Source organism: Mirounga angustirostris, unplaced genomic scaffold (assembly GCF_029215605.1).
Source record: "Mirounga angustirostris isolate CCGP_5_RB_7025 unplaced genomic scaffold, mMirAng1.0.hap1 SCAF_9, whole genome shotgun sequence".
NCBI classification, from domain to species: Eukaryota; Metazoa; Chordata; class Mammalia; order Carnivora; family Phocidae; genus Mirounga; species Mirounga angustirostris.
In genome coordinates, this window is record NW_026991717.1 from 93,442,657 (window position 1) to 94,596,089 (window position 1,153,433).

The 1,153,433-nt window shown below is 35.7% G+C and overlaps 1 protein-coding gene and 2 pseudogenes across 1 annotated transcript; 2 read left to right on the forward strand and 1 right to left on the reverse strand.

The window, feature by feature from the left end:
* Window positions 1-29,284: 29,284 nt before the first annotated feature.
* Window positions 29,285-829,812, reverse strand: MDGA2 (MAM domain containing glycosylphosphatidylinositol anchor 2). The gene is made up of 17 exons (XM_045900785.3): window positions 828,434-829,812; window positions 483,428-483,567; window positions 396,804-396,978; window positions 332,612-332,808; window positions 310,129-310,261; window positions 288,226-288,495; window positions 246,871-247,200; window positions 220,088-220,381; window positions 151,875-152,144; window positions 121,834-121,982; window positions 78,094-78,271; window positions 73,974-73,994; window positions 65,431-65,586; window positions 64,801-64,959; window positions 47,627-47,757; window positions 35,850-35,955; window positions 29,285-33,200 (listed from the first exon to the last, which is right to left on the reverse strand). Exons 1-17 carry the CDS (start codon window positions 828,711-828,713, stop codon window positions 33,112-33,114), a joined length of 3,078 nt encoding a protein of 1,025 aa, XP_045756741.2. The 5' UTR covers window positions 828,714-829,812; the 3' UTR covers window positions 29,285-33,111.
* Window positions 452,464-452,930, forward strand: LOC123862002 (large ribosomal subunit protein uL24-like; annotated as a pseudogene).
* Window positions 475,469-477,144, forward strand: LOC123861555 (elongation factor 1-alpha 1-like; annotated as a pseudogene).
* Window positions 829,813-1,153,433: the final 323,621 nt, after the last annotated feature.

Below are 1,153,433 nucleotides of genomic sequence, written 5' to 3' on the forward strand. Positions count from 1 at the left end.
TTACATGTTTGTATTTTGAACCACTTTGTTTACTCGAATGATCATAGGAGTACATTCTTTTTTTCTGTTAATGTGATGCATAGGATTAGTTGATTTTTGAACTAATTGATTTTTTAATCCATTGCTGCATAACAAACCATCCTAGACGTAGGGTTGCTGTAATAAAAAATCCTTCATTTTTATTTCTATGGTTTTAGAGGATGATGGCACAGGCGGGGGTTTTTTGCTCATAACCTTTCATAAGGTTGCAGTCAGATGGTAGCCAGGGCTGGAGTCTCCTCAAAGTCTTTCTCACTCACGTACCAGACAGTTGATGTTGACTATCAGGTGCAACGTTAGCAGAGGCTTCCTGCTAGAACATCTACTGGAAATTTCTCTGTGGGATCTGGGCTTCCCCACACCAGTGACTGAATTCCCAGAATGATAGTTCTGAGACAGAGCTGGGCAGAAACTGCACTGATCTTTTAAAATCTGGCCCAAGAAGCCATGCAACATCAATTGTACTGCCTGCTATTCATCAAAAACAATTAGCTAACTAATTTTTTATTCAAAGGAAGAATAATTGACTGTCCTGTTGTAGGAGAGTCAAAAAAATTTGTAGACATTTTGAAAACTATCATAGTCATTATTATCCTTTGTAGAAGCATCATGGCTTTTGAGGAAGCTATAGGTGAGGACTTAAAGGAAAGTGAGGAAAATCTTTTTAAAAATCGAAGGGAAGTGGATACTTGTAACGGGTGAAAGCATCACAAAATATACTTAATGAACTGAATGATCTAGCTAAGAAAGTTGCTGGCCTACATGATGAACCTGCAGCCTGGGTGGTATCTTGCTGCTTACAGTGAAATGTGAAAGAAACAAACAATGAAGGGACTGTTACACATGAATGATCAGGAGTTTTATAGCATTGAGATTTGTAAGGCTTTCCAGAAGACAAAAAATGGTAAAATTAAGTAGACTTTCAAGAAAAATCAAATGCAAGGACATTGTCTAAATATGAAGCCAAGGATATAAAGGCAAAATGTTTTTTTTTTAGGGCATCAAAAATATCAGTGGTGGTGCCTCACACAAAAGGCGCATGGAAGAATTTAATAGGTCATCTCATGGACTTCTGAAACAAATTGTAGGGTTTTAAAGAAGCTTATGGGCATCAAGGAACTTCTGACATTTGGTCAGATGGATTTCAGAATTAACATGGATCGGTGATGTTTTTAGTAGTAATCCTGTACCTGTCCTACAATTGTCTGTTGAGTGTGGGTGGACAGCTAGCATGTCTCTTTATATCTTAGGTTACACGTTAGTAGCTGTATCTAAGTAATTAAATTGAGAGAGAGGACTACCCATCTGGATTTGATATAGAGAACAAGATTATGGATTTTTTGCTGACTATATTATGAGATGAGACTTTTGGCAAACTTAGAAGGGGAAGAGTGTTTTGCATGCCATAGGATTATAAATAATTTATGATCAGGCACCAGCACCATATGTTGAAAAGATTTGTCTTTTCTTCATTAAATTACCTTGTCATTTTGTCAAAAATTAATTACCTTATATGTGTGGATGTATATCTGAATACTCTTCTGTTACATTGATCTATGTACCCATGCTTTCACCATACTACACTCCTTTAATTAACATTGTCTTAAAATCAAATACCATATACAGATGGTCCTCAACTTGTGATGGTTCAACTTAGGATTTTTGACTTTACAGAGGTTTGAAAATAATATGCATTCAGTAGAAACCTCATTTTGAACTTTGATTTTTCCCAGGCTAGCAATATGTGATACTCTACTCAGGAAGTTCTGGACAGTGGCAGCCGCAGCTCCCAGCCAGCCATGTGATCACAAGGGTAAACAACCAATACACTTACAACCATTCTTTCCCTTTCAGTACAATACTCAGTTAATTATATGAAATACTTAACATCTTATTATAAAATAGAATTTGTGTTAAATGATTTTCCCCAACTATAGGCTAATACAAGTGTCTGAGCACATTTAACTTTGGCTAGGCTAAGTTATGATGTTCGGTAAGTTAGATGTATTACATGCATTTTAGAGTTACAATATATATATATTTTTAAAGATTTTATTTATTTATTTGAGAGAGAGAGAGAGAGCACATGAGAGGGGGGAGGGTCAGAGGGAGAAGCAGGCTCCCTGCTGAGCAGGGAGCCCGATGCGGGACTCGATCCCGGGACTCCAGGATCATGACCTGAGCCGAAGGCAGTCGCTTAACCAACTGAGCCACCCAGGCACCCAGAGTTACAATATTTTTAATTTATGATGGGCTTATTGGGTTGTAACCTTCTCAAAAGTCAAGGAGATATGTATTATCCAATTTTGCTCTCCACTTCTAAAATTGTGCTGAAATTGTAGTTCTTTTGTATTTTTCATGTAAATTATAGAATAAGCTTGTCAATTTGTACCAAAAAACCTCACTGGGATTGTGACTGGGATGCATTAAATCTATCGATCAATTTAGGGACTTTTTAAATCCCCAAAATATTGTCTTCCAATCCCTGAACTTATAAATCTTTCTATTTATTTCAGCCTTTTGGAATTCCTTTACCAGTGTTTTGTACTTTTCAGCATATAGATATCTTCTCTGAGATTTATAGCTAAGTATTTCATATTTTTGGTGCTATTATAAAACATATTATTTCTTAAATTTCAATTTTCAGTTTTTCATTGCTATTATGTAGTAACATAATTGATTTTTTGTATATTGACCTTGTATATATTGATCTCATTAAGCTCACTTAACATTTCTAACCACTATTTTTGTAGATTTTTTTGGTTTCTCTATGTAGATAATCATATTGTCTGTGAATAAAAAGTTTTTCATATCTTCCTTTCCAAACTTATGCCTTTTATTGCTTTTTTCTTGTCTTATTGCACAGGCAAGGATCACCAACACAATGTTGAATAGTAGTGAGATTGGACATCCCTTCTTTGTTCACTGCTTTAGAGGAAAAAGACTTTCACCGTTATGTATAACATTAGCTCTGGAGTTTTTTTTATAGATGTCCTTTATCAGGTTGAGGAATTCCCAGATTACTGATAATCCCTCAACTAAGATTTATCTCATTAGCATACCAAAGGCATTCTTATTACTCAGGAAATTCCAGGAGTTTTAGGAGTTGTGTGCCAGGGACAAAGACCAAACACATATTTTCTATTCTAGGCATAGTTTAAAAAAAAGTAGTTAGAATGGTTTATCATATGTGATAATTGCTAGGAAAGAATTTTTTATTATATCATAGTGTCAAAAATGAGGAAAAGTTTGAATAATGTGCCTGTCTTTAAAAATTGAACTCATCACTTTGGGGAAGCAATAAAAAAAGAAAAAAATCCAATGTTTCTTAAAACAGAGCTGACTCAATTCCTCAAATATCTGTTAACTATTATACTCATATATATTGGGAATAGGATAATTTCTAAAATTATTCTAAAGTGATTTTTTTATTTTTAAATTTTTTCAAAATTACTTACTTATTTTTTAAAGTAATCTCTCTGCCTAACATGGGGCTTGAACTCATGACCCCAAGATCAGGAGTCGCATGCTCTATGAACTGAGCCAGACAGGTATCCCCTAAAGTGGTATTTTAAAATATATGACTTTAGCTTGTTTAATTTAACTTATACTTACTAGTTTGAGTCTTTTGGAAGAATAGACACTTGAGCTTTATTTTTGTAACTTACAGATAATGAATAATTAATAAAATATTTACTATTAATAACAAAAATTACTATTAGTAATAATTTACATTTGCATATTGCTAGAAAATATTTCCATCAATAGTGTGGTAAGTGGCATTGACTCGTATATCTGGTTGTGATATTTTAAAGCTGTGAATGCTTGGATTAATAAAGTATTCTTATGCATCCTGTTTTCTCCTTGGAAATCTAGAATGTTGAAATGCATGGGATAATTTAAGATTGATGGTTCTAGCTTGGCAGGTGTTGAAGGGACAGCATCAGTTCTCTTGGGAGTTGTCTTATTCCTCAGCCACTGGGAAAAGGAAAACAAACAACAAAATAAAACACAACTTAAGTTCTAATTAAGCATCTGAGAAATCGCTCTTGTTTTGCCTGCTATTTCAGGGGTTTGAGAAAAATGTGGGAAAGAAAATGATTTTACAAATGTCTGGTGATGTTAGTATTTCTTTGGAAGCAAGGCATTGAAATGTTAACAGCTATTAAGAGTAGGGCGTATATTTGGACACAGTTTCTATTGCAAGTTTTCCATTCTTTGGCACGTTCTTTTGTCCTCTCTAAAGAAATTGGTTTGATAACTTTACCAAGTATAATCTGAGATGGTTCAAAGAGCAGAAGATAGATTCTTATAGGACATATTTCAGTTAAACATAATCAAAGCAATGTCCTGATCATGTTTACTAGCCTAGCAGAAACATCACAGATATTCATAAGGATCTAGAATGCCTGATTTGCCTGAAATGAAAAGGAAAGTGAGCCATAAATGCGAGATTTGAATATGTACCTGGATGATCATGGGTGTTGTGTTCACTCCTCAGAGGAGAGATGGAACCCCATCCAATATTGGTAGGATGTCAAGATTGATGACCACATACCAAAAGGATATGAAGAGTTTGATTACTAACATAATGAGCCTCCCAAACGCTTGAGGTAGCAAGAAGGGGTGACTAGTCTTGGCTTTTATTAGGGTTAAAGGGGGAGCCAAGGTGAAGGTTCCTTATGTATGCCAGGGATTATGTGGCTTGAACTACCTGTCCATGCCAAGGGAAGGAGCACAAAGCTTTCTTATTGGTTTGCCCAGAGGTATAGTATTTATACTTCTTTTTCCATAATGTGTATAATCTTCTAATATCCTAGATAATTTATTTTTCAAAATTATATTTATTGTTTATTCTCAGTAGTTGCACAGTTACATAAATATTCAAGGATGTCTGGATATTTATCTGTTGGGGTCACCAATGTTCTTACACTTTTATACTGATATTTCTGTGTGCCAAGAACAGATGCTGGTATATAGCAGACACTCAGTAAATATTTGTTGCCTGAATAAAGCAGCCAATTGGTAACAGAAAGAGACACAGATAGATTCATAGAGAAACAGACACACAGAATAGTTGGGCCACTGTAAATGGGGAGCACTATCATGCACATCCTTGAAGTCCTGCTGCCCTGGGGCTTGCCAAAGACTTGGATACAAAAAGAATTCTAGTTTCCAGTCACGCAAAAGTTCCTCTTAGTTATATGTGAAATTCAAGATCTTTTATCCCCATGTATGTCCTTAATCTTACCCTTCACTACCTGAAATATCCTGTGTGAGTCCTTATTTCCTGTGATCAACATTGTCTAGCAAAAACACAAGAATATTTCCTACACTATAAAGTGAAGCATTTATAAAATCTATTTTGAAATAATTTTGGACCTCACTTAATGTCTGATGAACTTATATAACCATAACTAAGGAATATTCATGTAAGAGACTTGATTATTAAATGTATTCATTGACATTCATCAGTTATAATCACATTTCAAAATAGGTTTGCGTAAGCATAGCTAGTTGTAGGATTCTATATCAATAATTCTTATTTTTTTTAAGATTTATTTATTTATTTTAGAGAGAGGGAGAGAGAGAGTGCACACGAGTGGGGAGAGGGAGAGAGAATCTCCAGCAGACAGCCCCTGATGCTTGGCTTGATCTCACGACCCTACCCTGAGATCATGACCTGAGCCGAAATCAAGAGCTGGTCGCTCAACTGACTGAGCCACCCAGGTGCCCTTCTGTATAAATAATTCTTAGAGTAAACTTATTTTCACATAGAAAAGCAACTCAGGGGAGATGGTATACACTGTTCTCTTTGAAGCCTGAACTGAAATACAAATTAAAACAAACCAAATTAATAAAAACCTTTTTAAATATTCAATAAATAGACTATATTTGCACTCTTGTGTTCTGCATGTTTTTACAAAAATTAACTGTTAGGTTTATAAGGTCAAATGTATTTTTTGCTTGTTAATTGAATGACCTTGAATGTTTAGCCATCTACTTATGAGACATTGTTTTCTTATTCCTTTGAGTAACTTCACATTCCAGTGTTTATCATTTGCAGATAAGATTTCAAGATAGTTCTTTGAATCTTTATTATCCAAAAAGACCTGACTTTGTTGACTATAATTTGTCACATCAAGCTTAATAAATTTAATATTCTAAAATGAAGGCTTTTAAAAATCTCTGACTTCTCAAGAAAATGCAACTCCTGAATTGCTCATGTTATGGTATATTTTTCTCTTTTTCATTTCTCAATGATAATTTTTAACTCCCACAATACTGCTCTTCTTGAATATAGAGATGATCCTAATGGAAATAAAATGATTGAGTGCTTACCCTTGTGGGGTGCATTAGATCTTTCAGGCCACTTGAGTCCATTTAGTAAATTGCTACTCCAGTGCATTAAGTGGGACTCCAGTTGCCTAAAATCGTTAATGCACTTAATAATTTGGCACTTGTAATTGCCAGTGATGGTAGTACATTTGCTTTCAGATTCTCATAGTAATGATTATAAAGAAAGAATTTGTGTCCAAAGAATTACATGGTTAGCCATTAGAATTATGTAGGCTCTCTTAAATTTATAATAAACCCCTTTGTCATCCAATATTAAATAATGGATATTTCACAAGGTTTCGCCTAAGACTGGTTCTTCTCAAAATGAAAAGTCTATTCCTCCCTGCAATATAAAAAAACTACATACGTATACTCTACTGTTTCAATGCCATATTTTCATTTCCTTCTCATATTTAACTAAATTACTGCTTTAAAAACCTCATGTAGTCTTCCAGAACATTGGCACAATAAAGTGTTTAAGAATTTTGGTTGGCAAGGGGTTAATGAGTTATGATTCAATCCACAATGTCAAAGTAGGCATCGATTTTTCTAATAGAAAAACAACGGTTAGTTTCTTACCTGAATTGAAGGCATAATCACATAATTCCAATTTTCTATGTTGTACTAAATGAATACTCTGTTATCATAGGCGACCATTGGTACCAAGTAATTAGTTTTAGTCAATAGACTGGTTTTATGGCTCATTTGAAGCTACCGATTATCTCTCACTACAGTGGTGATTCACCTTTGTCAATGTAACAATCTGAGAAGAAGCATCTTTAAGCTACGTGCTTTCCCAAGCATAAGCAAATGTTACACAAGATCCAATTCACCCTGCACATCCCAATTCTAAAAGCTCAGCAGAATTCAGCATGTGTTTTCAGGCATCCTAATTTTCTGGTATTCACTTCTTAATTAGTCAGTGAGAAGTAAACCAGCCTTTAAAATCCTGAGGGGAATTGAGGTAAGGACTGTGTTTAATTTGTAGTTTAGAACCGCTTGGAAACTACTGTTGTCCTTAGAGATATGGTGTCAGTCCCTCATGCTGGTGTCATGAAGGGTAGCCTATATGGATCATGAGTTAGCTTTTAAGGCTGATAATGAAATCACTTCATTTATACTATGCCTCTGTCAATTTTTTTTCTATGCTCTGTAAAGAGTTTCATCTAAGGTATAAACAGAAAATGGTTTTATTTGTAATTGTTAATCACTTTGTTCTGTTACCCCCATTTTTGCTGGATATCAAGATTACTTTTTGATATCATGGCCTAATTCCAGATATTGCTTTTCACCTTGGGTTATTAAGACAGTTTGATTCAATTACTGAGAGTCTATCCTACACATTAAAAAAAAAAAGGGTCTATAGTAGACGTAAAGCTCTTGCCCTTTCCGCTTTGCAGGTTCAGTGAGGCCCCAGTAGTTCATATTGTGGGGTGACTGAATTTGGTTTTTCCTATGTCTTTACCCCCAGGGGATGATGGAAAAAGAAGGAAGAGGGAAAGGAGACTGATTCTGAAGAACTGAACTGATTCCTTGAATCGTAATACGGGCAGCCACACATTGGAGGTGGTGAGGCTGTGGTGTTTTTATGATGGTGATCATCTCTCATCTATCTTGTGGTTTACAGAATCAATAAGAAAGGCAAAAACCTTCCTGAGAAGACACTCACTTATAAATAATCTCCCACTGGTGATTATTTTTGGCTTTGGCCACTACTTTCAACTGACTTCCATCTGGGGGCTTTACATTGCATTCTTCTTTGTGGGCACTCTTTGCCCCGTTACAGTAGAGTGAGGCAAATCTGCTCTAGAAATTTCATCTAATCTTTATGTCCCAAATCTGGTGCCTTTGAAATCACAGAGATCTATCTTCCCTACCTTCCAAGAATCAAAACCAGAGAGGCAGTCTCAGGCAGCCAGTCTCTCAGTGCTTGTTATTAAGTCATTTGGGCTGAAATGGTACCTCAAACCCCGGCGGCTGAGTGCTTCTCTGATGGTCTCTTTTTAAAGTATCTTGGGCAATATCTTTGGGTAAGAGTTTGCAAACTGTGATATGCATAAGTTTCACTTGGGGAGTCTGTTAAGTGTAGATTCCTAGGTTCCATTTTCCTAAATTTCTGATTCATTCAGCATGGAGTCTCAAATACATGTCTTATCAAGCATTCCATGTGATTCTGATGAAGTTATCTTTGAAGATTTTATTTATTTATTTATTTGTCAGAGAGAGAGAGAGAGGAAGAGAGAGAGCATGGCAGAGGGAGAAGCAGAGCCCCCCCACCCCCCGAGCAGAGAGCCCGATGTGGGGCTCAATTCCAGGACCCTGGGATCATGACCTGAGCCAAAGACAGACACTTAATTGACTGAGCCACCCAGGTGTCCCTGATAAAGTTATCTTTGAATCAGACTCCAAGAAATGCTTAAATGAGGAAATCAGCAATAAATAAAACATGGTTTCTGCCCTCAGGTTTTTAGTAATACAGTAGGTGAGATGAATCTGTACTAAATAATTTTATTTTATTTTATTTTTTTAAAGATTTATTTATTTATTTGAGAGAGCGAGAATGAGAGAGAGTACATGAGAGGGGGGAGGGTCAGAGGGAGAAGCAGGCTCCTCGCTGAGCAGGGAGCCCGATGCGGGACTCGATCCCGGGACTCCAGGATCATGACCTGAGCCGAAGGCAGTTGCCCAACCAACTGAGCCACCCAGGCGCCCTAATTTTATTTTTTTAACTTAAGAAATATTTCAATAAATTCTTCAATCAATTATATTTTATTTAGTTACTTCAAATCATATTTGGACAAGGAGGGTTATAAAAATAGTAAATCAATGGCTCTCTCCTTCCTTGCTTGAAAAGAACTTATTAATCATCAGCCTATATAACATTGGATCCTATATTTTTGAACAGGGAAAATAAAATCATAATTATGGCTTAACAGGCAGGTATTAGAAACACATCATGCACATTACAGCAACCTTCACGCAATCTCACACAATATATAGCACTATTTGTCAAATGATTAAATGAGCACTTTTTTCAGCCCAGTCTTTGGCTGGGAGAAGTTGAAATTCTCTAAGGATGCCTCAATTAAAGGATGGTTTATTGTAAGGATATGAGCTATAATAAGGACAATAAAAAACTGATGGGGACACAGAGACTGCCCCAGAGGCAGGCTCCCTGAGCACGAGTTATGACTCCAGGATATCTCAGCAGGATCTGCAAGGCTCAATCATCTATATGACTCAGCATCTCTCCATATATGTTCCTCCTCTGGGACACATAAACTACTTTATCTTTTCCTTCGTTGTCAATCTTTTCCCAATTTTATAGCTTTTTTTCTCATTTTTTTCCTCATATTTTTTAAGCGACCTGCTCTATCGTGTTTTTTTCCCTTCAAAAGGAAGCAACTAAGAGTGAACTCAGCCCCATTTCAAACTGGTATTAGGCAGAAGGACTCTGCCTCAGGCAGGGAACTCTGACTCAGGATTTTGGGGCTTGTCACCAAGTTAACATTCTTGCCAATTGGATCTTTATTTGTGTTTTAATTCAATGAAATTTAGTCCAAAAACCAATTAATTGTTAAACAATATATGCCTGACACTGTTTAAGTTTTGGAGGCCAAATTTTAAAAAGGAGTCCATAATCAAGAGGGAATAAGATGTCTAAAGAGATACTTATAAAACAATTGAGGTGAATACACTTTATAGTTTGGGATCACTAAGGAAGTTGGAACTAACTCAGCTGAGGAGATGTATTATGGAAGAGGGAAACATGAACTGGGTTTTACAGAGTGGTTAATTTTGAGTTGCTACATTGGATTTCAACCCCTGCAAGAATATCAATCTTCCTCACTGCCCACTCATGTCAGAGGATGTGTAGAATTCTAAGGCTTCATTTTTCCACTGTAGTAAGCCCCAGCAGGCCCACCATTTGCCAAGATTCAAATCAATTAAAAGCAATATCAAGTTAGAACAAGACAAAATAATATAAACTGTGCTTGTGAATGATCAGAGAACATAGCCAAGTGAACATGATTTTAGTTGGCAACACACCTAGTGAAGGATAGCTCCTTGAAAAACTAATTGTTAAGACAAATGTTTAAGTAAAAGTATGCATGAGGCCATTTTGTGCAGAAAGAAAAGACGATAGAAAGGAAAATGTCATGAACAAAATTATAAAGTCAGAAGAACAAAGGGTATAAAAGTCAGTAATGCGAAAGGGTGAAAAGAACAATGAATTGGTAGATTTGCTGACTGATTATAGAGAGGTAATGAGGCAAAGAAAAATTGGAGTTGAAATCTAACCCAATTTTCGTATGCTTTATCCGGAAATATAGATTGGAGAAAAGTTTAAAGATAAAGACAAGATATATGTATGTACACACATATTTTGAAGTCATAGAAAGTTAAAATTTTGACTCACATTTTTTTCTCACATTCATGTGCGTTGGCAGGGAACAACATCAAAAAACACTAGTCAGACTAAATAAATAATAAAATCTAATTTATATTTGAAGATTTTACTAAAATCTTCAAGGGATGGCTTTTATTTTTTTAAAGGTTTATTTATTTATTTTAGAGAGAGAGCGTGAGCAAGTGAGAGAGAGAGAGAGCACAAGTGGAAGGGAGAGAGGGAGAGAGAGTCTGAAGCAGGACTTAATCTCACAACCGTGCGATCACAACTTGAGCCGAGGTGAAAAGCAAGAGTCTGACGCTTAACCAACTGTGCCACCCAGGTGCCCCCAAGTGATGACTTTTAAATCATAGTTCATTCTTCACACTTTAATAGACTACTATTGCTGCTGTATAATAAAAATTGGCCTCATGAGATAAAGGAATCTAGAGTCGAAACTTTACACATTTAAGAGGACCCAGGTAGAAGACCTTTGTTACCTACCAAATAAATCTGTGAGACTGTGGAGAGTAGATTTATCTGCCTGTTCCACGTAAACATTTTTCAGATATTACTAGTAAAAAGAGACATGTTAAGAAGTGCAAAAGTCAAAAAACTAATGATGTACTACATGCTGGCTAATTGAACATAATAATTAAAAAAATTTAAAAAAGAAAAAGAAATGCAAAAGTCTTCAGAAGTTCACCCACCTTCCTAGGATGGACACTGTACATTTAGATCACTGTTTTTCTAAAACTGTTGTATATTATCTACCTTTGTAAGCCAGAACTCAGTAAAGTCAAGGTCAATAAAAATGACCAGGAAGATGCACAAAGAAGGAATCGGAGCTGGTTTGTCAGGTCGTCAGTTTGTGGAAGAGAAAGATGGAGAAGTGTAAAGAGAATTGTGTGTTGTCCCATGTCCCTTTCCTCCAGTCATACCCTTTGAAGGTCAGAATGCTTGTCAGTAATGATGAGTTCTTGCTAATGTTTGCCTTTGGACACATCCCATCACAAAATAGTGCCAAAAATGATATCAAATAGAAGTACACAATGGAAAGTATATTTACACTAATATCAAGCCAGTTCTAGGGTTCAGGGCTCATTTCTAATTTATACCAATGAAGAAAATATATAAAGTTAATTTAATGTATAGTGCTACTTTTTTGTTTATTTTTTCTATTAAAATATTACATCCTTGAATCCATTTTATCAAACAATAATGTCATAAAGGCACCGGCAACTTAAACTGATAAAGCCTCAAATAATCATTTCTCAAAAGATGAGAAAAATTTCAAGTAAAATTACATTTTTAAAATAGAGTTTTGATTTTACAGAGCTTCTGATGACACGCCTCCATCTATGAATATTTTTTCTACGTCCACAGAAACTCAACTTTTCAGTCATCCAAACTGTAATGTGTCACATAGAACTTTGGAAACATACAAGATTTGAAGGTAAGAGACTTGATTTTGTGTCTTTGTTCAACTGCTTTCTAGTTATGCCATAAGTTTCTTTAAGCTTCAGGTCTTCACCTATGACACTAACTACCACCACCGTAGTAGTTAACATATCCTGAGTGCTTAATATGTGAATATATTGTTTGGAGAATTTTACATGTTTTAATCTATTTAATTCTCATATTAGTCATGAGATAGATACTCTTATTATCCCCATCTTACAGATGGGGAAATTAAGGTATATGGAAGTAAATAAATGGATCAGACAGCTACTAATAGTAGAGGTGAGATTCATACCCAGGCTGATTGACCTTACTTAATGTAATAAATCTATTTTAAAGTGGACATAGTAATCGTATTTAATTCACAGTGTTATTATTTAATAATAATAATTAAATTGCATCTTAAATAAGGTAAAGTGTGTAAAATATTCATTACCTGCAAGATGTTTCTTAAATATTTATTATCATTTATTAAAAATATCTGTTCAATCACCCTCTGTGCAAATCAATGTCCTGAATTAAATCTAATTTTATTTTTTTAAAGATTTTATTTATTTATTTGAGAGAGAGAGAATGAGAGAGAGCACATGAGAGTGGGGAGGGTCAGAGGGAGAAGCAAACTCCCCGCTGAGCAGGGAGCCCGATGTGGGACTCGATCCAGGAACTCCAGGATCATGACCTGAGCCGAAGGCAGTCGCTTAACCAACTGAGCCACCCAGGCGCCCTGAAATCTAATTTTAAACATGAGTACTATATTCAAAATAAGAAAAAATTACACATTTGCATAATGATTGTAAAAGTGATTGCATACTTAAATGTATATTCCATTTCAACCCATATGTAAAATTGTGATATGTGCCCTGCTCATTATAGGATGGTTTAAAGTCATTAAGAAACACAGCTTTGAGTTGGTATGCAGCATGTAGTTAAGGCAACTAGTTGAGCTATATTTGCAAGTAACTAATGCAGATTTATCACGACACAAGCATTCTAAATGTAAGCTGTGATTTAAACATTAAATGTAATGTTTAAACTACTTATCATAAGTAGGCAGGAATTTGATTTTTGTTTTGCTTATTTTCTTCTCTCTAAATGTGTTTAACGCATCAGAAGTTTCCTATGGCTTAAATGTATCTCTGAATTTTCTGTGGCCAAAATGTGAGAGCTTATCTGAAAATAGCCCCTTTTATACATCTTCTAAAAAAAAGTGACACACAGCAGAAGGAAGACATGTAAAATAGTCATAGGCGCATGTGAGATTATATATCGGAAGTACAAATTTCAGTATCAAGATTTTATATTTTAAATTTCTATTTATTAAAAATAAATTCTAGCTTTTTAAAATCATTTGAGAGCTATTTAATTCTAATCAATTTTAGATATGTGAAGTTCTTGGTTTTCATTTTTTCTGCTCCCCCTACTGTGTTCCCCACCAAAACGAATTTTCAGGTAATTTTCAGTTTGGTGATTTGTTAGAGAATGGATTTTTTTTTTCTCTTTGTTGCTTTTTATGGATCATTATCAATTTATTTCTTAAATTATTCTCAAACATATTAAGAGCAAATGATATCATAACATCCTAAAATTCCAACTCTTTCTTCTCTTCTGCTGTATTTACTTTTTTCTGTAACACTTGCACTGTTTAACGTATAATATAATATAGTTATTTTGTGGTTAATTTGTTGTTATTTGTGATGGCAGGGTTATGGTTGTATTTCTGCTCCACTGCAATATAAGCTCCATAAGAATAGGTATTTTTTTAAAGATTTTATTTATTTATTTGAGGGAGAGAGAGAACACGTGAGTGGGGGAGGGGCAGAGGGAGAGAGAGAGGGAGAGAGAAAAATCCCAAGCAGACTCCCCGTTGAGCCTAACACGGGGCTCACTCCCATTAGCCTGAGATCATAAAGAGTCGGAGGCTTAACTGCCTGAGCCTCCCAGTGCTCCAAGGGTAAGGTATTTTTTGTCTGTCATGTTCTTAGTGAATGCTTGGCTCATAGAAATCATTCATTTTGTTGTTATTATGAAACAAATGGTTGGATAGATGCGTACGTGCATCCATCATCCTAAAGAAGCTTCGCATATTATTTGTGACTAGAAACATTTTATTACATTTTAATAATTGATTAAATGGAAATTAAACAATTTTGGCTATAATTTCACTATGAAATCTGTCACTTCACAAAGTCATTGAAACTGATAGCAATTTCTACAGTTTGCAGAAATACTTGAAACAAAATATAGGATGTCCTCCAAATCCAAAGATTTAATTTCTAGATTATCCTTTCTTTATACTTGCAACTCAGTTCTGGAAGGTTGGCTTGCAATAGCTAATCAGATAAGTATTACTTTACTTAAGGATAAGGAAAGTCAGGCTAGTAATAGCTTCTTTAGAAATGGACATATTTAACCAAAGACTCTTTCAATATAGCTTCTTTCTCAATTGACTGCACAGCACTGCAGATTTCATTAAGCTCCTGGTAAGTATATTCCCCTTTTTTTAAAATTAAATGTAAGTTTCAATTCAGAGCTAACTTTACAAAAAGATAGTTTGCTTATGTTACTACATCTTTAGAATTGTTAATACATTTACTTTATAACTTTTCCTAATAAGTTTGCAAAAGATCAGGACTGAGAGAAGAGAGGGCTCTTTGAGCAATTGACCTTCACAGAGTCTCCAGCATCCTTTCTTCAGAGCTGTGGTCTTCCTTTCTTTTGTGATCACCCCATTTTGGCCACTACAGTAGCTTCACAGCATAAAGGGATGCTGGGTTAATGAGCTAAGTCCTTTGAGTTTTTCTAACTATTGTCTATGGAAGTTGAGTGTTATTCTGTTTTCCAGTGTGATCCCTACAAGTTTTGCAATGCAAAACAAGAGTGGAATCAACATGAAGAAATCCTCAGTGCGTGGGGTGTATTTAAAAGATATTTGCTGAGAATTCAATACAGCTACTGAGAGCATTCACATCAATCTTTAGTTCAAGGTTTACTACTGTCTTTTTCCCACCCAGACAACTGAGACTAGATTACCTTAAAAAAACAAACAAACGAAGTCCATTTAAATTAATGATATTAACCTGAGAAGGGGCAGTGTTATCCGTGGTGCTCACACAGCATTCCCAGATCTTAATACTAGGCTATGCCGCTCATAGCGGCATGTTACATAGATCTGTTGAATTCATGCATGCTTGAAAGAATGAATCGCAAATGAAAAGGATAAGAATAGTTATAGTTATATACTATAAGCATAAGAATAGTTATAAACTCAACATAAATAAGCTGTAAGCTTACACTCTAGTTAATAAGGGTAATCCATCTGCCTTCCCCTCAACAATAAAGACCCAAGCAACTCACAGTTTGAAAGAAAAAAAAATCCAAATGTAAAAAAAGTCTGAGAAATTTAACAAATCAAATTATATTATAAAAACTACTTTTAAAAGACTGAAATGTTGCCCTTGTCAGCAAACAGTCCTTAGAACCAAATTTTCCTTTCTAAAAGAAGAGATTAGGGGCGCCTGGGTGGCTCAGTCATTCAGCGTCTGCCTTCGGCTCGGGTCATGGTCCCAGGGTCCTGGGATCGAGCCCCGCATCCGGCTCCCTGCTCGGCGGGAGGCCTGCTTCTCCCTCTCCCTCTCCCCCCGCTTGTGTTCCCTCTCTCGCTGTATCTCTCTCTGTCAAATAAATAAATAAAATCTTTAAAAACAAAATAAATAAAAGAAGAGATTACGTTTCATATAGGGTACTGCTCTTGTCCTCCCGAGTTGCAAATATCAGTATTTTTCTAATCTTATTCTTAAAGATAGAAAAAAAAATTCATTTAAAGGAATAGCAGTAGCAATATTAGAAAACCCTTCAAAAAGACACAGGACATTCTTCTGAGATTAATTGTAAACATTTATCTTCCCTAAACCTATGACTTATTTAAATTCTACCTTTATGAAATTGATCTCTTCTCAATTTCAACATAGAATTAACATTCTAGAAATCCCTTTTTGACATAGCTAAGTGGAAATAGCTATGGTACTTCTCAAGCTTTTTTGGGGGGCAGAAATTAGAAAAATAGACTTTCTTTCTACTAAGTAGTGTCATTTCTTCAGCAACATCAGTGCCCTTGCATGCACTTGAACCTCTTAGTCACACCAGGTTCTCTGTGAATGTGTCAGAAAAAAATATTTCACGTATGTTTTGGTATCACAACATTTCATGTTACCACCATGACATTTTCGATTCTCCCGTTGAGACTGCACTTAGTGCTAAGGATGAAGATGACTGTTGAAGTTTAAAGACCATGTCTTCCTTGTACAATTTCCAATGGAGTCTAGATCCAAAATTGCAGAGTGTCATAAAGGATCTGAATCTGGTTTGTTCATGTTCAGGCAACTGTACACAAATAACTAGAAAATAATGGAACTGGTTGCAGTTATATGAACCTTATTTTATTCTGATCTGTGACAGATAATTTCATCCTAAAATGAACATGATTAAATTTTGATGAGAATAAAAATCTTTCTCAATTTTGTCTCTTTTGAACTACTGCAAGATATAAGATTAATGATTTCTTTTTTCTTTTAAAGATTTTATTTATTTATTTGACAGACAGAGACACAGTGAGAGAGGGAACACAAGCAGGGGGAGTGGGAGAGGGAGAAACAGGCTTCCCATAGAGCAGGGAGCCCAATGCGGGCTCGATCCCAGGACCCTGGGATCATGACCCTAGCCTAAGGCAGACGCTTAATGACTGAGCCACCCAGACGCCCCTAAGATTAATGATTTCTTATCAAGAGATGAGTATGGCCTCTGAGAGACAGTCGCTAGAATCTTTATTCTAAAATCATGAGGTTGGGAGAGATAATTATGTGCCTAGAATTTTTAATCAGATATATGTATATATGCTGATATACACACATATACACTCAGTTGTGTGCGTTATACGTAATTGCAAATAACTAATACATTCAAATTATTGACATTCCTTCTTTTTGTATTAAAGAGTTTTTTTAATCTTCCCATCAGTTTTCAGAATATCCAGAAGAATGTATTCTATACATATTTTAACTTTAGGTGAAACAGAACTTGAAACATTAAATTACATTAATATATTAATTCACTTTATATCTGCGGATAAGTAATACTGGGATTAGGAGGCAATACATTAGGGTGACAAAGGTCAAAAAGACCTTGATTTTAATTCTGGCTGCATTATCAGTCACATAATCTTAAGCAGGTTAGTTATAAAATCTCTGTGTAATGGTTTCCTGATGTATAGAATGAGCGTGTGACTGTTCTATCTCACAAAGCGTTTGGGAACATCACATTAATTTTTTATTAGGAAATTTGAAGATAATTAAATCTTATAAACATAAATAATATTGTTAAATCATAATAAAACAAATGATACAGCAGAAACAATAAATTCTTTATTCTATACATTCTCATGTACAAATTTCAGTGATTTCTTGAATATTTTTCTATATATACACATTTTTATTAGTTTGGTTTCCTACATATTTAGTTTAATTCAACAAATATTAATTGAGCACCTATTATATGCCAATCTCTGAAATTGGCATTGCAGGGAACATAAAATTAATAAGAAATAATGCCTGCTCTTAAGGAGCTTACAGTCTCTATTAAGAAAACAAGACAAGGACCCAATGGTTATAAAGCAAAATATCTGTTCCATAAGAGGTGTGAAAAGTTGTTATGAATTTCAAGAAGGGTAAAAAGGTAACATTTGACATGAATGTTCAAGAAGGGTAGGACTCCCCATCTCTCACCCCCATCCTAAGACCATAAGTCACTTGTAAGATAAAACTCAAAGACTTTAGAGAGGGTGAGTATGTTCTAGGAAAGCTTTGCTTTCCAGTAAAATTGCAATATACAGTAATCTGGCAAGGTATATTAGATATATTTAAGGAAAGTTGTGGGTATATAGTTAGGCATTTGTACTTCAGTCAGAATGCAAAAGGTAGACACTAAGAATCCCTGAGCAGGGGACCAAAATGTTTGAGGCTCCACATTCTTGTAAGAGAGTGGAACTCTATGTAGGAAGACCAATTTGACAGAATTGTGATTAATTTGGGAATAGGGAGCATAAGGGAAATGACATGAGCCAGGATACTATTCCATTGTGTAGACAGGATAAAATTCATATTAATGTCTGTGAAGCAGAGTGGAATTTAAAAAAAGGTTAAAAATGACAGAAATGAGGAGGCAAAACTGATTACATTTAAGACACAAGAGAAATGGAGGCAAAGATGGTTCAGCAGGTTTTGAACATAGTTGAAAATAGTTCACTAGAAAAATCATAGCATAATGGTAGCCAAATTAATAAGATAAAGAATTCAGGAGTAGAATTTGGTTTTTAGGGATGAAGAGGAAGTTGATTTCTGATTTGGACTATAAAGAGTAGTATTCAGCATAAATTTTGAATCTATATAAAAGATGCAGACCTGGAGAATGAGGTTGATTCAGACATCATCCATGAAAGGGTAGTTCTTGTAGTGGATGGGACAGAACTAATAAAAATTAACTTAGACCACTGGAAATGGTTAAAGATAGAAGAAGGGTAGGTGGCATGTGAGGCAATAGATAGTATCCAAAACAATGAGAAAAAGCCAGCAAATATGATAACATTTGCCAATGTTGGCAGTTTCAGGAAGTTGGTAATTTCAAAAAAGTGTGATAAACAGTATAAAAAGTAATAAGTTGGTTGAAGAGAATAAATTGGGAAAGTCTTCAGACTTGTCTTCTATAGGATCAGAGTGGGGGGAATATAATCATTCATTGTTGCTTAACAAAAGAGTTGACACACTACTCTGGATCTTTTTTAAAAAGGGTAAACAAAATAAGTATGCTTCCTCTGGTTTCCTAGAGCTTATGATGCAGTAAGGGAAACTAATAATAATCAAATACACAATATTTAATTAAACATCTAAGAAATGTTCTAAAGGAAATTAGAGGAAACATGTAATAGAAGACACTGATTTGATCTAAATGATGAAGACAATTTTCCCAGAGGAACACCTGTATGAGCTGAGATGAGGAAGGAACCAGGCAACAGGGAAGGAGGGCTTAGAGTATTTGAGACAAGGAACAGTAGACACAAAGGCCCCAAGTATGGAGGCAGCATTGAAGAAACTGAAGAAAAGCTCTGTTATTAGCAAGAGTGAGAGTGGTAAGAGAGTTGTTCATTCTTCATCTTAATTTGGTAAGTGCCCACGACAGGTTATGTAATATGACAGGTACTGGGGAGTTGTCAGTACCCAGTGAACAAGACAAGGTTGCATTGGTGAGCAGAAGCCAGATTATGAAGATTTTCTTATGCTACATTAAGGAATTCAGTCTTTATTTGGCAAGCAGTGGGAAGCCATTAAAAGGCTTTAAGAAGGAGAGTAAATTTATATTTGTATAAGTTTTTTTTTTCCAAATTTTTTTTTAAGATTTTATTTATTTGACAGAGAGAGACAGCGAGAGAGGGAACACAAGCAGGGGGAGTGGGAGAGGGAGAAGCAGGCTTCCCATAGAGCAGGGAGCCTGATGTGGGACCCGATCCCAGGACCCTGGGATTGTGACCTGAGCCGAAGGCAGACGCTTAATTACTGAGCCACCCAGGTGCCCCAATATTTGTATAAGTTTTGTAAGATAATTATATAAGCTACAGGTGGAGAATGAGGATGACAATATCGAATGTGGAAGTCTACAGTGAGAAGATAATGCAGTATCCTAGCAAGAGCTCATGGTATCTTTTTCTAGTGACATCAGGGATGGTGGCAAGGACATAGCTTCCAGATATATACTCAATAGGCAAAAATCAACAAGACATGGTGATGGATTGGCCATAAGGGACGAAGACTCGGGAGGCATCAAGGTTGATTCTAGGTTTCTGGCTTATATTACGATTGTTGCTGCCATCATAGATATAAGGAATACTAGAGAAGAAACAGGTATTAATGCACCAATGTAAAAGAACGTTTTGAAATTTTTATTCACTTGTGATCATGAAAACCATCAATTTAGCCACACAATTGTAGTCCTATTTCTGACCACTAACAAACATCGGTCAGATGTTTGGCTGAGACTATCAGTGTGGGTCCATGGAGTACATCTGTCTATGAACAGCTAATTAGGGTGGAGTTTGAATCTTCAGGACTGGCCTCATTAGCACATACCCAAATCAACAGAGCTAACCAGGCCAGAAAAGATGAAAAGAAATGCACTCATTGTGTTGGAGATTACGCTCATGTGCTGTGTACTATTTTTCCAGAACAAATAAATACAGTTGAGAGACTACAGTTGAGATCAACAAATAATTAGTGTTACAGGAAGGAAGAGATAAAAATGGAAAAATAGTCTTGAGGAATTGTAAAACAGAAATTCTGCATATTTCTCTGGGCACGTGAACTCTTCGTTTTTCTTCATAATTCAGGAATCATCAATAAGTCATTTTCATTAACTTACAAGCAAGATTTTCACTTTTTTCCGATTAATATTTCCCATCTGAAGTTTGAATCAAGTATACCTCACTAAGTAGAGCTTATTTTAACTTCACAACCTTACCTGATTTCCTCTGTCAGTGGGCAACATTAAGTGATATCTTGCCCTTGACAATTATCCTGTTTTCATTATCCCAGCACATCTTTGAAACTCACCAAGCAGACATGGTTCTCCTTGCTCTCTTATATGTCTGTATAAGATGACTACAGCCCCATTTTCTAGGCCATCCAAACGTAGACAAGATCTACTTCTGAACAATAAAATCCCAAAGAAAATCTTTCTCTACACTGGGTGATTTCTTTTCTCTCCCAGGATTTTTTTTTTTCCTTCAGACTACAAAATTTATATAGATTTAATGCCAAAAAAATTTAAGAATAAAAAGATAAAAGAAAATGGAACTTTGCTAAACCATACCTACCAGACAGGAGAATGTAGCAGTTTGGGGGCATACATATTTTTATAAATATATCAGACTACATGTAATATGGTGTGTTTTTTAACATAACAATATGTAGTAGACATATTTATATGTTAAAGTTCAAGCCCATTTAAAAAAAATGGATTCCTGATTCTTTCTTCCATAAATAAACTATTGCCTTAGTTTGGTTCTCCCAGAAGAGAGAACTTTATCTTTGAAACAAGGTTTTAGTACAGTATCTTATCCAGAAGGTGATTACTGGAAAATTCTAGTAGAGATGAGGATGTGATAAAGGGAAGGAAAGGCAACCAATAAAGAATTGCTCTTAATTCAAGGACCATGGCAGATAATGAACTTGGTCCTATTTGGGGAACTCTGGGAGTCTGTAAAAAAAAGTATCTCAGAGTTAGTCTCTTTCGGGGCTAGAAACCTGGGACATTATACATTGGTTGAAGGCTGGTTGTAGTGGTGTTAATTTCTGGCACTTTTGAAGAAATCTCTCACACAATTGGCAGTCTTCAGGCTGCACTGTGTTAAAGCTAGAGTGGATATGGGAAGAGCACAACCATACTTTAATTAACCATCTCTTTACTGATGGGCATTTATATTGTTTCCAGTTTTTTCACCATTATAAACTGCCATAATATCCTTATACATGATTATTTGCTTGCTTGTCTGATATTCCATGGCAATTCCTGTAAGTGGAATTAAAGAAGAATTTGAAAATTAAGGGCGGCAATCTTTGGATATGTTTGGGATGAAGAAAGGCAAGTTCCTTGTCCTTATGTGAAGGTTTTTATGGAATGTTCATACATCATATAAGTAACTTTGATATAATATTCTAAATTTAGATTTAACATCTGAAACAGCTAAGTTGTTAGCTCCATTTATTACTTTATTTTATACCTTCTATCATTGCTATGAGAAAATGCTGGTATTTTGAACTAAAATAAGTGTACCTAACATTGTAATAGGACTTAAAATTTGTCCAATTTTCCATCTTAAGATAAAAACAACATTGATTATAAAAGAATAATAGTGAGAAAAATCTTTAGTATCTTGAGCTACACAGAGTTCTTTAGACTTGACACCACAAACATAATCCATAAATGGGAAAAGTAATGTTAGACCTACCTCATCAAAACTAAAAACTTTTGTTCTGCAACTTACCGTGTGAAGAGGATGACAAGACAAAGTACAGACTGAAAGAAGCTACTTAAAAGCCATATATCCAGCAAATGACCTAACGTGTAAAATATAAAAAGAGCTCTCAAAACTCAATGGTAAAACAAAACAAAACAAAACAAAAGATCCAATTAGAAAATAGGCAAAAGTCATGGCTAGACATTTCACAGATGAGGATATTCAGATGGCAAATGAAAAGGTATTCAACGTCATTAGTCATTAGGAAAATGAAAATTAAAATCATGAGACATTGCACACCTATCAGAATAGTTAAAATAAAAACAAATAGCGATAATACCAAATGTTGGTGAGAATGCATAGAAATTGGGATCATTCATGCATTGCTGGTAGGAGTGAAAAATGGTACACCCACTCTGGAAAACAATTTGGCAGTTTTTTATAATATTGAACATTTATCTCAGAAATGGAAATTTACCTTCACACAAGAATATATACATGAATGTTCATAGCAGCTTTATTTGTAATGGCCCCACACTGGAAACAACCCAGATGTCCTTCAATGGGTAAATGGTTACACAAACTGTTACACAATACTATACTCTGCAATAAAAAGTTACAAACTATTGGTTACATGTCACAATTTGGATAAATCTCCAGGGAATTATGTTGCCTGTAAAAAGCCAGTCCCCAAAATTTATATACCATATGATACCACATTCTTGAAATGACAATATTGTAGAAAAGAGAACAGATTAGTTGTTGCCAGGAATATGGGATGGGTTGGAAAAGGGGAGACAGGAGGGAAATGTGTAAAGTAAAAGACAACACTAAAGGGGTTCTTACAGTGATTGAACTGTGTGTCTTGACTGTGGTGGTGGGTACATGAACCTACAGGTGTGATTAAAAAATACACAGAACTAAATAGGCACACATATGTAAGTGGGAAACCTGGTTAAAGGTGTATATAGGATCTCTCTCTGTTATCTCTTGCAAATGCAGGTAAATTTAGAATTATCTCAAAATAAAAGTTTATTTTTAAAAAATGAGCAGCATGTCTGTTTAGAATATAAACACATACGTGAATCTTAATAGTAACTTTTGAAGAATGCCAAGATTGTGCTTGCTTAAGTAGCATTTTTCTAACTTAATTTTCTATACCCTAAAATAAGCATGATTATTCAAAAAGTAATTTACCTTATAAAGTAATGTCAGAGAGCTTATTTCATTTGGGGGCTATTACATTTCATGTCAGATAAATAAGAACATTAAAATATTTGAATCATTTAAATATCATAGAAAATTCTTCCTTGTCTATTTTCAAGATAAAACAAGGACAAGGAAATAAGGGTTAGCTATTGGAAGAGTTTTTAAAGAAATTATTTTAAAAGATATATTACTTCATTAAACCAGTATGTTGGGGTGCCTGGGTGGCTCAGTCGTTAAGTGTCTGCCTTCGGCTCAGGTCGTGATCCCAGGGTCCTGGGATCGAGCCCCGCATCGGGCTCCCTGCTCCGTGGGAAGCCTGCTTCTCCCTCTCCCACTCCCCCTGCTTGTGTTCCCTCTCTCGCTGTGTCCCTCTCTGTCAAATAAATAAAATCTTTAAACCAAACAAACAACAGAAAAAAACCAGTATGTTAAAAAACCCATTTCTGTCTTTGCTAAATGCTTAGTTGTATTGCCTCATTTAATCATTATGGCATTATGAGGTGGGGACTGTTCTCACCATCCCATTTTTACAGGTGAGCAAAGACTTATGTGGTGCTTATTGTGTGCCAGTAATGTTCTAAATTTTTTACACATATAAGCTCCTTATTTAGATAACACAGCACCCCTTTTATAGCTAAGGGGACTGAGGGAGATGATGCAATGAAGAAGCTCACAATCTGACGCCACATTTTTCCATGGTGTCTCCAGGGGTCCTAAGGCACAGAGATTTTAAACCATCTGTGCAAGATCACACAGCTCCTAGTGGTAGAAATCAGGATCTGAACTTGAGTTCTTCCCAATACCCCAATCTTTAATAAATTATGGTTATTTTGATCACACAGATCATGATTATTTAAGAGGCTTTTTAGAATCCTATACCCTCTCCCTTCCCTCAAGATCAATTGAACAAAACCACTGGGGCCAAGATTCTGGAATCTGTGTTTTCAACAACCACTTTAGGAGATTTCGATACATTCGAATCAGAGTTCAACTGCATTACACCACGGGAAGCAGATTTCCTGTAAGGTTGTCAAATGAAATATCTGATATAATTATAAATGATGCTGTATTTCATCAGCCTTACGATTATTATTATTTTGCAACTCGACATCTCTGAAATAGGACTTTCTGTCACCGTCAACTGATGGTGTCTTACAGTCACAATAAAAAAAATTTTTTTTTCCTTAGAGGTATGTACAATAATGTTTTAGATTTGATAAAGTATGGAGGTTCACTGATTATAAAATACAAAAGACATTGCTTATTGAACACTGTTCTTTTCGGTCCTGGGTCACACCATGAAAGGGTGACCATCCACATGCAGTGAGAGACAGGGTGAAGGAAAGAAGGCTGGAAGGCATCCGTCATACAGAGGTTCAAGTAATACCATGGTGAGTCACTAAGGCTAGAACAGATGAGATGAAAACACTTGGAAAATGGTAAATCACTATATAAATAGGGTGTATTTATGAATGTGTGTGTATGTGTGGGCTTGAAGTAAGATTATTACAGAGAGCAGAAATAATGTGAAGGTGCTCATTGCCAAATTGGCTCACTCAACTGTACACTAACCTCCATACTGGGGATCCACATAACCAGGAACGAGAAAGTGGACAGAGAAGCCAAACTGTGACTACAGTTACTGCGAAGTAAAGAAGAGAAAGCCAGAAGATTGTGTGGTAAAATATTTGCATATATATTTATTGCGGTTCCTTTTCAAATTTACTTCATCTAAATATTTTATTTTCAGTTTTTAGATTATGTATCTCTACAAAATATATTTGGTTATGTAATTTTCCTTTCCTCTCCTTTCTGTTAATGTGAAGGCTCTAGTTTGATTAGTTTCGTTTTTTAGTGCATTCTCCTTATCTATTTGTGTCGTCCCCCTCTCGGTGACCTCATTGTTTATATTTCTGTCCTAGAAGCTTTCTCATTCTGTTCTTTGAGCCTTCACCTGTGACTGACTAACATTCCTTTCATTCTGTCTATACTTTATGTACTGGATATGTAATCTGGACCTGTCCTCGGGAAAATTGTGGAATGAGTATAGTCTTCAAAACCCCATACCTCACCTGTTTGCATGCCTCTCCTTGTTCCTTAACCCCCTCCAGTAGGTCAGTGTTTTCTCAGCCTATTTTGCTAGATATTTGAAAACTGCGAGCTAATGAAATGTTACCTCCAAGTTTTAGAGAACTCTAATACACTTCCTTAATGGGAGTATTTCTAGTTTTTAAAAAGACTATGTGGAGAAGGCAATCCTAAGCATGAAGGAATGGACTGCTGGGTGAGGAATGGGCAGTCCTAGTGGAGGATGTTGATTCATAATGGATACCCTTCTGGTGCCCTCCAATACCCCGGTATTGGAAAGGCTTTTTGAATACATGCAAAATCCCAGTCTTGTACATGACATTGTCAAAAACTAAACCAATGAAAAAGGAAAGATGCGTGTTTATTTCATTAAAAAATTATAACAGACACTGTACTACTTGTAATTTCACTCACGTAACAATTAGTTACTGTGTAGTGGCCATGTCCTAACGCTGTACCATCTTTTATTTCGGGCTCCTTGGCCTGTTGAATGGTGTTAATTTTGGGAATTAAAACATATAATTCAAAACAGAAACAAAATAACAAAAATTAGTTCTGTCTGTTCAACACGATTCCCAATTTTGAAAATTAATTTACCATTATTTGTTCCATATATAAGAATCTAGTTTAAGCTACATAAAATATTCCCATAACTAAATCAATTTTTCCTTATTTTTAAAATTTTGTTTTATAATTCAGTTATTATATAATTCGTAAAAATATTTGCTTGTTTAAATATACTTCAAGTTTAGTGGATGATTGGATCTCAAGAAATATATACTGCAACAAACTCTAGAAAGGAGCTAAGCTTGAATTTAGCTAGAGCTCTAATATAAAATTAGGCATAATATTCTATAATTAATACATTTTGGTTGAAAGAAGAGATCCTATGCAGTATTAGTCTCATGTATAACGATGGCATCTGACATGAAACATGCAGAATTAATTTCATTTTCCTTAGTTTAACCACATAGTAATTTTGTTTGCAAAAACATTGACAACATTTGCCCTTCTATTAAGAAATATAATCACTTTCCATTTAACTAAGAAGTGACAGGAAATTGTGTTGCAAAAGCTTATGCTGGTATTTCAGTTGCCTTGACTTCTCATTTTTTCTCACAAGCAGGAGACATCTTCTGTCCGTGAAATTGCATTGATTTTATCACTGAAAGGTGACATTGCTGCTTATTTCCTAGGTTCACTGAATAAGTTCTATTCTAAATATAGCTCCAAATCATGGATTAATTCAATCATCATTAATTCAATAATCTCTATAGAACCTAGATAAGTTGGAAGTACTTGTTAAAAGACACAGTCCTTGCCCTGGGATAGGTTACAATTTCAGCTGGGGAGCAGATCTTCAGACAACTAAAGAATACTTTAAAGGAACATAAGTACTATAGGAAATCAAAAGATGGTTAAGGTCCTTAATTTGGCTATTAAACTAAATAGCTTATAAAGAATAAACAGTATTTTAATACATAGTTAGGGGTTGATTTTTAAACACAATTAATGGGTCTGTTAATGATAATTGTATTCACTTTTCTAAAATTTCACGGATATACTTAGAAATATAATACCAGAGAGAGAGAGAGGAAATTAAGCTATGCAAGTTAATTGTTAGGATTCCATTTATACTTTGGTTCACTGGAATCATTGTCAAGCACTATTATTTGTTTCCCTCAGAAGACCCATATGTAGCCGACAGTGCCCGCATGAAATATGTGACTGAAACTATCTTCCTGGAGAACATTAGTGCTGTAATCTTCAGTTGATATTTCACATATCGTGCAGAAGCCCAGAGTTACTAAATTGAGCCATAATTCTTAAATCACAGTTCATTCAGGAAGATTTTTTAGTGCCTACTTGTTTAACACAATCTTATAAATGATCCCTCACAAAGGATGTAAAAATCAACACGTATCTTTAATGGGCTAATTGTGCTTCACTGCAGTGTTGAGTCTATAAAAGCTTTTTAATAGTGAAAGAAATTATGGCATTTTCATCTTAATTTGCAAATATAATTGCCATTCTAAATAGCTTTTTGTTTCTAACTTAAGTGCTTATTGACAGCAGAAATTTCCCCAAAACACTAATAGAGTATTTAACATAATTGCATTTATTGAAAGAAAATCCAAGGGAAAATAACATACAGCTATCTGAAACTATTTAGCAGAAGTAAAATATCAAAATGAAAAGTAAGTTAAATCTAAACTTTGAGATCTAAAATGTAACTAATATTTAATATAAATTCAACACAATGTATATTTGATTAAACTTATACATTTAAATATACTGATGAGATTCAAGAAATAAAAATGATATCCTGGAAATCCAGGACAACAATTAAGAGCCATATGAAAACAACTGAAACTAACAAGCTAATCCCTATTTCATAGAATTTCCCGTCATTTTAATTGAAAAATAAGAATTTTTAAGCTCAACTCGTGGAAAATTAGAACAATTGAAATTAAATTCAATCAGTTGTAAATATTCCCTTGAGAAAACTATTTCATTTCTATCTAGAGTTTAACCCCTATCCTGCTCAGAATTTTGAATACCAATCCCTTAATTTCAATATACTCAATATGGGTTCAGGGTAGTGAAATCACTACCCATATTTTATTAAGTTTTATTCTAATAATGTCAATAAAGAAGTCCATATGGAAATATACGGAGTAGTTATCTCTCCCTAACTTTCAGTTGTTTCTAAGCAGACATGAACATATGATGGATTGATTCTGAATTGACATACTGCCCATTAAAATTTCAAATCTTTGAGTCCTACTTTTTCTATGTAATAACATATATTTATAAATACTATGGATACTCAGCAAAGAGCTTTTTAATATCAGATTTGAAAAAAGTTGTTCGTTCGTGGTAGCTTTTCTCCTAAGTTGAAGTAAAAAAATGTCAGACTGCTTTTTAAAAATAAGCACTAAGAAAACTAATTAAACTGGTTAGACACAAAAGGAATGTTGTAGGAAAGGAAATAGCATGGGATTGAACCCTATGATTTTATTGTTTTCACAGAAAATGCAATAACTCCTCATTGATATCAACTACCCAGTTGCAAGAAGAGTATATACCTTCTGCTTTGTTGAGCCACAGGCAAAGCAATTTGTAAGAAGTAGCCATCAACCAAAAAGGAAATGAATTTGAAGTGAAATTTTTTCCAGTTTAAATACTGTTCTGAGGCCCTGATCTTTGAAAGGCACATAAAAAAAAAAAAAAAGTTTGTTTGTTTTGTTGTTGTTAAAGAAACGGCATTCAAAAGAATCCTTTGAAAATCACAATAGTCTGTCACCATCTTTCAAATCACTAATCAAAACAAAAAAAATAGGTCATGAAAAATACCACAGCCAGTTTCATACAGTCTTAAGTATAGACCTGAATTAATTAATTGTTCTTCAAATTATGCACTTTGACAGATAAGTTTATTATGAAGTCTTAAAGTAAAAATGCATGTTTGGTGAAAAGTTAGTACAGTTGTCATTCATATTTTGTCATATTTTAAAATATAAAAGGGTGGGATTATTTTTATTATTGGTAACATGATGTAACTGACTAGCTGCTTTGTAATTCTGATTATTGTAATTATCATAATTCATTGCCATGCTGAAGTCAATTCTGTGATATATGTGAAATGAAGTACTGTTAGTTTAGCCTATAATATGACATTGTAGTGTATGTCCCATGCATCTTTCAGATCTCTTAAAGAAAATTTAATGGTAGGTCAAACTTCTAACTTACTAAGTACTATGAATCACACAAAACAAGAAAACATTTCAAACCAGGGATACATAGCATATTGTACTTCATGATGGAATGAAAATATAGGTAGCAAGAAGAAAAAAAAAAAGCAGGGCTAGGTATGTATATAATGTCTGTAAGAGAAGATTCAGATTTTTTAAAAGCACAAAATAAAAATGTTATTTTTAAATAATGCATAGGCAATGAGTATTTAATATAAATCCTACAAATATGATAGAGCATCCTTTTCTCACTTTTGAGATTGTTGAAAAGGAATGATATTGGGCATGATTTGGCTCTTCTGGAGACTTTAGTGAATTTGGTGAATTTCAACATATCTAAGATGCCATCAGTTTTAATACGCACTTTTATTTTATATATCACTACACAGAAATGCTACCAAATATAATTAAAATAGGCCCAGTTGCAGAGATGTTAAAATGTGGAGGAACAAGCATCTTTGAACTAATGAAACAGAGTAAGCTCCTAATTAATCGGATCAGTTACTGACACTAGGAGATTACATGGTATAATCTTTCTCCCAGAGAATTAAAAGCCTGATGCCTTCCTATAAAGAACAACAACAAAAATGGCATCAATTACACTTAAAATGTTATCAAAAAGGAAAAAGGGAAATATGTTGGTGAGTTCAACTCATAATAAATACAAAAATATTAGGAAAAGAAAAGCAGTTGATAAACAGGTAAGTGCTTTGAAGTCATCATGATTATAACTAATGTTAAACAGATTACTTAGCACAGTTTACATTTCACTTATCCCAACCTTTTAAAATTTCCTGCATTTTGATTCATTTTCTTTCAATTAAAGCAACTGAACATTTGATCTGGAGTGAAAAACATTCTACAATTCTAAGATTGTTGGTTTATATAAATGATCCAGAACCCACTTGAGATATATACTCTAATTTATTACCATATCAATAAATCTGATTGTTTTTGCAGTTCTGATTGCCCTTTGTTCTTGGCACTCATTTGCAATTTCTCAAAAATTTAATCAAAATTAATTTTTGAAGTACCAGCCAGTTCTCATGACTTCTGAAGTGTGTGTATTCTTAATGTGTGAAAGGTTATAGAAAGACTTTAGTATTTTATGAGTGGTTTGTAGAAGAATTGAAGCTTTCACTTATAACAATTTCTTTATGCAGCATTAATAAGGAGAAAAGGAGACTTGATTGTTTTCCTGGAAAGGACAAAGGTATATCCAAATATTCTGAGTATAGATTTTTTTTTTAGTTCTTTGCAAAAGTCTCACTCAAATTCAAGATAAGGGAAGAAGGTGGCAATGAGCTAAGCCTCTCTTTAGATGAAAACAATTTTATTAATATTATCAGCAGTGAGTGTGCAGAAAATCAATTAGGAAGGATGATCCATTGATACAGGATAGTGGAGGGAAGTGGTTAGTTGCCACATAAAATGGAAGTCAAGGTGAAGGAGAGTTAGTAAATACTAAGCTAAGTGCCCCCAAGTATTGTTTAGTCTCTTTGGTTTGATAAAACAGATGGTTGACTGTAATTCTGAAAATTTTCAATATGCCTAATGTGTTCAAATAAGTTATAAAACTTATTTAGTTAATTCTGTTTAATTTGAAGAAATCGGTTTAGCTCGATTTTATCACTACCTAGATATTCCAGCTGGTCCCCTCTTTAACTATGAAAATATACATTAAATTCCAAATTCACATTTGTTTCATATTTTACTTGCACAGGTTTGACTTTTTTTTTTTTTTTTACATGTATGAAAAATATGGAAGAGTGCTTCAGGAGTTCCTATTAAATTCTTTCCTGCAGACATTAAGGTGTATGAAGCCCTGAAGATTTATCCCATGGTAACATAACCGATAAATTGTATAACTAGTCTCATTTTGGTGACAAGTAAACATTGCTCAACAAACACACATACCGCTTTGCATACCTTACCTGGAAAGAGGCTTTATTGAACATAGCTGTAAAATTATCTTTTAAGTTGAATTACTGAATTTGCACAAACATTTCTACAGAATTTTTTTTCTTTTAAAAATCAAGCTTTGTCATTTTCCACTACATTTTGTTGTGCTTTTTATATTAATATTTGCAAATGTTATAATTTAATACTTATATCCCAATTACTTGCATAATCAGTTTTTTTTTAATCCCGGGGTATTGAAAGAACATATAATAATAATAATATTCTTCTTTAGACAAAAGTCTTTTTAAATGAAGTTAAAAGCTGAGATAATTTAAGGAAAAAGATCTTCAAATTTTCATAACCAACAGGTTTAAGTGAAATTTACAATGCATTGGAAAACTGGCTGGTTAAAGGTATGATTTGTCCTCAGGTAGCTCAAAATCATTTTTACAGGTTTTTGTTTTTTTGTAAAAGTGTTTTTAATCTTGGTAAAATAATAAAATAATATTTCACAATTTGCACAGAGTCTGACTAAAGGGCAGAGGCATATTACCCTCAGTGTTTAGAATAAAGCCAGATTTTTCAGGCCCAGTTCCGCTGTAGAGTTTGTATGCACTGCAATCACAAACATTTTCTTGCTCCCTCTAAAGCTAGGGCCAATTTCATTTCAAATGGAGGTTAGAGTAAAAAAAATCACTCTTGTGTTTTACCACCTTCTGTGCTAAGTATTATCTTAACAACCTTTTGCTCTGGTTGACCCATTTAATAACCTGGAAGAAAAAAGTGTTGCTCCCATATCTGGTCTCAATGGAAGTTATTTTCTAATGGACAATAAGCCGAAAGGCCATGGCTGTCTAGGAGGTCAAACAACAAATAGCTCGTCTGCATGGGCTTACTCAGCAGCTCCAGTCCTTTCTTCTTCAGAAGCGGCTTTTGTTGTCTTGCCTGTAATTTGCACACTTAGGCTCTGTAGTTTGTTTATAAAATAGTTTTACACAAACCACTCTTAGCAGTGCAAGCTTCTGAGTTGAAAATTATTCAGGCTTGTTTCATTGAAGGCACTTGGTTTCCATGGCAATTTATAAAAGATGGTGGTTTGGTTTCTTCATTGGAACAGATGACTTAGTTTGGGTGTTCAAGTGGCCGCAAGCAAACTCCGATAAGCCTGTGTAATATGTAAGCCCAGGTTTACCATCCTGGATAGTAATGCATGCAAAAAGAGACAGCATACAGTTATCTAGTTTAGCCATGGGAGGAAAAAAAATAATAACAATAAAGGTGGGATGGGGACAGGTGGGGAGGAGCATGAATGCTTTAAATAATTCTGAGTTCGGGTTATTTTCAAGGAAGGGTAACAACCAAAGGTAAATGGGCCTACATTTATTTAATTCTCTACGTAAAACCTTCTTGAAAGGAAAATAAATGCCAGCTCTTCACGTACCCTGTTTACAGTGAGGTTTTTGTTGGCAGGCCATTAGGTTTCCATGGTAACAAGCAAACTATTCATTTGAAACAAAACCAGCCATGACTTTGTGCTTTGACAAGGATTTCTATAGCTTTTTTTTTTTTTTTTTTTCCAGAGTTCAACCAGATGACCAGATGACGCTGAAATCTTTTTAGCCACAAAAGCACCTGAAGGTCTCTTCTCTACTCAGGTCAAGATTATCTTTTACATGTAGTTTGGAATAAGTTATACTTCCATGATGTCTTTTTATCCCCAGTGCTTTAAAAAATTCGTTTTTATTATTTTATTTTTGAGTCAGTAGTCAGTGGAGGAATCTTTGGTAGTTTGTTTTTCAATGTCCATTTACAAAGACTCTTTCTTCATGCCGGTGCCTGGTGAATCTTTTATAGCCTCTGCCAGGATAAGGTCACCTTCGAGGACTTAAGATAGAGATGAGTACGATGACCGGAAAAAGCCATAGATGTACTAAAATTCCAACAGCACCATCAACAGAATCTAAAGACGAGGAAAATAAATGCCAAGAAACAAACAAAAAAAGAGAATAAATATTCCGTGTAGCTACCAATACAACTTTGGTGAACTAATAAAACAATAGAGTATATGGAAAACATTTTTGGAAAATACTTTTTTTTTTTTGGTTTGTTTTAATTATCAGTCTATTTCCAAGACATGTGAAAAGGAAAATAACTTAAATGTGTGGTTAGAAAAATAGAAATATTTTAAGTTGGTATGATATGCTATGAGAACTTGTCTGGAAGGTATTTGTGTGAGTTTGTGGCTGAGTTCAACCTCAGAGTTCTACTAGCCACATGGAAGTATGTACCCACAGAAAATTCTTGTTAATCCTAAGAGGTCAGTTTTTTCCCAAAGCTTCCAGAAATGATTAAGATTAAAGGGTGAGAGAAAAACTACTTTTTATGAAAACTAAGAAGGGATTGTAATGGGTAGAAAATCAGCTACCGCAAACAGTGCTTAGATCAGTCCAGTATCTATACACTGAATAAATAATTATCTATTCAGTGTGAGTTCTAGAAGCATTATGAAGTCCATTTTAACTAAAAAATCTGTCCCACTATTCTGCCTTAAGATTCCTACCATAATTGGTGTTTCAAGTAGAGCTTCATGTCCAAGTGATACCTAGAATGTATGCCTTGTCCAGAAGGGCTAACATGGGCAAGCTGGGTAATTCATTCACCTGGCGTAAGTTACAAAATGGCTCTCACCTAGGAGAGAGCTGGGTTTTGGAGAAAACAGACAACCTCAGCTTTTGATAGTATGGGCCATAGTACCATTTACTGCCTGAGAAGGGTTGGGAACCTGAGCAGTTAGGAGGAAGCTTTTGGCTGCCAAGCTAGTTTGTACTTAGAAATTAACATTAATTTAATATTCACCAAACACGGTCAAAATGAGCTTAGTAAATGCTAGTTAAATAGATACAGATGTAACAGAATACTTTCTCATACCAAAGAAAATGTTTTTGTTCAATAGGGCTGTTTCCTCTGATTTGCAGAGGCTGAATAAAAATACCTCCAATATGTACAGATGTATCTTATTTAAAACAGCCACACATTTCTCTGACTTTAGAAGAGAAGAAACCCGATTTTGAAAGTGTTCTATTATGTAACAATAAAGTCCTTTGGGGTTTTCATCATCATTTCCCTGTTGCTACTCTTTCACCACTTCTGTTTTCTCCATGAGGGAGAACGTTCTCTCTTGCTTTCCTCATTTGGAAAGTTTAATTCAATTTTTTGAATTTAATTTGTAATAGTTTTCAGTGATCAAATTATCTAAATGTAAGATTTCTATGTAAGATGGTAACTACCTTCAGTTACTAGAAGGTTACTGTGACTGATTCATGTTAGGAAATTCGAAAGAAATCCCATTCTCCTCCTCTAAGGAGAATGCATGCTTTTCTGTGCATTTGACAAATCTACTTCATTTCGATACTGCTACTGGTTTTTTTAAAGCAAAATTAGCCAGACACAGGGAGAAATTTTTACTAAATTTGTTACTTGAAATGCTAAGTATAATGACAAGAAGGTGAAAACTATGAGCAAAGTGGCTCATTGTTATACACAATCTTAGTTTTTGTCTTTTTACAATGCTTAAAAATGGAGTCAGCTCAGTTCCTATGAGCAATCACTAGGTAGTTGCAGAAATTTAACTTTCAACATCTAGACTAATATAATTTCTCACTAAATATACTCAGTCAACAAAGACTCTCATTTGCTCTAGACTTAACAAAATGGATTTTCATGTTCCTTTTATATGTACTAAATAATTGATGAGTTTTTTGTGTAAATTTAGCTTGATTGATACCCCTTTATATAACCACAAAATTAAAGACTCCAGAGGGCCCATGAAAATACCTGAAGTGGAGGAATTTTTAAAAGACGTGATTTTAGTTTTCTCAACTTCACATAGATAATATGGAGATGAAGATTTTAAGAAGCAGCTCAACACATAATTCTGATGTTTTTTGCATTATTTATAATTTTTAATTTATATCTCTTATTCAAAACATTTTTGTGGTGACAAAATAAAATTTGAAGATATCATTAAACTATAATATTCAAACCAGAGTAAAAAATGAAACCAAATTACTAAACAAGATTGTGATGCACATAGTTGAATTATACTAGAATACAAATGGGCTGATTTATTACTTATTGAACATAGTTAGGCTCCTCACAATAGTGAATCTATTAAAATGGCTTGCAAAAGTTAGACCTAGAAAATATATTCATAAATGGGGGAGGAGGGGATAAAAACAGCTATGGTTATCTAAAGATGTGCTGAGTATATAAGTCAGCCAAATATTTTAATAAAAGTAAAAAAAAATTCCCCTGAAATTAATAATATAAATTAAATACTTTTTAAAATCTTAATTAAAAATCAAAGTGGGCTTGCCTTACATAGAACTAAACCAAAATTACTTTTGTCTTATCTTAGGTCAAATATGCGTACCATCAAATTTAATACTTTGTTTTAAAAATATCTTCAAAATTTTAGGGTCTCACATATAAGGAATTTCTAAATTTACAAACTAAAAATAACTGAGTTTAAAAAATTAGACCATTTTGGTTTAATAGTTATTATGTTACTTTAACATCACATCAAATCAATCCAAGAATAGACACTTACTCTTAGTTGTTAGGTCTTGTTTTGCACATTCTCCTTCTGCAATCGATACATCATCAATGGCAATGTCACCTTCTATGCCAGGACCTCGAATACCTTCAAAAATGAGCTACAAATATGAATGAAACAAACCTAAATGTAGACCTTTGATTTGTAGATGGATTCTTTTTTTAAAGATTTTATTTATTTGACAGAGAGAGACACAGTGAGAGAGGGAACACAAAGCAGGGGCAGAGGGAGAGGGAGAACAGGCTTCCCGTGGAGCAGGGAGCCCGATGTGGGGCTCGATCCCAGGACCCTGGGATCATGACCTGAGCCGAAGGCAGACGCTTAACGACTGAGCCACCCAGGCGCCCCTGTAGATGGATTCTTATTGAGAAATAGAGACGCCAAACCCAAAATTGACAGCAGTTCTGACATCTATTATCAACAGTCTTCAAAATTGTTACTTACAAAAAAACATAAATGTTCTTAAAACCAGTAACAGAATCTTCCTTGCTTACTATTAGTTTTTCACATCAAAAGCTCTGTGTTGATTTTAATATAAAACTAAACTTAACTGATTAATACAATAAAAACTACTACTACTACAAACCCTTGCACTTTCTATTTTCAGGGGTAAGGAAAAATTTTTATTTAAACAGTACTTCTCTTAAATAGATGCCCTCCAATTTTATCCAAATATGTAACACTGGTTTTCTAGAAATATTTTCTGGAATGAATCAGTTCTGTGTTCTTTATAACTACATTATGTTTATTGAAGTCCAGAATGAGGGATTACCATCTCTATGAAATTTATTTTCTCTCTTGCAAAAATGTGAATAAGTTTCTCATATTCCCATACGTTATGATATACCTCCATGATTTCACTTTTGACATTCTATTTTTAAAAACCGGAAGATATTTATGGGTTTACTTATGTTGAGTGTTTAATGGCAGACCTTTGAATTTCAACAGTGATTAACACTGAGGTTTAATACATGGAAGTTGAAAGAACAGATGAATGAAATCAGTCTCCTTTTATTACTAAATTCTGAGTACAATGACTATAAGGACAATTAGCAAATTTTTATTATTTCATTTTTACAGAAATAAGGCTGTTTTAAAATTTTCTCTATAACCCCACAATTGTTTCTAGCAAAACCTTTTAATCCTTTTAATATGAAAAGGCACCCTATGCCTTTAGTGATTATATTCACAAACATTTCTACATGCCAAAATGAAATTATCTAGTTTGGTCTTTCCAAGGAAAAATATGCTTAATGAAGAAGTGTTTCAACATCAAGCTAATGTGTGCATTTTTATACAATTTCTAGCCTTATTTCATGGCAACAAATTAGAGGGGAAGTATTTTTATCAATGCCAAAATTTTTGGTTTTGTTTTTTGTCTTTGAAAGTATCTTGATATGGCTCATTTTTAAAGGCAATTTTGTGATGATTTTCAGAAAACTTAGGCTACCTTTGAGAAGTTGATCTGTTGTTATCTGTTTTACTATCATAATTTTATCAGTTGGAATCTCTAAGTGATAAGCAGAAGCATTAGTTATAAGCTTTTGTATTGAGTCCCTTTTCTCCACATGAATATAGTTCATACAAGTAAGAATAATTTTCATGATTTGATAGGAGAAAAAGGTTTGGAGAAATTTTTATTATTATATTTAACTTGTGTTGAAAGGGTTTCCTGCTTATCTATGTTGAGATAAATAAGTTAATAAAGATTGTCCAAAGCTATTTCCTTGAAAAACATCCAAAATGTCATGTATCACTGAAGCCAAAACAAAATGGCAGACCAGAATTAAAATATGGTATAGAATCAAGTTGGTGGTATATGGATTCTCAGTCCTCAGACAGAATCAGCAGTGAAACACTACTTTGGCTGCCTGGAAATAATGACTTGCATTTAACTTAAGGTGGTGTTTTGAAAGTTATCTGGAAAGTGGCTAAAAAATCCTCAGAGGACTTTTTAAATCACAAGGTCCTCAAAGTGAGAATTAAAAAACCCCAAATCAATGGTATAAAAATCCAAGAGCTCTGAAATCAGAAAAGCGGAAGTCATTTTAATGACTGTGGAATATTCCACATTAAGGATCTCACATAATTTATTTAACCAGTGCCCTATTGATATTGTTAGACATTAAAATTGTTTTTGGCTATTCTGAACAAGGCTGAGGTGAATGCATTTTATTTTTTTATTTTATTATTTTTAAGTAGGCTCCTTGCCCAACGGGGAGTCCAACACGGGGGCTCAAACTCATGACCCTGAGATTGAGACCTGAGCTGAGATCAAGTCAGACACTTAACCAACTGAGCCACCCAGGTGTCCCAAGATGAATCCATTTTAAAACATTAATATACACACTTTTTAAGAACACATGGCTCTTTAAGGTCATCATAAGTTGCCCCTATCAGCACTATTGCCTTTTTCCTAACCATGGGTTTTTTAAGTCATTGGGTATTTTTTCTTGTTTTGATATGTGCTGCTTACCTGATGGAGAATCAATGTTAGAGTAAATCAATGGTTATTCCCACCCCCTTCTTAGTTTCAGTCATGTGATGCTGAGTCTTCTCTCCTGAAGATAACAACATGAATGGAGTGTTATCTTGGAGAAAGTCAGAACTCACGGATTCATGATGACATGAGTCTTATTCCATAAAATCCAACATGCTCCACTTTGGCCCCATGGCTAATACTTAGTTGAATAAAAGTGGAGTGCTGTCATCTCAGTTCTTTCTTTTTTGTGGGTATTATAAAGGATCAAATGGAATAAAGTATAGATTTCTGCCTCCCAGTCAGGTTTTAATTCTGGACTGAAGCAGGAATAGGAATGTATTAAGAAAATTTGGTTTCGTAAAGAGAAAACCTCCTCAGTCACCAAGAGTTTTAATTTTAAAAGATGGTGTGGGAAGGGAAAGGTTGTAAGCCTTGCTTGTAGACTGCAGTAAGGGGTGTGCAATGCAGCCACGGCAAAGAAGGGGACTTTGTGTGGAAAGTGAGGTGTTGGTGAGAAGACAGATAAGGGTAGATTAGAATGTTCTGCACCTGCTTACACTTGAAATTCAAACAGATGAAGCTGAAGTCATAATCTTTTCATAGGGAAGGATGCTGGAGAAATAGGTTTAGGAGTACATGGATTTTCCATCTGAGGTATGTAGAGGTGAATAGGTGATAAAATTATCCATCCAAGTATTTTTTTTTTTATTTAAAGCACACAATTATTCTCACTTAGCAAGTTCTAGTCACCTGGAGGTAGGTATCAATATAAAAAAGTTGGGACTATTTTAAAAAAGAAAACTAAAATGTATAAATCCTCAATGAATCATGGAACACTACATCAAAAACTAATGATGTAATGTATGGTGATTAACATAACATAATAAAAAAATAAAATGTATAAATCCTCAGAATCATTTCTTTTTTTAAATTTTATTTTATTATGTTATGTTAAGCACCATATGTTACATCATTAGTTTTTGATGTAGTGTTCCATGATTCATTGTTTGCGGGGTATCATTTCTGAACTTTTCGAAGCTGCTTGTCCTGGAATGATGCTGTCATTGCTCAAAGCACTTCAGAATTTCTTTCACTGACTTTAAAGTATTAATTACTTCTACTTTTCCCATTAACTTCCTTTATCCTCCCTTCCTTCTGCCTCCCGGTGCAGGTACATAGGCTTGTGTTTAAACCCAAGGTCGGACCTGGGTCGGTGCTAAAGACAGAGTCCTGAAGCAGAGAGGTTGTGAAGGATGCTGCCACACTTCTTTTGTGGTGGGACTGAGAGCCTTCTGTGGTAAGTGTCAGAGTAGACTGATTGATGCAATTTAATGTGAGTGCTGCCTCCCTGCAATATGTTGACTCTAAGTGTGTAGCTGGCGGAACAACAAAAATACAAATCAACGGAAGTCAAATTTTCAGGTGTCCAGAGGACTGCCTAAATCTAGAACGTTCTCTTATATAAATACTTATATAAATATACTTATATAAATACTTCATCCCTTGTGGATCCTGAATGAGTTAAAGCAACTGAATTACTTTCTGTATAAGCATAGCAGGTGTTTTATATATCGTGTGTGGAAATAAATCAGGATTATAGTAGTTACTAGTAGGATAATAAAAATAATTGCTGACAATTAGTCTCTTGGGGCAGTTGTGTAATTAGTGTTTTTAATATTTATTTGTAATTTTGTGATGATAGGGAATCCAATCCAATAGGCCAGAGAAATATCATAGTCCTCCTCAGGGTCCTGTTTGGACAAGAAGAAAAAAGATCCTGTGTAGGATGTTTGTTTGTTTCCTTTTAATTTCCATAGCAGTTTTGCTCTTACGAAGATACAGATTTTTTTTAACTCCTACTGACTCTCACAAAGAGATATATTTATTGCATTGTTCTTTTTATGTTCTGAACTCCAACTCCAACTATATCTTTGAATTATTATATCAGTATTTTACAAATTCTAATACTCTCATAAGTGGCTTCTAGACTAGGACCTAGAGGGATACTTTTTCCTTTATATTCTTTTGATTGTGAAGTAGATAATAGAAATAAAATGCATACATATTCAATTTAAACAGTGTACCTTGGCCAAACTTTCAAGTGTTTATAAAAATAAATTCTTGGTGACAAACATCTTTTTCTCAGTCATCAAAAGGAGAAACTATAACAGTTCATTATGATGTATCTCAACTTGGAAGCTGTAGTCTGTATGCAATGAAAAAAAAATCTGAATTTTATTCACTTAGAAAAGAAATGCTCTCTAGTTTAATAGGTTAAATTTTGTCATATTTTTATGAAATACCATCATGATTCTGATTACTGTTACATTAAGTGATAAAACTATGTTCCCTTCCTCTTTAGTACTTCTGAAATGCATCTGGTTTAATTGCCATGAAGAAGAAATTAATGGCATCTAGATACTTGAGGAGAAAATGTTAAAGTTTAGATTTCCTAAAAGGGGGGGGGGCTCAATTTATGCAAAACCTGTTCTTTACACACAATCACACTGGTATTATTTAAAATGGTTTCCCTTAACTGAAATGACAAATCTAAAATTGTATATGTTTTCACAGCATGGTCATGCAATTCAGCAAACTTAATATGCAGGAAATACAGCATGATCAGAAAATTAACTCTTGGTGGGTATATTTAAATGGGAAGTTAATAAAATGTATGTGCACTTGTGTTATTACAATGACACTACAGAAAATTAGTTTAATCCATTGATTGACAATTTCTTATACATATGATAGAGCTTTAAAGCTTATAGATATAGATGTCAATTTAGAGATAGAGCTATAGATGATGCTATTAAAGCCTGTGTTCCAATATAATTTCTCAGGAAGGAAGAGCTCCATGCAACACTAACGAGTAAAAGTAGACGGGGGTGTCAAAGAATACAATGCCCTTCGATGACATGACTTCGATGTTAATGAGGCCTTCTGCAAATGTTCACAGCATGTTTTCTTCAAGACAAGAGATATATCGCTTCTGATTATTACTGCTAAGGCAAGCACAAAGTCTAATGATGCGGTTTGAAAACTGACAGAGTACCTCACTTGGAAAAAACTCAGGATACAAATAAGGTTGAAAATAGCTATTAACATTGGAAAATGTTTCCAATGGTTACTTCAGGAGCCACTGCCATGTCTATATAATGGCCTTGGGATTTGGCTTAGAATGCCAGATATATATCTACATGATCATGTGATATCTAGTAAGGAGGACAATATATTCCAGATTATTATTAGAGAGATAAGCATGAGGGCAGCATGATGTAATAAGAGAACTAAAATCTTTCCAATCCCTATTTAATGTTCAGGATTTATGTGATTTAAGATAAACCATTTCAAAATCATTTTGAAATCTTTAAATGGGGACCTAAGTGTAGAAGATTTCCAGAATTCCTTTCACCTATAACAAAGAAAACACAAAGACTGTATTTTATGTCTCAGAATGTTTCCCCCTGGAAAGCATTTGGAGTATACTACAAAAAGAAATAAAGCGGGGTGCCTGGGTGGTTCAGTCGTTTAAGTGTCTACCTTTGGCTCAGGTCATGATCCCAGGGTCCTGGGATCAAGCCCCGCATCAGGCTCCCTGCTCAAAGGGGAGTCTGCTTCTCCCTCACCCTCTCCCTCTGCCTCTGCCTCTGCCCACAACTCATGCTCTCTCTCAAATAAATAAATAAAATCTTTAAAAAAAAAGAAAAGAAAAGTTAAAAAGGATGGTTAAATATTTTTCTTGGTTTAAGATATAAATCATAAGTGACATTCTAAGATAACACTATATCAATTTTACTTTTTTGGAAATTTTGCTGTAATCCTTCCAAATCCCGCAAAATATATTTTCATCACAGGCACTGATCATGCTAAATTAATTTTTGACAAAGAGACCCAAAGGGAATTTCAGTAGGATAAAACTTCTATTTACCCTGAGAAGTACTACCCAATTTTATTTTCAGCTAAGCAAACTAATTGGACACACTCAAACAAAGGACTTTGCAAGTGGTTGTGTTTTAAAGGGTTTATAAGTCAAAATAATTTAAACGCATGCAACTCCAAACAAATAAAACAAACTAAATGTCAGTGCAGCAGAGGCTCAAAATCACTTATATCTCATTTAAAATTCCAAGAGGTAGGAGATATACTTTCCACTTGAATTAAAGACATTCTACGATGCCACAAAGCTACATTTGAGTAATAATAAAACTTCTCAGAACCTAATTTATATGCTAATATATTCTGTACAGTTTTTACTATGCTTTCCTTGTAGGCATCACATACCAAAGCAAGTATTTTTGAAAAACTCGACAGTTTACAAATGATTTTTGAGTAAAAAAATGCTTTGTCAGAAAAAAGTTCAAAACAACAAAAATCTCAAAACCAAAACAAAATAAAAGCAAAATATGGGATAGGCTGATGTAGTTGTGCTTCATGTTTCCTTCAAAAATCAAGACTTACGGAATAATAGAGTCTTTAGCCAACAGACCTAGAAATATGTCAAAGAATAAAAGAACGTAGAAATCCAAAGTAAAAATATGATTTTATTTATCTTATTTTTGACTGGTAATTTAAATAGCTTAGCAATGCTTCATTAAAAACTGCTACTCTTTAAAAAATAAACACAAAACTGCTACTCTTCGATTTGCTTCCAGCCAAGATAGATTGAACAGGAAGCAGATCTATTCTCCCATCTGAAACAACAAATAACTGGACAAAATATATGAAACAATAAACATCAGGTAATGAAGAACAATGATTAATGAGTGATAAGAATCAGACAAAGTGAATCCTATGACTGCCCTATACAGAACTGATAGACTATGGTGCAAGCAGAAGAAAGAGCCTGGTAGAAAATCTCGGTTGAGGAGATGGAGTGGAGTAGAGTTTAAGGACTCCAAAGCAGCTAGAGTGTGAAGTGTAGAATACAAGCGAGGACAGAGTTGCAGAGATCTGCAGAGAGTCTCCCTAGTGTATTTAGCAATGCACTAATCAGGACATGAATGTACAGTAGTTACTGCACAAGAATTGGGAAAGAACCAGAGAGATGAACTGAAGGTTACAGTACCCAGATCACACAAGACTTGGAAAACCTCATAATTCATGGAGCATTGGACAGAGTACTCAGAAAACTCTTGCCTTGGAAGTGAGAAATAATTATCCCTACATGAAACACTGCTTTGGTCTCTCCGTTAAGCTTAAAAGCAAGACCAAAAAATGGTTAAACTCTCTCCAAAGAACTACATCCCAAACAAGCTCAAGAATATTTATAGAAATATAAAAATATCCAACAAATTTTGTATTTGTCTAAGAATTTTAGCTATCAAAGTAAAATTCCAAATGTCTGACACCCAATCAGATTACCAGACATAGAGAGAAGCAGAAAAATGACGTGTAATGAGGAGAAAAAAATCAGTCAAAACCAACCAAGGACTGACATAGATGTTAGCATTAGCAGACAATGACATTAAAACACCTATTATAACTGGGTTTCATATATTCAAAACATTAACTAGAGATGTGGAAAATATTTTTTCAAAGACTCAAGTTGAATTTACAGAGATGAAAAGTACAATGATTGAGATACAAATTACACTGAATATGACTGAAGGCAGATTAGACATTGCGGAAGAAATGATTAGTGAATGTGAAGACAGAATAGAAACTATTACAAAATGAAACACAAATAAAAATAAAAAACTCTAAAAAAGCTGTGTCACAAACACCTTATATATATGCACATAAATAAGGAGTCTTATATACATACATAAGGTGTTGGACTGGAGTCTTTAAAGGAGAGGAGGAGAAATGAAAATATTTGAAGAAACATTAGCCAGACAATGCTTAAATTTTATAGAAACTATAAACTCACAGATCCAAGATCAATGAACCACAAGCACATGAAAAATGAAGAAAACGACATAAAAGTATGTCACAATTAAATTGCTCAAAACCAGTGACAAAGAGAAAATCTTAAAAGCAACAGTTCACATTACATATAGAAGGATAAATAGGAGTTTCAGCAGATTTATCCTTAGAAACAATGCAAACAAAAGGACAGCAAACATCTTTAAAGTTCCTAAAGGAAAAACTAGAATACTACACCTGGAGGAAATAGCTTTCAAAAAATGAAGGTGAAATAGACTTTTTCAGAAGTACAAAAGGTGAAAAGAATTCATGTTTAGCAGACCCACACTACAATAAATGTTAAAAGAAGTCCTTCAGGCAAAATAAAATTGATACCAGATGGAAATATGCATATACAAAAAGGAACAAAAAGCACTAGAAATGATAACTGCTTTGAGCACCAACTATACAAACCCAGTCTGATTTCTCAGTTGGAATGAGGGGAAGATATAGTGAAGAGAGTTCTCCAAGGTTTGGACTGTTGTGAAAAAAGCTTTATTCATTTAAACACCATTGAACATCTGCTTTAAACATTCTTATAAATCTCTTTTTTTTGTGAATTTAATATGTAAGTCTCTGAGGCTACAGAAAATTTGTTGTCATTTGTAGTTGTAAATATGTTTTACTCTGAATTTACACTGACCACATCCTTCCTGGTAGTAAAAGACTAATTCATGTCCCGAAATCCCTTCTTTAAATCAACAATTTTGGTAACAAGACACAATGGAGTAAGATGGGCCAAATCACAAAGAAAAGCAATTCCTTTCTGTAAGATTGCAATCTCAAACTTAGAGCTGACCCTCTGTGCATCTCATTTCTTTCCTCTATGAAACCCCCTCATTGCTTATATCTAGGGGCACATTCCCTTCTGGATTCTCTCTGCTGTGACATCCTGAATGAAGAAACATTCCCTTGCAAGGACAAAACAAACAAAATAAAACAAAATTCATATATTTTCTAATGTGAAAAATTATAGAATAAAAACTATTTGCATAAATATAACAATTTAATATCTGCTTTTAGGTCATTCTATTAATTCTGAGTAGTGAATAATTTTTTTAAGATTTTATTTATTTATTTGAGAGAGTGCGAGAGAGAGAGAAAGAGCATGAGCAGTGGGAGAGGAGAAGAGGGAGAAGTAGACTCACGGCTGAACGGGGAGCGCGAGCTGGGGCTCGATCTCAGGACTCTGGGATCATGACCTGAACTGAAGGCAGATGCTTAACCTACTGAGCCACCCAGGTGCGGTGTAGTGAATAATTTTAGTTCAGATGCTGATTTTCCTAATTTCCTTACTACCTTATGCAAATTTCTCAAGAGTGGATGTTCTCTGTAATGACCAGCCCACTGGACTCAACTTGCTTTCCTATTTGAGTATCACTGTCTTTAAATTCTGTGGGCACCAAACTTTCCTGAATCTCCTTCCTTTTAACTCTAAAACATATTAAAAAGTACTACCTAGGATTGAGCTCTTTTCCCACAGTTCATATTATTGGTTAGTGTTCTGCATGATTCCATCATTTAATCACTGTTCACATATGTACACTTTCCCTTGGAAATATCAACCACTCCCACATTTCTAGGTAGGACATACAATCTGATGACTCATGAATGTGCATGTCCCCAAAGTTTCAGATCAACATATACAACAACCTGCACGTTTTAAAAAGGTACTCCATAGGCATTTTATTAACATGTCCAAAATAGAAGTAACCATATTCATCCCTGAAACTTGTCTCTTTTCCTCTTTTTGTTATTTAAGGTAATGTGTAGCACAAGCATTACCCAAGACTCCCTAGTTAGAAACTTGTTAGTCATTTATGGACGCTTCCCAAATTCCCAACATAAAAAAAAAAAAAATGTTCTGCTAGCTTTCGCACCTAAGTATATCTTGAAATCATCCTTTTTTCCTTATACCACTTCCCTAGTTTGTCCCTTCAACATCTTTTATGTGAACTTTACGAGCCCTAACTGGTTTGCCAATCCAGGTTTATCTCTTTGAGCCAGCAACATGACCGCTGTACCGCATCATCCCCAGAGCAAAATCTTCCAGTGACCCCCCTGTTACCCAAGCACCATATGTTCCTTAACCTTAGTTCACACCAGTCTGATTTCTCTTTATGTACCAAATTGTAGATAAAAGTTTTTCTGTTTCTCAGGCAAATCCTATGGCATATGATGTCGATGTCTTTGTTCACTCTAAACTCTGTTTCAATATTAATGTTAGCTCTTTCTCTACTTTGCAATCTCTCTCCTTGGTTCAGATTTCACCTCATACAATAAGTTTTTCTTGACTTTGTTCCATACTCTTCTAGTTGGTTGGGCGTTATCACAGAACCTTGTGCATACCTCTATTACTGCAATTTTTACAGTATGCGATGTAAGTGTTTACATGTATATTTCTACCAAGATGAGGTAGACAATCATTTTTAGATCTTCAACCTAACAATGTTTCTGGCACACAAGAGTAGCTCAAAAATATTTATTGAACTGTTACTATGATAATAAGTGATTGTCTTGAAAGTGCTCAATTATTAAATTGATGTCTATGGCAATAAAGGAGTATCCTAAAGAAAACAGTAATATAACTATTTTTTAAGTACCTAGTGTATATATATTTGACTTAATAATTTTGTGTCAGTGAGGCAGTCACATAGGAAACAAAAATATATCTTGAAGTACATTGAAGAAATCACTGGTAGAAAAAAGAATACCTAACCTGAGTACATAAAATACACATACTTCACTAAAACTACATTATTTTCTCCACTGAAATAGTTTCATGAAATATTGTCTCAAGCCATAGTGGCCGTTTTTATAGTCATTAAAATTTCTGTTATATATTTGCAGCTTTCTTAATTCAATTTAGCCTTACTCTTCTATATCAAAACAAAGAAAAATGGCTTCTTCAAAATTCTCTTTGCTCATCAAAGTGATAAGTTATTAAAATGACATTACCTCAAAGAGACATATTTTGCTAAAGCATGTAAAATTCCATCAAGTAAAATTTGAACAGATTAATTGAGAATCGACTATCCAGTTTCCATTATTATAAGAACCTATGTTATTTATCTTCAGGAAACAAAATATACACCTGTGATTTTATAGAAATAGATTATATTTTATCCTAGCAAATCATTTGGATTTTGAAAGACTATTATTCAAACATATTATTTGATAAGAACTAATAAAGAAAAGGGACATTTTCTCTTTATAAAACAGCTTTGGAACTAAAGAAAAACTTAATACTGTCGTTTTTGTGATGCTCATATATATCACAGAATTTCTGAACCTTCATATTCCTATGTTTGCTCAAGGTCTGCCTTTAACTTTATGCTCATGTGCTGCAGTCTCTTCACAGAAATGATTGTTCTTTTCTTACCTGGAATGAAGTGATTGGGTATATATTAACATGAGCCTCATTCCACCGCTGTCCTTTATTCCCACTTGAAGACCACAGTGGATTCTCTATCGTTGTCTGCCCTTTCAAACGCAGATAAACATTTAGAACACCTAAAAATAACAATGACATTTTATTTTGTATATTTGTTTTTGTTTCACATTTGTTTCTCCTTCACCTAACACTTGTAAACTGTTAAAAATAAAATTTCTCAGGACACTAGTGTCTCCTCCTTTCTTCCCCTCTCATTTCTAATCTTGCTTTTATGACATTTGGCAGGCCTCCAAAGACGATTGTGTCCTAATCCCTAGAATCTGTGAGTGTAATTTCACATGATAAAAGCGGCTTTGCAGATGTGACCAAATTAAGGATCTTGAGATGGGGGCAGATTATTCTAGATTATTTTGGTGGGCCTTAAACGTAACCTCATGTATCTTTATAAATGGAGGCAGGAGATTTGATACAGGAGAGAAGAAGGTCATGTGAAAGAAAAAGAAGATACTATGTGGCTGGTTTTGAAGATGGAGAAAGAAGCCAAATATAGGCAGCCTCTAGAAGCTAGGAATGTGTTCTCCCCTAGAGCCTTCAGAAGGAACTAGCTCTGCTGACATCTTGATTTTTAGCCCCATGATACTCATTTTGGATTTGTCTTCTAGAACTGTAAGATAATGCATTTGTGTTGCTTTAAGCCACACAGCTTGTGGTAACTTGTTACAACACTGACAGGAAACTAATATAGCCTGCATGTGTATTGAGTGGCTTGTGCAAAGTCTGACTTTAAATGCCTTGTCTTATCTTATATTACCAATTAGCATCTCTTTTTCAATTTACTTTTTATCCAAGTCTCATTTCTCTTCTAAAAGAACTATTTGAAGATAAAATGAGAATAAGTTTGTCTCATGATTTGATATATCTCAAAAGTTTCATGTTCTGAACATAGTAAAAAAATAGTAGTGATGCTGATGATATTAATACAACTAATATATGTTGAACACGTACTCCAGATAAGGAATTAATCTTCTCAGCAATCCTATGAAGTACTATTATAGAGAAAACTTCGAGTGGTTAAGTAATTTGCCCAGTTCATACAGTAAGTAAATATCAGAGGCAAAATTTGAACGCACAGAGTTTCAAAGTCGGCTATATTGATCGCTAAGCAATCAGTATTTTGATTCACTTAAAAAAACAATTTTATTGAGGTATAACTTACATGCAATAAAATTCATTTTAAATATGCAGGTCAATAAACTTTTAATTGATATATACTGCAGTGTAAGCACTATGCAATCAAGATACAGAACATTTCCATCTTCCCAGAAAGCTCCCTCACTTTCCTTTGCAGTTAATCTTCAGAGCACTTGAGCCCTTGTTCCTGTGCCAAGCAACTACTGATAAGACTTTCTTGACTAACTGATGATTTTTGCCTTTTCTAGAATTTCTTATTAATGAAATTATGCAGTAAATATTTTTTGTGTGTCCAGCTACTTTTCCGCAGCATAATTTCTGTTATATTCATCAATGTTACTGTGTTCATCTTTTTAATTTTAGTATTTAGTTCATTTATAGTTACTGTAGTTTTTGATATGTTTGGAATTAAGTCTACCATCCTATTTGTTCTCTACTTATCCCTCTGTTTTTCATTCCTTTGTGGTTCCTTCCCCTCTTTCTTTTCATTTGATTTTTTTTTTTTAGGTTTCAATTTATTTCTTGTACTGATTTTTAAATCTCCCTTTTTAATTGTGTTTTAGTGGTTGTTCCAGGGCTAACAAGAGGCACTCATAACTTTTCACAGTCTAATTATAGTCAATATTTTATTCTTCATGCTCACAATTCATACAGCATACAGGTTTTAGGATGACCTCCCTCTTTTCATTTCAAAGCTGATACTTTACATTCTATATCTTACTTCACACATGTAATAATCTTACAACAGTATAATTAATTTACCTGTCCTCTATCTATTTTTAATAGTAATTGTATCTTTTTACCTTTGCCTAAAATGTAAACCTCACCTTACAGTGAATAGTCAGATGTATTTTATACAAATTATAAGAAGAACATACAGTTTTTAAGTTTTCCACTTATGTACCATTTCTGATGGTCTTCATTTCTACTTGTTGGTCTGAGTTATAATCTAGCACCATTTCCCTTTGGCCTTAAGCACATCCTTTAGTACTTTTTGTAGTGGTTATCTGCTGGAGACAAAGTTTCTCAGATTTGTTTATATAAAAATTTCATTTCACTCTCATGTTTTTGTGAGATCTAAAACTCTGCCAGTTTTTCCCCCAAGCACTTTAAAGTTGTTCTATTTTCTTCTCTATAGCATGGTTTCTAATGTGAAGTCAGCCATCATTTTATCTTTATTCCCTTGTATATGTTTTTCTTTCTCCCTCAGGCTGCTTTTGAGAATTTTCCCTTATCTTTGGTTTGCAGTAGTTTGATTATAATGTGCCTAAATAATCTTGATGTAGAGTTTGCTGAACTTCTTCTTTTTTAAAAAAAATTTTTTTTTATTATTCTTATGTTAATCCCCATACATTACATCATTAGTTTTAGATGAAGTGTTCCAGGATTCATTGTTTGTGCATAACACCCAGCGCTCCATGCAGAATGTGCCCTCCTCAATACCCACCACCAGGCTAACCCATCCTCCCACCCCCCTCCCCTCTAGAACCCTGTTTGTTTTTCAGAGTCCATCGTCTCTCATGGTTCGTCTACCCCTCCGATTTCCCCCACTTCATTCTTCCCCTCCTGCTACCTTCTTCTTCTTCTTTTTTTTTTCTTAACATATATTGCATTATTTGTTTCAGAGGTACAGATCTGAGATTCAACAGTCTTGCACAATTCACAGCGCTTACCAGAGCACATACCCTCCCCAGTGTCTATCACCCAGTCACCCCATCCCTCCCACCCCACCCCCCACTCCAGCAACCCTCAGTTTGTTTCCTGCAATTAAGAATTCCTCATATCAGTGAGATCATATGATACATGTCTTTCTCTGTTTGACTTATTTCACTCAACATAATACCCTCCAGTTCCATCCACGTCATTGCAAATGGCAAGATCTCATTCCTTTTGATGGCTGCATAATATTCCATTGTATATATATATATATACCACCTCTTCTTTATCCATTCATCTGTCGATGGACATCTTGGCTCTTTCCACAGTTTGGCTATTGTGGACATTGCTGCTATAAACATCAGGGATGCAAGCTGGTGCAGCCACTCTGGAAAACTGTATGGAGTTTGCTGAACTTCTTTTAGCTTTCCCTTTATTTCTGCCTCATCTCTTTCCTCTACTTTTCAGACTCCAATTATATATATGTTATGCAATTTGAAATTCTACCAGTCACTGAAGCTGTGTTCATTTTCCTCAATCTTTCTCCTTCTTTTCTCAGGTTGGAAAATTTTGTCTGTTTTCAGCTATATAACTAATATATATAACAGCTAATAAACTTTTTTTTTTTTTTTTTTGCCTTCTGCAGTATGTTTTTTAAGCTCCTGCAGTGAATTCTTCATGTCTTGTCTACTACTTTCTGGTACAATTCTTATTTGGCTCTTGTATAATTTCTCTTTCTCTGCTAGACTTCTCCAATCATTAAGACTTTATGTCCTATGATTCTTTTAATATATTTACTCTGATGTCATTGAACATATTTATAATGCCTTTTTAAACGTTTTTATCTGGGCTGCCTGGGTAGCACAGTGGGTTGACCATCCATCTCTTGGTTTGGGCTCAGGTCATGATCTCAGGGTTGTGAGATCAAGCCCCATATGGGGCTCTGCCCTCAGCACAGAGTCTGCTTGAGACTCTCTTGTATTCTCTTTCTGCCCCTCCTCCCCCACACTTGTGCGTGTGCTCTCTCTCTCTCTCTCAAATAAATAAATTAAAAAAAAATAAAAGTTTTTATCTGCTAAGTCTAATGTTTGGTCCTCTTCAGTTTATTTCTATGGGTTGATTTTTATTTTTTCATTGACTGTGGATCACATTTTCTGTTTCTTTGTATTTCTAGTGATTTTCATTGAATAATGGGCACTGTGGACATTACACTATGGAGACTTAGATTTATAATCATTCTCAGAAAGTAGTTTCGTTTCAGCAGACTATTCAATTGCTGACTCGTCATGTTAAACTTGTACAGATAGGCTTGGTTTTATGGTGGCAGTGCAGATCTGTGAAAAGCCCAAACTGTCATCCTAAACTCCTTAACTTTGGGGGAATCAACCTCCAAATCTGTCTCCACCATGGATCTTAGTGGGGCTTAGATTTAGGCTTTTAAAGGAAAGGTCTAGAGAGGTCAGTTCTTCAGGGCATCATCCTAACTACTAAGGGAGAGCCTGGCTATTTTTTTTTCATGTTGTCAGAGGCTGTTAGGGTATCTCTTCGTTAAAAAATGGCTTAAACTTCAATATTCCCTACGGCTCTTCTCCCAGGACTCTTTGACCTTCCCATCTCTGTTCTGTTGTCAAGTCCAAAAAAGCTGCTATGTTGCCATATTGTAAACCTTGGGTTTTTTGAATCTTATGAGACAGCCTAGTCTTCAGGCAAAGACTCATGTGGAACCCCATAGAAACTTCTAAAGCCAACTCTGCACACCTCCTTTCTTTTACCCCGATTCACAGATTCTAACTAGTTCAGCTGCCCAGTACTCTTCTCTCTGCCTCCTGAACTCAGTGGCACCTCCATGTTCTGCTTGAATTCCAGAGCTCTATGTTAGGGCCAGGAAATTGTTCTCAGGCAGAGAATGACTCCTGTAGAGATTACCTCATTAGTATCCTTTTTTCTCCACACAGATCTCAGTCTTGCCTTGCCTCTTTCATTTTCTGAAAACCATTACTTTATCTATTTTACCCATTTCATAGTTGTTTATGGCAGTAGGATTTATCTGGAGCCAGTTACTATACGGCTTCAGGACATTCTCATTTTGATAACTTTTATAGATAATCATGTCACTATTAAAATCTATATCTATCTTCTTATAATATATACATTGGTTTATGTGAATATTGCACACAAACACTGCAAAGCAAGAAAGACAATACAGAAATCACGATTAAACTGATCTCTCAGAGGCAGCCTCCTTAATATTTTGATGTATGTTGCTTCAGGTTTTTTTTTAATATATATCTATATATGTACAATTATATGGTATAGAGTAGTTTGTCCTTCAGATTTTTAGAGCAATTTTGTCTAATTCTTTATACATAAGCACACACGTTCATATTATGCACAAATGCATAAATATGAATACCCGCTTTTTAAACAACAACAAAACCCCCCTGCATTCCTTACATCACAGCTGCCACTAGCTGGCTGACTTTGGCTTAGTCTCTTAATCTCTCTGCTTCAATTTCCTCATCATGTAAGTGATGATGATAATAATAACTAGCATAAGGTTTTAGTGAGAATTAAAATGAGTTAAAGTATGTAAACTGTACATTATGTTTCATACATAGTCTTCACTATGTTTACTATTATTTATCAAGATAGTCAATATTTCTCTCTCTATTGATGTAGTAGATTGTATTAGTATACTTCTTAATGTTCAACTCTGACTATATTACAGGAATCAATTTTACTTGGTAATGGACTATTACCCTTTTATTATGGTTGATTCCTTTTGCTAGTATTATATTTAGGAATAATGCATGCATATGTATACATAATGTTCTCCCCTTTCTTTTTTTTTAATCTTGTTGCATGTTCACTTTTGCTTCAGGATCTACTATCTTCTGTTTTTTTCCCCTTCAATGTAAGAAAGAATCTCAGGCTTGTCCTCCATAGTACTGATTTTAATTTCCATAGTTTGGATTCTGTTCTTTTGTTTCTAATGTCATCTTCGTTTGGCTATTATATTATTTATGATGTCACATTCCTTTCTGATCTCACAAAGCTCCCACTTATTTCAAGTCTTTTATTCAGTTCCTTTTTTAAAATTCATCCACTGTTGTGTCATTCTTATTTTTTATTGTTTAATAAAGTTCATATTCCTATGCATTTATTGAAAGTTATAAAGCATATACAGAATAAATTTTACTTTCACCTGAATTATAAGTCTTTTTCAACAATATGTGTTTCCTTTATTATGTGCATGCTAGCTTTGTTTTTTCTGTGGAATCTTCACTGGAGCCTTATTTTCTCAATCTCTATTTTCTCTTATTTTAATCCTCTTTATTCATCCTTAAATAATGCTAAGTAATCTTGTGACAATTCCCTCCAAAACAATTTATGGGGCTTTTATATCCACAGGATAGGAGTGGATTTTGTTAGCTTCTCCTGTAAGATCTAAGGCTGCAGAACAGGTTAATGTGAGAGTCACTACTATACCAAGATTCAGCAATCTGAGAATAGTGGAAAAGCATTCATGTCTTTGAGCCATTTAAGAGTTGAATTTTCTGGGACTTTCCTGCCGTGCTCAGTGATCCATTGTGGTAAGAAGTAGCTTTCTGAATCCATCTTTCTATTTTCCTTTTTAGATACTCAATGTGGCTCAACTTTTCTTGCTCCATGACCTAAGGTGCAAGCAATCTTGCACATTAGAAAGGCAACCTTGTGCCAAAAGGAAAAGCCACTGCAGGACATATTTCTGTGTGATGTAACTGCATTCTATTTTTGAACGTAAATCCACAACAGGGAAGGATTCCAAGGAAATCAAGCCCCAATAAATTATAAATTGTGTTAAACATTAAATAAAATTATAATACTTTTTGAGTCCCTTAGTTGTCATTGGACTTACAAAGTGGTATGTAGCATGCACCTTTCTGAAATTATTTGAAGAAATGGTCTGTATGTGCATGAGATAGAAAATAGGCTCCTCATCTATTCCATGGCTTGTGTCTGCCACAGCCAATGGCTGTATTAGTGGTAACTGATGGGGTTGAGCTGTGATAGTCCCTACTGGTTTCTTATCTAACTGAACTGCTTTTACAGAAAGGAAAATATCAGGTTTTTGTTTTTTTTTTTTAATTTCTTAAATGTAAGACCTAGCTTCTTTTTCTAATAGAAGTCCTTCAATATCTTGCATGAAAAGAATGAATGATGCTTTCTCTAAGCTATTAAGGGAGTTCAAGTTTTTCCATACTTTAAAAGTTACCAGTAGATGTAAGGTAAATGTAACTGTGAGGTGCTAGTGTAAATCGATGGCAGTGAATGAATTACCATTTTATGTGGAAGTCTTATTTCTCTTGGGTAGCATGACCAATTATTTTAATTGAAGTGACAGGAATCAATCCTGTCATTGAATCAATCAATACATGGAAATTTGTGTCAGATGTTAATAAAAATGACACTCTTTTTAGATTTGTTAGCTGTAATTAGGCCAGAAAAGTACTATATACTATGTTTTTCAGAATTTACTTAAAGTAGGAAATATGTACTTTAATAAAATACACATTTATATCTATATCTGTATGACTTGCCATTATTATATCAATAATTATAAGTTATTATATCAGGATCAAATATATTTTTTCTCAGGGAATATGTTTTCCCTGTGATCATGTTTATATTTTTAATTAATGTTTTATTTTTACATATGTAATAAAAATTCAAACTTGAATTATTTCAATTTATGTTTGTTGAATATATACTATGTGAAAAATATTTGTCCTAGACCTAAAGAAGCCAGGTCTGATTATCCCAGATTTGAATTTGTTTTTGAATAGATTATATGAGCTATAGTCAGTTGTGGCCAGATTTTATTTTAAAAGGCAAGCATTACTTATTTAAAAAGATACTAAATGTATAACTGACTGAAAAAAATTCTTTAAAATATAATTTAAACATCTTACTCTTATGCATATAGTATTAATTATACTCCATTATGCATGAATCCAAACTATTGATGCACTGGTCTATTTTATGACAAAAGCAATATTAACAGACAAATGATTTTAGTACTTTTTTAAAGCAAGTTTCCAGTTATTTAAGTTTATAAGAGAGAATTCAATGACAACAGTTATATAAACTTATGTTCAGGTCATTTAGGTCAACAAAATTAGAACTTGTGAAACAGAATAAAGCAATTGAAGAGAAGTTAGATTCAGCAAAGCTGATTCAGCACATTATTATAGTATTATAGTAAGAAAATTCCAAAGTGAGTATGATGGATTGTGTTAATCCCTTTAAAAGTTATTTTAAGTCCTTAGAGGCACTGTGTTTATGCTTGAGTAGGCACCAGGTATCAATAGGTAAGAATTTAATCATCCCCAAGGATTTTCAAATACTATATAGTTCCATGATACAAGTCTGAGGTTGCTAAGCAAAACTTAACTGTCTTTTTCTTCTTTTTGGTTTCCTAATTCTCATCTTTTGATCACCACCCCTTCAAGAGTCAGGTGCAAGAGCTCGAAAGAACTGACCTCATGTTAGGGACCATGGTCAGAAAGGCTAACTGACCTAAGTGCTGTATTTATTATCTCATGAGCAGTGACCAAGGTTTTGGAGTTACTTATGGCATTGTGAAATCACATGATTTCATAGAAATTACTGTATAAATATAATTTGCATCAATATTATTTATAATTATTATTACCTAGTTCTCTTCTTTCACTAAGTCATTAATATAATTTTACTTTTAACTATTTACTATAAATATATATTTTATATAAATAACTGAAATATATGTCCTAAAATATGTATACATATTTCCTACGGATACTTGAAATTACCAAGTTCATAGAAATTAATTTGTAATTTGGCTTACTCTAAGGCCTAGGGATCACTTGCCCATAAATCACATTTTTATTCTAATCAGTAATACAGAGATTAATTTGTGTTTCACATTTCATGGAAGATGAGGATGTGCCCAAATTATCTAGCTTCAGGCAAGAGCTATGTATACTGATAGGTAATTGTTAGCATCATTTGTTTTGTACACACAGACAAAAATGGGAAATTATAAAATCATTATTTTCTGCTTGAATAGAAATGGCTGCATGTATCCACTGTTACTATTTTTTCAATATATAATTGCAATGATATCTTAAATAAAAAATGTCAGTTCATTTTCTCTAGTTATTACCATGCCTTCTTGTATCCAGTTGAATCTCCACATTAGTGTCCAATGAATTTTCCTAAAACATAGCCTTCATCAGGCTTTCTATTTCTCTGATATATGTCAGATCCCTTACATAGACCCTGACACTCTTTGGCTCGACCACTTCCCTTTCTCTGCTGTAAGAGCACTATTCTCCATTCTAACATGTGGCTCTTTTTCTCACATTCTGTAACCTTTGCTTTCTGCTTAATACTTACTTGTTTGGATGGTTTACATTTTTTTCTCTTCCACAGAAACTTTATTTTAACTTTGCTGTTTTCAGGTTCTCTCCCTTGTTCACCCATAGCACAGGCTTGTCATGCATTTTGATGAATATTACTTTCTGATTTTTATTTTATTCAGTAATTTATTATCCTAAATATGATGACAACTATTTGATGGATAGGACCTTTTACTACAATTCTTTCTTATTTTCTATAGAACCCTATATACCACTAGGCACATAGCATGTGCATTTCATTCTATTGAACAAAAATGAGTGAATTTAAGACCTAAGGGTAAAAATATTCATCACAATAAATCTATACTTTCAGTGAAGTTAGCTTAAAAAGTTTTGTACATTGGGTGAGAAACAAAAGCAAGTCAATGCATTTGCTTACCATTAATTCAACTGATGAAATATTTTTTATTTATTACACTAAGAATTAGACTTGTATATTTTGAAATACCAGCCTTTCTCAGTCATATCATTAATTTTATTTAAATATCTCAGCTTCTACTATACATTGTTTGAGTAATAAATAAATAGGAGTAGAATAAATTTAGGGATTGTTGGTGGTTCAAAACACAGACTTAAAATGTAAGTGCACTAGGGACGCCGGGGTGGCTCAGTCGGTTAAGCGACTGCCTTCAGCTCAGGTCATGATCCTGGCGTCCCAGGGTGAGTCCCACATCAGGCTCCCTGCTTAGTGGGGAGTCTGCTTCTCCCTCTGACACTCCCCTCTCTCATGCTCTCTCTCTCTCTCTCACTCTCTCACCCTCAAATAAGTTTCTCAGCAAATGCAAGTGGGCTTTTTTTGTTGTTGTTCAACCCATGCTTTCTAATTACTGATTTGAATGGTTCTGTAGATTAAAAATAAAGTTCTTAATTGAGTAAAAAAAAGTAATAAAAAATAAAATCTAAAAGGTAAGTGCACTAGATATTGCATATGGTCTTATTAGAGGGTCTGTGACAGGTGTGTGTAATAACAGATTTCAGTAAGTGGTTATAAATCATGGCTAGGTTCTATCCACCCCCCCTTGAAAAAAAAATACATCTTAATTCAACAAAGCGCTTCCTCAACGAATGTCTTCCACCTATAGCATTATTTTCACACTGATTGACATTGGCATTATCAGTATTAAATACAAACAGGACTTTACTGAAAACAAGCTCAAACTGTCTTTCCTATAATGTCTAACTCCAAGGGAAAAAAATGTGAGCAGATTTCCTACTTGAGGAATATACCTGAGATACAAGCAAGAATCTTTAATTTTTTTACTCAAACAGAAGAGAAATATGGTCTTTAATGAAACTGAGAATAAAAATCAGACCATAGAACCATGCAAAATGTTGTCACCATTGCCTTCTCTACATCTTGTATAAAACCACTGAAGTCTCCATTTTAAAAATTTTGAATGCCAGCACTGCGAAAAGTTTTAATACACTCTTGCTAAAAGGTAATGTGAGATACCTTATTAAGAAAAATTTAATTAGAGGTTAATTCCAGATTTGTTAAATTCTATTTCTGTATTCCATTAGTCAATCATAAAGTGACATATCTGGACCATGATACTACAGCTCAAAACATGAACTGCAATATATTATGGTCTGTCAGTATATAAAATTTTTATTTGAACAAGTTTTGTATCTTTCTGAAAGTACCAAGTGAAAATATTTCCCATTATACTACTAAGGGTACTTTTATAAACATAAATTTCTCTTTGAATTAGTCGTTAAGAAATATGTGACATTTTTGCTTTCCTCTATGCTTTAGTTGCCAGAGCACTTAGACTCAGATTCAAGTTAAGTCAATGATTAACTTTCCATTTTTTCCCCAACATATTCTATAAAGTCTTGGTGAAATGACCTTCTGTTTCCAATCTACACCAATACTTTTTTTTTTTAAAGATTTTATTTATTTATTTGAGAGAGAGAGAGCACATGAGAGGGGGGAGGGTCAGAGAGAGAAGCAGACTCCCCGCCGAGCAGGGAGCCCGATGCGGGACTCGATCCCGGGACTCCAGGATCATGACCTGAGCCGAAGGCAGTCGCTTAACTGACTGAGCCACCCAGGCGCCCAACTACACCAATACTTTTAACTCACTTGCTTTGTTTTCACTCAGAAGCTTAAATATCTAGTTTACATTGTTATTTTTAAAAATCTATTGAGCCTTTGTTGTTTCAGAGGATCAAACAGAAAGCAATCATGATTGCTGCTCTTGAGCTTACAGTCTAGCAGAGGTCAGGGTGACAGATACTATGATAGAGATGTGCACCAGGTGTTATGGGAAAAAAAAGGAACAAGAGGATGGGGAAACATTTCAGCAGATGCCCTTGAGTTAGCTTCTGAAAGTAGAATATGAGTTACTTAGATGATTTAAGAAGGGAAAAAGTACTTATTCTGTTATGTGATTTAAAAAATATTTATTTGCTTAATAAGTATTTATATAGTGGGCAAATAAATATTTACATTTGCAGGGCAACATGTGATGGGGAGAGACCTTGTTTCATGTAGTTCAGCAGAACAAAGATGGAGCCTCGAAAAAGGCCCCAGATACAAGACAGCTCAATTTGGGGAACTTCATGTGTGGCAGGTATAGACTAGGCAGCTGCCTTAAGGAGAAGCCAGAGAGGCATATGTCCTTGAGGTCCTTATGTTACTGGTTTTAGAGAATGATCTTTACCCCAGAAACTACAGGCCCAAGAGACAGCAAGGAAGTCAGTAAGCAGGGGAATTCAGCCATATACCCAAGAAGTGATTGGCACTGAAACTGAGCATTATATCCTAAAACACATTTCAAGACACTGAGGACTGATATCCTGATCTCCACCTGCTTCAACTCCCTCTGCATCACTGATCAGTCTCTGCTTCCATTTACCACTCTCCTGAAACCATCTACTCTTTGAATACGCAAGAGCTGTATCTATTTTAAAGAAAAAAAAAATAGATACTGTCAAGAAGGCAACTTCCAAGTCTGCTTGCTATTCTTGCACCTAGGAATGTATCAAAAGCCACGTTCCTACTTAATTCTTTTCTTCCCACCTCAGTGGAAGTGACATTAATTCCCCTCTTCAAGGCTAATTCTCCTACTAGAACTCTCAATTTCCATCTCTTCAAGAAACTTGCTTTGCTTTGGCTTTTGTATCTAAAAACTTACCTTTCTATTAATTTTTTCCTCTTAAAATAGGTACATCTATAACCCACGTCTCTCTACTTGATCACTTCTTCCCCACCCTCAAGATTCATGAGAGAACAGATCCTAATAATGGACTCCTTTTCTTTGCTTCCCATTTGTTCCACAGTGAAATTAGCTTTCTAAAGCCACGACTTTACTGAACCATACCTTTCAAGTTCAATGAATGTATTCGTAAGTGCCTTTTGTATTTTTATCTTTAATTTCCTAGTATGATATGATGATGCTTATATCTCACATTCTTTCTAGAAATAAATGAAGTACATTTTTTTACTGAATTTAATAAGCTTTTGTCATATCAAATGACCTCAAGTGAAGTTCAATTCCTCTCAAGAACATTAGAAATCCAGCTGATTAATCATGATTCAAAACGCCTACTAGTAGCTATAGGATTGCTGAAATAATCTTATACTATTATCAATAGCTAGACATTATATCATGTACATATAAATCAACAGTTTAAGGGTGACATATTGTAGTTTTCATTTATTTTTTCTTAAATCAATTTTTTAAATGTTTTATTTATTTATTCATGAGAGTCAGAGAGAGAGGGAGAGGCAGAAGCAGAGGGAGAAGCAGGCTCCCCGTGGAGCAGGGAGCCCGATGCGGGACTTGATCTCAGGACCCTGGGATCATGACCTGAGCCGAAGGCAGACGCTTAACCATCTGAGCCACCCAGGCGCCCCTCTTAAATCAATTTTGATGAAACATTTAACTAACAAAAAATGGTACCAATGTGGCAAATAAACGCTAAGATGCCTCCCAACGATTTCCACCTCTTAGCATTAACACTCTTGTGTAATTTCCTCCCATTAAGTGTGGGTTGGAATTATCAGCTCCCTTATAAGAAATAGAATAAGGCAGAAGTTAAAAGCCTTGGGCATGTATTTGCTCTCTCTCATGCATTGCTTGCTTTGGAGGAAGCCTGCTGCCATGCCATGAGACAGTCCCAGAGAGATGTCCATATGCCAAGGAACTACCTGAGAGAGCTGAGAGGAATTCAACAGCCAGCAAGAAATCAATGTCCTCAGTCCAACACTATGATGGAGTGAGGCCTGCCAGAAACCAAGTGAGCAGGCTTAAAAGTATATCGTCCCTAAGTCCAGTCTTCAACTTTGAGGGCAGTCATGCCTGACAGCTTGCAACCTCATGGGAGACCTTGAGCTACAGACACTCAGCTAAGCCACACCCATATTCCCGACCCACAGACACTGAGAGGTAAATGTTTGTTGTTTCAAACCACACAATTTGGGGGAAACTTTTTACATAGCAATCTATAAGTAATACAACGTATTTGACTTTATTTCAAAGAGGAATCTCTTTTCTAAGTAATGCATAACCGAATGCCCATTTTTGTATTAAAAAATCAGGACTCTTCTCAATGATATATTGAGCATTAGTCATAGTTTAAACAGCAGAGATTATGTATGGTTACTCAAGAAGGAATAACTGCAATTAGGCTATTAGAAACTCACAACAAATCATTTTTGAATCTGGATTTCCAAGAGAATGAGTCAAACTGAGAATGTTATTTGTAAAACTAGTAACTATAAATGCCCCCAGGTTTCCAGATGAATGAGTGTCTTAGAATAACATCTGCGAAGAGGGAAGGTTTCAGCTATAGGCAGCCTCTCCCTAATGAGGCCATTCATCTGGTCCTCATTGATGAGTCAATGTCTGGAACAGTCATTTTTGCCTAGATTTTAGTAAGCAGCATGATCACGCCCTGCCGAGAGGCACTCAAGTGACAGATCTGACACCTGCAAACTTCCACCATCCGATGAAACAGACACAAGCCTCAAAGTGGCAAATGTATGAGAACATGGAAGAAGTGGAGAACTGCCTTCCTCCTGAAACAATCCGAATAAAACTGGCGGAGGTCAGCGGGACATTCATCGATGATAAAGAGGATAAGAATAACGTGTGTGAAGTTAAAAGTATATTAAAATTATCTTGGATCTCAACATAAATATGCAGAAGTTTTGAGGAGGGGCTAGCCTCATAAAAACAGAACCTGCATATTTTATTCATTAAAGTAATTCAAAATATTGATCTTGGAATTATTTATTTAAAAGCCAATTTAAAATAAACCCGTTCCAAGGTAAACTGGAAGGAGGGAAAGGAAGTCCAAGAAGTATATTTGAAATAAAGAATAAGTAAAACATACATCATCAGCTAATGGGAAAAATTAGATTTGAGCCAATCCTACCTTTGTAATAAGATCGCAATCTCACAATATGTAAGATGGTTTGGGATTGGTGTGGAGATTTCTTTTCATAGGTTAGGCCCTAGTGAACCTAAACTAGTGTCATAATTTTCTATCCGCTTTTCCAGTCTATATTCTGATTCTCAGTGATTTTACCCACTCCTAGAAGATTTATTTTCCCAAACCAAAAATCTCATCATGCACGTCGTCTGCACAAAATCTGTACTGTCTCCCCCTACCACTAAATGAGCTAAACTTTCAAAACACTCCAGTAAGTCTCCCTGCAGGGTGGAGAAGCAGACAAACTCTGTGTCTGCTTCCCAGATTGGTATTATGACTCCGCAATTTATTAGCTGTGACATTACAGCAAGTAAAGTGAAGTAAAATTCTCTGTATCAGTTTCCTTATCTATGAAACAGGATAATGATTTTAAGGAGCCACAAATGTTTATTGTGAAAATTAAAAGAAATAATCCATGACGTGTTAGGAATAGTGACCTGGCCCATCAATATTAGCTATTACTTTACTGTTGCTATTATTGCTGCTATTTGAGATTCAAAGTAGCCTAAGATTATGAGTGTCTACCATCTGATAGGAGATTTTATATATGCTACCTTAGTTCACTTGCACTGCAAATTTCTGAAACAGGAATGATTAGTCCCATTCTATAGGCGAGGAGGCCACGACACAGACATTTTAAATGAATTCTCTAAATTCCTACAGTGACTGAGGGCTAACAGCCGCGTTCCTGCCCAGGTTTCCTGACTTCATGTGAAGGGTACTTTTGACTGCACAAGTTTGTCCTTCCAGATTTGTCACCTAGTGCTCCACTGTGAAAAACACTGGTTAATAGTGCTGGCAATGATTTTATACCCCAGCATAACCAGTTACTTGCACTTCATACACACTCTCTGAGGTTGTGTTCTCTACTGTAAAAGATGAATGGGGGATGCCATCTTTATGAACTGATTAAGGGGATTACTTCACTTAAACAGTGCGGTAGCTGGAATAGATCATGTGCACAATTTTATTAGTTTATATAATTATATATTTATATTTTTGGTTTTATTCATTTATATCAAAACACTTAATGTCCTCCTAACATCGCACATTTTACTTCCTCATTATCAGTGCCTTAATCGTCCCTGTGTTTATCTCTGTTTATTGAAAATGTACCCTTCTTTCATAGAGAAACATTTTCCATTGTCCCTAAGCATTTCCTTATTCTTCAGCTAGATGCAGATCCACAATCCCTGGTCCAAATTCTGTGAGCGTAGATGCTTCACCATTTAGAATTTTGCCTTATTTTAGAAAGGTAAAGGAATATATATCTTGGATATTACATGACAGTCTCTGGAAGGATCTGGAACAGAATCTCATAATTAAACACAGTAATGTTTTTGCTGCAAATAGTATAAATGCTCACACTTATTTGGATAGATAAAGACTATAAATAAGTTCATATTAGCCCAGGTCATATATTCTAAGGCACAGAGATTAGGCTGGCATGCATCGCCAAATTTAATTAAGTTAAAAAATTTTGTGTTCAGTTTTTTTGATTTTAGAATTGTGCATAAAGAATTGTAGACCCATATGATCTCTCCCCACCTCCCGCAGGAGTTTTAATAGGTTCTTTCTTTTTTTAAAAAAATATTTTATTTATTTGAGAGAGAGAGAGAGCACATGAGAGAGAAAGAGAGAGAGAGTGAGCGAGAGCATGAGCATGGGGAGGGGCAGAGGCAGAGGGAGCAGCAGACTCCCTGCTGAGTAGGGAGCCCTAGGTGGGGCTGCTTCCAGGACCCTTGGATCACGACCTGAGCTGGAAGCAGATGCTTAATTGGCTGAGCCACCCAGGCACCCCTGCTAGGTTCTTTCTAAAGATTGTGCGGTATTCTATCCAGCATGATTATGTATTCACTCATCTTGGCCTCCATTACTGTACATGAGTCTCTAAGGGCAAGGAATGTATCTTCATCTTTGCGTGCTCTTCAGGACCCAGGATGTTCTTAAATCTTACTAAGTGTGTTAGGCATACTTTATAAACAAGAAAATATCATACCAGTATTCCAAATGTGTAGACAGTGCTAAAAGTATTTGTCTTGCAAAGATGGCAACACTCCTTTTCATGGTCATTAATACACGGTGAGTCATTATTCACACAAATTTCTTTAAAAAGAAGCAGCCTAAGTTATACTGGTATTAATTTCACAATAAGATCATAAAGAATTTAACCCATTGATGATTTGCCTGAATGCGGATTCTAGAAGGGGTAGGTAATGCTCCAAAAGTTCAAATTCTAATATAAAATTTGGAAATTAGGACATGATGGGGGAACATTCTTAGCATCTTATTTTGCAATTTGAAGGTAAGTCATTTAAAAGTCAATGATGATATTCTTTGACTAAAATTGATTTCATGCTGTGTATTTGTGAACCTTTTTCTTCTTAGTTACGATTTACTCTAGAAGGAACATAATAATTCTTGCCGTCTCACCTATATGTTGTCCATACATGTGATAAAAGAAGCTGAAACAATATGCAGTGTTCGTGGGGCCATAAGGGTTTTTAGGAGCTATGCTGAAAACAGGGCTGAGAAGTCGGGCCTTTTCGCCTTCCAATCTGGGTCGAGATGTCTCAATGTACATATAAAAACCTTTAAAAAAACAATATAAAATGTTTAAGCACATTATTAGGTGACATGAAATTTGAAATCATTTAGAAGTTTGAGTTTTTATATGAAGTAAATTATAGATTCACAGGAGAATTTTGATCTCATTTATGAACGATTTATATATAATATAAAGAATAAATAAATGATCTACGTAAAGATAAAATTGCTTAAATGTATAAAAACTTTAGACAAAACTGGACTTTTACACTTGAATTGTTAAAAATTCCGATCTCTCAGCTATATGTATCAGTGAGTTCTGAGAGAAGATTCATGTCTACAGACTTGGAAATTTCTGAATTATTGGTACTGTACATTAAAAATTTAATGTTTTATCCCATAATCTTCAACCCTATAGCTAAACGTTCTGTTGCGTGTCATATTAATGGCATTGATTTCTGAAAGTCCAAGGCTGGAGTATGATTGTTATAAACACAACATTTCATACCCTCATACCTTCTTTAGAGCCAGTACGATCAGCATTAGGTCCTGTGTTTGGAGTGTATTTTGTATTTCTTGTTGCAGTACTTTGCTTTGTCCAGTCAAAATTATCTGTATCATCTTGGGTGAACAAACAGATGTTCCCATCTTCAAATCCACAGTGAAATTCTCCTGTTAATGAATTTTCATTAACGTAATTAATATTAATTAAATTAATATAAACACTGCAATATTCTCATAAAAATTTTTAAAACATTATACATATAGCAATAATAATGCAAGACTGTGATAGTGAAACCAGAGCCATGATAGCACACAAGATTGTGACTAAACCTAAAACTAGTTCAATTTTAACAAAAAAGAAAAATAATCTTGATATATAAATCAGTCTCTTGGTTTAGTAACTTAACCCCGAACCATTTTCCTCTGAAATATCCAAATAATTGAAATTAAAGAATATAATTCACACTTGAATTATGGCTGATGACTTTTCCCAACTTTCATTTTTCGAGTCTAGAAATAATCCAAACAAAACTGTCAATTACAAAATAAGCTTTATTAATTTACGTGACAACACGTTAAGGCCGTACACCTTGAGGATATAATTTTTCACACCATGTCTGGAAATGCTTTCATGCATACCCACGTGCAGAAATGGAAGTTTACTTAGGGGAAGATAATGGCAAAATATTTAAAAAAGTAGTTATCCTTAAATTTTTCTTGAATGTGGATTTGGCAGCAGGTTAAAATTCACTAGACATAAAGTAATGAAAAGCCTTTATGAAGACTGTGGAAGGACTGGGATTTCTTGTATGCCTGCCACATGCTGAGTTCAGACCCAGCAAAAAGTTCAGAGAGAACTTTTTCAATGAGGGTAGGAATAATGTTTCTAGGTATCAAAGGGTTTTCTTACTGGGATGTACCCTGCTTGAAATATAGGCGTAAATAAAGAAGATAATGTCAACTAGATACAAAGAAGACATGAACAGACATTTCTCCAGAGACATCCAAATGGCCAACAGACACACAAAAAGATGTTCAACATCACTGATCATCAGGGAAATGCAAATAAAAACCACAATGAAATCTCACACAATGAGATGGCATTAAATAAAAAAAAAAGCATTGCCAAGCATGTGGAAAAACTGGAACCCTTATACACTGTCATGGGAATGTAAAATGGTACAGCCAGTAAGGAAAACAGTATGGAGTTCCTCAAAAATTACAAACAGAACTACTGGGGGCACCTGGGTGGTCCAGTTGGTTAGGTGTCCAACTCTCGATCTCAGGGTCGTGAGTTCAAGCCCTGCTTTTATTTTTTTACTTAAAAAAAAAAATAGAACTGTGTAATCCAGCAATCTTATTTCTGGTATGTATCCAAAAAATTGAAACCATTATCTCACAAGGAGAAGGATGCACTCCTATATTCATTGCAGCATCTGTTGCGATAACCAAAATATGGAAGCAACCTAAGTGCCCATCAGTGGATGAATGGATAAAGAAGATATGCATACAGTGGAATATTATTCACCTTAGAGAAGAAGAAAATCTTGCCAATATGTGACGACACTGATGAACCTGGAGGACATTCTACTAAGGACATTATATTAAGCCATGTAATTATTCTTAGAAGAATTATGCTGCAAGATTACACTTATGAGGTATCTAAAATATCCAAATACATAGAAGCAGAAAGTAGAATGGTGGTTTTCAGGGGCAGGAGGAAGATGGAAATGGAGAGACATTGGTCAAAAGGTATAAACTTTCAGTTCAGCAAGAGATCTGCTGTAGAACATTATTCTGGGATAACAGTGCTGTATTGTATACCTAAACATTATTAAGAAGGTAGATCTCATGTTAAATTTTTTAATTTTTAAAAAATTTTTTAAAAATTAAAAAAATTAAATAATTTTTAAATTTTTAAAATTTAAAATTTTTTTAAAAATCACAATTTAATAAAAGAAGAGGGAAGGAAGGAAGGAAGGAAGGAAGGAAGGAAGGAAGGAAAGTAGGAAGAAAACCATTGACATGTACACATAAAAATAAAACAGAAGGCTTTCCCTTTGAATTTAAGTTTTTGTTTTGTTTTTGTTTTCAGATTAAAGACTTGCTGTACCTCTTTGTGTTTATTTATATTCTGTATTATGAATAGGAATATTTACAGGGAACATAAGCATTTAGTGAATTCTAAATCAGTAAATTTCTGGATAAACAATATTCCATATAAAATATTTTTCAGCATATGTTTATGTCATGGAACTTGTACTAAAGAAGACAGGACTGCCTGATACTATCAATTGAGATCTAATGTTGGTGACAGCAGTGTAGCTATATGCATGGATACATTTCTTTAAATATCTTTTAGGCACAATAAGAGATTCCTTTAGCTGCTACTTTGGAGTCAGGATAAAGCAATGCTTGATTTTAAATGTTTTCAGTTGTTTAATTACATATTGTATTCACACAAAGAAAATATCAAAAAACAAATGTAAAAATTAAGGATTTGTTTATAAATCTGCTGTCAAATCCTACTTTTTATGTCATTTAAAAGCATATGTGATGAATTTTTATACAACCACTTAAACATATCTTTTGTGTAATTTAGCCTTGTTTGAAAAAAAATTGCCTACAAAAAACAAGAGTTTTTAAAACCTGAAAATTGAAGTCTTTCATAGTAAAATTAAGCAACAGTACAGCTTATGAGAAGACGTGTCCATAATTTTAGATATATCTAAAATTTTTCATAATTTGGTTATTTTACAGAAGACATAAGTTTACAATAAATTTGAAGGAGACTTAAGACTCCAGTAATTCCCATTGCACAAAGATAAATAAGTCATCTCCATAGTTCTTCATTACTTCTGTAGACATCTTTACAGTGAAGAAACCTATTACTGGAAAGATTTTATAAAAAGTAGAAAGATAAAAGTGGGAAAAACTCACCATTTTGGACCATAATAATCTTATGATTATCCTGTCATTGTATGTGGGGTAATTATGCAAAAGGCTATTCATCAAAAAGTTTATTGAAATAAGGAATATCTTGATAGTGAAAATGCATCAGTCTGTAAAAACTTATCAAAAGTCTATGTAATATTAAATATTCAAAGATCTCATAAAATAAGAAAGTAATATAGTCCAGGATTTTCACAAAGATATGCAACTGAAGACACTTGATATTGAATTTTTCAGTGGTTTTCTAACTATAATACGATCTTGGTAGTTTCAAGAGCTACTTGGAAATAAAGAAATATATTTGAAATATTTTGTATTACATGGTCTTCAGAATTATGCTTTATTTACCCCAATTCTTCTCACTACAGTGAAGAAAGACTAAAACTTGGGGAAAAGCAGCCTGATGCCCAATAGTCCTCTAGCCCAATGACTCCCTCTTGTAACCACCTATCCTGTTTCTTTATTTTTTACTTTATGTTTTTAGCTTTACTGAAATATAATCGACAAACAAAAGTTATATATATTTAAGTTATATACAATTTGATGTTTTGATATATATTTTGAAATAATCATAATGAAGCAAATTAATACATTCATCACTTCACATATCACATAGTTACCATTATTTTCCTTCCTTCCTTCCTCCCTTCGTCCCTCCCTCCTTCCCTTCCTCCTTTCCTTCCTTTCTTTTTTTTGGAGGTGAGAACCCTAAAGATCTACCCTCTTAGCAAATTTCAAATATACAATACAGTAGTGTTAAGCATAGTCACCATACTGCACAATAGATCTCCAGAACTCACTCATCTAACATAACTCAAAGTGAATACCCTTTGACCAACATCTTCCCATTTCCCCCTCCCTCTTGCTCCTGGCAGCCACCATTCTATACTCTGCTTCTGAGTTTGACTATTTTAGATGCCATGGAAATGAGATTATGCAGCCTCTGTCCTTCTGTGTCTGGCTTATTTCACTTAGCATAATAAACCAAATTCACCTATGTTGTCTCAAATGGCAGGACAGCCTTTTTAAAAGCTGACTAATATTCTGCATTTTCTTTATCCATGAATCCACTGATGGATGTTTAGATTATTTCCATATCTTGGCTATTGTGAATAATGCTGCAATGAACTTGGCATTGCAGGTATTTCATCAGTTGAGCTTTATTTCTTTTGGGTATTTACCCAGAAGTGAGACTGCTGCATCATTTGGTAATTCTCTCTTTAATTTTTGAAGAACCTCCATACTGTTTTCTATAATGGCTGTAGCAATTTACATCCCCACCGACAATGTGCAATGGTTGATTAAAGAGACTGTCCTTTCCCTACTGTGTGTTTTTGGCACTTGCTGAAAATCAGTTGACTGTAAATTCATGGATTTATTTGTGAGTTTCCCATTCCGTTCTATCAGTCTAAATTATAGTTTTTATGCTAGTACCACACTCCTTTGATTAACTGTAGATCTGTGATATATTTTAAAATCAGGAAGTGTGATGCCTCCAGCTTTATTTATATATTACATGAGCTATTTGTGCTCTTTTATGGTTCTATGTGAATTTTAAGATTGTTTTCTCTATTTATGTAAGGAATGTCACTGGCATTTTGATAGGGATTGCACTGAATTAGATCATTTGGGGAAGTATGGATATTCTAACAATATTAATTCTTCTAATCCATGAACACAGGGTGTCTTTCCATTTACCTGTCTTCTCTAATTTCCTTCAACAATGTGTTATAATTTTTAGTGTAGAAGTCTTTCACTTCTTTAGTTAAGTTTATTCCTATGTATTCTATTCTTTTTGTTGTTATTTTGAATGGGACTGCTTTCTTAATTTCCTTTTCAGATAGTTCATTGTGAATGTAGAGAAATGTCACTGGTTTTTGTGCTTTGATTTGTGTCACCTCACTTTACTTAATTTATTATCTCTAACTTTGGAATGACATTTTAGAGTGTGCTACTATGGTAAACTTTCTTTTCAGTTTTAAGTTGTTTCCTAGAGATAGTGAGACTGTCACACATATATATTATTTATATTATTATATTATACATATTAATATTTATATTATATATATGTGTATTTCATATATGTATAAACCATCTTGTACTTAATATAAACCATAAGAAGTCCAAAATTTTTTTCCAGAAGTTCTGAATTTTAACAATTTGGACTTCAGAACCTAAAGCAGACCAAATACACTTTTCAAAAATTTTAAAACCTCTTTACAGAAAATTTCAACTCCGTTGCTGAGATACTTGCAAGACCTCAGAATTCATTTCAATCTTATTTCAATATTTTTGTTTTCTTTTCAATTAACACAGTCCAATCACAGACTAAACTTCAGGTTTGGTCCAAAGATACCCTTCCTGAGGAAATCAGCAGTGTAAGAAAGATGCTGCCCATGCTTAATGGAGCCTGTAGGATATGGTTTTCTTGACAACTAATCATCCTTTTTAGTTCAAAATTTCAATCAAAAGAGTCTTTAAAAAACTATAAACAAAAGGCCTTCCTCTTTTAAATTTAAAAAGTAATTATTTTGAGTCTAATGAGGAATCATACTATGACAAAATTTCATGGACTTACTCTATATAGATATATTGGAAGTAGATACTTAGGATAAGTCAATTCACTTAAAAACTATATAAGTTGTTAAAATGCAAAAGAGGAGCTAAAATTAATTTTATTTGCTGCCAATATGTGTCTCATATCACATGTATTATATTAAATATAATATATATTCCAATATATTCCTACAATCATTTTTTCTATAAAAAGATGTTTCAGATAAACCATAATTTATAATTAAGCCAACATATAGTCAAAAGATTTTTAAACTTTATTATCTAGACAATAATCTCTTATGGAAGAAATATTACTAAATGGTATTATAAGAATTCATTACACATAATTATAAATAACCTAAGAAGTAAGATTTGGTAGCGTTTTCTTCATTTTAAGAAATCACTTACAATCCTATCAGGAGTACTTAATGTTTCTAATTTCATATTTTCCTCATTGACTTTTTTTTCCTGAACTGCTTAATTTTCACTTTCTCTTCAGCTTCATTAATATCATTACCGGGAAAATATGTTTTAATAAAATGTGGAGAATAAATAGTAAGCATATTGTAACTAATTGAACAATTATAGCAAAATTATAGAAACAAAAATCAAGTTTGCCTGAGGTTGGGATGCATACAGGTTTACTACAAGGCAGCAATACAAAAACTTTATAGAGATGATGGAACTTGTGGTGATGGTTACGTAACTGTATGAATTGGGCAACACTCCTTACAGAAATATACACACAAAAAAATGTTAATTTTACCATATGTAAACTATGATTTGAAAAGCAATGACAAATTTTAAGACATTATACCAATTAAGAAGATCTCAGGTAGAAGTAGTCTAACTGAGGGAAAGAAAAATTCACTTTCCATAGCAAAATATAAAAGAAAACATGACCTTCTACATGTTGGCCTATTTTCCTCTTACTGAATAATGTCTGGCTAATTTATTAGGAGTTTGAATGTATAATGAATGTGTTTGCTTGATAAAACATTTTTCTTTTATGTCTTTGGGACCTGGAGAGTCTTTAACAGGGTTAAAGAAATCAATTAATAAGGGAGAAATGTATGTGACTGTCAATAACATAAAAATAATTATTTTCGATAACTTAGAAAAATCATTGTGCGATGTTTACTAAAAAGTCTTTATTCTAAACAATTCTAATCTTTCACCATATTGAACACTTAGTAAAAAATAAAAAAAGTACAGTCAATAGAAATCTTTAGTATAGAGAGTTATAATGGAAATTATTTTAAAAGTAGAAAATCCAATTCATTGACTAACAACAACAACAACAAAAATGCTTGTTGGAGAACTTGGTAGCTATGACCTAAAGGATACGAGCTTTTAAAAGAAGCACTCAAATTCCAATTTAATGTTGTTCATCTCAAGGGCACATTTCTGGCTTCTGTAATGTTTGAATATATACTCTAGACACACTGAGCTTTGCTCAGTTATTATGGGAACATGACCTTCCTTTCCTCACCTTCTTCACCTAAGGAACCTCTACTCAACTTTCAGGACCCAGTTCAAATAGCATGTCTTTTATAAAACTTCACCTGCCATAAACTTAATGGTACTTTTTATATTGCATGGAAGTCATCTGTTAGCAAACAATATCTCTACTATTTCTTTACATATGCATTTTTTCCCAGTAAATTGAAGCTACTAAAAAATTTTTCCTTGAATTGAAATATTACTTTCAATAATTTCAAAATCAACTTTTTCCTGTATCAAGTTTTAATCTTCCCATGATGACTCTTTTTAAACATATCTACTGAAATTATAGTCAGAGAATTTACCTTCAAAAGAATTATAATCAATATAGTAACTAAATAGCAATAGTACCCTGGGGAGAAGCCAGGGAGAAACTGATTTGGGCAATTAATTCATCTTGAAACTGTTGTGTATTTGTTCTCTTAACAAATGATCATTGAACACCTGCTAAGTATAAGATGCTGTGAAACACCAAAAGACAGTGAGATATAGAGAGAAATTAGAAACATATTTAGCTCTTAAGTATTTTATGACAAAATAAAAAATAGCTTATAACATAGATGAAGACAAGTTGTTTTTGGAAATCAAATGGAGAGAATACTCAGTGAAGAAGGAAGCATTTGTGCTAAACTTTATAAATTAAATCTCAAAGGGTTGAGAATATCCACATTAAAGGGTCATTGGTGAGAACAAAATGAACTGTGCATGAAAGCAATATGAAAACAGGAAAGATCCATGAACGTATTCAGTATTATAATCTGGATATGCAGAAATGGAGTAGAGGAGAACCTTGAGCAGAAAATAAGGTAGCAACAGGTTGTGTAGTTTGGTCTTGGGTTATATAATCAGTGAAAGGCCATTATAAGGAAGGAAACATAATAAAATGAGAAAAAAGACCTGCACAGTTTCTTCACTGAATGTAAGTAATGGAGAATATTGGATGGATGGAAGTAAGAGTGCAAATGTGGCTCTCCATTCTTTTATTAGCCAAGAACAATATATTCATAGGCACAAAATGTAGGACAAAAATCAATCTTTACTCTAATGTGAAATATTCAAGAGGATGGTGAACAGACTATCTTCTTCATTAACAATGGGGATATAGACTAGTGATGTATGAAAAATCTTGATTAAACCATTCAAATGCCAACTTTGTAACTACAGTCTTTCATAACTGGAATATAGAAATTACAAAAGAAAATTAAAGAAACACATAATAGTAATATAAATGATATGCATTGCCACAAAAGAAAAACATAATCCTATAGTTAAACAAATAGCAAATGTTAAGTTGGAGGAAACAGGTCCATATTTAGGAAAACTTATAAAAATCAATGACCAATATTAAATAGTTTGTCTTTATAATCATATCCATCAAAATTTAAAATTCACAATTCATATTTAATGGTAGTTTTACTGTTTCTATGCCATTCCATTTTAAACCAAATATGAACAGTTGCTAAATAACCTTTATATGCCTATGAGTTTTCTACTTTTCTTAACTGTGAAATGCTGCACCATTATTAAAATAAACATATACTTACTCAAATGAGGATTAACAGGAGCTACAAGAAAAGCAAAAAATAATGTTAACATGGCTTGAATGTCTTTTATAAATAAAGGTCTAATCAGTGTCTCCTAGTTCCTTATCAAAACTTAATGATCTTCCCCACTGTGACCATGGAGAATTATGTCTGCAATCCATTTTGTTCTAGAGGATTGAATAGAATCTACTTTGGAGCTCAGCAATAACAGTCTCAAAGTACCCAAAAGATCAATGTTAAATAGCATGTGGGATTTGTTCATTTTCCAAGGAACAGAGTTGCTGATTTTTTATATCTTAACCAGTGCAAAAACCCCCAGAAATCAAACTCAGGCTGACAGTAGGCCAACCTATAATCTAGATGTTTTAACAATGAAAGCAATTATCCAACAGAGATTACACTTTAGTTTTTTTGCTGTTATCTACTTCTGGTGAAAAGAACATGGTGTATATGAAAATAAAGCAAATCTTATATGTTTTTACATGCACCCCAAAACAAATAGCTACACCAGTGCTGCTTTGTTTGATTACATGAACACACACACACACACACACACAGATGGTTTTCAAATAACAAGCAATACAGTTGTGTTTTTGTGCACTAGAAGACATATTTATCTCAATAAACTGTGTTTACAATACAAGTGACAATTGATTTCTACATGAAGAGGGAAGAATACTTTACATTTTACTAAAACAACAACAAAAATGTATCTAATCTAACAGACAAAATGGTATCTGTGTATATTGGTTCTTTATCACTTTGAAAGAAAATTTCATTCTGGATGAAGTAAAGCATTGTTGTGGTCTCGCAAGATTATAATAGGCAGTTAATCTAACTTGCAGAAGTTCATCTGCTCTGTTGTTAATTCCTAGTGTTTTCCATTAACCATTTTTTTTTAAACTTGGACTTTACAAATGAAGTATGATAGATAGTAAAAAATGCATACCCATGCACAAAGCATGTTCATAGTAATTGTTACATTAGTACATTGAGATCGACTTTAACAAAGCGACTTTCTCAAATATTTTTACTATTTCTTACAGTAGACAATTTCTATTACTTTGTTTTTCTGATTCTGTTTCCCCATTGCCAATTATGAAATAAGTAGAGAGGGGACTGTATATCCACTAGTTCCACTGAAGTGGAGAAAAAAATACTTTTTCTTGCAAAATATCAATATATTATAATTTGAAAATTAATTAGTAAAAATGAAAATCATTTCATAATTGATATGGAAGTTTAAAATTGTCTATGTATTTCTCACAAAGAGGTAAGCATCTTTGAATTCTAATTTGATTCTAAAATATATGTCACACCTACAGTTAACCTCTGACCACACTGAGTTTTAATTGAGTCTTCTGCTACAATATTACTAGTCATCAAATTCACTGTAAGTAGCTGATTTAACCATGTGAAAACTTCCATTCTAAATTCTAAATATTTCAGTGAGCCCATTTTTTTCTTTTTACAGTTGAACTTTCAAGTGTAATTTTTCATAAATGTCTAGATACCATTTAAGTAAACTTTAGCCAAGCCTATATTAAAGTAATTTTAATTAAAATGTTTAAGATTTTAATAAGTATGCCTAAGAATGTAAAGATAATTAAAGCCTTTGAAACTACCATAATATCTATTTTCCAGATTTATTTTTCATTTTACTCTGTTGCCTCAGAGTTTTCAGTAAAACTACTGAGCTTATAAAGATTTTTTTCTCTAGTTCTCTTTAAGAAAAGTCACATAATTTTTAAACATAGCAAAGCAACAAGGGTCTTCTGCCATGAAAGGGTCAACTAGCCCTAGTTCTATTCAGAGTTTGTCATTTCATACTTGTTTAATTCTGCAGGACACTGAAACTTTCAAGGTCCTAATATCTTTTTTTTTTTAAAGGAATGGATATTAGTGCATTGTTTCTAATGTCCCTTCATATTGAGTTGTCTATAGTTTTATAACTCAAGGGCAGGGAGCATGAAACTTAGATAAGAGGGGATAATAATTCATATTTTATAAAATATAAAATTAAACTTTAGAAAAAATATACTGAGATGCTATCTAATTGTGTGCCCAGTGGAGGTAATTATAGAATAACAATTGTTATTGTCATTAAATTTTATTTATGGCTATCAAATACTAATATTTATATTATTAACAAAAAAGGTATATTTTAAAGGAACCACATTCAAGAAAAGATGTGCAGTGATTCTAATGCTTTTACAAATGTTTATTTTTAAAGGACCATATTCAAGAAAAAGATAGTTATTCTAATGCTTTTACATCCATGATCTTCTATTAATATCCTACTCTACATTGTATATCATCTTTTTTAATGAAAACTGAATATATCTAATTGATAAGAAGAGAGTGAAAATAAGTGATTTCATGTGAAAAACAACTCTAATGAGATTTTAATAATTTCACTGTATTTTTTACTTTTGATAGTATTCAGTTTACCTCTTAGGTAGGAAAAACATGCTTAATGCTAAGCTGAATGGAGAACTCCAACCGCAAAAAACACATTCTATTATTTTTTAAAATCAAGCCCAGTAATCAATGATAAAGAGAATAATATTTCACTAAAATAATGAAATAAATATGAAATATTTTGCCAATGATTCATTCAACCCTGAAAAATATATTGACAATTCTAGAGGTAGTCACTGAATATCATAAATTTCAACTGAAAAAATTCATATAAATTTCAATTGATAAAATATTAATCTGTTTCACTAACACGCACACAAACACACCCACCTACATTTAGATATTTTTAACATTAGCAATCTAAAAGAAAAAATGACTAAAAAAAAAAACCTAGGATGTACTTCAACAAGCTGCAAAACATCTATACAATGGAATATTAAAGAATAAAAATAAATGCACTATCAAGCCCCAGATATGGAAAAACTTTAAAGGCATATTGCTAAATTAGTTAGTTTGAAAAAACTATATGCTCCATTATTCCAACTATACGACATTCTAGAAAAAGCAAAATGATAGACAATAAAAAATTAGTGGTTGTCAGGTTTGGAGGGGAGAGGGATGGATGAGTAAGTGGAGCAGGGGATTTTTAGGGCAGTGAAACGATTCTGTATGATACCGTAATGGTGAATAAAAAATATCAACTTATCAATTCATATAACTGTACAACATAATAAACACTAATGTAAATTACTTGCTTTAATAACGATATGCCAATATTCTTTATCTTCTAGTAGTTTAGTAGTTTTATGTTTTACATGTAGATCTGTGATCCATTTTCAGTTAAATGTCATGAAAAATATAAAGTTCTGTATTTAGATTCAATATTTTGTATGAAATTTTGCTAAAGAAATATGTTAATAATATGGGAAACTGTTGGGGGAAAGGAAATATACAGAAGCTCTCTCTACACCCTGCTTGATTTTTTGTAAATCTAAAGATGCTTTAAGACATCAAGTCTATCAATTAAAAAACAAGCTTTGATAACATTTGCTAACTTTTTGATGTAAATTTTAAAGACATCAAGAATTTGAAAAAAATGCGAATAATTATATCATAACATGGGATAGAGGATAAAGTGACATTGTTGACATTATCACATTGATTCAATGTTAACTAAAACGTTACTCTACATTTCTACATTTTTCTTAAAAGATTTTATTTATATATTTGACAGAGAGAAATACAGCGAAAGATTTTATTTATATATTTGACAGAGAGATATAGCGAAAGATTTTATTTATATATTTGACAGAGAGAGATATAGCGAGAGGGCACACAAGCAGGGGGCGTGGGAAAGGGAGAAGCAGGCTTCCCGCCCACCAGGGAGCCCTAGGCGGGGCTCAGTTGATCCCAGGATCCTGGGATCAATTAAGGCAGACACTTAACAACTGAGCCTCCCAGGCGCCCCTACATTTCTACATTTAAATCAAATATTACAACTTATAATGATTAAGTTTTCTGGGTTTGTCTGCTGGGTTTTTTTGTTTGTTTGTTTGTTTGTTTTTTGGTCACTTGGCTGATGATCCAGAAGATCAATATGCTAAATTTTAGTTTTTTTCTAAATTTAAGATAGTTGTAATGTACATATTCCAGACAGTTTAATATGCAAATAAATACTTTTAAATAAAAGACTACTTACCACTATATTTGATGACACGAATTGTTGAATCTCCTTCGCCAAATTTGGTGAGAGGAGTTAGTCGGACTTCATAAGCCTCTGGTTTAATTAGCTCAGTCAAGTTATATGTAATTAGTTCTCCTTTTTGAATATTTCCATTTATTTTAATCTCCTGCTCCCACCAACGCTGCTGTCCAGCCTGAAATCAAAAGAATTATGTAATAATATTCCCAGTATTTTCTTCAGAGATACTGTGTTCTAACAAAATGGGCAAAAAGCATTCTGAAATTTTATTAAATAAGAAAATACGTTATATGATTACATTTTATTAAAGTTCAAGTTTCTATAATAAGCAACAAATTCTGTAGATGTTTCCATGCAGATGTTTGCAGATAATTACCAAATTATCACAGAGTAGTTTGGCTGATTAAACAGGTTTAATATACCATTTTATTAAAAGTCAGAGGATAAAACAATAGTTTTGACTGCAGTCTCAATCCAGAGGTTTGAAGAGATATAAGTTTAACTACTTTTTTAATTCTTTTTTTAAGTTTTTATTTAAATTCCAGTTAACATAAAATGTAATATTAGTTTCAGGTGTACAATACAGTGATTCAGGGCTTCCATACATCACCTGGTGCTCATCATGACAAGTGCACTCCTTAATCCCCATCACCTATTCAACCCATCCTCCCACCCACCTCCCCCATGGTAACCATCAGTTTGTTCTCCATAGTTAAGAGTCTGTTTCCTGGTTTGCCTCTCTCTTTTTCCCCTTTGCTCATTTGTTTTGACTCTTAAATTCCACATATGAGTGAAATCATATGGTATTTGTCTTTCTCTGATTGACTTATTTCACTTAGCATAATGCTCTCTAGCTCCATCCATGTCATTGCAAATGGCAAGATTTCATTCTTTTTTATGGCTGAGTTAATATTTCACTGTATATATACCACATCTTCTTTATAGTCAACTGATCTTTGACAAATGAGCAAAGATAATACAGTGGAGCAAAAACAGTCTTTTCAGCAAACTGCAATGGAACACTGGGCATCCACATGCAAAATATTGAATCTAAATCCAAATTTTATACTTCTCATGACATTTAACTGGAAATGATCACAGACTGACATGTAAAACATAAAACTACAAAATTCCTAGAAGATAACATAGGAGAAAAACTAGATGACTGTGGGATTGGCAACAACTTTTTAGATACAATACCAAAAGTACAATCCATGAAAGAAATAGTTGATAAGCTGGACTTCTTTGAATTAAAAATTTCTACCCTACAAAAGATAGTATCAAGACAATTGAAAGAGAAGCACAGACTGGGAGAATATATTTGCAAAAGACACATCCAAAATACATAAAGATCTCTCAAAATTCAACAATAAGAAAACAAATATCCCAGTTAAAAAATGGACCATGGATCTTAACAGAAAAGATGCTCCACATTGTAAGTCATCATAGAAATACAAATTAAAACAATGAGATGCCACTGCATACCTATTAAAATAGTCAAAATCCAGAACACTGGCAACAACAAATGTTGATGGGGCTGTGGAGCAAAAGTAACTTTCATTCATTGATAATGGGAATGCAAAATGTTATAGTCAATTTGGAGGATAGTTTGGGTTTTGTTTTGTTTTTATTTACAAAACTAAACATACCTTTATCATATAACCAAGCAATTGTGTCCCTTAATATTACATAAGGGAGCTGAAAACTTATGTCTGCACAAAAATCTGCCCATGAATGGATGTCTATAGTAGCTTTATTCATAATGGGCAAAACCTGGAAGCTATCAAGCTGTCCTTTAGTAGATGAATAGACAAAAAAACAGTGCCACAACCAGACGATGGCCTATTACATGTGCCAAAAAGAAATGAGTTATTAAGACATGAAAAGACAGAGCAAACTTAAATGTGTATACTAAGTTAAAGAAACCAATCTGAAAAGGCTATCGAATGTATGATTCCAACTGCATGACATTCTGAAAAAGGTAAAACTATAGAGATAGTAAAAAGATCAGTGGTTGCCAGGAGTTGGGGGGAGGGAGGGATATATAAGCTGAACACAGAGAATTTTAGGGACAGTGAAACTACTCTGTATGATGATACCATGGTGGATACATGTAATTATAAACCCACAGAACATACAATACCAAGAATGAACGCTAACGTAAATTATGGACTTTGGCTGATAATAATGGATCAGTGTAGGTTCATCAATTGTAACAAATGTACCACTCTGTTGGGGGATGTTGTTACTGGTAGAGGCTATGTATGTGCTGGAGCAGGGGGTGTATGGGAAATCGTTGTACTTCTGCTCAATATTACTATAAGCCTACAAATACTCTAAAGGAATGAAGTTTTTAAATCTATTGTGCCACTTCATAATTTTCTTTGCATACATTTTCAGTTTTCTTTTATTCATATAAGTAGTGTAAGTATAGTTGCCTTATAATATTTTTATATCTGAAGTCTATAGTATCCTTGTTCTTGGCACTTTTCTCTATTTTATTTTGTTTATTTTTAAATGTGTGTTGATCATGTAACTAAAAATACTATTACTGGGGGTTCTTTGCTGCCTAGGACACAGTTAGAGATATACCTTTGTTTCTGACATCCTCCTAAGTGCATCAACAATACGGTTCACTTGTACTTTCGTTTTAAACCCTTTGGTGTCGGGTCGCCTGGGTGGCTCAGTCCTTAAGCGTCTGCCTTCGGCTCAGGTCATGATTCCAGGGTCCTGGGATCAAGCCCCGCATTGGGCTCCCTGCTCCGCGGGAAGCCTGCTCCTCCCTCTCCCACTCCCCCTGCTTGTGTTCCCTCTCTCGCTGTGTCTCTGTCAAATAAATAAATCTTTAAAAAAAAATAATAAAATAAAATGGAGATGATCCCTTGCTTTAGGCAGACCTTGGGTTTTGATTCCTGTTTGATCATTACTACCGAACTGTAAGACTCAAAGTTCAGGTTTGTCTGGGTTGGTGAGCAGCTGAAGGCAAAAGCAATTTGGGAGGGATATTCCAATTAAAATACTTTGTGTTTCCATTTTTCCTTACATTTTTACCTGGTGATAGATATACACATACATACTATATAATTAAATGTGCATATATATTTTTTCATATATTTACATATTTGCTTATTTTCTGAGGCTGAGTTAGTCTTAATTATATAGCCCAATCTGGTATATTTCTGGATATGTAAATCTCAAATACATGCAATTAACACAGGATAGAAAAATGACAAATAAAATTATGGAATAAAACAGAAAGCCCATGTCTATATTTGTGGGGTTGTTCACATAGAAGACAGAAAAGATTTATCATCCAACTGGTTATGTATATGGAAAAAAACATGAATTTGATGTCTAGCTCACATCTTATACAGAAAAAGTCTCAGGAAGGGGAGCTTGGGTGGCTCAGTTAGTTAAGCATCTGCCTTCAGCTCAGGTCATGATCCCAGGGTCCTGGGATCGAGCCCCACATCGGGCTCCCTACTCAACTGGGAGTCTGCTTCTCCCTCTCCCTCTGCCCCTTTGCCCCGCTTGTGTGCACACGCTCTCTCTCTCTCTCTCTCTCAAATGAATGAATAAAATCTTTAAAAAAAAAAAGAAAAAAGAGGAAAAGTCTCATGAAGGTCAAATGAGACTTAAATTTAAAAAGCAAAAGTTAAACTACTTAGAAAAAATACAGAAGAATGGCATCATGACTTCAAGTAAGATAGTGCTTTCTTAAACAGAATAGAAAAACACAATTAGTAAAGGAAAAGATTGATAAATTAGCCAATCTTAAATTTGAGATAAATATTAAATTTAAAATTTTGCTATAAAAAGTTCTCATCAGTGTTCCCCACTAAACAGCAAAAATAAAGGCAGATGTTTGAAGAAGATATTTAGAACATGTACAGCTAACTAGATTATATTAATACTCTTCTAACTCAGTAAGAAAAATAATTCAAGAGCAAAATCAGACTAATAGGAACAGGTATTTCATAGATGCAGAAACCCAAATAACTAATTAAAGTCTCAGCCTCACCATGTACCAAGAAAATGGAAATTAAAATCATAATACCATTTCCCATCATCAGATAAACAAAAACTTTTAAAATAACAATATTAAAGCTTGATGTAGATATAAAACAATGAGAATTTTTATACGTGTCAAGAATAGGGAGGGTGAGTGGGAGGATGGGTAAGGCTTGACTCCACTTAACAAGTAAGGAGTTAGCTTGCAACAGTGTTACAGATAACTGGCAGAAGACTAGAGACAACTAGGTCAAAGAAACCGACTCAGGACACAGCATACAGCAGAATCTTTACATTCACACTGGTTCCCCTTGTCTCCTAAGTCCCACAGGGGGGATGCACAGGTGCCCACATGGATTTTGCTCGTGCCTTGGGTTCGTATCACAGCTGGGGGATGCTGAGCTTAAAAAAGCTTAGTATCTCTTTCTCTTTTCCCCCTTTGCTCATTCATTTTGTTTCTTAAATTCTACCTATGAGAGATACGAGAAATATGGGGTATTTGTCTTTCTCTGACTGACTTATTTTGCTTAGCATAATACTCTCTAGCTTCAAACCAAGAAACAGACTCCTAATGCTAGAGAACAAACTGATGGTAACCAGAGGGGAGAAGAGTGGGGGGGGGGGCAGGTTAACAAGGTGATGGGGATTAAGGAGGCACTTGTTGTGATGAGCACTGGGGGTTGTATGGAAGTGTTGAATCACTGTATTGTACACCTGAAACTAATATGTCTGTAATGTTAACTAGAATTTAAATAAAAACTTTAAAAAAGAAACCTTAATATTTTATGACTGACAGTAACAAAACCTGCTCAAGCATTACTGAAGAGGGAAACGTTATATTTATTATACTGGACGTTAAACAGACTTTCCTCTGTTCTAAAGGGAGACAATATCTCTGTTGCTAAGCATGCTTGCTCTACAAAGGACCTTGAAAAGATAGGCTGGAATAAAAAGACAGTTAGTGCTTCTGCATACATGATATGCAAAAAAGCAAGACATCCGTGGGAAACTGTCTTCTAAAAATATAGCCTTGATGACAACGAAAACTGAAGAGCAATTTGGCAATAAAAACAATATTATAATGAGAACAGATAAACTCTTGCATTTGTACACATGCAAACAGAAATAGTCATGGCATAGAAAACACAGAAAATGATCTAAACCTCAATAAGAGATAAAATAATACAATTGTAGACTCCTCATAAAATGTAATACAAAATTTAGTATGAAAAATGAACCTAAGCTATATGCATCATCATGGACCAATTTCACAAAAGTAATATTGAGCTAAACTTTTGAAACAGGCATATTATAAAAATCAAATTCAGAGTATGTATTTTGAGAGGGATGCATAGATATGTATTGGGAAATAAGAAATGCAAAACCTAGTAAATACTAAGTTCAAAATACTGGTCAGGTGGGTTAGGAAAGCACCAAAAGAAGATGCAATTGTGAGGGGTAAACAAAGGAGTTCACTCTATTTGGTGATTTTTTTGTTTCTTCAGATTGGTAATAGATATACAAATTATGATGATATTATTTTTGTGTATGCTTGAAATATTTCTCTTTGTTTTTCAAAGAAAGGACTGTAAAATAAAAGTTAGAGATAGGCAATGGTGTTGTCTCGTGTTGTTTCCTACATCTACATCTGTGGCTACTCCTTCTCCCTTTCTTGCTGGGCTGCTTTGCCTTTTCCCAAGTTCTGAATGTTGATGGTCTCTAGAGCTTTCTATGCTGTGTTTTTTGATACTCTCTATCAGTGGTTCTCACATTTAGGCATGCAGGAGAATGATGGGACGATCTTGTTTAACAAGTCTTAAGTACCAGTGTTTCTGTTTTAATAAGGTCTAGTTCAAAATATAATTTTTCAATGAGTTTAGAAATATAATTTTTAAAAACCACCTCTTCCTTTATAAGACAATTTATTATTTAATTCATTTTTAAAGATTTATTTATTTATAATTTTTACTTATTTTTAAAAAGATTTTAGTTATTTATTTGAGAGAGAGAGAGAGAGAGAGAGAGAGAGCATGAGTGGGGGGAGGGGCAGAGGGAGAGGGAGAAGCACACTCCCCACTGAGCCAAATCAAGAGCCACCCAGGTGCCCCTACAAGGCAATTTAGATGCAGATGGTCCTGGAGCTATGTTTGGTGAGGCACAGCTCAGTGTTGCTAGACCACCTCTTTGAGGCCAGTAGCTTCTTCTAACAGCTCTACACTGATTAGTGCCTAACTTGAATCTTTAAGTCCAGTTAAAAACAAAAAATAATAAAAACAAAAACCAAAAACCACTATATCTATTAGTCCTTATATGTACCAAGCACTATGTTAACTGTATTATATTTACTATATTTAATCTAGCACAACCCTTAGTAAGTAGAAACTAATACTAGCCTTGTTTTACAAATAAGGAAACTGAGGCAGAGAGAAGTTAATATAACTCTTCTAAGGTCATGTTGCCAGAGAGTAGCAGCTGCAAAATTTGGCTACACCCAAAATGACTCTTTCACTCACCACTTTTTCCTTGCTTCCCCAGAATTTATTGTTCTTTTACTTTTTTTTTTTTTTTTTTTACCAGAGCCTTTATTTATTTAGGTACAATACACTTATAGTACTTTTTTTGCAAATAGATTATAAGCCAGAAACAATTTCTTAATAATTTTTATACCTGCAGTATCTGGTCATTAACTTGATAAAGATGTGATCAGATTAAATTCTAGCACGTAGTGTATATTTAACTGGCCTCTAAGTGATGCAGCAGGAAATCCAACTTACCGATAACCACATACAATCACTGAATTTACATACATGGGTAAAAATGGACATAAAACTTAATTGCACAGGAAAGTATTTTACTCATGCATAGTTGATACTAGACACCACAAAGTTCCTATTAGTTCTGGAGGCCAAGTATTCTATAAAATAATAGAATGTAAATGACAATTTCTTTCACTGCTTTTAGATTTTTAACTAAAAGCAAAGTACTATTATATCAGAAGATAGATAAAAGTAGTTTAAAAATACAAAAATATATACAGACTGATTTGACATTTAACTATTGTCTAAGGACAAGAAAGTTTAAGCAAGGTGTACTTTTCTGGATGTTAATATAAGTTCAAAACCACTCAATATTTGTAGTATATCCCAAGGGAGGATTGTAGGTATTCTGTTGTTACAATGAGATGCTCTCCTCAAGTAATTTTAGTTGGCAGATACAATGATGTTGTTACTTATTACAAATTCTAGAGTACATAACTTCATATGTGTATTAAAAAAGCAATAACTTTGATTCCAAGTCTTTAATTTTAAAGCTGTAATTAAAGTATATATTTCAGCAGTTGAGGAATAAGCAATTAAATATTTCATACTGTATCTCAGTGAGCTGTGCAAAACGTAAAAATGTGAAATTAAATGCAGTGTTTGCCCATACACAAAAGAAAATGCAACATTAGTCCACTGTTTGGAGGTAATACCACAAAACCCTCAGAGAACGTGGCACCCCAACCGTGAGTGTACCCCATATGCATGTTCATATGAAAGCAATGTGTTAAAAAATTCTTACCATTTAAAGTTTTTAAAACAATTTCCATTTAACTTTTACTTTTCCTAAGGGATACACTTCTTTCAAATGATTTAGGGAATGGCCTCAAAACCTAGAAATCCCCTACAATGAAGCATTTTATTAAAGGCTGTGATTTACTGTTTTTACCACAGAAGATAGCTAAAAAGCTATTGTTGAAAAGGTTTCAGAAGGAAAAAAACATATTAATTTTTTTTTAAGATTTTATTTATTTATTTGACAGAGAGACACAGCGAGAGAGGGAACACAAGCAGAGGGAGTGGGAGAGGGAGAAGCAGACTTCCCGCGGAGCAGGGAGCCCGATGCTGGGCTCGAACCCAGGACCTTGGGATCATGACCTTAGCTGAAGGCAGATGCCTAATGACTGAGCCACCCAGGCCCCTTTTTTTAGTTTTAAAAGGAATAAAATTAGCTCCTTTAAGTAGAAGTCTGCAATGAATTCTGGAATGTGGCTGAGGAGGGGGAAGCTGCTGTCTTTTCCTTTTGGACATAAATCTCTTTCAGCATGATAATGAATTCCAATGAAAGATACTGTGTAAGTGAGAACCTAAAGGAGAAGAGAGAGTACACCAATTGAATATAAGACATATACATGGTTTATACCATTTATTTTGATGTAACCTATAAGAAAGATACTGCTAGGGGCACCTAGGTGGCTCAGTCCGTTAAGTATCTGCCCTCGGCTCAGGTTGTGATCTCAGGGTCCTGGGATGGAGCCAGGCATCGGGGCTCCCTGCTCAGCAGGGAGTCTCCCTCTCCCTCTGCCTCTCCCCCCTTCTCATGCTCTCTCTCAAATAAATAAATTAAAAATCTTAAAAAATAAAGATACTGATACACCCATTTAATTGGAAACTTCCATTCATGTTTACCAGCTACATTGCTAGTAAAAATAACAGCTGATGTTAAAAACCCAGGTATTACATACCGTAAATCACATACTCTTATGATTATCCCACAGAGTCTAAACTAGCTAAGATAACATTTTGATGAGTTAAAAGCCAGATGCCTTATAGCCTCAAATAAAGGTGACATGGGCTTTAAGATGCACTATTATTTTAGTAACACCTTAGGGAATAAAGGGTTAACAAATAACGTGGCATTAAATGTACCTTATTTCTATTTTCTACTAATTATAGTATATATTTATCCTTTAATTACATACTCTTTCTTCCTTCATTTGTACAAATTTGAGTCTTATTCTTTTCAGACTCAGTATGAAATCTTTTGAATTAGAGACACTTTTTCAACACCCTTGAAATATTTGGTTTTTCAGACTTTGCTCAAGAATATTAATGCCTTTGGAAGTGATAGTACATTCTTTTAGATATACAGATGTTTAATAGTTTTTGTCTACCATTCCTCTTCGGAAGCTAGCATGCTTTTTTTTTTTTTTTACGATTTTATTTATTTATTTGAGAGAAAGAATGAGAGAGAGAGCATGAGAGGGGTGAGGGTCAGAGGGAGAAGCAGACTCCCTGCTGAGCAGGGAGCCCGATGCGGGACTCGATCCAGGGACTCCAGGATCATGACCTGAGCCGAAGGCAGTCGCTTAACCAACTGAGCCACCCAGGCGCCCTAGCATGCTTTTTCTTAATTGAATCATGTTTAGTGAAAGTTACATAGCTTTGTTTGAAAGCTAGGCTGAAGCTTTCAGCAGACTGATTTGTAACTAGTCCTTCAACAAATTGCATCAGGATCTACTGACTGAAGATACTGTGTTGTCTTCTGAGGTATGTGGGCAGCACCTACTGCTTTTCATTGCATTTCCATTGGGATAGGTCATTGCCAACTACATAGTAGTTTTTGTCTCTCGGTATATATCACACTGCAATAGTAAAGGCTTTTTAGAAAGTATGTAGGGATCCGTGTTTAAATCAGAATTCAAAGAATGCCAATAATGCAACTGTGGTAACAATCAGATTGACAGGAATCTATACAGAGCAAAGTCTGTATCTGGATAGATACACCGTCTTCTAAATTACTTCCTCTATTGCCTAAATGCTGGCAAGTTCATTTTAATAACTACCATATAATGGATTCCAAATATGGAACATTAGGAAGGTGGAGTGAGGAGACAATTGAGGAATTAGAGCAGTGCTGTCTTTCAATACAGATGGCCTTGTATTTCATTGTAATCTTATTTGGTAAAAATTGAGAACAGCCATAATGGCACTAAAATCTTTTGACTTGAAAATATATTCTCATAATTTAACATAAGTAATGCATGTATTTATGTATATTTTAATTTCAGATTTATCCATAAACAAAATAACAGATGCTACTTAATAGTGACCTCAGTTAATAATTGGTTAATACCTTATTTTAGGAACGTGATTTAAGTAATTATTGTTTACCGATATGATGAACGTAATAATTTTGAAGAGGATGGAGAAACATGGGAAATGTCTAAGATCATGTAGCAGAGTGCAAAATGTAAACAATATGACTGTGGTTGTATAAAATACATAAACCTAATGAAAGGTTATGCAAAATAAGAACAGCTGTTTTAGGTAGTGAGATTCTGCATGATTAAAAATTCTTTTGATATTATATTAACTGGTAGTAGGGACAACTAACACCATATGATATCTGGGAAATCTGATTCCAAAGGGTGGGGTTCAGAATAATGTAAGAGCATATAATTGAGGAGTAGTAGATAGCTACATTCACTAGCAATTAGAGAAAGTGTAGATTTCATAATTTGTTTTAGAAATTGACTATTATTTATATTTCTATAAAAAGAATTTTGCTTACCTCATTCCAATGATGAAAAACTAATTCTTTTTTTTTCTTGAAAAACTGATTCTTGACATTCAAGTTAAATTCAATATGTTTAAGATTTGAACTTGATAAACTCAGATTTTAAGCCCAATCACTTGGAGTACCGAGTACTACCTGGGGGAGGTAATTAAACCCATTCCCTAGTTGAAGTGCTTCTGGCATGAGTAGTGAAGAGGATGCCTCTTGTTTAGATTATCCTGTTTCCTATTGATCTGCTCTCAGACTTAGTCAATTTCACTTGGTCTTCCTTGTCCTCTACTAGCATCTTTTGCTTATATCCCGAAACTGCCTTGGCCTCTGGGTCAATATTTCTATTCAGCCTGCATCTTTGGCAAAGCACAGGTTCTTTGGGTCTAAGCACTATCTCTGCCCTTTCTCAGAGGTTTGGTAAATCTTGACTGCTTCCCCAGCGCCACAATGAAGCAAAAGACTAGCCAGGCTCTGGGACCTGAAAATCGGACTCAGTCTGGGCTATTGTGCTACTACTCTAGGGCTCACCCTGCCAGGACCCAGGGCTTCCAGACCATTCTTTTTGGGCTACATACTGGGAGGCGAGCATAGCCTTACTGACCCACGTAGGTTATAGGTGCCTTTCTCAGGGAATGTTTAGGACTTACTCTATTGCTCTTCTTTTACTTATTTTATAATAGTCCTCGTGCCTGGGGATTCTGTGTATTTGCATTGGAATTTCTTCCAGTGTTTTTATTCCTGACATAAAAGCTTTGGAACTCAACACTTTTTTCCCTCAACCACCTCCTGCCCACTTCACTACCACAACTTCCATCTGATTTAAAGCTTAGGCTTTCAAGGCCACTGTTTTTGCTTAGATTTTATAAAATCTATTCAAAGCTCATTTGCCATCTTTTTAATTTTTTGCTAGTGGGTCTGTCTTCACGTTCTTGGAAAGTGTCTTCACATTCATGGACCATAACTTCAGGATTCTCTGTTGTAACTTTAAATAATAATGGAGCAATTGATTTAAAAAAAAGGATTACAAAAATTTTAAAAATTTTAAAATATTTCAAATTCCCAACTGTCCTTTTGCAATCAAAGTTTTTAACTTACATGATAAACTAATGTCAAGGAGTATTAGAAAGACACTGCATTTAGCTTTGAGTGTCTTGAAAGTTATTCCCTACAGGTTTTCTGATTTAAATTCCTTACCATAATAGCTACCTGATTACAAAACAAAGAAAAGAACAAAACAACTCTCAGGTAAAGAAAACATTGAATGGGTCCACAGCTTCAGTGAATTTTAGTCTTTCATGCAGTTTGCTAAGTTTTCTTTCCTTGTCTACTTAATGAACCACTCACTGCTCTTGTAGGGATGTGAGCTGGAGATTTGGCAGTCTCTGGAAAATATCATTGTTATATAAATGAAAGACCTTGTAAATACATTTCAAGGATGATTAAAAAAATGGGAACTAAACATTAGGCACATAGAACAAAGACTTCAGTGACAACCAAATGAAACATTCTTGCTCAATGACCTTAGAAATGGAAGAAATAGTAGAAGAAAAATAGAGCCCAAAACTTTCTAAATATATTAAGAGTTTTATGACTTAAAGTTAAAAATGTAGTTCCAGAAAAAATAAGACAAATATTAGAATAGAACTTTGAATAAAAGGAGGTCTTTTAGCTCCCTGAAAAAAATTTGGTTTCTGCGATAGCTAAACACTGAGTGAAGGGGTTGAAACAAAGACTAGCATTTTATACAGTCTTAACTATTTAGTATATATCTTTTATGTGACTTAACTTTACATTCCCAATGTAACCTTTTAAAATATATTAGAAGGGGCGCCTGGGTGGCTCAGTCGTTAGGCGTCTGCCTTCGGCTCAGGTCATGGTCCCAGGGTCCTGGGATCAAGCCCCGCATCGGGCTCCCTGCTCGGCGGGGAGCCTGCTTCTCCCTCTTCCACTCCCCCTGCTTGTGTTCCCTCTCTCGCTGTGTCTCTCTCTGTCAAATAAATAAAGTCTTTAGAAAAAATAAATAAAATATATTAGAAGAATTACATGAGATTATTAAATAGCTAATATTTATTGACTACAATCTGTTCTAAACATTGTAGTTATTAATTTAATCCCAAGTAATTCGAGGTAGTTAAATAATTACCATTCAATTTTAATTAACTTTAAATCCATATTACTCTATTTTCACCTATTCTAGTACCATGTGTAGAATTACTGTTTCTAAAAATAAAAGCTCAAAAAGTAAAATAATAAAAGAGGAGAGAAAAAGAATAAATATGGTATCTCAGAAGACATACAGAGCAGACTAAATGTTCAAATGAATCTTGCTTGCTTTCTTTTCCCACCCCTCGCAGGAACATTTTGGAGCCTTTGTAACATACAAGGCATTTGAAAGGTAATTGCTAACATTTAGCTTAGGGAATGCTCAAGGAAACATTTTTGTTTTTTTAACTTTGCAGAACACATTTATCTTAGGTTATATGAATAATGTTTTTTTCTCTGAACCCCAAACAGAAATAGACTAATATACAGAGAACAAGCTGGTGGTTGCCAGAAGGGAGGGGGCTGGGCAAAATAGGTACAAGGGAGTGGGAGGCAGAGGCATCGAGTTGGGGAATGAATGTCACAGGAAGGAAAGGCACAGCATAGGGAATATAGTCAGTGGTGCTGTAATTGCACTGAATGGTGACAGATGGGAGCCACAACTGTGGTGAGTATAGCATAATATATAGAGTTTTGCAAACACTATGTTGAACACCTGAAACTAATGTAACATTGTATGTCAACTAGACTTCAATAAGAAAGAAAGAAAAGGGCAGGGGAGGAAAGGGGAGGGGGAGGGGAGGGAAGGAAAAGAAAAGAAAGAAAGAAAGTATTATTTTATGTTTTCTGGAGTTACTTAGTAATAACTTTAATGATGAATTACAATCATGATTGTGTAAATATTAATAACACAGTTTAGACTCGTGATTTGGTAGACTTTAAGAGATTTGATGTATAAGGGGCGCCTGGGTGGCTCAGTCATTAAGCATCAGGTCATGATCCCAGGGTCCTAGGATCGAGCCCCGCATCAGGCTCCCTGCTCAGCGAGAAGCCTGCTTCTCCCTCTCCCTCACTTGTGTTCCCTCTCTTGCTGTGGCTCTCTCTGTCAAATACATAAAATCTTAAAAAAAAAAAAGTTTTTTAGGGGCACCTGGGTAGCTCAGTCGTTAAGCATCTGTCTTCGGCTCAGATCGTGGTCCCAGGGTCCTGGGATCGAGCCCCGCATCGGGCTCCCTGCTCCGCGGGAGGCCTGCTTCTCCCTCTCCCACTCCCCCTGCTTGTGTTCCCTCTCTCGCTGTGTCTCTCTCTGTCAAATAAATAAATAAAATCTTAAAAAAAAAAAAAGATTTGATGTATAATGGATAGAGCATATGAGGGTCAAGATTAGATAAATCTTGATGTGATAATTAAATGATCTTTCTTCAGTTTATAAAAAATAAGTTATTTTGGTTTAACTAATAGAACTTATGCATAATTCCAATAACTACCGTTTCATCAAAATAGTTGCACCCAAAGCTTTCCCTGATTATTGGACATTTTTTGATAATGAGACTTCTTCTCTTTATAGTATAATTATAATAAAATTTTTAAGGCAAAATGGAACAAAATTTGAATGTTTGATAAAGTTCTTATGTAGACTTAAACAAGCACATGTGTTATTGTGTAGCAGAACTGAATATAGGTGGTTCTGACTCAAAAAAATTGTCAGTTTGGTCACAGTCAGGCTAACATATCTTTACCTGAGGGAAAATGTCCCATTATGAGAAACATGAATTTTCAAGACACAAGCAATGACTTCATTAAAAATGGGGTATAAACTTCATTTAAGGAACATGAAATAATATTCATTTTTAAATATAAAAATGTAGTTACAGTCATTCATATTTCAACACTATAATTAAATTTCTAGGAAGAAATCTGACAACTACAGTGTTCTTTATGTAGAAATTAAGAAACTAACTGCAAATATAAGGTTATTTAAAGATTCTCATCTGTATTTTTTGTACAAATCATTCTAAAATAGGCTCCCCCCCATTCATGGTGACCCCAGCTAGTGGGGTGCCTACATGCTAACTTCTGTATAGTATATCCCTTAATTCAACCACCAGACACCAGGAAAGCTGATACTTCCAAAGTACATTTGATTAATCTTCCACAGTTTATGGAATTACAGTTTGGGATAGTGGTTGAGAATACTCAAAGTATTTTTGTCTACTAAGAAAAGTAAAAAAAAAATAGCTACCAAATTTTGAGGACTTCTTGAGGACTCACTATTTCCAGGTATTGCACTGAATATTCTACATGTTATTTTTAATTTCATTTTTATAAAAATCCAATGAGATTAGTATTCTTATCCTTATTTCCTTAGTCAAGGAAACTTAAAGAACTGATAAACTTTCCCAGGACACATAGCTAGTAAGTAAGTAGCAAGAGAGGATACAGAAACCCAATATTGTCCAATTTCAAGGCTACTTTCCTAATCTTAATCACTAATCTCCACTTCCTATTATTATATTATACATTATATTAAATGTGTTGCTTTCACAAGTTTTTCTGACCAATGTGCATTTTATTCACATTCCCTTAGAAAAGGGATAAAGGACTTTTACACTAGGGAGGGCCTAATTACGTTGAACTGAATTACATAGCAATGCCGTGACAGATTTAAGATAACAAATCTATCTTTAGGAAAAGGGTTAGTTATACAAAAAGCTTTTGATTTTGTGAGTCCTGACAGTTTAAGACAATGCAGATTCTGCCTCTGAATTTTATTTCAGGACTCCAGTGAATGTGTGCTCTGGCTGGGCTGAGTTCTGTGATCATAACTGTTACATAAATCATTAAGTGATGGGGTATTTCGTATTGCCTTGGGAAAGAATTTGCGTGTATTTCTGGCATATCCCCTCCACCATGAATTTATTATTTTCATGTGTTAAAACAAAACATCAACATTGAGAACCACCCAAAAGACCATGTATAACAGTAAAAATAATCATTCTTTAGCAGGTAATGATAGATTACTATGGAAGAAAAACTGGTTTCCTATCAAGTTTGGAAATAACACAGTCTAATTATTTTCTTGCCATGCTTGGATCAGCAGGTGAAAGGACACCTCAGCCTAAAGATTAATTCATTATAGATTTCAACCTTAATAAACTAGAATTAAGCAGCTTAGACAGCATCTTTCTTCATAAGTTACTGTTTCTAGAATGTACAGATAGATCAGTATTTAGGGTTTTGATTCTGGCATTTCATTTTGGCATTTCTTTGATATAAAGGGATCATAATCACTTCCTTCAGTTACTTTTGTGGATAACCTGGTGTTGCTGCTTTACATCTGTAAGATATTTTACTTCTGCTATGTTCTGGGTTTATTACTAATAGTTTTATATTTTGATCCTATAAATGATTTTCCATATCTCATCAACAACTTCTTCTTTTAACTGAATTCCTTGCTTCTAGTAAATTCTGATTCCTACTCATCCTACCTGTTGCCACCAAAGTAATTTAATCTTATTTTCCTGCTTAAATAAGCTGAGTGATTACTCTCTTGTAATATTGTTTAAAATAATAGCTAACATTATTGAGCACACAGTATGTACTTTGACAAATTATTCAATTTAACTTGGTTGAAATCTATAATGTCCCTATGAATATATTCTAAGTTTTCTTAGACTATTTTAGCTTCATACAACTTAAATAGATACCCACTTGGGCAATCAATTTGACACTCCAGGAGAAGCCTCAGGTTAATATATTTTCATAAACTTTATATAATAGAAAATAATGATATAAAAATTTAAATGTATTGGTGTGTTATAGCCTTAATTCAATTATTGACAATGATAAAAAGTCTTAATCATCAAAATGTTCTCAAATTAAAGGCTTAGAAGAAAAAACAGTAAGAAAAACAAACAATGCTTACACAGATGTATAAATAGAGATTAGCATATCTTACTGTATTTTGGATTTTAAAAATGTCAATAATATTCTCTTTTCACCGGGAAACATTACACAACTTCATTGACTGATACATTTATTTATTCATTCAAACTCACCTAACCAGGTTGGCACAAAAAAGAAACAGTAACAATGAGGAACCAAGCGGAGTAATTTCTTTTTATATTGTATCTGTTAAATTGAGACTGGAAGGGTGAGTGGACAATAATATCGAAGTGTTATATAAAATATATTAAAACAGTTTAAATATAATTTCAAACTGTGCAGTTTTTTTCTGAGTCTTAGAAAATTTAGATTTGAAATTTTCTTACATATGAAGTCTTATTTTCTAGTGATTTTATGGCCAATGAGATACAACACTTTTCTTAGTGAAAAAAATAGAGCAGTGTCACTGGAACTGCTACTTTCTACCATTTCCAGTCCCCTGGCTCTTTAGCAAGAGAAGCCAGCTTTTAGGGCTGCTAAGTTTCTGGGCCTCCCTTTAAACAAGATATGGTCATGGAACCTAATCCTGGTCAATGAGATCGAGGTAGGAAGGCTGGTTGGTGCTTCTGGGAAGGCTAGTGAAGACAGCTTAATCAACTAGGAAGGGCTTTTATTCATTTGTTGTTTTTAAAGGATTTTATCTTATTTTTTTATCTTTGTCTTTACTTGACTATGGTATGTGATTCAGCTGTGATGTCTCAAATTATAGCAGCTACCTTAGATCATTGGGTAGCCTCAAGCATGAAGGTCATGTCCTCCGATAGTGAAAAAGAAAGCTATAACCTTGGTCTCTAATGATACTGTGGAGCAGGCATCAACACTGGACTGCCCATGTTCGAACTGATTCTTTGTGAGAGGGAAATAAGCATATATCTCATTTAGGCTCCTATTTATTTTGGTCTTTTTAGTTGTATACAGCTAAACATAATCTTAATTACTAGAGATACCAACAATTTGTTTCTTTTTCTATATATCTTAAGGGAAAAAAAACCAGACTGTTGAGTTTACTCAATGTAAAACTGTAACATAAAATTTTCTGGACATTTTTTAAATTTTATTATGTTATATTAATCACCATACATTACATCATTAGTTTTTGATGTAGTGTTCCATGATTCATTGTTTGCATATAACACCCAGTGCTCCATGCAGAACGTGCCCTCTTTAATACCCATCACCAGGCTAACCCTTCCTCCCACCCACCTCCCCTCTAGAACCCTCAGTTTGTTTTTCAGAGTCCATTGTCTCTCATGGTTTGTCTCCCCCTCCGATTCCCCCCCTTCATTTTTCCCTTACTACTATCTTTTTTTTAAAACATATAATGTATTACTTGTTTCAGAGGTACAGGTCTGTGGATATTTTTAATAAATTAGAGTATGGCTTTGTTAGCACTGCTTTCTATCAAAGATTCACTTTGCAGAATTGCCATTTAAGATATATCAATATATCAATATCAAGGTAAAAAAAGTAAAAGTATGTTTGTTTCATCTAGTTATTGCACAACAATGCTGTTTAACAAATAACCAGAAATTCTTAATGTCATAAAACAATAAGCATTTATTCCTTGCTTGTACATCTATAGGTTGGTTGGGTTTTAGATTATTTAAGCTTGGCCTAACTGGGCTTGCTTCCAGTCATGGGTTGAATTCAGGTCAGCCCCACATGTCTCTTACCCTTCTTGGATCACCAAACTACCTAAGGCAGGTTTTCTCATTGATGAAGTCAGATGGTTTTGGAGGGTGAGTAGAATTTTGCAAGGTCTTTTAATGACTGTGCTTAGAACTAGCCTCTATCATTTTTACATATATTCCACCATGACAAAGGTAAATCACATAACCAAGTTCCACATCTGTGAGTATAGGATATACTCTTTCCAAAGACTAGGACTGGGGAGAAATAAACTTTCAATGAACAATAATCTAATATACTACAATGTTGTATTAGAACTTTGAATGTATCACACAGTTCCAGTGACAAAGTTTTCTTATTAAAGGTAAAGTATCAAAATATGTAAGTTCTTAGAAGTTAAACTAAAGATGTGTCATATTGCCATATAATCACATCTTTATACTTCTTTTTACATATCACACTTAAAAGGAGCATTTTTAGAAGCCAAGATGTACCTCATTCTAAAAGAAATGCCACCAACTATAGATGGTTAGCTAGATATATGTGTTTTCTATAACACAAAAACTGATTCCAATTTTAAAGATTTTTTTTTTTTAAGATTTCATTTATTTGTCAGAGAGAGAGAAAGAGAAAGAGAGAGAAAGAGCAGCACATCCAGTGGGAGCTTCAGGCAGATGGAGAAGCAGGCTCCCTGTTGAGCAGGGGACCCCATGTGGGTCTTGATCCCAGGACCCTAGGATCATGACCTGAGCCAAAGGCAGACGCTTAACCAATGAGCTACCCAGGCATCCCTGATTCCAATTTTAGAAAAAAGACAATTACTGAAATTATTCTATAACTGTCCTTAGTAAATATTGGCAGTTTATCAGCAATCTTTTGTTTAAAGAAATGCTACTTAAGTGACCCCCAAAATGACACAAAATAAATTGATAATTAAAGCAATCAATGTCTTATTACATAATAAGTACATTTAAATGATTTTCCAGAAAACTCATAATATCTCTATTTATCCATAGGTGGAATCCATATTTCAATTATTACTCCTTATTAATATATTTTATTTGTATTTATTAAGCTTAAAATCTAATATCAATGTCTACTGAAGAATGCCTATGCTTAAATATTATTTACACTTGATATCATCCTCACATCTATGCCCTGCATTCCTGTCAATTTCCAGAAAGATGTCTTAATCATCAAAATGTTCTTAAAATATTACTTTTGAAAACAGTAAAGCAATATGTTATGCAAAGGTGTATACTGAGGCTATCGGACATTTTGAAACTGCATTTTCTTTCTTTTTTTTTAAGATTTTCTTTATTTGTCAGAGAGAGATAAAAAGAGAGAGCACAAGCAGGGGGAGCGGCAGGCAGAGGGAGAAGGCAGCTCCCTGCTGAGAAAGGAGCCCTATGCAGGACTGGATCCCAGGACCCCGGGATCATGACCTGAGCTGAAGGCAGATGGTTAACTGAGTGAAGTCACCCAGGCAACCCAAAACTGCATTTTCAATCACAAATATCAATTATATTTTATTTTAATGGAAAATGTTGCATAATATCATTGATTAATTCTCATTCAAAGCCATCTATCGAGAGCCTATTACTCAAACAAATGAGACAGAATCCTTGTTCTTCATAGAGCTTAAAATCGAAACTAGTAACTGGTTTATTGAGATGTTGGGGGGATTATAAGTGTTAAGTGTTAATAGGTGTAAAGCACTCAAAACAATGTTTAACACAAGTAAACATTACATATGTGTTAGCTAATACAATAATAATTACATCTGCTGGTCCTCCTACGAGTGTTACTGAGAGGCAAGTGGTATGTATGTGGAAAGGATACAGCGAGAGAGATTAATTTAATTATCACTGAAAAATGTGTAGTTATAAGTTGGGGATGCATAACATGATTAACATCGGGATCTGGCCTATTTTGGAGACTGTAATCATCTTTATCCATTTTCTTTAATAGGAAAATTTACCTACCTAAATTACAGCTAGAGCTTAATTTTATTTATTTTTCTTTTTTGTTTGCTTCAAGTTTTTATTTGAATTCCAGTTAGTTAACAGGGTAGTATTAGTTTCAAGTGTAGAATTTAGTGATTTATCACTTACATCCAACACCCAGTGCTCATCGCAAGTGCCCTCCATTTAGCCCATCCCCCCCACCCATCTCCCTCCAGCAACACTCAGTTTGTTCTCTATAGTTAAGAGTCTCTTTTACGGTTTGCCTCTCTCTTTTATTGTTTTTCCCCTATATTCATCTGTTTTGTTTCTTAATTTGCAATGATGTGGATGGAACTAGAGAGTATTCTGCTAAGTGAAATAAGTCAGTCAGAGAAAGACAAATACCATATGATTTCACTCATATGTGGAATTTAGATCCTAATTTTAAAGCAAAAAATAAAACCACAAAACTATTAGAGGTAAACATTTTAGATTTTGTTTACCTCCTTGAGTTGTGCTAGGCTTTTCCAAGAACACTTCAAATTCAGAAACCGTAAGATGGAAAAATTCAGTTGTATAAAAATTTTAAAAATATGCACCATAAAAACAACATTTAAATGAGAAGATAATTACATGGAAGAATATTTCCAAAGTATATGACAGAATTCTTAATATATTTGGAAGACTTTGGATAATCAAAAAGAAAAATATTAGCAATTAAAAATGTATGGTTAATTATGGAAAACAACTTGGAGGAGGCAAGAGTTTATTCAATAAGACGCTCTGGTAATTTCTCTGGCAAGAAATTGGACTTAGTGATCACGGAAGAGTTGTATAAAGGTAAAAGGATTTGAGGGATATTCAAGAGATAAAATTGATGGAAACTGGGTGACCTGGATATGGAAATGAAATATAGGTAAGAGTCAAGAATTATTCCCAGTTTCTCTCTGGCTTGAGCAATGGGATGGATGATGAAACTATTCAGTGTAATGGGGACACTAGAGGAAGACCAGGCTTCAGACAGAAGGTCAGGATTTAGACATGTTATGGTTGAGAGGCAAATGAGGCATGCGAGTGTAGATTTATCAAATGAGTAGGTCTAAAGAGGTAAAACCAAAACTCCAGGAACATTATCCATTGACATGTTCTTTGGTACTTGATAAATAATGTAAAGTAATGGCAATCACATATGATATAGTGGCTCTTTTAAAGAAAATATATGGAGGTTGGGAAAGAAAGATTAAAAGCAAATATTTTAGAGTAAGATCGTAAGACTGAATGGCGGGATAGAGGTTTGGCAGGAAAAAGAAATGTTACATCAAGGTCACCCAAGTAATTCATACAAAGAATGTCAATCATTTTAATTAGTCAGATAGCATCAACAAAAATATTAGAACATGGTATAAATTTTAGGCCAAATTAAGCAAAGGTAGCATTTAGTAGTCAATAATGCTGTTCTCCATAGAAAGGAAATTTAACAGGATTCTTGCCTCTCTCCAAACCCAACCCTGGAAACACCATGAAAGTAAGAGATTGATTAATGGACCTGAGTGGAAACTACAGACCCTAATGGAAAAAGGGTCATGTCACAAAGAAGAGATAGCTTAGCACATAATTTGTTTTCTCTCCTGTCCCTGACCATTGTTATGGATTGAACACTATTCAGGCTTTTTCTGCTGAGAAGCCAAAAATTAATCACACCAGGTATAACAGGTTGGGAATGGATAACAACAGTTGCAGGCAGATTGGTAACCTGAGTATTTTCTTTCTTCCCTATTCTTTCTCTAAGATAATAATTATATATGACAAAGCATTTCCAGAATAAGAGTGAAAAAGTTTTCACTGAGAGGCAAATGAGTGGCTGCATAACTGGTGAATTCTCATTAAACTCCATGGACTGTACCAATGTCAATTTCTTGGTTTTGACAATATATTCTATTTGTGTGAGACTATGGCTTGGCAGTGGGCTGGAGGAGTGGTTCATGGAACTTCCCTATATGTTTCTGTGTAACCTCTCATGAATCTATAATTATTTCAAAATAAAAGTTTTTCCTTTTAAATTTAAAATGACTTCATATTGAAAAGACTTTGAAACTACTGAAGGTATACATAAGGGTGTGAAAAAGACACGCACACAAACACACTTTAACTTGTTATAGTAAAACTTAAAAATACCAAAGAAAAAGAAAACGTTGGAAGCCTCCAGCAAGCAGGGGATATTCAACGATAAAAGATGGAAAATCACATTAGCATCATGCTCCTCAATAGCACCAGTGCATAAAAAAGACAATGAAGCAATATTTTTAAACTGTAAGGAAAGGAAAAAAAAAAAACCCTAGAATTAATGTCCAGCTAAATTATTGCACAATGAATCAATCCGTGTGCAATAACTTAGTACCGTACCACAGCTATATGCCCTAATTCTAGGCATTGGGGATAACACAATGAATAAAATAGACCAAAATCTCTTATTCCATACTTTACCATTTTAAATGCTATTTCAACAATCTGTAATTGTCTCTAGCTTTCCCAAACACTTCAGAAAGCCATGCTTACACCTTCCCTTTCCTTTAATGACCAGGCTCGCTGCTAGAGCTTAAAAATGGAGAACTGAGCCTGTGGCCAAGGCTGGAGCTTTCCTGGACCATCTTGGATGGCAATCTTTTTTTTTTTTTAATTTAATTTTATTATGTTATGTTAATCACCATACATTACATCATTAGTTTTTGATGTAGTGTTCCATGGTTCATTGTTTGCGTATAACACCCAGGGCTCCATGCAATACGTGCCCTCTTTAATACCCATAATAGAAGAACTATGGCTAAGCCTGGAAGTAAACTGTGGCTTGTGCAATGATCTTAATCATTCATCGCCACGAACAATGTTGCTTGGGATTCTGTAGTTTTCAGCAACAACTTCATAAGGCATACAATTGCTACTGTGGTCCAAATCCAGAGTCATTGATGAGTTTATTCTTTCATTCCCCCTTCTCATGGGATATATAAGGATGACTTAACTATTTTTTTCTCTTTTCCATTGCTTTACAAGAAAGGGTTTTATGTAAACCATATGCAAATGTAGAAGTAGTACAATGTCTTCATATAAAGAGACATTACTATTTTTAAATTAGCTTTAGTTCATTTTTTAAACAGTGTCACCCAGATCTTGATTTTGAAAAAGTTAATATTTGAATTATTACTTTTTGCTTTTTACTTCTCAATATCCACATAAGTGATAAACAGTGGAATTTTTTTTTAAAGATTTTATTTATTTATTTGACAGAGAGAGAGACAGCGAGAGAGGAAACACAAGCAGGGGGAGTGGAAGAGGGAGAAGCAGGCTTCCTGCTAAGCAGGGAGCCCGATGCGGGGCTCGATCCCAGGATCCTGGGATCATGGATCATGACCTGAGCCAAAGGCAGATGCTTAACAACTGAGCCACCCAGGCGCCCCTAAACAGTGGAATTTTTATCATGTGCCATCATTAATTTACTAAAAAAAAATTATTGAATGCATACTATGTGTCAGGAACTTAACTAGACTGAGATATATAGTATCCCTTATTTAGACACCAGGAATGACCAATAAAAAAAATTAACAATAACAACAACAGGAATAAGAATAAAAGAAAAATTCCCAGCTTTCACAAAGCTAACATTTTGGCTGTGGGAAACAATACTAAATGATAATGAAATAATAATATATCGGAAAGTAGTAAGTGTGATAAGACAAATAACTCAGGAAAGTTGAATAATGAACAAGGAATCTCATGAAAATTACAGTAAAAGAAAAATTCTACATTATTTAGAATACAGTTTGTTAGCGCATCAGCATTACAACAGTATACCCATGACCCCACATGAACCTCTTAGACTTGGTGGAAACATGAAGTGCTTTTTTATAGTTTTTCTTCTATTTCAAGTAGAACTTTTTGTTGCATTTGTTCTTTTATATAGTTATTTAAAAATGATAGTTTTTGAAGGTCTCTGTAGCTCACACATATTACTAGAATTTTATCATAAAAACCGAAGGGCATTACTTGACAAGATTTGTTCATCAGAAATTTAGGAGAGAAAAGGCATCCAATGGAGTTGAATGTCTTAAACGTGAAAGGCTCCAGGATGGTTACGGATTGAATACTTAAATCTGGTTACTTGGTTTCTGTTTCTGTTTTCATACCAATTAGTTATTTGTATTTGGACACAATGAAGAAATTGAGGGCTGCAGCTTCCTCAGCAGTATTTGAACACTGTGGAATATCTAATTCTGTACATGGGATGCACTATTAACACTATATCATAATCCGCTATTAGCTTTTCCATTCTATTAATCATTGAGCTGGCTGAACATCTGCTGCAAGTTCATGAAAGTCATTAATTAGACTGTGTGACAACAAAACCAAACATCTGAACCACAGAAGCATTTAAATTTGAAAATAGTTAAAGCTATGAAAAATGTTATATTGCCAAAACTACACAGAATATATAAAAAATTACCCACATTATTACTGATAAAATGAACTTAATGTTTTATCATAGTTTGCTTGGATCTCTTTTAAAAAGAGATGAAACTTTACAGATTTATGGAACTCGACCTTCTACCTCTTTCCAGATACATTTCCTTCCTCCCTCAATCTACATGGAAAAACTATATACAGGATGTACTTTTTTGTCTTATTCCCAAATATGCTTTTACCTTTTTCCAACATATGTTTGAATACATAGAAATTATACTGGTTGGGGGGAAGAACTATCTTCCAAAATACTAGCATTTTTGCTATGCTAAAATGAATTTTTCTACAAGTGAGCCTTGTTTTGTTTTGTTTTGTTTTCAAAACAACTGCATTGTGTTGATACAGAAAATATATAATAGAAGAGTTACAACAAGGGTTTCTTCTCACTCTTTGTCTGTCTTTATTGCTTCATATATGGCCATAATATCCTCATACTATCAACTAATAATGACTAAGTATCTGCTTTAGGTTCAAGGTAATGTTATCTTGTCTTTTATAGGAGAGAAAACATGCATTTTCTTAAGATTTACACTACTTTGTACGGTAATACCTCATTTGTTGCAATCTATAAGGCACTGAGAATCCACAGACCTACTTAAATATACAGATTAATCAGTGTTTCTCTTTTTGCTTTTACAATCTTATTTCCCCTTTGTAATAGATTTTACCAGAAAATGAAAATTATAGGGTTTTTTTTTTTAAAGATTTTTATTTATTTATTTGAGAGTGAGAGAATGAGAGAGAGCACATGAGAGTGGGGAGGGTCAGAGAGAGAAGCAGACTCCCTGCCGAGCAGGGAGCCCGATGCAGGACTTGATCCTGGGACTCCAGGATCATGACCTGAGCCGAAGGCAGTCGCTTAACCAACTGAGCCACCCAGGCGCCCGAAAATTATAGTTTTTTAATGTTGAGAAATACATTCTTAATTTTAGTGTTAGGGCAGAGTTAGCCTAGTGTAGCTTTTATAGACAAAATTGATAGCTGGTTATATTCCTTGCCTTGTTACTACTCCAAAACAATAAATTTTATTTGCATACTTCAAAAGTTTTATTTTCTAATCTTGACTAAAATGTCCAGTTTTAGACTTGACCTCAGGAATCTTATAATCTTATTTCTGTTTCCAATCAAAGAAAGTATTTCCTTTCTTCACCTCCATTATAGAGCCACTGTGTAAGACAGCCAATATGATTTACTTATTTTCCAACAAAACCTAGTTGAACTTACTGTTAGTCTAATGTGCCTATTACATTACTTGCATTATATGTCATATTGGAGTGCTCGTCTCACTCTGCCACAGAGAAATCCTGCTCTATCTAGGGTTGTGGCTTTGCTCATTAACTTAACAGTACTTGATCATTTATTACAATGATCTGGTTTTCAAGCAACGGTTTTTTGAAGTTGAAATTATATTAAATACCTCTGTATATAGCAATCTCTTGACTACTATTTTTTGTGTTCATCTAACTAGAATTGTCAAATATAGACCACATTATAAAAGACCACATTATATTAACTTGTAAGGAATTTTATGTTAACATAAAAAGAAGAATAAGATTTTTAACAGTGTTGAGTCAATTAGAATCACTTTATAAACGAGAGTGGTTTCAAAATATACATTTGTTAAAAAATAGGGCAATTTATAAAAACTACGAAATTTTCTTTGAAATATTTTATTTAAAATCTCAGCATTGCTATTATTATTGACACTGGCATTATTACTAAAGTGTTAATTTAAAAACTTGGATCTAATCTATAAAAGAATTTTATAGACATCCAGAGTGTAAGTGAAGCAGACTAAGTACTTTTCGGAGCCTAATACAATTCTCAGATGAGCAATCCAAAATGGAAGTATTCATGAGTTTTCAAACACATTAAGAATATTTGAGAAAATTAATATTTGAGCCATTTAATTTCATCAAATCTTTTTGATGTCTCTAATACACAAGCTAACATGTTTTAGTGTTCACATCAGCATGTTTTCTTTTAAAGAAATAGGGGCACATGAATAAAGAATAGCATATATAGTTCTTAAAAAATTCTTAAACTCACAACATGAAATGACTAGAAACTTTGGATTCAGGTAAGTTCTCCTTCAATACATCTAACTTCAGAGTGTCCGTATCCTTGCTTCTTAAAAATTTCACACTTGCACCTTTGGAAGACTGTGTCCTAGTCTTTGAAGTGGTATTACTAGGGTAATCTATGTGGGACCACTGGAAATAAATGTGGATCTCTGTAGCTATGGGAAGGCATAAAGACGTTCATGGCTTTGATAAAACAATATTAATGGAACATGCAGGGAAAGCTTTATGCAAAACAGACAATCAGACACATTTTTAATGTCTTAGAAGACTCTACACCTAGATGATTATCCTTCACCTCATTTCATTTTCATAAGACCATTTCCTATTTCATTATTACAAGTTGCTAAGTCTTTAACTTAGATGAAAAGTCCAAAATTTCACCTTCTCTGGAGGACTGACTCACTTTATACAAAAGACTAATAATGACAGAAAAGATTTCAGATATTCAAAGCAATTCCCAGTGGTGCAATCTCAAGATTGAGAAAGTTGTTTTTGAGCAGGTGGGATGTCTAAAATTGCATGTCAAAATACTTAGTATTAATATTTGCATAAGCACAAATAAAACCATGTTTTATATTTTTACTTGGCAAATATATTCATGTTTCTAAATTCCATTTTACACTTTTATTTATATTCTTTTGAGGTTGCAAGCAAACTATCTCATTCATGATTAATGACACCAGTCTGTGTCATTATGCATATGCACACTAAACCACACACAAATTGGAAATAGAAACAAATGAAAGTAAATTGAAATAAGGGAATGTAAAATACTTCTGAAACATTAAAATTTATCAAGTTATTATCTTGTTATACAAAATGGTATTAAAATATAGTGAAACCACAATTTCTTTGTTGATAGTTCCTTTTAACAATATAACTGATCAGCCAGTGACAAAAAAAAAAAATGGAACATTCATAAGCATGCAGTTCAATTCATCATGACAACAAGAAAAAAAAAACATGTTTGTTGAATTCTTTGAAAATCAGATAACTAGAACAAAACAAAACAAAGCCCCCTCTTTAGCCAGGAACCATAGTTAAACTTAGTAATTATAGAAATAACTGAAGTAGATGTAAATCCTTGACAGTCAACAGTTAGATAATGGGCACTGAAAGTATGCATAGATATATAAATAAAATTGCTAAAAGGGTAAAAAGCATTATGTTACATTAATATAATTCATGAAACTTTTCTTATTTTTAAACAATGACATATTAAGGCCATTCTATAAAAGGGGCATAAGTCATTGATTAGGATTGGGCATTTAGTACAGGCTGCCCTGAGCTAGATGTTGCCCTACAGAATAGCAGGTGGAAGGAGAAATGTAGTTCAGAAAAGAACATTTTTCTTGCCTTTGAGAAAATCTCATTCATTTTATCTGCAGGACAATTTGTTCCCCCAAAATGAGTGCTTAAATTCAGTTATCTTAAAATGAGATGAATCTTTCTTTAAAATAATAAGAACTAATATTTACTGAGTGCTTACTATGTGCCCCTAAATTTATAATCCTCTAGATATTTCAAAAAAGAAGTAATAATTGGGACCAAAGTTACTCTTCCATTTTGTGAGAGATAAAGCAAAAGTTTCATATATGCTAAATCAATCTGGATATTGATAGAAAAGTTGGGCCTTGCTGTTTTTGTTTTGTAAAATAAAACCTATCATGGCCCTTTTTTAGTAAAACAATGAAAAAGATTATTACGTTGTGAATACATGTTCTGTTTAGGATCAGGAAGATTTCACTATTCTAGGTTTGATGTGAGTTATAGTATATATTTACTTGCTATTTGTTAGCTAGAACTCATTGCTCTTTGCGACTGTCTGACAATGGGTTAATTTATTCTTTATAATGCAACTCCACGAAGGGAAGGGATTTTCTTTTTTTGAGACACTGTAATATTCTCACAGTCCAGACTAGTATTTATTGAATTCATTATTGATTTGGTTACTCAGTGGGAAGATATGTCTTATTTCCTGGATCAGAAGGAAGGCATTTTGCCCATCCTGACAAAATGTTGTGTCATTACTTAGATTTACTGACAGATAGCTAATAAAAACTCAAGCCCAACACCTAGATTAATTACCAACTGTCTCTCATTGAGCAATCTCAATTACAAACAAAGTTTCGTTCTTTGCTTGTCCTAGTTTCTAGCAAATCCATTGTGGGCTCTGCACTGTCCTCTCCCACATAACCAGTGTCTTATCAGTTCCCTTCTCCTTACAATATAAAAACATCTGCTAATCACACTTCTAATTAGCAAAATGCCCAATTCTTTCCTATTGGCCTTTGCATTATTATAATGATCAGATTCACATTAAAAATTTTTAATTTGGATCTCCACTATTTCTTGTAATGGAGTACTCTATTTGTCAAATAGACATTGGAAGATCTGGTGCCCACAAAACTAAATGTAATATAACTATATATATATATATAGTATGCAATGTAATATAACTATATATATATAATATATATAATAGTTATATAATATAACTATATATATAGCTATATATATAGCAATGTAATATAACTATATATATATAGCTATATATATATAGCAATGTAATATAACTATATATATAGCTATATATATATAGCAATGTAATATAACTATATATATAATATATATAAATAGTTATATAATATAACTATATATATATAGTATGCAATGTAATATAACTATATATATATATATATATAATTTCCTTTGATATACTTATGAGGTGCTTTAATCTCTTAGCTTAATTATTTTGTGGCTCCTATCTCTTGACTTCATTTATGTCTGTACTGAAATGTCAACTCCTAAGAAAGGGGTTCCCCGACCACACTATTTCTTACAGCACAAGGATCACTGTTTACTCCATGGTCTCACTGCATTCCACCACTCTTCCTGATTTTTTTCTACCTGAAATCATAATAGCTGTTTATTTGTGTACAGGATTTCTCTCTAAAGAAAAGGAAAGTTTCACAAGGTAAGGAACTTTTACTGAGTATGTTGTTAGGGCTGTCTCTGACTTCTCGTTAGCTCAGGGAGGGAAGCACATCCTTTCCTCAGCCGTAAGGTATTGAATACCAATATAAAGGAAACAGGAAGAGTTCCAGGCAACATCATGTTACCCTAACGTCTTACAAACAACCCCCACAATCATCATACCACTCTTAGCAATAAAACAAAATATGAAATAAAGCCACACATATCATCTATCCTTTTATTAGCAATAAAGTCAGAATGATCCTTAACATTCCCATTCCTGGTGCTTATTTAAAAATATGGGCTAGAAATTCAGAGCACTAAAAAACATCATCCAGAATTTCAGAAACAAAAGGCTAAAAAAAAAAAAAAAAGGCGTTTTGCAATATAGAGCAGTCTGGAAGGGGCAAAGAGCTAAGGCTTTAGTTCTTGATTTCTTAGTGGTAAGCATGCTGCCCTGGGCAACTCCTCCCTTCCCAGTTTTATTTTTGGTCACCTATCTCTTATCAACTTGACCCTCTAGTCAGCTTTTTGGAGCTACTTAGGAACATTCTATCCCAATTTAAAAATTGTGACTACTGGAATACAAAATTCAAAATATGTCTTTTTCTTTTTTTCTTTTAGAGAGAGAGACAGCATGCATGAGAAGGAGGGGCTGTAGGGGTGGGGCAGAGAGAATCTTCAGCAGGCTCCACGCCCAGCACAGAGCCTGACCAGGGCTCCACCTCCTGACCCTGACTGAGATTGTGACCTGAGCTGAAATCAAGAGTCTGATGCTTAACTGACTGAGCCACCCAGGTGTCCCATAAAATACATATTTAAATAAGTAAGCAAATGCAGTTACAATTGAAACATTAGGAGCATCAATGCCTTTGGAAGCAGGATTTCTTGTCCTTATGATAATGGCTCTTAGAACCTCATATATTCCTCTTAGTTGGCAATTTGTTCTTATGCAAGTGACTTATCTTGCTAATTGTCAACGGGCTTTTACAGACTGACCAGTCACTATATGTCCTCAAAATATATAGATTTAAACTATATTCCAACTCAGACTTATTTCATATCCCTGAATATAATTAAGAGTTATGAATGTAGCCACTGAGTTTTGGGGTCATTTACCTTACCTCATTTAGTTTTTAAGAAAAACTTAAATAACAAATGAATGCAGAAATTATTATTGTTTCATTTTAGCTAGTGTACTTGATTATTCAAATTTAGATTCCTTCTTTCCTCCAGATTGAACTATAAGTCCCCTTCCTATGAACATGATTTGAAAATTGTCTCAAAATGATGTCGTGTGGGAAAAGTAAAGATAAGACTTTTGCTCCCTTCTCAGATTTTCATCAGATTCTATGAATACAGAATGAATTTTAATGATACCAGTTTTTCTTCTATCTCTGCTTTGTTGCATAGCATTAATCACTTTCTGAAATTATTCTATCTATTCATTTATATATATTTTTTGTCTGCTCTCTATGAGAATATGAGCTTCATGAGTTCATGGATATTTTCTGTCTCGTTCTCTTCTTATTCCATGTATATATAACAGTATGTAACCTCTAATTACAAAAGAATAATCAAAGAATATTAAGGCCCTGATGAGTTATATACAGGAGCATGTTTCAGATTTTAATGTTCTTTTACACAGATCATATGTACACAGGGGCATTTATTTCAACATTTATTTATTGACTCAGTCACTCAAAACACATTTATTGAGCCCCTTTGAATTCTTTACACTTTCATTATTTTGAACTAAATGGTACAACTTCAAATAATAAAATCTGTACTCATTCTTTTAATATTTTAGAAGTAAACTTAAGTAGATCTCTCTGAGGTTATAGTTTCATCAGAAAATCAAATGGTATTATTAATATATTCAATCAAATACTGCTGACTAGAAAGGCAAATCTGGGTAGTAATTCATGCTTTTCACAAATATTTTCTTTTATCTTTGCAAGTACATAGGATAGCACTTATTTGCCCTGTTGACTTCAGATCAAGTCATAGGGTTTTCTTTGGTCAAGGAAAAATGAGCAGAAGTGATATATGTCTCTTTCAAGAGTAAGATTTAGGAGCTGGTACATGCTTCAACATGCCCCCTTCAAAAAATGATTGATACTATATAAATCATTTTGTGTTAATATATGGAAGCACTTAACCTAGTACACCAATATCTGTGGGGCACTAAGATACTTTCTAAAGAAAGGATAATATAAAATTATAGAGGAGACAGTATAAAGTAAAAGAAAATATATGTTTTAAGTGTGACTATTCAAATTTTTTTCTTTTTTGAAGACCTATTATTGCAACACCTTATACCATGAGCATAAGCATACGTATGTTCAAAATTAGCTTCCCAAAGCAGAGGAGCTGCTTATTAAATATAAGAAAACTTCCCATGAATTTTTTATTGTGTCATTTTGCTAAGACAGGAGTCTCTGAGAATAAATTTTAGAACATTAAAAAAAAAGAGTTGCAGGGATACATTAAAGTTATTTTACATTATAACATGAAACTTCCTTCAGATTTTGTTTTTAAATTTTACCATTTTACATTTCCTTGAAAACATTACATTAAATATATGCTCAACATTCATCTCAATAGCAGTTCATTTAAGAATATTTTTAACATATTGAAATGAGAAACAAATATTCATGTTTTGACATAAGATTTTCAAAAGACAACAAGCACATAAGTAGTGAACATTTTCTTCATCTCTGCCTTTTTGCTTCCTTCTTTCCCCCAACCTACATTTAATCATCAAATCCTCCTGATGTTGCCACATCTATTTCTCTCCAATCACCAAAGCAGCAGCACTGATGTGGGTAGTTATAATATATCATTTGAAATAAAACAACAGCTTTTATTCTCTGCTGTCCCTTCTGAATTTTGTACCACAGTAGTGATCATTTGACTCCTCTATTTTGGCTCTTTTGGTGTCTCCCCACTTCTCTCAAGGTAAATCTAACTTCTTTGGACCAGTTCATATGGCCCTTCGTGTCCTTGGTCCCTCATATGTCCGGCTTGATTTTCTCCTTCTCTTTTGCATTATGGTCCAGATATATCGCTTTATTTTCAGTTCTCTAAGTTTACTATGCTGGCTTTTATCCAGGCATGTGTTAATTCCCTCCATATCCCTTGATCTGGGTAACTTCTATTCACCCTTCCCATGTAAGTTTACTGTTATTTCTGCCAGCATTCCTCACCTCTGAAAGTTATCTTAGATTCCCCTCCAGTGTTTTCCCACAATACTTCATATCCACACCTATTATCATACCTATAAAACTGTATCATAATTGACTGCTTGGTTATCTATCACCTGAGGACAAGAATTATCCTCCCACCTACCCATCCTCACCCCTTTGGCAACTCAAATTCTTGGCAGAGTCCTTCATGTGTAATCTCAGTTTAAGTACACACTTTGTTGATTACATGAAAGAATGCTTCTTCCTTATGAGTGACCTCTTTATAAATTGACATGAGATACAGAGTGTAGATTTAAGCATTCATTTACAATAAAGCCTAACCCTATTTTGTCTAGTCTCATTATTTAAGGCACAGCAAACATGCTATTCTTGTATGGTATTTTAATTTATAAATTTATAAATATTGTATTTGTGTGTAGAAGGAGCAGTAAGAGGTGAGCAGACATTGATAGCTTTTCATGATAGAGCTCTGGGCTGCCTATCCAATCTCCTTTCCAACCAAATCCCATCGCTTTCCATTCTAATGATTCATAGATGCACACAGAGTTTCAGAGCAGAGAAGTATAGAAGTTAAGAAAAGAGTTTTCAGAATTAGACAAACAAGGCTAATATTCCAGTTCCCCAAGGACCTCTCTCTCTGCAGAACATGGGTATATAGCTTAACATTTGTAAGATTATTTCTGCACCTAAACGAGTGATACTAATTTCACAGGAATTTTTGGTATTTAGTATTACATTGGCATATTTTTCTAATTTATATTTTATTTATTCTGAAACCAAACAATTGTTTTATTTCTTCCTCATTTACCATTAAAAAAGCAAAAGGAGGTATTCATATCATGCCATAATTGAATAAATTATAAAATAACAAATCGAGGAAGAGATTTCCAAAGTCAGAAAGGTTTGTATAAAATATAGACACTGTAAGTGGAAAAGCAGATGTATCCTCAAATATGGAAAAGATTAAAGGAATAAAAATATAATATTCAATTATGTAGGCATAGAAATATAAATACAGAAGTATATAATTTAAATTAAAATATGAATAACAACTAAAGTTAATAAAAAAGAGGTATTAAATTTCAATAAGAAATTATTACAAGAGAAGTTAGAAAACAAGGTGAAAGTCTACCATTAAAAAATGAAGAAGAAGGAGAAGGGAGAGGAAAGAAGAAACAGAAGAAAAAGAAAGAAAAAGACACAAGGCTCAGGTAATATTCAGCTGAATTACACTTGTCAGGCTCCAAGCCAGACAGCTTGGGTTCAAATCCCAGTTTCACCTTTGATTTAACTCTGAGGTCTTGGGTGAGTTACTTAACCCCATCCTTTCTTCATCCTTAACATAGAATAACAGTTATATCTACCTCATTGTGGTCGATTAAAGAATTAAATATGGCAGTATATATAGGGCACCTACAATAGTATCAGGCTGTATGGTATACATACTTTAAGAACAGCTGGTGAGAATAGGAAATGACCGTGCTACTCAAACTATTGTCTTCAGATTCTTACTCAACATCATTCTCTATCTCTTCAAAAATGGTTTCCAGAATTTGGAGTCCCCTAAAGCAACCTAAACACTTTATGATATTTTGCACTTCTTGTTTGAACTTTTTGAAACCGAGGACAGAAACTTGGAAAACCAGGCAATCTATTATCAAGCAATGGTAAAGCAGTAGATATTATGTAATTTTTTTGAAATCTGTCATGTTCAGCATTTATTATTCAAAGGTAAATATTGTTCCAGCCACTTTAGTTAAAATATTTTAACTGTTGAAAAGTAATCAGGTTTTTGTTATGAAAATAGTATAAAAATATGTATGACTCCACATTTTCAGACAACCTAAAACTAAAATAAACTGAAAATGATGGTAATTTATAATTAAAAATGAAAAGAAGTAATAGAAAATGGTTATCAATTCAAGACAACTCTGACAATCATTCATTCTTGAAATTTGAGGGAATGATCACTTAGGAATTGTAATAGTGTTTCAAAGTGGTCACAATCCTTGGTGAAGCACTGAGTTAGTCACTAGGAAACTACCAAATTAAATTTTAGTTTACATATACCATAACTAAGTAACTTTTAATACCTCATTGGATAGGTTTCTTGTAAAAAATCCTTGGAAATATACACAAATATAAGCCTAAGGAACGTGTGTATATCTTGCCCAGAAGAAATAAACATTTGCATCTGAGTTCTCTGTATACCAGGTAAAACTACAAGATCAACTGTGGACTGAGAACAATATTTTAATAATCACTGGTCTTAGAAATGCATCAATCCAAGCATAAGAAGAGGATACATCTCTGGTTGGAACTCACTGTACTCATTATAAAATGTAAATTTCAAATTCATTCATTCTGCAAATGGTGTTGAACAGCATATGCCAAGCACTGTGCTTGAAAGAACATTTATCCATTCTTTTTATACTGAGATCATATAGGAATGTTAATAAGAAAATGTCAAAAGATGAAAATGGAATCTGATCTTAGTCTCTTCAATATAGAATGACAATATAAAACAGTGGTTCTCAAAGTACAGCCCTGAAACAGCTTTATCAAGATCACACAGGAAGTTGTTAAGAATACAAACACGTGGGCCATACCCCAGATCCACTAAATCAGAAACTGTGGAGGTAAGGCCCAGCAACTATTTTCCCAAGCACTATAGGTGATTCTGATGCATACTCAAATTTGAAAACAACTGCTATAACACAAAGAAAACAGTGTGTTCAGTTTATTAACATAGTACAGAAAGTACAAATATAGAGTATAAATCCATATATGAATCTGAATTCAAACACCTTGCATAGTGTTGAAGCATGAAAAAAAGAAAATGAAGCCCAAGTGTCTATCGATAGATGAATGGATAAAGAAGAGGTGGTATATGTATATATAGATAGATATAGATATAGATATGCACAATGGAATATTACTCAGCCATAACAAAGAATGAAATCTTGCCTTTGCAATGATATGGATGGAGCTAGACAGTATAATGCTAAGTGAAGTAAGTCAGTCAGAGAAAGACAAATACCCACATGATTTCACTCATGTGGAATTTAAGAAACAAAACAAATGAGCAAAGGAAGAAAAGAGAGAGAGAGAGAGAGAGAGAGAAATAAGAAACAGACTCTTAATTATAGAGAATAAACTAATGGTTATCAGAGGGGTAAAATTGGTGAATGGGGATTAAGGAGTGCACTTGTGATGAGCACTGGGTGTTGTACGGAAGTGTTGAATCACTACATTGTACACCAGAAACTAACATAACACTGTATATTAACTACACTATAATTAAAATAAAAAGCTTAATTAAAAAAAGACTCTTAATCCAAACTCCATTCTCCATTTCAAGTTTTGGTATTTTTTTCCCTTAAAAGTAGGTGAAGGGGTGCCTCAGTGGCTCAGTCAGTTAAGCATCTGACTCTTGATTTCAGCTTGGGTCATGATCTCAGGGTCATGAAATAGAGCCCCATATCAGGCTCTACTGCTTGAAATTCTCTCTCTCCCTCTGCCTTCCCCTCCCCGTGTTCTCGCTCTAAAATAAATAAATCAATCTTAAAAAAAAAGTAGTTAAATGAATGCATGCTTTCCACTGAACTTTATAATCCTAGTCATTTAAGACTCTGAATTTAATGTATATAATAGCACATACTATATTATATATATATTATACATATATATGTCTATTGGATAGTTTCTTTGATTTGGAGCAAATTCTTGGAATCCATAATAACCATGTATTTACAGACTGTAAGAGATACAATTTAGACATTTAAGAAGTGTTCTTTTATCCAAAGAAATATATCAATCGGTCTTCTCTTCTCAATAAAATTACTGATTCAAATGGACAGTCTGGATAGGCTCTGGGAAATTTAATTTGACTTGTAATCAGTTGACCTTGGAATAATATTAAACCTATCTACATTTTTTTTCATCACCCTCTTAACTTAATTACCTTAAAAAAGCAACACTGGTTTGTCAGTATTTTTTAACTTTCGGCCTTTTTAAACTTTTAAAATGTGTTTGAAAGTACAAATACCACCCCTCCCACCACACACACATTCACATATTCTTCCCTTAGTTTCCATGACACAGCAGATTTTTCTACCTCATAGTTATTTCTTTTTCACTGGAACTTCTATCCTTGCTGTGTTCATGCAGTAAATTTATGTCTCGACATTTTTGCTACCTTCAGTTCTTGTGTCTAATGCTTCTGACCTGTGAGCTTACATATTCGAAGGGAAGTATTCACTCAAATTCCTAACCAGGCTCCCTTTATTTGGTTTATGTTCACTATATTCAAATTTAACAAGTCCAATTTAAAAATCTGAGCATTCTTGCAAACTTTGATTCAATATCTTACTTTTGTCAATAATTTAACACTCACTCCAAAAGTCTCTTTGAGGTTGCTCATTTTCCACTACATTCAGGGTCAAGAAAAAGGAAAATATTAATTTTCCTGAGCAGTATTACTACACAAAATGAAATCTGTACAAAGGGCCACAGACTCAGAAAAGTCTTCAGAAAGTAGTTGGAATTCTCCAAGAAAGAGTACTCCTATTTCACAAAGCCTTTCAACATCAAAGGCCCATGGCTCATCAGGGTCTCTCAAATTTATTGTATTTATTCCTCCTAGTAAATACATTGTGAAGTTAGTATTTATGGGAATGAATGAAGAGTATATGTGCGGTGTCCTTGATTTGGAAGATGGAGATAACCACTTTTTATGAACTGGCTTATGGCTTATTTCTTTTCCACAGCAAAAGAGACCATTAACAAAATGGCTTCTCTACCTTTCTCTCTCTTGACTGTTCTCTTCTTCATCTATATATTTGATGATTTCCAGAACATTCACTAAAGAGATTGAAGTAAATGGTAGAGAACAAAGGTCACTGTACTTTCAAAAATCATTTCTCAAAAATTAAATCAATATTCAAGTTCTGCCCATTTCAACATTTTCTTAATTCAATTTTTCTTTCTTTCCCCCTTCATGACTCTAATCTAAATCTTACTCAACCTTCCTTCAAAAGTGCCTAATCTTTTCTCTGCCTCTACTGTAATATCATTTAATTATGCTATATATGATATGATCAGATTAATCTACAAAAGATGTCATTTTATTCATGATTTAAGACTATACAATGAATCCAGATTATCCATCAATTCTCCACAGACTTCCCTGGGCTGGCATTAAATGCCCTATGTCAAATGGTTCCTCCAAACATCTCTCTCAACGAAATCTATCCAATCGTCTTCAGTCAATCGTGTACATTACTCTAATCTCACTTACTTCAGTATCTGCAGACTGCCAGTACTTTCCTTATACAAGTTGCTAAAGCATAAAAAGTCATCCCCCAGGACTAACCAATCATACTGCCTGTTCCTTAAAATTTTCTGCTTCTATAAACACATTAAATTAGTACTTAACAATATTAATAACCACAATGTCACACATATGGTCATTTGTGTATGTAATACATTTCTAAATTTTTAATTATTATCATCTACTATAACATGAAACCTTTACTAAAAAAAATAACAAATTACTTAATAAAATAACAAAAAATGTTTTAAATGGAAGGAAAAATAAACTATGGCTCAGTCACTATAGTCACATGTACAAAGACCAAACCAAAATTGGTAACAAAAAGTATATTTGCAATTAGTGATTTCTGATTAGTCATTATTAATGATTACTATTTATGAAAAAAATTGAGTATAAACCTATAAAAACTAACAAACCAGTCTCTACCCTGGTGATCACGTCTCTTAACCCCACTACCCTGCAGTACTAACCACTCCTATACTTGTTTTTGTGGCATTTTGTACATATTCTTTTTTTTTTAATTTTTATTTATTTATTCATGAGAGACAGAGAGAGAGAGAGAGAGAGGCAGAGGGAGAAGCAGGCTCCCAAGGAGCAGGGAGCCCGATGCGGGACTCGATCCCAGGACCCTGAGATCATGACCTGAGCCGAAGGCAGACGCTTAACCATCTGAGCCACCCAGGCGCCCATTTTGTACATATTCTTATGACAGCACTTGCTTTAACAAGACTCTAAGGGCAATGCTTCCTTCTTGAACTCCTGGTAATCACTGTAGGATTAATTTACTTAAAGTTTTATTGACTGACTGTGTGATCAAATGAATATGATAATTCTAAGCATTTTAATATGTCATAACTCAAAAGGACAGGAACAGTGGCAATTTTATTTTATTCAGTAAAACTTCCTACTTTCTAAAGGGGGCAGTCAAAAAGCCACATTCATTGTGCATCTCTATGGCAGAGTATAAAAAAGAAACTATATAAAACTCAAATTCTTTATTATTAGAAACTATAGTCGTGTATGTTTCAAATGTAGCCAAATAATGTTTATGTTGTTTATGGTATATTCAGATGAGTCAGAAACAGTTTTGCTTGTTTCTTAATTCCTTAGATACCAAGGAAAACACACATTCAAATAACCTTTTTTCTTTCCTGTTAAGCAACAAATGAAGCAAATAATTGGAGGCTAGTAGCTGTCTAAGGAGATTAAACAATTGCTTAGTTGAGCCTAAAAATTATAAATTAAGGACATTAAGATTTTGAGAAAGCTTTTTTCCCACACATTAATATTTTTGATTTCACATGATACATTTGTTCTCTTTTTAAGTCTTTTAAAACAGTGCCTCCAGAATGCCAGTCCTTTTTTTTTAAATATACTGCAACAACTTCTAAGAACAGTATATAAGCCAATACTCAAATATGAAGAGAACTTTCCTCATCATATTTAAATATAGACCAAATAGCTGAATTGAAGTAATCAACCAACTTTAACAGAAAGCTGGAGAAATGCTGGGTTCCGTCCACCAACTCCATCCAGCGGGGGGTTTAATAACACAGCAGTGATTTTATCACCTTAATTTAAGAATAGATAACAAGGTTTCTAACAGTTTCTGGCTTAAAAACGAAATAGGGCTTTCTAGAACTGAATTTGCCATTAATTTTAAAAAATCAAATTCGTTTTTCAGACTTCATCTAATACAGAAATGTACTGCCTAATTAAATCCATGTTCAGTATAAAAGGGGGAGGTGCCCTGCACTAGATAATCTACATATTTTGTGGATAGAAGAAATTATTTAGATATATAGGCTCAAGATAAAAATATAGGCTAAAGTAATAAGTCTTTAAAAATAGGAAATATGTGACAAATTATTAATAATCCCTTGAAGAAAAGTTGGTCTCATAATCAAAGGCATAAATATTAATTATTAGGGAAGAACATCCATTTTTTTAAAAGATTTTATTTATTTATTCATGAGAGAGAGAGAGAGAGAGAGAGAGAGAAGCAGGCTCCCAAGGAGCAGGGAGCCCGATGTGGGACTCGATCCCAGGACCCTGGGATCATGACCTGAGCTGAAGGCAGACGCTTAACCATCTGAGCCACCCAGGCGCCCGAAGAACATCTATTTTTTAAACTTATTGCTGAGGGTACATTCCTAACACTGTTTATTTAAATATCATCCGAGTTACAGTGATTATATTCAAAAGCTCTTGATTCAAGATTCTGAGATAGCTTGGGAGATGAAAAAAGCCATTTGTATGTAATATAAAATCTTCATTACAGTGATCATCAGATCAGAATTCGAGTGATTTTTTTAAATGCTGGTATCTGATTGTATCTTTAAAAATTTGGTATCTAAACGTACATGCCTGAGAAAGAAGAAATCTAAATTTTCTAAGATAGTATAGAAGAAATAACTTTATTTTACACTAACACTTTTGTTTCATATTATTAAGCAGGGGGAATACTCTTAAAAGAACTCTATCACTTTCATTGTATCTAGGATGCTTTTGCCCTATCATCCTAAGCTTTGGTGTATAAGGAGATTTTTCAAAAGAAATGTTGTCTTTGAGGCTATTTTGCATGTAAAGACTTTTCGTGTAAGGTTTAAGTGTAAAGAACATGGTAGTGGTGCAAAGACAAGTGGATATACACACTCTTTCTGTTCTACAAACGCCGCCTTCCTATTTACATTGGCAGAACTGCACGAGGCCATTATTCTTTATTGAGATCTCCCCAAAGTATATAGCAAATTTTCTCTCCCACGGCATGACACAGTATCTGAGTAAAATTACCAATTAAAATAGAACATTATAAAAAAGCACCCTAGGAAAAAATAACACTTATTTCTAAATATAAAAGAAAATCCTAAGAATAAAGAAACCCAGAAGGAATGCTTGGCAAGGAATGAGTTAGCTTCAAAAATTGTGTGAGAGACAGGAATTGTTTTCCTGACCATGGCTTATAACAACCAGAAGTATGTTTTCCTCTAGTGGATGGCATGAATCTCACAAACTTGGAAAGAATGGTATTAGCAGCAAACCTTATTGATCTGATCAAGAAGAACTAAGACTCAAGGTGGAACAGAAAAATGTGAATCCGTAAAATGGATATTACGGAGGACAACAGGTTTGAAATGAAAATAAAATACAGGGACAAAAATGTCCGGAAATTATTCTGTGAAAATCATGGCTTGGAATAATACTTAGGCCTAGGATATATGGCTATACCGAATAAAACTAAAGAACAGTAGATGTGTTAAGGTCTCAAAATGCACTTTTTTTTTTTAAGTCCTCACACAACTCCGGTGAATGAGTGTAAGAATTGCCACAGATGTTCATGTAAGGAGTGCCCTGAACAGGGGAAGCTGGCCTGTGGGGCAAGTGTGGAATATATTCCACCCCACATGCAATTGGCCAAGAGGTATCATTATCTTCAATTTACAGGGTAGGAACCTAGGCTTGGGTATGTTCAGAAACCAGCTCAAGGGTATCTAGCTAAAAAAATTATGAGGCTAGACTGGCGAGAATTGGAAGCCAAGTATGTCTGGAATTCATACTTTTAGAAAAACATAGGGAAAATTATACACACATAGGCACACATATATAATTTATTCTAAAGTAGCAAAGTAGGGGGAAATTATCTAATTTGTTCACAAGGAACAACACAGCGACTGGGAAATGTGTGTCATTGCATATCAGGGAGTTATATACTAGTTTTATGATCCAGAAACATAAAGATAGGAATTTATAGGAGATGCTAATGTAGGAGAGGAAAAATCTAGAAAGAAGAAACTGCCATTGGAAAATAGTGTAGTGATCGTAGCGAAACATAATACAGAAAGTATTAGTAATGAGTACAAGATGTGGATGACAAGGAAGGGCTTCAGTTAGCTGGATCCCTCTTAGGAGGAAGTCTAATTCTACTAAAAATGTATTTGGGGGGGAAGATTCTACTGGTAACTACTTTTCTGCTAAATTTGCCTTAGAGAGAAGGTGGAGACATTGGGAATGAAAGTTTTGAGGAACGTGAGAGCAAAAAAAGGGAACGATGAGCAGAGGTGGGAAAATTCTGCAGACCGAAAAACAGGCAGCTTTTCAGTTTACAGGGAGCAATGGGCCATTACTCAGATACTCTAAGAAAATATACCAGAAGAAGAAAGTGAGAAACCAAAGATGAAATCCTGACTCTATCATTGCAAATAAAGCTATAACCAGAAAAAAGGAAAAGACACCTAATGAAAATAATTTAATTTTATAAATAACAATTTGGTATTCAGTTCTTAGGTATTTCAAAATATAGATAATACAAGATGAATGTGAATGACTAAATCAAGTGGTAAGGACTTAGAAAATGAGTTGATGTGTCTAAAGTCAAGAATGTTCTAAGAAACTCCAAATATGAAAGATCTAAAAATGTTAGCTGTGTTCAGTTAAAAAAAAAAAAAAAAAAGATAAGTCCACCAGCTGAGGGAGAAAGAACTGCTAATCTTTCTTGTTTATATTTTCTCTATCAGGGAAAATGATCATCAAATTAGAACAAATAGAACAAACAATTTTTATATGGATTTAGGATTTACTCAGATTTCCTTAGGAACTGAAGTAAAAGAGGGATAAAAAGAAAGTTTCTCAATGATCCACTCTTGTCTGCTATATCAGCAATCTGTGGATACTTAGATAAGAAAGTAGTGATTATCAAATACCAGGATGTATTCACTAGAAAGGAGTTTTGTTTTGTTTTGTTTTGTTTTTGCTTATTAGGCAAGGACAAGAATATTGGACCAACAATGTATCTTAATTTGAATGATGTATCTTACATAGCCTTTTATTATAACTTCTTGAACATGGTAGAAAAAGACTAGTTTTATGATAATACAACAGAGTGGATTACTGATGGTTGATCAATCTTTCTCCAAGCAAATTTTGTCCTTTTTACTGTGGAAACTCAAAATGCTATTCTGTGATTTCACTAAGGAAGTGGAAAACAACACTTTACAAACCTGTGGATAATACAAAGTTTTGAGGGAATCAAATAACTCTTCGAAAATGTTTTGTTATGTAGAAACAGTCACCCCAGATAATATACTATGTATTAGGAAACAATGTAAAGACCTACATTTAAATTTCAAAAATATCATTTGCACCAACAAAGGATAGCAGGGCTTAACGGTGGTTCATTTGAAAAGATCTATTTTCACAAAACCCATAATCTTCAGCTACCTTAGGAAAACATTGTTGATTGTTTCTGCTCATTTACTAAAATATTTCTATTCTTCAGATACATTAAATTCACTCTTAAAACATCCTCTCTCTATACTTTGAAACCCTTCGATTAAAAATAAGTAAGACTTCTAGCTCCTTAGGAAACAAGACAAAGAATTATGTAGCACAGGTAAGTGTGAGCACATCTTAAATAAGTTTCTTTCATAACAAGAATACAATGTAATTTCTATGTCACATCTTCTGGTGAAGGGTTTCAGAAGACTCAAAGGATGGCACTTTAAAAGGTCTCCTGTCCCAGTAGAAAACGCAAAAGTTAATTCCAAACATTTGTGAATAGTTTGGAACAATTCTGTGTAGAGCACAATTATCTTTCACATGGGAAAATATAATTTGGAATTTATGCAAAATGATTAAAAATTTATAGCAACATATCATAATAACAAGGTTTTCACAGAAACCACAAAAATTAAAAAAAAGGCACCAGTTAAATTTCTCACCTGCCTAATACCCAATCGGTATGCAACAATCCGATCTACTGCATCAGGATTCATTTGTGTCCACTGTAGACTGTAAGAATAAACACGATGTCTGTTCTGCCACACAGGATTGTAGGTATCGTAATAGAATTCTGGAGCATAGGCTTTTCCTAAAAATAGAAAGAGTGCTTAAATTTGAATGATGACATATGACAGTCAAACATGCTTATTCTTTTTTGGCCCTTTTACCACATTCTACCATGTGTCCCATGAGTAACTCTTCTATTTGAAAAGTCATTATTAAAATCTAATCAATTTTCTGGAGAATTTTGAGAATAGATGTAAGAAGATTTCCTGGTTGATTAGATGAGCAGTGTGAGAGGAAGAGAAGAATCAAGCTCGACTACAAGTGTTTTTGGTCTAAGGAACTGAAAGAATGGACTTTCCATCAACTGAGATGAAAAACTAGGGGAGGGTCAAATTTTCGGGGAGAACTTCAGAAAGTTATTTTTTAACAGTCTGAATGATCTAAACGGAGACATCAACTGGGATATACTAGTCTAGAATTCCAGAGAGGCCAGAATTAAAGCTATAATCTTGTTAACCATAAGCATATAGATAGATTTTAAGTTTAAAGCCATGAGACTGAAGAGATCACCAAGGCACTGTGAGTAGATAGAGAAGAGTAAGGCCTGTGGCACCTGGGTGGCTCAGTCAGTTAAGCGTCTGCCTTCGGCTCAGGTCATAATCTCAGGGTCCTGGGATCAAGCCCTGAGGTTGGCTCCCTGCCCAGTGGGGAGTCTGCTTCACCCTCTCCTTCTGACCCTCCTCCTGCTTTTGCTCTCTCTCTCTTATTTGAGAGGGAGAGAATGAGAGAGAGAGCATGAGAAGAGGGAGGGTCAGAGGGAGAAGCAGACTCCCCGATGAGCAGGGAGCCCAATGCAGGACTCGATCCTGGGATTCCAGGATCATGACCCGAGCCGAAGGCAGTTGCTTAACCAACTGAGCCATCCAGGCGCCCCAATAAATAAAATCTTTAAAAAAAATGCTAAAGCTTGACCACTGGGGCAATCCAGAGTTAAGAGAGATGAGAGCAGATAACAACCCCAACAAAGCCTGAGATGAAACAAACCAGTGAATGGGAGGAAAATAAAAATTGTGGCATCCTAGAAGTCAAAAGTGGTGTATCAGCAAGTGAATGATCAATTCTGTCAAAAAACCAAAATCAATGAAAATGAAAATTTGTGTTTATATTGTATTTGACCAATACATTTGAAATTACCCAAACAAAAACTTAACGATGACATGAGAACTTGGGCCAATAACAAAGAAGTGTTTGTTTAGATTTCAAGGATATGTGAAGAGCATATAGTGTATACAACATATACAAACCATCTGGTTTTTTTTTTTTTTTTTTTTTTCAGTTACCAAATTGAAAAGTGCATAGACCATTTGGAATTATAGATCCAACTTCTTGATATTCTGAAATATAGGTATTTTTACACCTTCCATTTTTTTTTACCTATAATGTATTTATTTATTAAATCAACAATATCTAAGGAGAGCCTATTAAATGCCACGTAGTATGCTAGGCAGTGGGGATATAATGAATGAAGTACAGCCTCTGTCCTCATAGAAATTGCTAACATTTCTTAGATTTTTCAAATAGCTTTGCAATTCTTACTGAATGATGAGTTAATAGTTGTACATTTATCATCCCTCATTCAACATCTTTTCTGTTTTTTCTTTTATAAAATTAGGTTAAATATTAAATGTCCTCCTGGGTTTTTCCTCATGGGTTTCTGTTTGCAGGAACATCTCTTACCTGGCTTTTCCTATTTCTTCATTAGTCATCTATCATCTAATGATTGCAGAAGAGCTGGCTCATAAAAACTTCTAACAGATAGTTAAAGCATGGATTTTGCCCACTAAGGATGGAAGTGATAGTCTCTATTATCCCAGAGAAGTTCACCAGGAAAAAAATAATATCAGATGAACTGAATTTGAATTTGATTTTTGATAAGGTTTATTAGTGAAATTAAATACATGGAATTTAATATCTGAATTTTAGTAACATTTGAAAAATTCTCCCATATCAACATTGTATGCATTAAAATAAATGGTCTACGGATATTCATTCAGTTAAATTGAAAATGGATTAAAACGGATTCTCCTGCATAGAAGAAGATCTCTAGAAAAGAGCCATCACATTCACTTTATTGCTTCTTTTATCTTTTTATGGTATTTTTCCTATTACTAAGTGATAGCACAAATTCATGTTCATAACACTTAAGAGCAAAATCTAGGTAAGAGGAAAATAATATTCTGAATAAAGAAATCAATACCCAAAATGTTACTGACAACTTGTATTTGAGACCAAATGTTATTGAGAATGTGCACTTAGTAGTAGCCTAGATAAAGAGCTGGGGGTTTTGATTAAAAATAAGCATCCAGGGGCACCTAGGTGACTCAGTCGGTTAAGCCTCTGACTCGATTTCAGCTCAGGTCATGATGTCAGGTCCTGAGATTGAGTCCTGCATTGACTCCACCTTCAGCTGGGAGTCTGCTTGGGATTCTCTCTCTCCCTCTGCCTTTGCCCCTCTCCCCACTTGTATGCGTGCATGCACTCGCACGCTATCTCTCTCTCTCTGTCAAAATAAATAAATAAAATCTTAAAAAAAAAAAGCATCCAAAACCCATAAATGAAGTAATGAGCAGCTTAAGTGAGTAACGTAAACCTGGGATGTGTTTTCAGTAGAGACTAGTGTCTACATTGAATTAAGGGAATAGTGCTTTTGTTTTTTAACCAAGGGGGATATACAGAGGTATTCAATTTAGTTCTAAGCATCACTTTGTTCATAAAATGAGTGATGCATTCAAATGGAATGAGTAGAGAGAGCAGAGTCACAACCTGCGGCTTGTTTAGCATGCAAAAGAACAAAAAAGTCTCTCAAAAATAGGCAGATGCAGTTTTCTAAGACTTGAAATTCTATCACAGAAAGAAAATCAGACAAATTTTAAACGATCTATGAAAAAGAGGACTACCAGTGGGTGGATATTAAAAGGAAACATTTTGGTGTTGAAATGTTCTACCAGTCCTTTCTGACTATTCATTCAATGACTTACGTCAGGAGACTGTGATTTTCTCCTCACTAGAGGCTTTTTGGCAGTACCTACCAGGTATTGCTTAGCAGGGCTGAGATGGGTGACTTTCCACGAGGTGGCCATTAAAGCACTGTTGAGTCTCAAATCTATAGGGTGCTATGAAACATATGCCTACTGTTTATTGTACTACTTTAATTGTACTAAGCATACTAATTTGTAAATTCCATTTTATGTTTCTATTACCTGTAGTCTAATCCTATTTTTTTTGTTGACTGCCAGGAGAGTAACTGGCTGCCTGTCATAAATGCAAATTTCCATAATTCTAGAAGTGATTGTTTATCTAAATAAATACTTTTAAGGTTATTGAAGCAGTTTAACCTTGAAGTTAAAAAATCCTCATGACTCTGTGAATAATATGAATTTGCTTATCAAGATTCTTTTCAAGGTCATCTAACCCTTATTTAAGTATTCCAAATAGATCAAATTTCAGTGTTAAATTCCATCATCTTTATATTTAATTGCAGACTATTATGAAGGCTTTCCAGTATATTTTTTCCAGTATATTCTTAAAATATTTTATCTGAATTGATATATCTGTATTACTGTGAGTAACATAATATGTAATAATCTTTTATGGAATATCAGTATAGAAAATAATTTAGAGATCTGTTCCAAATTCACATGATAGATAAAGAAATTTAGGAATAGAAAAGGTGATGATATACAAGAGTTGATATTAACAAATAATCAAATAAAACAGGCCCAATTACAAATTTTAACTTTAACTCATTTTTATTTTAGTTGAAGAATTTATTTTATTTTTTGTTCATTTTTTTTATTTTAATTGAATTGCAACACCTTAGAGTTAAAGGTAAAAAGCTTTTAGATGGTGTGTAAATAATACTAATTAGTAATAAATAATTACTGATAAAATAATTTTGAGGCCCTAGGTGGCTCAGTCAGTTAAGTGTCTAACTCTTGATTTTGGCTCAGGTCATGATTTTAGGGTCATGAGATGAAGCCTGGCATTGGGTTCCACTCTGAGCATGAAGTCTGCTTCTCCCTCTCCCTATGCTCCTCCCCGTGCTTGCTCAAGCGTGCTCTCTCTCAAATAAATAAATAAATAAATAAAATCTTAAAAAAAAAAATAATCTTGACCAGTTACAGTTAAATATAGGTATTATTGCTTATATCTCAGAACATATTTTGTACTAAATCTCTCTTGGATTAACTACCAAAGAAAAGTGCTTTCTAATTTTATTTAAGAAATAATTTTTAAAAGTCAGAAAACCCCCCAAAACCCCACACATACACAGATTTTCTGTGATTTCAGAACCAATCATATTTAATATTTATACAACCATTGTGTAAGAAGCACACCATAATACTAAGGAAACACCCTTACAATAATCTTAGGCTTTGACAACCAAACATGACATCTGCTGGTTGAACACAGAAAGAATTCATAATATATTTTTTTCTTTTTTATCCTCTGGGCACTTTTTTCTCCTTCCAGCAAGCATGCCAAGAAAATTTTTTCTCTTTTATATTCTAGTTTCATTTTTATGCAACATTGTCCCAGTTTAAATCTTTTTAGACTAAATGACCTAGAACTACATTCATTATCTAAACTAGCAGATAATTTTTAGACACATTATGTATATGGATCTTGGATTCTAAAATATTTTAAAAATATACACAGAAAAATTATTTAATTGTTCAAAATTTTAAATAGAATTTATATAAAATATATTTACTCTATTTTGCAAATAACTTTTGAAAAGTGATTAAATTGAGATTTTAAAATATGATTTTATGCATAAGCTGAAAGTTCAAGCTATAGTAAGAAGCTATGACATGTCACTTTCCTAGTCTAAGAATGTTAAAGTGTAACAAATTTTTATTAGATGCTTCTCTAAGATTTCAAGCAAGAAGGAATTATTCCTTGAGGGTCAAAAAGCACAGAACTGAAAACCCAACACTGAATAAGAGTATAGGGAAGAAAGGAGTGTTGTTGGTCATTGTACCCTTAGGAGTACAATTTTAGGTTCATAGGAGAAGGGGTTAATGGGCCAGTGCAAGATGAGAAGGTGGAAATGAGGCCACCACATATGATCAACATCAGTAAAAATAGCTATCTCAGACATAGAGTCTACTAGAAAAAAAAAATTTCCCCTTACCAGCATAAGAAGATGACAAAAATATTTACATTAACAAAAATCATCCTTGGCCAATAACACCACTGGAGCACTTGAGTAAATCCAATATCAAGTTATTTTTGAAAGACATGCTCTCAATTTAGACTACAGAGAATTTCTCTTGATTAAACATCAAAGAGTCTGAATTCAGAATACAACATGACTAACACACAAATAAATATTCAGCTATGAGTGACTAAGAAAGCCAATGAATAGCTGGATTAGCCTATAGCTGACAGAAACATAAAATAGAATTTATAAATAAGTATGCCCAAGGCCATTGAAGAACTACAATAGAGAATGATAAATACTATAGTACCTTCTTTGAAAGAATAATTAATACTCTCTACTGGGATCAAAGGTAACCTTCACAGGGGACATATGTGACATCTTTATAGATCTTAAAGAAGAAACTGTTCAGACAGACAAGGATGGCTTATGGAGGGATAAAGAAGAGAAGAAATAAAGCATGGCCTTTGGTGGAGAAAAATGAATATATTATAGATAATATTTTAGAACTCCCACAGGACCTGGTATAACTGTAGCATGCAGTGCCCATCTTTCCTACCAAACTCTGCACTTTTGAAAAACAGGGATGGTCTCATCAGCTGTCACATAACTGCTAACACACTCATGTGCTTGAATAAGGAAGAACAGGTCAGTGCTAACTTATGACGTGTCCTGCTATGATAAAATGTTTGCTACTTACCATATAGTTCAATTATTCTCCAATTATTTTAACCAGTACTCACTGAAATAGGAGAAAATATTTTATAGTGTTATCTACAGATTTTCACTTCCCAGAGTGAACTCAGGGAAATCAACAAATTGAAAGAGAACTAAATTAATAATCAAAATGTTAATAATCAAGGAATTTCATAAAAACACACTAGCAAAGTATCAAAAATAATAAAACAATTTAAAACTTTTCAAATGTGTATTTATTATCACAAGAAGAGTAGCCACAGAGATCCATGGGAAACTTAAAACACTGATGAAGCACTGATTTAAAAAAAAAAAAAGACTTTTAAAAATCAAAAGAATCACAGCTCTGCACCTGTATGCATTTTTAGTAGAAGCTAACAAACATAGTCAAGTCACATTGTGTTCAGTCAGACTCGTAGGCCAGCTAAGGCAGTAGATTACTCATTATGATCTATGAGACATAATATACAGCAAAAATCTATGCAGCTCTGTCACTCCTTCATAGGACAGAAGAAAGAACATGCAATCATTGGAACCATAAATATTTTCTCTTCAAATTAATGAATCTTGAGTCATATTAAAAAGAAAAGAAAAGATGGGGTGCTTGGGTGACTCAGTTAAGCATCCCTCTTGATTTTTTTTTTTTTAAGATTTTATTTATTTGCGAGAGAGAGAATGAGAGAGAGAGAGAGCATGAGAGGGAGGAGGGTCAGAGGAAGAAGCAGACTCCCTGCTGAGCAGGGAGTCTGATGTGGGACTCGATCCCGGGACTCCAGGATCATGACCTGAGCCGAAGGCAGTTGCTTAACCAACTGAGCCACCCAGGTGCCCCCTCTTGATTTTTGACTCAGGTCATGATCTCAGGGTTTTGGGATCAAGCCCAGCTCTGCATTCAGCAGGGAGTCTGCTGGAGATTTTCTCTTTCTCTCCCTCTGCCCCTCCCTCCTCTCTCAAATAAATAAATCTTTAAAAAAGAAAAGAAATGCTTCTATGGAAATGAGAATTTTTCTAAGTTTTTAATCAGGAATATGATATAAATCCATTTTATACTTTTTAACTCTAACTGGTGGAAAGAAGAGAGTGGACTAGATGAGTGAGAAGCCCTGGGCAGGAAACCAGTAAGGAAATACTGTTAAAACAAAACAAAACAACAACAACAAACATGATTTGGGAAACAAAGAAAGGCTGATTAATTCAAAAATCATTGCAGATAAGCATCCAATTAGCACTTGTCCTGAGTGGATACTGTGGGTAAACTCCTAAATTTTCAATCTTCAGACACTCGAATGGACACTAGGGTTTCTAACTGAGATGGAGAATGACTATGCATCTCATCCTGGATGAGTGAAGAATTATATTACCTCTTGGTATCCTATTCTTCTGAAAGCTTAGTGTCTTGATTTGAAACTATGTAAAGGCTAGTATCCTGAAAGTGGAGGCATAAGAAGTATTCAGAGGACCAAAAATTTTGGTTTAATTCTGTGAAGTCAAAGGCAACATTTTTAAAGAGAATCAGTACACTCACCTGTGTTTCCTATATTTAAAATTTAATATTAGGCCGTATCTCATTTGATACATTGTATCTCATTGATACTACTGAATTGACGGATTCTGCCTATTCTCATTTGACTAGAAAGGTGGTAAATGAATATAAAGAAGGAATGCAAAAATGGAAAATATCTAAGTAATATTGACAAAAGAAACTATTGTATCTGATAAAGAACAATTTATCTTAGAATTAAAGTGAATGTTACAGCAGCAATAACTGAATGTGAAGAGTTTTTTCAACAGTGATAACTTGTCAGTATGTGTGCAGGGGGGGAAACAAAAACGTAACAACTAAATTATACAGCTGTGAAATCAATGACAACATCTCTCAGTTAATGATTTGTTTAGAATTTGTAAAAAAAAAAAAATGGCAAGACATGTAACAATTTATAACCCAACCAAATCATTTAAGTGAAATGCCTTTATACTTGAGACAGAGACATGTTTATCCATACTTTGTCTTCCTGTTTAGACATAATCAATACATTTTCAAGTGATCAGTCATTGTAATGACATTATTTTTTTCAGTAATATTTTTTAGACTTTAATTAATGAGTAGTCTTTTATTGAAGTGCAGTTGACACACAATGTTACATTAGTTTCAAGTGTACAATGTAGCAATCGCACGAGTGTATACATTATGCTATTCTCACCAGAGTGCAGCAACCATCTGTCACCATACAACCCTATTACAATACTGTTGACTGTATTCCTTATGCTGTTCCTTATGTCCTTGTGACTTATTCATTCCATAACTGGAAGCCTGCATCTGACACTATCACTTATTTTGCCCATCCCCCACCAGATAGTAGGATTCTCATGATATGCTCAATAAATAACATCATACAATTCATATCCTTTATTAAAATGTGTTAGCATAAAGTACAATAGTAATTAAGTAATTAAAATTATGTAGATTCTGATGTTCCTTTCTTAATTAAAAAAAGGCAGTGAAAGAAAATACTTCGACTTATGTGCAAACTTTTAACTTCGTTTTTTTTTTTTTAAGATTCTATTTATTTATTTGTCAGAGAGAAAGAGAGAGAGAGAGAAAGAGAGAGAGCACAAGCAGGGAGAGTGGCAGGCAGAGGGAGAAGCAGGCTCCCTGCTGAGCAAGGAGCCCGATGCGGAACTTGATCCCAGGCCCTGGGATCATGACCTGAGCCGAAGGCAGACACTTAACTGATTGAGCCACCTAGGCATCCCTTAACTTAGTTTTTTAATAGTTTGCTAAAATAATGTAAGTTCATTTAACATCCTACCATATAATTCAATTTTTCTTTACAGATAGTTTTTAAATGATTAGATATCTAGAGGAAGTTTGTTTATAGAAATACCTACTTGGAAAATTATTTAACTATAATGAGTTCAAATTGTCTAAATATTTTTACTTCAATATCTGAAATGTGGAATGAACAAAAGACCCAATTTTATAAATTATTCTAAAATCATCTTCAAGTATTAATAATTTAGCCTTCTTCTTAATCTCTAGGAAGGCAGAGGCCATTAAAATGATGGCCCAAGAAAATGGCTTCCAGGCCTATTAGCTAAATGAAAATGATGATCAGACACAAAGATGACAATTTACCAAGAATCCTGTGATTGGTTTTTAGGAAAGAAATCACTCATACTGAAATAGGCAACCAGGTAGGGTTTTCAGAAGTAATATGGTTGAATAATTACTTCTTGCAAAAAAAAGGATAAGTTTTACCAAACCACTAAATGTTCAAGCCACACATATCCACATCAGTAGGTAACGGGATATGTTTTCCATTGTAAAATCCTCCCCCAATTTAAGACACTACTCAGAGGAGTTCATAATTTCATTTGAGCAGGGATCTGCCATACAAAGTCAAAATTCTTTATTAATACAATAAAAAATTAATAAACATGGTGTAATCAACAAATATTACTAATAATAGATCCATTTAGTTACTGCCAAGGACTCTTTCAATTAGGTTTTTTGGTTTTTAAAAACAGCAATTATTTTATGAAGTTAGCTGGGTTAGAAAGCTATCTCTGGAGATTCAAGTAGCTCTGCATATGCAATTTATTCTATTTATATTTTTTGATATAGTCTGTATAAAATACTTATCATAACACTGGGGAAATAGATTTAAATAAATATTAATTTCTTACTGTATCCCCGCCCACAAAAAAAGAAAGGAAAGGAAAAAACTCTCTAGGAAGAGTTCCATACTTGGTTTCATTGTAATGGTAGAAGCACAGGAAATTGAAGCAATTTTAAAACTCAACTGGACAAATTTAAATGAATGCCCATTTGTTTTCTTTAAACTTTAATGAAGCAATATTTCAACACAATTGAATCACCTCTGACCTAGAAAACAAAATATTTATACAAAGTAGTTATTGGCTTGCACACCAAATATATATATTGTCTTGGGTAATATAAAATAAATATATGTATTTACCAGATAACATTTCAACTTAAATGAATAACACCTTTAACTCTAAAACTCTGAGTGTACTTTGTCAGAAATGATGCAAAATATGAATAATATGATTTCTTTTTTTCCAAGCAGGTTTAGATTAGGATCTGGTCCAAAAATTTTAAAAGATGACTTGGATTTGATGAAACCATTACCTTTCACATTTGGCATGTAAATAGGAAAGAAATTGCTAAGGGTTTAGAGAAAGTTTAGAAATGAAACTTACAAATCCACTGATATTTTACAAGGACATATCTAAGTAATTGTTATGTGTATAAAAACCACATGTTCAGGCACCTGGGTGGCTCAGTTGGTTAAGAGTCTGCCTTTGGCTCAGGTTGTGATCCCCGGGTGCTGGGATCAAGCCCCGCGTGGGGTTCTCTGCTCAGCGGGGAGCCTGCTTCTCTCACTCCCTCTGCCCCTCCCCCAGCTTGTGGTCTCTCCCTCTCTCTCTCTCTCAAATAAATAAATAAAAACAAAACAAAACAAAACAAACCACACGTTCTAAAGAAAAATAATGTGGAGAGGTCCTCCCAAAATAAAGATGGCTGATTGTTGGTAGAGGAGAGACGTATATGAAGAGAAAGGAGAAAAGGCTCTGTACTTTAATTACTCCCTCTGTATACCATAGAGCTTGCCCACCACCCTGTCCAGTATTTGAGACACATATGAAAATTATACATCTGGGGCTGATGTTTAAAAGTTATTCTACTATAATTTACCACTACAACCAAGGACTCTTGGAGAAAGAAAAATCTTAAGGGACAAAAACTGTATCTCAAATTTATATAGGAATTTGCAGTTTACAAAGTACTTTCACAAATATTAACTTATTTTAGTCTTCACAGAGTTTGAGAAGGGCAAATATGCAAAAGGATATTACTTGGCTTGAGCTGCAAATCTTGAGAGTTAATATGAACATCATAATTACTTAACTAATGCAGACTATCTTCCTTGCCTGGTTTGCAAGATCATCCCTCAAAAAGATCCAAATGAACATTTTGTGAGAAGGAAGAGGGGTTACACCATTTACCTAAATATACAAAGAAAGCTGGCGTTCAAACACAGCAGCTGATTGCTACCTTCCTCAATGTATATTATTTCAAGAATGGTAGGATAAAATGAAATTATTAGAAATCTCTCTCTTTAGAAACATTGCAGGAAATACTCCCAAGGCAGAGAGAATATAAAACTATTTTGCTTTGTTTTATATTTAAAAATTTCAAGTATACATAGTACATGTCAATTGTCAGTGGGTGAGAGAAGCACAAGGTCAAGGTAGCTATCTGGAGTGCTACATTTGGCTCTGCCACAATGATGGATGCAGGGTGATTCTGTGCTTCTCTTTTGTTGGTAGGTGAAGGTCTCTAGGTTATCCCTTCAAGACTTATACCACTTCTTTCATATATTACAATGATGCCTATCAATGAGCTAACTCTAGAATAGGTATGTATATATGGTGGCATAGGGAACAGAGACAAAATTGAGACTGCAGGAGAAATTACATAGATATCATTAAATTTCACAACACAAAAGCAGATTTAGAAATAGAAAATGATTCAGTGTGTATGGTGTCCAGTTCCTGGGATAAACACAAACTTCCTATTTTGTAGTGAGTGTACCTTGTTTGCTGACCAATTTTATTTCCCTGGTTCATCCTATACATCCTACACCTAAGAAATACTGCTGGAGAATCAAATCAGTGAAATATCTAGCAACCATTTATTTAGGAAGCCAATTGCTAATTCTCATATGGTCCAGAAAGGAAACAGAAATACTATCTACATTCCCCTTCAATATGCAAGGAGAGTATTTATGAGCCAATATATGGAATAACCAAAAATCTCTCTTTATATACTATACCCATATCTTTATAAGCTTCCAGACTTTTCGCTTGCTTTTTCTGGAAACCCCTAAAAGACTTCTCACATGTAATCCAAAAGCCCATCACTTCATGCCTTCCTGTCCTTCCTTTCTTATTCCAGCTTCCATCAAAGAAATAGTCAGTTCCCTTAAGGTGGTGTACAGTGTGAGGAAATTTTATGCAAATTGGAATTATGTAACTGAAACCGTGTGTGAAACAAATACCAACGTACAAAATTTGCAATGGAGTGTGTCTAAAAGGGAAAAAAAATCCCACTGATGATGTAATTGTAGAGATTCAATTTATTTTTGTTCAGTCTTGTAATTTCAGACACCGAGGGATTTTTTTATTCTCTTCATATACCACAAATACATCTGGAAAATGACTTCTCATGAAGATCCCACTGGGGTCTTCCTATTCATAATTTTGTAAACTTGCTTCTAGTGTTCTTCTACCTCGTCACAGAAAATATTCCAATTGTGGCTTCTAAAGCGTTAGAAGAAAGCTTAGTTTAGGGAATAAAACCGTTCTTTCTTGGAGTAAGGAAAAATTAATGCTTGATCCCTCCTAGACAAAAGTAAGAGTTTTCAAGGCACTTCTGTTGCTAGGTTTCACTGTTTGTCAGTCACTATGCGAATCAACTTGCACACATTATGTTTTGTTTTGTTTTTTAAAATGCACAATCCCCTGCAGGATGAGAATCTTATCATTTTCTTCTTCCAAAAGATTAGAGATTAGAGATCTTAAACAGCTTGCCCTGTAGTAAGCAACCATCCAGTAACAGAGCTACATTCTGAATTCATGCGATCCAAAGCCCCTTTTTTGTCCTAACATCCAACATCGCTGGAAATGGTCCCTCACAACCAAGTGTGTCTGGCTGATGGGGTCAGTGGGGCTAATATTCAGGCTCTATTCCTCCTGCAACTGCTTCTGTGGTGACATAGGAGTCACATCTGTTCACGAAAGAGGACCTGTCCCCTAATTCACACACAAATACTGTACAGGCTGGTGGATTTCCTGATGTCACTTCCACTAATCTAAGAAGTATCCCTGCTTTCCTCCTCCATCCACTGAGTACAGAAACTGAAACCACAATTTACCCCTGGTACTCAACCAGATTTGTCATGCTATATTGCAATCTGAGAGTATTATCAACTCAGGACCTCATAAAGATAAGGACTGACAAAATCTCTAGAATGAGAGTTACCTGTATTTTGTGAAATATTTAGCTCCGGAATAATGAATATACAGTAAGCTGCAAATAAATGTGCTCATTTTTTCCTAAAGTTATACATTCCCTAAAAACTTTACAGTGCCAAATATCTTAAAGCCTTGTGTTCACTTAAAGGACCATTGGCTGGGGCATGCACATGGAGGGGGCACAGATGGATGAACTGACCCAGTGGCTCTCAGGCTGAGACAGCGGAATGTTCAATGGCATACTTATAGACCACATTAACTTCTTGGCAAGTGCTGTTGCTGCACATGTGGGTGGTCCATTGCTGAATATGAATGTGCTGAATATCATTTAGGCAGGGAGCAAGAGGTGTTCAAGTGAGTTGGAGAGGAGCCCAGACGGTATGCTGTTTATCTTCTAGGAACACTTACTTTCTCCAAAACATATAACTTGAATTAATAAAGTGGATTTATATGTGAATAAAGGAAACTAGTTATTGAAACTGAATCACCGTGCCTCTCTAAGAATAACTAAAAGATCTGTGAATATGACTCCTAGCACAGGAAAAGGATTAGAGCACAAATAACTGTTCTTATCATATTGCTAAGAAGCACTGGTCTGGATCTGACCGCAAGGCGGGTATCTGCCTGCAGTCAGATCCTGAGGCTTCTAATCATAACTGTCATATTAGAGTTCTTCTGAAATAGACAAAGTTCATTAGAATGATGAAAGAAGGGGATTTTTTAAGTTATGCTTACTTAAGTAATGTAAAATTTTAAGACTTTGGTTTTATCCTCTGGTCTAAAACCTGAAAAGAATTTATAAAAAGAAAACCTCTATTGACTTTTTCGATTTAAGGCTCTGTCACAAAATCTCTCTCGAGAAAAGACAATGGATAAGGTTGTGAGCCATCATCTGTGGAATCTCTCTCCTAACCACTTTGAGTCTGGTTTTTGGCATGCCTTTGGAACAAGGTTTGCACTGTTCTCATCCATTAATCATCCCTTCAGGGTGACAAACAGAGGCAAGGTGCTTAAACAGACACTTGGAAGTTTGGGAGTTGGCTTTGATTCCACTGAACTAAAAAGCCCTTTGATTCTTTCAGATTGGTTTTATTACCACCCAGTATCTCACAAAAAATCCAACTGTACTAAGTACTAAACAGATCCTTTCTTAAGAGCCTATTATTTTCTTAGTGATAGAAATACTAAACATATAACATTCATCATACACATATGTGTCATTTCTACATTTGGGTTTCTCTGTTTTATTCTTCTCTGGTTGTCAGTGAAATATTATGAGAACTCTTTTCTCTCAGGGGAAACTATTTGTGATTTCAGACTGTTTCTTATCCTCTGCAAACTGGATCTAATGCCTGCCCGAAATAATATCAGGAAACTGTGAGAAATAGTTTTGGAATCCGACAGGCTAACCTTGTTAGGTTATCTCTGTCCTCCCTTCACTCTACCCAGCAGTCACAGTCTTGCTTATAAAATGGTAACCCCACAAGAACCTCAAAACCTGATTCATACCTCTTCATTTAACTTGTATGTATGACTTTTGTAAGCAACATATTAGGTTGTTCTATATTCTTAATGTAACAGCTGCTATCTCTTAAACTAAGGGACATAATTGAAAAACGATGATAGTGGTTATCATGGGAAGGGGAAATCTGTGAAGATAATCAGTTTAGTGTCTCCATCTAAAGGAGAGTAATTTAGAGGTTAGTGGAGGAAAAAGAAACAAAGAATTTTTGAAGAACAACCAATTTTTAAAATTACCTTAAATATATTAACATGATATGGATTAGGAAAATTATATCCATGATAACATTAAATAGAACAAGCACCTTCATATTATAAAATACCTCCTTATTCTCAACCCTACCTTAGTTGGCAAATATCATTCATTTATTTGGTAATACTTAACTGAAGTATAATGTACATACAATAAAATGCACACATTTTAAGTGCAGATTTTGATGAGTTTGGAAAAATATGTATTATTAGGTAATCACCATCCTAATCAAGATATAGGAGATTTCCATCACAATGCCCCTTTGTAATCAATCAATTCCACTCAGTCTCAGCCAAACAGAATCTAGTTTCTCTTACTAAAGGTTAGTTTTGCCTATTCAGGAATATTGTATAAATGGAATCATAAATAATGCACTTTTTATGTCAGGTTCTGACAGAAAACATACTGAGTGCATTTTTGAAATCCATCCATCCATATATTGTGTTTACCAGTAATTTTTTCCTTTTTTTCCATTTTTATGACTGAGTATAATTCCATTTCATGAGTAGATCGTAAGTTGTCTATCCATTCACTTGTAGATGGATATTTGGATTGTTTCTAGTTGGAGGCTATTACAAATAAAGCTGCTATGAAAGTTTGTGCATAGGGGAGCCTGGGTGGCTCAGCTGGTTAAGCGTCTGCCTTCTGCTCAGGTGTGGTCCCAGGGTCATGGGATCAAGCTCCGGGTCAGGCTCCCTGCTCAGTGGGGAGTCTGTTTCTCCCTCTCCCACTGCCCATTGCCCCGCTCATGCTCTTTCTCTCTCTCTAATAAATAAATGAAATCTTTAAAATAATTAAAAAATAAAGTTTGTGCATAATATTTATATAGGCATCTGGCCTTCATTTCTGTTGAGTAATCATCTAGGAATTGAATTGCCACATTGCTTGGTAAATGCATATTTAAATTTGAGAGGCAGATGAGCTATTTTCAAAAAAAGTAATCTCATTTGACATTCCCAGGAGCAGTGTGTGATAATTTCAGTTATTCTACAACCTCATCAACACTTGGTATTGTCAGTCTTTTTAACTTTAGCCATTATAATGTGTGTGTAGTGTTATCTCATTGTGGTTTAAATTTCATTTCCCTGGTAACTAATGATAGCAACCAGTTTTCACACAATTATTGGTCAACTATATGCTCTTTTGTGCAGTGTCCATTCAAGTTTTTTGTTAATTTTTTATTTGGACTATTTGTCTTATTATTGGGTTTTAAGAATTACTTATATACCCTGGATACAAACCTCTTGTCACATATTTTCTTCTACCCTTGTCTTGCCTTTTTATGTCTTAATGATGTCTTTCGAAGAGCAGAAAGTTTTAATGACCTCTGATGTATTATTCTTTAATAACTGGTGCTTTTATTTGTTCACTTTCTAAGAAATCTTTACCTATTCCAAATTTGCATAGATTTTCTTCTATGTTCTCTTCTAGAATTTTACAGTTTTAGTTTCCTATATTTACATCTACAGTCTATCTTTAAGTTAATCTTGTGGACAGTGTAAGGTATTGTTTATGACTTATTTTTTCCAATATGGATATCCAGTTCTAGCACAATTTATCCAGAAAACTATCATTTCTGCAATGGATTATGCCAGTGACTTTGAAAAACTCAGTTGACCTTACATGTATCATATATGCAACCATAGAGGTCTATTTCTTCATTCTTTATCTTGTCTGATTGATCCTTCCTTATGTTTATAAAAAATCCACACTATCTTGATTATTGTGGTTTTACAGTAAGCCTTGAAATCAGGTAGTATGAGACCTCAAACTTTATTCTTTTTCCCCAATAGAGATCTAACTATTGGTGGAACTCAGTTTTCCAAATAAAAAGTAGAGTAAGAGTTTCAATTTCCATCAAAAAAAGAAAAAAAAAAAAACGCTGGGAATTTTGTTGAGATTGCATTGAATCTATAGATTAATTTGGAGAATAAGTATCAAAATGATATTGATTCTTCCATTCCATGAATTTGGTATATTTCTCCATTTACTTAGGTCTTGTTTCAGTTCCCTGAGCAATTTTTTTTTATTATTTTTCAAGTGTATATCTTGTGCATATTTTATTAAAATTATTTGTATTTTGATGTCATCAGAAATGGTGTTTTTTACATTTCAATTTCAAACATTTATAGCTATTATAAATTATTGATTTTATGTATTGTATTTTTATACAGAAATGATTGATTTTGTATCCTATGCTATTGCTAAATCATCTTATTAATTCAAGTAAGATTGTCCACAAAAATAACCATATGATTTTGAGAATAGAATTATTTTTACTTCTTCCTTTCTGGTCTTTACTTCTCTTGTGTAGTGGTAAAGACCTGCAGTATAATATTTGTGGAGGATAAGAATATTTTAGTATTTTTTTAAGATTTTATTTATTTATTTGAGAGAGAAAGAGAGAGAGCAAGCACAAGGTGGGGGGGTAGGAGCAGAGGGAGAGGGAGAAGCAGACTCCCCACTGAGCAGGGAGCCCAACATGGGGCTCAATCCCAAGACCTGGGAATCATGACCTGAGCTGAAGGCAGATGCTTAACCGACTGAGCCACCCAGGCGCCCCAAGAGTGAGTATTTTTGTCTTATTCCTAACCTTATAAGGAAAATGTTTGGTCAGCATATTATATAGCTTAGTGAGCATTCCTTGTGCACAAAGTTTACAACTTTGGGTATAATGATCTATAAATGTCAATTAGTTTAATTTGTTTGATAATATAGCTCAGATCTCCTAAAACATCAGTGATTTTCTGGGTACATATTCTATCAATTATTCATAGATAGATGTTAAAATCTTCAGCCATAATTATGGAATAGTCTATTTCTCCTGGCACTTTTGTATTTATGAACTTTGCAGCTCTATTATTAGAAACACACACATATTTGTAACTATTATGTCTTTCTATAAATTCCTCTTTTATGATTTTTAAATGTCCCTTTTTAATTCACAACTTTTCTATGTCTTTAAGTTTATTTTGTCTGATAATAATACAACCATGTCAGTTTTCCTGTCTGCTGTTTGCATGCTGTGTTCCTCCATTCTTTTCCTTCCCGCTTCTTTGTGTCTTTGTATGTAATATGTGTTTCTTTTCTTTTTTTTTTTTTTTTTAAGATTTTATTTATTTATTTGACACAGAGAGAGACAGCGAGAGCAGGAACACAAGCAGGGGGAGTGGGAGAGGGAGAAGCAGGCTTCCCGCCGAGCCGGGAGCCCGATGTGGGACTCGATCCCAGGACCCTGGGATCATGACCTGAGCCGAAGGCAGATGCTTAACGACTGAGCCACTCAGGCGCCCCTGTAATACGTGTTTCTTATAGACAGCAGGGTGCATCTTGTAAAGAACTTGCTTTTCTTTTTTTTTAATCCAGTACCATGATTTCTGATAACTAACTGGAGTGTTAAATTCATTTACATTTAATGTAATTATTGGCATAATTGGGTTAAAGCTTACTATCCTACTCTTTATTTTCTTTGTCCCTTCAATGTTTTTATTGTTCACATATTGCTCTTTTCCTATGATATTTTGAGTAAATTCATGTACATTTTAATTCCTTTGATGTACCACTTTTTAAAAAACTTCTTAGAAGTTTCTGTATGACTAAAACTATGCAAATTTAACTTACTGATTCTGTTTAAAGTCAATATTACATCACTTTATATATCATACTTCACATTTCATGATTTTCTGAGGTCCCTATTCACTTCTCACTTCACAAATGTTATAAATTTATAACTATATAATTCAAATTAATCCCATCATTTATGCTACTGTTGTGATATTTTAGTTCTCAATATGTTATAAACCTTAATAATGCTTTTTTGTTTGTTTGTTTTGCTTCAAACCAAGGATTGACGGACTTTTCCTTAGAGGGCTAGAGTGTAAATACTTTAGGCTTATGAGCTATAGGATTGTTGTTACAACCACTCACTCACTTTTCCTGTTGTAGCATGAAAGTAGCCATAGACAATACATAAACAAGTGGGGAAGGCTATGTTCCAATTAATCTTTATTTACAAAAATCAGTTGGCTGGTCTCCAAGCTGTAGTTTGCTGATCACTCTTTGTATGGCTGTTAATTATGGAAATTAGAAGAAAAAAAAGAAACATAGTCTTTTATCTTTACCTACTTATTTCCTGGATCTGATCCTCTTCATTTCATTTTTCCACAGCTTTATTGAGATATAATTGGCATACAAAAAACTGCACATAATTAATATATACAGTTTGTTAATTTTGGACATACGTATACCTTGTGTTACCAACACCACAACCCAGGTAATACACACCCATCACTTTCAAAAGTTTCTTTGTATGAGTGTGTTTGCATGAGTGTGTGTACGTGTATGTAAGTGTATGTGTTAAGAGTCCAGAAATGAACTCACTCATATAAGTCAACTGATCTTTGTCAAGGGTGCCAAGAATACATTTTGAGAAGATAGTCTCTTCAATAAATGGTATTGAAAAAACTGGATATCCACATCCCAAAGAATGAAATTGAACCCCTGTCTTTCACCATACATAAAAATGAACTCAAAATGGATTAAAGATTTAAATGTAAGGTCTGAAACTATAAAATTCCTAGAGGAAACATAGGAGGAAAGACTCTATTTATTTTTATAGATTCTGGTTTCCACTGATAACCTTTCCCTTTAGTAGGAAGAGTATCCTTTGGCATATTTTATGGTACAGTTTTGCTGACTACTAATTCTCTAGCTTTCATTGTTCAGAAAAATAGAGTTGATGCTATTTTTTTTTAAAGTATGTTTTCACTGGATATATATTTTAAAGAATTTTGAAGATTTAAAGATGTTGTTCCATTGTCTTCCAGCCCACATTGTTTCTAATGAGAAGGTAACTGCTATGTGTATCATCAGAATGTCATTTTTTATTCTGGCTGCTTTTTGAAGAATTTTTTTTTGTCCCATTCTCATTCTCTTCTTTTAGAACTTCAATCACATCCATTTTAGACCATTTTATATTATCCCCCAGGTTCTTAAGTCTCTTTTCTTTAGTCTTCATTTCTTTTTCTACCAGATTGTATCAGCTCTTTCAATTTGTCTTCAATTTCACTGACCCTTCAGCTCTTAAGCCCATCCAGGTAATTTTCCATTTCAGTTACTGTAGAGTTTTAGTTGCAGAATTTGCATTTGGTTCTTTATTAGAGGGTTTTTTCCCCCCTCTTATCCATTTGCTCACAAATACTGCATTTATCTTTAAATCTTAGAACATATTTTCCTTGAATACTTGGAAATTATTAATAATAGCTAGTTTTTGCTGTACCCAACATTTGGGCTATCTCAGGACTCCTTTTTAATAGACCATTGTTATTCTTAACTAAGAGTAACATTTTCCTATTTTCTTTATGTGTCAATAATTTTTATTGTTTATTGAGCATTATAGTAATAAATTATAATTGTTATTACTACATTATTAGTAATAAATATAACATTACATATGATATAACATTAAATATTACAGATAACTGAACATGCTCTTTTCCTCTGAGGAGTGTTGTGTTTATTCTACTGGGTAATTCAGTTACCTGATGACCACCTGATACTTTTGTATGCTAGCTTTTTACATTTTATGGGTGAGATCAGTGGAGAACCTAGGGTGTTTCCCAAGCTCTTCTAACTTGGTGGGATTCGACTTCTAAATTCTGCCTGCCCAGGAATCTTATCAGGGCTTGATGTTAGCCTTTGTCAGGGATTATCTAGACTAAGCCCTTCCTCTCAAACATGACCCTTATTTCCTAAGGCTTAATCATTCTGATATCCCACCAGGATGTCTGAAATTTTAAGGAGGTATATATTATTTTGCTGAAATCCTAGCTTCCTCCAGCACTGCTTGAATTCTACTATCACTTTTCGACTCTGAACCCAAATAGCAGAAAATGCTAATCCTCATATAGTTTCGCCTTGTCTGTGTAGCCCAATCCTCAGGTAAAGACTAATATGGAATCCACACAAACTCCCATTACCTTTCCTCTACATAGCCCTATCTGCTCCCGTGCTCTACCCTGTAAATAGTCCCTTGTGCTGCCCCAAACTTTAATATATATTTCCCCAGGCCTGCCAGAAATCTGTGCTCTGTTTGGACTCCAGCCCAGGATGCTCATATATGGCATACGTCCCTAAACAGAGAGCTAGACTGATAATAGGGCTCACCTCATGAGTTTCCCATCTTATAGGAATTACGTCCCTAAACAGAGAGCTAGGCTGATAATAGGGCTCACCTCATGAGTTTCCCATCTTACAAGAATTACAGTCTTATTCCCATCTTACAGGAATTACCCCTTTTCCATTCCTAAAAACTGTCACATCATAGAATTTGTCTAACTGTATGGTTGTACATAGTATACAGGCTGGTCCTATAGAAGATAGTAAAACGGCTGGACCTACTCATTTTTACCAGGTAACTTTCAAGAGTTTAGCAAAGCTAAATTATAATGTTCAATGGTTTTTAAAAGAAACCATTGAACATATATATATATGACATCAGTATCATTCAGCTATAAAGCATAATAAAATGTCACCTTTGCAACAACATGGATGGACCTAGAGGGCATAGTGCTAAGTGAAATAAGTCAGTTCAAGAAAGACAAATACCATATGATTTCACTCATATGTAGAATTTAAGAAACAAAACAAACAAAAAAAAGGGACAAACAAAAAAACAGACTCTTAAATACAGAGAACAAACTGGTGGCTGCCAGAGAAGAGGTGGGCAGGGAGATGAGTGAAATAGGTAAGAGTGCACTTATCATGATGAACAATGAGAAATGTACAGAACTGTTGAAACAATTGTACACCTGAAACTAATATAACACTGTATACTAATTAGCCTTCAATTTAAAAAAGTAGGAATTTTTAAAGACATGGGTTGTATAGTGTGTGTATTTTAAAGACATGGTCAACATATGGTTAAGTGTATGATACTGCTTAAATTAGAAATGAAAGAAAATTAGTATAAAGAAAAAAACTGACAAATATTCTGTAACGTATAAACAGAGTCAAAAAGTGGCCCAAAATTTTAAAGTATAATTAGTATAATTTAAGTAATGTGTTTAATTTAACCCGGATGAAAATTCACATATGAAATTTAAACTTAAAAATTTTTTCTTCTCTTCTTATGGCTTCATTCACTCATTCAACAAGTGTTCATTAATAGTATTCGCTGTGCCAGGAACTCCTCCAGGTCCTGGGGGGAGGACTTCTATTTATACTTTTGCTTCTCTTCTCCCCATCTCTTAAAATTTCACATTATATTCGTGTTCTCTATTGCTGCTTTTTGGGAAGGTTTCTAAACCAGATATTCCGCTAACCTACTCATTCTTTGGCTGTGTCTATTCTATATATTTACACTAGTCACTTATTTATTTTAGCAATTACATTTTTTTTATATCCGTTATCACCAAGTGGTTTTTCTTCATTGCTAGTGTTCTTCCTTCTATTTCTTATATCATCCCTGCTTTCTCTGAAGATGTTGTTTTGTGGTATTTAAAGTAGTATTGTTTCTTATTACTCCCATCTATTGTGAAATGGATTATTTTGTTTTCTTTATTTCATAATAATTTTGTTTTTGATTGTGCATATTTTTTTCCTAAAAGACCCCTAACTACCTTGTCTGATACTGTCTATAAGGGTGAAATAGCCTAGTTGCTTGTTTGTGCTCCTCTGGGAAAGGGGAAGAGTGCTTCAGGTCAGAGAGATTCTGGTTTCAGCATCAGTCCCATGATTCTCTATCTTCCCATCCTGGTCCTCCTCAGGGATTTTCTCCCTCCAGTATCCCCAGTTTCCAATACCTCAATTCCAGGTACTGTCTCTGGGGAGTTGTCTGTTGAAAAGGTCAGGGGAGGGGACAGGGGAAAGAAAAGAAGAAATGCAGGAGCCGGCCATCTTGGCTGACCTCACCACTCTACACTGTCTACCCTCCGCCAGGCTCTAGTTCTCTTTCTCAATTCTCCCTCTAGTGTTTCAAGTCAGTCAGAGTCTGCTTTCTTGCCCTACGGTAATGTCAGGTAATAATCCATCTAAAATAATATACAAAGGAAGAAAAAAAACCACCATTCATGAAATGTTTACTAGAGGAAAAAAATAAAATTTGTCTAAAATATTGTGTAAATTAGATCCTAGACTAAAGTAAATATTTTGGTATAATTTTTGCTTAGTGATAGTGTTGACTTCCTTAATTAGTATTCACATTTTTATTTCTGCTTTTTCAGATTCAGCTTGGACTCACCTACATTTTATCTAGCTTAATTATTAAAAAATTCCCTTAGCACCACTAATAAAAGAGTCACTGAGGTGTGTCAAAAAGAGCTTGAATTTACAATCGAAGGCACACATTTTATTTTTGGCTTCCTGAGCCTTTGTCAGCCGAATCTGTCAAAGGAGGGTGACACCACCTCTTCCACACAATTCACAGGATTGTTTGAGATGAAAAAGATATAAGTGGAATCAATTTACACACTATAGAATGTTACACATTAAGAGTTGTTAGCACATATGATGCATTTGCTCTTTAAAAAATAGCTATAACTCATAATCTGGCTGAAACATTGGGATCTACTAGTTTATCTATTATAATAAATAAAATTCTAATAAATGTAATAAAACTCTGCCCTGAAAAATATTTGATTTTACATGAAAGTTTCTTACCTTTTAGAGTTATTATAGGAATTTAAAAAATTATTTATTTATCTATTTAAGAGAGAAAGAGGGGGAGAGAGAGAGAGAGAGAGAGAACACACGGGCAGAGGGGGAGGGGCAGCGGGGGGAAGGAGGAGAGAAATCTCAAGCAGACTAGCACCAAGGAGCCAGAGGTGGGGCTCCATCTCATGACCCTGAGATCATGACCTGAGCCAAAACCAAGAGTCTGACACTTAACCAACAGAGTCCCCCAGGCGCCCCAAGTTATCACAGGAAATTGTACTAGATATTTTTCCAATTTCATTTGCTCTTACTTCTGATAGTTGTTCATGATTTATCCATAATCTTATGTTGCTCATTTTTATATATTCATAAGAAATTAAGTATCTGGCTGAATAGAACAAACATATGCATTGCCAGGGAATAAAATATATTTTCTATTTGGACAGTATATAATTCAGTCTGACATTAGAAAAAAAGAATAAAATATTTTGATATTTTGATTTGGAGTCAAATCTGATTTGGTTGTTATTTCTTCCTCTTCATTCTTCAAAACTAAGCAATGCTAGAGTCCTCCAACAATATTTTCTCCTGTCTTAGGCAATATTATAGCTCCCAATCAACCTGAATTTCTTTGTATTCATTGAGTGATAACATGTACTCCCTTTCATAAAACCTTCTCATCTTTGCCTTATTTGTCCTCTAGAATCTAATTTTAGTTCTGTGTCTGATCTGCTGTTGCTGAACATGGAGAAAATAGTAGTTCTAATATGTAAATCTGAATATTGTAATATACCAAAAGGAAAACTGTGCACAATCCCAGCACAAATATTTCCAAACTAGAGGTGAAATTAACAATCACAGGCAAATTTTTGCTTGGTAAAACCCTATTTGCCATGTTTTTTTTTTTTTGTTTATTTTATTTTATTTTATTTAAAGATTTTATTTATTTGACAGAGAGAGACACAGCGAGAGAGGGAACACAAGCAGGGAGAATGGGAGGGGGAGAAGCAGGCTTCCCGCAGAGTGGGGAGCCCGATGTGGGGCTTGATCCCAGGACCCTGGGATCAAGACCTGAGCCAAAGGCAGATGTTTAACGACTGAGCCACCCAGGCGTCCCTATTTACCATGTTTATTGAAAGATATTAAATTGAAGGATTTCTTTAAATATTGCCATAGATAAAGCAGTTAGTTACCTTTATATGTAGGTTGTATTTAAAAAAAGATACTCCTTGTGGCAGAAAATGCTGGTATTTGTGGCAGAGAGACCCTATACTGACTTCCAGTGATTCTTATCTCTGGTTTTCAAGTTTTTTTGTGTAATTCTTTCCTACCGAAAGAGGGAAGAAACTGATGGATGTCACTTCAGTAATTATGTTATAATATAAAAATTTCATCCTAGCTGACCAGAGCGCTAGAGGTTCTTCTTGCTGGCCTGATGAAGTAGACATCCATGTTGGGAAGCCCACATGACAAAGAATTACAGGTGGTCTCTAGGACATGCAGGTATCTTCTAGGACATGAAAGTGGCCTTGGCCAGCAATGAATAAAACACTTGGGTCCTCTACATACAACCATAAGAAAATTAATTCTTTCAATAACCTTAAAAGTTTGGACATGATTCAACTTCCTGTCTGAAGGTGAGCCTCCAGATAAGAACATTCCAGCCAACACTTTGATTGCAGCCTTGTGAGACCCAGAACAGAGGATCTAGCTAAGCCATGCCTGGACTTCTGACACACAGAAGTTGTAAGATTATAAATGCGTGCTCTTTCAAGATGCTCAGTTTTTAGTAATGGGTTAGGCAGCAATAAGTAACACAGTACCCTCAATTCCATTGCTCATCAATAGAATATATTATGAAGTCTCTGATTAAACATATTCTTGTCTTTTCAAGTTATTCTAAGACCTCAATTGCCATGGTTCCTGAAAAGTTGCCTGTCAGTAATGGTGTTATGTATTCCAGGGATAAAACCGAGATTTTCCTTGAAAATCTCCATTTAATTCCATTGCAATATTTTCAATTAAGGCAATTTGAAATATATATGAGCAAGTGTGATATAATCTTAGAATAAAATCTATACTCCATAGCTTTTATTGCAGATACACCAATAGGATTGTCTCCAATGAGATGCAAGTAGAAAGGGTATCTAAAACTACTCCTTTTTAAGGAAGTTTCCTTAAAAAGAGGTAATTCACTGAAATGTAGAAGCAATTAGCTGGGACTTCAGTAGCCATTACTGCTATAAGATGTGCCATCTACTGATGATGATTGAACAATACGATGGAAGAGACCCGAATCCCTGAAGACTTTGTGGAAGAGCCATTGTTAGTTTCTGAAATGATACTTCAAGGCTTAACCTGAGTGTAATAATTTTCTATCTTGTTCAAATCACGGTTACTTGGAGTTTTACTGATACTTTCAGATACTTGAAAAATAATAACATACATAATTAATTTGTGAATTATAAAATAATATAGTATTACAACCTACACATCTCTAGTTGGCTGAGGAACAAGAACCAAAATGACCCTAGTAAAGGCATACACAAGGGTTACCATAATCTAGTAGTGGAATACACAAAGGGCTAGTATTTAAGAATAAAGTAATATGTGAACAAAGGTAGAGAGTCTTGAAAATTTGTAATGATTTGGTGGCAGGCGGCATGATCTAATTTGACTAGAGTTGGCGTAACTGGTAGGATTGAAGGACAGATGATTTTATATATTCTATTTGGGATATTAATGAGTGATTTGAAAATTCATGACAATTAATTTATATATCACCTACAGGCCATGAAGATCATCAACATTTTCCAGTAAGAGTAAGACACATTTTCTAGGAAAATAAAGTCCCACAGTATAGAAAATGGACTGAAAGGGAAAGAGGCTGAATATTCAGATATCAGATAAAAGTCTACTGTAATATCCCAGATAAGAGAATATAAGGCTTTACAAGTGCAATAGGGATAAAAATAAAATGATAGATTCAAAATACCAAACAAATATACAACTGATAAAACTTAGAAACTGACATGATGGTGAAAGATTTCTGGGAGAAAGTATTTATTATTCTATTTCTGGTGTCCACCCTAGTACCCAGCAATTAGTAGTTACACAGTAAATAATTGTTAAATATTTTCCAGATTGCAAAACTTTCATCAGAAAGGAGACAATACATATAGGTTGTTTCATGTGTAATTATACTTTGTAGTTATGCAATAAAAATTCTTATAGAGTATATATTCACTGTTACCCGTTAAAGAAAACACTATTCCTTTAATATGTTTCATTTAAAAGAATCTAAAATTGTCTCCATTGATCAAATTTCTAAATGGTTTATAAATCTAAATTTTATATAACTGTGTATATATACTTCCTGGAACTTGTAAAAATTCTCCATAGAAAAACATGATAAATGGTGTTTAGGTTCCTACCATTGTTCACAAAGCTTACTTAAACCATAAAACAAACAAAACTATGCTATCTTTACCATAACGATATTAGTAAATAAAAGAAATGCAAATACACTGTATTTTGTGGTATTATAGTTAATATTTTCTAACATGGACAGTGCGCTACAAGCTAGGCTGTTCACTGTTCCCAAAATATCTTTGCTTACCTTCTTCTTTTCCTTTGCAGGAAAATATTCTCACACCCTGACCTCTCAGTAAACACAACCCCACTCACCTACTCCATATACTCCCACACAACACACACACATGATATAACTGGGAAAAGGAGGTGTGAGTTTTTTAACTTTCCTGGGAGCTAAAGTAAATATAAATCTGAGGGCTGCCATTGCCTTTTAGTTCAATTCTGTACATTTTGATGCATAGTGAGATCAAGTTCATTTTTGAGTGACTGTAAAAACTTCATGACTAGTGGAAGAGGGATCTTGAATTTGATAAAATAGCTATAATAATAAAAAAATTAAAATTTTCTTAATTTGGCTGTCAGAAAATAAATAGAATTGTCTTCAAAGATCTGTTTTGTGGATAAAGAATATATGCATAAAGAATATATGTCTTCTTCATATATATCCTATTCCTTAGTCCCCTCAGTATAGCTTCAAAGGGTTTTGAATTGTGGGAAATTCATAAGGATTACTAACTGTGATGTGTTTTATTTATTTATTTATTTATTATTTTTTTTTTTAAAGATTTTATTTATTTATTTGAGACAGAGAGAATGAGAGACAGAGAGCATGAGAGGGGGGAGGGTCAGAGGGAGAAGCAGACTCCCCACCGAGCAGGGAGCCCGATGTGGGGCTCGATCCCGGGACTCCAGGATTATGACCTGAGCCGAAGGCAGTCGCTTAACCGACTGAGCCACCCAGGCGCCCCTGTGATGTGTTTTAATAGAAGAAATAAATGTCTTTTTGAAGTTTCTTCGAGACCTCTGATTCTATGGAGTCATTGATTTCTTTATACAACTGACCCTTGAACAACAGAGATTTGAACTACATGTGTCCACTTACACATGGAGGTTTCTGGTTTTTTGTTTTTGTTTTTTGTTTGTTTGTTTGTTTTTACAGCACAGTACTATAAATGTATTTTCCTCATGATTTTCTTAATAACATTTTCTTTTCTCTAGCTTACTTTATTGTAAAAATAAGGTATATAATACATGTAACATACAAAATATGTGTTACAAGACTATGTCATCAGTAAGGCTTCTGGTCAACAGTAGGTTATTAGTAAAGTTTGGGGGGAGTTAAAAACTATATGAAAATTTTTGACTATATGGGGAGTTGGTGCTCCAAACTCCTGTGTTATTCAAGGGTCAAATGTTTATTTTCCCAGATTATACAATACTTGGAACTTAAATATTTCTGTTTTTCTTCAAAAATATATTAGATTGTATGTGGAAATATTGAAACAATGAGGCTGACATGAAGATAGAAAAATGCGCACAGTAAACAAATCAATTCTTGGGTCTATTTCCTCTCCTTTTGTGGGGCAATCCCTAACAGGTTTATTCCTTTCTGGAGCTATCAAAATCTACTTACTACACCCCATGGATCTTGAATGGGAAAATGGTGTCTTCTGGGAAAACTGTTTCTTCTGGTCTTATCTTTTAGTTCAGAAAATAGGATTTGGGTCACATAATAGAGAACAAATGAAAATCTTACAGAGGTAGCATGATCTAAACTAGCCTAAAGTTAGAAAACAATGTCAACAACAACAAAAAAATTACAATGTATATAAGTCCCAAAAGTTTGAAGAAAGGGATGTAGTTAATTTTATGGAGTGTTTTTGTTTTGTGGGTTAATGAAAAAAAGGTGACCTATTTCTACCAATAAGTAGAAAACAACTACCTTTGAAAGATTCTTATTGTTTTGGGACAATAATAGGTAATTAAACAGTGAAGTACATCATGCCATTTAAATTACACTATAGAATAATACACTACATTTTCCTTCCTTTGTAAATATTCCTAGGATAAAAATTAGCAGTGAGGTCACCATGTAAGTAGTATTGTCCTAGGGACTTCTGGTTTTGTTTGAATAGTTCATTTTAAGAATCAAAGTAGAAATCTTTAATTTCAACTGAATGTTGATAAAAGGGATTGCAAAATCAAGAGGTGGTAAGGATCCAGCAAAGGGGACATCTTCATATTCTTTGGTTAGTCCATTATATTTTACCTATCTAATATCACAAAAAACTATTTTTTTTCTAATATCTCAAGGTGATTCATGTTTAGAAAATTTTCTTATAAGAACTTATGAATAAAGATTTATATTACCAATGAACAAGTTTTAATTAAGTCTGAAACACTTTAATCATAATATTTACAACTGCTTTTCAGATAATACACAATGTCCAGTTTCTTCTTTTACTAGCATGAATACTCCAACTATTAAAACTAACTTTACCAGAACAAAATAATCCTGAAAAGGAATAAAAGGAATATATCCTCTCAATGTATGTCTAAACCCTAGCTCAAAAATCACACAAATTTACCTTAGTATATAGATTATAAAATAATTTACATAATTACCTAAGATTTAATACAGACTTAATATTTCTTTTAATATACTGTAAGATAATGACATCAAAAAGTATTTATTGATACTTCTTTTCTAATTTATTATATACCAGATACAACTTTATTGCTTTCTGTCTGAATATTTGTAAACCAAAGGTAAGCCAAGGACAAAATTGAGTTTCACCACATAGAGGTAGTAAATAAATAAGAAGAAAAAACACTCTTTCTACTATTAAGAAAACCAAAGCAGGTGTTGGTTAACAAGCAATTTTAGACTTGCAAAAGAAAATATGTATTAATATTTGCAATTTGATCTAAAAAAAGCTAGTTAAGATTTGTCACTTTATTACTTAAACACTCAAAATAAGCAACCTCTTCACCAAATCTTCTTGAATTCACATAAACTTCTAATTTTATAGGCACATGAACTGCTACTGCTAAAATAAATTTGCCTTGAAAAGAAATGAGTAACTCTAACTATAGCAGACAAGCTACTCATAGTATGTTCCATGGATTTGCAAAACACTTTCTTATATTGAAGATCCCTTGATCATATGGTGAAATACTTAGAATCTTACCTGTAACAAGAAAGCTGCATCTCCCAGCTCCAGCTTCATTTATGATGCTGCAATTATAAACCCCATAGTTTTCATTGGAAAGACTCTTCACCGGGTATTCTGTGTACTCTTGAGAGTCAAACTGACCAGTCCGTAATAATTTATTGCCCAAGCGCCACTCATAGGTCAGCACCCGTATTGGATAGGCTCTCAGGACCCGGCAGCTCATAGTAACACTTCGGTCTTGTCCTTGCCGGATCTCCAGAAAGGCTGGTTCCACAGCAGGAGGATCTGTAGAAGACATGTTAAAAACAGATGAAACACATGGTTTTCAATAAGCCAAGGGCTATTCTTATTGTGAGAAGCTATTTTTTTTAAAAGATTTTATTTATTTATTTGACAGAGACCAGCGAGAGAGGGAACACAAGCAGGGGGAGTGAGAGAGGGAGAAGCAGGCTTCCCATGGAGCAGGGAGCCCGATGCAGGACTCGATCCCAGGACCCTGGGACCATGACCTGAGCTGAAGGCAGATGCTTAACGACTGAGCCACCCAGGTGCCCTGAGAGAAACTATTTTTTTTTTAAGATTTTTAAAATTAATTAGTTAATTAATTAATTTGACAGAGAGATAGAGAGCGAGCACAAGTAGGCAGAAGGCAGAGGGAGAGGAAGAAGCAGGCTCTCCGCTGAGCAGGGAGTCCAACATGGGGCTTGATCCCAGGACCCTGGGATCATGACCTGAGCCGCAGGCAGCCGCTTGATCAAATGAGCCACCCAGGCGCCCCGAGAAGCTATTTTTAAGAACACATCTAGCAACAGGGAAGAGTCAGAGGTGGGTGGAGAACAAACCAGGAATTTCAGCTTGGGATGGGAAATGGGAAACATCGTTTACTGACTGTGGGCAGTGAATGAGATTCATTGCTTTAAAAAAGCATTTGCAGGTGAAAGTAGCAGAGTTCATTTTTTTTCTTTCTAGTTACTTCCCAGAACAAAATATCAGGACTATGTCTGGTTTATACTGTCAGCAACCAGATGATGTTCTAGGTGGAAAATGCAGAATCTCCAAAGTAGCATAAGACTTTGAAACAGATAAAGCCATTGGTTCATGTCAGTGAATTCTTTTTTTTTTTTTTTTTTAAGATTTAATGTATTTATTTGAGAGAGAAAGAATGAGAGAGAGAGAGAGAAAGCATGCATGAGAGGGGTGAGGGTTAGAGGGAGAAGCAGACTCCCCATTGAGCAGGGAGCCTGATGCAATGCGGGACTCGATCCCTGGACTCCAGGATCATGACCTGAGCCGAAGGCAGTCGCTTAACCAACTGAGCCACCCGGGTGGCCCTCAAGTCAGTCAATTCTAATTATTCCCAGTTTGGCTTCTGAGTATCCCTTATTTAATAGAATAGGTAACTCAAGTATATAATTCATTTTCTAAATTATTTGGTCTGAATTTATTTGACTAAAAGTCATAATATTCATGTGTAAACCTTAAGCAAACTTTGCAAATTATACCACAGGTGGACATTCACTGCAATGACTAACTTACCTGTTTTAAATGTTTTTTTTTTTCTCTATTATTAAAATTTGCTATATTAGGTACCTAACCTTTTTGTTCTTGGTGGAAAGATTTCTAAAAAGAGTTACATACTTCTCTCATTATGTAGAATATGCAAAATATAATCCTTTTCTTAATGACTCCTAGTAGTTATATTAAATAACAATTACTTCCTGGGCACTAACGATGGGATTCATTTAATCAAATAAACCATGTGACCACTCAGGACTGCACTGCACAACACTCTTGCATCCTTGACTAGATGTGTATGACACCCTCTTGAGTTGTGCAGTATAAAACCCGTACAACTCTACTTGGCATCTCTTCCATCAAGATGCTAAAAGGTTTTAGAAATGCCACACCAAATTTGCCGTCCACTATTCTTTTCATGTTATTCCATCTATGTGTTATACTATCCCTGTCCCTTCTCATTGCCAATCTGTTGACTGACCCTTGCTTCTTTCAACAAATATGTTTAAACTATCTTACTAACTCTAATTTTATTCATAAATTCAATTTTGAGCTCTTCCTATATAACTGCTAAGAGTTTTAAAAAAATGAATGAGAAAAAATTCCTGTCTGCATTTAATTTATGATCTAACACAATAGGCAGATATTTAAATAGCTGATTTACAAAACTGAGGACAAAAAACAATTCTCGGGTAGAAAGTAAAGAAGTGAATAACACTGTGAAGATTGACCAAGCAAGGCATCTCAAGGAATGTGATACTTGAGCTTTGTCTTCCAGGATATATAGGAAATGGTCAGGTGGGTAAACAGTAAGAGAGGATATCCTATATAAGGAGATTAATATATACAAAGGTAAAGAGAAGATAGAAAGGAGGGGCTGTTCAGAGAAGTATAAATGAGTTAGCATAGCTGGTGCACAAAAGGTGCATGAGAACTTGGGAGAAAATAAAGATGGAAAGAAAGACAGGGACTCTATTCAAGGATTCTTGAATGTCATGTTATGGAATTTAGGGTTTATTCTTTTGGTATTGAGGATCATTAATTTTTTTCTATTGTACCTCATAATCCCCTTCATTTATTTCATCCATTCCCCCCCATGCCCCTATGCCTTTAAATGACATCAAAATGTGGTTTAAAAAGGAGCCCCTACGTCAATTACCAGATTGTTTTCTGCATCTACAAGAAGTCTGTTTCTGTTTTGTTTGTTTCATTTGTCAGATTCCACATGTAAGTGAAATCATATGGTATTCGTCTTTGTTTGATTTACTTCACTTAGCATAATACCCTGTAGGTCCGTCTAAATTTTTTTTTAAATGAAGCCTTTATTGACTAAACCGATCTTTTAGAAAGACTGTTATGGCAGATAATAGGAACATAGACCTCAAAGGGAAGAGTCTGGTTACAGAGAAAATGAGAACATCATTGCTGAAAGCCTGAACTAAGGCAATGTCAGCGAAACCACAAATGATGCTTTAGATAATGAGATGGATAATGGTGTCAGTGACAAAGATGGGGAAAGAAGGAGGGGTAATTTAGGGTACAGTGGACATGTTGGACATGTTGAACTTGTGCACCTGCTAGTCACACAGCAGGGATACCTAGTAGGCAGGTGTTTCTTCATTTCCAAATATGTAGGTTATTTTTTTATTGTCTCTTTGTTCTGATTGTTTGCTTAATTGAGTCATGGTTAGAGAAAATAGTCCATATGATTTCAGTTTTCTGAAATTTGTTGAAACCTGATTTATAGCCCAATATATAATTGATTTTTGTTCTATGTATGTTTGCAAAGAAGGAATAGTCTGCAGTTTAGGGATGTGATGTGGTATTGGGTCAAGTCTGGCAAATGAGTTGTCCAAATCATCTACATAGTTGTTGGGTTTTTACCCTACTAATTCTACTTGGATTAATTTAGAAGAGTGGTTAAACTCTTCCAAAAGGGTAGTAGTTTAAAAACAATTATTATAGTTCTGTCTCCTTTTTGCTTTACATATTTCGAGGTTATGCTACTAGGTACATACAAATTTGAAATTGCTTTATTTTATTGATAAATTGAAGCTTTTATCATTTTGCAATAACCTCCTTCATCTCTATTAAAGTTTTATTATATAAAACTCTACTTTGTCTCAATTAATGAATATAGTTACTCTGACATTCATTTAGTTAGTAGTTGCATGTTACGACTTTTCCATTCTTTTAAAGTTCCATTATCCTTATATTTTACAAGCATCTCTTTTAAACAGCATGTGGTTATATTCTATATTTTTAAGAAAGTCTGGAAAACTTTTTATTTTACCCAGAGCACTTAACACTTTATTTACATTTACTATGACTACTGATATATTTGAGTACAAATGTACCTTCCTGTTTTGTACTTTCTATTAATTTTTGTGATCTTTTTTCTTTGTCTTTTGTCAGATTTAATGGATTACATGATTATTCCAACCCTTTTCCTGCCACTAATTTTAATTCTCTTTTCTTCTCTTAAAACCTTTTGGACATTATTATAATGTTATACCTGCACTATTTTTTAGAATTGTCCAGATATACACTGACTCATTTGCCTTTAATTCCTTCTTTCACTACAGACCTTACAAATCTGTGATCACTTTCCAAATTTTATCTAAAGTACATCATTTAGATTTATCTTTAGTGACCTTTCTGATCTCGATTTTCTGAAAATATATTTTTAACCTATTCTTAAAAGATGTTTTCCTTGTACATAGGATTAGAGATTGGCAGTTATTTTCTTTCAGCATATTAGATACAGTTCTACTGTCTTCAGAAGACCATTACTGCTGTAGCGAAGTAAGCTCAAAGTTTCACACTTTGAAGTCACTGTGTTTTTTTTCTACAGCTACTCTTTCAAATGTTTTTACCTTTGATGTTCTACAGGTTCAATATAATGTTTTTAGGTAGAGATTTCTTTGTACTTAACAGTATGTGATTTGCTGGGCTTTTAAAATCTGTTGATTTAAGTTTGATGTCTTTCACCTAAGAAATTTCTGGAAAATCTCATCATTAGCTCTTAGAATACCTGTGCTTTTTTCTTTCTATCCTCACTTGAGTGTCTTTTGCATTCTGTCTTCCATGTCTCATATAGTCTCTTCCAAGTTTTCCATTTCTTGCTTTTCCTGCATTGCATTATGAATAAATTCTTCTGAGCATTAATTCTTTCTTCTTCTCTACTTAATCTGCTAAACCCATCCATTGTGTTTTTAATTACAATAATATAGCTTTCAGTGTTCTGAGTAGTTCTTTTGTATACCTGTTATGCCATTACTTTTATACTTTCTCATTATCTGCCAATATAGTAAGGTTTGTCTCTTATTTCTTTAAAGTAATTGTTTTATACTGTCAGATATTTCCAGTTATGGTTTTAAGGATGTTTTTCTGTTGATATTCTCTCAGGGTAACTTGTTTCTGTGTATTCTTGGTTAATTTTGAGTATGTGCTATTCATTGTTCTTTAAAAATATTTATGGGAATTCTTTAATGCCTAAGATGATGCTTCCTTTCTCTAGAGAGATTTGTGTCTACAGACAGCTACTGACCTCAATGTCTAGGATCACTTTAATCTAAGTTCATGGATTAAGGTTTTACTTTAATCATCCAGGTGATATGAATTTGAGTTAAAAATCCAGATAAGAGGCAATTTGTGATTATAACATAAAGTATGTGCTCCCACATCACCCCTACCTTGCTCACTTCAAAGGCAAGTTTCTTAGAAGTAGGAATGTGTAGACTGGGTTTACTTCTACTTTACTCTTACCCTATGGATACAGTCCTTTGAGTTCCAACTTCTGTGGGTAAAATTTTCCCCCAGGATATACTCTGGGTTTGGAGTTCTGCACCCCTTGGCCAGAAATGCCGTCAACACTGAAGCTTAAATTCGCCCTTGTCAGCAAATGCCCTCAGGGCAAAATCAGCCCCATTGTCTTGCTTTCTTATAAATTTGACATCGTATTTTTAAAATAAACATTTTAATGCTTTTAATAATATATTTAGAAACTTCCTAGCATTTTGGTTGTTTGCATTGGAAGGAAGTTGAGGAATATTTTGTCTAATATATACCCAGAATCACACACATGTCTCTGATAACCAAGTGGAAATATGGATCTAAAACTCAAAATGGAGGCCTGGCTGCAGGGTATGGTTTTGTTTTGTTAAGATAGCTCAGAGAGAACATAAACAAAGACAAATAAAATGACAAATTTGGATTTACTCCTGAATATAGTCACTTATGGGGTTAGAGGAAAATAAAAGCTACTATAGGAGAATAAATATAAATAAGCAGAGAGATAAGTGGATCCAGAGAGCTGTATTACAAAAATTAAAAGATTTTAATGCATTATTTGAAGTAATAAAATGTGCCAAATATTAGCAATATACAACTTTAGATATATATATACATATATATATATATATAAAGCAATATACAACTTTAGATATAGACAAGTTTAATATCATAAATGATTATAGCAAAAGTATTTTCTGTGGAGTATATGTGTGTTGAAGATTTTTGGCATGTGAAGGGATGGTTAAATAGTAGAGATCAGGAATGACACCTATTCGTTCAATAATATTGTCCATGATTAGAAATTATTAATTTAATAGAAACTATTAATTCTACCTTCAAAGTATATCAGGAATTTATACATTTCTCTCAATCTCCACTGCCACTATTAACTCTCACATGGACTACTTCAAATGTCCTGAAGTAGCCTTCAAACAGGCCAGTGTGCTTCCTTTTTTGACCTTCTATGTCTCGGATATTGGTCAGATATTCTTTTACAAGAGAAATCACCTCTTGTTATTCTCCCATTTAAAACACTTTATCGACTCACCCCTGCTTTTTAACCAGTCCTACAAGGTCCTACAAGTTCTGGCTCTGGCCATATTCTCAACCATTTTTATCTTAATTATATTTCAGAAACATACGTTTTCTTCCTATTTCTGCATGAGAAGCCCTTTCTGGATTCTTTCTTCCCCAGTTGTTCTTTCCTTCACTTTTTCCATGGCTGTCTGATTCTCATTGTTCATATTTTACCTCTTTAGAAAACCCACTTGACTACCAATTAGTTAAGTAACTCTCCTACTATTAAGAACAAAATGTTAGTAATAATTGTATTTATTTCCTGCATAGCAACACCATTTGTTCATATCTAGTTCATATAAGTTCCATTATAAAGGGACTTTAAACTCCCTGTCATTGCATCATCCTCTGTATCCTCTGTATACCCAACATTATAGCTAGTGCCAGATCATTACTGAATGAATGCATAAAAGAAGAATGAATGAATGAATGATATAAGAGGGTAAAGATGTCCACAAGATCTTTAATATTCCTTCCATCAAGACCTGGGCTCTATGTCTACTCTGTGGATTCTGTGTTCAACCAATAGATCAGAAGTAATGTTCCATCATTTTCTAGGCCCAGGCCTAGACAGGAGATTGGGAGTTTTACTTTCTATCTCTTAAAATACTTATTCTGGGAGTGCTGACCCATGAAATAAGTCCAACTACCCTACTAAAGAAACCATCTCAAGAGGCCCTGAGATTATACTGAGAAGGAAAGGGCAGAGTTAAGGTCAGCCTTCCAGCCATCCCCACCAGGGTTCCAGACATGTGAGGCCATCTTCTACCTTCCAGACCAGACCAGCCATCATCAAAATACCACCAAGTGACCCAGATAATACCACATGAAACAGAGGAATAGCCCAGGCAGGTTCTCTTCAAATTCTTGACTCGCTAGGGACTAGATAACTAGATATCATAAAATGCAATTATTTTAAGCCCCTAGGTTTTAGAGTAGTTCACTACACTATAACAGATAACTGACAAAAATGCCTCTGAGCCTTCAAAATTCATCAGTTTGATATTATGAGTGGAGACTTGGTAGAGTCAAGCAAAAGGACAAACGGACAGGGCCATGGGGAGAACACAGTTTAAGCAACAGACCTTGGATCCAAGTTGGCTCTGGAAGGATATGAATTCAGAAAGAAACTAATGGGGGAAGACAATCAATGGATTGAATTACTAGGACAATTTAAAAACCTGCAAAGCAAGTACACTGAGGTCAACAGTGTTAGGAGGCCAGAAAGTTTTAGCTGATAAACTGAATTTGTTGGAATTTAATATTTCAGAGTGGGGAGGTTTGGAGTGATTATAGGATCAGAGGTATATTCACTGGAATGAAAAGCTGAAGTGGAGTAGAGATTAATGATACTAGGGTCAAATGCAAATATGTTAAGTGAATACACATTTACTCTCATTACATTTGTTTTTGTCTAAGCGTTTGCAACTGCTTATCTTCTTATAAATTTGTTTTTAAATGGCAAAGGTCAAAATATAATTAATTGTACTTACCATGGCAATATCCTAAAATACATATTTACTTTTTGTATGAATGTTTTTCTATGGGAATTCTTTGAATGTGTCTGACCTATTAGATCATTTCAAATAATGGATTTTTTAGACCCACACTATATATGAATGTGTCATTCATCCAAACCTAGAAGATTCAGTCCACTAATTTATTAACAGCCTATAAAAACACTGGATAGTGTTGGGTTAAATCTCTTCAAACACAGTGTATTTTCAAAAAGTTCAACAGAGTCTGGGTTGGAAAGCATCCCTAAATGAAAGTAATCATTACTGTTATTTAATAGAATGCCCAAACTACTTGGATTCCAGGGTGGTTCCTTAACCAAAATAAGCAAGAAAATGTGAAACTGAGCACATTCACTGTAATCCAGTCACATTTGCCTATGGAAAATTACATGACATAAGGTGCACTTTAAGCAAACTGGGTATTAATGAGCTCAGCATTTCATTCCTTAGAATACCCAGTGAGAAGAGACCTACACAGTTAGGATTAAATGGTGTAGTGTGAAGACTTTAAATATGATGAAAAAAAGCTTCAAGTGTGAAAAAAGTTAGAGTTCACTATTCTGATAAAATAAGTGTTTCATGGTCTAAGAGTTATTCAGTATGCTTTATTATGAAGCATTTAATTTTAAGAAACTGTAAATAAAAAAATTATTGTGAGAAAAAAACCCACTTAGATAGGAAAGACTCTTTAGGAGAGATAAATAGGTAATTGTGTTCTGTTCAATTGAATAAATGATTCTAAATTTATACCATTATATTCTAAAAATATACCATTATATTATATTAAATCTATTCACTTACATTAGTAATGTCTGGTTCAAATTTTTCTTGTTAAACCATCTCCCTACATATATACTGAAGGGAGATGGTAATAAAAATAATAATTATATATGTTGATATTGAATGTTTACTGAGTTCTAGGTACTGTGTTAATATATTCACATGATTTATCTTTTTATAATAGTAACTCATTTTATAGAAGACAGTGAGGCACAGAAATGTTAAGCAAAGTCAGCAGGCTAAAAAGTAGCAGAAGGATTCAAACAAGTCAATTTGACTCCAGAGTAGGCTCTTAACTATAACCTATGCTTCATTCTTTCCAATTACAAATACTACCAATTTTTCATGATTAAGTGCTTCCTACAATATTTCCTTTGAAAACATTGGTTATTAAGGTTATTAATTAAAATAGACATTGGTCTATTCACACTGTCATTTAGAATGTATAAACTTGCATAGGTCAAAAATGGAAAGCATGTTTTATGGAAAGCATAAAAGTATTGCAATAAAACTGCTAGGTTAAAGAAAAAGTGTTGTTAATAATGGATTTCAAACCAGATTCAAAATGTAGTGTATATAACAAAGTACTTCATATAAATGAATTTCTGTATTATCCATATATTAATATATATAATGAGTGCATGTAGAAGATTAGCTTTTAGGTAAAGGTGTAACATTTTAAAGTTATTAAGGATTTTGATTGGAATAAAATTATTAAGTAGAAAGTGCTCACAATTAATTCGGTTTTAGTATTTATTATTCTTGTACCTACTGGTTCCAGATGTCTGGCAAGTGTTCCAAGTAGGGTATGGTTCTAAATCTTTAAATCCATGTACAAATGTCTAACTTATTTGGAAAGAGTAACCCATGAAAACACCCCAACTATAGAGAAATGTGTACTAGTGTTTATTTCTTAATAAGGGGATCAGAGACAAGTTCATGATTTCTTCTAACACTGTATATGAATAAAACTTTACCTCTATTTCTTAAAAACAATTGCCAAGTACCAGAACTGTAAACAAAACAATACTTTTGATTTACACAAATAATAAAAGACATTTAAATATATAATAAAAAAGCTTTCAAGCTAATTTTTAAAAATGTTAATATAACCCATTTTTAAGTCTTTAAGGGAGTGTAAGACTATGGATGTTACCTATGCATAGGACCCTCTTCAGTTTACTTATAGTTAAAAGAAGAAAATAGTCACCTGTTTGGAGAACTTCAGTGTACGTATCATCCTAGTTATTTAACTCTTAGAGAGGTCACTGCTAAACATGTACACATTAGGGTCATTTCTTCTCAAACCATTTCTTTTTTTTTTTTTTTAAGATTGTATTTATGTATTTGACAGACAGATAGCGAGAGCAGGAACACAGGCAGGGGGAGTGGGAGAGGGAGAAGCGGGCTTCCTGCCGAGCAGGGAGCCCAATGCGGGACTCGATCCCAGGACCCTGGGATCATGACCTGAGCCGAAGACAGACGCTTAACGACTGAGTCACCCAGGCACCCATTCTCAAACCATTTCTGCTCAAGTCAAATACTTGTCCAATTAAACACTTGTCTGTTCTTTGCTGTTCTTTGTTTACAGAGATCTGGGGAAATTGTGCTCTTAATAATAATAATAATTTAAAATCCAATACTTAGGTGGGAAAATCCAGGAGTTTGAATGTTAGGTCAATGAATTAAATTCTTCTGTTGTCCAATAAAAATAGTGAAGTTGCTACTTTTAGTGTAGGAAAACCTCTCTTTCTGTGTCTGTGTGTGTCTTCTCAAACCTCTTCATGGTCTTGTAATTATATCTATCTTAGTGGTAAGGACACTAAAATTCAGAGATGATTGGGAGTAACCCATTTATGCACTGAAAAACACTAAGGATATATGAACCCAGGCCAATTTACCTTCAAAATATTAGCCATTTAGACTTTACCATGTGATTTCTCTAAGCATTATGTTACTATAAGGATATGGATTCAAAATATCCTTACTTTATTTGTATCAATCAAGCACATAAATAGAGAATTCTTAGATAATGCTGGGTACAAGATGATATATTAGGGAATTAAATGAAAATGAATAAAAAATGGCTCCTCTTAACATACAGTTTACAATCTTAGTATAAAGGTAATATCTTAGTAAGTGTAAGTAAGCACAATTTAATATGAACAAGCTATATGTGAGTTTTTATAAGGCAATAACTGATTAATTGCTGTAGTATAATGGGAAATATATATTTGATCTTTGTTCTTGATTCCTGGCACAGAGTTCCTAAAACTCTTGGAATTTCCTGAGTGATAAGAGTGCCCTTTGTTATTTATGACAAGCCCCTTTCAAGCACACAGAAACTTCTGCTAATGAGGTGAACCCTAACCAGACCCTAGCTAAGGATGTGGGATGTGGGCTGGTTTCCAGAAAGATCAAGCCATGATTAGAAGATGGGCACTTTCTGTCCCATCCCCTCACCTCCAGGAAGGGAAGAGAGGCTGGGATTAGAGACTTAGTTCAAGTACTACTGGCCAATGATTTAATCAATTATGCCTACATAATGAAACTTCCATTAAAAATACCTCAACAATGGGGTTAGGGAGCTTCCAGGTTGGTAAACACTGAAGTGCTAGAAGAGTGGTGCCCTTGCAAAGAGCAAGGAATCTTTCCACTACCCCTCCCTGCCACCCCATACCTTACCCTAATGTATCTCTTTCACTTGGCTGTTTCTGAGCTACATCCTTTATAATAAACTGGCACATTTAAGGAAAGTGTTTTCTTGGGTTCTATGAAGTATTTAGCAAATTATCAAACTTGGAAGGGGAGGAGGTCTTGGGAACTCTCAAAATTATAGCTGGTTGATTAGAAGTATGGATGGCAATTGGGAATTGTATCTGGTGTCTGACATGCATGGAATCTTGCAGGACTCAGCCCGTTAACTCGTGGGATCTACACTAACTCCAGGCAGTTAGTGTTGGCACTGAATTGAATTTTGGACTCCCAGAGGTTTCAAAGAATCAGATAATTGGTGTTGGGAAACACACTACTTATTTGGTGTCAGAAAGAATAAGAGAATTGCTAACCAAGCCTTAAAATAAGCCCAACTTATTCAGCAGAGAAAGATATGAATAAAGATGGACTTAGCCAAACCCTGCAAACTTCTCAATATCTTCTTCTAAGTGTATATTAAAAAATGGGGATTGAAACAACACTTTTAGGATTAATCTACTCTGTATGGCTGTGCAAGCACATTTCACGTACTTATGACCTCATTTAATCCTTACAACAATCTTATTTATTTATTTACTTACTTACTTAGAATTTTTTTAGAGAGAGAGTGAGAGCACATGAGCAGGAGGGGCAGAGGAAGAAGGAGAGAGAATCTTAAGCAGGCTCCCCACTGAGCACAGAGCCCGACTCAGGGCTTGATCTCAGGGCCTTGAGATTATGACCTGAGCCAAAATCAAGAGTCCAATGCTCAACCAAGTGAGCCACTCAGGTGCACCCTCACGTCAATCTTTTAAAATTATATTATGATCTCCATTTTACATATAAGGAACCTAAATCTGGGAAGTTACATTCTTGAGCATCCCACACATTACAGGTAACAGACTTTAGATCCCAAACTGCTTGACTTCAAAGTCCGTGTTCTTTTCAACACAGCAACTTGAGGAAGCAGTATCAAAAGCAAATTATAAATTAGTCTTTAGTGTAATGTTAGTCTACCTCAGAAGTTGGCAATACAGGGGAATGTAGTTTTAAAAACAATTGTCTATAACATTTGTAAACAATTGGCAGGAAAACACCACCAAAGATTTGGCAATACACTTTACAAAATTAGTGTTCCCCTCTCTACACAAATATTTTGAGATTCTTGGTAACTATTACCTCACATCCTTAACGGTTTTCTCTGCAAGATGAAATTCTGGAATTACAGTGCAGAATTATTAAATTGTTATACTATTGAAAATATTTGTATATTTGTATTATCGGTATAAGGCACATGATGGATAATATATAGAACCACCACAATTGCTTCCTCATAACAAAAGTGATAGATACTCAGTACTCCTGTTTTATGGAAGCTTTGTTTTATAAGATTAATAAATAGTATTTATTATTTAGCCATACTGTTTCTAGGTCTAAAAGAAAGTGAAGAATAAACCAACTCTGGATAATCCAAGGAGGTTTTTAATGATCCAATTGATTTAATTATTTGGATAGTTTCATTGATGAAATCAGCCCTAAAATCTACTCCGATTTTTCCTTTACAGACCTTTAGAGCTTAACTATGTGTCCATATAACTGAACAAGCTGGTTTCAAAGCTAAAATACTTCCATAAAAGCTGGAAACTTGACTCAGAGCAACAAAGTCAAGTAATATTTGAGATGGAGTCCTTTGTGAAGAAGCAGAAGAAATGCAAGAAACTAAGTCCTCAAAACCTCGACCCTTTCTGTCCTTTGTATTCATTAATGCAAGGAATATTTCAAAACATAAGCAATAAGGATCATTTTAATAAAACTAGCCTTTTAATTAATCTAAGTCAACCAGGAAGGCCAATTAAGCAGAACAACCTTCTCAGGAAATGAAATTGCAATATCCACAGTTTGTGCTGATGTCTGATTTACAATGCATAGTAAATGAAAAAAATAAGTGACTAGATTTGACAAGTTTTGGATCTGGACTGTAGACTATGATGTCATGTAACTATCCTTGTGTTTTAAAAATTGATATATGTTATAAAAGTTCAGTTTCACAATTAGTTCAGTTTAAAATAAAACTGAACATAAATAGAATCATTTCTTCCACTATCACCTCAGAATAAGTTTTAGGACTGAACAAACTGAGGAACCCATCGAATGTTCACTTTTATATAATAGAAGAAGAATCTGCATTCAGAAGCTGCAGTAGCTTACCAATGATCACAAAGCCAATTCTCAAAACTTTTGGACAAGAGCTTACATTTTATATTTAGTTTTAAGTTCAGGAGGTGAAATTCAGTTCATTCTTTTCCAAGAGGATGTACAGTTTCTGATGGAATTAAAGGGGAATGGAAAGATCTATAAAGCAGTGGTTCTGACATAGAAAATTAAACTTTGAATAAATTAAAATAAAAATCCTTGAATATTGTTGTGGTTCTGGTACGAAAATAAGACACAGGAATAAGAGATGTGGATTTATAGAGATGACTTGGGGACTCCTCTAGCACACGCACTGGGGGTGTTTAGAAAAGAGAACATGACATTGGGAATAGGAAAGTGAAGTAAGTAGAAGGCAAGGTGAGAGGGCATGGTTTACGCAAACAGATTTTGGCAAAAATAAAGGAAACAAAGGAAAAGTTAAGGTACTCAATACAGTAGAAGTCCTGCATTTTCATGGAAAGTGCAATGGTTATTTGATAATAGCCCCAATTAAGTAAAACATGAATGAGTTTGGTCTAACAAAAATATATTTAAAATGTTGCATTTTCTATCTGGAAGTCCATTATACATAGCCATTTCATATGCTGATTGCTCTTGTTAAATCATTGGATTTTACTTAAGAAAACAGATGCCTACTTTGACAAATGAAACATGAATTCATTCACCCTTTACAAATCAGATATATAGATAATACAGATCCTTACTACAATAGTGAATTTAGTATGTAAGAAATTTTCAGAAATAATGAGGGGGACTCAACAAAGAATTATCCTTGAAAATCTTGATATGAAATAATGAAGCCTAACCTAGGCCAAAAGTGGATATGTGTTGCTTTAGACTCGGTAGGAAGGAGCTATTAAAAATGGTCTCCAACACCAAAAATGGTAGCAAGTAGAAGCTACACAGTTTTCAGTTTTTGCTCTTAGCTTATGATATCCTTCAAACAGTGTTTTTATATTTGGTAGATACTTTAGTTATCTTATTTTCTTTGAAGGTTGAAGACAGTCTTCATGTAAATGTATTTATACATAAAATATTTTCAACAAAAACAACAAACAAATAAGAAAACAAGACCAAAATGATTATAATTCCAGTGGCTACAAAACTGTATCATCAAATATAGTTGTAGTTCCAATATGCAAATAAGATACACTGTTTTAATTTACTTGTCTGCCTTATAATAACAAAGATAAACATCCTCATGAAAAAGACTATTAAGAACAATCGCTCATATCCAGAAAATACTTAAATTAATATATCATTCTAATTAATATATCATTCTAATATATCATTCTAATACAATATTCAAAATGGCTTCTTCATTTACTATAATTTGATGAAAACATTTAGTATACAGTATGTCCCTCTTATCTGTGGTTTTCACTGTCCAGTTTCAGTTACCTGCAGTTAACCACCATCCTGAAGGATGTCAGACATAAGGTCAGACAGAAGGACAATAGAAGCCTAAGGCTACATCACAATGCCTGTGTCATTCACCTCACTTCATCTCATCATGGACATTTTATCATTTCACATCATCACAAGAAGAAGGGTGAGTACAGTATAATAAGATTTTTTTTTTGAGAGAGAAACAGAAAGAGAGAGGAACAGAGAAGAGAGAACTCACATTCACATAGCTTTTATTAACAGTTTATTGCTATCATTGTTGTATTTTATTATTGTTAATTTTTTTTTTTACAATTTCTAAACTGAACTTTATTATAGGTATCTATGTATAGGAAAGAGCATTGTAATATAGGGTTTGGCACCATCCACGGTTTCAGGCATCCACTGGGGATCTTGGAATGTATCCCCTGTGGATAAAGAAAGACTATTGTAGAGGCTAATAGTCAAGAAGTACCTTAAATATCATTTATGTAGAAATAGGAGATATAGGTAGTGATTTAGACAGCCATGTGTTATGCTACTGACATTAATTACAGGGATCTCTAGTGAATGCTTTCAAGATACACTACATACTTCAAAACAGTTAATGACTACCTAAAAAACCCCTGTATTGTTTCACTATATTTCACACAGTGGTGAAGACAGAAGAAGCAAAGCCCTTTTTTTAAAAAAATTTTTTATTGTTATGTTAATCCCCATACATTACATCATTAGATTTAGATGTAGTGTTCCATGATTCATTGTTTGTGCATAACACCCAGTGCTCCATGCAGAACGTGCCCTCCTCAATACCCATCACCAGGCTAACCCAACCTCCCACCCCCCTCCCCTCTAGAACCCTCAGTTTGTTTTTCAGAGTCCATCGTCTCTCATGGTTCGTCTACCCCTCCGATTTCCACCCCTTCATTCTTCCCCTCCTGCTACCTTCTTCTTTTTTTTTTTTTTCTCTTAACATATATTGCATTATTTGTTTCAGAGGTACAGATCTGGGATTCAACAGGAAGCAAAGCGCTTTTTAATACGCTGTAAATTCTTGTATATCAAGGTACTGTATATCTGAAGTTTCAGCTACTGGGATTATTGTTGGTAACAGAGGAGGAAATGCTTTCATTGCTTCTGCCAAGTCATAGTTGCTGCATTTGCAAACATTAGGAAATGTTATAGAAGCCCTATTAAGAAGTGCTAAATCTCTCCTAAAGAATGATTCAGAGATGTAAGACAGTATTTATATCTCCATTCACACATTTTGGGATGTCTTTTGGTAATTGTGCATTTATATTAAATACTGAGTTTGCAAAATAGGTGCTTTCCTAGAGTTTCTGTATATAGATGCATTGACTGAAATGTAAAAACATTTGGGTTAGTGTGTGACTTTGTAAAATGCCTATATTTCAGATTCGGAAAAGTTCTGACCATCTCTGATTTTAAAAGCCTTTGTTTTCATGGTTCAGTGCTATTGACTATAATTCAATAAACCAGTTACACATATCCTATCACTGCTAGGGCAAACTAATTTCTATCCTTTTTAAAAGAAGAGTAAGATGAAGGAAATGTATGTTGGATAATGGTAAAGAAACAATTTTGAATATAATTAGCAATCAGCCCTTAGACAGTTGAACCTGGAGAAAGTGGTGGACAAGGTCAATAGCCACTTCAAAGACTAATTTATGAGCTTAAAGATTGAGTAAGTCAAAAATGCTTTAAAGTTTTCTTGCTGGCTAGCAAAAAATTATGCTATGGAATCACTGTCAGTCAGCTCACCCCAATATTGTTTGTAAATTAAGTTATAACTACTAAGAAAAATAAGCAATTAAGAAATCAGCAATTAAAGAGTTTATAATAAAGCTCTTTTCCCCTTTATTATTAGAAATATAACTTTCTTTTGGCTTCACAATTCGCCTCTCCATCTAGACTGGCTTCTTTTGAGAACATGTTTAGAAACAAATGAAAAATATTGTTCTAGTCTGGGAGAAATTACTGGTTATAAATATTTTTCACAGATAATGGACTGTTGAATTTATATTTTTAAAGGAGCAACCAAGCAAAATTCAAAATTTCATATATTTTATGAAAAGTACATTAACATCTAAAATTGGGTCAAAAATGTTGATAATTCTTTTGCATTCAGCTATGTGTTTTGAGAATTCAGCTGAATATACTACATCCATTCTTCTGTTCTATTATTAGTTACCAAGGCAAGGATGTGACCATAATCCTTTAAGACTATAAAGGGAGTTTCTGAATTAAGAGAAAATCACAAATGTTCATCTACCTCCTCTTTCATTTCCTTGAAAAAATACTTAGAGGTTAGAGCAGGTTAGAGCATTTTAAATAATACCATTTGAATTTGGAATAGGTCTAAGGGCATCCCCATGTAATGTATTAACCTTTCCTTCATATTTGAAAATGACCTCACATTAGTAAGTAATGAATTTCAAGCTGGTTCCCCCAAGAAGGATGGCCATTCTTTTCTTATGTCCATGGGCATGTCCACTAGGAGTTGGGCTGATAGGATCCGTATGAGTGCCCATGAAATAGAACTAAGGCTACTGGCTCTAACAGATTCTGAATCCATCATCTGGGATAGAATTTACTCTTGAAATGATCAGATAAGAAAGGGAGGGCATTTATTTTTCCTATTTTATAGATGGAGAGACTAAAGTTTCTATCATTTGCATAGAATAAAGGGTGGTAGAGTGATTACAGTTGTGGTTGGAAAGGTAATAGAATCACCCGGATAATTAAAAAGACAAAACAGGGGGCGCCTGGCTGGCTCAGTTGGTTAAGCATCTGCCTTTGGCTCAGATCATGATCATGGGTCCTGGGATTGAGCCCCGCATCAGGTTCCCTGCTCAGTGGGGAGTCTGCTTCTCCCTCTCCCAATTCCCCTGCTTGTGTTCCCTCTCTCTGTGTTCCCTCACTTGCTGTCTCTCTAATAAATAAAATCTTAAAAAAAAAAGCCTTTGTTTTTCCTTGAAAAAAAAAAAAACCCACATATTTATGTCAATGAATAAATATCTATTGAGAAAAGGAATTATGTGAAGCACCATGGCACCATGTAAGAACTTTTTTCTAACTTTTGAGAAACTTGGAGTCTGAACTAAAGATAAGAAATAGAAAATACAAGGTATGTATACCTTTTAATACCGTTATATGCAAATCAGTGTGTCAGGCACTGTGAGAAATAAAACAAGTCCCTATCCTCACAGAGCTTATGGTCTAGTTGGGGAAGACAAGGTATAAATAAATGAATATTTAAATAGTATAATGGATAAGTTTACTAGAGCTTGAGAAAGGTCAAGTGGTGGGTGTGAAATGAATGGTATAAAGATTTAATGCTTTAAGTTTTTCATGAGAGGAGAGCATCCCTGGGGATGGAGTCATTTAAGTTTTCATAAGGTAGTTTTTAAACAACCTGTAGAGTACACAGGGACGAAGAAGCCTCAAAAATTGCAGAAAAAGTAACATGGTGGAAAGATGCTGGGATGGTAAATCTGGACCATCCTTGAACTTTCACTTAAAATAGCTGGGTCTCAGTTAACTCAAAGATTGGGACTGACCACACAAGTGAATGATTCTGTCAACAAAATCAGGTGGCAAACCAAAAAGCATGTTGACAACAGCAATGCGTAGGAAGGTATGATTTTAAGTGCAGCATGGTGTCAGAAGTTGAGTAATATCTGATAGGTATTGAACAAGATCCATACATTTGATAATTCAATCAAATATTAAATCTTCTTTTGGACACTGTATTCCAGAGGTAGGTCAGACACAAGACCCACTCTCAAGTCCCGCTTGCAGTTTTCCTCAGTAGATAAGACATTCTTATTCGTGACTATAATGTAAGACACAGTGTCATACAAGTGCTAGCAGGAAGACAAGTGGGAGAACCATGTACTCATGCAATTAGTCTCCCAAGCCTTGGATAAGAGGTCCCTAAATTATCAAATTTACGTAAGTTTTGAAATATTTAATTATTGGCTTACAAATTTGTTTTAATATATTGATGGAATAAAAAATTAGTTTCTTTAAAAACTAATAAAAATATTTTTAGAAGTATAACACATATCCATATGCGTTCATGAAGAAATATTTAAAAATTATATTACAGGAATATTAAAATAAGCAGAATAATGATTTTGAGTATATAATGATGTACCTTATTTAATTTCTTCATTGAATATTTGTCATTAATATTTATCTAATAAATGTATTTCTCCATAAGATCATATTATTTTGAATTTTTCCATAAAGTTTCCTATAATTCACTTCACAGTTGTTATTTTATGATTAATAAATTTGAATTAAGGTAATATTCAATTGACTTTTCTCTGTCAACCAGAATTACTATTAAGAAAATAGTCTCTTTAAATGTGTTTCCAGAGGGGCACCAGCAAAATATTCTTACCAAAAGCTGAGATATCCCAAAGTGCCAATGGAGATTTAAAAATTAAATGTCATACATTTGAGTGCTCATTTAATTTGTTCAATCTCCTCTTGCTCTGTAGGGATGAATTTCAATATTTTCCTGGTTGCAAGCCTTACTTTCACAGTAACATCCTTGTACTGGAAGTTTCAAAAGCTGAAATTTTTGGCACTCCACACATTGAAAAAAATTAGTTTCAGATGCATGGTGTTTTTCACTAACATTATATTTGTTATTCATGCCATTCAAAATGGGGAAGAGATGATGAGAGTGTTAATTCTCTTATTCATCCAGCAAAATGCTACCCTCACAATACCCACTGAAGTGTTCAATAAAACTAGTTTGAATATTGATTTATTATTAATACAGAATTAATAGTATCACTAATATTAACAAGTATAAATATAAGGCTATAAATACATTAGTAACAATAGAAGTATATTATTGTAATAAAGACGCATCAAAATATTTTTTATGATTCCACTGAACATCTCAAATCAGATCTCTGACTTCCAACTCTTAGAAGACTTCCTAACTAACCTCTACATCCTCAGCCTAGATTCTTTACTTATTTTATCAAAAACAACAAACTATACCCAGTATTTAATTTTCCTGGTGTGAAAATAGGTATCTGACATGCATTTCTAATTCATCAAACATGAATTCCAGTTCCTAGGGAAATAAAAATCAGGAATGATAATCTCTAGGGAAGTGTTGACCAGTCATATTTCCATTTTTAACTTATTTTTATGAATTTTTATAAATAATTTCACATGGTTTCCTCAAGATTCCTTGCTCACCTTTAACCAACAATGATCCTCCAAAAATAACTTTGGCCCAGGTTTTGGATTACACTATAAGGAAAGGCCTCATTGAGGCTTGTCCATGCAATATGGAATATATCATCTGCTGATTTTGCTCCCTCTTTTTACATATGTGTTCTCTCCTTTAAGAATGTTGAGTGAAAAATGCTATCTATCATACAAATATACAAAATATAATCAAATCACCCATAATATTTCCACACAGAAAAGAAATGATTCCTGCTCACATATCCATAACCAGCAAATCAATGCTATTATATCCAAATCAAGACAATGGTTTCCAGTGGATACTTGTACCCAATGATCCCCATCACATTCTTCAAGAATCTTTACATAGTCCATCAATTCGCCAGCTAAAATCTTACACAGCTGATTTGTAACACTATAGTTTCTCCTTAAGTATTGAACTGGATCTGCTCTGGCAACCATATCAAAATACTGCAATAGATAAAGGGTTGTGATGGCCAACCTGCCAAAGAACTAAGAATTGTTTCTGTGTTCCAGTTTTCTGTTGACAAAAATACAACATTTATACATTAACTGAAGTTTCTATTCTGCTTTTTCATCTCAAATACCGAAGTCACTGGCAAAACTTTAGCCGACTTAGTAACAGTCATTTTAAATTACAGTTAATACTAAAATCTCTAAGTAGGTATTTGCTGAGCTTCCCTTCAAATTTTATTTTAAGTGGGAATTGTTCTTTAATACTCATTAGCGTATTTTTTTTCTTTTCTCATTCATTTCCCCTTTGGGGCCTACTGAGGATAATTACAAAGGAATGAGGGAAGAATCGAGTAGAAATTGCTGCAGACAAGGAACTGGAAGTGTCTTCCTGTCGCTGAAGGTGATGGGTTAGGTGACTGGGACGAAGCCACAGACTTTACATCAGATTCGTTTTCCTAGGTTTTACTTTGTGAATTTTAAGTGCAGACCTTTCCTGTCTCTATTAATGAGTTCTCATGAACATTAAATGAATTAAGATGTGAAAGTGACTGAAAAGAAGTAACAAAAAATATAAAATAATACTATGGCAGGAAATAATTTCTCTATCAACATCATTTCTACTGATTGTTTGATTTGAGAAATCCCCCCAGTACTGTTCCTTGAATACAAGTGTTTCTCCTAGAAATTTGTTGAAAAGAACTGCACTGACCCTAGAGGGGTATATATTTCTATGTAATTATACATTTTTTTTAAAGATTTTATTTATTTATTTGAGACAGAGAGAATGAGAGAGAGAGAGAGCACATGAGGGGGAGGGTCAGAGGGAGAAGCAGGCTCCCCGCCGAGCAGGGAGCCCGATGAGGGACTCGATCCCGGGACTCCAGGATCATGACCTGAGCCGAAGGCAGTCGCTTAACCAACTGAGCCACCCAGGCGCCCTGTAATTATACATTTAAGTTTTAAGTTTTTAGATCCCATGGAATGCTAAATTGATAGATCAGTACCTTGCATTATCCTGTGTAAGTTCCTGCTAATGTTTTACTTTGTTTTAACCTTGGTAAGTATGTTGCAGGGATTTATAGTACGGTTAGGCCAGATAACGTTTTGGAGAAAGGGCAGCTTTCTTGAGGGCACACTCATCCCCTCTCTGACTTAACAGGTACCCAAAATAACATGTGCTAGTAGCAAGGATACTATACACTTACAAAAAACAAACAAAAACTCCCCAAGATAGACCACAGTGAGTAAATCTGCTCTCAATGTTAAGCAAAAGAAACATGGCATCTCTCCTGACAACGGAGCAAACCTCTACTTGAATGGTTCACCCTTGAGCTAATAAAGAATTGGGCATCAGTAAATCTGCTTTCAATTTTTTGGGGGGTGGTAGCATATAGAGATCATAAAATAACACAGGATGAACTCAAGGAACACCTCCATGAACCTTACATAATTTCAATAATCAGGTATTCAAGTGAAACAGGAGACAGATGATGTAAGTATCACAGTTCTTATCAACTTATCCTACTGCATTAACACTGCTGTTTCTACCTTATCGAGTAACCATTAGCTATCTGCAACTGGGACATTTTTCTAGGAGAAAATAAAACTTCAAGCTTTCTTGGGTTTCACAGATTGTTCCATAGATGAAATTCGTCAAGAGATAACATTGTGAACACTATCTTTGCCTATTAAAAAGCATCAGTATATTGTGATAGCTTTGACAGCCTGAGGAAGCTTGCTGGAATATCAGGTTCCAAGTGAGTATTAGCACACTGCAGCGCTCACAAACTATTGTTTTTACCTTATGGTGTTGACACTTGGCACAGACACAAAATAACAGATGGCACGGAGATATCAATTGTTTTCCATTCAAGAACAGTGTCACATACAGAACTCAATTACGCAAAAATGGATACAGAAGCCCTTTGTACAAGAAGTTTTATCAGCTACCTCTACATCTGTGCCTTTATTATTTGTATCAGCAAAACCTCTTTAGGGATTCTCTCTGAGGTTAAGCTACTCCCTTTAATTATAAAGCACTGGGGTGCTTTGCTCAACACTAATGACCACATAAGATGGAAGAACAATGTTGAAGGCTGACAACCTGAGCATCTGCCAACACTGATCCCAGAATCTACCAACCACCTTCCCTGAAATACTGATGTAAGATTTTCTTTCTGATTCTCATCTACAGGCTGATTAAATTCGTGTTTAACTTTGCTAGATACTAGAAAGTCTTAAACAGCGTACTGAGGAAAGAAAATTAGAGTCAATGGACATCATCTACCCAAAAGACACAATGAGATGTTTAGCATGCTATCTTAGAAACACACTGGCAAATTGTTTGTCCTAAATCCTCAGGAGTACACTATAACTGATTGCCTAGGACCAATTTAATTATTGAAGTCAGTAGAACTGAGTAACTTATTTTATACTTCTTAGCATAACCTGTCAAGAATGTCTGATTTTCTATCAGAAAATTATTGGTTAAGAAGGCTTTCTGATTTCCCAGGAGCATTCTGGGAGAAGGACTTTATGACTCTTAAAGGCAACTGCTCACATTTACTCAAAGTAGCCTTGGTTATTTCAAGCCATTGCAGTGATGCTTAAAATTCTGTCCCTGTTTATCTATCTATCTGTAATCGTTCATGATGGTGAAATACTAAAATACCTGGCATAGCATATTCATTGACTTCAACTATTTTAAGAAAGGTATTCAGAGAGAGCTTATCTGAAGTATCATTCTCAAATGACAGTTCTCTCAAGAAATTGATTGAAGTATTACTATGCTCGAGGTGAATTTTTGGGAAAAAGCTGGCAAAGCAAACAAGGCTGGATTTCTCATTGCTAATCTCTAAGTCATGTGATGGGTCTTTCTCATTATTACTGGGGCAACGTCACAAACTATTTTTGTGATCTGTCCTGACAAAATGTAACTGAGAATTTGACATAAAAATGTCTAAGGTAGAGTCTTTTGGGTTTTCCACATAAAGTATCACATCATCTGCAAAGAGTGAGAGTTTGACTTCTTCTTTGCTGATTCGGATGCCTTTTATTTCTTTTTGTTGTCTGATTGCTGTGGCTAGAACTTCTAATACTATGTTGAATAGCAGTGGTGATAGTGGGCATCCCTGCCGTGTTCCTGACCTTAGGGGGAAAGCTCTTAGTTTTTCCCCATTGAGAATGATATTCGCTGTGGGTTTTTCATAGATGGCTTTTATGATATTGAGGTATGTACCCTCTATCCCTACACGCTGAAGAGTATAGCAGCAATGTCCACAATAGCCAAACTATGGAAAGAGCCAAGATGTCCATCGACAGATTAATGGATAAAGAAGATGTGGTGTATATATATATATATATATATATATATATATATATATATATATATATACAATGGAATATTATGCAGCCATCAAAAAGGAATGAAATCTTGCCATTTGCAACAACGTGGATGGAACTGGAGAGTATTATGCTGAGCAAAATAAGTCAATCAGAGAAAGACATGTATCATATGATCTCACTGATATGAGGAATTCTTAATCTCAGAAAACAAACTGAGGGTTGCTGGAGTGGTGGGAGGGATGGGGTGGCTGGGTGATAGACATTGGGGAGGGTATGTGCTATGGTGAGCGCCATGAATTGTGTAAGACTGTTGAATCACAGACCTGTACCTCTGAAACAAATAATACATTATATGTTAAAAAAAAAAAAAGAAGATAGTAGGAAGGGAAAAATGAAGGGGGGGGAATCAGAGGGGGAGACGAACCATGAGAGACTATGGACTCTGAGAACCAAATTGAGGGTTCTAGAGAGGAGGGGGTGGGGGGATGGGTTAGCTTGGTAATGGGTATTAAAGAGGGCACGTTCTGCATGGAGCACTGGGTGTTATACGCAAAAAATGAGTCATGGAATACTACATCAAAAACTAATGATGTAATGTATGGTGATTAACATAACATAATAAAATTAAAAAAAACCTTCTAAGGTAAAAAAGGTCATTATCCACCATGGAATCATGATATCTACAAGACCTATTCTTTATCAGAACCATGGAACAGTTTAAGAGATTCTCTCCTCACCCTTGTGCACTGTTGGTGGGAATGAAAATTGGTGCAGCCATTGTGGAAAACAGTATTGAGATTCCCCAAAAAATTAAAAATAAAAATACCATGTGATCCAGTAATTCCACTACCGGCTATTTACCTAAATAAAACAAAAGCACTAATTTGAAAAGATATATGCACCCCTATGTTTATTGCAGTATTATTTACAATAGCCAAGATATGGAAGCAGTCCAAGTGTCAACGGAAAAATGAAAGGATAAAGAAGATGTGGTGTATATATACAATGGAATATTACTTGGCCATAAAAAAGAATGAGACTTTGCCATTTGCAACAACATGGATGGATGTAGAGGGTATTATACTAAGTGAAATAAACCAGACAGAGAAAGATAAATACCAAATGGTTTCACTTATTTGTGGAATCTAAAGAAACAAAACAAAGAGCAAACAAACAGAAAGCAAAAACAGACCCATAAATCAATCTGATGGTTGCTGTAGGAAGTGAGTGGAGAGAGAGGCAAAATAGGTGAAGAGGAGTGGGAGGCACAGACTTCCAGTTATGAAATGAATAAATCATGGGGCTATAAGATACAACATAAAGAATATAGTCAATGGTGTTATAACTGTGTTGTGTATTATAATACACTTGTGGTGAGCATTGCATAACATATAGACTTGTTGAATCACTACGTTATATACCTGAAACTAATGTAACATTGTGTTTCAACTATACTTCAATAAAAAAGCACTGTGAATCAGTAATTACTGAGGAATTATTGAATTCTGTAAATTAAAGGAATAGAAAATCTTACAAAAAGAGAGAGAGAGATGCTCTCCTCTATGCAGCTGGGCATAAGACCTATTTTCTGAGCTTTCCAGAATAAAAATGCAGCAACATGACACTTGCCATACTGATAAACTGAGAATGAATTTACCAGAGTAGACAAAACTAGAAAATTTTAACTGTGATATTACGTCAGAGCTGAGGGCAAGTCATGGAGATGGAGGTGGATAGAGAAGAAGCCTGAGGGGAAAGACTCCACCTCAAAAGTAGAAATCAGACTGAAACTGTTCAATAAGCCAACTACTGGATTTCTTGAAGAATCTCATAACACTCCAACCAACTAACTGGAAAAAAACCCTAAAAATATACTTCATAGCCCTTTGGAAAAAATGCTGTCAACCCAGCAGTATGGCCAACAAAAAGGTAATTATCAAGAGTTTAAAACAAAGAAGTAAAGAATAACCACAAAAACAAGTGATATTTGCCAAAACAAATTTTGAAAAAAACCCAGATTATTAAAAGTTTCAAAATATGATTTCACTAATATGTAGAATCTAAAAAAATGAATAATCAAATTAAGAAAAAGGAGAATCCGACCTATAAATACAGAGAACAAACTGATGGCTGCCAGAGGGAGTGGGGCATGGGCAAAATGGGTGAAGGAGAGTGGGAGATACAGACTTCCAGTTATGAATGAATAAATCAGGGAATAAAAGGCACAGCAAAGGAAAACAGTCTATGGTATTATAGTAGCATTGTATGGAGAGTGATGGTAGCTACGCTTGTGGTGAGCATAACATAATGCATAAACTTATTAAATCACGTCATTATACACCTGAAACTAATGTAACATTGTGTGTCAACTATACTCAAAAAAATTTTAGAGAAGAATTATAACATAAATTGGCATCAAAGGGATATTAAGCACTCAAGGGATGCAAGCTGAGAATCCCAACACTTCAAATCAATAAGGTCATTCATTTAAATACTCCCTGTTGCCTGTCTTTGTCATCCCTTATTCTAAACATTTGTTCTCTCTTTCATCTCCCTTCCTCTGACTATAATCTTGAAAATAGAAGGACAGGGAGGTATATGAAAGAGGACAAACTAAAGAACTCACTCCCCAAAAGGCATTCTGCTCTCTAACCTGGCCACCATACCCTCCCCCATTCATGTCAACCTACACCCCTACACCTGTCCAACACCTTGAATTTCTTCATACCTACTCATCTCACTCTTATTTTCAATTGTTCCATGGATTTTTCTTTTCCGTTACTCTTTTTTTCCCTCACAACCCTCATGTCCCAATTCCTCAATGAAATTTGCAATTTCAGCATAAAGACAGTATTAGCATAAGAGGAAAAAGGAATGTGGAAGCACAGTTCTAAATAAGCATAAAAAGGGTAAATATAATTCTTGAAAATGCAATAAGCAAGTTGTTATTTCATTATAGAGTACATATATTGATTTACTGTAGCTCCAGTAAACTTTCCCTTCAAAAAAAAGAGTACATTTCAAATTCTTATGACATAGTCTCACTATTGTCACAGTGGAAGGTGGCTTTTTAAGATGGTATTAGTTAGCAAAACCATATAGCAGTGTGGGAGAAGGCTTGCCTTTGTCCTCTTTCTGTGGGCTTGATAAATGTGTCCTCACATTCATAGTGGGAGAGTTGTGTTGATTATTCCATAAATTATGAAAAATAGGAATGAGAAACTAAGGTCAAATAAAAAGAAGCAGAATAACTGAGGATTTAAAATTTACCTTACAGGATAGGAAGAAGGAGTTGATGGAAAAAAATCAAGTAAAGTAGCATTATTCTAACTCCACAGTTCAGACAGCTGCTGTCATAAAGTCTAATTTGAACATGAGCACCTTAATGGAAAGTGAGACACGAGGAAGGCAAAGGTTTGATTCTGATGTGGTGGCTGATAGAAAGGCTGCTGAGGCTGTGTGTGGTGACAGCAACATTTCAGCTTTCAGAAGATGCAGTATAGCAGTTTGACACAGGATTAGGCATAGTATGGACAGGAAAAGGCTAATGAGTAGCAGAAGGACTCCTAGAAAACTGAACAACAGTGAAGACAATGGGCAGGCACTGCCTTCAAATGTCCTGGCAAGGACATGACCTATACACTGGAAAGAGGGATGGATGGAGCTGAGCTTTAAGAAGTCTAGGAAAGGGGAGCCTGGGTGGCTCAGTCACTAAGCATCTGCCTTTGGCTCAGGTCATGATCCCAGGGTCCTGGGATCGAGTCCCACATCGGGCTCCCTGTTCAGCGGGAAGCCTGCTTCTCCCTCTCCCACTCCCCCTGCTTGTGTTCCCTCTCTTGCTGTGTCTCTCTCTGTCAAATAAATAAAATCTTAAAAAAAAAATTAGGGGCACCTGTGTGGCTCAGTCGTTAAGCGTCTGCCTTCGGCTCAGGTCATGGTCCCAGGGTCCTGGGATCGAGCCCCGCATCGGGCTCTCTGCTCAGCGGGAAGCCTGCTTCTCCCTCTCCCACTCCCGCTGCTTGTGTTCCCTCTCTCGCTGTATCTCTCTTTGTCAAATAAATAAAATCTTAAAAAAAAAAAAAAAAGAAGTCTAGGAAGATCTGATTTACCTATCTCTTCTCGGGTAAAACTGAAATTTGTGTTCCATAACAATTTTGCCAGTAGGAAGAACATCCATTTTAGAACAGATCCTTTTAGAAGAATGATTTCCAATTCCTTCTCCACCATGATACTTGGATAAAACCCTCATGCACAACAAAATCCCCTGTAGTATCAGCTTCAGGGTGAGAACTAGAAAATGCTACATAATATATGCAGTTCCTGGGCTGCTTTTCTTAACTCTACCCCTCATCCTAAAGAAAGCATATCCAAGGCATAACCTTAAATTTGCTCTAACTTCTTTTAATTTACATTTACAAAGCAAACCTGAGTCATAAATTTCAGTGCCTTTTACTAACAGGAAATTACTCATCACATGCACCTGTAATTCTCCCCCTTGTTTTTACTTTTCTTTGTATCTGTCCATATAGCTCTCTGAATTCCAAGGTCATTACAAACCCTCTCTGTTCTGTGACTACATAGTTTGCCCTAATTCTACTAGCAGCTCTTAATGGCATACTTGTGAAGAAAACAGAATAGACATGCTTGGGGAAAATTATTTCTTACTGGAGAATGAACTAAAGGTAAATAAAAATACAAGGTGGAAAGCCTATCTTTTTAATCTTGGCAGTTGACAGTATGCGGCTAATCTTTTTTTTTTCAACATGGCTAGAATTACATAATGTTAGTACTAATGGGAGAGACTAAATATAACATCAGCTTAAACATTCTGTTGGCAGTAGCTACTCAAAACATATCCAGTTAACTCCCGAGTGGCTGTACCAATGGGAGAGTGAAAAATGCAAATAATATGAATACATGGGTTGCTTTTTCTTTCAAAGTAGCTTCAACTTAGATACAGACATTTATCTTACAATTAGATACAGACATTAAGTAGCTTCCACTTAGATACATACAGGCTCTACATGATTAGCTACCTAAGACCAAACAAGGTAGCAGAGAAGACAAAATGTGACTCAGCAAGTGGACCATGAATATTTCAAAAACTCACAGAATTCTCAGAGTTGGTAGAAACATTAAAGATCAGCCCGTTCAACAACAACCGCTCATCAAATGCCCCATTCCTGGTACTATGTCCTACTATTCAATGGATCCATATTATGAAACTAAAATTACAGCTCCAAATTTCATGTATATGATAAACATTTACCTTGTCATGTCTGAGGGAGGGCAGGCTATTATTAAGGATCAGTCCTTAACATAATACTGTGTAGTTGAAAGCTCCTAGGTTCAAATCCAGACTCTATCACTTGCTAGACATATGACCTTAAAATATGTGAACTTAATTTCTCTTGGGTTTCAATTTTCATGCCTGTGAAATGAGGATGCTAACTTAACTCATAGGTCTGTCCTAAAAATTAAATGAGATAGCATACGTGTAGCATTTAATGTAGTCCCTTACCCCCTCTTTGCTAGTTATCGTACAGGTTCTATAGAGCACTAGTCCTGAGAGACTAGTTTACTAGAACATAAACTCCAGCAGAGTAGGACTTACTCAGGTTTATTTACTATGGTGACTCAAGCACTCATTAAATATTTCTTAAATAAATAAAAAGATATAAAAAAGTTTCATAGTAAACTTTGGAAAGTGCTGTAGTTTCTATTCTCTTGTTGGGAATCTGTGATATGCTTTAACAAATAAAAGCTGTTGAGAAGTACTACAAACAGGTACAGATAACAAAACCTGTCTATTTTTGTTAAACACTTTCCAAAAATGTTAACCACTCCTTTTATTTTATTTTATTTTATTTTTTTGAGTTTCTGCTAATGTCTCAAGTTGCATGCAATGCACGCTGGAAAATGGTGTCTTTGAAATGCTATATACAAAAAAAGTAAGATCAAAGATTTAAAATAATTCTTAGTAAGGATACTAGATACAGATAGATAATTAAATACAAATTTTATTTGTAAAATACATCAAATTTTACTTTGTTATATAAGGTAATATGCTTAACAATTTACGTGCTAGACAAGGCATAGAAAATCAAGATTCCAGTTATTGACTTGTCTTCATATATGGCCTCAAATATACATAAGAATAGGCAGAAAACATAGGAGGAAAATGTGGTTGATCACCTCTGTAAAAGATTATGGGATTAAGACTATAAGTATTACAGCGCACACACTGAATTCGGCTTTATGCTCAGTAACTTTTTCTGGCTATCATCTGGTCTTTCAATATGAAATAAGTAGTGTTAATATATTTAAACTTGTCTTATTGGGGTCATATAGCCAGACATTTTTTTTATTATAATGAATATGCTTCCTATTCTATCCTTTAACATGTCTATCTAAAGTTCTGTGGAAATGTAATATACTTCAATAGAAACTTCAGGATACAGAATAATAATAGGGAAGACATCCTCTTCTTTAGAAAGGTCATCTCCTGAGGATTATTTAAACCCTTAATGAAATGTAAGGAAGATCTTACAGTTTTCAGAAGGAAAAGAAGTGGTATTCTCATTTTGATACTTAAAAAACAATTATTTTTGTCAAGTGTTGATTTGTCTAGACTATTTTTCAAACAGAACGAGGGGAAGAATGAAGGGGGGGAAATCGGAGGAGTAGACGAACCATGAGAGACAATGGACTCTGAAAAACAAACTGAGGGTTCTAGAGGGGAGGGGGGTGGGAGGATGGGTTAACCTGGTGATGGGTATTAAAGAGGGCACGTTCTGCATGGAGCACTGGGTGTTATGCACAAACAATGAATCATGGAACACTACATCTAAAACGAATGATGTAATGTATGGGAATTAACATAACAATAAAAAATTTAAAAAAATCAAACAGAACACCTGTTAAATGGCAACACCAGCCATCACTCAATCACTTAACCTTAATAATCCCTAATGCCTCCCTTTTTTTCATTTGTGTCTAAGATTTCAAGCAGCAAAGTTTAATAATTTATGGCTTTAATATTTAAATTATTTGGCAATTTTATATCTACTATATGGTACAAATGAAAACAGCAATAATATTTTTCATGAAAAAATTTAATGATGTCTGTGAGGGCAATTCCAAACATATAGCTTACAATAATATCTGATCAATTTTTCTCCTCAGGCTTGAATTCTTCTAACAACAACAACAACAACTAAAGTGAACTTCCTTTATCCACTGAAACTAAAAGGCAGTTATTTTCCCTTATGACTGCAAGAACGAAATGGTTAATGTGACTCTGTTTTAGAATAAACTCTTAAAAGTAAATTTTCAAGTATCTTTGTCCATTCAGTACACTAACTTTGCTAGATCACTATCTGTCATAACATAGGTATCAGACTCTCTTAAATCCCATCCAAAGGTTGAAATACAAAAATACCTTGTTATACATTGGCTTTTTGCCATAGACTAAAAAAAATGCATAATTTTATGATCTAAATAGGATAATTGCTTTCAACTCATGATCCCGTGACGTGTTGAGAAAAGCTAGCCCTAAATATATTTGTTCTTTCTAACAAGTGAAACCAACAGTTGTGATCAGCAGTTGAGGTACACACTATGACAACAAAACTCCCCCAGTGACAATGATCTAAAAATTCTTAGACAGTTCAAATCCCTGGGATGAGCATGAGCAAAGAAAGAAATGGAGAATGATATTCCATGGCAAATTTAACTTAGAATTTCATATGTGGAGGTGGTTGTAAGTTATTAAAATGTCCACTGTGAAATTAAATCTCTATTTTTTATTTAAAAAGTAGATGGAAGACAGGTAAATTCTACCAAAATTGTGAGAACAAATTCATGACAATTTTCTATTTAAATAATTAGCCAAGGTTTTTAAACAAAAATTAAAAATCTCACAATTATTTTCTTCCTAGAAGAAGATAATTATCTATAGCTTCATGTTTGTTACAATAAAGTGCTACAGAAAAATTTACTAATAATTTGTATGCCATAGTAGCTGGTGGTAATAACTTATGCCTTGAATTTATTACACATTTACAGCAGTGCAGTATAGTAATTTTTATTTGTACAATGGTTTTCACTCTTGAAGAGAATATTCTGTCATATCATTCTGATCATTTATTGGTACATTTCTCATAGTAGCTAGATAGAGACTGGAGTTTTCCAGCAACCTTTTTTTTTTTTTTTTTTGAGAGGGAGAAGGGGAGAGAGGGAGGGGCAGAGGGACAGGAAGAGAGAGAGAGAATCTTAAGGAGGCTCCACACCCAGGGTGCAGCACAACGTGGGGCTCAATCTCACAACTCTGAGGTCATGACCTGAGCTGAAATCAAGAGCTGGACACTTAACCGACTCAGCCAACTGGGCGCCCACCAGCAGTCTTATACTTATTTGTACTTCATTAAAAGCTACTAGGTAGTGAGCACAGCTGTGTCGATTGTGTCATTTTATAAGTCAGAAAAATTAAATTTTGAGCTCAGCTCTAAGAAATGAATTGCAAGACACAGATAGCTTCCAGAATTGTCCTGATGATTCCTGAGCCATGCATGAAGTTTATTAATGACACGGCAATATGATTTGACTAACCTAATCACTTACATATTTAGTACTGACAAGGGGAAATGAGTGATATGAAAATATTTTCAACCAAATATCCTGAAATTATATACCTCTTTCTCCAATAACTGAATTACTCAACCCCCAGTAACACACACACACACACACACACATATTTATATATATAAATTTATTCTCATACACTAGGAAAGTCCCCTCTGATGAAAAGGAGTTAACTGGTTATTAGGAAAAGAAAAACACTTTTCTCTGGTCATATGATGATGCAGTGTATTCTTTTAATAAAAGCGCAATGTTTATTAAGCATATTTTTCAATTTTATCCCAGTTATTCATAAATAAATCTAAATTATTCAAAAAACAACTGAAAACAAATTTAGCCCCTCTATCAACATTTATTTGCAAAAGTTTCCTTCATTACCTAGTTAGGTTCTTATCCTCAAATACTTCATATTGAATAATCAATTCCAAATCCTGTGCACTTAAATCACTGTTAATGAATAGTATTTATAATGAATTTTATACAATTCTTACTTTTTTTCCTAAGTTGTTCTTATGTTAGGGTCCATGTTGATTATTTCTGATTCATCCAAGCTTTTTATCTTTCTGCTGTAAGAATCTATATAGTGAAAGTGAAGAATCTAGCTGTGCTCACAGAGAGGGCTGGATTCTCAGCCTCTGGAAGGTAAGCAATGCCATACCTGACAGAAATGTCTTTGTTCAGAGTGGGAGGGGGCCACACCAGACAGCGTTGGGTTGGTCACACCGGAAAGACCGTGTGATTTAGAGTGAAGTCTTTGAGTCACACAGTATTGGTTGACCTGGAGACCGAGTTCAACCATGTGGCAATCACTCAATCAACCACTCCTGCTTAACCAGTGGAGCCTCAATAAAATCTCTAAACGCTGAAGCTTGGATAAGTTTCCCCGATTGGCAATACTCCACGCATATTGTCACACATCAATGCTGGGAGGGTAAAGCATACCGGTGCCTTGGGGAAGTCAATGGAAGCTTCACATTTGGAGCCCTGTGTGTCTCTTTCTCTGATTTTAATCTCTTTTCCCTTTAACAAACTGTAACGTTGAATACAGTAGCTTTCAATCAGTGCTATGAGTCCTTCTAGCAAATTGTCCAATTTAAGGATGGTTTTGGAGACCTTTGAACCAACCATTGCAATTGGTGTCAAAAGTGAGGAGAGTCTGGACAGTCTGCAGAAGCCTGTGTCCCCAAACTTTGCAATTTGGCTAAATCCCAGGCAGAAGGGCTTAAATGATACATTAACTAAAAGGCAAACACACACACGCACACAGCACTCAAATATATAACACAGAAACTCAGTCCAAACATAAAAATGGACATCAACAGACCAAATTATAGATCAACAAATATATTTCAGTAACTTACTGTCCAGTGTCATGTGTGCTTCCTCTCATGTCTCTTGATAAAATAAGTGGATTTTAATAGTTAATTCAAGTGTTGGTACAAAACAACCTTAGACATTAGAGCACCAACGCCCTTAATATAAAACCTCTAGAACTGAAAGTATTAAAGCATTAATTTCATGTCTTGATACAAAAGAAGTAGCCACACGGCATAGTAGCAAAATGCAATTAAATATAACTCCCTGTAACCTTTCCATTCTTCTTTTTAAACACAAAGGGAGGTGGGTGGGAGATGGGCTAAATGGGTGATGGGTATTAAGGAGGGCACTTGTTGTGATGAGCACTGGGTGTTACATGAAAGTGATGAGTCACTACATTCTACTCCAGAAACCAATATTATACTATATGTTAACTACTAGAATTTAAATAAAAACTTGAAACAAACAAAAAACTTTAAAAAATAATAAAAATAAAATGTTAAGAAAAAAACAACACAAGGGTAGTTCTTTTAATCAGTTCTCTTAAGACATCACTTTCAAACCTTGCCTCATTACAGTATTATTCTTTTTTTTTAGAATTGAAAATCATGTGGTTTATTAGATAATGAAATTGTTTTTGGTGAAGGAAATGCAAACGAATCTGTGACCAAGGATGATAACACTAATATCCTTCTCTGGAGGGATGGTGTAAAAATGAATGCTGGCAAACTGACACCCTTCTTTCCTCATTAATTGAACTTCCTCTTAGGCTGGGGGCAAATATGTAATTTTCATGCCCAGATGATAATAGGAGGATTAGGTTAAAACCTATTCTGGAATGGAGAGGGGGAAAATGCACAATCTAACTATTTGGCTCAAGGCTGTTGTTTTACAGAAGTAGGAAGCTAATAAAGGAGGAAGGAGGGAAAAGCTTTTCTTTAGTGCACTCTTGGATCACATACGCCCTGAGATCTTGATGAGCCCAATATGTCTTCCCGCATTGTCCTTTCAAGGGCGTGGTGTGTAGAGTAGTTTCTTACCTTGGATGTGGGCCACCTGGGAAGGGGTGTGGCCTGGGGTAAGGCAACTATTAGGCCAGCTGCAGCTAAAGGCTCTCTGCAAACAGCGCTCGCAGCTCCTGGGACATCAAGTCCTTCATCGAAGTGGGGTCTGAGCAGCGCATCAGTTCCACACAATCCCTGTGTATATAACCGTAGTCCTGAGCCGGTGGGCCTCATCCGTCTCAGCGCGGTGGAATTGAGTAGACCAGCACAGGGTGAGTGTTTCTAGTTCTTCCTGGAGGAGAACCTAGCCAAAGGTTCTTCCCTCAGCTTTGTGATCTGCTAAAAGTTTTCCTGGCCCCAGCGATGCTTCCTGGGTATGCATCCACAGAGGGTACACTCTGGTCTCGGCAGAATGCCAGCTCAGAGTTTCCTCCAGCCCCCACGAGGTACACCCGTTCCTGTTGGTCCATTCGGGCCAAGATTTCCTCCCTAGCCTGCTTGCCAGGTGAGAGTTCTCTACCTGGACCATGGTGCGCACTCTGTGCAGGATTTCCTCCCCCGCCGTGCCTGCCCTAGCGAAGAATTTCCTCCTGGCTGCAAAGGGCCTCGCCCTTAAGAGTTACAAACCTAGCCCTCTATAGGTCCAGTTAAGAGCCCTTTAAATATTGTAGCGGTTGTGGACTTCCTTTGTGTGTGTGGGACGATAGCGATGAAGAATGTTTTGCATGTTTTCACGAGTGCTTATTGGCCCTTGGTACATAATCTTTGGTGGATTTTCTAATTCTTTTGTTCAGTTGCTGGGAATGTTTGTGTTCTTATTGACTCGTGTGGGATTTTTGACTTGACATGGGATATTATTCACTTGTTTGGGACTTTGTATATAATATATACGTATATACGAGGGAGATTTATTCCTGGACAAGATAATTTTTGAGTAAGATTACCAGCAGAGCAGCTAATTAGCTTGCTACTGTTTCTAGGCAAAATCTCCTTTTAGGTGACTTAAAGGGCACAGATGTTAATCATTTGACTGCAAACAACTCTGGTCTTTGGATGTGAAGCTTCTGAATAGAACCTACCAACGTAAGCACCACGCACCCCACCCCCCCCATAATTTCAAAACCATGTAATTTTTTGAGTTGCTCTGTGCCGTTTGTCTGCATACATAGCTCTTCCCTCAAGTTAAACATTCACCACCAGACTGTTTGATATTCCAAGCTTAAGTGCACGTCTGAGAATTCAATTCAGAAAATGAGACCGCAACTCTAAACCCACACCCAAAAGCATTGCCTGAAATCTTGATCTCTAATGAAAATACACTGTCACCGTTCTTCAACCCACACCCAAATGCATTGCCTGAAATCTTGATCTCTAATGAAAATACACTGTCACCGTTCTTCAAACAGCAATCATTCTTGATGAGGAAAGTGCAGGCAGAAGTTATAAATTGGGCGCTGCTTTAACACCAACTGGAGGATAAGCCCAGTTTTCGTGTGGAGAGATTAAAGGTGTGAGAGGCAAAGAATGACGGGGACCAATTCAATCGAACTGGAGTTCGTGTTGGTTCATTCAGTTGTTCTTTAACCGGTCCTGTATGTGCTATCAAAGCCAAGCCTCTGGTTTTGCCTCTCTGCTACTGGGACCCGGGGAATGGACCGCTGTCCTGCAGGTGCATTCACATCCAGGAAGATGGGCTATGTTGGAGTTAGAGTTGAGTCACCATAGCCAAAGGAGACCAGGCCTGGAAGTTCTGTGATCCTTACCTCTCCCTTCATCAAAGGTAAAACCACATGGAGAGGAAAAGGAAACTTCCAAAAGTCAATTGAATTTGTTTCTGGTTTAGGTTACCAGGGGATTCGTCACAGATTCTTTCCTCTATACTACTAATTTCAATTGTATCGTTTTTGACAGCAGTTTGGTTTGTGTGAGAAATGAGTTCTGAATCTCATCCCTAGGGCTGGCCTTCTAAAGTGAAGAAGGACATTGATGGTTTCTGATTGCCTTCCAAACCAGTTTCCTATTGCTTCTATTTCCTCTTCTAGTGCTGGTCTCATTTCCTGTTCTCTGGGGCCCCTTCTATTAAAAAAAAAAAAAAATTCTCTCCACTTAAGATTCTGTTGCTAATGTCTAGCACTGGACTGTATATCCTTGAAGAGCATTCCATTGTCACTTCAGAGAAATAAGCCTGCTAATGAAAGGTGTTTAACGGGCGCCTGGGTGGCTCAGTCGTTAAGCGTCTGCCTTTGGCTCAGGTCATGATCCCAGGGTCCTGGGATCGAGTCCCACATCCAGCTCCCTGCTCGGTGGGAAGACTGCTTCTCCCTCTCCCACTCTCCCTGCTTGTGTTCCCTCTCTCGCTGTGTCTCTCTCCCCAGTGTCTTGTAGCATCTTTCCAGATGATTCAGCTGAATCCTGTGCTCAAGATCGCACAGGACTTCAATTGAGATTATCAGCTAGGGCTAGGGTCTGATCCAAGGCACTGAGTCCTCTTCCAGGCTCACATGGTTGCTGGCAGAATTTATTTCCTTGTAGCTACAGAGCTGCTAGAAACTCACTATCTCAAGGACAGCAAGAGCCTACAGTATTATTCTTGTGGGTGCATCCACATTCGTCAACACAAATATTAAAAGTATTAGGAATTCCTAATTCCAAATTTAGCTTATGTAGTGCAGAGCAAAACAATATTTCTTAAGTTCCATCAGAGTAGAATGATACTTCTCTGGTCAACAGAGATGGTAGACTATTATATAGCAAAGAAAATCATTTTATGAAAAGAATCTTGAGCTACATTAAATGATGAATTATAATTGATGAATTATAATTGAAATTTTAAAGTAAAATATTAAAAAATTCCACTTACTCTACTTCCATTTATATTCTACTGCATCATCATCTACTACAGTAACTGGTCAAGTAGTGTGCATTAGAACTAGAGGGAGTTTTTTGGTGCCCAGATTCTAACCTAAAATAATCTGAATCCACAGATTGGGTAGGATTCTGGGTTTCTACATTTTAACAAGCTCCCTAAATGATTCTGTTGAATATCAAATTTTAAGAACCATTGATCAACTAAATTAAAAATTTCTTGAAGACTGGACCTATCACACTGCTTTGCAATAAATAAATGTGGAATTTAAATTAGTTGCATTCTAGGAATTAAAAATTTCAACACTGTACTATTTGATTAACAAAGATAGTTTAATTTTTGTGATTTTTGCCAGGTAATATATGGGTCTAAATTATTTCTGTGGCAATTGTTTTAACAGCATCTTTTGCTGAATTCATTATCAGACATGACGTCTTGCTAGTGGTTCTGAATGTTTCAATGTTTCATTTGGTAATATTTAAATCACTTTTTTTTCAGCAGAAACGTTTTCAACATAATTTTATGAATATGAAAATTTAGTTCTTCACATATCTTAAAGTAAGGAAGCTGTCATAAAACATTTTAATGTAACAATAAACATTTATATTTGTTCCATTAATACAAAACTATCCCTTACATTATTTGTATGATAATGTAATAAGAATCTGGAATAAGAATGCGGGATTAGAGCAAGTTAAAGAGCAAGTTCCTTGAATTCTACCATGTTTCTTATAAAAGTAAAACATTCGATTGAGTTGACTGGCAAAATGGGATACCGTTTTCATTTTTTCACATTAAAAAAAAAAAAGAAAAACAAAAAACTGGTCTACCGCCAGCATCTTCTAAACCAGTGGTCAGTGTCTTAACTGTATGTGCCATTGGTCAAGGGGGTGGGAAAATAGCTTGTAAAGTCCTTAAGTGGTATCTTAAGGGTGATGAGACAGTAGTATTATTTTCATAAGTTTCAGTGAAAGCTTTTTATTCTCTAAGTTCTGCCATTACTTTCAAATTAACACCACATTTCTGCCTATAGAAAAATATATTCCATTCTTGGATTATTGCTTTAAATCTCTGTGAGCTCAACACTACTCCTACTCAAAATGCAGAAGGAATTAAAATGCTTGTTTTCCCTTCTTCCTCTGCCTTCCGCTCTGCCTGCTTAGGCACATTCTCTCTCTCTCTGTCAAATAAATAAATTTAAAAAGGGGGGGGGCGCCTGGGTGGCTCAGTCAGTTAAGTGTCTGCCTTCAGCTCAGGTCACGATCCCAGCATCCTGGGATTGAGACCTAAATCGGGCTCCCTGCTCAGAGGGGAGCCTGCTTCTCCTTCTCCCTCTGCCGCTCCCCCTGTTTGTGCATATTCTCTCTCTCTGTCTAATAAATAAAATTTAAAAATAAATAAATAAAATGCTTGTTTTCACAAGTATTATTTGTGAAATTCCATGATAATGGAAAGAAAGTAGGGTGGATAACTTCTAGGTGTGACAAATATCAGTATCCTAAAAAATTAACCCTGCTGCGAACACTCCAAATTCAAAGGTCTATGAAAGTAAATATTTTGAGTATATCTTTTTATCAGAAAAATAATGGTTTTGTTATTTGTAGATTGTGAATAATCCCCATTGAATATCATGATAACAAAAATAAGAACCGAGAGTGAGAAATTTAGACAAAGAGAAATAGATGGCAGAGAAGGAAAAGAGAGTTGTTTTAAAAGAGCCCTCAAGGGGCGGCGGGGAAGGAAATGAAGTGAAATACATAAGGTTTAGAAAATCATTTCTCTGTGTATGAAGAGTAAGGAAAGGAAGCCACTGTAAGAAGGGTGGAACTCATGAAGCTATCTTGGGAGACCTGGGGTTCTATAAACATCCATATTAGAAAAAGGTTTAGAAATAGATTGCCCGACAAGTTTAATAAAGCTGAGTAGCTGAGTAACCTTAAATAAAGGTTACATAAACTCTATTCACTCTTTAAAACTGCCAGATCAAGCTCTTCTGCATTTCTGAATCCAATAAGAGAACCAGAAGGTGGAAACCAATAGCAGTGAATTAAAGTGAGAAAGGCTTGTAGAAGATCCAATTCTTATATAAAATTCCTTGTAGTATTCTCTGCAAAATAACATAAATTCAAGCAGTCTTTCAAACTTCTAAGAGTCTGAAATTTATTTTATCAATTGTGAGTAGTAAGTGGACACTATCCACTAACCAGCATTACCAATTAAATATGTTTATACTATTTCCATGATTTTATTTTTATTATTTTTTTATATTTCTATGGTTTTAAACTAGGGGGTTGATTTTTATATTATTTTAATGTTTATAAAATGGTCAAGGGCTTAACACCTTCATTTGTAACCTTGATCTCCCTTGTCCTGTTTTTCCCATGCAATTTTAAATTTTTCTACTATAAATTGTTCTACCATGGGACATTCCAGGAACATAACCCTCCCAGTAGGAAATAGTCTACTGTTTACTAAATTACCTATCAATAAAATAATAAAGTGGAATAGAAGTGCATAATGGATGCAATGAATAAAAAAATACTATCTCAGGCATAAGCTAATTATCACTATTTTTGTTCCCTAGCTCAAATAAAACTCTTGTTTTTTTTTTTTGCCAAATTTAAAAAACAGCAACTTGAAATATGATTTAAGTATAAATTGCAGATCAGAGGGCCAAAATTCCGTCGTTATCACAGCAAGAAAAAAAAAACAAAACAACGCTGCAATGCAGTCCACCTATTTTGCCTGATAGTGCTAATAAAGGTAATAGCCGATATCTTTACTATAAATTTTTTTTTTGGTAATTGAAATTATAAGCATTAATGGAACACCAGTACCTTTATAGGTAGCTACATAACAAGATGTTTGATTTTTTTAAAAAACAATCATTATAATCAAGTATTTAAAGAAGGTTTTCAAAATTACAGATTTACCATTAATAGCCCAAACAAGCATAAAATTACCTAATTCTAAAGCTGGTGAAACATCTCAAAAAAAATAGTATGTTTTTTGCAGTATAATTGGACTGTATAAAAACTTTTTTTCGTGCTATTCCACTTTGTAAACTATTGGTTGTTACATTTACAAGGATGTAGTCTCATAAAAATGATTTATTGTTATTAAATCCAACATTATTTAAATATTTAAAATATTGGCTATGGGAGAAGGGAGAGGACTTTGAAGGAAATAAGGAAAGTCCTGTCTTCCCTCTTCTGCCAGCTTGGAAACCACAAAAAAATGGCAATCTCCCCACTCCATCCCACTCAGATTATTGGTGGATATCAAACCCCTCTTTTGAAATTTGAATCACCAGGGCAATTTAAATTGGTGAAGAGATTGCCTAGAAGGGCACACATATCTTAAGAAGTAGGACATGCTAAATCATCTATCTGCACACGTTTCTAAGTAGTTGGTCTTCATAAGAATGCTATATGCTCATTAGACATAATAGGTTTAACATGAAATACTTGGATTGGAATCCTAGCTGTACAGATTTTACAAGATATTTATCCTTTGCCCTTTCTTAGTTGTACAGATTTTACAAGTTATTTATCCTTTGTAACTTGTAGTTTTCCTGCCTAAAAGTAACAGCAATTATATGTATAAGAATAGCAAAATTATTATAGCTAAAATGTTACACTAATATTAATGACTGTCATTTATATGATACTTTATGTCAGACATATTTAGATCTCACAACAACACTGAGTTAGATATTATGACATCTATCTGATACAAAAGAAAGTTGAAGGGTGGAAAGCCTGACTTCAAGCACATAACTGCAGTTAAGGATAATAATACTGTTTTTGCCTACCTTCCAGACAGTTGTGAATATATAATAAAAAATTGTGCAGGATCTTTGCAAATTAAATTGCTAACTGTGAGATGTTAGCTATTATAGCCTGGAATTTAAATACAAGCTTTTCAAAGGAAGAGCAGTTATTCTAACCCCTAAATTCATGAAGAAATAGTATAGAATAACTACAGAGTTTTAGAGTCAGAAATAATACAAAAGTATTCAAGATCATCTCGGTCTCTGCATTGGATAAGTTCAAAAATAACACACAAGGTAGTTAAATGAATTGCCTGATATCATGCAATACGTAGTGGCAGATCATGAAAGAGAACTGAATTTCTTAGATTCCTAATTCCACATTTTCTTAGCATCCCAAAGTAAGCCAAGCTCTGAATATGTGACTTTTCATGGATAATCTTCTTTCAAGTATCAACAGGTGGAAAAAATAATAACAGTTAAATCCTAAATAATCCTTTGACAAATTAAATGAAGTCTAGTTTGGTTTTAAAATTAAGCACAGTCCATATTATTTCAAGGTGACATCTAAAGAAAATAGGTTAATTTTTCAGAGTATTTTCAGTGAGAACAAAATGCCATCTTATCAGCCCAGCTGTTCACAATGTGGACAGAACATTACTCAGGTTTCAAACACTAGCCTAGGGGAAGAGATTGTGTATATTTAGTCTGGAAGCCAATCACTCTATATCAGAACCAACAAATGGCTTATTCTAAACTACCAAATCAGGAACAAGATGGAAAAACTTTCAAGCCAACTACACAATTACATTAGGAGTACAAAGTACAGGCAAAAATTAAAATAGGAAATAAATGCAATGGGCAAATGTGGACAGGAAACTCAACTGAGTGGAAAAAAAAACATACTCTCAGGAACTGAAGAAAAAAATTATATGTTCTATAAAATAAGATAACTAAGAAATTGAATTCTGTAAAATAAGTGTTTATAGACCATAAGGGAGGATGAAAAGGGAAATCGAACCCTATAGAAACAAAATAAGGAAGAAAGCAACCAATAATAAGATAAACAAATTAGAAACAAGAAGAAACAAAATACATGTGGTTGAAAGTTGAGTAACTAACATAGTGGAAAGACTTAATGTAACCAGGGTACATGTATACAGAAAAAGAAAGACTACAAATCAGAAAGGAACTAATAAATGGGGAAGTCAAATACTATCCAATATGAAAAGAAAGCATTCTGGAAGAAGATATTTGCAGGTGCCATATCCAATAAAAGTTAGTATCCAAAATATATAAATAACTCAGACAACCCAACACCAAAAAAACAAATAATCCAGTTAAAAAATGGGTAGACAACAACATGAACAGATAACTTCTCCAAAGTAGACATACTTTGGCAAATCAAAACCACAATGAGATATCACCTCACACCGGTCAGAATGGCTAAAATAAAAAAACTCAAGAAACAAGTTGATGATGATGTGGAGAAACAGGAACACTCATGCACTGTTGGTGGGAATGCAAACTGGTGCGCAGTCACTGTGGAAGACAGTATGGAGGTTCCTCAAAACATTAAAAGTAGAACTACCCTATGATCCAGTAATCACACTACTGTGTATTTACCCAAAGAATACAAAAACAGTAATTCAAAAGGATATATGAACTCTATGGAAAACAAACTTAGTGTTTCTGGAGGGGAAGTGGGTGGGGGGATTGGTTAATGGGTGATGGGCACTAAGGAGGGCTCTTGTGCTGTGCATTGGGTGTTATATGTAGTGATGAATCACTAAATTCTCCTGAAACTAATATTACACTATATATTAACTAACTAGAATTTAAATTAAAAAATTGAAACATAAAAAAATGAAAAGACAAACCAACTATAACAAAACATTTGAAAATCTTATATTTGATAAAAGATGTATATCCAGAATATGTAAAGAATTTTCAAAACTCAATAATGAGAAAACAACTTAATAAAAAATTGGACAAGATATGAATAGGCATTTCACCAAAGAAGATGTATGGATGGTAAATAATCACATGATAACTCAACATTATTACAAATAGCAAATTAATGATACATTTTGTGCTAATTTTTATATAGGGAGCACAGGGTGGATTGGAGTTTATTTTGTAGTGTATGGAAATCCAGTTTTGTAAAATTTGCTGAAAAGATTATCCTTTCTCCACTAAATTGCCTTTACACATTTGCCAATAAGAAGGTGTCCTATCATATACATGTGGATTTGTCTATCTTCTTTTCCACCAATCTATTAGTCTATTTTTACATGAATACCCACCCTGTCTTTATGATAAACCTTAAGATCAGGTAGTGTTAGTCATCTAACTTGCCTCCTTTTCAAAGTTGCTCTGGTGATTGTGGTTACTTTGTATATCCACATAAATTTTAGAATCAGCTTGTTGATTTTTACCAAAAAAATTCTAGAATTTCAAATGAGCTTGTTTGGATCTATAGATCAAACTGGAAAAGTTAAAATCTCAACAATATTGAATTTCAGATCTATGAATACCATATGTCTTTCCATTTATTTAGATTTTTAATTTCTCTCAGCAATATTTTATAGTGAAGGCCTTTCACATCTTTTGTCAAATTTTCCTCCATACAATCATATAGTACCACATTTAAATGTTATTGTAAATAAGATTCATTTCTAATTTTATCTTTTGTTTGTTGATCATGTATAGAAGTACAATTAATTTTGTATATTGGTATTTTACTCTACAACCTTGCTAAACTCACTTGGTAGTTCTAGTATCTTTTGTAGATTCCATCAGATTCTTTACACAGATGATCACATCATCAGTGCAATAAAGACAGTTTGATTTCTTTCTTTCCAAAATAGATACCATTTACTTATTGTCCTAACCTTGCTGCCTTGTACTAGCTAGAATCTCCAGTATGATAATGAATAGACCTAGTAAGAAAGACATCCTTGTCATTTTCCTGTCTTAGAAATCATTCAGTGTTCTCCTTATAAGCATGATGCTAACTCTTGGTTTTTTGGGTAGGCAGTTTTATCAGGTTTGGGAAGTTCCCTTCCATTGCTAGTTTTCTGAGAGGTTTCTTGTTTGTTTTGGAAAACTGTTGGATTTCAACAAATGCTTTTTCTTTATTTATTGAAAGAAACTATGTTTTCTTCTTTGGTTTGTTAATGTGGTGAATTATATTGATTGATTTTTGACTGTTAAGCAGTGGTTCATTCTCAAGATAAACCACCCATTATCATAATGTATTATCATCTTTATATATTACTGGATTCAATTACTAAAATTTTGCTTATCATTTTTGTGTTCATGTTCATGAGGGCTATTAGTCTGTAGTGGATTTTTTTTTTTTTGTATTGCTATAGTTTGCTTTTTTTGTATCAGAATAATGCTGGGAATGTAAAATGAGTTGGGAATTATTCCCTACTCTTAAGCTTTCTGGGAGAACTTGTATATAATATAATAATATAGTGTAACATAATATAACATAATATAATATAATTTTGATAAAAATTTTTGTATACATGCATTTATCTCTTTTTCATCTCTCAATATATATGCACATATGCCAATCTAATGATATTCATACTAATTGCTGGATATTAAGAATTAGGGTGATTTGTTTATATTTTTATATATTTCTGCATTGATTATATGTTTTATAAACAATATGTAGCATTTTTAAAACCTATAAAATTATATTCTGTAATTAAATAAATGGATGTTGTTGGCGCTTAGGCTGATTGCTATAAGACCATGCTTTTCAAAATGTTTTCTGAGAACTGCTGGATTTTACAAAGTCCTATAAAGTGTTCATCAGTAAATATGATTGTTTCTGGGAAATAACAGTAAATCAAAATTTTTCACTTATGTTGATGAATTTGAAATGTAGGATTAGTAATTCTTCAAAAAATAGTATTTTATTAATAATAATTACATCTTTAAGGGTTGAGCATGCATTAAGAGGACTATTCTGATCAGTAAATCTCAGGTATATTTCAGCTACGAGGATGCAATTCATTTCAGCCCAAATTATTTTCAGGATATTTGAGTATTAATGTTTACAATAGCTAAATTTGAAGTAAATCCCCAATCTCCATTTCACACACACACACACACACACACACACACACACACACACACCCCAAACAGAACGATGGTGTAAAAGTGGCTCATTATGACATATAATAAAGATAAAAAATGATATAAGTGCTTACAAACATAGAATATCATTAATAACATTAAAAGTGAACATCAGGGCGCCTGGGTGGCTCAGTTGATTAAACGACTGCCTTCGGCTCAGGTCATGATCCTGGAGTCCTGGGATCGAGTCCCACATCGGGCTCCCTGCTCAGCAGGGAGTCTGCTTCTCCCTCTGACCCTCCTCCCTCTCATGCTCTCTGTCTCTCATTCTCTCTCGCAAATAAATAAAATCGTATTAAAAAAAAAAGTGAACATCAATCCAATATGAATACAAAATGTGAATTTCTGAGTATTCAGTCAAATGTTCTACCACATCAGAGAATTTAAATGATATAAGTATAGAAAAGGAAAATAAAAATGTTTTAATTACTCCACTGTCAGGGAAGCTGATGATGTCTCATATTTAGCTCTTTCCCAGAAATGACCTGTTGGTAATTTTTCCTTTCCTTAAAAAAGGAATATGAAAACTCATCTTTAAGCAGAGTTCTATGTCTGAAAAGAATCACCTGAGTGGCTCATTTTAGCTATGTAGATGTAAAGGAGGAAAGTATGCAGTATTCTGGGAGAATAGAATCATATACTATTATTTGGAGTGGAGCAGGTTGGAGACTTAGATAAATTTTTTTGGGGGGGAAATTTAGGCAATGTTCTTTCTTAATGCAGCTACCTGTTTCCATAGATTTATACTGACACCAAGAAATTTTTAGGAAGCAACATTTCCTTTACACAGTTCACCATTTTGGATAAGTGATGGACTCAGGTAATATCCATTAAGGAAATGGACTGAAAGACCAGCAAGAACTTCTTAAAGGATTTGTTTTATTTATATTTTTTTTAAAGATTTTTTTTTTTTTTTTATTCATGAGAGACAGAGCGAGAGAGAAAGGCAGAGGGAGAAGCAGGCCCCCAAGGAGCAGGGAGCCCGATGCGGGACTCGATCCCAGGACCCTGAGATCATGACCTGAGCCGAAGGCAGACGCTTAACCATCTGAGCCACCCAGGCGCCCCGAGAACTTCTTACAGGATTTGTATCACAGGGGAGTGATGAATCTGGTCTTGTGAGTTAAATCCAAGTCTTAAATCAAGATTTTTATGGAAAGGATGGACTAATGCACAGAAGTGTCTTATGATAGAGAACAACATATGTTGATCAAGAGGAATTATAAACCTCTAACACAAATGCTTTGAGAAAAAAAGATCCAGTCAAAAATTATTGCTGGCCCTACCATTTTTCAGGTCAATCTTTAATTTGTCAAAACTTGAGATTTTCATTATATTGTGCTTTCATTATATTATGATGTATTTGCTACAGGATTTGATAAGTGAAGGTGGCAAGAATGAATCTGGTGGTTGGAAAGTGCTTGCCATACATCTATACATAAAGGTTATTTCAGTCAACATTAAGATTACATGGTATCTTGTTACATGTGAGAACAATATGGATCACTTACTGGAGATACAGTGAACAGCACCTTGCTACTCTGAGAAGTAAAGCATAAAACTACATAGACAGTTTACAATGTTACATGGATGGTTCAGAATGTTACCATCATGACTGCAGAAAGTCTATTTGTTTTTCCTCTAAGATTAGACAATGAAAGAAGAGAGGGAGAGAAATGGAATACAGAATAAAAGCACTGATACTTTTCAATGATTTCCACATCTTGCCAGTTGCTCCTCAATTATCTTGTTGATTGTGTTTAAATTTTAACTGATATAAATATATACCAGATTGTTTTGTCTATTGTGTAAGTGATGCTGATTTCAACACTGTGAGTTGTTTTCTCTGCTGGAATTATATCAAGTTTAGGTGAATCAAATTCTAAAAATATTCAATTATATTCATTTCCAATTATAATCTAAGGAAATAAAAAAAGCACAGGGTGAATTGTAACATGATGAGAATTATTTTGGAAAGCATCCAATTTTCAAATATGTTTGTTTTATTTGGGACCTTTATTTGTGTCTACAATTCAAATTTCAAGTTTACTTAGCATAAAATGGCAAATGTTAAACAACTACTGTATAATCATGCCTTGAATATCCCATAATGAATAAATGTATTGAGGTCTCATTCTAAACATACATTATAAAGGACCTATGTTTTAGACACATGTATATTAGAGGAACAAAAACAATTCAGAGGCACTCTGGATATATATGAAGGACAGAATGATTATGAGACCTATTCATATACAAAAACATAGCGTAAATAAAAATTTTAAAGCTAAAGGTGGATCAGAAAATTCCTAACAGGTAGTGTTGGAGAAATTTGCCAATGTCTAATTGTTATTTTTTCTTGTATTTGACTCATGCAAGCAGCTAGATAATGATAACTCTCCACTATACCCAGCATGTGGAAGTTTTTGACTTCAAATAGACCCTGCACCACCTTGCTAATCAGTCTCCAATTCCTAGAACTGATCTGAGTGTACTCATCCCATCATATCCTTTGGACTCTACAGTTAAAAAGCATGATGACTTTTACATTTATGCCCAGTACAGATTTACATATTTAAATCTTATACAGAATTTGGCAGCATGATGTAAAAAATGATACTGGACTAGAAATTCTGGCCCCAGTTCTGCCACTAATTAGGTGTGTGATTTAGTTTAGTCACTTAACCTCTCAAGCTACAATGTCATTATCTATAAAATATCTTCTCTGGAAGTAAGGATAAAATAAAATAATATACCTGAAGGAGTTTTTAAAAATTAAAACACTCCATAACGATAATTGTACATCATGCGATCTGATCTCACAGTGCCCTCAATAAAGTGTCTTGATTCTTTTTTGCAATAATATTTATATTACTTAAAAACATCTAAGATACTAATTAAGTATTAATTCACAGGTTTATTTCTCCCTCAGCACATTTTAGCTCTTTAATCATTAAATCTTATTCAGCAAATTAAACTAGTATCTACATCTTTCTATTTTTAATCTAATAACATGGAACTGTAAGAAAATATTCCCATTACCCAACTCGTAACTCAAACTTCCTAGCAAATATCACCAGGTTAAGTTTATTTAATCAGGCAATGCAATTTAATGTAACATTCATTTAATAGATAAATAAAATAGAATATTATAGAACACAGCCCTACAGATCAGTTTACATTAACATAAATAAATAGAGTTGCCACTTACAACCATTTTTTAACTTACGTATTAGATTATTCTCTTGAATAAGCATTGGAGCAATAACATATTATGGAAATGTTCAAATAAAATTAGATGTTCTAATAAAGTTGGTTATTTTAATATGCTGTGGTTTTTCTTAAGATCACTATTAGAAAAAACACAAATACAGTACCTTTCAGATCACATTACCTGAATCTTTTCTGCCTCCTTTGGTAATTATGGAATCTTTTGACTTGTTAACTGGCCTCCCTGGCCTGTTGCTTCCCAATCTTTAACATCTAATCAATATATACTTTTCTCCAGCTAAGTACATATGAGCAGACATTTTAAGTTCTATCAATCTTATCAAGTTAAAGAAAAAAAAGACCTATGGTGATTAGGACTTCAGAATTGTTTTGCTGTGATAAATGTGATACAAATGAATAGCATTATTTGTACAACATTAAATTGTGATTCTATTTTTTCCTGGTAAGCTGTGCACTTAATTTTCCCTGTTGGACATACTTACTGAATTCGATCAGGTGTGGGTGAGCATTCTGAATTCAGTCTCCCAGGGAGAGGACAGCAGTAGTAAGAGACAGTTAACCCTTTAGCTAAGCCACAAGAGGGAGCATACCATGACTTGATCCCTGCATATCTCTCTAGCCACTGCTGTGCCTCTTTTATCTTCATTTTTCACTCTTGCAATACTGAGTCTGTCTCCTGTTGCTCATATACAACATGCTGTGTTTAGTTTTCTGAGCCTTGCTCATGCTGGTTTCTCTGCCCTTTCCACCCTTCCCAACCAACTAAGTCCTGGACATCCTTCTCAAAACTCACCTTAGACTTCACCTTAAGGAAGATTTCTGATTCCCTCCTTCTACTAGGCAAGACTGAATCTCTATTAAAGTTCTCCATTAATGATCAAGTCCCTGTAGAATCCTTCCCCTTACAGACCAGCATGCAAATGATCCATGACTGTTTCTGACCACCCAGCCAGACTGGAAATTTTTAAGGATAGGAATTAGACTTTAATAACCTTTGTATTCTCAGCACTTAGTCCATTCGCTAGCATAGCAGATGCTCCAGATATGCTTTTTGAAGAGATCTAAAGAAATAGGTTAATCAAATAAGCTTTTGAAATCTTCTTAGGAAGGAAATTAAATTAGATACAAAAAATAATGTAAATTTCTAGACATTAAAGCTAACTGTATACAACCTGAGGTGGAATGCTGAAGCACCTATTTAGTTAAAATAAGTGCAGAATTCGCCTCTCTGACATATTTCTGTAAACAAATCAATTTTTTCTTTAAATCTGCAAATTGTGGAACTAATTACCTCAATTCATAACTACATCTTAATAATCCAGTTTTGCTGCCCACAGTACTTTGAAAATTAGGTGAGGATGAGTAGGGGTATATTCCTTATGGCATGAATATAATGCAAAATTTAAATTTTTCTAGTCATTGAATATAAAGAATTGTATAGAATTGTCTTTACTTAACTCACTCACTGCTTAGAATGCTTAACTTCCTTTTATTCACCACCTAAATATTGTGTTAATTAAGCTTGGTGTTTTGAAATGAAGGTGTTTCATTATAATTAAAAGAATATAAGTCATGGACATATGAATCAAATTGATCAGATTTATTTCTTACTAATGTCCATTTACACTAAGAAAGTTGAGTTTTATTTTATTAATTTATAATTTACATTTTGTTTATTTCAAGAGAGTATTTGAAGTTGGTGATTGGAAATTTATTTTGGAAGATAAAGGTAGTAGATAATTTTTTAGCATCATAAGGCAAAAAGGACTTTGGAGCTAGACAAAGGTAATCAGAAAGAAGATAGAAACATGCCAAAAAAAAAAAAAAAAGAAGAAGAAGAAGAAAAGTTTAAACTACTCCAGAATTGGTGCTCAGGGAAAAAAAAAAAAAAAAAGCATTTACTTTCCAAATAACATAAAGTTAGAACTATGACTTTGAAATAACATTGTCCTTGCTATGATACATGAACATTACATTTATCTGTAGACTGCCTGAAGAATGTCCATACCATTCATCATATTATTTCTTTGAGGACATATATTCTGAAATTTAAATATTGCCTTGTAAATGAACTTTTAGAGGGTAACTTAATAAATCTGTGTTCTGTTTTTATGTTGAGAAGGGAGTAGCAAGTTTTATTAGGTGGTTCTATTGAACCTACATATTATATCTGCCCCACAGACTATTCCATCAAAACGTTTCAAAGCAGTGTATTGGGAGATCTAGAGAGGAATTTTTCCCAGTATCCACTAGCTACATATGTAGAGTCCATTAGTTCTGCACCAGCATAATTTTAAAAATTTCTTTAATGTCATGTTGACAATAATCATTGGTTTGAAAATGCATGATATTTAAAATAAGTTGCCTCTGCTATATGCAAGTATGTTTTAATAGTGTATTTTTTTAAGATTTTTAAAAAATTCTATTTGAGAGAGTGCATGGGTGGGGCGGGGGGTGGGTGGTGGTGGGAGGGTATGGGCAGAAGGAGAGGGAGAAGCAGACTCCTAACTGAGCAGGGAGCCAGACGTGGGGCTTGATCCCAAGATCCCAGGATCATGACCTGAGCCAAAGGCAGACACTTAACCGACTGAGCCACCCAGGTGCCCCAACAGTATATTTTTAATACTATATAACAATGATAAAAATCGACATTAGGGTTCTGAAAAAGAGTAAAGAATATCAACATCACATAACTGAATTCTGTTAAGATAATAATAACATTTACTAGTTTTAACAATGACAATTTAATCCTGGGGTAAATTGCAATTAATTATAATTTGCTGCTTTTCTAAATGGGATATGTTTTGCAGATCATTTAAAAGTAGAAACAATGAAATAACATACAATTCTCCGTTCCATCTTTGCCAATTTTTTCAGTCGATTATATGCTATTTTCTTTTATACACACACACACACACACACGCACATATATTATTTATTTGTCAGAGAGAGGGAGAGAGTGCACAAGCAGGGGGAGTGGGAGAGGGAGAAGCAGGCTGCCCGCTGAGTAGGGAGCCTGACGCAGGACCCGGTCACAGGACCCTGGGATCATGACCTGAGCTGAAGGCAGACGCTTAACTGACTGAGCCACCCAGAAGTTCCTACTATATGCTATTTTCATCAGCACTTTCTTGAATTTTATTATCATTAGCTTTTTAGTCATTTGCACATTTGTTTGCTTTTAACATTAAAATACTGATGTTTTCTTTAATCTCTGTGTGTACATGACTGACTGTGTTAAATTAATTGTGTAGGATGATAAAGTCAGAGAAAAAAATATAAAAGTAAAGTTGTGAAAAATAAAAAATTCATTAAAAATCTGCTGAAAATCGCTTCTCAATAAGGTGAATATAGCTGTTTGTGAGAACAAGGAACTACATAAAATTAATTGACTTGTCATTAAAATGTTCAACTGAATCAACATTCATGATGCAAATTATAAATCAGTTCAAACATACACTTCAGAGCCTGAATTCTCAGGGTGGGTATTGTACATTGATTTATTATAAAATTTAATCATTTTATATAATTTTTTCAAATACCAATTTAGTGCCTAACACTGAAATGTCTATAGCAGAAAGAACAAAAATGAATCAATCATGACTTTACCTTTAACAAGCTATTTAATATGCTTACAGTTTCTGGTTAGAAAAGGGACATAATGGGCTCAAACAAACACACAACCAAATATAAAAATACATGATGTACAGTTGGAGAGTGATTTAAAGACTAAGTCAAATAATGCAAAAATATCATTTACTACAGTGCTTAGCATAAAGTGAGTATTCCACAAATGCTGGTTTCTATTATTACTGATGTTGTTTTCATTGTTAACTTGGGTTTAGAGTCAGGAGACTGTATTTCAGTGGGGAGGATTGGTACAGTATTTTGAAGGAGTTGGCATGTATTTTGTCAGGTATTCTAGTAGGTAAAAGAGCAAAGGAGAGATATAAATCAAACAAGGACTAACAAGAGAAATGGATGGAAGCATGAAAACAAGAGCCAAGAAAATGGAGTTGTCCATGATGAGAAGTATGTGTAGAAAAGTAATAGCTGAGAAGCTTGAGGCAAATAGCATAGGGCCTAAAACCCAGGTTAAAAGGTTTGTAATTAATTTATGAGGCAATGAGGAACGCGGGACCCCAAGATTTTGGAATCCCAGAAATTGAAAGCAGGACTAAAGCAAAGGTAGGCAAGAGGCAAGGAGGGTCTGAACTCAAGACATGGGAAGTGAAAAAAAGAATATAACGTATGCTTCAGGGATGAGGAATCTGAGAAGATACTCATAAAACAGGGAAAAGAATGAACTCTCAAAATGCAGAATTACAGTAACCTAAGAAACCAGGATTTTTTTGAAAATTAAGTAGTGTGGAGATGAAAGATGACAAAGGACAAAAAGGAGTCTCACAGACTAACCACTAACGTTGCACCAGTAAAACATTAAATGGCCCTGCATGTTGGTTTGTTTTTTGGAGACACAACATTGTTAGTAGGATGCTGACAGAAATCCATTTAAAACTTTAAAAATTTTTCATAACTTTAATTATATATTTTAAAAGTATCTTGTCAGCATGGGATATAGTGGAAAGAGTCTGAAAAATGTCTTTTGGATTCCATCTCTTTCAATTGCTTACATTTGCCAATTCAGTTAAAACATTTACTTTCTCTAGTTCGCAATTCCCTAGTCATTACAAAAAAATAAAAGTGAGGTGTGTGTTCCTCACAGGATTGCTCTGAAGAACAATATAAAGTCTTTTTATAAACATACAGTCCAAATTATATTATTAATAATATCTCAAATATTTTCTTAAGTAATATAGAATCCATCATTATGTATCATCCTTAAATCTGTCAGATTTTCAGGGTGCACAGGGCGTGAGTTAATTTCTCTATCATTCAAAGTTCATTCTTTACATTTCACTTTGTACAGTCAACATAGATTATCATTTGATTAAAAATTTTCTAAATATGAAATTAAAATAAATGCACTAGAGAAGTTGTGATTGTATGCATTTCAGTGACTCACTCTGAATATCTTTTAAAATTTCCATTGGAAAAAGAAGTAGAGCCTGAAACTCTCATTATTACTCTAGTAATTCGGAGTCTGCAATGATGCAACTTGAACTGGGCTTTTGGAGCTCTGAAAAATGTCTTACCACAAAAATTCTTAGAAACTATTGCCAGCATGAGTACCTTTTTTTTCTTTTTTTAAAGATTTTATTTATTTATTTTGACACAGAGAGAGAGACAGCAAGAGAGGGAACACAAGCAGGGGGAGTGGGAGAGGGAGAAGCAGGCCTCCCGCTGAGCAGGGAGCCTGATGTGGGACTCGGTCCCAGGACCCTGGGATCATGACCTGAGCTGAAGGCAGACGCTTAACGACTGAGACACTCAGGCGCCCCAGCACGAGTACTTTTTAAATGAAACTTTACCATAATTAATTTTCCTGTAATTATATGCTTCTAATTGGAAAATCAAAGAAACCAAAGTAAGAATCTAAACTTCTGACATCTTTGTTAATAGAGCCAGGATAGGTTCAAAATTAAGAGACAGTTATTGAAATTTTACATAACTCACAGATAAATGTCTCTGAAACGCTTGCTTAAAATATTATCTTTCCCATTTGTACTACTTATTATTTTTGTCCACATTCTATCCTTTTTTGTCTCTTTTTTAATGTTTTCATCTTGCAAAACACCTGCATTTTACATCTAACCGCCTTTCTTATTTAGGAGAAGTAGAAGAAACCACATATCTATTTATGTCTCTATTTCTCCTGTTTTCCATTTGTGTTTATCTAGTCTGATTCACTTTTATCAAGGTACTTTATCCTTGAAATTGACTTTTCAAGCTTATCAAAGGAAAACATTTCCTGGCTTCATGCTCTCTTGCTGCCCATAGAGACAGGTTTTATTTTAGATCTAGTTAGGGAAATCTAGTTCCATTAAAGAACTCTACCCAAAGGGTCATAAAGAATTAATCTATGCTCACATAAAGAAAATGAATAAAATTTAGATCCAGTTATATATAATGAAGTTATATGAATATTTTTTGCATTGTTTTTGAGTGAGAAATTTAAAATATTCCACTAATCAGTATTTTAAATCAAGGAGGAAAAATATATAATGGTAGTAAAATATCTTCTATATTCTGTCCAACTATGTATGAAAGAGATACCAACACAAAAAGAGAGAAAGTAAAGAAACCAGAGAAAAACATGACACAGGATTTAACCAGACCCTAAAATCAGAGCTTAAACATTTATATACATACATGCAATCTTCCACATTCAGGGAAAAAAGAAAAAACAAGATTGATGATTTCTTAAGAAAACGGTGTTAAAGTTCCACATAATGTTGAAAAATAAAACTTTAAAAATCTTTTGTTCTCACTTATTAGACAATCTGTGTCTACTTGTTCTGGAATGTGGGGTAGACGCTCTCAAGTTTAAGGGAAGGATTCTACATAAGTGAATTAGCATTACCATTTTGTGTTCCTTTAGATCTGAATATTGCTCTTAACGACCTTTAAAACATTGTGCGAAATAGGACCTACATGATGTTAAGCTGTTTAAGAGGCCACCCAAGAAAAATGTCGCCTTCGGTTTTGGTATTACCCTTTTTATCACTGTTGAATTTAGACTCAATACTTGTGGAATTTACTATTCTCTGTTCTTTCCCGAATGTACTCTGCCTACTTTATCTTTGACATGTATTCCTGCAGACACACACACACACACACACACACACAAATATATGCGGATGAACACACACCAGTACACACAAAAACAAGTATTTACACACCACACAGAGAAGGAAAGTAAAAAAAAAATAAAATGTAGTTTTGAAGGCTAGATTGATAGATCCTGGGAAACATCATATACTTTTGCTGGGATAATTGGCTTTCTTTTCCCTTTAAAAGAAACACTTTTACTAGTCTTTCTGATTGTGACAGGGCAGTCTAAATAAGAAATCATTACCATGAAAAGAAGTAAATTACTGTACATCGTTAAGTATGATATATATCAGTTGTGTTTTCATTCAGTGGCTCAGGGTTAGAACATGAAGATCTCACCAAAGGGGAATTAAGGAAAGATCTAAACCTACCGGACAGAAATACTAATGATAGTTATCTGGAGACACTGACAGTTCATTCTCAGTATTTCCATCTCTAATTTACCCCCTTCCCCAGTTTCTGGAAATATTTAGTTATCTGTTCTGCCTCTCAGCCTCTCAGCCTTAGATTAGTACTGGCTGCTTTGGGGAAATTATAAAAAGAGACTGTGTCCACTCAATGAAATTATATGTGGGGAAAATTAAAATTTGCTAAGGGAGGAATGACAGTGGAGTGGATATTGAGCACACAGGAAAAATTCAGAGTGAGAAATTTTCAAAGGAGAATCAAGGACCCCTCAGAAATATTAGGGAGATAGGCTACAAAGTTCTCATAGTTAATTGTAGGGCTCAAGCCATTTTATAAAGAAGTTTAAGTTGAGAGAATCAAAACGAAGTGAGAAGATTAGGGAAAATCTTTGTACACATTCACATCCATATCTGTCAATATTGCTGAACTCAAATGTAAAACTACATACCTAACACACACACTCTCAAGGCAAAGCATAATTAGATACCACCACCCTTTCTTCTATGCTCACGTAGTATGCATTGGGTCACTCATGTTGAAAGTTTTTGTCTGGTTCCACATCATATCTAGCATACAGACTATTTTTCTTTTTTATTTTTAAAGATTTTATTTATTTATTTGACAGAGACACAGCGAGAGAGGGAACACAAGCAGGGGGAGTGGGAGAGGGAGAAGCAGGTTTCCTGCTGAGCACGGAGCCCGATGCAGGTCTCCATCCCAGGACCCTGGGATCATGACCTGAGCTGAAGGCATACACTTAACAACTGAGCCACCCAGGCGTCCCCTATTTTTCTTTCTTATTTGAATTTCCCTTATGTTAGCACAAAAATTGGTAGACTATCAGTAAATATTTATTGACAGAATTTATTAAAGCTTTCCCATTTGAATAATGATTAGAGTGAAAATAAATAAGTAAATGTGGCACCCCACCGAGCAGCAACAACAACAAAAAGCAATTGTTTAAGAAAAAAAAGTTAGTTAACACTATATCTTAACTAACTAGAATTTAAATTAAAAATTGAAACAAAAAAGAAAAAAAGAAGAAAAAAAGTACTTGCAATGCATAAGCTCAGAAGGTCTTATTCAGTGTAGTTAAATTTCATGAACAGATCAGTATCTCATACATTATAACACTACACCAACTATTCAAGCTTTGTCTACGTCTTTTGGTTCAAAAAAGTATGCTATAATATACACACACATACTTTCAGCAATTTTATAGACTTAGTGATGCTGTACAAACTAAAATATACTGACATTTGAATATAATGCATTTCCAAAAATAAAAGAGAGAAAAGAAAGGCTCTCTAGAACAACTGACCCTCAGTGGTAAAAAGTGGGAAGAAAGGACAAAGGCCCATCTAAACCACCATCACAAGGTTGGTAGCACAAATCACAGCAGTGCGAGGAGGTAGGTCAAACTACGGAGATCATTTGGAGCTATAGCTTAACAACCACGATGCTAATGCAGAAACCAGCATCAAGCAAGGGAATGAAGTAAAGAAAGGAATGCAGAGAAATAAGATTATAAACACTGTTTTCAGGTGGTATGGCCAGATTCACATGAGAGAGAGAGAGAGAGAGATAGTTTCATTACCTTGGAAAAGAATGAAGCATTTAGCAATAAATCAAACATAACTATGTCAAGAATCAAAGCAATGCCAATATTTTGAGTTTATAATGCAGGAAAAATAGTCATTATTTTGACCAAATTAGAAAAAAAAATAAGAAAGTATACAAAACAATCATGGTGAGGCATAAAAAATACACTACAAGTAGATGTTCTTTTGTAATTTGGCTTTACTTTTTAAGTCTGTTCACCGTATGTTGTTATGTTGTTAATGTTGTTTTAACAATGTGGAAAGGCCAGGGCGCCTGGGTTGCTCAGTCGTTAGCATCTGCCTTCAGCTCAGGTCATGATCCCGGGGTCCTGGGATCAAGCCCCGCATCGGGCTCCCCGCTCAGCTGGAAGCCTGCTTCTCCCTCTCCCACTCCCACTGCTTGTGTTCCCTCTCTCGCTGTCTCTCTCTCTGTCAAATAAATAAATGAAATCTTTAAAAAAAAATGTGGAAAGGCATTTGTAACAATCAACATTTTTATGGAAAAATGAAGTAAAATTATTATTTACATGGTAAAAGAAATGAACACTTTAGAAAACCTGTATCATATCTAAACTGAATTTATGTAGCATTACTATTGCTAAAAGGGAAATAATATGCATTTCTGTTCCTATTAGTTTTAGTATAAATGAATGTAGTAGCTTTATTTGAATTTTATGGACAGATTGAGCTCAAGATTTCAGGCCCCCACTCAACCCGAAACCTGAAATTTTAAGGCACTATCTTGAGATTGAGTGTAAACAAAAGAATATACATATACAGATTGCCAAATTTATTTTTTTTTCATTTATGGAAACCTCTCTAACAATCACAAAAATAAACACATTATTTGTAAGCAATTCTATAAATGAATTAATGAAATATAAAAATATTAGATGAGCCTAGGGTTGGGGGTTAAGGTTAGATATGATTCTTAAGAAACATTGGTTTATTTAGACATCAATGTAAAAACCCAAGACTTATGGTTAAGCTGTAATTTGAGATCAAGTGTACTCCATAGCATGGGATGGCATGGTGTTCATCTTCAGCACTATGAAAAAGGGAAAAGATCAAGAATTTCTCATGTAGAATTCTAGAGAAAACCAATCTGATTGCTGAAAACAGATGAGTGACAAGGTGTGTTCCATTTTCAAAGAAGGAGTAAGAGACTCAAATTATAACTCCCTAAAATTATGTATGTATATATGTATGTATACAAAGGGAGGGAGAAGGTGAGAGGGAGAGAGGAAGAGAGATCTTCTAAAGGTAAGAATGTTCAAAAGCTGCCTCAGAAAATAATCATGTTTTCCCAAGACTTCTGAACGGAGCCAAAACACATACTGTGGGACTGTCACATCATTTATTAAATGCTACTTTTAATATTGTTCAAGGTCAAAATGGCCATTTCAATTAAAATATTTTTCAACTCCAGATAAATACTAATGTGTATGCTGAACAAATTGAGTTTTCTAACCCAAACGAGCTGGTCTAATATATTCAAACACTGGAAGAAGAACTTTTTAACAGATTGCTCTGAAGAAAAAAGGCTCAGAAACTTTTCTGAAAAAGCTTCTTGCTAAAGCAAACAGGCGATCTCATTTTTAAATTAGGCATTTGAGATGAAATGGTATTTGAGAGAAAAGTCTTAATTTCCAAGCTACCATATCTTTCCATTGCTTTGTAAAATTTATTTTCTTTACAGATAAGCTGCAAAGGATATCTACATAGAAACAGATATACAAACAAAAATAAAATAATTTAAGTTGTTTGAGCAAGTATTCTTATGATTTTTTTCCTAAAGAAGGAACCAAATAGCAGTATCCTTAATAAGATAGCAGATCCACAGCCTTTAAAAATAAGTAACTGGAAAATGACACATATCTGTATGCATGATATCTGGGCCAGTATATGGATTCAGTATTGTACTTACTGATCATTGCTATTCTAAACTGAAGTTAATCATAAACCAAGCAAAGGAAAGATTCACATAAAATTCACAAGGACAATATGTTTAATAAACTTTAAAAATTTTAACTCACAGCACAAAAATCTCGTCATTACCTGTACTAAGAATGCTTTTTCCGTGATTTCAAATGTATTTTCTCTAGATGCAATGGGTGTAAAGCAGATATAATTAATGTGCTACTTGTCTTCAGGTTATCTTTTTTATTTTTTACTCATCTTTCACTTAGAACAGACATTTTAACACTGGGAACTTGTTGCTATGAAATATCATCGTGCATCTTTTTAATTCAAATAAGCAGTTTCTAGGAGATTCCTGAAGGGGCTACTATGTGTTCTCTGTGATATATGCATTAATTATGAATTGGACACTTGTTACTTAGAGATCATCGTACTAAATTCTTCATATGCATAAGGAAATTGGTGGTAGAGACAGAGTTAGTCACACATTAAAAAGAGCTAGAATTAGATCCAGTGCAGAATCAGAATCTATCCTACAATTTAGTCTATTTCTCCTCTAGAAGTGTAGCCATATTCATTTAGGGTAAAAACTGTGATGTAGTGTTATATCTTCATTAACAAAACAGCAGCTGAAAACATGACCAAAGCCAGAAGTACATATTTCAAATAATTCATTAGTTTATGCATTTACTGATCTAGGTCCTTTTGGAAGATGCAATTATGACTCATGAAATGAAAAACTTACATTCTCTTATGAAGGGGAGAGAAAAAAGAAAAGAAAATATATCTATATCTCTATATTTAGATAGATACAGATATATACAGATATCTCATATATATATAATTTAGGAGTAAATGCTGAAATTGCTAAGTCCAGAAAAAAGATGTCAATTTAGAGGATAAAAAGATTAGACATAATTGGAGTTTTCAGAGAGATATTTTATGAGAGAAATGGCATTTAACTGTTGCCTTAAAAATGGTAAAGAATGGGTTCAGAAGAGGTGACTTTAAGCATATTCATGAGGGAAAAAATAAAATTACAAAAAGTACTAAATTCAAAAGTGCATTGGATAATGAACTTTCACCTTGACTGGAATATGTTATATGATCTCAGAGAAGGTTGGAGGGTCCTATTTGCCAATCTAGGAGTCTGAACTTTGAATCATGGATAATGAGTAGTTATGTAGAATTTCTAAACAAAGAGGAAATAATGAATGCTTGCAGTCATGCCTTTGTTAAAGAGAATGGCTACCTAAGCCAAGTGAATCATATCCCACTGGAGTTAATCCTTGGATGAGAGGCAAAAAAGAACACTTTTTTTTTTTTTCCTCCAGGTGTACCTAGAAATAATGAGAACCACTAATATAAAGCAGACAAAGAGAAACTCAAGCTGATGGTTGAGAAGATGTTAATGTTTAAGTTCCTGGAATCTACTACAGTTTCTTGTCCATAATAATCAGATAAGAATTTTCTGTCACTTGCAACTGAAAGTGTTCCTGCTCATAAAGGAATGTTCATCTGACATCAGTGTTCTGAGGAGGAAAGGGAAGATCAGCAGTGGGAAAAATAGTAGGGATTTCTTGCAGGACATGAAAGGATCTGGCTTTGAAAATGACAGTGGGACTGGAGAGGCAGGAGTGGATTCTGAGAAGGTTGTGAAAACTAAGAGCTAATGATTAGGAAGTATTATCTATGTGTCAACACTAGGCTAAACACTTTTTGGCATCATTGAATTCAGTTCTCAGAGATATGTGTAATATAATGGATGAAAATAAATCTCAATCATGGGAGATACGGAAAATAAACACTGAGAGAAATTATAGTTAAAGTAGCAAAGCTGGAATTTAAACCAGGTTTCTAATTTCAGAATCCAATATCCTGACTTTCAAATACTTATTGGGAAAGAAAGAAGATAGAATGAGGACTCTGATAACAGAGAGGAGAGAGATTTCTTAAGAAGGGCAGGGAACTCAAGAGAAGAAAAAAATAATTAAGGAATCACTACACGTTTAATTTTGGTTACATTAGATTTTAGAATAAATCAGGAAACTAAGTTGAAGTTCACAGAAGCTGGATGAATGCCTCAGATACAAATGCAGGGAAGTCTGCACAGAGTCATAGTTTAAGTCCTTATATTGCCAAGCAATGGGGTGTATAGTAAGAGAACAATGGAACAATAGGAACAAAACCTGATTTGGAGAAAGGAAGAATAAATAGAAATAAAGATATAAGTGGTGGAGCACCTGTGTGGCTCAGTCGGTTAAGCATTTGACTCTTGATTTGGCTCAGATCATGAACTCAGGGTTGTGAGATAAGAGTTGTGTACTGGGCTCCATGCTGAGTGTGGAGCCTGCTTAAGATTCTCTCTCCCTCTCCTTCTACTCTCCCCCCTGCTCGCGCACTCTCTCTAAAGCAAACAAACAAACAAAAAAGACACGAGTGGAAAGTAAAAACAGAGCTAGCACATATGACATCATAAAAGGCAAAGAAAAAAAATGCATTAATAAGAATGAGTGTTCACTCAATAAACATGCAGTTTGCATGAAGCCAACACTGAGACAGACAGATGGATTGATGGATGGATGGATAGAAAGGTAGATACATAGGCAGACAGGCATGCATCATACACATTTATATCTCTCTAAATATTTACATACATTTGTGCCTTATTCCTTAGGGTTTCAAATCAGTACTTATAGTGAAAACTTCACATACTCAGATTAGTTAAATCTTTTAACTCAGCAATAAAGTATTTATCATTCTATGTTGTACACAAAGCATTTAGCTTGTGCTTAAGAACCTTTATCTTCAAATACTAGAATCACTGGAAAAAATGTTGACACAGACACAGTGAAACTAAGAATAACTGAAGGAACATCAGAATAATTCGGCTATCTCATTCTTTTTTAGATTTATTTATTTGAGAAAGAGAGACAGAGACAGAGAGTGTGCCTGAGTGGTGGGCGGAGGGGCAGAAGAAGAAGGAGAGAAATCCTCAGACAGATAAGCAGACTCCCTGCTTCATGCAGAGCCCTAAGGGGGGGGACTCAATCCCAGGACCCTGAGATCAAGACCTGAGCTGAAATCAAGTCTGCTGGCTGCTTAACAGAAGGAGCCACCCAGGCACCCCGGCCATTTCATGCATTTCAATGCAACTAATTAAAATGCTAAGAAACTGCATCTCATTTTTCTTAAGTATTTTTCAATTCCTGCTTAATTTTTAATATTTCCACACTTGATTATTTTTTTTAAAGTTAAACTCTTCTTTAATTGAAAAAAAAATAAGCTACATAACAATCTTTCTCAAGGAAAACATTTTATTCCATTCATTGAAAAACAGTACTAAAGAACAAAATGCACATATTCACTAATTTTGAAGAAAAGTATTTGACTTCTTTCTCTTTGAAAATAGTTTGGATTAAGAAGAAAGAGTAATTTCCCCATTTAAAAGAAGTCTAATAAAGTGTGAGATAGAGAGAATTTCTTTCAATTTCTCAATGCACAGTCAGCTTAAGTCTCAAAGTTTCCTTTTGAACAACTTTTGCTTTTTCCTACTAGAATCTTTAAGACTTCAAGGAAATCCTCATTTGCCAGAAGAAAGGAATTCAAGAGATCAAATGATCTGATGGAACATCATGAAGTATAGCTACTCCTTCCCAAACCCAGATACAAAGCCAAAAACTTACAAAGAAAGAATATAGTCACAGCAGTCCACAGAAGAGGAGTCCAATAAAAAAATAAATAAATAAAATAAAAAATAAATAAATAAAAGTAAGGTATGTTGGAAATATACTTGCTCAATACACACAACTGTAATTATTATGGTCAAACAAAGAAAAGTACTAAAGCAAAAGAATTACTAAGAAAGTTTAACATGGCAGATGAATAGGAGATGCATTTCAAAAGATGACAAAACCCTTTTCCCTGCTGCATGAGAATCTGACCTTTTATTTTATTTTATTTTATTTTATTTTTTTAAGATTTCATTTATTTGAGAGAGAGAATGAGATAGAGCGAGCAAGAGATGGGGGAGGGTCAGAGGGAGAAGCAGACTCCCTGCTGAGCAGGGAGCTCAATGCGGGACTCGATCCCAGGACTCCAGGATCGTGACCTGAGCCTAAGGCAGTCGCTTAACCAACTGAGCCACCCAGGCACCCCTGACCTTCTTTTAAAGTTCTGCTCTGCTTCCCTGGTAACTTGACAAAAGAAGAATGTCAACTATGGTTTTAGGCAACATTTCTGTATTAAATTGCTTCTGGATTAAAAAGAATAGGAACAGAGGAATCCTATCTAATAGGATGCCACAGCTTTGAGCTTAGTGCAGTGACTCTTTGTAACTTTAGGCACTGGAAGTTTTACCTATAGGTTTGTTATAAGAGACATTGGTTCTTGTGGGGCAGAGGATTCTGCCAGAGTTCCCATCCCCAAATTATACAGCTCTTCTGTCCTTATATATATGAACCATTATGCAGGTAGTAGGCCTTAACCCGGGGTAATTTGGCCCATCAGGGGACACTTGGCAATGTTTGAAGACATTTTTTGTTGTTGTTATGACATGAAAAGAGGTGTGCTAGTGGCGTGTCAAGATTAGAGGCCAGGAATGCCTCTAAAAACCCTAAAATTAATAGGATAACCCCCACATACAACAAATTATTTCCTTTTGGGCAGAATACTTCTTTGTTGGGAGTTTGTCCTATGCCTTGGGACATTTAGCAGCATCCCTGGCTTCCATGCGCTAGATGCCAAGAGCATCTCACCTTCTCCAATCATGACAACCAAACATGCTTTCAAAATTTTCAAGTGTCCCCAGGAGCAGGGAGTGAGAGGACATGCTGACAAGCTGTGGTTCCAATCTTATATCTGTAAAGTGAATTCGATACCATATGTGCCTATGGTAGTCCCGTGAGTTTGAATATAATGGAACCTAAGAAGACCCTCCAGTAGGTTATACAGTAAAGGAGTTTACTACTAGGTTAAAAGCTATTAACATAATACAATAGAACCCCAAATAATATAATGCATGCCAAGACAAAAAAATCTGGGGTGGAATTAAATATCAAACTCTGATACTGGATCAAACAATTGATAACCACTAAAAGTAAAACTTGTTAACAATACATAATCTAAACTTCTATATGAATTCCATTTGTTTGCAGGTGTATTAAATACTGCTTAAATGTGGGTCTTCTAATGAAGGGACAGTAAGTCACGCCTTTCTCTCATAATACTGGCCTATCCTTTCTCACTTCCTGATTGGTTTTATGTACAACGAATGAAATGCCTTTTGACATTCAACTTCTAACATTGTTATCTAGCTTCTGAAATGCTTATGCATTTTTTTCTTAACCAGAGACCCATGTCTTCTGCCTACTTTATATTTTCCTGTGCACTAAGCATTTTATTGGTGGTATACTATTTAAGATAAATTGATAAAGTCACAGGCATGTTCATGGGGTATATTATGTAAACTTCTATGCATAATTTATTTTAATGGATTATTATTACCTTTTTGTTTTCATGGGAGAAGAGCATGGTATTTAGAAAATGTCTAAATTCTATATTTGGGAAGAATACACTTATTTTTGGATGAGAAGTAAATCCCCTTTTAACTAAGAAAGATAAAAGAGTCACAGAATTTTTATGGTCACACATATATGCTTATATATGTGTTTATGTTCACCTCTCTTAGATAATATACTTCCATAAAGTGAGAAAGGGAGGAGGTGAGGACAAGCTCCTGGGAAAAGAGACAGCATAAATTTTCTTCATTCAAAATGCATTTAATTTAATCACAGATCTAAAGATTTTTCAAGGAAAAATATCTTTTCAGTGTTATGGAAATGCTGTAATCATTCACTTGAATCTATTTCTACAGGGGTGGGCCTAAGTACTTAACTGACAATATCAATTAACACAAGATTTGGCTGGGTTAAATTTGGACTACTTTTAATCATTCTACTAAAACTGGCTGGTCCCCATCCCACTTCTTTGTATAGACACTGAATACAAAACTTTTAATGGATAAATTTTTCTAAATATTAAACTATGTTTGTATCTACATTAAGAGAGAACCAGAGATGCAACAAGGAAAAAAAACCCATGAATTTAGTTTCTTTACATGATTTATATACTGGATAAACCTATCTCCTTTCCAGATAATCTGTACTCCATTGCTCAATAAAGACATCACATCTGTGTTCTACACTGAGAAGCTATTTAGAAAGAGAGAGTTTCAGTTTTCTCTGACAATTTCCTTAGATGGTTATCTACCCTGCTATCTTCTCTGGAAGAGTGAGAAAACAGGGAGCAAGCTGATTGCCTGGGAGGGCAGGAGCAGTTCAGCTAAAGTAAATTCATTCTAAAAAGGCTTTCTGCAGAATAACATACCCACTTGGGAAGTTCAATTTTCAAATATTCAGGAGTAATATAAAAATAAAATGTTAAAACAAATCCGTTTTCAGGGCAGCTCCATTATAATTCCTCATTAAATCCACTGGGAAATGAGGTAAGATATTTATAGGACATATTGACTTGAAGTAGAAATTCGACAGTTTAAATTGTACACCACCTTGGGCGCCTGGGTGGCTCAGTCGGTTAAGCGACTGCCTTCGGCTCAGGTCATGATCCTGGAGTCCCGGGATCGAGTCCCGCATTGGGCTCCCTGCTCGGCGGGGAGTCTGCTTCTCCCTCTGACCCTCCCCCCTCTCATGTGCTCTCTCTTTCTCATTCTCTCTCTCAAATAAATAAATAAAATCTTAAAAAAAAAAAGAATTCTGAAAGTTTGCATATTCTATGGAGTTGGAGATCCTGGTTCTTAAAACTTTAATTCAAAATTCCCTAGAATCAATGGGCTCCCTAACTTTTATTTGTATCAGAGCGTCCCCAGAGAGGTGTGAGCAGAGTGATACTAGTAGCCCTAACAGTTTTAGGAACACCAAAGCCTTGTGCCTAATTCCAGAGGAAGCACAGAACTCTGTGATTACCACAAGAACAAAGTATTCCAAACTGTATCAGTTTCCTCTATGGTCTTGGAAAGTTTTGTTTTGTTTGAGAATTGAGGAGAAGTTTCTCTTTTTAAATTCTTTTCTCTTTTTTCTGTCTGGAGCCTGTTTTCACATGAACCTCCTACCCATGAGCTTGTCATGGGTACAAAGACCAGTGAGGAAAAAGCAATACTAAACTGCTGAATAAAACTTGCTATCTAAAAGCTGTGTTACTTGGAAACAACAAACAAACTCATAATCAATTGGAAATCAGCCAAGGTATTTGACAGATTATCAGTTTGCATATATATAGGACAAATAGCAAACTAGAATCTGAGTTTCTAAAGAATGGGGACAGGGAATGGTTAAGCAGTGCCCAGACCTTTGTTCCTCTCCAGCCCCCCTCTTATAACTCAGTCACAAATGAACTTGGTATCAGTTCCAAACATAATCCTTCCGTATCTCAATTATTCTTTCAAATTTAAAGTCCGTTAATCCAATTTGCCAACATCCTTAAATCTAATATAAAAAGAGACATTTTCGGATTAAATTCTATTTTCCACTTTCTGAGTTAGAGAGCCATAGAAAGGAAACAACATCATTGCTTATCAAAGTGTATAGTTTCATCTAATTCATTCATGTTCTTAAAGACTTTGCCACCATGTATTTAACAAATTGTACATCAATTAAAACTTCGAGCAGCACTACTGGAGTTTGAAGAGATTGTGTTTAGTCTGCTGCTTCTCTTTTGGCACTTTCTGTACCACCCGCCATCCGAATTACCAGTACCAGGGCATCCTCTAATAACCTAATGTCAAGGACAGAATTAAACTTTTTTTTTTTTTTTACATTTAGAAATTTAAGTTCTTTTAACACTAAAAGCAAATTCAAAGTATACAATGTCTACAATTTTTTTTTTTTTTGGTCAGAACTGTAACAGTGATTTCAATACAAATAATTGATCATACTTAACTCTCACAGTTAAACTATTTTCTGTTAAGAAAATCAAACAAATTCAGTACCTAATATTTGAATTATCTCAATATTACTAGATAATTATGTAATCTACTCTTACAACTTCAGATATGCAAACATAGCTTTTCAATGATTAGGTCTCCACAATTTAAGCAAAGGGATGCTTTGAAATAGGTGGATAATTTGGGCAAAGGGCATGCAAATGCCTAAAGTAGAAACAAGAACAGTGAAAATAAGAGAGTATGGTAATAGCAATTATTTCCCATCTCTACTTTGCCTCAGTGCACACGGCCAGTTTTTAACCATTAGATTTGTTGATTCTTTGGCATTAACCAAGCATGTAATACCATCGTAATTATCAAAGACACACACACACACACTGATACTGTTGTTTTCTATGAGTATTAGCTCAAGCAAGAGGCAGATTTAGGGAAAACTACAGTTTCAATTGGCTAGTGACAAGGTTAGAAACATTTTATCCTAATCCAATTCCAAAATCCACGTCATTTCACTAGCAGAATAATCGTATCCTTTCTTCCCTTGTCCCCCAATGGAACACGTGGAAAAAAAAAATATTACTTACACTGCACAATGAGCTGCACCAAAGCTTCTCTTGGTTTCACGTTAAATCCATTGTACTGGCTGGTCTGACATCTGTACGTTCCTGACATTTCTCTCGATACATTCACAATCCTCAGTGTTCCGTCATAACTCTCCATTTGCATTGAGCCATCAGGCATTGCAACTTCTTTATCCGCTCTAGACCAGAGGATGATGGGTTTAGGTTTTCCAGTTACTTGACACTGCAGTTCTATTGTGTCCCCTTCTCTGGTGACCAGAGGTGATTTTTCCTGTGGAACAGTCAGATTGGGTGGAACTTGAAATGGGAAAAAGAAAATTTTTCAAGGTTAGTATAAACTGGTAAAGCATATTCAAACACAGAAAATCATAAGGAAACAATTTCTGCTTGTTGAAGAAGTGTGACAATTCAGATGACAAAAATAATAGAGACCCTGGGAGTCAGTGGCACATACTCTCACTTAAAAGAATTCTGTATTGTTTTCCTACAACTCTCACAAATGAGGTCTTCAAACATTAGCAAAATAAATAAAACATTAAATTGGAACATGAATGGTCAACATAAGAACAATCTACTCAATGACATGTCATTATCAGCCATCAACTGGGTTTTTAACATCTGCATTTCACAGAAGAGTGATCCTGCTTGCTGAAGGTAGGATTCAGCTTTTCAGTCTTGTTTCCTATGCTGTCGTCTCTTACCCAAGGATGCTAAAAGAAAGGGATAAGAGACATTATCAACTTAGCTGGCACGGTATACACAAGTAATAGGAAAAAGAAAAAGAAGAACCTCTGATATAAAATCATAAGTTTTGACTCTGGTACAGAAACTTGCCAAACTGCTAAAATTAGGGTTTGTTTTCTCCTTAATGGAAATGGAATGGAACAATTGACTTACAATGCCACACTCTGAGAATCCACTCACCATATTCTTCTCCTTGGACTTCTAATATTTTTTTTTTTAACATTTGGATTTCATGTAATTTCCTTTTAAGACATTTTGAGGTCATTGTAAATAGTTTGTCATAATTTGCCTCTATTTCTGTAGAATTAATTCCAGGTGAACTTTCCAAAACATATTTCAACGATGTAAGAATTGTAATTTTTTCAGGTAAAGCTAATTTCTGATTTTACTGAAGATATTTATGAGAGGTTCATTTTAATGGAAATTACTTTACTGAACTGGAGTATATTTATGTTAGGGTTTAGTGAAAAGCATGAACCACTAAGAGGCAAGTACTACCCGAAGTGTTTTATTACAAAGGGTATCACCTGTTCCCACTGAAGACTTTTATTTTTTATACAAATGTACATGAAATCCATTGTATTTGTGCAATAAAACATCTATCAAAAAAGTATGTATGGCTAACTTAGAATGCCAGAATAAGAATAACCAGAAATACTTGAATAATTCTATTCTTCTGGTAAATGTCAGGTGCTCCGCTTGGAGGTAGTACTGCATATATGGATAAAAGGCAAAATTTTACTCCTAGCATTACTGTGTTCCAGTGCCCAGGAACAAAAGCAAACATAATTTTTTTAAAATATTTTTATTTTACTTTATTTATTTATTTGACAGAGACAGAGACAGCGAGAGCAGGAACACAAGCAGGGGGAGTGGGAGAGGGAGAAGCAGGCTTCCTGCTGAGCCGGGAGCCCGATGTGGGACTCGATCCCAGGACCATGGGATCATGACCTGAGCCGAAGGCAGTCGCTTAACCAACTGAGCCACCCAGGCGCCCGCAAACATAATTTTAAAATTATTTTTCAACTTATGTTGAAATGTTATTGCTCTTATTACTCATAGAGAAAAATAAATTCAAGTCCAAAATGACAGGAGAGTTGATTATCTTGCTATTTAATTATCTTCATGTCTCTTTTTTTCATTTAATTCCTTCATTTACTTCTTATTTTAAAAAACTAGTTAAATAATGCATACATCTTAGAAATTAGAAATTATGAAACACTAACCACCACCTTCTTGAAGTAGATACATACATTCCAGAATTTGACATTAAAATATATCTTTTAAAATGGTTACATTTCAAAAAGCTACATAACTAATTTGATTAAATTATTAGCTTCTGTAAATATAAAAAAGTAAATGATTTAGTTAAATAATTTGTTCTTTTTGAAATGAACCACAAGGGAATGATACAATTCTAAGCAGCGGGATGGGGAAGAAGCTGTAATATTGACTCACCCTCCATGAGAAAGCATAAAGAACGACAGCAGTAACTTCTGCATTTAACATTAATTATGCCCCTACTATGTGCCAGGCATAATTAGAGGTTTTACATTTTCATTCCCTTGATAATCCTAAGGATCAAATATTTAATATTAAAATTTAACAAATGAGAACACTGAGAATAAGAGAGGACAAATGCTTTGATTTGAACAAAATTCAAATTGAGGCTAATTTATAGCAGGTGGCCAATATTGTGACATGCTCCCTGCAGCAATCTCCAGTAAACTATGGTGTCTGGAATGAATAACTTGAGTTAGCACTGGACCTCCCTCCTCCTGATCATTACTGCTGTGCTCCCAGGGACAAATTGGACCAATCTTCCCTGCCTATCTCTTGGTCACTCTATTAGGGACAATAAAAAAGAGCCAAGGTAGAAATGTGAAGGGGTAAATGACACATTCTTTGCAAATTATCTGATCTATTTTATATCTTATGTATCTTTATTTATCTTTAAATCAGATAAAGGTATTTACCTTTCTATCTATATTAGAATATTTCATATGTATGTCAAAATTGCTTATAAAATACCCCAGCCCAAATATATATCCAAATTCAGATAAATCTTTGTGAAAGAAATGAAAATAAATGATAAATTAAAAGATTATTTAATGGAATGTTATTATTTGAAATCTTTCTTCCTCATCTCTTCCAAAAACAAGCCACATGACCTTGAGGCCAACCTTAATCCCTCCGAGCTTTAATTTCTTCATTTTTGAAACTAAGAATTTGTACTTTATGAGGTCCAAGGCTATTAATGTTCTGACTATAAAAACAAATAGTAGAACGTGAAGGACAGACATGGTGCTAAATGAAAGTGTTTATTTCCTGACTTAATAAGATGACTATTCAAAGACCTCAATACTTTAGGCAATCCTAATAAAAAAAAAAAGATGGTGGACTAGCTAAATAAATTTTTTGAGTTTAATCATGCTACGTAGTTCAAACAATTCCCTTTATACATTTATTTGTGTTATTTATTTAGGTAAACTTTCCTCCCTACATAATCAAAATTACAGAAATGTAAGCCTCAGTTTTAATCTAGATTAAAATAAAAATAGATTTTTAAAATAAATCAGCCCAGTTTTTGCTAAACAGCAAAGCCCAACTAAAATATAGTTTATTTACCATCTCTTCCATGAGGCTTTTAAAATCTTGGAATCAGTTAATCTTTCTTTGCATCTCTCTTGGTGAAGAAGACCTTATAACTTCTCAAAGTTTTGGTAGTTTCTCCCTCTCTCTCCACATTAAATTTTTCATTCTCTAGAATTCTGCAGGCAACTCTCTTAAATATTACTATAAATTTCCCTGTTAGGAGCTCTCATTTTTTTTTTTTTCTCACGGATTTCTCTCTCCTATATGTTTGTAATACAAATTCTAACTATCCCGAGGCTCTTTCAGTCTATGATTGCAGCTTAATTCTAATCTTTCAAATTCCCAAACCTAAGTGCTATTTTTTCTTGACTTAGTTTGGTAGTTAATTATCAACACACCTCATCTGCTAACTGAAAGCCATAGAGTTTTCTTTGTTTAACCATCTCCTCTTGCCCACCACTTCCAATCAGCTGCATTGGTTCCTCATTAAAATGTCTCTCATAACTGCCTATTTCTTTTCATGGCTATCGGTAGATTGCTTAGTAGAATTCATCATTTTCTCTTCTTGCGACACTAATAAGTAGTCTCTGTCATCAGTCTAATTATTCCAGCCTTCCTGCTACCCTGTCAGCTGCTTTATCATCTTAAATACAGTTTTGTTCATGTCACTATGAAAACTACAGTCCTCATCATGAGTGCTCATCATAATACTGTTTTAATTAAAAAAAAAAAACCTGAAAACAGCCTGACAGATCCATTAAATAAATCATGGTACAGTCACACGATAAAATATGCAGCCTTTTAGATGATGATGTTATAGACTTACATCTTTTGATAAAGATGCTCATATTGTTAAGAAAAGCACTTAGTGAATAGTATGAATAGCTATAATCACTATGATTAAGTGAGTAAAAGATGTTACTGAGCAATCCAAACAGTAGGATCAAGTTTTTATATAAAAAAAGACATATGATGATGAATGTTAGCAAGGAGCTTCTTTAAGGGAAGAAAACATATACTTTATATTGTTAGTATCCAGCACTCTATTTCACATGTGATTGGAACTCAGTAAAACATGTTACATTGAATGTACAAATGAAGACAGGGAGGCAATTGTGCACCGATTCAGGGAAGAGCAAGAGGCATATATGGGAAAAATATAGAGGAAAGGAAAACCCAGAAGAAACTATACGAAAACACTAACAGTGGTTCTCTCAGAGTGTGGGATTATTGATGAATTTTACTTTTTTGGTATATTTCCCTTTCTCTTTCACTCTTCTACCACATGTGCAATGCATATGAGCATGTTACAGGTTCCAAGAAGCCTGGAGAAACCTAAAATGGTAATGCAATCTATTTTCCAAAGCTCATCTGATAAAAACTCCACTCTTTAATAACACAAATGTATCACCTGCGCATGGTAACCTGGATGACACAGCCTGAGAAATGCTCACTCCCAGAACATTCATTCTCTTGCAGTTTCACTGACTGGTGAATCTCTGTGCTCTCGAACAAGTGCTTCTTTCCTATGTCCAACATATCTGGCCCTTGCTGACTTCTAGGAGCTCCTGCCTGCCTCATGTGCTGAGATTCAATTCAAATACTACCACTTTTGTGATAACTGCCTACCCCCTAGACTGGGTTTGTTGCTCACTCTTCCTGGCCAAGTATTACACCCTGTACTTGTCTGACTTGTACTTTTGGCTTTGCCCTCTCTTTTCTCCCACATCTATATCCCTGACCAGACAGCTCCTTGAAGGCACAGAGTGCCTTCTCCCTCAGAGTGCAAAGTCACTCTACCTCTAAAGTGCCCTGCTTTCCTGCTTGGCCCAAACAAGGAAGTTGGGAAATAATTGAAGAAGGAAGGGAGGGAGAGAGGGTGAGAAGAGTAAGAAGGTGAGGTAAAAAGCTGTGTATATAATAGAAATAAATATAAGAGACATAAATAGTAAAGATTTTAAAACCAAAGCAATAAATAGTGAAATGTAGTCCTTCAATAATTAGTAGCCCATAGAAGTAGCAGAATCTTCTGCAAAATATGTTGTTAGTATAGATTTCGGATGCGGTATATCTTGAGATGTGTGTGGGTGTATGAGAAAGTTGAGTCGAACAGGGACTCTTCCAGTTTTTCTTTTCTTTCGCCTTTCATTTAAAAATCCAAATAGATATAACTGAACATAATAAAAAAGAAGATATGATTTCTAAGCCCTTCAAAAAAAAAAAAAAAAAAAAAAAACCCGAATAGATAAGCTGTAAATTAAAGGGAAAAAAAAGAAAGAACTAGCTTGAGGACATGCCATTTATCATTTGTCATGATGTTTTTACATCCTTTTTTTAAATCAATTAAATTATTTTTTTCTTGAAATATTGTCTCCAGTGAAAGCATCAAACTAAGTAGAAAATTTTGAAATGTCTGCACCTTGTGAGATCCACATTTATCCATAGTGTACTCAGTAGAAAAAATTTCCTCCTGGTGAAAACACAAAGGTACATTTTATGACATATAGATTATACATGCCCCGATTTTGATTTTTCTTAAACGCTACTGTAGAAGATGCTATAATCAGAGAAACTTGAAGAGCATGATATGACACCAAAGTTTCTCATTCCAAGCATAAATACATAGACAAGTAATTTAAACTGGTTTTCTGTCAACATTTCCATTGTATCACAGACTGTGAAACAAAACAAATACAGAAAATTCAAATGTTTTTTTTCTTCATTGGGAAGGAAGCTGAGGAAATTTAATCTTTAGTCATTACTCAGAAAATGACTGGTCTAGGGCGCCTGGGTGGCTCAGTTGGTTAAGCGACTGCCTTCGGCTCAGGTCATGATCCTGGAGTCCCGGGATCGAGTCCCGCATCGGGCTTCCTGCTCGGCGGGGAGCCTGCTTCTCCCTCTGACCCTCCCCCCTCTCATGTGCTCTCTCTCTCTCTCTGTCTCAAATAAATAAATAAAATCTTTAAAAAAAAAAAAAAGAAAGAAAATGACTGGTCTATTTTCCTCACTCAAAAGAATGCAGGGGAAAGTTAGTTCATCTGAACTGTATGAGAAAATATCATGCTGTCTAAAACAAAGACATCACAATATGCTTATTATGGACTTACTGGCTTGAAACACGTAACTATTTACAGTGGACTTTAATAGTAGATATTGAAACAAACGATATATTTCTTTTAACATAAAAATTATAATAAAGTAAGTAATAAGTAGAATTTTCTCCAGAAGGACAACCAGACTCCCATTTTTAAGGATCCTAAACTAAGTATGGCATTAATTTAATTATACTTGAATTTTAGGGAGAAACAGTTTATAACACCTATGTATGTTTTAAATTAAAATGTGTATCTCTATTTAAAACATAAATAAAAGACTTCAAAAAAAAGTGTGTTTATAAAAATGACCCCTAGAGGTCAGAATCCAGGAATTCTCAAGCTGACCAGATGTATATAAAGAAATGTAAAAAAGTAAGACTCAAGTAAATACTGAATTTGTAGATATAACTAATTTAAATGAACCAAATCTATTTTTTTTTGGTAATCTTCAAAAACAACATGTAAATTTTAAAAACTTTTACAGACTGGATGTGAGTTTCATCCTTGGTGATCCTTGTGACTCCTAGGTTGGTAACATCCTTATTTCAGACCACATATTTTTAAAGAAAAGATATTCTATGACACTCGAGAGCTTTCTCAGTGTCCACATCAACAGTCCTCAATCTCTTTTTTGCTAACTCATTACAGATTAGCTTTGTAAGCATGAGACAGGCGCAAGGATATACTCAAATTTCGAAGTTTTGAAAAATCACAAAATAATTTTACATGGATGTAAAGAATGAAATAGTTTGCAATTGCAACAGTTACTGACTATTGATTTCTCATAATGGGTTATGGATAAGGAAAAGACATTAGTTAAGTGAATTTGTCAGCATGCTTACTGTAACTACTCATTTTTCTTCCATTCAAAAAAAGTATATGCAATATAAGTGAGAATAATATCATTACTCTATCTAATCCATATTTTAAAACCTCCATACACTATTTTTGGAAATATTCTAATCTAATCTAAACCTCACAGCAGATACTAACACACAAGTAAGAGTGGGAATACTGCCTTGAGACATGAAACATAAGAATGTGATGTTCTGTGGCCACTGGGGAATATTCATATGACTACAGGAAATTCGAGAATTTCCTTTGACTTAAAAATAATTCCAATCCAAGCCAGCAAAACACTTTTAAAACTAATAAGCTTGACCCATCTTCTTAACTAATATGTGTCAATTAAGATATTTAGTAAGGTGTGCTTAAAAGATTTTCCAGGTGACAAAAGAAATCCAGCATGCTAAAGATTTCTCACTTATGAATGAACCTGCCAATATTTGCTTCCTTTTAGGGACCATGACGGTAACATAAAATGTTTGATGAAAGACAGCAACACTCTATAGCTCATTTCTCATGAAAGGAATAGGAATCCCCAAATGGGTACTTATTGGAAACAATTCCTATTTTGTAAAATCACAGAGATAGATAATATGGTGAATTATGTGATATGTAGCACATAGAATGTTTTCATAGTTGTTTTAAAACATGCCAAACTTCTCTGAGCCAGAGGTTAATATGTAATGTAATATAAATATACTGAATGCTTCCTTCTGGATTATTTTTCCTCTTACAAATTAATTACTAAAATGTAATTGATTAATGTCTCCCCTCCTAAAAAGTTCTTCCCCTTTCTGCATTCATCTTTAGTAAAATCCTGTCATTCCACCATTCAGGTATCTTCAGTAGTTTTTGTGTTCTAGGATAGAGGTCTAAATCCCATTGCTTGTTTTCCTTCTTACCTGCCAAACTTTATTAAGCTACAGTGTTTCTGTGAAAAGTTCTCTATTGGATTTAGGCAGGTCTTTGGGTTCTCCTAACATTTTTGGCTCATTCCCTTCCTTCCTCCTTCTCTCCAGAAATTACTCTCATAATACCCTTCCAATCATTCCCCATTGTTTTAAGGCCCAATTTAACTTTCCAGTGTCCTTAAGTCTTCTTGAATTCTGTATCTTTTGATTATTCTCCACGTCTCTGATCACAGCATATCTAATTTACCCTACAGATGCCAGGACAAAATGCCCTCTCCCTTACAAATGTAGCTCAAATGTCCTGAGGTCAGCACCACGTTTTATCTACTTCCTTGGTACCTGCCATACCATGTGACATTTTAAAGTATTTCAGAGGTGCTTGATAAATTCTTGATTGATGGATGGAGCACTAATTCAGAAATGGGAAGAATTTAAGAAAACAAAGTGAGAAAACCATTGATGAAAAATCACTTCTTGATTATCCAAGGCTTAATTATAAAGTATATGAATTTCAAGATCATTTTTTTCACACACGAACTCTATTTTTTAATTAGAAAAGCTGCAAAAAAACCAATTGGTTTCTTTAAAGTTAGCAATTCTACTCGATTTTAATTTGGTCACAGTAATGATACAGGGAGTAAAATATCAGAAGCATTTAGTAGTATTGTGGAATTTATCCATACTATCTATGGCTTTCCTCTATTAGCAGTAAAGAAGAGGCTATTTGGCTCTATACAACAGAATGTCCATGGGGACCCATATTCTAAGACTTGTATTACTTATAGTCTTGTGGGTAAATGATATATGAAACAGGCACTTATTTTTAAACATTTCCTTACACCAGATGGTGAGCCTACTGTTTTTGTCCATGATATGAATATGCATAAATAGTTCTATCACACTGTAAATAAAAACTGCCCTTTTTTTTTTAGTTTTGCACTAACACACAATTTTTTCTTTTCCTGACTCACCTATAATAAGTCAGGAGATGGAAATAAAACAGAATTGACAATTATTTCACAAATCTGGCAATAAAACAGGAAGAAAGCACATATTAAAAACCAGCTTGGGATTGAAATACCGCAGCATTTGCATTTGGAAATTCTATGGGGGAATGTACATGCATCCAGACACACAAATACACTGCTTATTTTTGAAAGACTTGTAAAAAATCTTATTACAATGGCTTTGTTAGTTATTTGAAACATATGGGGAGAGGCAGGATCTTGGAAGGTAGCAACTCTGGAGGGTTTAGTATTGGAAGATGAGGGACACGCAGTGCCTTTCAATCAGGAAAACAACTCTGGCAGGCAACAGTGTGGCTGTTCCAACTTCCCTCTCCCAGCAGGTGCTGCTATGGCACAAGAATAGTCTCTGAGGGATTCAATAGAACACAAAGTGTAAGATGAAAGAACAAAATAGAAAATCATTCTCTAAGTGGCATTCATATTTTCCCTGCTACATAAGCTACAAGGCCAGTTGCAAAGAAACACAGGTTCCATTCTTGCTGCCTCAGAAATACATAAGTGAATGGGAACTGAAGCGAAGGACTGCTTATGTAGCATTTGGTTAAATGCAGTATTCAAGTAACTGGCATTGTTAGGATCTTCGTGTAATTTGCTTTTCCGACTTGAGCTTCGAAGAAAATATCTTCTAGAATCATTAAGATAAGTCTGCATCAAGAAAAGAATTGTCTACTTACCTCTTTGGAGAAAGACATGAAAGGATACCTTTTTTTTTTCTGTTTTTAATTTCCCTTCCCTGACTTACTGTATGTGTTTCTCAAGCACTGAAATATAGAAATAACTGGCCACTAATTAAGTATATAAAGTCTCTCATGTAGAAAACCTTTAAAAAAAACTAAGGAGCAAGATAGTTCTCCTTGCTAGTCACTCAAATTATGCTAAAATTTTAGCAAGGTAGGAGTCTGGACTAGCCTGAGAATGTTGGAAGAAATACGGACTGCAAAAGAAGCACTTACTTTTTTTCTGTAATAAGAAAGGAGGTATTATAAGAGTTAAAACATCAAATAAAGTACTAAGATCTTTACTAAAATATGACTAGGTTATATGATGAAGAGATAATCTATAACCGTTTCTGGGAAGTAGGGGACTAATTCTTCAACTCAACTTTCTATTATTCAAATTCCCTTTCATTTTTGGTAGGTGTTTTTTTAAATAATGCAGAGTAAAGCTGGAAAACAACAGTTATTTGGGTATAAGCAATCGATTAAGAATTTCAACTTTAGAAGTTGAATACTGCATTCTAAACATTTGTTATAGAACCTAAAAATAACAAGCAGGAGAGAGTGCTATAAAATTAACTCAGAGATCGTTAATTTCCTGTAATTCTTATATTCTGTAACATATTTGTGTCCTTGCCTACTTGCTCTTAAAATGGTTTATCCAAATACATTTATATGTGTGCACTATCCCTTAAATCAATAGCAAACATCCTGGGAATAACAAAAGCAGCACTGCATGTCTGAAAACTTATGTGTTATTTTAGAACTAACACCAGTTCATTTTAACACACCTTTTAGAGCCCCTTCAGTAGATAAATATCCTTAAGACTAAGGGCAAGAGAGATAAATTAGGCCGTTCACTACCTTCAAAAAGTGCACTATGCATTATGGAAACGGATAAATAGGGAGGATTCTTTGTAACTGGTAATTGCTCATAATTATTTTGAAATCAGAAGCCCCCTTTTAGTGGACATGGAGAGTTTGAAAGAGTTCTAAGTGTACAAGATTAGAAATCTTACTGGGGCTAAACCCAGCTCACTTTCCAGCTGTGCAATTTTGGGTCATCTTAATCTGTTCTCTTAATCTGCATACAAGGCTGATGAAAAGATTTTAATGATAATTTAGGATACAATGGTATAATGCACATTAGAGTATCCCCTGAACTGTGAAGTACTTTGAATTGTGTAATACACTTGTAAAGAGCAAGGTTCAGGTGTGCAGCCTAAATTCAGATCTTAGCTCTGCCACTTAGTAGGTGCATGACCTTCGGAAAGCTCTCTAACCTATGTCTCTCAGTTTACTCTAAATCAAGTGAGCATAATAATAGCAACTTTACATTTTTTAAGAGTAAACAGTATAGTATACATAAAATACTGAGCACAAGGTCTAGCATATAGTAAATACTCAATATATGTTAATTATTATGTTTTTTATCATTGCCTTTTATTGGTGAGATATCAATGACTGTATTTTATTGTTATACATATATTTCTATATTGAAGGCAAAGGTCTTGCTTTATTTATACCCATGACATCTCAAGTATTGAACACGGGTACATCCAGGGCCAAAGAAATATTTTGTTATGTTTATTATATTATATTATATATATGTATATATATACATATACATACACACATATGTATAAATAAACCTTACATTGCCACTGTCAGTTGTTTGGGAGATATATATATGCATTTCTTTTGTTCTTTTCCTGGAAAAGATCAAGACCATTGGATATATATTCATTTCAGATGCGAATAGTATTTGAAGAAGATAGCATTTTAGAACGGACAGGAATGAACTTTAAAAAATCTGAATAGAGGTCTCCCCCACTGACATCCAAGGAAAGAAGGTCGCAAATTTCTTTCATCAGACACAATAATTTGATCTGTGTGTTTGGATATTATCCTAAAATGGCACATAATACAGATATCCCAGCTCTCAATCTGCTTCTATGAAGTAAAGAGGTTTAGACATTCCGAAATACATCTATTCCTCCCTTATGAGGATGACAAAAGGTCAGTGCTGTCCATTTTCACAAAGGTCAGGGTGTTGCCATGAAAACCACGGACTGGTAAGTAAAAAGGAGCTGTCTGATCATGTTAATTATGTGATTGCTTTCCTGTGGATGAAGGAATTCTAAATTAAAAGGATGATAAGCTATAAATTATATATCAAATGCATTTTATGAAAGCATAGCAAAAGAAAGATGCTTTAAGCAATCCACAATTTATTTTACTTTCTAGAGCAACTGTTGCTCACAGTGGTAAACTCTTCAATGCAGAATGGCTAGAAAAATCAATTTGCTTCTATAATAAAAAGGCCATTTGTCTACTTGTAGAATCCATGTGACATTGTTAGGCCCCTTATAAATGATCACTCTGGACAATGCCTGTGGTTTACAAATTCCCTAATTACACCACTGATTGTGTATCACTGAATATGCCTTATCCTGTGGAAGTAGACACTACTGCCATTTTAATAAACATTTTGACATAAAATGAAGCTGGCTCTTTCACGCTTTGTCAAGAGCAAAATGAAACAATCAGTGAACACCATGTTCCATCAACAGATCAAGGCCACATGTTCTTTAGGGCAAATGAGGTTTAATTAACAGATCTGTTAGTAGGTAACTGGTCAATTAAAAAATAGGAAGAGGGGTTTTTTTTGTAACACATGAATACTTCATTAACAGATACTCTACCAACACATGATTGCATTTTATGGTCCCTTCTGCCAGTCTGTAGAAGTATAGAATGATACAATAAAAATATGAGCCTAATTTTAAAAACACATAAAAACTCATATAATGCCATTGATTGGAATGATACATAATTCATTCTGAATGAATATGTGAGTGTGAATAGAGTTTAGTAGCATTTTATTAATATGGTTTTACATTGCATTTTATTCCCAAGCAAGGATATTTCTGCTTAAATGTCAACTAAATATATTTTGTTTACAAGTATTATTTAGACAGACTTGGTGAGAGTGGACTTATGTTTCCTTTATAGTGGACTGTAATTCATACTAAATGCATTTTAGATGCAGACATTTGAACTGCCTGTCATTTTATTATTTCTACTCCACGTATTTAAATTACCAGTATATTTCATGTTGTACATAGCACCTTTCTTTAAAGTGCAATGTTAAAAAAATAAAGAAGATAGCAGGAAGGGAAAAATGAAGGGAGGGAAATCGGAGGGGGAGATGAACCATGAGAGACAATGGACTCTGAAAAACAAACTGAGGGTTCTAGAGGGGAGGGGGGTGGGGAGATGGGTTAGCCCGGTGATGGGTATTAAAGAGGGCACGTTCTGCATGGAGCACTGGGTGTTATACGCAAACAATGAATCATGAACACTACATCAAAAACGAATGATGTAATGTATGGTGATTAACATAACATAATAAAATAAAATTTAAAAAAATAAAGTGCAATGATATGCTTCACATTTCACATCTTTTTAATCTAGTCATCACTCAGAGAACATCTCTAAAATTTGGGAAGTTCTGACGTATTTGCCTGTTAGGCACTTGAGGGCAGCCCAGTGTCCTTAGTTCTGTGGTGTCCCTACAAATACTGTCACGTCCCCTTTTTCTAATGCTTTCAGTCCTGATCCTAAGCTGCTGCTTAGGCTGACTTTCGCCCAACAGGTCTTCTTAGGCCCTAATTGCTTAGTCAAAGATGTATTTGAAAGGCAGACACAATATGATTTGAGAATTGTGAGATGAATTCACTCATCAAAAATACCTTTCTCGCACTTTATCTCAGGAGCCTGAAATCTCATTATGCATGCTTCATTCCATTGAGAGGCTGTGTGTTTTCTATAAAGGACCTGGGTTCTACAGCCAGAAATGACCTATGTTCAACACCTTACTGCACTTCTTAGAAACTCTGAGGCCTACTACAGTTACTTATGCTTTCTAAAGCTCAAGTTTCTCATCTGCAAAATGAGTTTATTCACAGTAGTACCTACTTCAAATGGTGTTCTGAGGGTTCAATGAAGTTCTCATTTTAACATGTTTAGCCCAGGGGCGCCTGGTGGCTCAGTCGGTTAAGCGTCTGACTTTGTCTCAGGTTATGATCTCAGGGTCCTGGCGTTGAGCCCAGAGAGGACCCCCAGATCAAGCCCTGCATGGAGCTCCCCACTCAGGAAGGAGTCTGCTTGTCCCTCTCCCTCTGCCCCTGCTTGTGCTCTCTCTCTCTCTCAAATAAATAAAATCTTAAAAAAAAAAAAAAAGTGTTTAGCCCAGCAACTGGAATATAAAAAGCATTCCAAACATCTTAGATTATTGTGTGTTTTTTTTTTTTGTAAGTAGCTATTCAATGTTATGTGCTGTATAATTTACTTTGAATCTTCAGTGTACGGTAAAGCTTTGTTCCTTAAATTTTGTGTGGTTAGATAACGTGTTGTCACTTTAGAGGCTGCATGCTGACATTCATGCATTTCTCTGTGATTTTGTTATGCTGTAATAAAATTAAAAATAAATACTTCACCATAAACAATGTGATCTGTGTTTGTGTGCTGTAAGTTTTAATGTATATCCTAGGGTTACCATTAATATTTAAACTATGCCATTCAGACCCCAGATGTGGTTAAGTAGTATTTTAAAGACCCAACCCCTGGGTCCACCCTTCTCAGGAAGATAGGATAAGTATAATTATGTTGAGCAGCATGAGAGGATTTTTAACCTAGCATAACATTGAAAGTGGTTTCTTTGGTGAAATGAATACTCTTCAAGCTATGTGCCTTGGTTGGAATAGGGTAAGGCCTCACTCCGCTTTTGTGCCTGAAATATAAGACTGGTAAATGGGACCTAACATCCTAACACTCTTTGGAGTGATGTTCTCAGAGTAGGGGAGAATGTTGTGTTCTGTCATCCACAGAGGGCATGGTCACATGATCCAACTAGAATGTTACCTGAATCCCTCTGGAATATTTTAAGACCTGCCTTTAATGATTCTTTCATGCAAAACCCTTGTCAAAGAGTATAACTGAATTCAGAATCACTGAGAAATATCCATTTATGATATATAACATTGTACAGCATGCTGCAAGCTCTTATACTGGATTTTGAATCTGAGATTGTAAGCTTAAATCAGAATGTGCCTCTAGGAAATAAGCAAGTACTTTTGGGGCCCATTTCCCTCTCTATAAAATGAAAGGTATTAGGTAATCGAGAAGTGTCCTCAATATTTAAAAACTATGCCAGTAAATCAACATTTAGAAATATTTTTAAAATGATTTACAAAGTAGGTGTCTGGGGACCTGCCCCAATAATCTTTTATTTTAAAAATAGATATTCATAATTCATAAATATCCCAAAATTACATCACCAAAATTCAAGTTGTAATGATTTTCTAAATTTATTTAATCTCTTTCCTAACTTCACTGATATGCCACAATGAAGGATGAGAAATTAAGACTATGAAAATTAATGAGGTCCTTTTACTAATAAAATATATTCATTTGTAAGCATATTCTTTAGGGAAAATTCTTTGCATTAATGGTAATTCTAATTTCTATTTTGGAGCTCTTGAAAGAAATAGCTTTGATGTAAAACATTCTAAACTGTAAAACGAAACCCACATACTACAAACAAAATTAAATCACTAAAATAATTGTTCTAGCTGATGCCAAAAGATCTAGGATTCTAGAGTTTTTGTTCCATAAGAGCAAAATGGTGAGCGAACTATTAAGTCTATGGATCTAGTCTCCATGGCTATTTCTATTCATTTCTCTGTTCCTCAGTTGATAATGGTAAATTGGTAGTGTCATCTACAAACATAAAATTCTGAAGTGTGACCATAATTACATAAATAGTACATATAATGTTACTTCCCACAATTCTCTTCTCCTATAGGCAAAAGATCCAGAGTGAGTTTTGGTAGTATAGCTTTAAATAATATATCCTAATTTATATTCCACCCTTAAATAAAAATTTGATGGAGACATTTATTGTTCATCAGTTAATGACTATATTGTCATAAGATTTTCTTTAACTGTAGTAAATTATTGATAGTTATAGTTTTAAATGCAAATTATGAAACTAATGGTGTTCAGTCCTCAGATTAGAGAAACTTAAATTTAGTAATTTAAAATTCAAATAGTTCCAATGTCCCCATTGCTTGCATTTTAAAAGGATGAAGAGTATAGGACGCGTAAGTTGGGTATTCTTTCGTATTTCTCATTGACCTGTTCTTATCTTAATGTAATCCAGGAATTTCAAAAAGTGTTTAACTTTGCCAAATGAAGAAAATACTCAACACTTAGAATAGTAATTATACAATAGCTAGTTGACTACTGTTAAACTATAACCTGTAAGGTAGAAACTTTGTTTTGACTTTTGGGGGAAAGAAGGGCATTTTAAGATGAATAATTGGAAGAAAACTATGAATCCAATGTTATTTCCATAATTACAGAGATTCAATTTTATGTGAGAAAATTCTAATTACAAACATGATTAATGTTTATTGAACTATTATAGAAAATAGGAAATTAATTAAATGCAGCAAATCTTTGCATTTATGTCCTCCCCAAAAAAATAAATAGCAAAAACACTGATACAATTCATGCTTCTCAAAACAACTTATAACTTACTAATAAGGCCAACTAAAACCATTTCAAATATTCCTTATCACTCCTTTAAATTATCTTATTGCAAAGAGAATTACTGTAAATGTTACTTTCTATAAATCTCTCTCTCTGTCTCCCCCTCCATTCCACCCTTCCTCTCTCCCTCCCTCAATCCACAATACTTTCACTTGAAGGAAAATTAGAGTTGCTTCCATTATCAAAATCCATGCATCATTATTAAAGTATCTGGGACAAATGTAATCTTTCACAAGCCTCTTCATGATGATGAAGAGGTATTAAATGCCCTAAAGATGCTGCAAATACATAGTTTTCCCCTGGATATTCCCTTGTTCCACACAAATTGAGGAGCTCTTTTCCCTTGATTTCCATTGACCACTCTTTTTCTCATTTTCTTCATGGTTTTTGCTTTTTTCCAACATTTCCTTGGATATCTTTTATCTTTGCTTTATAATCTCTCCTTGGGTAAGATCATCTACTTCTAATTAATGCAACTGCTTGTGAAATCATGTTTTACTCATGACCTTTCTCCTGGTCATCAAACTTGATTTTTTAATTGGTCACCAGAAACACAAGGATGTCTTATCAACCCCTCAGCTATAAATAGTCCCAAATCAATTTGTCCTCTTAAATCTCTCCCACAACTAAAAATCTTTTACTCAGAACATGGCATTACCATATTCTAAGAACTTGGGTATAACATTTTGGAATCACAGAAGCACAATATACTTTGGAAGGGATAGAAGAACTTATAGAAGTAAATAGTTTTCCACTATGTGTGTTTAATACCATTTGCACATATATGTGTGTGAATTTGGGTCAGAATCTTTGTCCTAATATAATCTTACATAGAAGTCCTAATATAAGAGAGATAAAGGCTTAGCTCTGAATGAAGTTGAAAAAAAAAGTGGGGGGTAAATTCTCTCTGGTTATTTACTGTCCCTCTGCAGTGCACTAGCCCTTGAAAATATTTCTCCCAAATCCCTAGTTGTCATTAGAACACCATTTAAAAACCACTTACCCAGTTGATCCCTTTATTCTACTGATGAAAAATTTTGAGGTGCAGACAGACCTAAGGTCACAAAGCTATTAAGTGGCAAAAATGGGTCTGGCCCTAAGTCCATGAGCTCTGGACATGCTCATAACATACACTGCCTGAGGTCAGTCAGGCTCTCTTACACTGACTGGACACCATTGGCCACTGACTAAACTGTCCTTAACGGGAGAGGTTATGAGGGCTGATTCCTATCAATCTCTTCAGCTGAATAAATAGTCCTCCCTTCACCCCTCCAATCTGTACTTTTTTTTTTAAATGTTCCTTTTTTCCATTCTATTTCCTCAAACTCTTCCTTAAAAATATTCCAAAGCTATAATGGAGAGATAAGGAATCTAAGATGCAAAGAGGCTTACTGACTCTTCAGATGACATTCCTGAGTGAAGCTCCTTCTTTTTCTATTACCTAAGTCTTCTGTTATCTTTCCTTATCTCAGGACACATCCACAGAAGATTGCCTATCCCCATCCCCATTGCCTTATCACTTCCTAATAAAATTTTTCTGTGCTCTCACTCTCACATTATCTCTAAATGAAACTGTTTCATTTCTCCACCATTCCTTCTCTGTCTCTTTTTGGAACTCTGAAGATTCATCCAATGACTAGGCACCCAAACACCAATCTGATCATACTGCCCCCTTGATAAAATCCTTCCATCATTCTTGATTGAGTGATTGAGATCTAATTATATTCATTTTCTTCTAAGATCTAGTGACATATAATCCTTATTTTTAATCTAGCTCAGATGCCACCTGCTCTATGAAACTCTTGCTGACCAGATTCAATAATTTCATCCTACATGTTTCTATATTCCTCTGATCGTTTGTAAAGTAACACTAGACTTCATCTGTTATTAAAGTTTTTCAAGTGTATTTCCACTAGGATATCAAATCAATTGTGAATGAGATCCTATCCATTTTTAATTCTTCCTATATTTCCTTTCCTATAGTGGTTGTTGAATAAAACTTTTTTGGATTGAATGTGCACTATGTTTCATGAATTAATCCCAGACTTGCAGGTGACAGCTATAGTTAATTTCTCTTTGCCCTATTAGGACACTTGGCTTTATTCTGCTTGCCCTGTCAGTTGACCTTGCCTCTCAAATTTAAATTTCCAAGCCTCCATCTTCCTCCACCCAGGGCAGTTTTTTTAGGCTGAGAAACTGTGACATAAAGGTCAGATATACCAGATGGAAGGAAAAAATACTGATAATGAGCCATAAATACTGTGTACATTTCTTGTGGTGGTGTCCCTATTTCCATTAAGAAAACTTCAGAAATTTCAGGAGGTTTCTGTAAAGGTCTTTGCCTTAATTTTGTGTGATTTAACAATTTCTCTCTTAGGTCATTCATCACATTTTAATATGGTACTTGGTAAGCCTTATGAAGGTACCTTTAACCTTAAAAATATTCAAGCATGGGTTTTTGACTATTTGAATGGTTGTTATCAAAGACAACACAGAATTAGACATAAGTCCAAATGCTACAATCTCTATTAATGCTACCTGAAACTAAATGACAATAATGGTAAGAGGGAATGCAAGTAATAATATTTGATATGGACAACTGATATTTTCTTAAACTTACTTAAGAGCGAGTATAAACATCTTTAGAAAACTTTGCTATTTCTACTAATTTTATTATCTTAAACATACAATCTAAATAAAAGCCATAGTAGTTATATGAACACAGATTCCAGACAAGTTCCCTAGCTACTCCTAACACTTCTAGATTGTTGCATTTACATGTCTCCTTTGCAGAAAACCTGCATCAGCCACTGAACAGTGCAAGATTCACATAAGTGAGCAGAAGAAATAATTCCAAATTATTAAATAGTTTTTAAAATGAAAACTTTTAATTTAAAGAGTAAAACTTACTTTCAAGTAAGCAATGTTAAGCATAAAATATTCTTCTTGGTAAAATTTACTATACCTAAATATGAATTCTATAGGCATGCCCATCATACAGGCTACCAGTAATACCATCCTTTACTGAAAGCACAGATGAAAGGAATTAGGTATCTCTATGAGTATGCATAGCCCAATATTTCCTAAGGAACGTTCTGTGTATGAGGTGATTAAAAACAGTATGTTGCAGTTCAGTGTCTCTCTCAGAAATTCACAACGTACAACAGCAATTTAAGGCTCTAAGTACCACAGTAAAGATATATGCTAGCCACATTTAGTTCCAGTCCCAACACTGTAAGAGAAGAGAACAGTCAATGAGAAGAAAGTGGGAAAGGCTGTAGAAGAGATAATTCACTGTTTTTTAAAGCAACAGTCTCCCTACTGACACACTGCTCAGAACGCAATGCTGCTTTCTGGCCCATATCAAGGACAGATATAATACCCCTTCCAATAAGCACCAGAGTCAGCTGAGAGAGGAAGCTTCAGCACTGAGAGTAAATTTAGTCTGTACGAACCAGTCCTGCCTGAGGCCAGTGTGAAAAGTGGCCAATCAGCCATTCAGAAAAAAGCAAACTGACCCCGTAATCAGGAGACTCTGAAGTTCAGAGTGTGCCTCATTTTTTTAAAGTTGTGTTTTTTTCACTGTCTCCTCAGCCATTCAAAGAAAATTTTTTAAAAATGTAGACATGGATGGAACTAGAGGGTATTATGCTGAGCAAAATAAGTCAATCAGAGAAAGACATGTATTATATGATCTCACTGATATGAGGAATTCTTAATCTCAGGAAACAAACTGAGGGTTGCTGGAGTGGTGGAGGGTTGGGAGGGATGGGGTGGCTGGGTGATAGACATTGGGGAGGGTATGTGCTATGGTGAGCACTGTGAATTGTGTAAAACTGTTGAATCACAGATCTGTACCTCTGAAGCAAATAATACATTATATGTTAAAAAAAAAAAAGATAGTAGGAAGGGAAAAATGAAGGGGGGGAAATTGGAGGGGGAGATGAACCATGAGAGACGATGGACTCTAGAAACAAACTGAGGGTTTTAGAGGGGAGGGTCATGGGGGGATGGGTTAGACTGGTGATGGGTATTAAGGAGGGCACATATTGAATGGAGCACTGGGTGTTATACGCAAACAATGAATCATGGAACACTACATCAAAAACTAATGATGTAATGTATGGTGATTAACATAACATAAAAAAAAAAAACTATATTGAAAATTAGTAGCCCAGCCCAGAGATGGAGGGGGTGGGAGGGATGGGGTGACTGGGTGACAGACATTGGGGAGGGTATATACTATGGTGAGCGCTGTGTCTTGTGTAAGACTGATGAATCACAGACCGTACCCCTGAAACAAATAATACATTATATGTTAATTAAAAAATTTTTTAAAAATGTAGAAACAGATACAAGATAGGTGGAAGAGGTCATAACCAGAATAGAATGGCAGCAGAAAATACTGTATGTTAGGAATGAGACTTGAGCAATTTCAAGTAATCTCAGGAGACCCTGATGTATAATTCTAGAACTCGGACCGCTCTAGCAGACAATGATCAGCTTAACAAGGGACTCAAGATATACAAATGAATGAGGAATAGAGAAAGATTGAGATTCTGCGTCAATCTATAGAAAATATATTAATGGTTGTATACACAAATAACAGTTATTTGTGGGTTTAACTGAGTTTCCTAATATGTCCACGGAATTCAGTTTTGTTATTATTTTAATTCTTAATAGAGTTCCAAAATCTAGGTTAGAGATTAGCACACCATGGCCTGTGAACAAAATATGGCCCACCACCTAATTTTGTAAATAAAGTTTTATTGGAATATAGCCGTGCTCATTCATTTTATTGTCAGTGGCAGCTTTCCCACTGTAATAGCAGAGTAGAATAGTAGCAACAGAAACCACATATCCTACAAAGCCGAAAATATTTACTATCTGGCCCTTTACAGAAAAAGATGGCTGGCCTCTGTTCACCATTAATTCAGAGGTTATGGATTGAACTTCATAATTTTGGAGTCAAGGAAGAAAATGATTTTTTCTGGGTCCAGTAATTTAGGAAGCAATTACATAACTTCTGACTGCATGGAAGCTTCCTCTGATCAAAGCACTGTCAGATCTTACATGTGTGGGTTTTACTTACGGCTTCCTGTTACATAAAAGGATCTATCATTCACCTATAGTCATTCTACAGAACTTAGTTTTAATCAGCAGAATTTCATGAGTTGCTAATCTTCCTTAACTGGAAAAGGGCAAAGAAGCAAATCAGTGAATTGGACTTAATTATATTTTTCTTTTGCCTTCCAGCTCATTAACTATTCTTATTAGTTGTGTACCACCTCCCTACGTTATCAAGAACTTTTATTTCACTGATGTGAATACTTGTACAGACATTTGTTAATCATCACAATTATAGTAACCAGTCAGGTACTCAGCAGCAAAGCTAAAATTTCTTTCTTTTTTTTTTTTTTTTGAGATTTTTTTTTTTTAATTTATTTGAGAGAGAATGAGAGACAGAGAGCATGAGAGGGAGGAGGGTCAGAGGGAGAAGCAGACTCCCCGCCGAGCAGGGAGCCCGATGCGGGACTCGATCCCGGGACTCCAGGATCATGACCTGAGCCGAAGGCAGTCGCTTAACCAACTGAGCCACCCAGGCACCCGCAAAGCTAAAATTTCAAACTGATTTTCTCACTTGGTCACCTCTGTGCACCTATGCTTATGTTGTTGCCTCTGCTTTAATTCCCTAAGTGTAGTTCAATTTTCTGCTATACAAAATGCTCCTGTGTTCTAATGAGCGAGGAAAAAAATAATCAGATCTGTATTGAGTCTTCTGCTCTATTTGCCCACCAGATGTCTCACCTTGGGAATTCCGCCCAGTCTCACAGTTTATATTTTTGAGCATGATGCAGATGCTTCTGTGTTTCCTATAAACCTATAAGTTTGTCAGGTCATGCAGAGGAGAACATGCAAGCTAACAAGTACCTAAAGACTTTGCCACAGAACAACACTGGAGGAAGCAATGGAATATTTTTCGGCAAACCTTCTGAAAATTAAATATCTATAATAACAATTGTATTTGTTCAAATGAATAACAATCAGGTGAAAATAATTTAAGGGTTGATTTTAAGTGTTGCTGAAATTTTAGGCTTAAATTCACATGCATTTTTCGGCGTGGAAGATTTTCATTTAACAAAATTGAATTGTAACAATGAGAATTTCAGAAGATTTATTTTTAACTGATAAGTTACTATAAATTAATTAATTAATTCCATTAATATAACTTGCTTATATTAATATCAATTAATATTAATCCTATAGTAAAAGCAGAACATGAAGAATCACCTAATATCCCTGGGACTTTCTTCATCCTGTAGATTTTGCCAGCTGTCCCCTCCCTCCACTGTCTCTATCACAATGCTACTTCCATCAAGATTTAATTCAAATGTCATTATCCTCTGAAACTTTCCTGGGCCAATATTGAAGAAAACATTCATAATTACTACAGAAGTCTGATCAAATTTAAGTACAGCTTCCTTCCCACTATATACTGGGCCTAATTTCTATGTCATCTGATAACTTAGATAGTAAAGTCCTTATGAGCAAGGCCCATTTGTCCATCATCATATGACATGGAACCAGAAACAGAGCAATAATGCAGTAGAAGAATCTGCCAGAAACATGGATTTTGAATCAACAAAACAACAAATACTTACAATAAAATAATTTGAACGTTTATAGAGTTAGGACAAAAAAAAAGCTAACGTTGAATTAATGTGGAAATAAGATATAATCTATCATCACATATCATAGTTTGTATTATTCAACCAAATGTATGAGACAAACTCCAAAATACATGTAGCCTTTCTCTTCAGTTTTTCTAAAATCAAATCATTATGTTTTAAAAATATTAATAATTCTGTAAACTAGGATTTACCTGGATTTACTCAGGATTACCTTCCTGAAATATTTTATATTTTAGTTTTAAAAGTCCTCCAAAGTATATCTAGAGATGTGGCTGTCATTTAAAAAAAAAAAAAAGGTTTTCTAACTGTATTAGGCAGAAGTGCCTTATGGGGCCTCACTCTCATCTTAATAAATTTCTTATATGTCTCTTAAACATGGGAGCAACTAGGATTCAATGTAAGATTTTGTATGACAAACAAAAGGTTTAGGGTTTTTTTTTTAAGTTTAGGATGTCACCCTAAATAGCGTACATTTAACATACAGAAAATGTCTAACACATAACAAAATTACTGACCACTTGGTCAATCCCAAATTCCCTAAAATAGTAATAATAGAACTAGCAAATCCAGAATCTAAGAGGTCCCCCACATATTTACTTATATCTTAACAGTAGTTTCTTCCTCTTCGACTTTACTCGTCCAATCTGTGGGAATCTCCTCTGAATCTTCCTGTGTGGGTCACAGAATTAATGGAGTCCAAGATTTTCCTCCATGTTATAGTCTGCTCATTCTCACTGTTCAAACTCTAGCCCCAGGAATATCTCCTGTATTTCATATTAAAGCACTGCTTTAAGTGTAGTCTTCTACTATGTGAGGATGAAAATAATTTTTTCGATACCAGTTGGATCACACAATCTCAGATCTATAAATCTTTATATTATAATCTGGTATTCCATTCTATTGTAATCAAAACAGAACATCAAAGCTAGATTTGGCATAAAGATAAAATATGTGATTACCTTCAATGACTCATCCTTTGGGTTAAACATCTTCTCCAGGCCTTTCTATCAGAATACAATCCCCTGCTCAGGCCACCAGCCCCATGACCATGCCACCTATGCAGACTCACTTGGAAGGGCCCTGCGCTTAAATTAATGCTTTGATGTTGCCATCGTGAAATTCTTAGCAAGTTCTGAACAAGAGGTCTGCTTCATATTTTCACTGGACACCACAAATGATGGAACCATTCCTGCCCCTAAGAGTGATAACATCTTAAATCACAGTATAAATTGGTATGCTGAACAACTTTTCTTAAAGTCAGTAGGGAATTACAAGAGCAGGAAGAGAGATGCCAAATGCCTATGTTTCAGAGGAAACAGGAGGAAAGAAAACCTAGAAAGGAAAGCTACGTGAATAAATTAGCTCATTTCTTTATTTAATCATTACCTTTGCATACCTTCGAAGTACCATGTATTGTTCCAATGCAGAAATTACAACAATGAACAATACTGACAAAGACCCAGGCTTCAGGGAGCTTCCACTCCAAGGAGGAGACAGATAATAACCAGGTTTGTCTAAGATGGGTGGGGGACAGCAAAGGGGAGTGTTTTGAAAGAGGACTTCATATTATCTCTTTTATCTCTAGTGTTGCTACTTTTGGTAACCAGATAGAATAATAATCATTTAAGAAATTTTACTCATTACAAGTAAACTTTTATTACTAAGAGGCATTTCTCGAATATATTCTGCTTTTCTGATCATTTTTTGGCATTTTTCTTTTAGGATTTTTAGAAAGTTCACGAATCAATGCTAATTATCTTCTCTGCCATTTACAGTACAGAGTTTGAAGTGGGTAATGTAAGTCGTATACTAACTAATTTTGTAGATATTATATAATGCTCCTTTCTTCTGCCCATTCTATGCTTCCTCTTTCGTCTAAGTTTAATGTTGTATGAACTGTGCTATCATCAGACAAGCCTGTTTCAAAAGCAGCCTGAATTATTTGGATCTGGGTTTGTGTCACTGGTTCTGAAAACAACAGCAATGACAAGCAAACAAAAACATGCAAACAAGCAAACAAAAAAGCAATGCTCATAATTCTGGAAAATCGCCCCTCATACATAAGGACAGATAATCCTGGATCTTACAAAATTGTTGTCATTCTGACAGGAAATACCACTGTGGGATATCACCTAGCACACTAACGTAGGCAATCAATGGATATTTGTTGACTGAATGAAAAATTCAATGAATGATGACCAAGCACATCAAGAGCTTTCTATTAGATATCCTAAAATGAGTCCATCTCCTGGTGCTAGCACTGATTTGGAAATAAAGGTTAGATAACAGTTATTAGTCAAATAGTTATTATTATTATCAATTATTATTATTTTTCCTAGAAAGGGATATCTGTTCAAACACAAGTAACTCTCATCACTCTAACCTCCTTTTACATTAACGGTAGCTGATAAAAATGGACTCTCTCTTAGAAATAATACAGAATGTGAAAAGTAAGCACATTTGGTCAGCCTGAAGAATGGACTTAATATCCCTTAAGGAGTAAAATCAATCCAGCATGCACTGCAACTTAGAATCATGAGAAGATACAAAATCACAGGTCAATCCATTACTGGATGAAAGTCAAAATGCTACCTGACTGGAAAGGAAAAGCCGTTTAAATGTTCTCAAAACAGTATGTCTGCCGGCTACACGTGTGCTCTATGTTTTCAACACATTATTATTCACCCTCGAATTATATAGAAATCCTAAATTGAAATTCGGTCTGGTAACAAGCTGGCAAAACAAATAAAGTGTTGTCTGGATGCACACTGATTGTAGTTCACAGAATCACAGGGCTTTAAAACATCCTAAGAGGTAAGCTAGCATGTCCTCCCATGCCATAATCCTATAATTTACCTCATCTATACATTTAATTGAGAGAAAATGGGTAACATTTTTCATTTCTAACTTTAAAAGAAGGAATTTCACTCCAATATATATTTTTTTATTTAATCATTCTCATTGTGAAGAGATTCTATCAAAACATTCTTCAGAAAGTTATATCTGATTACAAGTTTAACACCTTTATTGTTGGTTTTCATTGGTGGAAAATACACTTCTTATAAATCTGTATTTTCTTCTTAGGATTAAATATTTTGTTTGTTTAACATTTCCAAAATTTGTCTTAGCTCTTTAGGCATTTGTTGTTTAACTTTATTAATTAATATAATTTTAGAGTCTATAGAGGTTTCCTAGTTAATTAAAAAAAAACTGTTATTATTTAATCTGGAAGCCTATACCTATCATCGCCAATGTTATTACTTTTATTTTCAGTATTTCTATAAAATCTCATGTAAATCTAAATCAAAATAGAAATAACAAATAGAAATAACAAAAATAGAAATCTCATGTAAATCTAAATCAAAATAAAAATATCACTTTTAACGTGATATTTATTGGGCATTCAGAATGTTAGATTTTGGTTTTAGGAAACTTAAAGAATAAGAATGAAGTCTTAGCATGGCTGAAGACTTTTGTTTGCTAAACATAAAGAAATTATTCTCAATGTGAACATCTTTTGTATCACAAATATGCTTCTTACCTGTGCTGCTGGATATATTAACATCAATACTGATATCAGATATTCCTCCTCCCTTCAGAGATGCTACACATGTGTATGTCCCAAAATCCGTGAATTTTAAATCAATGATGTCCAAGTTTGTCGTTCCCGGGGAGACATCCGGATCAGTCTGTGTAATAACCATCCGCTCAGAACTTCTTAATGGGCGACCATTTTTAAACCAACTAAATGTTAACTCCTCAGAAGGAACAGCTTCTACTTGGCAAGATATTTTCACCTCACGCCCAATCTGGATGTTGTCATCTTTGTGATAAGGATCTGGTGTGATCCAAAATCGTCCTTTTTTTAATGCTAAAACATAAAAGTTCCATAAGTAGTTAGTGTTACTTCCACAATGTTAAAGATTCATTCACTTAGGTAATCATCTCTGAGCTGAAACAAAGTAAAACAAAATGAAATAAAATGTATATATGTTTCTTTGTTATTCCTAGGTAGGGTGCATGTTGATAAACCTCATTCAAATAATCTGGAAATATCTGAAGACCTAAGTCACTTAGAGACTCTAAGCAGTGATTTTTATAAATTGGGTAATATCTTCCAGTGACATAAAAGATGATTTAAGTCTATATGTGATACTTAAACATTGTTGCCATTGAATTTTGAACAAATGATGCAACTTGTTTATATAACATCATTAAGTATTAGAGTTAAAAGTAATAATATGGATCATTAAGCCCAATTCGATATCTATGCCATCCCTTAATGAGGGCACAATTTCCCAGACAACTCAAATATTGCACAAATGTCAGATTAAAGAAAATTCTTCTACGATTTTATCTACGTGCTGACCAAAACTAGTTTGGTAAGAATTGAGTCAGTTCACATTCATAATGCATTTTCATAGATTGAAATAATCTGAATTGAAAAAGAAAACTGTTTTCAAAACATTTGCTGTGACTGTTCTATTCCACCATACATAGATGTTTCCAGTTGAAACTGTTTGCTGGCTCTCTCATGCAGATGGCCAGAGGAACCTCTCGGCAGATGGTTTGGAAAACATGCTGTGTCTGTATCCTAACAGCAGTGCTTTCTGGGTGCAAGGTCAGTACTGTTCTCACAGCCTGGGTCAGCAGTGATGACTACCAGAGGCTTCTGGAGGAGCATCTACTGGTCTCCTAAGGGCGCCAGTTCTGAACTTTGAATGATACTGTGGGATTCAATAAACAATAGGGTTTGTTCCTTTTCCTGGCAGTGATTCTTAGACACACATTCTTCTCTTTACTAACATCCTATTCCTTTCCCTTTCCCTTTATATCACTTTATATCCCTATATGACAATATGTAGCATATGTGTGGCAACATAATTATTAGAATAAAATATTGACCATTCACTTTTACCATCAAACCATATATAAATGACACTGGCAAAAATGACGTGAATTTAGAAGACCCACAGATAGTGGAGGCCTTCTAACTGCATTCTGGGTAACCTTTGCTGAGTTTAACCCGATTTTCCTTAGTTCATTCCATTAAGGCCAGGAAATACCATGGAAATCTATAGAACTACATAAGAATGCACTAGAGCTTAATGCAGTTTTAATCTTAAAAATTTTTTTAAATTTTTTTTACTCGTCAGCCCCAAATATTTTCATCTGCTTTTTTGTTTGCATTTTAGTGAGGAGAGATAAATGAATATCAAAAATGATGTTTATATCTTTCTTTTTATTCAAGAAAAATGTATAGGGCTCCTGTTCATGACTAGGTACTAGATAAGGCCCTTATTACACACGATGAACAAAGTAGACATAACCCTTACCCTCATATATTGGTACAGCAAATTGTGTACTCATCGATTACAGTCCGATTTATCCATCCAAACTTTATGATACTCATGTCCAGAAAAACCACACTCTACGTAGTATATATTAGAAGTTTGAAGAAATTTGATTGTCAGAGAATCCTTTAAAATATTATTTAGAAGGGGTGCCTGGCTGGCTCAGTTGGTAGAGCATGAGACTCTTGATCTCAGAGTTGTGAGTTCTAGTCCCACATTGCATGTAGAGATTACTTAAAAATCTTAAAAAATATATTGTTTAGAAAAGATGCAAAGCTTCAATCTTAATGAAAACACCAAAAAACAAATATTTAAATCACATTCTTCTATTGTTATTCATTACATTTTTCCACAATAAAATGCAACTTATGAACCTTACTTATTTCTAACCCTATCTTTATCTGTACATGATTGTAAATGAAATTAGGAGAAATTATGTCATTCTATTATCCAATGCCATACATTTATATTTTTATTGGCACTGAAATAAGACTTTGTATCTAGGAAGATAAATGTGCTGAAAATGCCTATATTTGGCTATTATATTTGGTATATAATATTGTGCACATATAATTCAAATGATTAAATTTCTGTAGCACATTGTGCACATGTAATTCAAATGTAATTCAAATGCAATTTTTTAAGATTTTATTTATTTACTTGAGAGAGAGAGAGCACACGAGAGAGTGAGGACAAGCTGGGGGAGAGGCAGAGGGAGAGGGAGAATCAGACTCCCCGCCGAGCAGGGAGCCCGATGCGGGGCTCCATCCCAGGACCCTGAGATCATGACCTGAGCCAAAGGCAGATGCTTAACTGACTGAGCCACCCAGGCACCCCTGCAATTAAAATTCTATAACACAAAGTAAACCATATCATGTAATATTTTTTCTTTGTCTTTTTTTTTTAAATTTTTATTTATTTGAGAGAGAGAGAATGAGAGAGAGCGAGTACATGAGAGGGGGGAGGGTCAGAGGGAGAAGCAGACTCCCTGCCGAGCAGGGAGCCCGATGCGGGACTCGATCCCCGGACTCCAGGATCATGACCTGAGCCGAAGGCAGTCACTTAACCAACTGAGCCACCCAGGCGCCCTTTTTCTTTTTTTTTAACAGTCCTAAAAAAATAGTATGTCAAGGAGCATTTACTTTTGTTAGCACCATAATATTCAAAAGAGTTTCCTCTTATTTGGTAAGAATTTTCCTTTTTCTATTTCTATAGAAAAATGATATGCCTAAATAAAAATTTTAAACAGACAATTCTTAATTTTCAAAATTTAAATGTATATATTAATTTATTAATAGCTTTATATGGAGATACAGTTAGAATAAATTTCATTCCAAAATTACGTTGGTGGCCATATACAAACAAAAATTCTGATGTTTTAGTGACTACCATTTATTAACTAGGCAGTTACTATTCTCTAGCTCTGTTCCCTGCGTAGTGACATATTAAACTGATACTGCTATTGAGAGAACTGAAAACTCATTAGATTAGATAGACTTAACAAAAACAATCCAAAACCACGGATTTAAAAAACCAACAACATAAAATCACAATATATATTATGTGTTACAAACTGCTTTATTCATGGAAAATAACTTTCAAAATCCAAAGTGAAAAAAAAATTAAAGATTATAAATCTAATGATTAATAAATAAAATTCAATATGATATACAACTATATTTTTTTATAGAAAGCAATATCAAGTGGGCTTTTAAAATGAACTCATTGCTACAAATACGTGCTTTTCTCAGTATCAGACCACTCTATAACTTGTCCAGTGTCAATAGCATTAGTCTTCCAAATGACAGATTCTAAAAAGGAAGAGGGACAAGTCAGTCTGGCAAGTGAGCTAAAGTTAAGGAACATCAGAGTAAGTAGCATGGATCATTTGACTGGAGAGCCATCTCACTGAGTTTGTTTTATGTTACCCTATAACAGAACACCTACTTTCACATACAGAACAGAAAAGCTCTAAGGAAAAAGAAATCCTGCGCGTGCGTGCACGTCACCATCTCTAGTAAGTGCAATTAAATTTATTTGATTTTCTAACTTCGGCTTTTCAGAAAACTAAAAGCATGGCTCTGTCAACTAAGCACAGGTACATTAAGATCATGAAACCTAAGTCTAGTTTTTCATTTCTATGTGGTCCAATATAGGCAATTTAATTTTTATGGGTCAAGTGCATCATTTATAAAAATAGGAGGTGATAGTATTAGGCTCCCTCTGAGACCCACTGTGAGAAACAGCTTATTAGCAATAGTGTAGAGCTTTGAAAATATAAAGTGTTTAATATAGTTAATCAACTGGGAAGCAGGTTTCTTCGTTTATAATTAAACACTCTTTTTCAGCGAATAATTTACAATAGTTCACGCAATGTTAATTTAAAGTCATTTGCTGCTAACCAGTTAAGATTTCAAATGCTTAAAATCAATCTGCGATTAGTACCAGAGTATAACAAGAATCCAATAGACATAACAAGACTCTATAGAACTAAAGAAATTCTACGTAAAAAGAAAGGAGAAATCCCTTTTCCCAAATGCAATTTCTTAGTCTGACTATTGAAAATCCCCTAACACCAGCCTGAGAGAACATTAGATTTAGCTTAATGTATCATAAATTGTGATGGATGAACCTCAAAAGGTACTTGTTTAGTCTGGCAGTTCATGTAAAGAATTGGCATCAAGCTGAGCCTCTGTTTTGGATAATCAGTTTAGAAACACTGCCAAATAACCCATAGCCCCGTTTTTTTAATATTGTGAGAACTGAATACAATCTTGGCCCACATTCACTTTTGACAAGTTACTCGTGAGGATATTCTAGCTGCACTTAAAGGTGCTCTGCGAACAGAATGAAACCAGTGTATTAAAGCAAGGCCCCTGCAAAGATCTGGGTGGGGCTTGCTGCTGACCTTTCCCTAGAGGTAAAAGTGTGTTTTTGCCCATGAATGTCTACAGTTCTGAAAAAGACTTCCATTATTTAAAATTAGATTACTTCTTGAGTTTATCTTTGAAAGAGAGACTACTGGCTTTGGAGAAGTCTGTGCCTGTGGCCTCCAGGAATATAAGCTCAATACAGATGAAGGCAAAGAGGAGGCTATGAGACTGTATCCTGCCTGTAACTACAGACTTAAAATTATGAAATGCACTGATGTTTGTCAAATGTTCTACAAGTATACAGCACACAGTAGTTCCAATAAAATATAATTTGTAGATAGAACAAAAAGTGATATTAAATTAAATGACATTAAACATGTTTTATATTTTTAATGAGGAAGCATCTCTTTGCAGATATGAAATATCAGATGTCAGCTTTTTAACCTCTGCTAAGAATCTCTCTTAGGAGAATGATGAGACGCAGAGTGACCACTGTCCACTCTTCTAAGTAGTTAAATTAGTTAAAAATCTCCAAGTATACCAATTCTTATAATATCAGTAGGATTCTGGACAACATGAAAACTGGATCTAGAAATCATTAATCATGTCATCAGACAAATAAAAAAATTGATTTTCTACTTATTTTCTGTTTAAGACAATAAAATATTTAAGTGGAAAACGAGTGTTTGCCAGTCCCACATGATGCCAATTGAATAAACAGTTGGAAATAAATTACATCGTCAAAGCAACTTAAGAAATAGCAAATGATAGTATATATAATGTCTTATTATAATTAGATGTCTGTCTTTCTTTTCAAGGAGACTGTGAACACCTAGGGAGTGGGGTCATGCCTTATTCTTCTTTATTGTTCCAAATTTTGAAGCTGGTTCCTTGGTACAGTTGGTATTCAAGAGCTTTTGTCAAATTTAATTAAAGCTGACATTTCAAAGCATTAACTTTACAAATTCCAATCGTTTCTATTCAGTATGATATGTCCATGTTAACTCTTCGTTTGGTGGTCCTGTGTTCTGAGATGCCTCAGGGCAGGAGGAATAGGATAGAGGAAAGAGAAGAGATTTGATGTCCTCTAAGGTTCAGGGCTTTTGTTGTGGGAGCAGAATGATACTTGATGAATAAACAGTATTAATATAGGGATGTATGTAAGGAAGGGGATTCTGTACAGAAAAACTCAGGAGACCTCATTCTATCACGGCCACTGACTAGCTAGTTATGTATCCTAGTCATATAATGTGTCGGGGACGTCAACTATTGAATGTAATATCTGCTACTCATCCCTCTTTTGTAAGGAGCCTGAATTTCATGCAAAAGGGCTTATTTACATGCTTTAGAGTTCAGTTGATAATCATTTCTAAGGAAAGATGAAAGAATGAAGAAAATTGACATTTAAGCACAGTTATATTATCTGAAATAGTATTGGCCAAAACATTTCAGAAAATGGTCAAGAGGGATCATGTTAAAAGAAAGCACAACAGATAAAGTTTGGGGGCTGACTGTATGAATAAAAGTTTGCTTTCCTGCAGAACTTCTCAGAGCTTTGAACATGTTAACACGCATACTGCAATACTCCTAGACAGGGTCTTAGTATATATTTTTAAAAACCTTTATTTATGGAACATCTTTCAGGACCAGTATCTCACAGAATAAAGTAAGAGAATCTATAAATTGATGAGAATCACCGAAAAGACTCTAAAACCAGATTCCATTCTTAATGTTTCAGGAATTTCCATTATGAGCATCACAAAATAATTGACAAGATGTGGTTCTTTTGTGAAAATAAAATTTATGACTGGAAAACTAAAGGAAAGGGAAATATCTTTAAGCTCAGATGTATCTAATGGCACACTGAAGTTATAAAACATATTTCAGAGCCATGTCATAAACCTATCTGCACCAACAGCAGTGTGTCATCTCTTTCCTTTTCCAGCCAACCAGCATTTAAAAAAATTTAATATATCAGTTTGTTCCTATCTTGGAAATGCACATTTTGGAATATGCAAATAACATTAAAAAGGAATTAAGTGTACTAGCTTCTATACAATTTGCAATTATTGATATAAATTAGTAAGGCTTAATCTAGCTCAGTTGCTTGAGGAAATAACAATATTTACTTATTTACACCTTATGTTGTTATAAAAAAGTACTTAAAATGTTATTATAAGAAGCAGTAAAGCTTCTAGAGGATGGATAGGAGTGGGGAGGCCTTTTTTTTGGTATATATTATTAGGAAAATTCGTATACTCACTTCCCTTTATCTAACAACTCCAATTGCCAATCTGTAGTCTGAATGAAAGTTCATTAATAATGCAAGAACAACAACAACAACAAAATCATTACACCCATTTCCTGAAAGTACTTTAAAATAGCACCCCTGATCATCTGAATACAGAATTAGATGCAGGAAGTTGGGGTTCTATTTAATTATGAAGTAGCAAGGCTCTATTTATTTTATGAATTTACTCAAAGCTAATTACTATAGTTAATCATTCAAATTGTTTAAGCAAAGTATGGTTGAATTTTAATAGTCTTTTAAATGTCCTTGCTCAATAAAATAACTGCAGGTAAGTATTTTGGGTAGGAATTAAAAGTAAGAAAGGATCTTTTAGGTAGGCACAAATTTTGCTTTTTGGTATAAATCCTACTTTGAGAAAAGGGAAAAGAAGTGGACTCAAATAATATCATTATCATTATGATTTTGCCATTCTTATCATTTCAGACCTAAATCATCAATCAATTACCAATTATCAATCAATTACTATACAATGTCCTAAATAAACACAAACATTTTCATACAATAGCTACAACATAAATGGTATTTGACAGCTTGTCTTTGCACCAGTTATCTGAATAAGAGAATATTAAGCAGCACAACTTACCTCCCTATGATGTCACAAATTAGCAGGTAGTTCGAGTTCACCTTTCCTATCAAATTTAATAATACCCTTTCACTATGAGAAATAAGAATGTATCCAGGGTGAATTATATTTTTTGTTAGTTTTTAAAGACCCAGGACTACAAACAGTTATCAAATGAAGTGCAGCTTTGAAAGACCTGTGCTAAATATAGTTCTTTTGAAGTCGTTTTGAAAATAGTACATCCTTAATATTTATGGAATCGATCACCTAGCAGTAAAAACTGGATGAAAACAATGAGACTAACTGAAACTAAAAATCTTTCTTTACCTTTCTTGTTTTCCTTATTTTGTGTCTCAAAGCTGGGGCCTTTTCCCTTTCTAAACTCTTTCTGCCCATCTGCCAACCTCTCTCACTAAACCCTGGTGCCCAGCATTCTTTTGGTTATCCACTTGCTTTTGAAATTTCAATATTTTCTGTTCCATATGCTATTTACTCTTAGAGTAGAAAATTATCTAGGTCACATCTAAACTTAGAAAAATTTCCTTAACCCTTCAAACTCTTTGTGGCATATTTCTTTAAAAAAAAAAAAAAAGTGAAACATCAGTTACTCTCGCTGTTTCATCTTGCACCCATTCACCTGGCCAGTTCACACACGGGTTTTACAGGTGCTATTACAGCATTGAAGACTCAAAGGTTAGCAATAACCTCTTAACCAATTAACATAATGATTTTTTCCAGTTCTTTTTCATTTTTATGTATCACTTACATTTTGTACTTCCTATCACTTTACGTTATTGACTCTTTCTTCCTTCTTGAAAATCTCTTTTTTACTGGTTTCTGTGACTGGCAAAATATGAGCTAATATTTATGAAAATAAATCAGCTGGCTTTGCTCACCTGCATCACAACTGTCATGGCATAATATCTAGTTCTTTTTAGTTCATTTGGATTTTATTATTCATTTATAGATGTAAAGCCAGTTTTTGTTGAGAAGGAAAGAATTTTTGTAACTTAGTTTGCCATAGTTGGAGGCCACGGATGTTTTCCTTAATCTTCTACCTTCCATTCTGCTGCCCATGTTCGGTGACATGAGATCACTGTTTGTTTTGTTCGTTTTGTTTCTTGATACACAAATATTATGACCAGATCCATGCACATTTCAATTTAAATTAAAACAATGGTTACATCATTTACATATATTCCTTCATTTTAACATTAAAGAGCAAGAAAAATAACCTGGGTATGTTAAATGACCAAGAAAAAAATATATTTGTATTCCCTAGAAATTTATATAAATTATCTATTTTAAAAAGATTTTATTTATTTATTTAAGAGAGAGACAGCATGAGAGAGAGCACGAGCAGGGGGGAGGAGCAGAGGGAGAGGGAGAAGCAAGCTCCCCGCTGAGCAGGGAGCTGGACTCGGGGCTCGATCCCAGGACTTGGGATCATGACCCAAGCCGAAGGCAGATGCCCAATCGACTGAGTTACCCAGGAGCCCATAAATTATCTGAACTATCTTCTCTTGTCCTGTGAGAATTTGAAGAGTCAATACCATTGATGAGACCAACTAAATATTCCCCTCAGCATGACCAAATATTAGACAGGTTTCCTCCTAACTCTAGGCCCCTGACCTCCCTTTTCTTACAGCTAAATTTACTTTTAGAAAACATGCAATTGTAAATTCTTTCTCTGCCCCTTTGAGATGTAAATCTCCTACAAGCCAGAATATCTTAAGAAATGTCCTTCTCAAGCATCTGGGAGCCATCCCTTTAAAAAGTAATCCTTAAAGAAGACAGTGCATCTATCTCCTAGTACTCTATAGGAGGGTAGGAGCCTAACTTTGAAAAGTGAAAGGACCATTCTGATGCACAGATGACTTAATCCCATTGACTGTCCTCCCTCCTAATACCTTCTAGTACTTTTCCATTAGCTCACTCCAGCATTTAAAAATCCTCTCACCTTTTGTTTCAGTGGAGTTGAGTTTAATCTATCTCCTCTATTCCAGTAGTCTTCACCCCTGTTTCAATAGTCTTGAATACAGTCCTCCTTGTTGTTTTATAACATGTCTGGTGCAATTTTTCTTTCACACCAATAGATGTAGTTGCAAGCATTATTGAAACAGATGAAAGTAGGATCATTCTAGAAAATTCACTGTGGTAAAGTTTCAAACACCAAGGAAATAATGCTTATGGTTACAACACACACACACACACAGTATGTTGTTAAAAGATGAAATGTTACATGAGTACAAGTGCATCTGAGGGTCACAGAGGTTAATTTAATCCCTTTATGAAGGCATGCTTCCTCCAAAGTGGTAAACCCTGTTTAATCTATAATACCCTGGAGGTGTAGAGTTTCTGGTACTAGACTCCAGGACAAGTATCTGGATTTGTGGGTTAACTAATAGATGACAGGACTGCTAAAATGGGGTAGAAGAGATGGGCTCTAAAACTAAGTAACTTTAATATATATGTTATAAAGAGAAATGCATAATAGTCACTTTCAAAATGTACCTCCTACTGGGTTTAGAAGTTTTTAAAGCAAATTTTAGAAATACATATTATAGTTCATTCTCTCTTTTTAATGAGAAAATTGTGGCATATAAGCAAGTGGCACACTGTCATTTTGATGGTGGCAGAGAAATGTTTTTATAGCCCATACAGTTGGTAGTTGGGCCATAAATTGGCTCTGATCTTTATAGGAACAAAAGCAAGGAAGGAAATACTAATTTCATATTTCATAGTTTCTGTGAGTTAAACATACTCCAACTTCTTAAACAAACAAAAAATGAAAAAAGAAAAGATTCCTGGTTCAAGATCTGAATGGAATCGATCTTCTGAACTTGTATAAACAAGACACACAATAAGCAACATTTTAAACCATACCTGTGGTGAACAGGACAATGTAATTCATAGGACTAGTTGTCAATCTGTCCCTCAAGGTGACTTAATTACAGCAATTTTACATATAGGAACCTAAAAAGTATGGTCCAGATGCTCAGATTAAAGTCAAAGATAAATCCAAAGATTTGTCTTGGTCACTATTCAGTAGGAGTGAATTTAAGCTTATATTCTATGAGAATGACCAGGGAAGTTGTCAGTGATGGTTGTGGTTAGGGTGGTGTTATATGTTCAGGGTTATATGAAAATACATACTTTATGCGTTAAGTGACATAGAAATAAGATTCACATTATCTTAGAAAGGAGAAAAGCTAAATGAGGAGCCAGGCTCTGTGAAGGTGGACAGAGGAATACCTGTGGACAAGGACAAGATAGGGAGGGCTACATTCACTGGCATCCAGTGAGAATACTTTAAAGATGTGAAACATGCTCACCATTTAAGAAAAAAAAAAAATGGTTTCACAATATATCCCCATGTTAGATTAACTGTTACATTGCTTACTGAGTTGTTGGATATAAACCAGTTCAGTGTTAGAACATATTTACTAGAAACAATGACTTTTGTGTAGAAAGAGATGATCTGAGCTCACTCTCAAAGGAAATGATGAGATGATAAGGCCAGTAATCCATGAAAGTTATTACTATATTGAGAATTGAAGCTATGACATCTGTAGTTCAGAACAGTAGTTTTCCAAGTGTGTACCCTAGACCAGCAACAATAGCGTAACCTGAGAACCTGTTGGAAATGCAAGTTCTAGGGCACTACCTCATACTGACGCTACACCCCCCGGGGGTAGGGCCCACTTCACACTTAGTCTACAATTATTGGGGTAGAACACAGCCACCTGCATTTTAACAAGTCCTTTGTGTGATTCTGATGTACGTTCAAGTTTAAGAACTACTGTCTTAGAAAACAGTTATCTTTCCACCTTCCAGAAATGCAGAGCCAGAAGAGAGCAGGGCAGGTCATTAGCTCATCCAGAAGGACTGAGTTATTAAAGGACATGCTTAAAAGTGGCCACAGCAGATTTTTTTCTTTTCACTTCATGATACCCTCAAGAGAGTGTTTATCCTGATAATAACACCAGAAATATTATTAAGGAAGAGCTCCTGTAAGTATTAATTTAAAAAATTATCTAAATTGACCTCACACAATTTTGCATGTAACTATTTTTTTCAACATAGCTAAAGCCTAAGGAAAGTTTCACAAAACCAGTGATTTACAGACGTCTTCACAAACTGATAAAGATATTAAGAGTGATCAATATTAAGTACCTTAAGGTCACCATTCTTTACCTAAGAAATTCTAACTCTCAAAGTATTATGAATCTAACCCTCATTATGGGAAAATCTGAAAGAATTAATATGTTCATAATTTGGGATTGAGAAATTCATAGCCCATCAACTTTCATCTGAGTGTCAATGACTTTTTGGAGAGTCAATGAAGGTAACAGTGGAGGGGCGCCTGGGTCGTTCAGTTGGTTAAGATTCTGCCTTTGGCTCAGGTCATGATTCCAGGACCCTGGGATGGAGCCCCATGTCAGGCTCCCTGCTCAGTGGGGAGCCTGTTCTCCATCTCCTGCTCCCCCTGCTTGTGCGCACACTTTCTCTCTCTCTGTCAAATAAATAAATAAAATCTTAAAAAAATAATAAAGATAACAGTGAAGACTAAGTATTCTGGGGTCAGACTTCCTGTGGTCTAATATGACTTTATCCCTTATTAAATGTGATCTTGTGCAATTAACACAGTCTCCCAAATCTGAAAAATGGAGATCATGAAATTGAACAATGAAGCTCTGGATACGTTGATGCCAACAACAGAATCAGCAAACAGTAGATGCTAGCTGCTTTCTATTCAATGTTTTCTGACTCACAATGTATCTATCGCAAGGCTTGCTGCCAAAGGTACAGAGATGAAGAGCTGAGTGGTGGAGAAAAGCATAGAGATAAATTTTATTTACAGTGCAATAAAGACAAGGATTTAGAGTACTAGCTATTACAGAAGGGAATATAAAACAAACACCACTAGTTACCATGGAGAAGGCAGGGAAAGCCTGAGAATTAGGGGAAAAAGAAGACAAGGTTTAAGATGCTGAAAAGTCATTTCAGAGAGTGGATTCCATCATGCGTATGTGAAACAGAGATTTTTACTCTACCAACAATTGTTTCTAATTCAGCTTTCACTAATTCTAGCAAATCGCCTCATGATTCCACAAAATGTACTTCTCCATGATTTCAACCATTCATTTCCATTCCCCTCTAGTCTCAGGCTACAAGTCTGGTCCTCCTTCCAGGGTGAACATCTTAAATTGTGCTCCTGATCTCAGCTCCAGCTCTGCATGGAGTATCACACACCTTCCATTTTCTCCTCTGTTTTTCTCTTAAATTCTCTCTCACAACAAGGTCCTTCCCATGCATCTATGAACAGGATCATAATCTCCTCATTAATTAAAACAAAGCAACAACAACTAAATAATACAGAGAGCCTTCCCTCAACTTTATATCCTGGAGCTACTTTTTATTTACTTTCTTTCCCTTTCTCCTTGTCAAAACATTAACATATAAACCACTCACCCTTAACCTCTTTCAAATTAGTTTTTTTTTAAATTTTATTATGTTATGTTAATCACCATACATTACATCATTAGTTTTTGATGTAGTATTCCATGATTCATTGTTTGCGTATAACACCCAGTGCTCCATGCAGTACGTGCCCTCCTTAATACCCATCACCAGGCTAACCCATCCCCCCACCCCCCTCCCCTCTAGAACCCTCAGTTTGTCTCTCAGAGTCTACAGTCTCTCATGGTTCATCTCCCCCTCTGATTTCCCCCCCTTCATTCCTCCCTTCCTACTGTCTTCTTCTTTTTTTTTTAACATATAATGTATTACTTGTTTCAGAGGTACAGGTCTGTGATTCGTCAGTCTTACACAGTTCACAGCTCTCACCATAGCACATAACGTCCCCAATGTCTATCACCCAGCCACCCCATCCCTCCCAACCCAATCATCTCTGGATGATTCTTCTCATATTAAACTAAACTGAATTATTATGACCCTTTGAAAATCATCAAAAATAGAAAAATCATTATCAAATATCAATATAAAATACAATAAATAATTAGCTAATAAAACTAGGTGAAGAAACCAACTTTTACTCAATAGAGTATTTGTTTAGCAAATAGATTAATCCTCCTTACACAAGTGAGTGTCAATTAGTAATGGTGCCTAATAACATGTCATTTGTGAGCTACTCCTCAAAATCTGATAGAAACTTGTTGCGGAATTTTGTTAACTGAATTATAACAAATGATCTGTCATTCTGAAAAGCAATAGGGGAAAGAAATAAAACTATTAATTCTCTGTATTGGTAATTCTCCAGATATTTTGGAAAAATTAAACAAAAATCTAAAAATGTGGGACAATCTGAAATATAACACATGCAACATTTTTACTGGTAATTCCTTGTGATTTGAAATTAAAATGACATTTTTTTTTCTTACATTTCCCACCCATATGTGGCCATGTAAAACTCTTGAAATTTCAGGGCAGATGAAGATGTATAAATGGGGCTGCTGGAAATAGAGTGCCATGTTTTATCAAAGTAGGACATATTTCAATGTATGCACATATGTGTGTATGTGTACATATGTGTGTGTATACATATTATATATGTGCTACCCAATGAGCACTATTTTTAGAAACATCTTTAAATACTCTGATTCCCCCTTTCCCCCTCTTATTTTATCTGTAAATATAATCTAATAAGAGAAATACATATTTAAGAGCATACTATATGGACCAGGCACCTTTATTTGGGGGTCCACATGAAACAAATCAATGAGAATTTTATGAAGCTATTATTCCAAAGACTGTCTGAAAATTAATTCTCCTGAATCCATTCCTTAGACCTGAGTGATATAGTGCAATACATTAGTCAAATATGTTTTGTTTCATTACATGGTAATGAATAGATTATTAATTCAAATTTAGCTAATCTGGAAAACATTTCCTTACCAGAACATCCTGTGCAATTCTATTTACTTTTTTTAAAAAAACAGATAAACATCTTTGCTTGCAGCAAAGTTAAAACTCACTCAGTTGGAAACTCAAGAGAAGACATTTTGGAATTATAAAAAGTTTTTTTTTTTTAATAACTTAAATCATTTCAGGGCCACAACTTTAAAAGATTAAACTATTTGAGTGTTTATTCTAAAATGTATTACATATGTCCCTGCTTTTTACATTTTTTTGAGTAGAGTTGACATGCAATGTTACATAAGTTTCAGGTGTATGCCATAGTGATTCAGTATCTCTATACATTTTGCTATGATCACAAGTGTCATCATCTATCATCATACAATGCTATTACAATATTGATGACTACATTTAGGTCCCTGCTTTTTAAGAAAAGTAATTGGAACATAGTTTTGCATTTTCTTGAAAATTTGAGAACCTATCACCACCAGTTTACTTTATTGAACTACATAGATAGGCACGAGGTATCTTCTGATCATGACAAGAAGACTTTTTTTCTTCATTAAATGGGTATATACAAGCATGTATTCTTAATTTGTGTCAGCTTCTTTTGGGTGTTGCTACTTTCTTTGTTGATAATTGTCAGCTCTTATTCTCACTATAGTCCTAGACTTAATGAAACAAGTTTACTCCTTTCCCAATTTGCTACTCTACCTCTTTTATCAAAGATGTACTACATGGGCTTTATCATTTACAGTTGCATTCTTTCTTTTCATAGTTATAATTTTTTATTTTTAAAATTTTATTTATTTGAGAGAGACAGAGACAGAGAGAGAGAGAAAGAGAAGGAGAAGCAGGCTCCCTATTGAGCAGAGAGCCGTCCATGGGGCTCGATTCCAAGACCCTGATATCATGACCTGAGCTGAAGGCGGATGCTTAACTGACTGAGCCACCCAGGTGCTCCAGTTTCGTTACTTTCTAACAAAAAAATCTTTTATCAAAAATGTACATGGGCTTTATCATATACATTTGTGTTCTCTCTTTTCATAGTTACTTTCTTGTTATTTTTTTCATTTTTTTCTGGTTGTTTCTCATTTTTTAGTCATTTTTGGGGGCTCTGTATGACTGCTATATATGTGTGATATCACTTTGTACTGTTTATGTAGTAGGACTTAACATAAGTCAGAAGCTGCTGCTCATTTATTTATATCCTGCCATAGTCTAAGAAGGATGTAAGAACATTTGTTGTTAATATATTGCATCTTTCAGTAAAAACAACAATAACAACAACAACAACATGAACCAAAGAAGCCATGTCACAGTCAAGTTAGGAAACTAAGACAAAGCCAGAAGTGAAGCTGATAGGAAAAATAAATACAATAAACTTCTATATATTTATTTGATAGAGGCAAGCCAGAGATTATATACTAAACATTTTAGTAGCCAAAAACAATGAGGAAAATTGGCCAGTTGTAAAACTGATAGTATCTGTAGGGTAAAAACAAAACAGCTGTAACAAAGGAAGTATAACCATTCCTCAGAAAGGTCATCACAAAAAGGGTACAGGTTAGAGTAATGAACAGTATCTTTGAGCATTTTCTTGAAACAAACAGGGAACAATTTTGGAAGGCTATTTATTAAAAAATTGCTCAGTACAAACTTAAAACATCAGGCCAAGGGGAATTCAGGGAAGGGTTTAAAAAAAAAAAAAACAGTCCTGGACTTTTATTTATTTATTTATTTTTACTTTTTTTTTTTTTAACTTTTTTTTTATTATGTTATGTTAATCACCATACATTACATCATTAGTTTTTGATGTAGTGTTCCATGATTCATTGTTTGCATATAACACCCAGTGCTCCATGCAGTACGTGCCCTCTTTAATACCCATCACCAGGCTAACCCATCCCCACACCCCCCTCCCCTCCAGAAAACTCAGTTTGTTTCTCAGAGTCCATAGTCTCTCATGGTTCGTCTCCCCCTCTCTTTTCCCCCCCTTCATTTTTCCCTTCCTACTATCTTCTTCTTCTTCTTCTTCTTTTTTTATTTTAACATATAATGTATTACTTGTTTCAGAGGTTAATAGGTGAGAGATGAGGCAATATATGATACATCAATTTGGGGACAGATTTGAGTGCACTGAGGCCAGTGGCTCCTAATTGAAAGTAAACATCAGAGTCACAGTGTCTGAGCACATCCACCTGTGATTCCAAGTAAGTTACTTTAGGGTGCAGTTTGGGGATGCCCATTTTTAGGCTACAACAAAGATTCTGATTCATGAGAATCAGATGGATGAGGACTACTGACCTAAAGAAATAGTTGAAAAACTTTCCCTACATGAACTCCTCCATATATTTGATATTCTGAATTAAGATTCCAAAAGGCATTGAGCAACAATAAATTTGAGATCATAATCCCTGACAAGTAACCACAAGGCAACTAATCTATACTGACAGAACTACAGAGTCCTATGCTTCAACAGTCAGCCAAACCCAGAGAACGTCCTACAAAAACTACGTGGTTTAAAGTTCACTGCTAAGTAAAAGCTTACCCTAAGTTAGCTTAGAGTACTGAAGACACAAACTTCTTATAGGGCAACATATAAAAGAAAACATCCATATTAAATATTTAAAATACAAATTCAATTTAAATGTGAGTACAGTACAATCCACAACCTATATACCCATTAATTCCTTCTCAAATATGAGGGGAAATTATTAAAATAAAACCTTAGTTAACTTCAGTCACATATTTTTTCTGGGGTAATAAAATAATCTCTCAAAAGTAAATTTTTGAAAAAAAAATTATGTTGATTACTCAGCAGGGCAGGTATGTGACATTTGCATTCCAACTTCTTAATTTATCTATGGCCATTATCATACATTAATCCGAACCATCCTTCCTATCCAGTCTGGATAACACCTTAAAATCATTTAGGATATAGTTCTACAGGCAGTCACTAATATTTGATCACCATTTGACATCCACGAATAGACCTTCCTGATAGTTACTTAATCTTCACTTGACATAAAACTTCCTTAATGAAGGACGCTCCATAATTTGTAGATTGGGAGATTTTTTTTTTTAGCCATTTAAAGAAGGTACAAATAAAGATAATAAATGATGGAAAAACTATGTTGATAAAGTGTCGTTAATTGGTTGAGAGATGAACAAGCTACTAATTTTCCAAAGAACTAAGTTTCTGTTTGCTAAATTGAGAAGAATCCAAGCATTGATGAAATTTCATTACTTCAATCTTTTAGATAGCAGAATATATCAACATGGAATTCTGTTTTTATTAAGTATATCTTCATTCCAAATATTACTTGAGATAGAAGCTGGCATAAAATAATATTGGAATGCAGGCAAATCATATATGAAAAATACAGAAAATTTCTTATAGCATTACTTTAATAATAAAGTTTCGTGACAAAGACAGCCAAGTTATTTGTCTCTCTTCACCGAGTTTTACTATGGAAAACATTTATTGAATCCAAATGTCCATAATAATGCAGATTGTAAGTAGTTTTAGGTTGTGTTGACAAAAAAAAAATGAATTGTCAAATGCTGTCAAAAATGTATAATTTGAGTCAGTTGTTTTTCTCATAATTTCTACTTGCTGTCCACCTGGAATTCAATAAAACAGAATAAAGGAACTATAAAAAGATGAAGTTTAACATTTTTTTGTCTATCAATTAAACAGATACTTACTGAGTATCATTTACATAATTTAGTTATTAGAGGGGCCTGGTCCGTCATCATATACAGAAACATGATTTTAAAACAAAACTGAATATGCTACAGACTAACAGTAGTAAAAATAGCTTGATTTATATTGCACTTATGTTTAATTCAATGATTTTGGTTGAAGAGATGTCTGTTCTATTTATACAGCCACTAGTTTATTTGGGGACATGGGACCAGATTATTTTTCTTCCACAGAAACTTTAGAAGAGTTTTACTTCAATGAGAAAACCACTTGTGACTATCAATTTAAAAATATTTTTCTTTTTTTCTTTTTTTTTTTTTTAAAGATTTTGTTTATTTGACAGAGAGAGACACAGCGAGAGAGGGAACACAAGCAGGGGGAGTGGGAGAGGGAGAAGCAGGCCCCCCGCCGAGCAGGGAGCCCGATGTGGGACTTGATCCCAGGACCCCGGGATCATGACCTGAGCCGAAGGCAGACGCTTAACGACTGAGCCACCCAGGCGCCCTAAAAATATTTTTCTATAAAAGAAATCTTGAGGGAGATACAGCTTATTTTCATATTATTATTTATTTCCCCCAAGCCTTACTGAATACATATAATTGCAATTTGACTTGATTTTTTTGAAAGAAATAGGATTGGAACACATTACTTAAAAGATAGAGAGATTGTTCAATTTGGAATTGTGGTCACCAAGCACATCTTGTCATTAAATTGTAAGAATTACAATAACCAATATTTTGGTTAAATTCAATTAATCTAGAAAAACAGGTAGAATTAACAAGCACTGCCATGTTATAATGAATAATTAAGGGTTAGTTTTGAGTGATACTGTGATTGTTATTAATGAGCATTAATTAAGAACATGGCTATTTAAAATGCTACAATCTCTGTTGCTTAGCAATGCTTTATGCGCCCACTCTTTTCCATGCTCTTTTCCATGCTCCAAAATCCATCATTATCCCCAAACTTCCACCTGAACCCATCTCCCAGTTTCAGCAAAAGCTATGGCCTCTTACTTTAATGAGAAAAAGAAATGGCATTAGGTATAAATGCCCGGGATGCATTCCAAACCTAGACAAAACTTATCTAGGGCTCCACCTCTTCTTACCCTTTCCCTTCTGTCTCAGGATGATCCCTTCTAGGTTCTGCCCTTACTGTGCCTGGGTCTCGGCCTGGATCTCTCTTGCTCCAGTACTCCCTCTGTCCATTTTTCTCTTCAGTTTTCAACATCCCCCTTGCCACTGATTACCTTAGTCAACCTTTCACAAATGCTCATCTCTGTCATCTTAAAAAGAATCTTTCACTCATTCCTACTTCTCTTATTCACAAAATGTGTGGGACACAGTTAGTTCTATAGTTCCTTCAAACAGTCCATCTTCACAACCTTTCTCTCTCAAATCCCACGTACTCCCATAATCTGCTGACATCTGGCTTTTGCTCCACCTCCTATGTGTCACAGTACAGCAGTGGTGTCATTGTCCAGTTTCCATCCTTGTTGACCTTCTAGCATATTGCACTTAGGCTATTGACCATGCCATCGTTTGTGAGGTCTGTTTCTTGTTATTATTGTTGTTGCTGTTAATGTTGTTGTTTTGCTTTTGGAACAATATTTGTTTCTGGTTCACGTTTTACCTCAAAACTCAGTTCTTACAAATTGTTGTATCCCTCAAATGCTTGTATTTCCAAGGTTTGTTTCTGGGTTGTGTATACTATATTGCTTTTATCTATAGATAATGAAACAGAAGGACAGAACAATTTACTGAAAAGATGTCTGTAAGCATTAAAATCATAAAAGTAATAATTTCAAGTCAAGTAATATTTTAAATATTATTTTGCAAAATACTTAGAAAAGAATATATTATTCAAGCACTAATGCAATCTCTAAGCTTAATACCATTTGTGCATTTGGGTTTTTCCTGCAGGGTCAGGAAAATCAGATAGAGAATTTGGACACAAGTGCTTTTAGGAAAAAAAACAAAATAAAACCCAAAACACTAGGGTCTGTTTAGCACGGGACTATCATTATGAGCTTATTTCTGGAAATGAGGTGTTCCTGAGATGAAATGGTTAAATTACACATAATGCTATACCATTATAACTGGTAACTATGACCGGTTCCTAAATTATCACTGGAAAAATACGTATCTATTAACATATTATTTTCAGTGCACAGTGTCTGCAATTAAGACATATCCAATTAGGAAAGAAAGAACTGTGAATTTATTGCTCAATTTAAATTTTTCATTATTTGCTGATTGAGCCATTTGTCAATTATTGTTTCTGTGCTGTTGATCTTTATATTATAAAATTATGCTACTGTTAGCACCTTACCATGTAAATACATCAGATTGCAAATCTTAGTGTATTCTATTACATTTTTTGCTCCTTAAAAATAAAGAGGTGACAAAAGCTACCCTTAACAGTAGGAACTTAAAGAGCATCAACTTTATGGTGGAAAAATCTAAGCTACTTGGTTATTCTCTATTTTAGTTGCCCGTGATGTCTGAGTTTTCTGTGTTCTATCATCATTATTCATCAAATACTCAAATACAAAGTTAGTCTGTATTACTATAAATACGTTACTGTTAAAAGTATATTGAATCAGGTTTCTGTTTCTGACTACTGGGGTCACTGGCAGATGACCACCACTCCCATAGGGAAAAATTAGAAAAGCCGGTAAGATTTCTTAAAAGTTCTTTTTGAAAGCATCAGATATCAGCTCCAGTAACCTGAACATGAAGGGTCAAAATCTCAGAGAAGGGAAAAACAAAAGGTGAGCTAACAGACTATAGTCACTTTTCTTTCAAGTCATTTATCTGCAGCAGGAGGCTGAAGATGCAAGCAAAAAGCTCCAGTGAATATCTTAGAGTACTCAGTTGGAAGTTCTGAAAATCCGTGCCCTAGGAGTGGGGCAAATAGGGGACAGAACATTACCAACCCAGCCTTGAATCAGCTCAGCATCTGATTGAATTGAGGCATTAAAACTAAAAAAATAATTTAAAACAGGAAGAAATATTTCTGAAGAAACATAACATAATCTTAAGCCAATTTTTAATATAGAATAATTGGCAACCAATAAGAAAATACGGCTTGTCAAGAGATAGGACAAAGTTAAAATAAAAAAAAACAACAACATATCACAGGTGACTACTGGACAGCAAATCATCAGGGATACTGAAGAACTCCATCAACCAAGAAGATCAAACTGAAATTTATAGAACATTATATCAAATAGCAGAACTGGACATTTTTCTCAAATGCCCATGGAACATATCAAGGAAGACATATCCTACTTATAAAACAAATCTCAATATATTGAAAAGAACTGAAGTCATCCAGAGTGAGTTCACAAACCACACAGAATCAAACTAGAAATCAATAACAGAGAGATAATAGGAAAATCTCCAAACTCCTGGAAACCGAACAACATACTTCTAAATAACTCATGGGTCAAGGAGGAAGTACTGAGGGAAATGAAATGCACATTGAACTGAATGAAAATAAAAATAAAACATTTCAAAATGTCTGGGACACAGTTAGAAAAGTGCTGAGAGGTAAATTTATTTCACTGAAAGGCATACAATAGAAAAGATGAAGTCTCAAGTAAATTATGTAAGCTCCCACCTCAGGAATGCAAAAAAAAAAAAAAAAGAAGAAGAAGAAGAAGAAGAAGAAGAAGAAGCAAAAATAATCCAACATGCTGAGTCATAAAATAAAAATGAAAGTAATTAAGAATATGAACTCTGATCATAATGAAATTAATCTAGAATCAATAATAAAAATATAATTTAAAAATCTCAGGTGTTCGGAATTTGAGCAATACAATTTTAAGTAACCACTGGATCAAAGAAAAAAAATCACACTGGAAATTAGAAAGTATTTCAATCTGAATGATAATAAAAATATTACATGTCAAAACTCATGGGATACAGGTAATACTTTAAAGGAAGATTTATAGCCTAAAACCCTATATCAGGAAAACAGAAAAGTTTAAATCAATAATCCAATCAATACTATAAGAAGTTGGAAACTAGCATTTTAAATCTAAAGATAAAGAAGGAAAGAAATAATCAAGGGCAGAAATTATTATAACAGAAAACGTCTGCACAACAGAGAAAACTAAAAAATAAAAAAGAAATTAAAAAAATTGAAAACTGGGGGGAGCCTGCGTGGCTCAGTCGGTTAAGCATCTGCCTTTGGCTCAGGTCATGATACCAGTGTCTTGGGATCTAGCCCTGAGCAGGGAGTCTGCTTCTCCCTCTCCCTCTACCACTTCCCCAGCTTGTGTTCTCTCTCTCAAATAAATAAATAGAATCTTAAAAATAAAAATAAAAATAAAAAAATAGAAAATTGGTTTTTTAAAATAATTAATGACATTGAATGACCTTAAGCAAAACTTATAATAAGGAAAAACAAATAAAGAAGACATATATTACCAGTATCATGGTTTTATTACAGATTACAACAGTAGTATGTTGGAACTACCTCATACCTGCTCATGACGACAAACTGTGTGCATGTGTTGCCAAGTACACAACTTGAAATTGGCCATGGTCTGATTGTACACAACATGGAAACTGGTAAGTATTATAAATCAAACCATTTTTTCCCCCATAAAACTGGTTTACTAGCATGCCACTGAACCAAAAATAAATTAAAAAATAAAAAGATAATGACATTAGAGCAATTTTATACCAAAAAACTTAACAATTTAAGAAACATACTCAGTTTCTTAGGGAAAAAAAAAAAAAGCTTGCAAAACAGATACTTTAATAGGACTGTATTTATAGAAGAAAATTTGATCTGTAATTGAAAATCTCTGTACAGGGGCGCCTGGGTGGCTCAGTCGTTAAGCGTCTGCCTTCGGCTCAGGTCGTGATCCCGGGGTCCTGGGATCGAGCCCCGCATCGGGCTCCCTGCTCCGCGGGAAGCCTGCTTCTCCCTCTCCCACTCCCCCTGCTTGTGTTCCCTCTCTCGCTGTGTCTCTCTCTGTCAAATAAATAAATAAAATCTTAAAAAAAAAAAAAAAAGAAAAGAAAATCTCTGTACAAAGCAATCTATAAGCCCTGAGGGCTTCTCCCGAGAATTCTTTTCTAAATAATGAAGTAGAAAGTAACACTGATTTTACATAAACTTAACATAGCAAAAAAGAAAAAATATATTTGCTGACTTGGCTTTTTTTTATTACCTTTTTTGGTACTGAAGTGTAATTTACACTTCTCATGTGCTTACTGTCCATTCATATATTAGTATCTGTTCAAATCTCCACCTATTTTTAAATATTAGTTTGTTGTCCTATTATTGAATTGCAGGAGTTATTTATATAATCAGGTTATAAATTATTTGCGTGCTTATGGGATGAGAGTAATTTTTCCCAATTTCTGGCTTACTTTCCTAATGGTGTTTTTTTAATAAATAGAAGTTTTTAATATTTTATAAAACTCAATTTTTATGGTAAGTTTTGTTTACTATAGATTTATTAAGAATATGTCATCAGAGAATAATGACAGTTTTACTTCATTTATAATCCGCTGGGTTTTATTTCTTTTTCTTGTCTTATTTCACTAGTGGAAACTGCAGAAGGTGTAATGTTGAATAGATGTAATGAAAATGGACATCATTCTCTTGTTGCCAGTCTTTGGAAAAGAAGTATTCAGTATTTTACTATTAGGTATTATCTTAGCTATAGTTTTTGTCGTTCTGTTTGATTAGATTGACTATCCCCTTCTATTTCTAAAATTGATGTTAAATTTTACCAAAAGTTGTTCTGTATTAATTGAAATATTATTTTTCATTTCAATTTGTTAATGTAGTAATTGCATTAATTGCTATTTGATTGTTAAGCCAATATGCATTTCTTGGATACATTCCAAACCAGTAGGTCCAGAAATAAAATTCTGTATTATCCTGTTTATATATTGGTAGAATTGATTTGCTAATACTTTGTTCAGATTTTTATGTCTATGATTATGAAGCCTACTAGCATTTAATTTTCATTTCTTGTAATATATTACTGCCTTCTTTTACTACCAGGGTTATGGTGACTTGTGATATGAGTTGGAAATTTTCTCCTTTTTGACTTTATGAATTTTGTTTGTGTGTGTACAGGGTTGGCTTTATTTATTCCTAAATGTTTAAAAGATTTCACTAGTGAAGTCAGTAGGCTATGTTTTCTCTTTTAGATATTTTAAATGATAAATATTTAGAATATGAATGAAGAATATAAATTTTTAAAAATGTCTTCTTATGTTAGTTTTGATGAGTTGTGCTTTTCAATAAACCTATACTGGCAAAAAGTTGTTCATAAAACTCCCTCATTGTCTTTTTAAGTTTGTAAATTCTATAGTAATGCTACCTCTTTCATTCCTGATGTTAGTAACTTGTATTTTGTCTATTGTTTTCCTGATCAGTCCTTTTAAGAATTTATCAACTTTGTTAATGTTATCCAGGAACATATTTTTGGCTTTTTAAATTTTGTTTTTTTTTAAATTTCATTGACATACGCCCTTTTTAAAGTATTTTCTTTCTCCTCCTTTGGGTTTGATATCTATGTCTCATATATTCTTTGTTTCCCCTATTTCTCTTGTGTTTAAAAGCATGATTCAATTATTTGACAACATTTAGCACTCATTAAAAATTCTTAGCTAATTATGAATAGAATAATATAACTAAAATGCCAGCAGTAAACATTGTATTTAATGGTGTACTACTTAAAACTTTCCCCTGGGGATTGGAAAAAAGAGAAGGATACATGATATTCTACTTCTTTAACACATGTAATTTGGACATCTTTGGCAATAAGTCAAGTCAAGAAACAGATATAACATATGTAAGGATTAAAAGAAGAAATACATCCTTCATTATCTGAAGCCAACATGATTCTGTACATAGAAAATTCAAAAGAATCTAAGACAAATCATTATAATCAATAAGTGAATTTAGTAAGGTTGAGTAATACAAGGTCAATATACAAAATCATTTGCATTGCTATATACCAGCATAAAATAAATAGGAAGTGAAATTTTTAAAATGATACTATTTACATTACCAAGAACAAGAACAACGAAACTATGAAATACTAAAAATAAATCTAACAGATGTTTAAGACCATTCCTCCGAAAATCACAAACTTTTTTGAAAGAAATTAAAGATGACAACCAAATGAAGGGATAGATAATGTTGACAGATTGGAATATTTGCACATTCAGTTCCATCCAAATAAAATTTTCAGGGGCTTTTTTTTGGGGGGGGGTGAAGTAAAAATTAATAAGCTGCTCAGAAAATGTATGTGGAAACACACAAGGCCAAGAATAGCCAAGGAATCTTGAAAAAGAAGAAAAAAAAGCCAGAATACTTGGCACTACCAGATTTTAAAATTTAATATAATGCTATAGTAATTAAGATGCAGTAATATTAGTATAAGTATAAACAAAAACCAATAGAAACAAAATAGGTCCAGAAAGAGAGCCACATGTATTGATAGTTTTATGTATGACAAATGTGATATTGTAGTGGAATGGGAAGGAATGGTCAATTCTATAGGTCGTGATGAATTAACTAGATATCGAAATTGAAAAAAATTACCTTATGCCTACCTCAAACCACATATAAAAATCAATTTGAAATGAATTAAGGGTTAAATGTTGTAGGTAACACAATGAAACTTTTAGCAGAAAACATATGATTATATCTTTATTACCTGGGGTTAGGAAAAGATTTCTTAAGTAGGATACAAAATGCACTAACTTTAAAATTTTTTTGACAGTTTAGACTGCATCACAATGAAGACTTTTGTGCATTATAGGACAACATTAAGATTGTGAGAAGGCAAGCCATAAAGTAGGAGGAAATATTTTTCAATAAATATATTCAATAAATGACATTTCAAAATATACAAAGAACTCTACAAATAAAGAAGAAAAAATACAACTCAAAAGGATGAGGGGGTGCGTGGGAAGGGAGATGGGCCAAAGACTTGAAAAAGTGATTGTCAAAAAGATAATCAAATGGTCAAAAACCATTTGAAGAGTTGCTCGACGCATCCATCATAAGACAAATGTAATTTAGAACCACAGTATGATTCCATAGTACCAACAGAGTGGTTAAAATAAAAAATACAGACAATATCCAGTGTTGACAAAGATGTGGAACAAAAACAATGCTTGTAGAGATGTACACTGGAAGATTTGGTATTAGATATTAATCTTCTCTTACCCTATAATTCCTAAGTATATGTCCAATAGAAATGCATTCATGTCTACGGCCATACCACCCTGAACGCGCCCGATCTCGTCTGAAATGCATTCATATGTTCACCAAAAGATTGGTACAAAAATATTCTGAGTGTAACTATTCACATAAAGGTGTCAAACTGGAAATAAAAGTTCATAAATAGTCAAATAAATTAATTTTATTATATGCATACAGGGGAACACTATATTATAATGAAAATAAAAAGGCTCTTGCTACACACAGCAGCATATGAATCTCACAAATATAATACTGGGACAGAAATCTAGACGCAAATTGCATTGTATAGTTCCTTTTATATAAAATTTAAAAGAACAAAACCAATCTAAGAAGTTCAAAGTCAGAATAGAGGTCACATTTCAGGGATGCTATGGAGGAAGGGCAGGAGGAAAGCTTCTTGACAGCTATGGATTCTTTGCTTCTCAATTTGGGTGCTGATGACACAGATATGCTCACTCTTTGAAAGTTTATTAAGCTATATACTTATAATGTCCACAATTTCTGTTATATTTTAATAATTTAAAATATCTTACACTGCATTTTTAAGATAGTGCTTTAATATACTTAGATTATATCATCAGCAAGCAGGGGGGCATTATATGATAATCAAGTATTAAAACTAGTAACGAAATCCTGGGGACACGGAGTCTAGACTTCTAATACTGTGAGAGGAAAAAATTACTGAACCAGAACCTTGCTATCCAAGTGAATATCATCCTTTATGTCTCTGAAAACTCCCACTAAATAAACTTCTATATTAATAGACCAACGGCAATCTGTTACATGCCTCCCTTTTGAGTTTTTCTACTTTTGTTAGAAGAAATTAATAGTCACTGTGAAAGGAAATGAAATGTGCTACACTAGAAACAATCCTTCAAAAAACTTTCTGTAAAGAAAGTTAGCATTTAACTTGTACTATAAGAAGGAGCCATAATATGACATTTTACATTGTCTTTAGATCAAATACACACACACACACACACACCAGGATAATTAGGAGAAAATTTAGGAAGGAAATTGATAAAGGCAACATAAATATCCATTATTTCATTTTCCATTATGTTGGTTTCTCGTCTTGGATAATCTGACAGCATATCTTGTAGTGCTACGGGAAACATGAAGATTTTACAGGAATCGGGAGGGCCATAAATGACAATATTGTGTTCATTTGACTGTGTTCATTGACTCCATGGGGCTTAATGGATGATGCAAGGGAGGGAGTACATTTTGGAAGGCTAAAAAAGAGCTCTTACTATTAGAGTAAAAATTAGTTTTCAAAAATTAGAAAGCACATTGAAAAACTTTAACAAATGAGGTGAGAAATGTTAGCAAATGGAGTACAGAGCTTCAGAAGAGTCTTTTTTTTTTTTTTAAGATTTTATTTATTTATTTGATGGGGGCGGGTAGAGAGAGAGAGCACAAGCAGGGAGAGCACCAGGCAGAAGGAGAAGCAGACTCCCTGCTGAGCAAGGAGCCCGATGCGGGGCTCGATCCCAGGAACCTGAGATCATGACCTGAGCCGAAGTCAGACGTTTAACCAACTGAGCCACCCAGGTGCCCCCAGAAGAGACTTAAGACACAGGTTGGTGAACAATTGAGACCAAGAGAGAGAGAGACATCATTATAACCCAGAAGATAGGAGCTGATGAAGATGGGCCACAGGGAAGAGGCCTGCTCTAAGTTCCCAGTAAGTGCTGTCCACGCAGGCCAGATGACAGCCTTCTCCCAAGATCACTCTCAGAGAGAGATGAGTGTCAGGTCAAGAAGTACTGACATCTGAAACTCTAAGGTGTATGTCAAGAAGCATTACAATCTGACATTAATATTGTATCAAAACGTACAGTGTTTTTTGGAATTGTGTTTTTTCTTTGTTTTTATTTTGTTGTGTATGCCTGTGTATAAGATTATGCACCTTTTAAAGTGGTTTTAAAGGAAATTTTTATCTAAGCAGAGTTTGTGAACAGCAGCACGATTTTTGTTTTGTTTTTAGAGAAGGAGGGAGAAGAGAGAGAGAGAATCCCAAGCAGGCTCCACACCCACCTTGGAGCCCAACATGGGCCTCGATCCCATGACCCTGAGATCATGACCACAGCCAAAATCAAGAGTCAGACACCTAACCGAACGAGTCACCCAGGTGCCCCTGAAAGGAACACTATTGACATTTTGGATAAGATAATTATTTTTTTGTGGAGCCTGTCTGTGCTCAGCAGCATTCCTGGCTTCTACCTTTTAGATACCCACTGCACACCACCACCTCCAGTCATGACAATCAAGAATGTCTCAATAAACTGCCAAATATCGCTTAAAAGGAAAAATTGCCTCCAGTTGAGAACCACTGACCTAAGCAGATAAATAAAATGACACCTCTCTCTCCTTTTTTTTTTTTTTTTTTTCCAATGGGTTCGCGTCATCCACTCTATTGTGGCTGAAACTCAAACGTGGATTGTATTATCTCTATGCATGTTAAGTATAGTAAAGTTATGTGGGGCATAAGTTATAGAAAGCATGGAAAGACTAATCCTAATGTTTATATGACTTAAACCTTCTCTAATTAAAAAATATTAAAAGTTTTAAAAGTATTTTCCCAACTTCATGATTTTGAAAATTAAATAGTTTTGGAACACATTTATTGACCTTCCATGGATAAATTTTCACTTACTAGTCATTAACACTTGAATCTTAACAGATGAATTCTGGTTAAGATGGACTTGAATTTTGGGGTTGATGATTTACATGCATGCCTAGTTTTCAGATATTTGTTGAGGCAAAAAAGTAAAAAAAAAAAAAAGAAGAAGAAAAGATTCTTTGAAAGCTAAAATGAAGATATCTTATGGAGTCTGGAGAGGAATAATTTAAGAACTAGGTTTGATTGATTCTATTTAGAAGTTTCCTGAAGCATTTATTTATTTATTTATTTATTTAAAAGATTTATTTATTTCACAGAGAGAGACACAGCGAGAGAGGGAAGACAAGCAGGGGGAGGAGAGGGAGAAGCAGGCTTCCCACCGAGCAGGGAGCCTGATGCGGGGCTCAATCCCAGGACCCTAGGATCATGACCTGAGCCGAAGGCAGACACTTAACAACTGAGCCACCCAGGAACCTCTAGAAATTTCCTGAAGTGTTGAAATAGAGCACTGGTTTTGGAAGTATTTAAGATAGAATTCAAAGGGAAACAAAAACAGAGCAAAAAGAAAATTTGGCAGGTTGACTAATTCAATTGAAAATTGTACATAAAATCTCATGCAAGTCAAGACTGCAAAAAATTAAATTTTAAGCATCATTTTAAAATCATAAAATAAAATGTATAAATTAGTTTCTGAAAATATTCTATTATAAAAGATGGAAGTTAAATATAGATTTTTCTTTTTTTTCTTTTTTTTTTTTTTAAGATTTTATTTCTTTATTTGACAGAGAGAAAGACACAGAAAGGGAACACAAGCAGGGGGAATGGGAGAGGGAGAAGCAGGCTTCCCGCGGAGCAGGGAGCCCGATGCGGGGCTCGATCCCAGGATCCTGGGATCATGACCTGAGCCGAAGGCAGACGCTTAACGACTGAGCCACCCAGGCGCCCCTAGATTTTTCTTTAAAAGGTTATCAACAGTTTCTAACATTGCATGTATAAGAAAATAGAGTAAATTCAAAAAGCTAGTTAATGTCACCATTCTGAGCAGCAAAGAAAAGAGACACTTCATTTCTAAATATGTAAAGATTCTCATTTTTCAAAGACCAGTTCATATGTCACCTTCCTCTGTGGAATTTTCCTGTTTCTCCCGAATCAGAATTAATTGTTTCTTCATCTGAGCTCCCAACAATTCATGCCTATGCTTCTATTGTGGTTATGGTCTTCCTTAGGATGTATGCCTGATATTTTTCTCCCTGTAAGTGTAAGAATCCATGGTTTCAGGGACTGCACTCATTCCTCTTCTTGTCCCTCATAGCAACTGATGCAGATACAGTCTGGAGTAGAAATTTTCTAAATACCTATTGAAAGCATCATTCACATTTATCTTCTTGGTTTAATATCCTGAGGTAAGTAACTAAAAAAATATAGAAAACAGAATTTTGTGTTAAAGTTTAATGTTCTTTAATACTTGTGTTAATATGTATAAAGCTGTAGAGCCATGTATCTGTACTCATGCATTTCCATGGGTAAGTTTGTAAACAGAAATAAAGAATGATTAAGACCAGAAATGGACATAGGTTAAGGTGCATTTTGACAATACTGAATCATAGGTGGTTAGAGCAAAAGTATCTTAGAGTTTATTTACTGCAATTTCTTAGTTGTAGAGAAAAGTAAGCAGAGGCTTATTTATATACTCATAATCTGATAGCTAATTTAAGGGAAACCAGAACCATATCACAGATCTCTTTCCTTATACCTTAGTGCCTACAGACGATTTAACCCACAGTAACTTGGTGTGGTGAGTCAGTAGGCTTGGAAAATAAGTCTTGTCATAACAATAGGACAAAACAAAAATGAACTATTGGGGTTTCATCAGGATAAAAAGCCTTTGCACAACAAAGGAAACAATCAACAGAACTAAAAGGCAACTGACAGAATGGGAGAAGATATTCACAAATGACATATCAGATAAAGGGCTAGTATCTGAAATCTATAACGAACTTACCAAACTCAACACCCAAAAACCAAAAAAATCCAGTCAAGAAATGGGCAGATGACATGAGAAGACATTTCTTCAGAGAAGACATACAAATGGCCAATAGACACATAAAAGATGCTCAACAGCACTCACATCAGGAAAATACAAATCAAACCACAATGAGATACCACCTCACACTGGTCAGAATGGCTAAAATTAGCAACTCAGGAAACAAGAGATGTTGGTGAGGATGCAGAGAAAGGAGAACCCTCTTACAGTGTTGGTGGGAATGTAAACTGGTGCAGCCACTCTGGAAAACAGTATGGAGGTTCCTCAAAAAGTTAAAAATAGAGCTACTCTATGACCCAGCAACTGCACTTCTAGGTATTTATCCAAAGGTATTTATATAAAAATAGTGATTCAAAGGGGCACATGCACCCCAATGTTTATAGCAGCAATGTCCACAATAGCCAAACTATGGAAAGAGCCCAGATGTCCACTGACAGATGAATGGATAAAGAAGATGTGGAATATCACTTAGCCATCAAAAAGAATGAAATCTTCCCATTTGCAATGATGTGGATGGAACTAGAGGGTATTATGCTAAGGAAATAAGTCAGTCAGAGAAAGACAAACACCATATGATTTCACTCATATGTGGGAATTTAAGAAACAAAACATGAACATAGGGGAAGGGAAGGAAAAATAAAATAAGATGAAAACAGAGAGGGAGGCAAACCATAAGAGACTCTTAATTATAGGAAACAAACAGAGCTACTGGAGAGGAGAGGGGTGGGGGAATGGGGTAATTGGGTGATGGGCATTAAGGAGGAAACTGGATGTAATGAGCACTGGGTGTTATATTGCAACTGATGAATCACTAAATTCTACCCCTGAAACCAATAATATAGTATATGTTAACTAAATTGAATTTAAATTAAAAATTTAATAAAACAAAAACAATAAGACAAAAAAATCTGAATTAGTAGTTCTCAAATTAATATCATTGTTTTGGCCCCATTTTACAACTATCGGGTATACAAAACAAAACCAAAAACCAAAAACTAAAAAAAAAAAAAAAACAACAAAAAACCCAAAATATATAAAATGCCTTCAAAGAAACTGATTAAATAATTTAAAAAATAATCTTAGTTGAGTAAGATTCTTATTTTCTGGATATTAGCAGGTATTGACTTTTAAAGCACTACTACCAGTTGGCATGTCTCTTTTTGACTAGAGTAAGTTTGACTCCATCTACCAAGGTGGACAATATAAGCTTTAATAAAATAAACATATATAACTAAGCTGTCTGTATATCTTTATGTAAATATAACAATAAGAGTAGGAGGGGTGCCTGGGTGACTCAGTTAATTCATCTGACTTTGGCTCAGGTCATGATCTCAGGGTTTTAGGGATCCAGCCTGAGGCAGGCTCCACACTCAGCGGGGAGTCTGCTTGTCCCTCTGCCCCTCCCCCCACTCATGGAGCATGCTCTCTCTCAAATAAATAAAATCTTTAAAAATAATAAGACGGGCGCCTGGGTGGCTCAGTTGGTTAACCGACTGCCTTCGGCTCAGGTCATGATCCCGGAGTCCTGGGATCGAGTCCCGCATAGGGCTCCCTGCTCAGCGGGGAGCCTGCTTCTCCCTCTGACCCTATCCCCTCTCATGCTGTTTCTCTCTCTCTCTCTCTCAAATAAATAAAATCTTTAAAAAATAATAATAATAATGAGTAGGCAATATCTAGACAAATGTTTTTTACTTGAAATTATATATTTTATGATAATTCCTCATATGTTATTTCAATGAACAAAGGTAAGTTAGATATATCCTATTAATGAAAAGAAACTGAGCTATCTATATTCAGATGAGAACTACTGAATTTGATAATTTTCATATTTTGTATAGCTCAGATTAATTTTTTAAAAAATAATAATGAAACCATTTCAGAACTATAAAACATAATATAATAAAATTCTCTCTGGTGTTTTGGGGAGAGGTAATTACTACAGAATATTAAATTGGGAAAACAGAAATAGAGCATTTAATCTACATGAATAATTGGGACACCTGCACACAGCTGACAGCTTTGCTTTTGGAGAATGTTAAAGATTGGTTTTCTACAATTTCAGCTATTATCATTATAGTTTTTATTAATGGCAGATCATGGAAGAAAACTGTTGATAAGTTGAAATTTAATTTGATTAATCTAAATGCTTAGGAAGTGCAATGACCTTGTTATTGGAAATTCACAAATAACATACTTTTAGAAACACATTGAAAGCTAAATTTAATCAATTATTTCTGGAAAATTGTCAATTAATTCTGACTGACTTTCTGATCAATGGCTTGAGATAGATACCTTTTGGCAAAAACAATGAACATACTTTTTAAAATATAGGTTACTTGTTTTGTTCCGTGTTTATATATCATGCTTTATTCGTGCAGTTATTTTGTATCTTTGTCTTCTGTGATTCAATTGGTCTCTTCTAAGTAATAGACATTCTTAAAATTCTTGTACATTAATTTGTAAAATAGGCAGTAAAAGTAAAGGAGTCATGCTAAGTCCTTCACAATGCAATATTATTTAAAAATCATAAACTATAAACACTCTGTTGGTTAGAACTTGAAGTATGCCCACCGTTACCACAGAAGAAAGTGCCGACTAACAAAAACAGAATTTCCTCCAATCAAAAACTATTATATATATAAGAAAGAATCCCTAGTAAGTCTCTGGCAAGGCAAAAATACAGGAAATACTAAAGGGCATTAGTCAGTTCAATTTGGGGGCTGGGGAGTGGATTATATATTTTTTAAAACTTGGCTAAATTTTGTAAGGCACTGTAGTACCTTGGTTAAGCCAGTGACCCTGGAACCATATTGTGTGGGTTTTGAATCTCAGCTTTGCTGCTTAGATAAGGCTTGTCTGGGGGAAGTTATTTAACTGTTCCCTCTTCAGTTTTACTTTTCTTTAAAATGGGAATCATAATATTTTTTGCCTCATGAATATTTTGGAATGATTAAAAAGTTAATGTACACAGTGTGCCTGGTAGCTTGGTACATAGTAAGTGTTCAATCGGTATTAACGATTACTATTACCTAGGTGCAACTGACAGACTCAAATGTTCACATTTTTTTCTCATAATATACATTTTTTTTTTGTAATAAGCCTAAAGATCATTTAGTAATGTTAGGAGTGCTAATATTTGATATATTTCCATTAAGTGAATTCTGAACATTTAATATCATAATTCAGATTTTTAGAGAGAACTCGGTCATTTCACGTGGATATACTAGAGTTAGTTAAATCAACACTTTTCAGTACAGAGGGTTATGATGTTCCTGGAGGTTACAGTATATTTCTGCACAGTTAGGGCAATGTAAATTCATGCCTCACTGAATACATATTGACTTCCGCCATAAAGGTTAAATCTATTTCAATATTGACAACATTTTTTTCCCTCTCTTCATATTAGAAATCTGAGATGACAGCCAACAAAAATAGGCTGGAATATTTCTAAAATTAAAAAACTGTTTACAATGTCATTTAGCAGAGGACAGGGATTCAAGATAGGGGCTGATGAAATTAAGGAGAAAATGGGAACAAAATAGGAGGCATAAGTGAGCTTGAAGCAGCATGGGATTCGACGTGAAGAATACAGTTTGTGGAGTACACCGCATATTGTCATGCCTTTTTAAAAACACGTCTGTAGGTTATTTGACACTCCTCCCTTTGATCCCGCCCAGGAAACATGCCAGCCTTTATCACTGCCTGGAATAGAATGCAGGTATGACTCTGCATGACTTCAGAGCCCAGGTTAAAAGAACCCACACAGTTCTTGGGATCTTTGCCTGGGATCCAGTAGAAATCTGGCTACCGTGAACCTGCCATGTGGAGAAAGAATGTAAAGAGACTTCTGAGAGTCACTGACAGAGACAGACAGAGACTGACCTGAAGAATTCAGCTGTTTAAACTTTTTAGTTTAACAACAGATATCTAAATGAAAAGCCTTGAACATGATTCTGGCCCTAGCAGCTTTCTGAGTGCAATCATATAAGACCCTGAATTTTTTAGCTGAGCCTCTCAACCCCCAGATTTGTGAGCAAAACAAATGACAGCTACTGTTTTAAGCTATTGTTTGGGGGTGGCTTATTACACACCAATAAATAATCAGAATAATGTGGCCTTTCAAATGAGCTAGTCACATCACACAGATGTTTAGTATGATTTAATATGTATATAAAGTTTCCTAATTTAGCTTAATATCCTTTAGTACATAATTAGGATATCAAAGGGAGATAGATGTCTGGAAGAAATGTTTACTATAAGCCAGTAAACTTATAAAAGAGATCCACTGGGGCACCTGGGTGGCTCAGTTGGTTAAGCAACTGCCTTCAGCTCAGGTCATGATCCTGGAGTCCCAGGATCGAGTCCCGCATCGGGCTCCCTGCTCAGCAGGGAGTCTGCTTCTCCATCTCCCGCTCCCCCCTCTTGTGCTCTGTCTCTAAAATAAATAAATAAAATCTTTAAAAATAAATAAATAAAAGAGATCCATTTATTCACCATATATTTATTGAGCATCTACTATATGCTGAGTAATTTTCTAAGTTCTAGGGATACATCACTGAATAAGACAATGGATAAATTCTTCATCCCCAAAGTCCCCATGAAAGAGACAGACAATAAGTAAATAAATATGTATAAAATAACTCTAAGTAGTTACGTGATAAGAAGAAACAACAAATCATGCAAGGGGATTAGGGGTGGGTTTTTTCAGATAGGGTAGTCAAAGTCATTTCCCAGAAGATGGTATTTGAAAATTAACATTCTAGGCCAAAAGAACAGCAAATGTTTAAATCCTAAGTTGTGGAAAAGAAAAAGAAGAATAATGAGTTTAAAGTACAGTGGGCAAAAAGGAGAGGGACATGAAATGATGATGAGGAATTTGAATTCCATTTTAGGTGAGATAGAAGCCATGGGAGGAGTTTTCTTCAGGAGGATGAGATAACCCCAATCACTCTGGCTCTTGGATGAATGTAATAGAGATGCCTAGCTGTTGACAAAAATCCATGCCCTCTTATTCCTGAGCACACAGTAAGAATACATTTCCCAGCCTTCACGTCATTGGGTGACTACGTGCCGAAGGTCGCCAATAGGATGTAAGTAGAACCAATGCCTATCTGACCATAAAAGCTCACTGAAGCTCTTTCCCACTTCCAGCTGACAGGGATGGAAGTAACACTCAGAGAAACCTTAGAAGCCACAGATTGAAGATGGCAGAGGCATCATCAACCTAGGTGTCTGAATGACTGCATGGAGCAGACTCTCCACCTCTACACACACACCAATCCCACACACAACACCATCACCAGCATTATGGACTAGGAAACACCTGAACTCTTCCATGAGAAAAATCTAAAGTGTTCTTGTTTCATGTAATTACATGTATGGGTCTGTTTGTTAACAGCCTAGTCTACCTTATCTCATACGGTGGATAAAAGAGGGGATTCTAAAAGTGGAGCCAGGGCAGAAAGGTTAATGAAAAGACTATTTTAATCAACTACAGGAGATATATTGATAGTTTACAGAAGGGTGTTAACAGTGAACCTGGCAAGATATGAGCAGATACAGAGTATAGTTTGAAGAGAGAACCAACGTGGACAAGGGTGGCAGAAGGGGAACCTGTCTACTTCATCTCAATCCTACTGAGGAGCTTTTCATGGGACCAGTCGGAGCTCTGAAATATTTTCTCTGAAAAGGTACCTGATCTATCTGAGGAAGCCAAAACCCGTGTGACGACAGGACAGAGGTGGCCATACTGGGATGTGTGTGCTCTCACAGAGTTTCTGGTAAGCATTTCCACTAAACAGATGAGAGTCACAGGGAAGGAGAGGCTTGTCACAAACTCTGTTTAGTTGGCTGCTTGGAGGCAAGAGAGAAGCCTTCAGCAGAAAAGGGGAAAGGACGCTGCACGAGAGCTTGTGCTCAGAGAATGTGGCACTTCAAGGGGCTCTTGGGAGATTCCATCACTAGAACTCAATCCTTGATACACATGGATGTACGCTCTTCTAGATAGAGGAATCTCCCAAGAGTCCCAATAAGGTGTCACATAAGAAAGAAAAATGTTTTATATAGAGAAGACCTCTCTACTCTACCCCAAGCTGGGGTCGTCAGAACCTGGCGATCAGGTCAGGAGTGGGTGGTCAGGAGGGTGGAGGATAGACAGACAAAGAGGAAGAAGCCAACCATACCACCAACTCTGCTTTCCCACTGCAGATCTCCAGCCCAGTGTGGACCCAAGCCGGGCATGAGAGAAATTTTTGCATTGAATCAGGTTTGGAATTTTACTACTATGTTGGATCATGCATCCAAAAACAGTGAACTAAATCTGTGCTTGTGATTTGAATGTACCGTCAGACTCTCTATTTCTAATAATGAGCATACGGGTCATGGGGTATGTCTGACTTTTCTTCTTGAAACAGGGGAAGATTAAGCCACTGAATAAAATTTAGAGACCACAGGAAACTAAAATACAATAATGTCTTGATCATGCTATAAACCATGCTTGTTCAACACAGTGGTTCAATTCATGACAGAGGAGAAATGTGGAAATGACATACTGAACAGGAGTTTGGAAAGCACTGAGCCCAGGCCACGGTGCTTCTCTACTGACTTGGGAGAAACATGGCTCAATCATTACAATTTCTTTCTTTTTTTTTTTTAAAGATTTTATTATTTATTTATTTGACAGAGAGAGAGATAGCGAGAGCAGGAACACAAGCAGGGGGAATGGGAGAGGGAGAAGCAGGCTCCTCGCCGAGCAGGGAGCCCGATGTGGGACTCGATCCCAGGACCCTGGGATCATGACCTGAGCCGAAGGCAGATGCTTAATGACTGAGCCACCCAGGCGTCCCCAACCATTACAATTTCTTAAAGAATCATAAGAAAAGGCACTACGGCTATGTTTATAAATATCTAACAAAATATTAAAACATATGAGATTCCTCTTCAGTTTTGAGCTTGCTTTCTACATGAAGTATTATTGTCTACGTTATTTAAAGTTTTAGTTTCCTATTAAAAAATATCAAATGACAAATTCAGAAATGTTTCTAGAGTTTTATTCCTGTCTGCACCCTATATTCTTATTTTTTGCCCATGAATATTCTCAAGTGGTAATGGGAATTCTATGTACAAAATATCCCTGTGTTTGCCCAGAAAACCTGGTCTGTGGATTTCGATTTAATTACAGATAAGAACGGCAGAAAAATAAACCTAGAGCTCTATTTTTACTGTACCCATAACACAGTTAATCTGAGACACTGGAGAGGTCTACGAATTCAGAAGACTTGAAAATAATTTCTTTGATATAATAAAAAGAGAACCATTTTCTTTAACTGAATTCCTTGGCCTTTGTGGCAGAAATCAGATGCCTCACATTATTGTAGCAGTTTCTCTCCCCACATGCAATCTAGGACCCATTAACCAAGGCTATTTCTATATTCAGTAACATTTTATACAAACTCGATTTTATGAATGATGTGGATGCCACTGCTGAGAGGTCCCACTAGTAATATAATATGGTGATGCAAATGCACACTTCAGATAAATTAAAGGCATAAAAATAAATTATAAATTGGGGAAATACATTTTTAAGCTATATATTTTTTTTAGGTCATTCCTGTCAAAGTTGGAAACTATCCTTTGTAAGAACACGATGAAAACTGCTAGATGAAACAGGGGAGAGTAGATCGCTTCCTGAGCATGTATGTGCTGTGGCTTGTTAGTCCCTTATGGAGGGCACCTGAGCAACACAGACATTTTATGCTAGATATTCTCCCAGTTGTATAGGAATTCAATGTAGTTGCAGATAATCTTCTGGTCAAACTATATTTAATGCATCATTTTTCTCTAGTGAGTTCCTACCGTTGATAGAATAATGGAATGAAAAGTTCTCCATTGCATCCATGAGTCTTAAAAATTGTTTGGCAATGCTTTAATTAATCTCACAATTTTTGTAGCAAGATTTGGTAGAAGTATTTCTATTTGAGAAAGCATGTGTTTAAAGATAAATAAAAAGCAGAAATAATAAACATGGGTAATTTGTACAGTTTTGTTCTTTTTTTTTTCTTGAAAATTGGGATGGCCAAAGAACAAAATCTAGTTACTCACTGTGACAAGGCTTAGAGCAGTGTCATTTCACCAATACTGATATCAAAGTTAGGAAGGTTAAGATACTTCCATTCAGGGACCCTGTCTTTTTATTTATCACCATATATTATTATTCCCTTGTATTCTTTTTTTTTTTTTTAAGGATTTTATTTATTTGACAGAGAGAGACACAGTGAGAGAGCGAACACAAGCAGGGGGAGTGGGAGAGGGAGAAGCAGGCTTCCCGCTGAGCAGGGAGCCCGATGCGGGGCTCGATCCCAGGACCCTGGGATCATGACCTGAGCCGAACACACATGCTTAATGGCTGAGCCACCCAGGCGTCCCTCCTTTGTATTCTTATCTTCCTTATGGATTTGTAAACCCCTTTGGGGGTAGGGATTTAGTCACTGATCTTTGTAGTTACCCCCTTGTAGCTCTTACAAATTTGCTGAGTCACTAGAATATGGTAGTTGTCCAGTAGAAATTTCTAAAATTAAACAACTGAAATAAAGATCACATTTCATTGGTTTTAAAATCCTTATTTATGTTCACATTCAAACAACTCCAAAATCAGAATGAACCTTACATTCAATACCCTTTTACGATTGCTATCAGCAGGGCACAGCAGTGGTGCTCTGGCTTGGAAGAAAATCAGAGACACTATTTCTCTATAATTCTGAATTATAAGTGTTCTTAATGACAAAGAAAGATGTTGGGTAGACAACCACAGTCATCAAAAACTGGGATTAAAAGAGTCGGGTTGGTTCTGAGTGTGAAATTTTAAGAATAATTTAAGCAATTTATTTTTCTTTATTTTCCTTTTTACATCTACTAATGGGTGATACATGGTTTAAAAGAAAACCTAAGTATAAACAGATCTGAAAGACTTCTTTCAGTAACATTCTATCTCGTAAGAAAACACTGTGGTAGCTTAATTGGCATGTTTTACTTTGTAGTGAGACATAAAATAATGGCATATCTTGCAATTACTAAATATTGTATGGCCTACGATTTTATAGCAGATAGTGCATTCTTCAGAGTGTCTTGATTTATATCTAACACCTTGCAATATTTTGAATATAGTATGCTTTTGGTTAAGTAGCATATTTCTAAGAGTTTGGATAATAACAGATAACAAAACCACCATAATTCATGTTCACAAAATCACAAATGTTAATCTCAATACACTCAATTATGTTTTGCTTCCATTATAATCCTCCATCATGAGAAATTTTCATTTGCTTGTGAGAAGAGTGGGGGATCTAAGTATCTATTTTAAATTTAGAGCCATTGGTGTCCAGCCTCCATCCCCAACACAGGACCATGCCAGGTGAAGTGAGACATGAAGAACCACAACCTCCTTGCACCATAACTTATATCCTCCAAACCGGGGGGATAACATCTCCTCTAAGATGTGGTACCAGCTCACCAGGTGGCAGCAGCCATACTAGAACATCAGGGCTACCATTGACCTAGTGACTCACCTTTTATGTCAATTCCTCAAATACACTTTGTCTTTTATGATCTCTGACTTTTCCACGTCTTTCCCTAATCTCAGTCTGTTAAAACTCTACCCAGCCTATAGAACCTGATGTAAATGTCACTAGATATTTCCTAATAACCTCAGCTTGAAGTTACTGTAATTTTTTATATGTCTATAGCTTTTGCTTATGCCTCCCAAACACTGTATCATAGGGCTATTAATTGAGATATTTTATTTTCACTGATAGTATAATCCGTGAGTACAAGGTAATATTTTATAGATCTCTATATAATCCCACAATTTAGAGCTCTGCTTCTAATAGGGACTCAATAAATGTTTATTAAATATTAAATTGATACATTTGCTAAATTCCTAAACTAATACACAATCTGTATAATAATGTTTAATGCTCTATGCCATATTTGCATTTTAATGATTTTTTTTTTTACTAAGAACATATAAAAACTATTCAATGGAACAGTTTCATAGTATCATTAAGAATATGTTACGAAAACTATCCAATGCAAATATAAAGCATGATTATTAAGATTCAGAAATCTTAGTTTCCATTTATAATTAGACATCATTCATCAATTATAAATAATTTTCTACGTATGTTAGACATGTATGCAATATTTGAGGAAATGTTTTTATATTCAAAATTGTTTTGCGATAGCCTGGTTAATCCCAGAAATCTATGTGGTAACATTCTCTAGGCCAACTTACCTCTCACAATTATGTTGGTGGACTTTTTTGCAGGGTTTCCCACATTATTATTGGCGATGCAGCTGTAAGTACCAGCATCTTCTGAGGTGATGGCAGGTATGGTCAACGTTCCTCCATTTAAAACAGTCTTTTCAGGCAGAGTCCCAAAGGACCTGACCCAGGTGAGAGTGGGTGCAGGCTCTCCTCCTGTCGTAACACATACTAATGTTATGGCCTCTCCAGGATTTACAACTATAGGGTCATCCACCAAGAGTTTAATTGACGGAGATGCTAAAAGACATAAATAGAAGAAAAACATGCACTATTTAGATCTGTTACAAGTGGAATTCAACGGCATGCTTTATATTTACTCAAACAATTAAAATGGCATATTCTTTTCCTTTGCCAAGATCTTATTGTATTAATCAAGTTTAAACCACATATAATGGTTACATACATTAATTACATGGTATAAACCTGTAGAAGTGTATTAAGAATCTTACACATAGAGAGAGAGGAATCAAAATTTGTGTATTCTGAGATTATTGTTCCAAAATCAGAATGACAAGAAGGATTAAAGTTTTTAAACAAAAATCCCTTTCTCTTTGAATGCTGACAATCACCATTTGTTTCTGTCCTTCCAGGTATAAATATTGCAGCTGTTTAGTCCTTGTATTTTCATGGTGGAGATTGTCAATTATTTAATTTTGGATCATTCGGAGGTGAAATGATACATTTTTGTACCTGAACACAACTGAGTAAGAGATAAAGGCATAGATCATTCCAGTCTTTTACCAAGCAGTGGGCCTGGTTTTTTATCTTGAAAGGAATAAAAAAATCATGTAATTCTAATGCAGTCTCCATACTTCACCTCTCACCTCTCCATTCACAAAAGGTCTAGACAGTGAGTTCTCATCACCACTGCTTTAAAACAAACAAATGAGAGCTCAAACATAGTCACCAAACTGTGCCTCCTAGCACTCGAATGTTTAGTTTATAATAATCTCCCCAGTGAAAATAAGTCATTTGCAATCTTTCAGGTTAAAAAATACAAAGATAAAATATCCATTAAAAAAAAATGCTGTGTTAGACTTTTCATCAAACACTCAAAATAGAAACAGCACAAAAATATGTATGTTCACATACAGCACTTCTTTTCTGCTTACATTGCAGTGCTGGCCTACAACAATGCATTCCTAAAGAAAAACAGGGAGGATGCAGTATGCTGGTGTTTGATCTCACATATTCAGAGATATTTTATGCCAAAGTCAAAACTGTATTGTATGAAATCAATCCATATTAGAAACACTTAACGTGTTCAATTGTACTGTGTGATTTTTTTGCTATTAATTCAGCTTAGACTTGGAGAGTGTTTTTCTCAGAATAAAAGGTAAATTCTTGTGTGGTCTTATATTTGTCTTCCTTGTTAAAACAAAACAAAACAAAACAGAGGAGAGCAAGAAAACAATTCCCTGTTATTATCATGGTTCTGTGGGATAGACACAGTTTGCCTGGATAACATTTTTAAACATAATTTTTGCATGTTGGTCCTTCTAACATCATTTTAAGTAATATGGAAGTTTTCAAAGTATCTTAATAGACCTTGTGAGGTGTTGACTTTAAATTATAAAGATTTATGACTAAAATTAGAAAATGTACATAGTGAAAAGAATATGCAAAAGGCACTCATTTAGTAGAAAAGAAAATTCTCTGAAGAGTTAAGGTTGTTAAGCCGACAAGAGATATTACTATTTAAACATTTCAAAAATAGATATTATATTTAATTATTGATATATTGCCATGAAGAAGTATAAGAAATCCCTATAGCCCAATTGAGCCTAATTTATACTATAAATTGTATAATCTTACAAAGGTGTTCAGTTAAAATATAATTCTAGAGATTCCAACTTTTGTATCTTATTAACAAAGTTCATTTGTTTTACATCATATTGTAGTAAAATTAAAAGTCCCAAGGCTTAGGGGCCATTAATAGCATATGTTTGGACTATGGAAACATACAATGGTTACATTATCTCATGAAGTATTTGCCTCCGAAATTGACTTGTACAAAGATGATTTGTTTTTCTTTCTTTTCTTTTCTTTTTTTTTTTTTTTTTAAGATTTTATTTATTTATTTGACAGAGAGAGACAGCGAGAGACGGAACACAAGCAGGGGGAGTGGGAGAGGGAGAAGCAGGCTTCCCGCCAAGCAGGGAGCCCGATGAGGGGCTTGATCCCAAGACCCTGGGATCATGACCTGAGCCAAAGGCAGACGCTTAACGACTGAGCCACCCAGGCACCCGATGATTTGTTTTTCTATCAGACAGACAAATTTAAAGAAAAAAAGCTCAAGAAAATTCCAAACTTCAAAAAACAATACATACATAACAAGACCATTGTTTTACCTGTAAGGCACTATGCAGAACTGTATTCACAATCGTATTTTAAAAAATCCTCTTTTTTGTGCCAGTACCATGCTGTCTTGATGATGACAGCTTTGTAATAGATCAGTGGAACAGAATAGAGAGCCCAGAAATGGACCCTCAACTCTATGGTCAACTCATCTTTGACAAAGCAGGAAAGAATGTCCAATGGAACAAAGACAGTCTCTTCAACAAATGGTGTTGGGAAAATTGGATAGCCACATGCAGAAGAATGAAACTGGACCATTTCCTTACACCACACACAAAAATAGACTCCAAATGTTTGAAAGACCTAAATGTGAGACAGGAGTCCATCAAAATCCTAAAGGACAACACAGGCAGCAACCTCTTCAACCTCAGCTGCAGCAACTTCTTCCTAGAAACATCACCAAAGGCAAGGGAAGCAAGGGCAAAAATGAACTATTGGGACTTCATCAAGATAAAAAGCTTTTGCACAGCAAAGGAAACAGTCAACAAAACCAAAAGACAACCGACAGAATGGGAGAAGATATTTGCAAATGACATATCAGATAAAGGGCTAGTATCCAAAATCTATAAAGAACTCATCAAACTCAACACCCAAAGAACAAAGAATCCAATCAAGAAATGGGCAGAAGACATGAACAGACATTTTTCCAAAGAAAACATCCAAATGGCCAACAGACACATGAAAAAGTGCTCAATATCGCTCGGCATCAAGGAAATCCAAATCAAAACCTCAATGAGATACCACCTCACACCAGTCAGAATGGCTAAAATTAACAAGTCAGGAAATGATAGATGTTGGCAGGGATGCGGAGAAAGGGGAACCCTCCTACACTGTTGCTGGGAATGCAAGCTGGTGCAGCCACTCTGGAAAACTGTATGGAGGTTCCTCAAAAAGTTGAAAATAGAGCTACCATATGATCCAGCAATTGCACTACTGGGTATTTACCCCAAAGATACAAAAGTAGGGATCCGAAGGGGTACGTGCACCCCGATGTTTATAGCAGCAATGTCCACAATAGCCAAACTGTGGAAAGAGCCAAGATATCCATCGACAGATGAATGGATAAAGAAGAGGTGGTATATATATACAATGGAATATTATGCAGCCATCAAAAGGAATGAGATCTTGCCATTTGCAACGACGTGGATGGAACTGGAGGGTATTATGTTGAGTGAAATAAGTCAAACAGAGAAAGACATGTATCATATGATCTCACTGATATGAGGAATTCTTAATCTCAGGAAACAAACTGAGGGTTGCTGGAGTGGGGGCTGGGGTGGGAGGGATGGGGTGACTGGGTGATAGACACTGGGGAAGGTATGTGCTCTGGTAAGCGCTGTGAATTGTGCAAGACTGTTGAATCTCAGATCTGTACCTCTGAAACAAATAATGCAATATATGTTAAGAAAAAAAAAAGAAGAAGAAGAAGAAGGTAGCGGGAGGGGAAGAATGAAGCGGGGGAAATCGGAGGGGTAGACGAACCATGGGAGACGATGGACTCTGAAAAACAAACAGGGTTCTAGAGGGTAGGGGGGTGGGAGGATGGGTTAGCCTGGTGGTGGGTATTGAGGAGGGCACATTCTGCATGGAGCACTGGGTGTTATGCACAAACAATGAATCATGGAACACTACATCTAAAACTAATGATGTAATGTATGGGGATTAACATAAAAATAAAAAAAATCCTCTCTTTTCCAAAACTGAATTGAAAAAAGAATATTGTCCAACCACGTTTTGTTGAAGATGGCATTCATTTTTCTAATTATCCCTGATATTAAAAATACCCCAGGAGCACCTGGGTGGCTTAGAAAGTTAAGTGCCTGACTTGATTTTCGTTCAGATTATGATCTCAGGGTAGTGAAATTGAGCCCTGCACTGGGCTCTGTGCTGGGTGTGGAGATTGCTTGAGATTCTCTCTCTCCCTTGCCTTCTGCCCCTCCCCTGCACCTGTTCTCTCTAATTCAACATTCTCATAGGGCTTTTCAAAGCTCATGAGCAAAAAAGTATTATACCTATTTCATCATCTACCTTGCAAATGTTATTTTTTCACTGTGTCCTTAAACTGTCCAACCATCCTGAATTTGCATTATAAGCTTCATCTTTAGCACTTATATAGCTGTACAGGAAATGAGAAAGAGAAATCTCATTACATTAAATCATGTAGGTAGCTGAATGTTCAGTAAATGCCTATAGCATGTGTTGGTCAGACTACCCCATCACTATATCAGTATAAACATGTAAGACCACACAGCTCATCAGTTTCCTTCTTATTATGAGAAAAACGCAGTGTCCTAAAACATACTGTAAGATCTAGACATCCATACATTCTTCACAGCAACATGTGAGAGAGATTATTATTTTACATTCATTGTTGAGTGATAAAAAAATTAAACATGAAGGTTGAAAAGGGGAATGATATCATTTTGAGGAATTCTGTTTAAAACAATGCTCCAGGATATGGCAGTATTTAAAACAATATTCATAAACAATCTCTAATTCAAGAGAGAGTCTTTGCTACAGATATTGAAACCAACATGCATTTTTCACTATGTTAATATTCACAGACTGGATATTTCTGGAAATGACTGAAAAGACAGAGTAAGTGTGCTCCTTCATGGAAATTTACAGAAAAGTCTCCTAGAAGAGACCTAGTTCATAATATCAGGGTTCCAAACCAGGTTGGCACAACATCTTTTGTTATTATCATTGTTGTTGTTGTTGCTGTTGTTAGGAAGGAATGTTTTTAAGTGTGTTGCTTATTTTCCCTAGCACAACAAATTTCAATACACTCGTTCATTCAGGAAGTATTTATTGACTACCTACGATGTATTTAGTCCCTGTGATAGGCACTTGAGGTCTACTGGTGAAAAAAACAGTCAATGAATCACTGCACTCAGAAGCACACATCCTAGCAGGAAGAGAACTAGCCCTTTCCCTATGACTCTCATTGTCTTAAGTGACTTCATATATTTACATCACCTGCCTGTTCTCTGAAGTTATGTGCATTTATGATCCCTGATCAAGATGCTTATGCAACATGAGCAAAATTAGTAAGGAAATTTGCCAAAAGATATTCATTACAAAATGAAACTTTACAAAATAGAACAAGTGTCATTTACATTGGAATCTAATCATTGAACAAGATAAATGGAAAAATTAGAAATGGAACTTGTGTTCTAAGGTGAACAAAAGACAATAAAATCAGAAGCTTTATTTCAGTCAATAAACTATGTCAATAGTTGGGATACTAATACTTAATGGCCTTAAATGTCTTCATAAACATTGGGAAACATGATGAAAAAGAACTTTAAAACCACATATATCTCGCTCCTTTGGTTAACAAACCCTAACTATTCTTGCCAAAATGTGAAATCTTGGCAAAATTTGGTCTCATTCAAGTTTACAAGAATCAGAGCATTCATCTGCTGCTGCAGCCGGACCCTAGAGGGTCATCCTTCATGGAGAGAAATCCAAGCTAAAAAACACTTCCAACTTAGGAAATTGTTGTCCATAGAATTTTCCTGTTCTTTATAGAAGATACCAGGGGCTTAAGAATAGTGCCAGTTTTAAGAGATGTCCTCTTCACAAGATCAGTGGAGCATGAAATCACTATACCTGCTGCCTGGAATTCTCTTCCAGTGCTTATCTACCTGGTAAACCAGTGGTCAGGTATTTTACCATGCTCAAATGTCAGTATCAATTCCTCACTGGATTCCTAGTTTTTTGCCTAAGCCAAAACAGTTACTTCCCTTTGTATGACCATAGCTATTTATAGTAACCACCCTTCGTGCCCCACTATGACAATTAGAGCTTTTACCCCTACCCTTTCACTGTTAGATATTTAGGAATATCAGGGTGAAAAGGGTGATGTTTTTCATGTTTGTACCAACAGCAACCAGAAAAGGATCTCACAAAGAATTAAGTGCTCAATAATGTCTCATTAAATAAAAGAATGTTGAATTTAATGATCAGAGAACAAGATGCTCAACATCACTAATTGTCAGGGAAATCCAAATCTAAACCACAAGCAAATATCATATCACACCTGTCACGAGCACCAAAAAAAAGAGAAAAAGACAAGGAATAACAAGTGTTTTCGATGATCTGGAGGAAGTGGAACTCTCATATTACTGTTGGTGGGATTAAAAATTGGTACAGCTCCTATGGAAAACAGTATGGATGTTCCTCAAAAAACTAAAAATAGAAATACCATATAATCCAATAATCCCACTGTTAGGTATTTATCCAAAAAGAGTGAAAACACTAATTTACATATTTACCCCTATGTTTATGGCAGCATTATTTACAACAGCCAAGATACGGAAGCTACCTGTGTCCATCACTAGACAAATGGATGAGGATGGAATATTACACAGTCATAAAAAGGATGGGACTGTACCATTTGAAACAACATAGATGCATCTAGAGGGTATTATGCCAAGTGAAATAAGTCAGACTGAGAAAGACAAATACCACAAAAAAGCAGAATCACACCCAAAATACAGAGACTAAACCGATGGTTGCCAGAGGAGAGGTGGGTGGAAGTATGGGCAAAATTGGTGACAGGAAGCAGAAGATACGGGCTTCCAGTTATGGAATGAATAAGTCACAGGAATAAGAGGCACAGAACAAGGAATATAGTCAGTGATATTATAATAGTGATGTATGATAACAGACGGTAGCTACATTTGTGGTAACATATAAATTTGTCAAATCATTATGTTGTACACCTGAAACTATGGTAACATTGTATGTCAACTATATTCAAATAAAAATAACTATAAAAAATAAAGATTAGAGAACAAAAACTTCACTTAAGCCCCAACTATTCATTATAAACTTAACCAAAAAAAAATAATAATAATATCATGAAAGAAGGTGACATATGACTCAGGATCTCATGACTCATTCATTGAAAAATACTAGTTATAAAGACCTGCCTGTTCTTTCATTGTTCAATCCATCTAAACCGAACCGTGCTTTATATATATATTTTTAAAGATTTTATTTATTTGAGACAGAGAGAATGAGAGAGAGAGAGCACATGAGAGGGGGGAGGGTCAGAGGGAGAAGCAGGCTCCCTGCCGAGCAGGGAGCCCGATGCGGGACTCGATCCCGGGACTCCAGGATCAAGACCTGAGCCGAAGGCAGTCGCTTAACAAACTGAGCCACCCAGGCGCCCCCGAACCGTGCTTTATATTACTAACAAGGTGATGACAGGAATTTCTCTATCAAAATTTAGTATACCACTAATATAAAATGAATATAGCATATTATTTATACTTTTTTATATTTAACTCTTTGCTCAGTTATGACACATACATTACTATTAATAAACTATATGATTAATCTAAATTATATCCCTAAAACTAAAATAAAGGGAGCATGGCCTTTGTCATAAGAGGACAGTAGGTAGATAATTCAATAGGGGCTTAAAAAATCAGTCAGGATTGGGGCGCCTGGGTGGCTCAGCCGTTAGCGTCTGCCTTCGGCTCAGGTCATGATCCCGGGGTCCTGGGATCGAGCCCTGCATCGGGCTCCCTGCTCTGCTGGAAGCCTGCTTCTCCCTCTCCCACTCCCCGTGCTTGTGTTCCGTCTCTCGCTGTGTCTCTGTCAAATAAATAAATAAAATCTTTAAAAAAAAAATCAGCCAGGATTAAGGCTTTTCTGTAAGAGTGATATCGTGTAGCAGCAGAAAAGATAAAGACATCACCTTCAACACCATCTGGTGTGGATCTCACAGCTATACTACTGAAGCCTCACCAGAGCAGGAAAGCAAACAAAACAATAATTCTGTTCTGTCTGCCATAGCTGCTGAAATGGGGGCAGCTGGTGTTTCTATAATCAGTAATATAACACAGAGGGATCCATGCAAAAAGGCACTTTCTTATTGGTTGTTCTCTTGCTGATCTGATAAAGATTATTTTTTTTTCTTTTTATTACCCAGCCTGAGGACACTGTATTATAGTGCTCTATTTTGAATCCTTTTATGATTCTATAACTTTATTCTCTAGCCATTTTGGCTAAGATTGGCTTATAGCTAAACTTAAAGAATAATGCTGAATAGATTTAACTCTGCTAGGCCTCTGTTTGCCCCTCTAAACATCCAGAGAATTATCTTAAATAATTCCTAAAGGACTGCCTAAACCAAATTTCTATCTTGATTAGGAAAACACCTGGGCATATAGTCTCCTAACCTTATGATACATCTTATTCGGGTTACTCAAATGACTAAATTGGCTCCAAGATATAGCAAAGATCAGATAGAGACAATTACAATCTTTAATATGTGCCAGACCCTCTTCAAAAACCTTTACATATATTCACTCATTTAATTGTATGAGATAAGTATGATTATTATCCATTTTAGTTATTACCAATCTGGGAAATAGTTTAGATAACTTGTCCAAGATCACACAGGTAGTGAACGGTGGAGCTGGGATTCTAATTTAGGCAGTCTGGCTTGAGATGAATATAAATCATTGTAGATAAACTCCAGAGTGAAATAAATAAAGTTGATAATTTCTAAGTTCTAACTGAATTCTTGATGGTACTTATTCCAGAAGAAGACTTACTGCCTCTCTAACAGAAAGAAGAGGTGATATTAGTATTATCCATTATTACATTATAAAAACATGGGCAGGGCAAAAACAAATGTGGTTTGCAGTCAAGACTTCCAGAAATTGTCTACCACTCAGGATATAGGGCAAAAAGGACTTGTGAACCACCTAAGTCATAATTAAAAAGCCTGAATTGTGAAATGTCTTTGGAAAAGGCTCTTAGGCCATTGCTCAAGGTGTGTTTACTCCTAACTTACACATAACCTAATGGAATCAGCTATTTAAATTCTCAGACTTCAAGAGGTTAGGAGGAGGAACTTAAACACAGGCTTCTTGAGACAGGAAAATGCAGAAAGACAGTGACAGTTGACAATCTGTCAGTAAGAAAAGAGAAAGAGAAACAAGTGCATTATTACATGGCATAGTAAGTGTGGTCACAAAGAAAAACCAAGCCTCCACTTATTTCAACTACTGTTCCCAAAATGCCTGGAAAGGAAGGTATAATTTTAAAAAGCAAGAAAAGAAGTTATGTACATATGTTCATATGTACAAGAAATGTACATATGAAATGTCCATATATTTAGATGTTAGTAATAAGGTGCAGAGAGAGAGAGAAATATTTTTGCTGATGCTTTTAAAGTTTGCTATGAAATACTACTTTGTTAAAGACAAATGTGGTCATATTTTGCTGAATATAGTAGACCAAAGGTCAATAAAAAAATCAAATCATGCAAATCATACATACATTCATACTTAACACACCTGAGCATTAAAACAGTTATTTACTTTGGATTCTAGAAGTGGTTTTATAAAATAGAATGTCATATCTTCAATGCCTGAATTGGGTCACAACCCAGATTAGTAGTCTCATGAGTTCCTCAGCCCTTTAGCACATATGTTTCCAACCTCACAGCTGGGATTTCTGCTCTAGCCTCCAATGGACATGTGTGCATTCGAAAATGCTGGAATTAGGCATCTAATTCTAGTAGGTGAGGGTGCCTTAATAAATTAAGAACTGCCCTGGGAAACCCTAGAATTGTGTAGATTTTGTTTTATAAAGGGCTAAATATGTTTTTAGGAGATGTTTCCTTTCAAGTGCAGATGTATTAAGTATTTGTCTTACTATTTTCTTACTATTATGTTTATATAAGTTTATATACTTATATAAATATAAGTAAATATAAGTATTTTTCTTACTATTATGTTTATAGTTAATTAAATAAAAAAGGAAAAAGGAAGGCTTAACAAGAATCAGAGCATAATCTGTTAAAAGTAAATATACTGAAGTAGAGAAATTTGATTTCAAGTTTTGTGTGTGATTAGGAGCCATTTTACAGGACTGAATTACAAAGCCATACAACGGTGGTTTGCACTGGAGAAAGTGACGATTTTAAACTATAGACCTTGTAGGTGTCACTATGGTATCATGTTGACATGCTCTAAATAGTAACTGCTGTTTAACACTGTCATTACAGATCTAATTCCAATGAGAGTCAATTCAAGTCTAACCATTAAACTAGCTATACTTCTTATCTTGGGATTTCAGACACTCAGAGAATATTTAAATATACTGCTGCCATGTTCTAGGACAATGCTGCTACATGATAAGGGAGGTATTTATTTTTTGAATAAGATAATACTGTAATATAGCATGTGTAGAAGAACTAAATAAGCTGCACAAAATGGAATGTTGCTTAAAGGAAAGATTAAAAGCCAATAAAACCTTTTTAATACTATTTTAATATGAGAGATCAAACATTGACTGAATCACCTCTGAATTCAATTCCTCTCTACGCATAAGAAATGTACATATGAAATGTCCTGCCAATATTTTATTTCTCAAAGCTACTGGAAATAGAGCTTTTACATTTTAGTTCTGATATTTTCACTATAGATTTCAGTAAATCCACATTTTCCCATTTTACATGATTAATATGAGCTGCTGAAATTATCTTTGCAGAGAACACAAATACCATTTGTTTTCAATGTCAAATGATTTTTTTGTTTTTCTTCAAGTTTTTAATATTGATATGTATTGATTTGCCTATTTAGTTCTTCAGCAACTTGGAAATTAAATCCATATTATATTGACTTTGGATCTGTATACCTATAATCATGCTTTCTAAACCTATATTCATATTTAACATTTTGCCTAAACACACAAAACAATGTTTAGCATGCACACCACTGTATATTCAGTGAATTTTCAAGTTCCTTGAAAAATGGAATCATATTTTTGTATGGTCCACAGAGTCATAATACTATATGGATATCACACCAGATTGCTTTTTACTTATAGTTCCAAAATGAAAAAGACACGAATATTACAATTTTTATCAGATTGATCTAGAGGTAAAGTTGAAAGACAATATGCAATGAGGCAGGACTAGAGTTATTAAGTATCTCCGATCAACATCAAGAGAATTAGAAAGATATAGAGAATCAAAATTTATCCTCTTTTCCCCCTTTTTGTTCCCTTTGAGTAAGTGTCTTAGTAGATTTAATCCCAGAGAAATTTAACAAGAACCCTTATTACACCGCTCATTTTCCCAGTAGTTTTGTTCATTTATTTCCTGTTGTGCCTGTTTTTTTCCTCATTGCTTTGGAAATATATTTTGAAATTTGCATTTAATATGGGACAATAATTTTGAAGGAATTTCTTACCTATTGTTACCTGTTAAGTCAAACTATCTAAAATTGCCTACATTTCACCATGTTAGAACTGAAGACTTCTCAGTAAAACAAAGCAACATAGGGTTGCTGGATTTTGCTGAAGAGACAGAACACTACTTAGTAGTGCTTTCCTTGGTTGACTTAAAATCCTGCCTCTTGCTTGGTTGAGCACCATGTTGCAGTGCCAAGCACAGTGAAAACTTAAAGAGTAGCTTCATACAACTGTCACCTCTTTTTATGTCAAAAACTTTATATCTGGTTTCTTGATAACATCTGTTCTTGCCAAATCAGGATATTAGGTTCCATTAATAAAACAAGAGGCCAAGGCCATCATCAATAAATTCCTATTATACAATGTGTCTATTAGAAATCAATACTGCTGACTTTACTACACATTCACTGGGTTAGTGTGTGATTGAAAGATGCAGTCAATAAAATGCTCAAGTGGTACAATACAGCAACTAAAGCAGAGTGACTAAAAGGAGCTTCCAGAAAGAAATGCTGTTCAAAACATAAACCAAAGCATATTATTAAACAATTGGACATACCTATTTTCTATGGGAATAGAACAGTAGCAAATAAATCAACAGAAGTATGTCACTATTAGAAAAAATAGTGGATCTTAAAATAGATGAAATTGACAGAACAGCTGAGATCTTTGTGATGCTTTGGAAATAACTGCCACAATAGCAAAAAAAAAGTACATGTTATGTCTGGACTTACAATCAAAAGATTGATGTTAATGCACTTCTGATACTCAGCTTGTCTATTATTTCCCATTTACCAGTCTCCTCTCAGCTTGAGTCTCTGTAACAATACACTAGGGACCCTACTCCTGTATAAACTAATACAGGGTCACTCTCTTTCTCTCTCGCTTTTTCAGGTTTAATTAAAAGTCTTAATAAACCAATGTGAACCTTTTAAATTATGGCTAGTCGTCATTCCTGTGACTCTATGATAGTAAAAGTGACCACAAGGCTACAATTTAGCCACAACACAGAGCCTTAAATCCTATGAGCAGGGGTGCCTGGGTGGCTCAAATGGTTAAAGCGTCTGCCTTCGGCTCGGGTCATGATCCCGGGGTCCTGGGATCGAGCCCCACATCGGGCTCCCTGCTCGGCAGGAAGCCTGCTTCTCCCTCTCCCACTCCCCCTGCTTGTGTTCCTGCTCTCGCTCTCTCTCTCTCTGTCAAATAAATAAATCTTAAAAAAAAAAAAAGTCCTATGAGTAATGTGGCTAATCTCATTTAAACTTCCCAAAATGTATAGCTAAGTAAAAATGAAATTGGTACTTTTAAATGCCTTAGAGTTTGAAGGAGAACAGTAGCCAGGGATGCATCCTCTCTTGAGGGGCATTAAAGCCTCCCTGTCAGTGAATTTTTTAAATTTTGTACAAGCAATATTAAAAGCACAATATTTACAAAGCTTCCCTCAAATAGGTGCATTAGGTTCAGAGATTATTTATTAGCTTCACTTTTTCCTGAATAGCAATGTAAACCCCACATATAAAAGGACAACAGCACAATGAGGTATTAATATTCTGAAGTTGTGTAAGCCTGAACCTTTCTTGCATGGACTTTGGGGCCCAAGAGTATCTCTGTGTGTAGAGACTGCATCTACTTCTTTGCAGCTACATTTCATTTAAATTTTTACTGTTGTTGATGTTATCTTGCTAAATAAAAATGGAATTTTAGAGTGAATGTTGTCTTCTCGTCAACCTGAAACCCACCTCAGAGCACATTACCAACATGATTGAGCAAAAAAGCAAGTGCAGAGTTGAAGGAATTGTTCAGAGTGCTGCAGAGTGGGGAGGGAGAGCCAGGATCTACACCTAGGTCTTCTCACTGAAGTTTCTCTATATAAAGTTGCTTAAAGCTGTATATGCTCCATCATTAACAACTGTCATGAAGACTAGTATCCTATACGGAGGTAGGCTGCATATTGAATTACATCATTGGTTTTCCTGGGATTAAAGAATTTTTCAGGATTAGGACTTCAACTGAGTCTAGGACAAACAAGGATGGTTGGCAACCTTAAAGATGACTACTTGATATAATCAATTCTAGGATTAAGATGAATAAATAATGGGATAAGGTACATGCACTAATGGAAATTATTATATCTTCATCATGAGAGTCAATGACTTGTAAATTCAAAATTTTCAGTAAATGATCATGGAGGTATTCTGTATCATAAGCTATGAGTGTCAAACTCAAAAACCATGAAACAAGTCTAAAATGCATTTCTAGCAATTTAATTCGTTATTTATAATAATGTTAATTTTAGGCAGTTTCACTAGAACAATAGAATCTTAAAAAGTACTAAGACATGGTCTACAAATCCATAATCTAGAAGCAATTTAAAATAAAAAATTAATTATTCTCAGGGATTTAAAAATCCTCTTACTTCATTTTAGCATATCTTCACTCAATTTGCTGAAAGAAATATTATAAAACACATGATTTGAACTTTTGTATTCTTATGAGTAATTTTTAAATTGTTCAAGTTAATTACAGTTTAACAGCATATGAAGAATAGCAACTACTTAAAGTTAGAAAAATGTTACCAATGAATTATTCTAGATATTTCCTAAAACACAAACTATTTGATATGCTCCAAAGTATTTGTTTTAAGTTGTGAGATAGCATATCAATAATTTACATGCCTTTCAATGAATATGATAGCATTTCCTTTCATTTGACTAAAGTGTTTTTTTTATTCTTGTTCTATTTTTAGATACCTACTGTGTCTGGGTTATGATGCCTTCTGGGAGAGTTGCTAGTTTATGAGGAGTATTTTATATAAGAACTCATAGACCCAGAATAACTGGCTATAACTAACCTGAAAAATGCATCGCTAGGACAACAAAATAAGCAGGTGTAGGGAGATTTCAGCAACATGCAAACTTCCTGTTACTATGGTAATAGGATTTTGGAAAATCTGGGTCACCTTGTTGCTCTGGAAACAGTCTCAGGAAGACCAAAGTTGAAATCCCATAATGACCACTGCTTCTATCCCTGGATTCACTGCTTACTCATCACCTGTATTTTCACATTTCTGAAGATACATTAATGAGAATAGGGCATATATAAGTTTGATTACCTTAGGAAAAGATGAGCGTTCAGATTAAGAATCTGCTGCATATCAACCCTATTGCAAGCTTTTTCAATTTCCCTCACATACCATTATCAATTTCACAAAATAATATTTTATTTCTGTTAAACATTTTTGCCAATAATAGTTTAGACAGAAATATACCAGAATATGTATTCATTTCTATAGATTTTTCTGAGAAATATTATTTCATTTATCCAATGATAAAAGTAATTTAGAAAAGATTATGAATTTATTTCAAGATTAGTCGTCAATGGTTGAAGCTGTATGTAATATCCTAACAAAAAGTCTAAGATTCTTGTCACCATCTCACCATGATTACTGATGGTACCATTTTATTCCTTCTTTCTATTATCTAGGTTAACAATTCAATTCTAGCTACTGTATATTATATTTATTATGTGCCAGATACTTCTTTTTAAAAGTTTTTCATTTTATAGCATTTATAGCCTACAAAACCAAATAAGGTTGGACTTTGTGTTATCCCCATTTTAGGGAGGGGAAAAATAAGTTTAGAGAAGCTAAGTAACATCTCCAAGTTCAGAAAACCAGAATTTGAATCTAAGGCTTTTGAATTTCGAAATTCATGCAAAAGAGTTATAGGAAACATCTCATTCTCTAATGACGACACATCAACAATATGTGTGTTCCTTTGGTGCATCTAGTAGTAAATACTGTTTAGAAAATCTAAATTATCTAAGATAAAAAAATCTACTAAGGAATTCATGCTCTCAATATATATTTGTGCATGAAATGATGATTCTTGGATTTTTTCTGTTTTTTTCCTTTTGTTTTGTCTTCTGTTGCACATAGTAACTTCTCCATCACAAAAATGGAATCAGAAAAAAAATGCATGGTTTCATCGATACATTATTTGTGATCCTATTTCAATATTTTTACTATGCTTTTAAAAATTCATGATAATACTATTACAAAAGTGATTTCTGTCCCTACCTAAAGTTTCATTTACCTTTTATTGTTGCTCCCTTACCATTTCTCCAAAGATAAAAATAATAGGTCCACAAAACACTCTCATTAGAGTTCCCTCTTTGAGATAACACTGAAGAAAGTCTTTTCTCTCTAAATGGTAGATTCATTTTCTTACTTGGATTTAACATATATTATAAACTTATACATGAAATTTTATTTTATTTATGTTTTTTAAAGATTTTACTTATCTATTTTGAGAGAGAGAATGAGTGAGGGGGAGCGGCGGAAGGAGAGGGAGAAGCAGGCTCCCCGCCAAGCAGGGAGCCTGATGTGGGACTCGATCCTAGGACCCCGGGATCAGGACCCGAGCCAAAGACAGACACATAACTGACTGAGCCACCCAGGCACCCCAATACCTGAAATGTTAAAAGAAAAGGAATCCCAAATGTAAAGCCCACCTTTCAGTCATTTGAAGGTATTATGGACTGAGATGTGTGCCCCTAAGATTCACATGTTCAAGCCCTACACCCCAGTGTCACTGTATTTGGAGTTGGGGCCTTTAGGACATAATTAAGGTTAAATGAGGTCAAAGGTGGGACTGTAATCTTATAGGACTTGTGTCCTTATGGGAGGAGGAAGAGACACTAGAGCTCTTGCTCATTCATTCTCTCCCTCTGTGAACCACAGAGGGAAGTCTATAGGGGGAAGATGGCTGTCTACAAGCCAGAAAAGAGAGGCCTCACCAAAACTCTACTCTGACAGCACCCTACTCTTAGACTTCGAGCCTCTAGACTGTGAAAACATAAATTTCTGTTGTTTAAGCCACCCAGTCTGTTATTTTGTTATGGTAGCCCAAGCAAACTAGTCCAGGAAGTCATTGTATTTGCACTATGTATTTCTCACAAATTTAGTCTTTTTTTTTTTAAGTTATTACTTTTAGTGAAATACCATATCTAAGTTGTAATAAATGATGCTATTGATTGGGTAGATGCAGGGAGATCACCTAAAGGCAAGGCACTGCAATATCCATACAGCTAAGAAAAATGCATGAGGTTAGCATCTAGATGTATAGCAAAATGTCTACTGCCCCTTCCTTTGCACTTAGACTATCTATGACAATGGGCATGCCATTTTACAAGAGGAAGTTTTTATGTATTTTTATTTCATAGCTACAGCTATTCCTACAAAATTCCTATAAATGAAGTATTATTTTATTTCTCACAACACCTACATACATTAGTTAAATTCCCATAAACATAGGAGGAAATTACCATAAATAGATCACCATTTTGCAAAAATTTTATATTGAGGTTTGTTGCAATTGCTGGGCATTGATATTACACTTTCCCTGTGGTTTATATAAAATAAGAATAGACAACAGTTATCTAACATAAGAAACAGAGATGTCTCCTAACCCCTCTAACTTTTTTCATGATAATTTATTAACATAGATGAAAGGGGAGAAAAAAGAAAAAGAAAAAGAAAGAGAGATAGAAGGGAGAAAGAAAGGAAGAGGAGAAAGGGGTATAGGTTTCCCCTATTTATTTGGCCAGTAATACTTTTGCAATGACTTGGTTCCTAAATGTGATGTGCATTTAAGGAAGACATCTTAATTAAATAATTTTTATAAATGTTAAGTGTGAACCCACTGAATCAAAGGACCTATATAATTAAGTCAAATTAGCCCCACCTGTCCCATTTCTTTATAGAACACATCATAACCCTCTCAAGCAGTTACAAAATATGTTTTTCATCCTAATATAAGTAACTTACTTAATTCTTATTTGCCTTTGAAATCATGAGACATCAACATATGTAAGTGTTTGAAATATATTAAAATAAATTAAATTTGTCTTATCATAATTTCTATATGCCCTCACATTAGAAACACACATAATCTGAGAAATTTTAATATTTAATAGTTACCATAATTATGTTAATTTAAAATATATATCTATATTTATCAATATTCTAAATTTACAAATTTTAGCAGGTTTGTTTTAATGAACTAAGAAAAATATAGCTACATTGAGAATTTATCAATCAAGAGCTAACATTCTTTTTCTTCTAAATGGGAGTAAAAAAATAACCAAAACAACTTTGGACCCTGCTACAACCTAATGACAATAAAGAAATAAACCTAAAGCTTCATGTTTTATAAAATTGTTTAAATTGTCACGATAAGTTTTAAGACAGCTATATTAGGGGTGATAAATAATGACATTTCTGTGACATGAGATTTTTCATAGCACACCAAGTAATCAACAGGGGCTAACAAATGATTGGACATGGTAGACATACAATTACAAGCTCTACTATAATGCCAATTCACAGTAGGAAAGTTAAGAAAACATGTTGTTCATAAATCTACATATGATACTGCCTTTTAAAATGACACCTGAACATGGCTTCTCTAAGCAGTTGTAAAAAAATAGGCTTTTGTTTTAAAGATTGTATTTATTTATTTGAGAGAGTGAGAAAGAGAGAGAGCAGAAGTGGAGGGGAGAGGCAGAGGAAGAGGGAGAAGCAGATTTCCTGCTGAGCAGGGAGCCTGACGCAGGGCTGGATCTCTGGACCCTGGGATCATGACCTGAGCCGAAGGCGGGATCATGACCTGAGCCGAAGGCGGGATCATGACCTGAGCCGAAGGCAGATGCTTAACCAACTGAGCCACCCAGGCGCCCCAAAGTGACTTATTTTTAACGCAAGTTCCAATTCACAAAGAATGGGTTCATGGAAAACATTCTGATAATATAGACAATATCTGTTTTCCAAAGTAATGATTTATGCTTGTTTAAGGTGTATACATTGTAGGTCATTCTCAGAAAGTCTAATTCAGCAGGTGCAGGAAGGGCCCAGAAAACTGTACTCCATGATGCAATTGTTCTGCTGCAAAAAATTTACAAAACTTTATCCACAGCAGACACTGTTTCCATCTTCATATGCTATGTTATTTGGGCATTGTGCAAATCAGGTCAATAAATTGACTGCATTTAAAATTTTTCATTGACTATAGAACTGTTAAAATAAAATTTTGCTTGTACCAAAAATACATCTGATAGTCAATTATCTCATCTCCATTACAAAAATTATTTCCAAAGTTACCCTCAACATATTAATTAACAGAGAAGAGTAATCAAACATATTACAATATTTATAATAGAATATTCTCCCCCTCAATACATTCAACATTTTCCTTGACATTTTGCAACCAAGAGTTAACATGCAAACATGGGAATTTTATGTCCTTTAAAGATTCACAAGAATGAAACCATAAAGAGTACTTGTCCCTGGGGCACCTTGGTGGCTCAGTCGGTTAAGTGTCCACTTTGCGCTCAGGTCATGATCCTGGGGTCCTGGGTTTGAGCCCCATGTTGGGCTCCCTGCTCAGTGGAGAGACTGCTTCTCCCTCTCCCTCTGCCAACCACCCCCCCGCCTCATGTTCTCTCTCTGATAAATAAATAAAATCTTTTAAAAAAAATACCCGTCTCTCACACTGATTATGCCAATGGTGACTCCTGATCTTCTTCCAGTGTTAGAAAGCAATGAACTAGCCTGTATGCACTTGTCAGTTTATAAGCCTGTTTGCAGGAAGATGCTGAAAGCTTAATTTATTTCTGGTGTAATTTGAGAGCTACCTCAATGATTTCACCTATTTGAAATGCACCAACTCTTCCAATTTTGAGCACAACCAGATGGGAAAAATGCTGAAGCAAACCTGGTTTGAATATGTAAACCACATGACAGGTTTGATTATAGTTGTTGAAGAGTCAAACAAGGTAATAGCTTATATTTTTTAACCCAATTATTTGCCATAACTCTAATGTTCATTTTCAGTGAACATCAATCTAAAATCTTTATGTGATAATTTATGAAAGAGAATAATAGGTTATTTTGTTAGTTTGGTCTAGATATACAATACTTAAGCCTGAAAAATAAAGAATGGGACAGAAAGCTGAAGAGTTAAACAAAACATTTATATCACAGAGTTCCTGTGTTCTCTCCATAGGACAGGGAGTCAAGTCTTTGTTTTCTGAGCTGGCAATTGTTAAAAATCACCTCAGAAATAAAGCCACCCAGCTGCTTTATAAGACCTCAGGAATTGGAAAGTCAATCACCTCTCATGGTAATCTCCTCCTTTCAGCTTTAGGTTAAAAAGTCCTTATTTATTCCTAGTAAAACTCTGGCCAAGATTTAGGTTCATTTTCTCTGGCTCCACAAAAATTTTGAATAGCTAGTCAGTCTCCTATTTAAAATAACTCTTCACACATTGGGATAAATTTTGTCCCCACTTGTCAGTAGCTGTGGGACATTGGGAAATAATAAAGATATACATTCCTACAGCAGAAAAAATGTTAAATATGATTTTATTGTACCTCTTTGTCTTTAATAAATTTTGGTTTATGTTGATTTAGTTCATTCTCAAAACAATCTAATGTGGATACTTTAATCACCACGGGCTAGTGTGTTATGTATCAAATGATAGAGAAAGACGTGATAGAACAAACAAGAAAAACAAAAAAAATCTACCTGCCTACAGCTCAGTAGTTATAAAGATAAACTGAGATAATAAACATGAAATACTTTTACAAGTAATAAAGCACTGCTCAAGGGCAAGGTTGTAACATATGTAATAATATACCTACTCCTTTGTTCTTATTCTACTGCAATATGTTTACCCATCCTATAGGACCTACTTCCATTTTATTTATAATTTTTCTCTCTGAATCATGGGTATTTTAAAAATATATTAAAGAAACTAAGAAAAACAAAATTAATTATAATAATTCACCAAGTATTTCATGCTAAGAACAACATAATCACACTCAGCTCTTATATGTTAATCCCTGACATTTATTTCTCAATATCCTATTTCTTCTTTTTTTAAGTGAAACAAGATTATTAACTTTTATAAGTCTTAGGTTCACTAAGATTTTATTTTTCTGCAATGTAGTTTCCCTCAAGTATTTCTCATCCTTCTTGATAAAGTTTACTTTCATGTCCCACATTCTCCTTTTACCTTCCACCAATGACTTTTACCCAGTGCTTAATAAAGCATTTCTCTAGTTTAAGGCAGTTTACATCTTAGCCAATATTCCTATGCCTATCACTGCAGACCCATAATAGGAACCCAGTAAGTCTCTGGCAAATACATGAATGAATACATTTTAAAAATTATCTTTCAAGATTTTAACAAATCAACGGAACCTGTGTTGATGAGTCAACACTTGAGCACCCATTTTTTTTCACCTTCCAATAAAGTCCCAGGTATAATCTTTTCATCAAATGTGCTGGATGCTGACTAGCTCTTTGTTGGAAAACGGACAAAGTGTGTTCCATGTGCTTTATGTATATTAACTAATTCTTTCCTACAACATTACGAATTTGTGAGGAAATTGAGCTAGAGTGTGAAGCAATTTGTTCAACAAGATTCAAGAGCTAATAAGCAGCAGAATCAAAATGTACACCCAGGCACACCAAACCCACACTTTTTAAGGTTTTTGTTAATGAGAAAATTACTTTTAAAACTCTTTATTTTAATAGCGTTATTTGAAAGTAAAAATTTACATTAATTGCCACTGAAAGTTTCTCAAAACCAGTTCAAATTCTAATTTATTAATGTGATTGTTCGCACACAATCATGCAAAAGACAGTCCATTCCCACGCTCTCTCTTTGCTCTTTCATTTAGCAATTCCTCTTTAATATGCTTGCAGTTATTCTGAGGTCTCTATTACTAAACACAGGCTAACTTAAGTCGCAATCTTGCTAATGTTTTGACATTTTCTACAAAAATACTTTCCTAAAAACACCTACCTGAAATTACCAATTAACATTCTTGACTTGAAACAGAGTAAGAGAGAGATTCTTTTACTTAGCTTTGGAATCACAAAACACTTTTAACAATTTAGACCATAAATTTTTATATGAAGAATCTAATATTTCTCAGAATTTCTTTGAACAGGATATAGGCATGATTGTGACATTTATGAATATACTATTTTAAGGAACTATAATTTTGTATGCTATATAAACAAACATTACATGGGAACATATTGCAATTAAACTTTACAGTGTACATTTACCAATAACTTTTCAGATATCATAGACTTCTCTGGGGAAAAAAAAGATGCCTTGTTCCTACATATACTATAGAAATCATTTGGTCTATAAGAAACTTAACCTTTTTAAGCATTAGCTATGGATAACAGACATAACACATAAAACAGCTCCATACCTGTTTTATTGGAAAGTCTAAATGACACCATCTTATCAGGAATATTACATACATTCCTCACTGAAGCAATGCAGCTATAATTAGCATAGTCCTGAGGTCGAAGATTCTTTAGTTTTAAGATCTTGGTTTCACCCTAAAAATGTAGAAAAGGTCATTAGAAAAAGTCAATGGTAACCAAAATGAATGAATGAAATGAATGAATGAATCATGGCATTACATTGTATAAACTATATTATTATCAAAATGCGGCAGGTTGTCTTTTTTTTTTTTAAGGAAATGCCCTAAAAAAAAACAAAAACAAAAACAAAAACAAAAACAAAAAACCATGCATTTAAAAATAACACTGTGATGTACCTGGGGATAAAAGCTGAGACTGAAATGAAAATTCATAACATTTTCTTTGCAAACTAGCTTTCTAGGGGGAGAAATCTATTTCTGGGGGTAGTTATGCAAATTATTGTGCAAAGATAACAGTGTACTTAATAATGGAGTTTATTCAACAAATACTGCAATCTATGCAGACTTCACCATGAAATGTTTTGAAAGGAATGGATTCTGAAGAAAAGCCAATAAATGAAACACTGTTGGTAGAACAGTTATTGAAGTCAATCTAATGACAGGCAATTAAATTTATATACATTAATATTTTGTGTATACATATCAATGGCAGATGACAGATGTAAAATGCCTTAAAGAAGCATTCATGAATGTTTCTAAAGCATTATTGTGTTTGCAATTTTATTTTTCAGGAGCTCAAGGTCTAGATCTTCCAGGTAAATCTGTAAAACTGTAAATAGACTCAAATCAGGCAAGTAGACAGAAATATCTTACAAATTCTTGATGAGCCAAGAAAGACCACGTAAAAAACATTGAAATTGTTCAAAGGGTAAAAGAACAAACAAAGAAACAAACAACAATAAAAATTAAAGAAAGAAAACCTGCTCAATTTAAAATAGGTTTTTTGAGATTTTGTTACTTTCTAAGGTCATTAATGCACCATCTCAAAATAGTTCCTTTCATAAGTAACTCAATTATGGAAATGGTAAACAGTATCCCAGTGAAATCATATTTGTTATAGCAATTTTCAAAATGTTATTTTTTTTTCCAAATAACATCTATATGTAACCATGTGTAACATCTCTCAAATCCTAAAAATTGCAGTACTTTCATACACTCTTCAGAAGGATTGGAATACTTAGTAACAAGACATAAAGGCACTGCTTGCTCATTTGCAAAAAAGCTTGCTCACACATAGGTGTGGACACCTAGTTTTTCAAATGTGTCAAATGAATCTCTCCTTCAGGATGCAAGGGCACTGTGGCCGTAATTTCATTCATTCACTGTCAAAATTTGGTCTTAAGTCAGTTACTTTCCCCAGTGGACTAAGGAACAATCTCCTATCTTTCAATTTTTCTTTAGGAAAGACACTGTATTTTTTCTACATAAACAAAAGCAAATACATCCCACATGAATATACATAGTCAATGTGTGTGTTTCTAGAACTTATATTTAAAACATGCTCTCAGTGCATTACAGAGTTCTCATTTATATTTACTAAATACAATGCCTAGAAATGTGTGCTTAGTTAGAAAGCATGGTTGAAAGAAAATATTATACTAGAACGAGTTGACTCAGATAATTTTTGAATGAGATGATATATCATACTCCTTCTACCTCGTGACTATTATTGCTTAGATTTCTTCACTTTTCTTTCTCTTCTCAACACTTAACTCTTGGTATCCCTGGAACTGTTTGTCCCACAATTAATTTTGAGTTATAAAATTCCCCTAGGTGATCTTGTCCTTGCTACTACAAGCCTTATCTTCCTGCCCCCCTCCTCAAGTCTACATCTCTATTCTCCCTTAAGTTTCATATACATAGACCAAATTTTTACCTCAATATGTCTATTTTGATGTCTCACAGACACCTAAAAATCAACTAACATATTCTAAACTGAACTTCAGATCTATTCCTCTAAATTTATTCTTCCTTCTTTAATAACAAGAATCTTAGACTTTCAATTACTTCTTATTCATATATTCAGTATCTCCCTCTCAGATCCTTTTATTAATTTTGAAATATGTTCATTCTTGACCATTCTTTTTATTTATTTTTTAATGTAATGCTCTACACCCTATAGTCTGCTAAGAAATTCCTGATTATGCTTAGTATAGTTTAAGAACACAAGCAAGCAGGGCGCCTGGGTGTCTCAGTTGGTTAAGTGTCTGACTCTTTGTTTCAGCTCGGTCATGATCTCAGGGTCTAGAGATCAAGCCCTGCATGGGGTTCCACTGGACATGGAGCCTACTTAAGATTCTCTCTCTCCCACTCCCTCTGCACCTCCTCCTCCCCCCCTCAAATAAATAAAATCTTTAAAAAAAAAAACACATGCAAGCATAATGACCTGCAACCAGAATTTTTTTTTTTAATATGAAAATCTGATCATGACATTTCTCTGCTTAAATCACATCGATGACTTAACTATTGTTCTTAAAGTGAACACAATAGCTATTAACATGATGGTCAACCCCATATGGTCCATTCTCCTTTCCTCCCCAGTTTCATCTCATTCTCTTAGTGCCTTACATCCAGCTTCCTTCTATCACAGAAACTTAGCACATGCTTGGCTCTTCATCTCTCTATGCCTTATCAATTTCATCTCATTCTTAGATCCCAATACCCCTTACTTCCACAGGTAAGCCTTGCCTCACCTTCTGGAAGAGGAGAAATCCCTTTTTGTGAAGTGTGCTTTTATTTCTTCATAATACATTCTCATTTTCCCATTTATTTCTGGAATGGATTTATTTTCTGCCAGACTCATCCCCTTGCCAGTAAGTACCTAGGGGGCAGTGATTACATCTGTCCTGCTCTCAGTGTTATGTTCCAAGCACCTAGCATAGGACTTAGCATAGGAGAGACACTTTGTAAATGAACATTTTTTCAATTAAAACTGCTACAACTACCTATATTTCACCATTCAAGGCTTTGTTTTGCACATATTTATTTCTCCAGCATTATTATCTGCTTGGCGCCCAATATGAATTCAATAGATGTTAATGTATGTATAGTCAATATTCTAAAAGCAATCATACAGTAATAATGATTCTCAAATACATACAAAGGAGAAACAGTGTCATTTAGATGTACATTTAGTGATAAAGTCTCTTATTCACAGAATTAATTATATTCTGCCAGTACCTGTTTCTGTTTCCACTGACAAATTATTTTTAATCCATATTTTAAAAATATTTCAACACTCCACTGAAACTATACCTATTAATGTCAGTAATGATGCTCTTTTGTTACAATTCAATAAATCTTTCTTTTTTATGCTTCTATACTTCTCTGTTTATTTCTAACATTTTAGATTACCTTTGCTACTTTGACTGCCCATATGTGTAGGTAATTATTATATCATAAGTTAGTCACTTCTTGGTTGTTTTCCATTTCATTTTCTATCTATTGTGCAAATTTTAGTCTGCAATCTTCTACTAATATATTCCCAGTGGAATCTGATCCATTACCATAGTTTTAATTAACATCAATGTATAGGTTCCTGACAAATCTCTAAGCAAAACAACAGAAAAAACACACCTGAAAAAAATCGCCAATAGTATTATAATTAATAAAATCGAACGTCTCCAATTTTTGCCTGTCCTTTTAACTGCAATATTTGTTAGCAGTTATGATCTTGCACTTGTATTTTCCTCCACTCTGGATCTCTTAAGATAATCTATCCTGGTTTTCTAATTCTTTTTGATCGTTCTTTTTTATGTATTTATTTAGATCACTGACTTTTATTTTTCCTGCATTACCCACCCCCCTTCAAAAAGAAACCACCTCATACTTTGCCAATGAACAAGTCAGACTTGCCTCTCTTATTTTTTTTTTAAAGATTTTATTCATTTATTTGACAGACAGAGGGAGAGAGGTAGAAAGCAAGAGAGAGAGCACCAGCAGAGGGAGAGGCAGGCAGAGGGAGAGGGAGAAGCTTGCTCCCTGCTGAGCAGAGAGCCCAACGCAGGGCTCCATCCCAGGACACTGGGACCATGACCTGAACAGAAGGCAGATGCTTAACTGACTGAGCCACCCAGGTGCCCCAACCTCTTCTATTTCTAGATTGTATTTTTTTCCTGTTGGATGTCCCTGGCCTCTCTGCACATGTCCTCTCCTCTCCCTATTACACCTCTGACTTCCTGCCTCATCTCATGTTCTTTGATAACTGCTTGACAGAGATTTTCATCAGTAGGGCATACAATGTCATATTAAACTCCGTGAGTTCACTATTACACTCCATTAGACTAGCTGCACTACCTATATTCTCTTCTGATGTTCTTTTTAATGCAAAGCATCGTCATTTTCCCATAATCCAGACTCAGAAGTCATGGCATCATTCATTTTTTACCATTTCTCATTACCCCACATTCAATGACATCAAGAACTTTAGATTATTCTTTAATTTTCTTTTCACGAAATGACCTTTCCTTTCCAATCCTATAGGCATAATATTTGTCTTAGACCCTTTTCACTGATTTAACAAACATTGCTTGAGTGCTCATTTTGGCTAAGGTAATGTACTGTCTACTATGGAGAACTGCAGCTCTCCTTTATTCTTTTTTTTTTTAAGATTTTATTTATTTATTTGAGAGAGAGAGAGAATGAGAGAGAGCACATGAGAGGGGGGAGGGTCAGAGGGAGAAGCAGACTCCTTGCCGAGCAGGGAGCCGCATGCGGGACTCGATCCCGGGACTCCAGGATCACGACCCGAGCCGAAGGCAGTCGCTTAACCAACTGAGCCACCCAGGCGCCCTCTCCTTTATTCTAATCATTCTATAGCTGCCACCAGACATACCATCATCATGCCAGGTCCATGCTAGAAAACTCTACCCATCTCTCCTCTGAAACACCATTTCAAAAACTTCAGTTTGTCGTTTGTCAGTAAAGATTGCTGACTAGAAAAAAATAGAGCCAACGCATTGTCTTGCACATAAGCTTTCAGTAAACATTGTTTAACCATATTGACTCAAATAGTAATAGGAATAAAAAAATTTTAACATTAGGGGAGGCTGAAAGGTAGATTTATAAAGCTGAGTTAGGAGCCATCCACAGAATTATAGTCAGTTATGAATTAGAAAATGTAAATGGGAAGTAAGCCACAAGGGAAGGAAATATATAAAACAATCAGATACATCTGAACCAACAACAGTGATGCTCTGGCCATTAAAATATAGAGGTCACTACTGTAGTGGATGTATTCCTGAAATGTTTTGTGTACCGGGGTGCCTGGGTGGCTCAGTCGGTTAAGCGTCTGCCTTCAGCTGGGGTCGTGATCCCAGGGTCCTGGGATCGAGCCCTGCATCGGGCTCCCTGCTCAGCGGGAAGTCTCTCTCTCTCCCTCTGCCCCTGCCTCTGCTCTCTTTGTCTCTCTCTCTCTCAAATAAATAAAATCTTTAAAAAAAAATGTTTTGTATACCTACGTTTTTGTGTTCAGGAACGTGCCTTGTGTTTATGTTATTCAAAAGTAAGAATACATATTGGGAAGTAATATTGTTAAGGCTTAAAAAGAGAATTCATGTTACCCTTTGAGATGATTCCCACAGCAAGTATGGCCCAATAAATATAATGGTTTGCAGGTGGCATATTCTAGTTAATTCTTATGCAGAATGGAGCAGCAAAATGGGCACATGAAAAGAAAAGACAAAAAGAAAGAATAACTTTTACTGTGAACTCTAGATCCAGGATATCTGAACAATTCAGCTATCACGGGATTGGAGAATTATTCTGGGTGAGGTAAGATAATTTATATCTAGTAGTCAGAAAACAAGGTACCAAAATATGTGAACCTACTGGACAGCCATCTAGGCGAATATGTAAGATTATGCAGCATGCCAAAGAGTGAGAGGGGCTAATACAGACAAAACCTATTGAAGGAATACAGAAAGTAACATGCAGAGTTATGGGAGAATTTGAACCTTACCTATTTAATTAATTCACTACATTCAGGAAATGATGAAGACATTCAGGATGACCCTATTCCCTTGAATAAACAGCTCCCAAAGTCCATAATATTAAAAAATATATATGTAGCATAATGCATAACAAAACAGCAGATATCAATATATGTTATATATGTTATCTATATATCAATTTGATATATATTGATATATAGATATCACATGGCATGTATGTAAACATTTGAATATATATATTTATAATGATTTAGACTTTACTACTTATAACTGGTTTTAACACATAAAATTTTATTCTTTTGCTCATATACATTTAATATTCTGTGATGATAGAAGGCTTTTTGTATGTGAATTTCCATGATTTGTAAAAAGGAATTTTCAGTTGATTATTGTCTAATTGTATAATTAGTCTAATTAGCCTAATTACAACTAATTATATAATTGATACAAATATGTTCAGTCTTGTAATTAGATGGTGTAATTACAATACACAAGATGATATGAACATCTTTACGAAAGTTCTAGAAAAATAGCAAAAATGTGTGTAGTTTGTAAAATTTAGGTACATGTTTCTTTAACAATGACCAAATTATTTGCAACACCTATATTTAAGCTTTTAAAACTGCTTTTTGTAAATAAAATTAAAAAACGAAGGCATTCTATATATTATTCAGTGCCCTTACCAATGTTGACATTGTGTAAAGAAGTACCACAATAGCACTATTTCTAATTTTCTTATAAAAGAAATTAGAACTTTTAAAAATATTTATTTTCAGATATCAGTAAAAAAATTAAAACCTTTAATTCACCATCATTTTTCTATCTCTAATAACTAACTTATTATTAACTTATAAATTGACACTCTATGTTAGCTTACATCTTCAGTATTGAGTGGAAGTATAAATGCATAATTATTCTTAAATTTACTACATTATATTCTTATAAATTCTATCAGACTTAGGAACTCAGACCAATTTCACCTCATTAATGAGCTATATAAAAAAGTATAAATAATATTTTCTCACTCAATAGGATGGTGAAGTAAATATTTGATTCAAATTGATATAATTAATATGAATGGGGAAATCCTATTTAATAAAAACAAGACATTGTCATTGAAAAACGAAACATAATATTCTTAAACATTTATTTTCTAATGTTAAAAAATAAGCACACTATGATCTGTAATGTGAATTATTCTAATATAGTCCCAGCATACTGTCCTAGCTTTACAGTCCACTGTTCCCACCCATACCAATTATTGTTCCAGCCAACCAGAGAGACACCAGCCAATCCTGGAGATACTGTCTTCCTTCTGTATTATTACAGGTACTATTGTTTTCCACCTTGAATGCTCTCTCCCTGGCATTACTGTGTGCCCCTATTTTGACAGTGATTTTTACTTTGTATCATAATCATTATTTACTTTAAGTTCTCCCCATACATATCAACAAAGTTAGCAGAGGAGGGGCCATGCCTAGTAACTTCTATTTCTCTGGCAGAGAGTTCACCATATCTTACACATAATAGATCTCAGTTATTTTAACTGGATCTCATTTACATTATGAAGCCATAAGGCCATAGGATCTGTGGAAATAATTTTAAAATATTACTGAAGTAATCCAATACAAATGATGTTAATATGGAAAGTTTTTCCATCACGAAGTATACATGGTAGTTGATGGGAAACAACCATCCAAGAAATCAATAACACCTAAGAATTTTATATATACATAAATACACACATAAAAACACTAGCACAGTAAGCAATAGGAAAATTAAATACCATTCCTATCTCATTACAAATGCCAAAGCCATTATAGGAAGGCAAATATATCTTGGAAAATATTTCAAGGATACAACACAGAATTAATTTTAAATCTAGAGCAAATTTGATATGTATACTAAACAATTAATGCCTTTAATTCAATAACACAATTCTGGATAGTTACTTAGAAATGCATGGGTTTTTTTTTCCAATGTAGAGAAAAACAGCTAGGTATGATAACATTGTAAATTAGAACCTACATAAAAATTACATTTTATCATTGTCAAAATAAAGACCACAAGCTAAGTTCATATTGCTGCTCTCTACTGTTGGTCAACCATAATTCACAGTCCTTCCAAATTTCCAAAGTGGTTAGAAGCTACAAATGAGGATGTTGTTTGCCATCAAAAAGATTCATGGGCAAAAAAATGTGCCCTGCATCATGTTCATCTGTATTATAAAAATTCTAGCCCTAGAATTCTTGATCTATTAATTCTAATTTTGTCATTCAACAAAACTTTTGGAGAAACCCTGCCTATTCTGTAACTCTCTGTATTTGAAGTCATATAAAACTAGTAATATTATCATAAGTACCACTGCATCCCTCCTGAAGAAACTGTGGACATGAGTAGAGTTTCAAAAAGGCAGCCCAGAGGGCCAAACACAGAACTCTGGCAACAATAGGCAGTGTATTGTTTTCTAAGATGTGGGCATGCACAAACTTCACCAGTTCTTATTTTTATACTACCATACAGATTTACATATATATGTTACCAGATTAGTCTCAGTGAACATTTGTATTTGTGCTTCCTGCACAAAAGTAAACTGACTATGCCCATTAAAAAAGAAACCCCGGGATTTCCAGGTGGCTATCTACACCTGTCTGCCTTGCCCCTGAGATGTAATTTCTTTATAAGAAACTCTCCAGAATTTCTTAAGTAAACAGCCAGGTTCCTATGCACTTATGATAAATATACAAATACACAAAAAACTCAAAATCTGTATCTCAAAAGCTGATGACTCTAAATAAAATTGGCTGGAAAGTTTTACATATGCCCTCAGATTGTTCATAAAGCAATATTACACATGATAAAGAACTAAAATCAAAATGAGGGGGATCAAGTTTTTCTTTGCTTGATTATAATACACCACCAATATCAGCCATCCTTGGTTCCATAGCAATCTCCTCAAACTGATCTACAGATTCAACACAACTTTATTCAAAATCTTAACAGAATTTTGGTAGAAATTGGCAAAATGATCCTAAAACTTAAGTGGAAATACAAGGCCAAAACATCAAAACAAGTTTTGATGTTTTAGCCTTGTATGAAAAAGATGGATACAGTTGGAAGATTTATTTTTTCTGATTTCAAGACTTATTATAAAGCCACAGTAATTAAGACAGTGTGGTATTGGCATAAAGACAGACATATAAAACAATGGAACAGAATAAATAGTTCAGAAATAGACCCTAATGTACAGGGCCAATTGATTTTCAATTTAAGAGCGAAAGAAATTCAGTGGTGAATGATCTTTTTAATGAAGAGTGCTACAACACATGTGTATCTGTAAAAAATGAACCTCAACCATCCCCTCACACCATAAACAAAAGTTAACTCAAAATGGAAAAAAAAAGTTGCTAAATATAAGTGAATAATGACTGTTCCAAAGCACAAATAATGATATCTTGTTGATTTTAAAATAGAATTAAAATACTAGACAAAAATAACATAAAATACAAAAAGGGTAAATATTGTTAAAGTATTCTAAGTTTCTATCATTATTGAGGAAGTGATAAAGTAACAATCAAGGATGCAAGTTGTAATTTTTAAGGTAACTAATAAAAGATACGAAGATAATTTAAAACTCTTATATAGAGGAGTAAATGGAATAATTAAAAATATTTAATAATTCCAAAAGAAGGCGAGAAAAGAGACAAGTAAAATAAAATAGGTGAGTCATGTAGAAAAAAAAGAGGATCAAATATACTAAAAAACCTAAGATCTGTCCCACCAGATTAAAACAACAATAAAACCTATATACTGATTACAAGTGACATATTATAAAGACACATAAAGTTTGAAAGTAAAAGAAGTGAATATTTACCATTTCCCCTCCACCGCCAAAATAAACCAAATACTAACCAAAAGAGAGGCAAACCAAGAAACAGACTCTTAACTATAGAGAACAAACTGATGGTTACCACAGGGGAGGTGGGTTGGAGGGATGGGTGAAACAGGTGATGGGGATCAAGGACGGCACTTGGGATGAGCACAAGGCATTGTATAGAAGTGTTGGATCACTATATTGAACACCTGAAACTAATATTACATTGTATGTTAACTAACTGGAATTTAAATAAAACTTAAAAAAAACCTTGTGTAGTTAAATTAATGACAGACAAAACGGGCTTTAAGGCAAGAAGCATTTTTAGAGGTGCAAACAGACATTCTTAATAATAATCTACCAGGAAGATATAATATCTCAGATAATCTATCAGGAAGATAATATACTTAGGAAGATAATATACTTAGTTAATCTATCAGGAAGTTATAATAATTCTATATCTGCACATACTAATAATATACCTTCAAAATATATAAAGCAAAAATTGACAAAAATAGATGAGCCAAATCTATAGCCGTATTAATAGACATTAACCTCTCTAAATAGTTTTTAAAACAGCAGACACAAAAATCAGAAAATACAAAGGAAATCTGAACAACAAAATTAACAAATGTGACCTATGTGGAACAAAAATGTGAAGTGCACATTCTTGAGGGTGCACATAGATCATTTATGAAAGTAGACCATAGGCTTAGCATAATGAAAGTCTCAACGAATTTCTAAAGATTAAAATTGTTCAGAGTATGCTTTCTGATATAGTGAAATTACACTAGAAATCAATTAAAAACTAAGTAGAAAATCACTAGCAGTTTGGAAATGAAATACATTAAGATGAATCCAATTATAACATCATTCTCATTCACATTTCACTAAGCCTTCTTTAGTGGGTAAGGAGAGATGGAATTACAGAGAGTGACTCAAGAGTTACTAGTAACTTGGACTCAGTTTTATTTGTACCATGGCTCGAAATCCAGACATCTCCATGGAAGGGCTGGCTCAACATTTAACACATATTTATTGAGAATCTTTCATGTGTCAGGCGCTGTTTGAGGTGTTGAAAAGATAAAGTCTCTATAATTAGTGAGTTTATGTCGAAATACACAAATGAGATAATTTGATGGATTCAGTGCTATGGGAAAAATAAAATAAAACTGGGAATTGTAAAAGTGTAACTGTAGAAGGGAAGGGATATTACTTCAGAGAGATCTGTCAGGGAAGCCTTTCTGAGGTGATAAATCTTCAGTGCTAAGAAGGCCCCTGCCATATTACCTAAGCAAATATGAGGAAGAATTAATAACATGGAGACCCTAGGCATAGGCAAGATTGGCTTCTAGGAATCATGTGACCAGAACAGTGAGTGAAGTATAGATTAAGAGAGAGCAAGGCAGAGCAAAGTCAAACATGATCTAGGTCGCAATACATTATTTGGATTTATTCTAAATATTTGAAAGCCACTCAAAGGATTAAAGCAGAAAAAAGATTTTGTTAGATTTACATTTATTAAATTTTTTATTGTTATGTTAATCACCATACATTACATCATTAGTTTTTGATGTAGTGTTCCATGATTCATTGTTTGGGCATAACACCCAATGCTCCATGCAGAACATGCCCTCTTTAATATCCATCACCAGGCTAACCCATCCTCCCACCCCCCTCCCCTCTAGAACCCTCAGTTTGTTCTTCAGAGTCCAACGTCTCTCATGGTTCATCTACCCCTCCGATTTCCCCCCCTTCATTCTTCCCCTCCTGGTATCTTCTTCTTTTTTTCTTTTTTTTTAACATATATTGCATTATTTGTTTCAGAGGTACAGATCTGTGATTTCACAGTCTTGCACAATTCACAGCGCTCACCATAGCACATATGCTCCCCAGTGTCTATAACCCAGCCACCCCAACCCTCCCACCCCCCACCACTCCAGCAACCCTCAGTTTGTTTCCTGAGATTAAGAATTCCTCATATCAGTGAGGTCATATGATACATTTCTTTCTCTGATTGACTTATTTCACTCAGCATAACATCCTCCAGTTCCATCCATGATGTTGCAAATGGCAAGATCTCATTCCTTTTGATGGCTGCATAATATTCCATTGTATATATATACCACTTCTATTTTATCCATTCATCTGTCGATGGACACCTTGGCTCTTTCCATAGTTTGGCTATTGTGGACATTACTGCTATAAACATCGGGGTGCACATACCCCTTCGGATCCCTACATTTGTATCCTTGGGGTAAATACCCAGTAGTGCAATTGCTGGATTGTAGGGTAGCTCTATTTTCAACTTTTTGAGGAACCTCCATACTGTTTTCCAGAGTGGTTGCACCAGCTTGCATTCCACCAACAGTGTAGGAGGGTTCCCCTTTCTCCACATCCCCGCCAACATCTGTCATTTCCTGACTAGTTAATTTTAGCCATTCTGACTGGTGTGAGGTGATATCTCATTGAGGATTTGATTTGGATTTCCCTGATGCCGAGTGATGTTGAGCACTTTTTCATGTGTCTGTTGGCCATTTGGATGTCTTCTTTGGAAAAATGTCTGTTCATGTCTTCTGCCCATTTCTTGATTGGATTCTTTGTTCTTTGGGTGTTGAGTTTGATAATTTCTTTATAGATTTTGAATACTAGCCCTTTATCTGATATGTCATTTGCAAATATCTTCTCCCATTCTTTCAGTTGTCTTTTGGTTTTGTTGACTGTTTCCTTTGCTGTGCAAAAGCTTTTTACCTTGATGAAATCCCAATAGTTCATTTTTGTCCTTGCTTCCCTTGCCTTTGGCTATGTTTCTAGGAAGAAGTTGCTGCAGCTGAGGTTGAAGAGGTTGCTGCCTGTGTTCTCCTTTAGGATTTTGATGGACTCCTGTCTCACATTTAGGTCTTTCAAACATTTTGAGTCTACTTTTGTGTGTGGTGTAAGGAAATAGTCCAGTTTCATTCTTCTGCATGTGGCTGTCCAATTTTCCCAACACCATTTGTTGAAGAGACTGTCTTTTTTCCATTGGACATTCTTTCCTGCTTTGTCAAAGATTAGTTGACCATAGAGTTGAGGGTCTATTTCTGGGCTCTCTATTCTGTTCCATTGATCTATGGGTCTGCTTTTGTGCCAGTACCATACTGTCTTGATAATGACAGCTTTGTAATAGAGCTGGAAGTCCGGAATGGTGATGCCACCAGCTTTGCTTTTCTTTTTCAACATTCCTCTGGCTATGCGGGGTCTTTTCTGGTTCCATACAAACTTTAGGATGATTTGTTCCATTTCTTTGAAAAAAGTGAATGGTATTTTGATGGGGATTGCATTGAATGTGTAGATTGCTCTAGGTAGCATTGACATCTTCACAGTATTTGTTCTTCCAATCCATGAGCATGGGACGTTTTTCCATTTCTTTGTGTCTTCCCCAATTTCTTTCCTGAGTATTTTATAGTTTTCTGAATACAGATTCTTTGCCTCTTTGGTTAGATTTATTCCTAGGTATCTTATGGTTTTGGGTGCAATTGTAAATGGGATAGACTCCTTAATTTTTCTTTCTTCTGTCTTGTTGTTGGTGTATAGGAATGCCACTGGTTTCTGTGCATTGATTTTATATCCTGCCACTTGACTGAATTCCTGTATGAGTTCTAGCAGTTTTGGGGTGGAGTCTTTTGGGTTTTCCACATAAAGTATCATGTCATCTGCAAAGAGTGAGAGTTTGACTTCTTTGCCTATTTTGTTGCCTTTTATTTCTTTTTGTTGTCTGATTGCTGTGGCTAGGACTTCTAATACTATGTTGAATAGCAGTGGTGATAGTGGACATCCCTGCTGCATTCCTGACCTTAGGCAAAAGCTCTCAGTTTTTCCCCATTGAGAATGATATTCACTGTAGGTTTTTCATAGATGGCTTTTATGATATTGAGGTATGTACCCTCGATCCCTATACTCTGAAGAGTTTTGATCAAGAAAGGATGCTGTACTTTGTCAAATGCTTTTTCTGCATCTATTGAGAGGATCATATGATTCTTGTTCTTTCTTTTGTTAATGTATTGTATCACGTTGATTGATTTGCGGATGTTGAACCAACCTTGCAGCCCAAGGATAAATCCCACTTGGTCGTGGTGAATAATCCTTTTAATGTACTGTTGGATCCTACTGGCTAGTATTTTGGTGAGAATTTTTGCATCCACGTTCATCAAGGATATTGGTCTGTAATTCTCCTTTTGGATGGGGTCTTTGGTTTTGGGATCAAGGTAATGCTGGCCTCATAAAACGAGTTTGCAAGTTTTCCTTCCATTTCTATTTTTTGGAAAGGTTCAGAAGAATAGGTATTAATTCTTTTGAAATGTTTGGTAGAATTCCCCTGGGAAGCCATCTGGCCCTGGGCTTTTGTTTTTTGGGAGATTTTTGATGACTGCTTCAATTTCCTTAGTGGTTATAGGTCTGTTCAGGTTTTCTATTTCATCCTGGTTCAGTTTTGGTAGTTGATACCTCTCTAGGAATGCATCCATTTCTTCCAGGTTATCTAATTTGCTGGCATAGAGTTGCTTATAATATGTTCTTATAATTGTTTGTATTTCTTTGGTGTTGGTTGTGATCTCTCCTCTTTCATTCATGATTTTGTTGATTTGGATCATTTCTCTTTTCTTTTTGATAAGTCTGGCCAGGGGTTTATCAATCTTGTTAATTCTTTCAAAGAACCAGCTCCTAGTTTCGTTGATCTCTTCTACTGTTCTTTTGGTTTCTATTTCATTGATTTCTGCTCTGATCTTTATTATTCCTCTTCTCCTGCTGGGTTTATGCTTTATTTGCTGTTTTTTCTCTAGCTCCTTTAGGTGTAGGGTTAGGTTGGGTACTTGAGACCTTTCTTGTTTCCTGAGAAAGGCTTGTATTGCTATATACTTTCCTCTTCGGATTGCCTTTGCTGCATTCCAAAGATTTTGAACAGTTGTGTTTTCATTTTCACTGGTTTCCATGAATTTTTTTAATTCTTCTTTAATTTCCTGGTTGACCCATTCATTCTTTATTAGGATGCTCTTTAGCCTCCATGTATTTGAGCTCTTTCCGACTTTCCTCTTGTGATTGAGTTCTAGTTTCAAAGCATTGTGGTCTGAAAATAGGCAAGGAATGATCCCAATCTTTTGGTACTAGTTGAGAGCTGATTTATGACCTAGGCTGTGATTGATTCTGGAGAATGTTCCATGGGCACTAGAGAAGAATGTGTATTCCGTTGCTTTGGGATGGAACGTTCTGAATATGTCTGTGAAGTCCATTTGGTCCAGTGTGTCATTTAAAGTCTTTAATTCCTTGTTGATCTTTTGCTTAGACGATCTGTCCATTTCAGTGAGGGGGGTGTTAAAGTCCCCCACTATTGTTGTATTGTTGTCAATGTGTTTCTTTGCTTTTGTTATTAATTGCCTTATATAATTGGCTGCTCCCATGTTAGGGGCATAGATATTTACAATTGTTAGATCTTCTTGTTGGATAGACCCTTTAAGTAGGATATAGTGTCCTTCCTCATCTCTTATTATAGTCTTTGGTTTAAAATCTAATTTGTCTGATATAAGGATTGCCAGCCCAGCTTTCTTTTGGTGTCCCTTAGCATGGTAAATGGTTTTCCACCCCCTCCCTTTCAATCTGGGGGTGCCTTTGGGTCTAAAATGAGTCTCTTGCAGACAGCATATTGATGGGTCTTGTTTTTTAATCCAATCTGATAGCCTGTGTCTTTTGATTGGGGCATTGAGCCCATTTACATTCAGGGTAACTATTGAAAGATATGAATTTAGTGCCATTGTATTGCCTGTAAGGTGACTGTTACTGTATATTGTCTGTGTTCCTTTCTGGTCTATGTTGCTTTTAGGCTCTCTCTTTGCTTAGAGGACCCCTTTCAATATTTCTTGTAGGGCTGGTTTTGTATTTGCAAATTCCTTTAGTTTTTGTTTGTCCTGGAAGCTTTTTATCTCTTCTTCTATTCTCAATGACAGCCTAGCTGGATATAGTATTCTTGGCTGCATATTTTTCTCATTTAGTGCTCTGAATATATCATGCCAGTCCTTTCTGGCCTGCCAGGTCTCTGTGGATAGGTCTGTTGCCAATCTAATGTTTCTACCATTGTAGTTTACATATTTCTTGTCCCAACCTGCTTTCAGGATTTTCTCTTTGTCTCTGAGACTTGTAAGTTTTACTATTAGATGTCGGGGTGTTGACCCATTTTTGTTGATTTTGAGAGGGGTTCTCTGTGCCTCCTCGATTTTGATGCCTGTTTCCTTCCCCAAATTAGAGAAGTTCTCTGCTATAATTTGCTCCAATATACCTTCTGCCTCTCTCTCTCTTTCTTCTTCTTCTGGGATCCCAATTATTCTAATGTTGTTTCGTCTTATGGTATCGCTTATCTCTTGAATTTTGCCCTCGTGATCCAGTAGTTGTTTATCTCTCTTTTTCTCAACTTCTTTATATTCCATCATTTGGTCTTCTATATCACTGATTCTCTCTTCTGCCTCATTTATCCTAGCAGTTATCACCCCCATTTTTGATTGCACCTCATAAATAGCCTTTTTATTTCGACTTGGTTAGATTTTAGTTCTTTTATTTCTCCAGAAAAGGTTTCTCTAATAACTTCCATGCTTTTTTCAAGCCCAGCTAGTATCTTTAAAATCATGATTCTGAACTCTAGGTCCAACATCGTACTAATGTGTGTATTAGTAGGTCCCTGGCAGTTGGTACTACCTCTTGTTCTTTTTGTTGAGGTGATTTTCTCTGTCTTGTCATTTTGTCCAGAGGAGAATAGATGAATGAGAGAACAAAATGCTAACAGGGTAACAATGTCCCCAGAAAATATACTCTAAACAAATCAGAAAAGACCTGAAACTGGGGGAAAAGAAAGGGAATGAAAGAAAAAAGAAAAAGATAAAAACAAACAAAAACAGAACAAAACAAAAAAACAGAATATTATCAAATATGATCAGGCTGGTGCATAGATCAGTGCCACACACTAGATTTTGGGTGTATTTTGGTCTGTTAGAAGAAAGTGCCTCCCAAAATTTTAACGAAAGAAAGAAAAACTTATATATGTACGAAAATAAGGGTTGACACAATGAAGGGATGGAATATGACTGTAAAGATGAAAATTATAAAAAAATTTATAAAAGGAATTGATAAGAAGTTGTTTGAAAAAAGAAAGAAGAGGATTTTAAAAAAAGAAAGAAAAAAAAAGGGAGAGAATGTGATCAGTCAGGAGACTAGAACAAAGCCATACACTAGAGATTTAGGGTATATTTTGATCTGTTAGAAGAAACTGTATCTCAAAATTTTAAAGAGAGAATAACTTATATATATATATGCCAAAAATAAGGGTAACTACTATGTAGGGATAGAATGTGACTCTAAAAATGAAAAATAATTTTTTTTAAAGGGATTGATAAGATGTTGGTTGAAAAAGGTAAAAAGAAAAATTAAAAAAAAGACAGTTAAAAAATAATTAACTTTGAAAGACTAAAGAATCATGGTAAAAAAGCAATGCATTCTATATGCAGTATTCCCCTAGCTCTGGAGTTCTGCCGTTCTCATTGTTTGGTAAATTTGGTCTTGGTGGCTGTTCTTGCTGATCTTCTGGGGGAGGGGCCTGTTGCCGTGGTTTCCAAATGTCTTTGCCGGAGGTGGAATTGCCCTGCCCTTGCCTGGTCCGGGCTAAGTAATCTGCTCAGTTTTGCTCTTGGGAGCTTTTGTTCCCTGCAAGCTTTTGGTACAGCTTTGGCGGACGAGAGTGGAAATGGCGGCCTCCCAATCTCCACCCCAGAGGAGCCGAGAACTCGGGGCCCCGCTCCTCAGTGTGCCCCCAGAAAAAAGCAGTCACTCCCGTCTCCCCGGTCTCTGGCCACACTGCGTGCTCACCCGGCCTGTGACCAAGCGTTTCTATCTCTGGCACACGATCCCGTGTGGAGTCTCCAAACCCAGCAGATCCCTGCGGTGCACTCCGGTGCCGCCCCTCCCTGAGGAGGAAGGGGAGTCTCCCCGGATCTGCCGCTTGTTGGGTCCCTGCTGGAGGAGCAGGGGCCCGACTGTGCCGCGGATCATGGTTTATGGCAACCACGAGCTGAGAGCCCGCGCCTCGGTTCCGTCTCTGCAGCTGGCTTCCCCGCTCCAGTCCCTGGGAGCTTTGCCGCACTCAGGCACCTCCAGTCTTTCTGTGACCCAGAGGGTCCTGAGAGACAACACTGTCCCACGATGGTTCCACCCCCAGCTTAGCCACTGAAGCGACGTCCCTCAGCGGAGCTTACTTCTAAAAGTTCCGATTTTGTGCTCCGCGGCTCTATCACTTGCCAGAAGCGACCGATGGAGGCCCCTCCCCCACCATCTATCCTCCCAAACATCGCCTCGGATTCACTTCTCCGCACGTCCTACCTTCCAGAAAGTGGTCGCTTTTCTGTTCAGAGAGTTGTTGCTATTCTTTTCTTCGATCTCCTGTTGAGTTCGTAGGTGTTCAGAATGGTTTGATCCCTATCCAGCTGAATTTCTGGGACCAGAGGAAATCCAGGTCTCCTACTCCTCCACCATCTTGCTCCACCCCCCTCTTCTTCTTCTTCTTTTTTTAATCCAAGATTTGTCAATGGGTGAACCAAAGCGTCTGCGGCCTTTTCGGTCTGGTCATTCTCCTCGCCTCCCGGCAGAGACTAGAGTTACATTTTTATTTATTTATTTATTTTTTGAGAGAGAAAGAGAGAGCGCACGCATGCGCACTTATGTGAGGGTATGGGGGAGAGGCCAGAGGGAGAGGAGAGAGGGAGAGAGAGAATCCCAAGCAGGCTCCATGCCCAGTGGGGAGCCCAATGCAGGGCTTGACCTCATGACCCTGAGATCATGACCTGAGCTGAAACCAAGAATCAGAAGCTTAACCGACTGAGCCACCCAGGTGCCCCAGATTTTCACTTTTAAATGATCAGGCAGATGTTTGGGGTAATAAAGCATGGCAGACTGTTATTCCAATATTACAATATTCCATGGAGAGAGAATGAAAGTTTTGTGATATAGTTGGACTTATGTATATCAGGCCTGTGTGCAGTATATCACCTGTGGTATGACATAAAACCACTGATAAGATTTTATCTATGAAAAACCAACATTCTCTATGGCTGTAAGAACTAAATTGTCCATGTGCTGCTATCTGAGAGTTTCTATCAGTTTGGCCTACAAAACACATTTGATATTAACAAATTCAGTACGTTCATAATGTAGAATTACTGAAGCATTCCTTGTTGCAACATGAATTTTTAGGACAGATATAAATACAAAATAGCTATTTTAGGGGGAGAAATAAGCAACACAGTCAAGTAACCAAAGGCAGGAAAGAGATCTTTAAAAAGGAGCTAAACTGCATGTTATTTGGTCATTATCAACTACATCAGGTCAATCCAGAATACAGAATTTGCAAGAAAGTCTGTTTGTTTCTTAAATACTTTTTAAGAGAACTGATTCAGATGGTCTAAGCAGCAGAGTTATGAGCACAGCCAACACAGAGAAAGCCTGTCTTATATAGCACAGTAAAGCCATATTCATATACAAGGAAGTATCAGTACTGAAATGTTCAAATTAAAAAGTTGTTTCCTTATAAAAGAATGGAGGAAGAAAAAGAAGGAAGAGAAAATAAAAGTTACTTTTACAAGGCAGAATGTGATCAGCTATTAGTTTGAGAGCTCTCATAAGATGGTTTTTTAGAGAAGCTAACATAGAAACTAGAAACATTCAAAAGAATGAATGAAATGTTTCATTGTGCTTGCTTAATAAACAAATTCCTAATTATTTTTACAGTATAATTTTCCCCCCAAATTTGGACAGGTCCAATGTATACATGTCTAAGAGATCAGACCCGCCTATAGGTAAGAAATGGCTATACAGTGCTACCTCAGTATCTGTAAAAGTTATCAGGTTTCACAAGATTCTAGAGAAAAAGATGTTTTCTAAATTTTAACAACATACACATTCTAGGCAACCTATGAAATAGGAGAAGATATTTGCAAATGACATACCTGATAAAGGGTTAGTATCCAAAATATATAAAGAATTTATAAAACTCAACACCCAAAAAACAAATAATCCAATTTAAAAATGGGCAGAAAACAGACATTTTTCCAAATAAGACATATAGATGGCCAACAGACACATGAAAAGATGCTCATCATCATTTATTATCAGGGAAATGTAAATCAAAACCACAATGTGATATCATCTCACATCCACCAGAATGCCTAAATTCAAAAACACAAGAAACAACAAGTGTTGGCGAGGATGTGGAGAAAAAGGAATACTCATGCACTGTTGGTGGGAATGTAAATTGTTGCAGCCACTGTGTGAAACAATATGGAGGTTCCTTGGAAAGTTAAAAATAGAACTACTTTATGACCCAGCAATCAAACTACTGGCAATTTACCCAAAAATAAGAACACTAATACAGGGGCACCTGGGTGGCTCAGTTGGTTAAGCAGCTGCCTTCGACTCGGGTCATGATCCTGGAGTACCGGGATCGAGTCCCACATCGGGCTCCCTGCTCGGCAGGGAGTCTGCTTCTCCCTCTGACCCTCCTCCCTCTCATGCTCTCTGTCTCTCATTCTCTCTCTCGCAAATAAATAAAATCTTTTAAATAAAAAAAACAACACTAATACAAAGTGATACCTGCACCCCTTGTTTATAGCAGCATTATTTATGATAGCCAAGATATAGAAGCAGTCCAAGTATCCATCAACTGATGAATGGATGAAGAATATGTGGTATATATACACAATGGAATACTACTCAGTTATACAAAAAGGATGAAATCTTGCCATTTACCAGGACATGAATAGAGCTACAGAGTATGCTAAGTGAAATGTCAGTCAGAAAAAGACAAATACTGTATGATTTCACTCATATGTGGAATTTAAGAAACAAAACAAATAATAGGAAAAAAAATAAGACAGAGAAATCAACAGACTTTTCATTATAGAGAACAAACAGATGGTTACCAGAGGGAGGTAAGTGGGGGGATGGGTTAAAAAGGTGATGGTCATTAAGGAGAGCACTTGTTGTGATGAGCAACAGGTGATATATGAAGTGTTGAATTACTATATTGTACGCCTAAAACTAATATTATACTATATGTTAACTAACTGGAAGTAAAATAAAAACCTAAAAAACCAACATAACATATTCTAAAAAAACATTGACAATAGAAAAAAAATGGTAGATGATCATTTATCTGATTTCTAAACCTTAGAGGCACCCAAGCAACTAAATACTGCTAACAAATAGTTTGTTAATTTTCTAAATAAGAAAATAAGTAATATTAGTAAAAACTGAAGGATGAATTATAGTATTGCAGAATGTATGGGAAAACTATGATCCTCTCTGTTAACAGAAAGCAGTTGATGCTGTAATGTTCTGAGTCAGGAGAGGGTCAGATCAAAACAGGCTGTCATGATAGTCTCAGTATGCAAGAATGATTTTCAGAGATTTATATCTTGGTAAGTCCCAGCTGTTCTATACCTTCAAATAGCAATGTAAGTATATATGATGTGTTCAGATGTTTTCGTAAAATCATGCATTCTTCCATAGTTAATATCTAAACATTGGCAATTATATTAATAGAAAGAGGTGAGGACTCAGACATTACAAGTAAATGGTTTACTATAATATAAGGAAATATATTTAATGGTGAAAAATGAGATGCTGGGAAATTTACAGATTCAGGATGACCTTCTGGTATTACAGAGTTGAGATGTGAAACATATATTTACCTTTAATATTTTGAAGTAGAGTATTCATAATATATAAAATTTAGTTGTAAATTGTCCTATTACAGTCACATGATATCTCAAAGGTACAGATAACGTGGTCAAATCTCTATCTTATTATCTATATCTTTTTAAAATTGTTATTCATGGTCACAATTATTTTGAATATTTTCCATAGACATTTTTTTAATTAAACTTTTTTTCTTTGTTAATTAGGTTTGTATTCCTTTCTAGTCACCAGCAAAGCTTTATGGTATCGGCACTCAAATATTCTTACAAATTTCAGTGTCTTCCTCAAGAATTACTAATTCTCCACTCTTGATATGTATTATAGACGAATATTTCAGATCACATTCAACTCCATGTAAAATGACTCATTAGATATTTTAGTTTTTACGTAATTAAGGCTCTATCATTAAGTCAAAACCCAAAATGAACAAAAGACATCAGAGACTTTTTCCTAAAACCAAAGCTAAATGGATTTCAAGTAGATTTCTTCATTCCTTTAAAATGTATTTGCCATTGCAAATAGGAAACTCAAAATCTCTCCCTTAGAGAAATATTTTCCACAAAAAACAAAGCAGTCAGCAAATGTAAAATTATGTGCTTTATAGTGAAACCTAGGTAAACCTATGTATAAAGAAATACAAGTTAGGATACATTGATTTATTTTTTTTTCAAATGTTAACATTTTAAATTTAACTACCACATGAAAAATTAACAAATTACCTTTTTCTATGTGAGTTATCTTATCTTTCAGTCAAGAACATACTGTTTTTTAAAAGGTCAGAGTTGGAGAGACTCTTTTCAAATAGACATAATATTGCATGCTACCTAAATTAGGAACATATTCTAGCAGAATGGGGTATAAATACTTTAATTCCTACCTGGGTAAAGAAGGGTTCATAAATCTCAACTCCTTTATCAGATCCTTGTAGTAATACCTCCTGACCACGTCTCCAGCTGTACCGAACAGGTGGATTGGAATTGGCCACACACCGGAGGAACACTGTTCTCTCATAGTAAAATTGTTCTTTAGCTTCACCTATACTCTGATGAACAGTTACTACTGGGTCATCCAAATCTAAAAAATAAAAAATAAAAACAACCAAATGACACTGTTATGCATTACATGGCTTTTACAGGTATTACACATATAAAACCTAACCAATGGTGCATTTTCATAATTGATTTTATTGCATATCACTAGATTCATTTTTTAAATTTAGTTTATTGAACTTGTTTAGAGAAAGTTCCAATGATAGGCAGTAAAGACGAATAATAGATGCTTCTTAAGATCTCTGCTAGTTAAGATAGTACAAATGACTGCATATTTCCAACAGAGCTCCATGAGAGAGATCAGAATCCAAGACCCTCCAATTCAAGAGATTAGCCGAAACAATCAATGAAACATAGTGACAGGGAAATAAATACCAAGCAGCTCAACTGACTCCCTTAACATACTTCTTTTCCAAACATTTATAACTGATATAGTTAAAGCAATCAAAGGATTATGTTTATAAATTATTATCTTTATAGTAAGAAAATATGATCTTATACTGTGTTAAGTTTTTCCTTCATCTCAGATTTTATTTCCCAGATTATATTTGCTAATTTGAAATGTGCTAATAGAGGGTAGTGTTAAAAGGCATTAACGTTTCTACTACTGGATATGGGAACTATATTTTTGCCATCTTACATGCATTCTAAAGAAGGGATATATACCATAGTGTTTAGTAAACATTTTCTGGAAAAAAAAAATACATAAATATCTTGGGCTTTGTATGAACATGAGTTCATAGAGTCTTTCTCTCAACTACCTGATCCTACCACTGTAGTGTGAAAGCAGTCAAAGACAGTAAGTAAACGAATGGATGATGGATGTTGCTGAGTCCCAGTAAAACTATTCACAAATGCAGGAGCCTCAGCCAGACTTGCCTCATGGGCCATAGTCTGCCATAGATTGCCAATCCCTGATTTACCATATTCCAGGTTCTTTCATTAAGAGAAAAAGAAATTAAGAAGTGAACTTGCCTTAAAACAACTGTATTGTATATTTGAAAGTTGCTAAGAGAGTAGATCTTAAAAGTTGTCATCACAGGGAAAAAAAACAAACCATCGGTACCCATGCATGGTGATAGATGTTAACTGAACCTACTGTGGTGATCATTTTGCAATATGTACAAATATCGAATGATTGTGTTGTACACCTGAAACTAATATGTCAATTATAGCTCAACAACAACAAAAAAAAATGGGAGAAAATAAAACAAAAACAACAAGCTCTTGGTTCCATGTCCTAATATAAACTTAGTATATAGTTATTAAGTGTGATTTAACATTTGCTGTATTTAAATATTAGTTTCACCCAGCTTTGCCCCTTTTGGCTTTGTAACTGAAAGATTACTTAACCTTTGTGGTCTTTAATTTCCTTATCGATAAAATGGGAATAATAATGGTACCATACTATTAGGGCTGTTGGAGAATTAAATGAGCTAGTCCTTAAAGCCTTAGGCACATAGTAAATGCTCAATAAAAGTTAGCTATTATTATTACTATTATCATTACTGGGGTTTCATTTAGAATTCCATTAATTCTACGTTGTTTTCTTACCTTTATCCTACCAATTCATAATGCACTCAGCTCTCATTTTAAATAGATAAAAGTGTCATTTTGTCATTTGTTCAGGCTGGCAATTTTTTCTACGTGACCAATATTTTCATGTGAACACTGAAGAGAAGCTACAATATTATATAAACATAAGAATAGTGGGATGTGTGAGCATATGCTATGCTAAATATTTAAAAGGCCAAAAGATGTACTAGCCCAGGATGGGAGCAATTTAGAATGGTAATAGTAGAAAGAGATGATGAATATCATCTCACCACAGTTTCTTTTGACAGTTTTCCCAGGAAAGGTGATTAACTATCCTGGAGTAGCTTTTCCCAGATAGAGTGAATTATCTTACCTAGAAAGCGGATTTAAGCAGATGCTATAGAAAAGATTCTTTGTGATGCATTAAAATAATAAAATAATAGTGAAATAATAAATAAAATAAAATAAATAAAATAGTAAAAAGTGAAGTAATAGCTCCCCTAAGGAATCAAAGAACAGAATCCTAAATGTCCCCAGGTTTAAAAAAGGTTTTTTTCCAAATGTGACAGCCCGACTTAAATTTCTAGTTTTGCAACATTGAGTTTTTTCTCCCAACATTAGAATCTTTTCACAGCTACCTCAAAGGCTTCTAATTATGGTAGTATAAATTTACAGAACAACTGCTGCTTTGTTGGTAAAGTTTAAGGAAATTTCAGTTTCAATTCATTCTATTAGCTGTGCGAGGATATGTGCTATCTGGTTTTAATCATCAGTGTATTTAAGGATACCAGCATCATTATCATGAAACATTTAAAGGTCTTTAAAATCTATCAAATATTCGCTTACTTGATTAGCCCTTCACATACAAATCAAATCCTAAAGAAGATTGATCAGCTGAATTCAACCTTAGAGACTTGAAAAAAAGGTATTGCGAGTTGATGGTAAACTTTTTTTTTTCTTATTCAAAACATAATTTCTTTTAGTCATAGTCTCATTTTTAGAAGATATGAGCTGTGTTCTGTTGTAAAAAACAAAATTCTGAAGCCAGAAAGTTTAGAAACAAAACAGAATTGGATGGTGATCAGTGTAACAATGATGACTCTACTTGGATTCCAAATAGTTAATATTACTGTACTTTAAAACATCCATTTACTGATGTATACCTAGCTCTTCCCTTGTTGGGTGGTGGTGTCAACAGATTCAGTCAGGAATAGACCAAACCTGAACAAACATTTAAACATGCTCTTCTCTGATCTATGTAAGTTTTGGGTCACTGGCCTTCTGAGAATCCAATCCTGTGACAATGGCTTACTGAACATTGTATTGGCAGAATTATCTGTTGGATTCACCCATGTTTAGGAATTTCTACTTCACAAAGCTCCTAAATGATACCTTTTTTGGATTTAAAAACAAACATGACAAAGACAAGATATCTTCTCGAAAAGTCAAATAATGGCATGCATAAAAAATATATTTTATGTGTGTGTGGATGTGTACACACACACATATACACTTATATAGTTTAATATACATACATATACATCACTTAAAACAGTATATATGTTTAATATAAACTCTATATAGTATTACTGAATATGTGTATTTACCATAGGTCAGTTTTCTTGGAAAAGAGACTCTAAGACAGAGTTATGTGTGCAGAAAGTGTATTGGGAAGTACCTTCTAGATCAACACTCCAAGTGAAAGACTGAGGATTGTTGAGGAGGATAGTTGAGCTACAGCGCAGTTGCAACAAAGGTCCCGGTAGCTTTAGAGAAGTCATGGAGCTGTAATATTTCCACAGAACTGTCCTGCCCTAAGGCAAGGGAACTAAGCCTTAGACACCACCCCCTCCCCCATCAACTGGTCCTTGCCTGTGTGCTATTCCTCCCTAGGGGGCATGACCTTGGGAGGGATAGCTCTGTTGGTTTAGGGTAATTTCTAAAGAAGGATTTAGCTGATAAGCCATTAGCTGCTCAGTAGCTAAAGGAATGAGTCCTGCAGTACCAAAGAAGGGATCTGGCTGGTGCTCTATAGCATCTGCTTAAATCCGCTTTCTAGGTAAGATAATTCACTCTATCTGGGAAAAGCTACTCCAGGATAGTTAATCACCTTTCCTGGGAAAACTGTCAAAAGAAACTGTGGTGAGATGATATTCATCATCTCTTTCTACTATTACCATTCTAAATTGCTCCCATCCTGGGCTAGTACATCTTTTGGCATAAGTAGGTCACCTAGTGAAGTTACCAGACCTTTGTCACTGAGGATTTTGAGCCCCAGGTCACCAGGTTCTTCTTAAGCCATGACTGATGCACTTATCTTTTTACCACCAAAATTGGTCAGGAGACCACCAAGAAATGATACAGTGGATCATCATCACCATATTATATACTGTCTCACTCTGTAACAGTAGTACCTCCAGCCGATCATATGGGCCAGTTAACTCCCTCCAGGCTGGTGATTCCTCTTATCTCCTATTTCCTAACACAGGAAGCCTCACATAAATGAGTAGCAGCCATGGCTTAAAGATTAATGGGGCTCTTACTGTATCACTTAATAGAAGCTTTTTCCTCTTCTGAGAACTAGGACTTCTAAACTGGCAGAGCCCAGAGTTGCAGGAAGGGAACACAGATTCCCCAAGTGGGTCACTGAATGTGATGGTGGTAAGTAGGGTCACTCCTTGGTTTTGAACCTATGTATTCTACAGGAAAAAAAAAAAAAAGCATTATATAATAATGGTCATTGATTTAGAATGCACACTGTATCTTGGAGCATAGCACTCCTTCCTTACCAGCCATTATCCCACTGAAACTTAGTTGCCCCTTCCAAAGGCCATTCAATCACTCTAGTAAGTTGGCATTTTTAGGTGATAAAGAATATATGACCAGAGAATCCCCTGGCAATGTTCCCAATACTCTATCTTCACTGCTGCAAAGCGTGCTTCTCATTCCATGAGTGGTTAAGACGGGATCATGTGTTAAGAATAAACCATTCTCAAAGCCCTTGGATAGTGCTGCTGCTGATTCAGGTCAGCATAAACATCCATACCCAGAATACATGTCATATTCAGTTAAAATCATGCACTATCATTTTCAGGGGAAAAAAGGTCTAACTAATATAACCAACTTGCTACCAAGGGACTGGTTGGAATTTTGAAGGATAGTACTTTTACGGTGTCAAGTGTTGGTCTCTGTTGCTGCCAGGTTAGATATTCAGTGGTGGTGGTAGATACATCAACCTTCATGGGAGAGGACCCATGGTTCATGTTTATGCATAACCTCCATCCCTACCATTATGACAATTCTATTCATGAGCCTGTTGTGCTATTTATGATTAGCTAGTGACGAAGCTGGTTGTTATCAACTGCTAGCGCTACTCTGTCTATTTCATTGTTTTGTGCTTCTGTGGTGGGTATTTTTTGGTCCTCAATAATATGTACTCCCATAGGTCCATCAACACACTCGAACAGATCTCTTTTCACATGAAGTGGTTGACCAGGGACACCACCCAAACCAAAGTTCTGCCCTCTGGAAAGGTGTTCCCTCATTCCTCTCAGGGACATCCCAGAATGGGGCTCTAGTGAAGTAGCAGTCCAGTTTTTGGCTTGCATACATATACTGAGCTGAACCATCATAAAAGAAGCTTAGCCTTTTTTCTTCACCATCAACTTATAAGTGATCCACTCTGTGGCCGGAGATGACCTGAGAAAAAGGAACTGGTAAAACATTGATAGATGCCATGAGGATTGGGCACCTTCTTGTACAGCTTACTTGGGTCCTTGGGCCCTGGCCATACCTTATCCTGATTTTACTAATTCCATTTTATGATGAACTACTGATGGATCTGACCTATTTTATGGCTGGATGTTGGTAGAAATGACAAAACCCAATGTGTGATTGGTGGTTCAGACCACATGGTCATTTGATGTTCTGTATTCAAATACTTCATCCCTACCAATGCCTAGTAGCACACTAAGAGCTATTTTATGAAAGAGGTATAATTCTTGACTGTAGAAAGCATGGTCTTACTAATAATCCTAGAAATTTAGTTTATAACTTTCCTATTAGTATTGCTGTAAACCACACACCTTTCCTAGCACTGATGGGTTATGTGACTCAAGCACCAGGGTCACTTATATAACAGCATGGTCATATGAGAAAATCCTTTTCTACTTTGAGACACAATTGAAGTCGATAGTTGAAGCCTTCTGAATCACCAGATAAATGGATTGAAGTGGTATTTCCAAGTGTGGAATATGCTCTGGAACCCAAAGAGACTTAGCCAGCACTATCTTTCCTTCTGAAGGGTGGGAATTGTGAGATACAATAATTTGTGCTTTACTTTGGAGGGGATATCCGCGTAAGATACATACAATAGGATCTCTAAAATTTTACTAATACTGTGGACCCCGAATCTTCATAAGCTTATTCCAATCCTATGGATTATGCATGTCTTACCAAGATATCTAATGTACTTGCCAATTCTTGTTTATTTGGATGGATGAACATGATCTCATTGATACAGTGGACCAATAACAAGTTCAATAGAATGTTCAGATGGTCCATATGTCTTTGGACTATGCTATGAAAAGACGTGTGAGAGGGGCGCCTGGGTGGCTCAGTCGTTAAGCATCTGCCTTCGGCTCAGGTCATGATCCCAGGGTCCTGGATCGAGCCCCGCATCGGGCTCCCCGCTCCGCCGGAAGCCTGCTTCTCCCTCTCCCACTCCCCCTGCTTGTGTTCCCTCTCTCTCTGTGTCTCTCTCTGTCAAATAAATAAATAAAATCTTAAAAAAAAAGAAAAGAAAAGAAAAGACGTGTGAGAATTCATTTAGCTTTAGAGCAAGACTGCAAATATATACTATTGTCTGTCTCAAGTGAATGCAAATGATTTATGATCTTCTTTCCTATCAGAAATGAAAACAAACACATTAAGTATGTTACTGGGCACACAGTATGTATCTGAGGCCATGTTATTCTACTCTAGCAAAAATAGCTGATCTGGTATAAGCTGCAATGATGGCACTGCTTGGACGAGTTTGTGGTAGTCCATTATCTTCCTCTAGGATCTCTCTGGTTTCATCCGGAGACAACGTTGTCAATAAATGGAATACACGATATGGACTGCCACCAGAACATCTTTTAAGATTTTAAGGGTGACATTAATTTCTACTATTTCCCCTGGGATATAATACTGTATTCAATAAATCTCAGCTGAAAGTGGGGAAGTTCCAGAGGCTTCAACTTGGCCTTCTCACTAGGATAGCTCTTACCCCAAAAGCCAAGGAATCAATATGGAGGCTCTGACAACTAACAAATATGTCCATTCCAATTACACAATTGGAGACAAGCTAAATGACAACAGGGTGGATCTGTGGATTGGTAGACCCAATGTGAGCCAGCCATAGGCCACAATTCCATTTATTACCTGGCACCTATATGCCCAACTCTAATAATATAAGGGCATGATAATTTTGTAGAATCTTAGGTATCAAAGTCAACTTAGATCCTTTGTACCACAGTCCTCAAAGTGTTTCACAAGTTTGCGTTTCCTAGAAAATGGTTATTTAAGTGGATATACGTTCTTTAAACAAAGAATTTGGAGAATCATTACCATATACACTTGCTATGGTATTGCAGGGTTCTTTCTAGTGACTCAGTCTCCCCTTCAGTCAGAGTTCAAGGTATGAAAATTACCTTAAGTGCAGCAATTGGGAAAGGAATCATAATTTTTTAAAAATTATGTGACGATATTCAGCTTCCTGATCATCCATCTGATTTCTTTAATAGTGTAGACTGGATAATACCCTTGTTGACTGTCCACTTATTTTGCCCTGTGGGATGCTATGTTTTATTGTCTATCTCCAGAGCTCTCTGTGAGTCTAGAGCCCTTGATGTATTTTAACTAGCTACTCATTAAGATAACTGTGCTCAACCTTGCTTGTGACAACTAAGCACTGCCACCTAGCTTCTATTATGTTGAGAGCTTGGCATTCCCATTCCTATCAGAGACCTCAATTCTGTATTAGCATCTCCCACCATCAACATTTGCCTACAGAGAACAGTCACCTCTGAGCTTCTCAATGATGCTTGATCTCAGTCATCAGCACATTCTTATTGCTTTAGAGGGTCCTCAAAACCTTTACAAAGAAGAAAGTGAGTGACTTTTCTGGACTCTAACTGGTATATTCACTCTAGCATGTTCGCATATCTGAGTCTTTTGACACTCTTTCTACTGTGAGCATAGCAGCTCTGGAATTAATACTTCTTTTAGTGAAAATGCTTGCTTTCCTCAAGCTTCCAACAGCTATCTAGCAGCAGCAACTCTCTCCTGCTCTCCTTCCCAAGGTGTTAAATAACTTGGGAGAATACTATCATATCAATAAACTCTTATTCTCCATCCCAACTTGATATTATTCTCCATCCCCAATCTTATTCAATCTTATTCTCCATCTCACTTGATTCAGCAGCCTCAGGATCCAATTTCATACATACTCTCCCAACTCCTGCCAGTAGATATTGGCTAGGGTCTGCTGCTCATTTGAAGCATAGTCCCTGTCCAACCTTAGAGACACAGCATTTCTGTGGCCATGTGATGTCATCTATTGACCCTATATATTGAGCTGGAGGCCAGGAATGGAAGTGAGAGTATATACTCAGAGGGGTATTACCATAAAAGGAAGAAGTTTCCAAATCATCTTTAAGCAAGATGGACATGATAGCCCTTCACTGGGAGGAATAGACCACTTCTGCAGGCCCAGAAGGTTTATGGAGAACTAGGTTTCAAGGTATCTAAGATCACTAACCCAAATGTACTCTACCCCCAAGTCAGAGTTCCATTTGTTCTCAACCAAGGTTCAGAAAGTGGCTTAGCTGATTTGTCAGGGCTAAAGATTCAAATTTCTGTAAAGCTCTGCTATGCTTTTAAATAAATCCTTATTATCAGCTTTTATGACCTCTGGCTAAAGAAGATGAGAGTCTCTTTATATCCTGTGAAAGAGACCTTCTTATTCTCACACATAACCTTCAACTCATGATTATTCACACTCAGCCTTTCATTCTTTTTCTCCATTGCATGAATAGAACCCAGCAGAAACTGATTCGATTGTCCTTATAATTATTGTTTTCCCCTGAATTCTTCAAAAGCCAAAGATACTGAACTCATAGTGCATTACCTTCTACTAGTACCTATCTTTGTTCACCATCAGTGAAGATTTTAACAATTTCACCACTACAGCATTCAAGAGATATCAGTGGTCCACCTACTACTAGAAATGTGGTCCTGTTTGTCAGTCAGTTAGTGGACTGATGGGTGATCTATTTGTAACATTCTGTCTTAGAGTCTACTTCTGAGACCATATAGAATGATTCCTTGGGGGTGCCTGGGTGGCTCAGTTGGTTAAGCGACTGCCTTCGGCTCAGGTCATGATCCTGGAGTCCCGGGATCGAGTCCCACATCGGGCTCCCTGCTCAGCGGGGGGTCTGCTTCTCCCTCTGACCCGCTTCCCTCTCGTGCTCTCTGTCTCTCATTCTCTCTCTCAAATAAATAAATAAAATCTTAAAAAAAAAATGATTCCTTTGAAATGTGATTCTTTGATGAAGACATGCATTCAGGAAACTTACTAAAGAGTGCCCTCAGGACCAATTCTTGTGGTGGTTTGAAAAAAAACAAAGTAGGAAAGATTAGGCAGTGAGAGGAGTTAAACTGTGATGCATCACTACAAAGTCTCCAGATGATCCAGAAGGAGCTCTAAGAGTTGGGATGGACTTTCAGAGTTGTTTTGCAGAGTTGTTCTATAAAGGACACTGATCAGTCACTAGGTTAGGGCTTCCCTGGTGAGAAGGCTTGACCTTGGGTAGCTCTTTCAAGCTGAGGATAATTTCATGAGAGGGATTCACTTGAAAGTCAACATCTTTCAACACGCCCAGGATTTAGACAGAGTACTTGCTATACAGTTTTACCCAAGGAACTTGAGGTTATCATTTCTAATTTTCTTCAGTCTTTATATATAGTTCAAGTAATATAAGATCTCTACATTTATTTAATATTCAGTTTTCACACTAAATAGCTTTGATAATATTACTGTACTACTTTCTGTTATTGTTGATATTTCATCTGCAATGATTTCTTCTCTTTAAAATAAATTTCTTTTAATTTTATAAGCTGAGTATGTGAACTTCAAACACATAGAGATGGTATTCATTGGCAAATACAAAATATTCTTTGCAGTTAAAAAGAATATGATTTTTATTATTTAAGAGAGGCCCAAACTCTTCACATTTAGTGGTTTATATAAACCACTGATATGATTTGATATATGAGTATTTGCTTTGAATACATTTTAGTAACATAACATAGTTTTCCATAACATATATCTATGTGCACATAAGATCCGTATCTTAATCATGTTTGTATTCCTACAACCTGACATAATGGACATAAGTACTCAATAATGATCTAATGTATTAATGTAAAGAAGATTGATCTGTAGCTAATATGATCAATGTCAATTTTCAGCAAGGCTACCCACACATACAATAAAGTTATCTAAGGAAAATTAGTTTCTTCTCATATATAGAACCATGACCCCTGTCTAACTGAAATAATTTTCTAGAAACTTTCTCTTTGGCTGATTAAACATGTCAGAAACTGTGAAATTAAAGTCATATATATATTTATGATGATATAAGCTACCTTTCTTAACCCTAGAAACTTACATGAACTGAATTGGGTGACTGATTAAATACAGGGCTGAGTGAAAGGAGGGAGTTTAGGAAGGACTTGGCTTGGGCAGGTAGGTAGACAGTGCATTAACAGAAATATGAAATGTAAAGTAAACCTGTTCCTGGCCAGAGGAGGCAGGGGAGATTATGAAAGTTGAAGAAATTGTTTTTGTTTAAATCATGCTAAATTTAAATCATGCTGAAGCACATATTGCTCTCCTAGTTACAAAGTACATAAGCTGTGTGCAGAATACGAAGTCTGGGCTACAGATACGGATTTGTGAGTCATCAATATGCTGTGTGAGGGATGAGACCTTTCACGGAGTATGCAAAATGAAGAGATGGAAGGTCCAAGGAAAGAGCTCTGGGTAACACTAAGTGGAGGAAAAAAGAAGAGAAACGTTAGGGAAAAAACTGAAGAAAAAATGATGAGAAAAGTATAGACAAAACAAATCAATGGGAAACAAAATAAATTAAAAAGTAATTCCACTGCCATAGAGGAGTTGGAAACCAGAATAAATGGTGAAAAGAGATCAAGGTAAGAAAAGAACTGAAAAGTGACTTTAAGTTTGGCAAGAAATAGGTCACTGGTGGCAATCACCATAGTTCTGTCAGAGGAGTAAAAGACTCAATAGTCATTTTCCTGTGCCCTAAAGCAATGAAAGCCAGTGAAAATATGGAGAGATTCATAGATATAATCCTTTCAAGAAACTTGGCTTTGGCAAGAAAGAGTTAGAGAGGAGCTAGAGGATAGCATGTGATCATAAGAGTCCTGCTCTGTTTTCATTGTTTTGTTTTTCTCTAAGCTAAGAGATATATATTTAAGTCCAAATAAGGAAGAGCCAATAATTTATAAGGAGAAAAAAATAAGACAATAGGGAACTTTATGAAAATGGTCAATATTTGAACGAGCTATTTTATATGTATAATTACATGGATTTTTAAAAAAGATTTTATTTATTTATTTGAGAGGGAGAGAGAGAGAGAGAGAGAGAGAGAGAGAGAGAGAGAGCAAGCACGAGGTGGGGAAGGGGCAGAGGGAGAGGGAGAAGCAGACTCCCTACTGAGCAGGGAGCCCAATGCGGGGCTTGATCCCAGGACCCTGGGATCATGACCTAAGCTGAAGGTAGACACTTAACCAACTGAGCCACCCAGGCACCCCTAGTTACATGAATTCTTATAACTCAAATCATTTAAGACTTATCAGTAGGGCGCCTGGGTGGCTCAGTTGGTTAAGCTACTGCCTTCAGCTCAGGTCATGATCCCAGGGTCCCGGGATCGAGTCCCGCATCAGGCTCCCTGCTTTGCGGGGAGCCTGCTTCTCCCTCTCCCATTCCCCCTGCTTGTGTTCCCTCTCTCGCTGTGTCTCTCTCTGTCAAATAAATAAATAAAATCTTTAAAAAAAAAAAAAAGACTTATCAGTAGTATATCTCTGTTTTTAGGAGGTGTTCACCCAAGCTTCCAATCTTTTAAATTAGAAAACTTGGAATTATTTTTGACCCATCCTTATTTTTTTAATAAAGGCATAGATTGTCTACTTTAAAAAAATCCAAAGGTAGTGCTTAAATATTCGTTAGTCCTGTTTGAGATAAGGTTCACTAAATCATGGGAGCATTTGTTTAGTTTACTCTCAAACTGGGATAATGTAGTGACATAAAAGAGTTAACTCGTCTCCCAGCATGCATGGGCACAATTAATCTACGTGCTTATGGTTAATCAGTTATTAACTGCAACTGAAGTCATGGGGTGTACTTACAAGTTAAAGAATCAATTAATCTCAAAAATAATCACAGCAGAGGCATGTTTTCCACAGGGCTTTAGTCTACCATTTGGTCCAATTTTTCTGTCTTTAATCCTTGAATTAAACCAAATGAATCTGAAAACCCAGATGGCAAAGACATACTAAATACTGTACTGGATGTCATCTTCCCCTCTGGGAAGTTCTAGAAATCTTAAGAATCCTATACAAAAAAAAAAAAAAAATCTCACTATGTTTTCTCAAGGAATATAACCACTCAATACTCTTGGAGGCACTAAAGCTAGTCAAGTATATTATTTCTCACTTTCTGGGTAAGAATTTATGTTACTATTATAACTATAGGATGAATGTACAGAACAATAAATAATGTCAACTAACCTGAATAAAATTAAGTTGCCTTGAAGCTATACAAAAAATAAACTTATTAAATAATTATATTATTTAATAATTAGACATATCAATAATCAAGCACAATGTACTTCATTATAAACAAAGTATTAATGTCAATGATTTGCAGCACTCTCTGCAGATATCAATACAAAGGCACCATTTTCTTAGATAAATCTATAAGAAATTTTGTGCAAGTATTGATGACAAGAAAAGTTTCATATTTTTTCCTACATAGTGCTTTCTGTACAATGACTAATTTTATCTGATAACCCATAAAAGAAAACAGACAAAAAATGAGTACTTGACACCAAATTCTCAAAATGGGACATTTATAAGAGTGAAGCTATCTATAATATTTAGCCTCATTCTTGTCTGAAATTTTGTTCTTACAGATCTACTTACACAGATTATATTGCATCTTCTATAATTTTTTAAATTTTATTAAGATTTTAATTTTAATTTCAGTATAGTTAACATATAGTGCTATATTAGTTTCAGGTATGCAATATAATGATTCAGTAATTCTAGACATTGTTCAATGCTCATCATGATTAAGTGTACTCTTTAATTCCCTTAACCTATTTCATCCATATCCCCACCCACCTTCCCTTCAGTAATCACCAGTTTGTTCCCTACAGTTAAAAATCTGTCTCTTGGTTTGTCTCTTTCTCTTTTTTCTTTGTTAATTTGTTTCTTAAATTCCACATATGAGTGAGATTATATGATACTTGTCTTTCTTTGACTGACTTATTTCGCTTAGCATTATATTCTTTAGCTCCATCCATGTTGTTGCAAATAGCACAATTTTATTCTTTTTTATGGCTGACTAATATTCCTGTGTGTGTGTATGTGTGTGTGTGTGTGTGTGTAAAACCTCTCTATCCATTAATCTATTGATGGACACATGGGCTGCTTCCATAATTTGGTTATTGTAAATAATGCTGTAATAAACATAGGGGTGCATGTATCCTTTTGAATTAGTGTTTTTGTTTTCCTCTAAGCTAAGAGATATATATTTAAGTCCAAATAAGGAAGGGCCAAGAATTTATAAGGAGAAAAAGATAAGACAATAGGGAACTTTATGAAAATGGTCAATATTTGAACTAGCTATTTTAATGGTATAATTACATGGATTTTAAAAAAAGAATTACTGTATTATGGATCAATTCCTTTATGTTTGTTATTAATTACTTGAAGTGTTTGGTTGCTCCCATGTTAGGTGCATAAATATTTATAATTGTTATATCTTCTTGTTCAATTGTGCCTTCATGATTATATAGCGCCTTCTTTGTCTCTTGTTACAGTCTTTCTTTTAAAGTCTACTTTGTCCCCTATAAATATTGCTATCCTGGCTTTCTTTTCACATCCATTTGCATGATAAATGCTTTTCCAACCCTTCATTTTCAATCTGCATGTGTCTTTAAGTCTGAAATGTGTCTCTTGTAGGGAGTACATAGATGAGTCCTGTTATCTATTTTGTCATCCTATGTCTTTTGATTGGAGTGTTTAGTCCATTTACATTCAAAGTAATTATTGATAGGTATGGATTTATTGTCATTTTCTTACTTGTTTTATAGTTGTTTTTGGTTTCTCTATTCCCTTCTCCTCTTGCTCTCTTCTCTCACAATTAGTTGTCTTTCTTTAGTGATATATTGGATTCCTTTCTCATTATTTTCTGCATATCTATTACTGGTTTTTGGTTTGGAATTACCATGTGGCTTCTATGTAACATCCTCTGTATACAAGTCTATATGAAATTGATGGTTGCTTAAGTTTGAACCCATTTGTTACTCCTCTCCCCTCTACATTTTAGATATATGCTGTCATACTTTATATCCTTTTATTTTGTGAGTCTTTTCACTGATTTTAACAGATATACTTAGTTTTACTGCTTTTCTGCTTCCTACTTTCCCTACTCTTGCTTATGGTCTTTCCTTTACACTCAGAGTCCTGTTTAACATTTCTTGCAGGGTTGGTTTAGTGGTTATGAATTCCTTTAATCTTATCTGGGAAACTATCTATCCTTCTATTCTGAATAACAGCCTTGCTGGATAGGATATTCTTAGTCACAGATTGTTTCATTTCAGCACTTTGCATTTATCATGCCACTTTCTTCTGGCCTGAAAAGTTTCTGATGAAAAATTAACTGATAGCCTTATGGGGTTTTCCTTGTATGTAAATGCTATTTTTCTCTTGCTGCTTTTAAAATTCTCTAACACTACTTTTTGCCATCTTAATTACTATGTGTCTTAGTGAAGACCTACTTGGATTAATTTTATTGGAGGATCTCTGTGCCCCCTGGATCTGGATTTGTTTCTTTCCCTGGATTGAGCAAGTTTTAAGCTGTTATTTCTCAAATAAATTTTCCACTCCCTTGTCTTTCCAAATATTCTAGAACTTTTTTCCTAGTCCATATATATATATATATTTTTAATATTTTATATTTTATAATTTATCTGCAAAATTATTTTTTTGTAAACTTAAAGTTTACATCAATAATTTTATTTTATTTTCTTAGACCATTTCCTAGAAATTGAAGACAATCTAAAGAAAATAGTTCAAACCATCTATATTTAGATCCTAATTTTAATTGAAATTATTTTAATTTTCTCCTTTTGTCATTTAGGCAAAATTTAAATTGAATATTCTTTTTTTTTTTTTAAGATTTTATTTATTTATTTGAGAGAGAGAGAATGAAAGACAGAAAGCATGAAAGGGAGGAGGGTCAGAGGGAGAAGCAGACTCCCTGCTGAGCAGGGAGCCCAATGCGGGACTCAATCCCGGGACTCCAGGATCGTGACCTGAGCCGAAGGCAGTCGCTTAACCAACTGAGCCACCCAGGCGCCCCTAAATTGAATATTCTTGATTTGAGTAGTTTCTTTTCTACTTCTGATTTAGAGATTTGTTTTAAAATTAGGAAGGGCTGTAAAAATGTATTAAATGTTTTTAAACATCTATTGGTAATGTGTTTGTACATTTTTGGATAATGAGACACCTTTGTATTCCTTTAACAGATTTTTTTTTTGGTAATATTTGTTGCACTTTTATTATACTGGTTAATTTATTTGTTAAATTTTATCTAAAATTTTTGCATTCACTGCCATAAAAATGTATCTATAATTCTCTCTTTCTTTTGTTCACTGGAACAAAAGAAATCTAGATTGGATAGCTAATTTAATTTCATGATTATAAGAAAATATCTCTACTTAATCAATATGGTTTTGTATTCTCAGTACATTTTTCAATAAATTGTACTATCTATGCTAACAAAATCATTAATGCTAATATAAACCTAATGTCTATGGAAAACAAAATCCTAATATATAGTGTCATATAATTCTTTTGTTTTTCTCCATTATTTAGCTTTTCAAGAATTGAGTGTGAAAATGTACACTTTAATAATAAATTGAACTTTTAATTATAATTTAGTGAATTGTGCAGAAAATTTCATAAATATATTTTCCATATGACAATATATTTTGCATAAATTAACAAGATAAATAGGCCTGACAGCATTCTTGTCCCCAAAGACAGATATTTAGGTATTTATAAACAATATTAATGAAGAAGTATCTCAATTCACCAAGCCTACATAAAGGGGACAGGTGTGTCCAAGTCAAAATTTTATACTCTTTTGGTAAAAAATATTTGCAAGTAATAATGAATATTGATGAAATATTATGAACTCTTTCCTTAAACACATTTTCCCCCTTAACAGCTATCTATCATACATAATAGAAACATAAGGAAAAGTATAAGAAATGAAGTAAAAATAAATCCATAAATAAATCCAGTCTTAGTTAATCTGGATATATTTCCTTCCAGTCCAAAAATCATATTGCATATAACTTGTATCATGAGCATTTTCTTATGATATATTTTTTCATAAACATTCACTCTATCTCTCCCTCATTCATTCATTCAACTGCAATTTAATCAGCATCTAATATGTCCCAGGCACTACTCTAGGCACTGAGTTTTCAATAGAAGGAAAGAAAGGAAGGAAAGAGGGAAGGAAGGAAGGAGAGAGAATAGAAAGGAGGGAAGGAGGTAAGGAAGAATTATATTCTAGTGAAATAAACAAACATTGGCCCAATATAGTTTGACTTTATTCTTTGTAATGAAAACAGAGGCTCTATAAATGACAAATATGCAAATCCTAACAGGAAGACTGAGTTGGGGCTAACTAGGAAAGAAGAGGGCACAGTTTTGAGGAGTCAAAGACCTCAGAAATTGGGTTTCTTTTTTTTTTAGAAATTGTGTTTCTTATATTATGGTTCTCAGATTTGGGATCTTTAAGTATCTGTAAAAACAGGTAAATTGTTAGGTCTCATCAATTATGGGGGCTAAAATTTAAACTTATATTTGGGGTATTTCCCACCTCCCACCAAAAAAAAAAAAAAAAAAAAAATTCAATCCTAGATACTTTCTCTCCCAATCTCTTTGTAGCCAGAGTGTAGGCATATGACACAGGCTCATCCAACTAGATGCATTCATCATAACCTCTGAATTGGGAGTTATTAATGCAAAGATTAGGAAGCATGGAAGGTCCATTCCTGGGGCATGTGGTAGAGGTAGCAGCAACAATATTGAGTTTCCTGGACAGGAGTAACTGTGCTAGTGAGAGCATCCCGTGTTGAATGAGCAACAACAGGACATGTTATGAAATTCAGTGGACACAAAAATGGCAGCCCTGGTTCATGGAGGGTTTGGGGGCTGGGCTCCTCCGTGTTGTTTAGCCTTATTTGTCTCTGAGTGCTTTTTAAACTTCACTTTGGAGACTGAAAACAAACCTACAAAATTTAATTTTATTCATTCATTTAGTTAGTTAAAGTCAGCCAGAGTTGAACTCTTCTGCTTGTATGCGATGGCTTGTTGAAATAGCAGTGTGTAACAGGAAGCAGCTATAAATCAACTCTGTTCTTTCTTTCACTGGCCTACTTTGTTCTTTGCCTCCTCCCTTCTACGCTCATAGCCACAGGGGCTCATCTTTTCAGGGTTATAGACATGATGATGATTGAAGGAGAAGCGGTAAGAGAAAATGAAGCCCTGTCTTTTGTAGATGGAAAAAGTCTGTAGATCTTAGGGTAAAACTATTGAAGTCCTTCACCTGGCTGGAGGAAAGAAAGATGCCTAACCTTCTTATCCATCTGTAGGAACAACGAAGCACTAGCAATTAAAAAAAAAAAAAAATGCCTGACTTCCATCCCTAGGTTCCAATCTCAACTGCTTATACAACTGAGGTGGGGAGTGGTCTCCACTATCAGCATAGATGGTCTACCAATTCACTTTGCCAGAGGTACCTGGCAACTTCTAAGTTGATATCAGCCTTTAGGTCTCTGCCAAAACTGAACACAAAGTAGCATTCTGTTACTTTTGCAACTATGAGCTCTCACACAGAGCTTTTTGACCTTCTAATAAACTTTTTTCCTAAACTGAGCCGCTTATTTACTAACAGGCACAATAAAAACACACATTTTTTTTTAAGATTTTATTTATTTATTTGACAGAGAGCGACACAGCGAGAGAGGGAACACAAGCAGGGGGAGTGGGAGAGGGAGAAGCAGGCTTCCCGCTGAGCAGGGAGCCTGATGCGGGGCTCGATCCCAGGACCCTAGGATCATGACCTGAGCTGAAGGCAGCCGCTTAACAACTGAGCCAACCAGCTGCCCCCAAAACACACATTTTTATCCTATTTGATTTCATATCTAAGAACAGGGTTGGTGGCTAAATATCAAGACAGCTCCATTTTTGTAAGTCAGTATACACCTTCTAATTTAAGTTTTAATTCCTTCAGTTTTATAAGCAGCCCTGTTTTCTATTTTAATCTTTATCCTTAGAAACTTTTTAGAAAGATGTAATCCCAGTGATAACTAACACATATATAGTATACTTAGCTCATCATTCCAAAAATATGTATTTCTAGATATCTAATTATTCATTTATTTATCTTCTAATAGGAAATACAATGTGCATTTTCATTTTTTTAACAACATTGGTTATTTCAACTGTAATACAAGCATTAGCATCTTCTGGTATTGGGCAAGATAGCCTTAGTAGCACATTGTAAAAAAAATGGGTCATTAGAATAGAAGAAAGATACCTCAAAATGAGAAACAACTGAAAGGAACCTGTCCCTGTTCTAGATGACAAAGCCTGAAGGAACAACACTTGAAACAAATCATTATTTAAAAAAAAAAAAAAAAAAAGCAAAATTATGAACCAGCTTGAGAAAAACCTCACCTGAGGTAAAGAATGTTTTAAACACAAGTCCACTTCTGACCTTATGGTTCTAAATAAATAAATAAATAAGTAAATAAACAAACAAAAAAACCAGCTTTGTACCTCCCACTGATACCAAATGCTCCTCATTCTAATTGTTAATTTAAAAACTAATCAGCAGGGACTCCACACAGGCAGACAAGACAATTTGTGTCTAGAATATATCAGCCAATTAAGCAAGTATCCAGCATATTGGATTTTGCTGATAGTTGTCCAATCATAATGGTCTGGACTTAGCTTTCCGAAAATTGGGAGAAATTAGCCATAGTCTCAAATATAGACCCTGACCAGTCACTACTGGCATGCTCCACTTGTGAGAAGCCACCCACTATTATTTCTGAAGTTGATACCTACTTAAAAATAACTGGATGAAACCAATTCTAATTAAAGTTGAATAAGAATCAATTTAACTTGCTCGTTACAAAGAGAACTGGGTAATCACCCAGATCTCTGCTCTTGTCTTTACTAATAATATTATAATTTAAGGCAAGTTACTTAACCTTTCTCTGCACCCAAGTCTTCTTTTTATATGAGCTCTGCTGTGGGAAGCACCTTTCAGCCAGTTGATTGTGAAAAGCAGGAAGGACTTTTTGGCTGAGAAGAGAGGGAGCACTGGAGGTTTACCAGGAGGAGAAAATCCATAGCAGTAGACATTCTTCTCACAAGAGACAAAGTAGCAGAAACCCAAAAGGGGCAAGAATAGCAGCACTGAAGGATTTACAAGATACAGGCGGTGCTGTGATTAAGTCACACATCTCTGGAACATCAGATTAGAGGTGCTAAAACATTTTCTAACCACACATGTAAGCATCTCAGGGAGTTATTGGAAATATTTAGGAAGATGCATCCTAGAAAGAGATTTAGATTTCTTGCTTAACAAATGAGCGGTATATATGGACAAAGTGGGAGTTTAGTCTAGATCCAATTGTTTTATTTATATTCAAAATCCAGTAAAACCTTATAATCTTGGTAGACCAGTTTTGGAACAATGGGTGATTGCTGCCTTTGTAATGTCCCAAGGGAACAATTTAATTGTATTTCCAGTATGGTTGTATCTCTTTTTATTGTGTATTTCAATTAGAAGAAATGTACAACTCCAGTGCATTTAGCCACATGTGTTGTTTACAAATAAGTATCTCTATTATTTCTCTATTCTCAGCTGACCATCCCAATATATTAGACATCTGTAAGACCTGTGCATCTGTAATTTGCCTGGATGCTATGGGATTAGCTATATGTTTCCTTAATTGACACTTTCTTCGCCATTTTGGTTTGCTTTTCCTTTTATGGGATTTCTAAGATAATTTTTTTTAAAGCCTAATAGCAACCCCTTGCCACTTAAATAAGAGAGATACAGTAATGTCCATCAAAATAATGGAAATTTCAGCAAGAATATCACAAATATCAGAGATGTAACCAGATTGAGTGTGACTTCACAATATCCATGTCCTGTTTCATGCCATCCCCCTTCTTTTATCTGCTGTGTAGTTGTCTATGGATCCACCATTCACATTTCCCAAAACATACAAGAAAAGGAAGGTATGTTCTCCTGTTGGAAATGATAAAAGAATCTAAGTTTGGTGATCATATGGACTTGAATAATTAATTCTGGTCATATTGTTTGTGCCAAACCAGAGGCTGTCAATCAAAATGATTGATGGTCACTTATTTATGAATTAGTGAGAAGTAGTGGGATATCTCCATACTAGTTTACAAATAATTCCTAGCAAGGAAATAACAAAGTTGGCTACTGGCAGGACTTAAGGTCACTGGAAAAAATCTGAAAATTAAAATTTTCACTTTCAACACTGAGTGGTATCATCAGATATAGAAGGGACAGTGTGAAGTTACCAAAAAATAGAGGGTTTTCTTCATTTGTTTATCTAAGGAAAACAATCACATTTCGTTTTTCCTCTTTTAAAGATATTTCACAATATTGCTTTGGACTAGAAATCAGGGCCATGATTTTGTTTTCAAAGGCAAGGGTCTGAGAATCAAACTGTCAGGCTTCTGTATGCATCCATGTGTGTGGGGGATGTTCCAGGTATGTGAAGAAAGTCTTATAGTCTATCCATTATTTATGTTAGAGAAAAATGCCATCATAAAAGCTTAACATCTTGACCATAATTAGGTTTCCATTTAATTTGCAATAACTTCTCTACTCCATATGATTTTTCATCCTTTCCTTATCATAATTGGGGTAAAATGCTACCAAATTAATACACAACTTTTTAGATCCTTTTAAGTTGAGTATGCCACTAAACTGGTATAAACTATGTTTTTCTTTTGCTTGACCTCTTTCCCCAAAACTACATGTATTCTCATTTGGTAATTAATAAAAAATTATTAATTAAAATTACTACTAAAAATATTTAAAATAACATTATTTAATATAGCTCAGAATATATTGCAACTAAGTAGCATATACTGAATTCTAGAAAAGAATATAAGTTTAATAAATGTATGTGCTAAATTTTATAGTCTAATATTAAGCTATCAACCAAGTTCAAGTTCAAGGAACTGCCTCAAACTCAAATTAATTCACCTTAAATTATATTTATACATTAAATTTAAGAGCTGGAATTTCACAGTGAAGTAATAAAATGCTAATAAAGCTAATGGAAGAAATTCTGCCTTCAAGACACTAATTCAATGAAAGTTACATGTACCTAAGAACAGTTTCCCTTTGAGAACTGATTCGCCTAAAGTATTTCAGTCTATTAAACCTCAACAACATTAAGACCTAACTGATGTTTATGAGTATAGGTAAAATAACCTGAGATTTAACATTCGTCTTTAACTGTCCTCTTAGTTATAAAATTAATTGGTCTGATTTTTGGCTTATTCAGAGGCATACAAAGGAGAGTTAATTAATTTTATTTATTTATTTAGTCTGTCTATCCTGGATATTAAAATTCTCCTTCCTAATGGGCATAGGATGACAGGAAACAACTTAAAAGCTAGTTTGCAAAATAAATAAATAAATACATACATAAATAAATACATAAATAAATAAAAAAGCTAGTTTGCTTTATTTACATATTTCAAAATAGCCGTGTGGAGTATAATGAAACTCAGCTTACAAGTTCAACAATATGACCAAGAATAACTCATAACAACTTAAATTTAACAACTAGTTTCCTTTCAGAACATTTTCTTCCATTCTTTGCTCCCAAAACACCCACAGATATTTATATAGTTATAATCAAAGTGCGTCTACAATTTTTAAAATTTATTCTGTTGCCTTCATTTGCCTATAAAAAGATTCACATTCACTGGTAACCAACAGTTTTTGCTAAGGATTTCCAAAGATTACCGATGTTGAGATAAACTATTACTTAGATACATGAACAAAAAGTTTATTACTAAGATGTGAACCTACAGATTTAATTAAGAAAAAATAAAAATAATATAATTTTAAGAACTAATATACCTTATATTTACTAACAAAATGAGTCTTTCTACTTGACAGGATGAAATGACAATAATTATAATAGATAAGATTTTCTAGTTACTGACAGAAACATTTCTACAGTTTTGCCCCTGAACTTAAGTAGATTCTTTCTTGATTAAAGGACTTTTAAATGATGATTTTTCTATGAAATATTAATAATTATAAATCAAATATATTAAGTGATAAAGTCATCTAGAAATTAAAAGAAATAAATTGTGTATATTACAGAACCACTCTTTTTCACAATGTTCCCGTCAGTCCAAGGCAATGCAGTGTATTATTAAATAAATATCAAAAGGTAGATAAATATAATAATACTTCAATTATCCTGAGTTAATTTGTCTATACTGCTAACCATCAGAACAAACCCTAGTGTGCATGCATAAAGGGAAAGGGCATGTGACCAAACAGAAAGAAATGCATACTCTTTACTCCTAGGGTGCAACACCTTTACTTTGTCCTCCAACTCAACTCCAAGCTTTTAGATACAATCATAATTCTTTTTTGGCTTATTTGCTAAGTCCTCAGTTAACCAGAAGTAAATTAGAAGAGGAAAAATGCACAGCAATGGCAGTAAAAATGGTATTTAAAAAGACTAACAGTGAAGAAAGAAATCATAAACCGTAACAAATAATACTAAAATATTTGCTATCACTTATCAGAACCTACTACGTGCCAGGCACTGTATAGGCATTTGGCATTTCATCCAATTTTTACAAGAGTACTTCAACGGAGGCATAACCACCATTGCCAGTTTACAGTTGGGAAACTACCCACTTATAGTTTCTTAGAGATGTTGAGTGACTTGATCAGAACAATGACTCAAGAGCAAGTCTACTGAACTTAAAAGCTCTTTTTGCAAGAATGAAAAACTGGAGCACTATGGATACTTTATTTTTTTATTTTTTTAAAGATTTTATTTATTTATTTGACAAAGAGAGAGACAGCGAGAGAGGGAACACAATCGGGGGGAGTGGGAAAGGGAGAAGCAGGCCTCCCGCAGAGCAGGGAGCCCGATGTGGGGCTCGATCCCAGGACCCTGAGATCATGACCTGAGCCGAAGGCAGTCGCTCAACCAACTGTCGCCACCCAGGTGCCCCTGGATACTTTATTTAGAGGGAAAAACTCTAGATACTTTATACTTCATTAGGATTTCAATGCATTATTATGAATTTGTACAATATAACTGGATACAGTTATCACATTTGTTTAAGGTGGCAAATGGATAAAACAGTCTATACAGTTTCTTATAAAAAATTCTGACAAGTCTATATAAGATACATATTTCTACAGATTAATTTCAAAATAAATTTTTGTTCTGGGGGCGCCTGGGTGGCTCAGTTGGTTAAGCGACTGCCTTCGGCTCAGGTCATGATCCTGGAGTCCCGGGATCGAGTCCTGCATCGGGCTCCCTGCTCGGCAGGGAGTCTGCTTCTCCCTCTGGCCCTCCTCTCTCTCATGCTCTCTGTCTCTCATTCTCTCTGTCTCAAATAAATAAATAAAATCTTTAAAAAAAAAAATTTTTTTTTGTTCTGTTGATTTTTATCCTTCTAGAAGAAAGGGGATTAAAAGGATGTGATTTTTAAACTGTAATGACTTTATAAGTGTTTTGCTTTGAGATTCTTCATGTATCTTTAAATTAAAATATCAAAAGATGTGATGGTTTGACACATCATATATTGGCTTAATATATGTAGCTTAATTTAAATCTTCATATAAGAATCTAAAGTCATATACTTTTCATCAGCCATTGGCTCACAACCCCTGCATAATTAAAGCAATTTCTTAGGAGATCATAACTTCTTAGAGAATTTCTCATTTTTATAAAAAATATGGCTTTCATAATCTTAAAAGTCATAATCTCTTAAGAGATTGTGAAAAAGTACTAGAGGCTTAAATATGAAATGTGCAATAAAAGAACTCTAAGAATACAAAAATATTTTTTTCTTTACTTCAATAATACTATGGCCCAAAGCATAATGATGCTATAAGTCCTTTTAATTTCATACACTAGAGAAAATAAATGAAAATAATAAATTATATCAAATAACATCACATTGCTTTCATTGAAATAATTGAGGAAATTTTGGGTTTGACTGGAAAAAAAATTAAGTAGTTATCTTATATTCTCGGCCTAAGGCAAAGGTCAGTTTACATGGAAAGTATTACTACTTCTCTAGAATTTTCTTCCAGGGTTCATTATTGACAAATGATACAGAACAAAGTAGGTGATTTCCTACCGTTCAAACGGATATAATTTCTTCAGTGACAATATTTATTGCAGATAGGTGCTGTAATTATTTCAGAATCTATTTTCCTTCAGAAATGTTGTATCAACTTATGATATATGAATATATTTTTAAGACCTGCTTTACTAATTTTCTGTTTGGGAATTGTTTGGAAAGAAGAGTTAATAGAAATGCTTAGCAGATTGACTACAAAAGTACATACGAAAGTTTTATCAGAACCAGTTCTGCTCCATGGCTAACCGTATCACGAAGACTCCCCTTGGAATGCATCTCAGAGATACATTGCTTAAGAAGCACATTGAGGGGAGTGGGTGTTATAGACTCTGTAATCTAAAAACAGCCCTATGAATGGCTCCATTTTGATTGAAAGAAGCTTTAAAAAAAGATATTAAATAGTATTAAAATTCATTACAAAACCACTACAGTATTTTAAAGTAACTAACAGGCCAGTGTCATTTTCTGCTTTAACATAGGAAATGCACGTTTGGTAACCCATCAAATTTCGAGGCCTTCTTTAGAGCTATTACTTCCTTTCATAAATAAAGACTATTCAAAAGCATCTCTACTTGAGCGGGAGCCACCAGACTGACACCAAACTTTTTTCACTATTCATAGTGAATATTTAAGCCTGGAATGATGCCAATAAAGCTTTGACTATATTGTCTTCTATTTCTAACTTTGGGATCTTGGACAATATCTGCTCCCTATTCTCAAAGAAATTTTACAAAATGCATTGTTCAGTTAATTCATTTATTCTATAAAAGTGTTTCATGTCTACCATTTGCATACCAGGTATTGAGCTCGGTACAGAAATATAAGAAAATTTCTATCTTGGAAGGGCTCACAATTCAGTGAGGCAGAAAATATAGAAAAATAAACATTTCCATATGGCAAGTGTTATGGGAACTATCAGGAACAGTTATATTATAAATCTGTAATTACACAACCTATCCAAATTTATGCAGGGACCCAGGGAGAAAAAACAACAAATCCTGCCTGAAGAGGGAATACAGAGAAGGAGCTTGAGCTGAGGTTAGAAAAGTGAATAGAAGCTAACCTGTTCCAGGCAGAGTAAACAGCCAGCACTTAGAGGTATAAGAAAACATGGTATATTCAGGAAAACTACAAGGATTTCAAAGTTGTTAAAATAACACATATGAATATTCGTCTTACAAGCAATGAAGATCCACCAAGGCCTTTGGTAAATGATGAATACATGTCTATATGTTATAATGTTAACTTGCTTTATAAGGAGTTTTAATTGAGCATCTACTGTGCCTGGCCTTTTGCGAGCCCATGGAGAAACAATTATGACCAAGCACAGTGACTATTCTCATGAGGAAGATGAATGTTAAACAAATAATTATAAGTAATTAATAATTACAGGTGTACAATGTTATGGGGGGTAGCCAAATCAACAGGAGGCATAAGGTTTTCATATCTAATTTAAAACATCTGTATTTTCACTTAGGGTTCATTTCATGGATTGCCATCACTTGAAATTTTTAGTATTTTTCCTCTGTTTACATCTGTACTGTAGCTTAACAATATCTGAGGCCAACTATTTTCATTTTGTTTTCATAAAACTTTGTTTTTTTATTTTTAAATCTGCTTATTATTCCAAATAAACTATTGTCTATTTGTGAAGAGCGGACATCTCCATACTACTTAGATATCCATACCATGTTAATAATACATATTTATATTAATTCAAGTCCCATTTACATAACATTAAAGGTTTGGAGTTTTCTTTATAAAATCACATGTGTTTTTTATTTTATATTCTATCAGGCTACTACGGATATATAGCATCTTTAATTTAAAAAACAAAGTACAGCACTGTAAGTTCATGGGAACACAAAGACAGGTGAAGAATTTTAAACTAACTGTTATGAAAAAAAGTTTAATTGTCCAAAAATATTTTAAAAATTTATTTAAATAAAAAACTAGTCATCTCTCTTTATTTATGATATGATTCTCTTATTCTATTCTTCATTCCTAAAACCTACTTCAACTTGGTTTTTTATTTAATCATAAATATATAAAGATCATCCTGACTTGTGGTTTTCATAAAAGGTAGCTTACTACTTCTCATTTCAGATTCATAAATAAAAATCCGTTTTAGTTGAAACTCAATTTAAATTTGGTTTTTCAACTATTTAATTTTCTTTCTTATTTATTAAGTGAATATCATTTTCCTTTATCTTTTTTCTCTTTTCTCCCATTTTCTATTTTCATACTTTGCTTTGCAAATCATTATATATATTCTCATCATATATCATGAATAGGTGTGGGTGAAATAAAATTAGGATGACTAAGTTCCAGACCCATTTTTTTCTCTATTAAATAACTATGACATTGTAAAAGGCATCTAGCCTGTCTGAATTTTAATTTCAACATATTTATAATAAAAATCTGCAACTACCTGATTTCTTAGTCTTATTATGTAAACCTCTCATTGTCTACATTCCTACACTTATTTTGGGGGGAACTGATCAATGTCCCACTTTTTCATTAAACATTCATTCAAAACAATAATTTAATACCTTAATCTATGCCAGGAATTATACCAAGTATATGTCATGGGGGAGAGGCACTTTTTTTTTGGATTTTGATTCTTTTGTTTATCTGTGACATCAGCATAGTTCTTAAATCTTTAGAGTTCTCTTAAAGGATAGATTATTTTCTTATGATTAATTTTTTTTGACTGAAGCCATGTTCATCATACAGATTAGTCAAGTTTTCAAGTTATTTTGATACTGTAACTATTATGAACTGAATTGTGTTCCCCCAAAATTCATATGTTGAAGCCCTAATCTTCAATGTGACTGTAGTTGGATATAGGGCCTTTAAGGAAGTTAAATGAGGTCATAAGAGTGGGGCCCTAATCCAATAGGACTGTTGTCTTTGTAAGTAGAGGGAAGACTATTTAAGGACACAATGAGAAAGCAGTCATCTGCAGGCCAGGAAGAGAGACCCCACCAGAAACCAACCCTGCCAGCACCTTGAATCTTAGAATTCCAGCCTCCAAAACTCTGAGATAATAAAATGCTATTGTTTAAGTCATCTAGTCTGGTATTCTGTTACGACAACCCAGGTAGACTAAGATAGTAACAAAAGATGTACACCTTAATGTAAAATTAAGAGAATGGTTTTAATTATAGAAGGTGTTTCCAATTAGTTTGAAAATGACACCAACACATTATAAGAACTAGAACTCATACAGGTTATATATGCCTCTTACTTAATGAAATTCAAAGAAAAGTCTGCACTTCTCAAAGAAGTTAGACTGCTTTTTTTGGACATTTTTGTGAGCTCTCTATTTCATCTGATATTTAAATGTGGGTGAATGTTCCTCAGGTATATGCTCACCCTTTACAGTATTTCAATTCAATTTAACTCATTCCATGACTTTAATTTTAATCTAAATGCTGATAATTTCTAATTCTTTATCTTCAGCTGATGTATCTCCAGAACTGAAATTCAGTTCAGCAAAACACTTGCTAGATGTATACCTTTTGCTGTTCTCTGAGCATCTGTACCTATATATGTGCAAAATTGGACTCATCTTCCCCCTTCACATGAGCTAATCCTTCCGTGTTTATCATTCCTGGGAATAGAATCATTATATATCTAATTTATCACATTCAAGATATCTTCATCATCCTTGATTCACCTCTCTTCAACGCTGAATTTACTAAATTTCTAAGCCCAGTAAGGCCTAAATGTATCTCAATTTTTATCTTATCAATCTCTACTGCACCTACCATATTTATGCCAACATTATCTCTAACTTAGGTCATAAATATCTCTCCCTCCAGTTTCACTCCTCATGTCCCCACCTCCATTCGTCATATAGCAAGGGAGAGCTTTCTATATTCCAAAATTGGACACTTACTTACAATAGCTCCCTTTTGCCCCCAAATAATGCTTAAATGTTTTTTTTTTGTTTAAGATTTATTTATTTGAGAGAGAGAGAGAACAAGAGAGCACAAGCAGGGGTAGGGGCAGAGGGAGAGGCAGAAGCAGGCTCCCTGCTGAGCAGGGAGCCCTTTGAGGCTAGATCCCAGGACCCTGAGATCATGACCTGAGCCGAAAGCAGACGCTTAACCGACTGAGCCACTCAGGCGCCCCAATGTTTAAGTGTTTTGATGAGGTTTATAAAATGGGTCATAATCTGCCCCAGATTACCTCTTTCTCTTCTCCCAATTCTTACTGCTCTTTTTAGGCATGCTCAAGTTTGTTTAAATAATTCTATTGTATTAATAACAATTCTAGTGGGCAACAGTAATTACTACAGAAAACTTTGTAATGATAATAACTCATAGCATATTTATTGATCACTTACTTTGGGCTAATAATGCAACAAAAGCATACGTACACAAGCATATCAAATCTCCAAAACATAATTTTGATATAGACAATATTATCATTGGAATTTACCAGAGTCTTCAAACTTAAATGAACTCTCCAAAGCAATTCAGCATTAGAATTCTAAGTCTACCAGACACTGAAGTATGAGGCAATACTGACTCCCATGCATTCTCCTGCCTCTATGCCTTGTATGGTTCCCTCTACTCACAAATCTCCACCCCCTTTTTGCATCCCTATCACTTGATTTTTTAAGGTCTCAGGCATCAATTCCATGAACAAACCTTCCAAGATAATGCCTCTCCCCAACAAATAATGATTTAAATCCCCTTTTTGATTTAGGGCAAAGACACTATATTTATTGTACATTCATTATACATACCCTATAGAAATAAATTTTTAATTATATGCATATATATACAGGCATGTCTATATATATATATATAGACATGCATATATATTTATAAATGTGAAACCGAAACATTTATTAGTAGATTTTAGAATTGCTTACTGTTGAAATTTCACCCTGTTTTAACATTGTTTATTTTGTTATTTTAAATTCTTCTGCTTCAATATTCCTTAATTAAAATGTATTAGTGGTCAATATTTCCTTGAAAGCTAGTCAAGAAGTCTATTCATGCATAATTGCTTTGCAGATAATAGTAGGGAAAAACAATCAAACAGCTGCAAATTAGACCTCTATTGGGATATTTTAGAACATTTTTTGTCCATGTAGTTAATTAGAAATCAGCCCATATAATGGTATAAATTTGGGTTACTTTATTAAATAGTCGTGTGGTGCAGATGCAACTCTTTATTCATTCCCTCTCTCTTTCTCTCTTTCCCTCTGCCTCTGCTTCCGCCTGTTCCTCTCCTTTTGTCCCTTCTTCTTTCTCCTTCCCTCCCTCCCTCATTCACAAGTTCCGGCAATTTTTCTACTATATAAGACTAGCAAAATTTGCATTTTCAAAGGAAGTTTAGTTAATTAATGTCAATACGAGCTTTGCAGAACAAAGATCATTCTATGACAGTATCCTCCTACTTCTTTAAAAATACCATTAATTAGACCAAACTCAAGGTAAAAGATGTTTTATGAAAACTAGAGCATGATGTTCTCTGTTTAATTCTCAGTATTAACAACACTGTATACAATTTAAAATTATATTAATGGACCTGTAGCACATAGAAGATTGAACTGCAGAGTTCGAGATATCTAAAACCCATGCATTATGAAAAGAACAGAGATACGGATTAATGTTTAATGTAGAAGGTTAAATATGTAGTCCAAAAGTTAGGTTTAGCCATTAAAATATAAAAATAGAACTGTTTTTAAAATACATTAGAACAATCAAATATAAGATAGGAAAAAATAAAATGAAGCAAAGAAACTATAAAACAGAAATTAATGAATGATATGTTAGAAATATTTCAAATATAAGTTAATCATACTAATGTAACCTGACAATAAAAGACAAGTATATACCTTTCAAAATTACCTAATGATACACTCTTTACAGAAGAGATACATAAACATGTTAACATAATGTTATAAAGTATTTGAGTAAAAAAGGTGAATGAGAAAAGATAAATATTAACCAGATTATGGCAGCACTATTAATATCAGTAAAATAAGGCAAAAACATTAACAAAGTGTGTCATTAGTTTACAATACAGAATAATTTTTTCAGGAAAACAATGAAGATTTATATGCTAGTTAGTGTTCTTAAGCACATTACATTTATAATCCTAATCCACTAAAACATTCTATGATATGGGTATTATTAATATTCCCATTTTGCAGATAATGAAGCTGAAGGAGAGAAAAGTTAAACTATGATTACACACCACTGAGTGATGGGAGATTCTCTCTCTCTCAATATTTATCCAAAAACATTGAAATCAGGATTTCAAAAAGATGTTAGCACTTCAATGTTTGGTGCAACATTATTCATAATAGCCAAGATATGGATACAACTTAAATTCCATCAACAGATGAATAGATAAAGAAAATATGGTACATACATATAATTGAGTATCATTCAGCCTTAAAAAAAGAAGAAAATCTTGCCATATGGGACAACATGGATGAACACTGAAGACATATGCTAATTGAAACAAGCCAGTCACAGAAGGACAAATACTGAAGAATTTCACTTATGTGGGGTTTGTAAGATAATCAAATCATAGTATCAGAGAGAGTAGAATGGCAGTTGCCACGGCCTAAGGGTAGGGGTAAGAGGAAATCGTAGTTGCCAATCAAAGGGTATAAAGTCTCAGGGCGCCTGGGTGGCTCAGTCACTTAAGGATCTGACTTTTTTTTTTTTTTTAAGATTTTATGTATTTATCTGAGAGAGAGAGACAGAGAGACAGAGCACAAGCAGAGGGAGCTGCAGGCAGAGGGAGAAACAGGCTCCCCGCTGAGCAAGGAGCCCAATGCGGGACTCAATCCCAGGACCCTGGGATCATGACCTGAGCCGGAGGCAGACACTTAACAGACTGAGTTACCCAGGTGTCCCAAGCATCCAACTCTTGATCTCAGCTCAAGTCTTGATCTCAGGGTTGAGAGAGTTCAAGCCCCGCATTAATAAAAAGGGGGGGGGGGGGGGCTGCATAAAGTCTCAGAGATATGCTATACAACATTGTCCTTACAGTTAACAATACTGTATTATACACTTAAAAATTAAGAGGCTAGATCTCATGTGAAGTGCTCTTACCACAATAAACTAAAATAAAAACAAAGCCTGTAATTCTCCTTGAAGCACTATGTATGAGCTTGTTCATGTTGTTCAGGATTATGTAAAGTGATGATTTTCATCTGGTTTAACTGGTCACACAACTTGACTAAGATACCATGCACATATCTTGGATGGTTCATAATCTGAAGAAAAGTACATCTTACGCAACCAAGGAACTACCTTGGGGGGATGCACTTGAATGTTTTTCATCTCTTTATGGTAGGCTGTGCGTGCTTTATCCTATTGTGTCATATTTTCTACAATTATTAAAACACTGTAGAAACTTGTGAGTCCCTTTAATTATGTGACCCTAAACAATCACTACAAAATTTCACCTGACATCATACAAAATATATTTAATACTAAAGCCCTAAAAATAAAAACCAAAATTTTAAAACTTTCAGAAAATATACAGAATAATATTTTATGAGGTCAGGGTAGAGAAAAATATCTTTTAAGTGAGTATAAAATACACAAACTCTAAAAAAAGATTGGTCAATTTAACTTTATGAAAACTATTTTAAATCTATAAATCTAAAGACAAAAAAGTAAAGGTCACAGACTGAGAAAAGATACTTGTATGGTATATAAAAATGAGTAATGTCAAGAGAATATTAGGTGCTTCTTGAACAACACAAACAGACTAAAAAAATAACTGGGAAATTGTAGGGAAGGCAGATTTACAGAAAAAGGAGGCCTGAATGTTAATAAATATGAAAAATACATGTCCTTATAGTAATTAAAAATATCAAAAATTATAAGATGCCATTTTGGGTTCTTTGAACTTTTGATTGGCAAAAAGAAGAAAATTGGCAAAAAAAAATTAGATCTTTCTGACTGGCAAAAATACCAACTGTTGATAAAGACATGGGAAACAATAACTCTAATAGACTTCTCATTGGAGTAAAATTCGACACAACCACTTTGAAGAGCATTTTGGCTGAAGAAGGAATTCAAGAGTGAATCCAAGTAATTCTGCTCCCAAATGAAGACACTAAGAAAAATATTACAGATGTACCCACAGACATGTACATATAGATTCCATTATTTCCTGGTAGAAAATTAAGTAAAAAGTTTTAGCATCATTATTCATTTGCTAGACTATTAGATTGCTGTTCAATGAATGAGCTAAATCTTCATGTATTAATTTGGACAACTCCAAAAAGTTTATGTGGAATAAAAAAAATAAATAAAGTTGCAAAAGGATATATATAGTTTCATAATATTTCACTATTAAAATACAAAAATACCATATATGATTGTGCACGCAAAAACATGTAACACATCCATCAAAACACGGATAACAAAAACAAAAATATAGTCTTACTGATAGTCTGTCAAATGCCATTTGACCAAAGCAATAATTTTTTTTAAATGTTTTATTTATTTATTCATGAGAGTCAGAGAGAGAGAGAGAGAAAGAGAGAGAGGCAGAGGCAGAGGGAGAAGAAGGCCCCCCGCCTAGCAGGGAGCCCGATGTGGGACTCGATCCCAGGACCCTGGGATCATGACCTGAGCCAAAGGCAGACGCTTAACCATCTGAGCCACCCATGTGCCCCAACCAATGCAATAATTTTTAATAAAATTGTTTAATTATAATTATTAATTAGAAATTTAATTCTAATATCACTAGGTATTATAGATACATAGGTATTGATATCCAAGAGGGGTGGAGAATGGATTTTTACAAAAGTATAACTATTTGCTTTAAAACCAATAAATAAACTACTTTCAAATAACTGGAAAATCACACATTCTTGACTTCTAACTAATAATAAAAGCTAACATTTATAGGATGCTTACTATAGGTAATTACTTTTCTACAAGCTTTATAAATACTAACTCACTTAATACTGAGACAAATACTATGAGGCACATGAGGATTATAAGTGAGGGAACAGACCTGGTGCATTTAGGAAATTTCTGCAGGTTGCATAACTATTAAGTGACTGAGCTGATTTTCAAATCCAGACAGTCTAGCTCATGCTACTAACCATATACTCTACTGAATCTCAATGTGCCTTAAACACAAGCTGACTTTTAATTGTCATTGGGACCTCTAGTCACTCAATAACTCAGAATTCGTAATTCGACAAATGGGTATCAATCTCAAAAAGCAATGTATCTACTGGATAGCTTGGATTTTCTCAGATTATTATGTATTGTTGATTATCATTATTACTGCCTTCTTTGGTTAATTTGTTCTCTTGTTTTGCTATGAGTTTATAATCATTTGTTTTATCTCACTCTGGATGTGGCTCTGTTTCTCTGATGAGGCAGGGCCAATAACCCCACTTATTTCTGCTGCCAATAACAAAGAGTTAGAAAGATCCTATTTACGCGTGTTATTATTTTCAATGTAAATAGTTAGCCACAGCTGCTGCAATTTTCCCAATTGTAAGACAGAAAAATGAGGCAGGGAGAGGAGGGTACGAATACATCTACCAACTCTCTAGGGATTCAAAATAAAATACAAAAAAAAACGACCAAGTAAGAATAATTTGCTTCTAGGGCACCAAACTTCAAATTGAATTGACCTATATAAATCCCATCAATACCTAACATATACAATAAGCATAATCATAAGACAGGCTTGTAATTAGTAATTTTTAAAAGCTTACCCTTGCAGGTGATTTTTTAGAAATGTTCTGTTTAATCACCCCACATAACCAGTTGGTAGACTAAAGAACAATAAGGTATCAGATAACATAATTTCTTCAGTCAACTAATAAAAAACTTATTTATACACATTTTAAACAAGTAACTTAGAATAATCCTGCATGACTTAAATTATCAGTTGAGTGAAAATATGTATGATTAAAAATGCTGTTCTCCAACTTAAGACTTGTGAGATGAATGCATGGTAATGTATGACTTTTGTTCATCCATTTTCACTGTGTATAATATTTAATTTTATGAATATATCACAATTTCTATGTTCTTTCTATTATTAATGGGTACATAGGTGCTTCCTTTTTTTTTCTCATTTTGCTCTTACGAATAATGCTCTTTCCAACAACTTTTAACATATATTCTTAGGGGGAGCATATGAATATGCAGAATAGAGGTGCCACTCATATGAGGTTTTAAATCAAGCAAAATGATAATATATTATTAAAAACACATATCTATATATAGTAAAAATATAAATAAGTATATTGAAAATTAAAACACCAAAGTCAAAATAAAATAAAATAATAAAATACCAAAGTCAGGGCAGCAATTATCCCTAGGGAACAAAGGGTTCAGAGGGGGATTTGAACTATGCTGGCCTTGTTTTGTTAGTAAAGCAGGATATAGATAAGTGTGTGCTTGTTCTCCTATATCTCTGCATTTTTTATATTCCCAAATACTCCATCAAATTACAAAAAGTTGATCCTTAGGTGAAAATTTAAAAGGTAAAAATAATCTGAAGGACAAAATTGTTTTCCCACTTGAGATTTTATAAAAATGACTTAGTAAACCATCAGTTCTTTTTTCACTAAAGCCGTTGGTTATATGTCACCCTTTGTGGTAAATAGCTTCTAAAAATGACCCCCAGGGTTCCCTCCTTCTGGTATGCATGCCTTCATGTAAACTTCTCCCTTTGAGTTTGGGCTAGACCTAATGCCTCACTTCTAACAAACAGAATATAGCATAAGTAATAGGATTTCACCTCCCAAACTATGTTACAAGGATTCTGTGGTTTTCTTCTTGGGTGCTCACTCTCGTTCTCTTGCTTGCTTGCTCTAAGGGAAGCTGGTTATCATGTTATGAGCTGTCATGTGGCAAGGGGCTTTTGTCTCTAGGGACTAGCCAGTGCTGATGGGAAGCTTGCCAGTAATCATGACTCAGCTTCGAAGAGAATCTTCCCCCAGTCACACCTGGAGATGACTGCAGTCCTGGCTGACTACTTGGTGACAGCCAGAGACCCTGAGCATGATGACCTAGCTGAGCCATGATGGGATTCCTGACAAGCATAAACTGTGAAACAATAAATGTTATTTTAAGCCTCTAGGTTTAGGGGTAATTTATTATTCAGTAATGAACAAGATCTTATTCTTAGGAAAAGAACATCAACTGGACTATGAAATTTAAAAATATTTCTATCAGTACAGTTAAAAAGAATAAAAATGAAATATTCTTGATATATTAAAAAAGATGATTAGCAGAGATAATTTCTAGCATGACGGAGCAAGGAGATCAACAAGTCCTCAAATCCTCTCCCCAGAAGGCAACCAACATTCCAAAACTCCCAATTCCATAATGGATCTAGGCTATACCACAAACTGAGAAACATTTATTCACAAAAATTACTGAAGTTCAGATAAGAATAGCATAAATCTGTGGTGTTGATATTTGTGGGAACTCCCCCCTACCCCAACCAGGCTCTGTCTTCATGGAAGTCTAAGTAAGCCTCAGAAACACATTGTACAGCTGTTGCTAAAGACAGCGCACTTGACTGACATGTTTTCACTTAAAGGCAAGTACACGGGAGGGCCCGCAGCTCTGAGTTTGCACCCCTGATCTTACTCTGTCCTCCTTGGCACACATTCTCTGTCTCTCTGTCTCCTTCTCCCTCTGTCTCTGTCTCTGTCTGTCTCTCTCTCTCTCACACACACACACATACACAAACACACACTCACAAGAACCCATTAAAATTTTTTAAATTTTTTTTAAATTTTTTTTATTTATTTGCGAGAGAGAGAATGAGAGACAGAGAGCATGAGAGGGAGGAGGGTCAGAGGGAGAAGCAGACTCCCTGATGAGCAGGGAGCCCGATGTGGGACTCGATTCCGGGATTCCAGGATTATGACCTGAGCCAAAGGCAGTCGCTTAACCAACTGAGCCACCCAGGCGCCCAGAACCCATTAAAATTTATCAACAGTTGATTATCAGTTGCTGCTACTGATAACCCCTCAAGGAACAGGGGCAATTTAAAGCCATCATACTGCTCCGTTGCAAAAATTTTCCCCACTGAGAATGACTGACAAGAAAGTATTGGGCCGCCCCCAGAGTCATGGAATATAACTGGCTCAACTACCTCTCCTATGGCTGTCCAGAATCACAAGAATAGGCAAAAATATTATTTCTGGCAGCCACAGCTGCCGACATTGAGCCAGCTGTCATTTCTAGTCTTCCTAGTATAACATAAAGAGAGTCTGAATCCATCCACTTTTCCTCCTCCCAATCGCCTCCTTAACAAAAATGCCATCACCGATTTGCAGGTTTAATCGTGACTGAAAACACGCCTGTGCCATTGGGCAAACAAGCATCATTTAATGTTAAGCCTAGAATGATTTCCTAAATCTTAAAAACAGCTACTGCATTTCAGTTTATATTTAAACCCTTAATGTGAGAGGCAGAGCTCTGACACATGGTTCTTGAAGAGTTACAGACTTAAGCTTTCCATCACCGTGTCAGGTAGGAGATGGACGTTGTATGTCCGGAATAATTTCTGGTGGTCTTTCTCACCGATCGGGTGATAATTAACACCTACAACCCACCTCAGTGTAGCAAAGCAAAGAAATGATAAGGCTGCTCTCTACTACCCTAGTAAAATGTCCCTCTTTTGATTACTTCTCCAGGATTTCACTTGTCTGCCAGCTGCCATTGTTTCTCTCATTTATCTGTTGCTTTTGCTGTAGGGTTGTGGCAACATCTTACAGTAGTGCTCAGGTTTCTGGCTCCCGTATTTACTAGGGCCCTGATAAAGTCAAATCAGTTTGACCTATCACAACCTCCAAAATGAGGCTAGAGGTGATTCAGTGCAAATTGAAATGCACAGCATCTTCTTTTTGTTTCCATGTAATGTCTGGAAATGACCACTTTGCTGATCTAGGAGTCAGAACCTAATGACTCTTCATGCAAAATAGCATGGATGTGTAATGAGTCTCACTGACAGCAGTACACATAGCCTTCCAGGACAACGAGCCAGGTCCAAATCAATTACATGGGTGGGAGGCCTGCCTGTCCCTCTGGGCTGAAATATTAGGCAGTCGAGACGTGTACTGTATTGACACATCTGTTTTCAAGGCGTGTGTTCTTTGGAATTTTTCTCATACTCTCCAGTGGAAAAACATAAATATCAGCAAATTCAATAAATTGCTTTACAGATCAACTTGAATGTAAGGTCAAAGTTCTCAGAAATGACACAATCCTTAAAATATGATCTTTGGTTATATAAAAAAACGAATGCGTCTCTACGCAATAACCGTATCTGTGTGACATTATGTAACATTTAGTCTTGTAATGTTCAGAAGATCATGATGGCATATAAACCGTTCCGGATTCTTCTTTCCTCCCGCCCCTTAATGAAAAGAATTTTATCAACAGAAATCTTTCCAGTGGCGGGGGGGTGTGGCTGAGTACAGAACTCTCTAAACCAATTTTCTCTCCACATTCACAGTACAAATACAGCTATGACTCGCTGGAGTAATATAGTGGAAAGTCTGATGTAGGAGACTTGTATGCATACTGGAGTTTTAAATCTTATTAGACTACCTTGTTTGAAACAATATAGTTAGGGGGTCAGTGAGTATAGTAGTTTTTTCCCCTTTACAACTTCAGCTTTTCAGGAGGCCCTCATTCACATAACTGTTTTAAAATGCATCAGGTTGACACTTGTCCTAAAAGCTGTAGTATTAGATTTAGGGAAGGTGGATAGTTTTCCACTGAAATGTTAAAAATTTTTTTTTAACTTTAAAATTATTTAATCTGCACCTGAATTATTTGTAGAATCTGGATTTAGCTAATGTATTTAGCTAATTTAACTATCTATTTGTGCATATGTGTGTGTGTGTGTGTGTGTACATGTTTCCCCCCAGGACTTGACTTTTACGTATATTTGCACTTCATAAATTTGAAAATGATATGAAGACCCTAAAAACCTACCATAATGTTCATTCTTATATTTCTTTTATGAAAGTATTTTAATTAATTTATTTTTTAACATTTTTAAAAAGATTTTATTTATTTGAGAAAGAGCGCATGCTCTCGCACAAGTGGGGTGTTCGGGGTGTGTGTGTGTGTGGAGGGGGGAAGGATGTGCCAGGGTGAGGGGCAGAGGGAGAGGGAGAAGCAGACCCCCCCCACTGAGAAGGGAGCCCACCGCATGGGTCTTGATCCCAGGACTCTGAGATCATGACCTGAGCCAAAGGCAGACACTTAACCAAGTCACTCAGGTGCCCCTTTTATGAAAGTATTTTAAAGTATCCTTTACAGATCTCTCAAAAGATAAACTAGTACCATTTATTTCATTTCAAGAGAACAAGAAATGCTTTCTATATACATAAAATCATTAGTTTCTGAATCTTAAAAAAATTTTTTTTTGAGAAAATGCTAGAAACTTTATCCACTAATTCTAATTACAGTATCCATTATTAGAAAAGACTATCTTTGGGCCATCTTTATCTTTTCAGAAGTTTTGGTTGTCATATCTGTAATTTAACATCTTCATTTGATTAAGGTGTCTACTAACTGCTTCTATTTCATCCAAAACTCTCACTAGAAGATGACTCTATGCCCACAAAAACAAGAGATTACCAAACTAAGAATAACCATGTTTTCTGAATTTTCTCACTAATGAGGAGTTGCTACTTCTCTACTTGTTTTCTCATCTTCTGGTCAACTTTTGTAATTAATGAATACACCTTGGGTAAACGGTAAATCTGACGTACCGCCAGAAATATTTAGCAATGTCACACATGCAGTTAGCTTTTCTTCTCAAAGCCAGAACATAGTAGAAAACCTACCTGCAGTGCACATGGTGAGTGAACAGGAGAGCAGGAAAACCTAGATTCTAATCAAAGGTGCAGAATACTAGAGTTCAGGGAAATGAAAATGTACACTCTAGATAATGAGTAACTGACTGCCTGCATCTTACTGAGCATCTCAGAGAAAGCAACTGCTGTAGCTCTGCAATAAATGAGGGGTCTTCATCTAAAATTTAAACTGCACAAATGCAGATATTGAGAACTTTTTAAAAATAGTAGTTAATAATAATAAAGCAAGGCAATGGCAATGCCAGCACAGATAAATATAAGATGGACGAAGAGAAATTTGAGTCAGAACAGAAGAGAAACACTCACTTGGCTAATTCGTCGGGAAAGGGTATAAAAATTAATATTAGTAGATCTCCAGTATATATTGTTCAGAGTTCACTGTATAAAACTATGCTTATTCTAGCTCTTACAACGTGTATACTAATTATTTCAAAAGGTATATTCAATTATTTTCAGTTAGCTATTAACCGTTTCAGTTAAAGAATCCAACCATGTATTATTGACTTTAAGCAATGGTGTCCTCCAACTAGCCACCTGCAAAAACAGATTGATAATCACTGCTGCAGACAAACACTTTCCCCTGGACTCACCAGCAGGCCTGTGGGTTCAAACATAGGTGCCATCAATATTTATTTACACTTAAATCTCCTGTTAGGTCTATCTGAAGCCTATCATCACGTTGCTTAAAAATCCCAACTTTAAGGGGGCACCTGGGTAGCTCAGTCGGTTAAATGTCTGACTCTTGGTTTCGGCTCAGGACATAATCTCAGGCTCACAGGATCAAGCCCTGCATCGGGCTCCGCACTCAGCTTGGAATCTGCTTGGGATTTTCTCTCCCGTTCTCCTTCAGCTCCTCCCCCTGTCCTCTGGTGCTCTTTCTCTCTCTTAAATAAATAAATTAATTAAAAATTTTTTTTTTTTTTTAGATTTTATTTATTTGAGAGAGACAGAGACAGTAAGATAGAGAGCACAAGTGGGTAGGAAAGGGAGAAGCAGGCTCCCCACAGAGCAGGGAGCCCAATGAGGGACTCGATCTCACGACCCCGGGATCATGACCTGAACCGAAGGCAGACGCTTAACTGACTGAGCCACCCAGGCGCCCAATAAATAAAATCTTTAAAAAAAATCCCAACTTCAGGGACTGTTATGATTCTTAAATTATTTGGTGACATTCTTAATCATACTTCAAGCCTTAGCTCAAGTATTATCCTTCTTAGAAGGTCCCCAGGCATCTCTGACAGAGTTAAATTTCAGCACTAATGTACCCTTGCTTATATTCTGTTATAACCAGAATGATAGCAGTGGCCATTAGAGTAGCAACAGCTAAAATAGATAATATTATTGGACACTTAATATAACTTCTTATATTATCGTACTGATTCTAACTTGTAACCACTCTGTTGGTAAGTACCATACCACTAACAACTATTTTAATAACTGGAATTTTAATTATTGTCCTATAGCTGGTGAGGGTGAAATTAAAACTTGGACCCATCTGTCTAGAGTCAGAGATCTTACCCTTGTGATTGCATATACTTCCTCATTATTCTGAACCTTTTTCAACATCCCATCAGCTTTTTGAGAGTGGAGAATATGTCTCCCTGCTCATCTTTGATCTCTCAATGTGTAAGGTAAAACGCAAAAGTGGTAGTTATCATGGTACCTTCTTCATAGGGAACTGTATTAAATGAGATAATGCACGTGAAGGGCTTACTTAGGATATTAGATCTCCAATATAAGCATATGGAAAGCTACTGGTAAGTGCCATGAAACAATGAATAAGAGAATAATTTAATGCGTCCAGTGTTCACAGCATATCTAGAGCTCAGAGAATGATAAAACTGCATACCTTTCTTTTGGTGCATCTTGGTGGCTCCTTCAGAGAGCCCCTGAAAATGACATTTTAATACTGTGTCACATTTTTTTTTTACAAAAATTACTTTAAATATACTATAAAAATAGGAGACTACAGTCAGGAGATAGTCTAAATAGTAGACTTCCATTAATTTAGTCTTGGGGTATATTTATCTTGGGGTGTATTTACCAAATGGTCATTTTAGGTGCAATACTTTGCTCATTAGCCACTGACATAAAGATCAGAAAAACTTAAGTTTCTTGAGAATAAGTAACTCAACAGTCGCTTGTCCAGCACTGTACCTCACTGGAATGTACACGAAATTTTTCTAGATAATTATCATATTTGTGTTTGCATTTTACTACATGGTATCCTGGAAAACAAAATTATATTTTGGTAATAGAGCCAAAATTTAACTGAAAGAGAATCTCTAGACACAATGCTTTTAAATATTTTGAGGTGTAAATAAACACCGATTTAATAAAATAACAGATTCAGAAGGTCCAGCTTCAGGTTCATTCAGAAGAATGCGGATTATTAATTTTCCATTTTTCTTTGGCTGAATAACCAGAAATAAAGGATCTTACAAAAAGTGTTTTCAAATTAGCTTTCCTTTATATGTATATATTGCATATATAAAATGTATTCAGTTGTTTTTTGATGAGGAATTTCAGTTAATTTATCCGATTTGTTTTTGTTTTTGCCTTTTTACAGTATTCAGGCATGAAAGTTTCTGTGCCTTTTAAAAATACTTATCTTGGGATCACCCCTTTTGTCTAAGAGGGAGTACTAAAGAGTTCTCATTGGACTAGGTTAACTGGCCCCTTAAAGCCTTCTCTGGGAAGCAGTTTCAAAATAAGCAGTTGGGTATGATGAAATAAAGCAATTAGCTCATAGTAAAACCAAGAAACCACACACACACACACACACACACACACACACACACACACACACCCTATGGTATTGAACTGAAGATTCAGATAAAGGGACAACACATAGATAAAGATGGTTTTAAGTTGCACTAGGATTGCAATTAGGTAATTAGATGGGTCTCTGTCTCTCTTTGTCTCTCTTTGCAACAACTGTGCAAGGTTATAACCATTATTCTTTTTTTAGCAATAAAACCCCCAAGTTTAAAGACACTTTCCCATAGCCATTTAGCTATTAAACACTGAGACAGGACCATCGAATGCATTGCTTGTGTTTTCTGTTACAACATATCACATTCTTACTTATTTTATGTATTCTGGAATGATTGTTATATGAATATGTTTGATAGAAGACACCAGCTCTCACTTTTTCTCTCCTGTGCATTAAAGTACAATTCCTACATTTCAGCACAGACTTCAGTATATTGGTTAAACAAAGATAATATGCATTCTATTTAAAACCAGTAGGGTGAAAATTTTCATTCTTTCAATTTCAAAGTGCACTCTTTTCATGCACACATTACTTATATTTTGAGTTTTCAATGATTGTATTTAATTCTTCAAATTTCCATCAATGTTGGCAGTAGTTTTTACATTTATTGAACTCCCTTGAAAAGCATCCTCTTTCAACAAAATTATGGCCTAAGAGTCCAAAGATAATATTACCATTTAACTAGGAAATAGAGGAAATATTCTTATGTCCCCCTAGGAACGTATTTAGAAGTTTTTAATTAACTTAAAATTTCAGGCTTTGTAAATACCTAGTACTGAAATGTGAAGACATTAAGGCCCAGAATCTATATTACATCTCACTGCAGGGTGTGTTTGATAAGCTGTTTATCATGCCACGTGAAAATGATTAACAGGAACTTATTATCTACAAAGTTTAACTATCCTCATATTAAGGCATCATTTAATATTCAGATGAGGAAATAAACTGATGATCTAAAAAATTAAAAATATTTAAGAATGAGAAGTTCTAACAGTTCATTGACTTTGGTTATATATCTCAGGAATTTAAAATGCTATTGCAACAAGGATTCAAAGCTTGATTTAGTCTGTAACTGACAACTGGGAGTAAAGAAGACAGCTAAGGAACTTTTAAATAAATTGTATATTCTCTTCAATCTGTGGATGACATCTTAAATGCATGAGACCTACAGAAAATAGCTATAGGTAGTCATCTAAAAATCATGCCTACCAAAGGAAAATAATAAATTAAAAACTGCATTTAAAATAAAGTTAAAACCTATACAAACAGGAAAATCAGTAAATTATGGATTATTGAGCATTCTATATCAAGACTAATATTAATTTAATGACAGTTTCTTCTTATATATCATATTTGGGGGACATTCCAGACATTCAGACTTTATAACTACAACTAGTTTATATATCATTTTATATTTATAGTTATATAATGATACATGTGACACAAGTTAAATATTATGCTTATAAAGAAGAATTTTAAAAATAAGATCTTTATATAATGATTTTGTGAGCCATTTATTTCTAAGACTATTGTATTCATAAAAAGAAGATATGTTTTCCGCTTTTCATTAATCCTTTTCAGGGAAGGATTACTAAACTAATTTTCCCTTGAGTTTAGAAATTTATGTAAAACACTAAGCACGTCATGTGAAACATTCACTATTCATTAAGTATATTACAAGAAACATGTAATAAAAAAAAGAAACATGTAATAAGTAGTTGTAGCAGTAGCAGTATAATAGTAGTATAAGCAGAAACAGCAATAAGAGCTTTTTTTTTAAATCTACTCAACCCAGAGAGAGATAACCCTATCTTAATACTATAGCATAGCATTAACTGATCACCTACTATATCTTAACACATCAGGTCAAGATTTGATTTGCATTTTGTTATTTAATCCTCACAAGAAACTTGAGATACAGAATTCATTATTTCCATTTATTATGTAAGAGAACTGGTGTTCAGAGGGCTATATAAGAACAGTTTCTCCCCTCACTGCATTCTCAACTTGCTGATAATGTTTCGGATCCATTTGCTAAGAATAGAGAGATGAATTTGTTATTCAGAAGCTTTAGAAGACCAAAATGTATAACAAATTAATTTGTCATTGCAAAATCTGGATTATCAATAATAAAAAGCGTTCTTCAATAAATGTAAAATATGAAACCATACCATGGACCTCAGTAGTATAAAAATGCAAATAATATTTATAATATTAAAACTAGCTCTGATGTGTAGACCAAGAACAGTGAAGGATAAAGGAGAGAGGAAATTAGGAAATTAAAAAATTAAACAAACAAAAAAAGAGTGAGAGCAGATACTATGAAAAGTGGAGAAATAAAACAGAGAACAGATGTTTAGTATATCTCTATAATATAATATATAACATGATATATTATATTATTAATATATTTACTTAATAATAAAATATAAAAATTATTAAAATATTTCCTTATATGTTACATATGTGTGTAGATATATATACATATTTCTATATAGAATATGTATAGAATATGTACAGGCAAGGAATGAAAAGGAAGAAGAAAGAATATGAATGGTAGAGAGTCCCTTAGCCCAAAAATATCACCAATTGTCACCACATAGGTATTTTAAATTTATTTTTTTCTAAAGTAAAAAAAAATCAATTACAAAAATTAATACAGCAAAACATAATTAGAAATACTTGTTGAAGATATAAAAGCACAGCTAATTAAACAATTGAAAAGGATATTGTATTTCTATAACTTATCGATTTGGTTTATTGGAAGTACTAAAGTAATAATTTAATAGCATAATTCATGTACCAGATTGGTTTTTAATTTCTCATATATGCAGTCTCTCCTCTCTTCCTATTCTTGCTACATCATCTGCTAACCTGTCCACTCCATCAACTTCTCCAGGAACTTTTTTGCACCTAGTTTACAGCCTCACCTTACACCATGACTTCTGCCATCCAGGTCAATGCTTTCAATATCCACATCAATACTGTATCCATCTTCACTAGCTCGATATTCCTCAATTACCCTTACTGAAAGCACGATAACTTTCACTCCAGCTCAGCCACCCTCTCACCAGATTATTACCTAGATCGTCAAATTCCACAGAGGCATTCAACTCTCATTGTAAACGCGGATGTTTCCTTTCTACATGGGCTTCCTATTCTTTTCTTTCCCCATTGCCTGTGCACCTGCAGGTTAAACTAACTCAGCCTTTCGTGCAGCTTCACAAGCCTCTCCTCCAGATAAATGAAATTTCCCGTTCCTCACAACTGCTCCGAATATGCAGAATTTTCTTCAGACCTCTAACCCAGCCTCTGCCCACATTCTCAGCAAATGTTACCTTACATTCTAGTCGACCCAAACAGTCAACAGATACGCACTCCTTCAGCTTCCCAGCCGCTGCCAGCCTACTTTATCTGTATCTTTTTCTATCTCCTTCTTGCCTATCTTGGGACTACAAAGCAAGAAAGTTAGTTTTTCCTCAAATTATCTGAGCTTTTGATTTTGTCCCCTCAGAATCTCAATTCCAACAAATACCGCTGCTGTCTTGCATCATTTGTCTTTCCTTGTATTCAGTTTCCGTGTCTGTGAGATGGAACATGTACACAGGTAATGGATGTGAAGTACTTGACATAGTGTATGGTACATACAAAATGCTATGAAATGTTGTATTTTATTATTGTTAGTTAAGTAGTTGTATTAATAGTGATACAATTATTTTTATATGCCTGGTGCAGTCTTTTTACCTACACATAAATAAAAGCAATAGGATACATCCCACCACCTCTTCTTCTCCTTCCCACATCTCTCTTCTAGACATCCTTTTTTGAGTTCTTAACATGTCAACCACCATTCTAAACCTTTATAGCTGTAAGAATTAAGTAACAAATCCTTACCATGGCTTAACACTTTGCCAAGTGAATAGTAGACAGTTGATTAATGTTAAGAAATGTAGTTATGATCATTAGATAATGACAGCACCTATAAGGATTAGATATTTGTTAGATATCACCATTAGTCCTTTAGAAAGGAGCTAAGCAATTTGCCCAGGGCCATAAAGCTAGTAATGGTGGAGATGAACCCTTGTGATTAGATTAACTCATTGACTCTATTTCACTTAATTCCTACCCGTGGAGGAAGTATGCTAACTTCCTGATTTTTTTTTTTTTAATTATCTCATTTCGGGCTTCCAACCCTATAAAATTTACAATTCTGACAATGATGACCATCATTTTTGAAACTACTCCATATTCTCCCATATCCCTAGCATACCACCCGTCAGTAGCAGTCAGGAGATGACCTTCCTGAGCTCTGACTTGTGTCAGCCATTGACCCAGAAACTTTACGTGCTTCAACTAATCTTATCCTTACAACCACTGTGTAATTCCGGTATTATTATCATCTCCATTTTTTTTTAAAGATTTTATTTATTTTTTAGAGAGCGAGCGAGAGAGAAACAGCATGAGAGGGAGGAGGGTCAGAGGGAGAAGCAGGCTCCCCGCTGAGCCGGGAGCCCGACGTGGGACTTGATCCCAGGACTCCGGGATCATGACCTGAGCTGAAGGCAGACGCTTAACCATCTGAGCCACCCAGGTGCCCTATCATCTCCATTTTTTTAAATGAGCAAAATTAGTTGTGTGAGGTTCAGAGAGTAAAAATGTATGGATTATATGGTTACAGAAATTATAGAATTGACCAGGTGTGGATCCAGGATTGGAACCCAGTAGCTTGGCTCACTGTGTGTACTCATAAGGATGACACCTTGTTGACCTTAATGTCCAGATTAGTGGCACATAACTGATGTCCAATACACGGTGATTGAACAAATGCTTGTGCCAAAATTACTATAACAACAAATAACTAAAAACAGAGTGGGGAGGTGCGCCTGAGTTGTTCAATCGGTTAAGCGTCTGCTTTTGGCTCATGTCATGATCTTAGGGTCCTGGGATTGAGTCCTAAATTGGGTTCCCCGCTCAGCAGGGAGTCTGCTTGTCTCTCTCCCTTTGCCTCTCCCCTTCGCTCGTTCTCGCACTCTCTGTCTCAAATAAATAAATAAAATCTTAAAAAAAAGTTAAATCTTTGAAATACTGGAAAACAACTTTTCTTTCTAGTTCTGGTATGTTAAATACCTGAAAAGAGTTCTCAGTTGTCATGTGTGATTTAAAGCTGAAGCTTTGCCTTTATAGTCTTAATATATACCTATACCTATTTTAAAAAGGTGTAAGCAAACAGACTCAATCATGGATACTGCCTAGGCACTGTGTAGTTCCAGAGATCCACATACTTCTTATGTAACTTTAAAGAGGTAGAGATATTTTATTAATCTAATATCTGAGAACAGTTCCCCCAAGAAGACTGAACACATTTGTAAGTGTTCAAGGGAAGGTGAAACTGGAAGGGCCAGAGGGGGTTCCTATCAAGCTTCAGAGGATGGTGATGTTATTTTTCATGATAGAGGACTTGGTGGCACATGGGAGAGACACTGTTGTACTGTTCCTGAAAGGAAGAAGGAGAGGGAGGAATGTAGAGAAGGCACCAGAAAGATACAGAACGTCTGGGTGCCCCGAGGGGGCACAAGAAACTAAGATCAGTAATTCCACTGGGTCCAGGTAAGGCTGTTTGTATTGCTGGATCAAATCAGCCTTCGTCACATCTGGACAAGTTTCAATAAGGTCTACTGTGCTCATGGAGTGTTGGTGATTGCAGAGTTTTGCATGAAATCAACGGACCACTATTCCTAACTAGGCAAAACAGGATTGCACAGTGACAGAGACAGAAAAGGAGAAGCCCAGGGAGCAGAGGGCTTTATAAGCCAAAGCAATTTTCAAAAATTCTGAGGGAGAGCTTTGGATGTTAAGAGAGTATGAAAATGGCATGACGTTGAGGCATATGCCTCATTTTGAATCAGGAGCAATGTCTTAGACTTGGACCAAGGACCTGTAATTTTTTAAGTGTCCACAAGAGATTACAATATATAACCACAGATAAGAACTGCACTGTGGCTTTAGGGCTATGAGAAAGAAGGGTCTGCAACACTTTCTGAGGACACACTCTGGTTGCAAAGGAGCAGATAAATATATTGGGGGCTTTTAAGCAAGGTTACAGAGAGGATGAGTCCTGAGAGGTGTCAACAGGAAAAATTAGAGTTGGCACAGTCCATCATATAGAAAAGAAAAGTATGGGGATATTTTTTAAGAAGAGAGAATTAAAAATGAGTAAATACATGGTAAACATCTTCAAAGGACTATACAATCTTTATTGAAAAGCTTACTAATTAATAACTTTTTATGCATATTGAGTGTGGTCATTCTGCCTCACTTTTTCTAGCAATTGTAGTCAGAATTACCAATTACAGTGATTCATTCCTGTTTTAGCACAACACCTCATGCTTACCTTGCAAGAAGAAAGTGTATAGAAGACAAAGCTAAATGGTTATGAGTGAGGAATAAGAAAATTCAGCAGCAACAATGGATTAAAATTGACCTTCATTAAAAAGTTATACAAAGGATGTGTGGTGTGTGTCCACATGGTCTTCAAATAAAAGTGGGAAAGGAAATCACGAAACAGAAAAAGAAAACAACTAAACTAGATCTTCTCAGGTACTCATTGACATACCATGTAATAATGTTACTTCATTTCACGTAGGTTTAGCATTCTCTTCCAAACTGCACTGAACACTATATTTGTGTTTTTCAAATATACTCTCTTGTTCTTCTTTCCAATTCCTGTTAGTTGCAACACCCTCTCCATATTTCGTATTGTTCTATAAGGAGTAAAACAAGCTTACTGACAATAGTTCAAACAGCTCAGGCCCACTGTGTTTTGCTGAGTTTGTGAAAAATAACATGCTAATGAAGAAAACTTCCCAGTTTCTTTACTACCAACATTATTTGACTCCAAGACAATTTCATTGTGATACCATGGGCACATAGTTAAAAGATCTCATTTCTAATTCCTACTATGCCACCAATATACTGTGAAGATAAATAAGTTATTTAAAATAGGAGTGACCCAAGTCACAAGGATTAAAAAAAAAAGAAGCTTCTGCCTTAATGCTTTCTCTCTTCATTGTTCACATTTCTACCAGACTTTTTTTTCACATAATAAAGTGCATATATATATATATATATATATATCCTTGTTTAGCAATTCTACCACACTCCTCATTTTCCACACAATGATATACAAAATATTTACCTTGGCATTCCAGGACACTGCCTAAATATTCAGAGAACATTTGCCCTGTAACCCTTACCAAAATTAGTCTCTCCTGGCAACAAACTAGAATCACACTCCCCTAAGAATATCATACATAATTCCGTACCCACACCTAACCAGTCCCACTCTCCCAAACAGAAATATTCTCCCTCTCTCATCTTGACTGGTCTGAGTCTACTCTTTCTTTATAGCTTCAAGCCATTCTTCCAATCATGCCAATCTTTAGAGATTCTTTATTCCCCTTAACTTGTATAATACACTTTGGTATTTATGGTTTTATATCTATTCTTACTTCCAAAAGAGGCTATAACTTATTAATGGGCGGATAATATGCTTTATATATTTTAAATATTCCCAAGCCAACGAGGTGCTCAGAAAATGTTTACTGATAGATCATATAATTTTTCAGACCAGTTCTTAGAAAAAGAAAGTAAATATTTGTGTATTAGAGGTTTTATTTTTTTCTCTTCCAGGCCCCAGCACACACTCAAAATCTTCACTCTAGATGTGATTTTGTTTAAAGCATCCTTTCAATAAAAAAGAAATTCAGAGTCAAAGAACCTAAAAATTTTTATAAAGCATGCTTTAGTTCAGTCTATTCATTTAGAAAGAGAAAAGAAAAAAAAAAAACATTGAGACACAGAAACGTCTCTTTACTGAAGTTGTAATTTAGCAAGTCTCAGGGCTAGCATAAGAAGAAATAGAACCATGATTCCTCAATCTTAGCTCAGAATTTCAGCTACTACAGCAAGTATCTTAACTCTGCTTCTCTGGATCACGCTCTCTCTGATGATACGAACTGTGTTGGTTGTGTTTTAACACTCTGTTCTCAACACTGACTCACACAGAATCTGCCACACAGAAGTCATTTGAGAATTGTTTGTTGAATGAATACTGAATGGTTCACTATATACAACGTCATATGAAGTAGAATTTCACTCCCACAGAGGGCACTATTCAAAAGACTTGTTTTCCAGATGTCAGCTTCTCATTGAAAACATTGCTCCATGCTCACAGAGAGAAAAAAAGGAAAGAAATAGTAAATTTCTAACTCAAGAGTTTTCCAACTACAGTATTCTGCGCTCTCAGTGAATTGCTGTTAAGAAACTAGTCATTTCTCTTTTTCCCAGTAGAAATATGGCCACATGCCATCATTTCTTTGCCTGGAACTTTGCTTTGAGGAAATGTATAGGCTATTTCTAAGAATGCAGAAGTCATAAAAGAGAGACCACAAGTGTGGGAAGGATGAATTCAGATACACATTCTGAAAGGATTAAGATCGAGTGGTTTGATTCTACCTCCAGGTGCCCTTAAGTAATCAATCTATCCCTCTACAAACACCTGTTTCCTATCCCCTACCGTAAGTTTGGCGCAGAGCTGGTCATTTGGACAGGACTATATTAAATAATGACATAAGGTGAGCCCTGCTTTCCAGGAGTTTACAAGACCTTGAGAAAAACAAAATTTACAGGCATGAATAATTATATAATACCTGTCAACATACACGAGAACTATTAATAAAGGTATATAGTGCCTTATATGCAATTCCACAATTTCATCTACATCATTCTGAAGTCCATAAAGCTTTCAATAAGGGAAGTTTTTCTGTAAGCCATTTGAAAACAAAAGCTGACACGACCTGAGCTCTTTGGATGGCAAACACTGCCTTCAAATGATTTGAGGCTATTTATAAAGTTCATTTATCCCACCTCATGATTGGCATGACTCAGGATATAGAAAGAGCTACAGAATATTAATGTTTTCATCATGAAGTGCCCCATATCTCACTGGTGATGTTACAAAAAAATACTGTATGTTCACAATAAACGTTCTAAAATCTGAAAAACTCTGGGTCTTGAAGTGGCCCCGAGGCTTCACAAAATATGTTGTGGACATGTGAAATAGAGGCAAGTAATCACACTACATTTTTGAGGCATAAAATTAAAAAAAAAAAGTTATAATTCCCAGGAGAGGAGATGAAGAAAGAGCTTAAGCAGTCTGCAAGGAACCTTGAAGGAGAGGCAAGATAGGGTTATTGGACGCAACAGAGAAGCTGAGGATGTGGTAGAAGACGCGAAAGGACAGGGTGGAGGCAGAAGGAAGCCAGGCTCTTAAGAAAGCGGGGGAGTGCTAAGCCAGCTAAAGTATGGGGGGCAGGGGGAGAAGGGGAGAAGGCGTAAAGAAAACATTGGTTTGGGAGGTGAGGGATTCAATTTCAACAAAATAGGAAAAACAAGCACAGGGAATTGGATTTTAATTAGTAAAAAATGTACACAACGAATGTGGAATTTTCAGTGACAAGTACTAAGATGAGCCCTGAATTTAAGAGACTGACCTGGTAATGATATGCAGAATAAATTTCAGGAGAGTACTATTACTGTAGGAGAGGTCGGCTGGGAGGTTCTTTGCAGAAACCAGGTGTGAGGTGACGAGGGACTGGAATAACAGAGTGGAAGGTGGGCTTACAAAATGGCATCTGTTATTTTCTCTAATTTAGCTCATTCTGAAAATTAGAAAGGATTTCTAAAAGCCTCTCTTTACATGTTCATTCCACATTTTGAATATAACTCTTAGGGATGGACACCTGATGATGTTTGAAAATGAACAAACCCTTCATTTACTTTATTCACAGCCATCTGGATGTCCTGAATGCATGTCATAGTTATGTCATGACACATGGATTTTTATATTCCAAGCCTAAAGACAGACTCAAGTGGCCATGAACAAAAAAAACTTTGAAAATAACTAAACAAAACAACAACAACAACAACAAAAAACACTGCACTGTTCTCTACTGGAGTTTAGATGTTTTCACTTCACTTTCAACCCAAGAACTTGAAAGTTGGCTACTTTTAGATAATTCAATATTTGGTATTTGGTCATATAAATACAGTTCAGATGCTAAAAAATGTTAATTAAATTTTTCTCTCTCTATTAAAAGAACAGAACTAAGATTTTGAAAATATAAAGTACCAAGACAAGGCCAGATGTCTTCTCTAATATCCTTGGCCACACTGACAAGAACCATTTCCTTCAGTTGTCAAGGGGAAAAAATAATAAACTATTGCTGAAAGTTGGAGGTAGAAATCATTATAAATTTGAAGAGCTTCTTATCTTGTATAAATCTAATGGCTTTCTTTACTCTCTGTGAGAATCTTTCCACACTGTCCTTATAAAGCTAGTAAAGAATTGATATTTCAAATTATTTCATCTGACTCATGGTATAGACAGAACTGCAGAAACAAAGTTTACTAGGTTTTCTTGGGCCTGTTATAAATTTAAATTAGATAGTATAATATATTCTGAATATATTCAGAGGAAGTATTAGTCACATAATGGCCTCAAGTGCTAAATATATGTGAACAATAATTTACTATTCAAACTTTTACTTTATCCTTTCAATGAGACTCAGAATTTGCTAGATTTAAAAACATGTGAAATCAATCTAATTAAACATCTTCTTACATATTTTTCAGATCCAAATCATTTTATTAACTCACTGTATTTGTAAAAATTTTATCAGTTCTTCTTTTTTTTTTTTTTTAATGAAATATGTATGTAATACAGAGTTGACAGTAGCAGACTTTGCCCTCAGGGAAAAACCTAGACTGAGACACTTCATGAACTGACTAGAAATCACAACACTGAATGCCAACACCAATTCTCTGGCTGACTCAGCAGGAGCATCTGCCTGCCATTAAACTTTGACTCAAGAATCTCACATAGCCAATGGTCTGTTTCTTTAAGGGGCTTTTTGCTTGGTTTAATCAATGGATTTACCACTTTAATATGACAGATAAAAGTTATAAGTAATTTTTATTTTTTTAAGATTTTATTTATTGGGGCGCCTGGGTGGCTCAGTTGGTTAAACAACTGCCTTCAGCTCAGGTCATGATCTCAGGGTCCTGGGATCGAGTCCTGCATCGGGCTCCCTGCTCGGCAGGAAGCCTGCTTCTCCCTTTCCCACTCCCCCTGCTCGTGTTCCCTCTCTTGTTGTCTCTCTCTCTCTGTCAAATAAATAAATAAAATCTTAAAAAAAAAGATTTTATTTATTTACTTAAGCATGCATGAGAAGGGGGAGGGGCAGTGGGAGAGGGAGAAGCAGGCTTCCTGTGGAGGAGGGAGTCCAATGCGGGGCTCGATCCCAGGGCCCCGGGACCATGACCTGAGCTGAAAGCAGACGCTTAATGACTGAGTCACCCAGGGGCCCCTATGTCTATTTTTTAAAATCTCCAACTAATTATAAGCTCCTTTAGGGCAAAGGCATTGTAATTTTATTTCTCAGCATAGTTTCTAGTAGAATGTTTTGCAATAGTGAGTCCTAAATTAACATTGCAAACTGACAGACTCTAATTGGAAATGGCCTTCTGGGACCTTCAATCCAGAAGGCTAAGAGAACATTTGGGATTTTCAGAATCAGGTTGAATAAGCACAACAACCTAAAGGCAGTAGGAACAGGTGCAGAGCCACTGAGAGAAAGCTGCTGGAAGCTCTTCTGATTGTGAGTCCATGGAATGAGGGAAGGATTCCAGTAGGTCCTCCATGAATATTTCTTAAAAGGATATGTTCGATCAGTAGTGAATAGATAATAAGCAGCTTGATAAAGATAGGACTACATTGATTTAAAAGCAACTCTTCCATTACGTTCTCTGAATAAGAATCAGTGACCAGGTATGAAATAGGTAATGTTTATGGGGAACTAAGAAAAGCTAAATCTTCTACAGAACCAAGGACATGCTACAGATACTGTTCCACTAAATTTGATGACTGTACATGAAACTCACTGTTAGAAGAGAATAAAAAATGAATTCAAGACTTGCTCTTCTCCAGAGATGAAATTAAAAAAATTACCTTGAAATTTCTGTTGAAATTATTGTTTAAAAGATGCTTAATGATTATATAGAAAATGATATTGCAAATTAGATAAGTCAGTCAAAATATGTGGTAATCAATATTTTAATACTCTGTGCAAAGTAACTTCTGATAAAGGTTATAAAAATACAAATAAAGTCAGATGTGTTGCTTGCTCTTAAAGCTAAAATCCACCTGTTAACACTCTGGAATAATGTATCATTATTACAAGTTAAACACCCTTTCTTTATTGATGTGCCTTCTGAGTTTCCCCAAAGGCAAACTCTGAGACAAACACTCAAGTGCAAGCAGTGCATTTGAAAGTGTTCCCAGAAACACCAGGTTAGTGGAAAAGTGAGGGAAATAAACATAGAGTGCATTATTGGGTGCCTGGGTGGCTCAGTTGGTTAAGCTACTGCCTTCGGCTCAGGTCATGATCCTGGAGTCCCTGGATCGAGTCCCGCATCGAGTCCCGCATCGGGCTCCCTGCTCGGCAGGGAGTCTGCTTCTCCCTCTGCCCCTCCCCCCTCTCATGTGCTCTCTCTCATTCTGTCTCTCTCAAATAAATAAATAAAATCTTTAAAAAAAAGTGCATTATTAAGCTAGTGACAACCGTGAGGAATTAGAATTTAATTTTCCTGAGGAATTCTGGGACAGTGAAACAGCCTCTCTGCTTTTTTTTTTCTTTTAAAGAGAGAGAGTGTGCAACCATGCGAGCAGGGGGTGGGGGGGAGGAGGCGGGAAGCAGAAAGAAAGGGAGAGAGAGAATCCCCAGCAGACTTCCTGCTAGAAAATACAGAGCCCCTTGCGGGGCTCAATCTCATGACCCTGAGATCATGACCTGAGCCGAAACCAAGGGCTGGACTCAACTGACTGATCCACTCAGGCACCCCTAAACTGGCTTTCTTAAGTAAACAATAACTACTTCTTTAAACTTCAGTTGTAGTAACTTTAGACAAATAAAAATTGGATACTTTTTTTTAGGACAGAATTTGAGTAAGATATTATAAACACTGAGAATTCATCACAGAATGAAATTGGCATACTGGTGTTATATTCTTCCACTGAGACTATGCCTCGTTTCACAAAAGAAGGGGAGAACTGAGAAACTAGAAAATGGATCAGCTTCAGAATTCATTAACATAGAGTTCTGAGGGGGAGAGGTCTCAGACCAGGAGTATCTCCTAGACTGGGGGTACAGATAGTAAAATTAAAATCTGAGAAATCAGTAATTTTCCTATTCCTAAATTTCCATATTTCCAATATGCTCATTTTGTGCATATATTCAATAAATGGATTTCTTCTCTTTTACAAGTTTGTTTTTGTTAAAGTGTACTTACTTCTAAACCACTCAATGTGCTGAGAAAAACAAATTGACCCATACATTTTTCAAGATACTCTGTAATTTCATGAATACATTGTAGAAATGGAGAATAGATAGAAATAGTAACAAAGAAGACAACAATTAGGACAAGTATAACAGATACCCTTAAAACCTCAGTGGCTTAACACGAAACAAAACAATTTCCTCTCATGAAAATTCCAATTCAATTGTTCCTATACTAACTGGTCTCCTGGGTAGCTGTCCTCTAAATGGTGACCCTGAGATTCAACATTTTTCCATCATGTTTCTCCAAAAAAACCACAGGATCTTCAGACACTTTACTGGAGCTTCTGTATGCAAAGATACATAAATCAAGACAATGTGTGAAGAATTACATGAGATGTTTCAGGCACTCAGCGGAATGTGGCATATATCACTTCTCTTATGCTACTGACCAAAATTAGTGTCATGACCACAACTAGATGAACCAAGACTGAGAAATAGAATTTATCTGTGTATTAAGGAAATAAACATTGGAAGAAAGAGTCTACTACAGGTCATGATTAATAGCCTGAAATTTAGGGATGTATTTGTAGCATATTAAAGTGGTCTGAGCTTGGTGTTGCCCCCAGGGAATATGTTTAGCAATGAATTAGATGAAATATAAGAAGCAATAATATTTTTAAGTAAAACAGAAAAATACCAAAAAAATGAAATGAATAATAGGAAATGAAATTCTGTAATAAACATATTTTAAAATCTTAAAATATTTATGCATGGGTAAAAGTAAAATGAAATTAAATAGGAATAAATATATGATTCTGCCTTTAGTTTTACAATATGATCAGCTGTACAAATAATGTTAACAGAATGTCAATTTTCAAATATCTGTTTAAAAAAGATTTGATCACAAGATAAATATAGTCAAAAGAGTAAAATATTGTTTTAAATTTTTTAAGAAACCAAAGCAAACAATTTTATTAGTAAGAATTCACATTTGGGATGTGATTGGTCGTGTGCTCCATGAACAAATAACTCTGATAAGCAAGTATTCTTCATCTGCATCATATATAATATTGCAAAATTCTGTCTTGAAATTTATTAATAGGGTAATTTTCATGACAGTAACCCGTTTTTAATAAGCATTGTAATTACCACATCAAACACTATTAAGACCTTCTAAACCCAAGGCTGAGGTTTGGGGAGGAGGGGTGGTGAATAAGAAAATCATGCTTAATGAGATTGACTTCAGGCATTAGTTTTCTTGCAGGGCTTGCTTTCATACCAGAATTCCCATTTGTCATTCTAGCCCTTTTTCTAAACTTTGTTATCCAGAAGTCATGTTGATGGGTCCAATAAAAGTAAACCAAAACAACTCATTGTCAATAATTTTTAACTCTATAGTTTATAATTCTTCTTTCTAACACAGGTAAATTGTATTTGGGGAATAAATCAGTAACATGTCATCCTAATTTCCCACTAATTTATCAGGTAAAAATGTAATAAATAAATCTAACAGACAAGGATAAAAAAAAATCACTGCTTGGTCTGAATGTAATGAAATGCAGCAATCTACCTAAGTGAAATTAAAGTGGGGAATATGTTTCAGAAATAAGAAGGCTTATAAAATGTTTAATGGATATTGAAAAAGATTTGTCTCATGTGTGAACAGTGTCTGCGCACATGATAACTTATTAAGCTAATGCCTCTGAATCTAATTTCTTTTTGAATTAAAAATCATCTTTAATCAAACCCTAACCTTTAAAGTTGTATGACCTCTATTACCCTGTGAGCAATATAGTCATGGCTAAGAATAAGTAAAAGAATTAGGGGAGCACATTCTCAGAAAATTGTTTAAATGCCCTCAAGAATCTCAAGGTAACAAAGATATTTCAGTATGAAAACTTCGAACTTCCGTGAGCCTGCTTTATATATATTTATATATATAAATTTATATATTTATATTCATATATGTCAAATAATTTATATAATTTCTGAAGAAATGTAATAATTTATATAAGTTGTGTATATTGTATATATATTATTATATATATTATATATAGTGTATATATATTTATATATACATATAAAATTCTATAAAAATAAATTATTATATACTCCTTCTCCAAAAATGAATCTTGGGGCTCTCAACGAGTGGTCATTGCTCCTTAGGACAAATGAAGCAGTGTTGGTATTAGGAGAATGCTAACTCTCATCAGTAATTCTGAAGTCCAAAAATTATAATTTCTTTAAATCTTAGCATACATGGCAGAGAATCATTCATTTAGTCTGAAAACACTGGCAGTAAGATTTCAACACAATCTGGTAGCCCATCTTTTAAATTAAGCTCTTATTCCTCCTCTAATCCCCCCATTTTAGTCAGTAAGTATCCTCCCCGCCCCTGCCCCATTCCAAATACAGTTCACTTAATCCTCTTCTATGCCTTTAATCAAAATGCTCACTCACTATGGATTATCTCTGGCCTTCCCCTCTACTTGTTTAAACTCTGTGTCAAGACTCTTAATCTGGTGCTTTCCCTATTTTGCCGGCTAACATGTTAGCCTGTCACCGTTTCGTGGATGCTCACCAAAGAAATGAGACTTCTGAGTCAGAGACAAAGGACTTTATTACTCATGCCTCCAATGGATATATGAGCCTCATGTTTTCATAGGTTCTCTCCCTCTCTCAATTTCCAGGGGGGCGATCTGGGGCAACCCAGATGAATGCTGCACATACAGTTTGTGACACAGCTAAGGAATCCTGAGCCTAGGAAACTTCCAATCTTGAAAGCTCCTGCTAGCACACCTGCCCAATCTTTGCTCCTGAGATAGACATTACCTTTATTATCCTGGTGAGGAAACAAATTGCCATCTGCCCTGGAGACAAGACACCATCTCTAATATCAGAGGCTGTTCGCTACATAAACATCCTTGAAAAGAGAGTTCAGAACAAAAACTGCCAAAAGACATGTAGAAATGTCATGAGGAATTTTCTCTAAAATCTCATCCTTCAAACTACAAAGTAAACCCTACTTCTTTTATGGTAAGAGTCCACAGGACCCTCTCACTCCCAGCACTACATTTTCTGTGCCATTTGACACATCATTCATGTTGTGTAGTATAATTTATGTTATTTATCCTATTGCTTAACATTTGTATTCCATTTAAATGAATTATATATTTCATGTTGTCTCCTTAAGCAGTTTAAACTCAATGAAGGTACAAATTATGTGATAATTCCTTTGTAGCCTCACAAAATTTAAGGGAATCATATTTTGACTAGCCACTTAAATATTTGTTGAATGACTGAAGAGTCATTATTAAGTTTCATCCTAAACAACATGCAAATAAATGGTAGGGGAGATTAACCTGAGTTTAATCCTATCAAGTTCTGGGGTAAAATTAGTTAGAATGTGGCACTAATGTCCCTTGTTACTGCCTTTTACTTGTAAGAGATATCTTTTCAACCAATTTTATTTGATGTCAAATATTAAGGAATATCAGTTTTTATGAAGAATTCAAGAAAAATGTGAATATAAACCTAATCTTAAGTTTTAGAAGACAATAATCTTCTGATACAATTTGTAATGAAATCAGTTTTGACTTGTAAGGGCTTAATAACAAGGACCTCCAAGGCAAAATCTTCAAATCTATATTTTATGAATTAAAAAATAAATTATACATGCACATAGTTTAGAAAGCCAAATAATTATATAAAACACAACCTCAAGTATTTCTAATACCCAGAGGCAACCTTTTCTAATTCAGTTCTTAACCAGTCTTGGTTTTGCCTTCATATTTCTAAATGTTTAATGGCAACTTACAGACTGTTTTTCTTTTAATTTTCATATTGTCTTATTGATTTTTTCCTGTTCAAGATAAGCCTTTACAAACTATACCAACCTTTCTATACTAACCCTCTCCCATCTTCCTTATATCATACTTTTGGTTAAGTCAAGTGCTGTTGCTATTGATGACTATGCAAGTATTCTTTACAGTTGAACCTTGTAATATATTTCAATTACATTTCATTTCATAAAACTTTTTCTTTGTCTTGTGTTAATAACACCTGTATTTTGTTTTCCCAATTGTGTATGCATCTATCATCACCACATTATTAAGCTTTCCATGAAAAGCATAAAGTTCTTCTCTAAAACCAGGCAACCCACCAGCTGCATCTGCTTCATGAAAACATCCTTCACGGAGCCTCTTCCAGCTTCAGTCTGTCTTGGTTGTCCTTGAGGCACAATGCACAGCTATCATCACGGTGTCTTGCTTCATCATCATCCTGGGATTCCCTTCTATATTCTCCTATACAAATCTCCTTTTTTATTGTTGTTATTATTACATCTCTTCCTCTTTTTTGATTTAATTTCTAGTTTTGGTGCAACATATATAAAAGTAGTGTCCTGAGAGAGGGAACAAGGCAAAAAAAAATTGGAAATTTTATAGGTCTAAAAATGTCTTCTTCTAAAAAGGATCTTCTTTGATATTTGAAAAAAAGAAAAACACAATAACTGGCTGTGTGAAAAATTCTAGTTTGGAAATAACTTTCCTTCCAAATTTCAAAAGCTTTACTCAGTTGTTTTCTAGTTTCCTGATTCCTATTGAGAAGACCTGTGCCAAAATTAATTCCTAATTCATTACATGTGACCATTTTGGAAAAAAAGAAAAACTCTTTGGAAACTTTTAAGATCACTTTTCTCCTAGTGTTCTGAATTGCGTATTGATGTGTTTTGGTGTGGATCTTGTTTATTGCATTGTACTTGACACATAGTAATTGAAAACACATGTCCAACTATGATGGCAAATTTTCTTAATTTTTTTAAAAATAATTTCTTCACCTCTATTTTCTCTGTTTGGAATATTTATTCAAATATTAGATCAGCTGGACTAATTCTTTCATTTTCTTATCTTCTCTTTCTTGTTCTATCCATTTGATTATTAAATTCTGTTTTACTCTCTGTAAGATTTCAAAGTTATCTTTCATACCTTCTGTTGATTTTTATGCTATCATTATTAATATTCCAAGAGTTGATTTTTTCTAAAAATTCTTTGTTTTTAGTTTTCCTGTTCTTGTTACATACACGCAATATTTTCTTTTTTTCTGAGAATACCAATTAAAATAATCAATGAATTGTATTTTATTTTGTATTTTGGCCCTCTGAATTATCCTTGTTTCCTGAATTCTTTTTCCTATTTCTTTTTCTTGGTTTATTTCTTTTTATTAGAAGAGTGTCCCAAATTTGGGGGTATATGGTATAGTCCTATTAAAGAGTCAATTATGAAAGAGCATATTGGTAGTTCTGTTGATCAATAGTTGGCTTTATTTTAAGTGTATTAGCTGGACTATTGTCACCAAGTCCCATACTTGTCAGGATCCGTAGCCTTTCCTCCAGAGTTTATCGGTTTTCCTGGACAGGAATTCTCCAGTATTCTGCCAGGAAGGCATTTTCAGAACCAAATGTGAGAAGGGACCATGTTGAATATGTAAACTTGAATATGTTAAACCTGATTTAACTACAGTATATTGCCTCTCATTTTTGATGATTCCAAGTTTCTTAGTTCAACATCTTTCCAGTTCAACATCTCATATTAAAAAAAAAAATTCTAGTCTTCTATAGGGATTGACTGGGAAGCTGGCAGGGAAAAGGAGGTGGTTAGGCATAGAATTGTGTGAAATCTGGGTCCTGGCTGCTTGGAAGGTGACCTGAGTCTTAAAAGACTAACAGGGCTTTGGAGCACTGAAGGGAGTTATGCTATCATTTCTACCAAAGTGTGCACTGTAAACTAAAACAGTGAGGTGCAACTGAGTCTGGACAGCAAGAGACATGAACAGATAGAAAAGGGTGGGTATAATGCAGAATAGTACTGAAATGGCTTTGTAGTAAGAGGAGGAGAAAAAAAGTATTGTTTTAAGTTCTTAAAAAATGTAATTTCCTCCTTTGTATTTGATTTTTAACCCAATGTTTAATTATTATTAAATTATATATATAAATTATTATCAAACCTCTTGTGGTGGCAGTGGAAATCATAATCTCTTATTCAAAACTTTGGGGAGTGTTTTTCAGAATATTTCGATTTTCAAAAGATAATACAGTAGATATATCATGTGTTACCCAACATACTCAGCAGGCTCTGTGGCAACACTGTATAATCAGATACGTTATTTCCTGAGCAAAACATGATTATTCAAACAAAGTAAAGAAAGAGCATAAAGTCTTTTCTATTTTTTTTTAAAGATTTTATTTATTTATTTGACAGAGAGAGACACAGCGAGAGAGGGAACACAAGCAGGGGGAGTGGGAGAGGGAGAAGCAGGCTCCCTGCTGAGCCGGGAGCCCGATGTAGGGCTCGATTCCAGGACCCTGGGATCATGACCTGAGCCGAAGGCAGACGCTTAACGACTGAGCCACCCAGGTGCCCCTTTTTTATTTTTCTATTTGAGTAATTTTAAATCAGATGTTGCCACCAAACTAGTTCACGTCCAGTTTTGCTGAGAAAATTTACCAATAAAACCCAAAAAGGCAAGCAGCAAATACACTCATTCAATTTTCAGAAAGTTTTAGATTTTAAAATTCATGACCAAGGAGCGCCTGGGTGGCTCAGTCGGTGAAGCATCTGCCTTCGGCTCAGATCATGATCCTGGGGTCCTGGGATTGAGTCCCACAATCAGTGGGGAGTCTGCTTCTCCTTCTCCCTCTGACCCTCCCCACTGTTTGTGTGCTCTCTCTCAAATGAATTAATTAAAAAAATCTTTAAAACTTCATGACCAAATCTATAATAACAACAACAAAAAAAGCACAGGTATGTTTTCTAGAAAGTTATATCATAGAAGTGTGTAATTCATTTAAATTAAATTTACTTTAGTTAAAAATTATATATGAACAGCCATACTGTTTGCCAGAGTGGCTGTTCATATATAATTTTTAATGAAACCTTGCCATTTGCAATGATATGGATAGAACTAGAGAGTATTATGCTAGTGAAGTAAGTCAGTCAGAGAAAGACAAATACCGTATGTAGAATTTAAGAAACAAAACAAATGAGCAAAGGGAAAAAGAGAGGCAAACCAAGAAACAGGCTCTCAACTATAGAGAACAAACTGATAGTTACAGTTTGGGAGGCAGGTGGGGGGATTAAATCGGCGATGGGGATTAAGGAGGGCATTTGTGATGAGCACCGGGTGTTGTATGGAAGTATTGAATCACTATGTCGTACACCTGAAACTAATATAACACTATGTTAACTAACTGGAATTTAAATAAAAACCTTAAAAAATTATATATGAACAAAACTAGTAAAAATAGTGTTGTTGTTGTTGTTAAGTATACATAACTGGAACTATTTGATCAGGACAAGGGCCAGAGGCTATACTGTGGTGAGGCAGTGTATGGGTAAGGCCAACCTGTGCGCCCTGAGAGTAGCACGTGGGATTCAGGTGCCTGAGTTATAATACCAAGGGATGCCTAAGGGGCTAGAAGATGCTACAATGACTGGGACAGGCCTTCTCTCTCATCCTTTCCAGGAAAGGAACAAGCATCCGAGTGCAAGATAAATCACAAATGTAGCCCTGCCACCCACTTCCCAGTCCCCTGAATAACTGAATGAGATTCAACAAACAGTGCAATAAATAGATCATGTTTAATTCCGGTCACCTTCCTAACTATGCAACACTTGTCCCACATTGCAAAACAAAGGAAAGGGACACAATAAGAGATAGGTAGAAAAACAGGAACTCCTCACTTGTTACTTATGTCTGAATTACTTTGAGGAGAGCAAAAAAAAAAAAATCTTTTTATTCTAACAGTAGAGAGTTAAAAAAATGAAAGTTCTCATAAAAAGATAATGGAATGATGGGTTAAACCTGTGCAAAAGAACAAACTGAATGTAGGTCCTTGATTTGTTTTGGTGGGGAAGAAGGTAAGGAGACCAAGAAAATTTTAAGTATATTTGCTAACAGCAAAAAGTGGAAAAACGAGACTAAGAACCAAAATAAATCAACAAACACTTCCCAGGTGGCACAGCATTGCCCAAGATACTGATTACTTTCAACACAGGTGGATCAAAACCAGGCTCTACCTAGAGATTTTGGTCATTCACAAGCCAATTCAAATAGTACCGCATACATGGTGTTCCTTTACAAAAACAAGAACCGCTGAATTCACCCAGAGGTAAAGTTAACAAAGCAAGTTACAGTATGTATCGCATAATGTTTTCCTTATGCTGTTATAAAAATGCATTTATATACTTCTATATAAAGATAGGAAGTATATACATTCAAACCCTAATGATCATTGGTGGGATTATCAGTAATATTTATTGCCTCTTTGTTACTCTGGTTCTTTAATGTTCTATGATGAAAATGTATTACTTTCTCATAAAAATTAGGAGAATTCCTAATGGAGACTCTTTCTTCAGTAAGTATAGTAAATGAGCTATAGTTATCTTACATACTTTTTATCCTCAACTAAAGAGAATGCTATGTTTTGGAACAAATCATAGTTTTTCTCAACGGACAAAAAAATAGATCTCAAGCTGTAGGACAGAAAGCCATAGGAGACTTAACCATAGTTTTCTGGGACAGTTACTTACAGTACACATCCACTCTGATTGACTTTATCGCTGGGGACCCCAAGCCATTCTCTGCTTTACAGTAATACCGGCCTCCTTGGTGTCGCTGAATGTTTGTAATCCTCAAAGTCTCATTGAAGACACTTGAGTCTTGGAATCTGTCAGAGGCACTTCCTGCTGTTTTGGTCCACCTGATCTGAGCAAGCATCAACAAAGATGGTTACTTTAGGTTGGTTTTCTCAAAGAAAAATCAAATAGCCATTACTCATTTGAAGAGTTTGCTTTTGGAGATGCTATATGCCATTCCTAGCAAGTTATCAGGAAAAAAATTAAATTTATATGCACAATTGAATTATAAAAATTTGAATGCAATGTCATTGGATAGTGTATGTAATTCTAATTCAATTGTATATAATTCATGAAGAGCTTAATCAGTGTGGGGGGCAATATAAAGACAAAATAAAGGGAATTAGAGTTAAATATATGTAATATGTTGGAAATATGGATTAGTTTCTCTTTTTGTTGAGAATTTAAATTTTTCTTTCATATTTTTCAAACCCTCCTAAGGTACTCTTTATTTAGTTAGTACAGGTAGACTCTTAATGTCTTTTCAGACATGTTTTCGTTATTTTAAATTTCCTATTTGATTTGGATAATTTAAGCAGGTTAGTCTAATGGCTTATTGAGATTATGTGTAATTATATATATATACCTGGCTGTTACAAGCGTTTTCTTTTTTTTATGGCTTTAATAAGTCTACAAATGGCTTGTCTGTTTTGATAATTAGAATTCACTTTATATCAATAATTATTTTCAAAAAATGTGCAAACTTTTCCAAAGAGAGCATTTCTATTTAACTGCCAAAACACTTTGAATAACTAAAACATTTCATTATAAACAATAACATTCTCTTAAACACAGCTGTGTACAACAGACTTAGTTTTGGCTAGCAATAAAGACTGGCATTCAACTCTAATTTTGTGTATCTTAGTTTATAAAACCTGAACAAAAGCCAAATAATGGTACTGTAAAGTGATACAAAGTAGGAAATCAAGAGGATTTGGTTTTACTTCTCTCCGTGTCCCTGCTGGATAGAATATTTATTTTTTTTTTTGTTTTTATTTTTAGGTTGAGAAATGGTTGATAGAAATCCTTGGTCAAACACAGAAGAAGAAATATGGAAAAATGCAACCAAAGACTGAGTCTTCAAAGCTGAAATCCTATAATACCGCCATTATCTATGCTATTTTCATATAATGTTAATTAAAATTTATAATCTAATGACATTAAAAGAATCTTTTAAAAGTTCTCCAATCATTATACTATCGGTATGAATATAATCATGTCTGTCCTTAATTGTGAATGAAATGAAAATGTTAGAGATTTATAAAAACTGAGTAATTCACAAAATAAATATCAAATATTTATTCAACATCTTCTATGTGTATGGAATACACACAAAAGTAAATGGCAAGACTCATGACTTCAAGCAGTTTACAAGCTGGTTCCTATTATGCTCATAAAAAGACAATGTATAACAAGGGCACTAATTTTCTGTTCTTGTATAGACAGATGATAATTCTACGATAATCATTATTGCTAGGATATAATCTGAGATAAATAAAACACAATTCCAATTAAGATACCAAGGTTTTTTTTTACTATCATAATATAAAATTATATGGTATAAAATTGATTTTGTTTTTTTTTTAAGATTTTATTTATTTATTTGACAGAGAGAGAGAGAGCACAAGTAGGCAGAGCGGCAGGCAGAGGGGGAGGGAGAAACAGACTCCTCGCTGAGCAGGGAACCCGACGTGGAGCTTGATCCCAGGACCCTGGGATCATGACCTGAGATGAAGGCAGCCGCTTAACTGACTGAGCCACCCAGGTACCCCTACTTTTTAAAGATTTTATTTATTTATTTGACAGAGAGAGACACAGCGAGAGAGGGAACACAAGCAGGGGGAGTGGGTGAGGGAGAAGCAGGCTTCCCATAGAGCAGGGAGCCCAACACGGGGCTCGATTCCAGGACCCTGGGATCATGACCTGAGCCGAAGGCAGCTGCTTAACCGACTGAGCCACCTAGGCGCCCACTATAATATAAAATTGTTTTGAATAATATATATTTCAGATAATAAAAAGGAAGTTTTAAGACAAAAACAATTTTGGAAATGACCTAACCCTTTCAGATATTAAAAATGCTATTAAGGTACAATGATTAATTTGGGCTATACTGGTACAGTATTAGTAATCATTCAGGAATAGGGGATAGAGAAAGCAAGAGTGTGTGAGAGAGAGACTGTGTGTGTGTGTGAGTGTGTGTGACAGAAACACAGAGAGGAAGACAAAGGCAGAAACAGAAAAGAGAGAAAAACAGGGAGAGGAAAAACTATGATGCAAACCAGCACTTATCAACCTTTTGGTTTTAAAATGCCTTTATACTCTTAAAAATTACAAGGGACCCCAAATAACTTTTATTTAGAGTGATTGTATCTATTCATAATTATTGTATTAGAAATTAAAACTGAGGCAATGTTAAACTATGTATTATTAACTCATTTAAAATTATATTAATAGGGCACCTGGGTGGCTCCGTTGGTTAAGCGACTGCCTTTGGCTCAGGTCATGATCCCGGAGTCCTGGGATCGAGTCCCGCATTGGGCTCCCTGCTCGGCAGGGAGTCTGCTTCTCCCTCTGACCCTCCTCCCTCTCATGCTCTCTGTCTCTCATTCTCTCTCTCTCAAATAAATAAATAAAATCTTAAAAAAAAATTAAAAAAAATAAAATTATATTAATAAACTGATATCTTAACACAAAGAACATTTTTAGTCAGTTTAGTCAGAAAACTATTTTCCAAAACAAAATATAATTGAGTAAAAAAATGTTATGCAGATCTTCCAAATATTCACACATTTCATTACATAATACCAAAAAAAGAACAAATTTATGAATCTCACTGCTGATCTCTTCAGAAGAGTCTTTACGTGTTGGGAAACCATCACGCTTATGTGGGAAGATTTTCCAAAATTCTCATTTTTCTCTTAAAACTGAATTATATCATTAGTAACAAATATGGTTAAGGCGTTTTCTTTGGAAATGCAGGTTCACTTCACTGATTTTTAAGAAAATGTTTGCCAAATACCCAAGTCGGAATAACCATAGTTTGTAGAACAGTCATCCTTTTATGTTCTATGAAAAAAGGTGGCAAGTTCAGTACAAAACTCAATCACACAAGTCCTTTACCTTGAGACAAACTCTACACTTTAGGAAGTAAGCAGCGATGCTTTACAGGACTGCTTTATCTTGTCCCACAGAGTATTAAGAATAGAGCACTCAAGTTTGAAGATGTTCAAATGTGATCATTTGTACTGATTTACTGAAGATATTCTTAGTGACATTGCTTTTGTTTGTTTTTCACTGTGAGTGCATGTGAGTGAAGAAAGTGGCAAAGAAAACAGGCTGATAGTATAATCTGGTGCCACAGCGTTGTTTTGTGCTAAGCTGCTGCCTGTTTTATCCACCAGTGCTTTGCACCATCACCACAAATACAACAGTGAAAAAAATAACATTGTCTTCGTAAGCGTCCTGTAAAGATCACAAGGTCCCCATAGCAGCCACTTCCAGAAACACTGATTAAGAATACAGAAACAGCCCTATCTATGTCTGTATCTATCTCTAGCCATTCATTGTTTAATCAAGGATGTTGGGACCACTGACTGTATCCATAATAGTAATAAAAAAATAGCTGACTCCCCAACCCACCCTTCACACCGAAATAAAGTCTTGATTCAACAGGCACAAATACTGATAATATCTTTATATTGTTAAGGTTTCATAGGCAGGACTGGAAGGATAAATTCATAGAAGCTTCCTTTCTGAAAGAAAACTTTGTCAAAAAAATGGAAGCACATTCACACTTTGACTTAGCAATTATCTGGTTAAAGTTTACCTTACTATCATTTGCATAAGAATGCAGAAAATGTATGTGTAATAGTGCAACACTGAGAACAATATACATATCAAATGATAGGGAAGTGGTTATAAATTCACTGATTTTAAAATTAAATCCAACGTAGTAATTAAAAGAACTAAAATACAAAGTATATTATTAAATGAAAAAAGGAACGGAAGAAAATACTCTCATCTGTATAGAAAGTATGTGTGTGTATATGTGCGTGCATGTATATACTATGTTAGAATTACACAAAGAAACACAAAATTTAACATCGATTAACTATGAGTAGGACTGGAAAAAAGAAGATAGTGAAAATGTATTCTTTTACAAAATTTTTATTTAAAATTCTTACTTACACAATTTATTTTACCATGAACAAATACTGTGTTTATTATAAGTTTTAAAAAGAGAAATATAATTCTATAGTGAAATATAGGAAATAAGATAAACTAAAAAATAGAGAAAAATGAAAACAATCACTTATGAAAAAAATTTTCTTTTTCTCTCCTTTAGAAAACTAAATACTAACTAAAAGGAAATATTACTAAGCCACAGAAAGACATGTCTACTTCTTGAGAGGGCTTACCAAGTTACATGCCTCACTGATGAGAAAAGAAAACTTCAGATACACTATCATTAAAGTTGTGACTTCAAAGTCTACAAAGAAAATTGTATAGGCTTCCAGGTAAAAGGAACAAACTGTTATAATTTGTCAGAGCCTGCTCACTTCCTAATGCTGACTCTCTCCTTCTTCCATAGTAATTGAACCCCAAATTATTAATCAGGCACTTGGCTGCCCAGGACAAAGACATTTCCCAGCTATCTATTCATTTACATTCTTGCCAGTGTGTTTCGAGCAGAAATATCCTCCTAGGGAAGTGGCACTCAACATTTTGCTCATTTCTGCACATTCCACTGGCTCCTATCTTGGACTACAAGCTGATTTGGAGTGAAAGTGCAGCACAGAGAAGCAATAAAACGGAAGAAATCTGAATCTCTAACATCATGGAGTTGCACCTACCGGCCCTAAACTATTTATAGCCCTGGGCTTCTACATGGGAGAGAAATAAAATTCTAACTTGTTCACATCATTCTTTTGGGGGGATTTTCTGGAACTAACAGCCAAAATTAGCTCTGATAAGCCTGGGGTGGTACAGAAGGTCAGCTTGTCCTCAGGAATCTCATTTCCAAAGCTGATGGTTTGAAAACAGTGGAACAGCGTCAGAATTTATGGAAAAAAGGTGGTGGGAGGGTTTCTATCTCCATATCAAACAATCAAGATCTCATTCATCTACTGTGAATGAAAAATATTCAGTGATAGGAAAACATGCAGTAACCTCAGGGTTCTAATAATCCCACCTGACAAAAATACTTGAGACAATACTCTAATCACCCAAAGAATAAACTGAATCTGAGGGTTTGGTTTTGGGGAAGATAGAGAAGAGCATCTGGTGGTGAGTGGTTGATACATGTTCATTTAATAGGTAAGTATAGTTTTTCTGGGTAATAAACAATTTAAGTATTAAATAAAGTTTCTCAAAACCTAAAGAACATAGAATAAGGGGATTTGTAATATCTTAGCAAAATCTTGGAGTTTGAGGTGGGTATAGGACACAAAGGGGAGAGGTAAAACTTAATGACTTGTGGAGATGGAAGGAAAGGGGAGGAGAAGTAAATTATACTAAAGTCTTAAACTTTAGGAGAGCTGGAAGGGTAAAGAGCCTGCCTTTATGGAAGAAACCATAGGTATTTTGTTTACAAATAATAACAGAATCATAAGTGTCTGATTAAAATAACAGAAAAATATATAACTCCATTAATGGTAGGGCAAATGAAAAAAAGGGGAATGAGTGGGAGAATAGAAATTTGATAACACGAGCAAAAAGAGAGCAAAAGGAAAAGAGAAATATATAATTCTAAATAAATAAAAAACAGAGAGTAAGATGGAAACAATTGCATCAGTCATAGACTAAATATGAACAGATTGAATTTACCCATTAAAAGAGTCTGTTAGACTGGACTTAAAGGTAACAAGTTTATATGCTATATAAAAATACATATTTTGATATATAGCATAATTAATATATATATATTATATATATATAATATATATATATATGATGTGTGTGTGTGTGTGTGTGTATACACACAGATAAAGTGACCCTAAAAGATTGGTAACCGAAACCAGGACTGGAAAAGAAGGACATGGTCATGAACAAAGTGGTAACAAGAATATGTGAACTAAAATCAATAATCAATCAGTCAGGAGTGATAATATATACGGTAAGATTAAATTAATAAGAACAAATTAACACTTTAAAACACTAACTGGAAAAGAAAGTCATTACTTTCTATAATACAAAAGTTGTAACTGAGAGCAAAAATACATTGTCATGGGGCACCTGGGTGGATCCATTGGTTAAATGTCTGCCTTCAGCTCAGGCCATGATCCCGGGGTCCTGGGATCAAGCACCACATCAGGCTCCTTGCTTGGTGTGGAGTCTGCTTCGAACTCTCCCGCTGCCCATTCCACACCCCCCCCACCATTTCTCTTGTCTTTCTCACTCTCTCTCTCAAATGAATAAATAAAATCTTTAGGGCACCTGGGTGCCTCAGTTGGTTGTGTCTGCCTTCGGCTCAGGTCATGATCCCAGTGTGCTGGGATTGAGCCTCACATCAGGCTCCCTGCTCAGCAGAGAGCCTGCTTCTCCCTCTCCATCTGCCCTTTCCCCCCGTTCATATGCTCTCTCTCTCTCTCAAATAAATAAATATATTAAAAAAAAAACCCTAAAATATTTAAAAAATACATTTGTCATTAGCTGGTATTGCAGTAAAGTACAGAGCAGCTAAAGACATAACACAAACAAAATTAGAAACGGAATTTGAGAAACATGCAGTTGCAGTGGGAAATTCCAATACATCTCTCTGAAAAATAGGCAGTTCTAGATAATACAATTTTTTCTATTAACTTAAAAAATAACAAAGACAAGGAGGAACTGAAAAATATAATCAACATGTATGATATGACTAATAAATCTTTCATACATAAGAATGAATTTTTTTCCTATGTCCATTACACATTTACAAACATTAATCATGTAGTTGGAAGCAGAAAAAAAATATTAATTAAAAAAGCAGACACAGTACAGGTGATGTTATCTAGTCTTAATTAAATACAGTTATAAATAAGTTATCAAAAGATGACTTCTACATGGAAATTTACTTATTGTCAAGAGAAAATTAAAAGGAAAATTGCTAGTGATCTAGAAGGCAATGAATAGAAATCATCTCACACTAAAATCTGTGAATGCAGTGAACAGAGAACATAGAGGAAAATATAAACTGTATATTTTCTTCTATATTAAGGAATGAATGAATAAATGAATAAATAAATAATAAATATAATAAGTACTCATCTAATTTATTTTAATTTAATGTAGGTTCCTGGGCTCTACTCTAATTTACTGCTTGTTTTTTTTTTTTAAAGATTTTATTTATTTATTTGAGAGAGAGAGAATGAGAGACAGAGAGCACGAGAGGGAGGAGGGTCAGAGGGAGAAGCAGACTCCCCGCCAAGCAGGGAGCCCAATGTGGGACTCGATCCCGGGACTCCAGGATCATGACCTGAGCCGAAGGCAGTCGCTTAACCAACTGAGCCACCCAGGCGCCCTAATTTACTGCTTGTTAAGCCATACAAGTAGAACCAATTCGTCTTCATTTTTAGCTTCTTCTCCCAGAGATTCTTGTGAGCTAGCCTGGCTCAGATGTACAGAAAGTCACTGGGGAAACAATAAAATAGGAGTACCACCGGAAGACTTTCTGGATCATTCAACTCTGCATCCCCAGCAATTAGTTCAGTAGATAATCTATATAGATTTGTACTAGTTTTACTAGTACTACTACTAATATACATATGTTGAATGAAAATACGGGACTTGAGTTGGGACTTGAGAGGTTGATGGATATAATGGTGAAGATTAGGTTCAGCCATAAGATAGACAAATTAACAGTGATTTATATATGATGGAAGTTAAATTTTCTCATGTAAAAGAAATCTGGAGTGAGGCAGGCCAGTGCAGATTTAATGGCTCTATCAGGGACTCAGACTCTTTAGAAGCCCTCCCTACAATGTGTTGCTTGAGCTGAAGGTCCAAAATAGTAGCTACAGATCTAGTTTTCACATCCCATTTCCAGCAGAAGGAGGAAAGGACAAAAAGTGCCTGCTAGTTGTCTTTTACAAAAGTTTCTAGGATGCTGCCTCATGACACTTCTGCTAACACTGTATTCCATCCCTGGCTGCAAGACAGGCTGGGAAATGTATACTCTACCCCACATAGCATCTCCCTCCCAACCTCTGCTAAAATCTGATGGCTCAATAATTCTGGAAAAGAGGAGGAAGAATATTTGAGACCACTGCTTCTCCCATAGTGGGAATAAAACATGTCCAATTTTCAGATATGCTGCATTATTAAATATGACTATGTTTAAATCCTGTTACAATGACATTAAACAATCATTTCCATAAAATAACATGAACAGAAAAAGAAAGATACTACAATTTAGGAAATACTTTCATTGTAATTCTCTACCTAATCTGAACAAACAACATGGAGATCCTCTTAGGTTGCAGAACATAACACATAGCTTAGGGTTATCTAACTCCCAACAAAGAATTGTCTACTTTGTTTTTCCATAGAATAATTCCAAAACATCATTGCTTTTATGTAGCCTTAAATAAAATCAGTGTGAACTGAGATAACTCAAGAAAATATTAAGAACCTGAAGCACAGGTTGAAGATAGACCTGGATAAACCTAAAAAAGCATATTACATACATGTTATGAACCCAATAAGGGCTTAGATCTTGACAATGCTAAGATTTGTAGGTTCCTCCCCCCTTTAATTAATGTCTAGTGAATGAGGATTTGTGAATTGAAGCTACTGTCTATCATTGTCAAGGAGTTAGGGCATATATATACTCAGGTCAATCTGTAGAGAGAAATCTGAGCTTTGTCCCAGCCTTATTTGTACTCTGAAAGATTATCCCTCATCAATAAAAGAAAGCCAGAGAAAAAGTAAGATAAAGATCATCTGGGGGCACCTGGGTGGCTCAGTTGGTTAAGCGTCTGCCGTCAGCTCAGATCATGATCTCAGGGTCCTGGGATCGAGCCCCATGTTGGGCTCTCTGCTTAGCGGGGAGTCTGTTTCTCCCTCTGCCTCTCTCTCTCTCAAATAAATAAATAAATCACACCTCTAAAAAAAGGATCATCTGATCTGCTATAATTATTGGTGACTTGCCACCAAGGCTTTGGGAGCTAAACAAAGCTAGTTACAGGGTATCAACCTGAAAAAGCATAAAGGGATATCTATGGTAGGTGAGTATGAGCAGAGGTGTTCATTACAGTTTTGAAAATAAAGGTTATCCTCTTATCATGCATTAATATCAGGGGAAATTACAGAGGAAATAGTTCTCTTTGAATTACTAAATAACAATACATAGAATTCTGAGGCACAGACTCCAGATCATACAGGTTCAATTTTTAATAAGTCATATCCATCTACCATAAATTATAGCAAAATGTCACACTTGCTTCTAAATTCAATTTTATAGAAAGAACCACAATTGTCTGACAAAGCAACAAAAATATAACCTGAAAACTTCCATACTCTATGCATAAAACGTTGTACTTTTCTAGTATGCTCAGAATATTGGAGATCACTACTACTACCCACATTACTACTACTAATAACAACATAATAGACACCTTTACAAGATTTCTATACGTTAGAGTTACTGATATTTGTCCAGAGTGAGATAAGAAAGAATTTCTCAGTGTACGTACTGCAAATATGCTCAGAGAAGCAATGAGGAAAGGCGAGTCTGAACATCAATGATGAATCTTCTCACCCACCAGAGACTAGGAGGGCGGGGAGGGGATCATCATGGTAAATGCATTGGGAATGGAAGGAAAATCGTGGGATGAAGACATGGGTATTTCTGAACACTAGATATGCCTTAAAGCAGAGAAGACTTAGATATTCTGATACTCTTTTTGGCTGTGGCTTTTCTTTGGACTTACACTTTCAAAAACTTACTCTTATATGACTAAACTGTGACTTATGTGACTAAAACTGAATAAATGCAGTGTTTACCCTTGACAATGCCAGGTTTCCTAAATATATATAGAACGCCACAATAAGGCCAGTAAGCATCATTTCAAGCCAAAGGTGATAGGGTCTTGGTGCAAATAAATACATGCTCATAAACACAAATAGTTGGGGATTAATGTAGACTGCTTCATGGAAGGGTTTTATTTTGTAGCCTAACCAAGACATTAACCATGGACTCCAAACAACCAGTAACAAAATTTTACTTCTTTAAAATTTACAGGGGCGCCTAGCTGGCTCAGTTGGTAGAGCAGGCGACTCTTGATCTTGGGGTCATGAGTTTGAGCCCTATGCTGGGTGTAGACATTACTTAAAAAATAAAAATTACAAAAATTAGAAAATGTTTTTATATCCTGTCATCTGATTTTAATCCCATGACAGATTCTAAAAGGCAGGGAAATGTTTTCTCCCTGTTTCGCAGCTCTAGCTCTTCTAGGGACCATGTGACTCTGTGCCTTTGTACCCTGGGCTCCTTTTGACCTGAGAGTTATCTCATTAACTCCCTCTGATCACCCAGAAATTATTTTATTAGAAAGCCTTCCCTGTCCCATAAAGCTCTATTATATCTGTCCTCTCTGTGGCCATAGCACCTTGCAATCCCCTCTACGAGAGTACCCATCACATGCTACAGAAATCAGATATTTATATGTGGTCACACATAACTGGTTCTGCCTGATTCTCTCAGAGCCCCTTTACACTCCCATCTGTGCCTCCCTAGGATTCTCTGTTTTTTAATGCAATAAGGTCCTTGGGCTATGGAGCCACTCTGCTCTCAGAGGCAGAGTCTTGGGGAAATGCTTCAGTTTACCTTCACCCTGTGGCTCTAAGCAATGAAACATTAGAGTGGATATGAAAGCCCAGCACACCCACCTCCAGTTAGGATAGATTCAGAAGCATATTTTGCCCTCCAGAGTTCCTCTGCAGGATCCAGCTGAGCCTAATCTAAAATCACACCCCTGCCCTCCTTCTTCCTTTTACCCTTTGGCTTTCTTGCCCCATTAGCAGTTTCTCCTACGAGCATTTCCTTAATAAATCACTTGCACAAGAATGCTTATCTCAAGCTTTACTTTCAAAGAACCAGACCTAAGACACAATTCTTTTGCCTTTAACAAACTGTAAACCCTTGTTCTTGATCTTGATATCTCCCAACTAAAGCACAGAGCCTGGGACATAATAGTCATTAACAAAATCGCTGTTGCTTAAATGAATTCCTAAGCACTCTAATTCTGCTGACAAGGCAAACTTAAATTAGACAAAATCCCACTCCACAAAACACGTGCAATATAGTAAGTTTCAGATGTTGATCTTTTACTATATACTTCAAATGTAAGTTGAGTCTACTCATCCACTTTCATTTTGAAATATCCACAAAAGGAATTTTATTTAAATTTTATAATTTTAATGAATTTATATCAATTCATCTAAATATTTTTGCTTATTACTCTTTGTAAGCATAGGAATTTCTTTTGAACATAGGTGGCTGAAGTTAGAGGAAAATATTAAATACCTCTTTAGTGTCAAATTAGTGTTTGAACTGTTATTGAATTAGCAATTAGTGATATTAAACAGGACAAAAATCAACTATGAGAGATGAAAGAAAGCGAATTTATAAAGATAAATTCATTCAAGAGAACCAGCAATATTGGAGGAAAAACAATATAAAATTAAACAAAAAATAGATGACATGAGTCATGAAATGGTTTATCATAAAACCACCCCCAAGTTTTAGAATAGACACAAACTACTAAGTGAACCAGCAATACAATACAGCTGGTATAATATTAAACACTTTGCTAAATTTATTCAAATATGATTGAAATGTAAAGTTTTGACTTCATTTTTTACTATCATCCAAATGTTTAAAGATTATGACATTTCATACAAGCTGTAGAAAAATAGGAAAGAATGTGTAAGATATTCTCCAAGTTCTCCACAAGGTGGATGGAAAGAGATTTGTTTAGCTGCTTCTTCCCTGGCCACTCCTTAGCCTTTTTAAGCAGTTCCTACTCATGTTCCTGACCTCTGCATGGTTGAGTGCCTTAAAACATGGTCTTTTCTATTTATAGTCACTTCTGGGCCATCTCCTCCAATACTTTAAATATCATTTACATGATGCTAACTCCTTAGTTGGTGTGGGTAGTTCAGGCCAGTCTCCTGGCATCACCATCTGCCCACCATCTCCACTGTAATATATCGAAAATGAGCTCTTGCTCTACCCTCCAAACCAGTTCCCCCAGTCTTTTCCACCTCAGTTAATAGCAACTTCCTTCTTCCAGTCATTCAAACCCAAACTTTGTAGTTACCTTGACGAAAAGAGAATGTGAATAAAAATGCAAAATCATATTATTAATTTTAGTCAAAAAATCATACCAAATCTGTGATAGACTTTAAAATTTCGTTTATACCTGAAGAAATTGTAAAACAATCATTTACTGAATTTTCCCATTTTGTCTGGGGGCCCCAAGACCACACTGAGCCGTGATGATTCACAGGGGACTTATAAGACTCGTTTCATAGCCATAGTCATGACTATGATATATTGCAGTAAAAGGATACATAACAAAATGAACAAAAGGGAAGGGCGGATGGGGAGAAGTTTAGAGAAAAACAGGCACAAACTTCTAAGAGTCCTCTCTCCATGGAGTCACACGGGAGGCACTTAATCCCCTCCCCAGGATTAAATTATGACAACACATGTGAAATGTCTACCACAGAAGTTCATTAGAGCCTCAGTTTTTACTGAAGTTCACACAGGCACCTCTGCCTAGCATATACCAAAATGTAGACTCTCAAAAGTAAAGCAGGTGTTGAGCATTCATCATACTGTTTGGATAACAAGTTAGGCACAGTAAGTCACTCTAATCAAAGAACGTGCACCCTTCCTGAAATCCTAGTTCCCAGATGCCAAGCAAGGGCCAGCCTTGCAAGCAGGCCTTTCTGAGGATGGTTTCCTCAGGTCTGCTAGGTTAAGTCCTTCTGTACACATATATACCTTGTGGCTGAGGTGTTGTGTGGCCTTCTGAAGAAGCTCCTTAAAAGAGAAGGGCATGGACCGATTATCTTTTTTCCTTTTTTCTATGTTTCCCCAGGCTCAAATGTGGTAGCTGGGGCCCCAGGATCCATCTTGGATTGTGGGCCACCTCCCAGGTAGAAGTCATGGATGAAGGATGGGTCCCTATGACACCATGATTCCATCATACCATCTCAGTATTCTCGATGTCCAGATTTATTTTCTAGACAGAATTGATGCTTATCTTGTTTAAGCTATTATTTCTGCATTCAGCAATTAGCAGCTAAAGACATTCTATCATGAAAAAATTAAATTAAGCAAAGTATAAGAAATCCATTTGTAACATCTGCAGACTCTATAAATAAAAGATTTCTGTCTTTCAAATGTGAAATAATGAAAGTAATACCCTTCAAGAAACAACTAGAAGTACTCAAAGAAATAAACTGCATGCATTGGAAATGCCATATTTAAAGCATAAAAGATTTGAGTGCCAACTCATGAGAGAAAAAATAGACTATTGGTTAAAAAATAAGAAAATCATTAAACTGGGCCTTTACAACTTAATCATCCATACATCATTTTTATGAAGGGGGGGATGCTGTAATGACATACAGTATATTCCAAATACATTTGCTTTTTGTAATCTGAGTGAATAAATAGAGGAGGGTAGTTAAGTTTCTCTGTTTCTTCTAGGACTTTAAAAGAGCTCCCTGATTTAAATTTAGCACATTTGTACTTAATAATCAATATTTATTTTACCACAAATTTTACTATTGAGGATTATTTTAAATTGTTGCCACTGAATAGCTTCCCATCTTCTTCCTTATGGGTTTCTTATGGGAATTTTTTTCACCATCATCCTCAGTCTTGTTGAAAGTGAAGCAATAATTTCCTTAATGATTTTTTATAATAAAATATAATCTAAATTAACAGTATTGCAGACACTGCAGAGTATTAGAAATGCAATAAAAAAAATAAATTGCTCTGTTCTACTCACGCCAAGATAATGCTCTACTGAAGCTGTAGCTAAATTTATTCATAAGATAACCAAGTGAACTTTGCCATTTAAGGCATTAAAAAAACACCCACACACTTACAGAAAAATTAAAATGTCTTTTGGCATATAGACGTGACAGGATGTTTGTAATTACAGTATTCTAGATTGTCCTAACAGATAAATTCAGCCAGATGTGCCAAATAAATAATTCAGTGCAATTCTATCTCATGTTTTCTAATAATTCATCTAAAATACCCAATAAAAGTTATATTTAATTGGCCCAAGAAAATATTTTAGAGTGAATTATCTGTCCCTCTGCATTTTTCTAGGCACCTGGAACTGGGAAGAGAAATTGACACCTCCAATTCCTACGAGTACATTTTCAATTTTATGGAAAAATTTTATCTCACACTTTTCCCCTAAAATATTTGAGCAACTTTTAGAAAACACAAGAACCAGAACAATAACACTTTTTACGGACACCTTGCAACATTCAGAGGTACAAATGACCTTTACTCATAGTGGCAAATTTGGAACTTAAACTCAATCAACAGCCAGGTAGTTGAAAGTTATCAACAAAAAGGCATGCAAAACTAAACTGAGGCATCAAAAATAATACCTATGAGAAAGGACTATTGTAAATGTTCATGCAAGGGCCCAATTTCAGGACCCACAAGTCAGTTGATCTTGTACACATCTGAAACATTTCAGCCCACTAGATTAGTGCTGGGGTTAAATATTGCAAGAATTTAAATTTAACTTGTTTCAATTTTGAATAAAGATTAGAAGGTAAAAAATGGAAAGTAATATTGCCTAGGATTCCATAAGTAGGCACTTCTGCATTATTGTCTTTCTAACAACCTCACAAGTAAATATAGTTATTCTCAATTTGCAGATAACTAAACTGAGATTCAAAAAGGTTAACTAACTTTCCTAAGACTACACAATTAGTAAACAGTAGTCCCAGGATTTTAGCAAGTATCTGTATGATTCTTTATTTCCACTAAAAATAGCCAATATCTGTTGAGGGCTTACTCTGCCAAATGCTTTATTAAGGTATCTCATTTAATCCTCCCAACTATCATATCAATTAGGTACTATGTCTCCATTTTACAGATGAGAAAATTTATGCTGAACACAGTAAAATGATTTGCCCAAGATCCCACAGCTAATTTATGGGAGGAGCTATGATAAGGGTCCCCCTCTTTCTGAAGTCAGAGTCTGTTTTTGGTCTCACTCTGATGTATTAATAGAAAACAACTCTGGTAGCTTTAATTCAAGTCAGATTGAGAACCTTTCTCCAAGAGCAAGTGACACTAGACAGTTGCTCTAATTCTTAGCAAAGAGACCACACATTATTTGATTTTACCGACCCACTGTAACATTTCCTGCACAAATTTATATTTCTACCAGAATATGTTTCCTAATTGAAATGGAGATGAAGAACAAAGCAGAAAATCACCCTGCATAATATTACCTGGGATTTTTGGGACTGAATGTTCCTGGGACAGGAAAAGAGATAAGGAACTTGAATTCATATGCTGGGCAAAGAAGGGGAAAGATTAAGAATTTTAAAGTTAAAAGAGAAAGTTCTACAGAGAAACTTGTCTAAAACAGAGTGGTTTCTACAAATAACAGGGAATTGATAGGATATAATCTTCAACATTTTAACAGCTTCAAGATAGGTCTTCAATAGTAAGTTAGATATTTTTACTTTTGTCCAAATATAGTAAAAATCAAATGGGTTATGGGAATAGGTGGGTGTGAAACTGCCACATATGACTGTCCCATATGACCATGGGATGGAGTTCATTGGTCACCTACCACCTCTTCCAACTTTTGACTTGGATGTCTTCTTACAATTCAGAGGCCAGAAAGCTAAACACATTTATCAGATTCTCTGCACTTGTGGACAGAATTTGGATTTTATCAATAAAAATTCTGAAAACCAAATTAAGTGGGAAGAGAGGTACTTTGTAAGAATTTTTGTAGGTGTGAGTCAAAGTAGATATCGTTATGAAAACAGTCAACAGTTCTGGAGTAGATGTCTCAATCCCTTGATCATAACTAAGGTATGTTTCTCTTGAAGCTAATGGCTGGGAGAGCTACTCTGTGACTCCCACAGAGGAAGCAGGCTGTTGGTGAGCAGGCGCTATAACGTTATTCTAGGAATGATTCCTACAGGTCCAGCTTAATGGCCTTCACCTGCAGCCCTTATAATTAGTTTTATAAGGAATTAATTGTCTAGATTAATTCATTTATGCTTAAACTAGCTAGAACAGATTCTGTTACTTGCAAGTGAACCCTGGCTGATGCACCCCTTTTCTCCTCACCATCACCTGCCCTCAATCAGGTTCACCTTCAAAGTCAGGCCCAGCAGAGTAAAAATATAATGGCAGCACTACATCTTCTCAGGGGCCTTGATCCTCCAGACAATGCTCTTCTCCTTAGAATTACCTGGGTAACATCTGCTAGAGACTCCAACATTTCACAGATATAATAAGCACCATAAAATCTAACTACCCAGTGGAATTAATATATTGACAAAACTCTTGGCTGCCTAAGTATTATCATTTTGCAAGTTTAAATGATGTCTTCCAATCCTCTAGTTGTAATGAGGGAAAGGGGAATGAAGGAGAATAGGTGGGCATTGGTAACTGAAAAGGAAAGTGGCATCTGCAACAGAGTATAAGCAGTCAGAAGGCATATTCTGCTAAATAGAAACAGTCCTGGGGGCTGCATGAAATATACAAAAGCTACTCTGCCTGATTCATAAAGACTTTGGTGTGTCTTCAATGGAAGTTAAATACTGTTACAAAAGAGCTCCATAATCATTATTTATTTACATTTCCATAAATTATTTTATGAAGTTTAAAAATAAGTGTTTGCTGTTTGATAGTAAATCATGTTACAAGTTCATCTACCCAAATAAACTTAACACCAGTATCTACACAAAAAACCCAGGAATATTTAGTTTCATCCTGACACAAGTGAAAATTTATTTCTCAATATTTGGAATCAACGGCACATGAAAAACTAAACTATATTTCAGGTAAAATGGAAATAAAATACTTATGACAAAGTTAATATAGCACCATGTAGGTCAAAAACACAATGCCTACAATGAAGATTTGTTCATCCCTCCTCCCAACAAACTTAGTTTTCAAGCCAGCGAATGGGAGGAAATATATTTAATTCCCATCAGTGTATTGTCCTTAATTTTAAAGAAATAAAGGCAGCCTTTGCACTCTCAGGCCTCACTCGCCACTCCGTTAAGTCTATGTTAGAGTTGGAGTATTATCCACGTGATATGTGATAGGAGCACATGTGGATGTAGGGTGTGAGGGGAGGTATTACAGAATCATGGCAGGTGAAGAAAACACACGAGGGATCAAAGGATCGCTGGTCATAGAAACAAGAAGCTGCTCTAGAAAATGTGACATAAAGTACAGGAAAACTCTATTTCTTTAAAGCTTATTAAGGAAAGAATGTTCCTTAACTAAAAAACAGAATACTAACCTAACAGCATACATGACTTTTAATTCTGGCTCAACATTGAGAAATTTCTGAGAACATTTCACATCCACCCTCAGGGTTGGAGAGAACTTGAACCTTCCTGAAATCATGAAGTAGAGCCCCTGCTTCCACAGAATGTCACCTGTAGCCCATACTTTCAATTCAGGTCCTTCAGGAAAATAGGTAACACAGATGAAACTAGTTCAGCCTATTGCCTCCTGAGCTATTAAGGGTAACCCCTAAAATGTTTTCTTTTTTCCTACCTTGCTAGTTTAAATTAAACCCAGCACATATGGCACTATAACATATCTTATTTAAATATCTTTTTCTTTTTATTAACTTCATTTTATACATTTGTTTTTTTATTCATTTTATACATTTAGATAACAAAACTAAAGTCACAAAGTGAGAGATAAAATAACCAGCCTCCCCATAATTAATGAATATTGCTGCAATAATATGTGTATAAACATGTATTCAATATAAAAATATACATTTATATTTTTATATAAATACACATGTGTAGGCATACCTACGTGCATACATATATAAAATTACAATCATAGATCCTCTAGTATAATAGTGAAAACATACAAAATAAGAGATCAATTACAGACACTATTTCTCAACTATCAATTAAGGTTTGAATACATCTGAAACTTTAATTTTATCATCAGTGGTTTTCATATATTGTATTAAGTAAAGAAAATTAGAAATACCTAAGATCTCGTTATTGAAAGGTACAAATGTACATCTACCAATGTCACTTTTCTGCCTGATGCCATGATGTCAATAGGAATAGAATATTGCTATTCTGGCAATAACACATGTTGAGGATACAAAACCAAAATGAGACAAATGTATGTTGAACTTATCCAGTAACAGAAAATGTCATACATTCCAAGACGCTACCATGACATCTCATGAAAAAGATTTTTGTTCTAATAAATTTACACATTCACAATTTCAGTTATGGTGCAATCTTGTTACAAGTCTAACTGCAAAATGAATATAATTCACATCAAACTTCTAATAAGTAGAAAGAGTCCACTGAAAGGTATTTTCAATAGCTACATATTTTTATTTTTCCTTAACATTCTTTTGATGGAAATATTTATTTGATTTTATCACTTTAGTCAATTACTGTATATTTACATAGTTAGCTTAATTGTCTTTAATTAAGAAATCAGTGTTCATATGTGCAATCATTCAAACATGTAACTATAATATCTAATTATATAATTATAGTGTATATTGAAATGATCAGAATCTTCATCTTACTGATTTTAAGAGTGCATGCTTTTTATTAAATACCTGAAAGAGAAAAGGTTCAAGAATCACTTACAATACTATCTTTCAAACTGCTTACTTTCCAAAGTTAACGTAAGATTTAAGAGGGAAATAAAAAGAGGTAATGATATAAATCTAATGTATGTATAATAGCCATAGAATAAGTTTTGGTTTTTACATACTATGACATGCCAAAATGCCTATTAGTGAAATCTCACCATTACTTGATTTTACTCACTCAGTGCATTCACTTATGATACATTTATTATTTGTATTATAAGTTTGACTAGGGAAAAATTAAAAAAAATTCCCACAATCGGGGGTGGGGGGAAGGTTTCTATGCCTTCTGAAAGAGAAATTTTTGTTGTTTGTTTTACGAACTGATTACAGAAAGAATAGTGTAAACAACTGACAGCAACTCAGAGTATAAGCAGAAAGGGATTTTATAATCCTTTCTCTTCTCCACAATCTTTGCTAAATGTAGATGAATAATACCATCTATCTTAGCCTGGAATTTCAAAGATCAGAGCCTTAGGCACGGATTTGAGTGTTGACAGTTTCTTTGGGAGGTTCAAGTCCAGTGAAATGAAGATGAGGGGGAAAAGAGGGAGAGGGGTAACTGAGGCAGGGAGAGATAGGAAGTAATGCAAAGGATATGCTGCCCATGATGTGCCATTTTTCTGCACGTAGGATGATCTGGAAGATTTGCAAAGAGGAAACGTACTTTCACTGCAGTTCTCTAAGGGGAGAAACTAAGAGAAATTTAATCTATTTTATTAGCTCCTGTGTCATGCTTCCTATTTGTCTAGATTCATGCCAAGAAGAACTAATGAGTCTGAGCTTCATCACTTGGTCCCAGTGGCTCTCAGGAAGCCAGATCTAAAGACCTAGAAATGGCCTTGGGAATGAAGGACTTGGTAACTGCCAATGCCTGGGCCCAAGAGTCAAGAAAAAACAGTGGAGAATCAATGGTGTAGCCAGAGAAAATAGGGTTACAAGAGAAGACTCCATTGTGGGGAGGCAATGGTTTTATTATGAGAAAGGTGGCCCAAAGAACAAAGCTGAAGGATACAATTAACTTTAGTAGGAAACCTTTAGAAGCAGTTAGTGTTTGAGGAAAATCATCCAAGTGGATAATACTGATGGAGATTGAGAGTGGCATGCTATTTCTGGGATAGAAGAATGCTAAGTAGTCAGGATGCTTTTTCCCACAGATTTGTAAAAACACAGTGAATACTGACTTTGGTAATGTTGTCTTCCTAAATACCTCCCTAGTTGTTGGGTAAGGATTGATGATGCAATGACTGCTGGCATCTTATAGCACCCTTCAGTGATGATAAAACTGAATGAATGGCCTCTTCAGTGACTTCATGGAGGGCATAAAAGGATGTGGTGACTTTTTCCACATTAGTGGAATCTATTTGTTTAAAAAATAGTTAATACAAGTTAACATGTAATACTGAAAGGAAGGAAGGAGGGATGGGAGGGAGGGAGGGAAGAGGGAGGAAGGAAGGAGGAAGGAAGGGAGGGAGAGAGGGAGGGAGGGAGGAAAAGCTAGTATTTCAAGAAACTTTTTCCTGAGCCAGGCCATAAAATATAAAGGAGAGCCTCCATGAAAATGCACTCTTTAACTTTGCTTGCAAAATAAGCCAAGCTATTAGAAAAACTAACATGGCACCAATTTAATATTTCTCTCTGACCCAGTTCTTAGAAATTTGTTATTAACTTACCTATTAATATAACTTACTAGTGCAAACACCCTAAATATGCAGTACTTAACAATATTCAGGTTCTAGCTATTGCCTCCCCTAGAGTAAGGCAAGCTTTTCCTTACCCACAACCTAAGTCTAATTTAGACGTGCTTATTATTAATTCAGAATGCCAGAGAATCTGGCGCATAAAAAGGAGAGCTTTGCAAAGAAAGAAGTCACTTACTCCTTGGGTCTGATCCAATAAAGTAAGATCCTGATACCTAAAACACCTTAGTTCCCTGATAAAAAATTAAAGTCACATTAAGCAAATTTAAGAAACCTAATTTCTGACATAATCAACGGATTTGCAACACCTACTATGTACATTTCACACCCAGGTCTCCCAGGCTTTACTTTTAATGCAAGCTGTTCTTTACACCTCTAAACTCACCTGAGACAACATAGTAGAAATGATTCTGAATGAACAGTAGGTCTCGTAAACCTGATTTTATAGGTAAAAATTATCTATTTCTCCTTAGTCATTAAACTTGAGGTGAAATGGGGGGGCGCATGGGGGCCGCAGTTGGTTAAGCTTCTGACTCTTGGTTTCAGCTCAGGTCCTGACCTCAGGGTCCTGAGATGGAGCCCTGTATTGGGCTCTGAGCTCAGGGGGAGTCTGCTTGTCCCTCTCATTCTGCCTCTCCCCCTGCTTGTGGTCGCTCCTGTGCACTTGCTCTCTCTCTCTCTCTAAAATAAATAACAAAGTCTTTAAAAAAAAAAACTTGGGGTGAAATGGAAACAAAAGACAAAATAATCTTTCTGGAACGATTATTACGTTATAGTGCAGATTATTACTTTATAGCACAGAAGTATTAGAAAACAAAAATTTGTTATGCAAGTATCTCTGTTGATAATGGATGTAGATGCCCTTGAAGTTTACTGTCAACAAATTAGTAAATCAAAACTCCTTATCTGTATGTCTGGAACTTACAATTCAGACTAAAATTCTTGAATCATCCTTGACTACTCTCCTCTCACTCTCATATCCAATCCTCCACAAAACCTCTCAAAATATATTTGATCTACTACTCTCTGTCACCACCTCCAACATGAACCCCATTGCCAACGTTACCATCATTTCTCTCTGAACAGAGCACCCAGCTTCCACTCTCAATCCCTCTAATCTATTCCCCAAGTTGCTGCCAAATTGATCCTGTTAAAACATAAGTCACAAGGTATTACCTTCTGCTTAAACCCTTCTTTGGCTTCCCAAATTGGGGTGCAAGTAGGATGGCACCCAATTCTTTTTCATCAGGCCCTATATCCTTCTTCATCTCTAATGACCCCACAGTCACTGCTGGGCAGTCATTCTGAACTCCCTCCTCAGACACATCAATATTCCTCTTGTTTAAGGGCTTTTGCGTTTGTTACCCTCTTTCCTCTTTACTCAATACTGCTTAAATACCATTTCTTCACTGTAGCCTTCCCTGACCACCCTATATAAACTAGGGGCTTGTTATTCTCAGTCATCTTATCTAGTTTAATCTTCTTTGGGATATTAATCAGTACCAGAGATCAGAATATATGTATATCTGTTTATTGCCCATTTCCCCCTAGAAACTATAACCTCCATGAAGGCTAGGATTGGTAGGTTTTGTTCATTGCTATATCCCCAAACTAAAATAATACCTCACACTTAGTAGATGCTCAATGCTCATCTCCTTCCATATGGCATCCAGCTGCCTTTCTTTACAACTCCCTGGGTAAGCATTAGAAAGTATAAATGACCTCATTAATGCCTCATGTAATTCTGAGAGGATTGTGCACTCTATTTAAGATACTCAACTTTGTAAAGGCTCGCAAGAAAAAGGGGTTACCCATTCAGCAATAATAAAAGCATCAACATTATTAATTAAAATGTTTGTGGTTCAAGTTACCCTACAGACCTCTCCAAATAAATGTAGAAACACCGAGTTCCCAGAGGGCATTTTATTCACAGAAGAAGTTTTATGAAAAGACTTTAAAGCTCAGCAGTTTTAGGAAGAAAATAAAGTGAAAGTTCAGGAACAAAAAAGAAATGTATTCCAGTAACTTCTCCACAACTAATGAGGTAAAAACAAAATAAAACTGAACAAAACCAAAACAGCAACAAGTTTTTTAGCCAATATGACCAATCCAGCGGACCCTAAATAATACAGAATAATTTAAAGGAATCGTTTTAAATTAATTAAAAGATGAGCTAAGTGGTAGAAAGTCCAAAATTGGTAAGAATATCTATGATTTTTTATGTAAACTAATTTGACCAGCTCTGCAATTAACTGTTTATTCTTTACCAAACATTCCATTATGAGCATTTATGCAGCAGAGTTGGGCTATTCTCAGAATGCTACCGAAGAATTATCTGCCACAAATTTGAGTGTTATTAACTACTGCCATCCCTCAAAGTTTTACTGAAGATCTAATATGAGTGTCATACTGGCTTGGGGAAACAAGCATCCTCTGTGATCCTAAAGACCATAAACAATAAGAAAGCCCAAATTTATGAGGAAATGGCTCTGAAAAGTGCTCAATTAAATTATGGACAAGCTGTGTCATACAGCATTAATTTCTTGGACTAGTAATCTTGAGTTAAGGCAAAGTATCATTATTTTATTTCAGAATAAATATTTCAGAATAGACTTCTACCTTAACTTGTCTAATGTGAATCACTTTCATTATATAAAATGATTTATAAACTGTAGTATAGATGAGAAAATCAGCCTTCTCAAAAAGATGTGTTTGCTTAGAAAAAGGCAGACAATATGCTTTGATCAATTTGATGTGAAACATAAAAGGCTTCTTTCATATTAAACAGGTACCAGGCATACAAATTTAATTGAGGACAATTTTTGTTAATTTTTAACATTTCAAGGGAATGCGTACCAAAAAGAGCTGTAATAAGTCAAATGGTTATTTTATTACTGCCTTTGCAATAAATTGAAAATGTATCTTCCTTAGGGAAAATAGGCTTCAATTCTTGACAAATCAGATCACTCTAAATTAAATTATCTGCCTAAAAAGTCACTATTTTAATAAAAATTCTTTAGGGTTTTTTTTTTTTTCTCCACATACACAATTGCTACTGCATCCTCACTTTTTGAAACAGTGGACTTTATATCAAAATTTTATATCACTTTTTTTTGGTGTACATTTTATTTTCTGAAGTATAGCAGCAATCTTTTTCTCTAAGTATTTCAGTCCTTGAAACATTTTGGGCACATTCAGATGTTCTAACTTTGTCATTCAAATATCAGATAAAACACAAAGTGATCTCACCAAAAATAATGAAAGCATGGACACTATTCTGTTTATTTTATTTTATTATGTTATGTTAATCACCATACATTACATCATTAGTTTTTGATGTAGTGTTCCATGATTCATTGTTTTCGTATAACACCCAGTGCTCCATGCAGAATGTGCCCTCCTCAATACCCACCACCAGGCTGACCCATCCCCCCACCCCCCTCCCCTCTAGAACCCTCAGTTTGTTTCTCAGAGTCCACAGTCTCTCATGGTTGGTCTCTCCTTCCGATTCCCCCCCTTCATTTTTCCCTTCCTTCTCCTAATAGCATGGACACTATTCTTTTTTTTTTTTTTAAGATTTTATTTATTTATTTGAGACAGAGAGAATGAGAGACAGAGAGCACGAGAGGGAGGAGGGTCAGAGGGAGAAGCAGACTCCCTGCCGAGCAGGGAGCCCGATGCGGGACTCGATCCCGGGACTCCAGGATCATGACCTGAGCCGAAGGCAGTCGCTTAACCAACTGAGCCACCCAGGCGCCCCGCATGGACACTATTCTTAATAAGAAACATTTTTTCAAGAGGAATAATGTGCTGACAATGTTCCGTTTCTCAAATCAGGTGGTTGGAGTGCATTCAGTTAGTGGGCATTCAATAAAATAATCATCACAATAATAAAGAGTCACTAGATAATTAGAAGAATTTAAGAAGCATAGTGCATTGACAATTTTAGGAAAGAAACATCAAATGTGCCTGTCTCTGTGGATATCCCATGTGGAAGAACGTACAAATTGAAAACGAGAAGGAGCACAGTATGGTAATGGAGAAAAAAGGAAATATTTATAAAAAAATCATGGAAATCGCAGACAGAAATGAATGAACTATTACTGTTATGGACGTAGTACATGTTTCAGATGATGTACAGCTGAGCTGTTTTAGAGAAAAGCACACCTACCTGGAAAGGACGGTGTAGAGCAGAAGTAGCCAGCTAAATTACGGTTGCTCTCTCCTGATTTACCAATTAGTGAACACTTAGCCAAACCTCTTGAAAGCAAATGCCGCTAAGGAGGTTGGTGTCAGTTAATTATTCAGACTTCACTGGCAATTGCTTTAATGAGATATTTTCTTCAGAACAGTCACTGAATCAGCTGACTTTAGGTAATTTTATACATACAGAGAGTGTGAAAAGGTGTGTGTGTGTGTGTGTGTGTGTGTGTGTGTGTGTGTGATTTTGGAAAATGGATTATTTGGAGGAAGATTGACCTAGCTACATTTGTCGAAATCATTGAGGGTTTTCAAATTCTACTCACCTAAGGCTTATGACTGGATGCCCAATCCAGGAGATGGGCATTCAGAGTCATCGATGTTACAAGATTAAGCATTTAAAATGCTACTTTAGTGGCGCCTGGGTGGCTCAGTCATTAAGCGTCTGCCTTCAGCTCAGGTCTTGATCCCAGGGTCCTGGGTTTGAGCACAGCATCAGGCTCCCTGCTCCGCGGGAAGCTTGCTTCTCCCTCTCCCACCCCCCCTGCTTGTGTTCCCTCTCTCGCTGTGTCTCTGTCAAATAAATAAAATCTTTAAAAATAAAATAAAATACTACTTTAATACTTCCTTAAAAACAGGTGTAACTCGACTGTTAGGACACTCCCTTACTGTGTGTTGGTGGTAGTGCATTAACTATAACAAAAACCAAGTGTGTTGGGCTTACTTACAACAGGCAAAATAGTAAAGATACTGCCCACCTTCAGCCTCCTATCTCTTTTTTTGATACACACCAAACATCTTCATACTGTCTCAGGCTTTCTTCTCAGGGGCATTCCCCCTAGCTTCAGAAAAATCTTATCTTCTCCATTAAAATGTCAATTCCTTCTGAGTCAACAGGAAAAAAATGATTTTTTTTCAAGTATTAATTTTTGTTAATGATGGGGAAGGTTTTAGTTGCTTGTCTTTAGCAAGGGTGTTTCCTTTCATTGAAGATCAGTTCTTGATCAGTCCTTGAACTGAATGAAACTAGGTCTCCTGTGAATTATTTGTGGCCCAAAGTATTTGTATGAATTCCTACAGGGAGGGAATATAAATATTTCTCCAAACCTTACATCCTCCAACCTCCTTTTCTCTAATTGTCCTGCTTTCCAGAATCTTTCATTGTATCATAACACCCTAGAGCATGCATCCTAAGACTTTTCCACTGGGGTCACAATGGGTAGTATCCAAATCAACAAAGTTATATTTACCTACAAATGTTTTTTAGGCAGGGGAATAAGCAAAACAAAATAAAACATTGCTAATATTGTAACATGCTACATTGAAATCCCTTGTCTATCATGAAATTGCCTGTGATCCTGGGAAAGTTACTCTTTTTTTCAGAATTTCACGTTCCACACCAGTAAAATGGGGACAATTTTATCTGACTCATAGGGCTATTGTGAAGAAAAAAAGTGAAATAGGATATGGAAAATGAGAATAAGGAATATTCTTATTCACTTTATTATCTTCACTGCTTCCCTGGCACTTAGTAAAACCCATGCTTTCTTCTAATAATCTATTACTGCTAACATTTCATTTAGAATAATTGTTCATTCCAACTGTAACCCCTTGCCACACATACTTGCCATTGTTTCAATAATTATGTAATTATCGTATGGCTTGATAAAATATCGCCTTGCACAGAGGATATTAAACTCTTGTGGAGCCAAACATTCCAACCATTCCAAGTGGTGACTAGAGACCACATCACAGTGGTATCAAAAATGCATGTGATGTTTTGCTTCTGTCTGTAGCTATACTTTCTTTGGGTTTTTACTGGTCTGTAAAAAACTAGATGACCACAGCAGCTCTTTATAATTCTATAATTCTATAGACTAATTCTATAACCTTTATAATTCTAAAATTTAAGGTCCATAAAGAATCCATTCCCATCCTGATGACTTTCCCTTAATGGCATTTACCACACTCTGATAATTGCTTCTTTATTTGTGTCTTCCTTGTGATTCTGCCTTTGCAGGAAGAAACTTAACCTTCTCCTTAATTATATTTTATCCTTAGCAGCTAGCAGACTGACACATAGTAGTCTCTTAAAAACTACCTATGGAAACATAATGAAATAGTTTAATGAATGAACAAACATCCAACATATTAAAGAAGACAATACAAGTCTACTAATTTCAATGTTGCTATTTCTTCTACTTGCCCTAATGCAATCTATTTTCAGTAGAAGTCATGTACCTCCTGGAATAAAATAAATAAGACTGTGTATGTGATTTTATACTCCTGTAATTTATATATCAATCTTTTCTACTAGACTTTCTTAGCTCTTTGAAGGCCCGTCTCTGGCCTCCAGTGTCTACCGTAATTTTTGGCCACATATAATAATAAATGTTCAACAAAAAAAATCTTACTTACATCTTTACAAATATAATAGTTCCTTAAAATCATTTTCCTTCTTTGGATTTGATTCTTGTATCTATGTCAATGCTTATTTTCAAAGCTGCTATAAAACAGGGTCAAGTCTTTGTGGCAAAAGTGTCATCTAGTTTGCAGCATACCGACCAACTCGCATTCTTCAATGACATGACATCTTGATTAAAGGTGTAGAAGATGCTATCTTGTGAAAAAGCAATTGAAAATGTGGGCTCTGTGTCTGTATATTTTGATATACACTTTCCAAACCGTTTTTGGTTCCCTTGGTCTCTTAAAAATAATACTGTAAAATAATAAAAACAGACTAAGCACAAATGGTGTCTTCATCATCAAGTTGAAAAATGGGGGAACAGAGGACAAATGACTATAGGACATGAATCACTATTTTGTAAGTAAATTTTATAGAGACTTATATTGGCAGTCTCAGATTTAAACATATGTTGGCAGGTAAACTAGTACCACAATTGATGCCAGGCTTCTCCTATGCATTATAAAAATATATTTGAGTTTCTCACCATCACTTCCTAAAGAAATTAGTTCTGGGACCAAGAGTGGTAAAGATGATGATACAGAATTCTTCTAAACTTTTCTTGTGGCATTTTCCTCAAATTCCTGAGTAGGACAGCATAAAATGAAGGCCTTTTTTTAGAAATGAAAACAATTTTTGAAGGATCCCCCCCAATACTTTATTCTTACAATCTAGTTATGAGAAATCTGCAAGTATTACAATGTTGAAGAAAGCCAACCACTATCTCCCTATAATTTTGTTTTTCAAAATTATATATATAATTTAACATCAAATGAGTTTTACAGTATTTGTTTTTAAAATTGAAATGCCATCCAAAACCCTGTAAACTCATTTCCTGCTTACCAGAGGGAGTAACTTTGAATTCTTTTAGCATATTTTTATGATATTAACTTCCATAAATCTAAATAACCTATTCATATTGCTTCTTCCATGTTTTTCTGTTTGGAACATTCTGTGTTGGCTTTCCATTATGGACTATGGGGACTTAGTTAGCTCTCCTGCCCAGCCTCACCCACCTCTACCACAAAGACATACAGATGCACAAACACATAACACACTTCTTATCCCCCTATGTTCCCAAATGTAGTTATACCATAGTTTTAATCACTACTCAGAATATGTAGTATTATGACTGGGTGATGCTATTCGCTGCTGAGCCATATACTATACTATGAAATATTTCCTTTCTTGTACCACTTCTGGTTTTCCTTGAAGTAAATAATTGTGATTTTGTTTGTCTGATCCCTTTTTTAAATAGTTATCATTAATTCACTCTCAACTCTCATCAGAGCATTTATCTGTCTCAGTATATACAAATACATTAAGTATTTCATTCATTTCTTTTTGTGAAATAATTTCCTGTCAAGAGATTCTATGTCTCTGATCTGGACAGGTTGCTTTCTGAAACTTCTTAGCAACTGTAATCTCAGATATTCCTTCACCATTATCATTTTCAACTTGCTTCTCTCCTATGTTCTCTCCTTATGTTCTGGGAAGGTCTCTTGCCTTTTTTTTATATTAACTTCTTCTCCATTTTTGCTCTTTACTTCTTTTTCTGAGGCTCATGTTATTCAAATGATATGGACCTCTTAGAAAAATTTTGTTGGTTTTTTTTTTTTTTTTGTCTCCTAATTTCCATTTCATTATCTGCTCTACTTTCTGAGAGATTTCTTTAATTTCCAAACCTCCTGGTGAGACTTCCCTCACAACTATTTGATCTTTAATTGCCAAGAATTCTTTTATGTTTGATAACTATTTTTAATAGCAAACTATTCTTGTTTTCATGGATACGATAGTATGTTTTAACACTCTAAGATTACTAATGAAAAAGTTTTGAGGATATCTTCACTCCTTGTTTAGCATCTTTTTTCCCCACATGATTTTCCAGGTTTTGGGCGGGGGTTGTGGGTTTGGGCTTCCACTTCTCATCTCAGATGTCTTCCATAAATATGTAGTGATCCATAGCTTTCTGCTCATATTAAGAGCAGAACACCAAAAAGCTGATTGGATATTTCTGCCCATGAGTGAGACTTATTAACTATGGTCTTCATTATATGATGATCTCTGACATCAGTCAGTATATTTAGGATTCTCTCCCCACCCACCCCAGACTCCCTGTAAAAGTATCTTCCACTTTCATACCTGGAGGATGTATACGATGTTTCCAGCATCCTGGGTGTGAAGTGGCAGAAGATCAGGACAGGGTACCGGGTATCTCAACTTCATCACCTCAATGATCACTTACTCTCCCTGTTTTAATTTAGTGCCCCCTCGCATTTACCTAGAAAGAGATCTTCTCTTTTACCCTTTCCAGAATAGAAGACCTTCATCTTCTGTCAGAGCATGAGAGGAGTAATCATTCAAATATGCAGAGCCAAGGAGTCCATCTGCTTTTCAAAGACATTTTTGGCCAGTTCTCCCAGTTTTGTAGCCTTGCCATCTCCTCCACATCCACAAGTACCTGGTGCTGCACGTTCATAAGCTTTTGATTGTATGAAGGAGGGATGTTGTGATGTAAGTCACATTTCTTCTCTATTCTAACATTACTGGCTCAGAATTCAGCTCTATTTTCCCCCTTCCTGCTGACAAGTTGCTGTTTATATTCCAATGGTTTGTTTGCTGAAATCTCCCTCTCCATCCTGATTGTCATTTTTACAACCTTATAATGCAAGTCTTAATGCACGTGTTCAATCCATTATTTTTAACTGGGTTTTAAAAGATTATATTGCTCCACATTAACTTTTGCCACTGCTCTGTGTGCAATATTTCAGGTGATTACACAGGCTTTGGCTTGATCTTCTACAAAGAACTCAGGGTATTATTAATAACAACAGTATTTTCTCTTCTTTGGGAGGGGCTGGGGAGTCACTCTAAACAACAACAAAGAACCAAATGCTGACTGTGGCTCATTGAATAGAACTGCCAACTGTATATTGCAGTACAAAATCTGAGAAATTGTAATTCCTTCAAGAAGTACAATCAATCGGGATATAGGGAGAGAAGGGTAAAATAAATTATCTCAAAGTTCCTTCCTAACTCTAAACTACTATGAAAGCAGAGACAATTTTATATGTCCTGACATGGAAAAATGTCAAAGATATATTTTAAGTGAAAAAAAGAAACAAGTTGTAAAACTGTAGGTACAGAGGGGTCATATTTTTGGTAAATATATAGGATTTTAAGTTTATCCTTACTTCCCATATAAAAGAAAATGCTTCTGTGAAACATTAAAATAGCTCATCACCTAGTCAACAGTTCCATCAAATATTATAATGCCCTGCCCTTATTTGCAACCATTTCCTTAAAGAGAGTAATAATGGCAATCACTTATAAAGCTTTAACTCCATGACAGTGTTTTTTAAGGAGCCTTATAATATTAACTCATTTAATACTCGGAAAAACACTGTGGAGTAGTTGTCATTATGACCTCTATTTTGCAGGTGACGAAACTGAGGTAAGGGGACATGAAGTATCTTGTTCAAGGTCACATGGATCTCCACTGAGTGGAGATGGGCTTTAACCAGAGGCAATTTGGCTCTGAGGCCAGTGTTCTCCAAGCTCACCCACTGCACTATATTGCTATACAGTCTCTACTCTACAGCCCATTCAGAACATGAACTTGATGCTTAGGCTGACTGGCAATTTGATTTTATGTTAACGTTATGCCCATTTATTTTACAAATATACACTGAGCACTTTCCATGAGAACACATTATTATGTACAAAGCATTGCCTGACAGTCTCTGCTTCCAGTAATGAGTCCAGTTTTTCAGCTTGCTCACCTTAAGAGCTGGAGAAGGGATTACAAAAAAGGAAAAAAAAAAAAGGCCAAAAAGAACATTACATTTAAAAAGATATATGACAAATCCCTAATGTCTTGTGGAAGTTATATAGTTTTATAGTAACAAAATGAGTCTAGTGGCTGGAAAACAAAATAGTTTGCTTAAGAGCAACACAATATCAGACTTATCAAAAAAAATCTTGTTTTTATTTCTCAAATAGCTAGTAAATAATTTTAACTACCACTGTTAGAATGACCACAATTAACACTACTACAAGAACTTAGAAAAATTAGAAAAAAAATTAGTATATTTGATGTTAATACCATTGTCTGAAACTCAAGTTAAATTCATGTTTCAATTAATCTTTTCTACCAAAATTCTTATGGTCACTCTACTTTCTTCAGAGTTTGTTGTTAAGACAAGAAAGGGATAAATCATAGGCTATTTTTATTTGTTTATTTTTTAAGAGAAACAGATTCAGATATTCCTGTAAAAAGTAGCACAGGAATGAGCTCAAGGGCTGAGGAGTAAGACTTTCACTTACAGAAAAAAATTTTTTTTAAAAACTGATCTTTATATTTCCCTTTGTGTAGCAGATCCTGTTCCTGGAGAATTGCTTGCAAGACACTCACCTATAACCTGGTACTTCTCTGGCAGGGAAACAGACTTTCACACTGTGACAGCTGGTAAGAGAATACTCACAGTCTATTATGGTCATATCAGAAGGGCCTAAGAAATGTCATTAAACTCCTCAGGAAGATGTGTCAGAGATACAGGGCTATGAAGGGAGATTCTGAGGAGAAAGGGGAGTGTCTCAGTTACTGTGAACTGTATCTGTATCTGTAACATCCCAATGTTTTATATTATATTAGACAGCTACCTAGAATGTAGCAAAGAATGCAAAACTTGTATGGATCTTTCCATGAGAACACATTATTGCTGAAGCTTGGACAAGTCTCTGGACTTTTAGGGAGCAGAATACTAAACATCTGTTGCAGATAACATGGGGCAGGCCATGCAGGATTCAGGGAGCAGGACTTCTACTGGTGAATTCTGGATGGCACTGTATTATCATTTATTTACCTACTTATCTACTTTTAATGAATTAACATACCCTCCCAAACACATATATGTATATTATAAAAAAAATAGGATTTAAGATGTTGTGACAATTGTATAACATTGTCACAAATTCCTGGGCCTTCCTCCCATTGAAAGATGCGGGCTACATCCTCACCATTTGAATGTGGGCAGACTCGTGATTGCTTTGAATAACAGCAGAAGGGCAAAAGTGATGCCAAGATACATCCAAAGGTAGGCTATAAAAGATGATTTAACTTCCACCTTGTCCTCTGAAATACACAGTCTTAGAGCCCTGAGCCACCTTGCCAGGTGTACAACTACCCTGTGGCCATCATGCTATAGAGTCCACATCATAAGGATTGGGGCTATCTTTCCCAGCGTGCTCAGCCTTTCAGCTGTTTCTGACAAGGCAACACACAAGTGAATGAAGCCTTACTGGACCACCTAGAACAGCCTAACTGGTAATAAGTACCACCAAGAGACTTCCATCAAAAGGACAGAAACAAGAGAAGCACTCAGCTAAGCCCTAACAAAATTCCTGACCCACCAAATCATGAGCTACAACAAAATGATACCTTTTTTATTTTTTTAAAGATCTTATTTATTTTTTTGACAGGGAGAGACACAGAGAGAGAGGGAACACAAGCAGGGGGAGTGGGAGAGGGAGAAGTAGGCTTCCTGCGGAGCAGGGAGCCCAATGCAGGGCTTGATCCCAGGACCCTGGGATCATGACCTGAGCCGAAGGCAGCCGCTTAACGACTGAGCCACCCAGGCGCCCCAAAATGATTACTTTAACCCACTAAGTTTGGGCCTGGTTTGTTATACCATGATAAACAATAGGAATACATAAAAGATACATCAAATATGGATACATAAAATATTGTAGGATAAAATAATATAAATTAGAAGCAAGACAGAAAAGAAAAGTAAATGGTACGGGATAGGTCATGCTAAACCTCTTATGTTCCTCTTTTATATCATGCCTTCTCTCTACTCCACATTGTTCCACAAGCTCTTCCTTCTGTCTTGAACCACTACTCTCACCAAGACCCTTTCATTCTTAGCCTCCCCATCCTTGAGGTCTCAGCTTTAATATCATCTCCCAAGAGTGTCTTTCCTGAACCTAGGTCTCCCCTACTCTATTTACTCTCTTTTGTAGCGCAAACTCTTCAGTATTATTAACGGATATTAAGATCCATGTAGGGGCTACGATTTTACTCTACTTGCAAGCTGACAAGCTAAACTAGGCTGCCCCATTTTAAAAAATGCTGGCAGAAGACAAGGCCTCCTGGATAAGAGACAAAAGACTTTATTACTCTTGGGTGAGAGACAAAGACTTTCATTACCCAATATTGCTATTATGGCATTAGCAGTCATCACAGCGAGTGCATTTGCTCTGGTTCTCTGAGTCTCTATCCCCACAGGGCAACAGCACAAGGAAGTCCAGATTAGGGAACCCAGACTTTTTGGGGGTTTTTGTTCTTTTTCCCCCAGTTCAGAACAAAATGCTTTTTATTTTCTGTACTGAGACAGTTATCCAACTGGCACAGTGAGACAAACTACTGGTTTATCCATCAGTTTATCCAGTGCTTCAGGGGCCTGTTAGGAGTCCCATAGAGAGGACAGTTGGTGGAGTGGCCGCTGGTGAAGACGATGCCTCTCTGAGCACTTGTGGACTGGACACACATAAATGTTCTCATGCAGAAACATCACATTTTCCCCAGGTTTCACCCAAATGCTGAGCAACAGAGGCCACCAAGAATTTGGGGGAGAGATTCCCTGATCTGCATCATTTTCCTGTCCCAGGGATCCCAGATATTTTATACTAGATAGTAAGCATGCCTGCCTTGTTGTTCCAGACAGACACTATTTCTAATTTTCAAGGATATTTGATATATAAAAACCTTTGAAAAGATAGTCTGGAACTAAGGGGGTCAGTGCCTCTGCTTTTTTGTTTTTAAGATTTATTTATTTATTTGGGAGAGATCAAGAGAATGACAGCACACAGCAGGGGGTGGGGAGCAGAGCAGAGAGAGAGAATTCTTAACCAGACTCCCTGCTGAGCACAGAGCCTGACTTAGGGCTGGATCCTAGGACCCTGAGATCATGACCTGAGCCGACATCAAGAGTTGGCTACTTAACCAACTGAGCCACCCAGGCATCCCCCTCTGTTTTTAATACATGCAGGAACATGAGAGACCCATGTAGAAATATCTCCAAACAATGGTCTTATTCTTATATTCTTTGATCGACTCCAAGCTCCTTGAGAGTCCTAGTCATGTCCAACTTATTTGCTACTATATCCTCAACATTCAGTACAATGTCTCCACATAATACCTATTTAATATATACTTTTTGACAGAATGAATGTATTGGCTGAAGACAAGTAAGTCCTTAAAAATGGCTTTAAAAAGTTTTCTTGGGGCGCCTGGGTGACTCAGTCACTTAAGTGTCTGACTCTTGATTTTGGCTCAAGTCATGATCTCAGGTCATGAGATGGAGCCCTGTGTGGGACTCCATGCTTAGCATGGAGTCTGCATGAGTTTCTCCCTCTCCCTCTGCTTCTGCCCCTAACCCCGCTCACATGCTCTCTCTCCCCTCTCAAAAATAAATAAATAAAATCTTTTGTTTTAAAGATTTTTTTTATTTGAAAGGGAGAAAGAGAGAGTGCACAGGAGTGGTAGGAAGCAGGAGAGGGAGAAGCAGGGAGCCAGGTGTGGGACTTGATCCCAGGACCCTGGGATCATGACCTGAGCCAAAGGCAGACGCTCAACCAACTGAGCCACCCAGGTGCCCATAAATAAATAAAATCTTTAAAAAAAAAAGTTTTCTCATGCAGCTTTCGATAAATATATTGGATGGTGACAACGAGCAGTGACCTCAATTCTATTCCCTGCCAAAGGTCCAGTATACACCTATTTAACATTGCAAACTAAATATGATCCTATATGGTTTAATGTATATCCTTCAACATCTAACAGAAGCCAACAGACTGTTTGACATTCTTAAAGGAAAATTATGGAGTATAGCAAGGTCTCAAGAAAGAGCGAACCACCTCTACCAGAAAGTGAACAAGAGAAATCTATGGACAGGGGCAAGATTCACCTTCTGAATTTACTTTAATGCCCAAATGAATGAGTGATTAAAACCCCAAAGTTCTACTCCACTGATAAGATGATAAATCATTTTGAGGATCACTGGTATGATATTCATGCATGACCAACAGGGTCAAAAAGGATTTATATCTCAACAAGAGTTCTCTGATTGGCCTTAGTTGGATATAATTCTGTTTTCTGATTGGGCTCTGGATCCAAAAGAATGCACAGAAAGTAAATTAGTTCATGTTATAATTCTCAAATATTTTGACCATTTTTATTATTTTCTTTCAAAGTCTCTGTGGATTAAAAATGATAATGAATTTTGATTAAGATGCTTGTTGACTACCCACTGTGCAGTTTATCACTGCATTGCTCTACCATGCAAGATCATACCAGTAACAATAATGATAATATTAACGACAATACAATTCTTAACATTTAATGTGTGGCATATGGAGAGGGCTGCATGTACATGAAAAATGTATTGAGCACCAAATATATACTGTGAACTGTATATATTTTCACATATATTACTTCATTTCATCATTATTACAATTCTGTGTACCATTAGTTCCCTCACTTTGTATTTGGGGAAACTAATATTAAAAAATAGTTAATTGAGGGGCAGCTGGCTGGCTCAGTAGGTAGAGCACGCGACTCTCGAGTTCAAGCCCCACATGGGGTGAAGGGAGTTAAATGACTTTTTCAGGGTCACAATAACCTAAGTAGTAATGGCTAGGTTGAAAACTAAGCTCTTCCAAAAAGTGCCCAGCCTTGCTGGCTATTTTATTTAATGGGTCAAATATCCACTTAAGTACAAAATCATGGGAGTCATTTTGGCGCTTTTCTTGAATCTCTCAGCAATCCCTGTTCATTCAGCCTCCAAAACATATCCCAGTCTCACCATTTTGCAACATCTCAGTTGATATCACCACAATCTAAGCCATTATTATCATCTTATCTGAAATTTTCAATTGCCTGTCAGCAGGCTGCATTGCTTTAATTCTTTGGCCCTGTGTTCCATTTTTCACACAACAAGAAAGAAAAATAACAATGTTTAAACACACATCAAGATGTATTGATCACACTCTTCATTACTCCTACCTGTTATGGAGCTTTAAAGTGCTTAGAGCACCCTTTGTTTTCATACATATTTGCTTTTCTGTTCCTAGAATTGTTCATGCTGGTCCCTGCTCCAGGGCCTTTCTGCCTACTAGCTCATCTACCTGGAAAGTCTCCCTTCAACCTCTTGCCTTATATACCTCACCAAGATCTTCACATGGCTCAGCAATTTCTCATCATTTAGATCTCAGCAAGGTATCACTATCTCTGAAAGCCTTCTCTGGCCATCCTATCTGGAGTAGTACCACTGTCTGCTACCCAGTCTCTCTCTCTACCTCATTTCCCTGCTTTTTCACTCCATTCCACTTAGCACCATTACAAGTTATCATTTATTCTATTTGTTCACTATCCATGGTCTCTTCCACTAAAACGTAAGCTTCTGTCTTGTGCACTATTATATTCCCAAAGGTTAGAATAGCCGCATTACATTGTAGACACTCAATAATATTGATTACATGAATGAAAGGAATATAGGGTTGCGTCTACTATGACTCACTAGCCTTGAAGCATATATGCCATACCTTGGGCACTGCCATTCTGAAGATGAATAAACTATCATATAAATCTCTGTCAGTAAAAACATGGTGACCATAAGTAAACATCACTTGTTCATTGTTTTCACACAAAGCACCCCAAGATGTTTAGGTTACCCATGAACCATTAAGACTTTCATATCTGCATAGAAACCAGTTCAGAGACGTTTGGAAATAAAGTAATATCACTCAAGACAAAAGAACATTTACTTATAAAACAAAACAAAACAAAACACAACTTCAGGCTAACACACAAAATGAACATAAAGAAATGGCTAGCTGGGTCATCTCCATTTGTTAGTACAGGGCCCCAAACAAGTACTTTAAGTGTACTCTCTTTGAGTTAGTTCCACCTATAAAACAGGAAAAATAATAATACCTGACTCATAGAACAGGGTGGTCTCTCTTGTTGCTGCTGTTGATGATGATGATGATAATTATTTTAGTTTGTGGTGGTTGGGAGGGAAGGGGCTATTGGAAATAAGGGAAGTGATGACAGCCTCCCAGATGCACCCCATAGCACTGTTACTGCCTTTCCCTCACCTCAGCTATTGTATCTACTTCCTCCATCACCATGACCCACATGACTTCATCCTCAATCCAGATTTGTAAAATGGTAAGAAGGTTATCAGTTTCTACTCGATCAGGCCCTTTTACACACAGAGAGGAGGAGAGGGGAGCATGTGTTGATGAAAAGTCAAGATAAAGATTAGAAAATCTAGAATCCTAAATACAAAAATCTCATGAAGTACAGAAACACTGTTAAAAATAAGATGGTCTCATAAAAAATAACAAATTTTCAAACTTATTCAGGCAGACCACTTTAAGAACAGAAAAGGCTGGGATATATTTAAATGTGGAAGGCATCCATATTTCACATAAAATACAATGACAGCATGCATACACAAGTCCTGTCTCAAAAGTGACAAGGAAAATATTTAATATAGGTTTGCACATTTCTATTATTATGGGATAGTTATTTATGTTTCCATAATCTAGTAAGCTAGTGATAGCACTAAAGGTTTAAAATTATTTATGGAAAAATATATAGAATTAAGAAAATTTAATCTGTTAACATTCTATGTTTTTTGCTACATATTGAGACACAACAGCATTATTCCATTTTGGTGATAAAACAAGAGTGTTAACAGGAGCACAGTTTGAGAGTGACAACCTCAATCAAAAGCTTGATGCATACCAACAGGCTAAACACATCTGTCTGTTAGAATACAGAAAAAATTACCAAAAGGGTGACCAGAAGGACAAGGTGAGAGTGATGTCTTAATAAAAGAAGAAAATAATATTTATGTGTGACATGTTACATATTTTAATTTTGCAAGAAAACAAAAAATAATAAAGCTACTTTCTAACAGGAATATCTTACGAAAAATAGAAATGACTGAAACAGGAAAAATCTAACATATGGACAATATGCCAGTTAATACTTCTTTGGCAGCTCTTCTTTACTTTATAAAATTGAGGAAATAACTTGCTATTGAAGCTCAGCCACTTGTGAGTAATACCCACGAAAATCAACGTTCAAGTCTCTCCCATTTACAAACCAATTAATGGAAAGTAAACTCATACTGGCACTGCAGGGCCTGCTGTCCAAGGATCATGATGTCTGCATACTTTGAAGTGGTTTCATTGTGTTGTGTCATGTTCCCCATTTACCTCTTTTTTTTTTGTTGTTAAAGCTGGGTTGAGCGGTGCCTGGGTGGCTCAGTCAGTTAAGCATCTGACTCTTGATTTTGGATCAGGTCATGATCTCAGAGGCCTGGGCTCTGTGCTCAGTGGGCAGTCTGCATGAGATTCTCTCCCTCCCCCTTTTCCCTTCCCCCTGCTCCAGAGCTTGCCCTCTCTCTTTCTCAAATAAATAAATCTTTAAAAAAAATCTGGGTTGAAATTGATGGCTGATAGGGCAAATGGTTGATGATTTTATTCTTTATTCATTCACTGACTCATCAAGATATGTTAGGCATGTGTTATGGGTCATTCATTTTCAAGCTATGGAGATGTAAGGGGAAATTGGACTTGGATTCTGCCTTCACAGGGCATACATTCTTGTGAGAAATACAACAGGTGAAGAGGTAATTATTATTATTATACATCGGGACAAGTGCTAATAATGATTGGGAGGAATTCTCAAAGGGATTAGGAAAAGGACAAGGTAAGAGTGAAATCTCAGTAAGAAAAAAAAAAACACAATTCTTTTTTAGTGACTTATTTTTTTTAAACCATTTTAACCATTCTTAATTGTACAGCTCAATGCTGTTAAACATAATCAACATTGTTGTGCAACAGATCTCCAGAACCTTTTCACCTTGCAAAACTGAAGCTCCATACCAGTTAAACAACAACACCCCATTCCTCACTGCTCCTAGCCTCTGGCAACCACTGTTCTATGTTCTATTTTGTGGTTCTAGGATTTTGATTACTCATAGAAGTAGAATCATATGGTATTCATCTTTTTGTGACTGGCTTATTTCACTTAACAAAATGTCTTGAAGTTTCATTCATATTGTAGCATGTGGCAAGCTTTCCTGCCTTTTATAGGACTGAATAATATTCCACTGTATATATTACATTTTGTTTATCCATTCATCTGTTGCTGGACACTTGGTTCTTCCATTTCTTGGCTATTATGAATAATGCTGCTATGAACATGGGTGTGCAAATACTTCTTTGAGATCCTGCTTTCATTATTATGGATATATACTCAGAAGTGGGATTATTGGATCAGATAGTATTTAATTTTTTGAGCAATCTCCATACTGTTTTCCATACGGGCTGCATCATTTTACATTCCTATCAACAGTGCACAAGGGTTCCAATTTCTCCACAGCCACATTAATGGCTGTTATTTTCTGTTTTTTAGATAGTAGCCATTCAAATGGGTGTGATGTGTATTTTTTTGTTTTTATTTTTGTTTTCTTAGTTTCAAGGTTTTATTTAAATTCCAGTTAGTTAACGTACAGTGTAATATTAGTATCAGGTGTAGAATTTAGTAATTCATCACTTGTATACAACACCCAGTGCTCATCCCAACAAATGCCCTCCTTAATACCCATCACCCATTTAACCCATCCCCCACCTACCTCCCTCCATCAACCCTTAGTTTGTTCTCTATAGCTAAGAATCTGTTTTATGGTTTGCATCTCTGTTTTTCTTCCCCTTTCTCTCTTGTTTCTTAAATTCCACGTATGAGTGAAACCATATGGTATTTGTCTTTCTCTGACTGACTTATTTTGCCTAGCATAATACTCTAGCCCCACCCATGTTATTGCAAATGGCAAGATTTCATTTTTTTTTTAATAACTGAGCAATAGTGTGTTGGGGGGTATACCTCCTCCTCTTTATCCATTCATCAGTCAATGGACATTTGAGCTCTTTCCATAATTTGGCTATTGTTAATAATGCTGCTATAAACATTGGGATGCATGTGTTCCTTCAAATCAGTATTTTTGTATCCTTTGGGTAAACACCTAGTCATGCAATTGCTGGATCATAGGGTAGTTCTATTTTAACATTTTAGGAACCTCCATAATGTTTTCCAAAATGGCTGCCCCAGTCTGCACTCCCATCAACAGTGTAAGAGGGTTCCCCTTTCTCCACGTCCTTGCCAACATCTGTTGTTTCCTCAATTATTAATTTTCACCATTCTGACCAGTGTGAGGTGATGGTTTTGATTTGACTTTCTCTAATGATTGGAGGTATAAGGCATTTTTTCATATATTTGTTGGTCATTTATATATTATCTTTGAAAAATGGCGATTCAGGGGTGCCTGGGTGACTCAGTCATTAAGCGTCTGCCTTTGGCTCTAGTCATGATCCCAGGGTCCTGGGATCGAGCCCTACATCGGGCTCCCTGCTCCACAGGAAGCCTGCTTCTCCCTCTCCCACTCCCCCTGTCTGTGTTCCTCTCTCGCTGTCTCTCTGTCAAAAAAATTAAAAGAAAAGAAAAGAAAAGAAAAATGGCGATTCAGTAAGTTTAAGAAAACAAACATTTATTTAGTAGGCACTGTTTTCTCAGTACTGTTCTAGCTGATCCTCAAATGTATTACCTCATTTAGTTATCTCAACATTATATAAAACTGAATTAGCCACTGCAGGAGGGGGGTTGTGATTAGGTAAACTGAGGGATTTAGAGAGGTTGAGTAACTTGATGTAGGTCTTCAGCTAGTAAGTGGTGGAGGAAAAGTTTAACTCAAATATTGTGACCCTTCCAAATTATTAAATTATTGAAGCTATTGAAGTTTCCAAATTATTAAAACATACAAAGATTTCAAAATGTTGAAATACCTAAAGTATTAAAGATATTATAATTGCCAAAGAAGACTATGTTCCAAATCTTAGCCAAAATATGGCAGTGTGAAGGAAAACTGTATGTCAGAGGAAGAGCCTGGCAATGGGTTTGATTGGAACACAGAGTACCACAGAGTCATGAGGGATGGAGGAAAAGTTGTCAGCAAAGGCCAGAACATATTTCCCTAGGTGCTGTTAAGCAAGGGGATAACATGAGCAGATTTATGTTTATTGAGTGTATATATGTGTCCAGGTCCAGGTTGTTAGCACTTAGCTTTGTCCATCTGGCCTATATCTGCATCATCTACAGGAATTTTTCAAAATGTATTTGCAGTACCTTCTCTTCAAGGAATTTTTCCAGACTCTACCCCCTTTCTCCTCTTTTTAATGTTCACTTTTTGTTGACTTCTCCAATTTTCACAAGATGAGATGTCACTGAAACCGGATTTTTCTTTCCCTTGTTACTTAAAAATGGCAATTTAGTTTCACAGTTGCATGGCTTTCATTTTGGCATCTGCTAGTTATACCTTCTCTTATCACATTTCTTGGTTTCATTCAATGTAATTCTAAAGTTCCCAGGACACTATTCTTGTGTCTGAGCATTACACTCATGTTAATCCTGCTTGTCTGGTAAATGAGATTGGAGAATAGGTGTTACTGGAAGCAAGTACTATATTGTATGTATAGCCCAGATGATAGCTGAGGTCATTCTGCCCATTGAGAGTTTTACATAAAATTAAATTGACCCTTCCCCTGCCTCCTCCCTCTCCCATCTATGTTTAATGGGAAGTTTGATGCTCACTTCCAGATTTCCACAAATTCAAGGCTTGGGTTATCTTAACTTTCTGTTTTTTTAAATTCAAATTTCTAGGTTTTTCTGAACCTCTGATCTCGCTTATATCGCACTCCCCTGACTATTTTTCTTCTCTATGCTCCACACCAACCTATAATACATTCCCTTTAACTTGATGTTAAAATGATTCATCTAGAGCATGTGTAGGAGACTACTGAATTTTGGAATAACTGGAAGGAGAGGCAGGGATTACATTGTAGGATTACCAAGCAAACAGCTGAAAATAAAATATTAAACCTTGCACCTCCAAATATCTTTCATCTACTTTCCCTCCATTCCAATCGGGAGTTTATCAATAGCTGACACTTAACCAACAGTGCCCTCCCCTCCCATGATGCTCAGTGATGCTTCTCTCTCTAACTGCTTTCTCCTTCTACCTCACCACCTGACTCTCCTCCTCCCTTTCTCTGGTTTCCCTTACTAGCAAATTTCAGCGCATTTCTCTAGTAGAACAATTTATATCTATTTGCTTCTTCCTTTCCAACCAAACCAGGCATTCAAGTGCTCATTTTACACACTTAAAGAAGATAATATGCTGCACAAAGATCATTTCTCTAGAAGGAAATTCTGACACTCCATAAAGGGAAGAAGTGATTCTACTTAATTGTGATTTTAAATAGAATATTTTCTTTTTCTATTATATTTGATTAGGTTCAAGGTCATTGGCTGTTTAATTTGGGAAAAAATGACACAAAATTTTTATTAAGTGTAATAAAATTTAAAAATTATTTAGTTACATATTGACAGATGTGTGAAAAAGGGAAAAAGAAAGAAAGGGTGGGGTAACAGAAAAATAAAGGAGACAGGAGTGGGATAGAAAGGTATAGATAGGGAGAGAAAAGGATATATGTGTGGATAGTGGTAGGTTAAGAAAGCCCAGGTTTAAAATAAATTTAGCTATAACTTACACTGTGGCTGGCAGCATGTACACTCCTCTGCTCAAAATACGCCAAATAACTTCCTAGCTGAGAATAAAAAGCAGCGTCCTTTCAACAGCCAACAAGACCCTGTGCTCCTGCCCTCCTTGTCTCTCAGATCTCCTCTCTTACGCTCTTGTAGCTCACACCAGTCCAGCCACTTTGACCTTTTCCTCATTAACAACTGGTGTGATCTCATCTCAGGGATGCTGTCCTTGCTATGTCCTCTTCCAAAAATGTTTGCCATGACCCGATACCTCCTTCAAGTATTTGCTCAAATATCAGCTTTTCACTGAGGCTTTCCCTAAACATTTTATTGCCACTTGAAATAGACCTCTTCCAGCTCTCCACAACTCCTACCCTTATATTTTACTTATATATTTGTGCATTGTCTGTGTCACCCTATCAATATATTCTTAAGAACAGGGATTTGTGTCATTTCATTCACTGTTGGTTTGTCCAGTGCCTAGAACTGTGCCTGATATATAGGGTTGCTCAATAAAATTGAGCATTACGCTTGAACCCTAAATCTATTACCTATGATCTAAACTGCATAATCAATCCATTTTGTAGTTCTTCAGGAGCTCTACCAAGAAACAGCCACTTTGCCTGAAAAGAGGGGAAGGGCATGGGAAAATAAGAACCAGAACAAGAACCTGGAGTCTCAGATCAATGCTTCCCAAAGAATCTTAAGTAGAATGGTGTCCTTCAAACATTTTTGCCCACATATCTCCTAAAAGACATGTCTCCTAAAATCCAGGTACCCCTCACATATTTTCAGGTTAGCTTCTAACATTATTCTCATAACTTTAGTTGCAAAGATGTATTGTAACTATTGAGATTTGAAAATAAAATGATTATATCATTCACTTAATGGGATCCATGGATTGTGAAGCTATTAAAACCACTGAATTGTTACATGTTAAAAGGGTAAATTTTATGGTATGTGGATTATATATTAATTTCAAATTGTTTAACATAAAAAAGAGAATTTTGGCCTGCCTCCAAAGTTAAAATCTGCCAAAGTTCTGACTTTGATATTAAATAAATTCACCCATAACTAAAAGAGAACATTTATGTTTTCATTATTTTCCCTTTTTTAGCAACCACTTTTAACAATAACATCTTTGATATTGTACATTTAGCAAGACCTATCCTTCCAGATGGGATGAAAAAAGTTTTGTCACTTTTTGCTCTATAAATGTCTGTGACTTATTGAAAATAAAAGGGGGGGATTCATGGAATACACAAGCATTTGATGCTCAATATCATCTATTAAAATATGAAAACATGGTCTTCATAATAGCCAGACATTTTAGATCATTTCTTTTTCTCCAGGAATTATGTTTCATTCCACTTTTCTCCAGAGAATTTTATCTTGAGGTAATATGTTTATATGCTTAAAAGTCATTTACTGATTAATGTTTCATATTACCTGTGGGAGAAATGGGAGTGTATTTTTTGAGGTTGAGATTAAAGTACTTTGAGTCATCACTAAAATTATATTAGTACATAATTGATCTAAAAATATAAATATGTTACTTTTTGAAAAGTATTTACTAGAAATGCATCTCTTAATCCAATGAGTAAAGCTACTTTTTTTTTTCAAATTAATTCATGTATACTAAACAATCATCACTCATGGCTAGAATGAAACTAAGGGTTCAACATCATTTTTCCTATGTTTCATTCTCCTAATTAAAATCTGAGAAATGTGCTCATATAAATAAGAATATAAGAAATTTAATTCTTTGAAATTCTAGCTTTGGGAAGAATAACATACAGTGCCATGTTACATCACTGAAAATTATTTCCAGTAACCTGTTTACTGACAACTTCATTAAGAAGTCATTTTCATTAAGAACTTCATCTCTAATTTTGTTGAAAGCAAAAAGAATTGGAAACTATCTTAGCTGAGAAAGAATCTTTACCTAAACATAAGTCACCCACTTTTTCAACTCCAAAACTAATTTCCATTTGTTTGGTGCCTTGGTTTTGTTTTTTTTTCACCCTGAGATGATGCACCAATAATAAGATTAGACTGTTAACTCTAAGTGTTGGTGTTCTTTTGTTGTTTTATTTCTTGTGTAAAAGGATAAAAGTGATTATCATGGATGGTGGGGTGACAATATAAATCCCCCAATCCTCTCTCAAGTATAGCAATTTTAGGGAAATTGGAAATACTAAGGTTGATTTCCTTAAAACTATCTCTCTACTCACAGACCCTTGTTTGAAGATTGCTGCTAAGGAAAAAAAGAGAGAGAGAGAGAGAGAGAGAGAGAGAAGAAAAGAAAAGAAATAAATTAAGAAAAGAAAAGAAAAGAAATGAAATCTCACAAATGAGGGTTCTAAAATGTTTATGAGGTAGACATGTTTCAGAAATGCTTTTGTTCTTTCCCCCTTAAAACATTCATAATATTCATGGTGAGGAAACCTGTTTGCCTTGTTTAACTCAGCCTTTCTAAATCATTTTTGAACACAGAACCCTTTTCCCTTGTAACATTATTTGACAACCCACAGAATCAATAGTCCATTGGTACATGTTTAACACTATGCTAGATGTTGCTACTGAAAGACATGGATGTGTGTGTGTGTGTGTGTGTGTGTGTGTAAAGTAGGAACTTGGAGGAAAAAAACTGAGGTTTTAGAAAAATAAGGGTTTGCTGTCACTGGAAAGTGAATTCTGGCAACTAAGGGACCTGGGAGAGTAGATAGGGACCCAGGAGCAGAACAGGATATTGCATATTCAGAACAGAAAAGGGGCTAGTTCAAGAAAAATGGGGGAAGGGAGAAGACTCAATGTCACTACCAAATTATTATATAAGAGACTGACAAGACTGTCCAACATCTAGGATGCTTCATACATATTCAACAGATTCAACACTCTGCTGATAACAGAGTGTTCTTTCTTCTGGAAGCTGGGGGTGGGAACTTAGACAGAAAATAACTCTGCATCTCCAGAGATCAAGGGAGAAAATTCATTCAGCCTCAGACTGGTGCTAGGTGGAAAAAAAATGCTAATTTCAGGGGGTAAAAAAAAGATAGCACAGACTAAAATATAATGCTATGTGTGAACTACCTGGAAAGAAAGATTACACAGTCAGGATGAGAATAATGAGTTATTTAAATTAATGCAACATAAATTAATATGTAGTCAGCTTTCTCTCAGAGATTGCTTAGAACTAAAGTGACACAGAGAAGTGAAAGAGGACAGTTAGGCTTTAAGCCAGAGGTGAAATCTTTACAAAGCCCCTAGATAGGAGGAACAGAAGTTACCTAAGACAAGTGTAGGTTGTATCTAGTGGTCATCTCTAAAAGGCTTCCTTGAATGTGACTTCTCTCTTCTCAGTGCTCAGGCTGTAATGTTATTTTATTATTTTATTTTTTTAAAGATTTATTTTTATTTATTTGAGAGAGAGAGAATATGGGGCGGGGGGGCAGAGGGAGAGAGAGTCTCAAGCAGATTCGGGCTGAATGCCGAGCCCTGTGTGGGGCTTGATCTCATGAGCCTGAGATCACAACCCTGAGATCATGACCTGAGCTGAAACCAAGAGTCAGATGCTTAACCGACTGTGCCAACCAGGTGCCCCTTCTCAGAGTATAATTTTAAAAACAATTCAGGAACATTATAAAAATCATCACATTGGTAAGTAAAAGAGAAAACCAGCATGGAAAATACCCCAGTGAATAGCAACAATTTAGGAAAGTAAAACTTTTGTCTATATAACCCCTGTAATATTTAGATAAGCATCCTTCTTAGGGTTCTGTGAACATATATCTGATGGAACTGGACTAAGTCTGAACAAATCATAAACTGAGGGCTGAAAAGAGATGTCACTGAATCAACTCCTAATTCAAACCTAAATTTTCAAGGCCCCCTTTGTACAAAGTCCTATCATCAGTCCATCAGTTCCTAAAGAATGCAAATCCCAGCAATGGTTTAAATGTGAAATCCAAGAGACAGACTTATATTTAGCTTTAATATCAGTTACTATGACAGCCAATGGGCTATTTAAAGTTATTAGCATTCTAGCCCACTGAGTTAATAATACAGACAAGAATGGCATAAAAGTTAAGCAAAAGCAAATTACTTCAATGTCATATCACATAGAAATGACAGTGAAAGCCATGTAGGCTTAAGAGGGTTTGGAGAAACATAGTTAAAAGGACAAATCAATCATCAGCTCTCAAAACCTGTAGCATATTATTGATGCCTTCTACTTACCATATTCTTCAAGTTCATTAAAATTCTAAGTTCATGATTTAAACAAAACAAAGTGAAATAGTCAAATTGGAATGGACAAAATGATATTTAGCTAAGATATTTTACAACTATATGGTCTCCACCTTACTAACTATCCCTTGTTTTAATCTCAACACACATGGTCAAGCGTGGAATACAGAGGGGCGCCTGGGTGGCTCAGTCAGTCAAGCATCTGCCTTCAGCTCAGGTCACAATCCCAGGGTCCTGGGATCAAGCCCCGCATCAGGCTTCCTGCTCAGTGGGGAACCTGCTTCTCCTTCTCCCTCTGCTGCTCCCCCTGCTTGTGCCCTCTCTCTCTCTGTCAAATAAATAAATAAAATCTTAAAAAAAAAAAAGAGTGGAATATAGAGTTAGCTCCGGGATATCCAGAAGATTTTAACAAAGAAAAAGGTGATGCAATAAGGAAGAAAGGATTAAGTTTCATGAACTGCTGTTTGGAAGATTCATCTGCTAAAAGTGGCAAAGAATGATATAAGATGTTAAAAACAGATGGCCTAAGTCACAGTGCTACATCACATAAGTATGGAGACGAGAACTAAAATAGCCCAAGTAATATTTTTATTAACAAGATGCCAAGTACAGCAGCAAAAATACCTTTAGGAAGGATCTCACTTCAGAAAAAGGTTTTCCCCCCTTACACTTGATGTTATTTTCTGAATTACTCTTGGTCTGTTGCGTATGTTCAAGCATCTGGGTACTTGCCATGCTCAGATGAAAGAAACTAACCTCTCTCCTCAAATGAGGCCTCCTTGTCTTATGAGTTTACCTGTGTGACGGAGATAAATGAGAGTAAACTAAACACACAACTTATGAGGATAGTGCTATCCTTCAAACTCCTACAGAGAAATTTTTTTCCACATTAAACAAGCTGACGGGAGAATTTTCTGGTCTTTGAATTAGTTATAAAGAAGAATCATTCATTAAATCTGGTGACAGTAAATGTTGCTGTAGTGACCTTAGGATTATTAAAGATGATGAGAGAAAATCACTTCAAGAACATGGACACACATGGGGATGGGTGTAAGCAGTGAGCTGTGATTACCCACAGGCATTTCGATTATAAGACCAGCACACAACAAGCAGATCAGAGCATGGTAGAGTCAAAGGCATGTGAGAAAAATCTCCCAAATCAGAAAGAAGAGTCTGAGATTTATAGAATGGTTCACTTGTATGGCCCTATCAATAAATCGTATTCACTAACATATTTGGATTTATTCATCTATAAATTATACCTAGGGATTACCTTGGAAAAGTGGTGTGGTGTAATGATTAAGAGCATAGGATATGGAGCCAGACAACCTGGATTTGAATCTCAGCTCCTCTATTCTGGACAAATCAGGTGACTAATCTGGACTTCATCTGTATGTCTCCTCACAAAGCTATTCTAAAGATCAGATGAGCTAATGGATTTAAAGCCCTTAGAACAGTGACCAATATACACTTTTCACTATATACCATTTTTATTATCATTATATATTATGTAAATAATGAAGATAAGCACAAATGGAAATTCTCATATTTTCCTTGCTTGCCCTGTGAATTTGCTTGCACAACCCCACCTCTGACCAACAATCTGAGGGACAGACATTGAACAGGGGAACAAAGTAGAGTCAAAAGATGAAAACGGCCATCCCTGTTCAAGCAATGACCAGGAAAGATAGGATGAAAAGGTGCTAATATCTGTCCTGACAGTACCTGGTATCTTGGGACTTCACTCACACACATGAACAGAACAGATTTTTGAGACCTAATGCCATTTTAGGTTGAATTTGGCTGGATTAAAATTTAGCTTTCCTTACAACTTTCTAACAAGGGAAGAATATTCTAGTCAAAGAATGAAACTACCTCCTTAGCAGCTGCATTTCTCATAATAAACAAATAAACAAGCAAACAAATAATCATTCTGCTTATAAACTTAAAATTATTGTGGTTTTTGTTGTCATGAGTCAACCTCCCAAGTTCACTGGAAAGTTCGAGTTTTAGGGCCTACCAGGAAGTCTGTGGGGCAGACCCTGGATAGAAGCAAATTCGCCAGGGTATTCCCTCCCTGTGTGGCACCTGCCTGCCCACCAGCCAGGCTGCATCCTCCTGGTGACATCGCAGCTACTCAGATATCTTCAACTGCCTTAAATCCTAGTAGGTGGAATTGTAGAGAATTGACACTCCGTAGCCTCAAATCTTAGAACTTAAAGAACTGAGATTTATTGAGGTATGTAGATTCAAATGACAAAGTTTACTTTTTCACCTTCAGTGTTATAATCTCACTGTGGTAAGCACTAAAGAAAAATATTCTGGCAGGCACGGTTAAAAGTGGTATGGAACAGTATTTTTCTTGTTTTGTTTTGTTTTTTAGATTTTATTTATCTATTTGTGAGAGAGCGAATGAGAGAGAGAGCACGAGAGGGAAGAGGGTCAGAGGGAGAAGCAGACCCCCTGCCGAGCAGGGAGCCCGATGCGGGACTCGATCCCGGGACTCCAGGATCATGACCTGAGCCAAAGGTAGTCAACCAACTGAGCCACCCAGGCGCCCTGGAACAGTATTTTTCAAGCCCTTCTCAAAACATAATTGATTTATAATTTCTTGTGAGAGGTCTTCCTTTGTATTAGAAAGATCTCTGATTTACTACTGGTTTTTAGTGTTTCAGTGAGGTACTCATTAAAAAAACTCCTACAGTAGAATGACTGATGATGCTCTATATTTAGGACTATCACTGTGATTGTCATCATGGGCAAAGGAGCTAGAAAGCTCCAACAAATTCACTGAAACTGTATCAGACCCTCTTAGTCCAACTCCCAGACCTCATGTCATTGCAGTGATCACAACACAGCAAAAACATTCACATTTGCCTTGTAATTATCTGGATATCCACTCACAGCCTATGTTTTAAGCCATCCTTACATTACAACTGACAATGATTCACCTTATCCTAAGTTTTATGCTTTGTCATTGGTCATGGTGTCTCTTTTTCTCTTTCACAAGGAAAAATAACAATACGACCCTGAGTTCAGAAACCCTAAGAAGCACTAACTTGTGACTAAGCCAGCCTGCCTCTGTGGCATTACATAAGCTCTCAAAGTCATGTTCCATTTTGTCACAGATTTATCTAAAGTGGTGATACTCAAAGTACTTATTTCACAGAATTTACCATTTTTACCATTCCTTGAACCTAAGAAGAAAATTAAGAAGCAAGCTCTTTAAGTCAAGATGTCCTTGGAGAATAATTTAATAACCAAAACTATTTCCAAGGAGTAGAGAGGTCCTATTTCTGAGCACCTCCCCTATATTTGTACTTCTGAGCCTCATCTCTATAGCGCTCACTAAAAACTCATGTCTTGCTGAAAATTACTTCACCAAGAAATCTTCACTTCTCTGCTTTCAAATCATTGCAAATTATCATGTCTTCATAATTCTTTCTTCCAAGTAAGTAAAAATAAATGGCTTAACTGTAGTTTTCAACGTTTTTTAAAGCTTTTTAAACATAATAAAATTTGCTTCTTCTGGCAATGCTGAAAGAGGGCACCTTTTGAAAAATGTTCGATGTCCAGTATATTCTCCATCTTATCTACAGCACAGGACTTAACTAAGTTTTCTACATCCCAAGTTTTACTGTCTAGGGGAGCTCCAAGAATCTTTTAATTTTTTCTTCCCGATTAGTGCTTTTCCTTGCCTGGCCCCTAGTCAATGCCTTTCAGATTATATCTGCAAGTAGTTACCTTTGTTCAGTCGTGTGCTAGCAAATGTTTAACAACCAGTTCTCCAAACAAAAGCAAACAAAATAAAACAAAAAGCCAATTTCTGTGGTGTAAATACTTCCAACAGAGCGGATTACCAATTAATTACCAAATGACCAATATAATGATGCTGAATGCAGAGTTAGGGAGAGATCTCTCTACCACACAGATATACCAGAAATAAGTAATGTCAAGAATGTTGATAATAAGACATAGTAAAATAATAAAGAAGGGATTAGTTTTGAATATTTATTACCTTTGGTTTTAATATAACTTACTTAATCATAAGATCATATTTAATTTTTAATAACGTGTGTGTTTAACAGTCATCTTTCACAAGCCATTAAGTGCTGGCTCAAGCATCTATCATGACAGCTAATCAAGATTTAAGCTTATACCTATCTTCACGATAGTAAAATCCATATTTTAAACATCCATCTAAATAACTGTACGCTTTTTTTATTGGTTGCTGTATTTCTACTCATGGTAGTTGGTATGTTATTATCTTCTTTCAAGTTCATGGGGGAAAGACTAAATGCAGGGCATGAACTTGATATTACTGTGGAAGCCAGTGTTTGATTTTGTTTGGGGAATTACATCCTCTTTAAACTGGCTGATTTATGAAACGATAAGTCGTTCAAAAAAAAAAAAAAACTGGCTGGGCAAATCTCTGAAAAGTCCTAGAAAAATCGCAATGCTACTGTGAGGATCAGTGATGTCAGTATAATCTTTTCTCATTCAGAGGCTTTCCATGTTAATACAGAGTAAACTAATGAGCCCGAGTTCCCAACAGCACAGAAGTTCAGTATTTTCTAATCGGGTACTTTCCAAGCCTTTAAAAAGAAAGCCACAAATCACAATACCTTCCACATAAAGTATACAGAAATCATAATCCTCAGCCTCCAAAAATCTTTACTAATATTATTGCAACTAATGTTATTAGTAACAAACACTATTGCTAAGCACTGATGTAGTTGTTATATATATTACCTCATTTAATCCTCACAACCACATGGGGGAAGTACTTCTGTTATTCTTTTATTTTATTTTTTCAAAGATTTTATTTATTTATTTATTTGAGAGAGAGAGTGAGTGGGGGAGGGACAGAGGGAGAGAGAGAGAATCTTAAGCAGACTGCACATTGAGTGCAGAGCCCAATGCGGGCCTGATACAGAGCCCGACTCAGGCCGATCTCACGACGCTGACATCATGACCTGAGCCAAAATCAAGAGTCGGACGCTCAGCTGACTGAGCCCCTATTATCCTCATTTTAAACGTGAGCAAACAAGAGAGGTTCACATAGACTAAATAACTAGCCCAAATAATGCTGGGGGTTAAGCTGAAACCCAAACCCATGCCTACCGAACTCCTAAGCCCTTTCTTAAATCCACTATGTTTATTACACCTGTGATCTCTATCTCACTTCCACCCAGTGTTCAAACCTGAAACCCTACACTTATTTAATGTTGTTCAGCTTTTCACCCCTTATACTTACTTAACCACTAAAACCAATAGGTTATACTTCCAAATAGGTCTCAAATATATTCATCTCTACTGCCACCACCGTATTCCAGGCTACCATCATCTCTGGCCTAGGAAACCACCACAATCCCCTGCATCCCCATGCTTAATCATTCTTCAGCATGAAGCTAGAGTAATCTTTCTAAAATTAAAGTCCGATTCTGTCAATAGCTTCATTATTTATTTCAGTGAGGGCTAGAGTGAAGACCAAAGTCCTTAAAAAGGATTTCCCCAAGCTCTTCACAATTTGCTCTTCAGGCTCTGACATTGCAATGTCCCCTTCTATAGTGACCAAATTCTGGTTCTCAGAAGGTGCCAAACTCTTACCAACTGGCTTTTGAACAAGACTTGCTTCTGCCTGAGGGGCTAATCTTCTGCTCTTACCCTTTCCCGATGCTTCCATTGTGATCCGGTTAATTATTCAAATCTCAACTTAAAATTTCTAGTGCCTAGAACTACATATAGTAGGATTTCATGACTCTTACAGGAACATTTTCTCCAGCTAGGTTATATCACATATTTGTTCTTGTAGGAGAGAAGCTATAGGCCATTTGAGGTGATCTATTATCATCATTAACCATATTCATTAGTATCATTCTGCAAGTAAAGAACACAAGAGATTGTTAGTTAACTTCCCAGGGGCCAGTTTCCTTATCCAAAAAACGAAAAGAATGGACCAGATAGTTTTTACAGAATGACTGTATAAAGAACATTTCTAAAAAAAAAAAAAAAAAAAAAAAGAAGAACATTTCTAATTAGAGGACTTTGTACCTTCATTGAGATAATTTTGGGGACAGAATATAAGAAGCAGTAGTAATGGCTCTTTCTAAGCAGCAAACAGCATTTTTTATGAATATTGAAGCAGTTTTTGGAAGAAGTCAGATAACTGCAAGATACAGAATATAAATATTTTGATGCTTGTTTCATTAAAATATCAGTTAAATATACGAGGGACTTGAGAATTAGGAATGCTCTGGCTCTTGCTCAGAGCACGCTTTTCAGATTTCAACATAACATTCCCAAGTGTGTGACTCTTTATGAGCACACAAATGGAAAAAAAAGTCACTAGGATTATGCATGTGATAGAGCCTTATCTGTGTAGGCACTTTTGAGGGGCTGTTTTCACCTATAAGCCTAGATACTTTCAACACACAACAAAAAGACAGATGATAGAATAAGGTCTAGAAAAACACTAATATTTTTTCGCCTTGCAACCTATTACATCAGCTAACATTTCCCTGTAGTTGTGATTATTACATTATGACTTGATTACTAACTATTACCGCCACAGTTGGAAAAGTAAAAGCCCGGCATGGGGCCATCTCCATTAAAGGAATATGAAATTCCGTAACAAGCTCTGAGGCTGCACGGCTGCTGTGGGGTTGAACTCAGAAGTGCATAAGTATCTACTTAAGATGCTGTTTGAAGGAGCACCCTAAGTTACATCATTATTTCATTTAGTTTGAACTGTACCATGGATTTTTCCATTAAGCAATATTAGACACTTAAACACTATACTGAGGTTATTCGTGCTCTAAAAAAAGGCAGTGTAATTTTTTTTTCTACTCTCTTTCCAGAGGACGAGAATTTTCTATCACATGTATATGTAATCCTGCTTTTTCCTGATAGAACAGACTAAGTGGTTACATAAACTAGAGAACACCAGTCATGTTAAAGAGGCATAACTGAGCAGAAAAGCATTAATATTCATGTTGGTAATATGAGCATATGCCATTTAGAAAAGCAGAGAGAAAAGAGCTTTAGTTGCTATAATTTAACAGGTCGAAGAAGTACAAAATTTAAAAAAAAGTCAAATATATTCAAAGCATATCGATTAATGTTAATGGGGAAAGGGAATTATGATACTATTTTACATCTATTCTTCTTTTATGTGTCACTCACATAAAAAAAAGGACAAGATGGCCCAGGATGAGAAGTGAGACCTGATGAAGTTTTTTTGACAGTGTTTTTAGGGCAAAATCTAGTGATGGAAAAACACCAAACTACTTAAATATTTTAGAGGGGGATGATCATCAAAGCAAGAAAACTACAAATTATATACACATTTAAAACTACAAATTAGTAAATTAGTATATATTTAATTATGTGTGGGACAGATTGCATATATGTGTGTATGTGAGAGTTTGTGTGTGAATATACACTCAAAATAATAGAGATATCTAGGGAAGATACGTTACTTGATTTGATTTTTAAAACCACAGAGGTTTGTTTACTCAAGTGACTTCTGCTACCATAATAGTGTGGAGAAAATCTATACTTAGCAGGATTAGAGCCTTTTTGAGATAAGGAGGTGACTCTTCCTCTTCTGTCATACTTGGCCATTTTCTTTCCTGTGTGGGATTCCTCACTTTAGAAGTGAAGGCATATCTCTGACAGAAGCCAGCCCAAGCTTGGATATCCTCACTATCTGAGAGAGGAACTTAAAATGGTTCCAAATCTCAATATCTACACCACTCGCCTTCTCCTTCTTCCAAAGGCTTGGCTCAACCCCCCTTTCAATCCTCACTCCACTGATATTAGCAACGGCGTCACCTCTGAATTCCTTCCTTCCTTTTATTTTTAATCTTTTAAATGCACTTAGAAATGGCCAATGTAATTCTGTCCTCCCCTGCCCCCTCCCCACCAATTTTGAAAAGAAAAGACCTACAAAAGCACAGGAAATTGTGTGAGCAAGTCTGTGGGCTCACTATCTAAAAGCTTGTGTCGTTAAAAAAGAAAATAATGGATGAAATTTAGTAAGTCTAAAATGTGGTTCTAGGCCTTTTGACAAAGAGTCCATCTATAGAACAGGATGAGAAATGAGTACAAGGAGAACCTGGAAAAATGCAGTACCTGCAATTTGAAAAGACCCTGGGAGCACCACCCTGTAAAGAGGCACCAGGTGGCAACAGGAATGATAAAGTCAGAATTCCCACCCCAGCCCCGTGGCCAGCTCCACAACCTTCTGATTCTGGACAAATCACAGAGGCTGAAGAGGCCGTTACTTTCTCCCTCTAGAAAGAGCAACACCACTAATGTTAGAAGATGATTCCTTAAAACTTATTAAACTGCTCTTCCTTTTGCCACCATCGCTGAAGTGCCAGTATCCAAAATGAAGTTCAGTCCCTTTGTGACTTCTGATGGGAACAAGAACTATAAAAGGCATTTCAATGTACCTTCCCACATTCGCAGTAAGATTATGTCTCCCCCTCTTTTCAAAGAGTGGAGAGAGGAAACATTTGATCCAAGCCCATCCAAAAGGAGGATGAAGTAAAGATTGTGTGAGGATACTATAAATGTCAGCAAATTGGCAAGGTCATCCAGGTTCGCAGGAAGAAAATGCCCTCTACATTGAACGAGGAGAGAGAGCAGACAGACGGCACCAATGACCGTGTGGGCATTCACTCTAGCAAGGTGGGTATCCCTAGACTAAAACTGGACAAAGACCACAAAAAGATCCTTGAACGTAAAGCCAAATCTCCTCAAGAAGGAAAGGAAAAGGACAAACATAAGGAAGAAACAATTGAGAAGATGCAGGAAAAAAGTAATCTTATATATGCTTTAAATAAAAACTGTTAAAATGAAAAAAATTATTGAAATTATAAATAACTATTAATAAAATTTTTCTTATAAATAACTCCCCCCCAAGCAAATATTTGTTCATTATTTTCCCCTGGATTTCTGAAATAATTTTATTTCTCCATTAAGAGTGAGAGACTCCTACAAACACTGTTTAATCTAGGACCTCACACTTAGTGAGTCACAGCATACTAAAAATCACTGTCCGTTAATTTGTGTTGATATTTTGCGATTTTGTGCTCTCCCAGTTTTTATAATCTAGACACTCATGTGTAATGATGCTTTGTTCTTCTCTTATAAATTATGCACATAATTGTGTGTTTTTCTCTTTACAAATTAAAACCCAAACCAAAACTTTGAAAAGCCAAACAAAAATGCCTAGCATATTTTTTTCTTCAGTACGTATAAAGTATATAACAAATATAAGAACTGTTAAAGTGAAATTTAAGGAAGTAAGGGAGGAAAAAGGGAAAGGAAATGGCTAAGTAGAAGATGAATCATTATTATTCAATGAATCCTAACAAGCTATACACTATGCTAGGTGCTTTCCAAGGACTGTATGATATAGTTCTCACACAGCCCCAGGAGGAAGGTGACACGATTATAAATTGCTTAGACAAGAAACCTGAAATGAAAGCTAAAAGTCTTGTTGAAGATTCCATTGTGGGTGAATGGCAGACCTACATAGATAACCAAGTATGTGATCCAGAAGAGAAAGGAGAGAGAGAGAGACAGAGAGACTGGGATGAAGAGGAAGATAAGAAGTGGATGTTTCAGAGGTACAGGTCTGTGATTCAATAGTCTTATACAATTCCCCAGCGCTCACCATAGCACATACCCTCCCCAATGTCTATCATTATATGTTAAAAAAAAGAAGATAGTAGGAAGGGAAAAATGAAGGGGTGGAAATCGGAGGGGGAGATGAACCATGAGAGACTATGGACTCTGAGAAACAAACTGAGGGTTCTAGAGGGGAGGTCGGTGGGGGGATGGGTTAGCCTGGTGATGGGTATTAAAGAGGGAACGTACTGCATGGAGCACTGGGTGTTATACGCAAACAATGAATCATGGAGCACTATATCAAAAACTAATGATATAATGAATGGTGACTAACATAACATAATAAAATTAAATATAAATATATTTAAAGAAGAAATGAGAATTTGGATAAAACAAAACAAAACAAAACAAACAAAAAACAAAAAAAAAAACAAAAAAAAACAAAAATAAAAGAAGAGGATGGACAATGTTTCCTCCTTCCCCCACTCTCAAAGTCATATTCAGCTTATAAGCAATTCCCATGCTAGCGTTTACTCTGCTTCTTTCTCTGTTCTCCAATTATGGCTTTCAATGAAGGAAAGCAAAAGGAATAAAAATAATTTTAACAGAAATAACCTTGAATTTTCTTTTTTTTCCAAGTGAACCATTTGCAAAAACTGGCACTTTAAATATTGCTAGTAACAAATCATATGCAACCCATTTCACAGCTGTTTCCATCACTCCAGTGTGTTATCATAGAGTTACCTATTAACACCTTTCTATTAAAGAGTCTATATAAAACAATATGCATATGAGTAGGTTCCAGTGTTTGCTAATCAGTTAGCAAAATGCCATTAACTTGGCTTAGTTCAAGGTAATTAGTTACTATAAAAAATATGATTCCCCAGGTGCAAGAAGATGCACAGACCTACTTTCCACCGAACTAAGGCACTGATTTTTACTCTAAGGAGCCATAAGCAATCTTTGGAGGTGCCCTAGGGGACAACTGTGGCTAGAGGTTGGGTCTCTTGACCCTCTTTTTCAACCCCTAATTAGCAGAGCAACTCTGTTCTTACATGATTTATATACTGGATTTTGAATAAGATTTTGGCTAAGAAACAGTTCATGTCAAAAAATCTTAAAAATCACTGAGGTAAGGGACCTTTATATTCTCCAAACATAATTTTGAATATAAAACCAATTAATAATTGTTACTTAAAGCTGTCTTCAAATCTCCCATAAAATTATATTCTGGTGTTATTAATGAAACTAGGATGACAATGAAGTCTTTTAGTAAAATCATATAATAATATCTGAGTAGCAGGGTTTTAGTGGCTCAATCTGCTTCTTTTGCTGAAGTACACTGAGATGAGGAAAAGTCAGAGCAAATTAACAATGTTTGAAAAGCTTAATGGTCCTTTAACAAAAGATAAAATAATCATAAGGTTTTTTAAATTTATAAGGTGTATATTATGAGAAGAAAGAAAAATGAGTCTGATCTGATTTGTCCTTCATAAAGTCATATTAATGGCCCAGTACACGTTGTGCTTTTTGTATGCAAATATTGATTATATGCTCTTGCAATTTGTCTTTATCATACACAACTTCAAGGCAAAACGTTCCCCCATTAAAAAAAAGAAAGAAAGAAAGAAAAAAGAGTATTGCACATAGCATTTTCTAACGTTTAGGAAGGGATTCTTCCTGTCTACAAGCATTTTAAACTTTATGTTAGTATTATGAAATAGCTTCAAAAGACTATATGAATGTAAGAAATAATACAGTTAAACTCAGTTGTTTGCTTCTTATACATGAGAAACTACACTAGGCTCTGGCAACATAGCAATAGTAGAAGGAGGAGAAGGAAGAAAAGGAGGAGGAGGGGAACCCATTTCTGAGGAATTTGGTTTAGTGATAAAGCCAGCCATATGAGGATTTTTAATGCAATATGGCTGTTAACATAAATATATGCACCAGCAACCGAAAAAGGGTAATGAGCTCGAATTGAGGTTTCAGAAAATCTTTCTTTCTTTCTTTTTTTTAAGATTTTATTTTTAAGTAATCTCTACACCCAACATGGGGCTTGAGCCCACAACCCCGAGATCAAGAGTCCCATGCTCAATGGACTGAGATAGCCAGGCGCCTCTCAGGAAATCTTTTTCTAGAAGATACCTTGAGGTTCAGGGCTTTGTTTTTAAGAGCTCTATTAAGATATTTTTGAGGAATAATTCACATACTCTACAATCCACTCATTTAAAACTTGCAATTCAATGTTTAATATATTCGCATGGCTGTGTAACCATCACCAAAATCAAATTTTAGAACATTTTTGTCCCTCTAAAAGAAACCCAGTAGCCACTAGCTGTCACTCATCATCTTCCCCCGCAACACTGCCTTCCACTCCGACCCCACCAGCCCTGAGCACCCCTCTAATCAGCTTTCTGTCTCTATGGATTTGCTATTGCATATAAATGGAAGTATACACTATGTGGTCTTTTGAGACTGAGTTCTTTACTTAGTAGCATAGAATTTTTAAAGTTCATGCTGTTGTAGCATGTAGTGTTTTATTACTATTTTATTGCTGAATAACTTTCCATTGTATGGATATACTATATTTTAACCATTCCTCTGTTAAGGAAATTTTGGTTGTTTCCATTTGGGGGATGTTGTAAGTAATGCTTCAGGAACATCTGTGTCAGGGCCCCTAGGTGGCACAGTTGGTTTAGCGATGGACTCTTGATCTCAGGGTCCTGAGATCGAGCCCAGCACGGGATCATGACCTGAGCTGAAACCAACAGTCAGAAGCTTAACTGACTGAGCCACCCCTTGAAGAGCTACTTATATACTCTGTATACAAGTTCCTTATCATCTATATGATTTGTAAAAATTTTCTCCCACTCTGTGGGTTGTCATTTCACTTTCTTGATCTTATTTGCAACACAAGTGTTTCTAATTTTGATGTAGTCCCATTTATCTATTTCGTTGTGCTGTTGTTCTTGCTTGTGCTTTTGGTGTCACATCTAAGAAAACATATGAGATTAGGCCTTGCATGATGAGTGAGAAAGAACCAAATTAAGAATAGTAGAAGCTCATTCCAGGCAGAGGTACTAGGACAAGCAATGGCACGGAAGCATGATACACTGTGAAATCCTCTTCCATTTGTTTAGGACAGAGAAGAGGCCCACAGAGCCATACCTAGCAACTTAGGCGCAGCATCAGAGCAGTTTTAGGATGTACAATGTAGTCCCCAGAATGGCATTACTGACATTATCCTATTGCTAGCTGCAGGTTAAGCTCATTTGAAAGAGTACATGTGCTGAAAGAAGGTCCACATAATGTAAACATTTAAAAAATATCTCTATTCCTTCAAATAATTAGAAGATTTGTGTCCTCTAATTTGGAGGCCCTGAGGCAAAGTCCAGTTTACATATCCTAGTTTTCATTCTGGATTCTACACTGTATCTCGGAGACTGACAAGTATACCTTAAGAGCTTTTTAAAAATATTATCATTATATGAAAAAAAAAATGGTTAAGATACCTGTTCTTCCTCAGAACCCAGTATTTATTTGTACCCCTCTTACAGCTTTGACCACACTCCTCCTTATCTTAACCTCTGATTAGAGTCTAAGCTCCTTGATATTCCCTAGCATGTCTATTTTCCATTCATTTATCTAACAAATAAATATTTACCAGGTTTAGATCACTGTGTGCAGGGTATATAGTCAGACCGAAAGCCACAAGGGCCAGGAAGACGGAGTTGTAACTTACATGCAGAGCTCCCCCTTCAGGGTCAGGGTGAAGCTACCCACAAAGGGTCTATGCCTGACATCACAGGGCTGATGTTGCTTTCTCCTCTTCCCCACCCTGCTTCCCCACTCCTTTGTTTATCATTCTCCCCTATCAGCACTTCCTTAACAAATCACTTACACACCACACCTCACCTCAGGAATTGCTTTTAGGGAACTTGAACTAAGACCCTAGAATAGAAGAAAAACAGTGAAAATGATATGCAATGAGGATACACAATGAACAAGATGGATTTACATTTTTCAAGGAAGCGAGACTTAGATACCTATTTGCACAGTGAGACCATCTTTATGGTCTGACTAGCTAGTAGAGATGCTCCATAAATATGTGTGGGGTGAACAATTACGAGCAATTATAAAACACACAATTCCTATGCCTTTGATTGGGCATTACTAAGCAGAGAGGGGTTTCAGAGAAGAAATCTACTTAACTGCAGAAAACAGGACTAATATTAATTAGTGGAAATTAAGTGTTATCAATTATGCAAAGTATATAGATTACTTGGACCTAATCTGCCAGAACTATGAAATGTTTCTCCAACAGAAATGAGAGGAGCAAAAAACACAGCAGGAATTGGACGAAGATGAATTCAAAGCTCAAGAAGGCTAAATTGTTCATGCACCATTCTTGAATGTTTGAGCACCAAGAATTAGATAGCCCTGAGCATACTGACAATCCTATCACCCCAGTTTTCTTGGAAATGCTGATAACTATGAACCTCAACCTAAGTAACCTAAGTAAGTAATTTCTCTGTATTTGTGCCACTGTGTGATAAAGTGAGAAGCCCAGAGATGAAGTGAAGAGGAAGAAAAAGAGGCAGGAGAATTGCAGGCAGCAGCTAGCAAAGGGGGACAAACAGAGTTAGAGAAGGAACACTCAAAGCTATAGAAGGCAGTAAAGGATAGAGAAGGGAAAGAAAACCAGCTCATGTTTAAAATCTACATAGCTAGAAGAATGAACATGGAAAACCAGAGAAGTAGCTGCGATAACAGGGAGTGAATTTAATATGCAAAATAATAGTAGTAATAATGAAAATATGACTCTTGGAAGATATTTTGTTTGATCAAGCCAGAACGGATACTGTTAGCCTGGCAGTGGTGTTAGGAAACACTGCCCCCTAGAGGTCCTCTGTGTACTCACAGAGACCAGTTTGCCTCACAAATTGACAGGAGCCTAGCGACAGACTCAAGACTTGCCAAGCGTCTGAGATCGCCAGTGAAGTCTCAGACTGGCGCCCAAATTTTGGTCAAATGATCTAAAGACCTGCACTAGGCAGTGAGCTTACTGAAGGAGGCCATATTAGAATAAGGCTTTTGTTTTTGTTTTTTTTTTTCTTTTTCTAATCCCCAGCAAACCCTTAGGGGTACTACCTGCTTAAGCTATAGTAAATATGTGCATATGTACACAATTCAAAAGAAACAAGAAATACATACAGTTAAAAATAAATTCTCTTCCCTGTATTCTCTGCCTTCCACCTCTCCTGCTTAAGATAGCACACATTGTTCTCGTTTTTGTATGTTCTTTCAGGGCTATTTCATGAATTTTTCAAACAAATGCTAGCACTCTGTTTTTCCACTTGTCTGATCCTCCTCCTCCCCACAACCCATTTAACAATGTATCTTGAGACAGTTTGAAATCAAAACATATGGGAGGACCTTATTCTTTTTAATAACTGCATAGTATTCCGTTGTACCCTTGTTAGGTTTTGTTGTTGTTGTTGTTATGGATTTATTTTTCTAGTTCTCTACATCTCACACTAAAGTTGTTTCCATGTTTTTGTTACTACAAAAATGTTGCAATGTAAATTCTTGATAGACATATATATGTAATATGTAATATTAGAAACACATGTGAGTTTGCCTTTATGATGAATACACCAAAATGAGGTAACTCAAAATCTAGGTGTATTATTTTTAATTATACTTCCAAATTGACCACAAATTTAACAATTTATGCTCCTACCAGTATGTTCATTCCCTCACATATTTCAGATACTGCATTATCAACTGCATTTTATCTTTGTCAACAGATTTTTTAAGTGTATTTTCAACTTTCATCAACCTTTTTATATAAATGTCAGACTAAGCTAATTTTGGTCTAAATGACATTTGTCTTTCTTTTTTTGCACATTCACGTTATTTGACCATACTTGTCTTCAGTTGTAGTACTTTTTCTTATATATGCTGTGATTTCTTTTGTTGAAATATTATTTTGTTTTGGATATAAATTATAAATACTGTAATATTCTTTTCTAGTTCGATATTTGCCTTTAATTTAATTTAGGATTTTCCGCCAAACTTACTTTGTATTATTATTACCATCATCATCTTCATTATTTAGTGTACTCAAAAATAACACTCTTTTATTTGTGGCTTCAGGGTTTAATATTATCAATGTTTAACCTATTCTGAGATTTTAAAAAAAAAATCCGTTTCCTCTGGTATTTTTGTTGCATTTTTTAATTTTTAGATACCTCCAGAATACACACACAGACATAGACAGACACACACACACACACACATTCTTTTTTTTAAATTCAGATGAAATGGTTCATCTTGACCCTAGATATGGCTTACCAGAAAGCTCTTCCTGCTATTTAATTATTAGTAATAAAAAGGACTAGAGAATAACTATTTCTAAGTCCAAAGTCCTAATTCCTTTTTATTTTATTATTTTTTTAAGATTTTATTTATTTGTCAGAGAGTGAGAGAGAGAGAGAGAGAGGGAGCGAGGAGTACAAGTCAGTGAGCAACAGGCAGAGGGAGAAGCAGGCTCCTCACAGAGCAAGGAGCCCCATGTGGGACTTGGTCCCAGGACCCTGGGATCATGACCTGAGCCGAAGGCAGACGCTTAACCGACTGAGCTACCCAGGTGTCCCTTTATTTATTTATTTATTTATTTATTTATTTATTTATTTATTTATTTATTTCCATAAAATGTTTAATTTAATTAATTCATATAAGATAGGCAAAAAATAACCTTTGTCAGGCACCCTAGAAAGCTTTCCACATACCCCTTCCCCATCCCAATCTCCTTCTCCCTAAAAGTAACTACCAACCTTTATGACAATGAATCACAGACCTGTACCCCTGAAACAATTAATACATTATATGTTAATTAAAAAAATAATAAATAAATAAAACAACGAAGTCATTGTCCTAATTCCTTTTTAAAAGATATTTTCAGACACCTATCTAGTTACCAAAACAAACAAACAAAAAATGTCAATTCTTGTGTATAATTTATTAAATATTGTATAATTCATTTTATGATAAATATAACAGGAAGTTATTATGTTTAAGGTTAAAATTTTTACTGAGATTAAAAATAACATTTTCTAAACAGGGTATCAAAACGATATCTGCACTCCCATGTTTACTGCAGCATTACTTACCAAAGCCAAGATAGGGAAATAACCCAAGTGTTTATCAACAGAAGGGCACATGTGTGTGTGTACACGTGTGTGTGTGTGTGTGTGTATGTGTGTTATTCAGCCATGAGAAAGAAGGAAATGTTGCCATTTGCTACATCACAGATGAACCTTGAGGGCATTAAGCTAAGTGAAACAGACCAAGCAAAGACAGAAAGACAAAAAACTATATGATATCACTAACATGAGGAATCTGAAGAAATCGAACTCATGGAAACAGAACAGTGGTTACCAGATATTGCAGGTAGAGGAATTGGGAAGATAATAGTAAAGGGCACAAACTTGCAACTGGAAGATAAATAAGTTCTGGATATCTAATACACAGCATAGTGATTGTAGTCAACAATACTGTATTGTATACTTTAAAGTTGCTAAGAAACTAGATCTTAAGTATTCTCACCAAAAAAAAATGATAATCATGTGATGTGATAAACGTGTTGGCTCACACTGTGGATGAAATCGTATTACAATACATACATGTGTGAAATCAACATGCTGTATGTCTTAAATGTTAACAATATTATATGTCAACTATATCATGTTCTAGATATTTGGCATTATCTGCTTTAAAATGTCTTCCAGGCTAAACCTCTGACTGCCAAGCTCTGAGTTACAGGACCTTGCAGGCTTAGTCTCTGGTTACCTGTGTGCTAAAGCCAACCCAATATTACTTTTTATGTTTATCCTCATATCCTGGAAAATTTTAAACCTTCACTATAGTAAAGAGAATGGTTTAATGAGTGTGTACATACCCAGCACACAGCTTCAACAAGCAATAGTTTGCCATTCAGTTTCTTCTAGCCTTCCTCTCATTTAAAAAAAAAAATTACGTATCTTTCTTTTCCTAAAGTGTCTGAGCTTTTGTAAATACATCATATTATCTCTATCAGATAGCACATTAAAAAAAAACCATAATACCATTTATTACACCTTGTAATATTAACAAAAACTCCTTAATAGAATATAAAATAACCAGGTTGTATTCAGTATTCCTTGACCACCTCATATTAAATATATACTTTTTCAGTCAGAGTCTGGAAAAAGTCTATCCACTGCATAAGAATGATATGACCCTTAGGTGTCTCAATCTGTAACATTTCCTCCTCTCCCTCCACCCATTATTGTCTACTAGAAGATTTGTCCTGTACATTTTCCTACATTCTGTATTTAGGTGATTGCATCCTGGTGTCATTTAGCATTGTTCTCTAACCCTATGTTTTCTGGAAATTGCTAGTTAGTTCTATAAGTTTTCTGATATATAGGTTCATTCGTAATTTATTTGGAAACAGAGCAAGAATAATTCATTCATGGCACTGTGTACTTCCCATCAAGAGGCATACAATATCTGGTTGTCCAATTTTTGGTTAGGTTAAGACTGATCAGAGGGTCCAGGTGATGTCATACTGAGCCATCCACTTTAAATTTCCTCAACATACTTCACCTAATGATTTCAGTCATCATAAATGATCCCTGCCTACTCCATTATTTTTTGAGGGGGTAGCAAAATGGTAGTATTTAAACTCTATAACTTTTTCAGCATATATTAGCTGAAATTCATCTCTAAAGAAGACATTTTCTTCAGCAAGTATTTGCTTACTTTGAAATACAGTTTGTATAGAAAAGCAAGAAAAATTCTCAACTATTGTCAATTTTCAAAAATGCATGTGTGTCTTAGCAAATTCTAAATGTGCATTAAGGTTTTGTTGGTTTAGTTGTTTCATTTTGTTGTTGCTTTGTTTTAGCAATGTTGGTATCATTATATACACAAAGATATTTTTCCTTTGACATTAATACAGCCACTCTAAGATTCCTATTATTTCTTATTTAACCAGGGGAAGCCCTTTCCAGTTGGCTTTTGCGTTCTTTGGAAGTGATCTTGTCACTCTGATCTGAAGTTATCTTTGACTGTTTCATTTTTTTTTTTTAAAGATTTTATTTATTTGACAGAGAGAGACACAGTGAGAGAGGGAACACAAGCAGGGGGAGTGGGAGAAGGAGAAGCAGGCTTCCCGCGGAGCAGGGAGCCTGATGTGGGGCTCGATCCCAGGACCCTGGGATCATGACCTGAGCCGAAAGCAGATGCTTAACAACTGAGCCACCCAGGCACCCCTGTTTCTTTTTTTTATGGCTGGAATAAAAGCCTAAGGCTCACTCATATTCCCTGCCCCAGGACAGAAACCAATCACTTTTCTAAGGAGACCTGGTCCCACTTACTGGAAAATTGTATTTAGAGAGAAAAATCCAGGTGCTATGAGCATTCTCTGCTACATTATTTCTAGAACTTTTCATTAGATTGAGCCAGGAAATGCATATATTTTAAAAATGAAAAATAAATTATGAGTTCATATTGACATTGCCAACTAAAATTAAAATCACGAAGTTTTCATTTAGATTGTCTGAGTGTGTATTTACATATCTCTTCTATTATGTTCTTTGGCCCACTGTATTAGTTTCCTATAGCTGCTATAACAAAATGGCATGAAGTTGGAGGCTAAAAAACACAAATTTATTATCTTACACCTTTGGAGGGAAAAAAAAATGAGTTCCCAAAGCTGAATTTTTTTGAAGTTTCCAGAGGAGAATCTGGTGTTTTTGTTTTTGTTTTGTCTGCTTGTTGCTTTTTCCAGTTCCTGAAACTGCCTATGTCATTTAGATAGAGGCTACCTTCCTCCATCTTCAAAGCCAGCAGGATACATTTTCTCTTTTTTACTGACTTCCTGCTTCCCTCTTTTAAGGACTCTTATGATTATGTGGAGCCCATCCAGATAATCCAAGGTAATCTCCCATCTCAAGACCCTTAACTTAATGACATCTGCAAAGTTCCTTTTGCCATATAAAGTAACATTCACAGGTTCCAGAAATTAGAACGTGGATATCCTTAGGAGCTATTATTCAGCATACCATATGCTGAATATATATATATATTGAATATATATATATATATATATATATATATATATATATATATATATATAGCTTCAAAGCAAAAATAACAAAAACAATATTATAACTAAAAGAACAACTACCAAATGCAGGTTAGTTTGTTTTGCAGTTCTCCCTCACTGCCTCCATTTAGGATATATCCCACTGGGATATAACAGAAAGACCATGTTTTAAAATCACTTGAGATAATTCTTGTGTGATGATTCTATCAGCTTGATATGGACTTTGCTTAATTTGCTTCCATTTGCATTCAAATTTTAGGAATTTAAAAATAATTTATTTTGTTTGGAACTATTTAAATATACATGGTTTTAATATCAAAAATATAAAATAACTCAGAAAATATATATAAAATAACTCATTGTGGTTTTGATTTGCATTTCCTTGATGATTAGTGATGTTGAGCTTCTTTTCATGTGTCTGTTGGCCATCTGTATGTCTTCTTTGGAAAAATGTCTATTCCTGTCTTCTGTCCATTTTGATTATTGTTTTTTTGGTGTTGAGTTGTATAAGTTCTTTATATATTTTGGATATTAATCCCTTACCTGTTATATCATTTGCAAATAAATCTCCCATTCAATGGCTTGTCGTTTGTTTTGTTGATGGTTTCCTTCACTGTCAGCATCACTCATCAGCAGGGAAATGCAAACCAAAACTGCAATGAGATATCACCTCACACCTGTCAGAATGGTTAAAATAAAAAAAAAAAAGCAATAACAAGTGTTGGCAAGAATGTGGAGAAAAAGCAACCTCATGTCCTGTTGGTAAAAATGCAAGCTGGTGTGGCCACTGTGGAAAACAGAAGGGCAGTTCCTCAAAAAATTGAAAATAGAATTACCATATAATCCAGTAATTCCACTCCTGGGTATTTACCCAAAGAAAATGAAAACACTAATTTGAAAAGATATGTGCACCCCTTTATTTATTGCAGCATTGTTTACAATAGCCAAAACATGGAAGCAACACAAGCTGGTCCTTCCATAGATGAATGAATTAAGAAGTGGTGATATACATACATACATATATATATGTATGTATTAGAATATGTATTAGAATATATATTAGAATATTACTCAGTCCTAAAAAAGAATGAGATCTTGCCATTTGCAACAACATGGATGGATCTACAGGGTAGAATACTAAGTGAAATAAGTCAGTCAGAGAAAAACAAATACCATGTGATTTCATGCCTATGTGGAATGTAAGAAACAAAACATATGAACAAAGGAAAAAAGAGACAAATAAAATAAACAGACTCTTGATTATAGAGAACAAACTAGTGTTTACCAGAGGGGAGGTGGGTGGGGTGTTGAAATAGGTGAAGGGGATTAAGAGCACACTTGTCATAATGAGCACTGAGTAATGTATAGAATTGTTGAATCACTATATTGTACACCTGAAATTAATATAACACTATGTGTTAATTATAGGTGAATTAAATAAATAATTAAAAATAAAATAAAATAAGATACATTCAAAGATATCAAGCTTAATCTCTATCCTTTCATCCCTGTTCCCTTCCATTTCCTAAAGGTAACAATCTTCATTAGTTTTTTATGTTATTTTTTCCTAAAAATATCAAAAAGCTTGTATAGACATAAATAAATACAGAGAGATGATAGATTGATTGATAGATAGCTCTCAACCACGGAGATGATTCTGTTGTAGTATATGGAGATCCTCCTCATTTCTTTCACAGATGCCTAGAGTTCCACTGAATGGATGGACCATATTTTATCCAATAGTGTGAAATTTGAGGGAAAGATTCAAATGTATTTTGTTTTAAAAAGATAGCATTTTGTGTCAAAACTACTTAATAAATAATATAACTTTCCTCTAATGACTTGAAATACTGCCTTTATTTTACTTTGTTAGTATATATGGTTCTTTCCCCAGCATTTTATAATCTGCTTATTGGTCTGTCTATTTATGCAACAATACCATCCTATTTTATTTATTATTTTTACATGGTATTTATATGGTATTTAATCATTATTATTTATATGGTTTTAAAAAGTGGCAGGGTAAATCCTCCCAAGTTTACTTTCTTTTTCAGAAATGTTTAGCTATTTTTGCTTTCTTATTTATTTCCACATACATTTTAGAATAAACCTGCCTAATTAAAAAAAAAATCCCGTTGATGTTTTTATTGAGATCATAATAAATGTACCAGAGAATAGGTTCTTGAGGCAACATCACTGGGGGCCACGAGAAAAAAAAATCTCTGTTTTCAGCTGAAAAAGAAGGCACAGGTATCAAAGACAGCAGTAACTTCAGGCAGAGATATGCACTCTGTGGAGCATCAGTAATAAAGGCAGTAATGACATTAGCTTCTACATCAGTGCCTAACATTTGCTAGACATTATGCTGAAATTTCCTACACACATTATGTAATGTAATCCTCATATAAAACTTGTAAGAGGCAAAGTAAAAACTAGAACCTAAATCTATCTTTCCTTACAGCCTCTAAGGAACCACTACATTCTGCTATGTCTGAAGAAGTAAGTCTGAAACAATCTATTAGGTGTCATCCTGCATTTGCAGAGTTCTGGAAGAGAACTGCCTCCAAAAGACCAATGAGTGTGCTCAGTAGGAGGACCTCTGTGAAAGTGCTGGTCTCCAACAGCAGAAGGACTGTCCCTAACTGCTGGAGAATGGCATGTCTAGGAAAATGAAACAATGCAGGCAGTGACCACCCTGTGACTCTTCTAAGTTAAGCAAAGATCTAGGACCCGCATACACCTGGAGTCTCAGGGATAGTCCAGTAACACATATGAACATCTCTGGGGATATTCTGGAATGCATCACTATATAATCCATTAAATGAATGACCCTCAAACTTTAAAATGCATCAAAATCATTTGAAGACTAACTAAAATATATATTGCTGTGTCCCACTGCTAGAGTTTGGGATTCAGGAAATCGGGTTTGGGGCCCAAGAGTTTGTGTTTCTTTCGAGTTCCCAGGTGAGGCTGATGCTATTGTTTCAGGGACCACAATTCAAGTTGGATGGGCCATGCCTCTAATAAGTACCAATAATAAAATCTGATCAAAGTAATGATCAGGTAAGATCATTTTCAGGCTACCAGGCTGAAAAGTGTGCAATTCCTAAAAAGGGGAGAGAATGGGTGTAAAAGTTTTAAAAACACAAACAGTTAGAAAGGAGGAGTATAAAGTCAGCAGTTTGGCAGCCACCTAGTAATCCAGTCTCTGTCCCCAACAATCCGGGGGGCCTGGGCTTAGTCCCTCAACTTCTCCAGCCTCAGTCTGCACATGTGTGAATTATAGAAGAATGGATAAACTATATTCAAGGTTTCTTCAGAGTTTTAGGGTTCTAATAAAATATAATAAGGTGCACCCATTCTAAAGAAATTAGAAATATAGGAATTAAGACTGTCCTCAGAGAACACAGTTATGATTAATTAACCACAGCAATTCAGAATAGAGATATGCAAAGTCAGCATACTGAAGGCAAATTGTTAACACACCTCTGGGAACTGACTATAATGTGATTGAATGTATTAATATTAATATACCTAAAGAAAGAATGTGCCAATCAAAACAGGAATTGGTCAGCCTTGGGAATGGAAAAATAAACTCTCAGGAGAACAAATTGGCAAGTAGTATCTATTTGGGCACTGTCCAAAAAGGGAAATCCTTACTATTGGACTCAATCCTTACAGGTTTCTACTCCATAATAGATTAGGTGGCCTTCAGCTACCTCAGTTGAATGTCCTCACTCACCAACATGATTTTTATTTGGCTTCTTCATTGGCTTGCCTACCAGCAGAGTGAACCTGTTAGACAAGAGCAATGTCCAATCAATTTGCCATTGCGAGTTTAAAAATGGGCACTTTGATCATAATTTAGCTTTATCTGTAGCTTACCTACACTGATGTATAAGTGGAACAATCTGCTAGGATCTGCAATTGCATTTCTCATTACAAATGTCTAACCCGATTTTTGCATTGTTTGTACATGTATGAGTCTTTATGGGTTTAGAAAATGCAAAGTTATCCCTCATCTGCTTTCATTATACTAACAAAACCAGGCTTATGAACCTGCAAAATAAGTATTAGAACCTGAATGGCCTTATTTACGAAGGCAAAAATATCTCTTTGTGGATAACTACCTATAAAGCAAGCCAAAATTCCCCAGGTGGTATTCTCTGCACTGCTATGAGGGCTGGTTGTGGCCATTTGCCCATAAATTCATGTTTTAAACTTTTAAATCTTCCTCTGTTCTGCTCTGTATCATTCGGAGGGACTAAAACTTGCAGAATATGTTTCCCAGACTCTCACTGGTTTTAGCCAATGGATTGGGAGTGGCAAGAAACCGGATGACAGAAGAAAAAGGAAAACCAAGTATGTCTCCCTCTTCTCAGCCTCTTATATCCCCAATGTAACACATTACTTACATTAAATTTCTTCAGTTCTCAACTCAGAGTTTAAAATAATCAGAATGGTTTCTGTTTTCCTTGTCCAAACCTTAGTGATTACCATGTGAGATAAGAACCCACTAATAACTATAACGATCTTTTCAAGAAGTAATAGGTATGTGTTCATGGACACACACACACACACACACACATTCATTTATAAAATCATATAAATCAAGAAAAATTCTGGCTTGTAATTTTTGGTAAATTATACCAGACAACCACATTAAGTAGTCACAAGCCAAGTGTGTGACTCATGGTGACTGTCAATGAACACTCAGAGGGAATCAAAATCTCAGGTAGACAAATGGTTGTGAGGGTAGACTTAGATAAAGTGTGTGTCTAATAACAAACTAAATGTAGTTTTTAGTTCAATCTGTAAACATATCATATCACTAGGGAGCATTCACTAGAATGCTTAGCAATATTCAGACTGATAAACATGATGTTAGATAGGTTGTGATCACAATATTTACCACTTTGTTTAACTAACATATTGGCCAAGGAAGTTAACTGGTTTCCAGGCAGGGGAATCCAAAGATATGTGAGAAAAAATATCTCTAGATCACCCATCTTATTTCATGCATCCAAATTCCCTGTGCTTATGAAGTAACTAAGTCTACCCCTGGGCTTTCTGTTTAGACCCCTATGAACAACAGAGGTTATATTCCTTCAAAAGCTTGGCACCTGGGTGGCTCAGTTGGTTAAGTGTCGGACTCTGGATTTCAGCTCAGGTCATGATCTCAGGGTCATGAGATGGAGCCCCACATTGGGCTCCATGCTGGGTATGGAGCCTGCTTGTTTATTTTCTCCCTCCCTCTCTCTCTCCCTCTGTACCCCCCCAAATAAAAAGCTTCTAGCAAAATTAACTATGACTAGTTGGAAAAGTGAAGTTGAGCATGTCTTAACATACATCTTTTCAAACTCTGTTCTACTTTCTATTGATATTTTTCCCTTTTCTGATAAAAACCAGGATCCATCATCTCTATTTTATTTAAGCATAGGGTTACAACCAAGCAACAAATTCCAAGGAATAAATTACCAGGTTTTTGTCTGATACTTTGTGAATATGCTCCAGTCAGGTGAGATCCCAATGTTGCTCTGTAACATCTGTAATTAAACATGTATACTATTGTCAAAAGTGGCATGGAGAATTGAAACTTAGAGTCTTCTCTGACTGAAGGGGTTTAATAGCTTCATATTATTGAGTCCCATTTCCCAAGTGTCTTTAAATCCTTGCTGGATAGTAAAATAAGAATACACATTAAGTCTTCGAGACCACCAAGGGAGTGTTTAATGCATTCCTGCAGGCACTGAGGTGTGTGGCTCCCAACAGTGCCTACACAAGTGCATCTGAAGGTTTCCTTAAATGACTAATTCTAAGAGGTAAATGGCATATAGGCACAGGTAAACACAACTTAGTATTTTTTAAAGAGAACAGAATTAATTAAAATATCAAACAATTAACCTAAAGTGATAATGCCTGCCAACATTCACTCATTCGATAAATAATTGAGATCCTCTATCCGTAAAGCTTTTATGTTTATTGTCCCATACATTTTATTCTCCACAACAGGATATTTTTAGGGGTTGAAAGAGGATGACACTAGTAAGTGTATCAGCACAATAGCCATAAAGTAGCACCATCCCAGGTGAATCGTAACATATGTTCACTCTAAGGTGACAGAAAATGGGAATGCAAGACCCAGTCCTTCATTTCTAGGAGTCCACTAAGTGATACAGGAAATAGAAAAACAATATGGTTATTCTATTTTCTTTTTATTTCTATCGTCCTTATCATTATTCAAGATTTTTTTAAGTCTTCCCTTCTGTGATTTTATTTGAAATAGCAAGAAGCTTACTATATCATTACTACTACTATTGTCATTTTATACATGATGAAAATAAATGAAAGGGGGGTTAAATTTATTATTAATTTATTATTAATTTATTATTAATTAATTTAATTAATTTAATTAATTAATTATTAATTAATTATTTATTATTAATTTATTCAGACACATACACACACATACATGCACACACACACACGTTGACAGAGGCACAGAACGGAAGGATTCAGGTGAAAGCCAAGAACACCAAGGATTGATGGCCACCACCCAAAGCTAGAAGAGGCAAGGAAGAATTCTATGCAGAATCACAGAGGGAGTATGGCCTGGCTGACACTTTGATTTTAGAATTCTAGCCTTCAAAACTGTGAGAGAATAAATTTTGTGGTCTTAAGCTACCCAGTTTATGGTACTTTGTTTGGCAGCCCTGGAAAACTAGTAAGATACACAATCATGCAATTTAGGCACCTGTACAATTTTTGGAATTAGGGACCCTTTAGGCTAATATTCGACATTAGCTAATGTAGAATTTATATATCTCATAAAATGTGTTTACAATGCATTTTATATAATAACACACGTAATGCTCCTATGCTATTTGAGAAAACTCCTTCCAAAATGATTGGCTATAATCCATCTTCTTGATGGCACTGTGAAAATTTATTCAAAATTGTCAGTTGTTCTAATTATATATGGTATCGATGCAAATGATCACTTAGATTTGACACTATGCTGCAGACCTAGATGACTAAAAGTTAATCTTAAAGAACACAGACACCCAACAGAAAAGGCACTAACTAACTAAGGATTTTGCTCTGCTCAAGCTTATCCAACATCATTTAATGATTTCTGCCAAAGGCAAGTAAGAAAACAAGAAGGTGCCAGGTTGTACGGGATGTTTCCTCATGTACCATGAGAAGCAGAAAAAGGAAGAAATCAATGTTTGCTGATGGAAAAAGATAAAACTGTCAAGAAAATAAATGTTATTTTAGGTTTTTGTTAAGACTTTGGCATTCAGAGAAAATCAAAATAAAAGATTAATAATTCCTAAAAAAAGAATTGAATCATTCCTAGTAACTGTTTTCTCATTTTTCAGTCCTGGAAATACTCACATTTTACAAGCACTTTCCCCGTGTAGTTTAAGTTAAATTTTTCAGATCACAGAAAGGTTTTTATTCTTTATTGGTTTTTTTGAAGCATCTCTGAGCATTTCAGGGAAAGGCAGTGACAAGCCTAATTCAGAATGAATATGTCATATTTACAATCAGCACTGATATATATTATTAACTACCACTGACAGGATATTCTTTAGCATAGAAATAGATGGGGGGGGTAGAATCTTTCTATTATTGTACTGAAATTATTAAACTTAAATTTGAAACCTCAATGTATTAAAGTCAATTTAAGGAATGCTCTATTAGATTGGAGTTTGAAAATTTAGGTAAATCCAATTCTCTTAATTGGTATCTTTATGTCCTAGCCATAAGTGCAGAGAATATATTTCATTCAATAGGATCACAAGAAGACAACTACTGTATTTGTTTACATGCTACCTTTTGAAAGTAGTAGTGGTGGATATAACTATAAATGACCATTTACAATATGTTGAACATGCCCAAATGACTCATACTTTGTAAATTTTTATTTATCTGTACATATATGTAAGTACATATACATAGTAAGTGTGTGTGTATATATATATATATATGCAAACTGACAGCACATATGTAATATAGACTCAAAAATAGATCAATTAATTTGATTGTCATTCCACCATGAAAAAAAAAATTCACTTCAAAAAAAAAATTCACTTCAGATTATGTTAAGGTTTGTGAATTTAGATTTGTTGACAGCTCAATAACTACTAGGAAAAAAGATTTTAAATTCTGAGGGAAAAAAAAACTATTGTGGGATATCTACCATTTGGAGATCACCTCAGTTAAATAAGACATAACTGAAAACATGCCAATAGGAGTATTATGCTAATAATAAAAATACAAAATCCAATTCATCAATGTGCATTTAATTATTCAGAACTTCTACAGTAAGGAACTCAACTGTTTAACTTAAAATGATACATTTCAACTTTGAACAACACAACCAACAGATTCTCAAATATATGTTAATAGGCAGTATTGATTTCCTTCTATCTCCTGGAAATGCCCTGATAATTTTAAAGCACTTATTTTATGTTAACTACTGTAATAAAATAACGGTTATGATCTTAGCACTCCTACTTATGATACTTTTCATTAAAATATGTAGATTTCAAAAGAAGATATCTAATGTCAAACTTCCACATGATTTGTATAACTACAATTTTGACTGTGTTTTGAGATCCATTTTTTGATCTCTCTGAGGATCAAATTTTGACCATGAGAGGTAAAGCTGTCATACCCAAACAAACCCTCAGTCTGTATTTATAGTCACCAACACATGAAATTCCTTGTGCATGGACTTGCAAACTTTCACTGCTTAGATTTAATTCAAGTAAAAGATGTATTTTTTTTTAAAGATTAGGAGAATAAATTATGAAAATATGGCCTATACCCATGCTAATTATGTTAATAAATGTCCTAAGAAATAAAAGTAAAATTTGATTGAACATCATACCTTTACTAATGACTTATGGCTTTCTTTTATAAGTCTTCAGGAAAAGTAGAAGTATAATAATTCTGATTCACAATTAAGCAACATAAGGTCAGCAGCAAGGATGAAGAATCTAGGGTTAGATGTGTAAATATAGGTCTCATTAGGTTTGAGTCCAGGAAATGGGTACTGTCTTAAAGAACTGCCCCGGGGAAAGAAAGCTTGAGATAAAAGATTACAAGTAGACAGTTTATTTTTGCAATTAATCCTGTGGAAACAGAGTAGAGAATTGTGAATAGCGTAACAGAGAAGGAGGAGAAATCATACAACAAGCTGTTGTTGTGCTAGTCTTTGCAGAAAGTGACTGTGGCTCCATTCTACTGGGGCCCTCTGAGGAACCATGTAGAATGTGTCACAGAATGGCCTGACCAAGCTGGCACATAACAATCAGACCCTACTCCCTACTGACAGAAGAGCCACTTTTCAAATAGCAATTAGTACTCTGCTGTAGAAAGTTTAGTCTTGTTCCAGAATCTAAAGTTGTGTGCTGTGACCCTCTTCTTAGGACTTAAGGAATCCACACAGCATCCTCATCCAACACCAAGTCTGCTAGATTGTAGGACTGCGTGAGCAGCAAAGCAGTTTCCACTAGATCCTGGACTTGCTGCAGAGCCCTCTCTTGTTCTGACACTGATGACTTTTAAAGTTATCTAATAAAGTGACTTGGAACAATGTTTCCAAATGTAATATATTCAGCCTCTAAAATCCAAAAAAGCCTCCACCATATGTTGGGCCTCTTTCTTACAGGAATGGCTGTGAGAAGCAATAACTTTTTTATAACCTTAAATGGAATGATCCTAGCATGCCTCATTGGACTCCAAAAATCTCTACCACCTTGACAGTTCAGTAAAATTTGGAATACTTTATTTCTCACCCTCAGGCACGTTTCTATCTTACTATGGCATCCAAAGTACTTGTTACTTCCTTTTCAGAAGGTCAAAATGACATGATGTAATCAATATAATGTTCTGTAGATGACTGAGACGATCAAGTTCCCTGTGCACTATTATGTTAGAGAGTGAGAGAGATAATCTTGACCGGGGGCAGAGTAGTACATGTAAATTGCTGTCCATCCCATGTAAAAGCAAATTTTAAAATCTTCTTGATGAGAACAGAAAAGCATCCATTGTCAGATGATGAGCTGCATACCAGATAATTTGCTCCAATGAAGACACGGCAGCAGTGTTAATTTGATTGTTTACCATGGTCTTGCATCACCTGCCATAATCCACCTGGCTTTTTAGGTATCTCACATGTGAAAGAAATTGGAATGTGATAGAGACTACCACTCCTTCCTTGTCAAAGCTTGCATGGTCATACCTAACCTCTGAAATTTCTTCTGGGATGCAGTACTACTTCTGATTTAATATTTTGGTTTGGGAGGGACAATTTTACAGGATCCCACTGAGTCCTTCCTACCATATTGACTCTGACTTACTCCACAGATCAGGTAACCAAGGTGGGGATCCTGCCCACTGTTAAAGATGTCCCTCCCAATTATGCATTTGGGAGTCTGGAGAAATAACCATCAACCCACTTCTCTGGGCCAGGACTCCATTTATCATCTGGCTTCTTAAGCCTCCACTCCATGTTAGTATTACAAATCCATTGATTTCAGTGCCAACTCAATCCCTGTTCTTTGAAAAGCCCTCAAAAAGTCTTGGTATTTTTTTTCTTCAATGTAAATTACTATGACAAATGGCCACAAATCCCTTTGGGGAAAGATATTATTTTTGGTGTAAGATTGTAGTGATATTGGTAGACCTTTCCTCAAAGAAATCTGGCTTCCCTTCCAAACAATGAGTGTTGGCTCTGTGAATTAGCTTAGATTAGGAAACCAAATGAGTGATTGTGACTTTTTATTATAGTGGAAAATGTCAACCTCCCCCTTACCTCCTTTTTGTCTATTAATATGAGTCAAGTACCACTCCAGTCAGCTACCTCTATTTAGCCCCTAAAGCCATGATAATCTGTCATCCATCACAAAGCCCTGTAGATAAAGGCAACCTGGTTGCTACTGCAACCTTGCTGTTCATTACACTATTTATATCTACACTGAGTCTGTTGGTGAAGTGTTACCACCCAACCTCTGCCATTTTAGAATCCTATCATCTTGCTGATTTTAGAGATCCTACTTCTACAGCAGCATCCCCTACTGGTCTCCCAAGGACAGTCACCCTTGAGCTTCTCAAAGATGCCAGTGCCCATCTGACTGGTGCATTTCTCATAGTAACAAGAGTATCCCTTGGGAACTCTCTAAAAACAAATCTCATATAATAAATCTATGCTAACATTCCCATCTCCCCAAGCTTTCATTAAGTACATTAACATTTTTTGAGTAATTATCTGTAATGTATGATAAATGTTTCTTATATGCAGAAAGACTATCCATAGAATTAAACAAAAGATGAACTCTGAAATAACTGTAAACAGATTCAGATCTCATAAGGAGCAAAAAAATGGCTATTTGTAATGTAATCCTCATGTAATGAGGATTTTCATTAAATTTTTTCATTAAAATTTTTTTAAAATTCTTTGGTTAATGCTGATATACTGGGAATAAAAAAGTTTCTGCAGTTTTGGAAAGTGTTGAACCAAAAAAGACTTTCCACGTTTTGTATAAAAATCAATGGAAATGCTTTCTTGCAACGGGTTTGCCGCCAGAACACAGGCGTTGTGAAAACCACTGCTCAACCTAAACCAAAATGGGAAAGGAAAAGTCTCACATCAACATTGTCATCACTGGACACGTAGATTCGGGCAAGTCTACCACTACTGGTCATCTGATCTACAGATGTGGTGGGATCGACAAAAGAACTATTGAAAAATTTGAGAAGGAGGCTGCTGAGATGGGAAAGGGCTGAAAAGCTGAACGTGAATGTGGTATCACCACTGATATCTCCCTGTGGAAATTCGAGACCAGCAAGTATTATGTGACCATCATTGATGCCCCAGGACACAGAGACTTTATCAAAAACATGATTACAGGCACATCTCAGGCTGACTGTGCTGTCTTGATTGTTGCTGCTGGTGTTGGTGAATTTGAAGCCAGTATCTCCAAGAATGAGCAGACCCGTGAGCATGCCCTTCTGGCTTACAACACTGGGTGTAAAACAACTAATTGTTGGTGTTAACAAGATGGATTCCACTGAGCCAGAAGAGATACAAGGAAATTGTTAAGGAAGTCAGCACCTACATTAAGAAAATTGGCTACAACCCCAACACAGTAGCGTTTGTGCTAATTTCTGGTTGGAATGGTGACAACATGGTGGAGCCAAGTGCTAACATGCCTTGGTTCAAGGGATGGAAAGTCACCCGTAAAGATGGGAATGCCAGTGGAACCACACTGCTTGAAGCCCTGTATTGCATTCTGCCCCCAATTCGTCCAACTGACAAGCCCTTGCGTCTGCCTCTCCAGGACGTCTACGAAATTGGTGGTATTGGTACTGTCCCTTGGGCCGAGTGGAGACTGGTGTTCTTAAACCTGGCATGGGGGTCACCTTTGCTCCAGTCAATGTTACATCTGAAGTAAAGTCTGTTGAAAAGCACCATGAAGCTTTGAGCAAGGCTCTTGCTGGGGACAATGTGGGTTTCAATGACAAGAACATATCTGTCAGATATGTTCGTCGTGGCAATGTGGCTGGTGACAGAAAAAATGACCCACCAATGGAAGCAGCTGGATTCATGGCTCAGGTGATTATCCTGAACCAGCCAGGCTAAGTCAGTGCAGGATATGCACCTCTGCTGGATTGTCACACAGCTCACATTGCTTGCAAGTTTGCTGAGCTGAAGGAGAAGATAGATCGTCGTTCTGGAAAAAAAGCTGGAAGATGGTCCCAAGTTCTTGAAATCTGGTGATGCTGCCATTGTTGATATGGTTCCTGGCAAGCCTATGTGTGTTGAGAGCTTCTCTGACTATCCTCTGGGCCGTTTTGCTGTTCGTGACATGGGACAGATGGTTGCTGTGGGTGTCATCAAAGCAGTGGGCAAGAAGGCAGCTGGAGCTGGCAAGGTCACCAAGGCTGCCCAGAAAGCCCAGAAGGCTAAATGAATATTATCTCCAATACCTGCCACCCCAGTCTTAATCAGTGGTGGAAGAACGGTCTCAGAACTCTTTGTGTCAATTGGCCATTTAAGTTTAATAGTAAAAGACTGGTTAATGATAACAATGCATCATAAAACCTTCAGAAGGAAAGGAGAATGTTTTGTGGACCATTTGTTTTTTGTGTGTGTGTGTGGAAGTTTTAAGTTATTAGTTTTTAAATTCAGTACTTTTTCATGGAAACAACTTGACCAAAAATCTGTCACAGAATTTTGAGACCCATTAAAACAAAAGTTTAATGAGAAAAAAAGAAAAATCAGTGGAAACAAAACTACTCGAAGGTATGACTTCAACCATCAGAAAGACTGTAAGCACTTCCTCCTAAATGAGCTGTGGTGAGTATATTTATTTACCCATGTAGCCATGAACTTAAAGAAGATGTAGATCTCCAGGAGAAAAGACTAGGTGTGTGTATAAGTCTGTGGGAGGACAGATGATGAAGGTAGTTATTGACATGAAGTTTGTGATTAATATATTTTTGAGTACAATAAATCCTAAAGCTTTTCCTACAACCTATCCAAAGAGTCACTGCAAAAATATTAGTTGTTTTAGTTGGAGAGTCTCTTACATGATGCAGCAGACAGATCTAGCCTAGATAGATTTATCATAGATGAAAAAAGTACACTGTATTGAATTCCATAAACCATGAGAAGGAATAGATGTAATATTTGATGATCTCTGTTTAGATAACAGATTCCAATTCTGCCTGTTAATTGGACATAAATCCAAAAATCGAATACATTTATTTTTCATGTACATGCATTAATATTATTGTAAGAAATTTAACTGACTCAGAAAAAATATATGGAAATATGAACCAAGATGTACAAAATATTTGCAAAGGACAACACACAGATAGTAGTAATGGTTTCAAACTGAAAAACCTGTTATGAAGGTTTGCTAAGATTTTCATTATGGTAAGTTTATCACTTTAAAATCTACATATGAAATTAACAAGGATAAAACATCAATAACTCAGCAACCATCTTGACAGTTAAGAATACATTTGTATAGGGGCACCTGGGTGGCTCAGTTGGTTAAGCGACTGCCTTTGGCTCAGGTCATGATCCTGGAGTCCCGGGATCGAGTCCCGCATCGGGCTCCCTGCTCAGCGGGGAGTCTGCCTCTCCCTCTGACTCTCCCCCTCTCATGCTCTCTCTATCACTATCTCTCTCAATAAATAAATAAAAATCTTTTAAAAAAAAGAATACATTTGTATAGCAATCAAATGACTGATATGATCTCATTTTAAAATTGAGAAATAGTCTTACCCTTATTTTTTTTTAATTTAAAAATCAAACAATCTCTAAGGATGAGCTGTAATAAACTAGTAGACAATTTTAATGCTTCTTAGGGTAGTATTTTGGATATACATAATTTTTTCAAAGAATGATTTTCAAAAATATTTTAGTGATGAGAATATTCAAAAGAAATCTTACCCCAAAAGCCAGCATATAAAACACATAAATGTAGAGCTATTTTGGCTTGATGTACATTTTTGTTTTTGTTTTGTTGTCTTTGAAAAGAGAAAGAACGCCTCCCAAATATGCATACCTATGTTTGTTACTGAAACAAATTCAAAGACCTTTACATTATACTTATTACAATAGAACTGTCTTCCAGTTTGAGAAGTTTGAAATATTCAAAGTGTCCTACTGAGAAGTTCTTTGTAGAAGTTTTCCATACTTTCTACCACATGGTTTCATGGCAAGAAAAATGCAATGTAATTAAAATTTCAGCATTTATTTGGGTGGGAGGTATGAAAAGCTCATTTTCAACATCAAAGAAAAGAGAAAAATGCTTGAGGCCAATCAAGGAAATACTGAAAAACAACAACAAAGGAGTGACTTGCTTTCCTATATAGCAAAGCATAAAATAAAGCTACAGGAATTAAAATAGCATGGCACCATATAAGAAGGGATAACTAGAATGATAAAATAATGCAATTTTTGTTCATGATAAAGATAGAATTTTAATAACTTTTAAAAATGCTTTAATGTTTAACATTAAACATTATATAATGTTAGAATGTCTTTTTTTTTTTAAAGATTTTATTTATTTATTTGAGAGAGAGAGAATGAGAGACAGAGAGCATGAGAGGAAAGAGGGCAGAGGGAGAAGCAGACCCTCTGCTGAGCAGGGAGCCCGATGTGGGACTCGATCCCGGGACTCCAGGATCATGACCTGAGCTGAAGGCAGTCGCTTAACCAACTGAGCCACCCAGGTGCCCTGTTAGAATGTTTTTAAAAGTTCTCATTACAAGAAAAAATTTTTATAACCACGTATGGGGACAGATGTTAATTAGACTTAACTGTGGTGATCATTTCTCAATGTTTACAAATACCAAATCTTTACATTATACACCTGAAACTAATATAATGTTCTATGTCAACTGTACCTCAATTTTTTTAAAAAAGAGAAAAAAATAGCATTTTAAAGATAGCATTTTTATTGTTAGAGTTATAGTTAGAGTCTAAGTATAAATTACTTAGAAACAATAAAAATCCAGCATATGTTTTATTATGTAGGGTGGAATGTTAACTATCCTGTCTGGATTAGGGCAGAGGGAAGAAGAAAGAGAGAGAACACTAGACTAATATTCACACTATGGACAACATGTTTCCTAATGATTAAATCATCAAGTACATAAGTAACTAGATAAGCTGTTACTTAAAAAGAAAGCATACGATGTAAGATACACTGATATGAAAGAGATCTACTAAACTAGGGACAAAATTCGTAAACCAAAGTTGAAAAGATTAAAATGATTCATCTTTTAAAAAACAAAAATCTCTGGGTAAAAGTAACACAAACAATATTAAAAGACAAATATTGTCTGGTAGGTAAAATTTGCAACATATTTTGCAGACACTGAATTTATTTTTATAGTACATAAAAAGTCCCTGCAGGTCCACAAGAAGACAAGCAGCTAACCAATAAGAGAAGAGAAGTAGATAAAAATAATCAATAGATGAAGAAGATGAACAAATGATTGATACATGTGTGGGAATATGTTCAAATTGACTAGTAATTAAGAAAATGAAAATTTAAATTTCACTGGAATGTAATTCACCCTCTCACATCAAATTGGCAAAAATATTAAAGATTCACTTATACTAAGGAAGCAAGTAAAAGTCACTTTCAACTTTGGCTAAATTCCGTTTTGAAGAAGGAAACTATCCTACAATGATGCTGGCATACATGTAATAAAGATGTGCATAAACACATATACATTCCAGAAGTGTTCACTAAATTATTATTTGTAATAGTAAAAATCCATAAGTAATTCAATTTTGAACAAAATAGCAGCAATTACATATATCTAGTGCATGCATACAGAGTACAATTCAGGCTTTGTGAGGATAATGCTCTAAGTCAGTACTTCTCAAATTTTAGTGTACATCAGAATCACTCAGAGGGCTTGTGACAACACAGATTGCTGGCCCCAACACAGGAGCTTCTGACATGATGGGCACAAGAACTTTCATTTCTAACCAGTTCTCTCCAGGGATCACCCATTGAGAACCACTAGGCTGGATCTATACTTGCTGATTTGGACACATGGCCAAGTGAAAAATTCTAGTCACAGAACAATATTTTTCATTATCTAATTTAAAAATGAAAATAAAACATTAACATATATAATCATATTTATGGAAATGCACTAAACAAGGACTGCAAGATAATACATGCAACTATTTAATGTTAATTTCTGGGAGGTGGGTGGGAGAGTGATGGGGAATATTCAAGTTAAATATCTCATTGTTTAAGTCATTTACAAGAGAACTATATTCACAATTCATTTGGTATTAATGTGATAATATTGAAAGAGTAGAGAGGAAGGAAAGAAGGAAGAAAAGAAGGGAGCAAGGGAGGGAGGGAGGGAAAAAGAAAACAAGGAAGAGAAAGAGAGTGGGTAGCTGAATCCTGAAATTGTGGGCATCTAGAGGTAATATTAGGTTGGTAGGTTTACCAACAAATCTTTACCTCCCTTCTTTCTTATCTCTCCATCTATCTTTATAATAAACTCTCATTAAATGAAGTAGTCTGAACATAGTTCTAGTCCCTGCAAGCTAAAAAAAAAAAAAGGTAATTAGCAGAGATGTAAAGGCTCTGCAGAGTATTAAAACACAGAAATATTGAAATTTATTTAAATGCATCTAATTTAAAGTAGACTGTAAGCTAAGAACCATTTTTTTTCAACCTACTTATTTTGATACTTACATATTCAATTCTAGACATTAAGTCTAAGTATAAATTGCTTAGAAACAATAAAAATCAAGCATATGTTTTATTATGTGTCTATATAATGCTTATTACATGCCAAGTACATATACATATATATGTATATATACATAATACACATACCTATATATTTACAATCTACATTTAACTCTCGAAAGGAGTCTATGATCTAGGCATGATGGTTACCATCATCCCTTTTATACAGATAAGAAACCTGAGGCAGAGAGAGCCGAGAGGTTGAGGAACTTTCCCAATGTCACACCAGCAGGCCCCGTGGATCCAGGGTTATATCCAGGCAGTCTGGGTCCAGGGCCATGCTATGAGCCATGGCATTGTACCTTCCTCTCCTTCATTTATTTCCCTTGGATACAGTATTACCCTCAGGCCATTCCATATTGCCAGATGATATATTTTTGGAGAAAATTTTTTAAAATCTAGAAAAAAATGCTGCCTTTGAATACTTCTAGAGATGGAGACTTTATGATTCTCGTTGCCACAAGAATAGGCAACAGAGAAATCTCCTGAAGAGTGCAGTGAGGAGCTTCTCTCTCCCACAGCATTCCCAACTGTTATCATATTCACGTTAGACAAAGCGGCAAGAAAGACAATCCAGCTTCATGATACCAGCCAAGAAAACCCACCCTCAGGACCAGCTGCCACTAGCATGCCCTTTAGTGTTTGGCCGGGATGCCAGAGCCCAGCTGTTCTGTCAGCTTTCCTTACACAGTTTATTGACAAAGAAGAGGCCCCATTAATTTTTCAAACAGGCAACAGAAATGGAAACTGACTCACCTGCAAATACCTGAATTAACTTCTAGGAATGAAGAAATAACACTACTGAAATAAATTTTTCTTAGGGTCAGAACACACTGAAATTGTTCCAGCAATGGAATTGCTTAGAAAAAATAAAATAAGGTAATAATCTACTCCTTGTTCCAGAACTTATTTTGGATTGGCCAGACATCAGAGATTACACTCCAGATTGTGAATCGTTACAGAGAAAAATGTATGGAGAAAATAAGAAATTCCTAGTATTAAGGGAAGATAATTTTATCTATTAATTTTCAGTTAAAAGCAAATGTTATAATTTGCAATTTAAGCCACTGTGAATTTTAATTTTTAATATTTTTAATAATAACTATTTTAATAACTATTTTTTCTAGATTACTTTTTACTAACAGTGTAGCATTAAGTTTTATTAAACATATTTTACCATTTTAGTTCTAGTTATGGTCTTATCTTTCAATCTCTGGCTACATTCTGTGAAGTTCATATGCTTATTTTTATTTGTCGCTTGAGTCAAAATGGTAAGGTTGAACATCTTTGAGTAGTAAGAGTTAAGGATGGTAGGAGCAAAAGACAAGATTAAAATGATGAGTTCATAAAATCTCCACATTGCTCCTTACTTTCTTCTATGCAGTGGTATTAGCTGGATTTTTTTTTTCTTCCTGCAACACTAATACTTAAAATATGTAACTTTGCTACCAAATGAGACCTCTTTTCCATCGTAGTGTTTGTGCTGATTACCGGTGTATATTTTGAACTAGACATGTTAAATATATGACAGTAAGAATTGGCAGTTAATGACTAAGACATCCTGAATATTCTGTATTATATTGGAATTTTTTACATCATAAATACACACTATATTACCTCTGCCTAACCCTTTCTTTCACTCCTACAAACTTTTTCTCTGCTCATTATTTATAATTTTAGTGCCCTTTGAAAAGTCTCAATTTCTGTTCCTGCTATTAAAGTAGCTTATGAAAACTGTAGCAGATGACTCTGAAAGTGAATGCATACACCTGCAAACATTTGTTTTTAAAAAGTTTTCTATGAATATAATGACTAGGAGGAAGGAAAGTACATGTGACCTCGTGCACCACATTCTTCAGAACAAATGCTTCTTCGGCTGCAATTATGTCATCATGAAATCATGCTCCACATTCTAAAATAAACTCATTGCCATATGAATTGTTATCTGACTGAGATATTTTTGTAGTTGTCTTTTAACAGCTTCCTTAGAAGTGTCTTCCAAATTTCTCACAATACCAAAACAAAAATTTCTTTCTTCATCTTATCCAAGTGAGTACGACAAGCATGAATGTTCAGCAATCACCACCCTTATCCTGCATTGCACACACACAATTACTTGAATTTCTCACACACAAACACACACACACATGATTTTTTAGCTAAATCTTCTAAAATATACATTTTTGGCTTCCAAGAAAGATCAAAGAGAGTTTTCCTCAATGTCACAGTTCGGGACTCACCTGTGGACGTGGATGTCCTGTGACCAGACAGGTCAGTTCTAGTGTTTCTCCTTCCCGTATAGTATAGACCCTTTCCGAGTAGCGCTCCTCCTCAATGTTACAGGCCAAGCCTGAATGCACAATACGAACCGTTGGGGGAGCTGTCAAGTCAGGAAGAAGAGAGACAAGATACATAAAAAAATAAGTCAACTGTCCTCCCATGAATCATCCTGGTTGTAAGAGCAATTCTTATTAGACTTTACCAGTTAGATCCATCAGGCTTAACGTTTGAGCAACCCCAAGGGATTAAAGGTATTGCTGGACAGAAAGCTTCAAACTTATCTAACAAGTCACCAAGACACTCTGAAAATGGCAAAGGGAAACAGGATGGTGGGAGAACAATGGTGACATAGGAAATCATCATTACAAGACTACATGATAAAATCTGAATGCTAAAAAGTGAGAGGTCCCTTTCTTTCGGAAACCCAAAATTTAATATAGTAAAGGATGCTGTTCAAATTCCAGGTAGTGCAAACTCAAAAGACCATTAGAAAGGGAAAAAAATTGTATGAAATACATTGGCATTTTTCTGTTAATAAGCCTCGTGGTGCAAATAGGGAGCTAACTCAAATAGGAATGAGAAGATTTGATTATGAGGAACTGAAACCAACTTGGTTTTCAACATTTATAGATTCCTGTGTTGATATGAGCAAAAGATGATCACTGAATTAAGCTACTGAAGAAGGCAAGAAATCATTAATGCCCAAGTATAACTTACGGGAAAATTCCTTCTGGAAAAATGTGTGTTCTGAAAGTAACATAAAAGAAAGTTTCCAATATCTAATACTTCGTTTTATATAACCAAATGTATAGAACACTCAATAGTATTTAACAACTGAAAAGAACATATTTTATTAACCTCAAGTTCAAGCAGAAACTAAAGGATAGAAAAGCCTATTTATGGATAATAGAACAACTGGGTATTTCAAGATTTTTCTGGATATCCAAGCAGATCCTGTTCAACATTCAAATTCAAGATTCCATTCTCCAATACGCCGCATCAAATGAAAAGCAAAAATTTCCAAAAGAAGGATAAGAAGAGGAGAATTTAGTAGTTCTTACATTCACTATGCACAAAAAGCTCCCCAGAAACTATCTTAAAGTACAGATTTCAGAGGTACATCCAGAAATCTGTTATGTATGCAGAAAAACCTAGGAATCTGCATTTTTGCCCAACCCCCAAATGATGACAATGCTAGTGCTACTTAGACCAGATTACTAGGAATAATTTTCTAAAACTTACAGATGTTTGTTGACTAAAGGAAAATACTCCAAGGGATAAAATATCCTTTTCCTTTTTTTTTTTTTTTTAATTTTATTTATTTATTTGACAGAGACAGAGACAGCGAGAGCAGGAACACAAGGAGGGGGAGTGGGAGAGGGAGAAGCAGGCTTCCTGCTGAGCCGGGAGCCCGATGCGGGGCTCAATCCCAGGACCCTGGGATCATGACCTGAGCCGAAGGCAGACGCTTAACCAACTGAACCACCCAGGCGCCCTATCCTTTTCCTTTTAATATTTTCAAGTAAATAACTTCATGCTGTGCATTATTTCACTGGTTTGGAAAATTAAGTGATGCTCAAACAAATCAAATGTTTTGTTTGGTCTATAAAACCAATTTATCAAAAAAATTATTTTACCATGTCTTTGGACACTGTCTAGACACTATAATAATTTGTTTAGTTTTATGACATTAGAAATTTTTATCTGCAGTGTTTTTCTGGGTGTTCTGATATATTTCACACAATGTTTCCTATAAATCATTTCCTACAGTGATCAGATTTAAACTTCAATTTAGATAAGTAATACTAGAGAGCTACTTATTTTTAAACATCTGTCATGTAAACTATATATATTATAGAGGTTAACAAACTGATGACGATAAATAAAAATTTGCAAAATATAAATAGAAAATATAGATTCATTACTTTGAAATTTATTTCTATGCCAAATTTAGCTTAATAAGTGATAGCACACATTTACTAATACATCTAATTATAGAGTAACATGACATTTTTCCAGATTAATTTACATGTTATTTTTGTTTTAATTTCAAATCAATGAATAGCATTGTTATTTTTAAGCTATATCTTTCCAAAGCATCATTATGCAAATAAGTAGCTTTATTTAAAACATTTAAATTATACAGGAAGCACATTGTGTTCATTTACAAGGGTTAATTTTCTGCTATTTTCTTCTATATTTTAACACATTCTTGGAAAAGGTAATCGCCTATATATTGTAATCATTATGAACCTACCATCTCTCTTATGGGAGGGTGGAATATTCTGCCAAATTTTAGGAGTGGAAGGTGTATTTTTCCTAGTATGCATTAAAATATATGCTGAGTACTTTTGCTGGTCAACGATAAGGTGAATATTTTGGAAGCTTCCAAGAACTCTTTTGGTCTGCAGAAAGCTCAACTGAAAAGGTCTTAGCTCATCCAGGTCATCGCTCTTATTTCCAAATTGAGGACATCAAGTGACCTGCTCACAGGCCTGCAGGTAGTTGTGGCCTAAATGAGAGCAGAACCAGCGGTCCTTTGTTCTTTTCTCTACTTCATGCTATTAAAACTATGTCTGACATAGTTAAATTAGGGTTCTAAGTAACTCCTAAACTAGATGTACCCTAAGACTAGGGGAATAAAAAAAGACTGAGAAACTGTTCATGAAGTCGTTAGAGCACCATAAGTAGGTGAGCAATATAAATAGTATAAATGCTGCAAAAAATGAAATGTAACATTCTTTCAATTCACCATCCTGCCTCCAGTCTCTGCCAAACCCAGGAAATCTCACAACTGTCAAAATAATATTTTGTAATTCCTATTTTCATCATGTCCTTTTCCTGCCTAAGGATTCATGATGTCTCTCTACGAGACTGTTTCACAGAGTTTAATGTCTCTAGGTGCTCTGTAAATGTCCTCATACTGACTATACAACCCGAAATCCTACTTTTCTGTAACATCAGCCCAACGTCAGTGGGAAGGTAAAGAGCACTGAAATTTTAAGACTTTGATCTCATACACGGACTTTCAAGCATATATTTATTCAGCAACTGCTATACACCACATACGAGAATGTTTGCTCACAATATTCTCCCATCTAGAATTTCCAGACTGATATTTAGATCAATGTTCCTGACAACTTCTTAGATTATTTAGCAATGATTTTATTTTCTTGTCTTCAGGAGATAGGCACTGCCCAGTGATTTTGCTTTTTCTTAACACATTAACTTTATATTAAGCACATCGTTGCCAGGTTGGAGCATCATTTTAGGCATCTGTTCCATACCACATGATTCAGAGCACAGAGTAGGTTTATATTTAATAATTTATTTTAACTTAATAATTAATCTGTAATTTATGGTTTAGCAAATATCACTATAATGACACCAACATCCTGTTTCAGCAAAAATATCAACTATCATGGCACTGAATTTACTTACTGTAAATATAAATGCAATTTGCAGTACTATAACTGAAGCAAGTCATCTTTTATCCTCTGCCTTGTTGAAAAAAGCCTCAATTCATCATCCTGAAATTGGACTAAGGGTTATGATCCCCTTTGCCCTGTAGAGTCAGCAATGAATTAAAATGTTAAAATATTGCATGAGACTCATATTCATCCAAATTTGTTTGAAGTAAACCAAATCCCATTACATAAAATCTTTCCTAACACTAATCACATCAACTCCCTTAATTCGAGTAAATTGGCTTTGGGTTCAAAAAGTCAGCCTAAAAGGGCAAAAGAGAGACATTCTTTTATCTTGTTAGAATATATTTTTGAAAGTTAAACCAAATTCTCTCTGTATTCTGTTGGAGAAAGAACACAAATAAATTATTCTCCAATGGCAACAACCAGGAGAATTTGTAGGCTTTCATTCTCATATACAGACTTTCAAGCATATATTTACTGAACAACGGCTTTAGATCAGGCATGAGGCTATGTTCTGGGGATATAAAACTTAATACTATGAGCTGTAACTTTTAGCAGCTTACAGCCTATTGGATCTGTCCAATTTAGAAGGAAGGAAGGAAGGAAGGAAGGAAGGAAGGAAGGAAGGGAGGAAGGAAGGAAGGAAGGAAGGGGGGGAGGGAGGAGGGAAGGGAGGGGGAGGGAAGGAAGGAAGAGAGGGAGGGAGGGAGGAAGGAAGGGAGGGGGAGGGAAGGAAGGAAGAGAGGGAGGGAGGGAAGAGGGAAGGGAGGGAGGGAGGAGGGAAGGAAGGAAATAAGGAAAGAACAATTACAGTTGAACAGGATACATACTCTAACAGAAGAAAGTGAAGAGTAGTGTAAGAGGACAAAGCAGAAGATGCCTCAATCTGCCTGGAGGGTTCCAACATGTTTCACAGGGTCAGTGACATGTAACCTAGGTCTGGAAAGATGCATGTGGAGGGAACAAAGGGAACGGACATTCCAGAGAGAGGAAGCAGTGTGTTCAAAGGCATGTCTGCAAGAGACTGCCGGCAGTGTTTAGGAAATAACTACATAAAATGTGGTCCATGTCGTCTATAACTTACTCTGAATTTTGACGCTGGTGCCACTCTCTCAAGTTGCCATCATGTGTCCAGACACAGCAGAGACGCTGTATGGCTCTGGGAATGGAAATGAGGACAGAGACCTACTTTAGAGGTTTTGCTGGACAGGAGTTGAAGATTAACTGAGTGTGGGGTGAAGGAGGAGGAGTTAAGATGACACTGAAGTTTACACCTTGGTTAACTAGGTAAAAGATGAGTTTTTATTTTATTTTTTTTTAAGATTTTATTTATTTCACAGAGAGAGAGAGCGAGAGCAGGAACACAAGCAGGGGGAGTGGGAGAGGGAGAAGCAGGCTTCCCGTGGAGCAGGGAATCCCATGCGGGGCTCGATCCCAGGACCCTGGGACCATGACCTGAGCCAAAGGCAGACGCTTAACGACTGAGCCACCCAGGTGCCCCAAAGATGATTTTTTTTAAAGATTTATTTATTTGTTTGAAAGAGAGAGAGCAGGGGAGAGGAGCAGAGGGAGAAGGAGAAAGAGTCAAAAGCAGACTCTGCACTGAGCCCTTGGAGCCCGAGGAGGGGCTCAATCTCACAACTCTGAGATAAGGACTCTGAGATCACAACCTGAGCTGAAACCAAAAGTGAGATGCTTAAGTGATTGAGCCACCCTGGTGCCCTAAAACATCATTTTTTTAATAGAAAATGCTCTCTTGAGCAACTGGCTGGCTCAGTTGGTAGAGCATGCAACTCTTGGTCTCAGGGTCATGAGTTTGAGCCCCCTGTTGGGCCCAGACCCTATTTAAAAAAAAAAAAAAAAGAAAGAAAGAAAATGCTCTCTTGATCACTATGGACTCCACATTATTCATGCGTGGGAAAGATTTGAGATGAGAAGTTCTGAGCCCAAATCATGGAGGGCTTTGTTAGAGTAAGGACTTAGCTGCAAAGCATTTTTGAACGAGACACCTTTCTCCAATAGCAGTCCGGTACGAGGCACTGTTTCTGAAGGACACATTGCTTTTAGCCAGTAAATAGGTTTGGTATTAGGAGTTTTCTCACATCTAAGAACCCCAAGTAAGAGCTCTGTACTTTGGTAGGTCCCTCAAATCCCTGATGCAAATACTCTTTGAGAATTCAAGTTGCCAATATAAGCTTGACACTCTTCAACACGAGTCAAGAAGACAGCTTATTCTTGATGTAGATCACAGATCTCCTAGGATAGGCAGTGTGGAGAGAGGGATGCTCAGTGGCCCCCCCTTAGAAGCCCTGGGGAAGACATCAGTGAGCCACCCTGCACCAGCATCCCTCACACATTCTGTCAAGAGACAGAGGCCCAGAGACACAGAGACAGAGAGAGAGAACGTCTCACACCTTACTGCTCTCATGCATCAAAGATAATACAGTTGACACTTAACACCATTCTTAGCAAGCATTCCGTTTTGCTTTTAAAGCAAACATAACAATAATCAAATTTCTTTCCATTTTTCTATTGATTTAAGTGATTACATGCTTTCATAAAACACTTCTTAGTCTTCTACATCTTACATTTAGCTAATTGAAATTGCCAATAATTGGCCTCTTCTGCTTATTTCACAGTCTCCAATATAGCACATGTGAGTAGTAATTTTAAAAATTAAAAAAATGGTGTCTTCCTTTCTTATTCTGTCTTTCCTACCCAAGTTACTAGTTTAAGATAGTAGGTGAGTCTTCTCCTCCTTCCTTTTGTCACGATGATCTCCCAATTCAACTTTTAAATTAAGTATTGTGTCTATAGGCATAGTCCATAATTATCCCTCTTGTTGTTTACAACCCGTTGCCTAATATTTTTCTCCATAGGCTCACTATATTACATATTCTGATATCACAGACACAAATAGGGAAGAAGAGAATAGGAAGATCCGGGGGAGGAGATGAAGATCTCAGTTTCAGATGCTGATGGTGAGCTGACCAACAGCTGAAAAGTCATTGCTGGACACAAAAATTTAGAGCTTCTAAATAGTTGTGGTTGACACAAGAATAGGTGGAATCTCTAAAAGAGAGAATGTAGAGTGAGAAATTAGGAGGATAACAATAAAAACATGAGTAGTATGAATTCTTAATACAGAGAGGCCAAGGAAAAAGACTTAATATGTTTTTAAAGTCAGAGAAATAGAAGGAAAACAAACAAAAAAAAATGTGGTGCTTTAAAAGTTACGTAAAGAGATGCTGAAGCATGGGGAACTGTCCAAAACTGTCACTTACAAGAGTTGTAAATTAGGAGGATCACAGACAAAAGGTCATTGCTTATGACAGCTAGAATGGCATTGGTGAATTTTGAGTGAGATATGGTGGTAGAGTAGTGGGGTCAAAGATGAATGAGATAAGGTTTGATTGAGAAGGAGAGAAGTCTTAGTAGGCCAAACTGAGCTTAGGGCAAAAAGCAAAACTGCGATTGAGGTTTACCCACGTTGTAAAAAGGAATGGTAAGTATAAAATGGAATACTTTAACAATATTATACCACCATTTCAGGATTGCAAAGACTTATTATTTACATTATAAGAAACAAACCATAATGTTTGTATTTCCAATATAACCGATTTTTTTGCAATACCATACTATTTTCTACTATCATTCATCTTTTTTTTTTCATCAAACCTTTCAGTCAAGAGCCTGTAATACATGCAAGTATCATTTGCCCCAAGATATACAGTTCTTCCTAAACTTTGTTCTATTTCAATATTTTAAACTTAAGGTTACTTCTGGATCTAACACATAGAGTAACCTACTAAAATTGGTCAAAGTTGAACTTTATTCTAGTTGTCACTTTGACCTTTAAGATCATCATTTAGGTTTTAGATATTATTTGTCAGCAAGTAGCAGAATATAATTCTTGTACTTGATAATCTTCTATGCTAAAATATGTACCAGTATGTCTTGAGAAGTTACTAAAATATATGCAATTAACATATTTAATTGTTTTCAGTAAGCTGGAAAGTACAATGCTAGGTCTTCTTTGAGGAAAAATTACTTTTATAGATCTTGGTTGCTCATCATTCTTTTAAAATTAACTTCTGTAAAATCCCATCTTTTTTCTTTTTCTTCCTTTTTTGCTTTGTTTACTCTTTTCTTAAAAAAGATTTTATTTATTTATTTGACAGAGAGCACAAGCAGGGGGAGCGGAAGGCAGAGGGAGAAGTAGACTCCCCACTGAGCAGGGAGCCTAATACGGGGCTTGATCCCAGACTCCTGGGATCATGACCTGAGCCGAAGGCAGATGCTTAACTGACTGAGCCACCCAGGCACCCCTTTGTTTACTCTTTTACAAGTTTAACTTTGCCAACTTTTATACCACATATTCAGAAATCTCTCAAAACTACCTACTCTCTTCTGTAAAAATGCAATCAAGGTTAATCCCCACAGCACATAATATGCTTACATGAACCCACATTTTAAAAATGGAGATAAAACAACAGCATTTATTCTCCCATCAAGACCTCCTCTCGTCTTTCCTTGGCAGTTTAGTGATTAGAAATAATGGTACACCTTCTAAGCCATCCTTCTGCACCTGCTTTGCTGTCCTCAGACCACAAAGGCCTGGCTTCTGCCTATTGCTTGTATCTGTAAAAGAATAAGGCAGGAAAACAGAAGGTGGTAAGCTACTAATTTTTTGTCATTATTTTGATTTTCTACTTCTCCTTCAGTCTTAGTTTATCTGCCTTTGCTCCCATGAAACTATGAGGATCTTATGAAATTATACCTTACTGTACATTTCAAAACAATACAGATTTATTACATCCCACTAATATACTTCCCAAACTCATGAATATAAACACATATCCAAACATGTACATAAACAGAATGTTCAATTTGTATGTCTATTCTAACAATTTCCTCAAAAAATGGTTAAAATCCTTCTGTCGTCATTTAAGTAATCCCAAATTTAGCAATACTCTGATACAAAAACATACAGATTATTTTAAATCAGCTTTGAGCTCAATCAATCAATAGGTGTTTAGCTTATTTGAGTTGTCTGATTCATTGGGTACTTTTAATTAGCTACTATTTCTGCATCGATGTGAACTTATTTCCCTACACCTTTCCCCTCAACCCTTATATTTGGTCAACACAATATTCCCATCCAGTAGAGAGAAATACTTTTTCATCTTTAATTCAATGAGTTATAAAATAAAAGTACTAATCAAACTCAACACCCAAAGAACAAATGATCCAATCAAGAAATGGGCAGAAGACATGAACAGACATTTTTCCAGAGAAGACCTCCAAATGGCCAGCAGACACATGAAAACGTGCTCAACATCACTCGGCATCAGGAAAATCCAAATCAAAACCTCAATGAGATACCACCTCACACCAGTCAGAATGGCTAAAATTAACAAGTCAGGAAATGACAGATGTTGGCGGGGATGTGGAGAAAGGGGAACCTTCCTACACTGTTGGTGGGAATGCAAGCTGGTGCAGCCACTCTGGAAAACAGTATGGAGGTTCCTCAAAAGGTTGAAAATAGAGCTACCGTACGACCTAGCAATTGCACTACTGGGTATTTACCCTAAAGATACAAATGTAGGGATCCGAAGGGGTAAGTGCACCCCGATGTTTATAGCAGCAATGTCCACAATAGCCAAACTACAGATAGAGCCAAGATGTCCATCAACAGATGAATGGATAAAGAAGAAGTGGTATATATATACAATGGAATATTATGCAGCCATCAAAAGGAATGAAATTTGCCATTTGCAACGATGTGGATGGAACTGGAGGGTATTATGCTGAGTGAAATAAGTCAATCAGAGAAAAACATGTATCATATGATCTCACTGATATGAGAGATTCTTAATCTCAGGAAACAAACTGAGGGTTGGGGGGTGGGAGGGATGGGGTGGCTGGGTGATAGACACTGGGGAGGGTATGTGCTATGGTGAGCGCTGTGAATTGTGTAAGACTGTTGAATCACAGATCTTTACCTCTGAAACAAATAATACATTATATGTTAAAAATAAAAAGAAGATAGTAGGAAGGGAAAAATGAAGGGGGGGTAATTCGGAGGGGGTGATGAACCATGAGAGACTATGGTCTCTGAGAAACAAACTGAGGGTTCTAGAGAGGAGGGGGGTGGGGGGATGTGTTAGCCTGGTTATGGGTATTAAAGAGGGCACGTAATGAATGGAGCACTGGGTGTTATATGCAAATAATGAATCATGGAACACTACATCAAAAACTAATTATGTAATATATGGTGATTACATAATAAAATAAAAAATAAAATGTTTATCTTGTATTTGTAGAAATTCCTTTTATTAGATAAAAAAAATAAAAGTACTAAGATCCTATTGATTATTCTGGATTTAATCAAAAGAAGGTCATATCTAGGGGCGCCTGGGTGGCTCAGTTGGTTGAGCGGCTGACTTCAGGTCAGGCCATGGTCTCAGGGTTCTGGAATCAGCCTCACGTCAGGCTCCATGCTCAGTGGGGAGTCTGCTGGATATTCTCTTTTACCCTCTCCCTCTGCCCCTCCCCCCGCTCATGCGTGCACGCACTCTCTCTTTCTCAAATAAATAAATAACATCTTTAAAAAGATCAGATCTACCTCATGTGACTTTGGTGATGGACTTTTAATATGAAAGGTTTTGAACATTTTGCATATTATGTATCTTCAGTACATGTTAAGCAGCACTGTTATAAATTAATTGAACTTCCCTGAAAGACTCTCCAAGCCCAAGGTAAGGTAAAAAAAATTAAACCTTGAAGCCTTTAGTTTTAGAAAGAAGCTATTAATGTTTTCTAAATAATAGATGTTGATATGATTTTTTAGATTAATGTTAGCCAAGAATTTAAAGCAGAGTTTAAATTAAAATTTTAAACTTAACTGTTTATATGCAATAGATACTATTTAAGACAGAAGAAAGTTTGTCATCAAAAGAAAATAACCTTCAATAACAATGTAATTATGTGCATGAAATTTCTCTGATGAACATTGATGCAAACCTCCTCAACAAAATATTAACAAACCAAATCCAACAATATATTAAAAAAAAATTCAACATGATCAAGTGGGATTTATTCCAGGGATGCAAGCATGGTTCAATATTCACAAATCAATCAGTGTGATCTATCACATCAACAAGAGAAAGGATAAACAAAGGCTTATCTCAATATATGCAAAAAAAGCTTTTGACAAAGTACAATATCAATTCATGATAAAGTCCCTCAACAAAGTATGTTTAGCGGGAACACACCTCAACATAATAAAGCCTATCTATGAAAAACCATAGCTAAAATCAGTGAAAAACTTAGAGCTTTTCTTCTAAGATCAACAACAAGACAAGGATGTTCACTCTCACCACTTTTATTCAAAACAGTACTGGAAGTCCTAGCCACAGCAAATGCACAAGGAAAAAAAAGACATCTATATTAGTAAGGAAGAAGTAAAACTTTCACTATTTGCAGAAGACATGATACTCTATATAGAAAACCCTAAAGACTACACCAAAAAACTACTAGAACTGATAAATGAATTCAGTAAAGTTGCAGAATATAAAATTAATATATAGAAATCTGTTGCATTTCTATTCATTAATAATGAAGTAGCAGAAAGAGAAATTAACAAAACAATCCCATTTACAAATATACCAAAAATAATAAAATAACTAGGAATAAACTTAACCAAGGAGGTGAAAGACCTATATTCTGAACATTTTAAAACACTGATGAAAGAAATTGAAGATGACACAAACAAATGGAAAGATATTCTATGTTCATGGATTGGAAAAGCCAATATTGATAAGCTATCCATACTACCCAAAATAATCTACAGATTTAATGCAATCCCTATAAATACCAACAAAAATTTTCATAGAACTAAAACAAATACTACTAAAATTAAACCACAAAAGACTCTGCATAGCCAAAGTAATCTTGTGAAAGAATAATAAAGTTAGGGGTGCCTGGGTGGGTCAGTTGGTTAAGAGTCCAACTCTTGATTTCAGCTCAGGTCATGATCATAGGGTTGTGGGATCAAGCCCCATGTCCAGCTCTGTGCTGAGCAGGAGTCTGCTTGAGATTCACTCTCTCCTTCTCCTTCTGTCCCTTACCCCCCACCTCTAAAAATCAGTCAATCAATCAATCAATCTTTTTAAAAAAAGAAAAAAAGAAGAAAGTTGGAGTTATCACAATTTCAGATTTCAAGGATATACTTCAAAGTTAATCTAAATAGTATCTTAGCACAAAAATAATCACATAGATAAATGGAACAGAACAAAGAGCAAAGAAATGAACTCATGTCTATATGGTTAATTAATCTATGACAAAGGAGGCAAGAATATATAATGGGGAAAAGACAGTCTCTTCAACAAATTGTACTGGGAAAACTGGGCAGCTACATGTAAAAGAATGAAACAGGGCCACTTTTTTACACCAAATACAAAAAGACAATAGACACATGAAAAGATGCTCAATATCACCAATCATCAGGGAAATGCAAATCAAAATCACAATGAGATATCACCTTACACCTGTCAGAATGGCTAAAATCGAAAACTCAAGAAATAACATGTGTTGGCGAGGGTGTGGAGAAAAAGCAACTCTCATGCTCTGTTGACAGGAATGCAAATAGGTGCAGCCACTATGGAAGACAATATGGTGGTTCCTCAAAAATTTTAAATAAAATTACCATATGTTCCACTGACTCCACTACTGGGTACTTAGCCAAGGAAAATGAAAACACTACTTTGAAAAGATATATGCACCCTTATGTTGATTGTAGCATTTACAATAGTGAAGATATGGAAGCAGTCCAAGTGTTCATCCATAGATAAATGGATAAAGAAGAGATTATATATATATATATATAATGGAATACTATTCAGCCATAAGAAGTAAGATCTTGCCATTTGCAACAACATGGATGGACCTAGAGAGTAGAATGCTAAGTGAAATAAGTCAGTCAAAGAATGACAAATACCATATGATTTCACTCATATGTGGGATTTCAGAAATAAAACAAATGAACAAACAAAGAAAAAAAGAGAGACAAAAAAAACTCTAAAATACAGAGAACAAACTTTTGGGTACCAGAGGGGAGGTGCGTGGGAAAATGGTGAAATACATAAAGAACACCAAAAAAAGAATAGAAAAGAGAAGAAAAAGACCTTCAATAATAATATAATTATATACACGAAATTTTGATGTTAAACACTAAAAGCAGTAATGCAATTTAAATTTTAATGTTAAAACAATAATAGCAATAATATTTTTGTGTAAAAGAACTATCTTATATATCACTCTCCAATCAGGGTACTAACTTTATGGAAAATTGAACACATAACAGCAAAATATTAATCTAAAATATCTTCCACAAAATGACATTTTTGTGTCCTATTTTTTCTTAAGTGAAACAGTATAAAAATTTTAAATTTTATTACATGAAGGTTTCTACATTTGCATCTTGAGATTTCATCAGAAATACCTTTCTTTGTTTTCACCTAGAAGCATAACCTATTAATATCTATGCCTAAAACTTCAAGACTCTTGTATGTTTTATAGATGAAAAAATACACATTTCACTGAATCTAAGGCTTTTAACATTTTTTTTTTCAAATAGAACATTTGACAATCTCTTATGTGTATGCCAGAGAGGAACAAGTCTGAGTCAGCCACCAGTCATGTACGTCCTACCATCACGGACATTTTCACCCCAAGCCCTTCACAATGTTCTTCCTGGTATTCCTCAGGGGAATACAGTTGACCTACACCTTGGGAATATTTGAAAGTCCATCAGATATTTCATTAATCTCATATTTTGCTCACAGAAAATTTGTGTGAACTAAGCTGGGTACCCCAACTTGAAGGTAAATATTAAGAGGAACTGCACTTTCCCCCTCCTGGGTAGGAATATCATTCACTATATCCAAGTTCTTGGTTTTCTATTGGACCCTATGGTGCATTCTAAATTGTTTCCAACTAAGGGTTGAATCATGTCTCTAATTAGTAAATTTTAGAAAAATAAAAAATAACTATTCCAGAAACATTGGGGGCTAGGGCATAGACTATCAACAACAACAAAAAGCTGAGATGAACACTCTTGCTTTGATGGCACTGTTCTTTTTCTTTTCTAATTTAAATTCAACTAGCCAACTTATAGTACATCATTAGTTTCAGATGTAGATGGCACTGTTCTTTATGGGCGTTGAGTCAGTGTGGGGGCACAGTGAAGGAGACAGAGAAACTATTGTAACACTTCAAGAGAAGACTGCATTTAATCCTTAAAACCTTTGATTAGGCCTTCTCCTTCTAAATCAAACTTGTGAAATGGCTTCCTCCCAATAATGTCAGAAGCCATGTATCATGCGCTCAGTGAACCCTCCAAGGTTCTTTGAACCACATCTTCCTTGCCTCTTATGAATTATCATCGTATCTTATGAGATCAGGACTCCTAAAGCCACAGGTACTGATTACATCATTTTTTTTACTCCTCCGATTGAAATGTATACCTAGATACACTCATCCTTCTCTGAAATTAAGAGCTTTTCAGCTTTCTTGGAAAGAACTTACAAAGCTACAGCAAATACTAACTAAAATGAAATTAGTCTCATCATTGTGCTGCAACCTTAATCACAAATTGGGTATATAGAGACAGCCATTATTTCTTCCAGTCTAGCTCATCAAGAAAACAAATGAGATTTATTACAGAATATGCCAAAAATGAAAACTTCAATTTGCTTCTCCAAGAGTGGCAATGGCAAGCAGAGAATTTTTAGGATCTGGCCTGCCAATTTCCCCATTGTTTCTCTCCACTGAGAAATCACTGCTGCTGCTTGTGACTAATCCCAAGAAGGACAAGGTCCTCAGCATGTCAGAAAAAATGCCTTTCAGACCCCAGAATGCAGGGATCAGTTTGACAGTGACCCACACCCAAAGTCCCTTTCTGAACAGAGCAGAAGAGTGATTATCACTAAGCAAGAATGAGTCAGACTTCACTAGGACAATACTCTCATGGACTGAGAATTTAGCAAACACCAGAACCTGTGTAACACATGTGATTTTGACAATCTCTAGTTCTCTCTAAAACCCAAAAATGTATATTTTTAATTTCCATTTAAGAAAATGGGACACCTTCAGTGAAACTTAGTAAATTTCAAAGTTTAGTTTTAACTACATTTCTACCTTTACCCTAAAAAACAAATTTTGTCGTGTTTCATTTTGCCATGTTGCATCTTCATTTTTAAAAGGCCAGACATTCCTTTATATCTTTGGAATTTAGGGGGAGAAAACAGAATACAGAAAGAAAATTATCATTTATATACCGATAGGCAAAAAGTATTTTTATTAAATTACTTGGTGCCATAAGAGCCAAAGTAAAAACATCTGTCTAAATCATACAATGTGAAACATAAGCAATTATTAGTAAATATTATCATCCACCTTATATTTTTTTAAATCTTAAGCTTTCAAAAATTTCAAAAATATACATATTTTGCTTCCATTCCACAACTGCACTAATTCTCTTAATCTCAGTGGATAATGGTGACACATGTCTGTCTGGACACACGAGGTTTGTTCCCATGAACTTAGAGCCATTTTAAAAAATTGATTTAGAGTCTTCTGACTTTTATTAAATTATATTTCAGGACTTCAAATATCCCACCCTCTTCTTGCCCTGCCAAATTTGTCTGATACACAAAAATCCAATGAATGACCAATCTCATTATGATTCAGGTCACCAGCTCTGTCTACCTTTCCAGGTCCCCTATAATGAACCATCACTCATGTACTATCTTACACTCCTTTTACTGGCCCACTCTCCCAGGGACCTACTTCACCAACGTCAACATTACAGTTTTACATTATCAACATAACTTAAACCAATAACTAAAAAAGTCAAAAGTTTAAGCAAAGAAAAATGGTATTTATTCTTTCAAGAGGAACTTTTTGCCACAAACAATTTTCTCCCACACCTGCTTTATGTTATTGGTGAATAATGAACAATGAGTATATATGTATTCCTCTAATTAAAAAAGTTTCTAGGGCGCCTGGGTGGCTCAGTTGATTAAGAAACTACCTTCGGCTCAGGCCATGATCTCGGGGTCCTGCGATGGAGATCCATGTCGGGCTCCCTGCTCAGTGGGGATTCTGCTTCTCCCTCTCCCTCTACCCCTTCCCCCCACTTGTGCTCACTCTCTCTCTCTCTTTCTCTATCACTCTCTCAAATAAATAAATAAAATCCTTATAAAAACAGTTTCTAGTGATAAAAGAATTGAATCTTTCTAATGATGCTAATTTAAAATACTGGGCTTGGGATCACCTGGGGTGGCTTAGTCAGTTGAGTGTCTGACTATTGATTTTGGCTGAGGGCATGATCTCAGGGTTGTGAGATCGAGCCCTGCATTGGGTTCGGGGCTGTACCTGGAGCCTGCTTGAGATTCTCTCTCTCCCTCTGCCTCCCCCATATGTAAGGGTGTGCATGCTCTCTCATTCTCTCTCTCTCTCTAAATAAATTAATAAATAAAATCTTTTAAGTAAATAAATAAGGTACTGGGTTTGAAGTTGGGTTTCCTGGGCTGGAAATACTAGCATAAAATCTTGGATAGTCTCACCTTCCTCATGTATAAAATGGGGATGATAAAACTTTTTACTTCATGCTGCTGCAGCAATCATATCAGATAATGTATATCTGAGGCAAACATCAGTGCCTGGCTCATAGCACTAAGCATTCAAAGTTTTAGTCCTTCACAGCCTCAAATCTCCATGTATGGAACAAACATTGAAGGAATAATATTATTGCTGATTAGTAAAATCATTACATTTTCTTCCCAATAATTTACATGAAATAAAATGAAAAAATCTGTAAAAATGACACTAGCTCTATATAAATTGTCCACATGATGAAATGATCAAATTTGTGAACAAATCTAAACTTCTCTCTTTGAGGCCCATTGATCAAGTAAATAAATGAAAATCATTGCTGAAAATTTCAACTGAAACTGGTGCTTTTCAAGGATAAATTACTTAGTATCATAAACCATTTTTAAGTAAATAAGAAAACACTTAGTGAATAACAAGTAGGTACATCTACAGAGAAGTATTTCAGATAGGCTTTTATCTAATTAATCACATAATCAGCATTCTTAGAAATATATTTTAATACTCAGAGTGCAAAGCATGTATTTGCTTCCCTACCATAATCTCAAAAAAAGAAACCCCAAACATTTGTAAAAATTTCAAAGACATATCCAAACAGTTATAAAATGACATTTTCCATACTGAAGTTTCAATAACTAAAATGAATAATGGAGGAATGACACAAGCCAAAAATGTTATTATGCAGATGATGCCTCCATTTTAATTAAGGGCTGAGAACGAGACCTGAGGGTCTAAATCCAGAGCTATTTTGACATATATCAAATGTTTCTTAATTTCCAATTAAAGGCCTTTTTGACAGGTTCTCATGTCAATATATTCCTATTAGCTACCAGTACCTTTAAGTGCTGTTTTGTCACTGACCTACATTAGTATATCAAATATGATAGCAAACTGATGGCTTCACACAATAATAATTCAGATTACAGTCTCTAACCAAACATTTAGAAGAGCACCTCAATAGCAATGAAACATGAATACCTCTGTTTCAACTTTATTTGATGAGACACTAAAGAAAAATTGAATATAATGATAAATAGCTTTAGTGATGTTCAAAATCTTTTTTTTTTGTTTACTTATGATTTAGTACAGAGGCTACATAATTTAATTCTGGAAATAAACTTCCTCTTTAAATAAATACAACAAAAAATAATTGATTCTGAGAAATCTATTTGATTTCTGACTGAGAAGTCTTTGATATGATATATGTATGTATCTGCCCATGAGAACCTCAAATAAAAAACATATAACTCATGTTGACATAATATTTATCCCTATTTTTTCTTCCTCATATAAGGTAACAGGTTAAAATATGTGACTTTTTATCAATCTTGAAGCGAAGACTGCTAAACGGCATGCTGTGGAGCTAAGGGCTTTTATACTTTCTGAAAGAGTTTGTCTAAAGCTTCCAATTATATTTTCTCAAGAAAAGCTTCCTGTAGTGCTTACCAGCACTGAAGAAGTCTTCCCTTAGAACAATCTCATTTTCCATAAGCCATTTACATGGGGGAGGGGTCTCAATTTGGTTATCTAGGAAAAAGTGTCAAACACTGGAAGGTTGTTCCCTGTGCTCTTCTAGCCTCTTCTCCTCCATTCTTATCCTAGAGTACACAAGCTTAATTAAGCTATGGTTTGGCCCAGGTACCATCTATATGATGGTTCACAAATTCATACTGCCAACACAGACCTTGGTCCTGCCCTCCAGGTCCCTATAGCCTACTCTCTACTTGACAGTTTCTCTTGAATGTCTTAATATATATTCTAATATATCTAAAATATATAATATGTGTAATATATTATATACCCATAATTCAACACCTCCACAGTATGTTGCATATGTAATATATCCATAACTCAACACCTCTCTTTCCTCAAAAAAGACGTCTTCTTTCAGCCTTTGCTGTGTCATTGAATGGCAAGACCATCAGAAAAACTGCCTGTACCAGATACCTAGACCTCATCCTTGACACCATTACCAAGAGCTGTTGACTTTACCCCCTTAATTGGCTCATTACCTCCATCTTCAACACAAGCATACCATCCCAAGCCACTATGATCTCTCACTCAGACTACTACAAAATCATTCTGATGACCTCCTTCCAAATGCATCTCGACAGCACAGTAATATTTTGAAATGACCATATCAATACCTTACTTAAGAACCTAATACTTTAAAAATAAAACTGCTATTATTAGGATTTTGGAAACCCTAAACAGTTCTGCCCCTGCTTCCACATGGCATTCAAACTCTCTTCATTCTCCCTTCCAGTCCCTATAACTGGCTGGATTTCATGCTGGCCCAAGGCCTTTGCACATGTTGTTCTCTCTGGGTCCAAAGTCCTTTCCTCTCACCTTATCCTAGTTATTGCTTACTCACAACTCCTTCCAGTGTTTTCACCAGAGGAGCATGTTCCCTGGCTCCTCTGAAGAAATCAAATCCCTCACTTATGGGGACTCAGCAACATGGGCCTCTTACTCATACCACTTAGCATAGATACAATTTCACATACACTTCCGTAGCTATGGAAGTCAGTCTCCTCCAGTTAGAAGTAAACTCCAGAAAAGCAGGAACTGTGCCTTGTTTTATGCAGCATTATATCCCAAGCGCCTACCACTGTGTCCAGCACGTAATGTATTTCATTAAACAGTTCCTGAAAAAAATGTATGGATACAGTAAAAAACAACAGCCTATATAGACATATAGTACAAAAGAGGGAGGAAGGGAAGGAAGGAAAGAAGGCCATAGGAAAAAAAGTACACCTAATTCCTAAATAGACACACACACTAGAAGTGTAATTATACAGACTACGTACATGTCTAGTTTCAAAAGTTCTACCTCTTCCTAACTGATTGCCATTCCCGCAAATGGGACTAATCTAGGTCCATATCTCTTCTGGTAAAATAATTTACATCATAACTTTCCTTAGCCTGAGGATACAGCCTTTTGTTGTCTTTCCCATAGTCTGTTTATTACGTGGCAATTTCTACATATAAAATATCTTAGAATGTGCTGCTTAAAATGCATATTGTGATTTATAATACAATATTTTCACTAAGTGTCATATTACAGTATCCTTCTTACTGGTTGGTGGATCTTCAGTCATCGTTATTCTGGACTGGAACAAAAGACGATCTACTTTATGCAGGCAAAGCACAGATACTGACATTTATAAATAATATCCTTGGGGTTGACAAAATTCAAACAAACCATCTCTTCCCAACCAGTCTTTGAGATTGTACATTTCTGACTTGCAGACAAACTGCAAAACATCTATTATAATCTGCAAATTCTATTTGTTTTTCAGATAATGAAATGGTTTTCTACCTATAGTTAGACATTTATTGGTCTGTTAAACTTATGTTGCTCCTTCTAGTACACCAGTACCTTTTAAACTAAAGGATTGAAAGCACACTCCATTTTCAATCAGCACATGCTACTGAACTCCAATTTTCAGAAAAAAAGTGTCAGAGGCATTTCATCTCTTCAGGTTCATCTCCACATTTTCTGTAGACCTGCTAAAAATTAGCAGAGGTTTATTTGCAATGATAGAGATACCCACTGATAGAGAGATGTCTTAACTACTAATTATGGAGGGAGGGATAGGGCAACATTATACCCTACTACTTTGAATTATGTTGGTTTATGACAGCAGTAAGAGAACCATACTCCAAATGCTTTAAAAGTTTTTGTACTATAACAAAAAAGATATACTGTTATATACTGAAGATACTGAAAGATATTTGTTAAATACTGAATGTGAACCCCGCAAAACCTGACCCCCAATACCTCAGCATGTGATCTTAGAGATAGAAAATAACAGAGGTAATCAAGTTGAAATGAGTGTGAGTGAAATTAGAGTGAGCCCTAATTCATGTGACTGATGTCCTTATAAAAGGGGAAATTTGAGGGGCACCTGGATGGTTCAGTTGGTTGACCCTTTGGCTCAGGTCATGATCCCAGGGTCCTGGGATCAAGTCCTGCATCAGGCTCCCTGCTCAGTGTGTGGGGGGTTCTGCTTCTCCCTCTCCCTCTGCTGTTCCCCCTGCTTGTGCTCACTCTCATTCTCTCTCTTTCTCTCTCTCTCTCAAATAAATAAAATCTTAAAAAAAGGGGAAATTTGGACACAGGCATGCACACCAGGAAAGCACCATGTGACTATGAAGGCAGAGATTTGGGTGATGCACCCAGCAAAGCCAAGAAACACCAAAGATTGCCAGCAAACCACCAGAAATTAGGGGAGAAGCATGGAACAGATTCTTCAAAGCCCTCAGAAGGAACCGATTCTGCCAATACCTTTATCTCAAACTTCAGACCTGCAACACAATATATTTCTTATTGTTTAAGGTACTTTGTTATGGCAGCCCTAGGAAATGAATCCACTACTGAACAACTAGTGAAAAAGATGAGGGGTTCACAGCTTGGCATTTCCCCTGATGATGTGATGATACAGTCACCAAAACGGATAGGTGGTAACAACACATCCACCCATCTTTCCTTCCTTCCTATCCCCTTTTTTCCTCTCTTTTCCACTCTCCTTTCCCTCCTTTGCTATTTTTTCTTTCTGCCCTCCCTCCTTCTTTCCTTCCTTTCTTTGGATAGCATGATGAATGTCACAGTCTCAATCTCCAAGAACATTATTAAAAAGAAATTTGAGTATTCTGAGTGGAGAAGTCCATTATTTTGTACTTAAATACAATAAGAACAAAAGAGAGATGGTTATAAAATCTAAAATTTTTATCAAAAACATAAATTCCTCTGTATTTTTCCTGGAGGGGAATAGCCTGGATTTAAGAGATTTAAGACTGTCTTGAGTATTTGTACTAAAGTTAGGAGAAAGCCATCTCTCTCTGCCATTTACCCATCAAACACTATAAACCATATAAAACTAAACCAAAACTTATAAAAGTTAATGGCCAAAGGGGACATAAGAACGGATTTCATTGGCTGAAGAGTTCCAAGAACACCCTGTTGAACTATGGAAAGGATGAGACCTTTCCAGGAAAAATACAAACCATATGTATGCCTGAAAATTTTATATTTGAAGGGGAAAGAAGGCAGACAGAGTAGATTGTGGTTCTGAGTGACTAGCTGGCTGTTCTTTCTTAGCTTGAGAGTGGAAACACACACACACACACACACACACACACACACACACACACCCCAAAGCGACTTTTCAATCAGTTCTGGGTAATCCTTATACATTGGCTGTTGAGGTTCCCTCTTGTGTAGTGGCAGGCCTCGCCAAGGTCACGACAATAAGGAAATAGTCTGTTGGTATTTTTACTTTCTTTCAATTAATTGCTTTTTGGCACAGCTTATATTCAATAGAGCATTAAGATCACATGTAATAATAACTGCAAATTTTATTTATCAAAGGAAATGTCTTGAACAAAAGATGCATCCCACTGCTAGCTGCCATAAGGCCAGTTGCCTTAAAGATTGTTGACTGAAACCCAATATCTAGCTGCTAGGCTTGCCAGTGTTCAATGCCTGTTGTCCTCAATCTGGGAATGAGGTTATCTTTTCCTGTGCTGTGGTTTCTTCTGTACTACAAACAGATCTTGCAAGATCTACTAAAGCTAACTAACCATCATCTAGTACCCTGTGGTATTCAACTTACTATAGTTTTATCTGAGCCAGAGAAAAAAGAAAAATTACCATACCATTGTAATAAGTAGCAGTTTAGCTACACAAGTTAAAGATGCTTCAGAATAGCACACAATGATCTTTATAAGGATGTAGTCACACTGCATTACCAAAATAAGCTTCCACAATTGCTTTGTCCAGAAAATTGATATGTCTTTCATTCATCTTCTTTACCATTAATAACTATTGATCACATATATTCAGAAAGAGAATAGCAATTATTTAATAATTTGTTTTGTAATGATTTAACAAGGCCCCTTTTAGTTCTGGAAGTTATGGTTTTATAACTGCATGCTGCATTCTATTTGGACAGAAATAGCTTGGTTGTTTTTTATTAAATGCTAAAAATGACTTTTTTTTTTCAAAATACTGAACTTCACATGTAATAGTAAACTGAGTGAAGAAAGAGAGAGAGAGATTCCAAGATATTTTATATAAAGAAAAGAATTTCTATTCACAGTGTTCTATTTGGATTGATTCCCTATCACCAGAGACACAGACTGACCAGACAGGGGCCCATATGTCACAGAGCATAGGTTTTTAAAAACTTAGGGAGCAGAAATTGCCATAAATGGCAGAGTAACTAGTTGTAAGGGGGGAGGGGACCAAAGGGTCCTACATGTAAAATAATGTTTTCTCTTCCTTAATAGGTATTCTGCTGACAAGTTTGAAGTGTCAAAATTAGGTCACCCTCTGATAGTAGTCTTGAGAAATGGGTTTGCAAAGTAATTTGTTTACTGCTTTATTATTATTATTATTATTTTAGTATTAGTGATCTCTAGAAAGAAAACAACAAACTGAAAAATAAAGCTTACTGCTAAAATTTAATGAAGTCAAGCAACCTGTTAAGGAGATACAGATCCTGGAGAAACAGAATTCAATCTGATTTTATCCTTCAGGAACAGGCCTAGAATAGAGGAGGCAGGACTTTTAATGCAGCACTAAGGATGTAGTCCTTGCATATAAACATGACTTGCATATAAAAAAAGTAATTTCAATGTCATATCCTCATCTCAGATTGTATTCATCATCTGTGGGTATTCAGATTCTTCATTTGGATTGACAGAGTACAATACTTCTAGATTTTATGAAGAGTAGACTAGTATTTTTTTTTAATTCTGCTTATTTACCTAAAATCTGAATTTTTTTCCAGCACCATGAGCCATGATGCAAATACACAAAATATTTCACCAACATTAGATCAGCTAACATATAACCGCCCCCACCCTCCTTGCCACCATGAGTTCTAACACCACCACCACCTGCTATCCAAACACATACATGTCTCTCCCCCAGGAAACCACTTAGTATTAATAGGAAGCTTGCAGTTGCCTCAAATAATAAATGGGAGAAGGTCTTAAGACTGTCAGAGAAGCAGAGGCACGAATTCTGGGGTGGTAGAAGGTTCCTCCCCCCATTTAAAGACTAACCACTGTCTTGGAATGAACTTTGTTAAGTCATGTATATAGCAGCATACAGTATATACTTCCAAATGACACTTTTGAGTGGCTTTACGCAAAGATTCAAAAAAAAAAGGGGGGGCTCAACCACAGTTATTCTTGAAATGACTTGTGGCTAGATTTGATTAATAGATATGATAAACAGTTCATTCCCTAAATAGGAGAAAAAGAAAAAAAGACAAAGAAAATAAAGTTGCTCATAACTATAAAAGAGTTACTAAACATTTTCAACTAGAATGGCGTCCTCAATTAGAATTAGTTTGCAATGCAACTTCGAAAGTGGAGGTTGGCATAAGCAATGTGGGAGTGGGAGGAACGTAAAATTAACTAGAAAGGAACATAATAAGAATAAAAGCATGAAATAGCATGAAAGAAATAGGCATAAGAAAAACTCAGTGTTAAATAATACCATTCAATTCGATATAGGAAATATTTGAGTAGATGCCTTATACAAAATGTATTAAGATCTGTAAGACAAAAGTGTAAAAAACGTTCTTTCTTGCAGAAGGTCAAAGTATAATTAGAAGAGTCAAATGTATTAGTGTTGTCCATGGGCCTGCTGTACCATAATCACCGGGAATGCATGTTAAAAATGACATTCCATTAATCACTCAGAAAATGTCAAAATTACCTTTCATCTAGAGAAAGTCAGAATATTTTCTTTCTTCAGTGCAAATTAGTCCAGATTCTGGAATTCTCTGTGGACTTTTCTGGCCAAGAGCCATCGAACCAAATCATTGTTTTATCAAAATTATCATAAGACAATTTTTTCATGATTTTTTCCTTCCTGGTTTGCTTGAAAAATATGATGAACATGCAAAGGAAACAAATTTATTCATATTTACTTTTTGACCATGAACCTCCATATTTTAGATTCAGATGTAAGTTGTTTAAATTGTCATCTTTTATAAGTTGTTTGAAATTTTTTAAATGTGAAGGGTTTTATCTTGATTTCTGCTCAATGGTTATCTTACCTTGGTGAGAAAGGAAAGGATGCTAAGTGCTATAAATGTTGTTCAGCATTGTATGAAGGAGTGAAGGAGAGAGAGCAGGAGGAGGAGAGGGAAATTAGGCAGCCTTCAGAGTAATTAAATCAAAAAGATGCAGGCTCCTTATATGACGTGGCAAACTTGGGGAAGACAGAGCAAGGACAAATAGGCACATGCATCTTAATAAAAAGCAGAATAGTTCTATTACAAAAGCAAATAACAGGGCATGACTACTCGGTCACAGCACAATTTTAGAAGTAGAGGCCAGCCTAAGCAGCAGAGGGAAATAGAACGAGAAGTAGAATGTGCTAAGAATGAGATCAGGAAATCACATGGAAGATACGGGTATAACCGGTCACAGATTCTGATTTGGGGGTTGGACGTTCAGGATCTGAACTGATTTCTCAAATTAACCTTAACTAAGAAACTGAAACGGAGAATTCAGCAATGCTCAGTCATGAATCAACGGTCACTGGGATGACTGCATCCATCCGCTCACCGGGGGGGGAAGATATCTCAATCATGAGAATCATGGCTTCACGCCAAGAGAAGGAGCTGTGGGGCTGGGTGACAGGCAGGGTCAATCCTTTTTCTCTTTGATGATTTATCATCCTAAGATAAGCATCTGCATTAAAACCTGCAGGCCTAAAGAATCTGAATCTTTTGGATCGGGTGATCCAAGAAGCTGTATTAATGACTGACATTCACAATAAAATCTGAGAACCTATTTTGTAATACAAGAATACTTTGAAAAGTACTATAATAGATCTTCATTTAGCATAGCAAAGGGAAATGAGGGAGGGAGAGACACAACAAAAACAGGAGGAGGAATTCTGAAGGTTATCTCTCTGAGAAACTGGGTCTTAGCTGACCTTTGCAGGATGAGTAGAACTTCATTGGGCACATGTAGGAAAGAAGGATACATGTCAATTTTAGGAATTTGCTATAACAAAGACTCAGAGGCAAAATACATTAAAGCTCTTAAGGATATGTAAATATCTGATAATGGAAGAGAATGAGAAAATCAAACAATATGATTGTAGTAGGCCAAACTAGTGAGGGCTGTGAATTCTAGAGTCAGGAGGTAAGACTATATACTCTGGAAAAACAGGGAGTCACAGAAGGTTTCTGAGGATACATAAGACTAAATTAGATTAAGTTAAAAGGAGGCCAATTTAGGTGAGATGAACTGCAAGAAAGATGTCCTTGGCCACTGTGGGGGACTCTACTGGGAATAAAGGGATCAATTAAGACACAGGTGAGTGGAAGATCCCTCAAATGCACTTGGAATTCTACACGAAGGAATGTGTGTTTTATTTAGCTGTATTTTGAGCATGAAGATGACAGCAACAGACAGTAATCTAAGATGACAACAATGTAAATTTGAAAAAAAACACAAATTTATGTGGAATTAACAGAAAAACTTAAAGATCTGAAATTTCTGCTAAATTACCTATCAGTGAATGACACCAAAAATCACATACTCCACCAAATTCTATTATCTGCAAGTCATCCCAGAAATGTTCTCTCCACCCCTATCCTGCATCCATAAAGATACTACTAGTAATATTTAAAGTGGATGTTATAGGCTTGCCACATGCCAGGAACTGTTCTATGTACATTACACATATCAATTTAATCCTTATAACAATTTTCTGATATAGGTACTCTTCTCCTCAATTTGCAGATAAAGAAAAAAATAGAGACTCAGGTAAAAGAATTTGCCCGGGGTCACAGAGCTGGTAAGAAGCTAACCATTGTGCTATCCTACCCCCTATGTAACTTCTAAATTATTCCTTTCCGGTACATTTTCCTTCCACTGACCTAGTCGAAGTTACTCTCATCTCTTACCTAAACTACACAACAGTCTCTGAATAACTGTTTCTGCCTTCAGTTTCACCCCCTCTCCAGCCACTCTCCACTATGCTGTTACACCTGCTGTTCTGAAATTCAAGCCACAGCATTCCTCTGCCCTTAGACGAATGTAATAGTACACAAATGCACACAGTTGTAAGCATTTTTATAAACTCTTAATCACAGAGAGACAGAAATTCAAGCAAATTGGTTACGGCTTGTCTTGGCTTTAGAAATAGAGATATTAAGTATTATTGATCCCTGGAGTAGAATAATATATTATTCCTTTCTCTCTACAGAGAAATCATTCATTTTGTTTCACTGATGACATTTTTATCAGTCAAGGTCCTGTCAGGAATCATATGCCACTTTCAAAAGGCGTGATTAAAGAGTTATTAATGAAGGGACTGTTTACCAAGGAAAGGGCAGAGGTAAGGAAAAAGCAAGGAAGTGAAAGACTCTGGAACTAGTGAGTGGGAAGCCACTTCACAACCAGGGTCTGAAGGGACAGCAAATGTGGACCTGGCCAGACCAGTGGCCAGACAGGGCCACCAGACAAGAGCTACTGCTAAGCCAGAGGAATGGAGCCACTAACCAACTGTGGTCTCCTCAGAGAGTAAGCGAGGAGAAGAAATTCTCAACCTCTTCTTCTACAAACCCATCTCACCCTTTGGTCTCACTGGTCTCACAGAATTAGAAGCTGGAAGACAAGGGAGCCCACTGGTGTCAGCCCACACAGGTCAGCCTGTCGAGGAACGGAGCAAGGGTGGAGAATGAAAACAGAAGCATAAATGGGGAATATCTAGCCATTTGTTTCCTGATATATACCTTGTCTTGTTCTTGACATGAAATTATGTAAATACAGGTCTATGTGAATATAAGAAACAAGCATATCATCTGACACTCATCAACAGAAAGGCCTGCTGGGCTTCCATTTCCCATTGCCTTACTGCTAGATTCATCTTGCCTCTCACCTACCACAAAAATCAAGGATTTTTGGCAGGCAGAGACATGTATAAATGCTTATTGCCAACAAATAAATCCTAATGCAGAGCAAGACCAGATTAATGTATCCTCTTCCAGAAATATCAGTTTCTTTACTCCTCATGGTTCTTAGGATTGCTTACCATAATAATTTATTCACAATGTATAATGTAAACTACTACACATAGTGTAAATATAACTACACACATATACACATATATATATACACACATATATGTGTATGAATGTTTCCAAGTTTTTAAATATACCTGGCTCTCTATTACATATTTCACATTAAATTACTCATTGACAGTTCATATAACCCTGGGTAATGTGTATCATCTAGAGTTAGCATAGAAGAATCCTGAAGCTTGAAGAAGGGAAGTAAATAACAAAAGTTCACATGTTCAGGAAAAGATGGAAGCTAGAGTTCAAACCACAGGAATCTAATTCTAAGTTACACTCTTAGTCACAACGTTTTCCCACCTACAACTCCTGAATCACAAAGAGTAATGTACTATTATACATTTCTTTATGAGACAACAAACAAAGATACCTCTTACCCTATGATAACACAAACAAATTCAGTCTCAAAGCTCTTTCATGATCAAAGGATTGAGGTAATTATTTAAACATCACTTTACATGAATATAGTTTTTTGGTCTGAGCCCTCCATGGTAGCAAAAGAAGATAAACCAAATCACCATCTGGAAGACAATGTGCATTTAGACACAAATTCCTGAGGAAATATAAAGGGAAAGATTTTCTCCACACAGTGTTTGTCACCCACTGTGAAATCCTATATTTCCACCAACCAGGGGAAACCGAAACGATCAGCTGAGGCAGTACAAAAAAGTATGAAGAGAGGAAAACTACATATTAGAGGATCTATTGTTTTTCTTCTAGAGCATACAACCAAAATATATGCTAACATCATGCTGCATTTTAAAGATTTTAAAAGATTTTGTATGAACAAGCTTATTTTTACAATGTGCACATTTTATGCGCTACTGGAAGAGTCTTTGTTCACACTTTGTTCACACTGTACATTCTCACTGCCTATCCTCCTGGAACAAATTGGCAAGTGTGAATTCATTGGTCTGTCTGAAAGAACCTTGTCCCTGATGTGTATGTATCCAGCTGGTTTTGATTTTTTTTTATTTATTTTGTTTTTATTCTTCCAGGTATCAGATGTGATACATAGCAAGCAATCATCAAAGAAAAAGCTTTGCACAAAATATGTTACTAGAGTCATTTCCCATTATAAATGTAAGACAAAAAATAATACAGGCAAACAACCCCAGTGTTTTGGAAATAGAAGTTATGGATTCTTTTTAGGATCTGCTGCCTCATTAATCAACTAGGATTGTGAAAAATGGAAATGTTTTGGAGGGTACTGTGTCCCCTCCCAAAAAGAAGATAAGAATTATGGCAACATTTGGTAACTCTCACATTTTGGATAAAGTGAACAGAGGAGGTGTTAACAAAATTCTTAATTTATTTTTGGTTTTGATCTTAATTGCTTACTTGATAAATACCACATATGTGATAGCCCATTAAACTAATCCATATTTTTTAAATTGTGTATATGATTTAAACTAGGGGAAAAATTCACAAGCCCAAGGGGACAGATCAGGTTTCATCTGCAAGATATCAGGAGTTGGAAACAATAGGAAGAGAGAGATGGGTTCTGTTGAGAACCACAAAGGATAGGACCCGTGAAGCATGGAATGCAGGGCACAAGGGTGGGCCCTTATTCCATTCCAGCTGGTAGTTGCCATTGTTAATATATATATATATATATTTTTTTTTTTTTAAGAAAAGAGGAAGATGGGGCGCCTGGGTGGCTCAGTTGGTTAAGCGACTGCCTTCGGCTCAGGTCATGATCCTGGAGTCCTGGGATCGAGTCCCGCATCGGGCTCCCTGCTTGGCAGGGAGTCTGCTTCTCCCTCTGACCCTCCTCCTCTCATGCTCTCTGTCTCTCATTCTCTCTCTCTCTCAAATAAATAAATAAAATCTTAAAAAAAAAAAAAATTTAAAAAAAAAAAAAAAGAAAAAGAAAAGAGGAAGATGTATACATATTTTTTTCCCATATTAATGTTGGCAACTGATGCAAAAATGTTTGAGACACTGTATCCACAAGTATTCTGTGCTCTAAGTCACACCCATATGCAGGTGGTCAATAGCCCACAGGCCCCCAACGGTACCCTCAATTATACATAAAAGCCATCATTCTTATGTCTGCAACTGTCTTCTCTATCATTTGGTTGTTCTGATTTTGTTTGCTTTGCTGATTCTTAAAGTAACTTTCTAGGTTTCAGATATCATGCAGCAACAAACCCCCACAATCTGTTGTGGGTTGGTTGGTTGGTTTCCTCTCTGAATTAACAAATTATGTAACTGGATCAAATCATTTTTCACATTATTTACAGCCTAAGCAAGCAAAATTTTGCTGCTGTTATTGGATTCAAAGACTCAGTTATCATTATTTCTTGTACTCTTTATTCTATTTTAGACCTTCCTAAAGCCAACCTGCATAGCTTAGTTTGTTAGACTAACACTTGCATGCCAGGGGGGTTCATTTTCTTAAATAGGCTTATTTTGAAAGAAAGTGTGGAAGAAAGGAGAGAGAGAGGGGAGGGATAGAAGGTGGAAGAAATGAAAGAGGAAAAAGGAGAAGAAAAGAGAACAAGAATATAGAATAGGATGTCTGTCACCTAGAGGAGGATTCGAGTGAACCTTCTATACATAGTTCTTGGCTTAGAAAAATAGGTGCTTCTGCCTGAGCTGCTCAAGGTGGGTGGTCTTCGAAAGTTTCTCACTTCCCAGTAATGAACATAGTACTTGTCCTGTAAGATTCAAGGGTGGTTTCTTTTCTTCCAGATTCAAAAGTAGAGGTGTTTGTAATCACTTAGTAGGCTCCTTTTTCCTTTATCTTGTGACCTCTAAGAAATTTTAAAGACTATGTAAGTCATGAATACTGGGTTGTAAATTCTCAAACTGTCATAGTAAAAATGATAGGTGTTGACAATTATGAACTAAGTTGCTAGTGAATATGTACAATCTGATATCAAAAAAGAGCCAGAAACAAACATAAAATCAGGAATCACAGAAATCTACTTAGCAATCATTGCATAATGAGAAAACTGAAGCAAAGAAAAATTAAGTGATTTGCCCAAAGTAACTCCTTTGGACTTGACAGTATAGACTTTAAAAGTTAGTTCAAAATACCAAATAGGAGGTGAAAGAATTCCTCTATACTTACAATGAGAGAAAGAAAGCAAATATTTTAATGCCCAAATCAAATGTTTCAATGCTATTCAAACTGCCATTTTTCTATTTTCTTGAAATAGCTGCCAGGAAACCACTCAGGCTAAAAATACTAAAGCATAGCAATTAAAAAGGAAGAATAGTAAAATCAATGCATCCACATCTACATGTATATTTCATTAATAGCAATTTTAAATGGGTTCAATTTCTCTCATTTTTATGAGTAACAGGTTACCTAATAAAAGTTTTAATTTAGATCAGGTATCTTATATGTCAATTTAATTTATTTCAACAAACCTAAATCTAGAATTTATATACACTTTGGGAATTACTATTAGTCCTCTATCATTTGTGATACATTAGTCTACAATACAATTTCTACTAGAGGCATTAACTGTCATAGTTTGGGGTCTGTGACTATGCTTTAAATAACTGGAATATACAATGAAATACAGAGAAAAAAGGATGTATCTCTCAAACAGTATTTACATGACATGTCTCATAACTCAACACAACATCAAAGGGAATAATCCACAAACATTTGGTAAATTTTAAATTGGAAAAGCAAAACTCTGATAGTGAAAAGAAGTCATGCCTCTGAAAAGAGAGGCTTAAAAGTACTGTGTATTTCTTCCTCTATGACAAGGTATAATCAGAATAACTTGTATTTCCAGGTCAATTTTAGTCATGACATTAGGTAGAGAACCACATCATAATGATTCATACTCCTCTGTGGCTACCAGCAAAAAAAAAGAAAAAAAATCAAAGATAGGAGATACTTAGATCCAAAAACCTATGAAAATGAGTTCTCAAATAATTCCATAGAGGATATTTCCTTTGTGACCCTTAATATATATATTAGTGAAATGTGGAAACAATTCAAACAGTTCTACTGGACATAATTTTTCAGATTTTTTTCCTATCTAAATTCTCATCTTTCAAAAAGCAAAAGAAGATGGAAAGGCAGGTTTTATGAAAGAATTATATATTTCTGGACTATGTAATCTCTCTGCATGATTTTGTGAGATTTAGAGCTATAAGCATTTACCCATTAGTACTGAAATTCAGACTGGGCTAACTTTAGAGGATTTTTTTTAAACAACTTTATTGAGGTATAGCTGATATACAAAGAACTGCACATATTTAATGTTTACAATTTGATGAATTTGGATATATGCAAATATCCATGATATCATCACTATGATTCAGGGAATAGACATACCCAACACCTCCCAGAGTTTCCTTGTGTTCCTTTGTTTTTGTGTGTGCATGTGGTAAGACCACTTAACATCTGATGTCCTCTAATAACATCTTATGAAGTGTACAATACTGTATCATTAACTGCAGTGCAGCAGAACTAGAACTTATTTATATAGCAGAACTGACACTTTATACACACTGAACAATGACTCTCCATTTCTCCTAGCTACCCTATGATCCAGCATTCCCACTTCTGGATATACATCCAAAAGAACTGAAATCCACATATCAAAGAGATATCAGCATTCCCATGTTCACTGCAGCAAAATTCACAATAGCCAAGATATGGAAACAACCAAAGCGTCCAACAACAAATGAATGAATAAATAAAATGTGGTATATGCACACAATGAAATACAATTCAGTCTTTAAAAAAAAACACATGGATATACCTGGAGGTCATTATGCTGAGTGAAATAAGCCAGTCACAGAAGGACAAATACAGTGTGATTTCACTTACATGGGATATCTAAAACAGTCAAATTCACAGAAGCAGAAAATACAATGATGGTTGCCAGGGGCAGGTGGTGGGGGAGGAGGAAGGAAGGGGATATCAAAAATTCACCAACCTTGTTTTTATCAGGGTTTAAAAATCCAATTATTCTTAATGCAAGGTAAGTTTACTAATCAGAAGGTTTTTTTACGATGACAGTTTTGTGAATTGCAGTACCAGTCCATGAAGTATTTCATTAAAGATCAATGAAAAAATGTTATGTTATTTTAAAGATGAACATGTATGGCAGCATAACATATATAAATTCTTTAAAAAATTAAAAAGCAACTGTTTTCAACATTAGAGCAAAACATATTCTATGAAAAAACACTCTTCTTATAAGATGACATAATTCTTCACTCAAATGCTCAGATTAGAAAGAAAATGTAATTTTCTGTATTTAGCCCTGAGCAGTTTGGTGTGAAGCATGAAAGAAAAATCAACAGAAAAATTACTATATATGTCATTATGCCAAGAAATAAAAAGGTGCTAAAATAAAATTTATACTGTAGCAACTAGAACTTAATCTACCCATATACAGTTTATTTTATAAACACAGACATCTAAAAAAGTTCTCTTTCACAAAAATGCTCCTCTTGATAAAAAACACCTTATAAACTCTCTCACTTTCTCATATCATATCTCATGCAAACATATGTCCTTGCTTTTTCTGAAATCACTTGATATTATTCTGTGTTATTTTAATACTTTTCTGGAAATCTACTTAACACGGCTTGATTTTTGCTAAGAAATTAGTCTATTGGAATTATAGAAGGGAGATGTTTATTAGATTATTTGATAATAGGATTAATAAAGACCATTAATAAATGCCTTATTTTGTATGTGCTTAGTAACCTAACTAGATCAGTGACACCTTTTCCATTAATGATAAGACTATTAGTGAACTTTAATTTCCAACTCTCATTTAATACCTAGAGATATTTTGGCATAAAGAAGTCAAACAATTTAACTAAGGAGACACGGATAATGGAATAAGAGGAAATAAAATCCAGTTGTTCTCATGTATAGTCATAAAATTTTCTACATGCCTATACATATAATAACAATATTAAGTTTGACTCCAGCCCATTTAGTTCATCCCATAAATCCTAGGGTTAAGTCAAAACTCCTCCGTTAACTCTATGTGTGATTCTCTACAAGCTGGTTATAGTCATTAAGCCTCATTTTTCTCATTGGGAAAGCTGAAGCATAGACAATTCTGAAGTCTCCTGTAAACTCTCAAATTCAGTTAATCAGTGTTTGGTTTGCATTCAGAAATTGGCCAAGTAACCACACAGGCCTTACCGCAGTCAATTTTGGCAACTGCATATAAGCACATGTTAGCAAAATTCAGACATGCTGCTGAATCCAAACAATATCAAAACAATGATAACAAAAATAATGTAAATAGTCAATTTGAGTTAATACAAAAAACTATAACCCTATCAAGAAAAAGAACAGAACATGTCTTCCAATGTAGAGGAGAGAGAAGTTTGGTCCTCACCAAGTCTTATGCAAAGAAAAAGGTGGAAAGTACTTTAAAAGAATTCAAGACTGAATACAAAGCCAGTTCAATACTAGTGTAAAATTTATTTCAAAAAACTTTGCTGGGGCACCTGGCTGGCTCAGTTGGTAGAGCTTTTGACTCTTGATCTTGGGGTTGTAAGTTCAAACCCCACAATGGGTGTGGAGATTATTTAAAAACTTTAAAAAAAGAAAATCGTTGCTAGTCTTAAATTTAAAAATCAAAATTAGATGAAAAACCAATTTAAGAAGATAAAGTTCTAAAATCTATAAAGAACTTAACAGACTCAACATCCAAAAAACAAATAATCTAATTAAGAAATGGACAGAAGACATGAATAGACATTTTTCCAAAGAAGACACATAGATTGCTAACAGACACATGAAAAGATGTCCAACATCACTTGTCATCAGGAAAATACAAATCAAAACTACAATGAGGTACCACCTCATACCTATCAGAATGACTGAAATTAACAACACAGGAAACAACAGATGTTGGCAAGGATGTAGAGAAAGGGGAACCCTCCTACACTGTTGATGGGAATGCAAACTGGTGCAGTCACTCTGGAAAACAGTATGGAGGTTCCTCAAAAGTTAAAAATAGAGCTACCCTATGACCCAGCAATTGCTCTACTGGTATTTGCCCAAAAGATACAAAAATACTGATATGAAGGGACACATGAACCCTGATGTTTACAGCAGCATTATCAACAATAGCCAAATCATGGAAAGAGCCTGAATGTCTACCAACTGATGAATGGATAAGGAAGGGGTGGTATATGTGTGTACACACACACACACACACACACACACACACACACAGGAATATTACTCAGCCATCAAAATGAATGAAATCTTGCCATTTGCAACCAGTGGTTGGAGCTAGAGTGTAAGTGAAATAAGTCAGTCAGAGAAAGACAAATACCATATATCACTCATATGTGGAATTTAAGAAACAACACAGATGAACATAGGGGGATGGGGGGGAAAGAAAAGAGAGGAAGGCAGGGGTGCCTGGGTGGCTCTGTCAGTTAAGTGTCTGACTCTTGATTTCAACTCAGGTCATGGTCTTAGGGTCTTGAGATCAAGTTCTACGTCAGGCTCATGCTCAGCATGGAGCCTGCTTAAGATTCTTTCTCTCCCTCTTCCTCTGCCCCATCTACACCCCCCCCCAAAAAAGAGAGAGAGACAGAGGCAAAACAGGAAACATACTCCTAGTAATAGAGAACAAACTGAGGGTTTGATGGAGGGGAGGTGGGTGAGGATGGGCTAAATGAGTAATGGGTATTAAGGAGGTCACTTGTGTTGAGCGCATGTTAAGTGACAAATCACTAAATCCTACTCCTGAAACCAATAATACACTCTGTTAACTAACCAGAATTTAAATAAAATCTTGAAACAAACAAAAAAAGAAGATAAAGTTTCACAAAGTATCACAACAGTAAAGAATTTATTTTTTTCCAATAATTTTAAACTTAGTTACATTCTAATATATAGTCATAGCAGATAACTTGAACAGAATATGATATATGCTTTATCTCCAAGTTATAGCAAATATCAAAAAGCCTCTGTTTTGGCTATGATGTCATGATCACTATAATCCAATGATCTAACAATTTTTATTTATTTCAACAATATAAATTTTTGTCTTAGTAACATAACACTTATAGTATTAATTTTTAAGAGTTACTGAAATTAATTGTAGTTTTTCTATCAATGATAGACCAAATGACAAAAATAAGTCTTCCTCCCTCATTTCTCCCAATCTCTACCCTCAACTTTGATGTTCACACATACACAAATGCAATAATTCACTATTTTACAAAATAAGAAAATGATTTCACAGATATAATTATTCTAAATCTATTTTAAGAAGTAAAATATGTTAATATTCAAATTTGTTTTGATCTAACAAATGAATGAGAAGAGTATCCTAAACCCATATTTAAAAATATTCATTATATTAGTTGTAGTGTTTTGTATTTGAAAGGACCTCTCAGTTCCAGGTGACAAATGATTAAGATTTCTAGATCCCTATGTATTTTAAGTTATGGTTAAGATATTCCCTCTAGCATTATGCTGGGGTTCAGAATTTGAGGGAATCACAGCTCTCAACTGGGATGATAATAAGAAACTAAAAATAAGTCCATAATGGAGTTATGACTCATCACACTCACAAGGTGATAGCTAGAACTGTTTGAAATCTTCAAGTGACATATAAAAACAAAGCAAAAATCTTCCTGGTTTTTTGAGGGAGAGCTCTATAATACAGACTCACTGGAGAAAAAGTAAAAATATAAAAATCATCTAGATTTGAGATATAGCAAACCTGTTTTCATCTTTAGGTCACATGAATTTGGCTCATTCGTGATGAAACACAAATTATACATATATGCATTTAAAAAATCCTCTTATAGGAGATTTGCATCTTAAAGCGTATGGAATCTATGTTGTTTAGTGTCATTTTTAAAATGCAAAGAGTAAGGTAACATGGTTATAAAAGTTCAAATTTGATTTACTACTTAAATGATCACAGGAAAGTGACTGAACCTGCCTAAGTATGACTTTTCTGCCTTTAGTGGGGCGATAATGATACCTTATAGAATCCGTAAGAGGATTAATGAGATAATCCCTTCAAACTGCATACCATGAATAGTGGTTATATTTAAAATTTTACTTAAATATATTACTCAATATTTTTCATCATTTTAATGTTAAAAACAAATGAAAATTAGGTTATCTGAATTGTTTATATTTTGCTGACAATCCTGTAAGCAAAGTAAATATCTTACTAGTGTCTTTCACGCCACATTTTGAGTGTCAGAAAAACTCAGGCTATGGCAGGATTGATAATTCAAGTAGAATCAAATGCAAGGGACTGGGAGTGCTCAGAAAGGTGTCAGATGTGGTGAAAGGATCCCTATGGGGAGATGTCAAGCACAGATCTGTCTGCACTGACTGAGCAATATCTGTTAAATAAGCACTTCAAATCTTTAACACTTGGTTTTCCCACATAGAGGAATGTCAGGGATGTTGGACTCCCAATTGCCAAAACAGATCTCATTTAGCTTTAAAACTGGATTTTTTAAAGAAAGTATTAAATTATTATATATTATATTTCCTATAAACAAAAAAGCATGCCCTTTATGTATATTGCCTCATTTAAAGTCATTGATTCAAAGCTATTACTGAACACCTACGATGTGCTAACTCCTTACTCTACAATGCTGAGGTTCAGCAGTGAAAAAGCAGACAATATCCTTGCCCTCATAACTCCTACATTGTAGTAGCTGATACAGACATTTCAAATAAATAAATAAATAAATAAATAAATAAATAAATAAATAATCTATGCTATATTATTTGGTGATCAATACCGTTAAAGGCAAAAAAAAAAAAAAGAAGAAGAAGAAGGTATGGGGTGAGAAAGGATTTCTGGAGGTTCAGGGATTGCAATTTTAAATAGAGTGATCATGTTAGACTTTCCTGAACAGAAGATATTTGAGCTAAGTCTTGATGTAGATGACAGAGTATACCATATGAGTATTGTACGCAGGGGAAGAGCTTTCCAGGTTGCAGAAATAGCAATGCAAAAACCCTAAGGTGGAGAGTGTTTATAGGATGGGGCAGACTGAAGGGAGAATAATGGCAAATGAAGTCAACAGTTATGGAAGATTAGCTCATGTAGGACTTTTTGCTAACTGCATTACTCTGAGCACAATGGGAAACCATCAGTCATTAAATGGTTTTAAACAGTGGAATAACATAATATACACATGTAATATAAACACAATATACATACATCATAACATATAATCCATATAATACACACACCCAAGATCACTCTGGTTGCTGTGTTGAAAACAGATGAAAAGGGGACAAAACTTGAGGCAGGAAGACCAGTTAGGATGCTGTCAGTTTAACTCAGGCAAGAGATGAGAGTGGATGTATAGGTTGAATATAGAGTATAAGCAAGAGGAGCAGGACAGCTATCTGTGGGGCTCAGTGAAAAATGAAAATGTAAGGTCTTTGTTAGAAAAAAAAAAAGCATTTTTATACAGTGATAATAGAACACTAAACCAAGCACAGAGCCTTTCTGAGTGTGGAGCCCAGCGTGACTGCACAGGTTGTAGTCTTGGGAAGATGGTCCTGGAGAGAATTCAAAGATGATTCCAAGGTTTCTTCCTGAGCAATGAAGAGATGGAGCTTCCATTAATACTGATAAGAAGTGTAGGAGAGGAAGATGCAGAGCCAGGGAAAAGTCAGTCTTTGTACACATCAGCATTCACATGATGTCTTTTAGAGTTCACAAAGAGATGCCAAGGAAGTAGCTAGATCTATGGTTTGGGTGTTCAAAGAGCAGTCTGGACTGAAAGATATGTGTTTAGGTGTTTGTTATTCATGTATCAGGTCTCTTTAGGACTGGAGTGCATACAGACAGAAGAGGGAAGAGATCAGAGGACTGAGTCTTGGGTAAACGAGGGAGCACTACTAAAGAAGGCCTATATTGGAAAAAGGAAGGAAAGAAGGAAAGGAGGGAGGGAGGAGGCAAGAAAGTAAAAGTAAAGAAGACATAAATGAAAAAATAATAATACAGAGCAGTACCGAGGAAACACAGACTCATGGGGTCTGGAGGTCAAGTGGACCAGAATCAGAGAAAAACAAATGATTGACTTGATGATGTTAAGTGCTTCTCACAGATTAATAAAATGATGACTAAAACTTACCTTTACATTTAACATGGAAGTCATAACTGACCTCAACAAGACACAATGTTAGTGGAGAGGGATGAAGCCTGGCCGTAGTAGTTTTGAGAAAGAACGGAATGAGAGAAATTAGCATTAGCAACTACAGAGCTGCTCAAGAATTTAGCTGAGTAGAGAAACGGAGAATGGACAGCAAGGAGAATATGGTAAAAGGGTATCTTTGAGAGGAAGAAACAATTGCATCCTCATAAAAATCCTTTGAAGTTGGCATTATTTTTCCTATTTAACAAAGTTTAAGTAACTTGGCCTAAATCACAAAACCAGCAGGTTGCAATTATATGTAACCACAAAATTATTTAAATTAAAATGCCACTGTGAGTGGCACCTGGGTGGCTCAGTCAGTTAAACGTGGACTCTTCGTTTCAGCTCAGGTCATGATCTCAGGATTGTGAGATCGAGCCCCACGTCGGGCACCACACTCATCATGGAGACTGCTTGAGATTCTCTCTCTCCCTCTGCCCTTCCCCCCCTCCAAAAATAAAGAAATATAATCTTTAAAAAATAAAAATAAAAAAGTAAAGTGCCACTTTGAATCACTGCCTTAGATCAATTAATTAGAGTCTTAGCATGTCAGGGTATGAGGAGAAAGATTTAATGTTAATGTAGTAGCTTAAAAATGGTAGGTACTTAGGATCTCAGCTTAAACATCACCCCCTCAAAGAAGAGTTGGCCCCCTCAAAACTCTGCCACATCATAGAGTATGCTTCTATAGCAATACTGGGCAAAATGTAAGCTATTTCACTTACCTATTTATTTTTTGCTTACTTATTTGGTTACTTAGTTTCCCAAATATAAATGAATTCAAGAATCTTTTCAGACCTGCTCGTATTTTTTTTTTCACAGTACAGAGCACGGTCCTCATGCTAGTATATGCTCAATAAACATTCACCGAATGAATAACTACCTTCCCTTTATTCACCCAGTCACAGTCATGCCAATATAGAAAAAAGAAATACATATCTATCTTCTTGATATTCTTCTCTTTAGCAGAAGCAAAATACAAATTTTCCTTAGTTCTTTTCTAAAATCTGATTTCATTTATATTTAAAACACTAATACTAGTTGTGAATGTGATATTACATTAAATTATGATGAGAATGTGTTTACATAAATTATATTATTCACTCAGCTTCTCATAAAAAATAACCAGTGAAATATAGTAAGAAAACTAAAGAAATGAAATATGTGTGAAACGTCAACAGAGTATGTTAAATTAGGAAATGTAGACATTGAAATTAGTTCATTTTTCTAGAACTTCAGTAATGGTAACACTTTAAGCTGTATTACAGATACAGCCACAATAAGTATTATTAACAGGTATTACTCTTGAGGCATCTGCTCAAAGAATCATATTAGCTCCAAACAATTCATTTTGTTGTTCAGCATTCTCTTGCCCACATTCTCTATCTACAGTATTTGCAACATAGAGAGCCTTCGGTTAGAACATGGTTGGTTCTAACCAGAAAAGTAGGTACCAGTAGGTACCAGTTTGCCTTATTTGCTCTGTTTCCTTCTGATCAATATTGACATAAATCTGCTTATAAACTGAAATTCCCATCTAAGTTGACAAGTATAACAAACTCTCATGCCAATTAAATTGAGAAAAAAAGAAAAAAAAAGATGTAAGGAAAAGAATGAGAAAGAAGAGAGGTACTTTTAAATTTCTCCATATATGAATACTAGCAACTGATAATACAATACTGTTTATTGGGGAAGGAGCTGCAAAAATAAAATTGAGAGAAATCAAAAAGAGCTTTGATGAGGTAGGAGGAAATGATGATAAAAAGGAAAGAGGGGCAAGAAACAACAGGTTTTGGTGAGGATGTGGCGAAAAGGAACCTTCGTGAACTGTTGGTGGGAATGCAAACTGGTGCGGCCACTGTGGAAAACAGTATGGAGATCCTTCAAAAAATTAAAAATAGGGCGCCTGGGTGGCTCAGTTGGTTGAGCGACTGCCTTCGGTTCAGGTCATGATCCTGGAGTCCCGGGATCAAGTCCCGCATCGGGCTCCCTGCTCGGCAGGGAGTCTGCTTCTCCCTCTGACCCTCCCCCCTCTCATGTGCTCTCTCTCTCTCTCATTCTGTCTCAAATAAATTAAATAAAATCTTTAAAAAAAAATTAAAAATAGAACTATCCTATGATCCAGTAATTGCACTACTTCAAAGAATATGAAAACACTAATTCAAAAGGATACATGCACCCTTATGTTTATAGCAGCATTATTTACAATTGCAAAGAAATGGAGGCAGCCCAAGTGTCCATCGACTGATGAATGGATAAGAAGATGTGATATACATATACGATGGAATATTATTTGGTCATGAAAAAGAATGAAATCCTGCCATTTGCAACAAGATAGATGGCGCTAGAGAGCATAATGGTAAGCAAAATGAGTCAAAGAAAGGCAAATACCATATGATTTCACTCATATGTGGAATTTAAGAAACAAAACAAACGAATGGGGGAAAAAAAAGAGACAAACCAAAAAACTGACTCTTCATTATAAAGAACAAATATATGGTTACTAGAGGGGAGGTGGTTGGGGGGATGGATTAAAAAGGTAATGGGCATTAAGAAGTGCACTTGTGATGAGTGCCAGAGTGATGTATGGAATTGCTGAATCACTATACGGTACACCTGAAACTAACATAACACTGTATGTTAACTATACTGGAATTAAAATTTAAAAATAAATAATAAAAAAGAAGCATTAAGAAATAGTAAAAAAAAAAAGAGAGAGAGAGAGGGGGAAATAAATTGTTCATATGGTAGCCACTGCCTAGGTACCATAGATAATTTTTCTCCCTAATGTCATAATCTATGATATTAAACACTGTAGATTTAGGATTGCACAGTTTCAATATCACATGATCAAATTTCACATATTACTGTATGATTATATTGTGGGAGATATCAAGAAATATGTCACTATATTCCCCACTTTATTTGGAATAAGCTGTTCTATAAATACTCATTTTTAAAATGTATCAGACACCATGATACAATTTTTAAAAATTATATACACACCCAGAACACTACAGTGTAGTTTCTATTACATAGTCTGGTTTTTCCTTTGAGATTTGCTTAAATAATTGTATGGTACAACAGACAATTTTGTATTCAAAGTATCTTAAAATAATCTGTATATTTATTTTACTCTTTCAAATAATCTAGGGGAGACAAGTCAGTTTTCAATAACTGTTATACCTTAATGGTGTATTTGTTCTTTTTTAATTAGCATGTCATCAAACTAGATCATGAGGATTAGAGTAAATGAGATTTTATTGTATTTCATATGGTCTGCTTTAAACAGACAGTTTGTGTAAGTATATGGAAATCATTTTATTGTTTAGGTAGAATATACCCAAATACGCAGTCTCTGAAGAACTCTATTAAGAGCTAGATGGCATCAGAGGAAGGAACACATTGCTAAAAAGACAAAAGGTATATCTGAATAGACTCACTAGTAATATATATGTAAGTGGACTGCAGTATCTTCATGTGTGTGTTCCTGATAATCAATCCTAAGCAAAAAAGAATGATCACATCCTCACTGATTTATGCAAATTTATAGTGCAATTAAATAAGAATAAAATTTGTTAAGTGCTTCAGAGCTTGTAAAGCTTTCAAGCATTGCAAGAGAGATGGATTTGACATATTTATTAGATTTTGGTTTTAAAAGACAATAGTAAAATTCTTGACTACATCCTGAAAAGCTTATGCAAATCTACAGGCTCTGATACTAGGGGTGTTAGCTATTATTCTGAAGTCCATTGACTCATGCTCAAAGCTGAGAATGAAAAGATGTCCTCTTAGTGTTACTAGATTGGCTTTGCTCCACATAGTACATGATACACCAAAGCCCCCGTTCTTTCTTTTCTGAGAGTCATACATATTTGTCTCTGTCTTTAAAAAGGCACATTATTAACCCAGTTAGTTGTATGTTGGAATTACAACATAAGGCAGTGGTCACATAACACCTAAACAAAGAATCTCTTCTAAGAAAATGTTGTTCAAACCAGTTGGTGAACAGGGGTGGCCATTTTAGTCAATCTGTTGAGTCAAGAGTCCTGTGGAGGTGTAGTTGTAGGTTCATTCATACCTCAAAATTCTACCTATAACAGGACAGTTTCTTTGTGCAGAAACAAAAGGTATCTATTGACTCGGGCGCCTGGGTGGCTCAGTTGGTTGGGCGACTGCCTTCGGCTCAGGTCATGATCCTGGAGTCCCGGGATCGAGTCCCGCATCCGGCTCCCTGCTCAGCAGGGGGTCTGCTTCTCCCTCTGACCCTCTTCCCTCTTGTGCTGTCTCTCATTCTCTCTCTCAAATAAATAAATAAAATCTTTAAAAAAAAAAAAGGTATCTATTGACTCAAATAAGGGCATTTCATAGAAGCATTGTAATTATTTGAAAGACATAGATTTTTTGATCTATGGTACACTATGATTTATTTCCCCAACTCTGAAACATTTACAAATATATGAAGCCCAAAAGTAAGCATTTTTATTCCTGAAACTTGGTGTTAGGCAATATTAAGGGCATGTACTGTTGTTCATATGATGTACAGTCCTTTCTAACTGGTTCACAAAATTCTAATTTAATTAACACAGTGCAATTAGCCATCACCTTCTAGCAGTTGCACATTTTGAAAATTTCTATAAGCCTATTAGGCATTTCAGAAGGAAAAAAATCATGATCATGTCTACTTTATTCTGGTTGAAATTAATCACTGTTAATAAACATATCTTTTATAGGGACAGTCCATTTAAAGTAGTCTATAATGTCTTCATTCATCATCATCCAGTCTTCAGAGTTCACGGGTATGTATGGCATCTTTAATAGTTGTAAGAGAATGAGGGAATGGCATGAGTAGTAAGAAAATGAACACTATTTGGGGATAGTTTTATTTAATTTTAGTAGTTTTTTACTAGATATTAAATAAGTTAATATTATTAAAGGAGATTTCATGTTTCTCACAAAGAGGGGACAGAAGTTAATAAAAGTTTGGAAACAGTATACCTTAAAACTTTTATAACTGAGAAAGCAAGATTATGAAACTAATTTACATAGTCATTTGTACATGTACATATATAATAATGAGTTTGTATACACATAGATGTTTTCCCTACTGATGCCTACTATGTAAGTCAAATACCATGACTTACATAGTAATACCAGAATTTTTGGAACGTGTGCCTTCTAAATATGGCTATACAGTTAATGAATTGCTTTTGATTTTAGAATTTTATTAGGAGAAAATAAGATATTATTGCAGTGACACTGGCTGGACACTTGGGGAGGCCTTGCAGAGACGATCTGGACTGGATACTCAGAGTTTAGGGTCCTCAGTTTCATAGACCATCATAATTTTGTCACACAACCAGAGATCACAGCAAGGTATACTCAGTTGGAAGGATTCTGGCTAACCAAACTCTCAAGACACTAATGCATAAACCAATGTATAAATTGATTCCTGAACTTTTCATGTATTATGAGAAATATGAGTGCCAAACAAACGAAATACTTACATATGCTTCATCTGTATGGTCTTTCCCATTGAGTAAAACAATTCAGGGAATAAAAAATATCCAGAGTACTGACTTTAATCAGGATTTCAGGATCCAAGGCAATGAGAGAGATGACATCAGTAGTTAGTACCATCTAATTATGCTATTTTGTGGAATCCATCTCAATCACAGGCATATACCTTCCAGCGGAGTTCCTGATAGTAACAGCACTCTCATTTTTTAGCACTAGAATCAAATCAACAATTCATTTCAAAACTGCCTTAAAAAATCTTACTGATCTCCTAGAGTTTGTAAACATAACCTTTATCACACAGAGTACCAAGAGGCTAAGCAAATGGTTTGCTGCCACTCCTTTATGCTAAAGCATAGCAGATGTTCATTACAGCCTTCTTTTCTGATAAATCTGGACTTAGTCTTAGAGCCTGTCACAGTAGCAAGCAGACCAGGCAGTCACTATCATTTGATTATAATTGTCATTTTTGATGAAATTTATTTGTCATCCCAGAGTTAGAATTAAGTGTCAGATGCATTCTGTATCCAAACATTCAAGATTCAATGCCACGGAATTCTCCCAGCTGGTAGTATGCTATTTCTGTGATTTCAGACCCATCATTCACAGAATATTGATTCAGGTGGGTTTCTTATACAGATAGTTGATCTCACCCTCTATATTTAATACTCTGTAACTTCATTTTCAATGAATGTCTTATCTTCAAATTTGAGGGGCAGCTGACTCTTGCTTTCTATGTACTTAGTCCCATCTGCTATCACATAATCTTGCACTTCCTCCCACGTTGATCTTTTTCTAAATTTTCCTTGTAAGGAACATTGCAATTTAATGATCTGCAAAGGAACAGTTGAATTCTGCATAATAGGTTGGATTGGGAAACTATTTTTTTAGGAAATACAAGTGAAATTAATAGTATCTACCATAATAAAAATCCAAGGCTTCTGGGCTTTTTGATACAACGGTATATGGCCAACTAAACCTTTTTGATAGATGTCATGGAGTGAAGTGACTAAGGCTATATTTGTTTTTTCAACACTGATGATCATGAAATGGAAAATAAATCATATTAAAGGTATAAGAAACATCTAATCCTTGGTATGTGATTTTCTACTTTGGGGTAAATTGTAAGTCAAGTTTTTGTTTTGTTTTTTTTTGGGGGGGGTTTAGTTTTGCTTTGTTTTGTTTGTTTTTTGGTAACACAAAGATACAGCAACTCTACTCAATTCTCCAAGAAAGTATGAAAACAGGGAAGTTACCTCAATGTAAATAAGGTTAGTTTTGATGATACATATTTCATTACCTAAGGATATATCTGACAAATCAGCCTTACCTTAAGAGTTTTTAAAAATTTATCTCAGCAAGCTTTGATGTTTCCTTGGGGAAAAGTGTCAACTTGTTTCTCTTTCCCCAGAAGTAACTGACTGTTGTGTAGTTATTCTTTGGGTAGCTATTTGCAAAAGATGGAGAGCTGAAGTGGACAGAACAGCAGCGAGACCCTGCGGGAGAAGCTGTGACTAGGATCAGGACCTGGTTTATTTAGAGATTCATAAGCTGTTCTGAGAGTCCCAACCTAGTGATTTTATTTATCTAAATTTGCTAACAGTTCATGAGAATGTATGTCTAGCTCAGACAGAATGTTTTCTATGTATATTCCGGTATGGAATGAACAATAATTAATACCATTCTACGGATGAGGAAACAGAGGCTCATAGCTAGTGAGTAGTGGAATTGAACACAAATCTTTGTATTTCTTACTTAACAGTTCAAGTTCTTACATTCTCTGCTGCCTCTTCCTGAGTAACTCAGAAGTAGAGAGATGTACTCCTTTCAGACTACTGTTTCTGTTTTATCTGAAGATGAAGTCGGTGATGGTTTTCCTCTCAAGAGAGCAGTCACATATTTTACTAGGAGGAACTTTATCAAAGGACAGAACATGTGGAGTCTTGTGAAGGTGTGGACGTGGGGAAAGGGAGAAATGTCTTTCAGGAGGGCCTGCAGTTTGGAGAATGGTCACTTGACTGAGGGTATTCTCCTTAGAGGAGGTAAATGTTCCTAAACTTGGGCATGAAGTAGCTTACGAGCAGAGCAAAAGACAGCCTGTCTAAGAGACTTGGTGAAAGGGCTTTGGATTCAGGTGGCCAGAAAGGAGCCACTCATAATAGTACTAGTAAGGTCTTTTCCATATTGTACTTCTATTATTCATAAAAATCTTCCTTAAAAGATTTAAAGGCTAGGTTCTGCTGTGGGGGGCGGGGGAAGAAGAGGGGCTTATTTCATAATTGATATAGACTAGTGAAAACCACACCCTTGGGCGCCTGGGTGGCTCAGTTGGTTAAGCGACTGCCTTCGGCTCAGGTCATGATCCTGGAGTCCCGGGATCGAGTCCCGCATCGGGCTCCCTGCTCGGCGGGGAGTCTGCTTCTCCCTCTGACCCTCCTCCCTCTCATGCTGTCTCTCATTCTCTCTGTCTCAAATAAATAAATAAATAAATCTTAAAAAAAAAAAAAGAAAGAAAGAAAACCACATCCTTTCCTCTGAAGTCAGAGTAGTGGGAGCAAGAAAAGCTTTGTTTGGCCGAACACTACCTCAGGGGAGCCTGCCACAGAGTGGGAAAAGCAGACAGCTTGGCTAGGAGGCCACGGCCAGATCTGAAGAGATTCTTACCTGAACAGGAAGGCTACATCTTAGGGAACAGGTGCTCAAGGTATTGTTGATGGATTAATGAAAATGCTGAGGTTACTCAGACAAGAACTAATTTCTGATAATCCTTCTGGTAATATTTTAATCTATTAAAAGGAGATATGGTCTAATTTTTAAGGGACAGACTATTGAATCCTGGGCACTGCATCAGGAAGGCAATGTCACCTAAATTCTGAGTAGTGATGAGAAGTGGTGAACTTGTGATGAAATGAATGCGCTGCCCCAGTTCAAAGGAGGGCATAATCTAGAGCGAAAAAGCCTAACTTGAACCTCAAATAAATACATCCATTCTATCAACATCACTGAATTTCACTTATCAGTGTCATCCAGATACCACCATTCCTATTCTTTCCTCCTTTGTGTCATTTTGCCCCTAATGTTTTCAAGATGATTTCTTTTTAGTTTTATCTTGAATTGATAAGGCATAATTAACTGCCACAGAATAAAATACCTTCTCTAACAAAGAAGAAAGACCCTAAGGAACAAAAATGCCATTTTCACTCATTATCTAAATTATAATGACACAACAGGAAAGTTGTTTCTGCTCCTAAAAAAAAAAAAAAAAGTTTTTGCTTTTAGGTTATGATAATTTCACATTGCTTTGCTAATTGATTTGTTAAAGCTTTCTCTAATGCTCTGAGTCTTTATTTTTGTTTTTTTCCCCCTGTGTATTCAAGCATTGCACAATTATATGGCTTGCATGCATTTTAAAATACATTAAAAATGGTTATGGTAATATGCAATAATTTAGAATAAAATAGCCATATGTATCTAAAAGCTCAAAAAACTTTTTCAGTATTCAATTCAACAATGGAATCCACCACTTTACAGCCTATTCATTTACCCGGACTCTTGGAGAAATCAGAAGAGTGTATACCTCTGCACTTCTAGAATTAACTAAATGGCCACTGCCAGCCTCCCTGAGTGCCAACAGCTGATCATTGTTTACCACACAATTATGCTCAACTACAATTGTTTCCCTCATTTTCTTCCCAATTTCCTTCTGCCTTCTTTATCCTTGGCATTTATCAAAAACATTTCTTCTGAGGAGTAAGAGATTTCTTTATTTCATAAAGAGGAAAGCATTTTTAGTTTTGGCATGAGCATAAGCCAAGTATTTTTCACAATGCCATGCTGTCAGGACAAATGTTTTGTCTCTCATCCTATTGTTAAAGATTAGCCAGGGTGGAGCCTATGACATTCTTTTGTGTAAAGAACCTCCCCACAATAATACAAGAACAAACAGTCTTGATGCAATGTTTTGCCAGGCAAAACCAGGGCCAATTATGAAATAGTTTATTCTTCCTTTGAACAGTAGTTTGCTATCCTAGAAAGATGATTGAGGAGTAAGCCACTCTCTCTTTTAATTCTGTTTTTCAAAGCCCTAGTCAATATCTAGAAACATTTTACAAGGTATATGATGGCTAATAACAATTAATTATATGTAGTCTGGTATTTGATTCTAAAAAGGGAAAATACAAATATTTTGTAGTTCTCTACCACTTTTTTTTTTTTAAACAAATAATCTCCTTGGCTCCTAGAGAGCAGATAACTTCTATGAAACTTCTTAATTTTTCTGTATCATATAAAATTATTATTCTGTACAGAAGTTTAATATCTACTAACCTATATAAAAATGTGTTAATTCAGTTTTTCTCTTATTTTTATATGTAACTTCACATCTGGTGGGATACTTTTATTAATAAAGCGCTATTTAATGTCTGAAGGGGTCTGTGTAAGCTAGATGATAGTTAAGACACTGAACTAATGGTCATGAGTTAAATATGAAAAATGCTTTCCCCAGAGCCAGCAAAATAGCATAATTTGAAATTTTTATTACATTACCATAGAATTGCAACTTAATATAGGACTATGGAAAAGATGTGTGTGTTTGGGTGGGAGGGGAGTTGTGCGATATACACAATATCAATGAACTGGTAATCATTATTTCATAACAACGTACAAAAAAACTCATAGGAGAAACAGAGAAACAGAAGTAGAAATGTCTTGACATATTTGATCTTAAAATTCAACCTAATATTTTGTAAACAAAATGAAAATTAAATGTTTACATTTCTTTCCCTTGGGAATTTATAACCTCTTCTAAAAGAGTTCAAAACCAATGAAAAAAAGGAAGGAAGTTCTATTTAATATTATTTTTAGCTAGGACTTGGCAAAACCAGATGCCAGGAGTAGTTTTACCGTTCTGAATACTAAATATTCAACAGATGGCTCTCCTTCGATTTCATCCAATCTGGAAATGCCCCAACAGGAAACAAAGATGGTTTTCAGACTGTCCCTTTTCTATTAAAATATACTTCCTACATGTGCAATGAATAGGAAGGTAAGAATTACAACCTCAGTCTGTAAAACAATAAGTTTAAGGACTGTATCAATAGTCACTATGCAAATAAGTATCTCCCAAACAACAGTTTACATTATCCCTTTGCAAGTGAAGTATCACAAGAATGAAAGATGAAAAAAATCTCAAAGATGTTTTGAATTCTCACTTCTAGTAATTTCTGGGTGACAATTCTCAACTACATAGTACCTTTACAACTTGAAAATGTAAATCCATCCCACCCATCCACCACTACCTCCCAACTCTCAAATAGAGTTACTTGGTTAAACTATAAAACCATAGAGAGCTGGCAATTCCCACAGCATGAGAATTCTTCCACTATAATACTACAGATGAATTACAATGAGGCTCAAAGAATAGTCATAAATTAGCTAACCCAAATACTAGATGTTTTATATTCTGCAGAAGTGAAGTGTGTGTTGTCTGTTTTCTTTTCATTATAAACAAACACATTTGCATAGTGTATCTTACTGAGTTGAAAAACTCATTTTGTTCAGATAGTTAAGCTGACATCTATTAGAGGACAACTGGCAAGTAATATAGCAAACATTCAATAAATGGTAACTATTACTCTTGTTTTAATGTTACTAATAATTAGTTGGCCATACTAGTTTTGTACATCATAAAAACCTGGCTAATGGAAAAATGTATGCAATTTTGTACTTTCAGAATGTCAGCAAAAGTAACACTGAACCAGAAATCAGGAATTCTAATTCTTTTTTTTTAATCCCTTTCTCTTGGAACTTAGGCAAGTTTCTCTCATTCAGAGAGCTGTTTTTAAGAATGCATGATATAATGTATATAAAAACACTTTACATATTATATATTAATCCTCCAACTGGATTAAATGTTCCTTTTAATTATAATTTTATTATGACACATAGCTTATTTTTATTAATTCATTCAAGAAGTATTTATTAAGCATTTATTGTGTCTGGTACTGTTCTAAGTGCTGGGAATTTAATGGGGAATGAAATTGACATACTTTCCACCCTTACAAGGCTTACAATCCATGAAGAATATAATTCAAATAAGATCAAAACAAAAACAGGCAAATAATAAAGCAGCATTGCTATGCCTTTGAGCAGTTTTCTGTATCTTAGAACCCAAGGGACGCTGAGGAAAAATTAGTGTCCAATCTGAAAATGGAAAGATGAGCCTGGTGGAGGGAGAACCGGGTTGGGGGAGTGCACACAGGCAGAGAGAACAGTCCATGTAAAAGGCCCAGAGTCAGCACAAGGCTGTATACTTGGGGAACTGAAACCTCTGCATGGCAGGTTCCAAAGCATATAGAGAAGAAATGAGGAATGATCAGACATAAGCAGGGAACCACTGAAGACAAAGCACAGTGGCCATAATAAAAAGTTTGGGCTTTGTTTTAAAAGCAATGAATTTTAAGGTTCAAAGTGACATAGTCAGGTTTTCAGGCTTAAGACTCATTCTGAGAGCAATTGTGGGTAATAAGTTAAGCAAGTAAGAGTGAAGGTCGGGACACTGTTTAGGAGACTCTGGCAATAGGGGCACCTGGCTGGCTCAGTCAGTAGAGCATGTGACTCCTGATTTCGGGGTTGTAAGTTTGACCCCAAATTGGATGTAGAGATTATATAAAAATAAAATTTAAAAAAAAAGAGAAGAGACCATGGCAATAATTCCAGTAAGAAATGAGGGTGGTAGATATTACAGAAAAAAGTAGAAAAAGTAGCAGTGAAAATTCATAAAAGTGATAAATATTAAGAGATCTTTAAAGGGTGATGGAATTAAAGAAGTTACATTATTATTTATTATGAGTGGGAACAGACATAAGGGGATGGGAAGAATTGGTTATGAGTCAAATGGACAAATGACCTCAGGGTGTCTGGCTTAGAGTCTTATGTGGATGGTGTTGTCATTCATTCACTGAGCTAGAGAACAAAAGAGGAAATACAGGTTGGGTGAAGACTGTGTGTTCAAGTTTCAACATCTTGCATTTAAGACTAGAGATCTGGACTGAAGATAAAGATTGAAAATCATCAACATACAGTAGGAATTAGTCATGGGAGTTTAATGGATGGTTCATATGCAGCAGAGGAGAAAAGTGTTAAGAACGTCATTATGAATAGCATCAACAAGAATGGGCAGAGGAATGAGGATTTTCCTCATCACAAAATGAGGAAAGTGTGATGTTACGGAATCCAAGATACAAGAAAATGTTCAACAGAATGAAATGCTAGGAAGAGATCAAGTAAAATCAAGAGTGGAGATTTAGGTGAAGAGATAAACTGATGAGAGTTGTGTAGAGACTCAGGGCTAAGGAAATAAAGTTAGACTGTAACCGTCTTCTCAATAAGCCTGGCTATGAAAGGAGAAAAAAAAAAAAAAAACCACCACTGCAATAGTTGTAGGAATTTTGGGGCTTAAAGGAAGTCATTTTATTGCTATGTGTGTGTTTGTGTGTATTTAAGACAGGACAATTTTAGCATGTTTAAATGATAATTTGAGAAGTAAGGAGAATGAAAGGTCAAAGACAGTTATTTGAGAGAGTTCCCTGGAGAAGTCAAGAAAGGGTAAAATCCATAGTACAGTGGAGGGATTTGATTTAGAAAGTAATAGAACACTTCCTCAGCTCTAACAGAGCAAGAGGGAGGCAGGGAGAGAGGGAGGAAATATTAGTGCAGAAACAAAAACCTTTGTAGATATGGTGGCAAGAACTTAAGAAACTTCTAATTCAATGGCTGCTATTGATCTGAAAGTTGGAGCCAAAGTTATCTGCTGAACATACTGATAGAGGAGGAAGCTAGTTTGCAAGCAGAGAAAAGTTGAGGAAGTTTGAAATGTCTCCTAAAAAGAAAGAAAGAGAACCACTGATAAATATAGAAGAATTCCTATGTCTTAAGAATCTGGTTGAGATTGAAAGGGTGGAGAAAATAAACTCATAGTGAAATCGATTGTTTTGTTTATTAGACTTGGAGTGGTTGTGTACAGAATTCATGGTGTAGGAGTGAAGAAAGTAAGTTCTTGAATTGATCTGGGGTTCAGGTATTGACAAGCAGCTGTGACAGTAGAATCCTTAACATGTTTGAATGTTTCCAATGGGAAATGGAGCCAAAAGTATTTCCAAGAGCCTACTTGAAGTGACAGACATCTAAATATGACAGGGAGAGAAGTAATAACAGGAGAGGGGCACAAAAGCACAGGACTGGGTTGACCTAGACATGAGTTCAAAGCTGCCTTGTCACTTTTTAATTGTTTGACCCACAAGAGTGGGTTAACACCTCTGTAAATTCTCTGGTGTGAAAAATGGGATGAGTAATTCTTATCTAATAAGGTGGTTATGAGATTAAGTGAGATAACATACCTAATTTATGGGAAAAGTGCCCCTTCAGTTTTGCAACACAGGGGCTAGGTTAAGAGTTATGTGCTTGACATATAATAAACACTCAACAAAGATTACCATCATTATTGCTACTGACAAAGTCAATAACATCATAAATTTTGCAATGAAACAAAAGTGTTTAATAGAAACCATGTAATAAATATCTTACAATGCTAACTAGTTAAGTGAACAAAAGCTTCTCTCCTTAGAAAAATATATGTAACCATTCAGTGTAAGTATGCTATCTCCTCAAAATAATAGACTTTTATTGCTTTGGCTTCAACATTATTTTAGAAGACTGTCATGACTTTGTTGTTGTTGTGTTTTTTTTTTTAAATAACATGAATTGCCGAATAAAATGTACTGACTTTAGCCAGTTGAGAGTGGAGAGAGCATAATGATAAAATTGCAATGTCTTCACTCTGAGAGAAAGGAAAAAGCACTAATATTAAACCACATTCTTCTCACTGGCCATACCAGAGGGGAGGGAGAAAGGGAAGAATTTCAGCATGAACATGTTCTTACAGACTGAATTGTAATCTAACACTTACAAAAGCAATCCCATTTGGAGGACAAGGACAATTGGCATTTTTCATTGCATTTGTGAAAATACAGCTATAGAAGGCCAAGCCAATTAGTCAGGGTTACAGTGGCTGGGTTGGAGACCAGATGTTGCAAAGGTTGGAGGGTAGCCCTCTTTTGAAAATAGCGGTATCAGAGAAGAATATTAGATTTTTCTCAAAACATAGCAGAGTTCTCTCAACAACCATCTTCTAATAGTTGCAAAGAGATGCCTTTCAGACCTAGGAAACCTTAAGGTAAAGAAGTCTTCTTTTACTTTCAGTAATTACACAAAGTAACTAAGCATGTTCAGCTTTGTTCACATCAATAGCCAGTTCAGGATTTATGGTACCAAAGGGTTACAAAATACAAGAGCCCTATTACGGAAAATATATAAAAAATACAAATCACATCTGGTACATGGTATTTATTTATTATTTTTTCATTTTTGGGGGGCAGGGGCAGAAGGAGAGAGAGAATCTTTTTTTTTTTAAGATTTTATTTATTTATTTGAGAGAGAGAGCAGGAGCAGAGGCAGAGAGAGAGGGAGAAGCAGACTCCCTGCAGAGCAGGGAGTCAGACATGGGGCTCAATCCCAGGACCCTGAGATCATGACCTGAGCTGAAGGCAGACGCTTAACCGACTGAGCCACCCAGGCACCCTGGTACATCGTACTTAAAAAGACTCAAGCAGGTGAGCAGATTTGTATTAAATCTCATCAGCATCAAAGTAAGACACTCTCTGTCACCTTATCTGCTAATTATGAAGATCAGCTGATCTATACGAAAGCATTTTGGCAAAAGAAGTATTTCTATACAAAGGCATGAGTTTAACTCAGGAAAATGTACAAATCTGGCCTTTGACATGTTATCCACCTAGTCAGAAGTAATTTTTAACAAACATTTTAATAGCCCAGTTCTGAGGAAGAACTCATGCAAAAAAAAAAAAACAAAAACAACAACAACAACAACAAAAAAACAAAACTGTGCAAGTAACCCAATGTGGCATAATTTGAGATCAGAGAATGTCACCATCTCCAGACATTTCCCATTTCCAAGAGGGCTGGTGTATGAAATCTTACCATAAAGGCTAAGCCTTAATCAGATGTCATCTCACTGCTGATGTGATGGAGAATCACTGCTTCACAACACTCCCGATCAAGTATTCTCAGCAAATTATAAACCTAAATCTGTTCATGGCTATAGATCTAACTTATCTGTTTACAGGAAATACAGGGGATAGAGGAACATGCTAAATTTTGCATACATGCAATATACAAAATCTAGAATAGGGGAAAACTAGAGGGTAACTTACCCAAGTCCTCCAACAAATAACTTTTTTTTTTTTTTTAAGAGAGAGAAGGGGCATTTATAGATCATAAGAGACTTAAATGAAATGTCAATTGCATGTAACATGTGGGCTTTTTTTGCATCCTGATTCTTATAAACCAACTGCAATCCAGGAAACAATTCAGGAGATTTGATCATTAATTTTGATGATATTAAGAAATTATTAAATTTTAGGTGACTAATGGGATTGGGGGAAAAATGTCTTATCATTTAAAGATAAATTACAAAGATAAATTACAAAAAATGGATAAATTTCCATTAGAGATGGAAAATAACCAGTAATAGAATCAGTTGTGTTTTTCCCTGAGCTATAAATTAACTATTGGCCTCTCCACGTCCATTCCTTCCCCTTCTCATGCTGTGCTGTATTCCCAGAAGCCTGATCTTTCAGGTCATGCATCAACCTGGCTCTCCCTTGTCCTCTGCCTTCTAGCTCTGCTCAGCCAGTGGGAGGTACCAGCAGGAAATGAGAGGCCAGGAGAAGATGCAAGCCTGGGTACTGATTCCCCTGGCTTCCTCTGACCTGGTTGTGGTTTTTCTACCAAAACCCAGAGCTTCTGTTAGATGGCATTCCTCTCCAGCTACGGCACTCACAGAGTTGCAGGAACCACTTCTTTCTCTTATCCTATCAAGGCCAGCTGTCTTTCACCCTCTTTATTTTGACTCTTTTTATTAAAAGTATTTTTTTTGAATTGCCCTGTTTGCTCCATCTGTTTCTTGCTGGGACTCTAATCAATACATACTCCTTCTGTTCTTTAGACGTAGTAAATAATCAACAAAATAGGTAACACAGCTAATTTATTATGGGATAACTGAGTTATAAGCTATGATCTGAGAAGTCTACACTGTCAGAACATTGTAAAAGCACTGAAAGATGGGGCAAGCACTAGAGAATAAACTCTGCTGGGACCCTATACTGCATAAGGGTGGCTTTATCCATTTAGATTTAGGGAACTCATTAGGTCACATCTGAAAGTATGTGAAATATGCTGACCTTTTAACCAGACTTTATTAAACATTAACCATTTTCTGGCAGAAAGCCCATCCTTGCTATTTTGGTGAATAAAAAGTAGAATTTAATGAGAAATTCTATTCAACAGATGTGGCTAGAACACATGATTCATTAAGATTTATTTACCAAAGATGTCAATTTGTAGGGCTCTTAAGTATCCCTCTTCCAAGAACTTTTCCTATTTCTGTTCATCCCACTCCCAGCAGAAATCTTAGAAGTGAGTTATTTGGTTTCCTGCTTCCATAAAACTCTACTGTCCAGTTACATATATTTGATCTCTGATTACAAATTCTGTATGTTTCAAGCTCTGAGACTAGCCCTTTCCTACCTGGGAAAATTTTAAAAACCTAGATCAGTAAGACAAATGATTCAGCCTTAGGTTACCCTCATCTTTGTTCCAGAAGGGTGATTTCTATTTCATTCATGTGACCAACTGCCAATTAATCTCAATATTTATCTTTTTTTTTCTTCAGTTTTTATATTTATTTTTTAACTTGCCACAGAAATGCTGGACTAGATATTACAAAAGATTCCATCTCCCTATCTCCCTTCCAACTAACTGTAGTCATGTAACAGTTACAAATATAGCTTCCGGGGCACCTGGGTGGCTCAGTCATGATCCTGGGGTCCTGGGATCGAGCCCCATGGCCTTCGGCTCGGGTCATGATCCTGGGGTCCTGGGATCGAGCCCCATGTCCGGCTCCCGCTCAGCGGAGAGCCTGCTTCTCCCTCTCCCTCTGCCTGCCACTCTGCCTACTTGTGCTCTCTATCTCTCTGTCAAATAAATAAATAAAATCCTTAAAAAAAAACAAAAACAAATATAGCTTCCAAGAAAGTCTTTAAAGGGAGGAAACAAGCCCTTCTTCATTATTTCCCCCACCCTGATGACTGAAAAACAGGTAATAATGATGAATATTCCCACAGCTACCTTGGATCATAAATGGCTTTGAGAATAGAAGAAATAATTCTTGGTCTCTGACATCATGGAGAACTATGTTAATCCTCAAAGGACTTTTAGCTTCTTCACCACAAGAGACATTTCTTGTTGAGACCACTGTTACTTTCTTTGGCCATAGTTGTTTAAGCAATTCCTATGGTTTTCTTGTTGCTTTGACATCATGTTAGATATATCAATGTCTCAAAGACAAGACCTGCCCTGATTTCAGCTTCTTTTTAGAAAAGGGGACCTAGACCTTACTATCCTAAAGTGAGCATAGAGATGACTGTGTATCCATTTGAACCCCTGAATATGTGCTTGAATTTATTCTATTTCTGCTCTGATACTATTCTGGAAATCTTTTTTTGTTAACTTTATTACTTCCCTAAGACAGACACTGCCTTCTTTTAAACAGTCATTTGTCACTGCCCCTCCAACCCATGATTTGCAACCCTGTTTATACGGAGATCCACTCAAGAGCACTAGTGCATTTTCTGGTCCAGTAAAAAAGAAAGAATTCTATCTGCTGGCCCTCTTTTTCTGACAGTAGTAAAGTCAAAGAAGGCAGGACATTTTCTAGATAGTAGAGCTGTCCAGTTAGGCTGAAGGATAGGCAGGGATTTGGAAATAACAGGTAGAAAGATTAGGACTCTAAGTAGGAGCCAGAATATTGATGGAATATTTGAATTATGCAAAGTTACATATTTAAACATAATGTCATATATCAAATTCCAAATATACAAAATACAGCATGTTTTCAAAATGCATTGGTCACTTTTGTAAGGGGCATTCCTCTACATATATAGTTATGTATATAAAGTTATGCATATATATATAATAGTTATGTACATAAAGTTATGTATATAAAGGCTTCATTCAGAAAACTTTTCAAAGAATTTCTGAATTCTCTCATCCCACTGAGAGAATATGTCTTTGAGACAGAGACACATAACCCTATCATTTTAATGAATTTCCATTTCAATAGCTCTCAAGTTCTTAAGTGGTTTCCCTTGGTCACTGGGTCTGGGGAGCAGAGAGAAATTTCAGTGAAAGGATTCAATAGAAGATAAGGGAATTCTCAAGAGTGTAGTGGGAAAATGAGAGTCAGAGAAAGAAGAGTGGTGTCCTGTGCATGTAGATTTCTATTATATGATCAGGTATTCCTGAATTTCATAATCTGTACCAAGTTGACAGGTGCCAAAAACCAGTCTAGAATTATGACTGGATTTTTGTTCTTTCTCCCTTAGTGAACTGTAAACTTCCCAAGGGCAAGGAGTCAATATCTTTAAGATTATAACCTTGCTTGGTTAGTTCTCAAAAACAGTTTTAGCGGTGCCTGGGTGGCTTAGTCAGTTAAGCGTCTGCTTTTGGCTCAGGTCATGATCCCAGGGTCCTGGGATCCAGCCTTGCATCGGGCTCTCTGCTCCATGGGGAGCCTGCTTCTCCCTCTCCCACTCCCCCAGCTTGTGTTCCCTCTCTCACTGTGTCTCTCTCTGTCAAATAAATAAAATCTTAAAAAAAAATAGTTCTAAATGAGATACAAGGGTCTGAATATCATCTGTCTAGATTCTTAGACAATCTTTAAATTGATGAATTTCTTGTATAACCATCACCCCATCTTATTTCTGAAAAGATCTGCATTGATTATGTCATTTCATCATAGGTCTCATATTAAGAATAAGTTGAGCATTCTTTTAATTATGATGGATTGCCAACTAACTTAGAAAGGAAATAACTTCATGGTTGATTTTAGGGAAATTAGAAGACATTTCCGAAACACTTAAAGCTACAAATGACAACAGTAACTAGTAAGCCTCATCATGTCCACACTAAACATCTTATTATAGGACTTAGCAATATTATATGCCCTTAAAATGAATAAGTAATTCCATAGGACTTACAATTCAAAGTATGACATTTTAGGAAAGCAATTTGTTTCCTATTCTCTCTGAGTCTTGGTTTCTTCTTCTTCTTCTTTAAGTTTATTTATTTAAGTAATCTCCACACCCAACATGGGTCTCAAACTCAGGACCCACAGATCAAGAGTCACATGCTTTTCTAAGTGAGCCAGCCAGGTGGTTTATTATTATGTGGGGTGGAAATAAGGAGTTAAAAGGATTAGTTGAGATAACATTTATAAAATGCCCAGCATAATGCCCGACACATGATGGTTTCAAAAAATAAATGTCATATGTTCTTATATATATTGTAACTCAGCTTACGTATCCTCCAGGATTATTGTGAGGAATAGATGAGATTGTGTATGTAAAAGCTCTTTGTAGATTATAAATTACTAAATAGGTATTAATGAGCATTTTTAGTAAAGTAACTATATTATTCACTACATTTTAATATCACCCATTTTGTCATTAAACTTTAATACTGACTGGTGAACATTTCAAAGCCCTTTTCGAGAAATGCTTTATTTTACAATGCTTAATGTTTTAGGAAATAATCATATAAACCACATATTATGGGCTGCATTATTTCCCTTCCAAATTCATATGTTAAAGTTCTAGTCCCAAGTACCTTAGAATGTCATCATATTTGGAGATAAGAGGTGACTAAGTTAAAGTGAGGCCATTATGGTAGGTCCTCATCCAATCCTCAGGTACCCTTGGTAAGAGAGGAAATTAGGACACACAAAGAGATATCAGGGACTAATAAGAGGCAGCGAGAAGGTGGCCATCTGTAAACCAAGAAGAGAAGCCTCAGAAGAAACCAACTCTGCCAGCACTTTCATCTTGGGACTTCCAGCCTTCAGAACTGTGAGAAATAAATTTTTGTCAGGTCCCTCAGTGTGTGGTATTTTGTTATTGCAGCCTTAGCAAACTAATACACCATGTCCAAATGACATGAAAGCTGTAAGGTCATTTAAAACTCTTTATGTTATTTATGATTTCAGGTTAAAAAAAAGAAAAAGGAGTGTTGACCTTATTCAAAAATAACTACTTCTGTTGTCCCCCCATACCTGTGACTCATCACATTCGGATTTAAAGCATAATCCAATGCCTTCTAAATGAGCTTCAGAATATGGGTTTCCTCACTCTTAAAATTAGAGATTGGACCAGTTGAGTCTCAGACTGTTTACACAAGCTCCCATTCTTGAATCCTTTGATTTTGAACCAGATAATTAAGAGTTTGGCTGAATCACTAATCTGTACACCTGGTCAAATCTATGGGAAGATTGTCTTTCTTTTTTATTTAAAGATTTATTTATTTATTTTAGACGTAGTAAATAATCAACAAAATAGGTAACACAGAGAGAGAGAGCACATGAGCTGGGGGAAGGGCAGACAGCTGGAGAGGGGAAGCCCACTCCCTGCTGAGCAGGGAGGCTGACTAGGGACTCAATCTTCGGACCCTGAGATCATGCCTGAAGCCAAAACCAAGAGTAGGTCACTCAACTGACTGAGCCACACAGATGCCCCTCTATGGTAAGATTTTCACCAGATACAGGAAAATTAGACAAAAATAAGAATATTGCAAGGTGTTTTATAAAAACCTAGTTATATAGCTTGAAGCACTTTTCTTTATTCTGAGATATTATACTTCTGTTTATTTAAAAAAAATTTTTTGATGAAATGTGTCCTTTTTTTGAAAGGACATCTTAATAGGGTTTGTTTTTGTCTCTAACATCATACTTAGCAAAATAAAAAGTCTGAAACCTCAGATTAGACAGAATATACATCTGCATATATATATATCACTCTACCATTAAATTCAGTAGTCCTTAAAACCTGACCAGAAGCCTGATTTGGCCTTCCCTCACAAGTGGCCTTGGATTTAATGCATGCTCATTCAAATACATACACCAAATGTCTGAACCTGCGGTTGCATCACTAATTTGAATCGCATAATGGGAGTATTAACATCTCCTTGAATTTTGAAGTATCCTTAGTTTATTTCCCCTTTCCTTCAAGCAAGACTCCTTTCCATATATGTGTTAGAGTAAAACTATAAATAAGCAGACTTTTAAAATAATAAAAATCAAATAATTTTGAAGATGTTTGGTGAGTACATACACAATGACACATTAACTCATTCCTAATTCAATAAATCTGATTATTGATTATATCGTGTTTATTATCTTTACAGTCCATGGATTAGCTATGTACTAAGTATACTATAAGAAATGACAATTTGAGTATTGATATTCTTAATATGCTTCATACAACCTAGCTATTGACTGAATTAGGTATATTTACTTTTCACTTTTGTGTCTTGTTCTGCCTACATAGATTTTCCTTCCCTTGTATTTTTCTTCTAAAAAGATTTATCTGACTCTGTAAGATTATAAAACTGTTGGGTAACGTTAAAAGTCATCAGCTGCTAGGTCTTCCCAAAACTTCATCATATTTAGTAAAACTATTTTTCATATTTGCTATCTCCTATCAATACAACATTTTGTTTGTTATTATAATATTCAAGATGGAAGCTTTCTCAAAAGTTTTTTTTCAAGTTTTGAAAATAGGTATTATTTTATTTTACTTATTCTGAATTACTTCAAAATAAATGCATCAAACAATAGTACTAATGGATACTCTTAAACAGTATTCTTACATTCTGTAAGAGCACTTAGCTAAGACTAAAATTGTCTGATAGTTTTTATTTTGAATTGAATATATGTATCTGATGTGAAAGCAATTAGTAAAGCTTTCAAAAATAGTTAAAAATTTGGGGCGCCTGGGTGGCTCAGTCGTTAAGCGTCTGCCTTCAGCTCAGGTCATGATCCCAGGGCCCTGGGATCAAGCCCTGGGATCAAGCCCTGGGATCGAGCCCTGCATCGAGCTCCCTGCTCAGCAGGGAGCCTGCTTCTCCCTCTCTCACTCCCCCTGCTTGTGTTCCTGCTCTCGCAATCTCTGTCAAATAAATAAATAAAATCTTTAAAAAAAATAGTTAAAAATTTGATCAGAGTAGCACAACTTTATATGCTCACAAAACCAGCCTCCTTTTCTTTCCCTTAGGAAAAACTCTGTGGGAGCTAAAGATATCAGAGTCTTTGTTTATCATCTTGGTAATGGGATAAGCTGTGCAAGAATGTCTTCTTCTACTTGTATATGACCTTATTTTCATATCTTTTATTTTTTATTTTTATTTTTTATTTTTTGATAGAGACACAGCGAGAGAGGGAACACAAGCAGAGGGAGTGGGAGAGAGAGAAGCAGGCTTCCCGCCAAGCAGGGAGCCCAATGTGGGGCTCGATCCCAGGACCCTGGGATCAGGACCTGAGCCGAAGGCAGACACTTAACAACTGAGCCACCCAGGCGCCACTCATATCTTTTTATATGCATTTCAGATTTTCACTTTTATTAAAAATGCTTCAGTATCTGGGTTTTATCGAATTTGTATGCTCACCAAATACTGACTACAGATCCAAGTGTCAAAATTCCTGCTTATTAAATTACAACAGAAACTCACATAGCATGATAAATGAATTGGTAAACATTTAAATTATTTTATAAACAGAGGTTAGAAGAAGAAAGAGACAAAGGAAGAGAAGCAAGAAGACCAGGAGGGGAAGGAAGAAAGGAAAAAAAGAAAGAAGGAAGGACCTAAATGTATTCACATATTTCAAGAGTAGCTGCCTGAACAAAAATGAATTTCTTGGAAATTCTGAGTTAAAGGGGGAAAAAAAAAAAAGAAGAAAGGTCACCTAACCAAATCACCTGATTAAAAATGAAGCTCAAATAGAATCTGGGTATTCCCAAGTATTTGACTTTGTCATCTTTATTTCACATAATCATTGTGTGGTGATTCTCTCTGAGTTTTATCAGTTCTATTTCAACAACGTGTATGCATCATCTCCAAGGAGTAGGTATATAGGTAATTCTGAATCCACTAATACTGAATCCACTAATCTGCTATTCCTGAATTATATTAGAAGAGTACAATTCTCTTACTGATTGACAACCAAATGAGGTCCTCCCTTAAAGCAAATGGGATTGATGTTAATCTGTGTTGCACAAATCTTCACTGAGCGGACTGGTCCTCCAGAGAAATGTCCTCCTTGAATTCTAAGTTGGATCTTAGAGTTCATTTTCTTATATAAACAGTGTGAGAAGAGTTGCCTAATGAAGTCACAATGGAATTATTAGTAGTTTGTAGGTAAATAGGATTTCATGGTCTCACGTAAAATTGAATTTGCAAGTATAACACAGCTTTCATGACATAATATGCATGAATTCTAAGAAACAACTAAGAAAATCTGAACAAAACCCATCTGTAAACACAATAAAGTTCCTTTGGGGAAATCTGTAGTTTGTTTTCTACACTATTCAGTGGGATGTCTCAACTAAACAGGTGCTCAAGTATATTATCATAGAAATCAAATGAAATTCAATTCCTTCAGCTCCATCCATTCCTCAGTAGTATATGATTTCTGAAAGCCTGAAGATGGAGCTCGTTTTTTTTTTTTTCCCCCTTTTGGATTAGAAGGAAGATATGCCTTCCTGAGCACAGCTGGAAAATGTGCCCCTTGGTGTCCCACCCCTGCCTTTCCCGTCTGTTCAGGTTTACCCCTGGAAGCTGTAGTGAGCAGTATGCACAGCTGCTGAGGGAGAGATAGCTTTGCCCATAATGAGTGAGTGAAGCTCTTCACCCCATGAAACACAAAGAGCTGACTGTGCTAGAATGGGCAGCATCACCACAGCGATGCTGCTGACAGCATGACCCCTTGCCACTGCTAAGCTGCTTAGTGCCATGACCAGCAAGGGTAGACAGAAACTTGGGAAAGGTCAAGAAGGCTCAGACACACCGCACAGCATTTCTCCTCAAATAATAATTTCTTCAATTCTGTTCTTTTTTTCTCACATTAGGCAACAGAAGGCAGGTCTTCTAGATAGCAAACGGTCACTTACTCTTTTCCAAGTATGTAGAGAGGAGACCCAGAATGAAGGGCATTAAACATTGTTTTAACCTTCTCTTTCTTGCATAACATATTGCTTCACTGGTCCACTGTAAAGAAGTTTCCCTCCTTCTTCTGTTTACAAATATTTATAGCTATAGTATGCCACCATATCCTAATTTGATGCCAAGCCAAAACATATTCATTCTTTTAATCTTTCCTTATAAATCAATACTTCCAACTCTTTCATCATTTTTGTGGCTGTTCTAGGAAGCTCTTTTAATTTATCTAAATCTTTTTTAGAGCTGAGGTGCCAAAAACTCAATCACAAAGGCAATCTCAATAACCATGTATGCAGGAGAAAAGAAAAAGGGAGGGGAAAAAAAAAAAAAAAAACCCTAGCTCCAAACCACACTTATAAGTCATACTTCCAATAGCTGCAATCCTTGCAACACGACCTATTCTTCCTACAGCAGGAGGAGCATTCAAGCGTCCCTTCACTTAGTGGAGAACTTCCCCCATTGAAAGCTTTGGGCTTTAGGAGGGAGGTCAGGAGAACTACTGGAAGAGTACTGGATTGGAGAGTCCCAAGTACCAATTCCTCCTAGGTAAGAGTGTCTTTCTGCATAAAGGGTAGAGAGAATTGTTAAACGTCAATGCCCCAAGGAATCTGGGTCTGATTTATTAGTCTACAAAATAGTCAAGACAAAAGGGATCTGTTCTAGAATCTCCCTAGAGAGAGGGGTTCCTTCTAATCCTGGGATTAGCCAGGATGAACCTGTCCTCCATGGTCTCTCTTAGTAAAGTCTAAAGTAACAGTCAAACAGATATTCCTTCCTAATTCTCTTCATCTTTTACTGTTTACTTATATAACAAAAGTTATATTGTAATAAGTGGTCTATTTATGACCAATAAAATGTCAATATAACATGTTCATCTGTTACAAATAATATGTAATATATTTTTAAAGTATATATAATTACTTAAATTTACCTTCTGGCTAATTTATCATTAATCAGTACAGACTGAGTTCTTCACTTTGTTATTATTATTGTTATTTGCCTTTGCACAAGTGGACATATTATTTCATAAGAGCTTTAAAAAATGTCATACATACTTCAATCCATATAACAATACTTCTATCTAAGCAGATTTGAACTCCTTAAAGATTATGTGTGATACCATGTTTTACCAAAATTTAGACATATTGCAATCATTTTCAGTTTGACTTTGGTCCACCAGTTTTGTTTCTAACAGAAGAAAAAAAAAAGAAAGAAAGAAAACAAATTTGTGTGTAAAAGTAAGAACTGATGAACAGAAACTTTAATCAATATGGTTAGAACTGTGACAAATAGATGAGTTCTATAGTCTGATCATCTGTCATCAAATGAAAGACTGACAGTTGTAAATAAGAACTCAGTTGGAGTTTATTAGCTAATTACTTTTAACATGCATGGAGGAATACAAACATAACGGAGCTATCTTCGTTGTTCTTCACTTTATAGTACAGAGATAAAACAAAGTGGGATTGATTCGCCCGTCAACTCCCATGAGTAATTTCACAGAAATTTGTATTTTGTGTCTGTAATAACACCCATCCATCTTTATTTCAGCGTATGATAAAGCCTAGAGTTTTCAAAATCATTTAAATCTTTCCTACAGATGTATGTCTCTTAAAATGTCTTCAACCCAGTAATATTTTATTCAGTATTACTCCATTTGCAACCTACCTAATCTGAATCATAAATCATCTGCTTTTGACCTTTTGACTCCCATTTAATTTAGGTACACAGATGTCAATTGCTGAAGCAATTTTTATCTCACTTTTTTGACTAGGAGTAGTTACTACCCAATATAAAGTCCTAAAATATCTTTCACCTTAAATAATATTCAGAAAGGGGGGAGAAGTGTTTTAAGTTTTTCATCCTGGAAAAACAGACTGGCTTTTGAATTAAGTTTAAGAGACGAAACAAAACCAAACAAAAATCTTCATGAAATCTACCATTTTCCAGTAAATAATAGAAGACAAATACTAAAATGCTCAAAAAGGACTAATGTGTAGTAAACTCTTCACTAGTCAGGAAAACCTTTACACTAAAGTTAAAATTAGTTTCTATTTTCATATAGAATTAATCTGATAGGACTACCAAAAACACCCTTTCCCAGGTAACTAAATGTTTATTTCCTAGTTGTGAGTAACACCTTCACAAAGTAAAACTACAGAATGATAACTCATTAACTAACTACCAGACTACTATGGGGGAACCATTCTAAAAATTATGTTACTCTATTTCTTCCACAGTTGGTTAACACCAAAACAAATCTAATTTAAACAAGAGCAACAATTACAAGCATGCACATCTTGACCTCTTAATCCCCTTCTGAAATTCAGTTTTCTTTGTTTTAGTTAACTCCCTTACTTGGCCAGTGTTCCTTTTTGGCATTTCTCCAAACCTGACTTCAGAGTAAGTGACTCTAAATAAGACTGTCAATTACTAATGTGATATTCTTATTACAAAGGTAAAGTGTTCTTGAAATACAAGATTTATTATTTTTCCCCTGAGTTTCAGAGTAAATTACACTATGTTAGCCACACTCTTTAAAAAAAAGGAAGATATGTCACAATAATCTGGAGCTGAAATGAATAAATGACGCTACAGACATAGCAAACACAGACTTTAACAAAATGCATTCACAAATTAAATAGTTCCTCCATCTAGATTAGATCACTGATCTCTATTTGAGTGAATATTTTGTAGGTCTCTTTATTATTTGTGTACGTATAAATGTAAGATTTTGTGTACAGGTATTTATAAAGAAATCTGTATATAAGTTACCATATTCTGTATTAAATATTCTCCTCAAATTTAAATAATGTAATATTCACCAAAATAGTTTTTATTTATATTGTATTCTTCAAACTAATTCAAGTCATCGAAATACTCACTGTTGCTAAATTTATAAAAGCCCATCAGCAATTTTGCAAACTTTTAGTCTCAAATATCCTACCTACCCCACCTTCTAAGCATAGGAGCTAATCATTTCTGCTTTTCTCCTTTTGCTCTGGCAATACCCACTGCGTAAGCCACCCCTTGTGTAAACACTAATGAAAATCATACACTTGCTTTAAGTTTCCAATGAAACTTAAACCTCAAATGGTAGATCCTTTTCTGTATTTCCATTTTACTAAGTTGATTTTATCCTACCTAAACACTTATAAAATCTTGTCTCCTGTTTTTCTGGCTAATACCTTCCTGAAGGTATATTTTATATCTCCAACCTTATAACAAATTCATCAAGAGTTAGGGATATAACCTACATCTAGTAGACAGCAAAAAAGGAATTTAAAAATACCTCTTGACTCAAAATAGTCCTTAAAAGACACCAGAATAAAATAGGAGGCAAAAAAGGAGTCACATAAAATAAAAATAGCTTTAGAATTTGAAATAAACTTGGGAAGTAGGAGATACTTTTACTCTTCTCTCAAACAAAATTGTAAGCCAAAATCAGTGGTATCACACTGGATTTTTCCTATAGGAAGTCTAGTTTAAGGTATCATATAATTAGAGTAACAATTATGACTCTTTAAAAATTATGCATGAGCCATTTTCAAAAACTGATCTTTCTAATTCAATGAAAGAATTTTAGTATAAAATTATAATTTTAGTATAAAATTATAAAATCTAAAGTTAGTACATAAAGTCTCAAATACATATGCAAGTTCTTTATTTGGAAGTATCAATCTCTCTTAGTCATCTAAATTAATGTACTGACTCTCTCCAACCATGAATTGTATTCAAGACAGGATTTAATATATTTTCTCATAAAATATTAACATTATAGTAATTAATCATTTTGGCCCCAGGCACATTTTTATATTCTGAATAGAACCAAGAGAAGCACAGAACCAGAAAAATAGCCTGAGGATAATAATGCAAAAAGTGTTTCCTAGATGGTAATATTCCTGCAATTCCCTCATCCCAAAAATGTACTAATCAAGAGGTCTCATATGAATTTTAAAATTTTCCATAGCCTTAATGGTTTTCCAACTGTAAGAACAATGGATTATCATTTTCATTGCAAGGGCACCAGAAAATAATATATACTAAGGTAATTTCTAGGTTGATAACTTTATATTTTATATTACAGCATCACAGAATCAGGACTTCTCCTTTTTGGATAAAATATCTTTTTTTTTTCCATTTTATGTTTGATAACATTAAGTAGCCTGTATTTTTTGAATTAAACATTTATAATATATGTTGCAAACTTCCATTATTCATCTTGAATCATAATATACATAAAACATATAATTTCATTTTACAAAATATTCTAAGATTTTATAAAGCATTCAATATTTAGAAAAAGAATTGTGAAGGAATGGTGAATTTGCATTAACTCTAGTTAGTGAATACCTTAGAAACATTATGTCCTTTGCTTAAACATAATATTAGCTGAAATACATTTAAGAAAAAAAAAGTATGAAAATGTTCTATCATTAATGGGTAGAAGAAACCTTCCTGATCAAACTACAATGGCTGAGAGGAAAAATAAAATAGATATATTTGAGTACATTAAGAAGATTTATATGTCAAAAGACAACAAAACAAAGTCAAAAAGCAAATGATAAAATATTTGCAACACAAATGGTAAGCAAATGTTAATATCCCTAATATATAAAGAGCTCCAATAAGTTGTAAGAAGCAAACAAACTTGATAGAAAAAGGGCAAAGGAAAAGAATTAGCAATTCACAAAGAAGACATTTAAATTGCTAATCAACATATAAAAAAAACGGGAAAAGATGTTCCCTCTCATTTGTAGTCAGAGAAATGTAAATTAAGTCAACAATGAAATACATATAAAATTGGCAAACTTAAAAAAGTTTACTATATCCAGTGTTGGTAGAGATGCTGTGAAACAGTTACTTTCATGAACTATTGGTTGGGAGTATGAATTGCTTCATTCTTTTGTGAAAATCAATTTAACAACATATATTACAATTAAGGATGACTACTGATTAAGTAACCCTACTCTAAGGAATCTAGCCTATAGAAATTAATATATTCCCCTTTTTTTTTTTTAAGATTTTATTTATTTATTTGAGAGAGAGAGAGAGGGCACACAGGGAGAGTAAGAGGGAGAAGCAGACTCCCAGCTGAGCTAAGAGTCCGACATGGGGCCAGATTCCAGGACCCTAAGATCATGACCTGAGCTGTAGGCAGACACTTAACCAACTGAGCCACCCAGCACCCCAAAATTAATATATTCTTATAAAGAACATATGTACAAGGATGATTGTTGTAGCATTGCTTACAGTTGCAAAAAATTAAAAGGTGAAATAACTACATCTGATTATCAAATGTTTATGTAAATTTTGTTATACCAATTTTATGGAATATTGTGTCATTATTAGGAAGAATGAGTTACGACATTTTTGGCTTAGAGAAATACTCATGGTATGTTTTTAAACAAGAAAAACAATTTTCATTGCTGAGCAATTCAAACACCAATATTATCCCATTCTAAAACTGTTATACAATAACTCCTCATATGTCTGCATATGTTAATTTGTATTTTTATAAGTTTGTATATATGTTTTATATGTTTGTAAGCATGTGAGAACAGCAGAGGATAGACATGCAATAGGCAATTACCTTTGCTTATTTGGAGGGTCTGATGAAAAGAGTGAAGAGGATTATTGTTTTTTCTTTATATATATCAACAGTAATTTATTTAATTAATTTGGAAAATATTTTGACACCTTTTAAAATTAAGACTGGCAAAAGGTTAAGTATATAAATCCCAGGATATCAGTTCAAAAATGTCTATGATCCTAGGTAAATACCCAAGGGAAATGAAAGTATACATCCCATATGAAAATTTGTAAACATTCATAACATCATTATCTATAGCAGCCAAAAGGTAGAAACAACCAAATTCCCATCAACTTGACAAATGAATAAATAAACTATGGCATATACATAAGTGGAATATTATTTAGTAATAATAAGCAATAATGTTTGATACATGTTTCAACATGGATGAACCTTGAAAACATTATGCTAAGTGAAATAAGCCCGTCACAAGAATTCACATAGTATATCATCCCATTTCTGTGAATTGTCCAGAAAGACATGTCTATAGAGACAGGAAGTAGATTTATTGTTGAGCTAGGGCTGAGGAGGCTGGCAAGAGGAGGATGGTGAGTGTCTGTTAATAGGTAGAGGGTTTCGGGGAGGGTATGTGCTATGGTGGGCGCTGTGAAGTGTGCAAGACTGTTGAATCATAGATCTGTACCTCTGAAGCAAATAATACATTATATGTTAAAAAAAAAAAAAAGAAGAAGAAGAAGAAGATAGCAGGAGGGGAAGAATGAAGGGGGGGAATCGGAGGGGGAGATGAACCATGAGAGACTATGGACTCTGAAAAACAAACTGAGGGTTGTAGAGGCGAGGGGGGTGGGAGGATGGGTTAGCCTGGTGATGGGTATTAAAGAGGGCACGTTCTGCATGGAGCACTGGGTGTTATATGCAAACAGTGAATCATGGAACACTATATCAAAAACTAATGATGTAATGTATGGTGATTAACATAACATAATAAAAAAAAGACAAAAATAGGTAGAGGGTTTCTTTTGATGAGGATAAAAATGTTCTAAAATTAGATTGTGGTGATGGTTGCACAACTTTGTTAATATATAAAAAACATTCAAATGTATACTTTAATGGGTGAACTGTATGATATACAAAAGATAGCTCAAGGAAGCTAAAAAAACAATGACCATTTGTTGAACATGTAAAATGTCTCCTAAGAAATTAAGTTTTAAATGTAAATGCTCATTAAACCACATACCCTACAATCTGACATTAAACAAGAATAAAGTACTCCATAGAAGTAAAATATCCTGTTGATTGAAAATTTCCACTTGAAATATCAATATTTTCTCTTCAGTTTTAGGTATTTTAGTTAGGAAAATTTCAAAACTTTGTTATAAACCTACTTGACTTCTGAAACAGTGTCTAATAAAGGTATATCATACTTTTCTTGAAAGTTGTAGTCAACAATACAAATGTCATCTTTAACATTATGATATAATTTAAATGAAATATTAATGTAAATAAAGGTTACAACAGAAGTTCTCCTAAGATTTCCCACTAATTTCTTTGATAGTAGAACTCATTAAATATACATCTAAATAACAGTAAAAGAAGAAATCTCATTTAAAAGAAAGTCTAGTTTCCACAAATAATGTACCTGACAGTAAATGCAAAATATATTGTGAAATCAGTTTGGATTATTCAAATGTCATTTTCCTCAAATTTTGGCTCTTCTCTGCTCTGTGTAGGTAAGATTGTCAGATGATAAGACAAATGGGACATAATATTCTAATTTTCAATCCGGGAAGGGCTCCTGATATGCTCTGGTATTCAAATTACTAAAATACCCATATCTAATTTACTTCATGGGGGATTAAAATTACTGCATGGATATCTACTTTCAGACTGCAGTTTTTCAAACATGGTGTTCAGCAATGAATTCAGCTACTAACATTTCCAAACTAAACATCAAAATGGTTTCAAAGTCTGTGACAGATCAATTTAGGGGTGTTATACACGAGCAAGAAAAAGTCACAGGTGCTGGGAAAAACACACACTGGATTTGCTTCTGTGGTTTTCTGCACATTTTTTCCTCAAGCTGGTGAAAGTCATTATTTAGAATTCGATGTATGTGATCTTTTCTGTTCCAATTTTGCCTTTGCAATGGTATGTCTTCCAAAATTTATACACATACCTATATATTTATTAGATGCTGGATGTATTATATATAAAACCTTTTACTTGTCCAAGTGTGCCCCCTCCCAGGAACAGTCATCTTCAATTCAATTTTCTTTTAACCTGACCTTATCCCATAACTAATCATTTATCAACATTTCCAAAGATTTCTTTTTCCAGTGTGTTCTAGGGGTAAGAACTTGAATTTTGAAGTCCAAAAGAGTTTATCTTGAATTCTAGCTCAGCTGTTCTCTAAGCATTTAGAGAATGCTTGGTCGCTCACTTATGTTCCCAAATGTATTTCCTCACTTATAAAAATGGGGAAGATACTACAGCAGTCCTTCCTTACCCACGGTTTGACGATCCTCAGTTTCAGCTACCTGGGGTCAACCGCGGTCCAGAAGCAGGTGATTCTCCTTTTGACATACTGTCAGGTCAAGTAGAAACCTAACGCTATGTAACAGTGCCTACGTCATTCACCTCGCTTCATCTCACCACTTAAGCACTTTATCATCTCTAAATCATCACAAGTGGAAGGATGAGTACTTTATAGTAAAATTTCAGAGAGAGACCACATTCACATAACTTTTATTACAATATATTGTTATAACTCTTCTATTCTAGTATTAGTTATTGTTGTTAATTTCTTACCGTGCTTACTTTAGAAATTAAACTTTATCACAGGTATGCATGTGTAGGAATAACCACAGTATACAGAGAGTTCAGTACTATCATTGGTTTTAGGCATCTGCTGGGGATCTTGGAATATATCCCCTGTGGATAAGCGGGGACTACTGCATCTACTCTGTAGTTTTGCAAAGGGGTTAAATTAGTCATCATTAATAAAAAAGTCTAATACAGTGCCTCTTCCCCAGAAAAATCACTCAAAAGTAGTTCATTGTCTTTTTAACTTCTTAGCCCACAATTTCCATCTTAATCAAAGCTCTTACACCTGACTTAATCTTCACTCTATACTATATACGACTGCAAGTTTTCTCTTTCTAAAATATACTTCATGTCTTCACTGCTCAAAAATCTTCAATGCCAGGTTATGGGATTATCTTGCCAAATAAACTCAAAATGCTTTAGCTTGACCTTTAAGATCCTTTTTAATCTAACTTCATCTTCCTTCCATTTCAGTAAAACTGATATATATTTGAAATAATCTGTTCTCCCTAAATCTGCCATTTTCTTTTTTTTTTTTAATTTTTTTTTAAAGATTTTATTTATTTATTTGAGAGAGAGAGCACATGAGAGGGGGGAGGGTCAGAGGGAGAAGCAGACTCCCTGCCGAGCAGGGAGCCCGATGCAGGACTCGATCCCGGGACTCCAGGATCATGACCTGAGCCGAAGGCAGTCGCTTAACCAACTGAGCCACCCAGGCGCCCTAAATCTGCCATTTTCTTGATGTCAGTCTTTTTAAATAAAGATTCTGTGATTATATGCATTTTATAATTTCTTTTTCCCTTAAACAATATGACATTTTGCTTGTCCCAATCATCACAATTATCCAGATCTCAATTTTTACCTGCTTTGTGAAACTCTTCCTAATTATTCTAACTAGAAGCCATATCTCCCATCTCTAACCTCTAAAATGACAGTTTTTAGAGTACATAAGGTAATTAATTTTGTATTTTTATTAAGTGTTTGGAAGTTATTTCCCAAAGTTTCTCTTCACTTTTGTGTGTCTTATGTGTGCTTTTCACACACACACAAAAAGCACAACACACACAGAAAAAGTACCTTGTGCTCAGTGTGTAGTCCATGGCCATTTGGAAAACTTGATTTACTTTTCCTTTGTCTTTTTCTTTTCAGTTCATTCAGCCAGATGAGTTCTATCTATGTTTACAAGACTGTTCAAGGTAATGTATGTTTCTGATCAGCAAGAAAATAAAATTCCATTGTACCCGCTTTATAAGACAGAAAAGATTCTGTTAAATATCTTCAAAATGATGAAAAGGCATTTTGCAGCATTTCACTTAAACAGCAAATGCAATTTATTCCAATGCCTCAATCACAAAGCATGTTCATCAATTTTATTTTATGTTAATTACATTTTAGTTAGTTTTGGGGTTTTGATCATTTGTTTTTGAATACCTATGCGCATAGTACCAACAGTAAAACTGCAAAAAAAAAAAAAAAGATGCTGGTGCTCACCTCCTGTAAAGAGGCCAAATATTTTACGCATGCTTATTCCACACTTGTTTTCCTAGCAAATAGCATCATCGTCTATATTTACATGTCCATTGTATATAAAGGACAATATATCCAACAAAAAGAAAAAATAAAGGTACAGCTGTGTAACTCAACTATTATTGGTCAAACTCAGACCTAGGTTTGTTCTCTTTTCCAAGTTGAAAATTATAAACACAAATTTCTTACAAGCACAAACTTATTTTCTAGAACAATTTTTATTTAATGCTAACTTTCAAAATCCTATCTTTTTTTACTTTAATTTTTTTCCCTCAAATGGGAATATTAAAATTTGGGAAATAATTGCTGATTTCCTTTCGCCCCTTTGTTTTTGAGCGACTGCTCTTGCGCTAGATTTCCATGTCGCCATGCCATACATACCATGCTATTCCAGCAAAACATGTAATTAGTTCCAGAGCAAGAGTATTGAGCAATCACTCTGTACGGGGAACTGACTTAGGCACTGTAGAAGGATGAAGAAAAAATAAAAATGCATAGTCTTAAAGAACTTTCAAATTCAGTTGGAGTGAAAAAATAAACAAATGTGAACTTTCCTAAAGATTAATTATAAGCAACTGAAAAAACCAACATGTTACAAGCTAGAGTAACAATAAGAATTGACAGTCTCTCCCTGATCAAATTAGTCAGGCTCCTCTGAATTCTCTTTTCCACTAGGCCCTGACTTTTAGCTTCCATATTTGGCTCTGCATTGTCCAATTTTAGCAAGAATCCTGCTGAGTCAGTTCAACCAGAATCCCCCACCTGTAATATCTGATCATCCTTGATATCTGACCAAGTTCCTCACTCCTTACTATCTCCTAGGTAATGTCTGATCTTCCTGGCCTGCTTTTACCAAGAATTCTGTTAGGTTATTTAGCCAGAATCCACCCCACCTTTTGCCCTTAATATTTCCTCTTAGTGATTTTCCATCCACTGACTCCCACCTTGCTTTCTGGCTATAAATTCCCACTTATTCTTGTTGTATTTGGAGTTGAGCCCAATCTCTGTCCTCCAACACAAAACTCCATGTAGTAGGCCCCTTGGATAAAGTCTGTCTTACTGTCTGTCTTTAACAAGTGTCATGAATAATTTTTCTTTAAGAGCATTGGTGAAATATGACATAAAGACATGGATACAGAAAAGGTTAGTATTTTTGGATTTAAAGAGGCAAATTTTAGAGTAGTGAGCCTTGAATGGAATGAAATAAATTAATATAACAAAAAAGTTGTGGGTTTTTTTGTGGAAGGAAGAGAGAGGTGGCTATTCAGAGGGCGAAGGGCTATAAAAAGCAGAGAGGAGAAATATGGAAACTGAAATTTAAGGCATAACACGGTGAGATAGTGGAAGCAGAAAGTTCAGAAGATCAAAGACGATAAAGTTGAAGACGAATATACTAGGTTAATTACTGGTACATGCTTATCTAATAAGGTCCATGAATTAACTTACCACTGTATGCAATTTGTGCTTACTTAAGGAAACAATTAATAAAATTCTATGTGAAAAGTGGTTGACAAATAGCACATCCTTCTTCTGAATACAGATTCCTAAGAACCTCCTATGCACAAGTCACTCTAATTGGGTAGATGACCAGTTGATTGTGATCATGCCTCAGACAAAATCTTGCCATCTATGGACTGCCCAGTGCTTAAAGGCAGCCTAGAGCATCAAGCCTCTATATATGGTATCCCATAGACTGATAGATACAACATGACGGTGTGCTCTATTGGCTAGTGACTAGTTCATCAAACAGTCTCTCAGGTATTTTGATAGCAGAAACATACCCAGAGGCTTACAAAGTACTACAAAACAGAAACTGATAATCAGAGAGACATAACAGCAAAGTTCAGGAGGCAGTGAAGAAAGTAGAGATCTCAGACTTGGTATCACTGACAGAGGCAGAGGGACTGAGTCAAGAGGATGGAATATTACGAGAGTTGCTGCCAAGCTAGGAGAGGGGCTCTAGTATCCAGACAACTCTGAAGTTGTGCTAAAGCTAGGTTGTACCAAGGTTAAGTAAGTTCCGTATACTTTCCTAATTAATTTACTGCAAACTCACAGTGATCTTAAACTCCATAATCTTAAAACCTAGAAAAAGCCGAATGTATAAATTCTATTTTATTTTTCTTCAAAATTAACTTTCTAGCATCATTTCTCATAGAACTGTTACACTGTATTACTCTTCCTCTCCTCCCCTGCTCCTTCTGTTTTCTCCCTGGTCTGGGAGTGATGACACTTGGAACTACTAATCAGGTTTACCATTATTTGCATCCCCTCCTCTCCAATCTAGAATATTTCATATTTTTATGTTCTGCGGTTTGACCGAGAGAGCAACTTTACCACCTGCTGCCATCAAAGTCACTGCTCTTGATTGCTGGGGTGGGGGCCGCAGTACTTCCACGCAGCCCCCAGTGGCTCCATCCCACCTGATATACCCACTTAGAGACTCCCCAGTACAGAAGAAAATATTGCAAAACAAATTGAAAGTCACTGAACAAATGGGGGTGACCCTATGAACAGAACCCTGCAGAGCTAATCAGGAAACTATGCAACCTGGGAACACAAAGATAGCTGAGCCTTTAACAACGGAGGAGCCCTACAATGAACACTTCTGATGCCTTCGGCTATTTCAAATCTGTCTCGCCAGGTTTCTTAAAAGGGAGCAAATGTTGTTCTTAATGTGAACAGACATGATTTAAAGTCCTAGCTATATTATTAGCTGTTTGTATAACCTTGGGCAAAGCAACTGAACAATCGCAGAGTCCCAGGGGGTGATAATACAGATCCATCTCACATACTCAATGCACATGCAATAGTATGTATGAACCAATTAGAAGTATAAAATAATACTTTTTTTTTTATTTCTAGGAGTTTTTTATACATATTGTTAATAAACAAGATTTTAACTATATAGATACAACTTTCTATAGCATTCCTGGTAGTTTCTAGCTCCAAACAAAATGCACTGAGAATGGTCATGTACACCAAGATTAGGAATTGACATTCGTTCCCACAGAGTAAATGTTTTTAGTAAAAATTGACAAGGAGGGGTGCCTGGGTGGCTCAGTCGGTTAAGCGGCTGCCTTCGGCTCAGGTCATGATCCCAGGGTCCTGGGATCGAGCCCCGCATCGGGCTCCTGCTTGCTCCTCTGAGGGAGCCTGCTTCTCCCTCTGCCTCTGCCTGCTGCTCCCCCTGCTTGTGCTCTCTCTCTCACTGTCTCTCTCTCTGTGTCAAATAAAAATAAATAAAATCTTTAAAAAAAATTGACAAGGAATTTCTAAATAAGTGATAAGTATAATTTATTTTGAGTAACTTTAGACAGCATACATTTTGCATGTGAAAGTACTTATCAGATGAAAAATTCAAACAAATCAGAGACATTTTCAAGAGGGGTGCCTGGCAAGCTCTATTGGTGAAGCGTGTGACTCTTGGTCACAGAGTTGTGGATTCAAGCCCCACATTGAGTGTAGAGATAAGAAATAAAATAAAATAAAATAAAATCTTTAAAAAATTTTAAGAAAAAAAAACATTTTTAAGAATGGCCCCTTTTCAAAGATGGAGCCATTTAATATGGTTATTTAAGAAACAAATAATGGATAATTAAAAAGCTATTTTTTTTCTTTCCAGTGTTTTAGATAATTCAAAAGAAAGGTAAGTGACCATCAATGACTCCTTCAGGTTCCCTCCTCACTCACCCATTAGCAAGGCCTTCCCTGTCTCTCTCTAAATCCTAGGAGCAGAGAAATTATACACTTGCCTTCTTTTGAAGAAAGAAGGAATGGAGTGATGGTGAGCTTTTGTGTGACCACAATGAACAAATTATCCCTAAGATGTTCTAAAGAAAGTCAGTGATGATTACAACAGAGGCAGCTGCCTCATCTTTATAATGTCAATAAATCCCAGGGCTGTATCCATCCATTCACATGCATGACAGAAGGAAAAATAATAAATGCAGATTATCATTCAGAACACTATAATGAAATAAGGGTACCCATATTATATTCATCAGTAATTTTTTTTAATTTAAAAAAGTATAGATTTCATTTATAATCTTTTCAATGATTCTGATTTCATAGGAACTGATTATAGTGGATTCTCTCAAAGGAAAAAACACAACCATTGATTGATAACATGTAGTTAATGAAGAGATAATCATTACCATTAGTTTCACAATAGAATGGCCACCACTCCTCAAAGATGTGAACGTGGTAATCATTTCAGAAAAAAAAATAGTAACAAAAGTAACAATTACAAGGTGAGAGTCCTTAGGAAATGACAATATAAAACGTGAACCTTGCTGAAAGGTACTGATTAGCTACAGAAGCAGACTGAAAACACATAAAGAGAAAAGAGGCAAATGAATAGTCAAGTACCAACACTATCAATACCTGTGGTTATCCACAACTATGGCCTCTGGATCATTCAGGGATTATACATGAGACATGGAATGGCTCAGTGTAAAGGAGTGGTGCTAAGGATGAACTCACAAGGAAGTCTGCCTGGTTTCAAATCCTGCTCCATCATTCACTAGCTGTGTGATCTTGGAAAGTGTCTTACTTTCCTCATCTGCAAAATAAGGGCATTAATACCTACTTCACTGGGCTTTAAATGAGGATTAAATGACAGAAAGTATATATGACGCATGAAAAGCACTCAATAAATGACATCTCTTAATATATAATTAATTCAAAAACAATAACAAAACAAATATGACCAGACTATACAACCCCGTAAGTTCTATTCTTCAAAGTCATCTTCCAAGGACATGACTACCATTTTTGATGCTATTTTTAGAATTTCTTTTTAGGAGCTCATTTCTCTACAACCTCAGGAAACATTAAGAATTTCTATAACACGTATTTCAAAATTTTGTAGGTCAAATTGATTCTGTAGTTGGCTTCCTTTCTTTAATTCATGAACAGATACTTTGAGACCAAGACAGAGTAAAGTGGGTTGCTTTGGCCCCGTCGCCATTTTCCTCACACCATGCCACCATTTGGGGGGAAAGGTCAGAGGTTGGAGGTGGGAACTAAGGATGTTTTGACTCTATTGTTCATTTGTAATCAATACCAGAATAGCTCACTCTTTCTCCCTGTCTTCCATCACTGTCTACCAGTTACATCTTATATTCACCCAACCTTTTTCTGTATTACTCTCTTTTATATTTTCTTGATGTAGTTTCAGCCAGATAAAATTTTAAAAAGAAAATATTAAAAGTTGTTCTAAATTGTGTTTAGTAAACCCATCTAGGTGTCCAATTGTTTTAAAAAGTTTTGCAACAGAAACCATGTCTTTGTTCAAAAGTCATCATGTGGGCTTAATTTTGATTAACATATTTGTACATTAAATATCTTTGAGTCAGGATAAACACATCCTGTACTCTTATGTAGAATACTCCAGGCCTTCTATAGAATGGATATGACATTTCTGAAAGTCACTGATGTTACCATCTTTCTGGATTGAGGGTATATTTATATATAAGAAGATCCCTTGTCTATTTCCAAACCAGTCTGCATTTAAGGTTGGCTCAGACACAGTATTGCCTCTACTACCAGGGAAAATGATAGATAACATGTGGATGGGACGTGCCTTTTGGTCAATAAGCCACGCTTTCGAACATTCGCCAAATCTACTCTCCTTGTGTCCCCTATTCTCAATATCTGGTTGTTGACAGATCACAAACTAGAGTAGGTAATAGCATATTTTCCTTTCTCATCCTGAGAATTCATCACTACATGCTTTGAGAGCCTGTTGTTGTCATTTGTTTTTTGCTACCTTTCTTCCATTAGGTATTCCCGGAATGCTAGTTGAAATTGTACTGGATGTGGAGATACGTGCAGTAAGTAGTGGTACAAATGATTCCTTAGTTAGAATTTCTTCTCTAAATCTAGTTTGAAATTAAATACTGCCCAGTATTTTCCATGATAAAAGTAGTAAATTAAATTGAATCCAGAGGTAATTCCTTAATAGCACTAAATCAACTAACTTTGTTCCAACTCCTCCTAAAAATGTATAGGTTTGTGATTTGACTTTGAAGTTGTATCAGTAATGGAAAAATGGAGGTTATACAAACCAGTAGACAAATAAGTAGTTATTTTAACCCCTTGAAACCTGGTTTCTGAATAATCTCCTGATTTTACTCTTCCAAAGGTCACTATTAGCCTCCTTATTGCCAAACGCAATGGCTTTTACTCTAATCTCATTTTCTTCATCTTTTTGCTGCATTGGATATATATTCTCCCCCTCTTTGAATTGCTTCCTCCCACCTTTTTCTGTAATGTTTCAAATCCTGATTCTCCATTGACATTTTGACAAATCCTTTTTTTTGTTATAAGATTTGTGTCCTTTTTTCCCTATAACTATGCATATTCCTCAAGGCTGATCCTAGATCTTTTATTCCTCTTGCTCTGCATGCACTTACTCATATGGTATATTTTATTTCTCTTCATGATTTCAACCCTCTTCTCTATGCTGCTGACTCTCATCTCTATTGAATGATCAGGCTCCATCAACTGACAGGAAGTATCCTGCTTTTCATCCCTTTACTTTTCCTTCTCCAGCCAAGAAAACCATGAGCCAATGATTCATTCATGTCATAACGATTGTCTCTTTCTCTTGGCAGAGACCACTTAAAAGGCTGCTCAATCCTGACCTGGATTCTCTCCCTTATGGACCAAACTTCTCATATGGGTTACTGATCTTAGTAACTTGAAGTCCATTATTTTCACACATTGACTGGCCTGATTTATTTAGTCCAATTCTATCTTTCAAGTCTTTTTAATCTGCTTGGAACCATGACTTAGACCCTGTTTTGTTTTCATACTCAGGAGGACCCAATACCTTCCCAGAGCCTGATCTCTAGACTCAGGCTCAACACAATCGAGTATCTTCTGCTATTAAATGGGGCAAAAGGTCAGTGTTAAGAGGCCCTCAAGAGAGGCAATAAAGGAGAGGATTTGTGCCACGTTGTTCCTTAATGGCCTTTGTTATTTGTCTCTCAACTTGGAACACTGCCAGATTCCACAGCTTTTCAAAAAGATACTCTTCTGTAAAAGACACGCACCCTTCACAGAAAGGCATACTGGATTTTACAATGCTATTCTCCCTCTCACATACCACTCAATGCTCCTCCTGCTTGCGTGCGCTCCCACAACTTCCATCTCCACCGGAATTCCCTGTCACCTGCCTACCTCACTCCTTTCTAGGAGATGCTTTAGTGGCATCTGATGTGGGAAACAAAGGTCAGAGAAAAATTATTAAATTTCCTTACTATTCACAGCCCACTGACGAGCCCTTGAAACAGGCAGTGTGACATTCCTCTAAGGACTCAACTGCCTCCTCATGTTAATACTTTGCTAAGGGCAAAAGGCAATCCTATCCCAACTCCCAGGACCCTGTAAGTCTACTTTAACATATAAAATTCCTTTGGAAACTTCCTTTATCTCTACCCCCTAAGACAGATGTTGGCAAACATCCCCCAAGCATATGACCCACCGATATACATCTGAAGGGTCTCATGACCGAGTTTTTACTGAACAGTAATATATGACCTTTCCTAACAATAGCTAGCCCCCTCAGGATCCTAGAAACTTTGTTTCCAAAATATCTGGGCGGCTTCCACTATCCCTAATCCCCTCCCAACTTGACAGTATATGAGCCACTCCTCATGACATTGGTGTGGCTCTTTCTGCCCACGGGTCCTGTCCCTGTGCTATAATAAACCACCTTTTTGCACCAAAGATGTCTCAAGAATTCTTTCTTGGCAGTTGGCTTCTAACCCTAACATCTTTTCTGCATCAGCATCTGGCTGCCCTTTTGACCTTGCTGGTCAAGTCACACCCACTTTTTCTTAGGATATTTAAATTAGGAGTGTAAGATGACAGTCAGCATTTGCTAGGCACTTAAACTGAGGATACAAAAACTCAGGATGGGGTGTGAGTTGTAATCTACCATCATGTGCAGAAAAGTAAACAAAACTGATTCCAGGAAAAAGAGAAAGTGAAAGAGGTGTCCACAGAAAAGTCCAGGTAGAGGAACAGGTGGCCCCAGAGTAAAAGAGGACAGAGCAGAGCTGTTTTGGTTCCTAGCACTTGATGCCTAATCATCACTCGTGATCACACAATGATGACCTAGTCGGCCTCCTCTCAGTACTGGCTGCTTTCTGCCCAAGCCGGCTGAGTGAATTTGTTAGTTATAACCATGGGCCCCAACATAGGCACTGACTATCATTCAAACTCAAGGCCATGGTTTACCATCTGTGTCAGGTTTCCTGGATTGTTGCTTATTGATTCGTCAGTCTTGGGAATTCCATTGCAAAAGAGGCTTTGAGTCACAAAAGTCTGTACTATGCACTGTCTATGTCCATTAGGCACATTTCACTGCCAAGACTGTAAGCTCTTGTGACCAACATCAAGTCTTTACTTTTCCCTATTTCCCAACATACACAGCATGGTACTAGCAAATAGTTGGTGTTTCATAATAGCTTTTAATAAGCACTGTGTGCATTTTGACTGATGAGATGGAAACATAAATGTTACATGAGTTTTGCATAGAAAAACATATGTGTAAACACATAAATATATTGACCCCTAAAAGAGAGGAGGTATCATCCAAATATTTTTTTAAAGTCTCCAAACTGACGTATAATGACTAGAAAAGTAACTAATAATACATTGCTTATGTTTCTTCGGCTGACCTTACCAATTTTTGTGATTTTAAAAGGCATACAAAATACTTATTTCAACCAATATAGATTCTTTTGTTGTTGTTAATGCTATAATGTGGGCTTTAAAAAACTGCTGTCTAGGAATGTGTTCGGACAACAGAATAAATGAAAAATAAAATGCTGTGTGAACAATTACAAAGGACTTGATGATTTCTCTTTTGGGGTAAAAAAAAAAAAAAAGTCTTCAGACAGCAAAGCAGCCTTACTCACCCCCCGCAGCTGTGGAAATGAGAAGGCAGAACTCTGCCCTACTTTGCAGTCCCTGGGCCTCAGGGTAAAAAAAAAAAAAAAAAAAAAAAAAGTGGGGGGATAATTTCCCAGAGAGCTGTGAATAAAAATTGTTGACACAGTCAAGTACTTCAAAATGCCTAAGGGTAGAGGAGTCCAACATAATTCCCTCAAATACAAACAATATTTTAAGAATTAATCCAAATGACTTTAAAAAGATAGTAAAGAAAGAGGCCATTTAATTATTTATTAGTAAGTTTCTTGACTCTTACAGAGAAAACAATGCAGTCTGGCTCCTTCAGTATGCTCTTAAAAAATTTAGGGAAGCAGACTGGTCCCTTTTGAACTGGAAACAGGACTTTCTCTGGGTGTCTCTATTGCCCTTCTCCATTTTTTTAAAATCCTGTACATGAGCCAAAGGTAGCTGATCAACTACCCTCACCTGTCCTTCAGGGCAAATATAAGTTAAGGGCTTAATTCTCCCTATTGAATAAAAGGGAAGAGACTGCTTCCCACTCCTTATTCTTAAGTATTTTCTTTAGAAAACTTGTATTTTAAGTTCCGTCTCTTTGAAATGTATGTAACTCTTTTTTAAAGCTAGATAAGCCTCTTGCCAGCTTTACAACCCAGTAATGTCTTTCTCAAGGACCTGGGAATCAACTCTTTGAAATGTAATCATCAGGGAAATAGCAGCCCTATCTCCTAGTCTCTGGGTGGATAGAAACCTAACCTTGGCAGGTGCCTAGCACCAAAAATCCCTTCTGTCATAAAGATATATTTATTCTTCCTTTGAATAAAGCCAAGTAGTTAAACATATGGTCACCCAATTACCTAGTGAATTTAGGATGAACTGTGTGTGCCAGGTGGGTTTGTCAAGTTTTCTTACTTACGGACTAGTTATTGTTTATCCTGACAGAGTGTATGCAAGGGCCATCTAAAAGTATGTGACTTCTTTCTGTCTTTGCAATCTCTTAGCAAATTGCCTGTGATGTACATCACATTCTGGTTTCATGCTTATTTAATATTAAAACTGTTTTCTTCCCCTCATACCTTTGTGATGTTAAAGTAATTAAACAAGGAGGTTATTAGACTGAAGTGGCTCTCATGCCTTGATAGCAACCAAAACCCAAGCCAGAGTCGATGCTCTGGAATCCGAGACAATGACATTTAAGAACAACCATTCACAGTCAACGGGACTTTCCCAAGTAAAGCAACCCCTTTAAGCTATAGCCAATCAAATAATTCCCATGCTTTGCTTCCCTAGCTTCTCTATAAAAAGCTCTCCCCTAGCTCCTGTTGGTGTAGAGCTTCTAATCGCTTTCGGTTTGCTCTGCCAACTCAAATGGATGTGTGCTCAAATAAACTCTTGAAAATTTTAATGTGCCTCAGTTTATCTTTTAAGAGTTCAGAGATTTGCTGGGTTAGAAGACTTTGTTTTTACTTATATTTCCCTAAAACCAGCTCTTGGCTTCTGGAACACCAACTTCTGGATTTTCTCCTACCTCTCGCCTATTCATTCTTTGTCTCCTTAGTTGAATTCTCTTTCTTGCTATAGAATGGACCAAGTTTTTTAAGGTCTGATTCCTTTCTACCGTTCCAAACCCAGTGCTTGCCATTTCTAGCCCTCTCAACTCCCACCCAGCCAGCCCTTGAAGACTTTACGATCTAAGGTATGACTAGTAGAATCTAGTTGTTTTTTTTTTTTTTTTTAAAGATTCTATTTATTTATTTGACAGAGAGAGAGATAGCGAGAGCAGGAACACAAGCAGGGGAAGTGGGAGAGGGAGAAGCAGGCTTCCCGCCGAGCAGGGAGCCCGATACGGGACTCGATCCCAGGACCCTGGGATCATGACCTGAGCCGAAGGCAGACGCTTAATGACTGAGCCACCCAGGCACCCCTAGAATCTAGTTTTGATTCTAGCCTTTAAGATACTGTTCTTTCTGGTTGGAGTCCTCTCATCCTCTGGTATAATTTCCTCTGTTAAGCTTTTCCTAACCAGACTCTGGAAACAGTTAATTCATTGCAAACTCCACTCTGATTTCACTACCCAAGCAATTTTCTGATTGTAACTGCATGTAGCGTAGATTTGCTGAAGGGAGAAAATGCACCAGTCGGCTCCCGAAATCCTGCTCACATGACTGTGATCTCACATTATAAAATTGGCTGGCATTGTTTTTTCATAATTTTTATGAATCAGTGTCTTTGAGTAGGTGAGTGTGAAACTGCCTCTAAGAAGAAGAATGATCTATTCAGAGTATTTCTGAATTCAGAAGGCAGTGAAGGTCAGACCCAAGATAATGGCAGCCTTTGGGACTCTGTGGATGCCATCTAGTAGGGTTTGCCTGGTTATAAGCCAACCTCACTGCACTTTGAGTATCTATTTAAATTGCACTTGTTCTAGCCACAGGTATGCATATAAATATAGCACACTTAATCTAATGAATAAGACAAATCATTTTTCTGATCTTGGTTTTGCCTATTATAAAATGTTAGATGTGACCTTGATTATCTCTAAAAGTCATTCCCACAGTAAACTACATGAATCTGAAAATGTTCTCCTAATTTGCAGTGTCAATATCAGTAAATACTAGAAACCCTCAGGCATATATGATTAGTGTCAGACATTAAATTTTTTCCTTGGTGGGCTGCTGTGACTCTAAGTCCCCTTCAACATAGGTATCTCAATGATCTGATATAAGCAACTGAGGAGCATTAGTAAAGGTTATTTTTCCATTCAATTTTTTTTTTCCAAGCAAAGTGTCTGGGGTCATTCTCACTGTTAAAAAAATTAAAGATTATTTACTTACTTACTTTCTATTAATATTCTTTCCTTTTTTGATACTTATTTTTATATGCATCTCCCAAAAGCCTAGAAGGTTAACAAGATTGCTCATGGCATGTTTGTGAGCCCAAGCTGTGCAAATCACCTGTAAGAGAGTGACTTTAAACTAAATTCTCCTGGATCTTATCAAACTTCCAGAATGTCAGTCTTTTAGCCCTGAGATCTCCCAAGGAGAGCATCAAACAGGTGTATGTAAATGAGTGAGTGAATGAATGGATAAATAAGTAAATAAATGAATAAGTAAATACGTAATTAGTATAGGGTGAGGTTGAGGAGAGGAAAAAAGACAGTTTATTACAGTTTATGGAAAGTCAAAGGTGAAGAAGTGGTGAAGCTTAGAAATGATTAAATTTTATCATTTCATGAAGCAAGTGATCCAACCTTAAAGTAATGGGAAATTCTAGCCATATACATTATAATGCAAGACCTATTTTTGCTGATACTTCATGCTGGCACAACAGAATGTTCATTATAAGACAGATTCATGCAACTGGGCCTTTGAATACTGACCACTTTCAAAAAAAGCTTTGTCCTTTCAATAAACATCTTTGAGTGGAAGACCTAATGATGAACAAAATAATATACACCCTGCCTTCAAGAAGCAGATGGATTTTCAGGGCAAAAAGTCCAGAGAGCTCTTCTGAGCTGCACATACCCTGCAATTCGAAGTTCTGTGAGCATCTCATGGGAAGAAGAGAAGAGCAGCCATGCATGGTGATCTGGCTCAGCTTATATTTCCACTTAAACTTGCTGTCAAGAGGTACGCATATTTTTTGACAAACAAAAAATATTTAAGAAAAAATACCTGATGAATGAGATTTCTGAATTTAAGCAAAAAACATACAAGTCCATTCCTGTGTGAATGAAATTAGAGAAATGAAGTCTCAGGAGTGTGGGGATAATGTGAGTTTGGGGGTCTCACTGCTCATTTCTTCATCAGCCAAAAAAATTCTGGAGAGAAACATCAGATTAGCCCAGTGTTTCCTGAGAAGCCTTTGTGGCAAATGAGAACTTGGTCTTCCAAAGTCTTAAAAACTAAAGAGTTTGTTAGATAAGCCTTAAGTTGTTACCAGTTAAATAGACCAGACAATAAAAACAGTATGGAGGTTCTTCAAAAAGTTGAAAATAGAGCTACCATACGACCCAGAAATTGCACTACTGGGTATTTACCCCAAAGATAGAAATGTAGGGATCTGAAGGGGTACGTGCACCCTGACGTTTATAGCAGCAATGTCCACAATATCCAAACTGTGGAAAGAGCCAAGATGTCCATCAACAAATGAATGGATAAAGAAGATGTGGTGTATATATATACAATGGAATATTATGCAGCCATCAAAAGGAATGAAATCTTGCCATTTGCAACGACGTGGATGGAACTGGAGAGTGTTATGCTGAGCAAAGTAAGTTAATCAGAGAAAGACATGTATCATATGACCTCACTGATATGAGGAATTCTTAATCTCAGGAAACAAACTGAGGGTTGCTGGAGTGGTGGGGGGTGGGATGGGTGGCTGGGTGATAGACATTGGGGAGGGTATGTGCCATGGTGAGCGCTGTGAATTGTGCAAGACTGTTGAATCACAGCTCTGTACCTCTGAAACAAATAATACATTATATGTTAAAAAAAAAAAAGAAGAAAATAGCAACAAAAAAAAAAAAGAATTTCAACAAGTGATATAAATAGCTAGCTGTATCAAATATCTTTGTTTTCTAAGACTGACAGGCTTAGGGGAAAAAGCAACTTTAGAGTTGCCTCAAAGCAAAATATAAAGCATTCATTCCTTTCACATCCTTAAGAATCTGTGTATGTGTTGCAGCAATGTAATCTACTTCTAAATAATACTGCTGTAACCTCTAGACCAGAAACTCTATTTAATTTATTGTTTCAGAAGTTTCTTTTTTTAAATTTTTAAAAAGTTTTTAAATTGTGGTTCTTTGATTTTTTAAATAAAATATAATTACATATTTCATGTATGAATATGTTTCCCATTTAAAAATTTAAAAACCACAAATAATAGCTATTTCCTTTAAATTCTGGGTGTATGGAGGGAGGAAAAAGGTAGATTTATCAACAGAAGCAAACTTCCCACGAAGCTTAAGATCCCTCATTTGTATATAGGTCCTTACGCTATTTCTGTAGAAGCATTTCCTTTTCAACCTCAAAATGGCGCAAGCTTCAAGGAACAATAAAATCTGAAAGTGATACTTATAATGAATTAACATTCTACTTATATGATCCTCAGCTACTCCTCCGTCTTTCAATAGTGACAACATCCTGTAATTTATGCTTGAACAGGAAGTGAACAAATGTGTCCACAGCCTAACTAATCCTACTCATTTCCCAAGGACTGAGAGTCTTCTCAGGAAAAGAGACATTCAGTGCTAAAACTAGGCCAGCTGGTCACTGGACCTTTGGGTTAGGCAGTGGCTTAGGAAAAAGAAGGAGGAAAACTAAATCTTTCTGTAAAATTGCCTTTCTCTGGCCCTCCATTTTCCCTTGTGAAAATGAAAATGTGAGCTCACAACTTTTTCCATCGCAAAGATAACATCACAAGAAAAAGAAAACTTTATATGTAATAAACATGCTGTATATTTGTTAGCATCTGACACTTTTTTTCTAATTGCATTTGCATCTGTTCATTAATTTGAGCTTTGAAACAATCTATCAAGGTAGGAACAATATATTGTACTTGTTTTTAGTATTAATGCAACTATGTTACTGAGGCTTTGAATGACCAACTGAAGGATGATAGTTCATCCTGGACCAGAATCAAAGCTTCTTGAACACAAGAGATTAGCAAAAAGGCATGTGATACACCCTGGAAAATGTCCCAAACTCCAAATATTTAGCAGTCAAAAATCATTGTGAAATTAATCTCAACTGTGCTAGCAATTTACCCATACCAGAAAGTATCTCACATAGAATGGTTATTTCATTACAACTGAAAACATAAATTAATCCCAAACCAGAGAAGCTCTATGTTGCCATTTGAGTGGATACATCTGATATAGATGCAAAGAATATATATTATTTCCCTTCATATATTCTAATAACCCTGCTTTTCTGTTTGTATTCAGTGGTTCTCTTTAAAATTAGAACAGTTTGAGAATTTAATAACCACACAACTATTAAAATGTGTGGATTTATTCACATGATTAAAATATAAAGTGACCAATTAGAACAAAAACATATTATGATCGTAAATTATGCTGAAAACCACAATTGATCAAAAGTTTAATAAAACATTACTGATTACAAATAGAAATTTCTGTATTAATGACTTGAAAATAACTTCTGATATACCTAGATATTAGTATATTGCAACATAAATCTCAGACTTACACAAGGCCCCTAATAAAATTAGTTTGCTGCAGAATAAAAAGATTGTTTTTAATTATTTATACCAGTTTTAAAAATACATTCCCAAAGTAGAGTTAACCCAAAGTAGAGATGTACATGTATTTCTCTGAAGTGTTCTGCATAGAACCAAAAAACATTATGAGTCACAAGACAGTATGTATTTACATATAACATTTTGTCTGTAATACATTCAAATTTCTTATTTTATGGCCCTTACCAAACATAACATTAAATGTGTTGGTAAGCAATAATTCTTAATGCCTTAGCCTAAAGTAAATAGCAAGTTATTGGAAAATGGTGTTATTCCATATGAATATGATTCCTGGGAGCTACGAAGAAAACTGTCAGACAATTTTAAAAAGTACGGAATGACAGCACAATAAATGTGACGAAATCATGAACAATGTAACTGTTAATAATTCACTTTTATAAATTATGGGGTGAGCAATATCCATTGAGTAGATTTTTCTTGATAAAGCATGAGAGTTAAAAATTAGTTCACATACAATCATAACTTTTAAATCATGTTCATGTATAAAAACAGTATAGTCAGCCATTTTAGTTTTAATTTCATTATAATAATCAGAATGTTTAATTGTATAGTACTTAGAAAATAAATAAAAGACTTTTTCTCCTAACTGGAAGGTAACTAGCAATTTCTGCCACCAGTTGCCATATTTACCTTTGTGTATAATAAGCAGGGAGGGAAGAAACTAAACCCAAGGTTTGAATATCTTTTGACTAATATAGTAACTTACATATTTCTTAAGTGTTAGGTTGGATAAAATTGAGGTGAGATAGTAAACTATGTGTTAATATTCGTAAGAGGAGTGCACAAATCAATTTCCAGTAGCAAACACAGCCTATAAATTGAAATGAATACAAAAAATTTTTCTTAATAAGCATAATTTCAAAGTTAAGAAAATTTTTTAAATGTTATATCTTGTCATTTATTTAGGCCTCTTTAAACACTTTAAAATTTTTTCTGGTAATCAAAGTTAAGGTACTTTTAAAGGTTTTTTTTTTTTTTCTATTAGTATTTTATGTATTTCAGAAGGCTTTTATTTTGTAGTCCAATTTGTACTCACAGACTTTTATATGTACTCTTAAATGAAACTAAGACCTAACATTGAATTACAATGGGAACAATACCTAGAAAGTTCTCAAAAGCCAAAATAAAATAGAGTGTAGGCAAATCAAGAGTTTCTTTTCTCTATAGATCAATAGATAAATATCTCTATAGATGTAAATGTTTTATATATGTATATGCAAATATATAGACAAATATTTTTATATAAATACAAACACATAACATGCATATTTTTAAAAACCTATGCTCTATAATTTTGTTCTAGAAGCAACAAGGTAGCATTGGGGGCTGGTTGAAGAAACCCAGGTTAAGAAGGTATAATACAAAGAAGGTAGAATTCTTATTATCACAAGTGTGTATCTGTCTCAATTATTTAGATGCCTCAACAATTAGCAGTATCCAGTAGCTAACACTCAACTATCTACCAAGCACTGTTCTAAGCACTTTTATATATTCTCATTTTATCTTAAGCACCCTTGTGAAAACAGTAGCTCTAATATCCTAATTTTACAGAAGAAGACCTGTGATACCATAAATTTAAACATGACTGAGGTCCCTGGTAAGGAATCAAACCCATAAGTGGTTTGGCCTCAGAGTCCATGCTCTCTACCATTATGCTATATTGCCCCTCAATTAACCGTCTGGGCCCAAATTTTTCATGATATAGACCTAGCATTTAAATATAGTCTATCCAGTTTACTTATAACTCAGAAACTACTGAAGTATAGAAATTGAAGTTATTCTGAGAGGTGCAGTGTCATCCGTGTTAATTTCTCCTGACAGTCTTATAAGAGGCAGAATCAAACCAGGCAGACGTGGGTGTCCAACTAAGTGTATTAACCTTCTTTAGCCTCTTTTACTATTTTATACTATATGAGAAAAATACATTCTGAGAAGGGCTGTTAATAGAGATTAGAGAAATTATATATACATTTTTCTGGCACATAACGAAGTACTTTATAAACAATAGCTATTATTAAACTATTATTATTATTCCATTTACAGATGAGAAAATCGAGGATCAGGGAGTATAAGGGATTTCCCTAAGAGCACACAGCCCTTAAGTAGTAGTGGTGGGTCTGGAATCCAGGATCTCTGATCTATTTGTAGGGCTCCACATTGCTTTAAAAACTCCTTCAGTGCAAAGCATAAACTTCATCTTTTCCATTCTCTCTCCTAGTTATTTAATTTCCCATCACTTTTTCTTGATTTTGAATATGTATGTAATACACAGTTTATAAGTTACAATTTAGGGCTTAAGTATTTCTAGCTTTGTATGGTGTTGCTTCTGCAATAAAATGGCAAATTTCCTGAGAGAAAAATAACTGCTATCTATACATAACAGCACCCATGTACTCAACAAGTAACTTTGCTATATTTCATTATAGAACAAAGTTTACCCTTTCAACAAATAGTGTGGGTCTACTTGAATTGATCTGACTAGCCCTCTGCATCTCCAGCCATTTTTTCCTCTCCAGCCAAGAAGGAATACCTGGTTACACCAGGAATCCTGTTATTGAAAATAATTTCAGATGTCATGGGCGACACAGAAGGGAAGTTTTCAGTCAGACTTGCTAAAGAAGAAGGTCAAAAATAAGACAAAAGAGAGAAAGAACCATCCATCTTAAAGAGCAGCATAAGGAAGGACCACAACGAAGAAGCAAGGAGGAGGAAACAGAGGAACAGAAGGAGGAACGGGTATTACTTGGAATTTCATTGTACACAACCATGTGGGGATAAGAAGATAAAAGAACAACAGAGATTACACAATGGGGAAACGCAGGTAAAGAAATTTGGGATTGGGAATGTCTATCTGCCTAACAAGAAAAGGGAGAATGGGGAGTAATAAAGAGTCTGATATCTGCCTTTTTGTTCTCAAACTAAGCAACCACTTCTCCATTATCTTAGAAATAGATCTATTTCCATCTGTTTTGAGACCTCAGAAAACTCTTACTATGATTGACTCTGCTTCTAAAACACTTCGAACACCACAGCGGACACCATCACAGTGTCCAGCTCTAGGGGAAATGCCTTTCCCTCCCCTATGGCACACAGAGCACATTAATGAGGTGCTAGAGGAGACTGACGAAGCATGTAATACTGAGAAGTGCCCAGCAAAGCCCAGATATTCAATAAATGTCTCTTTACTTCCACAAAGAGTTTATATAAACCTCAGGAAACAAATTATGTCTGATTTAGAAGAAAAACAATGCTGTATAACAATATATAGCAAGTATCCAATTAGGGATGTAAAAATAGCAAGCTTTCGGGTTTCAGAGGAAAGAAAAATAACCATGGGTCTACTGATGTCGTCAAAGAAGGCATCCATAAGGAGGTGGGTCTGGCTATCATCCAAGTCTCTTAGTGTGGTACCGAGAATATATAATTAAGCCGTGACACCTAAAAGCCTGACCCATGGCGCAAGAATAGCATGTATCTCCAATTTACTTCCTTTTTTCACTGACAGTGTTCTGCCAGTTTGAATGCATAATGTTCTGGTAAAAATAATCTTGTTGACAGAACAATCATATACAGGGGGAAAAAAGTCAAGGTCTAGAGCATTTAAAAATGCATGTTTATCATGAAAGAAATCTATTGAAATATTCATATTCTTATACTATGCTTTTTTTCTGTTTCTTTCACAATTTAATGTTAAAAATCTTACTTCCCAGCATATATACTCCTGGCCCCAGGCTACCAGAGTTACCATTTAATCTGAATTCTCCCCCAAACTCATCCAACTTTATACTCAATGTTTAATTCTCTGCTTTTTATGACTATCTTTTTAAAATTACTTTCTGCGACTCCTCTTTTCGTCACTTGCCATTTATGCAGAATAGACTTTTAGACTGCTTGTCTACTCTCCTACATTTCTACCTTTATATTTGGCTCTGGCTGGAAATCTACCAGTGATATTTGTTTAGCCAGCAATAAAATACACTTTATAGAGTTTATATTGGTGACTACCAACAATGGGCAGAACATTGGAAAGAAAACAACAAATCAGTTTTGAAATCCTAGACAGCAAGGCAAATATTTTTCCCTCTAAGTTCCCAGTAACAGTTCTGTTCTAGGTGCTTTCTTTGCCTAATTCATAGTAGAACCTCAATAAAAACATGCCAGGTAAATGAATTAATTACCAAATACAATAACAAAATAATTGCTCATTTTTTGTTTCATCTATTCAGGTAATCATTAATTCTTACATATCCTTATTCCAACAGGACGATTGGGATAAAAAGACAATGGAATCCCAGCCTCTGAAGCAGTGAAAGTCTATTATGAAAGATGACAGGAATATGTATAATTAAAACAGACACTGAAAGCTTAGGGTACCATAATATTAAGAGCTGTAAGATAAATGGGAGTTGAGGGGAGAGAGAGAGCAAACCAAGTTTTGTTCCATTTGCCAGAGGAAGGCATTAGGCAGCCTAATTATCTACAACCGGCATGATTAATCTTAGCGTTAGGTACTCACTAATTAAAATGCTTGGATTTTTACCAATAAATTCCTATAGTTTAGCTATGTTTACATGTCAACATTAAGTGGTTAAATGGAATCATGTGAATTTGGGGCATGATCATGTCACATATCAGGCTACCCGGCAGCAAATGACCATAGCCCACAGGCCATAACCCACAATTGTTGAGTGGCCCTCTCCATGTACTCAATCAGATCAATTCACTCAGAAACCTGAGGTCCCTCTTCCTAAGCTGCATCTCCAGCACAGTCAGGTGAGAGATCTTTTCTGGAAACCCACAACAGCCAATGTCAGGTCTGGCTGGGCCACTGATTGCAAATTTTTCTCTGTTTTAATTAAGCGATAAATTATGATGTCTGCTGTGAGGTAAGATTCCTTCACTGTGAAGCAGATTTAATGCAATGAATCTCTGAGGAGTGACAGGTGAGAGACAGTAAATAAACACTACTCAAATGCCTCACAACCAGTGACAGTCTGACTTTAGGACATGGCCATCACATTCCATTTTGTGGTCAAAGTTATCACAACATGTATTTTATCAATGCCTGTCTTACAGGGGCCAGGAGAAGTACTTAAGCCTTTTCCGTGGTTTGTTTCTCATTCAGCAAATTAAACTTTGTTTCTATACCCAGATTCACAGATCTGCCCCAGGTAGCATCAGCGTATCTTTAAAAGTCATGAAAGACAAGAGTTTCAGATCTCAAGGAGCCTCCGGTATAGTTGCAAGGAGAGGAGAAAGTTAAATCACAAACTAAGTGGTATTGTTGTCACTATGTTTTCCACAAACCTGATTTAGAATTCTACAAACCCCAAAATAAATGACTGGCTTGTGTTAGGACATAAGCCCTACAGACAAAAGAAGAAGAAGGGGGAAAAAAGGCATGTTACCCTAACAGACCCTTTTTATTTGCTACAAGCAGAGTTGTAAACTTGTCCTCAGGTGCCATATTTCGATCTCACCAAGGAGTACATTATCCCTTCAATGCAATTCCGTAAATGATACAGAAGCTCTCTTTTTGGCTATAAAGCATGTTTATTCCATAATACTTCTGGAACAACATGGAAGTGGCAGAGGAGACTGTAAAAAATGAAAGAACAAATAGGATGAGAAGAAAGAGTATGAACTGTTTTCCTTTAAAAAAAAGCTATTTTGCATTCTTATAGCATTATATAACTTATAAAATATTATATACACACATTCCATTTTGACTTAAAAACTGAATGCAATATGGAAATTACAAATGAGGAGACTGAAACGCAAGGATCATTAAAAAGTTGTCCATTAAGAATGACAGCTAAAGATTTATGCGATCTGGAGAGAAACCAGTGTAGACAGCTAATTTCAAAACGTAGTATCTTCTGTTCTATTAAAAAAGAGTTCCTAATCGTGTGGGTTAATATTCTTCACCTTTTCATCTTTTTAGATATTGAGCACCATCATTTAATTTTCTTCCACATGTATTTTTTCCTCTTGAGTTGCTTTTTTTCTCCTCAACACAAAGTCATCCTTGAGCTTTTTCTAAAGCTTCCTAAAAAACAACAACCATTCTCTCAACTCTCTCTCTCTGGCTACCATGCTCTGTGCACCCTTCTTGCCTTCGTAACTGTTTGCAATTCACCTCCAGTCACCATCCTTGACTCTGGCAACTCCGTTTCATCCTTCCTAAATCTATGAAAGCACTCTTGTTAAATCCAAAGCTTCCCTAACTGCTCATTCCATTTTGCATTTTCATTTCGTATCCAAGTTGATTGCTCTGCTTCATTTAACACTGTCCTCCTCCTCTAACTCTTGTTCATTTGCAGTCCTGGAATCTGGAAACCACCTCTTCACCTTTCCCCCATGGATACTCCTTATCAGTCTTTTTGCAAACTCCCATATCTCTGCTTTCTAGAGGAACGGTAGTTAATCACATTCAAGGTCACATTCCCTCTCCCTTTGAGCACTGCAATCAACAGATCACCAGGGACTATCCATCCTACCAGTAATCACTTCAAATTCCAACTTGCCCTATTTCCATTACCACTGCCATATCTCAACTGATCACCCTCTATCACTTGGACTACCATATGGTTTGCTAACAGTTCTTTCTGCTTTTTCTCAACCATCTCTACCACCAGGAACACCACTAACAACCATCAACTGCACTTATTAGTTCTCTGTGCAGATCCAAATAATATTACTAGTTTCCAAATTTACATGGCAATTAAGATGTTAACTCTTCAAAATAGTAAGAGCATTTTCTAAGGTCTTATTCCTTTCTCTCTCTCTTTTTTTTTTTTAGTTTCCTCCATCATTAATCTTCAACATGGGTTCTTAATCTAGCTCACCCAAATGTCTTGCTCCCCTGTGAGGTCCTGCTCCTCTCTCATGCCTTCAGTCCTAGAAATGCCCTCTCCATTACTTGTGTTCAGAGGCCATATCCTTATCAAAGCTTTCCCAAGATTCCCTAAATTGAATTTGAATTTGGGTCCTTTAGCTTTCCAACCCACCATTTTTAAGCTATTATGGAATTGTTGGTTTATTTAACTTCCCCATAGATTTTGACAAAAGCAATTATGATATGTATCTTTTAAGGATTTTAAGCAAACTTCTTATCTTACCCCAAAATTAATCTTAGGTAATCTGTTTGTGTAATAAAGCCTTGAACCAAGACAAAAATAATAGACAAAAACAAAAAACAAAAAACTTCAGCTCAGTTTCTGTACACATTAAAAATAATTTCTAAGTTTTGGAATCTGAAGCAATGAATGATGTTTACAGCAATCATTAATTAAACAGTGTTTTCTAAGCAACATCTCAAAAAACATTTTATTTTATATATTTCTTCTCTGATGTATACATGTATTGTGTTTATGTAAAAATGATTAATAACAAGTGTGTTTCGATGCAGCTTTGTCAAGGGTACAAAGTAATTAATTAAACTGCCTTTTAAATTAAGGAACTGTAACACATCCTTCATCTTAGAGTTCTTAACTGAATTCCTAAATAAAATTTAAGTCATATCCTCATCTTGTGTTTTCCACTTGGCTCTCTCCTGATGAATATGAACTCTGATGCATCACTGCTAGAGTGTAATATTCTGTCGTATCTATAAATTCCACAAAGTCTTAAGCCATGTAAAAGATGGTTACATGCTGTTTTTTAAAAAAAGCTTGAGAATTAATCATTTATTTCCCTTTCCTGACATGTCTTTTATGCTTTGCATGTTTTTCAAAGATAAGGAGAGTAGTAATGTTAAGCAATATTTTTATCCTCACCAGTGGAAGAAAATGGAACTATCAATCCCCAAACAAAGCTACACACTTGACTTTGAAGGTGCAATAGTTTGTCCAATTTCAGAGTCTCTTCCAAGCACCTTTCCTGAATTATGAACTGCAAAATCATTTTGACAGTTACGGATTCTATTTTTAGAATCTATGCCTTTTGTCACATCATTTTGCATAATCTTCCAAGCACTTGGAGCATGAAGACAATGAGAGGGAGATTTAAAATGCTTGAGTTGCGAGAGTATAAATGACACATGAAGCAATCACATAAATTCAGTCAAAAGATTTACGTTCATAAAGAATCTTTCTAAAAAAGTTACCAATGAACATGCATGACTCAACTTTAACAGCATGTATACAGTCAATATTTGAATAAAGGAAAAATAATTAAGAACTTCAAACTGGGGCATACCTTTTCAACAGTTTTTAGTACAACTAACAGTTTCCTATAAAAAGTATAAATTTCCAAACCTGGGTTATGTGGTCCACAGAAACTGAAATTCATTGATCTCTTTATGAGGAACTTCTATACAAGTAGTTTAACACAAGACAAGGCTAAGAGCAAGAAAGGAATTGATTGTAATTGTAAGAATTAACACAAATATAAAAAAGTGACATTCTCATACTGCTGGAGGAGTGCAAATTAGTATTTCATTTTGGAAAAATTTGGAAATAATTTTCAGTAAACCTAATAAATTTTACCCAGTTAAGTATGACATTATTCGTGTCTTAACGAAATAATCAAAAACTCATATATAAATTAAATAATTCATCACTGCATCCTTTGACATGACTGACAATATGGTATCCATTTAATTAATTGTAGCACAAATCTAGAACGCCTTCTTAAGTGATCACTAAAATGGCAGTAAGTATGGAAGCAGAAAATGAAAGTCTGAGGAACAGAATTTACCTAAGAAAGGCTGGACCAAAGAGAAAACATGACATTTTCTAGTCTTCGCATCTTGTTACATTTCTATTTTCTCTTCTTCCACACATTCATTAAAAAGAAGATATAGAAATAGCTACAAAATATTTCAAGTAATAATTGGGTTGTTTCCTTTTCATTTCTTTTTTTTTTTTTTTAAGATTTATTTATTTGACACAGAGAGAGAGACAGCTAGAGAGGGAACACAAGCAGGGGGAGTGGAAGAGGGAGAAGCAGGCTCCTGGCTGAGCAGGGAGCCCGTCGCGGGGCTCAATCCCAGGACCCCGGGATCATGACCTGAGCCGAAGGCAGACGCTTAACAACTGAGCCACCCAGGCGCCCCATTTCTGTCTATTCTTTGCACTTAGCTGATGAAACAGGTGTGGTTAAATTAATAAACCTTCCATTCTATGTTGAAGATAATATGTATTCTCCTTCAATATTTTAAATAATTTCCCCTGAATATTAAGCTAATACAGTCTGAATGAAGAGAATTACAAAGTTTCATAATGGTATAAAGGATATAAATATCATTCTCAATCTTTCTCCCTACAGATGATCACACACTGACATTTTGATGTTTTTCCTTTGTTATGTATGATATACAGATATAGGAACATATACTATACTATATACACACTTCTAATTCTGTATTTTTTCATTCAACATCATATTGTGAATATTTTCTCCAGCCACTTAAAATTATTGTATTATTTATAATATGCCATTCATTCACTTATCAGAACATGATACAGGTTGATTCTAATTTCTTGGAACACTGCAATCAATATATCTGCATACTAATTTTGGTTCAAGTTTCTGTTCCATTAGGTATGTTTCCTCCACTGTGCATTACAGGCTATACTTAGGAGCAATTTGAAGGTTCATGGCATATTCTTTTCTTTTTTGCTTTGTACAATGTAGAAAGTTATACTCCTACTTGTTATATATTCATTGCACTTTAACTAGCACTTAGTATAATCATTTACAAGTTGGTTACTACTTTTGATACTTGAACTCTTTTGTTTTTTAATCCTTTAATTAATAATGCATTTAAGCACTTATTTTTTATTAGGTATCTTTTTATTCTATGATTGCTTATTCATATGTTGCCTTTTTCAACTGTAATTTTTGTAAGTTCTTTATGGATTATAGTGATATCTTCAAATGTTACCAAAAAATAAGTTTTTACCCATAAAAATAAGGTTTCTGGTAGGTGTTTTGGTTTTTAGTAGATTTCCTAATATTAATCTTTCTTAGAGAAAAGTATGAGAATGCATTTATGTAATCAGATTCTAACCAAGGACATATATTCAAAGTAAGGGTAAATGTTCTATACACTAAAATTTTCACATTAATCTGATTCACCATTAAGCAACTGCATAATAACTTAGTATTATAGTGAAAATGACAGTTATTGTTCATTCATGCATGCGTACAATGATATTTATTGAGCAGCTACTAGGTTGAAAGGCCTCCTTTGGGGCACTTTGAGTGCATCAATAAACAAAATAGATGGAGATTCTTGTCTGCATGAGTTGTTGCTCCATTCTAGTAGGAAGAGATAGGCAACAACCAACATGGTGGTAGGCAGAATAACAGCTTCTCAGAGACGTCCATGCCCTAATCCCCAGAACCCATGAATATGTTACCTTACATGGCAAAATGGACATTGCAGATACAATTAAGGTTGTGAACCTTAAAATAGGGAATTTATCTTGATTTATCTGGGAGACCCAGATGAGCCCTTAAAAAAGAACTGTTTCTGGTCAGGAGTGGAAGAGAGATGAGGCAGAAGGAAAGTCAGAGATACTCAATACCTTAGAAGTATTTGATAAGCAACCGATGGCTCTGAGATGTAAGGGACCACATATGAGAAATGGAGGAAGAACTCCAGGAGTTAAGGGTGGCCCCAGTTTGGCAGCCAGCAAGGTCAATGAGACCTCAGTTCCACCAAACACATGGTACTGGATTCTGCCAACACCCTGAATGAGCTTGGAAGTCTATTCTGCCCAGAGCCATCTGAGAAAAGCCCAGGTGATGAACAATTTGATTTCGGCCTTGTGAAATCCAGAGCAGAGAAACCAGCATGCCAATCTGGACCTCTGACCTCCAAAATGGCAAGATAATAAATTTGTATCATTCGAAGCCACTGCTACATCTGCGGTAATTTTCCTAGCAATAGAAACTAAAACAAAATGCATAATAAGTAAATTAGGTAATATATTAGAAGGCATTAAATGTTCTAAGAATAATTAAAATTAATGCAAGGTCAGAGGGATCAGGAATGTTTGTGTGAGGAGCCTGGGCAGATGGAGCATTAAATAAGTGGCCAGGTTGGGCCTCACAAAAGATAAGATTTGAGAAAAGGAGGTAAGGATGTTGGCCAAGTGGACATATGAGAGAAGCCTTCCCAGGAACCTGCTCAAGGAAAGACCTTAACACAGACCTGGTGTCTCTCAAAAACAGCTAGGGGCCTTGTGTGGCGGAAGTAGGGTGGGTTAGGGCTTGACAGGGTAGGTGGAAGGGTGGCCGTAAGTATGGGAACTGGTATCGTGTGCCATCTCAGTTCTGGGAAACATTCAGCTTTCACTCTGAGTGAAACAGGAAACCACTGAAAGGTTTGAGTGGATGAGTGATATGATCTAATTTAAATGTTTCCAGAACAATTGGGCTGTTGAACAGGGGATAGGCTATTAGAGGAGCAGGAACAGAAGCCAGGAGATTTGTTCAGAGGTTACTTCACTAATCTACACAAAGGATAATAATGGCTGAAACTTAGGTAGTAAAAATGGGATGAGAAGAGATCCCATTCAGGAAATAATAATTTTTAAAATTTATATATAGGGCGCCTGGGTGGCTCAGTTGGTTAAGCGACTGCCTTCGGCTCAGGTCATGATCCCAGAGTCCTGGGATCAAATCCCACATCAGGCTCCCAGCTCAGCGGGCAGCCTGCTTCTCCCTCTGACCCTCTCCCCTCTCATGCTGTTTCTCTCTAGCTCAAATAAATAAATAAATAAATAAATAAAATCTTTTAAAATAAATAAATAAATAAATAAATAAATAAATAAATAAATAAATAAATAAATAAAATTTATATATAATATTTAAAGGGTTCTTTTTCCAGGAAGCTTCCACGATACCTCCACACAGCTTTACTTATCGTTAACACATCACACTATTATTAGCACATATCACACTGGTCTAAAATTACCTGTGTACCCTTTCTCTGGACCCTTAAAAAGTCGACTGTGTATTTTCACCTAATAAAAAGCTGCATCAGCCATCTCTACTTGGTTTTTTTTGTTTTGTTTTGTTTTGTTTTGTTTTTTCAGCCATCTCTACTTGTAATCTGTACTGTGGGTACAGCCCAGGCCTCTGAGAAGAGTGATCTTTCATGACACCAGAGGTCCTCCAGGCCTCTTCTCTCACAAGCTCTATCATGTCCAACAACTTAGATGGCACCTCGATATCAAAACCAGGTTCATATTATTTTGACTTGTTTTTTGAAGGAAGAAAACCTCAAGATGAGTATAATCATCAATAGAGAGTCCAAACGGAATACTGCTTCTTTGATTTTAATTCACCATTTTCCCCTCCTTGGATTGGAGCATTCTGAAGAAAAAGCTCAGAACAATCCAATAAAAAAAAAAAAAAAAGTAGGTAGTCTTTGTAAACAATGTTTACATATCTCTGAGGAGTCAAGGGCAAAAAATGTCCAAAGTCTGTGAAGTACGTGTAACTGATCTCCACTCAATCATAAGCAACACAGTCTATGAATTTCATTCTGCTTAACAAATTTTTTTTTCTGCCAATAATCTAACAATAACAAAAGCCAACTAATTTATATTATCTTCAAACAGGAAGCTTGTCAGGATGTGAATACGGACCATTTTGCATTCTACTCACTGGTTAGAAGACATACCTATAAATTAATATCTGTCACTAACAGCTTTAACCATTTATTACCCAGAGAAGCATTAATCCAGAGTGAGCCTTTGTTTTTTATAGCCTGCTTAAGAGGAAGATGAAATATGAAAAGAAAGAAAGAAGGGGGGTGTGGGAGGAAAGGGGGGAGAGAGAGAGGAAAAAGGAAAGAAAAATGAGAAAATTATCACTACTTTGAAAACTTTACAAACAAGAATGTTAAAAGCCATTCAAAGAGACCAAGAGATCATCTATATCCTTTCCTTTCATTTTTGTTGTACTAATTTGACACTGGAATTTACTAGTTTTCCTTTTGTTTTTATATGTTGGTTGTTCACCTTCTTCCTTCCAAACTTTTAAGTGATTTCAGACAACAAATGACATACCAACTATAATCATTTGCATAAAAGATATCTGATATATACATATATTTTAGAACATGTATGTAATGAATGTTTGCATGGATGAAGAGAGAAACTATTGCATTTCAGGGAGCAAGAACGTTCAAAAGCACATTATTCTAAAACATTTGTGAAGTGTCTCTATTCCTGATTTTTCTATGTAATAAACAACAGTTTTACCAGAAGTTCTCCCTAATGTAAAATTGATAGTATTTTATGCTAGATAAAATTGGTCTAATATTGAACTTACTTATTTTTTCATTGAACTAACAAGTATTTACACAATGGTTACTATTCACCAATGCTAATCATTACAAATAAAATATGTTTAAGATATAGGCCTTGCCTGGGGCGCCTGGGTGGCTCAGATGGTTAAGCGTCTGCCTTCCGCTCAGGTCATGGTCCCAGGGTCCTGGGATTGAGTCCCGCATCGGGCTCCCTGCTCCTTGGGAGCCTGCTTCTCCCTCTGCCTCTCTCTCTGTCTCTCATGAATAAATAAATAAAATCTTAAAAAAAAAAAAAAAAGATATAGGCCTTGCCTTTGATGATCTCATAGTTTTAGAGTTCAACATTAGTCTGTAAATAAGCTTTCAACTCTGAGTGAAATCCATGTCTTTTGGGGCTTGAATGTTGACCATAATGTATTTGGCAGATCATTGACTAACTTGGTGTAGGGCTCCTTCATATGTGGGGTATCAATTTGTTCCCTGTAGACAGAGATATATCAGTTTATGAGGGAGAAAAGGTAAATCTCTTTCAGGAGTAGGAGTAATCAGAAAAGGGACATTTGACCTGGCCAATTTGGATGCCTTTTATTTCTTTTTGTTGTCGGATTGCTGAGGCTAAGACTTCCAGTACTATGTTAAACAGTAATGGTGAGGGTGGACATCCCTGTCCTGTTCCTGACCATACAGGAAAAGCTTTCAGTTTTTCTCCATTGAGAATGACATTAGCTGTGAGTTTTTCATATATGGCTTTTATGATGTTGAGGTATGTTCCCACTAACCTTACTTTGTTGAGGGTTTTTATCAAGAATGGATATTGTACTTTGTCAAATGCTCTTTCTGTATCTATTGAGAGGATCATATGTTTCTTATCCTTTCTTTTATTAATGTGGTATATCACAGTGATTGATTTCCAAATACTGAACCACCCCTGTGGTCCAGGAATAAATGCCATTTGATCATGGTAAATAATTCTTTTAATGTACTATTGGATTCGATTTGCTAGTATCTTGTTGAGAATTTTTGCATCCATGTTCATCAGAGATATTGGCCTGTAATTCTCCTTCTTAGTGGGGTCTTTTTCTGGTTTTGGAATCAAGATAATGCTGGCTTTGGAGAAGGAGTCTGGAAGTTTTCCTTCCATTTCTATTTTTTGGAAGAATTGGAGAAGAATAGGTATTAACTCTTCTTTAAATGTCTGGTAGAATTCCCCTGGGAATCCATCTGGCCCTGGACTTTTGTTTGTTGGGAGATTTTTGATTACTGATTCAATTTCTTTGCTGGTTATGGATCTGTTCAAATTTTCTATTTCTTCCTGTTTCAGCTTTTGTAGTTTGTATATTTCTAGGAATTTGTCCATTTCTTCCAGGTTGCCCACTTTATTGGCATATAATTTTTCATAAAATTCTCATAATTGTTTGTATTTCTGTGGTATTGGTTGTGATCTCTCCTGTTTCATTTGTGATTTTATTTATTTGGGTCCTTTCTCTTTTCCTTTTGATAGGTTTAGCTAGGGTTTTATCAATTTTATTAATTCTTTCAAAGAACCAGCTCTTGGGACACGTGGGTGGTTCAGTCAGTTAAGCATCTGCCTTCGGCTTAGGTCATGATCTTAGGGTCCTGGGATCGAGTTCCGCATCGGGCTCCTTGCTCTGTGGGAGCCTGCTTCTCTGTCTGCCTGCCGCTCCCCCTGCTTGTGCTGTCTCTCTGTCTCTCTCACTCTCTGACAAATAAATAAATAAATCTTTTTTTTTTTTTAAAAGAACCATCTCTTAATATTGTTCATCTGTTCTATTGGTTTTTGTTTGTTTGTTTGTTTCTGTATCATTTATTTCTGCTCTAATCTTTATTTCCCTTCTTCTGCTGGCTTTTGGCTTTATTTGCTGTTCCTTTTCTAGCTCCTTCAGATTTAAGGTTAGGTAGTATATTTGAGTTTTTGTTTTTGTTTTTATTTTTGTTTGCTGAGACATAGCTGGCTATGTGTACAAAATTTATAAAGAACTTACTAAACTCAACATCCAAAAAACAAATAATCCAGTTAAGAAATGGGCAGAAGACATGAATAGACATTTTTCCAAAGAAGACATCCAGATGACTAATAGACACATGAAAAGATGCTCAACATGACTCATCATCAGGGAAATACAAATCAAAACCATAATGAGATACCACCTCACACCTGTCAGAATGGCTAAAATTAACAACACAAGAAACAACAGGTGTTGGCAAGGATGCAGAGAAAGGGGAACCCTCTTGTCAGATATGGTGAAAAAGTACTCCTAAGCCTTGAAAGTACACTATAGAATACAATGCTATTAGGAAAAAGAAAACAAAGTTATGTGTAAAAGGGGCATGTGTGAATGGATTGTAACATTCTAAAATGCCCTGGAACTCTGTATAAAATAATCATGGAGAGAATTAGGGCCATTTACTTCTAAGTTTGGGTAGGAGACTGTGGCCAAATCTTGCATGCCCTAAAATGATTAAGTATAAGTTTATCCAAACTTTCGATTGCCATCATTTAAATTTCATTACATTTGTGGGATCATAAGAGTTGGTCTTAGGAAATAAGAAACAACATCTGAAAAAGCAAAATTCATAGAAGAACAGAAGACAGGAAAAAAAAAAAGCATGTGAAAATGAAAAATATTAACTGGCAGTAGGCTCATGAAGGAGCAGATAAGAAAAATGTCAGCAGTAATCTATGTGGAAAGTAGGACGATCACAGCCATCTGTTCTATTGTTCCTTTGGATTCATACATTCTGCTTATCAATGCATATTCTAGGATGTATCCTCAGACATAGGCTCTTATCTTTGAACCAGAGCCCTGACCACGTCAGGGCATTTGATAAAATCCCAAAGGTCTGGCATGTTGCCTATGGAATATGGCTACATGCCAGGCACTGTTGCACCTACTAAATCACACTAAGAAGTAGGTACCCTCATTAGAAGTACTCTTATTAGCTGTATTACCATTTTACAGATTGGGAAACTGAAACTCAAAGCTAAATTAAGAAGCTTCCCTAAAGTCCCACAGCTAGTAGCCCAATGCAATCTAGCTCCCGTTAGTTTGCTAATATTTTCTGTAAGGAAGAAGGAAAATGCAACCATCAAAGCATTCACAGCAGTCTTCTGTTTGTCTGATATAACGTGTCTGTCAATGTTCATGGAAAAGGAGTAGGATGAATAATGTGAGGCAGGGAAAGCCTGAGACAGGAAGCTTTACAATTATTTAGAAGAAAAACAAAATAGAAATGGAAACATTTCAAGGTGCAAAAATACTTTTGAAATGTTGTAGATTGCTGATAATGTATAAATTATGCAGTAAAATAAATTATTTTGACAGGAGATTTGCTTAAGGAGAGACAGGCTGGAATGAAAGTAGTGCTCTAGGCTGTCATCAACACCAGATTCCTTAACTTCCCTGGGAAAGAGGCCCCAAGGTTTTCAGATGCTGCTGATATGTACACACAAACTAAACCACATGTTGCTCAGGCAATTTCAAGGTGAGTTTTGCAAAAAAAGCTTCTTGAGCTAAGCAGTTTTGCATTCATCCTTAATCACAAGTCAAAGATTTTCATCCATGTGTTCTTTCAAAGCTGAATGTATTAAAAATAAGGGAAACTGATCTCTCAGAGATTCATTAATGTGCTTTTGAAGACTATCAACATCTCATCAAAATTTCATTTGATTTTCTTCAGAACTATTTTTGTGTTAGTCCAGAAAACTGTATAGTGTCAAAACCTTTTTGCTCCATGTGAGTAATATCATTCCATCAGACTGATTATACATTTGAACTGTATTTCATGGTTTTAAAGTGCTATTAAAACTGGCCTGTCAATATTAAACATATATCAAACAACAAAAGTTTTCACGAGACTGCAAAATATTTGACTGGAAGTAAACTCTTATTTGTTGACATCAAGGAGAGCACATTCTTAAACTCTTGGTACACAGGCTAGAACCTGTATCTGCCAAATTTCTAAGGCTGTGAACATGTCCTTTAACAAACTTAAGCTCAGAAAATTATTACAAAGCCCCTACTGTGTTTTATGCATTGCATTAGGTGTTAAGAGTTTCTAAATATGGAAAGATGTCATCTCTGCTTTTAAGGGGAAGGGTAGTGGTAACAAGAGAAGTTACCCGGAAAGAAGGAATCAAAAAAAAAAAAAATCACTAAAGCCATTGCCTATATCCTCAGTGATTCTGTGAGATAAAGATCATAAAATGCCTTAAAAATAATTGGAAGAATTCAAACACAAGAAAACCGCAAATACTTACACGACCATCAGCCTGCTTGATGGTCTATCCGTTACAAGCAATAGTCAATAAAAAATAAAAATTGAAAGAAATAAAAATGAAAATTGAAAAAGCACAACTTATTAATTCATTGGGACTGAACTAAAACCAAAACTACCTGCTCAAAGAAACCTATGTTGCAAAAGGACATTAAGCAAACAAGGGAACAGAGTGGGGAGCAAGTGAATCAGTTGTAACAGCAAGTGTTAGAATTTGGGGAACAGAGAGAAGGTAGGCTTCAGTTCTGTCATCAGTGTCACTAACAATACCCAGGGCCTATGTCCCAGACTCTTTTAAGTTCCGAGGAGAGAAGAGGAAATGATACAGACTCTCTAGAAGTTGGAAGTATTCAGGAAATGGCATTTATAAAACAATAAGTAGCATTTCTTAAGGGCCAAAAGGTGAAAATGATAGGCAGTCCTATAGGAATTAAGAGTGAAATCCCAGTGGATAAGGTATTGTGGACTTGTGCTGTGAAATGAAGTTATGGTCCTGGGATAATACTCAGCTGCTTATCCTGAATCAAATTTCTTCATCTCCATAAGCTTTATGAACATGGCAGTTAAGACCACTCACAAACAACAAACAACATTCAAGATCCATCCCTTCCTACTATCTTCTTCTTTTTTTAACATATAATGTATGATTTGTTTCATAGGTACAGGTCTGTGATTCAACAGTCTTACACAATTCATAGCACTCATGAAGGGAGGGAAATCGGAGGGGGAGATGAACCATGAGAGACTATGGACTCTGAGAAACAAACTGAGGGTTCTGGGGGTGGTTTGGGAGGATGGGTTAGCCTGGTGATGGGTATTAAAGAGGGCAGGTATTGAATGAAGCACTGGGTATAATATGCAAACAATGAATCATGGGACACTACATCAAAAACTAATGATGTAATGTATGGTGATTAACATAACATAACAAAACTAAAAAAATGAGGATGAAATAAAGACATTTTTGGATTTGAAAAAAAAAAAAGATCCATCCCTTATGAGTTCTGTGTCCTTAGGCATATAACTTAACCTTTCTAAGATTAATTATCTTCAACATAGTATGAGAATAATCAAACATATACCCCATAGGTTAATTTTTAGAATTAAATCATATAATTCATTAAAATAATCCCTATATATGCCAATGTATTTAATAAATGTTAGCTACTAATAGCAAGGATAATGTTCTTTGCCATATTACAAATCAGTACCTAGAAATAAATTTCTTGATATATATACAGAGACAGAAGAAAATGGACATAAATAGAACCAGATTAAATACTTGCTGATTCATTAATTCAAGTAAAAACTGAAAAAAATAGCATTAAGTTGCTAGAGCTCTACAAAAATGCTAATGCACATTGTACTTATGGATATAAACCTTGCAGAGCTTTGTGTTTTCAAAATTACTTTCTCAGATTCATATTTCATTGTGTGCATCACTATGTTGAACATTTGACCATTATTAAGATTTATGAAGTTCTGTCCTGATTTAAATTCATACCATGTAACCAAGGACCCAACAAAATTTTAGATGCAAAAAAACAGATATTGAAAAAGAGATAAAAGCAAGTCAAAAGAATAATCATTAAGATTATTATTATTAAGATTAATGCAATCATTATTTTTACTAAGGTTATAAGGATTCAAATTTAATTCTATGGCAAATAAAAAAACATAAAAGAAGAATTCATTTTTGTTCAAAGAATCTCTGGTTAAAATGTAAATGTTTGTATATACTTACATATAATATTGGGTATTTTTATTAGTACGACTTGTTCACACATTCCCTTTAAAACTAATGAACTAATGTCACAATTCTGACTTGATGAAACCTATTTTGGAAAATCTTAATTGGATAAACCCAAGTAGATCCAAGTGCAGAGCATTCTACACACCAATAACGTTTTTAGGGTGTGTATGATTTTGTTTTTTAGCATATAAAGAAGAAATCTGGGTTAATCAGTAGAGTTATCTTCTGAGTGACAAACTCAGTAATTTACCTTTGCTTCATAGTCACAGACAGTAAACACATTCACATATTCTATAATTTAGTCAATTTTAGTCATCCTACCTAGCTTAAAGTGTGTTGTGTGTATATATATATATATAATATAAAATTTAGGTAACTACATATATACGTATATTCATACTCAAACAGTAAATTAAAATATTTCCTTCTTCAGGATTTGTTTTCAACTTTTCTTCTAAACCCATAAGACCCTTCTTTCATTGCAGATGTGCCAATCCTGCTAACCCTGTAAGAACTGTTGTATAAGTCTTGACAGCATACACTCAAGGCATTGTGCAAAATGAACTTCCTTCATAAATTGCAAAGTCGCCGAAGTACCACGCACAAATGAAGTAAGTAGTCACCAACATGGTTGAATCTGAGGAAAAATGGGGAATTTGCAGGTTGAAAAATTCATTTAATCAAACTATCTTCATGGACAGTTTATCAGACTATCTGACATTTCACCAGTAGAGATTTACCCCTTGTAATTATACAGCCCAGCTTCTACCTGACTCATTAAAAGTAAACATAATTTTAACAAGAAAAACATATTCAGACATCATTTATTAACATCGTATTGCAATTTATTTTCATATCTCACTTTCCAAGCATTATATTTAGCTGGCATTAGAGGAATAGAAACTAGGTCTAAGAGAACAGGAAGAATATTACTAGGTGAGAAAAGTTGTCAAGGAAATCAGTTCATTGGGGAAGGTTCATTTGTCCAATAAACATTATGCTACTATACTCTAAGCACCCTATGAATTCTGGTGACAAAAGTAGTGCAATATTCATTTTCTGCTCTATAGAGAGATTGTAGATTTAAAAAGGATTAAAGAGATATTAAAGGGAAATTAAAGAGGGATTCGGGCATATAACTAATTCCAATTTATTTTTAAGAAGCATAGCTTTAAGCAAGTCATTCCCTTTATTTAGGTATATCAGTTATCCATCTGCCTGTGTTGGAATTGGTTTTTATGTTGATATTCATATGTTATGAAAGACTACTGGAATTGGCAAAGGTATATCAGTAAGGGAAAGAGGATTCCAGGCTGAAGTGGTATTAAATGCAAAGGCACAGGACCATAAATAAATACCACTCTCCCTATGTTATCAATACTGCTCACTTGAGAGAGGAATTTAGCAAAATTGAGCTCTCTCTTGGTCCTATTAAGGATTTAGATATTGAAATACCAACACAATGCAAAGAAAGTAAGATGGTTATGTTTCCGGTAATCATAAGAAAAATGTATAAAATATCTCTTTACAGTAGCCTTTTCTAAATAACACACCTGAGTAGGAAGAATAAATTTGATTAATTGGATTTAGTGCTCTTATATTCTCATACCCAATAGTCATGGCCCTTCCTTACACACTCCTTACAGAGGTTCACTACTTGTTTACATATGCTTAGTATGATTCTCGCATCAAGTGAATTTGTTTAATTAGATTTTTTTTAAATCATGTAAAGAAAATATACCATATCACTCAATATGCTCAGGAAAGATCAAGTCTATTATTCAGCAAAATATACCAAATATTCAAATTTAAATTTTAAATTGATAGGTCTAGAATTGATTTAATAATTCAATAAGGCACAATAATTTTTTTTTTAAGATTTTATTTATTTATCTGAGAGAGAATGAGAGAGAGCACATGCGAGGGGGGAGGGTGAGAGGGAGAAGCAGACTCCCTGCCGAGCAGGGAGCCCGATGCGGGACTCGATCCAGGGACTCCAGGATCATGACCTGAGCCGAAGGCAGTCACCTAACCAACTGAGCCACCCAGGCACCCGAATTATTTTTCCAAAAGGGCCATTTCTTTGGGATGCAGGGGCCTTCCTATTGGGCTAGGCATACTTACTAAAGCCTGAAATCTCTGTAAAGGAACACTTGGAACATTCAAATATGAAGAAGGATAATCTAAAAATTACACAAAGGTAATAAGAAATAAGCCTTCTAAGTGTGAATAAAAGCTAGTAATAAGGAATGATCCAAGTATTAAAAGGATGACAAGCTCTGATTATAAGGAAGATAATGGGGTAGATTATGTAAATGTGGGGTTTGGACAGAGGAAGAAGAACAAAGTTGGTACCAGATATGTAATCAGAGAATCCAAAGGTTGCCCATACGTATGTCTACAGCACTAATGTACAACATGTATGGTAACAATATTTATAACCAATTTTTAAAAATTACTTCCAGAATAACTATTATAAATTGAAAGTCACACACACAATTCAAGTTTGATAACAAACAAGTCATCCATTCACATAAATCATTTCAAAAGACAAATCTTGTCCATGTAACAAGATAAAGATGGGTGATAAAAAGTTCAAATATAAAGAGAAAGAAAGATACTAGGTCTAAGATAGCTCCTACTATTCTTCTTTTTTTTAATAAAGATTTTATTTATTTATTTGACAGAGAGAGAGAGATAGCGAGGGCAGGAACACAAGCAGGGGGAGTGGGAGAGGGAGAAGCAGGCCTCCCGCCGAGCAGAGAGCCAGATGCGGGGCTCGATCCCAGGACCCTGGGATCATGACCTGAGCCGAAGGCAGACGCTTAACGACTGAGCCACCCAGGCGCCCCAAGCTCCTACTATTCTATGTTATTTTAAGTATGACAAAATCTATTGTGATTCCAAAAAATTCTACATTTTGGAAAAAAATCACGTATGATAAGTGCCTTAGGTCTTTTAATGAACTTTAGGATAGCAGAAAAGAGAAAAAATGAGATGACATGGGAGGGATAGGGAGGGGAGGGAAGGAAGAGGAATCATCCAAATATGTAACAGCATTTTCTTCTTGGTGCCATAAAACACAAGACACTAACATTTACAGCAGATGAAAAGGTAAATTTTGTGACCAGAAGGGCTCGAAGCCTATGAACATTTAAGAATTCTTTTCACTGTAATTCTTTTCTCATGAAGTCATAGGGATTATAGGCTTTGAGAGGTGAAAAAGGTCCTTACTTTTAATATCAGGCACTAATTTTATAAGGACTCCCATTTTCCTTAGATGTAAAAGCAAGGTCTATAAACAAACAAACATGTAAATAAAAATTTTTAAAACCACAATAGCACAAACTCTATTTCTTCTATCAGGAAGAAGAAATATGCATGGAGCATCTTCTCTGAAGACCACTTTGATTACTTCCATTGCAAATGCCACATTATTCAGAAACATCCTTAATTTTTTCAAATATTTCAGAGTGTGTGTTTCGTTCTGTGTTTGCTTTGGTGTTAAATTGTCTGCAAATTGTGCTGACTTTGTAATTCATCTTTCTGAGTTAAAAGAGATCATGTACCAGACAATTTTGGAGGTGTGATGACTGTAAAAAAGCATTTTACAACTTTTACATTATCCTTTGAAGTTGCAGTGTCACTAAACAGAATATTCATCTCCTTATAAAACCTAAGAGTAGCTCTCCCTGTGCTATGGCATAGATATTCACCTTCTCTCTTCTGTTTACTAAATTTTCAGACCTGCATTTTTCTGATTTTTAGCTCTAACCTCAAATTTTCCACTCTCTCTTTCAACAAACATTCTCAACACTTTGTGATAGCCATGAATTAAGTAGTTGAGTTTACTTGTGAGCAAAGTCTCTGTTAACTAAAAAGGAAATATGAGTGCTGATGTTGACCTTCCAATTACTTTTCTTACTAGTAAAGTCTGGGTTTTCTATAGGTCTTGATTAGCAAGGCAAATGGGGAAGACCTTCCTGGTCTCCCAGTCACCCCCACTTCCCTACTCCAGATTCCAGGTTAACAAAGGTAAAATGAGTTAGTCAAACATGTCCCCCCCAAAATGAGAGAACTGCCAGGATATTTCTGAAGTGCATTTTAAAGACTGAAAAGTAAGGCTCAAATGAAAAAAAAAGTAGCTTGAAGGCATATTTACACTGAATGGAGTTTTGTTTCCCTCATTCAAATATTAGGTTTAAAGTTTTCCAACTTTTTATATTATAACTTCTATGATGTATACTTTTTGTATCTCTCTGTCTCTACTCCTTTCATATTCCTAGGTGTCCATTCAGCAGGCTACACCACACATAAAGTTTAAAAGCATTTAGCTAAAAATTTGCATGAAAAATAAGTTTGATCCTTTCTTTCAAATGCCACTGCCATGAAAGCCACAATCCATGCCTCTTCTGTATGCCAGGCCACTTAGAAGGGCTGAATTACAATGGACAGAGAAAAGGGTCTCTAGGAGGTAGAAACAACATCAACCCAATCAACACAATTTGACTATATTTCCACTCCCCACATATCTCTATGGTGTGCTCAGTGAACATCCCTGGTATCCTTAGGGGACCCTATCATTACCTGTGAAAAATATGGTTTAGGCTATAAATACAAAAATCCAGATTTGCACACTTAGGATATATGCTGCCTTCTCTTTGACCTACATGAAATAGTCTAAAATTAGTAAAAGAAACATTTGATAAAAGCATAAACCATATGCTAAAATTCCAACTGAAAAGTCAACTGGAAAGCTATGAACTCAAAAGACAGAGTTTCATAAAGCTTTACAAAGAATCCCAGATCTATAAGATGTAGTATTTATAGTCTGTTTTTGAGGCAAATTAAAGGATAACAATGAAATTCCCAGTAGCATAAGACATCTACAACTGGCAAATTACTGGAAGGTGTTTAAGTAATAATTTCAAGACCGTCTGTATCTGAATATTATTGTGACAGTTGAACTTTTGTCGAAATTGAAAATATCACAGAAAGATTGAAAATTATCACAGAAAATATCACAGGAAAAACAGACATCATCTATTCAATAACTGATAGGTTGTTCTTTTTGTGGGGAGGAAGGGGCAGAGGGAGAGAGAAAATCTTAAGCAGGCTCCACATCCAGCATGGAGCCTGGGACTGGGCTTGATCTCAGAGATCATGACCCGAGCTGAAATCTCAGGACTCTCAACTGACTGAGCCACCCAGGTGCCCCATGGATAAGGTTGTTCTTAAATGATTATTTCCTAAAATAGAGGAACTTAACAGTAATCTCACAGCTAAAGGTCTCATTTTTTGCCAGCAAAGTGACTTATGAATATCATGATTCCTCTTCAGATGCCAAAGGCCTTTTATTTATCTTTTAAGAAATATGTTTACTTTATTTTGTATTTAGCAGTGGTACAAAATTACCTTGAAAATAATAATCATGAATACTGATGCTAATTTTAGATCTGTCCACCATAACTCTCAGACATATGCAAAGCTTCAGCAATGCCTGATAATTGTTTCATTGACCATATCTTAGGCTATGCTCTGTGAAACTTCAACACATTCCTGAATTAGCACATGCATTTGTTTTCTGCACAACTAGATGAGATACTTAAATAGCAGAGAATGCCTTGTCTGCTTTGAATAACAAAATGATTTCATTTTTCTCAGTGTGCTTACAATTCAAGTCTATAACTTTATGCCATTTTCATAGAATAACAATGTAAATGGCAGCATCGGCCCCACAACACTTCAATTCCCTGACGTCCTAGATCCAGAGTTTCTAATTTCCCTTAGTGAATAGCTTTCCAAATGTCTCTTCAGTCCTGAGTTAGGTTTTATAAAGCTTTAGGAAATATCTCCATTAAGATATCAGGCTACTTACTTCAAAACTGGTAATAGTCATGTTGATTATTTTGTAGGTTATAAATATTTTTCAAAGTGATTCTAAATTATTTCAGTTCTCTTTTGTCTTCTCAATTTTCTTATGCATTTAGTTTGGGGGGAATCAAACTCTCTAAAAAATTCAATCAGGTGGAATGCTGCTTGCTTTCCCAGTCAGTACCTAGTGTTTCCAGAAGACAGTCCTGGCTAAGAAACCAAGTGGTATACAGATGCCCTCCTTTTCTCAGAAAGGCATCTCTGCTGGTTTTAAGCTTTCTATGTCTAATATTATCAAAGTGCTTTTTAATGAAAAACTGTTGTCACTGTGTCCACTTTTTAATTACCCAAATTAATATCTTTCCTCAAACACTTTTGCTCTACAAGTTCCTATGCCCTGTTTATACCCTGCCCTTTCCCTTTTGAAAAAGCAATTATATCTGTAATCACTGGCTTAGTACATGCCTTCCTCAAATAACCATGAGGACAGTTCCCTGAGAGCACGGAAAATGGGCCATTCCTCTTCATCTCTGTATCCCAGTATCTGGCCCTACTCCTGGCACATGGTATGTACTCAAAAAATATGGAAGAAATAAATGAATGAATGAAATTCTATTAATAATTGGCTTCTGATATACAAACAACCTCCACAATAATCATTAATCTTCAAAATTCCTATCTGCATTTACCTAGGTCATCTGACAAAATAAAATAAGAGTAATAGTTTTAAACTAAAGCTTCCAAAATGTCTTCCTTCAAGAATTCATTATTTGGAATATGATTTATTTAAACTGTTACATATATTAGCGATATCGAGACTGAGGGGGCAATTTTCAAAGTACTCACATTAAGAATTTTCTTTCTCTTCAAGTTTCTTAGTTGAGACAGCATTCATTTTTTTCAGAAAGACACAGAGAGTATCAGGTAGTTCATAAGGCCTTTGTTCATATAAGTGAAAATGGAAATATATTGGTGGACTGAGATCCTATCATTCTTTTGGCATGTATTTTCAGCCAAATACACTGTGGAGAAATCCCTTCCTCCTGTAATGGAGATACAGTGAGAGCCAGAAAGTGCACATAAAATCACTTGAATATAAAGTTTCGGATTCCAAGACCTTATAAATCTAATTTGGCAGAAATATATGAGACAACATAATAGGAGACATTTCAACTGCTGGACAAAATTTAAGCAGAACTGAGACCTAACATATAGGGGTGAGATTTCCTCAATCATCACAAATGGAAGTTAATTCAAGTATATATTTAACTTTAAAGATTAGACTTTTATTTTGTGTCATCAATTTTTAATAATTTTCTTTTACTACAAAATCATGAGGTACAAATCTCCATATGAAACCCCATTATTCCACAAAATCTTTTTTAAAAAGTCAGAGATAGAAATCTGCACAGACACCCACAGACTGGCCAAACTATTTTAGAGTATTTAGACCTAATGGACATTCTCTTTCAAGAGCTGGTCGCTTATGTTAATCCTTGTCGGATAAAAATGTTGATAGAAATAATGTACTAGCTACATTCGTATTTCCCTTACTTTGTTCCCTGAAGTAGTAATGCCTCAGGAGGTTAACAAGGTTATTTGAAATAGAGGAATTTAGTCAAATATGTTGTGGAAAGCTGCATTAGGCAAATTTAAGGACAATACTGCAGGGACTTTTCAGATTTAACTGCCATTAAAAACACAATGTAAATGAATCCCAAATTTTCAGTTACTAATTCTCTACTTCTTTTTAACTTTCTTAGTTTATTTTTTACTATTAAGTTTCACAAATTTATATAGTATAATATAACTTATTTTGTAATAATATGATATTACTCCAGAAATCCTCACTTGTGCAGAGTAAAAACAGCACCTCAGGAAAGGTTTGAAACATGATCAGATTTTTTTAAAGATTTTCTTTATTTGAGAGTGAAAGAGAGAGCACGAGCTGGGGAAGAGACAGAGGCAGAGGAGAGGGAGAATCAGACTCCCTGCTGAGCAGGGTGCCCAACACAGCTGGATCCCAGGACCCGAGATCATGACCTGAGCCAAAGGCAGACACTCCAATAACTGAGCCACCCAGGTGCCCCCAAGATTAGATTTCTTTAAGAGATAATTAGTACTGGGTGCCTGGGTGGCTCAGTCAGTTGAGCGTCTGCCTTTGGCTCGGGTCATGGTCCCAGAGTCCTGGGATCGGGTCCCGCATTGGACTCCTGCTCAGCAGGGAACCTGCTTCTCCCTCTCGTCTCCGCTTGTGCTCTCGCTATCTCTCTGTCAAATAAATAAATAAAATCTTTAAAAAAGAGAGAGATAATTAGTACTAAAGCCAGGACTTGGACTTACCTCTAGTGTTATGCTTTTTCCATTATAACAACAATAAAAACAGTATTTAATGAATTCTGTGTGCTGGACACCAGGATCAACACTTCATGTATTACCACATAAAATTCTCATAATAATCCTATGATATGGGTACCATAACTCTATGTTTATGTTGACTGAGAAGATAAATACACATAAATGTCTTTTAAGCAGTGTTATTACTAAATTTAGAAAATTTTGCATGATAACTTTATTTTCCCTCCTTAAACCAGGTGATTAAAACTTATATTACACCACTTCTGCTCAACTTTGCTGTGAACCTGAAATTGCTCTAAAAAAAATAAAATCTATTAAAAACAACAGCTTTCACTGTGAAGCAGTACCCAAGACTAGGTGAGTTGCCACTGCCCTATGGTGGCGTTTGTAATCGCTGTTTAACTGTTTCATGATCATCTATTCACACTAGAGATGGTGTGTGTGTGTGTGTGTGTGTGTGTGCACAGTTCCAAATCAAAACAGGTAATGATATAAAAACAATAAAAGCAGTAGCAAATGTTTGATGAGTTCCTATTCCATGAATAATTATAAGCCCTTCACATGTGTGCACTGATTCAGTCTTCAAATCAACCCTATGAGAGAGAGAACACTTCACACTTGATGAAAGTGAAACAGAACAAAATGATGTGTCCAGGGCTGAACAGCTAGAATGGTGGTACCAGGATCTGAATTTAGATAATCTCACACTTGCTCACCTTGTGCACTGCCACCATTTGAATGAACAGGATACCATCATGTGAATAAGACTTTAAACTTCAATAAAGAATATCACTCAGGCACCTGGGTGGCTCAGTTGATTAAGCGACTGCCTTCGGCTCAGGTCATGATCCTGGAGTCCCAGGATCGAGTCCCGCATCGGGCTCCCTGCTCAGCGGGGAGTCTACTTCTCCCTCTGACCCTCCTCCCTCTCGTGCTCTCTGTCTCTCATTCTCTCTCTCGCAAATAAATAAATAAATAAATCTTTAAAAAAAAAAAAAAAAAAGAATATCACTCACAGGGCGCCTGGGTGGCTCAGTTGGTTAAGCGACTGCCTTCGGCTCAGGTCATGATCCTGGAGTCCCGGGATCGAGTCCCACATCGGGCTCCCTGCTCAGCAGGGAGTCTGCTTCTCCCTCTCCCGCTCCCCCCTCTTGTGCTCTTTCTCTCTCTCACTCTCTCTCTCAAATAAATAAATAAAATCTTTAAAAAAAAAAGAATACCACTCACAGTGTTTATTTGATATAGGATCTTATATGTTTAAACAGAAATGAGTTTTGAGTAGCTCTATTATGTGTAGTTTGGAACAGGATTTTGAATCATGAGTCCCTTATATAATGATACTCCTTTTACTTTCTTCCCCACAGAGAAAAAAATTTCTTTATTTAGATATTTAAAATTTCTAACGTCACTAAAAATGTTTCTTCCCACTCAAATTAACTAAATGTGCACTTTCTTTAGTCTAGCATAAGGAACACAGATCATGGCAAAGAGATCATATGCCAGATAAGACAAATCTGGTCATAGAATGCTACTTGGCTAAGAACAGGGATGGAAACTTGTTTCGGTCTTCATCATCTCAATAAAGGGCACTGCCATCTACTCATTTGCTCAAGTGAAAAAGAAATAAATAAATTTGATTTCTTTCTTAGTTTATGAATGCTGATCAATTAATCGGCATGTTTTAACGGCTCTACTTCCAAATATATTCTGAATCACTCTATATCTCTGAATTATCTCCTAAACTACTGCCACAATCTCCTAAGTGCTTCTCCCTGTATAAGTCTTTTACAAATATATCACAGATCATGCAATTACTTTGCTTAAAAAACTATGCTCAATACTTTCAGAATCAAATCCAAACTCTTTAGTAGAGCCAACAAAGGGCAAAGAACTTGTCCCCCGCTTATGGCTCTGACTTCTACTCCATTCTCCCACTTATTCATTACATTCTAGATATACTATCCTTATTGCTTTCCCACCTCAGGGACATTGTCCTTGCTTTTCCTTCTAGAATGCTCTTGCTTGTCATTAACATCCAGGTCACCTTTTCAATCAATCTTCAGGCCTCAGACTACATTATACTGTGGTATACCCGCCCTTCAATTCCCACTTAGCTACTCAGTCTATCACATTATTTTATATTCTTCTTAGGATTCATTGCTATGTGAAATTATTTGCTAATGCTCCCCATCTTTCCCACTAGATATAAATATTGTTTCTCTTGTTCACTGATTTACCTTCAGTATGAAGAATGGTGCCAAGGACATTGAGAAACCCAATAAAAATTCTTACAATGAACGAATACACCATTTTGTGGGTAATAAATGAAACTGGCATTAGTAATTTTGCCTGGAAAATCAAGTCTGCACAAATTAATTTATAAAGATTGTACCTAAAGTGAATTTTGAGCATTTGATAACCCATAATGCATAGACACGGATGATGATGCATGCTTTATAACAAGAGTAAGACCATTCCAGAACACAATACTATGAGATGAGAATGTCATAGAAAAGATTGCTTCACATGAATAAAGGAGAAATCCAGAAGATACAAGACCATTACTTGACATAAAATTGCAAAGAATGCTTATAATTTCCTTAGTGAGAAAGAATTAGAACTGAATATCAAAGACTTCTGTATTATCTTTTTATATTATCTCATACCATTATCTGAGACTGATAGATAATAGGGAGATTTGTGTGTATGTATAGGTGTATATGTAAAAATATATGCATTACATATACATCTATCCTGTATCTTATATGAAATTCAAAAAGCCTATATTATTTTGTATAAATCATTATTTCATGTAGCATTTTACAAAAATGTTATTAAGGTTAATAACTTGGTTGTGTGTGTGTGTGTGTGTGTGTGTGTGTGTGTGTGTGTGTGTGTGTGTGGAGAGAGAGAGAGAGAGAGAGAGAGGGAGAGAAGAAGAATAGGAAAAGCTCCATATATATAAAGATCTCTATATAGAGAAGAATAACAGGGAAAAACACCACTTAGAGAAGGCTGTCCCAGCAGGATCTATTATTGGGGTTTGAATGATGATAAGATATCAAATTATAAAGCATGTATGTATGAAAGTTCTGGATGCAGATTTTTAAGATTTTATTTATTTATTTTGACAGAGAGAGAAAGACAGCAAGAGAGGGAACACAAGCAGGGGGAGTGGGAGAGGGAGAAGCAGGCTTCCCACTGAGCAGAGAGCCTGACATGGGGCTCGATCCCTGGACCCCAGGATCATGACCCCAGCCAAAGGCAGACGCTTAACGACTGAGCCACCCAGGCGCCCCCTGGATGCAGATTATTGAAAACTGTATTTTTTAAGGTGATATTTTTCATTTTGAAATAAACACATTCCAAATATTTACAATCAAATATAAACTTGATTCTGAAAATTAGTCTTTATACAGGCTGACCAGAATGTCTTTATTTTGTGGTGAGAATGCATGATAACTCATAATGAAAATTTCTGTACTTCTCTAATGTAAGGAGAAAATACCTCATTGAAACCTTAAAACAATCCATAACAACAATTTCTGGGAAACACAATTAAACTTTAGAACAGCACATTAATCTTTTCAACTTTGAGAATGACATGATAATACTGATATGGTATTCTCCTGAATAATTATCCTAACTCATAAGTAATAATAAACAACAAAGTGAAAAAAAAAAAGCTCTTTAGATTTTTCTCTTCAATTTCCAATTAAGTATTCAGTTTGAAGTGGCACACAAAATAGAATGATATGTTTTCAATGCAACACATCCCTAGAAAAGCTTCTCTATGAACTGATCATCAAATTAAAGTAGCAATTCAAAAAAAAAGAAAGGAAAATCTGGCAAGATCAATATATGTGCTTTAGTGAAGTCAAGGAATAATTCATCTTTCTTAGGAGTTTAGCACCAGTTTCTTTCTTTCTTAGATGCAGCTAATCCATAGATCTAGACTAACTGCATGATAAATTTTAATCTTGGCATGTTCCAACGATAGATCTCTCAATAATGAGAATAATATCTCTCACACAATCTGCACTGAATCAAATGTTTAGCAGAACAGTGTGAAGGTCCTCCTAACTCACCGCTCATTGGCACTTTCTAAGGAAAAGAATTGCTAGACAATTGAAACAAATTCACCACTTGGGAAGTATCTGGCATCACATTAAGTCCCAGGAAAGAGAAAAATGGTTCTGCTTTTCTGACCTGTCTCTTGACTCCCACCACCTACTTTAGAGAATTACTCAGTTGCAATTAAGCCTTGCTTCAAATGAGAACACTGCAAAAAAAAAAAAAGAGAGGACTTCAGAGAATGAGGAGATTGTGTGTTTGTAATTTATGTTTGGATGGATAATAACAAAGTGGCATGGAGAACCTGGTCCAAAGACTTCTTTTTTCCTTATTAACTAATCAAACTGGTGAGTGCTAGGAGTATTTAGAATAGTGGTGTAAACAGTATCTGCAAACCCTAGCCCTCAGAAATCACAGTAATCCCTCACATACCTTTACCTACCAACCCTCAGCTCTCTCTTGCTATTCCAAAACCAAACATGTCATTTTCTTTAAATCTTTCTCTGTATTCCAATCAGTTTCAGCCTTTACTGGGAGAAATATTAGGTATTATTTTCTTTTTTGCCTTCAGAGAACACATCTGAGACATTCTGTAAAAGTACAAAAAAAGTAATGGCTTTTCATAACATTTTACTATATTGACAATGGTGGCATGATAGCAGTTTATGGTAAGTTTGTTAAGAGCAGATTTTTTAAATACTGCCAATCTAAAAACAATCAAATTCAGTAACATTTTTATTTAAATTATCACACAGTTTTAAGAGCACCTGACATTCACCAGCCATGGTCTACTATTATTACTTTGGTGTATTTACTTCCAGTCATTTTTCTCTAAGGTAACTCATGATGACTTGAAATATGTAGAGAATTCCAGGGCTAGCTATTCTTCCCCAAGCAATATATAAATGAATGTCCTTCCTCCTCTATAAATATGGATCTTTATCATATGTTAAAGGCTACATGTATCAAATACTATAAATCAGTTAATCTTCTATTGGACATTTAGATTGTTCACAGCATTTATATGGAGAAACAGAGAGAGATACTTTTTCAAAGAATTATTTTTCCAAAACATTAACTTACTGCCTTTATAGACAATAATTTTAGGTTCTATTTTTTAACTCTAGAAACTTTCATTTTTTAAGCAATTTCACATTTCAAAGGGTCACTGTAAATCTACTAAAAGGACTTCATACTTCAATTATTTTGTGATACCAAAAAGTAACAAAGTGGTCAAAAAAAAGTACGGAAAAGGTAAAGTGGGGCATATCAAAAAGGCACAGAAGCCAACCTGAAACATATCCCACTGACCAAATTTGGAAAAACTTGATCAAGAAAATAAATAATGATGGTTTTAGATTACAACCCAAGGAATAATAACAAATATCCATGATTCTCTACTTATGTCAATAAAAAGCTGAATACATAAATGGAGAGAAATGACAATTATTTCTTAAATAAAATTTCAATCAGTAAAATGTAGAAGAAATGGGAGAATTTTAAAATCATCATTATATCCCCACTGTAGTAAGTGTCATAGGCCTGATCCTTTGAAGGAAGTTAAATTAGTGAGCAAAAACTTAGTGAGCAGGACATCTCCTAAAATATACTGTGTGGAGTAAGCAGAATAGTGTTCCCTCAAAGATGTCCACATCCTAATCACAAAACCTGTGAATGTTATTCTTCATGTCAAAAAGGAATTAAGGCTGCAGATGAAATTGAAGTTGTTAATCAGCTGACTTTAAACTAAGGAGGTTATGTTGAATTATCTGGGTGTGTCCCAATGGAATCACGAGTGTTCTTAAAAATGGAAGAGGTCAGAGTGGTGCAGTGTGAAAGGGTCTTGATCCACCCTTACTGGCTCTGAAGATGGAGGATAGGGGGCCACAGACCAGGGAATACGGGTGGCTTCTTCTAGGGCCTGCAAAAAGGTACACAGTCCTATAGACACCTTGATTTTATTCAAGTGATACCTGCGTCTAATAATAAAAAACTGTAAGACAATAAATGTATGTTGTTTTAAGTCGTTTGTGGTAATCTGTTATGGCAGTGATTAAAAAAAAGATACACTTAGTAATTACAAAAAGTTTATAGTTGAGAACCTGGCAAGCTAGCTCAGTGATCAAGATTAACACTGTCATTAATGCACACCACCACCACATACCCCCAGATATGAGGTGATGGAAATCTCTCTGGTATTCTTAGAATAATGCGTAGCCTTAAATCTAACCATGAGAAAACATCAGCCACACCCAAATTGATAGACACTTACAAAATAAATGACAATACTCTGACCGCGTCAAGGCTATGAAAGATAAGGAACCATCATCACAGACGGGAGGAGACCAAGGAGACATGACAACTAAATTCAATGTGGGAAGCTAGATTGTATCCTAGGACACAAACAGGGCATTAATTAAAAAAAGATGAAATCTTTAAAAGTTCTATAATCTTGTTAATTTAGTATTGGTATTGCGTGACAGTTAATTTCTTACTTTTGGTAAATGTTCTGTGGCTTTGTACAACATCAGCATAAGGAGAAGCTGGGTGGAGGGCATAGGGAACGCTGCATCATTTCTCAACTCTTCTAGAAGTCTAACATGTCAAAATTTATGTATATATACACACACATATATCCACACACATATGCATATAGTGGTCAGAAGAGTATGTCATAATTGCACTAAAATGAACTTTTTTTCCTTAAATTCTCTGAAGAATGTGGGCTTTTAAGTTACACTTCAGGGCGCCTGGGTGGCTCAGTTGGTTAAGCGACTGCCTTCGGCTCAGGTCATGATCCTAGAGTCCCGGGATCGAGTCCCGCATCGGGCTCCCTGCTCGGCAGGGAGTCTGCTTCTCCCTCTGACCCTCCCCCCTCTCATGCTCTCTCTATCTCAGTCTCTCTCTCAAATAAATAAATAAAATCTTAAATAAATAAATAAATAAATAAATAAATCTAAGTTACACTTCAGTGAAAAATATCTTAACACCCTTCAATATCCCTATACAGAAAACCATTTTACTTCCTGTTCCTGGAAGTTTCTAGCCTCTGTGATATTTCTGTGTGTGTATTTAATATTTCTTTTACTCCTAGGCATTTTATCGACATGATATTGACTAGTTCTCAATACTTTCCATTAGAAAGTGTTCTCAGAATTTGATAATGAGAGACACTATCATTTTGTCCTTTTAGGAGACTTTTTCTACATTTATTTCCTACTGATATTAAGTGAAGGTTTATTTACCTAGTCTTACTTTATTGTCTAGATGGATGTGTGCACTATTATTCGAGACCAGTTTTGTCAGGTACTGTGAAAAATGCTATCTCAAAGCTGAAGTTTGTGATGTGAATGTCAGTGTTGGTGCAGCCTCTCCCAATAAGACATTAACACTGAACCCTATTTTTCAAGGACAAGGATTTTGCAAATTTACAGAAATACACAAGGGATTAAGAGACTTATCAGATAAGCTAAATTTAAATCGTGTGATAACTTTAAATGAGAATTTCTGTTTGAAGATCTTTGGGAGCTGCTGTAATTCCCATCACATTTGGGCTACTTCTTTTCCCTAACGCTTTATATTCTTACACCCCCCACCTCTTTCTCCACATGGCAGGTTGCCTTCTCCTGCAACTTACCAACACATGATGTCTTTTCATCATCTGTTTCCTTTAGTTACAAAAACTAAAACCATGAGATTACTGGTTGTTGTTTGCTCTGGATTATAGATAGCTGGGCAATAGACACACAGGTGGAGGATGTAAGCTCTCATGTTAGCCTGTGAAATCATGAAATTAATTAAATAATTTATGAAAACAGAAACAAAAAGAGATCAGTTACCCAAACTACATAGATATGTATTGCTTCTGTGTAAGAATCTGTAGGTTCACACTCATTTAGCATGTAGAACTTCACCATTTGCTTAGGTAATAATCGACTCACCACAATCACAATTTTAAGGCTTAGGAGTGACATAATTCCAATTTCTAATGTACATCATCATGTTGTTTAAGTGATAATAAAGTCCTGATGCCCATGGGAAGATGGGTAGAAAGAGTACTTAAGTCAAGAGCCTTTGGTTCAAAAGTCCACCTATGTCCTTTACTTAACTCAGTGATCTCTGGAACAGTGGATAATCTTTCTGGACTTCAATTATATTCTCTTTTAAAACTAAATAAGGATTAACTTGATGAAAGGAGATAAACTGAGTGTTCTCAGAACACCGTGGGGGTGTGTGTGTACACATATATACACTTATACATGAATATCTTTTGGCTTTATCAATTTGTCACTGAAAAAATTCAGTAGAAAATAATATATTGAGTTCTACCATATGACTCTTTAAAAACTACATAAGAAAATAAAGCATCTTACTATACAAAGAATAGATCCTTAATTTCGGCTTCCATGTAATCTCCATATTGAAGTTGAACAGTACAGAGAGACAAAAAAGCATATATACATGTATGGGGTGAGGAGGGAAAGAGAGGGAGAGAGACGGAGGAAGAGGGAAGGGGAAGGGGAAGGAGAGAAGGAGGAAGAGAGAGGGAGAGAGATGAGTTCAAATCAGGGATCTGACAATTAGTAACTATGTTATCTTGGGCAAATCACTTAACAATTCTGAGCTTCACTTTCCTCACCTGTCAAATGAGTTACTCTGATTATTAAATGATACAAACAATCCATGTAAAGGGCCTAGCAAATTATCTGGTACATGATGAAAAATGATTAATTTCAAATTTAGTTCATAGTTCTGTCAATAGGGATAAAATTTATTTAATATATATAGACCAATGTATGTGTTATATATGTGGGAGTCATTGGGAAGAAAAAAAAAAAACTAGAGAAAAAGGGATCTATATATCTTAATACTGGAAAAGAAATTACCTAATCATAAAAGTATACTCTCCATACATAAAAGAGAGTACTAGCTACTTAATTGTGGGTGGTAAGGAGAAGACAAGGTAATCACCTGGTATAATTAGAGGTAAAATCTATCTATCTATCTATCTATCTATCTATCTATCTATCTATCTATCTATGACACACAAACAGGTAAGTATTTGAAGAGCAACATTTTAGTGTGGGATATATGAATTTTGGTATGGTTACTCTGGGTCCCAATACTTCAACACCCGCTAAGAAAAGGAATGCAATGCTTTAATGAAAACCAACCCTGCAATATAAAATTATACTTTATGACAGCAATGCTCTCAGTTACTATACTTAGCTTTAGTGGGAGTGTCATGCACAAAGAAGAGTGGCTGCACCTTCCTAAAAATATCAGATTCCCTTAATTTTTAGCTAAGCCAAGATTTCCTTTGTGTATCGCCAGACATTTTCTTGAATGCATTTCTGAAGTGCAAGTATTGCCTGCTGTACGTTTTCCCCCAGATCTTCCATCATTTCTTACATGGGGAACTGGGCACATTTTCACCTCACCAGATGCACACATTAGTGAGAGTTTGGGTTCTGAAGTGTAGACCAGCATGTCTTAGCACGCCTGGAAATTGGCTTTCTTGAGCATCAAGCTATTTTCACTCACAGAACCCTTCACCCACAGTTTAACTGCCTGGCTTAGCATTTTCTGTGACCTATGAAGTACAGCTACCATTGCCCTCATAATGTTTAGCTTGTTCTGTAAAAACTGTCTAGGGTCACCCTAAGTTGCCATTTGCATTCATGGTAACAACTGGCAAATATTAAAGGCTTATTTAAGCCTCCCAAATCTTTCCTCTACTGGGGAGGACATGACTTTATGTTTCTGCCACCAATGCCGTGATATAGGACCACATTCCCTCCTGACCAGGTTACTGAAATAGCCTCCCTGGGCTTTATGCTTTTGGACTCAACCCTCTCAAATTCATTCCTTATGAACTTGGCAGAACGTGGCCCATAAAACAGTATTTGTATCATTCAGTGTTTTCTAGAAAATCTACACTGCTCCCACCTGTCTTAGCAAAAACCTTCAGCCTTTTTCTAGGACTTTTCCTTCTTTCTCTCTCCCTAAAGCTGGTCCCTCTCTGTCAAACAGCCCATCCTTGTCAGGAAAGGGCCTCCTCAAGCTCGACTCTGCATTCTGTGCACCCAATACTTCAACCGTTAAGATCATAGCTTATGGTTTTCATTAAACTTGGCCATCTCACAGAAAAGGTGTTCATGAATGTATCTCTAATATCCAAAGCCGTCTCTTTTCTCTACTTGAGAGGTTGCTCCTCTCACACAAATAAATGGAAGATAAGAGATTCTGGTTTTAAAAATGGCTGGAGGTTTTAGTCCTGGATGAATACTTCAGGCATTCTAGTTGAATGGGGTTAGAAAGAGGTCTAATGTTGTTATACACATTTCATGCTTACGTATGAACTGTAACTGATTTCTAGTAGTCCAGACAAACAGAGCAGATGACATTTTCTTTTTATACATAGTATACACAATATTACTTATAATATGCAATATATTACTACATATAATATATACTGTATGTAATAGTACACAATGTAACCATGTAAATGTATAACTGCATATACAGATAAATAGATATCTAATTCTATATATAAATTTATATATAATACCTATAAAGAAGGAACCCCAAGTGGAGTTCGTAGGTAGAGTAGAAAGGGGAAAGTCAGGAAAATGGACACACTCATCTGCTACAGTATACTACACTTTATGGGTAAACCCACCACATTTCCTTGTAATACCTCAGGTTTCCAGGGAAACCATAGAAAGTATCCTGCAGACAGATCATTTCTTTTTTTTTTTTTTAAGATTTTTATTCATTTATTTAACAGAGAGAAACACAGCGAGAGAGGGAACACAAGCAGGGGGAGCAGGAGAGGGAGAAGCAGGCTTCCAGCTGAGCAGGGAGCCCGATGCGGGGCTCGATCCCAGGACCCTGGGATCATGACCTGAGCCAAAGGCAGAGGCTCAACGACTGAGCCACCCAGGTGCCCCCAGATCATTTCTTAAATAAAGCACTGGCTCTGATCTAAATTCTCCATCCAAGCTCACTGATCCACACCTGCCAGAAGGAGAACAGAACCTACTCTGAGTTTTGCATGGTCCTCTGTGTGTTCATCAGAGTCACACACACATACCCAGACCATGACATTTCTCATTCTGTAATGTTGACTACAGAGTGTAATGTTGGTTGATTTGTCTGTCTTTATCACCATGTGGAAAGCTGATGAAAGATTTGGCACATTAATCATTTTTCTATCTTTAGTGCCTAGAATTGTGCCTTCTTCCAATTTCTTTAAGCTCACCTCTCTGAGAAGTAACCCTCTCCATTCCAAAGTAGTTAAATAGGGGCATAAACATTGAATGATGGAAAAATATAAGGGCCGCCTGTATTGGAATCTTTTTTTACAGATTTTATTTATTAGAGAGAGTGAGAACAAGCAGGAAGGAAGGGCAGAGGGAGAGGGAGAAGCAGACTCCCCACCTGAGATCATGACCCTGAGATCATGACCTGAGCTGAAGGCAGATGCTTAACCGACTGAGCCACCCAGGTGTCCCTGGAATCTTAAAGCAAGATATTTTACCTCTTTGTGCCTCAGATATCTCACCTCTCTGTGCCTCAGATATCTCAACGGACTGAGAGAATTAAATGTGATAATGCACCCAACTGTAGCCTCATCTGGAGCATAGATTTCAGTAAATATTACCTATTATTTGTATTCTATTTTATACCTTTGTATTCTATATCTTTGATATGCTTCCAATTATTCAAACCATATTATATATATTTTCCTTTTATATGAAATATATAAAAATACATATATAATGCTGCCACTCTAGAAATATTGCAAGTTGCTAGAAGACAGTAACTATGTTTGCATTTCTTTAGTGGCCCTAGTATTTCTTCATGCTTTGTACTCAAATCCACCCACAGTTTGTACATAGAATGGGTTCACCAAATTTCAAATGGAGTACAAGGCAGAGTGAAGGCAACAAATGACAGGAAGGTACTGAGTGAAACAAATCAGTCTTTCAATGTGATCAGGGAACTGGGACCATTCTCATAATTTAAGAATATGATCAGAATTTCTTTTGCAGCTGATCTTTTAAATTAAACAAACAAGCACAGCTGGAAAAACACATGCAAATTTTGGTATTTCGGTCCAGCAATATGCAAGCATATCCACAGTAGGAGTAATTTACTGAAGAAGCCTCATTAATGAGCTCTAGCACTGGTTTATTCTGAGCAGTCATGCTATACTCTAATAAAGGCAACGTTTTCCTGAGTACTACATAAGGTCATATCTTATGTACAGTGTCTCTCCCCACAAAATCCCAGTCTTTTTAGTCAAGAATCTTTTCCCATTATAGCTTGTCGGATGCACATGGGGCCATGTCTCAGCACCTCTTCCTGAAGTACCTCTAGACTGAATTGCCACATTCTAGTCCACGTTTGGACATGATTCAGACATACCAATGGATGGATACATCCAACCTATCCATTTACTAATTGTACTCTGTTACTAGCTGTTTGTGCATTGATTCAACTTCCTACTACATTTGCAAACCTAAAGCCTAAAAGAATAATCTAAACGGAAAATATTTTTGCTCACCTCCAAGATAAGAAGGTCAGTGTTTGCAGTGCTGCAAAGGTATCTTGGCTATCCTTCTTTGCAGCATACCAAGAGCAAACGTCCCGCTCCAGAAAAAAGAGTTGGCACCTATGTCCATGAAGCTTCAGATGGTCCCCATAACCCTGAAAAAAATACCACCGGATAGAACCCAGTAGGAGGACACGGTGTCCTGACCTTACAGCCCAGCACACTACATTTTTATGAAGGATTTTAAGTATTCCTAATCAGGCTCTAAACAGCCTCCACTCCTGAGATCTGTAAGCCCGTGCAGCTACTTCACTCCTCTAGCTCCATGATGCCATTTTCGAGAGACAGGAGTCGAGAATATGCTGCATCTCTCTCCCTGCAGCTGCGATTCGCAAGCTGGAAGAAGGAAATGTCAGCCTTTTGCAAAAAGCAAAAGAAGAACCAGACCAATTGGTACTGCTAGTGCTTGATTCATTAGCATGGGCCAGGGGTTATTTTCCAGGATAGAAAAAAGCTGGCACAAATGCTTGGCAATGTGCTCCAAGCTCTCTCGGGGAAAGGAACTGATCATTTGGATAAGTTAAAAAAAAGTCTCTCGCTGCCTCACTGTCTCTTCTGTGTGGTGCTACTGTACTGCTTTAGGAACAAGCACAGTGTGTCTATTTTTAGGGCAAATGTGCCCACTCTATCTTCGCCAACTGAATCTTTCTACATGACTAATTTGCAAGTTGAATTATCTTGGTAAATAGGCTGACTCACTAGCAAATAATCTGCAGAATTTAACTATGCATTAGGTTTCTGTAGTGAATTAGGTTCTTTTGTCTTGCTCAGGATGCTGAAATGAACTGCAGGAGTGCTCTGGTTAATAAAAAAGGGGGGGGGGAGAGGGGAGAAAAGTTATTCCAAAGGCAAGAAGAGTCTTTCTTTAGAAGAGTTTGGTATGACGGAGATAAATATAGCAGGCTATATTGAGAGATACGGCACTGAGTTAAGTCAAATAAGGAAATGAACCACAGTTCAGAGAGAAATGTGCATAATTGGTACACATATATATGTTGTGTGTTTGTTTCCTATACATATTTATACTTACATAGTCATTTTTTTTAAAGATTTTATTTATTTATTTGAGACAGAGAGAATGAGAGACAGAGAGCATGAGAGGGAGGAGGGTCAGAGGGAGAAGCAGACTCCCTGCCGAGCAGGGAGCCCGATGCGGGACTCGATCCCGGGACTCCAGGATCACGACCTGAGCCGAAGGCAGTCGCTTAACCAACTGAGCCACCCAGGCGCCCGTTACATAGTCATTTAACACACAATGTGCATAGCCATCACCTGGCAGTTGTTCTAGAAACATTTGTGAAATGTATGAATTGAAATGCGAGGTTAACAGCCCCACATAGTCCATAGGTCCTCCCTCTCCACTGCCCCTACCCCCTCTATGCCTGGGATGATTCAGTAGTGGGAAGACACATTTTACTTCATAGATACAGAAGAATACTTTCCTTTTCATCATGTGGCTTAAAAGAATACCAAATAATTTGTAACTATAGGGATAATGACTGACATTTTTAAAAAGATACATTTTTATCCAAATATTTTTTAATGGATTCAAATTTGATAAATTGAGTACCTAACAGTGGGGGATGTGCAGGGGATGGGGAGAGGGAGGTTGGAAGCAGTTTTTCAGCATAAGTATTAGGAACTGTCGGTGCATGGTGATAATAAAAAGCAGACTGACTTTTAGCCAGTTTTATTTTATTTTCGTTCGTGAATTCTTGACAGACATTGCACCTCCTTATTGCCTGCACTGCCTTATTAGAGTGCACTGCTCCTATCAGCTCTTCCCCCGGGGCCAGGATTCTCTGCACAAACCTATGACAGGAATGCAGGCTGGGTGTTTCAGATGATGCCACTGCTCTATCTACAATGTTTCTGATTTTTTACCACCCTGTGCACTAGTTCCAACGTGTTTTTACCCCCAGTAGCAAGCACCTGTGGTTCCCTAGAGAAGAGACGCCCTCAGGCTCTGGACTTGGCTTTGCCCGCACACAGGAAGAGATGAACCCTTGGGGGCAGATCTCAGTGAGAACATATGGATAACCATGCCCTGAAAAGACAGCTCTAAAGTATGATCCCCACTATCTCCAGAGCCCTCTGAGGGACTGAGTCCAAGGTACTTTCCATGGGACTTTGTTTGATCTCACATCCCTACTTGCTGACCTTCCTTTCCCTGTGCCATTTCTCACTCCTGGGAATACTTTCTAATAAACCACTTTTTCATGAAACCTTGTCTTAGGATTTGCCTCTGGGGAAAGTTAGGGCAACCTGAGACACACTTGAGTGTTATATCTAGACCTGGCAGAACTGAGAATCACTTGACAATTTTATCCTCTTCTAGAGGAGAGTGAAAAAGAATAGACTATTCTAGTTTGTATCTTGGTAGCTCCAAGTTCATAAAAGAAAAGCTAATATAAACCCCATGGTTTTACCTGGCACAACTGTACCCTTGCTGTAGGCTTCCAGAGATTCCTGGGAAGAGAAGTGTCAAAAAAACAGAAAACAAAAAGACCTTCTTCTCACTCTAAGGGTGCCCTTTTCCTCCACAGTTATCCATAGATAAGGGGAAGATATGACTGTTTTCCCTGGAATCCAAGGCATTATTTTATAGAAATTTATCACTTCTCTTATCTCAGACCCTTATCTCTTCCAAAGGTAGAATTAAATTCAAGGTCACAGCTAATAACTGAATATATATGGCAAGCCCTGATTCCATTTGGGGACTGCACATTCACATTCTACAGCATTCCCTACCTTCAGTATTACAGTATAATAGGAAAGACAGATTCTGCACAGCGACTATAGCAAGGAAGAAAATACACACCTCACAGAGAAACACAAATAAAGGCTTATGGGAGCTGAAGGGTGAGATGGATGAACTCCACACTGGGTAATCAGGCAAAGCATCGTGGCCAAGGTGGCTCTTGAGGTCCTCTAATACAGGAGATTTGGTCAAGTTGAGTCAAGGAGGAGGCTTCCAAGGTGAGAACAGCATGACAAGATATGCTGCATGGAGACTAGGCAGCAGGTGGGGGAAGGCAAATATGGAAAGCAGAGACAGAATGGGCCATGTGGGTAGCATTAGCTTAAAATGTTTAAGCAAGACTGGAGTTGGGGCAGGGTATGTAGTAAGTTTTCAGGAATGCCCTGAAGACCTCACTGAATGAATTCACTGTGACTGAAATCCACTGACCTTAGGTCATTACAAATGCAAATTTGCAAAGAAGGGTAATTTTAGCACAGTTATGATATTTTAAGGTGAATGATTTCTGAAATATTCTGAGCCACAGCTGGCTTTGATAGAGAAAGGGAAGGTAAGATGAAATTACTACCTCCCTAGGCCAGAATGAGGCAGTAAACAAAGAGTAAGGGGGAATCTAAAACACACTTTGCACACTTAAACCTTTGAAAGTTTCATCCAGGTATTTGCAATAGCCATAAACTGTAACTGAGTAACAAAGCAAAACATACACATAAAATACTCTTCCTCACGATGAAGGAAAGTGGAATAGTAAACATTAGCAATGCATATTAACAATTTTTTTCATACTGAAAAACTCTTGGATCTAATACAATAATTAATTTATCAGTAATAAATTATGGCAATTTTAAATAATTAAAATTTGATGAGAAATTATAACTAGAAACAATACCACAGTCGTTTGGTAGCTAATGCAAACGTGAGGAAAATAAAGTTGCATAAACCTCATAAAATCATTTGACAATATACATTTCTTAAAAAGTCAGATAAGCAAGGGAAGCAAGACATTTTTTTGTTTGTTTGTTTGTTTTGGCTACATTGAAAGACTTGTTAGAAAGATTAAGGGATAATCTAATTTTAACTACCACAATAAGCATATAAATAAATCCTTTGTCAACGAACATACATTAAACACCTAAAACATAAGCAAAAGGGTCACACTGTTGAAGTAGACATACTCCTTTTCCTCATAGAATTTACAGTTTTGTGAAAATTAGGTTAATGATAGGTACAAGATATGACAACCAGCAGAGTAGCAAAATCAATAATTGGTGGATAAACCATATCTGTGCACACAGGTTATTATGCCAATAAGCAGAATAGCCTTAACAGAAATATAAACCAGTACCTGAAATTTAAATGAAACTTACCACGGAGACACGATACCACAGGGCAAAGCTAAGAATGATGGAAAATAGCCGCCACAGTCTATCCAGGATAGACTCACAATGTCAGATGCATATATTCTGGGCAGCAGAATAAATATTTTTCTATTTGATTTCAGAAAACAGATAAACCAGTCAAATATATTGATTCCAGTTCTCACTTAGAAAAAAAAAAAAAACATGTAGTAGAGAAAAGATAAACAGGACTGTGTACAAAAATTGAGAATCAAACACAGTATTCATCCTACGATTTATCACAGGTTGGCATCAATTTGTAATAATCATACTGGTAATAAAGGCAATGGATAACATAATTTGAGTTCTTTATTATATGACAAGCAGTCAGCTCAGGGATACATAAACACTTATTCATTTGTGCCTTTATTCACTGAAATGATGCTCACTGAATGTCTATTTAGTGCCAGGCACTCTCACAGTTGCTTCAGATCCAATGATGCATAAACAGCAAAAGCCCCTGTCCTTTTGGAGCTTACTTTCTAGTGGTGGAGAGATAGTGATAAAAACTTAAAAGAGAAAGAATGTAATCTAAGTCCAATGACAAGTGCACTTAAAGTAAAATCAAGCAGGATAAGAGAATAATGAGCCAATAGTTAGCTAAGGTGGCCAAGAAAGGCCTCTCTGATGATTTGAAGAGAGACCTAAATGAGAGTGTAAGGAAGGTGGTTGTCTGCGGGCTCAGCATTCCTGAGAGAGGTAATAGAAAGGGGACAGCCAGGAATAAGGTACACATTTAACCTGGTCAGAGACCAACTCGGAGGCCTGTGCCCAGGGGTGCTGTGAGCAAAAGGAGTGGCCCATGAACCCACAGAGAAGGCAGGAACTGAGCATTAACATATTTATCCTCGCAATGATTCTATACAGGTGGTGTTATTATAATGCATATTTCCATTTGGACAAACAAAAGCTTAAAGACATTAAATAAATGGGCACAGTGAATGGTATGCGGAATGCGTGCCCTAACTCCCACAATCACTACCTCCTTGCAGATACCACATCTGTGTATAAAGCATTAAGAGATTTCTAGCTTCAAAATAGACTGGGAAATGAAAATAGTGTTAATAGGCTCATAAAATGTAAAGAATTATATTTCTCTCTATCTCTGTCTCTATCTTTCTGTTTCACTATTTTCACTATCTTAGGGTTTGGCAATTCTATAGAAACTATCAACATTGTACAACAATGTTTCAATGAAGAATAAATCCAGGGTTAAAACTGAGATGTCAGTAAATTATCCCCAGCAAGGGAAAAGACCTTTCACCTGCAACTGACTAGGGGTGCCCTGATGAGGACATCTCCAGAGCAGGAAGGAGACCCTGAGTGTTGGAATTCAGATATCTATATGGTGAGCAACAAGGTCCAAGACCCTCTGCTGTGGACACACCTAGGGACACTTTTCAATCCCAGGCCTTCCCTGGCAGTCTTACTTTTCTATCCTACATAGGTTCTAGGGTTACCCGTATATCTACTGGATCATAACCTCACTGAGGGCAGTTTTTTTTTTTTTTTCACCCCATAGCACAGGCTCTAGCACATTAAAGACACTAAAGAAGTACTTATTTAAATGAGAGATCACCTTACCTTTTTCTTTTTTTAAGATTTATTTATTTGAGGGGGGCAGAAGGGAGAGCGAGGATCTCAAGCAGATTCCACACTAAGCATGGAGCACAACATGGGGCTCGATCTCATGACCCTGAGATCATGACCTGAGCCAAAATCAAGAGTTGGACGCTTAACCAACTGAGCCACCCAGGTGCTCCAAGAAATCATCTTACTTTTGGTGGTGGTTTCCCTTCCTGAAATCTCCTTGTTAGAGAGGAAAACTTCTTGGCTTACTGCCTGTAAAGCATGTATGTGAGTTCTCCAAAGAGTCACGTTGTATTGGAGCTTTGGTTATTTACCAGACTTGTTAGACAAAAGGAAGGGCAAACTCGGTGACAGCAGATTTTAAATACGTTGAGCACTTAGCTTTATAGTCTTAATTTGTAACAGTAAAGCAATCATGCACTGAAGGAGGGGTCCATCACTTTTCTCAGATTTAAAGTAGCAGTTATACATTGAAATCATTATATATCACAATTTCATTGAGTATTGTCATAATACCTAATTTGCCTACCAGAAGATGAATATTTCAAAGAGTAAAACAGTCTTCACAGTATCTGCTCTACAGTGAGTATCTACTCTAGAGGATAAGCTTAGAAAAAGAAGGTGGGAAAGACAGTAAGTGCTGAATCTGGAGTTTGGATGGACAAAATTGAAGGAAGGAAGCATAGCTCTGTTTGCCTCTTCAATCAACTGCTATGCTTTTTCCCTTTTTGAGGACAATTGTAGTTCAGGGTTGGGGCATTTGGTACTCACAGTCAAGCTCCATATTGACGATGAAGAGGATGATAAAAGAAAGATGGAAGAAATAAGACACTGGAAACAGCAGCAAGGTCATGAAAGTGTATCTGTCCTTGGCCACCTCCGTCACTTGACTGTAGCTATCTTGGCTATATATTCATGTCATTCAGGGAATAAGAGTCTGTGTGTTCTAAAAGCAAAGGTTTTCCCCTCATATATCCCCCCAAATTTGAAAGAATAACAAGTACAATGATTAGGGTTGCAAGTCCCACCTAGTGTATTTCTAATTCTATTTACAGTGTAACCAGAGTGCTTTCTCTTTTTAATTAGTTGAGTTCATTTTCACCAACTTCATTTTTTATATTATTATTATTAGATGGCAAGGAAAGACTTCATGGAAAAGTATTATTAAAAAACAGAACTTTAATTTCTCAGTTTGCATTCTTACCCATTCTTTCTCAACCTTTGAGATCATGAAACATAATAAGACAAAATTAAAAAAAATCCCAGAGGGAGATGGCAATAAGAAATAGAGAAACTAAGAAAATGAAGAAGCTATTGGGGGATGAGAGGGAGGAGGGGAGGAGAAAGAGCAAAATTGCTGCATACCAGCTTCAGTGGAAGCCATGTGGTCCCTTTGTAAATGGTCTGGGACAATGATAAGCACAAATAGGAAAAGCAAAGCAATGAGTCAGAAATGGAATTCAATTTCTCGATACCACAATAGTAGAGGGTATGATGGCTGACAAATAGAAAAGAAAGGAACACAATGGAACAAAATATAATTTATTTCCATAAATCTCGTAAGGACACAGAAAGCAATGTGGGTCAATACTTTGTTCCTGTGATAAGTGCATAGCTTTGTGGATTTAGACTGAAATATCAGTTATTTTTCTTAAGAAACTCTCACAAGGCTACCACTCCCCAGAGTTGATCTCTATGTGCCAACAGAAGGGGAAGTAAATACTTATGACTTTTTTAAAAAACCTTGCTAGTAGTAATAATATATAAAAATCACTGGCCACAGTTTTATACTTATTCCCTTGAAAGGAAGGAAGGAAGGAAGGAAGGAAGGAAGGAAGGAAGGAAGGAAGGAAGGAAGGAAGGAAGGAAAGAAAGAAAGAAAGAAAGAAAGAAAGAAAGAAAGAAAGAAAGAAAGAAAGAAAGAAAGAAAGAAAGAAAGAAAGAAGGAAGGAAGGAAGGAAGGAAGGAAGGAAGGAAGGAAGGAAGGAAGGAAGGAAGGAAGGAAGGAAGGAAGGAAGGAAGGAAGGAAGGAAATGAACCAACTTGTACCACAGAATCATCCCACTGTGCAACTTTGAAGAGAAATGGTTTGCCAACACAGAAGCTTTCTGTGAAGGTGTGAATGAGCACTTGGTTTGGTGTAACAAAGCAAAAACTTCTTGTGATTATGGGTGAGCAGATTATACAGGAAATCTTAGTGGGAAATTATGTAGTCAGTGGGCTACTGATAAAATAATAACGTGTTTGCGATCCATAATTTATACTGGTTCCATAAAACTTACAACATGGAAAGAAAGCTGCTGCTTAAGCAGACATACTGTGAACTTCCCCTCCCTTTGGGATGTGGCTCATTGTGAAAGAAGTGGAAAGAGAAACATTTTGATTGGAGTTTCTCTTAAATGATAATTCTTTGTAAAAAGGAAAGTAGAGAGTGTGGTTAGGGGCTAGGAATAAAAGGGAAAGAGAACATTCTCCCTTCATGAAGACTTGAAAGACTGTAGTGAAATGCATATAACCTTCAAAAAGATAGTTTCTCATCACTTGTCAATGAGATCATCCACTCTCTTCTTTGGCATCTCCTTAGCTTTGTCTCAGTATTAAGTTAAATTAAAAAGCCTGAACCAGGATATGTGGTATACAAAATAGAGAAGTAAAAACAAAGGGGGGGGGGGTGTCAGAGTGAAGGAGAGCCACTTTCCAAAGTCAAATTTAAGTACATGATGTTAGTATCTGTCACATTTATGTCATCCCCCTCTATTGTAGACCTAAGTGTGACAGACAAGAATTCTATTTACATACTGTGAATGAATTTCATGCATCTTTGTAGGGTCTTTAGTCATTACAGTGAATGAGCGGAACTCCATGGAATATAATCAGAAAACAATTTACTTTTTTACCCACACTGTTCCCTTAAACCTGAACCATGGACTCATGCTTCTCTAACCCTTACATGAAATATTTTCCTTTTACTTCCAGATACTACAATATTTTCATGTTGCTCTCACGTGCTAAATATCACCATTTTAGTAACAAAAATGTCCAGTCCAGGGAACTCCCTAGTTTCCCCCAACCGAATTTAAGGCTTTTCCCCAGTCTCCACCTTGGCTCAGCTTGTTACTGCTTAGCCTTTTTCATTGAGGACAAAGGAAAGGTCAGAATCTTCTCTCATCCCTACCCCCAATACCTCCCTCTGTTCCCTGAATCCATTTAGGGAGTTACATCAAGGGATGGAAAAGGCTAAGGGAAGGGAGGGGAGAGGTCTTCTTTGCCTCAGATACCATGTGGCTCCCTTCCATGGTACTTGCAAGATAAAGATAATACTTTATCTTGTTGGATGTTTATGTGGGTCACATGGAAATCCTCCACTCTGACTGGAGATATGGCAATGCACCTCTCCAGCTGGCCATTTCTGATGTTAATCCTCAATACTTGAACCAGGTACACACCACAGAAACTGCACCTCCAGGCAGCACTCCTAGCAAAATCCCCTTTAGATTCACCTTGGGCTGACTCCCTTCCCAGTTTTCCACTATGGTTCATAGAAAATGAGGAGTTTTGCTCCCACCATTAGTAGGAAGTGATTTCATTCTTATGCAATAAGGAATATCTTTGGTAGACAGGCAAGCCAGCACCTACACTCAGAGCCTACTGCCTACAAATGGCTCAGGCAGAAAGAGAATATCAGGGCTTTGGGCTCCTGTAAACTCCAGGGGACCTCCTGCAAGATCGATGAAGGATATCTTAAAAACCCTCTCATTTGACTTGGGGTGGGAAGGAAACATCTCCCCAATTCTTTCCAGAGGGATCTTAACTCTCTTTGATTCTTCATCTTCTTATATGCCTCAGAAGAAGATGAGCAGCTAAGACTCACAAAACTGGTATTTTGCCACTGCCTTTGCCTGTCCTGAAACAGCAGTCCAGCACGGTTCTTAACAACGTGCAGGTACTTGAAACTTGTTTTGTTCTTCATATTTGGAACCTCACTCCTATTTATATCCAAAAGAATCTACCTATTACACCAAAGAAAGAGCGTTTCATATTTTAAATTCGTATTTTAAATTACATGGTCTTAAGCAGGAATACATGAGACCTTTGCTACAGAAATAGTTAAATTCATCCCTACTACAAATTAGTTTACGACAAGCTCTTAACTAATTTTGTGCCTAGCAAAGGTTTTTTCATAGAGTAGGGACAAATGAGGAGGGGCCCGTCGTGGGTGTATTGTTTCAAAGGAGCATAATTTTTGGTTTAGAAATAGAAGTGAACTTAGAAATCAGTTCGTTTACCTTTGCTAATAATTTAGATTTAGCTAAGAAAGTTAAAACACTTGAAGGATCGCTAACATTATTTAGTCATTAACAATCCCACAGCCAAAAGATAGTAAGAAGGGTGGAAAGCTTCAGGATTTCTAAACAGACGTAACAGCAGAGCAGAAGCAGAGCTCCTGGCTGATACTGACAGCAACCCCTTTCATCTTTGTGAAAAAGATCCCAGTCAGAACTTCCTATAAATGTGTTATTTTTTCTTTTTTTAAATTCAAGTATAATTAACATGTTGTGTTATAGTAGTTTCGGATGTACAATACAGCGATTCAACAATTCCATACATTTGTCAGGGCTCATCACCATAAGTGTATTCTTAATCCCTTCACCTGTTTCACCCACCCACCTCCCTCTGGGAACAACCAGGTTGTTCTCTGTTAAATGTGTTTTTCTTATGTAATAATAATAATACTGGTTTAAAAACAATTACTATCTAAAAATGTGAAGAACTATTTACTCAGGCTAAACAGGACTTCATAATTCAAATCACCTCACGCTGCTTTTGCAGTCCTCAGGACAGGAAGACAACCAATATACTCTTAATTCATATCTTCTTGTTAAGATCTGAAAATAAATAGTCCTTCATTTTTTTTGAGGTTTACTCCCACCTTACTTAAGTATGAGCTTCTTAATATTTGGTAGTGATCCTCAGATTCTCAATGTATTTAAGCACAGCTTTGTGGTTCTGTCACTTTTCTCATTTTACTTTCTCTGAGCAAAGTCCTTTGAAACACACACTAACTGCCTCCAAACCAAGGCAAGTAGAGAAAAGGTTTATCTCACAGATCAGACTTAAGGGAACATCATATATTTCCAGCCTTAAGTAAGCTGTGCAGGGGAGCTGCTGGGCCAGAAACTGGGAAATAACTTCCCAGCAGTGTTACATTTACACTGACATCATTTGTCACCATGAAAGCCATTGAAGAAAATCTCCAGAATAAATGTAAGGGTAAAATTAAAAAAATGCCAGTGTCGAATAATGCAATCTGGTTTTTACTGCCTGTCATTTAGGATTTTTCTTATTTCATCTACCAGTACTTATTAAGACATTTTTGAGAATAGACTCCAGTGTGCTGCATTAGAATATTCAGAGCAGTTACATATAGCTTTTATGACAATGGAAGAAATGTGGCATTAGTGAATATGAATAAAGACTGCTTATTTTCAAGCTGAAGGGAAGCGCAACTGTTGCACAAAATTGTGAATAGTGTAATTTTTTTCAAGTGATTGCTATTGGAATTTATAATAAAGGTTAATGGAATAGAGAACCTAAGGACTTGCTTTTCAAATAACCTTAAGAATTCAAATTCAAAATTCATAGTTAGCTGGGGCAGTAGTGAATTAACATTTGTATGGGGCAGGTGTTCTCAACTTCTTTTACTTCCTTACTCATCAGAGGAACCTGAGAGAGACACACATCTGTCAGTAACCATGGCTTACCACAGACGGATCTAAAATGGTAGCCACTCTAGGAAGTACCTCAGGAGATTCTTCACCACATCTTTCCACTATAACACCCCTCCAAACCCCAAAATCCCCTTCCATAAATACTGCCATAATGCTTATTATCTGCAGATTCGAAAGATTAGCTAGAACAGCACACTTTAGATCTTTTTTTTTAATTTAAATTCAACTAGCCAACATATAGTACATCTTTAGTTTTTGATATAATGTTCAATGATTCATTAGTTGCGTATAACACCCAGTACTCATCACATCACGTGTGCCCCCATTAATGCCCATCACCCAGTTACCCCATCCCTCCACACACTTCCCCTTTCGAAACCCTCAGTTTGTTTCTGGGATTCAAGAGTCTCATATGGTTTGTCCCCCTCTCTGATTTCTTCCCATTCAGTTTTCTCTCCCTATCCCTATTATCCTCTGCACTAGTCCTTATGTTCCACGTATGAATGAAACTATATGATAATTATCTTTCTCTGGTTGACTTATTTCACTTAGCATAATTCCCTCCAGTTCCATCCATGTCTATGTAAAGGGTAGATATTCATCCTTTCTGATGGTTGAGTAATATTCCATTGTATACATGAACACTTTAAAATCTGAAGTTCAAACTCTCTTACCCAGGAAGGGAGTTCCCTGATTTGGACCAAGCCCATCAAGAATTCTTTAAGAACACCCAAAGGGGACCACTGTGATAAAGGGAGAAACTGCAGTGGTTTTGTGTGTGTGTGTGTGTGTGTGTCTGTTCCGGTTTGGCTTGGTTTGGTTTCTGCTCTTTTTTCCTGATCACTCTGCTAATTTCCATTATATGTACCTAGTGTTACAATGTAGACTGAGAATATGCCCACCTGTATTTCCCTGCCCTGGAAGTCACAGAAATAGCAAGGTATGGTTCTGGGAAAAGGCAACATGGAACTTCCCACTGAAACCTCCTTCTAATCTTAACCTAAAGGAACCTGTGAAGCTAACATGTATGTCAACCAGGCTACCAAGATGGGAAAATGGATGCAGATAATGGGTCAAAAACCTAGAGTAATAAAGAGTTTAGTCACAGATTTCTCTGTGCATCTATTCTTGGTTAACTACATAGAGGTGACAGTTGATACATTAGGCAGTTCACTGCTCAATGTAATGAGACTGTGGTCCTGGCCAGTAGATTTTATTTATCCTTTCATATGTAAATGAAGGCTGAATAACATAAGAAAATGTTTGCCATTTTCACCCTGACATAAAACTAAACAAATGGAGATATACAGCAATAGTAGAAGATATTGGAAAGACTGGCCAAGGTTCAGAGGAGAATGATGAAAATAGTCCAAGGATGTATCATGTATAAGGTTGAAGGAGCACAGAGATAGAATTTCTTTGGGAATATCTGAAGAATGCCAAAGTGGAGAAGTAGTAGATTTGCTCAATATGGTGTACATTTAGGAACCAAAGACTTCAAGAAGACAGGTCTTCTGGTCACTAAAAAAAAAACAAAAAACAAAAAACAAAAAAACCTTTCTAGTAAGATTCTTTAAAGATGGAAAAAAACAGGGATGCCTGGGTGGCTCAGTCAGTTAAGCATCTGACTCTTGATTTTAGCTCAGGTTATGATCTCGGGGTCCTAAAATTGAGCCCCACATCAGGCTCTGCGCTCAGCAGGGAGTCTGCTTGGGATTCTCTCTCTCCCTCTCCCTCTGCCCCTCCACCACCCCTTCAAATAAATGAATAAATCTTAAAAAAAAAAAAAAGATGGAAAAAAGTCATGAGTGTTAATAAGTATTCTACCATTCACCCATAGATAGATTAAAAGTTTCTCAGCATTTCCCCTCACCACACACACATATATGAATGATATTTGCAAAATGTTCACAAGCTTCCCCAGACTTTGATGAAGGGAACGAATGTACAGATTAGACAGCCTATAAATTATGTAGACTCTCCACCATCTGACTTGAACAAAGAACACAAATACGAGTGAAGGTAACCATAAATCTACCCATCCATTTTATAACAGAAGTAAATTCTATGAAAACTTCAGTACTTTACTATTTTTTGCTTACCACACTGATTTCAACTTATCTCCTAACTGGTAGATGTACACCAGTATGTTCTGCGACACTGAGAACTTCTAAGCTAGGTGACCACTTTATTGAATTTCATAGAAAGAACTCATGTCTCAGATGTACAGTTAAATTAGATGAGCTTTAGGATCCTCCTAAAACTGATTTTACATACAGCAACCAGTGACGACCAGTGATCTTTCAAAGATTTGTCCTTTCCTTCCAAAAACCATAACCAGCCCAACCAAGGGTGTACTTCCCAGCCCCATTGCATCTACATGGGATCATATAAACTAATTTTGTCTAATGGAATGTTAACAGAAGTGACATATGCCAATTCTAAAATGAAAGGGTAAGAAATTGGAATGCCTTCTCCATGTTCTCATTTCTTGTCCTCTGGCTAGAAGGCAAAAACTTCAACATCATGAGGGATGGTAGAGACATAAGATTGAAGGCATTTAAGTCCGTAAATCACACTGTGGAAGGATGCCAACTTTACAAGCATATTATAGTAACTGCTACATTAATGAGAAATATGGGGGACACCTAGGTGGCTCAGTTGGTTAAGCATCTGCCTCTGGCTCCAGTCAGGATCCCAGGGTCCTGGGATGGAGCCCCACATCGGGGGGATCCTTGCTCAGCAAGGAGCCTGCTTCTCCCTCTGTTGGCCGCTCCCCCTGCTTTGCTCTCTCTCTCTCTCTCTGACAAATAAATAAGTAAAATCTTTAAAGAAAAGAAATGTATTTCTGTTATGTTATGTCACTCATATTTTTGGGTTAATTTGTTATAACAGTCCACCTTGAGTAACAGAAATCAAGAAAATTTTCCTTTATTTAGTAAAATTTAAAGTATTTCACACAGTCTTGCTCTATAATGATATTGCAATGTACTGGGTGCTCTATTACTATGCACAATAATGGCAACGGAAGAAATGTCGAAACAGTAATAATAATTTTAAGTAAAAGCTACCGATCCTCTTCAAGTATGGTCAACTGTTGACCAGGTCAGGGTTTAGCTTTTGGTTATTCTAGTTTTCTTATATCTTAACTTTCCTTGTCTTTGCCTTATTTTTAAATATAAAATTTTTCCTTACAAAGGAATTATGTAGAGTTTCAATACATATTAGGGTCCTTTGTTTTTACCAAATTCAAGATTTGACTTGGAGATTTCTAGAAAATAACAAATTTGTGTTACTGTAAATTGCTAAATTTGGGGTAATTTGTTACTCAGTAAAAGATAAACAAGTTTCACAGCATCTCCCTCATGTAGTAAATACTGAGTATTTAAATCTTAACTGTTCTAGAAGTTTTCTGGTTGTTTTTGTTTGTTTGTTTCGTTGTGTGTGTGTGTGTGTGTGTGTGTGTGTGTGTGTGTGTTTAGCTCGGATTTCTCACTATACTTACTTACTACTCTCTTCCCTCCCTACTGGAGATTCATCTAACTCTCACCCTCACCTATGGGCCAGATTGAAAAAGGCAAGCTTTGAAATCCCATACACTTTCAAGCCAAAAGAGGAAAGATCTCTGGAATATTAGTTAACTAAATTTTAGAAGAGTCATTCTGATAAGAGTTGTTTTATAGTCATGGAATTACAGTATGTTTGAAACACTTCTGTAACCACTAAATAATTGTCTAACCCATAGCCAATTTATAAAAGGAGCTGAAGAGCTAGAAAGAGCTGGAAATGTCTGACAAGGTCTGACTGTGGGTGAGAACTGACACCCAACAGGAGCAGTCAGCTCCATAAACAGGTGTTATTAGCTGATGGCAGAGGAAGGGCTCTCTCTGCTTCTGCCAGCCTTTTAATCCCATGGAAAATTCAAGCACCATAGATGAACATTTAAAAAGATGAGCTAACAGATGCTAATACAATATTTGAAAATCTTTGATTTGTCATATTATAGGCTAGGCACTCCCTCTGCTACTAGAATTGTGAAACAGGCCCCAATAGGGAGGTTTAGCTTAATAAATGTGGCTGCTTTGTTCCTCAGGTTGCTGATCCATGGGATTGATTGAAGCTTCTATTTCATCTGGGGAGGTGGGAGAGTGTTGTAGGCAGCAGTCTCTGTAATTTTTGATTGTCTGACAGAGCAAATGATAGTCATGTGACAGACTTTATTTTCCCCTCCAAACTGCATCAACATTTATTTATGATGAAGGGGAAATTTGGTGAAAAAAAGCAGTACTGTTTATCATAAATCATGAAGTTGTACGTTCTGCTTTTTGGAAAGAGGAATGACTGGTCTGTGGTATATTTATAACCTCAGTATTTCTTTAATACTTTAAATATACAAAATGTAGTATCAAAACTATCCAAAAGCTAACTCTATGATACTTAATGTCCTTAAGGGATCAATGAAAATTATTCATTCTCCCATTTTTTTAACTGTGTATATGGTTTTCATGCCCAGGAAGAATAAGATTTTACGTATATGCCTGATTTTCTGAGCTAAATAATCATTTCTCATTTCAGTAGTGGTGTCTAGATAAAAAAGATTCTGAGAAGCTGGTTACTGGGCACCTATTATGACGGCTGGAATTAGGGGGCTTGAAAGGGTGTTGCTGAATGACTGCCTGAAGTAATGAATGAGAAAAAAATGGTATCTTTCAGGGTCTCTTCAGATCTGGAATTCACTCTTCTAAGTAAGATAATTTTGCACTCCTCCAAGCAAGATGATTTCAAGGGAAGATAAAACGTGAAGAATCAGGAGACATTAACACCTGGAAATGGGGAATGTTGGGAGGTAGTGCTAACAAATGAACACTAAGAACGACACTGGAGAACTGAACAAAATATGATTGAAGAAGCATACATACATTTCATTCAGCTTTATTCAACAGTCTAAAAAGATGAAGAAACAATATCATGTAACACCATTTAAAACTATGAACATTAGTCTATATAAAGCATGTGTATTATGTAAAAACAAAAATGACAGAGCGAGATGTAACATTTCTGTAGTGTAAAATAATGAACTGAAATGAATATGAAGGTGTTTATGGATACATATTCTCTAGATTTTAGACTTCATAGCAGAAGTATGTTAAAGAGGCATGCAGTGTACTCAAAAAGTGGGAGGAAATACTATAAATATAAATAATATTAAATGACATACTGAAGAATTCTGATGTACAAAGTCAGGATCTGGAATATGAGCCACAGAAACACAGTATTTTTTTTGTTGTTTTGTATTTTACTTTTGTGGTTAAATATTAAGATATGAATGAGAATGGGGTGTGGTAAATAAAATGTGAAGTTGCTTGAATGGGTTTGTATCAAGTAACTGAAAGGAAGGTGAGGAGGGAAGGAGAAACCTTCAAACTGTAATGTCTTTTATAAGGTTTTGGAGGGCATGACATTTTAGAATATTAACAGATCATGGAAAAGTTTTCAAGAACAGATTATAACGCTTGTACTAAAATAGACAATTGAGTCAGTGTTAGCAAGTAAGTTGTATACATTTTTAAAGAGTTAGAAAGATGTGAAACCATAGGGTGAGGGATGAATCAGAAGACAAACAGCAAGTTAGAATGTCCCTATGTGAGAGATAAATAAATGCAAATGATTAAAAGGAGTAACCTCTTTTAGGAAAGAAATACGATGTCTGAAATTTTTCAAGGACATTCTATCGCTAATGTTTTATACAGGAGCAGTAGAAATATGATGACTCTCAGCTTGTGAATGTGTTCTGGTTAAAAACAGCACTAGGGTCTTACTGAATAAGTTTACTTAAGAGAAGCTTAAAACATACTAAAAAATGTCATGCTATATGTAGACTCTGGATAAAAATATGTCGGCACTACAGATGTTCTAGATTAGCCAGCATCATGAGATATTCAGAACCAAAGCTGGCATACTGCAACAACTGGCTGAATCCGATTGCTGGAGGGATGAGTGAGGGAATATTCTGATGAAGCACCTATGAATTAACAAAGGGGTGTGTAGTCAAAAGGATGAAGTTAGATAAATCGTACTAACTATAAACGTTTTAACATATATTTTACCAGTTCAGACTGAAAAAGTTTAGTATTTCTTGTTGGTATGTGGTTTTCCAGAAGAGAAAGTATTTTTTTTTTTAAGATTTTATTTATTTATTTGACAGAGACAGAGACAGCGAGAGCAGGAACACAACCAGGGGGAGTGGGAGAGGGAGAAGTAGGCTTCCCGCTGAGCAGGGAGCCCGATGTGGGACTCGATCCCAGGACTCTGGGATCATGACCTGAGACGAAGGCAGCCGCTTAACGACTGAGCCACCCAAGCGCCCCAGAAGAGAAAGTATTAACCATATATTAGCAAACGACATGCATTTCAGAAGACAAGCTTTCTGCAACCATCTGATAAATGCAGTGAGGACTACACCAGTGCAAACTCATGACCTTCCATAAATTAATTAATACATGAAATGAATTAACACATGAAAACAAGCAATTCCCCATTCAAGCTGCCATGGGATAAGTGGTTTGGGAATGCTATAAACAGTAACTTAGGAAAAAAAATTGGACAGGGAGAAGATAATGTTTGCTCTGAAGAAGACTGAGAAGCTTTTAACAATATTCCTCTACATTATTTATTTGATTTTCTACTCTGTTAACTCTGCTGTTCATTGCCCCCTATTTGGAGTTAGTTATGCTATTTTATTTTAATTTTGCTGCTATTTAAAAAACTTAGCGGGACGCCTGGGTGGCTCAGTTGGTTAAGCGACTGCCTTCGGCTCAGGTCATGATCCTGGAGTCCCGGGATTGAGTCCCGCATCGGGCTCTCTGCTCAGCAGGGAGTCTGCTTCTCCCTCTGACCCTCCCCCCTCTCATGCTCTATCTCATTCTCTCTCTCAAATAAATAAATAAAAAGAAAAAAAAAATCTTTAAAAAAAAAAACTTAGCTTCTTTCCTTTTTTTTTAAATCTGAGTTTAAAAAATCTTTTTAAAATCTTTTATTATGGCTACCTATTCTTAGGTCACATGATCATTTTGTTGTTTTATTTTGTTTTTTTATTTGAATTTTGTTGTTTTTTTTTAAATGACACTAGCAGATATTTTCTAAAACCATCCACTGTTACTATAGAAATTTACTACATTATTATTTTCAAAAGTGCATTCTTCTTCCAAGTGGTTAAGAAGATATTACCCATTTTTATGCAGTTAATTTTTAAAATTTTCTCTTTTCCATAAGACCCTACCACTCCACTTTTGTAATCCTGCTGATATCCTGGGTTAATAATATTCAGAAAGTCTTCTAACAGAAGGAGAGAATGGATGAATCAATCCATTCTCTAGTATGGTTTTTGTGGAATGAAGGTATATTTTCTTCTGCCCTCCAATGGTTTTTTAACTAGGAGGAGATATATTTATGTCCCAGTGAATTTGAGGCAGTCTATATTCTTCGACCAAAAAAAAAAAATCTCTAAACCATTATGGCCCAGCTTATCTCTACTGTTCTGCAGAACATTATGTGCTGGAGACATACCTCCAGAAGGGCAAGGTGATGCCATCAATCCCCCCTCTATTAGTCTCTGAATATCTCTGAATCGTTCATTTAAGATAGTGAGTAAAGGGGAAACTTCTCTTACTTGCCTAGGCTGGCAGCACTAGGCTGTACCATTTTATTTTATTTTACTTTATTTTATTTTATTTTTAAAGATTTTATTTATTTATTTGAGAGAGACAGAGCATGCACAAGGTGGGGGGGGTGGCAGAGGGAGAGGGAGAAGAAGACTCCCTGCTGAGCAGAGAGCCCGACACGGGGCTCAATCCCAGGACCCCAAGATCGTGACCTGAGCCAAAGGCAGAAGCTTAATTAACTGAGCCACCCAGGAGCCCCTAGGCGGTACCATTTTAAAGGGTGAAGAACTCCCCTTCGATTATTGCACTGTGCATTATGGCAATAATTGTCTTCCAGAATTATGACATAGATCTATCTTTCAATCACCTTCCTTCCTTTCTTTATCTTTCCTTTCCTTTCTTTCCTGTTTTCTTTCCTTTTCTTGTGTATGTGTGTGTGTTTCTCAATAGGAGAAACTTGTAGAAAGGGTATATCAAACTCTTAAACTTAAATAATACCTTGAAAGGAAAATGCCAAGTAATCTAAATGTATTTTATTTCATAATTTTGTAAGTCTCAAACTCTACTGATCTTATAAAAAATTTTATGAGTTAATTAATACCAAAATGAACTAATTTAAGTCTTACGGTAGCTACTTTTGCCAAGTTTTGTTAAAGATGCTAAGAAAGAGAATTATTTTCAGAGTAGTGGGAAAAGATTTATTATTGTATGATCCAAAGTAGATTTTTCAATATAGTAGAAGCTGTGTACATTAATTTGAATCTCTTATTTTGAACTTCAAAATTATAAAATGAAATATTTTCACCTGATCTGATTCTCTTTTATTAAAAAAAGGTAATACCATTTTCTTCATTCTCACCCACAGTCAGTATTAAATTTGACTCCTAAGAGATTTAATATTCTTTTTTAGCTATGTCTAATACAGAACATGTTCAAGGGGATCTCATTCCTGTTTGGGGGTGTTATAACCTCTGATTCTTTAAGTGATCTTGAATCATATGCAATAATACTTTTACTGCTCTGCCTGCAAATATGAATACAGAAGGAAAAGAAAAAGTAATTTGGGGCTTTGAAATGATTTTGAAATAGCTTGAAAATAAAAGAGAAACAAAGTAAAATATGTTAAAATTGAAAGGAAATAAGTAAAAAAAACCAAGCACTGTATTGCAATGTTTAATATCTCATCCCTTGAGAAGATGAGATACTAGACAATGTCATGCCATGGTGCACTGAAGGCAGAAGCCAGGAAGCCCCTGGTTCTATGTGAGGGCTGTCAAATGGACTAGAACAAAGGATAACATGAGTATTCTTGATCCATATCTGCTCACCTAGGAACACCTCCCAAGCTAACTACAGTAGTCCACAAGTCCCATCAGTAGAAATTCAGGCAGCCTAAGAAAGTGATTTTTATTCACTTATTTGACTGAGAGCGTATATTCACTATATGCCGTTGTCTAAACATTAATTATAAACATTTAAATAAGAAGGATGCATACAATGTTATTCATTTCACATGGCTTCACATTCTACCAAGGAACTGCCTCAAATTTGACTTAAAAACAAACAAAAAGAGGACAACTTTCCAAATCTGAGGGAATAAACTTTGGTCATGCAAGCATAAAACTGCTAATCAGTTACACCTCAGTTTGAAGAGTTCTCCCCACACAGGTTTGCTGATGCTATGCTACACCGATTTCCAGCTAAGGGGGTGGAGAGAGGAGTCTAAACATGAAGTTCAATCACAAAAACCCCAGAATTTCTTAATTATTTCATGAAAGAGTCAAAATTAAGTACTTTCAGAGTTCCTTACCCCTTAAGTTAAAAAATATCTACACTGTGAGATGGAAACAGAAAGCCAGCAGCGTCTAGGCAGCTATGCCAGGAAGAACATTTGGTCAAACTTCTTATTCAAAATAGAAATAAGAAAGAGAATTGTAATCTTAGAACAGAGGGAATTCAGACCTGGAAATAACAACGGAGAGCATGTCTTAGTTTTATAAACAGAATAGCACTGTAAAAGAAAAAAAAAAAAGAAGCAATTTAAATTTTCTGTGGTACATTTATTTCTCAGGAAAGTGGCTTCCCACTATGAGCATTCGCTCCTTCACAGACTGTGTCAGAGGCTCAAACATATTCAAGCCCCACAAATACCTGTAATGATTGCAGACTACAGACTGAACCACAATAAGGCATCAAAAAAGAAAAAAGGAAAAAAGACCAAAGGTAGATACTTAATGAAAAAGATTTGAATACTGTATGATCCTGGTTTTCTTATTTTCATGTGAAGTGAATGATACTACTGAAGTTCAAAGCCATTCACTTTTCCTGAAACCCCAATTTCAAGTTATTTCAAAGAAGAACACTTTGAAGGGAAAGAAACAACAAGAATAAAATAAATTCATAGATGAGTAATGTGCTTTCAGGAACAGTCCCTAAATTCAAATCTGTGGGGTCCCTATACTGTTTGATGGAGGACAGTAAATTTTTCTAATTAGAAATATCTAACAAGTGATGAGACAATTCACCAGCTAACAGCACACTTAGGTTGCCATAAAAAGAAGTTTAATAAATTCTAATCACTTTGCCACCTTTAAATCCAGCTCAAGAGAGATGTTCCCAATAAAACCAGTGATTGTGGTAGGTAACATCTACAAGGATTTGTAAGTAGGAATGAAGGGAACAGACAAGAAGGTTAACTGCTTCATACAGATGTTTTCTAAATTTCCTGGATGATAAGAATTGCCTGAGGTAATTTTTAAAAATATAAAATCCTGCCAGAATAGAAATTATAGTTAAAAATATAAATTCTTGGTAAAATTGCAACTTCTACCTAAGAGAAACACTGACTCAGAATCCCCCTAGAAAGGACAGGAAGCTGTATGCTCAGTGCCCCAAGCAATTATCATCAACATGGGAGTTTTGGAAATATTTACTTGATACCAATAATGGAGTGTTTTAAAAATGGAAATAATTAACTAATGTAAGTTACAATTTGGCCTAGAAGATTTCTATACTAAACAATGATTTTGGGTTCTTCCCTTCCCACCTCTCACACTAAAATGAATGAACACATTAGCAACGTTTCACCAGATGCTCAGAGCACATAAAGTTTCAAGACTGGACTTTACTAGCAAAATTGAAGCATTTATGTACAGCTGTAGTCTGCTACAAAAAATTCTAGATAAGTTAATGACAGTTTTAGAAAAGAAATCTCTAATATATATATAGATATATATGTGTGTGTGTGTATGTTGAAGAAATAAACTCTAAGACATCGAAAAGAACAGGAATAATTCAGTAAAGCTTATAATTCCTGAAAAGCTTAGTATAGAACTGATAAAAATAAACACTATGTCATAGACAACAGTTTTCAACAAATTTGAATCTTAAACTAAATTTCTATTAAAATTACTTTCATACTTCCTGTCCCATTTTACTGAATTTCTGAGAATTATTTATGTGCAATTCCTGAAAGAAATCACATGAATGCTTGCTCCAAGCAAGTGGTACAATGGTAGATACTGTGTGGAGTATAAGTTTTAGCTCTTGTTTTCAGGGTGTTCATAATTTAGGTGGAGAAAGAGGAGGCACAGATATCCAAACACTAAAATAATAGTAACAGTCAATAATATGCAAGAGTCCAAATAATTATATGTGATACAATGTATAAACATTGTGCATCATCCAAATGAGGCACCTAATGAAAAATGAAATGAAATAGGGTTTCATGTATGTGAGCCTTATCAATCAGCTAAATTTTCACATAGGAAATAGTGACTGAGGTAAACTTGGAAAACTGGGGAAATTCATATACACAAAGAGATGAATAAGGGGTGTTCTGGAATTAAGAATTCTTTTTTTAAAAAACATTTATTTATTAGAGAGAGAGAAAGAGAGTTGGGGGAGGGACAGAGGGAGAGAGAGAGAGAATCCTCAAGCAGAATCCCCCCTGAGCAGAGCCAGACATGGGGCTCAATCCCAGGACCCTGAGATCATGACCTGAGCCAAAATCAAGAGTCAGATGCTGACTGAGCCACCCAGCTGCCCCTGGAATTAAGAGTTGAGAGACTATGGACACTGAGAAACAAACTGAGGGTTCTAGAGGGGAGGGCGTGTGGGGATGGGTTAGCTTGGTAATGGGTATTAAGGAGGGCACGTTCTGCATGGAGCACTGGGTGTTATACGCAAACAATGAATCATGGAACACTACATCAAAAACTAATGATGTAATGTATGGTGATTAACATAACATAATTAAAAAATAAATAAATAAATAAATAAATAAATAAAAAGAGTTCTTAATGTCTAAGCAAACTTCTAGGGAGAGGACTGTATACATATAGTATTGTTAAAATAATAGCTGTACTTTTTGGATCACCAGTTATATGTCATGCATTGTGCTGAGTAATTTTCATTTCATTTAACACTCGTATTACTATTTTGACTCCTTTCCTGCAATAGCATGGAAACTACTGTTCTTCTGATTACTCCTTATTTAATGATATTCCTTTAGTCTATAATGGGTATGACCTAAAGTATAGTATTGTACCTAATAGCTCAATTTAATGGCCAAATGCTTGAAGAAAGAATTGCACTTAGGACACATCACCAATGTGCCTAATCTAAGAATTTTGTAACAATACTTACAAATTCTCTCTAGAACAATTACTGCAAGATAAGCTGGGTAGTTTAGTTTTAAAACTCATTTCTAACTTACTATGCATATGCACCCACAAGGTTTATGTTGCTTTGCTATTGACAGCAGACACGAACCCCAGTTGATTGGACCACTAATGGATCAGAGGTGGACACGACATCCAAGAGGAAACAACCCAGAGGTTAGGAAAAATCAATCCAATTCCCTCTCTCTTGCAAGTATGTTAATTAACTGATACTCACATACTTAGATTACTCAGGCTGGGATTCACATAGTCATTTGGGACTATGTGAAAACAGAGACTGAAGGATGGAGAGAGATGAGACAGACAGGCAGATGACAGAGGGAGAAAGAGTGAGTGCTGGTGTTATCCTTGACAGTAGAGGAAGGAGTCAGCTTCCCTGATTTTCCAATTTCGGTTTCAGTCTTTCTGTAAGAAGGCTGTGCCTCACTTACGGGACTTAGATGTCCATGAGATAACTTGCTGTCATCTTTCAACTTATGTTAGAAAGAGAGGGTTCCTGTTCCTTGAATAACAGAGATACCTTTCAGGAGGAATGTTTTTTCAAAGTGAAGTCCTCAAAATCCTCCTCTGAAATACGGTAGTTTATACCCATAAATGTGATATATTGATATATTAGATATATTAATAATATATTACTAATGTATATTAATAACATAATATTATATAACTTTATATGTATCACATAAATGTGATATATTGAATTAGATATATTAATAATATATTACTAATGTATATTAATAACATATAATATTATATAACTTTGTGTGTGTGTGTGTGTGTGTGTACATTCCTTCATTCTATAGGTCTCTTCAATTTCATTTTCTAAATCTTGTGTTTGTACTGTACACAGTGTAAGTAATAGAGGGATTTGCAGAGAAGGAGGAAGGGCAATTGAATCACGTCTAGAAGGAACAAAGCCAAGGGTTTGAGACACACCAGCAACTCAGAGTATGTGAACTGGAGCAATTAATACTAAAGACAGATAGTGAAGGTGTCACTAAGGAAGTAATTCTACTCTTTAAAATGGCACCATGATCATAAATTCCTACTTTCTCAACAAAAACCACAAAGATTTATGATAAATACTTGCCAAAACAGTAAAAAGGAGAAGCCAAAATAAGGCTGGCAGTTGGAAAGGGGGAAAAAAACAAAGCCTCTTAGTATGTGAGAAAGGTTTCTTTTACCCTCCTCAAAGACTAAGCATTAGTATATATCAATGGCTGACTGTTGGTAGCTGAGTGATCAAAATAATGACATACAAAGTACATGTGTTATAGGAATGTGAAAGTAACACAATCAAGTTTCAAGCAATAGGGAATCTGGGAGTGGAGAGACATGAATCTTGTAGCATGACATGCAGTAAAGGTTCTGGATAAGGGCTCTAGGGAAGGAGACTGTCCCCTTCCATCCTCCTCCCTCCATCAATGTGCCCTACAATGGCTTGAATGAGGGCATCACTTAAAGGTTTTGATAGCCTGGCATAGTTTTGGATATTCAGAAGTAGCTAAAGAAGCAGCACAATATAGTGGGTAAATGGATAGTGTCTTAGAGCCATACTGCTGGTATGAACCCTCACTCTCCCACTTACCAGCTATTTGACCTCGGGCAAGGCATTTGGCCCTCTGTGCCTCAGTTTTCTTATCTGCAAAATGAGGAATAAATGAAGTTGTTCTAATGATTAAATGAGTGTGTGTGTGTGTGTGTGTATTTAGAACAGAGCCTAATACATAATAAACACCATATATATCACTTAATATTATTTAGCATTTTAACCTTAACTCATCTTATTCATAATCCATATAAAATAAACTTTGGCTCCATACTTAAAAGATGATTAAAGTGAAAACTCTAACACACTGTCTCTCACATAATGAAATGTTTGCATAAAGATGGAGCAGAACAGGCTGAGGAATTGGGTAAAAGGCTAAGGAAACCTGACCTGATCCCACAATAATGGGTATCCATGAGGGGCAGAAGCTTCCGGCAGTGGCACGGTGAAAGCAGCGTTGATTCTGCACTGATAGCAGATGGGTTCAGGAGAGCAAAGAGGTGAGAAGAGAGAGCCATCAGGAGAATGTTGCAGAAGCCCCAAATCCAAGCATTTCTAGGTGGGTGAACGTGATAAAAGCAGTCTTGGGATGGCCTCAAACCCTCATGAGACCTGGTCCAATTTTTTAAGGCCTTGTCTTTCTGCGATCTTCAAAAGGTGTCTCAAGGAAGGCGACACAGAGATGAGTAGATTTGTTCGCTATGGAAATTACAAACTGAATACAATTATGGTCACTTCAAAGCAGATGGACACTCCTATTGGTTTTGTTGCCCTTCAATCTTATCTCTAACCTGAGAAGCTTGACACCAATGATTTTTCCCCAAATGCTAGAAAACTCTTAATCACAGCTGAGTGGAATAAGCAGTTTTTCTTTCTGAAGCCTCTTCAAGGAAAGACTTATGTGGATAGCCACTCTGATTGTGATGAGGGTTGGCAGCTGAGGTCAAAATTAATTCAATTCTAATTTTTTTTTTTTTTAAGATTTTATTTATTTGCGAGACAGAGAATGAGAGACAGAGAGCATGAGAGGGAGGAGGGTCAGAGGGAGAAGCAGACTCCCTGCTGAGCAGGGAGCCCGATGCGGGACTCGATCCAGGGACTCCAGGATCATGACCTGAGCCGAAGGCAGTCGCTTAACCAACTGAGCCACCCAGGCGCCCCAAAATTAATCCAATTCTAAATGATACTTAATAAATCAGGCAAAACAAAGGTAGACTGGAGTCCTTAGCCATGGCCAGCAGAGGCTCTCCTGACCTCAAAAATTGAATTTCTCGGGGTTAATTTTCCCTTTAACTAAGGAGTTTAAATATTATAATCTAACTTAAACCAATGGGGAAATTTTAAAAAGTATATTTTAGTTAAACCTGGCACCTCTTTTGGATATAAATGCCAGGTGCATTGCTTTTCAAATGACTTCAACTCATTGCAAAGTGTCTGAGCATACAGGGCATCTTGAGAATTTACTATGCAAATAATAATCACTTAAAATTGCCTTTGAAATGTCAAATCTGTTTCACACTGAGGACTGTAAATTTGCAAAAATAATTTTTTTCAGGTTTTACATCCATAGGAGAGCTCTGGAAATAAATATGATTCTATTCTATTTGATTGCTATATATATATATATATATATATATAAAATACCCCAGAGAAATATGAAAATCACATGCAATGACCTACATGAGAGCATGATACAAATACTCAAAACTGCTATCTCAACAGGCTTATTTAACATTAGTTTGAATTAGATTTGGGAAGAAATTAGCAATCTTTTGTTATATTCGAAGGGCAACCTAAAAGTTAATGTCTTATATAAAGAAAGTTCAGGTATTTCCTCCTACTCCCCTGGCCTCTCCTCTGTATGACATTAAAATAGCCAGTGACACCACAGCCAGGCTCATTGTCAAGGTTCAGCTCCGGATTTTATGAGGCTTCCCAGGGGACTGGTTTCTCCAGTTTACTGGGACGTCCACTAAAGGATTACCCACCATGTGTGTCAAGAGTAAGAATGAAAAATTCTCCCAGGAGTAGCTATTTCCGGTGGCCATATTGGCATCAATTAATGAAGCTGATTTTATATTCAGCTAAGAGAAAACATTTTTTCCAAAAGTTTATAATAGGAATTTTCACGGAGTGAATTCCTATGTTATGATTTACCAACAATAGTGGATTTGTTTACAGTAGGCCTCATTTCAAAGTTGGTGGGAGAGAGTAAGGGAAGATTACTGTCCTTCTCTACTTGGGGTGGTGTTAAGGGAGGCAGTTCTAGATCACCCTTACCACTGTTTCAGTATCCCAAAATATTATGGGTGGGTAGTGCAAGAAACAAGTGAGTTGTGTGTTTTTGGGTTTTTTTGTTTGTTTGTTTTTTATATTGCCAGGTAAAAGCCAGATAACTCTCAGAATAGAATCTACAGGGGAAGGAGAGGTGTTCTTTTCTTTTCTTTCTTTTTAAGATTTATTTATTTGAGAGAGAGCTCAAGTGCATGCATGCTAGCAGGGGGCGGGGCAGAGGGAGAAGGAGAGAGAGAATCCCAAGCAGGCTCCATCTCAGCACAGAGCTCAATGCAGGGCTCAATCTCATAACCATGAGATCATGACCTGAGCCAAAATCAAAATCAGCTGCTTAACCAACTGAGCCACCCAGGCACACCAAGGAGAGAGATATTCTTGAGCATTCTTTCATTTCCTGTGATGAATAGCATTAATGGAAGGGCTTTTGTTTGTTTGTATTTTTGTTTTTTTAAGTAACAGACTCTGGATGATGTCACATTACCATTTTAACACAGTCTGTGCTAATGCAGAAAGTTGTAGAACTGTCTTGATATTTAAAAATGTATCAACTTAATTCTACTCTAGATTAAACTAGTTAAACATATTTTAAAATCAACTAAAGCAAAATGAGGAAGAAAAATTATCCTGTGAACAAGCCTAAGAAATATTTTAAACAAGATGCTTATTTATTCAAAAAACAGTTATATAATGGCAGCTTTTCTCCCTTTTTAGAATAATCTCTGGCAAAATGTTTTCTTTCTTTTTTTTTTTTTTTTTAAAGATTTTATTTACTTATTCATGAGAGAGAGAGAGAGGCAGAGGGAGAAGCAGACTTCCCACAGAGCCGGGAGCCCGATGAGGGACTCGATCCCAGGACTCCGGGATCATGACCTGAGCCGAAGGCAGACGCTTAACCATCTGAGCCACACAGGCGCCCTGGCAAAATGTTTTCTACTTTTCATTTAGAAACACCTAATCTTGGTTAAATTGATTGATTAAAATCGAAATAAAATAACTAATATTTGATAATTTTGCTCAGTTAATGTTTATGTAATTCCAAATTTTAAAACTACCTTAATCTTTTTAGTGGCATATTTACTCTTTGGGAACTAATCTAGTAATAAACTCTGTGAATGCAGAAAACCTTAAAGGCTTGGCAAATACAATAATTCTTGCTTCATGAGTTCCAATTTTGTATCAGAAAATAATTTACTTAATTGGAAGATGAGAGCTGAAAAATCATTTATAGCTCTCTTCAAATAACTTAAAGCCTGTCACAGGCCAGACTTCTACAAATAAAATGTCTATGATGTTATTATATTTTCTTCAAGGTTATTCATTTTACTCAAGGTAATGTAGGGAGTTATATTGAGGAACAGGGAATAAATAAAAAAGAACAATGTGATTTTTTCCCTTAAATTGTAAAAGTAACATATCAAAACTAATGATAATCCAGTAAAAGGAGGAAACATAATCCCATTATACCAGCACAATGATTTTATTATTGCTTATTAGGTTTACAGCTATGCCTATATGTATATTTTAGCTGCAAAATATGTAGCCACAGTAATAGTCTATATACAACTTTAGAGTTTGTATTTTTTTTCACTTAACATTTATTTCATATGCTTTTCCATGTTCCAATGCCATTACTAACAACTACATGCTACTCTATGAAATAAATGGTCTGTAACTTTTCAACCAAAATATCTGAGGTTGTTTAAAAGTGGAATGATAATTTAGTGAAGTATTTATGCAATTGTAGTTCCTTGATATGTTCCATAATACGTTGTCATTCACATTTTTGTGGCTGCCAGAGTTGCTCAGGTTTTTATTCTTTTTTCCTGGTGTATATACTATGCTTGCTTAACTTTAGGGACACTAAAGTCACAGAGTTTAAACAATGTCTTATGTCTACCAGGAAATAAAGGTAGAGTTAAATTTTAGAACATAGAATGCTTAATTCTTATCGTTGTATATTTGTTATTTCTGTAGTAAGTTATGAAGTGCTTACTTTTTTTTTTTTTTTTTTTAAGTAAGCTCTACACCCAACATGGGACTTGAACTCATGACCCTGAGATCAAGAGTCCCATACTCCACCGACTGAACCAGCCAGGAGCGGAGAAGAGCTTTCTTTGTATGACTTACTGTGCTATTCAGAGGAAGATAAAATAATTTGTAAGACAAAATTCTTCAATACACATACATAATTGAGTCCACAAAAGTGAGGGAGGAGACCATTAGTTCTGCAGCCCTAACAGGTAGGCTACCTTCAGTTAATGTCAGTGGTGGTTAAGGATGGAATGGCTAAAGTGGATTTAGTATGTTAACCAGGCATGGCCTAGAAACAGTGGCAGTAAAGGATAAGGCAAGGTTTGGGTAACTGATCTTCATGCAGGATAAGTATACGGAGAAGGGGTGAAGATGTTCAGGCCAAGAAGCTGGGGAAAGACTCCTTCTCTCACCAGCTAGGCAACTTTAAAAGCCCTAAGCCTCCATTTCCTCAGCTGTGGAATGGGAATAATTTTAAAATACCTACTTCATTGAATGGTTGTGGGACTGAACAAATTTATTCACGAAGGATGCTTACTGGAGTCTCTAGCACATTTCAAATAAAAAACAAAAAAATAAAAATAAAAATGTTCATTGTTGTTGTTGGTAGTATTCTTCAGTCAACTTAAGGGCCAAGTCTAGGGATTTACGACTGAGATGAGAAACCACGAGGTTCATTTCAGGAAATGTGAGCAGAAGCAAATGCATGCCCCCAGGGAGAAAAAGCCACTCATAATAGAGGACACCTGGAAGTAAGGTGTACTTTGAGTTTAGCAGAATAAATGGAAGGATATGACAAAGCTTTTACAAACAGGGAGGGGCACTGATCAGAGCAAGGACCAGTCACAGCAGGTAAAGGCCCATCAGCTCTGCCAGTTGGTAGCCCTGCTGGGCACTCCCAATTCTGTTCATTTGAGTTAAGACATCAGAATCTCTCCCCAAGTCATGGAGTGGAATAGTTCTAACAATAAACCATGGATGTAACAACTCTCTCGTTTTGTAGACATTTTTTAAAAGTTGGATTTAGGGGCACCTGGGTGGCTCAGATGGTTAAGCATCTGCCTTCAGCTCAGGTCATGATCTCCAGGTCCTGGGATCAAGTCCCACATCGGACTCCCAGATCAGCGGGGAGTCTGCTTCTCCCTCTCTCCTTCTGCCTCACCTCCTGCTTGTGCTGTCTTTGTCTCTCTCCCTCTCAAATGAATAAACAAAATCTTAAAAAAATAAAAAATAAAGGTTGAATGTATAATAGTCTTACCAGTACCTAATAAAATACACATATACTTTGGAACAATTTTTGAGAGAACAAGTCTTTTTCATATTTTAAAATAAAACTCTCTGAAACCAAAGGCAGAAATTTCAAGGAAAACCTCAACAGATTTGACTACATTAATACTGACCTCCTTTAAATCTGAAAAAAGCATCATGAGGAAAATTAAAAGGCATAAGGACAAACTGGGGGGACTGGAACATAAAATGTCAAAGGGTTAATATTATTACATGTAAAAAAATTTACAGAGCAAATTCTGAAATGAATACTCCAATAGAAAACTGGACAAGCTGCAGAGAAAAGGGGAACCCTCTTATACTGTTGGTGGGAATGCAAATTGGTGCAGACACTCTGGAAAACAGTACGGAGATTCCTCAGAAAGTTAAAAATAAGCTACCCTACGACCCAGCAATTGCACTACTAAGTATTTACCCAAAGGATACAAAAATACTGATTTGAAAGGATACATGCACCACAATGTTTATAGCAACAGCCAAATTATGTAAAGAGCCCAAATGTCCATCAACTGATGAATGGATAAAGAAGAGGTGGTTTGTATGTACGTATATATATATATGTACTATACGTACCACAGAATATTACTCAGCCATCAAAAAGAATGAAATCTTGCCATTTGTAACAATGTAGATGGAGCTAGAGAGTATTATGCTAAGCAAAATAAATCAGAGAAAGACAAATACCATATTTTACTCATATGTGGAATTTAAAAAAACAAAACAAATGAACATAAGGGGAAAAAAAAGAGAGGCAAACCATAAAAGAGACTCTTAACCATAGAGAACAAACTGAGGGCTGCTGGAGAGGAGGTGGGTGGGGGGATGGGCTAAATGGATGATGGGTATTAAGGAGGGCACTTGTGATGAGCACTGGGTGTTAATGTGTAAGTGATGAATCACTAAATCCTACATGTGAAACTAATACTACACTGTATGTTAACTAACTGAAATTTAAATAAAAAATTGGAAGAAAGGGGCGCCTGGGTGGGTCAGTCATTCGGCATCTGCCTTCGGCTCAGGTCATGATCCCAGGGTCCTGGGATCAAGCCCCACATTGGGCTCCCTGCTCCGCAGGAAGCCTGCTTCTCCCTCTCCCACTCCCCCTGTTTGTGTTCACTCTCTTGCTATGTCTCTCTCTGTCAAATAAACAAATAAAATTTAAAAAAAATTGGAAAAAAAAAAGAAAAATGAAGGAAAAAAAGAAAAATGGACAAGCTTCAAGGACAAAATTAATTTTTTTAAAAAAATTTGACTAACTAAAGCATTGACAAAAATGTTCAACCTGAGTAACAATCAAAGGTCCATGAATATAAAAACTTGCATACTATCAAGAATATATAAATACGCACATGTATAAAATTCTCATGTTGGGCAAAAGGAAAGAGGCAGTCATACTTAGCACAATTTGACAAAATGTAACAAAGCTTTGAGAAGTATCCATACAACTTTATCTAGAATATCCTAAACAGTAAAATAAGGATTTCCTGAAGGTTTAAATACAAAGGTAATATACTTAGAACTTTATATACTAGAAAAGCTTAAAGATATTAAAAATGCTTACCGTTAAGGGATTAATTAATAACACAGCAAATAAAAGAAAAAATAACACAGCAAATACATTCATTGAATTTGAATTTATAAATTCTTATTGACATATAAAAATAGATATTTTCAAGTGAAGAAAAGAAGTAAAAAAAACACACACAGTAGCATTTGTTTTTTTATGGGTAAATATATATAAATGTGTGCCTAGAAAAGATATGAAAGACATCATCAGCATGAGAGTATATATTTTTCAATTAGCTTTCTCTTCCCTAATTCATGTTTTGTATATTCTCAATAACAAATATGGACATATGTACATAGATTTATAACAGACAAAATATTATTGAAGGTGTAATAGCATGATCTTTGGACACAGTCAAACCAGGCACTGAGAGCCAGTTCTACCATCAGCAATCTTCCTAAAGATCAGTTTTTAAAAATATACCAATAGCATCCATATTATAGAGTCATATATATATTAGATGAGATAATACAGGTAAAGTGTTTAAGATAATTGGGCGCCTGGGTGGCTCAGTTGGTTGAGCGACTGCCTTCGGCTCAGGTCATGATCCTGGAGTCCTGGGATCGAGTCCCGCATCGGGCTCCCTGCTCGGCGGGGAGTCTGCTTCTCCCTCTGACCCTCCCCCTCTCATGCTCTCTCTCTCTCAAATAAATAAATAAATAAATAAATTTTAAAAAAAGTGTTTAAGATAATTACTGGCACATGGTGAATATTCAGTAAATATTTGTCCAGTTTTTAGACATTTGATTTGTAAGAGCTTTAAGCATTAGATGTTAGGAAACATGTTAATTTTAAAATTCCTGGAACCTAAAGTAATATCAAATACAAAGTAATTCATTGTTAAATGGAAGAAAAAAAATAATATGTGATATGGAAAGTATGCTCCTGGGACATATAACGTATTAACTGAGTCCATACTCTGATTCTTTTGACTTGGCAGATCCTTACCCAAATTTTCATTTATACTCTCTGGGTTTTTTGTTCCACAAGGCTTTTGTCTTTACTTGACTTAAGTAATTACTGGCTCTCAACTTTGATTTTCACCTTGGAGTTGGTTTTTGTTTGCTGAATTATATGTGATATTTGTCCCTCCATCCTAATAATGTCCCTCCATCATAGCAACTTTTGTTTTTCTGTGCTAATCCTCTGAGATATAAGAATGATATTCACTCATTTGTAAGTAAAGAGAGAGAAATCCTAATAGACTCTATGTGTTAGAAGGATTTTGCCTAGTTCTAGTCAAGAAAAAAGTCCATGATATTTCGATCTGAAACACACATGTAGGGCTAAGAATCCTGACAGACCATCCAGCACAACCTATTTCTTTTACAGAAAAGGGAACTTTGCCACCAAAGTTTAAGGCATCCTATCCATGGTTAAACAGCTAATTAGTAAGAGAACTGAGTTCAGCCCTTCTTATTCCCAGGCCATTGCTCTTCCCCCAATATCTTGCTGCTTTTTTTTTTTTTTTCTTGATGCTTTTAAGCTACTTAAGAATAACTCAGTGCAGCTCAAACTCATTGCTTTTGTTTTTAAAAAGGACAAGACTTCTGGTATTCTAGCTCACAATGCCTAAGGCAAAACCCTACATATTTTTTTCTGAAGAAAATAAAACTTAGTTCAACTATAAAAAGTTGCAGTTTACTTGGTAGAAATTTCATCCTCCATATGCTAATTCAACCAAAATCCACTGCTGAACTTTCTTGTGGGAAGCATATCTTTCAAGACGCAGATATAGTGCATTTATTCTAGATGGACACATCGTTGGCCAAAGCAAAGACAGTTATGCAATACAGAAAGTTGTATTTAGTGATACTTTTACTGAAAGCTCATTATATTTACAAATATTATTTTATATGTCTTCATATCCAAGAGTAGTACCTCTCTAGCAACAATCAACTCAAATGACACTTTTCTGATAAAGAATACATTGAATACATTGAGAAAAATCTCTCATGAATTAGAAATTCAGCGGAGAATATTTCACCAGTGGATGACAGGTCATGCTAAATAGATGAAGAAAAGACATGGCTTTGAAGTGTTGGAGATCTTTTGACACCCTGAAGCTTTTGAAATGGCAGCTAACTTCTAGAGAGTCTCACCTCTGGCTCTTTATAGGCAAGTCAGATTTGGCAGTAGTTCCCTGTACTCTGCTTCATCTAAAGGAAATATCCCACACTGCTCACTTTAAAACAATTATTTTTTGAGAGTAATACTAGTAGTCTCTTTATAGTAGCAAACCTATAAACATGATCATTTTTTAATCAATTAACTGAATTGCAAGGTGTTCTGCACATAGGAACAGTCATTCTCTACCTTAATTATAAATCAAATAGATGAATACTAGATCTTTTTTTAGATCTTGATATAAACTAAAAAATAGCTTAAAATTAATAACACCTTCCCCTTTGAGATACAGAATGTAATGATGATAATTTAAACAATAATTTGTAACGCACATAAATGTAAACGTTTCAAACGAAGCTCTAATCAACTCAAAAGCTAGGTCTAGCTTTTTCTAGGTAAGAAAACAACTTGACAACACTTTTCATGCTATAATCTGTAAACCCAAAGCTGCAAACTTTCCAATCTAATGAAAGACCTCTGCCTCTTCTTGTTATCTAATTTTAATTATAGGCATATTTCCTAGAAGCAATTATTGTCCAAAACATACAACATAAAAATGTACTGATATAAACATTATCTTTGGTGAACTCTTTTTCTAAATAACCACTAGTAAACATTCACTATCTCACAAGTATGGAAAAAATCTCACATAACTTAAGAAAAAAGTTATTCTAGATAGTAATTGTTTATAACATGTCCTCTATTCCTTCCCCCAGTGATGGTATCACGCCCCAAGCTAAACCAAAAAACCTCAGAGTTGTCCTTACACTACCAGTTTATATCCTCCAGTTCCTACAATATCTCTCAAATCAAATCACGTCTGCTCCATTTCTATTGCCCTTGCCATTGTTCAGGTTCACACTTCATCCTTTAAAGGTTATGCAGTAACATTCTTTCTGTTCTCTCTCTGTCTAGGTTCATCCCTTTCAAATTGCCTATGTTCAACTAGGCATAAAAAAATTGTAAATCATGCAGTCCTATTACGGAAGAAAAAGCTCAAATGTTTTCATTATTTAGAAATTCCACCATATATAGTGCATTTCCCTTCTTAATATTTATTTAAAAACTTCTAATGGACAGCTCTTCAAAAATTAGCCAAACTTTAGCATATGTAAAATCAATTCATAAACACATACATAAAGCCAAACAATTCCAGGAAAAACAACCTAAATTAGGGTTTAGACTTAAGCTAAGAACTGCATGAGTTCAGGTAAAATAGCCTCTAATAGTATTTAAACTAAGTATTGGATGACTGTTTTAATATATAAAATAATTAATGTTCCTGGCATACATCTTTTAAGCCTAAGTAGCAATAGTTCTAAGAAGGTAATACCTATTATGTATCTACAATAAATGATTTTTGCCAACAGCATTAACATTTAGTCCCCAGTTTGTTATCAGTTAGTAAAATGGTAAGAATTAACTTTTCAAGCAACAAGTACTAATAATCCAATTTTTAAATAAAAAATACAGTTTGGATTGTTTACTATGATATTTATATGATGAGAAAGGAAAAAAATACTGTTTTCTCACTTTTTTTTTCAAAAGTGATGAAGATACAGTTCATTTTTTAACTATCACAAAACAGGAAGAAATAGATAAACTTAGTCCACCAAACTGGTCCCCAAACATTCATTGTGCCTTCTGAAAAGTAGTTTTAAGACAAACTAGGAAAGTTTTTTTTTTCTTGCCCTAATAGGAATCTTTAAGAAGAATGAGATATTGTAAATTCTACTGTAGTAATTAGGGCAACTTGTTATTGTAAAAATTCTCAAACTATAGGATGATTATATGATTCACTTTTACTCTGATAGGCAGAAGCACCCCAGGGAATTGTTCCAATAGCAATAATTATCTCGCTATTATAATGGTAATCTCATATTGTATGAGAGTAGCACTGGATAAAGAAGGGGGGGAACCCAAGATATTAGAAGTCTTTATATAAGAACACCTTAACACTTGAGAACTAGTAATGTCCCTAAAAGGCACATAAGTAATGATACTACCATTGCAAATGTGAGTTAAGTAAGTCTAAAACCTTCCCTAAGTCAATGTGATGCTAAGAAAAGATACCAGCCTTATTCCTCCTACTCTTTTACTCCCTTTGCCACATATAAAGTGATAAGCGTAGGAGGAAATCTGACTTGGCAAAGAACCAGTACTATTTCCAGGGTGCAGAAAACAGTTTCAACTTAGAAATTTTAAAAACAACATCTAACTGAGCAGACTATCAGAGTTCTGTTTGACAGTGTTTACATGATGCACTAGTTTACTAGGAAATGAAATTTGCAAATGATATGGCTGACCATAATGTAAAATAAGGTTTACAGATCCAAGGTATCTGCCCAACATATTAATAGCCAAGAGGAATTAGTTCAAACAGATACTAATATCCTGACCTGTTAGTATGTTTCCTTTGTGCCTTGACACAGTGCAAAAGAGTTCTGCTTTAAAAATACCAGTCTTGGGGCACCTGGATGGCTCGGTCGTTAAGTGTCTGCCTTCGGCTCAGGTCATGATCCCAGGGTCCTGGGATCCAGCCCCACATCGGGCTCTCTGCTTGGCCGGGAGCCTGCTTCTCCCTCTCCCACTCCCCTTGCTTGTGTTCCCTCTCTCGCTGTATCTCTCTCTGTCAAATAAATAAAATCTTTAAAAAAAATTAATAAAAAAAATAAATAAAAATACCAGTCTTTACCTACAGACAAAAGTAACTAAATTATCCTCAAGTTATATAATCACCAGGCCAAATGGCTTAAGTCCTTTTTATTATCAGATAAATTAAATTTTGCTTATTTTGTCCATTTTAAGCAGATGGTCTTCAAAGACAGAGGAACATTTATGGTTCACAAGTGATTCGTATTTGACTGGGAAGTTTTGTAATAAAAATATTGCATCACACTTATTTTTCATTGATGAAAATTAAAACATCAAAGAAAATACAGAATTTTTACTAGAAGTACCACAGATTATTTCTGAAAAATAGAAAGAGAGGGGCGCCTGGGTGGCTCAGTCACTAAGCGTCTGCCTTCGGCTCAAGTCATGATCCCAGGGTCCTGGGATCCAGGCCCACGTCGGGCTCCCTGCTCCGCAGAAGGCTTGCTTCTCCCTCTCCCACTCCCCCTGCTTGTGTTCCCTCTCTTGCTGTGTGTCTCTCTCTGTCAAATAAATAAATAAAATCTTTAAAAAAAAAAGAAAAAGAAAAATAGAGAAAATGCCCAACATGTATTGTATATGAAGGAATACATAAATTGTCAGAAATAAGCAGTTAAAAACTTATAGTGATAATATTTTTACCCCACATTTTCACCATGTTATAGATATACATGAACTGTAATACAGAAGTAGCCTTATATGACATAATTTTAGCAAAATATTCTAATTAATGAACAGATTCTGTAGGGTGAACCTAGGTTTTCCAGCTAGACTTCATCACGGGTTTGTAATAGTGAGTTAAGTGTAGTTCCACAGCTGGTTCTTAAAGGCATTATCATTTCTAGGTGAAAAGCAAAAAAGGAGCCTTTGGCTCTGGAAGCTTTGATTCCCAAAGTATGGAGAAATATTATATGGTCTCATATAATGAGAGACATTTAGGAATGACAGACATTAGAAGAGAAGAATATACCAAAGTTTCCCTAAGATTTAAAAAAAACCTCCCTCTCCCACTCCCCCTGCTTGTGTTCCTGCTCTCACTATGTCTCTCTCTGTCAAATAAATAAATAAAATCTTTAAAAAAAAAAAAGGCTACATAAAGGATTACAAATTCCTACAATAGGACCATTTACATGTATCTATTAGACATGTGTATGTCTTCTTTGGAGAAGTGTCTCTACATGTCTTCTGCCCATTTCTTGACTGGATAATTTGTTTTTTGGGTGTTGACTTTGATAAGTTCTTTATCGATCTTGGATACCAGCCCTTTATGAGGGGGGGTGGGAGGGATGGGGTAGCTGGGTGAAGGGTGTTAAGGAGGGCACATGTTGTGATGAGCACTGGATGTTATACACAACTAATGAATTGTTGAACACATCATCAAAAACTAATGATGTACTGTATGTTGGCTAATTAAACATAATAAAAAATAGGACCATTTACAAAACAGTATTTTGCATGACACAGGACACCAATCAATTTCTTACCAACCATTTTCATTTTCGCATTGGAAGTGGTATTATATATTGGAAGGAAGACTGGACTGGAAATTAGTTCCAGGTGTAAATAAAATTATGGCATAGAACATATTACCTATACCTCTTTCACTGGGCCTCAGCTTCCTCATTTCGCACAGAGAGCATAGGACTAGAGTCCATCCTAACCCCGAAAAATCCAGATATCTCTAATTTTTAAATGTGAAGGAACCCTAATTTGCTTGACAAAACTTAATTTGAAACTAAATTTTACATTGTGAAACAAAGGAAAGATAAAGATATCACATATTGATGCCATTCTCTTCATTTTCCTTTCATTCACTCATTCAGTGCTATTGACCACCTGCTACTGATCATTCTAACTTTTATGTTGATAGACTCTAAGAAGCACAATGGGGGGATGGGGGCACCTGGGTGGCTTAGTCGGTTAAGAGTCTGCCTTCGACTCAGGTCATGATCCCAGGGTCCTGGGATCGAGTCCCATGTCGGGCTCCTTGCTCAGTGGGGAGCCTGCTTCTCCCTCTGCCTGGTGCTCTCCCTGCTTGTGTTTTTTCTCTCTCTCTCTCTGACAAATAGATAAATAACATCTTAAGAAAAAAAAAAAAAAAAAGCACGATGGGATCAGGGAGACCTATTAGAGGCCATATACAGTGCAACTCTGGGCTTGTACCAAGATGTTAGTAGTAGAGGTGGTGAGAAATTGGTCAGCTTCTCCATATATTCTAAAGATACATACAACCAAGAAGATTTGCTGAAGGATTGAATGTGGGGGAAAGAAAAGAAAAGAAAAGAAAAGAAAAGAAAAGAAAAGAAAAGAAAGAAAAGAAAAGAAAAGAAAAGAAAAGAAAAGAAAAGAAAAGAAAAGAAAGAAAAGAAAAGAAAAGAAAAGAAAAGAAAGAAAAGAAAAGAGGATATTACTGCAATGTCCCTTTCTACAATCCCAACCCTTCCTCTTCTATAAATACATTTTTCCTTTTCAAGTTTACAAATCGATGACAGTATTTTTTTGCAATACTGAAGTGATGTTCATGGCATACTTTCAAGTCTTAAAAAAAATTTAACATTTCAAAAAGCTTTTCACTTATATTTTTTAGATCATGGCAATCGTAAGGATGAGAACATCATTTTCAGAGTCCAGAGTGCTCACCATTACATGATGGAATCCCAGAGAACGTCATTTTAGGGCCTTTACTGACCCCATCTTTCCCTCTCCACAATTCTAAAACACATCTCAATTTTTTAAAATGTACTTGTATTACTGATATTCCATATTGCATTTACTTTCAATGACCACATATGTACTCTCTACGTTCCATGGTGTTCTCCCTCTTCCCTTTACACCAACTGGCCTGCCTTTGTCAAACACTCAATCAGAAACACTGATGAGCAATAGCCTGCCTCCAACCGACACACACATCATCATAATCATGACCACTGCAGCTGCTTTGCTCATCTCTTTTAACTCTTCCTGCCCCATCATTCTCAAGTCCAAAGCCGACCGTCAATTTTGAGAGGCTTCAATTTTAAGAATTATTCTAATTATCTGAGACACCACATTTCCAACATTTGCAACACAGAGCTGCTCTAAATCTCGTCTCACAGAGCACTGAGGTCTACCATGTATGTACCGAGAAGTACAGATGGCGACAGACAAAGCTGAAAGCTCGTGAGTACATCACGGAAGTCAAAATAACACTGGCTCTCCATCTGCTAACATATTCATATTTACCTCATTTTCCCACAAGTACTCCTCCTTACTTTCCACTCACACTGGCAGATCTCAGCAGGCAGCGAGTGGTTGGCATCTATTTTCATCATGTAGTAGTTCCTGAGTCTCCACTTTCTAAACAGCGTGGTATTATAAAGACAAGTGCCAAGGACATATTCTAGCCCCCAAGAAGGATTTGAGTATTACCGCTCCTCAGCAATTTTTTTGGTTAACTGCTCAGAATTGGTTACAAGTGTACGTGTCTGTTGGTGTTAAAATCCTTGAGTACAAATTCTCTCTAACCAGCAGCTGTCTCATCTGCATTTCATAGTTTTAAAAATAAATGTTGTCTCATTATTTTAATAAAATAAGTTCAAGGGCAAATGAGTGGGAGAAACCTCAAGATGAAGAGTGAGTATATGGCTACATACATTTATCACCTTATAATATTTTTTGAGTTAGCTATTGTTTTTAACAGTTTTGGCTTTATCATACCAAGCCATATCATAAGTATGATACAAAAATTATGAGTCAGGTATTTATATATTTCCAAAGACTCTCCTTCCAAAGATGCAATGAGATGTGAAACAATGCATGCTGGTTTTCAGTTTTCATTAATTTATAAGGGTATACTGTATATGGCCGCAAAATAAAGTACAATATTCAAGTCCATTCAGTAGAGCAGCTTTTGATGGAAACTGGTTAACAAAAAGGAATGATTCATAAATCAATGATTTACAAGAAGAGGATGATTTGTCAAAAACCTGCAGAGATGTTTGTTTATTTTAAGGAGGGTTTAATAACAAAGTTTTCTTCAAATTGCCAATGGATGCAGTACTATCTGTTAATTTTGCTTTGCTGTTTGGTGTTAAATTCATGGAGATTTCTACAGTCCAAGACAGCTCTTCAAAACTGACACAAACGGGGCACCTGGGTGGCTCAGATGGTTAAGTGTCTGCCTTCGGCTCAGGTCATGATCTCAGGGTCCTGGGATCGAGTCCCACATTGGGTTCCCTGCTCAGTGCAGAGCCTGCTTCTCCCTCTCCCTCTGCAGCTCCCTCTGCTTGTGCTCTTCTGTCTATCTCTCTGTCAAATAAATAAATAAAATCTTAAAAAAAAAAAAAACTGACACAAAAATACCAAATTAACACTACAGGTTTGTTGTTTTCTTTTTCCTTTATCACTCTTATGTGTAAATGTGTTTGAGAAAGTTTATGCATTCATCATCAATTCACAAATTAGAAACACAAAAATCTCTTGTGTTTACAATATGCTATGAAAAATAACTGCTCAGTTTGAATGATTGCTAATTTCATCTCAATTATGTCTTCCTTAGGCAAACCTTGAGAAAACAAATAGTATCACAGGGTCTGTTCAAAACAAGGGACATAAGTACCTTATGCAACACTGCTTTACTCAAATCCTCCTGATAGATGGTCAGACATAGCAACATTATTGTGGATGATCACAAGAGAGATACAGTACATCACATTCAATCAGACACAAGGCTAGAACCATTTAGGTCTGACTTTCAAGAGATTCAGCATTTTTTTCATAAAAAGGAACGTGGGCAATACATTATCAAAACTTACAACTAGGGTGGTTTACTAAATATTTCTCAGCCTTAGTTTCCTCATCTATGAAACAAAAATTATAAAAATAATCAACATAATTGTATGGGTTGAATGAAATAAGCTAAGTAGAACATGTGGCACAGAAAAGACTCACAGTAAATGAAAACTTTTATTACCACTCTTACTTAAATATTCACAGTTGTTAATATTCAGATTCATAGCACTTTGGCTCTATTATTATGTCATCTAAATGTCCTCTTAACAGAATGGAAGAATGGAAAAGAACATCACACAATTATTTGATCCTAATATTGCTTAATGTTACTTTTAAAATGTGTTGATGGCTTATTTCTAAATTTAGAAGCAGTACCATAAATAGAAAATGTTTAACCCTTCACTAGCTGTTTCATAAATCTGGACTGACAACTAACCATTCTACCTAGCTTTACTAAGAATTCTTCTTTTACTTAGTATTGGCAATACCTCAAAAATGTCCATTATAAAAGTCTAATTTCCACTGCTTTTTGGAGAATGAATGAGATTTTAAATTACCACTTATTTTCACATATCATGCAAGGATTTTCTTCCCCTGGAGCATTGACTGCTACAGTAAGAAAATAAAATTATTGGTAGGTTAGGACCGTCTGTCTATATCACCTTGTAGGAATTATTTAATGCTATAGAGCCCTGGGGGCTCTCCAGGCTGTCTCCATGTTCCAGGCCACTTATTCTCCACCCTAGTTAGACCCTTGTGTATTCTAAGTATAAATGCATATTTTATTGAATCCAGTAGGTCACCCTATGGGCTGTCTTGTCAGTCAGATGCATGAGTTGACATGTGAGATTTCAAGCCAAGACAGCGTATACTTAGGTCAGAGAAGAAATAGAACCCCTTGAATTTCAAAACTACAGTAAGTAAAATCTCTTTGCAAAGCCAACTTTTGCAAAGCATGAGACATAAACTGACTAGCTCTTTCTCCCAATGAAGCATCTGGCCAGTGTCTTTTGTTCATAGATCAAATTCAAAGAAATTATGCTCTTGACATCCCACCTCCTATAATTCTACTACTTTTACATGTGTGCTTTGCAACCAGTTTGAAAACTTCTTATGACTAATGTACCATGAAAAGGCATGCTACTCCTTTTATAAAGTTAAAAACAATTAACATAAATAGATTTTTAATGTATATATATTAATGAATTTAAAACTATATGAAAAAGAACAAGAGAAAAATATACTGAAGGAATGGGATGATGAGGACCACATAACTACAAGTAGGTCATGGTCAAGGTCCTAGTTTTCATTTGAAGTATGATTAGTGAGCACTAATTAAAGATTTATAAGCAAATAAGAAAGTTAATAAACAATAAATAGATACAAGTTATGCATGGAAAAATACTGAAAATATGTAATGAACCAAGGATAATAATTAATCCACTTCTGCACAACACAGGTTGACTAGGAAAAATAAAAAATGTGCTGCCATGAAAAACATATATCATAATCAGCTGAAAGAGAAGTGATTGCAGTATTTCTTGTTACCTATTAAAAGGTGTCCCTCATATAGAGGACAGGGCAAAGTTATGATCTGATAATTGACAAAACAATATAATTAGGAAATGTGGTTCTTCTTGTGCACTATTCTGAGTAGTTTCTGTTATGCTTACCAGTCCTGGTATTTATTCTGATGTAGGTTTAGCTAAAATTATATCTAGAGACATGGACCACTGAAGTTCCTTGTTATGCTAAAACAATTTCAAGGACTGTTGAGATTTAACGATATAAATATTTAAAGAGAAACTAGCACTTCTGTGACACTAGAAAAATTTAAGATGATGACTTTAACAAGAGCTAGCATTTAGGAAACCAAAACAAAACATATCTTAAATGTTTTATTCTCCAGATTTACAAATGGTTTTCATTAAATTACATTATATGAATTCATGATCATTTTTTCTTGGTGTTAAGGATTCACCTATTTGCAAAGTGAACAAGCCTTTCACTTTTTGGTTCATCCCTGAGCATCTTACCCAAAAAAATAACAGCTAAGTAAATTAATTGACAAAAATAGACATTTCACTAATGCTACGTTTCGGTTACCATTTTTACTCTCTGCCCCCTATCTATTTGGCAGAGTTCGCACTGGTTGGTGAAATGCCTAGACCATCAGAAGAAGAGAGGCAAATGAGACTGATAATCCACACAGTATTTTGCATATGTAATATTTGCATAATATAATTTTAGAATTTTCTAGTTTTTTTGTGTTGTTTATCCACTAAAAAGTCTGTAAGCATTCAGGACAGTTATCATTTCCATCTTCTAAACAGAAAACTGAGACAGCAGATGGTATGCTGCCTAAGTCAGACTAGCACTCAATGAAAGAGCTGGGTAGCACTTGGTTCTCTGCACATCTTAGCAAGTTTCAGTAAGTTTTCAGCTTTCTTTTAATCGTTGGGATGGGTTTTACATAGCTCAAGCTAATCATCAGTATTCTTTTACAACTTAATGGGTTACTATCTGAAAACTACACAACTTTCAAGATTGGAAATTACTCAGCAGTCTTCACATTCTTATAAACTTTTGCGGAAGGTTGCTTTCTACAGGGATTCTAACAAAGAATGACTATGTGCACCTACTTTTAATCTGGAAGATGAAAATGAGACAGTAATAGCTGCTTTAATGAGAAATAGTACTGTCAACAGCACCATAAAACCTATGCCCTTAACAAATGCCTACAACAATGAGAGTAGAGAGCCTTTTTTGCCCATAAACTGCATATAAATTATAACTCGTGGGGTTAACAATATGAAATGTTGTTTAATTTGTTTTTTGTGCTCACTACTGTTATTTATACAAAATCACCTATTTGCAGAGAAGTTGAATTCTAACTGACTACCCTAACAATAGTGTACCATAGATAGGAATTATCTTCCGTAATTTGAAAACATTTTATTTTAAGAAAATACTATCAAGAAAACTAAAGAAATCAAGGAGCTGCAAAAAAGAATCTTATTCTGAATACATTTCAAAAAAAATAAGCTGCTGTTCAATAACTGGTGACCGACAGCATCATATAATACCTCTTTGAGGACTAAATGAAGATTCATTTTGAAACCAAATCAGATGGTGTAGTCTGTCTCTTCTATGCAGATCCCATTATTAACTCAACAACTGCCAAATCTCATGTTCACAATGTGAGGTGTACTTGTGGGAATAAGAAAGAGGCGCTAAAAAGTGATAATAGAAGCAACATGGGAGGTGTTAGATTGTAGAATTTTAAGCAAAAGGAAATACAGAATAAGAGTTTACAAAAGAAAAAAAGACTTTGAAAATCTAAAAACATGAGTTAAGTGGCAATGAAGAAAGTTAGATTAGATGTAATAAGCAAAATATCACCTTGTCACAGGAGACTCTGGAGAGAATTCTCTATTACTGATAGAATGTTTCCCCTTCTTCCAGGAATCAGATGGTTAGGTCTAGTGCAGATGCCACTCGCAGAGATAAACTGCATATATGCAATAAGAGAGAAGAACATTTCACAGGATCTGCGAAAAGATTCCTGTTGAAAGTCCTCTTTCTTTAGAAACTAATTAATGACATGTCTTTTGTTCGTCTGTTAAAAAACTGGGAGAACTGGCCCTTGATATTTTGACAGTAGTTTAATCTACAAATGGATGGGGAGCTAGATAAGTCAAATCGCTTTCTAAAGAAAGGTTGATTTTAGGAACTAATTCTAGCAGGATACTGACAAAACTTTTTTATGTTATCCTAGAATTATGACTGAAAATGAAATTTTAGCTAAAAATGAAATTCATTAATTAGCCTACACTCTAAAGAGATGTGTAAGAACTCAAACAGTCAGGACCAAATGCCATACAGAGTTTACTGAGGAGGGCACAGTTGGCCCTACAACCACTAAACACCAATGCACCAACTTTTCCCCATAGTTTCTACGAAGATCTTGTGAGGAATACAGATTTCACAATGAGAAAGATTCTCTTTTCACTCTGGGAAGAAAGGGAGATAGGAACTTTCCCCTACATAAAGCTAAGTGAGAAAGGGCACCAATATATCAACCATGAAGATTAAGGGTGCTTACAGAAAGGAGAGATTAACTCTTCATCTTCCAGAATCTCTACTTAAGCAAGAGACTTGCTTCTTAACTTAATTAAGCAGACTTCATGATGGCAAACATGGAGATCAACTCAAAATAAGGGCCTAAGAAGATGTAGTTGTTTTTGTGGGGTTTTTAAAAGATGAACTGGTGACCTGGATGTATAGCCATGATAAGGAAACAATATCTAATTTTCTCCCCAGGAATATGACCAAGATGATAAATATCTGTTGTCAATAAATAGTAACTTCGGACAGTTATTATATGTGTACCATAGTTGCTATATAACACATCTAATTTAAAGACAAAGATCTTAAAGCTATTATTAATTTTCAAAAAAAACAGTAGTCTCTCTTTAAAAAATCTAATAAAAAGTTATGACATTGGACCACAGAATGATGATAGTATTTTCACATATTCCTGGTAATATCCATTTTTCATTCAATAAATAAATAAGTTGTTCCATTTATGGCAATGACATTGCTTGGAAGCTACATTAAACCAGCAAGTGGAACTGTCTGCAGTCTCCAGCAATCTGTGACCATTCAAGAACATTTAACCTCTTTGAACCAGGTACTATAAAAACACACATTCCTTTTTCCTTCCATTGCTTCTTCATGCCAAGAACACCCAAATGAGTCTGCGTAATTTCACACTTGTCTCCAACTTTCATTTAATCTTTAGTTTTTCAGTATTAATATATTAATAATGTTGATTTTATTATAATAAACCAAAGATGCTGATCAAATGTGCTGTTGTTCCTTATCTCAAAGCTAGCAGAGTAGAGATGAACTGAAGATAGAAACAGTTTATTCATTCCTTCACCTATTTTTAAAATTTTATTAATTCTCTATCTCTGAAATATTATGGTTTACAAGAAACATTTGGTCTTCATCCACAGTTTTTGGCTCACAGATCCCAATACCCTCAGAATTTCCTGACTGATGAGAGCAATAGGAACATCTTTTATTAGAATATTTGATCTCTTGTCCTTAGTTCCTAAAATTGCCCCAGAACCATAGAGATGAAATGACTGTCTTGTTATTGATAACAAGACTCTTTCCACCACAACTGGGTTTATGTTAATGAGGTAACTTTAGGAAAGCATCTAAGGATAGGGGCTTGTTTCCAGGAGGGCCAACTATGAGTAGAGAGATGGAATCTTCAGTCCCACCCCCTGATTTCTGGGAAAAGGAGAGGGGCTATAGTCGAATCAATGAGTTAATCAGTCATGCCTATATAATAAAGTTCCATAAAGACCTAACAGGATGGAGTTTGGAGAGCTTCCCAGTCAGTGAACACACAGAGATTTAAGGGAGAATGGCATACTCAGAGAGAGTATGCTCAGAGAGAGCTCATAATTGCCCTATGTATGTCTTCCCTCTCGCTGTTCCTGAGTTACATCCTTTTATAATAAACTAGTTATCTAGTAGGTAAAATATTTCTCTGGGTTCTATGAGCTACTCTAGCAAATTAACCAAACCCAAGGCAGAGATCATGGGAATCTCTGATTTATAGCCAGTTGGTCAACGTATAGGTAAAAACTAGGACTTCTGACTGGCATCTGAAACCCAAAGAGCGGCTCACGGGAACCTGCAATTTATAGCCAGTTGATCCTATAGAAGCACAAGTAACAACCTGGGGTTGCAATTATCATTTAATGTAGGGGGCAGTCTTGTAGGACTCCTTATGCTGTGGGATCTAACACCATCTCCAGTTATATACTGTCAGAATTGAGTTAAATTGTAGGACACCCAGCTGATGTTGAAGAATTTCCTGCTTCATTGCATAGAAACCTTCACCCATTTCTACACTTTGGAATAGGGTACCCCCTTAATCACATTTAAACACAACATTCAAGTTCAGTCCTTCATACAACATAAGCATTAATCAGACAAGAGATCATGTCCTCAACAAGCTTACAATATGAGTGGTCATGATATATATGTACAAAGCTATGATTCAGGACAGAAAATGGAAAAGTAACAAAGGAGATTCAGAGAAAATGTCTAGTACTTCAATGGAAGGCAAGATCATTTATGGCTGGTTGGCTTTATTCATTCGTTTCAGTAAAGGTTAGCTTTTAAGTGATTTTTCATCACTATAGATAAGTTAAAATATGGTCAATTTGTAATAAGCATTGAATAAAAGTCCTTCTATAAGTAGTACTATCAAAAACATATGGGAAACTTAAAAAAAATGTTCTGAACCCATGTAAAACCCTACTGAATTATATCAGTAAAAACAAGTATTATTTCCATGATACTAGGCTTATATAATATATATATAGTCTTTTAGTTTATAATTCAAGGTAAGTCAGCTATATCTGAAAATAATCAAACTGAAAACTTGTATATTGCTTACTTTACATGATCTAGAGAGTTGTGTTTCACTTTATTATTTTCTCCAAAACTGCAGACATTTACCATTTGTTTTTTACACTCTTGAAACAAATATTGAAAACACTATACCTCTTCTAATAATATTTTACCAACAGAATCATAACACAATGATAGCTCTCATGAATGTGGCTTCCTAACATTCGTTAATTCTGTATTTTAAACCATCTATGAAACATTTAATATAATTACCTCAATATTTTCAAGTAAGACTTCTAATAGGAAGCCAAATATAGAGTACTTACAGCTTATCCAATTATTTCTCCATCTCAGAAAGATTTCAATAGATGTGTACAATATTTTAATATTAAAATGTGTCTGGAACACTGATATATTAAAATCATCTAAAATGATTTCAAGTATCTGTTTGTTTAAAATTATATCTCAAAAAGTAACTCAAATATTTTTAAAATTCTACCTTGGAATATTTTCCTACCCCATTGATAGTTAATAACACTTAAATTACTGTTCTTTTGTTATTACCAATGCATATGATATATTCAATAGAACTTCTGATTTAAACATTTTAAATATAAACTGCAAGGCTTTGGAAAGAAGGTATCAAGCTGCCATTCAAGAGAAAGACAGAGATATGGTTCACTGTGAAATGTGTAATTAAGTTTTATAGAAATCCATGTAAGAGGTGTTATATAAACTGAGTTTCCTTATAATTCATTACATAATGACCATAGTTGGGTAACTATCCTACTATTTTGAAACTATTACTAATGGCCAATGCTACATCATTTCAGAGGGTCATGAACAAAATTTTAAGAAAGACATTTGATAATATTGCTATGGTAAATTAGGTACCATGCTTTTTGATTTTATCTATAAGTGCTCCACAGATAATTGCCTAGTAAGCCATATCAACATTTAGAATCAGACAACACTATTCTCAAATCATGTATGCCCTATTTATCATCTTCATGGTTTTGAACAATTTTACTTACTCCTCATGGCCTCAGTTTTCTATCCCCCAAAATGGAATAGAACTACTATCCTTATTATCATGGAATGGCATTTGTGATGATTAAATGTTATTTTATGTCTAATGTAGTAGAATAACTAGTCAAGTAGTTTTACAGAACATGTGATGAGGATAGTGATCATTCAATAGAAGGACAAAAAATTATCATTACTTCACATCCATATTTCCAGGTTGTTTTTCAAAAGAGGAAACAAATTTGCATTCTCAGTAATGGCGTATACAAATGCCCATTTCATTGTTCTTTCAAAATCACTGAGTTACATCATTTTTTAAAAAGATTTATTTGTTTGAGAGAGATTGCGTGTGCTAGCATGCATGCATGTGCTTGCACAAGCATGGAGGGAGAGAGGGGGAGGGAGAGGAGAAGCAGACTCCTCCCTCAGCACAGAGCCCCACACAGGGCTGAAGGCAGGGCTCCACATGGGCTCCCCATGGTGCTGGATCTAAGTACCCTGAGATCATGACCCTGAGATCATGACCAGAGCACAAACCAAGAGTCCCATGCTCAACAGACTGAGCCACTGAGTTACATCATTTTTAAAACATTTGTTAATTTGGTGGTTGAAAAATTACTTAAAATTTTAATCTTAACCTCTTTGAAAAATTAGTGAGATGTCATATTTTTTCAAAGGATTATTCGATATTTGTATTTTGGGGTAAATTATTTCTTCATATACTTGGTACATTTACTACTTGGGATATATTTTCAGTATTTATATACTAAATATATTAATAATTTGTGTCATTTTTCTTTCTTGAATAAAAAATTTTTGATTCAAATAAATGAATGAACGCCTGTAAGGAATTTTTAGGATCATGAGCAGGTGAAACAAAAAATATCCTTATTACTTATTTATTTTTACAAAATTCTAACTTTCAGCCTTGAAAAAGTAAAGATAGAAAATTTATGTAAGGCATTTTAAAAGGAAGACATTTGATTTGCATTCTAATTAGAAATTAAATACACTGACATATCCTCTTTAATTAAGTATAATAATCTCAGTAACATGAAAAGCTTGAAATTTGCATCAATTATTTTTCCACAGGTCATTTTTGTTTCATAAATTTAGCAATCCTAAAAACTGTTCGTTGAGAATGAGATTTGACTAATGTTGAAATTTTAAATATCAAGTATCTCAATACAGAAATACAGTAAAAAACAAGCCATTCATTACCACTCATTGGCTTGGAGAGGGATTTTGGATAATTCATTGACTCTGTGCTTCAATTTAATAGAGGGCTTAAAATTTGACTTTATATTCTATGAATAGGATATGCTCCAATTAAAACAAAAGGATAATAAAATTCAAATTTAAAAATAAAGATATTAGTGTAAAATTACTAGTTTGTTAGAATATTTTTTCTTTTATGATTACCTTATCAGAACATCCTCTTTAAATTGATTATCTATTATCTAACACCTATCTGTTACCACTAATTTCTAATGTTTGCAAATTTGGGGAAGCTATAAAAATACAGAGTTAGAGCCTCTTGAAACAGAATAAATTACAAATACTAACAAATAGGTCTGAACTATTGGTGGAGATCAATAGAAAAATACAAGGTAATTCACAGTAATGCATTTTGTATATTATTTTTCTGGTAAAAATTCCCTTAAGTAAGAATCAGTTATAATATTCTCTTTGGGGTGCTCTTTTCAAAAGTTAAGTAATTATCCAATAGGCTCCATTAGGAGAAAAGAGCAAACGGCAGAAGGAGCACAGGTGAAACAGGGCAAGAACCAGGATAACTGATACAGTAATTGTAAATCTCTGACTTTCCTAGCAAAATCTGGATATGAGCATCTCCTACATGTACCTTCTTTTGCTGCAATTCCATGGAGTATTTGGAGATAGTTATCCGTCTTATCAATTCTATGTGTTGCTAACCTGTTAACTTGCTAATATTCCTACCACAAAATGCTGAGCAAAGGGCAAACGCTTTTTATCATGAAGCTGTTACTGGAACAATACAGATATAGAAGATCCTGAGTTCTTTAGTCACATTTGTACTATTAGGAAGGAATTCTCATCCATACAGTCTAGCCTTAGTAAATACATATGCTCACAATGCCTTTCCCACCACGGTAGGTACAAGTGAAACAGTGTTTCATAAAGGGAACAGAAGAGGACTGCCCTTCAGGAATTCACCAACAAAGTATCTGTTTAAAATACAGTCTTAAGTCAGAAAAAAATAATGGCATTATTTAAATTATTATTAAATGCACTGTAACTAGTATTTCACAGTAGCAAATAAAATGTGAAATAAAGGTACCTAATGCTTAGCAAAATAAAAATATTAAAAAATAAACATGTCAAAACTTGCATCGAAAGATGGAAAAATGATGGGGTGCCTTGGTGGTTCAGTCGGTTAAGCATCTGCCTTTGGCTAAGATCATGATCTCAGGATTCTGGGATTGAACCCCATCTCAGGCTCCCTACTCAGTGGCGAGTCTGTTTCTCCCACTCCCTCAGCCCCTCTACCTGCTTGTGCTTGCTCGCTCTCTCAAATAAACAAATAAAGTCTTAAAAAAAAAAGAAAGAAAGATGGAAAAATGTTATAAAGAGAACAAGTCCAGCATAGCAGTTTTTGGCATACAAACATCCTGTGTATCATTACATATTTTGGTCTGAAAATGTAAAAAGAAAAAAGTTTTCTTATTCATTGTCATGACATCACCATTCAGAGTTTATGAAACCACAGTTTATGAATCATGGAATAGGGAAGAAGTTGTCCAGGATTTTAATACTTAACAATTTGGCACTTTTTCTCTTGGGTAGGATTTCTGTTCATTGTATCATGTGCTAATATGTTCACATTTCTCCAGGATAACTAATCTTCATCCATTTTTAAAACTAAAGGTCTACGTTCATTATTTAGGCATATTTCTTCCTAATCATTCCAGCTGGAGCTGGTCCATAATATAATGGAATAAAGTTGCATAAAAGGGCCTGGCTCTCTTCCCACTGGTTGGTGTTTGCTAGATTGAGATATCTTAGGCCCATAGCAAATCCTAGAGTACTGGAGATAGCGAGGGGAGCTTTGTCCTTTATATGTAGCTCTTGCATATCTTTATTTACTGTTGGAAAATTATTGACAAATTATTTTATATATCTGGTCTAATATACAAAGATAGTTTTGCCTTCTATTCATGCAGAATTCTAACCAATCAGATTAATGCCCTATAGCCGCAGTATACATAAACTATATTCCTCTCTATTCTTCTAGAACAAGAAAATGTTTTACATATTGTGAGCAGATAATTAATTTTAATGTGCATTGCTAGAATCATAACAGTGCAGTTGTACCACAGCTACCTACCACCTTCAGCCTATGTTCCTATAGCTTCCAGCAACAAAGATGAGCATAGATTGGCTATTCCAAAGATAATGAGAAGAGTAAGAGCCAGAATGGGAGCAGAACCTACACCTATCTTTTCATGAGTTTCTGTACTTACTAAATCAGGACAGCCAGGAACTGCCTTCTAAGAAAAGAGTTCATAGGCACCACAATTCCAGGCTTCAAAATTTACAAATAGATTTTCTTTTTCAATCAGATCTAATTTAGTCTATGAAAACTGTGCATTATCTGGTTTTGTGTTCTGGCATTTATCTTTGCCCAGATAACCACAGGGAAATATGCACCTATATTTAACTCAAAGATGAAAGAAAATGTGAAATTTATGGTAGACAGTGTTGGAAAATATACCAATACTAAAAGTGTTTAAAGTTGAGGAGGAGCAAGATGGTGGAGGAGTAGGAGACCTAAATTTTGTCTAGTCCCAGGAATTCAGCTACATAGCTGCCAAACCATTCTTAACACCTACAAACTCAACAGGAGATCCAAGAAAATGATAGCAGCAATTCTATGAACAGAAAGTGGACCACATGGGGCGCCTGGGTGGCTCAGTCGTTAAGCATCTGCCTTCGGCTCAGGTCAGGCTCTCAGGGTCCTGGGATTGAGCCCCACTTTGGGCTCCCTGCTCAGTGGGAAGCCTGCTTCTCCCTCTCCTACTCTCGCTGCTTGTGTTCCCTCTCTCGCTGTGTTTCTCCTGTCAAATAAATAAAATCTTAAAAAAAAAAAAAGTCAACCACTTTCAGGAAGATAGGACATGCGGAGAAGTGAATCAAGGTGATATATGGGAAGATAGACCGTGCTGGGGAGGGAGCCTCCATCAGCCCTCTACCGGCAAGTGATAGAGCAGGGGAGCACAAAATCGAAACTTTTAGAAGTAGGCTCTGCTGAGGGACGTCGCTCTGGTGGCTAAGCTGGGGGTGGAATGCTCGCTGGGACAGTGTGGTCTCAGGACCCTGAGGGTCACAGAAAGACCAGCAGAGCTCCTAGGTATCAGAGTGGGGAAGCCGGCTGCAAAGACGAAGCTGAGGAGTGGGCTCTCAGCTCGGGGTTGCCATAAACCATGATCCACAGCACAGTCGGGCCACTGTTCTTCGAGCAGGGACCCAACAAGCAGCAGATCCGGGGAGATTCCTGTTCCTCCCCTAGGAGGAGCTGAGGGAGCACACTGCAGGGATCTCCTGGGTTTGGAGACTCCAAATGGGGTCATGTGCCAGAGACAGAAACACATGCTCAGAGGCCAGGTAAGCACGGAGTGCTGCCGGAAACCAGGGAGACAGGAGTGATTGACTGGTTTTCTCTGAGGGCTCACTGAGGAGTGGGGCCTGGAGTTCTTGACCCCTCCGGAGCCAGAGATTGGGAGGTTGCCATTTTCATTCTCGTCCTCCAAAGCTGTATGGAAATCTTTCAGGGAACAAAAGCTACTGAGAGCAAACCCGAGCAGATTACTTAGCTGGGCAGCCGGCAAGGGAGGGGCAATTCCACCTCCAGCAAAGACATTTGAGAATCACTGCAACAGGCCCCTCCCCCAGAAGATCAGCAAGAACATCCACCCAAGACCAAGTTTACCAGTAAATGAAAACTGCAAAACTCCAGCGCTAGGGGAATACAGCACATAGAATTCATGACGTTTTTCCCATGATTCTTAAGTCTTTCAAAATTAATTTTTTTACTTTCCTTTATTTTTTCTTTTCTATTTTTTAAAATTTTTTTCTTCTTTCCTTTTTCAACCAACTTCTTGTCTAACCAATTCCTTTTTTAAAATCTTTTTTAATTTTCATTTTTATAGTCATATTCTATTCCTTCATTGTATTTAAACTTATTTTTGAATATATATATATATATATATATATATATATATATATATATATATGTTTTTCTTCTTTGAAATTTTGGGATAAACTTTCTTCTAACAAACCAAAATATACCCTAAGTCTAGTATATGGCTTTGTTCTAGTTTCCCACCTGATCTTTTTTTTTTTCCTTTCTTCACAATCCCCCTCCCACCCCCACTGGTTTCAGGTCTCTTCTGATTTCTTTAGTGTATATTTTTCTGGGGTCGTTGTTACCCTTTTAGCATTTTGTTCTCTCATTCATCTATCCTCCTCTGGACAAAATGACACGATGGAAAAACTCACCTCAAAAAAAAGAACAAGAGGCAGTACCGACTACCAGGGACCTAATCAATACAGACATTAGTAAGATGTCAGAACTAGAGTTCAGAATGACAATTATAAAAATACCAGCTGGGCTTGAAAAAAGCATAGAAGATACTATAGAACCCCTTTCTGGAGAAATAAAAGAACTAAAATCTAACCAAGTCAAAATCAAAAAGGCTATAATTGAGATCCAATAAAAAATGGAGGCTCTAACTGCTAGGATAAATGAGGCAGAAGAGAGAATTAGTGATATAGAAGAACAAATGATGGAGAATAAAGAAGCTGAGAAAGAGATAAACTACCACTGGATCATGAGGGGAGAATTCGAGAGATAAGTGATACCATAAAGAAAAACAACATTAGGATAATTGGGACCCCAGAAGAAGAAAAAAGAGAGAAGGGGGCAGAAGGTATACTTGAGCAAATTATAGCAGAGAACTTCCCTAATTTGGGGAAGGAAATGGGTATCAAAATCCAGGAGACAGAGAGAAACCCCCTCAAACTCAATAAAAATAGATCAACAGCCCAAAACCTAATAGTAAAACTCACAAGTCTCAGAAACTAAGAAAATCCTGAAAGCAGCTTGGGACAAGAGGTCTGTAAACTACAATGATAGAAACATTAGATCGGCAGCAGACCTATCCACAGAGACCCGGCAGGCCAGAAAGGACTGGCATGATATATTCAGAGCACTAAACGAGAAAAATATGCACCCAAGAATACTATAACCAGCTAGGCTGTTATTGAAAATAGAAGGAGAGATAAAAAGCTTCCAGGACCAACAAAAACTAAAAGAATTTGCAAACACCAAATCAGCCCTACAAAAAATATTGAAAGGGGTCCTCTAAGCAAAGAAAGAGCCTAAAAGTAACATAGACCAGAAAGGAACAGAGACATTATACAATAACAATCACTTTACAGGCAATCCAATGGCATTAAATTCATATCTTTCAATAGTTACCCTGAATGTAAATGGCCTAATGCCCCAATCAAAAGACACAGGCTATCAGATTGGATAATAAAACAATACCAATCGATATGCCATCTGCAAGAGATTCATTTTAGACCCAAGGACACCTCCAGATTGAAAGTGAGGGGGTGGAAAACCATTTACCATGCTAACGGACATCAAAAGAAAGCTGGGGTGGCAATCCTTATATCAGACAAATTAGATTTTAAACCAAAGACTAGAATAAGAGATGAGGAAGGACACTATATCATACTTAACAAGTATGCATATGCATATGCAACAAGAAGGTCTAAAATTGTAAGTATCTATGCCCCTAACATGGGAGCAGCCAATTATATAAGCCAATTAATAACAAAATCAAAGAAACACATTGACAATAATATAATAATAATAGGGGACTTTAAAACCGCCTTCACTGAAATGGACAGATCATCTAAGCAAAAGATTAACAAGGAAGTAAAGGCTTTAAATGACACACTGGACCAGATGGACTTCAAAGATATATTCAGAACACTCCATCCCAAAGCAACAGAATACACATTCTTCTCTAGTGCACATGGAACATTCTCCAGAATAGATCACATCCTGGGTCACAAATCAGGTCTCAACCAGTACCAAAAGATTGGGATCATTCCCTGCGTATCTTCAGACTACAATGCTTTGAAACTAGAACTCAATGACAAGAGGAACGTTGGAAAGAACTCAAACACATGGAGGCTAAAGAGCATCCTACTAAAGAAAGAATGGGTCAACCAAGAAATTAAAGAAGAATTAAAAAAAAATCATGGAAACAAATGAAAATGAAAACACAACTGTTCAAAATCTTTGGGATGCAGCAAAGGCAATCCTAAGAGGAAAGTATATAGCAATACAAGCCTTTCTCAAGAAACAAGAAAGGTCTCAAATATACAACTTAAACTTACACCTAAAGGAGCTGAAGAAAGAACAGCAAATAAAGCCTAAACCCAGCAGAAGAAGAGAAATAATAAAGATCAGAGCAGAAATCAATGAGATAGAAACCAAAAGAACAATAGAGCAGATCAACGAAACTAGGAGCTGATTCTTTGAAAGAATTAATAAGATTGATAAACCCCTGGCCAGACTTATCAAAAATAAAAGAGAAAGGACCCAAATAAATAAAATTATGAATGAAAGAGAGGAGATCACAACAAACACCAAAGAAATACAAACAATTATAAGAACATATTATGAGCAACCATATGCCAGCAAATTATAGACAATCTGGTAGAAATGGATGCTCTCTTAGAGATGTATAAACTACTAACACTGAACCAGGAAGAAATAGAAAACCTGAACAGACCCATAACCACTAAGGAAATTGAAGCAGCAATCAATAATCTTCCAACAAACAGGAGCCCATGGCCAGATGGCTTCCCAGGGGAATTCTACCAAACATTTAAAGAAGAATTAATACCTATTCTTCTGAAACTGTTCCAAAAAATAGAAATGGAATGAAAACTTCCAAACTCATTTTATGAGGCCAGCATTACCTTGATCACAAAACCAAAGACCCCATCAAAAAGGAGAATTACAGACCAATATCCCTGAGAACATGGATGCAAAAAATTCTCACCAAAACACTAGCCAATAGGATCCAACAGTACATCAAAAGGATTATTCACCATGACTAAGTGGGATTTATTCCTGGGTTGCTCGTTGGATCAACATCCACAAATCAATGTGATTAATACAATACATTAACAAAAGAAAGAACAAGAAACATATGATCCTCTCAATAGATGCAGAAAAAGCATTTGACAAAGTACAGCAACTTTTCTTGATTAAAACTCTTCATAGTGTAGGGATAGAGGGTACATATCTCAATATCATAAAAGTCATCTATGAAAAACCACAGAGAATATCATTCTCAATGGGTAAAAACTGAGAGCTTTTCCCCTAAGGTTAGCAACACAGCAGGGATGTCCACTATCACCACTGCTATTCAACATAGTACTAGAAATCCTAGCCTCAGCAATCAGACAACAGAAAGAGAGAAAAGGCATCCAAATAAGCAAAGAAGAAGTCAAATTCTCACTCTTTGCAGATGATATGATACTTTATGTGGAAAACCCAAAAGACCCCACCCCAAAACTGCTAGAACTCATACAGGAATTCAGTAAAGTGGCAGGATATAAGATCAATCTATAGAAATCAGTGGCATTTCTATACACCAACAGCAATACAGAAGAAAGAGAAATTAAGGAATTGATCCCATTTACAACTGTACCCAAAACCATAAGATACCTAGGAATAAATCTAACCAAAGAGGCAAAGGATCTCTACTCAGAAAACTATACAGTACTCATGAAAGAAACTGAGGAAGACACAAAGAAATGGAAAAACATTCCATACTCATGGATTGGAAGAACAAATATTGTGAAAACCTCTATGCTACCTAGAACAATCTACACATTTAATGCAATCCCTATCAAAATGCCATCAACTTTTTTCAAAGAAATGGAACAAATAATCCTAAAATTTGTATGGAACTGGAAAAGACCCCAAATAGCCAAAGGAACGTTAAAAAAGAAAACCAAAGCTGGTGGCATCACAATCCCAGATTTCAAGCTCTACTACAAAGCTGTCATCATCAAGACAGTATGGTACTGGCACAAAAACAGACACATAGATCAATGGAACAGAATAGAGAAACCAGAAATGGACCCTCAACTCTATGGTCAACTAATCTTCACCAAAGCAGGAAAGAATGTCCAATGGAAAAAAGACAGTCTCTTCAACAAATGGTGCTGGGAAAATTGGACAGCAACAATGAGAAGAATGAAACTGGACCATTTCCTTACACCACACACAAAGGTAGACTCAAAATGGATGAAAGACCTCAATGTGAGATAGGAATCCATCAAAATACCTGAGGAGAACACAGGCAGCAACCTCTTCGACCTCAGCCGCAGCAACTTCTTCCTAGAAACATTGCCAAAGGCAAGGGAAGCAAGGGCAAAAATGAACTATTGGGACTTCATCAAGATAAAAAGCTTTTGCACAGCAAAGGAAACAGTCAACAAAACCAAAAGACAACTGACAGAATGGGAGAAGATATTTGCAAATGACATATCAGATAAAGGGCTAGTATCCAAAATCTATAAAGAACTTATCAAACTCAATACCCAAAGAACAAATAATCCAATCAAGAAATGGGCAAAAGACATGAACAGACATTTTTGCAAAGAAGACATCCAAATGGCCAACAGACACATGAAAAAGTGCTCAACATCGCTCGGCATCAGGGAAATCCAAATCAAAACCTCAATGAGATACCACCTCACATCAGTCAGAATGGCTAAAATTAACAAGTCAGGAAACGACAGATGTTGGCGGGGATGTGGAGAAAGGGGAACCCTCCTACACTGTTGGTGGAAATGCAAGCTGTTGCAGTCACTCTGGAAAACAGTATGGAGGTTCCTCAAAAAGTTGAAAACAGAGCTACCCTACAACCCAGCAATTACACTACTGGGTATTTACCCCAAAGATACAAATGTAGTGATCCGAAAGGGCACGTGCACCCTAATGTTTATAGCAGCAATTTCCACAATAGCCATATTATGGAAAGAGCCTAGATGTCCATGAACAGATGAATGGATAAGGAAGAAGTGGTATATATACACAATGTAATATTATGCAGACATCAAAAAAAAAATGAAATCTTGCCATTTGCAATGACATGGATAGAACTAGAGGGTATTATGCTAAGCAAAATAAGTCAATCAGAGAAAGACAAGTATCATATGATCTCACTGATATGAGGAATTCTTAATTTCAGGAAACAAACTGAGGGTTGCTGGAGTGGTGGGGGGGTGGGGGTGATAGGGTGGCTGAGTGATAGACATTGGGGAGGGTATGTGCTATGGTTAGAGCTAATGAAGGGGGTAATCGGAGGGGGAGAGAAACCATGAGAGACTATGGACTCTGAGAAACAAACAGGGTTTTAGAGGGGACGAGGGTGTGGGGATGTGTTAGCCCGGTGATGGGTATTAAGGAGTGCACATATTGCATGGAGCACTGGGTGTTATATGCAAACAATGAATCATGGAACACTACATAAAAAAATAATTAATTTTTAAAAAATAAATTTAGGGCAAACCCCATGTGATACAAATTTCCCCATATCCTCTCAATGACTGAACTTCTTCGTTATTCTACAAGTTCTCTCAAAAGTTAAATTAATCCTGGGCGCCTGGGTGGCTCAGTCATTAAGCGTCTGCCTTCGGCTCAGGTCATGATCCCAGGGTCCTGGGATCGAGTCCCGCATCGGGCTCCCTGCTCGGTGGGAAGCCTGCTTCTCCCTCTCCCACTCCCCCTGCTTGTGTTCCTGCTCTCGCTATCTCTCTCTCTGTCAAATAAATAAATAAAATCTTAAAAAAAAAAAAAGTTAAATTAATCCTGTGACTAAAGGACCATTTAAAGGCCTAATCCAGTAATACAAACACCCTCCAATTTAGATTATTTTGGATGTTACAATTGTGACTAGGAGTCTGTTTTTTTGGGGGTTTTTTTTGAAAAATTTTATTTATTTATTTGACAGAGAGAGAGAGATAGCAAGGGCAGGAACACAAGCAGGGGGAGTGGGAGAGGGAGAAGCAGGCTTCCCACCGAGCAGGGAGCCCAATGCAGGGCTCAATCCCAGGACCCTGGGATCATGACCCGAGCCGAAGGCAAACGCTTAACGACTGAGCCACCCAGGCGCCCCTAGGAGTCTATTTGTTGAGGTAAAAAAAATTAAAAACACAATAGAAGATAGATCAAAACTGGTAGTTAAGAATATATACTCTTTTAGATATTTAGATTAGATATGTGAGCTAGAAAGTCTGAAATGGGACTTCATTAAAAATCAAAATTCAATCCCTAGTACCAAGGTTGTGTTAATGAAATACTAATTCCATTAAAGAAGTTAGAGTTTCTTGGAGAAATAACTGATTTCTGGACTAGAGCCGGATACATAAAACATGAACCTAAGACATGTGTTGGCAAATATGGAAGTTGCCAGAACCAAGCAGAAAGGGCTGAAACTGATTCAAGATGGGATAATTTTAGCATCAAAAGGAATCATGACTACAATTGATCAAACACATCAAATATTTAAAAATTCGTATATTCACAATGATATTAACAAAAGTTAGAACCAACTCATTATAATTCAAGTTAGTTACAACCAACTTACTATCCTGAAAGTTGGTAAATAAAGGGAATATACCATAATAATAATAATCTGGATAATGAGAGAGAGTTCTTACTCATTAAAGATTCCATATAAATTATAAAAAGTTATATAATTAGAAGAATGCTGTTCTGTAACTCTAATGAAATAATAGATCTAGGTAATCATCATCAGTGAATTTTATTAGATTAAATATTGATGGTGAATTTATAATGCAGAAATAAGTGTATCAACCTCTGAAACTACTGATAAATTTTAGTATCACCAAAAGTGGGCTTTTTGATAGGATGCGATATCAAAAAATCTGAACTTGAATATGACCAGTCTTCTGGATATAACTACAAGTTTATAGGTAATTGGTGAGAGCAGAATAAGTTCCATGATGCCATGAGAAATTAGTCAAATCCAAAATGTGGAACATTCTATAAGACAAATGAATCACTTTGATAAGTCAATGGCATTTACAAAAAAGAGATGGATACAGTCCACTACAGAATAAAAAAGAAATCACAAATTAGTGTAATGTGTGAACATTCGATTGGCTCCTGATTTGAACTAGCTAATTCTACAAAGTTACTTTAGAGTTAAACAAGGAAACTTGAATAGGAACTAGGATATTAGACATTAAAGATTTTATTAGTGTAATAATCATGTTAAATGGATTACTCCTTATTATGGTTGAACTGTGCCCCTCCCAAAATGATAAGTTGGAGTTCTAATCTCCAGTCAATATCTCAGACTGTGATTTTATTTGGAGAGAGTCTTCACAAAGGTAATCAAGTTAAAATGAAGTCATTAAGGTGGGCCCTGATCCAATAAGAATGATGTCATAAAGGGGAAAACTGGGACACAGAGACTGACATACATAGAGAGAAGATGATGTAAAAAGACACAGGGAGAAGATGGACATCTACAAGCCAGGAGGGAGGCCTGGAACAGTCCCTTCCCTGGTGCCTTCAGAAGGAACATAGCCTGGTAACATCTTGATTTCAGACTTCCAGCCTCCAGAGCTGTGAGAAAATAAGTTTCTATTGTTTAAGTCTCCAGTTTGTTGTATTTTTGTTATGGCAGCCCTACTAAATTAATATAACAGTTAAATTTCCTTATTAGTTGGAAATACATTATGAAGTATTTACACATGAAATGATGTGATATATGAGATTTTCATTAAAAATCTGGCAAACGTGGGGGCGCCCGGGTGGCTCAGTCGGTTAAGCATCCAACTCTTGATTTAGGCTCAGGTCATGATGCCAGGGTCCTGAGATGGAGCCCTGAGTTGGGCTCTGCACTCAGCAGGGAATTGGCTTGGGATTCTCTCCTCCTCTCCCTCAGCCTCCACTATTCTCTCTCTCTCTCTAAAATAACTGAACCTTTAAAAAAATCTGACAAATATGTGCTGAGAGAAGAAATGAAATGAGAGTAGAAAACTCCTCTTAATTACTGAAACTGAGTTATGGGTACATAGGATTAATTATATTATTTTGTATTTTATTTTATTTTATTTTTTTGATCTACAGTTTTATTTCTTTCAAATAAAGATTGAATTCAAATACAAAAAGATAGTTAATGTGTTCATTTGGGTTAGTAGGAGTTTGTATATTTCTTTTTTTAATGTTATATTAATCACCATACATTACATCATTAGTTTTTGATGTAGTGTTCCATGATTCATTGTTTGCGTATAACACCCAGTGCTCCATGCAGTACGTGCCCTCTTTAATACTCATCACCAGGCTAACCCATCCCCCCACCCCCCTCCCCTCTAGAACCCTCAGTTTGTTTCTCAGAGTCCATAGTCTGTCATGGTTCGTCTCCCCCTCCGATTTCCCCCCCTTCATTTTTCCCTTCCTGCTATCTTCTTCTTCTTCTTTTTTTTTTTTAACATATAATGTATTACTTGTTTCAGAGGTACAGGTCTGTGATTCAACAGTCTTATACAATTCACAGCGCTCACCATAGCATATACCCTCCCCAATGTCTATCATAGGGTTAATTATATTATATTGCTTTATTTGGTGTGATTTAAAAGGTCCATAAGAAAGACTTTGAAAAAGGGAAAAAAAGGAAAGGAAAGGAGAGAAAAGAAGAGAAGAGAAGAGAAGAGAAGAGAAGAGAAGAGAAGAGAAGAGAAGAGAAGAAAAGAGAAGAGAAGAGGAGGAAAATCAGTGCTTAGGACATGAACACATAGCTGAAATTAAGGCTGCCTTCCCAAACTCCATTGGATTCATGTATATAGAATCAAAGCATGAAACCAAAGAATCTAGCCAGAAAAGTGCCATTCATTAAGTTCTATGAGGACAATTTATATATCAAATCCATTCCTTTTATAATATTGATAAGCTGACTCTAGCAACTCACATTGTGAAAAAGGTTTTACAAATATTATGAAAAACTTTAGATATTTTATGAATCCATCACAAAATATTAAATATGAAAGACATTTTTATTAAAAGTTATTTTATGAAGAACATTCCTAGGTGCTTCAGAGAAATTAAAAACATTTTTAAAATATAGAGAGTTCAAGCTTCAAAGCAATACTGAACTATCTGACAATTCTCCACTGTGGTTATGGGCTACACTGAAAAGAGGTAGACCACTCCCTCTTTTTTATATATGAATTATAAAGCTGTTTTAAAGTTTTATTGATAATCAGTATAGTGGATAGGTGATTTCCATGTTCAGAATTAGTTTCAGGAACAACCAAAGGGTCAAAGAGAAAAAAATGCCTTAGATACCATTTTTTAAAATCCACATTTAAGTAACTTAGTAAAAACAGTCTTATATAAGAATATGATTAACAAAATTAATTGATTCATCACTTTCCCACTACACTACTCTCTACTATCTCAAACCCATCCCAGGTTCTTAGCCTTTTTTTTTTTTTTTCCCCTCTCTGGCTGCCAATACCAATACATGTTCTCTGGAATATGTCTGAGTAGCACTGACACTGAATGCCCTATTTACCACCTTCTTTTGCATTACTTACCTGTGACTCTCTTTTAGAATGTGGTTAGCCTGTGTCCAGTGTGTGAATACTTAGTTCTAGATTTGTTTCGAAATAAGGGTTCCCATGCTTTATAGGGCCTGGTGCTAAGAAGAGATGCATAAAACGTGTAAGCCTAAGATGTTCTTAATAATGTAGTATACATGACAACTTTATGATGCTCTTTAATGTTTATTCTATAATAAAATCAATATATCTGAGGTTAAGGGAGGCTTAACTCATTTTAAAAAAAAAATCTGAACCAACTCTTTCAAGATTTTGGTGCTTTAACTGGTTTAGTGATTTCATTTTTTCACTATTTCATTCTGAAAATTGTCTTTTTCAGACAATTCAGTCCCAAAATTATTCTTTGGACATGGAAATCAGTTTTTGAGTACTAGATTATAAACTAAGAAACTGCTGCACTCACTGGTTCTGATAATATTCATAACAGATGGGGAAAATACATATATATGTATCTCCAATGCCCATCTTCTCTATCCTCCCTCATATTATATCATATCATACTATAATCTGAGAAGAAGAATGTGAGGATGGCATCTGTCTTAATCATGCTACATCTCCACACCTAAAAAAGTGCCTATTGTATCAACAAGCACTCAATAACTATTTGTTGAATGATTAAATAATCTTCAAGTGACTAATCTAGGTTATTATAATGCATTCTAGTAAAAAAAATGCTAGGGATTTTTTATGCCATTATTTGCAAAGTGCAGACTAACCTGCCCTTATTTCAATTAAACTCCAAATTTCAACTTATAGTACAGTTTTTTGTAACATTAATTTAAAATTATTGTTGGAATATAATTGGAACTGGAATGCAGAGTCATTTATTTACAGAATAATTCCCAACCTCTAGAAAGGCCTTCATTTACTTTGTACATAGTCTTGTTTACTACTTTTTCTTTTCTTTTTTTTTTTTTTTAAAGATTTTATTTATTTGACAGAGAGAGAGACAGCGAGAGTGGGAACACAAGCAGCGGGAGTGGGAGAGGGAGAAGCAGGCTTCCCGCGGAGCAGGGAGCCCGATGCGGGGCTCGATCCCAGGACCCTGGGATCATGACCCGAGCTGAAGGCAGACGCTTAACGACTGAGCCACCCAGGCGCCCCTACTACTTTTTCTTTACTCATGTATTCACTGAATGAATATTAAGCAGAAATGATACACAAAGCACATTCTTCTCAGTGGAGTGGTAGAAAATTATTACTACAACAAAGGTTACATTATCTTTGAACAAATAGCTTATAGGAAAAGTAAGACATGCACATAAATAACTAATAAAATGTAGAAGGTTTTAGTGATGAGAAAGTACAGATAAAGAACCAGAGCAGTTCAATAGATTACTGTTGGCTGGAATGGTCAGCATATTCTTTGTGGGGAAAGTAGCATTCAGTTTGAAGTGCTTGGACAAATGGAGTTTCGATGTTACAGACTACATTCAAGTAGACTGACCACAATGACCAAAGGCATAGAACTGGGGCTGATGCATAAGATAAACAATAAAAGAAATATGGAAAATAGAACTGATGAAGGACATAGCACACAGCCAACTCTCTCTTCAAAAATCCATTTTTCCCTTGGCCACTCTTCTAGAAACTGTATCTCCCGACGTGCAGCTAGATGTGGCCATGTGACCAACTTCTTGTCATGGCACAAATGTTGTGTGCAAATCCCTTTTAGTTGCTTTAATCTTGCCCTAAATTTTGTTTCTCTCAATTTCTCTTTCTCATGAGCTGGAAGTTTCTGGCATTTGAACAGGCTTCAAGAACACATGAGAGAAAACTGCTCTAAAATATGGAGCCATGGGAAGAATGGAACCAAGATCCCTAGATGATTTCCTGGAGCAGAGCCAGGCTAGACCTCTAACATCCAGACTTTATGTTGTGGTCTTTGATGCTAGGCTGTTCAGACCGTCTTTCTGTTTTTAGAGTCTGTAGTAAGGAAAGGAAGAAGAAATAACAAAGAGGTTAATTATTAACAAAGCAGTTAATGCATCTACCATGTGCCATCACATGTGCTTCCAAGTATTCCATTATAATTTGGTAAACATTTGTTGGCAGTTGTGCATTTAATGAAGTGAAGTAAAGATAGATTACAAGATCAAAGCAGTTAATATCACAAAGGAGAATGTAAAAGAGGGAAGAGAGTGGGAAACTAGAGAATTCAGAACTGTGGTTACAACAGATGATTATCTAGCTCTGATTTTAGACTAGGAGATAACAGGCACTGGGCTACTTTCTTTTTTTTTCTTTTTTTTTTTTTTTAAAGATTTTATTTATTTATTTGAGACAGAGAGAATGAGAGACAGAGAGCATGAGAGGGAGGAGGGTCAGAGGGAGAAGCAGACTCCCTGCCGAGCAGGGAGCCCGATGCGGGACTCGATCCAGGGACTCCAGGATCATGACCTGAGCCGAAGGCAGTCGCTTAACCCACTGAGCCACCCAGGCGCCCTGGGCTACTTTCAAATTAGGTAACACAGAATACGAAAAAGGACTTAAAAGAGGGAATTATTAATATAGTTCATGAAAAAAAATTCAATAGTGAGTTAAAAAATCAGAAGAGGAACTAGCAAGAAAGTAGCACTGAAAAGTCAGTTTAGAAACCCTTTGCATAGAAATAAGTTGAGAAAATAAGCTCACTATAAAACCAAATGTAAAGAGCACACAAGCCATGCCAGATCTGAATAAGGAAGAGGACAGGATTTCACTTATCCATGTCTGATCCTAAATAAAAAGGAGCTGATAAACCTCTCACTTTAAGTTCCTTTCAAGTAGCTGTAACATGTTAGCTATAGATTATCAGACAGCAGAGAAAAGGTGCTGAATAGTGATTTCAACTTTTCCCTAGTGATAAAGGTAATGCATTATTCTCTCGGTGTTCTTTATACCTAAAGGATTCTTTCCAGATAATACTCACATGGGTCTTATCTTCATTGTCAGAACTGCCTACATAATTTATACAAAAATTTTGTGGCTGCCAAGATTACGTTGGTGACTGATGAAATTAAATTTCACCTTAAAGTTTACTTCCTAGGTTGCTCTTTACTCCATCCCAACACAGAATCAGAATTGAAGCAGTGATTGAAACAGTGATTGTAAATCTAATGTTGTCCAATTCATCCTCATGCTTGAATCCTTCTTCACCTCTCTTGATAAGTCTTGCCTCTGTCTAAACATCACCAGGTACTTCCTGACATCAGTGAAAGAGAATCCTAGATTGAATGGCTCTATTTGTTAGGAAGTCTTTCTGATAGAGTAGTATAATCATTTCAATCCTTTATAGAAGGTCCCCAATATAAAGATCATTCTTTTTCAACATGACTACAATTCAAATATTCAAAGACAGTTATGTCTCCAACAAGTCTACTTTTCAGACTAAACATGTCCATCCTTAAGCCATCTCTTGTACAGGTGTTTGCCCTACTTTCTTTTTTTTTTTTTTTTAAAGATTTTATTTATTTATTTGAGAGAGAGAGAATGAGAGACAGAGAGCATGAGAGGGAGGAGGGTCAGAGGGAGAAGCAGACTCCCTGCTGAGCAGGGAGTGCCCTACTTTCACCATTGATAATTGATCACTCATTTTGGAGGATGGATCTGTATGCCCATATTCTGCAGACCTCTAGAAGGGGCTACAAAATTAAAAGAGAGTTTGATCAGTCCAGAATAGTTAGGAACCATTATTTTATCTATTATGATGAAAGTATTATGCTAAAACCAGTTCAATATTTTACTACCCTTAAAACTTACTAGGGGCCCTTCCTGTATAACAACAAATAACAACGTAAGAAAATTACTCATTTTAAATTATCAGGTCTTTTAAAAATATGCTGCTGTTTGTATGTGTGAAATTAAATTTTTAGCTAAGGAAAACACTTTATATTAATTCTTACTCAATTTCACCGTGGTTGACTCATTCCAGTGACTCCAAAGTATTGAGAAAATAGGTGCATCCCAATCTTGTACCCATATTCATTACTGCTTTATCTGCAGATTTTACCATGATGCTAGCAATCTCCCTTTCAAAATAACAAACAAAAATTTTTTAAACAACAAAATTTAAAATTAAACCCAGTGGAGTGGTACCAAAGACCTCCCTCTGGGATGATGTACATTCATTCACACGATCTCATGTACAGCCATTCAAGCTACTTATGAAATTAACCTAATGTATTTTGTCATCCACATATCATTTCTCCATATTAGTCATTTTTTTTCCAAAATCATTTTGCTATATAATGTGCTTACATAGAAATGTACCACAGAGAAGAGAATGCTAGAAGAGGCTTTGTGGGACAAGGTGGGTTGAGTGTGGATATATCCAATAAAACCCCTAGAATACTTTCTCTGGAACTAAGGAGAACAAGTTAAAGATATCACTTTGGGGATTATAAACATAGTGGTGATCTATTAGAGTAGATCAGATCATTTAAGGGAAGCAGTGTTTTGCACAGAAGAGGGAGGTTTGGGGAGTCCCTGTGTTTCAAAAGTGGGGAGGCAATGAAATATGGAAGAGAGACATATGGTGAAAAAGACAGAAGAGGCAGAGTTCTCTTTGTCTAACTTGTTGCTCTAAATAAGACTCAAAACAAGCCCTCTTTGGGGACACCTGGGTGGCTCAGGCAGTTAAGTGTCTGCCTTCGGCTCAGGTCATGATCCTGGAGTCCTGGGATCGAGTCCTGCATCGGGCTCCCTGCTCCACGGGGAGCCTGCTTCTCCCTCTGCCTGCCGCTCGCCCTGCTTGTGCACGGTCTCTCTCTCTCTCTAATAAATAAAGAAAATCTTTAAGAAAAAAAAAAGAAGCCCTTTTTGTCAAGAATTTTATAAACTTCATCTTATTTTGTTCTTCAGAAGCCTTTCTGATATTAGCTTGAGTGTTCTGTGCAATTTTATTTATTTTCTACCTCACTATCTCTTTTAAAAATCTGACATAATCAGCACCACCTCAAATAATTTCGTTTCCTTTAGTTACTCCTCCTCCCCCTTTTCGTTTTGGAACTGAAGACTGATGTCATCCAAGTGATGTAAGGACAAATGGGAAGCCCTCCAATGACACTGTTATTGCAATAAAATCCAAACTCCTTGTGGTTGTCTGTAAGTCCTTACATTATCTGGCTCCTGCCTTTCTGACCTCATCACATTTTACCTTCCATCAAATATGCCTTCCTTCTGTCCCTGCCATGCTCCAACATATTCCTGCCTGAGGGATGCTGCACTTGTCATTCATCCAGTCTGGAATGTGAGTGCCTTGTTCCTATAGTTTGGACCTCAGCTTAGATGTTACTTTTTTGGCACAAACAATCTTAGCTAAAGTTGACTCCCCATACAAGTTGTCACTCTCTACTCCATTGCCCCATCTTAATATCTTTATAGCAGATATCACAATCATCTATAGTTTTCTTATTTTTATTGGTTTGATTTGTGTCTACCAATCCACCTACACATGTTAACTCCATGAAATCAAGAACTCTGTTTTATTAGTTAGTATATTTCCAGACCTTGTACTGAACAGGCAGAAAGTCATCTGTAAACAAATCACACTAAAATGAGTTAAAACAAATGAAGCCAACTTATAACTGTGGCCCAATGGAAACCTCATTACTGGTGAAAAAGAAGCTGAATTTTGAAAGGCTGTACCATAAAGAGAGTATCAAACATGTCTAAAGAAAAATATAACAATTTATAATACAGAGATCATCTATTAAATATTTAAGTATTTTAAAAATTTATTTGATGTGCAAATAGTTAACATGTAGGAGAGTTTTGGTTTTGTTTTCATTTGCCCTTTCTTGACTGTTTCAATCTTTGTACAACTAATCATGACATAGACTTTGCTGAAAATAAAAATGTTTCCACCAATTTTTTTAAATTTATAACTGTTGGATATTGCACACAGAGAAGAGAGAGGGCAATGGAAAGAAATGCAACTATACATAGGCACATAGACACACTTTTAAATGAGAAATATCAGTGCAAGAGAGGAAGCAGCCAGTTCAAGCAGGAAGACTATCTTCCTTGTACTGAGTATGCAGGAAAAGCATGAAGATCAGGAAAAAGAAACAATGACCGAGTCTACAGCTAAACAAGTTATGGCTGCACATAATCACATTTACTTCTCAATGAAACAGGGTTTTTTTGTTTGTTTGTTTGTTTGTTTGTTTGTTATGATGAATACCTGCAAGCCTACAGACCCCAAACTGTTCTAGTCATCTTGAATACATGAGGACAATAACCCACAAATAATAAAACTTGGGCTTAGTAAAATCCTGGCCAAGGACAGAGTTGGTATGCATTACTGTTTCATGGGACACCACGGGAACTACTAAAAACTGCCCAGTGAACACAGCGTATCAACTGATTTAATATTTTCTTTTTAAGTTCAGGTAACATACTTAGACACATAAAAGTATTAAAGTGTAAAATATTTACTGTTTATATCTGACTTTGACCTCCAACAATGAATCAAAATTGAATTATGTGTTAGATTGGGAAAAAAAGGAGATTTGTAGATTTTCTTGTAAATTTTTCTCCTGATTTTTTACATTAGAAACATCACTAAAAATTTTGGTATAATAGTAATTCACTGGATATAAACATTTAATTAGATCTCAATCCAGCTATAGTTCAAAATTGCTCATAAAGATTCAAAGAGATCCCAAAATTAGAGGACTACAAAATCATAAATCAAATTATCCACTTTACTTACTGAAATGGTATCAACCTTTCAAGTGCCAAAGATTTGAATGACTTATGAAGAGATGCCTTGTTCTATCGACATCATAAATCTATCATAGTGTATGCCAAGGTCCATAGTTAACAGTACTTCAACTGTGAAATGCTAATTCAAATCCACAGTTCAATGATTTTCTCAAGATGACAGCATAATGTTGAAATTATTGATGTCAGTCTCTTTTACAGCAGATTCCCTGTACAGCCACTCAAAATCTATGGCTTTCTCTCAGTGTGAGTGTCCCCCATCTTTTTTTTATTATTATTATGTTATGTTAATCACCATACATTACATTATTAGTTTTTGATGTAGTGTTCCATGATTCATTGTTTGTGTATAACACCCAGTGCTCCAGGCAGAACGTGCCCTCTTTAATACCCATCACCAGGCTAACCCATCCCCTCACCCCCCTCCCCTCTAAAACCCTCAGTTTGTTTCTCAGAGTCCATAGTCTCTCATGGATCGTCTGTACCCCATCTTTGAGTTGGATGAAAGAATGGAGAGAAAATATGGTCCATGTTATCATACTGACTTAACATGCCTTCTTTTCTAAAGCTCAGCACAATTCAGAGCTGACCTTTGAAACGCTGCTTTGTTTCTATACAATGGCATAAAAAATTTTGACTAAATGTCACCACAAAGAAAATTTTAAATACTATGTATTCCAAAACTTAATTGTTACATAATTTATGTCATGTACATTTCGGTTAGAACTGTATTTTCTATTTTCTAATTTGTAATGTCCTGTTGTATACATTCATTCAATGTTTGTAGTATACATATTTCTTCCAAACAAACCTAATACACTGCAAGAATTGTACAAAAACAGTGTATCTTAAATAGCTGTGTTACTGAAGTAAAACCTGTGATGAGATAATGTGCTAGCTAATTGAAGTAGGAAATTCAACAAATTATATAAGAGAACTAGTGTCCCAAATTCTTCAGATATTTTTTGAGAACTTTCTATATGCCCAATACAGCAGTGAACAAAACAGTAATAGTATAGTTTGTGTCCTAATGGAGCTTTTAAGGAAGGAAATATTCTAAAACAACTATTATAATAACCTCATGGGATAATTTAATATTTTTGTTTTATGGCTCCTTATATAAAAAATGTTGAATTATTAAGTTCTTTCCTTCTTAGTATTTTTAGTGATCCCTTTTCTACCCACAAAGAGAAATAGAGTGATGATTTGGGGTCTAAAAAGAATTAATGGGTAAATTAGCATTTCATCAGTAATAGAGAGCAGAATCAATCAATGTAAACATTTCCTAGCATGTACGCTCTAATACATATTGTCCCTAAGGCTAATCACCACACATAAGTGATAGCTGCAGAATGTTTTCAATTCAAAGAACTGAAAAGTACATTAAAAGTTAGCATTTCCTATGTCCTCAGTAATGGATTAATTGACCTTTGTTTCTAATGTTGTAAAAACTAATATTATATGGTTTTCCAAATTAAGACAGTCAGAAACTCATAAATCAATTCAACATACATTTATTATGTATTTCCCTCTTTAAGTACCCGGATGCTCTTGGGATATATTGAGATAATGTGTAATATCTGAAATACAGCAAATGTTCAACAAATCTTCTTGGTTTTATAGAAATAGCCTATTTGGCTAAACCACCATGTAGAATGTAGTGACACTAAAGTAGGGAGGTGTACCTCAGAAACTAATAACAAAGCAACCAACGTCAAACTTAATAAGGAGTTCTGACTTTAGCCAGGGCACCTTAATAGACTTTTATGAAGTTTTCACTTTGTTTTGTTTTTCAAAAACAAAGTGGAAGGGCACTTATTATTGCTAGCTGCAGGGTAAGAAAAAACTCCACCTGACACATTTTTCCCCCTTTTTTTTTTTTCATTTTTCCCCCTTTTAACAACATGCCTCTTCCTTCAAAGTCTAAAAGAGAGATGGGGAATGTCCCCAAGTTCCTGAGGAAGGTGATATGTACAAGCCAGCCTTCACTTGTGAGGTTCTAGTAGGTTTAGAAAGCAAGCACAATTAGATCAAAAAGCCTTTCCAAGCTAAAATTAACTTCTGGAATTCTGTTTTTATTCGGAGTTTTCCAGGATGAATGGAGAAGGAGGAACCTATGGATGCCTCTGATCTTTGTTTTACAAAGAGAACAGTGGAAACTCATGAGATGTTCCCAAAAAATCACAAACCTATTAACACCAGCACTGGGTCTTAAAGAATACCTTGTAATTCTATCATCAGTATCTTCCATTTTATCCCCTGCCTTGCAGCATATTTTATACAGTTGGTACTTAATTTCTAACTACATAAGGTAAATTCTCCCTTAGGACTGAATGACCACCTAAGAATAACAGTCCCAATGAAGGGTTCTTAGTCTTCTTCTCCCTATTTCATCTCTCCTCTCCATTTATTTCTCTGCAACTCTCAGACAAACCTTTTATCAGGCCAAGCTCAGGATTACAAGGACTCAAAACAGTGTGAAAAATTTTCCCCAAGTTCCTTTCTTCTCACCCCTTTAGTTATGCTGATGGCCCAAGAAACCAGTGGCCTCATTCCCTCTCCTGTGATGAAATGCTCTAGATAACCTAAGTATGGTGATCTCTGCGATACGGACTGACTATACTTTCTCTCTTCATATATGCAAAGGTCTGCCCTTGTAAATGTGCTCATTTTGTATTTACTTCTAGATGTTTCTTGAATGAACAGGTTAGTTGAAGAACAGGGAGTACAAAACATGGTTCTGCCAGTCATAGTTAGAAAGTAATGATGAAGAGCTTAGGCAGAAAAGGAATTTAGGATTTAGGGTGGCTCACAGACTTGCATAGAAAATTAAAGAATTAGACCTGGATGAGGGGGCTCAGTAGTTGATTTTACAGAAAGGTGATGCCACAGGAATGGCTATTTAGGAGGTCTCCACCAGCATCATCTCAGTAACTTCCAGCAGTGCTGCTGGATTCTCCAGTTGGTTCCCACTATCAGGGATCACCTATGAACAGCCTGCACACATCAAGATATAAAATTCACATCGGATGGGCGAGGGTGCCTTCACATGAAGGCCCTTCATCAGACAGAAAGCAGGGAAATGAAATATCTGCTGTCTTCGTCTGCACCGAGGTCAGCAGGGCATGGCTTCCTGACTCTCTTGGAATCCACACAGACTTACCAGAAATAGAATGGATATTCAGTAATTAGGTGCCAGATATCAACAAATACTTAAGATAGACAGGAGAGACTCCCATTTTGGGGGGTTAATTTCATGTCTTAAAATAGCATGCTTCGGCACAATGAAGAGATAAATAAGCCATCGCAGGCAAGTCTGGAAATAGGAATCATTGAGTACCACACATATTTTTTTAGGAGAAAAGTGCACCAAGTTTGAAGGGCAATGTATGCAGCTGATTCAGAGTACAGACTGCATAGGCGTAAATACTGTTTCTGCCACTGACTAGCTCTGTGACCCTGGGCAAATTCACTAAGTTTTCTGAACTTCAGTCTTCTCATCTGAAAATAGTACAGAATAAATAACAGGATGCTCATTTGAAGGTGTGAACCTCTAAATATATTTTGTTATCACAACCAATTACTAAGTGGAGGACTGCATGATTTCCACTGTTAGGAACTTAAAGAGAATTCTCTGAAATGCAGATAGAGACCCCTTATTGCTAGAGTCAATGGAAAAGAAGCATAGTTCAATCATCAACCTCAATTCAAAAGACTCAGGACATTTTCCTATGCACTGAATGCATTTATGCATAGTTTACTGGAAATGAGACTTGTCCTGTAGAGGATACTTATATCTGTAGTAGGCCTCCATTCACATATTCACTAATTCTTAATAATATGTGTACTGGAACCCTATCCTCCCTCTGCATTACACTTTACCAAGTAAAACCATTAGTGCATCAATGATCATTTTTCACAAGGAGTGTTGTACACAGACCTGTAGCGGACAACTGTGTTGGTTGCCTCCTCAATATCTAACCCCCATTTCTCTCACCAACAACCCCCGACTTTCCATTGGCAAATCCCCTTGACCTTATCCCCAGCCTTTTGAGTCACAGGTTCAGGAAACCACGCTGCTTAAATCGGGTAGTAAATTCTATACTCTGACCTGCAAACTTTGGTTCAGGAATGATTATTAAGCCAATGAACCATAAAGGAGGCATCTGCTGAGGCTCCCAAGAGAGAAATGTCCCTCTTTTTTTTTATGGAAGACTTCTCTTCTCTGGACTTCATAGTGTGAAGTTATGAAGTCTGACCCCTCTGTGCCACCATGTGGGAAGCTGACCTGGGTATTATGCCTACATACAGGGTGTGCACAGCTAGCGAACTGCAAAAGCCAAAGTCTGGATGACATTGAGAATATCTAAATCAAATTGTTCACCAATGTCAGTGAAATCACTTATTTTGTAGGTACATAAGTCAAATTATTTTTTATTGTTTAAGCCAATTTGCGTTGTTGCATTGCATTCCACATGCAACCAAAATGTTCCTAAATCAAGAGCAAACTAGGCAATTATTAGGAAACATATTCTTACATAGAAGAACAAAAATTGAACATCTTATTTACTAAAATAATTGCCTAATGCAATGCATTCATCAGAGAAACAATGAGAAGCTGAATCAGAGGAATCGCAGATTGAGACTCAGAGTAGTTGTGATATTAACAAATAGTTTACAAACATCAACAAATGTTTTCACATATGACTATTTATCCTCCTTTTAGACTGAAAATGTCAGTCAGATAAAAGGCATCTTAAATTGATTTTTTTTATAAATACATGGGGAAAAAAAATCATGCCTGCCAAAAATGCTTACACCTGACTTTTACAGTTTAACTCTGACTGCAAGTGGGAGTCTTTCAATGACTAAAATTGAGACAAGTCAAGCTTAAAACACCCTAGAACTCTGAAGGGAAATTATGATGTCAAAATATATCCTTCAGCAAAAGTTAATGCACAGATGTTAGTGGGCCATTATGTGTACACTTATCCCAAGAGTACAAAAAGGGAGAAGAAAGCAGAATATTTACAGCAAAATATTTAGAAACTAGGCTATAACTTCCAAAAATACTAACTTTCCTTAATTTCATTTTTAAAAAAGCTATGTGCAAGTCAGAGAGAAAATTGAAAAATCACATATATGTTAAATTGATATTATATGCAAAACATTATGTTAGATGATTCAGTATAAAATTAGACCATTACAGGCAGACAGAGATAATGAATTCTAATTTAGATTCTGCCGTGCAATCAGCTCAATGAACTCAAGTAGTACATAGACACCTGACCTTCAGTTACCTCACACATTTGTGCATAAGACCACTGAATAGCATCGTATTACTCAAACATCATGAAGAATAACTTAAACTTGGGTGCATAAAAATTACAAAATGCCTAATAACCTAATTCTATGAGTTCATCAATCCCTATTTACTAACCAATTACTTCCTAACCAGAAAACTGGAAAATTTTGGTATAAAGACAATACATCCCAGGGCGCCTGGGTGGCAGAGTCACTTAAGTGTCTGACTCTTGGTTTGGGTTCAGGTTGTGATCTCTGGGTCATGAGATTGAGCCCAGTGTCAGGCTCTGTGTTCAGGGCAGAGTCAGCTTGAGATTTTCTCTCTCCCTCTATCCCTCTCCCTCCCCATTCCACCCCATGCTGTCTCTCTCTCTCTCTCTCAAAATAAATAAGTAAATCTTTAAAAAAAGACATCCTCAATGTAATGTGTGTCTTAAATTCCCTTATTTGTTTTGTTTTTCTTTCTTTTTTCTTATTATCTTTGAAATCCAACAGCATGGAAAATTAAGGTAAATAAATATGCCGTACAGCATATGACTTGAAAATACTTCTCATTTCCTTATGATGAGAAGGAATATGTGTATGCACGCTTGTGTATGTAAGAAGGGTGGTTATGTGTGTTGGGGGTAAAGGGGAATTACACAGATGAACTAAGGAGAATATGACTTTGCAGGTGGCTGGACCAGTAGTGAGGAAATACTGTTGTGCTGATATAAGTGAGCATATGTATATATATATTATCAAGAAATAATTCTTGATCAAAGAAATAATTCTTAACCCAGCAACCGACTGTTGGTACTCCAACAATTCTAGAAGCAGAATATTCTACCAACAAAAACATACTAAATTTGTGGGGGTGGGGGATGGGCAAGTGGTGGTAAGGTCAACAATCTTCACAGATACTAAGGTAAAAAAGATTTGGTAAATTTCCTTTGAACAAGAAGAAAATAACAATTTGTAACATATCTACATAACAATTTCTGGAGAAAAGACCTGCTGAAATTATATATATGCATAAATGTATGTTTATATAGGTATAAAAACTGGTATAAATTGTTACATGACACTAATTAATTGTTTAGTACAAAACTATTTAGACTTTCTATTATTGATCTACACATCACACACTAAAACGGATAGGAATGTGTACATAATTTGCAACAGTGTATTTGCCAAGAAAACATAATTGTTATTTTACAACTGCCTATATGCTTTTTCTATCTGATATTCTGTAACATTAGATATCCCTATAGAGAAGGTTTCTTAAGAAAGAAAAGAAAGAAAGAAACAGAACATGTTAAAAACACTTAAAGGAATCTGACAAATAGTTACTTAAAACCACTGAGCCCACCTACAGCAGTAATCTGCTTTATATAAGGTCTGGTGACATGGGAAGTTGTCAAACACACATTCAGGAGACATACAAAACTAAGTGCTAAGCCATCATCATTTTTACTGTTTTCACTTTCTGTTGTTTATTTTGGGGGCCACATGTCCTTTTTTTATGTAAAACTTGCTATTAGACCCAAATGTTTTAGTGCTATTTTGCTTCATATTTTAGCAAGTACTGATGAGTATCTTTATGGAATAGTCATTTTTATTTTATGGAGAATGTTCAAAAACACAGAACATAATTACTGTAGTAGTTTTAAAATTCCTTCAAGTTAAAAATATTTTATTCAATTTTATTTTTAGTTCTTAACCTATTTTGCATTTCATGCATGGCTACATTCTAATTTAAGGAGCTGATTTAGTTTTTTTGACTCCATCTTCTCCACAGGTTTTCACGGAATGGGAGATGGACATGCCTTAGGCCACCTGTTTTGTTTTGTTTTCTCGTGTAATTCTTTTAAATTGCAACTTTACGTACGGCATATGACTTAAAAATACTCCTCATTTTGAACAATTAAATTCCAACTCCATTTTAAGAGAATTTGAATTTACATGTAATGCTTAATTGAAATAGTTGTTTTCTTTGAAAAAACGGGTTGTAAAAGTACAGAAATGGCAACGGTTAAGTTCTCCTCCCAAGATTTCATTTGACTTTTTTCATTTTCTCTTTTGTCAGAAGAGCAGAGGAGGTTATTCTATCCCTCATTACTCTTTCTGATTACCCTCCAAGTCCCTTTGTCTGGGCCTTCTAGAGTCAGCCTATCAGCTAGAAACAAATCATGAATTTATACCATATATAGGCATTCTTACATTCGGGTATCTAATCAGCTATAAAGTTTGTGAGAAAATGATTTCCAACTCAGTAAAAATGATCTTTTCCTCTTTTCTGGAATTAAACCAATACAGAAGTCCAACAATTTTCCCCCCATCTCTCTAATATATATTTCAGGTAAATCACTGCACTGAGTTGGAAGGTCATTACTCTTGTTAATAATAAACTCTCTCTCTCCATGAAGCCAAATACTAAACCAACTGAGCTCACTGCTTGAGAACAAAGAGAACTATACCAGAACTAATAATTTTTAAAAATTCATTTCTGATTTGGCAAAAGGTATGTCCATGTTATGCACTTGGCTTGGTAGACAGGCTGATTCCAGATCTATGAAGGTCCGACAGGTAAGCTATCCTCCTTGGGAGGCACCACTCCGATAAATTACCCTATTTCACTTATTCTCAGTACTAACTAAGAATTCTTTAAGGATTTGTACTCGCTGAGGACTAGTCTCTCTTTAATGAGGTTTTCCTTTCTTTTTTTAAGTTACATATGTTTTGGACTCAGTAAGTTTGCCCTTCCAGAAACCTGCTAAACACATGCACTCAAGGTATCTGAAAATAAATAAATAAATAAATACGTCTAAAATCTTAAAACACTGAAAATAATTGTCCAAAACCATACTGGCTATTAGCACACTACAGGCAACTCATGGGATTAACTTCCCAGAAGAAGCTGATGTCAGTGGTAAGTAAAACTGCATATTATGAACCCATGTGAACTTTCTAATGTAAAAATCTATAAGATGGACATTAAAGTGCAAGTAGTTTGCAAGCCCCGAGAAATTGTATTAATCATTTTTTTCTATGACAGATCACAAGTAAGTATAGTCAGAAAATAGATACAGAACACAGAACAGGAGAAAGTTGACATATTATTAACAACTCCATTAAAATAAATGAGCTCACAGCCAAGCAAAAAGCAAGAATCAATAAGTGTTTTAAATGAAGCACTTGACACACTGGAAATGAATGTATACTTCAGAACACAGAAGGAATCAGTGACCATTCCTTCAAGTATGATTCCAAACTATTGGATTCATTACATGAAAGGCAGATATAAATTTCCCTCAAACCAAAGATGAGTCCAAATTAAAGTATAAATCACTCCTGAAGTATAGGAATCGTGTCATCCAGAAGTAAGGAAAAATAACTTGTAAAACAATTTTAATGCAGAATAAATTTTAATTCGCATCAGAATTGTCTTTCTTTTCTAATGCTTATTGAAAAGCATTGATACTTTGTCATTGACTTAAATTCAAGGATAGCAAAACCTACCATGGATATAATAATTAATAAAAATAACTTCCACTCTGCAGGCGCACACATACACAGAAACTAAAATTGATTTCCCACTTCCCTCAAATCTAGTCCTAATCGTCTCATGAAAAGACTCACTTCCTCCTTCCAGAGCATCTTAATGATTGGTTCAATGACTGTTATTATTAATATTCAATTATTGAATGAGACAATAGAAACTGGATTTGGAGAATTATTTCTTGGATGCTTGCACACATTGTCTTTTCCGCCTTACTCACTGTACTTAGCAAAGTTCCCTGACTCATCATTCATGCATTAAAGGCACTTATAGAAGAACATCTACCAGGTAGAGAGCTAAGTTCTTTACATATACTGTATTAAATCCTGATCTTACCACTACCCTCTCTCTTGCAAAAAAGAAAAAGAAAAACCACACACACGCACACACTTTCTCTCTCAAACTATACAGCACTGTATTTAGTCTTTATAGGTGAGAGAAATGAGGCTTAGAGATTCTGATAATTTGACCAAAAAGAGTAAAAAGGGGAGTTCAAGATTAAAATGGGATCTTATGAACTCCAAAATGCTACAACCATTCTTCAGAATACCTTCATATTTAAGAAAATCAAGGGGCAGGCGCCTCGCTGGCTCAGTCAGAGGAACATGTGTCTATTGATCTTGTGGTTGTTGGTTTGAGCCCCACATTGGGTGATTACTTAAAAATAAAATCTTAAAAAAGTATCAATAAACCTCTCCTTCCACTTCTTAATATCGTAGACCCTGAATAAATCTTCAGTGGGAACACACTCTTCCTTTCCATTCCCTTCTTATCTTAAATACTCTTCTGAACAAAAATAAACTCATGGTCAGAAGCCTTTGCATTTCCATTTCTTTCTATAGACAAGTAAATGATTTTCTTATATGGTATCAACGTTTGTATTTAACATGTTAAATAGATTAATAAGAAGCATAATGCTGTCTTCCCATATTTGAATACCCAAAATATGTTATATGTGTATATACATGTGTGTGTGCACTAGAAATGTATTAAGTGTAACTAGAAATGCTATATTCAGTTGGATATGTTCACTAAAGAAATTGTCTTCTCTGCTTTAATTTTAAATGTGCAATTTTGAGCAATGTCACTCACATTTGATCAGGGAGAATATTTAAAACTGTAAAGTTTAAACAGTCCAGAAGAAGTGAATGAGGTAACAAATAACTAGTGAGATGGTAATTCTAAATTTTGTATTTTATCAATTAGAAGGAGTAAGATCTACAATAATGCTGCAGGTATTTCCTCCAAATGGAATGAAATCGATACTTATTGTAACTTTTATGTTCAGAAATTTATCCCTGGCTTATAGTATTTCCAAAACCCATTATTCTTATACAGTACTTCCACAACTAGGTTGTATTCATTAAGATGCCAGAATTTCAATTTCCCAAAGAGATTGACACTTTCGGGCAATCTTCACAATTTCAGAGGCAATTCAATCTATTTTGATTTAAAATTGATTAGCATCTTTGGAAATAATATGTAGCGAATTGCTGAGCTAATCAAGGTAAATGGAGCCATGCATTAAACATTCAAGAATGTTATTCAATCACAGAATAACCCACATTTTCAAGCTCCAAATCAACAAATTAAAGCTGCCCTTTGAAAAGCTTAATTTCATTGGCTCATCAATATTGTTGTGTACATTTATATAGTTATCAAACACTAACAACATGCTCCTGAAATAAGAAACAGCCCATCCTCCCTATCTGGGCATGCCAATTAAGCAAAGGCCAAGGAGGACAAAAAAAAAAAAAAAAGAAGATGAAAATACAATCAAGTCCATTTATCTTGCTCATTGAGTTTTGAAATGACAAAGCACTCCTTAAGTACACAATTTTATTAATGTAAAACCCACATTAATCAGAATCAACAAAATAGTTTTGGATATATAGTAGGGATTTAACACAGTGAGGGCTGAATATAATTTAATTGATACTGAGCTTAAATTATTAGCTATTATTTTAATTTTTAAAATATTTTAAGTATTAGAGAAGGCCCTCAGGTTAGTACACTTTTAGCATCATCTATTTGCAGCAGAAAACAGAGATGATAGAGATTAAATGGGAACACACAGAGGTTACATCTGTAATCAGTCCACAGAATTGTCAGATTCTCTAGAGCTAAGTTCACATGAACTATAGGAAAGGCCCATTCAGAGAGATGGGAAAGACAAGGGCCTTTTGCTCTGATCTCCAGACACGCCGTCCCATAGGAATTCCTGGCTCAAATGCCTCCTGCACACAGGCATTTGGTGGACCACACATAGGTTCATTAAGCCTTCAGCACATGATCCCAACAAAGCGACATCTCCATTTTTATTTTGCTATCCATCATATTAGAGGCTGCTTTTGCCTTAGTTTGTGACTGAAACAAAATATCCCTATTTCTTTCTTCAGCAGCTTACAAGTTGAAAGGTGTATCAAATGGGAACACAATGTCACAGTTGAAACATTTATTTTCCCCAGAAAACAATCTTCAGGCAGTGGAACTGACAATATTTTTCAGTAATGCTTGAGGGCAAATCAAGGACAGATAAAAAAGACCTGAATCAGCAAGTGGAATTTCCAAACTTTTCCCCCCACCCCAGTTAAAAAGGTGCTTTTAAAATGTAAAATATATTGTCTACTATGAAGATAGTTTTAAAAATAGAACTTGGTATAAAAAGTACGTTTTTGAAGATACGTGTTGTTCTCCTTTCAGACTACGGTATAAGCCAACAGGATCAAAGATCCTCAATCCCATTAGACTTATGAGAAAATACTTGGGGTAGAAAATAATTGCAGTGTCTTGATTTAATGGCACAGAAAATGCATTTAAAAATTACTATTAATAACGTCTTTCTTCTGCCATTACATAAGGACACATTTGATCACTCCATGACAGAGAACTGGAACCATTACATTAACAGCCGACATAGAACCTAAGGATTGCTGAAGAAATACCGATGGTTCAACAATGCTGAGGCTCCAAGCATGCCTTCTAGAGCATTGAAGCAATAGCATGCTAAGATCATCTGGTTGCCCTGAAAAGGGTTATATTTATAGCAGTTGTGTTCAATTTGACAAACAGCATGTAATCTCCTCTGTAAAAAGGAATAAAATACCCATTTAGTGGAGATGAATTATACTTTTACACTATTCAGCTCCATTTTAATAGTATATGTCCTGTCTTCCCTTGTACTAAGTTATATTATAGTGACCTAAATAAGTTATAAACTCTCCAGAATTGGCTTTTCTCATGTGCATGATCTAGATGATGCCAGGGACTGTGTCTTATGTCTCTTAGGTAGCTCCCCTGTCTGTGATGGGGCCTTAAACGAAGTGGCTACTCAATAACATTTGCTGAGTTAATGATTAAATGAACAGCTTCTTAAATCAGTTGCAGTCATGAAAATACAACCATCACTCACTGGAATGCACATTATAGAATTATTTAACCTTGGAGTTACCAAGAGTCTTACAGGAGAGCTCATTAAACTCACACTAAATTTAAGAAAACCTTCTTCCTCTCTGAAGCTTGGTCATCTAAATCTCAGTTTAAAAATCTCAATGTTTGGGAGTTCACTGTTTCATTTTCATTCAGGTCTATTTATTACTCTCCTCTGTTGAGTCACAGACTGCTTCATTTCTTTTTTTTTTCTTTTTTTTTTTAAGGTTTTATTTATTTATTTGAGAGACAGAGAGTGAGAGAGAGCATGAGTGGAGGGGAGGGAAGGGGAGGGGCAGAGGGAGAGGGAGAAGCAAACTCCCCCACTGAGTAGGGAGCCCAACTCTGGTGATCCTAATAGCCTGAGATCATGACCTGAGCCCAAGGCAGAGGCTTAACCAACTGAGACCCCAGGCACCCCACAAACCCCTTCATTTCAATTTGCATCCTAGTCCTGTCCCCTGGATAACAAAGAACAAGTAAATTGCCTTTTCATCCTGACAACACCTCAAATTTTTTAAGACTACCAAAATTGTCTGTCTTACTCCTTTCTAGTTTAACATTCCTACCTCTCTCACCTTCTTATTATTTTCTGGTCTCCAGGCCCAGTCTCTAGTCTTTTATGATTTCTGGACACTTACCATATCCACTTGGCCCTGGATGCACTCTAGTTTTTCAATCACTTTCTATAAATGTGGGACTCAAAAATGAACACAATTAAAACGTAGTTTCACTGCTTTTAAGAAGTTCTCTTCTTCATTTGCAGTTTTATAATAATTATAATTTAGGTGTGGTTTATTGTATTTACCTCCTTGGAGTCTGAGGATTTTTGGATCTGTGTCTTAATCGCCAGTTTGTGAAGATTTTCATTGATTCTGTCCCTTTCTCTTGCTCCTCACTTTCTAGAATCCTAAATTATATATATGCTAGGCATGCACTGATGAGGGAAACAAAGGCAAGAGAAATGTAGCTTAAATTAAATCTCCTTACAGTTTCAGCCCACTGATAGATACCTGAAACATCCAGAGCATGACCTTCCTCAAGGAACTCACCGGTGGCCTTAATGCCTTAATGTTTATGTTTTATTAAAGACTAAAAGTAACCTTATCTTAACAGCAGCGGGCCCCTCAAGGTCCTGAAAATCTTGCCTCCAAATTCCTTAGAGACTTAAACTATCCCTAACCCCCACTAATTAAAAAGTATATAATCAGTCAATCTTCACAATCCCTGTGCAGCTCTTTCTGCCCATGGGTCCTGTCCTCGTGCTATAATAAAATCACCTTTTTGCACCAAAAACGTCTCAAGAATTCTTTCTCGACCATTCACTCATGAACCCAAAAAACTTCCAAATTTCATCACATATCACATTTTTTTTTTTTAATATTCTTCCTCATTTCCCCTCTGGGATTTTATCTAGATATGTTTAGTCATTTATTTTCCCGTTCACTAATCCCCTCTCCTGACATGTCAAATCTGCTATTAACCCAACCACCGAATCTTTTAATTCTCACTCACTACATATTTTGGATTCTGGGACTCTGGGAAATGTCACATTTTTTCCCTTTATTTTCTTGAAAAATATTGATCATAGTTACTTACAGGCTCCTATATGATAACTCCAATATCTAAATTATCCTTTGGGTCTCTGTCTATAGAACTTTGTTTTCACTTTCAGTCATTTGGACTTGTTTTTGCACATGCTAGGTAATTGTAAATGACTATTAGATATCATATATAAAATACTGTAAAGGCTCTGGTTGATGTGATTTCCAAAGAGAATTTTATTTTATTCTGAAAGGCAGGTGGAGTACTGGCATGTTCATTTAAGTGTGGGTTTGGGGTTTTGTTAGGGTTGACCTTTTTTCCAGTTTGTCCTCATCCTTAGGTCATAGTACTTCTGGGATCAAGACTGCAAGCCTGTGGAATTTACAAGGGCCACTCCACTTTCATGGGCCCTAACCTCTAACTGTTCTCTCCCTAAGACCACCAGGTTGTTATCTCTACCAAGCAGTCTGGTCTCCTGGGAACAGATTTCTCCTTGATTTCTAGGAGCTTCACTCTACACATATATAACTTAAAAACTGGCAAATGCTTTCAGAGGAAACCACATTCATCATTTGCAGTTTGGGTCTCAGAGATCTCTTCCTTGCATCAAGTCCTGATCTACCAGATAGCCCCAAATGCTAAATTCTCTCTCTAGTCCAGCAAATCTGTTACAAGCCTCTGGCTGGGGCTTGCTCCTAGGTCTCTTTTCTCCTTGCTGAAAATTGACAGGTTCTGTGAGGGAAAAGCAGAACGATTGTTGGGATCACCATGGTGGTCTCTCTTCTCCAGAATGTTGACCCAAGTCCTGTCTGCTTTGGGTTTTTACCCATGTCTTCAAGATTTTAAAGTTATTTAAATTGTGCAGCATGCAATGAGGTTATCATAGTTCAAAAATGTTTACTGAATATTTACTAAATCCTAAGCATTGCACTGAACAATCTATAACAATGATTACAATATGGAGCCCACCCACTCTTCATTTTGTTTAACACAGAGAGTAAGGTTAAGTGTGTGAGGCGATAGCTGGTGAGTCACGGAAAGCATTTATTCTTTAGCAGATCCCCTTTTTTGTTTGTTTCTAATTAGAAATAATTTTAGTTTTTCCTTCTGATTAAAATGGTGATTCATATTCACTGTGAAAAATATCAGAAAATGAATAAAACTAGGAAGAAGAAAGTAGAAACTACCTCTTGATTCCCACCAGGAGACAGCCACTGTTTTATAGTCTACATACTAAGATTTTATAGATAGACGCATGGAAAGAACAAAAGAAGGAGGGATGGAAGGAAGAGAGAAAGAAAGGATAGGAGGTATGAAAGAAAGGAAAAGGCATAGGATGTGTTGAAAATACTAACAGTGGAAAGGATTATCTATGAAGCACAAGTGCATGAGAAATGCAGAGGGCTGAAAACTCAGGGAAGAAGCTTGGGGAAAGCTGGGGAGAAGTGAGGGTGAATATTTATTATTATTTTCATTTTTTACAGAGATTTCATTAATAAAAAAAAGTATTTTTATAAAGGTAAAATGGAAAATGCTACGCCCCTTTTTCATTATTTCCACACTCAGTGACCTTCAAGAGAGTGCTCTATTTCAGCATTCTGAACTCCTAACCTGAATTTCTGAACTCTTTTCTTTCATGAAAAATAGTGCGAATGGTCAACAAGAGCTACACTTAGAAGGACAGTCTTTTTTGGTGGGTAGGAATAAGTTTATATATTTAACTAAATGGTGTTATACCTGTCGCAGCTGGAGACTTCTCTAATTTGGAAATCTTGTCGTTAAAAACAATTGTGCAGGGCACCTGGGTGGCTCAGTTGGTTAAGCGACTGCCTTCGGCTCAGGTCATGATTCTGGAGTCCCGGGATCAAGTCCCACATCAGGCTCCCTGCTCAGCAGGGAGTCTGCTTCTCCCTCTGACCCTCCTCCCTCTCATGCTCTCTGTCTCTCATTCTCTCTCTCGCAAATAAATAAAATCTTAAAAAAAAAAAAAAAAAATTGTACAGTTGCTCAGAAGTTGCAGGGTGTGTATGGCTATAACAGTTATACAATTCCAAGCATTTTCCATACATGTCATGTGAATCATATTTTCCTTAGTTTGAATTTTTGCTGCTTGCAAACCTGACAGAGTGGCAGTCAGAATGATAGGTAAAATAAAACAGAGAATAATTTTCTTACAGCATTCACCTTGAAGTTTTCCTTATCCAAAATATGTTAATTAAGCCCATGTAATCCATATTCTATTAAGTTTCCATGCTAAAATTAATTTTGCAAAAGAGGTTAAAAAATGCCCAGGAAATTAACACTGAATTCCAGGGTAGAAGATGCCATTCTTTGGAGTTTGGTACCTCTCTTTCAGCAAAACTTCAAATATGATCATTTTCAAAATGAAGATACAAGATGTATAATTACAAAATGTGCATGTGGTACATTGTCCTTCAAAAGCCAGTACTAACAAAAACCCCTATTAGAAGGGAAAGGGAAGTATCTGAACTATTTTAGGCCACCACTGGATAAATACAATATTATGAGGTATATGACTTAACCTATCTGAGCTTCAATCCCTTGCTTATAAAAAGGGGATTTATAATACACCTTACAGAATTGTTATGAGGATCAAATGAATTAATGCATAGAAAGCATTTACAACAGTGCCAGGGACACAGTGTATCTACTGTTGTTATTCTAAAGCATTAAACTAAGCAGTATTGCTTCATCTTATTGGGTCACTGGGGAACTCCTCCTTACACATAAGACATGTTGGTAAAGATCTGTCAAAAGTTGATGGCAACACTGAACATATTTTGCCTTTGAAATTAAGGAATTAATGGTTTCCTCTCTGTGGTACTTGTCTCCATCTAGGTAAAAGCCATCTAAGTTTGAAGTTAAATACGCTAGGTGGCTCAGGGAATTGTGTGCATATATATTCAGAAGTCTGAAAAATCAAGGGAGATACATCCTGAAAACGATTTGATGAAGACAAGGCCAACACATATATTTCTATGATCAAAATAAATGTTGTAGAAAATCGAACACCTTAAGGGTCATTCAGTACAAATCACCACTTCTGGAGTCTGTAGCACCTGGGGCTTGGGGATGAGAGCGGTTTCGAGGCTGCAAAGCCTTTCCCATAATCTGAGGCTAGCAGAGCACAGTGAGTGGGCAAAAACTATAGAAGCCTAGAGCTGTGCCTCAAACTCAGCCTCTGACCCCTACACACTTACGACTGATTACAAGCCCCTCTGCACTGATTTAAAGGCAGAGAAGATCTTCCAGTTTTTATCCTACAAGTCAATTACTGTTACAGTTGTAGTTGTAAAGAAATGCATTGGGTCTATTCCTTTTAACTGGCATTATGAATGTTCAGTTTTACCAGGAAATGAAAACTTCCTCCCTCAGATTTTATAACCTTGACAGTTCCTGACCTTGTCTTCTTTCCCTCTTCCTTATGGCCTCCATGGTCTTCTCACCCTCCAGGTTTGCCTTAGCACTGAAGTTTCTTCTCTAAGTCCACTGCATTTTACTGTGTTTGTTTTCTGTGAGCTCATCTCTAATGAATTTAAGCATCATCCTAATTGTTGCCCACAAATCCTTATCTTTAGCCCTGCCATCATCCCTATTCCTGTCCTATAATTCCAGGGACTGACAGAGCAAATCCACTTTAGAAAGCTTCTACTACATCATACTCATATCCATGCATCTCCCCATTAAAATTAACTTGTGCTTGCCAGGGGTGCTTTCTTCTTCTACTTTCCTGATATTGAGCTCTTCCCCACTATTTATACCTCTGAATATATTTTCTTTGTGTCAGTTAAGACTTTTTATGTTGCCAGTAACAGTAGAACCAATCCAAACTCGTTTTACTAAGGGAATTCACTGCCTCAGGCAAATTAAAGTCCAGACTTGGTTTTGATTTGATTTGGTTTGAGGTTTTATCCAGTGGCTCAGGCAATGTTACCAAGGATCTGACTTCACTGTACTTCCTTGTTCTATTTTCCAAAGAATGAGTTGCATCTGAGCCTTCATACTGTGGCTGCGTAAAGAATATCATGCCCTTCCTCATGGTAGCAATGTGGTTGCATTAGCTCCAGGCCCCCAATTCCCACATCATACTCCCCACAGCAGAATTTTGCATCTTTTTTTTGACAGCGTCCATACAAATCCTGGGATTATTTCTCTCTTGGTCTGATTTAGGTCACATTTGTTAAATAACAATAATTATTATTCTATTCTTTAATTAGTAAAGACAGAAAGCAAAGTGTACCATTTGACATTGCATTAATCATAGTAAATACAGGGCGCCTGGGTGGCTCAGTCGGTTAAGCGACTGCTTTCGGCTCAGGTCATGATCCTGGAGTCCCTGGATCAAGTCCCGCATCGGGCTCCCTGCTCGGCAGGGAGTCTGCTTCTCCCTCTGACCCTCCCCCCTCTCATGCTATCTCATTCTCTCTCTCTCAAATAAATAAATAAAATCTTTAAAAAAAAAAAAGAATCATAGTAAATACAGCTGAGGTGGTCAAATATCTCAATCACTGGGAGATGTTCTTTCTATTTCACAGGAGATCCTAGTTTAAGCAGACTAAATCTTATACCATAATAATCAAATGGGTGTGAATATGCCCAGGGAGCTTCATGGAAGTGACAAAATTGGGAAAATACATCTTATGGGTGAGATGTGAGGCTCAAAAGAGGTTCAAGGGCAGTGAGATAGTGCTGAAGAGTTCAGAGTGCTTTAAACTGGAGAAAACATTCCATCGCTGCGATTGATCTATAGTCCACTCTTCATGAATTCACACATAAATTCCAAAGTGCAGGTGAGGGTGACTGGGAAGCTAGCAGCTTCAATAAAAAGCAAGTAAAATGAAGAGGGCTGGCTTTGGGTTCGACAGCTTTGGTAAGAACAAATACAGCAGCTCCCTGGGCCGAGGTTGTCTGGGTGGGAACACTGGCTCTCTGAACCAGGTCTGTGGACTTTTAGAGAATGTACTGGGCACCAACAGCAGGAAAGGCAGAAAATGTCAGACAACATATGCTAGATTAGAGGACTGCACTGAAGCACATAACGTAGAATCTCCCCAGGGACTCCCAAACTATCTGGAGAGAAACTGAAGGGACTGGATGTCTCCCAGATGACTTTGGAGAGAGCTCAAGGAAACAATATTGCTGCTCTTATTGTAGCCCTTTGTGAATGCCACTCAGGTAAGGCCTAGGGAAACACAGATTGTGTCTCCAAATTAGAAACTTGAGTTGTGCAAAATTATGTGCCAGAAAACCATATTAATATGACAACACATTTTTCAGTTTTGTTTCTTCAGAATCTATTTGTCATCATCAGAATTGTCAGGGTTGACTGTTGGTTCAGGCTACATTTTAGGTTCTGTCTAGCAAAATGAAAAAAATTAAAAAGCAGTCATATAAATTCCATTTATATCACTTATACAATTTCTTTCATGTAATAGGATGTGCTAAAACTAGACCTTCTTATTCCTGAAGATTTGACAACTAGTGTATCATGTGTGTGTGTTCTTTTTTCTGTCTATATATTATGGTATTTTCACATCTTTAAAAATTCTTTCTGGCTTGGGAGAGAATGACCCTCCCTGGACTGGCCATTTCTTAGAGACAGCAAAGGCTCAGCCAGGAGCATGTTTTTCATATGCAAACTAATTCAGAGCCATATCTCCTCTATCTGGCCACCACACCCCATGAGACAGTATTTCTCTGCCTTAATCATTCCAGGGCCAGGAACCAGACAACACAGGACAAGGTGAAGAATTAGGGCCTATAATTTAATCTACCACAAAAACACAAACAAATGAAAATTACCAAGTGAAAGATACCAAATGCATTATGAAAAACAAACTTAAATGTTGCTATAGACTAAATGTGTTTCCCCCATCCCCCCAAATTCTTATGTTGAAACCTAATCCCCAATGTATAGTATTTGGAGGTGGGGCCTTTGGGAGGTGATTAGGTCACAAGGGGGCAGGTCTCATAAATGAGTTTAGTGTTCTGATAAAAGACACCCAAAGAGCACCCTTGTCCCTTTTGCCATGAGAGGACTCAGCCAAAGACAGCCATCTATAAACCAGGAAGTGGGCCCTCACCAGACACCAAAATCTCCAGGCACCTTGACCTTTACTTCCCAGTCTCCAGAATTGTGAAAATAAATTTCTGTTGTTTAAAATTCACCCAATCTTTCATATTTTGTCACAGTAGCCCCAAAAGAGCTAAGATATATGCTTCCCCTCCAGCAGGTGGTCCAATATTTTTAGAGCACCCCTGTAACCTTGGGTGTTAGGTACACAAACGTAATGTAAACATTAGCCACACAAAGTAATAATTGTCTTACATATGTCTACTGTAAAGTATGAAGGTTCTTGTGAGTCTTAACATTGCCAGAGCAGGTGAGAGTTTCCAAGCGTTCTATTACTTAGAGAGTTCACAAGTACTCCACTGATTAATCACACTAGTCAATAATCACACCAGTTCAAACAGTGGAGTAGAATAAATAGCAGAATACATTTATACCATTGTGAGACATAATTGAAAGTTTGTAAAAAGTGAAAATCTTCCAGTAGACAAACCAGAACTACTAATAACTTCTTTATAAGAAGTAAAAGGCTTTTCTTTAAATCACCAACAATACTGACAGCTCAGTATGATATTCCCTATAGCTTGGCCATCATGGAGTTTCAGTAGTCTAATTTCCTTAAGTATCTTGCCCCAAAGTTAGTCACTGAGCAAAATAAGACACCTTCTTGCTCTTGCTATTTATCCATAAGTTAAATATGGCACTAAACCTAAGCATGTAATTAAAAGCTTATCAACCACTTCATGAAAGAATGGCAGACTTAGTTGGTTAATCCACAAAGAAAAAAAGACTGAAAAGAAGTCAAGTGACTGAAATAATTTAAGGACTGCAGAATCTAAAAATGGAAGTTTCTTCAAACATGTAACCATAACAAATCGCACCAGCTGTTGACATGGAAAAGGGATGCCACAATGCAATTCAAGAATTAATCTGAAGAAGAAACCTTGGGCTTATTATCCACTGATTCCTTCTCTTTATTAAAAAAAAATTAAAAATAAGCAAAAGCTTGTTACAGTACTGAAATATGTCACATCACTGTTTAAATTCATCAAGAGACAGATGGCTGATTTGACTAAACCAACCTTTGTTTGCAATGGAACAGATCCTTTGATCCTGTGCCAAAGAATTGTGGTTTAAACTTCCCCCTATTTTGGCTACCACATTAATTCTAGGGTTCGCTGAGGCTCAAAAGAACAGGATTAAGATTTCAACATATTCCTTAAGGATTAAAACAACTTGATGAGTTCATACCAATAAATATTTAGGAACCAGACTTCCCAAGGACAACATAATGTACATAACCATGTACAGCACAGGTGGGCAGTTTTATATCCTAATGTATTATTTATATGATAGGAAAAAACATTGTTAAATGAAAAGCACTGTTATCAGCACTGATGTTTAAGACAATACAGATTGAGATAAATAGGTCCTCTGTGTTTTTCTATTTGCAATTTAAATTACAATGTTAGACTCTTTTTTATGTCCTAATTATTTAAAAGAGGCAGTAGTTAAATAAAGATATGATATTTTGAATCTGTGCTAGCACATTTTAACCATATGCAAATGTATGACTTGGATATACATGGCTTATTGATGAAAAAATTATTGGGAGCTTCTCCTGCACTTACGTTTCATTCAAGTTTGACTGACTGCCATGGTATTTCAAATTTGTGAATCAATTTTTTTCTCCAATTAGCAGAATCTGGACAGTAAATTATTCTATGCTTGTTGAGTAGCATCTAAGAAGTTGACTTCTTGGGCGCCTGGGTGGCTCAGATGGTTAAGCGTCTGCCTTCAGCTCAGGTCATGATCTCAGGGTCCTGGGATCGAGTCCCGCATTGGGCTCTCTGCTCAGTGCAGAGCCTGCTTCTCCCTCTCCCTCTGCCACTCCCTCTGCTTGTGCTCTTCTGTCTATCTCTCTGTCAAAATAAATAAATAAAATCTATAAAAAAAAAAAAAAAAAAGAAGTTGACTTCTTATTCAACTACCAGGTGATTCAGTAAATTATTGTTCTAGAACAGGGAGTGGTAAATCAATGGGTCCAAGTCTTGTAAGTGGTCTCAGAAATTACCTTTCTCATTGAGGTTTAGTGTTACACAATGTAAAGATAACAATGCAGTATCTCTAGACTAGGGTCCTTAATGGAAGGGTTGCTTGCACTCAAAACATCTCTAAGTCTCAGTGATAGGAATACTTGACGTTTCTGCTACATTTCTACTCTGTCATCTCCATCATCATCTTATCACATCATGATGTGATTGTGTGTTTGTGTGTGTATGTGTGTGTGTATTTCTTTCTCTCTCTCTCCGCCCCCCCCCATAGGACTCTCTGTTATTTGAAAGGTAAAAATTCCCTATCTACTCTGTGTGATTATCACAGCAGTTACCCAGCATTTATCCAATGCCAGCATTTATTTGATGCTCAATGAATATATACAGTTGATGTTGAACGATACCAAGAGTTAGGGATCCTGGCACCTCCATGCAGTCAAAAATCCACATATAACTTGGACTCCCCAAAACTTTACCAATAGCCTACTGTTGACCAGAAGCCTTACTAATACTATACACAATCGATTAATACATACTTTAGATGTTATATGTATTACATACTGTACTCTGACAATACAGAAAATGTTATTAAGAAAACATAAGGAATAGAAAACACATAAAAAAATCATGTATAAGTGGATCCACACAGTTCAAGTGTCAACTGCATACTGAATAAATGTATCATTGTAAGTTTCAAAGCAAGTGGCACAGTTGCTTTGTATGTAAAAAATTGCTCAATAAATGTTCATGGTCATGAATTAAACCACCTCTGTTTATCCCTTATTAAGTGCACAACACTTTGCTGGTCAAGAGTGCTTTGCATTTATGTCAGTTGCCTCTCTTACTCCACCTGTAATGCTAGTCTCACTCTTGACTTCTCTGATAACTACAACTCACACAACACTTTGGCTGAGTTTTTCAACTTGATGCATCCTTGAGAATACTGAAAAAAATAAACATGTGTTTGTAAGTTCCAGAATTTTTTGCTCTTACCGCCTGTATCATTCAGGGCCTAATCAGGAGTTAGAAACCACATGATTTGAACAGACAAAGTGTGAAAGAATTACTAAGTAGAGCTAAGAAACATTAAATAATTTTTAAATTATCAAATAACAAAAAATTATTAAATATAAGTTAGTTATAAAGGTGTCATGAGAACTCTAGAGAAAACTCTAGAGCTGAGGAAGTATACCCAAGGAAGGCACAATTTGTACAGGTGGGGAGAACTCCCCATGTCTGGAATTCATATCTCAGTGGAGAAGGTATGGCTGCAGTCCACTGGATAGTGAAGTTGGCTGAGGTGTCCAGACCAGAGCTGGTCTACAGTTGATAGGGAAGCAGGAAACATCCCTTGGGGTGTAGGCAGGTGGGCATACAGATGCAGTCAGAGCACTAGAAACCTGCTTACCAGCAGATCAGCAGGAGACCTACTGTATATGGTATCGCACAGAGAGAGACACAGCAAAGTAGTACATCAGACTGCATGCTCTGGGTAGGTGGATGAAGCAGAGAACCACTGCACTGGCATTCTTGCAACAGAAGAAGCAGCAAAACGGATTTGCACCAGACCCAAAAGGGTCTGCAATTTTGTTTTAGTGTCCTCTACTGACAAAGCTTAATTTTGAGATCACTGCAAAGGAAAAAAAATGCTTATAGGGTCTAACTCCACTATAGCGGAGCAGGAAATTAAGGGTGGATTTGCAACTCAGAGGCAATGAATCAATAACTGTAACATCACTCAACAAAAGAGGAATTTATCCTCAACAAAAACCTCATATTAGCACCCAATCATTCTGATTCTTTTCTCTTTTGGACCTACCCGTATTCTCTCCTCCAACCAATCTATTGCAATGGCATATCTAGGTAGTTGAAATGGCACAAGTTACCTTCAATTGTATTTTAGAGAACTGGGGGTATTTAGATAAGGTAAATCATGTCCAGCTTCATGGTGTAGCTTCGACCAGGTCTGGCATAAACTCACTTCCTTTAGGGCCTAATATTTATGGTCATACACTTCACACTCAGATGAAAGCTGGGATACTAACAATCATCTATACAGCATTCCAGATCCAAACCCTTGTTACTCTCCCACTGGTTCATTGCATGCCCCTCCCTGCCCAGTGGCCCCTTAAAGGTTCTTTTAACACACTAAGAAATCCATTCAGGGCAACTGCACTTGCTTTTTCCCTCTGCCTGAAACACTCATCTCTCAAAGAGCCACAGGAATTGTTCACTCACTTTCTTCAGGTTCTTAGCAATGTCACCTTCTCAATAAGACTTTCTTTAACTACCCTACTTAAAATAGCAACCCACTGATACCTCCTGTCCCTTGTTCTGCTTTATTTTTCTCCTTGGCATTTATCACCAACACACTGTATAGCTTAGTTGACTATTTTGGTAATTGCCTGCCACCCACATTAGAATATAACCTCCAAGAAGGAACTTTTCTGGTGATTTCACTACACTGTTTTTTAGGTACCAGATTAGTATCTAACACATGCTTGGTGATCAATAAATATATGTGGAATGACTTTCATTCTACAATCTAAGCACAGATTATTATTGTTCACTCCTTACTTTAGAGGTTAAAAAATCCAAATGGGTACATATGTCAAGCAGGTAATATAAATGACTGAGCTGGCTGAGGTGAATAGCTGGGTAAAGTGAAGACGGCACACCCTGTCTGAAGGGAGCAGCTATTCATCACCTCTCTGTCAGGAACTGTAGCCACACAAGAATTAGAACCAAGCCTTGGGATGTTCAGACTTTTCAAAAGGGGCAGGAAACAAGAACTTTCAGGCATAATCTCTTAGTTTGTTATTACAGGTGCTAATTCATTTTAAGAACAGGGCACCTGATTGGCTCAGTAAGTTAAGTGTCTGCCTTCAGCTGAGGTCAGGATCTCAGGGTCCGGGGTTGGAGCCCCAAGTCTGACTCCCTGCTGGGTGCGAGTCTGCTTCTCAGGCTCCCTCTGCCCCTCCCCCTCCCCCTGCTCCTGCTCTCTCTCTCTCTCAAATAAATCAAAGTAAAATCTTTTTTAAAAAATTCATTTTAAGAACAAAAGAAACCAAAAATAAAACCTAAACACTTTGAAAATAAGCAAAAGATACCTGGAGGCAAAACACAGCCACAGCAGCCAGGAGACCACATGATTCTCCCTCGCTGATATATTACGGAAATTTGTTGATTTCAAAATTCATTCTTTCTGCACTTAGGCTCAAACTCGTAATGTTTCCACCCTCTCTCTTAACAAATAAGTTTTGCCCCCATAAAGACATCATGGTTTCTCCCTCTGCCCTCTTTGTATCCTTGATTTTTTCAGTATTGTCTGCCAGTAGCAACACTCGGTGAATTTTCAGAAGGAACATCGATTTGTAATTTAAAAAAAAAAAACAAAAAACTAAATGACAGCTCTCTCTCTTGATTGTTATGAGAAATTGGATAAATTTCTACATGCCCAATCTTTAATTTTCTCACAGGACTTATATTCCCCAGGAAACCTCGCCATTTCGTTCTCAAGCCTTTCTATCACTTCCCAATATAATCCTTTAGTTGTTCACCCCAAGCCACTGGTTGCTCTTCCCATGAGGACCCTAAGTCCATTTCTCCTTAATAAGGAGAATCAGAGAAGGCTTGTCCTCTTATAAAAGTCAAATACCTGGTACTATAACTCCATTCCACCACCTAACATGGAGGGTTATTGAACTAGTCTCTCAATTCATCATCATCTACTTTCCTCAGCACCTAACACAAGAAAACTACACAGAGAGAGAGAGAGAGAGACAGAAAAGAAAGAGAAGGGCCAGAGGGAAAAGAAATAGGTAATATTTTGTTACAAAGTAGTTCCTTTAAAGGCAAAAGAAAGGACTCCATGGTCTTAAAGCACTACTTGTGTTCCATGGGTCTGTGAATACATAGTCATAATAACTAATTGAGAGGAAAGAGTATTTTATAGAGCCAAAATATTTATTTTTCAACAAAGTAGTTGTTTCTCCTTCAGAGTCCATGAAAAGGGTATTCTACTCACAATATATTTTATTATGCCTTTTACAGACATTAAAAAACTCGTGTTTATTTCTGAAAAGATGTGTAAGTAGCAAAGTCTCCACGGGTTTTGTAAAAACCTCTGGGAAGCAAATTTTATTAGAACGCTAGCACACAAGGGAAGTCAGAGTTGATTACAACAGGTCTAGTTGATGTTCTTTCAGCTTTCCTTTCACCTTGGAGATATTTCATGTAATTGCTGCTAAATTCAGAATCAACACTTATTACAGCCTTTGACTGTAGTACAGCTTAAAGAGGGACGTGATTTAAAATCATGCCTAGGCTGAAGACATAATGACATCATTCAAGGTTTGTTTAACAACAGCAAATATGTGTTGATAAAAAAAAAAAGTTTAAGAAAAATTGTTATCTATCTATAAGTCAAATTAGATTAAAATATTTTTGAGACAGAATTTCCAAAATGTTGCTATAAAAAATATTATATTGTATATTATCAACTTCTGGATATTGACAACTCATAATGCAAAGATGTGGCATGCTTGTGTTGAGTTAGAAAACAGATTTATAACAGCATTTTGTTTTTCAGGTTATAAAAGTGATGCATCACACTTTTAAAAAACACGGAAAGTAGAAAAACATTGAAAAGATGCAGAAAATAATATAGTTAATAATTTCAATTACAAAAGTGTAACAAATCCCCTCAGTTACAAAACTATGTCATAAATGATATATAATTAACACTTTACTGCCCTAAGGTGGTCAAGCAGAGAATAGGCACTAACCCCGAAACAAGGAGAAAGTTGGTGAAGGTGTTAATACTCTGATTTAAGACAGTTAAGGACAGGGGTGCCTGAGTGGCTCAGTCATTAAGAGTCTGCCTTCAGCTCAGGTCATGATCCCAGTGTCCTGGGATTGAGGCCCACATGGGGCTCCCTGCTCAGCAGGAGGCCTGCTTCTCCCTCTCCCTCTCCCCCTGCTTGTGTTCCCTCTCTCGCTGTGTCTCTCTCTGTCAAATAAATAAATAAAATCTTTAAAAAAAAGACAGTTAAGGACATAGGCATGGTCCAAAACAGTGAATGGAATATAATTTCTGAGCAGGTGACACCATTAATTTTTCAGTTTTTCCCCATGGTTAATAAGTTAATGACCCTTATTCTGGCTACTTCCAATGAATTTACTCAGATAATTCAAAAGTATCTTGAGTTCTCTCATCCAGTCTGTTAGAGTTATAGCCATAAATCATCTAATTTAGCCATCAGACTCCATAAAAATCTATAAATCATCAAGAGCGATGTGTTTGAAAGATGTAAGATATTAGGCACTAAAATATCATTCAGCAAAGTGAATACCGCAGAATAGTCCAGTGAGATTTTCTAATAAAAAAAAAAAAAAAGCAGGGAGTCAGGGGCAGCTTATCAACCCTGCAAGGGTCTCAGAGTACATTAACATAAAAAGGCTCTGAGAAAATGTAATAAACTTCATTTAATCCAGTATATTTTCCATTATGTTTACCATGAAACATTTAGCCAAACTCTTTCACTACTCCTCAGGAATATGTTGAAGGTTTGAAATTGGCTCATATAAAGTTCTAATAGTAAATATATTCAAATGAACTAAAGATAATGTCCAAATATTTAAAATATAAAGATTATAGAAAATATGCCATAGACTAAATGCTAGAGTTAATATCACCGGTGAGAAAATAACAGTAATCAAAAATCTAATTGTGTTCAGGCTTAACCAGTTATAAGACAGTTTAGGCACCTCTGATTTTTACAAAAGAATTAGAAGTTTAGAATGGCCTTTATTGGGGTCCCTGGGTGGCTCAGTCAGTTAAGCATCTGCCTTTGGCTCAGGTCATGATCCCAGGGCCCTGAAATCGAGCCTTGCGTTGCACTCCCTACTCAGTGAGGGGTCTGCTTCTCCCTCTGCCCCTGCCCCCGCTCATTTGCTCTCTCTCTCTCTCTCTCAAATGTTCTCTCTCTCAAATAAATAAACAAAATGTTTAAAAATAGATAAATAGAGTGGCTGGGTGGCTCAGTTGGTTAAGCGTCTGCCTTCAGCTCAGGTCATGATCCCAGGGTCCTGGGATCGAGCCCCGCATCAGGCTCCCTGCTCAGCGGGAAGCCTGCTTCTCCCTCTCCCACTCCCCCTGCTTGTGTTCCCTCTCTCACTGTGTCTCTCTCTGTCAAATAAATAAATAAAATCTTTAAAAATAAACAAACAAACAAAATAAAATAAAATAATGGTCTTTATTCATTAACCTGCTTTTCAGATGTAAAATGCATGATTTGTATATTTCAAACATGTAGTCATGGGCCAACAACTGTAATATGTGTGCTTCCTGAACTTCCCATGTTTTTTCATTGCCAAAAAATTAATGTGAAATAATCACAGCCACTTCAAGTCCAATTCCAAATGAATGGGTACACTGGATATGTCAATCATAAGTCGGCCAACCCTAATATCTCCCACCAGCTAAACTGCCTCCTAGTACATCTACTACTGAGCTTTTTGTTTCTTTGTGTTTGCTTTGTTGTTAATTTGTTGGTTGGTTTGTTCTACAGAGGGATGGTCACTATCCCTCCAGAGGTGTGTGCTAAATCCCAAATCAGCAGGCTAATAACTTCTAAGTATTAGCCTGTAAGGAGTCTTTCTTTCCACCAGAGGGAAGAAGCTAATCAGCAAAACTAATCAGACCTGTTCTTCCAGCCAATCTGTATTGGAGAATACAAAGATTATCTAATGGAATCAAACCTGTACAGAGAAATAAAGATGACATGGGAGTCATATCTCAGGACCAGAATGAAAGAAGTGATTCCTGTAACTACTTTAGATCACCAGAGATCTGCAGGTACAGGCTGGGTTTCTTTTTAAAGGTAAACCAACTTTTTTCTAAATTTAAATTAATTCACAAACAAAATGGTATTAAGAGAGGTACATATAGGGCGCCTGGGTGGCTCAGTTGGTTAAGCAACTGCCTTCAGCTCAGGTCATGATCCTGGAGTCCCGGGATCGAGTCTCGCATCAGGCTCCCTGCTCAGCGGGGGGTCTGCTTCTCCCTCTGACCTTCTTCCCTCTCTTGCTCTCTGTCTCTCATTCTCTCACTCAAACAAATAAATAAAATCTTTAAAAAAAAAAGAGAGGTACATATAAAATAATGATCTGTATGATCTGTGCCAACTAAAATTGATTTTTTTCCAGAAAAGGATCATTTCCGTTATTCAACTATGTAACACTAAGTTCAATATTTAAATGAAAAATTCTGGCCTTGTGTTGGTATTGTGAAAATCTGTCAAATTCTGTGACAAATGGGTTTCATATCCATGAATTAATTCTAAGTCACTGTTGGATGTTTAATAATATTTGTGCAAATAAAAGAACAAAACAGAAGTCTGATACCACTGAAAGCTGATGGCTAAGCTCTAAATGTATTTAAGTGTCCATTTTTAATGGCTGGGAAGCAGTTTAAACTGCACACTATAAAATCCATCAACACACACTTTTATTGAAAGAGGAAATCTCCATTTTGTGGTCAGCTAAACTCAATATTTGGTTTGAAAACATCTCATGTTTTTATAGATTAGAAAAGATTAGAGAGGGGGCAGAGATCCTGTGCTAGATAACACTTTATTTTTCAAAAAGGAATAGGTTCATGATTTGGTATACACTGTAAACAAGAATGAAAGCCATAGATTAAAGTTCTGTACACACCAAAAGCCAATGAAAACTATGCAGGGTGCTACTTAGATATATTATTTACACAGGTGACTTTCTGCCAACAAGGCTTTCTTCTTTAAAATACATTTCAAATCCATGGTGTCACCAATGACATTTAACAACTCTGTAATGGTCAAAGGGGGGGGGGGAACCTGCTTAGATCCTTACAATGTATCTTTAAAACTGAGAATAAGAAAAAACAGCAGCAGGCTCAGATACAACACTATGCTACAAACAGAAATAAAGGGGACAGTCTAGGGTGGGGGAAAGAGACTTGAAAGCCATGTCCTTCAAATGCACTGTGAACGATTTCAGAATAATGTGAGTTTACTGAGATGTTTTTTCTAGGTTAACGTAGCCCAGTTTATGAAAAGGCTGTGTTTCAAGTGTTCACCTAAATATGCAATGAATGCTGTGCTAGGCACTTTGAGGGAATTTTAGATGTTTAAAACACAATCGCTGCCTTTTAAATGACCGGTAGGATAATGAAATGGAGAAGAATGTACTGAGTCTAGGAGAACAACAAAACTATTAATCAACTGGAATATGAGCATCACTGTGAAACAAATACAAAGAGAATTGTAAAAAAATCTTCAGAAGAAAAGAGGTTACAGATGGTGGAGGGAAATACTTTATGTAGAAGGTTCCTTTCAACATGAACTTGGAAAACACAGTTCATGCAAAACGACATAGTTTAATTAACAGGGAAGACAATCTAGCAAAGGCAAGAAATGGAAACTAACAAGGCACAGTCTGAGAGCAGCATGTAATCATGAATGCTGGGCAGAGTCCTAGTAGAGAGCACCAAAGAGCATCAGGTGGCCGCAATGGGGAAGGCATAGAACATGCAATTATTCATCAACCAATAATATGGACTGATTTTATGGGCTATTTTCTTCTGAATATATGATCCTAAGAATATATAAGTAAATATACATACACACACACTCAATTGAGGTTGTGTCTTTGTGTGTGTGTGTGTGTTTAGATACATATACTTATACCCACACACAGAGCTCTTTATTCACAGAATCTACTGAAAAGTTATAGCATTGTTGAAGTGGGCTGCAATATTCACTGACATTGAATATGAAGACACCATCACATTTCTATGGGAAAACAAATTCAAGGCCCTTATTTGGACCATCAAGCATTTATTCCATACAAGTCTTCACTTCGTACAAGTTTTCCTCTGCCTCCAAATCTACCTGAAAGACATCAGAAATGGAAACTCTCTAAAGTAAGGCACATAGAAAATGTCTCTGGTTTTGACAGGGGACCTGGACATCCCAGAGGAGGGGTGGAGGAGAGCTCTAAGATTGGGGCTAAGTGTCTGAGGCTTCTATTACTTCAAAACCTCAAGTGTTTCTTGGTCCTTCCGGTTCCTGGGTTATTCTCTCTTTTCCTCAGTGGACCCCCAAAAGTCAGAGACTTTAATTTGTTCACTTTAAGGACAAGAACTTAGTCCTTCAAATGAGATAATAATATAGTGCCAATGTTATGCCCGCATTTCCTTGAATAACAATGTCTTGAGTTTCAAAGGAGCAAGATAATTGTCGTGTACTTTAAAAATGTGTCAAACATAATTCTTTAAAGAAGTTAAATGTAAAGATACTTCTATAATCAGTGGTGTCCTTTAAAATCAACTATTGCTACAACCATGCTAATAATGAGATTTTCATGTGCAGAATGAGAAATGAGTCTTATCACGTTTGAGCCGCACTGTCATATAGTATTTCTAAAAAAATGTCTGAACTTGCTCATCTATCTGAATAATTTAAGCATTAAATCTGTGTGTGTTATACTGGACAAGAAATAAAATGTGAATAACATGTGAATAACTCAACAATGTTAGTGCCATAAAATCTAGACATACTTTTCCTAAAAGAAGAAAAAGAACACATAATCACAACTTTTTAAAGATTTTTTAAAATCTATTTAGTTGAGGGAGAGAGAGGGAGAACACAGAGGGAGAAGCAGGCTCCCCGATGAGCAGGGAGCCCAATGCATGGGCCTCTGAATGCTCCTTTACCTCTCTGGTCTTCCGTGTCTCATTTGATAATGGGGTAACTATAATGATTTTCTGAGTTAACAAGGAAATGCTTGAATGTCGTCTGGCATGTATAAATTAACTCCTATTGCTTCTAATGCTTTCCTTTTAAATTTATATCATCTCTCTAGATTTGGGGGGAACAATTTTTCTTAATTATTATCATTAAACATAGGCAAAACAGAAAATACACCACACTAGAAATCTTCACAAGCAAACCAAAAGTACCGGTTGAGATGTATTATTTATAAATTTGCCATGGACACTCCGGAAACAGTTAACAAACTCATTATGTCAAAAATTATTAATTTTTAAAGTAGATGAAAATCATTCCTTTAAAAATAAAATTTGATTCACCTATCGATATATTTGTTTACCTTTTCTCCATTTTATTTATTTATTTAAAGATTTATTTATTTATTTGAGAGAGCGAGAATGAGAGAGAGTACATGAGAGGGGGGAGGGTCAGAGGGAGAAGCAGGCTCCTCGCTGAGCAGGGAGCCCGATGCGGGATTCGATCCCAGGACTCCAGGATCATGACCTGAGCCGAAGGCAGTTGCTCAACCAACTGAGCCACCCAGGCGCCCCTACCTTTTCTCCATTTTAAAGAGGTAGGCACTACAATATCTGAAGCTTTTCATTTATGACTTCGATATTGCCTTTTGTTTTTGAGAGTGAGAGAGCACGCAATCGAGCATGAACCGGGAGCGGCAGAGGGAGAGAATCTTTAAGCAGACTCCCTGCTGAGCATGGAGCCCAGTGCTAAGCAGGGCCTTAATGCAGGGCTCCATCTCAGGACCTGAGCCAAAACCAAGAGTCTGACACTTAACCAACCAAGCCACCCAGGCACCACATATGACTTCTATATTGCCTTTTTAAAAGAGATTTTTTAAAGGGATTTTTTTAACCAACTTATTTGGTTTTGAAGTAACATTAACTTTCCATTTTTAATATATAGATAGAAAGACAGCTAGACATACAATCAGGGCATCTATCCTGCAGGATGTAACCACAGGATTGCATTTGCACATTGCATGGATATATTTCCAGTTTAAACAAATGATCTTGATTCCTTAGGTAGTCTTTGTAGCCTTATGATAGGTAAATGTAGGCTTCCATTAGTCCTTTTGATATACTGAAAATACAGCTAGCTATGAACCTCTAAATAATATTTTCTTGGATTTTAAGGCATTTTAGGTTTGTGGATATCAGGGAATAGAATATATAAAAGTCATGTGCTCTAATAAGATAATAAATATTTAACATAATTTTTTTGCCTAGAATTGACCAAAAAAAACAGCCTTGGGATAAGAGTTTTAAAGCCAACAATCAAACTGTTGAAGCAGATGAATGAAATTCACATATTCCTGTTTTCAGCATTTTGATAACTGTTAAACATTCACCAAAGGCTGAAGAACTAGCATGTGCTGATAAATGAGAACACCATGAAGACATTAATGGCCACCTCTCATGACTCAGAGGGTCAAGGTTGAAAATATTGTTTTGAAATTTCCTATTCACAGCATCAACATAGACCTAACTCATCGATCTGGCTTGGGTTAGATGTCATGCAAACTTTGGGGGAAGAAAAGCACTGATGTATATAAATTAGATAATTAGATCATTTTAATCTGATAACAACAGCAATCAATCATAATTAGAAGCAATGTATTGGTATTAAAGAAAGCTGCAATTTTTTCACATGATCAAACTATGCACCCTCACTTACATTTTCCACCGCTCTCTTAGTTTCTTCCCTTCCGTCTGCAAACATTTCAGTCTCCACAGACTTATCAAGGATTCTTTTTCTCCATTAAACTTCACTGTCCTCTTTCTCCTTTTTTTTTACAGAGAAAGCTCTTAAAAGGGTAATAGTATATTTTATTCTGGTTCAATCTCAACCTCTCTGCAATTTTCCTTTTCTCCTTACCACCCTTTTAGCAAAATGTGTAATGATGACATTTTTAACTAAAAGCCTTTAAGATACAATTTACATATCATAAAATTCACCCTTTTATAAATTGTACAACTAAATTTTTAGTACTTTTACAGAATCGTGCAAACATCATCAAAATCTGTTTTTAGCATATTTCATGACCCCCCAAAACAAACCCCATACCCCATTCACAGTCACTCCCCATTCCCTCCTTCCCATAGCTCCTGACAATCACTAATATAATTTCTTTCTCTATGGATTTGTGTATTCAGGACATTTCACATAAATGGAATCATAAAACATGTGGTTTTCTGTGACTGCCTTCATTCACTCAGGATATTATTTACAAGATTCATCTATGGTATAGCAGGTATCAGTACTTCCTTTTTTGCTAAATATATTCCATTGTATGGATATACTATATATTATTTACCAGTTCATCAGGATATCACTATTTAGACTGTTCCCAATTCCTGGCTTTTATGAACACTAGTGCTATGAACATCTGTGTACAAGTTTTTATGGGGACATACATTTTAACTTTTCTGAGGTATATCCCTAGGAGTGGAATTTGTAGGCCATGTGGTCAATAAATGATTAATATTTTGAGGAATTTCCAAAATTTTTCCATAGTGGCTACAACATTTTACACTCCCACTCATAATTTATGAGGATCTGAGTTTCTCCACATTCTCAATACTACTGTTTATTTTCTATGTTTTTTGTTTTGTTTTTAATTTTTAAGCCATTCTAGCAGTTGTGAAATGGTATCTCATTATGATTTTCATCTGAATTTCCCTGAAAACCTAACTATTCAGCATATTTTCATATATTTATTAATCATTTATATATTTTCTTGGAGAAATATCTATTCATATCCTTTGCCCATTTAAACATTATTTCTCTTTTTACTGTCGAATTGTAAGGAATGTGTTTTTTTTTTCTAGATAAAGTCCCTTATAAGATACATGATTTGCAAATATGTTCTCCCATCCTGTGGGGTTTTTTCTTTTTGGTGGTGTCCTTAGAACACACAAAAAAATTCAATTTAATTAAACATCAAATGTACCTACTAATAAGTTGGTTATGCTTTTGGTGTCATATACAAGAAACTAATGTCTAACTCAAAGTCGAGAATATTTACTTCTTTAAGAGCTTTATGGTTTTAGCTTTTAAGTCTATGTTCCACTTTGAAATCATTTTTTATATGGTGTCAAGTAAGGGTCCAACTTCATTCTTTAGCATGTGGATGTCTAGATGTCCCAGCATCATTTTTAAAAAAGATTTTTCTTTCCCCCATGGAATTGTCTTGGCATCTTTGTTGAAAAGCCACTAACCATAAAGGTAGGAATTAATTTCTGAACTCTCAATACTATTCCACTGATCTATATTCCATTGATCTTGTACCCTACAATCTTGTTAAACTCACTTACTAGCTCTAAATTTTTGAGGATTCTTGAAAATTTTCCATAAATGAGATAAAGTTCTCTGCAAACAGAGATAGATTGACTTCCTCCTTTCCAATATGAATATATTTTATTTCTTTTTCGTGCTTAACTGCCCTGCCTAGAACCTGTAGTACAATGTTGAATAGAGGTGGTGAAAGCAGACGTTCTTGTTTCTGATCATAGAGGAAAAGTGTTCAGTCCTTGATGATTAAGTATAATGTTAGCTCTGGGTTTCTTTTTTTGTAGATCCTCTTTATCAGGTTGAAGAAGTTCATGTCTATTCCTGGATTGTTCAATGTAGCTATTGAAATGATCATGTAATTTTTGTTTACTAATACTGATTGATTTTCAAAAATTGAATCAACCTTGAGTTCCTGTGATGAATCCCACTTGGTCATGCTGAATAACCCAATGTTTCTAGATTTGGTTTGCTAGCATTTTGTTGGTGTTTTTTTCATCTATATTCTTAAAGGATATTGGCCTCAGTTCTTTTGTGATATCTACATGGTTTTAGTAACCAGTATTATTGACCTCATAGAATGAGTTGGGAAGTATTTCCTACTCTTTTGGGGGGGATGAAGAAATTTGTGAAGGAATATAATTAATCCTCAATTAAAAGTCTGGTAGATCACCAGTGAAGCTATGTGTACCCAGGCTTTTCTTTGTGGGAATTTTTAAAATTCTTCCCACAAGTAAAAATCTCTTTATTTGTTATATAACTATTCAGGTTTTTCTATTTCTTCTAAAGTCAGTTTCAGTAGTTTCTGTATTTCTAGGGATTTGTCAATTTCATCTAGGTTATCTAATTTGTTGGCATACAGTTGTTTATAAAATTGGTAGGCAGAATAATGGTCCTCTAAAGATGCTCATGTCCTAATCCTTGGAACCTGTGAATATTTTACCTTTCATGGCAAAGGGGGTTAAGGTAAAACAGATGGAATTAAGGTTGTTAATCAGCTGACCTTAAAATTAGGGAAGGTATCCTGGATTACCTGGGTGAGTCCACATTCTTTAAATAAAGTAGTCAGACTGATATGATATGAGAATTCCACCTGCTTTTGCTGCCTTTCAAGATGGAAGAAGAGGGCCACAAGCAAAGAAATGTGGGTATCCTATAGAAGCTGGAAAGAGCAAGGAAACTAATTCTCCCTGAGACCTCCAGAAAGAAATGCAGCCTGGCGGATACCTCGATTTTAACCAAGTGATACTCATTGTAGACTTCTGAACTACAAAACTGTAAGATAGTAAGTTTGTGTTATTTTCTGGCCACTAAATTTGTGAAAATTTGATACAGCGACCAAAGATATCCAATGCAATAGTATTCTCTTATAATCCTTTTAATGTCTATGAAGTTGATAGTGATATCTTTTTCTTCATTTCCTGCTTTAATAATTTCAGATTCCTTTTTTTGTTGTTTTTGTTCCCTTGGTCAGTCTAGCTAAAGGTTTGCCAATTTTGTTGATCTTTCAAAGAAACCACTTTTGATTTTGTTGATATCCTCTAGTGTTTTTCCATTCTCTGTTTCATTTATTTCCATTTTAATCTTTTTTTTTTCCTCCTTCATTCTGCTTGCTCTCCATTTAGTCTGCTCTTCTTTACCTGATTTTTTAAGGTGAAAGTTTACTGGCTTAAGAATATTTTCTTTTTTTAATAGAGGTATTCACAACTAAAAACCTATAGTTTCTCTGTAAGTTCTACTGTAGCAGCATCCAGTGCAGTTTGGCATTTTCCATCTTCATTTCATTCATCTCATGGTATTTTCTAATTTCCTTGTGGTATATTTTTTTATTTTTAATTTTGGTTGGAATCTTTAATCATTTTACATTCAATGTAATTACCAATAAGATCAAAGTTGCATCTGTCATCATGCTATTTATTTTTACACCTCTTATATCTTTATTTCTTCCTCAATTCTTTCATTATCCTCTTCTTTTGCATTAAATGAATATTAGCAAGGGCACTATTGTAATTTCCTTGATGTTCTTTATATTTTTTGAATAATTTTCTCAATGGTTGCCTTGGGGGTTACAATTAATGTCTTAAAACCATCTAGTCAGGATTAATACCAACTGAATTTTACAGTATATAAAACTCTCCTCCAATATAGCTGTTTCCTTCCTGGCTTTGTGCTATTATTGTCATACAAATTGCAACTTAATATATTATAAACCCACCAAAACAGTTTTAAAACTATTGTTTTATACATTTGTCTTTTAACTCAAATAGAAGAGTTAAAAACAAAAATATAATCATACTGTCTTTTATATGCATGTATGTAATTACCTTTATTTTGTGCTCTTTATTTTTTCATATGAATCTGGGTTACTGTCTAGTGTTCTTTCATTTTAGCCTAAAGGACTTTATTCTGTATTTCTTTTAGGGGATATCTACTCTTGATAAATTCTCTCAATTTATTTCTCTGTATATTTCTTAATTTCACCTTATTTTTTAAAGGATAGTTTGGCTGGATACAGAATTCTTGATTTTTTTTTTTTTTAAGTACTTTGAATATGTCATTCCACTCTCTTTTGGGCTCTATGGTTCCTGATTAAGGCACATGAAAGTCATATGAGCATCCCCTGTGTGAGATGCTTTCTCTTGGAGTATTTAAGATTTTCTCTTTGTCTCTGGCTTTTGACAGTTTAATTATGATGTGCATAGGTATGATCTTTGAGTTTATGCTACTTGGAGTTGGTGTGTAGATTTTTTTTTTTTTTTATTAATTTGGGGAGTTTGGGGCCATCATTTCTTCAAATAGTCATTCTGCCCCTTTCCCTTCTCCTTATAGGACTCCCATTATGTGTATCTTGCAACACTTGATAGTGTCTCACAGGTTTCTGAGGCTCTGTTCATTTTTCTTTATTCTTTCTATTCCTCAGACTGAATAACCTCAATTGACCTATCTTCTGAGTTTATACATTATTTCTTCTGCCAACACAAATCCGCTGTTGAGCCAACCACCACCACCCCCTACCCAATGAATTTTTCATTTTAGTTGATTATACTTTCAACTCCAGAATTTCTAATTGGCTATTTTTTTTTAAGTTTGCTCTCTTTGTTGATATTCTCTGTTCAGGGAAACATCATTCTCATACTTCAGTTTACTAGACACAATTTCCTTTAGTTCGGTAAACATATTTATAATAGCTGGTTTAAAGTCTCTTTTTAGTGAGCCTATCATCTGAGATTCCTCAGAGACTGTTTCTTTTGCTTTTTTTTCTATAGTAATCTTTAGCCCAACACAGAGCTTGAACTCATGACCCTGAGATCAAGGGCCCATGCTCTACCAACTGTGCCAGCTAGGCACCCCAGAGGCTGTTTCTTTCAATTTTTTTTTTTTTTAACCTGTATATGGGTCACACTTTCTTACTACCTTCTATATGTCTTTTTTCTTTTTTTTTTTTTTCCTGTTGAAACTCTACAACTTAAGAAATCAGATCCCTCATGCCCATAGTTTATTGTTGCTATTTGTTTAATGAATCTCCTGGACTAATTCTGGAAGTCTGTATTTGTCATGTGTAGCCATTGAAGTTTCAACTTACTTAGTGGACAGAGATTTCTTTAAATGCCTTGAACCAATAAAGTTTCTAAACCTTAGAAGAGGAGCTCTGTATGTAAATTGGAGGCATGCTTTTAAAACTTCAACAGTTTTTGGGATGCCTGGGTGGCTCAGTCTATTAAGTGTCTGCCTTTGGCTCAGATCATGATCCTAGGGTCCTGGGATCGAGCCCTGCATGGGGCTCCCTCCTCAGCAGGGAGTTTACTTCTCCTTCTCCCTCTCTGTCTGCCCCACCCTGCTCTGCCCCTCCCCCTGCTCATGCTCTCTTTCTCTCTGAAATATATAAATAAAATCTTAAAAAAAAAAAAAAAAAAACTATAGCAGTTTTAAACTCTGTCTTAGACTTTATTTATTTGTTTAAAGCTAAAGGTCAGCCAGAGGTAAGAAATTAAGGTCTTCTGAATTACTTCCTCAGCATGCACACAGCCATACATATGGCTGTGAGCTTCTAGTTCCCCAGAAGTATGTAAGAGAGTTTCATATCCCCTATGGACTTCTTATTCCTCAGATTTTCTTTTTAGATTTTGGTCAGTCCCTTATTTTGCCCAACTGGTGTCACCATCTCAATTGTTAACAATGGCAGTTTAATTTTTTTTCAACTGACTCCTTGGTGATAGGGTTTTCGTCACCGAGGAACCTCTGAATGAGGTCAAATAAAGACAGGCCCTATTGGGGCACCTGGGTGGCTCAGTTGGCTAAGTGTCAGACTTTTGGTTTGGGCTCAGTTCATGATCTCATGGGTTCTGAGATCCAGCCCCACGTCAAGCCCCACACTGGGCCCTTTGCTCAGCAGGAAGCCTGCTTAAAGGTCCTCTCCCTCTGTCCCTCCCCCTACTCTTGAACACACACACACTCACTCTCTCTCTCTCTCTCAAGGAAATAAATAATTCTTTAAGAAAAAAAAAAAAGACAAGCCCTATTAATGGACTTTTTCCAGGAATCTACCAGACAAGTCAGATAGTGGCAATTCAGTGGTAACGAAGCTTTATAAAAAAAAAAAAATGTCATTTTGTTAGAGCAGTTTTGGGTTCACAGTAAAATTCAGAGGAAGGTACAGAGATTTCACATATACCCCTTGCTCCCACACATGCATTGCCTCCCCTATTATTAACATTCCCCTTGGGGTGCCTGGGTGGCTCAGTCGTTAAGCGTCTGCCTTCGGCTCAGGTCGCACGCAGTCCCAGGGTCCTGGGATCGAGCCCCACATCGGACTCCCTGCTCAGCAGGAAGCCTGCTTCTCCCTCTCCCACTCCCCCTGCTTGTGTGCCCTCTCTCGCTGTGTCTCTCTCTGTCAAATAAATAAATAAAATCTTAAAAAAAAAAAAAAACATTCCCCACAAAAGTGGTATATTTGTTACAACTGATGGTTCAACATTAACACACATAATCACCCAAAATCCACAGTTTATCTTAAGATTCACTCCTGGTGTTATACATTCTATAGGTCTGGACAAATGTATAATGACATATAACCAGCATTATAATATCATGAAGAATAACTTCACTGCCCTAAAAATTCTCTGGGCTCCATCTATTCATCCATCTCTCCCCATTCCTCCCCAACTCCTGGCAACCACTGATATTTTTACTGTCACCATAGTTTTGCCTTTTCCAGAATGTCATATATTTGGAATCATATGGTAAATAGCTTTTTCAGATTGGCTTTTTAAAATCTAGTAATATACTTTCAAGGTTCTTTCATGTCTTTTCATGGCTTGATAGCTCATTTCTTTTTAGTACTGAATAACATTCTGTTGTCTGGATGTACCAATGTTTATTTATCTATTCATCTACTGAAGGACATGTTAGTGCTTCCAAATGTTAGCAGTTATGAATGAAGCTGCTATAAACACTGATGTAAAGGTTTGTGTGTAGACATAAGTTTCAACTCCTTTGGATAAATACCAAGGAGCATGATTGCTGGATCATATGGTAAGAGTATGTTTAATTTTGTAGGAAACGACCAAAGTGTTTTCCAAACTAGCTGCACCATTTTGCATTCCCACCAGCAATGTATGAGAGCTCCCACTGCACCAGATCCTCACCAGGATTTGGTGTTTTCAGTGTTCTGGATTTTGGCCATCCTAACAGGTGTATAGTAGTATCTCAATGTTGTTTTAAGGGATGGAGATATTTGAGGGGCTCCAACATGGTCTTCCCCCTCCAGTGGATAATAGGCTGTTAGTCCTCATTGCTACTGCATTTGGGAGGCTGATGGCTTTCATAGTTACTGTGGAGCTACAGAGAGATAGATGAATACAGAGAAGGTAACAAAAAAATGCCACAAAACTCTGTTCTTAGAGAGATTCAATGATCACTCTTGAATAAATATACCTTAGGTTATTGCAACTTTTTGATTTGCATTGTTCTGAAAAAGTTCAGGTTGAGAGTTTTTGCCAGTATTCATTCTCTCTCTCTGTCTGTCTGTCTCTCGTTCTCTTTCTTTTCTCTCTCTCTCCCTTAATAGAATAGCAGGGGGTTTGGGGTGGGGGAGGGTAGTCCGTATTTGCCATTCCAGAAGTGCTTCTTTCATGATGACATTTTAATATCTAGAGTCAATGGCTTTCTTTAGTCCTCATTATGCTTGACTACCAGAATTTTCCTTTGGATCTTCTTTATACATAAAACATGAGTGATTCTACCTACTCCCTGGCTTTGGCTACTGTTACAGATTGAAGTGAGCTCCCTCCAGATTCCTATGTTGAAGCCCTAACTCCCATTGCAACTGTATTAGGAGACAGGGACCCTAAGGACGTACCCAAGGTTAAATGAAGACAGAAGGGTAGGACTCTGATTTAACAGGACTAGTGTCCTGGTAAGAACACCAGAGAGAGTTCTCCACACACACACACACACACACACACACACACACACACACACACAGACGCACGCGTGAAAAAAGGCCATTTGAGCACAACAGTGAGAAGTCAGTCATCTACAAGCTAGGCAAAGAACGCTCACCAGAAACTGACCATGTTAGCACCCTGATGTCAGACTTCCAGCCTCCAGAACTGTGAGAAAATAAGCCACCTAGTCTGTGGTAGTTTTTTATGGCAGCCCAACCTGATGAATATAACTACCTCCCAAATCTATTTCTCATCTCCTAAACTCACTTATAAATTATCAGTATGTATTTTTAACTTCTTACTGGGTATCACTTCTTCAATGTCCTCCTGGCCAAATAATTTCAGCATGTTCCAACCAGAACTCATAACTGTAAATCAGCAATCTTCTTGCCTTTCCTAAGTTTACTAATGATTCCCAGTCCCAGCTAACTGGACTCACACCCTAGCAGAGGTGATTTTATAAAAATGTTTTCCAGAGCTATTTAGTGACCATTTCTAAACAAGGGATTAAAGGCTACATAGCATTTTTTTTATCTTCTTGTGACTTCTTAGTAAAAAAAAAAAAATGATCACACTCTCCCCCATGTCGGTGGCTATGGCTATAAGATACCTCTGAAACAAGTAATACATTATATGTTAAAAAAAAAAAAAAGAAGAAGATAGCAGGAGGGGAAGAATGAAGGGGGGGAAATCGGAGGGGGAGACGAACCATGAGAGACTATGGACTCTGAGAAACAAACTGAGGGTTCTAGAGGGGAGGGGGGTGGGGGGATGGGTTAACCTGGTGATGGGTATTAAAGAGGGCACGTTCTGCATGGAGCACTGGGTGTTATATGCAAACAATGAATCATGGAACACTACATCAAAAACTAATGATATAATGTATGGTGATTAACATAATAATTAAAAAATTTTTAAAAAAAGATACAGTATGGTATGTTTAGCAAGGCAGCTCAACCTGTGAGTAACTTCCACCACTCTTCAAAATCAGTATCATCAAGCATACAAAAACAACAACTGCTGTCACTGCCACTGATAAAGCGTATGTGGACTTAATTGTAAATGTGTATCTATTCACCTCCAAACAATCTACCAGTAAAATTGACAATCTGGTGAAGAAGAAAAAAACCACAACAGGGGCACCTGGGTGGCTCAGTTGGTTAAGCGGCTGCTTTCAGCTTGGGTCATGATCCTGGAGTCCCAGGATCGAGCCCCGCATCAGGCTCCCTGCTCAGCAGGGAGTCTGCTTCTCCCTCTGACCCTCCTCCCTCTCATGCTCTCTGTCTCTCATTCTCTCTCTCTCAAATAAATAAATAAAAATCTTAAAAAAAAAAAAACACAACAATCCTTAGTTACTATGTAAGTCAATACATGATTCATTCACTGATTCTCTTTCTCACCTTTCAACTCACTGTTCTGAAAACACATAAATATGACCAAATTCCTGCCTCACCATAATCTTAAGACCTTTTTTTTGTAAATAGACCCCTGCCCTGCATTTAGCAGCAAAGCGGAATTCCTGGAATTATGTGAGCATCTTCAGAAGGCACAGTGGTTTTTCTCTGCTACAAGTTACATCCAATTCTGCCTAGATTATCTCATTTTCGATAACCAGTAACATATCAAGAAACATTCCTTCATTAAATTTAAAGCTCAGATACTGGCTCAAGGTACACATTGAAAGAGTGGTAGAGTCTCTCTCTGAGGATCCTTTCCCTTTCCAAGCCAAGTCCTGGCCACCCAAGAGGTCCCTATGAAGCATCAAGGAGGAAAGCCAACCTAGTCCTTTTAAAGCAGAGTCTCATTCATTTTCACTTTTGGAGCACTTTCATAATCTGAAGTATTTTTTTTTATTTAAATTCAATTAGCCAAGGTATAGCACATCATTAGTTTTTGATATAGTATTCAATGAAGTATTTTTTATAATTTTTTTTTTTTTATTTGACAGAGACACAGCTAGAGAGGGAACACAGCAGGGGGAGTGGAAGAGGGAGAAGCAGGCTTCCCACCTAGCAGAGAGCCCGATGCGGGGCTTGATCCCAGGACCCTGGTATCATGACCCGAGCCGAAGGCAGACGCTGAACGACTGAGCCACCCAGGCGCCCCGAAGTATTTTTTAATGAAAGATACATTTTATTAAATTATGTATTATTAAAAATATATTTAATAAAATATATTTTTATTTTATTAAATATATTTTTAAATTTTCAGTAAAGATACAAATCAAAACAAGTTTATAAAGAAATTAAGCACAATAGGACATCTTCTAAATAATAATTACTTAATATAATTCAGAGGAGACTATTTGTGTTTGATTCAAAAAATATTTCAAACTACATATACCTCTAAATTCTGCCTCGAGATAGTAGATGGTTTTCATTTTGCTTTTTATCACAGACTAGCCTTTAATCTAGTAGAGTGATTTCTGATTACCAGCTCAGAAATCACTAAGCCTGCTCTTTGCCTGGGGGTACACATTTTTGCTTTCTATGCTTTTCTGTTCTATTAAAACATTTCTACCGCATGCAGCTACAATTCAGGCTGAATACTATGATGTTCTCACTTCTTCACACTCTAGCTAAGTACATACATATTGCTCCTCTGAGTCTCCATGAAATCCCTTGATGCCATTTTATTTAAATAAAGGGTATCCTTGGCACCCTTTTGTAAAAATTCCAACCATTCCCCCAATCTGATTTTTATTAATCTCCAATGAGGCGGTCTCTGCATTATCAGATATCTAGTGTCTCAAGAATTAAGACACAAAAATAGAAAGTAGTAGAAACAGACTCAACATCAAGTCTCCCAAGACCTTTATGTTACAACATGTTCACATCTCTTCCTTGACATAGTGGAAAACAAAACTTCAAAAGGAGTTGCAAGCATATTTTTAAAAATTTCTATGTTTTTATGGAATGCTTATTAGGTAAAAAATTAACTCTCATCTGCCCTTTCTCAATATAGTCTATCTTTATTATTACTGGAGCAATAAAAGGAAATTATTATATGTGTAGGAGGAAAGGGAGAAGCAGCAGTAGAAATAACATCCACTATAACATCCACAAAAGGACTCAAGTTATTTTACTGGTTTCCATTAAGAAAGTATACTTCATTACTAAAAGATTTATGGTCATTTGGAGTTTATTTTTAAATTAGTTTAAAAATAATATTTCAAGATTTCAACTCTCATTTTCTTCCTTCCTCCCTAGCCATCCCATCTTAGTCTCCTTTGCTTTTGTCTCATTTCAGTGACCCTATACATTATAGTGCTTCCATAATTAGCCCTTGACCTTCTTTCCTATTGGATAAGCAATCACTCTTCCAGAGATCTTATCTAGATTCAAAGCCTTCAATACCATCGCTGACTGACCACTCCCAAATGTATTTCTCCAGCCTGGACCTCTCCCCTGAATTCCAAACTTGATTATCCAAATGTCTACTCACTCATACCACCTGGATGTTATATAGGCATTTCCAAATCAATATGTCTAAAACTGAGTTCCTGATTTATCCCAATGACATAGAAGAAGGAGGAGGAGGAGCAGGAGGAGAGGGAGGGAGGGACAGAGGGACGGAAGATAAAGGAAGGGAAGGGAAGGGAAGAGAAGGGAAGGGAGGGAGGGAGGGAGGGAAGGGAAAGGAAAGGAAGGGAAGGGAAGGGAAGAGGAGGGAGGGAGGCAGGGAGGGAAGGAAGGGGAAAGAGCTCTCCAACAGTCTCACTGGCCTCTGTAAATTACAACCACATCCTCTCTCTTGTTCTGACCATATATTAGGGCAATCCCTGATTCCTTTCTTTCTCTCATACCAAAGTATCCAATTCTTCAGCAAATCCTATATGTTACACCAAAACACATTCAGAATCTGATCACATCTGATAATTCCCACTCTTTCCACACTGGTCTAAGTCCTAAAATCACCACCCCATTCCCCACCATATTATTGCAATAGCCTCCTAACTGGTCTTTATCTTTCTATCCTTTAAAGAATAAGAAAAAGAAAGGAAGGAAAAAAGGCATATCATGTCACTCCTCTGCTCAAAGTCCACCAACGGCTTATTATACTCAGAGTAACCATCAAATCCTTTACAGTGGTTTATGAAACACTATACAATCTTACCGCTCTCACCCTAGTCTTTTTCACTCTGCATTTGGCTCCTTTCCATACCTCAAACACACTAAGCAAGCTTTTGCCTCAGGATCTTTGCACTTTCCTTCCTTGTGGATTTCTTCTCCCTCAGCTATCCGCTGGCTGGCTGGATCCCTCAAACAATTCAGATCTTTGCTCAAATATGACCCTCTCAGTGAGACCTTCCCTTATCACATTATTTTAAAATGCAGTCCTGACCTCTTCCATGGCACTCTCTGTGCCACTTTATCATTTTATTTTGTCTATATATTTATCATCTGATGTGTCTTTTTTTGTACATATTCTTAATTATCATTACCTAACTTTCCCCATTAGAATGTGAAGCTTTTGATGGCAAGGGATTTTGTCTATTTTGTTAGTTATATTGTTGCTTCCCAGAAAAAAAGAACAGCAGTTGACACAGAGGAGATGCCCAATAAATATCTTTAAATTATGGCGATGAGGCATGGAGATGTCTGGAAGTCAACACATATATTACGCTCAGCCACTTGGAACCACTGCTAGATAGTCAATAATTTGTATCACTATGTGATAGAAATAAATAATTAATACGTGAAATGTATAAAACCTTTATTATTTGTTTAATTTTTAAATAGACACTTTTGAGAGGGCATGTAGGTGGCTGAGTCCATTGAACGTGGGCTCTTAGTTTCACTTGGGTCATGATCTCAGAGTTGTGAAGCTGAGCCCCAAGTTGGGCTCTGCACTGGTTGGGGAGTCTGCTTGGGATTCTTTCCCTCTCCCTTTGCCCCTCCCCCTGCTCACATGCACTCATGCATGAGAGCTCCCTCTCTCTCTCGAAATAAATAAAATCTTTAAAAAAATTATAAATAGCTCCTTTTTTCAAACAATTATGTGATCATTAGAAAGTTTTTAGAAAATACCAAAAGGTAAAAAGATAATGTCACCTCTTAAGGTTATTGGTATTTTGAAATATTTATTTCTCATATATATATATATATATATACACACACACATATACACCCATATAAAAGTGGATATATGTCAATACTGTAAGATATAATTCATAACATAATAAGAAAATATACTGAATTTTAAACACTTTATCAGGTCATTAACTATTTTTCAAAAACATTTTAATAAGGGTGCCTGGGTGGTTCAGTGGGTTAAGCGGCTGACTCTTGATTTCAGCTCAGGTCATGATCTCAGGGTCTTGGGATTGAGCCCCATGTCAGTCTCCACACTCAGCAGGGAGTCTGCTTGAGGATTCTCTCTCTCCCTCTCCCTCTGCCCCTCCCCGCACTCTCTCTCTCTCTCTCTCTTTGAAATAAATAAATAAATCTTTTATTAAAAAGCTTTTTAAGGGCGCCTGGGTGGCTCAGTTGGTTAAGCAACTGCCTTCGGCTCAGGTCATGATCCTGGAGTCCCGGGATCGAGTCCCGCATCGGACTCCCTGCTCAGCGGGGAGTCTGCTTCTCCCTCTGATCCTCCCCCTCTCATGCTCTCTGTCTCCCATTCTCTCTCTCAGATAAATTTAAAAAAAAAAAAAAAAGCTTTTTAATAGTGCCACTGTAGGCCACTGAATATACATAATTTATTTAGACAATCTCATATTACTGAAATTTAGGTTATCTAAAAGACCATTTCTGAAAGACCAGTTCAAGTCCAGTTATCTTCCACATAATTTTGCTAACTGTACCATTCCATATTGGTCTGTACTCACTTAGAATCGTTCATCAAAGATTTCCCAGAACTGTAATTTACCTGTTTATAGCATATGAATATACAGGCTTTCTTATACTTTATTACATCTCTAGAATTTTCCAATGTTTTCTACAAATTAGGTGTTCAATAAATATTTATTAGTAATAAATATAACATGCAAATACCCTATACTTTCCTCATATCAAAGTCACAGATAAAATGAAGTCAAGCATTCTGTTGATTTTCATGTGGGGATATGGCAGTTCTATACACTTTCGTTTGGGTCTTGCTGTTTTAACGCTTCTTCCTATTTTTTTCTTTTTTTCTGTTATCATTTAAAAAATCCATTTACTTTCAATGAGTGTTCGGTTGCTGAAATCATTCTCCATTATGGAAGAGCATTTGATTCCCTGGGTGCCTGTGTCCTGGGTTCCAGCGTGGGAGTTCCATTACAGGTGTTATTGATTTGGGCTGAGTTCCTTTCTCTGAGCCAGACTCTATATTTGCCTTCTGACTGACTGATGAGTATATCGCACACCTAGCAGTTTGTCTGTATTTTATTTCACAGAAAAACAGAGATATGGATGGAAATTTTGCTGCTAGGAAAAAATAACTTTGAAGACTCCTTATTTTTGAAATGTATGTTTGTTTTTTACTGTGTTTCTACATAAGGACAGAAAAATAAGCTCAAAAGAAGGGAGGAAAAAACTTGAAAAATCATCTTGTCTTCACAGACCACCCTAGCAACATTAGAACTAAACTTTCCCAGATGGATGAAGACATGCATATACAGGTATAATGGATGGCTGAGAAGTTAATAATGATTCTTTGGAAAGTTTTCCAAAGATCAGGTTATTTTTATCACCGGTACTTTCAATAAATTTGTGTTTCCCTAAGTGTATTCACAATAAAGAATTTTTTAAATGGTAGGTGTTTTAATAATGAGCTCATCCAATCTTCTAATTTTTTTTTAAAAGATTTTATTTATTTATTTGAGAGAGAATGAGAGAGAGCACATGAGAGGGAGGAGGGTCAGAGGGAGAAGCAGACTCCCTGCCGAGCAGGGAGCCCGATGCGGGACTCGATCCTGGGACTCCAGGATCATGACCTGAGCCGAAGGCAGTCGCTTAACCAACTGAGCCACCCAGGCGCCCCAATCTTCTAATTTTTAAAAATAAATTCATTTTTCATTTTACCTGACTCAGTGACTGAACTTGGACTCTTTCTATCCTAAACCATTACCTTCAGGACACTTCGGTTATAATAAAATACAGAATCTTAGAAGTTTACACTTGGGAGTGGCCTTGAGCAATCACCTCCTTTAGTTCCTTTCTTTTATTGATGTGAAAACTGAGGCCAAAGGTTATTTCCACAAGCTTCCATGGCACTCTTTTGCCTCTATTTTCCTTATACTCATATTTCTCTTTCTTAATTTTCCCCAGAAATACAGAATAAAACCAAATATACATAAATAAATAAGTTTAACTCAGCCAAAGCAATATTCTGAATGCTGAGTTATGTCCTATAGATGTTATGGGAAGAAGATTATTGGAGCAGGCCTGCTGGCCTTGTCCAAGTACAGGATGACAAGAAACAGGCTTAATACTTGGTGTGTTCTCACTGACTGGGCGGTGGGTGGGGAAGGATTGCCAATGCTTTCTCTGGCTTAAATTGGCAAACCGAAGGCAAATATTTTTAGCCAAGGCCATACAGCTAGCCAGCACTAGCACTAGAATTAGAATCCGGAAACCTTGGCTTTCCATTGCTTTTCATTCATCAATACTGCAACATTCTCAGTCACTGAGGTCTCATACCCATGAAAACTGGGGGTGTGGGATGGTGGAGAATTTGTGAGTTATATTTAAGAGAGACTGATGAAATCAGGCATGAAATGGAGCTAAGAATATCCTAACTCCGGGAAAGACAGCATTTTTCTTCTGACCAATATGTGTGCTAGGGACACTTGGCTACATCTTCAGGAAGCAGACTCAGAGTAGAAGAATAAGTAATAGTCCATTATAGTAATGTTTTAAGAAGTTTTTAAAATGATTATTTCTATGTTCCAAGGCACATTTTTTTCTCAAAAAGAAAACAGAGCAATAGGGAGTCAACAAAAATGAGAGTCCCTATTTCTTCTCCACCTCCCACAATGAAATAACTCAGTTGGCCAAAACTTTGCTAGATTCCTTTTAAAATTGCCCCTTTTAACTTCAATATCTTCTATCCATCTCATGACCTATGGTTCCATTAATTTTTCCACAAACACAACTCTATCATTTATCCTCCTTTCCATGTCTGCCCCATTTCTACACCCCAGAAGCCCATTCCCCCACCCATCACTGAGAGCAAGCCATGGTTCTCCCAAGAGGCTGCAACCTAATAAAATTGCTGCTTGAGCTTGAAGATTTCCTTTGCTTTGCATCTTCACATTTCTGCATTTAAAGCCTCTCTTGGGCTCAGGTTCTTGCAATTACTCGTTGAGTGACTTCCATCCACATACCTGCTCTGACTCTAGGGTCTACTTTCACCATGGCTGCCTTTAAAGAGAGCCATGGTAGGCTCTCTCATGTTTCCCAGTATTGGTTGTTAGGTTGTGCCCTATCTTTGGCTCTAAACTTGGTTCTGTCATTGCAAGTACCACAAAGCACAGCATATGGGAACATGTTGCCCATTAAATCAAACACAAATTCCATTCCCTGACATTTAATACTCTACAATCTGCCCTAACCCAACTATCAAAACCTATAACTCATTTCCTCCCCACTTCTCACCAGACAATTGCATCAGTGATTCCAAACCCTGCCCAAGGCTTTCCCACTCTGAAGCTTCCCTTGTACAATTCCCTGAGTTGAGAAAACCCTTGTCAGAATTCCATCTCCCCTGTTAGAATTCTATGCATTTTTCAAGGCTGGATGGCAAAAAGCCACTTTTCCAGCGTGCAGCCAGAAGTAAACTCTCATTTTCCAAAATCTCGCCACCTTGAGCAAAACAGCAGTTAACTACACTACCTGTGTTTGAATCCCTACTTCTCCACTAGAAAACCAGCTGGAACACACTGGTCAAGTTATTTAAGTTGTTTTAGTCTCTATATTCCAATCTGCAGAGTAGAGAAAGCAACAGTCCCAACTTCATAGAGTTTTGGGAATGATAATCGGAGTTTAAAATAAAAATGCCTGGCATATAATACCTGCCCAATAAATACTTGCTACTGTTAACATTAAATCTCTAAGATACTTTTATTACAAGAAAAGTAAAACATTTTGTGGTTATACAATACTTCTCTCCTTTTCTAAGCTTTTCTAGGACATTTAATACCTTTAGGTGGTATGTTATAGTTTGTTAAAATTTCCACATTTAAAAAAAATTTTATCCACACAATAACTGTGATCTGCGAGTTATCCCACTTCACCAGTAAGGAAAACTAAGATCCTGAGAGATCAAGTGGCTGATGCAAAGACACACATACCTAAGTAAATGCTACGTGCCCTGACACCAGCCTCCACAAACTCTCCCCCCTGGCACAGCTTCCTTGGAAGGAAAAGCCCACATTCTCTAAATTTTTCTATTCCCTAGAGCACATAGCTCATTGTTTTGTCCAAAGTAAGTATACAATACACATTTCATGAATTACTTATTATTCAGTGATAAAATAGGAACAAAAAAGGCATCATGATGGAGGTAAGATTTACAAATCAAAATGGAGGTAAAATTCACAAAAAAAATGAGGATGGACACAACTTAGTATGTAATCGATTATAAACATGTAAAACAGGGGTGCCTGAGTGGCTGTCATTAAGCGTCTGCCTTCGGCTCAGGTCATGATCTCAGGGTCCTGGGATAGAGCCCCACATCCGGCTCCCTGCTCAGCGGGGAGCCTGTTTCTCCCTCTCCCTCTGCTGCTCCCCCTGTTGTGCTTGCTCTCTCTCTGTCAAATAAATAAAATCTTCTTTAAAAATTTCAAATCAGAGATAATTCTTCATAAATGTCACATTGTATCCAACTAAATCCACTTGTTAATTTATTCATTCTTTCAACAAACTTTCACTAAGTACCTATCATGTGCCATGTTCTATATCAGACACTATGGCTATAATGGTGAACAAAAGATCTGTTTGTTAGGAAGCAGTATGCTTTACCCTGAGTCTACAACTGTGTGTGTGTGTGTGTGTGCGTGTGTTTGTGTGTGAGATTGGTGAGTGATCTTTAACCCATTTTGATTTGGCTTCACTTCTTAGCCTGTACATGCAAAACCCACATCTCCACACTGTCAAAAGAATTACAAACAGATCTGTAAGCTAAGTAAATTGATTTTTGGATTGTCCACAATTTTCATTAAAATTTTTTCACTTATATAATTAAGATACCAATCAGGATGCTCTAATTGCTAAAAAAGAGGAACCATCATGAATTTTTATTTTTTTTTTTAATTTTTTTTTTTTTAAGATTTTATTTATTTATTTGAGAGAGAGAGAATGAGAGACAGAGAGCACGAGCGGGAAGAGGGTCAGAGGGAGAAGCAGACCCCCCGCCGAGCAGGGAGCCCGATGCGGGACTCGATCCCGGGACTCCAGGATCATGACCTGAGCCGAAGGCAGTCGCTCAACCAACTGAGCCACCCAGGCGCCCAAAGATTTTATTTATTTATTTTGACAGAGAGAGAGAGACAGTGAGAGAGGGAACACAAGCAGGGGGAGGGGCAGAGGGAGAAGCAGGCTTCCCGCCGAGCAGGGAGCCCGATGTGGGACTCGATCCCAGGACTCTGAGATCATGACCTGAGCCAAAGGCAGACACTTAACGACTGAGCCACTCAGGCGCCCTAATCATGAATTTTTAAAAAAGGAATCCTATGGCATAGCTAACAGTGAAAAAGAAGAAAAGTGGGGAGCATTGTCAGAAAGAACAGATGAATAAATGAGACCATGATTCCAGAACCCCTAGAAAGCAAGATTTATAATTGGGTGAAGATTCTGACTACTGTCATTTATTCCTGTGGATAAAAGTATAATGCTTTCTAAAAATAACATTATTCTTGAAACAACTTTCAATCCTGGTTTAAAAAGATCTGCAGTATGGGTGGCCAGGGGTAGGAAAAAAATAAGTCCACTCTGATATCTTCAAATTTTAGGTCTAGTCTGGTATAATGCCAGTTTTGATTTTAACCCAGCATCTGAAGGAAGTTATATTTTCAATAGAAAAGTAATGTTTACTGAAAATGACTGACTCACCATGCAGTTTTCTGGGGGAGTGCATTATTTGTACCTAAACAAAATGAAGAACAACTGTCAAGATTCCAAAAACAATGAGTAAACACCTCTGGATTTCAAGAATAAATGATGTGAACTGACAAAAGGAAACAGGCCCTTAAGTAACAAATTTTGTAATTAGCCTCTGTCTTCAGGGACAGCATATATATGCACATCTTTGTCCATTTCGATGAGTTTTCTGCTCCTGTTACAGTAAGTGTTTCCTGCCAATCAATGGTAATATGCTTGCATTTTTGTTTTTTGTTTTTGTTTTTTTTTTTTTAAAGATTTTATTTATTTATTTGAGAGAGAATGAGAGAGAGCACATGAGAGGGGGGAGGGTCAGAGGGAGAAGCAGACTCCCTGCCGAGCAGGGAGCCCGATGTGGGACTCGATCCCGGGACTCCAGGATCATGACCTGAGCCGAAGGCAGTCGCTCAACCAACTGAGCCACCCAGGCGCCCCTATGCTTGCATTTTTGTAAGTGCATATAAATTTACTCTTTCCCTTAGGGCAGACTGGGAATATACACTACATAATGACAGTTATAATAAAACCTAGCAGTGAATTTATGCTGAAAAATGATTATTTTTAATAATAGAACTTTTCATGGGACCTGATTAGAGAATTTCCTGCTTGGAGATATTATCTTTTTAAGGGAGTAAAATAGGCAGCTATAATCTGTAAATTTTACTTCATTTTCTTAAAATTTATATATACATACATAAAAGTATATATATACGGTTTTGCAAAAAAAAGCTTTATATGAAATTGTTCAAGTTTTATGCACAAGTCTCAAATAATTAAGCATTTTTAAATGTAAAAGAATAAGGTAATAGATAAAAGGTTAAAATAAAGCACTATTTAAAAATATTTAAAAAGCTAGTTCAGACATCCATCATATATAAACATTTGTAATGTATTCTTATGTTAGAATCTGTCCCAAACCAGTGTCTGCAGTAGAATGAGATGGTAAGCTTTACCTATGACTAGCTAAAACGAGGTACACATCAACTGAGGGACAAACATCTATCATACATTTCACAGAGAGAGCAAATGGTGAAACTCTAGCCGCCACTCAACATTTGCTTACCCAAGCAGCAGTACTCCTCATTGAGAAGTGAAATTTCAACAACTTTCTAAGCCCATGCTAACCACTACAGAGAATGCCTTTATGGTCAATACTCACGGGTAAGGTGAAATTAGGAGTCCTGCTTTATGCTATGCATCACTCACAGCATTAGCATTGGTGGGAGAGTTGAGTGTCACACACCCCCTTGAGTCAGCTGCTACCATCTTCATTTGCTAGACCCAAAGAATGCCTAGGCTTCTGACTTCATCTTCCCTAACACCTGTTTCTAGCTAGGCCAGGAGGCCTGATCCCAGAGCAGCCCACTTACCTTGACACTGTACCTTTGTTTTTGTTTTGTGTGTGTGTGTGTGTGTACTTAGATTTTAAATATTATATGTAATATATAACATTTAATTATATAAATGTAATGTTTAGCATTTATTTACACATTTTTTTATAAACAAATGAAACCATGTCCCTTTTGTTGATGAGGTATATTTTATTTGCTGCACTCCCACGTCTGGCTGGAGTTCTGCTGTAAATTGTCAGATTCACTAAAACCTTCCATCCCTCTGCTTGCTGGCATGCATCAAACTCCTGGCTACTATGGACTTTCCGGGCTGCTCCCATATGGAGCCAGCCCTATAGTTTTCCTGGGCTCATTCCCACGTTTCCAAAGGATCCCGGTTCCCTTGCTTTCTTCACTAGCCAGTACTTGAGTTATGACACAAGTGAGGTCATTAAAGTTAAAAGTTTTAAAATGACATGTGGATTTTATGGACCTCATGCTGTCTATATAGACTAAAGTCATCAACCAACTCCTGTTCTGGGGAATTTTACTCCAGTACTACAAGTCAGAGTATGAAAGTTTTTCAGCTTACTTATTCCTATCCACTTAAAGCAATCACCATCAGTCATTATTTTAAATTTTAAAATAAAATCTAAAGCTGAATGAATCATTCCAATGTAACAAATGCAATTATTTGTGAATTCTTTTTTTGTGACAACTTCATCTAAATAATAAATATGACAGTATGAGACTAACAATTTCTAGCAGGAAAAAAAAAAAGTCACCACAAAAAAATAAATAAATAAATAACATTCTCTTCATGGTAAAGGAAAACTCTAAAATATGTCTTTGGAGAAGGTACATAGGTGATTCAGACCACTGGAAGTCTATGTATATGGTCATTTATTCCAATTTCCATATCATAAAACTACCCCAAAAACTCTTCAACTTATTTTCTTTGGGGAGAATAAAAATGAAGAACATTTAGATAATTGCTGTTAAGAAATCACTGCAGACTGGTAAAATTGTCTTTCTGTCAATGGGTACAGTATGTAATAAGAAAAGCCTGGCATATTTGAAATAGTTGCTAGACTCAAAATAATGCAGAATTTTCATATGATCAATTTTAGATGGCACTTGCTTTGTTGGTTATAAAACATACACCTTTTAAGATAGCACTGATGCTCATGAACTAAGCCCGTATTTGGAGATTATTACTTTTTTTTGCTACGTAAGTTTCTTCTCTTACATTTAGCTAAAACATAAAACTACTGCCATTCCTGATATAAACTTGGCTGATTATTGAAATAAATAATAAAACCTAACCTTGTGTTCCTTGTGTTGTTAATTCCTATATTTGCCTTTCAAAATAACTCTCTCTCATGATCAAAGATCCTACATCAGAGTAACTTTGATAATAGATTTTTTAAAAAAGCATATATGTAGTGTTCAGGGCCAAAATCTAATAATTGTTTTCCTCTTTTCAATCCACAATTTTGTTCAGACATCCTCCCCATCACTGCCTCCAGGAAATAGATCTTGATTACTCTGAGCTATCCAATGTATGGCATTAACACAACAAATGCTTTTTAATCTGGCCCAGTCATATAAAAGAGAGGATTTACATTTCATAGTTGGGGAAGAGGTTCTCTATCTCTCACAGAACAAAAAAATAAATGAACAAAAAATGCACACAGTACTAGTTCACACTCTCAGTCCACTTGCAACTACAATGAGAAACAGCCTGGGGAAAAAGTTAATATACCAAAGATGGCAGAGCAAAGAGGCTGAAAGGCCCACTGATATGGTTCAGACAAAATCAATTCTTGAGCACTGACAAATTCTGGAGATAAGAAATACCCCTATTTCTTAGGCCATTTTTGCCAGATTTCCATTACTTACAGTTCACAGCATCATAACTAATTCAATATACTTCAATAATAATCCAGCTGAGAACTCAAACTTAAGTTTACTCCAATACTGATCTTTCTTTTGTGGTCTCATATTCCACAGAAGGAAAAGTAATACTTTCTTATGTCTTAATTTCAAAAAGATAAATTTTGAGAAAAGATTCATTTTAAGCATAGGAAACTCAAGGTGCTTTTGAAGATTCATTTACAAAGCAAGAATTTTAATGAAGTGTTAAATGAAATGTTTAGGCAAAACAAATCACATTGTTGATGAAGATGCAAAAATCTCTAAATGGAATTAAAAGTTTAACTCTGTATGCTAACCAAATTTAATGAAAACAGGAGGTGTGTTTTATTTATATATATTATTTGAAAGTATCCAGTTAAGGGGTGCCAGGGTGGCTCAGTTGGTTGAGGTTCTAACTCTCAATTTCAGCTCAGGTCATGATCTCAGGGTCCTGGGATCCTGCCCTGCTTCAGGCTCCATGCTCAGCAGGAAGTCTGCTTGGGATCCTCTCTCTCCCTCTCCCTCTCCCTCTCTGTCTTCCCCTCCCACGTACACGTGCTCTCTCTCTCTCAACCAAATAAAATCTTTAAAAAAAAGTACCAGTTAAGTTGCTTTAAAATAATAACCTTAAAATTTTTGCCTTCTTTATGCCCTAGAATTAATGGAAAACTTAAAAGAGGAATTCTTTTCTATGTTAAGGAAACAAAAGATACTAGTGCATACTTAGTCTTCTGAATATACTATCTCCAAGTGTAAACTTTACCTAACGTAAGCTACTAAAATGAAATTCAAGTAAACACAGATTCTGGAGTTAGACATATATGATCACCTTAGGAAAGTTAGTTCACCCACAAACTCAGCATACTTATATGTAAAACAAGGATCATGCCATCTCTTCTATGGAGTTTTGTTAGAAGATTAAATGTTATATCACACTTTATGGGACAAAATGTATTTTCCACATTTCTATTTCAAACTTTCAACTCAAAACACATTTTCTCTTAAAAATGTTCAGCATAGGGGCACCTGGGTGGCTCAGTCGGTTAAGCGTCTGCCTTCGGCTCAGGTTGTGATCCCAGGGTCCTGGGATCAAGCCTGCTTCTCCCTCTCCATCTGCCGCTCTGCCTACTTGTGCTCTTTCTCTATCTCTCTGTCAAATAAATAAATAAAATCTTAAAAAAAAAAAAAAAAGGACTGGTACAACTTTAAAAAAAAAAATGTACAGCATACATCAACACACACACACACCAGCATAGTACATTCTTATGCACACATATACACACTTTCCTCACATGTCAAATCTAAAAAGTAATGGAGTAATAATACAGAATCTGGTTTGGGGGCTCCACGATTTACTTTCATTATTCCCTCTGCATAGCACATCTTTCACTTTTGTTCTACTTTAGAAAGTTTCAAACAGAATCCTGGGCTAGCCAATCCCATCCCTTACTCCTCCCAAATTCCTGCACTGCATCTAATATTTATGATTCATAGCTTTGCTAATTTCCTTCTCTACAAAATACAAGGTATGTGTATGGACAGTGAGCCATGAGCAATAATTCTGACTTTATATGCCAGTCATTACTTTACAAAAATCACTTATATAATTCTACATCCCCATATAAACTTTAAGCTGTATAAACCATGAGCCATATTTTATGCATTTAAATCCTCATAATTCCTAGCCATATAATAACTTGCTAGAAATATTTGTGATCATGTTATTAATTATAATAATCACCTGAATATGATTCAAGCTTTAGCTGGACAATTTTTTAAAATTCTGACCTGATTAAAACATTAGACTCATTCACTAAGTTGTTCACCTGATGAACTGGTAGTATTCCCCAGTTAATACTCAGCTTTTTCCTGAGGTGGCTTACAAAAGACCAAATAACACATCCTTCAGGTAGAAATTCCACCAAAACCTGTAACCGTCAGTATTTCACTTCTTTAAGTCTCTTGGTAGGGAGATCTCACCACTTCCATGCTCAAAACAGCCAACCTACCTCCTGGGAAGATGACTAGCTGGACTGGGGATACAGGCTACGGAAACAGAAAATATTTCCTTTTTTCTCAGTGAAAATTAACCTGTCCATATAAAAACATGGAACTGGAAATTCTGGCCTCAGCAGCACTACTCAATTGTGTAAACCAACCAGACCAACAGGCTCATTTAAATTTCATATAACAAATAAATTTAGTTAAAAAAAGAAAAGAAACAAATTTACTCAACTTTGATTAGCATTTTGATACAAATGCTCTTTATCTTCTGATATTTTCATACTGTCTCCAGTGCAAAGCTGTAATTAAAGGCAGAAATAGGGGCGCCTGGATGGCTCAGTTGGTTAAGCGACTGCCTTCGGCTCAGGTCATGATCCTGGCTGGAGTCCCGGGATCGAGTCCTGCATCGGGCTCTCTGCTCGGCAGGGAGCCTGCTTCTCCCTCTGACCCTCCCCCCTCTCATGTGCTCTCTCTCTCTCTCTCATTCTCTCTGTCTCAAATAAATAAAATCTTTAAAGGCAGAAATAGTGCTAAGAATCAAAAATTTATTTACCATTATCTTATATTTCCTTGAAACAATGACCAATGACCAATCCCTCTACAACTGATTATTTCTCTCATTTAACACATAATTCTGTAACTGAATATTCATCAAGGAATATGCTTCTCTGCCTATTTTATACCTCTGGCAACATTAACAGACATCAATTCCATCAAATTATCAATGAAAATATGAAATACTATGAGACTTAATTAAGATAACAACACTGAAGAAATGAGCATTATTCTTTTGGGGAGTGTTTTCCAAGCAGGTAAGCATGAACTGTTGGGTAGAGAATCCAGCATAATGGACATAGACTATTTCTAGCCCTAGAAAAGTAGCATGTTATTAATCACATTACAATCCTTGGATAATGCAGGAGACATGTTATTATACTTCTCATTGCCTGAGCCCCAAGAACTTGCCATCTCAGTAGACAACACATTTTTTTCACAGACCCAATGTTCGGCTTACATGCATCTTCATTTAACTATTAGAATCTAGTAGGAAACAAATCTTTCTCATGCTCAGTTTCCTTATCTGTGAAATGGGGGGAAAGTAATAATTACCTAATGTGCCCGGGTGTTCTGTGGTTTAACTAATTAGAGGTTGTAAAGCCTGATAAAGCACTAAGTGGTATTAAATATCTATATAGCATGCATTTACTGGCCAACTTGTGCTCCAGCTGCTTAAACACAGCTGCTCCTAATAAGCAGTAGGAAATCAGCTAAAAGCATGTAAGAGCTGATTGGAGGAAATGACATGGAAGCAGTGTTTACAACTCCTCAATTTGTTAACATTGTTTTAAAAATTAAGAAGTGTTTTCATTGTAGGATGTTGCTATCTTTAAAATTCCCTGAAAGGTGAAACTTTACCACACCTTGTAGGGGATAAAATTTTAACACTGATAGGAAGAAAATATTTGGAAATCCATGCACTATACCGAAAGTGCTTTTGAACCCAAACTGACATGGTTTGCCTTTTTTCACTATTCTCTTTTCTCTTTGCTCTGCTAATAAAATTCAGATGATGAATACAGGTACAAGCAAAGACACTAGGTAAATTCTTATGGAGGAGAAGATGGGTTCTGTGCACTGCGGCTTTTTAGCAAACTAGAGGCAGACCAAGAAGATAGTGGATTATACACAAGCATATATTAGGAACTCAGGATGCTAACGATGGGTATCTGTGGCCCTACCCATATCATGAGCCTAAGTTGTGATACTTCCCTACTCCTTCATACTCCCTTGCTAAGATCAGATCCCCATGCCCAAATCCTGTGCATAAGCCTCTCTGTTCCCCGGGGTTCGTGCCCTTGGTTGGGCAACAGGACTTTCAATGTTTTCCCCTGACCTCTCAGCCTACTTCATCCACCCCTATAACCCAGCTCTGTATTTATGACTCCAGTTTGATGGCCTGATTACAATTTTTAATTATTCTTTTTATTAAACAATTTACTTTGATTTTCTTAATCATGAACCGTAACCCAATTCTAGTTAATCTAGCCATGACAGCTCAACTGTATGGTCTAAACTCTTCCCTTAAAATAAGGAATATTCCTTGCCTTCATTTCTAGTACTACTACTAACATAAACAACTGCTAGCATTTACTCGGTGCTTATTGTGGATCAAATGCTTTTAAACAGTTTACATATATGCATTAAATACTGAATCTGGACATCAATTCTCTAAGGTAGCTGCTATGGGCAATTCCTTTTACAGATGAGGAAACTAAGGCAGAGTACATAACCTGCCTGAAGTCATGCAGATGGCATGAAGAGCTGAATTTGAACCCAGCAAGTCTGGCCCCAGAGTGTGTGCTCTTCACCATTCCACTCCAGCGGCTGTGTGGCACCGGGCTACCCACGCCCTTTGTCCTCGTACTGCAGCCGGGACCAAGGCTATGCCATGTCACTGCGGGACAGAGGTGAGTGAGTATATGAGAGAGAGAGAGTGTGTGTGTAGGGCTAGCAGTCTTCTCTTCTTAGAACACCCCTAGCTATTGCTTTCAGGAAGAGTGGCTTCTGACTTTTCCATTCCAAGTTATTTTTCTGAGTAAGTAGATTAAGATAATTTCTAATTACCATGCCTATTTTACAAAAGGCCATCAATATATTAACTTTGCAGAGGACACCACTGCAGTATATGAAAGGACATAGAAACACGTCATTAGATAGCTTAAAAAAAAATGTAAAAATTACCACAGTGAAGAGTAATACCCTTTTGAATACTGCTATGCTTTTTATTCTCAAAATGGTTATCTTTCAAATAAAGTAGCAAAAAACAAGAACCTGATCCTAATATCTAAATACTCTAAGAAATAATAGCTCAACATGAATTCATCAAAAGCAAAAAGCATTATTCTCAGCAAATATCTAAAATCATTTGGTCTCTGTTAATCACCACATAGACTCACAGAGAAAAGTGCACCAGGCCACTTGGAACCACTAATCAACTGGCTGAACATGGTAACTGTTAATATAAACTTCCAAGTTTTTCCAGGCAAAAATTACTTCTGTCATGTCAGCATCATAGGTTATCCAGAAAATAAAACCTTGGATGTTCTGCCATCCATTAACCTTCAAGGATGAGAAGTGATGTTTAAGAAAAAGATGTATAAGTCATCTGTTCCTCAGTACTTTACATTTTATTAGAGATCAAAATCAGCTCCTATAAGGAAATGTATTTGACTTACATCAGTTATGCCCCTCACAAAATCAACTTTCCTGAAAGACATTTTAATACTGTGCCCCTTCATAAAAAAAAAAAAAAATACTGTGCCCCTAACAGTTTTTGAGTGGCATACAAAATACATATGAAATTTAATATTGAATGTTATGTAAAAATATAATTTAGGACTCTTATTATATAAATTCATATCCAAGCACACTAAAAACCCACACGTTACATTTTGGAATTCAGTGCTAAAGAAATCTGTGTTTCCTCTGAAGAACTGGTATATATATTCCTGTTCAGTATCATAAACTACATAATTATACCATGTTTGCTTTTTCTAAACCCCTACTCCAGCTTTCTGGAAGCTAAAAACCAAATCTGAGTGTCACTCACAGAGAGTATCTGTATGCTTCTAATTTGGCATTTTTATATTTGAAACAGATTTTTTAATTCAACTTCTCTTTTACTATTTCATTACAGATTCCTGTTTTTTTTAAACCAGCCTCAGAGCTTTAATGAAACAGTATGCCCTAAACACAAATAAACAAATACCAAAATAAGTTTACCCTAAAAATAATCTATGTTTCTAGAGTACAGATCAGTATTTTAAAAAACTGCTGTTATAATGTACTCTTAATGTGAATAATTGGTATGATCTCAAGAACAACTAAAAATAGAGGGATTTTTCTTCTTTGCAACTTTGGTTCTTCATCTCCCTATTTATAGTTATCACAGAATCAAATTATGCTTGATGGTACAAATATCATTTCAATCAGTATAAAAATCAAAGAGCCATAGTTTCAGTGTGTTACACCTCAAAGTAAACCTGGCAGTATGAAAGACTGCAAGCCAAAAGGAGCCAGTGAGGAGCAAACATGAGAACAGAGCCTTGCATAAATATACTGGTTGGATATTGTGGGGCGAAAATAAAATATTAGTACTGATAATAATAGCAATAGCACTAATCGCTTACTGTGGGCCAAATACTCATTTAACTGATAACCTCTTATCAGCCCACTCCAAAGAATGCAAGATTATGTTTGCTAACTCTTGTCTCTCCATCAGTACATTTCATCTTTCCTCTTTTCAGCTTTGTAGTCTTAAAAAAAACAAAAACAAACAAAAAACCCCTACTTATCTCATAGAGATTCTGCCCTACCCACAAGCTCTATCTAGGCAAACGAAGATTGGGAAACAGTATTAAATCCAGTGGGAAAGGGAGATAAGATTTAATAAGGTAAGGAAGAAACCTCACTAATTTAACTTGGAAATATTGGGCGCCTGGGTGGCTCAGTCGTTGGGCATCTGCCTTAGGCTCAGGTCATGATCCCAGGGTCCTGGGATTGAGCCCCACATCGGGCTCCCTGCTCCACAGGAAGCCTGCTTCTCCCTCTCCCACTCCCCCTGCTTGTGTTCCCTCTCTCTCTGTGTCTTCCTCTGTCAAATAAATAAATAAAATCTTGAAAAAAAAAAAAAAAAACTTGGAAATATTTCCCAATCTTCCCTCGTTTCAAATCATCACATTTATAGTTTTTCCTTTCCTTATAAATGAAATTCTAAAAATGCACTCCCAACTCCACTGCAAGATCAGTGCTTTTGTAAACTTGTGACTGATTTCTCTGGAGTGCAGACTATAAAAATGCTCACACAAACCCGTGACCTGCTATACCTTTTCCAAATAAAAATAGAAGGGGAAAAAAAGCCCCCAAACATTTGTCATACTAACCTAGTTATCACCTATTTTCATCCCCACTTATTTGAACTTTATCACAGACGACGTATGTCCACAGAGCTGCTACATCCAACTTAACAGCTTCAAGTAATAACAAGATGGCTCGTTGTAAAGTTATCGCACTGGTGTGTGTGTGTGTGTGTACATGTGTGCCTGTGTGTGTGTGTGTAAGAATAAGGCCAAACAGACTAGTATGTTATAGGACACAAAACTGCGAATTAAAACCCCATCAAAGTTCATTCCTCTTTACCTAGTGGCCCATTCTACAACCTTGGACCAGTCAAAGTCATTGCACATTTTCTAGGTTGTGTCATTATTGTAAAAGATGGCAGCCAACTTAACATTTAATTGTATAAGTGTCCTCAATCTTAGAGAACAGCTTATGCAGGAAGCAATTTTTTCTGTTTCTCTGCTTTTTCACAGTATGGAGTTGACCATGTGTGGACATGTAGACTAGTATTAGAATTTTGGCCCAGAAACTTAACAGCAGTGTGATATTGAACATATAACATTTTGGGGCCTAAACTTTATCATCTATTAAAAATATGGGTGAAAATATGTATTTTACAAAATTCAGTGAAAATCAGTGTAAGAATAGACACTGAATTTTCATCCTCATGACTGGCACATTTCAGGTTTTCAAGAAATCTGTTTCCTTCAGTCACACCCCTTTGTCTCAAGATGTATTGTTCTCATCACACCAGGTTTATTCTCAGAAGCATTTAAATTTATTCAATCTGAGAAATATTTGTGTGGGTTTTTACCACATCTCATATATGAACTGGGAAACCAGCTCTGCCTTCAAAAAACTTAAAACCTAACTAGGAAGGGGAAAAAATAGGCAAGAATACACAATTGAGCATCAAATGAAATTCTTTAGTTTCTCAAATTTAGAACAAATGTGCTGGCCTTCTTTGAAAGTCAATACACTTTCCTGCTTATCCAGAGTATTCTTGAGGAAAGTCTGCAAAATAACTCAAGCTATGGTGCGTATCTCTCAGAAGAAGGAAGTTAAATGAGACAGGAGAGAGAAGTAGAGGGTAGAAATAACCTATTTAACCAAAATGACTTCATAATGTCCCATAAACATGATGAAGTTCTACTTTGTGGAAATTATCAAAATCTGAGTTCAGCTCTACAACCAAGCAATGAGAGTAAGACATGATTAAGAGCAGAATTAAGCTTAGCTAATTTTGATAATTTGCTTTCTTTTTCATAATTGAAGGACAACATGGTTAATGTTCTTCTTTTTTAATCCATCTATAATCATTATGTATACATTAACATACTGTTGTTTTTATTTAGCATCATAAATATTTTTCTAAAGTTCCATGGTCTTCATAATTATCATTATTAGAGGCTATATGATGTACTACCCTGTTGGTAAACCATAATTTATTAAAGCATTTTATATGTTATACATTTACTTGCTTCCATTTGGTACTACAGTGAATTTCTTCTTGCTTGGGTTGAAATATTTTCTCAGGACAAATTTCTGGGGTTACAATATTAGGTCAAAGTATATGAGTATCTTTTCTTGGGGGGAGAGGGGCTGAGGGAGAGGGAGAGAAAATATCTTAAGCAGGCTCCCAACACAGGGCTCAATCTCGCAACCCTGAGATAATGACCTGAGCTGAAATCAAGAGTCGGGACTCTTAAACAACTGAGCCACCCAGGCGTCCCAAAGTATATGAATATCTTACCCTTATAATGCCAGGAAAATTAGTCATCACCATTTACCATCTGCCTCCAACATATATATATATATATATATATATTTTTTTTTTTTTTTTTAAAGATTCTACCTACTTATTTGACAGAGAGAGACACAGCAAGAGAAGGAACACAATCGGGGAGTGGGAGAAGGAGAAGCAGGCTTCCCACCGAGCAGAGAGCCGAGGCGGGGCTCGATCCCAGGACCCTGGGATCATGACCTGAGCCAAAAGCAGACTTTGAACGACTGAGCCACCCAGGCACCCCTTTTAATATATATTTTTTAAGTTTTATGAATAATTTACAGAAGTGTAAGAAAATAGTGGAAAACTTTATTATAATTTATAACAAGAATTTAAACATATCAACTTTTTTCTTAAGTGAATTTTGGGATATGAATATTGTAAAAGATAAACTTTTATCAAAATGGGATGGATTGGGTTTTTGTAGTAAAGTATTATATGATTAAGTCCTTCCAGTTGAATGACTAATGAGGTGAAAATGCCATGTATATTTGTGTCCTTAAAAATGCATTATTCATACACTTATTCTCTATTTGGAGAAAATTTATCTAGAATATAATAATCTGAAGATTCATGCTCTGAGACTTCACTTACATAAAAAATTTCAGCAACATCATTAAAGTCTATAGTGCTCTCTCTTTTCATTCATCTTCTGATTCATTTAACTGTGAAGCATCTTCCCTTTTAATTTTATATTTTAAGTCTTCTTTGGAATTGTTGAGAATACAAGATGAATATTGAAATAACTCCTAGGATGATGAAATAGTAAAATGTTTCAAGGTACGGGAAAAATAATATCACTAAAATCCCATAACATATCTTAGAGGGCTCAATAGATTCATATGATAATTACAAGATAGGATGAGTTTTATTCTAATTAAAAAAATGTAAATTTCTCTTTTTTCCTTTGGAAGACCTCTAAGAAACTATAAAAGTCATGATATATCAATTCTTATAAAGAGTTAGAATTGCTCTCAAAAGACACTAAAAGCTAAAATTGGATCCGATGGACCCTAACGGTATACAGAGAGTAGACAGGTCTTTCTGTATGTCCATTTTCTAGTTAAAACAGTTTTTTTTGTTTTTAAAGAGACAAAAATTAGACACCTATTACTATACATAAGGCATTATGCTATTATTTAATTTATAAGGTAGGTCCAAGAGGGAGAAATTATAATTCTCATATTACGGATGGGGAAGCAGATCCAAGGAAATTGCTTTTCTCTATTAAATTTACATCACAATTAATGATAGAACAATTATTTGAACACATCTTTATTTTATTTGCATTTGTATTTATTTTATTCTATTTTATTTGTTTATTTTACTCAATTTTATATTTATATTTATTTTATTTTACTCTAATTTATTTTTATTTATTTTTTTCATATTTCTTTTACTCTCCAAAATTCAAGTTTTACATATGAGTTAGTTTTCACAAAATGTAACCATATAAATAGGATTCTACTCGACACACTGTTATAAACCATATCAAGAAACAATATGAAATTGTGGAAAAGGACTAGAAAGAGAAAATATTCACCTGCCAGTAATCTCTGAAAAGAGTAGAATATATGGGTTTTCTACATATTTAAAAGCACAAAGGAAAAAAATGCCAGTGTGTCCCTTGGAAGCCATTCTTTTTTCTTTGAAACAATAGGGATTTATACTTTCCTGAGGTTTTAAGTCAGAACAAGGCACTGGTTTTCCTGCCCCATGGTTTGCAATTATGAGGAATAATGCTTCTGCTACATAACAGGTTGCCTGTTGCCTCTTAGCCAACCCTTTTAGCCAACCCTCTCCCCAGGGCCCACATCAAAGAGGCACATCAGCAGTTGCCTGGCCTAGCCGACTTCTCTAACTCATATTGTTTTAGAAAAGAAAAATGACTGCTAATAAATTTAAAGCCACGATGGCTAATAACTGAGTAAAGCAAGATTTTAATCATCTGAAATCAGGAAGTACTTTCAAGTTATCATAATGCCTCACATTTTTCAGCGATTTGCTTTTTACAAGATTTTGTCCCTTAATTCAGCTTTCGAGCTAATGAAAGTCCTAACCGTGTATCTCCATGGACATAGAAGAAAGAAAACTCGGTCTCCAAATTTACCCTATGTTACTTTCTTCAAGGGGGCCTACTTCCTAAATAGAGGAAAGCAGTATTTTTAGGAAAGCAATTCTCAACAAGATTTGAGGGTAGGAGTAGGATGAGGAGGCAGCATTTCTACTAACTTTACCCAATCTTTAAGTTTCCAATAACCCAGCCCTTGGTTGAGGATCACCACTATTTTGATTACTTGAGGAGATGAGAATTGAGGATTGTGAACACTCAAGGTTTTATGAGAATATGTTCAAATAGAGTCTTTTAAAAGGAATGAGAAGGTTGATGGGATCCACAGAGATGAGAAACATGGGGAGAACAAAGAAGGTTCTGCCATATGAAAATACATACGGGACTTCGTCCCACTCACAATTCTCACTCTGTGGGAGAAGTACACTTTCTTGTTTCATTGATGTTGGGCTTGGTCACATGACTTGTGTTGATCATTGGACTCTGAACAGAAGTGGCAGTTTCCCTATTTAGAGCACAGGCTATACTTAGTACAAAATTCTTCTGCTCTTTTGCTCCTCCATTGGAAGAGTATGCCCCATTAGCTATCAGTTCCAAAATTAAAATATGTGGAGTGACTTGAACCAAAGGGGAAAATGAATGGTTTTTTTTATAAGTCTCTGAAATTTTCAAATTGTGAGTTAGGGCCCATTATTATATAAACCTGACTAATACACACTGTATTTCAAGAATTATTCTTCATATTCATTCCCCTCATTCTGACTTGAACTACGTTCACTACAGTAAGCAAAACAAGTTAAAAATGCAAGCTCTGAAGTAAGATGGACCTTCAGTAAGCTAATTTCCACAAACCTAGTTATTCAACTGTAAAATTGGCAAAACAATAGTACCTATCTCATTACTATTATTATCGTGAAGACTATGTAAGATAATAGACTTACAATCCTTAATATAATTCTTGGTATACAGTAAGCATCCAGCAAATGTTAGGTATGATATTATTATTGTTTTCATTACCTGTGTCTTAATTACTGACAATATTAACATGACACAGCCTGTATATGGGCCTGGGTAGCAAATGGGAAGTGAAAGTAGGAGGAAGGAAGGGCTGGGGCATCCTTCCAATGGCCAGTCTTCCACGAATGCAATAAAAATGGACTTCAACACTTCATTCACGATCTTCCATAAACAATGCAACAGCAAAAAGGGAGTCCAAACAAATTTGCATTTTTAGGATGTGATATTGAGAACAAATGACTTTTACATGCAAACAAGTATGAATTGTTTCACACTGAAAGTTTTAATGCTTTTGATAGAAATGTTTCTAAATTATATGCTAAACTCCTTTCCGCTGTATACGGATTTCGTTTTTAACCATTTTTCATGACTCTATGTCTTGGTTTCTTATCTATTTTTAACAATTATAATAATTTATATTTTTAATATAAATTTGAGATAACAATGATTACAGAGCAAATAGTGTAACTTACATTCACTCTAAATGCAATCTATGTAACACCTTTTCCTTTGTTTACTTTAAATAAAGGTTGAGTGCAGCATGTATAGTTGCTAGGCTTGTGCTCCATGACCATCTTTCAACCCAAACAAATTAGTAAATCAACAGACAAATCAGTATTCTTTGAAGTTCTTTTATATTATTAATAAAATTATATTTTATCAGTACCCTTTATATTATAGCATTATTCAAAATATTTCTCTTAATTCAGAATTAGTCACTACTTCAACTGCTTTGTCATATTTAATTCAGTTTCCTATAAACTTCTAACTATGGCAACTGAGCATCTTATTGTGCACCTTATTGTGCTTGCCACAGCATTCTCTTTGGTGGGTAAATAACACCACCTTGTGAAAACTTAAGATATTTATTCTAAACACAATAGATCCAAATTGTGATTTTTTTATTCCTATCTCATTAACTCAATAAACTTTTACCAAGAACCCACAATGCACTGTTTTGGGCAACGGAGAGAGAGAGGTAAAGCAAGACACACAAGGTCTCCAGTCTCACAAAGCTTGAGGGGAAACAGATAATGTGCAAGTAAATAAATGAATAAATGCAGTGTGGTGTAGAGACTTAAGACAGAATGCTGTGAGAGAGAGCGGCTAGATTAGATTAGATGGCTGAGGAAAACATCTCTCTCAGGAGGTGAGATTTACACTGAGCTCTGAATGACAAGCAGCAGCTACCCAGTGGCAAGAGAGAGCTTTACAACCCCTGGTTTAAATGTGAACTGGAGCCTTTGATTCACCTTGACAATTCTCATTAAAACTATGTAATTGATCTCTAATTTATTTTTGGAGACTTTAGTGTACCAGACTTTGGGGTGTTGAATGATCAAGATTTTATTGAAACATATTTGTATTCCAAATACATATGCTGAATCCTCTCTACCTTGAAAAACTGATGAAAATTTTAGGTCCCCGGAACAAAATCATCTGCGTTTAACTCTCAGAAGGATGGAGAATATGGTAGATTTTAAATATATGTTTATTAATGACTACCTACTCCTTATTTAAATCCCTATGTTTGGATCTTGGATTAAAATAATATAAAACTGCATCTGTTTTCAAGCCAAAATATGATCCCCAGATAACATGTGATTACTTTCTAAGACAAATTCTTTATTAGCCAACTTTAGAAGTTGAAATGATTACCTTGTGTGTAAACAGCATTTTCTCTGAAGAGCTTAGTCATCCATTCAGACTTATTTTTAATTACTTTAAACCCAAATAATCCTCAACACATCTTAGTAATGTAGAGGGAAAACAATCTTATCCCAACTATTCTAATGAGTAAACTGAGGCACCGGGCAATTAAATTACTTATTCTTGATTAGCCTGTAGTCTGTATTTTCATAGTTTCAAAGTATCTGGATAAAAAGTAACCACCTTAGGGGCGCCTGGGTGGCTCAGTTGGTTGAGCGACTGCCTTCGGCTCAGGTCATGATCCTGGAGTCCCGGGATCGAGTCCCGCATCGGGCTCCCTGCTCAGCGAGGAGCCTGCTTCTCCCTCTGACCCTCCCCCCTCTCATGTGCTCTCTCTCATTCTCGCTCTCTCAAATAAATAAATAAATCTTAAAAAAAAAAAAAAAAGTAACCACCTTAGCTAGTTGCCTTCCTGATGACAAGAGTCTGGATATTTGAGAAATATATAGGTATTTATTTAAATAATGAAATAATCCATTGTTTATAAAACTTTTCATTTTTTTAATCCAGCAATTCTGTGAAATTTGTGCATCTCTCCTTCGTTGAACAAGCATATACTTGTGCACCTTCTATTCTCTAGAAATAGTATTAAGCAGTGATAACACAAATGTGAACCAAATGTGGTCTCTCCTGGCAATCACTGTTGTTGTTTTTTTAATGTAATGTTACACAGTGTAAAACATGATCACACCTGTGAATAACCATCTAATTGTTTGTTACAGATTAACCCTCAACCTGGCACATGATGGTTGTTCAATCAATACTTGCTTACTGATAATATTTTGCTATGTAGAGATAATCTTAGGATTGGAACCATAAATAAGATATAACTTTACTTATAAACATTATATGGAGGAAAGCATTGTTCTATTGCAGTACAAATAACCAAATTCCACATTTCAGAAATAAAAACTCATATTTAAATTCCTCAACATCTCCATCCATCCCCTCTTCTCTTTCCCTCTCCTGCAATGTTGATTCAGAAACTTAGAGTCTCCTGTCTGGACTATCACAGAGTCTAAGTGGCTTCTTCATCTCCCATCTTGCGTATGTCAAAATCACCTTCCATTTTTAAGTCCATCTTTGCATGTCATCTTTGTGAATACAAACTTTTAATGGTTCTTTCTTTTCTACTGGAGGGAGTTCAAACTTCTTAGAATTACACAGAAGTTCTTCCATGAATTAATCATTGCCTACGTCCCATCAATACCCCACAACTCAGCCAAGCTGACTCCTTACAGTTCCCATAATGTGAATTCTGTTTTATGGCTTCATGCTTTTGCCACTTACTTTCTCTCCTTGGAATGTCTTCCTCTTCACCCTGAATAGCACAGATTTATTCACATCCAGATTCCATTCTATAAAGCTTTTTCTGAATCCTATTTCCCTACTCGAGTAAAAACTTATTTCCTCCTGAATTCTCCTTATAACCATGAATATGGACTTAAATCACAATGCCCAGACTTGAACACACTTTTAAAAATGTGTATGTATACAGGTATATCCCTTCCTGGCTGAATAAAATCTGTTGAAGTTAGGATCTTTTTTCCACATGGGTAATTTGGCATTCAATGACAATATGTTGAAGAATAAATGACTATTTGAAAGACAGCGTACAGGTATCCTAGAGAAAAAAAATATGTATGAACTGTGATGGCTGCCTTTTCTCCAAATCTCCAGATGTAGGTTTGCCAACATTCTCTCGAGGCATTAGCACAGCTTAGCTCCCAGAACAGTGCTGGGTTATGAAAGAACTTGTACTTTATGTTTAAGATCCTGCTTCCACCACTAACAACTATCTAAGCTTGAGCAAACTACTTATCTTTAAACCTCAGTCTTTTTATCAATAAAATGGAGAATATAACAATACATATCTTACAAAGCTGCTGTAAGGATTAAATGAGAATATATACACAGTATTGAGAAGACAGTCTGACACACAGTTAAGTCCTTAGGAAAGATAGCTATTTAATAGTTAGGACACTCAGTTGCAATTCATTAACCCAACGTAAACTGACGAAAGCCAAAAAGAAGTGATTGGTTGGTTCCCATGACAAGGAAGTAGAGAGTGTCTAACAGACTGCCATAATTCATTAATTCCCTTTCATTTTCAGAATCAATTTCCCTCTCCCTACCTCTCTCTTTCTGTCTTCATTATATCCTTTTGTACATTGTTCCAATTCTTTTCCATTGTATATGGCTTTCATCAGTCCCACAGCTCCAGGCTTAAATCATTAAATTTTGGCAAACCATTTAGCAAAATAAGAGGCAAGAAACATGCACTTTCTTAGCCTCAATTTATATTTCTGTGAGGTTTTTAATTGATCAGTGCTATAAGCTGGTGTTTGGGGGTAGGGCCCTTGGAAGGCAATTCGTTTATGAAAGCAGGGCCCTCATAATGAGATAAGCATCATTAATAAAAGAGACCCCAGAGAGCTCCTTTGCCCTTTCTGCAATATGAGGACACAGTGAAAACACAGCCATTGATGAACCAGGAAGTAGACCTTCATCATACACCAAATCTGCCAGCACCATATCCTGGACTTCCCATCCTCCAGAACTGTGAGAAATAAACTTGTTGTTTATAAGCCATCTCAGTTTATGGTATTTTGTTATAGCAGCCTGAATGGACCAAGACAGGTGCAGCTTGGAACCAATCACTAAGATGGGAGGGGAAGCTACTAGAACTAGTCCAACCTAGGTCACACATTCACTCTTGAGTTCTAGAGGGTGAGTGAGGTCTGTTACTAGAATGGGGAAGGAGGGAGACTGGACAGATAGAAACCACAGCTATTATATTACCCTTCTTAATAAGATTCCCATTTTCTACTTGATCTTAGCTAAAGTAAGCTTGTTTCTTCTTTCAAGTGACTATTCCCTAAAGAAGTGGTGCCCGGCATTAACCAACGGCATCAGACTTTCCTTAGTACTACTTTTGCCACAACCCTAAGAACACATCTTCATGCTCTACCCTGCCCACTTATGTTAGTCAGTGAGATTTAGTTTATCACTCTTATTGCTCCCTTATGTCCTAACTCACAGTCCTTGCTTTTTGGTGGTATCTGAAATGATTTTTCCAGATGCTGACCCATATGTAAGGATATGAGTATAACTGAGTTTTTTGTAAGATGATCCTAGGAAGAATCAGTATGGAAATAGAAAAACAAGACAAGAAACAGAAGCAAACCAATATGGTATGCATTAAAGAATAGGTTATTTCTGCAGGAATCAGGGACTTCTCAGAGTTGTCCCTTCCAAGGAATGAGGAATTTGGAAAATTTATCATTCAACGTCCATTTGTTAGTGGCTGAGGGCAGCTCCAGGGTATGTCCATCCTCAAGCATTTCCTGATATTCTATGAGGACTGAAAGAACACTCTTCAAGCAAAAAGTCATAGAACCTTATGGAGGATATCAGTATGAGGAGAGCAAGTGCCAAGGGGACCTGGGCTGGCCATTGCAGAGTCTTCTTTAAGTGGCCTCCCACATACATTTTAGGACTGAGACCTCCTTTGCTCTATGCAATAACACTTTCTTAACAAACATCCTGTCCCTGACCACCAGTCATGTTCAAACTTTCTTGATAGCCACTGGCTATACTACATTGTCTTTCTCTTGGAACTCAGTACCTTAATCCTGACTATAGATAGCTATAATTCTTGGATTCCTTACTTCTAGCCATATAGCCGAATCTACTCCTATAATATAAAACACATTTAGCTAGTACAGGCTTGACTACGTGTCCTATTGTCTTATTCCCTTTAACTGCTATCTTATCTGATACTGCATCTCACAAAAATACAGTCCTTGTTATAAGGGAGTTCACAGATTTCAGGAGAATATAATATGAACAAGCAAATTACTTTATATTCCAACTTAGGTATCTCTCTTATAAAAAGCCTACCATAACACGCCAAGTCATGTCGGGGTGGTACGCTGAGGTTCTGGCAGCACTTCACACTTTTCCTGTCAGACTTATTGCCCTTAAACTTATTTAATTTTTCATATCTTTAATAACAGTTTTATTGAGATATAATTCACATACCATAAAGTTTACCTTTTATTGTGTACAATTCAGTAGTTTTCACAATATTCACAAAGTTTGGCACCCATCATCACTAATTCTAGAATATTTTCATCCCTTCCAAAAGAAACCCCATACTCAGTAGTAGTCACTCCCTATTTCCGCCACATACTCCCCATCTCTGGCACCACTAATCTCCTTTCTATGAATTTGTCTATTTGGGACATTTCTTATAAATGGAAACATAAAATATGTAGCCTTTTGTGCCTGGCTTCTTTCACTTAGCATGTTTGCAAAGTTCATCCATGTTGCAGCTTAGAACATTACTTTATTACTGAATAATTTTCCACTGTATGGATATTCCACATTTTATTTATCCATTCACAAGTTGATAGATATTTTGGGTTGCTTCTACTTTTGGAATATTAAAATGAAGCTGTTGTGAACATTCATGTACAAGTTTTTGTGTAAAAATATGTTTTAAATTCTTGGGTATATAACAAAGAACAGAACTGGTGAATCACAAGTAATTCTGTATTTACCATTTTGAGGATCAAACAACCATTTTCCAAAACAGCTGACTTATTTTACATTTCCACCAACAATGTATCAGGGTTCCAATTTCTTACATCTTTTTTTTTTTTTGAGATTTTATTTATTTATTTGACAGAGAGAGAGCACAAGTAGGCAGAGCAGCAGGCTGAAGGAGAAGCAGGCTCCCCGCTGAGCAGGGAGCCTGATGTGGGGCTCAATCTCAGGGCCCTGGGATCATGACCTGGGCCAAAGGCAGCCACTTAACTGACTGAGCCACCCAGGCACCCCCAATTTCTTACATCTTTGCCAACACTTGTTATTGTCCATCTTTTTTATTATAGCCATCATAGTGGTTATGACATGGTATCTCACTGTGGTTTTCCTTTGCATTTCCTTAATGACTAATGATGTTGAGAATTTTTTTCACATGCTTATTGACCATTGTTTATCTTCCTTAAAGAAATGTGTGTTCGGATCCTTTGCTCACTTTGTAATTGGGTTATTTGTCTTTTTTGGTTAAATGTAAGAGTCCTTCATATTTTCTGGATACAACTCATCAGATACATGATTTGCAAATATTTTCTCCATTTTGGAAGCTGTCTTTCACTTACTTGATATTATCCTTTGAAGCACAAAAATTTAATTTTAATGAAGTCCAATTTATCAATGTATTAGGTTTCTACTGCTGCTATAACAAATTACCACAAACTTAATGGTTTAAACCAACACAAAATTATTGTATTACAATTGTAGACATCAAAGTCTAAAATGGGTCTCAATAGGTAAAAATCAAAGTGTTGGCAGGGCTGCATTACTTCTGAAGGCTCCTAGGAGAATCTATTTCCTTGCCTCTTCTTACTTCTATGCATGCATTTATTGGCTTATGGTCCCACATCACTCGAAATTCTGCTTCTGTCTTCACAATTCTTCCTCTGACTCTGACGCTCCTGCATCCTTTTTTTCCCAAGGATCCTTGTGTTTACACTTGGCCCACCCAGATAATCTAAAATACTCTCCCCATGCTGAGATCCTTAATTTAATCACATCTGCAGAGTCCCTTTTATCATGTGAGGTAATCACAGGTTTGGGGTTTTGAATATGGACATCTTTATGCAGATATCCTACCACAATTTATTTTTTCTTTTGTCACTTGTGCTTTTCATATCATTTGTAAGAAATCATTGCCTAACTCAAGATCTCAAAGATTTTGGCCTATGTTTTCCTCTAAGAGTTTTACAATTTTAGCTCTTACATTTAGCGCTTACAAGTCTATAATTCAGTGGCATTAATTATTGTATATGGACTGAGGGAAAAGTTCAACATCATTCTTTTCCATGTACATATCCAGTTGTTCCAAAACTGTTCAAACACTATTCTTTCCCCCAAAGAATTTTTGTAGCACCTTTGTCAAAAATGAATTTGCCAAAAATATAAGGGTTTATTACCAGACTGTATTCCATTGGTCTATATTAATAGGTCATACCACATTGTATTGTTTACTGTAGCTTCGTAGTGTGTTCTGATATCAGGTAGTTTGAGTCATCCAATTTTGTTCTCTTTTTTCAAGATTGTTTAACTACTCTGGTTCCTTTGAATTTCCACGTGGGCTTCTGAATCAGCTTGTCAATTTCTGCAAAAAGGCAGTGTAAGTTTTGAGATGGATTGTATTGAATCAGTAGGTCGACTTGGAGATTATCATCATATTAACCACAGTAAATCTTTTAATCTATGAATGTGAAACATTTCCCATCTATTTAGGTTTTCTTTAATTTATTCAATAATGTTTCATAATTTTCAGTGGTTAAGTGTACATTTCTTTTGTTAGATTTATTACTAAATAGTTCATTCTCTTTATGGTATCATAAATGAAATTGCTTTCTTAATTTCATTTTCAGATTGTTCATTGCCAGTTTATAGAAATGCAATTAATTTTTGTATGTTGACCTTGTATCTTGCAACTTTGCTGAATTCATTTGTAAGGTCTAATAGTTTTTATGCATCTATTGCTTAGGGTTTTCTATAAGCAAATTCAAGACATTTGCAAATAGAGAGAGTTTTACTTCTTCATTTCCAATTTGGATGCTTTTTATTTATTTTTCTTGCCTAATTGTTCCAGTTAGACCCTATGTTGAATAGAAATTTTGACAGCAGATATCATCCTTTATTTTAATAGTATGTTAAATTATCTGCCTTTCCCATCACAATATAAACTCAGCAGTGGCCTAGTTCATGGTATGGTTAAAAGTTGATGTTCAATACAAATAAATAAAAAGCAGAATATGATAAATGTGAAAAGAAAATGCAAATAACAAAGTTTCAGGACATGTAGTTATCACTTGTTAGTAGGAATAAAAGAATATGAATGGATCTTAAAAGACTAGTTGGATTTTGACAAGATAAAATACATTCTAGGCAGAGGGAAAAATGTAAGCAAAGATATTTAGGGAGAAAGGTATGGGGCATGACTATGAACAACACTAAGTATATTTGAATTTTTTACAGAACAGAGATAAGGAAGGTCTGTCCTCATTATTGTAAATTCAGTTATTAAAATACCAAGAAGATAATACAAATTAGTTAAACCAAGAAATTTTCATATGAAGTATCTTGGGACAACTATACTAATACTGCACTGAGCAATATTTACAATATACTCACTGACCACCCACAGTTAGGACAAGGAAATTTTTCCATTGACTCCACAAAGTAATATTTTTGAAATATGATGATTAACCAACAAATAATGATGAACTATTGGAGAAAATTTAACCCAATTACAGAGTAATTTTGGAGCAGGACAGGACATTTCATCTTTATACTTAGAATGAATAGAACTCTCATATGTCATAAGAAATTACTCTTTTCTATGGAATCCTATAAAATTTTAGTACCAGTTTTACAAAAGAAAGTTTCTTTCTCTGTTCATCCTTATGGCAAAGGAAAACTGATAATCTCTGATGTGAAAATTCCTAGGTTTTACTGCTGGGATTGGACATCTTCCATTCATGCTTTCAGACTTATTTGCTAAAGTTTGACACCAATTCAAACAATTTGAAAAACTCAGTCCCATGTAAAGGCAGCAGTTTATTTAAGACCCTGCACTAAATTCTGAAGCCAGTATTACACTATATATTAACTAACTAGAATTTAAATTAAAAATTTGAAAAACAAAAAGACCTGGCTTGATGATTTGTGTTTAGTAACTCCAGATAATTTCATGAGGAGAGATATTTATCAGTAACATGCACGTTCTAAATGACATTTAAAATATAATTAAACTAAAAGCAGTAGTGAAATTATAGAAGTGCCAGGAGATTTTTAGAATTAAACTTACAAATTTTTTAAAATAAATTAATCAGTGCACTTTTTCTCTCTCAGTAAGAATTCAGATTCAGTGTGGATCGGAAACAATAGTCCTTGTACAAAGAATAATTAACTCCCAAATTAAGGCTTGCTTCCTTTCAAGGAATTTACGGTTTTGTCTAGGATAAACATTAAATTAAATGGTCATACTTTTAAAGAGCCAGTTTGTTGAGACATGGTAAGGGCATGGATATGGATATTCTTCTCTATTTTACCTTATTCTCTCTCATACCTCTGTAATAACTTATTGTTTCTGATGACTAATCTTATTGTGATTTTTTTCCCTTAAAGTATTAGAAAGTAAGATGTCTTGAGAGGGGCACCTAGGTGGCTCAGTTAACCAAGAGCATCTGACTCTTGATCTCAGCTCAGGTCTTGATCTCAGGGTCCTGGGTTCAAGCCCCATGTTGGGCTCCATGCTGGGTGTGGAGTCCCCTTAAAAAAGAAAAAGTCTTGGGGTGGGGGGATGGGTTAGCCTGGTGATGGGTATTAAAGAGGGCACGTACTAAATGGAGCACTGGGTGTTATACACAAACAATGAATCATGGAACACTACATCAAAAACTAATGATGTAATGTATGTGATTAACATAACATAATAAAAAAAAAAAAAGTCTTGAGAGCTTGTAAATAAACCCAACTTTCCCATAAAAGGATAGATTCTTCTACAGATTCCTCTGAAAGACCCATAAAGTTATTTCCATTTTAAAGTATATATTAACAGAAACATTAAGTTTCAGGTTGAACAAATTGGGTCTCTGACATTTTTTTGAAATAAGTTTTTAGGTTTAGTGTTCCTCAGAGCTTAGAGGGGGCAGTGCTGCCTCCTACATGGTCTTCATTTTCTCAGGAGTCGAATGCAATTCTGCTCATTACTTAAACAAGGACTTGGTCTTGGTTCTTAACTGTGTAGGCACAGTAGAGACAGAGCTACTCCCCACTAGGCCCAGTGCTTGACATGAAATTCCATGCACCCCTTCATTTCTTCAGCCAATATTTACTGAGTACCTACTATGTACCTAGCACTGTGCTAAATGCTGCAAATAGAGTGGAGGAAGGCAGCATCTCTGTTCTCAAGTTACTTCCAGTGCAATGGATAAACAGATTATATGGTATACATCACCCATTAACCTGTCTTGCCAATTTACCCCATATCCTTCCAACTTTTTAGCCTTTATCAAAACTTTTCCCCCTCATCTTAGAATGCCTTCTCACTCCTCACAATTAAAACACTACCAATTTTCAAGGTCTAGGTAAACACCTAACTTTTTTTCACAAATCCCACTCCAATGTATATACATGCTTTTCTAGAACAAGTCTTGTACCTTAAGTTTCTTTCATACCCCATAGTGCCTAACAAAAAATTATGCATACTTTAGGGTGTTACTTTGGACACAACCAAACACGATAACTGGGAATTTCAAAAGATGATCCATTAGACATTTTCTTTGCTTATCCCCAGCACTAAAGGAAAATACAAAACTGATATACTCTAAGAAATAAAGAGGAGCAACCCACAAAAACTCATCCTACCATGTCTCCAGTTGAATCCAAGTGAAGAATTCACTCAAAGACATGACAGCATAATGGAGTGAGAGGCATTAATTATACTCTCTGAAGGAGCCACCCTCAGCCATGCATCTTAAATGTTCATCACCTGGAATGAGTCACCAAGGCCATGCCCACGCTACACAGAACCATGTAGGCATATAGTAATCTCTGTCCTTTAACTCAGTTTTCCTACACAATTTGGTAGTTTTCAAAGCCCTAACTAAAAAAAGGAGTTTGAATAAGTGACAATGCCTTTTCTATAGGAACAAATCTCACTTTAATTGGACCCCCATGCTGAATGAAATAAGCCAAATATAAGAACAACAATAACAAAGCAAACCTAGTCTATAATTCCAAAAGTAGGCCGGGTATTGCCTGAGGCTATGGTGGGGGGACTAACTACAAAGGAAAACCAGATAATTTGGGGCAGTAATGGAAGTATTCTTCTATATCTTGATTATAGAAGTGGCTACATAGGTATATACATTTGTCAGTACTCACTCACCTGTACATGTAAGAGAGCTGCATTTAAGATTTATTTATTTATTTGAGAGAGAAAGACAGTATGGGGGGAGGAGCAGAGGGAGAAGGTGAGAGAGAATCTGAAGCAGATTCCCCACTGAGCATGGGGCTTGATCTCACAACCATGAGATCATGACCTGAGCCGAAATCGAGTCAGATGCTTAACTGACTGAGCCACCTATGTGCCTCATAAGAGGGCTGCATTTAATTGTACATTAATTATACTTCAATATTTGTTTTAAAGTTGAAAAAAAAACAAAAGGTCTCCAGTTTTGTCCAAGTAATTCTACGGTCAAGAAGCAGGACTTGATGGGGCGCCTGGGTGGCTCAGTCATTAAGCGTCTGCCTTTGGCTCAGGTCATGATCTCAGGGTCCTGGGATCGAGTCCCACATCAGGTTCCCTGCTCCACAGGGAGTGTGCTTCTCCCTCTCCCTTTGCCTCTCTTCCTGCTTGTGCTCTCTCTCGCTATCTCTGTCACTATCTGTCTCTATCAAATAAATAAATAAAATCTTAAAAAAAAAGAAGCAGAACTTGATGAGAATTAAAGAAATTCATGCAATTGATTCATTCTAAGAAATGAAACCTAAAAACATGTGGACTCTTTCTTCATCATCTTCAGAAAGCATCTAACTCACTCTGGAAAGTCATTTTCTGTGGTGTTTTTCCTTATTTATGGTTTTCAATGTTTCATATGTTTAGGTCCACGGTGAAATTATGAAACAGGTGAAGTTTGCCTTTGCCCACCATGCAGCTCCATCTCCAACATCACTTTCCACACTGTCTCCTCCAAGGAAATCCATTCTGTCTTCTGTCTTGTCTGTAAGGCTCCATCTGGAATTAAGGAATATCAAGTGCCTAGAAATGGCACTTGTCTCTTTATACCCCTACCAAAAATTATTACTAATATCATTAGCATCTAATATTTCCTCAATGCATATTTCCCAGGCATTCTGCTACTTGGATTCATCTATTTAATCTTCAAAATGTCCCCCCAAAGTCAGTATTTTGTTATGCCCATTTTTAAAAGATAAAGAAACTAGTTATGTAGTGATTAGGCAACTTTCCTAATTTCTAAAAATTAGTAAGTTAGGGAATCTTGATTCAAGTCCAAATCAAGAACCTCTGTCCATGACCAAAATGTTCTGGTGCCTAAGCCCACTCTATAAGATCTCAGCTCTGCATTCAGCGGTAGCTACACCAAATAAGGCAATCATGCCAATGTGTTAGTGCCTCATTGTGTTACTACACTGAGGCCATACATTTAAAATCCCACAAGGTCTTCTTCTAAAGAAAATGAAAATGTTTTGTGAGAGATAGGTGTGCTCAAGTAATTAGGAGACCCTTTCACTGTGAAACTGAGGTCATGAAAACTTTCCCTATATAGGTTAAATTTTCTAGGTAGTCAGTTAAGAAAAATCTAAAGTAATCATCAAAGTCACTAAGACTATTTCTTATAGATTTTTCAAGATTGTTTGTTTCCATTATCAAGAAATGATATCTATGTAGTTGTCTGCCCATTTTTTAAACCAAATGAATATTTTAATTAAATATTCTATTCCTTCAGTAAAACTCAAATCAATAGGGAAAAATATCCTAGATGAGACTCTCCCACATTCTTTTTCTGTTCTAACAAATTCACCAAGTTTTTTCCAACATGAACTAAAAATAAAAATGTTGGTAAAATATTCCAACTATTATATGGCTAGCCTTCACCTTGTATTTTTTGTATCTCAGAAATTGAAAACTTGGAAAAATAATTTTATGTTTCCCTTTCAAAGAGATATTTTATAAACATAAATGTGACAGGTTAATTGTCATTTGACTCAAAATGACCTTTGCTCAACACCCTTTTTGATAACCATCACTACTATAAAAATTTTAAAATGCTTTCATGTATCTTTGGCTGGGTTTAAGAGCTGGTACAATGGCTTCTTTAAGAAAATATATCAGAGGGGGAGATGAGCCATGAGAGACGATGGACTCTGAAAAACAAACTGAGGGTTCTAGAGGGGAGGGGATGGGAGGATGGGTTAGCCTGGTGATGGGTATTAAAGAGAGCATGTTCTGCCTGGAGCACTGGGTGTTATATGCAAACAATGAATCATGGAACACTACATCAAAAACTAATGATGTAATGTATAGTGATTAACATAACATAATAAAAAAAAAGAGGCAAATATATATATATATAGTAGGGGTGCCTGGGTGGCTCAGTTGGTTAAGCACCTGCCTTCAGCTCAGGTCCTGGGCCGAGCCCCATGTCGGGCTCCAATACAGTAGATAAGAGTCAACAAGAAAGTTAAATATATGGAAGATTTCTTTAAAAAAAAAAATCACAAGAGTCTGGACTTATGAGATAGAACTGTCCAAGCCCAAGGAAAGGACAGATACTGATTCAATAAGACATCAAGAGTGTGTATAAAGTTTATCAAGTAATGTATCTATAAGATATAAACAAAGTATGCTTTATTATACATGCTACAAAAGAAAGCTTTTATAAGCACATGAAAAGGCACTCAGTATCATTAGTCATTAGGGAAATATATATCAAAGCCACAATGAGATATCACTTCACATCGACTAGGAAGGCTATTAAAATAAAAAACAGAAAATATCAAGTGTTGGCAAGGATGCTGAGAAACTGCAAATCTCATATAGTGCTGACAGAAATGTAAAATGGTATAACCCTTGTGGAAAACAGTTTGGTAGTTTTTCAAAAGGTTGAACACAGAACTACTATATATCCTAGAAATTCAACTCCTAGGTATATCTACAAAATAATTGAAAGCAGGAACTCAGATATTTGTATACTGATGTGCATAGCAGCATTATTCACTATAGCCAAAAGGTGTAAACAACCCAAGTGTCAGTCCACAGATGAATGGATAAATAAAATGTGGTGTATATATATGTACACACACACACACACACACACAGTGGAGTATTTTTCAGCCACAAAAAGGAATGAAATTTTGATACATGCTATAACATGGATGGATCTTAAAAACATGTTTAGTGAAATAAGCCAGACACAAAAGGGAAAATATTGTAGGATTCCACTTATATTAAGCACTTTCTAAACAGACAAATTCATAGAGACAGAAAGTGAAGAGGTTTCCAGAGGCTGGGGGAAGAGTGGGGAGGAGTTAATGTTTAATGGGTACAGAGTTTATGCTGGGGACAATAAAGATTTTAGTATACATAGTGGTAATGGTTATACAACCCTGAGAATGTATTTAATGCCACTGAATTTACACACTTATGAATGGTTAAAATGATAACTAGTATGTTATGTATATTTTCCCAAAATAATAACAATTTTAAAAAAGAAAGCTGCAGTCAGTTCCAGACTCTTCCCCACCCAAATGTGGTTCAGGGTCTTTCTCCACAGACACAATCGACTCAGAATGAGCTTTCATTATATATAAGAATGCAGTTTAGTAGAAGGAATCTCAGTTCAAATCACAGAACTGAGGTGCTACACCAGTCGTATATCAGCCTCTGCTTCCCTCCCATCTGTTTAATCTGCTAAACTAGAAACTACGATCATTTGGGGAAGACATCATGTCTGTCCTCCGCTAGGATGCTTCACAACATCATTATGCACAAGAAGGATATTCCATAATTGAGTCAATGATTTTAACATAAAAGGAATCTGTCAAGTCATTCCATCTGAAACATAACTAGACAGAAAATCTGCTAGAAGGAAAGAATGAAGTCAGTTGGAAACTAAGACAAGTGCTGGTTTCTTCCATTTTATTCAAATGGCAGCAAATCAAATTAAGATAATTACTGATGTATACTTAGGCACAAAAAGAAAAGGCAATACACGGAACTCAAAGCACTTAACACACAGCTGAGGCTGAGTATTTTACTGCATTCAGTATTTCTTCCAAGAAGTAGTAGAAAGTGGCATGTGCTTGGAATAAGGAGTCATGAGTTTTTCATTTAACTTCATCAATGAGTTTTACTCCATACCAAAAAAAAAAAAAAAAAAAGGCTTTTAAATAAATAACTGATTTTGTTTGCCTTGATTTCCCCCATCTGGAAAATATAATACCTCCTCCATGCACTTTGCAAGCTTGTGTTTTTAAATTATATTAATTTGTAATTGGAATGGATTTTTTAGAGATAAGCTTGCTCCCACCCCATCCTTTCACAATAAATCAAGCCAGGAGAGGTTTAATTACATACTCAAAATCACCCAACTAGATAAGGAGAGAGCCAGACAAGGCATCAAGTCTACCAAGGAATTATTTTGTGTCACTATAAACTCACCTCATTGTGTTTTGAAATGAAGAATAAATCTGTTTGAAATGTACAAAATATATTCAAATAAAAGTAAAAATTTAATATAGATTTAGGTGGATAACCTATTGTATGTTCTGAATATCCTAAGTAATATTACTAGCACAGAGGGAAAATAATAACTGATTTAGTTTTTAGTTTATACCACACAGAATAAAGAACTATAATTCAAATTTACAAAGAAATGAGATATATTTGATTTGTGGCCATATTGGCTACATGGCTATGGTGGGTTTCCTCTTCTTTAATATTGGATATAGTTGTCCCAGGAGGATAGTTTAATCCTTTACCTAACTCTTACTGAATTAATGATGTCATGGCTGCTTTGGGATGTAACAGGAGTTGTCCCCACACCTTCTCTAGGGCTCTCAGTAGTGTTGACTCATTAAAGTCTCAGACTGTTGGGACAAAAGAAATGCATCAAAACCCATCAGTGGGGATGCGCAGCCTCCGTCATTCTCCTCCTTGTAAACCACATTAACTATGTATGTCTGTTTGTCAGTTCACAGAAAAAAACAGGAAAGACTGCACTTAAATTGGTATAAATCCATCACTGCTGCTAAAAATATCTTTAAATTAAGGGTCTTTCTGATAGCTGAATCAAAGCCATTTAACAATGAAAAAAAAAAAAAGTCTTCCATGCTTTAATGGACAACCTTAACAAGAAATTTTAATTTAGTGATAGCAAAATTACATGCTGTTATTACTAGCATCTTCTTAAAACATACGGAGATATGTTCTATGAAATGCCTCCCATCCATGAGACTGCATAGCTATAGAGAGTAATAGTATAAGCCTGCCCTCACAAGATTTTCAAAGTGAGTCCAGGCTGACACATACTTCACATCAAGTCAAACAGGCACACTAAGCACATAATTTAACATCTATTTTTGAGCACCAAATATGCTGTATACTGAGGATGTCTTTTTACTCCACAGGGTAAATACTAGTTGATGCCATCAGCTAGATATGAGGATCAGACAGAAGGCACAAAGAAAATACCGAAGGTGTCTTATAATTGCAGAGTTTAACTAGGTGCCACTGTTTGGAACAGCTTTGGTTTGGTTACAGAGCAAGATCAAGGACTCAAGGAGGCCATGTGTCTACTGTGCTAGAAATCAACGCTTGCGACTTTCCCAAAAAGACTCTGCATCCTGGACACAGAAGAAAAAATAAATGTATTGATCCAGGGTAGTTGTTTTCCAGGAAGATTATAAAAGGTTAGTGAGCAAGAGTTTAAGGTATGGCCCTAAACTATAAATGGTCCTTACATATAAACCTATTTTCTATTACTAGTCTACTCATCTAGAATAAAATAGCTATATTCATTTCCCTGTCCATTATCTAACATTGAAACTAAATGGTTTTATGAAAAAAATCTTTCTTTTAAATAAGAAAGGCAGTACTCCATCAGAATTACATGCATAGCTGAGATGAAGCTCCAATTTTGTTCTTAAAAAGTGTGGGTAAAAGTAAAAGATTTTTTTGTTCCAGTTTTAGCGGCATCTGAGACAAGGTCAAAGGTCATGATCCAGAGACATTAATGAATAGTGCTTGGATGTGTTAGCCCAGTGTATATGTAGTTCTGGAAATAAAAGCAAGCTTGTGTATGGCTGAACCCATACTAATAGATAGTCCTTAATAAAACTTGAACTTGAAATCTCTTCAATTCATGCAGGTATAAAAATTATATACTCTCCTGTGGCTCTGGAGTTTTGGTTTATGATTATTTTCCTGGAGTCATCATGTACTGTTTTAGGTCTGACCACTATAGGAAATTCACTCATTTAGAAAGAACAGGAATGTCACAAGCTATGTTAACATTTATTTGATCTAAGAAAGCTCCTTCCAGGACTGTGGAAACCTATGACTAGTTTAAATCTAAATAGAAAATATTTTTTTTAAATAAGTGACATGTTTTGCTTCTATCTTGTACCAGCAATTTAATGTTTTTATGAAATGACCATGTTAAACAACTAGCCAACAAACTGACAGGCCCAATCACCAAGGTGTCTTGGAGTACCAGCTATTCCAGATCCAAAAGGCTAGTGCAAACCAAGTGGCCTCGTGCAGAATGAGTGCCGTGGAAGCATGAATTATTGCCTGCTTTTAGATCAGACAGTGCCAAGAGGGATGAGCATTCATTTTGATCTGATGAACCACTCATTAAAACAGTAGAATAATTCCACTTTATTTTTTGAGGGTGTTTATAGAAGTCAAAAGCACTATAAAATACAAACAATTATAATTCCTCTAAAAGCTGGAGGAAAAGGATACCACCTATATTTCCTCTCTTACTAGGTTGAAATTGTGTATGTTTAGTTTCCTACCATGTCTCTATGGAAAACTATTTCCAGTAAAGAAGACTTTAAATGGGAATTTCTTTTTATCCCCTTGGGGGATAAAAGTGACAGAGAAAGTTCTTGGACTTTTGCCTTGAGGCTTCCCATGGTTGAAAAATTTCCCAACAGTTTTGTCTGTGGTATGCAAAACTGATGAAAGATAGACCTTGGGGAATAAAACGAACCCCAACAACCATGCTTCCCTGGTGCAGGGCTCAGGGACTGTGAGGTATGTTATGCTGGAGAGAAGAAGCCCTAGAGTGCAGAAAGTGAGGTTGAATGCTGCATAACACTTTCGAACTTGGTTCTCTGGAGTCCAAGTAAAGTACTTGGTAAGTCTGAAAGCTTAAAGAAAAAGAAAGGCAAAAGAAAAAACATAAGTCATATGTAAAATAGAATCTACATATGACTTCCATCCAATTATTGCCCACACAAAACCACAGGAGCCTGTTTATCTTCTCAAGTTCAGCTTCAATTTCAGGGTTAGGATTAATGAGTCTACTATATAATCTACCCTAATGAGAATGAGGACCACCGCTCTCTAAGCAACAATACAGTCTGTTTGCCAAGATGCAAAGAGAGACCTGCAATATTTTTTACTCTTCCACCTTCAATGATTTAAATAAAAGGATCCTAATTTCTCCTGTCTCACTACTAATTGATTTTGCTTTTACAGTCCTTTCCCAGACATTAATGAAACTATCAGATTTCATTTGAATGCTTTATTAAACTAATACATCAGTCTGCACCAGTTCCATGTAGTGATGCATTAGTCCAAAGCATCAGAGTACATCCTCAAATTATGTACAGCAGACATAAAATCATCACTGCTCAAAGAAGAGCTACTTCAAAAAGGGGTACTATTTGATGTCACATTGGAAAGTGTTCCTGTGCCCGGTTGCTCCACTCTGAACAAGAGATTTGTATTCTGTAATATGCTGCCTAGCAAATGCTTTGATTTTGTCCAATGACTGAGCTAAAATTAGATGTGGGTTCATTTCTAGTTCCCCTACTCATCTCTCAGTAACTCTGTCCCTCTGTCTCTCTCTGCCCACTCCCCCGCTTTCTCATTTCCTTTTTCTGTTTCAGGTCCACTGTCTCCAGACATGTAATTGAGCCAAATCAGGATAGAACATGGAAGGAATACCTGGAGCTTTCGCTTTGGTATTTCAAATGTCACTTTTCTTACTTCCTTCCCATCCCCTTCTTCCCTCTTTTCTCCCTACCCCACACCACTCACCCCCTGTTCCTTTTTCTTTAGTCACGATCTTACTCTAGCTCTCTCAGATTAAAAAGTTTGCTGATCCTTCCATCAGGAAGGGGAGTCTATTTCCCACACTTTGAATCTGGACCAGCCTTGTGATTTTCATGGAAATGATATCCTGCAATTTCCAAGAAGGCCTCATTCTCATCCTCTCGCAGCCCTGAGATCATTATGCTTTGAAAAAGTTGGTCTGGCTTCCTTGAGGCTGAAAGACCACATGCAGAGAGGCCCCCCCATCCCAGTGGACCCCCTGCTGAAGCATGTGCATAACAGAATGCAGCAAGAGCAGCAGAAGAACCACCACAGCATCCACAAAGTCACCAGTGATAATAAATTGTTTTCGGACCACTGCACTGGGGAGTAGTTTGTTACAGAGGAACATACAACTACTACACTCTGGTTTCTGTCTTTTCTTTCACTCTTCCTCTCTTTTTTTTCCTCTATGATTTAAAATGTCTTGTGCTAGCAATGTTATTGACATGTGTCTAGTCACAAGAGCATCCTTGGGTTTATTTCTTTGTATTTGGTAAATAAGTTTTTTAATGAGTAGCACAGTACTTAACCATAAACCCATCAATTCATTTAACTTCAATGAGACAGAATGAAGGCAATCAGTACTTTTGCACTTAACAGAGAAGATGTAAAATAGTTAAGTGGCAAAACGTGTGTTTGAGTCTATGTGTACTTGCGCACGTGCACGCACACACACACACACACACACACTCATAATCATAGCTTTAAGGAATTTATGTAAAATATAGGAAGTCCTAACTGTAGGAGGGGCCTATGGACATTACAGGGTTATATGAGCCACCTGACAGAAAAGATATTAGATACTGTTATATCCTTCTTATTTTTCTATAAGACAATACAGATAGAACATTGTTTACAAGAATAGGGAAAATCACATCAAATCAACCCAGCAAATATTCAAGGAAACAAAATTAAGATAATACGCAACAACAAAACAAGATAATATGCAACATCTCCAGAGTCCTATAGGTAGGCTTTATAATGGTTACAATTAAATAAATTAATTTCAGAATTCCCAAAAATAACTTTAACATGAGTTCTGAGGGAAGTCTGTGAAATTCCTTCTCACAAACTGAAGACTAAGTATCCCCCGCAAAAAAGAAAAACGGATTTTACAGTAGGTGCCCACAATCTCCATTGCTATTTGATTATATGGTACATGTGTATTCCATAATGTCACGCCTTAAGGAAGCTAGCTCCTTCCCCATCTCTCCTCCTGTCCTTCAACTCTCCCCTTCTTTTTCATGGCCTTGGTCTTTCTCAGATATGCTCAGCCCACTCGCACTGCTGTCTCCTGATGACTCTCCGAGTCTCCTTCATGTCACTGTCTCAGGGAGGCCGACTCCCACTGCTCTAAATAATGGTGCCCCACCCAGTTAGTGTTTTATATATTAATCTGGTTATAAGAGTTTACATTTCACAAATGACTAACTGAAATTATCTTATATTTTTCTTTGTTATTTTCTTTTGTCACTTTTTTTATTATGTTATGTTAATCACTATACATTACATCATTAGTTTTTGATGTAGTGTTCCATGATTCATTGTTTGCGTATAAAACCCAGTGCTCCATGCAGTATGTGCCCTCTTTAATACCCATCACCAGGCTAACCCATCCCCCCACCCCCCTACCCTCTAGAACTCCCAGTTTGTTTCTCAGAGTCCAGTCTCTCATAGTTCGTCTCCCCCTCCGATTTCCCCCCTTCATTTTTCCCTTCCTGCTATCTTTTTTTTTTTTTTTTTAACATATAATGTATTATTTGTTTCAGAGGTACAGGTCTGTGATTCAACAGTCTTACACAATTCACAGTGCTCACCATAGCACATACCCTCCCCAATGTCTATCACCCAGCCACCCCACCCCTCCCACCCCCACCCCCATTACTTTCTTTTCTCTTTTTTTTTTTTTTTAAGATTTATTTATTTGACCGAGAGAGACACAGCGAGAGAGGGAACACAAGCAGGTGGAGTGGGAGAGGGAGAAGCAGGCTTCCCGCTGAGCAGGGAGCCTGATGCGGGGCTCAATCCCAGGACTCTGGGATCATGACCTGAGCCGAAGGCGGACGCTGAATGACTGAGCCACCCAGGCACCCCCTATTACTTTATTTTCAACTAAATGATACCGTTTATGAAATCAGGGACCTTCCTTTTCTTGCTCCCTACTATGTTCTTACCACCCAGAATACATGAATTTATTGAATGAATGGGTAAATGAACTAGATAGGAAGGACAGAGTCGGTTGCGTAACCAGGCTAAAATCAATCCCATGTAGTTTCTACCACAGAACACCATTTGGAATAACTTCCCTTTTCTATCAAACCACTACTTGGAAAAAAGAGCGTAATTCTGATATGGCCATGAAACAATTTTTAAATGTTTTCTACTGAAAAAGACATAATTTAATCCAAAAGCTAAATATACATCTTGTATATTTGAAATGTATTTTAGTAATCACTGTGTCAGGGCATGAGACACTTCCCCATCTCCATTAGCAGAGGTAATTGAGACCTAAATGCACACAGTAAGGCCAGATTCATGGCCTCCAGCTCAAACCTTACATCTGAGGCTAAATACTAAAGGTACTGTTTGCCTTGTGTCAGTAGACCCACCCACATCACTGTGAATAGACACCACCTTTCCCTACAGCACATAGTACACTTACAAAGATGTATGATATGTTTCCCACTGGGAAGAAATGGTTTGTAGGACAAAAGGAGCTGCCGTGAATGAGTCAGAAAGCACACATCTTGTGCAAATCTAAAATGTCTCACTCCATGAACCACAAAGAATTAGTTTTTGTTTTTGTTTTTTTAAATAATTCACCAGTTTTGCCTACTGCTTAAATTTTAGCATTTTATTAGCAGTTTAATGAATATGGAGAATGTCATGTATTGGGAAAGGTTATAACACAAGGAAGCTTGAGTAAAGAAAACAAAACACATGCCAGTATAAACAAATCTTCCTAAATTTTAATTGGCACAGGGATAGTAGAACAATTTAATTTCAAGTTGTTTGGCCAACAACCTGCAAAAGAAGATTCCAAAGTGAAGTAAGCATTGCAAAGAGATTCATTCAAAATAGGGCTGGGAGGATACTGAGGAAGATCCATGCACATCTCCTATTTCAATTTTTATAATGTCCTGGACTTTTGACTTTCACCAACTGCATCTCTGACCATCTTCTGGAATATATCTTTGTACTCTGGACTGAAATAGAGATAACGTAACACCTATTAGCTAAATAGCCAATCATGTGTTAGTCAGTTTAACTCTGTAGGCACCAATCATAATTCCTGCAAAGCGAGTTATGTAACCTAGTGGTTTTTGCCTCTATAAGCCTGCACTCTCCACTTGCCATTTGAGCACATTTTCAATTTTCATCCACTCTGTATCTCCCAGATTGCAATCCCTAAAACCCTAGATAAACACATTTGGTTGTTTTACAGCCTATTCTTCTTGGTCAACAAACCCAACATAGCACATAAAAAAGGCTAGCTCTCAGCAATCCTGGAGAGCAAGCAGTGTCTCACCTGTGTGAAATAGTACTTTTTCAGTAAGGAGAGATGCACCATAGCCAATTACTTCCTGAGAGTGGAAGCATGTGTTTCACAATACAATGGTAGCATAGAACGAACAATATAAAAAATTGTGTATCTTCACAGCATTTAGTGGGAAAAACTCTGGCTATCTTATTTGGAAATATTTCCCAAGCTTCCAAATGAATACTTAATCCAAGGAATAATGGTTCCTCTAATCTGCACCCTAATACTATTTTTGCACTGCACTCACCACATTCTATTTTACATTTTTTATTTTTTAAAGATTTTATTTATTTATTTGAGATAGAGCGAGCACAAGCAGGGGGCAGAGGGAGAGGGAAAAGCAAAGCAGGCTCCCCACGGAGCAGGGAGCCCAACTCAGGGGGCTTAATTAAAGGACCCCAAGATCATGAGCTGAGCCAAAGTCAGACGCTTAGCTGACTGAACCACCCAGGCACCCATCTATTTTATATTTTAAATATATGTTCATGTATCTGTTTTATGTGTTTTATTAATTGTCGGTCTCTGGAATGCAATGTAACATCTAGTAAGCACAAGATAAAGACTTACTGCACAGAATTCATATAAGTAATTTAGAAAGTTACACACCCTTATAGAAAGACCAAAGGTGTATAAGAAAAATTTATGTTAGAAATACTTTAAAATGGAAACTTTAATCAAATACAAGTTTTAACAACAACAACAAAACAAGTTTAACAACAACAAAAAATTAGGTTCTGTAACTTTTGTAAGCTGTTCAAAGTTCCAGATGCCCAAGGTTATAACTGCATGTGAATTTTAAATTTTATTAGCACCGAAGAGTGAATTGTCTTTAAGCTTCTTAAACTGCATTTACTATTTAATTTTTTTCACTATTGGCTATGCAAAACTATTTGAGGGTGCTTCTATTTGTGAAGCACTGAATCTTCTCCAAGTAATTTCCCACTTTTTATGTTCTTTAAGTACTATCTGTATTGCATTTTTTTCTGTGAAAATTAATAAAGAGAAACCTCACTATAGTAGAGTCCCAAGGCTAGAAGGGCCGTACCACTCAATGTCAATTACAAAAGAACTGTCAGTTACAGAACACAACATAAGAATGGTCAAGTGGAGAGGATCATCAATTACAAGTCACAACACGAAAAGATATACATTGCATCTCCTACAAGAAATCGATGACCCCTGCCACTCTCCATCATTACCCTGAAAGCTTGATTTTCACTAATGGACTTTCCTTCAAAGCAACCCCTCCCAGCTTTCTCCTCTTTGTCCATAAACATTCCTGTCCTTTGTTGGACTTGCCTAGGGTTTTGCCATAACTTTCTTGTCCAGAATTACCATTCTCTATTCCCATATAAACCCATTTTTGCAGGTAAGATAATGGAGAGTTTCATTTTTAAGGTTAACATATCCAAACAAAGTGCTGAAATAACATTTCTGGCTCAGAAAATGTTATATACAGAAAGTAAAGTGTAGTTTAAACATACTCTATTTCCACAGGTAAAAAAAACACAAAGATTCACATCTAGTTTAAAATATGGGGCTGGTATATGACTTGTTAGGCAAATGTGTTCTTGGAAATCTGTCTGACCATACTTTAGGTAGACCAAATTTGACTATAGGATTTCCTTCTGAGCCCCCTCTGGAAACCTACTGATACCATGTTTTCTTTCCCTTATTACCTAGTTTTGAAACCAAGTCAGGGAAGAATTTCAGACAGCCGTTCACAGTGAGTTTTAAGCACCATCCATATGCCAGCTACGGTGATAATTGCTATAGTTTTCTCATTTCTTTTTCACACCAATTCTGAGTGACTACTGTTACCTTATTTCCCTAAAGGGAAAATTAAAGGCCTTATAGAAAAAATAACTAACCTACGGACATTCAGCCAGCCACTGGCAAGGGTCATTCCCAGCTCTGTCTGACCCTAATGGCCTTGTTTTCATTAGACAGAAAACTGCCTAAAGCATCTACTAACAAATGAGTTTTGCAATATTAATCAATTAGCAAAGTCTTAAAGAAATAAAGCAAGCTGTGTGGTGGAATTTCAAACAATCACCAAGAGATGAGAATACATATTTTGGGAGAGAGGTTCTGATTTCACACTTCGCTGGCAACTTTATTTAATTTATTACACATACATGCATGCATGCACATACATAAAACATATACATACACCGAAAAGCAAATCCTGAACTTGCTACAGTATTATTTATCATGAAAGAGGGATTCATTTCATACTGTTAGGGCCAATATCATCCAAGCATTCTAGAATACGGATTTACAGTTGATCCTTGAACAACATGGGTTTGAACTATGCAGGTCCACTTATACATATATATTTTTTTTCAATAAACACAGTACAGTCCTTTAAATGTATTCCCTCTTCCTTATGACTTTCTTAATAATATTTTCTTTTCTCTAGTTTACTTGATTGTAAGAATATAATATATAATACATATAACTTACAAGATACATGTTAATTAGTTGTTTATGTTATCAGTAAGGTTTCTGGTCAACAGTAGACTATTAGTAGTTACGTTTTAGGGGAGTCAAAAGTTATATGCCAATTTTCCACTGCGCAGGGAGATTGGTGCCCTAACCCCCACGTTGTTCATGAGTCAACTGTATATGTTTTATGCACATACATTTATATATAGCTTTCCTAATTTCCTTTGTGAATAATACACATCTGCCATGCCAATATTCTTCACACAAGTTGACAATATCATTTTCTTTACTAGTAAAAGATCTCAATCTCCTATGGTTAACTTCTCACATCATACTAAAAATAAACCTCATGCACTTATTAGGATTATTTTACTTATACTTTCATATGAAATATTTTAAATTTCTTTCATCAGATATGGATACATTTAAAGCATCTTTGCTATATTTGGAGTTGTGTTAAATGTAGCTTCTATAACTTTATTGGAGCAATTGAGAACATAATTTGTGCCATTCTAGAGGGAAAAAAATACATATATACATATATATGTTATTTAGAAGTATACAAACTTGTTAATATAGTATAAAATATATAAACAAAGTTTATTTGACCCACAAAAAACTCTTTTTCCCCATAATAAAATATTGGTTAAGTTTGGCCAGAAACTGGTTATTCAATTTTTAAATCAATATTTTCCCTCAGATGCATTCCACTCAGTTTTACAAAGCAGAAAGCATATTTAAGGCAAATACTGGCTTTGATTATGCATATTCATGTTATTTATGTTCATATTCATTGTGCTAACCAATGGAGCAATTGCAGATTAATTCTAATATAATATTCTTTCATGAGTCCATATTAATTAGAAGGGTCCACCATTAAGCAATCCTCAGAAATGGCTGCAAGTGAAAAAATGTCAGGCTTCCTGATTTAGAACCTTCCAGTAAAGCAAGTATCTAAAACACAACCTAGTCAGATCAACTCTCTACTGGCTCATAACTCTAACTAGGTAAATGAAGAAGGAAAGGGTACATAAAAAGGGTAGCAGGTTTTTTTTAATGTATCTCAAATATCAATTAATCCATTCAGAACACTTGGAAGTTAGGTTTAGTAGCCTAAGCCTAGTAGTGATAAAGTTCCTCTGTGTCTCTCTTCCATAAAACTGTGCCAATAACAGTACTCAATGCAGGCGGGGTTTGGATTTTTAAAAGATTATATCTCTAAGGTTTAGCTTGACATCTGGTACATAGTAGGTATTCCATTGGAATATTCCAGTAATATTCCAATAATATTATTATTACCATCATCATCATTTGGTAGTTACAAAGTAGATTCTCCAATTGGTTGGTTGATTAAGAACTCATGTACTAAAAAGTCATTTAGAAAAAAAAATTAAACACATTAAAAAAATAGCCTATAGCAATGTTGATCCATCTTCCTGGTGTGTTAGTTCTTGTTTTGTTTTATTTTTTAGATTCTCTTTTATGTATCTATGGCCATCAAAAATGACAAGTACGTTTATTTTATTCTTCTTGACCCCCTCAAGAATAGATCCTGAATTAATATGAAATGATATTATTAAGAATATAAAAAAAAAACATTTGACTTAATAGTGCTTTTAATTCCTACCAAAATAATGATTTTAGCCATTCTATAATAATGCATAGTTATTTAAAATAAATGTAGCATTTGAAATTCATGAAAATTTTAAGAGTAATTCCAGTTACCTAGATCAATGGCTACATCAAGTACTGAGGGGCTGCCCAGGTAAACCTAACATGTTTGACTAGCCCAAGCCAAAGTAGGCTGGTGTTGTATGCATTGTGGGGTGTGCAAATCTACTCTAAGCAAAATTGTAACTCGGTCTTTCCAATATCTAGGCCAGCTCTCAATGGGGGCAGGTACAGGGGCTGAGGTGGAGTGAGGTTAGTTGTGAGAGGAGAGAAGGAAGAGAACAAATGCACATTGAAAAAGCAACTCCAGTAATTTTAATGGACAATCTCCAACCCTCAACTGCATTCCTCCCCAGCACAGGTGAGAACTATTGGATTTCAAAGGAGTCTAATAAATACCCTGTCTTCCTCACCTGACTTATGAATTGGGAAATAACACCAAACTTCATCTTTACTATTGATAAAATTGAAATTGAAAAATGTACCTGAGATCTGCCAGCAACTGGGCTTCCGGAGGCTGGCCCCAGAACTGAATGGATTAACCATCTACACACTGACAGCAATGGAAAACAGTCTGAGCCTCCACCCTTTGAGCTGGGTTTTGACCTTAGAGTGGAGGACCTGAGAACATTAAAGAGTAAACCTTGTTTCTCCTTCAAATCTCACCAAGAAGAGAAGTCACTCCACCTTCCCTGGGAGGAGTGAGAGGGAAGGAGTGATCAGGACACTAAAATCTCAGCCTATGACCAATAAGCACCATGCATTTAAATGTTATCACTAAAATACATTTAATTCTGCTTAAAATACATTTGATTCTGACTTTTGAAGCAGACAATAAAATATGATGGAGCATTACTGTCAAATTTGACAGAAGAATCAAAGTGAATGTCTGTGCATTGTCTGCTCCTCATCTGATATACTGCTAAAACTCCCAGATTACTTTGTTCCTGGCAGTAAACTCTGAATTAGCTACTTAGAAGTTTTATTTTAATAATATCTGCTTATCCATTTATGTTACTTTATAAAATTTCTGAGACGGGTGATTTATTACTTATCTAGACATTGGACTAACATGACCAAAAGAAATCTAATATTATAATGCTGTTAAACTCATTCCTTCTTCCTCACCAGCCAGTGTAGTTTTGAGGCTAGTACCACTTTAACTCAGGAATCTTTTTGCTTGAGGCGCGTTTGAATTTTCAAACACTCTTCTCTCTGTTTCTCCTGCTAATTACCGGGTCTGCTTTAAGCACAATATAATGGGCCAAGCAGCGACTTCTGTTATTTTGGAGGTTGTCACACAAATGGGTAACTGAAACCCCACTGGTATTCTAAAATTTGCATCTAAGTAACCATAACATAAAAACAGAGAAATTTTAAGAGCATGGACTACAAGTTTCCTTATTTTGTACACACATTCGTCCAAAAGCCTTATAAATATGACCTTATCTATCATTTAAAGCTACACTGTCCATAATTACACATAACTTCTTAAATTTAAATTAATTAAATTAAACAAAGTTTGGGGCGCCTGGGTGGCTCAGTCATTAAGTGTCTGCCTTCGGCTCAGATCATGATCCCAGGGTCCTGGGATCAAGCCCTACATCGGGCTCTCTGCTCAGCGGGAAGCCTGCTTCTCTCTCTCCCACTCCCCCTGCTTGTGTTCCTTCTCTCGCTTCGTCTCTCTCTGTCAAATAAATAAATAAAATATTTTTTAAAAATTAAATTAAACAAATTTAAAAGTCACTGCCTCAGTTGCACTAGTCTCATTTAAAGTGCTCAAAAGTCAAATGTGGTTAGCAACTATCCTATGGGACAGTAAATATACAGAATATATTCATCATTAAAGTAAGTTCTAGTCCACAGCACTGATTTTAAAGCATCACTTTTGAAATAATCTAGTTGTTAAATGACAAACTTGAAGGAGTTCAACTCTTATGCCTCCAAATGATCTAACATTCTTATATATAGGGAAGAGTGAATATAATCTGACAAGCTAGGTGAATAACAAAGCATTTCTAATTTAAATTTTATTAGTATATTTTAAAGGAGGAAATGGTACACTTGTATGCTGCTATCAGCAGTCAACACAGGCACGATATATAGAGAGAGACAGACAGACAGAGAGGGAAAGAGGGAGAGAGAGATTGAGTCTTTGTTGACTCCTAAGACAATTTCTTTATGGGTGAAACTGTAAAAATATACATGTTACTGGATTGCTTGGTGCAGAATAACTTAGAGTCATTGTCTGTTTCTTAGGTCAGATGCCTATTATTCACATATTTGCATACAACATGTGTGTGCACACCAAATACTATACATAGACAGAAATGGAGCTAGAAACAACTTGAAGAAGAACAATGTAACTGGAAGGTGGCAGGTCATTTCATATTCATTGTACACAAATGACTGGATTAATGCAAATTTTACATCAGAACAATGCCACCGTTGGGGAAGAGCCCAAAGAACATTAAATGTAAAAAATTTCTAATATAAGCTGATATGCATGTATGTTTATGATATCAATGAGGATGTTTCCACCAATCAATCCCTTCCTTGAAAGTGATGCATCCTTTCTCAATACTCTAAAACTCTCCCTTTATACATTTCTTGGCACAACATATGCTATATCAAAGACTCACCATCTGTTGTAAGTAGGCACTCTAGCTTGCTCATCTTTGCAATCTTTCTGAATGCCTATACATGTTCTAGCTACTTTGCATTTCTTCTTTTCATTGTATTGGTACAAAAGCTGGTCCTGTACTTTTAAACAGCCATAAAAATAAAGAGTCCTAAACTCAGAGCACAAACAAAGTTAGGGTTTCAAAACAAAACAAAACAAAACAACAAAATCAGCCATGATAAGTCATAAGAATGCAGCTCTGAACTTAGACAGGCTGAAGCTGAAATTAATTCCAGTACCACATGGGTTTTGAAGCTTCCAAACTTCCCATTGATGACATTCATAGAGAAGGACCACATCTGTAAAGCACACTGAAAGGAATTAAAGAGCCTTTCCTGGTGGTCACATGAGACCCATCCAGGGACTCTAGCTTCCCTAGGCCTCTCTATGCATGTCCAAAGGCTCAAAGAATCAGGATCTTGGCACAAAGACGGGACTGGAAATCTCTGGGTTAGACTGCTTTTTCTGAGCCTCAGTGTCTGAATTTTAAATATAGATAACAATACTTTCTCCGTGAACCTACTGAGATGGCTGAAAAAAAATGTATGTAAAACACCTAGCATTACATTAGACTCTAAGTAGACACTCATAAATAGTACCTAATACTTCTAGTGCCTAATAATAATAATATTTAAAATATAAGTCACATGAACAAAAACTGTACTCTTCAGGGAATAGTGATCACAAGCATCGTCATCACTATGAAGTAGGCTGCTAACAGAGGGCAGGCTGATTGATTTTTTTTGAATGAGTAAGCAAAGAGCTTGAAGTACATTAAAGCTAATACTAATAATTTCAAGGTAAATCAAAGACTTCTGTAAAACCACATATCAAGTGAAGGGCAGAAGTAGCCATGAATCTGGGCTGTGCATTCACTCAGAATGTGTAAAGGAGGTCGGTAAAGAACACAGTGAAACACTGCTCAAGCTTTATGTTGGCAGAGATAGAATCTCAGAATGACTGGAAAGGCTCTCAACAGACCGTACAGCACAACTCACAGATGAGGAGGTACTTCCTTGTATTCAGGTTGGGCATAAGGAACCACATTGCCCTTTTCAAGCTTGGTACTGACATTTAAAAAGGCTGTCAATTTTATGTTTTGTCTCCTTTGACAAATTCAGCCATCTGATTGGACACTTTTCCCTACACAGTCCATATCTGAACAGGCTTTCAACACTGATACTAAATGTGATTGCAGTTTCACTTATTACTTTGTTAGCCACAGATGCTCTACTCTCCACAGTGGAACATGATTGATCCACAGATTGATCTGTTGCTGTCCTCATCACAGCATACAGCCATCTACTGGATTCTGCTGGCCCAAACCTTTCTTCATATCTTGGCCATGAAAGAGGCCCCCACAAAATGTTCTCAGGAAACTCTGAGACGGATGTACATACAATTTTTTGACTTAATGCTGATGGTTGGGATCTAGAGTTAAATACTGGAGAATGGAATGAATTAGGATCTTACAGTGCCTATATCATGACAATCAAGGCACCAAATAAATGCCAACTTTTAGAAATAAGTGAATTATCAAGAAGCTAATATCAATGTTTTATCAAATTATTAATCACTGTTCGGACTGAAGAGATAAATATTAATTGCTCTGAGTTTCTGAGTTAGAACAACAGCAGTTAAGATACTGTGGCCCTATTCAAGGACAGGTGGAACAATATGATGCATAGTGTACTGTACACAATGATGTTGTCAACACATACAAAGGCAAATGCAAATTAAATTATTCCATGAAGTTCAAGTCTCTAAATTTTAAAGGTAACACATTCAGTCCTCCTTTTCCCAGTGTATCATACAAAATCAATACAGTACATACTCCTTTCTCAAAAGAAATGGAAAGGATTACTGATTCTAAATGAATAATAACAATTTTTTTAATTTCTTAAATTTGCCTTCTAAGTTTGTAAATCATAAAGATCCGCTTATATGTAAGTACATTTCAGGTACCACTTTTCCTCCTTCTGCAAGTAACAATGAGAGAGAAGAACCTAAATGCTTTCTGCCTCATGTGCCGTAAACTTTGTCTCAAAATTTTTGTATATACTTATTTAAAATTGATAAGATTAGCAAATACACTTGGCTCTTAAGTGTCAAAAACAATTTTAACAGAAATAAGAATCAAATCACCACCTTATGGCTTGCATGTAGGATAAAGCTTTGAGGAGAGAATGAAACAAAGGCAGTGGCTTTCAAGTCTTTTGGAACAGCGAACCTGAATCCCCCAGCAGTTCATGGTTGGATATTTGTGTTCACTCTGTCTGCGTCAGGCTGGCTGAGGTGCATCATCATTCTAATCAAGACAATGTAAAGTATATGTAGGCAAAGCTGCCCACTACTTGTCACCTAAAGTTTAAATATAACCATAATCACTTAACATCCCCAATTGCTGAAAATTAGGTTCAGTCACTTATTTCCAGCATACTTTAATATAACAAATATTTTAAGATTAGTTAAATGGAGCAAATCATTTGGAATTCTGGTCACCCTCCTACTACCAAATTCAATGATCTTGATGTCTGGATCCATACATTTAGCATGACTTACCACTCTCATTAACTCCCAGTCCCCTTTCTTATGACTCAGACCTTCATATTCATTATTTGAACTTTATTTCACTGTCCTTAATCCCTTTACAGATCCCTAAACTCTTTGTTAAATACTTGTAAGATCTAGTCCTTAGCAATTATGCTTCTCCATTCTGCCATCTTACATTTCTCAATACTCAGACACTGAAAGGATCCCGCCCACCCCCTATTAATCACAAATTCTTTCCTCTTTTCATGTAATTTTCTTGACCTTCTCCCCTTAGCAAACAGCATCTATTTATATGTACAACACATCAAAACATAGGTATCAGATTCGGCCATGTGACTTGCCTTAGCCAATGAACTGTGAGCATAAGAAAGGCATGTCCCAAATAGGGGCTGCTCCTTCTGATTAGTTCCCAAAGTGAAAAGAACATAGGGCAGAGTCACAGCCAAACCACAGCCATCATGGACTGTGAGAAATAAGCTTTGATTGTAAGCCACTGAAATTTGGGGATTATCTGTTAGTAAAGCATAATTTAGAGAAAACTAGTATATTATTGCATAGGTTTATGATGATAACTAAATGAGATAATGTAACCCATGATAAGCACAGGAGATATTCAATACTTGTAAGCTACTGTCAAGTTGGCAACCTTCCAGAGATATGTTTCCTTTTTCCACATTTTTCAAAGAGAACTGCGTTGCCTAAATAGTAATTCCTGATATGCTTAGAAGATTGACAGATACTTAATAAATCCGTATTAAATAAAGTCTAAGGAGAAAGTAACAAAACGGTAACCTGAAGAGAGCCACAGTAGGAGGAATAATAGCATTTAGAGGCAGGAGGGAAGAAAGAATGAGGATGTCACTTTTTTATTCAATAAATATTTGTTGAACACTTAACTACGAGTCAAACACAGTGTTGTGCATTGAGGAGACAACTGTGAATGAGGCAAATGTGTCTTCATTGAGATGGGGAAATAATAAAAAGTAAGCAGCAATTATATGTGTCCTTTCATGTGGAAAAGCAGTGACTTAGAAACCCACAGGAGGGGTCAAGGAAGTTTCCTTTAGGTTGTGGCCTCAAGAATAAATGGGACAGGGGCGCCTGGGTGGCTCAGTTGGTTAAGCGACTGTCTTCGGCTCAGGTCATGATCCTGGAGTCCCGGGATCGAGTCCCGCATCGGGCTCCCTGCTCGGCAGGGAGTCTGCTTCTCCCTCTGACCCTCCTCCCTCTCATGCTCTCTGTCTCTCATTCTCTCTCAAATAAATAAATAAAATCTTAAAAAAAAAAAAAAAAGAATAAATGGGAGATAGGTAAATGAAGGAGAGAAAATGTGGATACGGAAAGAATGTTTCAGGCAGAGCCTAGAGCTGATGGTTATTATTTCCAGAGAAAACAGGTAACACCATCTGGCGTCACTAAAAGGGGTGGGGGAAATAAAGCTGATCCTCAGGAAGTTATGTAAGTCCTGATGTCGCCATTACAGACAGCAAGTGAGGAAGCTGACTGGGGACTGAGAAAGTTTTCTAGGCACTGTTGCTGGTTTATTGGAAAGCATAGCATGAGAGTGGCATTGATCTACAGAGTGGTATGATTTTCCAAAGTGACACTCAAACTGGCTTTAGTCACAGGGAAGCAGGCAGGTGGCTTGTGCCAGACTCGCTTCTGGTGCTAGATGGTTGCACTGAAGCCAACAAGGAGCAGGAATTGTTGAGACTGGCATGGACGTGACTGCCGCTGTGGACCACGATGTTTAAGTCAGGACACTGAAGAAGGTGCTTCTACTCCTAGAAAGGGCAAAGTAGACGTTTCGAGGGACTGGAGGTCTTGGTGAAGCTGGAGCATGGACTTTCTTTTTTAGTTTTAGGTTCCATACCCTATCTGACTAACTGTCTACCAGTGTCATCAGGTCATATCACACACTGCTCTCTGTAAGCCACTAAACACAGGCATGACTTAAGTGAGCTAAGAGACGATCATTACTTTACTTGCATAGCACTTCCCTTTATTTCAAGCACTTTCACATTCATTGCAAATACCGCATTTGACTGTCATTACAATGTTGTGAGTAACAGACAGGCAGTATAAATATCTCCACTTTGTAACTGGAAGAAACTGAGATTTAGGCAAATTTTATTTTTTTTTATTTTTTTTAACTTTTTTTTTTTTTTAAGATTTTATTTATTTATTCATGAGAGACACAGAGAGAGAGAGGCAGAGGGAGAAGCAGGCTCCCAAGGAGCAGGGAGCCCGATGCAGGAATCGATCCCAGGACTCTGGGATCATGACCTGAGCCGAAGGCAGACGCTTAACCATCTGAGCCACCCAGGCACCCTAGGCAAATTTTAAAACTTGCCTAAGGTCCCAAGGTGATTTTGTGATAGATTATAGGTAGAACCCAGCTTATTAGTCTTTGATATGTGCTTCCTAAGCAGAAATCTATGCAGAATACTCAGGTGCAGAAGAGTATTCAGACGACAAAACCCTAGTATAAACTGAAATTGTCCATCACCTCAAACACGTCCCAAACCACAGGCCAATGGCTGGCTTCTGGTCACTCCTGGGAGAAATGAGTTCACGCACATTGTATCTTCAGGAAGTTATTAATCTATGCCAGTTTTAACACCCTTTTTGAGGCACTGATTTTGCCTTAACGTCTAACCCTAATGAGACAAATATTAATTTAATCATTGTAAACTCTTTTTTTAAAGCTTTTATTTATTTATTTGAGAGAGAGAGAGAGCACACGAGAGAGTGAACACAAGCAGCGGGGAAGGGAAGGGGGAGAAGCAGGCTCCCTGCTGAGCAGGGACCCCCCCCCCCCGATGCTGGGGACTCAATTCCAGGACCCCAGGATCATGACCCAAGCCAAAGGCAGATACTTAACTGACTGAGTTACCCAGGCGTCCCTAATCATTGTAAACTTTAAAAAATGTGTCTACCACCTGTAAAGTTAAGAATTTGTTCCTTTGGTTTGAGAGATCTTTTTATTCACCCTTAAGAAAAAAAAACCTACAAATTTTATCATATTAGAAGGATATAAATAGAACCAAGGGGTTGGTTCCAAGACCTGAAAATAAATGAATATTCTTACAACCAATCAGTTGAAAAAAGTTTCAGGCTATGAAATAGATGGTAAACAATTTTCCTATGTGCTTCTAATTTTAAATTAAAATTGAGGTCACACTGAACTGGTGGAAGTCAAAACCCAGTTTAGTTCCTTTGATCTCAAACTGGGAAATATACACTTCAGCTTATCTTCTTTACACCTAATAAATGCTTTTCAGATAAAATGAAGACTGTACCACAGAGAAATAAGTAGACAATATGGCAGGCATCATATAGAACTGTTTTCAAATGCAGGGTAAGTTGGTTTTATACAGATTGATTTTACCTTTGCCCATATAGACATTTCTATTACAGTCATAATTAAATGGAACCCTCATTTAGACCTGTTTCAAACATTACTTTGGCATGTGAAATTAAACAAATCATTCAAACTCCAATTTTTTTGGTTTCCTTGCCTGTGCAGTTGAGTATAATTTACTTGCTCTGACCAACTCATAAGTCCCCCAAATTAGATAATTTCCCCAAGATTTTGTTCCTAGTTACAGCTAAAAACTTGAAGCTATGTCTCTTGAAATTTATGGTTCCTTTCTCAACAACAGGTTACAGTATAATTGTTCCTGAGATCAGTTTTTGTTCATCTTGGAATGATTAATTTTAAAGCACTATAGTAATCGCTTAAAATTTGGTCAAACTTCTTATATTTGCAGCAGGAGTAGGGACAAAGATCACAGATGACTAAACAATGTAGAAGTTAAAAAATTTAATTTAACTTCTGGATGCAAGATTCTTTGCTGCACTAAAAGATTTGTATAACAATGTTTCACTTAGTCTCCTTATTAAAACTTATATTGGACTGTACCTCCCAATAACATACCAGTGGTGATATTCATAATATCCCCAGGAGCAATGAGCAATGTTACACAATATTTAATATTGTATTTTCAGGTCTTAAATAGAGTAACTGTGGTTTCCAACTACTAAAATTGTTCAATGACTTTTGACTATTAAATAAAATTGATAATTGAAAAGAGATGAATATATATGAGAAGAGACATATATATATTTATACTTAATATTTCTAAGTTCCATTCCTTCTTCTTTAGTTTCAATGCCTAAAGCCTCCTTCACTTATTATCTGGATTACTTAAATGTCTCTCTAACTATTTCCCTTTCTCTAATCTTACCATTCTCCAATCTTACTCCACATGCTATCGGAGTTATCTGTCTAATAGGCTCATTAGACTGTGATTTTTCTGCTTTACAGCCTTCACTACTGCTTGATAATTTTTAGAATAAAGGAAAAATCCCTCAACCTCTACTTCTAAGTCCCTAGGACTTAGCCTCTGTCCTTTCTTCAACCCCAGGCTTCTCTGCTAGCCTTATAAAGCTAATCACAGGAACCCAGGACCTGAGACAGAGCTTCAAGTCTAGGTAAATTCCAATACACTGCTCCAGTTCCTCACTCTAGGATCCTTTCTTGCCCCTCATTGGTACAACAGAGTTCACTCATACTTAAAGGTTTGCTCAAATGTACTTTGCATCTCAGTCTGAGGGCTGAGTCTGCACGGCAGCTAGGATGTTGTTATAAAAAAATGTAAACCTAATCACATTATTTTTATTTTTTTAAGTAGGCTCCACACCTTAGGTGGGGCTTGAACTCATGGCCCTGAGATCAAAAGTCACATGCTCTACCAACTGAGCCAGCCAGACGTGTCCCCCCACCCCACCCACCCAGTTATATTATTAAAAACAATCCAGAGTCAAAAAAAAAAAAAAAAAAAAATCCAGAGTCACCCTCTGAATTCCAGACAGCTTCCACAGGCCCTATCTGAGCTTGCCCAGCCCAGGTCTCCACCCTTACCTACCTGGGAACATTGTTCTTGTCCACTATGCCACCTGCCATTGCTGGGGAAAGGGGAAGGAAACCTGAACTCTTTCTCAGCTTTAACACATTCTCTTCCCCCTGTCTCAAGTGCTCTTCTCCCCACCTGTGACTTTGTTCATCCCCAGGTCTTCTATGATACTTCCTCAGAAAGTCATTCACCTCACCCATTTTTAAGAAAATTCACCTCCCGTCTCCTCTCATAACATATTTTGCTTTTCTTTCATTGTACTTATCAAAATTTATAATTTACTTATTTACATGACTATCTGTTTAATGTCTGTCTCTACATCCTCCATAAGTTCCATGAGGTCCAAGACTATGTTGGTTTTGTTCATCACTCTAGACTTAGTGATGTACAGCGTGGGCACAGAGATATTTGCTGAATGAGCTGAAAGACTCTTACTAAGCATCACTGTGCTGGAGGATTCATGATTTTATTTGACTTTCTAACAACAAAGAATTATACAGTGCAGAATTGCCTATAGTGCGTTCTCACTAAATATTACATAAATGAATGGGCAATTTTCAAAGATGAATCAAAAATCCTAATATTTAAACCATGCAGAACAGCATTAACCTTTCTTTGATTCTTTAGAGATACTGAAGGACCTCATATTGCTTTAGACTTATATCTTAAAGAGAAATACAACCATGAGGTGATATACTACCCACATCCCCCCTCTTAAGGAATGAAGACTTATTCCCCAACCTGGTAGGAGGGTTGCAAGAACACCCTCCCTTGTGAGCTCTCGTTAGGGGGCTCGCCTCAGCTGAAGAAAGCCACTGTTTCAGGTCTGACCTCTTTCCTGGAACATTCTGCATTTGGGTGTCTAAAAGCCCAACCCCTTCACCTCACCTTGAGACAATGCTGAAGAGCCATCCTACCTCCAGAGCTCTCCTTGGGTTCCACAGAGGCTGGTGCAGGAACAGGATCATCATTCAGCTTCTCCCACTACCCACTCATACTTTTTATCCCTTCACTTCTTAAGGCACTGATCCTAAGAGCCCGTCCTAAAATACATCCTGCATGCTGAACTCCATCTCAGGGTCTGCTTCGCAGCAAACTCATCTGTGACAAGAAAAAACATTAGTGTTCTATGTGGATAAAAATGGTAGATAAAGAACATGTGGCGTATCAGTGTTGTGAAAATGTATAGATTATTATTAAAGAACTTTTAAAGCTCTTAGCAGGGTACCAGAAGAATCTTTCAAAAGCATTCTATCAATAGCAATTCTGATTAATTTGAGCTGAGTGGATGTTTACAGATATGTTGATAATATTGTCCAGGTTTCTTTAGTATTGGCATTGTGGTATTTGCCTGAAGAGAACAAATACATTGTTGAAGATGGTTTTATGTCAAGGGAGGAAATAATAGAGAGTAAATATGCCATATTTGTACCACACCACAGTGATTTGTTTACCTTTCCAGAAAATGAAAGGTCACCCTTATAAAGGCATAAATGTGGGATAAAGATGTAACTAATTTCAGAATAAGAAGGGATATCTTATACAAAAGAAAAAAAGTATAAATGTTTATTACTATAATAAAAGAATTATCCAGCTGACTTTGGCAGTTGTTTTTCAGCAAGCTAGCTAAGCTAAAATTTAACTCTTATTACTTTGTTTTGTACCTTAATTATGCATATTTTGTAGTTAAGCAATTAAAATTAGACACATACTCTTCTAAAGGAATATACACTCTTCTTCCTCTGCAGCTCATTAGAAAATGTCTACCTGGGAAGAACAGGTTTCCCTTGAGGCATTTGGGCTGCTCAAACTTTATTGTGCACAAAAATCACCCAAAGGATCTCATTAAAATGCAGATTCAAAGTCAGGGGGTCTGTGGTGAAACCTGAGAGCCTGCATTTCTAACAAGCACCCTGATCCTGCTGGTCTCTGGACCATAATCTGAGAAGCCAGGGTATAAAAAAATACAAGAACATGTGACTTGGAATCACAGAATGTTATCTAGATAGAAGGCAATATTTCTGATATACTGCTCAGTGGGGAAAAAAGGATATATGCCATTTTTTGAAGGAAAAAATTACACATGTACACAACAAGCATGTGTAAAAAAAAGTCACTTAGCCACTTAACTGTAATTTATAAAATGCATACGCCAGAGACCTAGTCAACCTTAATGAGTAGTGGGAAGAAAAGGAAAACCACTTCTCTAATGTAAACCCCCAAATTTCATGTTTTTAGAAGTATGAATTTTGTGGGGCAATGAATAGCTTCAGTAGTTTATTTTCATACTGCAGAAACTATTTTCAGGATGAAATGTAGATATATATGTATGGGGTGTGTGTGTGTTTGTGTGTGTGTGTGTGTGTCAAATTTTGTACACCAAATGTTATGGGATACAGTGACAGATAATGCAAGTTGCTTACTCACAAACTATTCTTGTTTCACGAGTCTTTAGTAAAAATCTCATTTTTTCTGTGCTTATGGAATTATCTATACAACACCAAGACTTTCTAAGAAGAAAGCTATACTTTCAGGTGTCTGAATATTAAAAACAAAGCCAGACATCAAAACGAGCCATACACACATGTGCGTTGTAGAAGTCTGAAATGGATTATTATGATAATACTAAAGAAAACAGGAACATCCAGAATTTGTTCTCTTCGTTCCAACAAAGTCAGTATAGCCGTCCTGAGCCGTCCATGTTCTGAGAGCATGAAACAGCCAGACACTAGAAATGAAACACATTTCTAAGATTCTTTTCTACTTGGATACAAAGAAGAACAAAACCAGTATTTATGAGACTTTACCATGCTGCTTTATCCCTTTGTTCACCCATTCCTTAAGGCAACCATGCCAAATAGGTCCCATTATGCCCATTCAACAAATGAAACAGAAACCTTACGTAAAGGCTTTTGGTCACAGAGCAAGACCACTCTGTTGTCCTTTGTAAAGAAATGGAAAAATCCTCTTAATAGTTCTCAACCCTCGTTACACAATGGAATCCCCTGAAGAGCTTTTAAAGATACTATTTCTTGGAGGCAGCTGGGTGGTTCAATTGTGTAAGCCTTGGACTCTTGAACTCAGGATCAGTCCTGGGTTCAAGCCCTGCGTTGGGTTCCACGCTAGGTGTGGAGCCTACTTAAAAAAATAATAATCATCCTTGGATCCAGCCTTATAGGGATTCCAACATCAACAGCCTGGTGTCTGATGTTCACATACAGAATGTAGAAGTTCCTCAGGTGATTCTACTGTGTGTCAAAGCTGGGAACCACTGTTCTGCAGTCAAATGCTCTACCACTGAGCTATACCCCCAGAACCACTGTTCTGGAGCATCTGAATAACTCGGTTCTCATCTACTTATTTCTCAGTATAAGCATTTCTCATTCATTTCTCATTTCACTAGGAAAGTAGAAGCCATCAAATAGGCAGGCACTTCCTCAATGTGTCACCACTTTAACCTAGATTTTTAACTCTATCCATTTCCTCTCCACTTTTTCCATGACTTACACCAGAGATCACTTGTTTTCATTCTCTCCCTTTCTCTCCTTCCCTTCCTCTCCTTCCCTCTCTCCCTCTCTTTCTCTCGCCTCACCCCCCTTCTCTTTTTTCCGCTTCCCCAAACTCCCTCCCCTTCTGGATAACAATGCACTGAGATTTCAGATGTTAGTTCAACAGGAGGTGCTTATACTTCTGACTCTCTCATTTCTTACCATGTGAACCTCTCTAATTCAGTCACCTTATCTTTAAAATGAGGATAACAGAAATATTCATCTTATAGAACTGTGTAAATATGAAATGAAAGCAAGCTTGTAAAGTGATTGGCACACTGCCTGGCACATACTGTCAATAAATATTATTGTTCCACGTGCTCCTGGGAAGCTGCCAATGACCCTTGAAATGTTTCTGGTCAGTATCCTAAGCGCTCTCACCATGGCCTCTTCTGCTCCTGTCACTGTCCCCATTACACAGAATGACAAAGTCTTTTATCTTTTTGGTCATCTCCCACTTACATGGAAGCTCTTTGAGGGTCAGGACCAAGTCCATTTTATTTAATACTGAATTCCTGACATCCAGCACACACATGAGCCTATAACAGCACCCATTAAACAATAGTTCAGTAAAAGAGCAGGGGCTATAGAATTAAAAAGAAATCTTTCCAAATGCAAGTGCTGTGTACTTTTCAAAGCAACATGCTGCTTACCAAAGGAATGATAACCATAGTGTGTGTGTGTGTGTGTGTGTGTGTGTGTGTGTGTGTAAATTAAACCATTCCGGAATAATCTTAAATTTTATTTTGGAATGCTATTTTACGTTGTACACATTTTAGCAAATGCAAAATCTAAATAGTTTCATTGATAAACCTTTGCCAAAACATTCAATAGGCATATATAAGAAACGATGAAATTTTAATTTGAAGAATTAAGATAGCATATTTTAAATTCTGATATGTTTTGAAATATTGGTGTCATATCAGTAATTTCCACAGTGAACTATACTGCACACTGAGTGAAAGTTGCAGAATTCTATTAATGTTGCTGCCATAAAGACACTACAATTTCTAGTTTGTAATTCACCTTAAACATAAAGCAGATCCTTTTCCCTGGATTATTTCTTACCCAAATCACCTTCAAGAATGCATCCTACAGGTTAGGGAAAGATCCCTGAGCTTTTGTAATTTGAGGGATAGTGCCAACTATATTAACTGGGTAAGAGTTTCAGATGAGAAACTCTGTATCTTGAAATACATACTGTGAAGGTGAAGGGGTTGAAAAACAGTTTATTTGTCCTTTTCTAAGATGAAATACAGAGCAATGTCTACCTAACCAGTAAATGGATCCTTTAAGAAGGAAAATAAGGTGCATGTCTTTTGGGAAATGTTTGCATAGTTTGACCCAGTCCTCCTCCCTCCGTAAATTCACATTAAGAAATACTGTAAAACAACAAAAAAGCCAAATGCATCAAGAAGTTTACTGTGTTATTTCTTAAAAGAGGGGAAAAACTAGAAACGATACTCAAAATGAGGAAACAGTTTAGTATTATGACAGATCATATGCAGCTCTTGAAATTAAAATTATGTCTATATCATAAGCATTATGTTGTTATACAGTATCAAATAGATGGCATATTTTAAATATACCAATCTCAATTATGTGAAAATGATATATTCATATTGAGGAATAGATGAGAATATAGACAGCAGTAATTTATTAGAGTTGTATAACTATGAATAGTCATTTGTAATAAATTCTGTAAAATATGCATATTTGTTATAATAATCTATTTTTAAAGTTCCCCAAATATAAAAATCAGTCCCAGATGATTATTTTGAAAAAAACTTTAAGTCTGGTCTCCAGCAAAAAAAAAAAAAAAAAAAAAAAAAAGTTATTTTAGCTTTTATAAACCATATTTTGTAAAATAAAACGATCACCTCTGTATTTCATGTCTAGACCACAGACTTCAGCTAGAAAGGCTTATTTCAATATCAGTTCATTTAACTTTGTGAGTTATTCAGCCACAGTTTACACAGCATGAAAACTTTGTTTTTTGATTTTGTGAAAATGAACAATATGTAGGATGCTAGGTAAAAGGCACACCATTGTTCACAGATTCTTTTATCAAAATCATTATTTGCACTGGTCCTTTAACTGAATCATTTTCAAAAGAAGTCATTAATGTGAAGGAAAACTGAATTTCAAAAACTGGTGATATATTGTATGGTGACTAACATAACATAATAAAATAAAATTTAAAAAGAAAAAAGAAAACTGAATTTAAGAACAGGCTCTGAGGGGCGCCTGGGTGGCTCAGTCGGTTAAGTGGCTGACTTCAGCTTAGGTCATGATCTTGGGGTCCTGGGATGGAGCCCCTGCTTTGGGTTCTGCGCTCAGCAGGGAGTCTGTTTCTCCCTCTCTTCCCTCTGCCAGTCCTGCCCTCCCCCTTGCATCCCCCACTCAGGCATTCTCTCTCTCTCTCAAATAAATAAACAAAATCTTAAAAAAAAAAAAAAAAAGGACAGGCTCTGAAACTATATCACAGCTACTTACTTATTAAACTGTGTGACCTTAGGCAAGTTACTTAATATCTCTGTGCTTCAAACTGCTCATTTAGATTATTATTATGGGTAATAATAATGCCTACCCAATAGTTTATACATGGGAAGCACTTTGAACAGTAACAGGCACATAGTAAGTAACAGAAATGTTCTTAGTACAATCATCACTTCATTTTAATCAGAGCTAGGTTTTATACACTTTTTTCTTGTTTAAAGTACTCTACAGGGGAACCTGGGTGGCTCAGTCAGTTAAGCGTCTGCCTTTGGCTCAGGTCATGATCTCAGGGTCCTGGGATCTTGCCCCCTGTGGAGCTCCCTGCTCAGCGGGGAATCTGTTTCTCCCTCCCCCTCTGCCCCTACCCCACCTCCACTCATGTACTTGCTCTCTCTCTCTCTCTAATAAATAAAATTGTAAAAAAAAAAAAATTAAATTTTAAAAGTAAAGTACTCTACAAAGTCCATGGCAAAAAAAAATAAATTTTATGCTGTTTTCCTAAGAGAAAGCCCTAGAATTCTACTTATCTCAAAGTTGACCTTGGGCAGGTCACTTCTCTAAGAAATCAGGTTCCTCATTAATCAAATGGGATAAATACCTACCTCATAAGTTTCAGACAGGATTAAGTAAGACATATAAAACAGAAATCAATGCAATGTAATCAATCTATTCTTTCTTAAATTTTATATGGCCTGGCATAGTATCTAATGAAGAACAGATGGCTTGCAAATAATAATTTTTAAAAGGAGGTAAGATTGTACAAAAACATAATTTATCAAGGGGACGTGAATTTATTTTTTCAAAAACCTCAACAAGTCAAATGTATTAAGTTGTCACTATCCCTTACATATTAAATGTACTCTGATGCCAGAGTGCGAACACCGTCCTATAAGAATATAAAAAATATCAACGCAGTGATAGAGAGGACTGTGGTCATTATCTGATTTAAATCTATCTTCACAGAAGACAATTAACCCTCAAAATTCAATGGTCCTTGAAATCACTAGGGTTAATTTTTGTAATCTGGCAACTCAAACTTTCAGGAACAATAGGGGCCTTAAGTGCTGATTTTCTGTCATGAAAAATATCCATGCCTTGTTGTTACCTCCCAGAGAGTGGAGTTTCATCTGAAGTAGTGTATGTGACATCCAAGAAAATTGTGGAAACATATCATTTTAGAGAAAGTAAAAACAGACACACCTCATGAAATACACAATCTCAAGGAATGGAAGTCAGAGATTAAACCCTATTGAAAAAAACAGAGATGCTAGCAAATCTTCATTAATAAAGTTGCCTACTTTAAAACTCTCTATGAGCAACTAAGAGGAAGCATGATAAATAGGAACAGTTTTCTAAAAGTTGCTTCCCAGTACAGGACAATAATATAACATGGATATCTTATTACTACATCTGATCTTTTCATGGTAATACAGTACTTTCAAGTACTATGTTTCTCCCAGACTCAAAAACTCCTAAAATAATGATATCCTCCTGAAGGTATAACTTGAACTTAAACAAAAAGATAACACAGAATATTAATCTTACTATTAAAAGCAGCAACTTCTAAGTATTACTGCAAAGAAAATAAATGGAACACAACGTAGCCTAATCTGCTTTCACTGAACACAAATGAAGGAGAGAGCTTTTGCTGGTTTCTAGATATGAATCAATCATCAGAGCAAAATCTACTAAAATTATTGTAAGGCTAGAGACAGCTACATAATTTGAAGATATTAGTGTCACAAACCAGCTTTAATAAATGAATGTGTACATCTGTATACCCAACAACTTCAAACAACTGAAGAAATTCTTAAGTACTTCCAAATGGGCTAAGCAACATGGTATGTACTGTATATGTAATTTCTCATTTCAGTCTACAAGCCTACATTATAAAATTTAGTATTCTATTCACATTTTATACATAAGGGAACAGAGTCTCATAAAACATACGCATACCCACAGATGAGAATACAGAGTTGAGTGACTAGCCCAAGATCACCAAGCTGGCTAATGGTACAAAGAGGATTCAAATCCAAGTAAGATAACCCAGAACTTCTAATTCTATCCACTATGCAATGCTGGTTTTGTCTGTGGCTAAGATGCCCATAGTTAAAAATTCAGTATAAACAATTTTAATTTAGGGATAAGATATTTAACTTTGGACACTAAATTATTTAAGATAACTGATTGGCATGAATGTCAATAAAGAAAATGAATATGAGAGACATATTAAAATACCTTGAGAGAAAATGACCTCTCTTCTATGGCTTAGTCCCCTCTGGAATAACACAGCCAAATGGTCACTTAAAATAACTAGCATAAATCATAATTTTACATACTTTTCTAAGAATAATATCCCTGTAAAGACTTTAAGGAAACATGGGGCGCCTGGGTGGCTCAGTCGTTAAGCGTCTGCCTTCGGCTCAGGTCATGGTCCCAGGGTCCTGGGATCGAGCCCCGCATCGGGCTCCCTGCTCCGCGGGAAGCCTGCTTCTCCCTCTCCCACTCCCCCTGCTTGTGTTCCCTCTCTCGCTGTGTCTCTGTCAAATAAATAAAATCTTTAAAAAAAAAAAAAAAAGACTTTAAGGAAACAACTTTTGAAAGTTAAAAAAATGCCCAAGAAAGGTCACACCATTCCTACCTCTAAGAAATCAAAATACTGTTATTTTAAATGTGCTGCTCTGCATAAAAATGCCCTCATGTAGTGTATCATATGAAATATAAACCAGTATAAAGTCACCATAAGAAATGTTATTCAAATTTTGACTGCAAGATAGTTTTAGATAGGGCAAATGTCAGATTTCAGATGTGATATATATAATCCTAAATGCTAGCTGGTGTCCTTTCATTGTTCTTCTTGAATGAACTATCATGCTAATTGCATAGTTCTGTTCCCACACTGCCTTTGGCGAAGCAAACAGCAACATGCTCAGATTAAATGTCTATGCGGTTACCCAAGGAGATGAAATGACACAACTCTGATTCTTTTGCTTACTGTTTCCTTTGTCATCATCATTCTCAATCAAATCCTGCCAGGCTCTGAACATGTGATTATGGTCTTCAAAGCTACAACAGAGTCAAAGAAGCTGGCCTAATGATGCCTAACACAAAGAATTTAGATGAAGCCCCTGACATCCAGAGACAGAAATACTCAGTAGTCAAGAAATTAGTGCCGGGCGCCTGGGTGGCTCAGTTGGTTAAGCGACTGCCTTCGGCTCAGGTCATGGTCCTGGAGTCCCTGGATCGAGTCCCGCATCGGGCTCCCTGCTCGGCAGGGAGTCTGCTTTGTCCTCCAACCCTATCCCCTCTCATGTGTTCTCTCTCATTCTCTCTCTCAAATAAATAAATAAAAAAAAATCTTTAAAAAAAAAAAAAAAAGAAATTAGTGCCAATAACTCTGTGCACATCCACAAAATACGCCTGTGCATACAGATGTGCGTGCAGACCTAATTTTTAGATATCAATGTAAAATCCATTTTGCAGTTGAAATCATTCGAAATAAATTTAATTTGAGCAATAGGAGTGAGGGGCAGAGAGGATTCATAGGAAGATGATAGTTTAGGACTCCAGTCCTGCTATAAGAGATTTTAAGCAACAAACAGTAGATAGAGTGATTCTTAGCACCTTAAACAGAACTTTTTCTGTGCTTCCTTGAAGATGGAATTGAGTCTAAGGAAAACATTCATCAAATGCCTACCATGTGTGAGGCTCTCTGGTTCCTGCAATCCCCAGTCCTCCATAAAGGAGTAGGAATCACAGATCTCCCAAACTATTTCACCCTCAGATTTATTCAGCTTAATTCTACATAACTTGAAGCCAGACTTGTCTGTAAATTTTCAGAGCCATAGTTCCTACCGGCTGGGTCTGGACTTCACCTTGAGTGTCTGTGAACATTTAAGACACAACACGTTCAAAAATAAGTCATATATTTCCCCATCTCTTCTTCCTTCATCCTTAGGATTAACCCCAAATGGCCCCTTGTTCTATGTACTAAATCTTGAGAAATGAAATCCACAAACACCAAGCACTGGAGAATCACTTTTCCTCTCTCACCAGGCATATCCAGTTTCCAACTTCCATAGGCTCTTTCTTCTGACTGCCTCTTCAGTGAGTCCTCCCTCATTTAATATTGACACAAATATGTCCATTCATGGCCTTATTACTTCTTACCAGGTTTACTGCAATGACTAAGTGTCCTCCTTGACTCCTACTATACTCTAATCGCCTTCCACATGGCTGCCCTTTATGTTGTTGTGGTTGCTACTGCTTTTTAAGGTAAAACTAAGTCATATTACTTGCTAAAAATCTGTGGAGAGATTCCTACTTCCTTCTAGAATGCTTATAGTTCAATTTTTAGCATATGATCTAAAACCCCACATAAGGGCCCTACCTCTTCTTTAGCCATCTTCCGTGCCTCTTTCCTGCTCTCTCGACCACCAACATCCAACCACTCTCCAGTAGTTTTCCCATTTACAGTCCTCCAAAGGCACATGCTGGTTCTTCTGCCTAAAATACACTCTCCCCACTCAATACTACTGATGCTTTTATAAACCCTCACTCAAACATCATTTCTTCTAAAAAGTCCTCCTGTCTTGGAGCACTTGGGCGCTCAGTCAGTTAAGTGTCTGACTCTTGGTTTCCACTTGGGTCATGATCTCAGGGTTGTGAGATGGAGCTCCTTGCTCACTGCAGTCTACTGGAGATATTCTCTCTCTCTCTCCCCCTGCCCCTACCCCACTTGTGCACGTGCCCTCTCTTTCTCTCTCTCTCAAATAAATAAATAAATAAACAAATAAAATCTTTTTAAAAACCCAAAGCCTTCCTGTCTTATGCTTTCATCAATCCCTTTGTGCATTGTTTTTATTGCACATATCACATAAAATCACAGCATATGTGCAATAGAGGCAGGAGCACCACTTCTCTGGTTTGCAACTACATATACAGAGCTTAGTAGGACTTGCACCTCTAAAGTGTATTAGCAAACATTTCTTGAGTAAACAAATTTGCAATTTTTTGTTTTTTTTACTTTTCTGTCTCTCTTACTGTAGCTCCTCAAGGCAAGATATTCATTTCATTATTCCCAGTGAATGATATAAGCAGGCATTCAATTTTTTTTGTTTTATTCATTCAACTAAGAAATTGCAAAGGTAGATGAATGTACCTATACATATGTATGCATCAAATGCAAATTAAATATGTCTAATCTTGATATACTTGAAGTCAAGCCAAGAAGTCCACAGTATAATCACGGATACAGAGCACTACCTTGATGCCTGTATTACCATGCCTGGTGCACAGAATAAAATAGGTCCCTTTGTCAAGTATATGTAAGTCTGATTCCAAAGCATGATCGATTGCTTCCTCACCTACATTATCAATTCTGCCCACCCTAGGAGTGTAATCCCTGAGTCAGTGAATGCTTCTAAAGATGTCTCACCATTTCTACTTACTTAATTCTAAGGACGAATGAGACTGTAAAAGGTAAATTAATGAAAATACTATAATGAGGGGTCAAGGATTAGAGAAAAAGGGAAGTGAGAGAGAAACTCCAAAGGAGGAAAGTGATACCAAAAGAAGTAGTATTTGAATAGAGAGCTGAATGATGACTAAGAGTCCAAAAGTCCAGATCACACTTAATAAGAGATCAATGGAAAGACTGATGAGCAGCCTGCTGTTTCTTTGCAAGAAATTGCAAAGGTAGATGAATGTACCTATACGTATGTATGCATCAAATGCAAATTAAGTATGTCTAATCTTGATATACTTGAAGTCAAGCCAAGAAGTCCACAGTATAATCATGGATACAGAGCACTGCCTGTCCTCTAACTAATTATTTGTGATCATAAGAATTTAATCCTCCAGCATATCAATTTAGGTTGGTATTATGATAACCCCACAAACCTGATATGAAATAATTAGAAAGTTTTACTGTAATACTTCATTCCCATGTAACAACCTTAGCTAAGCTTCTCAGGTTCATAAAATGCCACTTTAGAACTACTGTATACAAATTCGTTTACCTGTCTCTTAGTCTAACTTTTCTGAAAGAGAAAAGGAGAGGCAAAGGTAGGAGAAAAGGGAAAAGAGGAGAGAAAAGGATCAGTAACATTTGTACATGAGAATAAAAGCTAGAAGCCAAGGAAGGGGTGAAGAGTCGGGGAAGAGTGCCATAGTGTTTAATTATCTCATTCCAGTTGTGACAGGGAAGTAGGAAAAAGTGTGAACTGGGCTAAAATCAGAAGGAGAAAGGCTCCTCTCCCAAGAGGAACTTGTTCTCACAGATTTGGACTACTTTTTTTATAAAGAGAGGATGGACTCTAGAGGCAGACTGCCTAGATTCAAACCAATTTTTATTAAAAATAAAAATTTTTACTATCTTGACAACCTTGGGCAGTTTTTAAATTTCTCCCTACTCAGTCTTCTTGCCAGTAAAATGGGGATTATTGTGGTACTTACCTCATTGGATTGTTATGAGAATTAAATAAATCAATATTCTCAAGACAATGAGAACAGCCCTGGTACTTAATGAGCACTATACAACTATGTGTGTTAAATAAACATGTATGCATTTTAAGATAACAAAATGAGCTCAAAAACGTGACTTTCCAACAGACTAAAAATAGTCAAGAACCTACATCCAGCAGCCATTCCACAGAAGGACTTGGGAGATTCAGTTCCCACTCATTATCCATCAGATATATCTGAATCAAAAATCAATATCTTCTCTACCTCACACACATAGCTAGGCAAAATGAACTCCATATCCTTCCTTCCAGTGTTCCTACACCCCTATCATGTAGAAGTCTTAGAGCCCTCACTGCTCCTCATAACTCCTGAATATCTACATTATACCATAAACATTGTAAATTCCTTACTCTAACCTCTGCTAAATAAAAAAAAAAGTTAACTTTGTAAATCTAACAATCAGAAGATTTGTGTAGAGGGAATTGCTTGCATATTCACTGGAAATACTATTTAACAATATTTTTTAAAATACAATAATGATTTCTTTTTTAAAGATTTTATTTTTATTTATTCATGAGAGACAGAGAGAGACACAGAGGGAGAAGCAGGCTCCCCAAGAAGCAGGGAGCCTGATGTGGGACTCGATCCCAGGACCCCGGGATCATGACCTGAGTCGAAGGCAGATACTTAACCATCTGAGCCACCCAGGCGTCCACAATAACAATTTCTTTTGTGATGAGTTCAGACTCTTGAGAGAGATTGGGTTCAAACCCTAGCAGTTATTCACTAGTTATGGAACTCGGACTTAACCTGTCTTTGCCTCATTTTCTCACATATAAAATGGGGATATCAACAACGTACGTATGTGTGTATGCATATAAAGCACTTGGAATATTACGTATATATAGCACTTGGAATACTACCTGGCAAATAGTAAGTGCTAAGTGAGCTTTTGTTATTAACATGATTGTTATTCTGGATAAAGCACAATGACTATACTCCTTCCCTTTGTTGATGAGAAATCATTCTACTTGTAAAAAAACAGCCAAATATATAATGGATTCTGTGCATGTTCATTTATTTTAAATTCTGTTCATGAAGCAAAAGAAAAAAAAAGGAAAATATTTTAAAGTGCTACATTATACCATTTTAATAAAATGTCTATCAAGTTGAAAGATATTTAATGAGCAGACTATTTCAGCATCTCTGGTACTTCTTGTCAATCATTAAAAATGATGCAGAAATCACTAACATTCACCATTTTTGTACATGCATATGCAAATCACTGATTTCTCTAAGCCCGTCAGGTTTACTGTAGGGAGGCTAATGATGTAAATATGAAATGGCAATTTCTTCCCAATAATTCCTCAATACTCATCTCTCAAAAGTAGTTTAATATGCAAGGGACTAGTATCCTAGTTATTGGACTATAACTTTGCATCTTTTTATCAACAGCCATTCAAAATATGGGAAGTAAGCAGGTACCAACTGTTAACATACTTTATGGAAACTCAATCTCTCCTCAAAAGCTCTGCTGTATAGATAAAAATATCAAGAAGTCACAATTTGACTGGCAGTTTCTTTATATAATAATGATATCTTACTAGAATAACAAAAATGTTTTTACTTTTTTGTTTTACTCGAAAAGAAAATCCTATGCTAAAATAAAAATGGAATGGTTGATTCTCCATTCTTTATTTAAACAGAAAAAAAAATGTGAGGGAAACTGATTAAATGGGTCTTTTTTTTTAAATGCAGTAATCACTAAAAGCTCATTACCTAGCACTCTCCATGTTGGGTATAATTTACATAGTGAAAAGGAGGAAATGAGCCATTAAAAGGTCATTCAGTAGATGAGAGTGTAGAGTAGGTGAGTTTTCTCAAGGCTAATTTTAAATTACTTTATTAGAGCATCTATACACAGGCAATAAGAATTACAGATATATGTTTTTACATGAAAACAATCGTTTAGTCTATATTTTGGTATCTGGCTATGGTAGACAGAACAAAGTCCCCCAAAGATGTCTACATCCCAATACCTGAAACCTATGAATATGTTAGTTTATATAGCTAAAGAGACTTTGCCAATGTGATTAATGCGAAGATTATCCTGGATTATCTTCCAATGGAAGGATCCCACAGAGTCACAATGGTTCCTATAAGAGCTAGGCAAGAATGTCAGAGTAGGAGAAAGATTTTAAGATGCTACTATTCTCCCTTTGAAGAGGGAGGAAGGAGCCTTAACACAAAAAGTGAGGGCAGCCTCAGGAACCTGGGATGAGGGGGCAGATTCTCCCCTAGAGGCCTCAGAAAGAACACAGCCCCACAGATACACCGATTTTAACCCTGTAAAATCCATTTCACTTTCTGACCTTCAGAACTGTAAGATAACAAATCTGGGCTGCTTTAAGCCACTAAGTTTATAGTCATTTGTTCTATCAGTAATAGGAAAGCAATGCACTGTTTTTACAAAAATAACATAGCCTGCATCTTTACATGATCCTTATAGCTATCCTTATAGTTATTTCTTAGAACTGTTTCACTCTTGAAAAACTATTTTTGCCTCTTTGCTATCTGCAAGAGTTTCTGTATCATCATCTTCATTTTTCTCCCACAAGTGAAAATTTTAAACAGAAAAAAATCGCTTTCAAGAACTTAATTTAAGGTAGACATGTGTTTTATTATTACACAATTTTTTAAGTTCTCATAAATCTAGTACCAATACTAACAAAGAAGTCTTCTCTGATCTCAACAAGATTCAGTCAAAATGTAACTGCCAATTGTTTCAAAAAAGATTAACATACAACACAAAAGGAGAAAAATTTCCTGTTTTATCTTTTTTTTTAAGATTTTGTTTTTATTTATTTGAGAGGGAAAAAGAGAGAAGGAATCTGGAGGGGGGCAGAGGGAGAGGGAGAAGCAAACTCCTGCTGGGCAGGAAGAAGATGTGGGGCTGGATCCAAGAACCCTGAGATCATGACCTGAGCCAAGGGCAGATGCTTAACCAACTAAGCCCCACAGGCCCCCAGTTTTATCATCTTGAATGCAAAAACTTTCATTTCTGAAAGAGTCAATGTTAAATATCAAGATATAAATACACACAATATTTTTTATTTACTAAAGATGTATTGAGGACAGATTATCAAACTATTTTCATAAAACATACTTCAGGAATCTATATATTCAGTTTTTTAGGCTTTTTATGTATGTAAAATCAGCTTTAAGCTTTATATACATGTGCTTGTGTATATATATTTATATATGTATATATGTATATATGTATATATGTATATTTCTATATCTATATATTTATATCTCTATCTATAGATAGAGATATATTTATTTATTTATTATTTATTTAATTATTTTACTCTAAGACTGGAAGGAACAGCAAAGTGGTTGACCCTGCATTCTTTGGAGTCATTCTGCTTGGGTTTGAATCCCTTGTCTGCCACTTGCTAGTTTGGTGAACTTGGGAAGTTTATCCTCCCTATTATATTTATTATAATATTTATCCTCCCTAAGTTTGGTATCATAGTGAGTAAAATGGGGATAACAATAGTGTACTGTTCATCACGGTGTGCAGCATACATGTATTCATATAAAGTACCTGTCCTACCACAAAAGCAATTTCAATTATTTTAAAACATGGTTTTCTGTTTTACAACCCTTATCACAAAGTCTGGCACATGTTCAGCAAGTGTCAGGTGATAGTTTGATTTTAGGAGAGAACTGCATCACAGAGAAGTTTTATATAAAATGAAATTGTTCAGGGGCACCTGGGTGGTTCAGTCAGTTAAACATCTGAATTCAGCTCACATCATTATCTCAGGGTTCTCGGATGAAGCCCCAAATCGGGCTCCCCGCTCAGTGGGGAGTGTGCTTCTCCCTCTCCCTCAGCCCCTCCTCCTGCTCTCTCTCAAATAAATAAATTAGAAAAATAAAATAAAATGAAATTGCTCATGAATCTGAAATTTGAAGCTCGAATCCACTAGTTCTTTATGTCCTATTACATATGGTGTTCCAATATCTCAAATGGAACATATAAATGTTTCATCCATTTGCCAAAATGCATGCTACTCATAAGCCAGGAAGATTAAAAAGTCTATTTTTAATTGTGTTTGTGTATTTTGAGTCTGCACATATATTTTAAAGTCTCATCTTACAAAATCTGTCTCAAAGGTTTCTTATTAATTTCAGTGCATTATATTAGATGATCAATAGTAACATGTGACCTTTTTCATGGAATTATTTGATTTACTGCACTGCATGAATCTTTGTAATGTCATCTTTGGGATAGCTTTTCCCTATAATAATACATAATAACATCAGATATAAGCTAATAAGGTTAAAAAAAATCACAATTTCTTTCAATTCCACTTCACCATTTGACTTAGAGACTGGATATCGTAAGATATCTTGGATAAGTAAAACTGAACTGGAGAAACAAACCTTAGCTTTTTATAAACACTGCAGACAATATGATCTCCTTTTGTGGACAAAAGTAGTCATATTACCCATTTTGACAATTATACTATTCCATGCAGAGAATACTATTGGCATGATAAGGTGGCTTGCCTCTTCTCTACTACCATAAAATAACATAGAAATTTAAAATCCACGTGTCCCAAATATATCTTTTATAGCTGTTTTAAAAGCTTCTGGAACATAATGAATGAAACATTATGGAATGTTCCATGGAATATAATGAAACAGAGAATCAGCTGTATGCATTGTAGCATCTTTGTCATCCTTTTATTTTCTCTTCAACTCTTTAAAGTAATCATGATTAATACAGACCCATTTTTAAAAACCTAGAAAACAATACACTATGACTACCATGTCAGATTGTGTCTGTCCTCAAATACCCACTCACATACACACAACTTTAAACTATGTTTCATGTGAATCCTCTGATTCTCTGCCTGTTCATGATGTACTATTTCACACTGTTAAGAGACATGAATACAGATTGTAGAGTTAGACATTTCAGCTTCTAATCTTGGCTTTGGCACTAATTAGCTACATAACTTTTCACAAATTATACAATCTGTCTGAGACTCAGTTTCTTCCTCTGAATTCTGGGATACTATTAAAGAAGTATTTTGAGAAATTATGAAATAAAATTTCTACCACATAGTTCATTTTGCAATAAATGGTATTATTATGGGCATGATTATAAACTTCTTTGTCTCTTCAATATTAGTATATGTTCTTTGAGGACAAAGATCATTCTCATAATTCTTAGAATGTTTTCCTGAATGTCTAGAAAGTAACACACTATATCTAATAATGATTTGCTCAATGAACAATTGTAACCAAAAAAAAGAGAACAATTAAGTACTAAACCATAATGCATTGAAAAACAAGTACAAGAAAAGCTCAAAGGATGGGATCTGAGTGGGCTAGTGTAGTCAGGGAAAGATCAATGGCAGACAGGACCAGAACTGGAAAGTGGATGCTTTTCCAGATTGTTAAGACTGATAAATAAAATTACACAATAGTCTCCACAGAACACACTTCAGAAGTATATTTCAACCTAAATGAAGTTTTCATATAATAGGCTACCTAATTTTCTGCTTTTTTCATGTGTGTTCAATACTTCTTTATTAAACCACCTTTAGACAAATTTTCTTTGGAATGCAAACAGAAATGGAGGAAAGATAACGTATTTTAACTTAAAATTATACCAATAACAATTGTCGTATCTAGAGCCACCATGTTAACAATGATGGTTTATCTATGTCTTCCAACCTCATGTGCTCTACCTAGAACACTTAATTCTTTAGAAATATCAGTACATTAGAAAATTTCTAAAATCAATTCTACAAAATATTTGTATACTCGTTGGATGACTTAATCATTATTTCTATAGTCCTAGTGATTCAGAGTAACTTTGGATTTTCACCAAAAGACCTATGTGGTAATTTGTTCTTCTTAAGGAATGAGGGGGAATATGCTTAACATAGGAAAAACTTTCCTACTGTTTGTTATCCTGAGACTTTACTGACCACATCTATGACAAATTTTGAGTTCATTCATAAATCTATCCATTCATTCTCCAACTCCAATAAAATAATTGTTGTGTCAGGCAAACTACAAAGTGCTCTATGTAGCATAAATGGTGAACAAGTCAGAGCAGTCCTCGTCCTTCTGAGTCACCCAATTTAGTGGGGAAGATACATATCAAACAAATTATTTCACAGATAAATACAGAAATACATGAAATACATGAAAACCACTCAGATAAAATATACAAAGCTATGAGAGGCTTGACAGTGGGCTTAAATTTAAATCAAGTAGATGGTCATGGAGGGCTGCTCTCTTTTTAATCTGAGCATTGAAAAATCAGAATAAATTAAGCAGAGAGGACCGGGAGAAAGAAGGGAAATGTGATGGTTAATTTTATGTGTAAACGTGACTGGGTGGCCAGTTATTTGGTAAAACATTTTTGGGTGTTTCTGTGAAATTAATATTTAAATTGATAAAATGAGCAAAGCAGATGGTTCTCTCTAATATTGGTGGGCCGTATCCAATTGGTTGAAGGCTTAACTAAAACAAAAGGCTACCCCCCCCCAAAAAATAAGAGGGAACTCCTCCTGTCTGACTGCCTTTGTGGTGGGACATCAGTTTTTTCTGGCCTTCAGATATGAAATGAAACACTGGTTGTTTCTGCCTCTCAAGGCCCCGGGCCTTTGGGCTGGAAGTATACCATCTGCTAAGTAAGTCTCCAGCTTACCAACTGCAGATCTTAGGACTTGTCATCCTCCATAATCACATGAGCCAAATTCTTATAATAAATCTCTTACCCTATAGATATAGATATAGATACAGATATAGATACAGAAATCCTACTGATACTGCTTCTCTAAAGACCCCTGACTAATACAGGGGAGAAAATGTAAGAGCAAGAGATAAGCCTGTGCAATGACTGTGAAGCAGGAAAGAGTTAATGCTTTAACAGGATGAAATAAAAACAACTATGTCTCCACCACAACGCATAGAGAAAGAAGCAATTCAAGATGAGGCTAGAGGCAGGCACAACTTAATATGTAAGGATGAGCGTAGAGTTTCAAATTTACCTTCATAATGAAAAACTACAGAATGGTTTTTAAAGTAAAGAAGTGATATCATCTGATTTATGTTTTCAGAAGTCATGCAGGCTTTATGTACAGACGTGTGTATGAAGGTATGGAGGTGTATGAAGTAGGTAGGAGCTTGTTCACAGAAGTTGGGGGAGACCAGCTCAGAAACCAGTGCATCTACAGGGACAAAGTATTACAATGGTGTGGATTGGGGTGGTGGCATGAGTAGAGCCAAAACCTGTTTTGCAGGCCTGATCTCCAACAAAGGCGAGAGACTGGTTACAGGGCATAAAGGAGAGGCCAGGTCAAAAGTAGGACTTCCAGGTGGATGGCATGAACAAGTGTATAGACACAGGTGACCTTTAATGAGAAGGGGAAGGCTGAGGAAAAAGATTTAGGCAAAGATCAAGAGTCCAACTTTCGACATATTAATTTTGATGCCTTTAAGCAACCTAAGTGGAAATGTGAATGCAGCAATTACCTATATTGGTCTGGAGCCCAGAACAAAGATCTGATATGGAGTACAAGTTTGAAAGTCATTAGACAGAGATGGTATTTAAAATGCCTAAGGCAACAGAGTACAGAGTGAGAAAAAAAAAAGAGGGACAAGGACAGAACTCTGAGAATCTGCAATATCTTGCAATTAAGAAGAAGAACTAGCTAAGGATACAGAGAAGCATTATCTATTAAAGGGGTATTTTTTGTTAGAGAGTATTATTATTTTCCTTTCCTATAAAGTACTATTAGGACATCTCAAATGCTTTTGGAATAAGGAAAGTTATTTACAGAAAATTTAAATATGGCCGATATTCTTCTCATCTATTATTCCTGAGAACAAAAGTTTTATTAGACATAATAAATTATTCACAGAGAAACCTGAACTTTCATTATATATACATAACAACCAATAAAAGTATCAGATGACATATAAATGTTTTTAAATTATATATAAAGAAGACTAACTCCAATGGTAGGAAATTTACTGAGTAATTTTCCTTTATCTTCAAATATTAATTTATTCAACATTTATAATATTTATATGTTCTTAAATAAAATTAGACTTTGATTTATAAGGGTAAAGCTTATAAAGATGGCATTAAAATTATTTCAAATTCATGTAATTATTTCTTGAGGGAAAACAAGTCCTGTCAAATACCAGCAAACCAGGAAAATGGAGGTTGTGTAAGAAAATAATATAATTTTTTAATAACTTTAAAAATTGCAAAGATCTTTCTGACATCATACACACACACACACACTTCTCTAGAAATTGACAAGTGATAGTGGAAAGAAAATATATCACTTTTAATTTTTTCAAAAATTTAAATGAATAAGGACTATGACTCAAACTCAGAAATAAGGATCTCAAAAATCCCTAAAGAGGTGGCAGGTGTGGCCAACAAATTACCACACCACAAAGTCTGAGCCAGATTCAGGCTGAGAAGAAAGAGGTATTGTCTGACAGACCATCTTCTCTCCATTTTCATGTCCCTAACTTCTAACAACCAATTCATGGAGCTACAGGTGGTAACGAGTGCTGTCCTGGCAGATTCTTACTATCCAGTAAGAATTGTAGATGGATCAAAAAAAAAAAAAAAATTCTTACCATAAGAACTGAAATTGCCACAGTTAAGGTCTTTTAGAATAAAACATCCATTTTCTATAGAACACAAAAAACATAAACAAGAGAGCAGTTAACGAATTTCCCAGGAGAATAAAATTCGTTTATCAAGATGAACACTGTAGAAGCAATAGCTTTTTGCTGGGATTTGCTGAGATCGACGATGGAGATTGCCTGAGCTTCATGTAATTTTATCTATGTCTTACCTAGCTGAACTGAAATGATATACCAGAGGAAGGTGTACAATGTCTCAGGTACTTGAGAGTTTAGGGTAAGTAGTTAATTACCAGGAGTACAGAATTAGATGGTCATTTCTGGGAACTACCCATGCATTTAAGAAAGACAATGGGAAGCTGACAATTTTTTTTTTTTTACTTTGTTTGGCAGAAAACTGCCCTCCCCAAAGATGTCCACTTACTAATTCCCAGAAACTGTGACTATATTAGGTTGCATGTCAATAAGAAATTAAGGTTGCAGATGTAATTAAGGTTGCTAATTAGCTGACCTTAAAACAGAATATCCTGGATTATCAGGGTCAGACCAATGCAATCAGAGGGAGATGTGATTATGGAAGAAAGGAACAGAGAGATTCAACAGTACTAGCTTTAGAAATGAAAAAAACAGGCTAGGGGCCAAAATATAAGGACAGCCTCCAGAAAGTGGGAAGGGCAAGGAGGTGGATTCTCCCTTAGAGTCTCTAGAAAACAACACAGCTCTGCCTTGATTTTAGCCCAGTGAGGCCCATATCAGACTTCTGACCTACAGATCTATTAAAAAAAAAACAAAACTGTATTTTTTTGAAGTACTAAGTTTCTGGTTATTTGTTACAACAGCAATAGAAAACTAATACAATCATCATGTTTAAAGTGAAATATGAATGCCAGAGAGCCTCCTTGTCAGTAAATGAAAACAATCTCATTTCCTAAGAGGGTAAAAGAAACCTGAAGATCATGTCCAGAACTTAATTATAAGGTTAAGAGCTCTGGATACAGTTGAATTCATCTGAAAAGTGTGCAACATCAAAATAAAGGGCTTAATTGGGAAGATGTGGAGCCCTGGAAATTCAGGAAATGAACATCGTGTTTGATACACTCAACAATCTCAATCATCAGGCTCCCTGGACTCTATGTGTCTACAGAAGTTGTACACACCCTCCTGCCCAAGGCTAGTGCTTCCTGCTTCCTCCTTGAAGACAATTCAGATGACAATTCTCTGCAAGAGGACACAAGCCCCACTCAGGATTTACCACGATGTCCTCTCCTGCCTAACAGGCCAATAACTAGGAGTAAAGTCACATCTGGCTGGGGACACGCTGAGCCTACAAAGGGAGGAAAGCGACAATGGCTGACAAGAGCGACAGGACCTAGTGAACACTGCCCACAAAGTCAGTAGAGTAACTTTGGGACTGAGTCTGTGGATGCTGGGTCAACAGGGAATGGAACATAAAGGTGGATAACCAGAATGAGTACAGAGCAAACAGCAGTAAACTACCAGGCTGACTCAAACTATAAGTTTTTCATCCTCTGCCATAATATATTCTGAAAGTATCTGAACTTACTGAACATTGTGTAAAATATTACATTAACCCCTTATATCAGTAACATTCTATTAAGTGGGCCAAATAAGCAAAATGTGGCAAGTTCTTTACAGGCCTTGGTAAGACACATGTGATCAGAGGATAGAAAACAAACACCTTATCAGTGAAAGTGAAAGGCCTCAGTAATGCAAGGACAATGCTTCCAAAGAACGACTTATTGAATCTCACGTTGCTCATCAATAAGAAGGAAGCAAAATCCCTACCAGAACTCTTGATTCAGGAGGGACAGATCCCTGCCAGAAATACTACTCTCACCCACTTACCATATGCCACAGAAGGATACTGGTTTGGAATACAGGCTAGGCAAATCAAAGACTTTACAGAAGGAACAGATTGCACTGAAGAAATCCTGAAGCTTGGGCCATATGACCCCACAAACTCCACGATATTAGAAGCATTTTTGGTGGGAGAAATCACCATGTAGAGTTCATGGAGAGCCCCAGAAAGAGAATCACAACATAGACACCTAAGGTTTTTGAGCAAGCCAATGCCATTTGCAACAGAGAATTAGAAATCATTTGAAAATTAGTTTATGATGTACTACTGGGCCTTGTTTAGGCAGAATGCCTGACCATAGCCTGTTATTATAAGCTAGATTTTGTCAGTTAAGTCATACAAGATCAAGCAGGTCCACTAGCAATCCATTTATTAGGTGAAAATGGTCCATCTGAGACTCAGCACCTGAGTATACAGAGAATGCACAAGTAAGTTAGACCCCTGCATCTACTGCATTGACCCTGGGTAAAAAGCACTGGCTCATTACCCTCCACTCATACCCATGACTCCATGAAAAGTCCCATATAACCACCAAGTCCAATAATGTTCCACGGATGGGTTGGCTTGGTATGTGGCACAAACTAAAAAGGTACTGCAACTGCCCTGAAGCTCCACTAAGGGATGTCTTCAAAGCCAGCAGAAAAGGGAAATTCACTCAATAGGCAGAGCTTCAGGAATCATACACTTTGTGTGGAAAGAAAGGTGGCTGGAGAATACACACACACACTCGCACGCACTTTGACAGTAGTGCATAAGTTGGCTGGCTGGTTGGATGGAGGACTGGAAAGAGAAATAACAGAATATCAGCAACAATACCTAAGGGAAAGAGACATGCAAATGTACCTATGCAAATGGGCATAAAGTCCACAGATCTTTGTCTTGCATGTTATTGCCCCCAACAGTGTATCCACCCTGAAAGAAGCATGTGGCATACTGCATTTTCTAAAGAAGCCTGTAACAGTTTCTCTAATCCCAGAAATCCTTCTTCTAATTTGAACATGACACTATTCCTATCAAGTGGTAGGATCTATATTCCCTTCCTTTCAAGCTAGGTGGACCTTTGTCTCTGCCTCAAACAACAGAGTTCCATAGAATTGATCTATGTGATCTCCCAGACAAGACCAAGAAACCACTTCTACCTTCTGGGATACATGCTTTCAAAATTCAGCCCCCATGCTTGTGATGAAGCCCAAACTATGAGAGAGCTCATATGGAGAGATCACTTATAGGTATTCCATCTGCCAACCCAGCTGAGGTCTCAGCTGCCAGCCAGAATCAACTACCTCGCATGTGAGTGATGTGTCCAGATGGTTCCAGTCTCCAGATGTCAAGTAATCCTCTGCTTTCAAGTCTTCCCAGGTAAGGGGCCAGAAACTATGGGGCAGAGATAAGTCATTCTGGCTGTCCCTTGTATGAATCCCTGGCCCACACAATCCATGAACATAACAAAAAGCTGTTTCATACCACTAAGTGGGGATGGTTTTTTACAGAGCAATAGTAATTACAGTAAGGCAATAAACAGCCTAATAGGCAGAATGACTTGACCAGTTGACATCAGTCAGCTTGCCATCAGTCACCACAGTATTGGTTCAATAGGTGCCAAGAGGAAGCAGCCATAGAGAAACATATGTCAATATGCAGATACCAAGCAACAGAGGCTCCCTTTCATCAAGGCTTATCTAGCTACTGCCACTGCTAAGTGTCCAACTGACCAGTAAGATGGACCCTGATATACACCATTCCTGAAGGAGAATAACCAGTCTTTTGGTGGTAATTGACTACATTGCATCCCATTCATACATGAAGGAACAGAGTCATCCTGATTAGAACTGACATATATTCTGGGTATGGGTTTATCTCGACTGCCTAAAGGGTGTCTGCAAGCACCTCAATCCAAGATCTCTCAATATATGCAATCCACCCAAACAGGAGCCCTCATAAAATTGCACTATACAAAGGGATCCACTGAAGAGAATAAGAAGGTATAACAATGAGTATATGATCATAAAATCCACTGGTTCTATTACATCATGTGCCACTCAAAAGCTATTGGCCTGACAGAATAATAGAACAGCCTTTTGAAAGAGCAGCTGAGGGGTGCCTGGGTGGCTCAGATGGTTAAGCATCTGCCTTCGGCTCAGGTCATGATCCCGGGGACCTGGGATCGAGCCCCACATCGGGCTCCCTGCTCAGTGCAGAGCCTGCTTCTCCCTCTCCCACTGCCATTCCCTCCGCTTGTGCTCTCTAGCTCTGTCTATCTCTCTGTCAAATAAATAAAACCTTTAAAAAAAAAAAAAAAAGAAAGAGCAGCTGATACAGCAATTTGAAGACAATGCCCTCAGTGGACTGGGCACCACATGCTCAGGATCTGGTATAAACCTAAATAATGACCATTATGTGGAGCTTCATCCCTAGTAAGTAGAAAACACAAGTCCAAGAGCCCCATTTAACTTCATTCCTAGTAACCTACATGGGATAACTGTGCTTTCAGTCTCCACAATTCTAAATTCTGTGCAGCTAAGATGTCCTGGTCCCCAGAGGGGGAACACTTCCCCCAGGGACAACAGCAAGAGCTTTGAACTCCTATGACTATTGCCAGCTAGCCACTGTGGGCTAAAGACAAATAGGCCAAGAAAGGAGACACCTCCCACACAGAGATAATTAACCCTGATTGTTAAGAAAAGGCAAGACTGCTGTAACACAATGTGAGGAGGGAAGATGACATCTGGTACCCAGAGACCCACTTAAATATCTGTTTACACTCCCCTACTGATTCTGAAAGCAAAATGACTAATGCAGTATCTGTAGAAGCAGCCTGAGATGGGCATCGTGACCAGGATCCCAGGCCTTTCCTGGTCACTTCAGAGCTGCCAGCTGGGGGGTGGCTCTAAAAGGGGTGGAAGAAAAGAGGGTGATGAATGTCAGGAGTGGTTCTGAGATCCAGCACAGCAGCAGGGGCTGAAGTTGATTCCACTAACTTATTTCTTATGTTTCCTCAAGAAAAGAAACTTGCTTCTAGAGGACCATTCCCCAATGGGATGAACTCTCATAAGCAACCAAAATCAAACACCATAAAGAATGACATCTAGAAAACGTGATGCATCATTCAGAATCCCTTCTACATGAAGACACCCATTCTCCCAGCTTCTGAGAGTATTACCTGCTGATTGCTTCCAGTTGATTCCTCCCAGGATTTGCCTTCAACCAAAGGGAACCACCTCACCCAGAGGCAGCATACATCCAACGACTAGTAGAAAACTGGGTACAAAGGACGTTTCCTCTATCTGGGACATCTCTGAAGGTCCAACCCAACTTCAGAGTACCCATCAGCTCAGCTTAGGACTCTGTTGCAACTGAATGATAGTTCAACTTCTCCCTCTATTCAATCTAGGCTCCCTCCCTCCCTTATAGGTGTTGTTCCCAAGAGCACTCCCTAATGAACCATCTGCATGTAAGTTTTCCTCTCTGTTCATTTCCTAGGGAAGCCAACCTCTGACATGTAGACACCTCATTCTGCCTTGATCCATCCTACTAGTTCCCATGACCTCAGCCCAATCTCCTGTATATCTCCTGTAATAACAATGAATCTATTCCAGTGCATTCTGCCTATTTCTAGGCCAGTACTATGACCAGGCTATACCAGCTCCTCCCCATGCTATCTGAAATCTAAGCTCCCAGAGCAGCACACAGTAGTATGTCAGAAGTTTGCTTTAACGGTTTTCATGTATTTGCTTTATCAATAACTTCCCATCTATAGAAATGCTGAATCTTTCATTAATAATGAGCAAACCTCTGCAATGCCATGATAATTGTTGGGAGGATGACAGCTATGTACAATGAATGAGAAGCAGTCAACAGTTAAGCGACCAGAAAATATTCTTAGAGCAATCTTAGAATAATCTTTGAAAATATCTAGACATTAACTTTTCTCACAACTAAAGATATTTAAATGGCATTTTCAGATTCACAAGATATCTCAGCCTTTATTTTAAGAATCTTTATCCCAGCTTTTTTAGACTTTCATCTGAATGATTATTAATTGTTAATATTATATAGTATTAAAATAAATGATAAACTGTAACATATAGAAGCACTTAAATCTTAGGTATATAATTTTATACCTAATTCATTAAGACACTATCCACCTTCATCCAAAATAAAGTATGTATCTAAGGGATCACAAAATACAAAAATTTGAAGTGGAGAAAGACAAAAACAGGGTGTACTATCTGCTGTTAAGTACTCCCAAATATAGTGTTAAATGTGTGAGGTAGTAAAAACATAAAATCTATGATTAAACTCTTTTGAAATTTGATTTGACTCATCTTTGACTCTATACCTTTACAGAGGCTTACAGTTTAATTTGAGATTCTTAGATCACAAAACACATGGGGTGTGTTAGAGCATGTGACTTTGATTTCAGAGTTGTGAGTTCAAGCCCCATGTTGTAGGCAGAGTTTACTTAAAAACAAACAAAACAAAACAAAGAAACTTAAAAAAAAAAGATTACAAAACACGTGATGGCCTACTCCATTTGACAATACTATCATAATTTTCAGTGTGCAAAAAGTCATATAATCTCAAGAGTTTCAAGTATCTGGCTCAGGTATGAAGAAGTCACTGTTTAGAGAAAAATTCACTAAATTAATGTTTCTCCATGTTCTTAAAGAGGTTTGACTTGAAAATACAACAAAAACAACACAGTCATACTCCAGAAAGAATTAATGAATTAATGAAATGTGAATGTATAATAAACTTCAGGGCATTGCTCTTTGCAGCCAGACTGAATTAAGAGTTAAAGTTCTAAAGGCTCCATTGCCTCTGAAAATTTAGGGGGTGATTATCAGTTAAAGAAAACATCAGCTGCTTAGAAATGCATGGCACTACAGCCGAATATAATACCTTTCCTGTTCTCTCTTGAAATGGTTTCCTATCGAAGCAGTTTCTGTATCAATCACACAATAGCCAGAATGGTACAGGGTTATACTATATGACACAATCACTGCATTCAAAAAACATAGGAAAAAAATGGCTTTTATGGCAGCAAATGCTGTAGCTAAAAGCCTAAAACAAATCACGAAACTGCACTAATTTGTAAGCTTTGAGGTTTGAGGAACTCACTGGCAGCTAAGAGAAGGACAGAGCTTGCAATCAACTGTCCTCTTGAGCACAACAAGATTTTTAAGAAAAGGAACCCGCTGATATAGTCCCCTCAATTAACTCAGCGCAAAAAATGCCCAAGCAATACCCGGAGGGAACTCAAGGCAAAATCAGGCCAAATATGACATTTAACTATCAATCTTACCAAGGCCAGTGATTGTTAATCAGCCTGGGGATAAAATAAAGTAGTACACTTGACAGTGGTTATTTTTTATAAGCACATGCCTACTATTTTACATGGAACAAAAGAACTACTTCTGCAGAATATCTAGTAGAGTCATGTCTTCATTTTTACAGGTCACTAATTATGAATAAGCTTAAAATATCCTATCAGTCCAAAAATAAATTATACCAGAGAGAGCCCTCAATATGGGAATTTCAGTTCTAAAAAGAAAGGGGGGAAAAAAATCCAAATTATAAATCCTAACCTTCTTTACTAAGAAAGAAAACTGTATGATATAAAATGCTGACATTAGCTACCTATATATTTTTCTCAGGCAAAAAGCTAGAATTTATCATCCTATTTGCATTTCAAATATATATTGTTTGAGATAAGTTTCATGCATGGAACAAAATGAGCTAACTAACTTGCATGTTTTAATCATAGTAAGTTATAAACACATACATACATGAATGTAACTTAGTAATACACACAAGTATACAAATGTTTATTTTTACATATACTTCATATCTAATTCCAAATTTAGCCACCAGTAACTATCTGATGCTTATTTAATTTCTCAACCATCTCATTCAAAGACTGGAGTTTAGCACAACATATATAAAACTCCTAGTACAAGCTGTGGCAACAGTAGGCACTTAATAAATGGCAATTATTCTATGAAAAAATTACTATATCCTATTTTTTATTATTTTTCAGTAATAGAAGGAAAAAGAAGGCAGATAATCCAAGTTCCTTAAATTTAGTTTATGGACAAATTTTACTATCCTCATTTGAATACAGGTATGTCTGATGCTCTAAAAGCTCCCTAGAAAAGGGGAAAAGACCTACTATAAACAACTGGCTAACAGACAAGAGGGATGGTCTTCTCAGTGTACCAGTAACACTGGGCTTGAAGTGTATTCATCACTGTATCGGAAATAAAATAAACTGCATGTGTAGTGCTGTTATGCAGCTAAGAAACACTGCTCTTCTATCAATTGCAAAAAATAGAAGGAAAGAGAAGTAATGTGAGCTTCTAGAGGTAATACTGTAAACTGGTGAACAATAAGAACATGAAAATATCACAAAAGGATATTTAAAAACAAAACGGAAGTTAGGTAAGAGATTGCATGCCCTGTTGTCAACACTGAATCAGTGTCACCTTTGCAAGGGAAGCTGGAAAGCCACCCAATTCCTCCCACTTAATCTAAAGTGTAGCTACTAACCCAGGACATCCACTCTATGAATATACAAACACACTCACACATACACACATACTTAAATACAGTTAATATATGTGAATATATTTTTAGAGCATATACATATATACCCTGCATATAAATATATATTTGTAGTGTGTGTATATTTATATCTAGATAAGACATAGATTGATAGATAAGATTCTTTAACCATTCTCTGAAACTGGAGAGGTGGTTAAACATAAAGTTTTCCAAGTACTTCTTTGCATAAGTAAGCTTATAGATCTGAGGCATTAACAAATGAGTTTTTAATGATGACAGAAAACTAAAAACGTATATGCTTTTGGAAATGGTAACCCAAATCACATATAATTAGAATAGAGTTCAACGGTAAAATTACAAAATCACAGTGAGCAGAACGAAGGCCACTTCCAACCCCAGCTGCTGCAACTGGAGGGATGTTTGCAGTGAAGCACAGGAAATAATCAGAGAATAAGTAGCCTCTGAATAAAAAGGCTGCAGCCCACTGGGAGATATTCTTGTCTTAGGCAAAGAATGGGAAATTTCTAAACCCCAGTCTTCGCAGTGATGATGTCATCATGTAGCTTACAATATTGCAGAGAATGGTCATAATGGAAGAGAGTTGTATCTCCTATGCAATTATACATAGATCAATCTATGCATGATAAAGTGAGAACAAAATTAGCCAAAGATTGAGCTTTGATTAATTGTGAAGTAAGACTGAAAACTTTAAAATTCAAATAGCAGCTCTGTACAGGGAAAGGGGACAGGTGGAATAGTCCAGTATGAACAATGAACCACATGATAAATATAAGTGAATAAAAGAATAAGGGGAGAATCACAATAACAGTGTAGAATAACCATGAAAAACAAAGAGCAACTTCAAAACCAGGATAAAAATATTAACTATATTGTCTGTTGATAAGAACTTCACTAATTCTGAAATACTGAAGTAAGACTGACAACTTCAAAACTACACATCAGTTAAATCTGTGCACACTACAGAATCTACTGTATGTATATGCTTATAGTGACTTCCCTCACAAAGCCAGTATTGTTCATTCCACATAAGAGGGAAAATTACTCTCAACTAATAATTTTGTTGTCTATTTAAAGTCCTGAGAAAATATGCCTTTTGGTTTCATTACAGAGATACCTGACCAATATTCCCAAAAAATATCTAACCAATATCCTGGCACTCAAATGACTAGCTTAATTAATTTTCCCATCTAATTAGTTATATGAATAGGGATTATTGACGTGAACTACCTCTCACCCTCAAAAACACAAGGTTTGCCAAGTATAATTAAAATGCATTATGTAGAAAAATGTTTTCTTATATATGTAGCTGTCACAGTTTAATGTTGAAAAGATCCTAGCCTTTTCAGTTAATTCTAAAGATTTTTTTTTTTAAATGATTAGTTGAGTAGGTGAGAAACAGCAATTTTGGTCACTTTTGGATCAAAATTAAATGCTACACAATAAATACGTGATAGCCTCATTTTATAATTTACTCTCATTTTCCCTGTTTTTATTTATACACTATCAAATATTTATATTTCTACAAATAATTCCTACTTTTTTCCTAGTTTACATTTATAGACTGCTAATTTTCAATTAGTCTCAAAATGACAGGATATTAGGAATATTCTTGCTCCTTGATACAAAAGCAAGATTTATATATACATTTGAATACACATATGTAAATAAACTCATAAAGCTTAGGTTACACTAATATTGAGTGGAGCTCTTAAATGAGGGAGGGATAGGAGCTTCCCACTGCCACCCCCACCAGTAAGGAGCAGAAGGAGAAATTCCAGGTTTATGCAGATTGAGAGAAGGAGGTTAGCCTGAGGAGCAATATCAGCTACATGTGCATACAAGATGCAATATCAAGTAGCCTTTGCATGCACAGGTTAATATTAGATACACTGTTTTAAAATATACTACTTATTTTCTGCTAGGCTGACACACTGGAATATTGTTTCCAGAAAAAATTACTTGCTCTCTGTTACTTTCTAGCCCCTTACGCTGTTCTAAGAACCAAATGGCCGTCCTGTTATGAGGTCCAATTCCTAGAGCACCTGAGAATACTTTCTTAAGAAGATGGGGAACACTTTCCACATACTTTCCCTCTATCCCAGGTATAAAAAAGCAATCATACATTTTTATTCTTGCCTTCCTTTATGTAACAGCTCTCTTTCTAGGAGTTTACTAGATGTGGAAACTAATGGATAGAAAATTAAGATTTTTGTCTATGGTCACCCAGTAAAGCAAGAGCTGAACAAGAAGCAAGCCCAAGTTGACACAGTTTTCTACCACATTTGTGCTGCTTTGCACAAGGATAAAAAATAATAACGAAGGCACATGTCTCTCTTTTCATAAAGGCAATGCATTCATCTCCCAGGCTATACATTTGTAAAAATCAACATATTTCAAGTCATTCTGGACCCATAGTCCACTGCTCCTAAGTAGTAGGCACTCTAAAAAGGCTTTGAAAAGTCTTTTAACTCCAAGAAGACCTGCAGTGTAGGTTCAAAGCTTCCTATGGTTGCCTAGAATTGGGAAGGGCTCAGTATTCCCCAGGAACTTTAAACACAACTGTCTTATCTTCTAATGAGCAGGCAATCGGCTTCAAACTGAATAAACCCCAAATCCTGGTGGACCTAAATGTCTGAGCAAGTTCTAGAGTATCACACAATGAAATTTGTTTTCCAGACTTACAGACTTCTCTGGGGGATGGGAGAGGTTAAATGACAGATAACATCTTTCTAGTTGGAGCATACTTTGGAGAAATAGCTTAGACTTTCTTAGATATGCATTCTAGAGTTATTTTTCTTTCTGCACCACTATTCCTCCAGCTGGGATCCATGCTGTAGCAGTGTCCTTTCCTTCTTTGTTACCTATATTATGCCAACCCACTTTCAAGGCTCAACTTATGATGTATCGGCTTTTTCAAGTTTCCTCCAACCATGACACCACCTGTAATTGCTCTCTCTTGTTTAGGCACAAACATATATATTTTTCATAGTCTTACTTTGTTTTCCATTTAACTTTATCTCTACACAGCTACATGTGTTATCCACAGCAGTTATACATTAATTTGTTGACTGAATTTCCAGAACTTACCCAACATCTGCCCAGAATCCGTGCAGAATTCCCACTGCCCATACTGTCTGAGAAGTTGTATATCCTCCTCAGATTTTTCTATCCTTTTCGGGATACACACAGGAGCCTCCTCCTCTTCAGGAGGAAATCTACCTGAGGCAAGTTATGGACTCAGTATCCAGGTCTACTCAGAATAACAGATAGAATGCCCTGATGCTTAATCTGTGCCTCTCTCTCCTTATGTACCTGAGTCATACAATTAATTAGCAGGCAGGATAATCTGGTCCACAGGGACTGCAGGCTCTATTTAGGAGTTCCTTATCTTTCCCTTTCAGATCAGAAAAATCTCTCTAAAGACATTCTTCTGTCAAATGGCAAGCATTTTACTTCTTCTGTTTGACACACATGAACAAAGTTCTGATTACTTTAGGAAAAAATGATTTGGCTTTCACCATTACTTAAAGAGCAGATACAGTTTTCTAACAGCATCTTCTGGCTGACATCCTATTTTCTACTTACCTCTTTGAGCTCTCAGCTGGTTTTTGTGCTGTCCTTTAGGACTCTGGGAGGCCTGGCTATGAACCAACCTTTCCTCTTTCAGAAAGACATGTTTCCCTTTCCACAGAATCACTCAATTATTTTTATCCCTCCCATTCTCATTACAAAAAATAAGACAAAAAATATGCTGCTTGTAGATATGGTAACATGTCACATGCTTGACCCCATCTGTCAAGCACACAGCAATCTTTAGTATAGCTTTGAGTGGGAACAGTAAGAAACTGATGTCTCTTATTTTTATGAAAAGTTATGGAGGTAGCAGAGTAAAAGACAAAAAGAATAAGTTACATCATAATTTCCAGTACCCTTGCTCCTACCTAATAATATGTGTTTAATTAATGTATTTATAGTAAATGTGTAATAGACCAAAGACACGTTCCTAATATTTGAAATCCTTTTCTGTGATTATAAACCTGCAGGGAATGCACGATTTGGATTATGAAGTGAAAATCATCTTCTTATTGAATTCAACCAATGATATCAACAGAAAAGGAAATAAAGTGTTTTAAAACCAAGATTAGAAAAGGCATAGTATCGGGCGCCTGGGTGGCTCAGTTGGTTAAGCGACTGCCTTCAGCTCAGGTCATGATCCTGGAGTCCCGGGATGGAGTCCCGCATCCGGCTCCCTGCTCAGCAGGGAGTCTGCTTCTCCCTCTGACCCTCCTCCCTCTCACACTCTCTGTCTCTCATTCTCTCTCTCGCAAATAAATAAAAAAAAAAAAAAAAATTAAAAAAAAAAAAGAAAAGGCATAGTATCTTGGAAAAGAAGTAAGAAACTAATAATACAAAGAGCTTAACTGGGATCAGTACAAGGTGGTACAGTTAAGAAAGAAATGGAACTGTACTAGTATAAAATGGAAAATAAGTGCATGCCCCAATAATGGAGCATGAGGGACTCTAAAGAAATCTCACAGCAACATACGACCACCAATTTGACTGTCATATTGTGTCTTAAATTAGTGGGAAGATTCAATGACATCTTAAAGTCTCTTCTCACTTAGAACTTTATGATTGTATAGGCCCAAAAGTTTATTAACTGGATTTGAAAATAAAAACAGAATACAGTTTTCTATGAATGCAATCATTTCTTCAGTCTGCTGTAAGTAGTATATTTACACTGACACTCACCGAGACAAAGAAATGAAATTTCATTTGTGGGACTGTTCAGTGAACAGCAATTACAACGAAGCTGAAAATGTTCACCCTATTCATACTTGAAATGCACTCAATATAATACTTTTCTTGTCTTTCCAAAATAGCCAGAAAGGAGCGTAAGACATGCTCCATTTTAGCTCAGACCTGATAGCACATACCCTTAGTTTACTGCAGCTGCTAAAGAGCACCAGCCTCAATACCAGGACCAGGTGGGTATATTTGCTATTTGCCTTTGCCTTTGTAGGTTACAAGGCTTAAAATCAACTCTTTCAAGACTCTTCCCAAAGCACGAGCACCAGGCCAAATAATGTGAATGACGAATCACCTCTACAGCTGGAAAGCAACCCAGGACCACAGTTCCTAACACTGTCTTAAAAAGACATAAACCGAACTCATAAGTCTCATGCCGGTAAGTCCCGTCTCCATGAGGCCTACCACAATCACATCAAAACAGTAAGTTTTAAAAGAATACAGAGCATGTTCTTTCAGAAAAGTTTATTGTACCCTGCTTCTCAAAGAAGATTTAAGATGGTTCACCTTATAAAACAAAAACCAAAATAATTCTACAGTATCAATAGGAAGAGTCAGAACTAGAGATAATAAAATTAAGCCAAGAAATCAAGATCATGAAAAATGCCGTCCTTGGATTTCTTTTGTGATATCTATTCACCAGTACTTCATCTCTAAACGTTTACCTCTGATTCTTAATTATCTGAACCCTGGAATCCTTTCTGACTTATTCTCTAGAAAATCATTCCTTAGGCGTGATGTACAACCTGCCCAATCTAAAATACTTAATAGCCCACTTAAGGACTTTTCTAGGGATTTATAAGACATGAGAAAGTAATACTATATAAAATAATGTGCCCATTTTGCATGCGAATTCTCAGTAACATGGCCACAAGGATGACTCTGAATGGACAAAAATAATCCCGATACAAAGGACAGCTCACTTTTCCTTGTGATGGTGGCCAAGGTGCTGACGTGACAATATTAGTCTGTGAATGTGTATGAGCATGTAGAGACAGCGGGGTGAGGAGTGGGAAGACAAAAAGAGCTGACTATACGTGGTAGAGCTTTAGACTGATTTTTTTTTCAGCAACACTTATTAAAGTCATATCCCCCTCTCCTCCCACAGGCTGACACCCTAAATATGTGTTCAGTCAAAAGCAGTATATGATATAACAGGGTCTCTCCACACTCAAACTGGACAAAAATTACAATTCAGTGCACTTGGGATAACTTTGCCATGAGGATGGCAATATCCTGGGACTGGATGTAATGGTCAACAGACATTCCAGAGCAACATTATCCTTTTGGGTCAATCTGTCCATTCAGATTCAACCCACTGTCTGAAATAACTTCCAGATCCTTCCTTTCCACCTTATTCCCTGATTCTCAATTCCACCAACTCTTTTCTATACAGCTACTGCCTGGGAGGTTATTCCTGAATTATGTGATATTAATTGATATTACTGGAATTGAGTGAATATAGCTTGCTATAATTGATATTACTGGAATTGAGTGAATATAGTATGTTTGATAAACTTATCTATTTATTGCTTCCAGCACATCCTAGGAGCTATTTATAGAGGGTGCATTAACCATTTCAGGATACCTAGTCATTGGCTGATTTAGCTCCCATTAAAAACTACTCAGACTTAGACTTTTATTTTGTTTTTCATTTGTAGATTTGTCTTGTGCTAATGCATTTATAATCTTTTATGAGCCTCCTTGGAAATTAAGGGCATGATGGGTCAGAAGTAAAAATACAGTATGTAGCAACAGAGCTGTTTTTTTTCTTTTTTTAGCAAAACAACTGAGAAGTTTATGGGAGATACGATTCTCAGTATGATGCCTTATCAACAGGATCTCTAGAAACACAGTTCGGGAGTGCCTGGGTGGCTCAGTAGGTTAAGCATCTGATTCTTGATTTCGACTCAGGTCAGGATCTCAGGGTCATGAGATGGAGCCTCATGTCCCGCTCGGAGCTCAGCACAAAGTCTACCTCAGATTCTCTCTCTCACCTCTCTCCCTCGGCTCCTCTCCCCACTCTGCTAAATAAATATATAAAATCTTTAAAACAAAAAGAAAAGAAAACATAGTTAAACAGCCCAGACAATTTATGATGCAGAATAACTTACAAAGAAAACTTTTAAAACTAGGAAAATGCTTTGGATCACTTGGCTCTAGGTACTTCAGTCAAGTATACACATAGCTGAGGTTTATTATGACCCTTGATGCTATGTTTAATCAGTTATCCTAAACCTAATACAAGGCAAGTCCAACAAAATAATGCCAAAAATGGATACCATTTCATTGTTCATTTAATGACTTTGGTTTTCAGTGTAAGTAAAATTAAAATTAAAACAAAACACTAAAATCCCAAGAGTATTCTCAAGAAAAATTCTGAATGCAAATAACTTTCTAAAATTCAAGAAAGTAAAATCTATAACTCAAGAAAAATGGACTTCAAAAACTACACAAATACAGATATCTCCAAATGACTATTATCCATCAAAATAATTAACAGTTGTTTTAGGAAGTCCGCATCAAATTTCCTGATGCTGCTCTATTATAAAGAATTCTTTTTCTGCAATCTTCCTTTCAGAAGTGTTTTCAAACAACTTATATCACTGTAATGTCATTTCTGATATGGAGTATTTAAGAAATAAACAGGAAAAATGTCAGTTTTTAAGTGTCTTTTTTAAATGACATCAGAATTATCGGAGGAGGGAAGGGTAGACAGACATATAAATTGGAGGATAATCTCCATTACCCAAATGTCACACATGCAAATCTCATCCATTGTGCAGTTAGTTTGCTAAGCAATGTCCCTAGATAAATGACAATAAATTCGAAGGTCTATAGCATAAACTTTTACACATAAGTACTGCACATGGTGCCAAGCTGATTGAGCACAAGAGAAAGAAGATTACATTAACTCAAAACAATATCATCTGTGCCTTAAAACAAATACTCTCAGTTACAAAAAAAAAAGAAAGAAAGAAAGAAAGAAACTGAATTACTAAATCATGAAGTTAATTTGAGGCTACAATGAAATAATTTTGCTTGAATTACATATAATTTTTACTTCTTCTTTAACCTGGCTACTAGAGAACAATATTAAGAAATAATACTTTGTGTGTAACATGAATGGTTTTACATTAGCAAATACAGACAAAGGGATAAAGTGATAACAGATTTTTATGGTAGCAAAGTTCCTATGTAGGTCTTTAAAGTCTCTGTTTATAATTGCCCTGCTTTTTCATTTATTCATCTTCAAGGCTCTTCATGTAAGATGTTCAAAACACATCTATAACCTTACACTAACTCTTCTATGTCCTTTTCACAATTGATCAATATTTTATACCCAAATAAAAATAAACTGTTCTCTTCACTATAAACACTTTCACAAATAAAATTCAAACTACTTTAGATCAAGAAAGGTCATAATTTACACAGTCAAAGCAATGGAATGTGAAGTCCATATTGGTGGTTCTCAGACTTCAGCAAGCATCACAGTCATTGCTGGGTCCCACACTGAGAATTTCTTATTTAGAAAGTCTGGTGGGGGGGGGGAGGGTTCAAAATTTGCATTTCTAACAAGTTTCCAGGTGACGCTGATGTTGAAGGTTAGAGGTTCCCACTATGAGAACCTAACTTGTGCTAAGACATATATAAAAAGTAACACATAAATATATTTGTTCACCCACCTAATAGCTGTGGCATTTATAAAGACCAGGGATGCTGATTAATTTTCACACAAAACCCATTCTATTCCAATGCCTAATGCCCACATCAATATTAAAAGAAAACAGAAAAAAAAAAAAAAACACCACTTTCCTCACAATGATCAATCAGTTCAGTAGCAGAACTGCCTCCCCCTTTGTTGTCAAGCAACATGGACATTATCTCAATGCAAATGTTTCCTACTTATCTCCACTCCTAGATCTTACCCTTTTCCCCTGCCCAACATGAAACTTGCCAGGACAATAATCTGAATGACAAAAAGTGACAGGAAACTGGTACCATGCCTTTCTAATCCAGACATTTCTAGCATGTTCTGTCCCCCCAATCTTGTTAACTTCTCATTATCTCCTACACACACACACACAAACACACACACACCCACAAATATACACACAGTTCGTGGTTTTTCCAATCCTTTTAGCTGGGATGATCCAGCTAAAGGAATCCAGACTCCCCCACGCTAAGGAACAGCTCCTTGAAAAGGCTCAATCTCCAGCATTCCTCCATCCCTAGAATCTTAGCCACTCTCAGATGCTCAGGGACATCCGAGTCCAGCAGAAGTCAAAAGAGCAGTAAATGAATTCCTGCCTTCCTCAATGCCCCACCTCCTGCTGTCAGCCAAGCAAAAAGATCTGCCTGGAGTCTCAACCTCTCTCTTATACACACACACCACCACCACCACGACCACCATCAAGCAAGTTCTCTTTCATTTGGGAAAGAGGGGGTGGATAGGGAAAGGAAATTAAAATGTGTATAAGTGGGAGAAAGTGAAATTTTCCTGGCCCATGCCAAAAAGGGAACTAGGAAGACAGGAAAGGGGAGTGGCAGATGGAGCTCCCCACTCCAGACCCCCTCCGGACCACCCCCACCCACTGCTCAGCCCAGGAAGAACACAGTGGAGACAGAAAAGGCTCCCTTTAGATCTCCCACATCCTCTTCCAAGCAGCTGCCCAGGGCACACTCCACATTCCCAGAGAGTTTGAGTATTCAAGGTCCCCCTGCACCCACACCCTCTCTGCAGTAAGTTCTAGGGTCTGCAGGGAGAGCTCTGACATTTCCACAAACACTCATGCCCTTTGCCCCGGGGACAGCCATTGACCTAGCACTGCAGTGCTGGGGTCCAAACCCCCCAGCGATAGATACCAAGGGCAGCAGGTTGATTTCCAGTACACATGGACCCTAGGGGAGTTGTGGGAGAGTCTTGGCCTGCTGTACTCTCAAGAGCTGTTCTCCTAACCTCCCCTACCATACCTTTGAGATCACAAAAGTTATGTTCCCTTTGTGGCACTGCCTGCTTGTCCCAGGAAAAGACGCACATTTCACATAGGGCCTGGGTGTGTGTGTGAGTGTATCTTTCAGTCCCGAAAGCCAAGGGTGCCAACTGCTGACAGGCAAAGGAACCTGGGTCTGCTCTTCAGGACTTAAAAATCTCCAAATTAACAAGCTCGCCCTTCTCTCGGTCCTAACCCGCCCAGACCTGGGTTTTCCAGAGAACTGAGGTTGTGTTCCTGTTGCAGCGAGCTGGTGTCCTGCCCCGGAGCCGAGACGCGCGGACTTGGCCATCCGTTCATTCATGCATTTGCTCATCCATTCACATAAACATGTCCCTTAATTGTGTCTGGCACCGAGAATCTTTCCTGCTATTTTCCCCTCCCCAAGTCAGTATTCATGGCAACGCTGGTGCAGGACGCAACTCAACTGTCACCCCACTTCCTGAGCCGGAAAATCAAGTCACAGAGGCATTCACCAAAAAAAAAAAAAAAAACAAAACAAAAAACGAAAAGGTAGAGAGGAGGAGGAGGCGGGAGACGGAGACGGATGGGAAGCTCACTGGGGTCACATTCGAAGCTTCCCTTCAGGGGAAACCGCGGCACCGACACCGCGGCAATGCAAGGAACCAAATCATTATTAAATCAAAGACGGCTAGAGCTCCGGTCCCCAGGGGGGATAAATCAAGTGCAAAGCCACTCGTTCGCAAGAGTGCAATGCTGCCGGCTCGACCCAACTCCCAGCCCCAGCCGAGGCGCTGGGGGAGCGGCTCGCAGCCCAATCCGCAGCGCGCTCGCTGCCTCCTTACCGCTCCCAATAACGTGATGAAGTGTAAATCAAATACCACGCCGGGAGGGGCCCCGGAACGGTGCGAGTCGTGCATTTTCGCTCGCCAGCCTATCTTAACTAAGAACCACAAGGTCACGATAGCGTCGCGATTCCACTCACCGTATACTCCTTGGCCAGAGATCCCCTCCAGGAGGACTGTCAGCAGCCACACGAGACCGTACACTAAATCCATCTTCACGTGAACATGAACATATCCAGCCCAGGGGGGACGCAGCGGGACCTTCCGGAGGCCGGCGGCTAGCCGAGCGCGCTCCACTCGCGCCCGGGCCGAGCCGAGGCACCCGGGAGCCGCTCGCCGAAGAAGAAAGCGCCGTCCGTCTGTCCTTCCCCGGCGGCGGCCGTGAGCGGAGCGCAGGAGCCCCGCACACCCCACACTCATACACACACACACACACACACACCCACAACACAATACCCTGACACACACTCACACGCACGCCGCACTCACTCCGGGCGCCTGGGAAAATCGCAGATGCCGGGGAGGAGCAGGGGGCGTGATGGGAAGGGGGCCGTGAGGCGAAGTGTTCTTCAGGGTAGCGGGCTCGAGTCTCCGCAGCGGCGGCGGCGGCGCGCTGGGCTGGCAGCGGGCGCGGGCCAGCGGCGGGGGTGCCGAGCGGTGCGAGCCTGACGCGGGCAGCCACGGAGCAGGAAGTGGCCTCTGACTCGGGGCACCGAGCGGGGGCTTCCTCGCCTGGGTTCGCCTTTACAAAGTAACTCGCGAAGGTCCCCCGAGCAGTGTCAAGCGGCGGCAGCGGCCCGCGCGCCCGCAGTCCGGAGCCCCCAGCCCTGCTGTCTTGCCTTCCCCCATTCCATCAGTTGCCATTGCAACGCCAATCCTGTTGAACGACACAGGCTCGCATCGCCGAGCGGGGAGAGGAGGAAGAGGAGGAGGAGGAGGAGGAGTGGGGCTAAGGGGACGGGGGTGGGGAGGAAGGGATGGGAGGAGGGGGGAGAAGGAGGAGACGGACCGACGAGGAGCAGAGTGTGCGTCTGGAGCTCTCTCGGGCACCAGCCTCAGCCGCCGCCGCCGCCGCCGCCACCACCACCACCACCGTTCTCCAAAATAGCCTTTAGCGCCCTGCCAGCGAAGAGGGGGCTCCGGGCGGCCGCACCAATTCCGGGAGCCGAAAGCAGAGTCCAGGCACCGCCACTTGCGAAAAAGGGAGAATGCCAAGCAGAGACCGGATCCGCACACACGTCTACGCGTGCCCACCGGCACCGCGCGCGTCCTCTTCGCTTCCGCGCCGCCCCCGCCAGGTGGAGGGGTGGGGGCGGTCGGGACAGGCGGGAGTTTAGAGGAGGGAGCCGCTGAAGGGGTTCCCCGCCCGGGCTAACGTAGTGCTGGCATCCGGAGGCGAACGCGGGAGCGGCCGCCTGAGGAGGACACCCGGCTGCGTGGCCGCCGGTCGGGACCCAGCTGCGGCAGAGGTGCCGCGCCGGGCGGCGGAGCGCCCAGGGCTCGACGCCGGCCGGAATCCCTGGGGGTGCGCGGGGCTGCGCGCCGCGGAGGCGAGAGGCGGAGGTGGAGGAGGAGGGCGAAGCCGGGAGCTGGCGGACGGGCTGCCGGGCTGCCAGAGAGGGAGGCTGTGTGTGGTCACGTTGTGCGCTACGTGCCGAGAGCGCGAGCTGCTAGCCGCAGCTGGGCGACGTCAAAGCCGGGTGCGCGGCTCAGCCGCCTGCCTCCGCGCCTCCTCTGCCTCCCCTGCTCCGCCTTCGCTCTGCCTGCTTGTGTCAGCCGAGGAGCTCATCAGCATGGACAGCGCCGAGAGGCTCCGCGAGGCCGGCTGCATCCGGCCCCCCGCTTTCCCCGCCGAGGCCCTCCCCGGACTCTCTGGGAGCTCCGCGGCGGCAGACCACCGTTATTATGCCTGATGCCGCCGTTTGCGCTTGCACGCCGAAGGGCCGGCTACCACCCTAGACCAGGGTAATTACAGCACACTATCTCCTCCCCGTCGCCCAAGGTCTTCCGGGACCCGTTCTGCTTGACTAGAGGGCAGAACAGGCCACAGCAGTTGCAAGTGGCTTCGTTTCTTCCCCCATTTCCGTCCTTTGAAATGGAAATGTGGTCATCGTGGCAATGAGGTGTCTCTCCTCTCTAGGAGAGAAACACTGGGAGTTCAGAGCTTAGTTTATTTAATATGCAACGTCTCAAACTAAAGTTAGCTGCTTTGAAAATCTTTTCTCTTTTGTGAAAGACAGACTCTCATTGGGGCAGAGCTAGCTAGCTCTGATACTGGAATTAAGAAATTCATAGTTACGAAAGGATTAGAAAATTCGAGGCATCTTTAATTTACATTGGAGCGAGAGTAGAAATACTTAACCAAATTTTGATAGGGAAAAACTGGGAATATAGTTGTGGTGTGTGATTTGTTTTTATAACCACAATAATTAGTGCTTCCTGCATGCAATTCACTTTCTTGAATATATTCTTCACTATTCAAACAGCATATGGATAAGGAAGTGATTAAAATAGCTAAAACGTGCATTTATACATGTGTAACAAAAGTAATTGCTATGGAGAATCTGAAGCATAGTATTCATTTATCTGCTCCCATAACAGATTAGCATAACATACTGCATTTCCCTCTCTCCCTGCTACTTCTGCTGTGGGGAGGGAACTCCAAGCACTAGAAAATGAATAGTCCCCATTGTTTCCACCAAGGTCCTTTAACTCAACTAAGTGAATTATGTATATTATCTGTATAGGGTGTGACCTAGTGCTTACCCTCTGGGTTTCCAAGATAGGAGGAACCAAGAATGTTGAGAGGGTCCCGATGGATGCCTCACATAGTGTTGAGGACCCCTTCTTTATGAAATACCACTTTCATGGATGAAATTAAGTATCATTTTATGAGTAAAACTCAGTGTGTAGCATTTCTGAAGAGAATGACGTTCACTAGTCATTTATGTAGGGAGGATGGGGGGTAGAAATTGTCTTAAGTTTCTGAAGATCTGTCTTTTAAAAGTAAATAATTCCTGCGTAGTATAGCACAGCAGCTTCAAGGGACAGTAAACTGCAACTCTCCAATGGCAGCTCACGATATGTATTGTCTATGAGGCACTTCCAGATTTTAGCTGCTCATGTTCTGCAAATAGCACTTCACCTGCGTATTGGCACTGTCCTTTTTTGGGGGGGGGACACTCTTATTTATGGAATCCTAGGCTCTTTGAGTGTTTGCAGGACTCTAGATTGAAATATCTTATTATCCCAGAATCTCAGTGTATCTCGTTTACTACAGAATCCAGACTAAGTGACAATCCCTAATAGAGAATGTTTTCCTTAACTTTCAACATTAGGACATAAGCTTAAGGAACTCAGGGCCTTTACTTTCCTTGTAGTGCCCATCTCTACCTAGGGAAATACCATATACCCATGAACTATTTGGAGCTTGGAGAGAAGTTAGAGAACCTGGACATTGTAGAATTTATTTCAGTTGAGGAAACAGCCAGGTGTATCTACTCTGGGCCAGGCCTAATTCTGGATACTAGACATTCAAAAATATATGAAACAGAATCCCTTCCTTTAAGAAACACACATAGTGCACAGGGTGTATTGGTCAACACATGCACCACTACTTCTGTTGACACTATGAGTATTATATAAATAAAGTCCCAGGGCTCTAGGTGGCAAATTTTGCATGCAGCCATTAATTGGCTAACATGACAGTGAGAATAAAAATTGCACTGGATTTAACTTTTTTTTTTTAGTTCCGATGAAAATACTGGATGGATAAGTTATGGAAACAAATGGCCAGTTCAACCACTCAAGGTTGTTTTTTTTTTTTTTTTCTGCTTGAAATTCAACATTCTTTTTATCTGCCCTGACCAACCCAGCATGATGTATTCAGCCACACCTAGCATTAGCTACTAAAGGCCTCCAGGTGGTGAGCCTGAGCTGAGGCTTAAGGACTGGCAGGGAGATGGTTTATCAGAGAGGAAAGGAGTTCTAGAAGACCGGTCCAAAGGCTACAGTGAAATCAGACCCAGGACACTCTGTAGCCCAATTAGAGAAGTTTCCTATAGGAGCAGTGTAAATAACTTTATGGAGTACTAGCTTCTTGGATTTTGCATTGTGAATATGGATGTGCTATAGATCCCAAAGGAATCGCACATTGCATTATTGCCAGGCCCCACTTAAGAGTATTCTTCTGTCTACCAGGAGCAGCAATGAACACTTAATCATTTGTGATTACAGGGTCATGAAAATTTAGGGACTTTCCTCTGACAACCCTAATTGCCTGAATAACATGTTATAGTTTTATTTACTATGGTTTCTTTTTCATTTCTATCTCCATCTTCCAGTATGAGCGTGACATTCCAACCTAGGTAACATGAGAGAGGCAATGTCATGGAGGGAGTCAGGGCTTGAGCAAGATACACCCAAGATAGTGGGACAGAGAGAAGAAAAACTAGTAACTCAGGAGATACAGCTGAGTAGGGCAAAGTCAAAAGATCAGTGGTAAATCTGTCCTTTCTTTCTAACCTAGCTTCTTCCCACAAGGCAAATACCAGGTCTTGTGTATTTTTATAGTTACTCCCTGTTTTCCCCACTAGTCCTTTAAATCACATATACACTATTCCCTGCCTGTTTATAAAACCAAACAAGATTGTAGAAATCATCAGGGGTATATAGGTAATCTTTCAGAAATTGTACACTCTAACCTGTTGCCCCATACTTCCTTGTGCTTGCTTTATTCTTTTTGATCACTGATTCCTGGTTTATATCACAGCTTATTGGGACCATATAACTCACTCTGAATCATACCTCGGTTGTCTGTGTATATGGACCCCTGGCTTAATCCTTTTATCCTGAGGCTAAATCTACTTCTGATATTTCCAAAATCTGTTAAGGCAAACTCCATTGTTCTGTGGCTCAGACATGAATGTGAGACCCCAAACTATCACTTCCTCAATGGACTTCCCAATGGACCAGTTCTCTTTAAAGCTAACCCAGATTATAATCAAGTCCGATTAAACCCTAAAATGGAACATTCCTCTAGGGTACAGAATCTTCTGTTCTGATAAGTTTTCTCTAGCCAAATGCATGTCCACCTAGTTTCATTTTCTCCTACTTAGTAATAGCTTCACAGCATGCAAGCTTAGAAAAAAACCTAAGCAGCATCACCTAGAACTGACTGTTTCGGATGACAGTGAGACATGATTTACTATCAGGGAGACAAAGCATAGCATCGGGGGTTTGGTCATCTCCAGGAGGCAGGCAAGGGGCACTTGTTCATAAACAGCAGAACTCAGACACTGGTGTTAAGCATGAGACAAGGATTTCATTTTGGGAAACAGGATTGTCCCTCAACAGGGCTTTAGTGAGAACAAAAAGGGGAATGAGAAAGGCACCTACTAAATTAGAAATAAAGAAGCACATCAAATCCCCATTGTATGAACTGAGAGAAGTCAAGGAGAGATATATGGCTTGTGGAAGTAACAAAATACCCAAAGGATAATCCCCAGAGGTAGCAAATCCAGGGTCTAAATGAAAAAAGGAGGTACCTAAGAAAGGCTGATTATATGGATACTGTTTTGAGAGGATGCCAAGGTAATTTGTTACCAGATGATGGGGCTAAGGTCTCAGATATATTGTGGCTGCCCGTGAAGAGTACCTCACAAACACAGGAAAGTAGAGGCAGAAGCAGAAAACATGAGGCAAGGGTCTTTATAGTCTTGATATTCTATCTTCAGCTTAAAAATAACAAACCTCTGAAATTTGGTAAAGAATTATATTCTCTCTCATATGCACTCCTTCTTTAAGACAGACATGCTAGTCTATAGTTCTGGACATCCAGGATTTTGGGAACCACTCATGTTTTCTATAGTTTGCATCTTGAACCCATAATTATTTTTTTAAAAGCCTACCTTCATATACCATAGCCTTGACAATTTTAGTAGCCCTGCCCTAGATCTATTCTTATTCTGGCACGTCTCCCTCGATTCTGACACTATTTCAGGAACAGAAAAGATGCAGATTTGTTCCAGAGTAGAAGTGTTCAGTTCAGGGCAGTGTAACATAGTAGGTAAATGTCTGAGCTTTGACATCAGACTGTCTTGGGCTTGAATCTCTGACGTCAGTTTGACCTTGACGTTTCCCTTATTTCATAAAACAAGAAGAGCAAGAGGTTATTAAGAGTTTTAAATAAAGTAGTACACATAAGATACATAGCTCAGCACCTGACACATAGTGCTCAAATAATATATTATTACTCTTAATATTCTTATTGATAATATTTGTTAGTTGTTAGCATTAGTATATGGGGCCAATACCTTGAATCACTTATATTTTGAGGTTAGCTAACAGCTCAGAACCTTTAGTTTTATAAGTATGATGAAGTGTTTTTCTCTAAAAGGCATGACTTCACTTCCTTTCAAAGTTCATCTGTCCCATTTCTGTCCAGTCACATTGAATTCTGAAGTCTTTCTACAGTTTATCTGTAATGGTTTGGCATTTCAGTACTTAGGAATAGCTTAATATCTTCTGAAAACTTGAAAATTTGAGAGTACAATTCTACTTCAAGATTATTTTTGAAAGTGCCACGTCTCTGGTTGTATCCTTGGAAAACTCCACAGCTTAAATATTAACACAGAGAAGTTTCTGCTTATCATTTTGCTTGGTTTACTGTCTTTTAAAAACAGATTGGTATGAAGTAATGCTTACACTTCTAGGTCACCAGTAGACTAGATTAAAGATCAACATCAAATTTGGATTAGCAATTTTGTGGTGGAAATATAAAGAAGCCCACTGTTTCTGACAAGGAAGTGATTTGATTAAGCCTCAGATAAGATAAAAAGGACTAGAAGGGAGTTGAACTAAAACTGTCCCCTTGATTGTATATTTGGAGCAATTTATAGATGTACATGTAATAGGAAATAAAGGAAAGGAAATTTGGGCTGTATCAGATAGTGGGTTCAAAATTTGGCATCACAACACCAATACAATTAATATAATATGCCATAACATAACATAAACTCTAAACATAATTAAACTTGATCTGTTAACAAGCTACTCATATCAGCTAGTGGTTGGAAAAACTCAAGGAAGCACAGCCTCTTCTTGGTTTAAAAATTAGCATCTTTTGGGGCACCTGGATGGCTCAGTCAGTTGAGAGTCCAACTCTTGATTTCAGCTCAGATCATGATCTCAGAGTTGAGGGATCAAGCCCCACATTGGGCTCTGTGCTGGGTGTGGAGCCTGCTTGGGATTCCCTCTCCCCCTCTGCCCCACCCCTCCCCCACTCGTGCTCACGTACGCATGCTCTCTCTCTCTCTAAATTTTTTTTTTAATTTAGCACCTTTTATCTAATTACCTAATTTTTCAGGGTTTCTCTCACACACTCTTCTCTTTGTCCTCACCCCATGAATGGTTGGTTCATGTTTTGTTCTTATATTAGAGAGAAGTATCTTCTTTCATCCAACATTGTTAGACTTCCATTTGATCTTTGAGAATCTGCCACTTATCCTACTGCACCCATTGCTCACATCTTCACCCAATGGCTTTCAGTGATAAGGACATAGGTCCTGCCTCATTCCAACCTCAGGCTTCTCGCAGACTTCTTGTCATTGAAGAACTTTCTCATTCTTCTTTGGGGTCACCAGAAAAGTCTAGATCTCCTCTACACCATACACATTGGGAAACTATATGGTATTATTCTTCATTCTTTCTTTACCTGAATATACCATGTTGAGCTTTATACTCCTTTATAGATTCCCCGATTTGCACTCTGAGGCATTTTCATCCAAGAGTTAAGGCAAGATTCAAAAAATAAGCTTTCTAAACCATGGAATTCCTAAAGTATATGAAGGTCACTACTCCCTTTCATTCACAAGAGAGGACAGGGAAGTCCCCCTCAGGAGCATGCATATCCTTATCTTCCAATTTACCATCTCTCTTTCCTTCCTCTCTCTAGGCTCTTCTATTCTCCCTGGCCATAAGCCCCCCATCAAGCCAGAGGGAAGTTGACCATCCTTGCAAAGGGAAAAATGAAAGTCATTTGAATCTTGGATTCTTCTTACTTTCTGCTTTATAGAAAAACTACTGTGGTCTGAATTCTCCAAGCTAGAGCTTAATAATTTAAAGCCTAGGTCTTCCCGAAAAAACATTTTTTTTTTTTCAAATGCCTGACACTTCTTTTTTCCCTGGTTTCTGCCCTTTCCCTGAAGGTATGCTCAGCTTCGATAAATGTAGAACCTTAGAGCAGCAAGAATTACAGGAAATCAGAAACAAGTTGAATATAAGATAATATTTCAAAATATTAGTTATAGCTGTACAGCCCAATTCTCTATAAATAAGTCAGTAAGGGGGTAGGACTAGGTCCTGTCTATTATGGATGGCTCAAGGAAGCAAAACATTATCCAAGTTCTAAGTTTGGGAGTAGATCCAAAGAAGTGGAGGGTTGGGGGTTTCCAGGGGTAATTCATGACAGGTGCCTTGAAGGAGGGAGAAAAAAAAAACCTGTGGGTAGGAATGTGGTAATTAGGAGATTGAATAGGCAAGTATCCCAGCATGCCACCAAACTGGCAAAGAAAATAAGGCCAGCCAAACATGTGACTAAGTTGTCTGAGGGTTAACCAGGAAGAATACAACAAGATAGAGGAGGGAAGAGGGGAAGGGGCGCAGGGAGCTGTACCAGGTTAGAGAGTGTCCCCCCAAATTCTTGTCTTCTCAGAGTCCCAGACCTTGACCTCATTTGAAAGTAGGGTTGTAACAGATGTTATTAATTAAGATGAGGTTATCCTGAAGTAGGGTGGACCCTTAATCTAATATGACTGATGAACTTAGAAGAGGAGAAGGCACAGACACACACACACACACACAGAATACCATGCAACAACAGAGGCAGAGACCAGAGTGAGGCATCTACAAGTTGAGGAAGGTGGAGGATTGCTGATAATACCAAGGGCTAAGAGAAAGGCAAGGAGCAGATTCTCTCCTGGCACCTTCAGAGAGAGCATGGCCCTGCTGACACCTTGATTTTGGACTTCTAGCTTCAAGAAGTGTTAAGAGAATAAATTTCTGTTGTTATAAGCCACACAGTTTGTGGTACTTTGTTACAGCAGCCATAAGAAACAAATACAGGAGCTCACACTTGTCTCTTGGGCAAGAGTCTACACAAAAACTATTTGGCCAAGCCCTCTGGAGCTGCTATCCAGATCCTTGCCTTTAGGAAGTTTTCTTCTAAATCTTTATGGAATCACACTTTCCTAGCTTGGACAAATCAACCTACCTCAGTAGTGCATGTGTTACTCAGGAGAGTAATCATGAGAGCTAAATGGAATAGTTCTTGTAAAACGTAGGTGATCATGCCCTTTCTCAGGAAACCAGAGAGAACCAGGAAAACTAGATTTGAAGTTCTCCTATTCCAAGTTCACTTTGATGCAGCCACTCCCAGATACCGGTGGGAAGCCTGGGATCTCCTGGAACAGAATAGAAGCAGAGGTAGCTCTGTCCTCTGTGCTCCATGTATCTGACAATACCCCTCTACTTAGCAAAAGCCCGGGATAGAGGAAACCTCTCATATTTCTCTTCCCCTCTCTTTTTCTTACTCTCCTATAACCAGAAGAGGGGAATTTTCTTCTTTTTCCCATCTACCACAACCTTAAGTAAAACTCACTTACAGCAGCAGTTTTCAAGCTTTCTTTTCTTGCCATTTATTTACCTCAACCCACCACAATAAATATATTTTTATCCTGACTCAGTACACATACACACATCCAAAACACATTTTTATTTGTAATACAATTACCCTTTGCACCAAAGTTTTTGAGATGTTCTATTCTATTCTATTCCTTTCTCTTCCATATTATTTTATTTTTAAAAAGTGTGGTCTGACCTTACCAAACTTAATTCTATAACTCCTTAATGTGTAATGCAGCATATTTAGTGCAAATGCCCATTTTTTGACATGCTGAAATGTTGCTTAAAAATGTTGCTAAAAATGTTAATTAAAAAATTATCTTCCTAATGAAAAATTCTGAAAAGAGCATATACCCTAACTATCATGCCCTGAAACAATAAATTTCTTGGTTAGGCTTTGGAAAAGGGATAATTGTTACAGATACATACTTTGAATGATACATGTATTTACCTGGTTCGTATCCTTTCTTTTTCATTCAACATGAATGACATCTTTCCTTGGCAATAGTGATCATTTTTAGAAGCACTTTTTTAAAGATTTTATTTATTTATTTGTTATTTTTTTTATTTAAGAGAGAGGGAGAAAGAGAGCTGGAGCGCAAATGAGGGGAGGGGCAGAAGGGGAAGGAGAAGGAGAGAGAGAATCTCACACGGACTCTGCATTGAGCGCAGAGCCCCACGTGGGGCTCAATACCAGGACTCTGAGATCATGACCTGAGCTGAAATCAAGAGTTGGACACTTAACCTACCAAACCACCTAGGCACCCCTTATCAGCATACTTAATGACTGAACAATGCCAATCTGTGGATGCAATGGAATCATCTAACCAAGCTCCTTTTGTTGGGCATTTGGTTTGTTTCAAAAGCTTACATTCTAATGGGATGAGACAGATAATAACCAATAATCAGACAAACAAACCATAAGGATATTGCAGATTGCAATAAGGACTTAAAAAAAAGGTGATCTAATAGAGTATGAAAATATTGGGGATTATATTAGATAATATCATCAGGAAATGGATTTTGAGATAAACATGAAAGACAAAAGGCTCACCACATAAAGATGTGAAGAGAGATCTACAGACACAAGGGAAAACAAGGGTTCTTGGAGTCTAATGCATTGAAGGAACAGGAAGATAGCTTTCTGGAAAGTAGTTGGGGACCAACTCATGAAGAACTCCATAGGCCAGGGTAAAAAGAAAGTTTTATTCTCCATGCAAGGGGAAACCTCTAGACAACTCAGAGAGATACAAAGAGAAATAGAGAGAAAGAAAGAAAGAGACTATCCCAAGACGGAAAAGGGTCTATAGTCAACAAGTATACTGGGCATGGTTAGGGATGAATGAATCAACTTGGGTACTGGTCATATAAAATTTACAGTCAACTTCAGAGTTTATTTCTTTATTTAGTTTCTTTTTTGTTTCAAGTTTTTATTTAAATTCTAGTTACTTAACATATAGTGTAATATTAGTTTCAGTAGTAGAATTTTGTGATTCATCACTTGTACATACAACACCCAGTGCTCATCACAAGTTCCCTCCTTAATCCCCATCATCCATTTAGCCCATCTCCCACCCATCTCCCCTCCAGCATCCCTGTTTATTCTCTATAGTTAAGAGTCTCTTATGGTTTGCCTCCCTCTTTCTTTTTTTCTTTCCCCTATATTCATCTGTTTGTTTCTTAAATTCCACATATGAGTGAAATCATATGGTATTTGTTTTTCTTTGACTGACTTATTTCACTTAGCATAATGCACTCTAGCTCCAGCCATGTCGTCGCAAATGACAAGATTTCATTCTTTTTAATGGCTGAATAATATTCCATTGTGATGGATTATATATATAAATACACACACACACACACACACACATATACCACCTATTCTTTATCCATTCATCAGTCGATGGACATTTGGGCTCTTTCCATAATTAGGCTGTTGTTGATAATGCTACTATAAACATCAGGGTGCAAGTGCCCCCTTTGAATTGGTTTTTTTGTGTCCTTTGGGTAAATACCTAGTAGTGCAATTGCTGGGTCATAAGGTAGTTCTATTTGTAACTTTTGGGGGAAGCTCCATACTGTTTTCCAGAGCGGCTACACCAGTTTGCCTTCCCCCAACACTGTAAGAGGGTTCCCCTTTCTCTGTATCCTCACCAACATCTTGTTTATTCTAGCCATTCTGACAGGTATGAGGTGGGATCTCATTGTAGTTTTGACTTGAACAATTTTCATACACCTAGGAACATGGATTGTTTCTGAATTCATTTAGGCTTTTTAAAGATTGTGATACTATTTTGTAGTTTTGTTTATGTATGCCTTATATATTTTGGAAATTTATACCTTATTGTTATTAATGAGAAATTTTTAAAATCATATTCTCTAAGTGGTTATTTTTGGTAGGTAGGAGAGTTATTTAATTTTTGTATATTCATTTGATAACCAGCTGAAATAGCTTCTTAGGTCTATTTTTCTTTTTCTTCAATTGTCTTGAGTTTATCAATTAGTGAAACAATCATATAATCTGCCAATAGTGATCATTTTTATTGATTTTTCATCAGAGTCATGAGTCCCCACTCCTCCTTTTTTGTGAGATTTCATCGGCAGTAACTTCTGTCATAAAACTGAAAAATGTTAGTGATAACATATTTCAGATTTTAATTGGAATGCTTCCAATGTTTCACAGTTCAGGATGCCATTGAGTGTTGGTTTCAAATGGATATACAATTCCTAGTTTAATAAAAAGTTTTGTGCTATTGTTTTTGGTTGTAGGTTTGGTTTTTCCTGGCCATCCCTCCACCTAAGTCACCCAGTGTGCATGACCAATAAATTTAACCAAATGCCTTCATGGTATAAGTTATAAATTATTTTATGATAATTTTAAACTTAGGTTTCTTGAGATGATCTATTAGTGAGGGTTCTCCTGAGAAATACAACCGATAGGATATATATAAATAGAATACCTAAGCCATTTAAACTTAATACATTCAATCTTTGAAATCACAGTATAAGGTAGGAACTTCTCATTATTCAGTTCATAGATGAGGAAACTGAGGCACAGAGGGCTTATTATGTTGAAATATCTTTGTGTATCAGAAAAAGCCCCACACTTGTAATACTGTAGTAAGACTTCAATAGGGGCTCCTGGTGGCTCAGTTAAGTGTCTGCCTTTGACTCAGTCATGATCCCAGCGTCCTGGGATCAAGCCCTCCATCTGACTCCCCACTCAGTGGGGAGCCTGCTTCTCCCTCTCCCACTCCCCCTGCTTGTGTGCTCTCTCTCTCTCTCACTCTCTCTGTCAAATAAATAAAATCTTTTAAAAAAAGACTTTAATAAAGTACTAGAGTTACTAATAATTTTGGTTACAATTTTCTCTAATTTATATTCTTATTTGAAACTGGGAAGTTTATAATTTTTATGAGCTCCAGAGAATCATAGAAATTATTATACAAAGGTTCAAAAGAGCTCACCTGCTAGTCATCTGGACCTGCATATTTTTGAAGGGTCTTCCCTGTTAGTCTATTCAATTTGTGGCATCATAGTAAGTCATGTATTTCTGAATGTTTACTAAAATATATCATGAAGAGCACAGTCTTAAAATTTAATAAATATCTCCTCTAAATCTGTGCTTACATCTCTTTTTTCATTCTCAAAACTTATACTTTTATTTTCTTTCTGTGTATGTGTATTAGTGTATATGTTTTGTGAGTTCTCTTTTTTTGTCCCTTCAATCTACTAGCTTTCAAATTTGTCAATTATACCATTGTATGCTTTGTAATTAATTAAGTCTTGTGTTAGTTTTCATCTCTCCTTATTCCTATCTCTTAGATTAATTGGGATAACTTTGGCATATTAGTTTTAGCTTCTTAGACTGAATAATTAATATGTTTATTCTTACCTATTTACTGATGAAAGTATTTAGATTTACACTTTCTGTCCTGAGTATAGAATTTGCTGTTTCATTCTATTTTTGACATAGCCTGTTGTCTCTTTTGTTAGTTTCAATGTAGATTGCAATAATTATAGTCTCGAATTATTGGTTGACTAAGGAGCTGCCAAGGAAAACTTTTTAATTATTTGCCTGTGATTAAGTATCTGCCATGCTAATTATTGCATAATAAGAAAATGTAGATTATAAAATTTCTACTTTTTTATGTTTGTTAAAATTTTCCTTGTGGCCATTTAGATCTTTTCTAGGTAAATATTTTATGGACTCTGAAAATAACTGTGAATCTTAAAAGTAAGACACAAAGTTTTATATATAAATATATAAAACCAACCTTCTTAATTAGATTATTTACATGTTCTATATTTTAATAATATTTTGATGTATTTTGTCATTCACTATTGCAGAGGAGAGGTTTGTGGCAAGCTTGATTTTTGATTCACTATAGACATTTGCTCTTCCTTCCTAGGTGGTTTCAGTATTTTTACTTCATGTTGGTGATTCACATATTTTATCTGGATGTATCTGGATAAGGATTTTTCCCAGGAATTATACCTTATATATGGTAAGTCCTCTCTCACCCCTGAAATGTTTTCTCTTATTTATATCTTCTCTGTTTAGACTGGTTATACTCTTTGGGGAATAACTACTCTTGGCTTTATCTTTACTCTTTTTTTTCCTCTCTGCATACATTCATTTTGATATATATAAGATGTGAGTATTCACTTTCTTTCATCAAATCTGTCATTTTTCTCGGTGTTCTGGGAAAACTTCCCATTCTTCTGGTCCACATCACTGCTTTGATTTTCCACAACAGTGGATATCCACACCAGAGTCAAATGGAAATTTTATCTTTATCACTAATTTATAATTGTCCTTAAAGCCATTGGATAACTCACTTATTGCTTTCTTTTCTTCGTCCTGTTTTCCTATGTCTTTGCCTGACACTGACAAGACCCTAAGCCTTTTCAAATAAGTAATTGTAATTTTCTTCTGGATCTTGCAATAAATTATTGTCAGAGATGTACTCGTCTTTGTGCTAGTCCTTTTCTCTTCTGCTGCAGTAATTTTTTATTAGCCCAATGCTGATTATTTTTCTTAAAGAGAGTTTAGATCTATCAGGATGTAATTTTCTTAACAGAAAATATGGATTGTCTTAGGTCCCGCTCCCTTTCTACTTGAGTAATGAGGAAATGTTCTTCTGAGAGTCATAGTAAGGGACAGACTGCTGGAGCCTTAATAAGGAGCAGGTCATGCAATTCTCTATGACTTCAGGGGATTTTTCTACTACTTGCATAATCTGCTTTTCTGATTCTAAACTAAGAAAATAGGTAAAGATTTTAAGTCCCAGCATGCAGCAACAGGATTCCTTTTCTTTCCTTTTTTTTTTTTTTAATGTCTGTCACCTCTCCAGTGCTCATTTATAGTGAGCTATACTTTCCAGAATGCATGTATTGTGGTTCTTCCTCTGCAAATAGCTCCTGACATGTGCCATTTAGTTGGGGAACAGATAAAGCATCTTTCTTAGTTCTTTTTTTGTTCTTTCAGTCAATCTCTTGACTTTAGTCAAGAATCAAATCCACAGTAGGTTTCTTCCTTCCTTTCTTTTTTCCCCCTCAACTACTGTTTATAAGTATGCCAGTTTCTCCCAGATTCTAGCCTAAGGTTAAGTGTCTGTTTTACTTACTTATTAACTTTTTCTGCATGTTTTCCCATAGGAAGGAGGCTGCATTAGTGCCTATTAGCCACATGTTATTTAAATGGGGATTATCACATTTAATTTTCTAAACTTATTTCACTTTAAGTTATTTTCTGTACTTCCAATATGTAGACAACCCTAGAATGAGTGGTATCCCTCTTTGTAATGTTACTTGGCAGTCATAACGGATTTTCCTTGGTCTGTATTCCTTAGGTTATTTTGAATTCTGTTAATTAAACTGTCCTTATTGCTTACAAGAGACCTATAAAGAGAATGATGGAATCACAAGTGAAATCTTTTAGAGTACAAATCTCACTTTAGAGCGACAGAGATGAAATGGAGGTGGATTCAGCACATGTCATCAACTTTGAAAGTGGGAGAATTCTTATTTCAAAATCTTGGAGAAAACACTCAGAACCAGGAAGGCATACAAAATCCCTGTACTCAATATGTTCTAAATTTCTATTTTATTTTTTATCAACTTTGTATTAAAGAAAAGGAATCAAAACCATAAAGCATGAATTAAAAATTATTAGATGGGTAGTGATATTAATTCATTCCAAACATTTGTTAAACCTATACATAGGAAAGTGTAGTATTTGTCTAAGGCTCTGGCCTTAGTCTCTTGGTCCACCCTGCAGGTCACCTGCAGTTTTAATGAAGAATTCATTGAATGAATGAATGGCTTCTTATCTCAAACACCTCAGCCTGAAGGCTCTCTGTTGCTGTAGAAACACATTAATTCTGCCAAGGAGCAGGTCAGAGATGTGGGGAGTTAATGTCCACAGAAGCAACCTTCCAACAATAAGGGACATTTGTTGGTAGATAAATACCTCAGTTTCTTCACTCCCTGATGGGAAAATTCTCTCAGGGAATAGTAGTGAGTCTGAGCTCCAGTTGTCCACAGCAGTGCCCATTCATGAATGCATCTTTTATTGACTTTCTTCCCCTCCTGATTTCACTTTCCTAATAGTGCTTCCTAGGACCTGGTACTGCTTTTAGGGGAACCCCACCTAAAAAAAGGAGGAAAGTCCCAGAGGTATATGTGATAGCAAATAAATACTAGGGGGAGGCATCAATCAAGGCATATGGTGTTTCACCAAATGTTTGTCCCAAGCCATTGTTTTTTTTTTTTTGTTTTGTTTTTTTAAGATTTTATTTATTTATTTGAGAGAGAGAGAGAATGAGAGAGAGCACATGAGAGGGGGGAGAGTCAGAGGGAGAAGCAGACTCCCCGCCGAGCAGGGAGCCCGATGCGGGACTCGATCCCGGGACTCCAGGATCGTGACCTGAGCCAAAGGCAGTCGCTTAACCAACTGAGCCACCCAGGCGCCCCCCAAGCCATTGTTTTTTTTTAAGTGTTTCCTTTTTTTTTTTCCCAAGCCATTGCTTTACACAATTATAATAGTGTTAATTTTCCAAGTAAAAGCTTCATGTCAGGAAGTCAACAACAGTTGCTGAATCAGCTCTCTGCCTGGTGTCATTTAAAAAATTTTATTTTGGAGCCCCTGGGAGGCTCAATCAGTTAAGCCTCGAACTCTTTTTTTTTTTTTAATTTTAAATTCCTTTTAATTTAATTTAATTTTATTATGTTAGTCACCACATAGTACATCATTAGTTTTTGATGTAGTGTTCCATGATTCATTGTTTTCGTATAGCACCCAGTGCTCCATGCAATACGTGCCCTCCTTCATACCCATCACCGACTGGGCTAACCCATCCCCCTACCCCTCCTCCCCTCTAAAACCCTCAGTTTGTTTCTCAGAGTCCATAGTGTCTCATGGTTCGTCTCCCCCTCCGATTTCCCCCCTTCATTTTTCCCTTCCTTCTCCTAATGTCCTCCATTCTATTCCTTATGTTCCACAAATAAGTGAAACCATATGATAATTGACTTTCTCTGCTTGACTTGTTTCACTTTGCATAATCTCCTACAGTCCCATCCATGTTGATGTAAAAGTTGGGTATTCATCCTTTCTGATGGCTGAGTAATATTCTCCTTGTCTATATGGACCACATCTTCTTTATCCATTCATCTGCTGAAGGGCATCTCAGCTCTTTCCACAGTTTGGCTATTGCAGACATTGCTGCTATGAACATTGGGGTGCATATGGCCCTTCTTTTCACTACGTCTGTGTGTTTGGGGTAAATACCCAGTAGTGCAATTGCTGGGCCATAGGGTAGCTCTATTTTTAATTTTTTGAGGAACCTCCACACTGTTTTCCAAAGTTAAGCCTCCAACTCTTGATTTCAGCTCAGGTCTTGATCTCAGCTCAGGGCTTGATCTCAGGGTCAGAAGTTCCAGCCCCATCTTGGGCTCCATGCTGGGTGTGCAGCCTACTTAAAGTTTAAATAAATAAATAAATAAATAAATAAATATTTTTAGAATTCTACAATACTTTAAAATTCTAAATGTAGAGTATAAATACATATTATGTCATCCAATTCCTTTTTGTCTTTATCTTATTTTTAATAATAATACATATATTTAAGATGTACAACATGATGATTTCATATACATGCACATAATGAAATGATTACTACATTCAAACTAATATATCATATCCTTACAGTTCATTATTTTTGGTGATGAGAGCACCTAAAACTACTCTTTTAGCAAATTTACAGTATTCAGTACAGTTTTATTAACTATAGTCATCATGCTGTACATTAGATCTCTAGACTTATTCATCCTACATAATAACTGAAACTCTATACTCTTTAACAAACATCTCCCCATTTTTCCTCCCCACCCCCAGCCCCTACTAACCACTGTTCTTTCTATTCTCTGCTTTCATAGATTCAACTTTTTTAGATTACACATATAAGTGGGGTCATGCAGTTTTTTTTCTTTTGGTATCTGGCTTATTTCACTTCACATAGTGTCCTCCAGATTCATCCATGTTGTTGCAAAAGGTGGCATCTCCTTTTTGTTAAGACTGAATAATATCTCATTTTATATATATATATATAATAAAAATATATAATATTTTTATCCATTCATCTGTTGATAAACACTTAGGTTGTGACATTTGTTGGCTATTGTGAATAATGCTGCAACTGTCACCCAGTTTCAATAAATACCAGTATTTACCATGCTTGATTTACATATCTTGTTTTTTAAAATGTTCATGGAATTGCAGTATACATACAAAAAACTGCACGTATTGTAAACATATAGCAAAATGAGTTTTCTCGAACTAAACACACTTATGGAACCAGCATCCAGATAAAACAAATAGAACTAGCACTCCCCAATATCCCCCCTCAACATACACACTCCTTTTCAGTTACTACTCAGACGAACAAAGATAAACACTATTCTAGTTTGCATGAGTCTTTTAAGCAAATAGCACGCATCCTCTCATTTTACCTTCATATCGTCCCTGCTTTATTGTATATTATTAAGCCTAATCTAAAGATGAACCTGCTCCCTAATATGCTCCCACCATATTTTACATATAAGGATAATAAAATTTTTCCAAAATATTTTGTGGGAAAATGCTTTCCTCAATTAGAAATAACTAAAACCTGGATTTAATGAATTGAAGAGAGATATATAATAAGTGAGTAAAAAAATGTATTTTCACTATATGAGTTTGAACTGAGTGGGGAAGTAGTATCTTATATTCAAAGATCATACAAGAAATACACTGATTTTTTTAAGTCTCTACCTCTTCCCACCTTGAACTGGATTATTTTGCTACGAAACCCTGTAATTCCATTAATAATTTCTAATATAGAAGTATTACATTCTAACTTTAATCTAGGTTTGCAAGTGATCGTTTTATTTAGATTTAACTCATAATCTATGTTGACAGTTTTATTTTAGGATGACTAAGGGCATTTCAGAATGATAATTTCCTTTTTATTAGGATACATCTGTTGATTAAAAAACTAGTTTTGAATTTATAAAGTGCTCAAAGTATTTAATTTTGAAAGTGAAATAATGCAGTGTATTTCTGGAGCAGTCATTCTCTGCAGTACAAAGTATTTCCATATTCACCAGATACTTCCTTAGGGAGAAATGTCAAAGGAGACAAGTACTGCAGCATCTGACTCAGTGCACTATCTTTTCAGGTAAAATGTAGTCTTCTTGTTAATACAGATATGAAGAACTGATAGTAAACTTTATCAAGCTACTTATTGGCATTTCAGAATAATATCTGGCTTTTATGTTCCTTTTATATCTTGAATTAGTAATTTTTTAAAAGAAAAATTAAATTATAAATAGAAAATTGATAAAACATATCTGACTTATCATTACCCTTTGAGAAATTCTAGGCCCATAATAAAATTTTCATCTTTTTCTTCCTTTAATTGTATGGAGCAAATATATCTCCTGACTATTCAAATAATACCATTATCATTTTTATTTAATAAAACATTCAAGTAAACACAAAATATTGATTTCTTACCCATTGTTAAAAATTAATAAGTACAAAATAAATTACACACAAGATTTAGTTATTGAAAATAATTTATAGTGACTATTATTTTGACCTTAATTTTCAAACTATCTAAAGACCTCATTCTCAGAAACAGACTTCCAGCATGCAGAATTGAAAATTCTCTCATTTACCTTGTTTATTCTGCAGATATACTTGTCATTTATTTTTTTAGTTTATCAAATATCTAAACTATCACTCAAAAACATGGAAGAAATTATGTAATTTGGCAAAATTACATATGCAGCTTTCCTTTATCAAGAAATTCTTCTAGAAATCCATCCGAAATACTACTGACAAAATATATAAAAAGATGTATGTACAAGAAACTCTATTCCAGTAATATTTGTCATAGTAGAAAAATAGAATAAAACCTAAATATCCATTAACAGTGACTGATTGTATAAACTATTGTATGGTATTTAGCTGAGGAGATTTTCACGCTAAGTGCTGAAAATGTAGCCTAGTTTATTCTAGCTGCTTATAGTAAAATTTGAGAGAAAAGACATAAGTTGAGAAAATTGTAAACAAATAAAACCCAGAAAGTGATAATTTGGAAAACTACTGGTCCTCCCAGATAACAAAGGAAGTCAAAATTAAGAAATTCATTATCAGGAAATACTCTAGAGAAAATACTGAGGATGTGACCCTAAAGTCCTCCCTTGAAACATCAGAGGGATCAAAAGATCAGAATATTAGTCACACAATGTGACTGAGAGATAAGGGGTATGACTCAAAATCGCCTCGATTACCTGTGGCCTCTAGGAAACTTGAGGGCAATGTCCCTCAGCTATATCGGGAGAAGTAAAAATTGAGAAGGGTATTTAGGTAAGATCTCTGGGAGGAATCCTTACACAGTTTATACATGAATCAAGTCATCACATCGTGCACTTTAAAAATCATACAATTTTGTCAATTATACCTCAATAAAGCTGAAAAAATTCTCTTGATTAGCTTCTTGTCTAATGGAGTTAATTCCTCTGACATATACGGGAGACAGAAAGTTCTTAAAATTTTTATAACAGCAGAAACACTGTCGGTCTAATCAGGAGAAAAGCAGCAAATTCTAACAGAGGGGCATCCTACAAAATAACTGACTAGTACTCCTCAAAACTGTCAAGGTCATCAAAAGTAAGGAAAGACTGAAAATGTTACAGCCAAGACATGCCTAAAGAAGTGTGACAAATAAATGTAGCATGGTATCCTGAATGGGATGATGGAATAGAAAAGGTACATTAGGCAAAAACTAAGGAAATCTGAATAAAGTATGGACTTAATAATAATGGATCAGTATCATTTATTTATTATAACAAATGTATTATAGTAATGTAGGATGTTAATAATAGGAGAAACCAGGTGTGGGGTAAACAGGAACCCTGTGTAGTATCTTCTTTTTTTCTATTAATGTAAAAATGCTTTTAAAAAGTCTATTTAAGGGCGCCTGGGTGGCTCAGTTGGTTAAGCGACTGCCTTCGGCTCAGGTCATGATCCTGGAGTCCCTGGATCGAGTCCCGCATCGGGGGGCTCCCTGCTCGGCGGGGAGTCTGCTTCTCCCTCTGACCCTCCCCCCTCTCATGTGCTCTCTCTCTCATTCTCTCTCTCTCAAATAAATAAATAAAATCTTAAAAAAAAAAGTCTATTTAAAATTATATAAGGATATGTAAAGAAGAAATAACACTATCTTGATTAAGTTGATATAACTGTATATATAGCAAAAACTGTCTTCATCGATTTGTTTCACTTTTTTATTGAGATAAAATTCACATAGCATTTATAATATTAAAGTGTACAATGCACTGGTTTTCGTATGTTCACAATGTTCTGCAACAATCATCATTACCTAATTCCATAATGTTTTCATCACCCCAAGAAGAAATCCCATACACATTGAGCAGTCATTCCCTATTTCTTCCTCTCCCCAGTCTCTGGAAATCACTAATACTTTTTGTCTCTACAGATTTGCCTATTCTGGACATTTCATATAAATTGTATCATACAATATGTGGCCTTTTGTGTCTCACTTTAAGATAGCATAATGTTTTTAAGGCTTATTCATGTTGTAGTGTGCAACAGTACTTAATTTCTTTTTTTTTTAAAGATGTATTTATTTATTTATTTGAAAGATAGAGACAGAGAGAGTGGGAAGAGGGAGAGGGAGACAAGGAGACTCCCCATTGAGTGGGGGGCCCAATGCGGGGCTTGATTCCAGGACCCTGAGATTATGACCTGAGCTGATTCAAGAGTCGAATGCTTAACCGACTGAGCCACCCAGGCACCCCATTACTTCATTTCTTTTTAATGACTGAATGGTGTTCCACTGTGTAGCTATACCGCATTTGTAATATAAATTTATCAGTTGATGGATGTCTTGGTAGTTTTCACTTTTGGACTATTATGAAATATGCTTTATGGACATCCATGTACATGTCTCTGTGTAGATATATGTTTCTAGTTCTCTTAGGAGTGGAACTGCCGTGTCCTATGGTAACTATGTTTAACTCATTGAAGAGCTATCAAAGTTCTTCCAAATGTTCTCCACAGAACCTGAAACATTTTACATTCCAATCACCAATGTTTGAGCGTCCGATTTCTCCATATCCTGACCAATATTTGTTATTTTCCTTAAAAAATATATAATAAACACGTATGTGATTCACAAATATTTTCTCTCACTCTGTGGATTGTCCTTTCACTTTCTTGATAGTGTCTTCCAATGCACAAAGTTTTAATTTTAATGAAGGCTAATTTATTTATTTTTTCTCCTGCTGCTTGTGCTTTTGGTCTCATATTTAAGTAACTGTTGACTAATCCAAGGTCATGAGGATTTCACCTATCTTTCCTTCTAAGATTTTTAGTTTGACCTCTTACATTTAATTATTTATGTTGTATTAATTTTTTGTATGTGGTGTTAGATAAGGATCCATATTAATTCTTTTGCATGTAGATATCCAGTTGTTTCTTCATCATTTGCTGAAGAGCATTCTTTCCAGATTGAGTGGTCTTAGCATCCTTCTTGAAAACCAATTAACCAAATAAGTATAGGTTTATTTCTATACTCTCAATTCTATTCTAGTACCTATATATATTTATCTTTGTACCAGAATCCCCACCTTTTTGTTATTGTAGCTTTGTAAATTTTGAAATTATAAGTGTGAATTTTTGTTCTTTTTTCAAGTGTGTTTTAGCTGCCCAGTGCCCCTTTAAATTTCACATGCATTTTAGGATCAGTGTGTTCACTTCTCCAAAAAAAAACAATTGGGATTTTGGTAGGTGTTGCATCGAATCTGGAGATCAATTTAGGGGAATACTCTCAACTTACAGTATTAGCTTTCAACCCAGGAATGTGGGTTATCTTTCCACTTAAACTTTTTCTTTAATTTCTTCCAATATTGTTTTATAGTTGATGTATAAGTCTTGCACTTCCTTGGTCAATTATTTTCTCAAGCATTTTATTCTTTTGATGCTATTATAAATGAAACTGTTTTCTTAATTTCATTTTCAGATTTTCCAATGAAATTGTGTAGATATACAACTGACTTTTGTATTTTGATCCTGTGTCCTGCCAGCTGGCTAAACTCATTTGTTAGCTCTAATTTGTGTGTGTGTGTGTGTGTGTGTGTCTGAATTCTTAAGGGTTTTCAATGTATAAGATCGTGTTTAGTGCAAGTCAGGATGGTTTTTCCTTCCTTTTTCATCTGGGTGTCTTTTATTTCATTTACTTGCCTAATTTCTCTAGCTAGAACTTTTAGGACAATGCTACTGGAAGTGGCAATAGCAGACATCCGTGTTTTGTCCTCATCTTAGGAGGAAAGCTTTCAATTTTTCACTGTTAAGTGTGATGTTAGTAATATGTTCTTGGATGCCTTTTGTTCAATTAAAGCAGTATCCTACTATCCCTAGTTTGTTTGATAGGATTTTGTAAAACACTTTTTCTGCATCTATTGAGATGATCGTGTGAATTTGCCCTTCTTTCTATTAATATGTTTTTTTTTACATTGATTGATTTTCATATATGTGAATGACCCTTGCATTCCTGGGATAAATCCTGCTTGGTCATGATGTATAGTCCTTTTAATATATTGCTGTATTTAGTTTGCTGGTATTTTATTGATTATTTCTGGATTATCATCATAAGGCATATTGGTCTGTGGTTTTTCCTTGTGTTGTCTTCATCTGGCTTTAGTATTAGGGTAATGACAGCTTGATAGAATGAATTAGAAAGTGTTCTCTTATTTTTTGGAAGAGTTTGAGAAATTTTGGTATAAATTCATTAATCTTTATTATTTCTCCCCTTCTGCATGTTTTGAGTTTAGTTTGCCTTTCATTTTTCTAGTTTCTCAAAGTAGAAGATTAGGTTATTAATTTGAGATCTTCTTTTTCAATACACATATTCACCTCTATAAATTTCCCTCTGAGTACTGGTTTTAAAGAATCCCACATGTTTTGGTTTCTTGTGCTTTGTTTTCTTTCATATAAAAGTATTTTCTAATTTTCCTTTTGATTTTTTTGACCCATTGGTTTTTAGGAGTATGTTGTTTAATTTCCACATATTTGTGAAATTTAAAAAATTCCTTTGTTATTAATGTTTATTGTAATCCTCAGTTCAATTGCTAAACAAAATACCTAAAAATAGTAAGAAGAATGCCAAGGAAATTAAAATGGTACACCAGAAGGTATTTAGCCAAAAGAAAGCAGTAAAAGAAGAATTGAAAAAATAAAAAAATATAAAGCTTATAGAAAACAAATAGCAAAATGGCAGAAATAAGATTTGTTTATCAGTAATTAGGTTATATGTCTAGTAAACTCTCCAAATTAAAAGGAAATATGGATTTTTTAAAAGCCACCCAACTATAGGCTGTCTACAAGTGACTCACTTTAGATACAAAGATACAAAATGGGTTGAAAGTTAAAAGATTGAAAAAGATATTTCATGTGTGTGTGTTATACAAAAAGAACTTAAAATTTCATAAAATACCATGTTGGCAGGGGAGAGAGGTCAAATGATATCCACACAGATGCTTACTTTCTGTACTTGATAGTTACAGCAATGGGAGTCTTTGGGTTATTACTTACCTGGGATGTAACTATTCTTTCTTTCTAAAATCTATTATGAGAGGGGCACCTGGGTGGCTCAGTTGGTTAAGCGTCCGCCTTCAGCTCAGGTCATGATCCCAGGGTCCTGGGATCGAGTCCTGCATCAGGCTCCCTGCTCAGTGGGGAGCCTGCTTCTTCCTCTCCCCCACCTCGTGCTCCTTCTCACTCTCTCTCTCTCTCTCTCAAATAAATAAATTCTTTAAAAAAATAAAATAAAATCTATTATGAGAGATCTATTCACACACTTTTCAGTCAATTAACCTTGTCATTTATGCTAGTTATTTACTTATTACTTCTCAGCTTCATATTCACCTTTCTTTGCCTTGCTTTGTGATCCTGGAGCTGGACCTTCTGGGCATTTCTCCTTTGCCAGTTGACTTGATGTTAGACTTTGCCAATAGAGGGCACTGGAAGGCCATTGCAAGATCAGAACAGGAGGAAGGGACCTCTTCTCCTTTACCAGTGTGCTATGTTCAACATGGCAGCCACTGAATTCACATGCAGGGTCCTGGGACTATTCACTACAGCTCCAGCTCTCATGGATTAGAAGTCCATGCCTTCTGGGAAGTTTCTCCATCCCATAGCAGCAACCCTCATTGCTTTTTTGAAGCCAGAACTCTCCAGGAAATTTCTCCACCCTGAATAACACTGTGGCTCACCAGTCAAACCAGAAGCTAATGGTAGTTAGGGGAAACCTGAAGTCTTAGCCCAAGTTTAACTCACAGCAGGCACCTAGATGGTTAGCATATGGATCCCATAGCAATTTTTCCAGTTCTTGAATATGTAATTGGAATAGATACACTTGGCAACTGGCAGAATCTCTACATTAGCTTTGTGACCCATGAGTAAAAGCCATAATGATAGTAAGTCCCTGTGCCTTTCCCTTCCTATTCAGATATTAAACCAGAAACAGTACTACATCACTGAAAGAATTGCAAAGATCTGTACTGTCATCAAAGATTGTAAAGATATAAAGTAGTGATACTTATCACATTCCCATTAGCTTGACTATTTGGCCTGTCCAAAAGTTGGATAGATCTTATTTTTTTTTAAAGATTTTATTTATTATTTGAGAGAGAGAATGAGATAGAGAGCATGAGAGGGGGGAGGGTCAGAGAGAGAGGCAGACTCCCTGCTGAGCAGGGAGCCTGACGTGGGACTCGATCCCAGGACTCCAGGATCATGACCTGAGCCAAAGGCAGCCGCTTAACCAACTGAGCCACCCAGGTGCCCCTGGATAGATCTTATAGAATGAATTTGGTGGCTCTGTTTGTAGCCAGTAATACAGCTACAGTACTTTGGCTGGCAGAAATTGACACAGCTTTTGGGACTTGGTTTGCAGATATTGACATGGCCAATCCATTTTTCTCCATATAAAAAATTACAAGGACCACTAGACAGTTTCTTTTTTTGTGTCAGAACCAAGAGTACATTCTTATGGTCATACTTCAGAGTTATGTCTACTCTTTTTTTCTTTGCCATAACATAGTCTGCAAAGATCTTAATCATGTTGCCATTCCACAAAACATAACATTGTTTCTGTGAATTGATATTATTCTGATTGGCTTAGATGAGCTGGAAGTAGTAGATAATTTAGATGCCTTAATAAGACAAATCTGAGCCAAAGAGTCATAGATAAACGTCACAGAATTTCAGGAGCTTATCACCTCAATGAAGTTTCTGGAAGTCCAATGGTCTGGAGCACAAGATATATCCTTCAAGGTGAAACACAGTTTACTTTTGTTCATACAACCTACCACACACACACACACACACACACACACACATACACACACACACGAGGCATGATGTTTGGAATTTGAAAACAACATATACTACAATTGTGTTTTCTACTTTAACCTATATACAAATTACCTGCAAATTTGCTCTTTCAGCACAAAAGAAGGCTTTGAAACAAGTCCAGGTTTCAGTGCAATCTGCTTCTCCCCTTGGACCTTATAATCCAGGAGATCCAAAGATACTCACATTATCTGTGACAAATAAGAATGCTGTATGGAGAATCTGGCAAGAACTCAAAGGATAATTGCAACACAAGCCTTAAGGATTTGGAACATAACTATGCCTTTAAGAGATAACTATTCTCCTTATGAGAAACAGCTTCTGACTCGCTACTTGGCTTTGGTAAAGACTTAATGCTAATCATGGGATATCAGGTGACCGTGAAGTCTGAGTTTTCAGTCATGAACTAGTTGTTTCCTGATCCATCAAACTAAAGGTTGCGCATGAACAAAAAAAAAAATACATTATCAAGTGGAAAGAGTATATAAGAGACCAGAGTCAGGTAGATCTCAAAGTTAGAAATGAGTTGTATGAGTCGGTGGTTCAGACTTATTTGAAACCAACTCCTACTGCAATCCACTCTCTCAATCCACATTTCTGGCCTAATGCAGAGTTCTTTATGATTCATAGACTAGAGGAAAAAAAGGAAACTTTATGCTGTTTTGTAGATGATTCTGGACAGTATGCTCATGTTACCTGGAAATGAACACTTCATATTTACGGTCCCCACAATAATGGCCCTGGAAGACAATAGTGAAGTGCAACATCCCACTAGATAGAATTCCAAACAGTATCTTTTACTTTGGATAGACTGAGAGATAAGCAGAAGGATGGATTACATTGTTGATATAATAGTTGTTAATGGTTGTTGATGGGTTGTCTGGATGAATACAAACTTGGAAGAAACAAGAAAGGAAGATCGATGAGAAGGAGCTCTTGGGTCAAGAGGTATGTGAATGGACCTCTCAGAATGAGCATAGCCTGTAAAGATATTTTATTTGACTTGTGGATGTCTACCCAAAGGCAGACATTTTGGGGGACACTCAAAATAATAAGGTAGACAAATGACTCACTCTGTTGGTGTCAGTAACCTCTTCCTCAGCCAACCGAATGCTTACTCAGTAGGCCCATGAAGAAAGGTCATGGCGGTAGGGATGAAATATGGACTTTAACAATACGGGCTTCCTTTTACCAAGGTCAACATTGATAGTGCTACTGCTGAGTGCGCAATCTGCCAGTTATTTGGTCAACATTGAGTTTTCTATATGGCACCATTCACATAGGGAATCCACCACTTAGAAGCAGATTGATTACAGTGCACCTTCACCATGAGAAAGCAGGTAAAGATTTAACTTTACTGGAATAGAAATATATTCTGAATATCAATTTGCCTTCAGTGCCCATGATGCTTCTAGCACCACCATCTGCAGACTCACAGAGTACTTTAATCACTGTCATGAGATTTTACACAGCATTGATTCTGATCAAGAAACCAATTTCTCAACATGAGCTACAAAGGTCTTGTGGAATTAATTGGTCTTACTGCTTACTCTCTCACCCAGACAGAGCTCACCTAATACAAAGTATGAAATGGCTTACTGAGGAGTCATTTACAGTGGCAGTTATAAGAGACCAGCTTAAAGTGATGTAGTTTCATAGGATGTAGTATATACTTTGAATTAGACACAATATTATATGGTTGTGTTGCCCCCACAGCCAGAATACATGACTCCAAGAATCAAAGGTAAGAAGGGACTCCTCTTACTATTTTACCTACTAACCTAGTCACAGAATGTTTGTTTCCTACCCTGAAAACCCTGAAGTGTTCTGGACTAGAGATCTTAGTTCCCAGGGAGAGGATATTTCCACCAGGGAACAAAATAATACTTCCGTTCACTTTGAAAACTGCACATTTTAAGTTTTCTCATATCACTGGTTGGAGTGATTGGATTGATCCTAATTATTAAAGAGAAATTGGTTTGCTGCCACACAGTAGGGGAGTCTCTGAGGTGCCTTTCAATGCTTCCACACCCACTGGTAAATGCAAATGGAAAATGACAGCAATGACTACAAAACAAAAGTCAAAACCATTAAGGACTCAGATCCTTCAGAAATGATGGTTTGATGTACCTTACTAGGTAAAGCACCAAAGCCACCTAAGGTTGGAAAGGAAATTTAAAATATAATATTGGGAGAAGGAAGTCACAGATACTTCTTCATGACCAATTACAGAAATAATATGGTATATAATACATATTTTAAAAAATTATAAAGTTAACCTTCAACAAACTTGTATAAAATGATAAAGAGAAGAGGCAGAAAGTATATAGGTAGGTAGATAAATATGTAAATAGATATTCAGATATCTATCTTTACAAATCCTTAAGATAAGTCCAACAGGCCTTGAATGAATTTGAGAATTAATTAATATAATCAACAATAGATACTTCTGGTCAAGACTCAGAGAATTCTCAAAAAGATAGGAAGAGGACTCAGATACTAAGCAGCTCCCCAAATACTGAAATGTCTGCTATGCACAAAATATGTTTATTTTGGAAAAATTTTATAGAAATATTGAACAAATTCTATTTAAATCTCTAAGGTAAGGACTTATTAGTCAAATAACAAAGTATGAAAAAATCTTTAGCCACACTTGTTATTAACATGAGTGTAGACTAATTACTGCATAATATGGTTCCAGGATACCTGTTCTGATTACCACAGAGAGTAATTAGATAAACAGTCAATGGAGTAATATAATCCTGAATGATTTAAGGTAATATATTTTAATACATTTTGTTTTTAGTGATACTGTGTGAATCAATATAATTTTTTTGTAGACAGTGTAAAATGGTGACTTGTACACCTCTTACTTTTGACATATGTGACTATTTACCTGCTGTTGCCAATATGAAATGTATTAGTATTAGAAATAATCAGAAAAGGTAATATGGTATCAGATAAAATTATCACAATAGTAATAAGAGATTCTACTATTCACTTAATTGCAATGAGAATGTTTCCTATGAAACATGTTTTCTAACTTAAATTCTACTCTTCTCAATTTAAAATTTAGGAATTAAGGGAAAAAACAGAAGAAACAGCTACTTCGTGAAACCTGAAGAAAATACTGACTTGCTGGGGGAAGTTTAAAAGCACTAACTGAAATACATCCACTGTGCACAGCTTTAGCAGGGCCTGGAGGGAGAGAAAGTCATCTCTACTGACCACAAGATAATAGTTCATACACTACATATATCTGTCTACAAATAACAACTGTTACTGTATGATGAGTACAGAAACAGGGTTTCCAATAGATAAGACCCTGAAATAGCAATTAGTTATTGGGGACTCAGGTCAAAATCAGGAATCAAATATTCTTTGAACAGTAATAGCGAATTTATAATATTCATGCGACCTCCATCCACTCACCACTTTATTATTTCATTCATTAACTAATCACTTATTGAACATGTCCTATTTGACAGATAGTGAAAAAAAACATTGAAGGAACAAAATGTTACTTTTCTCACATATATTATAGTCAAGCAGAGAAGAAAAAAAAAACAAATTGAATAAACAACCATAGCAGTAAAAATCATACACATGGAAGTAACCAAGGATTGCTCAAAAGTTACCATGTGGATGTAATAGTTGCTTGTTTATTTTAATGCTGCTTACAAGATGTGATCATTTTGTGATAATCCACTGACCTAAACATTTATGACTGGTGTACTTTTCAAGAAAAACTTGAAGATAAATAATAAGTAATAATGATAATAAAAATAATAATATTTTGGCTTTTGAAGGGAAAGGATTAGTACTCAGCTTTCCAGAAATTTATACTAATTTAATAATTAATTTCCTGAATATCTAAATAAAGAAGGGTTTTCATGATTGTTTTTAAGTTTATGTGACGTGGCAAAGGTTAGCTTCTTTTTAAAATCTTATTGCTGATCACTAGTTCATAATAGCTGTTGAGGTCTTTTCATCTAAGGACACTTTAAAAGAAAATCACTGAGATTTGTAAAAAAAAAAAAAAAAAGAATTCACCACAGTTTAGCAGTGGTTCTACTGGTACAATAGAGTGCCTGTTAGAGAACATATTAATAATATTTGGAGAACAATGTATTGCTATTAAAGGGAACATCTTGGATATACTCTGGTTTTCTATTAATACATAAAATTGGGTTAAACTGTGATTAAGCGTGTGTATTAGTTAGGCTTTTTGGTTGCAAGCTAAGAAAACTTATCCTTAGAAACCCATGCAGAAAATCGGTTGGAAGATTATTGGGTTGTTCAGAAAAACTGAAAAAGAACTTAGGACATTCAGAAATTAGGTTTAGACCAGTGGAGACAAGTAGCAGTGGTCACACTTAAGGTCTTGTCACAGAAATCATTTGGTTAGGACATTGCTACTGCAATATACCATTAAACTCTTCATGCTGCCCCTTGAATTGTCACCAAAATGTCTACCACTTGAGACTTTATCTTTACCATCCTGAGACGTTGGTTCACAATTTCAAGATTCAAACTCCCAGGTGGAAACATCTGATTGGTCAGAGTCCCTGCTTCTAATGGACACTCACATAAAATAGGAAAAGTGTCTAGATGTTGCTTAACTTAAAAAAAAAAAAAAACAACAAACTCACATTATAGGAAAAAGGAAAAGCAACTACTCAGATATATTTATTATTTATTTTTTTTTAGTAGGCTTTACCCCCAATGTGGGGCTTGAACTCACAACCCCTACATCAAAAGTTGCATATTCTACTGAGCCAGCCAGGTGCCCCTCAGGTTTATTTTCAATACCTGTAGACTGTGTTCTCCAGGACTCTAGTTAAATAAAAGGTACTAGTGGGCAGCAATTAAAGTGATTGTCATTAAGTGGTAATGTAAACAGAGAGCATGACCACAAATATGACTTTTTCTAAAACTCAGTGGATTGAATTTTGGAGTTATTTCTCTTTGCAGTTTTGTTTATACACCATATATATTTCTCTTAAATAAAGTCTAAGCAAATTAGAAGCTATGGGAACTAGAGAATCATATATACTACTTCCCTTCCCCTTGAATCTAAGCTGTCCTTTGACTTGGTTGAGGAATCAAATGAGATGGAAGTGACACTGTGTCAGTTCTGGACCTAGCTTTTAAAAGTATTGGCTGCTTCAATTTCTGTAATCTTGGAAGTCAACTACCATGTGGGAAGTCTGATATCACCATACTGTCAGGAAGCCTAAGCTAGCCATGTGAATAGTCCAAGTGGGGAGAGAAAAATGACTGGTCAGTTGCAAACTGTATGGTCCTTTGAGTTGAGTCACCAGGCTTGAGAATTAAGAAGCCATCTTTTGTGAGCCAACCTCATGAGGTACCATGTAGAACAGACTGGCTACACAGCCAAACTTAGGTCAGATTGAAGAATCATGAGAAATAATAAATTGTGCTTTTTAAAAATGAACTAAATTTTGGGTTTGTTCATCCAGTAGTAGATAACTGGGATGGAATGGTACCTAAAAGTAGGATAATTTCATGACAAAAACCTAAAACATAGTATTAGTTTGGGTCTAAAAGGCAGCAAAGAGACTGTGGGGATTGGAAGGGAAGGCATTACTGGAATGCAGGGAACCTATGTTAGGTATTATTGAAACACCTGGCGAGACTGTCATCTCCAATAATATGAAAAATAAAAATTGGGCTTGGTGAAGTTGTAGATCTGGATGCATATATTTCCAGGCAGAATTTTGCAACTAAATTTGGCCACATTTAACTGCCTATGATTGTATATTACAGGAGAAAAATGACAGAAAGAAGGAATACTTCAGTAGTCAAGGAGACTGACTTACATTACTATCTCCTCCAGACAGCAAAAGACTTCCAAAGCAAAAATGACCTCAGAACAAAGACCCAATCCAAGGTGCTGCTAGTAAATCATGGACTCAGAGTCAGTTCCAAATTGAGAGTTAAGATCTCAGAAAAGTTTAAGGCAGTGCCTAGAATTAAAGCCTCTTATCTAGAGAAAGATATTTCTAACCATCTTAAGGTCATGAATCTTAAGAACATAGTCCACAGCACTATATCTCACAAAATAAAGTACAAGAGGTCCTGCCTCAAAAAGATCTGTAGTTTTGATCAAATGAAATAAAACCCACTAAGACTCATAGAAAATCCACAATGTTTTCAAGAGAATTTTATTGGTAAAATTGCCACAGATGGGACTAAAAGAGATAGAGGCAGAAAAAAGGAAAAAAAATCTTTGGGCCTGAAAACTTCTATGGGCAGGAAGAGAATATAACTGAGAAAGTTCTATGTCGAAAGCACAAAGTATTTCATATGGAAAAAGAAAAAATTATCTCAGAGGCTAGGGCCAAAAGATGCAGGAAGAACTCGAGAGCCATACAAAACCATTCCCAGAGAGCACACATAGATCCCAGTCAAGGAGCATACCTTGTACCCTGCCTCTGGAGCAGGAAGACTTGGGAAATATTCCCTGCAGAGATTGCAGAATTGCTATGGGCCAGTGACTGATATAGGTCATCTCCTTTTCCCTTCTTGAATGGGAGTTCTCCTATTCAACATATGGCATCTTATGTTCCCTTACATGGCAAAAGAGAATTAGCAGAAATGATTAAGGATCATAAAATGTGAAGATTATCCTGGATTAACCGGGGTGGGGGGCAACTCTAAAAGGGAGGCAAAAAGGTCCGAGTCAGAGTAAAGAGAAGTAAACGGAAGCAGGGGTTTCTGTGGAGAGAGGAGAGAGAAAAGGGGGTGGGTGGAGGGAGAGAGAGATTTGAGTATGTCACATTGCTGGCTTCAAGATGCAGGAAAAAGCCACTAGCCTCAATGCAAGTAGCTCTCAAAGCTGGAAAAGGCAAGGGGACAAGATTCTCTCCTACAGCCTCCAGAAAGAAGGCAGGCCACCCAACACCTTGATTTTATGATACTGATGAAACTGATTTTGGACTTCTGATCTCCAAAATGGTGAGATAATATATTTATGTTGTTTTAAACTGCTAAGTTTCTGGTACTTTGTTACAGAAGATATTGGAAACTAATATACTGCCAATATCTCCCTCATATGTTGGGTAGGGAGGAAAGCTAACTTGTCTTACTTCACAGGTCTTTGATCCTGAGGAATCGTATTCATGGATCTCTGCATCTGACATGGATAACGAGACACTGGATTGAATATATCTGATCCTGATGCCATAATGGGCTGAGGCTTGAGAGATCTTAGAATGTACTCTGTATGTACATACAAAGAATGCATTATGCATGTGGAGGATCATGAATTGTGTGGCCAGATGGACTGCAGTAGATATCCCCTGAAGACAGTTACCATTGATTCCTTCCCTCCCTGCATGTCCAAGTTGCTCCTCACATCAGGAGGTAGAGTTTGTTATCCTTCTCCGTGATTCTGGCCTGGCCTTGTAGCTTTCTTTGACCAGTAGAATTCAGCAAAAAGGAACCTGTCAGTTTCACATCTAGCCTTGAAGAGGATTGACAGCTTCTGCTGCCTCTCTCTTGGAAGTCAGCCCTTATGTGAAAAATCTTGTGTGAAGACCATCAGTGTATGAAGAAAGTCTACCCTTTTTTGAAAGTGGTAAATTATGAAGATTCTCATGGGTGTGTGATATATATTAACTGCTTACTTTAAAAAAAAAAAACTATTTTGCTTGTGGGTGATGTACACTTCCAATCTGTGATGCATTGCTGCTCTTATGTATTTGCATACAGTTAAAGGCTGTATGATGAAAGAGAGAAGTCTTGTCGATTCGTAGCTGTTGCACCCATCCTAAATGGTAAAGCCATCTTGGATGAAGTCAGACACTATGACTATATGGACCAAAACAAACAAACAAACAAAATTTAAAAAACCCAGATATACCCAGCCTTAGTTGTAGAATCATGAGAAATAATATACGCATTGCTAGTATTTTAAACTGCTAAGTTTTGTGTTGGTTTGCCATCCTGTAATACACAACTGAGACTTAATGTTAGCAGTAAAAATAATACTAATAATAATAATTACAGGGTTTTGTTGTCTGTGTTTTTAACATTAATGAACCTAAAATTATCATTTTATATTACCTACACCTGGAAAGTTTTAATAAAATATGATTTGGTTAAAGTGAAACCTTCTATGTTAGCAAAAATCCCATAGTATACCTGCCTCAGTAAGATTGATTAGATGTATTGGCCATGTTTTTTATTGTTACTTAGATTTTAATCTTCAACTGTTCTTTTTTTTTTTATTTTATTTGCCCAAGATTGTATACTATGATTTTGCCACTTAACACCATAAAGTAGCATTACATAATGAATAGCACATTAAGAATTTTAACTCTTGAAGATAGAATCAGTAATTCATAAAGATTTTTCCCTCTCTAGACCCAATAATCTTGACTAATATTCAGGTAGGGTTCACTTGGCCCAAATATCTAGATAGAAAAATAGATCAGTTGATGGATAGATGGGTAGAAAGAAAAATAGATAGATGATAGATAGATAGATAGATAGATAGATAGATAGATAGATAGATAGATAGATAGGCAGAAAACCAATTAGATGGATAAGCAGACATATAAGGCCTTGTTAACTTGGGACTTTGTTGTACAAAGGCAAAAGAACATGTTGACCTTTATCAAACCTAAACTCTAAGCACTTTTTACTAATACCCATTCACCATGAACTGTGAATGCTATAATGTGATTTTCAGTCTTCAAGTCCTTTTTTATTTATTCTTAAATAGTATGGGAATAGTTCTTGTTTGGTCTGTAGAAGTTATTTATTGCTTGTAACAAATTCCTCAAAACTTAACAGCTTAATATATTTATTATCCGATACAGATTCTGAAGTTCCAGTTTCCTAGAGCATCTTAGCTGAGACATTCTGGCTTGGGGTCTTTTATGAGGTTAGAGTCAAGCTGTCAACTAGATCTACATTCATCTCCAGACTTGACTAGGGTTGAAGGATCAGCTTTCAAGCTCATTCACATGGTTATTGGCAGGCCTCAATTCACTCAAACTGACAGCTAGTATTGCCATCATTAACATAAAGGAAATTATATTTGAATATGGAATAGGAAAAATATAATCATAGAATAAAGGAAAATCTCTCCTGATAAAGAGTTGTCAAATTTGAAGAGCTATAAAGGAATATATCCTAAACATCTAAAACCTCTGTTGCAGATAGGTTAACACATAACATTTTATTTTGTATTACAGCACATTACCTATCTTCAGGGATATTATAGTATAACATGGATATGGTTTGTGAAGTCTTTTGAGGGAAAAGGAAAGTCTACCCTTTTTTGAAAGTGGTAAATTATGAAGATTCTCATGGGTGTGTGATGTATATTAACTGCTTACTTAAAAAAAAAAAAACTATTTTGCTTGTGGGTGATGTACACTTCCAATCTGTGATGCATTGCTGCTCTTATGTATTTGCATGTGCCCAGTTCTGCTTGAAAATCTGTGATAGTTTTAAACCTCTTAAGGGAAAAAGAGTGTCTTATTGGCTTCTGAATGTGCTCTCTTGTTCTTTCTATTGCCCTTAGAAGAAATTTCAATGATGGTGCAGAGGCCATGGTGTCAAGTCATTCTGTGATGATAGCTTGAAAACTTTGCAAAGTGTTTCAGGGATAATAAGTGCCAGGGAGAGTACCAGCAGCAGCATTTACACATGGTTCATAGGCAACCAAGCCTTCAAATTCTGAAGAGTTGGCACTGAGAATATACTGTGTGATAGTTTTTGCAGAAAGATAGAGTGAATTCTTATATTACTGATGATGAAAGAGTATACAAAAAACTAAATGAATTTCTTGCTAGCAAAACTATCTAAAATTATGGCAAGAGGCATTCTTTACTTTTCATTTTTGGGCATGATATTGATCTGAAAATGGAAAATGACAATTGTTTTGTGGGCAATATACTCATAATTAGAGCTGCATGGAAAATTTTCATATGTGAAATTATTTTTGCTGAAATTTTTCATTTTTTGCCCAGGGCCTTTTTTTGTTAATTTAATCATATATAAAAATAGTTTTTGTGTAAGAACAATTTTCCATATTCTCTATTCTAAAATTATAATCTTCTTTTCCCCAGGAAGGAATATAGAAAGCTTGTATATAAACTGGAGAGAAAATCAATCAATATGAGGAGTTATCGGGGCGCCTGGGTGGCTCAGTTGGTTAAGCGACTGCCTTCGGCTCAGGTCATGATCCTGGAGTCCCAGGATCGAGTCCCACATCGGGGTCCCTGCTCGGCAGGGAGCCTGCTTCTCTCTCTAACCCTCCCCCCTCTCATGTACTCTCTCTCTCTCATTCTCGCTCTCTCAAATAAATAAATAAATATTTAAAAAAAAAATATGAGGAGTTATCACAGTTAATTCACGTTTGATTAGTGAAGATTTTTGCACAGAGAAGCAAACTTGGGTCATTCAGGGAAGTTTTTAGCTCTCTTTAAGAGAAAGCTCAATTAAACATGGCTTAAAGAGGGGGGGGGTCTGGGTGCCTCAGTCAGTTAAGCTCCTTCCTTCAGCTCAGGTCATGATCTCAGGGTCCTGGGATCAAGCCCCACGTCAGGCTCCCAACTCAGAGGGGAGTCTGCTTCTCCCTCTTCCTCTCCATCTGCCTGTAACCCTGCTCACCCTCTTTCTCTCTCCCTCTCTCAAATAAATAAATAAACAAAACCTTTAAAAAAATAAACATGGCTTAAAAAATAAGGACAATTAATTTAAGAATTATAACAAGAACCGCTAATACTTGTTGTTTGGGAGTTGTTGAATTCAGCACCTCTGAGAAGCCCTTGGCTTTACTGTTACAGTGACAAGTAAAAGAGCTCAGTGAAGTTCAAGTGAAAGAGCCTGAGATTAGTTACTTTCTTAAGTATATGTCCAAAGTCAACTCCTCTACCTGACAGTTTGTAAAATAGGACACAAGAGAAAACATTTGACTTTTTTGCCTATTCAGATTTCCAATGAAAGATAATTTTAATATATTTTAACCCTGGACATTTTTAATAATCTGATTACCATAATTTGCAGTTGGCTTCTCTGGTTTCAGTCTGAATATTATTGCAGTAACTATGCTGGGCCAAAGTTCAGGGTCTGGAATCGTAAAGACTTAAGCTACGGGTAAGTGTATGACATTGGGAAAATCACTTTCCTTCATTTATAATATGTGGATAATGGTGGTGACTACCTCGTAAGGTGTGTGTGTGTGTGTGTGTAGAGAGAGAGAAGGCGACATTAAATTAGATCATGCGTATAAAACTTCAAGAATTAATGTCACAGAGTAAATCTTCAATACATGTAAGTTCCATAAAGGTTGTTGTTGCTGCTGCTGAAGATGATGATGATTCAATCTGGTGTACCTCGGGCTCTGTATCAGTGCTACATATGTGCCAAATGAACCACATGTCCGTAATCATATGTTGGCCCGAGATAGTGGAATATTTAGCATTCCTTTTTTTTAAAAAAGATTTTATTTATTTATTTGACAGAGAAAGACACAGCGAGAGAGGGAACACAAGCAGGGGGAGTGGGAGAGGGAGAAACAGGCTTCCCACAGAGCAGGGAGCCCGATGCGGGGCTCGATCCCAGGACCCTGGGATCATGACCTGAGCCAAAGGCAGACGCTTAACGACTGAGCAACCCAGGTGCCCTTTAGCATTCCATTTAATTTATATCCTTCTTTTTCAGGGTCATTCATTGAATATTCATAGTTTTCTAGCCATTGCACAAGCCCTTTCCTTAACTTCTTTCCTTAATTTCCAATCATTTATTTTACAGGAGAGGAAATGGCTTCAGAAAGATTAACTAACTCGTCCAAATCATTGCCAGGATGTGGTGGGACAGTGATTCAGGCACAGGTCAGTTTTGTTCCCAGTGGCTTCTTTTAACCACTACAGGATTTTGCTTCTCTTTCCCAATGCTTTCAGGAAAATTTTTTACAAAACCCATCTATATAATTTAAGTTCTGAACTATAAATGATTTTAGACCCCCCCCCCAGAGTTTTGTTTTCACTTTCCCCTTTTGTCTAGTATTCTTCATTCTTCACAATTTCTCTCAGGATTACTTACTTAATATACTTGTAAAGGGTTCTTATGAGGACTGCTACAAACCGTTAACTGGTTTCCTTGCACACACATTGGTGTTTGAACTAAGTTTTTGACTTTTTCTCATTAAAATTCATTATATTTACTGAATTTCTTCTCTGTTGAATTAGTTTGGATTTCTTGTAGAATATACCTGTATACTGATCAAATAGGTAGTAATGAAATTATATGCATAAGGAAGTTAGCATTTGCTTCTCATATTATAATCATAAATTTTGAGTGGATGGTATAAACATTGATAGTTCATGTTATGGGCTGAATCGTGTCCTCCTAAAACTCGTTATGTTGCAACCCTAACCCTCAGTATCTCAGAATGTGAGTGCAATTGGAGATAGGGCCTGTAACTGTAAAGAAGTGATTAAGTTAAAGTGAGGCTAGTAAAGTGAGGCTAATCCAATCTGACTGGTGGTATAAGAAGAAGAAATTTTGATACCCAAAGGAACACTAGTGATATGTGCACAGAGAACAGACCACGTGAGGACACAGCAAGAAGGCTGCCATCTACAGGCCAAGGAGAGACCTCTCCAGGAGAAACTAAACCTGCCTACATCTTGATCTGGGACTTCTAGCTTCTAGAACTGTGAGAAAATAAATTTCTGTTGCTTAGTCTGTGGTATTTTATTATGGTGTACCTAGTAAACTGACAGGGTTTATTTATTTATTCCAAAAATATTTACTGCAAATGTCCACTCTACTCCAGATATGTTCCTAGCACCATAAGATGGTATGTTGCAACAAGCAGGGCATCCTAAAATATATGTGAAATGTTGGTACCATGGGGGAAAGAATAGTACAAGCCTGAAAGCCTGTTTTTCTCATTGATGTCGTTGTTGAAGATGATCAAAATCATGATTATGGCATTGTACCATGAAAATAATTTCCAGGTGAATTTTTGAGAAAGATAAATATTTTCTTTCCTAAGAGATTATTAAACTGTATATATAACAACACAGGCCTTGTTAACTTGATAATACTCATTTGTTAATAATTTTCTGTACATCGTAGCAACTAAGTTCTTTTGTGCTGGGGTAGTTGAATGTTAAGCATGGCTTATAGAAGTAATGACTTGCTCTCACCTATCCTCCTGACACCTAGAGTATGTTTACTCCTGATTTACATGGAAGTTGAAATCCCTCATAGGAAAGTGGTATGACTTAACAGGTGAATAGATTGAGACATAAGAATGGAGGTAGGTGATAGGATTGTGAGTTTTTAGAGAGAATTCTACCTTGGAACGTGTGAGGTGCTGCATGATGAGGCAAGTTTCACAACACAGGCTGAGGCAGTCTTCACCTAAACTTTCTGGAAGCAGGCATATGCCATGGGGATAAGCTGCTATGTGAAATTCTGGAACAGCCATGTCCCTAAAGTCTGTATTAATTTGAGGCTCTCCTGTACAGAAGGACAATAAAATAAGGAAGGCATTTCCACTGTCCTTTTCAGACAACAGAGATGATGCCATTGTCTGGGTCAATTCAGTAACAGCCTGAGCATTAGCCTGAATGGTGCTCTGAATAGTTACCTAAGCGGGAAACAGAAGAAGACGGGAGTGGGCTCTGCAGAGTATGAAGGGCAACTCAGTGGAGCTAGCCTTGGTCTTGATGATTCTATGATTTATTGGGTCTATAATCCAATGCTCTACAGATTTTAGAAGGGGAAAGTCTCCTGGAAAGGAGGCGAAGTTCTGTAGTTATGAAGGTACAAAATGTGGGACCAATGGCAAGCCTGATTTACTTTATATTCAAAGGAGGATGAGATCTTGGGATCAAAATTGATGGCACTGAAACATATCCTCCAAACTTAGAGTGAGTTGATCAAATTGGCTACGGAGAATCTTTATTGGAAATCTTCATGATCTGTGGGGCTTGAAGCCAAAACATAATTCTCATGTTGGACGTATTTTTTTTTTTTTTTTTTTGCTATATTTTAGAGCTTCTCGGGCACCTGGGTAGCTCAGTCGGTTAACTCATCAGGTCATGATCTCAGGGTTGTGAGATCGAGCCCCACGCTTACAGAGCCTGTTTAAGATTCTCTCTTTCCCTCTGCCCCTCACCTCCATTCACACGTGTACTCTCTCTGTTTCTAAAAAAAAAAATTTAGAGTTTCTCAAAAATTGCTTTAGCACATGAATTTGTGGGAATCCATGCATCACAGCTAATCTTTGTTATAATTAATATTTTATAATTCAGAGCAAAAAGTTCAATTTTTATAATTAAATACAATTTTCAAAATTTGACTTCTCTTAGGGACTAGTAAAAAAAAAAAACTCTAGGTTAAAAATATTCTATTCTTATTAGTTCCTTTACTGAATTTCTAAATGACTTAATTTTGCTCAATCATCTTACCCAGTTTTACAAAGAGAAAACAAAAACAAGCAAGGACCAAAGGTGAATATACTAAGATGACAATTCTTTTATAGCTCATGTTCACCAACATGAAATGTATATAATCAATTAGCATTACACAAATATAAAATACATTATATAAATATATAAAATATAAAAAGCATTATTTGATTCACCACAATTTATAAGAATTATTATCTAGCTCTTTTTTTTTTGAGGGGTTACCCAGTTTGCTTTGAGGCAGACAGTTTCTGAATGCAAATTCTTGCTGTCTTTCTATACAATGCGTGTTTTTCATTTCTTAATCTTTTATATACTCTAAATTTAAAAGTTAAAAAGAGTTTGTTTTTACAGTGCCATTTGCTTTTTTAAAACGAAGAGCTCAAGTCACCCTATGTTTACGAGCCTCTTCTGGCTGCCGAGTATTACTTCAACTGTGGCATGTTATTAGTCTATTTCAGAAAGGTTAAACAGGTCAGTTAACTTTCACCTCTCCTGCCAATTCACATACACATAAAAGTCATCTTTTTAATTTTTTAATCTGCCCTATTTATCTAAATCATGTCAAATCAAGTGAATTTAAAACCATTTCCCCAATCGCTCTGTTTTATGAAACCTTGAATATCTGCTAGCCGCTCTTTCTATATTCACTCAGGACATATGTAGTCATAAATAGAATGAACTTTGTGATGGTAAAATTTTTAAAAGGATATTTTAAGGTTGCTCATTTAGGAGTACTGCATTGATGCCGGATGGTGGATAGACAAAAGGATGGGATCACATTTAAATGTGCAAAATAAAACATTGACTACACTTACCAGTTGTTAGATGTTAGTAGGTAAGACAGACATAAACATTCACATTTCTGATTACTTAAAGAACCATGATTAAACATCTTATTATTTTGGGAAAACTTTCATAAAGTCAATATACGTAGTACTGTCATTAAGATTATATAATACATTTGGTTCTGTCATAGCTTAAATTGTTGTAGTTTTCACTGATTATATAAATTTTAGAATATTCTCAGAGCTTAACTAGGGAAGTAAGATAATGCCTTCATTCTGTGTCTGGTGGTAAATAAACCTTTGAGAATCATTAAGATTCTTAAAATACATGGGCTGATAGCCTATTGTCTATTAAAAGCTTGCAGCCGTGGATTTTCAAATTTTTATTTCCTTAATAAAATATCAGATTCCCTCAGCTGAACCTATTAAAATTCTGATTCATGGACCCTGAGATGGGCCACAAAATAATGGTGTGTGTGTATGTGTGTGTGTGTTGGGGGGGGAGGTAGTGGTGATGGAGGGGGAGAGGAGAAGAATACATGTTAATACATAAATAATGGTATTAAATACTCCCTTTGATTTAAAAGAAAGCACCTGTGTATTCCACCAGTATATCATCTAAACACTCCACCAGCTAACCCCAGCTGTTGTGAGAGCGGGTAGAAGTGTATCTGTTGTTTCTTCAGAGAACTTTGCCAGTGTGGATGTGTTTGATTGTACTCTGCTGGCTGAGAAGCTGAGAAGTGAAATAACCCCCAGAATATGGCCATCCCTCTTATCCACAGTTTTGCTTTCTGCCATTTCACTTGCTGCCAGGCAGTTGAGGGTCCGGAGGCAGATGATCCTCCTTCCGACATATTGTCAGAAGGTAAATAACAGACTAACACTACATCACAATGACTAGGTCATTTACCTCATTCCAACTCATCCTGTAGGCATTTTATCATCTCCCATCATAACAAGAAGGGTGGGTACAGTACAACAAGATATTTGAAGAGAGACCACATTCACATAACTTTCCTTACAGTATATTGTTACAATTGTTCTATTTTATTATTAGCTATTGTTGTTAACCTCTTACTGTGCCTAATTTATAAGTTAAATTTATCATAGGAATGTATGTGTAGGAGAAAGCATAGTGTATATGGGGTTCAGTACTATCCATAGTTTCAGGCATCCACTGGGGGATCTCGCAATATAGCCCCCACAGATAAGGCGGGGGGGACTATACAAGAAATGAAGCACCGTGGTGGTTTGACTCTGCCTCACTTTCAGGGAAAAGAGTGGGATTTAGACTTCACAGAGAAGACCTTTGTCCAGTTGTTGCCCTCTGCCCCTTCAGATGCCACTCCTAACAGTTGTAAATATTCAGTCAATCACAACATTTTATTGTGGCATAGAAATGAATTCATGATATAAGCTTTAGAAACACTATGAAATTCTTCCCCCACCTGGACCATATTATCAATTGATTTGTTTAAGGTCTTTTTTTTTATGTTCAGTTAGCTACTGTGTAATACATCATTAGTTTTTGATTCAGTGTTCAATGATTCATTAGTTGTGTATAAAACCCAGTGCTCATAACAAAACATGCCCTCCTTAATACCCATCACCCTGTTACCCCCTCCCCCCAACCACCTCCCTCTGTAACCCTCAGTTTCTTTCCCGGAGTCCAGAGTCTCTCATGGTTCGTCTCCTTCTCTGATCTCTTCCCATTCAGATTTCCCTCACTTCCCCTCACTTAATGTCTTTTAAATGTAATAATCAATGATATAAAAAAACTGGGAATAATATCCAATAAAAACCACTTTCTTGCTTAATATTTTTGGGAAATTATATTTTTCTTAAAAAGTAGTTAGAAGGTTATTATTCATTACATGGAATTAAAAGTTTATATTTTATTATAAAAGGCCAGAAAGTAAGTGCAACAAGAAAATAGATCATAAGCCCCAATTCAGGTTACTGTTCGTATAGATACTTGGACAGACAATAAAATGTGGGGTGTCTGTAAGGAAGGGTAACGTGGCTGGCTTACTGCTTCAATAACTCATTTTCTTGTCTCCAGTAAAACTGCCTTATGATATTTTGTCCCTGACAAAAGACATTTAGACATTAGGTCCAATTTTCTCTTTGTAGGCACTGTGTTAGAACTGTAGGATATACTTCAGGTTGTGTAGGAAGTGCTCAGCCATCCTGTAAAGATTTCTGTCAATGAACTTAATCTTGACAAGTGAAATCAATGATGTATAAATAATAGAAGTAAATAAAAATAAATTATCTTTCAGAATTAGAATATTCTAATAAGGTCATAGAACATCAAAGTGCATAGTCATAACATTTTCATGCCCTGATGTCTTCTTTTTAGCTTATGGAAAGCAGATTCTAATTTTATGGATCATAGAAGCACAGATAAAAAAATGAGTAAATATCCTTTGTTAATGGAAGATTTCTAACAATTAAAAGCTATTAGGATTATTATCTTCTTTAAGGTGTTCTCAATTTTATCTTATTTTAGTTTGGTAGGTCAAATTTTACTCTTTTGTTATTATTAGTCACTTGCTATATCACTTTTCCTTAGTGTTTAAAAGTTTCTTTCTTGATTACTTGTTTTTGAATCACACTTAAGGACTTGTGAATTTTTATGAGACAATGAGATTTATAAATACATAGTTCTATGTAGCTTATTTAGGCACCAGCTCGTACAAGATGCTCATACAAAGAACTTAAGATCTGCAATGCAAAAAGAACTTCTTTGAATAAGGAAGGCTTTGAGAGACACATTTATTTTTCTTTCATCTGATGAATCTGGGAGATACTAAGCAAAGAGGGTTGAAGAGAAACCAAGCCTGGTTTAAGGCCAAATCAAAGTCTATGTACAAGTATTGTGCTTTCAAACCTGAGCTCTACTGCTAACCTGTTATGAAATTCTAGTAATATACCACACTTACATGGTATATACATGGTATCCTAAAAAGAGATTAAAAATGACCAGGGCGCCTGAGTGGCTCAGTCATTAAACATCTGCCTTCGGCTCAGGTCATGATCCCAGGGTCCTGGGATCAAGCCCCGCATCCGGCTCCCTGCTCGGCAGGAAGCCTGCTTCTCCCTCTCGCACTCCCCCTGCTTGTGTTCCCTCTCTCTCTGTGTCTCTCACTGTCAAATAAATAAATCAAATCTTAAAAAAATAAATAAATAAAAATGACCAAAAGTCTTATAACTTTATCTTCTGCTTCTTTAGATATTAAAACTTGATAAAGTTTCAGGGAACCTATCACTATTTTTCATTATAGTAATGATGAAATGTACATAATATTAAGTAAACTATACAACCAGAATGCCATTTATATCAGATGTAATAAAATGGTAGATCACTTTCATCTGGGACCATTAAATCAGTCTTCAAAATTTATCAGAATACTAGTAAATTAGAGGCATGAAAGAAAGCCAACATGGCCATGTTTCAGATAGAGATTTTCATTGCATAGGCAATAAACAAGTAAATGCAAAAAGAAGTAATTACAAAATGAGATACCTAGTAATATGGGGATTCTTTAGGTTGCCATGATGGAGAATAATATAAGGGAGATGTTGTCACTTAAATACGTCTTTGCAGGGGTGATATATAAGCTGTGGTGAAGGATGCGATTGACTCATTCATGGCAGAACTATGTGGGCAAAGAGCGTGAAGTGTCGGAAGATCTGCACAAAGGCCTGAGCAACTCAATAACAGCGAACAGCTAAAGGATGCTAAAAATGTGAGACACTGGTAAACAATGCAGAGCATTAAAAGTCATGGTAAGGTGCTTGTATACTATACTCTAAACAGTTTGATTTCCCAGAAGATGCCATGTTTGCCATTGTCATGTTTTTTTACAAATGTGCTGTTCCTTCCTAGCAACACCCTACCACCCTTTTTCCTTTCTTTTTTTTTTGCCTCAGTTGTAACATTTGTCATACTATCTTGTAAATCACATACTTGTCTGCATCCATAGGCTATGTTTTTTTTTGGGGGGGGCAGGGGTATTTTATTTTAACCTTTCTATCTCCAGCACCTTGAACAATGGATAGCGCATAGCAAATGCCTGGCAAATATTTGCAGAAAAAAATGTGTTCATTTCCTGGTGTCAGCTCTGCCTCAATGCATTTCATTCAATGTTAAGCTTGTTCAGCTCTTGAGATGTCAATCATCCCCAAAGCCAGGCGGCAGTGTTAGACATGGTGATTGCTCTCCTAAGTGCCTTCACTTCCAGCTGGGATTCTGGACCTGGCACTGCAGCCAAGCTACAAATGACCTAATTAGTCTTTTGGTTATTTCCAAAAATTTTGAGAATAATCACGAACTGGGATGGCCAAAAAACTGGGACATGCGGAGTCTGATGAAAGCTGAAATGTTTAGGGTGCCAGATGCAAGTCTTTTAGACAGCATCAATAGTTTCCAAAACAAAGTAGTTTGCATTTTAATTGTTTTCTGGAACTTTTATCAACAAAATATGTTCATTGACTAATCAGATCTTTGTACCAGCTTAGAAATTAACAGTGTGTTGGCCACAGAAATAAGATACAGAATCTTTCTTTCTGGCCCTGCTCTAAAAGAATTTCTAACAGAATTCAGCCAGATGCTGTGTATCTCTTTCCAGAGTGCAATTTTGGGGCTAACTGGATACCATGCTTCTAATCAGTGTCAGAGAGTAGATGCTAAGAAGGCAGGCCTCCCAGAGGAATCAGTACTTAATGGAATTTTGACAGGCTTTTGATGCTCTTTTCTAAAGGCCCATCTCTTGCTTCAGAGTCACAGTTTGTTGGTGAGTTTGATGGCTGATGTCACAAATAAATGTACTAATACCCTATTGGTATCTTATTTACTCAGGGGAAAAGCCAGGAACAAGACATTCTTTGAACAAGACAACATTCATGGAGTGGCTGATGAATTTAAAGTTTAGCACCATGTATTTAAGATAATGAATGACTGTTACTTAGGAAGTATACTCAAATCTTTTGAACACTCCCGCAGGTGGCTAAGACATAATATCGTGTAAGAGTATCTTCTGGGGGCTCACATGTTATTCTGAAGCACTGAAGAGGCTAATGAAACTCAAAGTATTCATTCACTTGGGCAGAACACAGAAGTCTGTGTACAAATATATAATTGAATAAAATCTATTATTTGTCTATTTTTATGGATTCTATAATATGTGATTCTGTCAATGACTAATAAATGCTGCCTAGTTTTTAGGAAAATAGCACCAAGACATAGCTCGAGAATCCAAATGGACAAAAAAATTACTGAGCAATGCTAGCACTACAATGGTTAAAGAACATGTGTGCTGATTTTTAAAAAGTAGCTGACAATAGAAGAAAGCCAGATCTTCTTCTTTTGATTACTTGTATAAAAGAGGAAAGCGAATAGTTGTACCCACTGATGAAAACTTTTCGTTTCTTAAACATTGGGTATCTAAACCTCTGCCAGGGGCCTGTGTGTATAGATGTTCACATTGTCATTACAGAATTGGCTAATACTAGATGAACAGGAAGAAAAGGGAGCCTAGAAAATTAAATGCAAATATCTAGGGTAATCCTGCTTTAAAGTTGTGCATTTTTAACTTCTGCAGTCCTTAAATTAGTTCTTTTCTGTCACAGTTTAAACACTCCAGTTGAGACCTAATGATTCATTCTGCTTAAGTGAAAATGCCATTCTGTAAAACTACTCTCTAATAATATAGGTAAGTAATTCTTTACTGTATCTAGAAGTTCTCTGTACACATTAACTGATCATTTAAATATTGTGCATTGATCCTCAAGATTAGAGTTCAACTGCATCCATCTAAAGGTCTGGAATTACTTCAGCCAGAAGATGAACACATGTTTTGGATGAACACCCCTATTTCTTTTCTTTACTACACTACATGACTATCTATAAAAATGTTCCCTCTTTTCCTTTATTATATTCTTTTATTCCTCTTCTAGGAGAAGATTAAGGCTTTGGAGGGCTTGAAGCTCAGACATTTTTAGGGGCCCCATAGAAGAAAAAGAATATAGCATTACAAAATAAAATGTATGAAAGAATATTTATTTCAAAATAAAAAGAAATCATAACAAATGACAAATTTTAAAAAGTTGAAAAATACTACCAGGATCATATAATCTAGAAAAATTCCTGTATCATTATTTAACTTTCATATAACCCTCTGATACCATTAGCTGTCATGTCTCCTTCGTCTTCATTAATCTGGAACCATTCATCTGTCTTTTGTCTTTTATAACCTTAGCATTTTTAAAGATTCTAGGTCAGTTGTTTTGTAAACCCTCAACCTGGTTTGTCTGATAATTTCTTTAAAATGATAAAAACACTTTCTGATTGGTGACATACCCAACATCTAGTTTATAAATGTCTTTGTTTTTTTCCACCCCCTTAGTATTGCTACAGTATTCGAGGCATGAATGAGAAAGCACAGAACTTGGCACAAGAATGTTACTCAGTGGGGCGCCTGGGTGGCTCAGTTGGTTAAGCGACTGCCTTCGGCTCAGGTCATGATCCTGGAGTCCCGGGATGGAGTCCCGCATCGGGCTCCCGGCTCAGCAGGGAGTCTGCTTCTCCCTCTGACCCTCCCCCCTCTCATGTGCTCTCTCTCATTCTCTCTCAAATAAAATAAAATAAAAAAATCTTAAAAAAAAAAAAAAGAATGTTACTCAGTGAATAGTACTTCTCCCGGTTTCTATCTTCCTTCTCTGTGTTGCTAAATTTCTTTCACAGTTACAAATTTATTCCGTTTGGCTACTTCCAGGGAAATTGTTGTTGCTGAAGTCAGCTTTGCTGCCCTCTGGAAGTCTAGGTTCAAAAATATTGTTCTCGTTCTTGAACTCTTTGCAAACTGAAAGACTTCCCTGTATTCTCAGGCCTTTGATCCTTTGGAAAATACATGCCATCAGTATCCTACAACATGTTACTTAGTTTTGGCATTTCTCCCATGCTCTTTTCTGTGAATGTCTCAAGGGTTCTCACCTTGTTTGCATTATCTTCCCCTCATTTTCTTGCAAAATGCTCTGTTATGAACTGAAGGCTTGTGCCCCTAATCATTTGTTGAAAACCTAATCCTCAGTGTAATTGCATTAGGAAGTGAGGCCTTTGGAAGGTAATTAGATTTAGATGAGATCCTGTAGGTGGAGCCCCCATCATGGGATTAGTGCCCTTATAAGAAGAGAAAGAGACACCAGGGCTTCCTCCCTCTGCCATGTGAGGATACATGAGAAGGCAGCCTTCTACAAGCAGGAAGAGGGTCCCTACCAAGAACTGAATTTGTTAGCACCTTGATTTTGGACTTTCCAGCCTTCAGAACTGTGAGAAATGAATGTCTGTAATTTAAGTCACCCAGTCTATAGTATTTTGTTAGAGCAGTCTAAGCTGAGATATGTTTAAATATTTTCAATTATTATTCATTTTCCTTTTTTAACCCTGTGCTGTATCTCCCACCATTTAATCCAATATATAGAAATAGAGCTTTTATTCTCTCTACTTGTTTTTTCTGTACTTTTTCTGATGGTGTACATCTTCCTGACCAGCAGTCTGGGAATCTCTTTTTGTTATTCCTCTATATGCTCACATTGATGTCTCTCTCCTTGATGATCTGATATCAGTATTTCTTTCACTTTCTCCATGACCTAAACTCCTATCCAAATATTATATTCATGACTGCAATGCTTTCCAGGTTCCCAATTCAGAGACATCTTCTCAACTTATTTCATATGTTTCAGCCCATGTGAATTTGTCCACATCTGCTTTTAATGCATACTGAGAACTACTTTTTTAAAAGATTTATTTATTTATTTGAGAGAGAGAAAAAAATGACAAAGCTTATTTGACAAAGCTTGAGTGGGGGATGGGCAGAGGGAGAGACTCTCAAGCAGACTCCCCACTGAGAGGAGAGCCCGACAGGGGGCTCAATCTCACTACCCTGAGATCAGGACCCGAGCCAAAATCAAGAATTGGATGCTTAACCAACTGAGCCACCCAGGCGCCCCATGCATACTGAGAACTTTCAGTTGAGAATGCACTTTATAAGGATAAAAAGACCCTCCAGGGACAATAATTACTTGGGTAAGATATACCAAAGGTTTGTTGGATTACACTTGCTGCTGATCCACTTCTCCACTCTTAACATGCATGTGTATATTTTTAATTTTTTCTGAAAAGACCTATTTATGCATCAAAGGCCTACTTATTTATATACTGTCTTGTTCCAAAAATATATAAAGGAAATCTATAATTTACAATGATACAAAAAATACACAACATAACATACATATATAACATATACAACATAATTTAGAAATAGGTGAGACAGGAAAAAATATGAAAAAACAAAGGCAGGAACATAAAATGAAACCTAAGATGAAGCTAATACAAAAAAAATGATAAAGCATGACACCTCATAATCTAAATATGATGTTCTTGATGATTATAGTTCTTCCTGTTTATGGTAACTTAAATGATGTTTAGATTTCTCTTTGGAGGAATATTCGTTTAACATAATCCATTTATTCATGCTGTAAGTGTGACATGTGTGGCAAATGCAGGCTGGCTGCTTTCACTTTTCAAGTGATTTACACAAATATTTCCTTGTTGACCGTATGAGTGAAGGAGAACAAACTCATTGAGAGGGAATTCCTGAGATTCATGTCCCATTCCCTGGTATAGAGTGGGTGCTTAATGAACATGTGTAGTGAGATGATATACTATAATACTTCTGAATGCAATCAAAGACACATCATCTGCAGGAGAATAAAATTGTTATGGCAAGAATGTGAAGAGAAGGATCCAGTCAATACTTTGTTTTAGAATTCCAAAGTAAGTTCTAAAAGCCACATCAGTACAATCATTCTGAAAGTCAAAACTCTCCATTTAAAAAAAATCAAGTATTTGGGGGCTTCTGGGTGGCTCAGTCAGTTAAGTGTCTAACCTTTGGTTCCAGCTCAGGTCATGATCTCAGGCTCATGAGACCAAGCCTCGAGTCAGGAGCTGTGCTGGGCGTGGAGCCTGCTTAAGATTCTCTGTCTCCCTCTCCCTTTGCCCCTCCTCTCTCCCTACTCACGCATGTGAGCTCTTTCTCTCTCTCAAAAACAAAACAAAACTACAAGTATTTGAATAAGAGAAAAAATGCCCTTGAAAATAAAAAAGTCAAATTATCTCATAGATTTGAAATTAGTATAGAATAAGATGAATACGACATTGACCCCACGGAGAGTAGGTAAGCATCATCTAGCCTGGGAGGGGGCAAAAAGAATTGTATGGTCAGCGGGGCTGGCATTAAAGGGACTGAGTCTGATTGACCAGGTAGGCAGACAAAGTCAGCAATGAGAAGTTCCTCTACATTCTTTTGCTCAGTATCAGTAAGTCGAGCAAAATTATCTGTAAGACATCTGTAGATTGTCCAATGTCATGAAAGCTAATACTCTATTTTGCTTGTTCTGAGGAGCCATGATAGCTGTGCTGATTGCACCTAGTGACAGCCATCATCAAGAGGTGCCTGAATGTTGCTTATGGATTTTTCATCAGAAGTAGTGCCTGCCTGAATTTTAAGAACTGCTGAGAACCATTCGAATCACCCTATGTGCGTATCTCATTTAGAATGGCTCAAGAGATATATAAATCTACAAAACAGAGAACTATGAATTTGGTTCATAGAGAACAAAGGAAAGCCACCAGTTTCTATGGGAATGAATTGTGCTGAAAGCTTTACTATGTGTACAGCTCTGTTTCAAAGAGAGAAAGAGAAAATCTATTTCATATTAGTACACTATTTTAGAGGATGTGGGGACTAATACAAAGTAGTATCTAAGATATCTGTCTATGACTTATATAAAAAATGGTTTTAGGCAATGTTGGGAATTTGCTGCTCAGATAAACACCAGAGGATGTCTCTGCCCTTGTGGAGCTTACGGTCTCAGGGGAAGGCACACATTAAACCAATAGTCACATTGTTAAATGTATAATTCACACTCTCATAAGTGTTTGAGAGGACAGTTATTTTGTCTTCTGAAAGTGTGTGTTAAAGTATTTAGCTTAGAATGGGGGAGGCTTAAGGAATATTTTCTTATGCCAAGAGCTTACAGAGGAGTGAGAGTGAATTGGGAGTAGAAGCGTGGACAGGACAAGGGTGGGCTTGGAGAAGGGGAGAGTGTTCTGAGCAGAAGAGGAAACCTGAGCAAGGGTCTTGCAGTAGAGAGCAAAGTGTTGAATCTAAGGCTCTGGAAGAAAGCCAGAGTGTCTGGAGCAAGCAGACAGCAAGTGTTGGTAAGTCTTGAAAACTTGTCAGAGGCCAGATAATGCAAGGCCATGGCATGCCAGGTTAAGAATTTTGGTCTTTATCCAAAAAATGGTATGAAGCTGCTGATGGGTTTTATTATTTTTTATTTTTTTAATTTTATTATGTTATGTTAATCACCATACATTACATCATTAGTTTTTGATGTAGTGTTCCATGATTCATTGTTTGCGTATAACACCCAGTGCTCCATTCAATACATGCCCTCCTTAATACCCATCATCAGGCTAACCCATGCCCCCACCCCCCTCTAGAACCCTCAGTTTGTTTCTCAGAGTCCATCGTCTCTCATGGTTCATCTTCCCCTCCGATTTCCCCCCCTTCATTTTTCCCTTCCTACCATCTTCTTCTTTTTTTTAACATATAATGTATTATTTGTTTCAGAGGTACAGGTCTGTGATTCAACAGTCTTACACAATTCACAGCACTCACCATAGCACATACCCTCCCCAATGCTGATGGGTTTTAAATATCAGGGTGATATGATTATACCTGCATTTTGAAAATATCATTCTATATCTTGCAATTTGTGAACAACAAATTGGTGGGAGGGGCCAAAATGGAGGGGCAAGCAGATGAATTAGGAGGCTGGAGAAAGATTCTGTTAGCTTAAACTAAAGAGTTAGTCATCCAGACAGACTGAAAGGCACCGAGGGAGTTTGCAATGAATGAAAATAATAGAGGCACCAAAAGTGACTTGTAGGTTTATAGCATAAAACACAGAAAATATGGTGCCATCAGTAACTGAAGGAAGAAACACTGGAAAATGGTTATCTTCAAGGTATGGGAGGGATCTTAATTATTCCACATATCATCTTATGATACTTTTTAGGTATCTGAAATATAGATATTCGGCTTTATGGGTCTGGAGCCCAGAGGAGAGTTCTGGAATGAATATATGCATTTTAAAGTCATAGGACAGATGGAAAATGAGGCAGGAATATGGAGGCATTTCCCTATGGAAAGAGTAAAGAGGAAAAAAGGGGATGCCAGACCCTTAGGAACTCTAACATTAAGTGAAAAGCTTGTCTGTTTTGGAGAAATATATCAGATATACATGAAATGGCACCACTCATTGATGCTTTATTTCTTAGAAGTTTTTTAGCAAATTCTTTCCTATGCACTGTAAACTAATATTTCTTTTACATTATTATCCAAACACTTCATTTTTAACATTGTTTTCTATTATATACTAGTCTTCCCCTGATTTTCATTTACTTATGTGAAATGAGGGAATATATCTATATCTATATATCTTTAATCTTCTCCATGGAATGGTGCTTAAGACTTTAAATCTTCCAGATGTGAACTTTTAATTTCCCTTTAGCACCTACCATTTTACTCCTCTCTTGTGTCAATATTCTGTAGTGATACGTTTGTTTCTAGTGATGCAACCAAGCAACTATTCTTGCCAGAGCCCATCAAAGGTGCTGTCATCACTGATTCTGCCCCCCTCCTGCTGCCTATCTAAAACTGAGGCTTGTTGTTGGCTTTTTTGGACACAGTTCTTTTTTTTTTTTTTTTAAAGATTTTATTTATTTATTTGACAGAGAGAGACACAGCGAGAGAGGGAACACAAGCAGGGGGAGTGGGAGAGGGAGAAGCAGGCTCCCCTCAGAGCAGGGAGCCCGATGCGGAACTCGATCCCAGGACCCTGGGATCATGACCTGAGCTGAAGGCAGTCGCTTAACCAACTGAGCCACCCAGGCGCCCTGGACACAGTTCTTTTAAAGCAAGTTCTATCAGTATCACCACTTCTTGCACAGAAGCTGCTTTCACCCATTTTTTTGTTGTATACTTTGCTTTCTCAATATCAGAGTAAAAAGGTTTTACCTGTGGTTTTTTGTTTGCTTGTTTTTAGAGAGAGAGAGCGTGCATGCATGCACAGGAGCGGGGGTAGGGGGTGGGGGTGTGAGGGGGCAGAGGGAGAGAGAGAGAGAATCTCTAGCAGGCTGCACACCCAGCCCAGCGCAGAGCCCAATGTGGGGCTTGATCCCAGGACCCCTGAGATCATGACCTGAGCTGAAATCAGGAATTGGACCCTTAACCGACTGAGCCACCCAGGTGCCCCTACCTGTGTTTTTATTGTAGACTTTTTGTCCTAAGACTCAAGCAAGAACACCCCAGTACTGGCCAGCTACTTACCTTGTAGGATGTACAAATTGAATTCATGTTCTCATAGAATGACTCCTTTTCAGGGAAGTTTCTCAGACTCTTATGTAAATGGACTCCAGGAAAGCTTTCTTTACAAGTTTTCTTTAAAAATGACTGAATCTGAGGATTATTCAGGTTATGATCCAGCTAAGTCAGCAGTTAACTCACTTGAGATAAATTTTCTTTTTCTTTACTTTTCCAGTGTTTAACAATTCAGCAGATTGTAGTTTCTCCCAAAAACTGCACATGATGAGTAAATGCTAACTTACATATCCCTTACAACCAAAGGCAATCGTTTTTTCTATAGATGTTATATTATAGAATTTATAACTTTTATTATATCTAAAGTTATCCCCTCTCTACCCCAGCCCCAGTATATGAGGTGAGTGTGTATGCTGTGTACCCTTGTTAATTTTCAAATAGAAAACTTAATACATGCTGAGGGTAAGCAACTCCAATGTGGCTCTCAAGACCAGAATTTTCATGTAAACAAGTCTCGATCTCATTGGAGATTGCCCAGTGTTATACATGGTAGCATGTCCAGTGAGTGAATGCTAACTGCAAACACAGAGGTCTGCTATGATACAGAAGTTATTTCTGTGCTCTAAAGAGTGCAAAAATTCTGAGATATACCACAGGGACTATGATAGAAGCAGGTAAAGAATCTGGGGATCTAGATCCCTCCTAGCTTCAATAAGAGTGGTGTTGCTCTCTCCTGTTTTGCATGGAGTTCCATATAAGATCCTTTTCCCTCTTCTCCTTTCTCTCCCTCCCTTTCACAGTGTCTCCTTCCATTGCTCTGTACGTTTCTTCTGCTCTCCCTCTCTTCTTTAATTCCTTCTGTCCTCCCTTTCTCACCTCCCTCTTCTCTCTCTTCTTCTCTTACTTATTCCTTCTCTTCCTGAGTTTGGAGAAGAAACTGTAGAACAATAGAATGTTAAATGCCAATCACTCCTATTCTCATCATTTAGAATAATCGATCTTTAACATGCTTTTCAATTTGTCTTTGAAAGGAATGTGTCATTTGGCTAACGTAGACCCCTTTGCTATTACGCTCTTGACTCACCTCAACACACTCTTACAGAAAAGAAACTGCTGTTTATGAGTTGGCATAAACTTTGGGTGTTCTTTTAGTTGTTGTAAAACAAAAATATATAGTCTGTTAAAAAATATTTAACAGGTCAAAAATCATCCAGTGGAAATGAGTCTTCCTTCTTTCCCTGACTTACAGCCCTTTTCCCTCAATAACTTCTGTGTCTTCTCAGAAGTATTCTGTGTACTTGTATATACCTGTATGCTCATATTTTCAGTTGAATAGAGTTGCGATACACAAATTCTTAGGCATTCTGCTTTCTCACTTATTGTGAGATCTTTCTATGTCACCGTATATAGATCTATAACATTGTTTCAAGAAACTTCTTAGTTTCTTTTATAATGATGTTACATAATTTATTTACTAATTCCCCAATGATAAATATTTAGGTTACTTCTACTCTTTTGCTATTATAAGGAATGCATAATCAATAACTTTTATTTTTTATTGTTTTCTATGAAATAAGGTTCTAATAATGGACTTTCTAGTTAATGTGTTTATGCATGTTTACTACTGATAAGTGTTGTGGATAGGCCCTCCAAAATGTCACACTAGTTTACACATTGCACACACACACACACATAAATATATACACGTAAGAGCTATGTTTTCCTCTCCAACATTATATATTGCCAAACTGTTAAAATAAGATTTAAGTTGAAAAAAAAGAGTATTTATTCTAAAACACACTAGAAAACAACTGACACAATAAGAGAAATATCAATAAACTAGAAATAGCAGACCTAGGACCCAGGCCAGACATTTAGCAGTATGATCCTGGGCAAATTACCCTTAATCTATCAGAGTTTCATTTTTTTCATTTATGAAGGACTTTTGTTTGTTTCTGTTTGTGTTAACATATAGAAAAATGCATAGACCTTAAGTATATATTTTATTAAGTTTTGACAAGTGTGAAGATCATGCAACTACCATATTGATCAATATTAGAATATTTTCATCACTCCAGAAACTTTTCTGATGACACTTTTTTGTGAATCCCACCCACCTGCTACCTTTATCTCTCTATCACATAGACTAGTTGCTTTTTTTTTTTTTTTAAGCTTTATTTATTTGAGAGAAAGAGAGAAAGAGCATGAGCAGGGGGAGGGGCAGAGGGAGAAGGAGAGTGAATCTCAAGCAGACTCCGCATTGAGCTCGGAGTCCTATGTGGGCTTTATCCCATGATACTGAGATCATGACCTGAGCTGAGATCAAGAGTTGAATGCTCAACTGACTGAGCCGCTCAGCTGCCCTACTTTGCTTTTTTTTTTTTTTTTTTAAGAAATTTATATAAATGAAATAATACAATATTTACATAGTTTATATATGGCTTCTTTCACTCAAGGTGTTTGAAATTCATATATGTTGTGTGATTAGTAATTTGTTTCTTTGTGTTTCATTGTATAAATATATCATAATTTGTTAATTCATTTTCCTGCAGTGATGGACATTTTCAGTTTGGGTATATTATGAACAAAACTGCTGCAAGCATGCTTTCACCAGCCTTTTTATTTTGGAAGGCATTTGCACTCATTTCTCTTGGATATATATCTAGGAACAGAATTGCTGGATCACAGGCTAGGTGTAGGAAATAGCTAAGGAATTGCCAGACACTTTGTAAAAGTGGTTATACCATTATACTTTCTCATGAACAATGTATGAGAATTTAAGGTGACCCATATTCCCAGAAATATTTGGTATTTTCAATATTAAAAAGTTAGCCAATGTAGTCTGTGTAAAATGGTATCTAATGTTTTTTTAATTTGCATTTTCTTGACTATTGATGATGCTATCTTTTCATGTGCTTGTTAGTCATTTGTTCATCTTTTATTGTGAAGTTTCTGTTAAAAGCTTTTGCCTACTTTTAAATGGGGGTTGTTTTTATTTGGGGGGTATAAGTTATATTGGTTATATTATAGATATAAGTCCTTTGACATACCTATGTGTTGTATTTTCCTCTCAGTTTGTGGCTCCATTATTTTCTTAGTGGTATCTCTTGATTAGCAGATTTCATGTTGGATTTTTTTCCAATACATGGAAAAATAGACAATATATGGTGATCTAGTTATTATCTCAAAAATTTTAAATGGAATAATTATTTCTTATACTGGAATAAATGCTTTGCATGAACAGAATGCATTGTGGCCCAGTATTATTTGTTTCAACAAGCATGCAAACAAGCAAGTATCCATCTAATGGTAGTATGTTCTGGCTCAGTTTTACAGATAAAGGGTTTGTGATTCATGGTAAGACTGAAATAAACAGAAATTTTGATTGCAAAATGGCTGCACTGAGTTTATAATTTAAGGGTATAGTCCCAGAATATGGGAATGTGATATTAAATATACATATAACATAGCTGTATTTGTTTGTTGCAGTAGGGAGGGTGAGGGTGTTTCTTGACAGTAACAGCCAAAATTCATAAGAGTAAAATCATATCTATTTGATAAGTCATTCACTCAAAATTAAGCTACTATTTTTTAAAAAAAATTTATTAACATATAATGTATTATTTGTTTCAGGGATACAGGTCTGTGATTCATCAGTCTTACACAATTCACAGTGCTCACCATAGTACATACCCTCCCCAATGCCATCACCCAGACACCCTATCCCTCTGACCCCCCTCCACTACTTAAAATAGACCAAGGATACATTATTACACAAAAAGAAAAAACAGCGCCCCTGACTTTATGGCAGATATATTGTGTTGGAAGAGAGTCAATGAATAAATAAGTAAAAAGGCAAACAAAATTGTAAGTAGAAGCTGATTGGCATTGTTGAAAAAAAATAGAGCGTTGATGGAGGCATATGGACTCCTGAGGATGAAGAATAAAGTTACAATTTTATATCAGGTAATCAGGGAAGCATTATTGTGGTGATGAAGAACCTTGAATCAAGTGAGAGAGTGAGCCTGTGCATAGCTTTTAGCTACAAGGAATAGCCAGTTCAAAGGCCCTGAGCTGGCAGCTTGCCGGGTGGGTTTGAGGACAAATATAGAACAGAAAAAGCAAAATAGGAAATAGTTGGGACTTGAAATCAGAGCCAAAGAGATAGATGGTGTTTAGAATATGTGCAGCCCTGAAAAATAGTGTAAGGACTTAGACAAGAATGTATTCACATGGCCACTAACCATCCTGGGAGAGAGACAGATAAATGTAGTCTTCCTTTGCAAACTGGGGTGGAATTTGTTTCTGCCACATGTGGAAAAGTACATTTTGGGATAGGATCAGGGCGTGAATATGTGGGGGGATGGAGCTGGGGTAAATTATCTGGCAAGGCTAGATCACAGGATAAGGTATTCCAAGTTTATTCTTTAACCACATGAGCTTCCACTATTAGTGTCTGAGAAATATAATTTCTCTACAACTGCATTTGAGTGTCTTAGATTTCTGGAATATTTATTTTTCATTAATTTTCTATGCTTTATAATAAGCTAGTATGTTAACTATATACATTTATATGTATTTATAAATATGTACATAAATATGTATATGTTAGTTATGTATATAACTATAACATTTATTTAATTCTTTTCCTTTCAATAAACACTTTGATTGTTTCCAGGTTTTGCTAAGACAAACTAGACCTCCATGAACATCTGTATGATGTCTCTTTATGTATATGTGCAAGATTTTCTCAAGGCTTTATTTCTAGAAGTTGAATATTGGTGTCATGGGATATGCACATCTTTGATTTCTACCAGATAATGTCAAATCATTTTCCAAAGTTATTTTATCAAATTACAGTTTACCAACATTTGTTCCGCATCCTCACAAATACTTAGTATTGTCAGACTTTTAAGTATTTTTTGTCTGGTGGGTGTAAAATTGTATTACATTGTGTCTGTAAGAGGCATTTTTACAAAGACTAATTAGGTTGAGTATCTTTTCATGTGTTTATTGGAACAGATGTATTTTCTCTATCAAGAAATGCTTTTTTTCATTTTCTATTGAATTAATAATTTGTATTTAATATGTAAAAATTATCTGTAGTCTCAGGGTACCAATATTTGTTCAGCCATTATTTTTAAAATATTTGTTTTTTTCAATTTATATTTTGTCTAATAGTGACTTTTGATTAACAGACATCATTAATTCCTACCTCATGTTTCCTTTTAAAAGTTTTAATTTTGTTATATATTTGGTCTTCATGGAAATGATTTTGTATAGGATGTGAGATAGGAATACCAATTAGTTTTTTAAAATAATGTCAACTAATTTTGCTAGCATATTTTTAATAGTCTGTAATTTTCCTATTTATTGGTAGTGGTAGTTCTATAATATATCAATTTGGCATATATGTGTAAGTTTGGGTACTGTAGTCTGTTCCACTTATTATAACTTGGTCTTAATTTATATATATATATATATATATATATATATAACTCAAGTCTCAACATATGGCAGAGCAACTTTGCAATTCTATTCTAGGCGTGACTTGGACCTAGGTCTTCCATATAAATTTTAGAGTTGTTAAAACAAACAAACAAAAAGACAAAATAGCTGATATAGTGATGATTGAAGTTGCATTGATTCTATATGTCAATTTGGAGAAATTTGACATATTGGTAATATTGAGTCTAATCTTGCCATAATTTGAAATTCATTTAGATATTCTTTAATGTCTTATAATAAAGTTTTATAATTGTAGTTTTAGTCCTATTATTTTAAATATTTTAGCATCTATAGCTAAACTATAAACGACAGCTATCCTATTTTTATTAATATTATAAATGCTATTTTAGTGCTTAATTTCTGATTGGTGATTTATATTAAAATTTATTTTTATATAGTGACTTTAAATCTAGCTCCATATCTAGCAAACTTCCTCATCTCTCCTATCAGTTCCACCTGTCATTTCCTGCTGGTTCTAGGCCCACACTCAGCTTTCTATACTATCTCTCCACTGCTGGAGCTAGATGCTTGAAAAATGCATTTCCCAGAATGCCATGAGAACTGGTCTATGATTAGCTTCTGCCAAAGGCAACGCTCTCAAAAAAAGAGAGAGAAGGATGCCGGAGTAAAGTAGAAGCCACAGGCTTCCACAGGCAACTCTGGGCAACAGCCAAAGGAGCAATGACTTTAGGAAACAGGATTCTAGCAAAGGTGGTGGTAGTAACTGGAAGCACATTCTGGTTCTGTGGTGACTAGGTAGTAACCTGGGGCAGAGGCACTTGGGCTCAGAAGAATGGAGGCTTTGGCAAGGCTAGAGTCTCCTATAGGAATGCCCAGCACTGGGGTAGATCATCAGATCTCCTTCTGGAGTAGTAGTTGCTTCCTATGGTCCCTGGTCCCTTCCCTGGCCTCCCTGGTCTCTCTATGATACCATGTAACCTCCATTGCTTCTGTACTCCACCCAACCATTTAGTAACTTAATTGCTGGCATTAAACCCCTCTCTGTCATTTTTGCTCTCCTGACAGTACCTTGAATTGTATATTAATTTTAATTATTTATCTATAGATTTTTGGTTTCTTATTGAAAGTATCATAAGGTACCCATTTTGAAATATTTGTTTCTTCTTTTTAAATTCTTGCATACTATTTCTTTATCTTCTCCTTTTACTCTGACTAGAACCTTCTGTAAAAGATGGGATACAGTTGTTCACAGTGGATATACATAGTCTGGATTTATAATGTCTGGAATAAATTATTTTAATATATTTTATGGGTAAGTTTAGGGTAAGTATTCTTTATCATATTTTGAAATTTTCCCTTTTTTTCCTTATGTTAAGGGACTTAACATGAAAGATTTGTATTTTACATTTTTCTCTCTGCATTTATCAAAATGATTATTTAGATTTTTTTTCCCTTTAGTTTCTTAATGTGGTGAATTACATTAACTCTTTGTGTTTAATCAACCCTGAAATTCTGGGTTAACCTCAAATTCTTCATAATGCTATCCTATTGTTTGCTGATTTTGCTTTTGGATTTTTGTATCTATACTCAAGAATGTGATTTATCTGAAAATTTTCTGATACTGTCCCGATCTGGTTTGGTATTAATGTTATACTAATCCCATAAATGAGTTGTGACATATTTCCCCTCTTCTTTTTTGTGGCAAAGCTCATCATCTATTTTTTCATATTTAGTAGGACTCACCAATAAAGCCAGGTAAGTCTGCTGTATTTTTGTGGGAAGACTTAATTTGATGCATTAATTGTGTTAGTAGTTATAGGCTACACAGATTATCTATTCGTTTTTGAAGGGGTTTGTTAACTGAACTTTTTCTAGGAGTTTCTTGATTGCACCTAACTTTTAAAATGTTTGGCATAATGTTTTTCAGCTTTCTTAGATTCTTTGCCATAAATCTACCTCACTAGAAGCTGTTGATGGCTGTTAGCTGCTACATATGTTCATTCCTATTTTGTCTAAAGTCTGCTTTGATAACATTGACAGCCACTCCAAGAATGTTGTCTACTATGTCTTGCAAAATTTAAAAGCCTACGACACTGTGAAGAATATTCAAATACTGAGAGTTCTCAATCTGCCAAGGACACATTGTATTTTTTTTTCTTTTTGCATACACATGGACAACTCCTTTCTGTTTTTCTCTCACACACATTTTCACCACAATACTGAAGCACTGATTCCTAACCCTGTATTTCAGAGTCCCTTGAGGCCATACTGGTCTCAGACGCAGTGTTCAGGTTCTCTCTCCTTAAGGTTCCTGCAGAGGTGAGGAATGGCTGGGGAACCATCTTCAAAACAGACCCAGCTCTTCTCCAGTCTCTACTTTTTCTTCCCAGGCTTAGATATTACAAACATTCCTTCAACTAGTGGATCTACAAATCCACTTTTAGAGGCTGCATCAACCAGGTATGCGATGAGATGTATCTAGACATACTGATCAATGACTATAACATATTTTTATTACAAGCCTATTTTGGATTGGCCCCTGTTCTAGGTTTGGAGATGCAGGAGAAGAAGGACTGTGTGTTGCCTGCTTTCTTAGAACTTACACTCTCATTGGAGGAAGTGCAAAAATAGTATTCATGAAACAATAGTAAACCAGAAAATGACTTTAGAATCAGAATAATTGGTAGATATTGATAATTACTATGAAACCTTAAGAATGACTGGTAGCAATTTGGGGTAAGGGGGACATTTGGAGTTTCTAGGTTAAACTGGATTGTCAAAAAAGCCACGGGAGGTAACAATGAGGCTAGATCCAATTTCCAAGGTGAAGCTACTAATGATGATAGGAACGAAGTGGCCCAGTTAGAGAAAAGAACACATCCCCATAGTGAGTATGAGTTAGAGGTATCCCAGAAATAGAGTGGTCCTATGAGACAAGCAACATCTCTACCTATTAAACCTATCGCATGATCTTCATTTATGTTTTTCATATTAACTTTAAATTTTTCTTTGTAGAGATCTTGCCCAGTTTTTTAAGTTTATTCTCAAGTACTTATAATTTTATTTTCTATTACAAATGCATTTTTAATTTTTCCTATAGAACTTCAGGAGCTCTATTTCCTTTTATTTTTTTAAAGATTTATTTATTTATTTGACGGAGAGAGACACAGCGAGAGAGGGAACACAAACAGGGGGAGTGGGAGAGGGAGAAGCAGGCTTCCCGGAGAGCAGGGAGTCCGATATAGGGCTCTATCTCAGGACCCTGGGATCATGACCTGAGCCGAAGGCAGATGCTTAACAACTGAGCCACCCAGGCTCCCCTCTATTTCCTTTTAATTTTAATGAAAATGTCTTAAAATTTTTGCCATTAAATACAATCTTAATTACTTGTCTTAAATATTATTCCTTAACATATTATGGAAGTACCTTCCACATCAAGTCAGTCAAGAGTTTTATGAGGAATAGATGATAAATTTAATCAAACTCAATTTTTAGGATTTAAAAATATATAATTATTCTGGGGCGCCTGGGTGGCTCAGTTGATTAAGCGACTGCCTTCAGCTCAGGTCATGATCCTGGAGTCCCGGGATCGAGTCCCGCATCGGGCTCCCTGCTCAGCGGGGAGTCTGTTTCTCCTTCTGACCCTCCCCCCTCTCATGCTCTCTCTATCTCATTCTCTCTGTCAAATAAATAAATAAAATCTTTAAAAAAAAAAAGCTTTAAAAAATAAAAATATATAATTATTCTACTTTCACTGTAGATATGATCAATACTATTAATAAGTTTGACTTCAATAATGAACTCTAATTTATGTTATCTTAATGTTTTAAGTTATTGTTGAGTTAAATTTGTTAGTATTTAATTTGTAACTATTATTAATGGCTTTGGTTTTCTAACCATGATTTAAATATTGTTTGGGGAATATTTAAAACTTTCTACGTAGCAGAATCTTGTTATTAATTTTCACATAGAATTTCTGTTTTTGTTTTGTTTTGTTTTGTTTTAAAGATTTTATTTATTTTTTTGACAGAGAGAGACACAGCAAGAGCAGGAACACAAGCAGGGGAAGTGGGAGAGGGAGAAGCAGGCTTCCCATGGAGCAGGGAGCCCGATGCGGGGCTCGATCCCAGGACCCTGGGATCATGACCTGAGCCGAAGGCAGACGCTTAACGACTGAGCCACCCAGGCGCCCAGAATTTCTGTTTTTGTTGTTGTAGTTACAGATTTTTACCAGAACACTTTCTACATTTGAAATTTTATAAAGGCATTGCAAATTCTTGAAAAAAAAATCTAGTCTCTTTTGATTACAATATTTGACAAATCTATATTTGTGTACTAATTAATGCATTCTGATGTTTGGTAATTGTATTGATAATTTATTAGAATAGCCTACCACAAACCGAGGGATATGTTAAAGGTTATCTTTACTGCTATGCTTTTAATATGTGTATATATTTCTATCAATATTTGCATTTTACATAGGATATGTTTTAGGTACTCAGGTTCTCTTAAATTTACTATTTATCAGTTAAGGTTACCCTATTTCCTCACACAATGCTTTTGCCTTGAACTTTATTTTGGAGTACATAGGGGAATATGATCAGAGGCAGTTAAAATAATGATCTGGAATTAAAAAGCATGGGTTAGAGCAGAGATTAGAATTGGACATCACATACATAAAGATGTTAGATGAAGCCTTGGTAAACGGAAATGTTTGGGGCAAGAGTATAAAGGGGCAAAGGTCCCAAGGGACATAATTTTAGAACCACCAAAATTCAAAGTACTGAAAGAAGGACTTAGCAAAGGAGACTAAGATCAAGCAGGTAGAAAAGAAGAACCATGAATGCGACTTGGCAAAGAAGTAAAGCCAAGAGAGACTATCAAGAAGGTGGAGTTGTCAACAGCATCAAAACATTTATTGTGTACAAGGAAGGTTACATTCACTTCCTGCCCATTTATTCAAACATACACACTAGAATGTAAGACTCAGGACAGGAATGCTTTCAAATGTTTCCTTCACTGAGGTATCTCCAGATCCCAAAATGTTGACTAAAATGTAGCAGATAATGCTAAGATTTGTTGAATGATTTTAAAATATAATCTTCTTGATTATTAAAATAACACAACAATATATGATCTCAAGACAAGAGAACTCTGCAATTCAAATGTTTTCCTATGTCCCATTATATTATATTGTAACTTAGAGGGTTAAAAAATACAGACCACAAAGAATAACAGTTTAAAACATGTTGGTTATAAAATAGTTTGCTTGAAACTACTGCATAAAAATGTCAAATATTCATATCATAACATTTTTTTCTTTAATACACCATATTTTCATGGAGATATACACATTTATTAATAACACTCAATTTATCTGCCCTAATGTTAATAACCCATCAGAATAAAATAGCCAGTTCTTATAAAATGGAATATATAATGAAATGCCACATGAGTAATTACTATGTTGAAACTTTGTCTGTTTTGTGGGTTATTAAAAAATAAAATTGAAATTAAATCTTTTCAGTTATGGTTAAAAATAGATTATTAAAAACTAATTTTACAGAAGTCCATTAATATAGTTAATTCCATTTCAGGAATTATTTAAATAAGGGAAGATAAACAGTTTTTGAAGTCACATAATTTTTAAATGGCATAAACTCTTTTTTTAATTTCTTAATAATATAAGAGCAAGTAAATTACTGACAATATAGATTAATGCATATAATAAGAAAAAAAAGAAATCCATATTAATTCAACCATAAAAATTGTCTTTATGGTGTTTACTATTTCTAAATTTTATTTAAAGAAATTAATATACTTTCATGAAATAATAATGCCAATGATTTTTAAAAATAAACTTTCCAGAAGCTGGTATCATTAAAAACTGTTTTTTAGTGTATCAGCCACTTTGAGAGATTACTCACATCTTCAAAATACGCTGCTCCTGCATTTAAAGATTTTTGGAAAAGGAAGAAGAAAAAATTAAATATATGTATTTATACATAAATACATTTAAGGAATATTGTTGCTCTAACCATTTAAGATTTTTTTTAAATTATATTCAGAACCTGTGACACATTTTTTTAAAAAAAAACAGACTCAAAGATGGTAAAGTTTTATCATTCTGAATTTTAGAAATAATAGTTTCTACATACTAAGCTTGATTGACATTTTGATCTTTTGAAAAGAATTATGCATAAAGATCATCATTAATGCAGAGAAAATAAACTCCATTGGCTTCACTTGTGATTTTAAAGCATATATCCTTTTGGGCATCAGACATCTTCAATTTTTCTTCTCAGATTTTGACATACATTTCTGCATAAGCTCAGACACCTATATTTCCATCCTGACAACTATTTTCCTTAAAACGCTGTGCTTTACTTCCCTTAGAAGAAGAAAATGAATGTTTATCGCTCAAAATGTGAAGCATGCTGTTCTGTAGAAATATTTTACATGTTCATGATGTTTTCAGAACTAGTCTATTTATCTAAATTCAAATGATTGACCATTCCCCTCACAGCCTATTATCTTACTCAGGAATTGAGATCCAATATTTCCAGTATTTTCATCAGCACTAGAGTTAACTTGAAGGTTGTTTTGTACACCTATTGACCATCCTCTATAATTTTTAATTCTGTAGTGATGGTAAAAACTTTTATTCTTGAAATTATTTTATAGACATCTTTTTAACAAAGCAATTGACTCACTTGAAGCTTTTATTATAGATATACAAACTGCAAAATTATTCCCTTATATGATAAGTACATCCCTTTCTCATTGTAACTATTAATATAAGAATAAATGGTTGAGCTTGAATGTTGTGCTATAATATGAAATATCCATTTGTACCATCATCGACGGTGATCATGCCTCAGATTCTATATATGTCAAAAGTTCGGCATCCTTGCTTTATACTCATATAATAAATGTACTGACTCTGTGGGAGTCTAAGATGTGAATATTTAACAAATGGTTAGTAGATTTTTACTTGGGCTGACCTTTTGCTTTTGTCATCATCAATGATCAGTATAAGTAGATGAAGGCACAACAAATTTAATACATGAACATTTTTTTAATCAACTTGTGAACACATCTTTTTTTGTCCTTTATGCATAAGATGAAGAAATAAAAGCTAAATGCTTAAAGTAGCTTTGGATGGCTGAAATAACCATGTTCAATGACATTCAACAACCATTCATTGTCACCCTGGACAGAGGTTGCCAGAGCTTTACATCTATCTTTACATTTTTAATCAATAATTAGGATTAATAGTTTGTCATATTTATTATCCTTGTTACAGATTTTTAAAAAGAAAATCAAGTAGATTTGGGTCAAAAGAAAAAAATAACCTGCCTATTCAGGATGAGACAGCTGAATTTTAGGAACAGTATGTAAAAAAAGTCTTAGGACTTTTAGTTGGCAGAAACCTCAAAATTACTCAATAATGGTATATAGTTACTAAAAAGAATAAACATTTACATTATATTTTGAGTAGTCTTATTATACTTTGTCATATAATGACCTGGGTGTTATAGTGACAACAATAAGATAAATAAAACAAAATAAAAGGATGTTGATAAGTTTAGGGACATTTACAAATGTGTATGAAGTATGATCCTTAAGATTGGGGGATTTTATCTTTGAAAGATAGACTTGTGGGAAAACTAACTTTTGTTTACAAACATTTGAGAATGCTCACTGGAGGGACATGTAGGCTTGTCCTGTTTGTTTGGCCCCAAATTATTGAGCCACCATCATGAAGAGGAAGAGCCTGAGAGGCAGATTTTTTTTTTTCACGACATGAAAAAGCCCTCTAATACTGGTAGCTATTCAAATAAGGAAAGGACTAGCTGAAAAAAATAGTGAGTATTATAAGGCTGTGAAAACATATTAATAGTCAGTGATTTTCAAGTTTAGAAGATATTACAGAACCAAGGAGGCAAATTAATAGGACAAGAGACCTCCATCCCTAATTCAGTAAAAACAATTCCACATTTATATATTTTATGTATCCAGCCTTTGTAAGATTAAAAAGGAAAAAAATCTATGGTTTAAAATTTTACAACTACTGAATTACATAACCATCTGGTGGTAATGCTATAAAGAAAATTGAAGCACTTAAGGGAGTATTTGAATTAGGTGGCCCTTAAACATCTTCAAACATAATTTTAATAACAATTATAATGAAATTATAATGTTGCCTACAAATAAAGTATCTGAGAAGTTTACAAACTCTTTCGTCCTTACCATAGCCCTGAAAGAAAGCATTATTTTTGCACACGAGAGTGTAGAAGATCAGGAAAATTTAGCAGATTAAGCAAGGGACTATGGCATGTGGAAAAAGCTGGGTTTATAAACTTGGTTACACTTTTACCATTCCACAATATTATATAATCATCAAATTCAGAATTATCTTAGAGATCATATCCTATTCTAGCTCTAATATTTTAAGACTCACATATAGCATTACCATTTAGTAATTGGCTACTCTATATTTTAATATCTCCAAGTTCACCCACTTGTTCTTGAATTATCTTATTCCATTTGGAGTAGCTCTAGCCATTAAAAAGTGCCTTCTTATGTGGTCTGGAATCTGCCTTTCCACAGGACTCAAACCAAAACATATGTATTTTTTCGTATTCATCTACTATGGTCTCTTTCTTAAAGTGTTTGTATTTAAATTGGGGAAGTACAATGTGGAGACAAAACATTGCAAATAGAAAGGGTTTCTGCAATGGGATTATACTTCTAAAAAATCTCCTTTTCCATAATAAATTATCTTTAAAACAAAAGGGCTAACATAAACATTTGTTATCATTTGTCTGTTTTGGCAAACATCTTTGTAAGATAAAAGACTCTAATGACAAGTATGGTCATAGTTAAACAGAATTTAGCCTCAGTCAGCAACTAAATAAAAGCTATAGAATAGAAATCTCTAAAAACTTGTCTAGACAGAATTTTTACCATCTCCAGCGTAGTTAATTAATGAAGGTAATATGAATATCACACAGAAGTCTGGAGCTTTTCTCCAGGGGAAGAGAACCATTAGCTCTGGGTAGAATCTCAGCTGTTAGAGTTCATCAAATCAATCAGTAGGCAATAAACATGTCTCTAAAATGGACATAGAAAAGCACAGCAGGACCTGACAACAGAAACATATGTTAAAGCAAGAGAGATTTGCAGCAGGCACTGGGATACTCATTCATGGAAATTTGTACTTTCAAGACAGTATGTAGTTCCTGGAGTCAAGGCAAGATCTCACTCTATGGGTACCACTCAGAAACAAAGCAGACATGGGCAGGTAAGAGGTATCTGATCAGTGGATTGCATTTCATCTCAATATATTGGTCAATTACTTAAGCCTGGGTAGAAAGTTATAAAGTAATTGTAGAGTGACCAAGTTAAGAGATTAAATTAGAAACATATATAGATTCTATCATCTATCTATCATCTATGTATCTATGTATCTGTATCAAACTCATTTATCTACTTTATTAATCTTAAGGGGCGTTTTAATTGTTCTCCTTTATTTTATTTTTTTTTAAAGATTTTATTTATTTGACAGAGAGAGACAAAACAAGAGAGGGAAAACAAGCAGGGGGAGCGGGAGAGGGAGAAGCAGGCTTCCTGCCGAGCAGGGAGCCAGATGTGGGGCTCGATCCCAGGACCCTGGGATCATGACCTGAGCCAAAGGCAAACGCTTAATGACTGAGCCACCCAGGCACCACATGTTCTCCTTTATTTTATAGTAGTTAGTTGCTATCATTCAGGAGACAAATTTTAGTTATTTTTAGATAGATAGAAACGTCTAAAATGGCAATTAATCCGGTTACCCATGTATAAAAATCTTCACAACATTTATGAGTTGCCCTATATACAAAAAGGTGTACTGTAATCTGAAATACAATAATAATTACTGAGCTATACTTCATGTCCAGATATACCTAGTATTTTTTATACTATCATTAGGGCAGCAGTAAACCCAGAGATATGCTTTCCATTTTGCTATAGAATATCACTAGAGACAATAAGAGTTGAATACAAGTAAAGTAACATTTTAGGTCAAATTATAGTATTTATTTACTCAAAAGAACATAATGAATCTTTAGCAAACACAACTATGATTGCCAGTGCTGAGATACAGTACACATACAGGACTTCAAAAGATCGAAATGAGAACTGCTGTTTCATCACTGGTATTATGTGATGCTGTTATAGGCAATAAAGAGGAGCTAAATGTGGTTCTCCTCATTTCTTTTTCAGTTCTTCTAGTCTCTAATTTTATGAGTTCTTAGCAAACTATAGAGTCTTCTGGGAAAATATTGCTTCATTTTAATGGAAATATGGAAATGAAAAGAAAGCAAAGTTATAAACAATTTTATACATCACACACACAGAGACAGAGAGAGAGGGAGAGAGAGAGACAAAAAGGGAGAGAAATATAGATATCTCATAATTTACCATTATCCAGCAATCAGTTTTAAAATGCTTTTTTTTTGTCCTAAGATTTCAGGTCCAGATCCTCAAAGAAAATGTTTCTCAACTTTTACATATATTATTTGCTTAAAACAATGATAAGACAACTTTATCATTGCATTTTTATATCTTAGGGGAAAAGTAAAGAATGGTGTATATTCAACCCTCTGTCCCATAATAAAGAAACATAGTAAGTAACAATAACACTGGAAGGAACTGCTGGGAGTGTTGGAGAGCTCAGACGAAGTTGATAAGGGGAGCCATGGAAAATACTGGAAAGCTGTCATTCACTAACACATTCTGCAATGATGGCTTAAAAGCAAGTAAGTTTTTTTTCCTTAAATCACATTTCCATGTCATTCCTGATATATCATTTTAGCTACCCTCTGTCGTTGTGCTTATTCTATTATGATTGAATCACATTTGCTTTCATTTTATAGACATATGACAACACTGGGGAAAAAAATACTGAGAATTCTAACAGAGCACCAATAATGCAACAACAAGAAGAAATAAATGAGTATTTCAACTCCATTTTGTCCTGACTCTCATATTTTGGAAATAGTTTCCTGCTACTTGCAAGCAGTTATGCTGCAGGGCATAATCAACTCACTTACAAAATTATATTTAGTTATTAGCCTTCCCTCTTAGTTTGGGAGGGTGATGCATGATGTTGGCAAGAGCTCTCTTTTTGAACTTAAATTTTCCAGAGGAAAAAACGCCACATAATCTGCTTTCCCATCCTCTGTGATTAATTTCTAGAATATGATACGTGAGTGAATCTGAGTGGTACTGTGCTTATGAAGCTGTGGTGGACATCTGCTTCGAAAGAGTTAGTGACATTGCAACCAGCTCTCTGTAGGTGTCACCTTTTTGCAATGGTGCAGAAGGAAGATATGGGGAAGATGAAAAGGAAATGATTAATGCAGTTCCTGTTTCAGATTCCATGCCAATTTAGTAATGTGTATTAATGATGCATTTTGGCAATAAAGCTATGTAATAATCATTAAACAGAATTGCCATTCCCCATTAACAGCCGACTGTGTTATAATACATTGGGTAATTCCTCGTTAAATTCAACATAAATTAAATAACAGATTTTATGTGTATAGCCAAAAAGAAAGACCCTTTCATTTTATTTTCCTAAGAAAATAAACATCCTTAGGGAAAAATTGGCCAAATCTTCACTTTATGATTAGAGAACAAAACAGAAAGTTTCTTTCTTTCTTTTTTTTTTTGATTTTGAAATAATCATTCAAATATAGTTAAAGAAAATGAAGATTGTTTCACTGTGGTGTCTTTCAGGAAAATGCTTGCTAACTATAAGCTCCAAATTTGCAGCCTACAAATGTATTTGCTCTCAAAGTCATTAAAGATGCTCCAAGAGACTGAAATTTAGAGATAGGCAGGAGTAGAGGGAGATGAGCAGTGGAGATGAGGACACTGATTCTATTGCCTGGTCCTCCCCACCATTGACCCGGCATGGTTTAGACATGTTTTCTATAGTAGAGTTTGTAAAGTACGGAGGCACTCCTCTTCTGTCTCTGCATCTGTGAAGGTCAAAAGACTTCTGGACTAGAAAATAGACACTCCCTTGCATCCCAGTAGAGGTTCAAATATACTAAATTATATTTGATATTTAGAATTGTAATGACATTTAAAGGAAAATTCAAAAGACCTATAAGAAGAAAATTACTGTAAAGAAGACATGACATTTTTAGCTTGACTTTGTACTAAGGTCAAGTTATTTGAAAGTAGTTTGGCTCTGGACAGAGTTTATATATATTCATATATGTAGAAAAATCATTAAAAACTTTGCTTTTGTCTTGTGAAATTTTGGGTGGTTTTAACATTATTCCTTGTATTTATGTACTGAATGTTCTTCCTTATATTTTTAAATATTGTTTGGATTTCCATATGGCTATTTTTTTTAAAGATTTATTTATTTATTTTAAAGAGAGAGAGAAGGGGGGGCAAAGAGAGAAGGAGAGAGAGAGACTCTTAAGCAGACTCCCCACTGAGTACAGAGCCTTACCTGGGGCTTGACCTCAAGACCCTGAGATCATGACTTGAGCTGAAACCAAGAGTTGGACACTGAGCCGACTGAACCACCCAGGCACCCATCCATATGGCTATTTTTTAATGAGAAAAATATGTTGGGGAAAAGGAATACAGCTGAAATGATTACATGGAATATAAAGAAAAATGAAAGATAATAAATTTAATGGCATGAAATATGTTGAATATTTGCTACATGAAAAGTTTAGTTAGAATGGATCAATCACATTATAGAGCCTTCTTAAGATTTAATAGGGAATAATTGTAGTGATTATCAAATAATTAAGCAGAGGAAGGGATTTTTTTTCCCCTTGTGAACCAATCAGCGCAGTTTGTTTGAATGAAAATAACATTTTATTTCTAAAGTGTGTCTAAGTAAGATTGAAACATAATATCAATGGTTATGTGAACCTATAATTAATGCCATATTTTTAATTTTGAATATTCCTAGCTCAAAATAATCTTACGATGCCAACATGGGAAGTAAGGAAATGTTACAATACTTTGTAAATTATAATACTTTGTAAATTACAACAAGAAGTAAGGAAATGTTACAATACTGTGTAATTACTAAATTACTTTGTAAATTGAACTACTCTGCAATTTTGTAAATAACATAGTTTATATAACCAAATGGTGAGGAACTTCTGAGAATTACCCATTTTTTTCCCTTTAGCCCTTTACTAGGAAAGGAGAAAAGCTTACGGACCATTTTAAAATTCTGTGTTTTTCTAAATCTTCTAAAATCCAATTTTTTTCAGCCCTTCCACATTTACCTGCATTGCTTTCCCCCAAATTTTCTCATAGCAACCCAACATGGATGTTCTTAAATCTCTATAGTTATTAAATTAATACTCTGAGGCATTAATAGTGCTAATATATTGGCCTTTTCTCTACTGTCCCCCTTCCAAACTTATTAAGGCACATGTTTAAGTGAGATTTCCTGGTTTAGAGTGGTCGAATCCACATTTACTAGAGCTTCCATTAGGGAATCATATTTCAGTATAAATGTATCAAATCAGTATGTTATATACCTTAAACTTACATAATGTATGCCAAATATATCTCAATTTTTAAAAAGATCAAATTTTACTATATATAGAAAACCCTAAAGACTCCACCAAAAAACTACTAGAATACAAAATCAAGACACCTATGCAACAGATTTCAACCATTCCTATGCAACAGATTTCACTAATAATTTCACTAATAATGAAGCAGCAGAAAGTGAAATTAAGAGAGCAATCCCATTTACAATTGCACCAAAACCAATAAAATATCTAGGGATAAACTTAACCTAAGAGGTGAAAGACCTGTGAGGTGTAAGACTCTAAAAACTATAAAACATTGATGAAAGAAATTGAAGACAACACAAAGAAATGGAAAGACATTCCATGTTTGTGGATTGAAAGAACAAATATTGTTAAAATATCTATAGTACCCAAAGCAATCTACACATTTGATGCAATCCTTATCAAGATACCAACCGCATTTTTCACAGAGCTAAAACAAACAGCCCTACAATTTGTATGGAACCACAAAAGACCCTGAATAGTCAAAGCAATCTTGAAAAAGGAAAATAAACCAGGAGGGATCACAATTCCAGATTTCAAGTTATATTACAAAGCTGTAGTAATCAAAACAGTCTGGCACTGGCATAAAAATAGACATATAGAACAATGGTACAGAATAGAAAACCCAGAAATAAACCCACAATTATACGGTCAATTAATCTTTAACAAGAAAGTAAAGATGATACAATGGGAAAAAGACAGTCTCTTCAATAAATGGTGTTGGGAAATCTAAACAGCTACATGCAAAAGAATGAAACCAGACTACTTTATTACACCCTACATAAAAATAAACTCAAAATGGATGAAAGACCTAAATGTGAGACCTGAAACCATAAAACCTTAGAAGAGAGCACAGACAGTAATTTTTCTGACATCAGCCATAGCAATTTTTCTAGGTATGTCTCCTGAGGCAAGGGAAACAAAACCAAAAATAAACTACTGGGACCACATCAAAATAAAAAGCTTCTGCACAGTGAAGGAAACAACAAAACTAAAAGGCAACCCATGGAATGAGAGAAAATATTTGCAAATGATATATCCAATAAAGTGTTAGTATCCAAAATATATGTAGAACTTACAGAACTCAACACCCAAAAAACAAATAAGCCAATTAAAAAATGGGCAGAAGACATGAATAGAAATTTCTTCAAAGATGCAGAGATGGCCAACAGACATATGAAAAGATGCTCAACATCACTCATCATCAGGGAAATGCAAATCACAACTACAATGAGATATCACCTCACACCTATCAGAATGGCCAAAATCAACATGAGAAACACCAGGTGTTGGCAAGAATGTGCAGAAAAAGGAACCCTTGTGCACTGTTGGTGAGAATGCAAACTGGTACAGCCACTGTGGAAAACAGTATGGAGGATCCTCAAAAAGTTAAAAATAGAACTATACCTATGATCCAGTAATTACACTACAGGGTATTTACCCCCCAAATACAAAAACACTAATTCAAAGGGATACATGTACCCTTATAGTTATTGCAGCCTTATTTACAATAGCCAAATTATGGAAACAGCCCAAGTGTCCACTGATAGATGAATGGATAAAGAAGAAGTGATACATATACTCACTGGAATATTATTCAGCCGTAAAAAAGAATGAAACCTTGCCATTTGTGACAACGTGGATGAGCTAGAGAGTATAATGCTAAGCAAAATAAGTCAGTCAGAGAAAGACAAATACTATATGATTTCACTCATATGTAGAATTTAAGAAACAAGCCAACAGGGGTGCCTGGGTGGCTCAGTCATTAAGCATCTGCCTTCGGCTCAGGTCATGATCCCAGGATCCTGGGATGGAGCCCCACATTGGGCTCCCTGCTCCGCAGGAAGCCTGCTTCTCCCTCTCCCACTACCCCCTGCTTGTATTCCCTCTCTCGCTGTCTCTCTCTCTGTTAAATAAATAAATAAAAAATCTTAAAAAATAAAAGAAACAAGCCAACAAAGAAAAAAAGAAACAAACCAAAAAAATAGATTCTTACCTATAAAGAACAAACTGATGGTTACCAGAGGAGAGGTGGGTGGGGGGATTGGTGAAATAGATGATGGGGATTAAAGAGTATACCTATTGTGATGATCACTGAGCAATGAGCAATGTATAGAATTGTTGAGTCATTACATTGTATACCTGAAACTAATACAGCACTGTATGTTAACTATTCTGGAATTAAAATTGAAAACATAATTAAAAAATAAATTTTAACTATAAATATGTATAGTTGATGTATACCTCAATTAAAACTGAAGGAAAAAAAATGAAACCTTTTAATTCTAAAAATGCATATGTTGTGTTCACATATAAATCCAGTTTGATCATATAAAAATGACCAGAAATATAAAAATGACCTGAATTTTTTGCTCAGGGCAGGGGGTATTTCCTTGTTTTTATATAATTAAAATGATTATCTTAAAGTCTCACCACTATAGAGATAAATAAAGCAGCAAATTAACTATTCCGTCTAAAAATGGCCATAATCGTTTTCTTCTAAACAATTTTCTTTAGTGGTTGGACTCTTTTTTGACATTAATAATTTTGATTCCTTTCCTCTATGCTACGGTTCCCTTGCTCATTCAAGAATACTTTATACCAGGACATTTTAAGTCCATAGAAAACCTCTAATTTTAGAATACCTACCTGATTTAGTCTAAATCCTTGAGGGACAAAAGGTTACCTGCTCTAATTCAGTAATTCTCACTGCTAATCTGAGAATTAGGACTAACCAGAAATTAGATGTATCACCTGGAAAGGTTGTTAAAATTATCAGTACTTGATCTTCTTCCTTGTAAATGCTAATTCCTGTCAGGGGAGGGGATTCTTTTCATTTTTTAAAAGCTTTCCTGGGCTGATAATGCGTGGCCAGTTTTGGGAACCACTGGTCATTTTTGAACTTTAGGACTTCTTTAGAAGCAGTAGGAACTAGAAAAATCTTCAAAAGTGGATTTGCATCAATTTACAGGGTCAAGGGTATGCATTTCTTCAAAGGATAGCCCCAACTGTGATTAACAATTTAGATAAGATAACCTCTCAAACCTAGTAAAGAGATCTAAGCTTCCTTAGCTACAGAAGGAAAAGGAGAAGATAGAAACTTGGCTAAAAACCCTGGGCAAGTATAAAATGAAGTGGAGAAAAGTAAGTGCTTCTTTAACTTATATCCTGATAGAAGGAAATAAAATATAACTATAGACTGTGATTATATTGACTATAACTTTATAACTAGAGACTGTAACTATAAAAATATGACTATAGAATAAATTGTAGAAATTTAGGGTGATGAAACAATTTTTTCCCTGTGCCATTACTTCCTAAAAATAGATAATATTCTGAAATAGATACATAATATATATAAAACATACTTAGGTCTTATTTTGATATGAATTATTTAGATGATCACTGCAATGCTCTACTTCATTTAGCTTGAAATTAAGTATGGTTTTAATTTTAGGCTAAACATTAGGGAAATACTTTGCAGCCAAAACAGCTTTTGTCCATCCCCTCTCAACGTTCCCCTGAACCAAAATTTTATTTCATAGGTAGTATTAGGATTTTTGTATCCAAAATGTCTTCCCCATCACTGAAGAGTGATTAGAATTTAGTGACAGACTGGTATGTCTTTCCTCAGACAATTTCCATACTACCATCAAGCAAGAAGACCAGGGTTTTCCATTTCGCTAATGTGTTGGACTAGATGTATTGAATATCTTCATATTGTAAAACACCTAAAATACTGGATAAAAATACTGGGAAACAAACCTTGTATATGTATAGCTGAACTTTCAGTAAAGAAAACCTCTATGGTTCAGATTGATGATGGGATGAAATATTAGAGTGGTAAATTTATAGGCCAACATTCCAGCTTTACTGTCAGGGAACAAAGGAACTTTATTTAGTAGCTTGGTTCCAGTGTCCACATCAGAACAGATGAAGTAGGGATGATGGTAGTGGAAATGCAGCTAGGTCTGCCATGTAAAGCTGGGATCCACAAAGTGCTAAACCTTCAATGAAATGATGGAATTGAAAAACAATCTTCCGAATGGCACAATAAGATAATGCAAAAACTTTTAAAGTTATGACTTGGTCTCTGGGTGGAGAGTAAAAAATAGTCCCCTTAGAATTTGAAATCACTGATGTAGCAGATGCTATTGAGGCTCTATATCTCATGCTCTGGGCCTGTCTTCAATTTCAGCTTCAGCTGTGTTATTCAGTTTCCATTCATTTAGCAGATTTCCCATCTCAAATTTCTGCACCCCATCCCTAGCTTTTCTCTGAAGTCCGTAACTCATGTTGGGTCATCCTCAATCAGTGGAAGATGGAGAGCCAGGAAAAACATTTCTCCACTCCTTCTCTCCTAAGGGAAGATTCTGAGGAACATCCCACATTATTTCTTAGAAGACCCCGCAGGAAGACTGAGCCCCATTTGCCTCCATGGAGGAAGAGCCCCAGGATCACACACAGGTTCCCCTTGAGTATGTTGCTAAATACTAAGTTGCACTTCTGTGGGGGAAACTCAATACGCTGGGAGCTTTAAGGTGAACAATCCTAGAGCTCAAACAGGGTGTAGAAGTTCTGACTGATAAAGATAAAATGCATTGACCCCAGGACCCTACAAAAATGCCAAGGAACTTAGGCTATGGCTTCTTCTCAGGCAGTTTTTTTCTTCAAGGGGCCAGATGAGAATTCCCATACTGATAAGGCTAATTGATCTGAACATCAGGAAAAGGTAGAGCTCCATACATCAGCCATGGCCTGAGAGAAGATACTGTAACCAGGGCTACAGAACCGTAATGGATGAAGGTTTGAGTCATCCAGAGTTTGGCCATCTGGACCAACAGAGGCACTATTTAAGACTGAAGGGAATGCAAATGGGGAGTTGAGGAGTATCTGTCAGTTTAGGCTGTTATAATAAAATACCCTAGACCGGGTGGATTAAACAACAGATATTACACCAGTGTGGTGTATTTTGGGGTGGCATATTCTGCTACCCTCCAAACCCAAGAGTTTCATTTATAAAAAATGATGTTATCTGGAGTGGACATTAAGAAGACTACTTCTAAGAAAATTACATTTTTCAAGTTTTAATTAAAGCTGAAATAGGCAATGTGTGCTAATATTACAAAAGACTTCAAAAAATCCTGGGGCGCCTGGATGGCTCAGTTGTTAAGGGTCTGCCTTTGGCTTAGGTCATGATCCCAGGGTCCTGGGATTGAGCCCCACATCAGACTCCCTGCTCTGCGGGAAGCCTGCTTCTCCCTCTCCCACTCCCCCTGCTTGTGTTCCCTCTCTCACTGTGTCTCTCTCTGTCAAATAAATAAATAAAACTTAAAAAAAAAACCTCTTCATATGCCAAATGTTTCCCAATTTGAACACAAAATTTATTCTCTCATGAACATCATGTTATACTCCCTGAAACCTGAATGATTGTCATTGAAAACTTGAAGTAACATAGAATTCTAGGTGTTATACCCAAATTTTATGAACAGCATAACAAAAAAGACTTTAGTGAAAAAAATGAACATTTTCCAGTGACTAAATCCCAAGAATTAGAATGACTGGATTTATAATTTAGCTAAATCAGTTTCTTACTTGGTGACTTGGGGAAGGGAATTTGGATGGAGGTAATAATAGCTAGAATTTTTTAAGCATTCCCCATGTCTCAGGTATGATTCTAGACTGTTAACGTGGGTTATCTCATTTACTCCTCACGAAAGTCTTGTTTAATCTCTTTTTGCTTCTTTTTCATATGAGGAAACTGGGAGATAACATAAAGATTATGGAACTTGCCCAAGTTCACAGAGCTAGCGTGTGGAGGGAAGCCAGTGAGATATGTATACTCAGCTGGGGAAAGGCTTGACACACCAGTCCTAACATACTAAAAAACCCTTTACTCACAATCACCAGCTCATAGTTAACAATTATTCTCTCTCTCAATTCATCAATATTTCATGACCAAGAAAGCAGAATTTTTATATCACGCATAGCAATCTGTATCCCTTTAAAAAACATTCAGTATATTTATATGTCACAAACATCAGTAAAATGAGTATCTAAAATAATTATACAGACCCACTGCTCAGTCCCAGGGGATTCTATATTCCCTCCCTGTTCCAGCTTGGATGCTTTATCAGGCTACTTAAGTGTGAAGAAGAAAAACCACCTGCTCCTCTTTTCATCAGACAGAACAAATAATAGGCAAAAAGCAAAGACAAAAACAAAACAGCTCATTAAATTCAACAATAACAACTGAACAAATAATAATATGCAATTTAAAACCAAAATTCTTTTTCAGTTCTTCCTTTTACTTGTACAAAAATGTTCACTCGAACATCACACTTCCCCACACAGGGGCCAATAGTTTAAACTGCATTAAATAATGTGAGCATTGTCCATCATAATGAAATGAAACAAGCATCAAAGGCACAATATTCATAAAACACTGGGAATCTCTAACCCACTGAAATTCAGGCTACCAGCCAAACACCACAACAGCCTCACACATCAGGCAACTTAAGGTGTATGATTTGAAACTGATACAATGCATAATTTCCAAAGAGCCCTAGGTAGGTAAACAGTGATGATGCAATGAGTTATTTGTGCCGAGTATTTATTGCTTTGCTGTCTGATTGTTCCACCTCCCCAGAGGTTAGAAGTTCCTCAGCTGCTAAGATCAGAGTCTATAACACAGAGTGCCTATGTTCTCAGGGTTGCTGCTTCAGAGAGATAAGGCAGCATTGAGCTCAGATTTGCCTCCCCCGGAAAGAGCCTGAATGACCATCAATAACAAATGGTTACTTCTCAACTGATATGTGAGACAACACTGCTTTGCATACACAGGTGAAATTTGATAAAAGGGAGTTATTTAAAATCACTTAAAATGCCTATAGCTTCATTATTTCTGGTCTTTGTATTATTGTTCTTTTTTCCGCATCCTTCTTTCCCTCTCTCCCCAATCTCCTGCCGAAATGCAATGATTTAAGAGCCCAGGGGAAATATTGGATCACATTTCTTCACTAGCTGATTGCCTTGAAGGTTTTTGGTGAGCTATTCCTTAGCCACCTTTGTCATTCTGCTGTCATTCATGGCCTTATATCTCTAAGTATGAGAACATTGCAAAAATCTACTATGCCCATTCAGAAACATGTATTATGCCCGGTTATGACCTTGCAATTAAAACGTCAACTTTCAGAAGTCCAAGAAAGATAGCTGTAATCCCTCACATCATAGGAATTTATACAGTTCTTGATTTTATCAAAAGACAAAGATCATTTCCCCTGAAAGCTCCCAAAATTGCAAATGCAAATTCCTCAGCCTTCTTCCTGCCACTGGAGAGTGGTAGAGTCAGATTGTGCCACAAAATATATATGTAATTCACCAGTTTGATCAAGTCATCATGAACAGCATGTGTGTGTGTGTGTGTGTGTGTGTGTGTGAGGCCTATGGAATGCACTTACAATCGGAGATCAATTATTGCTATGCATTTATGCTATTGCAATGTATTGTATTTTCAGTTCTTTCTCTCCTAATGGTTCTTTGAGTACCACATTCAGTGCCTAGTTTTTTCCCCCTCAGCCTAGGTACTGGGGATTCTTCGGTAATAAGTTGATAGATGACTTTCATCTGTATGCTTCTGCACTTTTGCAGTTTGTTAGGAACAAAAATATTTTACTATATAGAAACAATACTCAGGGGGCGCCTGGGTGGCTCAGTCGTTAAGCGGCTGCCTTCGGCTCAGGTCATGATCCCAGGGTCCTGGGATCGGGCCCCACATCGGGCTCCCTGCTCCGCGGGAAGCCTGCTCCTCCCTCTCCCACTCCCCTTGTTTGTGTTCCCTCTCTCGCTGCCTCTCTCTCTGTCAAATAAATAAATAAAATCTTTAAAAAAAAAGAAAAAGAAAAAGAAACAATACTCAGAAATACACTGTCATGGGATTTCTTTTTTTTAAAAGATTTTATTTATTTATTTGACAGAGGGAGACACAGCGAGAGAGGGAACACAAGCAGGGGGAGTGGGAGAGGGAGAAGCAGACTCCCTGCTGAACAGGGAGCCAGATACGGGGCTTGATCCCAGGACCCTGGGATCATGACCTGAGCCGAAGGCAGACGCTTAACGACTGAGCCACCCAGGCGCCCCTGTCATGGGATTTTTAAACAATGAACTGGTCAGGGGCGCCTGGGTGGCTCAGTCAGTTAAGCATCTTCCGGCTCCGGTCATGATCCCAAGGTCCTGGGATAGAGCCCCGCATCGGCCTACCTGCTCAGCGGGAAGCCTGCTTCTCCCTCCCTCTCTGCTGTTCCCCCTTCTTGTGCTCTCTCTCTCTCTCTCATTCTCTTTCAAATAAATAAATAAACTCTTAAAAAACAAAACAAAACATAAACAATGAACTGGTTAAATATGCATTGCCTGAGTTAATATTACATATTTAAAATTAGCATACTTTAATAAATGTTTCTCCCATTATTTCCCTAACTTGTCTTACAGTGGTAAAGCCCTATCTCTTATTGTTGACATAGCATTTGATTCCCCCGTTAAGCTCAAAGTAAATTGCTTCTTACTAAAAACCAGTCACTGAAGAAACAGTTAAACAGGATCCACCAAAGACCGCACTACATGTTTACAATCTGTCACACAAGTGAGTGAGGTAATTCAAAGGAACTTAGTTCACTTTTTTTTAGTTAAGCCTTATATTGATTTACCTAGACTTTTAAGCCACTCTGCCAAATGTAAATTACAGCTCATATTGTTACTTAAATATTATTACTAATTATTAGAATTATTTTTAAACATTTGTATATTCATATATGTGTATATATATATAAAAATTTTAAACTTCAGCTTAATTATAAGGTATTAAGTACTTTGTAATTCTTAGGAGGAAATTATTTTCCAGATGAATGCATTTTTAATTTTATATGAAATCCAATTATAAAATAGAACTACAGGGCTCTTTTAGTAGACCACATCTTCTATTAAAAACCTAAGTGTTAGGCAACAACCTCAAGTGTCTGTGATTTTCTAGAATTCTTCCAAGCCCAGGCTTGCTAGAGGGTCAAGCTTTCACCCGTGAAGCAATATTTCGTAGCCCAGAAATCTTTAGCCTTTTCCCCAGATGTTCATTGTTTTACCCGTTGGGGTGATGGACATCAGCAGGCTCCTCCAGCCTATCATGTCTCTCCAGCTTGTTGTCCCCTGCCGGGGGGATGCCCCAGTCAATAAATACCAGCACACAAATTACAGTAGCAGGTGCCAGAAGGATCCTCTCTGACCCAGTGTTTCCTCTTTCCTCCAGGAACTGGTACCTTTGGGAACAACACTCAGAGAATCGTTTTACCTCCTATGATCTCTTGGTAGCTGGACAGCTCAAGATTACTTTTTTTTTTTTTTTAAAGAGAAGGAGAGGGGCTAGGGAGGGGCAGGGAGAGAGAGAATCTTTTTTTTTTTTTTAAGATTTTATTTATTTATTTGAGACAGAGAGAATGAGAGAGAGAGCATATGAGAGGGGGGAGGGTCAGAGGGAGAAGCAGACTCCCTGCTGAGCAGGGAGCCCGATGCGGGACTCGATCCCGGGACTCCAGGATCATGACCTGAGCCGAAGGCAGTCGCTTAACCAACTGAGCCACCCAGGCGCCCAGGGAGAGAGAGAATCTTAAGCAGGCTTCACAGCCAGCATGGAACCCAACATGGGGCTCTATCTCACAACCCTGAGATTAGGACCTGAGCTGAAATCAAGAGTTGGACACTTAACTGACTGAGCCACCAGGCACCCCTCATTATTACTTTCTTAACATCATGTTACGGATCTATGTTAGACATGAATTTCCATGCATTGAATGTCCTATAGCACAATGTCATTAAAGGGAGTACTTGTAAGGAGGGATATGTGTGATATTTTCTGTGAAGCTAGGAAGCATAGTCCACAAGACTGTCCTTACTTCTAATACCAATCACAAGTTTGGGGTTTCCCAAGATCACCTTTAGGTTTACTAAACCGCTAGAAGGACCCACAGAACTTACTGAAAACTATACACACAGTATGATTTATTCCAGGGAAAGAATATAGATTAAAATCAGCCAAGGTGGGGCACCTGGGTGGCTCAGTCGGTTAAGCATCTGCCTTTGGTTCACGTCATGATCCTGAAATCGAGCCCTGCATTGGGCTCCCTGCTCAGCAGCGAGCCTGCTTCTCCCTCTGCCGCTCCCCCTGCTTGTGCACTCTCTCGGTCAAATAAATAAATAAAATCTTTTAAAAAATAAAATAAAATCAGCCAAGAGAAGAGACAGATAGGGCAGAGTCAGGGAGGGTTCCAAACACAAAGCTTTCATTTTCTTTAGGATACATTACCCTCCTGGCATCAACATGCAATAGTATAAGCAGAATATTGCCAACCAGGTTAGCTCATCTAAACTGTAGTGTCCAGTTTTTACTGAAGCTCCATGTTTGACTTCCCACATGCCTAACCTTTAATCTCAAGCTCCTTGGAGTCAGAGTGGATACTGTATGGCCCAAAGTCCTCATCATAATTCACATTGTTAGATGTCTAGTCCCAAAGATCTCCAAGTAAATAAAGATACTTCTATCAGGGAGGACATTCTAAGGGTCTGGAGATGAACTTCTACTGACTAATAGCTGAAGGTGGAGGCCGGACCTCTCTTTGGTTAGGGTTAAATCCTTTATTACACACATTTCAAATGTAATATGTCAAGACAGTTATTTTGTTTTTATTCTTATGTTAATCCCCATACATTACATCATTAGTTTTAGATGAAGTGTTCCATGATTCATTGTTTGTGCATAACACCCAGTGCTCCATGCAGAATGTGCCCTCCTCAATACCCACCACCAGGCTAACCCATCCTCCCACCCCCCTCCCCTCTAGAACCCTCAGTTTGTTTTTCAGAGTCCATTGTCTCTCATGGTTCGTCTACCCCTCTGATTTCCCCCGCTTCATTCTTCCCCTCCCGCTACCTTCTTCTTCTTTTTCTTTTTTTTTTCTTAACATATATTGCATTATTTGTTTCAGAGGTACAGATCTGAGATTCAACAGTGTTGCACAATTCACAGCGCTTACCAGAGCACATACCCTCCCCAGTGTCTATCGCCCAGTCACCCCATCCCTCCCACCCCACACCCCACTCCAGCAACCCTCAGTTTGTTTCCTGCAATTAAGAATTCCTCATATCAGTGATATCATATGATACATGTCTTTCTGTGTTTGACTTATTTCACTCAACATAATACCTTCCAGTTCCATCCACGTCGTTGCAAATGGCAAGATCTCATCACAATTCCGGACTTCCAGCTCTATTACAAAGCTGTCATCATCAAGACAGTATGGTACTGGCACAAAAACAGACACATAGATCAATGGAACAGAATAGAGAGCCCAGAAATGGACCCTCAACTCTATGGTCAACTCATCTTTGACAAAGCAGGAAAGAATGTCCAATGGAACAAAGACAGTCTCTTCAACAAATGGTGTTGGGAAAATTGGATAGCCATATGCAGAAGAATGAAACTGGACCATTTCCTTACACCACACACAAAAATAGACTCCAAATGGTTGAAAGACAGTTTTAATAAAATGAACTTTTAGATCTTTGAGTTTACATAACCATAAAAATCTATTGTTTGATAGTCTTTAGGACATCAAACAAAAGGGACTACTTTTAGGAAAACCATAAGAGACTCTTAGCTATAGAGAACAAATTGAGGGTTGATAGAGGGAGGTGAGTGGGGAATGGGCTAGTTGGGTGATCAGTATTAAGGAGGGCACTTGTTGTGATGAGCACTGGGTGTTCTATGTAAGTGACGAATCACTAAATTCTACCGAAACCAATATCGCACTATATGTCAACTAACCAGAATTTAAATAAAAACTTGATACAAAAAATTGACCACTTTTAATGATTTAATTAATGTGCCCCAAACCCATAGGGCTTACTGTCTACTTCTATCATAAATATGTCTTTTAAGAGTGAAGTATGTGAAGCATACAAAACATGTTCTTTGCAGGGGAACATTTGACCTCTTATACAATGTAATGAATCTAATATATGGTAGAATGGGGTGGTCTGTATGATGACAAATTTCCTTTAATAACCTCACCTCTTCCAACCCCTGGCTACTAGTAAGGAATTCATCATACGTAAGGGAGAGTTCTGTGAGCACAAGAAAAAGCATAAAAAAAATTACTGAATGCTACCAACATCTTCGATCCTCTCTGACCCTAGGTATTTAAACAAAAGCAATTTTTATAAGCTATTCTCAGTACTCTTCCTCATAATGAAAGCACTTTCAAACTATAGAATCAATGTAAATGCATCTGGGATGTTGTACCACAAATTTCTCAAGGTAAAAGTTCTTAATATAAAATGTGTGTGTGTGTGTGTGAGAGAGAGAGAGAGAGAGAGAGATTTCTGATTTGTAGTTTCTGTTTATTTAATAAGGAAATTAAAACCTATTTTATTAAATCATATCAAAAGCTATATCTCCAGTCATAGCCAACTGTTATCTTATTCACAATTATAAAAGACTTAATTTCTTTTACCTCTAATTTGCAAAAATTAAATTGTATTCTGGCTGTCAGATCTATTAGCTTTAGCAATAGATCATTGTTTCTTTCATTAAATAATGAGAAAATTTGATTACGATTGTAACAAACTAAATGGATTTGTTCCTGATTTTTTATTCTTGATTCTTATTTAGTCATTCTAAAAGCCAAAAATATATGTACCCATACAAGTTTATCAAAGGAATATTATATATTTTATCATGTTCCTTGCTTTGTAAATGACTAATTTTGGCTACATACATTGCATAGCCTTATTTCAAATTAAATAATGTATGTTGTATATATCATATATGATAGTATATTGGTATATTATTTAATTTTTATAATTTATAATGAAATGAATAAACTCATTTTATCAGATGTATAACATTTCAATCTTGAATGCACAGGATTTGCCAACCTATCTTTCAAGATGTGTGTCACTATTAGTTTCTTAGTATTTTTAATAATATATCTTGAAACATATAACACATTTATGCAAATTGATAAATGAAATCAGATTTTATGTGACCAAGACTTGGATATTTGGCTTTAAAATGAGAATTAGCTTTGCTAATTCCGTTGTATTGTGGATATTCTTCATAAATTAAATGAGTTTAATCTGTAGCTCTAATATATCTTGACAAAAATATCTTTAAAGTTCAAGAACATTTTAAAATATTAAGTTAATAAAATTGTAACATAATTAAAATATCTTCATTACTCCAACTCTGTATCATTCAAGATCTCAACAGATGACACAGAATTTAGGGTTTTTGATTTACAAAGGGACTAATTCAAGGGGAGCGGTAGAGTAATAGAGGAACCATGGGAGTAAACTGGGAACTAGGGCCAGGCAGCAGTGAAGCTGTTGCCAGCACTTAGCCTAAGGGACAAAAGAAGAGAGAGCTTATTGGAACCTAGAAGGAGAGTTAATCTTGTAGACAAGGCCTTTGGAAATGAGGATTGACCTTTGTTTAGGGACACAGTCTGGGGCAGCCTTGAAGGGGAATGATCCTGGAGAATAAACACCCTGACTTCACTCACTTTTCTCTTTTAGATAATTTGCTAGGGCTTCCTATTAGCTGAAGCAGAGAGAAATTAGCAGGCATGAAAGCCCACTGACTACTTGATACAACAGAGCAGAGAGCAGAGCAAAGAGGAGGGAATAAATTTGGAGGGGCACACAGAAGTTACCCAATATAAGGAAGGCCTTTCTTAGTATGTCAAGTTAAACAAGATGCATCTAAGGGAAAGAATAACAAGTACAATAAATTGCCTTTGGGATAAAGCATCTTTGGGTTTCCCTCCTATATTAGTGAGGGTTCCTCAGAGAAACAACCAATAGGATATCTATGTGTTTAGAAATATATAGATACAGAGAAATATAAATGATACAGTTTTATTATGAGGAATTGACTCACATGACTGTGGAGTCTGGGAAGTCTCAGATTCTTGTTGGCAAGATGGAGGCCCACCATAGCTGGTGGGGAGTTCCAGTCTAAACTTTAAAGTCTGAGAATCAGGGGAGCCAATGGCATAAGTCCCAGACCAAGACTGATGCCTAAGACCCAGGGTACCCAATATGAGGGCAAGAGAAAGGGAGTAGATGGCAAATTTACCCTTTCTCTGACTTCTTTGTTCTATTCAGGTCCTCATGGATTGGATGATGCCCATCTGCATTGATGAGAGTAATCTTCTTTACTCAGTCTATTGATTCAAGTGCTAATCACTTTATTTGATAACCAGCTGAAATTGGTTATTAGGTCTATTTTTCTTTTTCTTTTTTTTTTGATTAAGTTTATCAGCAAGTGAGGAATCATATAGCTTGCATTAATAATTTTGATTGCTTCTATCCATTAGTAATGTGTCTCCACTTTTCTCCTTTTGTGAGATTCCACTGGCAGGAACTTCTGTTATAAAACTGAGAAATGTTAGTGATACTATGTTTCAGATTCTAACTGGAATGCTTCTAGTGTTTCATAGTTCAAAATGCCATTGAGTGTTGGTTTCAAATGGATGTACAATTCCTAATTTAATAAAAGGTTTGTTTATGTTATTGTTTCTGGTTATCAATGTTGTTTTTCCTCATCATTCTCCCACCTAACTCACCCAGTGTGCACGGCTAATGAATTTAACCAAGTGCATAAATTATAATCATTTTATGATGATTTTTTTAAAAAAGATTTATTTATTTATTGGAGAGAGAGAGATAGAGGGTTGTGGGGTGGCGGGGAGGGAGAGAGAATCTTAAGCAGACCCTGTGCTGAGCATGAAGCCCAATGCAGGTCTTGACCTCATGACCCTGAGATCACAACCTGAGCTGAAACCAAGAATCAGATTCCCAAACAACTAAGCCACCCACGTGCCCGTCATTTTATGATGATTTTAAACCTAGGTTTGTTGTAATGATGTATTAGTCAGGGTTCTCTAGAGAAACATAGTCAATAATTTATTACATAGATATATGTAAAAGGAGATTAATCATAGACATTCACTCACATGATTATGGAGGCCGAGACGTCCCACAATCTGCTATCCACAAGCTGGAGACCCAGGAAAATCTGTAGTGTAATTCAGTCAGAGTCTGAAGGCCTGAGAACCAGGGGAACTGTTAGTGTAAGTCCCAGTCCAAGTCTTATGGCCCCAGAACCTGAAGAGCTATATCTGAGGGCAGGAGATGTTATGTTTCAGCTCAAGCAAAGAGAACAAATTTGCTTTTCCTCGGCCTTTTTGTTCTATTCATGAAGGTCCTCAGTGAATTGGGTGGTGCCCACCTGCAATGTTGAGGGCAATCTTTACTGTGTCTACCAATTCAAATGCTAATCTCTTCTAAAAACAACATCTCAGAGACACCCAGAAATGTTTTATCAGCTATTTGGGCATCCCTTAACTCAGTCAAGCTGATACCTAAAATTAAGCATCAAACCTCCCTCAGATCAAGACAAGGAGTGATACTAATAACTGGGTAAAAAAAAAAAAAAGGTTGTTTTATGTTCTTTGTTTTCCACAAATCAGAAGCATTAGCTAATCCATTTGCCAATTGATTTATAATTAATAATAATTTTCATCATAGACTATTATTTTATTTTGGCATGTAATTCTGAAGAGTTCAGAGAATCAGGTGACATTGTTTAAAAACTTTTTCATTTTTATCCACATACATATCAATGTTTCTTTACTGCAAGTGATAAAATGAGAAGTGTCAGTAGGATTGATTGTAAACTGTCATATTCTAGCAATAATTCAGAAGTATCCATGGTTAACTTCAGTAATGAAAAAATAGCTTTATTAAGCTCATTAAAATATGCATTCTAAAAGTATTTAATTTCATGCGAAAATTACTTTTAAATTTGTAATATGTTTTTACTAAGATCAATTATGTACTAATAACAATTGTAATGCAACTTAATCCAGAAGATATACAGTTTAGCAAAGGTTTCTATAATAAAATGTAAAATTTTAGGGCATATACATATTTTGTGACAGAATTAAGAAGGGGGTGCAATAAAAAAATCTTTAATCATAAAATGATATCATATTAGCTTGCAATTTAGTGGTGGAAGTAAAATGGAAATATGAGTTCAAGATGAAAAAAGAAAAATGGTTTCTAAGTGTTAGAGAAGAGCTTATTGATATGTTCATTCTTTCCTTCTCTCTCTCTCCTCCTTCCTTCCTTCCTTCCTCTCTCTCTCTCTCTCTCTCTCTCTCTCTCTCTCTCTCTCTCCCTGTCACTATTCTCCCACCATGGGCAAACCATTATCCTGGCTTCTAACACCAAATATTTGTTTTGCCAGATAATTTGATATGTATTTTAGAGGGCTGATGAAAATTTCAAATTACCATGTTCCTGTAAAGAAAAAAGTTGTGAGATGTCTCCTGTAGGGATTTTTCCTAGCTTTCTTACAGAGTGCTGAGGGTCTGGTAATTTATCTTTTACTGTATTCCCTTTGCTGTCTCTGATCATCTATGCTTAGAAAAAACTTCCATCAGAATATTTGGCACACCTTCCTCTAAAAATTTACCTGTGTTTTGTTTGTGTTTCCAAAATGTGTAGTGTTTATTACTTTAATACATTTTTTGGTTATGGTATGAGGAACAGATATAAAAGATTTTATTCCCCGAATTTGTAGTTGCCTATTCCAACACTATTTTATGAACAAATATCATTACCGTCAATGCTTCATCAAATCCTATATTTCCTTCTGAATTTGTTTCTGTACTTTCTGTTTTGTTCCACTGTCTGGTATTGTGATTGAACCTTTTATTTACAATATATTTACAGAGTATTTTTAAATTTAACAGGTAAGGCAAATAGCCCATTATGATTTTTCTTCAAAATGTATATTTTTACTCTTTCCAGATTAATTTTTGAATCATTTTTCAACTTAAAAAATCACCTTGGGATTGCCATTGGCATTATGTTAAACTTACTGAGTTGGCTTGGCTCAGTGGAACTACCACCCGCTATTGAAAATAAGTTCTATGGCTTCTCAACAAAGAGTGAACAGCAGCTATATCTCAAATTATTACATGGAATATGAACCACTTGGATTTGTGGTTTTCAGGGTTCTGTGTGTATGGGGGATGGTGATGATAATAGTAAAGATTTATTATTTCTTCATAAAAGTGTCACATCTCAATGTTGAGTTTGTTTTATGTATTTGTATTGTGAGTAAAATACTTCTACATCACCTTTATAAAAACTGGTTATTTCTCATAATATTATCGACCTATGTTATAGAGCAAGGCTACAGTATAGAGTGTGGTGTATTTTGTCTTGCATCTTTCTGACTTCTCTCGTAAATTTGACTACTCTGTGCTAATCGAACTCTTTGGTTGTTGCAGTGTTTAGAATTTTATTTCAAGCTTCAGAATGGTGTATAAAATAAAGCTGGAGACTGAGAGATATTCAGGTTTAATATCAGACTTATAACCAGGTGCTGGCTGACAGTTCAGGTTCTTGAGGTAGAACTCGATACCAGATTAGCTGAATGTTCTTGGCTGCTTCTTGTGCTCCCAAGGATCTCTGGAAGCATGAGTATGTGGTGCACAAGTTTATACCTTTAGAAATTGTAAGAAAGAGACCCAGAAAAACAAACATCATCCCCAAGATGATACTATAACCTATAAGGTACCTCTATTTTCTATTTATTATTAATGATAATAGCAATTATCATTTTTATTAACTTTCCATTGTTTAGATGACTAAATTCTCTAATTTTCATACTATATTTTTAGAAGAATAATGTGAATAATAATTGATGATTTGAGGCATTATTTGTTCACTCTTAAGGGTTTCCTATTGATTCATAATACTCTTAAAGGTATGTTTCTCTTATTCTTAGTTTGTCATAGTATTGCTTTTTAAAAATCAAGAATGCATACTGATGGTTTCCAATTCTCTTGTAGCATCTAAAGATACCTTTAATATTTTTATCTTTTGACCTAACAATATATTAAATTAGGCTAATAGTTGTTTAGTTCTAAAACATTTTTGGCTTTTATCCCCTAAATAATTAATTTTCACTTTCATCTTTGTGTATCTTTTCTTAAAATTTTATTTGATACATTGTTATTATTACTTCCAAAATGAAATTTTTTTTCATTCTTTATTTTCTCATAACATTTAAGACTTTTAATTTTCTTCTGAAAAATTTCAGCCTCATCATGTAGTAATTTTATATGTTGTATTCCCAGTTTCATTCAATTCTAATAGTTCACAACACGGTTTGATTTCCTATTTAACCCAAGCAATATTTAGGAACTTTAAAAAAAAATTAGTTTTCTTTCTTTCTTTTTTTTCCCTTTCCATTTTCTAATACCACTTTCCAAAACTGAAAATGTGTGCTGAGTATTTTTATTCTTGGCTTTATTAGGCCGTTGAATTTTTAAAAGCAGGTGAAGAACATTCACCTTATCTGGTATTAAGTTCCATCTTAATTTTGTATTTTTATTTTTTTTTAATTAACATATAATGTATTATTTGTTTCAGGGGTATAGGTCTGTGATTCATCAGTCTTACACAATTCACAGTCCTCCCCATACTACATACCCTCCCCAATGTCCATCACCCGGCCACCCCATCCCTCCCACCCCCTCCACTCCAGCAACCCTCAGTTTGTTTCCTGAGATTAAGAGTCTCTTATGGTTTGTCTCCCTCTCTGGTTTTATCTTGTTTCATTTTTTCCTCTCTTCCCCTATGATCCTCTTAATTTATATGTATTTATTTATATATAAATATAGATATATTTGAGAGAAAGAGAGAGAGAACACAAGCAGGAGGCAGGGAGAGGGAGAAGCAGGCTCCCCGCTGAGCCGGGAGCCTGATACGGGGCTCAATCCCAGGACCCTGGGTTCATGACCTGAGCCAAAGGCAGATGCTTAACTGACTGAGCCACCCAGGCATCCCAAGTTCCACCTTAATTTTTAACAGCACACACAAAACACCAGATTATAATGGTGAACTCTGGTTTACTTAGCCAATGCTATTTTCCAATCTTGCTTACTAACAAAGCTCTAATTTTGTTTTGACTCCATTGTTTTGACTGCAGTGTCTAAGAGGATGAACTCTCACTGGTCTTGCTCAAACAAGCCCCTCTCTCTCCTAGACCTACCCTTGCTCTGCCGGCTGTCCTTGCAGTTACAGATGAGCATGTGACCTCATTCTGTCCAAATGAGTTGCAACTGGAGGTCTGCTGAGGGAGCACTGGGGAAGGATAATAGAGAATTAGGGGGATAGGTGTGTGCAGATAGCTCTCCCCTCTCCAGCCTCCTGCCATTGAGTGATGCCAGTGCACAAGTGAAATCTTGTGCGTATGTGGCTGCTGGAACAATCATTTAATCTCTCAGGAAAAACATGAAAAATGCAGGAATATTGTAGTAGGGACTGCTATCCCACCCTTTTCCTTATAACAGGCTTTCTGAATTTTAGCTGTGCTCGTGGCTGCTTAGAATAAAGCCTGTATCTACCAATTTTTCTTGATGCTTGTCGCTGTCATGCCATTGATCTCTGAGTAAAGATTGGCAACTTTTGATTGTTTTCTTTCTCCCTCTTTTCTCCTATTGTTGTCTAGCATGCAGATTATATAGCTCCAGCCAAAACAAGCCGTCTATAAGGTGAATTGGGAATGAAAGTCATATAAAAAAGGTACAACAAGACAGGAGGAGGCTAGATTTCCCAATACCATAAGCACTTTTCTGGCCAGGGACCATGTGCCTGAGCTTTTATGTCATAAAGATGTACCGTATTTTTACCCTCAATTTTGGGTTTCCTGTCCTTTAAATCCAAAAGAATCTTAGCTAATACTGATGCCGACTCAGATTTCTGATTTTTTTGTCACATCATGGAAAGAGTAACTGCTTAACGGCAGTTTTTCACCAAATGAAATATTTTCTTTTTTTTTTTTTTTTTAAGATTTTATTTATTTATTTGAGACAGAGAGAATGAGAGAGACAGAGAGCACATGAGAGGGGGGAGGGTCAGAGGGAGAAGCAGGCTCCCCGCCGAGCAGGGAGCCCAATGCGGGACTCAATCCCGGGACTCCAGGATCATGACCTGAGCCGAAGGCAGTCGCCTAACCAACTGAGCCACCCAGGCGCCCCAAATGAAATATTTTCTTGCCTCTTGGTTTTTCTGTTACTTGCAGGCAAATCATTTACCATGGTTAAAAATAAAAGATCTTCACAGATATGCCCATAGGCTTTGATACTTAGTATTATTTGTATTAACAAATTTTCTCTGTGAGAAAAAGAACTGTGACAATAACTTAGTAGGTTTGATTCTGTGGGGATACATTCTGAAATAACACCATACTTGAAAATAAACTTACTGACTTATATTGCTGATTTTCCTAGGCAAAGCTTATGCTGAGCGAAATAAGTCAATCAGAGAAAGACATGTATCATATGACCTCACTGATATGAGGAATTCTTAATCTCAGGAAACAAACTGAGGGTTGCTGAAGTGGTGGGGGGGAAGAAGATAAAGAAGAAGAAGATAGTAGGAAGGGAAAAATGAAGGGGGGGAATCAGAGGGGAAGACGAACCATGAGAGACTACGGACTCTGAAAAACAAACTGAGGGTTCTAGAGGGGAGGTGGGTGGGAGGAAGGGTTAGCCTGGTGATGGGTATTAAAGAGGGCACGTTCTGCATGGAGCACTGGGTGTTATATGCAAACAATGAATCATGGAACACTACATCAAAAACTAGTGATGTAATGTATGGTGATTAACATAACATAAAAAATAAATTAACAAAAAAAAGAATAATCCTTACAAGATCATATTTAAACTCCCATATTTCATAGCTTCTTGGAGAACATGACCAAAAACATGACCATTGATTGGCTTACGAGCTAGACCTGGGCACTTGGAGGCTTCTCACCCACTTGCCTTTCCTGGAATGCGGGTTCCACTTGCCTTTCCTGATGCCAGAAGCTGCTCGAAGGATGCAGCCTTGCGATGGTGATGTGGTATTGGAAACACCTGTGCAGTACACGTGACTGAGCCCAGTCAGGGCCTCCTTATAAGCTGTTAAGATTTGGAGGACAGGTGTGGGAATCCAGCCATCTTGCTGCAGCCCAGGACAAGCCTCGTGTGTAAGTCCCTTTTGCTGTTGTTAAAACGGCCACCTACCAACATGGAGTGGCTTGCCTCTTTCTTCAGGCTCTCCTTGCCTTCAGCCTGTGGGGGCTAGTTTCAGATTACATCAGGAGAGTTCCAGAGAGGGTTGTAAACCTACATAGCTATATTATACATTTTTCTGCATCATAGGAAAATTTCCTTTTAATTTGGTCCTTGATTTTATATATGCATGTATTTATGTGCTTGAATTCTGATATTCAAAATTCTATTTCCAGTCATTTATGCCTTTTGTCCTATGATATAGGCCAGATAAAAAGCTCTTAATTTTTTCAAACATCCACATTTTAATGGCATAAATAAAATCTGTGATCCAAATGTAGAGCATTCTTTTGAGCCTTTCTATATCATGGAGATAATGTCTAGTGAACTGAGTTTAGGAAGTTAATATGCATAAAGTTAATTTTTAATTAATTTCATAAAGACTGTTCAGGGGGCAATAAGTAGCAGGAGGAAGATATTCAGCAAAGTAAAAAGGTCTTTCTTTTCCAGCTGATGTGTATTTCAGGGTCATTCTGTGTCTTTAAATTGCTAGCCTTACTACTACTCTGATATCTTGGAGCTGCGTACGTGAACATAGTCAGCTCTTTCATTGCCTTGAGCATTGTTGGAGGATATTTAAGCTATTTGCTGATTTCTAGCTATGTTTTAACCAAACTTTATTTTATAAAGAGTCCCTAGACTCAACGAGGAGGCTTTTTTTTTTTAAGATTTTATTTATTTGACAGAGAGATAGAGAACACAAGTAGGCAGAGAAGCAGGCAGAGGGAGAGGGAGAAGCAGGCTCCCCGCAGAGCAGGGAGCCCAATGCGGGACTCGATCCCAGGACCCTGGGATCATGACCTGAACCGAAGGCAGCCGCTTAACCTACTGAGCCACCCAGGCGCCCAAGGAGGCATTTTTATGCCTCCTTTTGATGGATGCTTCTGGCCATAACCCTCAGTGATTTGGTGATATTTTAAATCCTGCCTAAGTTGTTTCACTATTAGATAACCAGTGTGTAGAGCTGCCAGAATATTCGTATTCCTTTCTCTGTGGCCAAAAATTGATTTAATGATTCCTGAGAGATTTTTATTGTTGACTCTCCCCATTCTGCTGTCTGCTTTCCGCGGTTTCACAGAAACTTTCTATCTTTGAAGTTAGGCCTTCTCTACTGATCCTTCTGATACTATCACCTCCACTTTCTTTTTGTCAGGACATGAAATTAAAAGTGGATAACACTTTTGAAACTAAGCCCTGTTTGTATTTAATTTGACCCAGGATACTGACCTCTGAGCCACAAGTTCCATAAAATGCACAATAGGATTAGTATATTAAACTGTGACGTAACAGTGCCAGGCACATCATACATGCCTTAAGTACAGTTCAGTATGTTTTTTTAAGATTTCATTTATTTGAGAGCAAGGGAGAGAGTACTAGCAGGGGGAGGGGCAGAGGGAGAGGGAAAGCAGGCTCCCGGCTGGGCAGGGAGCCCCCTGTGGGGCTCCATCCCAGGACCCTGAGATCATGCCTGAGCTGAAAGCAGATGCTTAACCGCCTGAGCCATCCCAGCACATCAACTTCAGTATTTTTACTTTCCTTTTACTCATATTGCAGTTATAATTAGCCCTTTTGTAATGAAGGACTCATTCATCAGGGGTTTTTAATAACAAATGTAATTTTCAGTTAACATTTATTGTATATTTATACTCCTTTTTAATCAAGTATTTGTTTCTTCTCTTTGTTTATGAATTACCTGCTTGTTAATTTGTAACTCAGAAATTTCCTGATTGGACAGTTATGCATCTTTAAAACTAGAAATACATTGTTGAAATATAGCAATATCAATTTGTTATGATATTGGGATGATTACATGCATTTTGGAATTTTTTAAATATTTTGAGTATCAAACCATTTATTAGTACTTTTTTTTAACAACTTGAAGTTTTCAAGCTTCTATTCAAGGTGACTGTATCTGAAAATGCAGACAATATTTTATATTCAGGTTATGTCAAGCATATTGTTTTGCTTCTCTTAAGCTTTACACATCGTTTTATATAAGGTCTAGGAAATGGGCCCTTTATTATTTCAATGAATTGCAGTAGTTTTCTATTATCCTAGGATTAGACTCAAGCAATAAATCTTTGTATTCAACAAGACTTTTAATGTCTCCACAATTATCTTAATCTCACCTGAACTTTTGTACTTACACTTCAGAATTCATAATCTTCTCTTAGTTCCATAACAATATTGCTCTAGTTTTACATATAGGGAAATCTCCCTCATAAAGATTCTCTTAGCAGTTAGCCATGTATGCTGCTCAGCTGTTGTATATTGGATTTATGATTTAAGGCTTCATAAACCCAAGACCTAGAAATTGTATATCTTTCTGAGAAATCCCAATGGTGGGCATCTCAATAATTTTGTTAGAGAAATTAAAAGTAATAAACTTCTAGCAGTAAGATAAATTAATTGCAAATATTTAAAAAAATTAAAACATCTTTCATGTATCATTGTTCAAAGATATTATTGAAGAAACTAATCCATTAAAAATAACAAATGAGGGGGATGCCTGGGTGGCTCAGTTGGTTAAGGATCTGCCTTCGGCTCAGGTCATGATCTCAGGGTCCTGGGATTGAGCCCAGCATCAGGCTCCTTGCTCAGGAGGGAATCTGCTTCTCCCTCTCCCTCTGCTCTTCCCCCTGCTCATGCTCTCTGTGCCGCGCCCCCAAATAAATAAGATCTTCAAAACAAAACAAAAAACCTAAAGAACAAATGAGGATTTGGGCTTCCAGTTGGGATACACAGAGTTGCAATGTCCCTCCACCCTAGCAATAAGAACCTTAAAGTCCTAGTTTCTTAAACTCATCAGAGAGATGAATTATAACCCATTAAGTGGTTAGCCTGCCCTAGAAGAGAAGTGATCCATGGCTGCTTTTACGTCTTGTGAAACAAAAGGAGGAGGAAGAAGCCATCATAGCTGTGACTAAAGGGAAAAGTTATATTTATAATAAGTTGTTAAAGACTGATAATGGGCTGGTATGACAGTTTAGAATCCCAGGGAGGCAGAGACAAAGAGAATCTGCAACCACCTGCCAACTCTTTGGCACAAGCTTCACCGAGCACTCCTGGGAAACCCTGTGAACAGCACAGGAGAGCTGAGACAGATTTCATGGGGGATTCAGGTGTGTAGAGGCTGCTGAAGTCTGAGGGAGGATGATGGAACTGCGAGAAAACCCCAGGCACTTCAGGTACTCCTCGAGCTGGGGTGTGAAGGTGCTGCTAACATGCGAAGGCTGGGAAAGCATAACTGAGAGAAAGCCCCCAGCCCCTCTATGCCTCCTACTGAGCCAGGGGCAGCATCTATCTCTGCCTGGAGGAGAGCAGGGAAGTATCTTTCAAGGTGCAGGTGCACAGAGATTTCTAAAGTCTGAGGACCGTGCAGAAGAATGGAGGGAATTTCTACAGACCTTCTGAGTCTTACAATGAGCATGAGGCAGGGGTCCTGTGGCTGGGTGTGGGAAAGAGAGAGGAGATAAAACTCCTCAGGGTGCATGAGCGTGGGGCCTGCTGAAGTCTGAGGACAGGAAAACTGAGAAATAGGGCGGACACTTCGATACCAAGTCTATTAAAGGAAAGGTTCTGGACTTAGCCTCGAATAATTTGAAACCTCAGCGAACTAAATCTAAAGTAACAGATTCTAGACCAAGCTCAACTATAGAGAAGATTGACTCAGAAGGAGGGAAGTGCTCTTCTGTAGGCATAAATTATTTATATTTTTTTCAAAACTTGTCTGGCATTTAAGAAATATTTATTAGACATGGGGTGCCTGGGTGACTCACTTGGTTAAGCATCTGACTCTTGATTTCAGCTCTAGTCTTGATCTCAGGGTCGTGAATTCAAGCCCAGTGTGGGGCTCCATTCTGGGTGTGGAGCCTACTTAAGAAACAAAACAAAACTTTCTCTTTAGGCAGCTCTTTCTGCCCACAGGTCCTGTCCTTGTGCTATAATAAAAACACCTTCAAAAAAAAAAAATCCAAAAAAGAACAAAATATTAGACAATTGAAGAAGAATGAAAATGAGGCCAATAACCAACAAAGAAGCAGTCAAGAGCTGTTGAGATTATCAATAAGAAATATAAAAGTGACTTAATAAAAATGTTAAAGGTCTCATGGAAAAGGCCAGCTATACTAAAGTAACTATGATAAATATATTAAAAGATCTAGACCAAAGGCAGATGACAAGCATGAACATATGGGGTATATCATCAGAGGAATAGATATTATAAAATAGTCAAAAATAAAAATTAGAAATGAGGGGCATCTGGGTGGCTCAGTCGTTGAGCGTCTGCCTTCAGCTCAGGTCATGATCTCGGGGTCCCCGGATCGAGCCCCGCATCGGGATCCCTGCTCAGCGGGAAGCCTGCTTCTCCCTCTCCCTCTGCCCCTGCTTGTGTTCCCTCTCGCGCTCTCTGTCAAATAAATAAATAAAATCTTAAAAAAAAATTAGAAATGAAAAATATGGTAACAATTCATGTGATGAGCTTATCAGCAGACTGAGCACTGCAGAGAAAAGAATCATTGAATCAGGGTCCTTATCCTTAAATATAGGTCAATAGAAAGTGTCCAAATTGAAATACCAAAAGTAGAAAGAGTTAAAGAGAACAGAGCTTGCAAGTTTTATGGGAATATAAAGTGGTCAAACACCTCTATTTGGAGTCTAAGCAGGAGAAAAGAATGTATTAAAAAAAAGATTTAAAGAGATAATAGCAAAAATTTTTGCAAAATCGACATGGCCTCAATTCAGAAGTTGAGCATTATATATATATGATGAAACTACACATAGGCATATCATAGGCAAACTGCTGAAAACCAAAGGAAAAGAAAAAAAAAAACTGGTAAAAACACCTAGAGAAAAAAAGGTATTACAGTGGAACAACATAAGAGTATTGCTGATTTCTTACCAGAAATGATTAAAAGCAGATGTTGGAATGGCATCCTTTCAGGGTCAGGAAATAAATATTATGCACAGAGATTTCCACATTCAAAGATAATATCCTTTTGAAATAGAGGTAAAATAAAGACTTGTTCAGATAAGCAAAAGCTCAGAGAGTTTATCACCTGCATATCTGCACTACAAGAAATGCTAAAAGAAGTTCTTCAGGCTGTAGAAAACGAAGCAATAAAGAACACCAGAAAAAGAAAATATATAAGTAAATATAAAAAACATATATTTAAAGCTATTTATAAATATCTACACCCCCTCCATGTCTTTGTATTAATATCTATATCTATCCCTTTCAATATCTTTAAGACACCACTTTATAAAGTAAAAGAACAATAGATTGTGAGATGTATAGCATATATAGAGTTAAATGTATGATGAAGGCGCAAAGACCAGGAGGGTGATGATTTGAAGTATACTTTTGTAAGATTCTTGCTTTATTTATGAAGTATTAGATTATATATATTTTTAAAGATTTTATTAATTGAGAGACAGAGCACAGTAGCGGGAGAGGCAGAGGGAGAGGGAGAAGCAGACTCCCCTCTGAGCTGGGAGCCTGACATGGGGCTCGATCCCAGGGCCCTGGGATCATGACCTGAGCCGAAGGCAGATGCTTAACCATCTGATCCACTCAGGCACCCCAGTAGTAGATTATATTTGAAGGTGGACTTGATAAATTAAAAATGCATAAGAGAAACTACAAAATAAATAACACAAGACGGGACTAAAAAGTCAACCGAGGAGATAAATTGGAATACTAAAAATATCAATTCACTCTAGAGATGGCAGGAAAAGATGAACAGAGTAAGAAAGAGCAGACAGGCAAATAGAAAACAAATACCATTTGGTAGATTTAAACACAAACATATCAATTATTAGAAGTAAATGTCATTTGGTTCCTCCAGGAAATTTACTCAAGACAGAGTTAGAAGCTCAAAATATTTACTCATGGTAATAATACCTGTGAATAATGAAAGGGAGAGTCATTAGGAATAAGTAAGAAAAACCTTCATGTTGCCGGTGTATGTTTAATAGCAGTAAAACTAGAGATAAAAGGAAAATGAATTGAGTAAAAAGAGCTGCTGATTGTGCAGTATCATTTACTTCACATCATAACAAGGGCACATGTGACATGAGTTAGTGTTGATGATATCTACCTTCATTAAAGTTGTGTTTGGCAGGTTTTTCCACTATAAAGATATTCCCTCCTCTTCCATACCCTGCTTTTTGGAAAGCAAGTCACTGTTTGGTACAACCCACATTCAAGGGGTGTGTGGGGAAGTTAAGCTCCACATCCTCGAGGGGGGGATATCTATAGAAATTATTTAGAATTCTTAGGTCGAGTAGATTTGTCTAGATTTGTCTCATCCTCCATTCATTAAATTACTTATATCAGTATGGACTCATGGATATTTATTTTATGCTTTGTGTTATGATCACAAATCTAACTGAAGTACTATGCTGTTATTTTGTTGCTCAAATGATTCCAGCTCTGGCCACTGGGAGCTCTTTCAGGTTGCTCCTGTATCCCTTTGGCAGTTACCAGTCCTTTTGGTTTTCTGATCATTTCCTCACTTTCTAGCACCATGAGATGCTCCAGGTTCATTTTGTATATTTCCTGCCCCATCCCTGGGAGTCAGATAGGCTCAATTTTCTGGGGTGTTGTTGCTTCTGACAGAACTAGAGAACATATGTATGTACTCAAACTCATGTATACACAAATATATACAATTATTTCTCTGTACTTCTGTATCTATATTAAGCTAAGCATGGGTTCATATTAGTTTCTGACTAGTCAATTACCACATGGTTCATTCTAGTCACCCGTCCCCTTGCTTATATGTATCTTCCCTCTCTAATTAAACTATTAAAAGATGGCATCCAGCATCTGTTATTTGTTCAAAACTACTCTACAGATACAGCTTTTTCAGAATAGTTAACCCCTGTGCCTGAGAGAAACAACTGGAGTACAGCATTTATGTACAGCTCCTTTTATCTTAAGTCCTATAGTTTCCAATCAAACACCATTTTCCAAGGTTACTTAGATCAGCTTATTTTCTGCCTATCCATTTTAGTGAGGATATGCATAAATTTGTAATATAGTTAGAATATTTTGTCAGGGTATTTATTGCATTTGATATAGTCTGGCCAATTTTTAAAAAATTTGTGCTGTAATGTTCTATGGGTTTTGACAAATGCATATCATCATATATTTTGATATGAAAAAGAAATACCATTTACAAAAGTACAAATAATGAGGTGCTCAGATGTAAATCTAACAAAATACGTTAACGTAAGTTATAAACAACAGAAATAAACACAAAATATTCTCTGACCACATGGGAATTAAGATAGAAGTCTGTAACAGAAAGATATTTTGAAAAACTACAGATTTTTGGGAATTAGATGGAACCCTCTAAATGACCCATGTGTTATATAAAAGAAAAATCACAGGGGAATTTAGAAAATATTTAGATATGAATAGCAGTAAAAACATAAATATCAAAATTTGTGGAAATCAGCTAAAATATTCATTACAGGGTAATTTAAAGCTTTAAATAATTTTGTTTAAAAATTAAAAATATGTAAAATTTATGAACTGTGCTTATGAGCTGGAAATCTATGAGCTGGAAAAAACTTATGAGCTGGAAAAAAAGATAAGAGTAGAAGTCGTTGAAACTAAAAATGAATAAACAGAATATTCAAGTGAAAAGCTGATTCTAAAAAATATTAATAAAATTTGGAATCCTCTAGACAGCAAGAAGCCATAAGTTACCAAGATAAGGAATGAAACTATGGAAACCAACACAGATTCTACATATACTAACAGGATAATAAGATAATGTAATAAACAAGTTTGTGTGAATAAATTCAACAATTTGAATGATAGGGCATAATTCTTGAAAGACATAATCACCATAACAAAAATTGAAAATCTCAATAGCATTACATATATTAAAGAAATTGAATTTTTAATTATGAAAGTTCCCCGCTGAGATAACTCTAGGCCCATTAGGATTCATTAGTGAATTTCAAACATTTAAGGAAACAATAATACCATATAAATAATTTTAGGAAATAGAGAAGGAAGTGTATTGTGAATTTATTATCAGGCAAATATATCTTTGCTTTTAAAACCAGACAAGGATATTCAACAAAGAAAATTACAAATATCCCTCCTGAATGTGGAGCATTCTTTTTTTTTTTAAATCAAACATTATTTTAAAAAATTAGCAAATTGAATGCAATAAGATACATTATACATTAGAAGATAAATTACTAGAAAATATGGTTTAGCCCAAGAATGTAAGATTCATCTAATGAACAAAAGTATTGAAACATAATTGAATGTAAACAACACATTAATTTAAAAAAGGAAAAATAGTAACTTCAACTGATTAAAAAATATGGCAAAATTCAATATCTGCTTATGGGAAAATGTCTCACCAAACTGTAAATATGAGGAAATATCCTTAAATGAAGTGATTAAAAACTTCTATAGCTACTATCATACTTGATATAAAATAGTAAATGCTTTTCTCCTGAAATTGGAAACAGCAAAGAATTTTTCTTTCAATTTTACATTCAACACTGTAAGGAGATACTGGCTAGTATAAAGCAAGAAAAAGAAATGGGACATAGAGATTAGAAAGAAAGAATAAAAATTGCCTTTCTTGTATGACCTATTATTATATATGTAGGAAATCCTGACAAATCTAATAAGAATAACAAAAATACTTAGAAGAATTAAAAGTGAATTTACCAGTGTTTCAGGGTACAGTGTGAATACATAAAAGGTAATTCTATTTCTTAATGCAATCAATTAATTGGAAAAAGAAAGAAATCTGCAAAATACCCACTAGAAGTAGTAAATGAATTCAGCAATTCGGGTCACTAAGTCAATATCCATAAATCAATTAAATTTCTATGTATTAGTAATGATTAATTAAAAATCAAAAATTTAAAAATTATCCTTTACAGTATCATTCAAAAACATAAAATACTTCATTGCAAGTTTAGTGAAGGATATGTAAGACTTCCCTAAAAACTCATTGTTTACACTCTAATAAGAGCATTTTAAGGATGGAAGAGAAATGAAAAAAGACTTAATAAAATAAAAAGATATACCATGTATATGGATGAAAGGATTTATATTTTAACATTTTGATTTTCCCCAAATTGCTATATAGATTTAATATCATTTCAATCAATATATTACCAAGCGCATTTGAAGATACTGTTTCCAAAATTTATATAGAAAAGAGGCTAAAATAGTTTTGAGAAAAGACAGATTTAAGAACTTACTTTAATTGATTTCAGGATTAACTATAAAACTAGACTAATCATGATAGTATGATAATGGTGAAGGAATAAGTTAATAAAACAGATGAAAAAGTAAAAGAAAAAAGGCCCAGGCATACCTTCAAATAAAACAGTATCTAAAACAAGTCAGTGTAGAAACAAAAACTCGTTTCAACAAATTGTGCCAGAACAACTATGAATCCATATATATTTTTAAAATAGAACCTTGACTTCAACCTCACTGCACACTCACAAATTAATAGAATTTGTATAACAAACCTAACAGAAGAGCTGAAAGTAAAAGCCTGCTGAGGAAAAAAAAAAAAAAATTTGTAACACTCTTTGTGGAAGCTCAAAAGTATCCCTGCATATTTTGCTGCCCTAAATCAAATATCTCATTGTTTTATAAAATAGAAACAGGAGAACAGAAGAGAGGTCCTTCCAGGGCAATAGATGCCAAAAGATATAAATTGTTCAAAACTATATCTAAAATACAATTGTAGGAAATGGTCTATAAATAAACATGGAGCCATTTAGTGAAAGAAAATATGAATACTGATTTGAAAATGCGTAGGTACGATATATAAAAGTATGCACTAAAATATAATTTTAGAAGTTAATAGTGACTTGTTTAATTAAAATCCAATCTCTGAAGATATGTATACAATTTTGGTATATTAACAGAATCCATTTCTGACAGTTACACGAATCAAGTCCTGGTGAAGCAAAAGGATGGTAAATTGAAGTTTTATTATCAAAATTAACAAAATTAGGAATAAAAATACTGAAATTAGTTCAGATCTGGAGAGAATTATCATTGGAAAAAATAAGCAATATGATTTAAACAATTTTATCTGGATATACATGATAAAATAACAATGTTTCTAAACTATTGATATTTTCAAATGTTAAGTCAAACCCAATAAATCAAATAATCAAAAATTAAATGAGGAAATATTTCAAAATCTGTGTAAAGCCTCTGTGTTGGTTTACTGTGACTGGCAAAGGGCATGAAATACTGCTCTGATATAAAAAAGCTCCTATTCTAACTGAGGAGGTGAAAGACACATTAGAAGAAAGGTTTTATAAGTGGCACATGATCAGGACTCTGTGATTTGTGTGCACAAGTGCTGCTAGAGAGAAATATTTTTGAACCATGATGTCTCGGAGATTACTAGTTAGAAATAAGCAGAGGGGCGCCTGGGTGGCTCAGCTGGTTAAGCGACTGCCTTCGGCTCAGGTCATGATCCTGGAGTCCCGGGATCGAGTCCCACATCGGGCTCCCTGCTCGGCTGGGAGTCTGCTTCTCCCTCTCCCGCTCCCCCCTCTTGTGATCTTTCTCTTTCTCACTCTCTCTCTCAAATAAATAAATAAAATCTTAAAAAAAAAAATAAGCAGAATAATAAAGGTAAAAATTCACAGACTTCTTTCTTTCTTTCTCTTCACTAAGCTTAGGAGCAAAGCTTACCAGAATGGCTTTAATTTGTTCCCATTCCCAGCTAGGCCTTGGACTGCTAAATTGTGTCCCTGAAACAATTCCAGGGAGCAGCATATGTGTCCAGATATTTACTCTAAACCATGGCAATAAACTGAGTTCTTAAGATCCATTCCAACCAAGTAATCCGGGAAGCCAGCAAGCCAAAAATTGTCTCATTACACAAAGATATTTTTCTTAGAGATTATAGTGGAAATAAAGGCTTTGTTTATTATAGATGATGCAGTTTTGGAATATAGGTGAGGTTCAGTGGGAGGAGTCCGGAGCTGACGACCAAGAAAGAATTCTTGAGGCGTCTTTGGTACAAAATGGTGGTTTATTAAAGCACAGGGACAGGACCCATGGGCAGAAAGAGCTGCTGTCCTGTGGTCTTGAGGAGTGGCTGATTATATACTCAGGAGTTGGGGAGGTGAGGACAAAGGGGGTGTCCAGAAGGACTGTCATATGCTAAAGACTCAGGATACTGGAGGCCTGGTTATTGTCAAGCCAAGGCTGTTTCCCCCTCTAATGAGGCCCTAACATGAAGACACCTGGGAGTTTCCTGGAGGGACATTCCTCCAATCACACGTCCTTGTCATTGGGTTTTAGGTGCGAAAGAAATTCAACTTTATTTACATTTCCTTCCGCCTCAGCCTCCCTTAATTTTATGGAGGGGAGGGTGATGTTAGGGCTTCAGGAAACTGAGTTATGGGTCTCTTGGAAGTTAGGCTATTGAAAGCTTCCTCCTTGTAAATCACTAGGACATTTGTAAACTGAGGGAGACTCCTTTCCTGCAGGACTGTGATCTCTATCAGTTAACCATTTGTTTTTCCTTTAGGGCAGCCGGGAGTGCCTGAGGAATGTCACATATATCCCAAAAGTGGGGGGGGGGGGGGGGCGGGTGTAGGGTGCCAGCTTCCGCTTTGTCCTCAGCTTGATATATTCTTATTGTGGATTGATTTTTACTCTCTTCAATTTGCAACAGACTCATGGAAACTGTGCTGCAAAAGAAGACAGGGGAACAGATAACGTTCGCTTTTTTAGTGACTAGTTGTTTGAGTTTCTGAATGTCAGTTAACCTCAGCGAGACTTAGTTTATTTTCCTAAAAAACAAAGTACCTCGGGGTCTAAGATTTAAATAAGATAAACACATGAAAACAAGCATGTGTTAGGAATGCCTGGTTTATCTCAAAAATGTTTCATGACTACAATTGAATTGAGGCAACTTTGAGGTTAACCTCAAGTATGTGTTACCTTGTTTGTTGTATCTGTAATACAAGCAAAACTGATATGTGTTTGCTTGGCAGTGTCTATTCATCTGTATAAATAGATACATATGCAGTGTTGCTTCATTGAAATAATTTTTAATATATTTTTATATCAATAATATCTATTTGTAACAGCTGTTGATATCGGTAACATGGTTACCATTTAAAAGTAAAACTATAATGCTCCTGTATTTAGTACCAAGTTATTAGGGACAGATAATATTTTAATTTATTCTAATATTTACTGTATCTAGGTAAAAGTTTGATTTTTATGGAGATAATGTCTTTAATCAAAAACAGTGTTTCTATTTGTGATAACCTTAGCCAGACCAATATCAGGAACTGATATTTCCTAGAAAGAGATGCATTTCTATAAATCATATGAGGAATGTATGTAGAATGGAGAATCAACATTACGGTGATCTTAGCTCTATCATGAGCAGCATTATCTTCAAATATACAGAATTTTTAAAAAATTTAACATAGATCTTTCATATAAAATCTCACATAAAAATCTGAAGCAAACTTCACATAAAATAGAAAACAATAAAATGGGTAATGGATTTAATTTTGCTGTGCAGGCCAGTGCTATCCATGCATGTAAAATCAGGGTTGAATTTTCCTGGTTTGAAACACCCCATCACCGATTTTCATACACTAAGCCACTGTAAGTCAAAACCTGCATTTGCAAGTCCAATGACTAGGATTCTGCCAGAAGAGAACAATGCTGATTAAGGAGCCATTATGTCATTTAGCGATTATTTCATGACACAATGATCCTTTCAATGTTGTTAATGCAACAAAAGAAGGATTTTCATAAGAATACACTTTTAAATACTGTTTTATTCTCCAGAGGAATGCCCATTTAGCGTCCCCCGCCCCCACCTCCCAAATCCCATGGAATAAGTCAATATGTAAATCAGTCATTAGCCAAAGGGAAAGGGAAATAAAAAATCCCCATACTTGGCACTAATAAGATTTCAGATGGGCTCCTAGTAATAAGCATATGAAACTGATAGATAATGTTTTCTACTTCCTCCAGGGAGTTTCCAGCTGACCTACTTGCTACATTGTTGAGTATGTTTTCTACATAGCAGTCTTAAAAAAATGTTAAGGGAGATTTGGGAAGCTTTGTGATTTCTAAATGCATTAAAGAGAAGTGAAATAACTCAAGTTGAAGGGGGTCAGTCAAAATAAAAGATTGGTTTTATGAGATTGGAAAAAAACCAAGTAAAACTTTTTTTTGGTGATCGTATAAACATATGATAATTTAACTTCCTATCAGCAACATATCATGTAAATATGTATATTCATTCTTTCCCAGGAATTCAAAGCATATAGAAAAACTGGAAGATAGAAAAAATAGACTAGAAACAGAAAAATATTTATCTCCGGAGCTATCCTGCAGTGAAGGCCACTTGCAATCAAGGCCCTTCTTGAAATGACAGCCAGCAGGTGAGAGATGTGAGCTAAAGGAACAACAGGGGTAGATTCCTCTGGCCAGACAATGCAGAAGTGATTGCTTTCCTGGAATGTTCCTGAACTGTATTTCACTACAAACATGCAACACAGCCCAGGGCAGTGCCGGATTCCCTTGACAAAATCACAAAATCATTTGACATTAAACTCCTCCAATACGCAGCAGATTTTCAAGAAATACACTGCTATCTAGAACCTGCACACTCTTAAAGTTAAAGAAAAAAAAAGTGACATGCAAGCTTTTGCCTCTCAGCGATCCCATTTGAAATATGAGATGTGTTTTGTGGAAGTGAAATAAGACTGTAGAATAATGTGAGAATTTAAATAGTTCTGGAGGTGAAGGGTGCTAGTTTGTCGCATAGAGAGTATGTGACATGGATGGATCACTGAAAATTGTCATAAATGGAAAAAAGTGGTAAAGACACAGATGACTTAAGTTAGGCACATCCAGTTTGCTACAGCAAAGTCTAGAAGGTCTCAGAAGAGGAGTGGGACTCGGCTCAATGGCAGTGAGAGAAGTTTGTTGGACAAAACAGGAAAATGATTCAGGAGTACAGATGGGCTAATTAGGATTTTTTTCAGTTACCTTTCATTTCTCAAAAAGCACTCCTGCTTAGCTCAACCCTCTCCCCGGCTTGAAGTCCAGAGGGTTATTGTTTTGCTTGACTGAGATCTTGAGGTTATGGTGAATAACAAAAGCCAGAGGATTTCATGTCCATTTATCCAGTGAATGTGTTGAAATTGCATGCCAAGTAAAATATTGATTGATTTGTTTATAAAGCTACCTATTTTGAATCCTGCTATGGGTCAGGCACTGTATTAAACTCATAACTCAAATAGTGATTAATTTTTGTAAGCCCTTTGGCCACATTAAATATTTAATCACCAATATGTAATAATCTGATTATAAAAGTCTGAAATCTTTAAAGTAGTGATTAGAATGACATGAAAAAGATTAATATTCTCTCAAACTTTTCAGGAAAAGAGAAAAGGCAGAAGTAAAACAATGATTATTTATAACACATCAATTATGAGTTATAGAATAATATCTTTGTGGTAGAATCAAGGTATGTTAATACTTCCTATTTATTGAGTACTTAGTAAGCATATGATAACTGCCCATTCTTATTATACACCGGGTACTGTGCCTAGCGCTTTCCTAGTGTACTTCACTCAATCCAAAGAACAGCTGTATGGGAATAGACTTGATATCCCTGTTTTCCAGATGAGCAAAGTGAGGTTGCAGACATTTCATAACTGGTTCATATTCATGCGGCCAAGGCCAATACATGGTGACACAACTATTTAAATGCAGATTTCCTTGACTCCCAAACTTACTCTTCTATCTACTCAGCTATATTTCTCTTCAATATCCTAAGTCCTCTTCAGACTCAGAGAAGCATGTACCTCTTAGGCTGTTTTTCCCTTAGGGCCTATTAAGTAGTGAGACTCTTAAACTAAGATTTAATTTAAACCCTAAATTTATGTCTAATCCTAACTTTAACTCTTTGGAAATACCAATGATCTCAATAAAGCCCTGCTCTTTCCTTTTGAGAGGAGAGGACAGGATCTTCTGGTTGGAGAGACTCAGGAAGTAGTGCATATCCACATGCATTCAGACGCTCATTTTAGGAGTCTGAGTCCTAATCCGAAAGAACCCCACAATTTCAGTGTGTGGATACCATGCTGAATTTTTTCCGAGGATACGTGTTCCTAATGGATCATCAGGGGTCTGTGCTCCACAGCCACTGAGACCATCTAGAACTCACGGTCTCTTTGGTTATGCATTTATTTTTATTGGCATCAATTTTGTAGGTTCACACAAATTTTTTTTTACTCTGATAATATAGACAGTTTAAATTGTTATGTTTATGGCAATATTGTGCTATAATACTTCACAAACATTATTTAGAGTTATATATAAAATAATTCATTTAAATAATCTAAATTATATCTTTAATTTTGTTTTATAGGGTATGATGTTATCTCATTGTTTTAATGTGCATGTATTTATTTGTGATATTGAACATTTAGATCTTTGTTATTTTATTGATATTGAATCTTTTTCTGTTATTTTTAATGAAGTTAAACATTTTGAATATATTGCATATGTTTGGTTGTTCAAGCACATTTCTTTCCAGAAGTCACTGTAATGAGGTATTCCTTAACAGACAGATGTATGTTTTCTCTGTTTCACAGAAATCAGTGAAAACTGCAGGGGGCCTAAATGCAAGGATTGGAAATGATTTAGTAAAAGGTTTATTTGTGGAGGATCTGTTCTGGAATGTTTCTTTTCCTACGGTCCTCTTGTTATGAACAGCCCTTTGTTTGCAGTATAAAATGTTTTAAAATTGCTTTCAGTTATTATTAAAGATTTTATTTATTTATTTGACAGAGAGAGAGACAGCGAGAGAGGGAACACAAGCAGGGGGAGTGGGAGTGGGAGAAGCAGGCTTCCTGCAGAGCAGGGAGCCCGATGAAGGGCTCCATCCCAGGACCCTGGGATCATGACCTGAGCCGAAGGCAGACGCTAAAGGACTGAGTCACCCAGGCGCCCCTCAGTTATTATTTTTAATTATGCAAAAGCAAGTATCCCAATGTGAATTGCAAACATAAAGTGAATTGACATTTAAGGTCCTTTTTCTTTTGGATTTTTACCCTTGTACAATGTATATAACTTGTTTTTTTTTCTTGATTCTTACTTTTAGTTTCCTTACATTAGATCTTAATTACAATTATGAGTTTAATTTTAGGAACTTTATACCTACTTTCTGCTATATATCTTAAATGAGACTCTTTGATCCTATTAAAGAATTTAATATTATACCTAATTTATAAGGTCAGTAATCTGATTTTCTTCTTCTCCTTTTCTCCTTTTTTAACCAAGCTAATTGCTTTCTGTTGTGGCCAAAATAGGCTGTATTAATTCCCTTCCTATTAGTTTTTTCTCTTATCTTTAAAAATCATAGGTATTGCCTTTTCCCCTACACTTTCTACCTGTCACATCCCTTCTTTCATCAATGTCACATAAGACAAAATATACACACAGCATCTAATTTATAAGTATTTATTTTTATGGTGGAAAATAATAGAAGCTGTTTTGAAATTTTACCAGTATTCTATAAATTAATTTTTTTTAAAGATTTTATTTATTTATTTGAGAGAGAGAGAATGAGAGACAGAGAGCATGAGAGGGAGGAGGGTGAGAGGGAGAAGCAGACTCCCCGCCAAGCAGGGAGCCCGATGTGGGACCCGATCCTGGGACTCCAGGATCATGACCCGAGCCGAAGGCAGTTGCTTAACCAACTGAGCCACCCAGGTGCCCCTATAAATTAATTTCTTAATAAAAATCAGACACTTATGGACTATCCACTGAGTGAAAGAACTTTATAGATATAAAGAATCAACAAAAAGCAGTCATCTAGCCTCATGATGTTCACATGCACAAATAGAATCTTAAAGCATATCAATACTAAGATTGAGGAAAAGAGATAATTTTATGCAGTTTTCCCCCCTTAATATTAAGAACCTTTTTTTCTCCCCCACAATGGGTTTGAGAGACTGATGAAATGTTGAGTTTGTGGAGGAGAGGAAAATGAGAAACCAGGGAACATGATAATGAAGACAATCTGTTATCTTGAAGACAGTCTTTTTAAGATTTTATTTTTTCTTAAGTCATCTCTACACTCAACATGCAGCTGGATCTCACAGTCCCGAGATCAAGGACCATGGGCTCCGCCGACAGCCAGCCAGGTGCCCTTTGAAGACAATCTTAAGCTCAGACAGCAGATATTGACCCCAGCACACCCAGGCCAGGAATATTTTATCTTCTCCCCACCCCCAAAATGGATCTAGCTCTACCTTTCTAAAAGATAAGAATTTTGCATGGGAATAGAATGTGGAGTATTTTAGGTCCTAGAGAATCCACAGCAGAATCAGAGGGAGGATTTGCTAATTGTTCTGTAACATTGGAAAATTACTCTGTGGTGGGAAATTTAAGGGAAGATGACTGGGAAAGAAGCTGTGGGAAGGAACACTGACTGGACCAATTAGCAAAGTAAAACAACAAAAGAAATTGGATAAATCTTCACAGAAGCCAGTACTTAAAAACGTTAGTTTATACAGGGACTAATGAATAGCCTAGTTGGGCAGATACTGTCTCTGTAAAGGTGAGAAGAAATGTGGCCACAAGTAAGAGAGGGATGAAAGTCTGAGTGAGCACAAGAAGATGAAAAAGAGCCTTCCAAATTATCCCATCATAATTGTGCTTGTCAATAAGACTAATGCAAATGGAATAGACGATTTATGGGTATTCCAAAGTAACCGTGATTATAGACAGGATCTCAGGAGAATAAAATACTATAGACAGGATCTCAGGAGAAAAAAATACTGAGAAGCAAGAGTCTAAAAAGATGTAAACAGATTTAGTTGACATTGATAGCTGTGATGAGCCTTCAGAAAGGGAATTTTCCCACAGTTCTAATTATGAAATCATCAAGATCTTTAAAATCCTTCCATCGTGGTATAACTTCTAAATTTACTTGTTAAAGGAAAATCAGTATTTACATGTAAATACAAAACATGCTAACCTTAGCTTTGTCTTCAAAATCTACATGGTTAATCCATAGACTACACTAAACATATTTTAGAGGGCATATGCATATATCACTTATTCCATAATCTCAGTGTTCATTGTATTGAAGAGGACATAATTAAGGATAGCAGGATGCTTCAACAGGGGACACCTTGAATAGAATGACAGTAAGTCAACGGGGCAGAACGTTAAAATCATCATCATCACCATCATCACCAAATGCACTAAAAAAAATTGTTTTGATATTCTGGGAAAAAAGAATTCTGGTATTTATTATAAGTATAAGGTGACCTTTTAAAAGGAAAAGTTTGGAGCACTTCATGAGCATTCAAGGTGGAAGACAGAGTGGTAGAATAGAAAGGCTGAACTAAACTTGATTTTCACTATATCTTCATCACGCTAATTTAATTCCCTGAGACTTGTTTCTCCATTTAAAAAAAAAAGTCAACCTGAGTTTATTGTAAGAATTAAATAAGTATTTTAATATTTTACCAATGTGAAGTACACATTAAATGTTAGTTTTCCTTCCACTGTTCAAAGACATAAATATTGCCTGCAGAAGTAAGTCTGTGACTCCTCTTTATATGTGTATCCTGGAGGAAGGCTATGTTGATTTTTCTCACGTTAAAATGCATAGTGGTCACTGCAAAGTTTGCTAAAAATATTTGTCTTTGTCTAAAAGATATATAAAGATGAACCTATATATTATGCATTATAGTACAAAAATGTGAAGCTGACACTACAGATTTCATGTAAGACATGTAAGGAAACAATTCATTTTCATGAACTTGTTAAAAGTATCCCAATAACAGGGGCACCTGGGTGGCTTAGTTTAGTAAGCACCTGCCTTTGGCTCAGGTCATGATCCCAGGGTCCTAGGATGGAGCCCCACATTGAGCCCTGCATGGAGCCCCTGCATTGGGCTCAGCAGGGAGTCTGCTTCTCCCTCTCTCTCTCTACTGCTCCCCTTACTTCACTTAAGCTCTCTCTCAAATAAATAAAATCTTTAAAAAAAGTTCCCCAATATCATCTTTTTGAGACAAACCCAAAAGTCTCTTTCAAAGGCTAAATTTTTAATAACACCTGCTTTTATGAAAGGGATTGAGATTTAGCAAAGATTACTCATTAAATATAAAAGGACACTGGGGCGCCTGGGTGGCTCAGTTGGTTAAACATCCCAGGATCCTGGGATCAAACCCCGCATCCGGCTCCCTGCCTCATTGGGAGCCTGCATCTCCTCTCCTTCTGCCTGCCACTCCCTCTGCTTGTGTTCTCTCTCTTTTTCTTTCTCTGTCTGGCAAAAAAATATATAAATAAATCTTTAAATAAATAAACAAGGACACTGAATAGCAGATGGAATACATGGTTTGCAGTAGTTTGCATGTGGGTAGCAGATTTCACTGTTTTATTTCTTAGTGCTCTCTTTGGAAGCAGAAGCACATCCCTTGTCATTTTGGAAACTTATTGGAGGCATTTCCTTTTCTTTTTTTTTTAAGATTTTATCTATTTATTTGACACAGAGAGAGATGGAACACAAGCAGCGGGAGAGGGAGAGGGAGAAGCAGGCTCCCCGCTGAGTAGGGAGCCCGAATCGGGGTTCGATCCCAGGACCCTGAGATCATTACCTGAGCCCAAGGCAGGTGCTTAACCAACTGAGCGTCCCAGGGACACCAGAGGCAATTCTTTGATCCTTAAATTATTAGGAGGTGCTACTGCATTAGTAGGTAGAGACCAAAAATGTTATACATGCTATAAAGCATGGAGAAGTCTTGCATAATAAAAAAAAAAAAATCAATTTGAAGACAAATTTTGAATGACTCTCATTGCCTAAAATTTAATTCCATTATATGTATATACAAAATATTTTCCACAGTTTCATATATATCAAATTTTTCTGGAATTCATCTATAAATTAAAGGGGCATTATCCATTGTTCTGATCAAATTTTGTCAGAAGTCACTCTCCATTTTGGAAAATTAGGTTACAATGACAATGTTGCTTGTGATACTTGAGCCACCAATATAAAATACTTGTGTTAATTTGTATTTAGAATTATTACATTTATGGAAATTATATAATTATAAATGTTCTTTCTAAAATCCTTATTTTAAAATATCAATATAAAGGGGGATGCCCAGGTGGCTCAGTCCTTAAGTGGCTGCCTTCAGCTCAGGTCATGATCCCAGGGTCCTGGGATGGAGCCCCGCATCAGGCTCCCTGCTCTGCAGGAAGCCTGCTTCTCCCTCCCCCACTCCCCCTGCTTGTGTTCCTGCTCTCGCTCTCTCTCTCTCTCTGTCAAATAAATAAATAAAATCTTTTAAAATATATCAATATAAAGGAAATACATCAATGGTATTCAGTTGATTATTTAACATTGGGTTTTATAGTCTGATAACTGAACAATTTCTCATCTTTCTAATCTAACAACATATTTTATTTTTTATTTATTAAAAGATTTTATTTGAGAGAGAGTGAGAGTGAGCATGAGTGGCGGGGGAGGGAGAAGCTGCTATTGAAGCAGTGATATTTGGAAATGTGATGTTTTCACATGAGTTTTTTAAGGGCTTGGTTAGTTGACAATCTCTGTGTATCCATTCTCAGTAATTTTGAAAGGTACATTCTCTTCATGATTTTTTTACTCTTTACAAACCCTACAAATATATGAGCTGTAATGATTCATTTTCACATAAGATACTTTTACCCATTGTATGAAATTTATCTATTTATTTGACACAGAGAGAGACACAGCGAGAGAGGGAACACAAGCAGCGGGAGAGGGAGAGGGAGAAGCAGGCTCCCCTCTGAGTAGGGAGCCCGATGTGGGGTTCGATCCCAGGACCCTGAGATCATTACCTGAGCCCAAGGCAGGTAACATTAATGCCTGTATGTGCTTTCATAATTCATTCTGTTTTTTACTGACCTCAGGGATGCTAAAGGAATACTTCAAAGTCAATAAATGTATTCAGTGTTACTAGTAAAATTAAGAGTAAACTGCAGTTGGTAATAAAGAGAGTTTGTACTAGGAAGTAAGGTGACTTTTCAGTGTACAGTTTTAATTTTTTTTCTTATTTAAAATAAAAAATTTTTGATTCATTAAGCAAAAAAATTGAGCATCACAATTCAAATATCTCAAAATGATACTTTTCTTGCAGATGTATTTATATATTTGCCAAGTTAAATGGGATCTTTTATAGGATGCTAGAAATTAAGATCAGTCTTGGTGCACAGAATTATCATAGGATTTGTCAACAAACATGTATTATTTAAGATTATTTTTTGCATCAAACATTTTTACAGCTTTTATCTTTACAGAAGTTAGATAAATACAAATAAGTTGCTTTCATTTGAATGGCTACTAAAGAGAGGATGATTAGATTTTTTAAGAATTTGGTTTAATTTACAAAACTGGATTGAGTAATTAATCCATTTGAAGCAGATGAAGAACATGTTGGCCAAAATTTTCAGAAAATTTTAACTGAACTGAAATCCAATGTTGGGGCCAAAGCACATTTTAATCAATCTAATTATGAAAGACTTTGGATGCTGCTAAAACTTATATACACTTCTTTGGAAGCAAATTACTCTAGATTTCTAATACCATATTGGGTTGAAGTAGCTACAGCCCTGTAGTATAATTCTGGCAAAAGTGTTACCGCCAATGTCTATAGAATAGAAGAAACATGAGATTCCTTTTAACATACTTTGAACAACTTCAGTAGTATAGATAAAATTCAGGGTTTCACTGAATTTCATTAATAAAGATTGTTTTAAAATTATATATATGTAATTTAATTTTTGTAATGCAGAAATAAATTTAGGTTGTAGAAATTAATTATTGAAATGCTGTATCTTGGCTATAGAGATTACATATTGAAACAAATTAAGAATATTCCTAACTGTTCATTTTATCCTGCTACTACCCTCAAAGGTTTACCAGTTTATGTAGCAACACTGTGCCACAGAAATATAATGCAAGCCATAAATGTGAGCAATTTATATGTTTAAAAAGTTTTAGTTGCCATATTATAAGAAGTAAAGACCCTGGGGAATCTAATTTTAATTATATATTTAACATACTACACCTGCCAATTATTATTTCAACCTATAATCAATGTAAACGTTATGGAGATACTTTATGCTGATTTAGTTTTTAATATAAGCCTAATTTAAATAAATAACATTAAAATTAAGTTCTTCAGTAGCACTGACCCATATTTCAAGGGCTCTGTAGCCACTCAGGGCTATTGGTTACCATATTGGACATCACTGGTGTATAGTTTTAGTTATTAATATTATTAATTTTCTTACCAACAATGAACAACTATTAGCCTAACATAAGTTCTTATTTTAGTGTCCACACAAATCCCTGTTCTTCTATTTCCCTGCACTTAATTTAAACTCTTTAAGTCCAAACTTGATGTAAGGAGGTACAAGAATGTAAGTACTTAATTAGGTACTTATATCGCAGCCAATTATTTTACTGTACATCATGTTTTCTTTCCTTTATAGTTAAAGCATTATATTGATTCAGGAGAATCAACATAACATATGATTTTGCATCAATAACATGTGATTTTGAATTATGCTAATGAGTGGTTTTAGGTTATGTTTTCTATAACTGTCTTTTGGCAATAAAGGAACTTTAGAAAATACTTATTATATGGTTTAGAACCACCGATCTACATGAAGACAATAAAGGTGGTTTTCTTCTGTGTGTGGCAGGAAGAACAAGACAAGTTTTATTGGGTTTTAATGAGAGAATTGTACTGACTGATTTCCAGACTTGTTAAACTACTACATCAGTGCAAATCTGAGCGCAGCTATTACACTGATGTTCTTTATTCAATTCTTTTCTCTCTCTCTCTCTCCTCTTGAAATCATTTCTGTCCATCTCACATTTTTTCTGAGCACATCAGAAATGTGTCTTCTAATTAAGTGGTCTAAAACATGAAGTGAGAAAAACTTCAAATACTGAGAAAAAAACATAAGAAAATGGATTAATGATAGTATTGAAAATGAAAAGAGAAGAAAAACTATATCCAAGGACTTACCATGTCTGAGTTACTGTGCTGAGGACTTAACATATATTGACATATATCAAAGCACTCTTTGAGGAAAGTACAATTGTTTCTCTCCTTTTACGTTTGAGGAAGTTGATATTTGTCTTAGGTCAGATCAGTAGTAAATAGCTAAGTTGAGAATCGCACTCAGATCTTCAGTGCCTCAACTCTTTGATCCTAAGCACTGATACACGACCTCACAAAGAAATAGAAATGGGCTTTTAACAGATGGATGGATGCTGCACACTACCACATCTGTGTGGGGTTGGAAGGGAAGATTACAATTGCACGTTGTGTAGTTTCTACTCTAGCCCTTTATTTTTAATCTAATAAACCATTGCTGGCAGTACTCAAATGAACAACGCAGATGCTTTTATCTAACAGTGCCCCATGACCAAAAGATTATGTGTTGTTTCACTATCTATCTGGTTGTACAATATTAGGTTTGTGTTAGTCATACAGCTGTTGCTAAATAGAGACTCCCCAGAACTGTCCAAGTTAATATTGGCTCCAATCATTCTACCGCCTTGTGGAGTGTTAGAGCATGACAGGGCTGTAGTTACATCTCAAAGGCAAAGGACCTCACTATTTTCAGATCACACACACCAATTACACTGGTCCTACAGAACTTGGCATTCTTGTGTCCCTTTGCTCTTACTTTGCTCTTACTACATGGAGCCATTTACCTGTTAGGCTTTATGACTTGCTCATAAATTTCTAAGTTAAATATTTTTTCTCTTTAGATCGCCTGGGTCAGTTTCATTGACAGAAGCAAAGATGTTAGCAGTATTAATTTCCTTAAAATGTTTTCTTTACAGTAGAGAACACTCATGTTCTTGAGAGGACAAATTTTTCTAGGCTATTTTTTGTTGTGTTTTACTTTAAAAGATAGGCATTGTATTCTTACTTGGAAGGATTTTTCTAAGACTTCTTTGATAGAAATTTTAGGGTATATTTTACCCATCATCACCTTGACACATGTAGAGTACTGATGTTTAGGAAGTGGCTGAAATAGTTGGTTTTAAAATGCTGAGGGGAAAATAATATTAACAGTTCTAAAATCTTTAAATGTTTTCAATTACATCTATTAAACATATTAAGAACATATTTTATTCAACTAGTAAACAGATAAACCTAACTAACATTTTTAGCAAACAATTTAACCTCAGTCTTTGTATCTGTGAAAAAGGAATGATCATTAAAATAAGAGTTTCTCAGCATTGTAATAAAAGATCAAAAGAAATATAAGAAATTTAGTTTACACATGAAATTTGCATATATTTTTATTTCATAAATATTTTTGATGATCGGCATAATTTGAGTTCTGGTTAAAGACTGTTTTTGATAATATTCATATCAGCAGACAACAAATCCCCCCTATAAATTTACGGCTATTAGTTCAGATTTTTTTTTCTATCTGTGAAGACATTTTCACCTGGTCTTCAAACTAAGAAAAAAGAGATACTCTGCACGAGCAAGAAAGATTTGTGCAAGGTTAGAAAATATATTGTCAGTTGTGCTAAAATCTTACTCTCATTTTTACTTATGAAAAGTTTTTATTTTCTAATTATTTCTCTCACAGTGGTTTTCACATCAGCTTCTTACCCAAATACATTATGTTAATTTTATAAACTAGATGAGTCATAACAATGTATTATGGTAAGGAATAAAATTATTTAATTGAAATTCTGTTGTGTATCAGTCAGCTATTACTGTAATAATGCTGTATAACAAACCACTCTGTGGTTTAAAGATAAAAAAAATAATTATCATACTCATGAGTCAAGGATTGACAACATTATCGCTGGTTTAGGTGTACTCCAGAAGTGAGAGTTCAGGATCCCAACTTTAGACTATAGACTAGGTTCAGGTCTTTTCCTCATGATGCTCAATCTTCTGGCTCCGGCAATTACCCAGTGCGTGTGGCTATCTCCATGTATCCTGTTCTGTGATCCAGCTTGAAAGAAAATGACTTGCTAAAGGCATTTTTTTCATGGTTCATCACCAGGGTTATGGAAGGCAAGCCAAACTCCACAACCACATTTCAAGCCTCTACTTATATGTCTTCCACTAACATCCCATTAGCCAAAGGAGTTCCATGCTCAAGTCAAATGTCAAGATGAGGCAAATAGACTTTACCCATATGGAAGCTATATCATAGCATAATTATATCATAGAAATGTGAAGGTTGAAAACACTCTGTCATTGAAGATAAATATCATCTAAGGTAAGGTAAGAGATTTATTGAATGAGATGTACACATTAGGGTATAAGCAAAAGACGATTTCTTCCCCCCTTTAGGTCTTGTGAGTTCCATATGTAGAAACCTTTTTCCTGGCTCTGGTGAAATATCAGATATATCTCACACTTTTTGGTCAACATGAGATACTAAAACAGGAAACTTAACCCTTTATATAATTCAAATCTTTCTCCCTCCTTAATAAGGAAACCCTATCTAGAACTTAGTCTGCCATATAAGGAGGAGGTGTTGTTTGACATCTCTCTTTCTTGCCCAGTTTCTCTTTCTTGCTGGCTGCCTTTTTTTTTTTTTTTTTTGGTGGAGTTGGGGACTCTTTCAGGATTGAAAGAAGTTGTTAAGAAGTAAGAAGCCAGAAAACATCTTAAAATAACTAATACGGTAGTAATATGGCATCAGATTCTTTTGTGAGGCAAATGCAGATTTTCCTGCTCTTTTTATTGAGAGATTTTAGTGTATTTTTTTTTTTGAGAGTTCTTTTCTTATGACTTTCTGTATTTCTTTGGTTCCAGCCAGCAACAGCCCCCTCTTTGATAGATATTTTAGGTTGGTTGGTTCAACAACCGTTCCCCTGCTTTCTAGTATGCAAAAACTTAAAAAAAAAAAAAAAAAAAAAAAAAAGCTAAAATGACTTTACCTCAGCTGTCTTGCTTCTCATGCTCTGAATATGATTCAGGCTCCAGCAATCAGAAGTGTCATACAAAAAATGAATAGAATGACAGGTCTAATGACATTCATTTTAATAATGTGGCTTCTCACAGAGGCTGTTGAACAGCGTTTTCTGATATAAAGTGATTATGTGTTCCTCAAATTCTTTGTGTTACGCTATGTTATTGAAGTAAGGGCAACATACACAGAGACAGGAGAAAATTACACATGAAGGCTTCCAAGAATACCTGACAAACTGAGCCCAGGAGAAAGAAGGTGGGGTGAATGGTCTGTTCCGGGAGAGAGTGCCACCTATCGGTGGTTGCTGCACTAGGACTGTGTCAGTGTATGTGGCCTTCAGATGTTATTTGGTATGAAAGATTAATAAACGGGAAAATTCTTATAAGCCCATGCAATTTTTAAACTAGACTTTTCTTATCACCTAATTTAACACTCACATATAAGCTAATTCGTATAATGGAAACGCACATGTTAGCAGAGGGTACGTTATGGCCACTTCCTGGTTTGACAGGCAGCCTCCTGATCTTGGCCAGAGTAGCAGTTGGAGGTCTAATTCTTTGAGGTGGCTTTTGGCTCGCTCCTACCAGCTCAGATTCAGTTCTCATCAGCGCTTCCAAAAATTCTTCTAAGCCACTTAACACCCTGGAATAAATCCCGTTTTGTTTAAATAGCTTAGAATGGATTCTTCTTTCTTGTACTAAATGCAGATGGAGAGAGTGAACATTACCTGGAGATGTTGGGGTCAGAGATTCTTACGAAAATAGGAGGCCGAGATGGCTAAAACTGATCTGGTAGGGTTTTACAATAGTAAATATCCTTCTAGATTCAAGAATTTAAGGTCAGAGAGTGATGCAGTGGTTGTTTATGGTACATAGCTGTGAATGATTTCCTTATATTCTCGGCTGGAATCATCTAGAATGAAGTGCTCGTTAAGTAATATGAAGACTGTGTGTTGGATTGGGTGGATATTTTTAGCTCCTGTAGAGGACTTAGAAAAAAAAAAAGACGAGCTTAAAGCTTTAACAATTTCTGCTCATTGAATTATCAGAAGATGAGAGATCTTCTATCCCAGTGATAGAATCTTACCCTTGAAGGCTTATGTTAACATGAAATACCAGAAACAGAGTCTAATCTTCTGGGTTGCTGAATTCCAAAGGAAGTTGAATTCATAGCCTCCCTAAATGTCTTATTTAGATTTAGGGTGTCTGTGGAAAAAGAGTAGGACTGTAAGAATTGAAATGATGAACTTTGGTAGATGCAGATATTTCTTAGTACCGGCAGTCAAAAGTCCAGTGAGCCTTTCTTGACAGCAGAGGCAACCACTCCCTGTCTGATGAAATTGCTTCTGTCTTTTTTTTTTTTTTTAATATTTTATTTGTTTATTTGCTAGAGAGAGAGAGAGAGAGGGAGTGACAGTACAAGCAGGGGGAGTGGCAGGCAGAGGGAGAAGCAGGTTCCCTGCCGAGCAAGGAGCCCAATGTGGGACTTGATCCCGGGACCCTGGGATCGTGACCTGAGCCGAAGGCAGACGCTTAACCGACTGAGCCACCCAGGCGTCCCAAAGTTGCTTCTGTCTTATCTGGAATTGTCACTTGAGGCTGTTGACACACAAAGAGATATCACACAGTTTGTTCTTTAATGTATCTGTCTTGTTACTCAACGTAATATTGTTGAGAATCATCTATATTGTTGCATGAAGTAGTAATTTGTCCCTTTTTTGTCTATTAAATGAATATACTACACTTTGCTTATCCATTCTCCTGTTGACATTTGGGCTGTTTTCAGCTTGTAGAAATATGAATAAAGCTGCTGTGAACATCCTTTTGAGGTCTTCTGGTTCATGCTTTCTTTTCTCTTGTATAAGTATCTAGGGGTGAAACTGCTTGGTCAAATAATAGATGTTTAACTGCTAGAGTTTTACAAAGCAGTTGTATGGATTATAGTGGTTTAAAAGTCTGGTTGCTCCAAATCCTTGCCAACAGTTGATGTTGTCAGTCTTTTTAATTTTAGCCATTTTACTAGATCTGAAGTAGCATCTCTTTGTGGTTTTAATTGATTGCCCTGATTTCTAATGATGTTGAGCATGTTTCATATGCTTACTAGCTATTTTTATATATTCTTTTCTGAAATGTCCATTCAAAGTTTTGCCCCATGTATTTTTTTTGTGTGGATTTTTAAAAATTTTATTATGTTAATCACCATACAGTACGTCACTAGTTTTTGATGTAGTGATCCATGATTCACTGTTTGCGTATGACACCCAGTGCTCCATGCAGTACGTGCCCTCCATGATACCCATCACCAGGCTAACCCATCCCCCCACCCCCCTCCCCTCTAGAACCCTCAGTTTGTTTCTCAGCGTCCATAGTCTTTCATGGTTCGTCTCCCCCACCAATTCCCCCCCCCTTCATTTCTCCCTTCCTACTATCTTCTTTTTTCTTTAACATATAATGTGTTATTTGTTTCAGAGGTACAGGTCTGTGATTCAACAGTTTTTTTTTTTTTTTTAATTTTATTATGTTATGTTAGTCACCATACAATACATCATTAGTTTTTGATGTGGTGATCCATGATCCATTATTTTCGTATAACACCCAGTGCTCCATGCAGTACGTGCCCTCCTTAATACCCATCCCTGGCTAACCAATACCCCCTTCCCCCTCCCCTCTAAAAACCTGTTTGTTTCTCAGGTCCATAGTCTCTCATGGTTCATCTCTCCCTCCGATTCCCCCCGCCCTTCATTTTTCCCTTCCTTCTCCTAATGTCCTCCATGCTATTCTTCATGTTCCACAAATAAGTGAAACCATATGATAATTGACTTTCTCTCCTTGACTTATTTCACTTAGCATAATCTCTTCCAGTCCCATCCATGTTGATGTAAAAGTTGGGTATTCATCCTTTCTGATGGCTGAGTAATATTCCATTGTAAATATGGACCACATCTTTATCCATTCATCTGTTGAAGGGCATTTCAGCTCTTTCCACAGTTTGGCTATTGCAGACATTGCTGCTGTGAACATTGGGGTGCATATGGCCCTTCTTTTCACTACATCTGTGTCTTTGGGGTAAATACCCAGTTGTACAATTGCTGGGTCATAGGGTAGCTCTATTTTTAAATTTTTGAGGAACTTCCACACTGTTTTCCAAAGTGGCTGTACCAACTTGCATTCCCACCAACAGTGTAAGAGGGTTCCCCTTTCTCCACAACCTCTCCAACATTTGTTGTTTCTTTCTCTGTCCATTTTTGCCATTCTAACTGGTGTAAGGTGGTATCTCAGTGTGGTTTTGATTTGAATTTCCCTGATGGCTAATGATGATTAACATTTTTCCATGTGTCTGTTAGCCATTTGTATGTCTTCTTCAGAGAAGTGCCTTTTCATATCTTCTGCCTATTTTTTGACTTGATTATTTGTTTTTTTTGGGTGTTGAGTTTGAGAAGTTCTTTATAGATCTTGGATACCAGCCCTTTATCTATAGTGTCATTTGCAAATATCTTCTCCCATTCTGTGGGTTGCCTCTTTGTTTTGTTGACTGTTTCCTTTGCTGTGCAGAAGCTTTTTATCTTGATGAAGTCCCAAAAGTTCATTTTTGCTTTTGTTTCACTAGCTTTTAGAGATGTATCTTGAAAGAAGTTGCTGTGGCCGATGTCAAAGAGGTTACTGCCTATGTTCTCCTCTAGGATTTTGATGGATTTCTGTCTCACATTGAGGTCTTTCATCCATTTTGAGTTTATCTTTGTGTATGGTGTTAGAGAATGGTCGAGTTTCATTCTTCTGCATGTGGCTGTCCAATTTTCCCAGCACCGTTTATTGAAGAGACTGTCTTTTTTCCATTGCATGTTTTTTCCTGCTTTGTCAAAGATTATTTGACCATAGAGTTGAGGGTCCATATCTGGGTTCTCTATTCTGTTCCACTGGTCTATATGTCTGTTTTTGTGCCAGTACCATGCTGTCTTGGTGATCACAGCTTTGTAATATAGCTTGAAATTGGGCAACGTGATGCCCTCAGCTTTGTTTTTCCTTTTCAACATTTCCTTGGTGATTTGGGGTCTTTCCTGATTCCATACAAATTTTAGGATTATTTGTTCCAGCACTTTGAAAAATGTCATTGGAATTTTGATCGAGATGGCACTGAAGGTATAGATTGCTCTGGGTAGCATAGGCATTTTAACAATGTTTATTCTTCCGATCCATGAGCATTGAATATTTTTCCATCTTTTTGTGTCTTCTTCAATTTCTTTCATGAGCGTTCTGTAGTTCCTAGAGTATAGATCCTTTACCTCTTTGGTTAGGTTTATTCCGAGGTATCTTATGGTTTTTGGTGCTATTGTAAATGGAATCGTTTCTCTAATTTCTCTTTCTACAGTTGCGTTGTTAGTGTATAAGAAAGCACCTGATTTCTGTGCATTGATTTTGTATCCTGCCACATTACTGAATTGCTGTATGAGTTCTAGTAATTTGGGGGTGGAGTCTTTTGGGTTTTCCACATAAAGTATTATGTCGTCTGCGAACAGAGAGAGTTTGACTTCTTCTTTGCCAATTTGAATACCTTTTATTTCTTTTTGTTGTCTGATTGCTGTTGCTAGGACTTCTAGTACTATGTTGAACAATAGTGGCGAGAGTGGGCATCCTTGACGTGTTCCTGATCTTAAGGGAAAGGCTCTCAGCTTTTCCCCATTGAGGATCATATTTGCTGTGGGTTTTTTATAGATGGATATTATGAACTTGAGGGATGTTCCCTCTATTCCTATACTCTGAAGGGTTTTAATCCGGAAAGGATGTTGTATTTTGTCAAATGCTTTTTCTGCATCAATTGAGAGGACTATATGGTTCTTCTCCCTCCTTTTATTAATGTGTTCTATCACACTGATTGATTTGCAAATGTTGAACCACCCTTGCATCCTGGGGATAAATCCCACTTGGTCGTGGTGGATGATCCTTTTAATGTATTGTTGGATCCTATTAGCTAGGATTTTGTTGAGGATTTTGGAATCCATATTCATCAGGGATATCAGTCTGAAATTCTCCTTTTTGATGGGGTCTTTGCCTGGTTTGAGGATTAAGGTAATGCTGGCCTCATAGAATGAGTTTGGAAGTTTTCCTTCTGTTTCTATTTTTTGAAACAGCTTCAGGAGAATAGGTATTATTTCTTCTTTGAATGTTTGGTAGAATTTCCCTGGGAATCCATCAGGCCCTGGACTCTTGTTTTTTGGGAGGTTTTTGATCACTGCTTCAATCTCGTTACTGGTTATTGGCCTATTCAGGTTGTCAATTTCTTCCTGTTTCAGTCTTGGCAGCTTATAGGTTTCCAGGAAGGCATCCATTTCATCCAGATTGCTCGGTTTATTGGCATATAGTTGTTGATAATAAATTCTAATAATTGTTTCTATTTCCTTGGTGTTAGTCGTGATCTCTCCCCTTTCATTCATAATTTTATTAATTTGGGTCCTTTCTCTTTTCTTTTGGATAAGTCTGGCCAGTGGTTTATTGATCTTATTAATTCTTTCAAAGAACCAACTTCTAGTTTCATTGATCTGATCTACTGTGTTTCTGGTTTCTAATTCATTGATCTCTGGTCTAATTTTAATCATTTATCTTCTAATGCATGGCTTAGGCATCTTTTGTTGCTTTTTCTCTAGTTCTTTAAGGTGTAGAGTTAGTTGGTGAATTCGGGATTTTTCTGTTTTGTTGAGCGAGGCTTGAATGGTTATGTATTTCCCCCTTAGGACCGCCTTTGCAGTATCCCATAGGTTTTGGACCGATGTTTTCATTCTCATTGATTTCCATGAATTGTTTAAGTTCTGCTTTGATTTCCTGGTTGACCCAAACATTTTTGAGCAGAGTGGTCTTTAGCTTCCAACTGTTTGAATTTCTTCCAAATTTTTTCTTATGATTGAGTTCCAGTTTTAAAGCATTATGGTCTGAGAATACGCAGGGAATAATCTCAGTCTTTTGCTATTGGTTGAGACCTGATTTGTGACCCAGTATGTGGTCTATTCTGGAGAAAGTTCCATGTGCATTCGAGAAGAATGAGTAATCTGTTGTTTGAGGGTGGAATGTTCTGTATATATCTATGAGGTCCATCTGGTCCACTGTGTCATTCAAAGCTCTTGTTTCTTTGTTGATTTTCTGCTTAGATGATCTGTCTGTTGCTGAGAGTGGAGTGTTGAGGTCTCCTACAATTAACGTATTATTATCAAGATGTCTCTTTATTTGGGTTAACAGTTGGCTTATGTAGTTGGCTGTTCCCATGTTGGGGGCATAGATATTTACAATTGTTAGATCTTCTTGTTGGATAGACCCTTTAAGAATGATAGAGTGTCCTTCTGTGTCTCTAACTACAGTCTTTAGCTTAAAATCTAATTTGTGTGATGTGAGAATTGCTACCCCAGCTTTCTTTTGAGGCCCGTTGGCATGAAAGATGGTTCTCCATCCCTTCATTTTCAGTCTGGATGTATCTTTAGGTTCCAAATGAGTCTCTTGTGGACAGCATATGGATGGGTCCTGTCTTTTTATCTAATCTGCAACCCTGTGCCATTTCATGGGAGCATTTAGGCCATTCACGTTGAGAGCGATTATTGAAAGAAATGATTTTATTGTCATCATGTTGCCTGTGAAGTCCTTGTTTCTATAGATTGTGTCTGTAAATTTCTGTTCTATGTCACTCTTGGGGTCTTTCTCCTTTTATAGAACCCCCCTTAATATTTCTTGCAGAGCCAGCTTAGTGGTCATATATTCTTTCAGTTTCTGTCAGTCTTGGAAGCTCTGCATCTCTCCATCCATTCTAAATGACAGCCTTGCTAGATAAAGTATTCTTGGCTGCATGTTCTTCTCGTTTAGTACCCTGAATATGTCTTGCCAGGCCTTTCTGGCTTGCCAGGTCTCTGTGGATAGGTCTGACGTTATTCTGATGTTCCTCCCTCTGTACGTAAGGAATCTCTTCCCCCTAACTGTCCTTAAGATGGTTTCCTTGGTTCTAAGATTTGCGAGTTTTACTATTACATGCCAGGGTGTTGGCCTGTTTTCCTTGATCTTGGGAGGGGTCCTCTCTGCCTCTAGGATGTGAATGTTTGTTTCATTCCCCAGATTAGGGAAGTTCTTAGCTATGATTTGCTCAAATACATCTTCTAGTCCTCTCTCTCTCTCTCCACTCCCTCCGGGATTCCAATTATTCTGACATTGGAATGCTTCATGGTGTCACTTATTTCTCTGATTCTATTTTCATGGATTCTGAGTTGTTTTTCCCTGGCCTCCTCTTTTCCCTTTTTATCTATTATATTGTCTTCCAGGTCGCTTATTCGTTCTTCTGCCTCACTTACCCTAGCTGTTAGATTATCTAGATTGGATTGAATCTCACTGATAGCATTTTTAAGTTCTGCCAATTCAGCTTTCATTTCTGCCCTAAGAGACTTTATGTTGCCTTAATTGATTTCTCCATTCTAGTTATTGTCTTCACAATTGCTAGCCTGAATTCCATCTCTGAGATCTTGGTTATATCTGCATCCATTTGTAAATCTGTGGCATAAGTCATAATCTCTGAGTCTTTTCTATTTTGGGGGTTCCTCCTCCTAGTCATTCTGTTGATGGGTGTTTGAGGGAATGTATAGAGTCCAAATTATTGACCACAACCGAAGCAAGATGCACCTGTTTTCTAGGGACCTTAGGGTTGCTGGCCTTTTGTTTTCCCAGCCTGTCTTCTGCAGGAGGGGCCTTCCATGCTGTTACTCAGGCAACCCTGTTTGGGCAGAGTTGCCCTGACCCCCTGTGGCAGGGGATGGGCTCAGGGGGAATCAGTTTTTGGGGCTTTTGCTCTCTGGCGGCTTTCCACATCTCTTCCATGAGTCAGAGCAGAAGAGACCATTTCCAACCCTCTGCCTCAGAGCAGAGAGACCGCAGTCTGTTCTTCAGTGAGCTCTCCAGGCCACACCATCTCCGTTTCTGTCCATGCTGCTATAAACTGCAGCATCCTGGATTGTGCACCCCTCCGCAGCACTGCCAGTCCTGTCTCCAGTTCGGGGCACGTCTCTGCTCTTTGTGCTTCTAAAACTGCCAGCCACTCCCAGTTCGCTCGCATGACCCCACCGCTCCAGGTTTCTGTCCTGGGGCTGTAGTTCACAGGGCGACCCCGCAGCTCCGGGTTTCGGCCCTGGGGGCTGCCCTAAAGTCCTTTCCCCGCCGATTCGAGTCTGCGAGTCTGTGCCCATCTGCAGCGCACGAGGCTGTTGCTCACCGGTGGTGTAGGATCCCCACAGCTAGGCACCCTCCCGCTGCCATTTATCCTCTTACATCTGCCCGGGGTATCATGGCTCCCCGCTTCGCACCTTGAAACCAACCGCACGCGATATTCTGTTTGTAGAGATCCAGATCTTCTTACATCTCAGGCTGATTTCGTGGGTGCTCAGAGTGGTCTGGTAGATATCCAGCTCAATTCCAGGGAACAGCTGAAATAGGGTCCCCTACTCCTCTGCCATCTTTTCTTCCCTCCTGTTGTTCAACAGTCTTAACACAATTCACAGCGCTCACCATAGCACATATATTTTAATTGGATTTGTCTTTTTATTAGTGAATTGCAAGAATTCTTCATATACCCTGGATTTTTACTTTAATGATTCATGATCTTTGTGGCCTATAAGAAAGTTACAGTTTACAAAAGTGAAGGTCCCAGAAGTTTCTCTACTGTTTATTTACAGAAGCTTTATATTTAAGGATTACTTATAGTATTTTTTTATGATGGTTTAATATTAAAATTTCTACTCTTGCCTCCCTTTGATTCATTTTTCCTTGCATGTCTTCCTTCATTTCCTTCACTATCAAACTTTTTTTTAATTTTAAAAAGATTATTTAGAGAGAGAGAGAGGGAGAGGGAAAGAGACAGAGTGGGGGGAGAGGCAGAGGGAGAAAATCCCAAGCAGACTACCTGAGGAGTGTGGAGCCCAAAGTGGGGCTTGAGATCATGACCTGAGCTTAAACCAAGACTCAGAGGCTTGACTGAGCCCCCCAGCTGCTCCTACTATCAAGCTTTTTAAACCATCACCCTCCTCTCATTCTGTATAAGTGAATAGATATAATTTTCTTTTGCAGGTGTGCAGAATTTATAAATTCCCTTTTTTTTTGTGTTTCACTTGGTGTCTAATTGATCAAGGTCATTTAAAATTTGCTATCACTTTCTTGACATCATAAAATTTTCTTTCTTTACACCTGGCATGAATTTATTTTCTAAATGCTCATTCTCTATCCCAACATCCAAAACCATAATTTTGGTACTGTTTTGAGTTTAGGTATGTGTTCTTTTGAATATTTTTTGGTTACTGCATATAGATAGTAGTCAGTTCAGTAAGTTAATTACTCACCTGTACATACCATTTATGTATTAGTATCCTCTTGGATTTATTTCTGCCCTTCATGACTATTTCCTCCATGTAGAATTTCAAGTAGGTTCTTTATTTTAAAATCTTTGAGACTTTGTGTTAGAAAGTATTTTTATTTTGTGGGTTTCTTTAAATGAGAATTTGCTAGTATAAAGTTATGGCATTAATTTATTTGAGTTATTTGTCTACAGTAATTTGAAAATAATGTAACACTGTTTTCTTGCCTACAGTGTCAATAATTTGCTATGTTCATCTGATGCTTACTTTAAGGCACATCCACTCTCTCTGGAAACCTGGAGAATTGTCATTTTACTTTAGGTATTTTTGAAATTTCACTATAATTTATCTAGATTTGTGTATGTGGATGAGAGTCTTTTTGAAGTTTTAATTTTTCTTTAATTCTTAGAAATTATCAGTTTTTATTATTTAAAAGCTTTTCTCTTTTATGTTTTTTCTTTTTATACTTCTACAATTTATATCCTTAACTTTTTTTTAAATATTACTTATCTTTGTCCATTTCTGATAGTTTCTAGGAAATTTTCTTGACCCTATCTTTTAACTTAGTAACTTTCTTTTTCTGCTATTAAATTCATATTTGATACTTACATTTCAGCTATTATGTGTTTTATAGTAATACTTTATCCCTTTTTATAAAGATCTGACCTTGATGTTACTATAACTTTTCTGATCTCTTTGAGGATATTTATTTTGCTTATTTTAAATTCTTATTCTTATTGGTTCATCAATTTTCTTCACCTTTTATTTTTGCTCAGTTTGTTGTCTTTCTTCTATAGAGGTTTTATTCTTCAGAGGTCTCAGTTTTTCTGGTTAGATTATATTCCTTTGAGTAAAAGAGCAAAGATGAGTTAAAGTTTGATCTCTGGTTGGTGCATTTCTGCATAAGTTTGGAGTTGAAGATGGTGAATGAGGAAGGCATATTAGGTGGTGAGAGTCTGGAAGAGAATGGTATACTTCCATTTTTGACAATCCAGGTGACACTGTCTCTAATGGAATTTCCTCATCTATCTTCTCTGAAACTTCTTTCCCTTAAGACTTTTTTTCACAGGGTTTTAGCCTCTCAGGTTGTAGAGTCCAGTGGAGGCTGTGGAGGACCTATCAAATGCAACTGGGTCTGCCTGCACCATTTTATCCATTTTCCATCCTAACGAATCTTGATTGCAATCTTGATATTAGGCCACTGCCTCAAGTCAGAGCTCTCCAGAGAAACAGAATGAATAGGGTATTATCCGTATAACTCTTCCTCTGCCTCTATCTAATCAGTGCTCTCTTTACCACTGGAAACAGTCATTAGTACCTTTAAGCTTAATCAGAATGAGAACCAGTTCCAGAATTCACAGAACCAATTAAGAAAAACTCATCTTTCAGATTCTGTTCTTCTAGAAACACCATTCTTGGTACCAAATTTTATTATCAGTCAGGGTTCTCCAGAGATACAGAATCACCAGGACTTACACACACATGCACAGAGACACAGACACAGACACACAAACACACACAGAGGGAGAGAGAGAATTGGCTACATAATTGTGGGGTTGTGAGGGGTGGAGGCTGGCTGGTCCAATGTGTAGGGGCGTGCCAGCAGGCTGGAAAATCAGGCAGGAGCTGATACTACAATATTGAGGAAGAATCTCTTCTTAAGGAAACCTCAATTTTTCCTCTTAAGACTTGAAACTGATTGCGTGAAACTTTTCTACATTATCGAGGATAATCTCCTCTACTAATGTTGACTGATTGTAGATGTTAACCACATCTACCAAATGCCTTCACAGCAACACCTAGATTAGTGTTTGATTAAATGATTTGGTACTGTTAGCCTAGCCAAGTTGACACATAAAATTAACCATCATTTACCTGCCCATTTTTAAAGAAAGCAGTAACCTACTTAGCAAATATAGGGAAAAGACAACTGAAAGATTCACCCAAGTATTTTTTATCTGGGATAAATAGCCAACTTTTCTGTGCTGCCCATTTTTATACACACTGAAAAACATTTTATTCTTTGGTCTATCAATGCCTTCTTATTTACATTGTTGTATATTTAGGACTGATATGGGAGAAGGAGCCAAAAGCCTACATCAGTTTTCTGTAATCTCTAAAAATAGAAGACTCAGAAGGAATGTAGATGCAAAAGCTGTGTTGTGATTCCTCCCAACTTATCTGGAGTAGAAGAAGACTCAGAAGGAATGTAGATGCAAAAGCTGTGTTGTGATTCCTCCCAACTTATCTGGAGTAGACAGCCATGTGACCTATCTTCTTGCAATGGTGCTATTCTCAGGGAGACTTTACTTTTGGTAGATAATAGAGAGCTGGTGAACTATCAGGAGGGTCTCTTGTTACCAGACTTTGTCATAAAATGTCTTCATTTGCAGTGATTGTTCTGGTACAGATGTAAGTAGGCACAGAGAACTTTTTATTTTTTGGGTAAACTTCCATAGTTGAAAATTCAGGATCACTGATATGCTGATTGGTACTCTGAATCCTAGAAGAGCTTTCAAAATAACACCAAAACACCACTGAAAGGACTGATATTGCAGTAAAATAAATATACACAAGCTATTGTGATCCTATATTTTTTCATGAGGTTCATCTCCAAATCTATTTAGCGGTCCTGTTAGGTGTTCTGAAGCCTTCTAAAATGATTTTAGGACAAATGCATAAAATTGGAGCTCCTTGGCATGCCTAGAGAGAGGCTTAGACCTTTGGAAACTCTAAAGTAATGGTTCTCAAACATTAATGTTTATGTATGACAGTTATGCACTCTAGGCAATTCTGAAGGAGATGGTTTCTATTAAAATACACTTTGGATATGATACTCTATTATTACCAGAATTTCTTTGTGATCTTTCAGATGGAAGCCCTGTCTGGAATCAGAAGGTATCTTCATGGCAAATTCAGTCCATTAAATCAAGATTTGAACCCTAGCATGGTTGTAAGATTTCTAGAGACCTTGAAGCCCTTACACGCTTCAGTAAATGACACGGATCACTGCCTCTCAAATCCTTCTTCCACAATCTTTTATGTATAAGAAACCCTTTCCACTTATCACTCTATCCTTAACTTAGCACCCCACAACAAAAAATTATTCAGTCCAAAATGTCAGTAGTGTCAGTATTGAGAAACGATGATTTAAAGTGATGTTTATGAATGGAAATAACGCTAATGATTTTCAAACTAGAGGTTCAATCTAAACTATAATACATTACAAAATTATCCTTTAATAAATATATGATATTTTAACAAACTGTCATAGTTAAATTTGATCTTTTTAGGCTGAAATACTATGTTTTTCCACAAGAAAAATTTTAAGTGTTTTAAGTAGTAAATTTGAAACAAAGACTCTATCAGTTATCTGTATAGATATGGACTAGTAATGGTAGAAATATGTTATGACCTATCTAAGCTTACAAATAGAAAATGCAGCTTATATTATGGAATCTAACATTGTAGTGATAAGGTCTGCCTCTTAAATAATGTGTACAACTTTAGTATTTAGATCAGAGAACTTTTCTTTTTAAAAAAGACATATTTACATTCATTGCTGTAACTGTTCTTGGCCTTCTGTCATTTTGTTTCATGTATTTGACTTTTTAATTTTCTTGCATTTCCTCTCTGACTGTAAGTATTAACTTTCTTTCCTATTTTATCCTCACGTAATTTGTAAGATATGCTATTAGTGGCCACATTATGCTATTTTTAAACATTATTATTTAACATTTTTTCTAATTTTTCTCTTAAAAATAAAATGATATATTACTTTTTCATTCCTAGCTATTTCTAGAAAGTGACATCACATAAATCTCATACATTAGACAAACTCATATAAGGGCATTTTGAAAAAAATTGAATAATAGATGGATTTTCCAAGAATACTTATATTAGAATGTGGGAAATAAACTCTTTCCCCTGAAAATGCCATACTGAAGATTTCTCCTTTATGTAATAATATGATCCCTTTAAATGTTCAAAGAATTTTAGTGAGCTATATTATATATGTTTATAAAATTCTTTTATATACAGCCCAGTGTCCTAAAATATATCGCTGGAGAATGAGAAATACAAAATATGAAGTTTTTTTGTTTTTGTATACTGGTCTTGAGGAATCACTTTATTTTTAGGTTTTTAATTAGGTATGGATGTTTGTATGATGTATAAGATTCTGAAGAAAATTGTAGGTTCTACTGTAAGGTATATAAATCTTTTTTAGGAAACATTTTATTCTTTTTTCTTATGTCTATATTGTTTACATACAATTTCTATTTTCCATTTTCCACTCTCAAATTCCTATAAATTTGAGAACAATGAATGAAAATCAATGTAAAAATTGTTGTTCTTTCATTTCTATCATTTTAGCAGACATACCCCCTTTAGTGGGTAGAAACATTGATCTTTCTTGATCTTTCTTTTCAAATGAGGGACTACTTTTTGACTCAAGTGATCTTTTGAGACATGTTATTTTCATCTGTCTTAATATATGCAATTAAATTTGATAATGGTGATAATAGTAACATTACAACTATTTTTAAGAAATAAGTGTTTGAATTCTAAACTGTATTTGAACAATAACTCAGTTGGAAATAGACTTTTACTTAAGAATAAGAAGTTAAGGGACTAGGGGGATGGGCAAAATAGATAAAGGGGATTAAGAGGTACAAACTTACTATTATAAAATAAATAAATCATGGAGATAAAAAGTACAGTATAGGAGCACCTGAATGGCTCAGTCGTTAAGCGTCTGCCTTTGGCTCAGGTCATGATCTCAGGGTCCTGGGATCGAGCCCCGCAGTGGGCTCCCTGCTCAGCGGGGAGTCTGCTTCTCTCTCCTTCTGCCTCTCCCCCTGCTTATGCTCTCTCTCACTCTTTTTCTCAAATAAATAAATAAAATCTTAAAAAAAAAGTACAGTATAGGGACTATAATCAATAATATTGTAATAACATTGTATGGTGACATAGAGTGACTACACTTGTGCTGAACACTGAGTAATGGATAGAATTTTTGAATCACTATGTTGTGCACCTGAAACTAATATAACATTGTATGTAAAAATTAATCCATGGATTAAAAATAAATAAAAAAATAAAGTAATAACTGGAAAGAAAAAAATAAGTATTTACAAAATTATGGAAAATATTCTCTTTATTTCTATAATAAAGGGAAGTTAAATACTCTTGGTACTATGAACAACTAATTAAAATAAGTTACTTAAAAAAGAAACCATAGTATGCATTTATCATAAATTTAATTTTTATGTTATATTCTTTTTTTGTTATTGTTGTTAAAACTATGGTTTTTCACATTTATTTCCAAACTGATCATAAACCAACTGTCTCTAATGAATAAACAGCTGCCTATATCATATTACTATGAACATAAAGAAATTAGAACAAATTTTCCATAAACATTAAAATGCTGGGTGATTTTAAAAATTTGCTTAGGAAAATACACAATAGCACTACAGCTTTTGGTGTTTTTTTTTCTTAAAGTAGGTTTTTAAACTCCCGAAGCATACTCCCCTCCTAAGAAATAAAAACTTGTCTGAATCCCAATAATGCACTTGCTCTTTAACCGTACTAAAGACTATGTTTATCTGCTCTCTGTGTTTTAAGGGTTGTGGGTTTGCTCTGCTCCGAGTATCTTAGTAAGACCTGCCCAGAGCAAGACTTTCAACTTCCTATCTGCTGGTATCATGAGAACCCCACCTCCTTCAGTACTGGAAGATGATGGATGTCCAGAAAAATAACTTTAGATAGGTGTTGAGAGCAGGCTTACAGTACTGTAACCCGCCAGTGGGGCTCACGCAGGGCATGTGGGCTCAAGATCACGTTGGTTGTCAAGAAATGAGGGGCTGGTCCTGCAGAAATACAGAGGATCTGAGAGGCAACATCCAAGCTGCTGTGTTCTCGTGCCCAAGGGTGAGTTAGTATTCATAAATGCACAGGCCCTCCTATAGCATCATCTTTGCCTTGCTTCAGGGAGCTCTTCAGTTCTCGGGTGAAGTCCATTACAGTTATTCTTTGTAATACCTGCCCCTTTACTTAAAACTGTTTTATTCCCAGAACTTGGGTCTCTATTTCTTATTCAGTTTTTCTTCATTCTTGCCTTAGTAAATACAAACTAATTACTCATCAGGGTTCTCGAGTGAAAAGTAGAAAGTCATCTAGTCAAATAATCAACTTCTTTATTGAGAGGGAATTTGCTAGTCTATTCCATACAGTCCTTAGGGGTTCTTTGAACAGGACATATCAATGTTTCTTACACATTTCCCCTACTTTACATTCACAAAGACATTATAAGAATTCAAGAGCTTATTACAGCCTTCTTACTGGTCTCTCTGTCACTATTTTCTCCTGTCCTCAATTTATTCCACACACTGATGAGGTTACACATTTTCTAAAGCTGAAACACTCAGTTTTTCAACAAGGAAACCTAAACTCCTTGGCTAGCATTCAAGAATCTAGATGGTTTGTCACCATGCTACTGTTCATGGCTTCCTTTCCATTGTTCCACTTAGTACACCATAAACTCCAGAAAAAGGGGAGTTTGATCAGGCTGAATGTGCCCTTAATTTCCTTGACAATGCCCTTGTACTTAAGCTGTTCTCTTTACTATACTGCTTCTCTCTCCATCCCCATGCTCTCCCCTTTGAAATCTTTTAAAACTTTAAAACACAGCTCAAATGACCACCACTTGGGTGGCTCAGTCTGTTAAGTGTCCGACTCTTGATTTCGGCTCAGATCATGATCCCGGGGTCCATGCTCAGAAGGGAGTCTGCTTGAGGATTCTCTCTCTTTCTCTCTCCCCCTGCTCACACCCTCTCTCCCTAAAATAAACAAATAAAATCTTTAAAACAAAACAAGACAAAACAACACAGCTTATATGATTAATTCTCCTTTAACCTTTCCAGGATAATTTTCAGTCACTATTCAGGTCTCTCATTTTGGGGCTTCCCACAGGGAATTTCATTCTTCCATTAGTGAAATGTTTTATTATTATATTTAATCTCCCCTACCGGATGTTAAGCTTTGTGGAGCAGATCCTGAACCTTATTTTTAATTCTTATGACACTAACTAGCAAAATACCTGGCACATGGTAGGCCTATAATAGACATTTATTTTCATTAAAGATTATAATGATATAAATCTTTGTGTATTAAATATTTAATTAAAAGTAAATAAACTTAATTATATTTTAAGGAAAGTGTTATTTCCTAAGAGCAAGTATTCCTTCATGTCTAAAATGTCAAGTTGTTTCCACTTGAGAAAAACATAAAAAGCAACACTATTAAGACAAATATAGTAGAAATCAACCTAGGAAATAAAATAATTATACTTTTGAATCAATAACATTTTGAATATGTACTATAAATATATGCTATTATTTGATAATTATATCCTTGTTTAAACTAAATCCAATAAAAATTAAATGATACTCCTTATTTCAAAGCAATAAGATATTAGAATTGAATTTTGGAGTTATGTCTAAAATCATGTTATGGTGTTTAATATTTTGAAATGGCAAGAAGTGCTCTGCATTTGGAGATTTCTTTCCAATATTTTTCTCTAAGATGCTTGAATTAACCCAATAACTATCTCTTTTTTTCTGTACTAACACCATTTAAGGTTATATGATTTTTGTTTTGTTCATGTTCAAGCTCCATCACTAAAACATGAGCTTACAATTCTTAATCTCTCTTCTATTCTTTGGTGTACTGTGCATGTATGAATACATTCATATCAACTGATTTTTTTAGAAGAATTTGGTCAAGAAATTTTATATCAGATAAATATACCAAATATCAACTCTGAGGATGCATGGAAACAAAAAAGGTATTTTTGTTTATTTTTGTGTGGAGATAAATGAAGAGAGAAACAGACTGATACTAAAGACAGAGTGAAAATAGACTTCAGAATGACTGTCTCAGAAGGCAGTGATATCAACATGGTGGGAGACATTGTTCTTTCCTGAATTGGCTCCCCTTTAGGTGGAGAACAAGGAACAACTATTCATGGATATCACTGAGAGAATCCTAGAACATGGGGGTGAGGCTGAAACACCCTCCTGTTACACAGAGACCAAGACAGACTACATTAGAAAGGTAAGTGTGGGGGGGGGGGGAGGGGAGTGCTGGTTGGCTCAGTCGGTTAAGTGTCTGACTTGGCTCAGGTCATGATCTCAGGGTCATGGGATTGAGCCCCATGTTGCCCCCAGTCCCTCTGGGTTGCCCTGTGTTGCCCCATATCAGGCTCCCTACTCAGCAGGGAGTCTGCTTGTCCCTCTCCCTCTGTCCCTACTCCTGCTTATGCTCTCTGTCTCTCTCAAATAAATAAAATCTTTAAAAAAAAAAAAAAAAGAAAAAAGAAAGGTAAGAGGAGTAGTTACACCTGACCACATTGCCCCTTGCCCAGGCTGAGGTCTTCTTTGAGCTTACAGGTACTTCAGTGGGTAAAGAGAGCCAAGGGTAAACATCTAGCTTCCCCAGTGTTGTGGGTTACTTGTTGGGAGCTCTGACTCCACTCTCATCCCACAGGAATCCCAGGGCAATCTCTGGGGCTTGACCACTAGTGGGGCATTTCCCACTTGTGACCGGGAAATGGGGAGGGGGTTGCTATAACCAGCACTCTGATCTTGGCAGAATTACTGGCTCCATAGAGGATATAGATGGAACAAAATAGACAGCATTAAGAGAAATTACTTTGAAGCCTGACTCACAAGTTAAATTCTGGTTTGCCCATGTACTAGGGGTATGTTCTTTGGCAAGTGACTTAATATCTCTGTTCCTTGGTTTCCCTGTTGGTAAAGTATAATAATAGAAGCCACCTCATCGGTTATAGTATTAAAATACTTATTTTATGTTAAACATTGAGAAACTTATCCGTTCTATACAAATGACAGTTGTAATTATGTCAGAAGCACTTTAGATACCCAGGAATACTAATAATACCTAACACTTTGTGTAGAACTTACTCTGTGCCAGGCACTTGACATATATTACCTCATTTAATCCATTCAATTACTTTCTGGGTGCCAACGGGAATGTAATAGCATACTCAAAACAGGTAATGTAAGGATAATTGAATCTACTTCATGAAGGGCTTGCATAGCAAGCAAGATTTACCCTCTCTAGGTCTGAAGGGGCAAATGGAGTTGCTTAGACCTAGTATATGTAACTATATGAAGAGTGTTGCCAACCAGGAGCTGTGGTCTTTGATATGTGACTGTAGCCAATCTACAGTAACCTGGAAAAAAGAGAGGAAGATAAATGTGCCTACATCACACCCCACCATCTCCATCTCTGGTCTAAGGTAGAAGGCAAGAGACCTCAATGATTTAGTTCATATGAGTAAGCCTCTTTAAGCACAGAGTAGATTAGGGGTAAGTAAAGAGGGGTATCTGGTGGGCAGACATAAGATATACAGCACAAAACTTTATGGAATAAGAGTTATTGCTATACTCAGGTAGAGAAGAAAAAACTGAGACTCTGGAAGGTTGCATAATTTCTAGTACCAACTTGCTAAGCAAAGGATGGAATCAAAGTTTGAACCCAGACAATCTAGCTCCCAAGGCAATGGTCTTAAATAATATCCCCTATGGCACAGTAGGTATCTACTGGAGTTTACACTTAGCAAAAGCAGAAATCAAAGGACTCATCTTTCAGAGAAAAGTTATCTTAGAAAATAGGGGAAGTCACAAGAATGATATTGCTGCTATAATTTATTTTAACTAATAAAGGGTAATTGAGGAAGTAGAAGTGTTAGAAACTTGGGAAAAGTGGCCCTTTTGGAGTTCATAAAAATCACTAATGGAATATACAGTAGAGTTGGTTTTTTTTTTTATATTTGAGTGAGACATTTGAAAATGCCAAACAGGAAAAGAACATCATATTTATATTTTGGATGTAGTACAAGAAGAAAACAGAAGGGAAAGTTCTGTGGTTTAGGGCCATCCACACATAACACTGTTTGAGAATAAGTTCCCATTTTTCTTTCAACTTCCCGTTAAGAACTGGTAGTCTGAAACTAATCATGATAACAGGGAAATTAATCCCAAGACATTTGAGGAGATTATTCAAGAGCATTGAGTCAGATCAAAGAAGCTTAAGTCACTAACTAGCTCTAGATAAATTAACTTTGTAAGGACATTTCTGTAGTCTTAACCTTTTCCCCACTCCCAGTGCTAGACAGTTTTGTTCAATGTCTTGGTGCCTCAAATGCAACCTGTAAAAATAGTTCATTCTCTATACCAAACTTGCTCCTACTTTTCCATTTTTTCTTAAATTTAGTCTCTTCATTCACTTGATTCTCCTAGTTATATGTTCCTGAAGCTTCATAATCAACTGTCTTATCATTTGATGAGCCAATTGTTTTTTCAGATGCTGCTTGGCAAGCAATCTACCATTTCTTAAATCTCAGATTCTTTGCAATCCCACTCAAGTAGTTCTAGTTCAGTCTTTAATTACATTAATGCAAGAACTGTTATATTGATTGTGTACAAGGAAATACAAGGCTGAGTAATATGCCGCTCATGCTATGAATTATCTCATGATTTAGTCTGTCTCCCTCCTGCACTATTGTGTCATCTCTTTTCTGGCCCCCTTTTACCCATCTTCACACCAGTGTAATATATCCTGAGGACTGCCAATAGTGACGGCCCCAAAATATAGATTTGATCATATCACAACCCAATAATTTTCACATGTGCCTTTCCTGAATTACCAAAATTCCATTATGGATGAATAAACAGTATAGAAGTTGTTCTAAAATTTCTTATTTTCTCAGCCGGAAGGGCTGTGGAGTGGGTGGTGAGTAAAGAAAAACAAAAGTAAGTTCTCTTGTAGGAAAATCTCTGAGCTTGATTATCCAATGTTGATGACTCAAAGGAAAACCAAAACCCTAAGAAACTCTTCATTAGGTTAACATTTGGCTTATGAATTTGGAAAAACATGTCTTTTTCTAATTATTTTAAGACACTATATTCTAAAAGTTTTACAGTAGAAAGTGGGATATAAGCTTCAAAATTAATTATGCAACTATTTAATAGGATTTTATTGCTCACTTGTCTTTTAAGAATACTGCATAAAACAGAGAAAATAAAAGAGCAAATTGCTGTATTATAGGCTAAACTATAAAAGGAATAAAGACTTAAGTAGTTTCTTGCCTAGCATTCCTAAAAATCTATTTTAAATTATGTAATAAAATTATTCTACAAATTTAAATACTCTAATGATAATGATATTAGATTCAGTTCCTTCCATCATTTTTATTTAAACTTTCCTAATTTTAAGAAACAAGAGGGAAGATGAAATCTACAGTGATGGACAACTGATTTGAAGGAATATTGTATTTCCTCAAGAATAGGTATTTCTCCTCCAAGCAGTGCCCAGATAGGGCATCTCTAATTATTTCAATTTACTAGACTTAATAATTTTACTCACAACAGAATGAGACAGTTAAAATGTCATTTCACAGATAAGGAAATTGAGGTGCATAAAGTTGAAATAATTTGCCCACGGTCACATTGTTATTAGGAGCTGGAGCTGGAATTTAAGCCCCAGTTTTTTGGGTCATATTGTACATTCCTAGGGCTTTCCATTTTGCACCATTCTTCCAATCAATATTTTTAGTAGACTATTTATCACTGCAAATATTCCAAATCCAATTACAGAAGTACTCAGGGGTGAGTTAAATTTTGGCCTCCAAATGCTGCTCACTGGGACTGTGGTAATGGCCCCTCAAGAACTGTCTTGATTTATTTGTAGTCTTTCCTCTTGGCTTGTTTCAGAGGGCTTAAATGCTGCTTCCACAAATATCTTACTGTCCTATTATCGCCACTATTTCTAGGGGTTTCTTCCACCTGCAACATAGTTCTCCAGATTCATTTTTTCCTGATTTCCACCTCTTCTGCACTCTCTCTCTTTTAGGCTACTCTCTTATTCTTCTATACAACTTATGATTCACTTTCATTCCTTGCTTTTCTATTCCACAGTAATCTGCTCCCACTATAACTTTGCTTCTTATAGTGGTATTTTATTCTTTGTTTCTAGTCGTCTTGTAAAGGATCCTTTCTTTTCCTTTAAAAACCTCGATATTTAAAAGGAAACATTTTATTCCTGAGTAAGCCCAGTGAGGAAAACAAATTCTCTCAAAAACAGTGCAACTGTCTTCATGTGGTTTTTTTCCTCCTCAAATTTAAACCACCTTCTGTTCCAAGAACATTTACATAAGTAGTTGAAAGGTCGTTAGAGAGAAATGCCAACGTGGTGAATTGGTGAATTTTCTTTTTAATCCTCTGCTATCCACCTGCATTTACATCTGTTCACCTTTCTTACATAAGACCATGTGACTATTCATGATATAAATGATTTGTCCTACCTTGGTAATGATGTTTGAAAAATAACACAAAGTTTGCAACAAATTTTTTTTTCAATGACTAACACCCATGTAAGACCTTACTATTGATAACCAGGAATAATTTGTAAATCACTGGATTTTTTAACCTGAGTGTTTCAATAATTTGAATTGCTAGCTCTTTCTTTTCCCAGTTGTCTCTGCTAAGACACAAAAAATGGGTATTATTTGATAAAAATTTCCTAAATATTAAAAAAATTCCCTCATCGGGCGCCTGGATGGCTCAGTCGTTAAGCGTCTGCCTTCGGCTCAGGTCATGATCCCAGAGTTCTGAGATCGAGTCCCACGTCGGGCTCCCTGCTTGGCAGGAAGCCTGCTTCTCCCTCTCCCATTCCCCCGCTTGCGTTCCTGCTCTCGCTGTCTCTCTGTCAGATAAATAAATAAAATCTTAAAAAAAAAAAATTCCCTCATCAATACAAATTACACTTGGAAAAATCTGACCCAGATGCTTTTCTATAAATTTTGAAAATATATACCAGATGAAATAAGGGTAATTAAAAAATTAGGAATTCTAAACACTTTTCACCAAGTCCAACTTTTTGGATAAGCAAGTCTTGCTATATAAGCACTCAAAGTAAAACCTGTAGTGTAATTTAGGTAGTATCAGAGCTGATTTGGAGTTAAAGTCATATGATTCTTCTAGTTTCTTTTGCAAGAACCAGGTGATTAGGCACATATTATTTGGAGTTTGCATGTTATCAGCTTTCTATCAATTTTGGAAGGCAGATACAGGTGTCCTGGAAAAATTCTGAATCATAAATAATTGAAAGGTGGGTTCTTTAGATTATAGAAGATTTTAACTGATTCCTACCATGGTCACAAGATACACAATGTTAGGATAGGAATTAGAGTGTCTGGTGGATTTATATTGCTGTTTAGAGTCAATATTTTGCATAGTCAGTCCTATTCATCTACAATATATACAACAGATATCAGTAGAGTGGCAAGGTCAGCCACCCCGAATACCATAGTCACTGGAATCCTCCCACCATACACATGATACACAGCTCATCCGGTGGGAGTGGAAAGGGCACTTCACCAAAGGGACGCTAGCCGGTAAAATAGGTTATCTAAGCTAGAGGTCAGGTCTACATGACAGGAAGATGTGGTCAGGCACTCAGGCACATAGAGATGAAGTGTGAAACTCGGCAAGCTGTAATGCAGAAATCAGATGTCCATGGGAAACATGGGTGAACCAACATTCCCTGTTAGTCAAAAGCTCATGTCACAGTCTGAGCATTCAGCCATTCACAGCCAGGCATGGAGCGTGTTATTGCGTAGTAAAAATAGCTGATATTCAGATATCTATATATCACGTCATATACAATGAAATGTGTTCAAAGGCACCACACATTGCCATAATTTTATCATCCATTATTTAAAACCATCCAAGGAAAATGTTATTCTTACACTGAGGAGAGAAGCAAGAATTCAGAACAAGAATGGAGCTTGACATTTGACTGTGTGTTCTGAGGCAAAAGCTTACGTGTCTTATGCTCATCACTAGAATTAAGTTAATGCCCAAACTCACACGGGAGGCTCAGGAACCTTTTCGGAACAGGAAACCACACAATTCCAACCCTGTAATTTATTTACATTCCCAAGCAGAATAGATGTGCTCTTCTTATATTTGGCCGCTCTAGGTCGGATGAGGCAGAAAACTATATGTGGATCCTGGGGATGGCCATGTTGTGATAAGAACTTTTGTTCAAACACTAGGCAAACTGGACTCCATAGGATTGGATTTTAAGAGGGAAAATGATGCTTTTGACCAGTAATTACTAAACAGTGGTGCTGGGACTAGTCTTAGTTGTGTGTGTGTGTGTGTGTGTGTGTATACATATATACATATGTATCTATAAATATGTCCTTAATATTTTGTGTGAAATGAGATAAGGAAATATACTCAGTTTTCACATTTATTAAATATAAAGAATTATTCTTTTAGATAATGAATTTCTTGTATTTAAAGGAAAATAAATTGCTCTTTTATAAAACGGTAGTAAAAAATTTAGTGGAAATAGCTGTGTTTTTTTGTTTTGTTTTTTGTTTTTTGTTTTTTTTTAATAGTAGAGACTATGTGCCAGGTACTGTTCTTAGCTTTTTATAAACACTAGCCCGGAGGTGGATACCTTAAAAAATGGCCACATATTATTTGTTGCTTCTCTCTTTAAGATGTGGAGTTTACTCTCTTTGCTTCCAATCCCTGTGATTTCCTATGAGCAATGGAAAGTAGCAGAAATAACATTTTTGTTACTTCTCAGCCTCAGCCTCAAGGTGCTTTTATAGATTCCACTCTAGTTTGAAATGCTGCTTACCTTAATGTAAGAAACTCCAGTGGTCCACCAGAGATGTGAGTAGGGCCATCTTGAACTATCCAACTTTGCAACCCCTGGATGAATACATTATGAACTTCATGAATGATCCCAGGACAGAGCAGCAGAAGAAATGTTTTGCTGAATCCAGCCCAGATTGCAGAATCCTGAGCAAACTGAATGGTTACTATTTTAAGCCACTCAGTGTGGGATTGGTTTTTATGCATCAAGGGCTGTATAATGCACTTCATTATTTACTACACCACTACAGCAGTTCTCTCTTTCACCTTCTGCAGTTTCATTTCCCCATGGTCAACAGCGATCTGGAAGCAGGTGATCCTCCTCTGACATATCATCAGAAGGTCACTGGGAGCCTAACTCTGTCATGACACCTAAATCATTCACCTCATTTCATCTCACATGGGCATTTTATCACCTCACATTGTCACAAGAAGGGTGAGTACCGTACAAGAAGATATTTTGAGAGACAGATCACATTCACATAACTTTTATTACAGTAAATTATTATAATTGTTCTTTTTTATTATTTATTATTAATCTCTTACTGTGCCTAATTCACAAATTAAACTTTATCATAAGTATCAATGTATAGAAAAAAACATATATAGGATTCAGTACTATCTGCAGTTTCAGACGTCCACTGGAGGTTTTGGAACATACGCCCTGTGGATAAGGGGGGACTACTGTTGTATAACTTTCTAGTATGCTATTACTATCCCCATTTTACAAATGAGGAAACAGAGGCTCAGAGATATTAACAACTTGCCGAAGTCATACTTCTAGCAAATGGCATTTCTTAGATTCACAGGTAGGCAAAATTTTAGAACCTAGGATGCTAAGAAGATATTTATTTTAAATATTCATCCCTGTTAAAAAATCTTGACAATGCTATATTAGTCCTTTACTTGAAAAAATTACCATTCAGTGAAATAAAAAAAAACAACAACAACTTAGAAACGACTTTCAGAATATCTGTCAGACAATAAAGTACAAGATAATTATATTTAATAAAATCTCTCCATATGTCCATTACTCTACGTCTTGTCTGCAATTCCTGAAAGCTATGACCAAGGGAAAGTTTAGCATGTAGGCAGTTTATTTGGAAAACGATCCCCAGGAGCAGAAGTTAAGGAAACAACAAAACAAAACAGGGGAATGAGAAAACCATCCAAGGATGCAATATTAAGTTGGCATTTGATACTGGCCATGTGAGCTCTATCCAGGTGGACCTCCTGAGGAGTCTTGTGATATTAGCTCAGGACTCCCTGCAGCTGGAAGGAAAGGAGAATAATTTATCCTCATTAAGTAGAGTGGTTTCGTGGATGTTAACTCCTCATGGTTCTAGGTAACCCATGCATCCTAGAGGAGGACAGAAGAAATACAGGGCAATAGTATGAGGCAAGGGGCTTTCCAGTTTATCTTCACAAAGCTGGTCAGAGCCTGTGAAGAAGTGGTTAAGCAGGAATAGGCTGGAAGAAGGGCTGGGACCTGGAGGATTTGAAGGGCCATGAGACGTATTTTATATATGTGTGTGTGTATATATATGTGTGTATATATATATATATATACATATATATATATATATACATTAAAATACATTTCTTTAGAAGGCACAGCAAGAATACTGCTTTGTCTAAATTCTCAGTAAGGTTAAATAACCTTAGGTTGAATGCACTGAGACCAAAATTAGAAAGATTAGTATAGGGAAGAAAGCGTAAGCACTTTCCTTTATGACATCTGACTTCTGGAGTTGCTTCCTGCCCAATGTCAAGAGCAAACTAAGAGAGACATTAAACTGCATGTGGTATTTGACCTTGTCTGAACTTTCACTGTTTTGCCCCCCTGCCCCCACTTTCCTTTTTGCCTTTGAAAGCCAAGCATTAGTAATATATCCATGCAAGTAGAATGCTAAAATTCCCTTAATGAGCTACCCTTGCATTCAGTTATATAAGGTCAAAAAGGAAAGTGCACTTTATATTTGAGCCAAGCCAACTACTCATAGCAATGTCAGTGTAAGAGAACCAATTTGAACTTAACATTAATTAGCTTTTTAGTGGGCTGTAAAACTTGCTCAATGTATGAAATACTTCATAATTATGGGAGATTATGGTCATATTCTGAAGAAGTGAGGCAGAAAGACCCCGAATAAAGCAAATTGCATTTAGGTCTGCATTATAAGAAAGTTCAATGCATTTCATGTCTTTGAGAATGTTTTGAGATGATTTTAATATTATGAGCTTTACAAAGTTTGAAGAAATGCTAAATAACTATGTTAGGCATGCAATGGCAAAGGTGCAAATTAATATTTACAATGCCTAATAAGTTACATGAAGTTAGATTTCTTATCACCTGGCACTAAGTTTTTCCAAAGAAATCAGTCTATTCACGACAGCTATAGTATGGTACTCTGAACACATATCAAGGGCAAGCTGTCACATCTATAACCAAGTATAATAATCTATGTTCCTTTATTTGGAAGGGGCTGATGCTTTGCTCTCATGACACAACAAACTTAGCTCTGCTGTAGCTGAGACCTTTAAACATCCATATATATATATTAAGTGTTACTTCCAGGCAATGTCAGTTTCCTTCCTTTTAAAAACATTTTGCATTGTTGCTTTCCTTTTTTTTACTACTTATTTCAAATTCATTTCAAAGTTACAGAAAAAAATTAAAGAACAGTAAAAAATATATATATAATTTACATTTAATTCAGATAAATTCAAATTCTAAAAATTTTCCCAATAATATACTTTACTTATTGAACTATGCATCTTGCTTACAATTATATCTGTAATGTATACTTCATCGCAAATTATAGCTTTTTATTAATCTAGAAAGAAAAGGTACATCAGGAGAAATCATGAAATTAAAACCTCAAAGTGAACAAATAGTTCATAAAGATAAAGGACAGATGCCAAATAAAAGGTGAAAAGATACCTAATTTTATGCATGCTTAAAATGTCTGTTAACATTTACTGGATTGACAGAAATTTTAAAATTTGAGACTATTCAATAATGTGAGGACTTAAACACATATTCTCATATGATATTGGTGAGTATAAAATGAAATAATAGAATTGAAAGCCAATTTGGAAATAGCAATGGCCAGTTGCTATTAGATTTATGAGAATTTTTTGCTTTGCAGTTTTTTCCTCCTAGTTTTCATTCTGATTATGGTGTCCTTTCTAATAAAGATATCTTTATTTCAGTGTAATCAAAACCATCAGACTTTTTCTTATGTTTTGATTTATTGGTGAATTATATAAAATATTTTCTTGTATTCAGTATTTTTTAATTATAAAAATATATTTAAAATTAAATAAAAACATTGTGCATTGTTATTCAGTGCACCAGGGGCGAATTTAATTGGGGAGGCTGATGAGGACTTTAGTGGAATTTAAAGATTAAGGTATATGAAAATAGATACACAACCACTGCCTAAACCATTATTGAAAATTTAAAGAACTTTTGTGAAATACTTTTGAAATTAAATATTTTTAATTCTACTGAAGGATATAACATAGATGTTCAAAGGTCATTCACAAGTCTATTTTACTAATGTTAATTTAATTTATATTCTCCAACTAATATGAAGAAAAGGGTGGAGCCCAATATTTCCTTTGTTTTCTAAGAAATTGTACATGGTGTGATGTGAATAAATGTAGTCTATAGAGAGGAATTTCCCCCTAATTACTGACTGACATTATGTGCGGTTATGTAACAAAAGAACCCTCAGTTTGCAAATTAACATTGGTAGCTTCATTGACTGTTTATGAGGTAGGTACTAAAGCCTCAATCCGGGAACCTTCCAAATCCCCGAATCTGCTAAATAATTCTTTAGTGATTAAGCAGAGTTTTAAGCAGCATCCACCTTAAGTCTGCAGAGGAAAAAAGTAGTAAACTGGACATGAAATGTGAAGGCCAAATGTCAAGAACTCACATGTGATATTTACTTAAAATCTAAATAGGATACCCATATGACAGAATTTTCATTGGGTTATTGGCCTTTCAGCTTGAGGTACAAACTGATGCCAAATGTTTTAGAGTCAAAAGCTATGTTACCTTTCTTGAATCCTTTATTACTATTGTTAGTGCATCTCTAGTAGTAGTAGTAGAATCCGGTGTCACGGGTTATGTCCTTATTATCAGCAACCCAGCACCATAGCCTCAAGAAAAAATAATTAGCATGGTCTCAATGTTATCTTTGGCTTCTAAATGAGACCCTTTTCTCCTGTGACCTTTACTTACTTGCAAGTACAAAAGGCCTCTTCTACACACATATAGGTATATAAATAAATGTCTTTTGTGAAAATATACAGTAATTTCTTTTGAGAGAAACAGATACATATTGAATTTACCAATAAATATAAAGAGAACATGTTTAAAAATATAAATCACTAAAAGTTTAGGTCCATTTAGTTTCATAAACAGGAAACAAGCAGTGGATACTGAAGACAAATGTTAGTATTACAAAATTTAAAAATTAGAAGACCCCAAAGTTTATGGATTCGTAAGTTTTTATGTAATATCCTCAGTAAATTGTCACACAGGACCTGTGAACTTACTAATGAAGGTATGACACCTTTCCAAATATTTTGGGATAGCCTAATTATTAGAAATGTTCTCCCTAAAAACATAACTCTGATGCCGCTAAAAAGCTAGCTTTTACAATAGTTATGGAAAAAAGTAGTTATGGAAGCCATGGAGATTGTAGCAAATGCTACGTATCAGCCTCTCCTCACCCCATCTCAGAGAGCAATCAAACGTTTACCAACATACGACTTTGTTTTCCATTCATACATGTTATGTTTATAATAGTATATTCCTTTTCATTGCTGAGTAATAGTCCAGTGGGTGACTGTGCTATCTTTGTTGATTTTAGAGGTTCTCAAATGAGGTAATTTCCCTCAGGGTATGTGTGGCAATGTCTGAAGATATTTTTGATTGTCACTAATGGTGGGGTTACTAATGACACCTAATGGATAAAAGGCCAAGGGTACTGCTAAACATCCTACAATACACAAGATAGTTTCCACAACATAAAATTATTTGGTCTGAAATGTCAATATTGCCTCTCTTGAAAAATTCTAGTCCTCTTGGGGTGGATATTTGGCTTGTCTCATGTTTATGTCAATTATAAAGAAAGTTGTTTGAACATTTTTTAGATCTCTTTTGGGAGGGGCACCTGGGTGGCTCAGTTGGTTAAGCAGCTGCCTTCGGCTCAGGTCACGACCCCAGGGTCCTGGGATGGAGCCTCACATTGGCTCCCTCCCTGCTCAGCGGCAAGCCTGCTTCTTCCTCTCCTCCCTGCTTGTGATCTCTCTCGCTATCTCTGTCTCTCTTTCTCCCAAATAAACAAATAAAAAATATTAAAAAAAAAAAAATCTCTTTTGGGAGACATGTGCATTCATATTTCTTGGATAAATAGGTGTGGGAATGCTAGGTTATAGGGTCTGTGTATGTTCAGGTTCAGTAGATATTGGCAAGGAATGCATCAAAGTGGTTGTTCAGTTTACACTCCCACCAGCAATGTATAGAAGTACAGTTTTTTGCCTTCTTCACCAACACATGAACTTTTCGTATTTTTTTTTCTTTTTGAGGGAAAGTTTATGTGTTAGCTTTGAGTGATAACACATATTTAATTGTATAATTTGATGGTATTTGAGAAATATTACAATATAGAATATTTCTCTCATCCCAGGAAGTTTCCTTTTGTCTCTACAAATTAATCTCAACTTCTATGAGCAATCACACTTCTGATTCTATTAAAATATATGAATTTTGCCAATTCTCAAAATTTGTATAATGCAGTCATGCTGTATGTACTTTCTTGTATCAAACTTCTATGCTCAACATAATACAAACCTAATGTTGAGATTCACACCTGCTGCATGATTCAGCAGATCATTTTGTTTTCTGAATATTTCATTCTCTGAACATATCGGGATTTGTTTATTCATTCTCTTGTTGATTGACATTTTTTGGCAATTAATAATAAAGCTAGTAGAATGTTTTATCTGCAATTATTTTACTTGTATATGTTTTATTTTTGGGGGGGTGGGTGGGTAAACACAACAAGTGGAACTGCTGAGTCATAAGGTAAATACATGTTTAGCTTGATTCAAAAACCACCAGTTTTCCAAAGTGATTTTACAATTTTACATTTCCCCAGCAATGTATGAATGCTGCAATTGCTCCACAAATTTTGCCAGTATGGGTGTTGACATTCAATTTTAACTCTTCTAGTAGGTGTGAAGTTGTATGTCATTGTATTTTTAATGTCCTTTCACTGATGACTGAAGATGTAGAACTCCTTTTCATATACCCGTTTCCCATTTAAATATCTTTCTTTGTGAAATATCTTTTCAGTTATTTTGCCCAAATTTATTTGGAGTTTTTAAATGATTTGTTGAAGTTTTTTACATATGTTGGAGGAAAGTATTTTGTCATTTATAGGCATTGTAAATATTTCTCTCAGTCTGTGACTTAGTTTTTGTCATTTCCTTAATACTGACTTTTGCTGAGCAGTTTATGACCTGGCATTTATGCAGATGGTCCAGCAACATTTGTTGAAAAGAATTTCTTTCCCCACTGCATCGCTTTGGAATCTGTTTATATACGTAGGTCCATTTAGGGGCTCTCTGTTCTGTTCAATTGATCTCTTTATCTATCCTTGCATCAATACCACACTGTCTTGAATATTGTAGCTTTAATTAAATTTTAAAATGAGATGGTTTACGGGTGCTTGAGTGGTTCAGTCAGTTAAGCATCTGCCTTTGGCTCAGGTCATGATCCAGGAGTCCTGGGATCAAGTCCCCTGTCTGGCTCCCTGCTCAGCAGGGAGTCTGCTTCTCCCTCTAACCCTCCCCTCTCTTGTGCTTTCTCTTTCTCTCTCACTCTCTCTCTCTCAAATAAATAAAATCTTAAAAAAATGAGATAGTGTAAGTCTTTCAACGTTTTTTATTTTGTAAGATTATTTTGGTTATTCTAGGTCCTTCTCACTGCCATATACATTTTAGAATTGGTTTGTCTGTAGATATGCCTATTGATATTTTAATCAAGATTGTGTTGAAACTATAGAACAATTGGCAGGAAATTTACATATTAATGACTGAGTCTTCCAATTTATGAACAAAGTAAAACTTTCCATTCATTTAAATGTTCTTTAATTTCCATTAGCGAACTTGTTTTTTTCAGTTTGGGGGCTCACATGCCTGTTGTTGTTGGTTTTTTTTTTTTTTTTTTTAAGATTTTATTTATTTATTTGAGAGAGAGAGAATGAGAGAGAGCACATGAGAGGGGGGAGGGTCAGAGGGAGAAGCAGACTCCCTGCTGAGCAGGGAGCCCGATGCAGGACTCGATCCAATGGACTCCAGGATCATGACCTGAGCCGAAGGCAGTCACTTAACCAACTGAGCCACCCAGGCGCCCCACACATGCCTGTTGTTAAATTCATTCCAATATAACTTTCTGATGTTACTGTAAGTGCCATTTTTTTCTTAAATACAATATTTCAGTTTTTCAACTAGTATAAAAACAAACACAGTCATCATGTATATTGTGACCTTCCTAAATTCATACCTTAGTGCTAGAGGCTTTTTTTTTTTTTTTTTGGTAGATGCCTTGGGATTATATAGTCAATCATGTGATCTGTGAATAAGATACTTTAACTATTTCTTTCTCATTCTGCATGTCTTATGTTTCCTCTATTATTTCTGCTTTTGTTTCCTCTATTATTTCAGTACAGAGTAGAATAGAAATATAGAAATAAGGCTTGTGAGAAAGTTTTTGATTATGAATCCAAAATTTTTGAATGATATGAGCTATTCAGATTTTTGGATTTTTCTTGAACCATCATAGTGAATTTGTGTCTTCCAAGAAATTTGTCCAGGTCATCACAGATTTGGAATTTATCAGCATAAAATTGTTTATAATATTAACAAATTATTACTTGATGTCTATGGAAACTATAGGAAGGTATCTACTCTCCATCTTGATAATTATTTAAAGAAAAGTCTTTCTCTATTTTTCATTTTGTTCAAGGTAAGTTTAAATCTTTTTTTAAAAAGATTTTATTGGGTGCCTGGGTGGCTCAGTCGTTAAGTGTCTGCCTTCGGCTCAGGTCATGTTCCCAGGGTCCTGGGATCGAGTCGCACATCGGGCTCCCTGCTCCGCGGGAAGCCTGCTTCTCCCTCTCCCACTCCCCCTGCTTGTGTTCCTGCTCTCGCTATCTCTCTGTCAAATAAATAAATAAAATCTTAAAAAAAAAAGATTTTATTTATTTATGATAGAAAGAGAGTGAGAGCACACAAGCAGGGGGAGTGGGAGAGGGAGAAGCAGGCTTCCCGCGGAGCAGGGAGCCCGACGTGGGGCTCGATCCCAGGACCCTGAGATCATGACCTGAGCCGAAGGCAGACGCTTAACTGACTGAGCCACCCAGGCGCCCCAAGTTTGAATCTTTTTACCATTTCATTTCACCTATGTTTAGGAAATTGAGTGTTTTCCAACATGCATCCATGTTAATATTCAAATTCAATAAACATCAATAATTTCCGATCTGCTATAACATTCTCTTGAGAAGCACAAACTTGACTGTGACTCCAGAATATAAGAAGGGAAGTAAGTGTGGGCTGCATGTCCTGTTCTACAGAAAGGACAGTTCACGTTTGTCTTAGAACTTTCACTCCATCCTCAACAAAATTGGTACCACCGAATTCTTTTTTTCTTTTTTTTTTAGGAAAGCTCAAAACATTGTATATTGAGAAGTATATACAGTGGAAAGTAACAGAATGATTACATTTTTAGGGGAAACTGTGTGGGGAAGTAGTAGTTAAGCTGGTTAGAAGAGAAATGATTTAGTGAAATGGAGCATTGTCCCAAAGAGTTCCCTACACAAAGATCATGCTGAGAAAACTGCAGGCTCCCAACTTGGCTTGTGACTGTTCCTATGAATCAAGGCCTACTCTCTGAACTGTGGAGCTAACAAAGTTGGCATTATTACTGGCTTCTAACATTCTAAAGAAAACAAAGTCTTGGGCGCCTGGGTGGCTCAGTTGGTTAAGCGACTGCCTTCGGCTCAGGTCATGATCCTGGAGTCCCTGGATGGAGTCCCGCATCGGGCTCCCTGCTCGGCAGGGAGTCTGCTTCTCCCTCTGACCCTCCTCCCTCTCATTCTCTCTGTCTCAAATAAATAAATAAAATCTTAAAAAAAAAAAAGAAAACAAAGTCTTTCCTTAAAAAAAAAAGGGGGGGGAGCAAAACTACATAGAAAAATTGAGTATACATTAAAATGAATTTTTATTTCATTCACTCCATATACTTTAAAATAACAGGCTTATTAGTTATTAAAACAGTAGTTTTTTTTTTTCTTTTTTCTTTTTTTTGTTCATGTGTGTAGAGGTTTATCCAAAGATGTATATTTTGTCATCATTTCTTTCTTGGACTTTTGACATTTTTAATGTATTACCAACTCTAAGGTGGCTATGTGAGCTCTTGCTCTAAGGGGAAATAAAAGGAGGAAATTAACCCTTAATGAAGCTGACAGTTGGGCTGTTTAATAAATTACGTATCTTCAAAACTTATCTTTAATTTTTCAATCCTCAAAACCACCCCAAACTTCATGATATAAAACCACAACCATCATATTATACTCACAAATTCCCTGGAACAAGAATTCAGACAGGGCATGGATGTGGGCTTGTGTCTGTTCTATGATGTCTGAGGCCTCAGTGGTTTTCTACTTGAATGGCAGGAATGAGTTTAACTGCTGGGGCAAATCACCTGGGACTTCACTCAGATGTCTGGCTCCTGGGCTGGGGTGAGTCAAAGTCTAGGCCAGTTGGGACTATCTCCTGGAGATCCCAAGTATGGCCTCTTCATGACAAAAGGGACCCAGACAGAAGCTGTAAACCCCTCTCTGACCCAGTCTCAAGAGTCTTATAGCATCACTTCTGTTGCACGATATTGGTTACCAACAAGTCATGAGGGCCAGCTGATATTTAAGGGGAGAGGGACAAATCTCCACCTACCTCCTGAAGGTGGAGTTGGCAAAGTCACCCTGCAAAAGAGCACGTGGCATACGAGGTTCTCTTGTAACCACATTTGGAAAGTAAAGTTGACTAAATAAAATATCATGATTTTAATTGTTCAAATGAATGAAAAGAGCTACTGAGCAAAGGACTTGGGACTGCCAGCCCTGCTTCTTTCATTCCAAAGCCATGTGCTTTTACTTTATTAGAAACTTAGTTTGTGTTATGCAGGCAGACTTATTTCCATATGATTTTCAGTGTTACGACTTGGGTCACAAGTTTTGTGGAAGATCAATATTTCTTCACTTGGCATTAATTGTTTTATTGTGTGGTGTATACTTAGGTTCAAAAATAAAAAAATTGCCTTATTTTCTCAATAAAGATAAAACTAGAGTGCTGTAAGTTCAGTTTAATTGACAGAATACCTTATTTTCAAAAATTGCTAGCCTCTGGGATCCTTAATGGTAGCTGGGTCCAGGGAATATTAGATCTGCATTGAAAAAGGAAGTTATGGTAGTGTAAGGAAGATTTCCACTTTATTCTATATCATCTTTCATCCCCTGTGCCCCAATTTCAACAGGAGCCTAACAATTCATATAATGTACATCTGTCTTATAATTTATATGACACGGCTACTTTCATGTTCCACTGTAGCACATAACACTAGAGGTTTGCCAGCCAGCTCTTTAATCCTTTGTCTCCCCTGACCCCTTTATAGCACCACCGTTACCACAGATTTTCACTTGTCCTATTCCACTCCCCTCTTAGTCCATTGCTTTGAGGATAATAAGGAATATCATTAATCCATTGAATGTGATATTTCTTCTCCCATGTTGCACTGAGTAAGCAGTGAAGTGAGTGCCTGGATCTGATGAAAGGTACCCAAGAGTTTCAAATTGGTACAATATTTTTGGTTCTGGTCCTTTATAGCATATGAAGCATTGGCTTCAGTCACTAGGTATATTCAGTGCTAAACCCAGAATATGCATAAATACATTTAAGTCCACCTGGAACCTGGTAAAGGGCCAATGGTACCTACTTGCCAGTTATGTGCTTGACATTTACCCCTGGGAATGTGTTCTATGGTGAGCTGCAGATTCTTTGTTGTTAGAAAACAGGGCAAGTTTTATTAAACATTTGAGCTTCAGAGGAGCCAGCAATATATATCACTTTTACTTTTTACATAATTGTGTATTTGATGTTTGTTTTTTTTTCCCTTGGCAGCATATAGATGGGCCGTACTTTTTTATCTGATCTGATCATATCTGCTTTTTAAATGTGATGGGTCGATAATTTTTCCTTTTAAGTAACTAAATAAATGTATAATCTTAGTGCTTGTTTTCTATTCATCTTATAGATTCCTTGTTTCTTTTTTTTTCTGGATCAATTGAATATATTTTATGATTCCATTTACCTCCTTTGTTGGCTTATAAACTATAACTCTTGTTATTTTTGTGGTTGCTTTAAGGTATACCCTCTGTATCTTTAACTTATTGCAGTCAACCTTCAAATTATATTATCCAACTTTATATATATGAGAAAGTCTTAAAACAGTATACTTCTCTTCCTTCTCTCCCAGCTTTTTGCATTTGTTGTCATGCATTTTAGTTCTTTACATATTTATCTCCCATGATATATTGTTACTATTTTTGTTAAATAATCATCTTAAAATTAAAATATATGTATATATTATTAAAAAATCCTTCCATCTCTGTCTACATAGTTACCATTTTCAGCGCTCTCCATTCCTGTGTGTTGATCTATATTTTTATCTGGTATAACTTTCTTTCTGCTTAGAGAAAGAAAGTTTTAAGAAAAGGACATTTTGAGAGAATTTCTCTGGTATCTTATAAAACTAGAAACATGAAAAAAATAATTCCTTAATTCTTTTTTTAAAGAATTTTCTTAAGTAATCTCTACACTCAGTGTGGGGCTCAAACTCACAATACTGAGATCAAGAGTTGCATGCTCCATCAACTGAGCCAGCCAGGCACCACAAAATAATTTTTCATCAATGTAGAATTAAATCAGAAAATGTATTAATACAATGGGATTATATAAAAAATATAGTTCATTCTCACATATAAGCAAAATTGCATAGTTAATAATAGTGCTTTAGAAATATGTCATCATGTTTAGAACTGTGTCATCAATTTCTGGATCATGTAGCTTTGCAAACTTAGGTTGTTTGAAAAGTATATCACAATTTTCATTGAAAGTTAAAGTACCACATACCTGGCAAACTAAAAATGTCCTATTATTAACTCATGTCATTTTGTAATTTTTTTTTCCTGGATACTTGCTTATTCTATTTGACAAAGTTTTGAAATTAGATGTATTGTTTCTGTAAATGCACATAGTTAGCTAACGATTTTAATTATTCAGAATGAAAGTTAATTTTTTTTCCCCTATAGTTAAGTAGTCATAATTTGGAAGTGGAACAAACCTAATCATTAGATTGAAGGTGATTTGACAATATTGTTAAGTCTAAGATATTCAGGTTTATTGCAGTCTGGGCCTCCTTTAGGCCCAGGGAAGACAGGCACCCAGCTGCCCTGGGGCCAGTGCTTTAGAAGGTCCAGATCTAGCACTCTTTCACCTGTGACTATTACCATGCCCCTTCTCTACAGTATAAGGAATTTTAAGTGTCAAGGAGATGATACTCCCACCTGAAATCCTGGCTGGCCCTCTTTTAAATCCACTCTATGGATGTCCAGAAACCTGGAATTTCCTGTCCCAAGGACTGTTGCCGGCACACTCTGACTACTACAAAGGGGTGCATACCTCCAAACCTGAGAAGAGCTAGGCAGCACCCGTTGGTGGGCATAGGGAAATTGAGAGTAGGGAGTACAGTCCTGGGAGTATAAAAATAGTGGGGACATAGTAGAAGGTCAGAGGAATTTGGAAGCAGTTTTTCCTTAGCATAGGAAGACTTGGGCGTAGAACTCTGAAGAGTTCTAAGCAATATAAATTCAAGTCAGAATGTCCAGGTTTTTATGAAGTTATTTATCAAAGTAGGAGGATAGAATATATTTTATATTATAAATTGTTGCTTTAATTTGTGACTTTCAAATATTTATAAATATAGTATGTGAACCTCTATGTGCACTCTGGCCCTAGGCACCCCAATATTGGACATGAACCTGATAATGATGACAGTCTGTCTGCACAGCAAATAAAGGAAGAAAAACATTGAGAATAAACCATCCTGACAACCAATTTGAATAATTTAGTTTCCAAATATTTATTTTTGGCTTGTTTTCCTCCTTTTAGGTGAGCTGAATTGACAGTCCAAATGGTCTAATAAAATGACAAAAATGGATACTTTGTCCAATCTCTCATTCTATTTGAGAATGGATGACAATTAAATGAATAATACAAAATTATTCCATATTCTTTTTAATTTTTATAGTCATATATAAATATACATGTATGTGATGATAGTTAATACATTTGAGAATCAGTATATTTTAGAATGAACTTTTTGTAAATTTTGTAGTTTAAAATTCTGAATAAAATTATCTTGATCCAAATGGTAAATGACACTGAGGAAAAATCACAATTTACATGAAGTCTTATATAAGAGAATAGATGAGTCATAAAAGAAGATATTACTAATATATGTCCCAGTAGATATTGAGTTACTCTTCAGAAAACAGGATTTTCAAAAATATTTTGAGAAATTATTCATGAAGTAATAATATTTTATTAATATAAGAATTCTGAATGATGTAAACACTTCTAGTCTCAAAGTGAGACTAGATATAGATATATCTATCTATATATATATATACTTTTAAATTTCTACTTTTAAGTTACCAAAGAGAAGAAACACTGGTTATATTTGATTTAACGGTATTTGAATAACAATGCATATAATCTTATGATAATATTGACTCACAATTATACAATTGCTGGATATATATATGATATATATAATTTATATAATATATAATATATATATATTTTAATTTAATTACATATATTTTAATTTATATATAATATAATTATATATAATTAACATATAATAATAGGATTTTGTTGATCATGAATCATATATGATTATATTTTCATGGATATTGCCAGAGCACCAATTTCATGTATGATTGATTTTCAGAATGTGTTGAATGGAATATATTTTCAAGGTCCATTTATTCAAGATGAGGTTCAATTCACATAAAACATAATTTCTTATGAATTATAAAAACAAAAGACTCCCCTAAAACACCAGAGTTCATATGGATTCCTAGTAGTAGAGTTCCTTTATTAAATGATACAATATTTTTAATCAGTTCTTTTTACAGAGGTTACTACACATTTTTTTAAAGTATACTCTATAATCTGATTATTCAACTTAGTTTCCTCAACCAGCATCCAAGAAAGGATTTTTTTTCCCCTGAACTTTTCTGCACTCAATGGATATACCAAGCCCTCTCCATCTTATTCATTCATCTAGTCATGTATATATTCACTTACTGAACAAATTGTTAATTGAGACCCACTACCTGACACTATGCTAGTGCTGGGATATAAACACATGTATACACACATATATACACACACACACCAGATTATTATATAAGTTAAGAATATAGAAAAATAGATTAATATAGATTGCTAAACCTTGTAAAAGAAGAAAGTTCCCCCCAGAATGTCTCTATCTGCTAAAAGGAACCAAGGCAACCTCATCCTCTCTTCAACATGGACAATATGATGCCTTTCAGTATATTAAATTTACTTCATGGTTGTATATATTCTGTATTTACATTCTGAACGTACATTCACACAGCACAACTCCAAAACAAATGAATCAACTGAAATTAACTGACTCAGATTGACAAACATGTTAAAAATTAACAAAGGACATTAAAAGAGTTATAATAATTCTTTCCCATATTTTCAGAAATTTAGCAGAAACATGGAAGTTTTTTTTAAAGATTTATTTGTTTATTTTAGAGACACAGAGACAGAGCATGAGCAAGGGGAGGGGCAGAGAGAGAGAGAGAAAGCAGACTCCCGAGCCAGCTGGGAGCCTGACTCAGGGCTCCATTTCACAACCATGAGATCATGACCTGAGCCAAAACTGAGTCGGACGCAACTGGCTGAGCCCCCCAGGTGCTCCCATGGAAGATATTTTTAAAAACCAAGCTTATAAAGATGAAAATTTCAGTCTATTATTAAAAAAATATTAAATGGGATTAATAGATTAGACATTGCAGAAGAAAAGAATTAACTTGAAGACACAATAGTCCAAAATGTAACACAGAAAAAATACTGAAGAAAAAAAACAGCATTTGTGAGTTCTGGGACAAATTGGCCTAAAAAGTGGCCTAAAAATTATGTAATTGGAGTTCCAAAGGGAGAATGTTCTTTTCTTATGTACTTTATTTCTTTATTTGGATTTGCTTAAGTATTAGCTTAAGATTTTTGAGTACAGCTACTTGAAAAATGAGGAAAATAAATTTTGTTCAAAAAGCACCCTAGAGGGCGCCTGGGTGGCTCAGTTGGTTGGGCGACTGCCTTCGGCTCAGGTCATGATCCTGGAGTCCCTGGATCGAGTCCTGCATCGGGCTCCCTGCTCGGCAGGGAGCCTGCTTCTCCCTCTGACCCTCCCCCCTCTCATGCTCTCTCTCTCTCATTCTCTCTGTCTCAAATAAATAAATAAAATCTTAAAAAAAAAAAACCCTAGAATAACAGTTTATTCCAATGATATATGAAACCTATTATGTTGAACACATTAAATTCAGTTGAAAAATAAGTATAACAAAAATGATTCATATGTCCTATGTGTAAGCTACAATATGGAATTAATTACAAATAGGCTTTATGAAACAAGATTTTCAGATCCATTAGAAAAGTACTTTTGGCATATCACAGCTAGCAGAGTAGAATCTTCCTGGAGAGCAACTCTGTATCTACAGGATACTTCCAGAACAAGTGTGTGTGTGTGTGTGTGTGCGCACGCGCGCACGCACGTGTTTAACCACTATTCCACTAACACTTGGCATATGCCATTTGCCTCTGAATGTGAATTAGAGATACATTTGCCTCTGAATGTGTATGTCTAACCCACACATCTCCATGCCCACTTTCCCAAGAAACAAAGTTGATTTTCTTACCATATAATTTTCTCTGGAGGTGCCTTAGGGTCTGTGAGGTAAATCATGGAGGTCTGGAGATACAGTTGGAAAAAGACTCCCAGACCCCCATTCTCTTAAGTCTGTTTCACACAGAGATGTTCTACTTTTATCTGTTAAATATTTTGAGGTATTCCTATGATTTCATTTGAAAATGTGTTCAATGTCTTAAAAATATTTGGCAACCTCTGGATGAAACTCACTAACTTGGATTTCAGCAATTGTATAATTGTGAATCAATATTATCATAAGATTATATGCATTGTTTTCAAATACAGTTAAATATAACCAGTGTTTCTTCTCTTTGGTAATTTAAAAGTAGAAACATCTACCTGGAAAAAACAAATAGAAATTCATATAAATCTTATTTCTAAAAGAGGAAAATAGAGACCTACTCTTATAGTTAATTAAACATATCTTTGAGAAGACAGATGGCTAAGGAGATAATAGGAAATGTATAAATTAAACAAAATTGTTTGATAAACCTAATGAACATTGATTGAGGGTTACCTGAAGTTTTCAGAGGAAACTGACAATGCATTAATCATTAAATACATCCCCTTCTCTAAACCTCGATGAGAGTCCTCTCCTATGTTTAGACTTCTCTATTTGTGAGTCTTTCTATGAAACAAGCTGTAGAATTTTTTATACACAATTAGCAAATTGACAAATACTTTGGATCAGCTGAACAATCATATTGAACTAGTTGGTGCTGATTCATAAATGGAGCTCAAAAAAGGAGTCAGCTTCACATTCAGAAATAAGTACAAATGAGTAAGAGTAAAGACTTTTCATAAAATGGTTTAAATGGCTTACCATAATTTATAATCATATTCTGACTTATTAAGTATCTGTTAGAGAAGAAAACATTAACATATATTAGATTAATAATATTGATTATAATTTCTTCTAATGTTAATGATTACTTCTATAAATAACTTTTACAAGCAATGGTGGAGTTCTGCTTTAGGAGAATCCATTATCACATAATACTTAAGGTTTTTTCATATTTTTCATATTATCTTGCTTGAAAAATTAATTCCTAATACCTACTCTATGAGAATTGTCATCAGGATTGACAGTATGCTGAGGAACAGAAAACAAAGAATAATAAAAAAATAGCAGACTGTCAAGTTGAAGGAAGATTATATAGGGATCAATCTTAACATTAGCTTTATTAATGGTCTGGAAAGTGATGCGAATGGAAACTAATGAAATCTCCAAGTAATAACTGATTAGTTTAATGATATAAAATAGGGAAAAAATATACCTTGAAAGTAACAAAGAAAGAAAGAATTACCAAAGAATGGAATATCAATTATTCTTCATATTGAAAAAATTAGAATATACTTCTGCAGTGTTTAAAATAAAATATAGATAGGCAGTGGGATAAAGTAAGAAAAGATGGAGATAAACTCTAGATGACGTGTCAGATTTCATTTGGTACTACAGATTGGTTATTGGGTATATTCTCAGATAATACTTTCCTGAATGATATATAGGAAGTAATATTATTTCTAGAAAGAAAATTCCTTCTTAATAACATGATATTCTTTTTAAACAATGAGAAAAACTATTCCAAATAGAGAATAATTGTTACCACATAATGAAATATTTATATACATTTCAAATATATTCTATTTTCTTAAAATATCATATATGTACTAAAAATGTGGAAATATGCAACTCACTACCATTTCTTTCTATGATTATCATTTTTAAAATTTCATATCTGTATTAATGAGAAATCAGAAAATTTTTTATAATGGAAGAATACATGGATTTTTATCAGAAATTCCACATACAGAAGCAAGCCTGTCACTACTTAATTATTGAATAATTTACATTTTTAATAAGCTTTAAGTTTTTTCCTATTTATTGTGAGAACATAATATAAGTGTTACTGTGAAGCTTACTTAAAATAAAATGTTCAGGGATGCCTGGGTGGCTCAGTCGGTTAGCATCCGACTCTTGATTTTGGCCCAGGTCATGATCTCAGGGTTGTGATCTCAGGGTCCTGAGATTGAGCCCTGTAATGGGCTCTGTGCTCAGCGGGGAGTCTGCCTGAGATTCTTTCTCTCCCTCTCCCTCTGGCCCTCCCCCCAGTGCTCTCTCCCCAAAAAAATAAGTCTTAAAAAAATAAAATGTTCATTTTATTGCCTACCTACTTATATTGATGGATAAATTTAATCATATACTCATTAAGCAGGTCAAAAATAAGAATATATTGTCCTTTATAATGTGTAAGATTACTGTTCAGTAATTTTAAAATATATTTTGTTCTGATAAATGGGTTTGTTTTTTTTTTTTAAGTTCTCAGGGCAACAAACAGCCATTGTTATGCCCAAGAATAAAAAACAAAACAAACAAAAACTTTAGTATGCTTTTTTCTAGCCTCAGCTCTCATCTAGAAAGTATATTGCACTAAAATGTGTAAAACTTATTTTATTATATAGGTTGTTTTGATTAGGGTGTTATCTCAAATCACTGTGAAAATATAAGCAATTTAATGAATGATAGTTTGACAATTAACTTTCATATATATACAAAATTATATGTTCTTTTATACCATGGAAAGAGATTTCAAATCAAGGCCAATTTAATATATAAGGAATCTTGAAAGTGTTTAGGTTATATTAGAGAAGAAAATTTTTATGAATTTCTGCTAAGAATCAATAAGAAAAAAAGTGTACTAGAAACATGATCCAAGGACTCCCCTGTGTTCCTCTACTCCTTCTGATTTGGCTTCACCTTTAGCTTTTTGTTCTGAAGTCCATTTCTCTTTTTTTCTTTTCTTGTGGAAAACATGGCTACTATATCTCCCAAGACATATCACTTAAAATTTTAGACACCATTAACTATGGGACAAATTAAAAAATCCCAGTGAAGCTTTCTGATTAATTCGGCTTGAGACTAGGAAGTCCTTCAAATACCTTTTATTGCTTCTCTCCTCAAAAGACATTAATGAGCAGACTGATTTCAGTACAGATATTCTAAGAGAATAGCTCTCTGTGATAAAATGTATTAAAAGAAATATATGGGTACTGCATCGCTGTCTTAAAATCTCCCTGTGTATACCAGCTCAGGTTTTCCTCAGCTGGTAAGGACTGATTAAATCCTCCCTATCAGAAGTTTGAAGTGAGGTTTGGAGAGATAGTATAGTCTAATGGTAAAAAAAAAAGAAAAGAAAAGAAAAAGGACTATGAGTTATATTATTTTGAGTATTACTCCTGGCTTCAGTCCTTATTTTCTGGTGAACCTAACTAAACCATTTTCTTTGTTTTTCACATCTGTAAAATGTGTACTACAAAATTAATGCTTATTTTCAAGCATTGCTAAGGGTTTCTTTTAATTGAACAAATATGGTTGGGTGCCAAAATATTCGTGGCTCTATTACCAGGGTGTGGATATACTAGTTGCGAGAAGATATATGTCAAATAACTGCCTACATGGGACTTAGGTTTCATTTGGGAAAAATAATAACAAAACAAGTAGAATACTTAGATTCTCAGATGGTGGTAAGTGCTGTGGTATAAATAAGACAAGGAAGAAAGGGAGTGCTGGGTATGATTGCTGTTAAAAATGGGGTGGTCAGGATGCCTGCCCCGTAAGAAGATATCTGAGAACAGATTTGAAGGAAATGAAAGGGGAGAAGACGTTAGTTAGCTGTGCATGTACCTGTGGGAGGAGCATTCGAGGCAGAGGAAGTAGCAGTTGCAAAGGCTCTGAATCAGGCACTGTTTTTGGAGTTCTGAGGAAAAACAGGGAAACATTGTGGCTAGAGAACATTGTGAATGGAGCAGAGTTACGAGAGAGGGCCAGATAGGTAACATGATAATAAGTATATTTAGGAGAATTTTTTATACCACTGAAGAAAAGTTTATTTCTGCTCCTACTGCAATGGATACTTAACTGGAGGGTTTTAAGCAGGGTTGAGATCCGATGTAGGTTTGGAAAAGAATGTCTCCAGCTGTTGTCTTGAGAATAGACTGTGCAAGAAAGGGAGAGGCAGAAATACCACTTAGGTTGCTACTGGTATCTGCAAAAGATGGATTGGAATCGGGTAAAAGTGGAACTGGTGTCATCTGATTCTGACAATAGGATGAAGATAGAATTTGTGGAGAGTTTGGACATATACGTGAAAGTAAAATTACAGGAGTAAAAGTTGACTCCAAGGTATTTTACCTGAATAATTGGAAAGATGCAGTTTTCATTTACCAAGATATTGGCAACTATGGAGGAAGCCATAATTTTGGAGAGAAGACCATGATTTCAGTTATGTGTAAATTAAGTTTGAGATGTGTATTAGACTTAAAACAAGAGATGTTGAGACAAAAGTCTGATATATGGGCACTCATATTGGAGGAGTGGTCCTATGTATATACACTATATGCCCAATACACGCCTATTGATTTTTTTACACTTATTTGACATTATTTATGCTCTTTGTTCCTTCTTTCATCCCCCCCCTTTTTTTCCTTCTTGTCCATTTCTTCCTTCCTGCAGAATTCACATAAGTGGATTTTTGTGTTAGTTTTTAGGGCAAGTTTTCTGGCAAAAAATTTTTTTTACCTTTATTTAGTTTGTCATAAATGTATTAATTCACCTCTAGTTTTGAAGATTATTTCATTCATCATGCCCTTTTTAGATTGGCAATTATTTTTTTTCTGCATTATTAAGTGTCATTCCATTATCTTTTGGCTGTCATACCTTCTTTTTCTTTTTGTGGCTGTCATAATTCCTTTAAGAAATTTCTATGAAGTATTTTATATTTCTATATTCTTGTTGTTTCTTTGAAGATAATACAGTCATATTTCATTCTTTGTGCTTCACTTTATTCCACTTTACAGGTATTGTAGTTTTTACAAATTGTAGGTTTGTAGCAATCCTGTGTTGATTAGCAAGTCTGTAAGAATCACTTTTCCAGGGGCACTTGGATGGTTCAGTCAGGTGAGCGTCCAACTCTTGGTTTCAACTCAGGTCATAATCTGGGGTCATGGGATCGAGGCCCAAGTTGGGCTCCACACTCAGTGGGGAGTCTGCTGGAGATTCTCTCCCTGCCCCTATGCCCCTCCTCCCACTAGCTCTCTCTCAACTCTCTCTCAAATAAATAAGTAAGTCTTAAAAAAAGGATTCACTTTTCCAACAGCATTTGCTCACTGCATGTCTCTGTAACATTTTGGTAATTCTCACAATTTTCAAACTTTTTCATTATTATTCTGTTTCTTATGGTGACCTATGATTGGTGATCACTGAAGTTACTATTGTAATTGTTGTGGGCACCACAAACTGCACCCATATAAGATGGTGAACTTAATCAATAGACGTGTGTGTTCTGACAGCTCCTCTGACCAGCCCTTTCCCCATCTCTCTTCCCCTCCTCAGGCCTTCTTATTGCCTGAGTAACAACAATATTGAAATGAGGCCAATTAATAACCCTACAGTAGCCTCTAAGTGCTCAAGTGAAAGGAAGAGTTGTAAGTCTTTCACTTTCAATCAAAAGCTAGAAATTATTAAACTTAGTGAAGAAGGCATGTCAAAAGCCAAAATAGGCCAACAGCTAACCCTCTTGTGCCCGACAGTTAGCCAAGTTGTGAAAGCAAAGGGAAATTTCTTGAGGAGAATTAAAAGTTCCAGTGAATATCCAAATGATAAGAAAGTGAAACAACCTTGTTGCTGCTATAGAGAAAGTTATAGTGGCCTGAATAGAAGATCAAGCCAGCCACAATATTCCCTTAAGCCAAAGCTTAATCCAGAGCAAGGCCCCAACTCTCTTGAATTCATGAAGACTGAAAGATGTGAAGAATTTACAGAAGGAAAAAATTGAAGCTAGTAGAGGTTGGCTCATGACATTTAAGGAGCTGTCTTTAATATAACAGTGAAGGGTGAAGCAGCACATGCTGATGTAGAAGCTGTAGCAAATTATTTAAAAGATCTAGCTAAGATAATTAAGGAGAGTGGTTACGCTAAACAAATTTTCAGTCTAATTTTGCTGAATATTTTAAGCCCACTGTTGAGACCTAAGGCTCAGAAAAAAGATTCCTTTCAAAATATTACTGTTCATCAATAGAGCACCTGGTCACCCAAGAGCTCTGTTGAAGATGTACAATGACATTAATGTTGTTTTCATATGTACTAATACAATATCCATTTTGCGGCCCATGGATCAAGGAGTCATTTTGATTTCAAGTCTTATTACTTATGAAATATATATCACAAGTCTATAGATGTTATATATAATGATTTCTCTGATGGATGTAGGCAAAGTAAATTGAAAACCTTCTGGAAAGGATTCACCATTCTAGATGCTATTATTCATTGGAAGAGGTCAAAATGTGAACATTACAGGAATTTGGAAGAAGTTGACCCCAGCCCTTATGGATGACTGTGAAGAGTTCAAGTCTCTAGAGGAGGAAAGAACTGCAGGTGTAGTGGAAACAGCAAGAGAACTAGAATTAGAAGTGGAGCCTGAAGATGGGACGGAGTTGCGGCAATCTCAAGATAAAAGTTGAACAGATGAGGAGTTGCTTCAAATGAATGAACAAAGACAGTGATTTCTTGAAGTGGAATCTACTCTTGGTGAAGATGCCTTGAAGATTGTGGAAATGACAACAGAGGATTTAGAACATGACATAAACTTAGTTGATAAAGCAGCAGGAGGGTTTGAGAGGATTGACTTCAATTTTGGAAAAAGTTCCGTGAGTAAAATGCTGTCAAACAGTATCACATGCTACAGAGAGATCATTTATGAAAGGAAGAGCCAATGGATGTGGCAAACTTTATTGTTGTTTTATTTTAAGAAATTGTGACAATCACCACAGCCTTCAGCAACTAACACCCTGATCAGTCAACAGCCATGAGCATTGAAGCAAGATCCTCCACCACCAAAAGGATTCCAACTTGCTGAAAGTTCAGATGATGATAGCATCTTTTAACAATAAAGTATTTTTATTTTTTTAATCTTTTTAATTTTTTAAAGATTTTATTTATTTATTCAACAGAGAGAGAGACAGCGAGAGCAGGAACATAAGCAGGGGCAGAGGGAGAGGGAGAAGCAGGCTCCCCGCTGAACAGAGAGCCCGATGCAGGGCTCGGTCCCAAGATGCTGGGATCATGACCTGAGCTGAAGGCGGCCACTTAACTGACTGAGCCACCCAGGCGCCCCAATAAAGTATTTTTAAATTAAGTTATGTACATTGGTTTTTCAGACATATTGTTATAGGACACTTAATAAACTAAAATATAGTATAAACATAACTTTTGTATTAACTGGGAAACCAAAAAAAAAGCAAGTGACTAGCTTTATGGTGATATTCACTTTATTGCAGTGGTCTGGAACTGAGTCAGTGATACCTCGGAGGTATGCTTGGATATACGTTTTTCTTGGTGCTTTAATATTTTTTTTTAAATTTTTTTTTAAGATTTTATTTATTTGACAGAGAGAGAGACAGCGAGAGCAGGAACACAAGCAGGGGAAGTGGGAGAGGGAGAAGCAGGCTTCTTGCCGAGCAGGGAGCCCGATGTGGGACTCGATCCCAGGACCCTGGGATCATGACCTGAGCTGAAGGCAGACGCTTAACAACTGAGCCACCCAGGTGCCCCCTTTGGTGCTTTAATATTTTGTTTGTCTTTGGTTTTAGCAGTTTTATTAATGCATATTACAGTGGTTTTCTTTTTATTTATCCTTCTTGGGACTTTCAGAGCTTCTTAATCTCTGTCTTGATGTCTTTCATGATTTCTGGAACAATTTTCAAACATTTTCTCTTCATAAATTTCTACTGATCCACTTTCTTTTATTTCTCCTTCTATACATATAAATAGAACTTTTACTATATCCTACAAGTTTTTATAACTTTTCTATTAATTCCATTATTTTTTTCTCTTTTTACTGCTGTTTCAATATTTTCTGTTGTTCTGATTTCTAGTTTTTAAATGTGCTACAGTTAACCCTTGAACAAAAGGGTGGGTTAGGGGCATTTATCTCTATGCAGTCAAAAATTCCCATGTAGATTTTGACACCTACTTTTTTTTTTTTTTAAAGATTTTATTTATTTATTTGACAGAGAGAGACACACAGCGAGAGAGGGAACACAAGTAGGGGGAGTGGGAGAGGGAGAAGCAGGCTCCTGGCTGAGCAGGGAGCCCGACGCGGGGCTCAATCCCAGGACCCCGGGATCATGACCTGAGCCGAAGGCAGATGCTTAACCGACTGAGCCACCCAGGCGCCCCATTTTGACACCTACTTAACTAATACCTGCTATTAAACTGTTGACCAAAAGCCATGCTGACAACATAAATAGTTGATTAACACATATTTTGTATGTTATATTTATTGTAGTCTGTATTCTTATAATAAATTAAGCTCAAAAAAAGGAAATGTATTAAGAAAATCATAAGGAACAGAAAATACATTTGCAGTATACAACATTTACAGTACAAATACACTCCAGTACAGAACTGTATTTATTGAAAAAAATCCACATATAAGAAGACCCATGCAATTCAAACTGATGTCGTTCAAGGGTCAACTGTCCTTTGCTCTATTTAATTTGCTGTTAGTTCTATCTGCTGAGTTCCTAATTCAAAACATATTGTCTTTAGTTCTAACACATTCATTTGACTACAGTTTGTTAATTGCAATTCTTTGTGAAATTGGATGCTTAATGAGACCAGTTTTATGTCTCAAGGCAGTATTTCGATGCCAATAATGAGAGAGAAAAACAAGCATAAGGATCTGGGCAGGGGCCGAGGGCACACAAAAGTCTCAAGACCTCTCTCACTACTGCTTATGGTGGTTTAGAGGTCCAGGGAGTTTGTCTCATTCTGAGTAGAAGTTCGTGATTTCTTTATAGATTTTTGAAGAGAGACAAACGGTATAATGAAAGCAAAACACTTAGCACTGTGCTTAACACATGATTCAGAACTTGATGAACGTTACTAGTGTTACTATTACTGAACTTTGCTGATACAAGATTCACGCTTTCACTTCCATGTTCTCTGTATCGCTATAGCTGCTGTATTTTGTGTCTTGAGCATGTGATTAGAATTACTTAACTGTGACTTCTGCTTTCAGCCAAGATAGAGTAATAGGGACAAGGTTTGTCTACCTGCCTGTATGAGTCTGCTTGTGCTGCTACAGCAAAATATCACAATCTGTGTGGTTTAAGCAACAGACTTATTTTTTCACAATTCTGAAGGCCAGGATCAATTTGCCACAAGATTTGGTTTCTGGTGAGACCTCTCTTTCTGACTTGTAGACAGCCACCTCTTCACTGTGTCCTCACGTGGCTTTTCCTCTCTACACATGTGAAAGGAGAAAGAGAGAGAGAAAGAGAGAGAGAGAGAGTGCGCACTCTGGTGTTCCTTCTTTTTAAAAAAATTTTTAAAGATTTTATTTATTTGAGTGAGAAAGAGAGAGAGAGCCAGGGGAGGAGCCGAGGGAGAAGGACAAGCTGACTCCCTGCTGAGGGTGGGGCCACAGGGCTTGATCTCACGACCCTGAGATCATGACCTGAGCCAAAACCAGGAGTCGGGTGCTTAACCTACTGTGCCACCCAGGCGCCCCTGATATTTCTTCTTATAAGGACATGAATCCTCTCAGGCAGGACTCCACTCTTAGGACCTCATTTAACCTTAATTACTTCCTTAGAGGCCCGATATAGCCACACTGAGGTTATAAAATTCAATATATGAATTTTAGGGGCACATTCAGCCTCTAGAACTGTCTAAAACAATTTAAAAAACAATAAAAATATATGAAACAACGGTTCTCAAGACACTGTACATAGGCAACAAAACCACAATCTCTTAGAGACGGAAAACAAACGAGGTGAGCTTTTTAGGATTAGCCCTTTGGCCATTTTAATCGCTCTGATTTACTGCCTAAGGAGAGGTAGCAGATGTTGGCCCAGCAAAAGTAAGTAAGATGGGGCCTGCTAGTCTTCTTGGGTATGAGAGATAGAAGTGGGAGTTGGGCAGGCCAAGATGGCTGGAGTTTGCAGGCCAAATTACTAGAAAGAACAGCTGTACAGAGAGAGAAATGCAGAGATGCCAGTACCCCATGAGTATTCGACTGAGCACTGATCAAGGCATGCATGTGAGGAAACTACCCAAAGTTGAGACATAATTGTCTAAAACAATTCAAAGAAACCATCTCCACAGTTCACACATGGCCAGAAATAGTGCCTTTTTCCACAAGTCAAGGTGGGAAACTTTATAATTCATGGGGCGTACTCTAGAGTACTTAGTAGTAGGAAAAAAAATGAGATCTCAGATATATGCTGCTAAGGTCCCATCCAAAAAAGTTTAAAAACAAGACTCCAAAATATTATATTGTTTCCAAGTAAGAAGCTTAACTATATCACAGAATAAATCTCAAAAATATTCAAAGGAATACAAAAATATTCAGTACTTAACAAAGCCAGACTTACAGTGTCTATCATCCAATGAAAAGTTATAGGAATGCAAAAAACAAAGCAAAAAAAAATTATATTAAAGAGGGCACGTACAGAATGGAGCACTGGGTGTTATACACAAACAATGAATCATGGAACATTACATCAAAAACTAATGATGTAATGTATGGTGATTAACATAACATAATAAAAAATTATAATCCTTACATGGAGAAATATCTGCCAAAACTGATAACAATGAGAGCATTAGTAGAAAAGGTCTTTAAAACAGTATGACTATATTTTATATGTTCAGGAAAGTTGAGGAGTAATTGAATATGTTAAGTAGAGAAATGGAAGATTAAATTGAATTTTTAAAGATAAAAACTGGGCACCTGGGTGGCTCAGTTGATTAAGCGTCTGACTTTGGCTCAGGTCATGATCTCAGGGTCCTGGGATGGAGCCCTGCGCTGGGCTCTGTACTCAGCGGGGAGTCTGCATCTCCTTCACCCTCTGTCCCACTCCCCACCCCCCGCTGCTCCTGCTCTCTCTCTCTCATATAAATAAATAAAATCTTTGAAAAAAAATAAAAACTACAATGGTTGAGATGAAATATATACTGCATGCAATTAATGGGAGATTAGACATTGTAGAAGAAAAGGCTAGTGAAATTGGAAACAGCAGTAGACCTATCTAAAATGTAACACACAGAGAAATAAGACTCGAAAAAGAGCAGAACATCAGTGAGCTGTGGGACAAACTGAAAGCAGTCTTCTAAGATGAATTTCTGTGACATGGTGCTTCAAGGAAAGGAGGTGGTTTGGACAAGTCAAAAAAAATCCAAAAGGTTTGGGCGCCTGGGTGGCTCAGTTGGTTGGGCGACTGCCTTTGGCTCAGGTCATGATCCTGGAGTCCTGGGATCGAGTCCCCGCATGGGGCTCCCTGCTCGGCGGGGAGTCTGCTTCTCCCTCTGACCCTCCCCCCTCTCATGCTCTCTGTCTCATTCTCTCTCTCAAATAAATAAATAAAATCTTAAAAAAAAAAAAAATCCAAAAGGTTTGTAGTATATAAGTCTGGCATAGATTTGTTGATGACGCAATTGAGTTAGAAGCAAGAATCACAAGTTGACATTCATTCTGTTTTCTGTTATTTTCTGTGGCTACCCTATGTATGTTCCTATTTCTGGTGTGCTGACAACTGCCAATTTCTCATAATACCCTCTGCATTTCAAGTTCCGCAAATCACTGTTTCTTTCTTTCTTTTTTTTTTTAAGATTTTATTTATTTGACAGAGAGAGACAGTGAGAGAGGGAATACAAGCGGGGGGAGTGAGAGAGGGAGAAGCAGGCTTCCCGCAGAGCAGGGAGCCTGATGCGGGGCTCCATCCCAGAGCTCTGGGATCATAACCTGAGCTGACGGCAGACGCCCAACAACTGAGCCACCCAGGCACTCGGCAAATCACCATTTCATTTGGCGATTTTCATAAAATTTCAGAATTTTCATATGTTTTTCATAATATTGTGAAGCCATTAGCACAGTGTTTATCATATGTTTAAATATTTGGTGAATGCTATTTTATATTTTTAGTACAATCCTGAAAATGATCAAGTTGTTAGATATATTGTATTCCAATACAATAATTTACAACAAATGATTTGAACTCGTGTTTTATTAATGCCAGGGTAAACATGTGTTTGGCAGACTTCTTGAGTTAAACCAGGTGGTGTCATAACCAATGAAACTGTTTCAGTTAAACAAGGGCATTTGAATTCCACCTGCAATGGGACATTGGATGAGACCGTAGCCTATTTTTGATATAGAGGTAGACAAAATAAGCATGTAAAAGCCCTATTTTCTTTTGTTTCTAGAGGTAGCTACTTCAATTTATATCTGGGGCAGGGTGCTCCCTCATTTTGGGCAAATTACTTGAATAGCCTTTGGATTTAATCACTTGTTAGGGATACAGTTACCCAGAAGTTACTATGTATACCAGAGAAAGGTGTAGATGAACTGGAGTTCCATGTCTCAGAAAGTTTGCATTATTTGTATGTGGAGTGGAGTGGGAAAGTAGGAGAAATACATCTTTGTGTATGCTTGAATGGAGAGATTTTATTTCTGTAGTATATGGGTGGTTTTTGTTGATTTTTATTCATGAGTGGTTTTTGTTGTCGATTTTTACTTTGAGAGTTACTTGCAAAAGATGAGAAGCTGAGAAAAGAGGCAGAAAAACTCACTTCCAGGAGAAATTTCTTGAGATTTTGGGCCCAAATATTGTGGTTTGAGACATGCAAAGAATTTTAGTTCAGAGTTGAGAAGGTAGCCATTTTCTCTGCCTCTACTCAGAACCTGGCCCTGCTCTTATATCACAGAGAGTGGGAAGTTTGGGGGCATTGGGAGAAACATCTCTGGCAAGTCATTACTTATTTCTGGATTCAGAATCCAGAATGTTCACCTTAATACCATGGGCCCGCCAATGATTTCTTAAGAAACTCCACTGGCAGTTGGAACAAGGCTATTGCTTAGAGTGATTTAAGGGACAATAGGCAATGGGGAGGAGAGGCTAGATCAACAGTAAGGAAGACCCTGAGCTGCAACTACTGGGGACCCATTACATTATAAGAACAAGAGACACTCTCCTTTGTAGACTTCCAGTAATAATGAAAGAGTATTCTGTTTTGCTGAGACATTGAGATGCCACAATTATGAGAGGAAAACAAGCTCTTATAATATGGAAACATGACTTTATATTTATTCACAGGTTCGTGGGGCTGAACATTTGGGCTTCTCATGATCTGTGTCTCATAGTAGGAAAAGAACTAGGATCAACCAACACTTCCACATTCTTGATGTGTTTGATCAATAGATAACTTTTATTAAATAAGGGTTATTCTCGAGAGTCCAAACACAAACAATTACAACTCAGTTATTTGCCAATTGTCTTTTGCTAAAGGCATTTATGTTTTGATGAAACCTGGTTAATATCAATATTAATAAACAACTAGCTAAAGAGCAGAATAATATTGAAAATCTATCTGATAGTTGATGTCATCCTAAATATAGCCCACTGGCATGTTGCATACATAAATGTCCAAAAAGAGGAAAAATGGGCAAAACTGGCTGCAGTTTGGATTTCAGCTTTAAAATTACATCACTCTATTGTACACCTGAAACTAATATTACACTGTATGTTAACTGGAATTTAAATAACAAAATTTAAAAAAATACCTAAAAAATGTTACATCACTCTTACTAAATGCTAAAAACTTTTTGAAACAGTATAGAATTAGGGCACCTGGGTGGCTCAGTCGGTTAAGCATCTGCCTTTTGCTCAGGTCAAGATCCTGGGATCCTGGGATGGAGCCCCACATCGGACTCCCTGCTCAGTGGGGAGTCTGCTTCTCCCTCTCCCTCTGCCTACCACTCTGCCTACTAGTACTCTCTCTCTCTGTCAATAAATAGATATAATCTTAAAAAAAAAGAAACATTATATTATTTTAGATCTTAAGGAAAGAAAAATCTATGAAAACAAAATAATGATGGGTTTGAAAAATGAGGACTATCCAAACCATAGATTAACCAGTTAATATGAGTGAACATGAGTTTTAAATTTAATTTTTTTAACTCAGAAATAATCTAGTAAGCAAAATCTTGAGAATTAATGGACGCTTAACTGAATATCGGCAGTAATAAGAAAATGGAGTTTTCCAATAATTCTACACTTCTCACTGATAGAAATGTTGCACTGGGCCTTTTTTTTTTTTTTAATTTAAATTCAATTAGCCAACATACAGTACATCTTCAGTTTTGGATGTAGTGTTCAATGATTCATCAGCTGCGTACAACACCCAGTGCTCATCACATCACATCACATGCCCTCCACCCAGTGATGCACTGGGCATTTTAAGCATTTTCAAAATGTTACATCCTGTCAAGGTAGAAGATACAGGTTGAAATGCCAGTTTCCTTTTACACCTGGAGTTAGTTGGCATTACAGTTCACCACTGTGCCTCTGACAGAAGCTCTCACATTTTGCATTTGACACGTCACTTAACTTGGGCGGCAATCTAACAGGCTTTTCTAACAAGAGAGTTTTAAAAACATAAGATAGTAAACACATTTTCTTGACAGAATTTGACCTCTCATTATTTGGAGTTAGTCCCTATTACTTTCCCAAGTGGCTCATTTACAGGAGTCAATTGGTACTTCGCACTGCCTTTCAGATAAATACACAAGGGCTAGAAGTACATTTAAGAATCTGGATTTTTTGTGATGCTTTTTAAAAAAATACCATAAGATAAAATATGGCTGTCACAGAGAGCCGTAATAGGCCCTGGTAATCTAAAAATATATGATTTAACATGACTGGTTTTAGCCAGAATTTCCTGAAGAGAGGTAGCTTATAAAATTATTTGCTGCATTTCAATTTAAATTGGGAAACTATCTCAGTATTAATTATGGCCCACAGTACTTATTACACATAAAGAGGTAGTGTAGTTTTCTTTTTAGTGCAAATTAGTAATAATTGATAAAACATATCTTAAGGAGTATAGAATGTGTGTGTCTCATCCTGGAAACAAATATGTCACCCAAATATATTCAAAATATGAACTAAAATATTTAGAATGTAATACTCTTAAATATGCAGACCCAGTTCATCAACATTACTTATATATCTATAAAAAGCCAATTTCATTAAGAAACTGAATAAACCCTTGTTTTTTTCTCTGATAGAAATAATCTTAAAATGAAATCATTGAAAATATATTCAGTTTCCAAAACACTTTTTTTCCTTAAAATGTTATGTCCATGTTAAAGTCCAGTTTGGATCATGAGCACCAAGTTTTCAGTGTTAAAGTAAATGAAGATGTACCTATTAAACAACAATCAATGAAGAAGGAGTCCTGAATTTTCAGACTGTCTTTACTTCTGAGTTATTTTTCAACTCTTCAAAAAATGATTCAAAAGAATGCTAGGTAATCGGGTATATTTATGTGCTTAGATGTAAATATATTCTCAATATTGTTTTTTTTTTCAAAGTGTATTATTTATTTATTTATCCTTTTCTTTTTATTTCCATCTAAGAATATTTTCTGAGATCCTCAGAGCACTTTATCATCATATCAATCTCTCAGTATATCTGCAGAATCCCCAGGGATACAATCCTCAGGTGGCAAGCAGACATTTTAGGAACTTGAGCTGAATTTAAATCTGATTTACTAGACTGAAAAAGCTTTGACAGAAACACAAAAATACAGTATTATTCTTGTTTCATATCTTTTTGTTCAAAGAAATTAATGTGTATAAAAATATTAATCAGCCAAAAAGATAATAACAATGCTCCCTATATGTATTATTTTTATTTTTTCATTTTTTATTAACATATAATGTATTATTTGTTTCAGGGGTACAGGTCTGTGATTCATCAGTCTTACACAATTTACAGCGCTCACCATAGCACATACCCTTCCCAGTGTCCATCACCCTATATGTATTTTAAGGTATTTGGCACAGTCTTTGAATAATGAACAAAAATGAGTTTGGTGTAGGTTACATGAAAAATTAAAAAAAATATTTTACTCTAATCAGATGTATAAAAATGTTGATGAACTACTGATTTGAAAATTAAGGAATAGGGGACAGTCCAAGATGGCAGCATAGGAAGATTCTGAACTCACCTCCTACCATGGACACACCAAATTTATGGCTAGACATGGAACGATTCCCTTTGAAAAAGACCGAAAATTAGCTGACCAGCTCCGTCACCACAAATATTGAAAGGGCCACGTTGAGATGAGTAGGAGAGGTGGAGACATGTCTTCCCCAAAACTGTAGTCCTGGCCCGGGAGCCCACAATTGGGAAGAATCCCACAGATCCAGAGCTTCTCCCTGAGGAGCTAGGGGTTGAAGTGCTCCACAGCAGACACCCCAGCTCTTGGGATCTGCAACAGAGAGATGAGCCTCCAAAACATTGGCTTTGAAAACCACTGGGGCTCATATCTAGAAGACCTGAACAGCTGTAGGGAACTGAGAAACTTCTCTTAAAGAGCTTGCAGGCGGACTCACTTGCCCTGAGGACCAGTGCAAAAGCCGCAGTTTGAAATGTACCAAGACTATATATGAAGGAGACTCATTTGCTAATCTTAAAGCATCTGCCTGAGAGGTAGGGCCTTTTGGTACTCTCTCTGTGGGTGAGGGCACTGGCATGTGCCATTTTTGTACTGTTCCTCTATCTTGAAAGTAACTTCCTCTATTTTTTTTTAAGATTTTTTATTTATTTCTTTGAGAGAGAGAGCAGAGCGGGGGTGGGGGAAAGGAAGGGGAGGAGCAGAAGGGGAAGGAGAAGCAGATTCCCTGCTGAGCAGGGAGCCTGATGTTGGGCTCGATCCCAGGACCTTGAAATCATGACTGAAGTTAGACTCTTAACGGACTGAGCCACCCAGGCGCCCTGTAACTTCCTCTATCTTGATAGCTTTGTGCTTTCCCACTGTCCTGCAAAAGACTTTGGGCATGCCATGACCAGTTCTCTCACTGCCATATTAAAGCTAGCAGCTGTGTGTCGTCCACACAGGGGACACTCCTTGATCACCTGGTGCTGGTGGCCAGGGGAGCTTATGTTCTTGGGTCCCATGGAACTATAACAATTGGAGAGACAGTTCTTGGTGGGCTACCAACCCCGGAGCTCTACACAGACAGAAAGGCACCACCAGTCTTTCTGTGAAAAAGGCCTATTTACTTGTCCTGGGGGCTTTACCCTGAGGGACAGACTTCAGGTTTGCCACACATTTAGAAGCTTTGGAGGTGCTCGCAGGGAACATACTCTAGGGAACAGCAAATCAATAAAGAAACTTCAGCCTTAAATGACACATTAAAACAGATGGATTTAATAGGTACATATAAAACTTCCCATCCCAAAGCAGCAGAATATGCATTCTTCTCAAGTGCAACATGGCACATTCTCCAGGATAGATCATATGTTAGGCCACAAAAAAGTCTCAGTAAATTTAAGAAACTGAAATCATATCGGGCATCTTTTCCAACAAAATGGTATAAATCTAGAAATCAATTACAAGAAGGGAATTGGCAAAAATCACAAATACGTGGAGATTAAATAACATAATACTAAACAACCAATGAGTCAATGAAGAAATCAAAGGTGAAAAAAAAATATCTTGGAAATGAAATACCTCAGAAAATTAAAAATAGAAATATCATATGATCCAGTAATTCCACAACAGGGTATTTACCCAAAGAATATTAAAACATTAATTTGAGAAAACATATGCACCCTCATATTTACTGCAACACTATTTATAGTAACTGAGATATGGAAGTAACCCAAGCGTCTATCCGTAGATGAATGGATAGAGAAGAGATGTTATAAATATACAATGACTTCCATATTCTTGAATTCCTATTACAGTAGATGTGAGTTTAGATTTTTGGTAGAGCTATTCTTTTTGCTTTTTTCCCCCATCATCCTACTGTGATTATATTGTTTTTGTTAAATCAATATTGAATGCTTATGTTATTATGCCTATTCAAATATTATTCATAGCTAAACATTTTAGCTGTGATGTAATTCTTGATTACTTTTTGTTGGTTTAGCTAGTAATTGCCTTATTTCATAATTTATTCAATTTTCTTTGTATTCATTGCTTTTTTTTTTTTTTTAAGATTTTATTTATTTGACAGAGAGAGATACAGTGAGAGAGGGAACACAAGCAGCAGAAGTGGGAGAGGGAGAAGCAGGCTTCCGGCGGAGCAGGGAGCCTGATGCGGGGCTCGATCCCAGGACGCTGGGATCATGACCTGAGCCGAAGGCAGACGCTTAACGACTGAGCCACCCAGGCACCCCCATTGCTAACTTTTTATAACTTTCAATATCTTCTTAAAATATTTTTTCTACATAGTCTATTCCAATTATGTAATTGATGAATGTATTAGTTTCCCGAAGTTGCCATACCAACTTATCACAAACTGATTGGCTTAAAACATAAATTTCTTGTCTTACAGTTCTGGTGTCTAGAAGTCCAAAATCAAGGTGTCAGCAGGGCCAATGTACCCTCTGAAACCTGTAGGGGAGAATCTTCCTTGCTTCTTCCCAGCTTTAGGTAGTTTGCTGGAAATCTTTGGCTTCTTGCTTTGCCTCTGCAGCACTTCAGTCTCTACCTCCTTCCTCACATGACTTTCTCTTCCCACCCTCTCCTGCCCCTCTTCCCCCACCTCCTCTGGTGTGTCTTTGTCTCTGTGTTTCTACTCCTCTTATAATGGCATCTGCCATATTGGATTAAGAGCCCATCATACTTCTGTATGACTTCATCTTAACTAAGTACAACTGCAACAACTCTCTTTCCAGATAAGGTCATATTCTGAATTATGGGAGTTAGGATTTTAACATTATTTTTTGGAGAGGGAGGTTTCGTAATTCAACCCCTATAACAATAGATCTTCTTCTTTTTTTCCCCCTTGGAAACACTCCCTCTTGAAATCTTGATTTTTTTCTGTCTGAATTACTTTCTTTCAGCTTTATTGCACATTTATCATCCTGGGAATTTTTTTCTGCTGTTATCCTGAGGAATTCTCTTTCTCCTGGGTTAGATTATAGGGATCTCATGACTTCTTCCAGTGGCTTCATCAGGTCTGCCTTATAATTCTCATTTAGTCTAATTAAATAGCAACAACAACAGTAACATAGCTCAGTAACACAAGTGGCACAGATGAAGAGAAAATTAATCAACAGTAATGTCAATAGGAAAAACTCTTCCTGAGTCAACAATGGGAGAGTAAAATAGAAAGCTTGGAAGAAACGTTAAGGATGGGGGAGATGGTTTCTGAAATGACACACTAGGAAATGAAGACAAGGTTAAAACTCAAGAACACATGGAGGGAACGTGCCTAAAACTGAATAAGACACATACTTGAATTATAAGAATCCTACTAAGTATTAAATAATATTTAAAAATTAATACATTCTCCGGTGAGGTATCAGAACACCAAGTAGTAATGAGAACACTGAAAATGCTTATATAATAGATATGATATATATGCATATATACATATGACAGTGTATATTTCCTATTTGAGAATAAGAATTCTCCAAAGAAGAATAAAAACATAGAATAAGAATTCTCCTATAAGAATTTTTTAAAAATCATACTGAAAGACTTTAATATTTGTCAGAAATTGCAAAAAATTATAAAAATGACAAAAAATTAATATATGGGGGAAATGAGTAGCCCATTAATAAAACTGATCTGAGAGTAGATATAGAATTCTGTGCCCCAAAGTAGAGAATGTACATCCTTTTTCAAAAGCACATGTGATAGTTTCAAAAAGTGGCTACGTATTAGATCACAAAGTTAACATCAATAAATACCAAGCAAGCCTGAGTAATATAGGTCATATAATTTTAGAATTCAAGTTTTAATATTTTAGATCTATTGTTCTGTTAGAGTAACAAAAATGAGATTGCTGGTTTAAATTTATGAATATTTTAGTTGTCTTTAAATATTATATCTTTTGTTCTCAAAAGGAATATTCTGATCATATTTCTGTAAGTACCAATTAACGTACTAATTTTACTGTTAGTTTTGAAAAATTTGGCTCTATCATTTTTTGTTTCCTATGCAATAGTCTGTATTGTTCATTGTTATTTTAATTCACATATTACAAAGCCAGTACAGTTCACCATTTTCTAAGTTTATTATTTATTGTCTTTTGAAGTATTTTTATATTATTTTGTATATATATTTTTAAACATTTACTTGACAAATATAAAATGTAAATATATCTTTATTTTCCTAGTACATATTATTTTTTGCTGTAAAATTTATCATTTTAGCTTTATAATTTATCTTATTTCTCCTAAATTTATAACTTAATCCTTCCTATTTAATGACTATTTAACCCAAATGCCTTTAATTTTTTTCTGTGGGGGCGCCTGGGTGGCTCAGTTGATTGGGCGACTGCCTTTGGCTCGGGTCATGATCCTGGAGTCCCAGGATCGAGTCCCGCATCAGGCTCCCTGCTCGGCAGGGAGTCTGCTTTGCCCTCTGACCTTATCCCCTCTCATGTGTTCTCTCTCATTCTCTCTCTCTCAAAATAAATAAATAAAAGATCTTTAAAAAAATTTTTTTTTTTCTGTGGCTTAATGCATAAAAACTATTATAAAATATCCAATATATGGGTGTCTAAATTGATAATTTTAAAAATGTTAGTTAATACAAAGATATTAATGAAAATATCTGCCAATTTAAAATGGATTATACCTTTAAAAATTCTCTTATACTAATGTCTATTTCTTGTTCATGTGTTTTGTTCAATTAATCTCTTTTTTGTTAAATTACTACACTAATTCTTTTATTGTGGCTTTATGACAATTTTAGTTTTGTAAGTAAGGAATGTGGTTTGACAGATTCTTGAATTGCATTGCTTGGATTTGTTGAGTTTTCGATATTCATCTTTATTAATTTTATCCTGAATATGCACGTGAGGTGTTCTGGATAAGAGACGTATTAGTTATTATAATTACATACACAATAATAATTCTGTTCATTCCCCCCATTCTGGTCATTACCGCTAGGGTGACATGATGAAAGCCAGATGGAATAATTCCCTACATGAGTGAGTTACTCCATAGGTGGAAGATGGAGAAACATGGATTTTCTCTATTTGCATGTAATATACAGGGGCGAGAGGCAGCTGCCTCCTCCTCCCCTTTTGTCTTTGGAGATAGGTTGGGAAGGATCCCCGGTTTCCACTTTAACCTTCTGGAATATAAACACATCCTTCCAAGGTCCTGATAAGCTGCAGTGTCTCTGACTTTCATGACCTAGAGATGTTTCCAAGGTCTTGGACCTCATTCTTCCTTGAAATGTAAGTACTTAAGGAAATAGAGCACCCATGTTTGTGGCCCCTTAAGAGATTAGTTTAAGGGTCAAGCCTAGGCTATAACCATTTGGCCTTCTTGGGGAGACAACAGAAATTTTACTACATTTTTTTAAAGATTTATTTGTTTATTTTAAAGAGAGAGAGAGTACGAACAGGGGGAGGCGCAGAGGGAAAGGGACAGAGAGGATGTCAGACAGACTTGCTGCTGAGCATAGAACCTGATGCTGGGCTCCACCTCACAACCCTGAGATCATGACCTGAGCTGAAATCAAGAATCAGATGCTCAACCAACTGAGCCACCTAGGTGCCCCATTTTTTACTACATTTTTTTTTAAGATTTTATTTATTTATTTGCGTGAGAGAGAATGAGAGAGAGCACATGAGAGGGGTTAGGGTCAGAGGGAGAAGCAGGCTCCCCGCCGAGCAGGGAGCCCGATGCGGGACTCGATCCTGGGACTCCAGGATCATGACCTGAGCCGAAGGCAGTCGCTCAACCAACTGAGCCACCCAGGCGCCCACTACATTTTTGATCAGCATAATTAACTAAATAAATGGCTACAGATCTAATCCTCATAGTATGTAAAAAATAAAATACTTCTAGAGGAAGTGTAGGCAAACGTTTTCTATTCATATATATCTCAGTGTCTCAATAGCTAGGGCTTTTTACAGAAGCACTGAGAAACCTAGGGAAAATTTGCTTCAACACAGGTTTGAAGCCTCACTTTACCTTTTCTTTGGATATTGGGTAAGTTTTCTCTAAGCCTCAGTTACTTCTAATAAAAAAGGAGAATGATTATAGTAGTACCTATCTATAAAGATTAAATATTGATTGTGATATAGTTTATTATCTAAGCTGTGACAGTTTGATAGTGTCTGGGGGTACTATTATTCTTATGCTGAAGCAATATGCGTAAGCCAGGAGTGTCCCTGGCACACTAGACATAAGGCCATACTAATTGAAATAAGCTATCTCATTACAGTGTCTGGTACCTAGTAATTACTCAAGGATTTTTAACTTTTATGGTTTACTTGCTTGCTTTTTAAAAAATTTTATTAGTACTTTGTTACATTGGTTGTTTATTTGAGGTCATTTTGTCTAGTTCAAGTAAAATATTTTAAGCTCTTTATTGGAATTTAACACCAATTTGAAGTCCTGCTTTTAAAATATCTATGAAATATTGTAGAAATAACTGAATCCCTTGTGTTTACAGCAGCACATCCTATTATTATATGAATGCAAGGATGCTTATATTTATTGATTACTGGAAATTAGTATTATGCAAAGTATGTCCAAATCTTTCAAAAATAATTTTTAAAAACTTATTTCCAAATTTGAGTTATGACTTGCAGAACTGATACTAAGCTATGTATGGCAGCCCCATCTATTCTGTAAACACTAGTCAGAACATCTTTCTTGCACTTGCTCTATGGATAATCACAAGTCAATGCTAATGCATAATAAATTTGGGCTTAGCTTAACTTGGGCTTAGCTTCTGCTTCTCATTCTTTTTTTTTTAATATTTTATTTATTTATTTGACAGAAAGAGAGATCACAAGTCGGCAGACAGGCAGACAGAGGGAGAGGGAGAGGCAGGGTCCCCGCTGAGCACAGAGCCCGATGTGGGGCTCGATTCCAGGACCCCGGGATCACGACCTGAACCAAAGGCAGACGCTTAATGACTGAGCCACCCAGGAGCCCCTCATTCTTTTTTATATATGTGGTTGAGAAGTGATGAATATCCCCCCTTCCCATTGGGCATAGACATAACATTTTTAGAAAAAAGTTTATGGGTTGTAATTATTATTGCACTCTTTCAACTACTTGTGAAATTCCAATTTGATCAATAGGAAATGAAATTGTAATATGCTAATTAGGTAAATAAAAAGAACATTTTAAACATTGCTTTCTAAACACATAATTTAAATAGCTTCCTCCATGGGACTCATCCACACATTATCTCTTTCTTTATTTCTCATTATTCTTTGCTTCTTGGCATTTGACATACTTGTAAGTATTTTGTTTATCGCATATTGCTTACTTGTACTGTCCCATTGATCATTTTTATTGGTACTTGCCTAAATAATCTGTTCCATTGATCTCTCAATTCTTGCCCAACACTCATAGCCTCTTTATCATTGCAGATTTATAGCATTTTTATAGACCTGAAGGATTTATGAGTGTAAGCGATTTAGGAAAGTAGACTGAGTATAACCACATACCTCATTCCCTTCAAGCCTATGTAGGCTTTAAGTTTTTAAGGGTAGTAAGGGTATCTAGCTTGTTACTTCAGTAGTATATTTGCTTTTGTCCAGAACAGTGCTCACACACTTACACTAGATGCTCAATAAATATTTGTTGAGTGAATTATTGAATCTTCTTATAAACAGAAGTTCATACAGAAATTGAAATACTTCACTTTGGGATAATGCAGCTCAATATTTTCACATTTGTCATGTAAGAATTTCAATTATAATCTCTATATATCAATCTATCCCTAAAAGTACTATTGGAAGATGACATTTGTGTAATAGCCTACATAGAGTCCTTATTAGAAAAAGTAGAAATGTCTTTTTTAAAAAGTTTTAAAACAAAAACTTTCTTGGTTTTTTTTATCCTCATATACTTAAGGTTACCTTTAGAGCAAAAGACATTTTAGAGTTATGCACAAATGCCTTCTTAGGAGCTTCAATCTCCATGACCACTTCAACACATTCTACTCTCTATTAAAGCTTCTTTTTTCTTTCATTGAGGAATACAAAGTCAAAAACATCTCCATGTTACTAACTCCACTGGCTCTTTTGATCTTGTCTTCCTCGATGCTGAAGGAATATTTGACACATCTGTTCATTCCTTTTGTGCTTGAACTATTTTCTTCTCTTAGTTTCTGGAACACCTGTCATTCTAATTTTCCTTCTAGCTCACTGACTGCTTCTTAATCTCTTTTTTAATCCCCTGTAGTCTCTGAATGGAGTATATCAAGTCTTGCTTGTGGATCCTATTTTCTACTTTAACTCTCCTTCTGTAGGCACTCTCATCCATTCCCAAGTGTTTAAGTGCTAGTTATATGTGAAGCAGTTCAACTTAATATCTTGAGCCTTGACATCTCCTTCAAACTGCAGACTTGATGCACACTTACCTACTTGAACTCCGATCTCACATCTCACAAATAAATTTATTTTAAACTTAATATACCCAGATTGAAACCCTTGAGATTCCTTTTCCTCACTTCCAAACCTAGACTTTCCTCAAGATTCGATAGCTCAATTAATGGAACCATCTCCTATCTAGTATTAAAGTGAAAAACAAATGAGTTTCCTCACATGCATTTACAAATTCTTACCATTCTTTTTGGTCACCAGGGACACATTGAACTTCAAGCAACCATTATCTCTCAACCAAGAATTTTTGGTCTCCTCGCCTCTATTCTTCTCTCTACCTCCCCATTCTCATCATTCTTCATTCATTTGTCAGAGTCTATGAATAAGATTATGCCATACTTTTGCTTAAACTCATTCCTTCTTTATTATTCAGAATAAATTCTGAACTCCTTGCTGTGCCCTACACTGCTTGCATGGTCTGAAGTTCCTGTACTTTTCCGATCTCATCTCCTATCACTCTCCTCTTTGCTTTGACTTTTTTTGTTCCCAGAAGGGTATTAAGCTCTTTAATATGTTACATTATTTGTCTCAATGACAGGTTTGTTCTCATTCTTCAAATTTCTGTTTAAAATTCACTTCTGTGGAGAAGCCTCAAACAATCACATATCCCTATCATTCTCTGTTTATGGCCCAATATTTACTTCTTTCCATCAGGTCATCACAACCTATATTTGTGTTGCAGATATAGTTTTAGTATCTATGGACTCACAAAATATCTCAAATATTTTTCTATTTTTAAAGTTTATTTCCACAATTTATTTATGTGCATTAAAAAGAGTTCGAACATTAAACATATAAAATTCAGTGCAATGCTTAACACAAAAAACACTTGGTCCTTTAAAAAGATAAGATACATTGTCTTTAGCCCTAGAAAAGAACATTTTTTTTCTGTAGAATTGGTAAGTTTTTGCCTTTCTAATAATATAAAATATGTAACCAGTTTTGGTTTCCATTTTACATTAGCTAACAGAATTCTGAGTCAAAACTCTTTTTATATCTAAATTATGTAACCATGTAATTATTTTATCTTGCTACTTTAAAACATTTCTATGTAATTAAATAAGATCTAGTAGAATGATAACATATCATTTAAATCTATATTGGCTTCCTAATATATATTTTGTACTGTACATAAATCTTCCCTTCTGAAAGTGAAAAAGAAATTTTTCCTTAGGGTTTTGTGTGATTTTTCTGTGTAGTCTTTATTATTAGGAATATTTTATAAAATGAAAGGCATATGTAGGTGAACTCTTATCTCTTATTTAAGAGTACTTAGACTATACTTTAATTGCTTTTTTCCTTTTTATGTATTTTTCAACCAGGACTATAAAATATGATAGAAGAGGTTATATTGGTTTTGACAAGTGCTAAGTCCTTTATGTATATTGCATGGTACTTACTAGGTGATCAATATTTATTAAATGAACAAGTGGTAAGGTTTTTACCATAAAGCAATTATTGGGAAAAATATGAAACCCATGAAGCCTATTTTTGCATATATATCTTTCATAGGACCCCTTGTTAAACTGCTCTTAAGGTTTAAATCTTTGAATAATCTTTATTTTCACAATATCTTGTATTTTTGATTAGCTGAGGCAATGACAAACAAAAAAATAGTCCTTAACTCAGCAGTCTCTTGCATTTGGCTCATTAAAACTTAGAATAAAATGTTTGGTTGGATTTATCTAAGGTCATTGCTTCATTTTGTGAATTGTGGATATGTGTTGGAGACATGGAAATGATCTATTCCACAATATGAAATCTAACCCTCCTTTGAGCAACCTTTTAATCTAGGTTATAGGTCACATGAGAAGACATACTCCTGGAAGACTCACTGTGCTCATGGCATCTAGTGAAAATGCCCTAGTTATTTGTTTATATTTTTTCAATTCTGGTTCAAAATAACCCCTGTAAAGAACTAGTGATTGGGGTGCACCTGGGTCACTCAGATGGTTAAGTGTCTGCCTTCAGCTTAGGTTGTGATCTCAGGGTCCTGGGATTGAACCCCACATCAGACTCCCACCTCAGTGGAGAGTCTGCTTCTCCCTCTGCCTCTGCCTCTCTCCCCTGCTCATGCTCTCTTTCTGTCTGTCTCTCTCTTTCTCAAATAAATAAATTTTAAAAAATCTAAAAAAAAAAGAACTGGTAATTCGGAAGTGTTGATGGCCAGATTATCACCAGTGGAAAGTAAATACTGTCATTAATCTAGTAAAGAATTCTCAAATAGCTAGTGAAGTCTGGAATCAGATATTCACATGGGAATGCTATGATTATAAATATTAAAAGATCTCTAAAGGCAATGGTAAAGGAAAAGAGTGATAATCAGAAGCAAGGTTGTGTGGTCACACTTCAAAATGTATATAGATTAGTTTACAAGAATTTTGCATTCTGCTCAGTACTTCTGTATTTTCCATTGTGTGTTGCTTGGATATGCAATAACTTTGACCCAAGTTATGCAATAGCTTTTTATACCTTGGGGGAAAAAAATTAAAAAGAAAAAAATCTATGCATAAAACTGACTAACATTTTAATTGGGCAATGATGTATTAAATTGTAGAAACAGTTTCTGAAGATACATGGAAATAGTCTTTTACCAAAAAGTAGAGAGAAATTAAGGTGTAAAATCCATTATTTTTATATGAGATAATAAGTTAAAACATCCTGCCTTTAAAAGGCATACTATTATTTTTTATGTGTTAATTTGCTCCAAATACACTTTCCCAGAGATACTTCCATATCAAATTACTTTGATAAAGTTAGAATATTTGTCCCATTATTGTCAATGCTTTTAGATGCACAATGAAGAAGGGTGGGAATGTATTGAAACATGTAAATAACAAGGTATAAAAATCCATAAATTCTACCACTAAAGAACTACTTAATATTTTGACAAATATGATTTAATTTAAAAAAATTACAAATATTGCTTTTAATTCTGACATGTAAAGAGCTTGAAAGTCATCATTCCCATTCTTACAAGAAAAAGCTGGATAACTTAAAAGCAATATGTATTTTTTTGAGCCAGAAGAGAGCTTGGTTTGCAGATAAAACTGCCACCCCAGAATCTGGAAAGACAGGCACATCTAGAAAATCACAGTCAAAATCTGCTTATATTGAACAAAACCACTGGTGCCATAAACTTATATTAGCACTTAACTGGTAATAATGATTTTCTGGAGGCTGCCTGTAGATGAGAATGAGGATGAGAAATTCCTGTGGACTTCAGTTTTGGGGAGGCCCCTACTCTGTTGTAGATTTTTTCTCAAAGAACTTCACCAGATCCTCATGAGGAAGATTCAAGAAAGATCCTCTCATGGAGGGAAAGAGAACTCACTATTAAATACCTTGTCCTTGTCCTTAACAAAAGACTACTGTCCAGCAGAAAAGACTTTGTGAGAACCTTATTTCACCTGGTGTAAGAGAATTCCTCCCACTTCAGCCTCCTGTAGCCTTTTTATCTCATTTAGTAAGTGGCAGGGGGAAGATAGTCAAGAGATAGCAGGGATGCTATGGTCAGGGAAGAATGTGGACAGAGAGGAGAAGTCTACATCACTGGGGAAACATTTGTGAACATCAGCAAATGAGCTCTACATCATATACAAGAAAAAGAGGTAATGTGAGCAGAGATATAGTGACTCTAAGAAATAATTAAAATGAAATGTTAGAAATTAAAAACACTGCAAGAGAAATGAAAAATGCCTTCAACAGGCTCATCAGTAGACTTAAAATGGATAAGAAAAGAATTTGTGAACTTGAAGATAAGCCAATAGAAACCTTTTAACTGGAATATAAGAGAAAAAATAATGAAAGAAAGGGAACATGTAAGAATTGTAGGGCTATTTCAAAATGTATAATAGACATATAATCAGAATGTCAGAAAAGAAAAAGAACAGAGTAGAAGAAATATTCAAAGTAATAATGATAAAGAGTTCTCAAAATTAATGAAAGACATAAAACCACAGATCTAGGAAGACCATAGAAGATCAAGCAGGCTAAATACCCAAGACCCCACACCCAGACTCATGTTTAAACAGAAAAATCTTGGAAGAGTCCAGAAAGGAAAGTGAAGGGGAATATTACCAATAGAAGAACAAGAAAAAGACTTACATCAGGCTTCTCATGAGAATGCAAGCAGGAAGAACATGGAATAACATATTTAACATTTTTTTAAGAACCAATTTAGAATTCCATAGCTAGAAAAATTATCTTCAAATGAAACAGATAAATAGATATTTTCTCTGATAAACAAAAACAGGAAATTAATGACCAGCAGACTTTCCCTGAAAGGAATGTTAAGAGAATTTTTTAAGTAGAAGGAAAATGATATAGGTCAGAAATCTGGATCTATAATGAGAGGAAATACATTGGAGAAGGCATAAATAAAAGCAAAATAAAACCTTGAATTTTCTTTATTCTTGATCTACAAGATAACTGTTTAATATAATGATAGTAACAATGTATTGGGTGATTATAGCATATAGATAAGTGAAATGAATGTAAACAATGTTACAAGTGATGAGTGACAAAAACTGTGAAAGCTCTGTTATAAGACACCTATATCACACTGAAGTGATACAATGTTAATTGAACGTGGACTTATATTAGATTAAAATGTGTGTTGTAAACTGTATGGAAGCCACTAATTGTTTACAAAAGGCAGTATAATATGATCAAATAGGAGAAAAAATAGAATCATTTGAATACTCTTAAAACTAGAAACAGCAGAAAAAGAGGGAGAAAGAAACAAACAAACAAAAAACCCAAATGGAACAAATAGAAAACAGTAACAAATATGGTACATAGTAATTAAAAAATACATATCATCAATCATTTTAAATGAGAATAGTATAAATACACAAATTGAAAGAGAGATTATCAAAGTAGACAAAAAGACCCAATTATATGTTGCCTATAAGATACCCAATTTAAATAATAAAACAGAGATAAATTAAAAGTAAAGGGATGAAGAAAGATATAGTATGCTAACACTAATCAAAAGAAAGCTAGATTAGCTATATTAATTTCAAACAAAGTAGACTTAACACAGAACATTATCAAGAATAGTCATAAAGCGATCAATTCTCAAAAAAGAAATAACAACCCTTAATGTGCATGAGTATAATAACTATGCATAAAAATATATGAAGCAAAATTGATAGAACTGAAAGGAGAAATAGGCAAATAAATTGTAGTTGGAGATTCCAACATTCTTGTCAGTAACTGATAGATCAAGCAGGAAGAAAATTAGTAAGGATACAGATGGCATTAACAGCACTATCAATTCACATGATCTAAATGACATTTATAGAATACTTCATCAAATAAGAGCATAGTACACTTTATTCTTAGCTCACTCGAAAGATTCACCATGATAGACTATATTCTGGGCTATAACACCATTATACATTTAAAATAATAAAAGTTGTAGAATGGCTGGGTGGCTCAGTCGGTTAAGCATCCTACTCTTGATTTCAGCTCAGGTTGTGATCTCAGGCTCATGAGGTTGAGCCCTGCTTGAGACTCTCTCCCAATGTCCCTCCCCCAACTTGAGCTCTTTCTCTCTCTCTCTCTCTCTTTCTAAAAATAAATAAATAAATAAAATCTTAAAACAAATAAAATAATAAAAGTTGTGCAAAATATGTCCTTAGACCACAATGGAATTAAACTAAAAATCAATAACAATAAGCTGGAAAATCCTCAGATATGTGGAAATTAATAACACGTCTAAACCACCTATGGATCAAAGAAGGGGTCTCAAGGGAAATTTAAAAAAAGATTTTGAACTGTATCAATATGAAAATACAACTTATTAAATTTCTCTGGAATGCAACAAAGCAAGCATTTAGAGGGAAATTTATAGCACTAAATGAATATATTAGAAAGAGAAGGATATAAAATAAATAACCTAACCTTTCTTCTTAGGAAACTAGAAATATAAGAGAAATTAAAGAGTAAATCAAACAGAAGTAGGAAATAATACGAATTCGAAAAAAAATTAATGAAATTTACAACAGAGACATGAGAACATCAACAAACCCAATACCAATAGCTAGTGTTTGAAAAGATCAATAAACTTGGTAGACATATAGATAGACTAAGACAAAAAAGAAAGGAGACACAAACTGCCAATATCATAAATTAAAAAGAAGTCATTACTAGTGATCCCATGGACATTAAAAGGATAATAAAGGAATAGAATGGACACCTCTATGCCCACAAATTTGATAACTTAGATTTAATAGGCCAATTCCTTGAAAGAAATAAAGACACTAAACTAACAAAGAAGAAATAGATAACTTAAATTGCCTTATTATTACTAAATAAATTGAATCAGTAATTTATAAACTTCCACAGAAGGAAGTTCTAGGTCCAGATGCTTTCACTTATGTATCTTTCCAAACATTTAAAGAAAAAAATATACCAGTTCTCCACAATCTCTTTCAGAAAATAGAAGGTAGGGGACTACTTCCTAACTCATTCTATGACATCAGCATTATAATATCAAAACCAGATAAAGACATTGCAAGAAAGGACAACTATAAATCAGTATCCCTCGTGACCATAGATGCAACAATCCTCAGCAAAATATTACCAAATTGAACCCAATAATGATTTAAAAAAAATTATACAGCACAAATAAGTGGATATAATTAAGGGATAATTCCATGTATGCAAATCTGGAGTTTTAACATTTGAAAATTTAATCAATGTAATTTGTCATATACACAGACTAAAGAAGAAAATCATATTATTATATCAAATGACAGTAAAAAATAATTTGATGGGTGCCTTGGTGGCTCAGTTGGTTAAGCACCGGCTCTAGATAATCAGCTCAGATCATGATCTCAGGGTCCTGGAATCAAGCTCTGCAACGGGCTCTGTGCTCAGCAGGGGGTTTGCTTGAGGATTCTCTCTCCCTCTGTCCCTCCTCCCACTCATGAGCGCATGTGCTCTCTCTTTCTCTCTCTCAAATAAATATATCTTTAAAAAAATAATTTGAGGGGCGCCTGGGTGGCTCAGTTGGTTAAGTGACTGCCTTCGGCTCAGGTCATGATCCTGGAGTCCTGGGATCGAGTCCCACATCGGGCTCCCTGCTCAGCGGGGAGTCTGCTTCTCCCTCTGACCCTTCTCCCTCTCATGCTCTCTGTCTCTCATTCTCTCTCTCTCAAATAAATAAATAAAATCTTTAAAAAAATTTGATAAATGTCACACCTATTCATGATTTAAGAAAACCTCTCAGCCTGCTAAGAAAAAGAAGAAATTCCTCATCTTGAAAAAGAACAAGTTAAAAAACCCCAAAACTACAGATAATACCAAATTTAACAGTGAGAGGTTGGCTGCTTTCCCCAAAGATCAAGAACAAGGCCAGCATGACCTCTCCAACCACTCCTATTAAACACCCTGCTGAAAGTCCTAGCTAGTGCACAAAGATAAGACAGATAAATAAAAGGTGTGCAGATTGTAACAGGAGAAATAAAACTATTCGTTGTCTATCTAGATATATCAAAGTATGTATAAAAAACTCTTGGAACTAATAAAGATAGCCAGATTGAAAGATACAAAGATAATATACAAAAGTTAGTTGCTTTCCTGTATACCAACACTGGTGATTACACTTCGAAATTACATTTAAAAAAGCAATACCACTTATAATAGTACCCATAAAGAAAAAAAAGGGAAATACTAAGGTGTAAATCTAACAAAATATGTGCAGGACTTGAATACCTGAATATGGAAAACTACAAAATATTGATGAAAGAAATCAAAGAATATTCAAATAAATAATTCTGATGGTTGAGAAGATTCAGTATCGTTAATATTGTTAATATTCTCCCCAATTCCATCTATAGATTCAATATAATTCCAATTAAAATCCTAGCAAACTATTTTGCAGACAATAACAAACTGATTTTAAAGTCCTTATGGAGGGACACCTGGGTGGCTCAGTTGGTTAAGTGTCTGCCTATAGAGACATAAAAGGGGATTGCCAGGGGTTCAGAGTGTATTTGTATGATGGGGGTGGAGGGGAAAGGTGGTACGAATATGTTAAGCAAAGCACAGTAAAATCTGATGATGAAGGGAAATGGCAGAAATATTAGGGATTAAATTTCTTAGCATTTTGGAAATCTCTTTAGAATTAGAAATTAATTTGATGTAAGAAGCAGATAAAATTAATATAGCATAAAACTTGAGTCTTTTTTTGCTACACATATATCCAGTGGTTTACTAAATATTTATTTCTGGATGTCTCAAGAATACCCCCAAAGCAAAATTTTCAAAATTGGGCTTGTAACCTTTCTCCTAGTTTTATTCTCCTTTAATGTTGTTCCATATTTTGGGAATATTTCCATAACCCATCCAATTATTGAAGCCATAAATACAGTAGTCTGTTTTAACACCTTCTGACACCATACTTTTCCAAAGTTGGGTAAGTTTTGCCTCAAGATATATGTACTTCAAGATACATATATCTTGAATTGATCCTTTCCTTCCACTTCCATCAATACCCTTCTATTATTTCCTGTATGATCTGCTTAAAGTACTTCTTAAAAAGCCAATCTGCATTTTATCCATTTTAATCTCTACACTGGCCAAAGTGATCTTTGCAAATTCAAGTCTGTTTATATTACCTCTCTGCATTAAAAATGCTGAATGATTTCCTGTTACTCTTAGTATCAAGGGTTAGGGCCTGTACATGATATGTGAGTGAGTTGACAACATGCTACATTGCCCAATACAGTTCCAGGGTCTATCTGTTATTCTGGTAGCATAATTGTTTTATTCACACCACTTTTCATTCAGAGAGGTACATAGTTTGGATGATAAATTATATGCTTACCCTGATTGTAAGTAAGGCTCTTTATTATCTTGGCCTCTGTCTTAAGCCTCATCCTGAAACTTGCTCCTTCCTACCCTCACAGCCCCGGTTTTTGTTCATTCCTTGGTACTTGCCACACTCTCTCCTCCCATGATGTACTTGCCTATATGCTGTTTGCTATGCTGAGACTCCATTACCCTGACCTCCCCATCCTTCCTTTTTTGTGTGTGTGCCTAACCAATTTCTATTTATTCTTCAGACCACAAAGTGATTGCCAAGAGTTCCCTGGACTTCCAAAATGTTTAAATCCCCCTATTATATGATTTCATAGGAACATGCACATTTCCTTTGTAGTACTTAGCACCATAGTAACTTTACATTTTGTGTTTGATTATTTTATTAATATCTGCTTCTCCTATTAGAAACTTACTAGTGTATAAATACCATGACAGTGCCTAAATAAGTAAAATTTGTTAAGCTTAACCTTTTATATAAAAGCTGAGCAAAAATAAATTGTCCCCATCATCACACACAACTTAGGTCCCATGGTTCATCATAATAACCACTTCCTTGCACAATCAATCATTGAAATTCCTTGCCCTTTTCTTCCTGTTTTGCATGTACATGGCAGAAGAGAAAACCAAATACCAATCACCAGTGGGTCTTTAGTGGCACAAGATAATATTACTCCCTTATTCCCTTGTCCTTTTAGAAAACTATCTCATATCATATCCTCTCTCTTTGAGTCTTTAACACATCCTCCCCCATTGTTACCCTCAGTTAATCATTTTTCTTCCTGTTTCACTGAGAACTTGCAAACCCCCAAGTATATTAACACATATTAGACATCTGCTGATTCTCATGCTCTTATACTCTGCCTTTCCTCCTATTAATATGGATGCTTCTGTGTTCCTTAATTAATGCAATATTCTACTAGTTCACCAGCCTCTAGCCCCATCTCACCTCTGAAAGGTAATCTTTCTCTCTAATCTCCACATCAATTTGTCCTCTCTACAAAAGCATTTTTATCAGCAACTAAACATGGTTCAATTTTTTATGGGAAAATCCCTTTCTTAATACCTCACACTTCCCTTCAGTTATTGACTCATTATTATCTACCACTTTATAGCAAAAACTCCTCCAAAGGGTTGCCTGTACTTTCTTTCTCACAAATTATTTCAATCAGGCTTTTAAATCCACCATTCTATGGAAAATATGCTTCTCAAAATCACTAATGATTACCATGTTGTTAAGTCTAATGGTGATTATTTTTTTTTAAGATTTTATTTATTTATTTATTTAAGAAAAAGTGGGGAGGAGGGGCAGAGGGGGAGGGAGAGAGATAAGCAGACTCCTTGGTGAGTGCTGAGCCCAATGCAGGGCTCAATCTCTTGATTCTAAAAAAACTGACCTGACCCTAAATCAAGAGATAGACATCCAACTGACTGAGCTACCCAGTGCCCCTGTAATGGTGATTCTAATCTTTATTTTACTTGACCTATCAGGAGGAATTAAAAGAGTTAGTCACTTTTTCCTTTTTGAAACAGGATCTTCACTTGTATTCTGAGACTCCACGATTTCCACATTTTCCTCTTACCTCTTTGGCTGTCTCTTCTCAGTCTCCTTTGCTGGTTTTCCCCATCCCCCAACCTCCTAATATTTGAGTGACCCAGCGCTCAATCCTCCTAACTCTTAAATCTCTGTTCTAACCCTCAGCAATTTCAGTTGGTCTCATGGCCTCTGATACCATCTGTACTCTGATTACTCTTCAATTTTTATCTCCATATAGGCACTCTCATCTGAATTTTAGATTCTCATATCCAAAAGCACACATAACAACTCTCCTGGAGATTTAATAGTTGTCTCAAAATTAACATGTTCAAAATAAAACTCTCTACTTTTTCCCTAAATCTGTCCCTCCCACAATCTTTCTATTCTTAGGTATTGTTAAATCCATCTTTCCAATTTGTTCATGCCAGCAACATCTTTGATTTCTCTTTATTTTGTACTTAACATCTATTCTAGTTGCATGTCCTATTGACCCAACTTTCAAGATTTATCCAGACTTTAAATACTTTACCTCATTTCTAACATTGCATGATATACGCCACTGTCATTTCTAAACAGAAGTTTTGCAATAACTTTTTAACAGAGCAAAAATGAATTGTCTCCATCATCACATACAACTTAGGTACCATGGTTCATCGTAATAATCACTTCCTTGCACAATCATTGGAATTCCTTGCCCTTTTCTTCCTGTTTTGAATGTACATCTTATCTTTCTATAGACTCTTCTCTACATAGAATCTAGAGTGGTCCTTTAAAAAGCATATCATATTAAAAATATTCTGTTTTAAATCCCCATAATTTCTCATCTCACTCAAAAGAAAAACCAATGGCCCCATAATGCCCTACAGGATCCTGCATAATCTATCTTCCCTGTTTCCCTCTAATGGTGCCTTTTATTACTCTCTCCCTTGTTCAAACTTCTCTAGACTCACTAGTCTTCATGATATACCTGAACACACTCAGGTACCCACAGCCTATGTTTTATTGACCAAGATATTTTTTCCCAAATTAATAACATCACTTGTCCCATTCATCTATCATTTAAGAGTAAGCACTCCTTACCCCTTCCTTCCTGTTTTATGTTTTTCCCAAAACAATTATTACACCTTGCATGCTATATGATTGACTTATGCATGTATATATCATCTGTTTCCTTCCACCATAAAATTAGGGATTTCCCCCCCCTTTATTTTGTTTTCTTGCTCTATTTCTCAAACTTAGGAAAGTGATTGGCACAAAATAGAACTCAGCATACTTACCAAATGAGTGAATGAATAATTAATTAACTAATTAAGCTTATATAGAGGCTTAGGTCCACTATTGATATGGTAGGCTTAATTGGTCTCAACCCATTTCTTGTAGCTGCTATAAATTTTCCAAACATCAGGTGTGTGTTTTAACTCAGGCAATTCGAAAGGCAGGTGACTTGATTCCTGGAGGCATAGGAATAGGCTCATGCCATTTAAATAGTGTAGCATTTGTCTCTAGGGGACTGGTGAGACCTAAGATAAATTTGGAAGCAAAGACAGAATGGAGATAGTGTTGGGTGGTGCTACATAGTGGGTCACAAAGGATAAGTGTTTAAACTCATTATATAACTGACAAAATGCTTATTTTGCATTGTAGACACAGAATGAAATGTTATTTCATGCCATTATTGGAGATCCTTACCCAGATTTCAGTGTGTGATTTAGAACCTGCCATTTTCTGAAAATGATGTGGGAGTTGAGGAACGGGCTGACACAGATGAAGTTATATGCCAGGATCCAGGGAAATGAGGGGGTGGCTGGTTTGACAAGTTCCAGATTTAATGTGCTTAAAACTCTGGCCTGAAACTGTGGACAGAATGCTGGGCAGGGGGTGTTTAAGTCCTTTACCTTCATGTCTGATTTGTAATAACTTATTGCAAATAAACAAGTCTGAAAGAGTAGGATTGTTAAGGGTAATCCAGAAACGTTTAATTTGGGGAATTTATAATGCCTGCTAGAATAGTTTGAAGTGGTATTTTGGCTTTCTAAATAAAGCATTCTACCATGAATGGGATGTAAGCTATATGCAGAACTTACCACTCAATATGTAGCTGTATATCACTAGAGCATTTAGGTAGTGGTTTAAAAGGTTTATTATTAGTGTGCAATTGTTTTAGATATTTTCTAAGTATCTGAGTCCTATAAGCCATATAGTCTCCATAGTAGAAGCAAAAAGAAAAAAAATCAAATTGGCATACCATAAATATGTTAACTATAATCACAGCTTACAGTGTGCAATTAACACTTAGGTTTACATTTTGAAAAAAATATCTCTTTGTTCTATATAGAGGAGATAGAGTAGTAGAAATATCGGTGGATGCAGGGACACAGGAATTAGGAGGTTATTGCAATAGTCCAGGTGAGAGATTAGGGGTGCTTATATGGAGATAGAGTTATGGGTACAATTAGATAGCTTTGAGAGATATTAAATAGTAGAACTGATTAGGCTTTGTCCTGGTTGCCTTAGGCATGGTGAAGACAGCGGGAGGTGTTGTGAATGGCAGTCTTCTGATTTAAGCAATTGAATCAATGGTGGTACCATTCACTAAGAAAGGAAACTGATGAGGTCAGCTTTGTGTGTGTGTGTGTGTGTGTGAGATTATAAATTCAGTTTTGAACCTGAGTTTGAGACATTCCATTAGAACTAACGAATATGTAGCTAGATACAAAAGTGTGAAATTCTGAGGTGTTTTCTAGACCAAAGATATAAATTTGAAAGTCATCCTGTTTATAGATACAAATTGGAGGCAGGGGAGTCAATGTGATGTCTTATAAAAATGATTAGAAATTGACATGGATGGAACTGGAGGGTATTATTCTAAGTGAAATAAGTCAATCAGAGAAGCACAATTATCATATGGTTTCACTCATGTGGAACATAAGGAATAGTGCAGAGGACAATAGGGGTAGGGGAGGAAAACTGAATGGGAAGAAATCAGAGAGGGAGACAAACCATATGAGATGAGACGCTTGGCTCTGGGAAACAAACTGAGGGCTGTGAAAAGGGAGGTGGGGGAATGGGGTAACTGGTGATGGGCATTAAAGAGGGCACGTGATATGATGAGCACTGGGTGATATACTCAACTAATGAATCTTTAAACATTATATCAAAAACTAATGATGTACTATACCTTGGCTAATTGAATTTAAATTAAAAAAATGATTAGAAAAATACCAGAAAATAATCTAAGGTCCAATACCTAGGACTAGGGTAAACTTTTTTTTTTTTGTGAAGGGTTATGTATATAGTAAATATTTTAGGCTTTGAAGGCTATGTGGTCTCTGCCACAATTATACATCTTGCCGCTGTTGTGCGTAATTGACCATAGGCAATATATACATGAATGAATCTGGCTTTGTCCCAATAAAACTTTATTTACAGGGGCACCTGGGTGGCTCAGTCGGTTAAGCATCTGCCTTCAGCTCAGATCATGATCCCAGGGTTCTGGAATTGAGCCCTGTGTTGGGCTTCCTGCTCAGCGGGGAGCTTGCTTCTCCTTCTCCTCCCCACTCATATACTCTCTAGCTATCTCTATCTCTCTCTCAAATAAATAAAATCTCAAAAAAAACCCAAAATCAGAAAGTAAGTTGGATTTGACTCATGAGTCATAGTTTGCTGACCCATGAACTAGGATCCTGAATTTAAATACTGTATCAGGTAAATGAAAATGAATTGGCAAGGCAGAAATAGAAGTGAGAGGTGGTAGAAAAAAATTAATTGAGGGTTGTGTCAGAAAAGTAGATGGAAAAGAGAATTCTAAAAAAAGAAAAAACTTACGAGTTAAAAAAAACTCATTGAATTTAGCCACATGGTAATCATTGATCACCTTATTAAAATATATTTTAAAGGTATAATGGGGAGGAAAAAAATTGCAGTGGGTTGAAGAAAAGAGGGAAATGGACACTGTAAATACAGATAGCCCTTGTATGAAATTAGATGTGGAGGATAGAATAAAATATACCTGGAAAGGGAAGCTTTCTGAAAGTGGATATAGAATAGCCAACCAGACATCTCAATTTCTATCATGATCTATACATTCAAATGTTTGGACCCCCCAGTTCTGCTCCTGACTTCATTTGGTGCTCACTAGTTTAAGCTAGAGGCTTTGGCACTTAGTGGTGTAGCATCGGCAGATATTGAGGTTCAACAAAGCTCTGGTTTCCAAGCTCTCCCTATTTTCAGGGAGGTAAGGCCATTTTAGGAATACACTTCTTTAGGGCATGTGTATATGGGGGAGCATTGCATTCAGTGACTCTAAACACTACCAGGGGCAGTGCTGCATAACAAAACAACAGATAAGTGAACTTTACTAAATCTAAAAGGATTATGTTAATTTGTTAATAAAACAGTTGTAAGCTGGCACCCCCTTGTGATCCAGAAATCTAGGTAGATATGGTTTGTAATGTTTGAGAATCTTGAGGTCTCCCTGTAATTTCTGGAAAATTGCCTATAGTTAACATGTCTATGTAGTCCTCTGTCACCACTCTGCTCTCTACCAGCATGTGGGAAATAAGCAGATGCTTCACTATTTTCCATAAAAGATTCCTTGCACCAATAAGTTTTGTAACTATAGTAATATTCTGGGAATAATGGCCTTCTATTTTCTCTCTTTATTCAGCCTTAGTATATTTCCTTTTTTTATTCACAGACTTCCTGACTCTCTGGGCGTAACAAGCCCACTTTTCCAACAGTCTCAAAATAAGAATGCTTTTATTTTTTTCTGGTTTTAATTTATTTTTATTTTAATTTTTAAAAAGTTTTAATTTTAATCATCCAATGCTCATCATGACAAGTGAACTCCTTATTCCCCATCACCTATTTCATCCATCCCCCTTCCCCTCTGGTAACCATCAGTTTGTTCTCTATAATTAAGAGTCTGTTTCTTGTTTTGTCTCTCTCTCTCTCTTATTTTTTCCCTTTGCTTGGTTTTTTTTTTTTACTTTTTTTTATTAACATGTAATGTGTTATTTGTTTCAGGGGTACAGGTCTGTGATTCAACAGTCTTACACAATTCACAGTGCTCACCATAGTAATTAACCTCCCCAATGTCCATCACCCAGCACCCCATCCCTTCCACCCCCCTCCACTCCAGCAACCCTCAGTTTGTTTCCTGAGATTAAGAGTCTCTTATGGTTTGTCTCCCTCTCTGGTTTCATCTTGTTTCATTTTCCCCTCCCTTACCCTATGATCCTCTGTCTTGTTTCTCAAATTCCTCATACCAGTGAGATAATATGACACTTGTCTTTCTCTGATTGACTTATTTCGCTTAGCATAATACCCTCTAGTTCCATCTACGTTGTTGCAAATGGCAAGATTTCATTTTTTTTTTTTGATGGCTGCATAATATTCCAGTGTGTGTGTGTGTATCTCACATCTTCTTTATCCATTCAGCTATTAATGGACATCTAGGCTCTTTCCATAGTTTGGCTATGGTAGATATTGCTGCTATAAACCTTGGGGTGCATGTGCCCCTTTGGATCACTACATTTGTATCTTTGGGGTAAATATCCAGTAGTGCAATTGCTGGGTCATAGGGTAGCTCTATTTTCAACTTTTTGAGGAACCTCCATACTGTTTTCCAGAGTGGCTGCACCAGCTTGCAGTCCCACCAACAGTGTAGGAGGGTTCCCCTTTCTCCGCATCCCCGCCAACATCTGTCGTTTCCTGAGTTTTTAATTTTAGCCATTCTGACTGGTGTGAGGTGGTATCTCATTGAGGTTTTGACTTGGATTTCTCTGATGCTGAGTGATGTTGAGCACTTTTTCATGTGTCTGTTGGCCATTTGGATGTCTTCTTTGGAAAAATGTCTGTTTATGTCTTCTGCCCATTTCTTGATTGGATTCTTTGTTCTTTGGGTGTTTGATAAGTTCTTTATAGATTTTGGATACTAGCCCTTTGTCTAATGGCATTTTCAAATATCTTCTCCCATTCTGTCAGTTGTCTTCTGGTTTTGTTGACTGTTTCCTTTGCTGTGCAAAAGCTTTTTATCTTGATGAGGTCCCGATAGTTCATTTTTGCCCTTGCTTCCCTTGCCTTTGGTGATGTTTCTGGGAAGAATTTGCTGCGGCTGAGGTCGAAGAGGTTGCTGCCTTGTTTCCCTCAAGGATTTTGATAGATTCCTGTCTCACATTGAGGTCTTTCATCCATTTTGGGTCTGTTTTTGTGTGTGGTGTAAGGAAATGGTCCAGTTTATTTCTTCTGCTTGTGGCTGTCCAATTTTCCCAACACAATTTGTTGAAGAGACTGTCTTCTTTCCATTGGACATTCTTTCCTGCTTTGTCGAAGATTAGTTGACCATGGAGTTGAAGGTCCATTTCTGGGCTCTATTCTGTTCCATTGATCTATGTGTCTGTTTTTGTGCCAGTACCATACTGTCTTGATGATTATAGCTTTGTAATAGAGCCTGAAGTCCAGAACTGTGATGCCACCAGCTTTGCTTTTCTTTTTCAACATTCCTCTGGCTATTCGGGGTCTTTTCTGGTTCCATACAAAATTTTAGGATTATTTGTTCCATTTCTTTGAAAAAAGTTGATGGTATTTTGATAAGGATTGCATTAAATGTGTAGATTGCTCTAGGTAGCATAGACATTTTCACAATATTTGTTCTTCCAATCCATGAGCATGGGATGTTTTTCCATTTCTTTGTGTCTTCCTCAATTTCTTTCATGAGTATTCTATAGTTTTCTGAGTACAGATCCTTTGCCTCTTTGGTTAGGTTTATTCCTAGGTATCTTATGGTTTTAGGTGCAATTGTAAATGGGATTGACTACTTAATTTATCTTTCTTCTGTCTTGTTGCTGGTGTATAGAAATGCGACTGATTTCTGTGCATTGATTTTATATCCTGCCACTTTACTGAATTCATGTATTAGTTCTAGCATTTTTGGGATGGGGTCTTTTGGGTTTTCCACATAAAGTATCATATCATCTGCAAAGAGTGAGAGTTTGACTTCTTCTTTGTTGATTCGGATGCATTTTATTTCTTTTTGTTGTCTGATTGCTGAAGCTAGGACTTCTAGTACTATGTTGAACAGCAGTGGTGATAGTGGACACCCCTGCTGTGTTCCTGACCTTTGGGGAAAAGCTTTCAGTTTTTCCCCATTGAGTATGATATTCACCATGGGTTTTTTTTTTTTTTTTATAAAAGATTTTATTTATTTGACAGAGAGAGATACAGTGAGAGAGGGAACACAAGCAATGGGGCTTCCCGCCGAGCAGGGAGCCCAATGCAGAGCTCGATCCCAGGACCCTGGGATCATGACCCAAGCTGAAGGCAGATGCTTAATGACTGAGCCACCCAGGCGCCCCTCATTGTGGGTTTTTCATAGATGGCTTTTATGATATTGAGGTAAGTACCCTCTATCCCTACCCTGTGAAGAGTTTTATTCAAGAAAGGATGTTGTACTTTGTCAAATGCTTTTTCTGCATCTATTGAGAGGATCATATAGTTCTTGTTCTTTCTTTTATTAATGTATTGTATCACATTGATTGATTTGTGGATGTTGAACCAACCTTGCAGCCCAGGATAAATCCCACTTGGTCGTGGTGAATAATCCTTTTAATGTACTGTTGGATCCTATTGGCTAGTTTTTTGGTGAGAATTTTTGCATCCATGTTCATCAGAGATATTTGTCTGTAATTCTTTTTGATGGGGTCTTTGGTTTTGGGATCAAGGTAATGCTGGTCTCATAAAATGAGTTTGGAAGTTTTCCTTCCATTTCTATTCTTTGAAACAGCTTCAGAAGAATAGGTATTAATTCTTCTTTAAATGTTTGGTAGAATTCCCCTGGGAAGCCATCTGGCCCTGGGCTCTTGTTTTTTGGGAGATTTTTTTATTACAGCTTCAATTTCCTTAGTGGTTATGGGTCTATTCAGGTTTTCTGTTTCTTCCTGGTTCAGTTTTGGTAGTTTATACATCTCTAGGAATTCATTCATTTCTTCCAGATTATCTAATTTGCTGGCATTTAGCTGCTCATAATATGTTCTTATAATTGTTTGTATTTCTTTGGTGTTGGTTGTGATCTCTCCTCTTTCATTCATGATTTTATTTATTTGGGTCATTTCTCTTTTCTTTTTGATAAATCTGGCCAGGGGTTTATCAATTTTATTAATTCTTCCAAAGAACCAGCTCCAAGTTTCATCGGTCTGTTCTACTGTTCTTTTGGTTTCTATTTCATTGATTGCTGCTCTGATCTTTATTATTTCTCTTCTACTGGGAAGACAAGAGTGCTTTTAGAGAACTTTTCCCACAAATGTGGGTTTGTTATCTCTAAGAGAGAGGGTGTACAAACTACGAAGTATCACAATTTCTGTATCTAATGTGTGTACACTCATCTCTAGAAAGGATTGGGCACAGGATTTATGATAAGGGCCTTTCTCACAGCCAGATTTTTACTTTATTAAAAGGCAGTCCAAATTTCTACTTAAATTTATCTCTTCCAATTAAAAATGTACATAAGTAAAGACTTAAATACAAACTGGCAAACCTGAGTTTTCTTCTCTCTTATACAATCTAAGTTAAAGAATGAATGCAGAATTTAACATTTCTGTGATATCTCCAAGTTGTAGATTTAGATAAGCTTTATTTTTCACATTATGTGCATTGCATTTTATTATTATTTAGTGACAACATGTACTAAAAATATACCCAGTTGTTTAGTTAATAAACTGTAACTTTATTCTAGTGTTAGAGACTGATGACTATTTAGAGTTCTCTTTTATTCTAAAATATTAAATCCATATTTTAGACAAATTCATACTGATGAGCCCAAACTCAGAAAGCTTCTTTGTTTATATGTGATATAAAGGCATTTTACTTCCCATTGATAAATGCATTCAGAAATTTAACTGTATAATAATTATTTTAGAATTTCATTTGTTATATGATGATATTGTATTTGTTTTCAATCCTTCATACAGAATGGCTGCAAATTGGATATGTCATGCAAGTCAGGACTAACAAAAATCTATTTCAGTTCCAGAATCAGAACTAGGAAAGTAAAATAACTATATGTTATTAGTAAAAGCAACAGATACAGGGGAAAAAAAGTTGTAGTACCTTTTTAATTTTCTCAACTACATTTGAGAAAAAAGTCAAGGACTCAAGAATCCTTTGACTAGCAATATTTTGGAAAACAACAGACTTCTAATGATTGATGATAAAAGAATAGCAGACGGCTTTAACGGTATTCTTTCCCCTTATTACTGAGACAACCAGCAATATCAAAACCATAAATATCCTCCAGTCAGTTTTACTGTATTTTTAGAGATTGTACAGTCTATCAGTATTTCCAGGATAGAGATTACCGTAAATGAAGGTGAGGCATAGGGGGTGCCCACGAACCTGGGAAAACAGATTAACAGCAACCAGTGTTTTGACCCAAAGTCTAAGTGGAAAGGAGTTTAAGAGCACATTAGCCTTATCTGGGGAGCTCTCAAAAATCCTGATACCCACCCTGCTCTCAAATGAATTAAATCAGAATCTCTGGGAGCAGGACCCAAGAATGGATATATTTATAAAGTCCTCAGACATTTCTGATATGAGACTCAGGTTATGAATTGCAAATTTAGAGCCTGAGGCAGAGAAATGTTATAGGCATCAGTGACAATGGAATTTGCTGTTGGGCCTATTGTTTGCTTATTTGAGCAGTCTTTATGTGTTTTATTTTATAGATAGATTCAATCTTTAAAGACCCATTATGTGCAGATAAAATCAGTGAAATGTATTAGAATTATTTGATTGGAGCAAGAGATGATATGTCATAATGACTAGCCAAATTCAAAATTGGGCCAGAGGAGATAACTTTTAGAATAGCCAATATATGAGTTAGACACCATTGTATCTACTTGTACCTAGGTATTTATATTCCTTTAAATTTTGCTCTAATTTTGAATATCAAATACATAAATCTAAAATAATAATGTTTTTGTTTACTATATTAAAAAATTAAATAATGGAAAAGCATGCAAATAACTTTTTTGTTAATTAACGTCATCAAGACTTGTTCTTGCAATCAAAATATTATAGCCAAGATCTTGAATCAAATTTGCCTATTCCAGAGTTTTTTAGTGTGGTTTATAGTTCACATGAATTGGAATAACACTGGCTATTAAAGGTGAACATTCATGACCACTACCTCAGATATACAGAATTGTAATCTCTGGGTGATAGGTTTTGTAACTTAAATTTTATTCGCAAGCTTCTTAGGAGATTTTGTTACACACTAAATTTTTAGAGTAATTGTTTTACTTCCTTCTAATGTGAAACTCAATTTATAAATGTCCATAAGCCATAGTAGGCCAGTAGAGGGCAGCAGAAAGCTGGAATTTATGGGAAAGAAGTGAAGACTTGAGGGATCTGGCAAGTCACCCAGGATTTGGGAAAACATACATCTAGGTAATTGGATGAGAGTTTGTAACTCCAACTAAGAAGCAAATCTGTTGATCTATTCTGTTAGGTACTTAAAAAAAGCTTGTGGAGGTTGGAGGAGTTAACTCAAAACCATATGTCAAAATGGAGAGCAAGTCAACTGGAACGCATTCATTCCCCAGAAACAGATTTTTAGACTGTCCCAAAGCCCAAAATAAAGAAGAGAGACACCAAAAAAGAAGAGAAACAATAACACCTATAATGCTTTGTAACATCTCTTTATAGAATATGTTTATGAAGGCTGTCAGTACTGAAATATTTTCCCAATAATAACAATTCAGTTGAAGTTGGTGGTGTTTCAGTTGACTTTGATTAGAAGGAAAAGAAGTTCCTACCCGACTCACCCCAAGCCTTCTACCAGTAATTAAATGTTTCACATGCTTGTTCTTGCCAAAAGACAATAACTAGCCAAGTTTGCTGTAGCACATTGTTATAATTTATGCTGTCATATTTTTTAAAAAGATTTTATTTATTTATTTGACAGAGATGCAGCGAGAGAGGGAACACAAGCAGAGGGAGTGGGAGAGGGAGAAGCAGGCTCCCCACTGAGCAGGGAGCATGTTGTGGGGCTCGATCCCCGGACCCTGGGATCATGACCTGAGCTGAAGGCAGACGCTTAACGACTGAGCCACCCAGGCACCGATGCTGTCATATTTTTTATTCACATACTTAATATTAGATATCCTGTAGATACATTAGACGCATATTACTTGTTATTCCATTTAATATACTTAATTCCTTTAAACTAGTGAAAAGTAGTTTAGCCTAGTATATTGCCAAATACAAAAAATGCAAGAGTAAATAGTTATGTGCATTTAGAGAACTGAACCATCTATAAATGGTTACCTTTAAATTATAAATACAACAAAGGAAAATAGCATTTCAGTGTATGACCAGTATTTGTTATACAGTGATAATGTATGATCAAGAGATAACATCTACTTTTGGAAACAGTTTAAGAAGAGAAGAATATTGTTTCTGAAGAAAAGATAGACTATTTTTTATAGAATAGCTGACACCAAACACTTAATTTTAAAATTGTTAGAAATATTCTGCTCTTAGGGTACTTAGAAAGAAACCCAAATTAATTATAATTTTTATCAGAAGGCATTTACAGCCAGTTGATGATAGGTTGGAAGGAAAAGTTACTTGAGCGAAATATTTATGTATGATCTCAGAAAAATGATATATAAGAAAAAAGTAAGTACTGAATTAGCATAGTATATAATGCGAATACAAAATAGTCTAAAGATACAAAAGACTATTCTGTGAAAGTGAAATACTTCTACTAAGAGGAAAAAAAAAAGAGGGTGGAGGTATACCTCAAAAGAAAAAAGGAAAATGAACTTTTAATTGAAAGATGAATAATTTAGAAGAATGTAGGATGGTGTAAATAAACTGTATCAAGTGAATAGTCAGAATACCTGCCAAAAATATTCTCATATGCATAACTGCAGTGTGCATACACAGAACCAAGAATACAGGGTAAGGAGAGAAGGATTGATGGGCTAGTGCTCACTATCTTTTCAATGCATCTTCAATACACTAAAAGCTTAGGGAACTAAACAGAAAAGCAGAGAGAGAGAGAGTTAAACATGATTGGCCATATTCAGTTCTTCAAAAAATTGTTAAAAATAGTTATTCTTAAATGTAACAGTAATACTACATCAAAAGATGATATCTGTAATTTTATGGGCCTCATTTTCATAAGCACTAAGCTTTTAACAAATTCATTACTATAACTTCATAATTAAGAAGCTGACACACATGTGAGATATTTGAAAGGGGAAAGATATTATAAAGCACTAAAGGAACAAAAGGCAGTAACAAAAAAAATAGACTGTATGACAATCTTAATTTATCCATCAATCTATTGATTAGTTGATTCATCTATCCATCCATCCATCCATCCATCCATCCATCCATCCATCCATCCATCCATAATCTACTATGGCATATCCACTAGAGATGAGGCACTGGGCAAGGTAAAAAGCAGGGATGGCTCTTTGGAGCTTTTTATATAGGGAAGGCAGTGGGGTGTGAGTGATGGATCATAGGCTACAAGACAGAGAAAACCACTTACAATATAGTACTCATTTGAATTTTCAACTCTAAAATATCCAATCTCAGTTCATTTTGGAAGCCATATTACTTAAACAACAAAATAATGATAAAAACAGCACCAAAAATATTTTCAGTATTTTCAGATGGGCATGCTGACAAAATAAAGATTTATGAAGAAATAAATAAGTAGAGTAAAATAATTTTTACAAGGCATTTGCTCGTTGCTATTTAAATTTTACTGGTTTATTTTAATGACTAAAGCAGACACAACTACAGTAAGAAACTTTGGGTGAAAATAGGAAAATTTACTTTCACTACTTCCATTTAAGGTGCTCTGTAAATCATTTTGGATTTCTAATGACTGTTCATTTGCACTACTTTTTTTGTTTGTGTAATTCTAGTGTGTCGTGTAAGGGATAATTGGTCAGGCGAGGCAGAAGCGTGATGTTCATGTTTTTTTTTTTTTTTTTTTTTCTTTCTTCCCTCTATACTCATATGGTTAGCAGGTCTGTGTATGGATGCTGAGGGAATGAGGGCATGCACTGGGCTGGATTGTCTGTTGCCTATTTGATACAATTACCATGTGCAAGATTGGAAATATTTCATTAGCATTTTCTTCCTTATATGGATCCAAGTTAGAGTTTACCAATAAAAGGAACTTTCTCATGATTTGGAAAGCAGAAGTAAAGCAGAGGCCATCATTCTAAAGAGATCATGGTTGTCAGACACAGAAACTTTGACAGATGCAATGGCTTCATCTAGACATGGTGGGTGACCTCACAGCCTGTTCAGTGAGTTACATATCACATGAATGGGGGCTATATAGAAGTCTGCTAGCTCTGACTTCATGATGTCAATTTGGTGGCTAAACATATTTTTTCCACAACCTGTGGTAGCTTTTTGAAAAATTTTAAGACTTTATTTTTTAAAGCAGTTTTAGGTTCATGGTAACATTGAGCAGAAGGTACAGTTTTTTTCATATACCTTCTGCCCCCACGCATGCCTAGCTTCCCCCATTGTGAACATCCCCACCAGAGTAGTAATTTGTTACAATTGATAAACCTACATTAACACATCATTATCATCTGGAGTCCATAGTTTACATCAGGATTCACTCTTGGTATTGTATATTCAATGAATTTGGACAAATGTATAACGACATGTATTCACCATTATAGTATCACAGTATTTTCACTGCCCCTAAAATCCTCTGTACTTCTCCAGTTGAATACTGTTCCATTGCCTGGATGTACTACAGTTTATTTATCCGTTCACCTACTGAAGGATATTTTAGTTGCTTCCAAGATTTGGTAATTATAAATAAAATCAGTATAAATATCCATATACCGATTTTTGTGGGGACATGCTTCAAAGTCCTTTGAGTAACTGACAAGGAGTACAATTGCTGGATCTTATAAGAGTATGTATATTTTGAAAACCACACTAAACTGTCTTTCAAAGTGGGTGAACCAGTTTGCATTCTTATAGCAATGAAAGAGATTTGCTGTTGCTCTCCATCTCTTGCCAGCATTGGTTGTCAGTGTTGGGGATTTTGGCAATCCTAATAGATGTGTAATGATATTTCATTGTTTTAAATTACATTTCCCTGATGATGTATGATGTGGCGTATCTTTTCATATGCTTATTTGCCATCTGTATATCTTCTTTGTTGAGGTGTCTGTTAAGCTCTTTGGCCCATTTTTTAATCTGTTTGTTTGATTTCTTATTATTGAGTTCTAAGAGTTCTCTGTGCATTTTGGTTAACAGTTCTTTATCAGAAATATTTTTTGCAAGTATTTTCTGTCTGAGGCTTGTCTTCTCTTTCACTTGAGAGTCTTTTGCAGAGCAGAAAATTTTACTTTATTTTATTTTTTAGAAAATTTAAATTTCAATAAAGTCTAGCTTATCAGTTCTTTCTTTCATGGATCATGCTTTTGGTGTTGTATCTAAAAACTCATTGCCAAACGCAAGGTTATTTAGATTTTCTCCTATGTTATTTTCTAGGAATTTCATAGTTTTACATTCTACATTTATGTGTGTGATCCATTTTGGGTTAATTTTTTTTTAAAGATTTTATTTATTTATTTGAGAGAGAGAGAATGAGAGAGAGCACATGAGAGGGGGGAGGGCCAGAGGGAGAAGCAGACTCCCTGCCGAGCAGGGAGCCCGATGCGGGACTCGATTCAGGGACTCCAGGATCATGACCTGAGCCGAAGGCAGTCGCTTAACCAACTGAGCCACCCAGGCGCCCATTTTGGGTTAATTTTTATGAAGGATATAAGGTGTTCATTTAATTCCTTTTTTTTTTTTTTTTGCATATGAACATCCAATTGTTCCAGCACCTTTTGTTGAAGAGACTGCCTTTGCTCTGTTGTATTACCTTTGCTTCTTTGTCAATGATCAGTTGCCTATATTAATATGGTTCTATTTCCGGGCTCTTTATCTTGTTGCTTTGATCTATTTATTGATTTTTTTCACCAATACCACACTTTCTTCACCACAGCTTCTTACTGTAGCTTTATAGTAAGTCTTGAAGTCAGGTGGTGTCAGTTCTCTTTGTTCTTCAATATTGTGTTACTGTTCAGGATATTTTATCTGTATAAACTATTTACAGGGAGAAGCAGTACTAGTGGGTATCCCCTAGCAAATCTTATCATACTAGCTCTTACTTCACAGGTCATGGAGCCAATAAGGGGATTCTTCTAGTTATGAATATGTATATTGCCTTCTAGAAGTGAGGAAATAATCACAGATGCATTTAGAAACTCACTGACCCTATCATGAGATGGACCTAAGCCAAAACTTCATTAATAAACAGAATCCACTGGCTCCTACTTGGAATGGCAAACCAAAATGGCATTTTGGGTTCCAAAGGATTAATGTCAGTTCCCAAGTCCAGTAATTTCTGAAAATCCAGGAATTTTCCTTTCCCTAATGCATAGTCATCCTCCTTTGACTCCCTCTTGTGGCGATTCAAGTCCTCAGTTTGTAAAAACAAAACAAAACAAAACAAAACAAAACAAAACAAAACAAAACAAATGCCCCTATAAAGGTTTTTTGTCATTTACAATTTAAGTAAAATGTTAGTATCTATCTCCACCCTAGGGTTATCAACCATTGAATACTGCTCTTATCCTTCTGCTCATTATAATGCCCACAACTATCTTTTCTGATTTGTCTTCATGTATGAGCCAAACGGGGCAGAATTTCCATCTAATTTCACCAGGACCTCTTCACACGGAAGGTTCTAGACTCTCATCCTTATCTTAACTTGATGAGACTACTAAATTCTCTGCTTTGATTTCCAGAGGCTATTTAGTTATTTATCTTCACACTCCATGTACCTCTCCTTTTCAGCAAATATTGAGGGGAAAACAGACTTAGCGATGGCTCAACTCTTATTACTTCCTTCACATTAGGCTGAATTCTCATTCAACTCTTTGTCACCTCTCAAGACTTTTTAGCCTTCTGAGTGACAAAACACTCTATTCCATTTCTGCTTCTGAACAGTGAGCCCTGCCCAGGCAAAATCCAGATTTTCGAAGAGTTGCCTGGTGTCCAGAGCCAGAAAATACCCCAAGGGAAAAAGGTTACAGAATCTCAGTTCATCTTTCATAAATCTTCTCTGTGGGAGATTTTGTCTCCTCTATTCCAGGTTGATTCATTAGGTCTCCAGTGCCTATTAAGATATGCACTTGAATATTTTCCCATTATAGTTGCTCTCAAAAGGAGCATTGGATGCACAAATTGCTCCAGTATACCTGAAAGCAAATGTTACACTTACTATTTGAAAACAAATAAAATAGTTGTTACTTAGTTGATTAAATCTTAACTGGAGTGTTTTTTAAAGAGAGAGAGAGAGATTGAGAGGGTGTGTGTGGAAGGAGGGGAAGGGGCAGAGGGAGAGGGGGAGAGAGAGAGAGAGAGAGAATCTTAAGCAGGCTCCACACCCAGCGTGAGCTTGACTCAGGGCTCAATTTCATGACCCTGAGTCCATGACCTGAGCCAAAATTAGGAGTTGGACACTCAACCAACTGAGGCACCCCATGGAGTGTTTTAGATTAGCAACTGCTATGCTCCAAATTTCTTTCCCTATGGCTTTTTTTTTTTTTTAGATTTTTTAAATTTATTTATTTGACAGAGAGAGAGAGACACAGTGAGAGAGGGAACACAAGAAGGGGTAGTGGGAGAGGAAGAAGCAGGCTCCCCGTGGAGCAGGGAGCCCGATGTGGGGCTCAATCCCAGCACCCTGGGATCATGACCCGAGCTGAAGGCAGACGCTTAACGACTGAGCCACCCAGGTGTCCCTCCCTATGGCTTTATAAAAAGTAATTTTACGCATAAAAATAAGACTATCCTGATTTATTTTCTAGTTAGATGCTTGCAGATTTTGTTTTCATCTTTGTAATTCACAAATTTTTAGTTTTTATTTCTTAGCGGTCTTCAGCAATCACTAACCCTCTTAATACAACACATTCAGGTCTCTAGTTTCAGATGTTTTAGAAGCTTTTATTTTTGCTTTTCTATCACTTTTTTCCCTGGCTTCTTATTTTTAGACAGAATTGTTTAATATTTATTTTTCCTTATTTGTCTCCCATATGTATCTTCTACTTTTTAAAAAATCACTCCCATTTCTCTGTTCCTTCACTTTGAATTTTGAAACAAATTTCTCAATTTTTCTTCCGTGCGAGTAACATACTTTACCAAAAGGTGAATTCTGCAGTTGGGATTTAATTTTCTTAAAACATTTTTCAATTTGAAATACTTATTTGCCATACATATGCATATTTAATCCTTAGCTCGCTTTTTGCTATGATCTTGATTATCCTTCATGAACCTCATGGTGTCTGCATGTTAAGAATTTAAAAGAGTTTTTGAAAAGTTCTTTTTTTAAGTCACTGTTTTTTCTCAGTTAAGATCTTCCTTTGAGACATTAGGGGGCCATTCCATTTTTCATGCCCTTTAGCAAGTTTTCAACAATGAAATCATTTTTTTTGCTCTTCTACTTAATTATTCTCTATTGAAAATAGATTTATTCAGACCAGGGGTTTGCCTATAGACAGGTGATTTGCCTTGTTTATTTTCCATTTTTAATTTAGATAAAAATCCTTATCACAGCTTGAATTAGAGTGTAGAGTTGTTCTATCCAATGTCCCATGCCCAGCAGGCATTCGGCTGGTATAGCTTACCAGAGCTGAAGTGGGCTATTCCTTAACCTTCATTTTAGATTCTAGGACACTAACCTGGAAGGACGTACAAAAGTGACAGTTGTTAGCATGAATGCTGCCAAGGCTCTTCCTGTTTTTGTCCTATATTGAGTGCTTAATTTATGTGAACTAAAAATGCCTCATATAATAAGCTAGTAATAGTAATTCCCCTTCTCTCCAGTTCCCCCCACCCGCCTACACACATACTTAGCATACAGTTCAGTTATTTTCCAGGAATATTAGTTTAAAAATGTCTATAGAAGGGGTCATATTGGTGACTCACCTCAAAAACCATTCTTACATAAAATGCACATGCTTCGGTTTACTGTCTAGCTTTTTGGTTGTTATATAAATGGTTTTCTGAACAAAGGTGCAAACAGCAGAGAAAGGAAGAAAAATGTCTTCCATTTCTTTTATCTGGCAGATTACATTTTAGATTGAAGAGTATGTCAGCAATTAGATTTTAATTTTTCATTCTATTCCATTGTTCTTGCTGTTATGATTTCCTCCAGCTATGATTCTCAGTATATTTTTAAATTTCTTCTATATCTTGACAACTATGTTATTTGGAACTTGATACAAGAATGCTAGATATGATTTTAAATGAGAAGATATTTCTACAATTTTAAGTTATAAAAATTGTGCACACATTTTTATTCTTAATATTATACTCGTAGAAAGCCTATTTCAGAATTTTATATAGCCAGAATAACCATTTGAGAAGTAAATGTCTTATTTTTCGTAGCTCTAGACTCATTACAGGGGAAGGAAAAACACCTCCCACCCCCATGTTACCCATTTATTTACTTATTGATTACATATCTTCCTTTAGTAGAATAAACTCATTGAGTAAACACTTTTTTGGTTCAACATTATATTTACAATGTCTAAAACAGTTCTTGACACCTGTCAACACACAAAAAGAAATTTGTTCAATGAATTATAATCTTTCTTTCCTCATTCAAGTCCATAATCTGAGACCATGGGGTGGAGAGTTGCCATTTAAGAATAAAGCTATAAATTCCATTAGTATAGTTGGGCATCAAGGAGACTTCTTTTATGTGTTTAAAATCACTGAGGAGATTAAATCTATTTTTTCCTAGGGAGAATGGGAATAGCCAAGTGCTTTGAGATTTAGAAGGAGGGAGAGTGTCTGTTTACTCATAGGTTCCTTGAATTCCAATACTATCTGTGAGAGAGGTAATAGTGATATGGACAAGATAAGAATTGTAGATTCCATCTTTAGTTAATTAATACATATTCTCATTCCTCTTGGAAGCTTTACTCAAGGTCCTGAGAATCAAGTTTTGTAAAGAGGCAAAGTGGAACTAATGGAGAGGATAACAACCACTTGAGAACCTATGGGCATAGGAAAGGATCAACAGCAGCTTCACTCACTAAGGATTAAGGGTTAGAGTCTCTCTTTTGTTCCTGGTTGACATGAGCTTTGTGGTTCTTATGTTGTCAAAAAGAAGAAAACACTTCTATTCCTTTAGCAATTCCCCAGCTGTTTGACAATTAGGGCTTTATGCTTTTTAATTATTCACTTTTATGAATTGAACATCTCTGTGCATTAAATTTTGAAGGGATGATTATATTTATTTTCTTAGGCTAATAGTTCCTACAGGATAAAAGGAACAAATGGTATTAAGGCTCTTCATTCACAGTTCCAAATAGCTTCCTCCAAAATTGTTCAATTTTCACTGCCATAAACTATATCTAACAAATATTTAAACATGACATTTATGTTTCGTCATTGAAGTGTCAAAATAGGTCATTTATGAATATTAATTTTGTTATTTGCTTAAAGGTCAGGTTGACAAATTTAATATATAAACCAGCTTTAAAACTAATTGATTTCATCTTTTGTGTCACGTTTCTTTATCTCATTTGCACATGTGTGTATATTGGGAAATTAGCACTTCTTAATGATTTATGGGAGAATTTTATTTATGGACTATTTTATCCCTTTGCCTTAGACAGTTCTTATAAATATTACTTTTTTAAGAAAAAATTATTATTGGTTAGCCTTTGAATGCATATTTATTGCTCCCTATTTTGCTTGTTTGTTTAGAGTATTAGTTACCCTTAATTTTTTCTTCATTATATTGAAAATGTTGGACATTTTCCTGTTAAATTTGATCCTAGTTTTTAATAGAAGAGAAAAATACATTAATATGTTAAGCAAATATTCAGAAAATTCGAAGCTTATAATAAGCTTGTTTTGGCTATTGAGTGTTGTATTCAAGTAAAGAATAGCCATTTTAACTTATTACAGGAAAAAAAACTATTCATCCTTATTTCACCTTAAGGAGAATGATTATAAAATATCTGGGAATTTTTAGATAATGTATGACTTAAAAACTGTGTGACCACATTTAGCTTTAAATATTGCAAGATATATCTTCTAAATTAAAATATGCTAACTCAAAGGAATAGCAGATAAAGTTTTTTCTACTTGTATTTTCAGATGATTTCTATGTTAAATTTATTTATGAAACGGAAAATAAAATGATGCAACAGATATGTGTATACATCTATGCATGTGTGTGTATAAAATTAAATATGTAACATGAGACACATGATTAAAAGGATCATGAGAAAGGCAACATTTCTAGATTTTATAGCTGATTTAGCAATTTTTTCTATTTTGCCATGGTACAATAAATTTATAAAGCTTTCTAAAAATAAGCATTTCTAATATATGATTTCTTTGACTCTCCATATCTCCACTAAATATTTAAAAGAACTTTTTTTGGTTGTTTTAACTCTATGGACAGGATGCTGTGTCAAATTGTAGTTGATTCTGTAATAAGTGAACATAATGTTTTGTTTCTCCCTTGCCTGCTCAAATGAGTGTTTGTGGCATAAATTAGTCCACATGTAGTTACGTATCATTATTCCACAGTACCTCCATACAACATATACTTTAAAAAAATCACTTTGAAACAAAAGCTAAGCCATGAGATACCAGATGGGAACTAAATTTTAAAATATATTCTGTTATTTCTTTATAGAAATTTGGTTAATGGTTTTATTTCAAAAAAAACTTTATAAAAATGCTCAGACATTTAATTTAATTTTTTTTTTTTTTAGATTGAGAGAGAGAGAGAGTGTACGCTAGTGGGGGGTAGGGGTAAAGGGAGAGAGTGAGTGAATCTTAAGCAGGTCCCAGGCCCAGCATGGAGCCCAACCCTGGGCTCAATCTCAAAACCCTGAGTTTATGACCTGAGCTGAAAATAAGAGACGCTTAACCAACTGAGCCACCCAGGCGCCCCTACATTTAATTATTTTTAAATTGAAGTATAGTTGGTGCACCATGATACATAAATTTTAGCTGTACAAAATAGTGATTCAAATTCTCAGTACATTGTGCTACATTCACCATGAGTGTAGCTTCTATCTGTCACCATTCAATACTGTATATGATCATTGACCATATTCCCTGTGCTATACCTTTTATCCCCATGACTTATTCACTCCATAACTGGAAGCCTATAGCTCCCACTCTCCTTCACTCATTTTGCCCGTCCCCCCACCCTCCTTCCCTTTGACAGCCATCAGTTTGTTCTCTGTATTTATGGGTTACAAATTTAAATTTTGAAAAGACAAAGACATAAACAGCTAACAATTTTAAGTGCTCTTTTTTCAACTTGTAACACAAATTCCTAATTAAATGATTTCTATTTAACATTGGCATTAAAGGCTTATTTGGAAATACTGCAGGTTCATTTCCACACCAGTGCAATAAAGTGAATATCACAATAAAATACATCAAATATTTTAGTTTCCCAGTGTATATAAAACTTATGTTTACATTATAATGCAGTCTATTAAGTGTACAAGATCATTAACTCTAAAAAATAACGTACATACCTTAATTTAAAAATACTTTATTGCTGGGGCACCTGAGTGGCTGAGTTCGTTAAGTGTCCGACTCTTGGTTTTGGCTCAGGTCATGATCTCAGGTCATGAGATTAAGCCCAGTGTAGTGCTCTGCACTCAGTGGGGAGTCTGCTTGAGATTCTCTTCCTCTTCCTCTGCCCCTCCCCAACTCATGTGTGTGCTCTCTCTCTCAAATAAATAAATAAATCTTAAAAAAATACTGTATTGCTAAAATTTGCTATCATATGAGCTTTCAATGAGTTTTAACCTTTTGGATGGCAGAGGGTCTTGCCTCCATGTTGGTTTGTGCTCACTAATTAGGGTGGTAGTTGCTGAAGGTTGGGGTGACTGTGACATTTTTTTTTTTCTAGAGAGAGCTTGAGTGGGGCAGGGCAGAGGGAGAGGGAGAGGGAGAGAGAGACTCTTAAACAGGCTCCACGCTCAGCACAGAGCCCAATGCAGGGCTTGGTCTCACGACCTGAGCCAAAATCAAGAGTTGGACACTTAACTGACGGAGCTACCCAGTCACCCCTGGCTGTGGCATTTTTAAAAAACAAGACAAAAACAACATTTGCCACATCCATGGGCTCTCCTTTTCACAAATGGTTTCTCAGTAGTACGCAATGCTGTTTAATCATTTTTTACCTTCAGTAGAACTTCCTTCAAAATTGGAGTTAATTCAGTCAAACCCTGCCACTGCTTTATTAACTAGTTTATGGAATATTCTACTTCCTTTTATGTCATTTCCACCATCTTCACAGCATCTTCATCAGGAAGAGATTCCATCTCAAGAAATCACTTTCTTTGTTCACCCATAAAAATCATCTCCTCATCCATTCAAGGTTTACCATGAGATTGTAGCAATTTAGTTATATCTTCAGGCTCCACTTCTAATTCTATTTCTATTTCTACCACATCTGCAGTTTTTTCACTGAAGCCTTGAATCCTCAAAGTCATCCATGAGGGCTGAAATCAACTTTATCCAAACTCTTTTAATGTTGATATTTTGACCTATCTCTATTAAATACAAATATTCTTAATGGCATTGGTGAATCTTTTCCAGAAAATTTTCAACTTACTTTGCCCAGATCCATCAGAGGAATCACTATGGCAGCTATAGCCTTACAAAATGTATTTCTTAAATAATAAGACTTAAAAGTCAAAATGACTCCTTGACCCATGGACTGCAGAATTTGTTAGCAGGCATGAAAACAACACTAGTCTCATTGTACATTTCCAACAGAGCACTTGAGTGACAGGGTGCATTGTCAATTAGCAGTAATATTTTGAAAGGAATCTTTTTTTTCAGAGGAGTAGGTCTCAACATTGGGCTTAAAATATTCAATAAACCATGTTGTGAACAGATGTGCTGTCATCCAGGCCTTGTTATTTCATTTATAGAGCATAGGCAGAGTAGATTTACTATAATTTTTAAGGATTTTAGAATGATTTATAGAATGATCAATGAGCATTGGCTTCAAATTAAAGTCACCAGCTGCATTAACTTCTAATAAGACCGTCAGCCTGTCCTTTGGAGCTTTGAAGCCAAGTATCGACTTTTCAGCTACGAAAGTCCTAGATGACATCTTCCAATAGAAGGCTGTTTGTCTATGTTGGAAGTCTGTTGTTTTATGCAACCACCTTCATTAATATTCTTTGCTAGATCTTCTAGAAAATTTGTTGTAGCTTCTACATCAGCACTTACTTGCAGTTTTATATGATGGAGATGGCTTCCTTCCTTAAACCTCATGAACCAACCTCTGCTAGCTTCAAACTCTTCTTCTGCACCTTCCTCACCTCTTTCAGGGCCTTGCTCTGGATCAGCCTTTGGTTTAAGGGGATGTTGTAACTGGTTTGATCTGTCCAGACCACTAAAACTTTCTCCATATCAGCAACAAGGCTATTTCACTTATCACTCATGTGTTCACTGGAGTAGCACTTTTAATTTCCTTCAAGAACCTTTCCTTTGGATTCACAACTTGGCCAAATGTTTGGCTCAAGAGACCTAGCTTTCAGCCTGTCTTGGCTTTGAACATACCTCTTCACTGAGCTTAATCATTTCTAGCTTTTGATTTAAAATGAGAGACATGTGACTGTTCTTCACTTGCCCACTTAGAGGCCATTGTAGGGTTATTAACTGGCCTCAGTTCAATTTTGTTATTTTTCAGGCATAGAAAGGCCCAAGAAAAGGGAGAAAGATGGGGGAACAGCCAGCCAATGGAGTTGTCAGAACATATACAACATTTATGGATTAGGTTCACCATCTTATATGGGTGAGATTTGTGGCACCCCAAAACAATTACAATAGTAACAACAAAGATTACTGATCAGCACAACAAATATAATAATGATGACGAAAAAGTTTGAAATAATTGCACAAATTGCCAAAATGTGACAGAAACACAAAGTCAGCAAATGCTGATGGAAAGATGGTACTATTAGAATTGCTCCATGCAAGGTTGCCACAAACCTTCAATTAAAGCAAAGTGCAATAAAACATGGTATGCCTGTATATAGAATTAATTTTCTCCTCCAGTTTTTTATTGGTTACCTTATTTAGTAGTGCTGTAGACTATTGAACAGTCTCATATTTATTATATTAAATGTTTTTTGATCCTCCTATTCTCTCACTACCAAAACTTATAATGTATTGTAGCATGATGATCTTTATTATCTTAGAAATTTGGTTAATTTTGAAATTAAGTGTATCTTTACTTGATTTTCTGTGTAATGCCATATAGTTGAGTTAGCCATTTTATCACATAAACTGTGAACTAAAACCATTCCGTTTGCATATTTAAAATCATAGAATATAATATCTGAGTTTGGAACCTTGTTTATGAGTCTTAGTGAGAGGTAAATGCTATAGATCATATTCACCCATGGCCTTGCTGACCAAGTTAATGGAAGTGAAGTCATGTCTCAGAGAATTGGTCATATTTTGACCATATTAGCATCATTCCATTTCACAAAGGGAAATACTGTACCTCTTCCCTAACCTGGTTTCATGCATCAACTCTAAAAAACCAAATCATTTTATTCTCAATGCAGCCATAGTTATAACAACAGTTGAAAGAAATAATGTAATTTTAACAGCTTCTTCTTTAACCCAATCTATTCATGAGAGATAATCCTCTTATAAGCATCAAAGTCTTTGGGATATGAAAAGCAGATGATTAAAATGATCTGAAAGTATCTCTTAGCCATCTGGGAGTGTGCAGATTGGCAAAGCCTCCACTGACTTAATAATGAAAGAAACTCCTTAAAGATATTTTGATTTGACAGAAAGGGCAGGGGGTAGTTCCAGATGCATTAGGTAAAGAAGAGGGGGGAGAATGGCAGGAAGAAGATGGGGGAGAATACCGACCAATGACAGGCACCAGGAACCAAGCAAGGACCTAAGATTAAGAATGACATAGAAACAAAAGTTAAAATTTTAAAAGTTTTGAATTAAAGAAATTTAAAAATTAAAAAAAATTTGAATGTCACAGAAAATACAGGAAGCTGTTCTTGGTACAAAGAACCTATAATTTTTAATCATGGCATTGAGCTTATACCTTAGGTTCACTAAATTTATTCCCCAGAAATAGTAGCTAGGCTAAGAGAAGTCACTTTATTTTTTTTAATTTTAAATTTTTTTTAATTTTTAAAAAGATTTCATTTATTTATTTGAGAGAGAGAGAGGGAGAGAGCATGAGCAGCAGAGGGCAAAGGGAGAGAGAGAAGCAGACTCTCCACTGAGTGAGAACCGTAAGTAGGGCTGGATCCCAGGACCCTGAGATCTTGACCTGAGCTGAAGTCAGACGCTTAACCGACTAAGCCACTGAGGTGCTCTGAGAAGTCAGTTTAAAACAATCAAGATAATGATATTGGTCCTGCTATTTCATTGACACCTGTTGGTCATCAGAATTGAAAAGAGCCAAGTGTAACTCTAATTGACAAATAAGACATTTGATACACAACATACTGTCAGAACCAAGATTGTGAAGTGTTGAGTCAGGATTAATGGCTAGGGATTTAAAAAAAAAAAAAAAATCACTTGTGGTGAAAATCCAATCAGGAAAATATTTAAGGGTGATTAGGATAATTGAGATTTGAAGTTCAAAACAACTGGATTCAAATCATGTTTTCCAGCCTTATTAGCTGTTATGACCTTAGTTAAATTATTCTCTGAAACTTGGCTCCCTCATATAAAATGAGCATAATATATACATCATAGGTTTATAAGGGTTAAATGAGATAAAGCATCCAAAGTACTTGGCATGGTTACTGCCACATAGAGGACACAGTATATTTTATATATTTTATATATTATATATATACTTTTAGTTATTATTGTCATAATTATTATCAACATAATAATTATGATGATATCAGTTATAGGTGACAGCTTCCAGATCTTGGAAATAAAGGGACTGTAGTTTCAGAGTCAAGCAAACAGCAATACACAGAAACCCAATACATCAATCAGCCTATATCAGGAAATGTGGCTGTAGCTAAAAGTAAACAATAGTGGAGATTGAAGTTTGAGACTAAGTAAGACATGACAAAACCATGGTCTTTAATAAGATGTGACATCAGGTATTCTCAGCTTGACTTGGGTATTTTGAGGATAGAGAAGGGGAGGTAAAGTAAAATCTAGACAAAGGCTTTTTTGAATGCAGCATAACTCAGGGGTGTTAAAAAAAAAGCAAGCTGTTATAATGAAGGTAAAGTAGGATCAGAAATATTCTAATGTAGTTGCCCAAGTGTCATCTAGGGCTTCTTAAGTGTCTCTTGACTGGAGATATGATTGACTAAAACCTTGATGCCTGTGATTCGCAATCACTAACTGTTGACAGATTTTCAAATTGCGGGCTTGTTATCAGAAGAAGCTATGCAGATTACCATATTGTGGGGCAGAATTTTGGAAGAGTTTTATAACAGGTTTCCTTATCTCTCCTGAAAATGCTGGTATTGGCTTTAGCCTCCTCCAAAAAGTGATCATGTCTTTTGAAGTGGCTTACCTACCACCTTACTGACAGTGGTGCTTTTTTTTTTTTTTTCCCATTTAAATTTTTGCTAGTACAGGCAAGGTCCATGTAGATTGGTTTATCTTTCAACCTTCCTATGAACTTTTGAAGAAGTGTCAAGAGACAATAATACCTAATATGTGATAAAATTTAGATTCAGTTTTGAAATTCCAAAAGTGGTAAGAAATTATACAACCGGGACAAGGCATAAGCTGCTGTTTTAAATAAATTTAAATGCTGGAGCTGTAGGTCTGGAAGAGGGAACCTCATACACTGCATGAGGATAGGGAGATATTAGTGCCACATATGTAAAATGAATGTAGAAGTGAGATTATGGAAGGAGTGACAAAATAAAGTTCAAAGACCATGACTGTAAGAACATTTTGGGTATATTAACTTTTGTCAAGTTCTCCTGTTTATTGTGTTGCCCTTCCTGTTTGTTTCCTTAAAGTAGTAACTGGCAAAGTTATTAAAATGCAAAGGATTCATATGTTTATATTCAGTTTTACCAAAGAAAAGAGGAGGTTAGAAAGCATGTGTCCCATTTTGTGTCCAGTCTTTAAAAAACATCTATAAGGAATGGAATAGGCAGTGCTAGCTACATAGTGGGCAAGCTGCCCAAATCATCCATGCATATGATAGAAAAAAGAGAATAATGAGAAGAAATGATTTGATTTCAAGAAAATTCCCAAGATCTCATCCTTTAATCTTTTCTTTTTCCAAACAAGAGCAGAAGATAAATTGAAAATTTATGATATAGTAGAGTAAGAATGTGACTGCCTGGCAAGACAGTATCCTGGGCCAACATGAAATGCTTAATGATATCTCACATAAAAAAGGAACATAATGGGTCATGGTTTCGGATTTAAGTAAGAGACAAAACCCAGAAGTCTGGTCTATTAGTCTGTGGCTATAGCTACAAAGCGAACAAAAGGAAAAAAACCAGATAAATCCTTATATGCACAAAAATGGAGGGATTTTTATATGAGTGCTTTATGCACAAATAAATACAGTGCTGGTTAAAGATGGTGTGAGGAGAAGATTAGTATATAATATCTTACAGCAGGGAACTAGTAACGTAAGATATGACTGAACAATCAAATAAGATATGATTTTGAATCTCTTCAAAGTGGGGCTAGAATAGAAGTTTTCATAAATCAGGAACCTTGAAAAACTATTGAACTTATGAAAAGAAGTTGAAAATCCTTGCCCACTTGTTCAGGTATATCATAAAGTTGGCTGTCTTCTTCCTTGAAATTTGGGTGGAAAGAAAAATAAAAATCACTTGTAAAAAATAAAAAAAATGTAAGCCCCTGTCATCTACATGTATACAGTTCCTATTTATATTGTTCATGTGCCATAGGAATATTAAACTGAGAAAGTAAAGAGCAACTGGTCTAAGACCTTGTAGTCTGCTGGAACCCTGGAAAAATCTATTGTAACGCTGTCCAAGAGAGAGATTTTCACAGCTAAGAGCACATGGGTTTCCTTAAGAAAATATGTATATATTTATCCCATGCTGAAGATAAGCTCAAAAAGAGAATTATAACGTATAAAAAGAAATAAATCGCTAAGAAAAAAGTCCCTTGTCACAACAAACAAAATAATTAGGAATACAGATAACAAAACCACCTAAAAGATACTTTAGAGAGCCCATAAAAAAAGAACATGTATTTGGAATCCAATTTCAGTTTCACAAGTTCAAAGTAACTCTCTGCTTTAAAGTCATTTTTTCTTGAGAAAGAAGGATTAGGCTTAATGATGACATCTAATGTGCTTCTAAGAATTTAAAAATGATGGACATTTTAGATATGGATAGTCTATGTGATGACCTTATAGATGTAAAAGGACCTGATTGGTAAACAGCTGGCCCACCAAGATGAGTCTTGTAGATCCAAAGTGTGTGGACATTTTTGAAGAGCTAGAAACTAATTTCTACAAATCTAAAAATTTGTTGTTGCTAGGAAGTAAAATCCTAAATGCCCTATGCCCAAACCTTTATTGAGAAGGTATTGAGTTCAATGTCATTACATTGACTGACATCAAGAATCAGTATGGAATGGGCTTGATTAAAGGCAGAATTGCAAGTAAATTTTACATTTGGCTGTGGCAGTTTTACAACTATATAAAAGAAATGAAGGATTTCCTAAAGGTTGCAAGCAGAGAACTATGACTGAATTAGGAAACAGAAATACTAAAATATGCTATTGTGTCATGGAACAGAAAGAAATCTGCCATTTCTATTTTTTATAATAGTGATAAATGCTTATAAATAGTAGCTCATAAACAGTTTATAAATAATTTATAATAGTAATTTATCTGTTTTGAAAAGAACAATATGTTAAGAAAAAACAGTTAAATGAGAAAAATGGCAGAATTTCTGGAGGAAAAAAAACATTTAAATGAATGTTCAGAATACTAGACATTGTTTAAGAGAAAATTAGTTATTTAAAATATCTGAAACAGAGACAAAGGGATGAGATATCCTCAAGAAAGATTAAGGCGTATGGAAAACACAATGAGTATCAACATATGTCTGATTGGAAGGGCTTGACTGCATTTTCTCTAAGAAATTAAACACAGAGAAAGAGAGAGAGAGGGGACAAAACTAAGCACAAAAGCATTATGTATTTAAGTTAAAACAAGATAGATGGGATAAGTATTCTTTATTAGTACTTATAAATTACCATAAATATTTTTAGAAGCACAAAGGAACTTTATAGATCTACAGTAATTAAATTGTACCATTGGTAAAGAAATGAACCCTCCAAAATGATTACAGAGAAAAAATACCAAAATCCTAGAGAACACAAAACCTCTTTCATATAGATATTATTCCAGAGAGTAGAAGAAAACATGAAAGCCCAGGAAGGATCATCTCATCCATGTGAGCAAAATTATAGTACTTGAGTGTTATATTTGAGATTTTTCAGGCCAGATATGTTTTAGGATCTACCATTTGCTTTATTTTTAGAGAGGTAAGGAGTATATATTTGCATATTATAGAATATTATCAATAATGTCTAAATACCACTCTATTAATAAAAAACCTGTTTATATGAATAAACATTAGTATTTCCCTAACAAAATGTGTGACTATTAATATTAAGTTAAAAAGACTATTATATGTGTTATATTCATTCATGTTTTATATTTTGCTAAATTGATAAATAATGGGATAAATGTAAAGCTCAAATACTAGAACACTTTTAAGAAATATCTTCAGTACAATTTTTAATATACATAGATCCAAATCACATTATATCTGTGCATATTAATGCAGTATGCATTTACTACAATTGTTTAAGATATTGGAGATGAAGCATTATTATTATTGTCATCAAACTGGATTTGGACATCTCATGATAATGATGGAACAGGATTCTTAGGGATAAAATAGCATACAATAATGGTTTAAAAACATTGTCTTCTGGCCTAGTAACGTAGTTTTCCAAGTAATCTCTCTCTAGCTGAATAAATAGCAATGAATCTCTTACTGATAAATTCAGGCTGTTCAAAAAGAGCTGCCAACAGAATACACCTTTTTCCTATATCTCCAATAATGATCTCATCCCCTTCATTTACAGTACCATCATTACCATCTTCACTAGGACCTGATGCATATGTGCATTTCACCACAGTAGAATTATTTCCCCATCATACAAAGAAAACACAATAGACATGTCATTATGAATGTTTATCATTTTTTTCTGTCAACTTCTGACTTATTTATACTTTTGTCTGACAAACGTTTGGAATCTGTAATGTGGTTTAATATTCATTCTCATTAATGAGTTTCCATTTCAGTTTCCATTTCAGACATCATTATAGGATAAATTTTTCACTAATCACGTGTTCATATTGGTTTATTACCATTAGCATTTATTTATTATAAGTTTATTATACATGAGTATCTTTATACTAAATGATTTCAGGAAATAATGATTCCTCATGTTTTTTAACTTCAGGGAATATGTGGGGTAAAAAGAGTATTAATAATACTTTTTCATAGGGATTTTTGGCACTCCTACTGTCTTATATTTTACTTGGACATATGTTATAAACTCCATTAGGTGTTAATATTTCTGTTTAGCAATTTTATTTTTAAAAGACTTAATTAATAACAAGGTTATCCTATAAATTTACTCATATAGTTATCCTTTTTTGTGCTTTTATTTCATTGTGGAGATCTCATACTTCAATCTGCTCTCACTTACTTCATTCTGCCTGAAAGACTAGCATTTTCTGTAATGTCGGTTGGTAGATGATGAACTCTTTCAACTTTCGTATGTCTGAAAAAGTCTATTTTGCCTCAATTTTTGAAAGTTATTTTCTCTGCATGAGGAATCCCAAATTTCTTTTTTTTTTTCTTTTTAAGATTTTATTTATTTATTTGAAAGAGAGAGAGAAAGAGCATGAGTGGAGTGGCAGGGCAGAGGGTGGGGGAGAAGCAGACTCTCCACTGAGCAGGGAGTTTGATATGGGGATGCAGGGATGAGGGGCTCGTTCCCAGGACCCTGAGATCATGACCTGAGCTGAAGGCAGACGCTTAATGACTGAGCCACCCAGGCATCCCCCATTGTTTCCAATAAGAAATCTGCTGTCATCCATATCTTTATTCCTTTGTAAATAATGTGCCTGTCTCTTGCTGCTTTATAACTTTTCTTGCTGTAAATGGCTTGAGCAATTTGACTATGATTCATGTGTCTCATGATTGATTTTTGTTTAGCTTGGGTATACACTTTTCATCAAATTTGGACACCTTTCAGCCTTTATTTCTCTAAATATTTTGCTCCCTATTTCATGTATTAGGATACTTAAAATTGATCCACAATTCACTAATGCTTATTTCACTTTTTAATTCTCTTGGCATTTAGTTTTTGCTAGTTTGTATTCCCGATTTTAAGGCTACTAATCTTTTATCCAGTAATGTCTAATTGTAATTAATCCCATCCAGTATATTCTTTATTTCAGACATTGTATTTTCAACTCTAGAAGGTTGATTTGAGTCTTTTGTATATGTCTTTACCTAACTTTTTGTACATACGGAATTTAGTTCTAATAACCTTTTAAATGTCCTTGTTTTATAAATTTAATATTTGTGTCAATTCTCATTGATGTCATCAATTGATTTGCTCCTCACTTTGGGATATATTGTTCAAATCTTTGATTTGATCCAGACATTGTGAATTTTACATTGTTGTAGGCTGGTTGCTTTTGCATTCCTATAAGCATTCTTGGGCTTTATTCTGGGACACAATTTAGTATTTGTAAACAGTATGATAGTTTTATTTAGTTATTTGTAAACAGCTGTAATGTTCTTAAAATTTGTCAGGCAGTACCAGAGGAGCATTTAGTCTAAGGTTAAACATTCATCACCACTGACCCTTCTCAGTACTCTATACAACACTGTAAATTTTTAGATTTCTTACACTGGCTGGGGGTAATAGATACTATTCTTGTCCCTGTTTGATCTCTGAGTTCTGTTTTCACTGATCCTTTTGGATAATTCTCTCCCTGGCTTCAGGTAATTTCTTCACATTCATGTACTGATCAATGCTGAGTCATCAAGAGATCCCCTCTGCAGATATCAGATTCTGTGTGCAGTTCTCTCGTCTCCAATGCTCTCTATCTTATCATTCTGGCTACCTTGGTCTATGAAGACTCTAACGTCCATCTCCTCAACTTAAAGAGTGAGCTGGGCTCCACCTTGGTTTCCTTTCTCTGTGCCAGGACCTGTAAACTTTTCAAGTTGGGAAGCTGGGCCATTCTTAGGGCTAACCCATTTGTTCTTTGTCTCAATGGTCACTGTCCTTTGTTGCCTGCTGTCCAATGTCTTGAAAACCATTGTGTGATATACTTAGTTTTTTGTTTGTTTTTTTCAGATACATGTCTAATATTCTCCTTCAATAAAAAATATATTTTTACTAAATAAAAGATAATTGAGTTTAATAGGATGCTGCATTAAGAACAAAATATTGAGATTATAAATTGATTTCAAGCAATTAGATGCTCAGAATTAACTAAACAGCTGCAACAAATCTATGGTATAGAGAGACAAAATGAAATATGCAATATGAGAAAGTTTGTGAGTTACTAATATAAGATGACAACACTTAAATTGTCAGCTCCAGAAACTATTAAAATTATCCCATCAACCCCACTGTGATCAAAATTACCTATTTTTACACTTAGATTATATCACTGTCTTTCACATTACTGTAGCTTCATTTTTCAAACTAAGCCAGAAATTCCAAAGAATTTACTTAGGCACTGAGAAATGGAATTGCCCAAGAACTGAAATAACACAATAATTTCTTTTCTATTATGGAGATCAGTTCAAATTTAGAGAGAGAGAGAGGGATAGGAGGAGAGAGGGAGAGTCCTAGAAAAATTTGTCCTTTATATTATCTTCATTTTTAGATATTTTAGATTTTATATATTTTTAGTTTAAGTGGGTGGCTCAGTCGTTAAACATCTGCCTTCGGCTCAGGTCATGATCCCAGGGTCCTGGGATCGAGCCCTGCATGGGGCTCCCTGCTTTGCGGGAAGCCTGCTTCTCCCTCTTCCACTCCCCCTGCTTGTGTTCCCTCTCTCACTGTGTCTCTCTCTGTCAAATAAATGGATAAAAATCTTAAAAAAAATTAAAAAATAAAAATACCATTTTAATAGCATCCAGTATACAAAGTACCTAGGAATTAATTTAAAGAAAATGTGTAAGAAAAAAGTAAATTGAGAGAGAGAAAGAAGACCAAAATAAATAGATACAGCATGTTTATATAGTAGAATTTTTAATCTCCCAAAATTCCATTTTTCCATAATTCAATTCCAGATTTATAAGAGCACTGTTCACAATCCCAACACAGTTTTGTGAAATTGTCTAGCTGATTCTAAAATTCATATGGAAATGCAATGGACAAAAAATGTCAAGTCAGCCATAAAGAACAAAGTACTTACATTATCAGATATAGACACTAAAGATATAGCTATGGTAATGAAGCCACCATAATTTTGTTTGAGGATAGACAAAGATGAGAGCTTATAATAGCTCAGAAATAGATCCACACACATGGACAATGGAAATATGATGAGGTGCTACTGTAAACCAGTGGGGCCAAGATAGCATTTTAATTAAAAAAATGGATCTAAGTGGATATCCATACAGAAAAAAAAATGAAATTGCATCCCTGCCTCATGCAAAGTAAGTTTCTTCTAGCTAGATCAAAGACTTGAATATAATATCCAAAACTGTACATATTTCTAGCATGTACTATAGAAAGTCATCTCCAATATTTTATGACAAAGAAAGACTTGTGAAAGAAGGGGTAAAAAGCACTAAATGCAAATTAAAATAATAATAAGATGTAATAAAAATGTGAAATGCCAAAAGATACTTACAAAAAGAAAAGACAAGATTTCAAGTGGAAAAAATATTTATTACATACACAGTAGACAATGAACTAGCCCCTAGAATGGATAAGAAATGCTTCCATCAATGAGAAAAAGAGAGGTAAACAGTATTAGAATCAGTACTTCACATGTGAGGAAATGCAAACATGATAAACACATGAAAAGATTTTTAATACTTGATAATAAAGAAAATACAAGTTAAAAAGACAACATGTTACCACTACTCACCAATCATAAAAGTGTGATGATAACTATTGGCTTGGTTGTAGGTATAGGATCTTCATATTCTATTACTAAGAATGTATATTGTCCCAACAACTTAGAATGGTTAGGCATTAATTAACAAATTTTAAGATGCACATGTTCTGTCACTTAGCAATTTGCTCCTAAGCATATAGGCAAATTTTCTGTACATGTTTCTCAAGATATATGAAGAAGAATTTTCTTTGCATATTTGTTTTTAATCAAATTTGATAATAACTCACATTTATTTCATCAGTAAAATGGATAAATACAATATGGTATATTCATTCAATGCAAAGTAAGCACAAAAAGTTAATAAGCAATGCAGGCTGAAGTATAGTTGAATTTCAGAAACTTAACAATTCTTGAAGAAAAAAGACACACAAGAATTCATATGATTATATTCATCTAAACTTATAAATAGGATAGAATAACTGCAGAAGATAAAAGAATGTGCATAATCTGATGTGCTTCTTGATTTCCTATTACTACATCAATCTCTCTTCACATTAACAGCTAGGACAGACAGGAATCCAAGTTCATGGAAGGTTTGAGAAACCGGGCTATAGAAAACTCTAGAAAACATTCAGCGTGGTTAACCTGTTAGAAGCAAAATATTGATTATAGAAGCAAAGTCAGAATTAATAAGAATAATTTGTGCTATTCATCATTAACTGTTACCAGTCAAAATAAATAGGCAAGGTATTTATTTTAAAATTTCAATTAGAGGGGCGCCTGGGTGGCTCAGTCGTTAAGCGTCTACCTTCAGCTCTCAGGTCATGATTCCAGAGTCCTGGGATCGAGCCGGGCATCAGGCTCCCTGCTCGGTGGGAAGCCTGCTTCTCTTTCTCCCACTCCCCCTGCTTGTGTTCCCTCTCTTGCTGTGTCTCTCTCTGTCAAGTAAATAAATAACATCTTTAAAAAAATAAAAAAAATAAAAATAAGAAAAATACAATTTCAATTAGAGAGAAACAAGTAAAATTGTTTATTTAAATCTATGGGAAATAATTTTACTTAATAGTCCCTTGATTTAATCCAAATAATGAGAATATAAATATAATTTATCTTATAACCAAACTTAAAATTTTTAGAAAAAATTCAAAATAGAAATTCCAATAAACTTCTGGTATCATGCATTGTACTTAACTTTAGTAAAGCATATGCCATGCACATTTAAAAAAATTGAACAGTTGTAATTGTTTTTTTATATTTTTCTTTGCTTAATTTTCTTTCCTCTCTATGTTATTTTTTTCACACTGCTATACTATTTTCTATCCTTGGAATAAAGCCAACAATAAATAACCTGTCAGGATCAATTCCAAGTTGTATAATATATGGGCTATTAACAAAGAGAGCACAGCTGGTTTGCGTGCATCTTTAGTTTTATTTCATGGAAACGATAGATAATTATGGGAAAATAGAGAAATTCATGATTTTAATATTAATTATTGGCAGTCGGGTTAGATTGAGAAAGTAGGATACACATATTTTAAAATATCAGGTATCTATTTTTAAGAATGTTATAAGATTTATTTCCTTGTACCTATTTCTTTTTTAAACATACAGTAGAGGGATAAAAGGTAAGATCTGGTTGAGCAAATTCAAAATTCAAGGTCTCTTTTTTTCCTTTAATTATCTTGTAAAGCCTAAAGCCATTGTTTTCTTTCCCTGATACGTGTTTTTCTTTCTTATTCATATGTATACTTAGGAGATAACCTTCATTTTTTTTTTTTTTTTTTTTTTTAGATTTTATTTATTTATTTGACAGAGAGAAAGAGCACAAGCAGGGGGAGTGGCAGAGGGAGCGAGAGAAGCAGGCTCCCACTGAGCAGGGACCCCAATGTGGGGCTCCATTTCAGGACCCTGGAATCATGCAGGACCTGAACCAAAGGCAGGTGCTTGACTGACTGAACCACCCAGGCTCTGTTAACCCTCATTTTTTTATTTTCTTCTTTCCTTCCCCTTCCCTCCCACTAAATTATCTCCTCATATAACATATAATATTTTACATATATCTCCTCAAATAACATATAACATGTAAACTTGGGATGCAGTTTAAATATGAACAAAAATTCATTACTAGATCTTAATTATTTTAAAACTTGAATATAAAAACATATTTAAAAAATATATCTTAGTGCAATATACTAAATTATAACTTTGTCCCCTTCGGTGAATGTCTTCTTGTGGCTAAATGTTGTTTTCTCTTTCTTTCTTTTTTTTTTTTTTTTGATTTATGAAAATATATGAAACTATTACAATATATTGTCAATAGGTTGGGAAAACTCTCATATCTCTGTCTTTCAGGCAATTATTCTTTCAGATGATGTTTATTTTTTTATTTTATTTTATTTTTTTTATTATTTTTTTAAAGATTTTATTTATTTTTTAGAGAGCGAGCGAGAGAGAAACAGCATGAGAGGGGAGAGGGTCAGAGGGAGAAGCAGGCTCCCTGCCGAGCAGGGAGCCCGATGCGGGACTCGATCCCAGGACTCTGGGATCATGACCTGAGCCGAAGGCAAGAGGCTTAACCATCTGAGCCACCCAGGCGCCCTCAGATGATGTTTAAATGAATGATGGTTGTGAAAATTAAGACCTGTATATATTCAGAAATTTTTTGTATAGCACTTGGCCTATCCAGGTTTTAATTTTTGTTGCAATTAATTTGAACACTTAAAAAATATTTTTAAAACAAATTAAGAATTCTAACATTTGCTTTTATGACAACTTTCATGATGTCATGTCAACTTCAGTGGTTTTTCTTACACATGTACACTGAAAAGCTTTGAAACTTTTGGTCTTAGGCATTACTAACAGTAGGATGGAAAATTCCTGGAGTCTACTTGATTGTGCATTCACTGAGGTAGATGAGAGAAATTAAGAAAAAACACACCAAAACATTTGCCCTAAGTCACTACAGAATTGTGTGTATTTGTGTATTCTCATATATTCGTTTTCTAGCATGGCTGACTTCTGCATTAGAACAAGATATGGAGGGCGCCTGGGTGGCTCAGTTGGTTAAGCGACTGCCTTCGGCTCAGGTCGTGATCCTGGAGTCCGGGGATCGAGTCCCGCATCGGGCTCCCTGCTCAGCAGAGTCTGCTTCTCCCTCTGACCCTCCCCCATCTTGTGCTCTCTCTCACTTTCTCTCTCTCAAATAAATGAATAAAATCTTAAAAAAAAAAAAAAAAGAAAGAAAAAGAACAAGATATGGAGAACTGTATTTAAGTTACTCAAGAAGTTAGAACATTCTGGTTGTAGGAAAATCCCCTATAAAGCAGAATGTGACATTTCATCTCAAATAGAAAATCTCTGCTAACAATCCTCAGTTCCTGTCTCTCAGGCTATTGACAACTCTGAAAAATCTGCTGATTAATTGCTATAAAATCTCCCTGAAAAAGGAAAAACAAATTTAACATATATAATTCAAACTTATTTTTCTAGTATTCTCTTCCCATGAATTTCTTTAGGATTCCAAGAAGAAAATATTCTACATTTCCTTGGTGACAAGCCTTAAAAGAAAATCACAACTAATTCAGCTACAAATGGCCCAAATTTTAGATTGAATTGTTTCTTAATACCCATTACAGTTTTGAATATTAACGACTTCTCTTACTGAGAACTGCCTATTTCCATCTGCCCTGAGCTCCAAGAGCTCCGGCTGCAGCTCTCAGTTCCTGACAAATATGACAAAGAGGTTGCTCTGAGCTGTTCATATGTTCATTTTCAATATGTGATTTTTTTTTTTACATTAGCCATCAAAATGGCTCTTTTTTCTAAAAGAAGTGTCAGTATAAGCTACTGAAATGGAGAAGACTGTCTCTAGCACAATGTGGTTATGATGCTATTATGAAAAGTATGTTACATACATGAACAAATGAGAACTAGAGGAAGTACATTTAAAATCTTATTTAAGAAGACAAAAATACACAGATGGTTGCAACATTTGTTATTTTTTATAGGATCTCTTTTCATATAATGGTGACCGCCATTTGAAGCAAGGTAGGGCGAGCTGAAGATGGGCTAGTCACTGCCACACCTTCTCTAGAATTAGATAAATGAAGTGTGGAAGAATCTGTTCTTAGATGTCTTTTGTTAATAATGCTGATAGCATCAGTCTTTAATTTATTAAATAATAGCCTTTTTAATATTACTTGCACTTAGCATTTTACATCTCCCATCATACTTGGACACTTCAATTTGCATAGATTTGAGTGATTGTTTAATTTTGAGAAATTAAGCTATCGCTTTTAACTTTCAACTCACATAAATCACTTTTATGGCTACATTTTGAAAGGACAAATGTAATAAATGCTTGAAGAAGGCAGGAGTATCTTCTGTTCTTACAAGTTGCTGTTTGACAAAATATCAGTAATGGAGGCAGGTGTTTTAAGAATAAAGAAATCACTGTTTCAGTAATTTCTAAAATACATACATATATAATAAAGAATTTTAGAGCCCATATTTAAAAAGAAAGGCTTCCATATGGTTCAGATTGGTAGCTGAAATTAGGTGAATTAATATCATTCTAAAGGCATAGGAATTACAATAATGTTAGCTACAATTTATTGAACATTTACTAGTGGCAAGGTCTGTGCTAGGCACTTGATATGAATTACTCCTAATACTAACAGGAATCATGCAAGATGATGGATTTAGCTTCATTTAAATTGTGGGAATTTAAACTTGGAATTTAAGTAAATTACCCAAGGGACACAGCAAAGCTGAATTTAAATTCAAGTCATCATTCTTAAAAGCCCATGTTTTACCATTGCAAAATCTCAGATGACCTTAAAACTTAATTACACAGAATTATCACTCCTTTATCTTCCTTTCTCCCCTGTTTTCCTCATCTTGATCAACTTAGGAAAATGAGTGCTGAGGCTAAGATGAATCAAGTCTTTTCCAGTATGAGTATTTGGGTTTTAGCCTGAAATGGGGACAGAGTTCTCAGGGCAACATTTCAATATCCAGATGTTCCAAACTCCCTAGGTTATACTGATTTATGACTTCTATCCTTGATGAGATGTCTTTCAAGGGAAATTAAAGGTGTTAGTTACAGGGTGGGGAGTAGAAGGTGATTGTGGTGGTAGTGATGAGGCTCCCAGAAGGATCTACCTGGACTTCAATGGTCTGATCTTATATGGGAACCTAAGTATTAAGTATTAGTTGCTATTTTAATTCAACCAAAAACCAAGACAAGAAAAGTTAATCTTTTATCTAACTCATCAGATTATGTGTTAGTTTCAGGAAACAAATCATGATTCTAAGGGCTGTAAAATGCTAAGATAAGTAGCAAATGGAAATAATGGGTGTGCCTTTTTAATTTTCAGAACAAAAGTGGGCAGCTATCTTTTCCCTCAATAACTTTTAAGTGCAGTCCTCTTTCAAAACAAAGGTGCATATTAGCAACCCCTTTTAGCCTTATTCTTAACATTTTCCACTGTGTTTTTCCTTTTATTTCTTGATGAATAAAACATGATAAAGAAAACATGGAAAGGTGAGTAGACCATGTGCATAGTGATAGGGATTTGCAAATATGGAAGCTCCTACTTTAATTTCCCATCAAGTTATTTAATTTACTCATTTAATTTCTGTAGAAATTTTAGAGATATAAAATGCTGTGAATATGTCTTTTACATATGGAGTTTAACACATGAGAATATATTCTGATTAAGCCTGTACAAATTACAATCTCACTTTATTATCACAGAGTGATGTGATTAGAGTGTAAACCAGTGTGGAAACGCTCACCAACAAATCAGACACCCTTGTTGAACAAATAGCAAATGGAGCCCAGTCGACACAAACACCTATTTCTTGTTTTAGTTCTATGAGTAAGACAGACAAGCAGTCTAAGCCTATATTAGTCATGAACATGACTCCTTTGATTCAAACATGTCTCTTCACTTGGTTTCAGCTGACAGTGTGGTTGCTGACACCCTTCCTGTCATTCCTGTCACCAATTTCATAACCCAGTCAGTTGAAAAGATCAGTGTGGATCCCTGAGAAGTCCCCAGTTGTGCTTCTCAATAAAACTTTAGAGCTAAAAGCTTGTGGAACCCATGAGGGGAAATAAGGAAACTCGAGGCTGCAACACTGGACAAATTAAAAAAAAAAAAAAAATCCTTTCAAAAAATAATCCTGTGGCTTCCATGAATTCTCAGCTCCTCACTCCTCTGGGGTGTTGGTGAGGCCCAGTTATCTGGTTACTTTCATTATTTATTGAAAAGCACCGTGGGGAGCAATGTGTTGCTCCCCACAGTGTTATTCAATGGATAATGAATTAATGAACAGAGGAGCAAAGAGATTTGAGCTTTAAAAAGAAAGAAAAAGATATTTGTGTGCAGCAAAGAGGTTGGGAGAAAAAATAGAAAAAGTTTCTATTGAATATAAAAAGGAGTGCTCTTGTCCCAATACCTTGCTTCCTTCTTTTACAAAACTGAAATAATAAGAAAACAAAACAAAATTTATTAATCCTAATATCAAAGAGGCCAAATATGTAAGGATAAATTGTCACTTTTGGATTTGAACACTGATCTAATAAACATATGTCAAAAAAATTTTAAAAACCCACAACAATCTACACAATAGTTTTAGTTAAAAAAAGAAAAGAAATGGCTCAGAAACATGTCTAGTCATTAATGTGAAAACCAATATTGTTGCTCCATGATAAGCAGAGAGGTCAATCCAGAGACTTAATGGCATTCAAAAACTCCAAATTTTCATTTGTTCAGCTCTGGACTCCCTAGCTCTGGACTCCCTATGAAGTTTTATTGTTCTCGTGTGAATCTGTCTCCTCTGGTTCCCTAGATTTCTTTTCTTCTAGGAGAAGATGCATGAGATGTTAAGATTGCTGAATACTCTCTTTCTCAGAACTTTCTTGTGGTTTCCTTGGACATAGACCTACAGACCTGTTAATAAATAATCATATTTTTTGATATTTCCACGGTGGGCTAATAGATAAAACTTCTTCACTTGGGGTCCAAAACAAATCCATCTCTAGTGAAAAGTGCCATGTCATATTTCTAATGTGTGGTCACTGTTATAATTAATATAATAAGTCTCTTTATAAGTTTTTTAATAAATGTTTCCTAAATGGAATTCCATTCTAAATATTTCTTATAATGAAGCCAAATAAGAATAGTACTCCCATATGCTACATTTTTCTTCCTCAGAATAGGAAGAGTTGTTTCTCCTCACCAACTAATTTGAAATGGTTTTAGAAATACAGGAGCAGGGGCGCCTGGGTGGCTCAGTCATTAAGCGTCTGCTTTCGGCTCAGGTCATGATCCCAGGGTCCTGGGATCGAGCCCCGCATCAGGCTCCCTGCTCCGCGGGAAGCCTGCTTCTCCCTCTCCCACTCCCCCTACTTGTGTTCCCTCTCTCGCTGTGTCTCTCTCTGTCAAATAAATAAATAAAATCTTTAAAAAAAAAAAAAAAGAAATACAGGAGCAGGTGGTTGCCCTATGCATGTGCATAAACCTGAATAGGGACCCTCTGTCTCTTAAGTATATTAAACATGGGGACACCTGGGTGGCTCAGTCAGTTAAGCATCCACCTTTGGCTCAGGGCATGATTCCAGGATCCTGGAATTGAGTGCTGCATCGGACTCCTTGCCCAGCAGGGTATCTGCTTCTCCCTCTGCCTGACATTCCCCCCTTCTTGTGTGCCCTCTCTCTCTCACAAATAACATCTTCAAAAAAATAAAATATAAAATATCAAAATTCTCACTATTTTGTATTAAAACTTAATTCTTTTTTTTAAGATTTTATTTATTTATTTGAGAGAGAGAATGAGAGAGAGAGAGAGCATGAGAGGGGGGAGGGTCAGAGGGAGAAGCAGGCTCCCTGCCGAGCAGGGAACCCGATGCAAGACTCGATCCTGGGACTGCAGGATCATGACCTGAGCCGAAGGCAGTTGCCTAACCAACTGAGCCACCCAGGTGCCCTTAAAACTTAATTCTTAATTCTTCCTTTGGGTACTGTTGTGTATATATTTTTAATTCTTTCAGCTTTTAATTTTTGTCCATTGATTTTGTTTTTGTTTGTATTTTATTTTACAGTATTTTTCACTATAAATGCTTCTGAACTTAATGTTTCTTATTAAAATTTACACAAATCTTGTCAGCAGAGATTTAGGAGCAACAGGTTTAGGGATCGTTAATTTTAAAGGCCTACCTGCCCCATCCCATCTAATTTATGCAGCTCAATGTCTAGGACTCTGCAATAAACCTCTTGTGTAAGCCAGCAAACAAAAAAATAAAGAAATATGTCCCTGGATTGCATAGAAAATTTGCTAGTTACTTCAAGACCTTTTCTGGAGATTCATGATACATGCATGGATAATTTACTTGAATGGCTCCAGTGTTTTGACATCATCTACCATCCAGTGTCTTTATGGATAGCTCTGTGCCTTGAAATCCATCTAATATAAAAAGGCTGTGGATTTTGAGCATGTTATAAACAGTGTCTTCCCTCCTTCTAAAGCATATTTGGAATCTGGAGGAGAAAAAATGGGAAAAAAAGTGCTTTTCCAGATGATTCCCATAATTACCAGACTCCACTGGAATTCCACAACTAATGGAGAAGCGGTCTCCACTTTACCCTTTGACCACAAGTCCATAACTATGAGAGGGCTCTCAAAATGTAGCTAACAGCAGAACCCAGCCTTTGTTTCTTGCCCTACAAGGAAATAGCTTAACATCTGACTTATTATTTTATAATCATACCAATATCTTCCTCCTATATCTTAATTGTGAAATTTCCCATAGCTCGGCTATAGCTGAGGGTCTGGTTCTTTAGACATTTTCTATACAATCTTTCTTACCACTTTTACTGTGGTCTCTGGTGGCCTGAGAGAAAGTTCTGATAAATTGTCTTCCATATACCCTGACCTTAATTCAGTTCCCTTTTATGCTGAATGTTAAGTTCTGACTTAGTATTTATGAAATGTTTTCTGTGATACCACATAACTTTTAGTTTACATAATTCACTCTATTTAAAATAAAAAAAAAAAATTCTCCCAGATTCCCAAAAGGTTTGCTTTTTGTGTAAGTATTTAGTTTCAGTTTGGAAGCACTTGATAGACAGGATTTTAGACATTTCTCTCTCTCTTTCAAAACATACACAATCAGAATAAAAATGGAAAAAAATAAGCAGGTTAAGAGTTTAAGAATATTTGAAATAAGGCTAGAAAAAATAATAAATACAGATAAGAAAAATAATTGAATGTATACACCAAACACTACATGTAGAGATTGTGAATGGTCAGTGTTTATCATTTCAGATTAATTTTCATGTAAGGCAAAACATTACTTAATGATATTAGTTCATTAATATAACAGTTTCATGTATTATATGGAAAGCTAAGGTTCTTATATTGGAGTCTTTTACCTTTTGCCTTTGTCCTCAGTTTTCTGTTGGTCATGTTGCATTATTTGCTTTTAATATTTAAGTGCTTAAATTCTAACTACTGGATGTTTACATTCTCTTGAAGAAATGTCTACTATTCTCTCTATTTTTAAAAATATATTCCACATGTCAGCCAGGGATACAATTAATATTTCAGTTTATACCTCCTGTTGCACAAATTTTTACAATGAGGAAAATCAGAGGTGACTCTGTGCATTATTATTTACTTCAAGCTTATATATGATATACAAGCCTTGGCTAATGTGTCTGTAGATATTTGTGGAATTTTGAAAGGAAACTGGCCATGTTTTATACTTTTGATGCCCTCAAAACATTCTGGTATAAAGATCACTAATGTCATGCTTGGTCTCTATTTTTCTAAAAGAAATTGAATCTACTTACAACATTCAAAAATCGGTAGACTTAATAGAAGTATGGCCTTCTGGGTTTTCCCACAAAATTTAGAGTTTTTACAATACTAGCAACATTTTCTCATGAGCTGTGACTGCCACATTAAGGAGGGCATGAGCTCCTCAGCTCACCACAGCCTCCACTACTACCTATTGTAGACCTAAAGCAACTGGCTTTGATCTTTTATGATTGATAACCACTTGGCCTCTGTATGTATTTAAAGTGGTAACCCCAGGTTTGTTGCTCTTTCCTATCTTTTACCGGAAACATCTTCCCTGTGAGGCTGTGGATTATCTGGATCATATTAATCATAATCATATTAATTCCCTAAGGCTTACCATATTTTGTCACACCTGGTTAAACAGGTTGCTTAACTGTAACATGTTCAATGTATCAGGGTTACAAATGCATTGGTAACAAATCTGATTTTCTTTGTAAAGATGCAGGAGTGTCTTTTATTTCCTAATTAGAGGCAATGATGAACTATGATTGTGAGTATCATGGTGTAGATACCTGAAATATATTAGTTTATTAGTTGCATTAAATTATGCTCCTCCTTCTTCTATGGTTTAGAATAGTAAGATAATAGTGAGTGTCTAGCTTTGGTCTATGTTCCTAATGTTCCATCAAATGCAAAAAGCAAGGACAGCCTTAGCGATCACTGTGTACACTGCTTAACCTTGAAGCTGGCTTTGTGACAGCAGGGGTTAATGAGAAATGGCAGCTTTCCACTTACATGAGGATCACCCTGGCCATCAGAACCCAACAATGCCGAAAATAAAACCAAACAGCGACAAGGGTTGAACTGATGCCAGCAAAAGTCTGGGGAAATTAATAATTCAGGAAAAGCTAGAATGAGAAAAATATAATATGTAGGAAGGAGCAATTTTTGTAAAATACTGTAAGAAGTAAAATGCTAGGTAAAATATTAAATATAGACGTACTAGTGACTCTGGGGCAGTAAAATGTGGGTTTAAAACCTGGCACTTTTGATATTTAGCTGTTTAATGGGTCGCTATTGGCTTAGGGAAACTGTTAACCTCTCTGACAGCTTCCTTATCTTTATAATGGTGGCTATGTATGCTTCAAGAAAAATGTTTGAGATACACCTATATTTATGTTTGTGTGTGCGTTTATATATTTACACAGACAGACACACAGTAGTCACACAATAAATAATGTCAGGAGGTGTTCCTGCTGCAGCTGAAGCTACTATTTCCATCCTACTCCTACTGATCCTTTCGCTGTATACTGTGGTCTCATACCTGTCAGTTTCTATCACACTTCACAAGGGTTGTGAAGAGGACTGTCTCCTCCGTGTGCTATAAGGAGACTACCTTCCGCATTCTAGAATTTATGATCCACTAATGACCTGTTATATTTAATTACAGCTACTTGAAGAGTCTGTACTCAATAAACAAACAAACGAGAATGCTGTCTCCTAACTCCTGCTAAGATCTTAAGAAAGAGGCCCCAGACTTTTATTAGATTTATACTCCATCACTCACCACTTGACCATGTGGACTAATTTTTTTTTTTTTTCAGTATGTCAACGTGGACAAAAATAATTCCAATCGCTTCTCCAAGGCATTTGCTGAAAAAGGAATGCTATGTATGACAAAAAAGAAACAAAACCTCTGTTTCTATAGACTTCAGTCTCAAACACCTCTCTTCATAGCTTCCCTAACATCGAAGGTTCTACATCCTGGCTCTTAAGTTCAGGAAAGAAATGGAATTTAGGAGCTGGTGTTTGGCTAGTGAGTTACAATCCAGATCTGCAACCCCTGACCAGGGGCTTTCTGTCCTTTCTTTTTTGAATTGGATTCAGAAATTTATCTCTTAAGATGGCCCTTGTCACTTATTCATTGGTCATTTTAAGGAATAATCAGTAAGGAAATGACATATTGGCCATATTCCACCCTGAGAAAAATTATTTAGGTGTTCTTTTTGTCCTATAGGGGATGTTAAAAGTAGGAATAAGGTTGGTTATAATTTGGATCAAAGTAGTATTCGTCATTATAAGCAGTATATATTTACTTTAATTTTTAGAAATCATCTCTGCAATAACATAATTGTGGGGACTGAAAATTATCTTTTCTCTAATTACACATACCAACTTAATAGCAAGTGCACAGACATTCAAGAAAAATTCTAATGCTAAAGATTTATGTTTATATGGGTAAATTTATGATAACAAATAAATATCTTTGTGATTTATTACAACTAAATATCATTTATGTCAAAATTAATATAACTTCTATTGAAAATTATAGTTTTATACATATATATTTTTTTCCTACTTCTTTTAGAACTGACAGGCAAACTTTGTGCAGAAAAACCTTCCTATCAATGCCATCACGAAAAATCTCAACCAAAAGATAGTTTTAAGACACCAGAGAATTTCTAAGGCAATGAGATATTGTAAGGCCATGATCCTTTAGAGAAGGGAAAGTAAATGTCTCTCTTGAGAGATATGAGCTAAATAGAGTTTTTCCCCCTTTGAGGTATTTATTGATTTGAAAAGTGGAAGGAGAGGCAGAGAAGAATTGGAGGCTAAACAGCAGAATAGACCTGCTGGCAATTTTATGGGACCAGGAGAAAATAGTATGGAATTCTTGGGGTCTACTGAAGAGTAGGATCTGTGTGGCTAATACCCCAGGGTTTTATTAGGGACCTCTGGCACAAGATAAACAGAAAAGGAGCTTCTAGAGGACTGAAGCAGAGCTAATTTCTCTGAGTTCTTTGACTAAATTAAGGTCTGTCTGTTTTTGTTTGTGTTTTTGTTTTGTGAGCAAAAGTAAAAGAAAATCTTCTTTGTAGGAATATAATATCAAATAGAGGCACAAATTGTCTCTATGACTTTTCATTCAATATGTATTGCAATCAATCAAAATTTCCAGAACTGCCAAGAAACAAAATGTCATGACATAAGCCATAATAAAAATGGATAATAAAACAGACACTCAGTATATACAGGCTCGAAGTTACCAAACAACAATTTATACATGACTGAGAGTAATAAGTTCAAGAAATCAGATAATACCAGAGACAATTGCAGTTGGAAAATATAAAAAAAATATCCAGTGGAAATCCTAGCATTGAAACATACCATGAATGAAATTAAGAATTGAAACTTTATTTTGTAACAGTGTAGAAAAATCTAAAGAAAAAGAAATTAACTAGAACAGAAAACAGAAGAAAATCCCACTTATAATGCTGAGAGAGAAAAGAGTGCAAAGTACAGATAGAGTGTAAGAAATATATAAAATACAGTGAAAGTTTCTGACATAGATATGTTGGAAATCCAGAGAAGAAAGAATTTGACAGAAGTAATATTTGAAGAGATAATTGATGAAAAATTTTCAAAATTATATTAAGCCACAGCTTCAGAATAAATGCAAAAATATATAAAACTATATCAAACATATATCTTGCAAAAACCAAAAGCAATAAAAACATTAAAGGCAGACAGAGAAAAAAACATGTTCACAGAGCAACTCTAAAGCTGACTTTGGCCTTCTCACTAGACAAGAAGGCAGAGGGAAATGAAATGTCTCGTCAAAGGTGGGAAACAAAATAACCACAGATCTAGAATTCTATATCCAGCAAAATTCTTCTATACAAATTAGTGTTAAATCAGGAAATTTTGATATAAAAATGCGATAATCAATTAAAAAAATTTTTAAAAATGAGATAATCAGCAACATAAAAGTAATAAGAAAATACTAAACACTTTTGTTATCAAAAGGAAAATAATTCCAGATTGAAGCAAGAACATGAAGAAAGGAATGAAAGGGGTAAATATGATAAATAAAGAATAATTATTTATGACATGCTATAGGGTATGATTATGTATTCTTATGCATAAATGGAGAGAGAACTACTACATGGTAAAATTGCATAAAATTTGGAAGACTGTGTAGGAATTAAAAAATTTTAAAGTCCTTATATTGACTGGGATTAGTAAAGTAAAATTTTCATTATGCTTTAAGAAATCAATAATAGATGTTGTAATAGATATGGAATTTGTTGTGTATTTATTTATATATATTCAAGTTTAGTGCAAATACAGAAAAGTATAAAAATCAGAAACATACAGTTTAATTATCAAAAATGGACACAACTGTGTTACCAACTTATAGACAATTTCATATATGTAATTATATATATATGTATATGGTTTTCTTTGTGGACACAATTGTGTTACCAACTTATAGACAATTTCATATATAAATGTAATTATATATATATGGTTTTCTTTCTTTTTTCTTTTCTTTTTTTTCTTTTCTTTTCTTCTCTTTTCTTTTCCTTTCCTTTTCTTCTTTTCTTTTGACTCCACACCCAATGTGGGGCTTGACTCACAACCTTGAGATCAAGAGTTGCATGCTCTACTGACTGAGCCAGTCAGGAATCCCTATATATGTATATGTTTAATATATACATGCTGTTTTTCTCTAAAATGATGTTTTCTGTTTACTGTGTTTAGACTGAGCATGTTATATAAAAATATAATAGGATATATCTAAAAAAAATTCATTTATGTTCTCCCACTTTTTATGCAATTTTACCATGCAGTAATTTCATTTTATACATAAAACTAATTATTATACCTGTAGTGTGTCATAAATAATTATTTTTATTTTACCTTTTCATCCCTTTTCATTTCATCCTTCATATTTCGTGCTTCTATCTGGGATTATTTTCCTTCTGATGGCAAAACTGTTTAGTACTCTATATATGTATATATATGTTCAAGAGAAACACTAAAACTGACTTTGGCCTTCTCAGTAGACAATAAAAGACAAAAGGAAATGAATGTATGCATTATATCCATGTATGGATGTTCTCCAGAAGCATGGGGAAGATATTCAAGTTATTCATAGTAGTGATAGTCACAACAGCCCCAAACTTTAAACAGTTCCAATATCTTTTAATAGTAGAATGAAAAAAATTGTGGTAGATGTAGATATATAAAATAGGATATTGTACATAAGTTAAAATCAGAAAATATAGCTCCATGCATGGATTAACCTCATCAACACGGTGCTGGTACATGAAGTTTTGTTGTTTTTTTTTTTGTAAAGAAAATATATTATTCCATTTAGATAAAGTTCAAAATCAGGTCAAAAATAATCTATAGTGTTACAAGTTAGAGTGTTTTCCTGTGAGGAACAGATTAGGGGTAATACATGAAGTGATTTGAAAGGGGCTACCGGTATGCTGGTAATGTTCTATATCTTGATCTATGGTAGTAACACAGTGGTGTACCTTTTCTGATCATATAAGCCACATGCTTATGAAGTTTATACTTTAGGTGTATTAAACTTGCATAAGAGTTAAACTTAAAAAGTATACATGCTGGGGGCGCCTGGGTGGCTCAGTCGGTTAAGCGTCTGCCTTTGGCTCGGGTCATGATCCTAGTGTCCTGGGATTGAGCCCAGCATCAGGCTCCCTGCTCCACGGGGAGCCTGCTTCTCCCTCTCCCACTCCCCCTGCTTGTGTTCCTGCTCTCGCTGTCTCTCTCTCTCTCTGTCAAATAAATAAAATCTTTTAAAAAAAAGTGTACATGCTGTTTTCCTGGGCACCTTAACATAAAAAATAAAATGGGATATCTCAATAAAAATTCATAGCGTGGGTGGCACAGATAAAATCAGCAACAGGATGGTACATCGGAGAGGTTTCTAAATTGAAAAGGTAATATTTTGTTTCATAATCTTTGCTCTATCACTAATTAACAGGAAGACTTGGCATGTCACAGATTCATGAATTAGCAAGTTCTATGTGCCTAAAGTGAAGTGGGTTGGAGGTTGGAGGGAACTGCAAGGAAAAGTAGAAAGTTCTGATTTATGAGGCTGGGCACTGGATCATGTCACACTTAATGAGAAATGTTTAGGAACTTGTAATTTATCCAAAAAGTCATAAGAAGCAGTAAAGATATATATTTTTGTTTTTTTTTATTTGAGTATAACAATTAAAATATTTTTTTAAATCTGATGTTATCAGTAACATAATTTAAAAGATTTTCCTACCAGACTGTCAAAGATAGTTAAGATTCTATGTGATGATAAACTACTCAATATGCTAAGGCAGAAAGCCAAGCAAGAAATAGACTAAGTTAGTAGTAGTAGAAACAATGCAGGAAATGGTAGAGATCTGAGGAATATTAAGAGATTTAAACTACTGGATTCAATGGTTAAATGTAGGAAGATAAGCAGTAGAGAAAATGAGATCAGATTCATAGATTTTTTATTTTTGTGGGCTGAATGATTTTGTAATTCACTGAGTTGGAAAATACAAGAGGAGGAAAGCAATGACTCGGAAACAGAGCATTTCCCTTAATTACTTAACAAACTAGGAATTCCAGTTTGAGGTCTTATATTTTTTTTTCCTGAAATGTTCTGATATTTATTACATTGGTCTAATAGAGCCAATCAATTCAGATCTGTAAGGGACTTGTGATGTATTAATGCTTTACAGAAATCTCCATGAATGGAGGAGAGAGCTTCTTAGGAGAATTGAGTGGTTTAAACTAAATACACTAATTTCACAGCTGATGACTTGAATAATCTAACCAGGTTCTGTATGACAGCCTCTTGTTTAACATTTCAAGGGGATCCTATAACTAAAATAAATTTTCTAGAGGCAAGCCATCAATCTTTCAGTTTTTCTTGGCTCTAATCTGTAGAGGGAATCTGATAACCAGAAACACAGGATTGAAAATGATGCATGAAATAAAATGTTCAAAATATATTGAAAAGTGAAAGGGATGATGAGATTGGATGTGCTTCCTAGTTACCAATTTGTTTCCCTTTCTAAAGAATTGCATTCTGTTAGAGGTCTTTCAATGTTTCTTCCACTGTACCTATACTCTCCACCCTAATACATGCACCCAAAACAAAAGCAATTGTGATTGTTCCAACTCTATTTATGAAAAAAGTTCCATCTTAACTAATTTTTAATTTTCTTCGTGTCTCTTGCTCTGCACATTTCATGTATACCTGGATGAGGGGACTCTAATGTAGTAAATGTCTGTAAAGAAAGTGTGAGCTTAATGGAGGGAGGCAATTATGATGGAAAGAGTATGGAATTCGGCATTAGACACATCTGGGTTCAGATCTACGCTTTGGATCTTTGTGGCTGTGTGATGGTAATCCTATATTGACCTTAGTTTCCTCATGTGTAAAATGGAACTAACATTAAATAACTGTCAGAATTAGTGGGTTGTTGAAATTAAACATATACCCTAAATTTAATGATGTTAAAATGAAAATAATCTAATTAGAACATTATTAAATGATTGGTCTAACACAAATGCTAAGTCAATGTTTTGAAAATTGTATTGTTTATCAAAATGTTAATACCATTAAGCACTTTTACTTAATTCATACTTTTTTAATATAGCATAACTTTATTAGTTTAAAATCTTACCTTAAATGATATAGAATAATTATAGAGTAAAAAAGTTAAAGGGAAGTTGTTAAAGAAAGTATCAATAATTTAGAACAAAAATCATTCTAAATCTTAAATGGCAAACAATTAAAATTACTTTTAACTTTATTTTTAAGAATAACTATCTAGGTTTAATACATAAGTGAGTTTTGATGTGTATTTTGTTTAGAAGTATTGAATAAGAAGTAGAAAATTTCTTTTTTTTTTTTATAAAGATTTTATTTATTTATTTGACAGAGAGAGACACAGCGAGAGAGGGAATACAAGCAGGGGGAGTGGGAGAGGGAGAAGCAGGCTTCCCGCCGAGCAGGGAGCCCGATGCGGGGCTCGATCCCAGGACCCTGGGATCATGACCTGAGCTGAAGGCAGTCGCTTAACCAACTGAGCCACCCAGGCGCCCCAAGAAGTAGAAAATTTCTTAAAAATTGGAGTTATACTCAAGTTTCTTTTGCTTTCTTTCAAATAGCATGCTATCTATACTATATACCTTCTATAGAAAACTGATTTGAATTTGTATTTATCTATGTGTGCTCATGTCTATATATATGGGAAAGAATTCTCTTTTCCCCCAAAATATATATGCATTTTCCATTTCCACTTGAAAAATACAAAGATTTGAAAACACACTAGTAATATATCTTAAGTTGGGAGTGTTTCATGCTGCTGTCAAACATTGTTTTTGAAAATTACTATTTTGATGCCATTATCATCTATTTTTTTAGTACTGCTGCCCATTAAATAGATACTAAAGAAAATATAACAGGAGAAAAAGTTAAAAAGGAATACAATCACAAGAAAATCTGGAAACTGGATGTAAATAAATCCCCAGGATCAGATGGAATTTCCCCAAGAATTTTAAAGGAACTGAAGGGTGAAATTGTGAAATTGTTAGCCAAAATGAATTACCTGTTGGAGCAAAAACTGCGGTGTCAGAGTACAAAAAGTCTGCCAACGTGACTGATATCTAGAAGATACTCTGCAAACACAGTTGTTGAGATTTGATTCTTTGGTGCCCAAGCTGGTGGAATATATAAAAAAGAGTGGATCACAGATCTTTTTACATTTTGAAAAACAACCTGAATTCTGTAAGCAATAATAAACCATACTAAAATGTTATTTTATTTTATTTTAGTTTTATTTTAGTATTTTTAAAGATTTGTTTTGTTTATTTTAGAGAGAGAGAGAGTGTGTGTGTGTGAGTGTGAGTGAGGGAGGGGCTGAGGGAGAGGAAGAGGGGAGAAGCAGATTGCCCACTGAGCACAGAGCCTGCAGGTGCAGGGCTGGATCTCAGGATCCTGGGATGACCTGAGCGGAAATCAAGAGTCAGATGCTCAACTGACAGCCACCCAGGTGCCCCTATTTTATTTATTTTTAAAGATTGAGTAGTTTTATTCAAGATCATATTCATAGTTAATAAAATAGGTAACATCAGGATCAAGGACAGAGGTCTCCTGAATGAACTCTAGGCCTTTACGATTAGCACAGGCATTTCTTGGAGTTAATGTACCTTTTCCCAGACCCACCTTAAAAAAAATAGAACTTTTTTTTTGTTTGGTTTTAATGATACTTCTTTGATTATTTTCAATTCTTAATTTTTTTTATTTGAATAGAGTTGACACACAATATTTGTGGTTAGCATAACATAATGTATACATTTGTTTAATCATTATGTTCTATACCTGAAACTAAAATTTTATTGTAAATTTAATTATTTTGCCAAAGATAATGAAATGCTTCTATTTAGGGGGGATTGTTTTCATCATGTATATTCCTTAGAGACAGGAATTAAAAGATTCATATATCAAAATGTCAGTAGTGATGCTTCACAGTAAACCATGTTTTCTTGCCTTATCTATATTTTAAACATTAACGGGAAAATAGACTACAAGTAGTAAAAATTCCACATATTAAATAATTTTAAAAATATTGGTGGTTAGATTTTCCGTTAAGGTCATAAAAGTCATTGTCAAATGAATTTATCCCCACCCTCCACAGTACAGATTAGTAGAACTAAAAGCTCACACTGAAATAAGTACTTATTAGCTAAATAAGATGATAGGAAGTAGCAGGCTTAATACTATCAGTATCCAAAGTGCTACTGAAGGCTAAAATATAAACTGGAAAACACTGAAGTTAATTCATAAGTTAGTTTTTACACAAAGCTGAGGATGCTTGAAAATTACTAAACCATGTGAATTTCCTGGGTAAAATTAATCATTGATTGAAAACAGGATACCCTTAATTGATGTATTTATATGGTCGGACAGATACATTTTTCTAATAGTTAATTTTATCACCTCTTCACAAATACAAGCATACCTCAGAGATCCAGGAGATTTGGTTCCAGACAACTGCAATAAAGCAAATACTGCAATAAAGCAAATCAAATGAATTTTTTGACTTTCTAATGCATATAAAAGTTATGTTAACACTCTAGTATAATCTATTAAGTGTGTAATAACATTATTTCTAAAAAATGTAAATATCTTAATTGAAAGTACTTTATTGTTAAAAAATGCTCATCATCATCTGAGCTTTCATTGAGTCATTTTTTTTTTTTTTTTGGTGGAGGGTCTTACCTCAATGTTGATGGCTGCTGACTGATTAGGGCAGTGGTTGCTGAAGGTTGGGGTGTCTGTGGCAATGTCTTAAAATAAGGCAACAATGATGTTTGCCTCATCTGTTGATTCTCTTCCTTTTGCAAACAATTTCTCTGTGGCATGCCATACCATTTGATAGTGTTTTACCCACAGTATAACTTCTTTCAAAATTGGAGTCAGTCCTCTCAAACCCTGTCCCTGCTTTATCAACTAAGTCTATGTCATATTCTAAGTCATTCATTGTCAGTTTCCACAATCTTCACAGCATCTTTAACAGGAGGTTTCATCAAGCAAAAAGACCACTTTCTTTTTTCATCTGTAAGAAGGAACTTCTCAGCTGTTCAATTTTCATCATGTGTTTGTTTGCTGTAATTTAGCTATATCTTCAGACTCCACTTCTAGTTCTCTTGCTATTTCCACCACATCTGCAGTTACATCCTCCACTGAAGTTTTGAACCCCTCAAAGTCAACCATGAGGGCTGGAAAAACTTCTTCTAAACTCTTGTTAATGTTGATATTCTGACCTTTTCTCATGAATCACAAATGTTCTTACTGTGCATCTAGAATGGTGACTCCTAGAAGGTTTTCAGTTTACTTTGCCCAGACCCATCAGAGGAATCACTATCTACGGCAGCTACAGTCTTACAAAATGTATTTATTGAATAATAAGGCTTGAAAGTGAAAATGACTTCTTGATCCATGGACTGCAAAATGAATGTTGTGTCAGCAGTCATGAAAACAGCAGTGTCTTCATTGTCCATCTCCATCAGTGCTCTTGAGTGACACGGTGCATTGCCAATGAGCAGTCGTATTTCAATGGAATCTTTCTTTCTGAATAGTAGATATTAGCAGTGGGCTTAAAATATTTAGTAAACCATGTTGTAAACACATGTGCTGTCATCCAGGCTTTGCTGTTTTATTTATAGAGCATGGCCAGAGTAGCTATGTTCTTCAGAAACCTAGAATTTTCAGAATGGTCAGTGTATATTGGCTTCAACTTCAAGTCACCAGCTGCATTAGCTTCTAACAAGAGGGTCAGCCTGTTCTTCAAAGTTTGAAGCCAGTCATTGACTTCTCCTCTCTAGCTATGAAAGTCCTAGATGGCATCTTTTTTTTTTTTTTTTTTTTTTAACAGAAGGCTCTTTGTCTACATTGAAAACCTCTTGTCTAGTGTGGCCACCATTGTTAATAATATGAGCTAGATCTCCTCTCCTAGACCTCATGAACCAACCTCTGCTAGCTTCAGATATTTTTCTGAAGCTTCCTCACCACTCTCAGTCTTCATAGAGTTCAAGAGAGTTAGGGCCTTGCTCTGGATTAGGCTTTGGCTTAAGGTAACATCGTGGCTGGCATGATCTTCTGTCCAGACCACTAAAACTTTTTCCGTATCATAAATAAGTCTGTTTCACTTTCTTATCATTTGCATGTTCACCGGAGTAGCACTTTTAATTTCCTTCAAGAACTTTTCCTTTGCATTCACAACTTGGCTAACTGTTTGGCAGGAGAGGTCCAGCTTTTCGCTTATCTTGGATTTTGGCATGCCTTCCTCACAATCTTAATAATTTCTAGCTTTTGATTTAAAGTGAGACATGTGACCCTTCCTATCACTTGAACACTTAGAGGCTATAGCAGAGTTATTAATTGGCCTAATTCCAATATTGTGTCTCATGGAATAGGGAGGCCCAAGGAGAAGGAGAGAGATGGCAAAGGGGTTGGTCAGTGCAGCAGTCAGGATACACACATTTATCAATTGATAAGCCAACCTATATGGGTACAGTTTGTGGTACCCCAAAACAATTACAATAACAACATCAAAGATCACTGATAACAGATCACCTGAACAAATATAACAATAATGAAAAAGTTTGAAGTATTCCGGAGAATTACCAAATTGTGCCATATAGATACAAAGTGAACAAGTTCTGTTGGAAAAAATGGTGCCAACAGACTTGTTTGATACAGGGTTGCCACAAATCTTCAATTTGTAACAAATGCAGTATCTGTGAAGTGCAATAAAACAAGGCATCCCTGTATTGTGGAAAGGGAAATCAACCTTAAGGTTTGCCATAATATTGAATATTTAAATAATAGTGTGTTTAATAATGGTTTAGTGTGTTAGTCACTAAAGATAAAAAAGAAAGAAACAGCCCTGTTTCTCAAGGGTCACATATTCAGACATTATAATGGGGACAGATGTGCAAGTATATATTACTTCTTTCCTTTTATTCATGGCTTCACTAATAACATGGGTCTACAGATACTAAAATGTGAATGAAAGCCCCAAATTACCTTTTACCTAGTGTCATCTGGAAGGGAAGAGTAATCTGAGTCACTAGCAATTTGGATCCACTGAAGGGAGAGTCTTGGGCTGGATTTTATCTAGGGTTCATCCAATTCTTGATCCTAAACCTTGATTTATCTTTAGTCTTAAAGGAAAAGGCAAGCAAAGAGGGTATAAATAAATTTTGCTGATATAAATGATAAGAGAATGGTATGTTAAGAGCTGTCCTCTCTTCTGAACAGAATTTTCTCATAGAATCAAGTAAGGAAACGTATTTCAGGGAAATGGGAGAATTCACATACAGAATGAATTTTGGTTAAACCTGAGATGGGTACATGTAGTGAAATGTAGCCAGACTGGAAAAAAAAAATGGCTTTGCCAGGAGATATGATGGAAAATGTAAGAAAAAAAAAAAAAAAAGAAAAGTGAAGCAGATTCATTTCTCTGATATTTTTTGAGAGAAGTTAAATTTCAGCAAGTTGTTTTGTTTTCAAAACATCTGCCTGATTTTGTTCTCCTGTGATTCTTACAATCATTTTTGTAGTTAGCAATGCTTCTGGGTTTGCGTATATGCAACTGATTATTTGTCACAGTAGGAGTGGGTACATTTAAATTTCTTCCTGGCCGTGGAGAAAAAAATGTGCTGCTTTATGACAGTACAAAGGGGGGGTCAAAGAGATCCAGATATTAGAGAGAATCATTTCCAAACACATAGGGCTAGCTATTTCTTAAATAGCAGGGTGACATTTATTTTAATGCTATTTAAATGCATCTAGATTTATTACACTATTCTGCATGCATGTATTTATGAGAAAGTCTACATTTTGTGTATAATGCATGGAATTTTGAGCTATTCATGTTCCATTTTTATATAGTTCTTAAATAGAAAAATATGTTTTCATTAATCATCTGGCATTTAATTAATGTAAAATATCCATTTGATTAAATCTCAATTAGATGTCTATTCAAAACAGTGACATTTCATGTGTTATTGGACAACCTTACTGCCCACACAGATGGCATGCAATAAAAACATTAGCCAAATATTTTACCATGACTGGTTGAACAAACTAAAGCACATCCATCTTAATAAAATACATTATAGACCAGGCCTCTGCAATATAGCCAACAATGAAATTATTACCATAACAGATTGGTGTTCACTCTAACATATGCTGCCAATCGAACATATTTTGCAATTGTGTGTGTAAACAAGCAGATGCAGATGTGTAATGTTCTGACTTTGATCTTGAGCACATTTTACTTAGTATTAAGTAATAAACACCAAAACAGATGGGTTATGGTGTTATGAATTTGAGCATATCTGATGACCACTTGGGTCATCAGAATAGCATCTAATAGCATCAGAAGTATTTTATCAGAATTATTTAAATGAATTTTTAATCATATGGCTATTAATCAATAGAAGGATTATATCTTTACTTTTTTATTAATAGTTAGACATTTGGACAAAAATATATCCCAAACAGACCACAATAATTCTTATTAATAGTTAAAGTAAACATTATTTATTAGACTACACAGGTATTATTCTAAGAGTTTTACCTAGATTATGTGATTAAATACTTCAGACAAGCTGAAGAAATATTAATGTTACACCCATATTTTACTAATAGAGAAAAATAAGTGTAAGGATATGAATTCATCTCCAATATTCAACTAAACTTAGGTGATTATGCTGGTGGGATTCAGATCTAGTAGTTTGGCTTTAAAACCCATAAATTTAAACAATCTGCTGTATTTTCTCCTCAAATACATTCATTCAGAGTCATAACATCAGTATTGTTCACTGAACTTTGGTGCCACAGGGAACTACTTTATAGAATGGAATGTGAGATAATCAAGTAAAGGGATAATTCTTGTTGATTTCTGTAGTCTAGAGATCTAACCTAGTGTTTAAAATAAGAGTGGACATTCAATATGCTTAAATGGTTAAATGATTAAACCAATGATCTATTGATTTTTGAGTAGCTGATACGTATGATGATATATATGATGATGTATGTTTCCTAAGAAACACTAGTATTTTTTTCTATTTAGTTTTTTAAATTAAGACTTTTTTAGAGCAGTTTAGGGTTTATAGCAAAATTGAAAAGAAGGTACAGAGATTTCCCATATGCCCTCTGACCCCACACATGTGTAGCCTTTCTCATTACCACTGTGCTCCACTAGAGCATATTTGTTACGTTGATGAACCTACACTGACATATCATAATTACCCAAAGTCCAGAGTTCACATCAGTGATTCACTCTTGGTGTTGTAAACATTGACTTTTTAAGACGTATTTGTTAATCAGATCCTCATGCAAATGTGTTGTTTAGATGGGTTGAGACATGATTAGAAGACCTCTCAGAATCACACATATAAAAATGTATGCACCTACACAAATATTCATGTACATACATACATATATGTGTATGTAGATATAGATGAAAATATATTTGCTTAGAGGCATTTTACACAGTGTTGCAATGATCAAAAAGCTAGATTATACTGTCTACTTTTTGCAAAGTACTCCTGTTTCCGTGGTGAAAGGAAAAACTCTGCTTTAGAATATAAGTTGAACCTGGGTGCACTTTGGTGAATGAGTGAGGGCAGTAATAGCTGACTCATCCACCTTCTTTGTGACAGGAATCTCTTTCTTCCATTAGCTGACATGACAGTATTTGTTTTTCATTTTTCCTTTAATGATGCAACCCGATTTTCCTATTTTAGATACTAAGGGTGAGCTGGTTAACATTCATGTAATCATATCATTGTTTTGGCAATGAAAAATTACACAGTACAGTGGGAGATCATATACTAACACTCCATGCATTGTTTTTTAAGCACTCAAAATTATCATAAACCTTAAAATTAATTTCCATTTAATTTCCACTTTTTTTTTTTAATTAGTGGAAAATATCAGGCACAATGTGTCTGTTTTCAAGGCAATGGGCTAGGATGTCCACCAAAACACATAATTCACTGTAGCATTTCTCTAAAATACGATTTGGAAAAATTATAATTTTCTTAATTCTTTGTCATTCAGTGAGTTGTTAGGTCAAACAGTTCCTTCATAAACAGAAGCATTTATTTGGTAGGTATTATTAGTCTTTCTGATTCCATTTTCCTCCAGCCCTCTCTTCTAATTCATTTTCCGTATCACCTCTAGATTGACTTGGTTTATTAAATATCTCATTAAGGAACTCTTCATCTTTCAAAACTCTCATTATTTCATTGCTATCAGAATTAAGTTATTTCTCAAGGAAAGAAATATTCGACAAAGTTGGATTCCCTTTCCCACCATTCTACTTCCTGTCCATTTCTTATGTTTGTTCACTCTGACTGCAATGTTCTTCCCTATCAAAGATTGGTGTCTGAGACAAAAAGACCAGTTTAATGGGCTTCACCTTCATTTGTGACTTGGAAGTTCACAGGGGATAAAGTCAGATATGGAGTAGCTTCCCAAAGTAAAATCAAGAGTATATTTCTGAAACAAAGACATAAGGCTATATTCAAGAAATCTGTGTTCAGAATCAGAAGACAGTTAAGTACAGAGGTTGGAAGGAGGGCAAACAGCAGAATAAGCAGTGAGTTCAGTGCTTTGGAAATATAAGAACATAGGAACAAGGGCAAGGTATGAATCCTATTGAGCAATTTGAGTCATTCATCCAGTAGAGATATATCATAGGATAGCTTTTTATATCATGTCCATGCACTGGATTTCAATATAGATAGGTCAGTACAATATTTAAACACTGGAGTGAGCCATGGAAGGCTGTAGCACATTTCAAAATCCTTTAAGAATGCAATGTGAGCTCTCCATGATGATGACATCTGTAGTAACACGAGGCAAAAACCACCTATACGGAGCACTAGTTCTTTCTTATTTTTTATCTTTATTATCAAGACAAGACTGTCAAAACAGAATTAGAAAATCTGGGTTCAGAAGAGATTAGTGAAATAAAAATGAATGTACTTGAAGGTAACTATGAGTTCTAAAACTGGAATTGATGGTGTAAGATACTTGGAATGGACTAAAGTGGCATGGTCCAATACTGGAAGGGCTCCTTAGCAAATGATTATTTCACAGAAAGTTCTGGTAGCAGGTTTGGCCCCCTGGAAAGGGATTTTAGAGTTTTATAAACCTAGAGTTGCTGGCTGTCAGAAACTTTTACCGTCATTTAACATTTTAGGACTGTTGGGATAATAATTTCCATAGAAGTGATTTGCAATTTATGAGGGGATTTTTCACAGGCAGACTTGATCATGGGGAGAGGGTTACATGATTATTTTGTTGGGAGAAGACATATCAATTAAGGACCTTGCTCAAAATCTTAATAGCATCTTTTATCTGGATTTTGATTTGGAAGTTTTAGAGAGACTTGAAGAGGACTATTGATTGAGAAAAATGTCTAAGAATACAAGAATACTACAAAAAATCCATTTATATTTTAAATATTATATTCTTAATTATTCTTGAAGATGTCTTTTGTATTTTAAGTTATATTTTTTCTAGAAATTTATTCTTATGTTTTAAAATGTACTGGCACAAAGATTTTTGTACTATTGTCCCAACTTGGCTTATCTGTGCCTTCAGTCATTCAGCAATAACACCAGATACTGGATTAGTCTTTAAGAAAACAACCTGTATAGGGGCACCTGGGTGGCTCAGTCGTTAAGTGTCTGCCTTCGGTTCAGGTCATGATCTCAGGGTCCTGGGATCGAGCCCCGCATCGGGCTCCCTGCTCAGCTGGGAGTCTGCTTCTCCCTCTCCCTCTCCCCCTGCTTGTGTTCCCTCTTTCGCTGTGTCTCTCTGTCAAATAAATAAATAAAAATTAAAAAAAAAAAGAAAACAACCTGTATATATTTTGATCATTTCTATTGTAACATTATCGTTTGTTCATTACTTTCTGTTCCATTATTTTTTTCTACTCAAAGTCATACTTAACATTTCTTTAAGCACATAATAGTTTGTTTCCTTATATCTTTGTATACTCAGTTATTTGATTATTAGGATTTTTCTTTTCTAATATAAGGATATAATTTCTCTCAAAATATCTCTTACTCAGAATTTGTACTTCTAATGTATAATATTTTAATTTTTATTCAGCTCAAAATATTTAGCCTGTTAGCTATTTAATAATTATTAAGTTTCCAAAACTATGGTTAACATTTTTTGCCTTTCAATCATTGATATTAAATTTGATGTCATTGTAGTCACAGAACAGAGTGTGACTCATTTAAAAATTTTTGTTGAGATTTTTCTTATGATTCTTTTTGGTTTTTTTGTTGTGTTTTTTCTTATAGATTCAAGTTTTTATTTAAGTTCCAGTTACTTAAAATATAGTGTAATATTAATTTCAGGAGTAGATTCAGTGATTCATCACTTGCATACAACACCCAATGCTCATCACACGTGCCCTCCTTAATACCCATCACCCATTTAGCCCATCCCCCGACCCACCTATTTCATGCGGTTTGGACAAAGTTATATTATCTGATTTTTTAATGCAAGGCTTTATAAATGCTCATTAAATGAGATTGTTAAGGCCATCCATTTCATGAATTCAATTTTATAGTTGTATTGACCCGATGAATCATGTTTTTTAATCATTTTGTACATATGATATTATTCATACTAAATTCAAAGAAAAGAAGAGAAAATGTACACATATGATTCAATGTTATATGTTTTTGAAAAATGCATGCATATTCAAAGACTTTAACACTTAAGAGTGGATGTAAATGGGAAGAGTAGAAATTAACAGTGAAAAACATTTAACTAAAAAAAAGTAAATAAAGTGGGAATGGTACCTCACCCAAACTGATAAATTACCATAAACTGAGAGGTAAGATTGTCTTTCAGAACTATGTGGCTCAAAAGATAAAAAGAGAGAGAGAAAGGATTATTCTCAGAGAGAATGGTTAAAGCCTGTGACCCTTTAGCAAAGTTAAATTCTTGCAGAAATTCTTGAACATTCTGAGCATTTGTTTAGAAATTTGCAAAGGAAATTGAAGTGCCAAACCAAACACAAATAATAATGCCATAAAATATTTTATTTTGAAATTAGAAAAAGCAATTAGCCAAAAATAAAAAGAAAGTAGGAAATCCCTTTGTTAATTTTGGAAAGCAAAGCACACACTATTCCTCTCCACCGAAAGGAAAGATAACATAGAGAATTCCTTTATGTTAAGCATACTTTCCACGCTTGTAAATAATTACCTATGCATTCAATTACCAATTTATTGATAAATATTTTCTTCAACATAAACAAAACAATGAAGCTATGCAAAATTTTGCATACATCTAAGAGGAAGATAGTGGTCTTTATTACCAACAGATATTATAAATTATTTTTGGAATAGCTTTCTCATTATGAAAATAATACATGTTCATTTTATAAAAAATTAAAAGATACTCATAGATAATTCGAAACAGTGAAAAACATCTTTAATTCCCAGGGCAGAGATAATCACAGTTGGTATATATAGTTACAGATTATCCTTGTGTGTGTGAAGAGACAGGTCATGTCTTTCCATGTCAATGAATATTAATGACCAAAATAATTTTTATTAGGTAAAAAGTATCCCACAGTCTAGTGATTTATTTAATCTGGGCATTTCTGTTGTTTTTTATTCATCACATGATTACCATTACCATCCTACATTATTTTGGGGGGATTCATTTTCAGAAATGGTATTACTGGAGTGAAGGAAATGAATATTGTTAAGGATTTTTAAAACGATTTGCTAAGGTTGGACTAAATCACAGTTCCAAAAGCAGTTTAAGAAAACTCTATTTCTCTGTGCTCTTATCAACATTGAGTTTTTTTTCTTGAAATTGACATTCTAAGAATTACATGTAAATAGATGGATAGATAAATAGATTTCTTTTTTATTATTGCACAATTATCTATTTGAATGAAGGTTTTTGTTGTTGAATAAAATATCTTTTTATTGCAATTTAAGAAATTATTAGTCATAGATGGCAGAATGCTACTGTCATCCCTCTAAAATATGTTTTTCCCTCTGAAATATCTTTTACATATTTGATTCACAAGGGGGTTTTTTGGTCATATCTATGAAAGAGTTCTTTGATTTTTTTTTGTTAAGTAATTTTTATTTTAACTTTATGAATCTAAGAATTATTGGTTTCACAGCAATGAATAAATCAGAGTTTACTGAATGATGGTTAAAATAAAGAAATATACTGTAAGCAAGAAGATTGAAAATGTTTCCTATTTTTCAGGATTTGAATTAAGGCAAATCAAATAACATTTCATTTAACTTAAGAAAAAAATCTGTTTTTTTTCCCCTAGGAATATTATAATAAGATGGAGTAAACTTTAGAACTGTATCAAAATTTTAAAATATTTTCCCTTATTAAAATATTATTACAGTTCAAACATAAAGATCACTAAAAATTAGCTTTTAGATATCAAATTTGACATTGTTATTAATCATATTGTTTGTAATATTACATTCATTTGAGATTCATAGAAAATATCCCATTTAATATGGAAATTAGTAATTTTATATTTCATATTTCTGATTCCAAACCCTTTAATTTTCTAAGGATAGAGATTAAGGGGCTTATTGGAACTGCAGTCTGGTGCTTGCTGTTAATCTTGGCACAACAGTTTTATCTTCATGATATTACTAAGTAATTTTATTAGGCTTGATACTCTCTACTCCTGGGGGCAATCATCTCTTCTGAACTACCCCAGCTAAATGAAGTCAACTAACCCTCCTCCCACTTGTTTTTTGCTTATTCATGTTTTATAGGAATTATCACTATTGTAACCACTGATTTATCTTTTACCTGTGAATAACTCACTAAACTCTCCGAGGCCAAAGGCATATCTATTTTGTTCACTCTAGAATTTAGTGCGAAAAACATACTCTTGTTGTTAGACTGAGGAACCACTAGAACCATGCTTACCTTTATTTTAAAATAATTTCAAACTTCTGCAAAGATGAGACCAGAAGTCAAGCTTTCTTTCAAAAACAGTACTGGAAATCATTCTGTCATTTTGATAACTTAAGTGGGACAAAGAGCCTAGCGTTTTTGCAGGGAAAAACAAACACATTATTGAAAGTTTATTTTAATTACATCTAAAGTCATCAGCTATATAGGTGATTGCCCAGGAAGGAATCAGCCAATGAGTCTTGACTGAACATTTTTGAAGTCATTATTTTAAATTGTGGGAGTAGAAGAAAAGGTGGGAAGGCAAATTTCTTTTCATATCTGCTAGTGTGGGCACTGCTGAAAGTAGTTGGAGAAGGTGTAGCACACTTTCAAAACACTAGAATACACTACTCACATTAAGAGGTATAAATGTGGCAATAAAATGGATCTTTAAGATCTCTGACTGCTTTCATGCTTTTTATCTTTACAGCTCTTTTGCCCTTGCAATATTTTCTTCTTAATGCTTATGTTGGGGTTATTGTTTAAAGATTTTCTGCTTTGAAATCCATACTTATAATACCCCTTGAAAAAATGTAGATACTATCTTGCATATTCATTAATTTATATATTATGTATCATCAGTATCATGAATACCTACTGAGGTCCTAGTTTTTTCAGTGATGTGATTTGATTAATATTTTTCTTAGTAAACCTTAGTTATTCATGTTAGTTTTCTTTAGTAATTACAGAACACAGATGGACTGTAACACTTCACTTAGGATTACCGTTTTCTGTAATTTATTTAATACTAGTATATACACAATTAATATCTTTAAATATATGAAAGCCTAAGATAGATATGAGGTAATTTTGTTAAAAGCAGTCTTTTTTCTTTTTCCTTTCTCTCTCCTCTCCTTCTATTTTCCCTTCACCCACATCAAATTACCTATGTTAATCATCTAGTATGTACCCTAATGTATTTTTCTGCTTGCTCATATAATCTTATCAGGCATTTTATAAACGCAGTGGATTTGGGGGTCAGTGCTTAACAAAAATGAGTTAATTATATGAGTTGTTCTACATTTTGTTTCTCTCATTCAGAACATATCAAGCCTTGTAAAACTCAATTATTTTTCGTGTAGTCTCTCACTGTTTTCCAGAGATTGTTTTATTATTTTTGTACATCATGTGAGCGATGGACCCAACTTTTCCCCAAGATGAGTCGTCAATTATACCAACACTACTTATTGAGTCAGGTGTGGCTGATGACTTGAAATGACGGGAACCCATTGGCAGGCTACTATTCCTCCATGGAGGCATCTGGAGGAAGTCCTATTGCCCCTCAGTCTTCTAGGACTTTCCCAGCCTTCCTGGGGTTCTTGGTGGCCCATGTGACCAGACTTATTCATGTTGAGCAGTGCCAACTTTATCCACAAAGGGTGATGGTCTTATAGGCCAAACCCTTTCCCAAATCTCCAGCATTCCAATCTTTACGTCAGGCTTCCTTAATAATGGAATGTTTTCTCTTTCTTTTAAAGATTTTATTTATTTGTCAGAGAGAGAGAGCACAAGCAGGGGGAGTGGCAGGCAGAGGAAGAAGCAGGCTCCCTGCTGAGCAAGAAGCCCAAAGTGGGATTTGATCCCAGGATCCTGGGATCATAACCTGAGCCGAAGGCAGATGCCTAACCGACTGAGCCACCCAGGCGTCCCAATGGCATGTTTTCTAAGCAATTATTTGCTAACCCAGAGGGAAGAAAGTGCTACGTATTTTTTCCCACTGGGATTTCTGTAGAGTCCTAGACCTTATTATCGAACAATAGCCAGCAGTCAGGCCCAATAATTTATTTGCTCTGGAGAGGAATACAAATTAAGGAGGGAGGGGAATGAGAGAAACTCAAGCTTGCCATTGTCACAAGGATTCTCACCCATGATTCCACTAATTAGAAAGAAAAAATATGAGACAGGAAAAAACTATGTGTTATAATCAAATAATATTTTAAAAAATAATAACATTTTACTTAAAGTTGGGAAATGTGCCTTTTTCCTTTTTGGGGACTGTATAAATAAGGTGGTGTTATTTCAAAGTATGCATATGTATACACACAGACATAATCCATATTTACATACTATGTAAGTATATATATATATACATATATACTGGTACACATCTTATTTTGGTTGTAATGGTTACCATGCCTCTTATAGCCATCAGTCCCAGTGTACTAATGGAATGTAACAAAAAAACCTGTACTTGTGTTTGAAATTATTGCCCCATAAACACAGTTGTATGTTCTCTAGAAATAAGCCTTTTTTTATTGATTCTTTCAGATGTTCTCTACTGCAAGTTATCAGAAACATTTTTACTAGGCATCTGCATCAAAATTCATGTGCAGCTAGTCTGCCTCGTCAAGCATTGTATTCTTTACTTTATATTCAAGACAGTTGAATGATTCTACCTAGTTTGAGTGGCACTCTGCCACACGTATATTACAGCACGAGGAGAAGTCGGAAGAATCACTGAAGCTAACCATACATTACATGCATGGTGCACACCAGATGTCTCTTCTTACATTGTCATGGCTTCGTAAACTACACTGACATTGTCATTAAGTTCAGAAATTTGATTCTGCTTACTTTGCCATCCTTAAAATAGATGACTCTGAAGGTTGTTGCTTTAACAATAGAATTTGTACACAAAGAGAGTTCTTTCACCAACATGTAAATAATTATGTTATTCCCTTTATTCATAGGAAGTGATGAAACAGTCACTTCAGAACTAAGAAATTGTACCAACCAAGAACATGACGAAATTCTAAAAATTCTATCACTGAGTTTTCTCCCCTACAGTATCCTAATATAAAATAAAACTTTCCTATCTCTTACTCACTTTGGAGCCATTTGTTTTTATGGTGGGTACTAACATATATGACTGAGTCTGTGAAGAGCCACAGATTGGATAAGAATGAAACATTCTCCTCATTAAAGTTTATGTAGCTTGGTTATATAGCTGCATTTGGCTTTGTGATAAAAGCTAAAAATGCTGATCTCCCCCTAATTATGCCATTGATGGCTTTCTGACATGTGGACATAATGTCTGAGCCTGCCCATATAATGTCTGCAGCATGGGGAAATGCTCCTGTGCTTAGAGCATTGCTTTTCCATCAGGCTATAAATGCTGCAGATATTTCAACTAGTGGCATTTTACAGTAATAAAAAATTCACTTTAGATGAAAACTTTGCTGTTTTTAGAAAGAAGCATTGTATAGAAAGGTTGTGTGTTGGGATAATTAAAGGGTTCATATATATATATATATATTCTTTTTTTTAAAGATTTATTTATTTATTTGAGAGAGCGAGAATGAGAGAGAGCATGAGAGGGAGGAGGGTCAGAGGGAGAAGCAGACTCCCCGCTGAGCAGGGAGCCCGATGCGGGACTCGATCCCGGGACTCCAGGATCATGACCTGAGCCGAAGGCAGTCGCCCAACCAACTGAGCCACCCAGGCGCCCAGGGTTCATATATATTTTTTTCATTTATGTGTTTCTGAATAAATTCAGTTTTGGCTTAAATTACTTAATAGTTTCTATATTTATTCCCAATGCTCTGATAACTTTTTCCAAGTAAATTGTGATTTAAAACATACAAATATTACTTAAATGTGTTTCACTCTAATTGAGTTACTGCTAGTGTCGCTTATTTAATTTTGCTCTCCTGTACATATTTTTAGAGATAAGCCTCCCAGAGAGTGGTTCTTTATTACTAGCCACTAACACTTCTCTTTTTCCCTTCAATATATATTTCTCTGGCATTGGGAGGCATTTGAATGATGATTTTTCTTCATGACCAGATTAATGATTGAGTCCCATAGAGAACGGATAAGTTTGTTTGTTCCTATTACTATGCTTTGGTAAATTGCCAATCCTAATTTTTATAGAGAATAATTTTATGTGATCTAATATTGATCTCAATCACTTCTATTTTTTTAAAAGATTTATTTATTTACTTGAGATAGATAGAGAGAGCACATGAGTGGGGGTGAGGGGCAGAGGGAGAGGGAGACTCCCCACTGAGTGCAGAGCCTGACAATGTGGGGCTGGACCACAGGACCCTGAGATCATGACCTGAGCTGAAATCAAGAGTCTGACACTTAACCAACTGAGCCACCCAGGCGCCCCTCAATCACTTCTATTTCTTTTTTGTATTAACTTGCTTCAGTCTGCTTTTCCTGCTCCTTCCTAACCTTTAGAAGTCACAAATATTTAAAATGTTAAAGATAGGTTGACTAACACATTTTCCACTTATTTTAATTATCTTTTGAAAATGCTAAAGAAAACCTCTTATTCTTTATCACGATTTATTATTGTATTTCAACTGTACTCACTATTATCAAATAATAGTATCATATGTAAAAAAGGATACCTAAAACTTTTGATAAGAATTTCAAATCCTCTATAGATGGCCAAGTTGATATTATATTCATATGATGAGGTATAAATTTTTAAGATTTTTTTCTACTACTATCCAATTTTAATATTTTTCTCATATAGATAACATGCAAGATGAAATAATGTAGTCGTCTTATTTTTTTGTCTCTGACTTCCCTTTTATTTTATTTTGAGTAAACAGTTCTTTCTCTGCCCAAAGTCAATGATGCCTTAAGAATCACTGTTCAGTAATAAAGAGTTGCACTTCATTTTGACTCAGAAAAAAAAAAGTTCAGTTCAATAATTAAAATGTCTACTCATATATATTAATCAAAAGTTCCTTTTTGGGGCACCTGGGGGGCTCAGTCGGTTAAGTGTCTGACTCTTGGTTTTGGCTCAGGTTGTGATCTCAGGGTGGTGAGATCAAGCCTGCGCATCTGCTCTGTGCTCAGTAGGGAGTCTCTTGAAGATTAGCTCCCTCTACCCCTCCCCTGCAATGTACACATGTGAGCTCTCTCTCTTTTTCTCTCTCTCTGGATCTGTAAAATAAATAAATAAATCTTTAGGGTTTTTTTTTTTTTTAAGATTTTATTTATTTATTTGACAGAGAGAGGCACAGCGAGAGAGGGAACACAAGCAGTAGGAGTGGGAGAGGGAGAAACAGGCTTCCCTCTGAGCAGGGAACCCCATATGGGGCTCGATCCCAGGACCCTGAGATCATGACCTGAGCCAAAGGCAGATGCTTAATGACTGAGCCACCCAGGCGCCCCAATAAATAAATCTTTAGAAAAAACAAAAATCAAAATAAAACAAAAAAACCCAAAATTCCTTCTCGATTTAAAATGGTTTAAAATGGAGGCCTCTCGGGGCGCCTGGGTGGCTCAGTCGTTAAGCGTCTGCCTTCGGCTCGGGTCATGATCCCGGGGTCCTGGGATCGAGTCCCACATCGGGCTCCCTGCTCGGCGGGAAGCCTGCTTCTCCCTCTCCCATTCCCCCTGCTTGTGTTCCTGCTCTCACTATCTCTCTCTCTGTCAAATAAATAAATAAAATCTTTAAAAAAAAAAAAAAAATGGAGGCCTCTCTCATCCCTCAGTGTAGGATGTTGCAGGTCAGAAGACTGTAGCTAGAGCGAAATAAGTCAATCAGAGAAAGACATGTATCATATGACCTCACTGATATGAGGAATTCTTAATCTCAGGAAACAAACTGAGGGTTGCTGGAGTGGGAGGGGGTAGGAGGGATGGGGCAGTTGGATGATAGACATTGGGGAGGGTATGTGCTATGGTGAGGGCTGTGAATTGTGCAAGACTGTTGAATCACAGATCTGTGCCTCTGAAACAAATAATGCAATATACGTTAAGAAAAAAAAAGAAGATAGCAGGAGGGGAAGAATGAAGGGGGGGAATCGGAGGGGGAGACGAACCATGAGAGACTATGGACTCTGAGAAACAAACTGAGGGTTTTAGAGGGGGGGTGGGGGGGATGGGTTAGCCTGGTAATGGGTATTAAAGAGGGCACGTTCTGCATGGAGCACCGGGTGTTATACACAAACAATGAATCATGGAACACTACATCTAAAACTAATGATGTAATGTATGGGGATTAACATAACAATAAAAAATTAAAAGAAAAAAAGAAGACTAGCTAAAGGCAGGTCATGGTTGAATTTTGCTTCTCTAGTGTTTAGACTTATGTTACTTGAAGAAGGAAGGATTGGGGGGAGGAGGGATGGGAGAAGAATAGTTCTTTCCTGATGAATGTCAAGGTGAGCTGGTATTAGTGCCCTCTGAACTTAGCAGATGCTGAAAGATGAAATTTTAGGTACTACCTGTTGTCTTCCGATTGCCAAACACTCACTTTTCATCCCTTCTAAACCAGTTTTTGGGTGGAAGTAGGAGGTCATCTAAAGATTAACAACCTTTTTTCTACTACCTTCTTTTTGAATATATTTATGGAGGGATCTGATATCCCTGTTTGTAACCTGGTATCTATTATGTTAATGACTCAGCAGGAACTTGAGCAGAAAGCATCCACTTTTGACATCCTGTTCCATAAATATTTGACTACACCTCTAACTTGTTAGTGTTGTTGCATTTGTTTTATTTCTCCCCTTGAGGGTAGACTTAGAAAGTGTCACTGCCTTAGACAACAATGGATATTTTAAAACTCACAAGATAAATTAGAAGATAATTTTTCAGAAAGTTGAGCCAATTTATAATCCACTAACCATGCTCGAAAGTGCACCTATTAGTAAATCCTAGCCTCCAACATTTCATTATTATTCTTTTGATGATTCCATGAGTGAAAAAAAATGGATTGTCTGGATGTTTTAATTTACATGAGTTTAATTATTGGCAAGCTTGATCCTCTGTGCATATGTTTACCAGTGTCTGTCTTCTCTCAGATTTTATCTACCCATGTCACTTGTCCATTTGCTGAGATAGCAATTTCGCTCAATGCTTTAAATACATATGTGCAATATAATGTATAGTATAGTATAACTAACAGTCATAATGTCAAATGTAATTAGTAACTAATCTAGCCATGACTTAACATAAGAACTAAAGCATGATCTACACATTTGGAGTCCATCTGGTGTGAACCGTCTGCTATAATAAGACAATTTTTATTACAATATTTTTATAAGTATTCTAAGTTGTTGCTTTTAAGTATTTTTATGTATACTTTTTAATTATTAAGTTGAAAAAGTTAATATATATTGAGCATGTTGTGTGCAAATGAGTTGGAAATATAATTTATATTAATAATAATTTATATCTTTGTAATTTCAATCTTACCATCCAGAGCGTCTTTACATTTATTTAAATGTTCTGTAATATCTTTCTGTAGTTTTTCTTTGTTCATTCAGGTCCTCGATTTTTACTTAAGTTTGTATATAGAGAATGTATCATTTATTGTTATAATAACTAAGAGTTTTATTATATTTTTTAGCTGTTTTGTTCTGGTGTATTTGAAAGCAATTGATCTTTCCAACTATATTTAGTGATTGTCCAGCTAATTAAAATTTGTTTCATTTCTCAGTGATAGGACTTTGTCTTATATTTTACAATAGCTATTCATTTTATTATTGTGTCTTGTCATATTATAATGGGTATGCTTTCTTTTGATAATATAATCTTATGCCCATAATTTGAATGAAATAGTTTGTATTCCCTATTAATATTGTTTGTATTATTTAAGGTGTATTATTTTCAAAAAGCATCTTTCTTCTTTTATTATTGAGGATTTTATTATTTTGGTTTTTATCAGAAATGGATGTTTATTTTTTAATGAATATATTTTCCATCTTTCTGCCAATCATTTATCTGCCATTCATATAAAATGGTGCTGCTATATAAACACTGTTACTTTCTCGATAGATTGACTTCCTAAGGAATTACAAAAAACCTTTGACAAGTCTTATTTTGTTTCCAGATTCTGGCTCACACAAAGGTGGACCCAGGATAGAGGACCACTCATCCATCTTCTGGAAGATAGACATTCAATATCTAATCTGACAGACACTGTAGAAGGTAGGAAGAGATTTTCTTTTTATTTTCAAGCATGTTTTTTTCTGTTTTATAGCACATAGGGATCTATAATTCTATTTTTTCTTCCACTATTATTGGCTTTGGAATTAATAAAAATTCCCTTAGATTATGAAAAAGGACTAATGTTATTATGAATATACAAATGGACTTTTTCCAACGGGACTTGAGTACTCTCACAGAATAATTTTGATTATTGTTTTCTTTTGGAATTAATTTTCCCATTATCACATTATATTTTTTCTTTTTTTTATTATGTTATGTTAATCACCATACATTACATCATTAGTTTTTCATGTGGTGTTCCATGATTCATTGTTTGTGTATAACACCCCATGCTCCATGCAGAACGTGCCCTCTTTAATACCCATCATCAGGCTAACCCATGCCCCCCCTCCCCTCTAGAACCCTCAGTTTGTTTCTCAGAGTCCATAGTCTCTCATCATTCGTCTCCCCCTCCGATTTCCCCCCCTTCATTTTTCCCTTCCTGCTATCTTCTTTTTTTTTTTTTTTAACATATAATGTATTATTTGTTTCAGAGGTACAGGTCTGAGATTCAACAGTCTTACACAATTCACAGCGCTCACCATAGCACATACCCTCCCCAATGTCTATCACCCAGCCACCCCATCCCTCCCAACCCCCACCACTCTAGCAACCCTCAGTTTGTTTCCTGAGATTAAGAATTCCTCATATCAGTGAGGTCATATGATACATGTCTTTCTCTGATTGACTTATTTCGCTCAGCATAATACCTCAAATTATATTTTTGAGTAGAGTAGGAACAATGAGGGTATTTCATTCTAAGTGTTTTATGAATTCACACTATTTCTCAATAAGTAAATTTATAGGAAAATGAATTATTGTAATCACTATATAATACTCAAGAGGGACAAAAATAACTCTACAATATGATGCCAGAAATGAACCAGTGATTTTTACCCATTAGGATGTTTGTGATTGTGAATAAAAGAAAACCCAAAGTTTCTTAAATAATAATATGATGTAGTGTTTCATATAAAATGTAGAACGGGCTTCTTGATTGATCTAGTGACTCAAAAATAGTATTAAGGGCTCAGATTCTGTTAGTCTCTCTGTCTGTTGTCCATATTGTAAATTTCCTTAGCTTATTTCAATATCTATTTATAGAAATACTGTCACTTGCCAGGGATTACAGGTTGCCTAGTTCACCTCTGACAGAAGAGAAATTGAGAACTCCTCATTCCCATTCCTTTCCTTTGGTCTAATTATGCCAGCCAGGCTCACATGCCCTACCAGAACAATAACCAGTACTCGGAGAAATCTTTGCACTGATTCTGTGTACTGTGCTAGCCCTGGATTCCTGGACTAGCAGTGAATTTGGGATTGCTCGTGATTTTCACTAATCAAGACCCACATCAAGGCCCACTGCTGCCAGAAAAAAGGGAGAAACACAGAGTATGTTGGGATGTTGCATGTTGTGTGCTTCTCTAAAATTTATCATTGATTATCTTATATTGAAAGTATCTTTGTGTGTATGCCTGTCTTCTCTTCCAGTGGAAACAAAGCTTTTTAAAAGTAGGAACCATTTCTTTTCTGTTAGTGTCCTTTTAGGACTTAAAGTGTTTTAGAATAGCTATTTCATGAAATGAAGGGCATAGTTTACTACTTCCCATTTTAATTTATTTTTTTAGTATTTGGGAAATAGACCAAACATTGTTCCTGGCTTTTTGGGGTTTCATAATCATAGTTTCATTATTTTTTGCTTTGAAATCTGCTTATTCATGGACCACATTTTTCCATATGATTTTCCTAAACATGGTTCTATAGGTAAGTGCCCTACTTATATTCATTTCTGTAGTAATAATAGGCAAATATAGTGTCTTTAATTTTATAAAACTTGCCCTGATGTGCTCTGTTACTTTCAAATGCCTTGCTACCACTGGAAATATAATGTTTCTATATTTCTAAAATATTTGGTGTTTATGAGAGTCTGTACTGCTCATATAAAATCCTTAAAACAGAGTTTGTGTTTTCTTTGGACTCGAAGTCATTTTCTCATGATGAAAATAAAAAATATGATTTAAAAAATTTCCATGTGATGCAGGGTGCCTAGGTGACTCAGTTAAGCATCCAAATCTTGATTTCAGTGCAGGTCATGATCTCAGGGTCATGATATGGAGCCCTAAGCCAGGTTCTGTGCTGGGTGTGGAGCTTACATAAGATCTCCCCCCACAAAAAAAATATTCTCTCTTTCCCTCTCCCTCTGTCCCTCTACCCTGCTTTTTCAAATAATAAATAAATAAATAAATAAATAAATAAATAAATAAATAAATAAATAAATAAATAAATAAATAAATATAAATTTATATGTGATGTTAAACTGATTTGCAATAACTTAGGTACTTCATAAAATTATATTTGTGAAGAAATATCCATTTTGTTTTCTATCTATTGTGGAAATTGATGATCTACTCGTTTAAGGCTAGGGTTTATAGGATTCAATTAGAGACGGCTTATACTTATCAGCATGTTGGTACCTGTATATCCTGTGAGGTAGAGCATGGCGGAATTAATTAGGCATATACATTGCTATAGAATTTGTAAGTCATCATGTTTAATTTTATTATTATAAAATAAATGAACATCATCTAATAAATTCTCTTCAGTTTAATTCTTATTAATTTAATTTATAACAGAGATATGTGAGCTAAAAGAAATTTTTTATCAGATATCAATTTACTCAATACTTCTTAAGCATCAGCAACAAATGCCCCACATACCAAGCACCATGTCAAGCACTGGGGATAAAAGATGAATAAAACAGTCTCCATACTGAAGGAGATCAAAGTCTACTAATGCAAATGAAAATAATGAGATAATCTCATATACTAGAGTCATTGCAAAGCTCTAATGATGTGGAAAACCTTACTGAAACACTGAGAAATCTTTGTACAATTCTGGGGGAGTCAGGAAAGCTTTCCAGATGATAAAACCTAAGCTGAAACTTAAATATGTCTGTTTTTTCTTTATACTTTATATTCACTTCTTAAACTAAACAGAGTTTGAAACCACATGGCTATTCTGCAGGAGAAACAGTATGCTGGTGAAATCGTGTCACAATTAGACTACAGAGCAGGAGATGGGTTAATAGATTTTCATTTTGTGCAAGAACTCAGAAGCAAAATTATTTCCTCATCTTCAAATTTGTTTGATATTTAGATAAAAAGTCAGACTACTTAATAAATATATATGAAATGTTAGAATCAGCCGGAAACAGAAACAACATGAAAGTTCACAAATTCAAGGTGAAAAAACAAAGTGTTATAAAAAAAAGACTTTTAGAGTGGAAGAATATTTCCTTTGAGGAGGAAAGGACCCCTAAAATGAAGACAGAGCCGAACAAGAAAAGGCCAATAAATATAAAATAAGTAACTTTTAAAATACCATTGGTTCAGGAAATAAAATATCTAAATTGTTACAAAAATCGTTTATGTTACAAACACTACATGCCAACTTTGTTTCCCTGGTCTCATTAACTATTCCATGCTTGATCCGGAAAAGTTATTTCTATCTTTTGAGGTCAGCTCCCCTATGCTATATTACTATTCATCTAAATGTTATTTTGCATCTGTTTTTCTCAAGTCTGCTCAACTTTATTTTTAAAAATCTTTTTAAAAACATTTATCCATTTTGGAGAGAGAGAGAAAGAGAGAGCACATGTGCACGAATGGGGGGAGAGGCAGAGGAAGAGGGAGACAACCTCAAGCAGATTCCCTGACCAGCTCAGAGCCTGACCTGGAGCTCCAGGGGGAGTTGGAGGTGGAGCTCAATTCCATGACCCTGGGATTGTGACCTGAGCCAAAATCAAGAGTCAGCCACTTAGCCAACTGAGCCACCCAGGTTCCCCAGGTCTGCTCAGCTTTAAAAGCAGCAGGTTTGTTGACGTCCTGTAAAATATTTCATGTAGTGATATCACAGCTCTCAATACGTTCTACATTTAAGTACTTGCTTATTATTGCTGTTATCTTTGATAATCACTGTCTTTTATATTTTGCAGAGTACTTTGACTTATGTTTTCTAATTTTACCCCTAAAACATATTCAGAAATTATTAGAACAGTTTCAAATAAATGTAGTGATCCGTTCACTACATTACACTGCCTCTTATATAGATGATACAAGCAGCTTTTCACTTCTGGAACTTTAATTATATTATTATTTATAACCATGTTATCAAGTAACCACAGTTATCACATAACTACCATATGTTTATTAACTTTCGTCAGGCATGTAGTTCATATAACTCCACAATATAACTTCTTTTGGGGCTGCGTCTGGAAAGACCTAAGAAAACGGGATGGGTGGGATCAAGCTGAACTAAATACTGGTAGGAAAGGAGTAAATGAAAAGAACAGTGAAAATTATATTCTTAGTTTAAAGTAGAAGATTCATTTCTGTTTAAGTAAAATTAATTTGAAAGCTCTGGTGATAATTCCAAAAGAGCACTTCTGAATGTTTTAAAATTTGGCAACATGGTTTGAATACAGGATTTCTTCTTTTTCGAGTAATTCTCAACACTCAGTTAGATGGGTACAATTTGATATTATTATTAAAAGAGAAACTCTAATATTTAAATTTCTTATTACAAAGAAAAATTGTGTCATAGAAATGAATGAGATACTTTATTAAAAATATCCACATATAAGTATTCTTAATATATTTTAAATATACCTCTGGGTGAGATGGAAACATCTGATTTATTTTTTGTCAAAATGGCAGTTTATAATTTTAAATTATTTAGCCAGCATTAGAAACAAATATGAGATGTTTCAACAATAAAATAAGCAACTTTACACAGAATCAGATAAACAGACCTTTAGGGGAAGTAAAGATTTTCAAGGATTTTAACAACAGGTGAACTCTTATCCTTTACCATTATAAAATCCCAAGAAGGAGAAACATGTTCTATTCTGTGCCAGTCATTACAGTGGTCAATAAATTAAACTCTATTGCCTGTACTATCATAGGAGAAATTCACAAAATAAAAAAAGAGATCAACAGAAATCTATGAAACTGTTTCTTTCTCTTTTATTTTTTTGACATCTTTATTTTATTTTTCAAGTTTTTATTTAAATTCTAGTTAGTTAACATATAGTATAATATTGGTTTCAGGAGTAGAATTTAGTGATTTATCACTTACATATAATACCCAGTGCTCAACACAAGTATGCTCCTTAATACCCATTATGACACTGTTTCTAAGTAGCTAACCGTTAACCCACCTTGTTTTTTCAAATATCCTTGAAGAGAACAGTTAATGTAAAGAGTTAGTTCCTTTAAATACAGGACAAATCATAGCACCTATAGCACGCAGTTTTGTGAAGATTAAATGGGATAACCCTTGATATCTCAAAGAGCTTAGCATATTTCCTGGCAAATAACTAGGTATTACTATTATTATTCCAAAATATTTACCATATGTGCGTGTGCATGTATGAGTATGTGTGTTTATAAACATAGAAATGCTGGGGTGCCTGGGTGGCTCAGTTGGTTAAGCGTCTGCCTTCAGCTCAGGTCATGATCCCAATGTCCTGGGATTGAGCCCCACAGGAGCCTGCTCATCAGGGAGTCTGCTTCTCCTTCCCTCTCCTCTTATGCTTTTTCTCTCTCCCTCTCAAATAAATAAATAAAATCTTAAAAAAAAACACATAGAAATGCTACTGCCTTGTTTTGACAGGTATATTTATAGACATATTTAAATGGAAAAAAACTTAAATTTGGGATGCATAGGCTGGGTGTAAAACTCTTCAGCTTGATTAAACCAAAGGCTCACTTAGTGCCATCAGGGTATATTGAAAGCATCATGGGCTAAGGCTTCTGAAATAGCAGCGTTGTTTACAAAGCTAATCGGGATCAATGCATACAATAGGTTGTTTTGCAATGAACAGTGATAGGTAAATTTTAATTTTGTAATGAAAAACAGTTATTGATAACTTAGTGGTTTTACAACACTTAGGTGATAGTAATCTCAAAATAATTAGATTTAAAATCAAAAGATGGAGATGAAAAATGTTAGTAAGATAAAAATGCAAATGGTAGAAAGTTCAATGTTTTTGTATTAAAGAAACTATAAAGGTTAATTGGGAGAAAGAACTGAAGAAAAACTATTAATGAGAATTTGGAAATATTCAGAACATTGCTGGAAAACATAGAATTTGAGTCAAGTACCTAAGTCTACTAAAATTCACATGTGGATCTCTTCCCTAATAATAAACTTTGTGAATATTTCAGAAGCATTTATAATATGCATGTTTTATGGAGAAAGTTAAGAATTTAGTAACAGACAATTGAAAATTTAAAGCACAAAAAAGCATTTTGAATGAGTAAGCGTTTGATGAGAATTGACCATAGATACCTATCTTTGGTAAGATTAGATTACATTCCCAATATGTATTTATCCAAAACTATACAAATAATTAGAATTTCTTGCTTTTTCTTTTATAGAAATGTTTATAAACATTGGGCTCTCACACATCTATATGAGAGGAGAAAGCCCTGTCAGGCCTTAGCCCTTCCAAAACAATATATCTGATATTAGCTTTCTAGCTCTCCAGACAAAATGAGATAAAGAGTAAGGAATAAAATATGCCTTTTACTTATTTTTCTCAGATTCTTAAATACATTCTTGTTTGAAAAACTAAAAAATTGTTTTAGTGAAATAGTATACTCTGATAAGAAAAGATCTGTATTTCATTGATTCACTTACCTGAAGTGTGACTCTATACATCTTATTATTTATCAAATCAGTCACAAGTAAAATATTCTTATTTTTTCCCTGTAATTTTATAAGCTTTGTGGTTTTCAATAGAAGACGTCAAAAATGAACCAGCTGTTATAATCCTCTATTAGCCTTATTTTTTCTTTAGTGGTAAATAAGTGATAGGAATTTTTTCCTACAATATAAAATTCATTATTTTGTTGTTCTTTTTTTTTTTTAAAGATTTTATTTATTTATTTGACAGAGAAAGAGATAGCGAGAGCAGGAACACAGCAGGGGGAGTGGGAGAGGGAGAAGCAGGCTTCCCGCAGAGCAGGGAGTCCGATGTGGGGCTCGATCCCAGGACCCTGGGATCATGACCTGAGCCGAAGGCAGACGCTTAACGACTGAGCCACCCAGGCGCCCCCATTATTTTGTTGTTCTAATATGCTACCAACAGGATATATGACTATGAAGATAAAGGAACTAATTTGATGGTTGAATTCTAATTTTCTGAAACAATGTACATCCATATTTAGGTTAAAAAACCCTTGATTTAAATGAATTATAACTGGCTAAATAGCCACTCTGAATTTTTAGATAAATTTTAAGTTTCCTTGTATCCTCATGATGTTTTCATTCATTTGAATAATTTATTGATTAAAGAGGAATTGAACTAAATTTTGCTATTGGATTTCTTTTTTTTTTTTTTAATTTTTTATTTATTTGCGAGAGAGAGAATGAGAGACAGAGAGCATGAGAGGGAGGAGGGTCAGAGGGAGAAGCAGACTCCCTGCTGAGCAGGGAGCCTGATGTGGGACTCGATCCCCAGACTCCAGGATCATGACCCGAGCCGAAGGCAGTCGCTCAACCAACTGAGCCACCCAGGCGCCCCTGCTATTGGATTTCTATTAAAAGCCCCAAGCCCTATCTTTGACAGTTGCTAGTCAGGTGACTTAGAAAGCCACTTTCTAAATCATTATTAAAATTTCCAACATACTGACACCCTGACATAAATTTCTGGCTCAGTTTTGAAATTATAAAAGATTATTTTTCTTTAATTTTCCTTTAAAAATTTTTAATTGTGATATTTTACACCAAGCTAAAAATATGAATACCCTAAGACCCACTGATTTTATTCTCAGGTTATTGTACAGCAGGATACAAGTACAAGAGTGTTGGTAACAGTGCTACTTGTAAGTGACCCATATTGGATACTATTCATATGCAATCAATCGTAGAACAGATAAAGGTATTGATGCATGCTTCTTCAATTCTAGACAACAATAAGAATCACCAAAGTAGAGATAAGTAGGATAACATGTATAAATCTCTAACAATATTTTAATGCAGTTTTTCATCTATAAAATAAATAATAATATTGCACAAATACAGTAATATGACACTTTTACAAAATCACAGAGCACTTGATTACAAGAAAACAAAGTGATTTCCAATGGGATTAATATGTGTATTTAGAAAGACTGTATACCTAAGATGTGTCCATTGAATGTCCTATTATAAAGATTTTAGAACTATTAGAAATAGTTGAAAATCCTATGGTTATACAAAAGGAAATAGAAACTTAGTCTTCTTAGATGCAGTTAGAAAAATTGGAACTGTTGATTTTACAAACATGCTTTCCTTTCTGGTCTTTGAACAGGTATTGCCTGTACCTGGTATGCTCTGACATTCTTTCTGATTTAGTTCAAATGCTTTTTCATGGGATTCTTTATTTATTAAAAGTCAATTGCACATCACAATTATATTTTGTTAAAATAAGGCTTACCACTGGTATGTTAGATAAACCTGCATCCATAGGAGTTAATGTACTGTCTATTTTGAAATTTCTTCATTGAATCTCATCACATTTCTAGTAGCAGAACCACAGTTCTTTTAAGATGCTGAATTTGAATTGATCATCAGATTAATAGAGAGAAAAGAAGTCTTAAAATATAAAATTCCTAATTGTTATACATTTCTAGCATGTGAAAGATAGGACTAAAAAATCCTAGTTTTATTTAGTTCCAGAATTTTCCAGGTGAGTATAAAGACGTATCTCCAAAATCAGGGATTTGTTTTGCAGAAGGCAATTTTTCTCCCCCCAAAATAATTTATGGAGAGCTACACTGTAGTTTCCCAGAATTTACAAGTATCCTGAGGTTTAACTAGTAGATCTTTCCTATAGAAGTTGAAGCAACTCATGAGATGAACCAAATAGTCAGCAGTCTAACTCTTAAATCACAGACAGGGTCAAACCACATTTACATGTGCATTATCTGCCCTCATACATTATTTTAGAGCCTGGAGGCTACAGGCAGAAGACCTTGAATCTTGGATGGCAATTCATAATATTCCCCATTAATCTTGACATTTCTCAGGCCATATGCAAGCTTTTCTTCTGTCTTCATGATGGAGCAATGTGTTAGAATAATTCTAAACTGGACACTCCTTCATCCTAGTCCCTCTTCAGGGTACTCATCTCTTCCTTTTAAGCCCATTCCTCTAATGATCTGTCACAATAAACTGGAAAGTCCATCAAGAGCTTTAGAAAATACAAAAGTACAACCTATCCAGGCAGTGAAAAGGGACACAGTCATCATAAACTCAGGGACAGACTGTCCCTCCCTGCAAATATGCAGAAATCACTATATAACTCTTTTTGATTCAATCCTCCATCACCCACCTTCCATTGCCTACTTATCACACCTCTCTTCCAGATTAGTTGTTGACAATGTCAGCAAGAGGAGAGAAAAATTCTCATTCCCCCAGCTGCTAATTAAGCTTTGGAGGGGCAACCGGCTATAAACTCTCTCAGTGTTATTAAGTGATTTTTTGTAATATCATTTAAAAATTATTTACTTTTGCATGACTACTCCATAATTCAAACAAACTACATCATAAAGTTGGTTCTATAAGGTTGAGATTATTAAAAATATAAATAATGAAATAGATAATAAAAACCCAAAGGACATCTTTTAACAATATTAATTTTTTAGTTTTTTAAATGTTAAACCCTAGAATTGTGGATAATAGATAAACTACAAAAAAACAGATAAATATGAAACAAATATCTATGTATCCAAACAGAATTAACAAACAGTAATAGTTTTACAGTTTTCCTTATAATTATTTCTTTGATTTATTTTATGTGATAGAAATAAAACATCACAGATAAAGTCAAAGACCTAATTTTTACCTTCCCTCCCTCCCCAAGGCATTCACTTCCCTTTTTCTATAGAGGAAACCACTATCATATATTTGCTATATATTTTTCAGTCCTTTCTATAAATTTTACTTTATATAAATGGGTCCGTGAAAAATATAGTAGTTCTGTGTGTTTAATTTACCTAAATGCCACTATACTGTGAATTATGTGAATTTTCTTTTTTTATATTTGTCATTTAACAGGATATTTTCAAGATCTATCCTAGTTGGTAAATATAAATCTAACTTCTATATATTATTTTATTGTTTGACTAAATCATAATTTATTGGGCACCTGGGTGGCTCAGTTGGTTAAGCGACTGCTTTCGGCTCAGGTCATGATCCTGGAGTCCTGGGATCAAGTCCCACATCAGGCTCCCTGCTCAGCAGGGAGTCTGCTTCTCCCTCTGACCCTCCTCCCTCTCATGCTCTCTGTCTCTCATTCTCTCTCTCACAAATAAATAAAATCTTAAAAAAAAATCATAATTTATTAATCTATTTTCCTAATATAGACCTTTGGATTATTCTCATTTTGCCTTATTATAAACAATTCTGCATTGATCTCAGTTGTATTTGTGTCCTCATGAGGACACATCTTAGAGGACCCCAGGCTCCTTTAAGATTTATACCTAAGAGCAGTTATTACCCAGTCCTTCACCATTTCAAGGCTATTAGATGACGTCAAATTATTTTTCAAAGTGGAAATTCCAATTTACTTTCCACAAGTTGATTAAGAAAGTTTTTGTCTCCCATATTCTAGCAGATGTTTTCTGTTAAGAAAATTTTGACTTTTGTCTGCAAATGTGGTTTCTTTGATGATTATCTTCATAGCAACCTATTTCTTTCAAAGTATATTTGCACTGATTTAATATTTTCTAAAAATAGCTCATTAAAACTGTCCAGTGTTGTTGACATAAAATTTGCTACTCTTTCAACAGATATGTAGGAAGTGCCTGTCCTATACTGGGCAGTATACAGAAAGGATAAGCAACTGTTCATAGCCCTGTTTGCAAATATTTCCTCAGGGTTTTTGTTTTTGTTTTGTTTTGTTTTTGATGGCTCTTTTCTTGGCCTCAGGTATTTTCTTCACATGCATGTACTGATCACAGTATTCAACAAAGTAGTTTATTATCAGAAAATTAATAAACTGCAGCTACACATAATAAAATAGATTAATTTCACAAACATTAAGAAATAAACAATAAAGAAAATAATATATGTTACAAGACACAAATTTATTAATTTCAGAATCAGATCTAAGTAATATTTGTGGTTAAAAATTGTCATATTATTTACATAAGAAGAGTTAATGATGGGATGGGGGTACAATCAAGACTTCTGAGTTGGGAGATATATTCTGGTTATTGGCCAGCATCATAGTTCCCAGGTGTATTTATTTTGTGAAAATCCATTAACATATACCCTTATGATTTATGAATTATTTCTTATTTGTGATACATTTTACACTGTGATTATATTTTATATTGGTTAAGAAGCCAACAGAAACATTGCAACATGAAGTTGAGGAATGGTAGGATGAGAATTTAGAAAAACCTAAACTTATGATAAAGACAATTAATAGATGATAAAAATGGAAATTTACTTGAACTTGATGCAATGCATACTCTCTGTTGAATAATATGGGAGTTCAGAATTAGGGTCACAGTAAAACACAATATATTTTGGAACTATGTTGGAACTACCTTGGAACTTATCTTGGAACTACCTTCAAAAATCTTATTTTTGTGGTGAAAATTATCTATATAATATTAGTTTTAAGTTTTTATAAGCAGTCTCAGAAAACTATGTTTACAAAAAGAAGTTATGAAAGTAAAGGTATGGGTGACAATTTAGGAGATGAAAAAATGTGAGAAGTAGAGGAAATGAAGAAGGTGCTAATGTTCTCATCTAATAATGTAGAGAGTCAAAAGATAGTGTTTGTGGTTTATAGCACAAGAAATGTTTGAAGTTACTTGAAGTGGTAGAGGTAATTAGAAGAGGGACTATGGATACCAGTATAACTATTAGGGGAGATAGGAGTAGAGAGAGTTTAAATCCTGTCTTTTGTCATCAACATCTGCATCACAACTCATATGCACAGAAAAATATGTATCTTTATGACTTCTTAAAATATTGCTTTTGCTATAGTTTTACAAAATTTTTTTTTTTTTTTTTTTTTTTTTTACAAAAACCATTGTTTTTACTCCTGAGCCTCCACCTAACTTCTGATGGTTGTTCTGCCCTTGGCAGAATTCAACAGCCATTGAAATGTAGAGTCTGCTTTTTCTTTTTTTTTTAAAGATTTTATTTATTTATTTGAGAGAGAGAGAATGAGAGAGAGAGAACACATGAGAGGGGATAGGGTCAGAGGACAAAGCAGACTCCCTGCCGAGCAGGGAGCCTGATGCGGGACTCGATCCAGGGACTCCAGGATCATGACCTGAGCCGAAGGCAGTCACTTAACCAACTGAGCCACCCAGGCGCCCGAGTCTGCTTTTTCTATCTCAGCTTGTTCAGAGTCTGGTACTTCTTCCTGGTTGATAGGACTTCAGTTTGGGTCCCTCTGGCTGAAACCTCTGAGACACAGCTACATTATGTATGTTTCCAGCTAATTTGGCATAATCTGCGCAGACTGTGATGTGGATTAGCTAATTTTGGAGTCCTTATGGCAGCAGGTCCATTACATCTCTATTTATCAGTGGGCTTGGAAAGCCTAACTTCAGACTCCCATCTGCCTGAATAAGATGGTGCAATGTTAAGGTAATATGGTGAGAGGGTGGCCTATAGTCACTTGGGAGGGTTCTGGAGAGATCTGTGTTGGTATCCTATTGCTGCTATAACAAATTGCTGCATACTTAGTGGTTTAAAACAACATAGTTATGACCTTAAAATTCTCAAGGTCAGATGTCTGAAATATGTTTCACTTTATTAAAATCAGGGTGTCAGTATGTATACATTTGTTCTGGAGGCTTGCAAAAGAATCTATTTTGTTACCTTTTCTACATTTTCTGGATTATTTAGCTCTTGGATCCTTCCTCTGTCTTCAAAACCAACAGAATAACATTTCACATCTCTTGCTTTCTTCTCTCTGCCTCCACTTATAAGGACCCTTGTCATTACCTTGGGTTCACAAAGACCATCCAGGATAATCTCCCATCTCAAAATTTAGCCACGTCTGCAAAGTCCCTTTTACCATGTAAGGTAACATCTTCACGGATTCGACGGATTAGGGTATGGACATCTTTGGGAGACCATTTTCCCTGCTAAGGAGCCAAGGCTAAAAGTCCAATCTGTACTAATTGTCTCTACATTTCTAATGTAACTCCTTCCCAGGAAGCATAGTTATCAGACAGCCTTGCTTTCCTGCCACCTCCTCAATGTCCCCCTTCTTTAATTCCGGAATCTAAAAAGGAGATTTCCCAAATGTCCTTTGCTCCTTCTTCCTGTCTTCACCATTACTGTTGAATGATTATGATGAACAGGCATACTTTCTTTATGCATTTGGAGAACTCTATATTGTCATGTTAAAGAATGCAAAGGTAGGACAAGAAAGATGTTAAATTTAGAATGTTTTTAGAGACAATGGCATGGATCTCAAGATGATAGTCTTTTTAAATAATCGTATTTGGCAGATAGGGAGCTGATTTTTACCTTAGTCTTTGCTATTTTTTTCTGCAAGAAATCCTCATCTTCTCTATGTTGCATAGATGTCTCTCACTTAATAGGGAGAAGGTTAGATACTCACGAGGCAGCAAAAAAATGTACAAAAATATCCAAATAGTAATGTTAAAAAGCCATTTTCATCTATTATATAATGAGTAGTGGCAAATGTGAAAAAAATATTATTGATATGATGTTACTTATTAGAAGTGTCAAAAAAATACACAAAAAACAAAAAACACAAAACCACACAGTGATTTAAATTCTCCAGAATTGTAGGGATAGGGAAGAGAACTTCTGTATTGTTTGATTCTTTATCTATGTATGTATATGATTTAAATAGGAAACAAAAAGTTGAAAAAAATCTTAACTGGGTGAATTTTTAAGAAAACTGATTTGGAGAAAAGTGGAAGTTAAACCTCTTAGTTACAAATACTCAATTAAGGGAATATTTGTACAAAACAGAAAATGGTACTCCCTCTGTGTAAATGCAGCACTATGGGATACACCTTAAGAAAACAGATATCTTTACGCTAATTCATAAAATGTGCTACTTTTAGGACACCTGGGTGGCTCAGTCCCTTGAGCGTTGGAGCGTCCTTTGCTTGGTTTCAGCTCAGGTCATGATCTCAGGGTCCTGGGATCAAGCCCTGTGTCTGGCTCTGCCCTCAGTGGGGAGTCTACTGGAGATTCTCTCTCTTCCTCTCCCTCTGCCCCTCCCCCCCCCACTCTCTCTCTTTCTCTAAAATAAATAAATCTTTTAAAAAAATGTGCTATTTTCTCTGGGCAGATGCAGTCATATGCCTGAGCTCATAGCTCACCAAGCGAAATGTCAGCTAGATTTTATCCTTCACAGGCCATCAGCTGGATACCCTCCTAAAGTCTATAGTCAGCAAAACCGTATGAGGCATTCCTGCATGGATAATTCAATTGTCCAATATTCCTACTTATATTACTGCAAATTGGAGGAAAAATGCAATATATGGAGCCTCAGAATGCAAATTGTTGGTGCTTATATTTGCCATAGTTGGGTTTTGATATTAAAAACATCTATAATTTCAATGGCCTTTTTGCTGTTTTCAAAAGTTTCCCTGTTGTATAGCCAATAGCATATTGCATTTTTTTTTTTCTTACTTCGTATAAGTTTTGCACCAACAGCAAGGCAGTCAGAGTAGCATATCTTGGTGCAAAGAAATGGTCCCTTGTCTGTGGAGAATTTGAGAATAGTCAAATCAACTATAAGTCACTTTGCTTTTTATTATGACCATACACTGGAATTTTTTTTTTTTAGGAACTGGAAGTTCTAAATAACATCCTTGAGAAAATACTGCTCCCTGAAAAAAATAATTTTTTAGTTCAAATTATAAAGACAATTGCTAGTTACTATTGAATTTTAGTGGTATATATACAATATCAAAGTACTTTGTTAAATTCTTAAAACAATTTTATTATCAATTTATTATTTTATATTTCATTTATTTTTTATAATTACCAACTAAGAAACACTGTATCCTATGTGAAAGGTAATATGGAGAATTCGTAGTTATACATATATTCAGTCCCTGACATGCACAGATTCAGCTACTTGCATTCATTTCCAGAGAATGAATGGAATTTGGAATTATTCTAGCTTGATTCTAATATACTTTATATCTTCAATTGCTGTAGTACTACATTTCACTGAATTTAATTAGTAGTTTTGGAATTAAAAAAAGAATGACTTTCAAGACAGAAAGAAACTTATACGGCAATTCTATCACTCAGTACCATCACTCAGAGATTTTATGTGTTTAAAATTTAAAACAATGAAACAGAATAAAAGCTGTAAGATGTAATTTTTTTGTTTCATATAAACAAATTTTAGGTTATATGAAAACTTTTACTGAATTTGTGCCTAAACTGTGGTCATTAAAGCAAGAGGGAAGCCTGATACATCAGGCAGGCTAAGAGTGTAGGTTTATATAGTTCTATGTGTAGGAAGGAATTAGTGCCTTTCTGGAAAAGAACTAATTAAAAGGGAAGAACGAGTTGAGGTGTATAACTTGGGATCAAGGTGAGCTGGCAGGAAATAGTAATTTGGATCCAACATTATTAGTGCCTATCATTTAAATTATTGGTTTGTTTTATTCCAGAAGCCCACAGTTGTGTGCTGTAGCAAGGATTTCACAATTGGAATGTATGGGCAAACTGAAACATTTATGGGATGAGCTAAAGTACTTATCTACAATTGCACATGATGTTTAAAAAAAAGGTAGTATGCGGGATGTGTAGTAGTGTTGTCAGTTGCACTGATTATAATGGCAGTGGAAAGCTTGATCTTGGCATTGAACACTGGTACCCTTGGCCTGTGTCTCTGGCCCTGGGGATCAATCTCCTCAGCCTATAGCTCTACAGCCATTATCTCAAATAGTATCTCAAATAGTATTGCTTTGTTACTAACAGAAACTGTAGATTTCATGTGAGTGAACCAGAGTGGGAAGAAAGAAGTGAAAGTCAGATGCTATGGTGTCAACTAGTTTCCTTTACTCAGGTAAGGTTCTTCTAGGTAACTATTTACGTAGAAGTTGAGAAGGGAGGAGAATACCCAGGTGAAGACAGGGATGGAGAAAATCAGATATTTGAATCCTTATTTTTCTCTTTTGTGCATTTATAGTGATAGGAAACATGTTTTCAGAAAGTTTTATCTCTTTTGATTATTTTAATCATGGGGTAGTTTCCTCTATGTAATAACTACTATATTCTTTAAGGCAATTAAGAGATGTGAATTAATGCTTTAGCACTGTCTGCTTTGTGAGATCCATTACAACAAAGAGTTCTATTTACCCATACCACATTTTTTTCTACTGATTAATGGTTAATTTTATAATTAATGAATCTGAAAGAGAACTCTGAATATTATTTAAACATTATAAAAATGTAACTAGTCTAAGGTACTTTTAATCAAAGTGAGCTCATTAAGATTCCAGTGTTCGACCCATTTTTTTTTTCTTAAAGAGAAATAAAAACAGACAAGGTTAGTATCCTGTGATACTACAGGTTAAGAAAAAGCAAATAAACATAACACTGTACCCCTGTTTTTTTAGGACAGCTGGGGCTGGAAGCGTCACAATACTTGCAAGAAGAAAATGGTCATGAATTGTTTAGAAGGTCGGCTTAAGTGAATTACAACAGAAGCAATATTTAATCTAAGAAGTGTATGCACATTAAAGTTTCAGCAAAATCAAGTTTATTCCAAAATTCATCATAAAAATGGACCTTCCAGGGGTTCTTGGGTGGCTCAGTCAGTTGGGCATCAGACTCTTGATTTAAGCTCAGGTCTCAGTCTCATGGTTGTGGGTTCAAGCTCTGCATTGGGCTCGTGCTGGGCACTGAGCCTAGTTAAAAAAAAATGGGCCTTCCTTTTTCTTTTTAACCATACATTCTCCAAATATATGTTTTGATTTTTTAATTTAAATATAGTTGACATACAATGTTATATTAATTTCACGGGTACAACATAGTGATTTGACAATTTTATACATCATGCAATGCACCACAACATCTAGTTACCATATGTCACCATACAACATTATTATAATCTTATTGACTATATTCCCTATACTGTACATATATTCTGGTTATTAATATATTATTGATATTATAGTGCAATATGAAAACTCAATTTTTATAATATATTCCTACCCTCACATTTAGGTCCCTTTGACCTTAATTTAATATTTTGATTAAAATAATATCAAGTATAGACAGGAAATATACACAAAGCTTGCATCTAGAATTCTGGGATGCAATATTAAGTTCAATCCTGACCTAATACACAAGTTTTGTTAGCTTTATCATTATCTTTTTTTCCAATGCGTACTTCTTGCTAGTCATCTGTTTGGCACCCTCTGTCTCTCTAAGTTTGGGGTCTCTGTTAGTCAGTATAGACTAATTGATACTGTGGGAAAAAAAATATATCAATGGCTCAACACTATGGAATTTCGCTCTACCATGCTACAGGTTCCACATGAGTGAGGTGGTGCTTAGGTCAACAGAACACTCAGATCCCCAAGAAGTTAGCAGCACCACCACCTTATAGACAGGTGATTATGGAATAAGCAGCTTTCTCTGGCATGTAGACATGGAAAAATAAACCTGGAAAACCATGCACAGAGTTTTCAATGCCTTACTTAGCTAGGAAGTGTCAAATCACTTTTCCTCATGTGTCATTGGCCAGAACTGTCTACATGACCCCAATCTAATTGCCAGAAAGGCTAAGAGATGTGAGGGAGGAAATGAGACGTTTGGTGAACACCATTGTCACAGTGCTCTTCCTTATTCTTGTCAGCAACTGAATTTTTGTCTTTCAATATGAGCGCAGTGTCTTGGAAGCTGCTCTCTCATTTCTCTCCATTCTTGCTTGGATTTCAAACATTGTCTGCATCTGTATTCTCTAACTCAAAGTTTTGAATGCTCTCTTGATAACCATGAATGGATGTAGGAATTCCTTATTGACTGTTTTTACAAAATGGCTATACTCATTGAGCATCCCTAGGCTTTTTGAAATGAGGAAAAATCTCAGAATAGGCATTAAAATCAATTTTTAAAATGTGACTCCATTCTAAAATTTTGTCAACTCCCTATTACCAACTACTGCCTCTTGTCTCTATGCCCCAAAGGCTCGGAAGATTTTGAAGTCCTCTACCAATAGACACTAGAGAAATGAATGGTTAGGAAAAGACTGAGTTAACTCCCTTTCCCTACTTTTTTTCTACCCAATTTTCCTATTCACAGACCTTCCTACCTGCCCAGAACATTGTTTCTCTATTTATACAAAATTTTAAAGTGCATCGAGGAAAAAGACGAATGAAATAAGGCAACATACAGGTAGAGGAATGTAGAAAATTTGGTTTGTTGGTTGGTTGGTTGTCCTTAAGGAGATTTGCTCCTGGGATTTGTGTAATACATCATGTAATGAAAACTCAGGAAAAATATAAGACAGAGAGATGTCCTTTTAAACCTTACATCACGGAGGATTTAGGAATATGGGTATGCTCCAAAGATAAGCTATTAGGAAAAGAATAAGAAAAAAGAGGTTTGAGTCCTAGCACCTAAACTTATCAATGAAATAATGACCCCTCAAGCATTGAGGAAAAGACTGAGCTGGAGAGAATGGCAAGGAATTCTATCCTGATGGAGAGCCCTCCATATGAAAAATATGAAAGTAGAAATAATATTCCTTACTTTTTCTATTTTTAGTCATTTACAGTTAGCCATTAAGTCTGTGATTAACTGCAGATATGGTTTATACCTCACAAGATCTTCCTTCCTTCAAGAAGCCAACCTCCTTCAACAGCCATAGCCTCTTGTATGTATTATGTAAGAAAAATATCAGAAGGCTTAGAATTTTACCTCAGGATATGCTGAATGACCTGAATAGTAAGAGATTAAATTAAATTCAAGAATACCCTGCCCATAGGCAAAATGGATTCCTTCTTTTGTTTTCTGTCTCTAGTATGACCAGAAAACTTTCCTTTTCACCACGATGGGGTGAGAAGAACTGGATTTACCTTGCCTAAAACAACAACAGCAACAACAACAAAATAGCAAAAGAATAGAAAAAAATGAAATAATTATTTTTAAAATACTGGACATTAGACAATGAAGAAAAGGGAAATGTGAAACAAATAAGGTAAACCCTATCATTGCCCAACTCACTGTACTGAAAGAGTTTCCAGATCACAGTGCAGGGAGTGGAAACTGAGGTTGAGCCCAGCATATTCCTAAGGTTGAAGAGACAGAGCTGAGGGTCTGGAGAGATCAAGGATACTAGAATTCACAGGACAGAGCAACAGAGAGGAGAGACAATCATGGAGGGAGAATCCAAGAGACTTGCAGGGAGTTCTCCTAAAGTATTAAGCAAGCATTTAGTCAGCACATGCATGTGAGGAAAATCCCTACAGGAAAATAATGTTCTAATGATAACAAAATAGGAGAACAGTGCCTGATGTTCAAACAAGGCTATGAATAGTGTCCTATCCTACAACTAAACTGGAAAAAATCATTAAATGATGGAATATCGAACAGAGTATGAGGGAAGGTCTTGATTCAGATGTGGGTAATAAGCCCTAGACTGACCACTGCTCCAGACTCACATAACAAATCATAAAAGCAAAACACAAAAGAATAAACCATTTCCAAGTAAATTAACTACATCTCAGAACAGAGCTTAAGGAGAATTTTAGGAATAAAAAATTATCCAGTATGAAACAAAATAAAATTCACAATGTCAGGAATCCTTCAAAGATTACCAGGAATGCAAAGAGGTAGGAAAAGACAACCCAAAATGAGGAGAAAAATCAATCAATCAAGACTCAGAAGTGATACAGATGTCTGAATTATCAGAAAAAGTCATTAAAAATAATTTTCAAATTAGCTTATAAAGTAGAGATATGGAAGATATTTTTAAAAGATCAAAATCAAACTACCAAAGATGAAAACAGTATCTGAGAATAAAAAACTCTGAATAGGGTAAATGCCATATCAGATACTACAGGTGAATATATTAATGATTGTGAGGATATATCAATAGAAACTACTCAAAACAAAATGAAGATGGAAAAAAATGTAAAGTTACTTGTAGAATAACTTCAAACAGATTGCTATATATGCAATTGTAGACTTTCAGTAGGAGGGATAGGAAGGACGGAAAAAAATTGAATAAATAATGGCCAGTGAATTCACAAACATGATGGAAATTATAAATGTATATATCCAAGAACCTCAATAAACCCCAAGCACAAGAAATATGAAGAAAACTATACCATCTCATGTCATAATCAAAAGCAGCAATGAAAAAATCTTAAAGCATACAGAAAAAAGATGCTGTATACAGAGAAACTAAGATGCAGATGAGGGAATATTTCTCATGAGAAATAATACAAGCTAAATGACAGTGATGAAATGTCTTTAAAACACTGAAAAAAATTAGGAATGGGGAATAAAGTTGTTTATAAAGACACAGTCTTTATGATGGGATCATTGTTAAAGTGAATATGGTGGTGATAAGGGATTCTATCCATTTGTCAAAACCCATAGAACTATTCACCACAGAGTAATTTTTAGTATATGCAAACAGCAACAAACACAATAAAAATAAATCAGGCTGTGACAAATGTATCTAACTGCATCACAAATGAATCACATAACAACACTGAAGTGTATGAGGAAGAAAGTAGGTGTCTAAGTAACTTTAGAAAACAGTATTTTGACTGCACACTATAAAAAATAGTAAAAACAAAACAAAAAAATACTGTCTACTTTTGAACTTAATATACAAAGCTTGGCTTAAGTACTCAATAAATGATCACTAATTATCTCTGTTTATGCTTCTTTGATTCTGGGTTTCATAAAAATGGCTTTAAAATCTTCCCAGATTCAAAGGGTATCTGGGGCTTGGTCGAACCAAATAGACTATGAGATAAGTTGTACCCAAAATTATTTTCAAAGAATCCTAGGAAGTTCCTTAACCGAGATGGAGGTGATACAGTTGGGATACAATCTATTGAATGGTAGTTAAGACGGAGTAGAGATGAGATCATTGGTAGTGAGGAGGCCCAGTAATTGAGAGGTTGAGCTATTGGAGGGATGGCTTTAATCACAGTACTATGACATGATTATGACAACAAAAATAAGCAAGTGTAAAAACATGTGTAAGTATTAATTGAATAGCTTCAATATATCTTGTTAGTCTTGAGATTTACTTCTTGACCTCTGTTGAGAAAGAGGGGTCCAGTGTTAATATGGTTGTAGTGAAAAGAGGGACCTGAGAGTTAGTGAAGCCTAGGGAAGGAATAAAAAGAACAAGCAACTTGGAAAGATGGAAAAGAGTTGAAGTTATCCAAACTGGCTTTATTCATATAGAAAAATTTATAAAATGTTATTTATTTAAAGATAATCAGAATATTACTTTGAACAGTCCTTCTGTTGTCAGAATTGGATGATTCTATAGGACATAATTCTTAAGAATTTCTTAGCAAAGCAAAATCTTTAAATCCTGTTGATAAAAGACTCTGTAAAGGAGAAATAATATTTACTTAAAGAGCATAAAATCTGGCTCCAAGGAACACAGTTAACATCCTTGGATATGGGGTTTACCTGAACAGATGCTCTGGTACTTTTATTTGAAGTAGCAAATGAGGCCACATGTATTTGCAGAATTAGCATATATAACAGATGAAAATTGGACGTTGTACCCATTTTCACTGTTATGGGGATTGTGCTATGAGACGCCCCAGATGTTACTCTTTGGCAAACAGTTGTTATTTTTTTGTTTGGGGCTCAGAAGATTATCTTATGATTCTGGATATGTACCAAACTCACTCTCTAAGCATCTGGCCTAATTTAGTCAAGCAGGTAATATAAATGGACTTCCTTACTAACAAGGTAATGTGTAAAATGACAGTTCACTTGGTTTGGGAATTCTTCATGAATAACCCGACCTTTCCCATTCAGTGTGATGCACTTCACTATTTAATGAATGATAGTTGTTGGCTGAACAGAAGGCTCCATGTTCAACATGGAGACAAGTTTCTTAATTTATACTGTGTTACAACTTCCTTTGGGCTCTACTTGCTTTCATTATAGTATGAAATTTAATAGATGCTGAAAAGCAGACTGCTACAAATCCAGTAAAAATTGTTGGTTAGTTTTATTTTTCTTTATATATTGACAATGTTTCCTCCCTTTTCATAACTTCACTTTGTATTTTTTGACATTACTTATATTTTCATTTATTCATTTAGAATCCAAACTGGTCCTAAATCTTGGCAATGAATCAGATAGGTGATGTCAATATATATGTGTTCCATTATTTTTCTATCTTGGTGAGATGTCCAAAGTTGGTTTAATCTAGTTAAAATATGTCAGATGTGGAAACTTTTCTTTTTGCTTCCATTAGTGTCCTAGGTAGATGAGGACCCACTCTTTTGTTGCTTTGCAAACGTGGGAGGCTCCTGTGTGTAATCTGAACCAATATCTTTATGCAGAAGGCAAGAAGAGACTAAAAAAAGAGACCGCTCCAGATTGGGTAGGTGGCAGTTTTCATAAGCAAAGGAACTTACATATCAGGCTTGTTTGGGGCAGTCACAAGACAAGTACATCTCAGGCATGCCCGCCAAATCTTAAAAATTTATATAGAGGCCTTAACTGGATTCAGTCACATATACTTTCTAGAGGGCCTCCACCTCACATCATCATCCAAAGGCTATGCCTTTAGGGCAGCTTCTGGGAGCTGAAAAGGAAAGTGGAATACCTTCCAAGGACAGGGGAGGGAATAAAGAGCCTCTCGTTGCATGGGTCAGATTCATGGATCAACCATTTATCATCTCCTCTTGATGGTCTGCCCCCACATCTTCATTCCAAGGACTTAATAATTTTTCTGGGCTATTGGATGGATGTTTCTTCACTTGGGTCAGATGGGGGGTATTTTCTCCAGTCAATAGTCACATTAAAAGAGCCAGAGGGAAATCACAACCAGTGAAATATTCATCATTAAGCCTGCCACTCAACATCATACTAGTCCTTCTTAGTCTATCATGATCTATCTATTTTTGCAGAGACCATGCAGGTAAAATGAACAGGGATATTCTGGGAACCATCACTCTGTATCCAAGCTGTTGAATGTGGCTCTAATCTCTGCAGTGCCACCCCACATGTAGTGTAGCTTCTCTTGGCTGAGGAGAAACAAGTTTCAGGCATTTCCACCTAATTCTTAATGTTCTTAATGTTTCTTTTTCTATAGGTCAGGGAACCAAAGTGAGGGTTCTGTTAGCTGCAAAGTATACCTATTCCAATTCCATATTCAGAGCACAGATAAATAACCACAGAATGGAGCTACAGGGGCGCCTGAGTGGCTCAGTTGGTTAAGCATCTGCCTTCGGCTCAAGTCATGATCCCAGGGTCCTGGGATTGAGTCCTGCATCAAGCTCCCTGCTCAGTGTGGAGTCTGCTTCTCCCTCTCCCCCTGACCCCTGCTTGTGATCTCTCTCTCACACACTCTTTCTCTTGAATAAATAAATTAAATCTTTAAAAAAAAGAAAGAGAATGGAGCTACAGATTGATTGGATTCTCTATCAGACAAATTTTGGCAACATACTTTTATTATTCATACTTCACCAGTCTTATTTGGTGGTCACCATAGTGTTTCATATGGTGGAGTGGAGTCATTTTGTACATTGTATGCAAAGACTTTCAAAAGATGTGAGTACTCTCTCTGCCCTAGTATATACAGTTAGTCTGATAAATAGCAGCAAGTACCTTTGGAGAAGGATTGGGAGAATACTAACTTGTAGTGGTATTATAAAGTTATTTTTTAAGGGAAGTCAAATTCCCTTTTAATTCATGTGCTCTGACTCAGAACTGACCAAAACTTGGAAATAAATGGTACTTCTATTCACTAGTTTTTGTTTTTTTTTTCCTGGTTCTACAATTAAGCTTACCCTTGTTGACTATCCACTCATCTTGTACCATGCTTATTAATGGATCTTTGGTTTTCATTTCACCGTTGGTCCAATGATAGCAATTATATTCACCTTGCCTCTGCAATATTAAGTAATTTAAGTGCTTTCATTTATTCACAATTCTATGATTCACATTGAACTAATGAGATCTATTACAAGGTATCATCTCATTCTGGGTTACAGGATGCAACCACCACAAAGCTTCGCAAATATGCTGTCACATTAATTCGTTCATTATTGATTTAATAAAGGGAGTGTTCTCTGAGACCTTTTAGTATCTGGTGGATTCTTTGGTCTCAAATAAAAAAACAATTCTAACATGTTCACTACCATGAAGCTTTAGATTCCCCCCCATTTTTATTGAAGTGTAACTAACATACAGTGTTAATTAGTTTCAGGTGTACAATATAATGATTCAACAATTCTATACATTACTCAGAGCTCATCATAATAATTATACTCTTAATCCCCTCATCTATTTCACCCATACACCCACCCACCTTTCCACTGGCAACCACCAGTTAGTTCTCTGTATTTAAGAGTCTGTTTTTCTCATTTGTCTTTTTTTGTGTTTGTCAATTTATTTCTTACATTCCACATGTGAGTGAAATCATATGGTATTTGTCTTTCTCTTTTTGACTTATTTCACTTAGCATATAGCTCGTAGGTCCATCCATATTGCAAATGGCAGGATTTAATTCCTTTTCGTGGTTGAGCAATATTCCATTTTATATATATACTACTTCTTTACCCATTCATCTATGGATGGACACTTGGGTTGCTGTCATATTTTGGCTATTGTAAATAATGCTGCAATAAACATAGGGGTGTATATATTTTTTTCAAATTAGTGTTTTAGTTTTCTTTGGGTAAATACACAGTAGTGAAATTACTGGATCATATGGTAATTTTATTTTTAAGTTTTTGAGAAACTTCCATACTGTTTTCCACAGTAGCTGTATGAATTTGATTTGCATTTTCCTGATGATTACTGATGCTGAGCATCTTTTCATGTGTCTGTTGGCCATCTGTATGTCTTCTTTAGAAAAATATCTATTCATGTCCTGCCCAATTTTTTTTTAAAGATTTTATTTATTTATTTGACAGAGAGAGACACAGCGAGAGAGGGAACAGAAGCAGGGGGAGTAGGAGAGGGAGAAGCAGGCTTCCCGTCGAGCAGGGAGCCCGATGCAGGGCTCAATCCCAGGACCCCGGGATCATGACCTGAGCCGAAGGCAGATGCTTAACGACTGAGCCACCAGGCGCCCCCATGTCCTGCCCAATTTTAAATTGGATAATTTGTTTTTGGTTTTTTTTTTTTTGGTATTGAGTTGTATAAGTTCTTTATATATTTTGGATATTAACCCCTTATTTGATATATCATTTACAAATATCTTCTCCCATTCAGTAGGTTGTCTTTTTGTTTTGTTGATAGCATCCTTGCATGTGCAAAAATTCTTTATTTTGATGTAGTTCCAATAGTTTATTTTTGCTTTTGTTTCAGTAGCTTTAGAAGACATCTTTAAAAAATGGTACTTCTGATGACAGAGAAATTACTATCTGTGCTCTCTTCTAGGATTTTTATGGTTTCAGTTCTCAAATTCAGGTCTTTAATCCATTTTGAGTTGATTTTTGAGTATGGTGTAAGAAAATGGTCCAGTTACATTTTTTTTTTTTTTAATTTTTTTATTCTTATGTTAATCCCCTTACATTACAACATTAGTTTTAGATGAAGTGTTCCATGATTCATTGTTTGTGCATAACACCCAGTGCTCCATGCAGAATGTGCCCTCCTAAATACCCACCACCAGGCTAACCCATCCTCCCACCCCCCTCCCCTCTAGAACCCTGTTTGTTTTTCAGAGTCCATCGTCTCTCATGGTTCGTCTACCCCTCCGATTTCCCCCGCTTCATTCTTCCCCTCCCGCTACCTTCTTCTTCTTCTTCTTTTTTTTTTTTCTTAACATATATTGCATTATTTGTTTCAGAGGTACAGATCTGAGATTCAACAGTCTTGCACAATTCACAGCGCTTACCAGAGCACATACACTCCCCAGTGTCTATCACCCAGTCCCCCCATCCCTCCCACCCCACCCCCCACTCCAACAACACTCAGTTTGTTTCCTGCGATTAAGAATTCCTCATATCAGTGAGATCATATGATACATGTCTTTCTCTGTTTGACTTATTTCACTCAACATAATACCCTCCAGTTCCATCCACGTCGTTGCAAATGGCAAGATCTCATTCCTTTTGATGGCTGCATAATATTCCATTGAATATATATACCACATCTTCTTTATCCATTCATCTGTCGATGGACATCTTGGCTCTTTCCACAGTTTGGCTATTGTGGACATTGCTGCTATAAACATCGGGGTGCACGTAGCCCTTCGGATCCCTACTTTTGTATCTTTGGGGTAAATACCCAGTAGTGCAATTGCTGGATCATATGGTAGCTCTATTTTCAACTTTTTGAGGAACCTCCATACAGTTTTCCAGAGTGGCTGCACCAGCTTGCATTCCCACCAACAGTGGAGGAGGGTTCCCCTTTCTCCGCATCCCCGCCAACATCTGTCGTTTCCTGACTTGTTAATTTTAGCCATTCTGACTGGTGTGAGGTGATATCTCATTGAGGTTTTGATTTGGATTTCCCTGATGCCGAGCGATATTGAGCACTTTTTCATGTGTCTGTTGGCCATTTGGATGTCTTCTTTGGAAAAATGTCTGTTCATGTCTTCTGCCCATTTCTTAATTGGATTCTTTGTTCTTTGGGTGTTGAGTTTGATGAGTTCTTTATAGATTTTGGATACTAGCCCTTTATCTGATATGTCATTTGCAAATATCTTCTCCCATTCTGTCGGTTGTCTTTTGGTTTTGTTAACTGTTTCCTTTGCTTTGCAAAAGCTTCTTATCTTGATGAAGTCCCAATAGTTCATTTTTGCCCTTGCTTCCCTTGCCTTTGGCGATGTTTCTAGGAAGAAGTTGCTTCGGCTGAGGTCAAAGAGGTTGTTGCCTGTGTTCTCCTTTAGGATTTTGATGGACTCCTGTCTCACATTGAGGTCTTTCAACCATTTGGAGTCTATTTTTGTGTGTGGTGTAAGGAAGTGGTCCAGTTTCATTCTTCTGCATGTGTCTATCCAATTTTCCCAACACCATTTGTTGAAGAGACTGTCTTTGTTCCATTGGACATTCTTTCCTGCTTTGTCGAAGATTAGTTGACCATAGAGTTGAGGGTCCATTTCTGGGCTCTCTATTCTGTTCCATTGATCGATGTGTCTGTTTTTGTGCCAGTACCATGCTGTCTTGATGATGACAGCTTTGTAATAGAGCTTGAAGTCCGGAATTGTGATGCCACCGGCTTTGCTTTTCTTTTTCAATATTCCTCTGGCTATGCGGGGTCTTTTCTGGTTCCATACAAATTTTAGGATTATTTGTTCCATTTCTTTGAAAAAAGTGGGTGGTATTTTGATGGGGATTGCATTGAATGTGTAGATTGCTCTAGGTAGCATTGACATCTTCACAATATTTGTTCTTCCAATCCATGAGCATGGAACGTTTTTCCATTTCTTTGTGTCTTCCTCAATTTCTTTCATGAGTATTTTATAGTTTTCTGAGTACAGATCCTTTGTCTCTTTGGTTAGATTTATTCCTAGGTATCTTATGGTTTTGGGTGCAATTGTAAATGGGATCGACTCCTTAATTTCTCTTTCTTCTGTCTTGTTGTTGGTGTATAGGAATGCCACTGACTTCTGTGCATTGATTTTATATCCTGCCACTTTACTGAATTCCTGTATGAGTTCTAGCAGTTTTGGGGTGGAGTCTTTTGGGTTTTCCACATAAAGTATCATATCATCTGCAAAGAGTGAGAGTTTGACTTCTTCTTTGCCAATTTGGATGCCTTTGATTTCTTTTTGTTGTCTGATTGCTGTGGCTAGGACTTCCAATACTATGTTGAATAGCAGTGGTGATAGTGGACATCCCTGCCGCGTTCCTGACCTTAGGGGGAAAGCTCTCAGTTTTTCCCCATTGAGAATAATATTTGCTGTAGGTTTTTCATAGATGGCTTTTATGATATTGAGGTATGTACCCTCTATCCCTATACTCTGAAGAGTTTTGATCAAGAAAGGATGCTGTACTTTGTCAAAAGCTTTTTCGGCATCTATCGAGAGGATCATATGATTCTTGTTCTTTCCTTTGTTAATGTACTGTATCACATTGATTGATTTGCGGATGTTGAACCAACCTTGCAGCCCAGGGATAAATCCCACTTGGTCATGGTGAATAATCCTTTTAATGTACTGTTGGATCCTATTGGCTAGTATTTTGGTGAGAATTTTTGCATCCATGTTCATCAGGGATATTGGTCTGTAATTCTCCTTTTTGATGGGGTCTTTGTCTGGTTTGGGGATCAAGGTAATGCTGGCATCATAAAATGAGTTTGGAAGTTTTCCTTCCGTTTCAATTTTTTGGAACAGTTTCAGAAGAATAGGTATTAATTCTTCTTGAAATGTTTGGTAGAATTCCCCTGGGAAGCCATCTGGCCCTGGGCTTTTGTTTTTTGGGAGATTTTTGATGACTGCTTCAATTTCCTTAGTGGTTATAGGTCTGTTCAGGTTTTCTATTTCATCCTGGTTCAGTTTTGGTAGTTGATACATCTCTAGGAATGCATCCATCTCTTCCAGGTTATCTAATTTGCTGGCATAGAGTTGCTCATAATATGTTCTTATAATTGTTTGTATTTCTTTGGTGTTGGTTGTGATCTCTCCTCTTTCATTCATGATTTTGTTGATTTGGGTCATTTCTCTTCTCTTTTTGATAAGTCTGGCCAGGGGTTTATCAATCTTGTTAATTCTTTCAAAGAACCAGCTCCTAGTTTCGTTGATCTGTTCTACTGTTCTTTTAGTTTCTATTTCATTGATTTCTGCTCTGATCTTTATGATTTCTCTTCTCCTGCTGGGTTTAGGCTTTATTTGCTGTTCTTTCTCCAGCTCCTTTAGGTGTAGGGTTAGGTTGTGTACTTGAGACCTTTCTTGTTTCTTGAGAAAGGCTTGTATTGCTATATACTTTCCTCTTAGGACTGCCTTTGCTGCATCCCAAAGATTTTGAACAGTTGTGTTTTCATTTTCATTAGTTTCCATGTATTTTTTTAATTCTTCTTTAATTTCCTGGTTGACCCATTCATTCTTCAGTAGGATGCTCTTTAGCCTCCATGTATTTGAGTTCTTTCCGACTTTCCTCTTGGGATTGAGTTCTAGTTTCAAAGCATTGTGGTCTGAAAATAGGCAGGGAATGATCCCAATCTTTTGGTACCGGTTGAGACCTGATTTATGACCTAGGATGTGGTCGATTCTGGAGAATGTTCCATGGGCAGTAGAGAAGAATGTGTATTCCGTTGCTTTGGGGTGGAATGTTCTGAATATGTCTGTGAAGTCCATTTGGTCCAGTGTGTCATTTAAAGTCTTTATTTCCTTGTTGATCTTTTGCTTAGATGATCTGTCCATTTCAGTGAGGGGGATGTTAAAGTCCCCCACTATTATTGTATTGTTGTTGATGTGTTTCTTTGCTTTTGTTATTAATTGCCTTATATAATTGGCTGCTCCCATGTTAGGGGCATAGATATTTACAATTGTTAGATCTTCTTGTTGGATAGATCCTTTAAGTATGATATACTGTCCTTCCTCATCTCTTATTACAGTCTTTGGTTTAAAATCTAATTTGTCTGATATAAGGATTGCCACCCCAGCTTTCTTTTGGTGTCCATTAGCATGGTAAATGGTTTTCCACCCCCTCACTTTCAATCTGGGGGTGTCTTTGGGTCTAAAATGAGTCTCTTGCAGACAGCATATCGATGGATCTTGTTTTTTAATCCAGTCTGTTAGCCTGTGTCTTTTGATTGGGGCATTTAGCCCATTTACATTCAAGGTAACTATTGAAAGATAGGAATTTAGTGCCATTATATTGCCTGTAAGGTGACTGTTACCATATATTGTCTGTGTTCCTTTCTGGTCTATGTTGCTTTTAGGGTCTCTCTTTGCTTAGAGGACCCCTTTCAAGATTTCCTGTAGGGCTGGTTTTGTGTTTGCAAATTCCTTTAGTTTTTTTTTGTCCTGGAAACTTTTTATCTCTCCTTCAATTTTCAATGACAGCCTAGCTGGATAGAGTATTCTTGGCTGCATATTTTTCTCATTTAGTGCTCTGAATATATCCTGCCAGTCCTTTCTGGCCTGCCAGGTCTCTGTGGATAGGTCTGTTGCCAATCTAATGTTTCTACCATTGTAGGTTACATATCTCTTCTCCCGAGCTGCTTTCAGGATTTTCTCTTTGTCTGTGAGACTTGTAAGTTTTACTATTAGATGTCGGGGAGTTGACCTATTTTTATTGATTTTGAGAGGGGTTCTCTGTGCTTCCTGGATTTTCATGCCTGTTTCTTTCCCCAAATTAGGGAAGTTCTCTGCTATAATTTGCTCCATTATACCTTCTGCCCCCCTCTCTCTTTCTTCTTCTTCTGGGATCCCAATGATTCTAATGTTGTTTCGTCTTATGGTATCACTTATCTCTCGAATTCTGCCCTCATGATCCAGTAGTTGTTTATCTCTCTTTTTCTCAGCTTCTTTATTTTCCAGCATTTCATCTTCTATATTACTGATTCTCTCTTCTGCCTCATTTATTCTAGCAGTTAGTGCCCCCATTTTTGATTGCACCTCATTAATAGCCTTTTTGATTTCTACTTGGTTGGATTTTAGCTCTTTTACTTCTCCAGAAAGAGTTTCTCTAATAACTTCCATATTTTTTTCAAGCCCAGCTAGTATCTTTAAAGTGATGATTCTGAACTCTAGATCTGACATCGTACTAATGTCCGTATTGAGTAGGTCCCTGGCAGTCGGTACTGCCTCTTGTTCTTTTTGTTGAGGTGATTTTTTCCGTCTCGTCATTTTGTGCAGAGGAGAATAGATTAATGAGAGAACAAAATGCTAGCAGAGTAACCACGTCCCCAGAAAATATACTCTAAACAAATCAGAAAAGACCTGAAGCAGTGGGATAAGAAGGGGAAAGAGAGAAAAAAAAAAAAGAAAAAAAAAGAAAAAGATAAAGATAAAAACAACAACAAACAAAACAAAAGAACAACAGCAAAAGAAAAACCAGAATGTGATCAAATATGATCTATATGGTATATAGATCAGTGCCACACACTAGATTTGGGGTGTGTTTTGGTCTTTTAGAAGAAAGTGTCTCCCAAAATTTTAAAGAAAGAAAAACTTATATATGTACAAAAATAAGGGTTGATATGATGAAGGGATGGAAAATGACTGTAAAAATGGAAATTATAAAAAATTTTATAAAAGGAATTGATAAGAAGTTGTTTGAAAAAAGAAAGAGGATTTAAAAAAAGAAAAAAGAAAAAAAAAAAAGGGAGAGGATGTGATCAGGCAGGGGAATAGAGAACACCATATACTAGAGATTTAGGGTATATTTTAATCTGTTAGAAGAAACTATCTCAAAATTTTAAAGAGAGAACAACTTATATATATAAGCCAAAAATATGGGTAACTACTATGAAGGGATAGAATATGACTCTAAAAATGAAAAATAAAAATGTTTTTTTTTTAAAAAAGGGATTGATAAGATGTTGTTTGAAAAAGGGAAAAAGAAAAATTCAAAAAGAAATAAAAAGACAAAAAGACAGTTAAAAAAAAAATTAACTTTAAAAGACTAAGGAATCATGGTAAAAAAGCCGTGAATTCTATGTGCAGCATTCCCCTAGCGCTGGAGTTCTGCCGTTCTCATTGATCGGTAAACTTGGTCTTGGCTGCCTGTTCTCGCTGATCTTCTGGGGAGGGGCCTGTTGCCGTGGTTTCCAAATGTCTCTGCCGGAGGCGGAATAGCCCCGCCCTTGCCCCCTCCCGGCTAAGTAATCTGCTCGGGTTTGCTCTCCGGGGCTTTTGTTCCCTGCGAGCTTTCCGTACAGCTTTGGAGGCGGAGAGTGAAAATGGCAGCCTCCCAATCTCCGCCCCGGAGGAGCCGAGAACTCGGGCCCGCTCCTCAGTGAGCCCCCAGAGAAAAGCCGTCAGTCACTCCCGTCTCCCCGGTCTGCAGCTGCACTCCGTGCTCAACCGGCCTGTGACCACGCGTTTCTATCTCTGGCACCGGACCCGGTCTGGAGTCTCCAAACCCAGCAGATCCCTGCGGTGCACTCCCGCGCGGCTCCTCCCGGGGGAGGAAGGTGAGTCTCCCCGGATCGGCCGCTTGTTGGGTCCCTGCTGGAGGAGCAGGGGCCCGACTGGGCCGCGGATCGCGGTTAATGGCAACCCCAGCTGAGAGCCCGCGCCTGGGCTCCGCCTCTGCAGCCGGCTTCCCTGCTGCGTTACCTGGGAGCTCTGCTGCCCTCAGGCACCCCCGGTCTTTCTGTGACCCCGAGGGTCCTGAGACCACACTGTCCCGGAGGGTTCCACCCCCCGCTGAGCCACCAGAGTGACGTCCCTCGGCGGAGCTGACTTTTAAAAGTTCCGATTTTGTGCTCCGCGGCTCTATCACTTGCCAGAAGCGGCCGACGGAGGCCCCTCCCCCGCCGTCTATCCTCCCGAATATCGCCTCGGATTCACTTCTCCGCACGTCCTACCTTCCAGAAAGTGGTCGCTTTTCTGCTGAGACAGTTGTTGCTCTTCTTTTCTTCGATCTCCTGTTGAGTTTGTAGGTGTTCAGAATGGTTTGATCCCTATCCAGCTGAATTCCTGAGAGGAGACGAAATCCAGGTCTCCTACTCCTCCGCCATCTTGCTCCGCCCCCCGGTCCAGTTACATTCTTTTACATGTAGCTCTCCAGGTTTCCCAACACCATTTGTTGAAGAGACAGCTTCATTGCTTATTCTTGACTCCTCTGTCATAGGTTAATTAATCGTATAAGTGTGGGTTCATTTCTGGGTTTTCTATTCTATTCCATTGAACTATGTGTTTATTTTTGTGATAGTACTAGACTGTTTTAATTGCTACAGCTTTGTAGTATGTCTTGAAATATGGGATTGTGATATCTCCAGTTTGTTCCCCTTTTTCAAGATTGCTTTGGCATCTTTTGTCCATACACATTTTAGTATTATTTGTTCTAGGTCTGTGATAAATGCTGATGGTATTTTGGTAGGGATTGCATTAAATCTGTAGATTGCTTTGGGTAATGTAGATATTTTAACAATATTGGTTCTTCCAATCCATGAACATGCAATATCTTCCATTTGTCTCATCTTCAGTTTCTTTTACCAATGTTTTATAGATTTCAGAGTATAGGTCTTTCGCATCTTTTCACCTTTAATAATACACTAGTGGTTAGCACAACAAACAAGGCAGTACTTATTATCATAATGATGAGTGATACATTTCTAGAACCCCATCACATACTTTCTAAAATAATTTCTTGTACCAACTCTCTTATTTTGAGTTTTCCTCAAAACAGAAGCAAGATAAGCACTTAAGTGCAGTTTAAATTATTTGGGAAGTGATTCTGAAAGTTAGAGGGAAGGAGTAGGAAGAATAATTAGGGAAGTAGTTAAAGCCTAAGTGCATTATTGAGATAATTCCATTAGCAGTGAGGTTCTAATTCACCACACTTCCCTGAGGGGTGTTCAGCATCCCTCTCAGAGATGTCTGTCTGAAGCAAAGGAGTCTAAAATATTTTCCTCTGCTCCTATTGCCCTTTGATTGAGCTTTAACTGGAGGCAGTGTTATTTTTTTTGCCTTCTGGTCTGTACTTGTATGTTAACTGCAACATCAGGGAATTTCTGGGAGAGAAAAGAAAACACATGCACAGTCTGTACTTAGGGACCGAATTCTCAGAATAGGGTGGGTCTGAGCTTGTGTGAATGCTCCATGCATATGAATTGCTCTCATGTCTATTGTATATGTGGGTAAAATTAAGAGCATGTCAATTTATGTGAGGCTGGGCTTTTACCCTAAGACTAAAGAAAAAAAAAAAATTACCAAAAGACCACCTACAGAATGGGAGAAAATATTTGCAAATATCTTATCAGATAAAGAGCTAGTATCCAACATCTATAAAGAACCTATCAAACTCAACACCCAAAAATCAAATAATCCAGTCAAGAAATGGGCAGAAGACATGAACAGACATTTCTCCAAATAAGACAACCAAATGGCAAACAGACACATGAAAAAATGTTCAACATCACTCAGCATTAGGGAAGTACAGATCAAAACCGCAATGAGATACCACCTCATACCAGTCAGAATGGTTAAAATTAACAACTCAGGAAACAACAGATGTGGGTGAGGATACAAGAAAGAGGAACCTTCTTACACTGTCCATTGACAGATGAATGGATAAAGATGTGGTGTGTGTGTATATATATATATATATATATATATATTCAATATATGTATATAGATACCAGTGTGTATATACTGGTATGTACACACACACACACACACACACACGGAATATTTACTCATCCATCAAAAAGGATCAAATCTTACCATTTACATTAACATGGGTGGAACTGGAGGGTATTATGCTGAGCAAAATATGTCAATCAGAGAAAGACAATTGTCATGTGGTTTCACTTATATGTGGAATTTGAGAAACAAAACACAGGATCATAGGGGAAGGGAGGGAAAATTAAAATAAGATGAAATCAGAGAGGGAGACAAACCATAAAAGACTCTTAACTATAGGAAACAAACTGAGGGTTGCTGAAGGGGAGGTGGGTGGGAGGATGGGGTAACTGGGTGATGGGCATTAAGGAGGGCGCATGATGTAATGAACACTGCGTGTTACATGCGACTGATGATTTACTGGACTCTACATCTGAAACTAATGATGCACTATATGTTAACTAATTGAATTTAAATAAAATTATTAAAAAATTTAATATATGACAACTCAGAGAATACTGTATTCTTGAAGTCCTTTTGAAGAATATTTTATAGGTTGAGCTTTATCCAACCAAGATAGGACTGGGGAAATTTCAGCAAAGGCACTCTTACTGAGTATTAAATATATTCAGTTGGAGGGCCAAGACTAACACTAAGGTGGGAGCAAGGGCAGAAAAATAGTATGTAAATATTATATATCCTTAAAAATATAAAATAGCATAACTAGGAAATAAGTGGGAACCAAAGGATATCATTTAAATGTGGCAACCCAAATTGTAAAAGCCAAAGTAAGGAAAGTGGAAACTGAGAGCACTGAAAAAGCATAAAAATATAAAGGTAACAAGTAGAAATTTTAAATATATCTTCTCTCCCTATATATAACCCTGGTCTTTCTGAACCATTATATTAGACATGTCTAATGTATATACATCTAATCATATTGTATGTATGTGTCTGTATATATACACATACATATCCTAGCTTGCTTCCCCAAAAGAACCTCCCAATCCAAAGGCAAATTTACCACAACAGCAACAGTCATAACTAGTACCCATGTCGTCTTAAATACAATTTCCCACTAAAAGGAACCAGGACTCCCTGGAAAATGGCTTAAGCCAGGTCTTAAATAGGGAGAGAACCAGTTGAATCTGTAATATCTTGTGGGAGAAAGCAAGAAAGTGCTTAAAAACTGGCAAGGGCATGTCAAAAGTTCCGGGGACTAAAGGGCTCCTACTGGCCAAATATATACAAGTAAAATATCCAAAAGAATAAACGATAGTAATGGGTTTTTAGCATTTAAAATAATTCAGAATCCATTGCAATTCTCAAGGGGAATCCTCTTTTCAGAATAATACCAATAAATACACAGGGAGTGAAGAAATTAGAAAATCACCATTTCATACTGATACTCTTAAGGCTACAGGTAAGAATCATCAATAGATTCTTAAGCCATTAGATGAAAGCTGTAAGGACCAAGTATGTTCACATGCTCTCAGCTACCACCTATGGGTCAAAAATGAACCAAAAATTAACCTTACCTTTTTGGTGCACACTACCTAAACCCAGTAAGCCAATTTAGCATCACCAAAATGGAACGAATTGACATTGTGCATCTCTTGGTGGAATGTAATATGAAGTTCAAGACATCACCTAGGGTGCCTGGGTGGCTCAGTTGGTCAAGCGACTGCCTTCGGCTCAGGTCATGATCCTGGAGTCCCTGGATCGAGTCCCGCATCGGGCTCCCTGCTTGGCAGGGAGTCTGCTTCTCCCTCTGACCCTCCCCCCTCTCATGTGCTCTCTCTCATTCTCTCTCTCTCAAATAAACAAATAAAATCTTTAAAAAAAAAAAAAAAGACATCACCTATATGGCATTCTTGCTGAAATATTTAATCTGAAACAAATTATTAGGAATCAATTAAATTCAGACTGTAGGACATTATACAATTACCTGAATTGAACTCTTTAAAAATGTCAATGTCATTATTGTCTTAGATATAAAAAAAATGTTTTGGACCCTTATAAATCAAAATAAACAACTGAGACACTAAAATTGAATGTCATGCATGAATCTTGATTAATTCTGGAGGCAATAAAAGATATAAAGGATGTATTTGGGAGAATCTGAGAAATCTGATATGAGAATTTACTATTAGATAATGTTATATCAATGTTAAATTTCTGGTTTATAATTTCATTGTATAGAATATGTATTGGAATCAAGTAGGATGGTGTCCTTGTTCTTAGGAAGTACATGTTGAACTATCAAGGGATGAAGTGCCAATGGTGTTTGTACATTTAAATGATTTAGATAAAAAGTACATGCATATATTTACAATATGTGTGTATATGTATGTATGTATAGAGATTGAGAAAGAGGAAAGAAAATGCCACAAAATGTTTACAATTACTGAGGCTAGGTAACAATTACACAGTTGTTAATTATACTATTCTACAAATTTTCTATATGTATGTATATGGAGAGGTAGATGGAATATATAGTTGATCCTTGAAAATGCAGGAATTAAGGGGCTGATGCCTGTGCAGTCAAAAATCTGTTAATAATTTTTGACTTCCCCAAAACTGAGCTATGAATAGCCTACTGCTGACTGAAAGGCTTACCAATAACATAAACAGTCAACACATATTTTGTATATGTATTATATGCTGCATTCTTACAATAAAGTAAGCTAGAAAAAAGAAAATATTATTAAGAGAATCATAAAATGTTTACTATACCATATTGGATTTATCAGAAAATAATCCACGTAGAAGTGGACCTGTGCAGCTTAAACTCGTGTTGTTCAAGGGTCAACTGTACATACCATACACACACACACACACACACACATATATATATATATAAATAGTAGGAAAATGTTAATGTTAAGAAATGCATCAAAAGGTAATTTGATTCATTTTCTCACCATAAACATGACAAATATAGCAATGTTACTATCCTTAGCTCTTGGTCTACTCATTTTATGTAGTGGAAAATATTCTTTTTGAAAAAAATTGTAGACAGAAAAGATTTTGAGCTATCAATCATAAGGCTTTAAACATTTATCAAATGTCTTTTTAATCAAAGGATTGTGAACTCCCTAAGAAATCAATATTATGGGCAATATTCAAAGTAAGGTAAATAAGTGTTATCTTTTAAAATCTATTTAGTATTATTCCTCAATTTCTGATATTACTTTTACCTTCAGTGATTAAAACATGATTTTCCTGTATGATTTGTGCAATACGTTAAGGTTTTAGTATTTTCTATTTATTTTTGTGAATTTACTACATACATTACTATGAGTCTATTAACTCATGAAGCCATTAAATACATGAACTTGGTATTTGACGTAACTCTTTTGGGACCAGTCTCTGCCATTTATAACCTTGTTTATTTTCCTCTTAAAGTCTCATTTTTCTCATCTGTAAAATGACGAAAATAATATTACCTTTATCATAGCTGGTTAGTATTAAGTGAACATTTTCATGTGAGACACATAGTATAGTATTTAGCACATGTACACACTCAGTAATTGTAAGATATATATAATTATCAGCAGTTACAAGGACATTATTTACTATGCTTATAGTTATAATTTAAGCAGTTTACAAATATCCTCATTCTTAGTTCCTTTAAGGTATCAGAATATTTGATAATTCTCACCTGTTACCTGCAACAGATGTCCATATCTAAACAGATAGCTGATGTAAAACAGTTGTGCAAGACAATTTAATTAAAGATTAATTTTGTCATTCAATTTTTCCCTTGCTGCCTTTTCTAGTTATTGGCCACTTGAGTCTCAGATTACACCAAAATTTCTGATCACATATTGGGCACTAGAAAGAAGGCTATTCCTAACTGTTGGACTGTAGTTAATTAAGGCAAACATACTCTTAGAGTTGGAAGTAACTTCTGTTAATTGGAACAGGAACTCTTGTTACTCGGAGTACGCTTCTACTTCCTTCCTTGTCTTCAGGTGAAGCCTACTTTCTCCTGTTCCTACCTGGACCTATTACTTGGAACCAAATTTCTTATTTTCTATACTTTTTATCACTCCAACCATTTATCCTGTCTAATCCATTCATGCCTACCATCTCAGTTTGGAGTTTCCTTGCCTGTCCTCCAAAAAATAAAAACTTGAAGTGGCCTAGGCTAACCTAGAATTTATATATACACATATAATGCTCTGTGTGTGTGTGTGTGTGTGTGTGTTAAAATAAGCCTCACAATACCAAAGAAACTGGCCTAAGCTCATAGAATGTTGATGGAGGAAAAACTAAGGACCTAAGGCTAGTGTTCAGGTCTACTTCTTTGTGGTCTAACACTGCATTTCTCTGTGTGATGCTCCGTGATGTATTCATTTCCCACATAACTTTTAGCCCATTGGGCTTAGAATAATAGATTTTGAATTATGATAATTTAATTTGAATAGAAATTATAATCACAGAATTTGATGGGGGGGGATTTCCAGAGATTATTTGATCCATCTTTTCTGTCAATGCAGGAACTCTATCTAACATGAGATAATTTAAACTTTTGTTTATAGTCCTTAAAAAAGAAGCCCCTCTCCCACCCAAACCTCATAAGTCAGCACATATACTGGGAAAAAATTCTGTTCTTAGAGAAAAGTACTTCCCTAGTTTTAATTGTTCTCATTTTTTTCTCAGTATATCTGTTATGGGTCTAACTTTTATTTATATATGGGTAATTTGCTAGTACATACAACAGTGAAAGAATATTAAATTATATATCTATTTATCTATCATCTACCTGTATGATCAAATTAGGTAAGAAAGATGGAAGAGACTGAAAACTCATATCAATATTAAGCAGACAAGATTCCAAGAACATTAGAAGAAAATGCAAGAATTCAAAATTTAACCACATTTAAATCAAAAGCCTCATAAACTAGTTTTGTGTCACAGCCTAAATTTGACATACCCAAACAGCTATTTCCCACCTGAAAAATACCAACAAAGCACCTTTTATATTCTTAATTCTTTCTCCTACATGAGCTTTGAGGTGTTCTCAGCTGTAACAAATAATATTTTGGCTTCTGCCTTGTAATATTTGGAGACATGCTTTCTATCAAGGTTGTGCTATTTCCCTTAGTTGCTGAAAAATAAGCTATGGTGTGTGTATGTATTTTCCCCACAATTTGTAAGACATATGCCTGTCTTTATTATTCCCAGACACAATCTGTTGCAGTGTTTATGTTTATCATTATTATGGCTGTCAATCCTTCCTGTTATTATTACATATTTACCTCAAAAATTTTGAGGCATCACACACATAACATTCCTAATAGGCCAGCATCAGATTACAAGTATGAAAAGAGAATAATAAAATAAAAGATGTGTGTTTTGTTAATGATTTTAAATCAAACCAGAGAATGTCATATGGCCTACTATTTTAGAAGTTAAAGAATCCAAAATACATTTTATAAAATGGGCTTACATTTTGCCGTTAGGATTCTGAAATTATAGGAATCACCAAGTGAATGCTAGCTTCTCTATCCAAAGAGCACACCAGTTTTTCTGTTCAGATGGTATATTCAGTATAATCTACTCTTTCCTTGGCATGTCTAAGGTTTTAAACTTAAAACAGCTGCAATAAAGAGGTCAGGAGACAGGGGAAGAATTGGATATTTTGCCCACACCATGCTAGGGAAGGCAGATAAGAATATAATGGACTTCCTTGCTACAATTGCATCTCCTCTAAATAATGGAAAAGAAGATCTGATATATTTTAGTTATAAGCATTTTACTTACTTCTTTATTTAAAAATCTCAGCAGGATCATACTAGTCCAGAATAAAACATTCCCATCAATACTTATAACACTGAATAGAGTGAAGATGTAATGTAATACAATAAATAGTAAGTTAAAGAAAAGATTGCCTTTGGCACTATTCCTTCCTTCAAAATAATTTTGGTTCTTCTCCAATTGTGTCATCTGCTGAATATATTTCATATGCATAAATAGAGCGCTGTTGACCTCCCTTACCCTAAGAATGTTCATTCACTATCTAATCAAAACTCCCTTGATGCAATTTATTTTATTTGCTTCTTACTATTTACAGTTGTACTTACTATATGGTGGCTCAAATAAGATTCTTGTAAAAATGCATATACTATTGAAACCCTATTTGCAAAACAGGCAATATTAATTTGTGGAAACATTCATTTCATTTATATGGTTCAACGAATCATAGGGACTGAATGCCATGAAACTTTTAAATTTCAAATTATTTATAGTTAAAATTGTTTAATTATAAAGTTAACATATTATTGTCATAAAAATAAAACACACAGTTTGACCAATGATAGGACTTAATTTATGTCCTTTCATGCCTTTCTCTTTACTCATACAAACACACTCAAGCCATATATACTTATATGGGACTTTTGTTTGTGGATTTTTCTCAAAATTGAATTATACTACAAACATTACCTGAATACTACCTTTTTTTGAAAAAAATATCTATTTGAGAGAGAGAGAGCATGAACAGGAGGGGTAGAGAGAGAGGGAGAGAGAATCTCAAGCAGATTCCGCACTGAGTGTGGAGCTTGATTCAGGGCTTGATCTCACAACTCCAAGATCATGACCCGAGCAGAAACAAAGAGTTGGACCGTTATCCAACTGCACCACCCCAGAGTCCTTGAATACTATTTTTTTAATCTTATTATGTTTTTTATGAATCCCCTTACAAGTTAGTAGATACAGATGTAATTTAGTGTTTTCTTTCTTTCTTTTTTTTTTTTTTTGATTTTATTTATTTGTCAGAGAGGGAGAGAGAGAAAGAGAACACAAGCAGGGGAAGCAACTGGCAGAGGGAGAAGCAGGCTCCCCGCTGAGCAGGGAGACCAATGTAGGGCTCAATCCCAGGACCCTGGGATCATGACCTGAGCTGAAGGCAGACGCTCAACCTACTGAGCCACCCAGGCACCCCAGTAACTTAGTTTTCTAATTCCTCATGCATGTAATAGGTATATAGAGTATTGAATACATTGATGATTTTTTAAACTTTTTGAAATGGCTCCCCACTTCTCTCTTTCTTGGTCCTCCTTTAAGCCAATTAACTTGAGTTAACAATTCAGTGTAGGGGTGCCTGGGTGGCTCAGTCAGTTAAGTGACTGCCTTCAGCTCAGGTCATGATCTCAGGGACCTGGGATCAAGTCCTGCATCAGGTTCCCTTCTCAGTGGGGAGCCTGCTTCTTCCTCTCCCTCTGCTGCTCCCCCTGCTTGTGCTCTCTCACTCTGTCAGATAAATAAATAAAATCTTAAAAAAAAATTCAGTGTCTATTCTTTGGTGCATTTCAACACACTCATATATCTACACACATAGATACAAACACGCATATTTCTATTTTTCACTGTATAATACCTTATATAAAACAATCTAAGCCCCTATTAATGGGTATATTTTATATTGGTTAGTTCTACAATAAGGCTAATATATTTCAAGCATAACTTCTTTTTTTTAAGATTTTATTTATTTGAGAGAGAGCAAGAGAACACAAGGTGGGGAGGGGCAGAGGGAGAAGCAGACTCCTCGATGAGCTGGGAGCCTGATGTGGGAATTGATCCTGGGACTCTGGAATCATGACCTGAGCTGAAGGTAGTGGCTTAGCCAACTGAGCCACCCAGGTGCCCCAAGCATAACTTCTTATAATGAAGAGGTTAAAGAGCTAACACTGCATTTTCCTGAATCCTCTGTAGCCAGTTTTCTGAAATGGGAGAGAATGGATTTACATGGGAATGTTACACTGGATTTATCATGAGTACCTTTATCCACACTGAACTCTATTCTCTGGAAAACTCAGAGAAAACTTTTCTGTACTAAACCTTTAAAAAATACACTGGAGAAGGAAGTACGAGCATCCTTGAAAGGATCCTGAATGACATGGAAAAGTGCATTTATCCTCTATCATCTGGAAATAAAGATGGGAGATGATGCCATTGCAATCAATTTACTGATTCTAACTTGGATGAAGGATGCAGTGTAGGAAACCATCAGCTCTTAAGATACAAAGATCGCTTTGAGCAAAGGAGAGGCCAGTTACACTTGAGATATAGCCTTAATAACAACATATCTGCATTCTTTAAATGTTCTTCTTACTCATCTTCAAAGGGAGCTGTGATCTTTTTCAGAGTAACTACGCAATGATGTAAGAGAAATAAACAAAATTTAGGGGATAGTTAGAGAGGTTATGAATGCCATGGTGATGTATTTAACCGATAGGGGGCTTATGGAATTTAAGTAAGTGTGGTTTTAATCCAAGCTTGTCTCACACTGGTTTCATGGTATAGATGAGACTATGAATGCATCCTGCTCATCCTGTTACTGAGCTTTTTCCTCAGTAACAAGCATAATGCATATAGATTTACAATAAATGGCAGAGTACTCACCCTGTCTCCCTGAACCATGGAGTAAGGGCCATCAGGATAGGAAGACTCAAGTGGAAATCCTTGGATCATTTCTTTCCTATCATAATAATCATTCAGCAGATATATCATGTTCTGTTAGAGAATCAAAGATTGGGATCACCACTAAAGCAATGGAACATGCAAGTGTAGTGATTCTTATCATATCTATATTTAAGTACCATATTTATACTTAAAGGAGACAGATGTTTCTTAGAAAGTAATACTTCTGAAAACTTCATCATGTAATAAATCCAATTTCATCTGTATCCCAGATGTGTTATCCTTATTGGAGCAAAACAACACAACCAGGCTGTCAGTTTCCTACCCAGGCACCAGAAGGAAGCCTCTCTACTTCCACAGTCTCCTCTGGACTGAAGTAGACTCAACCAGCTTGTTTGGTTCTTCCTCGGCTAGCTGGGGAAAGAAAAAGTGGACTTGGTCACTGGAAATAGTCTTTATTTTCCCCGAAAATTTCCCAGGGCTGAGTTCTTCATAGAATCCACCATGTTCTGCTCCTAGTCATTGCCTCCCTGACGTACACCCCACAATCCCTTTATAACACCTCCTGGGGTCTTATCTGCCCAACAGGAGGAAAGATCTTGTAATTATTCTCTACCTATACCAAGTGGCATATGCTGCTTTACAGGCACAAAAGCTCTTTTAACAGAATGGGTGAATATGTTGGGTTGGATTTGTGATTGGAAGGAAGGAGTTTTGTTTTGCTCCCATACTGCCAAAGTTCATGTGGTATAGTAAAGAATCTTTCCAGTCTTTATCCTGAGTTCCTGGGGAGAAACCTCAAACCCTTGGACTTTCCTGAGTGATAGGAGTACCTCTGTTATTCTTAGGCCCTAGGAATTTATTCTTAGGCTATGAGATGACTCTTGGTTGGCTTTTTGATAGTTATGCCAAACAGACAACTCAGGAGTGTCAAGTCATGCCACAAAGACCAACCATGTGATTAGAAGATTGAGACTTTGAACGATGTGATATCAGTCTGACCTCCCCACCTCTGGAGAGGGAGAGTGTGGGCTAGAATTTGAGTTCAAATACCAGGTCAGTGATTCAAGTCAATCTTACCTGAGTAATGAAACGTTAATACAAATTCTGGACAAAGCTTGGTGGAACTTCCTGAGGGTAAATACAACAATGTACCAAGAGGGTACTATTCCCTGATTGCACAGGGAAAGAACATGGAAGCTCTGTGTTCAGGACCCCCTAGATATGCTTTTTGTGTCTCTTCATTTGGCTACTCCTGATTTGTATCTTTTATGATAAAATTGTAATCATAACTGAAGCACTTTCCTGCATTCTGGAATTGATCTAATGAATTATAGAAACTGAGAGGTTGTGGGAACTTCTGGGATTTGGTATCAGTTGGTCAGAAGTGCATGTGCCTTGCATTTAGAATCTGGTGTGAAGGAAGTCTCACTGGAAATTTTACTCTTTAACCTGTGGAGTCTAATATTAATTCTTGGTGATTAGTGTATGAATTGAATTGCCTTGCAGTATTTTATTGTCCCATACAATGTTTTAACCAAATAAAAAATAGTTTTCCCTGCTCAATGCAGAAAATATTTGTGTTGTGATTGTCAAATATCAATATAAAAATTATCTCTGTACTATTTAATTTAGTTGGTTCTACTGCCATTCAATGAGACCAAGAGTTTAATTTTGCATGCAACTTTAGGTTTATGATATTCTAATGGTCACATATTATAAATAAGCTAGAAAAACACCTTATGGATGCATCACTATCATGATTTTGTTTACCATTTTAATTCCAGTGACTAGCATAGGGCCTAGTATATAGCATGTAAAGACTCAAATACTTATTTAATGTTAAAAATTGGTAGAATAAGAATGCTTTCTAAGACTATTCTGTTCAAATTGACAAAAAACAAAAAACAAAAAATACCAGTTCAGAAGGCAGATGATCTATTGATAAAGTGTAACTGGAATCATTATTTATTTCCTATTGGTTATCTTCTCTTCCATGATTGACTTGCAATGGACAAAGATAAATATCTATAGAGGTAGATAAATATTATACTGTGAATCAGAGCTTCCCCATTAAGATGCCACAAATATGTTACAGGGTTGCCTCTCTTCAAAAGTAACCATAGACCTCAGTAAATTTCTTCTAGCTTTATCAGGAACTTCACAGAGGGAGGCTCAAGCAGAATTTACCACACACATTACCTATAGGTAGAAAATACCTGTAGGCAGCAAGGAGCAACAAACCAGTGCCCACCACTTTGATGCATGGCCAAGGAGATTCTATGAATTGAACGCCTACCTCATCAATGAGCTGTAGATGGTCTCTTGCTTCTCATGGGCAAGGAGTCTACACTACTACCAGAGAGGATATTCCAGGTCCTAAAAATGTGAAAAACATGGTGCACTAACCAACTGACTGCCAATGGGATTGAGAGGAGACTAGGGGTAGGAGAACAGGCAGGTCCTTAGAGGTACTACTCTACAAATATATGCTGATTCCTTAAGTTAGGTCACCATTATTACTTTTAAAAACTTGATATAAAATACTTTTATTGAGGGCACCTGGGTGGCTCAGTTGGTTAGGCAACTGCCTTCGGCTCAGGTCGTGATCCTGGAGTCCTGGGATCGAGTCCCGCATCGGACTCCCTGCTCAGCGGGGAGTCTGCTTCTCCCTCTGACCCACCCCTCTCTCATGTGCTCTCTCTCATTCTCTCTCTCTCAAATAAATAAAATCTTAAAAAAAATACTTTTATTGAATTCAAAGTCTAATCATATTACCAGTATTTAATATTTCTAACTGAATAATAAAAATAAATGATGTATTTTTATGTACCATTTTTCATTATATTTTCAGATGGTGGCAAAAATTGGATGATAATTTTTTACCATCTACTTATGCAGAGTTTTTTGAAGGTAGTTACTAGTAAGCATCACTTAAGAATCTGGGTAGGCATTGAACATAACCACTTCAAGCATAAAACTAGATGTATAAGGTTTATGTTTGCATTGATGGCCATTCTAATATGTTTGTATTTTATTTAAAAAATTATTTAATATATCCAAAATGAAATGAATTTTAATGCCAACCACATGTAGACAACTCTTATGGTTCAAGCCAGAGTTAGATACTCTTAGTCATTTTCTCTGTGTGCCGTAATGTTTAAAAGTTTGGGAAGCACTGCTGTAGGGAAACTGAAAAACTGGTTTACCATATAAGAGATAGTATAAATTTATGCATAATTAATTTGTTTCATCATGGTATGGAGTGGTAATTTATTATTAAAAGGTGTGTATCAAAAATCCCTTGACAACTATTAGATAAGATTTAGCAGTGATGAACACATAAAATTATAGGTATATATGTGTATGAAAATTATATGTAAAATTACATGTGTATATATGTGCATGAATATATATATATTTAATTACTAATTTTTAATAAATGAATACCTAAGATACTTCACAGGAAAGTAAAAATATTGTCACGATTATGTTTAAAAAAAAAAACATTAAAAAATCAACCAGAGGCATAGCTTAAGGGCAATAGCACTCAACTTACCGACAATTGAAAATGAATGCTTAATTATTGTATACAAAGAGTAAATGAAAACTAATTTATTAATGGTTGCTAGTACATAGCCTGGAGAGAAGGAATCCAAAATAATACTAGGAAAATATTAATCTACTTCACCTCAATTGATTATGTAAGATTTGGGCCAGCATAAGGCATGCCTCAGGACTTGCTTAACATGTAAGTTATAAAAGTAAGGTGTTCTGTCTGACAAATGCATTAATAAACTCTGTATTTCCTTTCATTTCACAATCTACTATAATAGTATGGCATTTATTAGTGTGATAATAAAGAAAAGTGATAATTGAAATAGTTATCTACATGATTCTGGAAAATACATGTATGTGGATATGTGTGTATATTTTGTTTTAGTTTTTTAAATGATTATATTAAAATCCTGAATAATAAATTAGTAATTTACCAGTGGATAAAAACTTAGTGATGGAATAATGGAATCTGAGAACTGAGAGAAATCATCTATCTCAATTCTTTATATGGCTAAAGAAAGCAAGCCGAAAATAGGCTAAATAACTTTCCAGAATATTTAGTCTAATTTTTATATAGCTTCCCTCCACATAGCTGAGAATATCAATGAGAACAGATTTAAACCTTTTCCAGTATAAGAACAACAAAAACAAGAGCTAATATTTATTGAACACCAACATATGCAAGACGCTGCTCAAGATGCTTTTATCTCATTTATCTCTTTGATATATTTTATCTCATTTAGTCCTAGCAACAATACTACATGTTGAAAATACTATCACTGTTTTATAAAAGAGGAAACTCAGTCATTGAAAGGTTGTGTACAGTCACTGATTATGTAGCTATTAAGTAGTGGAGACAAAATTTGAACCTAGGTAGTCTAGTTCTCTAGATCTTATAGACTCTCTCACAACAATTAAACCCCTTTCCGTAAGTACAATAGAGTATTAGTGATATTAATATACATATATATATATATATGACCCTTTCTATTCCACTGAAGGAAGCATATCTGAGTATGCATGAGCAAAAGTAAAGTTGTAAGAGTGTATGCATGCCCACCTGTGTGTGTGTGTGTGCTTGTGCATGTGTGTATGTGTGAAAGAGAGAAGGAGAGAGAGAGAGAGATCCATGATTTGACTTAAAATCTGGGGCTTTTATCAAAATCATTCCAGGTATCTGTTTAAAAGTGAGGAATGTATTTAATTAGAGATCACTGGTTATGCCTGAGTATTTAAAGAATAGGATTTTAAGGACAGTGGTCCTTCTCAAGAGGTGATCTGGATCCTGAATTTCTATGAAAGCTGGGAACTTCTCCCATTTTCACTGAATAACAACTTTTACCTTAGAGATTTAAAAGTCTGGTTCCTTACATTTCTGTTCACTTTTGCTATAATTTGAAGCCCAAGTTTCCCAGATCATTCATATCAGAAGGACACTTATTACCATATTGTTTTATATATTATCTAATCTGGTTCTATTAAACTTCATTTTCCATTAGCCTAAATCTTTTCACTCTAATCTCTGAAGTGCATGGTCTCTCATCATTAAAGGCACCATTTGCCCTCAATTTCTTTTCCGAAAGTTTCCTTCACTGTTGGGTCAATTGAACCCTGGCTGTATGCTGGGTCTCTTTTTCACTGCAGCCCTCTGCAGAGGAGGATGCATTTTCCTACATTCTAGTCACCTTAGAACCTAGTGGTGGAAGATGTGTCCTCGTTTACCCTGTTGCTATTTGCAAATCATCAGGTATTTTGGCACTGTAGTTGAGAAGTGCTTCCACAAAGGAGAATTTCAGATGTTTGATGAATGTGACTACATGATAATTAAATGGAATCTCTTTGTTATGAGGCAAATATTTCCAACCACATAGCATGAATTTACTCACAAAATGTAACTCATACTTTTTCATATTGATGTCTTTATACACAAAATATTCTTCCAGTTTCCTCTTTTGTTATGGTGATAGCTCACATCATAACACAATAGGATGGATACAATGACAATTAATTATAGGGTAATACTATTCCATGCAGACTTACCAACTCACACTTTTTTTTTTTAAGATTTTGTTTATTTGACAGAGAGATAGCAAGAGAGGGAACACAAGCAGGGTTAATGGGAGAAGGAGAAGCAGGCTTCCCGTGGAGCAGAGAGTCTGATGCAGGGCTCAATCCCAGGACTCTGGGATCATGACTTGAGCCAAAGGCAGATGCTTAAGGACTGAGCCACCCAGGTGCCCCCTCTTGAGTCCTAGAGAAATATGTCACTATAGAGGAAGAGCATTGCAACATAAAAGTAGGATTCTCAATTGTAAATTCCCTAACCCCAAAATGATGCTTTTTTGTTTTATAATGGTAAAAGAAATTTCTAGTTTTTCTTTCCATATACAATGAAAACTTTGGCAATTATAGAAGAAAACATTGTCCTAACTAAAATACGAAGTTCTAATGCCCCCAAATAGTCAAATTGGTCAATCCAAAATTTTATTTTAAGGATTGGCACTTTTTCATGTTCTAACTCTGTCCCATTTTGTGTACACATACACATTCTATTATTTATAGTCGATATATATTTTATATATTACATTTAATATCATTTTATGTATATCATAAATGAATTATAGATATATATATGTATTTTAGCTATTTGACCATTTAATTTTACTTCCCTCTAGCCTACATGACTGGTAGAATAATAGATCCTGTTATCATCCAAAATTGTTTCATCCCTAAAATCTGTTTCTAAAACTATTCTTCTTTCCATTTAATTTTATCTATCAGTCTCATCCTCATTCCAATTATACCTGTATACTATCCCTATACTCTATGAATGGAATATTTTTCTTCCATATCTACAAAAGGCCCAGTGTACCATCAATTTAATGGCTATTTTGATAATAACCTATTCTCCTTCCATTATCTTGCCAAGGAAAACTTTATCCCTGATTGATTCAACTTTTATCACTTCTACTTTTACACATAAATATAAAACGCAGCCGGAGACAATTACACATTATCTTTACTTGGTATTATAAAAAATATGATTTCTAATGCCAAAGGGGAAATAATAAAGAAGAGATGTAAAAACAAATAATCTTGCCTTTGGAAACAGGAAACCACGTTAGTGTTCTCAATTGCCCATTCATTTCTATATAAAATAGGAGCCAAATTATCTGCTGCAAAAGTGGAAAGAGTGTGAGAAATGTCATAAACAAAATGAATATGGGAGAAATAAAAATTATATTTTTATTTTTATAGAAAATAGAAATTATCCTTGACTATTTTTATCTCTATTTCAACATACATGTATGTATGTGTATGTGTGTTTTACTATGTACCATATACTGCTATTTTCTGAGAACACAGCAGAACAAGAAAGACTGATGGCATTTACCCTCAAGAAGCTTAGAATTTATGAGGAGAGATATTGTAACGATAGGAATTATACAAATAATTATTCACTTATAGTAGTGACAAGTGTCTCAAAGGAAAGACAGAATGTATAGTGAAAGCATGAAATATAGATACTTGTCATTTCCTGAAAACCGAAAAGGTTGGCAGTTATTAAAAATAAAATATCATGGAGTAGGAGAAAATAATATTTCAGCAATAAAGGCTAGCATGTAAGAAGGCAATGAAATAAAGGAATTTGTCTGCAGATAACTTAAACAGAAAAGTCTCATGAGGATAGTAAGCAAGAGGAAGATTGTTTCATGATGAGACTGGGGTATTTGGTAGGAGGCATGATTTAAAAATATGTTTAGACCTTTTAAGAATTTGGAAGGTGTGATGAGAAGGCATTTAAGGACTGCAAACAAGTGAGTGAGATGGAAATATCTGCATGTGAGCAATTTAATCTAGTTGTTCTATGGAGAAGACAGCATCATATAGGTAGGCACTAGTTAGTAGGTTACTGAAATACTCCAAATAAAAAAGTGTTGATGGATTCCTTAGAGAGAGTGCAGGTAAAGATGGTCTTTCTTTTCCCCCGGTTGTGTCAGGATGTAATACCTGAAGTAGCTGCAGTTATCTTGCACCCAGCCTGAGGGGGAAGCCACACCACGGATGGCAGAGGAAGAGTTGGAAAGAACCACAGTCTTTGATAACACATCACTGAATCCTTGAAACAAATAAGCCTGAAGCCAAACCAGGATTTCCTGTTATGAGAACTGAGGCCCAGAGAAAAGACTTCTATGGTAGAGAAGGGACTGTAGTAAAGGTAATTTTTCAGAGAACAAGATTTCTTCAGGACTTAAGATTCTTTTTTTTCTTTTCTTTTTGAGTGAGAAAAAGGCCTTGAACAGTTTAAGCAATGCCTTTAAAGTTTAAAGAATAAGAGATACTTTCCAGAGAGTGCGATGTTTTGATTAGCCATTTTGTGGGCGACACGTTTTGAATACAGATAGAGTAAAAAAGGGTAACTTCACTGAGGACAAAGTGGTCAAAGGGATGAGAGATTTGAATTGAATAGATTATCAGTGTGAAATTTGAACGGACCTAAGATGATAGGAAAAAAAAAAAAAAGATGTGGTGGGAAGGAAGTGAATGTGAGTTCAGGATGGAAATCTTTAAATAATGAGGAAAAGTGACAAAAACTAAATGACAGAAATAAGGAGAATGTAATTGTATAACCACAAGTCTCTATGGAGGGACATTAATATAATTAGAATGGCATTAAAGTCAAGACCTTGATGTATATGAGATGTGAAAATGCACTGCTTACACTTGAAAGAGCACAAAGTAAATGATGTTAGTGAAAACCAGTTGACATTTGAGTCTCAGAGATAGAAATAAAATTCAGCGGTAGAGCAGAAAGGGAAGTTTTTAAAGTTTTTTGCAGCAGAAAATCTGCAAGACACAAGAGAAAATTTAGCTAGGATGGGGAAGATACAAAAATTGGATACAAAGCAAGAAAGACCAAATCTCTCTAAGGATTACAGTAGACTAGGATATAAAAAATAGGAAGGGGTGTTACTACATTAGTCATCGACTCACGATAGATGCGTTAGAATTGTGGTAGATTTCTTCTTGATGATGTCTTGGAGGGTTTGATTTATGATAAACTGCATTCTGAGAAAAAAGTCCTGCTGTTTGTTATGGAGCAAGGTATCATTTTTTTTTCTGCAGGAGTTGGCATCTGCCAGTAACAGTGAGTGGCTGGGAAAATGTGTGTTTTGTTGGTCACTGGAGGAAATGAGATGTTTCTAAGAATATTAGCCTTAGATAGCAAAATAAATTAAAATGAGATAGTTAGCACTTTACTGTTAGAGGTCTATATACTAAATATTATTGATATGATTAACAAATCATTATATTTCAATGTAGAATTTATTAATCCTGTCTTGGTGTCTGCTTGTCAGAAGATGCAGATAACAAAGGCGTCAATTTCCAATAACATGATTAGACAAAAAAAATCATAGATTCTAAAAATAATGCCATGGACAACATGCCAATAAATTTTAAAATTTAAGTAAAGTTGATAAATTCACTGAAAAAAAATCTTCTCTTACATAAATTGAATTCATGCTTAAAAACTTTCCCATAAATTTAATTCCAAGTCCTCACATCTTCACAGCTTGATCCCAAAAACGTAAAGAAAACCTAATATCAATTTCAAACAGTTTTTTTTTCCAGAAAGTGAAAAAGAAAAAAAAAGTCCTTGTGATTGATTTTATGTGGATTGAATAAACTTGGTACTGATACTTGAAAAAGATTTTTACGTGAAAACAAAATGTATGCCAGTCTCTCTGATAAATTTTAATGCAAAAATCCAAGCAAAATATTAGCAAAAAAAAGCCACTGATAATAAAATACAATTATTTTGGAAATACAAGGTTTGTGTTCATTATGTTAACAGAATATAAGAAAAATTGAATGGTAGCCACAATAAATGCAGAATACCCATTTATGATAAGAATTCAGCAAACTAGGAACAGAAACATTTTAACCCCATTACAAATATCTACAAACATCTATAGCAAACATCACACTTAATGAATTATTGTAAACTTTCCCCTGGAGAGTACTGGAGTGATATGTCGTATTTATGTTGGCACAATCAATATTAAAATGTAATTATCCACCTAATTATATTAATCTATAAAATTTATGCATTTCTAGTTTAAAACATACAGGGTTATTTTTTTGGTGGTAAAATTTTTAAAAATTCAAAATTTATATAGAAATTCAAACTGGCCTAGAATATCCAAGATAATCTTGAATACAAAAAATAAAACTGTAGAATAAAATACATTAAAAAGCTAAAATAATTATGTCATGAGTGAAGGATAGATAACAGACAAATTGTATAGAATAATCCAGAAACAACACACTCACTTGATATATCACTTATAACAAAGAGAACACTGTAGTACAGTAGGAAATACATAATTTCTCAGTAATTTTGCTGAATAACTTGCATATTTACTTGTGTCATTACCTCACACCATATGCAAAAATCAATTCCACATAGCTTGTAGATCCAAATGTGAAAGACAGTACAATAACTAAAGAAGATAGAAAAGGCATTACAAGCCAACTTCAGGACTTTTAAAATTCTGAATCTAAATGAAACTAAACTACAGTGTCAGAAGAGTATTTGCAACATGCATATATTTGCATATATTGCCTATGAAATTGGTATTTATCTGCAATAAATTAAATTTAACTGGAATATATAAAGAACTACTAGGCACTACACAAGAGGGGATATCCAAATGGCCAAAAAAGAAAAAGAAAAAGAAAAAATAAATAAATGGTGTTCAACATTAACATTTTTGGAAAAAAAATCAAATTAAACTCTCTGTACAACTACCAAAATGGCCAAAATTGGAATAAATTAAAGATACCAGTTTTGGTAAGACATGGAGAATGATAAGGATATGTGAAAATAGAAAACTTATTCATGTATGTTTTGTAGAACATGTTGAATAGTATTGTTTGCTACTTTATTCATAATAGCTGAAGTCCCATCGACAATGGACTGGATATATTAATTGTGGTATGTTAACAGAATAAAATACAACTATTGGAATGAAAAAAAAAAAAAAGCCAACAATACAAACCAAAACCCCAAACTATTGTTTTGTTCAACAACATGCATAAATCTCACAATGTTAATCAAAAGAAGACAAATACAAAAGAAATTTATTGTATAAACCCACTTATATAAAGTTTAAGCATAATCAAGACTAATGTATAGTGTTAAAAGTTTAGTTTCTATGTGGTAATAATTGGAATGAGGCAGAGAAATGACTTCTAGAATACTAGTAATGTTCTAATTTTTGATATGGATTGTAATACCTGGGTTTGTTCTCTTTATGAAAATTCAATCTACTATACTCATGAATTGTGAACATTTTGTATGTATGTATTAATTCAATTTTTATTTAAATTAAAATGAATTATTACAGCAAAAAATTCCAGAGCTAATTCTAGAGTGAGAGAAATTTATTAGAAGATTCTAACAGAATTACTGTCATCTATAATTGGCCAACATTGTTTTTTATAAGCATTACTAGCCTTGTGAAGGGAATGGATTTATCAGATTAGCTTGGGCTAATCAAAATTCATTCCCTGGGGAATATGGCTAGATGATACAAAAATAATATTAAGGTTCTGTTAACAAGGAAAAATTACTTTAATGGGTTTTCATATATCAAATTTAAAAAAGTTCTTTAATCTCTCATGGACAATTTTATAATAAGACACTTTTAGCTTCACTCTGGAGACAGAATCATAAGGTATATCTTAGAGCGATGATCTGATTTATGAGGACTCACCCTTTACTATTCTCTTTTATAAAATAGCACCCTCTTTATATGATCCGTTCTGTCTTTGTCTCAATAATCCTTCTTGGAAGGTTGTTTAAAAATGTATTAATATATGTATTTGAATGGAAAAGTGTGTTTGTATTTCTGAAATGAAATTATATTGCCCTGCCTGTACCATAGTTTATTTGTAATACTTTTATAGCTATAGAGATTAATGCCTTACCTATCAGTTAACTTGGTTCCGTTTGACTATTTTTCATGTTATGCGTATTTGCTACTTTATTCAGTCAGAACAGACTCTGCTATACACAGGACCCAGTTTTGACTCAGTTGAGTCGTTACTGAGTGGTTTATTACAGGTAACTAGTTCATTACACACTCAGAATAATTCCAGTATGTTTGCATGGAGATGTATTAACAAAATATAATTTAAAGAAATGTATATTTGTATCTGCAATTCTGATCCAGAACTGAGGATATAATTACTTTTAAAATTTTCTATATTTCATTTATTCAGCAAATACATTGAAATACATTTAGCAAATACATTAAACAGCTAACATCCAGGTACTCAATTAGGTCTCTACGATAGAATAGTGGACAAAAACCAAAAATATCACTGTCTATGTAGAGTTTACCTTTCGATGGAAAAAGGCAGAAAATAAAAATACAAGAATAATACAAAATAGAAATTACTTAGGTAAACATATTACATCAATAAATGCTGTAGGAAAAGGAAAAGGTAGAGTCGGGTAGAGAGCATTTGAGAACACTGGAGAGGGAGTAGACTGCAATTTTCAAAAGGGTGATCAGGAGGAGCTTTATCAGAAATATGGCATTTGAACTAAGAATTAAAGAAAGTTAGAAAAGTAGACACCAAAGTGAATGAGTGAAGAAAAATCCAGTCAAAGGAAACAATCAGTGTAGACTCCTCTAAGGCTGGACTATTTCTGATGTGTTAAAGGGAGGGACAACAACAATGCCATTTTATATGAAGTGGAGTGATCAAGAAGGAAAGTAGTAAAATATGAGTTTAGAGAGTAATTGGGGCCATCACAGGCCATTATTAGAAATTTGACTTTTTTAAAATTGTTTTTATTGTTATGTTAATCACCATACATTACATCATTAGTTTTTGATGTAGTGTTCCATGATTCATTGTTTCTGCATAACACCCAGTGTAGAGCTCCATGCAGAACGTGCCCTCTTTAATACCCATCACCAGGCTAACCCATCCTCCCACCCTCCTCCCCTCTAGAACCCTCAGTTTGTTTTTCAGAGTCCATCATCTCTCATGGTTTGTCTCCCCCTCCAATTTCCCCCCTTCATTCTTCCTCTCCTGCTATCTTCTTCTTCTTTTTTTTTTTCTTAACATATATAGCATTATTTGTTTCAGAGGTACAGATCTGTGATTCAACACTCTTGCACAATTTATAGCACTCACCATAGCACATACCCTCCCCAGTGTCTATCACTCAGCCACCCCTTCCCTCCCACCCCACCCCCCACTCCAGCAACCCTCAGTTTGTTTCCTAAGATTAAGAATTCCTCATATCAGTGAGGTCATATGATACATGTCTTTCTCTGTTTGACTTACTTCGCTCAGCATAACACCCTCCAGTTCCATCCATGTCGTTGCAAATGGCAAGATTTCATTCCTTTTGATGGCTGCATAATATTCCATTGTATATATATACCACCTCTTCTTTATCCATTCATCTGTTGATGGACATCTTGGCTCTTTCCACAGTTTGGCTATTGTGGACATTGCTGCTATAAACATCAGGGTACACGTACCCCTTTGGATCCCTACATTTGTATCTTTGGGGTAAATACCCAGTAGTGCAATTGCTGGGTCGTATGGTAGCTCTATTTTCAACTTTTTGAGTAACCTGCATACCGTTTTCCAGAGTGGTTGCACCAGCTTGCATTCCCACCAACAGTGTAGGAGGGTTCCCCTTTCTCCGCATCCCCGCCAACATCTGTGCTTTCCTGACTTATTGATTTTAGCCATTCTGACTGCTGTGAGGTGGTATCTCATTGAGGTTTTGATTTGGATTTCCCTGATGCCGAGCAATGTTGAGCACTTTTTCATGTGTCTGTTGGCCATTTGGATGTCTTCTTTGGAAAAATGTCTGTTCATGTCTTCTGCCCGTTTCTTGATTGGATCCTTTGTTCTTTGGGTGTTGAGTTTGATAAGTTCTTTATAGATTTTGGATACTAGCCCTTTATCTGATATGTCATTTGCAATTATCTTTTCCCATTCTGTCGGTTGTCTTTTGGTTTTGTTGACTGTTTCTTTTGCTGTGCAAAAGCTTTTTATCTTGATGAAGTGCCAATAGTTCATTTCTGCCCTTGCTTCCCTTGCCTTTGGTGATGTTTCTAGGAAGAAGTTGCTTCGGCTGAGGTCGAAGAGGTTGCTGCCTGTGTTCTCCTTTAGGATTTTGATGGACTCCCATCTCACACTGAGGTTTTTCAACCATTTTGAGTCTGTTTTTGTGTGTGGTGTAAGGAAATGGTCCAGTTTCATTCTTCTGCATGTGGCTGTCCAATTTCCCCAACACCATTTGTTGAAGAGACTGTCTTTTTTCCATTGGACATTCTTTCCTGCTTTGTCAAAGATGAGTTGCCCATAGAGTTGAGGGTCCATTTCTGGGCTCTCTATTCTGTTTCATTGATCTATGTGTCTGCTTTTGTGCCAGTACCATACTGTCT

Bases quoted from the DNA above. Each gene is read 5' to 3' on its own strand.
- MDGA2 (XM_045900785.3), bottom strand. From the start codon at position 828,713: ATGAGTGTGGGGTGTGCGGGGCTCCTGCGCTCCGCTCACGGCCGCCGC. The intron at 483,568-828,433 runs GTGAGTGGAATC...CTGACTTGACAG, and splicing joins CTCTGGCCAAGGAGTATACG to CTCCCCCAACGGTTCGTATT. The intron at 33,201-35,849 runs GTAAGTGTCTAT...CCTCGTCTTTAG, and splicing joins ACAAGACCTAACAACTAAGA to ATTCTGTTGATGGTGCTGTT.